We start from the raw sequence: 1096424 nt of genomic DNA, 5'->3' as shown, positions 1-1096424 counted from the left end.
GCACTCTGATGCCCATCACAGCATTCCAATGCCAGGCACTCCGATGCCCATCACCACACCCCCAATGTCAGACATTCTGATGTGCATCACCGCACTCTGAATGCCAGACACTCTGATGCCCATCCCCACACTCCCACTGCCAGACACTCTGATGCCCATCACCACACTCGCAATGCCCGACACTCTGATGTCCATCACCACACTCCCAATGCCAGGCACTCTGATGCCCATCACTGCATTCCAATGCCAGGCACTCTGATGCCCATCACGACACTCCCAATGCCAGACACTCTCATGCCCATCACCACACTCCCATTGCCAGACACTCTGATGTGCATCACCACACTCCCAATGCCAGGCAGTCTGATGTCCATCACCACACTCCCAATGCCAGACACTCTGATGCCCATCACCGCATTCGAATGCCAGGCACTCTGATGCCCATCACCACACTCCCAATGCCAGACACTCCGATGCCCATCACCACACTCCCAATGCCAGACACTCTGATGCCCATCACCGCACTCCCAATGCCAGGCACTCTGATACCGATCACCACACACACTCCCAATGCCAGACACTCTGATGTCCACCACCACACTCCCAATGCCAGATACTCTGATGCCCATCACCGCACTCCCAATGCCAGACACTCTGATGCCCATCACCACACTCCAATGCCAGGCACTCTGATGCCCATCACCCCACTCCAATGCCAGATGCTCTGATGCCCATCACCACACTCCCAATGCCAGACACTCTGATGCCCATCACTGCACTCCCAATGCCAGACACTCTGATGTACACCACCACGCTCCCAATGCCAGATACTCTGATGCCCATCACAGCACTCCCAAAGCCAGACCCTCTGATGACCATCACCACACTCCAATGCCAGACACTCTGTTGTCCATCACCAGACTCCCAATGCCAGGCACTCTGATACCCATTACCGCATTCCAATGCCAGACACTCTTATGCCCATCACCACACTCCCATTGCCAGACACTCTGATGTCCATCACCACACTCCCAATGTCAGACACGTTGATGCCCATCACCGCAAGCCCAATGCCAGGCACTCTGATACCGCTCACCACACACACTCCCAATGCCAGACACTCTGATGTCCACCACCACACTCCCAATGCCAGATACTCTGATGCCCATCACAGCACTCCCAATGCCAGACACTCTGATGCCCATCACCACACTCCAATGCCAGGCACTCTGATGCCCATCCCCAGACTCCCACTGCCAGACACTCTCATGCCCATCACCACACTCGCAATGCCCGACACTCTGATGTCCATCACCACACTCCCAATGCCAGGCACTCTGATGCCCATTACCGCATTCCAATGCCAGACACTCTTATGCCCATCACCACACTCCCATTGCCAGACACTCCGATGCCCATCACCACACTCCCAATGTCAGACACGTTGATGCCCATCACCGCACTCCCAATGCCAGGCACTCTGATACCGATCACCACACACACTCCCAATGCCAGACACTCTGATGTCCACCACCACACTCCCAATGCCAGACACTCTGATGCGCATCACCACACTACCAATGCCAGACACTCTGATGCCCATCACCACACTCCGAATACCAGACTCTCTGATGTCCATCACCACACTCCCAATGCCAGGCACTGTGATGCCCATCACAGCATTCCAATGCCAGGCACTCTGATGCCCATCACCACACTCCTAATGCCAGACACTCTGATGCCCATCACCACACTCCCATTGCTGGACACTCTGATGCCCATCACCACACTCCCAATGCCAGGCACTGTGATGCCCATCACAGCATTCCAATGCCAGGCACTCTGATGCCCATCACCACACTCCCAATGCCAGACACTCTGATGCCCATCACCGCATTCGAATGCCAGGCACTCTGATGCCCATCACCACACCCCCAATGCCAGACACTCCGATGCCCATCACCACACTCCCAATGCCAGACACTCTGATGCCCATCACCGCACTCCCAATGCCAGGCACTCTGATACCGATCACCACACACACTCCCAATGCCAGACACTCTGATGTCCACCACCACACTCCCAATGCCAGACACTCTGATGCCCATCACGGCACTCCCAATGCCAGACACTCTGATGCCCATCACCACACTCCAATGCCAGGCACTCTGATGCCCATCACCCGCCTCCAATGCCAGATGCTCTGATGCCCATCACCACACTCCAATGCCATACACTCTCATGCCCATCACCACAGTCCCAATGTCAGACACTCTGATGTCGATCACCGCACTCTGAATGCCAGACACTCTGATGCCCACCACCACACTCCCAATGCCAGACACTCTGATGCCCATCACCACACTCCCAATGCCAGACACTCTGATACCCACCAGAACATTCCCATTGCCAGACACTCTGATGCCCATCACCACACTCCCAATGCCAGACACTCTGATGCCCATCACCACACTCCCAATGCCAGACACTCTGATGCCCATCACCACACTCCCATTGCCAGACACTCTGATGTCCATCACCACACTTCCAATGCCAGACACTCTGATGCCCATCACCACATTCCCAATATCAGACACTTTGATGCCCATCACCACACTCCCAATGCCAGACACTCTGATGCCCATCACCACACTCCCAATGCCAGGCAGTCTGACGCCCATCACCACACTCCCATTGCCAGACACTCTGATGTCCATCACCACTTTCCCAATCCCAGACACTCTGATGCCCATCACCACACTCCCAATGCCAGACACTCTGATACCCACCAGCACAATCCGATTGCCAGACACTCTGATGCCCATCACCACACTCCCAATGCCAGACACTCTGATGCCCATCACCACACTCCCAATCCCAGACACTCTGATGCCCATCACCACACTCCCAATGCCAGACACTCTGATACCCACCAGCACAATCCGATTGACAGACACTCTGATGGCCATCACAGCCCTCCCAATGCCAGATGCTCTGATGCCCATCACCACACTCCCAATGCCAGACACTCTGATGTCCATTACCACACCCCCAATGCCAGGCACTCTGATGCCCATCACCGCATTCTAATGCCAGATACTCTGATGCCCATCACCACACTCCCATTGCCAGACACTCTGATGTCCATCACCACATTCCCAATATCAGACACTTTGATGCCCATCATCACACTCCCAATGCCAGACACTCTGATGCCCATCACCACACTCCCAATGCCAGGCAGTCTTATGCCCATCACCACACTCCAATGCCGGACACTCTGATGTCCATCACCACACTCCCAATGACAGGCACTCTGATGCCCATCACCGCATTCTAATGCCAGATACTCTGATGCCCATCACCACACTCCCATTGCCAGACACTCTGATGTCCATCACCACATTCCCAATGTCAGACACTCTGATGCCCATTTCCACACTCCCAATGCCAGACACTCTGATGTCCATCAGCACACTCCCAATGACAGGCACTCTGATGCCCATCACCGCATTCTAATGCCAGATACTCTGATGCCCATCACCACACTCCCATTGCCAGACACTCTGATGTCCATCACCACATTCCCAATGTCAGACACTCTGATGCCCATTTCCACACTCCCAATGCCAGACACTCTGATGCCCATCAGCACACTCCCAATGCCAGGCAGTCTGATACCCATCACCAAACTCCAATGCCGGACACTCTGATGTCCATCACCACACTCCCAATGCCAGGCACTCTGATGCCCATCACCACACTCCCAATGCCAGACACTCTGATGCCCAATCACCGCACTCCCAATGCCAGACACTCTGATGCCCATCACCACACTCCCATTGCCAGACACTCTGATGTCCATCACCACACTCCCAATACCAGGCACTCTGATGCCCATCACCGCATTCTAATGCCAAATACTCTGATGCCCATCACCACACTCCCATTGCCAGACACTCTGATGTCCATCACCACATTCCCAATATCAGACACTTTGATGCCCATCACCACACTCCCAATGCCAGGCAGTCTGATGCCCATCACCACACTCCAATGCCGGACACTCTGATGTCCATCACCACACTCCCAATGACAGGCACTCTGATGCCCATCACCGCATTCCAATGCCAGGTACTCTGATGCCCATCACCACACTCCCATTGCCAGACACTCTGATGTCCACCACCACACTCCCAATCCCAGACACTCTGATGCCCATCACCACACTCCCAATGCCAGACACTCTGATACCCACCAGCACAATCCGATTGCCAGACACTCTGATGCCCATCACCACACTCCGAATGCCAGACACTCTGATGCCCATCACCAGACTCCCAATGCCAGATACTCTGATGCCCATCACCACACTCCCAATCCCAGACACTCTGATGCCCATCACTGCACTCCCAATGCCAGGCACTCTGATACCGATCACCACACACACTCCCAATGCCAGACACTCTGATGTCCACCACCACACTCCCAATGCCAGATACTCTGATGCCCGTCACCGCACTCCCAATGCCAGACACTCTGATGCGCATCAGCACACTCCAATGCCAGGCACTCTGATGCCCATCACCCGCCTCCAATGCCAGATGCTCTGATGCCCATCACCACACTCCAATGCCATACACTCTCATGCCCATCACCACAGTCCCAATGTCAGACACTCTGATGTCGATCACCGCACTCTGAATGCCAGACACTCTGATGCCCACCACCACACTCCCAATCCCAGACACTCTGATGCCCATCACCACACTCCCAATGCCAGACACTCTGATACCCACCAGAACATTCCCATTGCCAGACACTCTGATGCCCATCACCACACTCCCAATGCCAGACACTCTGATGCCCATCACCACACTCCCAATGCCAGACACTCTGATGCCCATCACCACACTCCCATTGCCAGACACTCTGATGTCCATCACCACACTTCCAATGCCAGACACTCTGATGCCCATCACCACATTCCCAATATCAGACACTTTGATGCCCATCACCACACTCCCAATGCCAGACACTCTGATGCCCATCACCACACTCCCAATGCCAGGCAGTCTGACGCCCATCACCACACTCCCATTGCCAGACACTCTGATGTCCATCACCACATTCCCAATCCCAGACACTCTGATGCCCATCACCACACTCCCAATGCCAGACACTCTGATACCCACCAGCACAATCCGATTGCCAGACACTCTGATGCCCATCACCACACTCCCAATGCCAGACACTCTGATGCCCATCACCACACTCCCAATCCCAGACACTCTGATGCCCATCACCACACTCCCAATGCCAGACACTCTGATACCCACCAGCACAATCCGATTGACAGACACTCTGATGGCCATCACAGCCCTCCCAATGCCAGATGCTCTGATGCCCATCACCACACTCCCAATGCCAGACACTCTGATGTCCATTACCACACCCCCAATGCCAGGCACTCTGATGCCCATCACCGCATTCTAATGCCAGATACTCTGATGCCCATCACCACACTCCCATTGCCAGACACTCTGATGTCCATCACCACATTCCCAATATCAGACACTTTGATGCCCATCATCACACTCCCAATGCCAGACACTCTGATGCCCATCACCACACTCCCAATGCCAGGCAGTCTTATGCCCATCACCACACTCCAATGCCGGACACTCTGATGTCCATCACCACACTCCCAATGACAGGCACTCTGATGCCCATCACCGCATTCTAATGCCAGATACTCTGATGCCCATCACCACACTCCCATTGCCAGACACTCTGATGTCCATCACCACATTCCCAATGTCAGACACTCTGATGCCCATTTCCACACTCCCAATGCCAGACACTCTGATGTCCATCAGCACACTCCCAATGACAGGCACTCTGATGCCCATCACCGCATTCTAATGCCAGATACTCTGATGCCCATCACCACACTCCCATTGCCAGACACTCTGATGTCCATCACCACATTCCCAATGTCAGACACTCTGATGCCCATTTCCACACTCCCAATGCCAGACACTCTGATGCCCATCAGCACACTCCCAATGCCAGGCAGTCTGATACCCATCACCAAACTCCAATGCCGGACACTCTGATGTCCATCACCACACTCCCAATGCCAGGCACTCTGATGCCCAATCACCGCACTCCCAATGCCAGACACTCTGATGCCCATCACCACACTCCCATTGCCAGACTCTCTGATGTCCATCACCACACTCCCAATACCAGGCACTCTGATGCCCATCACCGCATTCTAATGCCAAATACTCTGATGCCCATCACCACACTCCCATTGCCAGACACTCTGATGTCCATCACCACATTCCCAATATCAGACACTTTGATGCCCATCACCACACTCCCAATGCCAGGCAGTCTGATGCCCATCACCACACTCCAATGCCGGACACTCTGATGTCCATCACCACACTCCCAATGACAGGCACTCTGATGCCCATCACCGCATTCTAATGCCAGGTACTCTGATGCCCATCACCACACTCCCATTGCCAGACACTCTGATGTCCACCACCACACTCCCAATCCCAGACACTCTGATGCCCATCACCACACTCCCAATGCCAGACACTCTGATACCCACCAGCACAATCCCATTGCCAGACACTCTGATGCCCATCACCACACTCCCAATGCCAGACACTCTGATGCCCATCACCAGACTCCCAATGCCAGATACTCTGATGCCCATCACCACACTCCCAATCCCAGACACTCTGATGCCCATCACCACACTCCCAATGCCCGACACTCTGATACCCACCAGCACAATCCGATTGCCAGACACTCTGATGCCCATCACCACACTCCCAATGCCAGACACTCTGATGCCCATCACCAGACTCCCAATGCCAGACACTCTGATGCCCATCACCACACTCCCATTGCCAGACACTCTGATGTCCATCACCACATTCCCAATGTCAGACACTCTGATGCCCATTTCCACACTCCCAATGCCAGACACTCTGATGCCCATCAGCACACTCCCAATGCCAGACACTCTGATGCCCAATCACCGCACTCCCAATGCCAGACACTCTGATGCCCATCACCACACTCCCATTGCCAGACACTCTGATGTCCATCACCACACTCCCAATGACAGGCACTCTGATGCCCATCACCGCATTCTAATGCCAGGTACTCTGATGCCCATCACCACACTCCCATTGCCAGACACTCTGATGTCCACCACCACACTCCCAATCCCAGACACTCTGATGCCCATCACCACACTCCCAATGCCAGACACTCTGATACCCACCAGCACAATCCGATTGCCAGACACTCTGATGCCCATCACCACACTCCCAATGCCAGACACTCTGATGCCCATCACCAGACTCCCAATGCCAGATACTCTGATGCCCATCACCACACTCCCAATTCCAGACACTCTGATGCCCATCACCACACTCCCAATGCCCGACACTCTGATACCCACCAGCACAATCCGATTGCCAGACACTCTGATGCCCATCACCACACTCCCAATGCCAGACACTCTGATGCCCATCACCAGACTCCCAATGCCAGACACTCTGATGCCCATCACCACACTCCCATTGCCAGACACTCTGATGTCCATCACCACATTCCCAATGTCAGACACTCTGATGCCCATTTCCACACTCCCAATGCCAGACACTCTGATGCCCATCAGCACACTCCCAATGCCAGGCAGTCTGATACCCATCACCAAACTCCAATGCCGGACACTCTGATGTCCATCACCACACTCCCAATGCCAGGCACTCTGATGCCCATCACCACACTCCCAATGCCAGACACTCTGATGCCCAATCACCGCACTCCCAATGCCAGACACTCTGATGCCCATCACCACACTCCCATTGCCAGACTCTCTGATGTCCATCACCACACTCCCAATACCAGGCACTCTGATGCCCATCACCGCATTCTAATGCCAAATACTCTGATGCCCATCACCACACTCCCATTGCCAGACACTCTGATGTCCATCACCACATTCCCAATATCAGACACTTTGATGCCCATCACCACACTCCCAATGCCAGGCAGTCTGATGCCCATCACCACACTCCAATGCCGGACACTCTGATGTCCATCACCACACTCCCAATGACAGGCACTCTGATGCCCATCACCGCATTCTAATGCCAGGTACTCTGATGCCCATCACCACACTCCCATTGCCAGACACTCTGATGTCCACCACCACACTCCCAATCCCAGACACTCTGATGCCCATCACCACACTCCCAATGCCAGACACTCTGATACCCACCAGCACAATCCGATTGCCAGACACTCTGATGCCCATCACCACACTCCCAATGCCAGACACTCTGATGCCCATCACCAGACTCCCAATGCCAGATACTCTGATGCCCATCACCACACTCCCAATCCCAGACACTCTGATGCCCATCACCACACTCCCAATGCCCGACACTCTGATACCCACCAGCACAATCCGATTGCCAGACACTCTGATGCCCATCACCACACTCCCAATGCCAGACACTCTGATGCCCATCACCAGACTCCCAATGCCAGACACTCTGATGCCCATCACCACACTCCCATTGCCAGACACTCTGATGTCCATCACCACACTCCCAATGCCAGGCACTCTGATGCCCATCACCGCATTCTAATGCCAGACACTCTGATGCCCATCACCACACTCCCATTGCCAGACACTCTGATGTCCATCATCACATTCCCAATATCAGACACGCTGATGCCCATCATCACACTCCCAATGCCAGACACTCTGATGCCCATCACCACACTCCCAATGCCAGGCAGTCTGATGCCCATCACCACACTCCAATGCCGGACACTCTGATGTCCATCACCACACTCCCAATGACAGGCACTCTGATGCCCATCACCGCATTCTAATGCCAGATACTCTGATGCCCATCACCACACTCCCATTGCCAGACACTCTGATGTCCATCACCATATTCCCAATGTCAGACACTCTGATGCCCATTTCCACACTCCCAATGCCAGACACTCTGATGTCCATCAGCACACTCCCAATGCCAGGCAGTCTGATGCCCATCACCAAACTCCAATGCCGGACACTCTGATGTCCATCACCACACTCCCAATGCCAGGCACTCTGATGCCCATCACCGCATTCCAATGCCAGGCACTCTGATGCCCATCACCCCACTCCGAATGCCAGACACTCTGATGCCCATCACCACACTCCCATTGCCAGACACTCTGGTGTCCATCACCACACTCCGAATGCCAGGCACTCTGATGCTCATCACCGCATTCCAATGCCAGGCCCTCTGATGCCCATCACCACACTCCCAATGCCAGACACTCTGATGCCCATCACTACACTCCCAATGCCAGACACTCTGATGCCCATCACCACACTCCAATGCCAGACACTCTGATGTCCATCACCGCACTCTGAATGCCAGACACACTGATGCCCACCACCACACTCCCAATCCCAGACACTCTGATGCCCATCACCACACTCCCAATGCCAGACACTCTGATACCCACCAGCACAATCCCATTGCCAGACACTCTGATGCCCATCACCACACTCCCAATGCCAGACACTCTGATGCCCATCACCACACTCCCAATGCCAGACCCTCTGATGCCCATCACCACACTCCCAATGCCAGACACTCTGATGCCCATCACCACACTCCCAATGCCAGACACTCTGATGCCCATCACCACACTCCAATGCCAGACACTCTGATGTCCATCACCACACTCCCAATACCAGGCACTCTGATGCCCATCACCGCATTCTAATGCCAGATACTCTGATGCCCATCACCACACTCCCATTGCCAGACACTCTGATGTCCATCACCACATTCCCAATGTCAGACACTCTGATGCCCATCACCACACTCCCAATGCCAGGCAGTCTGATGCTCATCACCACACTCCAATGCCGGACACTCTGATGTCCATCACCACACTCCCAATGCCAGGCACTCTGATGCCCATAACCGCATTCTAATGCCAGGTACTCTGATGCCCATCACCACACTCCCATTGCCAGACACTCTGATGTCCACCACCACACTCCCAATCCCAGACACTCTGATGCCCATCACCACACTCCCAATGCCAGACACTCTGATACCCACCAGCACAATCCGATTGCCAGACACTCTGATGCCCATCACCACACTCCCAATGCCAGACACTCTGATGCCCATCACCAGACTCCCAATGCCAGATACTCTGATGCCCATCACCACACTCCCAATCCCAGACACTCTGATGCCCATCACCACACTCCCAATGCCCGACACTCTGATACCCACCAGCACAATCCGATTGCCAGACACTCTGATGCCCATCACCACACTCCCAATGCCAGACACTCTGATGCCCATCACCAGACTCCCAATGCCAGACACTTTGATGCCCATCACCACACTCCCATTGCTAGACACTCTGATGTCCATCACCACACTCCCAATGCCAGGCACTCTGATGCCCATCACCGCATTCTAATGCCAGACACTCTGATGCCCATCACCACACTCCCATTGCCAGACACTCTGATGTCCATCATCACATTCCCAATATCAGACACGCTGATGCCCATCATCACACTCCCAATGCCAGACACTCTGATGCCCATCACCACACTCCCAATGCCAGGCAGTCTGATGCCCATCACCACACTCCAATGCCGGACACTCTGATGTCCATCACCACACTCCCAATGACAGGCACTCTGATGCCCATCACCGCATTCTAATGCCAGATACTCTGATGCCCATCACCACACTCCCATTGCCAGACACTCTGATGTCCATCACCATATTCCCAATGTCAGACACTCTGATGCCCATTTCCACACTCCCAATGCCAGACACTCTGATGTCCATCAGCACACTCCCAATGCCAGGCAGTCTGATGCCCATCACCAAACTCCAATGCCGGACACTCTGATGTCCATCACCACACTCCCAATGCCAGGCACTCTGATGCCCATCACCGCATTCCAATGCCAGGCACTCTGATGCCCATCACCCCACTCCGAATGCCAGACACTCTGATGCCCATCACCACACTCCCATTGCCAGACACTCTGGTGTCCATCACCACACTCCCAATGCCAGGCACTCTGATGCTCATCACCGCATTCCAATGCCAGGCCCTCTGATGCCCATCACCACACTCCCAATGCCAGACACTCTGATGCCCATCACTACACTCCCAATGCCAGACACTCTGATGCCCATCACCACACTCCAATGCCAGACACTCTGATGTCCATCACCGCACTCTGAATGCCAGACACTCTGATGCCCACCACCACACTCCCAATCCCAGACACTCTGATGCCCATCACCGCACTCCCAATGCCAGACACTATGATACCCACCAGCACAATCCCATTGCCAGACACTCTGATGCCCATCACCACACTCCCAATGCCAGACACTCTGATGCCCAATCACCACACTCCCAATGCCAGACCCTCTGATGCCCATCACCACACTCCCATTGCCAGACACTCTGATGTCCATCACCATACTCCCAATGCCAGGCACTCTGATGCCCATCACCGCATTCTAATGCCAAATACTCTGATGCCCATCACCACACTCCCATTGCCAGACACTCTGATGTCCATCACCACATTCCCAATATCAGACACTTTGATGCGCATCACCACACTCCCAATGCCAGACACTCTGATGCCCATCACCACACTCCCAATGCCAGGCAGTCTGATGCCCATCACCACACTCCAATGCCGGACACTCTGATGTCCATCACCACACTCCCAATGACAGGCACTCTGATGCCCATCACCGCATTCTAATGCCAGATACTCTGATGCCCATCACCACAGTCCCATTGCCAGACACTCTGATGCCCACCACCACACTCCCAATCCCAGACACTCTGATGCCCATCACCACACTCCCAATGCCAGACACTCTGATACCCACCAGCAGAATCCCATTGCCAGACACTCTGATGCCCATCACCACACTCCCAATGCCAGACACTCTGATGCCCATCACTACACTCCCAATGCCAGACACTCTGATGCCCATCACCACACTCCCATTGCCAGACACTCTGATGTCCATCACCACACTCCCAATGCCAGGCACTCTGATGCCCATCACCGCATTCTAATGCCAGACACTCTGATGCCCATCACCACTCTCCCATTGCCAGACACTCTGATGTCCATCATCACATTCCCAATATCAGACACGCTGATGCCCATCATCACACTCCCAATGCCAGACACTCTGATGCCCATCACCACACTCCCAATGCCAGGCAGTCTGATGTCCATCACCACACTCCCAATGACAGGCACTCTGATGCCCATCACCGCATTCTAATGCCAGATACTCTGATGCCCATCACCACACTCCCATTGCCAGACACTCCGATGTCCATCACCACATTCCCAATGTCAGACACTCTGATGCCCATTTCCACACTCCCAATGCCAGACACTCTGATGTCCATCAGCACACTCCCAATGCCAGGCAGTCTGATGCCCATCATCAAACTCCAATGCCGGATACTCTGATGTCCATCACCACACTCCCAATGCCAGGCACTCTGATGCCCATCACCGCATTCCAATGCCAGGCACTCTGATGCCCATCACCACACTCCTAATGCCAGACACTCTGATGCCCATCACCACACTCCCATTGCCAGACACTCTGATGTCCATCACCACACTCCCAATGCCAGGCACTCTGATGCTCATCACCGCATTCCAATGCCAGGCCCTCTGATGCCCATCACCACACTCCCAATGCCAGACACTCTGATGCCCATCACCACACTCCAATGCCGGACACTCTGATGTCCATCACCACACTCCCAATGACAGGCACTCTGATGCCCATCACCGCATTCTAATGCCAGATACTCTGATGCCCATCACCACAGTCCCATTGCCAGACACTCTGATGCCCACCACCACACTCCCAATCCCAGACACTCTGATGCCCATCACCACACTCCCAATGCCAGACACTCTGATACCCACCAGCACAATCCCATTGCCAGACACTCTGATGCCCATCACCACACTCCCAATGCCAGACACTCTGATGCCCATCACTACACTCCCAATGCCAGACACTCTGATGCCCATCACCACACTCCCATTGCCAGACACTCTGATGTCCATCACCACACTCCCAATGCCAGGCACTCTGATGCCCATCACCGCATTCTAATGCCAGACACTGTGATGCCCATCACCACACTCCCATTGCCAGACACTCTGATGTCCATCATCACATTCCCAATATCAGACACGCTGATGCCCATCATCACACTCCCAATGCCAGACACTCTGATGCCCATCACCACACTCCCAATGCCAGGCAGTCTGATGTCCATCACCACACTCCCAATGACAGGCACTCTGATGCCCATCACCGCATTCTAATGCCAGATACTCTGATGCCCATCACCACACTCCCATTGCCAGACACTCCGATGTCCATCACCACATTCCCAATGTCAGACACTCTGATGCCCATTTCCACACTCCCAATGCCAGACACTCTGATGTCCATCAGCACACTCCCAATGCCAGGCAGTCTGATGCCCATCATCAAACTCCAATGCCGGATACTCTGATGTCCATCACCACACTCCCAATGCCAGGCACTCTGATGCCCATCACCGCATTCCAATGCCAGGCACTCTGATGCCCATCACCACACTCCTAATGCCAGACACTCTGATGCCCATCACCACACTCCCATTGCCAGACACTCTGATGTCCATCACCACACTCCCAATGCCAGGCACTCTGATGCTCATCACCGCATTCCAATGCCAGGCCCTCTGATGCCCATCACCACACTCCCAATGCCAGACATTCTGATGCCCATCACCACACACCCAATGCCAGGCAGTCTGATGCCCATCACCACACTCCAATGCCAGACACTCTGATGTCCATCACCACACTCCCAATGCCAGTCAGTCTGATGCCCATCACCACAGTCCCAATGTCAAACACTCTGATGTCCATCACCGCACTCTGAATGCCAGACACACTGATGCCCACCACCACACTCCCAATCCCAGACACTCTGATGCCCATCACCACACTCCCAATGCCAGACACTCTGATACCCACCAGCACAATCCCATTGCCAGACACTCTGATGCCCATCACCACACTCCCAATGCCAGACACTCTGATGCCCAATCACCACACTCCCAATGCCAGACGCTCTGATGCCCATCACCACACTCCCATTGCCAGACACTCTGATGTCCATCACCACACTCCCAATGCCAGGCACTCTGATGCCCATCACCGCATTCTAATGCCAAATACTCTGATGCCCATCACCACACTCCCATTGGTAGACACTCTGATGTCCATCACCACATTCCCAATGTCAGACACTCTGATGCCCATCACCACACTCCGAATGCCAGACACTCTGATGCCCATCACCACACTCCCAATGCCTGGCAGTCTGATGCTCATCACCACACTCCAATGCCGGACACTCTGATGTCCATCACCACACTCCCAATGCCAGGCACTCTGATGCCCATCACCGCATTCTAATGCCAGATACTCTGATGCCCATCACCACACTCCCATTGCCAGACACTCTGATGCCCACCACCACACTCCCAATCCCAGACACTCTGATGCCCATCACCACACTCCCAATGCCAGACACTCTGATACCCACCAGCAGAATCCCATTGCCAGACACTCTGATGCCCATCACCACACTCCCAATGCCAGACACTCTGATGCCCATCACTACACTCCCAATGCCAGACACTCTGATGCCCATCACCACACTCCCATTGCCAGACACTCTGATGTCCATCAGCACACTCCCAATGCCAGGCACTCTGATGCCCATCACCGCATTCTAATGCCAGATACTCTGATGCCCATCACCACACTCCCATTGTCAGACACTCTGATGTCCATCACCACATTCCCAATATCAGACACTTTGATGCCCATAACCACACTCCCAATGCCAGACACTCTGATGCCCATCACCACACTCCCAATGCCAGGCAGTCTGATGCCCATCACCACACTGCAATGCCGGACACTCTGATGTCCATCACCACACTTCCAATGACAGGCACTCTGATGCTCATCACCGCATTCTAATGCCAGATACTCTGATGCCCATCACCACACTCCCAATGCCAGGCAATCTGATGCCCATCACCACACTCCCAATGTCGGGCAATCTGATGCCCATCACCACACTCTGAATGCCATATAATCTGATGCCCATCACCACACGCACTCTCAATGCCAGACACTCTGATGTCCATCATCACACTCCCAATGCCAGACACTCTGATGTCCACCACCACACTTCCAATGCCAGACACTCTGATGCCCATCACCAGACTCCCAATGCCAGACACTCTGAAGCCCATCACCACACTCCCAATGCCAGACACTCTGATGCCCATCACCACACTCCCATTGCCAGACACTCTGATGTCCACCACCACACTCCCAATGCCAGGCAGTCTGATGCCCATCACCGCGCTCCCAATGCCAGTCACTCTGATGCCCATCAGCACACTCCCAATGCCAGTGTCTCTGATTCCCATCACCGCACTCCCAATGCCAGACACTCTGATGCCCATCACCGCACTCTCAATGCCAGAACTGTTGACCCTCACTGCTGCACTCCTACTGCAAGATCCTCTGAGCTCCTTCCACCCAGCGCTGTCGTCTAAGTGCAAATTAAACATGACCTCCTCCGCTGCACTCCGTCTGCCAGATTCCCAGACACCCACTACTGTGTTCACTGTGCCAAATCCCCTGACACATTCCACTGTACCCCCACTATCAGTCCATCACCATCTCCATTACACTCCTGTTGCAAGATCACTGATGGTCAACACTATACTCCCTCTGCCAGACCCCTGACCCTCACCACTGCCATCCTCCGATCCCGCCACTGCATTCCCAATGCTAGACTCCGATGAGCAGTACTGCACGCCTACCCAATTCCACTGACACATTCCACCGCACTCCAAATGTCAGACCACCTGACCCACACCACTGCACTTTGAAAGGAGATGCCCTGAACCCTTACACTGAACTCCCGCTGCCAGATTGCTGGTCCCCTACTACTGTACCCACACTGCCAAATCCCCTGACACATTTCACTGCACCCCGACTGCCTGACCCCATGACTGCGGTCCCGAGGCCAGATCACTGACGCTCTACTTTGTGCTATCCCTCCCAGACCAGACCACCTGACCCTGCAAGATCCCCGGAGACCTTGCATTGCACTTCGACTGCCAGACCGCCTGATGCCCACCACTGCCATTCCACTCCCACTGCCAGATTACCTGACTCCTAATGCTGAACTCCCACTGTCAGACCCCCAGACCTCACCAATGCAATATAAGCCACTCCCAGGCCAGAACACCTGACCCGCACCCCCCCCCGCCCCCCGCTGGAGTGCTTGCATTGCCGGATATCTTGAAACCTTCCATCGCACTCTGACTGACAGACCACCTGACCCACATCACTGCGCTCCCACTGCCAGAAGCCGGGACCCTTTCCTTTGCACTCCGACTGACAGACTGCCTGACACCCACCAAAGCACTTCCACTGCCAGAGCCCCTGACCCACACCACTACGCTCCCACTGACCCCACCACTGCATCCCCAATGACATATCCCCTGACCAGCACTACCGCACGGCCACTGCGAGATCCCCGGACAACTTCCGCTGCACTCTGATTGCCAGAACCCCTGAACCACAACACTGCACTCCCAACCGAGGTGCCCTGATCAGTTACCAGAAGACATCGGAGCAGAATGAGGCCATTTGGCCCATCGAGTCTGCTCTGCCAATCAATCATGGCTGCTCCTTTTTCCCCTCCTCAGCCCCTCTCCCCAGTCTTCTCCCTGTAACCTTTGATATCGTGTCCAATCAAGAGCCTATCAAGCTCTGCCTTAAATATCCCCAATGACCTGGCCTCCACAGCTGCCTGTGGTAATAAATTCCACAAATTCAGCACCCTCTGGCTAAAGAAATTTCCCCATATTTCTGCTTTAAATGGACTTCCCTCTGTCCAGAGGTTGCACCCTCTTGTCTTAGACTACCCTACCATCCTTTCATAGTCATAGTCATAGTCATACTTTATTGATTCCACATCTACTTTGTCTAGACCTTTCAACATTCAAAAGGTTTCAATGAGATCCCCCCTCATCCTTATGAATTACAGCGAGTACAGACCTAGAGCCATCAAACGTTCCTTGTATGATAACCCTTTCATTCCTGGAATCATCCTTGTGAACCTCCTCTGGACCCTCTCCAATGCCAGCACATCTTTTCTAAGATGAGTGGCCCAAAACTGTTCACAATATTCAAAGGTGAGGCCTCACCAGTGTCTTATAAAGCCTCAGCATCACATCCTTGCTCTTATATTCTCTGGACCTCTTGAAATGAATGCTAACATTGCATTTGCCTTCCTCACCACCGACTCTACCTGCAAGTTAACCTTTAGGGTGCTCTGCACAAGGACTGTTTGCATCATAGATTTTTGGATATTCTCCCCATTTAGAAAATAGTCTGCACATTTATTTCTTCTACGAAAGTGCATTTTCCAACATTGTATTTCATTTGCCACTCTCTTGCCCATTCTCCTAATCTGTCTAAGTCCTTCTGCATCCTCCCTGTTTCCTCAACACTACCTGCCCCTCCACCAATCTTTGTATCATCTGCAAGCTGGGCAACAAAGCCATCTATTCCATCATGTAAATCATTTATATACAGTATAAAAAGAGGTGGTCCCAACACCGACCCCTGCAGATCACCACTGATCACTGGCAGCCAACCAGAAAAGGGTCCTTTTATTCCCAATCGCTGCTTCTTACCAATCAGCCAATGCTCTAACCATGCCAGTAACTTTCCTGTAATGCCATGAGTTCTTAACTTGGTAAGCAGCTTCATATGCGACACCTTGTCAGAGGCCTTCTGAAAGTCCAAATATACGTGCCCTGACTCCTCACTGCACACCCAGTCACACATCCCCAGGCCAACACTACTCCAGGCCCACTGCCAGATCCTCTGACAACTTCCAGTACATGCCAAACACCAGACGCCTGACCCTATCACTGCACTCCAAGTGCAACATAATTTGACCCCCTCCTCACCCCACCACTGGACTACTGCTTCCGGATTCTTCCACTCCACCCCCACTGCCAGAATCCCGAACTGCAACCGCAACTGCATTCCCACTGCCATCTCCACTGATCCCGCCACTGCATACCCAGTGACAGACCCCCGTACACCCAGAGTTGCACTCCCACTGCAAGGTAAACCTGATCCCCATCACTGCACACGCTTCCAGATTCTCAGACACCACCCGCAACTTTATCCTCCTCACTCTCTGCCTTTGTCCTCACACTTGCTCAAGATCTCTCTGCTCTCATTCCATTCTCATCGTCCATAATACTTCCGTTCTTTCAGCTCTCTTTTCACGTTTTCTGTCTTTTTGTTGCTTCTGCTCCTGTCATTGTCTCCCTCTCCTCCTTTACAGATCCCATCAAAGATGAGGCATATTACTTTGGAACATTCAGTGATCATTGTACTTTAATTTTTAGCCGTTAAACTGCAACTAACTTTTGATTCATTTTTAATCTTTCGATAACCCTATCTCACTGACATTATTTCTTGGTTCACTTCTGTGAAAGTGATTTTTTGCTACTTCATAATCAGGATCTGCAGAGAAGTGCACAGATTCACGGCTGAAGGAACACTCTTATTGATCCTCTTTCCTGATTCTTTGTTTACATTCTGTTGCCAAAAAAATTCAATCTCTTTGTTAATTAAAGTTATAAACTACACACCTGTAATAGTTGTAAGTTATATCACCATAAGTCTATAAATTAAGTTGCTGAGGCTGTAATATGTTAGAATTTATCCACCCATATCTATTCTATTGGGATTTTGAAGGTAAACATCTGAACTTGTGTCTGCCTCTGGTGTGAAACTATTATAGATATTGTTGATTTTGGTCTCTGGATCCTATTTTCACATTTGTATCGTTAGTACAGTTGAACCATTATTAGCTGTCATAGAACATAGAACAGTAGAGTACTGCACAAGCCTTTCAGCCCACAATATTGTGCCAAAATAACCAAGCAAGTAACTAAATGCCTAACTAAACTAATCTCTTCTCCCTACCAATGTTCATATCCCTCCATTCTCCATCTGTGTACTTATCTAAGAGTCTCTTGAAAGTCTCCATTATATTTACCCCCACCACAACCCCAGGCAGCATATTCCAAGCACCCACCACTTTCTGTGCAAATAAAACTTGCCTTGCACATCTCCTTTGAAATCGCGCCCCTCCCCACCTTAAATGCACATCCTCTAGTGTTAGACATTTCAATCCTAAGAATACATACCTGCTGTCCGCTCTATCTGTGCCTCTGATAATCTTATAAACGTCTATCAGAGCCTCCATCGCTCCAGAGAAAACTACCCAAGTTTGTACAACTTGTCCTTCTGACACATGCCCTCTAATCCAGGCATCATGCTGGTAAACCTCTTCTGCACCCTGTCCAAAGCCTCAATATCCTCCCTATAATGGGGTGACCAGAACTGAATGCAACACTCTGGATGCGGCCTAACTAGAGTTTTATAAAGTTGCAACATAATTTCATGACTCTTAAACTCAATTCCTCAAATGATAAAGACAAGCATGCCTTCTTTAGCTGTCAAGCTGTACAACTACTATCAGGGAGATATGGACTTGGATATATCAATGGAAAAATAATACGAGACCTGCAATAGTTGCATAGTTCCTTATGACATTGAAGGAGGCTTTTTACATTACAGATTTCAGAGCACACTCATCAATCCCATTTTTGCAACTGCCAGTGCAGGTCAGCCCGGTTAGCAGGAAATTTCCAATCCTGCGAACTGGTCATAACCTGAACAGTTGGCAAATCTGAAATACTGTCGCAAGCAGTGATCACACACAGTAAAGGATGCTTGCAACTTTGCAGCAGCTGGCAAATCTATCCAGCTGGTCTCCCAAATGCTCATTCATCTGCATGGTCTCAACATAGTTTGGGAGTTCATAAAATGTGGTGGACCTGCATCCAAATAATCTACACACCTCTATATCTCTGGATATGGGAAGAAACTGGAGCACATGGTCACAGGACGAAAGTGTAAACTCTACACAGATTACACAGATAACAAAGGTCAGCGTTGCTGGACCTCTACTAGCTGCACCATTGTGCTGTCCTAATACTTCACTAATAATTTGTTGGCATGGTGGGAAATCCTGCCACAGCAGCTCAGAGCGCATGGGCAACAGTGCACACAGGTCTGGTCACCCTACTTAAGGGAAGGTATACTTGTGGTAAAGGGAATGGACAAAAGATTTACCAAGTTGATTTCTGGGATGGCAGACTTTCTCTTTGAAGAGAGGTCAAGTACAATTGGCTTATATTCTCCTTAGAAGAAGAAGAGATGTGGAGTGGAGTATTTGTCCTTTTTACCTACATTTTTCAAATTAAGTTGCTGGATGCATCATTCAGTTCTCATTATCACTTTGGAATCAGAAGAATTCCCAGACCATTTCAGAGGGCAATTAAGAGTCTACCACATTGACAAAGCCCTTCATGCCTGCTTCACTGTTCAATAAAATGGCAGACATTTTTCCTCGGGGCTACTACCATTCACTGTTCCTCTATATCCTGATTACTTTTATGTCAAAAAATACATTGATTTCTATCCTCAAATTATCAGGATTAAATGAGCCACCACAGCCCCCTTAAGCAGAGAATTCATTACTTCTGGGTGAAGAAATTTCTTCTCATCTCTATCCTAAATGGCCAACCCCTTATTTTAATATGGTTACTGTTATATATTTAATATTTCTGTAATATGTGAGTAATTTTGTAAATATATTGTTTGATTAAGCATTCTTTGTTTGTTTACATAATTCATCACAGGTTATATGTAAGAAGTACGCAAACAACATACGTTATTACGCACCAGGTCATAAGTGCGTGCCTGAATAAAGTTAAAACAGGGTAGAAATGTTATCCTGGGCTCACATGTTTTTCTTTCGATTAGATTTTGAGTTACAAAGCATAACATTGGTAGTGAGTAAGTTGCAAACAAACCTAAGAAGACTACCTACCTGTTGAAGTGCAGCATTTTGTTTCTTTGAATGAGACGGTCAAATTTAAAAAATGGAAGAAATTCATAGGTTCATAAACAGTGATTGCTTGGAGATAATAATCATAAATAAAAGAGAAAACAGAAATGGCCGGCTACATTGGAAAGATAGACGTGTTCCAATGCACAACAGATAACTGACTTATGTATACTGAAAGAGTTGAGCAGAATTTTGAAGCTAATGATATAGCCAATGAAAAACGAGTGCAAGTTTTACTATGTGTAATAGGTGGAAAAGCATACAGTTTGCTTAAAAGTTTGACTGCTCCAACCAGATCAGCCGGATGAGCTTTGCTGATATCATGAAAGTAATGCAGGGACATTTAGAATTCAAACAATTGTTGATTGCAGAATGCTTTAGGTTTCATAAGCAGGATCAAAAGGAATGGGAGTCTATTTCAGCTTACGTGTCTGAATGGGAGAAATTGTCTGAGCATTGTCAGATTAGTAATGGGCTTAATAATGCACGAAGGAATCATTTAGTTTGTGGAATCTTGCAAGAAAGCATTCCAAAAACAGCTCCTAACTGAAGCACCACTCACATTTAAAAGATAAGTTGAAATCGCTGTACCAATGGAAACAACAGCCAGTGACACAATTGAGTTGCAGTCAGGAGTGAAAGTGGGTCTGAATAAACTTGCAAAATCTAAGTAGAAACCTGCCTAGCTGAACAAATTCTGTTACCGTTGTGGCAGAGGCTCACATTCACCAGGCCAATGCAGGTTTACAGGTGAAACTTGTGGAAAATGCAACAAAGTAGGTCACATACAAAGAGCATGTTGGGCAGATAAAAATAAATGGACTGCACAGAGAAGAGAAAAAGTTAAAAAGTCAAGTTGCAGTTTCAAAAAGAGCACTAATCTGCATGCCGTTGATGAAAAATCTGATAGCGCAGAGAGTGACACAAGGACTGAATAGCCTAAAACTAACAACAGACAGTATAGCTTACACCAGAAGTAAATGGCAAATTAATTAAAATGAAATTGGACACTGGCTTGGCTGTGTCAGTCATTTTACTAAACGAATTTAAAAGGCATTTCAGAGATACTGAACTGAAGTCTGCAGATATCCAAGAACTTATACTGGTGAAAAGGTAACTCCTGTGGGAATGAGTTTCATAATAGTGAAATAAGGAAGGAAAGGTACGTCGCATCCGGGGTTTCTCCGGTTAGCGGATGATTTCCCTCCACGCCTCTCTGATGTAGTGGGGAACCGCGTACGAGGCAAGTTACAGCAGTGGTTTGCCATTGCCTTCTGCCGGATGAGTTTCCAAAGAGATCACCAGCTCGTAACCCAGCACGGATGGAAAGGGTGCAGGGGAGCCAGCTGGATTCGAACTCAGGACCTTCCGTCCCGAAGTCCGGCACTGATGCCACTACACCACCAGCTGGGTCAATAGTGAGATACAACAATCAAAAAGCATTGGGCTTATATGTGGTAGAAACAGGAGGGCCAGCCTTGTGGGGCAGTGAGTGGCTGAGACAACAGCAATTTAATTGGAGATCCGTCCATCATTTGCATGCCACATCCCCTGCAATAGAATCAACTGAAAGTGAACTAAGAAAGGTAGTGGATGGTGCTGCAGCATCATCAGGGTTGACATTGGAAAACTCAAACATATCAAGGACAAAATAGTGTTAAAAGAAAATGTATGTTCAGTGATGGCATTGTAAAACTTAAAACATATCAAGGGTAAGATAGTATGAAGAGAAAATGCCACACCCAACTTTTAAAAAGCCCATCTGGTTCCTTATACCATCCGTGATAAAGTAGCCAGTGAGCTAGATCGCATGGAGGCTGAAGGAATTCTCTGTAAGGTTGAGTGGAGCCCATGGAAAATGCCAGTGGTCCCAGTAGCCAAGAAGAATGGGTCTGTCCGGATCTGTGATGATTTTAAGGTCACCATCAACCCAGTACTGAAAGTAGATCAATATTCTCTACCCAGAATAGAAGATATCTTTACAAGCCTTTCTGGAGGAAAACACTTCAGCAAAGTGGACTTAGCTGAGGCCTATCTACAGATGGAGGTGGAAGAGGAGTCCAAAGTGTTTCTCATCGTAAACACTCACAAGAGGCTTTATCGCTATAATAGGCCTATTTTTGGAGTAGTATCTGCACCTGCACTCTGGCAGAAAACAATGGACCAGGTGCTGTAAGGCTGCCCAGGCACTCAGTGTTACCTGGATGACATCATTGTTACTGGTAAGGATGACAAGGAACATCTCCAAAATCTCAAGACAGTATTAAAAAGATTATGTGCTCAGGTCATGACACAAGTGTGAATTCATTAAACCAAGCACCACTTACTGTGGTCATACCATTGACACAAAGATTACAGAAGTGTTCTGAGAAAATTCAAGCAGTGGTGGATGCCCCAAGGCCAAAGGACGTGCCACAGTTGTGGTCTTTTTTTATAGGATTTATCAATTACTATAACAGGTTCCTGCCAAACCTGACTACTGTGCTCCACCCTCTTGAACTCCTTACTACAGATTGGGAAGAAATGGCAATGGATAAAGCAGTGTGACGTGGCTTTCCAAAAGGTAAAGGAAATGGTGACATCAGACACTGTACTCACACATTATGATCCACATCATCCAGTGAAGCCTGCCTGAGATGCCTCATCTTATGGTATAACATGTCACATGTAACGAGTGATGGAAGTGATCGCCTGATAACCTTTGTATCACATTACCTTACCACTGCTGAGAAATATTACATACAGATAGATAGTGATGCCTTGAGCCTGATTTGGGATGTAAAATGTTTCAACCAGTACTTGTATGGGAAAGAGTTTACCCTCATTACTGATCAGCAACCACGAGTGTCCATTTTCAATCCACAGAAGGGTGTTTCACTAACAGCAGTAGCATGAATACAGAGACGGGCTCTGTTTCTTAGAGTACACAATTATAAATTTGAATTCAAGAGGACAACTAATCATGGAAATGCTGATGGATTGTCCTGTTTACCCTTGGAAAAGGAAATACCTGAAAAATTTACAAATGAGGACACTCCTCTTGACGCATTCTTTCTAACACAAATTGAAAGTCTCTCTGTTATGACAGAGAATATCCAAAGAAAAACCAGAAAAGATCCCACACTGTCTCAGGTCTATATGGACACCCAAAAAGACTAGAACATGCAACAGAAACTCCAGTTGCCCCATTTTTACCAGTGCAGAGGTGAACTTGCCCATGACAGGGTTTGCCTTACGTTGAGATTGAGGGCTGTTGCAGCATCCGAGCTGTGAACTAAGGTGTTGGAGGAGCTTCATGTCGGTTATCTAGGTGCGGTCAAAATGAAAGCATTGACTTGAAGCTTTGTCTGGTGGCCTGGGATAGATCAGCAGATCAAACAGCTTAGCATACACTGTTCGGGATGCCAACATGTCCAGAGAAAGGTGTCCAGAGCTGTCAGAACCACTTCCTGCAGTCCCAGAGTCAACTCTTACAACCACCACAGAAGAGGCCCCAGAACCTGAGATTGTTTCACAGCCACAAGTCTCACCTGATAAGCAGAGGGATCCCTCTTGTCAGGAAAGACGTTATCAGAGTCAAGTTTAATATCATCGGCATATGTCGTGAAATTTGTGAACTTTGTATTCCTAAATCACTGAGGCATCTGTACCTCCTTCTTAACAATGAGAAGAGAGTAAGAAATCTTACACAGCGATTACATCTTTAGGCTTGAATCAGATAATTTAAAATTTACTATGTTGTGGTTGTCTATATAGTAGTTGTATTATATAGTATATTCTGTGTATGTGTATGTGGATGTATATTTATGTATATAAGTTGAGATGCATTCTATACTGAGTTGGAGTTTATAGCTAAGCAGGGAGGAGTGTTGTGTATTTAATATTTCAGTAATATTTGAATAATATTGTAACTATATTGTTTGATAAAGCATTCTTTGTTTGTTTACAGAATTCATTACAGGTTACATGTAAGAAGTACATGAATGGCAACTCTGACAATAATGTGATAAAAAAAATCTTCATTGGTGGAAGACAAGCTGCAATTGAATGTTGGTGTCCCCGGTTGCCAGTGGTATGGCTTGCCTGATTAAGCCCCCATGGTCGTCCTCAGTTGCCTAATTTCTTTTAAGGATATCTAAAAACTGTCCTCAATTCAACACTACTTGCAGCCTGACGTTACCTTTCTGCGTTTTCTCCACTGGCTCCCAGTAAGCCACAAGCTCTGACTATTGCTAATTTTCAATTTTTAATTTTATTACCTTTGTAATTTTGTTTATTAAATAAGCTTCCATTAACTTATCTTTCAAAAGCTGGCTGACAAATACTCTCAGACTACTATACGTGTGGTGTCTTGGGATGTGACTCCTGAAGCTTGTTCACTTTGTCTCTCTATGGGGCAAGTCTTGGGTGCACATTTCACATCCAGAATAATTAAATGTTGGCCCCACAAACAGTGAATCTGGGCAGTGGGATAGATCAGATTTGTACTAATTTCCTTCAAATAATCAATGAAAGGAAATGAAATTAGAAAACTCGAGAGTACAAAGTGATTATTAGAAACTCAGTTCCACCGCTGTCTGTAAGGAATTTGTACGTTCTCTCCTTGACTGCAGGTGTTTCGGTTTCCTCCCACAGTCCAATGACGTACGGTTTAGTAGGTTAATTGGCCACATGGGTGTAACTGGGTGGCGTGGGCTCGTTGGGCCAGAAGGGCCTGTTACTATGCTGAATCTCTAAACAAAATATGTCTGATAGAAATCATGTTTAGTGGTTTGAAAGGTGATAGAGAAGCTCAAATTCTATATGGAACTCCGGTAATAATAATTTACCATTTCCTCTTTGTGCATTACATTAAATTGTATTGAATCTAGCCGGAAGGGGAACATGAAACAAAAATGAAAACGATGACATGTTTATTTTGTTTCCTTTGCAAAGTGTGTTGATTACGGTCTGTCTTTGCACCAGTAGATCTCACACTTACTTACTTCTCATAAGAAACATTTAGACAGGCACATGAACAAGGAAGGATCTGAGGGAGACAGGTCACATGCAGGCAGATGTTCAGTTTAAAATGGTGTTATTGCTGGCATAGTCATTGAGGACTAAAGCGCCTTCTCCTGTGCCGTACTGTTCTATGACTTACCTTCATAATGACAATAGGGTATCAGCAAGAAATGGTGAGGCTGTCGCACTGAGTGACTCACAGAGCAATAGTTGTCCAGAAGAGCAGGGTAATTGAAGAAGAAGCTTTGAGAGATAGAGAGCTGTCTTTTCTAGGTCTAACCTTCTTACCTCAGTTGAGGGACATTTAATGTAAGAAAGAAATTACAATTATCCTGCAATTTTCACTATCTTAAGCTGTCCGTTGGTCCTTTATAGCCAAGAATTACTTTCTCATATCTCTTACCATGCTAGTGTAAAGTAATTATGATAAAGTCTCACAACCAGCATACGGCAATGCTCAGATAATTCAGCGTCATCGACAGATTTTCCACTAGACACAAGAAAATTATCTTTTTTTGTGAAAGATTGGGAGGCACAAGGACCTTCAGTTTGACATCTCAAACAAAAATGCAACACTTCTTCATTCTGTATTGACATTCTGCAAGATCTGTTGTCTATTTTTGTTGAACTCATAACCTTGTCACTCAGATATTAGGTCTCTGCCAACTGGATTGATGAAGACTGTAATTGTGTGCCAGCTTGGCGAATAACCATGTGCCACAACTACACAGCTGTGAGCCTCCATAGCGGGCGATAGTGATGATATTGTGGGAATTTACTGTTGCTTGCTGGCAGGTTTCAGCAATCAGCGAGCACATATTCAGTCAAGAAGAGATTAGAAATATGTTGGATGATTGCTTGAAATTAGTGCCTTAAAAAGGCTTTGCAATAGCATAGTTTATTGCTCATGCCAAAAAGTGTGTTCTCATTCTCTGATGATTACTGACCAGAGGAAGACAGATTTTAATTTTGTAGGATAATTGCAGAATGAGGGAATGTCTCTTTAACAATTGGTGGGTGAGAAGGCAGCTGATGTGTAAAAAGCTGCAATAATAGTTATGCCACTTTGGTAGGTCGTAGTCTTCCTAACGGCTTGACGTTAGCTACTCTGTCTGTATATTCTGCATGATGATGAAGAGGCTCATGTGATTATCATCTGAAGGGCACTCACTGTCTTCAGTGCCATCTTGTGCTGCACTGTTCATGGACTCATAGATTCATACCACAGAGAAACAGGTCCTTTTGTGCTCCATGTCCACATCAATTGTTGCATCCATCTATACTGATCCCATTGACCCACAGTGGATCCATAGCCTTCTGTCTCTTGGCAAGTCAAGTGCTCACTAAGGTCCTACTGAAACGTTGTGAGAGGATCTGCCTCAACCACCTCCATGGACAGTGCATTCCAATTTCCTACCACTCTGTTCCCCTCTAATCCTCCCCTCGCTCATCTATGCCCTCTTGTCTTAGACACCTCCACCAAGAGAAAAAGATTTTTACATTAACTATTTTGTGTACCTCTAAAAGGTCACTCCTCAGTCTCGTCTGCTCCAAGGGAAACAGAACAAGTGCATCCAATCTCCCCTTATAACTTTAATTCTCCAATCCTATCAACATCCCGGTTGATCTTCTCTGCGACCACGTCACTCCGATAGTGTGATGACGCTGACCTCCATGTGAATCCTGCAGGTACCTGATCTGTGAATTATTGCTCCAGAGATCTTCCTGAGTGCCCTCAAATAGCCTTCGGAGCAACAAATACAAAACTATTTCTGAACTGCGGAAATCACAGTGTGTAAGTTTCAGATGCCTCATGCGCATGATTGCAGCAGCTGCTGTACTTCATAAATAGTCATTCAGCGTGCACTCTGTGAACCCAGGCTGCCGTGTCACCAGTTCTTATCCTGGCTGATCTCAGTGGGCAGGCAGATCACAGAAATCCCTAATCTAGTGCAAAGCAGAGAGGTCAATTCATTCTTTTAGCCTGCACTAGCTCTTTACCACACTTATGTTCTTTCACCATGTTCCTCTAATTTCTTTCTCCTTTGTGCTATATATGAAATTTCCCTATGAAGGGTGCTAATGAAGCAGTGCTCACTATACGACCAGGCAATGCATTCTACTTGTGCAATTGTTTATGCTTTCTATACTACATCTAGTTGTGTTAAGTTTATGCCTCATGCTTCTAAGTCTTCAAGCAATGGATAATTATTTTATTTCATTTGCCCTACTTAAACCTTTCTTGACTTTGAACAAACCTATCAAAATCTTCTCTGCTCTGACGTGAACAACAATGGATTCTCAAGTTTATTCAGGTAACACCCCCATTGCTGGACACATTCTAGGAAGAGTATTATATACTAAAAGTAATACATACTCTTCAGAACCTTTGTCCTGTCTAATATGTGTATTGGAATCAGACACAGAATTCCTACTGCTGCTGAACTAGTGTTTTATACAGATTTGGTTTAGCTTTCTATTTATAAAACCAAGAATCTCACATGATTTATTAACCTGTCCTGTCACTTTTAAAGATGTGTGTAAACAGCCTGCGGTCCTCTCTATTCTTGAACCTGGTTTAAAATTGAACCATTTAACACATATTGTTTCCTTTGATTCCTCTTATTAATGTACATCACAGCACATTTCCTTGGAGAAGCCAAGCAATTCAAAAGCTGCTTGTTGAAATGGGAAGTGTTTGCATTGAATTTTGTCATATTTGAGAAAAGATGAAATTATATATTTCATTGCCACCATTGTGTTTACCAGAATCAACAGCAAAATAATGCAATATTTATTAAAACATAATTGAGGTATCTTTCAAAACTCTAAAATGGATAGCTCACTGTGGGTTTATCCAGAGATCATACATTTAAAAAGCAGGTGATTCATACACTGGCTCCTACTGGATCAGCATACAGATTAAGCTACTAGATTGATCTCTAATGGTCTAGACTGTTCACCTGAAGATGTGAGCTTTAATATTGCCAAGGTGCATGCTTATCATGTAGCAATCCACCAGGGCATTCAGCCCACCAAGACCATGCAAACAAGCAAACAGCATTTACATGAATCCTACAGTGATCCCCTTGCACCATATTCTCCCCATATTCCCATCAATTCCTCCCTGGTTCAACCTCTTACCTGCACACATGGGGTATTTTACAATGGAGAATTAATCACACAGCTTTGTGATGTAGGAGGAAGCCAGAGCATGTGAAGGAAAGCTACAAACTCAGGAAGAGTATTCAAGGTAAGAACAAATTCTGCCAAGCCAATGAGAGTGTTGGTGGACGGGAACTGTTTAAAGCAACATCTGGGACAAAGATCCACCTAGCTCCTCTCCACCAACACTCTCATCCATCTGGCAGAACTTGTTCTTACCATTAACAACTTTTTGTTTGACTCCTCTCACTTTCGACAAATCAATGGTGTAGCCATGGGCACTTGTATGGGCCATTGTTATGTCTGTCTTTTTGATGGCCACATGGAAAGCTCCTCATTCCAAACTTACCAGGTTCCAATTCCGCAAACACGAGGAAATCTGCAGATGCTGGAATTTCAAGCAACACACATCAAAGTTGCTGGTGAACGCAGCAGGCCAGGCAGCATCTCTAGGAAGAGGTACAGTCGACGTTTCGGTCCGAGACCCTTCGCCAGGACTAACTGAAGGAAGAGCTAGTAAGAGATTTGAAAGTGGGAGGGGGAGTGGGAGATCCGAAATGATAGGAGAAGACAGGAGGGGGAGGGATGGAGCCAAGAACTCCCTCCTCCTCCTGTCTTCTCCTATCATTTGGAATCTCCCCATCCCCCTCCCACTTTCAAATCTCTTACTAACTCTTCTTTCAGTTAGTCCTGGCGAAGGGTCTCGGCCCAAAATGTCGACTGTACCTCTTCCCATAGATGCTGCCTGGCCTGCTGCGTTCACCAGCAACTTCTATGTGTGTTGCTTGAGGTTCCAATTCCGAACTTTTTTTCTGGCGCATTACGGTAGAGAGAAACCCTGCAGTTATGAGAGAAGGCAAGAGAATGAGGTTAAGTGGGGAAATAAATTAGCCATGATCGGATTGCAGAGCAGAGTCAATGGGCCTAATAGCCTTTGCATCATCAACCTCATTATTGCTGCCTCCTACACTTTTGTGGATGCACCAACTTCATCACCTTCTCCACATATTCTCTAAAATTTACTAACAAGAACTGTCTGTGCACAAGCACAACTGAGTTTCTGATAAAAATTCTATCACGTGGAACATAAAAATGTAATGTTACACAGCAGAATTGTTCGTGTTCACAAATCTGGAGATGTTTCTTTATTAACACCCTCTCTGCCTCAGTTGTAAACAGACAAGGTTCAGCAGATGCTGGAAATGCAAAGCAACACATACAAAATGCTGGAGGAATTTAGTAGGTCAGGCAGCATCTATGGAAATGAATAAACAGTCAACATTTCAGGCCAAGACCCTTCATCTGGACTGAAGGGTCGTGGCACCTTTTTAATATTGCTTACGAAGGATTTCCCCGTGTTCCTTTCTTTCATCATTAACTTCTTCCATATACAATATTGTCTGTAGTGGAGAAGAAGTGGACTTATATTTGTGCTAAATCTTTGAATACACACCATGAGATCATATAGACAGCAGTCTAAAAGAAATATGGAAATCTTACATATATATTGCTCATGACCTCAGAGCGTACTTTGTAACAGTGAAGTTGTGAAAGGCACTACATAAATGAAAATGTTCTTTAAGCATTTTGCAACGAATGAAGAGTTATTGCATATGTGGCAGCAAAGATCATTAATCTGAAACATTAGCTCTGTTTTTCTCTCTCCAGATACGATGCCAGACCTGCTGAATATCTCCAGTATTTTCTGGTTTTATTTCAAATTTCCAGCATCTGCAGTGTTTTGCTTTTTAAAAGTGGCAGCTGGTTTTCTACAGCATGCACACACAAAAGGTCAGAACCAGATAATTTATGAAGTAACTACGACTGAGGAATATTTGTTGGCTAAGCCACTGAAACTACTCCCTATGATCCTTGTAATTCTGTGTCAAGAAGGGTATGCGCAGGTGGCGATTATAAACATATGACATTTTTGTCAGTCACGTGCACGGCCAGTTAATAGTAGTCAAATTAAAAGACGTAAGTAAATAAAAAATAGGAGCAAGAGCCATTGGATGCCTCAAGCTTGTTCTGCCATTCGACAAGATCATGGCTGATCTTCCATCCTGTCACTATTTCCTGCCTCCTTCCTAATTCCCTTGATCTCTCAAATATCCAAATGTATTGATCTCAGTTTTGAATTAAGTTAGTAGCTGAGTCTCCTCCTCACTCTGGGTGAGACATTTCTGACAATTCACCTTGAATGAAGAAATTTCTCTTCATTTCAGTCCCAGGTGACGTACTGTTTATTTCGAGATCGTGACCCTTTGTTCTAAACTCCATAGGCAAAGGAACATCCAACCCTAATAAATCCTCTCAGAATTACTTGTGTTCCAAAAAATTCACTCTTATTCTGCTGAACATTAAGGAATAGGGGCTGGGCATATTTAACTTCTTCTCGTAATGCAGGCATAATATCTGGGGAACCAGCCCGATAAATCTTTCCTGTACTTGGTGAATAACAGATTGGCCATTTTAGTTAAGGGGATCACAAATATATGTGATACACCAACTTGAACATATGATAGTCATTCAGTGACTGAAAATCAAAAATTCTAAAATCTGTGGAATTTGGAACATTGTTTGATACTATCTTGTTTGGCTTCCAGTAACCAATATAATTTTTGTAGCTGTCTGATTCAAATTGCAGGTAAGTTTTTTTATTTAGTGATATTCCACCCCAGATTGAACGATAGCTTGATGTTGGGGAATGTCCATGCTTCATCTTGCATGAAGCCCAGATTAGACTCCAATGAGGCTAGAATGCAAGTAGTTGAATATTGACAATCAGTTTAATGGCAAGCAGATGATCTTTTGATGGTATTATTCATTACTACTTTGCTGATCTGCAGAAATCTGAATTGGTCAGTTTAGATTTGTCATTATTTTTATCAACTATATACAGCCTTTCACGGACGTTGTTGTGTCTACTATAATGAAGTGATTGGTAAAAGGTTCATGGATAGGAAATGTTTAGAGGTATATGGGCCAAGTGCAGACAAATTGGACCGGCTGATTAAGGCACTTTGGTCAGCATGGATAAGTTGGGCTGGAGGATCTGTATCCATGCCATTGAATTCTATGGCCCCAGGTGTGCTCTTACCCTATATAAATGTAGTAATTTGAAAGGCATTTCAAGTTCAAGTTTATTATCATCTGGTTGTTCATGAATACAACCAAATGAAACAATGTCACTCTGGACCACAATGCACCCAAATTACATATATCACACACAACACATAAAATAAAAACCACATGTAAGTTAATAAAATATAATGCAAAATGCATGTGGAATGTGCAGCGTGGGTAAATGGTAAATAGTGCAGTAAACAGCTCGCTGCCTAGTGGCCAGTGGTGGCTGGGTATTCATTACTCTCACAAAAGATGGTGGAACCCAGTCTGGCAGTACTAGCTCTGATGCTCCTGAACCTCCTTTGGTGATTCTTTGGAAAAAATTCCAGTTAGCAATCCAACAAAGTCAGAGAGCACTACAGCACAACAACAGACCCCTCAGCCCATCTAGTCCATGCCGACCTGTATTCTGCTTAGCCCCATCCACCCACATGCACACAGTTGCCCTACATACCCTTCTCATCCTTGCACCTATCCAAACTTCTTAAATTTTGCAATTGAACCCGCATCCACCACTTCAAGTGGCAGCTCATTCCAGATTCGCACCACCCCTTGAGCGAAGAAGTTCCCCCTCAGGTTCGTCTTAAACTTTTCAACTTTCACGCTAAACCTTTGACCTCTAGTTCTGGTTTCAACCACCCTGCGTGTATTTGCCCTATCGATACTGCTCACAATTTTGTATACCTCTATATCTCAATCTCCAGGGAATGAAGTCCAAACATTCAACCTTTTACTGTAGCTCTGGACCTCAAGTCCCAGTAATATCCTTGTAAATTTTCTCTTCATTCTTCCAAGATTATTGATATCTTTCATGTAGCTGGGTGACCAGGACTGCACACAATACTTCAAATCCGGCCTCATCAACATGTTATACAACCTCAACATAACATCCCGACTCCTGTACTCAGGACTTTGATTTATGAAGGCCAATGTGCCAAAAGCTTTCTTTATGACTGTCTGCCCGTGATGTCTTCAATGGATTATGGATCTGTATACTAGAAAGTACTTTGTGCAATTATTCACTCACTTCTACAACAGCCCACATGCAGAATAAACAGCAGATTTCAGAAGGTATATTTGTTCATCTGGCAAAGTCCATCTTTTATTTTCAGGTAAATAGTAGAAAACATTTACACAAAGGCTGACGAATTGTTAATGGATTGGTTAAACCTTTTGGATTGTTTTAATCTTAATGGATCTTCATTCCACATCTGTGTGGAGCTGCAAATCGAAATGGTTAACAACTACTCACACTTAGTTTGGTTATGTAAATATATGACACTGTATAAATCATCACTTGGTATTTCAGGCAAGGCTGTCAGTTAGTGAAATGAATGTAATTTAGTTTTCTTTGACTGGAGACTTGAGCTTTAAATAACATTTTGAAATCCTAGCAGCTTCAGCTGTATCCTTTTGATTTGCTGACCTGCTGTGGATTGACTCGCTGAAGCTGAGGTGGTTCAGTGACGTCATAAACATCTTGGTCTTGTAGCATACCTGACACATTGCTGAATCAGACTCAATTTGCAGCTAATTCTCAGGTGAACTAGTCTGTCACGCTTGTCAGTAATGGCTATGCATCTAAATGGTAGGACATTTTTAAAATCCATTCTGAAATTATCAAAGGGCAAAATCACAAAAGCACTCAGGACATGTCAGTGTGGAGGAGTGAAATGAGGTCAGATTTAAGGTGTGGTTATTTTAGAAGTGCTTGGTCTTCGATCCGATCTGTATCCCTTACCGAAATGCTGAGTTGGGGGATACCAACTGTGCTGCTCTCAGCAGCATCGGCGTGCTGTAGTCAGGCACCGAGCACAGACACAGCTTTACTCTTCAGACAGCTGGGTTTCAACATGCTGAGTGTGTGGACAAGGAACAGACTATTTTTTCAGACTGGAAGTGAATGATGAAGGAGGTAATTTTGAATGGATCGCCGTTATAGCAGGACACAGTTCCACTTTTTGATATTAGGAAATTTCAGTGACCACAATCTGCCCACATCTCCTTCCAGTTCCAGCCACTCTGGCCGCAAATAAAGAGTATCAACAAGGGCCATGTTTGTCTCTGTTGGTGCCAGAGGAGAGTCTGATTCAAGGGAAGGTTGAAAGGAGCCTATGGAAGAGAGACAGCTCCAAGTATCCTGACCCATTATGAGATGAACATTTGAAAGCACTGCTATGTTTTACCTTAGAATGATCCTGTGCATTGAGTCAAGATCTATCCCTGAATACACTTGATTCAGGAATTTTCAGCTCCTAAATTTCCCACACCTCCTAAATCCCCAGTGGCCCACACCGGTGCTTTCAAAATCCAGTTTTCTATTCAGTTATCATTTCACCCTCTTTAATAGGACACTCAAGAGGTACGAGTTTACCATCTGCAGATACTTTCGTGCAACATACATTAACTATCTCTGGGAGGTAATCTCATATCTTTGGGGCAGGCAAAAAAATAATGATAACTGCAATGGAAATCTTTTAACAAAAGGATCCAACCTTTCCTTTGATGGAAAATTCCAATGGTAATGATTAACTTTGATAAAATCTTACCTTTGCTTCATTGAACACTTGCTTCATTCATACTGTACCTGAATTCCCATTTGAAGAGAGACTTCAAATAGCTAATACCAGAGGTTATTATATTGCAAATAGTATGAATTTATTCAGAACTTCAAGATTCCACTTACGGACATATAACGTCAGAAAAAAAAACTTGAAAAAGAATTCTTGATAGAATTGGATTAGAATTGGAGTTGTGTCCGAGTATAACAGAAATCTAGCAATCAGGATCTTGCTACCTATGCATGGGACTGCTACAGGGATTCAAAGAAGACCTGTGGACTTCCCCGAGAAATGGCTCTCCATGTCTGGTTTCTCCAAACTGTTAGAAAGAATCAGAGGATTATAGAATCACAGAATGTCATAGAAGGAGGGGATTCGGTTCTTTGAGTATAAACTGGCTCCTAGTAAAGCAAAACTGTCCATCTCATTTCCCTACTTTACCTTCCTGACTTTGAAATGCAAATTTCTTTAGGAGGCATTGATTAATTCTATTTCCACCACAGCTACAGGAATTTCAGATTTTAACTGTTCTCTAAGTGAAAACAATTTCCTTCCCACCCCTTTCTTGATGACCATAATTTTAAATTCGTGGACCGTGGCCATTCAATAATCTACAAATGGAAATAGTACCCTCCTATCTAAACCAGTAACCACGAGGCACCAAGACTCCGTGTATACCATTGTAATGATAACAAATATATGTCTGTAATTTGAATAAAACCATTTTTTCACAATAATATAAAAATAGCAAAGGAAAATCACCCATATAACTTGTCTGTGGTTGGACTGCCTCCCAATGAATTGCCAGTTTGTTGTTTCTACTCTATCTGTTGTGATATCCATGATGAAAATATTGTTGGCTTCAGCCTAACCACAAAACAAAATACTTGAGGATTTGTTTAAAGCAGTTGAACAGCATGAATACCCACACAAGACTGATTGCTCAAAGGTAAAAGTTTTTAACAGGACAAATCATCATCTAATGAAAGTGAGATGGATGACAACAGTCTGAGAGTTTTGCAGGAGATGGTGTAGGGCAGGATAATTTGTGGAATCCAAGACATGTACTGTATATTCAAAAGGAGACTGCTTGAAAAATGAATTTCAAGCAGCTATTTGATTTTGCTCAGACAATGGAGAAGCAGCAGAGGATTCGTATCGTCACCCAGTGAAGGCCCAGAGTCTTAACAGGTTGGAGACTATCCAGGTCATCTTCTAAAAATGGGAAGAACCATCCAAGGGAGCATACAACAATGGACTAATGTATGTTGACACAGAATCCATCTATATGGTACTCATGGAAGTGTATCAACATTTTGCTTGAAAGCAAAGCGAGGCCACAGAGAACTCAAACAACTAAGAATTACCAAGCCAACTGAGAACAAGGGTAATGGGTGTCATACACATGAACTAGATGAAGAAGATAGTGACCTCTTTTCCTTTCTTTATTTGCTCTGTAAATACCTACAAGAAAATAAATCTCAAGGTAGTTTATGGTAACATATGCATACTTTGACAGTAAATTTACTTCGAACTTTGAACCTAGGTTTCCTTTGAACCTATGAATGGACTATTCATGTTGTCATAAGTTTACTGAACCTTTCTGTCCATAAGATGCATTCAATGAAAGAGACTATCAATAGAAATGGTATGATACGACAGAATCAGTGAGATTTAGGAGGAAGTTAGCAGCAAAAGCTAAATTTCAAACAATCATCTGCTATTCCTTAGCCTAAACTGGAGAAAAAAGTAAAGTGATAATGAGATGTGAGAAGTTGTGGGAGTGAAGCAAAGCTCTCTCTTCTGGTCAATCCAGGGCAAGGATTCAATTGAGTAGTCAATACTATATATGCAGTACTGACAGCTATCATTGTATAAGACCATTAGAGCTTATGATATAGGAGCAGAATTAGGCCATTTGGCCCATCGAGCCTGCTCTGCCATTTAATCGTGGCTGATCCAATTTTCCTCTCAGCCCCAATCTCCTGCCTTCTCCCTGTATCCTGTCATGCCCTGACCAATCAAGAATCTGTCAACCTCTGCCTTAAATATACATAAAGACTTGGTCCCCACAGCTGCCTGTGGTAAAGAATTCCACAGATTCACCACTCCCTGGCTAAAGAAATTCCTCCTCATCTCCATTCTAAATGGACACCCCTCTATTCTGAGGATGTGTTCTCTACTCTTAGACTCTCCCACCATAGGAAACATCCTCTCTACATCCACTCTATCAAGGCCTTTCACCATTCGATAGGTTTCAATGAGGTCATCCCTTATTCTTCTGAATTCTGGTGAAAACAGGCCCAGAGCCATCAAGTGCTCTTCATATGACAAGCCATTCAATCCTGGAATCGTTTTTGTGAATCTCCTTTGAATATTCTCCAGTTTCAGCACATCCTTTCTAAGATAGTTGCCCAAAAATGCTCCCAATACTCCAAGTGAGGCCTCACCAGTGCTTTATAAAGTCTCAACACTTCATCCCTGCTTTTATATTCTAGTCCTCTTGAAATAAGTGCTAACATTGCATTTGCCTTCTTCACCACCAACTCAAACTGCAAATTAACCTTGAGGGAATCCTGCACGAGGACTCCCTTTACACCTCAGTTTTCTTGTATTTTCTCTCCATTTAGAAAATAGTCAACCATTTCATTTCTTCTACCAAAGTGCATGACTATACACTTCCTGACATTGTATTCCATCTGCCATTTCTTTGCCCATTCTCCTAATCTGTCTAAGTCCTTCTCTAGCATCTCTATCTCATGAAAACTACTTGCCCCTCCACATAATCTTCATATTGTCTGGAAACTTTGCAAAATAACTATCAATTCCATCATCCAACTCATTGATATATAACATAAAATAAAATCTTATGTTCTTCGTTTGGACCTCATGGCTGATGTTCATGGTTGAGCATTGTACTAAATCTTTTCCATACCTTCCCCGGGCCTTCACATTCTTCCTGAAAGGTGGTCATCAGAATTTCTTGCTGTTGAACATCATATTGGTGATGTTGGTGATTTGATTGTATGATATCAGGCATTTCTGTGGTTGTCTAATGCAAGTCATTCCATAGCAGTTTTTATACAATCGAAAACTACTGTAAATTTCTATTGACATCCTCCCATGCTCTATGTTTGAAATGTGGTGATGGTAGAAGTTCCCTGGTCAGGATATATCCATGCTTTTTTATTTGAAAGTCTCTTGTACTTTAATCTATAATTTGAGATGTTTGGAGCCATTTGAGGAGTACTTAACCAAAGAATAAATGACTATCAATTATATTGAGGATAATAGTCTAAGTATTTCATTTGAAAACGTGCTGATATACATTGTTAATTTCCACATTCCTAACTACATCAATAATATTTGTCTCACTGAGTTATGTTTTAAAGCAGATACATCAATTTTTATTAAAGTACAAAAATGCCCTTCTAAGTATGACCAGCCAGTCAATCATGCAGAAATATATTTGATCTTTTACAGCAAGCTGTGACAGGATAATCACAAGCCTGGATATTAGACTGAAAAGTAACTGTAATGTTTGTTAATCAATTCATAAAAAATAGCCATAGAATCTGAACTCTGCCTACTTCAGAGGCATAGGCCTTTGGTTCTGTCAAATGTAATTGAATTGTTAATGGGTTGATGTTCTGATATAGCAGTTCTCAAACCAATTTAATATTCTCCAGCATTTATCACGTTTCATCAGAAGGTCAAAGTATAGTGGATTATATATACGTTATAATAATGATGAGTACGTTTCGGTAGTATTGTATTGGAAACAACACCGAGGTTGTGAAGTTGTGGAAATCACTTCCTTTCCATTGTGTAAGTACAGTGCCTATAAAAAGTACTCACCCCTCCTCCCAACCTTGGAAGCTTTCATGTTAACACGAGGAATTCTGCAGATGCTGGAAATTCAAGCAATACACATCAAAGTTGCTGGTGAACGCAGCAGGCCAGGCAGCATCTCTACCTAGCAACTTTGATGTGTATTGCCAAGCTTTCATGTTTTATTGTTTTACAATATTAAATCACAGTGGATTTAATTTGGCTTTTTTCACTCTGATCAACAAAAAAAGACTCATGTCAAAGTGGGGACAGATCTTACAAAGTGATCTAAATTAGCTACAAATATAAAGCACAAAATAATTGATTGCATAAGTATTTGCCTCCCTTTAATATGATACACAACATCATCACTAGTGCAGCCAACTGGTTTTATAAGTCACATAATTAGTTAAATGGAGATCTGTTTTTGGAGACCTGTGTGCATGTAAGGTGTTTCAATTGATTGTAGTAAAAATACACCTGTATCTGGAAGGTCCAACTGCTGGTGAGTCAGTATCCTGGCAAAAGCTACAATATGAAGACAAAAGAACACTCCAACCAACTCCACGAAAGGGTATTGTAAAGCACAATTCAGGAGATGGATACAAGAAAATTTCCAAGTCACTGAATATCCGTTGGAGTACAGTTAAGTCAATCAAGAATTGGAAAGAATATGGCACAGTTGTAAGTCTGCCCAGAGCTGGCTGTCCTCAAAAACTGAGTGACCCTGCAAGGAGGGAACTAGTGAGGGAGGCAACCAGGATACCTATGACAACTCTGGAGGAGTTACAAGCTTCAGTGGCTGAGATGGGAGAGATGGCGCATATAACAGCTGTTGCCCAGGTGCTTCACCTGTCACAGCTTTGTGAGACAGCGTTAAAGAGAAAGCCACTGTTGAAAAAAACTCACATGAAATCTTGGCTAGAATTTGTCAGAAGGCATGTGGGAGGCTCTTAAAGCAGCTGGAAGAAGGTTCTATGGTCTGATGAAACCAAAATTGAGCTTTTTGGCCATCAGACTAAATGCTATGTTTGGCATAAACCAAACACTGCACATCATCAAAAACACACCATCCCTGTCGTGAAGCATGGTGGTGGCTGCATCATGCCATGGGAATGCTTCACTGCAGCAGGCCCTGGAAGGCTTGTGAAGGTAGAGGGTAAAGTGAATCCAGCAAAATACAGGGAAATCCTGGAGGAAAACCTAATTCAGCTGCAAGAGAACTGCGACTTGGGAGAAGATTTGTTTTCTAGCAAGACAATGACCCCAAGCATAAAACCAAAACTACACAAGCATGGCTTGAAAACAAAAAAGTTAATGTCCTGGAATGGCCAAGTTAGAGTCCAGACCTCAATCCAATTGAGAATTTGTTGGTGGACTTGAAAAGGGCTGTTAGTTCATGATTCCCATGCAATCTTAGAGAGTTTGAGCAGTTTTGTAAAGAAGAATGAGGAAAAATTGCAATGTTCAGATGTGTAAAGCTGATAGAGACCTATCCACACAGACTCAAGGCTGTAATTGCTGCCAAAGATGCAACTACTGACTTGAAGGGGTGAACACTTATGCAATCAATTATTTTGTCTTTTATACTTGTAATTAATTTAGATCACTTTGTAGAGATCTGTTTTCACTTTGATACAGAAGAGGCTTTTTCTGTTGATCTGTGTCAAAAAAGCCAAATTAAATGCACTGTAATTCAATGTTGTAAAGCAATAAAACATGAAAACTTCCAAGATGGTGGGGTGTGTGAATACTTTTTATTAGCACTGTAAGTGCATTCTATTAAGTTCCTGCATATGTTATTTGAAAAGGTTGTTAGCCTATTTAATATAAGTTTAAAATCTAAGCCACTGGCATCCATAAGAACAATGGCCCAAATCTTCTACACTCCTAAAATTACCAGTTCCAGACACCTTGGACCATCGTGTTTCTTCCACTGTGGTCCCAGCTCAATCTTCCTCTGGAAGCATAGCTTCCAGCTGTTCAATGAGACTCAGGATAGCACGGAGCCTCCACCAGTCCAAAAGGCTATCTGCACTAATAGAGTGGTTTTAACAGATGGTGAGGCCCGGATCACAGCATCACTGACTGACAAAATTATCGTTTAATTTCACTTCTTGTCAATCAGGAACACACAAACCTTTGTGGTCGGTGGGAAGGAGATACACTCATGAAATTTAGGAAATATCTATATGATTACTTGAATCTCCAAGTCACAGAAGGCTATTGATCAATTGCTGGAAGAAGGGATTAGTATATAATGGTCAGCATAGACGTGATGGGCTGAAGATCCTGCACTGTGCCGTATGGCTCTATGATTCTAACATCATCAGGGACATAGGAAAAGTAAAATTAAATATTACTATTATTAAAATCCACATTAGAAGTCTGAAAACAAAGACACACACACACACACACACACACAAAGGTTTTTTTGGATAAAAATATTTCCTTGCTCCCAGTAGCAGAGTTCTCCCACTCACTTCAATGGCTTGTTGTACTTTCAGCAACCTACATGGTGAGTTACCCACACTGAGACCTCATACAACCCAAATGGCCTGAAGCTGCCATTCTGCTGAAAGGATGGCTGTGTTGTACCCTAGCCATGGGCATAACTGCTGTCAGATCTGTGTGGACCTTGACAGTCCCTTGTCACTCAGCCTCATTCCTGGGATTCTTTGATCACAGCTCTGGGAGTGGACCTACCCCTCAAGAACTGTGTGAGCTCACCATTATCCTCTCAAGAGCAAGAAGTGACTCCATGACCAAGTAACCTTTAGGGAAAAAAAGTCCCATTTAGGATATGTTTGTCCATCGTTGACATCGATGAGGACCTCGACACCATTATGATGGTGTCGAGACTAGCGCGTGATTTGGATTTAAGTGAGGGAGAGTTGCGCAGTGTCAGCGTCACTCTCTCTTCCCAATTCCCATCTGGATCCAGTGGCAAGACAGAGTCTAGACGGCTGGAGATGGGACTAGGCGCAGTGGATGACCAGGACGTCTTCTGTGTCTTGTCCTGCTCTACACATTCCACGACGCTTGCAGAGACCGCCTTCTTGACCGTTGGACCTTCCATAGGTCTCGTCCGCTCAATCCGCCGGAGTCTGTCTTCACATGCTGGGATAGACAACTCCCTATCTCACCGAGGGTTTGAGACCCTCACCTGGTTTAGCCGGCTTGTCGAAGCCGTTGCCTGGGGTGTGGCTGCTGTTGCATGCAAACAGCTACGGGGAGCCACAGGTGAGAGCTGAGTGCCAGGTGGGGACCAAAGGTGGACTAACCGCCCTGAAAAGGACGCAACATGTTCCCCCACCAGAGGTGCTACCCCTCCATGACACCCCATACACCCCATTTAGGATATGAAGATCACCGGTGACCTGCTGACAATGTCTGCCTCTCCATGCTTCATGCTCTATTGGTCGGCTGGTGGCACAGTGAGATCAGCGCCGGGCCCGAGAATGGAGGTTCCCAAGTTCGATCCAGTGACAGACCCCGCCCCCCCCCACCCCATGCGCGCTCTCCATCCGCGCCTGGTTGATGTTCAAGCTCGCAACTCGCCCTTGTAAAATAATACTGTGAGATGTCTGTGCGAGAAGTGGCGCCCCACACGGCCTTTCGAACTGCGCCTTGTAAGACATGAAAATGCCCTGCGCTGGCCTCTCAGGTCTGAGTCGACATCATCATCAGCATCATCATCATCATGCTTCATAGAACAAAGAACATTCCAGCACAGCACAGGCTCGTCGGCCCATGATGTTGTGCAGACCCTTTAACCTACTGTAAGATCAAGCTAACCCTTCCCTCCTCCATAACCCTCTATCTTTCTGTCATCCATGTGCTTATCTAAGTGTTTCTTAAATGCCCCTGATGTAGCTACCTCTACCACCACTGTCCTCAGCAGGGACATCCCCCCCTATACTTTACTCTAATTACCTTAAAAATATGCCCCCTTGTATTAGTGATTTCCACTCTTGGAGAAAGTCTCTAGTTCTCCTCACAATTTATGTCTCTCATCTTCTACACCTCTATCAAATCACCTCTTGTCCCTCTTTGCTCCAAAGGGAAAAGCCTTAGCTCCCTCAACCTATCTTTATAAGGCATGCCCTCTCCTCCAGGCAGCTTCCTTATAAATCTCCTCTGCACCCTCTCTAAAACTTCCACATCTGTCCTATAATGAGGTGACCTGAACTGAACACAATACTCCACGTTCAAAGTTCAAAGTACATTTATTATCAAAGTATGCATACATTATACAACCTCAAGATTTGTCTCCTTATAGGCAGCGACAAGACAAAGTAACACAAAAGAACTTATTAACGTTTGGTTGATGGGCCTTGCCTTCGCTCGCCTCCGCTTGCCCCGACTCTGCTTCGACCTTACCTTGACTTTGCCTCACACTCACTCGCTTGTCTCGCCTCTGCCTCTGCTCCACTCACCTCACCTTTGCTTGCAGTGATCATTTACCAGAAAAGGAGTTATTAGTAAAATATTTAGTTGTATTCTTTCATGGTTTGCTGAGAAGGAATTGTTTGCTCCCAATAAATAGTCACTGGGCCAGTGCCATCTTAAGCCACCATCTTAAATGTGCGATCTAAACAGAGTTTTATAGAGCTGCGACATTACCTCTCAGCTCTTGAATTCAGTCCCACAATGAATGAAGGCCTTCACAACCACCCTATCAACTTGCACAGGAACTTTGAGGGATGTATGGAGTGGATCCCAAGATCCCGCTGTTCCTTGACACTGCCAAGAAACCTGACATTATCTCGGGATTCTGGCTTCATATTGGACCTTCCAAAATGAATCACTTCACACTTTTCCAGGTTGAACTCTAATTGCAGCTTCTCAGCCCAGTTCTGTATCCTACCAATGTCCTGTTGCAACCTACAACAACCATCAACACTATCCAAAACACCATCAACGTTTGTGTCATCTGCAAACTTACTAACCCTTCCTTCTGTGGGACTCTTCATCATCATCAGCGATCACTCGTGGTCGAGTATGATTCTTCTCCTGGTGGTTGGTCCGGTCGCCTGTGGGTCTTGAGATGACTGAAGAGGCTGATCCATGATCCACAAGTCCTATTGCAGTGTTGGCAGGTGTAGGTCATTGAAGTGGTGATGGATGTAGCTGGTTGGGCCTTTCCCAGTCTCTTCTTATGTTGAAGCCGTTTAGTCTCAGCGGCACGATGGAAGTAGCTCTGTAGTCCCTCTCCAGCTTTTCCTATCCTGTGCTAATTTCTCCCATCCTTTCAGGCTGATGTGGCATTTCTGCAGGTTGGTCTTGATATTGTCCTTGAATAGCTTTTTCTGCCCTCCAGGAATGTGCTTTGCATCCCTGAGTTGGCCGAACAGGAGTTGTTTAGGGAGACGAGAGTCAAGTATATGGATGATGTGTCTGATCCATTGCAATTGGTGTTGAGTCATGATTGTGGCTATGGAGTTAATGCTAGCTTCCTCCAGGACGCTGGAGTTAGTACGCATAATCTTCCAGCTAACTCTCAGAATCTTTCAGAGGCATCTTTGATGGTAAGTTTCGAGGGATTTTATGTGCCTGCTGTATGTTGTCCATGACTCCACTCTGTATAGCAAGGAGGGGAGGTCTATAGCTTTACAGACCAGAAGTTTAGTGTAGGTCTTGATATCCCGATCTTCAAAAACTCTTTTTCTCAGCCTGGCAAAAGCTCCACTTGCACAGCCTGTTCTGCAATCTATTTCAAGGTGAATATTGGCTCTTGAAGAAAGAAGTCTGCTAAGATATGGGAAATGATCACTGTTCTCCAGAGGGACATTGTCAACTTGGATGGTCGGAGGTTTAGGAGCTTGATCTGGAGCACGTTAGTGCAGAACTTGGGTTTTCTTGATGTTTAGATCAAGTCCCAGGAGCTTGGACAAGGCTTTAATCCACTTGCTATCATCCAATCATTAAAATGCACTATATCATTCCACCTGACAGGAGTCGTGCTGGGTGGAAGGTTCCATAATTGCACCCTTTCAGCAAATCCATGCATGGCTATCTACGGCAGAGATCACCACTGCTCTTCATCAGCCATCTAATGGCAATGCTGGGAAGAAGGCTGGCGTGGTTGACCATGTCAAACAGTGCTAGCAAGAAGTAATGCACCATGGCTGAGGTCAGAAAATATATTGGTCAAGGTGAGAGAGGATTGAAACCAGAATAAAGGCTTCGGAAATGGAATTAATCACAGAAAAAGAGGTATTCAAACACTTTGGATGCAAAGGGAAAATTACAGATGGGGAGAAGCTGGGGAAAGTCAACAAAGCCAGCAATGTAAACTACTTGCTATGTTCTGTGTATATAAGGAAATGCATTTAGATTAATACTATACAAAGGCTATACCACGTATTGGGAAGTAATAATAACACAGACTATTCAGCTTATCAGTTCTCATTCCTGGTGTATTCTGCAATTGTGTACCTAAATGTGTTTTAAATAACCCCACTATTAGTGGGTAGATTACTCCCGCTTTTCTTGCTGTGATATGATTTTTGCATCACACTACAACTATAGTCTCGATTGGATTCCTGGAATAGATGATATAGTCTTCTACATAAACCTTGCCGCATGTGAAAATTGTAAAATGGATTCAGGAGACATGCTACACCTCTTTTGGTTATCATAATAAAGAAGAAGTGACATCTTCATCTGTTCCTTACTGACATGAAAAATATGAGGTCTAGTTAATTCAGCAGAATTGTCTGCTACGATTGAATAGATGGAATGTGAGTCGGACAGTTTTATGTATGGTGGCCCACTTGGAGTGACTAAGAATGCTAATGGTATCAAACCAATGGATGCAGTACAACTGCAATAACATATGAGTCATTTAGGGATTGTTAAGAGGTGGTATTTTAAGATATTCCATGAATATTCACCTCCTTAGCAATGCCTGAATTAAAGTAAAATGCACACATTTTATTGCTTAACATTTCAGAATCAGAATCAGAATCAGCATCAGGTTTATTATCACCGGCCTGTAGAAACATAGAAACATAGAAAACCTACAGCACAATACAAGCCCTTCAGCCCATAAAGCTGTGCCGAACATATCCTTACCTTAGAAATTACCTAGAGTTACCCATAGCCCTCTATTTTTCTAAGCTCCATGTACCTATCCAGAAGTCTCTTAAAAGACCCTATCATATCCGCCTCCACCACCGTCGCCGGCAGCCTATTCCGCGCACTCACCACTCTCTGCATAAAAAACTTACCCTTGACGTCTCCTCTGTATCTACTTACAAGCACCTTAAAACTGAGCCCTCTCATGCTAGCCATTTCAGCCCTGGGAAAAAGCCTCTGACTATCCACACAATCAATGCCTCTCATCGTCTTATACACCTCTCGTCCTCCGTCGCTCCAAGGTCAAAAAGGCCGAGTTCACTCAACCTATTCTAATAAGGCATGCTCCCCAATCCAGGCAACATCCTTGCAAATCTCCTCTAAACCCTTTCTATGGTTTCCACATCCTTCCTGTGGTGAAGCGACCAGAACTGAGTGCAGTACTCCAAATGGGGTCTGACCGGGGTCCTATATAGCTGCAACAAGATGATGGAGGCCAATGCACCGTATGCCTCCTTAACCACGGAGTCAACCAGCGCAGCAGCTTTGAGCGTCCTATGGACTTGGATCCCAAGATCCCTCTGACCCTCCATACTGCCAAGAGTCTTACCATTAATAACATAATCTGCCATCATTTTTTACCTACCAAAATGAAGCACCTCACAGTTATCTGGGTTGAACTCCATCTGCCACTTCTCAGCCCAGTTTTGCATCCTATCAACATCCCGCTGTAACCTCTGACAACCCTCCACACCATCCACAACACCCCTAACCTTTGTGTCATAAAAATTTGTTAACTTAGCAGCAGCAGTTCAATGCAATACCAAATAAATAAATAAATAAATAGATAAATTACAGTATACATATATTGAATAGATTAAAAATTGTGCAAAAACCAGAAGTACTAAATATTTTTAAAAAGTGAGGTAGCGTCCAAGGGTTCAATGTCCATTTAGGAATCGGATGGCTGAGGGGAAGAAGCTGATCCTGATCCTAAGTGTGTGCCTTCAGACTTCTGTACCTCCTACCTGATGGTAACAGTGAGAAAAGGGCATGTCCTAGGTGCTGGAGGTCCTTAATAATGGACACTGCCTTTCTGAGACACTGCTCCCTGAAGATGCCCTGGGTACTCTGTAGGCTAGTACCCAAGATGGAGCTGACTAGATTTCTGCAGCTTTCCCATACCAGACAGTGATGCAGCCTGTCAGAATGCTCTCCACAGAATATCTGTAGAAGTTTTTGAGTGTGTTTGTTGACATTCCAAATCTCTTCAAGCTCCTAATGAAGTAGAGTTGCTGTCTTGCCTTCATTATAACTGCACAGATAAGTTGGGGCTAGGTTAGGTCCTCAGAGATCTTGACACCCAGGAACGTGAAACTGCTCACTCTCTCCACTTCTATCCCTCTATGAGGATTGGTATGTGTTCCTTTGTCTTACCCTTCTGGAAGTCGACAATCAGCTCTTTTGTCTTACTGACGTTGAGTGCCAGGTTGTTGCTGCGACACCACTCCACTAATTGGCATATCTTGCTCCTATACACCCACTTGTCTCCATCTGAGATTCTACCAATAATATTTGTATCATCAGCAAATTTATAGATGGTATTTGAACTATGCCTAGCCATACAGTCATGTGTATATAGAGAGTAGAGCAGTGGGCTAAGCACACACCCCTGAGTTGCATCAGTGTTGATCGTCAGCGAGGAGGAAATATTATTACCAATCTGCACAGATTGTGGTCTTCCGGTTAGGAAGTCGAGGATCCAATTGCAGAGGGAGGTACAGAGGCCCAGGTTCTGTAATTTCTCAGTCAGGATTGTGAGAATGATGGTATTAAAGGCTGAGTTATAGTCGATGAACAGCATCCTGACATAGGTGTTTGCGTTGTCCAGGTGGTCTAAAGCCACGTGGAGAGTCAGTAAGATTGCATCTGCCATTGACCTATTGTGGTGATAGGCAAATTGCAATGGGTCCAGGTCCTTGCTGAGGCAGGAGTTCAGTCTAGTCATGACCAACCTCTCAAAGCATTTCATCACTGTAGATGTGAGTGCTACTGGGCGAGTCATTAAGGCAGCTCACATTATTCTTCTTAGGCACTGGTATAATTGTTGCCTTTTCGAAGCAAGTGGGAACTTCCACCCGTATCAGTGAGAGCTTGAAAATGCCCTTGAAGACCCTTGCCAGTTGGTTGGCACAGGTTTTCAGAGCCTTAACAGATACTCCATCGGGACCTTCCACCTTGCGAGGGTTCACTCCCTTTAAAGACAGCCTAACATCGGCCTCTGAGACAGAGATCACAGGGTCACCGGGTGCAGCAGGGATCTTCACAGATGTAGTTATATTCTCCCTTTCAAAGTGGGCATAGAAGGCATTGAGTTCATCTGGTAGTGAAGCATCACTGCCATTTAGGTTTCGCTTTGTAGGAAGTAATGTCATGCAAACCCTGCCAGAGTTGTCATATATCCGATGTCACCTCCAACCTCATTCGAAATTGACTCTTCACCCTTGAAATAGCCCTCCGCAAATCCTAGCTGGTTTTCTGGTACAGGCCTGGGTCACCAGACTTGAATGTCACAGATCTAGCCACATTTTCCCTGTGGATTTTCCTTCCGCCGTGGTTAAACCCCAGGTGCCATTGATTCCTTGACTATTCTCCTGAGGTTGACAAACCATATTCTACAGCCATCAAAATTAAGTCCATAACCAGGACTTTTATTACTTTTTGCTGAATGGCAACCTAAACCATGAAATTCTTTGAATCCTCACCCACCCTTAGTCTGGGAGTACGGGGCAGTTGTAATGGCATGACTGACGTTCAGACTGTAAGTAGCATAGCTAAGGTTGAATGAAGGTAAACCTTAAATATGACTGGTAATCAGATAAGTTGTGCTAATCAACCAGTTCCAAATTCTACAAAAATGAAATTGAAGAGTTCCTTCTATAAGACTGAATCAAAAATAGTATATTTTAGAAAATTCACCAAATACATAACCAGCATGATTTATTTTTAAATAATTATAATAATCAGTTTATGATGTACCAGTTTCCATATTTATGCATATTATTTGTGTGTATTAATTTTATACTGTTTGAATATTTTCACTGTGTTGTTCTGTTTGTGTAATATTGTCATTAATAGTTGTGTATTTTCAATACTCTTGGTATGTAATAGTCACTGACAAGTACATGAGCCTTAATTAGACTCAGTTTGGATAATTTCTTGTATTGACTTGTTACATCTGACAAGAGCAGAGTATAAACAGCCTTTTGGTAATGAACCTGGGTCAAATACATAATTTGCATCAAACACTCCCTGGCCCCTGTCATGCTAAATTTGATTTCAATCTTCAACAAAAAAAAACAATTTATGTTTTCCTGTTACAATTATATAATCTTGCATTGTGAACTCTTTATTGCCTGTAATGTGTAAGTGTTCCATGGTGTAATGATCATCATGTGTGAAATATGTCAGTCACTTTACATAAGAAGTTTATTGCCTGTGAGTTTTTCATCTGGTTAACACAGTGACATAGAAGTGATGCTCTTAATATTACACTAATCACAATCCCACCAAAGAACAATGCTACCAGCTCAGAAGGATAACAGATACAATTGAATTTTTAACTTCTAACCAGTCTATGTAAAGTGTTCCAACAATAACAGCGATTTCTCAAAATAACTTTACCAAGAACACCAGAGTTCTATATTTTAAAAAGGGTTAAATCCTGTGGAATTGTATTTCTGATTGATCCACTGTTCAGAACTATGTATCATGGGCTAGAAATTTTGTTGCATTGTGCAATATTTGTGTATACTCCTCAAATAAATCTCATTGGGAAGGTTTTATTAAGAGAGTTGTAACGTGCTGTTTGGATTACAACGTCCATGCTTTTCCTTGTAGTGGTTTTAAGTATCTAATGCACCAATGCTTCTAAACACACATGGTGGATTCTAACGACATGTAACACATGGATGCTCACCAATAAACAGAAGAGATTCTGCAGATGCTGGAAATCCAAAGCAACACACACAAAATGCGAGAGAAACTCAGCAGGTCGGGCAGCATCTATGAAAATGAATGAACAATCAACCCTTCATCCAGCTTTTCTTGGCATTTTCAGTAGCACATTTATCAAAACAGCATAGTTATATTGGAATCAACAGTTATCACATGCAAATGTTCTTTATTTTGAGATAATTTGGCAATAAAACTTAGACATGCAAATACCTGGTACAATGATACAGCTCTCAATCATCAGATGTTTTCTGTTATATAATGGATGTATCAAAGAATAGAAATTACAGGTTTGTACAGTTGGAATATTAATATTTCACACATTGATATGACATTCCTCTGTCTCCCTACAGTAAAGTCATTAGTAAATGAATCATGAAACTGCATGACCAAAATATAGCCATATATATACATATATACATATTCAGTTTATAATATTGCACAACTTGTCTTCTATAGCACATTTGCACATCGATTGTTTGTCATTCTTTATTTATGCATAGTTTTTCATAAATTCTATTCTATTTCTTTATTTTCCTGTAAATGTCTGCAAGAAAATGACTCTCAAGTTAGTATATGGTCACGTATATGTACTTGTGATGTAACAAATTTACTTTGACTTTGATCAAAACGGTTGCATTTCAAAAGGAGCCAAATGTAGGTCCAGAGTCTACCTGGCCTTCTCTTCTTCAACACCCTGCTTCTTTCAACACTAAGATTCCTCCATATCAACCTCAAATGCCTGACTGCCATCCCTCAATGCTTGGATACCAGCTCTTCCTATGAGACCATAAGACCAAAAGATATAGGAGCAGAAAAAGGCCATTTGGTCCATTGATTCTGGTCCGCATTTTATCATGGCTGATCTATTTTCCCTCTCAGCCCCAATCTCCTGATTTCTCCTGTATCCTTTCATGCACTGACTAATCAAGGACCTATCAACCTCTGGCTTAAGTATAGCAACGACATGTCATTCTACAGTCTTTGTTCACCCATCAAACCAGCCAGTCTCAACCAATTGTTCCTAGCCTTCAGTTACCTTGGTGCCTTGTTATGTTCAATATCTGTTCTCTCTTGTTTTGTGGCTCCTTGTGGCTTGTTATTTTGCAGTTTATTATTAAAGTTATTGCTCACCGCTAAATCGTCTCCACTGCTCTGTATTTGGGTCAAGACTCCTCTACATTTTCTGACAGCGCAGGAGGAATGATTCAGAAGTTTGCAGATGTTGGTGTTGTTGATAGTGTAGCTGTGGTCTTATGCTACAGAATGATATTGATCATTTGGTAGGATGGGTAGAGCAACATAAAATGAAAGTTAATCATGAAGCAATGCATTTTGGGAGAACTAATTAAGGTAGAACATGAATCATTGTGCTTAAGGGAGTTTTGAGGAAATGAGGGACCTTGATGTACAATCCAAAAGAAGGTGGCAGCACAAGTAGATGAAGTGGTGAAGAAGGCATTTGGGACACATTAGTTGGGGCATTGAATATAAGACTGAGGAAATTATTGTACAACTTTATAAAACATGAGTTAGGCCACATTTGGAGTACTGCATACACTTATAATCACCACACTATAGGAAGGATGCGATTATAGTGAAGAAGGCACAGAGGAGTTTCACGATGATGTTGTGGGGAATGAGATGTTTCAGTTACGATGATGACTAGATAGGTTGGGTTTGTTTTCTGTGGGACAGAGGAGTCTGAGAGAGAACCTTATAGTGAGATACAATATTATGAGGGGCATACTGTAGATTGGGGAGTTTGGGGAGATAATGGACCTTTCTACCATTTCTACCATTGCAAAGGTTTCTAATGTTTGAAGGCATAGGTTTAAGGAAAAGGGATCTAAAGAAGAACTTTTTTACTCAGAGGATTGTTGGAACTTGGAACGCTCCACCTGACTAGGTGGTAGAGATAGGTACTCTTACAACATTTAAGAAGTATCTCAGTGAACATATGAGTTGCCATGCTATAGAAACAAATTTGTCAGGCAAGATTTTCCCTTAAGGAAACCATGTTGACTTTGGCCTATTTTATGATGTGCCTCCAAATACCCCAAAACCTCATCCTTAATAATAGACTCCAACATCTTGCCAACTACTGAAATCAGGCTAGCTGGCATATAATTTCCTGTCTTTTGCCTCCATCTCTTCTTAAGGAGTGGAGTGACATTTCCAATTTTCCAGTACTCAAGAGCCATTCCAGAATCTAGTGATTCTTCAAAAATCACTACTGATGCCTCCCAAATCTCTTCAGCTACCTCCTTCAGAACCCTGAAGTGTTGTCTATCTAGTCCAGGTGACTTATCTACCTTCAGACCTTTCAGCTTCCCAAGCACCTTCTTCTTAGTAATAGCGACTACACGCACTTCTGCTCCCTGACACTCTCAAAGTGCTGGAGGAGCTTAGCAGGTCAGGCAGCATCTATGGAAATGAATAAGCAATCGACATTTCAAGCCAAGACCTTTCATCGGGGCTGGAAATAAAGGGGAAAGAAGCCAGAATCAGAAGGTGGGGGGAGGGGAAGGATTCCAAGATAGAAGGTGATTGGTGAAGCCAGGTAGGTGGGGGAGGGGGAATGGAGTAAGAAGCAGGGAGGTAATAGGTGGAAAAGGTAAAGTGCTGTAGAAGAAGGAATCTTATAGGAAAGAAGAGTGGATCATAGGAGAAAGGGAAGGAAGAAGGGCACCAAGGGGAGGTAATAGACAGATGAGGAGAAGACAAGAGGTAAGAGGAGAGCCAGAGAGGTGAATGGATGAAGAGGGAAGGGGGAGGGTGAAAAATTACTGGACACCTATGCTGTGATTTTGTGCATTTATGCAGGGATGGTCTGACCATTCATGGAGAGAGAAATAGCCCTAGACAACACGTGGCATGCATTTGTCTAATTTGTAGCTGGCAACAGGACATCCAAGTTACACCACAGGTTACCTCTCCTAAACTTCCCCTTCACAGTCACAGTTCCCGCTCCCCATCTCAGCGGCATTTTAAGGCTGTTTCTCAGTTGCTGATTGCAGCTCCTACTTCTTCAGCAGAGCCTCTGGATTCAGAACTCTTTCCCGACTCTCACCAATGCTTCTGGTCTCTCTCCCCCATGATACCATCCCACAACTTCCTGCTTTCCTTCACATGCTTCTGAATAATCTTGGCTCTCATGCACTGTACAGTGTTGCTCCGATGTACTCTTGAATAAAAAATAATAATCAACTCATCTTGTTCCATTTCTTTGATATGTATTCATAAGTGCCCAGAGCATTTCTAGGCCAATATTATTTCCTATGTTATCCAATTCAAGTGGATGGAAAGCAGAGCAGTTTAAACCCCTATCCAAAGTGGCTGAATCAACCAACTTATTAACTGATTTACTGTTCCTCAATTGTTTTTCTCCTCTGCTGGAGGTATTGGTTGCTCTTACACTGTGGAACTACAGGAACTATTTGCTTTAGTACCTGACCATTCATTATGTGTGAACCGAGACATTCGGACTGGCCATTGGGTACATTATGTCCTCGGCTATAACATCACTCCAATCTAATGTCCATCAATTCAGGTCACAGGCTGTTTTTATTTTTTTTTCTGGAACGGATACTGACTATGCACATGAAACATAGCTGTATACGTACATAGGCAAAGCCTTGACCTTATTTGTTTGAATCACTGTTGTATTGAATCCCAATGTACAGTAATAATGCAACCTTCTAATTCTTGGAGTACCCAATGCAGTATTACATGCACCTGTACCTGCAGTTGTGTTCAATCATGCACTTTGATTTCAAGAATATTCTGAATTATTATGTTTTCTTAATTCTGCAGATGCTTAAAATAAGTTAATCTCAGCTTTGTGGCAGGCTTTTCATTTCTTCCAAGGTAAAGTTTTTCATATTGAAATAGGAGCAACAGAATCCCCTGACACTGTAGTCACTTTGTAGAATGGCATCCTTCCCTGATATCAAGTACATTGGAATTAAATACACTGATAATTTTTTTTTGCTGCTGTAAGTAAGAGTTGGGTTAAGAGAAATACTTGGTATGTTGACTGATTCAAAAACTAGAATTGGAATCATTGGAAAAATGTGTATACCTATTTAGTCTAGTCAAAGAAGCGAATGGAATTTTACTCTTGCAACAAATGACAGGCAATGATGATAACAAGAAATGGTAGACTGGGTGCTTTGGTTTCCCAGATATACACTGGTAGGTTAATTGGCAACTGTAAATTATCCCTAGTGTAGGTAAATGGCAAAGAATGAAACAGGGGTTGTTGAGCATGTGAAGCAGACTAAGTTGCAAGGTTCTGGAGGAAAGAAGAGAGTGGGAATGGGACAAATGAGATTGTTCTGTTAAGAGCTAGGATGGATGCAATGGATAAGTGGTCCCCTGCTGGGTTGTAATAAACGGTGTCTCTCATCTCCCTTTCAGATTTTCCAGTGAATGAGCTATTTTTCTAACATTGGAACTGCAGCTGCTTTTTCCCACATGACAAGCGTCTGCAAACAGCAACATGATAATGATCAGGTAATATGATTTTGGGAGAGGTAAATGGGGGGGGGGGGGGGATAAATTTTGGCCAGAACTAACCAATGGAGCAGGTTGCTAATGCTTTCTATCAAGACATCATATGCACACTGGGCAAGGGCAAAAGATGAGTCAGTGGGGAGAGTGGGTTGGACAATTATTCGGTGGGGATGAAATTGATGTCAGCTTGATATTGTGAGCTGTGCATCTGTTCTTAAAGCTGTACAAAGTAGTACTGTTGCAGGTGTAATTCGTGCTATTATTGGTCAGGCTTTTCTTTCCCTGTGCTACAGAATTCATGGACAAAAATATATTTCTCCTCACTGGTAACAGTGACGAAGATAAAGGCTGACAGAATCAGTGTTTTTTTGCGCTTGTGTTTGAAGCGCTACATTTTTAGCACCTCTTGGATTTCCTTGGGTAAAATGACACTTGAGAGCAGTGTGTTCAAATCAGCATCAGACGTTGCAGTCAGCTGTAATATTTCTGTTTCCTGTGTTTCGTTGTTAGCTTTTGCTCTGAGCTTTCACAAGTGACAGAAGAAGCAAAGAAAACATGGACAAGAATAAACTGTTGAGATTCGTCATGTTATATGCATATGGTCCAACAAGAGATTGATGGCTATCGTTTCAACTTTCCTTTGTCCTTCCTTTTTTAAGTTATTGCTGTACTCCTTTTGGATTGAGTATTTGTTTTCATAATTTATCACACTATTCCTGTTACTGGTTTTAGTCACTGGAAAGAAGAGACAGTAATTGACTTATTCCAAACTGCATTACACCCAATAGATGAAGAAAAGTAATTGACTTATTCCAGACTGGATCACACCCAATAAATGAAGGAAAGTAATTTAACCCACTGTGCAATTTGTGTTCTGTGGTAAATAGTAATATTAAACTTTGAGAAGAGAGCTGAGGACTCATACATGCAAATAATTTTGCAAAAAGTAACATTTATGCTGAGCTTGGTATGACACATACTTAATATACGCATTTAATGTGATCCTTCACAGAGTTCAAATGAAAGGCATGAAGAATTGAAAAGTATCTGGTTTGTGCCCAGTTTTAGCTAATGTAGTTCAGCACATGGTTGAACAGGTTAGTAACAAAAAGTAATAGCTTCTCCAAGGCAGTCTATAGATTCCTGTTGCAATTACAGCTACCAATTTTACAGAAAAATGGTGCTGCCAAAATGAACATTTTTTATATAAAAGGAAAGAGGATTTGCATTTATATATCATCACTCCTTTCTCTTTCAAGCATCTCAAAGCACTTTACTGACAAGCAAGTACATAAGAAGTATATTCTCCATTGTAATGTATTTTCATTGAGCAGGAATTGTAGCTACCAGGTTGCCACCAATCTAATAAGAAGTAAAAGTGAGCATGGGATCAGAATCAGATTTATTTTTACTGACCTATGTTGTGAAGTTTGTAGTTTCGTGGCACCAAGACAGTGCAATACAAAAAAAACCTATAAATTATAATAAGAAATATATACTGTATAAAAATTGTGATGCAAAAAGAAAGCAAAAATAGTGAGGTAGTGTTCATGGGTTCATTGTCCATTTAGAAATCTGATGGCGCAGGATCAAGAAGCTATTCCTAAGATGTTGAGTGTATGTCTTCAGGTTCCTGTACCTCAGCTCTGACAGTAGCAATGAGAATTGAGCATGTACTGAGTGGTGGGGGTCCTTCCCCAAATTCTTTGGTTTCCTCCCACATCTGGAAGATGACCGTATTGCTAGGCTAATTGATCACTGTAATTTACTCCTTGTGTAGATAGATAGTGGGGAAATCAAGGGTGAATTTATGGGCAGATGAATGAGAATATTACTGGAAAAAAAGAGGGAGGAAAGTATTGATGAAAATACTCTGTTGCCTGTCATAGATATCGGAAAATATGAGAAAGATTTGATAATATTTCTTGACTGTGTGGAACTATCTGATACCCATCTAAAATAAGGGCATAGAATCATAGGGTTGCACTACAATGTGGCCATTCGACCCACTACACGTACCAACCAGTGGACACCTTTCAATATTAATCCCATCAGCCAGCGCTAGGGCAATAACTTTCCGTGTTCCTCTAGACACTTGTTAAATACTGTCAACACCCCAACGTCAAGCACTCCCTCAGGCAGTACACACCAGTTATTCATCCCTCTGGGTGAAGAAGGTCATCCTTATATCCTATCTAGATCTCTTGCTCATTACCCTAAATCTATGCCCTCGAGTTTTATCTACTTCTATATGGGAGAAAGTTTTCTGCAGTCTCCCCTATCTATACCCTTCATAATTTTATATCTCTGTACCCTGTTAACCTCTTCCACTCCAGGGAGATACAAATCTCTCCTATAACTGAACTGATCCATGCCAGGCAACATCCTTGTGAATCTCCTCTGAATCCTCTCCAGCACTATCACATCCTTCCTATACTTGGTGACCAGAACTTCACATAATTACTTCAGCTGAGGTCTGATCACACTTCTGTATTCAATGCTCTGACCAATGGAAGCCAGTACTCCATATGCCTTCCTAACCATCTTAACTAACTGTGTTAGTTCCTTCAAGGATTTATGGACTTGCACACTAAGGTCCTAATTACTCCCTAAGGCACAACCATTCCTGTTGTATGTCCTTGGCTCATGAATTCTCCTGAAATGCATCACCTTACATTTGTCAAGATTACACTCCCTCTCCTGTGTTGGTTGCTATTTTGGGCAAACAATTACATGGGCACATATTCTTCACAAGATTCACATTCACCTCAGCCACCAGAGTCCTATACTGAACCAGGCTTTTCTGGGAATCTCTGAAAGTCAGAGAAAACACACCAGTCAGCAATTGAGCTGCAGCACAAAACCTCAACAGGGCTGGATGGCTGAATGGTGATGGCTACCTGCTGACAGGGCCAGGTGATTCTGCGCTCAGTGTCGCAACAAAAGACTGGATTCACTGGGAAGTGAACAGTTCACCACAGCTTGAGGGAATCCACTAACCTACCCACCTTCCCACCTGAGATAAAAACAACTACAGGTCATTCCCTTAGCTGTTCCTGTTAACTGTTCGTAACTCAGACATTTCATAAGTAGGAAATATGCCCGTGAGCCAAATTTCTGAGCAGCAGAAGATGCCTGCAACTCCACAGCTGCTGACAGTTCTATCCCGCCAGTCCTTCAAAACCTCACTCGTCATTACAGGCTGAATGTATGTCAGGCATTCGTAAACTGCAGAGCACCTGTATTAACAACCTGTATGCTGGTTCGTCGATCTGAGCCAACATGTGTCATGCTTGCTCTTAGAGCATTGTTAATAAAGGCAATATTTTCATTATATGAGACTTCATTGGGACATCAAAGTGGATTCCACATAGTGTGAATTCTGTGGTTTCCCAACATTAGAAAAATTCAATAAAGCAAATACTCTTCATAGTTTGGAGTTCGGAACACCACCAGCGGTATGAATCTGCAATGCAGGATTACATTTACACCTTTGATTTAATGGATGAATTTGATAAATAGTGAACATATTACTTTTATAGGTTTAAAAGGTAGCACAGCAGGTAGCGCTGCCACCTTGCAACTCTAGTGAACCAGGTTTGATCCTTAACTCCTGTCTATGCGGTGTCTGCACATTTTCCTTGTGAGCATAGGGGTTTCCCTGTGGTTCGGTTTCCTTCCATCTCCCAAAGATGTGCTTGTTTGTTGATTAAAGAGATTAGTCTGTTTCTCACATGTGCATTGAAACATCAGAATCTGCAGTAAAATGGTCATTTGCATCATCAACCAACACAGACTAAGAATGTGCTGGAGGCAGCCTGCAAGTGTTGTTATACTTCTGTCAGCAACATTTGGGCATATCCATAACTTATTAACCCTTACTGACCTGTACATCTTTTGGAATGTAGGAGGAAATCAGAGCACCCAGAGAAAACCCATAGGGTCACGGGGAGAAGATAGAAACTCCTTGCAGACAGTGGCAGGAACTGACCCTCAATCACTTGCACTGTAAAGCATTACACTAGCCACTATGCTATAAACGACCTACCCCTAGTATATGTAGATGGCTGTTCAGAGAATCAAAGGGGAGTTAATGAATCTGTGAGGGGGACTAGATTACAGCGAAACAAGTGAGGAGTAGGATTGGTGAGATGTGCTCTGAGAGCTGACATAGACTCGATGGACCAAATGGCCTCCATCACTGGTGTAAGGAAATATTAAAGTGTGGAAACTTAATTTTGCCAACAGGTGGAATTGGAATTAAGTAGACCAGAAAGTGTTTGATATTCAGTATTTACAAGCCACTATTGTACACTATAAAAATCATTTTCATCCATCTAAATAAATGTGTGAAGATAAAATTGAAATCAGAATTAACATAACGATGGAAAGATAAAGTGAGTTGTTGGCAATTATAACAAATTACAAGGATAATGGGTTGAATTAAATTGGCTTCCTATAGTCCCTGCCTACCAATTTTCACCTGGGCTAGGTACACAGGCTCAGCGAATTGACCCCTCTGCAGCCAGAGAATGAAGGCAAGGTTCAACAAACAAAATGCAGTGGGTCAGGCAGCATTGAGAGGGAAATAGACAGACAGACAATCCAGATGAAGTGTCTCAACCCAAAATGTCAACTGTCCATTTAACTCCACAGATGCTGCCCGACCTGTTGAATTCCTCCAGCATTTTGTGTGTTGCTCCAGATTCCAGCATCTGCAGTCTCTTGTGTCTAAAATGGCATTGAGATGTAGTGAACAGATAATGTCTCAGGCTTCATTGGACCAAAACACTGCCCCTAGAATACTTTGACGAGATTTGATAGGAGACAAAATATGAGAGCTGACCTCTTCCGCTTGTCAAGGCTATCAAAGCTTTTTATCATCTTTAAATGTTGCTAACAGTCAGCAACTAATAATTTTTTTGTAAATGTTTTCAAAACTCAAAATTTCTAGCAAATTTTAAATTAAAAACACTCTAATATCAAGAGCTAATTTAAAACATGACCTAAGAAAACATAAATCACTTAATTTCCCTCCAAATCTTTAAGCAAGGATTTGGCAGACAAATTTATGGGGACTGATCCCTACCTAGAATTTGACTGGGTTAGGATCAGAGAGATAGATTGCCCAATGTAAAGCTGAGAAATCCCAGCAAAAGAGGAACCTACTGCCCTTGTTCCTTTGGAGTTAAAGGTCACTGGTTTAGGAAGTGCTATCAGAGTAGCTTTGGTAAATAAATGTAGTGTATTTTATAGGTGGTACACATAGCAACTATTGTGCAATGGTGAGAAAAAATGCCTTGAATTTTCCTGTTGTTGAGAACTATAGTAAATCAGCTGTCTGTGCGCAGCAACTGTAATTCAACCCACCCTGGATTTACAGCAAGTCTGATTATTTTTGGGACTTGGCAGTTCCAGAAAGATTCACCAGTCACAGTCAGCACAATTCAGCTTAATATTTCATAGTCACCCATCACCAGAATGACTGAATTACAAAAAAAGAGAAAGGAAAGTTTTTTAGATTTACTTTTCACTCTACTGTGTAAGAAACTTAAGTAAAGTGACTGATAATGTTCCATGGAAGTGGAAAATAGCTTTAAACTTTCCATCTCGAAAACGCAAACAGTAACATAATAGTTATTTACTCAGCACCACTGCTATCTTTAAAAGGAAAGTTAATAACAGAAGGATAAGGCTAACTAATGGACAAATGATTGGAAAGATATTTACTTTGTGGGTGAGAAGAAGATAAATGGCTCACTTCATTGTCTGTGTGGGTGTTTAGGATACTAATGGACTCATGGCTGAGATTGTATACTTGATCAAATGTTGGATTTGGCACAAGAAAGTGAGGTCATTTCATTCTGGCAACCCAATAAGTTTAGTATAAGTGAAGAAATAACTTTTCTGAAATATATTATCATTTAGGTTGTTTGAAAGGATACAGATATGCCTACTGTTTTAAAAAATATTTCTACAATATAAGTCATTGCTATACAAAGAACACCATTGCATGATTTATGAGTTTTGTTTGAGTGGAGGTGGAATTATGTATTATTAGCAAGGTTAGCATTAGTTGTCCTTGAGGAGATTCTAGTGAGCATTTGCATGTGTTTCTTGTCAAGGTGCTTCCAAGATGCTGTTGGGCAGGGTATAAAGAAACAGGGATGTTTTATCCAAGTCAGCATGGTGTGCAGCTTGTAGGTGGGTGATGTTCCTGTCCATCTGCTCTCCTTGTCCTTCTTGGCGGTCCGAGTACTGGTTTGGGAAGTGTTGTCAAAGTCCAGTATATTTTGTAGATGGTACCCAGTGCAACACTATGCAATGGTGGTGGAGGGAACAAATGTTTCAGGCAGTAGAAAAGATGCCAGTTAAGAAGCATGCTTTACCTTCAAAGAATTAGAGCATTTAATTATGTGACTGGCCTTGTAAATAGTGTAGAAAGCGCTGCCTAGCAATGGATTAATCACACACTGTAGGATACACAGACTGCCCTGCTTATGTGGTTGGCCCAGTTGAGTTTCTATTTAATAGTGAACCCCAAATGTTGATGGTCGGAGAATTGCTGATTGCTGATGGTAATATTACAAAATATCAACTTCAAGTGATTAGTCTCTTGCTTGATGCGGGAGAACAATGCTTGGCACAGTGTGGTACACATGTTATTTCCCACTTAGCCTGCAATCAGGCCACTTTATTAGGTACCTCCTGACCAAATAAAGTGGCCACCGAGTGTATGTTTGTAGTCTTCTGCTGCCTTAGCTCATCAATGTCAAGGTCTGATGTGTTGTGCATTTAGAGATGCTCTTCTGTACACCACTCTTGTAACACATAGATATTTGAGTTACTGTTGCCTTCCTGTCAGCTTGAACCAGTCTGGCCATTCTCCTCTGACCTCTTTCATTAACAAGGCATTTTCATCCACTGGCTGCTCACTGGATGCTTTTTTTTTGTTTTTTTGCACCATTCTCAGTAAACTCTAAAGGCTGTTGTGCCAAAAATCCCAGGAGATCAGCAGTTTCTGGGATAGTTCTATAACCATACTGTCTGTCACTAGCAATCATTCCACGGTCAAAGGCACTCAGATCACATTTCGTTCCCATTCTGATGTTTGGTCTGAACAACAACTGAACTTCTTGACTATGTCTGTATGCTTTTATGCATTGAGTAGCTGCCACATGATTGGATGATTAGATACTTACATTAATGAGCAGATGTACAAGTGCAGCTAATTAAGTATGCTGAGCTCTCATCGAGAACATGCTACACAATAGCATTGATTATGAAACTTGTGAACTGGAATGAATATTACATAGCCATCAGCAAATGTCCCCACTTCTAACTTTGTGAGGGAAGAAAGGTCATTGGTGAAGCTCTTGAAGATGGTCAGTCCTACAACACTGCCCTGTAGAAACCTTGCAGCAATGTCCTAGATAGCCCTGTTGTATCTGCCTCCACTACCACCCCTGGCAGTGTGTTCCACATACCATGATTATTTCAGTATATTTTCCTCTAATGCTTAGTGTTCCTCATTTCACACTTGTCATTGGAGAAGAAAAGCTTGCTCCTGGATTTCTGCAAAACCACAAACAGTACTTGGTACATCTTTGTTGGACTGTAGTTTAGAATGCACCAGGGAGACTTTAGTCAGATGGTTCCTCATTGGAGTAACTCAGGTTGGATGAATAGAGAACTAAATCTAAATCATTCTTAATCAGTATAACTGAATGCTAATACAGGGGCATTCAATATGCCACAGTAAAATTATAGGTTTATTGTTGTTATTGTACCACAATGCAGTGAAAAGTTTCCTTGTTTTGCACACCATCCAGACGGATCATTCCATACATAATTACATCAAGGTAGTAACAAGAAAACTGAATGCAGAATATAGTTTTGCAGTTATGGGGAAAATGCTGTACAGGTAGGCAAATCAAATCTAAGGTTGAACGGAAGTCAGGAGTTCATGTTTTACCAAGAGCCTAATAACAGTGGGATAACAAACTATCCTTGGGTCTGGTGATTTGTGATCTCTAGATTTTGTATCTTCTGCCAAATGGGAGGGGGAGAAGAGAGAATGACTAGAGTGGGAGGGGGTCATTGATTATGTTAGCTACTTTCTTGAGGCAGTGGGAAGTGTAACTGAAGGCAATGGAGAGGATGGGCTGCATTCACTATTCTGTGCAACTTCTTAGTCTTGAGCAGAGCAAATTGCCATAGCAAGCTCTGATACATCCAGAAAGGATGCTTTTTATGGTGTACCTGTAACGTTCAGGAAGTTCAGCATCACAAACATGCCAAACTTCCTTAGCCCTCTCAGGAAGTAGAGCCATTGGTGCACTTTCTAGGCCATGACATCCATGTGGCCAAACCAAGACAAATGGTTTATAATATTTAAACCTAGGAAGTTGAAGCTCCCAAGCCCAGCACAAATGATACAGACTGAAGTATTTTGGATGAAAATAGGAGACAATTTCACCAATCCAGCCTCACCTTACATCTATAAAGGTAAAACCCATTGTTGCATTATAAACACTGTATTAAAATATGCTACTGATCCCTCGTATTAGAAGTGTACAAGAAGATATCACAACAGCTCTTTTACCTGGTGAGCTGGTCATACCTACGCTAAAAGACACCCACACTCAAAATGTCTTAAGATCGTGGCTATTTATCTTAAAAGCAAGTGTCTCTACCTCTATTGCGTTTTTCCTCAGTAAACTGAAAGTTGAGGTATCTCCTTCATAAAATCAATTTATTCATAAGTTCTTTAAGAATTAATCATACTTCACTGCCTATAAAACGACTACAGAAGCTTTAAGATTAAGATCATGGATCAAACCGCGAAATAGAACCTGGGCAGAATAATACTAGCGACAACAATTTCGAAGGCTTCCCACCCAGAGATGTTTATAAATTAGGCCTGCCTACCGAAGTGAATAGTGGTTAATTGCGACACCTACACGTTTACAGGGTAAATAGCAAGGACGAATGAGAAAAAAATCAAGACACGCTCCACGATATCAAGACTGCAGGAAGGTCTGTCAAAGCAGAGCGGAAGGAACGATCTCCCGTACACTGCAGGGAAATTTTTTAACACGAGTTTAACTTTTGTCTTTCTAACCCAATACAAAACAACAAACTGCCGGGGGAACTCAGTGAGCCGTGAAGTACCTGTGGAAGGGAAGGAAGTGTCGACGTTTCTAGTCAAAACCCTGCATTAGCACTGGACACGAAGCGTCAATTCCTTGCCCTCACAGATGCTGTTCGGAGTTCCTTCAACAGTTTGTTTTGTTAGCTCCAGTTTACAGCACCTATTTTCTCTTGTACCTCGCACTTCCTAATCCACCGGGAAGTCTCAGAACTCCTTCCAGGCTGATGGTTAGGAAATTTTCGAAGTTACGCATCTGGATGTACTTTTAAGCGCAGTTAGCTTATTTTTCATTCGCTAAGCAGATAGGGAGTAAAATAATAAAACATTTCAACGAACTAATGGAGCAGAGTGAAAGTTGTTGTTAAACTCAGTCACTTTCTGTCAAGTGTAGAAATGATGGGTATTATTTGGTATAAACACCACAAAGAAACTGAAACAATTACACGTCATTGGATCAAGTTATCTGTAATGCTACCTGATTAATGTTCGAGTGAATATGAGATGCCATCATCTGATCATGTGAAGACATGAAATAGAGAAAGCACTGAAATTTGAGGGGACTGGGAGCGGTTGATACAGCAGGGAAGCAGGCAAGCAGACAAGCCGACCCCACCCCCCACCCCATCACACGACTACCTCTCCGTATTCCCCCCATCTTCCAAATATTTGGCCCTCAGCCCTCCTTTGCCTTTTTCGTCCAGACACAACTTAAATGCTGTCAGCCACTCTGCCACTCTGCTTCCACCACTCTGTCAGGCAGTGTATTCCAGGTACTCTCCCGCTCTCTGGGCGAATACGACTTGTCGGTACCAAGTCATCCGGTGAATTACGATTATAAAATTCTTAATTTAGGGGCAGGGGAGATGCGGTGTTTCTGCAACAAATCCGCATCATCAATAGGACGGAGCTCCGTCAAAGATAACTGTTTGAGATTTAACCTGTTTTAATATTGACCTGGATTTATACATCAAATCATAAGGTTGTGGCAGTAGTTTGTGCCTGACCTGAAGCCACTTTGAAAGAAACTTTAATTTCTTTTGGTATCTCCGCTTTTGCTGCATGGAGGACCCGGTGTTTTTTCGGTTTAAGTGATTCCCGATTGGATTTAATGCATTTCCCCATTTTACCAGACATTTAGCACTCGACTTCAGATGGTACAAGTGAATGAAAAGTTAACACGTTGAATAGGCTAGAAATAAATTCGATCGGGGTGGGAGTGGTCGATGCTAAACTTCATACAAGAAGCACATTAACTGACAATTACCTTATTTCAAAAACAATTTTAAGAATACTTTCAGTAAAGGACTCAAATAATTTACGTTTTTCTCTAGTTCTATTAACTTAAAACCTCGATTTAATACAAGAACCGTGTTTTCATGAAAATATCATTTCTGTCTACTAAATCATTAAAACAAAGTGTCTATATAATAGAAGAAAGTATTTTTTAAAAGCTGCCATTAGAATAGTTTTGCAGGCATAGACATTTATTGTACCAAGTCCTCCGAACTATTGCATGCAACGATTGAAAGGGCCAAGTGAAATGATAACTCGGAAATCATTGCTCAATGTTAGATCTGATATTTCTGTTTCTTTAGTCATGGTTACTTTTTTTTAACTAGGGGCGAAGACATTTTATGATTTTTGCGGAAGTTATGCTGTCTGTCAATTTCGTGTGGGGATAACAAGGAGAGTGAGCGGATATCGATTTTCCTATAATTCATTAATGCAAAGTAAGTCAAAGGAGGTGATGACAAAGAGGCGCCTCCCTCGTGGTCTTAGAGTCCGCGCAGATAAAAGGGACTTGAGATCCTGAGCAGCATCAGAAGCAAACTGAGGACGGCTGAGTAAATCAGTCAGGACAGGTACACTGGGATTTTCTCTGCTCGTCGTCAAGACATCCAGACAATAGAAGATGTAAGTACTTGTTTTCTTTATCCAAGTGCTTTGTCTCGAATTCCAAGTTACTTCATGCTGCATTCCTCCCCCACCCGTCTCGACACCCCACCCCCAGGTGAAACGTTCTAATTTCTCAAATGAAAGTGTAAGATTGTCGAAGCGATGACAACAGCAGCCCGCTCATGGAAACTTCAATGAACACAACTTCTTGTCTCAATAGTTTTGTATGTCTAAGTTATTCAATGTTTCAAAAACATGTTGGTGTTTATTCTTATCCATCACTGACTGTATTCTGTGAAGTGTGGGCTGGGATACGGACGAGAAGGTATCTATTTGTCTACAAGATACGAAAGAAATCACGAGCTAATAATGAATATCCTGAAACTAAACCGCTTTAATCTTATAAGCTTAGTATCCTTGTGGCTGGGGAATTTATATTTTCTACATGCATGTGTTCTGGATCGGGTATATGTTTGCTGCTAGGCGATTGTACTGTCTGGAAATAAAAACACGTAAAAAAAGTACCGAACACTCTTTAAATGAGAAGTCATATTAATGCCTGTAATAGGGTGCGAAGGGTGCAATTAACATTGTGCACTGTTTGCCCAGATTTGACTTGCTGCTGCTCAATGCTGCAACGCTTTTATGTTGTGCCTAGCACTGCTCAACTTTAAAGGTACAAGGAAAACTGGTTAGCAAAATTGAATCTCCAGGTAATTAATTTCATGTTTATATCTGAATCACAAGTGAGTGGGCGTGGAACCAGCAGAGACCTCTATATTTGGAATCACACTTTATTCACCTCAATTCCACTGCATTGTTTAGTGTTGGACATTGGTATAGTTGTAAGTGGAAGAAAAACATTCATTATTACGCATTATTTAAGCAATAAGAGACAGAAATGTGGATAACTTTTTTTATTAGTATCTCATGGTAAATTTTCTCAGCATACTGTGTTTTTGTCACTGTGAGTGAGTTAAATAGAATGGAATCAGTGTAAAGATTTCACATAGAGAATAAACATGTGTCAACTGGAAGACACACATAGGACATGTAAGACTTCATTTGTGCAAATCAGCAAGAATTCAGAATTTAAAATTTTTAAGAATAACACCATGTCTTTAAGCCTTAATGTAACGGGGAATAGAATGCACTATGATGATATTAATATTTTTAAATTTAATTTCATCAGAACATCTACATCCATCATTTGTTCTCCCAGATGCTATTATAGTTATTCAGGCTTGACTTGGATATCTCGCCTTCTTTCCTTCAATACATTCATGTCTAGGAGTTGTATAAATAAAAATTAAATGTTTCCTTTGCCATTTATCTTATACCTCAAGCATGAGATGTGTGGCTTGCTGTGGTAATCATGTTTAATTACGAGTAATGCTACTTGTGGTTAAATATCATTAATCACAAGAAGTATGTTATGATTAATATATAAAGCTGATCAGTTTTTTTCTTCCAGTCTTCCATTCTTCCTTTTATCTTTCCATTGTTTGATTTTTGATTTTTGTGCTATCACATATTTGTTTGCTGCTTAATTCATGATTATCTGAGTTTTATTCATTTGCTTGTAACATCTCATTTCAAATATTGTGTCTTTGTTCAGCAAGCATAATTTCAAATATTTTCTCTGACAGAAACCAATTTGAGTACTGTATCCGTATATTCAAGCCCCAAAGAAGGCTTTTTTCCCATCTTTATATTGGCTTGACAAACTTTTCTTTGAAACTAACCTTTGTCAGAATAGGTGAACTTGTATTAATTTCAGATTCTGTTCTTGGGTTTGTCTCTGATTTGCAAGAACATTTGTTTAGACATTCTGGTAGATGCCTCATTACCCAAAGCTCACCCTCTTCCCACCCTTCCAGCTTCTTCCTCGTTTGAGAACTGTCATCTTGGCACTTCTCTCGACCAGGGTGAGAACAACACTGAACATCCCACCAAGCAATAGTGCTTTCATAACAATACAAATTTTAATGAAACTCTGATGAATTTCAATGAAAGTTGTTGAGCTCCATTCTGTTTTGAGAATTCTTGCCTTTAATCAGTACTCATTGTGCAAAAAGGCCTTTGAAATAGTTTCAAGGTCAAAATAACATAATATTAATAATCTAAATACTCAAACCAGCTTCTAAATAATCTAGGCCTACTGAACTCCTTTACTGAAGTCTGTTGCTGATTTCTCAGTCTAATCTTGGTGATTGCACTGATGTTTGCACTTCTTTCTCTGTGACAGATGGTGGCTGTGCAGAAGTCTTGGACCACCCTGATTGTCCTTGCTGTGTGTTTGCTGATGTGCATAGGGACCCTGGTAGAGGCTTACCCTATGAAACCCGAGTTCCCAGGAGAAAATGCCCCCCCTGAAGAAATGGCGAAGTACTACTCCGCTCTCAGATATTACCTCAATCTCATCACACGACAGAGGTAAACTGGAACCACACATCATTGAATATGTAAGATAACAACCAAGTTAGCATCTATTCACACTGCATATTAATAACTCACACTACAGGCAGTTCCTGCTGCAGATCATTAACAGTGCTAAGCTGTCATATCATGTGATTGATCTGAATACTTTACTCCCTTTGTCATTTAATGAATTGAACATAGCATTTTATATACAATATAAAAATCCAGCTTCTCCATTGCGGGATTGGTAAGTGCATTCTTCCAATTCAGGCAAGTGTCCAGGCCAAATCCTAAACAGGGTTTTGGTCTGCAAATCATGCATGCTGCTATAAACTGTCATGACTTGTTAAGCAAAGGGGTTGGGGGGTGGGGGTGGACTTGCACTTATGTGCCACCCATCATGGCCTCTGAACGTTCCGATGGTGTACATTTGGAGTGTAATTGTGATTAGTATATAGCTAGAACATTAGGCTGTTTTCACTGTTTCTAGTAGCCTGCCAGCACAAACAATCCAGTCACATGCGAGAAATATAAGTGGTTGTGTGAATTATTGGCAGTAATTGGTACATGTGGAGTATGTGGACTATGAGCCAACAAAAATGAAATAAAAGCAATTTCAAAGTTCCTATTTCATACAGAGCAGCTACATATTGTCTCTGAATTGAAGCACTTTGCAGTGTGATTTCTGAAACAATTTTCCTATATGTTACAGTCCTTGCATTCAGGAACAGTATTCTGGGAGTATAAAGATTTCTGAAAAAGGTGCCATTCAGTTTCTCAATGATTCTTCTAACATTAGCTTAATTTCAGCAAAAGATTGAAAATAATTACATTTATTGAGATGGAATCTCATAATGAGTGCATGACTGAACTCCATGTTAGACTATATGGAAAAGAAATAACCTCAAACTATAAAATCTTTCTAATAACCTCAAGCTATCAAAAACATTCTTTTGAATTGTAGTCACAGTGGGAAACAAAGTAATTATCCTCACTGGCAAAATTATCCTCACCAAAACAGAGAAAGAATGCTCATTCTGAATATTTGTTTCACTTCAAGATCAGGATTGCATCTTTTTTTAAGTAAAAACAACAAGTGTTGGAAATACTCAGTAGTTCAGGCAGCATCTATAGAGAGTGAAATCTCAGGTCTAATATATTGAACAATGAAAACCACAATTTTTCTTTTGTAAAATGTGGCCATCACTGGCAAAGCTAGCTTGGATTGCCCATCTCTACTTGCCCTTGAGAATCTGCAGCTGCTGCTGAGTGTCCTTCTTGAACACCTGCAGACCACAACATGTCCTGTGGTGTGTCCAGTTGTGATACTATCATCCAAAAAAAAATGTTACATGTCCCAACATATTGATCCAAAATATTAAACTGTTATTTTAACAGAAGTGATCTTGTTCCAATTATCTGCTTTCAAGTACACTTGCACACAATTTCCTTATATTATTCCTAGTTTAGTTTGAATTAAGGTGACATATGCATTTCTGGGGATTTAATTTTGTTTCGTCTTTCAATTGTTAGTATAGTAAAGACCTTTTAATCTACACTGTGACATTCACTATAGCTTGATAGATGGAATATACTCAAAAAATTTGAAGATCTCATGAATTCAACATTCAGACAAGCAATATCTCTACCAGTAGATGAAAAAAATGCTTACCTAGAATAAATACAAATTTAAGCTGAACCTTTTATGATTGACTGTGGCCACATCACCACGTTTGAACGTTAGAGCTAATTAACTTTCTGACCTTCTGCTTTACTGATGCTCCTGTCCTTTCTTAAATCTGAAATCTGACAGTTCATATACGAGACCTTTCTTATTGTACATGTCAGCAGTTTACTCGTCATATATTCACAGCAGTGGCTTTTTGATGCTCTTTCAAAAGAGTACAGTCAACAACAATTTCCTGGACAGGATTTAAAGGCGAGTAGGTTGATCTGAAATAATGCCAAAAAAATCTTGTGTATGCAAGAAATGTTAAATATGTTGGAAATTTGCAGAATATAGTTCAGTGTCTGTAAAGAGGAAAATAAAGAACTTGAAGGTGTGCATCTTCATCAAATCCTTCCAGATGGTGACTAATTTGTGCATTTGTAATATCTATTTTAAGTTCTTTTAAATTGCATGGGACAAGCTGTACACCTAGAGTGCTGTCAGAGTAGTTAATGGATCCTAGCACTTGCTCATTGTCTACAACATCACTAACATTTAGCCCATTTGACAGCAGGGTCTGTTTTCTTTACATCGATTAATTTAGCTAATGACTCTAAAGTATCTTTTCTTGGCCATCGGTTGAGCAAAACAGAACAGATTCATCTTCATTTTTATGGGACCTAAAAATGACTACTTTTGTTTAGTAATAGCTGTGATCAGAAGCCTCTTATTGCCTGCTTAGTTAAGGAACAATGGTCTTGCATTGTTTGGGCTATCAGGAAGGTTTTAGAAACAATAGCCTCATCCTTCATTGGTTTGACATTTCATTCTTCTCTAGTATAGTCTTGTTAATCTGGTGGAAAGACTTCCCTGTGAATTGGGTTAAGACTGAAAGAATGATTTCACACAAATCTCCCCCACCTGTAATCAGGTGCGAAGCAAGAAGAACTCTGGGATATTCACAGAGAGGCAATTTGCTGATCATTTCCACAGAATTACAGCACACACCTTCTTACATAAAAATAAATGTCTTTAGTTAGGAATGCATCTGAGATATTTGTTACTACATCTCCATCACTTTGGGTATGCGTTACTCTCTTTTATTTTCTTGTCATTCATTATGATTCAGGTACTCATAACTTCCTGTAAATGGAGGGAATCAACAGAAACATTTTCAATACAGCAATCCCTAAAGCACCATTGGATCCAGAAAATAATACCATAATTTCATTCTAGATTATACCGAAATAGATAGACGACCCCTCACTACAAATATTTTCTTACCTGCATGCTCCACTCTCACTGCTAATACAAGTATAAGGAACTCAGGGATGTTTGTTCCTGAAAATAATACCATCACTTCCGCTGCCTCTGCACTTGTACTCCCTCTCCTAACCCCTAGACTCAGCTCTCTTTAAGGTCCTTTGGAACTTGCATATTCTCCAGCTTCTCCTCTACAACTCCATACTCTCCCTGAAATCACCTTGTCCATGAGATCTATCCTGCTCCTTCATCCTGCTGTTTACCCTGCTTCCTCCTCCAGCCTGTGCTTCAGCTGATTCGTTAATAATTCACACGCCACAGATAATAAAACCATTCCCTCAAATCCGTTGTCATTATACCTCTCTTCAAGGTAAAACCTTTAACACTTAGACCTTACAGATCACCACCTTATGACCAATTTCTCTTTCCTTTCCCCTGGCATTGAATGTGTGACCACTTCCAAAATTTGTACATTTGAATCACTACTGAAAAAGAGGAAATTTCCTCTGCGGACATTTGGGAAACAGAACTCATTTTCTTCAAATTCTGCTTCCCAATTACCGACACAGTCACCCTGCCTTCCTACATATGTCTTTTCCCATCAACTGTTGGATCCTCCATCCATGATTATTATTGGAAAACACCTTGAGCCTTTATCTCATTTTCTCTCTTGGTTATCCAATAAGTGCTTCCCATATTCTAACTCACACTATGCCTCCTTAATTCATCCTGGACCATCACTAGCTCCTAGATGATCAATACCTCAATTTTAAGACTCTCATCATTGTGTTTGTGCTCCTCCACTGTGAATTCCTACTTTTACTTGTTACTGCACTGGTGGTTAATTCTTCAGATGTCTTGGCTCTGGAATGCCCACTCTAAATTCTTTGCCTTCTCAACTCTTTCTTTATCCCTTTAAGATTCTCCATAAAATCTATTTCTTGATCAAGCTTTTGCTCATTTGTTCTAATACCTTTTTCCAAGACCCCCAAAAATATTGATTGTAATATTTCTGTAAAATATTTTGTCACATTTTGTTATGTTGAAAGCAGTATATAACTGCAGTATTTCCTTGTGGCTAGTGTATTTCCCAATGAATGTATCTCTTTTAAAGTTAAGTTATTATTAATGTTATGATAGAGCCAATTTGAAAACCAACCAGCAAACAGCATGGTCTCAGAAATAGCAAACAAATAGATGGCTAGATAGTGAATATGGTTGTATTGGTCGTGGTGTGTTTAATTGTCAAGACAATAAGAGAACTCCTTGGTCCCATCAAAATATTGCTGTGGATGCTTTACCTCACTTGAATTGGTAGATAGTGCCTTAGATTAACATTTCATCCAAAATATAATAGAGCATCTAAGGTATTAACAAAACCTCTGTATTTAATTCCCTGAATAATTTCATGCTCCCTTCTGAGTCCATTAAATGTGCTATCAACTTAACTAACCTACATCTGGCATGTGCAAATTAATGATGTTAATGGTAAAAACCTGACTGGCAAATGGGCCTTTGATTCTTCCTTATATTAGGGATTTTTTTTTTGTTATATCAGCCCAAATCAAGGGGCAGACATTGGTGACTCACCAATTAGTTACATTAATTTATTGCAGTTTCAACAAAAATAATTTTTGAATATAAAGAGCCAAGTGGGCATTAATTCAATGTTTTTAAAATATGTGTAGGTGTTTGTCTTGCATCATTTGCACTGATCTAGGTTGCTGCATAACCACACACAGCGCTAAGCCAGTGCTAATGAGGGAAAATAGTTGGTAAGATGGTTGACTTTTTTTAAATTATAGAAATGGCATGAGATTAATATTTACAGTGATATGAATTGCAGATGAATTGAAAAACTATATATTTAACTGCAGGTAGCTATAGTTCAGAGATAATTGGCCATTACGTAATATTCTTGTCTTCAAACCTACCTTGTTGGCACATTTGTGGAGTGTGGAAGAGGTGAGGGTTAGGCTCCCTTCTGACGACGTTCTTGATCTGCCAAGAGTTTCCTTTGTCGAGTCAGACACAGAGCAGTCATTTCAGAAATGACACTGAAGCATTACCAATGCCAATTCTCAGAGTAAACCATGACAGGAGGAGAGATTTGACAAAAGGGGGAAAAAAAACCTGCATCTAATATTTTTAATAAAATCAGTTACAGTAAATAGCCCATAATAATAAACCGCACAATACCATGAAATGGTGTTTGAGTTTGGAGGTGAAAGGCAGTATGATGTTTTGATGCTATGATGACAGTACAATATCTTACTTAGGGCATTACCCAATGTACTCTAGTGTAATGCTCTTTTCACAGTTGCCATGATCATTCATTAGCCTGACTACATTAAGAAATCTTTCCGAACCATTTGGTGCCAATTGGCTGACCAAGTGCTTTCTGCTTTTTTGTTAAATTATCATAAGCTTGTCTAGCTTTTTTCACGCGTCCACATGATTTAATTTTAGTTCTCTTCACTTTGATACTCACAAGAAAATTCTAAGGAATATTATATTTTTTAAAAGGCACAGAATCAGAGGAAATCATTTGACCTATTAAACCAGTCCCCTCCACAAACCTATTCTAATCAACATCGCCTTTAATCAATCTATCACAGCACCTGGTGAGGCATTTCCCTTGTACATATTTGCTTCAAAGCTCCCAAATGTAAATATAGAATATTTATCTAATATCTCATATGATTTATTCATTCTTGATCACTTTTTTGTCAGTCTATTTGTCAACCTCAAACATACAGGAAATAGTATGCCACATAAAGAAAAACCCGTTAACACTGAGAATAGGTAAACCAAGTGGCAGAGGTTTACTTAAAGAGAAAATAATTAGTATATGACAGAGAGAGATAGAATGATACATGAATAGAGCGTGAGGTTTTATGCGTGGAATAAAAATGTCCCTATCGATCACTTCGGCCATGAATTCATTGTAATTATTTAAAACAAAACTTTCAATGAATTGCTTCTGGTGGTTTGATTAATCCTGAACTCATAAGGGAACTGTCACATATTTGGCTTTAAATAATTTCATGTTCTCGTGCAAATACTGCTCTAGCACAAACAACAGCAACTTTCGATATACCACCTTTTACCAGTTTTGCACACAGAAGATATACCAAGAGTGTAATACTACTGGAGAATATAGTTTACAACATTTTTTTTTGTAGCTGATCTCTGCATTCATGGAGTAAAGTCAGTATTCACTCACCAAGTACATTTTGTCATATATTCTGAACTGATATCTTTCCAAAGAGTTCAAAGTACATAAAGGTCACCATATACAACCTTGAGATTAATTTTCTTGTGGGCATACTGAATAAATCCACAGCAGAATAATAACCATGATAGAGTCAATGAAAGACCACACCAACTTGAGTGTTAAACCAGTGTACAAAAGACAACAAACTATGCAAATACAAAAAGAAAGAAATAATAATAAATATAAACAATAAATATCAAGAACATGAGATGAAGAGTCCTTGAAAGTGAGTCCATAGGTTGTGGGAACCTTTCAATGATGGAGCAAGTGAAGTTGAGTGAAGTTATCCTCTTCGGATTGAATAGTTAAAATAAATGAAACGTACGTATCCCATTTACTAATGGGAAACTAGCACAATATTTGTATGGGTGACAGGAAATTTGTACAAACTATTTTATTCTAATTAGTGTAATCCAGATGTTACTGAGTGGAAAGGTTTTTTGATATGATACAGCTCAATCTACAAGGGAAATTATTCCATAATTGAATTGTTGTGTTTTTCTCTAATAGATATGGGAAGAGATAATCCAGAAGCTTTGTCAGATTCCCCTTTTGATGAAAGCAGAGTTCATGTTGGGAAGTCAAGGTAAATACAGCTAAGAGAATGTTATGAATGCTTGAGAGGTCACGGTCATACAGAGCAAGGATGCTGATTCACTTTCTCACTCAGATACTTTTTTACCAATTCAATAACATGAAGATAAATCACATCTTTTCTTCACACCTTTATCCAAGAATATATGGAATTCCCAGAGTGCATTTTTTAAAAATTACTGCAGTAATAAAGTCGGAAAAAACATCATTTTGATGAAAACTGACAAAGCTACACTCCCAATGTAGATAAAATTAATTTTTAGAGCCTGATAGTTGGTTCAGCCGTAACTATGCCATAGAAGTCCATTAAAATCTCAGACCAGCTACCTTTCAGGGTATTGTCTGGTTGGACTAATTCATTAGTCGGTTAAGTGCATATCAGTTTCAATGGTTGTAGCTTGATACCAGTAGGCAAATCTGCCAACAGTACAGCCTGTGAAGCTTCCCTAAGCCACGACAGCAAATGTTAGGGTTTCACATCGAAAGTATTTGGGATATTCACAAATATGTAGAGTATTATTAATGATTTAGATCGGCGAGTTGGAACACTGAGTATATAAGAGTATAGCACAGGAACAGGCACATCAGCAAATGTTCAGGATCCCAGTGATGTAATAGAACCCTGACTTTCATGCATCTTCTGGTTCTTTTTGGAGGAATAACAAATAGAAGTGAAAGAGCTGACTTTCAAGTGGCTAAGTTATGTTCAGCTTAACTGCCTTCTGTTCTTTTTCCAGGGCTTTTAGGTTTAAAATCAACCTCAATATTTTTATTACATCCATTTAGTACTACAATACTGAAATACTGCTCTTAATAGCACATGGCATATGCTTTGAATTTTCTGTTCAACTTAGAGTTGAAATGAACTGGATACAAACAGAAACATTGCGAACTTGAACAGTTGGTATTTTAAATCAAGTACGGGACAAGTTGTAAGTCACATTATTTTGCAACATAATGTAATTATTGCTACTAATAGGCAGGACTCTGGTGATTTTTTAATTTCTTATTCCTTATAGAACAGAACTGAGATAATAATTAGTGAAATTGGCAGTTCATGATCATTCTTAGTGTTTCCAAATTCATAAAATTAAAATTTTAAATGGCACCAGTACACGATACTAATATCAGAGCTTCAGGACATTCACACAACATGAGGATACCACTTCATCTGAGATCTGAAGAAAAGAACTGGTACTCCAAATAAAATAGTATTAGTTCTATGCATAGACATTATACTTTGTTCACATAATCACTTCTCTGAAGATATGAGACTTTTCTAAACTGAAACAAACTTCAACCCAAGTTTAAATTGGCTTTATTTTACAAAGTTCAAAGTAAATTTGTTTTCGAAGTACCTATAGCATATGTCACAAGCCTGAAATTCATTTTCTTGCTGGTATTCACAGTAAATACAAGAAGCATTGAAAGACTGCACCTAACAGGCTGAACAAACAACCAGTGTGCAAAAGACAACAAATTGTGCAAACACAAGAAGAAAGACAAAAGAGGAGTAATAATAATAATAATCATCATAAATAAGCAATAAATATCGAACATGAGGTGAAGAGTCCTTGAAAGTACATTTGACTGTGTTGATAACACCAATTTTGTATACTTTTGAACAATATGATCATTTCCTTATTTTGTTTTTCCTCTTTTGCCTCCTGGCTAGATCTTTTTTTTTCTTCATTCTATTATCATTCTAAATTCTCTTGATGGGAAAATTCTGAAATAATGCCATATTTTATGAAATGACTGTAAAAGAAGGTTAAGTTCAACTTTAAGTGGCACAATCAGAAGAAAAATAAATTTGTTTTATTGAGAAAGCCAAGAGAAGGATCCATCGTGAATTATTAATCAGAAAGACTTCATGGACATCAAAGAGTACTAACTAGAATATTCAAAATATGCACAAGGTCCTGACAGGAAATGTTCAATAGAATGAGTTGTGGTTTTAAAAAATGCAGAATTATATAAAGAATGCAGAAAGAGCACTTAAGTCAAAAATACATAGATCTTAATATTAAAATTTCACACTGATCCAACCTTTTTGTTTTATTTGTGTGTTCATGGATGTAAATGGTTCTGGCATAACTGCCATTTAGTGCCAATCCCTTATTGCCCTAAAGCTGACTCATTTACTAGGACGTTTCAGAAGGCATTTAAGATTCAATTACATTTCTTTTATGCTGGAGTCACACTTAGAGCAAGTCTGGAAGAATATCTAATTACTTTCCATGAAATAGTTAGATTTTGTGACAATTTCTCAGTTTCATAGTCACCATTACTGGGACTAGCTTTTCATTCCATAGCTATTCAATGATTTGAATTTGAATTTCCTCAGCTGCTGTGGGTAGGTGTCAAACTTATACCTCCAGATGAATAGACCAGACATCCGGATACAAGCACATTAACTTAATCACTATGAGGTTGCAATGTTCCATAAGTTAAACATCTTATTTTAGACATCCATTGTAAGCATAGAATGCCTAGAAATCCAATTCGCAGGACTAGTTTCAGTTCCTTGTGAACAAAGATAATTTTCTCTTGGAGTGAAATGTGATGATGGAAGTTTCTGGACCACAATTGCTTCCCTTGACGAACTCTCCAACTAATTCCCTGTGATTATCTCTTGACTCTCCTAACACTTCATCTCCAGACCTCATCCCATTCTCCCTATCCTCCATCTTAGATCTCAAACAAACTTGGAACTTACAATACCTAGCACCTCCAGTTTCTAAGGAATGATCTGCTTTTTAATCTCCAGTGTTGCGTAAGATAATTGATTTGCAAGCTTAGATATAATGACAGTTTAAATGTGAAAATATGTTGGTTAAATTCGGGCTAATATGAAGTCAGGTAAAACTATTGTATATTTTTCCAGCAACTCTCAGCATAATTAGTGTTACTCATGATGTCACCTGAGTAAGTTGGCTGTGAAAAAGTTTGTAAAAGTAAAGTTGTTCTGTTAATAACCATTTAATAGTGTACACCACAAAATTATGCCACTGAAGCACAAAATAATATTCACAACAGTAACCAAATATTTGATGTTTGCACTTCCGTTGGCATTTCAATTTCTTATCTGTTTTAATGTTCCTTTTCACAGATACTATGATTCCTTGATGTGGTGATTTCATCCTCATTTTACCTTTTGTGTTGATGCATTTTAATTATGGTGCAGAAGGACCTGACCTCTACAGAATTATGACAAGACTACACCAAACCAAAAGGATCACTGCATGCAAACCTTGTTCATGCATTGAGAAACCATTGAAGTTTTTTTGTGGCAGACAATTGTACATAATTTATTGTTAAAATAATATATGACAGTCAAGAAAAAAAACAAAATGGGGGGTCTTTCTGAGGAAAAATATCTTGTTTGTATTGTAAAAATGTTTATGTGCAATTAAAGTTTAATCAAATTAAAGATCAATCAAATTTGCATCCAAAATGAAGTCTCCGCTTCTCTGAAATTACATAGCCAGACATTTTTAGGTGTGCCCATTTGTGTGTCTTTGTGACCTTCATGAGTTTTACGACCTCATAAACTGTTCTTGGACAATAGAGTCATAGAGAAGTACAGCACAGAAACAGGCCCTTCAGGCCATCTAGTCAGTACTGAAACCACTTAAACTGCCTACTCCTATCGACCTGCACTGAGACCATGGCTCTCCATACCCCTACTATACCAGACCTATTCAATCTTCTCTCAAACATTGAAATCGAGCTCACATGCACCACTTGCACTGGCAGCTTGTTCCACACTCTCACAACACACTGAGTGAAGAAGTTTCCCCTCATGTTCACCTAAAACTTTCCATCTTTCACCCTTAACCCATGACCTCTCATTGTAGTCCTACCCAAGCTCAGCTGAAAAAGCCTGCTTGCATTTACCCTATCTATACCTCTCATAGTTTTGTATTTCTATCTGATCTCCTCTCAATCTTCTACGCTCCAATGAATAAAGTCCTAACTTGTTCAATCTCTCCTTATAACTCAAGTCCTCCAGACACAGCCACATCCTCATAAATTTTCTCTATACTCCTTAACCTTGTTTACATTCCTGTAGGTAGGTGACCAGAACTGCACACAATACTACAAATTAGGCCTCACCAACATCTTATACAACTTCAACATAACATCCCATCTCCTGTACTCAAACGTTTGATTTATGAAGGCCAATGTGCCAAAAGCTTTCTTTACGACCCTATCTACCTGTGATGACACTTGCAGCGAATTATTTACCTGTATTCTCAGATTTCTCTGTTCTACCATTCCATACTCCTTCCACCATTCACTGTGTAAGGCCTAACCTGATTGGTCTTACTGAAAGGCAAAACCTCGCACTTGTCTGCATTAAATACTACCTGCCATTTTTCGGCCCATTTTTCTAGCTGATGCAGATCCCTCTGCAAGCCATGATAGCCTTCCTCACTGTCCACCACACTCCCAATCTTGGTGTCATCTGCAAATTTGCTGATCCAGTTAACCACGTTATCATCCAGATCATTGATTATAGATGACAAACAACAAAGGACCAGCACCGATCCCTGTGACACAGTGCTAGTCCCAGGCCTCCAGTCAGACAGGTAACCATCTATTACCACCCTCTGACTTCTCTCACAAGGCCAATGTCTAATTCAATTTACTACCTCATCTTGAATACCAAGCAACTGAACGGTCTTGAGCAGCCTCCCATGCGGGACCTTGTCAAATGCCTCACTTAAAGTCAATGTAGACAATATCCACTGCAATATCTTCATGCACGTTCATGGTAACTTCTTTCAAAAAGGAAGTTAATGACTATGCAAGTTCTTATTTATCTGATCCCTTAGAATACCTTCCAATAACTTTTCCACAACTGATGTCAGACTCACTGGCCTATAATTTCCTAGTTTACGCTTAGAGCCTTTTTTAAACAGCAGAACAACATTGGCTACCCTCCAATCCTCTGGTACCTCCTCTGTAGCTTAGGATGATTTAAATATTTCTGCTATATAGTGCTCCAGCAATTTCTGCACATCGGGTCCAAGGGAACACCTTGTCAGGCCCTAGGGATTTATCCACCCTGATTTGCTTCAGGATAGCAAGCACCTCCTCCTCTGTAATCTATACAAGGTTCATGAAGTTGATGTCACTTTGCCTCACTTCTATAGATTCTGTGTCCACCTCCTGAGCAAATACAGATGCAAAAAAAATTGTTTAAGATCTCCCCCATATGTTTTGGTTCCGCACATGGATTACCATTCTGGCCTTCCAGAGGACTAACTTTGTCCCTTGTAATCCTTTTGCTCCTAAAATATCTGTAGAATCCCTTAGGATTCTCCTTCACCTTGTCTGCTAGAGGAACCTCACACTTTCTTTTATCCCTCTGATTTCTTTCTTAAGTGTTCTCTTTCATTTCTTATCCTCCATAAACACCTCATTTGTTCCTAGCTGCTTATACCTGCTATGCACCTCTTTTCTTCTCTTAACCAGGGCCTTGACATCTCTTGAAAATCAATGTTCACTACACTTGTTATCTTTACCTTTTATTGTGAGAGGCACATACAAGCTTTGTATTCTCAAAATTTCACTTTTGAAGGCCTCCCACTTACCAAGTACAACTTTGCCAGAAAATAGCCTGTCCCAAACAACAATTGCTAGATAATTTCTGATACCATCTAAGTTGGCCTTTCTCCAATTTGGAATCAGATCCAGTATTGCATGGTCTCTTGTTAGGACTTCTACGTACCGATGAAGGAAACTTTCCTGAACATTTTTGACAAATTCTATCCCTTCTATTCCCTTTACAGTATGGGATTCCCAGTGAATATGCGAAAGGTTAAAATCACCTACTATAACAATCTTATGTTTCTTGCAACAGTCTGCAAACTCTTTTCAAATATTTTCCTCTAAATCCCTAGGACCGTTGGGTGGTCTGTAATATAGCCCCATTAAAATGTCATACCCTTCTTATTCCTCAGTTCCTCATATTCCTCATTAGATGAGTTCTCCAGTCTGTTCTGACTGAGCACTGCCGTGACATTTTCACTGACTAGTAACGCCACCCCTCCCCCTTTAATTCCTCTCAATCTGTCACGTCTCAAACAATGGAACCCTGGAATATTGAGCTGCCAGTCCTACCCCTCCTGCAACCAAGTTTTACTAATGGCTACAATGCTATAATTCCAGGTGTTGATCCATGCCTGAGCTCATCTGCCTTTCCTATGATACTTCTTGAATTGAAATATATGCAATGCAAGAAGATATATTAGTCCCCCTCCAGTTCAGGTTCAAACTGTCTCTTCTGTACAGGTCCCAGCTTCCCTGAAAAAGAGTCCAATGATCCAATAATATTATGCCCTGTCTCCGACACCAACTCCTTAAGCCATGTGTTAAACTGTATAATCTTCCTATTTCTGACCTCACTAGTACGTGGCACAGATAGCAATCCTGAGATCACAACCCTGGAAGTCTTGCCCTTTAATTTAGCATCTAACTCCCTGAATTCCCTTTGCAGAACCTCGTCACTTATCCTACCCATGTCATTGGTACCTACATGGACCACGGCCTCTGGCTGTTCACCCTCCCACTTAAGAATGCTGAGGACTCTATCCAAGATATTCCAGACCCTGGCACTCAGGAGGCAACAATCCATCTGGGATTCTCGTTCTCACCCACCAAACCTCCTGTCTGTTCCCCTAACTAACGAATCCCCTATCACCACATCATGCCTCTTCTCCCCTCTTCCCGTCTGAGTCACAGAGGCAGACTCAGTGCCAGAGACCCGACCACTGTGACTTTCCTCTGTTAGGTCACCCCCCCCCCCCCCACCACCCTACAACAGTGCCCAGAGTGGTATACCTGTTGTTGAGATGGATGGCCATAGGGTTACTCTGCACTGGCTCCTTAACCCCTTTTCCCTTCCTGACTCTCACCCAGTGAAAAGTGTCCTGCACCTTGGGTGTAACTACCTCTCTATATGTCCTATCTATCACTCCCTCAGCCTCCCGAATAATCCAGAGTTCATCCAGCTCCAGCTCCAACTCCTTAATGTGGATTGTTAGAAGCTGCAGGTGGATGCACATCTTGCAGTTGTAGTTGCCACGGACACTGGAGGTCTCCCTGCCTTCTCATATCCTGCAAGTGGAGCATTCATCTATTCTGCCTGACATCTCTACTGTCCTAGCTGAGCAAATGTAAAGAAGGGAGGAGGGAAAAAAACTCTACACACAGCTTTTCTTTTTTGCTTTCTCCGACTGAAACCTCTCTTCACTGAAGGCTTGAGGAGCTAAAGCCTCAAAATCACCACTCGAATTCTGTCCACTTAGACGACGGCTGTTGTGCTTGCCCCTGCCTTCCTTTAATATGTTCCTGCTGACCAGTCCTCAATGCTGATCGGTCATTAGTCAGAGCTCCAAACAAACTGCTGCAAGTTGCTGCCTTTTATACTTGGTCAGTGGACCTGAGCGGCATTCCTTCCTCTCAAGCTTCCGATCTCCTGATTGGCGGCTGGTCAGAGCTCAATTTTGAAATGCATACGTGATTGTAGGAAGCACCACTGCTAATTTGCATACATCAAGGTCACATGAATTAGCAAAGAGAAAATGACATATTGATTCAAGGTAAAACACTCTATGGACAGTGGCATGAATCTGCCATGTTCACTTCAGAAGGCAAGTAGGATTTTGGAACACCTCAGACTTTTTAATATTTCCAAAAGAAACATTTTTTGTAACAAGAAACATACAAATGAAGAAACAGTGCAAAACCTTTACATTTATAGTTAATATATTCAGTAGAAATGACTTATTTTAAAACCATTGCCACTTATATGGACCCTGGAATGATACATTGTTTAAGTGGCTTCCTGATCCAACGTAGCCTGTCCATCTGCAATTGTGGAAGGAACCTAGACAGTGATCCTTCCATACAGAGTCTTTGCACTGGTTTCAGTGTGTTCCTCAGCATGTACACCTGCTAACTGGAACGTCCCTTATCGACATCTTGCTGTGCTAGGAGAGCAACAACTTTCGGGTAGACCAGAGGGTATCTTCCACCAAGCTGATGAAAGATGTGTCCCTGAGAACAGCCCATAGATCAAAGTGTCCTCTATTACGCAGCTGTTGGGATAAACAGAGACAAGGATCATTGCATCCTTTTCCTCACCCTGTGAGGAATTCCACAGTCCACAAAGAGGTGAGTCCACAGCTTTAGATTTAAAAGGTGCAACCAATCCACCACCTCTCAGATGTAGTGGATTTGGATTCACATCATAATCAAACCAATTTTTGTTCAAAAGTAGCATGTGCTCTACAAGGCATGATTTACACTGAAATAATATTTTATTTCAGACTTTGAACTGGGACAACTTATTCGAATTTTAGCATATGCTTCAACAGAAGGAGACAGTCATCTGGTAGTTGAATAAGACTGGCTGATGTTTTCCAAGGAGCAGAGTTGTGACCTTAAATTGATTGCCTTCAGTAGGAAATTATTGGAAATGATGTGACCAGCTCTGTGTACATTTTATTAACAACTCCTCATTCATTTATCCTTTCAGACACCATATGTTACAAGTAAAAATGCTTGGAAATTTCTGATATGCTAATGAGAAAAAGAAATAATTAGTGTATAAATATTGAAGTTTCAAATACTTTGATGCTCATGCCAGCTCAATGCCCTTTAATAAATTATTAACGACACCCTCAGCAGCAGAGGAACAACGTAAAAATCCACTGTCATTTATGGCTGGATACACAGAATGTATAGCTCCTTTTCTCAAATCGTGGAAAGAATCAGCCCTCAGTTAATTTTATGGCTATTGGCTTTCCTTTACAATCTGCACTTTATGAATCATAGTAGCATTGACTGTTTATGGCTCAAAAGGAGACCATTCTGTCTATCAAGCCCATACCAGCTCATTGTAGAGCTGTCCAATTGTCCTCCCCTTCCCAGAAGCACAGCAATTGATTTCCTCTTGTGCCATGCAATTTCATTTCAGAAGCATCTCCTTGGAGCAAGGAGTTTAGATGGGGTGGCGTTTGTTAGGTGTGTTCAGGAAAGTTTTCTGACGCAATATGTAGATAAGCCAACTGGAGGAGAGGCTGTACTTGATCTGGTATTGGGAACTGAACCTGGTCAAGTGTCAGGTCTCTCAGTGGGAGAGCATTTTGGATGTAGTGATCACAACTCTATCTCCTTTACCATAGCGCTGGAGGGGGATAGGGGCAGACAATTTGGGAAAACACTTAATTGAGGTAGGGGGAAATATGATGCTATTAGGCAGGAACTTGGGAACAGATGCTCTCAGGGAAATGCATGGCAGAAATGTGGTAAATGTTCAGGGAACATTGGCATGGCATTCTGGTATGTTCCATTGAGGGAGGCAGGGAAGGGATGGTCGGGTAAAAGAAGCACGGTGTACAAAGGATGTAGAAAATCTAGTTAAGAAGAAATGAAAGGCTTATGAAAGGTTCAAGAAACTAGGTACTGTTAGAACTCTAGAAAATTACAAGGGTGCCAGGAAGGAGCCCAAGAATGAAATTAGGAGAGTTAGAAGGGGCCAAGGGAGGGCCTTGGTGAACAGGATTAAGGAAAACCCCAAGGCATTCTACAAGTATGTGAAGAGCAAGAGGATGAGCCATGTGAGAATAGGACCAATCAGAAGCAATAGTGGAAGCACGTGCATGGAGCAGGAGGAGATAGCAGAGGTACTTTAAGAATACTTTGCTTCAGTATTCACCAGTGAAAAGGATCCTGGAAATTGTAGGGATGACTTACAGCAGACTGCAACGCTTGAGTGTATAGATATTAGGAAAGAAGATGTGCTGGAGTTTTGAAAGGTATTAAGTTAGATAAGTTATTGGGACTGGATGAGATATACCCCAGGCTATTGTAGGAAGTGAGGGAGGAGATTGATGAGCCTCTGGCGATGATCTTTGCATCATCAATAAGGGCAGGAGAAGTACCAGAGGATTGGAAGGTTGCAAATGTTGTTCGCCTATTCAAGGAGTAGAGACAACCCAGGGAATTATAGACTGGTGAGTCTTACTTCAGTGATGGGGAAGCTGTTGGAGAAAATCCTGAGAGGTAGGATTTATGAGCATTTGGAGAGACATAATCTGATACGGGACAGTCAGCATAGCTTTGTCAAGGGCAGGTCATGCCTTATGAACCTGATTAAATTCTTTGAGGAAGTAATGAAACACATTGATGAAGGTAGAAAAGTGGATGTAGTGTATACGGATTTCAGTAAGGCATTCGATAAGATGCAAGGCTTCTTCAGAAAGTAAGGAGGCATGGGATCTAAGGAGACCCTGCTTTGTGGATCCAGAAATGGCTTGCCCACAGAAGGAAAAGGGTGGTTGTAGATGGTTTGTATTCTGCATGGAGGATGGTGACCAGTGATGTTTCACAGGGATCTATTCTGGGACCCATTCTCTTTGTGATTTTTATAAGTAACCTAGATGAGGAAGGAGAAGGGTGGGTTAGTAAGTTTGCTGATGACACAAAAGTTAGGGGTGTTGTGGATGGTCTAGAGGGTTGTCAGAGGTTACAGCGGGACATTGATAGGATACAGAACTGGGCTGAGAAGTGGCAGATAGAGTTCAATCCAGCTAAGTGTGAAGTGGTTTATTTTGGTAAGTCAAATTTGAAGACAAAATGTAATATTAATGGTAAGACTCTTGGCAGAGTGGAGGATCAGCGAGATTTTGGGGTCCACATCCATAGGACACTCAAAGCTGCTATGCAGGTTGACACTGTTGTTAAGAAGGCATATGGTGTGTTGGCCTTCATCAATTGCAGAATTGAATTCAAGAGCCGGGAGGTAATGTTACAGCTATATAAGACCTTATGTAAGGGGTTTCTTCTTTTATGTTACTGCGTACGTTAATCATAATGGCTTCTTTGTTATGGTAAACGCTGAGAAGGTTCTCTCATTACAGTTTGTTTGGGTTACCTCATTGAAGAAAGACGGTCCCGAGCTCCAACTGTGTGCACGAAGAAATTGAACTTCGATAAGTCTGGCGCCTTTTTCATTCCCCTTTGTATTGTACCTCTATTAATCTCATAGTCCTAGTAATATATATAAAGTGTAGATTGTAAAATGTACATTGCGTGCTGGCTGATGATTGATGTTTGAAGCCGAATCAGGTGGCATTGCACAGCAACCAACGTAACCGGGCGGCGAATGGGGTTTCCCCTAGATAAATATGAGCCAATATAGCTGAGCGTTAGACCCCACTTGGAGTACTGTGTTCAGTTCACTACAGGAAGGATGTGGATACTATAGAGAGAGTGCAGAGGAGATTTACAAGGATGTTGTCTAGATTGGAGAGCATACCTTATGAGAATAGGTTGAGTGAACTTGGCCTTTTCTCCTTGGAGCGATGGAGAAGTGACCTGATAGAGGTGTATAAGATGATGAAAGGTATTGATCATGTGGACAGCCAGAGGCTTTTACCCAGGGCTGAAATAACTAACACGAGGGGGCATAGCTTTAAGGTGCTTGAAAGTAGGTACAGAGGAGATGTCAGGGGCATGTTTTTCTTCACAGAGTGGTGGATGCGTGGAATGCACTGCCAGTGAAGGTGGTAGAGGTGGGTACAATAGGGTCTTTGAAGAGGCTCTTACATAGGAACATGGAGTTTAGAAAAACAGAGGGTTATGCAGTAGGGAAATTCTAGGCCGCTTCTAGAGTAGGTTACATGGTTGGCACAATATTGTGGGCCGAAGGGCCTGTAATGTGCTGTAAATTTCTGTTTTTCTATGTTTCTGTGTAAGCCCCACTTGATGAATGAGATGTAACAATACTGGTTTGAATTGCACCACTCCAGAAATTGAATTGCACTTGCACAAGTTAAGTGTTTATGCACTGGAAGTGCATGCAATGATGTTATACCCACTACATGTTTGGAGCATTATCAGAAGAAATTGATCATGGTGGTCCAAAGTCTGCATGTCACTGAGTGAGTTCATCTCAAAAGAACATTGCAACATTACATTTTAGGCCCTTCATCCCATGATGTTGAGCCAACCTTTTAACCTACTGTAAGATCAATCTCACCCTTCCCTCCCACATAGCCCTCCATGTGCCGAAGGGTTTCTTAATGCATCTGCTTCTACACACCCGCCACTCTCTGTGTAAAAAAACATCTCTGACATTCCCCCGATAGATTCCTTCAATCATCTTAAAATTATGTCCCCGGCATTAGCCATTTCCACACTGGGAACGGTCTCTGACTGTCCACGCGATCTATGCCTCTTATCATCTTGTGCACCCTATCAAGTCATCTCTTGTCCTCCTTCATCTCATGAATCTTAACCAGACTTTACTAGTACTGCTCATTCTGCAGGTGCATGACTTAAAAAAGGGCTTCCTAGAGCAGCTGATAGTTCAGTGTTGGAAAGCTGACTTAAATAGGGTCCCCTCAAATCATTCCCCTTTCTAGCTCTATTGCAACCCCTCCATAATGACCCCAGTAGTCCCAATTTAACACACTTTGTCTGACTTTCTCTGTCCACTGAACACAAATCCTTCCCCGCCCACCAATATCCTGACATCAGTATCAATATCCTGTTCAACTTATATATTATCCCCTGTGGTTCACTCAGTCTGTCAACAGCCACCCCATCCCATCGATTGGATTTCTACACCCATCCTACCCCACTCACCCAGGCATTAATCAGCCCTCCTCCAAGCACCCAGCAAACTTTCACCCCCAACTACATTGCAAACACACACAGTTCCCTAATCACAATAATCTGCGTCCAAGCCTTGCTCTGAACCGATCTGATCCATGGCCCGGTGCCCACCTCCCTGAACTCCACCCTAGCCCTAAGCTGACCTGCGGACTGGCACTCATGCAACATATAAAAGAAAGGTCTTCCTCAATGAGAAACCAAGTCAGCAGCACCAAATATTTTCTTCTCGGTAGTACTGAATTTCTGAGCAGCACTATGTCAAAGATTTGGTTATTATTGCAGCAACCAACTGCTTTGACATTAAGAGTCAGCAGAGAAGTTTGTTAACATTTGATTGGGTTGGCCATGTTCAGCATGGATCAATCAATGACAGTAGAAGCTCAGTATAAAATCCCAGTCAGATGGTCTTAATGAGGTGTGATGATCATGAAAAGCACAAATTAAGAAGCTTTGGTGTTTTTTAATAGAACGTAGAACATGGAATAGTACGGAACAGTACAGGCCCTTCAGCCCACAATGTTGTGCCGACCCTCTAACCAGTGAGGCGACCAGAACTGGACACAGTACTCCAAGTGTGGCCTAACCAGAGTTTTATAGAGCTGCATCATTACATCGCGACTCTTAAACTCTATCCCTCGACTTATGAAAGCTAACACCCCATAAGCTTTCTTAACTACCCTATCCACCTGTGAGGCAACTTTCAGGGATCTGTGGACATGTACCCCCAGATCCCTCTGCTCCTCCACACTACCAAGTATCCTGCCATTTACTTTGTACTCTGCCTTGGAGTTTGTCCTTCCAAAGTGTACCACCTCACACTTCTCCGGGTTGAACTCCATCTGCCACATCTCAGCCCACGTCTGCATCCTATCAATATCTCTCTGCAACCTTTGACAATCCTCTACACTATCTACAACACCACCAACTTTTGTGTCATCTGCAAACTTGCCAACCCACCCTTCTACCCCCACATCCAGGTCATTAATAAAAATCACGAAAAGTAGAGGTCCCAGAACAGATCCTTGTGGGACACCACTAGTCACAATCCTCCAATCTGAATGTACTCCCTCCACCACGACCCTCTGCCTTCTGCAGGCAAGCCAATTCTGAATCCACTTGGCCAAACTTCCCTGGATCTCATGCCTTCTGACTTTCTGAATAAGCCTACCGTGTGGAACCTTGTCAAAAGCCTTACTAAAATCCATATAGATCACATCCACTGCACTACCCTCATCTATATGCCTGGTCACCTCCTCAAAGAACTCTATCAGGCTTGTTAGACATGATCTGCCCTTCACAAAGCCATGCTGACTGTCCCTGATCAGACCATGATTCTCTAAATGCCCAGAGATCCTATCTCTAAGAATCTTTTCCTACAGCCCCACCACAGACGTAAGGCTCACTGGTCTATAATTACCCGGACTACCCGTACTACCTTTTTTGAACAAGGGGACAACTTTCGCCTCCCTCCAATCCTCCGGTACCATTCCCGTGGACAACGAGGACATAAAGATCCTAGCCAGAGGCTCAGCAATCTCTTCCCTCACCTCGTGGAGCAGCCTGGGGAATATTCCGTCAGGCCCCGGGGACTTATCTGTCCTAATGTATTTTAACAACTCCAACACCTCCTCTCCCTTAATATCAACATGCTCCAGAACATCAACCTGACTCATATTGTCCTCACCATCAAGTTCCCTCTCATTGGTGAATACTGAAGAGAAGTATTCATTGAGGACCTCGCTTACTCCCACAGCCTCCAGGCACATCTTCCCACCTTTATCTCTAATCGGTCCTACATTCACTCGTGTCATCCTTTTTTTCTTCACATAATTGAAGAATGCCTTAGGGTTTTCCTTTACCCTACTCGCCAAGGCCTTCTCATGCCCCCTTCTTGCTCTTCTCAGCCCCTTCTTAAGCTCCTTTCTTGCTTCCCTATATTCCTCAATAGACCCATCTGATCCTTGCTTCCTAAACCTCATGTATGCTGCCTTCTTCCACCTGACGAGATTTTCCACCTCACTTGTCACCCATGGTTCCTTCACCCTACCATTCTTTATCTTCCTCACCAGGACAAATTTATCCCCAACCTCCTGCAAGAGATCTCTAAACATCGACCACATGTCCATAGTACATTTCCCTGCAAAAACGTCATCCCATTTCACACCTGCAAGTTCTAGCCTTATAGCCTCATAATTTGCCCTTCCCCAATTAAAAATGTTCCTGTCCTCTCTGATTCTATCCTTTTCCATGATAATGCTAAAGGCCAGGGAGCGGTGGTCACTGTCCCCCAGATGCTCACCCACTGAGAGATCTGTGACCTGACTCGGTTCATTACCTAGTACTAGATCTAGTATGGCATTCCCCCTGGTCGACCTGTCCACATACTGTGACAGGAATCTGTCCTGGATACACTTAACAAACTCTGCCCCATCTAAACCCTTGGAACTAATCAGGTGCCAATCAATATTAGGGAAGTTAAAGTCTCCCATGATAACAACCCTGTTATTTTTGCACCTTTCCAAAATCTGCCTCTCAGTCTGCTCCTCTGTATCTCTGCTGCTACCAGGGGGCCTATAGAATACCCCCAATAGAGTAACTGCTCCCTTCCTGTTCCTGACTTCCACCCATACTGACTCAAAAGAGGATCCTGCTACATTACCCACCCTTTCTGTAGCTGTAATAGAATCCTTGACCAGTAATGCCACCCCTCCTCCCCTTTTTCTGCCCTCTCTATCCCTTTTAAAGCACTGAAATCCAGGAATATTGAGAATCCATTCCTGCCCTGGTGCCAGCCAAGTCTCTGTAATGGCCACTACATCATAATTCCATGTATGTATCCAAGCTCTCAGTTCATCACCTTTGTTCCTGATGCTTCTTGCATTGAGGTACACACATTTCAGCCCTTCTACCTTACTGTCTTTACACCATTTATTCTGCTTCTCTTTCCTCAAAGCCTCTCTATATGTTAGATCTGGCTTTACTCCATGCACTTCTTTCACTGCTCTATCACTCTGGATCCCAACCCCCTTGCAAATTAGTTTAAACCCTCCCGAACCATGCTAGCAAACCTACCTGCAAGGATATTGCCCCCCCTCGAGTTCAGGTGAAACCCATCCAATCTGTACAGGTCCCACCTTCCCCAGAAGAGATCCCAATGATCCAAAAATCCAAAACCCTGCACCCTGCACCAACTCCTCAGCTACGCATTCAACTGCCATCTCCTCCAATTCTTACCATCACTGTCACATAGCACTGGCAGCAATCCTGAGAACGCCACCCTTGAGGTCCTGTTCTTCAGCCTTCTGCCTAGTTCCCGAAACTCACACTTCAGGACCTTATCCCTCTTCCTGCCTATGTCATTTGTACCAACATGTATCACGACTTCTGGTTGCTTTCCCTCTCATACCAGGATGTCATGCACCCGGTCAGAGACATCCCGGAACCTAGCACCCGGGAGGCAACAAACCATGCGGGTGTCCTTTTCATGTCCACATAATCTCCTGTCTGCTCTCCCGACTATAGAGTCTCCAATGACGCCAGCTCTCCTCTTCTCCATCCCACCCTTCTGCACCACAGGGTCAGACTCAGTGCTGGAGGCCCTGCCACCGTGGCTCACACCTGGTCGGTCGTCCCCACCAACAGTATCCAGGATGGTAAACTTATTATTCAGGGGAATGGCTACAGGGGTGCTCTGCACTGCCTGTCTGCTCACCTTCGCTTTCCCCCCTCTGACTGTCACCCAACAACCTGCTTCCGACAGCCTAGCTGTGACTACCTCCCTGTAGCTCTCATCTATGACTGCCTCATTCTCCCTTATGAGTAGAAGGTCATCCAGCTGCTGCTCCAGATTCCTTACATGGTCTTCCAGATCGCCCAGCCGTATGTACTTCTGGCAGATGTGACTCTGCAGGAGAGAGGAGTTCCCCCAAGACTGCCACATCTCACATAAACATCACCGTCTCAGGAGGCGTTGTAAAGACTAACTGCGAGCTAGCTTGTCCTCCGCCTCTTCTCGTCAAAGCCTCAAAGCTCCACTCCTTCACTGGCTGCTTTCCACAGGCCGCTTTGCTTGAGCTATCCCTCTATTTATCTGTTTGAGCTTTTCAAAATGCTTGGTCACCTGACCTCGACTGCCCAATCAGCTGCTTTCTGCTGAGTCTGAGCTATTCAAATCTTGATAGTCTAATCAACTGCTTTCTGCTGATCTGTTCAAATCTTGATTGACTTGATTGCACAGACCAACTACCAAAACTGCCAGAATCTCTCGAGTCAAAGCCTCAAAGCTCCACTCATTCACTGGCCCACTCACTCACTGGCTGCTTTCTATCATTCACTTGACTGAAAATCCCAGACTTTTGCCTTAGAGATATAGAAAACCTACAGCACAATACAGGCCCTTCGGCTCACAAAGCTGTGCCGAACATGTCCTTACCTTAGAAATTACCTAGGGTTACCCATAGCCCTCTATTTTTCTAAGCTCCATGTACCCATCCAGGAATCTCTTAAAAGACCCGATCGTATCCGCCTCCACCACCGTCACCGGCAGCCCAGTCTACGCACTCACCACTCTCTGCATAAAAAACTTACCCCTGACATCTACTCTGTACCTCTTCCAAGCACCTTAAAACTGTGCCCTCTCATGCTAGCCATTTTAGCCCTGGGATAAAGCCTCTGATTATCCACATGATCAATGCCTCTCATCATCTTATACACCTCTATCAGGTCACCTCTCATCCTCCGTCGCTCCAAGGAGAAAAAGCCAAGTTCACACAACCTATTCTCATAAGGCATGCTCCCCAATCCTGGCAACATCTTTGTAAATCTCCTCTGCACCCTTTCTATGGTTTCCACTTCATTCCTGTAGTGAGGCGACCAGAACTGAGCACAGTACTCCAAGTGGGGTCTGATCAGGGTCCTATATAGCTACAACATTATCTCTCGGCTTCTAAATTCAATCCCACATTTGATGAAAGCCAATGCACTGTATGCCTTCTTAACCACAGAGTCAACCTGCACAGCAGCTTTGAGTGTCCTATTGAATTGGACCCCAAGATCCCTCTGATCCTCCACACTGCCAAGAGTCTTACCATTAATACTATATTCTGCCATCATATTTGACCTACCAAAATGAACCACCTCACACTTATCTGGATTGATCTCCACCTGCCACTTCTCAGCCCAGTTTTACATCCAATCAATGTCTCGCTGTAACCTCTGACAGCCCTCCACACTATCCACAACACCCCCAACCTGTGTGCCATCAGTGAATTTACTAACCTGTCCCTCTACTTCCTCACCCAGGTCATTTATAAAAATCACGAAGAGTAGGGGTCCCAGAACAGATCCCTGAGGCACACCATTGGTCACCGACCTCCATGCAGGATATGACCCGTCTACAACCACTCTTTGCCTTCTGTGGGCAAGCCAGTTCTGGATCCACAAAGCAATGTCCCCTTGGATCCCATGCCTCCTTACTTTCTCAATAAGCCTTGCATAGGGTACCTTGTTAAATGCCTTGCTGAAATCCATATACACTACATCTACTGCTCTTCCTTCATCAATGTATTTAGTCACATCCTTAAAAATTTAATCAGACTCGTAAGACATGACTTGCCTTTTTACAAAGCCATGCTGACTATCCTTAATCAGATTATGTCTCTCCAAATGTTCATAAATCCTGCCTCTCAGGATCTTCTCGATCAGTTTACCAACCACTGAAGTAAGACTCACTGGTCTATAATTTCCTGGGCTATCCCTACTCCCTTTCTTGAATAAGGGAACAATATCCGCAACCCTCCAATCCTCTGGAACCTCTCCCGTCCCCAATGATGATGCAAAGATCATCGCCAGAGGCTCAGCAATCTCCTCCCTCGTTTCCCACAGTAGTCTGGGGTACATCTTGTCCAGTCCTGGTGACTTATCCAACTTGATGTTTTCCAAAAGGTCCAGCTGTCATAAAGTGGGGTGCTGGTGGCGGACCCAAGTGCAGGACACAGACACTGAAGTACTAGGAACAGGACAGGACTAGAAACTAAAGGCAGGGACGTGACTGGATGCAGACTAGGAGCTGGGACTAGAACATAGACTTGGGCTAGGACATTGGCTAGGCAAGCACGACCAGGACAAGGAACTGGGAACTAGGAGCCTGGGCTTGGACTCTGAGCCAGAGACTGGACAAGGACCCAGAACCTGGCTCTTGACTCGGGCTCGGACCCTGGAACTAGGCGGGGACACGACGTGGCTACAGGACTGGATGAGGCTTGGGTTCCTTGAGCCGAGGACATGACGAGGCTATGGTTCCTCGAGCCGAGGACATGACGAGGCTTGGGTTCCTCAAGCCAAGGACATGACGAGGCTTGGGTTCCTCGAGCCGAGGACATGACGAGGCTTGAGTTCCTCGAGCCGAGAACATGATGAGGCCTGGGTTCCTCGAGCCGAGGACATGACGAGGCTTGGGTTCGGACTCCGAGCCAGAGCCTGGACAAGGACCCAGAGTCTCGGTCTTGGTTGGGACTCAGAACCCGGGTCTAGGCTAGGACTTGGGACTAGGATCTTGGGAAGGACAGGACATGGCTACAGAACAGGACGTGGAACTCCTGCTCAGGATGAAGCACATAGACAGGATGAGAACGCAAAGCCGCGGCTTGGATAGGACGAGGTTCTTGGACATGGCTTGGACAGGACGAGAGACTCCTGGACAGAACGAGGGAACCTCAGCACTGGGATGGGTGAGGTACTCCTGGGCTGGACGAGGCACATAGACAGGACGAGAACACAAAGCCTTGACTTGGTCGAGGGAGACAGGGATGCAGAGCCTTGGTCGAGGAAGAGACAGGAATGCAGAGCCTTGGTCGAGGAAGAGACAGGAACACGGAGACATGGAACACAGAGCCAGGACCCCTCCTTGGGAGCAGGACTTGGGCATGGGGTTCGTACACAGAACACTGAGACAGTTCTCCACTCAAGGTAGCAGCAAACAGCCAGACGTACCTAGTGAAGGCGTGGACACAGAGACGGAGCCCAACACTAAGTGGCGGCAAATGGCCAGACCTACCTAGTGAAGGCGTGGACACAGAGACAGTTCCTTACCTTGCTCCAGCAGTTGAACTTGACAGCGGTGCAGGCAAAGGTTGCAGGCAAGGGCTCCAGGCGGGGCAAGGCTCCAGACACTGTTTGCAGGGCAAGGCTCCAGGCGGGGCAAGGCTCCAGACACTGGTTGCAGTGTAAGGAACTAGGAACAAGGAGCCTGGACTAGTGACACGAAACTCCGGAACCTTGGACTTGGGATGACAGGAACCTCAGAACCTTGGACTTGGGGTCTGGGCTCTACACAGAGTCAAGACCCCTCCTAGGGAGCAGGACGTAGGGCTGGGACTCGTACACAGAACACAGAGACAGTTCTCTACTCAAGGTAGCAGCAAATGGCTGGACCTACCTAGCGAAGGCATGGACACAGAGACTGTTTCCAACACAAGGTAGCGGCAAACAGTCGGACCTACCTAGCAAAGGCGTGGACACAGAGACGGTTCTCAACACTAGGTAGCGGCAAATGGCCGGACCTACCTAGTGAAGGCGTGGACACAGAGACAGTTCAAAACAACGCTAGACAGTTCCTTATCTTGCTCCGACAGTTGAACTTGACAGCGGTGCAGGCAAAGGTTGCGGGCAAGGGTTACAGACGAGGTAAGGCTCCAGTGAGGCAAGGCTCCAGACACCGGTTGCAGGGCAAGACTTCAGGAGGAAGGGGCAGAGAAGGGATTCAGACAGAGGGTTTGGATAGGAACAATCCAGGAACTGAAGCTGAACCAGGGAGCTATTACGTAGCCAGTCCAAAATGTGAATCAGCTGCCTGAATTAGAACAACCAACAGAAAAAGGGAAAACCAGAAAACCTGGAATAAGGAACGATGGATCGGACCATGAACTGGAATCTGGACTCACGGAACAGACCATGACATCAGCACATCTTCGTTCTTAGTATCTACATGCTCAAGCTTTTCAGTCGACTGTAAGTCATCCTTATCATCGCCAAGATCCTTTTCCATAGTGAATACTGAAGCAAAGTATTTATTAAGTACCTCTTCTATCTTCTCCAGTTCCATACGCACTTCTCCATTGTCACACTTGATTGGCCTATTCTCTCACGTCTTATCCTCTTGCTCTTCACATACTTGTAGAATGCCTTGGGGTTTTCCTTAATCCTGCCCGCCAAGGCCTTCTCATGGCCTCTTCTGGCTCTCCTAATTTTATTCTTAAGCTCCTTCCTGCTAGCCTTATAATCTTCTAGATCTCTAACATTATCTAGTTTTTTGAACCTTTTGTAAGCTTTTCTTTTCTTCTTGACTAGATTTACAACAGCCTTTGTACACCACGCTTCCTGTACCCTACCATCCTTTCCCTGGCCCATTGGAACGTAGCTACGCAGAAATCCACACAAATATCCCCTGAACATTTGTCATATTTCTTCTGTACATTCCCCTGAGAACATCTGTTCCCAATTTATGCTTCCAATTTCCTGCCTGATAGCCTCATATTTCCCCTTACTCCAATTAAACGCTTTCCTAACTTGTCTGTTCCTATCCCTCTCCAATACTATGGTAAAGGAGATAAAACTGTGATCACTATCTCCAAAATGCTCTCCCACTGAGAGATCTGACACTTAACCAGGTTCATTTCCCAATACCAGATCAAGTACAGCCTCTCCTCTTGTAGGCTTATCTACAGATTGTGTCAAGAAACCTCTCTGAACACACCTAGAAACTTCACCCCATCTAAACCCCTCACTCTCGGGAGATGCCAATCGATATTTGGGAAATTAAAATCTCCCACCGTGACAACCTTGTTATTATTATACCTTTCCAGAATCTGTCTACTATAGTACTATAAAATTGTAGTTCCTAATAGTTATCAATGGAGAAATTCATCTCTTGTGTATGCTGCTTGTTTATTTGCTATCAGTGCAGACAGCTAGTGCAGATAATAGACTGCCTTCATACAATGCCATCAATGATTGCATCCTCCAAATCTTCATTTTCATTGTAACATTCAAGATGATTGTTGATACCTTCAAATTCTTTGTAGTTCATATTTTGTTGAAGTAGTGAAATTGTTTCATTTTCACTTGAGCGTTTCTGGAATCTCCAAGCCCATACGTTTGAAACCACAGTAAGCAAAAGAGTTCTGAATTGTATTACTGCATATATCACTGCTTTTTGAACACAAACACACGCAACTGATGCTATTTAAAAACTGTTCACTCTAAGCACAGTGTAGTGTATAACGGCCACACAAATGATGCTAGTTAAAAACTTTGGCAATATCTCCAGCCCCGTTTAAGTGGCATAGTGTCTTAAATAAGTGAAGGGAATCCTGGCTATTTTTTCAATTCGTTTTTATTCTTTAAGAATTGTTTCAAATAAGTGGCTACCCTGATTGGTCCAATTAACCAGAATCCACTGCAATTACATTATCAGTGTATTAAACTGGTAGTGTCCAGTTGAAGTTAGGAGTGACATGTTCAATCTAGAAATGTTGTTAATCATGCTCTGCGCTGGAAACCAACATTTTCTTTCCCCGATGCATAGCCTTGAACTTTCTTGGCCTAGATGGTTATTTTTTTAATAGCATCAGAATTACAAAGGTACAATCATTCAAAAGAATTACAGTGAAGACCAGCACAGCAACATTAAATCGAAGTGGTGTCAATATTTTTTGGCACTGAAACCAGAAATGAGTGTATGCCAAACTAAACAAAGCGGTATTTTGTGGTAGATCTAAATGGTGTTAGGAAGAAATAGGTGCTGCCAGTTTTCCAGATGAACTATTGTCACTGGAAAACTAAAGTGATGATTATGACTGCTACAAAACGCCTGGCATATTTTCCGGACTTATGTTAGGGTGATCTTATATTGAAAGAAAGTTCCTTAGAGATTGCATTCCTCTATTTGAGTTTGCCTGTACTATCATAAACTCGAACCTTAGACCTCATTGAAGCAAACATTCAAAATATATTTCCCAACAAATTAGAAACTTGTTGTGATTTCCTTTTTAACTTTTGATTTTTTTTGACAACTCTTACCCCACTTTAGACCATTTCTGTGCACTGAGAAGCTTCTGACCCAGCAAACCATGCAGAAAAATTATGAAGAAGGACTCCAAAACCTGGATTTTTAACTGTTTTGCTTTCCAAAGATGCTATATGACTTGCTGAGTCAGGCTGGAGAATTTTAGTTATTAAGCTAGGCCCAGGTGGTTTTCTTTGGAACAGAGGAGGTTGAGAGAATTATTCATGTTTTATTATTTGGAGGCCTAGATGGAAGGAATAAGGAGCAACTGTGTTTTTGAGCAGAGTGCTTAAAAATCTGGAGACACAGATTACCGTGAACATCACATTTTGATGGCTTTGGGCCTGTACTCACTGGAGTTTACAAGAACGAGGGGCGACCTCATTGAAACCTATTGGATATTGAAAGACCAAGTTAATGTGGATATTGAGAGGATGCTTCCTATAGTGAGTGGGTTAGGACCAGATGACACAGCCTCAGAATAGAGGGACATTCATTTAGAACAGAGATTGAGGAGGAATTTCTTTAACCGGGGGTGGTGAATCTATGGAACTCATTGCTATAGACGGCTGAGAAGGCCAAGTCATTGGATATATTTAAAACAGAGGTTGATATTAGTCAGGGTGTCGAAGGTTACAGGGCAGAAGAACAGGGTTGAGAGGGCTATTAAATCAGCCATGATGGAATGGTGGAGTGGACTCGATGGGCTGAATGGCCTGATTCTGCTCCTATATCTTATGTTCTTTTGGATCTGGTAAAAGGAGCTGAGAGTTTTACTCATATGGAAATCACCACCTGAAGGTATGGTGGGGCAGAATCTCTCCATGTATGAAACCTAGATGAACAATGGAAGTGGCCATACTTTAAGGCTACAAGCATAGGCTAATGAATAGGATTAGCCCAAATCATGTGTTGCTTTTTTTTGGTATGCGATGGGCACGAAGGTCTATCTAGACTATAAGCATTTAATTGTATAGTTCTATGGCATATGTATATCCACTGGATATGTGGTGCTGTAGAAAGGTACTACAGCATATCTCCAATGAAGAACAACATAACAGTCCTCAGTTCCAGTGATCCAGGGTTAAGTCAAATCACATTTGTCAAGTCGGGTTTATCATCATGTGCACAAACATAATGAGGTCCAACTATAATGAAAAACCTGCTTGCAGCAGCATCACAGATTTGTAGATTCAGACAACACTCAGAATATAAATTATACATCAATTATAAATAACCTATATTAGACAGTGAAGAAAAAAAAGACTAGACATGAATGCAAGAAAAAGTCTCTATCAGAAACAAAATAAGTCCAATGCAGTGCTGGACATTGTCCATAGTTTTCAATTAGGGCTGTGCAGATCAATTCAAGAACTGGATGATTGTTGGGAAGCTGTTGTTCCTGAACGTGGTGATGTGGGGCTTCAAACTTCTTCACTTCCTGCCTGATGGTAGCAATGAGAAGAGGAGATAACCAAGATGATGGGGATCCTTAATTATAGTTGCTGCCTTGGTGAGGCAGTGCCTCAGGCAGATTCTTTCAATGGCAAGAAGGGCTGTGCCCACAATGGATGAGTCTGTGTTATCTACTGTTTGCAACCTCTTGCATTCTGACATCCAGTACTGCCTATGCAGTTGGCATATTCTCCCTGTGAGCACTATGTTTCCAGTGTGCCTGGGTTTCCTCCCAAATCCCAAAGCTGTGCAGGTTGGTATACTAATTGGCCACTACAAATTGCCCCTAGTGTGTGGGTGAGCGGTAGATTCTGAGGGCATTTGGTGGAAGTGTGAGGGAGGTGAGGAATAAGTACTTTGTTGCTTAATAGTTGATACAGACATCAGTAGGCTGATGCAAATCATAAACACAAGAGATTCTGCAGATGCTGGAAATCTTCAGAAGACCAAATGAAGGGTCTTGGCCCAAATTATTGACTTTTTATTCCTCTGCATAGATGAGCTCCTCCAGCAATTTGTGTGTGTTAGCTGGCTGAAGGGCTTGATTCCATACTCTCTAAATCTGTGTCCTATCAAAGTCACCTTTTTAAATATTTTACAGCATGAAAAGAAGTATGTTCAGACTCTTTCCTTGGCAGAATATCAATGCAACCATCCACATTGTTACAACTTTTTGATCAGCCAGCTTTCCCTTTGTTCTAAGTTACTGATCTGCATCATTACATTTCTTACCAAAGCAGTGTTTGCATACTATCAGTATTCAACAGAATTCTCAAGCTCCTTATGTTAGAGCTACCTCTGCTGTAGGTTTGATAGATTCATAATTAGCTGTGTCTGTTTCTCATATCTCCAGAAGCATTAGCTTTTGGCTCTGCTACAGAGTTCCAAAGAGCTGAAATACAAGGGGTGATTGATAAGTTTGTGGCCTAAAGTAAAAGGAGTCAATTTTAGAAAACCTAACACATTTATTTTTCAACATAGTCCTCTCCTACATGTACACACTTAGTCCAGCAGTCGTGGAGCATACGGATCCCTTCTTTGTAGAAGCGGTCCACAGCAGGGGTGATTGATAAGTTCGTGGCCTAAGGTAGAATGAGATGAGTTATACAGCTCCCGTTACATGTACGTGCAGTTCAACTCTTTGAGTGAAAATGCAGAAAGTTTGAAGTTAATAACTCATCTCCTTTTACCGTGGGTCACGAACTTATCAATCACCCCTGCTGTGGACCACTTTCTGGAGGTCCAAGACACTGACTTCTACAAAGAAGGGATCCGTATGCTCCACGACCGCTGAACTAAGTGTGTAAATGTAGGAAAGATAAATGTGCTAGGTTTTCTAAAATTGACTCCTTCTATTTCAGGCCACAAACTTATCAATCACCTCTCGTATGCAATGACACGAAATTGTTTGTAACTCTCTTATAATTCATTCATACCTGAACCTTAAGGTCCAAATTTTATTGCAACATTTACTCATGATCTCTGTACTGCTTCACAAATTGGCTATCATTTGCTACATTTTAATAATTTATGAATCGTCATGCTTGGCATAATGTCCATTCTCTGTAATCTGTTTTTGAGAATGGCTGCAGATTGTACACTAAAGCGGATACTAGAATGATGTTGTGGAAGGAAAACCTGGGATTTAACCTAGAACTTGTCTTGTTACATACAACTGTTAGGGTGCATTCTCCAGTTCCCTTATAAGGTAACGGTAGCCTTCAGCCAGGAGCAGGTGTCATCAGGTGGTTCCCAACCTTCACAGAGTGTTTTGACCCTTAACCACGACACTCTCCAGTTGGTGGGCCGGCAGTGGTGGCCAAATCACTGCCCATTATATCTCATGATTGGATTTAGCGGGGTAAAATAGAAAGCTGGAGTTTTGTTTTTGCAAAGGTGAGAGGTTAAAAGGTTTGGGAGTGTGTTGGATCACGTTTAATTGTCAATCAGCCAGACATCCAAATGAAACAGTGTTCCTCCAGAACTCAGCAAATACACAGTTCTGCAAGAACAAGCACACAGCAGTTCCTCATTTCCCACAGCCGTAGACGAAGCCAATCCACCTTGTCTGGGAGTCCTTATACATAATTTACTGTAATTAATGCATAGGTACAGTAAGTAGTTTGGGATGCAATTGACATGTTGGCCTTCATTGCGTGAGGATTTGAATACAGTAATGAAAGCAACTTACTGCAATTATATAAGGCCATACCAGTTCTCCTTGGTGGGACAGCTGAGGAGAGAGTAAGCAGCTTTTAATTCCTGGGCATTAACATCTCAGATGACTTGTTCTGGACCCAGCACATTGAGGTAATTGTGAAAGAAGGTGTGGCAGTGTCTCTAATTTCTTAGCAGCTTAAGGAGATTTGGAATGTAACCAAATACTCTAACGAACTTTCACAAATATATGCTAACTGGTTGCATCGTAGCCTAGTACAGAAATTCCAATACACAGGAATATATATATTTAGCTAGGGTGCCTAAGACCTTTGCACAGTACTGTAGTAATTTTATGTATTATACTGTGCTTCTGCCGCACAAAAAACAAATTTCATGATGTATATGAATGATGATAAACCTGTTTCTGATATGGGTCTCTATTGTGAACTGAGAGTGGGAAAGTGGCAGGGAGAGGGGCATCAATAAACCAACTGTTTCGAATCAAAAGACCTTGCCTGGTGTCTCAGGGTTGGGTGTGTCTGCACCCACGCCACCACCATCCTGCCCCGCCCCGGCACTCCTTCTCTGCCACCTGTTCCACACCCCTCCCATGGCGATCCACTCTTGCCATTCCCAACATCTTTTGCTCCCGCCAGATTTACAAACTCGCTCTCCGCTCCACATTGACAAATACAGTACTGTGCAAAAGTCTTAGGCACCCTAGCTATATATGAGTGCCTAAGACTTTTGCATAGTACTGTATATCAGATGAAGCCCCAATATTGTCATTGCTTTAGCCATCATGAATTGCAATAACAAAAACAGATGGAGCTTGACATGTCTGTATTTATCCAGTATTCCACACGGTGGTGCCATGGGCCAAATTTTAAGTAGTTAAATAAAAGGATAGTCCAAGATCTCTAAAACCCAGCTCTGTATCTATGAGTCATAGAAAACAAGCACTTCAGTCCATTTAGTCTGTGAAGATCTGTCATTCTGCCTAGTCCCATTGACTCAGACATGGACCATTGCCCTCCATACCCCTCCCATCCATGTACTTATCTGAACAGCTCTTAAATGTTGCAATCAAACCCACAAGCATCAGTTTTGCTGGCAGTTTTTTCCACACTTGCTCCATCCTCTGTGTGAAGCCTTTTTCCCTCATGATACCCTTAAATATTTTGCCCTTCACCCTTAACTGATGACTTCTAGTTCTAGTCTTACCCAACCTTAGTGGAAAAGTTACTCTGTCTATACCTCTCACAATTTTGTATACCTGTATCAAATCTTCCCTCAGTCTACTACATTCCAGGGAATCAGCCATCTTTATACATAATATTTTCCCATAAGAAAATTAGCTCAGCCATGACTTCTGAAAGAAACAATGCCAACGTTAGAACAAAATTAACACATTGTTCTTATAAAATATATTTTACCAGTCCTGACGAAGGGTCTCGGCCTGAAACGTCGACTGCGCCTCTTCCTATAGATGCTGCCTGGCCTGCTGCGTTCACCAGCAACTTTGATGTGTGTTGCTTGAATTTCCAGCATCTGCAGAATTCCTGTTGTTTGCGCATAAATAAACCATGTGGGTTTCAGAATATTAAACAATATTAGCCAAGTAGGAATAGGATAGAGATTTGGGGGATCGATGAGGGAAGATTTTGAAGGAAACAGCATAGGTAACTGTGATGGGAAATTGAGATGATACTTGAAGCAAGATAACTGTCAAGGCAGTGTCCTGGCTGATTATCAAAGGGAGTTTCATCTGGTGGTTATTCACCCTGGGTGTCTGAGAAATTATATTGGGCATCCGAGGAATGAATGGTGTGGACTGATGTTATGACATCAGAAGGTCAGGCCCAGATGGGACTGGTAGGGAGCCTAATGACACCAATAACAAGATAATGGTTAAAGATAAAGAAGGCATAGTCTTGAGAGAGGTGGATGTTACCATCTTTCCTGTCAGGTCATTTAACTAATGATGAAGGAGGCTTTAACTCTCCAGTTAAGAGTTGCGCAGCAGAAAAACAGGCCCTACTGCACACCTGGTGCCTGCTAATAATCAAAGATCCATTCACACTAATCCTAGACTCATCCCATTTCAGACTCCCCAGATTCTCAACGACCTTCCCAGTTTCTTCCACTTACTTAAAATTAGAGGTAATTTACACCGGCTAAAAATAACCTACCCACCCATGCATCTCTTGGGTTTGGTAGGAAAGCAGAGAACACAGAGACTGCAACAGGGAGAAAATACATAATCTCCCGTTGTCAGGTTTGACCCAAAGTTGCTGGGGCACGTAACCTGTAGTCTCACCTCCTGCATTACTATTTGAAGCCTTTGCTGTTTATGTGCCTCATGTGAATGTTCAAAATGTTTTTCTTGCCATTTGGTATCATTACTGATCCCAGGAGCCCTCCATGCTGAAATTCACAGGTCTATTAGTGGACAAAATATCAGGTTATTTTTAAAATGTCAGTATTTAGCTAATAACAGTTATACCATATAATAATTACAAGGCCTTTGCAGGCTAAAATGTGAATCTCTCTATACTTTCAAGTCTCTTTTATCTGAGCTTCTGGAGCTTTTCCCCTGCATGTATTGAATCGGCCTCCTTTTGTTAATTTTAGAATGCATATTTGGACATTTGCTGTAATTATTTTTCCTATGTGCAATCTAATGTTGTATTGTGCACAATTGCACAGAACTTCAAAGCAAAAGTCAGGAAATGATTAAATTGCCTTTTGTCAAAGAAAATGCTTCCCACACAGAAGCAAGCTAATAATATGGTTTAAGTATAGTAATGCAGTATGTTAACAATTGACAGTCATAGCATGTGTGTGCACTGGGTCTGAACTTTATCTGGATCAATGCCCATAACAAAACTGGGATGATTGTGTCTCCCTATCAACACAAGGAAGTTTCAAGTCACATTACACCAGATTTCATATTGCCAATGCTCTGTAGATCTGAACACACCCTCTTTATGTTTCACAGAGGTGTATGCTTAGCTAATTGCTCTCTCTCTACACCCATGACTGTGTGGCTAGGCATAGCTCAAACAGCATCTATAAATTTGCTGATGATAGATCCATCATCCGATGCTGGCAGAATTTCAGATGGTGACAAAAAGGCATACAGGAGTGAGATATACCAGCTAGTGGAGTGGTGTCGCAGCAACAACCTGGCATTCAACATCAGTAAGACGAAAGAGCTGATTGTAGACTTCAGGAAGGGTAAGACGAAGGAACACATACCAATCCTCACAGGGGGATCAGAATTGGAGAGAGTGAGCAATTTCAAGTTCCCGGGTGTCAAGATCTCTGAGGACCTAACCTGCACGCAACATATTGATGCAGTTATAAAGAAAGCAAGACAGAAGCTGTATTTCATTTGGAGTTTAAGGAGATTTTGTTTGTAACCTAAAACTCTCAAACACTTCTACAAATGTACTGTGGGAAGCATTCTGACTGGCTGCATCACCATCTGATATGGGCGGGGGGGGGGTGTGGGGAGCAGTGGCTATTGCACAAGATTGAATTAAGTTGCAGAAACTTGTAAAATTAGTCAGCTCCATCATGTGTGCCAGCCTCTGTAGTATCCAAGACAACGTCAAGGAGTGGTGCCTCAGACAGTGTCTATCATTAAGGACCTCCATCACCCAGGGCATGCCCTCTTCTCATTATTACCGTCAGGAAGGAGGTACAGAAGCCTGAAGGCACACAATCAGTGATTCAGGAACAGCTTCTTCCCCTCTGCAATCCGATTTCTAAATGGATATTGAACCCTTGACTATTACCTTACTACTTTTTTTATTTCTGTTATTTTGCACTACCTATTTTAACTCAACTATTTAATACACATATACATATATACTTAATGTAACTCATTTTTTCTCTATATTTATTTATCATATATTTCATTGTACTGCTGCCAAAAAGTTAACAAATTTCACGACATATGCTGGTGATATTAAATCTGAGCAACACACATCAAAGTTGCTGGTGAACGCAGCAGGCCAGGCAGCATCTCTAGGAAGAGGTACAGTCGACGTTTCAGGCCGAGACCCTTCGTCAATGTTCATGCCATCAGGTTGGAGGCTACCCAAACAGAATATAAAAAGTTGTTCCTCCAACCTGAGTGTGGCTTCATCTTTACAGCAGAGGAGGCCGTGGATGGACATGTCAGAATGGGAATGGGACATGGAATTAAAATGTGTGGCCACTGGGAGATCCTGCTTTCTCTGGCTAACTCTTCCTTCAGTTAGTCCTGACTTCTCTAACTTCCGCTAGTGCCCCACCTCCCCCTCGTACCCCATCCGTTATTAATTTTTATACACACATTCTTTCTCTCACTCTCCTTTTTCTCCCTCTGTCCCTCTGACTATACCCCTTGCCCATCCTCTGTTTCCCCCCCCCTTGTCTTTCTCCCCAGACCTCCTGTCCCATGATCCTCTCATATCCCCTTTGCCAATCACCTGTCCAGCTCTTGGCTCCATCCCTCTCCCTCCTGTCTTCTCCTATCATTTTGGATCTCCCCCTCCCCCTCCCACTTTCAAATCTCTTACTCACTCTTCCTTCAGTTAGTCCTGACGAAGGGTCTCGGCCTGAAACGTCGACTGTACCTCTTCCTAGAGATGCTGCCTTCACCTGCAACTTTGATGTGTGTTGCTTGAATTTCCAGCATCTGCAGAATTCCTGTTGTTTGCGATGCTAAATCTGATTCTGATTTGTGATTTAATTTGGTTCTGATTCTTTAGTTTTATGTTGAATTTCCCTAGCAATAAACAATAACCTCCTTTTAATTCTAAGTATTTCCTGTACATGCACATCAGCTTTTGGAAAATTTTTGCTCTTGGACACCCAGATCGTTTTGTATCATAAAACTCTGCAATTTATCACTGTTTAGACGTTATGCTGCTTTATAATTTTTCCCACTAAAATAAACAATTTTCCCACATTTTGTCAGATCTTTGCCTATTCTCATAATCCTTTGTTGCTCCATGTCCTCTTCCTACCTACCCTGTATCAACAGCAATTTTAGCGACTGAAGTTGTAAAAGGCTGAGTACCTAGCACTGATCCCTCTGGCACACGACATGCTACATCTTGTCATTCAGAAAATGATCCACTTATGCCCAGCTGTTGTCTCCTTTTCAGCAACCGATCTTCTATTTGAAATTTTACTTATCTGTAGTGAATTTTCAACTCTTTTTCCCATTCTCGGAAAGTATGACATTCCTTATGATTCATTCTAATATATCCCTACCAAAGAGAAATATCACTGCCCGCAACCATCTTAATAATGTTCAGCTACACTTGATGAAGATCATTGCCACCACCAGCACATTGATAGTGCATGAGGCTAGCAGACACACACATATGTGAAGAAATATTTTTGAACAAAAGAAGCTGGGTGATGAATCAATGCAAGAGAGAAGGAGAAAGACTGGATTACTTGTTTTGGTTTGAGATTATAAACAAATTATAAGGAAAATATTCTTTGCAGTGGTATATCAAATTTGTTCACAAATAATGCATAGTAATCATGTAATCACCATTGTTCACATGTTGATACTGTTCCCCGGTAACGCAGGCTTTGATTCGGTGTAGTCCCTTGAGAGGGTGTCTACATGAACTGAAAGTAGTACTCCCATGGTGACTGTGTTATTAAGCATTATCTCTGTACGTAACATTTTGGCACAAGAATAAAGTTTGTGAAATACAATAAAATCAAAAGTGAGCCTATCAAGCATGTGACCTTCGAAGCACTAACAGAGAACAGTATTTTATACAGAGCACAAATTACAATGGTGAATACTGTGAAATAGCTCTCCCTTGTCTTGTTGCATTGATCAAAGCCTGGAACCCGTGGAAAATGTAAACTGAAAGAAGCTTAAAAAATCTGTATATATCAGACCTATAACTGTTCTTTAGGTTGTAGAATATTACCATAGTGTGGATGCTAACAAATGTAATGTTCGAACTGTACTGTTCATTCAATAAACTGCAATATTCTGATAATCAGCTGGTTGAAATTAGCCTCACAAGTATAATGTTACCTATTTGGAAGTCAGCATTAATAGTCCCCAAATAATAGACCACTATTATTTTTCATTCTTCCTGCAAATGAATTTATGTCACTGAAATCATTTCTAAAAAGTACTTTTTGTCTTACAATGCTGTAATTATTAATAATTTTCTGACCTTTATGACATTCAATGAGGCTTTTTTAATTGGAGTCAATAATACCTTTTCACTCACTAACTCACCCATCTTCACGCACCTCAGCACTGTACACAGCATCTAAACTCACAGATTGTCATCTTTTGCACATTGGTTGTTTGTCAGTCTTTGTGCGGTAGCTTTGCATTGTTTCTATTGTATTTCTTTGTTCTAATGTGAATGCCTGCAAGAAAATGAATCTCAGGGTAGTATATGGTGACACTTCGGTACTTTGATAATAAATTTACTTTGAACTTTTTTTTTGTTTTGGACACAACCTCCTGCAAGAAAATGAATCTCAGGGTAGTATATGGTGACACTTCGGTACTTTGATAATAAATTTACTTTGAACTTTTTTTTTGTTTTGGACACAACCTCCTGATTTGCCCATCTGTGTTGTACTTCCGGGATGAACACTCTGTTGGAAGGTTGTTCCTAGTTCATTACCCAAATACAATAGTCACTTCAAAATCAAAGCCAGCATCCTTTGTGGATAACCAATGCACAAACACAATCAGTGCCCTATTTCTGTATGAATAATGTTTGAACTGTGTGTTACCAAGGATTTTTAGCAAGCAAGGTCAAATATTGTCAATCCAATCATTATTACCTTATTTATTTTGTTATATTTCCTCAGTATTAAAGCCTAACTTGGTGATTGCTGCCAGCTGACATTTAGACTTTTATGGAATATTAGTGTGTGTTGATGACTCTTGGACAATTATGTGCAAATGTGTTTGATGAAATGGGTACAAACAATATGCTCTGCACCTGAAGATTGATTCTATTTTAATGTCAGGGTGATACTTTAGGATAACCTTTGCCAAAGATCAATGCACAGTACAGTCTGACTCGGTCTCCAGAAACCAGAAATCAATCTGATCTGTTTTATTTGGTGGGTAAACTGGCATATGGAGCTGACAGTTTAATCTTGATATTCAGCAGTGTTGCCAATAATATGCCCTCCATTCAACGCTTAAAGCAGAGCTTTCTGTAAATTAGCTTTGTACATCGTTATTGATGAAGCTGAAGCTCATGGGCTGTGTGGATGCAAAATTGTCTATGGGGCATAAAGCAGGGAACCGTGGCCAATTCTAAGCACCAGTTTTTAGGAAAGATGCCACAGTGTAGGAGAAGGTGAAGAGGATTTTTACTAAAGATATCAGGTTGAAAATTGCTCTGCAAAGTGACTTTTTAAGTACAGTAGCTGGGTGGTCACAGTAAACCGGAGCAACGTGTTTGAATCTTGAACTGGGAAATTGATTTCATCCTTGAACTCTGCATGCTACCATCAGAAAAAAATGCCTGTCTGTCATAAAGTTCTTTGCAAATACTCACACAGACAATTTGCCCAGGGCCAGCATTCTGACAAATTTATGTAACTCCAATGCTACAATATGATGACTCTAAATATTGTCAATGGCCATTCACACAGGATTCCCTCCCTAATGTCATTATGTAAATAGCCTCCACCAGAGAACTACACTAGTTTATGGAGAAGGCCATCAGCAAATTCCAAAAGCAATATGCATGTGTAATAAATGTCAGAATCAATGAGGCATAAATGTGTCCTTGATACTTGTCAGATGTATTTCTGTCTCACATCCTGTACCCTGATATCTATGCCTTTTGTAATCTGGTGGATTCATCCTCTCAACGTACTGTTACAAACATCATGTGCTCTCCATTATTGAAACATATGATTCCTGAGTGTAAGCAAAGCAGCTTTTCTATTTTGTAATAGAATACCAAAGACCGCAGAAAGCGAAGGAGAAAATGCTGTTTTAATTTTTTTCCCTCTGCATTGTGACATTTGTTCACTCCTGGAGTATCAACAACCCTATTCATATTGAAGAACAATAAGTGACTACATTCCTTTTGAAGGTATTTACAAAGTTACATAGCAACCAAGACATTTGTTGCACCAGATAAAATTAAAAGCTCACTATCTTGCTTGAATGTTCTAGCTATGGTTATTACAATATTCTGAAACAAAGTGCTGTATCTTAAAGCCATTCATTCAAATGTTGAATTGTTCCTTTATTACTTGATGTGTATCTACCATATTTATCATAAGGGTATTCATTAATATGTGAGAATAATATGCATTTAATATATAGTGCCTGTAACATAGAAACATGTCCTGACCTGTTTTATTGCAATACAGTTGGAGAAAAGAATGATACAAACCCAAAGGTGACAATAGGAACATTCTTAAGAGATGAGTAGGTTTTAAAGTGTTATAAATGAGGACAGAAAGGACTGAATTAGAGCACAGATTCCAGAGCCAAGAAAGCTGAAGCTGTAGTGATGTCAGGAATAAAGATTTCTTGTTGGATTGTAGGGTAGAAAGAGGTTGCATCTGGAGTAAATTTTAAATGATTTGAATACCAGTAAGGGGTTTTAAATACAGATTCTGATACACTGGGAGTTCATATTGGTGAACAAGCATGGGGTGATGGGAAACTGGGATCTTATGATTATAAGGATATGGCTAGCCAAGTTTTGGATGAACACAGACTTCAGGAGGATGCAAGGTGGGAGACTGTGGACCATGGACATTGGACTAGTATAGACCACAAGGGAACAAAGGCATGGATGAGGGTTTCTGCACAAATAGGTTGAGATAAATCAGACACAAGTGATATTATAGGTTGGAAGCTCAGCTCTCAGTCACGTAGCATACCACAAACAATCTTATTCTACTTACCATGATGGCTTAATCTTCCCTCTGTCTCCATATCCTTCACTAGTCCTATAATATTCAAGTAATTTTGCCTTCTTCCAATTCTAGCCTTTAGCGCATCTTTGGTTTCCTTTGCCTTTCAAGTGGGATCCATTCCATTTCAGCTGTCCAGCTCTGTGGTATGATTTCAGTCAACTTATTAGTTAATTCTTAATCCATTTCCAGATGCAGGACAAATGGTGAAGAAGTTGAGTGAGGTGATAATTACTGATGTTATGGGTACATACGTAAAACTTAATATTTGTTTCCAGATGACATCACAAAAGGACAGCAAGTTAGGAATGGGATTGTGACACCAAAATGGAAAGGTGAGACATTCTGATTGGATGGACAGAAATGAAACCAGCTGAACTATGAGGAAGAAGCTGAGATCAGAGAATGCCTGCAGGTTAACATGGACGTTGAGCAAGAGTGTAGCATGATCACAGTAACAGTAACAAAAGGACATTTTGGTACTGTGTCAGGGGTTGTTTTACCTCAATAATAGATGTAGATTTAAAGTTTACCCACAAGTTTAATATACGCTTTATCTACTGCACACATGAAACATTTGTTAACAAATTATTCATTCTTTGAATATTCAGTGGATAGCTTAATGCATATGTCACCTCTATGATGAAAATGCAGCGTTTTGGACCATGATAGTGTGCCAGCTTTTTCATAATTGTGTATGTAAACTACTGCATTTGCCATTTCACAATGGTGGTTTAATCATTCTAAAACAAAACACTTTACAGAAATGAGTATTTAAAAGAAGTATTATGAACAAGAAGGCCATTCCACAATGAGACATGTTACACATTAATGATGATGCTAATGTGAGATGGCATTAATTTCCCATTTGTATTGACTTAATTTCTGATTGGGAGATCTAATGCTCTGTTCTTTCACAAAAGGAATTTTCACAACAAAATTTGGAGCACTGCCATAACTTCTCTAGCCGCAAACAATGTTGGGTTGTTCTGCTGCTTGAGACAGACATTTATATAATTCATTTCACTACAAGAAAACTGATAAATGAGTCTTCTGAAGAAATGTACAATTATGAAAACTAAAAGCAAATTCACAATGACAAAATAGCCATTGGAACAATTAAAGACTAGAAGAGATATATAACTGTTTCAATGAAAATGAGCAGAAAGTATTTAGGCAAGGAAGCAAAAATAAAAAGGCTGTTTTAATAGGTAAATTGTTTGCATCAACACTTACTCAATGTCTTGATACATTGTGTCAAATGTGGCCCTTCAGTCTCAGCAATGATTTGAGGAGAAAGATTAGCTGGCTGAGCAAGTTTTATTTATGACAAGCAGTGATTTGATTGATACAAATGCTTCTGCTGGACTTGAATTTAACATAATGCTAATGATTAATTCCATAATTATGACGTTTAATTCTTTGTAATATATTTGAATTGTGTAGTAAATCTAATTAAACAGTCAGGTCACTATGACTTTGAAGGATCAGACAAAACTGAGAAAAAAAAACAATTCATCACATGAGGGCTTACTGGATTTGCAAGCCAAGTTTTCATATTGATGACAATGTAGGCATTAAAAACACTTAAGGAAGAAGTCTAAGTAAATTAATAATGGGCTTGAAGTGGCACCATTATGGTGCTACTTCATTAATAATTTCATTTTTTCTGGGCCAATAGGGATGAGTCTCTTTTCATTACCAGCAACTGTGCCAGAACACATAGTTCCCTTTTGTGTAATGTTGTTTTGCTTTCTCTTCCCAGCTCTCCCTCCCAATTACACATCCATTCAGGAAATGTGGCATAATTTTATATTAATATTTCTGAAAGCTTTGGTAGAGTGTAAGAAGTTGATTTTGACAAGTGATGCACATATTCAAGTGATAGGCTGGTGAGCCTGACATCAGTAGTGGGAAAGTTATTTGAAGGTATTCTAAGGGACCAGATATACGAGCATTTGGATAGACATGGACTGATTAGGGATAGACAGTATCACTTTGTGCATGGTAGGTCACGTCTAACCAACATTATAGAGTTTTCAAGGAAGTTACCAGGAAAGTTGGTAAAGGCAAGACAGTGGATGTTGTCTACATGGCATTTGACAAGGTCCTGCATGGGAGGTGGGTCAAGAAGTTTCAGGCATCCAAGATGAGGTAGTAAATTAGATTTGACATCAGCTTTGTGGAAGAAGCCAGAGAGTAGCAGTAGAGGGTTGCCTCTCTGACTGGAGGCCTGTGACTAGTGGAGTGCCACAGGGATTGGTGCTGGGTCCATTGATGTTTGCCATCTATATCAGTAATCTAGATGATAATGTGGTTAACTGGATCAGTAAATTTGTGGATGACAGCAAGATTGAACAGTGATGAAAACTATCATAGCTTGCAGCAGGACCAGATGGAAAAATGGGCTGAAAAATGGCAGATGGAACTTAATGCAGACAAGTTTGAGGTGATGCACTTCAAAAGGACCAACCAGGGTAGGTCTTACACAGTGAATGGTAGGCACTGAGAAGTGTTGTAGAACAAAGGGATCTGGGAATACAGATACATAATTTATTGAAAGTGTTATCACAGGTAGATCGGGTTGTAAAGAAAGTTTTTGGCACATTATTAGATTAGATTAGATTATGAGGACACTCTGTCCTTGTTTATTGTCATTTAGAAATGCATGCATTAAAAAATGATACAATGTTTCTCCAGAGTGATATCACCAAAAAAAAACAGGACAAACCAAAGAGTAACACTGACAAGACCACATAATTATAACATATAGTTACAGCAGTGCAAAGCAATACCATAATTTGATAAAGAGCAGACCATGGACATGGTAAAAAAAAAGTCTCAAAGTTCCGATCGACTCCCGATAGTCCTGATAGCAGGCGGCAAAGGGGAGAAGCTCTCTCTGCCTTAAACCTCCAGGCGCCGACAACTGCCGATGCATTGGAAGCACCCGACCACAGCCGACTCTGAGTCCATCTGAAAACTTCAAGCCTCCGACCACCCCCTCTGATACAGCCTCCCAAGCACCATCCTCTGCCGAGCACTTCGACCCTGCCCCGGCCGCCGAGCAACAAGCAAAGCCGAGGATTCGGGGCCTCCTCCTCCGGAGAATCTGGACCACACAGTAGCAGCGGCAGCAAAGAAGGCATTTCAAAAATTTCTCCAGATGTTCCTCCGTGCTCTCACGTCTGTCTCCATCAAATCAGGATTGTGCACGGCAACCTACTTGACAGGTAACAGATATCATTCACCGGAGTGGCCGCTGCACGCTGCGTCGCGCCGCCATATTCTCCTCCAAAGGAGCCTTCATAAATCAAAGTATTGAGTACAGGAGTTGGGATGTTATGATGAAGTTGTATAAGATGTTGGTGAGGTCTAATTCAGAGTACTGTGTGCGGTTTTCGTCACCTACTTATAGGGAATATATAAACAAGGTTGAAAATACAGAGAAAATTTACAAGAATGCTGCCAGGACTGGAGGACCTGAGTTATAAGGAGAGATTGAGTAGGTGAGGACTTTATTCCTTGGAATGTAGAAAATTGAGAGGAGATTTGCTAGAGGTAGACAGAATTATGAGGGGTATAAATAGGGTAAATGTAAGCAGGTTTTTCCCATTGAGGTTGTGTGAGACTACAACTGGAGGTCATGGGTTACAGGTGAAAGCTGAAAAGTTTAAGGGGAACATGAGGGGAAACTTCTTCAGTCAGAAGGTCATGAGAGTGTGGAAAGAGCTGTCAGGACATGCAAGCTCAACTTTAACGATTAAGAGAAGTTTGGATAGGTACATGGATGGGAGGGGTATGGAGGACTATAATCCAGGTGCAAATCGATGGGATTAGGCAATTTAAATGGTTCAGCATGGACTAAATGTGGCAAAGGGCCTGTTTCTGTGTGGTACTCTTCTATGATTCTGTGATTAAGTTCACATTACAGCATTCTTGTCCTTTTCAATACCTGTTACAATTTTTTTTCAGAGTAATGCATTTTGAAACTGATTTAATTGCTGTCAGCCAATCATTGTAAAGAAACTGTGTTGAATAAATGGTAAAAGGGGCAACAACGTTTGATTTTATTAGCAGAAGATAATATTTGGAAGGCAGATTCTTAGACAATGAAGTACATTTTGCTCTGATGTTCAGTTGTCCAGGTTGTCTTTCATAGCTCGAATTCATCATTTTTTATGTTGATAGCAGTATTAAGAAACAACCTATAGGACAATTTTAAATCACAGATTGTGATGTAATTATATTGTGCTCACTTAAATTGTTATCATTATAAATTACAATGTCATACTGAGAATTGAATCATTATGCCTATGTTAATCATTCACATGCATCATTAGATTTGCCATTGCCACTTAAAGGAAGAATATTCCATTTATTTAGGGATTGTCTTTCAGTATAAAAAGAAGTTTCTTAGATTTAAAGAAAAGCTAAATGCTCGCACACCTAGTTCTGCAGATCCAACTCCCTCTGGTAATCTGAAAATAATGGAGATACTTGAAATTTTACTCTGTGCAATTAACACCAAAGTGTTAACGATATGTTAAGGATCCTCCTCCATTCCACAGAGTTAAATGTGTGAATTCCAATTCCATTCCGTTTCCAATCAATCCAGGTTTGAATTCTGGCTCTGTAAGAGTGGTTAGGGACAGATCAACAGATGCTGTCACTTCTATTTTATTTTAAAACTGCACCTTTCTGTAGTTTCAGCCACAGCCAGGGAAATAATGGGACTAGAGGAGTATGCAAGTACTGTAGCCGAAAGCTTTTATACACTGTAAATGTCCTTTAGGCCAGTCTGGAGTTTCAAGAAAAATTGTGGCACAAGAGAACATTCAGCTCATTAAAATGTGAATTAACCAAAAGCTTAAGGTTTTGAGTTTAATGATTTGTTGCCAATGTTATGAGTTTCATATCCTTTGAAATACTATTTTCAACTAATACATAAATATACGTTGAGCTTTATATTATTGATATATTATGTAGGCCCGTACACATCAAAAGATTCTCGATCGCTAAAAAAATTATTTCCTAGATTTCCTCACTCTTTTTCTACACTTCATAGGATAAATATTTACTTCAGGAGATCTGAAATTATCCATCAAATCAGCTGGGCTGATTGGTTTGCTAGGTTTTGTTCCAAGTGCATGTTTAATTGCTTCTTGAGGCATAATGAATATGTTTTGCTGGCTCCTTTAGTTTTAGATTATTCTGCACATGGAAATTAGTCATTTACATGATGACAACAATTTTCATTTGTATGGCTTGTGTAATTAATAAAATATTTCATGGCACTGCCTGGGAGTTTTATCAAACAAGACCCGACGCAGTAACATTAGGGCTGCTAACGAAAAGTTTGGTTAAAGAAATAAATCTAAGAAATGCTTGAAAGGAAGGCAATGAGTTAGAGGTGAAAAGATAAAGTGGGAATTATAGAATTAAGCAGCTGAATGCACGATTGCCAGCGATGGTCCAATTGAAATTAAAAGTGTGCAAAAGGCCAGAGCTGGAAGAGAGATTTTTGAAGATTCCCAGAACTGGAGCAGATTAGATATACATATACACTAGGGACAACTTGCAATGGTCAGGTAACCCTGCCCCCAAATTTACACTCCATATTTGGGAGAACAAAAGGGAACTTTGTAATCAAATCATTGCAAATCAAGGAGTCAATGAAAATCAGTGAGCATATGGTTATGGGATTTAATAGAAACTTGGCAGCATATTTTTGGATGAGCTCAGGTTTATGAAGAATGGACCAAGAGTTCAGCCAAGAGTATTTGCTGCAATGGTATGCCTGCAATAACAACTCCATGACTTTAAATGTTAGGTAAGTAACAGGGTGCAGTGCCCCTAAAATAAATCCTTGCGTTACTGTACCATGCCATTGAGAAAACCCAACATTTTGGGTATGCGGACTGTCAGCCACTCGTTTGGCCAGTATCTGTACTGACAATAAAAAGCAGCTTTCTTTTCAATGCAGAAAGTCATTTGAGATTTAGGATTCATATCCCAATCAATATTACTGTACACTCAGATCAATCCCAGTCAATGAACATTACTTTAGCTGCTTGTTGTTAGTTTCCAAAGTAAGCTAAGTTAGTGCAGGTGCATTTGGTGCCAATTAGGGCCACAATTCTGAGATACAGATCACTTCAGGGAAGAATGTTCAGTATGGGAAATAGAATATCTGCTCTGAATTTCAGTGTGATAATACCTGCAGCACATCACCATGGAAGTGTTGAAGGAACTGTGGTACAATTTTTACACAATACAGGGAGTCAGACAATATTTTGGAGATACTTGGATTTGTCCACAGTGTCTCTTTTTCTAGGGCAGTCCGTGTTAATTGCAATATACATTTTTAGGCATCTGGGTTAATAAACAACTATTACATTCTAAAGTTGGAGTATAATAAATACCTGAGACTAAAACAGGTACAAATGATGCACCCAACAATATTTTTGAAACCAAATACTGTATGTTTAAAGTAAGTTAAATATTTCACGGTGAACTTCCCTCCTTTACTCTCTGTCTACCCTTGACTGCATTGCCACCCACAGCTCCAATCTGCTAATTAAATTTGGTGACAACACTACATTGATTGGCCTAATCTTAAATAGTAATGAGGCAGCCTACAGAGAAGTCATCATCCTGACACAGTGGTGTCAAGAAATCAACCTCTCCCTCAATGTCGCTAAAACAAAGGAGCTGGTTGTGGACTACAGGAGGAATGGAGACAGGCTCACCCCTATTGACATCAATGGATCTGGGGTTGAGAGGGTGAACAGTTTTAAATTCCTCAGCATAAACATCACTGAGGATCTCACATGGTCTGTACATACTGGCTGCGTGGTGAAAAAGGCACAACAACGCCTCTTTCACCTCAGACGGCTGAAAAAGTTTGGTGTGGGCCCCCAATTCCTAAGAACTTTCTATAGGGGCACAATTGAGAGCATCTTGACTGGCTGCATCACTGCCTGGAATGGGAACTGTACTTCCCTCAATCACAGGACTTTGCAAAGAGTGGCGCGGACAGCCCAGTGCGTCTGTAGATGTGAACTTCCCACTGTTCAGAACATTTACAAAGACAGGTGTGTAAAAAGGGCCCGAAGGATCATTGAAGACCCAAGTCACCACAGCCACAATCTATTCCAGCTGCTACCATCCGGGAAGCGGTACCGCAGCATAAAAGCCAGGACCAACAGGCTCTGGGACAGCTTCTTCCACCAGGCCATCAGACTGATTAACTCATCCTGACACAACTGTATTTCTATGTTATATTGACTATCCTGTTGTATATACTATTTATTATAAATTACAATAAATTGCATATTGCACATTTATATGGAGATGTAACATAAAGATTTTTACTCCTCACGTATATGAAAGATGTAGGTAATAAAGTCAATTCAGTTCAACTACTTTTATTCTGGCGAAGTGATGGCCGTTAACCATCACAACAGTGCCACCATTTTTCTGTCAAATGATAGGTAGCTTGCCACCTGCATGGAAATAATGGCAACCACACTAACTTATTTTACTTTGTAAACTGTCAGAAGGCTGCAAAAGAGAATATTGTTTCATCAATTAGTATAGAACAGTGCTGGGTAACGTGAATAATGTCTCTTTCAGCAAAGAAAGGGTAGGCGATTTCTAGTGTCAGTGGCAGGACTGATTGATCCAATGGATGATATTCTTGATGCCATTAATAGACAAGTGCAATAATGTAATGCTTGGACACAAAAGAATTTTGAAAAATTGTGTGGTTTACAGTAGTGAATCCCTGTACTTTGAAACAGTTCACTGATATGGCAGCAGAGGGAGATAGTTGATGAGACTGTCGCTGCACAGCTCCAGTGAACTGGGCTCAGTCCTGACCTCCAGAGTTTGCATGTTCTCCCTGTGATCAGGTGGGTTCCTCCAGGTGCTCCAGTTCTTCCCAATATGGAGTGCAAGTTGAAGGGAGGAGGGGTAACTGGTCATTGTAAATTGCCCCTACTGTATATGAGTGGTAGAATCTGAGGGAGTTGTTGGGAATTTGGGGAGAAAATGTTGCAGATAAATTGGAGTATGGGGTTGCTCTGGGACCCACCATAAAATCTGTCGTGAGGGACTTTGGAAACTTAATCCACCCTTCACTTTATGGGACTGGAGAAATGCCTGAATTAATTTAGTGGTTGAGATTTGGGAGTGAGGGCTGTCCAGCGGTTTCATTCTCAGGTTGCAAGTAACCACTCAATGCAAGCAAAAGTCCATTAGTTCCTCCATGGCAAGCTGTCACTTTGAGAGTAAATGAACAACTTAGTAACTTGCACCAAGCCATCACTTTGAGCTCAGCCAGGACGGTCCACAATATTTCAGTTCTTGCCAATGCGCATACAAAACAAACCTTCACAGAATCGTAGCTTTGAGAAGGCAGGGTTGAAAAGTATGAATGATTTAGCCTTGGGTATTTTACCATGACTCCTGCAACATTTTTTGTCACTTTTTACTTCAAAGTTCATAGTAAATTTATTATCAAAGTACATATACGTCACCATATACAAACCTTGAGATTCATTTTCTTGTGGGCATACTCAATAAATCTATAGAATAATAACCATAATAGAATCAATGAAAGACATTCAACTTGAGTGCAGAAGAAAACAAACTGTCCAAATACAAAAAGAAAGGAACAATAATAAATAGATAAGCAATGAATATCAAGAACATGTGATAAAGAGTCCTTGAAAGTGAGTCCATTGGTTGTGGGAACATTTCAGTGATGGGGCAAGTGCAGTTGAATCAAGTTATCCCCTTTGGTTCAAGAGCCTGATGGTTGTGGAGTAATAACTGTCCTGAACCTGGTGCTGTGAGTCTAGAGGCTCTTATACCCTCTTCCTGATGACAGCAATAAGAAGAGAGCATGTCCTGGGTGGTGGGGATTCCTGATGATGTTTTGCTGCTCTCCTGCAACAGCATTTTGTGTAGATGTGCTCAGTGCTGGGGAGGGCTTTGCTCATGATGCACTGGGCCACATCAACTAATTTTTGTAGGATTTTCCACTCAAGGGCATTAGCATTTCTGTACCAGACTGTGCTGAAGTCAGTCAGTATATTCTCCACCACACACCTACAGAAGTCTGCCAAAGTTTCAGATGTCACGCTGAATCACCACAAATTCCTAAGGAAGTAGAGCCACAGTATGTTTTCATAATTGCACTTATGTGCTGGGCCTGGGACAGATCCTCTGGAATAATAACAGCAAGGAATTTAAAGTTGCTGATCCTCTCTACCTCTGATCCCCTGATGAGGACTGGCTCATGGATCTCTGGTTTCCTCCTTCTGAAGTCAATAATCAGCTTCCTGGTCTTGCTGACATTGAGTAAGAGGTTGTTGTTATGGCACCACTCAGCAAGATTTTTAATCTCCCCCCTATAAACTGACTCATCACCACCTTTGATTCGGCCTGTGACAGTGGTGTCGGCAGTAAACTTGAAAACAGTATTGGAGCTGTGCTTAGCCGCACAGTCATAAGTATAAAGCGAGTAGAGCAGGGGGCTAAGCACACAGCCTTGTGGTGCAGCTGTGCTGATGGAGATTGTGGCGGAGATATTGTTACCAATCAGAAGTGACTGCAGTTGGCAAGTGAAGAAATAGAGGATCCAATTGCACTACGAAGTATTGAGGCAAGGTCTTGGAGCTTATAGATTAGTTTTGCGGAGATGATGATATTGAATGCTGAGCTGTAGTTAGTAAAGAGCATCTTGGATTATGTACCTTTGCTGTCTGGATAGAACATGGAAACATAGAACATAGAACAGTACAGCACAGTACAGGCCATTCGGCCCACAATGTTGTGCCGACCCTCAAACCCTGCCTCCCATATAAGCCCCCACCTTAAATTCCTCCATATACCTGTCCAGTAGTCTCTTAAACTTCACTAGTGTATCTGCCTCCACCACTGACTCAGGCAGTGCATTCCACGCACCAACCACTCTCTGAGTAAAAAACCTTCCTCTAATATCCCCTTTGAACTTCCCACCCCTTACCTTAAAGCCATATCCTCTTGTATTGAGCAGTGGTGCCCTGGGGAAGAGGTGCTGGCTATCCACTCTATCTATTCCTCTTATTATCTTGTACACCTCTATCATGTCTCCTCTCATCCTCCTTCTCGCCAAAGAGTAAAGCCCTAGCTCCCTTAATCTCTGATCATAATGCATACTTTCTAAACCAGGCAGCATCCTGGTAAATCTCCTCTGTACCCTTTCCAATGCTTCCACATCCTTCCTATAGTGAGGTGACCAGAATTGGACACAGTACTCCAAATGTGGCCTAACCAGAGTTTTATAGAGCTGCATCATTACATCGCGACTCTTAAACTCTATCCCTCGACTTATGAAAGCTAACACCCCATAAGCTTTCTTAACTACCCTATCCACCTGTGAGGCAACTTTCAGGGATCTGTGGACATGTACCCCGAGATCCCTCTGCTTCTCCACACTACCAAGTATCCCGCATTTACTTTGTACTCTGCCTTGGAGTTTGTCCTTCCAAAGTGTACCACCTCACACTTCTCCGGGTTGAACTCCATCTGCCACTTCTCAGCCCACTCCTGCATCCTTTCAATGTCTCTCTGCAATCTTTGACAATCCTCTACACTATCTACAACACCACCAACCTTTGTGTCATCTGCAAACTTGCCAACCCACCCTTCTACCCCCATATCCAGGTCGTTAATAAAAATCACGAAAAGTAAAGGTTCCAGAACAGACCCTTGTGGGACACCACTAGTCACAATCCTCCAATCTGAATGTACTCCCTCTACCACCACCCTCTGCCTTCTGCAGGCAAGCCAATTCTGAATCCACCTGGCCAAACTTCCTTGGATCCCATGCCTTCTAACTTTCTGAATAAGCCTACCGTGTGGATTGAGGGAAAAGCTAATGAGATGGTATTTGCTGTGGACCTGTTGTTCTGGTAGGCAAATTGGAGTTGATCTAGGTCACTTTGCAGGCTGGAATTGATATGTTTCATCATCAACCTCTCAAAACACTACATCACTGTGGATGTAAGTGCTACTGGATGATAGTCATTGAGGTGAGTCACCACGCCCTTCTTGGGCAATGGTATAATTGAAGCCTGCTTGAAGTAAGTGGATACCTCAGACTGCCAAAGTGAGAAGTTAAAGATTTCAGTGAACACTCCAGTCAGTCAGTCGATTAGCACAGGTCTTTAGTACTCGGCCAGGTACCCTGTCTGGGCCGGATGCTTTTCATGGGTTCAACCCTCATGCGGGCTGCACGTCAGCCTCAGAGACGGAAAATCATAGGATCATCAGAGGATGTAGGAGTTTGTGATGTTTCCGCTATGTTTTGATAGTCAAAGAGAGCATAAAAGGGATTAAGCTCCTTTAGAAGTGAAGCCCTGCCTTTGCCTAGATCACTTGATTTAACTTTATAAGAAATGATAGTATTCAAGCTCTGCCACAACTGTCAAGCATCCTTGGTTGAATCAAGTTTCGTCGGTAATTCCCATTTCACCCGAGAGATGGCTTTTCAGTTACCAGACTTGAATGCCTCTGATCTGGCCCTCTGCAGAATGCAGATCTCATGGGTTCATCCAAGGCTTTTCGTTTGGGAAGAATCTGAATTTTTTTTTGGGGATCAGGAGTCTACAACTGTCTAAATAAAGTCTGTTACAACCGTAGTGTATACGTTCAGATCCACAGATCACGGCCCAGTCCATCGACTCGAAGCAATCCTATAGCCGCTGCTCTGCCTTCCGCGAGCACCTCTTCGTTATTGTAATCTCTGGAGCCTTGTTCTTCAGCCCCTGCCTGCATGCAGGTAGGAGAAGGAGAGAAGGACAGCTAGGTCCATCTGATCTGATTTACCGAAATGTGGTCTGGGCTTGTACTTTGTGAACACTCTCTCCAGGCTGCCGTTGATTTTTTTTTTGGCTTCGCACTTAAAGTGAGGGAAGTTTTATCATCTTAATTTTAGGCCAATGTAAAGACATTTGGAAGCGCAGATCCAAAACATACGAACAATTTCTTGAGCTAATGCTCAAGAATGAGGCTGGAGACCCATACATCGTATCTGATCAACACCCCGAACACGAACAGCCCCTGCTGAACAGAATATGTTTACAGAAACAAAAAAATTCAGCAGAAATATGGATTTATTCCAAACTGTAATCAAATAAGTATGACGCGGGAATGAATTTCAAAAGGTACATTTCAGGAAGCTATTAATTTTTTGCCATTAAATTACAGCCGTAATTTCCGTCGAAATTTAGGTTGAAAGAGGGATAGTCAACAGCAAATCCTTCGTACGGAGCAACACGAAAAAAAATCCACCTTTTCCCTCACCTGAACTTTGGGAGTCCGATTTTAAATTATAGCACCGAGTTTAATTGGGCGCCCCTGAATCAACCATAGATTGCGCCGTTAGATCTCAGTAGACCACTCAAACCTTAAATGAGGACTCGTTTTAGACATTGGGAAGGGGGCTAGGTCCTTATGTCTGTTTTATCAAGGAGAAATTGATTCGCCTGAGAAAGAAATGGGAGTGATAAGGGTTTAAATGTGTTTCTCCGCGCCATCGCACGAGCATTGCCACTTTAAGAGTCAGTGGATGAGACCGAACTGACAGCAGCTCTGTTACGCCGGGGAAACCGACACGCCACTCTGGAAGATACACAGAAGCAAAAGGGAGGCTTTTGTACGAAAATTAATAATAATAACAGGTAGGATCTGATTTGTTCTGCGTTATATCTGCTTGCAACTTTGTAAAATTGTGGAAAAACACCAGGCGTGGCTGCAATGCATTTTTGGGGCACAAACTGTAAACAAAAATGTGACTCCCTGGGTGGCAATGGTACGGATCTATAAAATGGAGTTTGAGTATTCACTCACTCACTGTTCCTTGACGTCTTGATAATGCAAGTATTTGACTATTGAGAACTGATTATTAAAGGGCGTATTCACATGTCTTGAAAGTGTGTGTGTATATTCAGCAATACCGCTTTCTTGCTCAACTCTGGTTTTATTTATTTAGTATTTCTTCACACATCTCGGAATGCAAATCGACTCCTTTTATCAATGCAAAGCACAAATCTGTGTTTTCGGGTTATATTAAGGCCGTTCTGGCTGACCTGCCAGATCCCTTCCTGACCACTCTTCGTCTTGTTGCAATGAGAAAGAATACTTCTGGGTCCTATCGCCGGTAGGCTGATGATTGCATTGTATAAATCAAACAATTTTGGTAGCAGAGCGTTACATCATTTGTTTTCAAGTTTGTTTTGAAAAAATAATTGTCTTTTCTGTCAGAGTATTGTACAAGCTGAGGGGTGATATATGAATTAAATATCGAAAGTGTATTGTGAAAATACTCAACAATTAAGGCAGCATCAATGGAGAGAAACTGACTTAACATTTCAGAACTAGGGAGATTTCATTGATCAGAGTCTTTTGTGAATACAGTTGAGCCTTTTTCCTATGTCAGTGTGGGATACTTTAGCTGAAAGGATCTTGGAAAAAGACCTTGGAAAATGTTTTCAATTGGAAAAGTAAGTATTTACTCATACAGGCTTGCTCTAATAATACTTGTACCTGCCCGATATTCCAAGTTGTTTATAACTGGAATAATACTACAAGATTAGAGAAATTTGAACTAGCAATATTTCATGATTGTATTGTATACTTTTATCAAGTCACAATGACAAATCATATGATGGCTATAATTTTAAAAATGTGGCTTTTGAATTTATATTTATATATTAGATAATAGTTTACCCTTTTTTTGTTCTTTAGGACTGATACTTGAAGTGGAAGAATTGGAATTTTTAGGGAAGTTGAGCCTTTCTAATCAAATAGAAGTATGTACAGAGTAAAGATCCTAAAAACTACCTCAACAACAGACCCTTTCTGACCATTTGATATTTTTCTATTCCTCATGATGCATTCCAATATCCTCAAGTGAGAATGTCTGTTTAACATGGAGTAGATTGTGCTGTGGTCTTGTATGAATTTGAGTATTTGCAAACTAAGCTCACTTAGTTGACTTTCAAACAACTTCATCCAATCATTTAGAATGATGGAAAGAGCACATTCTAAAGCACAGGTCACCTCATTATTTTGTGACTTAACCCTTTTTAAAAAATTGAAATACAGTATATCACGAATGTTCAAAATGCCATTTGTATAATTGGATTTGAAATTCATCTGCACATAAAAATTCATTGAGTATCTCTTTTTTAATTAGTATTGACACTGATACCTGCAAAATATTCAAGTGTACCATGAAGGTTAATGGTAAAACCGTAGAAGGGAGATTAGTGGTTGTGAATAAATCCTATAATTGAACCATCCTAAATATCTGTAATTTTATGCCAAAGAATGTTAGAAACCTGAGATATTGTTGATTGTATTTAGGATTTGAGATGTAGTTCACTGCCTTATCAGATAGGCTGTATTCCAAGAGGAGAGAACAAACAATTCATTAAAACATTCATGTTCCTAAAACTCTTAATCTATTAACCTGCCTGTTCTGTACAAAACTTCGGCCACAGTAAATGCTAAAAGCAATCTGACTAACTGTTTATTAATCATTAACCCTTTTGGTTCTCATGACTGTAAGAACAAAGGCGTTCTGTGGAATTTGGGGCATTATTTTAAAATCACCATGTGGAAAGGCAGCCAGGTGCTAATTGTTCTGCCTCTAAATGAGATCCAGAGAGCATAAATGTAATTTAGTAATTAATCCCCATCATAAAGTTATTGAATATACTGTAAGTCTATACTTCAATGGGAATGAAGTATTACAGTCAAAGGTTTATCAGCTTCTCGCACGGTAAAGTATATGTCACTCAAGTGTAGTGGCATTGTCAATACTTTGTAAGACCTTAGATAACCAAGTGATTGTTAGCTTGTGCTAATATGTTGTATAAGCATGAGCCCAATCAATGGGAATTAACAATCTCATATTTCATAAAGTCATTTTCTTACAAGATACAAGGAGGCCATTTGTGCCAATGAGTCTATGCTGGCTCCCAGTCATCCCATCCCTACTTCACAATCTGACTTATTATCACTGACATATGACGTGAATCTTGTTTTGTGGTAGCAGTACAGGGCAAAGACATAGATGTCTATAAATTACAGAAATAAACACATAGTGCAAAAAAGAAGAATTAAAAGTTAGTGTTTGTGGACCATTCAGAAATTAGATTGTGGAGGGGAAGAAGCTGTTCTTAAATCACTCAGTATGGGTCTGATGGTAATAATGAGAAGAGGGCACGTTTAGGACGGTGAGAGTCTTTAATGATGGATGATGCCTTCTTCAGGTGCTCCCTCTTGAAGATATCCTTGATGGCGTGAGGGTTGTGTCTATGATCCAACTGGCAGAGTCTACGACCTTCTGCAGCCTCTTGTGACACTACACATTGGAGACTTCCTAAAAGGCTGCGTAGCGAGAGTACAGCCATGGGGCTAAGCACACATCCTTGAGGTGTGCCTTTGTTAGTAATCCATAAGAAGTAGGAGCAGAATTAGGCTATTCAGCCCATTGACATATTTTCCCTCTTAACCCCATTCTCCTAAAGGGGGCTACAACCTTTAACACCATTACTAATCAAGAACCTATCAACCTCTGCTTTAAATATACCCAAAGACTTGGCATCCACAACCATCTGTGGCAATGAATTCCACAGATTCACCACTCAATGGCTAAAGGAAGTCCTCCTCATCTGTGTTCAAAAAGGACACCCTTCTGTTCTGAAAGTATGGTTCTAGACTCTCTCAGTATTGGAAACATCCTTCAATATCCACTCTATTTAGGCCTTTCAAAAATTGGTATTTTCATTGAGAATTGCCCCTCATTCTTCTAAGCCAGTGATTACAGGCCCAGAGCCATTAAATACTCCTCATACATTAACCCTTTCATTCCCGAGATTATTCTCGTAAACCTCCTCTGGACCATCTCCAATGACAGCATATCCTTTCCTTGATATGGGGCCCAAAACTACTCAATATTCCAAATGTAGTCAAACCAAAGCCTTCTAAAGTGTCGACAAGGAAGAGATGTTATTACCTGTCTGCTCTGACTGTGGTTTCCCAATAAGGAAGTAAGGGATCCAGTTGCAGAGGAAGGTACAGAGGCCTAGATTTTGAAGCTTCAGTATTAGTTTTGCAGGAATGATGTGTAATGTGCATTGTCCTAGGCCTCTTGTTAATTTTTGCTTTCTAAACGGTATCTGCCGCTTGTAAGATCACAAACAGATGTAAGTACACTAGTTTAGTTTCCAGTCGTAAAAGAAAGGTAGTCTTCAGTTTTTAAAATGTAAATGGAAAGCAGCAATCACTTTGAAATTTAAAAAAAAAAATGTCTATAAAGGAGCTTTATGCACAAGAAGTGCTTTGTGTTTTAGAAATGGTTTGTGATTTGGAAATTAAATCATTTTGAGAGAAATTCTCTGTGTTTTAAATGTCTTTTAAGAGCATTGTTTGGATTTAAACGTGTATCACTGAAAATAAGTGAACTATGTTTTAGACTACTTTGTTAGCTGGAAATATCTTCTCCTCTTTAGGGAGTGGGGACCCACTGCTCGAATAGTGGGTATTGGCAACTAAACTCATCATGGAGAATAAACAGGGAAGTGAACTAGTCTTTGAAGATTGAGTAGTTACAGTATAATCTCCCTTTAGTGAGAGTACTCTTGGCTATTTGTGTCTGATAGGGCTTAAAATCTTCAGTTGAGTTTAGAACTTCGCAGTCAGCAAAACCAATACTTTCACAGATGAACCGAATAAGCTGCAGCCTGGCATAGACCTGCTGCATTGGTAGACAAATCACAGTGGGTTTGGGTCTTTGCTCAGGCAGGAGATAATTGTTCCAACAATCAACCTCTTGAAGTGCTTTGTTACAGTAGATGTGAGTGCTACTTATTTCTTGTAACCCATTCTCTCTCATGTGCACATTATTTCCATCCTAGTTTTGAAACCATTCTTGGAAATGAATGGGCTGGTCAAAAGATTTATTTTATTTCACAAACTACTTTCTCCAAATTGCACATCTGTGCCAAATTGTATATTCAATGTACGCAGTAGGAGTTCTTATTGAAAACTGTATGTCTTCAAATTCTTGACACATTTGTTGAGTATTTGACATAGAATATCTTTCCTGGGTGGTAACTGAACCAGATTGGTTTTCCAATCTCTTAGCTCTAAAGAGAGAGAGAAAAGTTGGGGCATTGTGGTGCATTGAATATTGCTCCGAACACAATTGAGGATCTAACTTGTATTTCTGAAAACGTTATCATTTAATGTTCTGTGTATTAAAGTATCATGAAATATTTGCATTCCTATCTTGTAGTAACAGATTTTCCCTTTTTATTTATCATCAAAGTCTTTTGAGAGATTTGTTGGTTTATTTTTATTATATAAAGCCCCTCAAGAATTGTGGGTATTTCTGTTGCTTTACATTAATTAAACAATATTTTCCTTGCCAATTTTCATTTTATTCCACTTTTCCAAAAGGCACTGACGCCTTCACTAAGAATGATTGTAAGGTACTCTGTCCTTTCATGGCACTTGCAAACTGTCAGCACACAAACTGTGGAATTTTCTGACAAGTTACTGATCACAAAGAACGTTAAGGTCAAGACTGAATCTCTTTCTTTTGGTGACTCTCGTCAGTGCATAAGAGCTGCACTAACCCCTGCCTTTTATAACCACAGGTCACTGACCTGAATTGTGAAGCCCCTATTGTCATCCTGGCTGAGCTCAACTAACTGTAGAGATTGCAAATTAAACCAGAGACTGCACCATTTTTTTTTTGTTTTGCAGCTTACCTGTTCACCAGGTTGGGCTCTGAGCCTTCAAGAGAACAAAAAACTCCTGTCTCTTTGAAATGTCTTTTTTTTAAGTGACCAAGCAATTGGTTGTTTCCAGTTGAACAATACTTCAGTTAGAAGATATTGCAACTCATTGAATACAATGGAGCACCTTCACCTTCAGTATTAAATCTCAGAGAAATCAATGGTAATTTGGTGCAGTGACTTGAAGAATAATAATTGAATACTAAAATTATACTTAATGAAGTTTGGTTTCCTAAGTCTCCAATAACAATTGAATAAAAAAAGTAAGATTTTTGATGTTTCCGTTGCTTGTGTTTGTGGGGAAAATAAGTTATTAAGAAGTTATCGAATTTCCAACTGTTTCCTTGTAATTGGAATGCACTACTTGAAAGGTGAAGATTTATTGTCAACCCCTATTTGGTTTGAACTGTATGATCTATTAGGCCATTATAGAAGGCAGTTGAGAGCCATTCATATCCTAGATTTGGATTCACAAAGGAAAACAGAATTTCTTCCTGGAATGATATTAATGAATCAAGTGGGTTTTTAATGCAATCCAGTTATTTCATAGCCACCTTTGCTGATGCTTAATTTTTTTTCATTCTAGATGATTGAAATTGATAAGATTTGAATTCATGTCACTAGATCATTAGTTTGGACTTTTTATCTGGGAGCTAGTCCAGTAATGTAGCTACAATATTTCCTCCATTTTGGAGACAAGAATTCTTAGTAGACTCAGCTGCAAAGCTTGGTTTTAAGCACAGATGACATTTAGCAGCAGAACTGCAACAACAAAGACATTACACAATGTATCATCTGACTTGTAGTGAGCAATGTCTATAGAAGTTTTTTTTTCAAATAGTTTTCATCTTTTGTTGTGATGTCCCATTGCTGTTCATTTGAGAGTCAATTACATTTTTGACAGTTTTTAAAAATTCTATTTTATTTCAATTGCAGGGAATTACTGAATGTGATAGACTGACTAGCTTTTTCTATTTTTGTTTTGTGTGTTGAAAACAGTATGTATTTTAATTTTGAATCTTTCACATTGAAACTATTTCTATTCCCTCCAGAAAACAGGTAATGCAACAAGTCAGGAATTGGTAATTTTTCTAGAAAGGTGTTTATTCATCAAGTGTCATAGCAGTGCCTTCATTTAGCCTAAACATATGGTATTAGTGGTGCCTTTGGGATAAACTGAAGGTGTGTGTATATTTCTGGCTCATGAGCCTGATTGTTGAATATAATATACGTCATTTCAGTGTTATGCAGAATACTTCCCATTCAGACCCCAGTGATTGAAGATGTTCATTGCTGCGGTTTCTCAAATTTTTCTTTGTTTAAGTGATCGTGCTTCTGCAAGTACTTGTTGGTTCCGCTTCATTTTGTAGCTATAAGCAGTGGTATTTGCCAAAATTTTTATTTCATGGGCTATCTCTGAGCAGCCAGCTGTAAAATACTGTATATCAAATGGATATACAGTATCCACTGTGGATTTAAAACATTGTTTTCCCTGGAATTCCACATGTTTTTTAAAAGAAGATTTTAATGTAATTAGTTTTGCAAACACTCTTTTTAGAGTCATTTATACAACACAGAAACAGGCCCTTTGCCCAATTTATCCATGCTGACCAAAATTTCTACACGAGACAGTCCATCTCTCACGAGACTTTTACTATCCATGCACCTGGCAGAATATCTTTTAAGCATTTTAATTGTATCTGCCTCTACAGCTTCTTCTGGCAGCCCATTCCATAAACCCACCATCCTCTTTGTGGGGGAGATGTTCCCCCTCAAGTCTCTTTTTAAATCTTTCCCCCTCACCCTAAATCTCTGCCCTCTAGTTCTTGTACCCTGGGGAAAAGGACTGTGAACATTCACTTATCTATGCCACTCATGATTTTGTACACTTCTATAGGGTCGCCAATCAACCTCCTATGCTTCAGGGAAAAAAGTCCAAACCTATCCAGTATCTCATGATATTTCAAGCCCTCCAGTTGTGATAACATCCTATACCTTGTCTGCAGCTTGAAATAGTAAAGCTGGGCAGCCAGAACTGCACACAAACCTTTAATCTTTTACCTTTCAGTTGTACCTCTTCCTTCTGGAAGTATTGACACCCTCCAGCAAGCTTTCAGGAAATGTTGGGTGGGATCTATCCACTCAATCTTGAAATATCTCACTGTGGCTTATTTATGTGCCAGCAATCTGAAGGTCTCCAGTTCTTCCTTCTTTCCCATCCCCCTCCAACCCAAAACGCCCTGAGGTTATTATTGTCAGCTTGTGTTTACATGTAGCTTTAACAGGCCTGAAGCAACTAAGTGGAGAAAACGTAATTGCTCCCTCTGTTCTTACAGAGGGCACCAAATCTCTAGAAGTCTCAATCTCAGAAGGCTGTGGAGATTGGATTGTTGCAGGATAATTAAAGAAGTGGGTAGCTTTTTGAAAGATCAGGAAATTGAGGGCTGTGTGGAACTGGCAGAGAGGAATATACACATGAGATCTTGGTTAGATTGTTTTCAATGGTGGAGTGGGCTTGAGGGGCTGAGTGGCCTACTCCTTCTATTTCCTTTTGTGTCACAGAAAGTGTTGAAGAATCTACCTGTGGTGTGATTGGAATCGATATAGAAAAGGATCAGTTTGTTTGTGTGATGTGTAGTCAAGATATTGATTATAAACTCTGAAACATTCAGCAGGACTAACTGCAATAAATAGCACCTCCCATACCAGTGTAGTTTCAGATAATTTGGTGATTGAACTTGCATCTCATAGTCTGTACAGTCTGCAAAATGGAGACCAATCTCTTGACGTGGAAGTCATTTAAATAATCTTCAGCCAAAAACAAATTATTGGAAATTATGTACTCCAAGTCAAGTCATTTAAAGGTTATTTTAATAAGAGATGATATTTGATCAAGGACAGTCTTTTTATGTCATCAGTTTTAAATTGATTTTGAAATGATACTTAAGTCTGTGGGGAAGAATACTTAAGCCAAAGGAGGAAAATGCTTGTAATTTGTACACACTTATTGTAAGAACTGCTAAACATGCAAGACTTCTACTGTAACAGTATAGCAGGTTAATAAGTCAAGTGAAGTTAACAGTGCATATGTTGTCATTTTGTTAAGACTGGAAAAGCAATTAATTTAACGCCCAGGAGTAAATTTTACAAGATGACATCTTGGTAGGAGCCACATAGAAGTTTGGCCTTGACAGCAGAAAAACATCATCCATTAAAACTAATAAAGTGCAATGAGGGTGTATCTCTCTATAGAGTAATATTGTAGCCTCGTGGTCAATGCTTTGATCACAGTGGCGAAAGCTTCCTTGAGTCTGACATTTGTATAAAATAGGTTTTAGTTCTCATTCAAACTGAATCTTCAAAAGTTCCATACAGCTTGCACCCTATTTCTCAAGAACCATGAAGAACTGATGCCTATCTGTCAGGAAGTAGACTTTGCAAAATGATCTTTGGGGCTGTTCATGTCCAGAAAAGAACCCGGTCTCCTAGCAGCTGGCAAATGGAATGTGTGAAGGACAGTAGTGGGTGTTGGGAAGTTTTGCTCAGTTATTTAACAAAAATGAAGGGAAGGAGGAAACGTGTACCTCCCAGTGTTCTCACGTGGCAAGGCATGGAACCTGCTGCTGGTTAACTTGGAGCCCGTGACAGTATCTCTCCTGCGGGGATCCAGTGATGAGATTTAGAAATACCTCTTTTCTTACACAGTGTATTAATGGTTTCAGTATGTTACAGAAGAAATTTGTGTTGGTCTGCTGCCTTGTGATGCAAATGCTCACAGAGACGATAACTGCTCGAGGCTGTGGAAAGGGAGAACCCCACTGAGATTACACCATCCTTCAGATGATCATTTTATCCTCGCAATGGTGTTTTTACTTGGCTTTGGCGTGTTGCTTTTTTCGAGAGCCTCTTGCAGTCTGAGTGTCATGACCACCGAGGCCGTCACATTGCTTGAAACTACATTGAGCTTCACCAGCTGATGACTCATGGTGGGGCGAGCAATTCCTGACAGTGGTTCTTTCTTCTATTCACTTCAAACCCTTCAGTTGATTAGTCTGAAGTTGAAGGTAGATGTGACATGATGAACTCCCTGGAACCTGAACAAATATCTCAGCCCCATCACGTCCAACAGCTTTTTCCGGTTCTTTTCCTCTCTGGGGTGAACTTGAAATCTCCCATTTCCTTTTTCAAATTCACTGACCTTTAAGCCTTCGACTCCGGCAAACATCATGCGTCTGTGTAGGAGCTAACTGAGGGAAGAGCTTTGTAAAACTGTGGTTTCAACACAGATTCTGCAATTTCTGATCATAATAATACCTCAGTTCGCTCTCAATCTCCTCTCCAAATTATTCCCATTCACTTCATATTTTAAAAAAAAGTCAAATGGCAATACTTCAGTAATTATTCTCAGCCTTGTGCATTAGATCCAGCAATAAATGGTAGCTGCATATAGTTTTTTATATTCTTTCCTTGCATTCACCGACTCTGACCTTTAACTCAAAGGCTCCATGCCACACAGTTATTCACCATTAGCTCTGTTGCCATAAGCTAACCCAGCATTCAGCACATGCTAAGATTGCAATATTCTTTGTTTGTATACAGGATGTAGAACATTACAGGCCCTTTGGCACGTGATACCTATGCCAAACATGATGCCAGATTACACCAAATCTCTTACGCCTGCACATTAATGTGTCTATCCAAAGTCTTCCTAAATGGACTATTGTATCTGCCCAATAGGAGCCAAAAGGTGACCTACTAGCTCTAGGATAGCTAGTGTCTCATCTGCTCCAGGAGCCACGAGGATTTGTAAGTTCATTCCAGTTTACTATTCAGCCAATGGTAGGGGATATGTGTAGCCACTGGAAATTAGGGCAGCAGATTCCATTCTTGAAATAAAACTGGAAATACTCCGCAGGTCAAGCAGCATCTGTGGAGAGGGAAACTGTTGATGACCTTCAGAAGTGATCAAAGTTAGAGATCAAACATGCCTTGGGTGTCAGGGAAAGGTGAAATGATCAAAGAAAATACCTGTAAAGACCAAAAGAGATCAAGTGACATGTAGTAGTGTGGGCTTGTTAACCACAGCTGAATTTTTAAGAGGTGATTGAAAATGGAGAAGGAGATGAGATGCTGAAAGTGAGGTACAAAACACGACAGATGCCGGAGGTGCCCAGCAGGTTAGACCCAGTCTGTAGCGAAAGAAACAAACCATCCATCCGTCTGTAATGTTGCCTCTCTCATCAGAACTGGCCAGGGTAAAAGACCACAGACTGAGGTTAGCGTGAGAATGGAACAGAGAATTAAAGTGGTGGTCTGCTGGAAGCTTAAGCTTACCTTTGTGGACTGAACAGAGGTCTTCTGCAAAATGGTCACACAGTCTGCATTTGGCTTCTCCAATGCAGAGGAGGCTACACTGTGAGCATTAATATGATTATTAACATGAAGGATAAATGAATTGCTTCTTCATTTGGAAAGAGTAAATTGCTGTTTCCGTGCATTGATGGTGGAGTGAGCAAATGGTTGTCGATGGGGTGCCTATCAAAGGGGCTGCTGCGTCCTGTATAGTGTTGAGCTTCTAGGGCATTGTTAAGCGGTACCCATTCAGACAAGTAAGACTATTTCATCACATTCCTGACCCAAGTCTTGTAAATTGTGGACAGGATTTGGGGAGTTTGGAGGTGAGTTATTCTTCACTGAATTCCTAGCCCCTGACTTGTTCCTGTAGCTGTGTGTGTGTGTGTGTGTGTGTGTGTGTGTGTGTGTGTCTGTGTGTTCCAGTTCAGTTTCTGCTTCTCATCATTGGCCAGCACTTGCATGGCATGAATATTACTTGTCACCCATCGATCCAGGTCTGTATATTGCCCAGGCGTTACTGTAATTGGAAGTGGACAGCTTCATTATGTGAAGAATTGTAACTGTTGCTGAATGTTGTGCTATCACCAGCAAATATTCCCACCCCCCCTTTTTTTTTGACCCTATGATTGAAAAAAGAATATTGATGAAACAGCTGAAGATTGATGGTTGGGCCTAGGACACTACTCTGAGAAACTCCCATCGAGGTGTCTTGTGGCTGAGTTCAAAGTTATTTATTATCAAAGTCGCCCTATGCTACCTTGAGATTTGTTTTCTTGCTGGCATATAAAAGGAAATAATGAAATACAATCCAATTTACAAAACACTTTCAATAAAAACACTGACAAATAACCAAGGTGGAAAAGTGAAAAAATCATGCAAACAATAAAAAAGTTTTAAAAAACAGTAAAAAGAAGTAAATAAGATAATACTGAGAACATGAGCTGCAGAGTCCCTGAAAGTGAGCCTGTAGGCTGTGGAGTCAGTTCAGTGTTGAGGTCAGTGAAGTTATCCATGCTGGTTCAGGAACCTGATGATTGTAGGGAAATAACTGGTCCTGAACCTGGTGGTGTGGGACTGAAGGCGGCTTCCTCCTGTAGTCAATAATCAACACTTTGGCTTTAATGACAATGAGTGAGAGTGCTGTTAAGGCAGCTTTCAACCACATTTTCAATCTCCCTCCTATGTGCTGATTTGCCAGCACCTTTGACTCAGCCAGCAACAGATGTGACATCAGCAAAGTTATACTTGTTAGGGTGCAAACAACAGGAATTCTGCAGATGCTGGAAATTCAAGCAACATACATCAAAGTTGCTGGTGAATGCAGCAGGCCAAGCAGCATCTATAGGAAGAGGCGCAGTCGACGTTTCAGGCCGAGACCCTTCGTCAGGACTAACTGAAGGAAGAGCTAGTAAGGGATTTGAAAGCTGGAGGGGGAGGGGGAGATGCAAAATGATAGGAGAAGACAGGAGGGGGAGGGATAGAGCCGAGAGCTGGACAGGTGATAGGCAAAAGGGGATACGAGAGGATCATGGGACAGGAGGTCCGGGAAGAAAGACAAGGGGGGGGGGTGACCCAGAGGATGGGCAAGAGGTATATTCAGAGGGACAGAGGGAGAAAAAGGAGAGTGAGAGAAATAATGCGTGCATAAAAATGAGTAACAGATGGGGTACGAGGGGGAGGTGGGGCCTTAGCGGAAGTTAGAGAAGTCGATGTTCATGCCATCAGGTTGGAGGCTACCCAGACGGAATATAAGGTGTTGTTCCTCCAACCTGAGTGTGGCTTCATCCACGGCCTCCTCTACTGTAAAGATGAAGCCACACTCAGGTTGGAGGAACAACTCCTTATATTCCGTCTGGGTAGCCTCCAACCTGATGGCATGAACATCGACTTCTCTAACTTCCGCTAAGGCCCCACCTCCCCCTCGTACCCCATCTGTTACTCATTTTTATGCACGCATTATTTCTCTCACTCTCCTTTTTCTCCCTCTGTCCCTCTGAATATACCTCTTGCCCATCCTCTGGGTCACCCCCCCCCTGTCTTTCTTCCCGGACCTCCTGTCCCATGATCCTCTCGTATCCCCTTTTGCCTATCACCTGTCCAGCTCTCGGCTCTATCCCTCCCCCTCCTGTCTTCTCCTATCATTTTGCATCTCCCCCTCCCCCTCCAGCTTTCAAATCCCTTACTAGCTCTTCCTTCAGTTAGTCCTGACGAAGGGTCTCGGCCTGAAACGTCGACTGCACCTCTTCCTATAGATGCTGCTTGGCCTGCTGCGTTCACCAGCAACTTTGATGTATGTTGCTTGTTAGGGTGCAACTTGATTTTCATGAGGACTTTGCAGCAGTCGCCTCTATTAATGCTGTCATGGACGGATGCATCTGCCCCAGTTGGATTGATAAAAATGAGGCTAAGTAATTATTCTTTTGCTGGTTCTCAGCTCAGCAATGTACAGTATCTGGCATTTTTGAGTAATTGGCCTCAGTATACTGACAAGAAATTCTTGAAATGGAAACAGAAATAAAATAAAACACTCTTCAGGTCAAGCAGCATCTATGGAGAAAGAGACCGTGTTGATGAGTTGTTGACATTCCTAGACCAGAAACAAACTTCCTTTGTCTCTATGGATGCTGCCTGATGTTCTGAGTTTATTTTTTGTTTTCATCTTCTGGTTTTCTTGATGATAAACATCGAAGCTCTCTAACCCCACAGACAGTATGGTCCCTGCCTAGTCACAGACAGTATGGGTAATATCGGTTGGTAATAATTCAAGAATTGAGTGAGGATGATGGCTGTTAAACTGCAGGATATTTTACCCCGAACAGTTGGCTTGAAACAATGAGATAACAATATTGTAGATTCCCAGAGGCACTGCCTCATACATTATACCATTGTCTGCCTCCTTCTTGGTAAGGTGGTTCTTCTAGTGGTTCAAACTTGCCAATGGATATGTTTGTCATCAGTTGTACCAGCAGAATTACATATCTGTAAGGCTGTTGGTGGACTGCTTAATGAGAGCTTTGCCAACACCAGTTTGCAATGTAGTTTTGTGGCTCTGAGTTTGAATGGGTTGGGTGTGCCTTTGGAAACCTAAGCTGGAAGAGAATGATTTACTGAGTGCTTCAGAAGGCAGTTTGGAATCAGTAACATTGATGCATAATGTAGAAATGATCAGGAGAGGAAAGCATTACATGCAAATTGAAATTGAAGCCACTCCTAAGGTCTAATTGAACAGCATTAACAATACACATGCTTAAGTTTATGTCAAGCATGATATAAGAGAAAACAGCTTTTGACCTTTGAAGATAATCTTTGCTTTCCTATCTGGTAAAATATTCTTAAGCAACTTATCCCTTATTTATGAATATGTTGACAAATGTTATGGAACCTCCATACAGTTTATTAATGACTAACCTTTTGGGATGTGTGTTCAGATGTATTGAGCTTTCATGAGGAGACAAATAAACCACTGTTTCCTTATGAAGTTATGAAACCAAATATCAAAATTATAAGACTACTTAGTTCTGAAATATCTACAATATAGATAGCATTGAATTTTGGGTGTGAGGGAAACTGTGAATTACAAATAATACTGTTACAATCAGCTAATAAACTATATTGTGCACAACAATTTTACTCAGACTGGCTGTGAGTGTGCAGTTTTTGTCTGAAGGAAAAAATTTTGTTGCTCTGAAGAAATATATTTCTGAGCATACAATAAATGACTTATTAAAAAAAAAGTCAAATGGAATGATTATCCTTAATCAGAATCATACTCCCAGCAGATTCTCCAAACTCAGTCTCTGCACAGTCTTTAATTATTGGTTCTATTACCATGAAACAGACTCCTGGTTCATCTTTAAATAACAATCACACAATAGTTGGTGTCAACTGCACCTGCATGCAGACATGTGGACAATTATCCATTTGTACAAAATCCTAATGAATGGATTTGCTGCATGATTACTTTCTGTGTCAGCATAAGATTTAATAAAACTTGTTGCTTAATTCTGTTCCTAGAAGTAAAGTCACTGAAAAATTTATTTTGTTGAGGTTTTATTTTTCTATTTAATTGTATATTGTTTATTGGTGCTAATTATTTAATTTTTAAAATTTGGCTTCATAACTAATTAGTCTAAGCTGCACAGAAAAGCCTATAGTCCAATCGAGTCTTACCCCAAGCTGTAATATGCTTTGCAGTCTATGCCTGGTATGAGTCTCTGCCTGCTAACCCACATACATATTGAGTTGCAACTTCTCCTGTTCTATTGCATTTTAGATAATAGTGTGTTTGTCCATATTTTCCACTATCTTTACACAACTGTATCATTTGAATGTCATCTACAATTAATGCAGATAACACAGAGATATATTAGCTCTTAATTTTTCATACCTTAGATCAGAGGTTACCATGGTTTCTTTGATGCACGTGTATTTTACCTTCTCCGTCTCCTTGCTGTGCTGAATGAAGTTGTATACCAACAAGGTAGCAATCTGGAGAAAACCTTCCTTCAGTGCTAAGTGGTGACAATTCAAATTAATAAATCTGTGCTATATGTGTACTAATGTTGAAGTGGAGTTACTGGGCATAATTTGTACACATCTCTTCCTTGTTCCTTATGACTGACAATGTTCTGATCCATTAAAAATGACATTTCTCTCCTTCATCTTCCCTGTATGAGCCATCAATGCCATAACCATTCTTGTTTCTATTCTTAAATGCCTGGAGGGTAGGATATTGTTGACAGTGGCAGTTTCAACTATCCTGGTGAGCCCAGCTCTAGAACACATCTCAAGGGCATAATTAGTTCCTGTTTTTGTTGCCGCTGGAAAGGCTCCAGCAGGTTGGAAAATAGCAATGGTAAAATCCCTGTTCAAGAACTATGGAAGACAAAAACTTAGGAACTACAAGGGGTGATTGATAAGTTCGTGGCCTAGGGTAGAAGGAGTCAATTTTAGAAAACCTAGCACAGTTAGTTTTCCTACATTTACACACTTAGTCCAGCGGTTGTGGAGCATATGGATCCCTTCGTTGTAGAAGTCGGCGTCTTGGACCTCCAGGTGGCCCACAGCAGGGGTGATTGATAACTTAGTGGTCTAAGGTAGGAGGAGATGAGTTATACAGCTCTCATTACATGCACGTGCAGTTCAACTCTTTGAGTGATAATGCAGAAAGTTTGAAGTTAATAACTCATCTCCTTCTACCTTAGGCCACAAACTTATCGATCACCCCTGCTGTTGACCACTTCTGGATGTCCAAGACGCTGACCTCTACAAAGAAGGGATCTGTATGCTTCACAACCACTGGACTAAGTGTGTAAATGTAGGAAAAATAAATGTGCTAGGCTTTCTAAAATTGACTCCTTCTACTTTAGGCCACAAACTTATCAATCACCCCTCGTACATATTAGTTAGTTTCACATGAGTTATTGGGAAAATACTGGACAGAAGGATGTAATAGCAGACAAGTGAAACAGGAAGAATATTATGTGGTAGAATCAACATTTGTTTATGAAAGATCAGTGGCATATAAATAAGTTTTGAGCTTGGATTGAGTAAGGCAGGGTAAAATATCATTATCTTTGGAGGTGGTGTATGTGTATTTGATCATGTGCCACATGGTTACTATACAAAGTAATAGCACATGAATTTGGGTAATTAACATAGCAAGGGTACAGGATTGATGAACAGGAAAAACAGTGTAGGGATTATTAAGTCATTTTCAGGTTGGCAAAATATAATGGGCAAGATGTTTCTGGGATTAGTGCTGTGCAATCAGCTGCTTATTCTATTCATCACTCCATTTTACTGAGTTAGATGTAGAGATGAATTGCACTTAGTGTGAGATGTGGGAAGCCTGGACACGATAGAGACGTGTATAGAGATAGGATGGTATGTTGCCTCCCCGGTGCCAGGATCGGGGATGTCTTGGATCAAGTCCATGGCATTCTCAAGGGTGAAGGTGAGCAGCCAGAAGTCTTGGTACATACTGGTACCAATGATAAGGCGAGGAGATCATGAAGAGAGATTTTGGGGAGCTAGGTAGAAAGCTCAGAAACTGGATCTTCAGGGTAGTAATCTCTAAATTGCTACCTGTGACATATGCCAGTGAGGGTAAGAATAGGATGATTTGGCACGTGAATGCGTGGCTGAGAACTGGTGCAGGAGGCAGGGGTTCAGATTTATGGATCACAGAGGCCTCTTCTGGAGAAGGTGTGACTTGTACAAAAGGGACAGATTACACATGCACTTGAGGGGTTCCAATATCCTTATGGGCAAGTTGGCTAGAGTTGTTCAGGAGGGTTTAAATTAATTTGGCAGGGGGATGGGAACGGGAGTGATAGTGCTGAAGATGAGGTAGCTGGTGTACAAATAGAGGCAATGTGTAGTGAGGAGAGGCTGTTGATGGGGCAAAACTGCAGTCAACAGGATGAGTTGCAATGTAAAAGACAGACAAAATTGAAGAGGATGAATGCAAGACTGAAGGTGTTATATTTGAATGCATGTAGTATACAGAAAAAGGTAGATAAGCTTGTTGCACGGTGGCAGATTGGCATGTATGATGTTGTAGGCATCACTGAATCGTGGCTGAAAGAAGCTTATAGCTGGGAGCTTAATGTCTAAAGATATACATTGTATTGAAAGGACAGGCAGGAAGGCAGAGGGGGGCGGTGTTGCTCTGTTGGTAAAAAGTGAAATTTAATCATTAGGAAGAGGTGACATAGGGTCAGAAGGTGTCGAATCATGGATAGAGCTAAGAAATGGCAAGGGTAAAAAGACCCTGATGGGACTGGTGTACAGATCCCCAAACAGTCATAAAAATGTGGTCTGCAAGTTACAATGGGAGATAGAAAATACATGCCAAAAGGGCAATGTTATAATAGTCATAGGGGATTTCAATATGCAGGTAGATTAGGAAAATCAGGTTGGTGCTGGATTCCAAGTGGGAGAATGCCTACGAGATCTATTTTTTGTTTTAAGAGTAGCTCATGGTTGAGCCCACTAGGGGATCAGCTATTCTGGATTGGGTGTTGTGCAATGAACCAGAATTGATTAGAGAGCTTAAGGTAAAAGAACCCTTAGGGGAAAGTGATTATAATATGATTGAATTCACTCTGGAATTTGAGGAGAAGCTAAAGTCAGATGTATCAGTATTACAGTAGTGTAAAGGGAATTACAGAGGCTTGAGAGAGGGGTTGGCCAGAATTAATTGGAAAAGAACACTGGCAGGGATGATGGCAGAGCAACAATGACTGGAATTTCTGGAAGCAATTCAGAAGGCACAGGATATATACATCCCAAAGAGGAAAAAGTATTCTAAAGGCAAGTTGACACAACTGTGGCTAACAAGAGAAGCCAAAGTCAACATAAAAGCCAAAGAAAGTATGTATAATAGAGTAAAATAGTGGGAAGTTACAGGATTTGGAAGCTTTGAAAAACTAATAGAGGGCAACTAAAAAAGTCATTAAGAAAGTAAAGATGGAATAGGAAAGTAAACTATGATTATGAAGACATGTAGTCCTCTTTTATTGTCATTTAGTAATGCATGCATTAAGAAACTAGCCAATAATATTAAAGAAGATGCCAAAAGTTTCTTTAGATGCAGTACATAAAGTGTAAAAGAGAGGCGAGACTGAACATCGGACCACTGAAAAACAATTCTGTAGAGGTGTTAATTGGGGACAAGGAAATAGCAGATGAACTGAATAAGTATTTTGCATCAGTTTTCACTGTGGAAGACACTATCAGTATGGTAGAAGTTCCAGGTGTTGGGGGTCATGAAGTGTGTGAAGTTACCATAACTAGAGAAGGTTCTTGGGGAAACTGAAAGTTCTGAAGGTAGATAAATCACCTGAACCAGATAGTGTGCACCCTAGGGTTCTGAAGGAGGTGGCTGAAGAGTTTGTGAAGGCATTAGTAATGATCTTTCAAGAATCACTGGATTCTGGAATGGTTCCAGAAGACTGGAAAATTGCGAATATCACTCTACTCTTCAAGAAGAAGGAAAACTATAGGCCAGTTAGTTTGACCTCAGTGGTTGGGAAGATGTTGGAGTTGATTGTTAAAGGGTGACGTCTCATGGTACTTGGAGGCACATGATAAAATAAGCTGTAGTCAGCATGGTTTCCTCAAGGGAAAATCTTGCCTGACAAATTTGTTGGAATTCTTTAAGGAATTAACCAGCAGGATAAGCAAAGAAGAATCGGTTTATGTTGTGTACTTGGATTTTCAGAAGGCTTTTGACAGGGTGCCACAGATGAGGTTGCTTAACAAGTTATGAGCCCATGGTATTACAGGAAAGATTCTAGCATGGATAAAGCAGTAGCTGATTGGCAGGCGGTAAAGAGTAGGAATAAAGGGAGTTTTTTTCTGGTTGGCTGCCAGTGACTAGTGGTGTTCCACAGGAGTCTGTGTTGGAACCCATTATTTTTATGTTACATGTCAATTACTTGGATGATAGAATTGATGGCTATGTTGCAAAGTTTGTACACAATATGAAGATAGGTGGAGGGGCAGGTAGTTTTGAGGAAATAGGCTGCAGAAGGACTTAAGACAAATTAGGAGAACGGACAACGAAATAGCAGATGGAATACAGTGTCTGGAAATGTATGGTCATGCAATTTGGTAGAAGAAATGAAAAATGTAGACTATTCTCTAAATGGAGAGAAAATATGAAAAAAAAAACAGGTGCAAAGGGACTTGGGAGTCCTTGTGCAGGATTCCCTAAAGGCTCATTTGCAGATTGAGTCTGTGGTAAAGAAGGCAAATGTGATGTTTGCATTCATTTCAAGAGGACTAGAATATAAAAGAAAGGATGTAATGTTGAGAGTTTATAAAACATTGGCAAAGCCTCACTTGGAGTATTGTGAGCAGTTTTGGGCTCCTTATCTTGGAAAGGATGTGTTGAAACTGGAGAAGGTTCAAAGGAGGTTCACAGGAATGATTCCAGTATTGAATGGCTTGTCATATGAAGAACGTTTGATGGCTCTGGGCCTGTATTCATTGGAACTCAGAAGAATGAGGGGTGACCTTATTGAAACCTATCGAATGGTGAAAGGCTTTAATGGTGTGGATGTGGAGAGGATGTTACCTTTGGTGGGAGTGTCTAAGATCAGAGTACACAGCCTCAGAATAGAGGAGTATCCTGTTTGAACGGAGATGGGGAAGAATTTCTTTAGCCAGAGAGTGGTGAATCTGTGGAATTCTTCGCCACAGGCAGCTGTGGAGTCCAAGTCTTAATATATATTTAAAGTAGAGTTTGATGGACTCTAGATTGGTCAGGGCATGAAGGGTTAAGGGGAGAAGGCAGGAAATTGGGGCTGAGAGGAAAATTGGATCAGCCATGATGAAATGGCGGAGGAGACTGGCTGGGCCAAATGGCCTAATTCTGCGCCTATATATTATGGTCTTGTAGTTTTGTATCCAAACTTATTGAAAATTGGGCAAGATGATACATTTTGTAAAGGGATATACCTATGGTAAGATTTGGTTGGTACACATCTACTCTATTTTTAAAAAAAAAGTGGAGAAAGTAACTTCAACTGTATGGTCTCCAGAGTGACTTATAACCCTCGTGGAATAAACACAGAGTTAGCCCAAGGGTACAGAAAGAATTGTAATGGAATGTAGCCTGTTGTACGAAGGACTGGAGTGCAAGAGTTAAGGATATCTTGGCAGAATGTACAGAATTTTAATGAGTTAAGCTGGAGTACTACGTGTACTATTAAGGAAGGGCATACTTGCCTTTGAGGCATTGCAAAAAAGGTTAATCTCATTTACTCCTGGAATTAATGGGTTGCTGTTTTAGGGAAGATTAAGTAAGATCTATACCTTGAGTTTGGAAGAATGAGAGGTAATATTATTGAAATGTCCTATGTTTCTCTTGGTGGGGGGGGGCGCGGGAGTGTGGTATTAGGAAGCTTAGCCCCAGGGTTAGAGTTAGTTACATGATTGAGATGAGGACTGTGATTCTTTGGTATACTGTCGTTGAGAGTACTGTAAATAGTAAGTCAATAAGTGTATTCTCAGTTTTTTTTAGAGATTTACAGTATAGGCAATTCAGTAGATATTGTCCATAGTAGAGGATGATTTGAAAAAAATCAGATATCAGTAAATGATTTTAAGCTGCTATGTGATATGCTCCACCAATTCTTTTTGTTTAAATTAGTTAGAAAGACATGGCTCTGTCCCGCCTTTCTATTAACTTTTCAACAACCCATCTGCTGAGAAGTCATAATTAAGCTGAGCCTACCTACTGGGAGCACTATAAAAGCTCTGATCTCAGCTCCCAAGGAAGCATCTTCAGGAACGTGTTGATCTTCTTATGCAATTCTAGACTGATCTTCAAGAGCACAATTTTGCCTGCTACTAAGAAACTTCCAGTCCCACATCAATTCCTTTTGTCTTTTTTTCATTGTGCCACTGACATCCACATCTTCAGTTATTTTGTTTCTATTCCCTAGCCTTGTCACCTGCTATCGTCTTGGTATAAGTATATTTTTATATTATACATTTAGAGATTTCTATTAAATCTAAGTTGGTGGAAATGCCTGCCCTAATAAAAGGTTGCTGTGATGAATAATTATTTTTTTTTGTTATTACACTAAATACTTGTTTATCTGCAAGGCACAGGGACACAGACTTTCCATGGGTAACAAAATCATGGGTGTCTCTTCAGGCTGTTGGCAATGATGTAGAGCAGTCAGCCCCTCCATGGATATAACAACTTGCAAGTAAGTTTCAGCTTGTCAAAACAAGCTATTGATTTATAGCAGCCTTAAAGGAAGTGATCAACATACTTTGGACTTTTCTCACCATCCTAGGTGGCTGGTGTGTACCAGTGAAGCAGCAAAGCTGTCAGCCAAATATTTCCAATTAAAAATAATGAAATCATGTCAAAGGAATATTTGGAACAACAATATGAAATGTGCATTAAATTGGAATTATGTTGTTCCAGATAGAATCAGTCACAACTGAATACAGCTTCCAATGCCTCCTGGATGTGACCACAGATGGGCAACAGCCTTAAAAGGCACAGTCCCTATGGCAGGAGAATGACAGCAATGCACACATGCCTTGATTGCCATGGATAGAGGATCTGCTGGAGACTGGAAGACATCTCCCACATTCAACTAAGGGAGTACCAATACATTGCAGGAGGGAGTTTCTGGGTGCCAAGGTAGAAGGGGTAGCTTGACCTCTCTCCAGATGTGAAGAAACTCATTTATTTGAGCAATGCAGAAATATATTTTGTGACCTCGCAAGGTATGTTGGACTGAATTAAACACTGCTGAAATGATTGTAGTGAGTCATTCAGTAATTGGGTCAGGGAGATGGTCTTGCAAAGGCAGAAGGTGAAAATATCATCTGGACTTTTATCTGAGTTTATTAATAAATCAGTATTGTAATGTGAAGTGGATAATTTCCTGTTCAATGGCTCCTTATGAAAGCCATCACTCTGAAAAGGAGATCCTTGTTCCAATAGCACCCTCCTTTGCTCTGTTTGAAAATGGATTTTGGTGTTCCACTAAGACTTGCCCTTGTTGCCTCCATCCCCCTCATTCCTCTGGATGCTACTGTTCTTCACCCTGGCCATTCTGTCTCTGGCTGCAGGTCTACAAGCTGCCTTTTCTCTGGCACTGACTTCTGTCTTTGGTTATGCAGGTTTCAATACACAGGAGAAGGACTCTTTCATTGCTGGTGCTTGCCACAGGGCACTCTTGGACTAACACAGTCACCAGTTATAATTTCAGAATGTTGGTGGCATCTGTAACAAAGGTTTTGTCTGACCGGTAAGGCTCTTGTTGGAGCATTGCATAGCTGCTGTGGTGGGACTGCCAGTGGTTGTAGGTAGTCAGAGAACTAGATGATGGCTTTTGTCTGCTGGGATCCAGTGCTCTGGGCATTGCTGGCTGTGGAAACTGTCTGGCTGCTCTGATTTGCTTGGAATGTATGATCTCAGTGTGGCATTTGCCATCAGCAAGTTCTTCATTGTTTCAATACTCAGCAAAAGTGAAAATGTTTATTATTAAATAAAAGATCTGGGTTTTTGATGGGTTGCCGCATGGACACTTGAAGCAGTCTACTAGGGGAGTAGAAAATGTTACCAAGTCCTATCACCCAAAATACTCCCTGTTCCTTATTCAAGTAAAGATTATTGGAAAGATCTGTTGTGTAAATGCAGTGTTGATTGACCCCTGGTTGAGTAATGAGTAGAGAGAGGAAGAGAGTAAAGTGATTTGCTGTACTGTTTCAGAAAATCCTGAGGTGAGAAGGTTGAGTGAACAAAGCAAAGCCAGTGGCAGCAGGATGTCATATAAAAAGAGAAAATGTTGGAAATATTCAACAGGTCAGTCATCGCTCGTTGAAGGAATAACTGAATTAGTGTTTTAGGTTGCTAACCTTCATGGAAAGACCTCCAGACATCTGGGTGACAAACGCCCTGGGGAAAACTAGCCTAGAAATACAGCGTGTTCCTCATAGAGCAGTGTAAACAGATGTGGTCACTGGAGGCTCCTTTTTGACGGCAGATCTTTTTCCCATGCCCTAAGATCCCTGACCCTCCCTTCTCTCCGTGTCATATGATGCTGCTGGTAAAAGGTCATTGTCACTGAGGCACATGTTGAGTGAGTAAGTAAGTCAGCTGCTGAATTCTGCAGAAAATACTTTTAATTTAAGCACACTCAGAAGACTTTGGAAGTTGCGTAATCGACCAGCAATTAGATCTGAAGCTGCCTAATTAAGTTGCCAAGTTTGGGCAATGTCCCTTTTAAACAACTGGTGCAACAATTTATTGCAATATTCTATCAGTTGTTCTGACAGTGCTCAGAATGGTTGTAGCTTCCATCCTAAACTTCCAAAATGTTGGTAAGGATGAATTGAGGTGTTTTGTGAACAGTGAGGTCATTATATAAATATGTGATGTGGAGAAATGTCATTTCCACAGACATAAATAGCATACTCTTGTGCCTAGTCCAATTTCCCAATGGTACTATTTCACCTGGAAATGATTGCTTGGGTGATTGGCTCCAGGTTAAGTCATTTTTCTTTTGCATGATTTGTGCTTGAAAAACTGGCCATAACCAATCCAATTTCACTGCTGTCATATTTATGTTTCTTTCTCTTTTCCCATCCTTCAGACCTGGTGACAGATAGGAAATATGTTATTTCTAGCATTGCTGTAGCTGTATTATAATATATTTGTATTGTAAATGCAGTTGTTTTAAACATTTGTCTGCTCCAGATTACTCCTTCGGATGCAGAGAAAATACATTGTGGTGTGTTTGTGTAGGGTGTTCTTTCAAAGGCCTAAAAATCTAAATACTTAATGTTGGTGTTGTTTGCAGATTGAGAAGATTTTTCCATTTCAGTGTTATGATCATTCCAATATATTCTCCTATAACTAGAAAACAGTTATTAGTTGATGCATGCACATCTGAGAATTCTTTTGTTTCTGGTTCTTTCTCATAAACATTGGAAATGTTCCTCAATCAACTTTTCTTCTGGGGTGATAATATGTTCAAAAGTTATTGGCAAAGCTGTCAAAGTTCCTCCTGAAGAAGTCATTGAGCATGGAAATGTGTCCTTTGACCCACCAAGTCTCTACTCGTCCTACATTAGTCCTAATTTTGTAATTAACCTGGTTCTATATTTTCCTGTACTGATGCAGCCATTATGATGGTGTTATAAAGAAAATTCATTTCCTTCAGACTCGTGCTCTTCTAGAAGTAGAGTCATCCAGCAAGGAAATAGGTCCCCTAGTGCTTGGTGTCAGTATTGACTAGCAATTCACAGCAATCCTTCTCTAATCCCATTTTATTCTCCATGAATTCCGATCATTTTACTCCAGATTCCACCTAAACCTTCGGGGCAAATCGGGGTTAGTTTACTCACCAACGAGCATACCTTTGAAATGTGGATGGAAGCTGGAGCACCCAGGGGAAATCCGTGCAGTCATGGGGGCAAATGAGAGGTCAGGACTGAATACAGATCATTGGAGCTCCACAGCAGCAATACTAGCTGTGACAAAGGTTCTATGTGTTATTGTTTGTAAAGTGTGTCTTAACTTGCTTAAAACTCGCTTAAAATTTTTTTTGACAGCCCACAAATCCCCAAGCCCACTTTTACAGGCTTTTTGAGCTATCAGGACCTTAAAATGTTTCTGAATGTCAATATTTCGATGTTATGTTGATAATAGTCCATCAAATGTTGGCACATACACTCAGTGACCACTTGATTAGGTGTGCCCGTACACCTGCTCGTCAATACAAATATCTAATCAACCAATCATGTGGCAGCAACTCAATGCATAAGAGCATGCAGACGTGGTCAAGAGGTTCAGTTGTTCAGACCAAATATCAGAATGGGGGAAGAAAAGTGATCTAAGTGACTTTGACCGTGGAATGATTGTTAGAGCCAGATGGGGTGGCTTGAGTATTTCAGAAACTGCTGATCTCCTGAGATTTTCATGCCCAACAGTCTGTGGAGTTGATAGAGAAAGATGCGGAAAAACAAAAGCATCCAATGTGCGGCAGTTTTGTGGATGAAACTGCCTTGTTAATGAGAGAGGTCAGAGGAGAATGCCCAGACTGGTTCAAGCTGACAGGAAGGCAACAGTAACTCAAATAACCACTTGTTACAATAGTGGTGTGCAGAAAAGCATCTCTGAATCCACGGCATGTCAAACTTTGAAGTAGATTGACTACAGCAGCAGAAGACTACAAACCTGCACTCAGGCCACTTTATAGGGTACAGGAGGTACCTAATAAGGTGACCACTGAGTGTACAACTCTGCAAGTCTCTAGAATGCATCAGTCCACACATGAGTATTGTATTAACAAGTGGGTACTGCTTCACAAATAGAATGTACACATATTACAGAAATCTCATTGCTTCCATTTACCGTAAGGCTCCCAGGATTGTTTTGATAGCCTTTTGCCTCATGGTTATCTCTGTGTTGAATAATGTCTGGTGCAATGTCTTGGAAAACGAGGGGCGAGAACATGCTCTCACTCTGCTCAGTTTTTCAGTGCCCTGATATCTATATCTATATATATCTGTCTCCTCTCCACATCCACTCTGTCTAGGAGCCATCACCATCCTTCAACAGCACATTATCAGCATGAAGACATGTCAGGGTCTGGGTCACAATATTTGGCTTCTTGGTGTTTGGTGGTCAACCTAAACTCCCAAAGTAAAAAGTAAATTTATGTATGTTACCACGCACCACCTTGTGATTCATTTTCTTGCATGCATTCAGAGGGGAAAAAAGTAAAATGTAGCACTATACATCAACAGATGAAGACTGACAAACAACCAAAGTGCAAACGAAGACACTGTGCAAATGAAAAATAACACTAAGAAAATGAGTTCTTGAAAATGAGCCTGTATGTCGTAGAATCAGTTCAGAGTTGTGGTTCGAGAAGTTTACTCCACCAGTTCAGGAGCCTGATGGTTGTAGAATAATAACATTTCTTGAACCTGGTGGTGTAGGACTTAAGGCTTCTGTACCTGTTGCCTGATGATAGTAGTGAGAAGGAAATGGTTGGGGTCTTTGATGGATGCTGTAATTGGTGTGAGAGCTTATCTATTTAGCTATTAGTGTTGTTCCTTGGTCCAGGAGGCCAGTATGGAATTGTGCGTATTGGGCCAATCTCCAATGAAGACCTTAAGCACTTTAGTCTAGGCTCTCAAAGAAGCAAGCCTGAACAGCTTTTTGTTCTGGTATGTAAATAGACATCCTCTGAGACAGAGCAGTGGAAAGTTCAAGAGGTGTTGGCAACAGAATGTAACCCTGTTTCAGCCTGCTACATATCTCAGAGTTCTAGTTTTACTCTGCCACAGCTGACCCACCATGAGCTGAATAGTTTGCGTTGAACACCACCAGTGCTCGCCTGATCTTCAGCAGTTTGTATTTTCTGCTTCTGCTCTCACAGCAATGCAGAAAGGTTACCTTGATCACTTCATTTCTCTTAAACTGAGAAGATAATTTCCTGTGGATCTCCTGGTTTTAAACCAAGATTCAGGATAAGAGCGATCAACTTGAATTAGCATTCTGGTGAGTTCAACGCTGTACAAGCTTTCCTCACCGTATTCAGCAGGCAAATGCCTAGGTTGTCCTTTTCCTTGTGCATGGCCACAACCTTTTTATCTCGGGTATCCAGGGGAGACACTCCCCTCTGAACAACAGAGACACAAGGCCAAGCAGATGTTTAGGAGCTCTGGCTTCCATGGGCTCAGGTGGAATAGCCTTAGCACTTGGTGCTTTCCTCACATCAGCTGAGTTGATCGTCTTACTTAGATCTTCCCTGCACAGCAGGCAGGCTCTCAATGATGACATTTTCCCTGCAGTACAGTTAAAATTCTGTACATTTTCCCCCCAGTTTATTATGACATGTGATGTTCTCTCTTGCTTTTGTGTTAAATGGAGCTCTTTCTTTTGATAGAAATGTTGCCTTCTTGATCCCATTGGATCTACCCGTATCATAAAGATTATGAGGGGTCTAGATAGGGTAAATGCAAGCAGGCTTTTTCTGCTGAGGCTGGGTGAGACTAGAACTTAGAGGTTATGGGTTAAGGGTGGAAAAGTGAAATGTTTAGTGGGAACAAGAGGAGGAACTTCTTCACTCAGAGGGTGGTGAGTGTATGGAACAAGCTGCTCGTGGAAATGGTGGTTTCAGGTTCGATTTCAACATTTCTGAGAAATTTGGATAAGTACGTGAATGAGAGGGGCATGGTCTAGTTGCAGGTTGATGGAACTAGGCGGAATAATAGTTTGGCATGGACTAGATGGGCCTGTTTCTGTGTTGTAGTGCTTTCCTCTGACTCTATTTGTTGTGTCAGAGGACAAAGAGGTTCTCTAACAGAGGGGTACTATATTTCAAGCAGCTGTTGAGTAATTCAACACGTTTTGTTCAGGTCCCTTTTGTAGTTGATGAGTGTTTCATTGGCTTGTTGCAGTGCAACGATATTGGACCCAAGTCAGTTTTTTTTGCTGTCTTAATTGCCACATTTACAGAGTGCAGTGTAGTAGATGACGGCTCACTCTTATTGTATGTGGGAAAACTAGATTGCATGTTTAATAGGGTGGACACTAATATGGGTTCTCTGTTTTGAAAGTTACACGTCAGTGAGTGACCTGCGTCAAAGTCAGTGGGGGAGAAAAAGACAGATGCAGGCTGACTGGTAACTGTCTGTTGGGGATGTTGTGTAGTGACTCGTGCCCAGCAATGACCAGATCTGGTTGATGTCCTGACCTTGGATGTCGCCAGGTCACCTGGCATGGATTATTCAGAATGGAAGTATTAGTTACACTGAGCTCAATACAGCACCATAGGCTGGGTAGTCTCAGTTCACTCTGCAGCTTAATGTGAAAAAGTCTAAGGAGCTGGTGGTAGACCTGAGGAGGGCTAAGGCACCGGTGACCCCTGTTTCCATCCAGGGGGTCAGTGTGGACATGGTGGAGGATTACAAATACCTGGGGATACGAATTGACAATAAACTGGACTAGTCAAAGAACGCTGAGGCTGTCTACAAGAAGGGTCAGAGCCGTCTCTATTTCCTGAGGAGACTGAAGTCCTTTAACATCTGTCGGATGATGCTGAGGATGTTCTACGAGTCTGTGGTGGCCAGTGCGATCATGTTTGCTGTTGTGTGCTGGGGCAGCAGGCTGAGGGTAGCAGACACTAACAGAATCAACAAACTCATTCGTAAGGCCAGTGATGTTGTGGGGATGGAACTGGACTCTCTGATGGTGGTGTCTGAAAAGAAGATGCTGTCTAAGTTGCATGCCATCTTGGACAATGTCTCCCATCCACTACATAATGTACTGGGTGGGCACAGGAGTACATTCAGCCAGAGACTCATTCCACCGAGATGCAGCACTGAGCATCATAGGAAGTCATTCCTGCCTGTGGCCATCGAACTTTACAACTCCTCCCTTGGAGGGTCAGACACCCTGAGCCAATAGGCTGGTCCTGGACTTATTTCCTGGCATAATTTACATATTACTATTTAACTATTTATAGTTTTATTACTGTTTAATTATTTATGGTGCAACTGTAACGAAAACCAATTTCCCCCGGGATCAATAAAGTATGACTATGACTATGACTATGATTTATAGTTCTCCTTCCATGTTGTCTGAGTCCTCACTCTTTCATGTTGAAGTCCCACAGAGGGTACAGATATGCTGGGGATTTTAATGATGGCTGTTTAAAGCTCTTCATAGAACTGACCTTTTATCTCTGTGGTGGAGCACAGTGTACTTAACTGATGGATAAAAAGAACACATTTCAAGCCATCTATTGGGGATTCTATCAGCGAGAGCAGTGAAAGCCTCACAGCAAAGCCTGAATCTTGCTGATGAGTTTCCTCTGAATTCCATACCAGTCAGACAAATGTGTGATATTTTTCTTTTAGTACTCCACTGTCATAACTAAAAGATTTGGCTCCTTCCTATAGAAGTGAGCAATAGAGGTATTTATTGAATTCCATTGATCCTGTTGTTTGCAACTGCCCCAACCAACTCAATGGACGTTGTCAGTGGGGATTGTAAGAAGTGATCATGTGTTAACTTTAGCATTTTCTTTTGGCTTATTTTGCAGTTGTACAAGGCATTGGTGAGGCTGTATTTGGGATATTGTATTCAGTTTTGATCGCCCTGCGCTGAGAAAGAATCCATTAAACTGGAAAGTGTGCAGAGGAGGTGAATGAGGATGTTGCAGGTTCTTGAGGGAGTGAGTTAAGTTCAGGTTCAGATTTAATTATCATACACCAGATATGAATACAGCCAAATACAACCATGTTCCTCTGGGGCCAAGGTGCAAAACACAGGAGCAACAGTCACGCACAGCACACGGCACATATAACACATAATTATGGTAGCAGTAAACATATAGTAAAAAAAAAATAGCCAAGGTCCCTAAGTGTCATGTCCTGGAGATTAATGGTGTATAGGATGTTGTTGGTGAGAGCAGGCCTGCAGCAGTCCAATCATCACGTCACTGGTACAGCCGCAGATGAATGCAATCTAGCTTGTCTTCCATCAAGTGAACACTGGAGGGCAGCACTGGTGGGAAGAGCCAGCCCCAATTCAGCATGGATGCCCGCTGCCCCACACTACCTCCGGCACCTCCTCCCCTGGGTGGCTGCAACAGACAACCCTGCAGCATGAAGGCCTCCTCAGCACAACAACAGAGGCTGCGCAGTTCCCCTGCCATTGGTCTTGTCAATGAATATTATGGTTCTACGGTACTATGACTATTGTATAACCAATCATTAATTTCCATTGCCTGTGCTGTTCCCTGCATTTGGGGTGGGGTGGGTTGAGGGTAAGAATAATTGAGGTTCCAATTTTCAGTGCAATTTGTAGCTCGCTCCATCTCATTTTTGATGAAATTCTATTTTATTATTTTTGGTACTTGTATATTTGTCTTGCCATTGCTTTCAAAGAAATATTAACCTAATTGGTTTAATTAAGTTGGTTCATTGATATTACAGGGAATGGAAGCTTGTAGTCATTTCAAAACGTAAAATTGGCCAGCATTTTTCACCTGAGATTTAAATTTCAGTATTCAATTTTCTAATATCAAAGATGAGAAAAAAGTACTTGTGCATTAATGTGGGTTGGAGGGGACAGTGAGAGGGGAAGAGATTAGAGATTTCTTTTGGGGTGATCAAAAAATGAAAGTCCTTGCCTTCAAAACTCTTTCTCTCTTTCCCCCCCCCCCACCCGCCATGGAGAATGAATTGACTTTATTACTTGAATCCTTCATATACGTGAGGAGTAAAGATCTTTACATTATGTCTCTGTCTAATTGTGCAATTTGTAGTAATTTATGATAAATAAATTATGTACAACAGGACAGTTAATATAACATAGAAATACAGCTGTGTCAGCATGAATTAATCGGTCTGATGGCCTGGTGGAAGAAGCTGTCCCGGAGCCTGTTGGTCCTGGCTTTTATGCTGCGGTACTGTTTCCCGGATGGTAGCAGCTGGAACAGTTTGTGGTTGGGGTGACTCGAGTCCCCAATGATCCTTCAGGCCCTTTTTACACACCTGTCTTTGTAAATGCCCTGAATAGTGGGAAGTTCATATCTACAGATGTGCTGGGCTGTCCACACCACTCTCTGCAGAGCCCTGTGATTGAGGGAAGTACAGTTCCCATACTAGGCAGTGATGCAGCCAGTCAGGATGCTCTCAATTGTGCCCCTATAGAAAGTTTTTTGAATTTGGGGGCCCATACCAAACTTTTTCAACTGTCTCAGGTGAAAGAGGCGTTGTTGTGCCTTTTTCACCACAGAGCTGGTATGTGCAGACCAAGTGAGGTCCTCAGTGATGCGCATGCCGAGGAACTTAAGCTGTTCACCCTCTCAGCCCCAGATCTATTGATGTCAATAGGTTAGTCTGTCTCCATTCCTCCTGTAATCCACAACCAGCTCCTTTGTTTTTGCGACATTGAGGGAGAGGTTGTTTGCTTGATACTACTGTGTCAGGGTGATGACTTCTTCCCTGTAGGCCACCTTATTATTTGAGATTAGGCCAGTCAGTGTAGTGTCATCAGCAAGTTTAATTAGCAGATTGTGGGTGGCAACACCGTCATGGGTATACGGAGAGTAAAGGAGGGGGCTTAGTACACAGCCCTGAGAGGCACCTGTGTTGAGGGTCAGAGGGGTGGAGGTGAGGGAGCCCACTCTTACCACCTGCCGGTGATCTGACAGGAAGTCCAGGATCCAGCTACACAAGGCCAAGGTGATGATGATGAGCATTGGATGATGGCTCCTGTTAAAACAGAACTTGGAAACTTAAATTCCCTGCTATTGACTACAGTGGTCCCTGGTACCAAAGAGTCGGGTATCCATCGATGAAAAGCAGCTTACCTTCAAATCTTTTTGGAAGATGTGCTCTGAAATAAAGTCACTGCTATTACTTGATGAGAGCATAAAAGAAATTCTTTCTTGTAAACATGTAGGCACCAGGGTTTGTTACGCAGTGAGTTGGCTCATGCCTTTCTGATTATTTGACCTCCAGCTAATGTCAGTGGACTCTGCTAGTGTTCTCATGTACCAGGTATTGTGTAAATCCTCAGTTAAATAACGAGTATTACACGAGCTGCTTGTTAAATAATACATATGTAGACACTAGTGGTGAACTCTGTCCTATTGCCTGATTCCAAATATCTATCTCTGCACAAGGGACTGTATTTTGGAATGTATTACCCTGTACTTATAAATTGATATGTACTTGATAGAATTCACTAATCTCTGTTTAATGGTTTCTTTCTTTGTATTGAATTGTGTAGCTCTCACTCTGATGAAAATAACATTTTATTCTACTGGTTTAGAAAAATTGTCCTTGAAAGATTACCTAGAAACATACTTTAGAATGGAGCCTCAAGATGTAGAGATGGAAGATGAGATTTTATGAATTTTTTATAAGCTCTGCAGTTTGTTTTTATTTTCACCTCCAAAGTTAAGCAGAAGATGGAAATCATACTGCGATAGGTAGCCTCAACTTAATGCCTACATGCAGAGCAACCTAGAAACTGGCCAGCGATGCCAGAGTGCTGGCATCAGCCTAGAAAGTAACTCATTCCCTCAAAAATGATTCTAGCTTCAAACGTATAGCATGTACTGTAAGTGTTAACATAGGTTTTGTAATATTAAGGTATTGATCACTGTCTTGAATATACCCATTGACCTAACCTTCACAGCATTCTGGGATAGGGAATTCAATCGATTCCCTATTGAAATAAAGAAAATTCTCCCCATCTCATTGCTCAGTGGTGACCCCTGCCTTGTAGGCACTCAACTAGGGACAGTCTCATCCCCACTGTCAATTCTTGTAAAAAAAAATCTTCAAGTTTCACTGACATCTCTTCTCAACAGCTGAGTATAAGCCTAGTTTGTTTAATCTTTCCTTTGAAGACGCACTGTCATCAAAGGAATCAATCCTCTGAAGCTTTGCTGTTCTCTCTTTGGTAAAACTCTAATGAAAGTACACCTATAGTGTTATGTCCAGGATTTAGTGATGAAAGGCAGGAGTCAGTATTTCCAGTTGTATGTAACTTGAAGGGGAATCTGCAGCTAGTGGGGCATCCACTTGCTTAAAGGAGGACTTGCAATGTTATAGCTCTTTCCATATAGATTTTTGGGATGTTTTCAGCCAAGATGATTCTTCTGAAAAGTCATTGCTGTAATACGGAGAATGTAGTGGCAGATAATGAACAGAAAACTCTCATGTTATTATCAGAGTTGTGTTTGGAGGGATGAACATAAGCCAGGACACTGGTGATAAATCCATATCTGATTTGAAAGGGACTTTGCATCTTTGACATACATCAGAGTGCAGACACAAACATGGTTTAAAATTTCATTCAAAAGGGAGTAGTTTCAGACAATTGGTTATTGTACTGGAAGATTAACTTAAATTTTTGTGTTGGAGTTGGACCTGAACCCGGAACCCTTCCATCTGCTCTGCTCCTTCTCATTTTCTGTTCTGATCATGGTGTGTTTTTAGTTCTCACACCTCAAGGATAGGTTGAGGTTAAGCCAGCTAGGGCTTTTCTCTTTGGAACAAAGGAGGACGAGAGGTGACTTGACGGAGGAGTACAAAGTGATAAGAGGCATAGATTGAGCGGATAGCCAGAGACTTTTTCCCAGGGCAGCAGTGGCTAATATGAGGGGGCATAATTTTCAGATGATTGGAGGAAGGCATCGTGGGGGTTGTCAGAGGTAGGAATTTTACACAGAGAGCGGTGGATGCGTGGAATGCCCCGCCAGGGGTGGTGGTAGAGGCAAGTACTTTAGAGGTATTTAAGAAGTTCTTACATTGGCACATAGATGATAGAAAAATGTGGGGTTATATGGGAGGAAAGGGTTAGATTGATTTTAAAGTAGGTTAAAAGGTTGGCACAACATTGTGGGCCGGAGGGCCTGTACTGTCCTGTTTTATGTTTAAGGCACCACTCAGCTTGTTTTCTTTAGTCATTGTTTTCCCCTCCCATTTGCCAATTATATTCTTGTTCAATTCCCATCCCTTATGATGTGAAGTTTATGTTCCCTTGCAGTGCCATTTATTCTCCTTCCTAATATTCTCACCTGCTGCTATTTTCATCCTGCAATGGCCTTCCATTCCTTCTCCCATTCTCTGCCTCCTGCTGAGCTTTACTGCTACTTGTTGATGGATCTGACACGTTGCCTTAATTTCTAGCACTACAGATGGTTCAGTATTTGGTTGGGAGGAAAGAAATTCCTGTTCTAGCAAGCATTGGCAGGGAACAGTATGTGGCTGTTGCATTTAGTGCCTGGAGTGGATTTGTATATCAGGGGCTCATCACATTGCTTGATTGAGTAGATTTCTTTCAAATCTGAAGAATTATAGCTCCACTTTGCCAATTCCTTGAAGAACACTTCCCAAACCCTGGGACTCTGTTACTTATGTTAAATACACCATGAACACGAGATTTCTGCAGACGCTGGAAATCTTCAGCAATGTGCACAAAATGCCGGAGGAACTCAGTAAGTCAGGCAACATCTATGGAGGGGAATAAACATTCAATGGTGTGGGCTGAAGCTCTTCATCAGGGCAGGAAAGGAAGGAGGCAGAAGCCAGAACCCTCTAGCATTTTGTGTGTGTTTAATGACACCATATGCTTGGCGATGCTGTGAAGTGCACAGATCCTTCAAGACAACTTGACTTGGAAATATATTAGTGCCCCTCATTTGTTTCAGAACCCTGTAATTTCCTGCCTCATTGTAACACTGGGTACACCAACTACAGTGATTTAGGGAAGAAGTTCCCCATCACCACTTTGTGAGTAAATAAGGATATACAATGAATGTATTCTAGCTTGTTTCCCCTGCCTTTCCAATGCAGTGACGAGCCTTGGCCTGAAACGTCAACTGCTCATTCCTCGCCGTGCATGCTGCCTGACTTGCTGAGTTCCTTCAGCTTTTTGTGTGTGTTGCTCAGGATTTCTAGCATCTGCAGAATCTCTTGTGCTTACAATAAATGCTGATCCTACCAGCAACACCAACTTCAGACAATTTAAAAAAAAACAACTAGGTACAAATTGAATACTTCATTGAGTACACGATGAATGATACTGTAAAGGATATTGCTGTCTGTTACTGTACCATATGGTCCCGGCCCTCCCTCCATTTTGTCCCATGACCAATCTAATAATCAAAATGGCAATCTTACTGACTCCCTCAATAAGTAATCTATTCCTTATATACATAGTTTTCAATTTCAGGAAAAAATGTATGCGTTTAACAGTTAATGGCAAGTCTGATTAACCTAATGGATAGTCAAATGCACACTGGCTCCTGGATATTTTGAGGACTTTCTCATTTCTTTTGCACAGTTTATGAGACTATGAATGTTGCACTTCTTTACTACTTATATGCATGTGTGAGATTTTTTGAAAAAACCTTTTTTGCCTTTTCCATTTATGAGGTGTTGATGTGGATCTTCTTTTGTGAACATTTCTTGATCTGAAATTTCAAAGACAAAGTTGAGTTTATTGTCGTAAGCACAATTTCAATGAAAACCTTACTTGCAGCAGTATCACAGGCACACCATATCATATAAGCAGCATTCACCTAAAACAAAATAAAAAAGAGCAATTACTACATGAAAGAGCACAATTAGAATAAAACAAAATCCAAAACACTAGAGAGTCTGCAGATGTTGGAAATCTTGAGTAGCACACAGAAAGTGCTGGAGGAACTTGGCAAATCAGGCAGCATCTATGGAGGGGAATAAACAGTCAACATTTTGAGCATTTTGATGCCAAGTGATCATAGTTATCAAAGTGTTGCTAAATGCTAGTGATTTGTGTTGTACTGGTTGGTTTAAGAACCAAATGGCTGAAGGGAAGTAGCTGTTCTTGAGCCTGTTGCTGTGGGACTCCAGGCTTCTGTAATGGTAGAAAATGATGGCCTGGCCTGGATAGTATGGATGCTGCCTTCTTGAATCAGCACCTACTCTAGATATTACTAATGGTGGGGAGAGATGTTTTGGGCAGGATCCTCTACTCCCTGCAAGTTACTTATCTGTGTATTAAAATTGCCATTTGAAAGCAAATCTAATTTTCTGTGGTGATTCAGTTCTACAGTGTGTTAGAAATACTGCTATCAAAATAAACATTCATGCTTCCAATCGGAATGTTGCTTTTAAGCCGACTTATAGATGTATTTTCTTTAAACATCTGAATAGGATTATGAAAATTAAGAATCAAGGATATTATTTTGTGCAAAAATGATTTTATTCCAGCCCCAGGTTACATATGCTAGTCCAGGAGTCTCTTGAGATCATTGCAATATAATCCCTGATAGCTGCAAATGAGACAAACTAGACTGAATGTTGTGGTTCATGCTTGCTACATATAGCTGCTTCAGTTTTGAACATTGTACAAATTAGGAAATGGCAAATGCTTCAGCTAATGTCAAAGGAAATCTCTGTGCTATTTCTTTCTGATCTTGAGGCAGTGAAAGTGAAGGGCACTGTGTCCTTCCTGCCACTTCAAGTGTTCATGCCTGCAGCATGACTGGAACAACTTGAGAGTAAGCTACAGAGGGATATTAGCTGACACATTTAGACTTGGAGATGCAACAGAAGGTATCCTGAATTAACATGTACAAAACTCCTACCTTAAGCAATCGATCAATTAAAAATATTTGGTCTTAAAATTTACCAATTCTCTAATGAGCCGAGCCCTGTGATTGAATAGTTTCTGAATATGAATGAACAGTCCACATTATGACCATGTTGTTCTTATCACAGGACTTACAATAGTAAGTGTAACTGGACTCCAGCATGCATGCAGTGTAACTGATCTGCTCGTACTTGGACTAATTTGATTCCTGTCTTCTGTAGTCATGTACAGCGAGAGAACATCGCTTCTTTATAAAATATTCTATATCCAATATATTATAGTGGTGTATCTGAATTCGCAAAATAAATTCTTGATGAAGTTCTTGACAACACTTTCAAAGCTTTTTTTTGTGGACAGGAATTTACAAACATTCGATTTTAATATTTTTAATTTCTCAAGGCTTACGTAATTACAAGAAAATTGTCAGTTAATTAGGTAAAATAGCCAGTGTCGGGTCTCCCAAAACATTTTGAATTACTAGGTTTCCTGAAGATTGTGTATTTCTGAAGACCTCAGGCTTAATTCTTTTAAAATACATTGGATGAAGGATTACCTGATTAGAATTCTTGCTCTTCAATTTGGGAATAATAAGACGGATTCTTTCAGTTTTTTGAAAATCAAACGTCATGGACACTTTTATTTTGTAGAAGTTATCCTATTTTGCCCTTTACTGACTCCAACTCTTTTTTTTAATATTGCATCTCAACTTTTTTTTTGGTTTGACTATATTTTTTATCCAGAAGTGGAACTCCCATACATTCTGAATTGGGGAGCCTCTTCTTAGCTGCAGTTAAATCCCTCCAGTGAACAAGAGTGCTCAGAAAATGAATGGTGTGGCCACACCTAAAGATTTCCAATGCATTTTCATATTCCTGAGCAGGACAGAAGAAATAATTTGAAAATAAAAGAATTGCAGATGCAGGAGATCTTAAATAGAAATAGGAAATGCTGGAAACATTTGGCTTTCACACTGGAGTAGGTTGTTAACCTAAAATTTTCATTCTGTTATCTATCCACAGATACTGCTGAGTGTGTCCAGCAATCTCTGCATTTAGTTAAACAGGAAATACACACTCAGTGGCCACTTTATTAGGTATCTCCTATATCTTTAAAAAAAAGTGGCCACCGAGTGTACGTTTTGTGATCTTCTTCTGCTTTAGACGTGTTATGCATTCAGAGATGCTCTTCTGCACACCACTGTTGTAATGTGTGGTTATTTGAGTTATTGTCACCTTCCTGTCAGCTTGAACCAGTCTGGACATTCTCTTCTGCCCTCTTCCTTTACCAAAGCATTTTTGCCCACAGAACTGCCACTCACTGGATGTTTTTGTTTCTCATACCATTCTCTGTAAACCCTAGAGACTGTTGTGTGTGAAAATCCCAGGAGATCATCAGTTGGTGAGATACTCAAACCACCCCATTTGGCACCAACAATCATTCCGTGTTCAAAATTACATAGATCACATTTCTTCCCCATTCTGATGTTTGGTCCACACAACAACTCAACCTCTTGACCATGTCTGCATGCTTTTATGCATTGAGTTGCTGCCACGCGATTGGCTAATTAGATATTTGCATTTAAGAGCAGGTGTACAGATGTACTTAATGGAGTGGCAACTGAGTGTATGTTGCCTGATGGAGAATTACTCTCATCTTTCTTTTATTATTCCCTTTCTCCTGCCTGCATTCCTACATTTACCAAAACTAGAGAAATGCCCCACTTATCTTTCCCGTTGCTGCTCCTTGGCAGAAAAGGTAACATCCTTGAACATGTTACTCCTCACCATCATCATCTGACTTTGTCACATTGATAACATTGTCAGCTCATACTTTCCAAGCATTTCAGTACAGTGGGACCTCCATACTTTAGTCTTTTCTCCTCCAGTTTTCAACAAACTTGAATTTCAAGAAATCTGTTGAGGCACAAAGGTAGCACATTAGTCTTTACAGCAGAAGGTTGCTGGTTCAGGATTATGATGCGTTTTGGAAAATATTTGATTTACTTCACATCACAACAATTTCTAGATAACAACCAAGAGCTGCTTTTATCAATTCCCTGTACTTGTACTTTTTTAACGTGCTCCCTGATTGCAATTCCTGCATACAATTTGAAATAACGTATTTGTTTGCATGATACTTTTATTAACTGTTTATTTCTTTTCTGTCAGTATCTGCGTACCTTGCATAAGCCTGAGACACAGATGAAATTACATCAGCCCTTTCAATAGGACCTAAAACTGACTTCAATGCATTTTAATGAGAAGATGGTATTAATAAAATCCTTTCCAATGCACAAACCCCAGGAAATGTCTATACAATGAAGTAAGAATACATCATTCAGATGTGTATGAAAGTATAACATCAAAATGAGGGATGTTTTATGCTTGTTTATAAACGGGGTTGCTTAGAAAGTAAATCAATGTATTGTGTAGAAATAAAATGCTAAAATACACGTGGATTGCAAGTCTGTGATTTTCTTTCCCAATTCATCTTTGCTTTACTGCATTATGTGAAGAGGATTTTGGATATGTGCAATGACATTCAATGACATGAAACACATATCTACTTATTATTTCTGTTTGTATTGTAGAAGCCTGGCAGGTTGCAGGCTACCTCAGGAAGAATTAGGCTGTCAGTATGTCAGTGCAGCTTGTCTGTTGTGTGACTGAGAAACAACATCCCTGACAGAGGCTACTTAGCTGGATAGTGCAAAAGAAAATTATGAGAATGTTGCCTGTATTTGAAGGACTGAGTTAAGGAGAGAGGTCACAGAGTCATAGAAAGTACAGCACAGAAACAAGCCCTTTGGCCGATCCAGTCCATGCTGAACCATTTAAATGCCTATTGTATTTCTATTGACCTGAACCGGGACCATAGCCTTCCATACCCCTACCATCCATGTATCTATCCATATTTCTCTTAAATGTTGAAATTGAGCTCACATGCTCCATTTGTGCTGGCAGCTCATTTCACACTCACAACCCACTGAGTGAAGAAGTTTCCCCTGAAACATTTTACCTTTCACCCTTAACCAATGACCTCTGATTGGAGTCCCACCCAACCTCAGTGGAAAAAGCCTGCTTGTATTTACCCTATCTGTATCCCTCATAATTTTGTATGCCTCTATCAAATCTCCTCTTGTATGTTCTTAGGAACAAAGTCCTAACCTATTCAGTCTTTCCTTTATAACTCAGGTCTTCCAGTCCCAGCAACATCCTTGTAAATTTTGTCTCTACTCCTTCAACCTTGTTTACATCTTTCCTGTAGGTAAGTAGATGACCAAAACTGCATACAATACTCCAAATTAGGCCTCACCAATGTCTCATACAACTTCAAGATAACATCCCATCTCCTATACTCGATTCTTTGATTTATGAAGGTCAGTGTGCCAAAAGCTTTCTTTACGACACCATATACAGGTGGCCCCCACTTTTCGAACGTTCACTTTACGACACCTCGCTGTTACGAAAGACCTACATTAGTTGCCTGTTTTCACTAACAGAAGGTGTTTTCACTGTTACGAAAAAAGGCAGCATGTGAAAAAAGGCAGCGCACGCCCCGAGCAGCCAAGCTCCTGCCCCAGAACTGCGTTCTAGCCGGCATTGCTTAAACACATGCGTGTGAGCATCTGTGCTTTATGTCAATTTATTTTGAGCGTCCATTAGCAAGATGAGTTCTAAGGTATCGGAAAAGCCTAAAAGAGCTCGTAAGGGTGTTACACTTAGCGCAAACCTAGACATAATTAAGCATTTTGATAGTGGTGAATGAAGTAAGGACAAAGTGAGTTTGGCTTGTGGAAGTTGACGAAGATGATGTTGAAGAGGTTTTGGCATCCCATGACCAAGAACCGATAGATGAAGAGCTGATGCAATTGGAAGAGGAAAGGATAACAAACGAAACCGAATGTAGTAGCGAACAGACCGAAAGTGAAGTCATCCAGGAACTGAACGTGAAGCAACTGCGTGAGATTTTCGCTGCAATTAACAACAATGGTTGCAGAAAAGTACAACTTTAATTTTGAAAGGGTATGTAGGTTTAGGGCATATTTGCAGGATGGTTTGAGTGCTTACAAAGAACTGTATGATAGAAAAACGCACGAGGCTAAGCAGTCAAACATACTGTCGTTTTTCAAGCCTTCCACATCAGCCACAGCAGACGATGAACCTCGACCTTCAACATCGAGGCAGGCAGACATAGAAGAAGATAACCTGCCTGCCCTGATGGAAACCAACGACAATGAGATGACACCCCAGTGTCCCACCACCCCAACCTCCAATGACTCAGCCTAACACACCATCATCAGTGTGCTTGCTCTCTTCCCAGTTCCGGTAAGTAATACTACATTGTACATACATTATTTCTACTTTATATAGGCTGTGTATTTGTATGTGTTATTTGGTATGATTTGGCAGCTTCATAGCTTAAAGGTTACTGGGGAGAGTGTTTCTGCCAAGAGCGCTTGCGGCGAGTGTTTCTGCCGAGAGTGCTTGCGTGAGATTTTCACTACAGTGGACAGTGCAGCAATGATTGCAGAAAAGAATTTCTACTTTATATAGGCTGTGTATTTATCATATCATTCCTGCTTTTACGATATGTTACTGTTAGTTAGGTTTTATGTGTTATTTGGCATGATTTGGTGTGTTATTTTTTGGGTCTGCGAACGCTCACAAATTTTTCCCACATAAATAAATGGTAATTACTTCATTTTACGACATTCAAGCTTACAAACCATTTCATAGGAACGCTCTACATTCAGATGGCGGGGGAATCCTGTACCTGTAATGCCACTTTCAATGAATTATGGACCTGAATTCCCAGATCCCTTTGTCTACTACACTCCTCAGTGACCTGCCATTTACTGTGCAAGACTTACCCTTGTTTGTCCTACCAATGTGCAACAACTTGCACTTGCCTGCATTAAATTCCATCTTCCATTTTCAGCATATTTTTCCAGCTATCCAGTTCCTGCTGCAAGCCATGATTGTCCTCCTCGCTGTCCACAACACCCTCAATCTTGGTGTCATCTGCAGATTAGCTGATAGAGTTAGTCACATTATCATCCAAATCATTGATGTAGATGACAAACAATGGACCCAGCACCAATCCCTCCAGCACTCGACTAGTCACAGGCCTCGTCAGAGAGGCAGCCATCAACTACCCCCCACAAAGCCAATGTCTCATTCAAATTACTACCTCATCTTGAATACCAAGCAAGTGAAACTTCTTGAGCAACCTCCCATGCCGTACCAATATCCACCGCCTTGTCTTCATCCACTTTCCTGGTAACTACCTTGGGGAAAACTCTACACGATTGGCTAAGCATGACCAAACACACGCGAAGCCATGCTGACTATCTGTCTGTACAAATACTTAAATATCTGATCCCTTAGAATATCTTCCAGTAACTTTTCCACTACTGATGTCAGGCTCACTGGCCTATAATTTCCTGGTTTATTTTTAGTCTTTCTTAAACAGTGAAATGACATTGGCTATCCTTCAATCCTCTGGTACCTCTCCTATCACTAAGGATGATTTGAATATCTTTGCTAGGGCCCTGGCAATTTCTGTACTTGCCTCCCACAAGTTCTGCAGGGAACACATTATTGGGCCCTGGGGATTTATCCATCTTCATTTGCCTCATGACAGCAAACACCTCCTCCTCTGTAATCTGTAAAGGATGCATGATATTGCTACTGCATTGCCTCACTTCCATGGACAATGCCTCATTCAGAAGAATGACAGGGGATCTTATAGAAACATATAAAATTATGAAAGGGATAGATAAGATAGAGGCAGGAAAGTTATTTCCACTGGTAGATGAGACTAGAACTAGGGGACATAACCTTAAGATTCAGGGGAGTAGATTTAGGACAGAGATGAGGAGGAACTGCTTTTCCCAGAGTGGTGAATCTGTGGCATTCTCTGTGCAATGAAGCAGTGGAGGCTACCTCAGTAAGTATATTTAAGACAAGGTTAGATAGATTTTTGCATAGTAGGGGAATTGAGGGTTATGGGGAAAAGGCAGGAAGGTGGAGATGAGTCCATGGCCAGATCAGCCATGATTTTATTGAATATTGGAGCAGGCTCGATGGTCTAGATGGCCTACTCCTGCTCCTGTTCCTATTTTTTATGTTCATATAGACTCTGTGTCCATCTCCTGAGTAAATATCAATGTAAAAATTTCTTTTAAGATCTCCCCCATCTCTTATGGCTCCACACATGAATTGCCATTCTGATCTTCCAGAGGACCAATTTTGTCCCTTGCAATCCTTTTGCTCTAAGATTTTATTCATTGGAGCATAGGATCTTACAGAGGTTAAGTAGGGTGAAGGCACAAGTCTTTTCCCCAGAGTTTGGAAATCAAGATCTAGAGGACATGGGTTTAAGATGAAAGCAGAGAAATTTATTATGAACCTGTGGGGCAATATTATCCATTGAGAAGGTGGTCTGTCTATGGAATGAGTTGTCAGAGGAAGTGGTTGAAGCAGATACATTAACAACATTTAAAAGAAACTCAGAGAGGGATTTGGAAAGGAAAGGTTTCGAGGGACATGGCTAAGTGTGGGAAAATGGGATGAGCTTAGATTGGAATCTTGGTCAGCACAGTCTAGTTGGCTGAAGGTCCTATTCCATGCTGTATGACTGAGTGACTGTGAACTGGTACTGGGTCGATAGCTGAAGTGACCCACAGCGTTTGCAGTGAGATATTAAATGGTTGCTCTGCAGCATTGTAGAGGCTACGTTGATCTTGGGCTCTCTGCTTAAAAGTTTGATTGCACTAACTGGTAAAGCATGGATGCTACTGAATCAGTCCTGCTTTAGGTGAAGCCTAAGGAGTACATGAGTTGTGTCCTGGTTTGGAGTGTTGTGAGGGCTGGTTATTTCCAGTTGTTGGTTGTGAAAGGGGTCGTTTTGGCCATTCATTAGAGTGAGTCAGAAATTGGATGTGAAAAATGTGGGTGGACATTGGGTCTCGCAAGTGTTGGAAGTTTGGAAAAAGGTTTATGATCGTGGGAGGAAAGGAGCCCATAATAATAAAGTTGTGGGAGCCGGACCTGAGTAAAGATTCCAGTATTGAAGTAAGCTTGAGTACCTGCTTCTGTAGGAGTGGCCCACAGACTGTGTGGGCTACTCCTGTGTGGACAGAGCAGTGATGCATGTGTCCAGGGTCCTCCTTGTACAAAACCATAAGATACAGGAGCAGAATTGGCTCACTCAGGCATCAAGCCTGCTCTGGCATTCGATCATTATTTTCTTATTCAGCCTCATTCTCTGGCCTTCTCCCCGTAACCTTTGACACCCTTACTGTTGGGCAGCTTGTGCTCGGAGAGTCCTAGAGTGAAAATTGCTCAAATTTAATTTTTCATGATACCACTTGACCCATTTCCCACAGGGAGATCTGAAATTGTTGGCAGCAAATAGCACACTATGGCTTTCACAAAAAAGCTAAGGAAATTGTTTAGACAGGATGAAGCTTTGCAAAACTTTGCATTTGATGATACTAAAAACCAATTAGGAATGGCAAGCAGGTGTTCTCTGATAAGATCACTGGGCTCACCCTACCTCAGGGAATTGGAAGGAGGCAAAATTTAGATCTGTAGAAATAAACCATGTCTGCATCTGGAAGCCAGAGTCGGCAGCCACAATTTACATCTGTTTGAGAAACCTTAGTGGTTGAAGAGTGAACGACACTGCCAAGGTAAATAGATTTGTGGTTTGCTCCTTGGATTTTACTGTGATCTGACAAGTGTGCACTTTGCCTTCATTTTTACCCCAATACATTTACCTGTATTGAATAACATTGAGCTCGTGGCTGCAAGAACCCTGGGTTGGGCAGCATTTGTAGATGCAAAAAGTGCAAGTCAACATTTTTAGACGAGACCCTCCATCTCTTTGAGATCTTCCAATGTTCTCTTTGTTCCAGGTTCCAACATCTGCAGTCTCTTTTGTCTTCAAGTAAACTGTTAGTTTTTCTGTAATACACACAAAATGCTGTAAGAACTCAGCAGGCCAGGCAGCATCAATGGAGACGAGTACAGTCGCAGTTTTGGGCCGAGACCCTTTATCAAGACTGGAGAAAAAAGATGAGGGGTCAGAGTTAGAAGGTGGGGGAGGGAAGGAAGAAACAGAAGGTGATAGATGAAACTGGAGGTGGGGGTGGTGAAGTAAAGAGCTGGGAAGTTGATTGGTGAAAGAGATACAGGGTTGGAGAAGGGGGAATCAGATAGGAGAGAACAGAAGACCATGGAAGAAAGAAAAGGGGGAGAAGCATCAGAGGGAGTTGATAGGCAGGTAGGGAGAGAGAGGGAAATGGGAATGGTAAAGTGTGGGGTGAGACATTCGGGAAGTTTGAGAAATTGATGTAAAGGCCGTCAGGTTGGAGGCTACCCAGACAGAAGATAAGGTGTTGCTCCTCCAACCCGAGTGTGGCCTCATCGTGGCAGTAGAGAAGGCTGTAGACTGACATATGGGAATTGGAAGTGGAATTAAAATAGGTGCCCACTGGGAGATCCTGCTTTTTCTGGTGGATGGAGGGTAGGTGCTTGGTGAAGTGGCCTCCCAATCTATGTCAGGTCTTACTGATATACAGGAAGCCACACAGTATATGATCCCAACAGACTCACAGGTGAAGTGTCGCCTCACCTGGAGGGACTGTTTGGGGCCCTGAATGGTAGTGAGGGAGGTGAAATAGGGGCAGGTGTAGCACTTGTTCCACTTTCAAGAATAAGTGTCAGGAGGGAGATCAATGGGGAGGGACGAATGGACAAAGGAGTCGCATAGGGAGTGATCCCTGTAGAAAAAGGGAGAGAGGGAAAGGTGTGCTTGCCTCTTCTGTATATGGTTAACTCCTTTCACAAGGAGTCAGTTTCAAAACTTTAAGGAATCCTATGGTTCATCCTTGCATTCTGGCAGAGGAAGTTTGGTCAATTGTTGCTTAATGTGTACTTGATTTGGTGACATCCTTCATTAAAAGAAGGGCTGTGCAGAATTTGGGCTCTGTTTTGATACCCCTCTGGCTGGATTTGACAAAGTTTAAAAAATTCTTTTAATAGGATCGGAGAGAGATTCCATTTCGTTCATTTGCTTGACCTTCACTGTTAAAGCTGGTTTTGCATTTGTTTTAGCTCTTGTTACGTTGCAATTAGACATCTGTCACTGCATACAAGACATAGTACATTTTTGCAGCATTTTGATTGAAAATAATGTTTTCCCCCAACAGTTATTGAAGAAAAACAGGATACAGAATAAACTGCTGTAATTTACCTTTATGATAAATCCAGTTCTAGAATTTTCTTTCTGTGCACTCAGTATTTATCAGCCTCAGATCATCAAACTGGGACCACATGTGGCTCGAGCAATTGTAATTTCAACCAAATTGTGAGTTCATAACTAATTCATCAACTGTGCATAATGAGGTTAAAATACGATCTTTATCTGAAATAATCATCCCATGTTCATGTTGTATGAAGCATTTTCATTGTGTTGAATGTGTTGGGTCTGCCACTTAATACATTACAGAGTGGATACACTGGGTACTGTAGAATCAAGATCAGGTTTAATATCACCCCCATATGTCATGAAACTTGTTGTCTTAGTGGCAGCGGTACAATGCAATACATAATAATAGAAAAAATGAATTACTGTAACTATATATTAAGAAGTTGTATTAAATATGTAGTGCAAAAATAGGAATTAAAAGATAGTGAGATAGTGTTCATGGGTTCAATGCCTATTCAGAAATCAGATGGCAGAGGGGAAGGAGCTGTTCCTGAATTGTTGAGTGTGTGCCTTCAGCTACTATACCTCCTTCCTGATGGTAGTAATGAGAACAAGGCATGACCTGGGTGATGAGGGTCCTTAATGATGGATGTCGCCTTTTTGAGGCATCACTTGAAGGTGTTCTGGATACTACAGAGTCTACTGTCCATGATGGAGGTGACTAACTTTACAACTCACTGCAGCTTATTTTGATCCTGTGCAGTAGCCCCCTCCCCAACCCATTGCAGACAGTGACGCAGCCATTAGAATGCTCTCCATGCGTGTGTCTTTGGTGACATGCCCAATCTCCTCAAACTCCTAATGGAATCTAGCCACTGTTGTGTCTTCTTTGTAACTGCATCAATATGTTGGGTCCAGGATAGTTGCTCAGAGATATTGACACCCAGGAACTTGAAATTGCTCTCTCTTTCCACTTCTGATGCCTCTCTGAGGACTGGTATGTGTTCCTCGTCTTACTGTTTCTGAAGTCCACAATCTGTTCTGTTTGTTGTTTAGGAATAGTGCAGGATGCCAGTATGCAGGATATCCAACTGAACTTTATTGATAACCCTCCTTGTACAGTATGTGAACTCCTCCCATGTGGCGGTGGCTAACTGAATGGAATAAGAATAACAATAATAACTACCTCAACATCTCCCCTTCTGGGAAAAAAAAGAAAAACTAGGTACAGTATGTACTTTTTGTCTCTCGAGCTGCATTGAAATTAGTCACTGAAATTGAGCGATTCAGTTCAGTTTACCCATCGCATGTAAGTGACACACCTTAAGTAAACATAAAAACGGCCTCTCTTTGTTTTCCTCCCTTTTATCACTAATTCCTTTTTTAAAAAAGTCTCGTTTTGTGAAATGTTTTCAACATTAGAACTCTTTTTTTTTAGAAAAAGCTAAATCTAATAGAGGTCAGGGTAGACTACCTGAACACTCTGGCAAAGAGAGACAATTATTTTGCCTCTTTATTCAGTTGCCTGGTAAGTCTTTAGTCTGGTAAGTGAGGCTGGAGAAGGGAAGGAAGAACAGGCAGGCTTGTTCTGTCTCTGGCCCATTGACAGTTCTGATGGACTGTAGCCAGTTGCAAAAGGTGTGAACCAGTAAGCTAGCTGTGCTTTGTAGGGTTCTTTTTTGCCTTCAGTAGGCGACTCTTTACAATTTGCTCTTTCCACTTCTCCATTTGTCTGTGGGTACTGTGGACTGCTTGTCTGGTGTTTGAAATCATAGTCCCTAGCAAAGGCTTTGAATTCTAAGCAGCTGAATTGTGGACTGTTGTCTGACACAAGTGTCTCGGGTATTTCCTGGTGAATGAATGCCGCTTTCAGGTGCTGAATAACTGCTGCTGAGGACGTAGAGGACAGCTTGGACATCTCAACATTCTGTGAGTAGTAATCCACAGTGAGAAGATACTTGTCTCTTTTCAGCTTGAAAACATCTGTGCCTGCAATTTGCCATGGAAAGTCTGGGAATTCTGTGGTACAGATAAGTTTAGCATGATTTTTATGCAGTTTTCTGCATGCTTTACATTACTTTACATAATCTCCCAGCTGTTTGCTCAGACCAGGCCACCACATGGATTAGCTTGCTCTTAGGTGACTTTTTTTTTTGATGCCCTGGTGTCCTTGGTGGATTTGACTAATGATTTTGGTGTGCATAGAGGCGGGAATGATGAGGCTGGAGCCTCTTGTTAGCAAACCATCAAGAATGATGAGTGTGTGTCTTTCAAGCCAGTATGGTCTGAGTTTGTGAGTTCCTTTTGGAACAGCTGGCCATCCATGCTCACAGTGTTGCATGACCTTGCTGCAGATTTTGTCCTTTTTCAACTCAGTGCAAATTTTGTCCAGTTTATGCTGTGATGCAGGAAAACTTTCAATACCTGAGCTGAGTAGATGTTGGTATATTCCATGAGGGTGGAGTCAACTTCTGTTCACTCACTTTTGCATGGCATCCTCGGCGAGTGCCTGGTGTTGTGAAAGATTTGCTGGGGATATGTTCAATGTTATAACAGTATCGCATAATCCTCATTCTGAATCTTTAGAGACATGGAGGTAAGTCATCCAAGTATTTCAAGCTGAGGAGGCTGACAAGTGGCTTATGGTCTGTTTCAAGTAGGAATTTAGCGACTATTTAGTAGCAGCTGAACCGTTTGCAAGCCCACACAAGAGTCAGTGTCTCCTTTTCGATTTGGGTGTAACGCTGCTCAGTGAGAGTCAGTGCTGTTACTGCACATGCCACTGGTTTCCATACGCAGCTGCAGTATTGCATAAGCACACCCCCTAGGACAAAGGAAGAGGCATCTGCTGAGACCTTGGTTGCTTTGTTCAGAATGCCAATGTTGGTGGAGAGATGAGCTCTGCTTTAAGTGAAGAGAATGACTTCTGTGGTGCATTCCAGGTCCAAATGTCTCTGAGAGAGGAGATCACATAGTGGTTTTGTTTCCTCTGCCAAATCTGGAATGAACTTTCCCAGCTGGTTTACCATGCCAAGGAAAGTGCGGATCTCTGATACAATCATATGTTGCTCCATGTTCCAAACTCCTGCCAGTTTGTCTGAATCTAGTTGCATTCCCCTGAGGACAGTTGGACACCTATGAACTTAAAAACTTTGCAAATTCACATTTCTTTTTGCTCAGGGTGATTCCAGCCTGTTTCAGTTTCTCCAAGGCAGCTTCTACTCTTTTGCTATGTTCCTCACTTGAGCCTTTGAACCTGAGTATATTGTCAATGTGGCAGACTACTCCTTCCAGTCCCTCCAAAATGTGGGTCATCCTCATCTGAAAGAGTTCAGGGGCTGATGAGATGCCAAAAGGGAGTCTCTTAAATGCATAGCGTCCATATGGCATGGTAAAGGTTGTGAGCTTCTGTGACTCAGGAGCTAAATGGATCTGCCAGAACCCTGAGTTTGCATCTAGTTTGGTGAGGAACTTTACTCCACCCAGCATACTCAATGTGTGCTCAACAGAGGGCAGAATAAATTTCTCCCTTCACTGCATTATTCAGTTTTGTTAGATCAACACAGATCCTCACTGTACCATCTGGCTTGGGAACAGCAACATTGTTCACACACCAGTCAGTAGATCCATTCACTCTAGCTATGATTTCAAGCACCTTCATTCTCTCAAGTTCAGCTTTGACTTTGTTCATCAATGGGACTGGTATATGCTTTGCTGTAGTCAGCAAGTAGGGCATTAGTCCTGGTCCCAGTTGGCTAAGGTGCTCGTCTTTCAGTTTCCCCAGGCCTGTGAACAATTCCAGGTATTTCTCCTGCCACTGAACTTTGTTTTGTGAATCCAACCTTACAATGAGGTTCGGCTCTTTGATGGCATGTCATCCCAGCTGTAGAGAGAAGAGATTCTGAACAACATTTCTCATTTTTATAGTTAGAAGTAGTAAATATTTCTTTCACACTGAGCTTATGTTTCCTTGGCTCCATGAGTGCTTTCTTTGTTGGGTTTGGTGTAATGCCTGTTTTCTTCACCAGTTGTGTGAACAGTCCTTTGGGGATGGCAAGTGACATCTGCCCCAGTGTCCATTTTGAACGTCACTGCCTCATTTTGCAACTGAACCGTAGTACACTAGTCTTGCGTGCTGGAATCTAGAGCCTGAAGGAAAGGTTTATCTTGGTCTAAATCATGGTCATGTTTGACCTCCTGAAGAACTGTTTTTGAGTGACACTGGCCAACTCCATTGCACTGGTGGCATTTCACTTATTTTGCTGCACAGAGCTCTTTAACGTGAAATGGAGACTTCCTGCATCTCCTGCAGTTGGACATTTTATTTGCTCTTTGTTTCACTTGTCTTTTGTTTGAGCTGAGCTCTACTGTTGCCTCTTTCTGTAGCCTTTCTGACTGCACCTTGTCTGCCCTTCTTTTTGTACAGTTTCTAGCTTTATCTCAGCATCATTTTTGTGCCTGAGTCCTGTCTGTTGCTGATGATCATTCTCACTCAGCCCGACCATAGTAATAGCTTTCTCCAGTGTGAGATTTGCCTGCAACTGATGTCTCTCTGATAGGTTGGTGTCTAGTAGCCCAACAACAATCCTGTCTCTAATGAGCTCATCTCTCAGATTTCCAATATGCACCGTTGTCTGACAGGGCATACAATGCTGTGATGAAGTCATTTACACTTTCATTTGGCTCCTGTTTTCTGGAGTTCAACTTTGCCCTCTCATATATCACATTTCACTTTCCTGTGAGATATTCTTTGAATTTGTCCTGCACTGTTTTGTATTCTTTTTTTCAGAGCATCTGTCAGTCCTAATCCGCCCATGCAGTATATCAGTGTGTTTACTTGATGCTCTTATGAAGCCTGAGTGAAATTGTTTGCCGCCCTAAATCTCTCAAAGCATCTAAGCCATCTCTCAAAGTCCCTTCGTTTAGAGAAATCAAATATCTTGGTAGGGCTTTTTTGCGTAAGTAAATGTAGGTACTGCAGGTATTTGCTCCATTTCCTGTTTGTTTATTTATTACTTTATTTATTTGGAGTACAAAAGTCTTCTTTTCTTTCCATGAGAGTTTGATTGACTTCTCTGCTGTGTCTGTGTCTCTATGCAAATCCCCAGGCTAGTGGCCCACAGATTATTACAATGTATCCACTTTTGGGTGGAGCTTGAAGCCATTACCGAGCAGCCCTGACCCTTTCTTCAGCTCGTGCTTCATGGTGCTTGCAGTTGGCAAACTAGTATAGGCAGTTTAAGTTGCTAGGTCTATGGATATTTTCCACAGATAAATGCAAACAAGAACAATCTTACTGTATATTCTTGTTGGGATCTCATTTGTCTGTAGCACCAATTCATTGACGATCAACCACCTCTGACACTATGTTGTGTTCATTATTGAGGGTTAGTACAGAGCACACCAGGATGCCAGCATGCAGGATACACAATGGAAATTTATTGATAACCCTCCTTGTACAATATGAACTCCTCCCATATGGGAGTGGCTAACTGCTTGGCACAGGAATACCACCACTATACAATAATTTCTTTGGTCTTACTGACATTGAATGCAAGGTTGTTGCTTAACTTGCCTATACTGTATATCTTGCTCTTGTACATCAGCAAATTTATAGATGGCATTTGAGCTGTGCCTAGCCACATTGTCATGGGTGTAGAGAGAGTGGAGCAGTGGGCTAAGCACACATCCCTGAGGTGTGCCAATGTTGATTGTCAGCGAGGTGGAGATGTTTTTTCCTATCCACATAGATTGTGGTCTTCTGATTAGGAAGTCGAGGACCAGTTGCAGAGGGAGGTACAGAGGCCCAGGTTTTGGAGCTTTTCGATCAGAACTGTTGGAATAATTGTGTTAGACACTGAGCTATAGTCGAGGAACAGCATCCTAACATAGGTATTTTTATTGTCCAGATGATCCAAGAACACATGAAGAGCCAATGAGATTGCATCTGCTTTAGACCTATAGTGGCAATGGGCAAATTGTAGTGGGTCCAGGTCATTGCTTAGGCAAGGGTTGATTCTAGCCGTAACCAACATCTCAAAGTATTTCATCACCGTAGATATGAGTGCTGTAGGACGATAGTCGTTAGGGCAGCTCACTCTGTTCTGCTTTGGCACTTGTATAATTGTTGCCCTTTTGAAGCAGGTGGGCATATCCGACAATAAGAGGAATGAGAGATTGAAACTGTTTTTGAACTGCCAGCTAGTTGGTTGGCACAGGTTTTCAGAGCCTTACCAGGTACTCCGTTGGGGCTTGCTGGCTTGCGAGAATTCATCCTCCTGAGGTCAGCCTTCGAGACGGATGGACAGAAAGCCAGATGATTGAATACTGTATTACAGAATTTCATTTTGACATTTGTGCTAACCCCACAATTATAAGTTGCTGTATAATAGTCATTCCTGACAGCTTAAATCACCTTTTTTTCCCTTCCTCATTAGTTAATTCTGTTTTGATTTTACTTACATCATACTGCAAATGCCCTTGCCCAATGAAAAAATCCTCACCAGTTTTTCGATGATATTAAATTTAATCCAATCACATTTAATAAAGCAGATCTTCTGAAATAAAGTTGATACTTTATATAAAGTTGACAGTGTGTCACTTTCTCTGTCCCAGTTTCTATAAAATAAATCTTTGTATTGTAACTTTACAAACCAACAACCAACAAACAAATCCATTGCAACACACACAAAATGCTGGAGAAACTCAGCAGGACAGGCAACATCTATAGAAATGAATAAGTAGTCGAAATTTCGAGCCAAGACCTTTCTTTGGGACTGGAGAAGAAAGGGGGAAGATGCCAGAGTAAAAAGGTGGGAGGAAAGGAAGGAGGGCCAGCTAGAAGGTGATAGATGAAGCTAGGTGGGTGGGAAAGGTAAAGGACTGGAGAAGAAGGAATCCGATAGGTGAGGAGAGTGGACTGTGAGAGAAAGGGAAGAAAGAGGGGCACCAGGGGGCAGTGATAGGCAGGTGAGGAGAAGAGATAAGAGGCCAGAGCGGGGAATTGAAGAAAGAAGGGGAAGGGGAAAAATTACCAGAAGTTGGAGAAATTGAAATTCATGCAATCAGGTTGGCAGCTATCTGGAAGGAATATGAGGTGCTGCTCCTCCAATCTGAGAGTAGACTCATCATGGCAGAAGAGGAGGTCATTGGACTGTTATATTGGAACGGGAATAGGGATAGAAATTTAAATTGTTTGCCACCAGGAAATTCTGCTTTTAGCAGATGGAGCGGAGGTGCTCGACAGAATGGTCCCCCAATTTACGTAAGGTTTCACAAATGTAGAGAGAGCACTGGATACAATAAATGACCCCCCAACAGATTTGCAGGTGAAGTGTTGCCTCATCTGGAAGGACTGTTTGAGACTCTGAATGGAGGTAAATAGGCAGATGTAGCATTTTGGTTGCTCGCAAGGGTATGTGCCAGGAGGGAAATTAGGGGAGAGTGATCCCTGCAGAAAGCAGAGATTGTGGGTGGGGGGGGTGGGGGGGAGGTAAAGATGTGCTTGGTAGTAGATCCCATTGAAGATGACGGAAGTTGCGGAGAACGTGTTGGACGTGGAGGCTCATGGGGTGGTAGGTGAGGACAAGAGGAACTCTATCCCTATTAAGGTGGTGGGAGGATGGAGTGAGTGCAGATGGTGGGGAAATAGAGGAGATGTGGATGAGGGTAGCATCAATGTTGGAGGATGGGAAACCCTGTTCTTTAAAGAAAGAGGACATCTCTGGTGTCCTGGAAAGGAAAGCTTCATCCTGGGTAACTGCTTGTTCTGATTATATCAGCCACTACTGTCTGGTTTGGTGTCCAGGACAAAGAAGCGGGCAGGAAAAATGAATGTTGATACGACCCACTCTGCAAACTTCCTTTTCCAAAAGCTCCCTTTGGAAAGTACCATATAGCTACTAAAACAAAAACTTTGCGCCATCTTAGAAGCTTCTTCTCCCATTCTAGTTAGCTACCCCCACCCCCTCTATCAATTACCTCAGTCACTGCATTGTAAACGCATTAAATCACTTTTTATAATGCTGTTCACATTCCTAGTAGATACTGATATTTATGCACAATTGGACAACAAAGTCACTTCTTTTTTCTTTTCTTGGACAACAAAGGCACTTATGCCAGAATCCTGTACATTGATTTCAGTTCAGCGTTCAATACCATCATCCTGCAGAGACTAGTGGAGACACTGTCGCTGCTTGGCCTTAGCACTGCCATGTGTCGCTGGATTCTGGATTTCTTGACAGAGAGACCACAGTCAGTCCGTGTTGGCAGGAACATCTCTGACTCCATCACACTGAGCACTGGATCCCCACAAGGCTGTGTGCTTAGCCCATTGCTGTTTACACCGCTAACACATGACTGTGCAGCCTGATTCAAGGAGAACCTGATCATTAAATTTGCAGATGATATCACAGTGGTGGGGCTCATCAGCAAAAATGATGTAACTATGTACAGGGAGGAGGTCAAACACCTAGAGAGCTGGTGCAGGGATAACAACTTGATGCTTAATGTCACCAAAACAAAGGAGATAATCATCGATTTCAGACCGTCTCAGCCTGAGCACACACACCTCAGCATCAGCGGTTCCACCGTGGAGAGAGTGGAAAACGTCAAGTTCCTTGGGGTGCAGATCTCCGACAATCTCACCTGGTCCAGGAACATCACTGGGATTGTGAAACGGGCCCAGCAGAGATTGCACTTTCTGACGAAGCTTAAACAAGCATCACTCCCCACTAACATCTTAACTACATTCTACAGAGGCGTGGTTGAGAGTGTGCTGACCTTTTGCATCAGGTAAAGTGAGGGTAGAAGCAAAAAGTAGTAAGAAGAAAAGTAAAAGTGGCAGGCCGACAAATCCAGGACAAGCATCGAAAAGGGCCACTTTTCAACATAATTGTATAAGGGCTAAGAGAGTTGTAAAAGAGCGCCTGAAGGCTTTGTGTGTCAATGCAAGGAGCATTCGTAACAAGGTGGATGAATTGAAAGTGCAGATTGTTATTAATGATTATGATATAGTTGGGATCACAGAGACGTGGCTCCAGGGTGACCAAGGATGGGAGCTCAACGTTCAGGGATATTCAATATTCAGGAGGGATAGACATGAAGGAAGGGGAGGTGGGGTGGCGTTGCTGGTTAAAGAAGAGATTAACGCAATAGAAAGGAAGGACATAAGCCAGGAAGATGTGGAATCGATATGGGTAGAGCTGCGTAACACTAAGGGGCAGAAAATGCTGGTGGGAGTTGTGTACAGGCCACCTAACAGTAGTAGTGAGGTTGGAGGTGGTATTAAACAGGAAATTAGAAATGTGTGCAATAAAGGAACAGCAGTTATAATGGGTGACTTCAATCTACATGTAGATTGGGTGAACCAAATTGGTAAAGGTGCTGAGGAAGAGGATTTCTTGGAATGTATGCGGGATGGTTTTTTGAACCAACATGTCGAGGAACCAACTAGAGAGCAGGCTATTCTAGACTGGGTTTTGAGCAATGAGGAAGGGTTAATTAGCAATCTTGTCGTGAGAGGCCCCTTGGGTAAGAGTGACCATAATATGGTGGAATTCTTCATTAAGATGGAGAGTGACATAGTTAATTCAGAAACAAAGGTTCTGAACGTAAAGAGGGGTAACTTTGAAGGTATGAGACGTGAATTAGCTAAGATAGACTGGCAAATGACACTTAAAGGATTGACAGTGGATATGCAATGGCAAGCATTTAAAGATTGCATGGATGAACTACAACAATTGTTCATCCCAGTTTGGCAAAAGAATAAATCAAGGAAGGTAGTGCACCCGTGGCTGACAAGAGAAATTAGGGATAGTATCAATTCCAAAGAAGAAGCATACAAATTAGCCAAAAAAAGTGGCTCACCTGAGGACTGGGAGAAATTCAGAGTTCAGCAGAGGAGGACAAAGGGCTTAATTAGGAAGGGGAAAAAAGATTATGAGAGAAAACTGGCAGGGAACATAAAAACTGACTGTAAAAGCTTTTATAGATATGTGAAAAGAAAAAGACTGGTAAAGACAAATGTAGGTCCCCTACAGACAGAAACAGGTGAATTGATTATGGGAAGCAAGGACATGTCAGACCAATTGAGTAATTACTTTGGTTCTGTCTTCACTAAGGACATAAATAATCTTCCAGAAATAGTAGGGGACAGAGGGTCCAGTGAGATGGAGGAACTGAGCGAAATACATGTTGGTAGGGAAGTGGTGTTAGGTAAATTGAAGGGATTAAAGGCAGATAAATCCCCAGGGCCAGATGGTCTGCATCCCAGAGTGCTAAAGGAAGTAGCCCAAGAAATAGTGGATGCATTAGTGATAATTTTTCAAAACTCGTTAGATTCTGGACTAGTTCCTGAGGATTGGAGGGTGGCTAATGTAACTCCACTTTTTAAAAAAGGAGGGAGAGAGAAACCGGGGAATTATAGACCGGTTAGCCTAACGTCGGTGGTGGGGAAACTGCTGGAGTCAGTTATCAAAGATGTGATAACAGCACATTTGGAAAGCGGTGAAATCATCGGACAAAGTCAGCATGGATTTGTGAAAGGAAAATCATGTCTGAGGAATCTCATAGAATTTTTTGAGGATGTAACTAGTAGAGTGGATAGGGGAGAACCAGTGGATGTGGTATATTTGGATTTTCAAAAGGCTTTTGACAAGGTCCCACACAGGAGATTAGTGTGCAAACTTAAAGCACACGGTATTGGGGGTAAGGTATTGATGTGGATAGAGAATTGGTTAGCAGACAGGAAGCAAAGAGTGGGAATAAACGGGACCTTTTCAGAATGGCACGCAGTGACTAGTGGGGTACCGCGAGGCTCAGTGCTGGGACCCCAGTTGTTTACAATATATATTAATGACTTGGATGAGGGAATTAAATGCAGCATCTCCAAGTTTGCGGATGACACGAAGCTGGGCGGCAGTGTTAGCTGTGAGGAGGATGCTAAGAGGATGCAGGGTGACTTGGATAGGTTGGGTGTGTGGGCAAATTCATGGCAGATGCAATTTAATATGGATAAATGTGAAGTTATTCACTTTGGTGGCAAAAATAGGAAAACAGATTATTATCTGAATGGTGGCCGATTAGGAAAAGGGGAGGTGCAACGAGACCTGGGTGTCATTATACACCAGTCATTGAAAGTGGGCATGCAGGTACAGCAGGTGGTGAAAAAAGGTATGCTGGCATTTATAACGAGAGGATTCGAGTACAGGAGCAGGGAGGTACTACTGCAGTTGTACAGGGCCTTGGTGAGACTACACCTGGAGTATTGTGTGCAGTTTTGGTCCCCTAATCTGAGGAATGACATCCTTGCCATAGAGAGAGTACAAAGAAGGTTCACCAGATTGATTCCTGGGATGGCAGGACTTTCATATGAAGAAAGACTGGATGAACTAGGCTTGTACTCGTTGGAATTTAGAAGATTGAAGGGGGATCTGATTGAAACATATAAAATCCTAAAGGGATTGGACAGGCTAGATGCAGGAAGATTGTTCCCGATGTTGGGGAAGTCCATAACGAGGGGTCACAGTTTGAGTATAAAGGGGAAGCCTTTTAGGACTGAGATTAGGAAAAATTTCTTCACACAGAGAGTGGTGAATCTGTGGAATTCTCTGCCACAGGAAACAGTTGAGGCCAGTTCATTGGCTATATTTAAGAGGGAGTTAGATATGGCCCTTGTGGCTACGGGGATCAGGGGGTATGGAGGGAAGGCTGGCGCAGGGTTCTGAGTTGGATGATCAGCCATGATCATAATAAATGGCGGTGCAGGCTCGAAGGGCCGAATGGCCTACTCCTGCACCTATTTTCTATGTTTCTGTTTCTATCACAACCTGGTACTCCAGCTGCAGTGCTGTTGACAAAAAAGCTTTGCAGAGGGTGGTTAGGGGAGCAGAGAAGGTTATTGGGGTCTCCCTACCTTCTGTCCAAGACCTCTTTCAGAGTCGATGCCTCCAGAAGACACGGTACATCATTAAAGACCCCTCACACCCTCTCCATGAACTGCTTGTTCTTCTGCCATCAGGCAAACGTTACAGGAGCATCAAAACTAAAACCACAAGGCTACTAAACAGCTTCCTCCCACAGGCAGTCAGACTGCTAAATGGCCGCTCTACCTGACTCTGCTTTGGATACTTTTAACTTGCACTGGACACTTATAACTTGATTTTAACTGACATGTGGCTGTTGTGTTTTACTATTTATTGTTATGTTTATTATTTAGTGTTGCATTTGTTATGTTATGATTGCACTGCTCCTGAGAAATGTTGTCTCATTCTGCCCTGCAGAGCTGATGTATGGTTAGAATGACAATAAAGTTTTTTGAATCTTTGAATCTTTGAATCAATTTGTTACCTATCCATACCTTAAGCTCTTAAGTTTATTTTTTTTTGTTGCAACAGAGTCCAAATCCATGCAAATGTATATGGCAAATAAAGTTGGTCCTTGATCCTTAAGTTGATGACCACTGGGGCTCCTTTACTTGCTTAGGTCTCCAAGTCCTTGGTGCCATAAGGAGAGCTTAAAACACAATTTGTGTGCATAAAGATAGTTTGCTGACGTTAACTGATAATCTCACACATATGTAGATATGTAAAGCTGTTTTCAAATAGTTGTCCTATCTGAAGTAGGGAGGGTAGAGGAGAGAGCAATAAAAATATTCTCATAGACTGGGGAAAATGGAATCTTTTGTGGAATGAAGGGGAGAGAGCAGACTTGGAGAGGGAAGGGTGGGATGAGGTTAATGAGGAGAAGGGATGATTCTGAGAAACATGCCATAGAGATAAAATGATGGTTTGGGGGAAAAAAATCATAGAGTTTGTGAGGAAAGAGAAAGATTTTAGTGGGGTACTAGCGAAAGGGTGGGGAAGATGCTTTAATGTGTGTAATGGACAATGTGAATCTTCTGGGGGATGAGTGGTACCTTGTGAAATGCTGTGGAAGGACGTTTAGATATTGAATTGCTGGAAAAAGGATTAACAAAGAGCATGAAAATATTGTAGGAGGTGGATCAGAGAGGTAGAAATGTATTGTGTGTAGTTGGAGGCTATGAGATTGAAAGTGGTGGAGAGATGACATCATTAGCCTATTACAAACAGAGTGTAGAACATGATGGCCCGATATTCAAAGGGAGATATGAGGAAGTGCCAGAAACTGATAATCAACTTCTGTGAAATGTGATACACGCAAAAATAGCAGTATCTTCTTATATTGGTGGGTTTGATGACAAAGCTGGGTTAGACTTCAGTGAATGGAGAGCTGCAAGTTCAGGGGCCATTAGATCAGAGATTAATGGAATTGCTATCTGCTGGCAGAAGGCAGTGAAAAGACATGAGGTGGTATGAGGGCTGTAGGATGAGTCCAATGTATCAGAAATTCTGAAGATGAGAGAATTATATAATGAGAGAAACCTGTAATTGTGAGGAACACAAGAAGATGATGGGCTTATTGGAAGGTAGATTTATTTGAAATATTTATTTCAGGACTGTGGTAAATGCTGGACAACTTTCAATCTCCTGTGTAGATCCTGGCACCCACATTGCTCTGGCTGTGAGTAGCTCACAACTTGGTGTGAACAAGCTGTCATCTTGGTAAGATGGAGGAGGAAGAGATGAAGAGAGTATTGAATTGTTTAGATATGTGGGTAGCATTGGTTACATGGTTGAAAGAAAGCAGATAAAATAGAATGTCTTTTCACAACATAAGAGAACAGGTAGTTATGGATTATAGGGACTTCACCAAGGCCTTTGATAAGGGTCTACATGTTAGGCTGCCCTTGAAAGTTAAATCACATGAGATCCAAGGAGAGCTAGCAAATTAGAACATAATTAGCTTGATAGTAGAAAGCAGATAGTGTGAGGGTATAGGGTTATTTCTTGGACTGGAGGCCCATGACTAGTGGCCAAGAAGGGAGATAAGGCAGATAATGGCAATTACAGAGGCATCACCCTCCTGTCAACAACAGGCAAAGTGCTTGCATGTATCCTTGTCAACTGACTCTTTCCACTGTCTGAAGAAGTACTCCCTGAATCACAGTGTGGTTTCTGCCCATTTAGAGGTACTGCAGACATGATCTTCTCAGCACGCCAGTTACAAAAAAATGTTGTGAACAAAGGCAACCCTTATACTTCCATAAGTTTGACAAAGGCATTTGATATAGCCAGGCTCTCTGGTGTGTACTGTCTAGACATGGCTACCCTGACAAGTACTTCCCTGAATACCGAGGCTACTGCATGATGGCATGGCAGCCACAGTAGTCAGCAATAGTGGTGCAAAATCAGAACCCTTCACTGTCAAGACAAGAGTCAAACAGGGCTGTATCACTGTGCCTATCCTATTTGCCATCTTTATTGTTGCCATTCTTCATCTCATTGGCCAAGACCTGCCACAGGGATTTCCAATTGTGTATAGAATGGACAACAGGCTTTTCAACCTCAACTGGTTCAAGGCCAAGAACAACAACATTCCAGCACACCCTGAAAAAGGCCCCCAATGCATATAGGGCTCTAGGTCTTGTTTTGAATATAAAAAAGACACAAATCCAAAATAGCCACCACCCAACTAGCCATTTATCCAAAAAAAATTTTTGGTCTTTAGAGCAGTTGTCCTTCTTACCTTATTCTATGGAGCTGAGTTATTGACTACCTACAGTAGATACCTGAAAGCCCTGGAACAATATCACCAAAGATCCTCACAAAAGATGTTGAGAATCATCTGGAAGGACAGACACACTAACACCAGTGTACTGGAGGAGGCCAACATGAACAGTATCTCCACCATGATAAAGCAATACCAGCTCTGAATGATGGTCATGTCATCAGGATGCCTAACTTGCGTCTCCCCAAACAGATCCTTTACTCCCATTTGAAGGAAGGTCAGTGAGCTCCTCATGGGCAAAGGAAATGTTTCAAAGATAACAGCAAAATCAGCCTGAAGAAATTCATCATTACATCTAAAAACTGGGAAGGCTCAATAGATACACCTGGAGGAAATTGGTTCAAAAGGGAGCTGCGCTACGTGAGAGTGATCTCCAATGTGCTGCAGCTGCGAATCGCAAGATTGTACAACCAAAAGACCCAACTACTAACCATAGCTACCACTTACTCTTGCCCTCATGCCACAAGAATATGTGGATCCTGGATCAGCCTCTACAGCCACCTGAGAACTATCACTGGACAACCCCTTAGGAGAACATCTTACTCTACACAAGCGATCAGACTGTTACTACTGCTAGAAAGCAGAGGGTGAGGGTTGAGGGTTGTTTCTTGAATTGGAGGCCCATGACTAATGGTGTGCCTCAAGGTTTGGTACTAGACCCATTGTTGTTTGTCATCTATATCAATGATTTGGATAAGAACATACAAGGCATGGTCAGTAGTTTGCTGCTTACACTAAAATGGGTGTTACAATGGACAATGAAGAAGGTTATTGAAAATTATAGTGGGTTCTTAATCAGCTGAGTTAGTCGGCCAAAGAAAGGCAAGTGGAGATTAATTTGGATAAGTGTAAGGTACAGTATTGCATTTTGGAAAGGCAAATGCAAGAAGGACTTTCACAGTGAGCAGCAGGGCACTAGGGAGTATTGTATAACAGAGGGACCTTGGAGGATACCCTTAGAATACGTGGTTCCCTGAAAGTGGATTTACAGGTAGACAGGATGGTGAAGGTGGCTTTTGGCATGGCTGGCCTTCAAAGGTCAGGGTATTGATTGTAAAAGTTGGGAAGCCATAGTGTGGTTCAGGATACTGGTGAAGCTGCACTTGGAGTATCAGAGAAAAGATGTTACTAAACTGGAATGAGTGCAAAAAAGACTTACAAGGATGCTTACAGGACTTGAGGAACTGAGTTATAGGGAGAGATTAGACCGGCTAGGACTTTATTCCTTAGAGCATAGGAGACTATGGTGACCTTTTGAGGTGTATAAAATCATGAGGAGCATAGCTAGGGTGAGTACACTCAGTCTTCTTCCCCAGGGTTGGGATATTAAAAACTAGAGGGCATAGGTTTTTAGGTGAGAGGGGACAAATTTAATAGGAACTTGAGGGGGCCACTGTTTACATATAGAGTGTTATCTATATAAAATCAACTGCCCTATACCTGCTCAATCCATGGCCATGATGTTTGAAGTCAATCTCAGTCACGTGCATCTACACCTATACTGCCGGTCACCAAGGCTGACTGCATGATGGTGTGATGCTGTTAACAATGGTGTATGAGGTTGTGGTATAAGCTGAGGTGCCCTGGCGACTTGTCTGAAAATCTCCTGGCATTGGTTGTTTCACTGCTGGCATTGGATGTTACACTTGACAGCAGAGCTCGACGTTAAAGGTGTATCGTCTGAAATGGATGCAAAGTATTTGTCATAACTTGACTTTGTTGGTTAGGTCTTTTACCCAAGATGGAGCTGTTGTCCTGCAAACTTAGGGGTCAGCCTTACTCAGGAATATTAAAAACAGGAGTGAACCATTGAACTCTTCAACCGTGCTCCAAGGTTGATTCTCTATTTCAATGTCGTATTCTTGCTCTTTCCCAACATCCCTATGCCTTTGCATTCAGAAGTATTTGACTACCTTAAATATATTCAAGCAACATGGTCTCCACTGCCTTTAGTGGTTGTGAATTCCACAAGTTCAGCAACCACTGAGTGCAGATTTTTCCCTTCATCTTAATCAAAATATCTTGCCCCAGATCCTGATTTTATGAATGATACATCTCCCTTCATTGAGTTTGTTGAGGACTATCAGAATTTGGAACATCTTAATGAGCGAGTACAAGCTTGTCAGTGCAATCTCTCCTTGTACACCAGTCCTAAGTTAGAAAAACTTGAGTGTTGACTAGGAAGTTGCAGCATGGCACAGCCAGTAAACCTGTTCCCTCACAGCTCCAGTGACCTGGGTTTAATCCCGACCTCTGCTGCTGATTGCAGGGAGTTTGCACATTCTCCTTGTGGCTGTATGGGTTTCTTCCAGGTACTTTGGTTTCCTCCTGCATTCCAAGGAGATGTGGGTAGGTGGGTTGACGGACCTCTGTAAATTCCTCCAAACATGCTAGAATCAGGGGCAAATTGATGTGTATGTAGGGAGAATAAAATGGAATTTGTGTAGGTTGAGTGGAAATGGTTGCTGGCCCAAAGGGCCTGTTTCCCAGCTGTATGACTCTCGGTCATACTGAGATGGAAGGTAGAATATCTGAATGTAAATAAACATTGATGAAGGGCTAATGCACGACTGATAACAGGTTTGACCATCAGAACAAATGCATTGTAATATATGGGAGGCAAGCCCATGTACAGGTTTCCCCCACCACCCGAAGGTAGAGCGTTCCTATGAAACGGTTCGTAAGCCGAGATGTCGTAAAGCGAAGAAGCAATTACCATTTATTTATATGGGAAAATTTTGTGAGCATTCGCAGACCCAAAAATAACCTACCAAATCATGCCAAATAACACATAAAACCTAAAATAACAGTAACACGTAGTAAAAGCAGGAATGATATGATAAATACACAGCCTATATAACGTAGAAATACTTTTCCGCAATCATTACTGCACTGTTCTCCATAGCAAAAATCTCACGCAAGCGCTGTTCGCAGAAACACTCTCCAGTAACCTTTAATCTATGAAGCTGCCAAATCATACCAAATAACACGTAAAAATACACAGCCGATATAAAGTAGAAATAATATATGCACAGTGTAGTATCACTTACCAGAATTGGTTCAGCGCCGAGCACACTGATGATGGTGTGTTAGGCTGAGTCATTGCAGGTTGGGTGGTGCAGTGGCCCCCACCCTCCAGGCCACCAACCGATACCGATCCGCGAAGCAGGCAGGGGTGCAGCCGTAGCCGGGAGGCACACAGCACATCTTTAAGAAAAGAGCCGAAACAAATATGCTAATTAATTAGGTGCCGCCCGGCACATAATTGTCGGCCCAGATCAGTGCCGATTTCTGATCGCAATGCCGGCGAGAATGCAGTTCCAAATCCGGGGGAGAGCGGCTGCTTGGGGTGTGCGCTGCCTTTTATCGCGCGCTGATTTTTTCGCACGCTGATTTTTTGTTGCGCGCTGCCTTTCTTCGTAACAGTGAAAACACCTTCTGAAAGCGAAAACAGGGTACTAATGTAGGTCTTTTGTAATAGTGAGGTTTTGTAAAGCGAACGTTCGAAAAGCAGGGGACACCTGTATTGGAAATACTCAACTATTTCCTGGAAGAAGAGACCTGTTAGTCTGTGCTAATATTAAAATGACATCACACACACAAAATGCTGGAGGAACTCAGCAGGCCAGGCAGCAACTATGGAAGAGAGTAAACATAGAAAATCTACAGCACATTACAGGCCTTTTGGCCCACAATGTTGTGCTAATCATGTAACCTAATCTAGCAGCTGCCTAGGGTTTTCCTACTGCATAGCCCTCTATTTTTCTAAGCTCCATGTACCTATTAAGAGTCTCTTAATAGACCCTATTGTATCTGCCTCTACCACCGTTGCTGGCAATGCATTCCATGCACCCAGCACTCTCTGTGTGAAAAACTTACCTCTGACATCCCCCCTTGTACCTACTTCCAAACACTTTAAAACTATGCCCCCTCATGTTAGCCATTTCAGCACTGGGAAAAGCCTCTGGCTATCTACATGATCAATGCCTTTCATCATCTTATACACCCTGTCAGGTCACCTCTCATCCTCTGTTGCTCCAAGGAGAAAAGGCCAAGTTCACTCATCCTATTCTCATAAGGCGTGCTCTCCAATCTAGGCAACATCCTTGTAAATCTCCCTGCACTCTCTCTATAGCAGCCACATCCTTCCTATTATGAGGTGACCAGAACTGAACACAAGTACTCCAAGTGTGGCCTAACTAAGATCTTGTATAGCTGTAACATTACCTCTCGGCTCTTGAACTCAGTCTCACGGTTGATGAAGGCTAACACACCATACACCTTCTTAACACTGTCAGCTTTAAGTGTCCTATGGACATGGGCCCCAAGGTCTTGCTGATCCTCCACACTACCAAGAGTCTTACCATTAACGTTATATTCTGTCTTCAAATTTAATCTACTGAAATTAACCACTTCACACTTATCTGGGTTGAACTCCATCTGCCACTGGGGGGGGGGGGAGGAGAAGTTTTTCCCAGTCCTGATGAAGGGTCTCAGTGTGAAATGTTGACTGTTTACTCTTTTCCATATATGCTGCCTGGCCTGCTGAGTTCCTCCAGCATTTTGTGTGTGTTGCTTGGATTTCCAGCATCTCCAGATTTTCTCCTCTTAAAATGACATAATTCTGGATAACACACACAAAATGCTGGAGGAACTCAGCAGGTCAGGCAGCATCTGTGGAAAAGAATAAACTGTCGACGTTTCGGGCTGAGACCCTTCATCAGAGCTGGAGATAAAAGATGATAATCAGAGTAAGAAGGTGGGGGGAGGGGAGCGAGAAACACAGGGTAGTAGATGATAGGTGAAACGGGGGGGGTTAGAGGTGAAGTAAAGAGCTGAGAAGTCGATTGGAGAGAGAGAAGGCGGAATCTGGTAGGAGAGGACAGAAGGCAAAGGAAGAAATTGAATGGGGATAAGCACCAGAGGGAGGTGATGAGCAGGTAAGGATATAAGGAGAGAGAGGGAAATGGGAATGGGGAATGGTGAGGGGGGGCATTACTGGAAGTTCAAGAAATCGATGTTCATGCTATCAGGTTGGAGGCTATCCAGACGGAATATAAGGTGTTGCTCCCCCAACCTGAGTGTGGCCACATCGTGGCAGTAGAGGAGGCTGTGGACTGGCATGTCGGAATGGGAATAGGAAGTGGAATTAAAACGGCTGGCCATTGGGAGATCCTGCTTTTTCTGGCGGAGAGTGTCGGTACTCAGTGAAGTGGTCTCACCGATATCCAGGACGCCACACTGGGAGCACCAATTACAATATATGACCCCAACAGACTCACAGGTGAAGTGTCGCCTCATTTGGAGGGACTGCTTAGAGTCTTGAATGGTAGTGAGGGCGGAGGTGTAGGGGCAGCTGCGGCACTTGTTCCGTTTGCAAGGATAAGTGCCAGGAGGGAGATCGGGGGGAGGGACGAATGGACAAGAGAGTCACGTAGGAAGCGATTCCTGAGGAAATCAGAAATTGAGTGGGGAGGGAAAGATGTACTTGGTGGTGGCATCCAGTTGGAGATTATGGAAGTTAATGAGAATTATGTTCTGGACGCGGAGGCTGGTGGGGTGGTAAGTAAGGACAAGAGCAACCCTATCCCTGAGGGGCGGGGGGGTATGGCAGGAGGATGAGTTGAGGGCAGACATGCATGAAATGGAAGAGATACAGCTGAGGGCAGCATTGATGGTGGAGGATGAGGAGCCCCTTACTTTGAAGAAGAAGGACATCTCCTTAGTTATGGAGTGAAAAGACTCATCCCAAGAGCAGAAAGGGATGGGATTTTTACAAGTAACAGGGTGGGATGAGGTATAGTCCCAGGTCACTGTGAGAGTCAGATTGAATCATTCTGGGTTTAATTTCATGATTCAGTTGTACATTTAAAAATGGGGAAATTACTTGTTGAGCTTTTGGCCTTTACAATTGAAGTTGCATTGCCAGTATCCAAATAAAACTGATACCCAAGGCACGTTGATTTTACTATTAAAGGCTAATTAAACTTTCATGCCCTAAATGAATGGTCTAAAATATCCATAAAATCATCCTTTAGATTGTATGAATTATTGAATACACAATACATTTAATTGAATTATCTTCTTGAATTGTAGTTATTTTTTAAAATAAATGCACTCTCAAGTTCTATATATAAATGTATATAATATACACCCTTCCCTCACTCTTTCCTTTCCTTATTCTTGCACTGTTTACCACTGGCAGTCGGAATTCTCTGCCATTCTCTTGGGCTTCATTATTTTACCTGACCTCTCTGCAACACTTTGTAGATTCCAGTGGGTCAGACATACAGTTTATTGGCATCAATCAGTCCTGTGCTCAATGCAGCAAAAATAATTGATGCCCAATTCAGAATTTTCCTTCAAGCTGTGCTGATGCCAGCTGCATGAAGAAGGTATCAGTTTTGATGGAGGCTATGTCCAGGGGGTGGGAGGACCGTGAATGGAGGATTAGGAAGGGTGAAGGTGAAGGATTAACAGCTGAGGTGGAGCCTCGCTCAGATCTTGGGATGCAGCCTTCGCTGATGGGCATCTGTGGCTCAAATCAGAGGGTCAGGGACAGGGGTGGGTAATAATGATGATTCAGGCATATTAATGGGTTGAGAAGTGAGAGCCAATAAGGATGGGGTGATGTCACCTTTGGAGAACGGATTCTCAGTTTACCCACTTGAAACCCATTTGGCTTGAATGTGAAACAAGATTTTTGTGATCCAGGTTCATCTTCAAATGAATTATTTCTGATTTGCATGGAACTATTTGATGGTGAATAGTATTGGTTAGGAGATATTTATCTCTCTGTTCAGACAAAGAATGTGAATCAGTAACTTCCTAAACCTTATTACCACTGTTGCATTCCAAATGTCCCCAAATCCATAAATTTGAGAGTTTATCTTTATATAATATGCAATATGAATCATAAAGCACTGGTGTTTGGATGTTGATTGCTACAATGGTTCAAAATCAGTCTACTTTATGCTTCCCCATTACTACTGTGAAGTTAGTGTCGGTTCTTCTTGTGTGTGATGTACCCTGCCCATCCTTGCTGACTGAGAATAGTTCAGCCCTCAATACTAGGACGTTTGTTTGGGAGAGATCATTGATGTTAGCTTGCTTAATGTTCCAGTGAATTTGCAGGATTCTGTGTGGACAGTATTGGTGTTTATCCAGTGCTTTAAGATGGTAGTCCAAGTCTTGGAAGTATGTAGTAGAGGAGAGATTTCTGCTGCCTGTCATCAAACTTCCAAAATGGATGCTCTATCCCAAGATCTGCCATGGGAAGAGATTACACGGTGGACTGAAATTCAAGGATGTGTTGAAAGCTTCACTGAGGTAATGCAGCATCCCTCCTTAAAGTGGTGAAGGAGCTTTAGCAGTGGTATTTGGAACTTTAAGCCCACACATCAGGAGCGTGCTGAATTGTGTGAGTGGTTAAGGAAGTGGACAACCCTACAAACTACCTGCTTCCCAGCTGTCCCATTTCTGGAAGTATCTGTGGTTATGATATTGGCCTCAACAGTCACCTGGGAACCAAGATCTCAGAGTAACACTGGAAGACAATGCAAAGTGTAATGCACCTGTTGGCTCCTGATCTCCCACTTTATAAGCCATCAGTGAATACGTGCTCTGAGCAGAATGTAAAACACTTTGCTAATGTCCAACTAGCATTTCTGTAAATCAGCACTGTATTTTCCATTAAATTCTGCTCCATTTGCTCTTGCATCTGCATTTAACATCTCCTTTTCTGTAATATGTCATCATAGTCAAGTTGGAGCAAAACCTATTCACCCCCATATAATTACAACAAATTTAGAGTGACACTTGCATTGCAAAAACACTTCTTGGAGTGGAGAGTTTAACTGTGGACTAATTCAAAACTCTATAAGTGCTTACTAGTAGCACTCTTTCAACACTCACAACGTGCTGGAGGAACTCAGCAGGTTGGGCAGCATCCGTGGAAAAGATCGGTTGACGTTTCCACGGATGCTGCCCGACCTGCTGAGTTTCTCCAGCGTGTTGTGAGTGTTGCTTTGACCCTAGCATCTGCAGATTATTTTGTGTTTAGTAGCACTCTTTGTTACTGGTGATGAAGAGTGAAAACACTGCAGGTTTTCTGTTGGGATCTGAACAGTAATTGAACAAAAGCAGAACACTTAGCAGGTCAGTCAGCATTGGTTAAAAGAGATATAGATAATTAGAAATGGACCCTTCTTCAGAATTAGGAAAGCAAGAAAAGAAGTTAGTTTTAAGTCCTGACGAAGGGTCTCGGCCTGAAACGTTGACTGCACCTCTTCCTACAGATGCTGCCTGGCCTGCTGCGTTCACCAGCAACTTTGATGTGTGTTGCTTGAATTTCCAGCATCTGTAGAATTCCTGATGTTTTAGTTTTAAGTTGTAGAGAGGGTGAGGGTGTGAGGGATAGAACAAAGGAAATATCATTGATGTCTCTATCAGATCTACCCAATGCTTTTATTGCTTGTATGAGAAGTGTAATGTACATGTTGGCTCCTGATCTCCCACTTTATAGCCATCAGTGAATACATGTGTTAACTTCCAATTTAGTTATTTGGAAGAGGGGAGGCAGTTTTTACATAAATCCCACCTTTTGCTTCCCTTTTATGAAAATAATTTCATTAGCTGAGGAAAAAGTGTTATTGCATCCTGAGGTTGTGCAGATGTGCATAAATGCAGCCTTTCTTTCCTGAAACCACAGCTGTGAGAGAGAGAATTAAAAGCATTAGTTGAGATGAGGGAGAGAGAATTTTCAAGACTGCTATAAACCGTATCAGAAGATCAGAGGAATAATTGATGGCAGCGCGCTGACATTAATGGGAGAGTTTTATTCTTTCTCTCAGTGATGAGCTAGCACATTAAAATATCACATGGGATCATGAGTTAGGTTCGGCAATTTAACCAAAGTTCCTGACAGCATTTTTATTTTACACTTGAATCAGTAGATTTAGATTCCATATTTTTGTTTCAGCATGGATTCAGAACCTTTTGCCTACCAAAAGGGTGTATACATTGCAAACTTCAAGTTGTGCCAGGTGAGGTATTTGTAAAGATCTTAAGAAAATGTTAAGAGTGGCGAGATGATGATAACTGGTACACAATATGGTTTCTCACTACTTACATTTCAGCCCCGAGGAAAAAGATCAGCCATGATCTTACTGAAAAGCAGATTTGTAGAGTAACTGCAAATTTTATAAATGTATTGGAAATCTCCGTCATCTTCTACCCTACCATCAAGGCCTTTCGTCACTTTCCAGTTCAGCTTCACTTGCACAGAGCCTGGAAGAACCTACTGTAGCTGCACTGCCTTGCATCTTTAAGAGGTGCAGGTTAAGCAGTGCGGACTTTAGTCAAGGCTCAATACTCCAAATATTGACACTGTGAGAAACGTCCAGCAGGTGAACTGGGAGTTCAGCATTGACTGGATTTAACACTTTTTTTTACCTTGAATACTCTGCCCAGTTGGCATGTTGGTTGCATTTCTGTAAACGGACATGGATTAATTGTGCATTGTGATCTCAGAAGGTGTTTTGGAGTGAATGGTGGCGTCTTTGTCTTTGGGAATTTATAGAGTTTGGATTCTTAGTAGTTTGGGCTGGAGAGGGAAAGCTGACAGCTGATTAGTGTTTAGCCACGTTTGCATATCTGCATTTGTACTTATAGTGGGACATAGGTCCGCTGTTCCATTACTTTACAATATGTCAAGTTATATTCACAATGAGGTGTCCAGGGAAATCCTGTTAGAGCAGTAGAACAAAGAGTGTAGCAAAGATTATTATACTCTGTTTCAAATTTTCCCAAGTGATGCACGTCCCAGTCATCGTGTCTCAGAGGATGTGCACACTGTGGAAGGATGATATGCTATTGCTCTCCAAAGCAACATACACAAAATGCTGTGAAGAGGAACTCTATCACAGTTAAGGCAGTGGAAAGATGGGGTGAGCACGGACGAAGGACATTTCTGATGTCCTGGAAAGGAAAGCCTCATCCTGAGAACAGTTACGGTGGAGGCAAAGGAATTGAGAAAAGGGAATAGCATTTTTGCAGGAGACAGGATGGCCAAAGCTATAGTCAATATAGTCGTGAGAATCAGTCGGTTCATAAAACATGTTGGTTGCAGTTTGTCTCCAGAGCTGGAGACAAAGAGATTGAAAATGGGGGATGGAGGTGTCAGAAATGGACCAAATGAATTTAAGGGCAGGGTGGAAATTGGAGGCAAAGTTGACAAAATTGATGAGCTCAGCATTGGTGCATGAAGCAGCACCAATGCAGTCACAAGTGTAATGGAGGAAGAGTTGGGAACATTACCAGGGAAGGCTTGGAACATGTGCTGTTCTACATAGCCAACAAAAAGGCAGGCATAGCTGGGACCCGTGTGGGTGCCCATGTGTACCCCTGCGGTCTGGAGAAAGTGGGAGAAGCTGAAAGAGACATTGTTGAGGGTGAGGCCCAGTTCTGCCAGACAGAAGAGGATGGTGGTGGAGGGGAACTGGTTGGTTCTTTTATTGAGAAAGAAGTGGAGAGCTTTAAGGTCTTCTTGATGGGGATAGAAGTGTGTAGGGACTGGACATCCATGGTGAAAATGAGGTGATCAGAGTCAGGGAATTGTAAGTTGTTGAGGAGATTTGAGAGCATGTGAAGTGTCACAGATGGTGGTGGGAAGGGACGTAGAATAGAGTCAAAATATAAGGATATGAATTCAGTGGAACAGGAGCAGGCAGAGACAATGGGCCCCAGGCAGCTTTCTGCAAGATTAGTGCTGGGCTGATCTTAATGGCAGCATTGCAGATTATTCCTACATTAGTTACAACAATTTCATGTATTGAAGCCGAATGAAGTTTGTCAGCCTCACATTAGAATTTCTAACCATAACTTTTTCTTTTCAGTGGGACCCGAACAATAATGTTGAAAGTTGTATGAAATGAACCTTTTATTGATGAATTTGCAACAGCAATCAAAGGAAAATGTTTAGAACTCAAATTAAGTGGGTGATGGTGGCAAAGCAGAGTCTAACCACTAAGATTTGAGCAAATAGTATTACTGAAATGTGTGCAACAGGAAGAGGCTATTGGGTCAAATTGGCAAAGAGGCTGAAGCTAATTCCACATCTTGGCTCACAGTCTGCAGCTCAGGAGGTAAGAGCACTTCAAAAACAGGCAAATTTTCAATGTGAGTCAGGCATGAACTTACGGAGGAGAAAGTTCTTAGTTCTACTCTAGTCTTTCCACCAACAATCTTAAATCTGTGACACCTCCCATCGCCACCCAGCGTCCCCTCACCCCAAGTTCTTGATCACTGGTAAGAAGGTAGCTCCCTCCTATCTGGAATATTTTTTATAATGTTAATTATATTGTGGAGTCCAAGTTCATAACTCGCTGAAAGTGGCCACATAATTAGATAAGGTGGTAAGAAGTTGAGTAGCATGATTAATCGAGGCACTGAGACAAGTCAGGAACTCGAGTTGTAGCTGCATAAAACTTTGCTCAGGCCTTACTTAAGGTACTGTGTTGTCCTAGTATAGGAAAGAAGTGGAGGCTTTGGAGAGGGTTCAGAAGAGTTTTACTAGGATGCTGTCTGGATTAGAGAAGATGAACTACTGTACAAGGAGAGGTTGGATCAAACTGGGTTGTTTTCTTTGGAGCATCAGAGGCTGAGGAGAGACCTGATAGAAGTTTATCAGAATATGAGAGGCATAGAAAGAGGCAGTCAGAATCAACGTTCAAAGTACATTGATTATCAAAGTATGTATACGAGATACAATCTTGAGATTCATCTCCTCACAGGCAGTTACAAAGCAAAGAAGCCCAATGTAACCCATTTTTTAAAAAAAAGAACACTGTCAAACACCCAGTGTGCCAAAAAAAAACAGAACAAATTGTGCAAACAATTAAAAAGTAAGCAAATAACATTCAGAACTAAAGTTAACGAAAGTGAGTTCACAGCTATGAAGCCAGTTGTCTCTGCAGTCAGTCCAGGAGCTTGTTAGTTGCAGGCCACAGTCATTTTCCCAGGGTGGAAATGTCAAGCACTGGAGGATGTGCATTCAAGGTGTGAGTGGAAAGTTTAAAGGAGTGTTTTTCACAGGTATGGGCCGAAGGGCCTGTTCCTGTGTTGCAGTATGTTCTATGTTTTAATTACATCTAAAGAAAGTAATCCCAGCCTGGTCTATCTAGATCTCAAAATGGATCACCTGAATCTCCTTTGTACCCTTTCTATTAAGATTACAAGCATCTACCTCTACATCAGTATTGATTGTTACTGAAATGATTCTTTTTGTCCCATAGTATCATAGAGCCAAACAGATGGGAACAGGCCCTTCAGCCCAACTACTCCGTACCTGTCCGAGTGTCTTTCAAATGTTATTAATGTACCTGCCTCAACCACTTCCTTTGGCAGCTCATTCCATATACTGACCACTGTCTGGATGATGAAGTTGCCTCTCAGGTTCCTTGAAAATCTCTCCCCTATCATCCTAAACCTATGCCTTCTAGTTCTTAATTCCCCAATCCTGGGCAAAGGCTGCGTGCATTCACCCTACCTATGCCAATCATAAGATCACCCCTGCACTCCAATGAATAAAGCGCCAGCCTGCTCAGCCTCTCTCTAAAGTCTCTGCAACATCCTCATTCATCCCATCTGCATGCTTTCCAGCTTAATGGCATTTTTCCCTGAGCAGGGCGATCAAAACTGAATACAATATTCCAAATGTGGCCTCAGCAATGCCTTACCTTTCCCAGCTGAGGATTGCTCAAAACTTTATTTGCTTCTCAGAAGGTGTGTTCTGACTGTTGGGAAGCAATTCAGAATAAGAACAGACAAGGACACAGAATATTAATGAAGTCAAGCTTGCTTCCAATGTGTAATGCCGTTCACATTATAGGTCTGAGTATGAGTAAATTGTAATATAACTCTCCAATCAAGCTGCATGTTAATTGTGTTGAACACCACAGCATATTATACACTTCAATATGTGAATTTTAATTGGGGTTAACATGTGGCCCTACATTTTTTCAAAGTTGGACAAACTATTTCAGTAAAAGAGGCTCCTGTTCCTGAAGTCAATTATAGATAATGCATGAAAGCCCATGGAAACTTATTGTGCTTCTTTTCTGCAAATATCCTGGAACGTGCTTAAGCCTTCTATACAGTTCATCATCACTGATAAATATCTATGAACTTTGAAGAGTATGTTTACAGCTCAGAGACTTGTTTCTTGATTAGAGCCTGTGTTGTGTTGTTAATGAAACCCAAGGAAATGCTGAGGAGTATTAGTGTTACTTTCAAAATGCCCATGTGCATTCCTGAATTCCTTTGGGTAATAAAATAATAATTCTAATGAAAAATTATTTTCATTATCTCAGAGTTAAAATGGAATATGTGCTATCCTGACACATAGTGAGAATATCTAATTTCTTTTATTTTGGTGAGCTTTAATTCCCATGTTGTTAAACAGGAAGAATGTTTTATAGTTAAAGCCAAAGGAATCCAAGTGAATTGAAATGAGTATTTTCCGAGTCATGGACATATTCACTGTTGCCTTCTGTCTTGAAGATGGATTGGCTGTGCCCGTATCTAGACCACGTATCTAAAGCACATCCCTAGTAGGTAACAATCTATTTAGCCAGTGCATTGTAGCCTGCCTTAAGCTACATTTATCATCCATCGACGTCAATAGAATGAATGTGCTGATACTAATATATAGCATGTTTATTGTTACTGACTGGGAATTAATTTCTAAGCAATTTTTTTTAACAACAACAGTGTAGTTCTGCTAATGATCTTAGACCTCAAATATGAACTCTGTTTCTCTTTCCACAGATGCAGCCGACTCACAGATCATTTTCAGCATTTACTATTGATATTCAGATGTCCAGCCTTGACAGTTTTTCTTTAGATTTTCATTTTTCTTCATGCCGCGATCTTCGTGCTGCAAATTCCTCAAACGGCTTCTTGGGAATGTTTATCAAACAAAAGTCAAAGTTGTTGCTGATCCTCAGCTTTGGTTAGATTCGCAAAAGTTCCTTAGAGGGTGGGTTTGAAGTAATGTCTTGAAGGAGGAAAGCGATAGTGAAATGGTAACTAATTGGCAAGGGATTCCAGAGCTTAGAGTCTCAATAGCTAAAAAGCCTTGCTGCAGCTGGTGGAGTGATTTAATTCAAGGATAAGCAACAGTCCAGAATTGGAGGAGCTTAGGTCTCTTAGAGGCTACAGGATGGAGGAGCTTACAGTGTTTGAAATCATGGAAGGATTTGAAAAATAGGGTGGGAATTGTGAAACTAAAGTGTGGCTTAAGCAGGAGAAAATATGGATGAGAAAGTAGCAGGCTGAGAAGTAGCTAGGACTTAGTCTGACGTAGTGCATGGGAAGCTGTGTTTTTCAATCACTTCTAGCTTGGCAGAAAGGCAATTGTGTCCTTAGAGTTGACAAGTCTGGAAGTAAAGGACATGGATGAGGATTTCAGGAGCGGATGAGCTGTGGTAAGGTTACAACTGACTGATATATTACAGAGGAAAGGGTGGCATGGGACAGATTGGCTCTAATTTTGGGGACTACAAAACAGGGGTAACACTCAGTTAACAAGGAAGTTGAGTGCAAATAGGGTTGAAGAAACAGGAGGTGGGTTCAATTAAATTGGGTATCCAAATGTTGCTGTATTTTGAGCAACACACAAAAATTGCTGGTGAACGCAGCAGGCCAGGCAGCATCTATAGGAAGAGGTACATTTGACGTTTCGGGCCGAGACCCTTTGTCAGGACTAATTGAAAGAAGAGATAGTAAGAGATAGCAAGAGCTGGACAGTTGATTAGCAAAAGGGATATGAGAGGATCATGGGGCAGGAGGCCTAGGGAGAAAGACAGGGGGAGGGGGGAAGCCCAGAGGATGGGCAAGGAGTATAGTGAGAGGGACAGAGGGAGAAAAAGAGAGAGAAAAAAAAATTAATAATAGTAATAAATAACGGATGGGGTAAGAAGGGGAGGTGGGGCATTAACGGAAGTTTGAGAAGTCAATGTTCATGCCGTCAGGTTGGAGGCTACCCAGACGGAATATAAGGTGTTGTTCCTCCAACCTGAGTGTGGCCTCAACTTGACGGTAGAGGAGGCCATAGATAGACATATCAGAATGGGAATGGGACATGGAATATGCCCCACCTCCCCTTCGTACCCCATCCATTATTTATTATTATTAATTTTCTCTCTCTCTGTCTCTATCTGTCTCCCTCTCCCTCTCTCTCTGTGTATATATATATCCCTCTCTCTCTCTATCTCTCTCTGTACCTCTCCCTTTCTCTCCCTCCCTCTGTCCCTCTCTCCTTTTTCTCCCTCTGTCCCTCTCACTATACTCCTTGCCAATCCTCTGGGCTTCCCCCCCTCCCCCTTTCTTTCTCCCTGGATCTCCTGTCCCATGATCCTCTCATATCCCCTTTGCCAATCACCCGTCCAGCTCTTGGCTCCATCCCTCCCCCTCCTGTCTTCTCCTATCATTTCAGATCTCCCCCTCCCCCTCCCACTTTCAAATCTCTTACTCTCTTCTTTCAGTTAGTCCTGACAAAGAGTTTCAGCCCGAAATGTCAACTGTACCTCTTCCTATAGATGCTGCCTGACCTGCTGCGTTCACCAGAAATTTTTATGTGTGTTGCTTGAAATTCCAGCATCTGCAGATTTTCCTCGTGTTGGTGTATTTTGAGTTTGAATTTATCTACATAGACAATGATTTAAGTTAGTTCAATAAATAGAAAACCTTTTGACATTGTGTCTAATAGTTATTCATTTTAATAGATTTATTGTGCTATAAAATAAACTTTTCAGGCCATGTCACAATTATTTAGGACACAAATTGACATGAAAAAAAGTGGAATTTGGTTTTTCCTGTCAAGGTGATGTTTATAAAGAATGAGTTGTTGCTCAGCAGTATCTATTTAAGCCACAGTCTGTTAAACAGACATCGCCTAAAGAGAATCCACTTTAAAAAGAAGGGGAAGCATTAAGAAGACAAATTGAAATGTGTCCTTTGAGTTTTGATGTGGTTTATTTTGTGAATGAACCTGATCCATAAGCTGTAAAGTAGCAATTGGACCTTTACTGCCAGCTGCCCTACTTAGATTGTACATGGTCACTAATTTGTGGCTTTATGATACAGAAGTCATGTTAATAAAAATCCTTCAGTGATTTTCTTTTTAGGAGTGGGAAACACATATTTTTCTACATGGCAAAAGAGGAGCATGATGGCTGAAATTTTGACTTATGAAGATCTATGTTAATACGATTGGGCGCTACGGTAGCACAGCAGTTAGCGCGTCGCTATTACTACTTGGGGCATCAGAGTTCAAAGTTCAATTCCAATGTCACCTGTAAGGAGTCTGTACATCTTTCCCACGGAATGCATGAGCTTTCCTCCAAGAACTCTGGTTTCCTCCCATGGTCAAAAGATGTACCGGTTAGATGGTAATTGTAAATTGTCCCCTGATTAGGCTGGAATTGAATCAGGGGTTACTGGGGTGACATGGCTCGAAGGGCTGGAAAGACTTGCTCTGCGCTGTATTTCTAAATAAATAAACAAGTAAAATAAATAATTGGGTAGTGAGCTTCTGTATAAATTATTCAGTGATTACATTCGTCTCTAATATTGGAATCTTCCTTGTGTTTAGAGTCATAGAAAATGACAGTACGGAAACAGGCCTTTTGGCCCATATAGTCTGTGCTGAACAATTTAAACCACCTAGTTCTATCGACCTGCACCTGAACCATAGCCCTTCATGCCCCTCTCATCCATGTACCTATCTAAACTTCTCTGAAATGCTGAAATCAAAATTGCGTCTGCCATTTGTGCTGTCAGCTCGCTCCACACTCTCACCACCATCCAAGTGAAGATGTTTCCCCTCATGTTTCTCTTAAATCCTTCACGTTTCACCCTTAACCCATGACCTCTAGTTGTAGTCTCTCTCACCCAACCTCAGTGGAAAAAGCCTGCTTGCATTTACCCTATCTATACCCCTCATAATTTTGTATAGGTCTATCAAATCTCTCCTCAATCTTCTATGCTCTAGGGAGTAAAGTTTTAACCTATTTAATCTTTCCTTATAACTCAGGCAGAATCCTTGTAAATTTTCTCTGTACTCTTTCAACCTTGTTTACATCTTTCCTGTAGGGTAGGTGATCAAAACTGCACACAATACTCCAAATAAGGCCTCACCAACATCTTACACAACTTCAACATAATATCCTAACTCCTGTATTCAGTACTTTGATCTATGAAGGCCAATGTGCCAAAAGCTTTCTTTATGATCCTACCTACCTGTGACACCACTTTCAATGAATTATGGACCTGTATTCCCAGATCCCTTTGCTCTACCACACTCCTTAGTGTCCTATCACTCACTGTGTAAGCCCTACCCTGGTTGGTCCTACCAAAGTACGGCCCCTCACACTTGTCTGCATAAAGTTTCATCTGCCATTTTTCAGCCCATTTTTCCAGCTGGTGCAGATCCCACTTACAGTCTTCCTCACTGTTCACTACACCCCCAATCTAGGTGCCGTCCACAAATTTGTTGATCTAGTTAATCACATTTCCATCCAGATCATTAATGTAGATGACAAACACCAACAGAGCTAGCACCGATCCCTTTAGCACTCCACTAGTCACAGGCCTCTAGTCAGCGAGGCAACCATCCACTACCACTCTCTGGCTTCTCCCACAAAGCCAATGTCTAATCCTGTTTACTACCTCATCCTGAATGCCAAGTAACTGAACCTTCTTGACCAACCACCCATACGAGACCTTGTCAAATGCCTTGCTGAAGTCCATGTAGACAGCATCCACTGCCTTGCCTTCATCAACTTTCCTCGTAGTGTCCTCGATGTTAGACATGACCTACCATGTACAAAGCCACACTGACTATCCCTAATCAATCTGTCTATCCAAATATTCATGTATCTGGTCTCTTAGAAGACCTTCCAGTAACTTTCTCACCACTGATGTCAGGCTCATCAGCCTATAATTTCCTGGTTTATTCTTGGAGCTATTCTTAAACAGCCTTTATTTTCATATTTTCTTTTTTTTGTAGTAAATAGTGCAATCTGTCTTTCTCTTGATGTTTCACATTGACCTTGTGTCAACATGAAAAACCAAGATTCAGAGAGGAGAATGAAATGCTAAATGAGTCATTGCATAAAGTGAATTTGATATATTTCATATTAATAAACATTTTAGGTATTTTACTATGACACAAACAGCATTGTTCTACACACCTCGGGCCCAATGTGCTTTCATTCTGTGATCTGGTCTGTAAAAAATGTATGAAATTTCTTAAAACTTTGACCCATTCTGACTGCATTAATCTCTACAAGCATGTCTGTGACCAAAATCAAGAATCGGAATCAGGTTTATTATCACTGGCATGTGACGTGAAATTTGTTGACTTAGCAGCAGTTCAATGCAATGCATAATCTAGCAGAGAGAGAAAAAAAAATAAATAAAATATAACAAAATAAACAAGTAAATCAATTATGTATATTGAATAGATTATTAAAAAATGTGCAAAAACAGAAAAACTGTATATTTAAAAAAAGTGAGGAAATAGTCCTTTAAGAAAACAGAGCCCCATTTATTATCTCGGCACCAAATGCTCTGAGCATTCAATTATTCAGGCTGACATTTCTAAATTGCATTTTGCGTTCCGTCAATAGTGCTAACACAAACTGCTCCCATGAAAGCCTTCACTTAATGCTGCAAAGTTAACAGCAGTTAAATAGACTGAACCATCAGGGTATCTAGATACTGAACGCACATGTCTTATTACATAGATATTAATTCATTATGATTCTGGATGCAAGAGCAAGACAATGTAAGGTGAAAGTAGTCACAGGGAAAGATTTACAGGGTTGTTATGCCATTTATCAGTTACTCTTCTGCTATCAAAGTCAGGAAATTGAAAATAATGGAAATACTTGGGAGATGCAAGAAAATCCAGATGCTGGGATCTGGAGCAAATCAACAAATTGAGTGGGATCAATGGGAGAACAGGAATTCGCAATGCTTTGGGTCCTGATGCAGAGTTTCCACCTGAAATGTTGTCAGTTCCTTTCCTCCCACAGGTGTTGCATGTTCTTGCAGCAGATTGTTTGTACACGGAAATATCCAGCAGATAAGCAGATTCAACTTTCCAGGTCAAAAATGCTTCATCGTTATACTGATTTTTGCTAGAAATTGATAAACTATTTTACTTATTTAAGACACTTTCTGCATCAACTTTATTTTTTTTCTTGTTGATGAAAAATCAAGACCTATAAATTTAAAGGCAATGTGTTTGATTTAGCAAGTCTTGATCCATCACAACCCCCAGCAATAGGGCGGAGGTATACCTGCCACTGATAATCCCATCCCGATGAAAGCTTTTCCAACGACAGCCTCAACAGCTCTGTTTGTCCCTCAGGCATTGCAGTGTACATCCCTTTACACACAAATAGATCATCTGTAGATTCCTGAGGGATCGGTATTATAATTAAGGGTACTCTAGATCAAGGTGCCTGGCTGTTTGCCTACCTGTTGAGGCATAGAGACATTCGAGTTTAAAAAAAAGCAGTGCCACATGTTCCTCTTTGGTAAAGAGCAGGTGTGGTCGAGATTTAAATAAAAAGGTGGAAAATGGGTGAAATTATGGGTTTATAAACACCAAATACTGGCTGATAATTATTAATAATAAAAAAGTAGAAATAGCTGGCTATATCAGAAAGATGGACACGTTCAATTGACCAAAATTAATTGGCTGCTGTATACAGAATGAATTGAGATTTATTTTGAAGCAAATGAAATAGCCAATGAGAAGTGAGTGCCAGTTTTGCTGAGTGCATTGGATTTAAAGGCATACAGTTTGCTTAGAAGTTCAACTGCTCCAACCAAACCAGTCGAAATTAGCTTTGCCAATATTGTGAAAGTAATGCGGGAGCATTTAGAACCGAAGCCATTGTTGATTGGAGAGCGCTTTAGATTTTGTAAGTGGAATCAAAAGGAAGTGGAGACCATTTTGGTGTATGTAGCTAAATTGAAGAAATTTTCCGAGCATTGTCAGTTCAGAGATGGGGTTAATGATACACTGAGAAATTGTTTATTTTGTGGAATCTTACAAGAAAAAGTTCAAAAACAGGCCCTAACTGAAGTACAACTCTTTTAAATGTATCAATGAACTGAACAAGTATTTTGCATCAGTCTTCACTGAGGAAGACAGCAGTATACCGGACACTCAAGGGTGGCAGGGAAGAGAAGTATGCGCAGTCACAATTACGACAGAGAAAGTACTCAGGAAGCTGAATAGTCTAAAGGTAGATAAATCTCCTGGACCAGATGGAATGCACCCTCGTGTTCTGAAGGAAGTAGCTGTGGAGATTGCAGAGGCATTAGCGATGATCTTTCAAAAGTCGATAGATTCTGGCATGGTTTCGGAAGACTGGAAGATTGCAAATGTCACTCCACTATTTAAGAAGGGGGAAAGGAAGCAAAAAGGAAATTATAGACCTGCTAGCTTGACGTCGGTGGTTGGGAAGCTGTTGGAGTCGATTGTCAAGGATGAGGTTACAGAGTCCCTGGAGGCATATGACAAGATAGGCAGAGCTCAGCATGGATTCCTTAAAGGAAAATCCTGCCTGACAAACCTATTACAATTTTTTGAGGAAATTACCAGTAGGCTAGACAAGGGAGACGCAGTGGATGTTGTATATTTGGATTTTCAGAAGGCCTTTGACAAGGTGCCACACATGAGGCTGCTTAACAAGGTAAGAGAGCATGGAATTACAGGACAGTTACATACGTGGATAGAACGTTGGCTGATTGGCAGGAAACAGAGAGTGGGAATAAAGGGATCCTATTCTGGTTGGCTGCCGGTTACCAGTGGTGTTCCACAGGGATCAGTGTTGGGGCCGCTTCTTTTTACATTGTACATCAACGATTTGGATTATGGAATAGATGGCTTTGTGGCTAAATTTGCTGATGATACGAAGATAGGTGGAGGGGCCGGTAGTGCTGAGGAAACGGAGAGTCTGCAGAGAGACTTGGATAGATTGGAAGAATGGGCAGAGAAGTGGCAAATGAAGTACAATGTTGGAAAGTGTATGGTTATGCACTTTGGCAGAAAAAATAAACGGGCAGACTATTATTTAAATGGGGAAAGAATTCAAAGTTCTGAGATGCAACGGGACTTGGGAGTCCTCGTACAGGATTCCCTTAAAGTTAACCTCCAGGTTGAGTCGGTAGTGAAGAAGGCGAATGCAATGTTGGCATTCATTTCTTGAGGAATAGAGTATAGGAGCAGGGATGTGATGTTGAGGCTCTATAAGGCGCTGGTGAGACCTCACTTGGAGTACTGTGGGCAGTTTTGGTCTCCTTATTTAAGAAAGGATGTGCTGACGTTGGAGAGGGTACAGAGAAGATTCACTAGAATGATTCCGGGAATGAGAGGGTTAACATATGAGGAACGTTTGTCTGTTTTTGGACTGTATTTCTTGGAGTTTAGAAGAATGAGGGGAGACCTCATTGAAACATTTCGAATGTTAAAAGGCATGGACAGAGTGGATGTGGCAAAGTTGTTTCCCATGATGGGGGAGTCCAGTACGAGAGGGCATGATTTCAGGATTCAAGGGCGCCCTTTCAGAACAGAAATATGAAGAAATTTTTTTAGTCAGAGGGTGGTGAATCTATGGAATTCGTTGCCACGGGCAGCAGTGGAGGCCAAGTCATTGGGTGTATTTAAGGCAGAGATTGATGGGTATCTGAGTAGCCAGGTCATCAAAGGTTATGGTAAGAAGGCGGGGCAGTGGGATTAAATAGGATAAAATGGATCAGCTCATGATAAAATGGCGGAGCAAACTCGATGGGCCGAATGGCCGACTTCTGCTCCTTTGTCTTATGGTCTTATGGAAAACAGCAGACAGAGATGCAGTTGAGTTGCAGTCAGGACAGAAAGTGGTTGTGAACAATATTGCCATGTGTGAGCAGAAACTGGCCTGACCAAATAAATTCTGTTACCATTGTGCCAGGGTCTTACATGCACCAGACCAATGCAGATTTAATCAGAATCAGGTTTATTATCACTGGTATGAGCCATGATATTTGTTAACTTGTAGAAAATGCAACAAAATAGGACGCATCCAAAGAGCATGTCAGGTAGACGAAAGTAAATGAACTGCACAGGGAAGAGAGGGAAAAAAAGTCAGGTTGCAGTTTCAAAAAGAGCACTAATCTGTATGCTGTTGATGAAAAGTCTGACAATGATGAGAGTGATGCAGGACTGTGTAGCTTAGAAATTTACAATGTGAAAACTAACAATTGACAAACAATATGGTTTACACCAGAAGTGAACTGCAAATTAATTAAGTGGAACTAGACACTGGTTCAGCTGTGTCAGTCATTCTACAAGATGAGTTTGAACAGCATCTCAGAGATACTGAACTGAAGTCTACAGATGTGCAACTAAGCCCTTATACGGGAGAAACGATAACTCCTGTGGGAATGACATTCGTAACAGTGAAATACAACAACCTACAAGCCACATTGGGCCTGTATGTGTTTAAAAACAGGAGGGCCAGCATTGTGGGATCATGATTGGCTGAGACAACTACAACTTGATTGGAGATCCATCTACCATTTGCATGCCACATCTCTGCGATTAAGTCAACTGAAAGTAAATTAGGAAAGGAACTGGATAATGCTATAGCAGTCTTCAGGATGGCATCGGAAAACTCAAACATATCAAGGGTAAAATAGTGTTAAATGAAAATGCCATACCCAAGTTTTAAAAAGCCCGTCCAGTTCCTTAAACCATCCATGATAAAGTAGCCAGTGAGCTAGATCACATGGAGGCTGAAGGAATTCTTTCCAAGGTTGAGTAGAGCCCGTGGGGAACGCCAGGTGTCCCAGTAGCCAATAAGAATGGGTCTGTCAGGTTCTGTGCTGATTTTAAGGTCACCTTCAATCAAGTACTGAAAGTAGATCAATATTCTCTGCCCAGGATAGAGGACATCTTTGCAAGCCTTCTCAGACATCCCACCCTGCAAAAACTCATTTCAGGGAGGTAGCACCATCAGCTTGCGGGAGACTCCCAGAACTCCTAGGAGAGGTGGGATGTCTGCAATAGACAGCTAGCCAGCTAGTTTAAATAACGTTAGCTATGCTAATGAATGAATGACACCTGTTAAACTCACCTCAACATGTCTTTTACATTTTAACCCACCATGGGCAATAGAAAAGTCACTGTTGCAAACAGCTCAGCGAGCAACAGTCTTTATTTTTGACCCCTATTAGGCAGGGGTACACTTTAGTGTAGTCTGGGGTGGTGTACGTTTTATATTTTCTGTTTTTGGAACACTCTGCCATGGCGTGTGTGCGCATGCGCTCTTTCTCTCTCTCAAAAAAATCGATTTCCGGGATATTGTATATAAATTGTGGGCATCAGGGAGCACTATCAATATGCGGGAGACTCCCGGAACTTCCAGGAGAGGTGGGATGTCTGCTTTCTGGAGGAAAACACTTCAGCAAGTTGGGTATAGCTGAGGCCTACCTACAGATAGGGACGGAAGGAGAGTCCAAAGTGTTTCTCATCATAAGCGGCTTACTTTTGGAGTAGCATCTGCACCTGCACTCTGATATAAAGCTATGGATCAAGTGCAGTTTTGTCATGTTATGAGTGATGGAAGTGAATGCCCCATAGCCTTTGCATCACTTACTGCTGCAGAGAAAATTTATGCACAGATTGACAAAGACCTTGAGTCTGGTTTGGAATGTAAAACATTTCAACTAGTACTAGCATAGGAGAGAATTTACCCTCATTACTTATCATCAAACACTACTCTCCATTTTCAATCCACAGAAGGGGTGTTTCACTAACAGCAGAGGCATGAATGCAGATACGGGCTCTGTTTCTTGGAGGACACAGTCACAAGATCAAATTCAAGAGGACAACTAATCATGGAAATGCAGTGGATTGTCCTGTTTACCCTTAGAAAAGGAAATTCCTGAAAAATTTACAAGAGAGGATACTCCTCTTCACATTTTCTCCCTAATGCAAATCATAAGTCTTCTTATTACAGCAGTGATGATCCACAGGGAAACCAGTAAAGACCCCACACTGTCTCAGATCTACATGGATCCAAAATGGTTGAAATGTGCAGCAGAAACTCCAGTTCTCCAATTTTAATTAGCTGGCATAAACTTACCCTTGACGGAGGTTCTATATGTATATATTGAGTTGGAGATTATAGCTAAGTAGGAAGCCCATAATATTTTAATCTATATAACACTATCTTGAGATTTTGGAGATGTTCCTTGTCATCCTTACTGGTAATAATGATGTCATCCAGGTAACACTGAGTGCCTGAGCAGCCTTGCAGCACCTGGTCCATATGTTTCTGCCAGAGTCCAGGTGCAGATGCTACTCCAAAAATAAGCTGATTATGGTGAGAAACACTTTAGACACTTCTTCCATCTCTATCTGTAAGGAGGCCTCAGCTAAGCCCACTTTGCTGAAGTGTTTTCCTCCAGAAAGGTTTTCAGTAATATTTGAGTAATATTGCAAACATTGTTTGATTAAATGTTCTTATTCATTTAAATAATTCATTACTGGTTATACGTAAAAGTAGTTGAACAGCATACGTATGTAGAAAATCTAGTTAAGAAGAAAAGCTTACGAAAGGTTCAAGAAACTAGGTACTGTTAGAGCTCTAAAAAATTACAAGGTTGGTAGGAAGGAGATTAAGAATGGAATTAGGAGAGCCAGAAGGGGTCATGAGAAGGCCTTGGTGAGCAGGAAAGCCCCAAGGCATTATACAAGTATGTGAAGAGCAAGAGCCAAGTGAGAATAGGACCAATCAGGTGTGTTAGTGGAAACATGTGCATGGAGTTGAAGGAGGTAGTGGAGGTACTTAATGAATACTTTTATTACCTGGTGAATACTGAAGCAGACCTTGGCAATTGTGGGGATGACTTACAGTGGACTGAAACGCTTGAGCATATAGCATGAAAAGCATTAAGTTTGAGATATATCCCAGACTACCGTGGGAGGTGAGGGAGGAGATTACTGAGCCTCTTGTGATGATCCTTGCATCATCAATAGGGATGGAAGAAGTACCAGAGGATTGGAGGGTTGCAAATGTTGTTCCCTTGTTCAAGAAAGGGAGTAGAGATAATCCAGGTAATTATAGACCAGTGAATCTGACTTCAGTGTTGGAGAAGATACTGACAGGCAGGATGTATGAGCGTTTGGAGAAACATAATTTGATTAGAGATAGTCAGCATGGCTTGGTCAAGGGCAGGTTGTGCCTTATGAGCCTGATTGAATTCTTTGGAGTACTGTGTTCAGTTCTGGTCACCTCACCACAGGAAGGATGTGGATACTATAGAGTGAGTGCAGAGGAGATTTACAAGGATGTTGCCTGGATTGGAGGGCGTACCTTATGAGAATAGGTTGAGTGTACTTGGCCTTTTCTTCTTGGAGTGACAGAGGATGAGAGGTGACCTGATAGAGGCGTAATAGATGATGAGGAGCATTGATCATGTGGATAACCAGAGGCTTTTTCCTAGGGCTGAAATGGCTAACATGAGGGGGCATAGTTTTAAGGTGCTTGGAAATAGGTACCAAGGGGATGGCAGGCTCTTTTAAGAGCCTCTTAGGTAAGTATATGGACCGTAGAAAAATAGAGGGTTTGCACTGGGGAAATTCTAGGCAGTCTCTAGAATAGGTAACATGGTCGGCACAACATTGTGGGCCGAAGGGCCTGTAATGTGCTGTAAATTTCTGTGTTCTATGTTCTGTCACAACACCACGTCATAGGCGTGTGACACTTAAAAATGAAACGAGACATGTTACTTCTGGGCTCCCGTCTTTTCCTTACAAAACATAACAGCTCTTCCAGAAAATCTCATTATATTTTCTTCCACCAATGGCTCCTATATAAATATACCCTGATACAAAGCCAAAGTGGTACAGATGTTTAAAAACTTGCAATATACAAAGAAAACGATGGAAATCACAAAAGGTCTTTCTCCCTCTCCACATGACGAAACCTAAGGCAGAATTTGTGTAAGTATTGATTATTTTTAAATGCCAGTAATTTATACTAATTACAGCCTGGCTTGGAGGATTGGTTGCTTATTGTTCACACACAGGGCTTCCACTGGCTTGGGACACTGTAGCACTAGTTGACATTAGGTGACTCATCACCAGACTAAATACTGGGTTTGCTATGGTTGATGTTCATGAATCAAACATAGAAGTAGATATTGTATGAGGGATTGGCTTCTCTGGTAGAATCTCCTGCTGTTCTACTCTTGTTTTCCATGTTTTATATTTTGGGAGATGCTCGCAATGTTGGTAAATGCATTAAATTGCCTACTACTCTAAATTGCCCGATGAGCTGTTATTTTCAGTTAATGTATCTAGGCTGTTAAGAGGCTGATGTAACATCATAATTGGAGTTGGTGGGAGGAATTTTCACAGTAAACTGGCAACCAAAGTGCTGGTCATTGTATACACTGAGTGGCAAGGAATGATGACCAAGTGGGATGCTATCTTGCTCTTGAAGGATAGATATACCTTCATCTGTTAGGAAATCATGTGCTGGGAACCATTAATCTGCTTGCAGAGCTCCGGATGACCAATTTTCTGGTTGGGCAGCACCAGTATGGTGATTAAAGATTTCCCCTGAGATTTTGTAGGGGAGGTCAGTTACTCTGGAACGAGTCACTGATATATGGATGGTGGATGATCATCAGATGCCCTCATTCTGAGAACACATTAGCAACTTGCAGCTGGGGAATTGGGGTAGTCCCAGTGTGAGGGATGGTCATGAGGAATGGCTAGGTTGGGAGGGTGAGTAATTGACAATGAATGATGAGGGGGATGAGGTGAGAAGGTGTGGTGAGAATTGGATAGCAGTTATGGGAAGGGAATTTCAGAGAAGTAATCAAGACTGTATGACATAGGAGCAGAATTAGGCCATTTGTCCCATCAAGGCTGATCCACCATTCCATCATGGCTTATTTATTATCCCTCTCAACCCCATTCTCCTGCCTTCTCCCTGTAAGCCTTGATGCCATTACCCTTAATCAAGAACCCATTAACCTCCACAATATACTCAATGATTTGGCCTCCACAGCCATCCCTGGCAATGAATTCCACATATTCACCTTCCTCTGGCTAACGAAATTCTTCCTCATCTATGTTCTAAAGGGATGTCCTTCTATTCTGAGACTGTGCCCTCTGGTCCTAGAATCCCCTACTATCAGAAGCATTCTCTCCATGTCCACTCTATCTAGGTCTTTCAATATTCAATGGGTTTCAGTGAGATTCCCTCCTCCCTAACATTCTTCTAAACTCCAGCAAGTAGAGCCGCAGAACCATCACATACTCCTCGTACTTTAACCCTTTCATTTCAAGGATCCGTCTTGTGAGACTCCCCTGGACCTTCTCAATATCAACACATCCTTTCTTAGATAATGGGGCCAAAACTGCTGTCCATATTCCAACTGTGCTCTGACCAATGCCTCATAAAGTCTCAGCATTACTTCCTTGTTTTTATATTCCCGTCCACTCAAAATGAATGCTAACATTGCATTTGCCTTCCTCACCACCGACTCAACTTGTAAGTTAACCTTTAGGGAATCCTACACTTGGACTTCCAAGTCTGTTTAAACCTCTGATTTCTGAATTTGCTCCCTGTTTAGAAAATAGATTATGCCTTTATTCCTTTTGCTAAACATCAACTTTCCTACACTGCATTCTATCTGTCACTTTTTTGCCTATTCTCTGACTCACTCTCAGTGATTCTGCAGACTCCGTGCTTCCTCAACACTACCTGCCCCCTCCCCCACCTACCTTTTGTATAATTCACAAACCTGGCAACGAAGCCATGAATTCCATCATCGAGATCATAGTGGGAGCGATGTAAGGAAGAGAGCTAGAGAAAAGGCTACAGTATGAGCAACATCATGCCACTGTTCATAGATGTTTGTGGTAAGTCTGTGCAGCAAAATCTCTCTTTTGGATCCTACCCTATCAACATATATGGTGGTTAACATGCAACCTTAACCTTACGTTAAAAGAATTACTGCACAGGCATCTTTATCTTTTCAACTGGAGTGGAAGCAAGTCACCCTCACCAGTGAGGGGCAGTCTCAGAATCAGGTTTATTCCCACTGATTTATATGCCGTGAAGTTTGTTTTGCAACACTGATACAATGCAAAGACATAAAAATTACTATAAATTACAAAGTAAATAGTGCAAAAAAGGAATAATGATGTGCTGTTCATATGTATATGGTCTGCTCTGAAAGCTGATAGCAGAGAGGGAAGAAGCTGTTCCTAAATGTTGAGTGTGGGTCTTGTTCATGTTGAGTGCAAGGTTGTTGTTGCAATACCACTCAATCAGCCAATCTATCTCACCTCCTTGTTGCCATCTGAGATTTTACCAACAGCAGTGGTGTCATCTGTGATTTTTTTTTAGATGGCACTGGAGCTGTGCCTAACCACAGAGTCATGAGGGCAGAGAGAGTAGTGCGGTGGGCTAAGCACACGTTCTTGAGCTGTATCTGTGTTCAGTTATCACCAATCCATACAGATGGTGTTCTCCCAATAAGAATACCAAGGGCCATGAAATTTGTTAACTTAGCAGCAGCAGTTCAATGCAATACATAATATAGAAGAAAAAAACCCAAAATAAAATAATAATAAATAAGTAAATCAATTACAGTATACATATATTGAATAGTTTAAAAATTGTGCAAAAAACAGAAATACTATGTATTTTAAAAAGTGAGGTAGTGTCCAAGGGTTCAATGTCCATTTAGGAATCTGATGGCAGGGGGGGAAGAAGCTGTTCCTGAATCGCTGAGTGTGTGCCTTCAGGCTTCTGTACCTCCTACCTGATGGTAACGGTGAGAAAAGGGCATGCCCTGGGTGCTAGAGATCCCTAATAATGGATTCTGCCTTTCTAGGACACCACTCCTTGAAGATGTCCTGAGTAATTTGTAGGCAAGTACCCAAGATGGAGCCGACTAAATTCACAACCCTCTGCAGCTTCTTTCGGTCCTATGCAGTAGCGCCTCCATACCAGACAGTGATGCAGCCCGTCAGAATGCTCTCCACAGTACATCTATAGAAGATTTTGACTGTAGTTGTTGAGATGCCAAATCTCTTCAAACTTTTAATGAAGTATAGCCGCTGTCTTGCCTTCTTTATAAGTGCGTCGATATGTTTGGACCAGGTTAGATCCTCAGAGATCTTGATACCCAGGAACTTGAAACTGCTCACTCTCTGGTCCCTCTGAGGATTGGTATGTGTTCCTTCGTCTTACCCTTCCTGAAGTCCACAATCAGCTCCTTTGTCTTAGTGACGTTGAGTGCCAGGTTGTTGCTGTGACACCACTCCACTAATTGGCATATCTCACTCCTGTGCGCCCTCTCGTCACCATCTGAGATTCTACTAAAAATGGTTGTATCGTCAGCAAATTTATAGCTGGCGTTTGAGCTATGCCTAGCCACTCAGTCATGGGTGCAGAGAGAGTGGAGCAGTGGGCTAAGCACACACCCCTGAGGTGCACCAGTGTTGATCATCAGCGAGGAGAAGATGTTATCACCAATCCGTACAGAGTGGACTCTTCTGGTAAGGATCCAATTGCAGAGGGAGGTACAGAGGCTCAGGTTCTGTAGCTTATTGATCAGGATTGTGGGAATGATGGTATTAAATGCTGAGCTATAGTCGATGAACAGCATCCTGGGCCCTCAGAGGCTCCATCTTCCTCTCACCCCAACCCTCTCCTCTCCATTGACACCCCCAGCCTCCTCCCTCCCTCCTCTGATCCCAGCTCTCATCCGTGCCAGGTCTTTACCATCCCCTCCGACCTTCAACTGTCGGAGGCAGAACGCTCTGTCCTCAGTAAGGGCCTCACGTTTGTCCCCCTTCGCCCACACCTCAGCGAGTTCCGCGTTCGCCATGACTCGGAACTGTTCTTCCACCGTTTCCATCTCCGTGCCTACTTCTTCAGCAAAGACTCTCCCATCCCCACCGATGACCCCTTCTCCCGTCTTCAACCCTCCTCCTCTTCATGGACACCCCGCTCTGGTCTTCTGCCTGCTCTGGATCTCTTTATTGCGAACTGCCGACGGGACATCAACCGTCTCAACTTCACCGCACCTTGTTCCCATTCCAACTGTATTCCTTCCGAACGCTCTGCTCTCCACTCCCTCCCCACTAATCCTAACCTTACTATAAAACGCGCCGATAAAGGGGGTGCTGTTGTAGTCTGGCGCACTGACCTCTACCTTGCCGAGACACAGTGACAACTCGCGGATACCTCCTCTTATTTACCCCTTGATCATGACCCCACTAAGGAGCACCGGGCCATTGTCTCCCACACCATCACGGACTTTATCCACTCAGGGGATCTCCCATCCACTGCTACCAACCTTATAGTTCCCACACCTCGCACTTCCCGTTTCTACCTCCTACCCAAGATCCACAAACCTGCCTGTCCTGGCAGACCTATTGTCTCAGCTTGCTCCTGCCCCACCAAACTCGTTTCTGCATACCTTGACACGGTTTTATCCCCCCTTGTTCAATCCCTTCCTACCTATGTTCGTGACACTTCTCACGCTCTTAAACTTTTCGATGATTTTAAGTTCCCTGGCCCCCACCGCTTTATTTTCACCATGGATGTCCAGTCCCTATATACTTCCATCCCCCATCAGGAGAGTCTCAAAGCTCTCCGCTTCTTTTTGGATTCCAGACCTAATCAGTTCCCCTCTACCACCACACTGCTCCGTCTAGCGGAATTACTCCCTACTCTTAATAATTTCTCCTATGGCTCCTCCCACTTCCTCCAAACTAAAGGTGTAGCTATGGGCACCCGCATGGGTCTGAGCTATGCCTGCCTTTTTGTTGGCTTTGTGGAACAATCTATGTTCCAAACCTATTCTGGTATCTGTCCCCCACTTTTCCTTCGCTGCATCGATGACTGCATTGGCACTGCTTCCTGCACGCATGCTGAGCTCGTTGACTTCATTAACTTTGCCTCCAGCTTTCATCCTGCCCTCAAGTTTACCTGGTCCATTTCTGACACCTCCCTCCCCTTTCTAGATCTTTCTGTCTCTATCTCTGGAGACAGCTTATCTACTGATGCCTGCTATAAGCCTACCGACTCTCACAGCTATCTGGGCTATTCCTCTTCTCACCCTGTCTCTTGCAAAAATGCCATCCCCTTCTCGCAATTCCTCCGTCTCCGCCGCATCTGCTCTCAGGATGAGGCTTTTCATTCTAGGACGAGGGAGATGTCCTCCTTTTTTAAAGAAAGGGGCTTCCCTTCCTCCACTATCAACTCTGCTCTCAAACGCATCTCCCCCATTTCACGTACATCTGCTCTCACTCCATCCTCCCGCCACCCCACTAGGAATAGGGTTCCCCTGGTCCTCACCTACCACCCCACCAGCCTCCAGGTCCGACATATTATTCTCCGTAACTTCCGCCACCTCCAACGGGATCCCACCACTAAGCACATCTTTCCCTCCCCCCCCCAAGCTTTCCGCAGGCATAGCTCCCTATACGCGACTCCCTTGTCCATAGGTTCCCCCCATCCCTCCCCACAGGGTTCAGTGCTGGGACCGCAGCTGTTTACAATATATATTAATGATTTAGACGAGGGAATTAAAAGTAACATTAGCAAATTTGCCGATGACACAAAGCTGGGTGGCAGTGTGAAATGTGAGGAGGATGTTATGAGAATGCAGGGTGACTTGGACAGGCTGGGTGAGTGGGCAGATGCATGGCAGATGCAGTTTAATGTTGATAAATGTGAGGTTATCCACTTTGGTGGTAAGAACAGGAAGACAGATTATTATCTAAATGGAGTCAAGTTAGGAAAAGGGGAAGCACAATGAGATCTAGGTGTTCTTGTACATCAGTCACTGAAAGCAAGCATGCAAGTACAGCAGGCAGTGAAGAAAGCTAATGGCATGCTGGCCTTCATAACAAGGGGAATTGAGTATAAGAGCAAGGAGGTCCTTCTGCAGCTGTACAGGGCCCTGGTGAGACCACACCTGGAGTACTGTGTGCAGTTTTGGTCTCCAAATTTGAGGAAGGACATTCTTGTTATTGAGGGAGTGCAGCGTAGGTTCACAAGGTTAATTTCTGGGATGGCGGGACTGTCATATGTTGAAAGATTGGAGCGACTGGGCTTGTATACTCTGGAATTTAGAAGGCTGAGAGGGGATCTTGTTGAAACATATAAGATTATTAAGGGAATGGACACGCTGGAGGCAGGAAGCATGTTCCCGCTGATGGGTGAGTTCAGAACCAGAGGCCACAGTTTAAGAATAAGGGGTAGGCCATTTAGAATGGAGTTGAGGAAAAGCTTTTTCACCCAGAGAGTGGTGGATATATGGAATGCTCTGCCCCAGAAGGCTGTGGAAGACAAGTCTCTGGATGCTTTCAAGAAAGAGATGGATAGAGCTCTTAAAGATAGCGGAATCAAAGGTTATGGGGATAAGGCAGGAACTGGATAATGATTGTGGATGATACTGACAGTGATTGGCAGTTCTGGCTCGAAGGGCTGAATGGCCTACTCCTGCACCTATTGTCTATTGTCTATAACAAGTGCTACACATGCCCTTACACTTCCTCCCTTACCACCATTCAGGGCCCCAGACGGTCCTTCTAGGTGAGGCGACACTTCACCTGTGAGTCGGCTGGGGTGATATACTGCGTCCGGTGCTCCCGATGTGGCCTTCTATATATTGGCAAGACCCGACGCAGACTGGGAGACCGTTTTGCTGAACACCTACGCTCTGTCCGCCAGAGAAAGCAGGATCTCCCAGAGGCCACACATTTTATTTCCACATCACATTCCCATTCTGACATGTCTATCCACGGCCTCCTGTACTGTAAAGATGAAGCCACACTCAGGCTGGAGGAGCAACACCTTATATTCCATCTGGGTAGCCTCCAACCTGATGGCATGAACATTGACTTCTCTAACTTCCGCTAATGCCCCACCTCCCCCTCGTACCCCATCTGTTGTTTATATACACACATTCTTTCTCTCACTCTCCTTTTTCTCCCTCTGTCCCTCTGACTATACCCCTTGCCCATCCTCTGGGTTCCCCCCCCCCCCGCCTTTTCCTTCTCCCTGGGCCTCCTGTCCGATGATCCTCTCATATCCCTTTTGCCAATCACCTGTCCAGCTCTTGGCTCCATCCCTCCCCCTCCTGTCTTCTCCTATCATTTTGGATCTTCCCCTCCCACTTTCAAATCTCTTACTAGCTCTTCCTTCAGTTAGTCCTGATGAAGGGTCTCAGCCTGAAACGTCGACTGTACCTCTTCCTAGAGATGCTGTCTGGCCTGCTGCGTTCACCAGCAACTTTGATGTGTGTTGCTTGCATTTCCAGCATCTGCAGAATTCCTCGTGTTTGAGCATCCTGAAATAGGTGTTTGTGCTGTCCAGGTGGTCTAAGGCCGTGTGAAGAGCCATTGCGATTGCATCTGCTGTTGACCTGTTGTGGCGATAGGCAAATTGCAATAGGTCCAGGTCCTTGCTGAGGCAGGACTTCAGTCTAGTTATGACCAACCTCTCAAAGCATTTCATCACTGTTGATGTGAGTGCTACCAGGCAATCGTCATTAAGGCAGCTCAGATTATTCTTCTTAAGCAGTGGTAAAATCATTGCCTTTTTGAAGCAAGTGGGAACTTCCACCAATAGCAGTGAGAGGTTGAAAATGTACTTGGATACTCCCGCCAGTTGGTTGGCACAGGTTTTCAGAGCCTTACCAGGTACTCCATCAGTACCTTCCGCCTTGTGAGAGTTCACTCTCTTTAAAGACAGCCTAACATCGGCTTGAGACGGAGATCACAGGGTCACCGGCTGCAGCAGGGATCTTCACAGCTGTAGTTATATTCTCCCTTTCAAAACTGGCATGCAGGATGTTGAGTTCATCTGGTAGTGAAGTATCACTGCCATTCATACTATTGGGTTTCACTTTGTAGGAAGTAATGTCTTGCAAACCCTGCCAGAGTGTTCGTACATCTGATGTCACCTCCAACCTAAATCAAAATTGTCTCTTCACCTTTGAAATAGCCCTCCACAAGTCATAGCTGGTTTTTTGGTACAGGCCTGGGTTGCCAGACTTGAATGCCACAGATCTAGCCTTCAGCAGCCGACGTACCTCCTGGTTCATCCACAGCATTTGGTTTCGGAATGTACAGTAAGTCTTTATGGGCACACACTCAACCACACAGGTTTTAATGAAGTCGGTAACAACTATAGCATACTCATCCAGGTTCGGAGATGAATCCCTGAATATAGTGCAGTCCACCGACTCAAAGCTGTCCTGTCAGCACTCCTGTGCTTCCCTTGTCTATACTTCCTTGGTTCTCACTACTGGTGCTGCAGTCTTCAGTCTCTGCTTGTATTCAAGGAGTAGTTCTAGCCATAACCAACTTAATCTAAGACTATAGTTATCAGTCATCTGGAAGTTAATAGGAGGGTCACAGACAGGGCATGTCATGGAGCCCTTTACTAGTTAGGCTACCTGCCTGCTCTTTAAAGGGTATTGGGGTTGTATATTACAGTGTCTAATTGCCCTGTAGATTCATAACTGTTTTTCTCCTCAGAGGTCACCAGTTATAACCCATGTTCTCTTTGTATTTGATTGCCTCATGTATTGCTTTTCATTACTGTTATTATTTATTTATTGTATCACTACATTAATGTATTCTTACCATTTTCATTCATCATCTTCAACTATCTTCAGCTGCTTCATCAATCACTTTCCTTAATCTGTAAGGTCAGAAGTTGAGATGTTCAGCACCATCCATGACTCCTCAAATAATGAAGCAATCCACATCCAAACACAACAAGACCTGGACAATATTCAGGCCTGGGCAAGTAACATTTGTGCCACACAACTGCAAGACAAAGATGATACTCAACATGGGAAACTCCAGCTGTTATGCTGTGATGTTCAAAGGCATTACCTTCACTGAATCCCCTGTTAGCAATATTTTGGGAGTTACCACAGACCAGATATTGAACTGGAATGGCCATTACACAACATGACTATAAGAGCAAGTCATAGGCTAGAAATCCTGCAGCACGTAACCCACCATACAACTCCCCAAAGCCTGCCCGCCAACTGCAAGGCTCAGTTCAGGAGAGTGATGGAATACTTTCTATCTGCCTGAATAAGTGCAGCTTCAACAACGCTCAAGGAGCTCGTCATCATACAGTAAGCAGCAGCCGACTTAATAGGCACCGCATCCCCCACCATTCCCTCTCTCCAGCAGCCATTTGTACCACCTGCAGGATACACTACAAGACTCCTCAGACAGTATCTTCCAAACGCACAACCTCTACCAGCTAGAAGGGTAAGGGCAGTAAAAACCTGGGGAATGCCACCTCCTGGAAGGTTCCCTCCAAGCCACACACCATCCTGAGCTGGGAATATGTCACTGTTCCTTCACTGTCACTGGGCCAAAGTCCCAGAGCTCCCTCCCGCACAGCATTGTGGGTATGCCCACCCCTCAATGACACCAGCAGTTCAAGAAGGCAGCCCATAACCACCTTCTCAAAGGCAGTTGGAGATGAGTAATTGAATGCTGGCTCAAAGTGCAATGCTCACCTCTCTGAATAAATAATTTATAAAAGTATTAACAGTTCTAACTGTAATCCCTCCTTTTGATCATATTTGTCTTCCCGGATAAGTTACAGTAAATCTCTGCACCAGTACAGTACTGCATTCAGAAACTTAACATTTGAAGAATGTTATTTACATTTCTGAAGTGCCGACATTCCTCCACCCAGAGCCATACTCCCACCTAACCGCCCATCCTACTAGATTGTATTCTTAACATATTCATAGTTGGTGGCAATTAATAATCATGCCTTTTTTTTAAAAAAAGAACAAACAAAAAACAAACTAAGGGCTTTTTATCTCAGCACACACTTCTGGATTAAGTCATATCTCTTTGAGGTCATATAATGTTTCCACACAACCACAGTCTTTTAGTGCTTCAATAATTGCTCAATGCAGAAGAAGTAGCAAAACAAACTATCACTTTAGTTAATAAATACTCAGATACTTAGATGATTTCATTTAGATTCTTTATACTTGCACATGAAGTTGCTAGTGTTTCTATATTCAAAGTTCAAAGTACATTTATTATCAACGTATGTATACTGTATACAATGTTGAGATTAGTCTTACAGGCGGCCACAGAACAAAGAAACCCAATAGAACCCATATTAAAAAAATAAGACTGTGAAACACCCAAAGTGCAGAAAAACAATTGGCCAAGTTCTACTGAGTTTAGGATTCCTACAAGAACATGTTTTCTTGACGATCTCTTAACATCAGTTACAGTATCGCAAATGTCACAGTCACACAGCACAGAGGCAGACTCTACAGCCCTCTGACTCGCCACTGACCATAAGGCACCAATTAACTTCATTTTATTTCTCACATCAGCTCCCCTAGGATTTTCCACCATCAGAGCCAATTTACAGTTTTACTTCTAATATAGTTTCATTTTTTATGTATCATTTTTTCATAGATTTTGAATGTTTCTAAAATTAACAGATATTGGGAAATATCTGAAATTATTTGTACAGGTTTGAAATCTAATTAAGCTGAGTTGGGATTCGTTACATTTCTTTTACTTTTACAGGTTATTCTATTGGTCAAACACATTGAGCTTTCAGATTACAGTACTAGCATTTTTCTCAGCTGCTGATGAGCCTCAGCCTGTTGTATAGATTTAAAGTATGCCTCTAGTAATGTAACAATGATGTATAATTTTCTGACTTATTCTGTTTGATGACTGTCAGATGTATTGTAGATACATATGACAGAGATCCTCTACTCCCTTTATACCCACGGCTGTGCTGCCACACACAGCTCCAGTCTGCTGATCTAATTCGCAGATGTCATGACACTGATCAGCCTTATTTCTAGCGGTGATGAGACAGCCTACAGAGGGGAGGTTAACACCCTGACACAGTGGTACCAAGATAATAACCTCTTCCTCAATGTTCAAAAAGAGCTGATTGTAGATTACAGGAGGAACAGAGACGAGCTCTACCCGATCAACATCAATGGGCCGGCAGTTGAGAGGGTGAGTAGTTTCAAGTTCCTCAGTGTACACATCTCAAAGATCTCACCTGGACTGTATACACCAACGTGTGGCAAAAAAAAACGCACAACAGTGTCTCTTCCACCTCAGGTGACTGAAGAAATTTGGTATGAGGCCACAAATACTCAAGACCTTCTACAGGGGCACTATTGAGAGCATTCTGACTGGCTGTATCACTGCCTGATATGGGAACTGCACCAACCTCGATTGCTGGGCACTGTAGAGAGTGGCACGGACAGCTCAGTGCATCTGTGGATGTGAATTTCCCTCCACTGAGGACATTTACAGCAGCAGGTGCATAAAGAAGACCTGGAAGATCATTGGGAACACCAGTTGTCCCAACCATAAACTGTTTCAACTGCTTCCATCTGGCAAACGGTACTGCAGCATTAAAGCCAGAACCAACTGGCTCCAGGACAGCTTCTTTCTACAAGCTATTAGACTTATAAGTTCACATGTCTGTACATTGTGACTGAGTCATAACGCAAAGATTTTTACTCCCTCAAGTTGTGGGATGGATGGAAGATTTAAATAAATTCAAATTCAAATTCAAATTATAATCTCTAGCATAATTATTCTCCTTCAGAATTTTAGTAAATTACAAGTGGAAGTTTATATATATTGAATGATATTATATTTAAAATTTATCAGAAGCCTAATAATATGTTATTTTAATATGTTATTTTATGTCCAGGTAGTCTTTATGTCATAGTATATGACATAGTAACCTCCATCAACATTTCAACAGTCCACCTTTTAGATTGTAATCCCAGTATCCACCTTGCCTCTGAACGTTGAAGCTACATAGATTATAAAACCTGTAAGTTGTTGTTAATTTCATTCCATAGCAGACCCTGTCTTTATCTTGATTCTTTTGCTACAGGTAGAAAGAATATTAGTGTCATAATGTTCTGTTGGTCATTCTTTTTACAACTATCTTAGATCTTTACATTACAGATTCTCTGTTACAGCACTGGAGGAAGCCCCTCAGTACATTGAATAAATCCATGCTGCTTCCTTGAAGAGATTACGGTTTCTACCCATTTCCAGGCTCCCCCTGCAGCTCTGTCATTTACCTTCCTTTGGGTGCCTAACCTGTTTGAACTTCGTGGGCTTTTTCCCCTTCAGGTTGACTGAGACAAGTACGAGTGGTCATAGGCTTAGGGTGAAAGGTGAAATATTTAAGGGGAACTACTTCACTGAGAGGGTGGTGTCGGTGTGAAACGAGCTGCCAGTGGGAGTGGTAGATGCGGGTTCACTTGCAACAAATAAGGGAAGTTTGGAAAAATTGTTAACAATCGAGGGGTCCTGCGTGGTCTGCTAGCTCTGGAATACTTGGAGTTCCTTCCAAAATGACGTTAAGCCATTAGAATGGAACATTTCACACTGGGTGAGGTTAACATTGAGATTACTGTTACATACAATGTTGCGCATTCTGCATCACTCTCTGGGTTATGTGCTCTGCTGACTTTTACAGGGGCACACATTCCAAAGCACTGATATCACTCACCTTGATGAGCACAAAATTATATTCAACAAAGCAAGTACTGAAGAGCTGACATCAGGATGTTGTCTCAGACACGGATCAAACCTATGCTTGTATGAAATCAGTCTATAAGGGACACAAATATTTATTAAATGAAAAACAAGGAACTGCAAATGTTGGGAATCTGAAATAAAACCAGAGAATGTTGGAGATGCTCAGCAGGTCAAGTAGCATCTGTGTACAAGAGAAGCAGTTAATGTTTTATGCCAATGGCCCTTCATCAAAATACATTAAACTTAGCCACTCCAACTGTGAGCTCATTTTCAGAGCTGGATTGCGTTGTCATTTCTTCTGGAGTTAGTTAACTGAGGTTTGCATTAACCAGAAAAGTCAGCATTCTAAAAGGTCATTCCAAGAACACTGGGAACCAGCAAAGCCACTTCTGAGTTTTTCTGGTACTGACAAACATGAGAATTAATTGCACAGCTGGAAAAAAAAAACTAATCCCGGTTTACAGCTTTTCATCTGGAGCCTTGTAAATTAAGGCACATGAAGTATGATCAGGGTTTCTTTCTCCATCACCTTTTTCAGTCATTGAGTCACAGAGAGTCTCCTCCATCTGGATGAGAATATTTCCCCTCACTCAGAATCAGGCTTATTATCACGAACATATTTCATGAAATTTGTTGTTTTGTAGCAATTGTACAGTGCCAGACATGAAAAAAATGATTCTAAGTTGCAATAAGAAATAAAATAAATAAATAAATAAATAATTTTTAAAAACGAGCAAAATAGTTAGGTAGTGTTCATGGGTTCACAGACTGTTCAGAAATCTGATGGTGGAGGGAAGAAGCTTCTCCTAAAACATTCAGTGTGAGTCCTCAGGCTCCTGTACCTCCTCCCTGATGGTAGTACAGAGAAGAGGGCACATCCGGGATACTAAAGGCCCCTCATGATGGATGCTGCCTTCTTAAGGCACGGCCTTTTGAGGACAGCCTCTGGTGGGGAGGCTTGTGCCTGTCATGGATTTAGCTGAGTTACAACCCTCTACAGCCTCTTTCCATCCTGCACATTGCAGCCTCCATACTGGGTGGTGATACAACTGGTCAGAATGCTCCCCGCAATAAATGCTGGAGTCATTAGTGACATTCCACATCCCTTCAAACTCCTAATGAAGTACAGCGGCTGGTGTGCCTTCTTCATGATTGCATCAATATGTTGTGCCCAGGATAGATCTTCTGAGATGTTGACACCCAGAATCTTGAAGCTGCTCACCCTTTCCACTGCAGACCCCTCAGTGAGGACTGTTATGTTCTTCCGACTTCCTCTTCCTGAAGTCCACAATCAATTTCTTGTTTTTGTTGATGTTGAGTGTAATATTGTTGTTGTGAGACTACTGAAACAGCCAATCTGCTTCGCTTCTGTGCACCTTGTCACAATCTGAGATTCTGCCAACAACAATGGTATCATCAGCAAATTTATAGGTAGCATTTGCGCTGTGCCTAGCCATACAGTCTTCAGTGTGGGTAGAGCAGTGGACTAAGCACACATCAACACAGGTGTGCTTGTGTTGATTGTCAGTGAGGAGGAGATGTTATTACTGACCTGTACTGACTGTGGGCTCCTGACGAGGAAGTCAAGAATCCAGTTTCAGAGGAGGCCCAGGTTTTGAAGCTTGTTAATTAGTACTGAGGGGATGATATTGTTGAATGCCAAACTGTAATCAATAAGCAAGCCTGAAGTGCCCCTCTCTTCCCTTCTGTAGTCCTCAGTTATTGTTATCTATACAAAGGGAAACATGTTCTTCCTATTTTCTTTATTCTGCCTTTATTTTATCAGCCTTCAGTGTTGCCAAAGAAAGCAAACACAGCATGCCACTCTTTCCCCCCCTTCAATACCTTGAGAGCAATTTTACCCATATCCTAAAATGTTGTCCCTCACTCATTACCTTCTGCTACTTGGCACTGAGCCAGCTTTGGACTTAAAAGTTTCAAGGTACATTTATTATCAAAGTATATATGCAGTATACAACCCTGAGAATCCTCTTCCCCATCAACAGCCACAAAACAAAGAAAACCATGGAACCCTTTCAAAGAGAAACGTCAACATCCCCCCCCCACCAACACGCAACAAAAAAAAACAAATCATGCAAATGGCAACAAAAACAAGCGAGCGATAAACACTGTATATAAAACGAAAAATTGAAAACGTCCAGGCATATTCAGTTCAGCTCAGTTTGTTATCTACAGGCCGCACCAATCAAAATTGGCCAAAATAGCAACAAAAAAAGGAGTGATCAAGAAACGAGAAACACGTCATTACGCGATCTACAGCATATAATCCACAAACCGTGTTGATTACACCTTGTCCAAGACCAGAACTCTGGCACCATCCTCCGACAGATTCAAGGAAGAGAGACCATTCAAACACAGGGACTACATCAGTTATGACTGTACTTCTTAGCTCCTCTAAAAAATTAAGACTTTCTCTTAACATATCACAATCACAGTCTTCAATTAAACTGCACTATCTTTTAATGTTTTTCTAGTCTCATAGATTTTTTTCCCCCAAAAACCAGCCCCCTAGAAATGTTAATGTCAAGTTTATTGTCATGGTTATCCATAGACTGGGTGTAACTGCCATGAAAGTGAGTGTTTTTCAATCACAACGCAGTGCACTACAGACGTGACAAGCATAAGTTAACATGAATTAGCATAAATTTCAGATAATTCGCATAACAAAATAAACAAAAAGATATTATATACTTCTTGACGTTCCTCCCAAATTGTTTGTGGGAACATATTTGTTTTGAGCCTTCCCTTATTTTAGTTTCTGCAATGAACTTTCAAGTCCATTTTTATTAAGTTGCATCTTTTAAGTGAATACTCTTGGCAGGGGTAGGGAGCAAGCTTAGAATGTTTTGGTGGGAGAGCAGCATGATAGCGTAGTGCTTAATATAATGCTATTACAGCACCAGCTATAAGGTGGTGGTTCAGTTCCAACCCCTATTTATAAAGAGTTTGTATGCTCTATCCATGACTGCATAGGTTTCCTCCTGGTGCTTCGGTTTCCTCCCACATTTCAAAGACATAGTGTTAGGGTTTGTGAGTTGGGGGCATGTTATGTTGGCACTGAAAAAATGGTAGCACTAGCACAACCTTGGCTGATTTGACTTGATGCAAACAATGCATTTCACTGTATGTTTCAATATATATGTGATAAGTAAAGCTAACCTTTAATCTTTAAAATCTTGTTTCTCCTCGTGCTTGTCCTGAACTATGTTTGTAAGTGTGTGGAGTGCCATTTATCAAGTTGCTCTTCCCAGATTTGAAGAATCGGTCAGAAGAGTCATCTAAGATTGGTGAGCTCCAAGTTTACCTGCTAATTCTCTTGCAATCTGACATTTGGCTCATTCCATGAAGTTAACCAGGAACAGTAGGTTACAGTTCAACCATAAATCATATCACAGCAGCATCTCTTCAATTGTTTTCAAAGCTCTGCACATCGTTGGATGAATTTACTATGGCTGAGGTGTTCCATTCCCCTACAATCAAGTTCTGCTCTGAGCTCTCAAGCATACTATGCTACCAGTTTTGATGTGAACTGTTTGATTTAATAGAGATTGCTGTCTGCGCTGTGTCAGCCATCACTTGATCCATTTTATTGCCCTCGCAATGGGCCACCTGCAGGTGGAGTGTAATATGCTAACTGATTTGAAGCTCATCTTTCAGATTGTTTCTTCAGCTACATCATATCAGCCTTGTGTGCCATCAAGCATGCTGCTTCATAGTATATCAATGTTATTAATACAGCAGGGAGCTGGGTGTTTTTCCTTCCAGCTCCTCATTGACCTCACGATGCAGCAAAATGTATTTTTTTTATCAAAATGGAAATAGAAGTGATTAACGTTATTGATATCTTGCAATCTTTTGCTTAGAATGGAAGATTATCCACCAATTACTCAAGTAATCTCTTGAATATTTTGGCAATGGAAGAGGTGGCACCCAGTGCTGGCCTTGGGGGGCGGCGGGGGGGAGCGGTGAGGGACCTATGTGCGGAGATTAAGTGAACAAGCTAGTTTGCTTTATTCTCTTCAGATTGTTGTTATTTTGTTAGTATTTGGTGACACTGATGTTGTCAAGCTGCTTGGCTGGTCAGAGCATGAAGAAATATCAGAAGAGAAGTAGAAAGCTTGCATTTAAATTTTTAACCATTATTACAAAAAGAATTTGACTATGTGATAGAATTAAGATAAAATCTAAAATATCATAAATAGACAAATAAAAGCTGAATTAGATCTTGTGGCATAAAAGCAAGAAATTTGCTGGGATTTCCAGTATTTACCTTCTTAACTGAGTAGAAATAGGGTATACTTGAATATAGGTGTCTTCTATTCAGTTGTACCAAGATCCCAGCTCACAAGTGGTGTAGAGTCCAATAATAGAGAATCAACTTCCTCAGATTTTCCAACTTCTTGGCAGATGATTGTGCCCGAGGGTATGGTCTGAGAGAGAGAGAGAGTGGACATGTAGTCTTCAGGTCAGAAAAGGATCTGATATACTATTTTCCAAACCCATTGAACTTTCAAAGTTCAAATTTCAAAGTAAATTTATTATCAAAGTAGATATGTATATATCACCATATGTAACTCTGAGAGTCGTTTTTCTGCGGGCATACAGAGTAAGCCCAAGAAACCTAATAGAATTATTGAAAGACTGTACCCAACAGGACGGACAAGCAACCAATGTGCAAAAGACAACAAACAGTGCCAATACAAAAAAAAAGCAATAAATATCAAAACATAAAACGAAGAGTCCTTGAAAGTGAGTCCATAGGTTGTGGGTACAGTTCAGTGACAGGATGAATTTGTTGAATTGAATTTATTTAAATCTTACATCCGTTCCACAATGTGAAGGAGTAAAAATCTTTACATTATGAGTCCATCACAAGGTTCAGACATGTGAACTTATAAGTCTAATGTCTTGTAGAAAGTCCCGATGATTGTTGATCCTGGCTTTAATGCTGCAGTACTGTTTGCCAAATGAAAACAGTTTATGGTTGGGGTGACTGGTGTCCCTGATGATCTTCCAGGCCTTCTTTATGCACCTGCTGTTGTAAATGTCCTCAGTGGAGGGAGGTTCACAGCCACAGATGTGCTGTGCTGTCCGTACCACTCTCTGCAGTGCGCAGCGATCAAGATTGGTGCAGTTCCCGTACCAGGCTGTGATACAGCCAGTCAGGATGTTCTCAGTGGTGCCCCTGCAGAAGGTCTTGCGGATTTGGGGGCCCATGTCGAGCTTCTTAAGTTGCCTGGGGTGGAAGAGATGCTGTTGTGCTTTTTTTACTGCACAGCCGGAGTGTACAGTTGAGTTGAAGTTATCCCCTCTGGTTCAAGAGCCTCGTGATTGGGGGGTAATAACTGTTCCTGAACCTGGTGATGTGCATCCTGAGGCCCCTGTACCTTCTTCCTGATGGCAGCAGTGAGAAAAGAGCATGGTCTGGGTAGTAGGGAGACCCTGATGATGGGTGCTGCTTCCCTGTGACAGTGTTCTGTGTAGAAGTGCTCAATAGCGGGGAGGGCTTTACCCGCAATGAATTGGACCATATCCACTATGTTTTTGTTGGATTTTTCATGGTTCTGGGGGAAAGACAATTGACACATACTGTACAAAATTATTTTTTTTTGCCAGAGAAATTGTTCAGTTGTAAGTTTGTATCAGTACTCCGATACATTTTAGCTTTACTTCATTCAAAAAAGTTTAACAATATCAGTTTTTACTTTGAGAATAGTGCATAACATATCAAGATTCGAATGAAGGTATTGATCTGGAGATAGGGGACTGTGCATGTGTGCAGGAGGTTGCTTGCTGTTGTTGCTTTGTCGCTTGCTATGTTCTGTTTTTGTTGTGTTCTGTCTTTTCAGCTGAACACTGGGCATATTATGTTGGTGCTGGAATGTGTGGCAGCACTTGCAGGCTGCCCCCGGCTCATCCTTGGGTTTGTTGGTTGTTAATGCAAGTGACACGTTTCACTGTATGTTTCAATGTGCATGTGATAAATAAATTTGAATCAAACTCTCTGAAGGACAAGTAATAGTGGATATTGTTGTGTTTTTAATATTTCAGTGATTATTGAGTAATCTTGTGTGTGTATGTGTATATATATATATCTACATACACACACACACACACACACACACACACACACACACATATATATATAATTTTTTTTTCGATTAAGCACTCCTGTTCATTTAATCATTTAAATAATCCATTATGGGTTATATGCATAAACACGTGAATTGCATCCATCATCACACTACCATGTGATAAGTGCGCACCTCGCTTAAAGTAAACTCAAAGTGAGACCCGCATTCCCGGACTCCTGTGTCTTCCTTTGAATAAGTTTAATGCTTTGTAGATACAGAACATAACATTGGTGATGAGGTATTGTTCTGTTACTGACCTGTTGAAGTGCTGAGTATATTGGGTTGAAAGGCATACAGTTTGCTTCAAAGTTTGACTGCCCGAACCAAACCAGTAGAAATGAGCTTTTCTGATATGGTAAAGTAATGCTGGAACATTTAGAACCAAAATCATTGTTGATTGCAGAACACTTCAGGTTTCATAAGCAGAATCAAAAAGAAGGGGAGTCCATTTCAGTGTAAGTGGCTGAATTGAAGAAACTGTCTGAACATTATCAGTTTGGTAAGGGGATTAATGATGCACTGAGAGATTGTTTAGTTTGCAGAATCTTGCAAGAAAGCATTCAGAACAACTCCTAACTGAAGCACAACTTATATTTAAAAGAACAGTTGAAATCACTGTATCAATGGAAACTTCAGACAGAGATGCAATTGAGTTGCAGTCAGGAATGAAAGTGAGCGTGAACAAAATTACAACATCTAGACAGAAACTGACTTGGCCGAGCAAACTGTGTTACCATTGTGGCAGAGGCTCACGTACATCAGACAAATGCAGATTTAAAGGTGAAACTTGCAGAAAATGCAACAAAGTAGGACACATACAAAGAGCATGTTGGGCAAACAAAAATAAATGGACTGCTCAAGGAAGAAAAAAGCTAAAAAGTCAAGTTGCAGTTTTAAAAAGAGCGCTAGTCTGCCGGCTATTAATGAAGAATCTGAATATGATGATACAGGATTGTGCAGCCTTGAGATTTACAGTGTGAAAATTAACAATAAACAAGCAATATAGCTTACACAAGAAGTGAAAGACAAATTAATTTGAAATGGAATTAGACAATGGCTCTTCTGAATTCAGTCATTCCACAAAATTAGTTGGAGAGGCATTTCAAAGATACTAAACTGAAACCTGCAGATACCCAACTAAGAACTTGTACTGGTGAAAATATAACTCCTGTGGGAATGACACTCATAACAGCGAAATACAAAACCAACAAGCCACATTGGACTTGTATATGGTAAAAACAGGAGAGCCAACTTTGAAGGATCATGATTGGCTAAGACAACTACAACTTGATTGGAGATCCATCCACTATTCGCATGCCACATCCCCTGCAGTAGAGTCAATTGAAAGCAAATTAAGAAAGGCACTGGGTGATGCCACAACTACCTCCATGCTGAACTATTGCCCAACAGAGCACAAACAGGTGTTGGTGCCAACCTCTTTGCCTTTGGTTGGAAAGCATATTGGACCAAGGAAGGACCATGCTGCTCAGAGGAACTGTGAAATTGATGAAAGCAGTGGTCTGACTACAAAAGTTTTTGTAGGGGACATATTTGAGAATGCTTCTGATATGTTAATCAGGCAGTTACTCACGAAACATGGCGTGGTTTTAAGCTGGAAGAGAGTTCAAGTTTGCTGATGTTGTGGATTGTATCAAAGGGGGTGATGAATCAGCATACTGGAGGGAGATTGAAATTTTGGCTGAGTGGTGTAATAACAACAACCTTTCAGGCAATGTTAATAGGACCAAGGAACTGATTGTAGACTTCAGGAGAGGGAAACCAGAGGTCCATGAGCCAGTACTCACCCGAGGATCAGAGGTGGAGAGGGCAGTAACTTTAAGTTCCTGGGTGTCACTACCTCAGAGAACCTGTCCTGGACCCATCATAGAAATATAATTGCAAAGAAAGCACAACAGCACCTCTACTTCCTCAGCAGATTCAGAATGATATCAAAAACCTTGATAAACTTCTATAGAGGTGTAGTGGAACGTGTGCTTACAGAGGATTCATCAGATGATGTTGTGGATGAGGAAACCAAAGGGAGAGATCAGATCATAAAGAGAGCAAGAGAAGGATTAATAAGAGAATACTTCCTTGAACTAAATGCACCTTCTCAATACCAAGATACACAAACCAGAAGAAGAAAAAGAAAGGAGAAGAAATGTGTCTGGAGCTGTCAGAACCACTATTTGCAGTCTCAGAATCTTACAACCACAGGGAGGAGTGTTATGTATTTAATATTTCAGTAGTAATTGTGTAATATTGTATGTATATTGTTTGATTAAGCATTCTTGTTTGTTTAAATAATTCAGTCCGGGTTATATGTATAAATACTCGCTAAAAGTAAACTTGAAGTTAGACCCGCATTTCTGGACTCTCATGAATTCCTTTGAATTAGTTTAGTGTTTTGAAGTTATAAAATATAAGAGATGTCAGTGTGCTCAATTGCTGGATGCTACAGTTAGTCCAGCAGTAGAGTTCCATCTTGCTACTCAGCCCTTGCAGCAAGATTGAGAACTTTTCGATTGAAATGGAGATCATAGAGCTGTACTCAAAATGCAAGCCAAGAATGCAAGTCATTTTTGCTCAGTTTAATATTTTTAAATAATGTGTTTGTGTTTTTGAGGCTTTATTTTTAAGTTAATAACTTACTTTTCTTATATTATTTACTATTTACATGTCTCAAAATATTAAAGACAATTAAAATCCTTCATAGATTTTACAGGGAACAAAGTGCAAGGTGAGGCTTTGCCAACTGTTACAGCTTTCTCAGGCATTTGGGGACTGGGGCTTTGTCAGATTTCCACTGACAAAGGCCCTATCACTGCTTGATTGTTCAACTACTTGAGATCAGGAAGATAAGCCCTTTCACCAGAACAAACATGTATACTGTACACATGAGAAGGTCTTGGTAATCAATCCTGCCAGATGTTACCCCCCCCCCACCCCTATGGAATGTTTAAATGTGACTATTTCAGTAGTGCATTCAGTTAGTCCTGACGAAGGGTCTCGGCCTGAAACATCGACTGTACCTCTTCCTAGAGATGCTGCCTGGCCTGCTGCGTTCACCAGCAACTTCGATGTGTGTTGCTTGAATTTCCAGCATCTGCAGATTTCCTCGTGTTTGCATTCTAAGAACATGGTTTTGCTGAAAGTGTAGAGTGTTAGAAATTCATCCTTGATTTCATAACATGATATTGAAAAACATATGCATTGCCCTATGTTTTAAAATCAGGAAACCTAGTTTTGGAAGTGTATACATTACTATATTGTGTGATAAGCTTGGATCTTTACTTATAGATACTTCTAGATAGAATTCTCCACCACTGCTATTGAAGCACTGTCTGTGAACTCTTTTTCAGCTTAGTGATTGATCCAGTAAGAAGATCCATATCATTTGGTGTTGGGAGACAAGTGGAAGTCTGGAATTTGGTTAAGTGTTGATTGGGGAAAATAGTTCAGATTTATTGGCCAAGTTACTTTATTCTGCACCGCGGTGTTGTGATTTTTCAATTTTGAGACAGCCAATTAGTAATTTGTTAAATTTTGCTACTGTCGTCTGTTTTAATAATTTAAAAGCACATTTTTATATTGCAAATTTGCCTCACTTGATTTCCTTTCATACAATTTCTCATTTGTAATTTGGGATATGTTATTGACTCTTGACGGTCCATTCCTTTGACACATCAGGATTTGTTTTAATTACAGGTTTACTTTACTGTTCAGGCATACTTTATTGCGTAGGCCAATTCTCACTGCCATAAATTAAGCTTTCTATTGAATGGTATTTGAAATATGCTACTTGAAAGGGAAATGGAAGCTGATGCAATGCAACTTTCATTAAGTAAATGTGGTGAAAATGCAGGGCCGGGAAATTGATTGCTGCTTCAAAGAGACAACACAGTCATGATACACCAAATAGCCACCTTTCTTGCTTTGATCAATAAGTACAAATGTGTTCAGTTTTTTGCAGCCTTGCTCTAAACAATACTTTGACCCTGGTAACCTCAGCCACACTTGCATTCCAAAAGCAGTTTCATGGAAATAGATAGAAGTCGGATAAAGGTAACCAATTCACTTGCCTTGTCAGCCTCTCCTAGGGCAGTGCTTGAATATGATCATCGATTTCTATTTCTAAACATATGAACTAAAATTAGAAGACAAATGTACTCACAAGTTTTAAACCATGAGTATTTTATTTTTAAAAATGTTTTCTTTAACATCACCTGTTAAAATGATATAGCTTGCAGTTAACAAAGCAACAGCTTATTTTGGTAACACACATCAAAGTTGCTGGTGAATGCAGCAGGCCAGGCAGCATCTCTAGGAAGAGGTACAGTCGACGTTTCAGGCCGAGACCCTTCGTCAGGACTAACTGAAGGAAGAGTTAGTAAGAGATTTGAAAGTGGTCCTGACGAAGGGTCTCGGCCTGAAACGTCGACTGTACCTCTTCCTAGAGATGCTGCCTGACCTGCTGCGTTCACCAGCAACTTTGATGTGTGTTGCTTGAATTTCCAGCATCTGCAGAATTCCTCGTGTTTGTGAGCTTATTTTGGTGGCAGCCTGATTTCTGATTCCAGTTGTGGTTTCCTCTTATATCGCGAAAAAAAAAGCTTTAGCTGCACTGAGAAGTAATTCATTCAATCTCCTGCACAGGTAATTTTTGATATTTTGTGCTGTATGTTTCTATGCATTGGAGAATTTTATTGGCTGTCAAGTGTTTGAGTGGGTTCTCTGAGCAATTAGCAAATTTCATTTAAAAATTTAACATACTACTCGTGCAAAATTTGAGTATAGGGAACAGTGTTTTACTAAATTAGGTGCTGCCCAGGGTGATTTGAATATCTCAGAAACTGCTGATCTCCTGGGATTTTTACGCACAACAGACTCTGGGGTTTACAAAGAATGGTGCCAAAAATAAAAAAAACATCCAGTGAGTGGATTTAACAAGATGTTTTCGCTCATAGAACAGCCACTCGCTGGATGTTTTTTCGTTTTTGGCACCATTCTTTGTAAACCCCAGAGTCTGTTGTGCGTAAAAATCCCAGGAGATCAGCAGTTTCTGAGATACTCAAATCACCCTGGGTGGCACCTAAATGAATTAGCTTGCTTATTTCGGCTTTTTTCTTAAAGATGTGCCGGCCGCGCTCCGGTGCGCTCCGGCTAGCACTGCACCCTTGGTGTTTGCTGTCTATTACAAAATGTTCACATCTATTTGCAACAAGATGAGGCTGGCCATGCCTGCATGTGTAAGATCTAGTCAAACTTAGGAATGACTTGGTAAGTGACTAGTAACATTAATTCTGCAAGTGCCATTCAATACCAGCAAAGGAGTGTCTGATCGCCAAGTCGTTACAATTACTTTCATTGGAATTATCAGGAATCCCACTTTTAATATCTCATGATTATCAATGGCCGGAAACTTGATTTAACCAACCACTGTGGTTACAAGGGTAAACCCAAGGCCAGGTATCCTTTTGGAAGGGATACGCCTCCTGAATCTCTGATGTCTTTCCTCTACAAGTTATATTATCAATACATTAGTATATTTTCCAGTTACTTGGAAGGGTGTAGCTTCACCATTATTCTATAATCTCAGCAGCATTGGTGATTGACTCCATAGGCACCACCCTACAAATCTACTCACTATTACAAAAGCACAGTTTCTGGAGTGTATGCCATTAACAGATGCACTGCACTTACTCACAAAGGCTCTTTTAATAATACCCTCTACATTTACAACCCGTTAGCATGTGGAATATATTGTTCTTCCATGTTTATTTCCTGGATTAAGACACACATCCTACCGATCAGATGCTCCCTCACCTGAAGCTTAGCAGTAGTTCAAGCGTTCATTCATCCCCACATTCTCCAGGGCAATTACAGGTGAAAAACAACACTGGCTTTGCTATTGATCCTCATATTCCATCAATATAGAAATAACCTTGCTATTGAGCACTTAGCAGAGATTGCCAGACTCCTGGCGTTAGCCTGCGTACCAAACACAAGAGGAAAGATAGCATGTGCAATCACTGACCCAGTTCCTTTTAAAATCCCATTTTTGTTTATTAAGTTATAATACCAACTTCAGTCTATTGCCGAAAGGATTAAAAGAAATTGAAATGTACTGAATTTCTTGCATAAAAGTAGCAGAAATGACCAAGGAGGCATTTTGAAGAGATGGATTGTAGCAGCACTTACTTTTCCCCTGAGTGGAAGTTTGTCCTGTGGCTATTTAATTCCATACACAAAGATGCTGAATGTATGTTATAAAGTTGATTTAAAGAGCTGTAAGTAAAGTAAATGGGTATGGACTTTGACCTCCGACATGCAGTGTAACAGTGAGATTACTAACATTATGAACAGACACTAATACGAACAGAAATTAAAATCAGTTTTTCAGGATGCCTGGAAGCACTCTGATGGGACCACCATCTTTTATTTTGCAGAACATGTTAAATGAAGCATCCTCCTCCTTTTCCGATGGACATGAGGCTTTATAGGACTGTTCAAAATAAAATATAGCAGGGGTGTTTTCTCTGGTACAATAACCAATGTTTATCCCTTAACCAAGAATAATCAAACAAATTATTTGATTATTATCTGGTCTCTGTTTATGTGAACCTGTTAAGCATGCATTAGCTTGGTGAATTGGTTTATTATTGTCATGTGGAGCCCAGGTACTGTGGGAAAGTTTATCCTGCAATCCATTGATACAGGCCAATTAATTACAACAGTGCATTGAGCTAGGACAAGGGAAAAACAACAGTACAGAATAAAGTGTTACAGAGAAAGTGCAGTGCAAGTAGCCAATGAGGTGCAAGATTATAGCATGGTGCATTGAAGGTCAGGAGTCCATCTTATCATACTAGGTAACCATTCAATAGTTTTATAAGAACAGGCTAGGCAAGGTAGAATATGTCCTTGAATTTGGTAGTACATGCTTTCAGACTTTTTTTTATCTTCCTCTGATGGGAGGGAGGAGAAGAGAAAATGTCTGGGGTTTGTGAAGACTTTCATTATGCTGGCTGCTTTACTGAGGCAGCACGAAGTGTAGATGGAGTCCAAGGAGGGCAGGCTCGTTTCTGTGATGTGCTGAGCTGTGTCTACAATGCCTTGCTGTTCCTTGCAATCGTGGGCAGAACAGTTGCCCATGCCAAGCCATGATGTATCTGTATATGTTCCTCTCTGTGGTGTATCAATTAAAAATAGCTAGAGTCAAAGGGGATATGCCAGATTTCTTTAGCCTCTGGAGAAAGTAGAGGCGCTGGTAAGCTTTCATGTCTGTGACATCAATATAGTTGAACCAGGACACTTAGGAACTTGAAGCCTCTCAACCTTAGCACCACTGATGTAAACAGGAATGTGTGCTTTTTAAAATCAGTGACCAGCTCTTTTGTTTCCTGACATTGAGAGTTAGGTTGTTGTCATGGTATCATGTCACTAGGCTCTCTATCTTCTTCCTGTACTCCGACTCATCACTATGGTGGTGTTGTCTGCACATGGAGTGAGAGCAAAATCTGGCCATGCAGTCTTGAGTGTATGGAGAGTAGAGTAGGGGACTGGTGGAGCACCAGTATCGAGGACGATCATGGCGGAGGTGTTGCTGCCTATTACCGATGGTAGTCTGTTGGTCAGGAAGTCAAGGATGCAGTTGCAAAGAGTGGTGTTGAGTCCCAGGTTTAGAAGTTTGGAGATGAGTTTGCTTGGAATGACAGTATTGAAGGTAGAGCTGTAGTCAATAAACAATGGTGTAACACTGGTGTCTTTACTATGCACGTGCTCCAGAGATGAGTGCAGGGTTAGAGAGATAGTGTTTGCCATAGAGCTGTTTCAGATGTAGATGAGTTACAGTGGGACAAGGTTTTCTGGGAGGCTGGAGTTAAGGCCTTTTGAAGCACTTCATGGTGGAGGATGTTAGAGACATGAAGCAGCAGTCATCAAGGCACACTACCTTGTTTTTCTTAGGTACAGGGCTACCACCTTTTCTACTTTACAGAAGTGACTATATTTGAAAAGTAGCACAGCAGCCGTGAAAGGCTTTAAATATCCTGCAATTATGAAAGGGGATTATAGTGACATAGTGGTGCTGCTGATGGAGCACTGGAAAGCCAGATTCAATCCTAACTTTGGGTGTTGTCTGTGTGGAGTTTGCACATTTTCTGTGAGATAGCAGGGGCCTCCCCCGGGGCTCTGGTTTTCTTATGCATGCTAAAGTTGCTTGGTTAATTGCCCAAGTGAACAAGTCAGTGGTAGAATTTGGGAGTAGTTGATGAGAATGTGGGAAGAATAAAAAGAAATGTGATTAAAATAAGCTTAGTAGAATGAATGAGCAGTTGATGCTTGGTGCATACTCTGGGCTGAAGGGCCCAGTTCTGTATGTATCACTCTGCCTCGCTTTGAAAGGTGCCATATAAATGCAATTTCTTTCATTCAATTTATGTAGTTCGTTAGCAAATGTCAGGCTATATTAAACCTGAATATTTTTTATTAATCTGTACTGAATATTTGCCTCCACAACATACCTTTTAACGGGAGGCTTTCTGCCCATTGTTGTCTGCTCTTCTAAAGTCTGGCCTTTTGTGGTTTTTCTCAAGTCGAACTAACATTTAAGCATTAGTGATGCAGGTCATAGGGCCACGTGGTTGAGTTTTTAAACTGGAGTAAGGTCAATTTTGATGACATCAGATGGGATCTGTCATATGTGGATTGGGACAGGTTGTTTTCTGGCAAGTAAATGTTTGGTAAGCGGGAGGCCTCCAAAAGTGAAATATTGAGAGTACACATTCTTTGTGGTCCTGTTAGACCACTGTAAAAAGCAAGAATAACAGGTGTAAAGAATCAAGGGATATTGAGGTCCTGGTAAAGAAAAAGAAGGTGGCACATATCAGGTACAGTTAGGATCAAATGAGGTATTTGAGGAGTTTAAGAAATACAAGAGAACACTTAAGAGAGAAACCAGGAGGGCTGAAAGAGGACATGAGGTTGCTCTGGAAGACAAGATGAAGGTGAATCTCAAAGGGTTCTATAGCTATATTGAGAACAAAACCTCCATTGTTCCAGAAAGGCTCTAAGAATAAGATGGGAAATTATAGGCCAGTGAGCCTGATGATAGTCACAGATAAGTTATTGGGAGGTATTCTAAGGGACAAGATATGTAAGTATTTGGGTAGACAGAGCCTGATGAGAGCTAGTCAACATGGCTTTTGGTGTGGTATGTCATATCTAGCCAACCTAATAGAGTTTTTCAAGGAGGCTACCAAGAAGGAAAAGGGGTGGCCTTTGACAAAGCCTCGCATGGGAGGCTGGTCCAAAAGGTTAGGTTGCTTGGCATTCAGGGTGAAGTGGCTAACATTAGTTTAGTGTGAGAAGACAGGGAATGTCAGAAGATGATTGTCTCTTTGACTGGAGGTCTGTGACTAGTGGTGATAAACCTGTTGTTTATCATCAATATTAATGAATTAGATGATAATGTGGTTAACTGGATCAGCAAATTTGCAGATGACGCAAAGATTGAGGACATAGTAGACAGCGAAGAAGGTGATCAAAGCTTGCAGTGTGATAGGAACCAGCTGGGAAAATGGGGTGAAAAATGGCAGATGGAGTTTAATGCAGTCAAGTGTGAGGTGTTGCACTTCAGTAGGACCAACCAGAGTAGGTTATAAACAGTGAACGGTAGGTCACTGAGGAGTACAGTAGAAAAAAGAGATCTGGGAATACAGGTTCATAATTCATTGAAAGTGGCATCGCAGGTAGGTAGGGTCATAAAGAGAGATTTTGCTGCACTGGCCTTTATTAATCAGGGCATTGAGTACAGGAGTTGGAATGTTAAGTTGTATAAGATGTTGGTGATGCTGAATTTGGAGTATTGTTTGCAGTTCTGGTCACCTACAGTATCTATAGGAAAGGTATCAATAAACTTGAAAGAGTACCAAGAAAATTTACAAGGCTGTTACAGGGACTTGAGCACCTGAGTTATAAAGAAAGGTTGAATGGGTTAGGACTTTATTCTTTATAGGACATGAGAATGATGGATGATCTTATTGAGGTATACAATATTATGAGGGGTATAGATAGGGTGAATGCATGCAGGCTTTTCCCCTCAGACTGGGTGAGAATAGAAATAGTGGTTATAGGTTCAGGGTGAAAGGTGAAATATTTAAGGGGAATCTGAGGGGAAACTTCTTCATGAATCAGGTGGTGCATGTGTGGAATGAGCTGTTAGTAATAGTAGATAGAGTTTAATTGTAACATTGAAGAGAAGTTTGGATAGGTACATGGATGAGAGAGGTCCAGAGGGATGTGGTCTGGGTGCATGTACTGTAGATGGGACCTGGCAGAATATCAGGTCAGCATGGATAGATGGGCTGAAGACCCAGTTTCCATGCTGTGGTACTCTATGACCTACCTATGTTGATTCCATTTGCCTACATTAGGCCTATATTTCTGCATGCATTTTCCTATCTAAGTATCTGTGCCAATGCCTATTAAACCAAATTGTACCTGCCCCTACCACCATCTCTGGTAGCTGATTCCAGATAATTGCCATCTTCTGTGTGGGGAGAACTTTCTCCTCAGTTCATATCATTCTGCATGGGTGTAATTCAACGGTTTATTGGAGAGACAAAGTAGACAAAGTAGAAGTTTTGATCTCTGACGGTGTACTCTTACTGAAATGAAAGATTAAATTATTATCCTATTTTAAATGTGGATGAAATAGTAGCTGTTGATCTGAGAGTATTTATTTGTTGATTTTGTTTTCCCTTGATATTCAGTCAGATTTTCAATAATAGGCTGTGTACTCAGCCCCCTGCTGTACTGACTGTACACCCATGATTTTGTAGCCAAGTTTCCATCGAACTCAATATATAAGTTTGCTGATGACACAACAACTATAGGTCGTATCTCGGGTAATGATGACTTTGAGTTCAGAGAGGAAATTAAGAACCTGGTTGCATGGTGAGAAGACAGTAACCTATCCCTCAACGTCAATAAGATGAAGGAATTGGTTGTTGACTTCAGAAGGTGTAGCAGATCGCACGACCCAATTTACATTGGTGGTGCGCAAGTGGAACAGGTCAAAAGCTTTAAGTTCCTCAGGGTCAATATCACAAATGACTTGACTTGGTCCAACCAAGCAGAGTTCACTGCCAAGAAGGCCCACCAGTGCCTTTACTTCCTGAGAAAGCTAAAGAAATTTGGCCTGTCCCCTAAAACACTCACTAATTTTTATAGATGCACCATAGAAAGCATTCTTCTAGGGTGCATCACAACCTGGTATGGAAGTTGTCCTGTCCAAGACCAGAAGAAGCTGCAGAAGATCGTGAGCACAGCACAGCACATCACATCACACAAACAAATCTTCTGTCCTTGGACTCACTTTACACCGCATGCTGTCGGAGCAGTGCTGCCAGGATAATCAAGGACATGTCCCACCCAGCCAACATACTTTTCGTCCCTCTTCCCTCCGGGAGAAGGCTCAGGAGCTTGAAGACTCGTACAGCCAGATTTGGGAGGAGCTTCTTTCCAACTGTGATAAGACTGTTGAACGGATCCTGACTGGGATCTGGGCCATACCCTCCAAACATCCGGACCTGCCTCTCGTTCTTTTTTGCACTACCTTACTTTCCCTTTTCTATTTTCAATTTATGATTTATTATTTAAAATTTTTAATATTTACTATCGATTTGTAATCCAGGGAGCGTGAAGTGCAGAATCAGATATCGCTGTGATGATTGTATGTTCTAGTATCAATTGTTTGGCGTCAATAAAGTAAAGTAATATATAGGTATCAGGTGAAATCTATCGAGCATTATAGTAAATTTGTAAGAATAACAAATGTGACTTCTTTTAAACAGATGTTGGAGCAGAAGTGCAGTCTGTATCCTTTGCCAATGATCTCACACTGACACTTGCTGTATTTATTTACAGATTAAGGCAGCAGCTTGGCATTGAACATTTCAAGCTTTTGGACTTGGCATATCGAATGCTAGCTTACATTTTCTTTTGTTCTGTTGTCAAGACTCTCGGGGCTTGTTTATTTTCCCCATTCTTGTATTTAAATCTCTGATTTCCAGGGTATATGAAAGCTGAATTTGAAGTTTTTAAGACTCTTATGCTGTTTTTTTTTTCCTTTCTCTCTCTCTTTCTGAAACATTCTCTTTATTACATGTTCTTTCCCTGCTAACATTTTTCTTTTGGCTCTGCCATACTCAGCGCTTTCCATGGCTTTAAATGTACACTTTTCAACAGTAATTTGCACTGGACTAAAATACCATCTGTGTTACCACACTGCCAAAGTGATCCTGTCTTATTCACTTATTGGGTTAGCTTTTATGATAATCCTGCACGTCAAGAGAAAACTGGTTCCCCCATCTTGCTTCAAAAAATTCATTGACATCATTTTTTCTCTTTTTTGAACCAATTTAATTTAGCTTTAATGTAATTTACAGTTTTGTATTATTATGTATTGCAATGTAGTGCTGCCACACAACAACAAATTTCACAACATCTGCTGGTGACATTAAACCTGATTCTGATTCTGATTTTGTGCACGACTTGTGTGAAGTTTGCATCAGGAACAAGGTTGAGCCTCACCAGAAAATGCTGGTCAAATTTCATGACTGACACATAAAGTTACCTAACCTAGAAATATTCGTTCAGATAAGAATTGATTCCCTGATGTATAATGATGAACATGATTGAAATTTTATGCCAATGGATTTGCGATGCTCTTAATTGGAGGTAGTTGGAGGGATTGAATATGTGTATGAAAACCATTTTGTGAAATGTCAAGATTGAAGCTCTGCTTCATGTGAGCATGATAAGGTCAGTTGTCTAATTCTAATTCACTGATGATCTATTTTTTATCAAGATACTGTATAACAGATACCATTTGGGTTATTGTAGAGAGGTGGCATACTTATCTGTCGGAACTGTGGAACTTTGATCCAGGCTGGTGGTAAGAAGGGGTTGGATGGGGGCCATAGGCTCCTGGGGTAGGTTGTGGTACATTCAATAGTACTAGCAATGTATTGGGTGTCAAAATTATGATTAAAAAACCTTCTTTATTCTTTGCCTTGTACTTATGGATTGTATATTTTCCTATGAAGCTACCCCATTCCTGCATTTAACATGCTTTCCACTCTATACCTGTGCACTTCAGTGTAATGGTTGGAAATGAGCTGGAAAACAGATACTATAGTACCAGGTCTTCCTAGTCAACTACTGCATTAAACCAGGCCCAGCAGTGGCATCAGAATCTGAGTGCAGGGGCTGAATACATTTTTGCATCTGGCTCCTACACCTCCTGGCAGATTGACCGGCAGGTATGCAGTAAATTTAGATAGGGTTACCAATCTTCATTTTAAAAAAAAACAAGGCTTTTGTTTATTTCACTTTAAGTTTATGCATATTAGCATTAAATCCTCCACAGAGTTTTAAACATTTTCCTTATCAATGGGTCAGCACGGTAGTGTAGTGGTTAATGCATCGTTTACAGCTCCAGCTGTAAAATTGGGATTCAATTTCTGCAGCTGTCTGTAAGGAGTTTGTACGTTCCCCCGGTGACCGCATGTGCTCCGGTTTCCTCCAATATTTCAAAGACTTACAGGTTACGGTTAGTAAGTTGTGGGCACACTATGTTGGTGCAGTAAGTGTGGTGACACTTGAGGGCCATCTGGGCAGCACTGGAGTGGTGTCTTGACCTGGTGTTGGCACCCTCTGCTGCTTGGAAGAGCAACAGAATGGAGGATTCCAGCGTGGATTATTTACAGTGCATAACTTGTAAAACTGGCTGTAGTGTTAGTGCAGAGTGAATGTGATTGTACAGGTATACGCAGTGAGTCAAATCCACCACAATCTGGCCCTTCATTTACCAGAACAAAGCTGTACATTGCATTTACCTTTCAGATAATTAATTGTTTTACAGGTAATTACCTTACAAGTTTCAAGGTTGGTGTAAAGTGGCTTCTGTTTTGATGCAACCGTGAGCAGTCATGTTAATTCAGAGTTGGTTTTGAGCTTTGGTATTCATCAGGAATTGGACTGCATTTACAGTCCACCTGCAGTGATGGTGTGAATGTAAGCCACTGTGTGTCAGTGCCTTTGCGGTAATCCATCCTAAATCTGTAGTCATACGTCACTTTGCTTGTTGTTTCAGTTGGCATTACACTCAGTGTAATGCTGCAGGTTTGTGAATTAAATCTGAATTCCAGTCACAGCTTGAAGACAAGAAATATTGACTCAAATTTATTTGTTTTAAAGCATTCATTGAACTAGTACTGCATGAGCATTCCAAACCAATTTATTCCATTGGTACTTGGGGAAATTTTTATTAATACAACTCACCCAAGGCTTTGTGGTATCTGTGGTAAATATTGTAAACTCTTTAGAAGAGTTCTACACAACAATAACACGTACTAATTGTGAATGACTGAGCACTAAGTGCCTTGTGGATGGAGTCCTTAAAGCAATGATTCTCGTTCATTTCTGGAAGCTGTAGCAGAGCTGAAGTGAGTGGGTATGATGCATGTGGAGACAGGCACTGAAAAAGTGACCCTGCTTCTCTGATGGTCACAGAAAGGAACATTTGTAGAACAGAGTAGGGCACTCAAGTGCATCTGATTCATCGCACTGCAGCTGAACTCAGCCCAAGAAATGAAATTTTAAGTAAGTCATTTTGCCTCTTGTATCAGGCCATCATTGGTGCTGGGTCTAAATTCTGGAACTCCCTACCCAAGAACAGTGTGAGCACATTCTCAACAAAGAGCATTTAGCATTGGACAGTAATGCTGACCTTGCTGTGGAAATCCAGATCTTGACAAGTAAATAAATGAGATCATGGCTGATTATCCTTCCCTCCCCGCCACCTCCCCGCTTTCCGCAGGGATCGCTCCCTACACGACTCCTTTGTCCATTCGTTCCCCCCCCTCCCCGATCCCTCCCCACTGATCTCCCTCCTGGCACTTATCCTTGTAAGCGGAACAAGTGCTACACATACCCTTACACTTCCTCCCTTACCACCATTCAGGGCCCCAGACGGTCCTTCCAGGTGAGGCGACACTTCACCTGTGAGTCGGCTGGGGTGATATACTGCGTCCGGTGCTCCCGATGTGGCCTTCTATATATTGGTGAGACCCGACGCAGACTGGGAGACCGTTTTGCTGAACACCTATGCTCTGTCCGCCAGAGAAAGCAGGATCTCCCAGTGGCCACACATTTTAATTCCATATCCCATTCCCATTCTGACATGTCTATCCACGGCCTCCTCTACTGTAAAGATGAAGCCACACTCTGGTTGGAGGAACAACACCTTATATTCCGTCTGGGTAGCCTCCAACCTGATGGCATGAACATTGACTTCTCTAACTTCTGCTAATGCCCCACCTCCCCCTCGTACCCCATCTGTTATTTATTTATATACACACATTCTTTCTCTCACTCTCCTTTTTCTCCCTCTGTCCCTCTGACTATACCCCTTGCCCATCCTCTGGGTTCCCCCCCCGCCTTTTCCTTCTCCCTGGGCCTCCTGTCCGATGATCCTCTCATATCCCTTTTGCCTATCACCTGTCCAGCTCTTGGCTCCATCCCTCCCCCTCCTGTCTTCTCCTATCATTTTGGATCTCCCCCTCCCTCTCCCCCTCCCACTTTCAAATCTCTTACTAACTCTTTCTTCAGTTAGTCCTGACGAAGGGTCTCGGCCCGAAACGTCCACTGTACCTCTTCCTAGAGATGCTGGCTGGCCTGCTGCGTTCACCAGCAACTTTGATGTGTGTTGCTTGAATTTCCAGCATCTGCAGAATTCCTCGTGTCATGGCTGATTATTTACTTTAGCACTTCCATGCATAAACCACTTATCTCTTGCTTCAGTTAATATTTCCAACAGTGCGCTTTTAGTGACATGATGCAGGTAATAGTACATCCATTTTAAGTTGTACATGAATTGGTTTTTCCTTTTCTTTAGACCTGTATTATTGTGAATGGCCCATTCTGTTTCTTTGAAGCCTATCCCTGTCCATTATGATAGCAACTGTGTTAACTCTGCATTGGTGGAGGATGGTGGAGGATTACAAATACCTGGGGATACGAATTGAGAATAAACTGGACTGGTCAAAGAACACTGAGGCTGTCTACAAGAAGGGACAGAGACGTCTCTATTTCCTGAGGAGACTGAGGTCCTTTAACATCTGTCGGATGATGCTGAGGATGTTCTACAAGTCTGTGGTGGCCAGTGTTATCATGTTTGCTGTTGTGTGCTGGGACAGCAGGCTGAGGGTAGCAGACACCAACAGAATCAACAAACTCATTCGTAAGGCCAGTGATGTTGTGGGGATGGAACTGGACTCTCTGACGGTGGTGTCTGAAAAGAGGATGCTGTCTAAGTTGCATGCCATCTTGGTCAATGTCTCCCATACACTACATAATGTACTGGGTGGGCACAGGAGTACATTCAGCCAGAGACTCATTCCACCGAGATGCAACACAGAGCGTCATAGGAAGTCATTCCTGCCTGTGGCCATCAAACTTTACAACTCCTCCCTTGGAGGGTCAGACACCCTGAGCCAATAGGCTGGACCTGGACTTATTTCATAATTTACTAGCATAATTTACATATTACTATTTAACTATTTATGGTTCTATGACTATTTATTATTTATGGTGCAACTGTAACGAAAACCAATTTCCCCCAGGATTAATAAAGTATGACTATGACTATTGAATGATTGACTGATTTGCTGGTGCCCTTCATATGTATCTAGTTTACTTGCACTGGAGAACGTGATCTAATATTTCACTCTGCCTGATAGATCTCTTTTAGTCATCAGTTTTGTTCCACAGCTCAGTTAGATAGGGAATGGTGAAACATTTGAATTTAATTGTTATTTATTGTGTTTTTTGCAGATGCCATGAACAAGGTGCATACTGTATGTATGCAGCCTAGCCTAACTAATTGGTTCTCTAATTCTGGCCATTTTTTGGATTCGTCTAAAAATGCAAGGCTGCATAAAATACAATGAAGTGTATTTGGCTAAGTCCATGCATTAAGTGCAGTGTAAGCAAATTTGAACTCATCATTTATCTCCTTTTACATGATAGTGCTCTTTGTCAAATTCTGGTTAACAACCTGACACCGTTCTGAACAAGAGTGAATGATTTTTGTTTCTGGATAAGCAAGCTGGTTGATCGGCACTGTCTTCCCATACAAGCAGCCACTTGTGACGCACCCCAATGCTCGTGTGCAATCTACAAGGTATATCACAACAGTTTACTGGGATTTTAACAGCACTTTAATAAATCAGTAACCACCACTTGAGGGATGATGGGAGTGGGGTTAAGTGAGTATTTTCATCTCTATTCTTCCTTTCAAATATCACACCATTATATTAGAAATATAATATGAATTCCAGAAAGCCACTGTATCAGAAATCTTGGAACTTGCTTCTTAAAAACCACTGTGGGAGCACAATCTCCATAAGGGCAATGACCAGGAAGACAGCTCAGGGGGAAATGGGGTTAGACAAAAGGTGCTGGCATTGTTAACAATTCTCCTAAATTGCAAAATAATAGATGAGGGCAGTGGATAAACATGATTTCCAAGCTCCCACATGACTGATCCAAAAGGTTAGGGCCTGCCCATGGAATCCAGGGCAAGTCAGAAAATTGGATCCGAAATTGCCTTGGCAATAGGAGACAGAAAGTTGTCTTAGTGATTAGATGCCTGTGACTAATGGCGTTCTACAGGGATTGATGCTGGGACCCTTGCTGTTTGTAATATGTATGAACCTTATGGCTGAGCAAGTAGGAAGCACAAGTCGGTAAGTTCCCAGACAACATGAAGATTGATAGAATTGTTGATAGTACAGTGGTTAGTCTTAGGCTGCAGGCTGATGTCAATGTGCTGGTGAAATATAATCCAGATAAACTGGAGGTGATGTATTGTGAATACTTATCATGTTACGACAAACACAGTGAATGGTAAGGTATTAAATGTATTGAGGAACAGAAAGACCTTGTTGTAAAAGATCAAATCTCATTGAAGGTAATAGTGCTGGTAAATAAAGTAGTTGGAAAGGCATATGAGATGCTGGCCTTCATTAGTCAGAATTGAACAGAAGAGCAAGGAGGTTATGCTTTAACTTTATAAAACATTGTTCAGACCTCAGGTCAATTATTGCTTGCAGTTCTGGTCACTACACCATTGGAAAGATGTGACGATTCACTGGAACGTTGCCTGATATGGAGCCTTTCAAATACAAGGAGAAAACGGAGAGGTTAGATCTGTTTGGCATGGAATGAGGGAGATTTTTAAGGAACATGATTGAGGCACAGTATATAAAATTATGGGGGATATATCGAGGATAGGCAGTAGAAAACTTATCCCCAAATCAGAGATAAAACTAGAGGACATTGATTTAGAATAGGGAGCAGGAGACTTAGAGGAGAACCTGAAGTAAAATGCCAGAGAGAGTGGTGGAAGCAAAGTCACTGGCATCATTTGAGAAATGTCCAGATAAACAGTAGAATTGCCTACACAGAGACAGCTATGGACCAAGTGTTGGATAATGGAATAACCTGGTCAGCTTGGACGTGGTGAGCCAAATGCCCTGCTTCCATTCTGTATGACTCTATAACTCTAAAACTGGCTCCCAATGTTTTGACCAATTAACCAAATGAAGAAGTAACACTTTCTATAACTCATGTGACTTGAAATTTTGAATACATACTTCTTTCAATGGACTTTACATATTGACAAGCAAATTGTTATTCATTTGTGAAGAACTAGAAAATCCTCAGAAATTGTGATCACTAGCATGCTGAACTGAATGATGCAGACTTCAGTGCTTCTGTAGGGGAGTTCTTGATGCTGCACAAAATGGAGGCAAGGGATTTAGCTTGAGGGAAGTAAAAGTTGGAAGCAGGTTTACTCATTCTCTTGGGACTCCTGTAGAATTGATCCACAAAACAATGTAGAGAAACACTAATAAATTATGTTTTGTGTCCTGATTTATTTTGTAACTGTGACTTCAGTAGTCTTCCAGAACAACATCAATGCAATTAATATTTGACAGAGAGAAGATTAAGAGAAATGTGAAGCATTCATCAACAACTCTCCATATTGACATGTAGTTAAATTTAAGGCTTTTCACGTACCTTCTAATTTTTGAAGGATTGCTTGACACTAATTCCAGAAGTCTAATATTACCAATGATTATGATTCAAATTTGATGTTGGCATTTGTAACATATCACATTCTCCCAGGCACATGATTAATATTGGAGAATTCCCTTTTGGCAGATCTGTCTCTTCAACTGATGCCGGCAATATACCGCTGTGTGTGACATTGGATCTGACCTCAAAGCACCCAAGACTATATAGAGAATGGCAATATTTGGATGGTGAACCACCTGCAAAATGGAGCAAATTAATTTGCATTTAATTAAAAATATTCTGCAGTATTGGTTTGGAGGTCAACCTTAACAAGTAGTACAATTTTCTATTTCAATTTGAACTATGGGATTTGATTGCAAGCCTCTTCAAGCTGTTAGAATGTTGATTTCAGTGGTATACATCATTATTTTCCTCAGTGAGCCTCATGAGCATTCTGACTGTTCCATAGTTAGATGCTAATTGGTGAGAAATAAATAGAAGCAAACTAGTGAAACTCATTGACGAGCATAGTGTTATTGGATATGCAGCTGTGGAATTATGCAATTTCAGGAATTGCATTAATGCTGGTTTCATAATTAAGCTACTTTTGAATAAACCATTGATATCTTTAAGGGGGTGTTTGCTTGTTTATAAATGTAGCATAATGCAATTTAAGAGAAAATTAAAAAAAATAAATGAGCCATTCTCCCTACATATTATCATACAATAAGAACTTAACAGTAAACGTAGCATTCAAGCTAAAGAGTGTTTCAGAAGAGATAATTGGACAACATATATTTCAGAGTGAATTTTAAATTCATATTTTATAATATCATTTCACATAAATAGTGGGAAATTGTTAAAGAGAAATGCTTATAGTTGCAGAGGAGTTTAGAGAACTGTCTTGGTGAAAGCCTGCCAATTCATACAGGCAATTTTGATAAATGATAAAAGGATTTATCATCAAAAAAACAAGATGCGTGTCTATTTTTTAAAAAGAAATTTAGAAGCACCCGAGTGTTCCTGTACTGTTTGTGACATGGGGCATGTGCAGGAAAATGCTTCATCAGGCTGAGCTGGGTTGCCAACCTTCCTATGTTGTCCTGTGGTGTTCCTGCATCAAGGAGAATCTCCTGGGAACTATCGTAAGCAAAAAAAAAAAATTGGGAAGGTGGTGTCTTCAAACGTCACACTTTAAACAACCTCTAACCTGCATGTTTTAGACTTGGCTGTCAATTGGTTAAAATAGTTTAAAGCAGGGGCTCCCAACCCAGGGTCCACAGACCATGGACCCCTACCAATAGCCAAAGGGTCTGTGGACCCCAGGTTGGGAACCTCTAGTTTAACGGCAGTTGGTTTGGACTTCAAAGAATTAAAATATGGGCCTACAGTAGAATAGGTTGGACATAATCATTTTTAAATCTGCATGATAAAGAAAGTCAAAAGGAATTTCCGTTTTTAAATTGTCTAGATTATCAACAGTGCAATTGAAGACATTCTCCTGGGCATAATTATTAACTTTGCTATAGAATTGAATTAGCCATCAATTAACAGTTTTTAAACAGCACAGTTAGAGGTGATTAGGAAGATCTTGGCCTCTCAAAGATCTATTGTGTTCTAATTTTAATAAGATTTAATCATTTTACATGATCCAAGTTTTCGAGAAATAAATTGTCTCCAGAAAATGAAATACCTTTTCTTGGAAGAAAGCTGAGTTATGAACTGTTGCTTAACCAATATTTAACTTCACCCTTTCCTGTGAATTTTCATCTCTCAAGGATTGCAATTCATTTGCATAGCTCTGGGACAGAGACCTGGAGTTGTATAACTGCCCATAATCAGGTCAATTTAGAAAATGCTTCACCAATTCCTATTGAAAAACTAAGTTTCTCTTTTCTGGAGAATTGTGTTAACTAAATTAATTAAGAAACAATCCTGACAATATTTCACATTTAATTGCACTATTAGCATGAAAATGAAAATAGTGAATCAAAGAAATATTAAAAACGATTGATAATTGAATAGAAATATTACCGAATTTGCAAACTGAATGAAGCAATACTCGCTCTAGAGCGACTGCATACGATGAACTAGAATAGTTTCATTACAGGGTAGTTTGAGCAAGTTAAACCGTATGATAATAGAATATGAATCTGTAGTTACATTCACCTCTGGCACATGTGTCTGCTAGGTTGGATCAGCACCCTCACAATAAAATTTGTGACATAGGTTAGTAATTAGCAGAGAGGTTGGAGACCCAGTGCAGGAATAAAACATCCATCCATCCTTGATCAGTGAGTTATGTTAAGGATTGTGTTCCAGAGATATTTATGGTGAATTGCTAAATTTGATGATGGAATGATAACATGTGGAAAGTCTAAATTTTCAGATGATATTAAAGGTACTCCATGTCAACGGTTGAGGCTCTTGAAAGAAAGATCAATGGAAACCTATGAAGACGGCGGGGCCTCCCTTGTGACCTGAGTAGCATTGCTCTTTATGGCAAGCGGAGAAAACTGCAGCTTCGCTTCAGCAGCCTGAATGAGGGGTTCAAGGTTTCCTGTACGAGAGAATTGCTACTGTACAGAGATTCCAGCAATCTCAAAGTCTCATCAGCAGGCATTGAGATCTGGACAGGAAGGAAATGGAAGGCCTAGGAGATGGCTGAGTTACATCTGAAGCACAGGGATCTGGTAGGGACTATGGCGTCTGGTCAGGCGGGGCTGGGCAGCTTCCCTTCAACCCATTTTGACAGGGCCCAGAGCAGGGATAGACATAAACCGGTCCAGGAAGAGGCGTGAGCAGCTGTCGAGGAAGTGCAAACTAACAGGATAGTAGAAATAGGGCAGCGGGGAGCTTGGGCAAGCTGGGAGGGTGCACGGAAGCGGAAGATCTCCTGGTCCAACATCTAGCAGGCAGAACCCGAGCACATCAAGTTCATGATCCAGGATGTGTATGATGTCCTGCCTAAACCAGCAAACCTTTTTGCTTGGGGCAAAAGTGAGGCAGCATCATGTCCTCTCTGCCCTGGCAGAGGGAGCCTGGACACATCCTCAGTAGCTGCCCACAAGCCTTGAGAGAAGGACACTACGGCTGGCACCATGACCAGGTGCTGAAGGCAGGGGCAGAAAGTATCTCCTCGGCAATTAACAACAGTTGGCACCTCTGCCAATCCAGAAAGCCCATTCATTGCCTTTGTCAAAGCTGGAGACCAACCACAGGCTCAGCCCAGATCACCAGCAGGCTTGCTCGCCATTGGTGACTGGCAACTGAGAGTCGATCTTGGCAAGCCATTAAAATTCCCTGACCTCATCGCATCATCATCCCTGAGGCCTGATATGGTCATTGTGTCAGAAATCTTGAAGCAGGTGGTCATGGTAGAACTGACAGTGCCTTGGGAAGACTGGATTGAGGAAGTGTTTGAGCATAAGAAAGCCAAATACCAGGAGCTGGTAGAGCAGTGCCAGAGGTAGGGGTGGAGGGCACGATGTCAGCCAGATTTTGCTGGCTGCTTGCTGTGCAGAACCTACTTTTTCCTTGGCATCATGGGGGCTGCAAAGAAAAGAGCTATCAGGACTGTCACAGAAGCTGCTGAGCAAGCCTCCAGATGGCTATAGATCAAGAGGTATGACCCATGGACCAATGCTGTTGGGAAACAAACCAGGGTCTGATCAACACTGGCTGGGTGTCCTGAGCAAGGGTGTGTGATTTTGAAAGACCTAAAATACCAAATGGCCCCAGGTTACATCACAGATGATATGTCCCAGTGCATCCCAGGATGTATCTCAGCATCACAGTGACTTAAATAGGAGTAATAAGTTACAAACCAACTTACACAATCTAAGGCTACGTCCACACTACACTGGATAATTTTGAAAACGCCGGTTTCATGTAAAAACGACAGGCGTCCACACTAGGCGTTTTTGAAAATACCTCTGTCCTCATTAGCCGGATATTTGGGTGAATCTCCTCCCACTGGGCATGCGCAGGACACACAGAAAACAAGCGAAGAGGAAATGGTATACTTGGTGCGCGTTTGTCCAGTTACAGACTAGAAAAACTTAAAAGGAAATTGCCAAATGAAAGACTTGGTGCACGTTTGTCCAGAAACATTTCCTACAGCCACAGTCTCTTCACCGATGAAAGGGACGACAGCTACAACTAATTACAATAAGGCTTGTTACTGGGCAGAAGTGAAATTTGCTGTTACCTCATTTGTTTGCCTTTACTTTTGCCATGTCTTTGTGTATTATTTTGCTGTATTTAACATGTGCAATAAAATGAGTTACTGGGCAGAAGTGACAATTGCATCTCTTGAATGTTTGCACAAGCAATACATTAATAAAGCACCTTGTTAAATGTATAAAACATGTCTGCATCAGTGTTATCTTGTATTTCCATACAACGTTACATTAGGCTGTTACACATCTATTGTCAGATATTGTTGTGGTGTTGGAGGTTGCGTTCAAGAAAACAATGAAATACCGCGCTGCCGCCACCATTTGTTCCGGCACGTCATGACAGCGGTTTTAAAAATAGCTGGTTACCCCGTACACGCTACGCCGAATATTAGGCATTTTCAGATTTATTCACTCTGGAGAGTGTTTCTGAAAATCTCCATTTTCAGGGGAGGGAAACGCCGTTTCAATGTGGACGGAGGGTCAAAACGAAGAGAAAAAGCTTTGGTTGCAGATTTATCCGGTCTAGTGTGGACGTAGCCTAATTCAATGGGGAGAATTAGGGTAGTTGGAGTTCAGTGCAAACAGTTCAAAATACATTTATTATCAAAGTATGTGTACATCACCATATACTACCCTGAGATTCACTTTTTATAGGCATTTACTGGAAAAATAAAGAAATACAGTAGAATCTAAAATATACATAAAGACTGACAAACAATCAACGTGCAAAAGAAGACAAATTGTGTTAATAAAAAGAAGTACTGAGAACATGAGTTGTAAGGAGTCCTTGAAAGTGACTCTGTAGGTCGTAGAATCAATTCAGTATTGTGGTGAGCGAAGTTATCCGCACCGGTTCAGGAGCCTGATGGTGAGGGGTAATAAGTTTCTGAACCTGGTAGGGTGGGACCTGAGGTTTCTGTACCTCCTGCTTGATGGTATTAACGAGAGGAGAGCATGGACTTGGATGGTGAGGGCCTTTGCTGATGGATGCTGCTTTCTTGTAGCAGCATTCCATGTAAATGTACTCGACAGTGTGTTGACCAATTGAGATGTAACGTTTGTCAAAGTTTTTTGGTAATATGCAGTATCTACACTAAATTCTAAAAAAGGTAGTGGCACTGGTGTGCCTTATTTGTGATGGCACTTACATGCGACTCCTAGGACAGACCTTCTGATACGTTAATGCCGAGGGATTTGAAGCTACTGACCATCTCCACCTCCAGTCTCCTACGTAATGAGGACTGGCTCGTGGACCTCCAGCTTCTTCCTACTATAGTCAATATAGTCTTTGCTTTTGTTGACGTTGAGGGTGAAGTTGTTGTGACACTATTCAACCAGACTTTCAATCTCCCTCCCATATATCGATTTGTCACCACCTTTGAATTGGCCAGCAACAGTGGTGTCCTCAGTAAATACAACATTGCAGCTGTACTTAGTTACACAATGATAGGTATAAAGTGAGTAAAGCTGGGGGCTAAGCACACAGCCTCGTGGTTCACTTGTGCCGATCGTGATTGTGGAGGAAACACTGTTGCCAGTTCAAGGACATTGAGGACCAGTTGCACAGGGAAGTATCAAGACCTAGGTCTTGGAGCTTAGTGATGGGTTTCGAGGAAATGATTGTGTTGAATCCCGATGTATGCATCTTCACTGTCCAGGGGTTCCAAAGCTGAGTGAAGGGCCAATGAAATGGCATCTGGTGGCATGGTGCGAAGACAATAATCTATCCCTCAACGTCAGCAAGATGAAGGAATTGGTTGTTGACTTCAGAAGGAGTAGCGGACCGCAGGACCCAATTTACATCGGTGGTGCGCAAGTGGAACAGGTCAAAAGCTTTAAGTTCCTCGGGGTCAATATCACAAATGACCTGACTTGGTCCAACCAAGCAGAGTTCACTGCCAAGAAGGCCCACCGACGCCTTTACTTCCAGAGAAAACTAAAGAAATTTGGCTTGTCCCCTAAAACCCTCACTAATTTTTATAGATGCACCGTAGAAAGCATTCTTCTAGGGTGCATCACAACCTGGTATGGAAGTTGTCCTGTCCAAGACCGAATGAAGCTGCAGAAGATCGTGAACACGGCGCAGCACATCACACAAACCAACCTTCCGACCTTGGACTCACTTTACACCACACGCTGTCGGAGCAGTGCTGCCAGGATAATCAAGGACACGACCCACCCAGCCAACACACTTTTCGTCCCTCTTCCCTCTGGGAGAAGGCTCAGAAGCTTGAAGACTCGTAAGGCCAGATTTGGGAGGAGCTTCTTTCCAACTGTGATAAGACCGCTGAACAGATCCTGACCCAAATCTGGGCCGTACCCTCCAAGTATCCGGACCTGCCTCTTGGTTTTTTTTGCACTACCCTACTTTCCATTTTTCTTTTTTCTATTTATGATTTATAATTTAAATTTTAAATATTTACTAATTTTTACTATTTTTTAATATTTTAATACTTAATATTTGTAATCCAGGGAGTGGGAAGCGCAGAATCAAATATCGCTGTGATGATTGTATGTTCTAGTATCAATTGTTTGGCAACAATAAAGTATAAAGTATCTGCTGTGACAGTAGGCAAATTGGAGTAGATCCAAGTCGCTCCACAGACAGGAGTTGATATGTTTCATTACCAGCCTCTCAAACACTTTCACAGTGAATGTAAGTGCTACTGGATGACAGACTTTGAGGCAGGTTACCGTAGGCAGGTACTCTTCTTGGGCACCAGTATGATTCAACCCAGCTTGAAGCAAATGTACCTCAGATTGCCGAAGTGAGAGGTTGAAGGTGTCAGTAAACAGTCCAGCCAGTTGATTAGCACAGGTCTTCATTACTCAGCCAGGTACGCTGCCTGGGCTAGATGCTTTTTTTGGATTCACACTCTTGAAGGATGCTCTGATGTCATCCTTAGAGACTGAGATCATAGGATTGTTTGGTGCTGTGGGGAGCTTCGTGAAGATGCCTCCATCTTCGTTCAGTCAAAGTGAGCTTAAAAGGCACTGAGCTCATCTGGGAGCAAATCCTTGTTGACATTTATTTTGCTTGGTTTTGTTTTGTAAGAGGAAATAGCATTCAAGCACTGCTACAGTTGCTGAGTGTCCTTCTGTGATTCAAGTTTAGTCCAGAATTGTCACGTTGTATGTAAGTTAGCTTACCGGAGGTCATACCTGGACTTCTTACACTTTCCTGGATTGCCAGTTCGGAACACCACCAATCTAGCCCTCAACAGATTTTGAATCTCTTGGTTCATCCAGGGCTTCTGTTTGTGGAAGACTCTGAATGATTCTGTGGGGACACACTCGCCCATGAGTGTCTTTTTTAAAGTCTGTGACAACCATGGTGTATTCATTCAGCTCCTCTGAGTCATTGAATATGGCCCAGTCCAGCGACCCAAAGCAGTCCCATAGCTGCTCATCTGTGTCCCATGACCACCTCCTTGTTAGTCCTTACTTCTGTTGCTTTCCTCTTTAGTCTCTGCCTGTATGCAGGTAGGAGGAAGACAGCCAGATGGCCAGATTTCCAAAAATGCGGCATGATTTTGTAAACATCTATGAGGTCACCCGCCATTCTCATATGCTTTAAGGAATAAAGATCCATCATGGCTGCCTCTCCCAATAACAGGCCCTCTACTCTGCTAAAAGGCCTGAGTTATCTATTATGTTGGAAGTCTTTGCTTGTCATTTAAAGGTATCAACATATACTAATTGGTAAACTGAGTCGGGCCTCTCTACCTGAAAGTAATGCAGTGATCCAAGTTCTTAAAATATTCAGAAGCATTAAAAATTTAAATATATCAAATTATTTAACTTTGGCTGAAATCCAGTTTAAAGTTAATAAGGAGCAAGCAGAATAAGATATTCCAAGAATCTATGTTCCTGTGTAGTTGAATTAATTTAACCCCAATTTTACCTAATGTGAGTAGTTTTAGGCTTTATAGTATTTGGGGAATGAAAATGGCTGCATGTCATCCTCTGCACAGGAAACAGGTTCCTTTTGTTGTCGGTAATTAGTTAACCATTTGGGTTTTTATAATGTAGAGCAGCTGTTATGGTTATTTTCATAAAAACCCATTAATGTCAAGATTTATCAGATGAAATATCCACAGTGACATTTGAACTCTTAGCCTGCAGACTGCCAGCTGAGTTTCATAGTGACTGGTCTGGTTTACCTGCAGTTGGACAAATATGTGCCTTTTACACTGACTGAAGGTTGTGCAGCTGGTAATGAATGGATTAGTTAGTTTGAATATCTGCAAATAACACTGTGGATAAGCCACCTGCACACAAATATCGTGGTTCCACAATGTTATCCGTTTGGATATTCTCTAGTACATTTTGGGGATTCGAAGAAATACTGTAGAAGATTATTTCTTGTTTCTAGTTACTAGCATGATAGATATGCTAGAATATTGTCCATATCCTCTGATGTTCAGCTTCATTGATTTCAGTGGGCCATATCTCATCAATTTGAAGGGATGCGCATATTTAGGTTTTGGCAAATATGGATTTGGAGGATAACTTTCCCTGTCTTTAGAAAACCAAAATATATCTTTTTAATAGTTCTGTTGTTTCACAAATTGTATTCTGGGGAAAGATTGGTATGTTGCAGGTTATATTGTCAAGTTAAAGGCAAACCCAGAATTCATTCAGCTTGATAGAGCCAGGCAGATATTTGGGTGATTGATTGGTGAAGTGAATGTGTACAGTAACATGATGATTAAGTTGTTGGAGCTGAATTCCAATCCCAGTACAGCACCGGAGAACATCGAAGTGAATAAATCTGGAATGAAATTTTAGTATCAGTATTGGTGATTAGGAATCTACTGCTCCAAGCGAGGAACCCTGGAGCATATCCTCAGCGACTGCGCAAGGGCACTTGGTGAGGGACGGTACAGATGGAGGCATGATCAGGTCCTGAAGACCATTGCCGAAGCCGTCAGCGCAGGAATTGAGTGGGCGAAGCGGTCCCGACCCTCCAAGCAGACCATTGCCTTTGTCAGAGCTGGGGAGCAGCCAATACCTGCCAAAAGAACATCTGCAGGCATTCTGACCTCTGCAAGGGACTGGCAGCTGTTGGTGGACCTCGAACGGCAGCTGAAGTTCCCCAACCATATCGCAGCTACCACCCTGCGACCAGACATTGTCCTAGTGTCTGAGTCTACTAAGCAGGTGGTGCTGCTGGAGCTGACATTCCCATGGGAAGATCGCTTGGAAGAGGCCTTTGAAAGGAAGCTCTCCAAGTACGCAGGACTGGACAGCAACTGTCAGCAGGCTGGATGGAGAGCGAGGTGTCTCCCAGTGGAGGTTGGTTGTAGGGGATTCGTAGCCCGTTCTTTAGTTAGAGCCTTCAGCAATTTGGACATCGAGGGAGAGAGGAAGAGGAGAGCCATCTGCAGTACCACCGATGCGGCAGAGAGGGCCTCAAGATGGCTGTGGCTCAAAAGAGGGGAGCCATGGAGTCATAAGTAGCTAGCCATCTGGACACAAGCTGGGGTCTGATCAGCCCCGGCTGGGTCACCTGGAGGAGGTTGTATGATGTTGAAAGACCCGAAACACCCGATGATTCCAGGAACATCACTTAAAATGTGTCCAGAGATATCAGTAGATGTATGTACACAGCAGTAAAAACCTAGCTAATGTCCTTGAAGTAAGGAAATCTGTTTTCCTCATCTGGTTTGGTTATATGGGACTTGAAATGCACCAACTAACTGAGTCACGTATGGACGGATAATAAATGCCAGTATTACCAGCAACATCCAAATCCCATAATGAGATGACTGAACTATATGGTGCCTGAACCAGCATACTGGAGCTGTGTTTAGCAATCCTGGACAAAGACAAAGGGTTAAAGTAAATATCTTATCAAGTAAGGCTACTAAACTGTAATTGGTACTGAACAAAATATCCTGATCTGCATGCCATAATATTTTGACCATCAATTTTTCCAGACCAAACCCAAGTAAAATTATGCTTTTAAATCATTCAATTTCCATTTGCCGTTTGTGATTGACAGGTTGGCTATACTTGCATCCAAACGTCTAGGATCTGATGGTATACTTTAACATCACTATAGAGAAAGTAATGTATGAACTAATGAGATAGCTTGCATCAGAATATTCTACAGGAAGTTTCATTAGAGAATTTGCACGCTTTAGTAATGATCTTGAAAAACTAAATTTACTTCTGAAACTATCCTAGTATATTGGAATGTAGCAAATTTAACACTGCTATTTGAAACAAAATGGAAGAAGACAAACAGTAAAGAACTGCAGTCCAGTTTCCCAGATGTTAATGACTAAAATGCTGGAGTTTGTTTTTAAGAACATGATAGTAAGACCCCGAGAAAATCATTAAACAAAGCTGAGTCTTTCTGCTCATGTCATGAAAGGGCGATTGCATTTAGAAATTCTTGTGGAGATATTTTTTAGGATAAAAAGGACTTGGAACAAGTAACTCATAAATAATAGTTGTATAAGATAAGAACTCAAGGGGAGTAACATTAATGTGGATATAGAATTGGTAAATGGGCAAAAAACTTTAGGAAAAATGGGTTAGCAGACTACGAGTAATAGGATGTCACAGCGATCAGTAATAGACACTCATCTATTCACAATTTATATTAATATTTTTAGTGTGTTCATTCTAACCCATAATCAATGAATCACATGATTTAAGCCACATGTAGATATGTTTCACGTGGAATTTTGTTAAAAGCATTTTTTACTGGACATAGGGAAATTAAGTTATCTGGCTAGACCCACTAAGTACACTGTGAGCTATAAGTATGATGCACAATATTTGGAGACTGCTGACTTAATTTTAATTCCTGACATCTTCATGTTTCCAGTGCCACAAAGCTGCGTGGAAATAGTGAGCTGTGAGGAGGAAGCAAAATGGTTGTAGAAGGTGACAAATGGTAATAAATGCAGAAAAATGTAAGGGCTCTAGTAGGAAAAATAGAAATGATGTTTACGTGAGAAACTAACAAGTATTGGTCTCCACAAGGATCTCAATGTGCTGATTCATGAGAACGTGAACCATGGGGTACAGAAGACTTTTGAAATGCAAATAATACATTGGCCAAATTGCAAGGGGCGGTGAGATTGCCGTATAAAAGTAGGGACGTTTTGCTGAGATTGTGCAGGACTGGAGAAATCTCATTGGAGGACTGTGGGTTTTAGTCTTCAAGTGTAAAGACAATGTACTTGGCTTGGAATTAGTGCAGCATGTGTTCACTATGTTGATTCCTGATTTAAAGCTACACTGCAGTGAGGTGTGATTGACAAAGGCTGGCCATTGTTCATTGGAGTTCAGGAAAATGAGATGTGATTCACAGAGATGCACAAGATCCTATCGCTTGTTTGAAACAGATCTCAATCATGTGTCGACTGAGAATAGCAGCAACTGGCTAGTAATGAGCCACATTCATTGCCAGAAGGTATTTATGTTGCATATGGCAAGGCTTTATAATGGGCTTACCTGCTGGCCCAGTTGAAGGCAAGGGCAGTTTGCCCAGATCTGTAAATATGCTGGTCCTTCATGAGGTGTTTACAATCTCAACCACAATACCTTTATTTAAAGAACTTCTATGCATTAAAAAACACTGAGGAAAACAAATAAAACTACATTTCATAAGTTTCATATTTTAAAAAAACTACATAGAATTAGAGTAAAGGCCTACATAAAGGATGTTCTCTGAAAGCTCTGCAGTCTGTCAGACTTCTTGAGTTCCTATTCTGAACTAATGCTGAAAAGATTAAAAGAAAGAGCAATGTGTGAAAGAGATTAAGTGTGTGTTGGACTGTCATAGTGAAAAATGGAGGTCTGAGCCTATCTAAAGGTCAGATGTTGGTGCATCTGGCTGTCTACAAAGGCCAGTAGTGGGACTGTGATGCTCGATGTGCACTTGGCATCCAGCCCTCAGCTTACAGTGATTTCATTCATCTGAAAGGGTCCATAACCTGTAGAAGAAGGCAAGTGTCTGACTGACTATACTGTAATATTTAATTTTTTTGATGGTTTGTACTGTTCATTAATGTTTTTAAAAATTGTATCTGAATAGTTTTTAAATGTCCAGCTGGTCACCTGGGGAAGATGGCTGCCCTCTGCATCTGGTCAAAATAAATGCTGGTTGATTCTGTGGATGGCTTACCTCGCTGTTTTTCACAAAAGGAAATAAACTGTGGAACTGCAGACAACTGAATTAGGTGGTTTCCTCCAGTTCTGTTGCTTTCTTCCAGCCCTTGTCATTGTTCACAATGTTGAGGATCCCATTCCTCATCTTGAGGTATTTTCAAAGAAAGCATCTACAAATGGAACAGGTCCTTCAGACTACTAGCAAGCCTTATGCAGTAAAACTTCGTCAATCTGGCACCCACGGGACCTTGGTGTCAGACTGTCAAATTTTCTGGTCTATTTAATATTATTCCAATTACTGCTGCAGTGCACACTTAATTCACATTTTCTTCGGCTAGCATGGCCCTGATGAGTACAAAAGAAGGCTGGGAAACAAGGTTTCAGTCAGTTAAAAATGAGTACAGCAGACGGGGGCCCAGTGAGTTGAATGAGACCCCTGGTGGGTTTAGAGAGAGTGCAGGAGATGGGGCCCCGGTGAATTTAAAAGGAGCATGGTGTTTAAAGGGAGCATGGGAGATAGGATCATGGTAAGTTTAAAGGAAGTGCAGGAAATGGAGCCCTGCTAAGATTAATGAAAACATGGGAAACCAGGAACCCCAATGAGCCATATGTCAGCATGTAAGGACTTCCAGCTGGATAACTGATTATTGGAGTTTTACCATGTTTTCCAGTTTGAAAGAGGGTAAAGGTGTTGCTAATTTTTAAGGGTGATTAAGTGGAGCTTTAGCATGTGCTGCAAACATGGGGAGGTTGGTTAGATTCAAATTGTAGGAGAGAAAATGAGCATGTGTGATGAGTCAGTTTAAATCTGGAGTGCGAACTCCTGGGTGCTACAAAACGTGGTCAATCTGTACAACCCAGTTTTGAAAGGACTTGTGAAGAATTCTGATTATAATTTGAACTGCAGATTCTGTAATTTAAAACAATTTATTTGAAGCTACTTCCAAGAATTAATTACTTGTTTTGCTTCAGTTCCACCTACCATGGGAAAAGGAATGTTTTAATTGAATATTAGTATTAATTATGCATAATTTCTTCAAGGCCTGAAATATGTTCCTTATGAAATAAAAACCAAAACAGTTGTGGAAGAAGTCTTTGTTGTGAATCCAGACCTTTATGGGATATTGGATCTCGCTGAGAAAGTATGTTTGGATCTAATTGAATATTAAATTAAATGGGTTTCTAGACCACTTAAGAGGGTAGTAAAGTGTTAACATAAAAGTAGGTTTGTAACCACAGACACACTGGCCTAAAGGGTGTTGGTAAACTAAATGTGTGTTTATGGCAAAACAGTATTTCTGTGACTGGCATTACCAATACTTTCATTTTGGTCCAGTTTCATTCAATTACTTGAGTTTAAAGGCCTTAAGTGTATGGCAGTATCATGTTTAGCTCACTGTCCTGGTTATCAGTTGAGTATCATGGCCAGTTTGCTACTGTGCCCAACTGAATGAATAAAAGTAATTACAAATGTACCTGCGTAGTAGTATTTTATTCCCATATTAGATTACTGCCTTAAAGGACCCTGCTTTGAAATCTATATCTAAGTTTTGTTTCTCTTTTTGTTATTTCTCTTCTTGCAATCACTTTTTTTTTAATATTCTAGATCAGTACTTGGGTTTAGAATGGGAAAATTTTTGCAGTGCTTTGGGTTACTACAGCCCAGAGCTGATAGCATTAAGCATTAACATTACAAGCATAATCTCAGATAGTAAATATATAAATGCTCACCAGTGCATCAGGTTTGCCCTCCAGTGATTTGAGTCCTTCGTCATTGGTTGCATGGAATGTTGCATTATTGTCCTTTAACTTACACTTATGTTTGAGTTGGGGAAAATGTTCCATTTGCAAATAAGGAAACCCTTTGTGCTGATGGTGCGTTTTCTAAAATGTGAGGTGGAAATGCACTTTGTAGAATCACTTGTCAGCACTGTTGATAGGTCAAATGCACCTGTGAACTACCTTTTGCTGAATTTGCATGAGGTGATAAATGAAAAGAAAATTTGAATGGGAATTGTATATTTGGAGTTAATCTTGGGAATTTTTGTTTCAGTCACAGTATAATCATGGTCTTAGACTTTTACATCCATGGCTTAGTGGGTTTGGTGAGGAAAAATCTAAAGTTGTCGTTATCAATGCACAAGTATGTATGTTCATGTATAGTATAATTTCTGCTTTGTTGATAACTCCAGCCTAAAACTGATTTCTTTATTTACTTAAAATCTTATGAATTTATTGTTTTGGTTGTGATTATGAAATTGTTAGCCTTTGCCATCATTACTCAGTAACGCTAACAACACCGTTGGGATTTGTAACAATATCTATCAGCAGGAATTTGGAAGTTGTGCCTAACCATGCAGTAATTATTGTAGCTGCAGTCAGTGTTTTGGTGCAAAGTTTAACATCTTGCATACAGTCTTTGCTATAAAAAGTGTTAAGTATTTTTGAACCAAATGTAAATAAATCTTCAAAAAATGTACTACATTTCTCATCACTGACATATGACATGAAATTTGTTTTGCATCAGCAGTACAGTGCAGAGACATAAAATTACGATATTCCTTTTTTATGCACTGCATATATTGTAATTTAATGAGGTAGTGCTCATGGATCATTCAGAGGTCTGATGGCAAAAGGAAGAAGATGTTCCTGATTCTTTGAGTGTGGGTCTTCAGGCCCCTGTACCTCTTTTCTGACAGCAGTAATGAGAAGATGGCATGTCCAGGCTAGTGAGGGTCTTTAGTGATGGATGCCATCTTCTTGAGGCATCCCCTGTTGAAGACGTCCTCAGTGTTGGGGAGAGTTGTGCTTCTGATAGAGCTGGCTGAGTTTACAACCCTCTGCAGCCTCTTGGGATCCTGTGTGTTGTAGCCTCCATAGCAGCCTGTGATGCAGTCAATCAGAATGCTCCCCACCGTACATCTATGGAAATTTGCAAGAGACCTTGGTAATATCTCTTAAAACTCCCAACGAAATAGAGCCGCTGATCTGCTGCCTTTATGATTCCATCATTATCATGGCCAATGACAGATGCTCAGAGATGTTGCCACCTAGGAACTTAAAGCTGCTCACCCTTTTCTCTGCTGACCCCTCAATGAGGACTGGTGTCTGTTCTTCCAACTTCCTGAAGTCCAGTCAATTCCTTGATCTTGCTGATGTTGTTTGAGGTTATTGTCGAGGCCCCATTCAACCCACTAATCTGTCTCAGTCTTGTAGACCACCTCATCACCTCCTGAAATTTTCCCAACAATAGCGGTGCTGTCAGTGAATTGATAGATGGCTTTTGAGTTGTGCTTAGCCACGCAATTGAGTGTAGAATAGTGGGCTGAGCATGCATCCTTCATGTGTGCCTGTGTTGATTGTCAGTGAGGAGATGTTATTATCTCATCTGTATTGACTGTGGTCTCCCAATAAGGAAGTTGAGGATCCAGTTGCAAAGGGAGGTACAGGTTCATAAGCTAGGTGGTTAGTACGAGGGGCATAATCATATTGAATGCAAAGATGTAATTAGTAAACAGCAGTCAGGCACACGTTTTGCTGACGAATGTGTAGAATGTCACACATTTGAACATTCTATATTAAAAAGAAGTTTTTAAAGATTATTAGGGACACAACGGCTGCAGATACTGGAACTGGAGCAAAAAAATGAACTGCTGGCGGAATTCAACATCTGACCTAGATGAAGTGTGTCAACCTGAAATGTTGACTGTTTCCCTCCACAGATGCTGCCTGACCTTATGACTTCCTCCAGCAGCTTGTTTTTTTTTTAACTTTAAAGTCTATTTGATATTTAAACCAATTTATGCTTTGCTTGTAGGTCCAAATCATGAGATTTTCTCCAGCTATTTGTGTACAAAAAAAATGATTGTTTCTATTTGCTAGATTGCTGTCCGTGGATTCTGTGGTCTGACTGACTGCTTAGCTAGTTTGGTAGGATTTCTTTTGCAGATGCTTGATTGCAAATTACATCAGGAGACTGTAAGATCATTAGATATAGGAGCAGAATTAGGCTATTTGGCCCATCAAGTCTGCTCTGCCATTTCATCATGGCTGATCCAATTTTCCTTTCAGACCCAATCTCCTGCCTTCTCCCCATATCCCTTCATGTCCTGACCGCTCAAGAAACAATCAACCTCTGCCTTAAATATACATAAAGACATGGCCTCCACAGCTGCCTGTGGCAAAAATTTCCACAGATTCACCACACTCTGGTTAAAGAAATTCCTCTTCATCTCCTTTCTAAAAGGACGCCCCTCTATTCTGAGGCTGTGTCCTCTGGTTTTAGACTTTCCCACCATAGGAAACATCCTCCCTACATCCATCCTATCAAGGCCTTTCACCATTCGATAGGTTTCAATGAGGTCACCCCTCATTCTTTGGAATTCCAGCGAATGTAGGCCCAGAGCCATCAAACGCTCTTCATATGACAATCCATTCAATCCTGGGATCATTTATGTGAACCTCCTTTCAACTCTCTCTAGTTTCAGCACAGTCTTTCTAAGAAAAAGGGCCCAAAACTGCTCACAATTCTCAAAGTGAGGCCTCACCAGTGCTTTATAAAGTCTCAACATTACATTCTTTTATATTCTAGCCCTCTTGAAATGAATGCTAACTTTGCATTTTCCTTTCTCGCCACAGACTCAATTTGCAAATTAACCTTTAGGGAACCCTGCACAAGGACTCCCAAGTCCTTTTGCGCCTCAGTTTTTTGTATTTTCTCTCTGTTTAGAAAATAATCAACACTTTCATTTCTTCTGTTTGGAATAGGATGAATGCACATGTTAGAAACGGCTTAATCTTTGTGATAAGACTTTTTGAACATCAGTAACAGATATCCACTAATCTGCATTGACAGGAGAATGCGGACCGTTATTTTAAATGTATTTTGTTGATTTGATACGAATGAGCTTTGCAACTTAACTTGTGGTTTCATAATATTCTCTGAATTTAATTTCTCTTACGTAAATGAATTCTTCAGGAGAAAACTTCTTTTTATCTCCTGCAATTCAGAGATAAAAGGAACATAGAAATAAACAGGCCTAATTGGGACAGATGGTAGATATTTGTAATTATCATTTGATGATGACGGAAAATCTTATGAAAGTACAGATCGTCTTGCTGCCATAGTTATAGCAGATGGAATCAGCAGATTTCCTTTGATAACCCACATTTATCTGAGAAGTATGAAGTGTGCTTTGTTTTCCAAGGATGACTTAAATTTTCAAGTCAACTTGTGGCTGCAATCCAAAATGCTGCAGTTTTGTCTATTTTTATGGAACGTGTGCTTGCTGTTATGATGCACAATGATGAATTGCACCATTGTGAATATACAGTCAGTGTAACGTGACTGAATATCGTGTGCATAGAATTCTTATTTTATAAGGGGAAATGCTAGGCTGTATTTGTAATTTGTGTGTACACAGTATATGATATTATAATAGGAACTAAGGTAGGTTTTAGTACTTTATAGGATCTGACAGCACTGATGCAAGTCCTTCAATATATTGATTGTCTTGTTATTTTAATGTCAATCACCAGATTTAATTTCATTGCCTCCTGCAATTTCTGCTCACTATTATGTCTGACATAACCAGATAATTTCCTTTTAAAACGTATTTAATGTCAGAAAATTCCATATTTTAACTGCCCTCTGTGTAATGAGCATTCTAATCTCTTAGTTCTTGTTATATTCATCTGTAGCATGTCCCTTACAGCTTCTTTCATACTGGGAAAATGTAACCAGTCTATTATTATTCAGGAACCTTCAACATTTGAGGTGTTATCTCCTGATCTTTTATTTTTAACATCTCAAATCTCTCCTTAACTGCAGTTCTTTCACCTTGATGCTCTACTATTTTTTCTTCTGGTTTGTATCTCAATTTTATGATTTTCTCAAGACTATACAGCTCTAATTTATGGGCTTACTAATTGCATTCAGCCATTGGCTACTGTTCCACTACCATTTTTGGCATTTGCCTGTGATTCATTCTTTGACACATTGTGGGTTAAGTGGCAAGGCTGACATCAATTGCCCATTCCAGATTACTTTTGGGAATCAACTCCTACCTTGAAGATGTCCTGGATCTGCTCCTATTTACCTACTTCACAAAGGTTTGGAAACAACATCTCCTCCTCACTGTCCATCAACACAGGTGCACTTCAAGGCTGCGTGCTTAGCCCCCTGCATTACTCGCTACACACACGTGACTGTGTGGTGAGCTCCAAAGCCATTTCCAAATTTGCTGTCAACACTACTATCATCACAGGTGGTGATGAGTCAGTTTACTGGAGCGTAAGAGGTCACCTAGTTGAGTGTTATCGCAGAAACAACTTCTACCTCAGTGTCAGCAAATTCTAAAGAGCTGATTGTTGACTTCAGGAAGGGAAAGGAGGGCAGACATGCTCCTGTCTACATTGGGGGATGTGCAGAAGAGAGAGTCAGCAGTTTTAAATTCCTGGGTATTAGCAGATCAGATGACCAGTTCTGGGCCGAGCGCATAGATGCAGTCATAAGGAAAGTGCGTCAGAGTCTTTGCTTTCTTGGGAGCTTGTCATCAAGCACTCCAACAAACTGCTACAGGTGTACTGTTGGAAGTATCTTGACTGAATGCACCATCATCTGGTATGGCAATTTGAATGTTCAGGAACGTAAAATGCTGCAGAAGAACAGTGGACTCTGCCCAACGCATCACAAGCACATCTGTCCCCACCATTAATAGTATCTACAGGAGATACTGCCTCAAGGAAGGCAACGTCTTTTTAAAGATTAGATGAGCATTTCCTTCCACATGGAAACGTACACTGAAATGCGTTGTTTTGTGTCAAATCAAAACATCGAGGACTGTGCTGGCCAGCCCGCAGGTGTCACCACATTTCCGACGACAACATAGCATGCCCACCACGCGCTAGCTCTAACTGTACGTCTTTGGAATGTCAGAGGAGGTCATGGGGAGAACGTTTGAACTCCTTACAGGCAGCAGTGAGAATCAAGTCCCAATCTCAAAGCTGGTGCTGTAACGTGTTGTGCTGGCTGCTGCTATACCATGCCATCTATCATCAAAGATCTCCACCATCTGGGCAAGCCATCTTTTTGCAGCCACCATTGGGCAGGAAGTACCAAAGCCTGAAGTCCCAAAGCAAGCATTGCTTCTTCTCTTCAATCATTTGGTTCTTGAACCAAATGGCAAAACCTTAATTGTTATTTAGCAACACTAGTTTGACCACCTTGCACTAAAATAGACTTTTTAATTCTAAGTGTGTGTTTTTTTGTAAAAGAAATGTGTATAATTTATGATTAATATGGTTTACTTGTGAATGTTGTTTATATGGTGATGTCTGCCTGTGAATCTGATCAAGTAAGCTTTATATTGCACCTGGGCATGCATGTACTTGTGCATATGACAATAAACTCAACCGTGACTTGCCTTTGACTTTGAATATAACACAGATGGCTATTGCTGCAAATTGTGCTGGCCCAGCAGTGCTGCTGTCTCACAGCTCTGAAGTCCTAGCTTTAGTCCTGACCTCCAGTTCTGCCAGTTCAGTCCCGAGGAAGGGTCTTGGCCCAAAAAGTCGACTGTTTACTCTTTTCCATAGATGTTGCCTGGCCTGCTGAATTCTTCCAGTACTTTATGTGCGTTCATCAGATTTCCAGCATCTGCAGATTTTCTCATCTCCGGTTCTGCCTGTGCGAAATTTGCATGTTCTTGTGAGTGTAGTTTTCTCTTGGGTGGTTCTATTTCCTCCCAACTCCTTAAAATGTGCAGATTAGTCGGTCAGCTGGCTGCTGTTAATAGTGCAGATTGTTGGGAGAATTTGAGGAGAGCTGATGGGAATGAAGGGAGAATAAGTTACTGGGAAAATTAGTGGAGGAGTAGCCTCGGTCTGTGAGTTGATATACACTCTATGGGCCAATAATCTATATCATAAGGAAATATGAAATAATGAAATATCACTTTCACCAGGCATTGCAACAGGGCTGTTGGCTAAAATGTAGAATGTCTGACTCTGTGACAATGCAGAAAGGACACTATATGTCAAGCAAAAGAAAATCTGCAGATGCTAGAAATCCAAGCAACACACACAAAATACTGGAGGAACTCAGCAGGCCAGGCAGTATCAATGGAACAGAGTCCACCAGAAAAAGCAGGATCTCCCAATGGCCACCTATCTTAATTCGACTTTCCACTTCCCACTCCCATTCTGACGTGTCAGTCCGTGGCCTCCTCCACTGTTGTGATGAGGCCACACTCAGGTTGGAGGAACAACACCTTATATTCCGTCTGGGTAGCCTCCAACCTGATGGCATGAACATCGATTTCTCGAATGTCTGGTAATGCCCTCCCCCAACCCCCGTTCACCATTCCCCATCCCCTTTCCCTCTCTCATCTTATCTCCTTACCTGCCCATCAGCTCGCCCTGGTGCTCCTCCCCCTTTTCTTTCTTCCATGTCCTCTGTCCTCTCCTACCTGATTCCCCCATTCTCCAGCTCTGTATCTCTTTCACCAATCAACCTCCCAGCTCTTTACTTCACCCCTCCCCCTCCCAGTTTCACCTATCACCTTGTGTTTCTTCCTCACCTCCCCCCACCTTTTAACTCTGACCCCTCATCTTTTTTTCCTCCAATCCTGATGAAGGGTCTCGACCTGAAACGTCGACTGTATTCTTTTCCATACATGCTGCCTGGCCTGCTGAATTCCTCCATTTTGTGTGTGACACTATATGTCAATGTCATAATGGTATGTGATTTAGAAAGGAAGTTGTGTCTCCATCTGTAAATTATCTTTGTCATCGTAGATGGTGGAGGTTGTGAGAGTGGAAATTACTTCTGAGAAGACAGTGGCAGAATGATCTTCTGGCTTCAATAGATATGGGACTTCAGAGGAGATCAAAAGTAAACTGGGAGGTGATTAGGGGCAACACACATCAAAGTTGCTGGTGAACGCAGCAGGCCAGGCAGCATCTCTAGGAAGAGGTACAGTCGACGTTTCAGGCCGAGACCCTTCGTCAGGATGCTGCCTGGCTTGCTGCGTTCACCAGCAACTTTTATGTGTGGTGCTTGAAATTCCAGCATCTGCAGATTTCCTCTTGTTTGCTGATTAGGGGATGGTTTTATGCATGGAGCTGTTGCATCCATTCACATAAGTGGGAAGGATTTCTTCATGCTTCTGCTTGTATGGGAATTCAGGAGGTAACTAACCTTGAGCACTTATGTGAACATTCTGACCCATTGTAGTTACTTTGGCACCTATGTGGCTAGTCTATTAATTTCTAAGCTAGTGGCTTTGGATGTGAATAAAACAATGTATTGCTGCATAACATTTTGTGGATTTATCCTTTTTTTCCCAAAGAATGACACACATTCAACCTTTTAGTCCTGTGGCATGATTTTCTATCGGATCTTAGAAAATAATAATCTGTCATTGAGATTTATTCCATTGTAACCCTTATTATAAATCAAGTTCCATTGATTTGCCTACCTTAACTCTGAGTAACCTCTTTAATACAGCTTAATTTGAATTATGAAATTTGTCTACTTCCACAGTCAGTTACAATGTTTCTATAATCACAATTCTTCTCATCCATGAAAATTGAGATAAGTACTTAACATGTTATCCCCTCAATCGTGACTCATGTATACAGACATCCCACCCTGCTAAAACTCATTTCAGGGAGGTAGCACCATCAATTTGCCGGAGACTCTGGGAACTTCCGGGAGAGGTGAGATGTCTGCAATAGAGTAGCTCCTTAGCAGCTAGCCAGCTAGTTTAAATAATGTTAGCTATGCTAATGAACGAATGACACCTGTTAAACTCACCTCAACATGTCTTTTACAGTCTTAACCCACCATGGGCAATAGAAAAGTCACTGTTGTAAACAGTGCAGCGAGCAACACTGTCATTATTTTTGACCCCTATTAGGCAGTGGTACACTTTAGTGTAGTCTGGGGTGACATACGTTTTATATTTTCTTTTTTTGGAACACTGCCATGGCGCGCTCTCGCGCTCACTCCCTTTCGTGGTCGCTCTCGTGCTCTCTCGCACTCGCTCTCTCTCTCGTGGTTGCTCGCTTGCGTGCTCTCGCTCTCGTGGTCTCTCTCGCTCACGCTGTCTCTCGTGGTCGCTCTCTCGTGCTCTCTCTTGCTTTCTCTCGCTTGCTCTCAAAAAATTGATTTCTGGGATATTGTATATAATTTGCGGGCATCAAGGAGCCACTATTAATATGCGGGAGACTCCCGGAACTTCCGGGAGAGGTGGGATGCCTGTGTATATGCTGTACAGACGGCCCAGTTTATCAGATTGAAGAGTACAGTCCAGTGTAATTTGTGAAGATAGCTTATGAGGCCTTGGGCTGCCATTTTCAAATTGCAGTGTAGGACTAAGGTGCAGTTCACATTTCTAGCACAGATCTCCCTGTGAAAGTTAATTACCATAACCCCCCCCCCCTTAAAGATCCTAAGAGACCATAGATGGACTGGATGAATAATGCTTAATGAACGGGTGCTTGTGGATTACCAAACTATGATATAAGACCATAAAGCCACAGACATAAGAGCAGAATTAGGCTATTCGGCCCATCAAGTCTGCCCTGCATCGATAGAAATCATGATGATTTATTATTCCTCTCAACTACATTTTCCTGCTTTCTCGCTATAACCTTTGACATTCTTACTAATCAAGAACCTATGATTCTCTGCTTTAAACATATCCAATGATTTGACCCCCACAGCCGTCTGTGGCAATGAATTCCACAGATTCACCACATAAATACCTCCTCATCTCTGTTTTAAAGGGACATGCTTCTATTCTGAGGCTGTGCTCTCTGGTCCTATACTCCCCTACTTTAGGAATTAAAAGTAAAAGTTATTAAATGTAATCATTAGCCATAACCATTTATAGTCTTAAAAGCATCCATTTCATAGCAGCAGCGCCATGAGCTAGGTCAGTACGACTGCGAGTGGATCTATCTTGGTGCTTAGTTACCAGCTCTCCTTTGGGCCTCTCACAGCCACACACACACACACACACACACACACACACACACACACACACACACACACACACACACACAGAATGACAGGGAGTCGAGGCATGCTGAATTGATTGTGATCATCAAAGGTGCAATTGTATAATTTGTAGCGAGTGTCATGTGAACTGAAATTCCATTTTAAAGTGGACAATACAGTTTTATTTGAAACAAATTAATCATAACTCCAGTGATATTAATTACTCTAGATATGTTTTCCATTCATATTAGCACTGGGCTTTGGATGGAATGAGAGTTTTATCACAGTGCACATAATTGACTGGGCTTGCTGTGGGCTGTAATTGAAGCTCATCTGCTTTAGAGACCCAGAGTTACTTGCATGGGGATCAGAAACAGTTATTTATTGACTGCATAAACTTCAAGGAAATTAAAGTCCTTAAAATACTAGTGGATTAGAAATAGGTTAGAGTCATGTGCATAAGCTTTTTCAAGCATCGATTCAAGTTAAGTTTAATTTTAGAGGGATCTTTAGAACGCGATGAGTACATGCAGTTGTGACAGTTGTTAGAACTGTATGAGTTGCAGGCTTGCATAATTACACCAAATTGGAAATAAATTACCATTCTTTCATTGTTCCAGTGTCAAATACTTGGAACTCCCTAACCAATAGGACTGAATAGACTGCAGTAGTTCAGAAAGGCAACTCATCACTGCTTCCGGCAATTGAGGTGAGCAGTAACTACTGGCCTTGTGAATGATGCCCATGTTTTGTGTATACACTTAGTAGCTACTTCCTTAGGTACTCTTGTACCTAATAAAGTGGCCAATGAGTGTACATTCGTGGCCTTCTGCTGCCATTGCCCATCCACTTCAAGGTTTGATGTGTTGTGCTTTCAGAGATGGTCTTCTGCACGCCATTGTTGGTAATGCATGGTTGATGTTACCATCCTGTCAGCTTGAACCAGTCTGGCCTTTCTTCTCTGACCTCTCTCATTAACAAGGTGTTTTTGCCCACTGAGCTGCCACTTACTGGATGCTTATTGCTTCTTGCACCATTCTCTGTAAACTCTAGAGACTGTTATGTGTGAAATCTCAGGAGATAAGCAGTTTCTGAGGAAACCGGAGTCTCCCAGTCTGCGTCGGGTCTCGCCGATATATAGAAGGCCACATCGGGAGCACCGGACTCGATATTTTTTGCGACTCACAGGTGAAGTGTCGCCTCACCTGGAAGGACTGTTTGGGGCCCTGAATGGTAGTGAGGGAGGAAGTGTAAGGGCATGTGTAGCACTTGTTCCGCTTACAAGGATAAGTGCCGGGATGGAGATCGGTGGGAAGGGATGGGGGGGACGAATGGACAAGGGAGTTGCGTAGGGAGTGATCCCTGTGGAAAGCGGGGGCGGGGAGGGAAAGATGTGCTTAGTGGTGGGATCCCGTTGGAGGTGGCAGAAGTTATTGAGAATTATATGTTGGACCCGGAGGCTGGTGGGGTGGTAGGTGAGGACAAGGGGAACCCTATTCCTAGTGGGGTGGCGGGAGGATGGGGTGAGAGCAGATGTGCGTGAAATGGGAGAGATGTGTTTGAGAGCAGAGTTGATAGTGGAGGAATGGAAGCCCCTTTCTTTAAAAAAGGGACCGTCTTTATATTGGTGAGACCCGACGCAGGCTGGGAGACCGTTTCGCTGAACACCTATGCTCTGTCTGCCAAAGAAAGCAGGATCTCCCAGTGGCCACACATTTTAATTCCACATCCCATTCCTATTCTGATATGTCTATCCACGGCCTCCTCTACTGTAAAGATGAGGCCACACTCAGGTTGGAGGAACAACACCTTATATTCCGTCTGGGTAGCCTCCAACCTAATGGCATGAACATTGACTTCTCTAACTTTTGTTAATGCCCCACCTCCCCTTCGTATCCCATCCGTTATTTATTTCCTTATTATTATTAATTCCCCCCCCCCCTTTTCTCCCTCTGTCCCTCTCACTATACTCCTTGCCCATCCTCTGGACTTCCCCCCTCCCCCTTTCTTTCTCCCTAGGCCTCCGGTCCTATGATCCTCCCATATGCCTTTTGCCAATCTTTTACTTTCCAGCTCTTGGCTCCACCCCTCCCCCTCCTGTCTTCTCCTATCATTTTGGATCTCCTCCTCCCCCTCCCACCTTCAAATCTCTTACTATGTCTTCTTTCAGTTAGTCCTGACGAACCGCGATGGGTGACCCTACTGGGAGCATAGCTCCAGATGGCATTGTTCTGGGGATCTCAGGACCACACAAGCCTCTCCACCACGACAAGGTGACAATCCACGGAGAGGATTGGTAGGGTCACCCATGGTGATAAGGTCAAGGGTGAGGTCCCTGACAAAGAACAATCCAACCAAGACCTCAATGGTGGAACAGGCAGACGAAGTTACTTCAAACTCAACAGCTGTGAAGGTGGATGAAGGCTGCAACAAATCCATCAGCTCCAATTGTCGTGGTTTCCATGCCATTAGAACCAGTTGGTTGACTTGTGAAGTATCGTGTGCTTCTTGGAGTGCAACATCAAGTACACGTTAAATAAATACACGCACAGGTGTCTTCGCTCTGTGTGCCAGTTCTTCAAGTCTTTCGGCGATCGGGGAGGGCAACGGGAGCAGGCAATGTGATGGCTGGAAGCTCCTAGTCAAGAATCAGCACGAAAGCGGTGAATACTTGATTCAGTCGCTCAACTTTTGGACAGAAGCAGGAAAGTTGTTTAGTAGCAGTATTCACGTCTGAGCAGCCCTATTTAGGATCCACTCTGCTCACCCTGAACTGGGAAGGGGCTAGAAAAGGTGCCCTAAAAATAGTCTGCTTCACCCCATCCTGTCTGGAAAGCTGCGTCCAGAGGGATCACCATCATGCGGTTGAAAAACATCGAGAAGTGAAACTATGAAATTTGAAACTCTGATGGATAACCCAAACTCAGACCGACCAGAAAGAAGAACTGCCTTTATTGCCCGGGAACTCCAAAAATTCAACTTTGACATTGTTACTCTGAGTGAGACCTGCAGAGCTGGAGAAGGGCAACTAAAGGAAGAGCAAGGTCAATACACCTTTTTCTGGAAAAGGACTTGATCCTGAACAACCGAGGATCCATGGAGTAGGTTTTGCCATCCGAAACAGCCTACTTTAGAAGCTGACAGAGCAACCTCTGGGAATCAACGAACGTCTCATGACTCTGCAAATCCAACTTGTCAAGAACCAACACGCCACCATCTGGACGCTGAAGATGAAGTAAAGATGAACTTCTACGCCCAACTTGACCATGTCCTTTCCTCTGTTCCTAACAACAACAAGATAATTCTCTTGGGAGACTTCAATGCCAGAATCGGGAAAGATCATAGGCTCTGGACTGGAATAATAAGCAAGGAAGGAGTTGGCAAGGTCAACGCCAATGGAACACTCCTCCTCACCAAATGTGCTGAACACAACCTGGTGATTACAAACACCCTATTTTGCCAGAAAAACAGGCACAAAGTCTCCCGGCAGCATCCACGCTCCAAACACTGGCACCTCATCGACTACATCATCGTACAATCTCGGGACCAACAAGATGTACTGATAACAAGAGCTGTTACTGGTGCTGACGAGTGCTGGACAGACCATCGATTCATCTTGTCCACCATGAGAATGAAGATTCGGCCTAAAAGGAAACACCAAAATCAGAACACTATTAAGAAATTTAATGTTGACATCCTTCAAGGCATCAGCCATTTACAGAAGTTCCACAAAATCTTCAAGAACAACTGCCTCAACAAATCCCACCATCTGTTGAAGAACACGGGAATCAATTGAAGAACGCTATCATCACATCCTGCAAAGAAACAATTGGGTTAAGATGAAAAAACATCAGGATTGGTTTGATGATAATGACAAACTACTCCAACAACTCATCGACGAAAAGAGAAAAGCTTTCATCACCTTACAAAATGACCAACAATCGGCTACCAAAAGGAAACGCTATCAGGAATGCAAGGCTGCAGTCCAGAAGAGCACCCGGAACCTGAAAAACCAGTGGTGGAGGAAGAAAGCTCAGGAAATCCAACAACTAGCAGATGCCAACGACACTCAAGGCTATTTCAACGCAACTGAAGCTATTTTTGGCTCATCCACGCACGGTCGAGCCCCTCTTAAAAGCAAAGATGGTTCAACCATCCTGAAGAGCAATGCTGACATCAATTCTAGATGGAGGGAGCACTTTGAAGATCTTCTAAATCAAACTGTCTCATTTGACAGGAATGTGATTAACAACATTCTAAAACAGCCCGTTGACGACTCCCTAAGCAAAACATCAACACTTGAAGAAGTCAAGAAGCCATCAAAACCTTTAAAAACAACAAGGCCGTTGGACTCGATGGAATACCAGCCGAGGTGTACAAAATTGGAGGTAACCTGCTTCATTATCAACTGCATCAACTTCTCATCAAGATCTAGATAAATGAAGACGTACCAGCAGACTTTAGATACTCTGCAATCGGTACCATCTACAAAAGGAAAGGCGATTGATCCGAATGCGGAAATTATCGTGGAATTTCCTTGATAGCAACAGCAGGAAAGATCCTCACCCACATCATGAACAACCGGCTCAAGCCTTTAGCTGAGAAGATCCTTCCGGAGACACAAGCCGGTTTTAGATCATCACGTGGAGCAATCGACATGATCTTCACAATGCGACAACTACAAGAAAAATGTTGTGAACAACGTCAACCTTTGTACATGGCATTCATCAACTTCACCAAAGCCTTTGACTCGGTATGAAGAGAACTCCTATGGGATGTCCTATCCACCTATGGATGCCCTGAAAAGTACAATTGAATCCTGAGACTCCTCCACAATGGCATGCTTGCCACAGTCATGGTCAGCAACAGTAACTGTCTTTTCAAGTTAGATCAGGAGTAAAACAGGATGCGTGATTGCCCCAACTTTGTTCACCATCTTCATTGCAACAATCATCCACATTATCAAGGACGACCTACCCCCCAGGAATCGAAATTGTCTACAGAACAGACGGCAGACTTTTCAATCTTGCTTGTCTCAAATCCAAAATGAAGACATCCGTGAGTTCCCTCATCGAATTCCAATACGCAGATGACAACAGTGTTGCAGCTCTTTCAGAAAACCACCTACAACAGATTCTGACTGCCTTCAACCGTGCATACCCGAAACTTGGACATACCATCAATTCCAAGAAGACTCAGATCATCTATCAACCGTCACCAATTGAGACAAATTGGATAGAACCATCATTTCAACTTGGCGAAACAACCCTGGAAAGCGTGGATCACTTTCCGTATCTTGGAAGTCACCTCTCCTCCAATGTCGACCTTAATGACGAGATCCAACATCGTCTTAAATGCGCTGGAACAGCTTTTGGACGTCTCCGAACAAGAGTCTTTCATGATCGTGACATCCGAACAGACACCAAAATGTTAGTGTGCAAAGCAGTGGTAATCCCAACGCTCCTGTATGCATCAGAAACCTGGACAACATACCGACGACATCTGAAGGTACTTTGAAAGTTCGATCAATGCTGTCTTCGAAACATCTTAAATATCATCTGGGAAGATAGAAGAACCAATGTCAGTGTGCTAAATGAAGCAAAAACAGCGAACATTGAAGCCTACGTCATCAAGAACCAACTAAGATGGAGCGGTCATGTTGTTCGGATGAAAGACGAACGTCTGCCGAAACAAATCTTCTACTCCCAGCTTAAAGAAGGCAAACGTAAAAGAGGCGGACAACAGAAGAGATTCAAAGACGTCTTAAAAGCCAACATGAAGAAATGTAACATCGACATCAACAATTGGGAAACTAATGCCAAGGACAGGAAACTCTGGCAAGCCATCATCCGAGAAGGAACAGCAACTTTCGAAGCCAACAGACGTGTAGAATTAGAAGAAAAGAGAAGAAAATGGAAAGATGAGGCAGCAACAACCAAAGCCTGATCTGCCATCTGGAACTACCTGTCCTGAATGCGGAGGAACTTTCAAAGCCAAGATTGGACTCATAAGCCACTTGAGAGGCCATAAGTAGATCAACAGAACGAAGACCATCATTCTCGACCTCGAGGGAGAGCCACGACCTGACGAAGGGTCTCACCCCAAAACGTCGACTGTACCTCTTCCTATAGATGCTGCCTGGCCTGCTGCGTTCACCAGCAATTTTTATGTGTGTTGCTCAGGGTTGTGTATAGTGACATATATGCACTTTGATAATAAATTTACTTTGAACTTTTGAAATTTGAACTCAAACCACCTGTCTGACACCAACAATCATTCCATGGTTGAAGTCACTTAGATCACATTTCTTCCCTATTCTGGTTTTGGACTGAACAACAATTGAACCTCTTGACCATGTCTGCATGTTTTTATGCATTGAGTTGCTGCCACATGATTGGCTGATTAGATATTTTCATTAATGAGCAAGTGTACCTACTAAAGTGGCCACTGAGTGTAAATAATAATTACTGCAAATTTAGTTACTGAATGTTACTGCATGAGTTACTGCAAATATTCAAAGGTAGTAAGTTAAGTGATTAATAGTGACTAAAAGCACAGCTTTGATATGCTGGGAGTATTGAGCACTGTGATATTCTGGGTCACAGAAATGTTTCTTAGACTTTTGGCCCCAAGTTGGTTGACTTTGTTTACTATCTATTTGCCTCAGGAGATTATTTAACTGCGAGAAATTGAGGATGATGGTGTGAAGGGAGAAGGTCGGAGATCATGGTGTTAATTTGCATTATGGTGGGACAGCAACAAATAACTAAATTAACTTAATCTTTTGTCATTATCTTTAGCTTGCTGTACATTTTGCTTTTCTATGCAATGCCGTAGAAGGCTTAAAATTCTGTAAAATGGGAATCTCTACTTCATTCGCAAAGTCCATTTCCAACTTGTATTAAATTTTAATCCAAAGATCATTGATTAAAAAAAAATCCTTTTGGAGCATAATTTGATTTTAAAAAATGACAAAATTCCATAACTGGTCTGCTTTATTATTTTTGCCTAATCTTTTGCTTTGTATTAGATTTTCTGAAATCGATGGGCTAGGATAGCTTACCATTGGCAAGCTATATATGCAGTCAAGAGAAAATGAGAGCAAAAGAAATTGAGACCAGTAAAAGAAAAGTAACCATTGATGGAATTTAATAATTTAAACAATTATGCATCATTAAATTTAAGATGATTAATTGTCAGATCTGTGTGGTGCAGTGATGTGTGTGGTTGCTGCTTCCTATGTAACCTTCCTGGATACTTTCCCACAATGTACCCCCGAGTTCAATTGAACCACAGGAACAGGCTGTTTATCCTCCACTAGGACATCTTCATGGCAGTAAGAGAAAGAGATCAGAATGAAATAAGATAGAAAAGTTTAACACTTGTCTGCAGATAAACAAAGTAAAGAAATGCAAAGTGATCAGTTCAGTGAATTCCAATACTCGTAGCACAGTTTAGCAGAATTTAAAAACTAAATGACTGAAGAAAGGCTTTTTATTTATGGTCCAGCTACTTTCTGTGAATTCTCTCCTGGTTCATATTGTCTCTGGAAACCTGTACATTTAAAGCATTTTGACAATTAGGCTTGTCGCAAGTTCTTTAGTAATAAACATTACAGGCAAATCATTAATGGCCATGGAGAGCTGATTCTGTTCAGAGCTAACACCAAAAACGAGAACAGTGTAAGGGCAAAGCAAAATCCTCAAGGTGATGAATAAGGAGGGAAAACCTGTCCAGTTTGTGAAATTTGGAGAATTTATTTCTTATATTTTCATTGATATTACAACAGAGAATGAAGCCATTCAACCCATTGAGTCATTGCTGGTTCTCAGAGCAATCCTACCAATGCTTTATCTCATAATACTTCCTCTCAACACCACCACCTGCCACCAGGAGGATAATTAGCTGCTGTGAATTACTACTAGCCAAAATAATCCTATGGATTTGAAAGAAGGGTGGAGCATCAGGGGGTAAATGCATACAGTTACAAGGAGTGTGTGCTGATTCCAACAAACAACATCCTTGTTCAAGATCAGACTGGTATCTGTTGAACTTTGTGGCTGTGACATTGTCTGTTATGTCACTTTGCTACCCGGAGTTGGGTCAAGTATTGTGCATGTTGATAAGGAGAGGCTTGCAGTCTGAAAGGATATTCATAATTTCTACAGTTTGTGTCCCAATCTGTGTTGCTAAAGAAATAATACACTTGTATCTGCATATCTTATCTTATTGTCATCATTATCTTTAGTTTGGCAGATGTAAGCTGCAAATTTAACAATTTGTAATGTTCTTTTTTTCAATGTGGCCATGTTTTTCAGAAATTTTCAGCCACAATGGTTCAACGCCCAACAGCCTTTCACACAAACCCAAATTTTAAAACCAACTCTACTTTCTCACTGATGTGTTTGTTGGCTCCAAGGCAACATGTGCCTAGTTTAACACTTTAATTCCTGTGTCTAACTACTGTCTTGGTATGTTCTACCTAAGTCTTTAACATCTTTCACCCTCACCAGGTGCCAGAAACTTGTATTTCTCTGACTTTGGCCACTCGTCCATGTCCTATTCATTATCCAGCCATTGATGACTGCACTTTCAGTCATCCATTCATCCAGAGCAGACACTGCCATTCCCTTCTCCAATTCTCTATCTTCTGTAAGACACTCCTTAAAATTAGTCCCCACCTAATATCTCAACGGTTGCCTTGACATCTATTTCTGCCTGTATTTTAAGGATTCATTTGGGATGTTTTTCTTTAAAGCCACTAAATAAGACAAGTTAGTTTTAGTTATATATCCCTGTATATTACTTAAACATTATTATAACATTCAGTCCCATCAAATTTTACTGATCACTTTCCAGATTTGCCTAGTCGCATTTCCTTCTCAATCAAGTTTGATTGCAACTGATTAACCTCTCAAAGTAATGAACAACATAACTGGGTAGATTACTGCTCAGATGATTTGCCCAGCTAAGGAAAATCATGTACCTTGCCACTGTTGTGGAAAGTTATGGAGCTTAATGAATCCAAGTGTATGAACACTTGCAAAGGCCAATAGAAATAGGCACTGATGAAGCTGAATTAACTAGAACTTTTTATTGGTGTTCATTTAAGTATTATAGTGTTTAATTGAATTGGGGCTACATAAAAGAGTGGTGCTTATAATGTCATCAAACAATTTACTATATTTCTTCATCAATGTTACTGCATTTTCTAGTTTTTCTGCTGTTGAGGTGACAAGGTAGCATCACGGTTAGCAGAACACTTTACAATGCCAGTGAATGGGGTTCAATTCCTGCCACTGTCCGTAAGAAGTTTGTACATTCTCCCCATGACCGTGTGGGTTTCCTCTGAATGCCAACTGACATCCATAAGCTACTGAGACCAGTGGAAGCCCTCTTCAGGTAACCTGATGCTTCAGGAGATCAAGTTTTAACTTGTCCTCTAATTTAATGCAGTCTTTCCAAGTGCATTAAGATGAAATTGCTTTATGGTTAAAAGAAAACAAGTTTTTCTCTTTTTAAAAAAAAATCACAAAGTTGCTCTGTTGCTAGTAGCATTTGCACAAATTTAGTAAAATTGTGGATACTTGTACATAACAGGAACTTGTGAGAATAATATTCGTCTTTATCCCAAGCATATTCGTAGTACCTCTTTTCTCAGTGTGTGGGGAACTTGCAGACAATATCACTGTATGCCCTCAAGGGAAATTGTGAATCCCAGAATGCCTGACACTTTCACCCCATTGAGACAGACAATCAGTCAGATAGAACAATCAGCCACTTTCTTACTTGGGACATAATTGCAGAAGTATTTGTATAAAGGCACTTGCACTATCCACATTCAAGATCAGGTAGCATATTCAGCTCATCCTGCATGTATGAACCTTGATCATATCCTAGCACCCTATGCTTATGGACACAAACACATAAGGGCTAACCTGTATTAACAAATGATAACTTATGATTTCACCATTTATTTATCACTGTACACTTAAATAGGATTCATATTTCACATCTATAGAAAGGAAAACCTTTTTCCTCTCTATTGTTTATATGGAATTGCCACACAGTTCGTCCCAATCCAGTTATCGAATTGACCATACAAGATTTAATTCATCAAATCAGTTAAAATTAGACCAAAAACAAGTCAGTTGTTTTTTTTTTGACTCGCTTAAGACGACAAAAATCAGGAGAGGACTAGGTGGTGGTGGGTGCCTGTTCTGCCATTTGACAAGATTGTGGTAAATCCAATCTTGAATGCAATCAGAGGGAGGTTTAATTTTGATAGGATGACCTATTAAGATTTTAAGCAGCTTAATGTAAGGATGATAATAGAGGAATTCAATTGGATCCAGAATCTATTGAGGCCTACACAGCAAGTTCAAATTTGTTTTGAATTAGAGGCAGAATCACACAATCAAAGAATGTTGCAAAAGAAGCCGGTGTTTGAATGCAGTAACCTGGTAAAGTCACTTCTAAAATTCACAGTTGCTTTATTTAAAATGTGCCTCCTGTGATGCAATTTCTGATTATAGCATTACAGTGGTTACGTTAATGGATTTGTGATCCAGAAGCCTGGTCAGCATGGAAACAGGAGTTCAAATCCCACCACGCACACAAAGGAATTAAACTCCATTAACTAAATATATTTGAAATATAAAGCTAGTATCAGTAGCAGTGATTGTAAAATACTTCAGGAAAGGAAATTTGTGTTTCTTATTTGGCCTGGTTGTATACTTGACTCCAGACTCTCAGCACCTGGTTTCTGCAGTTGTTCAGAAAGACCCCCTGTTGTACCCAAGTGACATGAAAATAATAGCAGAGAATTAAACTAAATAAGCAAATCCAGTATTTACCTAGGTATTGGATATGGGCACAACAAAAGCACGTGAGCCCTGTCAACCCTGCACGATCCTCTTGCCCCTTTACCTGAGAATGAGCAGGCCCATATATTAGTTAAGTTACAGCTTTACATGGTTACACTTAATGCATTATACCATTTAGCCAATGGAATAAAAAACCACTAAGCAAGCAATAAAGATAGGGACGATAGATTATGAAAATAAACTAGCGCAAAATATAAAAATGAATAGTAAAAGTTTTTATAATTATATAAAGTGGAAAAGAGTGGCTAAAGTGAATGTCGGTCCCTTGGACAATGAGAATGGGAATTCATACCGGGTAGTAAGTAAATGGCCGAGGTTTTGAATGACTATTTTGTGTTGGTCTTCAAGGTGGAGGACATGTCTAACATGCCAAAGAGAGAGGATATTGATGCAATGGGAGATGAGGAGCTCAATACAATCGCTATCATTAAAGAGGTAGTGCTGAGCAAACTTGTGGGCCTAAAGATAGACAAGTCCCCTGGTCCTGATGGAATGCATCCCAGGGTATTGAAAGAAATGGCAGAGGTTATAGTAGAGGCTTTGGTGATAATTTACCAAAATTCTTTGGACTCTGGGAAGATCCTAGCAGATTGGAAGATGGTGAATGTCACGCTACAGTTCAAAAAAGGATGTAGGCAGAAGGTAGGTAACTATAGGCCAGATAGTTTAACATCTGTAGTTGGGAGAATGCTTGAAGCCATTATTAAAGAAGAAATAGTGAGACATCTGGAAAGAAATGGATCCATCAGGCAGATGCAGCATGGATTCAGCAAAGGCAGGCCCTGTTTGACAAACTTGCTGGAGTTCTTTGAGGATGTAACGAGCGCAGTGGATAGAGGGGAACAGATGGACGTTATTTACTTGGATTTCCAAGGTGTTTGATAAGGTGCCACATAAAAGATGTGACTTACCCTCTACTTTTTATGAGGCCTCTATTTCTTTAATTCTTAAAAAAGATAAAGATCCTACTGACTGTGCTTCATATAGACCTATTTCATTACTGAATGTCAACGCTGAGATTTTGTCAAAGATAATGGCCAATCGGTTGGAGAATATTTTGGGTAAAATTATTTGTAAAGATCAAACAGGAAAGGGTCGCTATTCCTTTTCAAATGTTCGGAGACTATTTAACATTATATATTCATCCTCTTCTAAAATTCCACAATGTGTTGTATCTTTGGATGCTGAAAATGCGTTCGACCAAGTAGAATGGAAATATTTGTTCAATGTTTTAGAGAAATTTGGCTTTGGTGTTAATTTTAATAATTGGATTAAAATGATATATAAAGCCCCTATTGCTACTGTTGTCACTAACAATCGTAGGTCTCCTTTTTTTCAGATTTCACGGGGGACAAGGCAAGGCTGTCCATTAAGTCCTTTGTTGTTTAATTTAATATTAGAACCCCTTGCTATTGCTCTTTGTGAGGCTAAAAATATCCATGGGATCTTTTTGTGAATGAGACCATGCATAAGGTCTCTCTCTATGCTGATGACCTATTGGTTTATATATCTAACTCTGACGAATCCATTCCTGCCTTGCTAAAATTATTTAATGAATTCAGAGGTTTTTCAGGATATAAAATTAATTTTAGTAAAAGTGAATTGTTTCCTTTAAATGATTCTGTTTCTATATATGATAATACTCCTTTAAAAGTTTCAGACTCTTTTATGTATTTAGGTATTATAATTACTAAAAAAATAAGGATCTTTATAAAGCTAAATTTGTTCCCTTAGTAGACTCTATGAAGTATTTATTTAGTAGATGGAGTCCACTTACATTTTCACTTGTTGGTCGTATTCATATAGTTAAAATGATGATTTTACCGAAATTTTTATATTTATTTCAGAATATTCCTGTTGTTTTGACTAGGAAGTTTTTTTTGATCGGATTGATTCTATTATTTTATCTTTTATTTGGAATAATAAAAGACCAAGAATTAGTAAATGTCATTTACAAAAATTGAAAAAGGATGGAGGTCTTGCTTTGCCTAATTTTAGAATGTATTATTGGGCTGTTAATCTGCGATATATGTCTTTTTGGTTATACGCTTTGATAAGAGGGATCGGCCAATTTGGGTAGACCTGGAACTAAAAGTTGTAAAACAGTTTTATTTAACCTTGTTAATGGGAGCTCCTTTACCTATGCAATTGGGTAAAGTTGTTAATTTAAACCTATATCCTGTGATTAAGTATTCTTTACAAATTTGGCTCCGGTTCCACCATTTTTTTAAATCTTAAAAAATTTAAACTTTGTAGTTTAATTTACCGAAATTACTTTTTTAAGCCTTCTTTGAGTGATCCAATTTTTTTACTTTGGAAAAATAAAGGTATTAATTCTTTTTTGGATTTATTTAAAGAAGATAGATTGATGTCCTTTGAACAATTAATTGATAAATATTCTCTTTCATCCTCACACTTTCTGCAATACCTTCAAGTTAGATATTTTTTATAAAAATATTTAAGTAGTTTCCCTTACATATTGGAGGCTGACCTGTTAGATACTATTATGAGTATGAATCCTTTGATTAAGGGTTCTATTGGAAGAATTTATTATTTATTATTACAATGGGATAAGCGTCCTTTATCTAAGATTAAACAGGATTGGGAAAAGGAACTTAATTTGACTTTTATGACGGAGGATTGGATGCGGATATTGAAGTTGGTTAACTCTTCTTCAATTTGCGCTAGCCATTTATTGATTCAGTTTAAAATTGTACATCGTTATCATTTGACAAAGGAGAGACTTTCTAAAATCTTTCCTAATTTTGATTGTCATTGTGATAGATGTAAAACTGAGATAGCTACACTGACACATATGTTTTGGTCTTGTTCTATATTGGAACAGTTCTGGAAGTCGGTTTTCTCAACAATTTCTAAAGCACTTAAAATTAATTTACAACTTAATAAATTAACTATGCTTTTTGGAATAGTTCCTCAAAATATTCGTGGTATTTCTGTGTCTGACCAACATGTTATTGCATTTGTTACATTGATAGTTAGGAGGGCCATTTTGTTGAAGTGGAAGGATACATCAGCTCCCACTTTGTCACAATGGTTCTCTCAAGTGATGCTATGTCTTAGTTTGGAGAAAATTAGAAGTCGAACCTTTGAAACTTGATTTGATTTTGAGAAAAGATGGGGCTCATTTGCTCATTATTATCATTTGAGTTAATTGATATAATTTTTCCACGATCTAATTGTAAATTTTTTAGTATATTTTCTTTTCTTGCTGGCGGTTTGATGTTTATTTTTAGAAGCTTTTTGTATGACGCATGGCTCCGGGGTTGTACACCTAATGGGTTCTCTTTTTTTCCTCACTTTTCTGCTCAGTAGGTTTTTTTTGTTATCACAAAATTTTGTTTTCACTCTTTAAGATGATGGGGTTTTTTTTGAGGCATTGTAAGTCTTGTTACTTCGATGTACTCATGTTATTTTTCCTATATATACAATAAAAAGATTTGAAAAGAAAAGATTTATCCATAAGATAAGGATGCATAGAGTTGAGGGTGATGTATTAGCATGGATAGAGGATTGGTTAACCAATAGAAAGCAAAGAGTTGGGATACATGGGTGTTTGTCTGGTTGGCAATCAGTGGTGAGTGGTGTGCCACAGGGGTCGGTGCTGGGCCTGCAACTGTTCACGATATACATTAACGATCTATAAGAGGGGAACAAGTGTAGTGTATCCTCGGATCTCCCCCTCCCTCTCCCACTTTCAAATCTCTTACTAGCTCTTCTTTCAGTTCGTCCTGACGAATGGTCTCGGCCCAAAATGTCGACTGTAACTCTTCCTAGAGATGCTGCCTGGCCTGCTGCGTTCACCAGCAACTTTGATGTGTGTTGCTTGAAATTCCAGCATCTGCAGATTTCCTGTTGTTTACATATCTAAGTTTGCTGATGACACTAAACTGAGTAGAAAAGCAAATTATGCAGAAGATACGGAGAGTATGCAGAGAGATATGGATAGGTTAAGTAAGTGGGCAAGGGCCTGGCAGATGGAGCACAATGTTGGTAAACACGAGGTCATCCACTTTGGAAGGAAAAATGGAAGATCAGTTTATTATTTAAATAGTAAAAAATCGCAGCATGCTGCTGTGCAAAAGGACTTGGGAGTGCTTGTGAATTGCAAAAGGTTGGTTTGCAGGTGCAGCAGGCTATCAAGGTATGATTTGCAAGGTATGCAGGCTAACCAGGTATGATTTGCAGAGTGCTATTTCAAGGGCAAAGAGACAATTTCAAATGAGGTTGGAGGCAACATCGGATGTACGACAACTCTGCAGGGTTTGCAAGACATTACTTCCTATAAAGAGAGACCCAAGAGCATGAATGGCAGCGATGAACTACAAGATGAACTCAATGCCTTCATTGAAAAGGAGAACACAACTACAGCTTGAAGATCCCTGCTGCACCTGATGACCCTGTGATCTCTGTCTCAGAGGCCAATGTTAGGCTGTCTTTAAAGAGAGTGAACCCTCACAAGGCATAAAGTCCCGATGGAGTACCTGGTAAGGCTCTGAATACCTGTGCCAACCAACTGGCAGGAGTATTCAAGGACATTTTCAACCTCCCACTGCTATGGGCAGAAGTTCCCAATTGCTTCAGAAAGGCAACAATTATACCAGTGCCTAAGAAGAATAATGTGAACTGCCTTAATGACTATTGCCTAGTAGCACTCACATCTACAGTGATGAAATCCTTTGAGAGGTTGGTCATGACTAGACTGAACTCCTGCCTCAGCAAGGACCTGGACCCATTGCAAATTGTGTATCGCCACAATAAGTCAATGGCAGATGCAATCTCAGTGGCTCTTCACATGGCTTTAGACCACCTAGACAACACAAACAGCTATGCCAGGACGCTGTTCATCGACTATGGCTCAGCATTTAATACCATCATTCCCACAATCCTGATTGAGAAGTTGCAGAACCTGGTCCTCTGTACTTCCCTCTTCAATTGGATCCTCAACTTCCTAACCGGCTGACCAGAATCTGTGCGGATTGGTGATAACATCTCCTCCTCATTAACATTCAACACTGGTGCACCTCAGGGATGTGTGCTTAGCCCACTGCTCTACTCTCTCTATACTCATGACTCTGGCTAGCCATAGATCAAATACCATCTATAAATCTGCTGATGATACAACCATTGTTGGCAGAATCTCAGGTGGTGACGAGAGGGCGTACAGGAGTGAGATATGCCAACTAGTGGAGTGGTGTCACAGCAACAACCTGGCACTCAACATCAGTAAGATGAAAGAGCTGATTGTGGACTTCAGGAAGGGTAAGACGAAGGAACACATACCAATCCTCACAGAGGGATCAGAAGTGGAGAGAGTGAGCAGTTTCAAGTTCCTGGGTGTCAAGATCTCTGAGGATCTAACCTGGTCCCAACATATCAATGTAGTTATAGAAACATAGAAAATAGGTGCAGGAGTAGGCCATTCAGCCCTTCAAGCCTGCACCACCATTTATTATGATCATGGCTGATCATCCAGCTCAGAACCCTGCCCCAGCCTTCCCTCCATACCCCCTGATCCCCGTCAGCAGCTATACTTCATTAGGAGTTTGAAGAGATTTGGCATGTCAATAAATACACTTAGAAACTTCTATAGATGTACTGTGGAGAGCATTCTGACAGGCTGCATCACTGTCTGGTATGGAGGGGCTATTGCACAGGACTGAAAGAAGCTGCAGGGGGTTGTAAATCTAGTCAGCTCCGTCTTGGGCACGAGCCTACAAAGAACCCAGGACATCTTCAGGGAGCGGTGTCTCAGAAAGGCAGTGTTCATTATTAAGGATCTCCAGCACCCAGGGCATGCCCTTTTCTCACTGATACCATCAGGTAGGAGGTACAGAAGCCTGAAGGCACACACTCAGCGATTCAGGAACAGCTTCTTCCCCTCTGCTATCCGATTCCTAAATGGACATTGAATCCTTGGACACTACTTCACTTTTTAAATATATATTATGTCTGTTTTTTGCACAATGTTTAATCTATTCAATATACATATACTGTAATTGATTTATTTATTATTATTTTATTTTGGTTTTTTTCTTCATATTATGTATTGCATTGAACTGCGGCTGCTAAGTTAACAAATTTCATGTCACATGCCGGTGATAATAAACCTGATTCTGATTCTCATTCTGATTCATTGCTAGAGGGATTGAATTGAAGAGCAGGGAGGTTATGCTGCAACTGTGTAGGGTACCGGCGAGGTTGTACCTGGAGACCTGCATGCAGTTCTGGTCTCCTTACTTGAGGAAGGATATACTGGCTTTGGAGGCGATGCAGAGGAGGTTCACCAGGTTGATTCCAGAGATGAGGGGTTAGACTATGAGGAGAGACTGAGTTGCCTGGGACTGTACTCACTGGAATGCAGAAGAATGAGAAGATCTTATAGAAACATATAAAATTATGAAAGGGATAGTTAAGATAGAGGCAAGAAAGTTGTTTCCACTGGTAAACGATACTAGAACTAGGGGACATTGCCTCAAGATTTGGGGGAGTAAATTTAAGATGGAGATGAGGAAGGGCTGCTTTTCCCAAAGAGTGGTGAATCTGTCGAATTCTCTGCCCAATGAAGCAGTGGAGGTTACCTCAGTAAATATACTGAAGACAAGGTTGGATAGATTTTTGCATAGTAGGGGAATTGAGGGTTATGAGGAAGAGGCAGCTGGTGGAGATGAATCCATGGTCAGATCAGCCATGATCTTATTGAATGGCAGAGCTGGCTTAGTGAGCAGATGGCCTACTCCTGCTTCTTTTTCTTATGTTCCAACTCCTTCAACATCTGCAGAATAGTATAATGCTGGATTTCTCCAGTTGAGGTTCCATAGCTGTCATACAGTCAGGAGGAACCAACTTCGTGAGTTCACAACTTTTGGCTTCAGATTCACGAATTGTGATGTCTTGGGTCAAACACTCTTGATTGACCGGAGGTGGAGGCTACACTATTGCAGCCCCCACCTTTTCCAAATGATGTAGAGCTTATTGGAACCAACATTAAGGGCAACAAGGATACAAAATGAATTGTGGGGGTAGGGCGGACTTTACCACTGGATCCGGATTGGCAATAACTGCTGATTGGGTTGGCCAAATCCAAATTTCATCCTGTCAGATCTCGTCTGACAGGTTTTGGGAGAATCAACAGTAACAATTTCTAGTCTTGTTATCCATCTGATCCCTCACTCCACCTTGACACTCACACAAGGCAACCTATCCTGATGCAATGAATGGCATCAAGAAACATCGAAGTGTTGTGCACGCCAAGCAAAGAAAATAGCGTAATCTAGATCAATCTGAGTGCTGCCAGGACCAGATGAGAGCTTCACAATCCTGCCAAAATGCACAATAACCTTTGAGAGACCCCCAAGCCCATACGCACAAGCATTGAAGGATGAAGGCAATACACATGCTTCAACATTCAACGTCATCTTCATTCACTGTACCAAGTTATTCAATACCTTCACTTACAATGTGTTCATGTTAAACTTGATAGTTTATGAAATTATGTGATGCATAATTTGACAGTCAGAAGCTTTTTCCCAGGGTAGAAATGCTAAGGTGGAGGGAGAAAGTTCAAAGGAGATGTGTGAGGAACCTTGTTTTTTCCACATAGAGTGGGTGGTAGTGGAAGCAGATACAATGGTGACATTTAGACAGAAATACAAATATGCAGAGAATGGAGGCGGTATGGATCATGCACAGCTGGAAGGTGCTAATTTAGTTTGGCATCGTGTTCAGCACAGATACCATGGGCCAAATGCTCAAGTTTAAGTTTATTGTTGTCAAAGGCGTACATATGTATGGTATAAGTACTATGAAAATTGGCTTTTTGCAGCAGCAGCGCCGTACGTTATAGGAAGAAATCAAACATAAGTTAACATAAATTTAAATTAACATAAATTATATGAAACTTGCATGTGTATAAAATAAGCAAAAAAAACATCAACATGAGTGCAAGATTGAGAGAGAGGGACACACATAAGGACCTGACGAAGGGTCTCGGCCCGAAACGTCAACTGCACCTCTTCCTATAGATGCTGCCTGGCCTGCTGCGTTCACCAGCAACTTTTATGTGTGTTGCTTGAAATTCCAGCATCTGCAGATCTTTTTGAGAGAGAGAGGGAAAAAGTTAAGGTTTTTCAGGTCAGTTTAAGAACCTGATGGTATAGGGGAAGAAGTTGCTGCTGAATTTTGAGATGTAACTACCAGCTGCTGTACCTCCTGTCTGTTGGCATGAATAAGGATGGTGTGTGGCCCCAGACAGTGGGGGTCCCTGAGACTTTGCCTTCAGTAGATGCCCTCGGTGATGGGATACGTGTGCCTCCGATGGAACTGGATGAGTTCACCATTCTCAGTAGTCTCTTGCATTCCTGCGCATTGGAGTTTCCATACCAAGTAGTGATGCAACCAGTCAGAATGTACATGTGTCAGAGTCTTTGATGACATTCTGAATCTCTTTAAACACCTAAGAAAGTAGAGATGCTGGTGTACAACCTTCATGGTTGCATCTATGTGCTGTTCACCCAAAAGCTTGAAGCTTCTAACCCCTTTTCACTGTCGACCCTTGTCTGAGCACTGATGTGCGTACTGTGTTGAACTGTTGTATGTAATGTCACCAATACTTCATTCCCAAACATTCCAGCAATGAACGTTTGAGAAGCCTCATTATCCAGTGGTGGCAGGATCCATGTGATGGTGATGAGGCACTCTCCCAAATGAGCTCAATATTCTGATCTGATATGATTCATCATCTCTTTCTCTTGTAGGATCTCCAGGACATTCTGTGCATACTACTGCCAGATTAATTTGTGGTTAAAGGTGTCTTGCATCAGCAAACATCATTTTTAGGGTTCCTAGTACAGCATCCTACATTGAAAATTCATCACTCTGTTTTCATTATCACTGACCTTACTGTCGATGGATTGCAGGGGTGTATGAAAGTAGCTCCCCACCTACTTCTCAAGTCCTGTAAAGAAAGGATATAAATGTGCACCTTGAAAAATGACACTCATATCCTATGAATGAATAAAATATAATCTAATTGCTAAAACTGATTGCTGACTGATTAAAAGCTTGAGTGAAATAAAAGCATATTTGAAATAACAGGAGAATATAAATGCAACAGTCATCATGAGTTGTGTTAAGATGTCAAACCTTTCTTAAACAATACACCCACTTAAATAATTACATATTTCTAAAGTCCCATTGACATAATTCGGGTGCTAAGGGTGGCATTTTTAGACAACCATCCTTTAGCTGACCTTCAGAGGTGGTGATGGTCCAAATGAGTGCAAGACAACTTAGGAGGGAAATTGGGATTGCCTATTTAACACAGATTTGGAATCACATGGGCCTGTATGAGTACTAATTGCTGATGTTCCTTCTTAAATGACATTAATGGCTCTGTTGTATTGTTTGTTTGTTGTATGACATCTCAACAGTCACTTTTCCTGGAAATAAATATTGCCTTTTTGATACTTAATTTAAATTCCCAAGCTATCAATAAGAACTTCAAGTAAACTTTCAAGATTACCAATCAAAATCTATACAACACTTAACCAGCAAGATAAACGCAAGACTTTTCCTTATTTACGTAGTATCTTATTCAAGCACTTTACAGCCATTTGTATATTTGGTTGAAACCTACTGAAGTTACTATATTGAATTAGGGATGGATAGGTAGGAGTCAATCTGTACATAAAAATCACCCACAAACAGTAAAAAAATTAGTTCTCTAATGAGGTATAAGAGAATTATCCTGATGAAGGGGCTCAACCCAAAATATTAAATTCTTATTCCTCTCCATAGATGCTGCCTGGCCTGCTGAGTTCCTCCAGCATTTTGTGTGAGTCACCCTATCTACAGAGCCTCTTATGTCAAATAATTTAATTATCTATTTTATTGACTTATGTTGAGGGGTAAGTATTGATCATGACTCTGGTGAAAATTCCCCAGCTGTTCTTTGGATAGTAATATATCCATGTGAACCACAACACTCCCAACTTCTGTGTATGTAAGGTATTGATTTTTTGTTTGTAAATTTATTAAACTGCAAATTAGCGTGTGTGTTTTAGGACTATTGGCAGAGGAAAATGGACAGTTGATGTTTTGAGTCTGGATACTTCATCTGCATTGAAACATTGACTGCGCATTTTCTTCAATGGATGCCGCCTGATCCACTGAGTTCCTCTGGTGGTTTGAGTTTTGAGCCAGCTTCCAGCATCTGTAATCACTTCTATCTGCATACTTTGGAATTTATCAATGGAATATGTATAAAGCAAATATACAGTAGGATTAGAATAGAGCAAATTAAACTCAATTTATGTAATTATTAAGCAAATTGGGCAGGATTACTTCAACAGAAATGTCAAGAGGTATTGTGCTGAGGGCCACAATTATCAACTTCAAGCTTAAGCTCGAGTTCAAGTTCAGTTTATTATCATTCAACAGTACACATGTGTACCGACAAACGAAACAACATTCTTCCAGACCAAGGTGTACAACACAGTACATACAAGTCACACACATAACACATAAAGTATTATTACCACAGCAAATTAACAAATAATAAGGTGAATGTGCAATACAAGTTAAAAAGTAAACAGTATAACACTAATGACGGTTCATGAGTGATGATACCTGGGTGGTGGAAGGGAGTTCAGTGGCCTTATGGCCTGGGGAAAGAAGCTGTTTCCCATCCTAACAGTATTTGTCCTAATGTTATGGTACCTCATGCCTGATGGTAAGGGGTCAAAGTAATTGTTGGATGGATGGGAGGGATCACTGACAATACTAAGGGCCCTGCAGGCTCAGTGCTCTTGATAAATACTTTATCTCTGACAGATGGAAGAGAGACCCCGATGATCCTCTCAGCAGGTCTCACAATGGTTTTTAGGGACTTGTGGTTAGATGCCTTGTAATTCCTCTACCAGAATGTAATGTAGCTGGCCAGAACACACTCAATGGTGTTCCTGTAAAAATTGGTTAGAATGGGGGGTGGGGGGGTTGCTGAACTTCACTTGCCTCAACCTCCTCAGGAAGTGGAGATGCTGCTGTGCTTTCTGACCAACGATGAACGATGTGGTTTTGAGGGACCAGGTGATATCCACCACTATGTGCAGTCACAGAAACCTGGTGCTCCTAACTCTCTCCATGGAGGAGCAATGTATGTGCAGTGCGGAGTGGTCAGACTGCACCTTCCTAAAGTCCACAATCATCTCTTTGGTTGTGTCCACATTGAGAATCAGATGCTTGCGTCAATCTACCAGCCACCTTACCTCCTCTCTGTACGCTGTTTCATCATCATTGCTGATGAGGCCAACTACTGTTGTGTCATTGGTGAACTTGATTTGGTTTCTAGCAATGCAGTCAACAGTCAGCAGTGTGAACAACAGTGGGCTGAGCACACAGCCCTGGGAAGCACCAGTGCTCAGCGTGATGGAGCTAGAGATGTTTTTGCCAATGCTGACAGACTGTGGCCTTTCTGTCAAGAAGTCAGGGATCCAGTTACAGAGAGAGGTGTTGTGATCCAGTGAGGCCAGTTTACCGACCAGCTTCTGAGGGATGATTGAGCTGAAGTCAATAAACAGCATCCTGGCATACGAGGTACCATTTTCCAGGTGGGACTGAATGGAGTAGAGTTCTGAGGCTATGACGTCATCAGAGGACAAATTTGAGCAAAAAGTGAACTAGAAATGTCCAATGTAGCAGGAAGATGGGATTTAATGCCATCCGTAACCAGCTGCTCAAATATTATTGAGGCAGGTTACTGTCACACGCTTGGGCACCAGGATGATGCTGAGTGAGACTCTGAGAAATGTCCAGTTTCTTTATTGCTATGTAACATTGGGACTGAAAATCATCTAATTTACTGTATTGAGGATTGTAGTGCTGATATTCTAAACAATCTGCTTATTCAGAATGAAGGTTGATTTAAGAAATAAGCAAATTATCTTTGAGATGTGTTACGTACCCCGTAACTGGGTTGCCAAACCAGCAGAAATGGATCACTCAGTTGGAGTCTGGATTACTAGAACTAAGAAGGTTTTATTAAAGAAACAAGCAACACAGTAATCGAAAGGATAATAAATGCAACAGTTCAGCAATGATAAACACACATGTGCACAGAATTAAGATAACAGCATCAATCAAGCTCTATCGTTGTCTAGGGGTAAATGACCAAATCTCAAAGTGACACAAAAGTCCAGTTCGATTTAGTTCAGTTCGCAGTAATCATTGCCATGGCGATGGACAACTTGGGGGGAGAGAGAGAGAGAACGGGAACGACCGATCATTCAGATACGGCTTCCACTCACAGACCGGCGATATGGCTCACAAGCAGCTTTTGGGCAGGTCCTTGGTGATGTCACCTGAGGTCACCGACTGTGACCCCTCCTCCAGATGCGGTCGATCCTCTGCAGTGAACCCGGCACCCAAGCAAGGGCGGACACACACCGGGTTCCCGCTGATCGTACCTTTCCACCCTGTGCGTTGTCCGATACTTCCCACCGACTCGTGAGAGGCGCACCGCTTCCAGGGTCTCGTTACCTCGGGTGTCGTGTGTGTCCTGCCTTAGCGAACCTGTCCCATTTTATCCCCCTGCTGGGGTATCACCTGTCCATCACTTCAAACAGTTCAGGATTCAAAGGGGGAGCCGCTCCAGACAGCTCTCTACACATCTCCAGGTGCTGTTTCATTGTGTCCCTTATATCTCTCTTGAAGACAAGGTGGCAGACCAACCGCTGATCACACAGGACAGCTAACATCTTATCTATGTGTATTCGTCACAGATGATAAAAATCAAATGAAAATGAGAAAGATAGAATATAAGGGATGGAAATCCCCCCCCCTCCCTTAACATCGGAGAATAATTTAAGGGTTGGACAGACACCGAAAATGGGAGGCAACAGAAGTAACTCACAGCCTGAAGGAAAATGCTGCTAATGCACCATGCTGGAATCATGGGAACATAGGAAAAGGAATAGGCTGGTCAGCCCCATGCAACTGCCCAACCTTTGAATGAGATCATGGTTTATCAGTGACTTAATTCCATATATTCAGATTCAGATTTATTTATCACATACAGGGAAATGCATTATTTGTGTTATCAACCAACACACCCAAGGATGTTCTGGGGGTAACCTGCAAGTGTCGCTACATATTCCGGAGCCAACGTAGCATGCCCACATGCATGCTTTTCCCATCATCCATTAATCCATTATTTAATAAAAACGTATCAGTTTTAGATAGAAACTAAACAATTGAGCTTGCGTTGGTTCCGAATTGGAAGCCAGCATGATGTTATGGAATTAGCTTTTAGTAAATAACCAGGACATTTATAGAAGTATATTCAGTTAACTCTTAAAAGTCATCTTAAAGGTTTTCTAAACATGTTGTATGAAAATAGATTAGAATTAGTTTCTAGTGTCTACCAGGTACTCAAGGAGAAGAGTGAATTACATATGCTAGCCGAGTTTCTTTTTGATGATTTTATTTGCTTTCCAATGGTGAAGCTAAGCATTTGATAATTTGACCCTGTTACTTTCATGGCTTGATTTTTCCGAGTGAGTTCTAACTACGTACTTTATTTTGATGTAGCACCAAAACATAGCCTTGGTGTAGATCCATTGTCTGAATTTAGTTGGCGAGAATGGAATCTGTGACTGCAGGTGGAAGGGTTGGATTTATGAATTCATGTTCAATTGTAATTCTTCCACACTCACTATACCAGCATGTGTCCGTTATATATTAACCTTTGCTACAAGCCAAGTATTGCATACTGAACAAAAGTCAGGATCAGTAGAATTGCCACCGATAGATCCACAGCAGAAATTCTCTGGTTTTTAATATAATTTTCTTTTTCTTGGAATTTCAGATTGATTTGAAAGACTGGCTAGTGTGAATTGAAAAGAGAAAGAAACTCAGATTCTGTGAATTGTATAAATTGGCCTTGCACTTGAGCCTTGCAGTGAGATGTTTTAAATTAAAACTGAGTTGACTTATTTAAGGTAATAGTGAGATTGGACCCTCATCTATTCCTCATTTTATTTTTCCATATGTAGGCTTGTGTTCTGCTAAATTCTTGTAGCACAACAATAGATATTAATTAAGCATTAAAAATGTATATTTTTTGCTTTTATCTCATTACCAACAATGTTGAACATAGAACAGTACAGAACAGGTCTGTTAGCCCACAATGTTGTACTGAACCTAATCAAATGGCCAACGAAACTCATCTCTTCTACCTACACAATGTCCATATCCTTGAATTTTTTCTCACATCTGTGTGCCTATCTAAATGACTGGTAAAAATTCCTAACATTTCTCCCTCTACCACCAACCCGGGCAGGCATTCCAGGCAAGTAACGCTCTGTTTTAATAAAAGATAAAAACTTACCCATCACATCCCCTTTGAAATTACCCCCTCTCACCTTAATTGCATGCCCTCTGGTATTATACATTTCAACTCTGGAAAAAAGGTAGTGTGTTAACTCTATCATTGCCTCTCATAATCCTATAAACTCTATCAGATTTCCCTCAGCCTCTGCCACTTCAGAGAAAACAATCCAAGTTTGTACAACCCCTGGTTGTAGCACATGCTCTCTAATCCAGGCAACATCCTGTTAAACCTCTTCTTCAGCCTCTCCAAAGCCTCAACATCCTTCCTGTAATGGGGTGACCAGAACCAATACCCTTGATGTGGCCTAACTAGAGTTTTATAAAGCTGCAACATAACTTCCTGACTTTTGCACTCAGTGCCTCAGCTAATAAGAGCAAGCATGTCATATGCCTAATTAACCACCCTATCAACCTCTGTAGTCACTTTCAGGGAATTATGAACTTGAACCCCAAGATCGCTCTGCTCATCAACACTGTTAAAAGTCTTGCCCTTAACAGTGTATTTACTGTCTCTTTACATTTGACCTACCAAAGTGCAACACTTCACATTTGGTTGGGTTAAACTCCATCTGCCATTTCTCTTTCCATATCTGGAAATAATCTACATCCTGTTGTATTTTTTGCCAGTCATCTACAATATCCACAATGCCACCTATCTTACTACTAACCCACCCATCTACATTTTCATACAGATCATTTATATACATCAAACAGCAGAGGTCCCAGCACAGATCCCTGCAGAACACCACTAATTACAGACCTCCATTTAGAATAAATCACTTTGGCTACTACCATCTGTCTTCGATGAGCAAGCCAGTTCTGTATCCAAATGGCCAATTCACCATGGATCCAAGGCATCTTAATTTTCTGGATGAGCCTCCCATGAGGGATCTTGTCAAATGCCTTACTAAAATCCATGTAGACAACATCCACAGCTCTACATTCATCAATCACCCTCATCAGCTTGTCAAAAAACTCAATCAATTCAGCGAGATATACTGGCCCTCCCTAATTAGGCCATGGTTTTTCAATTGCTCATAAATCTTATCTGTAAGAATTGTCTCCAGTAACTTCCCTATCATCGACATAAGACTCACCAATCTATAGTTTCCAGAATTATTCCTGTTCCCTTCTTGAATAATGGAACAACATCAGCAACTTGCCAGTCCTCCAGGAACTGGCCTGTGGCTAGAAAGGACATAAAGAAATTGGTTAAGGCCCAAGCAATCTCTTTTCTTACCTCTCTCAATAACCTGGGTATATCCTCTCAGGCCCTGGGGATTTATCCACCTTAATGCTCTTTAAGAGACTCAACACTACCTCTTCCTTTACCTCAATTCCCTCGCATATCAATACTCTCAGCACTGATTTCCCAATCCTCCACATCCTTCTCCTTGGTGAATACTGATATAAAGTACTCATTAAGGACCTCATCCACGTCCTCCACATTCAAACAAATGTTCCTCCTTCATCCTTGAATGGTCTTACCCTCTCCCCTAGTTATCCTCTTGCTCATGATGTGTATAATTGCCAAAGACTTTTCATGGCCCTTCCTGGCTTTCTTAATTCCCTTCTTGAGTTTTTTTTCTGGATTCTTTACTATCCTCAAGGGCTCCGTTTGATTCTAGCTTTCGAAGCTTTACATACTTTTCCTTTTTCTTCTTGACTAATTTCATCACCTCTCTTGACATTCAAGGTTCTCTTACCTTACCATTCTTGTCCTTCCATCTTACTGGAACACAACAGTTCTGTACTTTGTGCAGTTGGTCTTTAAATACCTTCCATATATCTGATGTGGACTTACGCAGCAACAGCTGTTCCTAGTTAACTCTCCCTAGTTCCTGCCTTATGCTCTCGTAGTTTACCTTGCTCCAATTTAATACTCTCCCACAAGGTCCATACTTCTCCTTATCAAAGTTCAAAGTACATTTATTTTCAAAGTATGAAAACTTTATGTAACCTTGAGATTCATTTTCTAGCAGGCAGCCACAAAACAAAGAATCCCAATAGACCCGATTAAAACAAAAGCAGACCATCATACACCCAATGTGTAGCAAGAAAAAGTAAGCAAATAGCATTCAGAACTGCAGTTTACAAAAGTGAGTCCACACTGTGACTGTTGCAGGCCACAGCCACAGTTCGGTGCAGAGATGAGTAAACCTCGTGGAGCAGCAAGATGAAGTTCAGCGCTGAGTTGAGTAAGACTCACGGAGCAGCGATTGAAATGGCCCATCCCAGGCCTCTGGCCTGGACACCCTGACCTTTTCAATTTAGTCTGGTGCTTAAATTGTCCAAATCTCAGGTCATTCCTTGCTCTCAGACCTAGGCCCTGCTGCTTCAATATGCTCTTGGGCTGGGGCCCCAGCACTTCATTCGGCCCGTACCCAACTTTTCCAATTCAGCTCGGCGCTTAAATCAGTCAAACCTTGGGTCTTTCCTCACTCTCAGGCCCAGGTCTGGGCCCTCCCGCCTTGACTCTGCATTGCCTCCGCTCTTCTCTCCTCAGTTCTGCCGAATCGAATTGTCTCTAACAGACATCCCACCCTGCAAAAACTCACTTCAGGGAGGTAGCACCATCAATTTGCGGGAGACTCCCGGAACTTCCGGGAGAGGTGGGATGTCTGCAATAGAGTAGCTCCTTAGCAGCTAGTCAGCTAGTTTAAATAACGTTCACTATGCTAATGAACAAATGACACCTGTTAAACTCACCTCAGCATGTCTTTTACAGTCTTAACCCCCCATGGGCAATAGAGCAACACTGTCATTATTTTTGACCCCTATTAGGCAGGGGGTACACTTTAGTGTAGGCTGGGGTGACGTACGTTTTATATTTTCTTTTTTTGGAACTCTCTTGCTCTTGCTCTCGCTCTCTCGCTCGTGGTCGCTCTGTCTCGCGCTTGCTTTCTCGTTCCCTCTTGCGTGCTCTCTCTGTGTCTCTGTCTCTCGCGGCCACTCTCACTGGCTCTCGCGCTTGCTTTCTTGCTCTCGCTCTCTTGCACAAGCGCTCTCACGCTCTCGCTCGTTGCTCTCACTTGCGCTTGCTCTCTCGCTCTCTCTCACGCGCTCTCTCTCAAAAAATTGATTTCCGTGATATTGTATATAATTTGTGGGCATCAGGGAGCCACTATTAATATGTGGGAGACTCCCGGAGCTTCCGGGAGAGGTGGGGTGTCTGCTCTAAGTCTGCACCGGCCATTCCATGCTCTCCGGCCTGGACTCTACTGCTTCAATTCAGCCCGTACACACCATGCGGCAACTGCCCTGTCTGCACTTTCAAGGCTTAAGTTCCCACTGCCAAAATGCCAGGTCGTACAGGTGGTTCAAAAGCTCAACTCCAAAAGGGAGGTTACAGGCTATTGTTTGCAGTGATCATTTAGCAGAAAAAGTATGATTAATAAAATATTTAGTTTTTTTCTTTGTTTTACTTGCCACCTGCAAGTAGTCACTGAGCTTCACCCAGCACCATCCAAAATCGGACTTATCTATAGCTCACACACTGAGAGGTCAGTCACCTGGCCAGGCTCATTGACCAACACCAGGTCCAGTACGGCCACTCCTCCTGTTGGACTATCTATACATTGATTGAAGGGACATCCTGGATGCACCCACTAAATTTTGCCCCATCTCAACTTCTTGCACTAATAACGTCCTAGTTTACATAAGGAAAGTTGAAGACCCTGTGAAAAGAACCCAATTCTATTTACATTTTTCCTTAATCTACCTGCATATCTGTTCCTCAATGGCTTTTTTTTGGGGGGGTGGGATATGTAGTACAATCACATCAGAGTGATTACACCCTTCCTATTTCTGAGTTCAACCCATATAGATTCAATGGACATTATTGATTATTATTATTATGTTCCCTCTGAGTGCAGTTGTGATATTGTCCATGAATAGTGGTGCAACTCCCCCCTACCCTTCCTTTATCTCTCTCTCTCTCTCTCTCTCTCTATCTTTCCTTAAACATTTAAACCACCGGGACAGTAAGCACCCATTCCTGTCCCTCTTTCAACCAAGTTTCTGTTAAGTCCACAACATCATAGTTCCATGTACTGATCCACGCTCTAAGTTCATCACCTTTACCCATAATGTTTCTAGCATTAAAACACACACACATCAAACTATCCATCACATCATATCTATTACTTTGCTCCTGCCTGTTTTTACTGTCCCTGACATCGACCTTCCTCTCTATCCCTTCACTTTCTGGCCTGGTGCTCTGGTTCCCATCCCCTGCCAAACTAGTTTAAACTCTCCGAGTAGTACGAGCAAACTTCCTGGCCAGGATACTGGTTCCCCTCCCATTTAAGTGGAAATCATCCCTCTTGTACAGGTCATCCCTGTCCCAGAAGAGGTTACAATGATCCAAGAACCTGAAACCTGCCCCATGCACCACTTTCTCAGCCACTCTTTCATCTGTACTATCATCGTATTCCTGCCCTGAACAGCACATGATACTGGCAGTATGTGACCTGTACAATAAGGCTGGGTTGCACTTGAATCCCAGGGGGACCAACATCCTGGCAGGGAGGTTTGCTAAGGCTATTGGGGAGAGTTTAAACTAGTGTTGTTGGGGGTGGGAACCGAAATGAAGAGACTGGGGAAGAGGTGCTTGGCTCACAAATAGAGAAAGCTTGGAGACAGTGTGCGAGGGAGGATAGGCAGGTGATAGAGAAGGGACGCGCTCAGACCAACGGTTTGAGATGTGTCTATTTTAATGCAAGGAGTATTGTGAACAAAGTGGATGAGCTTAGAGCATGGATCAGTACTTGGAGCCATGATGTGGTGGCCATTACAGAGAATTGGACGGCTCAGGGACAGGAATGGTTACTTCAAGTGCCGGGTTTTAGATGTTTCAGAAAGGACAGGGAGGGAGGCAAAAGAGGTGGGGGCGTGGCACTGTTGATCAGAGATAGTGTCACGGCTGCAGAAAAGGTGGACGTCATGGAGGGGTTGTCTACAGAGTCTCTGTGGGTGGAGTTTAGGAACAGGAAAGGGTCAATAACGCTACTGGGAGTTTTTTATAGGCCACCCAATAGTAACAGGGATATCGAGGAGCAGATAGGGAAATAGATCCTGGAAAGGTGTAATAATAACAGAGTTGTCGTGATGGGAGATTTTAATTTCCCAAATATCGATTGGCATCTCGAGGGGTTCAGATTGAGTGGAGTTTGTTAGGTGTGTTCAGGAAGGTTTCTTGACACAATATGTAGATAAACCTACAAGAGGAGTGACTGTACTTGATTTGGTATTGGGAAATGAACCTGGTCAGGTGTCAGATCTCTCAGTGGGAGAGCATTTTGGAGAAGGTGATCATAATTCTATCTCCTTTATAAAAGGATTGGAGAGAGATAGGAACAAACACCTCGACACGGTTTTATCCCCCCTTGTTCAATCCCTTCCTACCTATGTTCGTGACATTTCTCACACTCTTAAAATTTTTGATGATTTTAAGTTCCCTGGCCCCCACTGCTTTATTTTCACCATGGATGTCCATCTTCCATCCCCCATCAGGAAGGTGTCAAAGCTCTCCGCTACTTTTTGGATTCCAGACCTAATCAGTTCCCCTCTACCACCAGTCTGCTCCGTCTAGCGGAATTAGTCCTTACTGTTAATAATTTCTCCTTTGGCTCCTCCCACTTCCTCCAAACTAAAGGTATAGCTATGGGCACCCGTATGGGTCCGAGCTATGCCTGTCTTTTTGTTGGCTTTGTGGAACAATCTGTGTTCCAAACCTATTCTGGTATCTGTCCCCCACTTTTCCTTTGCTACATTGATGACTGCATTGGCGCTGCTTCCTGCACGCATGCTGAGCTCGTTGACTTCATTAATTTTGCCTCCAACTTTCACCCTGCCCTCAAGTTTACCTGGTCCATTTCTGACACCTCCCTCCCCTTTCTGGATCTTTCTGTCTCTATCTCTGGAGACAGCTTATCTACTGATGTCTACTATAAGCCTACCGACTCTCACAGCTATCTGAACTATTCCTCTTCTCACTCTGTCTCTTGCAAAAATGCCATCCCCTTCTTGCAACTCCTCCGTCTCCGCCGCATCTGCTCTCAGGATGAGGCTTTTCATTCTAGGACGAGGGAGATGTCCTCCTTTTTTAAAGAAAGGGGCTTCCCTTCCTCCACCATCAACTCTGCTCTCAAACGCATCTCCCCCATTTCATGTACATCTGCTCTCACTCCATCCTCCCGTCACCCCACTAGGAATAGGGTTCCCCTGGTCCTCACCTACCACCCCACCAGCCTCCGGGTCCAACATATTATTCTCCGTAACTTCTGCCACGTCCAACGGGATCCCACCACTAAGCACATCTTTTCCTCCCCGCCTCTCTCTGCTTTCCGCAGGGATCGCTCCCTATGCGACTCCCTTGTCCATTCGCACCCCCCCATCCCTCCCCACTGATCTCCCCAATGATAAAGTCCCACATAGGAGATTAGTGGGCAAAATTAGGGCACATGGTATTGGGGACAGAGTACTGACATGGATTGAAAATTGGCTGGCTGACAGAAAACAAAGAGTAGCGATTAACAGGTCCCTTTCGGAATGGCAGGCGGTGACCAGTGGGGTACCGCAGGGTTCAGTGCTGGGTCCACAGCTATTTACAATATATACTAATGATTTAGATGAGGGAATTAAAAGTAACATTAGCAAATTTGCCGATGACACAAAGCTGGGTGGCAGTGTGAAATGTGAGGAGGATGTTAGGAGAATGCTGGGTGACTTGGACAGGCTGGGTGAGTGGGCAGATGCATGGCAGATGCAGTTTAATGTGGATAAATGTGTGGTTATCCACTTTGGTGGTAAGAACAAGAAGGCAGATTATTATCTAAATGGAGTCAAGTTAGGAAAAGGGGAAGCACAACGAGATCCAGGTGTTCTTGTACATCAGTCACTGAAAGCAAGCATGCAAGTACAGCAGGCAGTGAGGAAAGCTAATGGCATGCTGGCTTTCATAACAAGGGGAACTGAGTATAAGAGCAAAGAGGTCCTTCTGCAGCTGTACAGGGCCCTGGTGAGACCACACCTGGAGTACTGTGTGCAGTTTTGGTCTCCAATTTTGAGGAAGGACATTCTTGCTATTCAGGGAGTGCAGCGTAGGTTCACAAGGTTAATTCCCGGGATGGCGGGACTGTCATATGTCAAAAGATTGGAGCAACTGGGCTTGTATACTCTGGAATTTAGAAGGCTGAGAGGGGATCTTATTGAAACATATAAGATTATTAAGGGATTGGACACTCTGGAGGCAGGAAGCATGTTCCCGCTGATGGGTGAGTCCAGAACCAGAGGCCACAGTTTAAGAATAAGGGGTAGGCCATTTAGAACGGAGTTGAGGAAAAACTTTTTCACCCAGAGAGTGGTGGATATATGGAATGCTCTGCCCCAGAAGGCTGTGGAAGCCAAGTCTCTGGATGCTTTCAAGAAAGAGATGGACAGAGCACTTAAAGATAGCGGAATCAAAGGTTATGGGGATAAGGCAGGAACTGGATACTGATTGTGGATGATCAGCCATGATCACAGTGAATGGTGGTGCTGGCTTGAAGGGCCGAATGGCCTACTCCTGCACCTATTGTCTATTGTCTATTGTCTATAACAAGTGCTACACATGCCCTTACACTTCCTCCCTTACCACCATTCAGGGCCCCAGACAGTCCTTCCAGGTGAGGCGACACTTCACCTGTGAGTCGACTGGGGTGATATACTGCGTCCGGTGCTCCCGATGTGGCCTTTTATATATTGGCGAGACCCGACGCAGACTGGGAGACCGCTTTGCTGAACACCTACGCTCTGTCCGCCAGAGAAAGCAGGATCTCCCAGTGGCCACACATTTTAATTCCACATCCCATTCCCATTCTGACATGTCTATCCACGGCCTCCTCTACTGTAAAGATGAAGCCACACTCAGGTTGGAGGAACAACACCTTATATTCCGTCTGGGTAGCCTCCAACCTGATGGCATGAACATCAACTTCTCTAACTTCCGCTAATGCCCCACCTCCCCCCGTACCCCATCTGTTATTTATTTATATACACACATTCTTTCTCTCCCTCTCCTTTTTCTCCCTCTGTCCCTCTGACTATACCCCTTGCCCATCCTCTGGGTCACCCCCCCTCCCCCTTTTCCTTCTCCCTGCGCCTCCTGTCCCATGATCCTCTCATATCCCTTTTGCCAATCACCTGTCCAGCTCTTGGCTCCATCCCTCCCCCTCCTGTCTTCTCCTATCATTTTGGATCTCCCCCTCCCCCTCCCCCTCCCCCTCCCCCCTTCAAACCTTTTACTAGCCCTTCCTTCAGTTAGTCCTGACGAAGGGTCTCGGCCCGAAACGTCAACTGTACCTCTTCCTAGAGATGCTGCCTGGTCTGCTGTGTTCACCAGCAACTTTGATGTGTGTTGCTTGAATTTCCAGCATCTGCAGAATTCCTCGTGTTTGAGTTAGAAAAGAGTTTAATTGGGGTAAGAGGAATTATGAAGCTATCAGGCAGGAACTTGGAAGCTTAAATTGGGAACACATGTTCTCAGGGAAACGTACGGAAGAAATGTGGCAAATGTTCAGGGGATATTTGTGTGGATAGGTACTGAGATAGGCAAGTTATGGTAGGGTACAGGAACCATGGTGTACAAAGGCTGTAGTAAATCTAGTCAAGAAGAAAAGAAAAGCTTACGAAAGGTTCAGAGAGCTAGGTAATGTTAGAGATCTAGAGGATTGTAAGGCTAAAAGGAAGGAGCTTAAGAAGGAAATTAGGAGAGCCAGAAGGGACCATGAGAAGGCCTTGGTGGGCAGGATTAAGGAAAACCCCAAGGCATTCTACAAGTATGTGCAGAACAAGAGGATAAGATGTGAAAGAATAGGACCTATCAAGTGTGACAGTGGAAAAGTGTGTAAGGAACCGGAGGAGATAGTGGAGGTACTTAATGAATACTGTGCTTCAGTATTCACTATGGAAAAGGATCTTGGTAATTGTGATGATGACTTGCGGCAGACTGAAAAGCTTGAGCATGTAGATATTAAGAAAGAGGATGTGCTAGAGCTTTTGGAAAGCATCAAGTTGGATAAGTCGCTGGGACCAGATGAGATGTACCCCAGGCTACTGTGGGAGGCAAGGGAGGAGATTGCTGAGCCTCTGGCGATGATCTTTGCATCATCAATGGGGACGGGAGAGATTCCGGAGGATTGGAGGGTTGTGGATGTTGTTCCCTTATTCAAGAAAGGGAGTAGAGATAGCCCAGGAAATTATAGACCAGTGAGTCTTACTTCAGTGGTTGGTAAGTTGATGGAGAAGATCCTGAGAGGCAGGATTTATGAACATTTGGAGAGGTATAATATGATTAGGAATAGTCAGCATGGCTTTGTCAAGGACAGATCATGCCTTACAAGCCTGATTGAATTTTTTTGAGGATGTGACTAAACACATTGATGAAAGAAGAGCAGTAGATGTAGTGTATATGGATTTCAGCAAGGCATTTGATAAGGTACCCCATGCAAGGCTTATTGAGAAAGTAAGGAGGCATGGGATCCAAAGGGACCTTGCTTTGTGGATCCAGAACTGGCTTGCCCACAGAAGGCAAAGAGTGGTTGTAGACGGGTCATATTCTGCATGGAGGTTGGTGACCAGTGGTGTGCCTCAGGGATCTGTTCTGAGGCCCTTACTCTTCGTGATTTTTATACATGACCTGGATGAGCAAGTGGAGGGACGGGTTAGTAAATTTGCTGATGGCACACAGGTTGGGGGTGTTGTGGACAGTGTGGAGGGCTGTCAGAGGTTACAGCGAGACATTGATTGGATGTAAAACTGGGCTGAGAAGTGGCAGGTGGAGATCAATCCAGATAAGTGTGAGGTGGTTCATTTTGGTAGGTCAAATATGATGACAGAATATAGTATTAATGGTAAGACTCTTGGCAGTGTGGAGGATCAGAGGGATCTTGGGGTCCGAGTCCATAGGATGCTCAAAGCACCCACGCAGGTTGACTCTGCGGTTAAGAAGGCATACAGTGCATTGGCCTTCATCAATCATGGAATTGAATTTAGGAGCTGAGAGGTAATGTTGCAGCTACATAGGACCCTAGTCAGACCCCACTTGGAGTACTGTGCTCAGTTCTGGTCGCCTCACTACCGGAAGGATGTGGAAACCATAGAGAGGGTGCAGAGGAGATTTGCAAGGATGTTGCCTGGATTGGGGAACATGCCTTATGAAAACAGGTTGAGTGAACTCGGCCTTTTCTCCTTGGAGTGACGGAGGATGAGAGGTGACCTGATAGAGGTGTATAAGATGATGAGAGGCATTGATCATGTGGATAGTCAGAGGCTTTTTCCCAGGGCTGAAATTGCCTCCACAAGAGGGCACAGGTTTAAGGTGCTAGTAAGTAGGTACAGAGAAGATGTCAGGGGTAAGTTTTTTACGCAGAGAGTGGTGAATGCGTGGAATGGGCTGCCGGCAATGGTGGTGGAGTTGGATACGATAGGGTCTTTTAAGAGATTTTTGGGTAGGTACATGGAGCTTAGAAAAATAGAGGGGTATGGGTAACGCTAGGTAAGTTCCTAAGGTAGGGACATGTTCGGCACAACTTTGTGGGCCAAAGAGCCTGTGTTGTGCAGTAGGTTTTCCATGTTTCTACTACCTTGGAGGTCCTGTTCATCATCCTTTTCCTTGACTCTGTATACTCACTGCATAGGATCTCTTTCTCTTTTCTACCCATGTCATTGGTGCCAATGTGCAGCAGAAATTCTGGCTGCTCACTCCCCGCTGAAGAATATTCTGCAGCTCTGAGACATCCTGGTCCCTAGCACTTGGGAGGCAACATCCTAATGTCTCTTTTGCGGTCACCGAATCTCCTGCCTATTCCCCTAACTATCGAGTCTCTTTTCACTATCGCTGTACCTGACTTTACCCTTCCCTGCTCAGCCTCAGAGCCGGCTACAGTGCCACTGGCCTGGCTGCTGCTGCTGTGCCCTGTTAGGCCATCCGCCCATCCCCCCCAAACCCCAGGCAGTATCCAGCAGTATATTTGTTGCTGAGGGAAATGGCCGCAGGAGAACCCTGCACTTGCTGCTCACTCACCTTACTTGTTCTCGTGAAGTACATTCACCCATCTACTATCTGAAGCCTGCACTCTGGGTGTGACTCCTTGGCAACACACATAAAAGTTGCTGGTGAACGCAGCAGGCCAGGCAGCATCTCTAGGAAGAGGTACAGTCGACGTTTCAGGCCTTCATCTCAGTGCTCCCCATCTGTAATTTCTTCGGCTCTTCACCTCGTGTTTGCTTGATTCCTTGGTAATAGTTTAACCTATGAGGTTATCAGCCTCCCAGATAGTTTTGGTACATCCAGCTCCAGCTCCATTTCTTTGATCTCGTCAGTCAGGAGCTGAAGTTGGGTGCACTTCCTGCAGATGTAATCATCAGGGAGGCTGTTGGTACCCTGAATTCCCACATCTCATAGAAGGAGCATTCCATTGCCTGAATTATCATCTTGCCTGCACTTGTTAGACTTCTAACTTCTCAAGCTTAAGTTCTACAATCAAAGAATGACTCCAAAAAGCTCAACACCCTTAGCCTCTGCCTGCTCTTGCTGAAGGTTGTTGAACCAAAGCCTGGTCTCTCGAACACTGGCCCACTCACACAATGGCCACTCTGCTTAAACCTAACTTCTTGTCATTGTCCCTTGCTAAGTTACTTAGAAACCAAGTAATCTCCCGCTCTACAGACAAATCCCCACAGGCAGTTCTTGCTTTTTAAATCTGGCGTGTAAATTCCACAGGGAACTGCTTCCAACACCCTCTGCAACCTCCCGCTCTGCAGACTAACCTTCATGATTTAAATGATTATGGATGATAAATCTTCCTTGTCACTTCAGAATAAAGTTACAATAGTATGGGGAACCCAGGAAGAGTTCATCCTGCCCTGAATTGCTGTTACTCTGAACAGGATCCATACATTAAATTAGGTTTCCAGTTTACTTTACTATTGGGACAGAGCCTGTTGCCAGTAGCAAGCACCCACATTTGCCATTAATCAACTGAGTTACAGGTGTCCCCCGCTTTTCGAACGTTCGCTTTACGAAACCTCACTGTTACGAAAGACCTACATTAGTTCCCTGTTTTCGCTAACAGGTGTTTTCACTGTTACGAAGAAAAGCAGCGAGCGATAAAAAAAGGCAACGCGCGAAAAAAAAAGCGCGTGCCCCGAGCAGCCACTCACCCCTGGATTCAGAACAGCATTCTCGCCGGCATTGCTTTAACACGTGCCTGTGAGCAGCCGTTTGCAAGATGAGTTCTAAGGTATGGGAAAAGCCTAAAAGAGCTCGTAAGGGTGTTACACTTAGCGTAAAACTAGACATAATTAAGCGTTTCGATCGTGGTGAACGAAGTAAGGACAAAGTGAGTTTGGCTTGTGGAAGTTGACGAAGATGATGTTGAAGAGGTTTTGGCATCCCATGACCAAGAACTGATAGATGAAGAGCTGATGCAATTGGAAGAGGAAAGGATAACAATCGAAACCGAATGAGTAATGATAAAGTACGACTTCAATTTTGAAAGGATACGTTGGTTTGGGCATATTTGCAAGATGGTTTGAGTCCTTACAAAGAACTGTATGATAGAAAAATGCGCGAGGCTAAGCAGTCAAGCAAGCCTTCCACATCAGCCACAGCAGACGACGAACCTCAACCTTCGACATCGAGGCAGACAGAGATAGAAGAAGATGACCTGCCCGCCCTGATCGACGATGGGATGACACCCCAGTGTCCCACCACCCCAGCCCCCAGGCCGCGGACAAATACCGATTCGCGGAGAATGCAGCGGTAGCTGGGAGGCACACAGCACATCTTTAAGAAAAAAGCCGAAATAAACATGCTAATTAATTAGGTGCCACCCGGCACGTAATTGTTGGCCCAGATCAGAGGCGATTGCCAATTGCATCGCCTCTGATCTGGGCCGACATTTACGTGCCAGGCAGGACCTAATTAATTAGCTTTTTAGTTTCGTTTTTTTTCTTAAAGATGTGCTGGATGTGTCCTGGCTACCGCTGTACCCCTGCATGCTTCGTGGATCGGTATCGGTTCGCTGTCCAGAGAGTGGGGGCCACTGCACCACCCCAACCTGTGACGACTCAGCCTAACACACCATCATCAGTGTGCTCGGCGCTGTCTCAATTCCGGTAAGTGATACTACACTGTACATATATTATTTCTACTTTATATCGGCTGTGTATTTTTACATGTTATTTGGTATGATTTGGCAGCTTCATAGCCTAAAGGTTACTGGAGAGAGTGTTTCTGCCAACAGCGCTTGCGTGAGATTTTCTGCCGAGAGCGCTTGCGTGAGATTTTCACTACGGAGAATAGTGCCAGCGATGATTGTGGAAAAGTATTTCTACTTTATATAGGCTGTGTATTTATCATATCATTCCTGCTTTTACGATATGTTACTGTTATTTTAGGTTTAATGTGTTATTTGGCATGATTTGGTAGGTTATTTTTGGGTCTGCGAACGCTCACAAAATTTTCCCATATAAATAAACGGTAATTGCTTCTTCGCTTTACGACATTCTGGCTTACGAACTGTTTCATAGGAACGCTCTACCTTCGGATGGTGGGGGAAACCTATATTTCAAAGGTTTTGTCAATCTGCTATTATGAATCTGTTCTACATGACGTAGTAGATCCTAACATCTCACAGATTAGATTGTGCAAAACTTGACACACATAATAGCTGAAAAGAAACATTTTGACATATGGATAAATTGTACTCCTTAGCGTAACCAGCTGCCAGCTTAATCACAAACTTTGACTATTTTCTGATAGTTAAAATTCAAAATTTATCAAAAGACGAAGTAGTTGAATGTTTAAAGTTAAAACTTTGTGTCTCTAATTGACTTTAGTTTTTTTAAAACTGTTTAATTTAAAAAAATGTAAATTGCCTAATGCAATTCTTCCATACAGAAGATAGAACATAAAACATAGAAATCTGCAGTGCATTACAGGCCCACAATGTTGTGCTGACCATGTTATCTATCCTAGAAACTGCCTAAAATTACCCTACCGCGTGGCCCTCTATGGATCTGAGCTCTATGTACCTATCTAAGAGTCTCTTAAAAGACCCTATTGTATCTGCTTCCACCACGGTCACCGGCAGTGCATTCCAGCACCCACCACTCTGTGTGAAGCCAATAGCCAATCATTTTCTTTGAAATTACTTGTGGGCAGATTCTCCTGCACAAGTTCTGGGAACTTTATTGAATCAACCTATTAAAATGTTGCTGGTAAAGTGCAGCCAGCAAGTTTGGGTATTCCACATTTACAAGGGAACCTGAACTTGATGGTAAACACAAGAGATTCTGGTGGGTTTCGGCCCGAAATATCGACTGTTTATTCCTCTCCATAGACGCTGCCTGATCTGCTGAGTTCCTCCTTTGCCATCATCACATGTGAGACTAATAATAGGAAGTGTCCAGCTGATGTTTAACAAAAAAAGTCATGAAAACAGTTATTTTGTGCTTTACTTACAGGTAAAGTGTGTGTTTTACTCACAAGTTCTACCTGAGAAACTCTTATAGTAGTCCCTTTTAAAAGCAACTTATGTAAAAAAATAATGTGGAGAAATTGGTTTAGCTATTAGACATGGATCATACGAGGGGTGATTGATAAGTTCATGGCCTAAGGTAGAAGGAGTCAATTTTAGAAAACCTAGCACATTTATTTTTCAACATAGTCCCCTCCTACATGTACACACTTAGTCCAGTGGTCATGGAGCATACGGATCCCTTCTTTGTAGAAGTCAGCGTCTTGGACCTCCAGAAAGTGGTCCACAGCAGGGGTGATTGATAAGTTTGTGGCCTACGGGAGAAGGAGATGAGTTATTAACTTCAAACTTTCTGCATAATCACTCAAAGAGTTGAACTGCACATGCGTATAACGAGAGCTGTATAACTCATCTCCTTCTACCTTAGGCTACGAACTTATCAATCACCCCTCAGAATTTTCTGGAGTAAATTAAATGGTGTTTCTTTTCTCTTTTGCTGTGCAGTGAACCTTTCTTCTTGTGTTAAGACTTTCCTGCTTTACAAGGAATTTATAACATTGTTCAATGAAAACCGTTATGGAACTGCAAGTTTGAAATGAGAAATAGCAATGATTATTTCCCGAGGCAAAAATATGGCAACAGCATGCCTCGCTATGCATTTAATTGTGCAATATACTAATCTAATTGCTATCATGCCCCTGATGAAGGTTGTCGGTACAAGCAACTTGCTGCTGCATTGGTCTGAACAGTGTGACTGTAAGGAATTAAGCATCTAGGAGATGCATGTCCTCATTTATTTTCACATGGAAATAGGAGCACAAGTAGGCACCTGGCTCGTTAACCCACCCTACTATTAAATATGATCAAGGGTTTCTACCCCCGGTTTTAGCTCCTCCTGTGTGTCAGGTCCTGATATTCTCAATCCCCCAATCTTTCAAAAATGTTTCTACTGCCATTTTAAATTGTCTATGATCTAGCCAATTCATTTCTCCATTTTAAAACGGGTTCATGATAAATGTAGACTTGGGAACTTCCAGAAATCAAATTGATGCAATTTATTGGTTTTTATTTATCAGCATCACTGCTTTGTTAGAAAGAGTAGCAAGTTTTCAGTTTGGCCAGTTGCTTGGACCATTGCTATGGCCACCACCTATTTTAATGTACTTTTTCAAAATCTGGAATAAGCATGTTGAGCATATTCATCCAATGCATGTCCTGTGAGATGGAGCAGGCTCCATGTAGCCTATCCTATCGCCATTCTCAGAACACCCTGATGTCCTTTGACAGCTTGCTGGTGGGAAAAGAATTTTAAAAAATAAATTAAAACTTTTCAAACAGATTTTAATAATTAAAAACATTAACATACTTCCTTGATGCTGACTCCCTGCCATGCACCTGATGCCATTGCATGTTTCCCCTTAAAAAGTAAAAATATTCTGTCAAATTATTTGAACTAAAAAAAGAATACAGATGCTCTTTAACATAACTGCAGTGAATCTCAAAAATGGCCAGACATCATTAGAATTAAATATCCCATCAATTTTGATCTGCCTTCCAGATCTCTTTCTCTCCCTTGAAAAAGTTGCGAGAAAACAGGACAAGGGTGATGTGAAAAAACTGCTTGTGTGGAAAGTACTTGGGATCTAGAACTCATTGCCTGTGAAGGTGCTGGGAACAAAATCATGTAAGATTTTAAAGGAAACTTGTCAGGTCCTTGAGCAAATATAACTTGTAGAGTAGTGGGAAAGAAGACACAATTTGATGAATTGAATACTTCCTGAAATGATACTGATCCAGTGATTCTCCAGGTCCTGTCAAGGTTATGACCATCCAACTAATGGACACGCTGTACATAAGCATTTAAGAGACTGTTGGGGTGGATTTGCCGGCTGCTGTGAGGCTGTAGTATGTTTTGATGTGCAGGAACTCAGTTTTGCAGAGAAAGCTAAATGGTTGGGCTAAATGCCATATTGCTTTGTGAACATAAAGCATTATAGCTCAATACATACCCCCGGTGTTCTGCCAACCCTTTAACATACTCTAAGATCAATCTAACTCTTCCCTCCTACATAGCCCTCCATTTGTCTATCATCCATATGCCTATCTAAGAGTTTCTTAAATGTCCCTAATGTATCTGCCTCTGCACCCACCCCTCTCTTTGTAAAAGACCTATCTCTGTCATACCTCTTATACTTTCCTCCTGCTGCCTCATCATCCATGATATGGGAAAAAATGTGGAAATGCATATTGGAAAGATCATTAAAACCATTAACATTTCATTGAAAGTAATCTTACAGAAAACTGTCTGGCAGATCACATTTTAGAATTTAGAGCAGTACAGCACAGGAACAGGCCCTTCATGGCAGAATTAAATTGCAAATCAAATGCCCGACGAAATAATCCATTTTGCTACACAATGTTTGTACCATTCCATTTCCTGCACATTCATGTGCCTATCTAAGAGCCTCTTGGGCACCCACCACCACCACCCCAGGCACCCACAACTCTTGTAAAAAAAAAAAATGCTTTGAACTTCCCCCCCTCACCTTTAATGCATGCCCCCGGTATTAGACAGACATCCCACCTCTCCCGGAAGTTCCGGGAGTCTCCCGTCATTAATAGTGGCTCCCTGATGCCCGCAAATTATATAAAATGTCCCGGAAATAATTTTTTTTGAGAGAGAAAGCGAGCAAGCGCGAGAGAGACCACGAGAGCGAGAGAGAGAGAGAGCGTGAGAGCGAGAGAGAGAGAGCGTGAGAGCGAGAGCGACCACGAGAGAAATAGAGAGAGAGAGCGCGAGAGCGACTGCAAGAGAGAGCGAGCGCGAGAGCGCCATAGCAGAGTGCTCCAAAAAAAAGAAAATATCATAGTCATAATCATAGTCATGCTTTATTAATCCCGGGGGAAATTGGTATAAAATGCACTTCACTCCAGACTACCCTAAAGTGTACCGCTGCCTAATAGGGGTCAAAAATAATGACAGTGTTGCTCGCTGCACTGTTTGCAACAGTGACTTTTCCATTGCCCATGGTGGGTTAAGGCTGTAAAAGACATGTTGAGGTGAGTTTAACAGGTGTCATTCATTCATTAGCATAGCTAATGTTATTTAAATAGCTGGCTGGCTGCTAAGGAGCTACTCTATTGCAGACATCCCACCTCTCCCGGAAGTTCCCAGAGTCTCCCACAAATTGATGGTGCTACCTCCCTGAAATGAGTTTTTGCAGGGTGGATGTCTGATTAGATATGCCTCTCATAATCTTATAAACCTCTATCAGATCGCCCCTCAGCTTCTGCCACACAGAGAAAACAACCAAAGTTTGTCCAAACTCTAAGCGCATGCTCTCAAGTCCAGGTAGCATCTTGTAAACCTCTTCTGCACACTCTACAGCACCTCAACATACTTCCTATAATTGGGCAACTAGAACTGAATGCAATACTCCAGAGGTAGCATAATTGGAGTTTTATAAAGCTGCAACATAACTTCCAGACTCTTGAACTCGATTCCTCGGCTAAGAAAGGAAGCATGGCCTATGCCTTTTTTTTAATCACCCTATCAATCTGTGTAGCCACTTTCAGGGAGCTCTGAACTTGGACCCCAAGATACCCCTGCTCATCAACACTGTCAGCAGTCTTGCTAATGTCTCTTTACATTTGATCTCCCAAAGTGCAATGCTTTAATATTTGACTGGGTTAAACTCCATCTACTACTTCCTTGCTCAAATCTGCAAGTGAAGTATATCCTGCTGTATTCTTTGTCAGTTTTCTACGCCATCCACAACACCATCAATCCTCATTTCATCTGTAAATTTACTAACCCACCCATCTAGGTTTTCATCCAGATCATTTTATATCAAACAATAGAGGCCCCAGTACAGGTTTCTACAGAACGCCGCTGGTCACAGACCTCCAGCTAGAACAAGTCTCATCAATCATTACTCTTCTTTGGCCAAGCCAATTGTGAATCCAAGTGACCAATTCACCATGAATCCTATGCAGCAGAGAAGGTTATTGGGGTCTCCCTACCTTCTGTTTCAGAGTCGATTCCTCCAGAAGACATGGTACATCATTAAAGACCCCTCACACCCTCTCCATGAACTGTTTGTTCTTCTGCCATCAGGCAAACGTTACAGGAGCATCAAAATTAAAACCACAAGGCTACTAAACAGCTCCCTCCCACAGGCAGTCAGACTGCTAAATAGCTGCTCCACCTGACTCTGCTTTGGACACTTTTAGCTTGCACTGGACACTTATAACTGATTTTAACTGACATGTGGCTGTTGTGTTTTACTATTTATTGTTATGTTTATTATTTAGTGTTGCATTTGTTATGTTATTATTGCACTGCCCCTGGGAAACGCTCTCATTCTGCCCTGCAGATCTGATGTATGGTTAGAATGACAATAAAGTTTTTTGAATCTTTGAATCTTGAATCTTTGAATCTTTATCTTCTGCATGAGTCTCCCATGAGGGACCTTGTCAAAGACCTCACTAAAATCCATATAGACAACATCTGTAGCTCTCCCACCATGGTCACACCCTTGATAAGCTTAGTGAAGTTAGTAAGATGTACCCCACACAAAGCCATGCTGATTATCCCCAGTTAGGCCATGGTTTTCCAAATGCTCATAAATTTTATTCCTAAGAATCCTCTACAGCAATTTCCATACCACTCACATGCAACTCATTGGTCTATAGTTTCTAAGATTAGCCCTGCTTCTCTTTTTTAATAATGGAATGACAATCCTCTAGGATATTGCCCATGGTTAGAGAGGACATGAAGATATTGGTGAAAGCCGCAGCGTTCACATCTCTTGCCTCGCTCGATAACCTTGGGTATATCTCAATTAGTCCTGGGGACTTATCCACCTTAATGTTCTTAAAGAGACTCCCTTATTTCAAAATGCCCTAGCAAATTAGTGCTCTTCACTCATCTCCCTATCCTTGACTTCTTTCTCCTTGGTAAATACTGATGCAAAGTACTCATTTAGTACTTCTCTCACATCCTCTGCCTCCAAGAAAATGTTCCCTCCTTTATCCTTGAGTGGCCCTACCCCCTCCTTAGTATTTCTCTGCTTTAGATTTATATATAGAATGCCTTGGATTTTCTTTAATCCTACTTGCCAATGACTTTTCATGGCCACTGTATCCTTTTCTGACTTCTTTATAATCCTGAATGGCTCTGTTTGATCTTAGTTTCCTAAGCCATGCATTAGATTCCTTTTACTTATTGACTAAATTCATCATCTCTCTTGACATCCAAGGTGACATTATCTTCCCCCTCCTCATCCTTCCTTCATGATTGGAACATACCTGTCTTGTACTCATTGCATTTGGTCTTTAAACATCATCCATATGTGAGATGTAAACTTGCCCAAAAATAAGTGTTCCCAATTCGCTGTCCCTCATTCTCCCATTGAAAGTCCAGTCACCTGGCCAGGCTCATTACGCAATGCCAGGTCCAGTATGGGCTTTTCTCTTATTGGGCTATCCGCATATTGATTTAGGAAACCCTCCTGGATGCACCTAAAAAAATGCTGCCCCATCCTAACCTCTTGCCCTACGGAGGCCCCAGTCTATATCAGGGAAGTTGAAGTTACCCTCTACAACAGGGATTCTCAACCTCTTTTCTGCCATGGACCAATACCAATAAGTAAGGGGTCTCGGGACTCCAGGTTGAGGGCACCTGCTCCACAACAACCCTGTTGGTTCCACACCTTTCCCTAATGTGCCTGCATACCTGTTCCTCAATGTCCCAGTGGTTATTGAATGGCCCTGTAGTATAATCCCGTTAAAGTAATTCTACCCATATAGACTCAGTGGATGAGCCCTCCATTATGACCCCTTTGAGTGAAGCTGTGATATTGTCCCTGATTAACAGTGTAAACCCCCTCCCCCCACCACTGGATCATTTCCTCCTCCTCTATCTTTTCTAAAACATTAAAACCCTGGGACATTAAGCACCCACCTATCTCGCTCTTAAGCAAGTCTCTGTTATGGCCGCAACATTGTGGTTCCATGTAATGATCCATACTCTAAAGTTCATCATCCTTTCCCATAACACTAGCATTGAAATACACGCACTTCAACCTACTGTCCCACTAAGTCTATCACTTTGCTCCTGCCTGCTCTTACTAGTAATGAAGTCTACCTTCCTCTCGATCCCTCCACTTTCTCACCTGGTGCTGTGGTTCCCATCCCCTGTCAAACTAGTTTGACGACCCCCTCCAATGCCTACCAAGTAGCACTAGTGAATCTCCTCGCCAGGATGTTAGTTCCTCTTCAGTTGACATGCAGTCTAAACCCTCTTGTACAGATCACCCCTGTCCCTGAAGAGGCTCCAATGATTTAAGAACCTGAAATTCTGGGCTTTGCTCTAATTCTCAGTCTCTCATTCATCTGTTCCATCTTTTTATTCCTGCCCTGACTAGCATATGGCACTGGAAGAAAACCAGCAATTACTACTTTTGAGGTCCTGATTTTCCACCTCTTTCTTAACTCCCTGTACTCACTGTGCAGACCTATTCCCCCTTTTACCTATATTATTGGAGCCAATGTGCACCATGACCTCTGGCTGCTTACCGTCCCCCCTGAGAATGTTCTGCAGCTGCTCTGAGACATCTTTGATCCTGGCACCCAGGAGACAACAGACTGTACTGGTGTCTCTTTCCTAGCCACAGAATCTTCTGTTTTTCCCACAACTATCAAGTCTCCTATCACCATTGCTCTGGCTGACTTTACCCTTCCCTGCTGAGCCCCAGAGCTGGTCGCAGTGCCACTGGCGTGATAGCTGCTGTGGTATCAAAAGGGGTAATCGAACTCCTGATGAGAATGACCACTGTGGAATCCTGCGCTGACTGCCTACTCACTTTACCTCTCCTGGTCGCCACCTATCTTTCTGCTTTGGGTATGACTACTTCAGTGGAAGCCTTATCTAAGAAGCCTTCAGCTTCGCAGATGATCCTGAACACATTCAACTCCAGTTCCTTGACCTGCTGTGTCAGCAGCTGCAGCTGGGTGCCCTTCCTGCAGATGTAGTCATCAGGGACACCGTGGGATTCCCTGACTTCCCATATCTTGCAAGAGGAGCATTCCACTGCCTTAACCACCATCCTGCCTACATTGAATTAAGGGCTAAATAATTTACAGACAGTCAATAGGAGCATAGCTGTTCTTACCTGTGAATTCGCACTAAAGCCTATTCTGGTAATGCATGCACCCCAGTTAATTCTCTCCATTAATTTCCATACCACTTACATGAGACTCACTTTTGAGGGTTATTTCTGGTGCCCTTCTTGGTTAATAGAACAACATTAGCTACTCGTCAGTCCTCCGGAACCTTGCCTGTGGCTAGAGAGGACATGAAGATATTGGTCAAGGTCCCATAAATCTCTTCTCTTGCCTCTCTCAAAAACCTGGGGTTGAGCCCATCAGGCTCTGGAGACATATCCACCTTAATGCTATTTAAGAGACCCACACTCCTTTTCCTTAACTTCAAAATGCCCTATCTTATCACCTGTTGTAAGTACAGTATATTGTTTGATTAAGTATTTGTTGTTTGTTTACACAATTCATTATGGGTTCTATGTAATAGGTTATTATGCCACCACAGTATATGTGAGCATCATACTAAAGCAAAACTATGTAGACCATTATCCCGGCTCCTGCGGTTTTCTTTCCATTAGATTCTGGAGTTACAGAACGTAACATAAACCATGCAGACATTGCCTCGGATCCATTCAAGGTTTTAAAATGCTTTTTCAGCCTTGCATACCCAGAACAATCATTCCTTTTGACGCTGTTAGTGCATCTTCAGAGGTGGTGTGTGCACGGTTTCCATCAACATCAGGGCTGAAAAGGGAGGCAAGAGTAAGTTGAAGTACACTTAGACAAAGCATTGATTGAAAATTGAAGAATAGTTGTTGACCCCTGGAAATTGTAGGTATGAATTTCATGAAGACCCGAGCCACTGGAATAGTTTGTCTGCACTGATGGATTCAAATTGCAGCACAAAAGTCAGAAGATCTGCTGGTAAAAAAAACAAATTCACACCACAATTCCAAATGATCCAGTGTTCCTCTCATCTCTTCAGTCACCTGCCAAAACTACAGTCACTTAATTACTTAACTACACTTAACTACAGCCACCTGTCCTGACGAAGGGTCTCGGCCCGAAACGTTTCAGGCCGAGACCCTTCGTCAGGACTTACAATATTACCCAAATACTGAATATACTACACTCCTCCCTGCTTAGCTATAAACTCCAACACAATATAGCATGCATCTCAACTCAAATATGTAACATATTGCTCTGTTATTGTGGTTATAATACTGTATATATTACGACTACTATATAGCCATCCACCTCATAGTAAATTTTAAATTGTCCCATTCAGGCCCAATGATTTAATTGCTGTGGAGGAATTCTTACACCTGTGGGGTAACATCTTTCCTGACAGGGGTGGGGTGGGCAGTGTTCACTTTACTTGGCAGGTCAGAATTGTGGCTGTGAAACAATCTCAGGTTCTGGGGCCTCCTCTGTGGTGGTTGTTGGATTTGACTCTGGAACTACAGGAAGTGGTTCTGACAGCTCTGTCACCTTTCTTCTCTAACAATTGACTCTGCTCTCCTCAACCGATTGATATTTCGTCTCCAGATGACACCAGACTCAATTTCCACTGTGTAGGAGACTGGTCCAGTTCTGTCCTTAATCTTTCCAAGTACCCAGTTTTGATCATCTCAGTAGATGCTCACCAGGACTGCTTGTCCAGGAGTGAAAATTGAACCTCCTTGTCTGAGGAGACTTCAATTTGTCTCAGCAGTTTGTCCTGCATACACCTTCTGAGATTGGGTTTGAGGAGATCCAAACGTAAGCACAAGGGACGACCCAGGAACAGCATAGTGGGTGAGTTGTTGGTTGTGGTCTGCGCTGCATTGTGATATGCAAAGAGGAAATTGGCGAGCTTCTGATTCAGTATCAGTGTGGTTGATGCTCCTGATATTGCTCGTAGTCTGTTCTTTACACTCTGGATAAACCTTTTTCGTCAGCCATTTGTAGCTGGGTGGTACGGTGCAGATGTAATATGTCTTATTGCACTCATTTTCAGGAATGACTGAAACTGTTCTGCCACAAACCATGGTCCATCGTCAATGACTAAGTGTTCTGGAACACCAGTCCTTGAGAAGAGGCTTCTTAACACATCAACAGTGTGTGAGGCTATGGTGCAGGCTATTGGGAACACTTCTGGCCAGTTTGTAGCTACATCCACTACTATCAAGAGATTTGTGCCCGTGAATGGTCCGGCAAAATCCACATGAATCCTCTGCCAGGGCTATGCAGGCCATTCCCATAGATGGAGAGTCTCTGCTCTTGGCATGTTCTGGACATGTTGGCATCCCGAACAGGGCGTGGCAAACTACTTGATCTGCTGATTTATCCCGGGACACCACACAAAGCTTTGAGCTAACACTTTCATTTTGATCTTGCCTAGATGACCGACAGGTAGCTCCCCCAACACTTTAGCTCTCAGCTTGAATGGTACAACAACTCTCAATCCTCACATAAGGTAAACCCCATCAAGGGCAAGTTCATCCTGGCACTGGTAAAAATGGGGAAACTGGAATTTCTGCTGCACATTCCAGCCATTTTGGTTTGCCATGTAGACCTGAGACAGTGTGGGTTTTTTTTCTGGTTTCCCTTTGGATCATCTCTGCCATAATAGGGAGAGTTTCAATTTGTGTTAGGGAGAATATGTCAAGCGGAGTGTCCTCTTTTGTATTTCCTTTTTCAGGGTTAAATGGGACAATTGATATTTCCATGAGCAGTCATACTCTTAATTCAATCTTATAATTGTGTCCTCTCAGAAACAGAACCCATCTCTGCATTCATGTTACTGCTGTTAGTAGAACACCATCTGTTGTTCAAAAATGGACACCAGTAGTTGATGATCAGTAATGAGGGTAAACTCTCTCCATTACAAGTACTGGTTGAAACGTTTTACACTCCAAACGAGACCCAAGGTCTCTCTGTCAATCTGTGCATAATTTTTCTCTGCAGTGGTAAGGGAACGTGATGCAAAGGCTGTGGGGAATTCACCTCCCTCACTCATAACAATGTATACGTACAGTATCTGATGCCACCATTTCCTTGTGCATCAAAAGTGCGATCACAATAAGTGATGCTTGATTTAGAGAATTCACACTTGTTGCGTTGTGCTCTGAGCTCATAATCTTCTAATGTTTTTAACATTGCCTTGAGATTTTGGAAATGTTCCTTGTCATCCTTACTGGTAACAATGGTGTCGCCCAGTTAACACTGAGTGACTGGGCAACATTGCAGCACCTGGTCCATAGCTTTCTGACAGAGTTCATGTGCAGATTCATCCAAAAATAAGCCTATGATAATGATAAAGCCCTCTGTGACTGTTTATGGTGAGAAAAACTTTGGACTCTTCTTCCATCTTCATTTGTAGGTAGACTTCAGCTAAGTACACCTTGCTGAAGTGTTTTCCTCCAGAAAGGTTTGCAAAGAGATCCTCTAACCTGGGCAGAGGGCATTGATGTACTTTCAGTCCTGGGTTGATGGTGACCTTGAGATCACCACAGATCCTGACAGACCCATTCTTATTGGCTACCGGGACCGCTGGCATTTTCCATGGGCTCCATTCAACCTTGGAAAGAATTCCTTGAGACTCCATGCGATCCAGCTCAATGACTACTTTATTGTGGATGTTATAAGGAACTGGCACTATTTTACCCTTGATATGCTTGAATTTTCCAATGCCATCCTTGGACAATGCTGTGACATCATTCAGCACCTTTCTTAATTCTCATCCAGTTGTCTCTGTTGCAGGGTATGTGGCAAATGGTAGATGGATCTCCAATCAAGTTGTAGTTGTCTCAGCCATTCATGATCCCACAATGCTGGCCCCCCTGTCTTACCACATGTGGCTTGTTAGTTGGTGTATTTCACCGTTACAAACATCATTCCCACAGGAGTTATCTTTTCTCCAGCAGCGCCGTGCTGCTGCCCTACCGGACAGCCAAGGGCACGGCCAAGGCGGGCGAGGACTTCGTCGGCCTCAGTGGATAGCTGCTCTTCCAGAACGACGAGATCGTTTTTAACAGGCGGAGCGGTGGCGGCGGGCGGCCCAGGGCTGGGCCCCGGCCTTGACCTCGCCGGGAGGCGGCATCGTGCCTCCCCGCACCAGCACGGTGGCGAGCTGCGAGCCCACTTCCATAGGTAACCAAGGTGATCATCCCAATGGCGGAGCAAGCGGAAGAGGAGACATCTCCTAACGGCTGCAAAGGCGGATGAGGATGCCCAACAATGGGTAGGGAGGCTTGCGAGCACGCCGCAAGAACTGCCGTAGACCCACAACACTCAGGGCTTGTCTACCTAGCGTGTGAAGCCTGGATTCGGCGGACTGCGCAGAAGAAACCATCACTGGTTCAACGGGCAGAAAGGCGATTCTCAGCAATGCGTCATGGAGCACTAAGAGGGCACAGTGAGACACACAGAACACTGCTGGCCATCCACTGCATCCTGACCTATCTCCAGCCGTCTCGACTATGTCTTGCCACTGGCTCCAGTTAGGCCGGGACGAGAGAGTGAGGCTGACAACCTGCGCAACTCTCCCTCACTTTAATCCAAGTCAAGCGCAAGTCATGACTTCAAACCCAACTGACTTTGAAGCCATGGTCATCTTCGTCTACGAAGGACGAACAACAATCTTTTCTCCAGTATAAGTTATTAATTGGGTAGCCATAGGTTTCAGTTCAGTATCCCTGAAATACCATTCAAACTCAATGTGTGGAATGACTGAAACAGACATTGTCCAATTCCAATTCCATTTTAATTGATTTACAGTTCACTTCTGGTGTAAGCCATATTGCTTGTCTCCTGTTAGGTTAAATCTCAAGGCTACCTAGTCTTGTGGCAGTCTCATCGTTATCAGATTTTTCATCAATAGCATGTAGATTAGTGCTCTTTTTGAAACAGCAACTTGAATTTTTATCTTTTTCTTCTCCCTGTGCAGTCCATTTACTTTTGTCTACCTGACATGCTCTTTGTATGTCTCCTACTTTGTTGCATTTTCTGTAAATTTTGCCTTTAAACCTGCGTTGGTCTTGTCTTTGTGAGCCCCTGCCACAACAGTGAAAGAATTGGTTTGGTTTCTGATTTGACTTTGCAGTTTTGTTCATGATCACTTTCATTCCCGATTTCAACTTAAGGCTGACTTATACTTGTGCGTCAAATGTACGCCATAGGTACGGCGTAGCAGCGTACCCTACGCTGTACTCTACGCCGAACCCTACAGCGTAGCCAAACGCACACCTCTCCTAATATGTAACTACGCGTCGCGGCATCGCAGACAACTGTGATTGGTCCGCTTGGTAGCATCGCATTTCCTCCTACGCTGCAATAGCTTCCCATTGGACGACTGAAGGGCAGGGAAGGAACTCTGGCTGTAATGCTTTCCATAAAGCTTTACAGACCTCCGAAATTATGGATGACCCTGTGCTTGACACCAGTTTGTAGCTAGCTGCTACAGCCTGTTGACTTCCACCTGAAGCTAAAACTGGAATGGTGATTGCCAGTCTCTGAGTATACTGTACGTACACTGATGCAAAATTAATGGTTGGAGACGATGAACCAAATCGTTAAATCTACCTGCCGACATCCGAAAATATTTGAAATGCATTTCCTCGTCTATGTCTCTCAGTGGCCGGACAAGCACAGAAAATTCACCCTCCTTCAGTTTCAGTCGCCATCGTTCGAAGTTTGAGTTTCTTCATGTTGAGTTTCAACACGAAGAAACTCAATACAGTGGCATAGAAACCCCACTGCCAACTAGCATTTTGGCAGTGAATTGCAGAGCGATGCAGACACACCAACGCACCAAGTATAAATACTCACAACAGCGTAGCCCACTTGTGTAGGCTACGGCGTAGGCCAGTATGCACAAGTATAAGTCAGCTTTTACTTGCATCTCTGGCTGCTGTTTCCATTGTTATGGTGATTTCATCTGCCCATTTAAATGTAAGTTGTGCTTCAGTTAGGAGCTGCTTTTGAATGCTTTCTTATAATATTCTACAAACTAAATGCTGTCTCAGTGCATCATTAAGCCTATCACTGATCTGACAATGCTCGGACATTTTCTTCAATTCAGCCATGTAAGCTGAAATTGAGTACCCTTCCATTTGATTTCACTTATGAAACCTGAAGTGTTCTTCAATCAACAATGGTTTTGGTTCTAAATGTGCTTACATTATGTTCATGATACAGCAACGTTCATTTCGGCTGGTTTGGTAGGAGCAGTTAAACTTCTAAGCAAAATGTACTGTATGCTTTTCTATCAATTGCACTCAGTAAAACTGGCACTCGTTTCTAATTAGCTGTTCCATTTGCTTTAAAATACTGCTTAATTCGTTCAGGATACACCAGCAGTTATTTGTTGTGCAATCGAATGCATCTGTCTTTCCAAGGTAGCCAGCTGCTTCTGCTTCTTTTATTATTATTATTATTATTATTATCACCCGATACTCACTGTTCATGAACCCGTGGACATACACTTTGCTTGTTAAATTCGTCTGTTTTTTCATCCATTAGTTTTAACTAGGCTGTTTCTCTCTTTTCCAAAGAAACATGTACTGTGCTTTTTATTAACTCGAATGTCTTTCTCCCCTTCTGACAAAAAAATATGGTGCACTTCAGCAGGTAGGTAGTCATCTTGGGTTCATTTTAAAACTTCCCCTTTGCCACTGTTATATTTTTTAACTCCAGAAACTAATCAAAAGAAAAACATAGGAGCCAGGATAATGGTCTACTTAGTTTTTCTGTAGTGTGACGCTCACGTATGACATGGTGGCGAAATGGCATATGCCATTCACGTAACCATATAACCATATAACAATTACAGCACGGAAACAGGCCATCTCGGCCCTTCTAGTCCGTGCCAAACTCCTACTCTCACTTAGTCCCACCGACCTGCACTCGGTCCATAACCCTCCATTCCTTTCCTGTCCATGTAGTTGTTCAATTTAACTTTAAGTGACAACATCGAACCTGCCTCAACCACTTCTGCTGGAAGCTCATTCCACACAGCCACCACTCTCTGAGTAAAGAAGTTCCCCCTCATGTTACCCCTAAACTTTTGCCCTTTAACTCTCAACTCATGTCGTCTTGTTTGAATCTCCCCCACTCTCAATGGAAAAAGCCTATCCACGTCAACTCTATCAATTCCCCTCATAATCTTAAACACCTCTGTCAAGTCCTCTCTCAACCTTCTACGCTCCAAAGAATAAAGACCTAGCTTGTTCAACCTTTCTTTGTAATTTAGGAGATGAAACCCAGGCAACATTTTAGTAAACCTCCTCTGTACTCTCTCATTTTTATTGACATCTTTCCTATAATTCGGTGACCAGAACTGTACACAATACTCCAAATTTGGCCTTACCAATGCCTTGTACAATTTCAACATTACATCCCAACTCCTACACTCAATGCTCTGATTTATAAAGGCCAACATACCAAAAGCTTTCTTCACCACCCTATCCACATGAGATTCCACCTTCAGGAAACTATGCACCATTATTCCTAGATCCCTCTGTTCTACTGCATTCTTCAATGCCCTGCCATTTACCATGTATGTCCTATTTTGATTAGTCCTACCAAAATGTAGCACCTCACATTTTTCAGCATTAAACTCCATCTGCCATCTTTCAGCCCACTCATCTAACTGGCCTAAATCTCTCTGCAAGCTTTGAAAACCTACTTCATTATCCACAGCTCCACCTATCATAGTATCATCTGCATACTTACTAATCCAATTTACCACCCCATCATCCAGATCATTAATATATATGACAAACAACACTGGACCCAGTACAGATCCCTGAGGCACACTGCTACACAGCGTCCTCCAATCTGACACACAGTTATCCACCACTATTCTCTGGCGTCTCCCATCCAGCCACTGCTGAATCCATTTTACTACTTTGATATTGATGCCTAACGATTAAACCTTCCTAACTAACCTTCCATGTGGAACCTTGTCAAAGGCCTTACTGAAGTCCATATAGACAACATCCACCACTTTACCCTCGTCAACTTTCCTAGTAGCCTCTTCAAAAAATTCAATAAGATTTGTCAAACATGACCTTCCACGCATAAATCCAGTTGACTGTTCCTAATCAGACCTGTCTATCCAGATAATTATATATACCATCTCTAAGAATACTTTCCATCAATTTACCCACCATTGACGTCAAACTCACAGACCGATATTGCTAGGTTTACTCCTAGAACCCTTTTTAAACAATGGAACAACATGAGCAATACGCCAATCCTCCGGCACCATCCCCGTTTCTAATGACATTTGAAATATTTCTGTCAGAGCCCCTGCTATTTCCACACTAACTTCCCTCAAGGTCAGAGGGAATATCTTGTCCGGACCCGGAGACTTATCCACTTTTATATTCCTTAAAAGTGCCAGTACTTCCTCTTCTTTAATTGTCATACTTTCCATAACTATCCTTCTTGTTTCCTTCACCTTACACAATTCAATATCCCGACGCAGACTGGGAGACCGCCTTGCTGAACATCTACGCTCTGTCCGCCAGAGAAAGCAGGATCTCCCAGTGGCCACACATTTTAATTCCACATCCCATTCCCATTCTGACATGTCTATCCACGGCCTCCTCTACTGTAAAGATGAAGCCACACTCAGGTTGGAGGAACAACACCTTATATTCCGTCTGGGTAGCCTCCAACCTGATGGCATGAACATTGACTTCTCTAACTTCCGCTAGGCCCCACCTCCCCCTTGTACCCCATCTGTTACTCATTTTTATGCACACATTCTTTCTCTCACTCTCCTTTTTCTCCCTCTGTCCCTCTGAATATACCTCTTGCCCATCCTCTGGGTCACCCCCCCCCCCGTCTTTCTTCCCGGACCTCCTGTCCCATGATCCTCTCGTATCCCCTTTTGCCTATCACCTGTCCAGCTCTCGGCTCTATCCCTCCCCCTCCTGTCTTCTCCTATCATTTTGCATCTCCCCCTCCCCCTCCAGCTTTCAAATCCCTTACTCACTCTTCCTTCAGTTAGTCCTGACGAAGGGTCTCGGCCTGAAACGTCGACTGCGCCTCTTCCTATAGATGCTGCTTGGCCTGCTGCGTTCACCAGCAACTTTGATGTGTGTTGCTTGAATTTCCAGCATCTGCAGAATTCCTGTTGTTTACAATTCAATATCCTTCTCCTTTGTGAATACCGAAGAAAAGAAATTGTTCAAAATCTCCCCCATCTCTTTTGGCTCCGCACATAGCCGTCCACTCTGATTCTCTAAGGGACCAATTTTATCCCTCACTATCCTTTTGCTATTTATATAACTGTAGAAACCCTTTGGATTTATTTTCACCTTACTTGCTAAAGCTGCCTCATATCTTCTTTTAGCTTTTCTAATTTCTTTCTTAAGATTCTTTTTGCATTCTTTATATTCCTCGAGCACCTCATCAACTCCAAGCTGGCTATATTTATTGTAAATCCCTCTCTTTTTCCGAACCAAGTTTCCAATATCCCTTGAAAACCATGGCTCTCTCAAACTTTTAACCTTTCCTTTCAACCTAACAGGAACATAAAGATTCCGTACCCTCAAAATTTCACCTTTAAATGACCTCCATTTCTCTATTACATCCTTCCCATAAAACAAATTGTCCCAATCCTTCTACTTCTTACATATAACCCATAATGAGCTATGTAAACAAAGAATGCTTAATCAATGTATTTATAATATTACTCAAATATTACTGATATATGGGTTACAGTTTATATTGAAATTCAAATATAACATTAAAAGTTAAACAGTACCGATTCAGTGTAATGGATAGCATTCTTTTAGGGAGATAAATTTGAAGAAAATGACATCTGAATTTTAGCTCATAAAAAGAGCAGAATTTGCTTCCAACAATGAAACCAAGCTCATTTGCCAAATAATAAACTTCTGTTCCTGCCTTCTGTAGAAAGCTGAATGTCAATATTTTATTTTGTACCACACTGATCTTCAGTGCAAGGTAGTAAAGCATTGTGGATGTGAATGCTGTCAATAGGAGAGGGCTAAAACATGTGCCAACTTCGATAAACTCTGGCAACTGGATAAACTATGTCCTCATTTCAGCCAAATTTCAAACCTTTCAATTTTTTTTGTTTCTTAATGTCTCTTGCATTAAAAATGTTGAAAGGCATTAAAATTAGTAATTATTAAATTAAAAATAAACCACTTAAAGCAATTTAAATTTTAAGTATTTAACAATATTCTCAATTATTTTTCAATTCAATGAAATGTGGATTAAGTGTTGAAGATACTTTCATAGATTCTGCGGCTGGATTCCCCATAAGGAGTCCAAGTTTGCAACATAGTCTTTAAAAGATTGATGCGGAGCAGCACAAAGCTTAACATATGAGGTAATATACCGTCACGTCACAGAGTCTGCATACGATCGTAGATAATGTCATAGATTTATACAACACTGAAGCAGTCCCTTCACCTCATCTGGTCCATGCTGACCAAGAAGCCTCATCCAGGCTAGTCCCATTTGCCAGTGTTTGGTCATAACCTTCTAAAACTTTCCAGTCCTGTACCTGGTCCAACCATCCTTGAAAAGTTGTTACTCAACATGGCTCAACCTCTTCCTCTCGCCGCTCATTCCAGATACATACCACCCTATCTGTTAAAAAAGTTGCCCCTCAAATTCGTGTTAAATAATAATAATAATAACTTATTTATAGAGCACTTTTCATACAGATGGTGTAGTTCAAATTGCTGTACAATGGGATAAAATGCAAACATGAATATAAAATAGAAAATAGAAATTTGAATAAACATGAAAGTAAAAGACAAAAAGATGTTAATTAAAAGCAAGGTTAAATAAATAGGTTTCGAGCTGGCTTTTAAACGTGTCAGCTGACCCTGTGTTCCTTATAAGTTTTAGGTATTGAATGCCACAGCTTAGGAACATAGTTCAAAAAAGGTGACCTGCCAATTATCTTTTTTTTAAATATTCTTTTTTTTAATTACTAACAACAAACAAAAAAACAAAAAAAAATACAGCACATCCACAAAAACCACGACCTTAACAAAATCAAATTAAATATTGAGCAGCAAAAGGGAGAAAAATATAAAGGCAAAAGTAAACATACACAGCAGAGGTGCACCGCACCAAAAAACCTCAGTCCTCACCACGTAAGCAAGTCCAATACAGGGCCCCATATCCTTTCAAAGATGTCCCCTCTGTCCTCATTGCATAGTCTCAGTCTCTCCAGATGTAAAGTATTTGCCATTTCTCTCAGCCACAGATCGTACGTAGGCACAGAGTCCATTTTCCACATTTGCAGGATTAACTTCTTAGCAATCACCAGCCAATTATCTTTTGAGGGAGATTGTATAAACTTATGAGACTGGTGGAGGCCTGAGAGCTTGAGCGTGATTATAAAACCAAAACAATTCTGTGATATACTCTGGTCACAGACCATTACAGCATTAAAAACAAGTAAGAGAACTTTAAAGCCAATTCTGAAAGATACAGGAAGCCATTGAAGAGTATCTGGGATGGGAATGATATGTTCCCTCATCCAGGTTTTAATTAACTGTCCAGTGGCGGCATTCTGAATGAGATGAAGTTTGTCAATAGTTTGGTTTGGAAGGCCAGTAAAAAGTGCATTGTAATAATTTAGTCTATTTGATATAAAGGGTTATATGTGAAATATATATGTGAAAAGTGAATTTGGTTTTCATTAAGTGAAAGAAACAGATGTAGCTTTGGTCACTTTCTGTAAGTGGGAATTAAAATTCAAATATGAATCAATGATAACACCCTGGTTAGTTATTTCTGATTTTACAAGAGGAGCCAAGTTCCCAAGTGTGTCAAGAAGTCTATCTCTTTTGGCTGTGGGACCAACTGAAAGTGTTTCAGTTTTATCTTCATTTAGTTTTAAGAAATAATTACTCATCCATTTGTTTATTGCATTAGTACCAGAGTCAGAGAAGATAGGGTTGTCACCATCAGGCTCAACTGAGATATAGAATTGTGTGTCATCTGTATAAGTGTGGAATTAAAGTTTATGCTCTCTAATGATGTCTCCTAAGGAGAACATGTAGAAGGAGAAGAGTAGGGAACCAAGCTAACTTCTCTGAGCAACACCAAAAGGTACATTGTACCTCTGAGAAAATTGGTCTTCACGACAGACAAAAAAAAATTCTCTCTAAGACATATGAATGAAATCAATTAAAGGCACTACCAGAGAGGCCAATCCAGTTCACATAGTGATCGAGGAGAATGGTGTGCTCAGTTGTGTTGAAGGCAGTACTTAGATCCAGAAGAATTAGAACTGAGACTCTGTTGGCATCAGAGCTGAGCCCAAGGTCACTGTCAGTTTTGGTAAGGGCTGTCTCTGTGCTGTGGTTTGCTCTAAAACCTAACTCAAACTTTTTTAGAATATTGCTCCCATTCAGAAAGTTGTTGAATTAGTTGAAAATGACTTTCTCAAGGATCTTGTCCAGGAAGGGAAGATTTGATAGAGGCCTGTAGTTAGTTAGTACCTCACTGTCAAGGTTTGGCTTTTGAAGTAGGAGTTTGACAGTCGCAATTTTGAAGGCACCTGGAAAAACTCCAGTTTCAAGGGATGTGTTAATAATTTTCCTGACTGAATTGGTAACACTATGAAAAGAGTCAAGACAACAAGTCGACACGCACAGGATACTTGAGGAACTCAGCAGGCTAAGCAGCAACTATGGAAAAGAGTAAACAGTCAACATTTTGGGCTGAGACCTTTCATCAGGACTGGAACAAAAAGTGAGAAGTCAGAGTAAGATGATGTGGGGAGGGGAGGAAGAAGTACAAGGTGGTAGGTGATAGGTGAAACCAGGAGGGGGGAGGGGTGAATTAAAGTGCTGGGAAATTGATGTTGAAAGAGATAAAGAGCTGGAAAAGAGGAAATCTGATAGAAGAGGGTAGAAAACCATGGAAGAAAGAGAAGGGAAAGAGCACCAGAGGGAGGTGATGGGCAGGTAAGGAGATAAGGTGAGAGAAGGAAATGGGAATGAGGAATAGTGAAGGAGAGGGGGAGCAATTACAGGATGTTAGAGAAATCGATGTTCATGCCATCAGGTTCGAGGCTACCCAGACGGAATTTAAGGTGTTGCTTAAGCTGCTCCTTGTTGCGACAGTAGATGGGCCATGAACTGACATGTCGGAATTGGAATGGGAAGTAGAACTGAAATGGGTGGCCAACAGGAGATCCTGCTTTTTTTGGCGGATGGAGCGTAGGTGCTTAGCGAAGCGGTCTCCCAGTCTACGTTGGGTCTCACTGATATACAGGAGGCCACACCAGAAGTGTCACCTCACCTGGAAGGACTGTTTGGGGCCCTGAATGATAGTGAGGGAGGAGGTGCAGGGGCAGATATGGCACTTGTTCTGCTTGCAAAGATAAGTACCAGGAGGGAGATCAGTAGGCAGGGACAAATGGAGAAGGGAGTCTCATAGGGAGTGATCCCTGCGGAAAGTGGGGGGAGGGGAACTGTGCCTGGTGGTGGGTTCCCGTGGGAGGTGGCGGAAGTTACGGAGAATTATGTGCTGGATGCAGAGGCTAGTGGGAAGTTAGGTGAGGACAAGAGGAACCGTTTCCCTGGTGGGGTGGCAGAAGGATGGGGTGAGTGCAGATGTGCACGAAATGGAAGAGATGCATGTGAGGGCAGTGTTGATAGTAGAGGAAGGAAAGCCCCTTTCTTTGAAAAAGGAGGATATCTCATTAGTTCTAGAATGAAAAGCCTCATCTTAAGAGCAGATGGGGCAGAGATGAAGGAACTGAAAGAAGGGGATGGCATTTTTACAGGTAACAGGGTGGGAAGAAGTATAGTCCAGGTAGCTGTGAAAATCAGTGGGTTTATAAAAGATATCAGTAGATAAACTGTCTCTAGCAATAGAGACAGAAATATTGAGAAAGGGGAGAGGGGTGTCGGAAATGGACCAGGTAAATTTGAGGGCAGGATGGAAATTGGAGGCATGATATTGACAAGCTCAGCATGGGGGCAGGAAGCAGCACCAATGCAAATGTCATTGTAGCGTAGGAAAAGTTGGAGAGTGATACTGGTGTAGGCTTGGAACATAGACTGTTCCATGTAGCTAACAAAAAGGCAGACATTGCTGGGACCCAATGTGAGTAGACAGATGGTTTACTCTTTGTTACAATCTTTGGAGTTCTGAATCAAAAATACTTGTAAATTTTGATATGGTTGTTGTCTATAGAGGTTACAATATCTGTAGCTACACTCACCCTAATGAAGTAATTTTGTTGATAAAAAAATATTGCAAATTCCTCACATTTTCTGGCAGATACTTGACTGAGGACATTATAGGTTAGGGCAGGGTTCAACAGTCGGTTTTTAGATGAGAACAATATTCTTGAATTGTCGCCATTTTCTGTAATAATCTTGGAAAAATGGCTCTTCTTGCAGAGCGTATAGCAGTGTTAAAGGTGGCTAGTTTTTCCTCAAAAGTATCATGGTAGATCACTAACCTAGTTTACCTCCATTTTCTCTCAGCTACTCTGCATGATCTTTAGATCTTATGGACAGGATTATTTATCCATGTCAATGTTTTATTAAGTGATTTCTTTTTAACCGTAAGTGGGGTCACTGATCTCCTTCCTGGCACTTATCCTTGTAAGCGGAACAAGTGCTACACATGCCCTTACACTTCCTCCCTTACCACCATTCAGGGCCGCAGACAGTCCTTCCAGGTGAGGCGACACTTCACCTGTGAGTCGGCTGGGGTGATATACCGCATCCGGCGCTCCCGATGTGGCGAGACCCGACGCAGACTGGGAGATCGTTTTGCTGAACACCTACGCTCTGTCCGCCAGAGAAAGCAGGATCTCCCAGTGGCCACACATTTTAATTCCACATCCCATTCCCATTCTGATATGTCTATCCACGGCCTGCTTTACTGTAAAGATGAAGCCACACTCAGGTTGGAGGAATGACACCTTATATTCCATCTGTGTAGCCTCCAACCTGATGGCATGAACATTGACTTCGCTAATTTCTGCTAATGCCCCACCTCCCCCTCATACCCCGTCCATTATTTATTTATATACACACTTTCTCTCTCTCTCCTTTTTCTCCCTCTGTCCCTCTGACTATACCCCTTGCCCATCCTCTGGGTTTCACCCCCTCCCCCTTTTCTTTCTCCCTGGACCTCCTGTCCCATGATCCTCTCATATCCCTTTTGCCAATCACCTGTCCAGCTCTTGGCTCCATCCCTCCCCCTCCTGTCTTCTCCTATCATTTTGGATCTCCCCCTCCCCCTCCCACTTTCAAATCTCTTACTAACTCTTCCTTCAGTTAGTCCTGACAAAGGGTTTCGGCCTGAAATGTTGACTGTGCCTCTTCCTAGAGATGCTGCCTGGCCTGCTGCGTTCACCAGCAACTTTGATGTGTGTTCATTGTATTTAATGTATTTGTCAAGTTATTGTTGGAAGAATGAACCATTTCATTTTCTGAACAGTTTACGTCCATGGGCCAGATAAACTGTCCAGCTCAGAGAATTTAAGTTACATTGCAGCATCAAGAAACCATTGTAACCGTAATTTCTTTCGTGATCTTGGTCACAGGCAGGAGGCATCAAGAAGTACATAAAAATCTTTTCCCTCTCAACTCAACTGTATGCTCTCTATTTCTTGATTTCCCAACTCGGGGGGTAGGGAAGAAAAACTGAGTGCATTCACTCTATCTCCATTCTTCATGAGGTTTGTCGTGAGCCTTGATTCCTTGTTTCTGATTGAAATATCTAGCCCAATATTGGTATTCAAATGATTTTTATAAAATTCCAAATGTATTGCAACTTTGCTTCTCAACTTAAAAGTCCTGCGTGCAGCCTATAATGAAGATATGTGGCACTGAAGACAATGTATTAGGGAAATGGTAAAATAGAAAATGTGCTGAGTTTGTGGAGCAATTCTAGAGAGCATTAAGTGCTTGATAGGTAGGATTATGTTCTTCGAAAAGACTCCAGCCATTTATTCACCAGGCTAAGCTTAAAAATGTTCGGGGATTTTGAGATGGTTCTTTTAATTTTTGATTATGTGGACAGCATGATCGAAACAAGCTGCCTGAACAGTGCGGACTTGCACACTGCAAGTTTACAGAAGCTGTCAAGGAAAGAGATGGGGAATTGTAAGAAGCCCATACAATCATAACAAAATGAACAATTGATTTAACGCAGATTAGTTTGTAGACTCTCTGACCTGCCTCAAATTACTTGTACAAAAGCATCTTCTCCACATCCACTCTGCAATTCCCAAAAGGCACTGTGGAATCTTTCTGACCTATATGTGAGTGATCACTATCAACAACATCAAAATAAATTCTCTGTTTGACCTTTAGAGCTGTTGGTTTTCAGCCTCCTACTATCTATCGATTGTAAAATGAGATGGATTTCAGCAGCAGCCAAAGATATCGAAATGTATATAGTTTTTTAATGATATTATGTTGAAAATTGAGATTTTACAAGCACCAGGAAAAGTAACTAGGGACTATATTGCTCAAAGAAATCCTTTGAATTTCTCAACACCATATTGCATAAGCGGTGCTGACCTGAATGGTATACTCGGGGAAATTGAGGAGATTTAAGACTAGCACGTGTCTCATTGGAGAAGTACACCTGTATATCTCAAACTACTGATGCAATATAATTGCAGATGAGCTGGTTTGCATTTGAATCAAGTGTGAGACCACACCCAGATACTTGCTTCCTATTTAATAAAAATACCATCCTTTGTTGAAGCCCTGTGTGCCAAGCTCTTGATTATATGAGTTACTATTGCTGAGGATTATTTTTAATTTTCACTGATTGAAGTGGTGCAGTGGTAAATCTTAAAAGATACCTGAAAATTTTCTTTAAATCTCCTTTAAACATTTTAAGACAGTTTATGATTGAGTTTGCATGTTTTTTTCTTAACTCATGAGCAATCCAATTCTGAAAACACAGAGAAATCAAACAGAACTGATGGCAGATAATTAATTTAAACAACATTGTGTAGAAGTGCTTCATAAGTCAGTCTCTGCACCACAATGTGGAATGACTGATCTCGCTCCAGAATCAGCTAGACTCCAGCCATTTTTAACACCGACTTGGTTTGAAAACTAGGGAGCCAAATTTTACATGGAATTGAGAAGAATTAAACTTTTAGAAATACTGGTAGCAATGTTGGTTTCAATATTATTTATTATTTATTTTCTATTTGGAAAAAATTACTTAATTTGGATATCCAGATTTCATTCCAAAAATTAGACCATCATAATAAATAATCCTGATTCATCCTGCTTGCTTTAACTAGTTTAATATCAAGAGCTCTGTGAGAGATAATTTGCTAACAAAAATTATGTAGTGCTTTCCCAGCATATATGATGAATAAGTTATTTTCGGGCTTCCAGCCAGGTACAGGTGTCGATTTTAACTGATGTTTTGATGACAAACTCTGCCATCTTCATCAGGATGATACCTGGGCATGTCTAGTCCAGTGGTACATATCCCCCGTCATCCATCCCTTCTGATTATTTAGTCCCCATTCAATCAGGTTTCCGCTGTCCCACATTGTTTACAGTCGAATTCCAGTTCTTAGAGCGAGACATTCACCTTGGTTAAAATTATTTTTCTCTAGTTTTCAATGCCTTCCTTTACCAGGTGGTCCCAAAAGCCATTGGCATGACACCGTAGTTTTGCGCCTTCAAAGTCAATACCATTCACAAATCCGTAAGGAAGCTCAAATCACAGCTTATGCGGGTCAAAGATAGATACTTTATTGATCCCAAGGGAAATTACAGTGTCACAGTAACGTTACAACTGCACAGATATATAAATATTAGAAGAGAAGTAAAAAAAAAACTTACTTGCAATAGTCTTCACTTCGCTGGCTATAGGTTGGCTCATTATAGAGCCTAATGGCCGAGGGTAAGAATGACATCATATAACGCTCTTTGGAGCAGCACAGTTGTCTTAGTCTATTACTAAAAGTGCTCCTCTGTTCAACCAAGGTGGCATGCAGAGGGTGAGAAACATTGTTCAAAATTGCCAGGATTTTCCATAGGGTACTTTGTTCTACCACAGCTTCCAGTGTGTCCAGTTTGACTCTGAGAACAGAGCCAGCCTTTCTGATCGCTAACATGATCACTAATGAAGATGGAAGAATTGGTCATTGAAATTTGCCAACAGTTTACCACATCCAGTTTTATTATCCTATAGTCTGCTTTTTTGGTCCAATTGAAATCAACTCAGTGATGATAGTTTAGTTCCAGAGATCTGATTCTAGAACTCTTCTTATGAATTTCCGCACTAAAATTGAGACTGATTCCCATGAGATCAAGGAGTGTTAGTTTAAAAGAAATTTGCATTTGCCATGAAGAATCCATCAGGAGAGATCTGGAAACTGGCAAATGGTGACCTAAACATTGATCAACCAGCAGGAAATAGATAAAAAATAATCTATTGTAAATTCCTCCAAATGTATAAGGGAACTAGTTTCAAGATAAAAGGAAGTAGCAGAGAAGAAATTGTATTGGGCAAAGAAGAAAAATACTGAAGCATTCAACAAATATTTTAGATTTATCTTCATGGTGAAACAAAGTTAGGAATTATAGGGAACTGAAGGTCTCGTTCAGGTGGAGAACAAATAGTAAAGTGGAAGTACTGGAGAGTTAAGAAATTCTCAGGTTCCACAGTTATTGTGGATGCATAGGTCATCCAAAATTTCCATGTGCCAGGTTACCATGCCTTTGATAGTGGGAGTCTAGCATTTTCCTCATGGGTGACATTAGACATAGTGATCATTTTTACTCTCTCCTTTGAAAAGGAGTGAAAAGGTCAGAAATCCAACTGCAGAGCCTATTCAAACTATGCAAATGACTTTTATTAAAAACCTGATACTTAAATATCATTAGAGACTTAGCACATATGGGGGAAACTTCCAGAGATTTGATCAGGGTTCTCTGTGCAGATGATGAACAAACATACAGTGCTCATGATATAATAAAAGCACAAGAGATTTGGCAGATGCTGGAAATCAGCCACACACACAAGATGATGGAGGAACTTCGCAGGTCAGGCAGCATCTATTGAGAGGAATAAACAGCCAATGTTTCAGGCTAAGACCCTTCATCAGAAGTGGATAGGGAGGGGGAAGAAGCCAGAATATGAAGGTAGCAGAAGTATTACAAGCTGGGAAGTGATAGGTGAAACCAGGTGAGGGGGCAAGATGGGTGTGTGGGGGAAGGGGTTGATGCTACCCATTGAAAGTTATTCTGTGCATGTGGGTTCTATGAAAAAGTGATCAGTCTCACACTGTGATTGGAACTCTATCTCGGTTTTAAAGTTAGGACTGCCTGCGTGGTGGTCTGACACGGTTATGTCAGAAACTAAGTGGCTTAAGGTATTCACCATCTTCCAGGAATTTCTTAATTTAATTGTTTTCTTAGTGTTGGTCTTCAATCCTTTTCCCAGCCCTGAATCGTGAATGCCAGCATGTCCATTCCCCACTTTTCCACTTTACCACTTCCAATTGCAGCCCCTCATCACAAGACAAAGACCTGATTCCCATTGCCTGTTCCGCTCCTCGGTGCAATGTCACCTTAATGCCTAGCTTTTTCAGCACAAAATCTCTTGTGGGCTTGATGAATCCACACCTGGAAATCAGATGCAATTTGTGGCTCCATCCTAAGGGAGGGTATGTTTACCATGGAACTAGAACATGGACAGGCCCATTGGTATCAATATATTGAGCCAACTAATTAAGATAATGATGGCAAATCACACTGTCTGCTTGCATGGGTCCATTTCCCTCTATTTGCTGCATTTTCATATGTCTATATAAGAGCTTCTTAAACACCTCTACCATATCTGCCTCCACCACCAGCCCTGGAAGCTCATTCCAGGCACTGACCCAGTCCGAGCAAAAAAATACTTGCCCCATTCACCGCCTTTGAATTTTCACCCCTCACATTAAATTCATCATCTCCAGAATTAAACATATTGACACTGGGGAAAAGATGCCAGCTGTTTATTCTATCTGTATTCCTGATCATTTTATAAACTTCTATCAGGTCTCCCCCCCCCCAGGTTCCGGTACTGCAGACAAAACAACCTTAGTTTGTCCAGTTTCTGCTTGATGGCATATGCATTTGGTAGATCAACTAAATTGTTTTCTAGGAAGAGTGATTTTTTGATCTGGGGAACCTATAACTAAAGGATAATATTCTAAGGATAGGCTTTTGTAGATTAAGATTTAAAATGTCTTTACCCAAAGGATGGCAAGTCCTTGAAGCTTTTCACCCTGTTCAGTTGCTGAGTAGGATCAAGAACTGAGAGTTCTGGTAATGGATGCCGGTGACAAAGTGAGATGAAAATTGAGGATTAGTCAAGATCTTATTTAATAGCAGGACAAGTCTGAGGGGCACATTGGCCCATAGCCTGCTCCTGTTTCTTGTTCTTATGAATTTTTTGTGGGATTTATGTAAGCTGGGTTATTTTGCGTTCCTTTTTGCTGCTGGGGCTAACTTTCTTCTATGAACTATGAGATTTTGCATAAAGTTACAATATTTGCTTTAATGAACTGGATACGATTTTCCATTTGCTGAGAGCTGGAAGTGGTTCTAGTAATGGATTTCAAGATATTGTCAAGCAAATAAGTTTTAATGCATTATGCATTATTTTTTGCTGCTGCTATTGGAATTTCAGCTTTGAAGCCTGCCTTCTGAATGACAGCTCCTTAAAATGGAACTGTTGGATGCAAGAGGAAATGAGTGTAATCAAGTGAACAACACATATGCATAGAGGAACTTTGCACTTGTTCATACTTTTATGTCAAATTGATATGTGCTATTCTAATGGAGTTGTTTACTCTATAGAAAATAAACAATCCAGTTAATTACTGTGTTTAAGTAGCACATAAGCATCTTAGCAAGTGCATAAAATTAATACTCTCAGCAATTTCAACCCTTTTGAAAGAGTTGAATTGCACACAATAGCACCACTGCTGCAGGATTGTAGAAATGTTATACCAGAGTACCAAGCTGTTCAGCCTATTGTATTTGTCCTTTATCGAACAAAATCCCCCCAAAAATTCTAATGACTGTTTGAATAAGCTACTCCTTTAGCATTGACTTTCATACATGGCATTCGTTATATTTATTGTCACCTATCAATGGAGCGTTCAGGCTGCAGAATGTGTAATACACTATAATGAAATGGACAAGAACAATAATGTTACAAGAGCATCACCGTGCTCTGATTTAGACTATACTAGGTCTTGCTGACTCTGACCTTCTGCCTGTGGTCCACATGCCTGCAATAAACTGGTCTGGAAACTGAAAGGCAATTGCTAGTCTTTCATGTCCCCAAACTGGGCAGAGTTAACTGAATTACAGCTGGGAGGTGGAACTTACCTTCTGTCAGGGATGTCATGGATTTTATTTTTCTCATATTCAGGGGCATTTAACAATCAAAATAAATAATTTAAGAACAAGTATTAAAAGTGATTAATTCAAAATACCTAAAAGTACTTAATGTTGTTAATAAGTCCTTGAGCAATTATTCCCATACGGGTCTGATCTGATGCAGGCTCTGTGAGGTGATTTCTTAGATGGAAGTCTGGGACTCTCTTTGGGTTCAAATGATTGACACCAGCAAGCTTCTGTCCTTTATCACAGTTCTTTTATTATTGGTTAGTCAACATCCTCAAGATTTGTAGCAAGTGCCATTATGGATCACAAGGACAGAAGCAGTTCCAGACACATTTCCCTGATCTTTCAAGGATAGGTAATAATTGCATCATTGACATTGTTGCTGGCATCCTAAAATACAATGTCCTGCAACAAAAGACAAAGGGAAGAAATAAGTTGTGGTGTTTCTTAGCTCAGCCAGGAATACTGACAAAGACCTGGAGGAGCATGGCATTGCCAGAGTACAGTGGGACTAGAAATTCAGTTGTATTATGCCAAATTCAGCAGCTTTGTGGGGCTGAAAATTGCATTAGCATGGAGTAAAAGATTATTGCACACACATTTTGGATGCCTTATGTATGGCTTGCAAATATTATTTGCTGGTTTTTGGCGAGATTTTGAGGTTTATTAATATTGTTTCTCTGTTGCCAAAGATGTTATCAACAGCAGCACAACATTCAAAATGTATTAACCATGTCGCAGTTCACTCAAAGAACCAGCTTTTATTCAGATGAGAATGTAATACTTGAAGGGCTAATTGTACTAAACCTATGTCATAGAGTGCACACGACTGCATGTACTCAGCTCATATGGAGCACTTCCCCTTCCCTGCACCTTCAAGTGCTGTAGCACAGCCATCACTGACTTCCAGGGGCTATGCCATACAACTGGTACCTCACTGGCGCCTGTGGGACTAAGCCACAGGAAGTGGACAAAAAGTCAATACCCAACATCTTATTCATCCCAGCCTTACAGGGATAGATGACTTGGTGCAGCAATAGCTGTACGGGGAATATTGCCAAAAGGCAGTCCTGCTGCATATTTTCAACTTGTAGTATGAGTTTGTGTAAGCGTCATTCATCCTTCACCTTCCCAGCCTGGGGATCGCTCCAGTCTGCATCTACTGCACTATTCTGTATCATTGCATTAGGGCAGCTTGAAATATGTCTCTGTATTTGTGGTTCGCAAGAGTCATCAGCAGCCAGGTGTCACTTCGTACTGCACGGAATGGAGAAAGGGAGGGTCAGCAGTGAAGAGTGCAGAAGCAGCAGTTGAAGATGCTCACCAAGGCGACCATAAAGAGCTGCAACAATACAAAGGCACAGACCAGGAGCCGCTCAATTCAAATGCATATGCTAAGTTTCCCTGAAGACACCCATTTCTTGCCAAGCTGTGAGGCAGTATCCTGGGAAGACTCTCAGGTGGGCCATAGCATCCATCTGTTCCTGCATACTCAAGACACTTGTACACTTCTAGTAAGTTATTTTAGCTTGAAATGGATACAGACTTCCTGCATGATTAGACCAGGCTCAAGCTTCCAATTTGCTAGTTGGTTTCAATCAGACATCTCAGCAAAGTTTGAGGCAAAAATAAAGATTTAATTGTATGAGCAGTTGGATTTTACTGTGAGCACTGCGGGGATTCCACCCAAGCATCACTTCCTAAATGACTGGAGCTGAGTCAGTCACTTGCCTTTCCTTCTTGTCTTACTGAAGCTCGGTGAACCAGGTGTCTCCCCTGATGAAATGTGCTCCTCTAATTTAACCTTTTCCTTCACTGTGTAGGGATCTGAGTTGCAGTTCTCCAAGGATCAGTGCAGTGGGGTGTTCTTCCAGCCAGCTTCTCCTGTCCTGCTTGATTCCAATAGCTCCTCTGTGGCAATAGACCATGGCTTGGAGCTTCCTTCCCAGTGTCTGTGGAAAGCCTAGAAAGGAAAATGTTGTGAAGTCCGGATGTCTGGGCATCTCAGCCCTCCCCAGCGTGCCTCAGGACACAACAGGAACACTTGCACAGCAGTGCAGCCCTGCTCCTTATTGCTGTTAATTTCTGTAGGCGGTTGAAGATGCAGCCTGTGAAATAGATGAGCAGGTGATGAAATTAGTCATCCAGGATGGGCTGCTAGCATGGGGCACCTGAACAGGAGCCAAGAGCTTCAGTGGAGCCTAGTATATGAGGATGTGTCTGATTGCAAGCTTTGCAGACACACCTATGCTGTTGCTGCCAAAGGAAACCTAATGCTCCCTGGGTCCTGCATTGTGGCCACAAACATCCTTAACTATCAGTCTTTGATATTAGTTTGTGATTAGAATCTTAAGTGCTCGTGCATTGGTTAGTGTCAAACAGCACCTATCAGATCCAGCACTCTCTCCTCAAGAGTCATCGACTTCCTGATGTGAGTTCCCTTTGGTTCAGAGCACCAGTCGCCTGTTTCTGGTCGTCTCTGCCTGTAGAAGGTAACTTCAGTGAGAGGAGGTTGAGTAAGCATAATGTCTTGGTCATCTTGGATGGAGTTATATGTGAGAGTGTTGATGTGGAGTGAGGAACAATGTGAGTGAGTGAGCAAACTGGTGCAGACATGGTGAATGTGTAACTGTGAGTCTGGGGTTGAAGGACAGAGTAGCTCCGTTGCAGCATTAGTGAAAATCTCCATGTTTGAATGTTGCCTGTTGACACAATGAGAATGTCCCCATCTTCCAAGCTCTTCTATCTAACATACCCCTGGGCGTCCTCTCTCCCATACTCCTTCAGCTTCCCCTCACTAAAGCTCTCTGCACTCTGGTAAAAATGGGCCAGCCTTGAAACAGCATTCTCCACTGGTGTGTGTGTGTGTGTGTGTGTGTGTGTCTGTCTGTCTGTCTTCAGGAGCTGCCTGATGGGGTTGCAGCCCTGAGAAATATGACTTGAGGCTTTCAGTAATACGAGTTGTTTCTTAAATAGCATGCTGTCACACAGGAAAGCCTAAGTATACAGCTTTTTAAACCAAGTTGTGTAATATTGTAATCCTTTTAGCGGTTTTAACACAGTGTTAGTGAGACTGCAATGCCATTTTAAAGTCAAGAAAGATTGTGCAGGTGTATTTCCGTGGATATTTAGCGGACATTTGAATATGCAGTTAGCTTGGGGAGAGTAATCAAGTAGCCATGGTGACCGTGATCCTGATCAAATGCCTCAATACTAATCCACACGGTGAATTTATTTTGAGGGTGGGAACAGGAAATTAGAAAATTAGAAAAAAAAGGCCTCACAACTGGTGGCCAAATAAGACTTGCTTCTGGATTTTCCCTTCAGCTTAGACATAGAATTCAATTTCCATTAAGTGAACTGGTTATTATTACCTTTTATCTTCAGTCCCGCCATAAAAAAATACATCAAATGGAACATAATTGACTCAAACTGTTACTTTGAAAAATAATAAATATTACATGTACAGAGAAAATTTTCTGTTAGAAAATGAAAATCTAACTTTATTTCGGGATCTATAGATGTGATTTCACAATGGGGTACAAATTGGAGAAGGACACCCATAAAGAAACATAATCTAAACCCAAGGCAAAGTTTCTGATTAGCATTGAAGTTATTTTGATGGTTTAGATAGCATTGTTGCATGAAAATAGAGCTTAATGGAAAAGATGAATCCGATCAGAACTGTCAATGTCATTTTTTATGTTTTTGTATGAAGACATTCAACCCTCTGAGTCTGTGCTGGTGCTCAGAATGTTCCTATCAATCCTATTGCCCCACTTATTTCCCTGTAACCTATTGTCTTCCACAAGACTATGACTCCATGACTCTCCTGTCCCCCATCTACACTAGGGGCAATGGAAAATAGCTAACTAACCCTCGAGCCCACACAACACTGGGACATTGGAGGAAACTACAGCACCTGGAGGAAATTCATGTCGCTATAGGGGAAGCTTGCAGACTCCACACAGGCAGAGTTTAAGGTCAGAATGCAATCCAAGTAATGCTTTAATGCTGAGACTAAGGATGTAATCCTGAGACTTCATAAGGCATTAGTCAGACCACGTTTGGAGTATTATGATAATCTTGGGCCTCATAACTAAGAAAGGATGTGCTGGCATCGGAAAGAGTCGAGGGGAGGTTTATGAGAATGATCTTGGAAATGAAAGGGTTAAGGTACGCAGAGAGTTTTATGGCTCTGGGCCTGGAGTTTGTGGCGGGAATCTCATTGGAACCTACCAAATATTGAAAGGCCTAGTTAGAGCGAACGTGGAGAGGATGGGAAACTCTAGAACCAGAGGCACAGCGTCAAAATACAAGAACAGAGACAAGGAAGAATTCCTTTAGCCAGAAGGTACTAATCTGTGAAATTCGTTGACACAGACATCTGTGAAGGCCAAATCATTGAGTATATTTAAAGCGTAAGATAATAGGTTCTTGATTAATGATGGTGTTGAAGGATATGGGGAGAAGGCAGGAGAATGGGGCTGAGAGGTAAAATAAATCAGCCATGATGGAATAGCAGAGCTGACTCGATTGGCTGAATGGCCTAATTCTGCTCCTTGTGTTGTGTGGTCTAAAGTCACAGAAGCTGTGCAGCAGCAGAACTACCTGCTGCACCATTGTGCCATCTCTAAATTCAGAAGAAAGCTTAGTGTCTTCTGTCTAAAGCTTTCCCCCCTTTCATAGTTTTTCAGTGTTGCAGTGCTAGAGCTTTAATAGTACAGTAACCTGAGCTGCCTGGCACTTGCTTGTAGAGCTTTGTTTCAACCCAGGGGGGGATGAGTGCAGTTTTTGTTATCAGAGGACCTGGCATGAATGCTGAAATGTTGCATAAAATATGCACATGAAGCATGAGCTGTGCAGATCTGAATGCATCTGTGTTTTGCAATTTAATCACACTGATTGATGTTCGATCCCCTCTTGTGTTAAACGAGCAGCTGAAGGAAATAGAAGGAAAAATAAATGAATGACATTAAATTGTAAAATGCAGGAACCTGAGGAAAATTATTTTACATCAAGCAAGCACAAAGCTTTAGAAAGGCAAAGGAGGATTGTTCTCTGTGATCCTTAGTTGTGGCTCCCACACATTGTTATGCATTGAACATTTCAATCCTTGTACAACTTAATTAAAGAGCGAACTTCCTAAAATGTTGGTAGAACTTAATGAAGTGTAGATTCTACGAAGCTGAATTGGATCCACATATTGATTTTTATCTTCCCATTTCTCAGGCCTGGGATTCTGGCAGTAAAGCTGACATGTACATAATTATTCTACCTGATCTCTAAAACATGGCAGCATATGTCACATTGTGGAGAGGAGTTACACTGCAGGTGAAGAGCAAACTGCTATTTAAGGCTGTTTACATTTTACTGAAGGCTTCAAATAACCTCAATAGTGGCACCTACTGTAGAAGCATAAATTAGGTGGTTTCCTCAGATGACATTTGATACAACCATGTTTTCTGAATTCTTTGGCTCCAGACAGGCAGACAATCCAGGAAGTGTTTGGCTTGGAGTACCTTTTTCCCATCACTGCAGAAGGCACAAGTCCAGCATGAAAATAATACGGAAACTATTTCAAACAAGAGAAAAATCTGCAGATTCTGGAAATCCAAGCAACACACACAAGATGCTGGAGAAACTCAGCAGGTCAGGCAGCGTCTATGGAAAAGAGTACGGTCGATGCTTCGGGGCAAGGCGCTTCATCAGGACTGGAGAAAAGAAAGACGAGGAGTCAGATTAAGAAGGTGGGAGGAGGGGAGGAAGAAACACAAAGTGATAGGTGAAACCGGGAGGGGAGAAGGGGTGAAGTAATGAGCTGGGAAGTTGATTGATGAAAGAGATACAGGGCTGAAGAGGAAGGAATCTGATAGGAGAGGACAGAAGGCCATGGAAGAAAAATTGGACTCCTCCCCTTTTTTTCTTTCATGGCCTTTTGTCCTCTCTTATCAGATTCCCCCTTCTCCAGCACTGTATCTCTTTCACCAATCAACTTCCCAGCTCTTTACTTCACCCCTCCTTCCCTCCCGATTTCACCCATCACCTTGTGCTTCTCCCTCTCCCTGCACTTCCTTACTCAGATTCATCTTTTTTTCTCCAGTCCTGACGAAGGGTCTCGGCCCAAAACATCAACTGTACTCTTTTCCATAGATGCTGCCTGGCCTGCTGAGTTCCTCCAGCGTTTTGTGTGTGTTGCTTGGAAACTATTTCAGATTATTTTGGCTGCTACGTAAGCAGTGTTTGTAGTACCAATACTCTGAGTTACTACTTCAGAAACTACTCTGGAAATAAGTTGCCAATTTAAGTGATGGAACTAAGGAATGCTGCAAGAAAAACACTATTCAGCCTACCAAATATATATTGGGTCTTTCTTCATGTGAGCCAATGCTACTTACATCTTTTTCTCCGTACCCTTTTTTAATCAGATGATTATGCAGTTATGATTTTTCTTAAAAATCAAGCTGCAGCAGCTAGAAATCTGAAATCAAAGCAGACAATCCCGGAAAAAACTCGGGCCATGCAACGTCTGTGCAAAGGGAAACGATTAACATTCAGGTTTCATTAGATTTGAACTGTTTCTCTTTCCATAGATGCTGCCTGACCTACTGAGTTTTTGCAGCATTTACTATCAATTTTCTTGGCTGGATTAATTAATTGTTTGTAGCAAACGCTTATGCATGCTGTTTATCTTCTGTGAAGAACTCAGTTCCCATTTCCTACTTAATTATTTTTTGAAAGAACCTTACAATGCCAAGTAGTGGAAGCAGTGTGTCACTAATTGCCCCGTTCTGGCCATTCATAATCACACCGATAATGGCAGTTTTCCTTTATGAATATTGCTTGCCAAGTTGTTTCTGGCTCTGACCATAAGTAAGTCTGATGGAATGAGTTTATGAATGTTCTCCAGAAGAAGAAAACTAATTGGCTTGAATATTCTCCAGACTTGCTTTTGGGTGCTGTTGATGTTGAGTGAACCTTACCAAATATAATGTCATTTCTTGGAGTAATGTGCCAATACAGAGAATGCAAAGACTGTCATTTCAGGCTATGGATTGTTCTGAGATGTTATGGGAGAGAGAGGACCTGTTATGGAGAGGTTAGAGTGAAGACTGGATGCTGGTGGATGGTGGTGGCGGTAGTGTCTTGCAGTCACCAGTTGGAGGTTCTTGGTGATTCTGCAACGGTTAACTGAAGAAGTGTATTGAATTCAGGAAGTACTGATTATGTAGCAGCCAAAGAATAGCTGGTCAGTTGAGTGAAGTTCAACAGCTTTTGGAGGTGTAGGATTTGTTGATGCTGGGGAGGGTTGTGGGATGAGTTAGGAACAATCTGAAGGATAGCCAGATAAGCAAACAAATTAATAGGAATCCACCTGTGTCTATTCTCGATGCTAGGATAGGATCTGTTCGGCGGGGGGGGGGGGGCGGCGGCAGGGGGTTCTAGCAGACTTCAAGTACCATCAACACCTGCATCTGCAGAAGTGCCTTGCAGAGGGCTGGGCCCACTCCAACACAAATAAGGATCTTCAGAATGGCATGTATGATGCCCAGGACCCCCTCTGCCAGACACTTGGCATGACTTAGATTAAATATCATGGACTTTGTGAATTGCCCAATTATCACTCACATCTTTTCATTCATAAAAACATGATGATAGAGGATGTTGGAGTTGTAGAGAAATACCACATGGAAATTGGCTCTTCAACTGGCATTCACTGGGTGTATGCCAACCATGAACCAGCCAGTCACACTAATTCTATGTTAATCTAATTTATTAGTCTCATGTTTTCATCAGCTCCCCACAGATTCTACCATTCACCTACACAAAGGGCAATTTTGCAGTGGCTAATTAACCTATCAACCTACACTTCACATCTTATTTCTTGACAATTTTTTAAAAATGTCCATAGCCCTCTGATAACACTCCAAATCTGTTCACTTTATCTATTACTTGCTTTTAATTCCATGTAGAATTCATTTAATTACAAATTTGAGACTGAGAGGAATTGATTTTCTCTTGTTGGGCTTGGTTCATACCTTGATTGATCAATCAAAAGCTCATTTGTCATAATGGGGGCATTGGGAACGGACCCAGATGCAAGACACAGACACTGAAGTACTAGGAACAGGACAAGGATGCAGGACCTGGGCTCAGACATGGACAAGAAACAGGGAAACTGGACAAGGAACTATGAACTAGAAGCCTAGGCTTGAACCCCGAACCAGCGACTGGACAAGGACCCAGAACCTGGGTCTTGCCTCAGGCTCGGGTCCCAGAACCAGGCAAGGATATGACATGACTGCAGGACTGGAGGCTGGGATCTTGAGGCTTGAGGCTTGGAGACAGGCTTGGGCTCCTGAGCCTTGAGGCTTGGAGACAGGCTTGGGCTCCTGAGGCTCGAGGCTTGGAGACAGGCTTGGGCTCCTGAGGCTCGAGGCTTGGAGACAGGCTTGGGCTCCTGAGGCTCGAGGCTTGGAGACAGGCTTGGGCTCCTGAGGCTCGAGGTTTGGAGACAGGCTTGGGGCCTTGAGGCTTGCAACGCGGAGGCTGATATCTCGGAGGCTGATAACTCAGAGACAGACTGAGAACTGTACATCAACATGGAGCCGGGACTTATCCTTAACACAACACCAACACGAGACAGGACAGTACATAGACATAGAGCCAAGACTTATACTTAGACAAGCTGGGACTCAACTTCATCTCCACACCAGGGTGGGACAGGACCATCCGTCGGGTAACGGCAGAATGGCTGGACTTACCCAACAGAGGCAAGGACAAGACAAGACAGATCCCCCCACAGGGCAACAGCAGAACGGCCTGACTTACCCCACGGAGGTGAGGACAAGACAAGACAGATCCCCCTCACAGGGCAACAGCAAAACGGCCTGACTTATCCCACAGAGGCAAGGACAAGACAGATTCCCCTGCAGGGCAACGGTAGAACAGCCTGACTTACCCCAGAGGCAAGGACAAGACTAGGCAGATCCCTCCACAGGGCAACGGCAGAACAGCCTGGCTTACCCCACAGAGGCAAGGACAAGAAGAGACAAACACCGAAAAACAACAGACAGTTCCATCTCTGCACTGGCGATTGAACTCGACAATGGTGTAGGCAAAGTATTCAGGCAGAGAGTCAGGCAAGAGGGGAAAAGACAGGGAGGGGAACAGGACAGTCCAGCAAGGAATCCCTGGTTTGCAGAGGTATTTATGTCTCAGCCCCAAAATGAGAATTATGTGCCTACAACAGAAACTGGGGAAAACCAGAAACCCTGGAATAAGGAACCTTGGACCGGACCGTGAACCAGAATACGGACTTCACAGACCAGACCATGACATCATTATAACCTGCCCTCAGCACTTTGAGCTCTCACTCATTAACCCTTTACTGTTTTATTGATTGAGGCTGTTCTGGTCAGTGACCATTTTATTTGCCTGAAATCGGACCAACCACTGCCATACTCGGCTTCATCTGTTACCTTGATTAATTTGTTTTCTTGTTTTGATACATCTCCAGCTCATTGATATATTCACTAAAAGTCTTGTTTTGATATTTCAGGCTTCAGCCCATGGTGGCCACTGAGTTGCAATTCCACGGTCTACCCAAACCTTCCTGTCATCCCTGAGACTGTTGACTGCCTCTAGCCTGCTCTGACCCCCACAATGCTCTTTGTGTTTCCTCCCACTTGTTGGTCCTCTTCAACCAGGCTTCCAACTGTTCCTTGGAGCCTAATTAGATATCAACAATATTTTTCCACCTGATGATTTTCCACTGCTCTCCAATCTGACTGTTTAGTGATCTGCCTTTTTACTACTGACAGAATTACTGTTCTCTCCCTTGCATTTCACTTCCCTTCTCTTGGTACATCCTCCCTACTCCCCCAAAGCTGTCTTTTTCTCCACTTGCAGCTATTTCTGAAGCTTTGAATGGTTCCCTCTGTCACTTTCAGCTTTACTGTTGTGTTCCCAGATTCTCAGCTACACCTATTATGCAGCATTTACACTTTTCTTGAACCAGACCATTTTATCTCATCCCACATTCAATTCTGCTAACATACATCATGATTACTTGTGACTCCTTCAACTGAATTCTAAAACCTTACAGCGGTTTGATTTGTTTGCCTTTCCTCCCTGTCCAGTAATCATCCCTGACAGCACACCCTACTATCCCTCACCTCTTTGCTTCAGACCAACCACTGCCATATTCGGGTTAAGTTAACGGTCAAGAGCCCATGGTATTATGGGAAAGTAACTAGCATGGTTAGACCAATGGCTGATTGGTAGGAGGCAGCGAGTGGGAATAAAAGAATCCTTTTTTGGTTGGCTGCCAGTGGTTAGTGGTTTTCCGCAGTGCTCAGTGTTGGGACCACTTCTTTTTATGCTGTATATCAATGATTTAGATGATGGAATAGATGGCTTTGTCACCAAGTTTGCAGATGATACGGAGATTGGTGGAGGGGCAGGTAGTTTTGAGGAAATAGGAAGGCTACAGAAGGACTTACACAGATTCGGAGAATGGGCAAGAAAATGACAAATGAATTACAATGTTGGAAAATGTATGGTCATGCACATTGATAGTAGAATTAACTCTGCAGATTATTTTCTAAACAGGGAGAAAATCCAAATATCTGAGATGCAAAGGTCTTGGGAGCCCTTGTGCAGAAAACCCTAAAGGTTAACTTGCAGGTTGAGTCAGTGGTGAGGAAGGCAAATGCAGTGTTAGCATTCATTTCAAGAAGTCTGGTATACAAGAGCAGGGATGTGATGCTGAGGCTTTATAAGCCACTGGTGAGGCCTCACCTTGAATATTGTGAACAGTTTTGGACTCCTCATCTAAGAAAAGATGCGCTGGCATTGGCGAAGGCCCAGAGGAGGGTCAGAAGGATGATTCCAGGAATGAAAGTGTTATCATATGAGGAACATTTGATGGCTCTTGTCCTGTACTTTCTGGAATTTAGAAGAATGAGGGGGGATCTCATTGAACTCTTTTGAATGTTGAAAGGCCCAGACAATAGATGTGGAAGGGATGTTTCCCATGGTGGGGGAGTCCAGGACAAGAGCGCACAGTCTCAGGATAGAGAGGTGTCCAGTTAAAACAGAGATGCAGAGAAATTTCTTTAGCCAGGGGGTGGTGAATCTATGGAATTTGTTACCACAGGCAACTGTGGAGGCTAGGTCGATAAGGATTTTCATTCCAGGATGAAGGAGATGTCCTCTTTTTTTAAAGAAAGGGGCTTCCCTTCCTCCACCATCAACTCTGCTCTCAAACGCACCTCTCCCATTTCACGCACATCTACTCTCACTCCATCCTCCCGCCACTCCACTAGGAATAGGGTTCCCCTTGTCCTCACCTACCACCCCACTGGCCTCCGGGTCCAACATATAATTCTCCGTAACTTCCGCCACCTCCAACGGGATCCCACCACTAAGCACATCTTTCCCTCCCCCCCTCTCTGCTTTCCGCAGGGATCACTCCCTACGCGACTCCCTTGTCCATTCGTCCCCCGCATCCCTTCCAACCAATCTCCCTCTCGGCACTAATCCTTGTAAGTGGAGCAAGTACTACACATGTTCTTACATTTCCTCCCTCACCACCATTAACCTGTGAGTCGGCTGGGGTGATATACTACGTCTGGTGCTCCCGATGCAGCCTTCTATATATTGGCGAGACCCGACGCAGATTGGGAGATCGTTTCGCTGAACACCTACGCTCTGTCCGCCAGAGAAAGCAGGATCTCCCAGTGGCCACACATTTTAATGCCACGTTCCATTCCCATTCTGATATGTCTATCCACAGCCTCCTCTACTGTAAAGATGAAGCCACACTCAGGTTGGAGGAACAACACCTTATATTCCGTCTGGGTAGCCTCTAACCTGATGGCATGAACATTGACTTCTCTAACTTCCGTTAATTCCCCACCTCCCCTTCGTACCCCAGCCATTATTTATTTATTTATTATTATATATTTTTTTTCTCTCCTTTTTCTCCCTCTGTCCCTCTCACTATACTCCTTGCCCATCCTCCGGGCTTCCCCCCTCCCCCTTTCTTTCTCCCTGGGCCTCCTGTCCCATGATCCTCTCATATCGCTTTTGGCAATCAGTTTTCCAGTTCTTAGCTCCATCCCTCCCCCTCCTGTCTTCTCCTATGATTTTCGGATCTCCGCCTCCCCCTCCCACTTTCAAATCTCTTACTATTTCTTCTTTTAGTTAGTCCTGATGAAGGGTCTCGGCCTGAAACGTCGACTGTACCTCTTCCTATAGATGCTGCCTGGCCTGCTGCGTTCACCAGCAATTTTTATGTGTGTTGCTTGAAATTCCAGCATCTGCAGATTGTCAAACGCAGCAGAAGAAAGCAGCAATTGGATTTGAATTAAAAGGAAAGACAACAACTGGGCTGCAAGATGAAGACAGGAGGGTATGGAACTGAGGGGGGTGTATCTGGGACGCCAGGTAGCACCGTTGAGCCCTCTGGAGACGTCGTGGGCTTATCAACGAAACGTCAAAGAAGGAGGGTGCCCACCTGATGACACCGATGACGTACCTACCCTCCCTCCTTGTCATCACTCCAAACCCACTGCCAACATCGAGAGTGCCAACTTACAGTAGGGATTGAAACATCAAGTCCTAGTAGCTCTACTATTAGTTGGGATTGACCGTGTGGAAGTTCTTACTGTCATTACAGTGCATGGGAAAATATAATTACTAGTGATCACATTTTTATTGATTTAAACAGGTTGTGTACACTTGAAGCAAGAAAGTATTACACCAATTTTTGCTTTGATATATAAAAAGAATTCTGAAATCACATCTGCAGGAATTTCTTTATTAATCATCCTAGGAATTTTGCTGCACAGATGGCCATGGTGGATTAGGGGGGCTTTTGGAAATACGTTTTGTATCTGCTCAAGCTGATTTTAATACATCAGGACTTTTGCAGAATAACTGTTTTTGTCTACAATGCATTGAAACAAAAAAGCTGCTGCTCTTTATTTCTTTGAATGGCTAGTAATCTCGGTTGTAAGCTACCGACCTTCACATGATTCAATGGCACAATGCTAAATTTCTCCTGTGCACAGTGCTGATAATCGCAATGGATGTACATGTTCTGAAGGATTTTTTGAGTTGTATAGTCTTTCTTGAAATCAAGTCAACCCAAACCTTAAAGCTATTTACCTCACTGGTTTATTGGAATTGTATCACAGTCATAGGAAGATTTATAAAATTTTTTTAGCTTCTCTGGGGTGAATGACTGATTGGGAGAAACAAGACTGCAGGGATATGAAAAATATTTTGCGGCAAGGTAGTTGGTTATTGGTTATTACAGAACTGATGAGTTGAATGGTCTCATTCTCTGCCCGAGCATGCTTACAGCATCACAGGTACATAGCATCAGACATACAAAATTCACAAGAAATGCACAAAGTAAACGTAAATTATACACAATTTTATACAAGAAGGGACACAATTGGAACAAAAAAAATCCAAAGTCCATTATGATGCAAAGTAGTGATAGTGTTCCTATATTGAGGTAGGGATTGAATTTGACTAGTTAGTTCAGGAACTGAATGGTTGAAGGGCAGTAGCTATTCTTGAACCTGGTGATATGGGACTTCAGGCTTCTGTACCCCCTGCTCAATGGTGTGAAGGTCCATTCCATTTATGGGGCCTGGGAGAACAATGAAGTTGATCCTAAAAAGTTAGGCTTGCTTTGATATTAATTGAATGATAGTGCCCTACTTGCCTACTTTCCTCTGGGTTGATAATTCTTATTTGTTATTGATAATGCCTGTTCCTCATGAAGGTAATCAACATTTTGCTTGCATCATCGATCACATCTACCACCTTTCCTTCTATTCAAGATTATTCAATGTCATTTCCAGTACGCAAGTGAAAAGGAGACTAAAATAATTGTTACTCTGGATCTGACGTAGCACAAAAAGAAACACAATAAGATAATGAACATTGTAATTAAAAAACTCAATAAATACATAAGTGACCTCATATACTGTACATAGAGTGACGCAAGGCACAGGAATGACTGTACATAAGGCAACTGTGACAGAAAATGATAAAGTCGTTGTGGTGGGGGGTGTGAAGGAGTGGGTTAGGGTGCGGAGGTGTTGAACAGCCTTACTGCTTGTGGGAAGTAACTGTTTTTGAGTCTGGTGGTCTTGGCGTGGATACTACATAGCCTCCTCCCTGATGAGAGTGGGGCAACAGTCTATGAGTAGGGTGTGTGGTGTCTTTCATAATGTTACTGGCCTTTTTCCGGCACCTTTCTATATATATGTTCTTGATGGTGGGTAGCCTGTTGCAAAACCTTCCTGTCCACAGCAATGCAGTTTCTGTACCTTGCACATTAGGATGCTCTCCCGTAGAAGGACATGAGTATAGATGTGCGAAGTCCAGCTCTCTTCAGTCTCCTCAGGAAGTAGAGGCATTGTGAGCTTTCCTGATTGTGTAGAATGTGTTCTAGGACCTTGAAAGTTGTGCGAGATCTGTATTCCCCAACCTGCCAATTCACTGATCTGCTTGATTTCCCCCATTAACCTCTCTCTGGCAACTGTCATTAAAGACCATCTTGGAGGAAGTACATGAGCTTGAAGACCCACACTCATCTGCCATCAGATATCTTAACAGTCCGTGATCACTACCTCATTATTTGGCTTTTGCACTATTCATTTAATTGGTAACGTACAGTAATTTCTGTCTTGTTCTCTACTGCCGCCGCAGACCAACAAATTTCATGACATACGTTTGTGACAATAAACTTCATTGATTATCCACCCTCTTCTTGGCGATCTTCTTTCAACCCCCAACCCCAAGATCCTCTTGCGAACTCACTCCACAATGGTGAACAAGCCAGCGAGCACTGTGAGGGTCATGTTTTTTGACTTCTCCAGTGCGTTCAACACCATTCGCCCTGCTCTGCTGGGGGAGAAGCTGACAGCGATGCAGGTGGAGGCTTCCCTGGTATCATGGATTCTTCATTACCTGACTGGCAGACCACAGTACATGTGCTTGCAACACTGTGTGTCCGACAGAGTGATCAGCAGCACTGGGGCTCCACAGGGGACTGTCTTGTCTCCGTTTCTCTTCACCATTTACACCTCGGACTTCAACCACTGCACAGTGTCTTGTCATCTTCAGAAGTTTTCTGATGACTCGGCCGTAGTTGGATGCATCGGCAAGGGAGATGAGGCTGAGTACAGGGCTACGGTAGGAAACTTTGTCACATGGTGTGAGCAGAATTATCTGCAGCTCAATGCGAAAAAGACTAAGGAGCTGGTGGTAGACCTGAGGAGAGCTAAGGTACCGGTGGCCCCTGTTTCCATTCAGGGGGTCAGTGTGGACATGGTGGAGGATTACAAATACCTGGGGATACGAATTGACAATAAACTGGACTGGTCAAATAACACTGAGGCTGTCTACAAGAAGGGTCAGAGCCGTGTCTATTTCCTGAGGAGACTGAGGTCCTTTAACATCTGCCAGACGATGCTGAAGATGTTCTATGAGTCTGTGGTGGCCAGTGCTACCATGTTTGCTGTTGTGTGCTGGGGCAGCAGGCTGAGGGTAGCAGACACCAACAGAATCAACAAACTCATTTGTAAGGCCAGTGATGTTGTGGGGATGGAACTGGACTCTCTCACGGTGGTGTCTGAAAAGAGGATGCTGTCCAAGTTGCATGCCATCTTGGACAATGTCTCCCATCCACTACATAGTGTACTGGTTGGGCACAGGAGTACATTCAGCCAGAGACCCATTCCACCGAGATGCAACACAGAGCGTCATAGGAAGTCATTCCTACCTGTGGCCATCAAACTTTACAACTCCTCCCTTGGAGGGTCAGACACCCTGAGCCAATAGGCTGGTCCTGGACTTATTTCCTGGCATAATTTACATATTACTATTTAACTATTTATGGTTTTATTACTATTTATTATTTATGGAGCAACTGTAACAAAAACCAGTTTCCCCCGGGATCAATAAAGTATGACTATGACTATGAAAGTTGGGCCGGAATGTACTGCTCCACAGCCATGGGTCATAGAATCAAAGTTATACAGCATGGAACCAGGTCCCTCAGCACAACTCATCCTGCAGATCAAGGTATCTATCCAAGCTAGTCCCATTTTCCATTTCACAAACAAGAAAAAGTCTGGTTCAGGATCCCTCTAAACTTTTTCTGTTCATATATCTGTCCTAGTTGCTTTTAAACATTATAATTGTACCCATCTCTATAGCTATCTCTGGCAACTCATTCTGTGGACACAGCATCCTCTGTGTGTAAACACATCTCCTCAATATTACCCCTCTTTCTATAAATCTAGCTTTAGACCTCTTACCCTGGAAAAAAGACTGTGATTATTCAATTTATCTCAACCCCTCATAATTTTATATTATCTTTATAAGATAACCTTTCAGCTTCCTGTATGCCAGGGAAAAAGTGTTTCAACCTCTCCTCATAACTCAAACCCTCCTGGGAACATCCTTGTGAATCTTTTTGGTACCGTTTCCCGTTTAATGACATTCTTCCTGTATGGATCAAATGTTGGAGTCCTTCCATGAGTCAATCCAAGGGTCACTGCGGCCCTAATTCAGCCCAGCGATTATATTTTCATATCACACCTTTAGACTAAGTGAACAGCCTGAGACTATTCCCATTTGTAAACAGATCAAGAATTTGGGGAGGGAAATTTAATGTGGCAAAAGAATTGGGATGATTTGAGGGAATTGATTTCCACACAGTGAATAGTCAAGAGTTGAAATTCACTGCCTAAAGGGAAGTAGAGGCAGATTCAATCATCACTTTCAAAATTGAATAGGATAGATACCCGAGAAAGAAAATATATTCAGTTAAAGAGTTAAGAAGTGGGTCTAATTGGATTTCTCAGAGGGAGACAGCATAAATGAAAGGTCAAATGGCTTTCTTCGATGACTCTTCCCATTTTTTGACTGCATTCTAACTCCCCTTTTGCTACCTAGGTTTACTAATAGACTCTGCAATGGCAATAGCTTGGAACAAAAGGGCAGGGTTGGTCAAAGATTGCAGAGTTATAGCCTCAGCCTTAGAAGATTGGGTGTCGTGGAAGTTCAGGGCATTGTTTTGGTGGAGTTGGGGTGGGAAGGAGTCAGGCAATTGTGCTGCCAGAGAATTACGAGATTAGGAGGTTGGGGTCTGGACCTTGGATGGTTAATAAATATTCATGGCAGTGTGGTAGAAAGGGTTCATTGTAATATTTTGGGACAGGCAGTGGCACTATTGCGACCAGAAGATTGCAGTATGCCTGTACCTGACAGAAAATGAGGCATTGTTTCTCTAGCTGGCTTTGGGTTTCATCGTGGACGTACAGGATAGACTCAATATAGAATTCTTCCTTAGCGGACTTGATTTCTCAGTCCGTATCAGTCATCCACCTATAATATTAGCTCTGGAAGTAGAAGACAAGCCCAGTCTACCTGCTGGGCTTCTCCTGTTCTCCATTTTTCAGCTCCCATTTCTTTTGTAATAAGCAAACTGCTGGAGGAACTTAGTAGGTCAAACACCATAGCGATGCAGGGTTTCAACTTGAAATGATGACCACCCCTATGCCTCCACTGATGTTGCTTGACCTGCTAAATTCTTCCTGTAGTTTGTGTTTTGTTGCAGAAACCAGCATTTGCAGTCTCCCACATCCCTTTGTCTATGTTCTTTTGTCCACGTTTCCACTTTCTATTTGCTCTCATTCATCTTGTTTCTCCTGAAGATAGCCCCAGTTTTTTTTCTATCAGAGATATTTTTGTCAGCCACCCTCTCTGCAGCTTAACAAGCTTTTTTTTATCCCCTCTTCAGTGCTAACAAAACATTGGCCCTCTTTCTCTTCCCCCAGATGTGGTCTTTCCAGCACTTTTATGTTGTTATTGTGAAACAAGATATTGTTAAACAACTGAATTCCTGAGCAACCATCCTTGTTATCATCTTTCCTGTTTTGAAATCTATCCTTAAAGGGAAATCATTGTTTCTTGTCAAGCATTTTCATAGATATTTCATGCAATTTTGAACTTTCCCTCTTTTCTTTGATATTCAGTACCCTGTGGCATGAATTCAATCATCCTGTGTGTCTATTTGTTCTGCTTCTCTTTTTTGGGCGATATTAGTTTGGATAGTAACTAATTAATATAACAAATATATATGTTTGGAAGATTTTGATAGTGTAAAGAAACATCTTTTACAGAAGTGACATTCTGATCTCTGCAAAATATGAAAAATATGTTGTGGGAAGTGCTATCAAAGTTATTATTGATGTAAGGTCACCCAATCATCTCTCAAAGTTCATTGCTATGCTGCTGCTTTGTTTCACCATGAAGACATGGGAATTATTGGGCTTCTTCTGCCCACAGTTTTCTGTTCCATAGACTGAACCCCATTTATCATTCATGGGAGTACTTCAGTCTACATTTACACGTGCCAGCCTCTCCAATTTTGAAATCTCCTTGCCAATGCAACATTTGATGTTTAAACCTTTAGTGCCTTCCTCCCCTTCAGCATATTTACTGAAGCTGATCAAAAATTGAACAAGTTACTAAATTTCCTCCCTCCCCTGCTTGAAAGAAGAATTACTGGGCCATAACCTTTTGCTGAGAGCCCGTGCATGGGACCAGATTGTGATGGATCTTGCTGTGCAGGTTCTTGCTTTCATACTCTCCCAACCAGTGTGTTTGGCTGAGTGTGAATTCCAGTGTGTTCCAGGTTCCCAATTCACACCTGTGTCTACACTCTGACCATCCCTCCATTTTACCCTCCCCTCTAATGTAATGGAACCCATTTATAGTACATTTCAGCACTGAATCTTGAGGGGGGAGGAAGGGAATGAAACAGAAATAGAGCATAGAACATAGAACAGTACAGCGCAGGAACAGCCCTTCGGCCCTCAATGTTGTGCCAAACCAATTCAATTAATAATCAAATGGCAACTAATCTCTTTTGTCTGCACAATGTCTATATCCTTCAAGGTTGTGGTCCTTGTATATCTTCTGAAATTCCATACAGTTATTTATAAGTTGCATTACATGGTCTCAAATTACCCTGCTTAAATACATGGGCTTTGCTCCTTCCACACATGAAACTTGTTTCTCAGCAGTATGACGACAAGCTGATATGGCTTCTCCACCCAGAACCAGCTTAGTACTTGGTTTTAAGCAATTCTGAACCTCTTGGCGGAAGCGTTTTCCAGGAGATGGCACAAAATTGTTTTTCATTCCCTTAGGATTCAGTATTCTTCATTCAGCATATCACCTGATGCAGCCTGTGTACGAACAGGAGCTTGTGGATCAATGTTACTCAATGCTGGAAAAACCTCGTTCCGTTTGGTAAACTAATGTCGATTACTGTTCATTGACTCTGTTATCTGTCTCATTCCATGTGTGTTTAGATTTAAAGTTTCTCTTAAGATCTGAGCTGATTTCTGTTCAGCTTCGCCTATCACACTTTAAAACATGAATCAGCTTGAGCTCCTGCTGCTCTGTGGCTGAACTGGATTAATTTTGAAACACATGGAAATCTGGCGGTTGGCAGCAACAACAGCGGTAACTGAATGCAGTCTGTCAATGCGCGTTTCATTTCTGGAGTATGAGCCCAGAGTCTGGAGGACAGTTCTGGTTTCAAGCTTCTGCACTGGTATAAACACTGGCTTCAAAAGACCCTCTAGAGCACGACAGTCATGTTTGATTAGTGGAAAAGCCATCGAAATATTGTGAGGTAATAGCAATAAGATGCATTGTGGGAGGTTTTGACTAAACTACATTAAGCAAGCAGTGTAGAGAGGAGTGGGTTTAGAAATGCACTCAGCTAGGCTACTGCTGCATCACGACCCAGCTTAAATCTAATGAGGGAGACGGAGGAAGAGTTTTCCAGTGTTGTAGACGATTGCCTATGGCATTCCTTGCTGATGGTGTTCATGTTTTGCATTTCTAGCATTGTGCACATTATGTATGTGTGCTTGTCTGCCTGCATGCTAGCTAGGCTGTTAGTGGAGAGGAGGAAGGGAATGCAGGAAACCCCATGGTTGGTTGCCCGTGGAGAAAACTGCTTTTGGTACAGCCCAGCATCTCAGAGACCAGTGTGGATAATTAGTCCATGACCATTCAGTTCCAGGGGCCAGCTGTCAGCATTCTAAATTCATTACCAGGACGGTGTTACAAAGGCCTGTGCAGTGACACTGTGTTCCAGTGATCAGCTCCACAGCAGATGGAGTGTAGTGAGGACTGCACACTAACAATATTAACCCAGCTGATGGAAAGCTGTCCCTGAAATTGAACTCTGTCGCATTAGTTGCAAAAAAATGTAAATCATATTTATATAAAAATTATCTGTTTGGTTTATTACTCAATTTTCACAGTAAGCTCAGTGTTGCAAATGAACTGGGCTAATAAATTCATGCTGGCAGCAAGAGTATTATTTGTAACAGCAGACAATTAGCGGTATATTTTACCTAAGAATCTTGCATACCACTTTTGTTAATCTCGTGGTAAACTACAATCAATGGTTGGCCCCTCAATTCTATCCACTTTGTTGAATATTTGAAAACAGATTTAGTTTGGTTGGTAGAAAAATACATTCAATTATGTGAGAATATTCTCCTTTGCCTCCAGATGTTATCTATAAACTCTTCAGATTTTTTTTTTGGCAGCATTCCTACCATCAGGGGTTAATTTTGTAGTCTGCTTTCATTGTTGTTCATCCATTTCCAGTGTGAAATATTTGTGTGTGGTGCTCAGAACTGTCTTTTTTTTCTGCGACAAATGTGATTAATTAGTGTCCTGTGCCACCCATTGCGTCATTGTAGTTGAGAGATGTACCTTCACCAGGTAAAGCTGTTTCATCTTCCCAAGGTGAATGTTCTGTTAGTTACTTCTCTTTGTCATGAATTTATTCCTCTGACAAATACTGTCAAGCCTGTTAGGACAGTCACAGTTTCGGCAAAGATGAATGTCAACTTCTCTAAATTCATAGTCATTTTATCCTTCAGGTGTCTGTGTTATTTGATAATCATTTTTACTGTATAAATGTTCTCCAGTGCATGGTTGATATGCATGTGCATTGTTTTTCTCTGACAGCAAATTTGCATGTCTTTGTTTATTCTTTCAATAAGAATTTTCTCCAGTAAATGTCTTACTATCTGTCACTGATAGCTGTTCCTGAGTTGTCTCAAGACCACCACGTGAAACACACCCACACCACCAAACACCACGCCATTATTTCTCAGATCATCACTGAACTCGCCTCATTAAAAAGTCTTAACCCCTATTCTCACCTTCACCCCACATAGCTCCTATTTTCCACAGTGTATTGCACTTCCCAAGATTTGTAAACACAACTGCCCAGGTGGATTCATTACTTGAGCCTATCTTTACCTGACGGCTTAATTTTTCTCACCATCACCTTTCAGCCCTCCCTCACTTCTGCATCTCTAATGGTTTTGTACCTATTTGTTGATTTTCACCACCATCATCCTTAACTCCTGAACAAGAAAATCTCAGCAACATTATATCTAATATCTACCACACTCTTACCTTAATGGGGTCTGCCTTTGATCCCACCGTCCTCTACCCCATTTCTGAGGAAAAGTGGTTGACCAGCACCATTTGTAAGCCTACTGACTCCCACACCAACCTTCTGCCATGTGAGGACAATCATGTTTTCAGTTTCTGTCACCGTTGCCGAGAAGTGTCGTTGAGTTGCACAGCCCAGAAGCAGGCTCTTTGGCCACCACATCAATGCTGATCTCTTTGCCCATCCAGACTAATCCAATTTGCCTGCATTAAGACTGTATCTTCCTCTACCTTGCCAATTAGTGTCTGTTTAAGTGCTTTTAAAAATAAATTGTGTCTGATTCTACCACCACCTCTGGCAGTGTGTTCCAGATATCAACCACAGTCTGTGTAATGAAAAAGTGTTTTTTTTTATATAAATCTTTCCATGCCAGTATAATAACTATTTTAACACTTTAACATTTAAACAATTTTAGCACTGTGGCAGCATTTTAATGAATAAGGACCCTTTTGGGTTTACAGTACCATCAACCATGCTTCTCCCTGTATTTACCACACGTTAGTCCTTTTCCTGACTCTCCAGAGCCACAGTTGTGTTCCCCTGCCTTTGTTTTCTAATCTTGCAGCCTCCATGTCCCATGGCTCACCTAGTACCATTTGTGTGGTGGATGTTTGAGTTAATCCAGATTTCAGATGAAGTCTACATTGTTTTCCCTACTACATGTCCTTTCCAGGTTACAATTGATTCTGTTCCTGTGACCTGTTTGTAAAGCGGACAGTTTGCAGGTTGGACGTGAGGCCGTAAGCTGAGTTTCCGGTTGGCAGTCCCGCAGCAGCTGGCAAATTCATCCTGGTGTTCTCCCAAACGCTCATTTGTATGCACACACTGCATATCATTTGGCTGCTTGTAATTTTAGGAGGACCTGTAATGTCCAAATCAAAACATAATGAGGGTATTGGCGCAAGGAAAGAGGCTGACGGTAGCCTGGAATTCGTGTTCACTGTAATGTTGATGATATCAGTGCTCTCGATTATCATGGAATTCGTCAGGTAGCAACTTCCAGTGTCCGCTTTGGTGCAGCTGGATGGAAGCTTGAGAATTGCCATTCAGTGTGCCTTGTTCCTCCATTAGTCTTTTTGCTATACCTTCCAATGTTAGGGACTTAGTACTGACATACTGTATTTATCCTGCAGGGATGTACAAAATTATGAGCAGCATAGGTAGGCTGGATAGTGGGAAATTTTCCTCAGATGGAAGCATCTAAAACCATTGGGTGTAGGTTTAAGGGTATTGACTAAACAGGTTAGAGGGTAACTGAGGAAATCTTTGTGTCACTTTCAAACACAGAACATAGAACAGTCCAGTACAGGAACTTTTTTATGTCTCATCCTTCTCAACCCCACCTCTCTTTCATTATTAGAGTCATAATATCCTGAAGAGGGACTGCACAAAAACAGGCCCTTCAGCCCACTGAGTCTGAGCTGACCATCAGCACCTTTTATACTAATTCTACACCCCCCCACCACCACTCACCTACGCACTTGGGATAATTTACAATACATCGTTAAGCTATCAGCTGGCACTTGTTTTTAACATGGGGCAGAAAGAAAACTGGTGTACTCAGAGAAAACCCATAGAATCACAAGGAGAGCATGCTAGCTCAATGACACAGTGATTGAACCTGAGTCTTTGGTACTGCCAGCCAGCTACACAACTGATCAACCCAGAGAAAGCAAAGGAATCTTGGCTAAAGCAAAACAAAAATACTTTTAGCAACAGTTAGAAGGGAAAGGATTGGGGCAACTGATTTGTTATGTTATTGTTCATGTTATTAGTATATCAGAGATCTTTTTTAGATTTAGTACGTTAGATGAAAGGGCAGTCAGAGTGGATCGAAAAAGCCCCAACTTTGCTTGGAGAGTTGTGGCTGAACATGACATGGATTTGCAGTTGTGAATCTGCCAACTACTCAGATGTTGAGTTTGTAAAGGTTATATCTGAGCTTTGGATCTTGGATTCACATTGCCTCCTGATTTACTCAACTGCTCTCACCTAAATTTCCTGCGGATGTTGTGCATAAATGAAGAGGAGAACTGAGAGCCTTGGTGTTATTTTGACAGTAAATTAATAGATGTAAATGAAATATTGATTGCAGGAAGGACAGTGCAGATGCTTGCATTTCCACGGATTTTTATAAGCAGGTATGCCAATGGAATTGCATTCCAAAATGGTGTGACATCTATGACTTTTAGGATCAGAAGAGTGTTTGATACTTTTGCCCTGCACCAGTCTATGAACTCACGATTTTTGTAAATTTATGGTTTTGAAAGATTATGATAATTATATGTTTTTGCAGCAGCTTACCCTGTTTAGTACAATTTGGCTGTCAAGTAGAGCTGCTTTGCATACAAAAACCTCAAGGGAATGAAAATGCTGGTTACTGAGAAGAACTGAATGTTAAGAAAGTCACATAAAAATAAATTACTTCAAGGGGTTGTGAAATAGTGTTTGTAACAATTCTAAAGATCTAGGAAATTGCAAAGAAATTGCATCAAATCAAAATTTCTCTAAGTGCATTTTGAACAGTTGTTTCCATTATAATTGCAAATTCAGGTTGTAGCTGCTTTAGTCACATTCTCTACCCTTGCCAGTGATACATTTGAAAGTTTTAGTGTGTGGGAACTTACTCGTATTTGTGAATGGTCCAGAATGCATGCAAGCTTGAAAGTGATTCCTATGTTCGAGGTGATGGAGCAGATATTTACTGGCAAACATGCTCTTGCCTATATCAAAGGTATGTGTTTTTTTAATGTCTGGCTTTGTACAAATAAAAGGGCTTGAATTTGGTTTGTGATTCAAGATATTTCTTTCTTGCTACCCAGTGTATTAAATATAAGGTAGGGATTAATCTGGAAAATAATGCTAATGAAGAATAATTAACTCTAGTATTTATTTTCTGTATAGCAGCTCATTGGACTGTATAGATTTAAATCTTATTTACTGTAAATTAAACTTTTCAACTGTCAGTTTTGATGGAATTTGAAAAGTAGGAAGATGTAAGCTTGCAATCAATGGCACACCATAACCGTGGGGAAAAATGAAAAGCCTGAAACCATTCCTGAATTTTACTTTTAACTAAAGCTCAATACATTCCTAATTCCATCTTGTAAAAAAGACTGATTGTGCAGGCCATGCCTCACAAAATGACCAGTTAATGTGACAGCAGTTCCTAATTGCATTAAGTATAAACTAGGTGGTGAATGATAGTAAATAAAGGGCTAAATTCTTAATAGAGTTTTTATATTATGATATATTCATTTCCAAAACTGTAGTTGCAAGGAAATAGTAAGGAATTGAAGCTCATCTTTATTAGATGGTATATATATTTTGGTTATGAAGTCTAAATAACAAGAGATTTATGCTCAGTTCAAATTTATTTCCTTTTTTTTAGTTATATACAAATGCTTAGGAGAATTATTTACTTCAACCTCAGTTGACGATAACTGGGGACCTTGCTTGTAACTTTGTCATTTTAGATCAAACCTTGAAATATGCTTTTTAAAAAGGTGAATTACAATCAACTGAATCTTTGCAGAAACAAATTGAAATCACTAATGGACCCCGATCCAAAATTGAATTCAAGATCAGCATTCCATCTGCCGCAGATGATAATGGATTAAGTATCCAGCTTTTCCATTTATGTCAAATCTTTGTGGTTTTGCCTTTATTTTAATCTTGACTACATGTTATGACTTCAGTCTTCACTTCATGTTGAACATTTTATGCTGACATTTAATCAATGTTCAAATTATGTGCTTTGGTGCAATGAGAATACTTACTAAGAGACTCATTTTATTGCGTTTCTTTCTTTAACAAGCATATTGTCATGTGCTAGTAAGTCAGAAAGCATCTCAATGTAGTTTCACTTAGAACTTTCCATTTCATCCTGAGATATAAATTAATTTTGAGAAGAATGAAACTAGCTTGTTTAAAATTGTAGGAGTTAGAGCTCTGAGAGTTAAAACTATCAGTTTTTCCCATACCGCTCGTAATATTTCAATAACTTTTAGAGACAAAACTATAATGCAACTTGCGTGCACAGTTCTATTGTCAAAGTGCAGAACGTTTATTGTAAATATATTTTGGAATCTTTTTGATTCCGACGTCATTTAGTTATATCTGGATATCAGTAAGTATTTCTAACTCATTTTTAAAAACATGTAGTGGGAAAGATTGTCTAAGACTACAACAGGTCAGGTCAGATAGTAAGTTGGGGAGAAGATTGGCAGATGAAATTTAATCCTGAAAAGCATAAAGTGATGCATTTTGGGAAAGCAAGCAAGGAAAGGATATAAGCAGTAAATGGTCGGGCACAAAGGAACGTTGATGGATAGGATCACTTTAGGGTTCAAATCCATAGTTCCCTGAAAGTGGACAGGTTATATTTTCAGCTTTTCCATTTGTATCAAATCTTTGTGGTTCCCGATAGTGGGGAGGAAATTTGCCATGCAATCCATATATAAGTACATTGAGATAGAACAAAAGGGACAAAAAACAAAGCAGAATGCAGAATATAGTATTACAGTTACAAACAAAGTATGGGACAGCTAGACAAATATAGTGCAAAGTCCTAGATGAAGCAGATTGAGAGAGTAAGTTTATCTTTATTATGTAAGAGGGTCATTCGAAAGTCTTGTAACATTGTAACAGGAGCTATCCTTGACTCTACCTAAAGGCAGTGTATTACCTAAATAATGAAAGATTGTATGTTTGTAGATGAGTGAAGTACCGAGGGATTGAGGTGATCTTGAGCATGAAACGAAAAATATTAGCATGTAGAGGTAGCAGGTGGTTAGAAAGGCAAATGGCTGACTGGCCCCTTCATTGCAAAAGGGATTGAGTTTAATCATGTTACAAAGGTACAGGGAACTGCTGAGGCCACACCTGGACTGCTGTGCGCAGTTTAGATTCTCTTATACTGGCATTGGAGGGAATGCAAATGGGATGCACCAGTCTTTAACATCTGGGTTTGTCATGGTCCGGATCGGGGTCTTTTTAAATTTACCTTGTTTATGTTACGATCCAGACCGTTGATTCCTTGTTTTCCCGTGTCCCTCGACTTTGGTGATTGGAGGCAATTAACGCTCGGCTGAACCGGTAGCTTATAGTCTCTGGCTTTCAGCCATTCGGCGCGGGAGTGTCTGCAAAGTCTGCAAAGACATGGCGTGCCAATGTCATCTGGCCGGAGCAAGCCTAGTCCCTGCTGAAGCGTGTGCTGGTAGTTCGCCCTTCCTCACCGGAGCAACCCTGTCCAGTTAACTCGCCAAAGCAAGCCTGCAAAGTTTCCTCACCGAGGTGGGTCCGTCAGTTAACTCGCCAGAGGGAATCAAGAACCGCTGTCTACTGTTCCCGGGCTGAGTCGAGAGCTCGCCACTACCCGGAGGCTCCAAGTCAAGACCTGGCTCCAGCGGCATTCAAGTTCCAAGTCAAGTCCTGGCCCTGGCGGCTTCCCAGTTCTGAGTCAAGTCCTGGCCCTAGCGGTCTGTGATTCCTGTCCTACCCCCTTGTCTGAATCCCTTCTCTGCCCCTCTCGCCTCTAGCCCTCATCTACAGCCCCTGCCTGCACTTTGGTCTAGTTCCATCGCCGGAGCTAGATAGGTACTGTCTTGTGTTCATTCGTGTTGGTCTTGTCTTGTCTTGTCTTGTCCTTGCCTCCATGGGGTAGGTCAGGCCGTCTTGCCGTTGTCCCGCGGGGGGTCATGTTCTGTCTTGTCTTGTTCTCCCCTCCCTGGGGTAAGACAGACCGTCTTGCTGTTGCCCCGCGGAGGGTCATGAGTCCCGGCCCTATGTCCTGTACCCAAGGAGGGGTCCCGACTCTGTGTTCTGTGTATGTGTCCATGGTTCCATGTACCTGCTCCCCGAGACCGAGGCTCTGCGTTCCCATGTTCCTCCTCTCCCTAGCCCATGTCATGTCCTTGCCTGGTTCTGGGGTCCGAGCCCGAGGCAAGACCCAGGTACTGGGTCCTTGCCCAGTCTCTGGCTCGGAGTCCATACCCTAGCCTCTTCATGTCTCCTCTAGTTCTGGGAGCTGATTCCAAGTCCAAGCCCCGACCCCTAGTCCCAGCCTAGTCATAGTTGTGAGTCCTTGTCCAGTTTGTTATTCCTGCTCCTGCCTTGCTCTCCTTGTATCGAACAATAAACTACATCTGAGTAACCTCACAAGATGTGTCTTGCATTTGGGTCCACCCTTGCTCCCAATGCCCCGACTTTGTGACAGGGTGAGGAGAATTCTCCTATTGCGAACAACTGCAAAAATTAGATCTGTAATATTTTTAGAGTTTAAGTGTCTGAGTAGTGTTCTTATTTTGACATAAGACCCCAAGGGGATATGTTGAGATATTTCCATTAGCAGGAGAATCATGAACAAGGGGGTCATAGTTACAAGATTAAGAGGTGGTCTTTTAAATCTGAGGGGAATACCAGCCCCGTGCACTGCATGTTGAATCTTTAGAATTCTTTTCCCCTAAGGTTGTGAAGGTTAGATCATTGGAAGTATTTAAAGAAGAGATAGATACCTTATTGACAGATCATGAGATTAGACCAAAGGGGAACTGACACAGAGGAGATGTGTACTGTGCCAGAGCAGCCATGCGCATACTGAGTGAAGGCTCTGGTTTGAAGGCTGAGAGGCATATTCTTGCCCCTACTCTCTTTTGTTCTCTCTCCTTTACATCACCTGACCCTGATCTCCTCAACTTATTTTTGCTAATAAAATGGTCATTCATACTTTTGATAGCACTGTACACGATTATTTTAATACTCGTCTGTTTGACTTCACCCATTTGTATGACTTCATGATACAAGGTCATCAAAGCTGTGCTGCCCCATATCCTAACTCTTACCCTTGTGCCTGTTGCCTTTTCTTGTTTAGCTTTAAAATTCTCACTTCTATTTTCAAATACAATCCTGGTTTTAGCCTCTCCAATTTTTGCATTCTCCACCAATCCTGTGCTCTGCCTCTCTACTTACCTTTTGGTTTGTAGGACACTTTTGAAATGTACTTCTTAGAATGCTCCAAATTCTCTTGAGATGGCTGTCTGACAGTCTTTGTCAGACTCCTCGGGATCATTTGCATTCTACTGTAGTTACTGTAAAAATGGATTTGTTCTCTGTTTTAGAGAAGCAGCCCACATTTCTAAAATGTAGTGAACTGTCAGATCAGTTAACGAGGCAGAACCCAGCAATTTAACAGATTACCTCTGGAGATGATCACGTGATGGTTGTTAAGACAGCAGCCATTTTACTGGAGATGAAGCAGGTGTCACTTTTATAAGGATAGTAGCTTAAAACAATAAAAAACATGTTCACTGAAGGATTATCCCCAAGTAATTTTGTTTTCTTGTTGGTAAAGCAATGATAAGACCATAAAATCATAAGACACGGGAACAGAATTGGGCTATTTGGCCCAACGGGTCTGCTCTACCATTTCAACATGGCTGATCCATTCCCCTCTCAACCCCATTCTCCTGCCTTCTCCACAGAACCTTTCACACCCTGACTAATCGTGGGCCTATCAACCTCTGCCATAAATACACCCAATGACTTAGTCTCCACAGCCGCACATGGTAAAGAATTGCACAGATTCACCGCTTTCTGGCTAAAGGAATTCCTCCTCATCTCCATTCTAGAAGAATATTCCTCTATTCTGAGGCTGTGTCCTCTGGTCTTAGACTCCCCCACCATAGGAAACATCCTCTCTACATCCACTCTACCTAGGCCTTTCGACATTCGAAAGGTTTCAATGAGATCCCTCCTCATTCTTCTAAATTCTGACGAGTAAAGGCCCAGAATTATCAATCGCTCCTTGTACGATAAGCCTTTCTTTCCCAGAATCATTCTCATGAACTTCCTCTGAACCTTCTCCAAAGCCAGCACATCCTTTCTTAAGTAAGGGGCCCATAACTGCTCAGAATACTACAAGTGCCTTATAAAGCCTCAGTGTTATATCCTTGCTTTTATATTCTAGTCCTCTCAAAATGAATGCTAGTGTTGTATTTGCCTTCCTCACCACAGACTCAATCTGCAAATTAACCTTTAGGGTATCCTGCACGAGGACTCTCAATTCCCTTTGCACATCAGATTTTTGAACTTTCTCCACGTTTAGAAAATAGTCTATTGTTTTATTCCTTCTACCAAAGTGCATTACCATACATTTCCTGACCATGCATTCCATTTGCCTGTTCTTCTCCCATTCTCCTAAACTGTCCAAGTCCTTCTGCAGCCTCTCTGCTTCCTCAACGCTACCTGTCCCTCCATCTGTCTTTGTATCATCCATAAGCTTGGCCACAAACCATCAATTCCATTCATCTAAATCATTGTCATACAACATAAGAAGCAGTCACAACTTTTGTGGGGGATGACCTCCTGGAAGAATGCCACAGCGACTGGGTTACAGGCACTGAGCTTGGGTCCGTGGTGCAGAAGGGTAAGAGAGAGAAGAAGGGAGTGGTAGTGATAGGGGACTCAATAGTGAGGGGAACAGACAGGAGATTCTGTGGACGTGAACAGGACACCCGGATGGTATGTTGCCTCCCAGGTGCCAGGATCAGGGGCCTCTCATGTTGTGTGCACAACATTTTGGAGAGGGAGGGGGAGCAGCCAGATGTCTTGGTACATACTGGTACCAATGACATAGGAAGGAAAAACAATGAGGTCCTGAAAAGAGAATTTAGAGAGCTTGGTAGAAAGCTGAGAAGCAGGACCTCCCGAGTAGTAATTTCTGGATTGCTGCCTGCGCCACGTGCCAGTGAGGGTAGAAACAAGATGATTTGGCAGGTTAATGTGTGGCTGAGAAGCTGGTGCAGGGACCAGGGCTTCAGGTTCTTGGATAATTGGGATCTCTTCTGGGGGAGGTATGACCTGTTTAAAAGTGATGGGTTGCACCTAAACCCGAGGGGACACCGACATTCTTGCGGGCAGGTTTGTTAGAGCTGCTGGGGAGGGTTTAAACTAACTTGGCAGGGGGTTGGGAACCGGAGTGAAGGGACTTAGGAAAGGATGGATGGTAAAAAAGTAAAGGTAGCGTGCAGTCAGATTGTCAGAAATGGCAGGCAGGTGATGGGACGTAGTTGCAGCCAACAGGCTGAGTATCAAATCATTAGAGATGCAGAGTTAGAAAGGACAGCAAATATGGTACTCAAGGTGTTGTATCTAAATGCACGTAGTATAAGAAATAAGGTGGATGATCTTGTTGCAATATTACAGATTGCCAGGTATTATGTTGCAATCATCACTGAGTCGTGGCTGAAGGATGGCGTAGTTGGGAACTGAATGTCCGAGGTTACACATTATAGCAGAGGGATAGGAAGGTAGGTAGAGGGGGTGGTGTGGCTCTACTGGTAAAGAATGGCATCAAATCAGTAGAAAGATGTGATATAGGATTGGAAGATATTGAATCCTTGTACATTGAGTTAAGAAACTGCAAGGGTAAAAGGACGTTGATGGCAGTCATATACAGGCCTCCCAACAGTGGCTGGGAGGTGGACCACAGGTTGTAACAGGAAATAGAGAAGACAAGTCAAAAGTGCAATGTTATGGTAGTCATGGGAGATTTTAACATGCAGGTCGATTGGGAAAATCAGGTTGGTAATAGATCTCAAGAGAGGGAGTTTGCTGAATGCCTAAGATATAGCTTTTTAGAGCAGTTTGTCATTGAGCCTACTAGGGGATCTGTTATACTGGATTGGGTGTTATGTAATGAACCGGAGGCGATTAGGGAGCTTAAGTTAAAAGAACCCTTAGGAACCAGTGATCACAATATGATTGTGTTCAACTTGAAATTTGGTAGGGAAAAAGTAAAGTCTGATGTAGCAATATTTCAGTGGAGTAAGGGAAATTAGAGTGGTATGAGAGAGGAGTTGCCAAAGTAAATTGGAAGGAGCTGCTGGCAGGGATGTCAGCAGAGTAGCAATGGCGTGTGTTTCTGGGGAAAGTGAAGGAGGTGCAGGACACATGTATTCCAAAAATGAAGAAGTACTGAAATGGTAAAATAGTACAACCCTGACTGACAAGGGGAGTCAAAGCTATTGTAAAAGCAAAAGTAAGGGCATACAACAAAGCAAAAATTAGTGGGAAGATAGAGGATAGAGAAGTTTTTAAAAACCTACAGAGAGCAAATAAAAAATCATTAGAAGGGAAAAGATGAAATGTGAAAGCAAACTAGGAAATAATATCAAATTGGATAGTAAAAGTTTTTTCAAGTACATTAAAAATAAAAGAGAAATGTGAGTGGATATAGGACTGTTAGAAAACGTGGCAGGAGAATTAATAACGGGGAACAAGGAGATGGCTGATGAACCAAATGAGTACTTCGCGTCAGTCTTCACTGTGGAAGACGCTAGCAGTATGCCTGATGTAGTGTGTGAAGGAAGAGAAGTGGGTGCAGTTACTGTTACAAAAGAGAAGGTGCTCAAAAAGCTGAAAGACCTAAAGGTACATGTCACCTGGACCAGAGGAACTGCACCCTAGTGTTCTGAAAGAAGCAGCATTAAAGATTGTGGAGGCATTAGAAATTATCTTCCAAAAATCATTGGACTCTGGCATGGTGCCAGAGGACTGGAAAATTGCAAATGTTACTCCATTCTTTAAGAAAGGAGAAAAGCAGCAGAAAGGAAATTATACGCCAGTTAGCCTGACCTCAGTGGTTGGAAAGATGTTGGAGTCGATTGTTAAGGATGAGGTGATGGAGTAATTGGTGACACAGAACAAGATAGTACACAGTCAGGGAAAATCCTGTCTGACAAACCTGTTGGAATTCTTCGAGGAGATTACAAGTAGGATAGGTAAAGGGGATGCAGTGGATGTTGTATATTTGGACTTTCAGAAGGCCTTTGACAAGGTGCCACATGAGACTGCTTACTAATTTAAGAGCCCATGGTATTACAGGAAAATTACTAACATGGTTAGAGCATTGGCTGATGGGTAGGAGGCAGCGAGCGGGAATAAAAGGATCCTTTTCTGGTTGGCTGCTGGTGACTAGTGGCATTCCGCAGGGGTCAGTGTTGGGACCATTACTTTTTATACTGTATATAAATGATTTAGATGATGTAATAGATGGCTTTGTTACCAAGTTTACAGATGATATGAAGATTGGTGGAGGGGCAAGTAGTTTTGAGGAAACAGGTAGGATGCAGAAGGACTTAGACAGATTAGGAGAATGGGCAAGGAAGTGGCAAATGAAATACAATGTTGGAAAATGCATGGTCATGCACTTTGGTAGTAGAAATAAATGTGTGGTCTATTTTATAAATGGGAAAATCCAGGAATCTGAGATGCAGAGGAACTTGGGAATCCTTGTGCAGAACGCTCTGAAGGTTAATTTGCAGGTTGAGTCGGTGGTGAGGAAGGCAAAAACCATGTAAGCATTCATTTCAAGAGGTCTAGGATATAAGAGCGAGGATGTATTGCTAAGGCTTTATAAGGCATTGGTGAGGCCTCACCTTGAGTATTGTGAACAGTTTTGGGCCCCTCATCTTAGAGAAGATGTGCTGGAATTGGACAGGGTCCAGAGGAGGTTCACAAGGATGATTCCAGGAATGAAAAGGTTATCATACGAGGAACATTTGATGGCTCTGGGTCTGTACTCACTGGAGTTCAGAAGGATGAGGGGGGATCTCACTGAAACCTTTTGAATGTTGAAAGGCCTAGACAGAGTAGATGTGAAAAGGATGCTTCCCATGGTGGGAGAGTCTAGGACAAGAAGGCATAGCCTCAGGATAGAGGGGCACCCTTTCAAAACAGAGATGCAGAGAAATTTCTTTCGCCGAAGGGTGGTGAATTTGTGGAATTTGTTGCCACATGCAGCTGTGGAGGCCAGGTCGTTGGGTGTATTTAAGACGGAGATTGATAGGTTTTTGATTGAACATGGCATCAAAGGCTACGGGGAGAAGTTCGGGAACTGGGGTTGAGGAGGAGATAGAAAAAAGGAGCAGCCATGATTGAATGGCGGAGCAGACTTGATGGGACAGATGGTCTAATTCTGCTCCTGTGTCTTATGGTCTTATTTTGTTAATCAGCCTCATGTACAGCACCTTGTCAAAGGTCTTCTGAAAATCCAAATACACAACATCTACTGATTCTCCTTTGTCTATCCTGCTTGTTACTTCTTCAAAGAATTACAACAGATTTTCCCTTGAGGAAACCATGCTGACTATGGTTTATTTTATCATGTGCTTCCAAGTACCCTGAAACCTCATCCTTAACAATTGACTCCAACATTTTCCCAACCACTGAGGTCAGGCTAACTGGCCTATAATTTCTCTTCTGCTTCCCTCCCTTCTTTGAAGAGTGGAGTGACATTTGCAATTTTACAGTCCTCTGGAACCGTTACAGAATCTGGTGATTCTTAAAGATCATTACTAATGCCTCCACAATCTCTTCAGCTACCTCTTTCAGAACCATGGGCTGTACACCATCCGGTCCAGGTGACTTATCTACCTTCAGATCTTTCAGTTTCCCAATGATCTTCTCCCCACTAATAGCAACTGCACTCACTTTGGCCCCCTGACACCCTCAATCTTCTGGAATTCTGCTTGTGTCTTCCACAGTGAAAACTAATGCAAAATACTCATTCAGTTCACTTGCCATTTCATTATCCCCCTTTACAACCCCTCCAGTGTCATTTTCCAGCAGTCCAATATCTACTCTTCCTCTCTTTTACGCTGTATATATCCTGTTGGATATTGTTGGCTAGCTTACTTCATATTTCATCGTTTCCAATCTTATGGCTTTTTAGTTGCCTTCTGCTGGTTTTCAGAATCGTTCAAATCCTCTAAGTTCCCACTGATTTTTTGCCATATTGTATGCCCTCTCTTTTGCTTTTATGCTGTCTTTGACTTCTCTTGTCAGCCACAGTCAGGTCATTCTGCCTTAAGAATCTTTGGGATGTATCTATCCTGTACCTTCCAAATTGCTTCCAGAAACTCCAGACATTACTGCTCTACCATCATCCCTGCTAGTATCCCCTTCCAATTAACTAGCCAGCTCCCCTCCCATGCTTCTAATTCCCTTTACTCCACTGTAATACTTGCACATCTGACTTTAGCTACTCCCTCGCAAATTGCGGAGAGAATTCTATCACATTCTGATCACTGCCTCCTTCGGGGTTGTTTACCTTAAGCTCCCTAGTAAAATCCAGTTCATTACCCAACACTCAGCATAGCTGATCCCATCGTGGACTCAGCCACAAGTTGCTCTAAAAAGCCATCTTATAGGCATTCTGCAAATTCTCTCTTGGGATCCAGCACCAACGTGATTTTCCCAATCAACCTGCTTATTGAAATCCTCAATGACTATTGCAACATTGCCCCTTTGACATGCCTTTCTATCTCCCATTTTAAGTTGTAGCCCATATCCTGGCTACTGTTTGGAGGCCTGTGTATAACTCCCATCAGAGTCTTTTTCCCCTTGTTGTTTCTTAACTCTACCCACAAGGATGCTACATCTTCCTATCCTGTGCCACTTCTTTCTCAGGATTTGATTTCATTATTTTTCAATCATCAGAGCCACCCCAACCCCCTGCCTAGCTGCCTGTCCTTTCAATACAATGTGTGTCCTTAGATGTTACGCTCCTAGTAATACTCTTCTTACAGTCACTACTCAGTGATGTCCACGAAGTCACACCTGCTGATCTCTAACTGCTCTACAAGATCATCTACTTTATTCCACATACTGCGTGCATTCAAATATAACCCATTAAGTCCTCTATCCATCACCCTTTTACCTTGCAACTCATCTCACTGACTGCAATTTTGCCCTATTATCCGCCTTGTCCTTCCTGACAGTTTCACTACATATTGCCGCTGCTTGTAAACCAACAACCCTATCCTCAGCCCTATCATTCCAGTTCCCACCCCCTTGCCAAATTAGTTTAAACCCTCCCCAACAGTTCTAACAACCTTGCTGGGAAGGATATTGGTTCCTCTCAGGTTTAGGTGTGACTCGTCCCTTTTGTACAGGTCATACCTTCCCCAGAAGAGATCCCAATGATCCAGAAATCTGAAACCCTTCCCCCTGCACCAGATTCTCAGCCACACATTCATCTGCCAAATCATCCTATTTCTCCCCTCACTGGCACGTGGCAAAGGCAGCAATCCAGAGATTGCTATCTTGCTTTTCAGCTTTCTACCTAGCTCCCTGAGTTCTCTCTTCATGGCCTCCTCGCTTTTCCTACCTATGTCATTGGTGTCAGTATGTACCAAGACTTCTGGCTGCTCCTCCTGCTGCTTTAGAATGTCATGGACCTAATCCAAGACGGCCCTGACTCTAGCACCTGGGAAGTAACATACCATCCAAGTGTCTTCATCATGTCCATAGAATCTCGTGACTACTCCTCTAACTATGGAGTCCGCTCTTATTACTGCAGTTCTCTTCTCCCCTCTTCCCTTCTGAGCCTCCAGTGCCAGAGACCCAGTGATGTGAATGTGTGTGTAACTTCCCAGTGAACTTGCTCATGACTAATTTTGTATCCATTTTAATGAGGATAGCATTAATGATGAAGTTGAAGAATATTTAACATTTTTGCAGAATCTATTTGTTTTCCTCAGTGTACTAAATGTGCAGGCAATGTCATCCAACAAATGCATCATTGTCTGTAGAAAATTGGTAGGAACTGTGGTTTGCATGATTTTAATTCCTTTTGAAATAGACTCTTTGACAAATAGATGAATTCTGGCCAAGTTTTTCAAGATTTTTGGAAATTGTGTGGACTCTCCCCAGCATAATGGCAATTGACCAGTTTCTGGACTGTGGAATTGAATCCATGAAGTTGTTTTTTTCAGAAATTATCCTCTGCAACAGGTGCACTGTTAATCAGTTTTCTGCAGATAAATGAATGTTCGAACATGAGCTTGACAACACCTATTTTGAATTTTGCCTGCAAATCTGCCACCTCCAGAATAATGAACAGCGTCACCTTCTTCCCTTGAGTTTTGTTTCTTGCTGTAGCAGATCTCCTACAAATGCCGGTGAGTTTGTTAGTCATGGAGTGTTACTTTATGAGATTTGCTCAATCTATTCTAGTTAGGACTGTCTGATGGACATCTGACTATACATAGAGTAGGGAGGAGAAAATTCAATGACTGAGTCACAGCTGCTCTGTCAATTTGCTTTCTCAACCCCAAACTATAAGTGGATACATTCTTGGTGAAATGCAGAAGGAGACAGTGTAACATTGTGCATTGAGTAAGAGCATGCATTGATCTGCAAAAGTAAAGAAAGTCTGTTACTTTTGTCACGTAAAGATCAATTGTAATATTTAAACTAAATGAATCTGCTCAAATAAAGCCACATAATGATCTGCACCTGCCTTTATCAGAACATAGTTTCTCAGTTTCCCTTCCCCTGGGGAAGAATGTGTGCTATAGACAGGAATGCCCAGATCAGAATGAAAGAAACTTTTATTGGTAAACTCTGTGAAAAGATACTGTACATTATTAGCACACTGTGTGTGCCCAAAACTGAAGGCACAAGAATCGCTTGTCCAATATTCAACTGTTAAATCCAAGAAAATGTCTAAACAAAGATTCCTTATCAAAACAAAGGGCTGACAGGGTTCGGTATATAAAGTCCATTCTTTGACCTGAAGACATTTTCTAGTTCTGGGGCATTGCATGCTCTAGTTACTTCTGTAATTACTAATGGACTTTTCTTATTGGAAGATAAGCAAACTGGCTATTTCAATAGGTTTCAATAGGTACATTTAATGTCAGAGAAATGTATACAGTATACATCCTGAAATTCTTTTTCTTTGCAAACATCCATGAGAACAGAGGAGTGCCCCAAAGAATGAATGACACTTAAATGTCAGAACCCCAAAGCCCCCTCCCCCTCTCACGCATAAGAGGCAACAAAGCAACGACCCCTCCCCCATCAGCAATAAAAGCATCTGCACCACCCCCTACCAAGCACTCAAGCGTGCAGCAAAGCATTAATAAAGACACAGACTTGCAGTACCCCAAAGACTACTCGTTCACCCAGTAATTCGACATACCACAGGCTCTCTCTCTCACCCTAATAAGGGAAAAAGAGGTGTCCTCGCTTCACACCGAGAGGAGAGACATAACAAAATAACTCACCAATTTATGGTGTTAAAAGTCTGTTGTGTCATTTTTTCTGAGCTCTGTTCTCCAAAGAACAGCAGCTAGTTCACTGCTTATGATCTTCTGTCTCCCAGGTGGTGGCACCGGCCTCGAGTCTGTTCGCCTCCAGAGCCACGAAAATCCAGCACTCTGAAGGCACACTGGTCTGTCAGGCCGCATCCTTGGCATATCGAAAAGTGGCCCGTCGTGAGGCCCAGAGAGCAGGTCCCATTTCCGCAAAGAACTGAAGTCAGCGTGTTCAAGCTCCTTATTAGCCACTTGTCAATACAGTGGAATTCTTCATAGAGCTCGGCATCCCAGCCCTTCTTTTGGGTCATTGGTATTGGCTTATTATTGTCACATGTACCAAAATACAGTGGAAAAACTTCCACACCAGCGATCCAGGATGTTAGACAGTGCACTCAGACTGCTGAACGGCAGCTTTCTGGCTATCAGATCCCGTGGTTCTGAGTGTCAGGGTGTAGGGCCAGGTGAGCTCAGGCTCAGACCTGGGATTTTCTGAGAGCACTACACTGTATGTACGTGAAGCTCTATCATTGATGCGTTGCTGCTGCATGTAGTGATTTGGGAGATAAATGGTAAATCTACTACCTTGTTAAGTAATGGTCACTGTGGACAGTAAACATTCCCCTTTCAAAAAGGCCGAACAAAGCTAATTAATGGCCTACTCGTAGCTCATTGGGTTTGTGGGATCTACTGTGTGCAAGTTGGCTCCTGTCTTATTCAAAGTTTCAAAGATGTTCATCATATTTGTGTGATGGAGGGATGTGAAAACAAGTCTCTTACTACCTGAACATTTATGTTGAGCAGGTTTGAATATGACAATAGATAGACAAAGCAACAGTGCCTTTACAAACAATCTGCTGGAGGAAGTCATTGGGTCAAGCAGCATCTGTGGGAAGAAAAGATTTATCGATGTTTCAAATCAAGACCTATGTGGGTACAATAGGGTCTTTGCGGATACAATGGGGTCTTTTTAGAACCTCTTAGATAGGTACATGGAGCTTAGAAAATTAGTGGGCTATGCGCTAGGGGAATTCTAGGCAGTTTCTAGAGTAAGTTGCATGGTCGGCACAAAATTGTGGGCCGAAGGGCCTGTAATGTGCTGTAGATTTCTGTGTTCTATGTTCTATGTTCTCCCACAAATGCTGCACGACATCAATTAGAATTATAGTCATACTTTATTGATCCCGGGGGAAATTGGTTTTCGTTACAGTTGCACCATAAATAATAAATAGTAATAGAACCATAAATAGTTAAATAGTAATATGTAAATTATGCCAGTAAATTATGAAATAAGTCCAGGACCAGCCTATTGGCTCAGGGTGTCTGACTCTCCAAGGGAGGAGTTGTAAAGTTTGATGGCCACAGACAGGAATGACTTCCTATGACGCTCTGTGTTGCATCTTGGAGGAATGAGTCTCTGGCTGAATTGCCATTTGTATAGCACAAAATAGGAAATGTCACAGTGTTCACAGAAATATGACAAGGTTCAATTATATAATCAACACACAAAAAACTGCTGGTGAACGCAGCAGGCCAGGCAGCATCTCTAGGAAGAGGTACAGTCGTCGGTTCGGGCCGAGACCCTTCGTCAGGACTAACTGAAAGAAGAGATAGTAAGAGATTTGAAAGTGGCCTGCGGCGTTCACCAGCACTTTTTGTGTGTGTTGCTTGAATTTCCAGCATCTGCAGATTTCCTCGTGTTTGCGTTTTTAAATTCAATTATGTAATACTGTTTTTATCAATTTTCCAATTGAACATTGCCATTGCTGGGCATGAAATGCTGCAGTTATCACTTTGTGGTGTTTTGCGTATCTCCAGAAATTCACCAGGCCATTCAAGCCTTGACTCATCCTTGCCCGCCATCATGATTTTATGTTCTAGGGCAGCAAGTATTAACATCATCCCTTTCAATACTCTTTTGGAAACATTGTGAAAAAGCTTGGATTGCATTGGTGTGGGAGCACAGTCATTGAAACAAATAGGTTTTCCCAGCATAACACTAGATTGGGGTCTCTTATTTACCTTGTGTCTGCCATCCTACCTCGACCCTACAGTAACCCATGTTGTTGATCACCCCTCCCACTAACCAACTGACCCCCATGATTCTATTATTCCAGGATGTAGCCCTCAGTCTCCAGCACTCTTTATTCCTCCTATTCCACCCCCCCCATTCCCACTTTTGTCATATATCTCATTATTGTCCCAATCCTTGAACAATCACCCACTCAATCCCTGCTTTCCTATGACTAATCCAAAATTAAGATCCTTCTGACTATACCACCACCCTTACCCACCCAGGGTAAAGCCCCCAGTCCTTCTTCCCACTGTACCAATGACTTATAGCACAAACCTTGGTTGACTCTAGATTTGTCAGTCGTCCTGAATTTCTGAACCTCACCTCTAACCTGATTCTCAGGTGGCAATTTTTAATTCCCTGAAAATGTGCACTTAAATTTTGAGGAGGTTGTGAGACTTTTAACAAAATAGTACTGGGAGTCCTGCTCTAACTCCTTTCAGGGACATGGGATTTTTCAGGTCACAGAGTACCATATCATAGGAGTTCAGGCACAAATCCTTTTCTATAATTTAAGACTGAATATGTTCTGGTCACCTCCAGGTACAGACCAGGTAATATGAATTTATATCACGTATTTCTAAGAAATTTGAGGCTGTTCGTTATACTATTCAGAAAGATTAAAGCATAAAGCCATGAGCTTTGATGACAGCAGTCCGCATTATTTGTGTCTCTATAGGACTTTGTAGAATAACAGAGCAACCTGGTTTTGACTTTATAGATAACGTTCCAGATTGAATGAACATCGAGTTGGAGAGCTGACTGTCATTTCTCTTGAGTGATGGGATGACAGGCAGTAACTTGTATTTCAGCCTCTTGGAGATGGCTCATCTTGCTGCATCACAGTGCGCAAACTTGTGGATCTAACTGTAATATTCATGCAATTGGCATGTTCAGCACCTCCTCCTGTCTTTCAGTCTGAGAAAAGTACATTTTGGATTGCTGGAGCTTGCACGCTAACAGTTTGAATTTTGTTCTTTCTTTCTAAAGCTTGTTTTCATGGAAAAGTTGTGATTATGCATGCACATAATTTGCAGAAGTTAATATAATTTGGAAGGAAGAACATAAATGCTCAAAGAATGGTTTAAAATAATGAGGGTTGCAGCACGTATATATATATATTTAACAAACTGAATTTGCAGTTTTATTGCATTCTACAGTGTATGAGTGGAGTTGATGAATCTTAATTGTGAAGTTTTTAGATGAAAATGTTTGGTTCTTTCCATTGCACTGTTAGGATATTCAGAGCAATATTTTGATGTAAGTATACATTTAATGTAAAATTTCTGTTCCTGAGAACTGTCCCTATGCTGAGTTGTCTGTAATGTTTGTTTTCGATAGGTACCAATATCATATCTTACACAGACCATTATAGAATAAAGTCAAATTAAACTAATCCCTTCATTTCCTGCACATTCAAGCGCCTATCTAAAAACCCCTTCAATGCCACTCTTATATATGCTTCCACTACCATCTCTGACATTGTATTCCAAGCATCTACCACTCTCTATATTTAAAACAAACCTTGTCCTTCACATCCCCTTTAAACTTTCCCCCTTACCCCCCTCACCTTAAAGCCGTGCCCTCTAGTCGTCAACATGCAGTCAATGGCCACTTTGTTAGGTACATCTGTACACCTCATTAATGCCAATATCTAATCAGCCAATCATGTGACAGCAACTCAATGCATAAAAGCATGCAATCATGGTCAAGAGGCTGATTTGTTCTTTAGACCGAACATCAGAATGGGGACGAAATGTGATCTAAGTGACTTTGACGATGGAATGATTATTGGTTTGAGTATCTCAGAACTGCTGATCTCCTGGGATTTTCCTACACAGCAGTCTTTGAAGTTTACAGAATGGCACGAATAATTAAAAAAAAATCCAGTGAGTGGCAATGCTGTGGATGAAAATGTCTTGTTAGTGTGAGAGGTCAGAATAGAATGGCCAGACTGGTTCAAGCTGACAGGAAGGCAACGGTAACTCAAATAAGCACAAGTTACAACAGTGGTGTGCAGAAGAGCATCTCAGAATGCACAACACATCAAACCTTGAAATGGATGGGCTACAGCAGCAGAAGAGCATGAACATACACTCTGTGGCCATTTTATTAGGTATGGGAGCTATACAGGATACACTGAGTGCATCTACCCTGAGAAAAAAGATTCTGGCTGCCTATCTATGCCTCTCACAATCCCTTACATACACTTGCTATAAATCTTCCATTTCATTGAATATTCACCCTAACAATAGCCATTATTAAGCTAATGTAATACAGTGGATTCCAGTTAATTAGGACATTTGAGACCAATATATTTTGGCCCAATTAGGTGGCTTCCCCAATTAGCTGAAATAGGTAAAAAGGTATAAAAAAGACAAACTGCAATTTAATTGAGTACCAATTCATGTACTTAAACGAAATACAGAACAAATTAGAAAACTACCAGTACTACGACATACTATAAAACTGTTTATTAGTTCCTAATAGTTATCAATGGAGGAATTCTTCCAGTGCAGACTGCCATGCTCTTTTGATTGATTGTAAATGAACAAAAGCAGCACAGGCAGCTGTATTGGTTATGAATTGTATTCATACATTGCTTTCAATGGTTGCATCCTGCAAATCTTCAGTTTCATTGTAACATTCAAGATATTTGTTGTTACCTTCAAATTCTTCATAGTTCCTTACTTGTTGAAGTAGTGAAATTGGTTCATTTTCATTCCTGGCCATTTCTGGCATTTCCAACCCTCAATGCCTGAATCCACAGCAAACAAAACAGTTCTGAAGTGTCTTACTGCTTGATTGTTGCCAACAATCAGTGACAAAAATCACAGCTTTTTGAACAGGAACACATGCAACTGATGCTTTTTTTAAAAACTGTCCGCTCTAAGTACGAAGTAGTGTCCTAACAACCACACAAGTGCCTGCAACGGATGCTAGTTAGAAACTGTTCGACAGCAGTTTCCTGTCCCAATTAAGCGGCATAGCATCCCAAATAAGCGAAAGGAATCCCAGCTATTTTGTCAATTAGTTTTTGATCTGTAAAATTTGTCCCCAATAAATGGCTACCCTGATTAACCAATGGCCCAATTAACCGTAATCCACCGTATATAACGAAGCCAGTAATTAATGAATGCCATGAAACACTTTATTACTTATTATTATTATCAGAAACTTGAAGCTTCAAAAATGGATGAGAGAAAGGCCTTGAAGTACCAGCCCTTACTGCAGGAGTGTAAAGACAAGGGACGGCGGGCATGGTTGTTCCCTGTGGAGGTCGGCTGCAGAGGTTTCCCAGCCAAATCAGCATGGCGGTTGTTGTCAAATCTGGGCCTGGAAGAAAGGAGCAAAAAAAAAAGCAGCTCCTAGGATGGGTGAAGAGGCAGAATGAGCCTCTTGTTGGATTTGAAGCAGGCGAGAGGAGCGAAGCTGGAAGCCAGGAGTGGATGGGCAGTGATTTGGCCACCACTGCCGGCCCACCAACTGGAGAGTATCGTGGTTAAGGGTCGAAACACTCTTGTGAAGTTTGGGAACCACCTGATGACATCTGCTCCTGGCTGAAGAATATGGTTACCTTATAAGGTGTCTGGAGGTTGCACCCTAACAAATGTATGTAACAAATGTGTAAAATTGGATTTCAGTAAGTCAGGGTTTTGTAACCCAGAGAGTCCCTGTATTTGGAATGTACTGTATAACTATTATATTACCATTTCTTTGATTCACCTGTAACACTCGCTTTGACTAGTGGCATGATCTCGGGGGTGGTATCCCCCCTGCCTGGCCAAACTTTATGTAACACTCAGCTCTATCAACTCACATCCATCTAGGGGAAACTGCTGTCTGCCTGCCAAACTATGTCTACGTTTGCATAGATGCTGTGTAATGCACCCCAGTACAAACCCACAATGTAAAATATCAGACAGTACACAATGCACGATTAAATGATTACACTTTATAACCCTTTTAGGTGGTGTGGTTAGTAGAAACAAATAACACAAAGGCGCCACTCAGTAAGTTTATCAGTCTTGTGCACAAAATATAATTCGTTGGAGCTCACGCCTTCCTGATCAATCCACAATCAACCTCCGAACCTCCGACAACATCCGAACCGTCAAATTCCGGTATCCGCCATCCGGGAACCGCCAGCCGATCCTGCACTTGCCCTTTCTCTTCGCTTGCCTTGCCGAAAAGACCCCAAACTCTCGCTTGGTCCCACCATACAAGATAGCATAACAGGTCATCATTGGTTAGTTCCCTGTTATCTGTAACTTTAACCCAAACATCGCAGCTACAGAGAAACATTACCTCATCATTTAACATTACAGAGAAGGCATTTCATATAACACTACAGAGAAGCCAATTCATTAGCTTTAGTAGTTAACCTTACTGAGAACCCTATATTCTCCCCCCACCAAATTTAGTCATGCCCTCATGACGTTCAGATAATTTGCCAACCCTTCCTGCAAAACACAGAGCCCAATCCAAGTGCAGAAAGCAGTGACATAGCTCCCCAAAACAGTAGAGATCACGCCCTGTTCCCCAGACGGTACATAGGCCAACCTTCCTGGGAGGTTCCTAATTCTCTGAGACCTCCATACCCGCTCTTCTATCTCTTCTGCCTCAGGCACTATGGGGGACCCTTTGGGGCTACGTGGCAAACCCTCCTGCGAACGGTCACTCAAGCCCCTCTGCACCCTGGAACCCCCTGTCTCTTGCTCAGGGCCCACCTCCTCTCCTTCAGCACCCTGCGATACCCCCGGCTGCCCGCCAATAGCCCTCCTTACCCCGCCTAACCCAGTGGGAGAAGGACCAGGAGTCTCTTTCTCCATCATGGAGGAGTCAGCGAACGGCAGCATGTACCACACATTCGAATCATCATCCTCCAAATCAGTATCCCTTTCGCGGTGGGCTCTTTCATCGCCCCTCGCTTCCGCAGAGGCCTCGTACTAGGCGTAGACTCCAAGTTGGGCTCTAGGTCTACCTGTACTTCTTGGCTCAGGGGCAACAGGTGGTTCCGATGGAGAATCTTGACAGGCCCCTTCCCCTACTTGGACCTCACCCAGAAAAACGGTAGGTTTGGCATCTGCCTCTCCATCACATAAGGTGTGGCCGCCCAGCGGTCAGCCAACTTGTGCTTTCCCGGTAATCCCAAATTCTTTATGAGGTCTCGATCTCCCGGCAGGAGTTGGGAGATCTTCACTTTCTGGTCATACCTCCTCTTATTTCCCCGATTCTGCTTGGCAGCCATCACCCCAGCCAATTCGTAAGCCCTTTTCAGCTCTCTCCTCATATCAGACATATACTTCAGATAATACTTCAGCGGTACGTCACCTGCTTCAGTCCTGAAACAGAGGTCAATGGGCAACCTCGCCTCGCGCCCAAACATCAGATAATAGGGCGAATACCCAGTAGCTTCATTTCGTGTAGAGTTGTAACAGTGAACCAGATGCCCAATATGTTGACTCCATCTGCTCTTTTTGCTGATCTCCAGAGTCCCGAGCATGTCTAGCAAGGTCTGATTAAACCTCTCAGGCTGGGGATCTCCCTGCAGATGATAGGGTGTGGTCCTCGCTTTCTCAACTCCCAGCATGCCCAGTAACTCATAGATGAGCTTACTCTCAAAGTCCCGTCCCTGGTCACCATGTATCCGCCGGGGAAGGCCGTAATGCACAGAATACTTCTCCCATAACACTTTTGCTGCTATAGTTGCCCTCTGGTCCTTGGTAGGAAAAGCCTGAGCATATCTGGTGTAGTGGTCCGTGATGACTAAGTCATTCGCTGTGTTGCTGGCATCGGGTTATAAGGACAGAAAATCCATACACACCAGGTCCAGGGGCCCTGCACTCTGCAGGTGTGACAATGGAGCAGCCTGCACAGGCAGTGTCTTCCAGCGTATGCAACAAATGCACGACTTGCAGTACTCTTCAACCTCCAACTTCATTCAGGGCCAGTAAAACCCGTCATTGAGCAATCCATAGGTCTTTTCCACCCCCAAGTGTCCAGAATCGTTGTGCAGTGACTTCAACGCAACCTTCCGATATTTCTCAGGCAGGACCAATTGCCAACACCGAGGTCGATCCGGGGGTGACGTTACCCGGTATAAAATTTGGTTCTTCAACTTCAATCGAGGCCATTCTCTCTGTAATGGAGGCACTGAAATGTGTTTCGTCTTCTCTGCCCGCACCGTATCCCCCTTTTCCACCGTGTACCAAATAGTGCCAATGCCTGGGTCATCTCGCTGAGCAGCTGCCATTTCCCCAGAACTTAACTCCAGCAGCTGCTTGGTCTTCAGAGCAGTCAGGTTACAGTAAACAGAGGGTAGGGCATCTTCAGTAGCCCCCAGTGGGTCCACTGCGTGATCCGGTTTCTCCTTTTCCTTGGCCTTCACGGTGACAGCAAACTGACACATGGCCTTCACCCCAGGGGCAGGAATGCTCTCCCCCTCCTCGTCTCTGTCCAGTCCCTCATCCATCCATCAGGGCAAAGCGTCTGCAGCGACGTTCCGGCTCCCTGGCCGGTACTTCAGGCTGAAATCATATACTGACAAGGCCGCCAACCACCGATGGCCTGTGGCATCCAGTTTCTCTGAGGTCAGGATGTAAGTTAGGGGGTTGTTGTCCGTCCTCACCTCAAACTTGGCCGCGTAAGGACAGTCACTCAGCTTATCCACCACCACCCATTTGAATGCCAGGAACTCCAACTTGTGGGTGAGATAGTTTCTCTCGGGGGGCGACAGACGCCAGCTGACAAATGCTATAGGCCTCAACCCGGTGACCTGATCCTGATACAGGACAGCCCCTAATCCCTCTCAGCTGGCATTGGTGTGTAGTACATAGGGCTATCGGGGGTCTGCAAAAGCTAGCACTGGTGCCTGAGTCAGCAACTCTTTCAGTGATTTAAAAGCCTCCTCACAGTTTGCATCCCACATCTGTCCGAAGGGCTCCGATGGGTTGAGATATTCTCCAACCTCCTGTCCCCTTTTTCCTTTCCCTTTCTTCCCCAAGGGAGGGTAACCACGCAGAAGCTGGTTCAAGGGGTGACTCACTTTGGCGTAGCCCTTCACGAATCTCCGACAATAACCACAGAACCCAAGGAACGAGCGCAGAGTGCTCACAGTCTGGGGCCTCGGCCACGTGGTCACCGCTTCTATCTTAGCCGGGTCATAGCTACTCCATTCTGCAAGATTATATGCCCAACATTGCTAACAGATGTCTTGCAAAACTGGCACTTGTCCAGGGAAAGTTTTAACCCTTCCTCCTTCAGTCAGCTTAGCACCTTCAGTAACCTCGCTTTGTGTTCTTCCAAGGTTGATCCAAATACTATCAAGTCATCCAAATACACCAACACTTCAAGCAAATTCATATCCCCCACCATCTTCTCCATGACCCACTGGAAGGTGGCAGGGGCTCCTGATATGCCCTGGGGCATCCTTTCAAACTGGAAAAATTCCAGAGAACACATAAATGCTGTCTTCTCCTTGTCGGACTCACTCATGGGGATCTGGTAATATCCACTCCTTAAGTCCAGCACACTAAACCACTTTGCCCCACTCAGACAGGCCAGGGCGTCTCTAACCCTCGGGACCGTATACTGATCAGGGACGGTGCGCTGGTTCAGGGTCCTATAGTCCACACGCATGCGTACCTTTCCATTCTTCTTCCGGGCCACTGCTATTGGGGATGCATAAGGGCTTTGGGACTCAGAGATGATCCCAGCTTCCTTCAACTCACGCAAACGCTGCCGCACATCTTCCACATCTGCAGGGGCCAGCCGCCGTGACCTCTCTCTAAACGGGATGTCCTCAGTCACCCAGATGGTGTGGCGAGTGCTCTTGGAACAGCCCACCTCAAACTCGCCAAGGGAAAAACATCTTCCAGCTTCATCATCTACTCCACCAGCCTTTGCTTCCAACCTGGCGGCGCAGGAGAGTCCCCAAAGTTAAAGGCCTCAACAGTCAGCTTTCCTCTGTTTTCTAATGATTTCCCCCAGTGGGCCTCACAGGGGCACTAGGCATTACCGTCACCGGGAACAAATGTGCCAGAGGCATCCCTCTCTTAAAGGTGATTTCTCTCTTCGTGGTGCTCCGGACAATCACAGCCATCCTGCTCGTCTCTACCACCGAGGGCCTCTGCAATTCGGGCCTCACCAGCACCCCAGCCAGAAATCGCGACTCCCCCTTGAGGTCTTCCAGGGCATCCATTAAAAGGGCCTCACCATCAGGAGCTCCGGGAAATCTGGGGGCTCCCATCACTCTCGCTACTTCCCCGGGCCTTATTACCCTAGGCTTCGACTGGGTGCACCACACAGTCCCTTGTTTAAATTCAGTATCCGGCCCAGGGTGGCTCCGCACTTCCTCAAAAGCAGCTCGAAGCACTGGGTGCACAACCAGGGTCCCCAAAAAGTTCTCACCCGCTCTCTCTTTACAGGCCCCCATGAGCCTCTGCACCACAGGGGTGTTGGTCCCCACCAGAATTGAAGCACTGCCCGTCTCAACCGGGTCCAGACAAACCAGCACTAACGTCTCCAGAACTTCAGACACTCCCACATCGGCTTCTGAAAACTCTCGTCTCACTGACATATACCTGTCATACGGATAATCACCATCACTGATGCCCCAAATCTCCAGTGCACTGAATGGCGTCAAGGGCAAATGCTTTAAATACTGGTTGTAAAACTAACGGTATAGTAACGTGACCTGCGACCCGGTGTCGATTATGACTTTAGCATAGATTTCCCTCTATCTGTAGCGAGACGCTGGAGCAGGGTCCCACTAACCCTTCTGGAATCGGGTCTTTTGCTTTCGGGGGTTCCTTGGTACATTGCTGGGAACGTGTTCCCCCAGAGACACCAGGCCATCTCCCAACGGGGTCTCCTCTAAGTTTCTTGACACCTCTCCGTTTGGATGCCCGGGGACTTGCCCTCCGAGGGGCTCCCTGCCACTCACATTCCCGCCCTCTTCCCCACAGCTATAGCACACGCTACCGACCTCCCCTCTTCTCACGGACCCCTGCCACTCGCAGCCCTCTGCGCTGTCTGTCCCCTGGGGGGCCCCTGCCTACCGACCCCTCAGTTCTCAGCTGGGCCACCACCTCCTTTATCAATTCCCGGGTGGAGCCGACTCCGATCACTTACCCACCAGGGGCTGCAACTCAGGATTTCACCCTACTAATAGAGTCCTCCCGCGGCCTCGACGTGATCTCATCCCCACTCACGTCTCTGGTCAACTGAACGAACGTCGGAGGAAGGCGCATTTTATAGGACTACCAGAGATTCCAAGCAATCTTGTCCTCAGCCTGGGCACCCCTAATTACCTGATCCATCCTTAACTGATCCACACCCTCAGCCCGAATGAACCCCCCCCCCCGGCGCCGCAGTCCCCCAAGCTGTCTCTCTAGCCAAAAGAGGTACATGGAGAGGTTCTTATCCTTCTCCTGACGCATGTTTTGAAACTTCCCGAGGAGCTCCCGGTCAACCCAAAAGCTCTTTCCAAGGCCTCCAGATAGTTGTCCAGAGTGGCTGAAGGCTGGTTAACCTTCACACCTTGCACTACCCCAGCTGCCACTCCCTGTACACTTTCAACTAATCTCTGTCGCTTTTCCTCACACGAACACTGCCACTCACTTAACAACTGCAATGCTTGCTCTACCCATGTCTCACAATCCTCTTCACCTTCGGGAGTGGGTGTTATCCCCGAGAAAATTCTTATCTTCTGGCGGGGCCCCTCTGCCTTTCTTGCCAGGGAGATAATGGCAGATCCCAACACGGAACTCTCGCCTTTCACTGGGGGACAGGAACTAACCAAGTATTCCAAATCTGACCATTCTTTCCCTTTATCCTTCAGTACTGAGAGAATTCGTTCCCTGAGATCCCCTCCCTCATCTGCTGGCGACTCAGCTCGCTGAGCTCCGGCCCCTCCCTCCCCAACAATTTGCAGTCGCCATGGTCTCGCCTCCCCTGAGACGCCAATCTCCTCTGGCAATTCCGCCCCTCTAATGTCCTCACTTGTCTGCACCAACACTATGTCTGTTCCTGTCTCAAAATCAAAGTTTCGCGATACAGTTTCCACTTTGCCAACAGCTTTAACCATACTCAAACCTCGAAGTAACACTTCATCCGATGGACTAGTCTCCACCCCCTCAACACGCATGCATTGCTCACTGGCACCCCCATAGCCGCACACCATCGCTGAAATGCGGCTGTCGCCATCACAACTGAACTTTAAACAGAGTGATCACACAGCATCCACAGAATTCAATCGCTGGACGAGCTCCCACAAATGTAACACTCAGCCCTATCAACTCACGTCTGCCTGGGGGAAACTGCTGTCTGCTTGCCAAACTGTGTTTACGTTTGCATAGATGCTGTGTAATGCACCCCAGCACAAACCCACAATGTAAAATATCAGACAGTACACAATGCACAATAAATGATTACACTTTATAACTCTTTTAGGTGGTGTGGTTAGTAGAAACAAATAACACAAAGGCGCCACTTAGTAGGTTTGTCAGTCTTGTGCACAAAATATAATTCGTTGGAGCTCACGCCTTCCTGATCAATCCATAATCAACCTGCGAACCTCCGACAGCATCCGAACCGTCAAATTCCAGTATCTGCTGTCTGGGAACCGCCAGCCGCTCCCGCACTCGCCTTTTCTCTTCGTTTGCTTCGCTGAAAAGACAGCGAACTCTCTCTCGGTCCCACCATACAATTTAGCAAAGCAGGTCATCATTGGTTAGTTTCCTGTTATCTGTAACTTTAACTCAAACATCATAGCTACAGAGAAATATTACCTCATCATTTAACATTACAGAGAAACCATTTCATATAACACTACAGAGAAGCCATTTCATTAGCCTTAGCAGTTAACATTCCTGAGAACCCTACATTTAGAACTCCTGTTTGGGTGGATGCTGCGTGAAGTGTCCCCTGTGTCAAATTAGTACCCCGAAATAACAAACAGTGCACAATATGCGGTTAAACAAGTAAGATTTTATAATTCTTACTTGGGCTATGAGACTAGTAGAGAACAAATATAAAATAAAAGGCGCCAAGAATTTATTTAATCAGTTCATGCACAATTTGCTGGAGCTCACGGTTTTCTTTCGCTGATTCCTTCTTCGATCGTCGTCGACCCTCGGCTCCCGCCGGAGCCCAGAGGGTCAGGCAGCCCACCGACTTCTCAAGTCGCGTCCTCCTCTCTTCATTCCCCTCGCGTCTTCTGCTCAAAGCCCGCGAAAACCAACAGCTTTCACACAAACAAGAAAGAATAACATCTTGCCCATTGGTTAGCAACTGAATTCCAAAATCCCATTATCTGTACCTATAACCCAAACATGCTGCTACAGAGAACCCATTACCTCAGCAGTTAACATTACAGAGAAGCCATTTTATTAGCCTTAGCAGTTAACATAAAAGAGAAACCTTTACACTTCACAATAGTAACTTGTTGCATTAGTGCCAGCATTCTTTCATGATGACTTTTCCACTTTTGTCAATGTGGGAACTATAAATTCTTCCATAGATGGGGCAGTTGGTGGTTGACTGAGCGGGCAGGTGGGTAGTTTGAGAGATTATGTGCTCCTTCAACTGTTTACGCAGGGCTTCTTTGTGCTCCTGATGCATGGACTTAAGGCTCTGCACACCATACCAATACTCCTCCTTCATTTTCCGCAGTCATGGGCTAAAGATCCCCTGGAGACAGTAAGGATGTTGTATTTCTGCAAGGAGACATTTAGCACCTGCTTGAATCTTTTCCTCTATGTCTGTCTTGTAATTTCTTCCATGACAGAGGTTGCAAATATTCTAAGTAGGTGCATCTGATTTTTTTTTTGGATTCCATCCTTTGACAGAGAACATTGTGATTTCTTTGGGTTACTTTTGTAATGTCTGAAAAACTGTGGATGTAAGATATTCTCCAGTGTGCTTCTACCTCTTATGGAACAGCACAGATTGCATCACTGTGATCAGTTTTTCATTTATTCAAGGGTTAGTATTTGTGGCTAGTAAGTCAGTTATAAAATGGTTCTGTTGGAAGATTAACGTTAATCAGTTTTGAATTTGCTCTGCCAAGATAGAGCTTTCCTGTGCTAGGAGGTAGTGGGTATATCCTCCTTTTAAATATGCTTTAAATTTTTAAAAATCCTCATTGACTCAGTGGAAACAGGGAAGTACTGAATTCCATCTAATTTGTTCCTGAACAGTGAACTGGCCTGTAAAATTCTGGTTGGTTTTGAATTCTCCCCAAAAGTATAGGTTAGAATTGTAAAAGAAAGTAAGTTCTCTCTTAAAAAGACACTACATTAAACTTGGCATTGAGCTCATTGATGTTATAAAACAATAAACTAATTTTCTAGATAATATTTACACATGGTTATTGTATAATGTTTTCATTCTCAGATCTTTTTGATATCTTAGGACTTCCCATTATTTTTTCTGTGGTACAGTTGGAATAGCTGAGCACTCCACCAATAATTAAATGTCTTTCCACTTGTACAACACTTAGATCCAGAATTTAGTTCTTCAAATCTATCTAATAATGTATTGTTTTATGTTACCAGAGCTGACAGTGAAGGATTAATGTGAAAACTATTTGCAAAAAAAAAATAGTCTATTTGATGTTCTGATGTGAGTGTTTGAAAGTTTCCCTTTGGAACTACGTTTGTAAATTCTAAGATCATACGTATATCTCTCTGCGAACAGCTCAAAGTTCTTATCCTAAAAGCAGGTGTATATCATTTAGGTTTTAATATGCTGCCATAATTTAAGAAACACTGGCTGAATTTCAGAACTTCTCAACATGTAACATTATATTTAAAATGATAATGAAGCTACCAATGACGTCCTTTCAGCTTTTATCGCCTTAAAGGCATTAAGGTCTTGCTGTGCTTCACTGGTTATTTCATTAAAGTTCGAGCAAATGGCACATAAAGATGACGTTTGTGATCTGATCTGTAAAATGAACTCTGATATAAACAGGGTGGCTTGTTGGAGCTCTGCTATGTTCTGTTAGGAAGCTTTCCCACCCTCTGTAGCTAAAGAGTTTCAACCCTGGCGTTAGAGGAACTCTTGTGGGGCAGGTTGGAAGGATAAGTCAATCACATGCTCACTGTGTATGGGTTGTTGCTTAATTGACCTTGCTGAGTAACATTTCCAGCTTTTAACTTGCTATATTTCAAACCCTTATCTGAAAATGATTTCAATTTCATAAATGTACTAACGCTTGACAAGAAATTCAATAAAATATTCAGTTAATATTCAATCATAAGGTTTAAAAATAGCATGGATGGAGGTCAAGATTAGGTCATCCTAATCGAGTGCAAGTTCTCCTGTAAAGCTAATAAGTAGGTTTGTCTACTGCCCATTGCTGTCCAAAATTCAGTGAAGTACACTGATGAATTTTCATGATCCTTCTAAGTGAAATAGTTGGCTGGGGCAAAAAATGGAAGTATTAAATCTTACTGATAGTGAGCTCACATTATGCTGAAGCAGATGTGAGGGATGGTTTTAACATATGAACCAGCTGTATCTTAAAGCTTGATGATGTCATCATAAGAGCTAAAATAATCCATTCTCCATTACTTGAGCCTTGACAATAGTTAAAATTTGGTGTAAGAGGTAGGTTAATAGTACTGTTTCTTGGGAAAACAAGGCAAGTGCATGCAAAGCAAGTTATTTAGAATTGGTGGTTATTTTCAATTAGAAATTGATAATTTGACAAAAATGTGTTGCATGTAATTCATTATATTGAACTGAGGTTCCTTTCTATAATTTTCAGTGAAGAGCCAGCCTTTAGCTACTTCTCATACTGAAAATATTTAGAACAAACTGTTTTCTTTCTAAACACATCATTCACCAAAAGGTTGCTTGATCTTTTCCTGATTTCTAACAAAAAGTAAGCTGCTGGAAGAACTCCGCGAGCAGCATTTGTGGAGAAAAATGCATCAGGGCCTACCTTTGCCAAAAATGCCAACTATCCTTTTGCCTCAACCAGTGTTGCTTGATTCTCTGAGTGCCTCCAGCAGTTTTTTTTTGTTCCAGTTTCCAGCATCTGCATTCTCTTTTGTCTCTTTTCTTGGTCTACTTGTGATCCTTAAGATCAAACATTGGTTTCCATTTTTTCGTATCTCCCATCATGCAACACTCCATTAAGGATGTCTGTAGTTATTTTAAGAAGTCACTTCATCAAACGTCTGGACCATATTGGCAGAGATGAGCTCAGATAATTATTCTTCTCCATAATCTTCTCTCCAAAAACTTATTTGCAGGTTGTACAACAACACTAGCACTATGTCAAATTTGACTGTACTGCCTAACTCAGATTCCCATGTACAGTTGATGCACTGTAAGGTTAACAAAATAATTCAGTAATAGCAGTATATAAAAAGCCAACTCCATCTGTTAGTATATTTTAAAATACACTTATGAGCTAATGTCACAATCATTTTTTAACACTAGTTCTCTCTCACCAGAATTTTAGTTCCCTGTTCTGAACATAAACTCTTTGTTAATTATCCGTTATAAATAGGGCTTGAATATTTTGTGGTCTTAACCATTAAGACAAAACAAAACATTGCAAAGTCTGCAAGGAAAATAGGATTTTAGTTTTCCCACCAATAGCTTTCTGTACAGGCAAATAAATATCAGCCATTTTTATGTATTCTGCTTTAAAAACATCATACATGGGTTCCAAATACTCAAGTACAGTACTGATTGATGCCAATTGTTTGTGGGGTTCTGGAGAGAAAGACCAGGCAAGTAAACATGCTTGCAGAAATGGTGTGATAAAACATAATGTGTCTACCAACACGTGAAAGAGCAAGAGGTTTTGGCAAGGAACTGATTAAGCTCATCTGTAGTTATGATTACTATTGCCCATGATTTAGTTTCACTTTGCGGAAGTGGAAATGTGCATTCCATTGGTGCAGATTTTTTAATTCATTCCAGTGGAATATAAGATCTCCTGTAAAGTAAAAATACCCAATTTTCCTTAACCCTTCCAAAAAATGAAGAAACAAAATCAGGGTGAACCAACAGTGATCTCTAGCTAGTGATTTTTTTTTGAAATATTGACATTATATTTACTACAATCACTAGGGGGTGTTGTTGAGTGAGATTATTTTTATTTTCCTTTAAATATGATAATGTTATATGTAATTTTTCTGATGAAATGCAAATATTAATTGGAACTAAGTGTACAGAATGTGTTTGTCACAGATGGACCGTTTAGCTACTTGCAGTCTGGAAATATTTGGATATAATGCAAAACATGAAATGCATGATAATTATACCATCTGGATTTATTTCACTTTAATGTGACTTACTGTAATGAGAGACTTGAAATAAATCAACAGCATTGAAGCTACCTAAAATAAGGCAAAATTCAGCTTTTTTACTAGAGATTAAATCAGATTGTCCTCCAAAAATGACCAACACAAAAGATTGAAATACTGAAAACAGAATCAGGCACCACCTATGGGAAAAAAGAAACAAGCTCAAGTTTCAGATTGATGATGTTTTGCATAAGTTAAGATAAGTTAGAAATTAAATATGCTTAAAGTTGCAAAAACTGGTGAGCAAACTACAGACCTGTCTGTATCAGGGGGTAGACTAAGAGAAATGAATGGTACAGATGGCAGTGGTGTTGGCTGAGAAAGTGGTGAAGGAGCATTGCAAAATTTCCTTTGCACAGTATTGTGCAAAAGTCTCAGCTGCATGTAAAAAAAAAGTTCTGTAAAGTGAAGATGCTTTCAAAAATAATGGAATGAAAAGTCTCTAAATATCAAAAAGTTGCTATAAAGAGCAGTAAACAGTGGAAAAAAAACTAAATCAAATTAATATTTGGTGTAGCTACCCTTTGCCTTTAAAACGGCATCAATTCTCTTAGGTACACTGGTGTGCCGTTTTACAAGAAAATCCGCTGGTAGGTTGTTCCAAGCATCTTGGAGAACTTGCCACAGTTCTTCTGCAGAGTTTGGCTATCTTGCTTGCTTCTGTCTCTCCAGGTAATCCCAGGCAGACTCGATGCTGTTGAGATCAAGGCTCTGTGAAGGCCATACCATCTGAAACCAGATAAAAAATCTAGGATGCCTAAAACTTTTGCACAGTACTGTACAATAATGGAACTTGCCGTTTCCACATCAGGGAAGCAGATTTGCCTTAATAATTGGTATATGATATTAGAGTTATATATTTTTAATGGATTACCCTCTCAGCAGGGACTGAGCACTCATCAAGAAGCTATCAACCTCCACTTTAAATATACCCAATAACTTGGCCTCTATAACCGCCTGTGGCAATGAATTCCACAAATTTGTTACCCTTTGGCTAAAGAAATTCCTCCTCATCTCTGTTCCAAAGGGATGCCCTTGTATTTTGAGGCTGGTCCCCGGAATCAGTTCTGGATTCAATCTCAGCGCTTTCTCGTGGCATTAGCAAGGGCACATACTGGGTGGAATTCCTAGGGAAGTATGAATTCCTTGGAGAAGCCTCCTGACAGGCATAGGTCAAGTGGAAAAATGTGCCCAATTTAGGGAACATGAATATAGGTATGATCCTGAATTGGTAGGTCAATTTCAGGATCTTACGTGACTAGTTTCATTGAAGCTGTGTTCTGGAAGAAACTGGACTGCCCCTAAATTCCACTTCCCTTGCAGAAGACACCTTAGAACTTTGCAGCTGTGGAATTTGGACTGTCGAATAAAGGCTTGACATTCCTGCCCAATATTTCAGCAAAAGGCTTAACAAGGATCCTTTGCACTGCAGTGTATATACAGTATGTTAGCTCACCAACTTAAACTCATTTTTCTTTTCCAGCTTTTGATTGCACAAAGAAAACATAAATAACCTGCCGTAAGCCATCATTCTAACGGTGACAAGAAAACCTTTCCCTCTGCTGGAAGGGTGCCAACATGCCTGTGGCTTCAGCTCATTCAGACGATACAGGTGGGTTGTACAAGGCCTTATGTGCCACCTGAGTTCTTTTACAGAGTTTTTGATGTATCAGCTTTATTTATGGATACAGGTACTGTAACTGTTGGTCTGGCTCTTGTTTGGGAAAATAAATGCAATCAATTATCCTAATGTTTGAGAAATATTTAGATTAGCACTTGAATGCTATGGCATTGTAGAATGAGTTCTGCAAAGCAAGGATTAATATAGCTGGGTACTTAATGGCTTGCATAGACATAGTGGCTTAAGTGCCAAGTTAGTTTACTCACTAGCTGCTTCTTTGCCTGATTTTCTTACTCTGGAATGACTGGAGGCATTTTGTTATTGTCAACGGTACTATACAAATATATGTTGTTGCTGTGCATATTATTCAAAAATTGGATATGTATGTTGTTATTGTCACATATGGGTAGTTCTGCTATAATGTGTATTAGTTATAACATGATTGATGGATTAGGAAAAGTCATTTACAATATGTTGGCTACATTGGTTATAACACAATCACGTTCAGGAAAACTATTTAATATTTGTTATTTAAAGGCATCTGTGGCCTGTTCTGTTATAATGTGTTTTTTCTATGAGAAGTTTCTTAGGAAAGTAACTATCCTGTTAGAACAGAACTACCTGTAGTTTATACTTGTTAAATGCTTCACATTGAAATGGTTTCATGCTCCTTAGAGGAGAATGGAGAAAGTTAACCCAATTTAAACTATTTTTGTCGCAATGACTCACAAACAAGTCCACAAGCTGTTAATTTGGTAGTCTTTTATTTTAACTTTGAGGACTAAGAAAACAAAAGTTAGTCATTATAACTGAAAACTTTATTCCTGTTTCATTCTCACTCTTGCTTGTTTAGCACATAATGTGATTGAGATCTTTATTGGATTTCATCTGCAGGTTGCATTATTTGTTTCCTCAAACGGAAGCTATTCACATGTTATATTCCAGGCAGTCAGTCTCCTTGCCAAGAACTGACCAGGCCTAAGTCTGCTTAACGGAGTATTCATAAGGAACATTTGTACACTGATCCATTGTTCCCCATGGTTACCATGGTCATTGATTTTTCTAATCTCCTTGTTCCCGTAAATTACAGCAACGCTAAATCCTAGTCTCATGAGCCAAGTTGCTTCATTTTGCAGACTTTAATGTTGATGCAATGGGTAACAGTTCATCTGAGATATAGAGCCAGTTTCAAAGAACTCTAATCAAGTGTAAAACTGTCAAAATCTTGTTTACATTTATCTGTTGCTATTGATTAGTTGCATCTCTGGCTATTATCTAGAGGTTTATGTAGTTCAAGAATTTTGTGTTAATATGGATACGGTTAGAATTATGAGAAAGCCAGATATCACAAGATTTTCTAATTAATTGATAGTTATTTTTAAGTAGTTTCCTTACTTGAAAATGAACAAATAGTTTCCATTTAATGACTTGAAATTCATTAAACTTTCACCATTACAGCTGGCAGTTACAAAGGTAATTGTTCTTGTAATTTGCTGTTATTTAGACAGGGCACCTTGTGTTGCCTCATACATCAGAACAAACACAAAGTAATAAAGCAACACCAGAATAAAATTGGAGTTCGCTTCATAGGGACAGGTGGAAGCTCTTGCTTTTGGAGTCATGGAGCTTTTGAAATAATTCTTCAAAATCTGAAATGTTCTGATCACGGAAATGCAAAACTTTGCAGTACCATGTTCTGTCTTTGAGTTGTGAGAATCAAATTCAAAGATCACACGAGAAGTATGTGGTGCTGGCTACCAAATAACTTCATTGCATCAATTTTGTTTCAGAAAATGGAATATCAAAGTAATATAAACTCTGATCCAGTTTAGATGTATGAATACCATGGGTGAAGTACAATCTTCTGAATTGCAGATAAAGCCAACAATGTCTTATTAAATGCTTGCTGGTGTTTTAGTAAAATAGAACAGATTCTAGTTAATTGAGGCATTGATTAATTGAGGCAGCCACTTATTTGGACCAACTCTCAAAGAACAAAAGCTAATTAAGAAAATAGCTGGGATTCCCTCATTTATTTGGGACACTATGCCTCTTAATTGGGACAGGAGACTGTTGCCAAACAGTTTCTAACTTGCGTCAGATACATGCACTTGCATTGTCATTAGACATTACACCATGCTGTGAGCATATCATTTTTAAATAGCATCCATTGAGTATGCTTACTTTAAAAAGCAGTGATTTTTGTCACTGATAGCTGCTGAGAAATATCAGTAAGGCAATTCAGAACTGTTTTGCTCACTGCAATTTCAAGCACTCAGGCGTGGAGATGCCTGAAATGGTCAGGGAAATGAAACTATTTCACTACTTCAACAAGATAGGGACTGTAAAGAACTTGAAGATATCAACAATCACTTCGAATGTTACAATGAAAATGAAGATTTGGAGGATGCAATCGTTGATAGTATAGTATGAAGGCAGTCCATTATCTACATGAGGTGTCTGTGCTGATTTTGTTAATTTACTCTCAATCAAAAGGACATGGCAGTGTTCACTGAATTCCTCTGTTGATAACTATTAGGAACTAATACACAGTTTTATAGTATCGTAGTAATATTGAGAGTGTCCTAATTTGTTTTGTATTTCATTTAAATAAATAATTTAAATAGAAACATAGAAAATAGGTGCAGGAGTAGGCCATTCGGCCCTTCGAGCCTGCACCGCCATTTATTATGATCATGGCTGATCATCCAACTCAGAACCCCGCTCCAGCCTTCCCTCCATACCCCCTGACCCCCATAGCCACAAGGGCCATATCTAACTCCCTCTTAAATATAGCTAATGAACTGGCCTCAACTGTTTCCTGTGGCAGAGAATTCCACAGATTCACCACTCTCTGTGTGAAGAAGTTTTTCCTAATCTCGGTCCTAAAAGGCTTCCCCTCTATCCTCAAACTGTACTATGTCTTTTTTTAATACCTTTTTAACTATTTCCATGAAACCTTGGATAATTGGGGCAGCCTCTTAATTGGGTCAAAATGTACTGGGCCCGTTATGTCCCAATTAACTGGAATCCACTACATATCTTATAGTGTATCCACATATCCACATAATCCACATATCTTATAGTGTAAGATATGTCATTTGAAATTTTAGTGCCTAGGATTACTTCTGCTTAAAGGGTGGAAGCTTCTATCTCCATGAGAGTTGAGACCCATTCATACTAATGGATTGTTTGAGACCCATACATTTGAGTTGAAACCTGTGGTAACTTGTACTTTGGAAAGGACCACTCGACAATTTCATACCCAAAAGAACGACTTTATCGAGAATGGCAAAACCGATATACGTATACAGAGGTTTTCACTAACTCACACGGCATGGCAGATACACTATATACAATGATAACCGGAAGTAAAAAGAACGGAAGTAAAACCTAATCCTAATTAGTATTAACTTACTTTTAATAATGCTCACATTACAACACTTCCTCCCCTTTAAAATCCAACATTCCCCAAATGTAAAAAACTAGGAAATAAAAGCAGTGGTGTTATTAACCTGCGTACCCCTGAAAACTTATACCAGTATCTCAGCATCAGTTTACAAAACATCTGGAAAACATGACACATTCAACATTCAATCTAACAACAAAAAAGAACTGTCCCATCAAAGATTCAGTCTGTCAGGAGGTTTACAAGTGTGCTGTGATCTGCACACTACCCCCGGTGACCCCGCAGGCACCGCTGGTGAGGGTGTTTTGGGTGGATCTGGTGTTGGGGGCATGAGAGGGGTCTGTGTGTCTGCATGAGAATGTCCATCCTCCTCAGGGGACCCCGACCCCTCTGCCAGCGTCTCTCCCTCTGGCAAAGTCACTGGTGGACATGCTTCCACCGCAGTCTGTCTCACAAATGGAAACTCCATGGAACTGTCTGCCTCTGAGCCGGTATCATGACGCAGGCGCACATGGTCCTGATGTCTGCGGAAAACACGCCCATCAGTCAGCTTAACAACGTAGGAGACGGGACCACTCTGCTTAAGGATAACCCCAGGCAGCCATTGCTGATTGTTTCTCACATAGACATTGTCATCCGGTTTTAACTGTCTCTCTCGCGCATGTTGATCATGTCCCTCCTTCTGCTTTTCCTGCTTTCTCTCCACTTTTGCCTTCATGTCCGGGCGCAGCAGGTCCAATCTTGACTTGGGCCTACGTCCCATCAGCATCTCTGCTGGAGTGCAGGCAATCGTAGTCTGTGGCGTGAGGAGGTATTTAAACAGGAAATGTGAAAGCCGCATGCTAAGAGAGTCCCCTGTCATCCACTTCAGGCCTTCCTTCACTGTCTGAACCGCCCGCTCAGCCAAACCATTGGAGGCTGGGTGGAAAGGGGCCGTCTGAATGTGATGAATGCCATTCTGCTGCATGAACTCACTGAAAATCACTGGTGAACGTTGGGCCATTATCAGTGACCAGAGTGTCAGGCAACCCGTGGACTGCAAACACTTGCCTGAGTTTGTCTATGGTTGAGGGGGCTGTGATGTTGCTCATGATGTGAGCTTCGATCCATTTAGAATGCACATCTACCATTACAAGAAAAATCTGCCCCATAAAAGGGCCAGCAAAGTCCAAATGTAGCCTAGACCAGGGGTGGTCTGGCCACTTCCATGGGTGCAAGGGAGCTGGTGGTGGCATATTTTGATTAGTCTGACATTGCGTGCATGATTTTACCTTGTTCTCCAGATCCTGATCCATTCCTGGCCACCAAGCATAGGATCTTGCAAGGCTTTTCATTCAAGACACTCCTGGGTGAGTCTCACGAATTTCCTCCACAATCTGTGAACGGCCAGGGGGAGACACGATGACCCTCGCCCCCCAGAAAATGCAGCCATCCTGCAGACTGAGTTCTGTCTTGTGTTTGGCATAAGGCCTGAGTTCCTCTCCTTCCACAACTCTGGGCCAACTTTGTAAAAGAAAAGTCTTGACTTGGGACAGGACTGGGTCCCTCTCTGTCCACTGCTTGATCTGGGTCGCCTTTACAGGTGTCTCTGACAGCGTTTCCAATGAAAACACAGTCTCTGGAGGCACATATGTAGTAACAGGTGTCTCAGGTAAAGGCAGTCGACTCAGTGCATCGGCGTTGGCATTATCCCCACCCGCTCTGTACACTATAGTGTACCGGTAGGCTGACAATGTAAGAGCCCAATGCTGTATCCTGGCTGAGGCTAGTGGTGGGATGCATCTAGTCTCACTGAACAGGCTCATCAGTGGGTTATGGTCTGTATAAATTGTAAATACGCGTCCATAAAGGTACTGATGAAAGCGTTTGACCGCGAAAACAATGGCCGGACCTTCTTTGTCTAGCTGTGAATATCCCTTCTCAGCAGCTGTCAGGGTACGTGAAACAAAACCAATAGGCTTCTCTGAACAGTCCTCCATTACATGTGAGAGAACTGCCCCGACTCCATAGGGCGAGACATCGCATGCAATGGTGATCTCCTTGTCTGGGTCATAGTGAACAAGCAGCTTCGCTGAGTGGAGGAGTTCTTTCACTTCCTTGAAAGCTTTCTCCTGCTCTTCACCCCACTGCCACTTAGTGTCATTGTGAAGCAGCTTATACAGTGGGGTCAAAACCCTTGAGAGGTCAGGAAGAAACTTGCCATAATAATTCACCATGCCTAAAAATTATCTGAGTTCCGTGACGGTCTCAGGGCTTGGGGCTTCCTTAATAGCTCTCACTTTGTCCTTCAATGGGAAAAGCCCCTCAGCTGTGATCTTGTGTCCCAGGTAAGTCACACTCGATGCCAGGAACACACATTTTCCGCGTTTCAACTGCAACCCTGCGTCTGAGAGCCTCTTCAGCACCCGTTCTAAATTAGCCAGATGCTCCACCTCTGTAGCCCCCGTGATCAAAATATCATCAAGGTACACTGCTACGTGCAGAGTCCCCTGCAGCAAAGTGTTCATTGTCCTTTGGAAAGTGGCAGGGCTGGACGCCACTCCAAACACCAGGTGATTGTACTTGAATAATCCCTTGTGCGTATTAATTGTGATGTACTCCTTTGAATCCTCGTCGAGCAGCAGCTGTTGATTGGCGTGGCTCATGTCCAGCTTTGTGAACAGTTTACCCCCTGACAGGGTCGCAAACAGGTCATCCACCCATGGCAATGGGTACTCCTCCAGCCTAGAGACCTGATTCACCGTAAGCTTATAATCCCCACATATCCTCACCGTTTTGTCTGCCTTCAAAACTGGAACAATGGGAGCCGCCCACCTTGAAAACTGGACAGGCTCAATGATGCCCAGCTTCTGTAAACGTTCCAGCTCCTCCTCGACTTTGCCTTTCATGGCATAGGACACCGACCTGGGCTTAAAAAAACGTGTTGTAGCCTCAGGGTTGACATGGAGTCTCACTGTCACTCCCTTCAGTGTTCCCAGCTCGTCCCTGAAAATGTCACTGTACCACTGCAGAACGTCCTCCGTCGTGTGTGCATAATTAATTTCATGCCAGTTTAGCCGGGTTTTGTGAAGCCAATCACGACCCAAAAGACTCGGCCCCCCTGCCCTTAGCTATCACTAGCCTGGCTTCAGACTTCTGACCCCCGGCTGAAATGTCCACATATAACATCCCTAAATGAGGTATGGGCTGTCCCGTATGGATCCTGAGTTTGAGCTTTGACGGTCTAATGGGAGGCAGGTTGGACCCCCATGTCCTCCTGTAGGTCTCCTCACTAATGACCGATTCAGTAATCCCCGAATCAATCTCAAACTTAATGTCCTTTCCCCTGACAGTGACTGTGGCATAATATGGTTCAGGTGGTTCCTCACCTGTTTCCACTGCAAACATTTTGTAGACATACGCTGCCTCTTCATCTGCTTCTTCTAGATGGTGTGTGGCTGCCTGAGGCTATTGAGCTTTCCCCTGCCCAGGCTTAATCTTACCCTTTGAACTCCTGCACTTTTTAGCTAAATGTCCCTTTTTGCTACAAGCATGGCAGACAGTGTCTTTGTTTGCATAGTGCGTCCCTCCACACCGGAAACATTCCACCCGCTGTGCCTGTTTACCAATCTCCCTCCTGACTTGGTGAACTGCCGCCGACTGTGATCCCCCATGTCCTTTCTGGATATCCTTGACATTGTTAGCAGCCATCTCCATGCCTTGGGCAATCTCTAAGGCTTTCTTAAAAGTCAACGGTGGGGGTTCCACTAACAGGTGGCATTGTATGTCGTCATTATCAATGCCGCATACCAATCTGTCACGGAGCATGTCATTCAACACCGCTCCGAAATCACAATGCTCCCACAGCTGCCGAAGCTCGGCCATGAAATTGGCCACAGACTGACCTGGCTTCCAGAAACAGCTGTGAAACTTACACCGTTGGACTATCACAGGAGGTTTCAGATTGTAGTGGTTCCCCACGAGCTTGACCAGTCTGTCATATGGAATGTCTCCTGGTTTTCGCGGTGCGAATAAATTCCTTATTAGCTTGTAAGTCTTCGCCCCACACACACTCAGGAGAATAGAGCGCTTCTTAGCCTCCTCAGTAATTCCATTAGTACAGAAAAAGTGTCCCAACCTTTCCTCATACTCCGGCCAGTCCACGTTCCGCTCCAGAAATTCACCGATAGTCCCAAACGTAGCCATCTGAACTTGAGGCTCCTTGTCCCCACGCAGCTCCTGTTTGAAACGCGCCAACACGTCCACAAAACCAGTTCACCTTGTCGCCAATAAAAGTGGTAATTTCTACTTTGGAAATGACCACTTGACAATTTCATGCCCAAAAGAACGACTTTATCGAGAACGGTAAAACCGATATACGTATGCAGAGGCTTCACTAACTCGTACGGCATGGCTGGGAAACTATATACAATGCACACTGGAAGTAAAATCCCCCGCTCCAATATCCTAATTAGTATTAACTTACTCTTAATAATGCTCACATTACAACAAAGCTTGTTGGCACTAATGGGTTATTTTCTTATTTCTGTGTACCTGCTTCCTGACACCATTGCTTGTTTAAGGATGGCCACTCTATGTATGTACCTAGTCAATGGGAAATAGGGTTGCCAGCTGTCCCGTATTAGTCGGGACATCCCGTATATTGGGCTAAATTGGTTGGTCCCATACGGGACCGCCCTCGTCCCATATGCCCCCCGCTAAGGTAGAGCGTTCCAATGAAACCGTTCGCAAGCCGAAATGGTGTAAAGCGAAGAAGCAATTACCATTAATTTATATAGGAAAAATTTTTGAGCATTCCCAGACCCAAAAAATAACCTACTAAATCATACCAAATAACACATAAAATGTAAAATAATGCTAACATATAGTAAAAGCAGGCATGATATGATAAATACACAGCCTGTATAAAGTAGAAACAATGTGTGTACAGTGTAGTTCCACTTAACAGAATCAGGAAGGTGAAGCCAAAACCGATTTGTAGGAAAAAATCGGCATGTACACGCATGTGCACGTCACACATATGCACACAGGTGCCCGCACAAGGCTTCATAGCCATGGTAGTCTTTCTCGGGGTAAGTGTCCGGTATTTGACTGCTACTTTTGTCCCTTATTTGGGAGTGAGAAAGTTGGCAACCCTATCAGTAAGACAGCTCCTGTACTTAGATTTTGTAATTTTCATTTGTTGCAGCACAGTGCCCTCGCAAACCTCCTGACAGACTGAATATTTGAATGGACAGTTTCCTTTGTTAGACTGAATGTTGAATTTGCCACGTTTTTCAGGTGTTTTGTATTGGGAAACTGTTACTGAGACACGAGTATAAATTTTAGAGGTACACAAGATAATGACACCACTGTTTTTTGTTTCCCAGTTCTTTTACATTTGGGGAATGTTGGAATTTAAAGGGGGAGAAATGTTGTAATGTGAGCATTATAAAGCTAAGTTCATACCAATTAGGATAATGGTAATATAGCAATACTCCTGCTACGGAAAGCTGTTTGTAAACAGAGGTTGTTTCACGGGTTGCAGAGTTTTACTTCCGGTCTTTTCTGCGCATGTGAGTATAAGCCCCTCCACCGCATTGGTTTTGCTGTCCAGATAAAGTTGTTCCTTTGGACATGAAGTTGTCAAGTGGTCCTTTTTCAAAGTAGAAGTTACTACAAAAGGTATGAAATATTGTAATATTCTTCAAGAAAGACAGCTATGGCCTGTTTGATATGCTAGTTACAGTGTTTTCTTGGTTGAATTAATTTGAAAGTTTGACAAAAGCATTTTATATAATTCAAATACAATTAGCCCAAATGAGAAGAGAAGCAGCGCGCTGCATGTGCGCAGCTCTCTGGTGAAAAATGATATCGTATCTGTTAAATAGGGGCCGTGGACTATTCTGATTTGATGGAGAATGGACGTGAAAGCACAGAGGAACATCTGGAGAAATTTCTGAAACGCCTGTCCGCTGCTATCGTTACTGTGTGGTCGGGAATCTTTTGGTGGGTAGGCCTCAAAATCCCCGGCCTTGCCTGCTTTTGGCGACCGAGAAGGAGGTCGAATCGTTTGGCAGAGATGCCACTCAGTACTTGGTGTTGGAGAGCTGATCGGAGGCTCGAAGTTTTCGGATGACTCAGAGTCGGCATGGCAGGGAGAGTTTTTCTTCCTTCTCCCGTCTGCGTGAGATGTGGGACATTTGAGAGACTTTGAACTTTACTGTGCTCATGGACTTCCTTCATCAAGTTATGGTATTGTTACACTGTTTGTAACTATATGTATAATTATGTGGTTTTGTCAGTTTTTTCAGTCTTGGTTTGTCCTGTGTTTTGTGATATCACACCAGAGGAAATAATGTATCATTTCTTAATGCATGCATTACTAAATGACAATAAAAGGGGACTACGTGTCTTCATAATCTAAAAAATATTAGAAAAATAAAAGGCCTCGAGTTGGAAGTACAATCTGAGTTGTTTTTTCTCTAAACGAATTAGTGGGTAGATCTTGCCGTTCACTAAGGCCGAGGGAGGGGATCTTGGGCTTAAAAAGGTTGGCGACCACTAGGTTAGAGGATAACAAACAGTACTAGGGTTTTCCCTCTGATTTTGTGAGTTGCAGGAGCAACTTTAAAACAAAAGCATATAATATACTTTAAGTCTAAAGAATTGTGTTTAAATGAAAATTACTGAATATCCAAGGTCTTTCTAGAAATCCCACATATCTTCCTTTATGAGCTGGCATAATGCTGGCTGCATTTTTCAATTTAGGGAAAAGGGCTATTTCCAACATTTCCACTTACACAAATTGGTAATAAAATCAAATTCAGAGTTCCCTACTTATTGAATAAATCCCATGTTCAGAAGGCATAAAGGTCTACTTTCAGCAGACAGGAAATAGACTGGGGCCACAGTCTCTCCAGCTCAGCACCATGATTAGGGTAACAGAACTGAATTGGGTAGCATAAACAAAAAAAGCAACTACAGAATGCAGAACATTGTATTACAGTTGCAGAGAAAGTGCAGTGTAGGCAGCTGATAAGGTGCAAAGCTATAACCAGGTAGATTCTGAGGTCAAGAATCCATCTTATTGTGCAAGACATCAGTTCAATCATCTTAAACAGTGAAAATGAAGCTGTCCTTCAGCCTGGTGGTACGTGCTTTCAGGCTTTTATACCTTCTGCCTGATGGGAGCAGGGAGGTGAGAGATTGTCTGGGGTGGGTGGGGTATTTGATTATATTGACTGCTTTAGTAAGACAGCGAGAAGTGTCTTAGGCAGAGTCCATGGAAGGAAGGCTGGTTTCTGTGATGTACTGAACCCTCTGCAGTTTTGTGTGGTCTTGGTAGAGCAGTTGCTATACCAATTTGTGAGATATCAGGATGGATGAAGATCAAAGGGGACCTGCCAAATTTCCTTAGCCTCCTGATGAAGTAGAGGCACTGGAGTGCTTTCGTTGCTCTGGCATCTGCATGGTTCTATACACAGAGAAGCTGGCTTGTTGTTGGTTTTTGGTCTTATTCCCCTCCGCAGATGCTGCCTGACTTGCTGAGTACCTCTGGCATTTTAGAGTCATTGAGTCAGAGAACACAACAACACAGAAGCAGGTCCTTTGGCTGATCTAGTCTGGGATGAACCATTAATCGGCCTAGTCCTATCAATCTGCACCAGGATCATACACCTCCCATCCATGTACCTGTCGAAATTTCTCTTAAATTTTGAAATCAACCTCACCTCCACCACTTGTGCTGCCAGCTTGTTCCACACTCTCACCACCCTCTGAGTGAAGAAGTTCCCCCTCATGTTCCCCTTAAACAATTCACCTTTCACCCTTAACCCATGACCTCTAGTTGTAGTCCCACCCAACCTCAGTGGGAAAGCCTGCTTGCATTTACTCTATCTATGCTCCTCATAATTTTGTATGATTCTATCAAATCTCCCCTCGATCTTCCAGGGAATAAAGTTCTAACATTTTCAATCTTTCCCTGTAACGCAGGTCCTCAAGTCCCGGCAATATTCTTGTAAATTTTTACTGTACTCTTTCAATCATATTTACAGCTTTCCTGCAGGTAGGTGACCAAATCTGCACATAATACTTCAAATTCAGCCTTACCAATACCTTCTATGATTTCAGCATAACATCCCAACTCCTGTACTGAACACATTGATTTATGAAGGTCAAGGTGCCAAAAGTTTTCTTTACAAGCCTATCTACCTGTGCTACCACTTTCAATGAATTATGTACCTGTATTTCCAGATCTTTTTCCTTCTACTACATTCCTTAGTGCCCTACCATTCACTGTGTAAGACCTACCTTGGTTGGTCCACCCAAAGTGCAACACCTCACACTTGTCTGCAGTAAATTCCATCTGCCACTTTTCCAACTGGACCAGATCCCACTGCAAGCTTTGATAGTCTCCCTCGTTATCCACTACACCCCCAATCTTGGTGTCATCTGCAAATTTGTTGAACTAGTTTACCACACTATCATCCAGATCATTGATTAGATAAGAAACGACAATGGACTAGTCACAGGCCTCCAGTCAGAGAGGTAACCATCTACTACCACTCTCTGGCTTCTCCCGCAAAGCCAATGTCTAATTCAATCTACTACCTCATTTTGAATGCCAAGCAGCTGAACCTGCTTGACCAACCTCCCACGCAGGACCTTGTCAAATGCCTTGCTAAAGTTCTTGTCTTCATCACCTTTCCTGGTACCTTCCTCAAAACACATATGATTGGTTTGACACAACTTAGCACACTCAAAGCCATGTCGACTATCCCTAATCGGTCCCCCTCTATACGAATACTTATATATCAGTCCCTTAGAATACCTGACAATAACTTCCCCATGACTGATGTCAAGCTCACTGGCTTATAATTTCCTGTTTATTCTTAGAGGTTCAAGGGAACACCTTGTCAAGCCCTGAGGATTTATCCACCCTAATTTGCCTCAGGACAGCAAACAACTCTTCTTCTGTAATCTGTATAGGGTCCATGATCTCAGTGCTTCAGTTCCTCACATCTTGTCAGGGCACTGGAGCAGGGACCCAATCGCAGACCAAGTACTGTGCACACTGTGATATTTATCGGGTAACAAATCCAGAGGTGTAAACAAAGTCGGTGTCAAAGTTCAGAGAGAGATCAAAACATCAAGAGAAATCCAAAAATCAGAATCAGGAAAACTCACTGGCACAATCTTGCAACAAACAGGTGAAAACACAGGACTAAAATACACTGAGCAATAAACAGAGAGGCAGATGATAGGTGGAGCACAATGAGACACAGGTGGCAGCAATACAGGTGATAATGAGAAACAGGTGAGAGACGGAGTACTCAGTAATACCGGGGCCGGAGTAGAGCATGAGTGGGAACAGGAACACATGGGGCATGAAAACAAACAAGAGCACATGGTAATACAAAACCACAGACTGACGGCTAGGGGGAAAACACACAAAAAGACAAAGTTCAGCTGGAGGTACTGACACATCTATAGACTGTTTCCATCTTCCAGTTGCAAAAAATCCATTTAAGATTTCCCTTATCTCTTCCAGCTTCAACTCCTTAACACAGACTGTTAGAAGCTGCAGCTGGATGCACCTCTCACAGTTGTAGTCGTCGAGGACACTGGAGGTCCCCCTGCCTTCCCACATCCCTCAAGAGGCACATTCCAGTATCCTGCCTGGCATCCCCACTGCTCCAAGTGTGCAATTAGAAAGAAATACAGAATAAATAACAAAAAAAGTCTATCTACAGCCTACACCTCTCCTTGCTGGCCTTGATGAGCTAAAGCCTCAACTCCCCACTCCAACACTAGCCCACTCACACAATGGCTGCTCCACTTAAACCAAAATTCTTTTTATTTCTCCTTGTCAAGTGCCTAATTTTGCGGAATCCAATGCCTCCTTGGGAACTGTGGCCTGCAAAGTGCGCCAACTGCACCTGCTCACTTCTTTTAAACTCACTCTCCCTCTACACAATCCAGTGACTCCTCACAACTGTGGCATGCAAAATGAGCTGACTGCCCCAGCTTGCTGCTTTAAAGCTGTCCCTCTCTACACACAGTCCAATGACTTCTCAGGACTGTGGCGTGCAAAATGTACTGACTGTAACTGCTTGCTTCTTTTAAACTCTCTCCTCCACTACACAATCATCCACTGTTGGTCTGACCAATCAGTCTCCATGCTACAGCACTGCTGTGATGACGACAACTGGAATGTCTTTCATGATGAAGATTAGATTAGATTAGATTAGATTCAACTTTATTGTCATAGTGCCAAGTACATATACAAAGCCAAAGAAAGCAGTTAGCATCTAACCAGAAACGCAAAGAATAGTGTTATTTACAAAATAACTGTGAATAAAAAGTAAGTGCTACAGCACACAAATATAAAAGTACTGAGACAATAAAATATGGGTGCAATACTGCTTAGTGCTGTGATGTGAGGTTCAGCAGGGTCACAGCCTCATTGAAGAAGCTCTTCCTGTGCCTGCTGGTGTGGGAACGGAGGCTCATGTAGTGCCTACTGGATGGGAGGACAGTAAAAAGTCCATGGTTAGGGTGAGATGCATCCTTGATAATACTTCTCGCCCTGCCCAGGCAGCATTTATGGTTGATGTTCTCAATGGTGGGCAGTTGGGTGCCGATAATCCGCTGGGCAGTTTTCTATGTCACGTGACCAGCAACAATTAATATATAATTGAGTCAAGTTTTATAAACAAACATAAACATTTATTAAACTCTGCTCAACAATAACGAAAAGTATTCAGACAACTAACTTAACCGGAAGTTAACTGCTATACGGCAACTCTGGAACAGTTCTTAAAGTGGTACATTCGAAAACAGTCTTAAAGTGGTAAATTCGAACACAGTCTTAAAATGGTAAACTCGGAAGTCCAAGTGATTTACACAGTCAATAAGGAGAGACTTCTCTGGAAACGTATTTCTTCGAAGACGTGACGTTACTGCTGATTCTTCAAAGGATTCACGACGAAGGATATAAAACAGCTTAAAGGAACTGACCTTTCTCCTGGCGAATGAACACTGCACAAACCTTCCTGTTCTTACAGGGGTTATCTCAGATGCAGATTCATTCCTGAATGAAGATTCAATAAGGTTGATCCTTTATGAAACTGCCAAATGACACCAACTTTGCTCAATCCTTCGGGTTCCCGTACTTTAGAAAGGTCTTCACTCTCCAATACTAGACTCTAAAGGTAAATCAAAGATACCCCAAACAAAACTGGCAGTGAATGGCAAAACTGCCGGCACGATTTTACCTTACAATAGAAAGTAAAACTCCACTTTAAAACGAATCTGCATCATAAGATGAGTACGCAGCATAACAGAGTAATTGACGAACTAACAAAACTAATTGCGTCACAACAGGGGTTTCCCGTTACATACCTGTTGAGAACATGTCATCAGGTGACCTCACACTGGCAGGAAAATTATATCACCCCACCATCACAAGACCATTACATCATGGTCATAAGACAGTCACAAGATACCCACGAGGTATGTAACACCTCCCTCCAAAAAGGGAAAATTTTGGTCTTTTATGAGCAAAGTTTTAACAGCTCACTATTTACAAAAAAATGTAAATGTATAAAATCTACAACATATACAAGTACACAGTATTATCATACAGAACCTTGCAAACTAATATACAGCAGGAGTGTTACAAATGTTAAAATACCACTCCATCAAAAAATTACATTGTACATTCAACATCTAGATAGACAGTCAACAATCACATTATCTTTACCTTTAATATGAGTTTTCAAAATATTATACTCCTGTAACATCAAACTCCAATTTAGTAACCTTCTAGTCTTGTTCTTCATCTTACTCAAAAACACTAACTGATTATGATCGGTGTAAACTATGAGTGGTTTCTGAGTTGTACCAACATACACATCAAAATGTTGTAAAGCCAAAACAAGAGATAATAATTCCTTTTCTATGGTTGAATAATTTCTTTGAGGCAAATTAAATTTCTTAGAAAAGTAAGCTACTGGACAATCAACCTCATCACCCTTATCCCTTTGAAGTAAAACTGCTCCTGCAGCCTCATCACTAGCATCTACTGCTAATGAAAATGGTTTTTCAAATTCAAGTGACCTGAGCACAGGTTGATGACATAGCATAATTTTGAATTTATAAAATGCCTCCTGACAAGGCTCTGTCCAAACAAACTTTTCACTTTTCTTCAAGAGATTAGTTAATGGAAGGGCAATGTCAGCAACATTCTTCCAAAATTTACGGTAATATCTTATCATTCCTAAGAATCTTCTGAGAGTCTTTTTATCAGCTGGAATGTACCTCTAAAATTGCCTGATCTTTTGCCTGAACAGGAGCTAACTTACCTTGACCCACAACATAACCAAGGCAAGTCACAGTGGCATGACTAAAAAATTCACTTTTAGCTAAGTTAATAGTTAAGTTAACTTTTGAAAGCCTTTCAAATAGTGTCTCCACAACAGTAATATGTGCTTCTCAAGCATGAGGAAATCTGAAGATGCTGGAATTTCAAGCAACACACATAAAAGTTGCCGGTGAACGCAGCAGGCCAGGCAGCATCTTTAGGAAGAGGTACAGTCGACGTTATGGGCTGAGACCCTTCGTCAGGGTCTCGGCCCGAAACAGCGACTGTACCTCTTCCTAGAGATGCTGCCTGGCCTGCTGCATTCACCAGCAACTTTTATGTGCTTCCCAAGTATCATTTCCTGTAACTAAATCATCAATATAGGCATTTTACCCTTTAACCCATGAATCACAGAATTAATCATCCGCTGGAAAGTACCTGGTGCATTCTTTATCCCAAAGGGAAGAACATTATATTCATATAACCCGGATGGGGATACAAATGCAGAAATCTCTCTACCTGTATCCGTCAATGGAACACACCAATAACCTTTTAACAAATCAATCTTTGTAAGGAACTTTGCTTTTCCCACTTTATCCATGCAATCATCCTCTCTGGGGATTGGATATGCATCAGTTTTTGTCACAGCATTCACGTTCCTGTAATCAGTACAAAACTGAATATTACTGTCTGGCTTAGGCACCATAACACACGGTGAACTCCAATTTGAATTAGAAGGTCTAATAATATTATTCTCTAACATATACTTAATTTCTTCTTCAGCAAGTTCACATTTTTCTGTGTTTATCTGATATGGATGTTGCTTTATGGGTTTGGCATCTCTAACATCTATATCACGTGAAGCTATTGTGGTTCTTTTAGGAACGTCTGCAAATAAATCCCTATATTTAAAAATTAACTGCTTCATCTGCTGCCTCTGCTCTGGCTGTAAATGAGATAAATTCTCAACAATATTTTCTAGAATTGTTGAGTTTGGTAACCTGGCAGAAATAATGTTGGGATTAAAATGAGTTTCAGATGAATCATCCATCAAGTTCCTATTGGGATCAGACTCATTATTATTGACCACAACAGTCATAGTAGCGGACTGTTTCTCATAATATGGTTTTATCATACTTATATGACAAAGCTGTGTTGGCCTTCTTCGATCTGGTGTTTTTATCACATAATTCACATCATTAACTTTAGATATAACCTCATAAAGACCATGAAATTTAGCTTGAAAAGGGTTTGCTTGCACTGGGAAAAGAACCAACACCTTTATACCAGACTTAAATGACCCCATTCTAGCTTCCTTATCATAACCAAGTTTTCATTTTCTCCTGAGCCGATTTTAAATTTTCCCTAGCTCAGCTACAAGCTTTATGTAATCTTCCTTTAAATTTTAAAACATAATTCAGCAAATTAGTATGTACCTCTTTATTAATCCACTGTACTTTTAACAAGGGCAAAGATCCTCTAACTCTATGCCCAAACACAAGTTCAAAAGGACTAAAACCTAAGGATTCCTGCACTGACTCCCATACTGCAAATAGAAGTAAATGTATGCCCTCATCCCAATCCTTTTCATTTTCCACACAATACATCCTAATCATTGCTTTGAGGGTAGAATGGAACCTCTCCAAGGCTCCTTGTGATTCTGGATGGTATGCAGACGAGGTAATCTGATTTGCTCCCAGTTTATAAACTATCTGCTGGAACAATCCAGAGATAAAATTACTGCCTTGATCAGATTGTATTTCCTCAGGCAACCCAAAGTAAGTAAAGAATTTTATAAGAGCCTTTATTACAGTTTTAGCCGTTATATTCCTAAGTGGTATTGCCTCTGGAAACCTAGACACTTTACACATGGTGGTCAGCAAATATTGATGGCCAGTTTTGGTTTTTGGCAATGGGCCTACACAATCTATAATAATTTTGGAAAATGGTTCACCAAATGCTTGAATAGGCTGCAGTGGGGCCACTGGAGTAACTTGGTTAGGTTTACCCACAATTTGACAAGTATGACACGTTCTGCAAAATGTCGCCACATCTTTTCTTAAATTAGGCCAGTAAAAATGTTTTAAAATCTTGTTTGCAGTTTTCTTCACACCTTGATGGCCACCCAAGGGCATACTATGAGCCAAAGTTAAAACCTCATTCCGATAAACTTTATGAACTACTACCTGGTAAAAAACCTTCCATTCCTCCCTTGCAGGAATTGTAGGTGATCTCCACTTCCTCATTAGTACTCCCTTCTCAAAATAATATCCTACTGGCGCCTTCTCAATTTCACTATCTGGAAGAGCTTGTTCCTTTAATTTTACAATCTCAGGGTCTCTACTCTGCTCTGCTATCATCTCCTTCCGAGACAGAGACAAACCTTCATGGTCAGACTTACTACAAGAATCTTGATCAAACAATGAAGATAAGAAAAATTCTGACACATCCTCAAAACTCGAATCCCGAGTTGAACAGTCATGGGTAACAGACCCATCCTGCACATCAATATTTTTAGCCATAGCTCGGGTTACAACACAAGAGGAATCTGTGTTAGAATCCATCTTTGTTTCCTCAGAAATGGGCTTTATTGTCAAATGCACTTCAGGAAAAACTTGTCCATCTGCTAAGTAATTTCCTAACAATAAAGAAACATCATTCACAGGTAAACTGGGTTGTAGTCCTACTTTAACAGGTCCTGCAACTAACCCTGACCTTAAATTTACTTTATACAAATATACAGGCATAACGGTACTCCCAACACCTCGTATATGGTTTACCTCACCAATGTCAGACTCATCACTAACCTTTAGAACACTGTCTAACATAAGTGACTGAGAAGCTCCAGTATCCCTAAAGATTTTTATTGGCACTGGAGTGGATCCCTCTTTCAAGGATACAAATCCTTCGGTTATAAAATGATCATATCCGCTCTTAACTTGGTCAGACTCTGACAAAGCTTCATTTGTGTTTATCGAACCCTGTGCATTTACATGTGTTTCAATATGTTGTGTACAAGCATCTGGGGCTGCCTCCTTCTCCTTCTTCTTCAATCGGAAACAGTTAACTATTACGTGACCAGGTTTCTTACAATAATTACAAATAGGACCAAAATGTCTTTCCTTCACACGTTTCCCTTCATCCTTACCTTTCTCACTAACCTCTGATTTAATTTCTCGTTTATCTAGACTCTCTGTGATATTTTTCCTTTTAAAAGTTCTACCTGGAAGAAATTTACTCTTATGGATTAAAGCATACTCATCTGCTAATTTAGCAGACTCCTGCAATGTAACACTGTCCCTCTCATTTAAGTATATCATCATGTCAACAGGGATGCTCCTTTTAAATCCCTCCAATAAAATCAACTATTTTAATTTATTATACTCCCAATTCACATTTTCAGAGGAAACCCATCTCTCAAAACACAAAGATTTATCATAGGCAAATTCCACTTTTTTTTCCATGGATTTCTTCAAATTTCTGAATCTTTCTCTGGAAAGATTCATACCAGTTCGTATGCTTTCAATATATGCTGCTTCACTATGTCATAATCAAGTGCTTGCTCAGCAGTTAAAGCTGTATAAACTTGTTGTGCCTTACTTCTAATTACACTGTGTAACATCACTGGCCATTTATCTTCGGCCACCCTGAAATCAGAGTAACAGTTTCAAAATGTTGGATATATTTGTCCACTTCTGTTTCATTAAATGGAGGAGCCAATATAACTTCCCGACTAGCAACAAACTGTTTCCTAGAGCCAGAGGACTGATTTTCCATCTTTAATTTCTCCATCGCTAACTCAAATTCCCTCTTTTATCTGCTTCTCTAGCTTTGAATTCCTTTATCCTATTGGTTTCTCTTTTGGCCACCTCCGCTCTAAATAATTCCAGCTTTATCTATTCAATATGTAATTGCATCTCTAGATTACTCATTGGAAACATATCTAACACTTCTTCATCAAAAACACCGTGATTTTTCTCTGAATTACTGGCTTTGTTGTACCCTTCGTAATTCGTTTAAGGTCCAACCTTCTAGCAATCTTGGGTACATCACCCTTTTTCACCTTTGCTAATAACTCCGGGTCTGGCGATGCCACAAATTCGTCAATATTCATTGCTGCCGAAAACCATCCACAGATCAATCAAACAAAAGAATCGGGTATTTCCCTTTTCCAAATCAGATTGATAATTAAACAAGCACTTAAGCTCAAAATTGGAACAATTCAGGACGAACCCCCAGTTTTGTCATGTGACCAGCAACAATGAATAAACAATTGAGTCAAGTTTTATAAACAAACATAAACATTTATCAAACTCTGCTCAACAATAGCGAAAAGTATTCAAATGACTAACTTAACTGGAAGTTAATTGCTATACGGCAACTCTGGAACAGTTCTTAAAGTGGTATATTCAAAAACAGTCTTAAAGTGGTAAATTCGAACACAGTCTTAAAATGGTAAATTCGAAAGTCCAAGTGATTTATACAGTCAATAAGGAGAGACTTCTCTGGAAACAGATTTCTTTGAAGACATGATGTTACTGCTGATTCTGTCCAAAGGATTCATGATGAAGGATATAAAATGGCTTTAAGGAACTGACCTTTCTCCTGGCGAATGAACACTGCACAAACCTTCCTGTTCTTACAGGGGTTATCTCAGTTGCAGGTCACCATTTCTGAATGAAGATTCAATAAGGTTGATCCTTTATGAAACTGCCGAATGACACCAACTTTACTCAATCCCTCAGGTTCCCGTACTTTGATAAGGTCTTCACTCTGCAAAGGTAAATCAAAGATACCCCAAACAAATCTGGCAGCGAATGGCGAAACTGCCAGCACAATGATTTTACCTTACAAGAGAAAGTAAAACTCCACTTTAAAATGAAACTGCGTCATAAGACGAATACGCAGCATAACAGAGTAACTGATGAACTAACGAAACTAACTGCGTCACAACAGGCATTTCCCATTATATACCTGTTGAGAACATGTCATCATGTGACCTCACACTGGCGGGAAAATTACATCACTCCACCATCACAAGACCATTACATCATGGTCATAAGACAGTCACAAGATACCCACGAGGTATGTAACATCTCCGAGTTCACAGAAGGGGTCATGAGCTTCATCTGGAAGTGCATCAAGGACGCTGTTCCCCAAAAATCGGTCAGGGTCTCCCCAAATCAGAAACCCTGGATTAACAGTTCCACACGCGCTGTACTCACCGTGCATGACAGAGCTTTAGCCGCTGGTAACCACCAGGAACTCAAGAAATGCAGCTAAGATCTACGCAAAGTCATCACGGCAGCAAAATGATAATACTGGGACAAAATCCAGACACAACTCTCCACCAACAACACAGGTAGCTTATGGCAAGGTCTGCACACCATCACAGACTTCAAAGTTCAGTACAGTTGTTCTGCCAACATCACTGCCTCTCTCCCAGATGAACTAAACCATTTTTACACTTGGTTTGATGTTGGCAACACCGAGCCCCTGAGGAGAGCCGCTGATACAACCTGCTGCTTCGTCATCTCTGAGGCCGAAGTACGCAGATGTTTCCAACAGGTGGACAGTCGCAAGGCTGCGGGACCGGACAGTATCCCAGGGCGGGTTCTCAGGATGTGCATGGCACAACTGACAGGTGTGTTTACAGACATTTTTAATCTCGCCTTTTCCCAGTGTAGATGCTTCAAAACATCCACCATTGTTCCTGTACCCAAAAAGAAAAAGGTAGCACGCCCAAACGACTGGTGTCCTGTCACACTCACCTCAATAATAAGCAAATACTTTGAGAGGCTGGTCAAGGACTACATCTGCAGATTGCTACCACCCACACTGGACCCCCTACAATTCGCCTACCAACACAACCAATCGACAGACGATGCAATAGCCACTGCTCTATACACCGTCCTTACACACCTGGAGAAGAAGAATGTTTATGTGAGAATGCTGTCCTTGGTCTACAGTTCATCATTCAACACCATAATTACCTCCAGGCTTGCCAAAAAGCTCAGAGACCTCGGCCTTCATCCTGCCTTGTGCAGCTGAATCCTGTCAAATCACTGACAGGTGGTAAAAGTGGGTCCCTCACCTCTCTCCCTCTGACTCTCAACACAGGTGCCCCTCAGGGTTGTGTCCTAAGCCCCCTCCTTTACTCTCTGTACACCCATGACTGTGTCGCCACCCACAGCTCCAATCTGCTAATTAAATTTGATTGGCCTTATCTCAAATAATAACGAGGCAGCCAACAGGGAAGTCATCACCCTGACACAGTGGTGTCAAGGAAACAACCTCTCCCTCAATGTTGCAAAAACAAAGGAGCTGGTTGTGGACTACAGGAGGAACAGAGACAAGCTAACCCCTATTGACATCAATGGATCTGGGGTTGAGAGGGTGAACAGTTTTAAGTTCCTTGCTATACACCTCACCGGAGACCTCACTTGGTCTGTACATACTGGCTGTGTGGTGAAAAAACACAGCAGTGCCCCTTTCACCTCAGACTGTTGAAGAAATTCAGCATGAGTCCCCAAATCCTGAGGACTTTCTACAGGGGCACATTTGAGAGCATCCTGACTGGCTGCATCACTGCCTGGTATGGGAACTGTACTTCCCTCAGTCGTAGGACTCTGCAGAGAGTGGTGCGGACAGCCTAGTGCATCTGTAGATGTGAACTTCCCACTATTCAGATGTTTACAGAGACAGGTGTGTAAAAAGGGCCCGAAGGATCACTGGGGGCCTGAGTCACCCCAACCACAGACTGATCCAGCTGCTGCTATCTGGGAAACTCTACTGAAGCATAAAAGCTAGGATCAACAGGCTCCAGGATGACTTCTTCCACCAGGCCATCAAACTGATTAATTTACGCTGACCCAATTGTATTGCTAAGCTACATTGACTGTTCTGTTGTACATCCTACTGTACATACTACATATTACAAATTACTATAATTTACACATTGCACATTCAGACAGAGACGTAACATAAAGATTTCTACTCCTCATGTATGTGAGGGGTGTAAGAAATAAAGTCAATTCAATCCTCATTTTGTATGCATTGCTCAAGATTTCCAGCACCGACAGGATCTCTTGTGTTTATTAGAACATTTCTTCAAGGTTTAGGGTTTGCACATTGTTGAAGCTAAATAGATTTTTCCATCTTTACAAAATGTTTTATTAAAGGTAAACAATATGCAACTGTTAAGCTGCCATACTGCACACAGAGGTAAAGTTATTTCACTCTGCTAGTTGTAAGTGGACAAAATAGAGGGATGGTATTGATTTACTGCAGCGGTCCCCAACCACCGGGCCGTGGACTGGTATCGGGCCGCAAGGAAACAATATGAGTCAACTGCACCTTTCCTCATTCCCTGTCATACCCACTGATGAACTTGAACACATGCAAGGTTATTACCCACGTGAGGACATCAGTCGGTCATTAACCCACAGCTACTCGATGAGTAAAAAACAAACGTCGCTTGAGAGTTTCTTTGGAAGAGATGGTAGGGGACATAAAGGCCTAACGACTATAATAACGCACAGACAGCTGAGGCCGAGTCTGCAAAAAAAAAGAAAGCTTCCTTCAACAGAAAGTATAACGAGTCGTACATAAAATATGGCTTTATTGCGACCGGTGACTCGCACGCTCCAAGCCCCCTGTGTGTGATATGTGGAGACAAGCTGTCTAATGAGGCAATGAAGCCCTCAAAACTGCTTCAGCACCTTGAGTCCAAGCACCCCGCACTTAAAGACAAACCCGTTGAGTTTTTTGAGCGGAAAAAACGTGAGCAAGCAGGACAGAAGCAAGTACTGAGAGCCACCACCTCCACAAATGCTGCTGCTCTGAGAGTGTCGTACTCAGTGGCTAGCCGTATTGCTAAGGCTAGGAAGCCTTTCACTGTTGGTGAAGAATTGATTCTGCCTGCTGCCAAGGACATGTGCTGTGAACTGTTGGGAGAAGCTGCAGCTAACAAGATGGCACAGGTTTCTCTTTCAGCCACCACGGTTTCAAGGAGAATCGATGACATAGCGGAGGACATCGAAGCACAGCTGTTGGAACAGCTTAACGAGTCTGGTTTCCCTACCTGAGTCAAAGGGGTTGCTCCTGAATGCCAGTCTACACACTGTGTCACACACAGGGAAATGCTGGCTAGCCGAAAAATGTCACCTGATCTTAACAGCGTATTGAGTGACGTTGTTGAAGTTATCAATCACATCAAAGCAAAAGCCCTTAACTCACATCTGTTTGAGCAGCTTTGCGAGGAAATGGGTGCAGAGCACAAACGCCTTCTCTTACACACTGAAGTCAGGTGGCTATCAAGGGGGAGAGCCCTGGCCAGGGTTTTTGAGTTAAGAGAGCAGCTACAGAGATTTCTTTCAGGAAAAAAGTCACCACTGTGCAGCCCACTTTAATGACGAGGAGTGGATAGCAAAACATCTTCAACCTGCTCAATGAACTTAATTTGTCACTTCAGGGGAGAATGACAACTGTCTTCAAGTTGACAGATAAAGTGTCCGCTTTCACAGCCAAACTGGAACTGTGGGGATGGCGAGTGGACAGGGGCATATTTGACATGTTCCCAACATTAGCTGGGAATTTGGGAGAGACTGAGGCTCACAGCTGGTGCGTAACCACCTATCTTCGCTGTCGACAGAATTCGAGCGTTACTTCCCAACTGCACATGACCCAAGACGTGCAAAGAAATGGGTCTGTGACCCATTTGTGAATGTCCGCGGTGAATCATCCCTGTCAGCGTGGGAAGAAGATCAACTCCTTGAGCTTGCAAATGACAGTGGGCTGAAAAGTATGTTTGACATAACAACTCTGCCGGCATTCTGGATCAAAGTCAAGGTTGAATATCATGAGATAGCCACGAAAGCACTGAAAACGTTGCTTCCATTTCCAACATCATATCTCTGCGAAGCGGAGGTTTCTGCAATGAATGCAATGAAAACTAAATTGCGGAATAGATTGGACATAAGGAACCCCCTTATGACTTATAATTGACTTATCACTATATTCATGTGAGGAAAATATGTGCTGGGTGTTTGATATTAAATTCGTTAGACAAACCCTTTTAGAAACAAAATTGAGTCTATTAGCCATTGATAAGTGACTTATAGTTGACTTATCACTTCTTTTCCGGTCGTGATTAATAACCCCCCCGCCGGCCGGTCCGCAAGATTATTGTCAATATTAAAACGGTCCGCGGTGCAAGAAAGGTTGGGGACCCCTGATTTACTGGAATGCTGCTTCATAAATGTGTTTTATATCTTCACTAATGGGTAGAACACTGTACCTTCATATTAATTTCAGTGAATTACTTGGAATGGACATTTATGATGAAATGGTTGTTAAACTGTGGTCATGGATTAAGAAATGAGCCAAAATTTTTGTCACTTATGCGGAGCAGTCGAAGTTCCAGTGACACTCCCCTATTCTCTCAGTGCGACGCTGACAACTGAATTGATGCTGCTTCATGCGCCCATGCTGAGCTTGTCAATTTAATGAGCTTTTCCTCCAGCTTCCACCCTTTCATCTCTCTCCCCTTTCTCGATCACTCTGTTTTCTTCTCTGGAAATAGACTTCCTACTAATATCTTTTATAAACCTACTGACTTTCACAGCTATCTTGTCTATAATCTCTTCCCATCCTGTTACTTCTCTCAGTTCCTTCATCTCCTCTGCATCTGTTCTCAGGATGAGGCTTTTCATTCCAGAACATCAGAGGTGTCCTCCTCCTTCAAAGAATGGGATTTCCCTTCCCTTAACCTTAATGCTGCTCTCATCTACATCTCCTCCATTTCCTGCACATCCACCCTCTCCCATCTTCCCTCCTCCATCACAGGGATAGAGATTCACTTGTCCTTACCTACCAGGCCATGAACCTCTGTATCCAGCACATCATTTCCTGTAACTTCTGCTATCTTCAATGATGTCCTGCACACCTTTCATTTCCCTTCCCCGCACTCTTCACTTTCCACAGGGTTCGCTCACTATGTGACTCCCTTGTCCACTCATCACTCCCCACTGATCTCCCTCCTAGTACTTATCCCTGCAAGTGGGACGTGCTGCACCTGCCCCTCACCACCATTCATAGACCCAAATAATCCTTCCAGATGAGGCAACACTTCACTTGTGAGTCTGTCAGTGTCATCTACTGTATCTGATGCTCACAGTGTGGCCTCCACTACATCAATGAGACCTGGCATAGATTGGGGGATCACTTCGTTAAGCACCTTTGTTCCATCCACCATAAATGGTGGGACTTCCTGGTGGCCACCCATTTCAATTTGACTTTTCATTCCCATGCCAACATGTTGGTACACAGCCTCCTCTACTGCAACAATGAAGCCACTCTCAGGCCGGAGAAGCAACACCTCATATTCCATCTGTGGAGCCTTCAATCTGATGGCATGAAAATCGATTTCTCTAATTTTTGGTAAATGCACCCCTCCCCCTCTTTTTCCATTCCCCATTCTGACTCCCCTCCTACCTCCCCTCCTATCCCTTCTCCTCTCTCTGGTGCCCCGTCTCCTTCTCTTTCCCCCATGGTTCCCTGACCTCTCCTGTCAGATTCCTTCTTCTCAGCTATTTACCCCTCCCACCTGTCACTTCCCAGCTTCCTATTTCATCCCCTTTTACCCCTCTCCTGGTCTCACCTATCACCTGCCAGCTTGCACTCATTCTCCTCCCCCAATCTTCTTATTTTGGCTTCTTCCCCCTTCTTTTCCAGTCCTGATGTAGGGTCGCAGCTCAAAATGTTGACTTTTTCTTCCTCTCCATAGATACTGCCTGACCTGCTGAGTTCTTTTAGGATTTTGTGTGTGTAGCCAAAATAGATATTCTACTTTGCTGATATTTGCTTTACTTTTATCCCAGTAAGTACAAGGTTTGAAGTGTTTGAATTATTTTCAGAATCCAGATGCAATTGTGTTTTTTTTCTGTTTTAATATTTATTATGGCTTTGAGTTGATGGCATTGTCAGATTTAACTGAGCAATGAGCCCTGTACTGAACCTCTTCCTTGAATCACCATCTCAGCTTTCATTTCCCTTAGTTCTTCTCAGTAAGCAGCCCAGGTATTAAATTGATGCACTGTGCATAGTACAGTGTTGAAGGCAAAGTTTTGAACCTTAGTCTGGAATTACTCAAACTACAGAGTAATAAATGGTCATGATGATCAATCACTCCCTTAGTTTACATTTTTCTGTATATGAATTCCAATAGATCTATGTAAAATTAATGCAATTGCTCAGCCCACCAGGACATTAATAAAACTGTGACAAATATTTCAATATAGGCAGTGAAAATAAATCTAATATCTGGCACTCACTGAATAGAGATAAACTATAAATTTGGAGCTCACTGAAGTGAATGGCTTGGGATTTTGTGGAAATAATTAATTAAATCTACCTCATTTCCCCTGCTAAAGCAAGCAGACTATAAAGGGGAATTGTCTTCTTGACGTTTCTTGTTGGGAAGAAGTGAAATGAAAGGTGTGCTGCTGTCATAGTAACATTGATATAAAGTTGTTTCAATATGTAAAACCAATTGAGTTACACATTAACACAACGTTTTCTGCATTAAGATTGTGATCCCATACATTTCTTTCTCTTCCCTCAATTAAGTACTGTCAAAATTTCAAAGTCTCATTCAAGTTATTTGATATGCATTCACTCTTGGCTGTCTTGTTTGCTTACCTAGACACCCTCATAAGATGATTAATTGGAAGTGAGGCACAGGGGGATGATGCCAAGTCCAATATTTTTCTCTCCTATATCCGGGGCTGTCAGAGCCATGCCTACCCTCAGTGTACATTTAAATGTTCATTTCTGCTACTATTTTAAAGCATCTCCAACTGAGAAGAAATAGTATTGAAGGTTAGTAAAGGAGGAATTAAAGGAGTGAGTTATAAGTGGGATGGAACAAATTAAGAAAAGATTAATTTTTGTATTGAATTTTAGGAGTTCATTACGCTGAGACTAAGGTGAAACTATGATGAAATTTGAGTGTATGAACGAATGAATACATGTCAAAAGCCTGGCAGATTATTAGAAATTTATTCAGTTGCAAGTTACAAGGAAAACATAACTTAAAAATCAAAACTTTGTGCTTTAACTTTACCGCTACCATAATTTGACTGTACCAAACCATTTTGGTGTTTTGTTGGAGGTTCTGTCATCCTTCATTTCTGCATAGGAAGGTTTCACTCACCATTTGGAGAAATACTTAAAGTTATCCAAAAGGAATGCAGCTGGGGTTTTGGTAACATCCCTGCAATATTGACAAATAGATAAATTTTAGGTCCAATGGTGTCATGTTAGCATTTTGAGTCTTAAGTATTCTGTTTGTTGCTGCTCAGTGAGACATCTGGGGAGTTTCTAAATAATGCAGAGAATGCTACAGGGAAGAATGCAGCAGGATGGAGCTCTGAGCAAGAATTCAGTCATTCAGATCATCGAGGAGGTCTTATAGAGACACAGAAAGCAAAGAAACAACTTGTATTCATAGATAATTTTTTATGAACTCAATCTTGCAGTCACAGCATTATTGCTTCACTGGCAATGAATTAACTTTGAATTGCAGTAACTGCTGCAGGGAAGTGCAATGGCAAATTTGTATAAAAACTGGGTTCGGCAAATATTAGTGAAATGAATGGCCAGACCTTTAAACAGCTAAAGTGCTGGATAGAGAAGTAAACTGCAAATAGAAATTTAAACCACATCTACACATAGATTACACATCAAAAGCAAGATTGTTGTTGATACGGGCATCTTCATACAAAGTGATTAAGACAAAGAATAAGGGTAGTAGGAAGAGCATTGCTATTACTAGTGAAAGACTGGCTGAAAAGTTCTTTTCACAAGCCCGTTTCTTGTAACTCAAGTGTTAAATGCATTCCTGCTAAATTCCTATTTGGATTAGTTTGTCACAGGCATTTGGGTGGCATGGGAAGCGTTCATTAATATCGTGTATCCCTAAATAAAATAATTAAAAAGTAATTTTGGCAGAAATTATTGGACATTGCATGAAAAGTACCACATGCTTTTTGTGAGTGTCCAGTGCTCAGAATTCTAGCACACACATGAGTCAAGATCAGGTGTTGGGGACAGAAGGTAAAGTGGTCGGTCCTTTGGGAGTTGGATGAATATCAAAAGGGAGATGTTTGTTGAGCATGAACATATGGTGACATCACAACTTTCATGGGCTCAAGGAGAACTGCAATAAGACAAAGAACTCAAAGGTCACTTCTGTACAGTTTGTTCCTGTTATGTTTTGTAACTCAAAATATAAAACTAATTGAAAGAAAAACAGGGAGCTGGGGATAACGTGTGTAGTGCAGTTTCATTTTTCACTTTAGTGAGGCACACATATATGATGTGATGGCATGACGATGTATGCCATTCACATATTTTTACATATAACCTGCCATGAATTATAGAAACAACAAAGAATGCACAATTAAACAATACGTATTACAATGTTACACAAATATAACTGAAATACTAAATACACAACACTCCCCCCTGCTTAGCTATAAACTCCAATTCAATATCAAATGCATCTCAACTCAAATTGTAATGTATTGCTCTCTAGTCATCTACACATATATACATTCAAAGATTCAAAGTACATTTATTATACGAACTTGAGATTTGTCTGCTTGCAGGCAGCCACAAAGCACGAAACCCGAGATAACCCAATTTAAAAAAAGACCAACATCCAACAGAGGGAACAAAGGGAAAAAAAGCACAAATCACGCAAACAATAGAAGCAAGCCACTGTTCATCATAAAGCGGGGCGAGCCACTGTGAAGCTCCTAGACGCAAAGCGTGTCGCAACAGGAGCAGACTCACAGTCTCTGCACTGTGGAGAGAGAGGTGAGTATTGCGGGAGAGCAAGCAAAATTGGCCTGAACCACGCCTCCGGTCCCAGCACCCTACCGTTCCAGTCTAGCTGCGGCAGCGTTTAAATTGTCCAAAAACTGGGTCTTTCCCTGTCGGGCCCCAGCACAGGGCTTAGACTTTGCCAACCAGCCCAAAACCATTCTTATCCTCTCCAAATCGGCTCAGCACTTAGAGCAATCCAACCTGCCACCCGGTTTAGGTGGATGAGCACCAAAATTTCTCCACCTTGACTCCTCGTCAAATTGCTTGCTCCAACTCCATCTCCATCTCTGAAACTGCCTTGAAAATGTAAATATCTCAATAAAATATATAATTTTGGAATTTCTCCTCCACGTTCCAGCCATTTTGGGTGGCCATGTAGACCTGAGACAGTGTGGGGTCTTTTCTGGTTTCCCTTTGGATCTTCACTGCTGTAATAGGGAGACTTTCGATTTGCATTGGGGAGAATACATCAAGAGGAGTGTCCTCATTTGTAAATTTTTCAGGCATTTCCTTTTCCAAGGGTAAAGGAACAATCCATCAGTATTCCCATGATTAGTTGTCCTTTTGAATTTGATCTTGTAATTGTGTCCCCCAAGAAACACAGCCTATCTCTGCATTTGTCCTCCTGCTGTTAGTGGAACACCTTCTGTGCACTGAAAATGGACACTATGGTTGATGATCAGTAATGAGGGTAAATTCTCACCCATACAAGTACTTGTTGAAACATTTTACACCCCAAACCAGACGCAAGGCCTCCCTGTCAATCTGTGCATAATTTTTCTCTGCAGCAGTAAAGGGAACGTGACCATGGGGTGTTCATTTCCATCACTCATAATGTGCAACATGATTGCACCTATACTATAAGGTGACACATCACAGGCAGGCTTCACTGGATGATGTGGATCATAACGTGTGAGTACAGTATCTGATGTCACCATTTCCTTTACCTTTTGGAAAGACATCTCACACAACTTTGTCCATTTCCATTTCTTCCCAATCTGTAGTAAGGTGTTCAAGGGATGCAACACAGTAGTCAGATTTGGCAGGAACCTGTTATAGTAATTGACAAATCCTAAAAAAGACCACAACTGTGGCATGCCCTTTGGCCTTAGGGCATTCACCACTACTTGAATGTTCTAAGCACACTTGTGTAAACCTTGTGGATCAATGGTGTGATCACAGTAAGTGATGCTTGGTGTAAAGAATTCACACTTGTGTCATGTTCTGAATCCATAATCTTCTAATCTTCTTAACACTGTCTTGAGATTTTGGAGATGTTCCTTGTCATCCTTACAGGTAATAATGATGTTGTCCAGGTAACACTGAGTGCCTGGGCAGCCTTGCAGCACCTGGTCCATTGCTTTCTGCCAGCATGCAGGTGCAGATGGTTCTCTAAAAATAAGCCCTTTTAGTGATAAAGCCCTTTGAGGGTGTTTATGGTGAGAGACACTTTGGACTCTTCCATTTCCATCTGTAGATAGGCCTCAGCTAAGTACACTTTACTGAAGTGTTTTCCACCAGAAGGGTTTGCAAAGAAATCCTCTATCCTGGACTATTGATCAACCTTCAGTACTGGGTCACCACAGATCTTGACACACCCATTCTTCTTGGCTACTGGAACCACTGGTGTTTCTCATGGGCTCCACTCAACCTTGGAAAGAATTCCTTCAGCCTCCAGAATCAGAATCAGGTTTATTATCACCGGCATGTGTTGTGAAATTTGTTAACTTAGCAGCAGCAGTTCAATACAATATGTAATATAGAAGAAAAAAATAAGTAAGTAAATCAATTACAGTATATGTATATTGAATAGATTAAAATTGGGCAAAAACAAAATAATATATATATTAAAAAAGTGAGGTAGTGTTCAAGGGTTCAATGTCTATTTAGAAATCGGATGACAGAGGAAGAAGCTGTTCCCGAATCTCTGAGTGTGTGCCTTCAGGCTTCTGTATCTCCTACCTGATGTTAACAGTGAGAAAAGGGCATGCCCTTGGTGCTGAAGGTCCTTAATAATGGACGCTGCCTTTCTGAGACACCACTTCTTGAAGATGTCCTGGGTACTTTGCAGGCTAGTGCCCAAGATGGAGCGGACTAAATTTACAACCCTCTGCAGCTTCTTTCGGTCCTGTGCAATAGCCCCCCCCCCCCCCACCAATACCAGACAGTGATGCAGCCTGTCAGAATGCTCTCCGTGGTACAAGTATAGAAGTTTTTGAGTGTATTTGTAGACATGCCAAATCTCTTCAAACTCCTAATGAAGTATAGTCGCTGTCTTGTCTTTATAACTGCATCAATATGTTGGGACCATGTTAGATTCTCAGAGATCTTGACAACCAGGAACTTGAAACTGCTCACTTTCTCCACTTCTGATCTCTCTATGAGGATTGGTATGTGTTCCTTCGTCTTGCTCTTCCTGAAGTCCACAATCAGCCCTTTCGTCTTACTGACGTCGAGTGCCAGGTTGTTGCTGCGACATCACTCCACTAGTTGGCATATATCACTCCTGTATCTTATATCACTCTTGTCACCATCTGAGATTCTACCAACAATCATGGTACCATCAGCAAATTCATAGATGGTATTTGAGCTATGCCTAGCCACACAGTTATGGGTATAGAGAGAGTAGAGCAATGGGCTAAGCACACACCCCTGAGGTGCACCAATGTTGATCGTCAGCGAGGATGAGGTGCTATCACCAATCTGCACATGTAATATAGCTCATAGGCTACTTTATCACAGACACCAGATGGCTTTGCAAAACTTAGGTGTGGCATTTTCATTTAACGCTATTTTACCCTTGATACAGTTGAGTTTTCCAATGTGATCCTTGAACACTGCTGTGGCATCATCCAGTACCTTTCTTAATTTGCTTTCAATTGACTCTATTGTAGGGGATGTGGCTTGCCAATGGTGGATGGATCTCCAATCAAGTTGTTGTCTCAGCCACTCACACCCCCACAATACAGCCAGTTCCTGCATGCCTGTGTTTACCTGGGCTGCCTGCAGAGACTCAGCCTCAATGGCCCTATGCATATTGAGACCAGTAACAAGTTCTGGATGGTCACTGGGCCACGTGAGGAATGGTGCCGAGCCCCCACGCCAAAACATCTGTCACAGCCCCAGAGACAAGCATAGCTGGAATGATGCTTTGTCAGTCGTTGAAGCTTAAATGCATTTGTTCCCCAACTACAAACACATTCTCTGCATCCACGATCTTTGTATCTTCATCACTGGGCCCTCTTCACTGCACGACAAGGCACCCCCTCCCCCCACAATCCATCAAAGCCAATCTTACTCTGTAAATGAATGCTGCCTCCTAGGATCTGGTATCTGAACTTCTTTGGAATCCCCGAATGCCCCTCGATCCATTTCCTCCTCTCAACCTGCCCCCTGCCTTCATACCCCATTAATGATATCTCACACTTCCCAAAGCATTCATGAATACTTGGAATGTGTAGTCATTGTTTTACTGAATAAATGAAAATTGAATGTGTTAAGTCTATACCAAATTTAATAACAGAGCAGTATATTGTATCACCCTTTATCACTTTAAATAAAATTTGCTGAAATTTGTTCTTTTTTTCCTCAAGGAATTGAGTCAAAGGATAATTATTTCAAATTATAGGATTTTATTTAGTAGAAAAATAATAGCGTTTTTTTTGCACCAAATTGTGGAGGCCATATATACTTCTAGCTCAGTGAATTATCATTAGACACGCTGGCTTTGACAGAGCAGTTCATTTCTAAAGTGGGGTCTTTTTCATTATATTTGACAAATACTGTATGAATTACTCAACAGCAGATTTTCGTGACACAGTTTCATAGGTATTACCATAACTTGTAAAATCATGTCAAATTGTGCAGCTTTTAAGACCATCTTCAATAGGTTACTTAGATCCAATAATCTTCTCAGTCCTAAACCCCACCTTAAATTTGCTTATTTTTGTGTAACCATGGTATGAGTGTAAGTGGACATTTAAGGACTATGTAAAACACATGGTTTGACATACATTGTTCTGTTGTTCAGCTTTCAGTAAAGGATATTTTGTTAGTAACTTCTTCCTTGTTTCTTGCCTTAGTGAAAAACCAGACAAAATAGCCCCAAAACCTCCAGTTAAGGCCAAACACAAGACATTCTGTGGTTGCTGGAAATCTAGAGTAATACATTCAAAATATTGGAGGAGTAAACAGTCAACATTTTGGGCTGAGATTCGACATCATTACACTTCATCATTACATTACAGTATTTTGCAATGTGATTGATCACCAGGCCATACGATAGTGCTTTCTTTAGTTCACCGTATTGATTTACTTGTACAATAGCAACAATATCCAGGTTGTACAGTGTTTGTCCTTAGTTATGTATGTACTGTGTGTTCCATGGTTTTATTACTTTTCACAGTTAAGAATAAACCCGGTGTCAAATACCGCAACGGGTCTTCACAAAAATATAGGAGTAAAACTTCTTCTCCACATAAAAATGGTGTGTTAATGGGAGGTGCACCAATTTTGATGGTGACTGTGGGAGGGCAATATACCAATGCACATGCAGTGAAATTCGCCACACACACTAGAATCAGTATCCCATGCCTCGTTTGAGTAATTGTGAATAAAGTTGGTGATGGGTGAAAAATTGTATGCAATTGATGTTACTCAGTTGTCTCCAATGTCTTCTGGATACAATCATATCATAATACCTGCAGCACTGCATTTTACATTAATTCCATTATGTTGTCCATTATAGCATCATACTATGATTGATCACCAGGCCATACTCTAGTACTGTCATATGATTTACTTGTACAATAGCTACAATATCAAAGTTGTACAGAATTTTTCCTTAGTTGTGTAGTATGTTCCATGGTATTGGGATCCTTATGATTCTTTAATCAGTTTCTAAATATTTCTCCACACAAGAACATATGAAATAGGAGCAGGAGTCGGCCATCTGGCCCTTAGAGCCTGCATCACCATTTATCAAGATCAAGCTGAACTTCATATCTCTATATCTCTTGATTTCATTGATAACTGGAAATATATCAATCTTGAATTGGAATGACCTCAGCAGTTAAGTATCCTCAGACCTCTAGGGGAGTGAATTCCAAAGATTCACCTCCCTCTGATTGAAGCAATCTCTTCTCATTTCAATCCTAATCAACCTACTTCTTATTCTGAGTCTGTGATCCTTGGTTCTCAACTTTCCAGCTGGGGAAACATCCTCCCAATACCCAACCTGTCAAATCCTTTAAAACCTCATGAACGTTTCAATGCAATCTCCCATGCTTCTAATGCTGGAGAGTATAGACCTAGTTTACCAGATCTCGCCTCGTATTGTGAAGCTGAACCTTAACAGTCAAGCAGTGTACTATCAAAGAATGTTTTCTTGGCATTGATGAATCGGATCAGTTGTCTGTGTACAATCAATCTGATGTTATCTGACAATAAGTTGTCCTCTGAAGCTGTCTTGTATCATACCAAGGAACTGAATCCTTTCAAAAATTACATTAATTTTAATAGGGGAGTCTAGAACCAGAATGCACAGCCTCAGAATTGTGAGACGCCCACTCAGAACAGAGATGAAGAGAAATTTCTTTAGCCAGTGGATTATGAATCTATGGAATTTATTGCCACAGACAGCTATGCAGGCCAAGTCTTTGGGTATGTTAAAAGCAGAGGTTAATGGGTTCTTGATTAATCAGAATGTGAAAGGTTACGGGGAGAAGGTAGAAAAAGGAGGTTGAGAGGCATGATGGATCAGCCAAGATGGAATGGTGGAGCAGACTCAATGGGCCAAATGGTTTAATTCTGCTCCTATGTCTTATTTTCTATTACATGGGCTATTTTAGCATTGCTTGGCTATAGTATACTGGGATGTCATGATGTCATCCTAGTATGTGGTAATAATACTATCCGAGCATTATCCATGTTGAAAATTATATTTCATTCCTCCCATGAACTGCTTAGAAATTTTGTGATTCTGTTTGTGAAACCGTGTATTCCCTAATTCTTTGGATTTGAACAAAATTGCCAGAGTGCCTTTTCAGCATAAAGCAGAAAATTTACAGTGCCGGACCGGACTTGTTCAGGTTATAAAAGGGGGATTTTACTTTCTGCATCCAGACAGTCTCTGTCTTGCTTTGACAAATAAACAACAAGCCTCTTGCTGTGAACAGATTAAAGTAAATTCTCATTGCAGGCCAGAGGAGCTCTTTGGATCTCTGGATAAATACGGTTGTTCTCATCAAAACACTGCTTGCCTTTGATTGCAGACATTTAATGAGTTGATGCATCAAGCAAATCCCAAGGATTTGCTTCCAGGGAAGTTCTGTTGGATTAATACAAGCAAGAGAAAGCTGTGATGTTTCCAAATAAAATAGAGAAAAAATGTTTGTTTTGTCCATTTTGAGCATTAACTTAGATGCTTAATCTTTATCATAACCATGTCAGTAATATCAACATTTAATCTGACAGTATATCAATTGACCTTACTTATTTTTTATTTAGAGATACTGCACAGTAACAAGCCCAGCGAGCTTTTGCCATCCAATTACACCCATGTGCTGTAACTAATTAACCTACTAACCCGTATGTCTTTGTAGTGTGAGAGGAAAGCGGAGCACCCAGAGGAAACCCATGCGGCTATGGGGAGAACATATGAACTCCTTACAGACAGCGGTGGGAGTTGAAGCCAGGTTGCTGCTGCTGTGAAGTGATGTGCTAACCGTCTCACTACTGTGCTGCCCTGGAATGAAGATAATCTGAGCACTAAAGTATCATGTCTCCAAACAAAATAGTACTAAAATTGGGGAGAAATGCTTGTATTTTGCAGCTTTACATAAAGGATAGCATTTGAGGGATTTTATCTAATTAGAACAACTGCTAATATCATATAAAACCTCAAGGCATTGGTGATGAGCTGAATTCATCAATGACAGATTCTTTCTATTTATTCACATTTGTGATAAGAACATAATTGGAGAGGCTAGCACTTCTAATCCTTCCACAACTAACTCCTGAACTTGAGGAAGTTAAGAAAACTCCACCACGTTATAGGAGTTGGAGGGCAGGACTGGAGTCACAAAGAAACCAAATCCAACAGAGAGGAAGGCAAATTCCCTCCCTGAAGGAGGATTGTGAACCCAAATGAGTTTTATGACAACCTTTTTTTTAAATGGACAACATTACTGAGAATAGCTTTCTCGTTTAAATTCCCCAAATAACATTGTGGGCTTTGCTCTTGTGATCCTTGGATCAATATTTGAACTATTGAATATTTCAGGCCTAATTGATGTTTATCCAGTACCCTAACCTATCTGGTGCTTTTTTTCCTGTAATTATTGTAGGGTTACACACGTGGAGTGTGTAAGGGAGCAGCTACGTAATTTTTGGTGGGCTGTTTTTTTTGTGCAAGTGAGAGAGAAAGAGATAGAAAGAAACGTCAGTTGTAAGATGAATCATTAGAGGCCTGACTGGACCACCTGAAATCAAAAATATATTTTCTCATCCTCTCCATAAATCTCTGTACTACCTCGATCCCAACATAATTTCGTCTTCCACAACATGTACAAGATGTTGCGAGACCACACTTGGGAGTGTTGTGTGCAACTTTGGTTGCCTAGCTATAGCAAGAATGTTATTAGGTTGGAAGTTGTGCAGAAAAAGTTTCACAAAGATGACACTGGGACTGGAGGGTTTGAGTTGTAAAGAGAGACTGGATAGACAATAGGGGATTTTTCCCTAGAGACTCGAAGGATCCATGCTGCATAATTCCATAATTCCAGGTGCAGACTTTTTCCATGCTCTCACCCTTTCTCTTGGCCTCATTCTATTTCTGATGTCACTCTTTTGTCTGTTTGTCTGTCTCTCTCTGACTCCGTGTGTCCCCTTCTCTCTCTCTCTCTCTCTCTCTCTCTGTTTCTCCATGTCCCTCTCTCTCTGTCTATCATTGTGTGTTTCTCTGTGTCTCTGTTTCTCTCACTCCCTCACTCTCTTCTCTCTTTCCATCTCTACATCTGTCACTCCCTCTGTCTCCCCCTGTGTCTCGCTCTCTCCCTGGCCCTCTCTCACTCTGTATATAGCTACACTAATCTGCAACACAGTTACCTTGGACACCAAGTTTTGAGTAGCTGAGAGTTTCTGGTTTCAGGTTTATATCTTCCAGCAGCTGTCATCTATATATCAGTGCTTCCTTATCAGATATTCAGTGGACATCTGTCTTTAGCTGGTCAAAGGATGTGCAGAGTGCAGCTTGTATTATGCCAGACAACGTGATAAAGATATCTGAGTGAAGTGTGTGTACTTATTCATCACTACCTGCTCAGTCCAGCTCAATGGAGAATTGATTGTTTTTGGCATTGGGCCCAGGAAGAGAACCCACATTAGCTATTTGGAGATTCACATGAATAACGTCTACACCTGTTGACCTATCTTTAGCCTAGAGATACAGTGTACTGTTTATTTCCTTCAATTAAATTGCTTTGTTAACATTTTCAATCTATGCTATAGATTATATTATCGGCTCCAAATTTTTTGTAAATAAATCCTCATTGATGTCAGATGGATCAAATTCCGACCACCCTAGAGCACTGAGCCATCCTTCATGGACTTGTTGGAATGTGTAGATAGCATTTATCGTGATGATAGATGATGAGGAGAAGACTTTTTTGGTGTTATTTTGTGTTTTTATGCATTCATGCTACCCAGTGATCCCACTTAATTTCTTGCTTCGTAACATGCTGCATCCTCATCTGCAGTGTATTTGCCAGAGTTCCTGACTTTTCTGATGCCATTTGCAGTGGAGATTGCTTCTGATTCCAATAGTGATAATGTTAACAGAATTGGGCCTGATGCATGAGCACCTTATAGGCTCCAATTTCAATCTGGTTTTGAGTCCAGAGGCAGAGATGAAGCCTTTCTTAATTACCATTGTTTGTCTTGAAGTTAAATAGACCAAGCTTCTGTCTTTATGCTCAGCAACATCCCTGTGGCAGATTTTTCTCTCTCACTCAATCTGTTTTCTGTTGTCATTGTTTCTCTTTATTTTCAATCTATTCTCATTCCTTCCAATCATACATTTCTTCTTGGCCTTGTCTCTTTGGTGACATCCTCTTTATACACCAGTCATATTATGCCTATCTTCCCAAGCCTCGTCCTTTCTGTTCCTCTCTCTGACCACCTCCTGCTCTTCATGCCTTGTCACTTTTCTGGACAGAGAGATGGGGAATCAAGACCCATCAACGACCACAAAAAGTTCTCCTCTCTCCAGCTCTTATGAAAGCATTGTCATGCTCTCATTTCTCTTCATCCACTCTATACTGAAGATGCCATTGAGTGATGCAGCATTGAAATAGGCTTCTTGGTTCACCACTCCCTGCAACCATCAAACACCCGTCCACACTAATCCCATGTTATTCTCTCCATATCCCATTGCCTTAGCCCAAAGTCTACACACCAGGGACAATTTACAGTGGGCTATTAACTTGCCAAAATGCATGTGTGAAAATGTGCAAACTCCACCCAGAGAGCACCCAGGGGAGGATTGAACCTGATTGACTGGAGCTGTGAGGGAGCAGCTCTACTAATTGAACTACTGTATGGCCCCAGTTTGAGAGCTTCCGGACTGTGTATAACCAGTGTCAAGTCACAGTCCCGAATGTTTGTTCTTTGTGACAACTCACCTCGACTGAGCTAGAAGATACTTAGCATGAAACTTTGCCTTGTCTCTCTGTAACATGCTGAAATGACAAGTTTGGAAGTATACTGTTGAAAGGTTTAATACTATCTTTTGAAACAGTTTACTTGCAGTTCAAGAAAAACAACTAACCTGAAAACACAGCACAAATTTGACTGACTAGACCAATAAAGATTGCAAATTAAATGAAAGAATGTCAGAATGTTATTGTTTAAACGGGTCATTAATGAAATTAGCTGTGCTTGCTTGCGATTATAGCGCTTTGCCTTTTTTTGAGAATAAGAATTCAGCAATTAATTTTAACACTGCCTTCTAAGTACATGAAGAGTACCTCCCCCTTGAAAGGAAATCGATAAACTTTACTGTGTGCCATCATTTGCCATTTTGTTCTCCCTAACCAAACTGCAATCAGAGTCATTAACATCGTTTATATTAAATATTTATTATTAATCTTGCAAGCCTCAATAAGACATAAGAGTAGTTCTTCTCAACATGGACCAAAACTGCCTTTGATTAAGATTTAGCTTGTCTCTGAAATAGGTGTGTTGTGTTTATCAATGGTCTCTTTAACTCAGTGCAGGAAGATATAGCAATAAACTGTTGGTTTGCCAATCGCAGCCAGAGGTTCAATTTCTACCACCCCCGTTTCAGGTGTGATTTTTCAGCTATGTTACAATATAGGAGATGAGGAAAAGCCAGCCATATCTCTGCTGGAGAAAGACTTGGACAAATTAAATATTAGCTTTACTTACAACATGTACATCAAAATATTGAAATATAGAGTAAAGTGTGTTATTTGCATCAATAGCCAACACAATAGTCTTAGGATGTGCTGGGGGCAGCCTGCAAAGTATTGCCATGTTTCTGATGCCAACACAGCATGCTCACAACTTATGAACCCTCTCCTGTGCCTCTTTGGAAAGTGGGAGGAAAACAGAGCAAGAACTTCCCTACTTCACATGCTGACTACTCTACCTCCCATGGCTTATCTGAAGAATATATAGGAACATAACGAATAACAGAATTGGCCATGAATGCTCCACCATTCAATAAGGTGAAAATTGACCTTGTACTTTAGAGCAACTTTCCTGCATCAAGCCTAAATCACTTGATTTTCCCTACAATCTAAAAATTAGGCAATATTTGGGCTAGTAGATTAAAATATGATCTCTTCAAGTATAAATATGCCTTTGAATGATGAGGGAGCAAGTGGAAGCAATTTGTTGGCTAGAAACAACATGTTATAAATCACTTCCTTTCCTTCTAAAAGTAGGTATTATGCAACAGAGCGGCCAAATACTCTTATCTAGTTTGGAATAAATTTGAGAAGCTGCTTGACTATCCACGTCCTCAGTGATGTTGGGGCTGTGTACAAAATCCAAATACAAGGCTGACATAATCATGTTCAAACAGAGGTGTTAAGTGATTACCCTTGCCAGCTTCATGCTGAGGTCCCTACCATCCCAGCCAACTGAATTCACTCCATTTGATAGCACGATACATCTGAAATCCAGCAAAGAACATGGGACCAGAAGGCGGCTGAAATATTGTGCTCTGAAATTAGCCACACTCCAGCCAAGCTGTTCCAGTACACAGTTGTGGAAAATTGCACGATCAGGAAAAGGGAGCAGAGCAAGTCTGATCTGGCTAATTTCAGTTGTTTGCAGTGTTATGGAAGGGGTCAACCATAGTCTTATCAAGGGGCACCAACTGACTACTAGCTTCTCCAATTGATGTGCAGACTGGGTTTTGCCAGAATCAATCAGTTGCAGACCTTCTCACCATCTTGGTCCAAACATGGACATTGTAATTATCATTTTGATAATCTTTTGTGTATACTATATATATATATATATATCTACTTTCTATATATAAAGTAGAGCTTGTGTCTATGGAAGATGTTGTCAGAATAGACTTGGTGAGCAGCTACTGTGCATTTAATAGACAATGCAGACTGAAGCCAGTAGTGGAGGGAATGAGTCTCTAGGTGAATGAGATGCCAACCAGGAAGGCTACTTATCATCAATGGTAATAAGGTTCTTCGTTGTGTTTGGAGGTGCATTCCACCTCTGAACTCCAAGGTTGAATTAAGATTGACTATATAATTATAATTATTGGAGGTCAGTCATCACAGGCGATTGATCCTGGAGTTACTCAGGGCAGTATTCTAGCTTGAGCTACTTCATCTAATGAGTTTCCTTCCATTCTAATGTCCGAAGTTTGTTGATGACTACACAATGTTTGTCTCCTCAGAAAACAAATAAAATTATGCCTGCATGCATCAAAACCTAGACAATGTTTCATGTATCCCATGGCAAGTTACTCACCTCCTGGCTCCCCAAGTTACACTTGGGTGTCTCACTTACAAGATGGGTGTACTGGAATGTTCTCCACTTGCCTAGGTGCATGCAGCTCCAAAAGTAACAAAGAAGCTTATTACCATTGATGATAAGTAGCCTTCCTGGTTGGCATCTCATTCACCTAGAGACTCATTCCCTCCACTACTGGCTTCAGTCTGCATTGTCTATTAAATGCACAGTAGCTGCTCACCGAGTCTATTCTGACAACATCTTCCATAGACACAAGCTCTACTTTATTTATATAGTATACACAAAAATTTATCAAAATGGTTACAATGTCTCAGCAATACACTATTATACAATATGCAGGACTTCATAAAACACACTATTTACAGTTTCAAATTAAATTACGGTTATTACTGTCTAGAACATACTCGAACCCCTGAGAGACTCAGCCACAACCTGTACCACCAACCAGAGCCTATCTATGGTTCTTCTTCAAATCTCACCATTCCTTCATGTTACTGTGACTGGAATTCCATCCCCAGCAGCCATGTGGCAGCACCTTCAACGGAGCAACTTTATTAGTTCACCATTTTCTCTTGTCACTTGCAGATGGACAGTAAATGCTGACTATGCCACATCCATAAAATGTGAAAGAAATAGCACACCTTTCATTCAATCTTTGACCAGGTTGCAGACTTTGATGGATTTAAAACATTCCATGGCATTAGATAAAGACAACCACTTATCGCCTTCTCACTATTTATTACTCGAATATCATTTTGAGTAAAGATTCAGGTGTGATTACAATTGTGTAGTGCTTGTTTGCCTGTGCTGTAAGATTATTCATATGTCATTTCAATCATAATTTGTTCAACATTAAATTGAACTGTAAATTTGTGACTGCACTGTGACAGTAAAGAATATAGAACTGTGCCGTCAATCATCATGTAACATCTGTTTGATTCTGACCTGTCAACTTGGGCTGAGATCAGCAGAGAGTACACAGTGTACTTTTGAAGAGGCAGACGAAGCAAACAAGATCACAATTTTAATTAGAGTTAGAGTAGGGAAAACAAGTAAAGCTTCTTTATGGCCCATACAACTTAGATGAATCGATGGCAAAGTAGAAGTAATTAAGTACAGTCTAATAGCTGTTACAGAGAAGTGGCTGGATGGTGATCAAGGCTGGGAACTATTTTAGTGCACTTAACATTTAGACATGAGCAAAATCGAAAAGGTGGAGTGGTAATGTGGATAGAAACAATAGACAGAAATGAATTTAGCTTAGAAAACCAGTTTAGGACTCACTGAGAAGCAGCTAGAGACAGGAAACTGTTGGGATGCCATAGGTCTACAAAGAGTGAGCAAATTAGAAGCACATGTAATTATGATAGTACAATAATCACGGGCTGACTGAATCCTGAATCCACATACAGATTGGGAAAACTCCACATACAGAATGCAGCGTATACAAAATGGTTATTGAGATTGCTATTTTGATGAACCAGCTAGTTAGTTCTACCATAAACAATACGAAAGGGTTAATCAATAATCTTATAGTCAAGCAACATAGTCAACCAAGCATCTGCAGAATTCCTGTTGTTTACGTTTAAATTAATCTTATAGTCAAGGACAGTTTAGGGAAGAGTGATCATAATATGATAGGACTTTTTTATTGATCAAGATTGTTAGTGATTTAATATAATCAAAACATAAATAAAACAAACGACAAAGAGATGGGGTATGAGACTGTTGTGGTAGATTTGGAAACTCGATTGAAAGGCATGATAGTAAACAAACAGGGATTAGTACTTAAAGATTTAATACATAGTTTATAATGAATGTATATCCATGTAAAATGCAAAAACCCAACAGGAAAAGTAGTGTCGTTGTGATTAACAAGAGACAGTTTTCAAAAAAACGATCCATAATATTGTTTTAAAAAAGAGTAAAGGTTGAAGATTAGGAACATTTTATTAATCTTCAAAGAAAATGGAAAATACAGTATTAGCGAGGAACACTAAAGCAGACAGCAAAAGTTTCTTTAGTTACATGAAACAAAATGAATGGTTAAAGTTGATGTGGGTCCTGCCCACACTGCATTGATCCCTCTATTAACCTGGCTGGTCACAGGTTCATTTAATTGCTTTAAAATCGATTTATGTTCCTCAGCTTAGCATCACCTCGTTGTGGGTGGATAACCTCCTAACCAAGTCTGTTTTTAAATAATTTTAACGTTTTCACCTCTATCTGGATGCTTCATCATTTCCAAAATTGTGGGCCCCATCTGATTGCCTAAATATCAATTAATTTAAGATTTATTAGAAGAAATATGTACTCCTGCTAACAGGTTCTCCTGTTAAGATCTGGCCTATATCCTGTTAATTAAATGTGGAAGTGCCAGGATTTGCTCAATCTTATCAGTTGGAAATGGTGTTTTTAATGGGTTTCTAAACCTGTGGTCTCAAAGAGTCTAATTTTTGGCTTGCAGTTTGCGGCATAATTCCTCTGGTCCTGAAATCCTGTGAGATTTAAGAATACAGAAATGTCAGACACCACCTCTTCTCAATAAATCAGCATGGTATATTTTCCTCAGGTGACCATAATCATTTTTATCAGTCCCTTCTGTATTCTCTCAAGTTCAATAAATAGCCATTCTGTGTTATACGGCAGTTCTTTCTACACTGTTCTCATGAATGGGCTTGATAGATAAATGTACAGGGTGATGAATCGGTGAGAGACTGGTGTATATGGTTTACAGTGAGATTCATTCCATTCATCAGTCAACCATGTGGGAAGGGGAGTGTCCCTGGGAATTTACCTCCATGTTATAGGAACAACAATAAGAAAATTGGACACCGAGATGCAAACCTATCTTGAAAAATCAGAGTTCCACTTTATGCCATCATGGCTCAGCCACAAAGGTACCTTGTCAGTGACACTTACCCTACAGCAAGTGGACTCATTGCTAGAAGGGAAAGGAGAGATTAGCAATCAGCCTGTTTGTGTGCAGTGACTAAAAATCAGTTAAATTTCACTATTACTTTACCCAGCCTGTGGTTCAGTTCAACCTTCATGAAAATGTGCTCATAATTGTCCAGTGCTAGAGGAAAGCAAATTGCGCCATCCAACAAAGCTGACTGATTTAATGCAATTCTTGTGTGTCCATGTTTATTTCAGTCCTGATGGTGCTATACATTCTAATTTACATGGGCATATGTCAGCTTGATGAGGGTCAGTGCTCTTCCCAGCAGCTTCACTGTAGTTATGGAAACAGAAGCCACAGTATCTGCTGCAGCGTTATAAATCAGCACAAACGCCTGTGTCATTGTGGTGGAACATATAACAATTATCTTCATCAAATGCCGTGGTGAAATATTGTCACGCACGGTATTTAAAGAGTTTTTAAATTAAATGTTCCTGGTTCCCTTTTAACTGTTAGTTAGAAAAGAATGATAAGGGGGTTTATGTTATGTCACTTAATAGAATAAAAATGAACCAGTGTTGCTTTTACACAGGGAAAAGCAAATTATTTACGCTGTTGAACTCTGACATTTAGAATTCTAGACACAAATTTTGTTTGTCATCAGTCCATGCAGTCTCTGATCCTTCCTAATCCTTTAAGACATCCACTAATTTTTTCTGCAGTTTATCACTAAACGTAAATAAATAGCATCCTCTTTATTCCACAGACAGTGGAGGCCAAGTCATTGGGTGTAATTAAAGTGGAGATTGATAGGTTCTTGATTGGTAAGTGTGTCAAAGGTTAAAGGGAGAAGGCAGGGGAATGGGGTTGAGAGGGAAAATAAATCAGCCATGATTGAATGGCAGGGCAGACTCGATGGGCTGAATGGCCTAATTCTGCTCCTGTGTCTTCTGCTCTTTAGAGCATTTATACCGATTTATTTTTAAGATTATATTTTGTTTAATATGCTGCAGGTTAAAACTGTAAGGGAATATTAAATGTATTTTAATCAAGGCAAAATTTCTTCAAAGTTTAGAAAGTTCAAAGTAAATTTATTATTAATGTACGTATATGTTACCATGTACTACCTTGAGATTTGTTTTCTTTGCAGGTATTTACAGGGAAATAAACAATAGAATTAATAAAACTCTATACATAAACAGACAAAGCTGACAAACAACTTATGTGCAAAAGAAGACAAAGTGTGTGAATAAAAAATAATGTTGAGAACATGAGTTGTAAAGAGTCCTTGAAAGTGAGTTGGTGATGATTGAAGTTATCCATGCCATTCAGGTACCCTGATGGTTGTTGGGTAGTAACTGTTCTTGAACCTGGTCGCGTGGGACCTAAGGCTTTTGAACCTCCTACCTGATGGTAGTAGTGAGAAGAGGGCATTGAATGCTGGGGGTCGTAGATGATGGATGCTGCTTTCTTGCGGTAGCACTCTATATGTATTCAATGGTGGGGAAGGCTTTGCCTGTGATGGGCTGGGTCACACCCACCACTTTCTGTAGCCTTTTCTGTTCCTGGGCATTGGTATTTCCATATTAGGCCATGATGCAACCAGTTAGGATACTCTCCATTGTCTTCTAAAGATGTTTGTTAACAGTTTTGATGACGTGCCAAATCAACGCAAGCTTTTGGAAAATAGAGGTGCTGACATGCTTTTGTGCTGACACTTATGTACTGGTCCCAGGACAGATCATCTGATATGTTGACACCAAGAAATTTGAAGCTACTGACCCTCTCCACCTCCAATCTCCTAATGAGGACTGGCTCATGGACCTCCGGCTTCTTCCTCTTGCAGTCAATAATCAGTTCTTTGGTTTTGCCAATGTTGAGAGAGAGGGGCTATCGTTGTGACACCACTTAACCAGATTTTCAATCTCCCTCCTATATGCCTTGCTTATACTCTGCAGAAGAGGGAGAAGGTAACCAGAGTAGGCCATTCAACCCCTGGAGTTAAGAGAGAAATTAATTTATCATTTCTCCCTTAACCCTTGTACTATAAAAATATACATCCTTCAGCTGATTATTGTAGGTAGCATTTTTCAAAGACTGAGAGAGAAAGTCCTGCATTGATCTGTGAATCTCGTAGAAGAGATCTGTGTTCTTTTCTTAAAGGGAGGAATATTTTATTTATCACAGTAATGTAATGCCACTTGAATCATGAGAATTAGTTGTAGGTTTGCAGTGATTTGAATAAGCTGACAGAATGACTAGGTACAGTCAGTAACCTGACGTCCAACTGCAGTTGCCAGTTGTGCTTATTTGTTTAGCAGTTCTCCATATTGTTAGGCTTAGCTCCTTGGAGCGTAATTATATTACTGCTTTGAAAAAATTATTTCCCCCAAAATACTAGGCAGCAAAAAATTACAGTGGGCCAAGGATATTGGTATTTCTGCTTCCAAGCATTCAGCTGTGACAGTATGAAAATTCAGTAGAATATTTTAAAACTGGAACTCACTACCAACTGTGCTCAATCATCTTTACAGGGCAGATGTTGATAGTCTGATGCTGTTTATTTTTTATATATAGGAAGTATATTCATTTATCCTTAACATTTACTTTGCTTTCCCTAGGGCACATTTCCCAAAATCATATTAAAACAAAATAGCATATTTGATATTGATGTCTTTCCACTCATTGCTTCAAATTTACAGAATTAAATAGATCTCAGTATAATGTATCTATTTTCAGTCAGTTCATTGCTTTGTTATTTATTGTGTTGAAGCTTGTGTATTTATTGTCTTCTAACTTATACAATACAGTGGTTATCTTATTTACCAAATTTTAAGTGACTGAAATTTCTGAAAATGAAAAACATTCACACAAGTAGCAGTTTTGACAGTTGTCGAGACTGGTGGAGGAGCCTTACTCACTACTAAAGCAAACCTATTATTGTTGGGAGAGGCCTGGACTGTCCTTAGACTGGCTAATGAGCTGCAGTCAGCCTCCCAGAGGAAGATTACTCTTGGGATCACTTTGGAAGAATTGCATGATGCTATGATAAAGAAAGAACTTGGAATGATGGAGAATCTCTCCCCTGTGTTTGAAGTTTCTTGAAAGCCAAAATGATATGGTTTAATATGTTGGAAATTTGGCCTGGAAAGAGAATTCTCCATAAACCATTTACTCTTAGACCAAGCCTAGAGAGAATGCTTAAATTCACAATTCAGAGAGAAAATTTCTAGTAAATTCAGTGAAACTTGCCGCCATGTTCAGTTACAAATGTGGATGGTTGGTGCCAAATTGGGATTTCCACCTACAAGAATGTATGCATTGAGATTAAATGAAAGGTAAATGTTATGGGACAATTAAGTGTGATCTCAACCTGTCCCCATTATGGTTGTTTCTATGTTTAACGGGGGTGTGTTTGGCTGCCAGCAAGTCATCTGCTTTCTGCGTGCTGGCTAATCTTTAGAACAGAGGCATCCATAATTAACATCATTAGCACTTGGCCATATGGGTACATTTTGGATTGACTTAAAAGACATTTGAAGAGTTCAAGAAGACTGCTTCTGGATACAAGACAAGGTTGAGCAGTGCTGGATGTGGGTGTTTGAAAATAAGACTGTCTGACATCATTGAAGCCTCATTTTCCTCTGAATAGTGAATAGAATATTCTTTAAACATGGTCAGATGGGTGCTGGAGGATTGTGGGGGAGAATGCTGCAGTTTTACATTAGAGCAAGCATCACAACCATTGTTCGTTGTGTGTAGTACGGCAATAGTTATTATAGTGGGGTGCAGAGGATTTTAGTTGAAGCATGACAAAGGATTATTATCTCTTGCTGGCAAAAATATTGAAGATGAATGATAATATTATTTAAAACTTTGGGATCCATTGCCAGAGCAGCTATATACAGTACATATACTCAGTAGCCACTTCGTCTCCTGTGTCTAATAAAGTGGCTAAAAGTGTATGTTCGTGGTCTGCTGCTGCTGTAGCCCACTGTTATAATGCATGGTTATTTGAGTTACTGTCACTTTCCTGTCAGCTTGAACCAGCCTGGCCATTTTCCTCTGACCTCTCTCATTATCAAGAAGTTTTTGCCCACAGAACTGCCACTCACTGGGTTAATTTTTGTTTTTCACATCATTCCCTGTAAAGTCTGGAGACTGTTGTGTATGAAGGTTCCAGAAGATCAGCAGTTTCTGAGATATTCAAACCACTTCATCTAGTGTGTTGCTGCCTGATAGCACCCTGATAGTTGCAAGATTCAGACTGATTATCAAAATGATAAAGGAAATATGTGGCTTTCATCTTCTTTCCCTACATTGCACTGTCCATCTTTGCATTATATTATTCCTAATCCATAACTTATATGGCACAGTGCTGAAGCTCGTTGTGCCACTGCCTTGCAATTTCAGAGTGTCAGGTTCAATCCCGAACACAGAGGCTTTCTCGTTTCTTCGAGGTGCTCCAGTTTCCTCCCACATTATGCAGATTGTTGGATGAATTGGCCATAGTATATTGCCATCTTGGGTAGTTGAGTGGTAAAATCCAGGGGGATTTGATGAAGATCAGAGTAAAAAATAGGGATTACTGTAGGATTATCATAGGTTGATGGCTGATTGTTAGCATGCACCCAGTGGGCTGAAGGGCTTGTTTCTGCGCTGTATCTCTCTAAGAGACTATAAATCTACGACACATTCCTAGCTTTACATCACATTTTGCAATATTTTTGTCACCATGTGGCTGTGAAGCATATCTAAGCCAAAAATAATAATGAAGTATAATGAAAATAAGTCACTTGTTCTACCATGTACAAAATAAAATCATGTGTGTGACTTTTGTAAGTGAAATGCATTCTGCCCGTTCTTCCCTGTTGTTAAGGTATTATGTGCATCTCATTTATGCAGACTGACCAAGTATCATAGTCTTTTAACAAAATAACTCTCTGACTACTGGCTCCAATTTGGGCAGTATTATAATCACCATTCTTTTTTAATTAAATGCATTTGTTACCTTTGATAGCAATAATGCTTTTGGACTGTGAATTTGCCACAAATTATTTTCATTTCTGTTGCAAAGGAAGAAAGTGTCGGGTAATTGCTTGTGAAAGTAAAAAAAAATGTTGGGTATTTATTTGAATCTTTTTTTAGCTGGTAGTTAGATTCTTAAAATAGAGTCATAGAGCACTACAGCACAGAAACAGGCCCTTCAGCCCATCTAGTCCATGCCAAATTATTATTCTGCCTAGTCCCATCAACCCACATCTGGACCATATTCCTCCATACCCCTCCTATCTATGCACTTATCCAAACTTCTCTTAAATTTTGCAATCAAGCTCACATCCATCACTTATAAAGATATAAATAAAGTGGATGCCAACTGCTGCTTCAAAATTAATCCATCAACAAGGCCGTAGGTGGAGACTGGTTAAAGGGAGATTTCAGACTAACATCAGGAAGTGTTTATTTACACAGCGAGTTGTGGACACATGGAATAAACTGCCTAGTTATGTAGTTGAGAGTAGTACCTTAGAGACTTTCAAATCTAAACTCCATAGTTATTTCAACGAACTATGTGAATAGGAACTTGGCAAGCTTTGCTGGGCAGAATAGTCTATTTTTGTCAAAAACTTTCTATCGTTCTGATGTTCTAATGTACTTCTGCTAGCAGTTCATTCTACACTCTCATGGTTCCCCCACCCCATGTTCCTCTTACATATTTCACCTTTAACCCTTAATCTATGACCCCTAGTTCTAGTCTCACCCAACCTCAGTGGGAAAATGCCTACTTGCATTTACCCTATCTATAGCCCTCATAAATGCCAATTACTAGAAGTATCTTCGAGCAGTTGCAAGGTAAACTGTAGTTGCTTGACTTCAGCTCAATTTAAGAACTTGCCAGCTTGATCAGATGAATAATCTACACTCCAAGCTGCAAATTCAAACCTTGTAGTCTGAGGAACATTTGCAAAGACATGTCTGCTCAAATGCCCTGTATCTGTGGTAAGCACAAAGGCATTCTCATTAGTTGGAGTTTTCATCGAATCATTGAAAATTTCTGACATGCAAGGAGTGTTAGTCAAAAAAGAACTAATCAACCTTTTCCTACCTGTACCAGATTCACAGTCTTGTAGGCCATAATACTTCAAGTAAACATGCACTGTATTTTAACTCTGATGAGTGTTTATGCCTCTTCCAACAATATTGCATACATCTAAACATCTTACCTTGGGTTTTTCATTTTTAAAGGTGTTAAAATCCTGCACTGACCCCATCTGGCACATGTATTTGTCTTAATTACAGAGTTAGTGTCATCACGATATGTTGTGAAGACAATGGTAAAATATTTATTAAACACTAATACACGCACAGCTTGCTTTTCTATTTGTAATAGACCCAACTCTTTCCTTAGTGATCTTTTTGTTGTTTATGCAATGGTAAAACATCATTGTGATTTCTGTTGTTTTTCTTGCCAATATTTTTTCATACCCCTTTTTTCCCCCGATTTTCCTTTGAAATTAATTCCTACGCTTTTTATATACCACCAGGCTTTTTGCTGTATTAAGCATTAAACTTTCCAATTATGCCTTATCATACCCTCCAAATTAATTGTTCCCTGGATGTTCCAGATTTATGATACCTACCTTTTCTTTTTAGTGGAAACATATTTGGCCTAAGCCCCCCCTGCTATCTTAAAATCCTTCAACTGGTTCAAGAGCTGTTCCTAGTCCACATTGTTGCAATCATTCCTTGCTGTAGAAAGTTAGGTCTTATCTCATTTTGGAGCCTTTGTTTCTGTTAAATCTTTTTCCTTTTTTTCTTGATTGTACTAAACCTAATTGAAAATTATAACAAAAATTCTCTCACACAGATCTCGCAGAAATGCTCACCCATTGATACTCTTTCCAACAGTCTAGCTTCCGTTCCTAAAACTAAATGCAACTCGCTGTGTAGAGTTTAATGTTAAGACCATTGACTGATGGTGAGAATTTCAGCGGCTTCCATTTTCAGCTGAGATTAGCCTTTGTTAGAGGTGGTTTGGTCCTTTAAACTGCTGCAGTGGCATTTTCAGTTTTGAGTGGGCACGTATGTAAATTATTTTAATTTTTGATGAATGAGGAATAACTTATTCCGTGAATGATCTTGACATTAAACTTCACCTCCAGCCCTGTGATAAGATGCAAAGTGAGGCTGTGTTGATGGTGGAGCTGTTGGTTGTTAAAATTTATAACAAAGAGAATCCTTTCTTATCAAGGAGATGAGCACTCTTCCTTGTGGGTTTTGTGTTGTGCATATTCCCTGTTATGGAGAGAAGTGATACTTCACGAACCACTTTCAATGAGATTCCTACAGTGTAATTTGGAACATGATTTCTGTTTAACAGTTGTTCTACTTGTTTCCAAGAGCTTGATAAACCTGATAAAATCAAAGAGAGAGACAAATCAAAAAAGTGGCTTGTACGACATTGTGTTGATTTAGAAGGACAGGAGTACTCTCAGCTCCCAATGAAAGATGAAAAGCGTAAAAAATGCTGGAATCAGAAATAAAAGCAATGGAATACTGAGACACTCGGCACTAAGGTAACCTCTGTGGAAGGAGAAACAGTCTGAATGATTCAATATTAAGACCCTTTGTGAGAAGGAAGATATTTAACCTGATGACCTGAAATGTTAATTTACTCTTTCCAGAGATGCTTCTTGACCTGCTGACTATTTCTAGCATTTTCTATTCTATTTTGGTCTCTTTTTCACCTCTATCCCTTAAGAATGGTCTTCCTCACCCATAATGACATCCCCTAATAATTAATAAAAATCAGAGGGAACAACTGGACTGGTTATCACTCTTTATGGGAAAAAACGTTCCTTGTTCAATTGATGGTTGTAACCTTCATTCAAACTTGGTGTCTTCTTAATTCTCTCTGATTCCAGATTTTTGATTCCGGATTTTATTCAATGTTTATAACACCGATTTTCCTTCTTTCCTATATAAAAAAAAGTCTCGCACAGCATTAATCCATCTTCTGCTGGTATTCTTTTCTGACAATTGCTATCTTATCCAGTGTTTTTCACATCAGAATTCTACAGTTGTCTTCAATAATTTTTAGCGGTAAAATGCAACTTCACTGTTTCAACATCTGATAAAATTTTTTTTGCAAGGTTTTCCATTGGATTTGACAGACACCTCATTGACTTCTTTGAAAACTAATAAATAAGAATGTGTGCAACACAATGTGTCCAGAATCTGTAAAAATCCCTTGGGTTTAAAATAAGAATGTGTGCAGTTTGATTGATTTAACCTGTCAACTCAGAGCCAAGGAAGTCAGGAGATCGAAAACTAAAACCTGTTACTGTGTATGCATACAGGATTGAGGCTGACTGTGTGTATATGCAGGAAATCCAGGCATTTGAATGAGAATTATATCTTGAAAGTCAATGGAAATTCGAAGAATTACAATATTTAAAGCTCAAGTTGCCTTTTGCCATACCCCATAAGAAAGCATTGTACATATATATGCTTTCCCCTCCAACCATGTGTACACTCAGTAGCCATTTCCTTAGGTACAGGAGTGGAACCTGGTGTAGTCGTCTGCTGCTGTAGTCCACCCACTTCAAGGTTTGACATTTTCAGTGTTGAGAGATGCTCTTTTGCACACCACTGCTGTAACTCATTTATTTGAGTTATTGTCACCTTCCTGGCATTTTGAACCGTCTGACCATTCTCCTCTGACCTTTCATTAAGAAGCCAAGTTCACTCACAGAACTGCCACTCACTGGATGATTTTTGTTTATCACACCATTCTCTGTAAACTTCAGAGACTGTTGTGTGTGAAAATCCCAGGAGATCAGCAGTTTCACAGATACTTAAACCACCTGTCTGGCACTAATAATCACTTCACAGTCAAAGTCACTTAGGTCACATTTCTTTCCTGTTCTGATGTTTGGGCTGAACAACAACTGAACCTCTTGACCATGTCTGAATACTTTTATGCATTGAGTTGCTGCCAATGATTGGCTGATTCGATATTTGCATTAAGGAGCAGATGTACAGGTGTACCTAATAAAGCAGCCACTGAGTGTATCAGATAGGGAACTTAATATTTTGTCGGGATCAACGCAAACAACAGGAATTCTGCAGATGCTGGAAATTCAAACAACATACATCAAAGTTGCTGGTGAACGCAGCAGGCCAAGCAGCATCTATAGGAAGAGGTACAGTCGACGTTTCAGGCCGAGACCCTTCGTCAGGACTAACTGAAGGAATGACAGGTTTGAGTCCTGAATAGAATGGTGAAAATGTATTTCATTTCATTTCATTTCAGAAAGCACTTAAGAATTTCTAATATTTAGTGTTCTTGGGTTAAGTGACATTAAATGATTATATTTGATGGTATATTTATCTAATCTGTAATTGAATGACACAATGTCTGCAACCACTGCACCCTCATTTAATATTAGATTGAGCAGGCCTCAAGATCTTTTAGCTTCTGCATTATCAAGGAATTCAAGTACCTTGAACATGTCAGTTTAGTACCAAAGCCATTGAATGTTAAATGGAAAGATTGGAATCAATTTTATTCCGTTAATTAAGCCCTGTAAGGACAGCAGAAGATCTTTTTGCCAGCTTTAAACTCCTTTCTTTTTTCCACATGCTTTCAAAAAGGTCCCAGTGTAAATGTAGAAAAGATTGCTAGATCATTCACATTGGAAGGAATTTTTTAAAAACACAATACAGACTGGAAATCTGAAATAAAAACAGAAAATGCAGATCAGGCAACATCTATAGAAAGAGAAACAAAATTACTTTTAACGGTAAAATATGAGCTTTATTTGTCACTTCTACATCAAAACATCAAAACTAACAGTGAAATGCATTGCTTGCATCAAATCAAATCAGCGAGAATATTTCTGCGGGCAGGAAGTATTGCTGTACTTCTGGCACTGACATAGCAGCACACAACTTATGAATCCTAACCTGAATATCTTTGGAAATTGGGAGGAAATCAGAGCACCAGAGGAAACCCACACAGTCATGGGGAGAACGTAGAAACTCCATACGGGCAGCAGCGAGAATTGAACCCCGATTGGTGTTCACTGTAATAGAATTACGCTAACCACTATGCTGGCAACCCTTTGTTGCATCTGAAACATTAATTCTGTTTCTCTTTTAATGTGCTGCTTGACCGACCGAGTGTTTTCAGCATTTTTTCTTTTCATTTAAATTTTTAATTTTATTTTGCATTAAAAATGGGCTAAGTGAGTTCCTTATACCCAGCAAGCTGACATTGTCCAATTGAGCATGTGTTGCAATAAGCAGGATACGTGGCTTGGGATTTAAACTTCAAAACTTGTCTTCCAGAACCAAAGGCAATTAACTAAAATCTTGGAATTCAGCCTGGAATCCCAGGATTTGGATGAGGTTGGATCTTCCTGAGATTTGTAAACAACTTCTGGCCTGAATCAGTCAGTACAATAGTAATATGACTTTCTGAGAGCACTGAAGATTCTAATGAAAAATTACTTTGGAATTGTTGCTTTCTACCCTTTGAAGTGTAACTTCTATTTCAAGCAGCTGACATGATGTTGTGGTACATGGGTAACCTTGTTCACTTAATGAGTGGTTACTGTGTTTGAAATGAGTGTTGACATTGTAGTAAATAGGAAATGAAGCATCGAACATGAAAGTTTTATTGAGAAACCTTGCTTCAATGCTTTGACATTTGGAAAGCATTGACTTAAGTTCTTTTGAATTATTTGATACAAAATTACAACCTGGCTGAGTGAAGAAATAAATTTGCAAAGAAATTTAAGGGTGAGAAGAAATCTAATTCACATAGAATACCAGTGTACATAACGGGAAATAAAATCACCATTCAACCAGATTTCAACTGAGATCTTTCAGATTTAGAAGAAAGATCATTCAAAATTGTTGGTAAGTCTTGTTTTCCCAAAAAGCCTTCTAATGGTTAGTCCTAATGAAGGATCTTGGCCTGAAGCATTAACTGTTTATTCTTTTCCAAGGATGCTACCTGAGTTGCTCAGTTCTTCCAGTACTTTGTGTACAATGCAAGGAGCTTGTTGTTTTCTGATTGGAATCCAACTCTATCAGCTGAAATGCATAGGGCCATGAGACTCAGGAGCAGAATTAGGCCACTTGGCCTATTGAGTCTGTCCGCAATTCCATCATGGCTGATTTATTATCCATCTCAACCCCATTCAATGAATAAAGCATTGCCATATTAAATAAAGACTAAGAACACTAAGCCTACAAACTGTTGTGGAGCGCACCATTTATGTGCATTACGGAGTGAAATTTTGGAAGGAAATGATCAGGTACTTACAAAATTTGGAAAAAAAAGTTTCTGAACTCTCTAATGTGCAGACTACAAAGTGTCTGTACATCTGTAGTGGCATCCAACATTTTGAAACATTCATTTGGAAATTTGATTGTCTGTTTGAAATCAGCAACATGCACATGCATGTTTTCATAGCCAAAGGAGAGCCTGCTTCAGCAATAGTTAAAATTCATTGAAGTCATAGCTCAGAAACAGGTCCTAACCTTTAACAGGACAATACCAGAACAGACAACGCAATATCAACCAACAATTTACAAGACACTAGTGCAAACAGCCATGAGCAATCAACAATTAGCAGAACGGTCACATGCACAAATGTCAATAATCAAACTTAAATAATGTGAATATATGAACAGACTCAATGCTTATCAACAGAACAAGAAATCAGAATCAGAATCAAGCTTATTATCACCGGCATGTGTAGTGAAATTTGTTAATGTAACAGCAGCAGTACAATGCAATACATGATAATATAGAAAGAAAGAATCAAAATAAGTAAATCAATTACAGTAAATATATGTATGTATATTAAATAGATTAAAATAGTGCAAAAACAGAAATAGTAGAAGATTGAGGGGGGATCTTATTGAAACGTATAAAATCCTAAAGGGATTGGACAGGCTAGATGCAGGAAGATTGTTCCCGATGTTGGGGAAGTCCAGAACGAGGGGTCACAGTTTGAGGATAAAGGGGAAGCCTTTTAGGACTGAGATGAGGAAAAACTTCTTCACACAGAGAGTGGTGAATCTGTAGAATTCTCTGCCACAGGAAACAGTTGAGGCCAGTTCATTGGCTATATTTAAGAGGGAGTTAGATATGGCCCTTGTGGCTAAAGTGATCAGGGGGTATGGAGAGAAGGCAGGTACAGGGTTCTGAGTTGGACGATCATACTGAATGGCGGTGCAGGCTTGAAAGGTCAAGTGGCCTACAAAAGTGGCACCTATTTTCTATGTTTCTATTAGTATATAAATTAAAAAGAAGTGAGATAGTGTTCATGGGTTCAATGTTCTTTTAGGAATCATATGGCAGAGGGAAAGAAGCTGTTCCTGAATCACTGAGTGTGTGCCTTCAGGCTTCTGTACCTCCTTCCTGATGGTAGCAATGAGAACGAGGCATGACTTGGGTGATGGGGGTCCTTAATGATGGACGTCGCCTTTCAGAGAAACCACTCCTTGAAGGTGTCTTGGATGCTACAGAGGCTAGTACTCATGATGGAGCTGACCAATTTTACAACTTTCTGTAGCTCCTTTCAGTCCTGTACAGTAGTCCCCCATGCCAGACAATAATGCAGCCTGTCAGAATGCTCTCCACGGTACATCTATAGAAATTTTCGAATGTTTTGTGTGACAAACCAAATGTCTTCAAACTCCTAATGAATTATAGCCACTGTCTTGCCTTCCTTATAGCTGCATTGATATGTTGGGACCAGGTTAGATTATCAGAGATCTTGACACCCAGGAACTTGAAATTTCTCACTCTCTCCACTTCAGATCCCTCTATGAGGATTGGTTCCTGTTCCCTTGTCTTACCCCTTCCTGAAGTCCACAATCAGCATTTCCATCTTACTGACATTGAATGCAAGATTGTTGCTGTGACACCACTCAACTAGCTGGTATATCTCGCTCCTGTACGCCCTCTCATCTCCATCTAAGGTTCTACCAATAACTATCATCAGCAAATTTATAGATGGTATTTGGTATTTGAGCTACACAAGGAGAGCAGGAAAGAGCATTTAATGGATGTTGTGCATGAACAGTTAGGGTATTACACCTCAGTGAGTTTTGTTGAGAAGCTAGACAGCTACAGGAAAGAAGTGTCAGAGGTGATGTGTAGTCCTGGTGGTGATGGACTTGTAGCATCTCACTGATGGCAACTTGGTGAATAGGTGCTAGGGTGGGTGTGTCAGCAAAAGAATTTCCAGCTCTTTTGAAGCTCTTTTCTTCATTCAGGCGATGAACAGGTCTTTTAATGTCGGTAACTGACAGTCAATGATCTCTGCTGAGTGGACCCCTCACTGCAACCTGGACTTGGAGAGGGAGAGGGCGGCAGGAAACCAAATGGTGAAATTGAGGTGCTCACAACACTCTCAATGATGGCTGAGTAAAACTTCATCAGGAGACACCCTGAGATGTTAAGTTTCTTAAGTTGGCGTAGGAAGAACAATCTCTGCTGGGCTTTACTAGTGATGAACTTAACGTGTTTGTCCCACTTCAAAGTATTGGTAATGATTGTCCCCAGGAACTTGAATGACTCAACCACAGACACAGCCTGACCATTAATTTCCAAGCGGGGCAGGTAGGGTGTTGTCAGAAGAAGTTAATCCTCATTCCCACTGTCTATTGGTAGCAATAAACTCCAAGTTGTCACGAGCACATCATGCTGCAAGATGCTCTACCCCTCTTTGATAGCCGGTCACATCATTATTAAAACGAGACCCAGTAGTTGTGTTATCTGCAAGGGATTTGTCTGTGAAGGTATAAAGTGAGAACTGAAGGGATGAAAGAACACAGCCCTGGGGAGAGCTTGTGCTCATTGACATTGGATTGGACAGCCTTACATACTGCTTCCTTCCTGTCAGGAAGTTTGTAATCCACTGACAGATACTGTAGGATACAGGTTGCTGGGTTAGCTTGCTGTGGAGCAAATCTGGAACAATAGCGTTGAAGATGGAGCTAAAATCTACAAACAAGAGTGTTGGGGTGTCCAAATGTTGAAGAATGTAATGAAGGCACAAGTTAACTGCATCCTCAACTGAGCATTTTGCTCTATAATCGATCTGTAGCGAGTCAAGAAAAGGATCAGTAATGGACGTAGGGTAGGCCAACATCAGACATTCAAAGATTTTTGTAGTTAATGAAGTTAGAGCGATTGGCCTATAATCATTAAGTCCAGTGATCTTGTCTTTCTTTGGAATTGGAACAATTGTAGCAACTTTAACGCAGTCCAGAACCTTGCATAATTGCAGGGAGGTGTTAAATATCTCAGTGAAGACAGGTGCTAGAGTACCAACTGAGACACCATCAGGGCCTGTAGCTTTCCTAATTTCTGTTTTCCAAATAGTTTGAGAACGTCTTCTTGCTTCATAGAAAGTATGGGGTGGGATGGAGGGAGCGGGTAAGAAGGGGAGGAGGATGAAGAAGGTGATTGGAGCTGCGGTGAAGGGGGGATGGTGGCATTAGAGTGGTTGTGAAAGGGAGCGGGGGGTAGGGCCTCAATATTTCAGGATCAGAGGAAGTGAGAAGAGATCGATGTTGATTGTCCTTATCAAACAAGCAAATTGATTGAGCTGTTTGAAGTTGGTGTGACTTTGCAGGGAACTCCAGACTATCCGGGTGTTGTTGTTGAAGTCTCTTTCCTGCCAATCATTGTAAGTGACTTCACTATCTCTTCTGGCACTCTGGTTTACATCCCCCTGCAACTTTAGTTTACCCCCCTCCCCCCCCCCATACCCCCTGTTTAGTACTAGCAAACCTTCCTGCTGGGATATTAGTCCCCCTGCAGTTCAGGTGCAAACCACCCTTCTGTACAGGTCCCACCTTCACTGGAAGAGAGCCCAATGATCCAAAAATATGAAGCCCTCCCACCTGCAGCAACTCAGCCACTTGTTGAATTGTGTGATCTTCCTACTTCTGGCCTCATTAGCACGTGGCACGGGTAGCAGTCCTGAGATCACAACCCTGGAGGTCCTGTCCTTTAACTTAGCACCGAACTCCCTGAACTCACTTTGCAGGACCTCGTCACCCATCCTACCTATATCATTTGTACCGACGTGGACCACAGCCTCTGGCTACTCCCACTTAAGAATACTGTGGACTCAGTCTGAGGTGACCCTGACCCTGGCACCTGCGAGGCAACAAGCTATCCGGCAGTCTTGTTCTCGTCCACAGAACCTCCTTTCTGTTCCCCTAAGCAATGAATCCCCTGTCGCTATAGCTCGCCTCTTCTCTCCCCCCTTCACCTTCTGAGCCACAGAGCCGGACTCAGTGCCAGGGACCTGTTTGCTGTGGTATCTCCCCATTAGGTCACCCCCCCAACCCCCAGCCAATAGTATCCAAAGTGGTAGGCTTATTACTGAGTGGAGCGACCACAGCGGTACTCTGCACTGGCTGGCTATTCATTTTCCCTCTCCTGACAGTCACCCAGGTACCTGCCACCTGCAAATTAGGGGTGACTACTTCCCTGTAGCTTCTATCTATCACCTCCTCATTCTCCTGTATGAGCTGAAGGCCACTGAGCTGTAGTTCTAGTTCCTTAACACAGTCTCCAAGGAACTGTAGCTCACTGCACTTTGTGCAGCTATAGTTATCATGGAGGCTGGAGGTCTCCCAAAGTTCCCAGATCTCTCACAAGGAACATACCACTAACTCTGGACCCATTCTCGGTGCACTAGCAATGTAATAACAAAAAAAACTTACTAAAAACTTACTTAGAACCTCTGTCTGTACTCGCCCAAGCCTGTTGAGCTAAGTCCGGACCACTCTAACACTGCCCCCCACACACAGTGGCCACTCCACTTAGACCTCCTTCCTTTTTATTGGCTCCAACAATGCCTCACTCCCATTGAGACCTGCAGTTTTCAAAAGGCTCCCGTCCTGCAAAATGTTGCTCTCTCACTTGGTAAAAGCAATTAACTTGACCAAGAGTCTGTGGAGACTGGAGGCTTCCTTTGAACGTTCTCCCAGATCCCAGTTAACATTGTTAATATTCAAATTTTCTGTTATATATTCACAAAATTAAATTAATAACTCTCTTATTGTTCACTTTCCATGGCTGTTTCCTTCTTGTTATCACCACCAATATATGACCCAATCTCCCTCTCGCATTTAGTTTCCCACTCTTGCCAGTTAATGATTTCATATTTAGTCATTTAGCACTTTCAGTGGGCATTTACTCAATCTGCCTCTTTCTTCCCAACATTTTCCTCACACCTGCACTGTTAACGTGGTCAATAATTTCTATTCAGTTTTCATTCAGTGCTCACTCTGTTATCATTACTTCCTGCTGCGGTCACCTGGGGCTGTTTTGCAATTGGTCAGGTATTAACTGGATTTACTTTTGTTCGATGTGATTTCTTTTAAATCACGGTGTTTCCATTCAGTTTTGTCTTTTATTTGCTGCTCTTTCCCATTTCTTCAAATGTAATGGGCATTGGCAACTTCTCCAGATTTTTGTTGTTGTCCCCTGTTGTACCAAAATGAGCTGCTGCGTTGCATTACAAATTAATTATTTGTCACAGTACCATCTGACATGTTGGTGACTAATTACGTTGCTAAATAAAAATGGCACAATCCACCAGGAGAGTAAATGGCATTCATCCTTAGAACATGGGTCCAAATTTTAACAGTATGCCAGTGTAGGATAAATAGATTTGCCACTGTGTGAAATCTCCAGGCAGTCAAGGTACAGCAACCTATGTGGCATATATAATATTGGTTGGAATCACTTTAAAACGTGTTTCATATGATGAACTGCTCTCTGCATCCTTTCAACATTAGTCAGAGGTGGAATTGGCCATAGAGAACTGCATTCTGTGGAGAAATCCATAGTGAAGAAATCTGTTTATTTCACACAGAAATCTTTTCATTAAAGAACTAATGGGGTCTACGTCCATAGATCCCTCAAAGTTGCTGTGCAAGTTGATAAGGTGGTTCAGAAGGCGCATAGTATGATGGCCTTCATTAGTCAGCGGATGAGTTCAGGAGCTGTAAGGTAATGTTGCTGCTCCATAAAACCCTGCTTAACCACACTTGGAGTATTGTGCTCAGTTCTGGTCACCTCCTTATAGGAAGTATGTGGAAGCTTAAGAAAGGTGCAGAGAAGATTTACCAGGATACTGCCTGGACTGGAGAACATGTCTTAAGAGGACAGCCTGAGCAAGATAGAGCTTTTCTCTTTGGACTGAAGGAAAGGTGACTTAATAGAGACATATATGGTTGCAAGAGGCATAGACAGCGTGAACAGCCAGCATCTTTTCCGCAGGGTACCGATGGCTAATACCAGAGGACAGCCTTTTAAGGTGAGTGGAGGAAAGTTTAGGAGAAATGTCAGAGGTAGGATTTTTACACAGGGAGTGGTAAGTGTCTAGAATGCAGTGCCGGTGGTGGTGGTAGAGGCTGATGCGCTCAGGACATTTAAGAGACTCTATGATAGGCACATAGAAGAAAGAAAAAATAGAGGGCTGTGGGTTATGTAGGAGGGAAGGGTTAGATTGATAGTGGAGGTGGTTAATAGTCAACAGAGCATCATGAGCCAAAGGGCCTGTACTTTGTACCATTTTATATTCTATAAATAAGTCCCCGACTACTCTACATCCATGATAAAGGTTACTGACATACCCACACAGAAGAAATTGACAGGTCATGACATAAAAAGGAAATAAATTCTTCTTTTAGAAGCTTAGCTTTTCAAACCTGGTAGGTTGTAGGACTAGAGGCCACTTCAAAGTGACACATCCCACAGAAATCTGTATGCAAAAGAGAAGTGATGAATGTAGCATACATGAGTGTGAATGCACCTTTACGGACTGGGTGTACTATATGGTATAATCACGTGGTATTGTTCTAACAGGCACTGGTGTTCAGTTTGAAAACAGCTGTCCTCAAATATTGTTGAAGCTCAGCAATACTGCACTAATATTATAGTTAGGCCCACCTGCTGTATGATAAGGACTTCTTTGGCATTTCAGCGCCAGTGCTTTGTATTTTAGAATATATTTTGTTCGGGTAATTTCACTTACTTACTCTCTCCACCTCATCAAGTCATGACCTCTCATCTCTGGCCCACTATGTCTCGATATGTCCCGGACCAACCCAGATACAGACTTAGCTTCCATCTTCCTTCATGATGAATGGTGTTTAAGAGTAACAATAGAGTTTGCAGATCTGGAGCAAGTAGCAAATTGTTCTAGGAACTTGGCAGCAATGCTTCCTCTAATTTGTAATGACCAGTGTGCACAAAAATCTTGTGCTGCGCAATTTTTTGCCCAGTGACAACAATATATGCGCACTGAATTTTATATACAGAGATATTCATTTTAACAGCTAGTAAAACACTGTCAATAAGAACTTTGATCTCCTTTGGGTATAATTGTTTTGATAATCTGCACTCTCACATAACATATGTAGCAGGCCTGTAGTAGGTAATAAAGGATTTTCTCTAAGAGCTTTTGCACTCCATCCATATGTGATTTGCTTGCTAAATGACACTTTAAAAAGTCAAGTTTCCAAATCACAAAATACTCTGCAGATGCTGGGGTCAAAGCAACACTCCCAACACGCTGGAGGAACTCAGCAGGTCGGGCAGCATCCGTGGAAAAGATCGGTCGACGTTTCGGGCCGGAACGTTGACCGATCTTTTCCACAGATGCTGCCCGACCTGCTGAGTTCCTCCAGCGTGTTGGGAGTGTTGCCAAGTTTCCAAATATCACTCCACTTCTTCCCACTTGCAAATTCTCCAACAACTTTAGCATCACAACAATAGATGCAGGAAGCACCAGTTTCTGTATTTCTCGTAGTTTCACGTTTCTGACCTCATGAGCTTTCGGTGTAGCAGTTTCTACTGTTTCATTAAGCCATTCCACTTTAAATGAACTTGCAGTTCTTTTGTGCTTCACGCCCTTTACTTCTTTGAAATTCAACATAGTGAATCAATAACTTCTTCAATAAAAGCAGTATAAACAGCCAGTTCTAAAATCTACAGTCAAATCATCGCAAACTCCACGTTGTCAACACCATCTGAATCAGAAATTGGAAAAAGAAATGTGATTGTGTGCGATCATGAAATATACTTAACATGCCAATGAGGTAGAGGGTGACAGCCTTTTGTGCACAGTTTAAATTCCTTTGTGTGCTGGTAGCTAAAGATGTGTGTACAAGCGCATACATGTGCACAACTAGAGGGAACATTGCTTGGCAGGTTTGGCAGCATCTATGGAGGTAAAACGATAGCCAACGTTGTGATTCAGGACCCTGCAGCTGAGAAGCTGCAGTCGCATGATAAAAATGGTTGCTGGCATACACACTGGTGTAGATTCCCAAGCCAGTGTGTTGCAGTGGCATAAATAAGAACCGTTTCCTGTGCTTCACAAGCACGCCTTTCCTTTTTGTAATCAATAGGTAAACTGATCCTTTTCATTTACAGGCTGTTGCTAAATGGAACTGTTCTGTGAGATCCAGTGACACAATACATCTTGGTCCTGCTTGTCAGTTTGAGCAGTGATTTATAGCTGTGACCTTCTTAGGATCAGACTTGTCTAGTTAATCCAGAAATACAATACTTATTAGCTTAAAATAGAATAGAATATTTCCCAATGTACTTTGGGCTGAGGGGTGAGGGGGTGGGTGTTGTCCATCGATGTATTGTCTTCCTTTCTGAGTATTTCTGAGGTAGCTGTTGATTTTCACAGGCTGTGGATGTGATGCAAACTTTTTTTCCACACTCATTACAGAAATGGATGACTGCTGGACTGGAATATTTCCCCAATTGTACCAATTGACAAGCAAAACCTGATGCACTGACTTCAGAGACTTCAGGCTGTAACAGACCGACAGGATACAGGCCTTTCAATAAAATAACGCTGCTTTCTAGCCACCTGCAGTTACCGACTTGAACCTGGGCCTCTCCCTGTCAGTTTCTGTGCCCTGCAGTTGAAACTATTGACTGATAAAGACACCAATCAGCAGGATGTGAGCTGGGTGTTCGTTTCACTTTCTAGTCTAAGTAGCCGGGCTAATCACAAGTGAAGATAGAATGGCAGGGTTCAATAGAAGGCCAAACATCTGTGCACTTGCTTGCTCATCACAACATCTGTTGGAACTGTTTGAGGAAATAACGGGCAAGATAGACAAAGGAGAGTCAATGGATGTTGTTCTCTTGAGTCTTCAAAAGGTCTTTGACAAGGTGCTGCGCATGAGGCTGCTAAACAAGATAAGAGCCCATGGTGTTGCAGGAAAGATATGAGCACGGATAGTAGATTGGCTGACTAGCAGAAGGCAAATTGCGGGAATAAAGGAGGTCTTATAAAGGAGATAATTTAGTGAGGGGTATCAATGAAGGGTGACGTGTGAGGAGGGGTGTTGGTATAGCAGCCTAATGTTGTAACGAAGAAATTAAAGGAAAATTAAAGGATATTAGAAACATAGAAAACCTATAGCACAATACAGGCCCTTCGGCCACAAAGCTGTGCCGAACATGTCCTTACCTTAGAAATTACCTAGGGTTACCCATACCCCTCTATTTTTCTGAGCTCCATGTACCTGTCCAGGAGTCTCTTAAAAGTACCTATTGTATCCGCCTCCACCACCGTCACTGGCAGCCCATTCCATGCACTCACCACTCTCTGCGTAAAAAACTTACCCCTGACATCTCCTCTGTACCTACTTCCAAGCACCTTAAAACTGTGCCCTCTCGTGCTAGCCATTTCAGCCCCGGGAAAAAGCCTCTGACTATCCACACGATCAATGCCTCTCATCATCTTATACACCTCTATCAGGTCACCCCTCATCCTCCATTCTTTCCAAGGAGAAAAGGCCGATTTCACTCAACCTATTCTCATAAGGCATGCTCCCCAATCCAGGCAACATCCTTGTATTATATTGAGGGGAGGGGACACAAGGAGTAACACAGAGAAAATGTTTCTAGTTGAGAGTGAGTCTTAAATTAAAAAAGCATAACTATCACACCGCCGCAAACAGATTCTGTTAAAAATTTAGCATGCATTCTCATCATTTGGCTTAAACAATCAGTATCATTCTAGTTGGGGCAATCAACTAAAGGGTACTGGGAAATTGAAGTAAATTTTTCATCCAGTTGTGGGTCCACTAATTCCCCCTCAGGCTTCTGGAGCTAAATTTTAGGCTTCCTCCCTTCCTTACCACAAAATCACTGGAGTGCCTGTCCCTGAGCTGCCGGCAGGCAGTCCGAGGCCATCCAGAAACCAGAGGTTGCTCACTGATTTCTTCTCAATCATTCTATGTGGAATGTGCCCCTAATTCGGTAGTTAAAAATACTGTGGCATCCTACATTAGAAACTGACAGGATACTAAATGACACGAGAGTGGCCTTAACCACCAGACTGCTGTATTTCCTGCTGCCAGTTTATAACATCCACTTCGAATGTGATTCCACTGCACTATTGTGAATAATGGAAGATTATTACATTGCCATCCCAAAACAACCTCAATCACACAGATCCTATAATCCCGAGAAACACTTGTGTTTCTGGAATCTTGCAGCTCAGTTTTGTCACAAAGTAATTTTCATATAGAGACCTAGGCATGTGATTTCAGGATCACAAAGAAGTGTTTTCAGAGTCTCTGTACTGGGCACCTTCTAGTATGAAATGGTGTCTGGGGTGGTTTGAATTGAATAATGTAATTCATTCAGATTCAAGTTTAGGTTTCATTACCCGAAGCATTAAGTGTGCTAGTCTTTAGTCTCAAGCCTTCCTTATTAAAATTAATCGGTCCTGTTGTAAGCCTGTAACAAAGACTGTCAATATGCAATGAATCAATCTATTGTTTGTTGAACTTTGTGTTAAATGCAACTGTGATGAGGATATTCACAAATAACACCGATTGGGTACTAGCGAGGCTGGTTGGATTAGTTCTCCCAAATTTGATTGTCTGGATTTGATTGGTCCATGTTGTGGACATTATAGCTCAGTTACGCCTTCATACCACTGTTGTAAAGGGAGATAACAGTAGAGTTGTGTTATTGTTATTTTATTCCTGTTCCTTTTCCTCATGGACAACGTGTACGGTCGGCCCTCCTTATTCGTGAGGGATTGGTTCCGGGAACCCTCACGAATACCAAAAAACGCGGATGTTCAAGTCCCTTATTCAACCTGTTTCAATACAGTGGACCTTAGGATCCAGTGGAACGCCGGACCTTATTTAACCTGGCTCAGTGCGGTGGGCATTAGGACCCGGCGACGGAGCTCTGAATCCACAGTGTGTCTGTTCATGAAAATAATCATGATCACGATTTAAAATAAAGTGGAAATAATAAAGCGATCAGAAAGAGGTGAAACGCCAACGGTCATTGGAAAAGCGTTAGGCTACAGTCGGTCAACGATCAGAACAATTTTAAAGGATAAAATGAGAAAGGCCCTGCCCAATTAAAGCTACAATGATTACTAAGCAATGCAGTGGTTTAATTATTGGGTTTTGGGGTTTTGGGTTTTTGATCCTTCACATCAACCCAGCACAGATGGAGAGCGCGCTCGGGAGCGGTCTGTCACTGGATCGAACTCGGGAACTTCAGTTCCCGAGCCTGGCGCTGAAACATACGTTTCTTAAGTGTTTTATATACATAGAAAGGTAAAATATATACTATATACTAAGACAAATGTTTGACTAACTGACGCTAAATAATACTGGATGTATCTGTTCCGACTTACTTAGTAAGAGAACTTCCCTCGGTTTTTTTCGATCCCGATCCACGATAACCTACGCACATCCTCCCGTATACTTTAAATTGTCTTTAGCTTACTTATAATACCTTTCACAATGTAAATGCTATGTAAAGTAGTTGTCATACTGCATTGTTTAGGGAATAATGACAAAAAAAACGTCTGTACATGTTCGAACAAGTGCTGGAAGAGCACTTCCGGGTTTTCTTGATTCGCGGTTGGTTGAATTCACGCACGTGGAACTCGCGGATAAGGAGGGCCGACTGTATTTCCTTCTTAAATCTGTTTACATTAAAACAGTCTCAATCTCTTTGGTGTGGCAATAAAACAAGTAGCAATTGTTTGCATTGTCTTCAGCAGTGAATCTGTTAAATCAATAATAGATTTAAAGGCAATTGTCACCTTGTAGGCTGGTGGTGAGGATGGAGGGACTGGATGATGGTGGATGTCAGTTTCAAAAGCCTGCAGTTGATATCCTAAGTGAAATTCTGCTTTAGTTTTTGATCTGGTGTAGTATTTCTTGCAGCTGTAATGTATTCCATCGACCAGTTAGCTGCCAAGGAGATAATAAATTCTCACACTTAGTCTAATAAAACTGGATCTGTTCATATTTCCCAGTGTCCTACTTTGGCTGCTTCAGAGCCCAAACCACAGGAGTGGTTGTGTCAATCTCAATCCCAAAGGAGTGCCTATGAAGAACAAGAAGATGACTTATCAAAGTCGATATGAATAGAAGCAAATATTTAGAGATTTTTGAACTTGGTTTAGGTGATAAAGATTGACATGATGATTGAAATAAAACCCGCAACAATTCTCAATCCTCACTATTACCTAACTCTAACTCAGTGAGAAAATGCCAGAGAATTTCCTAATAGAGCCAGTCTTTTGACAGCTCTGGAGATATATTCTTTGCAAATGAGTTTTAAAGCTATCAGTGTTAACATATCATTCTATGCAACCTCAGGAGATTGTGATACCCAGCTGAGTCTCAACTTTTTGCAATTGTAGTACCTACCACTAACCCCAGTGGTCCTGAATTTTGGTTACTTGAGTGGCAAAGCTGATCAATGCAAATCTATGTTGCACTATTTTGGAGACACAAGAGGCAGCAGATGCTGGAAATCAGGAGCAAAACACACAAAGCTGAAGGAACTCAGCAGGCCAGGCAGCACCTATGAAGGGAAATGGACAGTCAGCGTTTCTGATCGAGATCCAATGCAAAATGTTGATTGTCCATTTCCCTCCATAGGTGCTACCTGACCCACTGATATCCTCCAGGTTTTTGTGTGTTGAAATATTTTGCTTCCACATTACTGTGTATGACACCAATCCAGTCACCAAGCAGAAACATCATGGAAACCATTGCAGGTCCACTGCAGCCTTTGCAATAACTTTGAGTTGAACTCAAACTCATAGAACACTACAGCACAGAAGCGAGCACTTCAGCCCATCTAGTTCATGCTGAACTGTTATTCTACCTATTCCCATTGACCCGCACTTGGACTATAGCCCTCAATACCCCCCCATCCATGTACTTTTCTGAATTTCTCTTAAATATTACAATCGAACTTGCATCCACCATATCCACTGGCAACTTGTTCCACATTCCCACCATGCTCTGAGTGAAGAAGTTTCTTCTCATGGTCACACCTGCCATGAATCTTGCATCTTGAGATTGACGCTCCACAGTCATTAGTGGGACGTGTTGTACACATCGCTCATCAAGACCAATGGAAAACCTGAAAACTACAGGTGAAATTCCCCTAATATATCATTTGGTTGGACATCACAGGTGTGTCAAGCAACTACAATGACGTATCTTCAAAAATAAAAAAGAGCATTAGTTAAAACCGTTGCAGTTTACAAGATATTAATTTTTTGTTCGTCTTATCAGTGATGTTTGAACAGTGGCGAATCAGAGATCAGGAGTGAGAGAAGGAGTGACTCACTCAGTTCAGTGAGTGTGCATTTAAAAGCAGTGCTTCACGGGAGTTTCAGCGTTTGAACAGCAGCCAATCAGAGACCGGGAGTGACTCACTCAGGTTGGCGAGTGTTCATTAAAAAGCAATGTTTTGTGGGAGTTTTGGTGTTTGAACAGCAGCCAATCAGAGACCAGGATTTATTAGCAAGTACAAATTAAAATAAGGTAGGGGCAAGTGGAGTGGCCTTTGTTGGAGTGGACAGTGCTGGAGTGGGGATTTTGCAGCTTTAGCGAGGAAAGGCTTGAGTGAAAGAAGGCAAAAATCTGTAGGTAGATTCTTTTTCCAGTTTATTTATTGTTTCCTAGTTTATAATTGCACAGTTAGAGCAGTAGGGAGGCCAGGCAAGATAGTTGAAAGCTCCTCTTGTGGGATGTAGGAAAGCAGGTATACCTCCAGAGTCCCTAATGACTTCACCTTCAGGAAGTGCATCCAGCTGCAGCTTCTAACACTCCGCGCATTAAGGAGTTGGAGCTGGAACTGGATGAATACCGGATCAGTCAGCAGGCTGAGAGAGTGATAGAGAGGTAGTTATACCCAAGGTGCTGGACACAGGAAACAGTCTGACAGTCAAGAAGGGGAAGAGGTTAAACAGCCAGTGCGGAGTACCCCTGTGGCCATCCCCCTCCAGGTACATCACTTCGGATCCTGTTGGGGGTGTGGGTGACCTAACAGAGGAAAGTCACAGCGCTCAGGTCTGTGGGACTGAGTCTGGCTCTGTGGCTCAGAAGGGCAGCAGGGAGAAGAGGCAAGTTATGGTGATAAGGGATTCACTAGTTAGGGTATCAGAAAGAAGGTTCTGTGGATGAGAACGAGATTCCCAAATGGTATGTTGCCTCCCGGATGCCAGGGTCCGGGACATCTCAGACCAAGTCCTCAGCGTTCTTAACCATGAGGGTGAGCAGCCAGAAGTCATAGTCCATGTCAGTACCAATGACATAGGTAGGAAGAGGGATGAGACTCTGCAAAGTGTGTTTGGAGAGCTAGGTGCTAAGTTAAAGGACTGGACCTCCAGGGTTGTGATCTCAGGATTGCCACCCGTGCCACCTGCTCATGAGGCCAGAACTAGGAAGTTCATGCAGTTTAACATGTGGCTAAGGAGTTGGTGTAGGAGGGAGGGTACCAGATGTTTGATTCATTGGCTCTCTGCCAGGGAAGTTGAGACCTGTACGTAAGAGGCAATTTGCGCCTAAACTGGAGGGGAGTCTAATATATTGGTGGGAAGGTTTGCTAGTACTACACAGGGGTTGGGGGGGCGGCTTGGATACACTACAGTTGCAGGGGGATGGGAACCAGAGTGCCCGAGGTTGGGGAGACTGATGTTGTTAAGACCTCAGACAAAGTCAAGAAGCAAAATGTTGATCGTGGTAGGATTTATCTTCTGAGCTGTGTATATTTCAATGCAAGAAGTATCGTAGGAAAGGCTGATGAGCTCAGGGGATGGATCAACACCTGTAGCTATCAGTGAGACTTGGTTGCAGGAAGACAGGGCTGGCAGCTCAATATTTCAGGGTTCCGTTGATTTGGATGTGATAGAACAGGAGGGATTAAAGTGGGAAGGGTGACATTATTTGTCAGGGAAATGTCATGGCAGTGCTCAGTCAGGGCAGACTGGAGAACTCATCTAGTGAGGCTTTATGGGTGGAATTGAGGAATAAGAAAGGTATGACCACATTAATGGGGCTATATTGCAGACCACCCAACAGTACAGGATTTAGAGGAACAAATTTAAAGAGAGATCACAGACTGTTGCAAGAAATAAGGGTGTGATAGTAGGTGATTTGAACTTTCCACTAATAACTGGGAATCCCATACTATAAAAGGACTAGATGGGATAGAGTTTGTCAAATTTGTTTAGGAAAGTTTCCTTAATTAGTATGTAGAAGCCCCTGTGAGAGAGTGTGTGATACATTGTCTGTTATTAGGGAATGAGACCGGGCAAGTGAAAGAAGTTTGTGTAGATGAACACTTTCCATCTAGTGATCACAATGCCATTAATGTCAAGGTAATTAGATGGGTCTGGTCCTCACATTGAGATTTTAAATTGGAGAAAGGCCAATTTTGATGGTATCAAAAAGGATATGGCAAGTGTGGATTGGAACAGGCTGTTTTCTGGCAAAGGTGTACGTGGTAAGTGGGAGGCTTTCAAAAGTGAAATTTTGAGAGTACAAATCTGTATGTGGCTGTCAGAACAAAAGGCGAGGTAAAAAGTTTTAGGGAACCTTGGTTTTCGAGAAATATAGAGGCCCTGGTTAAGAAAAAAAGGGGGTGCAGAGAAGGTATAGACAGGTAGGAACAAATGAGGTGCATATGGAATATAAGAAATACAAGAAAACACTTAAGAAAGAAATCAGAAGGGCTAAAAGGAGGCACGGTGTTGCTCTAGCAGACAAGGTGAAGGAGAATCCTAAGTGCTTCAACAGATATGCAAAGAGCAAAAGGATTGCAAGGGACAAAATTGGTCCTCTGGCTGATCAGAATAGTAATTATGCATGGAGCCAAAAGAGATGGGGAAGCCTAAATAGATTTTTTGCATCTGCATTTACTTGGGAGACAGACACAGAGTCTATTCAAGTGAAGCAAAGCAGACGCAAGGTCATGGACTCTATGCAGATTACAGACGAGGAGTCATTTGCTGCCTTGAGGCGAATTAGGGTGGATAAATCCCCAGGGCCTGTCACAGTGTTCCCTCGGACCCTGTGGGAGGCAAATGCAGAAGTTGCAGGGGCCCTAGTGGAGATAATTAAATCATCCCTAGTGATAGGTGAGGTACCGGAGGACTGGAGGATAGCTAATGTTGTTCCTCTGTTTAAGAAAAGTTCGAAGGATACACTAGGAGACTATAGTCCGATGAGCCTGACATCAGTAGTGTGAAAGCTATTGGAAGGTCTTCTAAGAGACCAGATATATGAGTATTTGGATAGACAGAGATTGATTCAGGATAGTCAGCCTGGCTTTGTGTGTGGTAGGTCGTGCCTAACTAATCTTGCAGAGTTTTTTGAGGATGTTACCAGGAAAGCTGATGAAGGCAAGACAGTGGATGTTGTCTACATGGACTTCAACAAGGCAATGGACAAGGTCCTGAATGGGAGGTTGGTCAAGAAGGTTTAGTCTCTTGGCATTCAAAATGAGGTAGTAAATTAGATTAGACATTGGCTTTGCAGGAGAAGTCAGAGAGTGCTAGTAGATGGTTGCCCCGCTGACTGGAGGTCTATGACTAGTGGAGTGCTGCAAGGATCGGAGCTGGGTCTGTTGTTACTTGCTATCCTTATCAAAGATCTGGGTGATAATATGGTTAACAAGATCAGCAGATTTGCCAATGACACCAAGCTGTGGGATCTGGACCAGCTGGAAAACTGGGGTGAAAAATGGCAGATGGAATTTAATGCAGCAAGTGTGAGGTGTTGCACTTTGGTAGGACCAACCAGGGTAGGTCTTACACAGTGAGTGGTAGGGCCCTGAGGAGTGTGGTAGAACAAAGGGATCTTGGCATACAGGTCCATAATTCATTAAACTACTGTCACAGGTAGACAGGATCTAAAGAGTACTTTTGGAACTGTGGCCTTCATAGATCAAAGTATTGAGTACAGGAGATGGGATATTATGTTGAAGTTGTATTGGTGAGGCCTAATTTGGAGTACTGTTTGCAGTTTTGGTTATCTATCTACGGTAAAGATGTAAATAAAGTTGGAAGAGTACAGCAAAAATTTACAAGGATATTGCCGGGACTGGAGGACCTGAGTTATAAGGAAAGTTTGGACTTTATTCCCTAGAAAGTAGAAAGTTAAGGGGAAATTTGAAAGAGGTACGCAAAATTATGAGGGGTGTAGATCTATACAACTAAAGGTCATGAGTTAAGGGTGAGAGGTGAAATATTTAAGGGGAACATGAAGGGAAACTTCATCATTCAGAGGGTGGTGAGAGTGTGGAATGAACAGCCAGCACAAGTGGTGGATGCGATTTTGATTTCAATGTTTAAGAGAAGTTTGGATTGGTACATGGATGGGAGGGTATGGTGGGCAATGGTCCAGGTGCAGAGATGGGACTAGGCAGTTTAGGTGGCTTGGCATTGGCTAGATTGGCCAAATTGCCTATTTCTGTGCTGTAGTTTTCTATAACTCTATGACTCTAATAGTAGATTTTTTAAATTGTAGCTCTCTGTAGAGAATCTACTGTAGTCATCAACAATCATAAGCAAAGTTGATCATGTCTTTGCATTATTTACTGACCTGGAACATTGATACTGGATCATGGAACACAATTAACCTGTGATGACTTTCGGAAGCTTACAACTACTTAGGTTTCACCAATCATAAAGCTGCCCTTCGCTGACCATCTGCCGATCAGATTTTGCAAATGCCATCTATACTGATTATAATAGGGAAATCATGGAAGCAAGAAGTTTTAGTTTTTTTTTACAGAACATAGAACAGAATATCCAGTTATATGAACACTGCATGCACTGCATGTTTTTACAACTGTACATTGATTGTGGACTTCAGGAAGGGGAAGTCGGGAGAAGCTACGCATCTTCATTGAGGGGTCAGCAGTGAAAGGGTGAGCAGCTCAAGTACCTTGATGTCAACATCTTAGAGGATCTATCTTGGGCAGCAGCTATTCTTCATTAGGTGTTTGAGGAGATTTTGTATGTCACCAAAGACTCTAGCAAATTTCTACAGGTGTACCGTGGAGAGGATTCTGAGTGGTTGCATCGTGGCATGGTATAGAAATTCCAATGCACAGGATTGAGAGGGCTGTAGATTCAGCCAGCTCCATCAATGGCACTAGCCTCCTCACCATTGAGGACATCTTCAAAAGGCGGTGTCTCACTAAGGCAGCATCCTTCATTGGGAGCCCTCACAATTCAGGAGAGTCCTTCTTTTCATTAATGCCATCAGGGAGGAGGTACAGGATCCTGAAGACACACTCAACAATTTAGGAAGAGCTTCTTCCCCTCTGCCATCAGATTTCAGAACAGTTCATTAAAACTACCTCACTAATTTACTCTCTTTTTGTACTAATTATTTATTTTTCTATACTTCTTATTGAAACTTGCAGTATTGTTTATGTATTGCACTGTACTGCTACTGCAAAACAACAAATTTCCCATATCAGTGATAATAAATATGATTCTGATTCTGAAATTATTCAAATATAACTTGCAAGTTAAATAATTAACCTGAACTTGAAGAAGCAAAGTAAGACCTCAAACATCAAATGCAGAGCAATGTTTTGTGAAACATACTAAACTATAGACAGACTCTTACTTTCATGCCACCATTTGAAGCAATGGCACAAAATGGATGTGATGTAAAGATTTTATAAAGTTTAGCTTTATTTGTAATATGTACACCAAAACATCAAAACATACAGTGAAATACATCATTTCTGCAAAGACCAGCAACACAGCTCGAAGATATGCTGGGGGCAGCCTGAAATTCTCACTACGCTTCCCGCACCAACATAGCATGCCTACAACTTACTAACCCTAACCCTATACATCTTTTTTTGGAATGTGGGAGGAAACCAGAGCACCTAGAGGAAACCCATGTAGTCACAGGGAAAACGTACAAACTTCCTACAGGCAGTGGTGGGGATTGAACCGCGATCTTCCGGTTGCTGGTATTGTAAAGCATTATGCTAACTGCTAAACTACCATGTAGTTTGATAGTTATATTATTGTTATGCTACGTTAGTGCATTTCCTTTATAAGATCACTGTTTGCATTTCTTCTTTGAGACTGGTTCTGACCATGCTCTGTATCTTGGGTGTTGAAATAGAGAAATAAAGTATTATTTTCTTTGCTCCTAATAGGGAGTTAGCATTATTAATTCCATAAATAAAGGAGATTGAATGTAAATCCATATTATGGTTAGAGAGCAAAAGGTGGCCATTTGACCCATCAGATGCATGGTTGCTCAACATGATCATTATCCAGCTAATCCCACTGCCCATATATTTTGAATGCTGAATTTAATCTGCTGCCGCTGATACCTTTGGCATGGCATTGCAGACCCCAATTACTTGCTGTGTAACAAAAAAATGAAAAAAATCTGAATTAAATAGATGTAGAAACTTGTGCAAATAACGATATCAAAAATTTGCTGTGATACTTTGTAATTTTCACTTTGCAGACACTTGCTGCATTAGTGAAATTGCAGCTGTTAACATGTTCCATTCTTGACTTGGTGACATGCAAAATAGGAGGTTAAAACTCATAGATGCATGTGCTAGGAAGTCATTGCAGGCCCGATTAAAGAGGAAATCATGATGATTTCAGTCCTGGGCTCAACTTGACACTGCTGAATTGAATGTCATGTTTTGTGATGTAAGTGAACGGCTGTTCCATTAGTGATGCAGCTAATGCTGCCAGAGCTCAGTTCAGCTCTGACCTATAATAATTGTGCTTGAAGCTTTCACTATTTCAGACCGATGGAACTCAATCTTTGATTCAGCAACATGGTTTTAGACTCCAAAGCCAACATTTCCAGCTCTTGCTGTGCATGACCTTGTCAGCAGTGACAGCATGTGATTCAAAACTAAGACAGTCCATGTAAAATTATATTCTGCTCGCAAAGTGGTCGAGAAATTAATTTAACCAACACATTTGGAATCATTTCCAAAGTTTACTTTTGCCAAGAATGTTTGCACAAGTTGAATACTGATTGGAACATTTCCCATATGGATACTAGTACCCAAACTCTAAAACATGTCTGCGTTAAATTCCATCTGTCATTTTCAGTCCATTTTTGCTGCTGGAAAAATGGTAGATGGAATTTAATGCAGACAAGTGTAGGTTGTTGTGATTTAGGAGGACCAACCAGGGTAGGTCTTACACAGTGAGTGGTAGGGCATTGAGGAGTGCGGTAGAACAAAGGGATCTGGGAATGCAGGTCCATAATTCACTGAAAGTGGGGTCACAGGTAGATAGTTCTGAAAAAAAAGAGCTTTTGGCACATTGGCCTTCATAAATCAATGTATTGAGTATAAGAGTTGGGATGTTATGTTGAAGTTGTATAAAACTTTAGTGAGGCCTAATTTGGAGTATTGTGTGCAGTTTTGGTCACCTGCCTATAGGAAAGATGTAAATAAGATTGAAAGAGTACAGAGAAAATTTACAAGGATGTTGCTGGGACTGGAGGATGCGAGTTTATAAGGAAAGATTGAATAGGTTAGAACTTTATTTCCTAGAATTTAGAAGACTGAGGGGAGATTTGCTAGAGGTATACAAAATTATGAGGGACATAGGTAGGGTAAATGCAAGCAGGCTTTTTCCACTGAGGTTGGATGAGACTACAACTAAAGGTCATGGGTTAAGGGTGAAAGGTGAAATGTTTAAGGGAAACATGAGGGGAAACTTCTTCAATCAGAGAGTGGTGAGTGTTGTGCATTCGATTTTGATTTCAATGTTTGAAAGAAGTTTGGATAGGTACATGGATGGGAGGGATATGGAGCGCTATGGTCCGGGTGTAGGCTGGTGGGACTAGACAGTTTAAATGATTTGGCCTGGACTAGATGGTCCAAAAGGCCTGTTCCTGTGCTGTATTTTTCTATGACTCTATAGACAAAGGCCTTTCAGTCCCCACACTTACTCCAATATCACGCATCAGCTTTGTATGATGCTGTCAGCTTGGTTTTGTCCTTCTACCTGTATCCAGGCAGAGGCAAAAGAGCAAGGCTCCAGAGATAAGGACAACAGAAAGATGGTTGCAGGAGGCAGAAGAGTGGCTGTGGGATTGCCTTGAGTCGGTGGACTGAGCAGTGTGCAAGGACTCATCAGAGGACTTGAATGAATATGCCACGGTTGTCACGGACTTTACAAAAATAGTTGTAGATGAGTGTGTCCCCTCAAAATCATTCAGCATCTTCCCCCACCAGAAGCCCTGGATGAGCCATGAGATCCACAATCTGCTGAGCGCATTCAGGTCTGGTGACCAAGATACAAGAAGTCCAAGAACAACCTCTGGAAAGGCGTCTCTTGAGACCAAACTTGAATCACTGAAGGATGTTCAACAGCTGTGGAAGGGCTTGAATGTTATTACCTCTTACAAAGTGAAACCAGGCAACTTAGGTGACAACAAGGTTTCTCTCCCAGATGAGCTCAATGCCTTTTATGCTCACTTTGACCATCAAAACATGGAGGTACCTTCACAAACTTCCACAGCCCCCAGTGACCGTGTGATTTCAATCTCTGAGGCTGACATAAGAGCATCCTACATGAGGGTGAATCCACAGAAAGCATCCAGCCCAGATGCGGTACCTAGCCAAGTATTAAAGACCTGTGCTCATCAACTAGCTGGAGTGTTCACTGATATCTTGAAACTCTCCCTTCCCCAGTCTGAGGTACCCACCTGCTTCAAGCAGCTTCAATTACACCCTTGGCCTAAGAAGAACATGGTGACTTGCCTCAATGACTATCATCCAGTAGTACTTATATCCACAGTGATGAAGTGTTTTGAGAGGTTGGTAATGAAACGTATCAACTCCTCCTGAGATGTGACTTGGATCCATGCCAATTTGCCTACCCAGCACAACAAATCCACAGACCAGATGCCATCTCATTGGCTCTTTATCGACTACAGCTGGACATTCAATACCATCATCCCCTCAAAAATAATCAATAAGTTTTAAGACCTTGGCTCAGTACCTCCTTGTGCAATGGGATCTGGGTTTCACTTGCAGGCTCCAGTCAGTTCAGATTGGCAACAATATCTCCTCCACAATCTCCATCAGCACAGGTACACCACAAGGCTGTGTGCTTAGCCCCCTGCTCTACTCATTTTACACTATCGACTGTGTGGCTAAGCACTACTCACTCCAATGCCATATTTAAGTTTGCTGATGACACCAACGTTGTTGGCCAAATCAAAGGTGGTGACAAATCAGCACATAGAAAGGAGATTGAAAATCTGTCTGAGTGGTGCCACAACAGCAAACTCTCCCTCAATGTCAGCTAGACCAAGCAGCTGATTATTGACTTCAGGAGGAGGGAACCGGGAGTCCAGGAGCCAGGTCCTCATCAGAGGATTAGACCATAAGACCATAAGACAAAGGAGAAGAAGTAGGCCATTCAGCCCATCGAGTCTGCTCTGCCATTTTATCACGAGCTGATCCATTCTCCTATTTAGTCCCACTGCCCCGCCTTCTCACCATAACCTTTGATGCCCTGGCTACTCAGATACCTATCAATCTCTGCCTTAAATACACCCAATGACTTGGCCTCCACTGCTGCCCGTGGCAACAAATTCCATAGATCCACCACCCTCTGACTAAAAGAATTTCTTCGCATTTCTGTTCTGAATGGGCGCCCTTCAATCCTTAAGTCATGCCCTCTCGTACTAGACTCCCCCATCATAGGAAACAACTTTGCCACATCCACTCTGTCCGTGCCTTTCAACATTCGAAATGTTTCTATGAGGTCTCCCCTCATTCTTCTAAACTCCAAGAAATACAGTCCAAAAACAGACAAACGTTCCTCATATGTTAACCCTCTCATTCCCGGAATCATTCTAGTGAATCTTCTCTGTACCCTCTCCAACGTCAGCACATCCTTTCTTAAATAAGGAGACCAAAACTGCCCACAGTACTCCAAGTGAGGTCTCACCAGCGCCTTATAGAGCCTCAACATCACATCCCTACTCCTATACTCTATTCCTCTAGAAATGAATGCCAACATTGCATTCGCCTTCTTCACTACTGACTCAACCTGGAGGGTAATTTTAAGGGTATCCTGTACAAGGACTCCCAAGTCCCGTTGCATCTCAGAACTTTGAATTCTTTCCCCATTTAAATAATAGTCTGCCCGTTTATTTTTTCTGCCAAAGTGCATAACCATACACTTTCCAACATTGTACTTCATTTGCCACTTCTCTGCCCATTCTTCCAATCTATCCAAGTCTCTCTGCAGACTCTCCGTTTCCTCAGCACTACCGGCCCCTCCACCTATCTTCGTATCGTCAGCAAACTTAGCCACAAAGCCATCTATTCCATAATCCAAATCGTTGATGTACAATGTAAAAAGAAGCGGCCCCAACACTGATCCCTGTGGAACACCACTGGTAACCGGCAGCCAACCAGAATAGGATCCCTTTATTCCCACTCTCTGTTTCCTGCCGATCAGCCAACGCTCTATCCACGTATGTAACTTTCCTGTAATTCCATGCTCTCTTATCTTGTTAAGCAGCCTCATGTGTGGCACCTTGTCAAAGGCCTTCTGAAAATCCAAATATACAACATCCACTGCATCTCCCTTGTCTAACCTACTGGTAATTTCCTCAAAAAACTGTAATAGGTTTGTCAGGCAGGATTTTCCTTTAAGGAATCCATGCTGAGTTCTGCCTATCTTGTCAATTGCCTCCAGGTACTCTGTAACCTCATCCTTGACAATCGACTCCAACAACTTCCCAGCCACCGATGTCAAGCTAACAGGTCTATAATTTCCTTTTTGCTTCCTTGCCCCCTTCTTAAATAGCGGAGTGACATTTGCAATCTTCCAGTCTTCCAGAACCATGCCAGAATCTATCGACTTTTGAAAGATCATTGCTAATGCCTCTGCAATCTCCACAGCTACTTCCTTCAGAACACAAGGGTGCATTCCATCTGGTCCAGGAGATTTATCTACCTTTAGACTATTCAGCTTCCTGAGTACTTTCTCTGTCGTAATTGTGACTGCGCACACTTCTCTTCCCTGCCACCTTTGAGTGTCCGGTGTACTGCTGATGTCTTCCTCAGTGAAGACTGATGCAAAATACTCATTCAGTTCCTCTGCCATCTCCTTATCTCCCATTACAATTTCTCCAGCATCATTTTCTATCGGTCCTATATCTACTCTCACCTGTCTTTTACTCTTTATATACTTGAAAAAGCTTTCAGTATCCTCTTTGATATTATTTGCTAGCTTCCTTTCATAGTTAATCTTTTCTCTCTTAATGACCTTCTTGGTTTCCTTTTGTAAGGTTTTAAAAACTTCCCAATCCTCTGTCTTCCCACTAATTTTTGCTTCCTTGTATGCCCTCTGCTTTAACTTTGGCTTTGACTTCTCTTGTCAACCATGGTTGCATCCTTTTTCCACTCGAAAATTTCTTCTTTTTTGGAATATACCTGTCTTGCACATTCCTCATTTCTTGCATAAACTCCAGCCACTGCTGCTCTGCCGTCTTTCCCGCCAGTGTCCCTTTCCAGTCAACTTTGGCCAGTTCCTCTCTCATGCCACTGTAATTTCTTCTACTCCACTGAAATACCGACACATCAGATTTCAGCTTCTCCTTTTCTAATTTCACAGTGAACTCAATCATGTTATGATCACTGCCTCCTAAGGGTTCCTTCACCTCAATCTCTCTAATCACCTCCGGTTCATTACACAATACCCAATCCAGTACAGCCGATCCCCTAGTGGGCTCAACAACAAGCTGTTCTAAAAAAACACCTCGCAGACATTCTACAAATTCTCTCTCTTGAGATCCAGTGCCGTCCTGATTTTCCCAATCTACTCGCATGTTAAAATCCCCCACAATTATCATAACACTGCCCTTCTGACAAGCCTTTTCTATTTCCAGCTGTAATTTGTAGTCCACATCCCTGCAGCTATTTGGAGGCCTATAAATAACTGCCATCAGGGTCCTTTTACCCCTGCTATTTCTTAGCTCAACCCATAAAGATTCTGCACCTTCCGATCCTATATCACCTCTTTCTAATGATTTAATATCATTTCTTACCAATTAAGCCATGCCTCCCCCTCTGCCTACCTTCCTATCCTTCCGATACACCGTGTATCCTTGGACATTCAGCTCCCAGAGACATGCATCCTTTAGCCAGGTCTCAGATTAGAGGTGGAGATGGTCAACAATTTTAAATTTCTCAGTGTTATCATTTCAGAAGACCTGTCCTAGGCCCAGTATGTAAGTGCTATTACAAAGAAAGCACAGCAGTGCCTCTACTTCCTTGGAAGTTTGCAAAGATTCAGTATGACATCTAAAACTTTGACAAACTTATACAGGTGTGCGATGGACAGTATAGTGATAGGTTATGTCATGGCCTGTTACGAAAACACCAATGCCCCTGAACGGAAAATTCTACAAAAAGTAGTGGATGCGGCCCAGTCTATCATGAGTAAAGCCTTCCCAACCATTGAGCACATCTATACGGAGTGCTGTTGCAAGAAAGCAGCATCCATCATCAAGGAGCCCCATAATCAGGCTATGCTCTCTTCTCACTGTTATAATGAGGAAGAAGGGACAGGAGCCTCAGGGCTCACACCACCAGGTTCAGGAAGAGTTATTACCATCAGGCTCTTGAACCAGTGGGGATAACCACTAAACTTCACTCGCCTCATCACTAAACAGTTCCCACAACCTATGAACCCACTTTCAAGGAGTCTTCATCTCATGTTCTCTATATTTATTGCTTATTTACTTATTTATTTTTCTTTCATATTTGAATAGTTCGTTGTCTTTTGCACATTGGTTGTTTGTCCATCCTGTTGGTTGTAGTCTTTCATTGATTCTATTGTGTTTCTTGGAATTATTGTGAATGCCTGCAAGCAATCTTAGGGTTGTATATGATGACATATATGTGCTTTGATAATAAGTTTATTTTGACCTTAGAACTTTGGTACTCTTTGGACAACTAGCAGGGTTTAATACACGAAGTTTACCTTGGTACAATATGCATTTAGCCAAGATAGAGTGAACAGCAGGCAGGAATTAATATCCAGATGTCCAGGGCGCCAGATATAGTGCTTACCTGTGGTGTGGCTCCCTAGGGTCATTAATCCTAGGGAATCAAATGATTTTGTCTCCTTAAGTTTTAAATAATTCTGAAATGGCAGAATCCTGAGCAAACAATGTGTGCATTATTAAAAGAGGTATTTTCAATTTAGTGCTACGCCAACAGTGTCATAATTGAGTGATAGTATTACACAGCATAGAAGCAAGCCCTTCGGCCCACCAAGTCCGTGCAGACTATCAGTTATCCATCTACGTTATTCGCTTTGGTCCATAGCCTTCCATGCACTGGTGATGCAGCCATTTATCTAGATACTGTACTTCTTAAATGTTGAAAAGTACCCTCTTCCACCATCTATTCTGGCAGTGTGTTCCAAGTTCCAGCTACTCTCTGAGTGAATATGTTCTTTCTTAGCCCCCTTCAAAACTCCTTTCCCCTCACCTGAACCACAAGTCCTTTTGTTTGGAGAATTGAAATCAGCAGGATGTAGTGTTGTTTGAAGCCACTGAGTTGGTCCTACTCAGCTGTTCTTTTCCAGTATCTCTGTAAGTTTTTTTCTTCCAAAAAATTATACAATTGCTGTTAGACTTCTGCCATTCAAGTTGCAACCACCGCCAGTTGACACATTCCAATTTCTACTCACCTGTATAAGAAAAGAATTTCAAGTACCCAGTTTTTCTGTGTTCTATATTAAAGGTAAGCTTAAGATCACCTACATTTTCTTGAATTAAATTTGCTTTAAAGTACTTCTGAGGATGCAATGTTTAAAAGAAGATTTGTACCATTTAATTGTTTGATTGATTTTTAATTGTTTCTGAATATTCCTGAATGCCACAGACATTCAGAAACTTTCAGACCCTTTTAAGCAGTGAAGCCTGCTAATATGGGCATAGTTTTTCCAGCTATCAATTTCCATCAGTTAACCGGGTGTGACTTGTTCTGATCGGCTCACCTGACAATATTGTGCCGCACAAGGCCATGCCTTTTGTAAAATTGAATTTTACTTACTTATTTAGAGATACAGCACGGTAACAAGCCCTTCCAGCTGAACGAGTCCATGTCACCGAATTACTCCCATATGACCAATTAATCTACTAACCTGTACGTCTTTGAAATATGGGAAGAGACTGGAACTCCCAGAGGAAGCCCATGCTGTCACGGGGAAAACATACTAACTCCTTATGGACAGTGGCAGAATTGAACTTGGGTCACTAGCACTATAATAAAGTCCTGCTAACTGCTATGCTACCGAGCCGTCCCAACGGGCTTGATTTTACTCCTGGAATTGCAATTATCATGAAGAAGGCAAAATATAATCAATACATTCCATGGCTTCAGCCCGATATTGACTTCCTCTAAACTTCTTTAACAGATCTGTCCTTATTCTCCTCTGTTAGTTGTCCGTTGTATCCAACAGTGACAAGAGATCAGTGTGGGAGCTATCTTGACCTTGGAAGTCCGGGTCCAGTGGTGTGAATAGTCGTCACAACTGGGGTCTTTCTTGGTTGAAGTGAATGACCATGACATCTTCTGTGCTTTGTCATGCCCTTCACTCTTCATGAAGCGTTGCAGAACCAATTTCCTGGTCGTTGGGTCTCACTGTTGATCTCATCCGCCCAGTTGACTTCACATACTTCGGCAGGCATGTCCTTATCTCACCAGGGCAGGAGGCCTGCCGTCTGCCTTGGTTTAGCCCTCCTGTCAAAGTGCTCTTCCAGGGTGTGGCCGCTGTTGCATGCAAACAGCTACTTGGAGCCACAGGAAAGAGCTGAGTGTCCAATGGGGCCGAAAGGTAAGTGAGTTGCCCCAGGATCGACACGACAAGCTCATTCATCAGAAGAGCTACCCCTCCCTGGACACCCCATACATCCCCATCCTCCTCTGTGGTAATAAGAAAATGCCATATTCCCCATTCTGTTCACATAACTGCATTTCTGCATCCTTGGAGCTTGTAAAAGCCTTCAAACCTTTCAAAATTTGGTGCCCGGAGTATGACCAATCTAGGCTTTTAGCTGTAAGTTTAGTATTAATTCCATTTAATAAAAAAAAAGTCAGAGGACTTAGACTCCATGTGTCATAGTGGATGCATGACATTACAGTAGCAACAGGGCCCACATTGTTTGGGTAGTGGTCTGTTACTGAAAGCTTCAGGAGTGCTCCTTGAGCATTATTGAACAGGCATTGTAATTCTTTGAGGATGGGAATATGCAATTCAATATTGGGAACAGAACCTGGATATGGTTGTCAGAGAGGAGAGAAAACCAATACTTGTGAGTTTAATCAGAGCCGAAGTACAGTTGATGATCAGATATGTGACTAGGGTGGTTGCCAGGGACTCCTAAGAAGTGGGGAGAGTAAAGGGGCAAAGGGTGGGGGTGAGGGACAAACCTGAGTTAAACAGTGGATGAGAGATGGGAAGGGAGTACTGGACCTTGGTTAATTGGAAGGCTGGGGATAGAGAAGGGCACCCATATGTCATTTATGAGTACAGAATGAACAAGGTGTCAACTTGTGTCAACCTCTGTCATATTCTCCTTTATTTGGCCTCATCTTCAACTTGATTATCCACTGACCTCCGGTGTTGGTACAGTCCTTTCCCACCATTTGGACAATGTACATTTTGATGTCTGAAGTTAGAGCACAGAGATTTAAGAGGAGTAAGTGGTCTAGATAAGATGTAAGGAAGAATATTTTCCACCAAGAAATCTGAAACACATGGGCTTGGGAGTGGTGGAGATAGGTATATCATAACACTTACAAAGTATTTACGTAAGCACTTGAATTGTCAAGATGTGATAAACTGTGAACCAAACACTGGTAAATGGGATTAGTGCAGATGGGCATGCAATAGTCTGCAAGGACATGGTGGACCAAAAGGCCTGTTTTTGTCCTATATGACTTTGTTATAATTCTATGTATCTAGAGTGTAATGGACCCGTGTCCTCTCTAAATGTAGCACATTGGCCCATTATCTTGCACTTACTAGACTTGAATTCCAGTTTAACGTCCTCATTTAATTGAAATCAACCCTCTTTCAGTTAAGTACTTTTATTCCAGGTACTAAAACTAATCTAAACCATATGATATTCTTCTTGCTATTCCCAAGATGCTCCCACAACCCCCCCCCCCACCCCAACTTCAAACATTCTCCACTTACCTCACTTCATTGGCCTTATGAGTACAAATCGTACAAGTCAACTTACCTGTCCTTTTCTGCCAATACAATATTTGGTCATTCAAAGTGGAATGAATCACTATTTCTTTTTGGAGTTGATGGACTTCTCAGAAGTTTGCTAGAAAATCTGTTCCTCCATCTATCCTGATTACATTAAATTAGTTAGTTCAGTGTTTCACTTTCAAGTGGACTTTTTCTTGCTATCTTCTTAAATACAATGACTTACCTTCTTTTTTCCCCTCCTTATTTATTTTGAATAGCTTCCATCTCGGAACAGTAAGTGTTTAATCTTCCTCTTTCTCATCCTCCTCTTCCATCATCTAGAATGAATAAATATGTACTGTAATTTTAATAGTTTGCTCGTTAAAAACAGAAAAGAGAGAGAAATAAAAATTATCAAAGCCGAAGTAATGAGATGGAGCTGATGAGCTAGTAATGAGATAGCTAGATTATCTGAAATTACTCTACCCAGTGCTGAGTCAAAAGGCTATAATGTGCCCAGTTGGAAGATGTAATGTTCCTCTAGCTGACTGCTTCTATTTAGGGAGAATTTGTTTAACTACCTTTAAGGTAGAAATATGATTCACAGAGGCATCGGCAACATTCATAGTAAATAAAGAAAGGAATGAGTTGTAAAAGGTACCTAAAGATTTTCACTTGAGCATTGGACAAAGGGGGAAATCTTATCGAATTTCAAGAAGTATTTCTGGAGAGTGAGCCACAGGAAGTGGTGAATGGCCTGAAGTGAGGCACAGAGGTTCAAATGGTTTGAATCTCATTTTGATTCATTGGTTTTACAACTTGCTGTGTTTATTGAAACACAGCAAGAAACTGAGCAAGAACTAGTTATATTCAACAGAATGCACTTCACCTTTCAGTAAATATTGTTATTGTATTAGGAGTATTTATTAAAACTTTATTTAACCTTAATTTTTATGCTTTTTTTATTCCAGAAGACAGAAAACCTCTATTTCTAGCTCTATTCACAGCATTATCATGTGCCAAAGGGTGCTAATGTTGAGGAAGTGCTTGTGAAATTTAGTGAGTGCTATAATGTCGGAAGTCATTAAAACATAGAAAAAGAAGAGCCGTAGGCCATTCTCCCCTTTAAACAGCTCAGCCATTCAGTGCAAGCACAACCAATCTCCTATCTCACTACCATAGTCTTGCTCTCTTCCTGTGATGCTTTTTGTATCTAGAAATCAATTTACTTCCTTGTTAAGTGTTCTCTGTGACCGAGAATCCCATCAGTTCAACTCCCTTTGAGTGAAGAAGTTACACTTTACCTCAGTCCTAAATTTCTTACCAAATCCTGATTCTAAATCTGCCCCCCAACTACCCACCACCTTTTCCCTGCAACTGGCCATCAGGGCCCTATTAGAATATTGAATGTTTCAACTAGGTCTCCCCTTATCCTTCTACACTCAAGTGCCTCATAATCTGATATTACATTATCAGGTATTGTAAGACCAATCCTTAATCAGCTAGCGTTAGGAATCCTAACTGTATGACTGATGATATCTCTAAAATTGACCTTTTTTGTTCCATTGATTATAGACTCTGCTATGAACTAAAAGCAAAATTATCAATATTTAGGTACAGTGAATTTGCACAATTAAACTCCTTTGTGGAGAATATCACAATATCACTCCCTCCTTGCTACTGATACCATGGAGACTCATATGTCCAGCGGACAAACTTCTTGGAGCAATTCTGCGTCTGATACTTTCCTAATCATTGCCATTAACTTATCAAGTATCCATTGTCAGACCCCTCTACAATCACCCAATTGTGTTTGCTTTACCCCAACATTCAGTTCCTCTGTACATCCACCCCCACCACTGAATCATAAATATCTTTCAATGCCACCAGGCACATGCTCACTTCCCCCACTATTACCTATCCATGTGCTCATTTCAGCACCACTACATTGTACATCCAACTCATTACTCCTCAGCAGCTTCTGATTGCAAGTCTGATGTGCTATTCCCTTGATCCCATCCTTGGTGCTTCAGTCTCTGATTCCCACTGACTGCAGGCCTAACCCTTCCTACCTTACAGCAATCTCCACACTAAACACAACCTCCTTGATCAATAGCAGAGCTAGCAGAGGAAAGGCATCTCTTCGTACAACTTGTCTAAGACCTGTTCTATCACCGTGAATACCATGGGCTTTTAACATATAGAATGTAATATTCCCCACTGATAAAAGAATTTCCAGCTAAGTTCCTTTGAGTACTGTTGTGTGATCATCATACATTGTATCTAACATCACATCAACAGAATGTACACAACTATGTTTTATAGAAGGATATCATTATAATTGAAAATGTACCTGATATCAGAATTTAGCAGAGGCTAGATGATATTTAACTGAGTTTTAATGTGACTAAAATCTTTGTTTATCTTGCCATCCCATCAGAAAGGACTTCTGTAATGCTTGAGTGACCTTGGATAGGACTGAGTGTTTCAGCAGGGCACCATTGATAGAACCATCAGAGTTGAGGCACATTCGCAGGAGGTGGATTCTACTGGTATAGATCATAACAATTAATCAAGATATAACAAGCAGCTTTGCAGTTTCCTAGGGACTGGATGCTGCAGTCAAACCAATGCAAGGAAATATACCTTATGATTAGAAACTTGATTGTAACGATTTGGATCTGTGATTGCCTCTCAGAGCATGTTCCTAACCTTAAATTGTGCAAAGAAGGCAAATGTTAATGCACAGCTCCTGAGGAAGAACCTCACTGGGCCCCTTCCCCCATTGTTTCCAGCTGCAGTCACCTCCTCCCTTACTTGATTCCATGCTCCACCTTCCATTCTTATCAGATTCCATCATCTGCAACACTTTGTTCCCTTCATCAAGACTTCTCAGCCTCTGACGCTATTTCTACCCTTCCCTCCTCCACTTACCTACCACGCCTCCTCACCTAGATCCACCAATCCGTTATCAGGTCTTGCCCAATCCCTTCCCCTCATCTCTTTATATTGACTGCCTCACCTCTATGTGTCCATCTAGATGCAGTGTTTCAATCCAAAAGGTGTACTGTCCATTTCCTCCCACCAATACTGCCTGACCTTCTGAGCTCCTCCAGCTTCTTGTTTGTTGCTCTGTTCTTGCCTGGATCTAGCACCAAAGGGAAAAACTGGCAGTGAGAATTGCATGCTTTTGAAGCAGCTCCCTGTGTTTTCCATACATTCCATATATTTATTGCATGTAATAACTTGCTTGTAGGTACTGCTTTCATGTGGAATAGCAGGTCACTCTGCCTCCCTGTTATGTGGTCAGTCAGCAGAAGTCTGGAAATGAGATGTAATAGAAATCTCATTCATTCATTCATGACCCTCCATGCTCCTTTGTTTCCCAGCCACCTGTGAATCAATTGTAAAAGGATTGCTTTCATGATGAAATATCGCCACATTTTTTTCAACCTTACAACCACTGAGAACTCTATCTGCATTGCCCACCAGTGGCAGCTGAGCCTATATCTACCTCAGTCCTAGGCTCTGAAATTCCTTTGATAAACCTCTTTCCTCCATTAAAACTGCCCTAAACTCCTGAGAAAACTTTTGCAATGTTTTTCCATGTTGAATGGGTTGTATAAATACAAGTTTTTCTAAATTAATCACAGCACCATTGACGGGGAACTGCCTGTTTTCCCAGAAATAAACCAGCCAACATTTTCATCCAGTGAGTTCTAAGCCAGAATTTTAAATTAGTATTTCAGGTCCTATTGTGTCAAAAGTTGTTTTAAAATTGGAGTAAGCTCACAGCAAGCAGCGCACGCTCGCTTTAAGTTAATGTATTGTAATAATGTTTTTATTTCTGGATAGGGAAATAGAGGCTTTTTATGGAATGTAGGAATAGGTCTTTTGGTGTGAAGACCAGGAAACACTTCTAGTGTAAAGAGTGGAGAGTATGAAAGCTGATCACGAAGAGCAGTTGGTACTAGCTCAACTGCCCAGTAAAGTCATTGTAAGAAGTCTTGCCAAGAGAGTTTATGTACGTTTCTAACGATATATGTGCTGATAACTGGCATCATCTCTCTGGGTCTGAAAACTGCAAGCGCATTCCTTCATGCTTTGAAATTTTCAGGGATAATTTAATAATACCAGAATTTTAATTTTACTTTTTTCTTGTTTTCCTTTCTGAAACTCTCTAGTTGCATGTCTTCCAACAGGATACCAGCAAGCATCTTTAGCAAATTGATCTATGGGGCATTTTTGAGCTAGAGGATGTTAGGGCATTTGTTGTAAAATACGTTAGAGCAAAATCTGCCTCATTACTTTTCATTGAAGGTGTTCAGGAATATATAAAGACTTGTTGGGGGAGGGCACTATATGGGTTGAAAAAAGTAGGAGCAAAGGAATGATGCTTAGGCAATCTCGAGTTTAAGTCTTAAACTTGTGGATTGAAGGAGATTGTAATTATAAGGTGAATTGGGATAAAAAAAAATCCAATTGTGTCACTCCAAGGTGATATGCAGGGAGACTGCAATATCATTTTAAAGGACTTAGGAGCATGTAAGTTCAAACAAAATCCTGAAGAGGCAGGTAAAAGAACAAAATCAAAAGCCTAGGATTGGCACATTATTTTTCAAATGTGACCTCAAATGTAAAGTCCTTTTGTTCCAATATTCTGCATTGTACATTCAGGTTAATATGGTTCTCCTTAAGATAAGGGTACTGGTTCTCAGGCTGTAGAAGTCTTTTTATATCATAAATAAGCATTTGACAAGAGAGCTGCAGAATAAAGCTCCCTCCACACAGTCCTGACAATGCAGCTTCGCCCCAATCATATGAACACTCGAGTGATGTTTCATTCCATTTTCAACACTCATTATGTTGCAAGATTACCAATTAGTGCTGAAGTAGGAAGCAATTATTACTGTAGGCCCATTTCATTAGAAATTCAATTAAGAGTGTTCAAATATATTTTCAACCAAGCATTAGTTCTACATGTTCTATACTGCAGTGCTTAAATGTGCATTTCTTTGTAGTTCAGGCAGTTTTTAATGTACATATAACATTACCACCAAAATACTATATTCCTTCTGTACTACTCATGTAGATTAAATTAAATTGCAAATGTTGTCCAGTGGCAGAGAAGGTACCTCAGAAGATCCATTGATTTGGTATTGCAACAGCTTTCAAGTTGACTACTAAATGCTCATTTCATAACACTTCACTGTGAGCACAAAGGTCACTTCGAAGAATCAATAAATCAGAGCTAGAGGATGTTTTTGATGAACTTATAAATCAGATGCTTGTTTTCGTTTATCAAAGTTTTTTTTGTAATGGATCAGAATTGAGAATGAGAAAGCTGTGCATTTCAATGCATGCCTTTGTGGTCCATCTTGCATGCTGCTAATTTGTGAATTATTTGTGATTATGTAATATACAAATAACTCACACTGTGCAACAGTCACAGGAGGCAGACATATTGCTCCTTAAGCCTGTCCTACCATTCAATGAAATCAAGGCCAATCCTTTCACAGACCCAGCTCCATTTTCCTGCCTGATTCTCATGATTCTTGATTCCCCTCTAGACTAAATGAGTCAATATTCACCACTCCCTGGGTAAACAATTCCAAAGATGTACTGCCCTCTAAAGGATGTAATCTCTATCCCAGTTTTATGTGTGTGACCTGTTGTCCTGAGATTCTGGCTGGCCTTCCATACTTGCCCTTTGGAGGAAACACTGACTAAATTTACTTGTCAGACCAGTGAATTAGTTCCTTTTTCATTCTTCTACATTTGAGGCATTCTGCTCAATCTTTCTTCAGACGATAGTATGCTCATTCCAAAATTTAATGAACCTTTGCTGCTCCATCCCTGCTGTCTATTTCTTAAGGAAGGAAACCAAAACTAAGAAGTACTCCATGCTGGTGACACAAAGCCTTGGAAGCTGTAAGCAAAATTTCCTTTTCTTATGCCCCATTGCCCTTGCAGTAAAGATTAGCATTCCACTTGCCTTCGTAATATCTTGCTGTACCTAAATACTAACTCTTTCTCATTAGCCAGTACTGCAGCCTTGTTTTGATGTTGCCAATATTCAGAGAAAGTATTGACACAAAAAGATGGCAAAGCAATATTGTTAAATGTAATTTAAAATCTATTCTAGCCAGGACTTAGGCCACTGGCTTCATGAAGGCTCAAATAAATGCAAATTTCAGTAATTCAAACATTATGAAGTCATTTCAGTGGAAAACCATAGAAAAGTGTGTATCCGAATGATTCTTTTCAAGTTCATTTGGATTTTGATTACAAATGTTAACTATGAATGGACATTTATAAACATTCCCTTTGTTGAATGTTAGTATTTCATGTCAGTTTTGAGTGAGTTAAAAACTTACACTTTTATATAAATTATCAATTACATTGTGCCTGTAAATCAAGAAGTGTTTTAATCATGGTGGAATTATTAAGAAACAGGCAATTCTGAGCAACTAGTTCTACTCTTACTTAATATAAACTTCCCTGTGTGCTAATATGGATTCTTAAATGCTATTTGCCTCATTTGATTTGTTTGCCTGATTTAGTTTTATTTTAGACTTTCATGCATTTAGGTCCTGAATTTTGAACTAACCCACCTGTAGGAATATTTACACTATGTCTACCTTAGAAAGACTTTTTCATAGTTTAAGAATCCCCCTTTGGTCTCCTCTTTTCTCGACAAAAGATAAACAGTACATTCAATCTTTTCATCCCTGCTGTTGTTTGGTATCACTTTCCAGTTACTTCTGTGGAAAATAAGGGGTAAGACTTTTGTATGTGCCTTAGATGGGTGCAGGAGGTGAATAGTGGGGAGAGAGGGATATAGTGGCGGGTGAGGTGAATTGTATTTGACTCCAGTGAACAATTTTGAATTAGTTCTGGGACCTTATTAAATAATCCAACTTGCAAACTACAAGAATGTTTCATTCATTTGATGCACATCTGTTTTGACTGGGGTAGGGCAATGTGATAGGGGTGCGGAAATGTTTTGGGGTTGTGGTATGTGCAGAGCTGCCTCTTAAAGGGGCAGGGGTGTTCTGGTTGCAGAAAGAACTGTCTGGAACATTGACAAGGTGCCCGGTTTGTCTAGTGCTGCTTTGGTGGATTTGGTACGGAAGAAGAAGGTGCTATTTCCCTGTGAGAGAAAGCCTTTCAAGTGCCAACACATGTGCGAGAGAACATGTTCAATAGTAGCTGAATGCTCATGTGTCCAACAATTTCAACTTTTAAATGAAGTTTTGTCTTTCGATCTCCCATCTTGTAGAATCACGAAATAGTTCCAAAATAGGAACAGAACCACATGTGGCTTTTATTTTCCAAACAGATTTATGGGAATTGGGAATACCCACATGACACTCAACATCCAGTCAACAGGAAATGATTATTGCTGTGTATGAAGACTGATGTTGCCATGATCTGAAGGAACCACCCTTGTTTATTTTATATCCCTTTCAGGACGTGGGAAAGATGGGGAAGTCAATGTAAATTGCAATGAGGTAATAATTCCATTAACTTTCCATTTTTAGGATTGATTCATGTTTATGTTGAGTGACATTACTGTACTTAATTCTATTTTGATACTTAAATGGTTGAAAATGATTGTCTGTGATAACATTGTCCCTCAGCTTTAACTAATTAACTTCACAAATGCTCGTATAAACACGTTTGTACACCACCAGGTCTGACCTTGATTCATTGCATTATTCAATGCTACAGATGTCAAAATAGCTTGTTTTCTAGTTGAGTCACATGTGCACATTTTCGTACAACTCTTGCCATCAGTTGCATTGTGCACAAACACCCATTGCAGAAGGGAGACTGTGACATTATTCGTTGTACAACGGGTTTTGAAGCTAGAGGGAGCATAACTTTAATGTGGTTGGAGGAATATATGTGTGCATGGAGTGCCCTATCAGGACCGGTGGTAAAGTCAGATACATTAGGAACACTTAAGAAACTCTTAGATAGGCATATGGATGAGAGAAAAATGGAGGGTTATGTAGGAGGGAAGGGTTAGATTGATCTTAATGTAGGTTAAAAGTTTGGCACAATTTTGTGTGCCAGAGAGCTTGTACTCTGCTGTAATGTTCTATGTTCTATATTCTGTGTAATCTATGATTGCAGGCATGTAAACCTCATGAGCAACAGACATGAGTTTGGTCTTGATACGGCACTGGGAATCAATCATGATCAGGAGAAAAGGTATGTCCATCTTGCTAAAAGGAGGAGGAGGAGAACTCCATCCAGCTAAGGTGTTTAGGGGGTGTTCAGCTGATGCAACTAAGACTTAGAGCATTAATTGTTTCTTTTTTCCATAGAGGCTGCCTGACCTGGTGAGTGTGTTCAGTAATTTCTCTGTTTAGGGATCAAACTTTCCATGTATACTTGAGTGACAAATAATATTTTGGACTGGTTTAATGAAGAAGATGGTCATGGAGGCCTGCAAACACAACTTTAGCCACATAGTTGGGCAACAAGATCATCTTTGGAACCAGTCAACTGTTTGATGGCCCTGAAATTTCAGTCTCAGGCTTCTTCCAGGTAGTGGTCATAGGCATAATAAAATTGTACAGTATAGAAACAGGCCATTGAGCCCAACTTATCCATGCACAATTCCGTATTAATCCCTTCTCCCAGCACTTGGTCCATAGCTGCCTATGTCTGAGGAATTTTAAGTATTCATCAGGTCATTTCTAAACTGCTGTCAACTAACCCAGTTCACCCACTTTCTCCAGAAGAGCATTCCAGGTACTTAACATTTTCTGGGTGAAGAAGTTCCCCCTCATATCCTCTGTGAATCTCTCACCCTTAATCCTAAACCTATATCCCCTACTTTTATCAATGTCCGATATAGGGAAATCTTTTCCGCAGTCTACCATATCTATATCCCTCATAATTTTATATACTTCAATCTCCTCTTCGTATCCTCTGGTTCAGGAAGAAAACACCCATCTTCTCCAGTCTCCCCTATAACTAACTTGCTCCATCCCTGGAAACATACTGGTAAATCCTCTGCAGCGCTATTACATCCTTTCTGTACCTTGGTGACCAGAACTGCATATTGTGCACTAACTGAGGTCTGATCAATGCTTTATAAGATTGGAGCATGAACTTCCTCCTGTATTCAATGGTCAACTAACAAAGAACAGTGTCACTTTGCCTTCCTAGCCACGTTGTCTAAATGCTTTGACACCTTCAAGAATCAATGTCTTGTTCCCCTGTTCCTCAATACTTCCTAAGACCCAACCATTCATGTCACATGTCACAGTCTCAATGCTTCTTCCAAAATGCATTACCTGACATTTGACTGGATTAAACTTCATCTGCCATTCTTTTAGCCCATTTCACCAAAACACCGATATTTCCCTGCTGCCCAAGACTACCTTCCACACTATCAACAACTTTACCAATTTTTGTGTCATCCACAAACTGGTATCTGACAGCTACATCCAAGTCATTCACAGGTACTGTATTACAAACAGCAAGGCTTCCTACACTCCTTGTGGAACACAACCTATCACAGGTATCCAGTCGCAAAACCCATCACCCTCTACTTCCTATTGCCAAGTCAACTTCAGATCCAGTTGGCCAATTCGCCCTGGACCTCATAAGTCCTAACCTGTTGAACCAGCCTCTCAGTTATGACCTTGTGGAAGGCTTTACTAAAGTCCATGGAAATCACATCTACTGCTCTGTTCTCATTGATACGATTCGTCACCTCTTCAAAGAATTCAATCAAATTAGTTAGACAGGACATGTCCTTAACAAAGTCATCTTGGTGATCACTGATTTCTCCCTGCCCTTTCAAGTGATCATTAGTCCTCTCCCTGAGAAAGTGTGCAATCACTTCTAACAGTCATTGCATTAATGCAATCAGTAAGTTACTGAATGCTCTTTAGGTTGGGGATTTTCTGTTGGACGTCAGCCTTCAGGTGCCTGTAGAATTGTTTCTGTTCCTAACTGGAGAACAACCTGAGTTTGAACTTAATTAACTCCTGGATCACCCGGCATTCTCGTCAAAGCAGACCTGATGTTTTCAGGGAGAAAAGCCAAGAGTCTTGTCACAGGTGTTAATTTTGTTGACTGTATTTTCTGACTGAAACTGCAGTCAGCAAAATTTGAGTTTGCCTCTACTTTATTAGAGGTTTGCAAGGATTCTGCATGACATCTAAAACTTTGACAAACTTCTATAGATGTATGGTGAAGGGCATATTAACTAGCTGCATCACATCCTGGTATGGAGAAACCAATGCTCTTGAATGGAAAATCCTACAAAAAGTAGATGATACGGCCCAGTCCATCATGAGTAAAGTCCTCCCCAGCATTGAGCACATCTACATGAAACGCTGTTGCAGGAAAGCAGCGTCCATCATCAGGGACCTCCACCACCCAGGACAGGCTTTCTTCTTGCTGCTGCCATCAGGAAGAAGGTGCAGGAGCCTCAGGACTCACATTACCAGGTTCAGGAACCATTATTACCCCACAACCATCAGGCTCTTGAACCAAAGGGGTCACTTCACTCAAATTCATTTGCCCCATCATTGAAATGTTCCTACAACCTATGGACTTACAACTGACTCTACAACTGACATTCTGGATATTTATTGTTCAATTATTTATTATTATTATGTTTTTTTCTCATTTTGAATTTGCATTGTTCATTATCTTTTGCACATTGGTTGTCTGTCTGTCCTGTTGGGTGTGGTCTTTCATTGATTCTGTTGTGTTTCTTGCGTTTACTAAGAATGCCCACAAGAAAATGAATCTCAGTGTCGTATATGGTGACATTTATGTACTTAAAAATAAATTTACTTTGAACCTCTGAAAGGGGAATTTACCCAGGATTCCGAAATAGTCAAAACCCTCTGGAGACTTTGTAGAATGCCTTGACCAAGAAACTTTTCTCGGCATGTGTCTTTGACTCCATTTCACATCAAACTAGCCATTAATGCTCACTCCCATCCCTGCACCAAGAAGAAACCAAAAAGGGTGTATAACAACTGAATAGAAACAGGCTTTGAAAACATATATATTCATGATTTATATGAATGAATCAAATGTAGTATGAGTGTCCTGATGAAGGTCTTGGTCATAAATGTCAACTGTACTCTCTTCCATAAATGCTGCCTGGCCTTCTGAGTTCCTCCAGCATTTTCTGTGTGTTGCTTTGATTTCCAGCACCTGCAGATTTTCTCTTATTTGAGATTATGCGGGGGAAGAGGGGAGTATTAGCTATTGGGTGGGGGGGTGGTGGGTAAACAGAGAGGTTCCAGAGTGATTTGGATACTACAGCAGGTATGTAACACCATAAGAGGGGAGTGGCATGTTGACTTTCAGAGCAAGAGAGATTAACTACAGGAGCAAGGATGTCTTGCCATAATAATGTGATTCCTTGGTGAGACTACATCTTAACTACTGTGTTTAGTTTTGATCTCCTTATCTGAGAAAAAATGTTCTTACTCTGGAAGGAGTGCAGCATTCTGACTGGTTCGTGGGATGCCACGAATTAAGTATGAAGAGAGACTGGGCCAATTGGGATTATACTGACCCGAATCATTAAACCTTTTCAAATCCTCACTGGACTGGGCAAGCAAGATGCAAAATGGGTTTTCCCAGAGGTGGAGAAGGCCAAATCCAGGGTTATGGATAAAAGATATACCATTTAGGTTGAGATGAGGTGAAATTTCTTCATCCTAAGAGTGATGAACCTGTGGAATTCTCTGCCACAGAAGGCATTTGAGGCCACAGGAATTAAATGGATTCAAAAAGAAGATATTGTACTGATGGCTAAAATAATGGACAGATACTGGAAGAAAACATGGTGAAAATGGCCTAGTCCTACTCCATATTGCTAATTAACAAACAACAGAAAATCTGCAGATGCTGGAAATCCAAGCAACACACACAAAATGCTGGAGGAACTCAGCAGGCCAGGCAGCATCTATGGAAAAGAGTATTGTCGACATTTTGGGCTGAAACCCCTCAGCAGGAATTTCCCAGCTTTAGTTGCAAAGTTTGGCAGAGGGGAACGTCAGTCACAAATTCAGAACCTTGCATGCCTAAAGGAGGAGGAGGACATGCTAAGGGACCTCAGGCATACTGTAAGTGTGACCATCTTCAAGAGACAGAACTAATTACAATCACTACACTGGGTTTTCCCTGCCACCTAACACAGAGAAAGACATCACCGGTGTCCTCTTCGGCCACTCCATCCCACTGTTTGAATAGCTGCTCCCCAAATCACAGCATGACTTCTAGCCATCTAGAAGCACTATAGGCATGACCTTTACTGTCTTTACTGTACCTAACTGCTGAAGAAGATGGTGCCAGTGAACAAAATGACCAAAGGCGATACCTTTCAGACAGCTCACGAAACTGCTTCTTTTACTTCTTCGTCTTTCAAATCGGATTCTGCTACTATTGGAACCTGGGATTTACGTTTCGATGGTGTGCTTTCGGGCCGATTGAGCGATCTGCCTCTTTGCTGTGTCTGAGAGAGTTCGGGGAAGTTTGGAGCAGGGAGTGTGGCCTGGAGGCCATGAAGCCTGGAGACAGGGTGTAAGCCCATGGTCAACTCTATTTCTCGCCCATTAAAGCGTCAAGCAAGATTGAAATCAACAAGGTTGAGAGCAGAAGGTGAGCGGGTGTTCAGCGGCGTTTGCCTGTATTTGGCCTGTCTCTCTCTCTCCCTGTTGCTCACTGCTGCTCGAGGAAGGTGTCTGCATTTCACTGGTCTTTCTCTCTCTCTCTCCCTGTTGCTCACTGCTGCCGGAGGATGGTGCAGGAGGCTTGGGTCTAGGGGAAGGTTTGATTGACACGGTTTGTGGACTGGACGCTGTAGTTCATGTTCTGATGTGTTTCTGGTTTCTGGTTACTCTTATTCTTTAATTGCTATTTTGTATGATTTGATCAGGGTGGACTGGCTTGAAAGCCTGCAGTCAATGAACGGCACAGCACTAAATCGAACTGAACTGAACTAACCTGAACACTCCTAGACCGTCTCAATGACTCTGTGGTTGGATGTTTTATATTCTGTGTTTTTTGCTGTTTGCGCGATTTGTTTGCAAGTTGGGTGTTTGGTGTTTTCTTTGAATGTTTTCCATGGTGTTTCTTTGTTTCGTGGCTGTTTGTGAGGAAGACAAATCTCCGTGTTGTATACGGCATACATACTTCAATAATAAATGTACTTTGAATTAAAGCAAAATCAAAATCAAATCAAATTAAGTTTAATTGTCACTCAAATTGTACACAGATACAGCCGAACGAGACAACGTTCCTCTAGGACTAAGGTGAAAAACATACACACACATTCAAAATAATAAGAAAGAAAAAAAAGCTTTGTCAAGTAAGAAAACACATTTTTAGTTCAAGACCCTGAGTGACAACTCCCGCAAATTGATAGATCCCAGCAGTCCAGTCTGTAATTCCACCAATTCAACACTGGAGGGCAGCACCAATGGGAGAGGCCACCCCAACCAAGCTCGGATGCCACGCTACAACACAAGCCCGTGGCTTGAGGCCTAGTCCTCACTACAACCGAGGTGACACTGCTGCCCTGCTGCCTATCTCGTCACCAAGCAAAGGAAACAGGCTTGTGGCAATCAATGTCTGACAGAGTCATATAATCATAAGAGAGACGTCCAAGACGGTCACTCATGGTTTCACTGCATGCCACCTTTACGTCAGCTCGATGGCATCAACTCCAGTGCCTCCGAGTAGCAGGCAGCAGCATGGTCTTCACCCAGGTCAGCTCTTCCGAATCCAATCTGGTGAGTCCCTCGGCCTGATGGTCCAACTCGCCTCCCTCGGCCCAATGGCCCAACTCAAATCCCTTGGTCCTACCTGACTCTCTCTGCCCGATGGCTCGAATTGCCTTCGCTGAACCGCAGGCTGGCTCTTATGACACTCCAGCAAGCTACTCCAAACAATAAACAGCTCACTGATGTGGTGGACCTGCTGTACAGGTAGTTTTTTGAGTCAAGAATAGTCTTACTATGTATAAAAAAAACACTTAAAGAAAAAAGACCTTTGGGTGGCCCCCTGAGAGGCCGCTGCATGTATACGTGCTGCCATCTTACTGGAAGAAATCCAACAAAAGGTAGTGGATTCAGCCCAATCTTTGAATCCATGAATCTTTAAGAGAACTGCCAAGAGTGGCATCAACTGCTATACGTAGATCTCATGAAAGCCTTAGATACCATTAATTGAGAGGGACATTGGAGCATCCTTTACAAGTTCGCTTTCCTGTACAATTTACTTTCACTTGTGTCTGCTACCTTTTGGCATTCAAAATTGCCTTAATTTACAAGTCCCTAGCACACATAATCTCAGTTCAAACTGATATTAAAGAAGAACCCATCATCGTTCTAACACTCTTCTCATTAAGTATCACTACAAGCTTGCATCTACGTTCAACAAGTCTCCTGCTGGAGAAGAGTTAATCTGTTGGAAAAATGGGAACTTTTTTAATTTCTTGTGAGAACCAAAGACACCCCAAACTCAGACACTGTACTTTTAGTACATAGAGAATGCTTACACAGGTGCGTATTAGGAGGACAAGTTTCTTGTCATCATTGAAATTAAAACAAAAATATCTGAAATACTGTAACAACAGAAAATGCCAAGATTTTAGGACAGCCCTCAGGGCTGTGTAGCAAGCCCCCTCCTTTACTCTCTCTACACCCACGATGGTGTCGCCACACACAGCTCCAATCTGCTAATTAAATTTGCTGACAACTGATTGGACTAATCTCAAATAATAATGAGGCACCCTATAGGGAAGAAGTCATCACCCCAACACAGTGGTGTCAAGAAAGCAACCTCTCCCTCAATGTCACAAAAACAAAGGAGCTGGTTGTGGACTATAGGAGGAATGGAGACAGACTAACCCCTGTTGACATCAATGGATCTGGGGTTGAGAGGGTGAACAGCTTTAAGTTCCTCGGCATAAACATCACTGAGGATCTCATGTGGTCTGTACACACCAGCTGTGTAGTGAAAAAGGCACAACTGCACCTCTTTCACCTCAGACAGTTGAAGAAGTTTGGTATGGGTCCCCAGATCCTAAGAACTTTCTACAGGGACACATTAAGAGCATCCTGACTGGCTGCATCACTGCCTGGTATGGGAACTGTACTTCCCTCAATCGTAGGACTCTGCAGAGAGTGGTGTGGACAGCCCAGCGCATCTGTAGATGTGAACTTCCCACTATTCAGAACATTTACAGAGACAGGTGTGTAAAAAGGACCTAAAGGATCATTGGGGACCTGAGTTACCCCAACCACAAACTGTTTCAGCTGCTACCATCTGGGAAATGGTACCACAGCATAAAAGCCAGGACCAACAGGCTCCAAGGCAGCTTCTTCCATCAGGCCATCAGATTGATTAATTCATGCTGACACCATTGTATTTCTATGTTAAATTGACTGTCCTGTTGTACAGACTAATTATTATGCATTGCACATTTAGATGGAGACGTAACATAAATATTTTTAACTCCTCATGTATATGAAGGATGTAAGTAATAAAGTCAATTCAATTCCATTCAGCAGAGATAACATCTGCTTCCTGTTTTTTTTATGTTTCAAAGGTTTCAAAGATAACTTTAATGTCAGAGAAATGTATATTTAGATTATGAGAACACTCAGTCCTCTTTTATTGTCATTTAGAAATGCATACATGCATTAAGAAATGATACAATGTTTCTCCGGAGTGATATCACAGAAAACAGGACAAACCAAAGACTAACACTAACAGAACCACATAATTATAACATATAGTTACAGCAGTGCAGCAATACCATAATTTGATGAAGAACAAACCATGGGCACGGTAAATAAAGTCTCAAAAGTCCCCAAGTCAATCGACTCCCAAGTCCCCGATAGCAGGCGGCAAAAGGGAGAAACTCCCTGCCATAAACCTCCAGGCACCGTCAACTTGCCGATGCCTTGTAAGCAGCCGACCACAGCCGACACTGAGTCCACCCGTCCGAAAACTTCAAGCTTCCAGCCAGCCCCTCCGATACAGCCTCCCGCGCGCCATCGACCTAGCCCTGGCCGCTGAAACAAGCAAAGCCGAGGATTTCAGGGCCTTCCGCTCCGGAGATTCCGGTTACCACACAGTAGCAGTGGCAGCGAAGTGGGCATTTCAGAAGTTTTCCAGATGTTCCTCCGTACTCTCACGTTAGTCTCCATCAAATCAGAATTGTGCATGGTCCCCTACTTGACAGATTACAGACATCATTACCGAAGTGGCTGCGCGCGCTGCTGTCGCGCTGCCATCTTCTCCTCCTCCATCTTCCTGAGATGCTTTTTCTTCGCAACCATTCACAAAAACAGAGGAGTGCCCCAAACAATGAGCAACAGCTAAATAGTAGAACCCCAAAGTCCCCCCCAACTCCCCTCTCTCCTGTGCATAAGCGGCAGCAAGCAACGATCCCCCCTCCCCCCACTGGCAAAAGAAGCATCGGCACCCGCCACCGGGCACTGAAGCGTGAGCAAAGCGACAGTACTTCAAGGACTACATTGTTCATCCGGCATTCGACATTCCGCAGGCTCTCTCTCCCTAATAAGGGAAAAAGAGGTGTCTCTGTTTCACAGCAAGAGGAGAGACATAACAAACAGCTGGCTGGATTACGATGTTAAAAGTCTGTTACATCTCTTTTTTTGAGCTCTGTGCCCAAAGATCTCGGGTCTCTGGGCACACAGCCGTAGATCTTCTGTCTCCCCTGACAACATACGGATCTCCTGCCATGACACCGACCTTCGATCCACCCATCTCCGGAGCCCCGAGCTAGGCCTCCAAAGGCAAGCCAAACTCTTAGGCCGAGCCTTTGGCGTGCCGAACAACAACGGCCAGTTGTGAAACCCCAAGAGCAGGTCCCATTCCCGCAAAGAACCGTAGTCAGCATGTAACTCCTGGTCAGGGTCTTCAGAAGAACCCTGAAAGGGAAAAATAGAGATATTAAAGATGGAAATAGAGCTATTTTAGTTGGGATATGGCTGTCGTGACCTCTTTTCAATGAGTGCTGAAGAGTTATCAACCTTGTTCTCTCACTAATCTTTGAGCGTGGTTTAGAAAGATCTCATTAGCCATTTCAAAATTCTGTGAAGGTCTCTACACTGAGTTGTTATATCTGCTAGCACTACAAGATTTCTATCTAACCTGAGCAATAAACGCAACTTATCTTCATGTTGACAGTACTAGAATGTTCAGTGTGATGTTCTTCCAAAATCTGTTTTCTCAATGCCCTTGAATTGACAACTCTTCGTCTCTGTTTAACACAACCTTGTTCTCGTGACATCTTATGTAATCGACCATAGTATGATACCATGTTTTCACCTGGACATTTGACAGATCTGAGGCATTCTTTCAATGCTTAGGTGCAATATTCTTTTGTGTCTTTTCAGCTATTTCCATTGCTGTAACTAGAACATCATCATCTACCACTTTCTTCAGTTTATTCCACCTGCATCTACATTTAGTCCAAAATTAATCACCTCTCTATTTATGGACGTACATATTTGTTAGTGTGACTAAATGAACACTTGGTCTAATATTCAAAGATTTTCTTCTTTGGTACTTAACGCTATTATACATCATCTTGAGTGAACTGGCAATGATCTGATTTTTATTGTATCTTGTCCACCAGAGTGTGAAAGGTAGTCAGTTATGCTTTAGCACATAATTTTGAATGCTAACACAGGCCCTTATGTGTACTAATTGTCAAATATGTCAGACTCTCCTTATCCACATTAATTTATATATGCATTTGACAGATGAAAACTTTCTACATAATGGAAACTGGTTAAAGGGAACTGATTCTGATTAACTATACAGTCAAAGTCATTTTGTAATCACCACTATTTTGTTGGTTTTAGATAATATTGCAATTGGTGTTGCCCAATATGGCTTGACATCACTAGAATTTTGTTCTAAGCTACTTGACTCTTCCTTCACCTGGTCCTTCAAGGCAAATAGGACAGGTTGAGGTAAATAGGACAGGTCAAGGTTTACAAGGCTTCATCAGACTATAGTTCAATATGTTCAATTTAATGTCAGAGAAATGTATACAATATACATCCTGAAATTCTATTTCTTCGCAAAATATCTACGAAAACAGAGGAGTGCCCCAAAGAATGAATGACAGTTAAACGTTAGAACCCCAAAAGCCCCCCCAGCTCCCCCATCCCAAGCATAAGCAGCAGCAAAGTGACAACCGCCCTCCCCCATGAGCAAAAAAGCATCTAAACCCTCCACCAAGCACTCGTGTGCAGCAAAGCATCAATAAAGACACAGACTTGCAGTACCCCAAAGACTACACATTCACCTGGTAATTTGACATACCACAGGCTCTCTCTCTCTCCCTAATAAGGGAAAAAGAGGTGTCCCTGTTTCACAGCAAGAGGGGAGACATAACAAAACAACTCGCCGATTTATGGTGTTAAAAGTCTGTTGCGTCGCTTTTTCCGAGCTCTGTGCCCAAAGAACTCGGGTCTTTGGGCACACAGCCAGCAGCCAGCTCGCTGCTTTAGATCTTCCGTGTACTCCCATGGTACACCATTTTTTTGCGGCCGCACTAGCCTCGAATCCGTCTGCCTCCAGAGCCACAAAAACCCAGCACCCTGAAGGCGCGCTTGTATTTAGGCTGCGTCCTTGGCATATCGAACAGTCGTGAGACCCTGAGAGCGGGTCCCATTCCGGCAAAGAACTGAAGTCAGCGTGTAACTCCAGGTCAGGGTCTTCAAAAGAACCTTGAAAAGGGAAAAAAGAGATATTAAAAGTAGAAATAGATCTATTTCCAAAGATGCGAGCAAAGGAGTCGCCATTAGGTGCCATCGTCCTAAGCTCCGCCCTCAGACATATTTGTTTAAGTATCCTGGACATTTTTGCTTAATTTCCTAATTACTATATCTAAATGTGACTTTGATGCATTCAGGCTGAACAGTTCTCTCGAACTTGCTCCAATTCTGAGAGCCAATCCTACCCAATCCTTACTGATTGATTAATTTAATTAGCTAGAACTGGACAGTTTTGTGACTGGAAATTGCCATCATGTTTGATTAATTTAATGGCATTCTTTGAATATGTGACTTGTAGAATAGATAAGGTGGTGTGATGTGTTTCGATTTTCAGAAGGTTTTCAATAAGCTTTCACACAGGAACTTGGTCAACAGGGTGATAGCATGTAGGAATTAGGATAATATATAGGCATGGGCAGAGAAATAGTTAACAAAAGGAAACAAAGAATGAGAATAAGCAAGTCTTTCAAATATCAGTAGATCGTAATTTGGTATTTGGTGATTTTTGCCTGGTATTTGGATCTGGTATTGTCGCATTTGTACGACAATGGGTTTGTTCATGCATGAAAAGGATCACATAACGCTTATTTTAATATCTCTTTCTTCTAGGGCACATTCCATGTGTGGTGCACATTGTGCCTGGAATGCCAAGGACTGGATGCCCTGAGGCAGCCTGTCCTGGGGCTGGAGGCCTGTCTGTATGTGTGAAGGGCACGTGGGCACGTGGGTGGGAGGATGGGAAAGGGGCTTGTTTTGCTGTTGTCATGTTTTATCTTGTCATTGTTGTTGCTTTTGTTGCTCTGCTAAACGTTGGTGCTGGAATGTGTGACAACACTTGCGGGCTGCCCCAGCACATCCTTGGCTATGTTGGTTGTTAACACAAACAACGTGTTTCACTGTCTATTTCAATGTACATGCGATAAATAAATCTGAATCTGTATGTCAGTTGGGAGCGAGCAGAACTTCATGCGCCAGTGGCTACAACGGAGATACATGTTAGTTATTATTGAAGATTTTGCAGCTGAGCATTGAGGAGAAATTAGTGACAGTGATGGCTGAGGACTAATTGAGATAGATCATTCAATTTTATTCTATGGGGCTGTTCTACAACAGGGAGTTGGCTGCCTCACTGAGGCATGGTAAGTGTTACAGTCCTCTGTGCCAAGTAAAGTAACAAGGATCAGGTGCTACCCTTTACCATACTGGCTGGCTCAATGAGCAATTACATGCAGCCAAATGATACCACCTAGTTAAGTATTTGTATGTCAGTAATACATAATTTAACCAGACAGGATTGCTTCTCTGTGTTCTGAGACAAGTTTTTTAAAATGTGAAAATGCATTACTCGTTTTCACCCTAAGTATCCTTTATTAAAACAGAAATATTTAATACCTTGAAAGGGGACGCCTACATATAATGAAGTGATTTAAGAAGCAATGTATCCATACTACTATTTAATTCACCTAATGTATTTAAACACTATCTTACAGCATCATTTTGAATTGTAGTTTCTCTTTAGTAAAGGATAATAACATTCATGACAATATAGGTTGGCCAAGTTGATAAGAGTTTGATAGAAATATTATTCAATGTTTTTGGGATAAGTGCAAACAGAGTAAGGGCATACACTTGTACACCTGCTTATTAATGCAGATATCTAATCAGCCAATCATTTGGCAGAAGCGCAATGCATAAAAGCATGCAGACATAGTCAAGAGGTTCAGTTGTTGTTCAGACCAAACATCAGAGTGGAGAAGAAGTGCTACCTAAGTGACTTTGACCGTGGAATGATTGTTGGTGCCAGATGGGGTGGTTTGACTATTTCAGAAACTGCTGATCTCCTGGGATTTTCATGAACAGCAGTTTCTAGAATTTACAGAAAATGGTGCAAAAACCATTAAAAAAAAATTCAGTGAGCAGCAGTTCTGAGGCCATAAAAGCCATGTCAATGGGAGGTCAGGGTAGAATGGCCAGACCGGTTCAAGATGACAAGACGGTGACAGTAATTCAAATAATCACTTGTTACAACAGTGGTGTGCAGAAGAGCATATCTGAATGCACAACATGTTGAACTCTAAAGTGGATAGGCTACAGCAGTACAAGACCACAAACATACAGAAATACACTCAGTGGCCACGTTATCGGGTACCTCCTGTACCTAATAAAGTGGCTACTGAATGTATATGACTAATAGCTGTTGTTCTGTCATTAGCAAAGTATCTTTTTGGGCCCCTACACGTTTTTGAAATTGTGGGTAGTCGGAAAACTGTGAAGGAATAGTTATACCCACACAGTTATTCAAAATATCAAAACAATTTTTGACTTGCATTTTATTGAATGATATGGTATACTCTTGGCATCGGGGACTGACAGTCTTTTACATTGTTAAGAACTATGAAAGCAGCTAGTTATGCACAGTAATGTGGAAAGTGGACCTCCTAGCCTATGTTATTGGAAGTGCCACACAAAGAATTTTGATATTACCTGAAGTAGATCAAGCTGGAGATCATTTCTGGTTGAAGTCACACCAGATATGAAACAGGAAAAAAGACATTCTTATGCACAGCTCATGTTGGCATGTCTTTCATTTTCCAAGTGTCAAGCAGCTCCAAGTCCAGATGAAGGATCTTGATCCATAACCTTGACTGTCCATTTTCCTCTCTTCATGCTGCCTGATCCATTGAGTTCCCCCAGCTTTTTGTGTCTTGCTCCAGATTCCAGCATCTGTAGTCTCTTGTGTCTCCAAGTACCAATCCATTTTTTGCACCCATTTCTGCGTGTTTTGACATCGACTGAGACACAGGCTGAAGGCAGCAAAATGTCCATTAGTGATGAGGCACAAATGACTCTTTCATCCTGAGTGAGCAAGGGTGCACTTCTGAAGGAAAGAATGCTTAGGGCAAAAGCTATTTCCGATTTCTTCTGTTCCTCACACCATGTACATTTCAACCATATTACCTCATCCTAGATAGAAGAGCCATGCAAATATCAGTTCTGGAATAAAACATTTCATTGGTCTCCTCAAGATGAAATCGGTCTGGGGCACCCTGCAGTACATGCCTGGCAAGTGCAAAGACATTGTAACTGAAGGCCACATACTGCACATACTTGGCAAACACAAGCCAGACTCTGATGCTGGAGGAAGAGTAGTATGTAGACCCAGGGTCTGAAAAGTAGCAGGGCAAAATGATAAGGAGGCAGAAGGCAGCTTCTAGGGGGATTTTACTCTCAAATTCTACAGCCTCATCTCCCATAAATTGGGATTTTGCTGCAGAAATAAAGAGCATTTTCACAAGGAACCTGGAAATAAAAATTTCCCAATGTTTCTGAAGCGACGAATCTTTAACAGAAATCTAGTAAATGAATATCAAGCAGGGCCCAAATGGAACATAAAATCTTCTCAAATCCAACTCTGCAGGTCCACTTACACTGACTGTAACAAATGAATGAATGAATAAATAAACGCTTGCACCATTTACTTAAGTGACTTGCAACAACATCTGTATTTCCTGATCAATTACACCTCAATAAAGAATTCAGATCTTCACATAAAGGTGTTTATTTGTGAGGGTTTCCACTCAACAAGAGGCTGATAACCTTGATATACCTTATGAGATTATGAAATTCCTTTCAGTAATGCTCCACTGTGTGGGGATTGCCCATTCAGGAGAGGGTGGCCATCACTTCTGCCAATCTTTTCTTTTTACAAGTGTCGTCACCGTCCAATGCACAAGGTCCTTCTCTGGCATGTTTCTAATTGACCAGAGCCCCTTTGAGTGATTGTGGGAGTTGCCTCCTTCGGCCCAGCAGCCTCTGCCTGTGTTGTTAGGAGAAATGTACCTTTAAGAGATGTCATCTTCCGAAGGCTGTGCCACAACAGGTTAGAAAATATAAAACAATGATTTGATGCCCCTTTGATTCTAGATGTAACCTTCCTAATGCTAGTTAAAGAAATGATTTTTGACAATAAATATCATATCATGATTTTTTGTGGGAACCTGATTTGGCAGTGGTGATTAATGCAGTCATGTTTTAGTGCACTAAAATGATACAATCCAGTTCAAGGCAAATGTGTGGCATTTGTTTAATATAAAGGTGTTCCTGAATTTTTAACAGGTGGTTTAACATGAAAGGGTCATGCAAATAGATTCGCAAAACCTTTGACCTTACCTGTACAAACTTACAAATCATCACTAGAAATCTATGGATGTTAGCAATTTTCCATCCTGAACAGCCATTAGGTTTACAGTGCTGCAAGAAGAGCTAGTCAGAGGTGCCTGGCTTCATATGAGGCTCTTAACTGTGAGCCTACAGTACATCCCCCTTGGGAGAATTTAATGGCAATACTTTAAAAACAAATATGAACAATGTCCCATTCAATATTTCTTCACAACTTATATTTTGAAACTTATTATCTAGTTATTCCTGCTTGCGTGGGCATATAGACTGCCACATTTCCTTCAATAGTTATTCCATTCATAAGTACCACTTGAGGTAAAACATATCGTGAAATGCTGACACTTACGATATGCTGTATACATAGTAGCTGTTTTACTTTCTTTATGTTATTAAAATTCAGGATGTTATAAACAAAACTTAATATAAAGCTGACACAAGAGACTGTAGATGCTTGAAATCTGGTGAAACCACACAAAGACACTTGATAACCTCAGCCACAAATATGGAGGGATATGAACAGTCCTTTTCCAAGTTAAATCATTTCAGAATTTTGTACATCTGAATGAGATCTCTCATTTTTCTAACTTCTAGTGAACACCAGCCTAGCTGTTGCAATCTTTTCTCACGTGACATCCACCATCTCAACCTTTGGTCCACTCCTATTGCAAATGTAGACCTTCTTAGGTAAGAAGACCAAAATTACACACACATCCTAGGTGTTGTCTCACCAAGACCCTGTGTAACTGTACTAAGATTTTTTTTGTAATATGAGAAAGAAAATTATTATAGATGCTGGTAATCCAAATAAATAACAAATATGAGAAATGCCCGCCAGATCAAATTCTGTACAAATGCTGCAAAAGGACATTATTCTTATTTTAATTTTACATTCGACAGTTAATCATTTAAGGTTTCTTCCTCAGTAAAAAAAAAGATGATCCATTGCGCTCAAGTTTGGAAGAAATTACAGCTTTAGAACTCAAACAATTGGTTTGATTAGTCACTGAAACAAAATGCATCTGGGCAATGATCTTTTGAGAAATAAAATTAGTAGCTTTCACAGAAATGAACGATATTATGACAGAGCAACTGAGGCAAAAGGTGTGATTGGATGCCTTTGGTTACTGCTCAAAAAAGACAAAAGCAATTGATGAGCAAATCTTTACTGTGTTCTTAAATTGCTTAATCTGTCATTTTTTAATGTGATGGTTCAGTTTAATTCTCTGTTATGTGGGAGGATTACATCAGGTACTTAATAGACACTTAATTTAAGTGAGATAGTGAATGATTTTCTGAAAGAGCTGGACTTGATTGGCTTGTAAACTCTTTAGGTTACATGATAAAACTGAGACAAGAGAACTTGCAAGTGTTGGAGGTGGGTGGAATACAAATTAACAGCTGCCAGTGCATTGATGATTACTCCACAGGAATGGAGAAAGTGTGTACAAAGTCTACAGGTGCAAGTTAAATGAGTGAAGAAAATTGACGTCAATGGACTTGATATTTGAAGTGTGGACATGTAATAAGTGTGTCAACAGCTGGGTTCAAAAACAAATTGTTCTGGGTGAACTTGCTGTGGAAAGAAAACTAATTGAAAGAGTAGTAAAAATCAAGTAAGGTACATTATGCACATGTTTAATATAGAGACTGTCAGAATAAATCAAAGACAAGGTGGAGTCCGTGGAATGACATTCTAATTCCTTTTTATGTATTTGTTCATGAGGTGTGGATTTCATTAGCAATGCATATATTTGTTGTTCACCCCTAATGGCCCTCTCACTGTGGAGGTGCCTTAAGTCAAAGATAGGTCAGACCAGGTAAGATCTGTCTCCTTGATGAACATCAGTAAATCAAATGGTTTTTGCATCAATCTAGTGGTTTCTTAGATGCTATTACTGTGACTATTCTTCAGTTCCAATTTAATTAATGATTTGAATGTAGATTCCCAGCTGCTATGCTGGAGGTTGACCTCATGTTGATGGAATAATGATCTAGAACAGGGGTTCCCAACTTTTTTTATGCCATGGAGCCTTACCATTAAATAAGGGGTCCATGCACACCAGGTTGGGAACCTCTGGTCTAGAACATAGAATGTAAGACAGTACAGCACAGCACAGGCCCTTCAGCCCACAATGTTATGCCAACCTTTTAACATACTCTAAGATCAGTCTAACCCTATCATCCAACATAGCCCTCCATTTTTCTGTCATCCATGTGCCTAACTGAAAGTTTCTTAAATGTCTCTAATGTATTTGCCTCAACCACCATCTCTGGAAGAGCATTCCACACAGCCACAATACTCTCTGTATTCAGGCTTCTGGAAATAACCATGATGCTCTTAGACCATACTTGTGCTACAAACTGTGAATTTGTCTGACTTTGGATGGAGAGAGATATGGAGATTAATCTTATCAAATCAGAAAGCATAGACTACCTGCCACATCGTTTATTTTCTTCTCAGTTCATGGACATAATGGAATGATTTGTTGAAATGCTTTTTTTTTGCAAGTTAAGCTGTTGCTGGGGAGGGAATGTTTGCAGTCATGTGTATAACCAGATACGGGGCTCAGATTTGAAATAGTTGAGCAATGGAGGAGGAGGTAATGGAGGATGTATTTGCATTTGAGGTCGAGAGTTTAGGCTAACTGGAAGCTCTGAAGGGAGACCAGTAAGGGAGAGAAGTGGCCATGCATTCTAAATATAAAGGTTATGTATGAGACTTAGTAGGATCTCAGTTCACCTTGTTAGCCTTAAAGACAGTAGCCACCATTAGAACAACATGGCAACTTCTTTTTCAAAAAGGAAAATATGAATTATGAGGGCAGACTCGCCAATAATATAAAGCAGGATACCAAACGTTGTTTCAGTTATATGAAGAGTAAAAGGGAGGTGAGAGTTTATATCGGACCACTGGAAAATGATGCTGGTGAGGTGGTAATGGGGGACAAGGAAATGGAAGATGAACTTAATGGGTACTTTGCATCTACCTTCACTGTGGAAGACACTAGCAGTGTGCCAGTGGTCCGTGAGTGTCAGGGAGCAGGAGTGAGTGCCATTGCTATTACAAAGGAAAAAGTGCTAGGCAAACACAAAGGTCTTAAGGTGGATAAGTCACCTGGACCAGATGGACGACATCCCAGAGTTTTGAGAGAGGTTGCTGAAGAGATAATGGATGCATTAGTCATGATCTTCCAAGAATCACTTGATTCTGGCATGGTCCTGGAGGACTGGAAGATTGTAAATGTCACTCCACTCTTTAAGAAGGGAGGAAGGCAAAAGATAGGAAATTATAGGCCAGTTAGCCTACCCCCATTAGTTGGGAAAGTGTTGGAGTCTATTATTAAGGATGAGATGCCGAGGTACTTGGAAACTAATGATAAAATATGTCAAAGTCAGCATGGTTTCAGTGAAGGGAAATCTTGCCTGACAAATCTGTTAGAGTTCTTCGAGGAATTAACAAGCAGGGTGGACAAAGAAGAGGCAGTGGATGTCATTTACTTAGATTTTCAGAAGGCGTTTGATAAGGTGCCACACATGCGACTGCTTAACAAGATAAAATTTTATAGCGTTACAGGAAAGATACTGGCATGGATAGAGGAATGGCTGACAGGCAGGAGGCAGCTAGTAGGAATAAAAGTGACCTTTTCTGGTTGGCTGCCGGTGACCACTGCTTTTCACATTGTTTGTCAATGACTTAGATAATGGAACTGACGGCTTTGTGGCAAAGTTTGCGGATGATACGAAGATAGGTGAAGGGGTAGGTAGTGCTGAGGAAGCAATGTGATTGCTGTAAGACTTAGACAAATTGGAAGAATGGGCAAAAAAGTGGCAGATGGAATACAGTGTTGGGAAATGTATGTTAATGCATTTTGGTAAAAGGAACAATAGTGAAAACAACAGGAATTCTGCAGATGCTGGAAATTCAAGCAACATACATCAAAGTTGCTGGTGAACGCAGCAGGCCAGGCAGCATCTATAGGAAGAGGTACAGTCGACGTTTCAGGCCGAGACCCTTCGTCAGGACTAACTGAAGGAAGAGTGAGTAAGGGATTTGAAAGCTGGAGGGGGAGGGGGAGGGGGAGATGCAAAATGATAGGAGAAGACAGTGAAAACTATTATCTAAATGGAGAGAAGGTTCAAATATCAGAGCTGCAGAGGGACTCAGTAGTCCTCGTGCAAGACTCCCAGAAGGTTAATTTACAGGTTGAGTCTGTGGTAAAGAAGGCAAATGCAATGTTGGCATTCATTTTAAGGGGAATAAAATATAAAAGCAAGGAGATAATGCTGAGCCTTTATAAGACACCAGTCAGATAGCACTTGGAGTATTGTCAACAATTTTGGGCCCCATATCTCAAAAAGGATGTGTTGTCATTAGAGAGAATCCAGAGGAGGTTCACAAGGATAATTCTGGGAATGAAGGGGATAACATATGAGGAGCGTTTGGCTGCATTGGGACTGTACTCACTGGAATTTAGGAGAATGTGGGGGAGGGCTCATTGAAACCTACTGAATGTTGAAAGGACTAGATAGCATGAATGTGTAGCAAATGTTTCCTTTGGCGGGGGTATCCAGAACTAGAGGGGAGAGCCTCAAATTTGAGGGGCGACCCTTTAGAACAGAGGCAAGGAAGAATTTTTTTAGCCAGAGAGTAGCAAATCTATGGAATGTTCTGCCACTGACTGCGGTGGAAGCCAAGTCTGTGCATATATTTAAGGTGGAAGTTGATCGTTTCCTAGTCAGTCAGGGCATCAAAGGATATGGCAAGAAGGCAGGTATATGGGGTTGAGTGGGATCCAGGATCAACAATGATGGAATGGCAGAGCAGACTTGATGGGCTGAATGGCCTAATTCTGCTCCTATGTCTTGTGGTTTTATGGTCCAGTTTACTAAACAAACCTCCAAAAAGAGATTTGCATGGAGACTGATATATCTTGATGGATAAATGATGTGGAAGTCTCTTTAGACCTGCAAGCACAACACGAGCCAAGAGATGGGTGGCCAACTTTCCATACATTTGGATGAATTTTGTAGGGCTAGATACTCTACCAACTTTTCTTCCATTGTATCTTCAGAGCCGTCCCTCGGGATCCAGGGTAACTTGCTTCCACTCTGCTTTTGTGGGTTCTGAGGGGTGTAATTAGGTCAATATGAAAGCTGCAGGCTCTTCTGCAGTTTGTGCAGGTAGTGTATAGTTTGTAATGAATTGCACTCCTTTTGCTACGATGCTCTCTTTGTACATGAACTCAATTCAGTCCCAAATGATCCCATTCCTCTTTGAATGATCATGGGCTAGAGGTTCAGAGGAGTGAGTGGAGATGTTTTCCTTCTTCAAGTAAGCTTTGAGCACATTCATGATTCTTTTCTTCTTTTCACCTGCTAATGTCATGACAAAGCTGAGAATAGTATGTCTGCTTTGGGAGTCTGGTGTCGGTCATAAGAACAGCCAGGCCTGCACAGCACAGCTGACTAAGTCTAGCCCAGGGCCTCAGTAGTGGCCTGGAAAATAACACTAATATGTATTCATTTTTGTTCTGGTCAACTTGTCGAGTTTTGTGGAGACAGCATTGGTAGTCTTTTTAAGTACCTTGACAATAAGATCCGTGTAAAGTTAGTATCACAAACTACCATTTCTTGACTATTTTAATAAAGCTTCAGTTTTGTGAACCAGTTATTAACCTTGCCTTAACCTAATAGGATTATTTTGCAAGTTACAAGGAATATGAGTAGCAGGTGGAGAAAAATGATCTGGCATCTTGTCACATTGGTGGAGAAGAGTGGGCCAGGAACCTGCTGAATGCCCAAGTAAGAATTCACTTATTTTACATTTTAAAAGAGTAAATAGCTAACATAAAATAACTTATTCTCACAAAGTCAGTCCATGCTGGAAAAAGAAATATCATTAATTTACACATTTTGATGGATCATGGATTGTGCAACAGAAATTGTTTATGGAACACAGCGAGGCCTCTGAGGCCGTTTTTCTTTGTGAGTGGGAGGATACATGAACCACTGGTAGGTTTATTTCAACATACATCAAAGTTGCTGGTGAACGCAGCAGGCCAAGCAGCATCTATAGGAAGAGGCGCAGTCGACGTTTCAGGCCGAGACCCTTCGTCAGGACTAACTGAAGGAAGAGTGAGTAAGGGATTTGAAAGCTGGAGGGGGAGGGGGAGATGCAAAATGATAGGAGAAGACAGGAGGGGGAGGGATAGAGCCGAGAGCTGGACAGGTGATAGGCAAAAGGGGATACGAGAGGATCATGGGACAGGAGGCCTAGGGAGAAAGACGGGGAGGGGGGGTGACCCAGAGGATGGGCAAGAGGTATATTCAGAGGGACAGAGGGAGAAAAAGGAGAGTGAGAGAAAGAATGTGTGCATAAAAAGGAGTAACAGCTGGGGTACGAGGGGGAGGTGGGGCCTAGCGGAAGTTAGAGAAGTCAATGTTCATGCCATCAGGTTGGAGGCTACCCAGACGGAATATAAGGTGTTGTTCCTCCAACCTGACTGTGGCTTCATCTTTACAGTAGAGGAGGCCGTGGATAGACATGTCAGAATGGGAATGGGATGTGGAATTAAAATGTGTGGCCACTGGGAGATCCTGCTTTCTCTGGCGGACAGAGCGTAGATGTTCAGCAAAGCGGTCTCCCAGTCTGCGTCGGGTCTCACCAATATATAAAAGGCCACATCGGGAGCACCGGACGCAGTATATCACCCCAGTCGACTCACAGGTGAAGTGATGCCTCACCTGGAAGGACTGTTTGGGGCCCTGAATGGTGGTAAGGGAGGAAGTGTAAGGGCATGTGTAGCGCTTGTTCCGCTTACACGGATAAGTGCCAGGAGGGAGATCAGTGGGGAGGGATGGGGGGGACGAATGGACAAGGGAGTTGTGTAGGGAGCGATCCCTGCGGAATGCAGAGAGAGGGGGGAGGGAAAGATGTGCTTAGTGGTGGGATCCCGTTGGAGGTGGCGGAAGTTACGGAGAATAATATGTTGGACCCGGAGGCTGGTGGGGTGGTAGGTGAGGACCAGGGGAACCCTATTCCTAGTGGGGTGGTGGGGGGAGGATGGAGTGAGAGCAGATGTACGTGAAATGGAGGAGATGCGTTTAAGAGCAGAGTTGATAGTGGAGGAAGGGAAGCCCCTTTCTTTAAAAAATGAAGACATCTCCCTCGTCCTAGAATGAAAAGCCTCATCCTGAGAGCAGATGCGGCGGAGACGGAGGAATTGCGAGAAGGGGATGGCGTTTTTGCAAGAGACAGGGTGAGAAGAGGAATAGTCCAGATAGCTGTGAGAGTCAGTAGGCTTATAGTAGATATCAGTGGATAAGCTGTCTCCAGAGACAGAGACAGAAAGATCTAGAAAGGGGAGGGAGGTGTCGGAAATAGACCAGGTAAACTTGAGGGCAGGGTGAAAGTTGGAGGCAAAGTTAATAAAGTCAACGAGTTCTGCATGCGTGCAGGAAGCAGCGCCAATGCAGTCGTCGATATAGCGAAGGAAAAGTGGGGGACAGATACCAGAATAGGCACGGAACATAGATTGTTCCACAAACCCAACAAAAAGGCAGGCATAGCTAGGACCCATACGGGTGCCCATAGCTACACCTTTAGTTTGGAGGAAATGGGAGGAGCAAAAGGAGAAATTATTAAGAGTAAGGACTAATTCCGCTAGACGGAGCAGAGTGGTGGTAGAGGGGAACTGATTAGGTCTGGAATCCAAAAAGAAGCGTAGAGCTTTGAGACCTTCCTGATGGGGGATGGAAGTATATAAGGACTGGACATCCATGGTGAAAATAAAGCGGTGGGGGCCAGGGAACTTAAAATCATCGAAAAGTTTAAGAGCGTGAGAAGTGTCACGAACATAGGTAGGAAGGGATTGAACAAGGGGTGATAAAACCGTGTCAAGGTATGCAGAAACGAGTTCGGTGGGGCAGGAGTAAGCTGAGACAATAGGTCGGCCAGGACAGGCAGGTTTGTGGATCTTGGGTAGGAGGTAGAAACGGGAAGTGCGGGGTGTGGGAACTATAAGGTTGGTAGCAGTGGATGGGAGATCCCCTGAGCGGATAAAGTCGTTGATAGTGTGGGAGACAATAGCCTGGTGCTCCTTAGTGGGGTCACGATCGAGGGGTAAATAAGAGGAGGTATCCGCGAGTTGTCGCTGTGCCTCGGCAAGGTAGAGGTCAGTGCGCCAGACTACAACAGCACCCCCCTTATCAGCGGGTTTAATAGTAAGGTTAGGATTAGTGCGGAGGGAGTGGAGAGCAGAGCGTTCGGAAGGAGTGAGGTTGGAATGGGGACAAGGTGCGGTGAAGTCGAGACGGTTGATGTCCCGTCGGCAGTTGGCAATAAAGAGATCCAGAGCAGGCAGAAGACCAGAGCGGGGTGTCCATGAAGAAGAGGAGGGTTGAAGACGGGAGAAGGGGTCATCGGTGGGGGTGGAAGAGTCCTTGCCGAAGAAGTAGGCTCGGAGACGGAGACGGCGGAAGAAAAGTTCCGCATCATGGCGAACACGGAACTCGCTGAGGTGTGGGCGAAGGGGGACAAACGTGAGGCCCTTACTGAGGACAGAGCGCTCTGCCTCAGAGAGTGGAAGGTCGGAGGGGATGGTGAAGACCCGGCATGGACGAGAGCTGATATCGGGGGGGAGGGGGGAGGCTGGGGGTGTCAGTGGAGGGGGGAGGGTTGGGGTGAGAGGAAGATGGAGCCTCTGAGGGCCCAGGAGCTGACGGTGGGATCTGAGGGAGACGGGATTGCAGAGTATTGGTGATGCCTACACCGAAGAAGTTTAGATCCTCTCTTCGACGGGAGTTCAGTGAAACCATCTCTCACTGCTCCCCATCTGTGATTTCTTCGGCTCTTCAACTTTTCGACCACATTTTGACTCAGACTCGCTATCACTGCCATGTATCCTTTCTTGGAACGTGCCTCCGTCGCCAACTTACTCTAGTTGGCTTTAGGATTCGTTTCCAAGCCTCTCAATTTGGACCTTCTGAGGATCCCAGGTACTCACATTTTATTGACTCTGCCTCTCGCCGCTTCTCCCGTCAAGCTCTGAAGGCGACGCTCTCCGCCATGAGGAGGTACTTGGTGTCCCTATCCCAGACCCTTCCACACCTTCGGGACACTTTCTTCGCCGTCTGTAATGGTCCTACCCGCTATTTCATCCTCCGTCGGATCCACGCCTGCAATCGCCGTTTTTTTGACTTTGTCATGTTAGGCAAAGATCGCAAGATCTTACATCTACGGACCCCAGAGCCTGCCGGCCCCGACGCTAGCAGGCATGAACTTTCAATTGCGGCGCCTGCCATTGATCTCGGCGGCTCCAACACCTCAGGGCATATTCAAAACCCGGACTCCAGCCACGACCATGGACACCTTCACAGTGATTACGCAACCACCAACTGCGACTCCGGCCTTGAACTCCAGGCTGGGTCTTTATGTGCTGCTGTTGTGACTCCCGTCTCCCCTTCCCCCACCAATACTCTGCAATCCCGTCTCCCTCAGATCCCACCGTCAGCTCCTGGGCCCTCAGAGGCTCCATCTTCCTCTCACCCCAACCCTCCCCTCTCCACTGACACCCCCAGCCTCCCCCTCCCCCTTCTGATCCCAGCTCTCATCCGTGCCGGGTCTTTACCATCCCCTCCGACCTTCAACTGTCGGAGGCAGAACGCTCTGTTCTCAGTAAGGGCCTCACGTTTGTCCCCCTTCGCCCACACCTCAGCGAGTTCCGTGTTCGCCATGATGCGGAACTTTTCTTCCGCCGTCTCCGTCTCCGAGCCTACTTCTTCGGCAAGGACTCTTCCACCCCCACCGATGACCCCTTCTCCCGTCTTCAACCCTCCTCTTCTTCATGGACACCCCGCTCTGGTCTTCTGCCTGCTCTGGATCTCTTTATTGCCAACTGCCGACGGGACATCAACCGTCTCGACTTCACCGCACCTTGTCCCCATTCTAACCTCACTCCTTCGGAACGCTCTGCTCTCCACTCCCTCCGCACTAATCCTAACCTTATTATTAAACCCGCCGATAAGGGGGGTGCTGTTGTAGTCTGGCGTACTGACCTCTACCTTGCCGAGGCACAGCGACAACTCGCGGATACCTCCTCTTATTTACCCCTCGTTCGTGACCCCACCAAGGAGCACCAGGCCATTGTCTCCCACACTATCACCGACTTTATCCGCTCAGGGGATCTCCCATCCACTGCTACCAACCTTATAGTTCCCACACCCCGCACTTCCCGTTTCTACCTCCTACCCAAGATCCACAAACCTGCCTGTCCTGGCAGACCTATTCTCTCAGCTTGCTCCTGCCCCACCGAACTCGTTTCTGCATACCTTGACACGGTTTTATCACCCCTTGTTCAATCCCTTCCTACCTATGTTCGTGACACTTCTCACGCTCTTAAACTTTTCGATGATTTTAAGTTCCCTGGCCCCCACCGCTTTATTTTCACCATGGATGTCCAGTCCTTATATACTTCCATCCCCCATCAGGAAGGTCTCAAAGCTCTACGCTTCTTTTTGGATTCCAGACCTAATCAGTTCCCCTCTACCACCACTCTGCTCCGTCTAGCGGAATTAGTCCTTACTCTTAATAATTTCTCCTTTTGCTCCTCCCATTTCCTCCAAACTAAAGGTGTAGCTATGGGCACCCGTATGGGTCCTAGCTATGCCTGCCTTTTTGTTGGGTTTGTGGAACAATCTATGTTCCGTGCCTATTCTGGTATCTGTCCCCCACTTTTCCTTCGCTATATCGACGACTGCATTGGCGCTGCTTCCTGCACGCATGCAGAACTCGTTGACTTTATTAACTTTGCCTCCAACTTTCACCCTGCCCTCAAGTTTACCTGGTCTATTTCCGACACCTCCCTCCCCTTTCTAGATCTTTCTGTCTCTGTCTCTGGAGACAGCTTATCCACTGATATCTACTATAAGCCTACTGACTCTCACAGCTATCTGGACTATTCCTCTTCTCACCCTGTCTCTTGCAAAAACGCCATCCCCTTCTCGCAATTCCTCCGTCTCCGCCGCATCTGCTCTCAGGATGAGGCTTTTCATTCTAGGACGAGGGAGATGTCTTCATTTTTTAAAGAAAGGGGCTTCCCTTCCTCCACTATCAACTCTGCTCTTAAACGCATCTCCTCCATTTCACGTACATCTGCTCTCACTCCATCCTCCCACCACCCCACTAGGAATAGGGTTCCCCTGGTCCTCACCTACCACCCCACCAGCCTCCGGGTCCAACATATTATTCTCCGTAACTTCCGCCACCTCCAACGGGATCCCACCACTAAGCACATCTTTCCCTCCCCCCCTCTCTCTGCATTCCGCAGGGATCGCTCCCTACACAACTCCCTTGTCCATTCGTCCCCCCCATCCCTCCCCACTGATCTCCCTCCTGGCACTTATCCGTGTAAGCGGAACAAGTGCTACACATGCCCTTACACTTCCTCCCTTACCACCATTCAGGGCCCCAAACAGTCCTTCCAGGTGAGGCATCACTTCACCTGTGAGTCGACTGGGGTGATATACTGCGTCCGGTGCTCCCGATGTGGCCTTTTATATATTGGTGAGACCCGACGCAGACTGGGAGACCGCTTTGCTGAACATCTACGCTCTGTCCGCCAGAGAAAGCAGGATCTCCCAGTGGCCACACATTTTAATTCCACATCCCATTCCCATTCTGACATGTCTATCCACGGCCTCCTCTACTGTAAAGATGAAGCCACAGTCAGGTTGGAGGAACGACACCTTATATTCCGTCTGGGTAGCCTCCAACCTGATGGCATGAACATTGACTTCTCTAACTTCCGCTAGGCCCCACCTCCCCCTCGTACCCCAGCTGTTACTCCTTTTTATGCACACATTCTTTCTCTCACTCTCCTTTTTCTCCCTCTGTCCGTCTGAATATACCACTTGCCCATCCTCTGGGTCACCCCCCCTCCCCGTCTTTCTCCCTAGGCCTCCTGTCCCATGATCCTCTCGTATCCCCTTTTGCCTATCACCTGTCCAGCTCTCGGCTCTATCCCTCCCCCTCCTGTCTTCTCCTATCATTTTGCATCTCCCCCTCCCCCTCCAGCTTTCAAATCCCTTACTCACTCTTCCTTCAGTTAGTCCTGACGAAGGGTCTCGGCCTGAAACGTCGACTGTACCTCTTCCTATAGATGCTGCTTGGCCTGCTGCGTTCACCAGCAACTTTGATGTATGTTGCTTGAATTTCCAGCATCTGCAGAATTCCTGTTGTGTAGGTTTATTTCAATTAGCTTATCTAAATGACAGAAGCAGTGAGAAAGAACGTGTGCTAAGGACCTCTTGTTAGAGTGATTTGGCTCGCTGATCATATCACATTTTCACCCAGAATTTGTGGGCTTCAGCAACAGCTGGCACTTCTGAGGAAATATATTTTACAAAACCTATTTGTGGCCACCCTGTTTAATTCAGAGAATTAAGCTGGAAGTGCTTCATTTTAGAATTTCACGAATCTCACCTGGTGAGACAATGACCTAGAAATGAGATTATATGGTGCAATGTTTTGTGTGCTGCACAAACCAATTTCAGGAAACGCAAACATAATAGATTATTAGAGTTTAACAGTGTGGATTGAGAGATGGGAACTTTTTATTCTGGGATTCTCTATGCACATGTGGAATAGCATGGCACACACTGCTCATGTCTTAATGCCACTTCTAGGATTTTGTTCCAGTCAACTTGGAGAATTTTGCAAAGAGAGCACTTGTAGTATTTTTCAGTGCCTTGACTAAAGTATGTGAGGCATGTGTGAAGTTAATATCGCTCCACAACAGAATCTGAGATCACTACAAGACCTGGGTCCTCATGATTTAAAGGAGAACTCGGCTCAATTAATACCTTTCAAGTTATTTAACCCTTCTTCAGGCCCAAAGTGCTGCCTGATATATCACCGACCACACCTCTCCAATGCTGCCTCATGTGGCACCTCCAGCCAACCCCATGCAAGCTTGTAATCCTTGCCCATTCTAATTCCACTATACCTGAGAAGACAGTGGTGATCCTGGAAGAGGGTCCAGTATTGAGACCCAGACAGATGAGAAAAGTCAAGGCAAGTGGCAGCATTGAGATCTAGGTGACAGTGCTGCTGCCTCACAGTTCCAGTGATCCAGGAGCAGTGTGACATAACCCTAACCCTAGTTTTATAAATACTCGACAGAGGTATTGGATGGAGGAAGGGAGCTGTCATCAATACAGACCCGGAGCTGGGTTAGAGTCGGTTGTGACCTTAGGTTCAGTCTGGGTGGATTTTGCACATTATCCTAGTGACTGTGTGGATTTTCTCTGGGTGCTCCAGTTTGTTACGACATCCTAAAGGCTTGCGGGTTGGGAAATTACTTGGCATTGTAAATTGCCCCGAGTGTATTGATGAGTGGTGGCATCTGGGGAAGAATACAATGGGATTAGCACAGGTGGAGTTTAAATACTGTAGATCCTTGATGATCAGTAATGGCCAATATCTATGCCATATGATTCCATGAAGAAGGTTTATCCACTGTGTTGGTTTATTCAATGCCTGACATGGACTAATTTTGATAGCTTTGTCCTTTAGACCTGAGCCAGCTTGGTCAGTACTGATGTTACCAGTATATATCCGTGGGCACATTATTTCATATTCTGCTGGATTGAAAAAATATATTAATAATGAAATATGTACATTGGTTGATAAGATTAAAGAAATTGATTAAAAATATTCTGCTGCTTCTAATTTGGAGCTTTACAAAATGAGAGTTGAACTTCAGATGCAACACAGTTTGTTATTAACATCCCCAATTGAAAATCAATTACTTAAAACTAAGAGTCAATTTTATATACATGGTGTTAAATCGGGTAAATTACTGGCCAATCAAATGAAAGCTGCTTCAGCTAAATGTCAGACTATTAAAATTCGTAAATGGGATGGTACTTTGACGGTCAAACGAAATTAATAAATCTTTTCAAGAGTTCTATACCTCTTTATACCAATCAGAATTTCCTGATGATTCTACCATAATGCATGAATTTTTAAGAAAATTGAATATTCTGAAATTACCACTTAATGAATGTTTAACATTAGATGCACCCATTACGGAAGAATAAGTAAAGAAAGCAATTTCCTCGATGAATTCTGGTAAAGCACCCGGCCTGGGTGGGTATACAGTATAATTTTAAAAATCTTTTTCAAGTCTACTTTCTCCTTGGTTATGTAGAATTTTTAAGGATGCCTTATTTGTAGGTAAATTACCACAATCTTTTTATGAAGCATCTATTTCTTTAATTCCTAAAAAAGATAAAGACCCCACTGAATGTGCATCATATAGACCTTTATCCTTGTTAAATGTGGACTCCAAACTTTTTTCCAAAATATTAGCAATTAGATTGGAAAATGTATTGCCACAAATTGTCTCGGACGACCAGACAGGATTTGTTAAAAATCATTATTCGTAATTTTAATGTTAGGAGGTTGATAAACATTGTATATACTTCATCTAAAACTCCAGAATGTGCTATTCGCTTGACGCCGAGAAGGTGTTTGATAGAGTTGAATGGGAATATTTATTTAACATCCTTGAGAAATTTAATTTTAGCCCAAAATTCATATCTTGGATTAAATTGATATATCATATACCTTTGTCTTCTGTACTTACTAATAATCAGAGATCCCCCTTTTTTCGTTTTTTTCGAGGTACTGGACAGGGCTGTCCTTTAAGACCTTCACTATTTGATATTGCCTTGGAACCCTTGGCAATCGCTCTTCGTGATTCACCCAATATATTTGGCATTATTCGTGGGAATGAGACGCATAAGGTATCATTATATGCAGATGACCTGTTACTATACATCTCTAATCCAGAGAAATCCATCCCTGCATTAATATTACTACTTGCTCAGTTTAGTAGTTTTTCGGGTTATAAAATGAATCTTAATAAGAGTGAGCTTTTTCCATTAAATATGCAAGTTCTCAATCTATAGACAATCACCATTTAGACTGGTTACTGATTATACTTTATACTTTATTGTCGCCAAACAATTGATACTAGAACGTACAATCATCACAGTGATATTTGATTCTGCGCTTCCTGCTCCCTGGATTACAAATCGATAGTAAATACTAAAAGTTTAAATTATAAATCATAAATAGAAAATAGAAAAATGGAAAGTAAGGTAGTGCAAAAATATACCCAAGAGACAGGTCCAGATATTTGGAGGGTACGGCCTAGATCCAGGTCAGGATCCGTTCAGCAGTCTTATCACAGTTGGAAGGAAGCTGTTCCCAAATCTGGCCGTACGAGTCTTCAAGCTCCTGAGCCTTCTCCCGGAGGGAAGAGGGACGAAAAGTGTGTTGGCTGGGTGGGTCGTGTCTTTGATTTTACTTGTTTGGGTGTTAAAATTACTAAGAAGCATGAGGATCTATTTAAAGTTAACTTTTTACCCTTAATTGATCATGTTAAACAACTGCTTACTAAATGGTCCCCATTGTCCCTATCATTGATTGGTCAAATCAATGCTATTAAGATGATTATTTTACCTAAATTTCTGTATCTATTTCAGGTGGTACCAATCTTCATCTCTAAATCCTTTTTTGATATTATTGATTCTAAAATTTCTTCAAATATATGGCAGAATAAAAATCCTAGATTAAGTAAGAAATATTTACAGAAATCTAAAAAGGATGGCGGTTTGACATTGCCGAACTTTAGATTCTATTATTGGACAATTAATATTAGATATCTAATGTTCTGGACACAAGATTTGGATGAAATTCAATGTCCACGATGGGTGAACCTCGAGTGTGAGTCTGTACAGGGGTTCTCATTGGCTTCTATTTTAGGGGCTTTGCTTCCCTTTGCACTTACTAAACTGAATAAACAAATGATTAATCCAATAACTAAACATACAATACGAAAATGGTTTCAATTTTGCAATTTTTTTGGATTGAATAAATTTATCCTATCAAGTCCTATTATATCCAATTTTTTCTTCCAACCATCTAGAACTGATCAAGCTTTTCTTTTATGGAAAATGAAGGGAATAATATGTTTTCGTGATTTATTCATGGATAATTGTCTCATGTCCCTTGAACAGTTGTCTAATAAATATATTTTGCCTAGATCACAGTTTTTCAGATATTTACAGATTAGAAACTTTTTGAAAGTTATTTTACCTACTTTTTCGATATCACATCAAACTGAAATTACAGAAAATATTTTAGGTTTAAACCCCTATCAGAAGAGTTTAATAGCAATTGTTTATGATTTAATTACAAAAATACATTTAGGTATGTCTGAGAAAATTAAGAATGAATGGGAAAGAGGACTTCAGGTATCTTTACCCATAGAGAAATGGGAGAAAATTCTCCAACAAGTTAACACTTCTTCAATGTGTGCTAGATACACTTTGATACTATTTAAGGTGGTTCATAAGGCCCATATGTGTAAGGATAAGTTAGCTCGTTTTTATAGTCATATAAATCCTGTCTGTGACAGCTGTAATTCTGAGGTTGCTTCCTTGACACATATGTTCTGGTCTTCTGGTCTTTTGGAAAAATATTGGAAAGACATTTTTGATATTATTTCAGTAGTTTTGCCTATTGATTTACAACCTCATCCTACTGCTGCAATTTTTGGATTACCAATGATAGACTTTAGTCATTTATCCCCTTCAGCTTATCGTTTGATTGCATTTGTTACATTAATAACCAGAAAATCCATTTTATTTAAATGGAAAGATTCTAATCCCCCTACTACATTTCAATGGTTTTCCCAAACTTTAACGTGCTTAAACTTGGAAAAAATTAGGAGTGGTACAACTGATCCTTCGTTTAAATTTGAAGAAACTTGGAGGCCATTCATTCAACATTTTCATATGATGTAAGCTGACCTTTTCCAAATCCTTTTCAATAACTTTTTGTTTGTGTATGGAGGAGCGGAATTAATGACAAATAATGATTTTAACCGATGAAATATGGCAGCCAGTCTTTGTTTTGTTTTGTTCATTGTTTTTTAGTGTAGGGGGTAAAAACTTTAAAAAAAAATCTTTTTCATGTTCAGTTATTAAGAGATTGGGAGGTTTAAATTAAATATGTTACTCGGAGTTTGTGTCTGTATATGTTAACCGTTATTAATGTAATCCTGATCTCTTTGTATCATTATCATTGTTATGTTTATCAATTTTAAACTCAATAAAAAAGATTGAGAAAGAAAGGTGCATAAGACTATTTCTGGCCTTTATAAAGATAGGAGTCTTGCTTAACCTCCATAAAAGACTGGTTCAGCCTCAGCTGGAGTAATAGAACCATAGAACCATAGAAACTACAGCACAGAAACAGGTCCTTTGGCCCTTCTTGGCTGTGCCGAACCATTTTCTGCCTAGTCCCACTGACCTGCACACGGACCATATCCCTCCATACACCTCCCATCCATGTATCTGTCCAATTTATTCTTAAATGTTAAAAAAGAACCCGCATTTACCACCTCGTCTGGCAGCTCATTCCATACTCCCACCACTCTCTGTGTGAAGAAGCCCCCCCTAATGATCCCTTTAAACTTTTCCCCCCTCACCCTTAACCCATGTCCTCTGGTTTTTTTCTCCCCTTGCCTCAGTGGAAAAAGCCTGCTTGCATTCACTCTATCTATACCCATCATAATTTTATATACCTCTATCAAATCTCCCCTCATTCTTCTACGCTCCAGGGAATAAAGTCCTAACCTATTCAACCTTTCTCCGTAACTGAGTTTCTCAAGTCCCGGCAACATCCTTGTAAACCTTCTCTGCACTCTTTCAACCTTATTTATATCCTTCCTGTAATTTGGCGACCAAAACTGAACACAGTACTCCAGATTCGGCCTCACCAATGCCTTATACAACCTCATCATAACATTCCAGCTCTTATACTCAATACTTCGATTAATAAAGGCCAATGTACCAAAAGCTCTCTTTACAACCCTATCTACCTGTGACGACACTTTTAGGGAATTTTGTATCTGTATTCCCAGATCCCTCTGTTCCACTGCACTCCTCAGTGCCTTACCATTAACCCTGTATGTTCTACGTTGGTTTGTCCTTCCAACGTGCAATACCTCACACTTGTCAGTATTAAACTCCATCTGCCATTTTTCAGCCCATTTTTCCAGCTGGTCCAAGTCCCTCTGCAGGCTCTGAAAACCTTCGTCACTGTCTACTACACCTCCAATCTTTGTATCATCAGCAAACTTGCTGATCCAATTTACCACATTATCATCCAGATCATTGATATAGATGACAAATGACAATGGACCCAGCACTGATCCCTGTGGCACACCACTAGTCACAGGCCTCCACTCAGAGAAGCAATTCTCTACCACCACTTTCTGGCTTCTTCCATTGAGCCAATGTCTCATCCAATTTACCACCTCTTCATGTATACCTAGCGACTGAATTTTCCTAACTAACCTCCCATGCGGGACTTTGTCAAAGGCCTTACTGAAGTCCATGTAGACAATATCCACTGCCTTCCCTTCATCCACTTTCCTGGTAACCTCCTCGAAAAACTCCAACAGATTGGTCAAACATGACCTACCATCCTGGTTGCTTCATTATAGGAAAGAAGTAGAGACATTGGAGAAGGTCCAGAGATTTATGAGAATGCCTCATGGGATGAGAACTGCAGTTAAAACTATCAATCAGAGAAGCTGAGACTTGTTTTTTGAGGGAAGACTGAGAGATCTGTTAGAAGTAATATAAATTGATAAGAGAGCTGAACAAAGTGGATAGTGGGAGGTTGTTCCCATTGATGGAAATATTGAAGACCAGAGATTGCACACATTAAAGGAAGTTGAAGAGAATTAATAGTGATTTCAGGAAAAATCCTTTTCATGTAGCATGTGGTTGGAATCTGGATTCCGGCTGCAGATGTAGTGGAAGCAGGGTCCATTGTGGCCTTCATATATACTGTACATAGGGAGGAACAATTTGCTAGGGCACTGAGAAAAGGCCATGAGTTGCAGTGAGTGTGTTACACTTGTAGAGAGTCAGTGAGGTCATGTTGGGCTTTCTCCCATGTTCTAAACATACCCTGATTCTATTCTAGCATGATAGGTTATTAGGTAGAGTTATTGTTACATATCTTTGACATGCTGCCATGAGGCTTTGTAGACCCTAGAGCCATTGTTGAAATTCCTAGTATTGTATCTACTCAACTGTGTACCATTTTGCTAAAACCTATAATGAGATAGGATGTGCCCAGGGATTGTAATGGAGGAGTCTGGGGTGTTGACCAAACATCCAGACCGAGTCTGGGATGTTAACTCTTGAGAGCAAAACTGTCAGGCTTTTGCTTGCCTAATATGGGTCACCTCTTCTAATGTAGACTCCAGTGCCACATTTCATGAGGGTGCTCCCAAAACTGACTGAGGCAGTGATGACACAAAACCAAACCTATCAGTTTCATAAGAGAGGAAAAATCGATCCTTGAATAATATTAATATTGGACAAGGCTTGATGCAGATTAGAGGCCAGAGCTTCTGTGTGACCTGGGGCAGAGGTTCAGGGATATGAGGAACACTTTTCTCTAATTTTAATGGAGTTCAGTGCAAAGTTTATCCTATGTTCTTTTGGCCTCTTATCAGTTTCTCTAATAATTTAGCTCTCAGCAGACCTGATAACATCATCATGGCTTAACTTTTGAATTTTAAATAAGCCTGTACTTCCCTGGAGTGTGAAATCCTGTCATAGCATTACAGGGACATACAACATAGGAAGAGGCCATTGTATCATCTGATCCAAACCAACTATCAACCTTTCATTTATACTAATTTTATATTAAGCCTATTTTTTATTCTCCCACATTCTCCATCAACTTAGGATTCTGCCATTCACCTACGCACCAGCAGCCAATGAACCTATCACTATGCATGTTTTTGGGATGTGTGAGCAAACCAGAGCACCAGGAGGGAACCCATGTGGTCACTGAAAATCTGCAAATTCACATAGAAAGCACCAGAGACTGGGAAAGGAATAATACTACCCAATGCCCTTAAACAGACTGGTGCCTGGTTGAACTTTTGATATGCCATTCTTCCTTGGCACTACTGGACTAAATCAATAGGTCACAGAAGGATCCAGTGGAATCATATATTAAAAGATTGTGTGCAATTGGATCTTAGTCGATGCTCATGAAGGCTTTCCCTGTGAGCTCCTAATAATCCTGGCAAGAGAGTCAAAGAGAAGATGCAACAAAGGTTTTTTTGCCAGAGAGTGAGATACTAAAGGATGCACTACTTGCATTAGATGGTTCCAGCTGGACGTTGGCTCCACTTTGTGAACTGTTGTCCACAGGTTCGATTAGCAGAAATAGAGGGGAAAATGGGAATGAATTCATCCATAATCAAAATTAATTAACTAAGTTACAAAGGCACATATACTGTAATTACTTGGGAATCTAATGAGCAGCATTGTTTGAACTTGGAAGGAAATGGGAGCTGTTGATCTGATAGCTACATTTTGGTGATTTTATTTCCACATATGAATGGAATAGAGGCTGGTGGGGCATCTGTCTAGTGCAGCATTGCTGTCAGAATCACCCCACAATGTTCAAAGTTGAGAAATGAATGATACCTGTCATAAACTCAATTGTCATTAGGATTAGAATTGTGGTCTTGGTGATTATTGTGTTCTGTTTAGTTAATTAGAATTTTAGCCATCTCTTTTGATTATGCATGAATGTGCAAATTAATATGAGAATGCATTTTGCTGATATTGTCCATTAATAGATTTTCTGTGCCATAACATAAAGGAACCAATGCAGTACCTTGCACACTAATCAATTTATTTAAGCTTTAAATATGGCTTTTTGCATAATGCATATTTCCCCTAATAACTGGACTAAAAAGATTAAATATGTTTGTTTTTAATAATAAAACCCATCTCTTATAATGGACTTCTTCCATGCCCTAGATGTACACCTGCCCTTTAATTAACTATAGTCCACAAATATATAAAGTACGTAAGAAATTCTTTGCATATTGTCTATTCATGGTGGTCGCAGCTGTCACTTAGCGTTAACTTGAGTGGGCTTTCTGTATTGTCCCACTGGATTTAACAGCTCTGAGATGATGATTCTTATTTCTGTTTAAAACTTAAGGTGCCTGGTAGGTTAGAGGATCCAGTAACGTTAAAGATAATGTCCCATGATTATGTTCCCATTGCATTATTCTCACTTGATTTTATTTGTTTCATTTTATTTTGAAGATCCAATTGTTGCCACAATATCTACTTTCATACTGCATATTTTAATTTGAAAGCATCAAGTGACATAAATTATTGTTTTGTAACTTTAATGAATGAAAGCACTCTAGCATATCAACTGAACCGTGTATTCAAGCAAACAAAAAACTGCTGGAGGAAATGGTCAGTCAAACTTTTGGTTCAAGACCCTGAGCTGAAAGAGTAGAGGGGAGAGTTGGTGCATTGATGGCAAGGTTACTCATGATCTGGCAGTGACTGGAGCAAAGCTCAGGAGGGCTACCAGAGAGTTGGCTGAAGAGGCAGAAAAGGGTAGCTTTTGGCTGTGGCTGGGGAGGAAGGACAGAAATCGGGGGACCAACTAACTCCATTGAAAGGTGCAGGAGGTGGCAGGGAGACGTCCTTCCACCAGGAGATATACCAGGACTAAGGGAACGAAACATCATTGAGAGATGGTCCCCGGCTGATGACCCTGTAGCTGGCCTAAGGGCATTGTTGGAGGTGTGGCAGGCAGCAATGCCAAGTAGGCAACATCTTCCTATAAATCTCATTGGGTCAAAACACCAGTCTGAAAGAGTAGAGGGGAGGTAGCCAGTATCAAGAGGTGAGGGTAAGACGTAGGATAAAAGCTGGCAAGTGGATTCAGTTAAAGGAGGGGTGATTGACTGATGTGGAAAAGCTGGAATCGTGACAGAGGCTGGGTTGCAATGGAGACAACAAAGGGCTGCAGATGATCGAATATGAAAGGAAGGTGAAGCATGGAAATAATAAGGGAGGTGGGGTAGCAGATAGAAACAGGGACCCAGTTAGAGGAATGCTGATGGGCAGATAGAGTGGGTAGAGAAAGTGAAAGAAACTGGGTGGTTGAAGGCTGATGGGTGGGGTTGCATGTGTGTAGGAGAAATTGGGTAGACTAGGAGGAGGGAGAAAGGGACAGAGGAGAAACAGGTTACCCAAAATTGGAGAATACGATGTTCATGTCATTGGATTATAGACTAACCAGGTGCAATATGAGGTGCTTTTCTTTGCATTTACACTTGGCCTCACCCTAGCAATGGACAGAGAGACAAAGTGGGAAAGCGGAGGGGAATTAGTATGGCTTGCAACCAGGAGCTCCAGATGGCTATGGCAGATGGAGCGCAGGTGCTCAGCAAAGCAGTTGCCTAGTATACGCTTGGTGTCACCGATGTAAAGGAGGCAACATCAAGAGCACTGAATGGAATAGATAAGGCTGGAGGAACTGCATGTGGAGATGAACATGAACAGTGTACTTAACATTGCTTGTACTTAAGGCAGCTATATCGCTGTGAGAATTCCCAAAATTCAGACTACACATAAATTGGTGTAATGTTATTTCAGATCTTAACTTTTCAGTGTTCAAGTTGTCAGATGTTAATGAAGTATTCGGTTGAGTGCTTCCAAATAACACAAGAACAAACCTGAAACAGAATAATCTCAGAACGTTTGTTTCTTTAATAATTTGTAAAATTATCTTTGTTAAATAATAATTATATTAGACTATGATTATGTTACGTTGATGATATTCTATATAATTACTAAATAATTGAGTCATTGAAAAGTACAGCACAGAAACAGGCCCTTTGGCCCATCTAATCCATATCAAAAACATTTAAATTGCCTATTCCCAACGACCTACACATGGACCTTGGCCCTCTATATCCCTACTATCCATGTGCCTATCCAAATTTCTCTTAAACGTTGAAATCGAGCTTGCATGGACCACTTGTGCTGGCAGCTCATTCCACACTCTCACAACCCTCTGAGTGAGGAAGTTTCCCCTCATGTTCCCCTTAAATTTTTGACATTTCACCCTTAACCCATGACCTCTGGTTGTCGTCCCACCCAACCTCAGTGGAAAAAGCCTGTTTGCAATTACCCTATCTATACTCCTGATAATGTTGTATAACCTATCAAATCTCCTCTCGAGCTTCTATGTTTCAAAGAACACAGTCCTAACTTATTCAATGTTTCCTTATAACTCAGGTCCTCCAGCCCCTGCAACATCCTTATAGATTTTCTCTGTACTCTTTCAACCTTATTTACATCCTTCCTGTAGGTAGGTGACCAAAACTGCACAAAATACTCCAAATTAGGGCTCACCAGCATCTTATAAAACTTCAACATAACATCCCATCTCCTGGACTCAATACATTGATTTATGAAGGCCAGTGTGCCAAAAGCTTTCTTTATGACCCTATCTACCTGTGATGACACTTTCAATGAATTATGGACCTGTATTCCCAGATCCCTTTGTTCTACTGCACTCCTCAGTGCCCTACCACTGACTGTATAAGATGTACCCTGGTTGGTCCCACTGAAGTGCAACACCTCACACTTGTTTGCATTAAATTCCATCTGCCATTTTCCAGCAAATTTTTCCAGCTGATGCAGATCCCTCTGTAAACCATGATAGCCTTCCTCACTGTCCACTACACCTACAATCTCGGTGTCATCTGTAAATTTGCTGAACTAGTTAACCACATTATCATCCAGATCATTGATATAAATGACAAACAATAAAGGACCCAGCACCAATCCCTATGGCACACCACGAGTCAGAGAGGCAACCCTCTACTACCACCCTCTGGCTTCTCCCACAAAGCCAATGTCTAACGCAAATTACTGCCTCATCCTGGATGTCGAGTGTCATCCTGAATTTCTTGACCAGCCTCCCACGTGGGGCCTTGTCAAATGCCTTACTAGAGTCCATGTTGACAACATCCACTGCCTTACCTTCATCCATGTTCCTGGTAACTTCCTCGAAAAACTCTTTAAAATTGGTTAGACATGACCTACCATGCACAAAGCCATGTTGACTGTCCCCAATCAGTCCCTGTCTATCCAAATAGTTATATATCCGGTCCGTTAGAATACCTTCCAATAACTTTCTCACTACTGATGTCAGACTCACTGGCCTATAACTTCCTTCTTTATGTTAGAGCCTTTTTTAAACAGTGGAAAAACATTGGCTAGCCTCCAGTCCTCTGGTTCTTCTCCTGTCACTAAGGATGTTTTAAATATCAGCAATGTCTGCACTTGCCTCTTGCAGGGTCCAAAGAAACACCTTGTCAGGCCCTGGGGATTTATCCAAACTGATTTGCCTCAGGATAGCAAACACCTCCTCCTCTGTAATCTGTACAGGGTCCATGAAGTTGATGCTGCTTTGCCTCACTTCTACACAAAATGCTGGCGAAATTCAGCAGGCCAGGCAGCATCTGTGGAAAAAAGTGCAGTCAATGTTTCAGGCCGAAACCCTTCAGCTGGAATGTTTGATGTCCCACTGATCTCCCTCCTGGCACTTATCCTTGCAAGTGGGCCTAAACCTCCTCCCTCACTACCATTCAGGGCCCCAAACAGTTCTTCCAGATGAAGAGCCACTTCACCTGTGAGTCTGTTGGGGTCATATACTGTGTTCCGTGATCCCAGTGTGGCCTCTTGTAGATTGATGAGACCCGACATAGATTGGGAAACCACTTCTCCGAGCATCTACGTTCCGTCTGCCAGAACGAGCGGGATCTTCCAGTGGCCACCCACTTTTATTCCATTTCCCATTCCCACACCTCTGATAAGTCCATCCATAGTCTCCTCCACTGTCGGGATAAGGCCACATTCAGGTTGGAAGAACAACACCTTATATTCCGTTTGGGTAGTCTCCAACCTGATGGCATGAACATCGATTTCTCAAACTTCCAGTAATTCCTGGAATTCCAGTAATCAAATACAGATGCAAAGAATATATTTAAGATGTCCCCCATCTGCTTTGGCTCCACACATGGATTACCATTCCGGTCTTCCAGAGCACCAATTTTGTCTTTAGCAATCCTTTTGCTTTTAACATGTCTGTAGAATCCCTTAGAATCCTCCTTCACCTTGTCTGCTAGAGCAACTTCATGCCGTCTTTTAGCCTTCCTGATTTCTTTCTTAAGTGTTTTCTTGCATTTCGTGTACCTCATTTGTTCCTACCTGCCTATACCTGCTATGCATCTCCTTTTTTCTCTTAACCAGGGCCTCAATATCTCTTGAAAACAAAGGTTCCCTACACTTGTTATCTTTACCTTTTATTCAAGCTTTGTACTCTCAAAATTTCATTTTTGAAGGCCTATAAACTTTCAAGTACAACTTTGCCAGAGAATAGCCTGTCCTATTTCACACTTGTCAGATCATTCCTGATACCATCAAAATTGGCTTTCTCCACTTTAGAATCTCAACCCACGATCAGACTATCTCTTTGCATATTTACTTTGAAACCAATTGTATTGTGGTCACTGGATGCAAAGTGTTCCTCGACCCAAACTTCTGTCTCCTGCCCTGTCTCATTCCCAAATAGCAGATCCAGTATCGCACACTCTCTCATCGAGACTTCTACGTAATGATGAAGGAAATTTTCCGGTACAAACTCTATCCCATCTAGTCTTTTTACAGTATGGGAATCCCAGTCAATATGAGGAAAGTTAAAATCACCTGCGATCACAACCTTATGTTTCTTTTAATAGTCTGTGATCTCTCTACAAATTTGTTCATCTAAATCCCTGGACTATTGGGGAGTTTGTAATATAGCTCCATTAACATGGTCATACCTTTCTTAATTCTCAGTTCCACCCCTAATGCTTCATTAGACAAGTTCTCCAGTCTGTCCTGACGGAGCACTGCCGTGACATTTTCCTGACTAGTAACGCCACTCTTCCTCCTTTAATCCCTCCCACTCTGTTATATCTAAAAAAAACTGAAACCCGGAATATTGAGCTGCCAGTCCTGCCCCTCCTGTAACTAACTCTCACTAATGACTACAATCTCATAATTTCAGATATTGATCTATGCCTTGAGTTTATCTGCCTTTCCCATGATACTTCTTGCGTTGAAATATACGCAGCTCAGGACACTAGTTGCACGATGCTCAACCGTTTGATTCCTGACTTTGTCTGAGGTCTTAACAACATCTGTCTCCACAACCTCTCCACTATCTGTTCTGGCATTCTGGTTCCCATCCCCTTGCAACTCTAGTTTAAACCCAACCGTGTAACATTAACAAACCTTCCTGCTAGGATATTAGCCCCCCTCCAGTCCTGATGTAAACCATCCCTTCTATACAGATCCCACCTTCCGTGGAAGAGAGCCCAATGATCCAAAAATCTTATCTCCTCCCTTCTACAACTCTTTAAGTGGCCATTAAAACATTCTACAGTCGGAATTTGTTAAACCAAGGGGCCTTCCAAGATTCAGACAATATTCCTCCCCTCAACAATACACACAAAATGCTGGAGAAACTCCTTAGCCATGTATTAAACTGTATAATCTTCTTAGAAATAATAATTAAATAACTAATGATTTGTATCTTGACATAATGTAAATTTTACAGAACATGTTAGAAAGAAACTGTTGCACCCTAAAATCCCTGTGGATTCCTGAGGGTGAATCACAAAATGGTAATTTAATCAGAAACCTGAAAATGAAACTGAAAACATATTGATGAAGCCGAAGCAATTTGTCAAAGGATTGAATTTTGATGATTATCAGTAATCCTTCCATAATATTATACCATATATATGCTAAATTACATTCTGTTAAACATCAGATAGAATCATGGTAGAGGACTTTTGAGGCGCAGAATGATTTATTGGACCTCCCAGCATATTAGGCTATTTTAGATGCTGAAAGTAATAAGAAAGTCCCTTCCTTTCAATAAACCAGTCATTTCTTTCTGGTATTCAGATAAGGATTATGCATCACTCAAGCTGTGGATTTACAGATTTTGACATCTGACTTGTAAATTAGAATGCTATTTCAATTCATTATTCTTTTGTGATCAATATATGGTGGAGCATAATTTACAGCATTTGAACAACAAAAGCTTGCAATAGCACAGTGCCTGATATCACGCCTGTTGGAAGTATCTCAAAATGCTTCATGTACGGTGGCTAATTCTGAAGCTGTTGCCTGCTATGCTATGAAGGCACCAGACTCTTTTGGAATATCAACAGTAAATACTATGCAGATCAGGCTATATCTGTGAAAATGGAGAAGACATCAACATATCATTGATAACTTCTCTCCAGATTGTCATCGTCTGTTTTTTACGCTTTCGATTAGGGGAAGGCCTGATGAAGGGTCTCAGCCCGAAACGTCGACTGTTTATTCTTTTCCATAGATGCTGCCTGTCCTGCTGAGTTCCTCCAGTATTTTGTGTATTTTAGCGAAGGTAAGAATATTGTCGGAATCCTGAAAGCCCCCTCGGTTCAACAAATGCTGACTGTAGGATGTTTTATTTACCACTTAAGCCAGAAGAATCGTCATCTGAAGTACAGCATTGTCCACACGGTAGCACTTCCTCAGAATGACAGAGTCTCCGCTGTAATTAAGACCTGGAAAGGAGCTTTGGACTGAGCAAGAAAGCTTCACGTTTGCAACCTCCTACTATTTGGCTCATGGCACAACATCCAAATGTGATTATGTTACATGAGTTGAAATTAAAATGAGTACATAAACTTTGACATATAGAGTACACTGTCAGTTTGAATTTCCACTCGTGTTTTCCTGGACTTTAATGACACTGATGTGATAACATAATTTTCTCAACTGGAAGGAACATAACTCTGCTGATGATGCCTAAATCATTTTAGATTCTTTTGTTAATTACATTCCTGAGAAACATATACAAACCATATTCTGATCTTAGGTTCAAATAATTTAATGATCATAGTATGGTCTCCTGTACAGATTGGGTGACAGCTTTACAGAACACCTGTTTACTTTACAAAGGTGACCCTGAGCTCCCAAAGCTGTCACTTTAATTCTCTCTGACCTCCCTACCTTTGGCCTCCAACACCTTTCCAATGAATTTTAACATAATCCAAGAAATAGAACCTCACCTTCCATTAGGGTACATTGAACCCTTGGGCTCAATGTCGAATTCAATAGTTTCAGATAACTGGATGTTCCTGTCTGCATCACAATTGGCTTGTTCAAATGTAGGTAATCAACCTGTAACCCAGATTAACCCAGTTTATCTCTCTCGGGGCACCATGGTAGCATGGTGGTTAGTGTGACGCGATCACAATTTGGGGCGTCGGAGTTCAAAGTTCAATTCCGATGCTGTCTGTAAGAAGTTTGTACATTCTTCCCGTGAGCACGTGGGTTTCCCCTGGGTGCTCCAGTTTCCTCCCACAGTCCAAAGATATCCCGGTCAGTAGGTTAATTGGTCATTGTAACTTGTCCTGTGATTAGGCTGAAGTTAAATCGGGCTTGCTGGGCGCTGTGGATGTTAGGCCTGAAGGGCCTGTTCTGCTGCTATAAATAAATAAATAAAAATACTGATGCTACCTGACTGGCATTCTCTTTTATTTTAAGATTTTCATCAATGATTACATTCTGATACCAATGCTTCAACATTGTTTTTATCTTCACTCTGTTCTGTCCTCATTCATCTCATCTACTTACACCTCTTCCAGATAGCCAAAAATCCTTCATCCCTCTGTGTCAGATGGCACCAGCAAGTCTGACCTCCCATCCTATCAAGGTTCTTGCTTTTCACTTTCCACTCCCCTCTCTTCTGAGCAACAGAAAATATGCTTACTTCTTCCGTTTTCTAATTCTTATCAACTCAAACTGCCTAAGCTGCTGAGTATTTCTAGAATTTTCTGTTTTAATTTCAAATGACACACCTGGCTGTGTTGATCGCAATTCAGATTGTTAGTGGGTTCAGTTTTAAGGTAAAAATTACTTTTGTTTCAGAGAAAATTGTAAAATAATAAACTTCCACTTTGATTGAACATTTGGAATAATAAAGATTCCAGGGCTGGGGAGGAATGCCATCAGATACTAGAACAGGTGAGCAGATGCTTTAACAGTGAATACTGAGCAAGCAGCATGGCAGAACACACACCCTTGCTACACTGCTGACTAATTACTTGCCAAGATAGCATCTTGCTGCTTGGCCTTTACATTTCTATGACATAATATGTCGAAAACTTGGCTGGAAACAATTGCCTGAGGCTTTGCAAAGACATTTTTATTTTTTAAAAATCAAAGTTGACATGCAAAATCTAAATTAGAATCCAAAGTGCAAAAATAGGCTGTGAACTTGCCTGTGGATTATCGGTATTATCCATAGGAAGTTGAGGGATAAAGTCGGGGGGTGGGGGGCTGGAAATTGTGATCCAGCAGAAACATTTTAACATTGCAATAGCTGTTTGGAATAAGGAATATGTTAATGAAGACTGCAAATAAGATCAGTAAAACTGAAAACTACTGAACGTTCTCTGCAAAGTCAGAAAGCATCCATGAAAGTTAAAACAGAGCTAACGTTTCAAGTCGATAAATTTTTTGGTGATTGACTAGAAATACTCATTTTGTTTCATTGTATTTATATATTTATTGAGCTACAGTGCGGAATAGGCCCTTCTGCCCCTTCGAGCTGCACTGCCCTTCAACCCTCAATTTAACCCAGCCTAATCACAGGACAACTTACAAAGACCAATTAACCCACCAACTGGTACATCTTTAGGCTGTGGGTGAAAACTGGAGTCCCCAGAGGAAACCCACACTGTCATGGGGAGAACATACAAACTCCTTACAGGCAGCGGCGGGAATTGAACCCCGGTTGCCTGTACTGTAAAGTGTCATTCTGACCACTATGCTACCAACACACCTTCCACATCTGCTACCTGACTTGCTAGGTAATTCCAGAGTTTTCTGAGTTTATTGCAGACTTCCAGCAACAGTTTGTATCATACTCTATCTCTGCAATGAAAGACACTAAGAATGATCTGATCCCATCTCTGATCAGTGCTATTTTCCACAAAATCAGTTGGTACACAATGGCAGGAAACCGCAGGAGGCTAATAATGAACATCTGGTTGTGACTGGACTTTGATGCAATGGCAAGAATCTTAATTGATGACCTGACTTTTCCCATTAACCTTCTGCTAGAGATCATGTGTGAAGATTTTGTTATTTTGGTAATTGTTTAAGTAGTTTTTAAACAATACTTTGCCCCATTACATTTCTAATTTGTTAAAGTAACATTGTTATTTAATCAATGGATGGTTATCACAGAACTGGACGATTGACCTTAATACTTCACCCATTTTGTAACAGCTGAAGTGAGTGTAAAGCACTTTTCTGTATGTCTTCAAAATAATGAGACACTATGCAATCAGGGTTAGCACTGAACTGTGTACTGAACATCAGTGATCTCTCAGTAAACATCACAAAAACATTCTCTAGTCATTAACCCATTAATAGTAGTAAACTGCTTGCTCCTTTCCAAGCCTACAGCCATGACTGCAGTGCAACAGTACTTCACTGGCTGGAAAACGTTTTGGACTGAATCTGAGATTGCAGAAGGTGCCATAAAAATGGTCTTTTGTAGTTAGCAAGTAAATCAGACAGACATGTTCATGCTGGTATATATTGCAATTAAGGGGTGGGCTGGAGAAAGCTAGTGGGCAGCTTGGTAGCGTAACGGTTAGCAATATGGTTTACAGTGCCAGCTGTAAGATTGGGGTTCCGTTCCTGCCACTGTCTGTAAGGAGTTTGCATGTTCTTCCCATGACCACATGGGTTTCCTCCAGGTGCTCCTGTTTCCTCCCACATTCCAAAGGCGTATGGTTTGGGTTAGTAAATTGTGGGCATGCTATGTTGGCGCCAGAAGGGTGGCAGCCCTTGCGGGCTGCCCAACACAATCCCCACTGATTTGATTTGATGCAAATGATGCAGTTCACTATGTATTTTGATATACATGAGACAAATAAAACTAATCTTTAAATCCTTATCTTTATTTGACTCAACAACCATCTGCCAGAGGAACTCAGCGGGTCAAGCAGCATCTATGGGAGAGAAGGAACTGTTAACATTAATGTCAACAATTCCTTTACCTCCCCAGATGCTGCTTAACTTACTGAATTCCTCCAGCAGATTGTTTGTTGTTCCAGATTCCAACATCATTTGGTATCTAGAATGGAAGTTTTGTGCAGTTTCATGGAAGCGGGATGGTAGTTCAACGAAATAAAAGCTAGCCTTTTCAGGGCAAATTATTATGGTTGCCCAAACCCTCCTGAGTGGCTAACTGTTGCCGGGTGTTCATGAATCTGTAATTATGCTGTCATGATGTGAGAAGCAGAGTAGGTTATCTTCCATTTGAAAACTGCATGATAATGTTATGGCCTGGGAAAAATCATTGGCAGGGAAAATGGATAGGAATTAAAATGTCACCAATTGACATGGAGGTTTGGTGTTCTAAGAGCTACTTAAACTGTAAATGTATAATGGATATTTTCAGTGCTGGGGAGGTGGGCATCTGGTATAACTAATGTACAATAGTGGTTGAAGTAGCTGATATCAATTACATCAGCTGACAGTGACCCCTCCCATTGAGGATTCTGGCCAATTCAAATTGTGTATGTGTGTGTGCGTGTGTGGATAAAGCAGGGTTTGGAGTACTTAGCTGGACAGAAGCCACTGAGAGAGACTGTAGGCATATTAAACTGTTTGCTCAGTCAAACATAAAACCTGTCAGATTCTCTTCTCGTTGAAAAACTCTGTAACAGCCAGCTGGCATATAGCTTACTTGACCTCCAGAAGTAGAAAGAGGGCCATGAGAGTCTGTTCCTTTACCACAGAGAGCAGAGGCAGAAGGATAATTCGGAGCTTAGGTAAAGTCCAGCATGGCTAATGGTCAGCCCCATACTCCCTGCTCACAAGTGGTTTCTTCAGCATCTTTTGAAGGGATGGACTCAAGTCAAAGCAAAGGCGGTAAGATTTCTGTGAAAAATGAGCTACTTGGATCATAAATATTATCACAATACTTGCTGTAATGAGGATTTAGTTGTTGTTTTCAAGTACATTGTATTAGCTAAGCTGGTATATCGTTGACAGTGCACAGCACTCGTATTTGTTGAACTGCATATTGCAAAGAATTATATTGTCATAAAAGCATTGTTCCAACTCTGTATGCTTTGCTAGATTCTCTTAAATTATTCTAGCTTATTTGTTTTCTTTGTTCTTTGGCTTAGCTCCTTACGAAATTGTAAAACATCACAGAACAGGAACAATGGGGAATACTTGAAAAATTGTTATTTCAAGCCAATCTTGACTCAGCTGCAGAAACTGATGCCACGTGTCAAATCTGGGTGCAGAGTAAGAGTGGTAGTAACTTGTCATGTCACTACCAGACAGAGTACGGAGTGTGAGATATTTTACCTTGCAATGATGTTGTCACCTTGTGAAGCTTTAAACGAGTGAAACCTTTGCCGGGTTTACACAAACACCCCGAGTAAGCAGAACAGTTTTGCATTTCAGTCAGCTGCTCTGCTCTCTCAACATTAATTAAAGATGGGGTATTTCTCAGCACTTTCTGAGGAGCGTTGGCATGAAAAATAACTTGGTGCTTCTTGACAATATATTCCCCCTCCCTAGTAAGGTAGTGCTTGTAACCTGGCAATGGAAATCAGTGCAGACACAAACATACTCACTGCACTGGTATCAAGTTTTAACCAGGTGCGGACCTATTTTGAATAAACTGCCAAACAAAGAGTAAACAATAAAGTATGTCCACATTGAAGAGTTTTTTTTAATCTTTATGCTTAGATTTTTTGTTACTCAAAGACTGTGTTAATTGAACTCTGCCTAAAATGACTGTCCACAATAAAAAAAAGCCCTTAAAATGAAAATGTGTCCTGGAAATTGCATTTGAAAAATGAACAAGAGTTGGAATAGCTGAGCTGGAGTTAGATAACTTGCTCTAGCTTTCTATTAATTTGTCCTAGGAGTGATTTTAACTTGTTTTATATTGCTAAACTTTTATTATCTAATGAATAAAGCATCAATAGTCTCAGAAAATCTTGAGGGCATGCCTTTGGAATCAGTTTTCAGTTTTCTTGGCTCGACTGAGTAAGGGTCCAGACAGGTGCAGGTTCAATTATTGATTCTGTGATGTTATACTTATATTGGACATTGGCTTTGGGAGTTAGCAGTACAAATTAAGTTAGGCAACAAATGAGCTGTAAAGGAAGGCAAATTTAATGTTAGCATTCATTTTAATAGAACATAAAAACAGGATGCAATGCTGAGGCTTGTTAAGGTGACAGTCAGGCCATATTTGGAGTATTGTGAGCAGTTTTGCGATTCATATCTAAGAAAGGATTTGCCGACGTTGAAGAGGCTCTGGATAAGGCTCACAAGAATGATCCCAGGAATGAAAGGGTTAATGTATGAGAACCATTTGATGGCTCTGGGCCTGTACTCACTGGAGTTTAGAAGAATGGTGGGGGGAGGGGGATATCATGGAAACCTATTGAATTTTGAAAGGTATAGCTAGAGTGGACATGGAGAAGATGTTTCCTATAGTGGTAGTGGGAGAGTCTAGGACCACAGTGCACAGCCTCAGAATAGAAGGCTGAGTAGAACAGAAAAGGGATTTCTTTAGTCAGAGGGTGGTGAATCTGTGGAATTCAGTGCCACAATCAGCTGTGGAGGCCAAGTCATTGAGTATATTTAAAACGGAGGTTGCTAGGTACTTGATTAGTCAGGGTGTCAAAGGTTATGGAGAGAAGGCAGGAGAATGAGGTTGAGAGAGAAAATAAATCAGCCTTGATTGAATAGCGGAGAAGACTCAATAGGGTGAATGGCCTAATTCTGCTCTTATATCTTATGGTCTTATCGTGAAATAATGATAGGAATCAAGACTGGATTGTTAACAGGAGAGATGGAACCGAAAGCCATTATAGTATGTAAATATATTAGGATAATCAACTTAATTGCAAGAAAACTGATCAAATATTTGAAGGGGAAGTCTATATGGACTACCGTTTCATGCTAAAACATTATGATATTCATGTGCCTCTGTGTCTGCAATTAAGAATACAGTATATCACTACTATTCTTTCTCTCTTCCCCTGCCTTTCTTACTCACCATCACCTTCCAACTTCCCCACCCCCCTCCCCCAGTTCAGTCTCACTTTTTATCTTTTATTTCATTGTCTATTGTGTAAAACTCAACACCAAGCGGTTGGTACAATGGCCCAGCCCGTAAAACTGCTCCCTCACAGCTCCATTGACCCAGGTTCAATCCTGGCGTCAGATGCTGTCTTCATGGAGTGTGCATATTTTCCCTATGACCACCTGGATTCCCCCTGAGTTGTCTGGTTTCCTCCAACGTTACAAAGCTGCGCAGATTGGTAAGTTAATTAGCCACTGTAAATTGCCCCTAATGTGCAAGTAAGTGGTAGAATCTGGAGGGAGGAGATGGCATTGGTAGTTGGTTTATTATTGTCACAAGTACCAAAGTGAAAAGCTTTGTCTTGCTTACAGATCATTTCATCACATCAGTACATTGAGGTTGTAGAAGGGAAAAGAATTAATAGAATATGGTGTTAAATTTTCAGAGGAATTGCAGCGCAGGCGGACAATAAGGCCATAACAATATGCATTGTGAGGTCAAAAGTCTGTCTTGCTGCACAAGAGATTCAATAGTCTTATAAGAGTCAGATAGAAGCTGTGCTTGAACTTAGTGGGATATGCTTTCAGACTTCTGTATCATCTGTACTGGACAACAATTTTTTTCTTAAGTGTTGCGTCCTCAGAATTTTTTTTGTTTATGATAGACCACTTGAAGCTGAACAGAAATATAATTTCAGACTACTTGTATCACATAGGAATTGGGAGAAACAAGAAACTAACTTTTATTGAATATATTGAGTTTAATTGCATAATAGTGCTGCCACTTTGCAATAGTTCAACTAAGCTAAAAGCATTTTGTTGATGATTTCAATTCATAATTCAAGTCAGAATAACTGATGCCAAGATTAAGGAAGGGATTTTTGTTGGTCCGCAAGTCAAACAGGTCATCAATGACAGGCAATTTGAAGGACTTCTAATGGGACTGGAGAAAATCACATGGAAGGCATTCAAGGATGTTTTTGAAAATTTTCTTGGCAACTATGCTGCAGCTTCAAATAAAAATAAAAACCACTTTTCATACCTGTACCTATCTGTTTTGCTTTCCTTTCCATCTTCAGCTGCTGGTCTTCAAAATAATTGCTACCTTGACATTTCTTATGTTCTCACCAACATAATCAAAGATCCCTCCTACCCTCGATATTCTCTCTTCTTCACCACTACACTGGACAAAAAAAGACTTTGCTTCCTGAATACCTTTGGGTGTGTCTTATGGATTTTGAGCTGCTGATTATGAAAATCAACATGAAATCTCCCTATCATGCACCACGTTTCTTAAAATCACCTATGAATTATGAATTGAAATCACCATATAGGTGACTTTAAGAAACATGATTTTTTTGTCCAGTGTAGTGGTGAAGAAGAGAGAATATCGAGGGTAGGAGGGATCTTTGATTATGTTGGCTGCTTATTGCAGGATTATTGTGGATGATTGATAGTCAGCAAAGACTGAAAGGTCTGTTTCCCTACTGAATACTGTAACCATATAAGAACAGTTCCATAGAATATCAAAATGGAAATTGTTGGAAGCACTCAGCAGGTCGAGCAGCATTCATGGGGAGGGAAAAAGAATTAATGTTTTGGATCCTTCATCAGAACTAGAAATGTGAGAAGACAAATGTGTTTTATGTTGCAGAGAGGGGGAGAAGTGTTGAGAACATAAGAAATGTCAAGGTAGCAATTATTTTGAAAACCAGCAGCTGAAGATTGAAAGGAAAGCAATGCGGATAAGTCCAGATATGGAAAGTGTTTTTTATTTTTATTTGATGCTGCAGCATAGTATCAGACCCTTGTAGCCCAGTGAGCCCACCAATGGCACCTGTATAACCAATTACTCTACTAACCTGTAAATCCTTGGAATGTGGGAGCATTCGGAGGAAATCCGCATGATCATGGGGAGAACTGTCAAACTCTTTACAGACCGCAGTAAAATTAGACCTGGGACTCTAGCGCTGTAGTAGCGTTACGCCTACGGACACCCTACCGCGCTTCCACCCAGTTTTAGATAGGTTCAACTAAAATTGTTAAGTTCAATATTAAATTCCACTGACTGTAATATTCCCAGGTGGAAAATGAGCTGCTGTTTTTCAAGCTGACAGTGGGCATTGTTGGAGCAGTGTGGGAGGTGGAAGAAAGAGAGATTGGAATGGGAGTGGACAGAGAATTAGTAATGGGATACTGAAGCTGTTGGTCAACTTGTACACCTAGTGAAATACACTAAATTGGAAGAAATTCCAGTGAATTGCAGCTTCACCAGGAAACAGTGTTTGATCGGGGGCATAGAAGAGACAAGATGAAAGGTCTGGTGTCACACCTCCTTCAGTTGTGAGAAGGGGAGTGGATACTGCAGATGGACGGGTGGACCAGATAGTTGCAGAGGATTTGGTCTGTTCAGAGTGCTGAAAAGAGAAGAGAAGCGGGAATGCTATGCCTTGTGGTGGAATCCCATTAGACAGGCGCTGCTTGACCTGCTGTGTATTTTCAGCACTTTATATTCCCATGTCAGATTTCCAACACCTCAAGTACTTCGCTTGATATTTTCATATACAGCATGAAAATCACTTCATAACAATCAAAGGAAAACTTCACAGAAAAGTGCCACATCAGTGTTAGACATAGAAACTAGAGAAATAGTTATCCTTTAATGATGAATATACAGTATGTTTAAACCTAGTACAGATTTCTATTCCCATGTGAATTAAACCTGAATTTTTGATTGAGTATTTGGGGGAGAATTAGAATATATTAGTAAGTTTGTTACATTCCACTGAGTAGAATCTCTGAGAACCTTAGAAATAATGGAGTATGTGTTAAATGAGGAAGCTGATATACTTCCTCTGTTTATGGCAACTGCAAATCATATGTTTCTTGCAATTGTCTTGGTAATTAAAAAGCATGTGAGTCGTCAATACAATCACTGCTCACCTTTAACACAGTAAATGTTTGCAGCGAGTGTGTTTAATCCAGAAAGGATGCTGATTAGTTATTGAAAATTTATCAGAATTGATTGAAACCTTGGTCCAAGAGGTGGCAAATAGAGTTGTTACATCAATTGTAAATTTTAAATTTCTAAACATCACATTCTCCCTTCTTATTTTTGACTCTTAAGTGCAATAAATCTTAAGAGCTCATTTATTTTCAATGGAAATGATCCATTTAATTGTAATGCAGCATGCCAATACAATTGCACTGCATGGTTATATAGCTGAACTATGATGATAGTGTAACATATTTAGTTGAATCAGTATTCTACAACCCACGCTATTCCAAACAGTTGATATAAATCACCTGAACCCTTTAGTTAGCATGTGTCCAAATTTTCACTATCTTCCACAGGCAGCCACAGCTTCCAAGAACAGACCAAGAGCCACAAAATTACTTCCAAGGTGCATAAACTGACACAGACTTTCTAAATAAAATATTTAAATGTTTCTCTATAATTTAGTTTTTAATTAAGTTGATATTTATTGACTCTGGAGATTTTATATCAGAAAAAGAACAGCAAATGGTTAACTCCCTTATGTATTCATTCAGCATGACATGCCAATGAATTAATGCACTGAACTGTAACATGGTAGAACTAGGATCTGTGCCCACACAGTTGCAATTCCAAGTGCAGTGCATGGTTTTCTGTGGTGCCAGTAGTGATGTTTGTAGAAGCTTCGGAGGAATTTGTTGTTTTCACAGAAACAATGCTCCCTTCAGCCTAGTGTTAGGCAATTATCCAGTAAAAAATGGCTGAATACCTACAGGTTTGGGGGACTGAGAATAATATTCTATCAAATATTTGAAACCAAAAAATTGTCTTCTACAACATGTCACTTGTTCTGTCTTTGGACTAATCATTGTCTTTGTGCCTTTTTATTTAATAGTAGAAAGATAGTAGGGAGACTATAATCAGTCAAGATTATTCTTGCTACAGTAAGCTGGATTGGTGGGCTGAATAAATAATTAATATTCATGAATTTTAAAAGTATGGTGTACTTGTAGTGTTCCACCCCTTCCAATTCCATCACTTCCTCAACCCTTCACTATGAGAAAGCACCAGGAGATAATTAGTGATCACAGATGGAAATTTCAAGTGCCAGAGGTATGTTTGAGAAATTAGACAACAAGTTGTGACAATCCGATTAGCAGACATCCCACCTCTCCCGGAAGTTCCGGGAGTTTCCCACATATTAATAGTGGCTCCCTGATGACCGCAAATTATATACAATATCCCAGAAATCAATTTTTTTGAGAGAGAGCCAGAGAAAGCAAGTGCGAGAACGACCATGAGAGCGGGAGAGTGAGAGAGCGAGCGCGCGCGCGAGAGAGAGTGAGAGAACAAGGGTGCATGAGAGAGAGAGTGAGCGTGGCAGAGTGTTCCAGAAAAAGAAAATATAAAACGTACGTCACCCCAGACTACCCTAATGTGTACCCCTGCCTAATAGGGGTCAAAATAGTGACAGTGTTGCTCACTGCACTGTTTGCAACAGTGACTTTTCTATTGCCCATGGTGGGTTAAGACTGTAAAAGACATGTTGAGGTGAGTTTAACAGGTGTCATTCGTTCATTAGCATAGCTAACGTTATTTAAACTAGCTGGCTGGCTGCTAAGGAGCTACTCTATTGCAGACATCCCACCTCTCCTGGAAGTTCTGGGAGTCTCCCACAAATTGATGGTGCTACCTCCCTGAAATGAGTTTTTTGTAGGGTGGGATGTCTGCGATTAGAAGTGTCTCAAACTTGGTAGCACAGGCTAAAATGCAAAGCATTTCAACGCTCACAGAGCAAAGGAGGCTATACTGACAGGGGCAACTGCATCTCCAACGTTATACAACATGGAAAGGTGACCCAACATCTACTGATGCTCTCCATATAAATGGGGGGGGGTAGTGTTGTGGGAAAGTAACTATTAAAATAACAGTACTTCCTCCCCACCATTGAGCATATCTACATGAAACACTGTTGCAGGAAAGTAACATCCATCATCAGAGACCCTCACCACCCAGGACATGCTCTCTTCTTGCTGCTGCCATCCGGAAGAAGGTGCAGGAGCCTCAGGATTCACACCACCAGGTTCAGGAACAGTTATTACCCCTCAATCATCAGGCTCTTGAACCAAAGGGGATAACTTCACTCAACTTCATTTGCCCCATCACTGAGATGTTCCCACAACCTATAGACTCACTTTCAAGGACTCTTCATCTTGTGTTCTCAATATTCCTTGTTTATTTATTTATTATTATTATTATTTCTTCTTCTTTTGTATTTGCACATTTTATTGTGGTCTTTTATAGATTCTACTGTGTTTCTTGAATTTGCTGTGTATGCCCGCAAGAAAACAAATGTCAGGGTTGTATATGGTGACATATATGTACTTTGATAGTAAATTTACTTTGAACTTCCATGATTTGCAGGTTTGATTGAGCAAATTGCAAGTGCATTGAAAAGACATGCAAAATAGTGATAATTTTATGTAAGGTAAAGGTTTAGATCAGCAGTCTGCATTCAAAGTATATTTTTCTTTGGTTAGGGCTTGCCCTAACTCTAATGTGTGGAATATGAAGTACAATAAACTGCCAAAAAAGAAGGCTTAATGACTTGCATCCTGTTATTTGTGGAAAATTCTTATCATTTCATAAAATGAACATGTCCATAACAACACTCCTCTATGAGGCTAAAATGCAAAGCATTTCAAGAGCAAAGGAGGCTTCACTGGCCAGGGCAAGGGCACAGGATGAAAGATCACTGCATCTCCAAGGTTACACTACATGGAGAGGTGACCCAAGCTAAAAGATCAGTACAGTGCCCAGAACACAATTTTTACAGTGATTTATACACGATAAGAGTATGCAAAATACAGCCAGGAATTTACCGCTCTGCCCCTGATTTCCTTGTACTAATCCATGTCCTTTTATTACTTTAATATACAAAAATCCACTCACCCCTGTCTTTTAGTCCACTTGAATAGAGAATTCTGAAGATTCACCTCCCACTAATAAGAAATTTCTTCTCATGTCAGTGACCCCTGTTAAACTACATAAGACTTATTTCATTCCTCTGAACTCTGGAGGTCTTGTCTGCTTAATCTCTTCTCATGAGATCAGCTTCCCATCACTGGAATCAATTTGCTGAACCTGTGATCCACTCTGTTGGAAATACAGTATATCCTTCCATCAGTAGGAAAACCAGGGCAGCGTACAATATCACAGTTGTGCTTTCGCCTGTGCTCTCTTTCACTGAAAGTGAAATCTGAATTAAAAACAGAAAACAGTGCTGGTCAGGCAGTATCTGGGGAAAGCGAAACAGAATTAATGTATCAAGACAAAGCCCCTTCTTCAAAACTGGAAAAGGGGAAAAAAACAGCAAACTGTTGAGGCCAGTTCATTAGCTATGTTTAAAAGGAAGTTAGATATGGCCCTTGTGGCTACAGGGGTCACGGGGTATGGAGGGAAGGCTGGGTTCTGAGTTGGATGATCAGCCATGATCATAATAAATGGCGGTGCAGGCTCGAAGGGCCGAATGGCCTACTCCTGCACCTATTTTCTATGTTTCTATGTTTCTATGTTTCTAAAACAAGTAGTCTGTACCAGAATGGGTCAAGTCATCCAATGTGACATTGCCCTAGTTCTTCTCTCAGTACACCTGACCACTTGCATTCCTTTGTCTATGTTCGTCATCTCTAACAGTCCTCATTGTATAGATTTTTATGAATGAAACACTGGCTCACTCTCCCAGGGCAACTCTAACTTCACCTCACCTTACCAACAATGTCTACTTTCTCGTATCCATCTCCCCTCCACCCACCTTGCATTATTTTTTTCTCTCATTCCCCGTTCTAATGACCTGAAACATTAACTTTGTTTTCTTTCTTCAGATGCTACTTGGCCTGTTGAGTGTTTCCAGAGCCATACATAATTGCAGCAAGTTGTCGTTATAATCTAATTGCAGTAACACATCATTACTTTGATGCTCAGTCTTGCAGTTAAGGCCAACATATCATTTATTTTCTTAATTGTTTGCATTAATTTTGAGTGACTGATGTCCGAGGATACCCATAGCTGTCTCAAAACCAGAATCTTTCAATCTCTTACCATTTTAAAACGCTCCTCTTATCTGTTATATAAACAAAGTAGATGACTTCACATTTTTCAAATAGTTTCAAATAGTTCCGATTATTATCAGATATTGTATACAATGTACAACCTGAAATACTTGTCTTCACAGACATCCACGAAAAACAGAAGAACCCCAAAAGAATGAACAACAGAAAAATATTAGAACCCCAAAGCCCCCCCACCTCCCCCCTCCCCCTGCACAAGCAGCAACAAGCATCAACACATCAAACCTCTCCCCTCCTACTGGCCCGTTTCAGCTCCCACCACCCACCAAACAACAGCAATGCACCCGATGAGAGACCATGATCTGCAGTCAACAAAGCTATTGTTTACCCAACAGTTCAATATGCCACAGGCGCGCGCTCTCTCTCTCTCACTAACAAGGCACAGAGAGATATCACCCATTTTCACAGCGAAAGGGGAGACTAGTTGCTGTTATGATATTACAGTCTGCCACATGGCTTTTCCATACATCCGCCACAGCAAAATCATGATGTTCCATCTCTCGCAACGCCTCAGTCCACAACAACAGCCTGAAGTCGGTCGACTGCACCCTGGAGGCGCCATCTTCCAAGCCGCGCCTGGAGATTGTTGGAAAGCGATCAGCCGACAAGCTCCAGGAATGGGAACTCATCCACTGTGGAAAAAAAAACGCAGTTTGATGCCACTTGCAGATCAGGATCTTGATAGAACCCCAAAAAGCTTGAAAAGGGACATTAAAGAGAGGAATTAAGCTGCTTTTCACAGATAGGCTTGGCGAGGCAGCAACTTGGCACCATCTTAACTCCACATCTTGGTTCTTTTCCCGCCAATACCTCTTTGGATCCTCTTCCCAACTTACACTGCCCCCAACCTTGAATCATCAGCCAAATTGAAAATATTGTAACTGGGCTATGAAAACTCTCAGCATTGGTTATGATAAGCAGGAATCTATAGTTTATGACAGAAGTGAATTGAGTCATTGGATGTGGGTAGGGATGTTCTACAATTACAGTCAGTGCTTTCAAACTCCGCTGTACCATGAATAAGGCCGCAGATTCATACATCACTCCAAAGCGTTAGTCAATGACGCTTTTAGCTGTTATACTTATGGCAGACGCTGTCTTTTCACAATCAGCTTATTTAGTCATTAATGGAAATCAGTGCATTATAAGGCCTGACCACAGTTTGGAAGCTGCATATCATATAAGAGGGAAAGCTATCAGCCAGCAGTGCTCCATGTAACTGTGTCTGGCACATTACAGAAAGAACGCTAATATCCTAGACAATCACAGTTAGATTTGCTATACAGAGGCTAAAGTTTACCAAAAAAAGCCTGTGAATATTATTTTTTTTTTTGTCTGTGGAAGCACATACGTTGAGAGGATCTACTAGAGGATTCTAAAATAATGCAAGATTTTCGAAAGGTAAATAGTGAAAGAATATGAAGATTGACAAATAGATAAACTCAAGATTATCATGAGGGGAGAGTTAAAATAATTGAATTTATGCGAGAGATTATCTGACCATCAAATGCTTTCATGTGTGCCAGTTTCTAAGTTTGATTTGGCGCTAGGAGCTTTGATCTTCCTGCCATATCACGATATGCAAGGCTGGTTTATGAGCTCCTTGCCTTAAAGGAAAATCCTGACAATAACCCCAGAGAAATTAACCTAATTTGAGAGAGAATTTGATATATATAAAAGAAGAAAATGAAGGAATATAAGAACAAAATGTGGTTAAAGTAGTTCCTGTTAAGGACCCAATTAAGTGAAATTGGGCACAATGTACTAAGAGATAGCCTCTTGTGTTTCCTTGACGGTATGACAAAGTTAGATTTTAGTTGTGATTCTGCAAGCTGTCTGAAGTCATTGGACCTTTTATTAACAGTTCCGGTTTAGTTCCAACAGTGGAAAATGCAAATAGAGCTGCAACCATGAGATTTCACTAATGACTCCTTACACATTTTCAAGGTCAACCTGCATTTGCAATTTATTATAACATAGTGCTAATTCCTTTCGTTTTCAAATACTGACAAGTCTGGTTCTATGTCTCTCTCCATTACTTTATTCTTGCTCTGACCTCCTGCATCACGTTTTTCTTCCCTGCAGAGCAGTTGGCAAATCATTTATCATTGTCCACATCCTTCTTCAAATTGCAAAATACAGGGATAATGCTTCCTAACTGTATTTGCAAATAAAGATCCTGTTATGGAAACTGCTTTAATTCACAGTGATCAAGATGACAATTGATCACCAGAACCATTGCACAGATGGAATATGCAGTGAATACAGGGTTTAATTTTATTAAACCATCACTCAAATGACTTGCATATTGCTTTATGTAGTACTTAGTTATGTAGTTTCTGTGTAACTCACATAGGAAATTCTAGCCTTTTATTAATCACCAGATACATACTTTTAATTCTATTGATATCTGTTAATCTTCTTGATTTTTCTGTGTTTAAATTGTCACTTTCTTACCTTTGCAAATTAATTAGCTGCGGTGATTAATGTCTCAAGGCACAATTGCACATACAGTCCAAATTGGCTAAGGTGAAAAATACATGGTTTTAATTAAGCAATACTTGATCTACCTTGAACAACAGACCTCATTTTGCTGTTTTGTTGATTCAGAAGTTAGCTCATTCATATTGATTGAATGGAAGTGCCAACGTATTGATATCATGTTCTATTCCCATGGAGGTGTATTGTGAATAGTCTGGTTGTTAAAATGGAGTTGGTTGAACAGATCAAATACAAAGGCCAGATAGCATTAACAAGGAATAGCAAGGCCAGGGGAGGGACAGCTCATGAAATGTGTATTAGGTAAATTTGTATTGTAGTAACATAAAACTTTGCAACGGGCCTTATGCCATTCAAACGTTGAAACAAAAATACTGGAAACACTGATCATGTCATATGAACCAATAGTAACTTGCATATCCAGTTAGGGCATTTTCTATTTTTTTGTTCCCCCCACCCATCACCCCTACTGGGACATAGGCCACCGACAGCAGCTCGCCAAAGTACTCTGTCCTGGGTGATAGAAGGTTCATCGGCCCTGTGCTTTCACAGACTCGCGGCTTTCACTACACAATTTCACGTCTTCTAGATGGAGCTCCTGATGGCATCTCTGTAGCTCCAGGATGGGGTTGATAGCCTCATATTCAACCCTCCTCTTGGGACTGTCCATGGAGGAGATGGGCACGTTCATACTGGAATTAATTGTGAGGATCAAGCAAACAATTTCAGTGCTTGTTCATCATGAGGAGGCTCAGGAAGAGAATATAGTAAATATTTCAGTCAGATAAGGTTAAAAAAAAAGGCGACTCTGAGTTTGTTTTGTTTTTGCCTGGTATCTAAGTATAACTTCACAAGTAACACTGGAAAACATCAGAATCTTCTATTCTTCCAATACTACAGAATACTGAGATGAATTGCAGCTCCTCAGTAACCAGCTTGAGTGAAATCAGTTAACTTGGTACAGACTAGAAGTTGAACAAGGAAACTTATACACTGTGGCTCGTTTACAAAAAAGTCTGTGGAGAGAGAGAAAGAGCGTGAGAGAGAGAGAATGAATTTTCAAATGAAGTTCCTCTTCTTCGTCAGTCAGCCCCTTTTAAGCCAACCATTTTAAAGAAAACTTGTATTTGATGTTGTTTTGTTAAGCTATTTGAGTGCATCCCATGTAGTTGTTGTTGCTTAAGATTGTCTCGAGCTGTCAAATTCATGACAAACCAAGAAGCTTTCATTTATATTGCACTTTTTTTGACCTCAGAAAGCATGGTCGCACTATTCAACCAGTAATTTAGGTATGCATTCAAAGTTCAAAGTGACTTTATTATCAAAGTGCACATATGTTATCATATACAACTCTGAGATCCATTTTCTTGTGGATATTAACAGTAAGTACAAGAAACACAATAGAATCAATGAAAGACTGCCCCTGACAAATATGCAAAAAACAACAAACTATGAAAATACAAAAGAAAAAAAGAAATATTAATAAGTAGATAAGCAATAAATATTGAGAACATGAGCTGAAGATTCTTTGAAAGTGAGTCTGTACGTTGTGGGAACTGTTCAGTGATGGGGCAAGTGGAGTTGAGTGAAGTTATCCCCTCCGGTTTAAGATACCAATGGTTAAGGGATAATAACTGTTCCTGAATTAGGCTGTGATTCAACCGGTCAATATACTCTTCACCATACATCTATAGAAGTTTGTCAAAGTTTTAGATGATGTGCCGAAACTTCACAAACTTTTCAGAAAGTAGGAGCACTGCCATGCTTTCTTCATGGCTGGACCCAGGACAGAACCTCTGAAATGATAACACCAAAGAATTTAAAGTTGCTGACCCTTCTGATCCCCCAATCAGGACTGACTCATGATCCTCCGGTTTCCTCCTCCTGAAGTCAATAATCAGCTCCTTGGTCTTGCTAACATTGAGTGAGAGGTTGTAGTTGTGGCACCACTCAGACAGACTTTCAATCTCCCTCCTAAATACTGATTCATCACCACCTTTGATTCAGCGAACGACAATGGTGTCGTCAGCAAACTTGAATATGGCATTGGAACTGTGCTTAGCCTCACAGTCATAAGTATAAAGTGAGTAGAGCAGGGGGCTAAGCACACAGAGTTGTGGTGTCCTTGTACTGATGGAGATTGTGGAGGAGATGTTGTTGCCAATCTGAACTGACTGGGGTCTGCAAGTAAGGAAATCGAGGATCCAGTTGCACAAGGAGGCATTGAGGCCAAGGTCGTGAAGCTTAATGATTTTGAATAGATGATAGTATAGAATGCCAAGCTGTGGTCGATAAAATGCATCCTGATGTATGCATCTTCACTGTCCAGATGTTCCAGGGTTGAATGAAGAGCCAATGAAATGACATTTGCTGTTGACATGTTGTGATGATAGGCAGATTGGAGCAGATCCGTGTCACTTCTCAAGCAGGAGGTGATATGTTTCATCACCAGCCTCTCAAAGCACTTCATTACAGAGGATGTAAGTGCTACTGGATGATCGTCATTGAGACAGATTACTACGTTCTTCTTAGGCACCAGTATAGCTGAAACCTGCTTAAGGCAGATGGGTACCTCAGACTGTCGTAGTGGGAGGTTAAAGATAGCGGTAAACACTCTGGCCAGTTGATCAGCACAGATATTTAGTACTTGGCCAAATATCCCATCTAGGCCAGATGCTTTCCGTGGGTTCACCCTACTGAAGGGTTCACTCACGTCAGCCTTGTAGACTGAAATCACAGAGTCATCAGTGGCTGTGGGAGTTTCTGAAAGTTCCTCTGTGTTTTGACAGTCAAAGAGGGCATAAAAGGCATTGAGCTCATCTGGCAGTGAAGCCTTCTTTTCACCTGTGATGCTTGGTTTCACTTTGTGGAAGGTAATAGCACTCAAGCCCTGCCACAGCTGTGGAGCACCCTTCAGTGATTCAAGTTTGGTCTGGAATTGCCACTTCGCATGTGATATGGCTTTCCTGAGATCATACCTGGATCTCTTGTACTTTATTTGGTCACCAGACGTGAATGCCCTGGTCTGGCCCTCAGCAGATTGTGGATCTCATGTTCCACACAGAGGCTTCTGATTGAGGAAGATTCTGAATGATTTTGAGGGGACACACTCATCTGCGACTGATTTTATAAAGTCTGTATCAGCCCTGGTGTATTCGCTAAGATCCTCTGATGAGTTCTTGAACATGGTCCAAGCCCACTGACTCGAAGCAATTTTGTAGCTGCTCCTCTGTCTCATTCAATGTTGTGGCAGTAGTAAAGAAATAGAGTCATACAGCACAGGGATTAGCTATTCAGCCACTGAGTCCACACCAGTCAACAAGCACTCATATAGGTAAATCCTACTTCAATCCCATTTTACACTCCTTGTACTCTCCTCAACTTTTCCCAGATTTCTCTGCTTACCTTAGTACAAGTGGTATTTTACAACAGCCATTTCAAATCCCAACCTGCATGGATTTGAGATATTTAATTGATTTCTGAGCTGGCAAATTAGTCAAGTGTAGATACTAAGCAGACAAAGCATGTATTCTCTTGAGTGCAAAAGAACAAGAATTGATCTTGTTGAAATGCATGGATTTCTTTATGGAGGTGAACAGGGTAGATGTTTCTCCTGGCTAGGGTGTCCAGAACCAGTATTACAGTCTCAGGATAAATTTTCTCTCATGTCGAACAGAGATGAGAAGGAAGTTCTTCATCCAGATAATGGAGAATCATCTCAGTTCACTGCCCAAGATGGTGTGCAGGCTCAGTCAGTAAGTTTATTCAGGGCAGAAACTGTTGTGTAATAACGGAATTGAAGAATGTGTGTTTACTGCAGGAAAATGGCATTGATGTAACAGACCAGCCATGGGCTTACTGAATGGCAGAGCTGGCATGAGCGAGTCACACCACAACAATGGCTGCTAGACAGAAAAGTGACTACCAAATGCAGTAAGTGCAGGCAAGTAGTGCTGTGGCTATCCCTTTCACAAACAGAAGAGGAAACTTCTAAGTCTAAGACACTGTGGATGGCTTTCCTGGACAGGATGGAAAGTAAAAGACTAGGACTATTGCAGTGATGGGGGATTTAACCATAAGGAGTAGACAGGTGTTTCTGTGGCTGAATATGAGAATCTAAGATAGTCTGTTACATCCATGGTGCCAGGGTCAAGGATGTCTTGAAGAGAATACGGTCACTCTGGAGGTGAAGTTTGAGTGAACAAACTATGTTGATGGGTAGACAAGAGTGAGGTTCAGCAGTATGAATGTAAAGAGGTTGGAGCTAATTCATAAAGCAGAAATTGCGTGACTACTTCCTGTGCTGGTGGGTATCAAAAGAGAATAGAATGATGTGTGGCTGTAAAAATGGTGTAGGAGGGAGAGATTTAGGTTTCTGGGACATTGGGACTGGTTCTGGGGAAGGTGAGACTTGTATGAGCAGGATTGCAATGACATCTGTTGGACCTGTTGGGATGGATTTAAACTAAATAAGCAAGTAGAAGTGAACCTGAGCTAGGAGCATGACGAGGAGGAGAGGATAAGAATAAGAACAATACACAGGAAGCAAAATAGGTGACAGAGAGGCATGGGCTTACAGGTGAGGTAACGTTTGTGCCACCTCAGTCGCAGTGTGGATGTTGCAGCAAGGAAAGTGTTAATTATTATAGAGGCAAGAATAGTTTACAGATAGAGTGCGGACAACCCAGGCAAGGGAGTCCTTTGAAGTGAAGCTTTTGAACGTAGTTTCCCTTCTGCACGGAGGAGGCCAGGAGCCATTTTGGCTTACTGAGATAAGATAAGAGGGTAGCAGAAGGATTTAAGGATCACACACCAGCTAAGGGACAGTTGCTTTACTAACTTCAAAGTATCATCAGTTGTTAGCTTATAGTTTCTATTGACTTCAAACACCTATATTGTGAATGATGATAGATCTTGCAAGGAAGGAATTTGAACATACGCAGAGTAAGGGCCAGTAACATCATGAAGGATCCCACCTATCCTACTTGGGGACTATTTGTCTCACTCCCATCAGGAAGGAGGCTATGTAGCATCCACGCCAGGATCACCAGACTCAAAATCAGTTATTTTCCACAGCAATAAGGCTGATCAACACTTCCCCGCACTAACCCATCCCTCTACAGCCCAACCACCAGTACTTTATTATCTCCTGTCAGTCACCTTATGTACAGACACCCCTGTGCCTAACATCACTTTATAGACACACAATCTATGTATATAAGATATTGTTATGTATTTATATTTATTGTATTTTAAAATTATTATTGAGTTTATTGTGCTGCATTGGATCCAGAGTAACAATTATTTCATTCTTTACGCATAGATTAAACAAACTTGAATTTTTCCCAGCTGGTCAATATCTATAACTGCTAGTCAATTTTGCATAAAAATGGCATCTCTCTGTTCAGACTTCAAGGCAGGGGCCATGCTGTTATCCTTGTGAAAAAAGTAAATAAAGTGTGATTGAGGGGCGAGTGTGAGTTTTCAGAGTCCAGTTGACTGGCAACAACACCAGAACCAATAAGAAAATGCCCAGCCATGTACCCTTGCCGTTCAAATGCAATTACCATAGTGATCTTCTCAGTCATCAACTACTGGAGCACTATGACCAGAAGCTGAATGGAGCAACCACTTAAAAAGCTGTAGTCACAAGAACGGGTTGGAGGCTGGTTGTCCTGTGGTGAAACGTTCCTCAAAATCCATCTACAAAGCACATGTGCACATGTCAGGAGCATGGTGGAATACTCTCTCCTTGCTCACATTAGCTTGACTCCAGTAACAGTCTAGAAGCTCAGTAGCATTCAGGACAAAGCAACTGGTCCACTGTACTAAGCATGCACTCCCTCCACCACTGTAGCACCTTAAGTTTACAGACACAAAATTGTCTACACTAATTCACGAAGACTTCTAGACTGCGGTTCCCAAGTCCACAAATGACAAGGACAGGAAGCATATGAGAACAACCACCACAGACCCCCAATACCACCTGAATGCTTCCCTTCTTCCCTCTCAAGCACTTACCTTTCTGTCACTCTTCTTCATCACCCCTGCATCCAATTACTGTAAGTCCCTATGCCATAGTACACATTGTCACTGCCTTCCCGAGGGGCCAGCAATGCCAGCATCCCATGAATGAAGAGAACAGTGACCTATTATGTTTCTGCTTTTCTTTAGATAAATAATTTCTTGGCCTTTGAGGTTGATGGGTTCTCACAGTTGCACTGGTTGTGATTGTGTTCAGCATTACCCTGAAATGTTGCATCAATGTCCATGAAAATCTGATCCTTTGAAATAATTCAACAGCCTCAGTCCCTGGAAGTTAAATCTGTGGGTTTCAATGCAGTTGATAATATCAGTGCCTTTTCTGTAATAGAAACAGCGAGGGACAGAGCTTGAGCCATGCTATAAATAGGCAGAAAGAACGGTCTAGGAATAGGTAATTTGTTGAAAATAGGCTTTTGTGTAATGCCTTTTAATACAGACCTTTTGAGAATGTGTTGCATAGAAAGGAGGAAAAGCAGAGACATCCATATCCTGATATGTTATAACATGGCACAAATCCTGTAACATCTGATACTGCCACACCCTAACAGGATTATCTTTGTATTCTTAAATTATAAATCAAAGTTTGAAGGAAGTAATAGCAATAGGCCAAGCAATCTAACAGTAAATTTCAAATGGGTTTCATTCTAACTGAATAGTTGAAAGGATTGTGTTGCCACTGATTACTTCATTGGTTCTGTGATAATTGTAAGGTTATGTCAGAGACCTTCCAGAGTGTGGTGTGGGTTGCAATGTTCCCACAGTAAATCCAGTTCCTTTGAAGAGATTTAACTCACCAACACTTGTTTAAGTGCAATACCTTATGAACTGTTTTTGTTTCCCTGTTAGGTTATTTGGTGAAGTATTTTCTTTAGAAAATAACAGGGATCTTTACCCACTGCAATAAATGTACATTTACATTCTAAATCGTCTTCCCAGATAAACTTTACAATGGAAGTAACTTCTTCCAGGTTCTGAGATCATTTGATATAAAAACTCTTACTTGCCTTTCAAATTAATACTTAGTTTTGTGGGTGTGGTACAGTTTCCGGGCTTCAACTTTGGAGAGGTTTCAAACTCCAGCCACAACCAAATGGTTGACTCAAAACCTTAAAATAAAACAAATATAACCAACCTCATTCCTCAGTAATCAAAGGGTGTCTATATTGTTTTCTTAAATAATAGAAGACTATTTTGGGAAACAGTGTATGAAGATAATTGTGGGGTGTTAGGGCCTTAAAATTCATCTTGTCAGAGGGCAACTTGTGCAGTCTTAAAGTCAACTCTGTTAAGAAGGGAAATGCAACATTGAGAAGTTTGATTTTGGCTTCAATCAAAAACAGGAACTCAGATGATCGAAACACTGAGTTTGTAAGTTCCATGCCTTAAAACTAATTTTTGGAAGCTTGAATTGGGTTTATAAGGCACTCACTGTTTAATTTGCTGCTTTTAAGTGGGATTAACTTCTGTTTTTAAATGTAGGGCATTAGCGATGATAGAGAATAAGAGTCAATACACATTGATTGATTAGGTGAAAGTAGGCTTTGAAATTTAAAAGTGTATTGCCCACACGACCTGATGATCGTTTGTTAGATGCCATTGATTTTCAAAAGCATGTTCCGGCAGTGGACTGTATTTCTCCAGCTCCTTTAATAGGTTAAAGCTCTTAAGAATGATTAGATTGTGATACGTTATCTTCTGCCATTTTGTATATCATTTTGACAGGTAGTGAAAGAAATGCATTTGTAAAGTGCCTGTTTTGATTCTCAAAACATCTCAAAATGTTTTACGACCAATAAAGGCCTTTGCTGAGGTATGATTATTGTAGTTTAGAAAACTTAGCATCTGATTTATGCATAGTGCAAGGGGAAGGCTGAGGAGGGACCTGATGGAGTTATACAAAACCCTGAAGGGAACATACAGTAGGAAACCTTTTCACTTACAGGGATGACTGAAAGGAGAAGGGTATAGGTTTAGTATGAGAGGTAAGAGATTTGAAGAGGATCCAGGGAAGGGTTTCTCTTTCGCCTAGAGGATAGTTGGAATCTAAAATGCACTGTCTTATTTACAAAGTATCTTAATGGGCAACTGAATTGTCAAGGTATTGATGGTTACAGACTGACTGCAGGTAAATAGGATTAATATAGATAACTTCCTGATGCTTGGCATGAACATTTTGTATCCAAAAAGGGCCTTTTGTGTGCAGTATGACTCGATAATATCTGTCAAAAAGCACTTGTCTTGAAACATCAAAAACACCCTTGATGGAAGAATCTTTGAAGCTGGTCATAAAATGATGAAAAACATTGAAAATGACTGAAATGAAATTGGGAGCCTACATTACCACAATTCTATCTGATTTATTGGACACTGTTTGTAACTTTAGGGCAAGTGGATTTTTTTTCCCTTTGAAAAAATCTTTTCATAGAACCTCTTGATTCTTTTATAGAACTAGAATTTAGTGAAAAGTCACATCTTTGAAACAATATCATATTTGTCACATGTAGAATGATGGCATACAGCAACAAAGCTATTCCAAGACAGAGAGGGAATGAGAGGGAATGAAGTCTAATGTAGCTTTGTGTTGCTTCATGCAGCACCATGGTCCTGGAGGATCGTTGTTTCATTTTTACTGTGTGCTGTACCAGCAGATTATGGTCGAAATGACAATAAACTTGACTTGACTTGACTTGATGAATATTTGTTATCGAAACTGGTCACCCTGGTGCCATAAATCACTGTGATTAAATTGAAACACCCAATTTGAATGCAGCTACCCTCCAATCACTGATTTTTTCTTAGGATGAAATTGCCCTGCTGTTATTGGGGGAAGTTGCTTTAATTTATTTTATGTTCTATTTCCTCCAGTCTATAAATAGATTTTTTTCTGAGCAAACTGATTTTTTTTTTGTTTTGAGTCCTGACTAATGGTCCGTCCCATTTTCAACCCATTGGCTGACATGGTGTTGTCAATGGAGACACTGGTGTAAATATATAGTGCATTAACTGTATTGTGATATGGAACTTTGGACTTGCAAGTAAGAAATTCTTTTGCATAGTTATTTTAACTCCCTGCCTTTAGACAAAAGCAAATTCACAAACTCAGCAGAGAAGTAGGATGAAAGTAATTTTTTATTCCTCCGCTTTCAAAGTTAAACTGCTCGTGTAGCTAACTGGAATGTGCTTATTTTGATTTTTTTTAATATTTTGAAAGCAAAAGGCCAAGGTAAAAAATTATTGCTGGATTTTGAGTCAGCTAGTTTATAAATGAGGGCAGAATCAAAGGGATTTTACAAACATTTACAGACTCATTTCTTGATCCCTGGATTGAGAATTTAGTGCAGGTTCTAAGGAGTAGGAAGCAGATCACATCTTCTCCTCCTTTGTGGCATCTGTTATCTATGTGTTACTTAATGTTATGTAAATTAGTCTGAAAGAAAGCTTATAGATGCTCTGTTTTAGACAATTAGATTAAATCTTACTTTACCAAGTATAGCAATGGGCAACATTTTATGTTGCTTTTTGCTGGTATCAGAATTGAAAGTATGTATTTGCAAGTATAGTGTGATGGTAATTCCAAGCAGACCGTTCACATATTGATGTCTCCACAAGTAAGTCAATTAGATCTCTGCCTCCTAATGACTGCCTTGCCACTCACTGCATCTGAACCTGGCAACTGTATTCTGTCTGAAGGGACTGAAGAGTAATTCAGAGGATGTAATGTGCTCTTGCTATCCCATAGTCTTTCAGCGTGGAGGAGTACTTATTTGTCAGTTGATGAGGCTGACCTAGTTGTAAATAAAATATAATTTGTATAGTTTTACATCTGGAAACAATGAAAAATTATGCAAGGTTGGAGCTGCAGTCCCTTGTGAGTCTCACCCTTAGGCTGATGAATGTTCTATCTCTGTGAACTAATGCACTTATACCAACCTTGGAACTCTTCCTTTTCACTTGTGAGGCTGCAGTTGCTTCAGTCATATCCTGGCTTCCTGTCATCAGGCCTGTTCAATATTTCTCCTGTGATTCTATTCCGCAATTGTTTTCCAACTAAATACCTAGCTAGGCCAGTAAAAGTCAACCATTCAAACTATGTGCTGCTTCCCAGCCCTATGGGATATTAATGAACTAATTTTAGTTTACAGTTATCACTTAACCTGACTAGAACATGTAACTTAACAAGTATTTAATCTTGGAGCTTGCTATGGTGGTATTTGAACGATAGGTGACTTCACTGCCGTATCCAGTTGTCAGTCACACTGGAGGTGTTGATTATGCCTCTTTGGTGGGGCTGTGCTTTGAGATGTAAAATCCTACCTTCCTTCAGAAATGTCAGACTGCAGTCTCAAGAGGTACTTGTATGCACAAACCTCACTGCAATGTTGCTGAAACTTATTCATAAAGCTGCCAACTTGATTGCCAGGGAATGAACATCATGGCATTTTTTCGTTTGTCTGCCTTTTTGTATGCACACCATTAAATCTGTACTCACTAGACAAGAGTTCGCAGCTCCATATCAAAAATATTCTAACAAGTAATTTACTGGAAAGTAATATTTATGCAGATACCACTGTTAACCCTGGTGATTTTTCGAAGGGCAGGATGGTGGGTACATCATGTTATTTGATACATATATTACAGATTCTTCCCTGTTTCAGATACCCTATCCACTTCAGACAAATACATGAGCAGATGGTATTTGGTATTGCTTTATAGAGCTATAGAGTATGGAAACAGGCTTTTCAGTCCAATTCATCCATACCGACCAAGTTGCCTGTCTGAGCTACTTCCCTTTCGCTTGTATTTAGTTGATATCCCTCTGGGTCCCAATGTCTTTTTATACGTTGTAATCGTACCCCGCCTTGACCACTTGCTCAGTCTAGTTCATATACCAATCATCCTCTGTGCAAAAAAGTTCCTCCCAGGTCCCTTTTAAATATTTCTCCTCTCAGCTTAAATCTGTGCCCTCTAGTTTTAGACTCTTCTCTCCTGCGAAGAAGATTATGACCATATATACATGATTCTATGTCCCTCTGAAAAGTCAGTCCTCTACCTCCTACGCTCCAGGGGGAAAGGGGCTCAGCTCTCCAGCCTCTCTTTATTATTCAAGCCCTCCAGTCTTGGTAACATCCTCGTGAATATTTTCTGCATCCTTTCCAGGTTAATGATACTCTACCTAGAGAGTGGTGACCCAAATTGCACACAGTAATCTAAGTGTGGTCTCATCAATGACTTGTACAGTGGTGATATGGCATCCAAACTCCCACACTCATTGCCCTGACTGATGAAAATAAGTGTCCCAGATGCCTTCTTTATCACCCTGACTGCAATCCAGACTAACCTAGCAAGCTGGAGCATGAAAAATTAAATTGAATGTTTATGGCAAATTTATTGTTTGTAATCATAGTTTAACAAAAAAAAAACCTAAGCAGAGTAAATCACTCCACCCTTCATGTTTGGTCTGTCATTCAGTAAGATCAGTGGCACTTTCCTGCATTAACCTCAAATTCTTGATTCTCTTAATATCTAAAAGCCTAACAATTTTTCTTTTGATTATACTTAGTGACTGAACCTCCGCTGCTTCTTGTTAGTAGTTTAGCAGCACTGCTGGGTGTTAGTTACTGGGCTACTGGTCCCAAGGTCTAGACTAACAAGGCCTGTGTTCAAATCCCACCTCAACAGCAGGGAAGTTAGTCTCTACTCCAGAGTTTGCTTCACAAATGACATTGATAGATTTTGGATAAGAATTTGGTGACGTTAGGACATTGAAATGATCTTTATTGTCGAACATCTGTTATGAACTTGTTGACAAGAGGAGCAGGCTCAGGGGATGGATGGCCTCTTCCCAGTTATTTTTCTTATAATCTTATTAACTTCCCTCTGGATGAATAAAATTTCTTCCGCTCTCAGTCTTGAAATATTTATGTATCTATGCACCACATTTGTGTGTGTAGATGAAAACATAAGAGATTGCCTTGTTGAATATTTGTGGAAGTTCTTTAATGGCTGTGTTTCCAAAGATGGAATATGAATAGTCTCCCACTAAACTGGCAAAGGGAATGAAAATTAATGTAACTCATTCCAGTGTTTTGTAAATAACTCAAATCTGTATAATTTTAGGAAAAAACTTAAATAAGAAAAGCAGTTGCAACGTTATCATTCATTTTGAGAAGACTAGTATATAAAAGCAAGGATGTAATGCTGAGGCTTTATAAGACATTGGTTCAAAGCTTCAAAGGTTCATTTATTATCAATGTATACAACTCTGAAATTCTTTTCTCCCGGTAGCCACGAAACCAAGAAAGAAAAGAAAGGCAGCACAATCATCAACCCCAAATCCCCCCTTCCCCCACAAAAATAAACAAACAAAAACAGAACAGGCACATCAACCCCCAAATCCCCTCCTCCCCACACAAAAAAATGAGCAAAACAGAACGGGTACATAGACCCTCAAATCCTGCTTCCCAGCACAAAAAATCACAAGAAAGATTGGGCAAAAAACACAAAATATAAAAATACTGTAAGACTGAAAAAAGAGTCTAGAGTCCAAGTCAATATCCAAAATGCAGGAAACCTGGGTAACATTCTCCAGGCACAGTGGCAGGCCTTTCCCTCTCCAGCAGCAGAGCAGTCAAAAGGCAAGCAGCCGGCGCTCACCTTCCGCATTCGCCTTGATGTTTCAAACTCCCTCAACGCTTTAATCGGCGAACAATAGAAGCTTTAATTGGTGAAATGAAGTCAAACATTGACTTGAGCCCTGTCCCGCAGCCTGCCTGCTATGAGGTTCGCGCACACTGCCTCTGCCTCCCAGAATCCTCTCAGAGACCGCAGAGCGCTGAAGCACCCAAACTATCTCCAAACTTCTGCATTCTCCTTTGTGTTTCAATCTCCCTCGTTGCTTCAATCAGAAAAATGGAGACAAACATCGGCTTGTACTCTTTAGCCGTCCCACAACCTGCTCGCCATGAGAGTTGTGCATGCTGCCTCTGCTTCCTGGAATCTACTCATGACTGCAGAGCGGAGGAACACCCAAACAATCTCCAAACTGTAAATCACAGGCTCCAACAATTTCAGAATCACACTCAAGATAAAAAACAAACGTAAAAGGCATAAAAGAAATGAAATATGTGTTTTCATGAAGTCCGCACTTGGAGTATTGTGAATAGTTTTGGGCCCCTTATCTAAGAAAGGAGGAACTGGCACTGGAGAGGCTCCAGAGGAGTTTCCGGAGAATGTTTTCAGGAAAGAAAGGGTTAACGTATGAAGAGCATTTGATGATTCTGGGCCTATACTCACTGGAGTTTAGAAGAATGAGGGGGATCTCACTGAAAACTATCGAATATTGAAAGACCCAGATCAATGGTTTCCTAGACCATATCCCCAGTGCAACCCATCCCTTTCTGGTCATTACATAAAAACTATAAAGAGCTTTGATTTATGATGCACAGTGAAAGAAAATAGGAACTGCAATTTCATAGCAGTGACAAACAATTGCAAAAAATATGCAAGTCTACTTAAAGCTGCAAATAGATTTAATTATAGTGAAACAATCTTCATCAACAATTTTAGAACACACATTAGTAGTGCAACTATTTACTACCTCATTATATTTTTACATTTTGATGAAATGATGGGCTTGGTGCAGTGATATCAGCTGTGCAACATCAGGCTTAATGCCACTAAGGAGTCTCAGATCCCCACGTTCAGTAATTTGCAGTCTGTTTTGTTGCTTTGAAAGAAGTTGGGTGACTGCAAAGAAACTGCGCTCCACTAAGTATGATGTCATAAAGGCAATTAAGAACATTGATTTTTTTCTTTATACTCTGATAACAGTATTTAATGATTTAATAAGCCAATCACATAGTTTTTTTTATGACAAGATGTGTCAGTGAATTGCACATGAATGGTAAGTATGTTAGGTACAGCTTTTTTCAATAAAGCAATAACCCCATGATGGTGTCTTGAGCTGGTGCCCCATCTGTTGCACAAGCAAGAATGCTGGTGAGTGGGATGTCCTTCCCTTTGAAAAATTGCTCAGCAACCCAAAATATTGACTCACTCTTTGTATCTGTTTCTCGTCCCCTTGCAAATAACAAATCTTGAATCATGCTTGCATCTTTTATGAAGCAAACTTAATCAGGAAGCAACGATTCATTGCCTGGCAAAGTTGTTACATCCAACTACAGAGCAAATTCTGTTGTTCTAAATGTATTTCACAATGTGCCTTCTATATTCTCAAACATTTCACCTATTTGGCTCTGAACAGAGTTGTTGCTGAGTGGAATCTCTTTAACCATTTGGTCTGGTGACTTATGTAAAACTGTATTCAGAACCTCCCTTACTGCTGGTAAAATCAGTTCTTTCCCTATTGTATGGGGCTTTCCAGTTTTAGCAATGAGCAATGACACGTTGTATGAAACACGCAAATCATCACTGCTTTGTTGTAAAGTGTTGGCAAACATGTTTTGAAATGTTATCCATTTCAGAAAGTTTTCACAAAGTGACTGCAAATAAGCCAAGTTCTTTTTTGTTTCATCAGAGTGTATTCTCTTCAAGTATTCAAGGAGCCTGGATGGTTTCATTGTCTCACTTGAAAAAATTATCACACAACAGACACATTGACCACTGTTGGTTTCTTGGTGCGGGTGCAAATCCATATTTCAGATACTCCACACTATACTGTCTACACCGCTTTGTCATTTCATCTGCTTCTGCCATTTTCGTTACGGATTAACGACTACAGTCAATCACCTATTGTTTATGTCCAACTTCAAGCACTGTGGTCAATAAAGGAGAAAGTTATGACATCATTGTAGCTCAGGCAAAACCTGACTCTGCCTGAAAGTACATAAAGTGGCGCAGTGATATCTTGGTTAGGCCGTGGGCTGGAGAAATGCGGTCAAGATCACTGAAAGGGTAGGTTCTGAACTTTACCCCATTGAATGCTATACCCTAATTCACAGGAATTGTCACTGTGTGATTAGAGTAAGAGAATTGTACTAGCTAATGATGTACTACAATAGTTAACAACAGTAATGCACAAGCCAGGCCTGGAGATAATACGATTTCTTCAGTCCAGATTTCTCATGATATGCCAAATACAGAAGTGTCACATTACTTTTCAACAACTATGACGCGCTTCGAGCAAAGTCTAAGAGAACAGTGGGTTAGCAAGAGATGAGGTGATTACGTAATTGCTGTAATCAATTATGAGACACTGGGGATCAAATGCTTAAATAAGTAATGTATTTCTTAAATTAATCCTGTAATCTCTCAGCTGCCCCCCTTGCTATTGAGTACTCATCCAGCACCCCCTTTATATTTATCACCCCCTGAGAAACTCCCACTACCCCCAGGGAATGATATTGCTCACTTCAGGCACCACTGGCCTCGAGAGAGTGGATGTGGAGACGATGTTTCCTTTTGTGGTATAGTCCAGGACCAGAGGGCACAGCCTTTAGAATGGTGAGGAATTTCTTTAGCCACAGGGTAGTGAATCTGTGAAATTCAATGCCACACACAGCTGTGGAGGCCGAGTCATTGGGTATATTTAAAGTGGAGGTTGATAGGTTCTTGATTAGTAACAGGGAGAAGGCAGGAGAACAGGGTTGAGAGGGATAATAAATCAGCTATGATAAAATGGCAGAGCAGACTTGATGGGCTGAATGGCCTAATTCTGCTTTTATGGTCTAAGAGCAAAGATGTTTTGTAAGCGACCATATGTCTTTATTGTACCAGTATTTGGAGCATAATCTATGTGTGATACATGAAAGTGGACAGTTCCCTCATGTTTGGTAATAAGGTCACAATTATAAATCTGTCAGACAGACTTGCTCCAGTGTATGGGGAGGGGAAACCTATTTGTGGAGGCATGGTGCAGATACTTAAAATAAATTGCCCACACCATGCCCTGCCCAAGTGTGGCTGGCTATCATTTTAATTTGCAGGAAACCTTCTCGAGGAACTAGGGTTCTCCTTGAGTAGCAGATAAGCCTCTGATGCTACCTGTAATTTCAACCAAAGGGCAAGAGACAGACAAATCCAGCAAAATAAATTTACTGTTTTCTTAAGTACCCTTGAAGGATGAAAGAAGGGGGACTACTCCTCCAGGCCTTTCAAGGAAGGCTTGGCCAATTTGATCTAGTCCTTTCCCATCCCTCACCTGAATGTTTTTCATCCACCAAAGCATGGGAATGGACGGAGTTTGTGCCATGGATCATTCCTGTGGGTTCTGGATGCAGCCCTCTTTCAGTTGAATTTATCACTGCTTGGAGAGATTGTGTATGATTGTTAATGGTGTCCTGTGAATTGAAGTATTTCAGAGTCGTGCACTTTGATCATAAAATGAACCTTTGAAGAGAAGCCAGGAGCCTTGGAGATACTCTCACTTTGTATTTCCTAGTGCATTCAACAGCTCAGCGTTGGCTCACATATTCCTTTTTGCAAGCTCACACTGTCCTCTTGTGTGGATCATTAAAACTAGTGGAGAACTTTCACAGAAAATGGGAAATGATGGCTAGTGGCTCACATACAACCAGTTCAACTCCTTGAGACTGTCCTGCCATCTGGTAGCTCAATGATCCCTAAACTTAAATCTACTTACCAACCTTTCTGCTACTTCCAGACAGCCCACCTCTCCCAGAAGTTCTGGGAGTCTCCCGCATATTAATAGTGGCTCCCTGATGCCCGCAAATGATATACAATATCCCGCAAATCAATTTTATTGAGAGCGAGCGAGCGAGAGAGCGCCAGAGCAACCACGAGAGAGAGAGAGAGAGCGAGAGAGACCATGAGAGAGAGAAAAAGAGCGAGAGTGCGAGAGCGACCACGAGACAGCAAAGGAGAGCTAGAGAGCGAGCGTGAGAGCGAGCATGAGAGAGAGAGAACACGCCATGGCAGAGTGTTCCAAAAAAAAATACAAAACGTACATCACCCCAGACTACACTAAATTGTACCCCTGCCCAACAGGGGTCAAAAATAACGACAGTGTTGCTCACTGCACTGTTTGCAACAGTGACTTTTCTATTGCCCAAATGACTGTAAAAGACATGTTGAGGTGAGTTTAACAGGTGTCATTCATTCATTAGCATAGCTAGTGTTATTTAAACCAGCTAGCTAGCTGCTAAGGAGCTACTCTATTGCAGACCTCTCCCGGAAGTCTCCCGCAAATTGATGGTGCTACCTCCCTGAAATGAGTTTTTGCTGGGTGGGATGTCTGTACTTCTTCATATGAACTAGTTTATTTATTTTTATTTAATAAGCAGTTGTGCTTTTTTCATTGTCTTTAATTAAAATATATTGTGAGAATCTGGGTCATTTTTTGAGCATTAGCAACTTCAGCCATTGTTGGAATGACTCAGGCTTGTGCTATTTCAGGATAGAAAACTACATGTTATGTAATGAGTTGTGTTGCTAAATTCAGTCTTTATGACATAATGGTATAATCATTTGAAAAAAGGAGTTTGAGTAATGACCTTAAGTGTTAATTTGTTAGTCATGTCAACAGAAGGGATCATAAAATCCAGACTGGGGCTTTAGCTGAAAGAGTAATAACGTTATAGGATATGCAATAATTGAGCCAAGAGAAATTTTCAGAAATTGATATTAGGCAATGTTAAAGGGTATACTTTATTGTCTATCTACTTCTTTGACCAGGCTATTGGTTATCTCTTAGTCCAAGCTATTGATCTCCTATTCTTCTGTCTCTTCAAGTGGCTTCATGTCAAATTTTGTTTCATAACTGTCCCAAGAAGTAGCTTGAGATATTTTATTCCACTAAAGGTGTAATAGGAATAGAAGCCGTTGTTACAGATCCATGGCCTTTTCTGAGACTTTTCATTATCTTCTTTCGAATGACAGTCTGATCAAATCGAAAATTCATCAGATCAAGCGAGTCACTTTGTTTCCATTTCACTGTGCTATGAGGCTTAAGGGGGAATTGGTGCAATACTGCAGGAAGGGTGTGATAGCACACAAGAAAGTACAAAGATTTTCAAGGATGTTTCCAACTTTGAAGAGCTATAAATAGAAGAGAGAAGACAGCTCAAAGAATTATTTATATAACACTTCTTAAGGATCAAGAAGAACAAGAATGTTCCTCTCAACGCCAAATGAAGGAAAATGTAAAAGAAAGACTACAAATCAGAAATCAAACCACAAAATGCTGTAATCACTCAGTGGGTCAGCCAGTTTCTGCGAAATAGAAACAGAGTTAATTTTATATCTGAGACCCTTCATTAAAGCCTTTGTTCTGATGAAGGTCTCAGACCTAATGTGTTTTTTTCTTACTCTCTTTCCACAGATGCTGCCTGTTCACTGAGTTTCCAGTGTTTTCTGTTTTCATTGCAGATTTACAACATCATCAGTTTTGTTTAAAATTGACTTACTGGAGAATTATAAATTTGGGAAGAGGCTGACTAAAGTAAGACTGTTCTGTTGGAACAGGAATGATTGGGATAGTGTTGTATCTTAACAAAAATGATGAAGAGTGACTTTCGGCCTTTAAGAAGTTTATATATTCTCTGTAAGCTTGCTGAATGGCACATGCCCACTGACACAGAATTTATGGATATCAACCATAATGGCATCGACCAAACCTCAAATCAATGATGCAAGTTCCAAAAAAAAAACACCATGCCCCCTGCTGGCTTAAAGAAGAATCACTATAAACATTTGATAATATATCTCATGATGTTAATAATATATATTACTGTATTCTCCTCTTCACCACAAGCTTATTCAATATTATTTAACAAAAGATTTAAAACGTTCTGTTGACCACCTCTCTTTGGTAGAGAGTCTGACCTCGATACTCGACACAGAACAAATTACATTTCATTCTGCAGTGGAAATCTCTACTGACTCAGCCATCTCAGAGGGTGTTGTCCTGAGTATAATTAACATCTGGCTGGGCCACTCTTAACTGTGAAAATGTGCAGAACTAGATACATTTTGGTCTCCTTGATATATGGTGCTGAGCTGCATCTCCCTCTCAAAGCTAGGTTACCACGTTAAGCCACCTAGTGTATGTGCCCTACCCTCCTCATCCGATATGTCCAGCTGATTCATCACCTGTACTTGACCCCATATTCCTTCATCAGCAGTGAAGGAAAGGCCGGCATCAGAAAGAGACTGAGAGAATTCCTGTTTCTGTGGAATTTCCTGGCTTTGAAAACAACATGCTGTCAAGGTGAAAGCCCATACTTGGAAATCATTGAAGCTTTCACTGTAGGAAACAGAAAAATCAAGATATTCCAATGGTGAATTGACAATAATTGTACTTACAGACACTACATGAACAAAACAGTACCAGAACCATGTGGAGACAAACTCTGAGGATGCTGAATTGTCAATAAGTACATCAACTGATTGTGGCAATTCTTAGGAATGTACAAAAGTTTCTTGAACTTCAGTTCATCTTCACATCCTTTATCAGGAATAATATCGAAAATGGCCTTTAACTTCTCTTGTACTGGGTGTAGTCCTGCAGTGTCTGATTTCATTTGCTAAGAAAATATATTTCCCGCTATTGTTCTCTAAAAGTAGCAGGCACAAACAAAACTCTGCGAGGTCACAGTTATAAATGAATAAGCCCTTATGAGTGATGACAGTCAAAAACTTCTTGGGCTGCTTCCCTAATGCTATCAGTTAATAGACATGACTCCTATTCAACTTCAAAATCAAAGTAAATTTATTATCAAAGTACATATATGTCACCATATACAACCCTGAGATTCATTTTCCTGCGGGCATACTCAGCAAATCTATAGAATAATAACTATAACAGGATCAATGAAAGATCAACCAAAGTGCAGAAGACAACCAACTGTGCAAATGCAAATATATTATAATAAATAACAACAAATAGCACGAACATGAGACAATGAAATAAAGAATCCTTAAAGTGAGATCATTGGCTGTGGGAACATCTCAATGATAGGGCAAGAGAGTGTGGTTATCCCCTTTTATTCTAGAGCCTGATAGCTGAAGGGTACTAACTGTCTTGAACCTCGTGGTGTGAATCCTGAGGCACCCGTGCCTTCCACCTGATGTCAGCAGCGAGAAGAGAGCATAGCCTGGGTGTTGGGGATCTTGAGTGCTACTTTCCTTTGTCAGTGCTTCATATTCATGCACTCATATAGATGATAGGGCTTTAACCATGATATACTTGGCCAAATCCACTACCTTTTGTGGAATTCTCCATTCAAAGGCATTGGTGTTTCCATATCAGTCCATGATGCAGCCTATCAATATACTCTCCACTACACATGTATAGAAGTTTGTCAAAGTTTTAGATATCATGCTGAATCTCTGCAGACTCCTAAGGAAATAGAGGCACTGGTGTGCTTTTTTCATAATTGCACTTATGTGCTGGACCCAGGACAGATTCTTAGAAATAGTAACTTCCAGGAATCTAAAGTTGCTGACCCTCTCCACCTCTGATCCTCATATGAGGACTGGCTCATGGACTTGTGGTTCCCCTCTCCTGAAGTCTAAAAACAGTTCCTTGGTCTTGTTGACGTTGAGTGAGGAGTTGTTATGACACCACTCAGCCAAGTTTTCAACCTCCCTCCTGTAAGCTGATTCATCACCACCTTTGATTCGGCCCACAACGGTGGTGTCATCAGCAAACTGGAATATGGTGTTGGAGCTGTGCTCAGCCATACAGTCATAAGAGTAAAGCGAGTGGAATTGGGGGCTGAGCACACATCCTCGTGGTGTACCTGTGCCGATGGAGATCATGGAGGAGATGTTGTTGCCAATCCGAACTGACTGGGGTCTACAAGTGATGAAATCGGGGATCTGATTGCCCGAGGAGATATTGAGGCCAAGGTCTTAGAGCTTAATGATTAGTTTTGAGGGGATGATGCTATTGAATGTTGAGCTGTAGTTGATAAGGAGTGTCCTGATGTATGCATCTCTGCTGTCCAGACGTTCCTGGATTGAGTGAAGAGCCAATGAGATGGCATCTGCTGTGGACCTGTTTCTCCAGTAGGCAAATTGGAGCAGGTCCAAGTCACCAGGAGCTGATATGTTTCATCACCAACCTCTCAAAGCACTTCATCACAGTGGATGTAAGTGCAACTGGACAATAGTCATTGCGGCAGGTCACCATGCTCTTCTTGGGCACTGGTATAATTGAAGCCTGTTTGAAGCAGATGGGCTACTTGTAGGCAGTAGTGAACAACTGCCGACAGGTATTTATTTTATTTGAGGTAAAGGTCAATGTTGCAGTGACAGCATTTGATTAACAGTCAGCTTGAAATTTCCAAAAGTCTTGATGGATCTAATGTGCTTCAACAATGGGTGTTTTCCATTTAGCTTTGGTTATTTTCCTCTAAGAAGCCTGTCAAGTTCTGCCTCTGAATTTGACCACATTGCATCAGACATTGCCCTTAGCTGGAAGAACCATAATAGAGTGTCAGCATTGGCGTAGGTTTTGGCTTAGGTGCTCTTTAATGTGCTCAGTTTGCCTTTGAAAGCTCCTTCATCCAGCCTCTTCTCAACAGCTTGGTTACAACTATTTGTGGTGATGTTTTAACTTGGCCTTGGTATTTCACTGTCAAGTCAGTAACTTCAGTCACTTCAGTGCTTTCACTTGTATAGGTTTTCGAAATTAACTTTGCCTGTTTAAATTGGAATCACATGTTTTCTGGCCACCAAGTTACATACTCACTCTGGTTCACCAGTACTTGACCCACTATGAAGCTCAAGTGTCACATCCCTGTCTGTCCCCTTCATGATAACACTTGGTGGTTCCCTTTTTCATTAAATATTGTAAATACAGCACCTGTGTTACAATCATCACTTTCTTCATGCTATGAGGATGGTGGATACTCTGAAAATAATGAGTGTTTAATTTTGTTTGTTCAACTTAATGCTTACTTGTGCAAGCTCTGGCAATACTCTTTGACACCTTTTCTTGCATTAACCTGCATTCAGATGGCATGTTTCTCTGCACAGCAGTAACAGCCTCTGTTTACCTTTTAAAGTGATGTTCATTTTGTGTCAAAACATTATGTTTTTTTCTGCTTACTTCATGTGCACACAGTTACATGGAACACCTGCTTTCATTTGCAACTCGTGGACAATTTTATTTACTAATTTCACTGCTTAGGTAACTTTCATAAAGGTCAGATTCACCTCTGAATCTGGTCATAATTGATACCCACACCAACCTGTCGGCAAGCATCTGACAGAGTACACAGTCATAATTGTGGTCTTGGGACAACTTCCTCAGTTCAGTTCCTAATGTCACAGTAGTATAGCGATTAGCATACAGCACCAGGAGTTGAAAGAGTAATTGTTCAGGGCAAGAATCGGTTCTGCCAGCTGGAGGAGGGTTGTAGTGGAGGGGAACTGGTTAGGTCTGTTGTCAGGAAGAAGTGGACAGATTTAAGGCCTTCCTCATAGGGGATGGAAGTGTATAGGGACGTGGAGTATTGTGTTCAGTTTTTGTCGTCCTGCTTTAGGAAAGAGTGCAGAAAAGATTTACAAGGATGCTGCCAGAACTTGAGGGACTGGGTAATAGGAAGTGATTGGACAAGTAATTAGTTTATTCCTTAGAGTGTAAGAGACTGAGAGGTGATCTGATAGCTATGTATAAAATCATGAGGTGAATGTACTCTGGCTTTTTTCCCCTGAGCTGGCGAATCAAGAACTAGAAGGCATAGTTCGAAGATGAGATGGGCCAGATTTAATAGGAACTTGAGGAGCAACTTTTTTTACACAAAGCATGGTGTATATGTGAAATCAGCTGGAAGAGGAAGAGGTGGAGATCGGTACAATAATAACTTTTAAAAGACAGTTGGACAGATTTAGCAGGTTTAAAAGGTTGTGGGCTAAACACTGGCAAATGGGACTAGCTTGGGTGCGGCATCTTGGTCGTCATAGACCGGTTGGCCAAAGGTGAAGCCACACTCGGGTTGGAGGAACAACACCTTATATTCCGTCTGGGTAGCCTGCAACCTGATGGCATGAGCATTGACTTCTCTAACTTCTGTTAATGCCCCAACTTCCCTTCGTACCCCATCCCTTATTTATTTATTTATTTGTTTGTTTGTTTTTTTTCTTTTCCCTTTTTTCCTCTTTTTTTTCTCCCTCTGTCCCTCTCACTATAACTCCTTGCCCCTCCTCTGAGCTTCCCCCTCCCCCTTTCTTTCTCCCTAGGCCTTCCATCCCATGATCCTCTCCCTTCTCCAGTCTTGTATCCCTTTTGCCAATCAACCTTCCAGCTCTAAGTTCCATCCCTCCCCCGCCTGTCTTCTCCTATCATTTTGGATCTCCCCCTCCCCCTCCCACTTTCAAATCTCTTACTATCTCTTCTTTCAGTTAGTCTTGACGAAGGTTCTCGGCCCAAAACATCAACTATACCCCTTCCTAGAGATGCTGCCTGGCCTGCTGCATTCACCAGCATATTTTATGTGTGTTGCTTGAATTTCCAGCATCTGCAGATTTCCTTGTGTTTGCGTGGCCAAAGGTTCTGTTTTCTTGCTGTATAACTCTATACTCCATGGCAGAATGGTTACAAGGATAGAAGGTGCATGATCGTGGAGGGATTTGAAAACAAGAAAGGAAATGTTAAGGTTTGAAGGTTTTGCTGAATGAGGAGCCACTAGAGGATCATAAGCACTGCAATGATGGGTGAGCGGGCCTAAGTCTGAGTCAGGAAACACGGAGAATGTTTTTGGATCACCTCATTAATGTAGAGGGAAAGGTATGCGACTGGTCTGGGGAACATTGGTTTTATAGAGTTTAAAAGTAATAAAAATACCTGGATGAGGGGTTCTAGTGACAGATGAGATGACCCACCGCAGGATCAATGACCATTGCCAAACCTGGAGTGGGGTGCTTGTCTAGAAAGACAAAAATGTGGCATCTCCACAATATTATCCAGTGAAAGTGGTGCACGTTTATCATTGCCTTAATGCTGGTAACACATCTTGGCTGTTGTAAGGTTGATGACATTATCCATCTTGACTCTTGAAATGTTCTGGGTGGGTTATTTATGTTGTGTCATCAGAAGAATATAGGGATAACAACTGTATTATAGACTGGGATCTTGTTAATTTTCCATGGGGATAATTAGTGAAAATCAATTAGAGCAGTTTCCAAAATGAAGCCCTTGCCAATTATATCCTGTGCCAAATCTCACAGGAAATGTCAGCACTCTGAGAGAAGTGGCTACTAAGGTAACAGAAATGTAGAATTGTCTTCTGGCTTAGGCCAATGGCTTCCATCAGACACTTATGCCTTTAGAAGCACAGATAAGAAGATTTGGTTACATCAGAACCTGTCTTACTTTTATGCTAAAATGCTTGGGTGCTTCCAGTAATGTGTTTGATATAATTTAGAGTAAGATGGATGAGTCTCTGTTTATTGAGGTATCTCTGGAGATTACATTTGTCCTAAATGCTCTTTCTGCTTTTGCGTTCTGAAACTAATAAAATTTAAAATATTTCCTTTCTCCAAATGTCTTGGCCTTTATGAATGAAATGAACTTTTTCAACAATAACTAAATAGATTCCTTTTGAAGCTGTCCACCTGTATCTTAATCTTTTGACGTGATAGAAGGCATTTGAATTTACCTTGATATAGGTGATAAGAAATCATAGATTCATGCATTTGCTAGTTCATATTACAGAGATCTAATTAAGTTGAGATTTTTTTTTAAATTCAGTGACAGAATGTAGATATGGCTAGTAAGGTCTGGCATTTATTAATAATCTTCTTTTGCCCTTGGCGAGGTAGTGTTGAGTTGCTTATGATGAACTGCTGCCATGCTCCTGGTGACGATGTATCCATTGGGTAGTAGAGTCAGAAGTTCCTGGTATTAAACCCACTTAAGATGATAGACTCAGGATTTATTTTCTTATTAGGATATTGCATTATGTAGAGGGTGACTGTGTACCCATGCACCCGCTATTCTCATCCTTCTTGACCGTCGCGGTTGCAGGCTGGGGAGCACAAGTGCAGTGCTTCCTGTATAGTGCACGTTACGCGTATCTCAGCTGCAGTATGCAGGCGGTATTGGGACCAAATATTTAGGATGGTGGGATGGAGGGCCGATCAGGTGGGCTGCCTTTGTCTTGACTCGTGTTGAGTTTCTTGAGTATTCTTGAAGCTGAACTCTCCCAGACTTGTGTCTTGTGGATGGTGGAAAGGAATGGAGAACCAGGAGATGAGTCACTTGCTGCAAGATCGCCAGCCTCTGACCATCATTATCTGTGTGACATGAGAAGTTCTGCAGCTGCTAGAAATTCAAAGCAACACACACATCATTATTTCTGTGAGACCTGAAGTTATCCCTTATCAGTGGTGACCCCTGGAATGTTGAAGGTGAGGGGCTTGGTGATGGTCGTGCCATTGAACATCAAGCAAATCTTGCTCCATGGAGGTGCAGACTGCTTTGTTTTCTGATGGATGACAAATGCAGCTGAACGTTGGTCAATCTTTAGTGAAAATCTCTGCTTCCAAGCTTTGAAAGCAAGACCACTGATGCACTGGTTCAAGATCACAAGGACCAGAATGCAGCATTGAGCACAAGGTGGAGAGAATTGACCTCTGACACCCACGGCCCTTTATCCTTTGAAGTGTGATTCCATCTAGTGAAGTAGTTTTCCTTTGATACCAATTTTAAATCAGTGTTACAAGGCCTCTTTGATACCACACATAGTCAAGCACTTTGAGGTGAAGAGCTGCCACTCTTACTTTACATTTGGAATTCAGTTTTTTATTTTTTTCCTTGTACTAAGGTACTGTGGTACAGAGCCTGTGCTTGAGAGCACTGTTGATAACACCTTTCATCACTTTAGGAGGTGAATGATTTGCTCTTTAAATGTTCACCATTTATGATTTGAGAGAGGAGCTTTGATCTAAAGCACTGCTTGTAGACTTTCTCAGATTCACTGTTTAGGAATCATAGTTGCACGTTGCAGCTGCAGCAAGATCTTACTTTTAAGACTTCTATGGTGCCGCTCCCAGTGTGTTCTTCTGTATTCCCCATTGAACCAGGGTTGACCGCCTGGTTTGAGGATAATGGCAGAGTTAGGGAAATGGCAGGCCATGAAGTTACAGATCATGCAGAGCACAATTCTGCAGGTGATGATGATCCACAATGACTCAGAGACGATAAGCCTGTCTCAGCTAGCGCAACAACAGTACCATTCAACATGGTGGAGGGTGTCCATTTGTGAAGATGCCTTTTTGTCTGAGCTCCACAGGATAGTTGAATAATTAGGATCAAGTTGGAACTGCACACCACAGGAGATGTTGCAGTGTTCTGATCAAACAACATTCATGGTTGAAGTTAACTTAAGAGTCATAGAGAGATACAACAGCAAAACGGCCCTTTGGCCCAGCAAGTCTGCTTTGAGCATCAGCATCCCTTACCTTAATCCCATGTTAATCTCATTTCTTTAAATCTCCCTGCATTCTCATCAACTTCTGCAGAATCTGCCACTCACCTACACAATATAGGCAATTTACAGTGGCAAATTAACCTACTAACTTGCACGTCTTTGTGATATAGGAGGAAACTGCAGTGAAGAAACACATGCAGTCACAGGAAGGATATGGAAACTCCACACAAACAGTATCCAAGGTCAAGATTGCACCTTGGTTTCTAACATGATGAGGCAATGGCTCAAGCAGTTGCACTAATTAAGAGTAGAGAGTGAGGAATAGGTGGCTAGAAACACAATGACTAGCTGGTGGTGAGTTGGGGGTGTACAGTGAGGGTGAAGGGGAGGAAGGTGCCGTTTACTAATCAGTAAAGAGGAACGAATGATTCTTTGCAATTCTGTGTCTGAAATCTGCTCACCAGCAAGTGTGTAACATAAGAGCTTCACTTGAAAGAGCAGAACAATACTTAGAAGGGTTTTGAAAGATGATTCCACCCAGTTTGTTGGAGAAAAGAGAGAACTATAGTGTTCCCTAAATTTGAGTGTGTAAGTTGCCAGTAAACCGTATTAATGTCAGTGGTGGTAGCAAGAAGTTACAAAGCAACTCTATGGAGGCTTATTGTAATACTTCTGAAGTGAATAAAGAATAGCTAAGGTTGCTTTTAGGTTTTCGCATCAAAGACCACATGGGTTTCAGAGATATTCGGAGGAAGGGCAGACTAATGTACCAAGTATGTAGAAACAAAAGTTCAAAGTAAAATTTATTATCAGAGTACATATATGTCACCACACATAACCCTGAGATTCTTTTTCTGTGGGTTACTGTAAATGGGATCTGTAAACTGTAAACATCAGGAACTAAAAACTGTGTACAAATGCAGATAATAAATAAATAGCAATAAATAACAAGCATGAAATAACTATAGAAAAGAGTCCTTAAATGAGTGTAGTTTTGTTCAAGAGCCTGATGGTTGAGGGTTAGTAACTGTTCTTCAGCTTGGTGGCATGAGTCTCAAGGCACCTGTACCTTCTACCTGACGGCAGCAGTGTGGTGCTGTGGTGATGAAACAATAACTTTCCACCTCCATTGATAATAAACTAATGACCAGAATTCACAAATTCTGAAATCACTCTCCATGTGCATGCCAGCCTTTCTGCCAGGTGTACAAGCAGACAAACTTATCACCAATAACTTAGCCTAGCAAAACCTTTCATATTCAAGTGTTCATATTCCAGAGCAGAACAGGCAGATACAAACCTTTTACTACTGTTGAATCAAAAGTTGAAGATGTGAGAGATCCTCCTTCAGACTCACTAAAATGGAATTGGTCCCACAGCTGTTGTGATGCTATATTGACATATTCAATATATCACCAAAAAGATGTCACAAAAGCTTTGGGGATTTTAATGACATGATTCAATATTTATCAATTAAACTTTTGTTGCAATTTCAATCAGAATTTACCTTAGGCAAGGATCCAAATATCATTTGGTTGATCAGTTGTATCTAAAACAAAGCTCAGGGATCTCTCATTCCAGAATAATTTTTGATGCCCTGTATCATGTTACCCTCTCTGCAATAGAGGTGCTCCTTTCCCTGATGAATCCATTCTACAACCTGTTGTTGCAAGAGATTGTCTTAATGCAATAGGCTATTTATTTGTAAGCAATTGAATGGAATATGATTTATTATCTGAAGATGTAGTAGAGTTCCTGTAAAAGCTATCAACACGGACAAGTTGGCCTTTGGGTGGCTGTGGTTTAGGTCATTTTAATTTGCAGTAATGAGAAGTCCACTTCTTTTTGAAAATTTGGAGGCAGAAGGGTACAAAAGCTAGCTATATTTCTTGCTGATTACTCAAGGTAAAATATGACACTGTAAAATTGAAGTATTTTCATCTATCGACTATACATGGCTTTTGCAGGTCCAAAATTGCACTCCCTAGACTGGATAACCTTTTTCAAAGATAAGTGTGATTTTTTACAATGTTAGGAGAGCCTGATGGAATTTATAGAAAAGATAGTTTAAAAATTACTGTGTAATTTTCCAGAATTAGGTGGTGATTTGAATTAATGCGCTGCTTCTTCAGTTCTGGAACATGGCCATGTAAGTGTCCTTCATTAAATAGGTCTGAACATTTTCAACTTTTGTAAGACCTGTGTTCCTTATCTATCTCCAATTCCCTCTTAAACCAAGTAGAATGTGGGATCATATCGGTTAGCATTCAAGTATCAATTTCATTGGTGATCCAGAGTCAGTTATAGGCCAAACTGTGTTAAGTGCAGCAGATTTTATTTCCTGGAAGAAACTGGTGTTAGTACAACTGTACTATATTTTCATAGTCACCATTGATGCTAGCAGATTAATTTAGTTGTTTGAATTTTCATTCCTTATGTATATGGTAGGATTGCAATGCACGTCCATGTCATTAGTCCAAGCCTCTGAATATTAATCCATTAATTAAACCAATGTATAACTTCCAAGCATGACAAAGCTTGGTAACAAGCAGGTATCTCAGGTGAAGATAGGTTTTCCTTTTACTCTCTCTTTATTTCATATTTCCCGATTTCATAACGATTTGTTTTACCTTCAGGGAGCAGAAAGGTTAGTCACCAAGGACCAGTCTGACGCTTTCTCATCATTAACAGCCAGGGCAGAATGTCCGTGAAACAACTGGGAATGAGAAACACATCATTGATCTTCTTAAAATTTTAATATGTTTTGTTTTGTTCCTATAACAATTGTGCTAAGTAGAACTTCGTTTTATCTGTTTTCTTCCTGTTACCCTATATCTTTCTGTGTTACCTGCATTCATGTACTTTTCCTTAAGATTATAGCAGCCCCAGCCTCTGCCAAAGCCACAGCATGCCATAAATTATTCCATAGCAACCTTCTGAATGCAGAAATTTCTCATGGCTTGTATTAACACAAATGACATTTTCAAATGCCTAACCTTTGTCATCAAAAGAAGTATTTTTTTCAAATGCATCTGCCAAAACTCTTCGTAATTTAAACATTGCCAGTAAGTAATTTCTTGGTATTCTCTGATTCAGTGAACATTTTCAGAATCTTCCAGAATCTCTTTATAACCAATATTTTGAAACAGGTAGAGTGTAAACCTATAAAATGACCAGTGATTGCCATCTTATTTGGTCACACAAGTGGTAGCCATGTTCATGTGAGGTCATACACTGTAAATGTAGTAGCCATGAATGGAAAATTTGAATAATCCATAAAACACTGGAAGATCCGAGTGAGTCAGGCAGCATCTATGGAGGGAAATGGGCAGCTGATGTTTTGGTTTGAGAGCCCTTTGTGATGGATATTCACTGTCCTGAGACAGGAGGAATCATGTTTGCTAAGTTTGCGTTCTAAACATAGCATCTGCCATTTGTAAGATCAAAAACAATTGTAAGTAAACTTCCAACAAACTTTTTTCATTTTCTGGTTGCAAAATGAGAGTCCATCTTCGGTTCTTAAATTGTAAATGGAAAACAGTAATCAGCTTGAAGGTAAAACAAGTACTCTCTATAGAACAGCTTTGCAATCAAGCTCTGTAGATAGAAGAGGTTCTGTCTGGGAGAAGTAAGACGCTATCTTACTTACTGCACCTGCTTTATGGCTCGAGAGGTGCAATATAAGACAATGGTTTTTTTTTAAATTTGGGTTGTTTCAAACAGACAGTCTAATTCTTCAGTTGCTTAGTTTAAGGAAGCTTGAAGAACAGATGAATAATATCATTTAGCATATCAATAACTGATGTATTTATAGTTGGAAGGTTTATGTACTCATAAGTTAGCTTTACCGCCTTAATTGAGGTCTATATCTTCAAAGATGCTTTTATGAACTGGATATCTGAGGAAATATCATATGCATGTGAAGTCACCCAAGTGGAAGAAAAGGGGATAAATGTAGAGAGCAGTTCAGGCTTATTAGGAATGAGGTAACGAACATCAAGAAGAATTGTGGAAGAATCGCAGGGTGAATGAGAGACCATTCCTCCAGCTTTAGTTCCTGTGATGGATGACTTGTTTGTAAGCATCGTGGCATATCTTTTTAGTTTATAGGAATTGTACCTGTGTTTTAGAAATAGTTTGTGTTTTAGAAATATTTAAGATAGAAATCCTACTCAGTTTTGAATGTGTTTTAACAATGTTGTTTGGATTTAAATGTGTATCGCTGAAAAAATAAACTGTATTTTAAACCACTTTGTTAGCTGGAAGTACCTTCTCCTTCGGGACCCACCACTCAAACAGTGGTTATTGGCAGCTAAATATAAACGTTAGTGTAGCAGTTAGTGCAAAGCTATTGCAGCTCAGATATCGGAGTTTGGAGTTCATTTCTGATGTTTTCTGTAAGAAGTTTGTACATACCTTGAGAGCATGGGTTTCCTCTGGGTGCTCTGGTTTCTTCCCATAGTTCAAAGGTTAATTGGTCAATGTAAATTGTCCTACGATTAGGCTAGGGTTAAATAGGTGGGTCGCTGGTGGTGTGGTTTGTTGGGCTGTTAGGGCCTGTTGCACACTGCATCTCTAAATAAAATAAGAAAATTACTATGGAGAATAAACAGGGAAGTGAACTACTCTTTGAAGGTTGAGTAGTTACAGTATAATCTCCCTTTAGTGAGAGTACTTATGGCTATTTCTATCCAATAGGGCTTTTGTTTGCGTTTAGAACTTTGCAGTCAGCAAATCCAATACCATCTCACCTTCATATGGACTGTCAAGTGCGCAGGAAGGACGCACGGCTTTAGTAGTGGGAGACTGGTCAGAGAGCAGGAGAGCAGCAGAAACCCCAGAGGGGGAGCAGAGAGAGAGGGACTCACAAAACTTACAACAAAGAGAGGAGGGAAACTTTGAGGAGACTGCAATGGAGTAGCAAAATGGAGACTTGAGACACAAAGGGGTGCTGGAATTTGGAGCAACACGCGCAAGGCTCGAGGAACTTGGAGAGGCAGGCAGCATCAATGGACGAAAATGGACTGTCGACATTTTAGGTTGAGACTCTTCACCTGAATGGAAAAGTGACTTCATTTTTCATCAAAATAGTGGTGTTAATTAATAAAAGGAAAGGTTTAGCTTATGGTCAGATGAAAAAGATGCAATCCACAAGATGCTTGTGTGAGTGTGAGATTGATCCTTCCAGAATGCAATGGGGACATGTGTTATAGATGAGCACCTATTCTCTGCCATTAGAATTGTGGGAGACAAACCTCAATTGATTATTTTTGCAGCGATAGTTACTCAGTTTTGTTTTAGATATTTATTATGTATTGCATTGTACTGCTGCCACAAAGTTAACAAATTTCATGACATATCAGTGATATTAAGCCGATCTTGATTCTATGCTGCTGCGAAGATAGTATCAGGTTTTCCTGCTTTCAGCAATGGACTGGGCTGAGGTTTGGGTGAGATGACCACTGATTTTAGTGTGTGTCGGTTGGAACTCCAGTACAAATTCGAACCTGGAGTTGATCAGCCAGAAATCAGCATGTTATATTGCATTAATCTATTGACTTTAATGTCCTCTTTTTTCTATAAAGGGAAACTTCAACCCCATCAGCCACCTCAGAAACCACAGAGCTGAAGTGAAAACAAATCAACATTGGCCCTGACGGATCCCAAGAAGATGAGGAACCAGAAAGTGCACATTGTGTACTGAATATAGCTTACTTATAGTCCCATATAAATATTGTAACATTTATTCCCCTCGTAAAACACACAAAAAAACTATCAAACCTTGCATTGGTTTAATTTGTTTGCAATTGCACTGGACTTCTTCCAGCTCAAGTGGCAATATTCACAAGAGTAATCCATTTCACTTTCTCCTTTCATTGAGGAGCTATTGTGCAGGAGCCCAGTGCAGGGCAGTTAAAAATGAAATCGATATCATAATCTTCCACAGAGAAGAAATACTGGAAAAAGACAATAGGAAAGTAAACGGGAATGTGAGTTGTTGCAACTGATCCTTAATTTTTTAGCAGCTTATAGTAATTAAAGAGAAATAATTCAGTATTTAAGATTTAACAGCAATTAAATGAGATACAGCTTGATGCTTTGTAATATACACCATATTACAAAGACCATGGTTACACAATTCAGTAACTTGATTAAGTGTATGGTCTATTAGAATAACATAACAGGCTATTTAGACAGGCTCTGTGATTTCGATCATCTTCAATATCCAGGATGTTGTCTGGTTTTCACCTGAGAGTTCTTTGATCCAGATGCTATGGGTAATGACCGATTTAGCACAAAATTGTTAGGTCCAACCATTGGACTCCAAGTCAGCCAAGGAACTAACCAGATGGCCATAAATGCAAATATTTGTCTCAAATTTGTCGTGAATGTACATCCAAACAACCCATGGAAATTGAAAAGTTGAACCAATTGAAAGATATTGTTGGCAGATTTGTCACCATACATTACCACATGATTAGTGAGATAAGTGAGGCTGAGGCAGAGTTAGAATGTTTTGGAGTCCAGAGCATCATCAATTCTTAATTTAAGTCTTTGCATGAAAATGACAATACTTGCTATAGCTCTGATAGATTGTAATGAAGCCCTCATTCTTATCCGTCCAAACATGTGGATTCCTGGTTTTGACTTGACTAAAGCTCTGGTGAGCTTGCATCTCGGTATCTCAACTAAGCAACTATTCATGATTTTCACCATCACTATTTATAATTTACTACTTATTCCTGCCTTCAATTAATGACACCATGGGCTGTAGGATGATGATATAATAGCCACAATCAAAGTAACAATTACTTTGCTGCATAATTTAGCTGCTGTAGTTACAGTAGTTGTCACTTTCATTGTCTTCATAAAGGGAATGGTTTGAGTTCAAATGCATTTATCATCACCTGAGTGCTTTCAATAATTTCCCACATGCCGCCTTAGAGTACATTTGCTCGGAATTTTCTGTAAGCATAAATGAATGTGGTGGGCTGCATTTGTATTGTTTGTGCTTTGCATATTTTCATATCCAGATATGTGCTGCCCCTGACTGAGGCAGAATTCAAGGCATTGGAGACAGTGATTGAGGCAGAAGGGGTCTGGCAGATTATAACTCAGGGTAACAATTTGGGGCTTAGAATGGTTTTTGGCAGATTAGACCAAAAACGGTGGTAGCTGAACTGATTGGAGTCAGTGGTGAACTGGGGCTTTTGTGGGACATTAGTTGGTGATGCACTGAATTTCATGCCAGCTGAATTTCTAAAGGGACTCAAAACAACATGAAAGTGGACATTATCCTGTTTTATTTTGAGAAAAAGACTGATTTTCAATTGGCTCACGTTGATTAAAACAGCATTATGGGATATGAGTTCAATGCAATTATCTTTCTGATGTTTGTGGAAGAACTATGTGGCTGATGATGAGACTGGACAGACACATTCCCGTTAGCAAGGGATTTAGTTCAGGAAAAAGTAGGTGAAGTAGGCTGTATTTATTTCTGATGGGTTCTGAGCTGCCTAATGAATTCTTCAGCTGGAGCCAAAGGGCAACTTCATAATCAGATCATGTTATCCATTCTAGATGTACTTTCAACATTTTGTCTTTCATATGGAAAGCAATATTTAATTGTACCTTTTGTACCAGCTGGGGTTCAATAAGTAACACTCTGCCTTCGGGAGTATAAAGTTAAAGGTTTGAGCCTACTTCCAAATGTATGCACTAAATCAAGGCTGGCGCTTCAATGCAGTACTGGAAGGATAATGCACAGTGGTTAAAGCCATCTGTCTAATCAAATAGATTTTAAAGATTCTATTGCCTATTTCAAAGAAGACCCAACAAGTTATCAGCTGTATTCTGCCCAATATTCACCTCTCAATCAACATCATGATGAAAGCAGATTGTCTCCTCATTATTACATTGCTATTTGTGTGTGCATCCTGGAATAAATGACTGCTGTATTCTATCTGTTGTAAGTCATAAATGTGACTGAACTTCAAAAGATATTTTGAGGCACTAATAGGTACTACAGAACTGCATGGTTTCATCCTGTAATGTTTTACACATGCTGTGAGCTCTGGATTTTGATTTGCATGTTGTGCTCTCTTGGTTTAGTGAACTTGTAAGCATCTCATTCCAGAATGTCTTCTGTTGTTTATGTCCATCTGTTCCTGGTAGTACATGGCTGGTCTTGACAGGAACATGTCTCACAAAAAGAAATTTTCAGGTGCACGAAAGTAAAGTTCTCCAAGACTCTTCAACAACTTATAACATTCCCACTGATTCTTGGGAATCAATGTCCTATTACTGCTCAAAGTGGAGTAGAAGCATTTGGAATGGCAGATGTGCATAGACAGAAGATGAGCACCTGATAAACTACCCACCCGTCATCCTTGTCAGGCACCTCCTGCCCCATCTGAGGAGAGTCTGCACTCTCCCTCATTGGCATCATCAGCTGACTGAGAACTCATGAAACAACACTGGAAACTATCATCCTCAATCCCAAGGATTGCTCATGAAGAAGAAATAATGGAAGAATGTTTCTAGGCCAATTGGATTCATCCTAATGGTACAGTATTGCTCACTTCTACAAGCGGCTAATCCATTTTTCTGAGTTTCTCTTCAACCATATGAAATGAGTTGTCAGTTCTCTGGAATTGTTCTGGAGAGTCCAAGAATTAAAGACTATACCTGGAACATCTTTGTAAAAACTGTAAAAATTTAAAATCTTTCTTTGTCATACATTTATATAACCAGCTGTAAAAATATAAACCGATTAGCCTTGTTTGACCAGTTCTGACAGACAGTATTTACCCAGTCAGGGAGCAAAGAAGGGGAATGTGTTTTAATCATGGAAGCATGTAACAATGAGCGGTTGAAGTGTGCACATATGGGTGTTTAGGGTTACGATATAGGGTGAAGGAAAAGAAAGGTGATGTGCAGAAATAACTAGACACATTTCAGGCATGGGCAGATAGTATCACATGATATTTGTACCACCTAAGCAATAGTTATCTCTAATAAGTGAATGCTTAACTACTTACTGTGCACTTGCGAAAACCAAATCCCTTATTAATCCTGTGGCCAACGTAAATAAGATGTTTAACAAAACAACTACATAAAAACTATGACTGCAGGAACAGATTATAGGCTGGGTGTCCTGTCTTATCTTCAAACCCCTCAGAACTTTCCATCATCAACATGGCTGAGTAGGAATAATTTCCACTTGCTTGGTTGAGTGTGGTTTCATCATTTAAGAACAGTACAATCCAGGGTGAAGCAGCTTGTCTGATTACCATCTGATCCATCACCTAAATGTTCTCTCCTTTCATGGCCATGACACTGTTGCTACAGTGGCATCAACAAATTGCATTGTATTTACTTGACAAGGATACTGTAACAGCAATTCCCAGATCCATGGGCTCTCCAGCCAAGAAGGACAGAGGTAGCATTTGCACGGGAACATCACCAACGTTCCCCTCCAAGTCACATACCATTCTGAAGACCACTGTATCACTGCTCCTCCACCATTACTGGCTCTAACTCACACCCTTCCCTATCCAGCAGCATTGCAATGGAGGAGGCTCACTACCACCCTCTCCAGGCCGATGAGGGACAGGTAAAGTGTGCTGACCTTACCAGTGATACCCACATCCAACAAAAAAAAGTTACAAAAGGCTTGCGGAGTTGCAAACTTTCTGAATTTTACCTTCCCCCTTGTTCTTTATCTACTGTATGTCCTTTCTATTGAACTTTCTGTCTGAACACCAGCGGAATGCCCAATAATTCCTACTACCAGGCTGCATGGTCCATGAAAATGGGATCATTTATCCTTCCTGTTATGCTTCATTTCCCCCTTGCTCAAAGTAAGATGATATCCATTGTAAATCACTTTTGCTCTTTGCTCTTCCCTTCAGTATACTGTTGTCAGTTATGCCTTTATAGAGCCAGATGTAGCTTTCCAAGATGTTGAATATTGGAAACTTTCTGTTGGGGAACAGCAAAACGTGAACATGCTTGAAGCAGCTGGCTCTGCCTTATTATTTGATTAGCATTCCATTCTGTATTAAATATGAATTAGACTAAATCATGTGCTGTAGTGATGTTACCAGCTGTGGTCATGTTCAGATTTAAGATGCCCACACCTGACAATGGAAAAAAATGACAATGATAAAGGTGGCTCAAAATGATAAACAAATAATTAGCTAGAAGCTCAAGTCTTCTGATGGATAAATTGAGGTATTGAACTTTGTGGTTACTATAGGTTCTACCTTGATGGTTGGAATTAATGTTTGAACCTCTGATTTTAATGGCACACTTTGTAAAAAAGAGAGTAACAAAAATACTTATTTGGTAAATCCTGGACCTAATAAAGTAGCCACTGAGAGTATTTGTACTCAGCTGCCGTAGCCCATTTACTTCAAGATTCAATGTGTTGTGCATTCAGAGATGCCCATTGTTGTAACACGTGGTTATTTGAGTTACTGTCATTTTTGTAAAGGGCTGATCTGTGTGCTAGTTGAATGTCTGGGCACCACCGTGACCTTGAATATACCTGAACTTTGATTACTGCTTTGGGAATACTGAAGGGTAACATAATTGGAAGAAATGTACATAATTCACAACTACCGACATTGAGTTGGGGTTTCGATTTAAGAGGCTGGTCTGACGTGAAGATGTTATTACATAAAAGGCTTTTAGCGCCCTTTTGTTGTGTAGGTTTGCAGTTCAATAAAATGTGTTATGGGTTTCATTAAGCATAAAACCCCTCACTTTGTTTTTTGTGCTGAAACTACAATACAACCATGAGAATGCAATACCACCACAGGAACATGAAAGTTAATTGAACACAGGGGTGGGACTCATGAAGTGTGGTGACAAATAATGATTAGTTTTGATTCAGTGGTTTGAGCTGCTGCTAATGTATTGGCCCACTTTACTGCAGCATTTCATATAAGTGGAAGGGGTATAAAAGTAGAGCAGTCGGGGGCTTGGTAGTAGCTTTTCAGGCCTCACCAATGGGCAGGTGGCAAACGGCGCTGCCAGTTGGGCAGAACAGGAGGTGTGCTGCAGTAAGAGGGGCCAACACATAGCTATATAAGTATTCTAATGCTTGCTCTGCTCTGTCTTAATAAACATACCTTTCAATAGATAATTGGAATTTGTGTCCTTGTGCCTATCTGAGCTGCTTCTGAGAACCCTTTGTTGTAATGAAACATTGTAACCTTTCTGTCAGCTTGAATCAGTCAAGCCATTCTCCTCTGACCTCTCCCATTAACTAGGCATTTTCACCCACAGAACTACGGCTTACGGGACATGTTTTTTGTTATTTTCACACTATTCTCTGTAAACTCCAGAGACTGTTGTCATTGAAAATCCCAGATGATCAGCAGTTTCACAGGTACTCAAACCACTCCGTCTGGCACCAACAATTATTCCACAGTCAAAATAATTTAGATCATATTTCTTCCCTCATTCTGATGTTTGGTCTGGACAACAACCATGTCTGGATGTCAGGTGTAACTGATAAAGTGGCCATTGAGTGCATATTGAATTGATAAAGCTATTCAATCTTACTGATGGAAGACATCTTAAAAGGATAGAGTTTCTGATCTGAGAGTTGCAATGACAAATTCTACAATATATTCTTTTCTGAAATTCTCTCCAATACATTTCAGACAAATCAAGTAGTAAAGGGTATAGGCTTAAGTTGAAAGCAGAAAAGTTTAAAGGAGGTGAGCAAGACATTTTGTTTTAGAGGCTCCCAGGGGAAGAGATAGAAGCAAATATGATAGTGATGTTTCAGAGGCTTTTGGACAGATACATGAACAGACAAGAAACAGACCATGTGTGGGTAGATGGTACTAGTTTAGAGTGGCTGGCGCAGACATGTTGGGCTGAAGGGCCTGTTTCATGCACTTTACTGTTCAAAGTTCTTCATTCATTTGTAAGAGTAAATCAAATTCTAAAGCTTTGGGAATAAAACAGTTAGATATTGATGCTCTTTTAAGCAAAATTCTAAACTTGGAAGAAAGTATCTGCAAGGTCCAAATATTTCTTTATGAAAAACCTTAAAACATCCTACATGAATATAAAAATAAAAAGATTTGGCTATGATATTTCTTTCCCTCCTATTTTAAAAGGCATTACTCAATTAGTTTAAATAGTTTAAAGCTACCATTAAATAACTTGAAAAGAATGACATTATTTAATAAACAAGGTTCATACTTTAATATTCACATGGTGTAACTACAAGCCAAAGCATGACCATTGCCCGTCTTTTATAATTCTTCTTCTCAGGATGTGTTGGCTATAGAATTTATGTTATATCATTCTGTCTCTCCATAAATGAGCGCTGAAAACACAGCTTTGAAACGTTTTTTAAAAAATTTACACACACATCAATGACTTCCTCATAGTAACCTGGGTCATCTTCACAATAGAGAATTTTACTGATTTTATGTGGTTGGTGTTTGCATTAATGGAGTGAAATCCTAAGATCAAAACATACTGTGACAATCTTTTTTTGCCTTGGTCTGTTCAATCCTTGTGGCTAAAATATTCCCCTGTTTCAATAGAGTGTTTTTACTTGTTTTTTGTACCTTGTTAAAGTCCTACTATGTCTGGCAGTGACCATCACCTATCATTGTCAGGTTGTGCTAGTTGAAAGAGCAGAAAGCCTACGAGCTGAGTCCAGGTCATTTGAGTTATTTCTATAGACTGACAATGTATGGTTTAATAATTAAAAGGATTCAAGCAAAACACACAAAATGCTGGAGGAACTCAGCAGGCCAGGCAGCATCTATGGAAAAAAAAAGTATAGTTGTTTAATGTCATTTCTTGATAACTAAATAATTGTTACTCCGGATCCAAAAGGTGGGGGGGGGGGAAGAGAGAGAGAGAGAGAGAGAGAGAGAGAGATAGAGAGAGAGAGATATGGGGGTGGGGGAAGAGAGATGGAAGGGGAGAAGAGAGAGGGGAGAGACCATTTGCTCAGTCATAGAATTACACAGGCCCTTTGACCCAACTCAGTCATGCCGTTCAAATTGCTGATCTAGTCCCATTTGACTGCATTTGGCCCATTTCCTTTGAAATCATTCCTATCCATGTCCCTGTCTAAATGTCCTTTAAACATTGTAATTGTAGCCACACCTACCACTTGTTGTTTTGACTGCTCATTCCATATACCCACCATGAAAAGGTTGCCCTCGTGCCTCCTTAAGTTTTTCCCCTTTCAACTGAAATTAACGTCCGCTAATATTGGACTTGAGATAGAAACATAGAAACATAGAAACATAGAAAATAGGTGCAGGAGTAGGCCATTCGGCCCTTCGAGCCTGCACCGCCATTTATTATGATCATGGCTGATCATCCAACTCAGAACCCAGCCTTCCCTCCATACCCCGTGACCCCTGTAGCCACAAGGGCCATATCTAACTTCCTTTTAAACATAGCTAATGAACTGGCCTCAACAGTTTGCTGTGGCAGAGAATTCCACAGATTCACCACTCTCTGTGTGAAGAAGTTTTTCCTAACCTCGGTCCTAAAAGGCTTCCCCTCTATCCTCAAACTGTGACCCCTCGTTCTAGACCTCCCCAACATCGGGAACAATCTTCCCGCATCTAGCCTGTCCAATCCCTTTAGGATCTTATACGTTTCAATCAGATCCCCCCTCAATCTTCTAAATTCCAACGAGTACAAGCCCAGTTCATCCAGTCTTTCTTCATATGAAAGACCTGCCATCCCAGGAATCAATCTGGTGAACCTTCTTTGTACTCCCTCTATGGCAAGGATGTCTTTCCTCAGATTAGGGGACCAAAACTGCACACAATACTCCAGGTGTGGTCTCACCAAGGCCTTGTACAACTGCAGTAGTACCTCCCTGCTCCTGTACTCGAATCCTCTCGCTATAAATGCCAGCATACCGTTCGCCTTTTTCACCGCCTGCTGTACCTGCATGCCCACTTTCAATGACTGGTGTATAATGACACCCAGGTCTCGTTGCACCTCCCCTTTTCCTAATCGGCCACCATTCAGATAATAATCTGTTTTCCTATTTTTGCCACCAAAGTGGATAACTTCACATTTATCCACATTAAATTGCATCTGCCATGAGTTTGCCCACTCACCCAACCTATCCAAGTCACCCTGCATCCTCTTAGCATCCTCCTCACTGCTAACACTGCCACCCAGCTTCGTGTCATCCGCAAACTTGGAGATGCTGCATTTAATTCCCTCATCCAAGTCATTAATATATATTGTAAACAACTGGGGTCCCAGCACTGAGCCTTGCGGTACCCCACTAGTCACCGCCTGCCATTCTGAAAAGGTCCCGTTTATTCCCACTCTTTGCTTCCTGTCTGCTAACCAATTCTCCACCCACACCAATACCTTACCCCCAATACCATGTGCTTTAAGTTTGCACACTAATCTCCTGTGTGGGACCTTGTCAAAAGCCTTTTGAAAATCCAAATATACCACATCCACTGGTTCTCCCCTATCCACTCTACTAGTTACATCCTCAAAAAATTCTATGAGATTCGTCAGACATGATTTTCCTTTCACAAATCCATGCTGACTTTGTCCGATCATTTCACCGCTTTCCAAATGTGCTGTTATCACATCCTTGATAACTGACTCCAGCAGTTTCCCCACCACCGACGTTAGGCTAACCGGCCTATAATTCCCCGGTTTCTCTCTCCCTCCTTTTTTAAAAAGTGGGGTTACATTAGCCACCCTCCAATCCTCAGGAACTAGTCCAGAATCTAACGAGTTTTGAAAAATTATCACTAATGCATCCACTATTTCTTGGGCCACTTCCTTAAGCACTCTGGGATGCAGACCATCTGGCCCTGGGGATTTATCTGCCTTCAATCCCTTCAATTTACCTAACACCACTTCCCTACTAACATGTATTTCGCTCAGTTCCTCCATCTCACTGGACCCTCTGTCCCTTACTATTTCTGGAAGATTATTTATGTCCTCCTTAGTGAAGACAGAACCAAAGTAATTATTCAATTGGTCTGCCATGTCCTTGCTCCCCATAATCAATTCACCTGTTTCTGTTTGCAGGGGACCTACATTTGTCTTTATCAGTCTTTTCCTTTTTACATATCTATAAAAGCTTTTACAGTCCGTTTTTATGTTCTCTGCCAGTTTTCTCTCATAATCTTTTTTCCCCTTCCTAATTAAGCCCTTTGTCCTCCTCTGCTGAACTCTGAATTTCTCCCAGTCCTCAGGTGAGCCACTTTCTCTGGCTAATTTGTATGCTACTTCTTTGGAATTGATACTATCCCTAATTTCTCTTGTCAGCCACGGGTGCACTACCTTCCTTGATTTATTCTTTTGCCAAACTGGGATGAACAATTGTTGTAGTTCATCCATGCAACCTTTAAATGCCTGCCATTGCATATCCACCGTCAATCCTTGAAGTGTCATTTGCCAGTCTATCTTAGCTAATTCATGTCTCATACCTTCAAAGTTACCCCTCTTTAAGTTCAGAACCTTTGTTTCTGAATTAACTACGTCACTCTCCATGTTAATGAAGAATTCCACCATATTATGGTCACTCTTACCCAAGGGGCCTCTCACGACAAGATCGCTAATTAACCCTTCCTCATTGCTCAAAACCCAGTCCAGAATAGCCTGCTCTCTAGTCGGTTCCTCGACATGTTGGTTCAAAAAACCATCCCGCATACATTCCAAGAAATCCTCTTCCTCAGCACCTTTACCAATTTGGTTCACCCAGTCTACATGTAGATTGAAGTCACCCATTATAACTGCTGTTCCTTTATTGCACACATTTCTAATTTCCTGTTTAATACCATCTCCGACCTCACTACTACTGTTAGGTGGCCTGTACACAACTCCCAGCAGCGTCTTCTGCCCCTTAGTGTTACGCAGCTCTACCCATATCGATTCCACATCTTCCCGGCTTATGTCCTTCCTTTCTATTGCGTTAATCTCTTTTTTAACCAGCAACGCCACCCCACCTCCCCTTCCTTCGTGTCTATCCCTCCTGAATATTGAATATCCCTGAACGTTGAGCTCCCATCCCTGGTCACCCTGGAGCCATGTCTCTGTGATCCCAACTATATCATAATCATTAATAACAATCTGCACTTTCAATTCATCCACCTTATTACGAATGCTCCTTGCATTGACACATAAAGCCTTCAGGCGCTCTTTTACAACTCTCTTAGCCCTTTTTAATGCTTGCCCTGGATTTGTCGGCCTGCCACTTTTACTTTTCCCCTTTGTACTTTTTGCTTCTACGCTCACTTTACACTCCTCTGTCTCTCTGCACTGGTTCCCATCCCTCTGTTGTGAACTAACCTCAGATACAGGATGGTACACAGACATGTTCCCACAATGTTGGAATAATGTGTTTTTACCCAGTTTGCAATTAGAAATGAGAGAACTTGAATAAAGTTTGTCCATTGTACCCGAGTTGAAAATTGAACATTACTTCCAATACAATACGAGTGTGATTTCAATCATACTATGAGTTTCTGGAATCAAACATCCTCACGCTAACATTTCTCTTTACACTCTTTAATGGCTATGTATTCTCCTCAATGATGTGCCCATTATCTCCTGTAGCTGTCCCTAATACACCTCAGTATCAACAACCCAGATGAGGATTGCTTCCCAGCTCCTGTCACCATCCCAGGAGTTACCAGTTCTCAACACTGCCCTTGGGCTTACCTCTGATCCTTTTATCACCACCCAATGGGAATCCCCTGCCTGGCATCCTCTTTACCTGTCACTACCACCATTCTGACCCCAGTACAGGAACTCCCCCCACTCCATTTCCTCATCCTTCTGTAAGTCTTTGTCATCCCTCTACCTTAGGAGTCTTCCCCACCACTCTGTCATCACACCAGGAGTCTCCTCACCTCCTCCTTCCCCCATTTCCAGCCTCTGTCAATGACCTGAGATCCTCAGGTGCTGTCACATCTTGGGAGTTATTCTGACCTTTAAATTGGACCCTTGTTTTTGGAGCTTGTACAATAACTACTAACAAGAAACTATGAGCAAAAATACTTAATTACAGGTTACAGAATCTTAGGATGGTAACTATAATAAACTCATTGGAAATAATTTTGTCAAGTGCTATGTGGTTGGGCACCAGATGATATTTAAATATTGTCAAGGTTAACAACATACAGTACTGTGCAAAAGTCTTAGTCACATGTAAAAAAAGTGTAAAGCCAAGATGCTTTCAAAAATAATGAAATGTAAAGCTTCTAAATATCAAAAATTTTACTATAAAGAGCAGTAAACAGTAAAAAACCAAATCAAGTCAATATTTGGTGTGACCACCATTTGCTTTTTAAAATGCATCAATTCTTTTAGGTATACTGTCGTGCAGTTTTATAAGAAGATCGGCTGGTAGGTTGTCCCAAACATCTTGGAGAACTTGCTACATTTCTTCTGCAGACTTTGGCTGTCTCACTTGCTTCTGTCACTCCAGGTAATCCCAGACAGCCTCAATGATGTTGATCAGGGCTCTGTAGAGGCCATACCATCTATTGCAGAACTCTTTGTTCTTCTTTTCACTGAAGGTAATTCTTTATGACCTTGGCTGTGTGTTTTGGGGGTCATTGTCCTGCTGCAGAATGAAGCTGGGATCGATCAGCCACATCCGTGATGGATGAGAATCTGCTTGTACTTCTCAGCATTGAGGATCCCATTAATTCCAGATCGCCAACTTTATTTGCAGAAATGCCACTCTAACCCTGCAGGGAGCCTCCACCATGCTTCCCTGTTAGCTGCCGACAATCATCCATGTAGCACTCTCCAGCTCCTTTACAGACAAGCTGCCTCCTGTTTGAGCCAAAAATTTCAAATTTTGACTCATCAGTCCAGAGCATTTGCTGCCATTGTTCAGCCCCCCAGTCCTTGTGTTTCTGTGTGTGTAGGTGATACTCTTGGGTTTGTTTCTACTTTGGAGGAATGAGTTTTTGGCAGCAACTATTTTATGAAGACCACTTCTGACAAGACTTCTCTGGACTGTAGAGAGAGGGTACTTGGGTTCCAATGGTTTCTATGAGTCCAGTGCTGATAGCAATGCTAAACTTCTTCCGATATAGAAACAACGTCAGTTTGATGTATCTCTCGTCTGCTGCACTCAGATTCCATGGCTAACCACCGCATTTCTGGTCCTCCGCCTTGCCTGTTTCTTTGTGTTTATTCAGGATGTGCTGTCCAAGCTCTTCTGAAACTTGTGTCTGCCACAAAATTTCTGCTTGGGAGAGACTTTGCCGACACAGGATGACCACCTTGTGTCTTGTTGCTGTGTTCATTCTTGCCATGGTGGAAGAATTGATGATTTGAAAGTTAAACTGTTACATCTGCCTCACCCTCACCTTTATCCTTTGCCCAATTTGATTCCTTCTACACCCATTTCTGTTTCAGTTAATCAGTTTAGTTCATTCAATTCATTATAACATTGATTATTTGCACTTGTTAGTTATCTTCATTTCATCATGCACTAGGTGAAATACCTATAAAGTAATGAAGCTTTTTATGAAAAGTGGCCTATGACTAATATTTTACTTTCTTGGACAAAGTACAACAATTTCTCTGTAACATTTAATTGTTTGGAAAATAAATGTTTGAAAATCTAAAACTTGCTCTTTTCTGCTGATACATGTTTGAAAAAAACAAACATCCAAAACAAAATTTATATAAAAAATCTAGGGTGCCTGACACATTTGCACAGTAGTGTCGATGTTTGACCATACAAACATAGTGGTTAAAGAGTACAGAAGAAGCATACATTTAGGGCAATGTTCAAAAACGAGGTATGTCCAGGAATAGTCAATTCTGAATTGAAGGAAATGTTACCAATCCCACCATGCAATTCCCTTGGATTTCTGGATCCCTTCAGAAAGATTCCTGTGTAGTTTACACATGTTTGAATAGAAGAGCTGTAGTTAAGTTAACCCACTGTCAAAGCATTTTGTGAGAATAATGGACTGTGGGTTCCCAGTGCTCATTAAACCACCTTGATCTTTGAACAAGTGGTAGAGGTGCTGCGTGTACCCACAATCCCACCTCACAGTCCTGCTTGCTCTGCCTAGTTCATTCGACGTGTACTGGAGCTCTGTGTGAAGTTCTCAGCTTTATTCATGCTCACTAGCTTTACTAATGAGCTGTTTGATTCATGGATAGGAAATTCTCTATGGCACTTGGCATCAAGTAATTTAATGTTTGAGCCAAATATCCAAACTCTAACAATAAATCCCTCTTTAATAAACCCCACCTCAATGATGCGTGTTTCCAAATGCCACCCTGCATTTCCCTTGGAGGAAAGTACCAATTTAAAAATGTCAAATGTTCCCACGTTATTTTGTTTCTTTATCAAAAGAAGAAACCTTTGTGGTTTGCAAAACATCCATTTTTGAAACTTTAGATGATTATCTGAGTTGTGCTAAGCCCTGTGAGGTAAACAACAGAGCTTTAAATAAAATCTGAAATACAAAATGAAACTACTGCAGGATGGCGCACAGGCTGCCTGTCATAACGTCAGAATAATTTGTGTTCATATTCAGGTCACACTGGGAATTAGAAAGTTTCAAAAAAAATTGAGTTCAGGAGAGATCTGAAATTAATATTCTTGGTTATAAGGAAATACTGCTCTTGATTGGTAAATGCTACAAAAGGTAGTGGATATGGCTTAGTCCATCACGGATAAAGCCCTCCCAACCAATGAGCAGATCTGCACAAGGTGCTATCATAGGAAAGCAGCATCCATCATCAGAGACACCCATCACCCAGGAGATGCTCCGTTCTCACTGCTGCCATCAGAAAGAAGGTACAGGAGCTTCAGGACTCACACCATCAGGTTAAGGAACAGTTACTTCCCTTCAACCTTCAGGCTCTTAAACCAAAGGGGATAACTCCACTCAATCACAAGGAAATCTGCAGATGCTGGAATTTCAAACAACACACATAAAAGTTGTTGGTGAACGCAGCAGGCCAGGCAGCATCTCTAGGAAGAGGTACAGTCGATATTTCAGGCCGAGACCCTTCGTCAGGACTAACTGAAGGAAGAGTGAGTAAGGGATTTGAAAGTTGGAGGGGGAGGGGGACATCCAAAATGATAGGAGAATACTGGAGGGGGAGGGATGGAGCCAAGAGCTGGACAGGTGATAGGCAAAAGGGATATGAGAGAATCATGGGACAGGAGGCCTAGGGAGAAAGAAAGGGGGAGGGGTGAAGCCCAGAGGATGAGCAAAGAGAATAGTGAGAGGGACAGAGGGAGAAAAAGGAGAGAGAGAAATATATATATATAATAATGGTAAATAAATAAGTAACGGATGGGGTACGAAGGGGAGGTGGGGCATTAACGGAAGTTAGAGAAGTCAATGTTCATGCCATCAGGTTGCAGGCTACCCAGATGGAATATAAGGTGTTGTTCCTCCAACCTGAGTGTGGCTTTATCTTAACAGTAGAGGAGGCCATGGATAGACATATCAGAATGGGAATGGGATGTGGAATTAAAATGTGTGGCCACTGGGAGATCCTGCTTTCTCTGGCGGACAGAGCATAAGTGTTCAGTGAAATGGTCTCCCAGCCTGCGTTGGGTCTCGCCAATATATAGAAGGCCACACTGGGAGCACCGGACGCAGTATATCACCCCAGCCAACTCACAGGTGAAGTGTCACCTCACCTGGAAGGACTGTCTGGGGCCCTGAATGGTGGTAAGGGAGGAAGTGTAAGGGCATGTGTAGCACTTGTTCCGCTTACAAGGATAAGTGCAGGGAGGGAGATCGGTGGGAAGGGATGGGGGCGGGGGAACAAATGGACAAGGGAGCAGTGGATGGGAGATCCCCTGAGCGGATAAAGTCGGTGATGGTGTGGGAAACAATGGCCTGGTGCTCCTTAGTGGGGTCATGATCGAAGGAATAGGAGGAGGTATCTGCGAGTTGTCGCTGTGCCTCGGCAAGGTAGAGGTCAGTACACCAGACTACAACAACACCCCCCTTATCAGCGGGTTTTTTAGTAAGGTTAGGATTAGTGTGGAGGGGGTGGAGAGCAGAGCGTTCGGAAGGAATGAGGTTGGAATGGGGACAAGGTGCGGTGAAGTCGAGACGGTTGATGTCCCGTCAGCAGTTAGCAATAAAGAGATCCAGAGCAGGCAGAAGACCAGAGCGGGGTGTCCATGAAGAGGAGGAGGGTTGAAGACAGGAGAAGGGGTCGTCGGTGGTGGTGAGAGAGTCTTTGCCGAACAAGTAGGCTTGAAGACGGAGCCGGCGGAAGAAGAGTTCAGCGTCATGGCGAATGCGGAACTCACTGAGGTGTGGGCGAAGGGGGACAAAGGTGAGGCCTTTACGTCACTTTCCCCATCATTGAAATGTTCCCATGACCAATGGACTCACTTTCAAGGACGCCTCATCTCATGTTCTCAATAATTATTATTTGTTTGTTTATTATTTATTTATTTTGTATTTACAGTTTGTTGTCTTCTGCACTCTGGTTGGGTGGTCTTTCATTGATTCTGATATGGTTATTATTCTATAGATTTATTGAGCATGCCCACAAGAAAATAAATCTCAGGGTTGTATGTGGTGACACATATGTACTTTGATAATAAATTTACTTTGAACTTTGAACTTCGATATTAAGGCACTGAGTTAGTCAGCTACTATAGCAATGGGATACCAGTACAATTGCACACATCCAGTTGGGCCTTGAGGTTGTCTCTGAAACTTCTGCATATTTGAAGCAGTTTTCACACAACTACAGGATTCACTGCTTCATATGCAAATACCCCGAGCTTTTAATTAACCATTCTGACTCATTGGCCAAAGTTCTGATTTGTACACGCTGTTTGGGGGAAAGCATTCAGTTGTCAAATATAATCAAAAGAAAGGGTCTTTTTACTTATCTTGGCCTGATAGTGTGATTATCAAATAAAACAAGAACAAAAATGAATTGAAGTGCTAACTTGAAACATTCTTCAAATATATAGAAACATTTGTCTATTTATTACAAGTCATTGTATAATAAAAATAATTAAATTATTTATTAAGATATTTTGTTACTTCAGTTCCTGGCATATGTGGGGAGGAGTGGAGGGAGGAGTTGAAGTGGTTGGTAGCCAAAAGGAACTGGTTCTTAAATCTTGAGTGCCTTCACCACTTGCAAACTTCACCTGAGGACAATTTCTGTTAAATACTGTTTAATAGAACAGTATCAATTGTTTTCCTATTAAAATTGTTTTCCTATTAAATACTGTTAGTTGTTTCCAGATGTTCCAATTGAAATGCCAAATGAAAGATGAAATGAGCATTTCATGTCAGCATTTGATAATTAGTTGTTTATTAAATCAAATCTGATTCAAGCAGGTAATTTCCTTGCAAGAATTGTATTTATTAATATTCAAATTCATGAACAGTTGCCAAAGCATTGTGCCACTTGTGTCAGAGTTTGCAAGATTCATAAATCTGCTTTTCTTCTCTGTCACGAAATGCCTTTTACGAAAAAACTTGTACTGCTCATATACTTGCTTCACTATTTGGTGGAAATTTTTGGAATGTAGGTAGTATTTGTTTGGTAGTGACAAAGCGTAAAAATTAGTGACCAAAGTAGCCTTATTTTTTTTAAGAATACTTTTGATGACCATTGTAACGGTTGCAGTTTTTAAAACCATTTAAAGCTCAGATTAGGTGGAAATTTCTGTGCAAATATTTTGTAGGTTAGACAAATGTTTGCCATTTCAGACAAGCTTGCAAACGTGTTTCCTGTTTTGCACCGTGCAGATGCTTTGAAATATTGATTGAATCATGCTGTTAAATCATTGTATAGTTTGTTGCTGTTGGGTGTTAAGCACTATTACTAAGTGGAAATCCTCCAAGAATATCATGTTTGCTGATCTGATACTTCCACAAGTGAACTTTACTGCAATTTTCAGTGTATGCTGTAGGTATATTTGTCATACAATATAGAAACAGGCCCTTCAGCCCAACTCATCTGTGCTAACCATGGTAACTACCTGATCTAGGTATTGGGGCCAATTTTTACTTTCTGTTTGAAATTGATGTAAAACCATTGCTTGTTTAAAATTAGCTTTATTTGTTGCATCTACATCAAAACATACAGTGAAATGCTTTGTTTGTGTCAATGTCTAAGATGCGCTGGGGGAAGCCCGCAATTGTCTCCATGCTTCCAGCACCAACGTAGCGTGCCCACAACTTACTAACCCGAACTGGTATATCTTTGGAATGTGAAAGGAGCTCCCAGAGGAAACTCTTGCAGGGAGAGTGTACAAACTCTTTACAGGCAGTGGTGGGAATTGAACCCTATTACCATGCTGCTGGACAGTTGTTGCCATTGACAGTGACTGTGGGTACTGTACAGTACTTCTCCAACAGAGAGTTATTATAATTATGCTGGTCGGGTAAGGGTATGTCACCCCACTTCCTGGACCCCAAGATAGAGCAGTCAGGATTAAGGCATGCGGTGCATGAATAAGACAGACTTTTACAAGTCTTTAGCAAACTGCCATTTGTTGTTTTGGGTCCATTATATAGTCAAAATGGTTTTACACAAATCATTCATTTATATGTGAAATAACAAAAGGAAACTGGATCCTGAGCTGCCCGCCAGTGTACGGATCCAGCTAAAAGTTGGGCACAAGTGGAAATGGGGCTGCTGAATTACTCACCGTCGCCATTCGCTGGAATGTTATTTTATTTATTCATTTAATGATATAGCATAGTAGCAGACCCTTATGGCCTAATGAGCCCACACCACCCATGTGTCCAATTACCCTACTAACCTGCATGTCTTTCGAACGTAGGAAGAAGCAGGAGCAACTAGAGGAAACTCACAACTCCTTAGAGACAGTGGTGGGAATTGAACCTGGATCGCTGGCGCTGTGATAGCGTTACAATAATTGCTGCACCACCATGCCAACCCGATGGTTTTGCAGATGATTGGAAGAGTGTGTGGAGTTCAGATGACAATTGTGCCATAGCCCCTCCAAATTTTATTTCTTTGTACTTGATGTACGTTTATTTAGGAAGGATTGTTTGGAATGAGTTAACAAGATAACCAAAAGATGGCACAGTGGTGCAACGAGTAGAACTGCTGCCGCATAGCTCCAGCAGCCCAGGTTTAATCTGAGTTCTCTGGTTTCCTCCCACACCCCAAAGATGTGCAGGTTGGTCGTTTAATTAGCCCCAATTGTAGGATTTGAGAGAAGTTGGCAGGAGTTATAGAGAATAGGTTGAAGGGAAAATTAATGTGGAGAAACAGCTCTGCAAGCTGACATGCACTTGTTGGCACAGAGTGACCTCATTTGTATCATAAAGAAATATGCAAAAGAGTTTTTCTTAACCATTTGATCAGTGTGTTTGGAATTAGTGCACTTAGATCGGTATTCTAAATGGAATTGAAATCATCCATCTTTCCCTAAGATCTGAAGCTTTTGCTCAGAATTGGAATGAATGGCATTAATACTGATAAAAAATGATAAAAAGTCTGTAAAGTAGTTACTTTGTCTTGGAATTTGCAATCACTCTGAGAAACATATTGAACTGCCATTAAAATAATTGAAGGATTTTTCAGATTGATTATAAGTGATGTTAAGGTTATGCTACATATGGAATGCAGTCAACATTAAATATGTTTGTATTTAATTCCTTTGTCAGCTTTTTGAATGGTGCTATTAATCTTTGTAGAGTTAATTGTATGCTAAATTTATAGTTAGTTTCTGCTTCTTTTCCAAATTTCAGATAACTTGATGAGAAAAAACATAGAAACATAGAAAACCTACAGCACAATACAGGCCCTTCGGCCCACAAACCTGTGCTGAACATGTCCCTACCTTAGAACTACCTAGGCTTTACCCATAGCGCTCTATTTTTCTAAGCTCCATGTAGCCATCCAGGAGCCTCTTAAAAGACCCTATCGTTTCCGCCTACACCACTGCCGCTGGCAGCCCATTCCACGCACTCACCACTCTCTGCATAAAAAAACTTACCCCTGACATCTCCTCTGTACCTACTTCCAAGCACCTTAAAACTATGGCCTCTCGTGCTAGCTATTTTAGCCCTGGGGAAAAGCCTCTGACTATCTGCATGATTAATGCCTTTCATTATCTTGTACACCTCTATCAGGTCACCTCTTATCCTCCGTCGCTCCAAGGAAAAAAGACCGAGTTCGCTCAACCTATTCTCATAAGGCATGCTCCCCAATCCAGGCAACATCCTTGTAATTCTCCTCTGCACCCTTTCTATGGTTTCCACATCCCTCCTGTAGTGAGGCGACCGGAATTGAGCACAGTACTCCAAGTGGGGTCTGACCAGGGTCCTACATAGCTGCAACATTACCTCTCAACTCTTAAACTCAATCCCACAATTGACGAAGGCCAATGCACCGTATGCCTTCTTAACCACAGTTTAAAAATTTTTTTTTTACTTTCTGTCTTTATTTTAAACAGATAACCTACCTGGCCTAGACCCCTTATCACCTGCCCCGCTGAGCCAAAGCTGTCTCCCACTACTCTATCGCCCGCTCTGTAATATGTCTTCTCTTTAAACTCCTCCCGCTGTTCTCACTGGTCAACCTCCACACGCTTGCGCAGTCATGCCCCGTTCAAACATGTTTGAAATATTGCTGGTTCTGATTGCAGAATCTTTTTGTTTGGTTTACAATTGGTGCAAAAGCCAGTTGGCTGAAGATGCCATGTTGTTGCCCTGAAGTAATTATTGGAGGAAAGCTGCCTGTTTGGATCCAATGCCAGCAGATATGTCACACAGCAGCAGTTCCTGTACATTCAAACTGTACAGCATGTATACCCTAAGCAGGGATTTTTATGCTTAGGCAAAAGTTGGCACCCTGGTAAGCATCATGCTCTGGGAGCTGAAGCTGGGACATACTGTAATCAAACCTGAAATTTCTAGAAAGGCTCAGTACTTCCTGTGTCATTTGTGGAACAAAGTCATCGTAAGAGTTGCATTTTAAAACATACCATCTTATTGTAAAAGGACTCTGGGTGTAAATGTATCCTTGATCATTCTGAGATGTTGAGCAATCAAAACTCTTTATACTGTTAAAATATATGGACACTGAAAGGCCTGGACAGAGTGGATGTGGAGAGGATGTTTTCATGAATAGGAGAGTCTGGGTTCTGAGGACACAGCCTCAGAATAAGGAGATGTCTCTTTGAAACTGAGAAGAGGAATTGCTTCAGACAGAGCGTGGTGAACCTGAGGAAGTCATTGCCACTAAGAGTTCTGAAAGCCAAGTCATTGTGTGTATTTAAGGCAGGGATTTATAGGTTCATGATTGATAGAGGTTTAAGAGTTACAGGGAGAGTGTGAGAAAATGGAGTTGGAAAAATAAACAGCCCTGACTGAATGGTGGAGCAGATTCAATGGGTCAAGTTGTTTATTTCTGCTCCTGTATCTTGAATGCTTTTGGATTTTACATTAATATGGAATCCAGTCCTTCTACAGTGCCTGTCCTGTTCTGCATGGCATGGACTCTTACTACTAAATGAAAATCAAGTTTGCACAAAGGGACAGAAACCTGAAACATTGACTGTTTATCTTTCCACAGATGTTGCCTGACTTGATGAGTGTTCCCACATTTTCTGCTTTCTTTCCAGTAAGAGTTAGATAGTGGATTGCCCTATTGGAAGCTTTCCATTCCCACGCTCCCAATGAGGAATTGCAGCTGTTGGCCTGGGCCACAGCACAGTGCAAAACCGATAATTTAAAAAAGATTCTTAAAATACCAAGCCTGCATTTAGCTGCAATTTGCCCGATGCTAGTGCAAGCCTTGCTAATGCTAGCCTTTTTAGCATTTCATCCTGTCCCACTCAATAGCCAAATTAGATACAAGAGGAGAAAATAACACTGCCATGCAGTGTGCAGCTCTAAGGTTGTTAATGAAGCACTTGTGAGAGAGCTGAAGGCTAATTCCACCAAATCCTATATTGATTTAAAACGCTAAATGTGGAATTAAAGGCGTTCTGTCATTCTGCAAGAGAAGTTGGAATGATAATTTGATATATTACCATAACTGATGTTTCAGTTCAGTATGAAGGATAGTGATGAAAATGGGTATGTTTTATATTAATGTTATTTTAGCATTTGAATTTTACACAGAGTACCTATATTGAATCAGGTTTAACCATTCTCCTGTTATCACATCCCAGGATGCAACCAAAGTGTTGGGGCAGTTTAAAAATAAAATACAGATCGACCTTCACTAATCCGGCACCATTGGGACCTGAGGAGTGCCGGATTAGTGAAAATGCTGAATTACAGAAGGATCACATCAAGCATAATCAGTGCCGGATTATCGAAGGAACCCGATTACAGGTAGTCAGATTAGTGAAGGTCGACCTGTACATGAAGTGCATCACCAACTTTTCATGTATGTATGTTTGGAACACCCAAGCCCAATGTGGACAGATGGAATATATTAGCATAATAAAACTATCCTTTCAGTGCCCAAATCTGAATCTGATTCAAACTTCACTTTTGGGTTTCTTGGAGGTCTGGAAAGTCTGGAACTGGTGGCAGGAGCAAAACATCTCTTCCTCCTCCTGATTGATAAGGGTAATTGGAGGCCCCCTCAAGGAAGCCTCTGTCACTCCAAGCCTTCATTTCTTATTCCACCCAACAGTGATGGCCACCATTCCAGTTGTGTGCCTCTTTGATCTCACTCTCCCCATCAGTTAAGCCAGACCCCCATGGCTCCTATTATTTGTGCTGCCTCTCAGGCTAATGGCTATGTATCAATTTGTCTTTGGTTGTACACATTGTCATGATTATAAGGAGAAATCAGCCTTCGTTTAAACTAGCTACATTATACTTGGGTTAATGAGCATTAAACACACTACTGTTTGCTACTTTCCCAAAGGCACGCCCAAGAACACTCTGGAGCACTGTAAATAGACAAGGCTTTCTCACGTGACATCAATAACCACTGCAATGATAATTATTTAACAGGTCTTCCATTGCTTTGCATCTTTGCCCTCAAAAGGTAAAATTTCACTGCTTGCCTGAAACAATCATGTGATTACAGCAGGCACTGTAAAAGCACAGAGTCTACAATTGCACCAGTTTGCACCTTCAATTCTGCTGAGTTCTTCAACTATTTTGGATTAAAAGAATTTGGAATGCTCTGGAATCTGAAGAATATTGATTCTTCAGGTTAGACATAATGGGTAAAGAGGACAGAAGGTTTGGGATTGAGAATCTGGAAGTTGAAAGCATCCAGTAGACTCTTGGAATTGGTTGAGGGAGAGGACTGGAGTATAGTGAGGGTTGAAATGTCCCATTCAATTTTCTGGATTGTATTCAAGAGATTGTCCACATTCTGCGTTGGGAGTTCATTATAAATGCTGATTTCCAATGTGGGAAGGCCTTAAAACTCCAAGCCTCAAGATGAGGGTTTCAATAACACTGAGGGTGAAAAGCATTACAGTCGCCAGTATGTTACTGTGGGATGAAAACTGACTTGGCAATGGAGTCAATGTGGTAAAAAGACATTTATTCAGAGAGAAAAATCTTCATCCAGTTTAAATCAGAACAAAATGGAGTTGGAGCCTGAAGCCTATAGTCTTAATATCACCAATGTTGTCTAGAGATATTGACTTTCACCTTATGAAAATGGTCATGCTTCTCATGCAGACAAATAGGCCTCGGCACAGAACAGAACATTGATTGTATTAGAAAACTTTTGGCATTGGAGATAAAACTGCTTGATGGATGTGTTACGTGGAGTAAGACATATTGAAATCAAAAACTATGATCGGTGAGCCGTGAGGAAGAAAGATAAACACAGGAGAAGTCATAAAGTTGACACTGACCAGCATAACATGGTGCAGCACATTCCTAATGTAAATTCTGTCAAAGCCATAAGATATGAAGGCAGGGGCTTGTGGAAACTGTTGTTCTGACTAAATCTGATAATCACAGCAGCTGAAAATATTCAACCAATGTGACAAATTTTAAGACTCTGAGCTCCAGTTGCATCAGTGCAATGCGATCCACTTCAGGGTCATAACTGTCTGAAGTTGAGAGTCTGCTATTATGGGATTTCACAGTTGCATCTGAATGTCAGTTAGTCATTTTGTGGGATATGGACATCACAGGCATTTAATGTCCATCCCTAATTGCCCCCAAAAAGATGGGTAATAACTCTACCTCCGTGCCTGTAATAGAATTATCTCCATGGTGTTTGATTTACTATTTCAGGATTTACATCCTGCACATTTCACCTTTTGCATATTGGTTGTTTGTCAGTCTTTGTTTATGTATGGCTTTTCATGGATTTTGTTGTATTTCTTCAGTTTACCTGTACATGCCAGTATGAACATGAATCTCAAGGTATACGGCAGCATATACATACTCTAATAATAAATTTGCTTTGAACTACAACTATGAAGGAATGTCAATATTGTTAAAGCCAGGATGAAGAATGACTTGGAGGGCAATCTCTTGGTGGCAGCGATCCTGTGTGCCCTCTCTTGTCATCATTCCAGTGGAGTACTATGATTACTGTTTAAGTGTTTTAGAGGGCATCAGTCTGGGTGGCGCTGTCATTTCAAATCAAACACTTTGCTAGAAATTTGCAGTAAATCAAGTAGTTTCCAAAAAAAAAGAGAGGAATGCAGGTTACAACTTTGCCCTAGACTTACAATTTGAAGACGTTGTACCAGGTGTGACTGGTCCACTTTATATAATTGGATTGTGAAACTCACATGAGAGCATCTTAGAGTGGATTGAAATTGGATCACTCACCTACTGTACCTACTTCCTATCCCTTTGAAAAGAACCACTGACCACTTCTTCGGAAAGCCAGTGAGTATTGTGAATTCACCGTGCAAAGTAAATCCATGCCATGTCATTCTACCATTAGTATTTGTTATCAAATGATAAGGACATATGAAGTTGCTTGTTGGTTTGTTTCACAAAAGCAAAGTTAGTATGCTTTTCACTTAAGCAGTAATCACAGCACTCCAATTAAGGCACAGATAGATATTTGCATTGCAGAGGAATTGAGGGTTGAGGGGGAAAGGCAGATACCAAGTCCATGCCAGATCTCATTGAATGGCGAAGCAGGCTCGATGGGCCAGATGGCCTACTCCTGCTCCTGTTTTTCATGTTCTTATAATGCAAGCAAGTGGGGTGAGTATTCATAGGCAAAAAGGTTGGCATAGATGCAGTGGACCAGAGGGCCGGTTTCTATGCTGTATAAGTCTATGACTCTCTTTCTCTTTCTCTTAGATTTCCAGCATCAGCATTTTTTTAACGTCCAGTAACCCTTTACTATTGGCCCTGCTTTAATCTGGGTTGGTGTGCAGCTAGCTATGTAACTCCAATGATCTGGCTGCATGTTGCACTGAATGCTAGGAATAATTGAAGCATAGTGACAGATCAGTCATAATCCTGGCAATATACTTAGACATTTTCGCAACGTTGCCATTTTTGCCTCAGCAAGTATCCACTTATAAACCAAGTGTTTTTAGTAACCATGATACAGTACTTACTTATTGGTAAGTAAGTAACTGAGGAAAAGCACTGATAATGTCTATAATTTGTTTCAACTTCCACTTACAGAAATATGTTGGAAGTGGAGCTTTTTGTCAAGAGGTTCCAATTTTAGTTATTGAGCACATACATCATGTACATTATATTTGTTAGAGAGAAGCTCAATGCTTTCTGAAGGTAGATGAATGAAGAGCATATTGAGAGGTAATTCAAGAATATATGCATATGTAACAGATTTACATTGAGTAATCCAGCTTCAAAAGAGGTTAATAATTATAATAAAATCCTAATAATCTGCTGTCTTATTCTTTTGTCCAAAATCAGCTGATATCAGCTCTATATCATACACTTTAAAATTCACCAGAGCTCCCTTTAAATATTTACGGACTTTGTTTCCTATACTCCCTTTAACCTCATTGGCACTCCATTTCCTGGACACCTTTTCAACTCACACAACACACATCAAAGTTGCTGGTGAACACAGCAGGCCAGGCAGCATCTCTAGGAAGAGGTACAGTGGACATTTCAGGCTGAGACCCTTCATCAGGAACTTTTCACCTCACCAAGTTACTGTGTTCCCTTAAATTCACCTGGTTCACTGGAAATTTTATTATACCACTGTGTAAAATCTAACAGAAATGAATTAAAAGAATAGTAACAGGACTGATTTCCAATCATCTGAAAAATCTGTCACTCTGGCAACACCAAAGTCTTAAGTATGCAAGATTATGAGAATTCTGGATTCTGGAACATGCTGTGTTACTAATTTGGCATATAGTGTGGATGTGATCAATTTTCCAAATTGTTGTATGTCTTCGATTGATATTTTGTGAGTCACACATGATAAGTAACTACCTATAATTGATAATTTAATGTAATTGTACGTAAATAAACTTAAACTTCAACTTTTATTTTGCTGCTTCAACTACTTCAAAAGTTTTTGTCATACTAATTCTACAGCATTTCACTCCATCATTAAACATGGTTTGCTGTGCTTGCTTGGAGTAGTTTGTTGTTTAGTATGGGATGGAATGGCATGGGAGAGGCAGACTAGAGTCTGTCCGTTTGGGAGCCGGGGTTGGATCAGTCTTCGTCTAGCATCTCGTCCACAACCATTCCAACATGGGTGGTCCTGAGTTGGCTAGGAGGAGTTGAAGCATAGTGACACAATTTTATTGCTTTGAAATTTAAAATGTGTACTATAAATTAAATCTAGGATTTATATAAATAGGTTGAGTGGACTCTGTGCGCTGCCCGATGTTTCCATGATAGATGACTGTATGAATGACTAATATGTTTTATGATCTTTAAAACTTATCCTAGCACTTCGTGTGAAAGCAACAGCATACCTTTACATCTGTGTAAATGTACATCTGTGTACATCTTTACATTTGCATTGACATCATAATTCAGCTAATTTTGTAATGGTTAATAATTTTTGATTGGTATTATCGGTCTGATTTTACCAGATAAAATTGCATTTTTTTCATTGTTAACTTTATTTTGCTAAAACATTGAACTATCCACCTTTGATTGAGAAATTTATAGCTTAAAAATTCAAGTTATTAGATGATTTATAGGAAGTGACTTTAAAGTGAGAGAAATTATGGTTTACACCACACATTATATAAACAGTATTCAGCTAGTCATGGCTAATTAATCCATTGGCTACGTGTAGGCCCCAATACTTAACTTTTCTACTTACTGGTGCCTTTAGTCACAGATTTGATTAACATCTCCATGATATGCAGTGTTGAGAGAGAAAAATGTGATTAAATCCATTCAGAGTCACAAACAGTCCTTACAGATGAGACAACACTTCACCTATGAGTCTGTTGGGGTCATCTACTGTATCTGGTGTTCCCAGTGTGGCCTCCTGTATAAAGGTGAGACCCGACATAGATTGGGAGACCGCTTCATCAAACCGCTTCATTCCATCTGCCTCAAAAACTGTGATTTCCTGGTGGCCACCCATTTCAATTCTACTTTCCATTCCCATCTGCACATGTCAGTCCATGGCCTCCTCTACTCTTGTGATGAGGCCACACACAGACTGGAGGAGCAAAACCTTATATTCCATCTGGGTAGCCTTCAACCTGGTGGCATGAACATCGATTCCCTGAACTTCTGCAAATTGCCCCTCCCTCTCTCCTTCACCATTCCCCATTCCTGTTTCCTTCTCACACCTTCTCTACTTACCTTCCCATCACCTCCCTCTGGTGCTCCTCTCCCTTCCTTCCATGGAATTCTGTCCTCTCCAGCCCTTATCTCTTCTACCAATCAACTTCTCGCTCTGTACTTCACCTCCCCCTCTCCTGGTTTCACCTATCATCTGCCACCTTGTACTTCTTCCTCCCCTCCCGCCCCCCACCTTCTTATTCTGACTTCATTTCCCTTCCTATCCAATCCTGCTGAAGGGTCTCAGGCTGAAACATTGATTATTTACTCTTATCTATAGATGCTGTCTGACCTGCTGAGTTCCTCCAGCATTTTGTGTATTTAAATCTCACCTAGATGTTAGCTGTGGGGTTGAAAATGATACTGGACAGGTAATAATAGGACAAAGAAGTGGCACATGAGCTTAATAAATATTTTATGTCAGTCTTCACTGTGGAAGACACCAGCAGTATGCCAGGAATTCAAGAGTGTCAGAGAGCAGAAGTGAGTGTATTCACTATTATTAAGGAGAAGCTGCTTGAGAAGCTGAAAGGTCTGAGGTAGATAAGTCACCTGGACCAGAAGGATTTACCATAGGATTCTGAGAGAGGTAGCTGAAGAGATTGTGGAGACATTAGTAGTGATCTTTCAAGAACCACTAGATTCTGGAATGGTCCAGGGGACTGTCACTCTTTAAAAAGAAAGGGAGGCAAAAGGCAGGAAGTTATAGGCCAGTTACCCCGACTTCAATGGTTGGCTGTGGAGGCCAAGTTGCTGGGTATATTGTTAGATTAGATGAGATTAGATTCAATTTTATTGGCATTGTGCTGAGTACAGGTACAAAGCCAATGAAATGCAGTTAGCATCTGACCAGAAATGCAAAGAATAGTGTTATTTACAAAATAACTGTGAATAAAAAGTAAGTGCTACAGCACACAAATATAAAAGTACTGAGACAGTACAATATGGATGTAATACTGCTTAGCGATGTGATGTGAGATTCAGCAGGGTCACAGCCTCAGGGAAGAAACTCTTCCTGTGCCTGCTGGTGCGGGAGTGGAGGCTCCTGTAGTGCTTACCGGATGGGAGGAGAGTAAAACGTCCATGGTTAGGGTGAGATGCATCCTTGATAATGCTTTTCGCCCTGCCCAGGCAGCGTTTATGGTAGATGTTCTTAATGGTGGGCAATTTGGTGCCGATAATGCGCTGGGCAGTTTTCACCACCTGCTGGAGTGCCTTACCGTCCAATATGGGACAATTGCCATACCACACTGAGATGCAGTTGGTGAGTATGCTTTCAATGGTACAGCAGTAAAAGTCTGTCAGTATCCTGGGACAGAGTTGAGCTTTCTTGATGCTCCGCAGGAAATAAAGGCACTGTTGTGCCTTTTTGATCAGGGTGGAGGAGTTCAGGGACCAGGTGGGATCCTCAGAAAAGTGGATACCAAGGAATTTGAAGCTTGATACACACTCCACTACAGCTCTGTTGATGTAGATGGGGATGCGAGTGTGGCTCCTAGCATGCCTGAAGTCCACAATGATCTCCTTGGTCTTCTGGATATTAAGGGCCAGGTTGTTGTCAGCACATCACGCGGCCGGGTGCTGGACCTTGTCCCTGTATGCCGTCTCGTCATCCCCTTTGATCAGACCAACCACCGTGGTGTCGTCTGCGAACTTGATTATGGAGTTAGAACCATGTACAGGAACGTGGTCATAGGTGAAAAGGGAGTACAGAAGAGGGCTCAGCACACAGCCTTGAGGCACACCGGTGTTCAGGGTGAGAGTGGAGGAGGACAGGTTGTCTAACTTAACTGATTGGGGTCTGTTAGTCAGAAAGTCCAAGGTCCAATTGCAGAGGGATGAGCTAATACCAAGCTGGGGAAGTTTGGCGATCAGCTTGGAGGGGATCACAGTATTGAATGCTGAACTAAAGTCAATGAGCAGCATTCTGATGTAAGAGTTGGGGCTGTCCAGGTGGGTCAGGGCAGAGTGAAGTGCCATGGAGATGGCGTCTTCTGTTGACCTGTTGGTGAAATAGGCAAATTGATGGGGGCCAGGGTAGTGGGCAGACAGGATTTCAGATGTGATAGAACCAGTCTCTCAAAGCACTTTGCAATGATGGGGGTGAGTGCAACTGGACAGAAGTCATTCAGGCCCGTGGCAGTGGAATGCTTCAGCACTGGCATGATGGTGGCGATCTTGAAGCTTGTGGGGACAACTGCCTGGGCCAGGGACAGATTAAAAATGCCCGTGAAGACCCCGGCTAACTGCCCTGCACAGACTCTGAGCACACGGCCAGGTATTCCATCCGGACCAGCTGCCTTCTGTACATTCACCCTGCTCAGGGTGGCACAAACATCGGAGGTGGAAAGTGAGAGAGAGAGTTCACCAGGTGGGAGATCCGCTTTGAGGGTGACCTCCTTGTTCTCTCCGTCAAAGGGAGTGTAGAAGTAATTGAGCTCATCAGGGAGGGAAGTAGAGCTGGAAGGAGGCACAGTACTAGGTGGTTTGATGTCTGTAATGACCTGTATGCCATGCCACATGTGCTGGGGGTCCGAGGAGTTGAAATGCTCCTCGATTCTCTGTTTGTATATTTGTTTAGCCTGAGAGATTCCCCTCCTCAGGTTGGCCCTGGCTGAGCTGTAAGCCTCGCGGTCTGCAGACCTGAAGGCTGAATCTCTGGCTTTGAGCAGAAGGCGAACTTCTCTGTTCATCCATGGTTTCTTATTGGGGAAAACTTTTATTTGTTTTTGTGATGTCACTTTATCTACACACTTGTTGATGTGCTCAAGGACAGAGTTGGTATATAAATCAATGTTAATCTGAGAATCTGTGGTGGCATGGGCAGTAAACGCACTCCAGTCTGTGTGCTGGAATTGGTTCTGAAGAGCAGAGTCAGCACCCTCCAGCCAGATCTTAATAGTCTTCATTGTAGGTTTCACACGTTTAATGACCGGGCTATACTTAGGAAGCAGAAACAATGAAAGATGGTCGGTCTGACCCAGGTGGGGGAGGATAGTGGCTTTGTAAGCATCAGCCACATTTGTGTAGACATGATCTAAGGTTTTATTACCCCTGTGGTGCATGATACATTTTGGTAACATCTTGGAAGCATGGTACGTAGGTTACAATGATTAAACTCCCCAGCGACAATAAAGGCTCCGTCTGGATGCAATGTCTGCAGCTTGCTAATAGCAGCACTGAGGTCTTTCATGGCTACTTTGGCATTAGTATCCGGTGGTTCATAAACTGCAACAGCAATGATGCATGTAAACTCTCGAGGTTGATAAAAGGATCTGCACTTAATAATCAGGTATTCCAGATCAGCAGAGCAATAAATGTCAGCAATGGTAGAGTTAGTACACCATGATCGATTCACGTAGGTGCATAAACCACCTCCCCTACTTTTACCTGTCGCTGTTGCAGCTCTGTCAGCCCTGAAGACCATGCACCCTTCCAGTTCCACCATGTTGTTTGGGACATCACTGTTTAGCCACGTCTCCGTAAAAAACATGACATTGCAATCCATAAGTCTTCTTTGTGTGAGGGTCCAAGTCCTTAGTTCATCCAGCTTGTTCGTCAGAAACCGAACATTGGCGAGGAAGATGCTAGGTAGCGCTGGCCGGTGTGGATTTAGCCTTAGCCTAGCACGCAGACCTCCACGCTTCCCCCATCTTTGTTTACGGTCTTGACACCGGCGCCAGGCCCTTCCGGTTGGAGCGAGTTGAATGCAGGTCCACAGTGTCCTTACTAACTTCGGAGGTAGTTGGTCGAAGTTGAACGGATAGTCCAAAACTGTGTTGGTGCATCAATAGTTAATGACCAAAAGTGACTGTTTGCTGTAAGTGTAGTTCACATAGCCGAATCGAGCGAACATGCAGGAAGCAAGCAGATAAATTAACATTATTTTTCGAAATCTGGGAAGACACAGAGCCTCGCAATACACACGCGCAACCGCCATCACCTGAATTATGTATTTGAAGTGGAAGTTGATAGGTTCTTGACTAGTAAGGTTATGGGGAGAAGGCAGGAGAATGGGGTTGAGAGGGATAATAAATCAGTCCTATTTCAATGGCACAGATGACTCAACAAGCCAAATAGCCTAATTCTGTTCCTATGTCTTACAGTCTTATGGGTTGATTTGGAAAAGATAAATATGATGGGGAATGATTTAATGGAACCACTCAGAAAACTGAGCAGAATTGGTGTGACTGAATAGATTAGAACGTGGCCCCATTGTCATGATGTATGGAATTTATGACAGAGATATGGAGAAACAAATATATGGTGGGTCATGAAACTAGGGTATCAACTACTGGGGTTAATGGAGTCAACATTTAAGAATCGGTTGAATGAGGATAGAGGCTAATTGTGAGCAACATCGGTGGATGCGATTAAAAGCATTCTCAAATGGAAGATTATTATTGAATTATGCTGACTGAGTTAGATGATTTGATTCTTTGTGGGAATCCCTTTATATTTACTTTAAGTACAAGTAATTAAAGATAGATTGAATTTGACCAAGCCATAGCAAGTCTTTCTAATCTTGATTAGTGAGATCACATTTAAATATTGAATAAGTTTTGGAAACTAACTTCAGGAAAACATTGAATGATTGAAAAGAGCTTAGTGAAGCCTTACAGGGATCATTCATGTGGTGTTACTGTTCTTAATAATGAAAGATTCTCAACTGGCACTGAATGAAAATATTGAGGAATGTGAATTTGGCTTTTAAACTTCTGATGTTAATACAAGTTATTTAAAGTAGAGAATATTCTAAAATTAGATACTACAAGTTCACAATTAGCAAGTCATGAATTGTGAGTTTATGACTTCTTTCCCACATAATAATTAAGCAAAATAAGATCAGATGAAGGGGAGTTAGAACTGCAATGATGAACACCTTAAGGAAAGGTACATAGCTGCATAATTGGGAATGATGATTGGAGGATTGCAAGTGTACTGAAAAACAGAAGGAGTCATGTCTTCCACAGGACATTTCATGATACTTAATTTGTGCTACGTGTTGTCTGTTCGAAAAGCTGAACTAAGCTGGATTGTAAAACATCAGGAAGACATTAAAATTTGCTTGACAAGCTTTATTTTCATTGCATTTCTTCAAAAGAATTATAAGTGGTAAAGGATGTATATCAAACAGATTGTAATTGACCTGTAGGATGACAGAACATCGTAGGGTAAATTATTTTTTCTCATTCTACAGTTCTTGTGTTGCACTTATCACAGTACAGGTGATGCCTGAGATAAGGACCATTGTAGTTAGTGATGGATGATGTAGAATTTGAGGTTGAGATGAATTGTATTGTGAATGGGTGAAACAGAATTTGCAAGCAAAAATGGGCATTTTGATGAATGAAGAGTTGATTGATCCTTCATTCTCATCTTTCTAACATATTGTAGATGTTTTAACAATAACTATGCAATTATCTACGGCATTTTAGCCACTAAATCACTCATAGAATAGATTCTAATTTTGGGTCCAATGTATTAATAAAATATCGTTAGATATTTTATGCAAGAAACAACACAAATCACAAAATATATTGATTACAGCAGGTCTTTGTTAATGAAAGAGATATAGAAATATATTTTTAGTTAGCTATTACACTGCCAGATGAGGATTTTTTGTGCTCTGTTGTAAACATTTGTTTTTTAGTTCTGAGTGGAGAACTTGAAATGAAACTTACTTTGCTTTAATACTTTGCTTAGAATTGACAAACCCTGTGTCAACTAAATTATCTTGGTGGGTTTCACATTATCTAGCTATAGAAAAGAAAATGATAACTGTGACTCTATGATTTACTGAACCCTGGAATATTTTATCCATAAAGATACAAAGGAAAAACTACAAGTATGCGCACAACCAATTGTTACCAGGAATTGCCTGATGCTGTTTTTTCATCCCTTCAGTTTTATCCCACTATGTTGTAAGATTGATTGTTCTTCTGGAACATTCTGTTGTTTCACTGATAATTCTTCATGCTTCACTGGGGGAAATGGACATTATAAAGAGGTCAGTCCCACCTCAGTAAATATATATATTCAACAGTTTTCTCTGTTTTTCCTTTTCACAAGGCAGAACACTCTGTCAGATGCAGTTCTCTACTGCCTTGGCAATAAAGATCAGCAAAATCAGTGCAGATTCTGACGGTCTTTACAGTTCTGCAAAAAGTAATTGGTCTATTTTCCATCTGTACATGGTTTACTGAATTGTCATCTTCAAGGTTTCTCTTACTTATCTCTGGCTTTGTTTTACTTTATTTAAAGCCAAGAACACTTCCCACTCCTTGTACATCCTTCTCATACTTGGAGCTTTCTGTTTACTGTCTTCAAGATTATTTAATATCATTTCCTGTACACAAGTGTAAAGGAGAACAAAGTAATCTGTACTCCAGCTCTGATGCAGCACAAAAAACACAATAGGATAAAGAATGCAATAATAAAAACATATTAAATATAAATACATGGTATAATTGGAAAAAGCTGGCCTTTCACACAAAGAGAACAAATGTCACTACTCAAGGATGGATCATGATGGAGTTAATAAAAATTCTATCTTCATCACCTGGGTTGCTTCTACTTGAATAATATATAGCACCACAGCCTAATTTAAAATGCCACAATAATAATCTCTGTTAAATACCCTACATTACCAACAAGTTCCATGCAGAGTGGCATGCAATGTAATTGGACATGTAATTGAATGCTCCCATCGTATTTTCAGCATTGACTTGGCACCCTGGTGCAAAGTCAATTCTGAATCAGCCGTGGATAAATGCTGCTTGCTCTGACATCGCAGTAAGGAATGTGAGTCCATCATTAATGAGACAAATGTCTTCTTGAAACAAATAGCCACTGTTGTTTTCTTTAATTGAAAACAGGTTATTACCACTACCTAGAAAATGCCTATCCAGTTATCTTAAACTCAGCCTCTCCAGTTTTTCTTTCAGCTCAATTATAGATTGGCTTTAAAACAAAACAAGAATTTATTGCTAAAACATATTTATTTTGTTGTGGGTGCAACAACACAGTGCAAAAAGTGGCAGAGATAATTGTGTACCCTCATGGAGTTCAACATATTCTGTCTTAATATTCACATACTGCCACTCCTGGCAAAAGTGGACCATTTTGGGTTAGAATTTTGTGTAGTAGATCACCAAGGATCACTACCTCTGGTTAGATTTTCCTGCAACCTTTTACCACAGAAATGATATATTGCAATGAAGCTTTGGGACATTAGGTGAGCAGGACAACGATATGAGTATCGCTTTAAATCAAAAATATTTAAAGATTGACAAATAAACAGAGAAAAGATGGATAGGAAAGTAAAATGAAGGCACAGTGCTGATTTTAGTTTCAAACTAGATACAAAAAATATACAAGTTTGTATTTGTTTTGTTTCGGAGGAACAGAAAGGAAGAGATTTTGAAATTTCTCTGAAAGCTTCAATAGCTGAGGGAGTGACACACTATACTTGTAATTACTTACAAGAGAACCCAGTTTTCTTCCCAGTACAAGCACGTACACCAGGCTCAGGGATAGCTTCTACCCCAGTGTAATCAGACTCTTGAACACATCTTTTGTACAATAAGATGGATTCTTGACTTCACAATCTACCTCACTATGATCTTGCATATTATTGTCTACCTGCACTGCACTTGTTCAGTAGCTTTTACATTTTATTCTGCATTGTTATTGTTTACCTTATTCTAGCTCAGTGCACCATGTAATGATTTGATCTGTATGAACTGTATGCAAGACAAGCTTTTCTCTTTATCTTGGTACATGTGACCACAATAAACAAATAAAGGGCGGGAATGGAATTAGTGTTAAGAGGGATCATTATAGCATTATGTAAAAAAAACACGTGTTACTAACAGCACTGCAGTAGCAGGAATCTGGCACAAATTGCTGCCCTCACTAGTGTCCTGTCAGCAATGAATGGTTTGGTGTAATGAGGCTGCCTAAAAAGGCAGATGTTGGGAAGACTGAGCGATCAGTGCGGTCACTCAATGCTGAGATGTGGGCTCTGGACTGCACAGTAAGTATGATCTACTGCTGGCGATTGGCAGTGGCTGCTCTGAGAGTTGGCAGACCACAGAAGGTAAATATGTACTATCTTCTGAGTTCTCCTGTGCACTCCAAATGTTAGGGGCATAATTGTCAGATGTTCTTGTCTGTGTCAGCTACCTGTTAATTATCATCATTTTTATTTTTGTGTTTAAATAGTAAGAGACAGCTGGTGACTAAATATTATCTGGAACAATTGCGACCTTGTGACAAACATGATGAAGTTCTACCTCAGCTATCTCATGACCAAGGAAGTTCTCATTAACCTCACTTCTGTTCATCAGCAATTACAATTCCTTTATATCAGAAAGTTGACCCAGATTTGGGAATCTCTGTGCAAAACCATAATAGCAAGGAACAATGGTGAACTAAGTGTGCGAAAACTCCCAGTTATGACATTATAGATCAGATACCAGCCTAGAAAGAATGTCAAACACCTGGGCTTTGTGGACAGTCAATGCATTGTCTACATGTAGAGTATTAAGGATAATGTGCAGTTAAAGAAGTTCTTTTTATGTCTTCTAATTGTTTAGTGTAGAGAACATGGTTTGCTTACAGCTATATTTTGCATAAATAAATTATGCTATGTATATTTTAAAAATTCTAAGTTAGTTATAATGTGCAAAGTATAGAATAGATATATTGCAGCATCTTATCAGGCTTTATTCCAAGTGTCAAGCATAACCTTTCTCCTGCAAGGCTACCTACTGTACAAACAAAGGACAATAGAACAACGTGTCTGCTCCAGCTGGGCCTGCTGCAGGGAACAGTCATATCAGTCATGAGCCAGCGTTCAGCACTTCTCTGTTGTTGCGATTAATGATGCCTCATATTGCCCTGCTTTGTTAAACCAGAATAGTTGATCCTGGACCTGAAAATAAGTTGGGGCATTGTGCTTGACTTCACCAACGCTCTCCAAAATTTCAACCTAGTATCTGGTTGCATGACAAAGTCCCGACTGAAATTGGTGTCAACTTTATCTTGGGCCATGTGTAAAATCTAATAGAATATTTGGATTCTGGTCAGGTTGATGTTTTATAACTCCAAATACTAGTCAAAAAAAAACACGAGAGCCAGGAAAACATGTCTACTTAGTTGTTCTTAGTGAGGCATTCACCTATGGCGTGGTGGCGTAATGCCATTCATGTACTTCGGTCCCCCTGCAAAGAAACAAGTGCTGCAATTTTTTTTAACTCGAACATCTCTCTCTCTCCCCCCTTCCATGCTTCAACAGGTAAGTAGTTGTCTCGGGTTTGTTTTAAAACTTAATTGTTGCCACTGTTAGGTTTTGTAACATGATAAATGATCGAAAGAAAAATATGGGATTACTTGTTCTCTTGAATTCAGTCTTCTAATTGTGTCCTCCAAGAAACAGAGTCCATCTCTGTATACGTGTTGCTGTTGGAGGAAGACCCTTCTAAGAGTTGAAAATTGACTCTAGTGATTGATGATCAATATTGAGGGTAAAATTACTCCCATATGGTACTGGTTGACATGTTTTACACCCCAGACTCAAGGTCTCTCTGTCAATCTGTGCATAATTTTTCTCTGCATCAGTAAGGTAGTGTGATGCAAAGGCTGTGGGGCATTCACTTCCATCATTCAACATGTGACAAGGCTGTACCTGTACTTTGAGGCGATGTGTCTCAGGCAGGCTTCACCGGATGATGTGGATCATAATGTGTGAGTACAGTGTCTGATGTCACCATTTCCTTTGTCTTTTGAAAAGCCACCTCGCGCTGCGTTGTCCAATGCTATTTCCTCCCGATCTGTAACGAGTTCAAGGTGTGGAGCAGCGTGGCCAGGCTTGGCAGGAATCTATTATAGTAATTGATAAATCCTAAAAAAAGATCACAACTGTGGCACATCCTTTGGCCTTAGGGCATCCATGACTGCTTGAACTTTCTCAGCACACTTGTGTAATCTTTGTGTGTCAATGGTGTGACCATATTGAGTGATGTTTAGTTTAAAAAATTCACACTTATTGCATTGTGCTCTGAACCCATAATCTTCTCATCTTCTTAGCACTGTCTTGAGATTTTGGAGATGTTCTTTGTCAGATGTTCCTTGTTATCCTCACAAATAACAATGATGTCATCCAGGTAACACTGAGTGCCCGGGCAGCCTTGCAGCATCTAATCCATAGCTTTCTGTCAGAGTGCAGGTGCAGATGCTACTCCAAAAATAGGCCTATTATAGTGAGAGAGCCCTTTGTGAGTATCTATGGTGGGAAACACCTTGGTCTTTTCTTCCATTTCCACCTGCAGGTAGGCCTCATCTAAGTCCACTTTGTTGAAGTGTTTTCTTCCAGAAAGGTTTGCGAAAATATCCTCTATCCTGGGAAGAGGGTACTGATCTACTCTTAGTACTGGGTTGATGGTGACCTTAAAATCACCACAGATTCTGACAGACCCATTCTTCTTGGTTACTGGGACCACTGGGGTTGCCCATGGGCTCCACTTAACCTTGGAAAGAATTCCTTCAGCCTCCATGCGATCCAGCTCACTGTCTACTTTATCGCGGATGGTTTAGGGAACCGGATGGGCTCAGTAAAACTTGGGTGTGGCATTTTCATTTAAAACTATTTTATCTTTGATACGTTTGAGCTTAATTCCATCCTTGAACACTGCTGTGGCATCATCCAGTACCTTTCTTAATTCACTTCCAGTTGACTGTATTGCAGGAGATGTGGCATTCAAATGGTGGATGGATCTCCAATCAAGTTGTAGTTGTCTCAGCCAATCACATCCCCATAATGGTGGCCCTCCTGTTTTTAACACATACAAGCCTAATGTGGCTTGTTGGTTGTTGTATTTCGCTGTTACAAGTGCCATTCCCACAGGAGTTATCTCTTCTACAGTATAAGTTCTTTGTTAGATATCTGCAGTCTTCAGTTCAGTGTCTTTGAAATTCTGCTTAAATTCATCTTGTGGAATAACTGAAACAGCTGAGCCCGTGTCCAATTCCATTTTAATTAATTTGCAGTTCATTTCTGGTGTAAGCTATATTGCTTGTTGACTGTTAACTTTTGCAATGTAAATAGCAAGGCTACACAGTCCTTTGTCACATCTCATCATGATCAGATTTTTCATCAACAACATGCAGATTAGTGTTCTTTTTGAAACTGTAACTTAACTTTTTATCTTTTTCTCCTCCCTGTGCAGTCCATTTATTTTTGTTTGCCTGACTAGCTCTTTGCATATGTCCTATTTTTTGCATATTCTGCACGTTTCGCCTTTAAACCTGCATTGGTCTGCACGTGAGCCTCTGCCATAATTGTAACACAATTTGTTCAGCTAGGCATGTTTTTATTTAGACATTGCAATTTTGTTCACGCTGACTTTCATTCCTGATTGCAACCTAATTGTATCTCTGGCTGCTGTTTCCATTAATACAATATTTCAACTACTCTTTTAAATGTCAGTGGTGCTTCAGTTAGGAGCAATTTACATATGCTTTCTTGTAAGATTCGACAAACTAAGTGATATCCAGTGTATCATTAAGCCCATCACTGAACTGGCAATGCTTTGGACAATTCCTTCAGTTCACCTATGTAACTTGTAACGGACTCCCACTTCCTTTTGATTCTGCTTATGGAACCTAGTGTGTTCTATAATCAACAACTTGCATTGTTTGCACGTGAGCCTCTGCCATAATTGTAACACAATTTGTTCAGCTAGGCATGTTTTTATTTAGACATTGCAATTTTGTTCACGCTGACTTTCATTCCTGATTGCAACCTAATTGTATCTCTGGCTGCTGTTTCCATTAATACAATATTTCAACTACTCTTTTAAATGTCAGTGGTGCTTCAGTTAGGAGCAATTTACATATGCTTTCTTGTAAGATTCGACAAACTAAGTGATATCCAGTGTATCATTAAGCCCATCACTGAACTGGCAATGCTTTGGACAATTCCTTCAGTTCACCTATGTAACTTGTAACGGACTCCCACTTCCTTTTGATTCTGCTTATGGAACCTAATGTGTTCTATAATCAACAACTTGCATTATGTTCACAATATCAGCAATGTTCATTTTAGCTGGTTGGGTCGGAGCAGTTAAACTTTTAAGCAATCTGTATGCTTTTCAACCTATTGCACTGAGTAACACTGACACGCGCTCTCATTGGCTATTTCATTTGCTTCGAAATACTGCTTAATTTGTTCGGTATACATTATCCAGTTATCTTTTGTGCAATCAAATGCATTTATCTTTCTGATCTAGCCAGCTATTTCTGCTTTATTTTTACTTATTGTTATTATTATTATTATTATTATCACCTAGTATTCATGTTTATGAACCTGTGAATTTTGTCAGTTTTCTGCCTTTTTTTAAACTCAAATGCCTCTTTCTCCCCTTCTGAAGAAAAGCATGCTGCACTTCAACAGATTGGTAGTCATCTCAGGGTAATTTTAAAACTTCCAAGTTGCCAATGTTATGTTTTGTAGTTCCAGAAATTAATCAAAAGAAAATTACAGGAACAGGGAAAATATATCTACTTAGTTTTTCTTAGTAAAGCGCTCACCTGTGATGTGGTGGCATAATGGTGTATGGCATTCATGTTCTTCTTACATATAACCCATAATGAACGATGTAAACAACCAAAGAATGCTTAATCAAACAATATATTTACAATATTTCTCAAATATAACTGAAATATTAAATACACTACAATTGGGTCATATCATTTCTGTGCCCTATCCTTGATTAAGGCAGCTAATTTCACTCTTTGTCAGAAGTAGAAATGAATGTAAGAGATGCATTTATAAAGCCTGGGGACCAGACAGGCATTGCAGATTTGTGTATGTTAATTCTTTCTCTGGAGTTTAATGGTTTCAATATATGGAAAATTCCAAACTGAAGTGTACACTCTGCTCTTTCCATAGCTATGCAGCAGGTCCTGGACAACTTGAATGACTTACCAAACTCTACTGGAGCCAAGGATCTTGATTTACTGTTCCTAAGAGGAATCATGGAGAGCCCAATTGTTCGGTCACTCGCTAAGGTAAATTTTTGAGTTGCATTCCTTGCTTTGTGCTTTAACTGCCAGAGGAAAAGGTATGTAAAAAATCACTATTAATGATGCAGAAATTTTATTTATTAAAAAAAAAAGAAACCACTGGATGAATTCTGTGGGTCAGACAACATGTGTTGAGGTCAATGGATAGTCACCGTTTCGGGTTGAGACTCTTCAACATTTATACTGATCTAATCCTGTTTTATTCTCCCCACATTCCCATAAAGTCCTCTCAGATTCTATCATCGTGTAATTGTTGCATTTTGGATTGAGAGGTTTTTTTCAGACATTGACCCACCCCCTCACTGGGTTGGCATTCATCTGTCTCAAAGGACAATGGGTGAAGATGATCATCATCACAAGCCTGGGAAGAGGGTATAGAGATCCTGAGGTACCCAGTCATCAAGATCCCCCTCTCAGCCTCACCAGTGTAGTCCAAAGGAAAGCTTATGAAGCAATACATTTGGCACCAGCTTGGCTGCAGGAGCTGCTGAGAGGATATTCAATGGCGTCCAGTTGCCTTAGGGACTCCACTCCGGATTTGCTGAATGGGTTTACTCCCATAGCCTTCGCCTCTCTCAAGGCTGCCCACAGGGCAGCGAGGCTATTGACCCATAGCTGGGGATCTGGTTCACGAGTACCAGGGCGTCCACACACTGGTGGGCCTGTGTGTTACGTCTGCAGGGGCCAGACCTCCTCTCTGTCCTCTGTAGTTCAGCCTGAGTCCAAAAGGAGTTCAGTTTTCCTGTGTCGCCAGCAAGGAGGCACGACATGAGACTTGCTGTTGGAAAGGCTATGTACTGGCAGGGAGAGACTTACACATTCAGCTCTCACTTTTGCAAGACTGCTAGCCAGACTGAACGTGAGAGCGACAAGAACTACCTAGTACACTACCACGCTGGACACATCACAACAACCATTCTGACACCACCCCCCTCATTATAGTCCAGAAAAAAGGCTGTAATATTGTAATATTGACTGTTGATTTCCATCCACACATATTTCCTGATGTACTTAGTTCCTCCAGCAGTTTTTTTTAATCCAGATTCCAGCATCTGCTGTTTCTTGTGTCTTCATTTATTGCTGGTTGAACTTTTCGGCTGTACAGATGTTGGTCCTTAAGCAAATCTACTAAAACGGATAGACAAATATGCTTTTCAAATCAGCTGCTGACAAATACCACAAAATATTTAATTGAGTAAAACTAATTCCCCTCGAGAATCAACAGAGTAGTGTAAAAAGTTAAGTAAGAATATCTTGTTACCTGGTTTCAGCTGCTAAAAGAATTCTGAGAGATAAACTTTCTTTTCTTCAATCAGTTTCATACATGAAGCACATTTTCTTAAGAGAAACAGAGAGTAAGTGTCCTTCTTGAAATTTGAAGAATATTGTATTTAAATGCCATAAATGAAAGGTTTTTACATAATTTCCAACACTTCAAAAAAACTACTTTGAATTGTGAAAGAATCCTAAACACTATGTGAGCATACATCTACTTTTGAATTTGCCTTTGATCCTATGCTTTAAGTTGGGCAGGCTGTCTTCAGGGAGGATTTTCTTCTTAGAAGTTCCCTGATGAAAGATTCTTCTTCAAAAATATTATGCGTAAAGATTCTGGAAGTTGCCCAGTGTTTGTTATTCAGGCGTTTGTTGACAGGGGAATTTTGCACATAGATGTCTGTCAGTAAAGTCGAAATGAATCGCCTACTCTACAGCAGAGGTAGGCCATGAGAGACTGCAAGTCCCTGCTAAATATGAATGTCTTGCTTTGAAAGGTTGAGCATTAATTGGGAAAGCAATTTCTTTTAAGCCAACAATGTATGGTGACATGTTTTACACCATCAACATTTGATCGATGTTCTTGTTTTCAGTGTATTTGCAACCATGATTAGATTTTAAAAAATAACATTATTACACTGATGTAATTAATATGTTTTGTAACAGGATTATTGGCAACACCTTCAGTAGTTCTGTTGCTAACAAATTCTACACAAGATTTGGTATGACCATCTGGTACATCGTGGTTTTAATTGATGCATTGTTAGTGTTCATGCTAACCACTTGAATCTCTCACTGAATGACAGTCTCTTTAAGCTTCTGCCTGTTTTGTCAGCAATTGGTGACAAAACGCAATCAGATTAATACTTCTACACTGTCTGGCCACTCCAATGAAAATACCACAGAATCCTGCACAAATCTCTTCTCTACCTACTCAAGCATCACATAATGTTGGACCCATACCAGCTCATATTCTAAGCAATGTAGCGCCACAGTAATAAAGTCACGGGTTTACACATTTAAGTGTTAATGATTAATATTCAGCTGTGAGCCTGCAAATTAGTGTGGTAAATTAAAGTGAGATTTTGAATTCCATTGGATTGCCTTGCGGAGATTGAGATTAATTTCTTCTGCAGTGATGTTGATTTTTTGTGTAATTATTTTGAAATGTTCCTATTCACAATTAAGCTTTTGCTTTACTAAAACTAACAGTGGATTTTTGTCTGTGAATCAACTAATTGAACCATTTTCTGTTAACTCTGGTTTAATTATAATTGATGCAACTTTGATGAACCTTGGGCTTGGAAGACCCCGGTCATGGGTATGTCATGAAAGGAAGTTGTGCCCTTTTAACCCTTCATGGGGTAGAATATATATTTCAAGAAAGTGTTAATTTGGGTTCTGCTTTTTCTGATGAGTTACTTGTGCCAAATGTGAGGCTTCTGTGTCTGGAGTCATAAATGAATGGAAGGAACAATGGGGAGACCTGTAATAGTGTGATGGCAAGTGTTCAGGGCCTGCATGTCCCTGTTATAGGGTGAAGGGCAAGGCTGACAGGTTTCTGAAAGCCAAGCTGATGGGATAAACTGAGGCTCTGGTTATGAAAAAGAGGAACACATGCACTGCAAAGAAAGCAATTAGGAACTAGTGAATCTCATGACTACAATAAGTTTTGGAGAACAGCATAGCTAAGAGAGCAAAAAGAGGATATTGGAAGGATCTGGCAGGTAAGATACCAAGAAATGTAAATTCCAAAGAGATTCTATAGGTATATTAAGACTAAAAAGGTTTATAGGGAGAAAATATGTTCCCTTAAAAATCAGTATGACTGCCTGTGTGCGGAATCAAAGGAAATGGGCGAGATTTTTCAATGAGTATTTGGTTCAGTTATCTACTGTGGAGAAAATGATGATGGCTATGGAAATGGGAGAAATATGTGATGATGTCTTGGATCATATACAAATTACTAGAGAGGAGATATTGAAGGCATTAAAGTGCATTAAGGTGGATAAATCCCCAGGGCCTGACCTGGTGCATTTTCAGTCCTTTTGGGAAGATAGAAAAACAGTTGCAGAGATTCTTGCTTCATCTCCGGCTGCAGGTGAGGTTCCAGAGAACTGCAAACTGGCTAATGTGGTAGCATTGTTTGTAAAAGGTAGCAAAAGCAAGCTAGGCCAATGAGTCTGATATTGATGATGGGTAAATCGCTGGAGGGAATTCTGAGAGACAGGGTCTGATTTGGGACAATTAGTATGGCTTTGGGCATGGAGAATCTGATGAATCTCTTGGAGTTCTTGAGGAGGTAACCACCAAAAGGATAGATAAGAGTAGAGCAGGGGATGTTGCCTATATGCAGTTTAGCAAGATCTTTTGACAAGGTCCCTCATGGGAGGCTACTCTGGAAGGTGAGATCACATGGGATCCAGGGGGAGATTGCAGATGGGATTCATAATTGGCTCAGTGGTAGGAAGCAGAAGGTGATGGTCAAGAGTTGTTTCTCAGACTGGAGGCCCACGTCCCATAGTATACAACAAGGGTTGGTGCTGAGACCTTTGTTGTTTGCAATTTAGATGTACAATTTGGATTTGAACATCGAAGGTATGGCTAGTAAGTTTGAAGATGGTACTAATATAGGTGTTGTCGTACAAAGTGTAGAAAGTTATGAAAAATTATCTTCGTCAGCTAGATATGTGGGCTGAGGATTGACGAATGGTTTTCAATTCAGATAATTGTGAAATATTGCATTTTTGGACATCAAACCAGGGTAGGAATTATATAGGAAATGGTAGTGGTGAGTGTTATGAAAGAGAGTTCCCAAGCAGTGCAAGTACACAGTTTGCGAAAAGCAGTGTCACGGGTAGATAGGGTGGTGAAGGAGGCTCTTGGCTTACTGGCCTTCATCGATCAAGTAGACTGAATATTGCAGTTGGAAAATTATGTTGCAGTTATATCAGACATTGGTGAGGCTGTACTCAGAATATTGTGTACAATTTTAGTTACCCTGTTATTTTGCCAGCTCCTAAAGGGCTGTTTAGACCAGGACTTTATTCCTTGGTACATAGGTTATTGAGGGGTGACCTGATAGAGGTATATAATTTACCTTGAGGGCTACAGATAGGGTGAAAGCACATAATCTTTTTCCAAAGGAGGGATGCTAAAAACAAGAGAGCAGAGACCAGAGGCAAGAAATTTACAAGGGACTTCAGGACAGCTTCTTCACACAAGGGGTGGTGCATATTTAGAATGACGCAGCACATTATCAGCATTTAAAAACTATCTAAATAAGTCTATGGATAGGAGAGGTTTGGGGGTGTGGGCAGATAGGACCAGCTTGCTGGGCAACATAGTTGACACGGAGAAGTTTGGTCAAAGGGTCTGTTCCTATTCAGTATATCTCTGTGAGTCAAACTTGTCTTAGAAATTCCTTTTCCAAGATTGAAGAAGACAGTTTTGTTTGTGCTCTCCATTCCTTGGCACAGTTTTTGTTTCTATTCAGGTCAGAAACTTAAAAAACTTGATGCTGTCCAGGATGAAGCAGCTCATTTGAATGACATTCCATCAACCACCCCAAAGCTTTCAGCATTGATGCTCTCTTAGCTATGCTGTTCTACAAAATGCACTGGGGTTTTTCACCAGGCTGCACCAACAGCATTGTCCAAACCCACGACCTTTACCATGAAGTACGACAAAACATCACCACCTGCAGGTTCACCTCTAAATCTCATGTTCTCCTGATAAGGAAAGATATTGTTTCTCCTTTATCGATACTATTAAGAATCCTGAAATTCCCCATCCAACAATTGTAGGCCGTATCTCGGGTAATGATGAGTTTGAGTACAGAGAGGAAATTAAGAACCTGGTGGCATGGTGCGAAGACAATAACCTATCCCTCAACGTCAGCAAGAGGAAGGAATTGGTTGTTGACTTCAGAAGGAGTAGCGGACCGCACAACCCAATTTACATGGGTGGTGCACAAGTGGAACAGGTCAAAAGCTTAAAGTTCCTCAGGATCTATATCACAAATGACCTGACTTGGTCCAACCAAGCAGAGTTCACTACCAAGAAGGCCCACCAGTGCCTTTACTTCCTGAGAAAACTAAAGAAATTTAGCCTGTCCCCTAAAACACTCACTAATTTTTATAGATGCACCGTAGAAAGCATTCTTCTAGGGTGCATCACAACCTGGTATGGAAGTTGTCCTGTCCAAGACCAAAAGAAGCTGCAGAAGATCGTGAACACGGCGCAGCACATCACACGAACCAATCTTCCGTCCGTGGACTCACTTTACACTGCACGCTGTCGGAGCAGTGCTGCCAGGATAATCAAGGACACGACCCACCCAGCCAACACACTTTTTGTCCCTCTTCCCTCCGGGAGAAGACTCAGGAGCTTGAAGACTCGTACAGCCAGATTTGGGAACAGCTTCTTTCTAACTGTGATAAGACTGCTGAACGGATCCTGACCCGGATCTGGGTCGTACCCTCCAAATATCCGGACCTGCCTCTCGGTTTTTTTTTGCACTACCTTACTTTCCACTTTTCTATTTTCTAGTTATGATATATAATTTAAATTTTTAATATTTACTATCGATTTGTAATCGAGGGAGCGGGAAGCGCAGAATCAAATATTGCTATGATTGTATGTTCTAGCATCAATTGTTTGGTGACAATAAAGTACAAAGTATAAAGTATGTGGTGGGAGTACCTTCACCAAAAGGATACAGCAATTCAGCTCACCACCACTCACACCAATTCACCACCAGGGGTAATTAGGAAAAGATGGTAAATTAAGTCCTTGTTAACAACATCCAGATCCTGAAAAATCAATATATTAAAATAAGAATAATAATCATCATTATAGTGATCTTATCTCACTTAATTCAGCTCCTTCAATTCTTGTGAGTGGTAATCAAGCTGCTTTTAAAAGTTATGTAGTAATGAGAAATGATTGGACTGCTTTCTGAATTCCCTTCGACTATATAGGGCAGGTGGTGACTTAATGAGGTATCTAGGGTCGATACACAGGAGCAAGCTGTTTGTATTGAGTTAATCTACTTTCATTGGTTACCATGTTGTGCATTTAAGTCCCTGTTCTGGAGTGTCTGTCTACATTATGTAGAGTGACGTAATATAGGCTGACACTCCAGAACAGGGAGTACTGCATTGTCAGAGATACCATATTATTTTCAGAAGATTAGATAGGAACATTAGTCATGTTATTTTCCTGAATATATGCGGTAAAAATATTGCTCACGTAATGTTATTTTTCAAAACTATCTAGAAAGTATAATTTATAATATCAAAATGTGCAGCCAGGGTACCTTCCCTGGAATAATGAGCTAAACATTAACTTCTGATGTTACAAAATCCAATGGTATACAATGGATTCTGGTTAACTCCATAACTTTTTAAAAGCATCTTGATTAGTTGATTAGCATCTGATTGGACCATTAGTTAATTTGGGGAACAGCTTACTTGGGACTAATCAAGAAAATAGCTAGGGTTCCCTTTGTTTATTTGGGACACTATGCCTCTAAGACTGCTGCCAAACAGTTTCTAACTAGCATCAGATAGTGTACTTGTGTGTCCGTTAGACACTACACCTTACTTAGAGCGAACAACTTTTAAATAGTGTCAGTTTAATGTGTGTGTTCAAAAAGTACAATTCAGAACCGTTTTGCTCACTGCAGTTTCAAGCATTCAGGCTTGGAGATGTCAGTAACAGCTGAGAGTGAAAATGAAACGATCTCACTACTTCAACAAGTTATAAACCACGATGAATTTGAAGGTATTGATTATCATCTCAAATGTTACAACGAAAATGAAGATCTGGATGATGCAATCATCAATAGTATTGCATAAAGGCAGTTCATTATTGACACTAGGTGTCTGCACTGATTTTGTTCATTTATAGTCAATCAAAAGATCGTGGCAGTGTACAGGTACACGGGATGAAGTCCTCTATCAATAACAATTAGGAACAAATTCACAGTTTTATAGTACTGTAGAGGTATTGATAGTGTTCTAACTTGTTCTGTATTTTGTCTTTTTTATACCTTTTTAACTATTTCCATGAAACTTTGGCTAATTGGGGCAGCCACTTAATTGGGCCAAAATATACTGGTCCCAATGTGTCCCAATTAACTGGAATCCACTGTATTTTTAAAATATCTTTAACCTTTATAGTGTTAATGAAGCTTTGCTTCAAATGTAGTTTTCTTTAGATCCCAGTGGCTGGAAGAACGAGAGAGCTTAATAAGTATTAATGAACGGGTATGGGTTCTCGAGGTCACTGGGCAGTAGCTCAGAAAACTCACATGTACCTGTCACATCGTTGCATTCAACACATAATGACTCACATGTAAATGCCTTAAGCTTAAACTAAAAAGTCTTGTCCTATTCCATTATTGGTATAACTATTTTAATAGGTTCTTGGCAAAGTCACTGTGTTTTAGATGCCACTGGGAAATTAACTAGGTTTGAAATTTGGAGTTTTCAGTTCAAAATAAATTTACCTTATTCATTTTGCTTAAAAGCTTTGCTGGCATCAGCCTTTTCTCTGGGGCATTTTTTGTTGTCAGCTTTTATTTCCAAGAACCAGTCAATATTTGCTTTTGAATAATGTGAGCCCTTTTTATGAACTTCCAGGCTCCAATACTTGTGTATATTGGAACCTGAGAATAATTCTAAACCTATAGCAATATAAAGGGAAAGCAGGCTCTGACAGAGTGGCTATTGTGAGAGTGGGTCAGTGTTTGAGTGTTAAGTTAAGAGGCATTGTCACACAAGGAAAGATGAGTAGAGGCACAGGTAAGGTTCCTTGAATTTTCTTTTGAGTCTTAGAACATTTAGATGGCAGTTAGTGTAGTGGCATGTTCCTCCTGCAGGATGTGAGAGATCAGGGAGACTTCCAGTGTCCCTGAGGACTTCATCTGTGGGAACCATGTTCAGCTGCAGCTCATGACTGACCATGTGAAGGAGTTGGACACATTCACGATCATCTGAGATACGGAGAGTATCATGGATATACGTTTCAGTGAGGTGGTCACAGGCAAAAGGGTCACAGGGTGACTACCAGGAGATCAAAAAGTGTCAGCATATAGTGTAAGATTTCTCTGTTGCCACTACTCTTGAAAAGAAGTATGCTGTTTTGGACACTGTTGCGGGGGATGACCAGTCAGCAGCAGTAGCCAGATCTGTGGTACCAGGATTGACTCTGAGGCCCAGCGTGAAGGGTGAAGGCAGAAAAAACTATGGTAATTAGGGACTAGTTAGTTGTGGGGGTTGGGGGTGGACAAGAGATCCTATGGCTGCAAAAGGGACTCCAGGATGACCTGTTGTGTCCTTAATGCCAGGGTCCAGGATGTCACGGAGTGGCTACAGAACACTCTCCGGGGGACTGTGAGCAGCCAGAAATTGATGTGCAGATTGGTACAAATGACATGCGTAGAAAAAGGGATGAGTTCTGTGGAGTGAATATAGGGAGCTAAGGATGAAGCTAAAAAGCAGGTCCTTGAGGGTAGTAATCTCTGAATTACTTCCAATGCCATGAGCTAATGATAGTAAGAATAGAAGGATATAAGAATAGGGAAAGATTTAAAAGGAATGTGCAGGGCATCTTCTTCTTGCCAAGGGTGCTGAGTATATGGAACGAGCTGCCAGAAGAAATAGTTGAGGCTGGTGCAATAGACTCATATAAGAAGCACTTGAATGGGTACATGGAGGGGTAGCTTAGAGGGATCTGGGCCAAATGCAGGACATTGGGACTGGCTGACTGAGAACCATGGTGGGTATGGACTTGTTGGGCTGAAGGGCCTGTATCTATGCTGTATTACTCTGTGACTAAGACTATTATTGAGGACAGAGTCAACCTGCATGAGGTTATGGAAATTTATGGAACCACTTCTAGGTTTCGTCTGTCTGTCCTTGGCAGCAATCCCTCCTGCAACCAGGTAGCAACAAGGGTAGAATGAAATGTCAGATGGCATTAAGTTTCAGAAGAAATGGTGTCCAATTTTCAGATAAGGCAAAGAGAGATGTCTTTGCTGAGGGCAGATGGTGCTTTGGGCAGGAGAGCAGAGTGAAGAAACCCAAAGCAGAGAGATGCTAATGAACCTGTCAAGTAGGGTGCCGTGCACAATCCTGATTTGATGGAGACGGACGTGAGAGCACGGAGGAACATCTGGTGAAACTTCTGAAATGCCTGTTTTGCTGCTGCTGCTACTGTGTGGTCCAGAATCTCCAGAGGGGAAGGCCCCGAGTCCTTGGCTTTGCCTGTTGCTCGGCGCCCGAGGTCGGGGTCGAAGTGCTCGGCAGAGATGGTGCTCGGTGCTCTATGTCGGAGGGCTGGTCGGAGGCTCGGAGTTTTCGGATGGACTCAGAGTGGGCTGTGGTCGGGTGCTTCCAGGGTGCTGCATCGGCAAGTTTGCGGCGCTGGAGGTTCATGGCAGGGAGAGTTTTTCTTCCTTCTACCGTCTGCGTGAGATGATGGGCTATCGGGACTTTGAGACTTTTTTTTACTGTGGCCATGGTCTGCTCTTCATCAAATTACAGTATTGCTTTGCACTGTTGTAACTATATGTTATAATTATGTGGTTTTTGTCAGTTTTAGTCTTGGTCTGTCTTGTGTTTCTGTGATATCATACTGGAGGAACATTGTATCATTTCTTAATGCATGCATTTCTAAATGACAATAAACGAGGACTGAGTGTCCTCATAATCTAACCAAAAAAAAACCTCCTGACCCTTGCCGTGGTCAGCTTGGTGGAAAACACTCAGGGCTTTGGTTGAAATAGTAGTTGAGAGCTGATGGTGGGCTGGAGTATAATTTTCATACTTAAGGAAGGATCCCATCCATTTCTAGCAAGCCTTTCTGCCTGCTCAGAAGAACAGATGTAAACAAAAGGCTGCAGAAAGAGTGTTTGGTCCCAATGGGTGTGTTCTGTCAGTGACTCTAAATGTCTGACTTCCTCATGTATCATTGGGAGTGCAGGATTACAAATTCCCCTTCAAGTTATGTTGCTAATACTCATACATTATCTCACAGGTAGGGCAGAGGTATCAAAAAGAATCTTAACTTCTCAAACTCAGGGAATGCTTTTGATTTGGCGCTGCATTTAGATGTTAGGAGTGAGTCCTTAATAATTCCTGAATACATCTAATTTTGCCTGGACCTGCTAAATTTGTTAGTCAGATGCAAGAGCCATTTGGCTCATCAGATCATTGCTGGTTTCCAGCAAAGCAATCCCATTTCTCTTAATTTCCCTGTGGCCCAGTAGTTCATTCTCTCTTATATTCCCTCATGAGCTCTTAAACTCTTACTACTACCTCACTACACAAGGTGTCATTTACAAAATAATCAATTAACTTACCGCCATGTTTTTGAGCCATGGGAGAAACTGGATATATCCAATGGTGTTGTAGGGGGAAGAATAGTGAGGACTATAACTAGTAAATACGATGTGGATTGTGCTAATGTGGTGACAGGAAACTGCAGACAAAAGTTGAGAGACATGGAGTGCAGCAGTTTTAGGAACTTCACTAATTATGTTATAATGTGTACCCATTGTTATAATAAAAAAACTGACTTTACTATTAGACCTGTGGATAATCATTCTATTCTATAATCAGGACCTAGTCTGTTTCTTAAGTAAGTCTTCCTGTACTACCATTCTGTTATCAAATCTGGTAATCTCTAAAAGTGGTAAATTCATGCTCAGGTGGATAATCTTTGACTGGTCTCCTGGCGTATGCCAATTTTTCATAAATCGTCTGCTATTTCGAACACCAACTTCGTGTGATCTTTCTGCTAGCTCCTACAAACAGAACACCAAGCGCACACAAGGGAAATGTGCAAACTCCACATAACAACACCCTAGAGCAGGATTATTCCTATCTTCTGGAATCTGTGAGGCAATAGAATCATACCTGTATCCTGGAATCTGTGAGGCAATAGAATTAAACTTGTGTCCTGGAATCTGTAAATCAATAGAATTAACCCTGTCCTCTGGGATTTGTGAGGAAATATGATACTCAGCATTCTTGAGTGGGAGGGTGAACAGCCAGACGTCATGACCCATGCAGATACCAATGACATGGGTAGGATGAGCAACGAGGTTCTGCATGGGGAGTTCAGGAGTTAGGTGCTAAATTAAATGGCAGGACTTGCAGGGTTGTGATCTCAGGACTGCTATCCATGCCATGTGCTAGTGAGGACAGAACTAGGAAGACTATACAGTTTAACACATGGGTAAGGAGTTGGTGTAGGAGAGAGGGCATATGATTTTTGGATCATTGGGTTCTCTTCCAGGCAAGGTGGGACCTGTACAGAAGGGATGGTTTGCACCTGAACTGGAGGGGGACTAATATCCTAGCAGGAAGGTTTGTTAATGTTACACGGTTGGGTTTAAACTAGAGTTGCAAGGGGATGGGAACCACGGTGCCAGAACAGATAGTGGAGAAGTTGTGGAGATAGATGTTGTTAAGACCTCAGACAAAGTCAGGAATCAAAAGGTTGATCATGCTGCAACTAGTGTCCTGAGTTGCGTTTATGTCAATGGAAGAAGTATTGTAGGAAAGGTGGATGAGCTCAGGGCTGGATCAACATCTGGAATTGTGATATTGTAGCTATTAGTGAGACTTGGTTGCAGGAGGCGCAGGACTGGCAGCTTAATATTTAAGGGTTCTGTTGTTTTAGACGTGACGGAGCAGGAGAGATTAAAGGAGGAAGGGTGGCATTACTAGGCAGCAGAAATGTCACGGCAGTGCTCCGTCAGGACAGAGTAATGAACTCGTCTGGTGAGGCACTGTGGGTAGAAATGAAAAATAAGAAAGGTATGACCATGTTAATGGGGCTAAATTACAGACCACGACCAGTCCTAGGGATTTAGGGGAACAAATTTGTAAAGAGATCGCTGACTGTTGCAAGAAACATAGGGCTGTTATAGTATGTAATTTTAACTTTCCACATATTGACTGGAAATCCCATACTGTAAAAGGACTAGATGGGATAGAGTTTGTCAAATGTGGTCCAGAAAGTTTCCTTCATCAAAATGTAGAAGTCCCAACAACAGAGCGTGCAATACTGGATCTGCTATTAGGGATTGAGACAGGGGAACACTTTGTATCTGATGACCAAAATGCCATTGCTTCAAAGTAAATATGGAAAAAGATAGGTCGGATAGGATTCTAAATGAGAGAAAGGCCAGTTTTGCTGGTATATCAGAAATGATCAGGCAAGTGTGGATTGGGACAGACTGTTTTCTGGAAAAGGTGTACTTAGTAAATGGGAAGCCTTCAAAAGTGAAGTTTTGAGAGTACGAAGCTTGTATGTGCCTGTCAGAATAAAAAGTAGAGGTAACAAGTGGAGGGAACCTTGGTTTTCAAGAAATGTTGAGGCCCTGGCTAAGTGAAAGAAGGAAGTGCATAGTAGGTATAGGCAGGCAGGAACAAATGAGGTGCTGATGCAGTGTAAGAAATGCAAGAGAACACTTAAGAAAGAAACCAAGAGGGCTAAAAGAAAGCATGAAGTTGCTTTAGCAGACTAGGTGAAGGAGAATCCTAAGGTACTCTACAGACATGTTAAGAGCAAAGGGATTGCAAGGAACAAAATTGGTCCTCTGGAAGTCCAGAATGGTAATCCATGTGTGGAGCCAAAACAGGTGGGGGAGAATTTAAATCTCATTTTTTGCATCTGTATTTACTCAGGAGACAGAATCTATAGAAGTGAGATAAAGCAGCAGTGAGGTCATGGACCCTACACAGAGGAAGAGGTGTTTAATGTCTTCTGGCAAATTAGGCTGGCTAAATCCCCAGGGCCTGACAAGGTATTCCCTCAGACCCTATGGGAGGCAAGTGCAGAAATTGCCGGGGCGCTAGCAGGTGATATTTAAATCATCCTTAGCAACACATGTGGTACCAAGGGATTGGAGGATAGCCAATGTTGTTCCACTGTTTAAAAAAGGCTCCAAACATAAAACAGAAAATTATAGGCCAGTGAGTCTGACATCAGTTGTGGGAAAGTTATTGGAAAGTATCCTAAGGGATAAATATGTATTTGGATAGACATAGATGGATTAAGGAGAGTCAGCATGGCTTTGTGTGTGGTAGGTCATGTCTCACCAATCTTATAGAGTTTTTTGAGGAAGTTACCAGGAATATAGATGAAGGAAAGGCAGTGGATGTTGTTTACATGGACTTTTACAAGGCGTTTGACAGGGTCCTGCATGGGAAGTTGGTCAAGAAGGTTCATTTGCCTGGCATTCAAGATGAGATAGAAAATTGGATTAGACATTGGCTTTATAGGAGAAGCCAAAGAGTGAAAATAGATGGTTGCCTCACTGTCTGAAGGCCTTTGACTTTGCAGGGATCAGTGATGAGTCCTTTGTTGTTTGTACTCTTTATCAATGATCTGGATGATAACGTGTTCAACTGGATCAGCAAATTTGTGGATGACGCCAAGATTGGAGGTGTAGTGGACAGCAATGAAGGCTATCGTGGCTTACTGAGGGATCTGCATCAGCTGGAATTTAATGCAGACAAGTGCAAGGTTTTGCACTTTGATTGGACCAACCAGGATAGGTTACACAGTCAACAATAAGGCACTGAGGAGTGTGGTAGAACAAAGGAATCTGGGAATACAGTTCCATAATTTGTTTAAAGTGGCATCACAGGTAGATAGGATCATAAAGAAAGCTTTTGGCACATTGACCTTCATAAATCAATGTACTGAGTAAAGGAGATAGGATGTTATGTTGAAGTTGTATAAGATGTTGGTGAGGCCTGAGTTGGAGCATTGTGTGCAGTTTTGGACACTTACCTACAGGAAAGATGTAAATAAGGTTGAAAGAGTATAGAGAAATTTTGCAAGGAAGTTGCCGGGTCTGGAAGACCTGAGTTATTATGAAAGATTGAATAGTTTAGGACTGTATTTCTTAGAACGTAGAAGGTTGTGAGGAGATTTGGTTGAGGTATACAAAATTATGATGGTTATAGATAGGGTAAATGTGTACAGGCTTTTTCCAGTGAAGTAGGTGGGACCATAACCAGAGGTCATGGGTAAGGATGAAAGGTAAGAAGTTTAAGGGGAACTAGAGGGGAAACTTCTTCACTCAGAGGGTCGTGAGAATATGGAATGATCTGCCAGCATAAGTAGTTGATGTGAGCTCAATTTCAACATTTAAGAGATATATGGATAGGTACATGGATGATAGTGGTATAGAGGGCTATGGACCTGGTGTAGGTCAATGGGATTAGACAACTTAAAGGGTTTCAGCATGGACTGGATGGGCTGAAAAGCATGGTACTATGTTGTACTTCTCCATGACTCTAAATTAGACCTGTATGCTAGAATCTGTGAGGCAATAGCACTAACTGCTGCACCACTGCAGAACTGATATATTCTGAGCAAACAAAGCATTTGTAACCTATCGATGAATGAAATCATGGCTCCTCCACAAGAAAAATCCAAATCTAAATTTCAGGTTATTAAAAATAAAGATTAGCTTTATTTGTCACATGTACATTGAAAGATGCAGTGAAGTGCACCCTTTGCATCAAATCGAATGAGTAAGGATTGGGCTGGGCAGCCTGCAGGTGTCACCACGTTTCTGGCACCCTGCATAGCATGCCCACAACTCACTAACCCTAACCCTAACTGTACATCTTTGGAATGTGGAAGGAAACTGGAGCACCCAGAGGAAACCCACGTACAAACTCCTTACAGACTGGAATTGAACCCTACTCTTACAGCGCGTAAAGCATGCCGTTCTCAGGCTTTCAAAAGTATATCTCAAAGCAGCAAAGCATTGTAGGACAATCACTACAAGGGTTTATTCTGCTGATTTATCTGCATAACTGAATAAAGACATCACTCTTCCTGAAAGCATTGTTGCACAACAGATGTCAGTCTTTTCCCCAAGAAGGCACCAATTTTTGCTGGTTTTCAAAGCTAAGGGTGGAGCTGCATATTTACAAACTGGCTGATGTATCGCCAGAAACAGCTGCCTCATCACTGACCATTGTGCATATTCATAGTTGTTCGAACTTACAGCCTTAAAGCAATAAATCTTTCTTTAGCAGCATGAAAAGAACAGCCCATTCACTTGACCTACAGTAAGCACTTCTGGTAAATATTCATAACTATAACAAGGTGATGCCGGTGATCATCAGCAGAGTTCTATAGACTGCAGACAATTGTTCCAAATATTCTTTTAAGTATACCTCTTTTGAATTAGTCTCAGTGCAATCTACAACGTGTACCTTCCCTCTAAGCAATGGATTTTTTAATCAAATTAATGATCTTCAGGCCTCACAATTGACTGAAGGGCTCAGCGACCCGACGGATACAGCTCCTTTAAGAGAACAAAGGTTCATTGCCATGGCTGGATACGAGGCAGGGTGGGGTCTGCAAACCTGGCTGAAACACAGAGGGATGAGGCCTCCTCTACCCAGCATCTTGCTTGCAAATGTGCAGTCACTGGAGAACAAAATTTAGGACCTGAAGGCAAGATTGCTATATTGGCCCGAGACGTGGCTTTCTCTGGGCATGCCAGATACAGCAATCAGACCCGAAGGCTCTTCAATTTGCAGAATGGACCAAACTGCTGATTTGGAAAAGGCAAAAGAAGAGGTGTGTGTTTTATTATGAACTCTCGTTGGTGCTCCGATGTGGCGTTTTGTCAAACTCATGTTCCCCTGAATTGGAACACCTAATGGTCAAATGCTGTCCACTCTATTTACCTATGGAGTTCTCATCTGTAATCCTGACCATAGTTTACATACCTCCAGCAGCTGACATACCTGAAGCGCTCATGATACTGCATGACACCATCTCCAAACAAGGAACAATCTACCCCGACACATTTCAAATCATAGTCAGAGAATACAACCAGACTTGTTTGAAGAAAACTCTGCCCAGTTACGATCAGCATATCACCTGTAGCACCAGAGGTCCAAACATACTAGACCACTGTTGTACTAAGATAACGAGTACCTACTGTTCCAAGCACAGACCACATTTCGGGAAAGCAGATCACTTGGCTGCCCTTCTGCTGCCTGAATACAGGCAGAGGCTAAAGAGCAAAACTCCAGAGATTAGGAAACGGCGGTGGTCGCAGGAGGCAAAGGACCGGCTACGGGATTGCTTTGAGTCAGTGTGCGGGGCTGTGTGCAAGGGCTCGTCAATGGATCTGAGTGAATACACTTTGTTTGTAACAGCCTTTATTAAGACAGTTGTAGACGAGTGTGTCCCCACAAAATCATTCAGAGCCTTCCCCAATCAAAAGCCTTGGATGAACGATGAGATCCAAAATCTGCTGAGGGCCAGGTCAGAGGCATTCAATTCTGGAGACCAAGGAAGTCACAAAAGGTCCAGGTATGATCTCTGGAAAGCCTTCTTATTGATGAAGTGGAAATTCTGGATCATAACTTGAATCTATGAAGAATGCTTGACAGTTGTGGCAGGGCCTGACTACTATCACCTCTGAAGCCCACGTGTGAGCTGCCTTCAGAAGGGTGAACCCACTTGGCCCAGACGGAGTACCTGGCCAGGTACTAAAGACTGTGCTGGTCAACAGGCTGATGTGTTCACTGAGATCTTTAACCTCTCACTTCGGTAGTTTGTGGTACCCAGCTGCTTCAAGCAGACTTCAATTACACTGGTGCCCAGGAAGAGTGTGGTGACCTGCCTCAGTGACCAACTTCCAGTATCGTTTACATCCACAGTGATAAAGTGTTTTGAAAGGTTGGTGATGAAACACATCAACTCCTTCCTGACAAGCAACTTAGATCCTATCCAATTTGCCTAATGGAGCAACAAGTCTACAGCCAATGCCATCTCATCGGCTCTTCACTCAACCCCGGAACATTTGGACAACAAAGATGCATACTTCAGGATTCTCTGTATGAATTACAGCTCAGCATTCAATACCATAACCCCATCAAAACTAATCAATAAGCTCAAAGACCTTGGCCTCAATATCTCTGTGTGTAATTGGATCCTCGATCTCCTCACTTTTAGACCCCAGTCAGTTCAGGTTGGCAACAACATCTCCTCCATGATCTCCATCAGCACAGTTGCACCACAGGCAGTGTGTTTAGCCCCCTGCTCTACTCACTTTATCCTTATGACTGTGGGGCTAAGCACAGCTCCAATGCCATATTCAAGATTGCTGATGACACCACTGTCGCAGGCTGAATCAAAGGTAGCGATGAATCAAGTCAAATCAAATCAAGCTTAATTATCATTCAAACCATACATAGATACAGCTGAACAATACAGCGTTCCTCTGAGGCCAAGGTGCAAAACCTTCAAAATAGTAAGTACATTTAAAATAGCGAGTAACATAATTCAAAATATTGAGCAAAGAAGCATATTCACTCAAAAAAATATTTATATCGTTCAAGACCCTGAGCGACAATGTCCAGCAATTGATGGTACAGTCTCCCAGTGGTGTGCAGTTGCACTCAATCCAGCCTGTCACCCCACCGCAAGAACACGAAGCACCAACAGGAGAGGCCAGGCCCCAGCCGAACGGGATATCATGCCGTAACGCTTCTGCGTCTCTCACCTGGTCTGCAGCAGCGCAAGCCTGAAGCTTGAGGCCTAGTCCTCACTACAACCGAGGCTACACAGCTCCCATATCAACTGTCCGTCCACCAGGCAAGGGTAACAGGCCTCCGACAACTCACATTATCACTGCCCCACAGAATCTTGCGATCGCAAGTGAAATGCCCGAGACAATTTCCCACGGTTATACTGCACCAACTTTGATGCTTCCAAGTAGCGGGCAGCAACACGGTCTGCATCCGGGCCAACCCCTCCATACTCAAACCGGCTCCTCCAACGTCCCCGCGAGCTCCTCTAATATCCCGACTGGTTCCTTCTCCAACATCCCAGCCGGCCCCTTCGACATCTCGGCCGGCTCCATCGCCAACACCAGTCCAACTACTCCGATCAACAGGCAGCTCACTGATGGAGCAGCCCTGCAGTACCCGAAGTTCTTGGAGAAGAATTGCCTTTGGATTGTAAAAAATACAAAGAATCAGCATATATCAGCATTGACAATCTGGCTGGGTAGGGTCATAACAACAACATCTCACTCAATGTCAGCAAGACCAAGGAGCTGCTTTTAGACTTCAGGAGAAGGAAACCAGAAGTCCATTACCCGGTCCTCATCAGAAGATCAGAGGTGGAGAGGATCAGCAACTTTAAATTCCTCGGTGTTATTACTTCGGAGGACTTGTCCTTGGCCCAGCACATAAGTGAAATTACGAAAATAGCATGACAGTGGCTCTACTTCCTTTGGAGATTTAGCATGACATCTAAAACTTTGACAAGCTTCTATAGGTGTGTAGTGAAGAATATATTGACTGGCTGCATCACAGCCTCATATGGAAGCACCATTGCCCTTGAATGGAAAATACGACAAAAAGTAGTGGATACGGCCCAGTTCAATATGGGTAAAGCCCTCCCATCCGTTAAAGAACATCTACATGAAACATTGATTCTGTTATAGTTGCTATTCTATAGATTTGTTGAGTATGCTCACAAGAAAATGTATCTCAGGGTTGTATGTGGTGACATATATGTACTTCTATAATAAAATTTACTTTGAACTTTGAATTGCATATATGAGATAATAATGAACACACAGTGTATGTTCCTGGTCTTCTGCTGTGTCATGTTGTGTGTTTAGAGATGCCCTTCTGCACACCAATATGGTAATGTGTGGTTGATTATTGGCACCTTCCTGTCCGCCTGAACCAGACTGGCCATTCTCCTCTGAGCTCTCTTATTAACAAGACATTTTCGCCCATGAAACTGCCACTCACTAGATGTCATTTTTGTTTCTCACACCATTCTCTGTAAACTCTACAGCCTATTGTGTGTGAAAATCCCAGGAGATGAGCAGTTTCTGGTATACTCAAACCACCCCATCTGGCACCAACAACCATTCCACAGTCAAAGTTACTTCGATCACATTTCTTCCCCACTCTGGTGTTTGATCTGAACAACAACTGAACCTCTGGACCATGTCTGCATGTTTTTATGCATTGAGATGCTGCCTCATGATTGGCAGATTAGTTACTTGCATTAATGAGCAGATGTAATAAAACAGACCTAATGAAGTGGCCACTGAGTGTATATAGAAGTTCAGAGATTGGAGGTTTTGGAAGGAGGTTTTGGAGTTTGAGTCCCCATTTGACAGACTAAGTAGAAAAATATGAAGGCTCAGTTTTACTTTGCTTTCTTTCTGAAAACATTATAAAAATAGGGATTGAAAACAGTTTCATAATTAATTTTAAGCTTACCCTGCAACACTTATTGGCAAATTGTTTTAATGGAACCGAACATACATGTTCAAATTAGCAAGGTACCACATTCAAAGCAATTTCCTTATCCAACAATGAGACCAATGAAAAGACTTGAAGATATCTAAATGCACTCATTCCCAAAGAATTGGTTGTTTGACTGTCTAAATGGTAAAGTGATTGGCAAGTCTTTTGATAAAGTACTCTATCAAAATTTGTTTTTTGGTTTTTTTAATATAGATATATAGGTTAGTTCCATTTTGTAGCCATGAATCTGATCACAAATGAGTGATTAATGGGCCAAAAGTTAAGAGTTTCTCAAGGATTTATGAATCCTGTATCCACAGTGCTTTTCTAGTTGCTGATACAGGGTAATTATCTGATAATACCAAGCAGACATTTATTTTTTGTGAAGAGAAAATGGGGTGATTTCCTTGCCCGTTACAGTTTTGGAGTTTTGAGACTTCAGCAAAACAAAGTAATTGTGAACAAAAACAAAAAATGTGAGGATATAAAGTTTTGCAGGACTGGCAGCACCTCTGGAATTGCTGGAGAGTCTAATGGAACAGAGCTACTTAGCAGTACAAGTTCATAGTTTATTAAGCATAGTGTCACAGGTAGACAGGTGGTGTAAAAGGCAATAGTTATGTTGCAGTTGTAGAAGCTGAATACTTAGAATATTGAATACGGTTTTGGTCACCCCATGGAAAGATGTGATTAAACTGCAGAGTGCAGAAAAGGTTTACAAGGATGTTGCCAGGACTAATGGGCTTGAGTTATAGGGAGAGGTTGGCTAGACTAGGTCTTTAGTCTTTGGAACGTAGGAGAATGATGGGTGACCTTATAGAAAATGTTTAAAATTATGAGAAGCATAGATAAAGTGGATGGTAACCATCTTTTCCACAGGGTAGGGGAAGTCCAAAACTAGGGGGCATAGATTTAGGGTGAAAAGGGAAAGATTTAAAAGGGACCAGAGGGGCGGGTTTTTCATGCGGAGGGATGCGAGTATATGGAATGTGCTGCTGGAAGAAGTGGTTGAGACAGGTACGATAGTATCATTTTAAAAGCACTTGGATCAATACATGGTGGAATGGGGTTTGGAGGGATATCAGCCAAAAACAGGAAATTGGGAGGAGATGGGTGAGCACTATGGTTGGCATGGACCTATTGGGTCAAAGGTCCTGTATCTGTGCTGTATCTCCACAAGTTTATGACTCTTAAGTTCAGAGCAATTCCAGCAACCCAGATGATCGCTATTACTACTTTAGATAAACTATTCAGGGAATGACTAGTCAGTGAACACCTCATTGGTCTCCATTTTTGCATAAAGGGATATACCATATGCAATTGGCAGCACAGTGACACAGCCAGTAGAGCCACTGTTTTGTTCTTCCAAAGGAACAGCTAAAGTTTTGACTTCCAGTGCTACCTGTGTGGAGTTTCCACGTTCTCCCTTTGACTGTGTGTGTTTCCTCCAGTTTCCACCCAGATCCAAAACTCAAAGATGTGTCAGTTGGTACATTAATTGGTCAATGTAAATTGTCCTCCCCCCCCCCCCACCCCCGTGTGTAGATAGGTGGTGGAATCAACAAAAATGTTGGTGGGAATGCGGCAAGAATAAAATAGGATTAATGTAAAATGGTGCTTAATGGCCAGCACAAACCATGTGGGCTGAAGGGCCTGTTTCAATGCTGCATGGCTCAGCCCTCACTCCACATTTTCTTCCTTGACCTGCTGTGCTGTCTGAAATCTTTTTAAAGTTTTCTTGTTAATCAATAGGCTTAAGTAAAACTAGAAAATGATAAGGATAATCAACAAGTCAGGCAACATCTATATATAGATGGGAAATAAGTTCAAGTTTTTGTTAGGTATAAATACTAGATTCTCATCCATTTTCTCTCAATTCCACCACTCACTCACACATTTGGGAAAATCTACTGTGGCCAATTAACCTATAAACTTGCTTGTTCAATAGATCAATAGTTCCATTTAATATCGGAGAAAAGAATGCAATATACAACCTGAAATTCTTGTTCTTCACAGACATCCATGAAAACAGAAGAATGTCCCAAAGAATGAGTGACAGTAAAAATGTTACAGCCCCAAAGCCCCCCTCTTCCCCCATGCAAAAGCAGCAGCAAAGCAACGTCCCAACCCCTCCCCCACTTCAGCAAAGAAAAGCATCAGCACCCTCTACCCACCAAGCAAGCAATAGAAAAACCCCCCCAAAAAGACCGTGATCTTCACTACAACAAAAACTAGTTGTTCACCTGACAATTCGACATACCACAAGCTCTCCCTCTCTGTCCCTAATAAAGGGACAGAGAGGTGTCACCCTTTCATAGTGAGAGGGGAGACATAAACAAGATAACTCGCCGATTTACAGTGATAACGCCTGCCACATCGCTTTTTCCCCTGAGTTCTCCGACTCAAGAATCAGCAACATACTCTCCCCCACCAATGAGAGAGAGAGAGCGAGAGAGCGAGCAATCCGAGTACAGAGCACCAACAGCTGAGCCGCTGTTCCTGTTCCATTTCCTCCTGTGCTGATTCAATCGGCGGCACCAACATAGGATCAGTTTGCCTCAGGACTGCAAAGTTTTGGAACCCTGAAGCCATGCTCGTCATCTAGGCCGCATCCTTGGGATATCAAAAAACAGCCAGTCAATGAGCCCTGGGAGCATGTCCATTGCTGCATGTCTTTAGAATGTGAGAAGAAATCAGAGCGCGTGGAGAAAATTTAGTGGTCACATGAAGAACGTGCAAACTCCTCATAGACAGGGTTGAACCCAGATTTCAGACGGTGGGTTTCTTAACTCATCACCACTTCTCTGCATCCCATCATTGTCTTAATATTTAAAATCAGAATCTAGAATCTCACTTTGCTACATTCTCTGTTAACTTTAAATTCTTCCAGCAAGTTGTTTGGCATTTCTACAGTACTCTAGCTGCAAGTTTTTTTTGCTCAGTAGGTAAAGATTGAGTACATTTTAACCCTCTTCCTGCATGCTGTGTCTGTTCTTGAGGACAAAATACATTTCAAAGGTTTCAAAGGTACATTTAGTGTTAGGGAAATGTATACAATATACATCCTGAATTACTTTTTCTTCACAACCATCCACGAAAACAGAGGAGTGCCCCCAAAGAATGAACGACAGTTACAGTAAATGTTAGAACCCCAAAGTCCCCCCGCCCAGCTCCCCTCCCTCCTGCGTGTAAACGGCAGCAAGCAACAATCACCCCTCCCCCACCAGCAAAAAAAATGCATCAGCACCCGCCACTAAGCTCCCAAGCGTAAGTAAGGGAACAGCAAAGACACAGACTTGCAATGCTCCAAAGACTACATTGTTCACCTGGCATTCGACATACCACAGGCTCTCTCTCTCTCTTCCTAATAAGGGAGAAAGAGGTCTCCATTTCACAGCGAGAGGGGAGATATAACAAACAACTTGCTGGTTTACGATGTTAAAAGTCCGTTGCGTCATTTTTTCTGAGCTCTGTGCCCTAGAATCGGGTCACTAGGCACACAGCCAGAGATCTTCCATCTCCCACGACACACTAGTCTTCTGCAGAGGCACTGACCTCCGATCCCCCCATCTTCAGAGCCACGAAATCTCGGTCCTCCGAAGGCGAGCAGAGCTCTTAGGCCGAGCCCTTGGCGTGCCGAAAAATGGTCATTCATGAAACCTTGAGAGCGGGTTCCATTTCCGCAAAGAACTGTAGTCAGCAAGCAACTCCGGGTCAGGGTCTTCAAAAGAACCCTGAAAGGGGAAAATAGAGACATTAAAGATGGAAATAGAGCTGTTTCCGAAGATGCAAGCAAAGAGGTCACCATTAGACGCCATTAACCCTCCTAAGCTCTGCTTTCTTTCTCCCAGACTCTCTCTGTATAACCTTCTAGTCTGGTGACTTCTGAGGAAGAGGTCCAGCGATAAAGAACATTGCTGTTCATATCGAGAGAATTCAATAATACATCATGCTAATATAATGCTGTAAAGAACAATTGTTCTTTTATCTCGATAATTCTGTGATATTGGAAGCTGCAATGAATGCTCTGGAGCATTAAATAAGTTGTAGCTTTTCCTTGTAACTTTGGGAAAATATTAATCCAGTAATTCATTAAAACCTTAATGTATGAAAATAAATGTTCTCTGTGTTAACATAGTTACAAGTGGAAGTTAATGTTTTTGTTGAAGAAGATTAAAGTTCTAAATGGCCAGGTCCCATTGCTAATAATGCTCTAATGTTCTCTCTCCTGTACTGTTCACCTTTTACATGATCTTCCTTGTCCCCATTCTTCCTCATAAACTTTAAATCCTTCCAGCATTTCAATGTGTATTTCCTGAAACCTTGCAGTTTTCCTGCTCCCCAGGTTCTGGTACCTTATACATTGTCAGCTGCTCTGAACGAGAGATACAGCAGATTCTGGAAATCTGGAGCAACAGGCACAAAATGTGGAGGAACTCAACAAATCAAGCAATATCTATGGAGATGAATAAATACTCGACATTTCAGGCTGAGATCCTTCATCAGGGTTCACAGCCTGAAATGGCGACTATTCATCTTCATCTTCAATCAATTAATTCATCTTCACCGACGCTGCCTGATCTACTGAATTCCTCCACCATTGTGTGTGTTTCACTGTTAGTGAAACTCATTTTTAAAATTTAATTTCTAAGATTTAATTAGAATTCAAACCTAGATCACAAGATGGAATAGTACAGCACAATACAGGCCCTTCGGCCCACAATATTGTGCCGACCCTCAAACCCTGCCTCCCATATAACCCCCCAACTTAAATTCCTCCATATACCTGTCTAGTAGTCTCTTAAACTTCACTAGTGTATCTGCCTCCTCCACTGACTCAGGCAGTGCATTCCACACACCAACCACTCTCTGAGTAAAAATCCTTCCTCTAATATCCCCCTTGAACTTCCCACCCCTTAACTTAAAGCCATGTCCTCTTGTATTGAGCAGTGGTGCCCTGGGGAAGAGGAGCTGGCTATCCATTCTATCTATTCCTCTTATTATTTTGTACACCTCTATCATGTCTCCTCTCATTCTCCTTCTCTCCATAGAGTAAAACCCTAGCTCCCTTAATCTCTGATCATAATGCATACTCTCTAAACCAGGCAGCATCCTGGTAAATCTCCTCTGTACCCTTTCCAATGCTTCCACATCCTTCCTATAGTGAGTTGACCAGAACTGGACACAGTACTCCAAGTGTGGCCTAACCAGAGTTTTATAGAGCTGCATCATTACATCACGACCCTTAAACTCTATCCCTCGACTTATGAAAACTAACACCCCATAAGCTTTCTTAACTACCCTATCTACCTGTGAGGTAACTTTCAGGGATCTGTGGACATGTACCCCCACATCCCTCTGCTCCTCCACACTACCAAGTATCCTGCCATTTACTACAGAGTCCTACACCATTTGCATAGATCAATGGTGTAGAACTCTGGCTGGTGTTCTAGTAACTTCATCATTATGTGACATGAAATCTTAAAGCAGTTTTCAGGTGAAACAACTATCTTACATTGAAATAATACTGACTTTTCTCCCCTTTCCAGTTCTGATAGAGGTCCCGACGTCGACTCTTTATTCCTTTCCATAGATGATGCCTGACCTGCTGAGTTCTTCCAGCAATTTTTGTGTGTTACTCTAGTTTATATTGAACTAATTTTTAAGAAACCCCTAACAGAGATTTGGGTCACAGGTGGTACTTATCGTGGGATCTGATACAATGAATGCAACTTAGTGTCATCATTGAGCAATCACAGTGGAATTCAAATATTTAATATACTTTTTGATAAGGTTTGTGTGTTGATTGGCTTTTTTAGCTGATTTCCCTTGTTGAAAAAGCCCCTAGGTAAATCATTTGTTATGTCTCCAGTGTGACAAATGAAATGGTGTAGGTGAGAGTTATTGAAAGAGTTAACACAGCATGATATATAAATACCTTTACAATGGGTGCTGAAACTGTAGAATAGAGGAGTTCTACGACAATCCATTTGCAGTGCAGGAGGTATGTTGTCATTTTTTTTGTTTTAGCCATACTGTTCATATTCACTGATATGGGAAGGGTAAAGAATTGTTCAAATTATTATCTGTAGGATTGTTATAAATATCTCTATTTTGAATTTGTAATTGCCTTAGTGCACATGACAAGAGAAGGAGTTCTTCATTACTCCAAAAAAATCGAACTATCAAGATTGTGCAAACCATAAATGTTTAATGCCATGATTAAAGCTATTGATGGTAATTGGGTGACTAGAATTGCAAGGCAGAGGAGGGGATTAAAATTCTTTTGATCGATATTCCATCAGTCATGCTGTCATAACCATCCAGAATTTATATTGATCCTACAGTGAGACTATATCGAATTTACTGTGTTTTTGCATAAATGGCATACCCTGCCAAATGTGTTGAATATAAAAATATACAAGAAAACGTTTAATGAAATTTGCTTTTAACTTTCTCATTTTATATGCAAACCCTTTGGGAAAGTCAACGTAGGGTTGCAGACTTTAAGATACTTTTCTGAAATCATGGGTGAGATCTGGTACTGCCTGTGATGTAGTTGTGTAACAGAGCATGTTACCTGGGAAGGAACCATGAAATGTGGGTCCATTTGCACTTACTGAGCCTTGCAAACTTCACAAAATGTTAAAGTTTCCTGGATGTCAAGACCTCTGAGGATCTAACCTGGTCCCAACATATTGATGCAGTTATAAAGAAGACACGACAGCGGCTATACTTCATTAGGAGTTTGAAGAGATTTGGAATGCCAACAAATACACTCAAGAACTTCTATAGATGTACCATGGAGAGCATTCTGACAGGCTGCATCACTGTCTGGTATGGGGGGGACAGGGCTACTGCACAGGACCAAAAGAAGCTGCAGAGGGTTGTATATTTAGTTGGCTCCATCTTGGGTACTAGCCTACAAAGTACCCAAGAGATCTTCAAGGAGTGGTGTCTCAGAAAGGCAGCATCCATTATTAAGGACCTCCAGCATCCAGGGCATGCCCTTTTCTAACTGTTACCATCAGGCAGGAGGTACAGAAGCCTGAAGGCACACACTCAGCAATTCAGGAACATCTTCTTCCCTTCTGCCATCCGATTCCTAAATGGACATTGAACCCTTGGATATTACTTCAATTTTTTAATATGTATTGTTTCTGTTTTTTGCACAATTTTTAATCTATTCAATATACAAATACTGTAATTGATTTACTTATTATTAATATTATTATTTTAGTTTTTTTCTTCTATATTATGTATTGCATTAAACTGCTGCTGCTAAGTTAACAAATTTCATGACACATACTGGTGATAATAAGCCTGATTCTGATTCTGAAAGACATGCACTTTGACTATTTACTGTAAGAGTTGGGTAGACTCAATTTTCTCCAATGGGTTCTGTCACTGGTGAGTATATAAAGCCGATTTTGGATCTTTGCACATGTTAACAAGGGCAGACCTAAAGATCCCTCTGTGAGATTTGTCTTTATTGTTCAAAATAAGAACTGGGCCTGATCTGTTCAGAATTCTTCAGCTGCCACAATCAGCCAAAGGGTTTAATTTTTAATCTAGAAGCCTTTAGTCTGGAGTCAGAATAAACAGAATTAATTTCCTGGGATGGTGAGTTTGTGGTAAGAGGGGAGATTAAGCAGACTAAACCAAAATACTCTTGATATTACAAGGTTGAAGGGTGATCTCACTGAAACATGCAACTTTCTTAAGAGGCTTGACAGCAAAGTTGATGCTTCCTCTGATTGAATCAGGGTCACTATATCAAAACAAGTGGCTGGACATTCCAGGCAGAGAAGAGATTTCTTTACCCATCGAGTAATGGATCTTTGAAGTTCTCTACCAAGAGGGCTGTGGAGTCTCAAAAACTAAGTACATTTCAAAACAGAGATCGACAGATACTTTAGATGCAAAATGAACCAAGGGATAGGGGTTAGAGCAGGAATGTAAGCTCATGCTATCTGCCATGAGCTTACCGAGTGGTAGAACAGACACAAGAGTCGATGTTCTATTCTTGCTTCTCTATCACATCTTTTTATAGTTGCTTCTCTTGACTCCACAGTGTCATAACTGCAGCCCCTTTCCCTTTAATGTGTATTAGGTCACTCTCAGTGAAATATGCAGCCTGAATTATCTGTGGAGGCGTGGGCAACTCACCTCATTAATAATCAAAATTATTAATTGATTAATTAATTAATACATTCCTTCCTGGTATTTTATTTCCCTTCTACATTTATATCTTTATTTAGAGATACAACACAGTAACAGGCTCCTCGAGCACCTGGAAGAAACCCTCACAGTCACAGGGAAAAGGTAGAAACTCCTTACAGACAGCGATGGGAATTAACCCTGTGTTGTTGGTGCTGTAATAGTGTTACCCTAACTGCCATGCTACCATGGTGCACCCCGCCCCCCCCCAACATCTCCATGGTTTTCATGTGATTTTTGAGACCACTGCTGATATTCTCTATAAAATTCTTCATTGCATTGGAAATTATTTTAGCCCAAGCAACGTTGTTCACTTTCACTAGTATTTCAATGCACAGCAGATACTATTGGTTTTACTGAACCATTCTCCCTCATATTAATCATTTTGTAATTCTGAACAACAAACTCCTCAAAAAACTCAGTGGGTCAAGCAGTACCTTTGAAAGGAGATGAACAGTTAACATTTCAGGTCGAGACCCTTCACCTTCAGTCTATAGGCCTTCAGTGTTCATGGCTGTTTAAAGCTGTCACACCACCCGAAGGTCACTATCACTCTCAACTTGAAAAGGAAGCAGTTCAGATGTTGCATACTTAGAATTTCTTTTTACTGGTATTCTTAAGAGAATTGTTAATTCTTGGTAACTGAAGTCTCTGTTGAAACTGAAGCAGTTTCATGCAGATGAATATCGGAGTGGATATTTCGAGGAGATACTAAGTGTAAGACAGGTTCCCTAGAACCTTACTAGGTTATCTCTGATAAATCTCATAAAAAGTTTTTTATCATAAGAGGTTATCTGTTGTCAATTGTCAGCATTTGGAAAATTCAGTTTCACTCAGTCTTCACTAGGCCTTCAACCTCCAGGCCCTGACCTGGACCCACAGAGATTGAGCCTCCCTCCAACTTCCTGATACACCACTGAGCCTCCAACTTGCAGACATCGGACATCCAACATCAGGACATGCCGAGTGAGGGGTTTCAACCGTCAGGCCTCAAATTACGGACTTGCCAACTTTGGTCTCCGACCTTCAGTATCAACCCAAGGATTCGCCAATCACGGGAATTTGAACTCTAGATTCGCACAGACATCCAATGCCAGGACTCATCCAGTGCTGAGGGTGTCACTGGTCTTTGTGCACTTCCAATTCCGAGACTCTGCTGACCTAGGTGGACTTGCAGATTCAGGGGTTTCACCAGCCCTCACTCACAAGGCCTGGCTACCTTGATCATTGACCATGAGGATCGCTGGTCTTTGTCCTCAGCACCTGCCAACCCAAAATCAATCTATGGGGAGCACTGGCCTTCTACCACGGGGTACTCAGACCTGGACTCTGGTTCCTGCCTCAGACTCTTCATTTACTGTCTCTGACCTCCAACTTTCCTCATCCCTGCCCCAAAACTCTAACCTATCCCTAACTCCCTGCGCTCCTCCCAGATTCATCCCTTCAAACCTAAAAATCACAACTAACTCTGAACGTGATCTCGACAGACATTGCAGTTCAGCACTATCTTGACCAAAGGCTTTAAATCTGTCATCTTTACCTTTATGGCTTAAATGTTACTGCTAGATCACTAGCCTAATTGATCCTTTAATGCCATCTGAAATAAGGTCACAGCACATTCTGTTCAATGGATATTTATGGTTGGCAATTATCAAACACATTTCATGAGTGAGTATATTCTCACAATGGAATGTTAAGGACAAGATTGTTCACTATCTTTCATTTTCAGAGCTGAATAAAAGCTCTTCAAAGCAATTACTTATAAAAGAAGATCTTCATGATTTTGACTCCCTGCTGCATGATGCAAACTAATACTTTGCATCATCAATTAGTTAATGACCTCAGTAACCTGGATGTAAAATCTCTCTGAAAATTAACATTTCCTTCAGTAAATAATTATATTTTTGAAGGCAGTTAATTATTAGACATTTGTATGTACTGTAGCTTTCAAGATCAAATGTGCAGACTGCCTCAGATACAGTGGTTGCTTTTGATTTTGGAAAATTTTAAAATTATATGTTGGAAAGTTGACAAAAAGCTTGACAAGTGAATATTACACTGGTTAATTTGCAGTGTGCATCTGAGGAAAAAAACTAAGACAAAACACAAAAGGAAATATCTAGTGCAGGGATGTGTGCAGGTTGAGAGGCCAATAAGGGCATAGACGCCTCCTTTTCTCCCCCCAACCCCCCCACCCTCCCTTCATGACTGTTAGTAAACACTTTAATGTTGTGCATTTGGGGACATACATGTACAATAGAACTCTGTTTAAAGTGCCAATGCAAAACTAGATGCAAATAATCAATTGTTTATGCTTGATCACATGCAGAACAGACAGATGAGGAGATATACTGGCCAAGTCATTGTGTATACTTAAAGCAGAGGTTGATAAGTTCTTGATTAGTCAGGACATCAACGGTTACAGGGAGAAAGCAGGAGAATGGGGTTGAGAGGGATAATAAATCAGCTATGATGGAATAGTGGAGCAATTTCAATGGGCCGAATGGTGTACTTCTGCTCTTATGTCATATGGTCATATGAAGATTGAGGTTTTAATCAAAGTCAAATTTACTGTTATATGTACAAGTGCTTGTATGCACAGGTACAATGAAAAACTTTCTTGCAGTCACATCAAAGGTACGTAACTGCAGCATCACATAAGCAGAAGAAAGCAATAGCTTAAATATAAGTTATACATATTTTTACAAGAAAGAACAAAATTATGGTTTTGTATAGCATTTGCCAATTTAAAGGATAGGAGCACAGATTCTGTGATATAATTTTTGGTTGTATTTGCTGCTCCTGAGCCCAATGCATTCATTGCTCCACATGTTCAACAGCAGTCACCATAAATTAGTTTATTAAGTTATGCATCCTGGTACTGGACTTAAGCTGTCTCAACCACAAGTAAACAACAGGAATTCTGCAGATGCTGGAAATTCAAGCAACATACAGCAAAGTTGCTGGTGAACGCAGCAGGCCAAGCAGCATCTGTAGGAAGAGGTGCAGTCGACGTTTCAGGCCGAGACCCTTCGTCAGGACTAACTGCCCTGACGAAGGGTCTCGGCCTGAAACGTCGACTGCACCTCTTCCTACAGATGCTGCTTGGCCTGCTGCGTTCACCAGCATCTTTGATGTATGTTGCTTCAACCACAAGTAATCTGGTCTATACCATATGTTTATCACCTCGACAACTTAGTATTTAACATGACAGCACTTCCCAGTTCAGCAAACTCCAAACTGAGAGAACAAGCCAATAAGACTCAGGGAGAAGGTAAGACAATGGGGTTGAAAGGGATAATAAATCAACCATGGTTGCATGGTGTAGCAGACTCAATGAGCTGAATGGCCTAATTCTGCTCCATGGGCTATGGTATTATGGGATATCATCCTCTAGAATTTTGACATAGATATGTACAGCTGTTCTTTTTGCTATAAGTTCAACATCATGATGGGAGCACCATTATTATAAGAAGTTGGGGGCATTTGAAGATGTACAATAGATTTGTTAAACGCATTCCAAGAATTAACTGCTGATGATTTTGTGCTGAGGTAGTGGAATTAAAGAGTATATTGTTGAAGCAATGATTTTGTAAGGTGGGTTGATAATTTATGTCCTATGTTTGGTTAAAGCATGTTGCAATGACATTTAAGATTTCCACCTTTGTACTTTAGCATGAGTGAGTGACCAAAGCTTGCATCATCTCAACTATTTTTTCCCAGAACTGAGTGTAGTGGGAGTTCAACTAGTGCCTGGTACTTGGAGGGACTTTTTTTTTGAATACTAGTGTGCTGCACCCAGTAATTGAGTGCTTTAAAAACCAGTCCTGCTGATGGGCTTCGGGCCAAAATGTCAACTGTACATTTTTTCCATAGATGCTGCCTGGCCTGCTGAGTTCCTCCAGCATTTTGTATGTGTTGCTTGGATTTCCAGCATCTGCAGAATTTCTCTTATTTGTGTCTTAATAAAATTTGGTTTGACAATAACTTTCTTTAATTTTATTGCACACAGTTGCTGAAGTTGGACATATTTATGTAAACAAAGCTCTAATTATCTATAAAAGTCAATAGATACATAGTATAATTCGTTTATTCCTAAGAATTCATTTCTAATCAGTTAATGAACTGAACTGATTTGGAAAATACCATTCATTTGTATCAGCTTTTAATAACTGTATATCTATTTCCCAAGAAAACACTGGTTGCACATCAGCAGATTAACGTTAAATGGCTTAGGAATTCTAATGTGTTGCACAACATTTTCACGAGCTACATAATGCAATTTTGTCAAAATTTAAAACAGAGAACACTGGAAACATTTAGCAGTTCTGACATGGGGTCCTGGAACCTGAAATATTATCTTTGTTTCACTCTCCACAGATGCTGCCTGATCTACTGAGTGTTTCCGGCATTTTCTGTGTTTATTTCAGATTTTGCAGTTTTGTAATTGTTAACAATTGATTCATTAATGCAATCAGGTACTACGTACACTGGTGCCGAATTTCGTGAAATTAGGTCACAAACCAAATAGCCATCATAATATCATCATCATACTCTCCATTATAATCAATGAAAGTTACTGGTTGAATGAAAATTTCAGGTGCTTACAGAGATCTCACAGTAAAAGACCTTGAAATCTCATGGTTTGTAATATAAGATGTAAAACTAATTGTATTTTCTATGGAATGCTAAGTCATATTCATGCTTAGCAAGCAAAGTCAAACAACTAATTTAGTATACATGGATTTAAAATATCTTAGTATTCAAGAGCCTTACTTCAGTGGTTGGTAAGTTGATGGAGAAGATCCTGAGAGGTAGGATTTATGAACATTTGGAGAGGCATAATATGACTAGGAGTAGTCAGCATGGCTTTGTCAAAGGCAGGTCATGTCTTACGAGCCTGATTGAATTTTCTGAGGATGTGACTAAACACATTGATGAAGGTAGAGCAGTAGATGTAGTGTATATGGATTTCAGCAAGGCATTTGATAAGGTACCCCGTACAAGGCTTATTGAGAAAGTAAGGAGGCATGGGATCCAAGGGGACATTGCTTTGTGGATCCAGAACTGGCTTGCCCACAGAAGGCAAAGAGTGGTCGTAGACAGGTCATATTCTGCATGGAGACCGGTGACCAGTGGTGTGCCTCAGGGATCTGTTCTGGGACCCTTACTGTTTGTGATTTTTATAAATGACCTGAATGAAGAAGTGGAGGGATGGGTTAGTAAATTTTCTGATGACACAAAGGTTGGGGGTGTTGTGGACAGTATGGAGGGCTGTCAGAGGTTACAACGGGACATTGATAGGATGCAAAACTGGGCTGAGAAGTGGCAGATGGAGTTCAACCCAGATAGGTGTGAGGTGGTTCATCTTGGTCGGTCAAATATGATGGCAGAATATAGCATTAATGGTAAGACTCTTGACAGTGTGGAGGATTAGAGGGATCTTGGGGTCTGAGTCCATAGGACACTCAAAGCTGCTACGTAGGTTGGCTCTGTGTTTAAGAAAGCATACGGTGTATTGGCCTTCATCAATCGTGGGATTGAGTTTAAGAGCCGAAAGGTAATGTTGCAGCTGTATAGGACCCTAGCCAGACCCCACTTGGAGTACTGTGCTCAGTTCTGGTCACCTCACTACAGGAAGGATGTGGAAGCCATAGAAAGGGTGCAGAGGAGATTTACAGGGATGTTGCCTGGATTGAGGAGCATGCCTTATGAGAATAGATTGAGTGAACTCGGCCTTTTCTCCTTGGAGTGATGGAGGATGAGAGGTGACCTGATAGAGGTGTACAAGATAATGAGAGGCATTGATCATGTGGATAGTCAGAGGCTTTTTCCCAGGGCTGAAATGGCTAGCACGAGAGGGCATAGTTTTAAGATGCTACAGAGGAGATGTCAGGGGTAAGTATTTTACGCAGAGAGTGGTGAGTGCATGGAATGGGCTGCCGGCGTGGTGGTGGAGGCAGAAACGACAGGGTCTTTTAAGAGACTCCTGGATGGCTACACAGAGCTTAGAAAAATAGAGGGCAATGAGTAAAGCCTAGGTAGTTCTAAGGTAGGGATATTTTTGGCACAGCTTTGTGGGCCAAAGGGCCTGTATTGTGCTGTAGGTTTTCTATGTTTCTATGTTTCTAAGATTCAGAATTGTTTAATGTCATTTCTAATACACTAGTGTAAAGGAGAATAACATAATGCAACAAAAACACAATAAGGTACATGAAAAATGTAATAAATATAAATACATAAATATGTTATATACCTAGATTGTATGTCTATAAAGTGACTCTAAGCACAGGAGTGTCTGGACATAAGGTGGTTTTCAGGAAATGATAATGTAGTGGTGGTTGGGAGTGTGGAGGGGTGGGTTAGTGCGTGGAGGTGTTGATCAGCCTTACTGCTTGGGGAAAGTAAATGTTTTTGAGTCTGGTGATCCTGGTGTGGATGCTATGCAGCCTTCTTACTGATGAGAGTGGGATAAACAGACCATGAGCAGGGTAGGTGGGATCCTTCATGATGTTACTGGCCCTTTTCCGGCACCTTCCTGTATATAGTGTGTATCCTTGGTGGGTAGGCTTGTGCTGGTGATGGGTTGGGCAGTTTTGATTCCCCGTTGTAGAGCGTTCCTGTCTGCTACAGTGCCCTTTCCATACCATGCAGTGTAAGATACTGTATTTTAATTTCAGTTGAAATTTTATGGTACTTCAACCCTCATTATCTTTTGTATTTGTTTCCATTTTCATTATTTGTAAAATGTATAAAATATTATCTGAAAGTTGTACCTTTCTCACAGTTGTGCTGTTGCAATATCTGTAAAATGTAGTCAAATATTAGACTAACTCAGTCAATATTAGACTACTACCATTAAGCATAATTTAGAAGATTACAATTACATTCAAATTTTAAATTAATTTTCAAAATTGAACAGTCTAAGGGAGTTTAATGTCAAGTCAATGTCATTGGGAGATGAAGTACTCTCTTAAAAAGGTATCCTGCTATCATGTGTATTTGTCAGTTACATTTATAATTGAAGACCTAAGTGAGCTAAGTATTTAGGGTGTTCAAGAGAAGAAAGATGCATTACTTCTGGATCAGAGGATGAGTTAGATGTTTGTTGATAATCTTTCGGTATTCTCCTAATTATTTCTTCTTTACAAGCAGTATCCATTTGTGTGCAGAGGTAAACTTTATTTCAAGTTGCTGATTGTTTGAAGTTGGAACTATTCTGATGATTTCCATTAATATTAGTCTGAAGACAAGTCTGGTGTTTTTTTTTGTATTCTTTGGTTCCCTCTTCATCCAAACATGTTTGTTCATCTATTAACTTGGAACATTTTAACTGCTTGTTGGTTCCTTGTTGCTTCTGTAAGCTCATGGTAAATGTCTGCAGTGCATTAATAGTGTTAGGGTTAAGAGGATCGAGAGCTTCATGTTACAAGGAGTGAATTTCACCAATAGGCTGTCCTGGTCCAACCATGTAATTGCTATATCCAAGAAAGCTCATCAATGGCTCTGCTTCCTCAGAACTCTAAAGAAATTTAGCGTAACCCTTACCAATTTCTATCAATGCACCAGGGAAGACATCCGATGTAGATGCATAACGGCTTTATGTGGCAACTGTGACCATAAGAAACTGCAAAGAGTTGTGGACCCAGCTCAGCACATCTCAGAAAGCAGCCGTTTCTCACTCTTGGACTTGGGCTTTGCCACTTCAATATTCACTCGAGCCCGAGCCCACCACGTTGACTCTGCCTGGCTTCTGCTTGCCCTGCTTTGGTCCTACAGCATCAACTTGCCTCCAAGTCTGCTGCATCGACGGCCAAACGTTGGCTCATTCCCCGCTCTCAGACCCGGTCCCTGATGCTTCAATTTGCCCTGTACACACCACACCACGTCACAACCATCCTGCACCTTCAAGATTACAGTTCACACCACAAGAATGCCAGATCATACAGGCAGCTCAACAGTTCTACTCTGAAAGGGAAGTTACAGGCTATTGAATATGGTGATCATTTACCAGAAAAATTGTGATTATTAAAGTAGTTAGTTTTGTTTGCTATCGGCAAGTAGGCAAAGTACTTCAACAGCGCCATCTTAAACCGGAAGCCACTCAATAGCTCTGAAGCAAACTATCTATCCAAGTTAAATTAATTCATCCTTTGTTGAAAGCCAAAATAAATTTCTGATTGTCATTGTACATTGTATATTTATATGGGAACAGAGGATTAATCTCCTTATATCTACATGCATGTACTGTGAAATTTCCTAAATATAAATTCTTATGTCTACAGCTTTTACAGAAATTTCCTACAAACTTTTCACTTTGTACATCTCCCATCATATTCCATAAATCTGTTATTAATAAATGTATTTTTATCATATAGGCGCATGAGAAACTGGAAGACACTAAGCTGGAAGCTGTGCGTGATAATAACTTAGAGTTGGTGAAGGAGATCATTAACGATATCACTCCAATTGCCAAGGAGAATGATACTGCAGCAGAACTCAGTCATATTCTCCAAGAACCACACTTTCAGGTAAAGAGCAACTGCAACAATTAAATGATTATTCTTTGCTTTTACTGAAATTAAAATGTATTCTGTTCTTGATTAAATCACATTTGTGATATATTAGGTGGCTATGTTAACCATATACATAGATTAAAAGAACTATTTAAAAAGTATGGATTTTATCGAGTAGTCATAATCAATCTTTTGAATTGTGACTAACATCACTACTGAAACGTTGTGCATTTAATAATGGTATTAGTCTGGTGGCAGAACAGAATTTCACTTTGTATATCTTTCTGCTGAAAATGTATAAAATATTGAGATTAAAAATTAAAATGCTGCACTCTTCTTTACACAGCACTCCCCACTTCATTGCTGCTTAACTATTGTATGTTCTGTATTTCATTTTTTATGTTGTAGATCAAGAACACTGCACATGCAGGAAATCTGAAATAAAACCAGAAAATGTTCTAAACACTCAGCAGGTCAGGCAGCATCCGTGGAAAGAGAAACAGGGCTAACATTTCAGGTCAGAAATCCAGTTCTGGCAAAGGCTTCCTGACCTGAAACATTAACTCTTTTTTTCTTTTTCCAGGGATGCTGCTTGATCTGCTGAGTATTTCCAGAAGTTTACTTTATGTCTTCATTTTTATTTTGTTGTGCTTTCACATGCACAGTTTTAGCAGTCAAAAGTTCAATGATATTGATAATAAAATTCATAATGTGAACTCTCCCCTCCCAGCCTATGTTCTAAATATCAACAGCTTGGTCACTGTTGTAGACTTTTGAGTCATGCCTAGACCAGACCAACAGGAGCAGCAAACATCCTTTTCTGAAGTGCATCCATGAAAACTGGATGTGCTTTGTGGCGGTCAGCACAAATTTCAGCTTCTCTTTCCAGATTTACTTGCTTATCTAAATAGAATTCCTTAGGTGCTTGGTGAGGTTTGGACAATTCGTGAGTCAATATGTCACATATCATCAGGAATATCAGTGAAGAGCTGAAACTCATTGATAAAAATAATCAACGTTGACCTGCCATCCATCAGTACTACTTGATTCTTCTGGAATTGTTAGTCAACATCGATTATTATCACCTTTGTTAACATTCCCTTTCAGTGGTCTTGTTCTGTCTACTATCAGCTTTGTGAACAAGGAACTGTAGAACAAACAGGATTTTCGGAGAAAGTCCCCAGAAACTTTCCAGGAAAGCACGATATTAGCTGTGGGTTGAGGCACTAAGCGTGCATCTTTCATCTGTGTTGAGCTAAGCTAATGACAACTCGCAGCAGAAAACATAATACTCATTGTACCAACCTGACTTCATGCACAAAATGTCTCATGAACCACTCATTTAGCAACACATTCTAGTAAATTATAATTTCTTATTGTTTAAGAACGTTGTAGCTAAATGCCAAACACTTTACATATTTGCTGACTTTATTACGTATTTTGCCTTGAGATGAGTCTTATTTTTAATTTCTGTACATTGCAATCAATGCCAATCACTTCTTAGTGATTGACACAAACATGTCGCAGTAACTGTAAATGAAATCAATTTTGTGACGGGGTGTGTTTACCCACAGACTTGGGGGGCTGAAAGCAGCACATTATAGAAATTGTTGCTTTGAGACCACAGCTGGATCTATTAACAACTGTGGATCACTGGAGCTCTTAAGCTCTTGAATGGAAGATACACGATTGGCACTTCTGCTTGGATAACATAGAATTAAAATATTAAAGACTGAAGATAGCCAATTATGATATAGTCAAACTGGAACATCTGTGGAGTACTTTAGTTTGACAGTAATTTCATTGTTCCCATGCCTATTTCCCTTCTGTGAGGACTGAAGATTAGATGGAAGGGGGTAGTCAATATGTCACTGTTCAGCTATTGAAGAAAGGATATACCAGCACTGGTGTCAGTTTAGGTAAGATGCATTGGCTAATTCCCAGGATGAGAGGTTGTTCCATCATGAAAAACTAAAAATGATAGGTGTGTATACTTTGGAGTCTAGAAGATAGATGGTGAAATCTTTCCACTCAAGTCAGAAATGAGGGCACCTGTTTACAAGATAAGGGGCTAGTCACTTAAAATGGAGGTGCATAGGAATTTGTTCTTAAAGAGGATGGTGAATCTGTGGAATCTGCTGTCTTGGCAGGTTGTAAAGGTCAGATCATTGGAAGTATTTAAAGGCGGTAGATTGGGAAATTAAGGATTGGTGGGAACCAGTGTAGAAGAGGAGATGAGGCCAAGCAGGGCAGGGAGGCCTATTCCTGTTCCAGTCTTCTTGTGTTCTTTCAGGTGTCAAGTGTGAAATGAAAGCGAGAAGATTTAGCATGCCACAAAAGAGTAAGCTGTTTGTTGCCACATAGAGCCTTGAGAAAAAAGTGGATTTTGGCTCACATTGTGAGAATGTTAACATACTTAAGTTGGTTCATAGTGAAATGTGACCTAATGTCTCAGACCTACAATAGACATCCTGGATTTCACTGGTGGCCGTCAAAAGTGTGGCAGCTGATTAAGTAATCCTGAACTACAAAGATCCTCCCATAAATCACCATAATAATTAAACCGACTGATAACAGTGAATTAGATCCTGTTGATGTCATCATCCTGGGGCAGTAGCAGTACATCAGAAAAGGATTGTCCAAATGATAGGCCGGGCAGCATCTCTAGGAAGAGGTACAGTCGACGTCTGGACCCGAAACGTCGACTGTACCTCTTCCTAGAGATGCTGCCTGGCCTGCTACGTTCACCACCAACTTTGATGTGTGTTTCTTGAATTTCCAGCATCTGCAGAATTCCTCATGGTTGTCCAAATGACAGTTGTATTTGATGATGTTGCAATAAGAAAAGATGTCTCTTGTTCTACAAATCAGCAGGATTATTGAGTAAATCACGTGGAATTGCAGAGGTTCTCATTTCTTTTTAATAGGTCAAATTTAAAACACAACATTTTAAGAACAGCTTCTTCCCCTCCACCATCAATGAACTTATGAATGGTACCTTGTTATTTGTCTCTTGCGCAATTTATTTATTTTGTTACTTGTAATAACTTTTATGTCTTGTGTTGTACTGCTGCTGCAAACCAACAAATTTCACAACATGTCAATGATAATAAATCTGCTTCAAAACATCATTTGTTTTTCTGTTATTTATTAAACAATATATATTAATAATAATGGGCAGGATGCGTGGAGAAAAAGGAAAAAATTAACACTTTAATATCAAAGATGTTGCATCAGGAGACCAGGTTTATTGAACTGAAGTGTGTAAGGTGCATCACTCCCAAAAACACTGCCTCGAATCTGAGAAAATCTGAAGATTTATTTCACATTTCTAAAGTCTGCAGTGTTTTCATGTTGCATTTGTTTATGTAAATGTAATACTTAAGACAAATGTGAGTCTCAAGACTGCGTGTTGATACTTATTGTAAAAGTTGAATTATAAAATTTGTCTCCAATTCTACCTGCAGTCTCTGTTGGAAGCTCATGATTCTGTCGCCTCCAAAAACTATGAAACTCCACCCCCAAGTCCAGAGTCTTTTATGGACTCTACATTCAACAATCAGCCTGTCCCACCTGATGCAGTCCGAATGGTGGGGATTCGCAAAGTCAAGGGTGAACATTTGGTAGGTACAGAGATCCAAAGATGTAATTTAGATTGTTATACAGTATGTGTGTACATATATTTAATATACAGTATTAAAGATATTGGATGATCCATCATTTTTGCAAAATGTTTATTCAAGATATTGTGCCAAACTAGCAAAATTTTTCCAGCTAAATTTTGTGGATGACTTCACAGATTTGCCATCATCTGTTTGAAAAGCAGAACAATCTCAAACCTTCTCATGTTCCTCTGTTCTTCATCCCTTGGCACCAAGTACTGCTCAAAACCAGGCACTGGATGGCCCAATCTGGTCTATATTAGCCTTGGTATCATAGTGTGTATGATACCAAGGCCAATATAGACCAGATTGGGCCATCTAGTGCTTGGTTTTGAGCATGACAAGAGCTTGCACTTAGTTAAAACCTTTAATGTAGGTGATACCAATACTGCTTCCATCTTAGATTCAAGCAGAAAATGGTGGAGACACCCAGTGGTTCAGTTGGCATCTGGGCAGAGAGAAACAGAATTAATGTCTGAGGTTAAGACGCTTCAATAAAATTGGAAAAAATCTTTTTGAATCTAAGTGCAGATTTTTCAGCCTGTAATCTTTAGCCATCCAGACAGCAGGTGTGGAGGGGAAGGTATGGGAATTGGCCTTTGAAGTCAATGTTAGCATTGTCTCGTTACAGGGACAGTGGGGTGTCAGGTGGCGGGGGGGGCAGAAGAAGGCTGAGAGATGGGGAATAAGGCTGGAGAAAACTGAAGGGTTAGAGTCAGGGTGATGGGTTCAGGCATGAGGTAGATTAGTAGTTCAGAGGCTTAGAAAGGAGCTGAAAGATTGAAGATAAGCAAACTTACCTTAAATCAGTCCCTTTCTGCCACAGAGAGGATAAGAACCCAATTGTTCCAAGAGTGCCCTGTTGTATTTGCACCTGGGAATAGCATGGTCTAATTGTCTCAGCAACAATCCAAAATGTGTGTTGTATGGGGAAATAATTTCACCTGATGTGAATCTGATTCAGAAATTGGGTCAGATATTCAAGCACAACTCCCTTAGCAACTGACCAACCACATTTCTGGAATGATACAAAATAACATGGAATTAGACTTCACTGAGTTTCATACCATGAAAAATACATTTTTAATTGTGTAACCTCATACAGCCTCATTTCTAGCCCATTGTTTCTGTGAATCTTGAAGCACAGATTAAAAACGTAATTACATTCTGTTGGCATAGAAAATAATTGTTTTAAAAGAAATATACTAATGTGAATCATGGGATGCGTTGCTGATGGCAACACTTTACTTTTTGTTTACGCAGTCAAAGACTGCAAGCATTGTTAATGAGACTGACAATCATTGTCCCTCCCTAAGTGACCTTTAAAAATGGTGGAGAAACAACATTCTTATTGTCCCCACATTACTGAGATTACATATACATCCAAGTCAGGATGGATGTGATTTGGAGAGGGACTTAAAGGCACTGCTACCTTGCTTGTAAATAAGCTCACATTATCTTGATTATGGAGGGAGTTCTGTTTAATCAGGTACCAATCAAACAAATTGCTTAGGCCTAGATATTCCATGCCAAGTAAATGATGGAAAACCTTTGGGAAGTTAAGAGTTAAACCACTTTGATGCCTAACGTACCAGTTTCTGGTCAATGGTGATGCCTAGGTTTATACAGTACATGATTCAGAATTGGATAACTATAATCCACTTGGGTGTAACAAAGTAGTCCTTACACTCTCATAAGAATAGAATAATAATAACAACCTGCCTGTTGTTACATGTTGTCTATCAGTTTAAGCCTTATTGCTGCTTCGGCTTGCTGCAATTTTGACCAAGCTCCTCATACTTATAATATCATGAAAGTTCGCTTAGTTAAAAAGAAGCTGAAACCAATATACTGCATGAAATAAACCTATTGGTTTCAAAATGTTTGTAAATTCAGGATGAGATTCTAATCTGTTATTAGCAGAGTTTGAGAATTTGTTAATAAAATAACATATGTATTCCATGAGGATCTAAAGCAGTACAAAATATAATAGCTCTTAAATATTTAGTTGACAAATGTGTCAGAAAAATACATGGCGAAGCTAGTATGCTATTATTATAACATGCTGAACTTCTATCTCCTTTTAGGACAAAGATATTAGCTGTTTAAAATAGGATATCTGATAAGTTCCAGAGAAATGTTTATTTTCTTGTAATCTCAGGATAATATGTAACAAGTTAAAGGAGACAGTGTGCCATATGTACCCTTCCTGCTGTAGCAGTGTGTCAGCCTCATTCCATGCTAACACCAGCAGTGAAGTTGTCAAGCATGACAGAATTGTACAGCACTCCTGTTACAAAAAGCCTACAACTTGATTTGAGTAATTATGATTTAAAAAAAGAGAACTTGAAATACTTATGGTACTGTCAAGTAATTTATTAGGCACATAATGCTTTGTCCAAAAGAGGAATCTCCACCCCCCCCCCACCTTGACAAAGATACAAAAGCCAGGCTCATCTTCTCAGTATCTCAGCCCCATTCCCTACAAACACTTGAGAACTCCTGTACTGGTGTTATTATAGAATGAGGCTGAGACACAGAGAATAGAACAGAAAAGTTTAAAGGTCTGTGATGTTTCATTTTATGCGATAGGGGAGAGATCACTTCGCCCTCTTAAGAACTGCAGTCACATTTCGCAGAGGAAAAAAAACTCTATTATGTATTGTATTCCTCTAATTCTGCTGCATCTAACAGTCAGAATTAATGAAAATTTAAAAGTAGAATCACAATTACTCAACATTTCCACAAAACTAAGTTATTGTAGACTGTTACCTCGCAGTATTGTCATACTACTTTGGATAATGGAACTCCTTCAGCAATTTAGATTTTGAAGGAAACTGATCCAGAATCACTAATTGAAATGTGTTGTTTACAAAGCAAAACAATCAAATATTTCAAACACAAAAAGGTTGATAGTCTTCCTCAACCACCAACACTCAACATACAACATTGGAAATGAAAACCAGAAAATGCTGCAGTTACTGGAAATCTGAAATAAAAATGGAAAATTGTGGAAATATTCAGCAGATGGGGGGCCTGACTTTAGGATCTTTAAAGTTATTACGTTGTTGGTGTGTTGGCCTCATTGCTTGCTAATACCTGATGCCATCACGGCTGAGGTAATGAACAGAGTACCATGATAGCAAGTTTATCTTTTTTACACTTTATGTAGAAATCAAGAAGTTTCTGCAGAATCTACTTATTACCATATGAGAATAAACTATTTAAGAAAACCCATGTTAGGGAAAGAAAATTGTGAAGAAAATACCCGAAGGGAACACAACAAATGAGAATCTAATGAGATGCAAAAAAATCAAGGGAAGTAAAGATTATAAACATCCATTTTACTGAGAGGTGACAGTCCACAGCTCCCCTCTGTTTTGAAGATTATTTAACCCAAAACATACCAGATAAGTAAGGGGAAATTGCATCCTAAACTTGTGAAAGAGTTAGAAATAAACTATGAAATGTTTGCATTGTAGTCAGTAAAATAAGATATCAGTCCTGTTTAATATTTCTCACAAAATATTTGCTTGTTCAAAAATTTCTTGTGATAGACAATTGGAGACCTTCAGGGCATTATGAAGTAATCCTTCAGAAAATTGTTCTGTGATTAGTTTTGAATCAAGTGCTTCAGTAAATAATACATTTTAGGATTTGCAAATTTTTTTAAACAAGAGAAATATCACTATAAATATTTTTCTTGGCTTGATTCAAGCACCAAGGCGATATCTTCTAGATATTTGTGTGTAGGGAAGATATGTAGAATTAGGCCATAGATAACTAGTTTACAACAGTGACTTATCTTTGACATCTCAGGCATTTCACCAGTGACTGCTTGAACTCATCTGGAGTACTGCAATATATCTCATCAATCGCCATAAGCCAGCTGGTCAGAAACCAATGCTCTCCAGACACATTCCTGTCTGAATCCTTGCCTGCATGCAGCTGCCTTTGTCAAATTCACCTGATTCTTGTTTTTGTTTAATATATCTTTCTTTCATCATGGGAGTGCCATGTCTCAGATTTATAAGGTGTGCAACTTGTAATATCCCCACATTCATTGTCAAAAAGTATTAACTGAGCATCAATGTCTTATTCTGGATATTGCTGTCCAGCAAAACTCCATAGACTTCTTAGAGAAAGCTATAATATTACAACCAATCAGTCGTCAATATAGAAACATAGAAACATAGAAAATAGGTGCAGGAGTAGGCCATTCGGCCCTTCGAGCCTGCACCGCCATTTATTATGATCATGGCTGATCATCCAACTCAGAACCCCACCCCAGCCTTCCCTCCATACCCCCTGATCCCCGTAGCCACAAGGGCCATATCTAACTCCCTCTTAAATACAGCCAATGAACTGGCCTCAACTGTTTCCTGTGGCAGAGAATTCCACAGATTCACCACTCTCTGTGTGAAGAAGTTTTTCTTAATCTCGGTCCTAAAAGGCATCCCCTTTATCCTCAAACTGTGACCCCTCGTTCTGTACTTCCCCAACATCGGGAACAATCTTCCTGCATCTAGCCTGTCCAATCCCTTTAGGATTTTATACGTTTCAATCAGATCCCCCCTCAATCTTCTAAATTCCAACGAGTACAAGCCCAGTTCATCCAGTCTTTCTTCATATGAAAGTCCTTCCATCCCAGGAATCAATCTGGTGAACCTTCTTTGTACTCCCTCTATGGCAAGGATATCTGTGTGATGAGTAAAAGTCCATAAGAACATTAGCAGCAGAACTAGGTCATGTGGCCCACCGAGTATACTCCACTATTCCACTGTGGCTGATTTATTATCCCTCTCAATCCCATTCTCCTCCCCATAGTCTTTGACACCCTCACTAATCAAGAACCTATCAACTTCCACTTTAAATATACTCAATGACTTGACCTCCGTGGCAATAAATTACACAGATTCACTACCCCCTAGCTAAAGAAGTTCCTCCTCATTTATGTTCTAAAGGGAAATTATTGTATTCTGAGGCTATGCCTTTTGGTCCAAGGCTCTCCACCAACCCCCCAACACCCCACCACCATCAGAAACATGCTGTCCAAGTCCACTCTATCCAAGCCTTTCAATATTCGATAAGTTTCAATGACGTTCCCTCCATCCCACCCCAATTCTTCTAAACTTCAGTGAGTATAGGTATAGAGCCATCAAAGGCTCCTCATACTTTAACTTTTTCATTCCCGGGATCATTCTCACGATCCTTTTCTGGACGGACCCTCTCAAATGCCAGCAGATCTTTCTTAGATAAGGTGCTAAAAATTGCTCACAATACAAGTGTGGTCTAACCAATGCCATATAAAGTCCTACTGAAATAATGTGTTCCATACAGAAATAACTGCATTCATTGTACATTTCTCTTTTAAAAGTTGCTGCACATGTTGTACAGTGCAATAGCACTGGCAGAGTTCAATTTTACCTTTAGCAATTGTTTTCTTTGAGCATGGGTTGGTTTCTTATTTATTAAATTCTTTTCAAACATTTGCTTAATTTTTATTTAAGTAGACTAGATAAGTGTATTTTTTTTCAATTTTGGAATAATGAAAGCTAATTCAGGAATTAGATTCGACCTGCATGAGGAAACACAGTTGCTTGATCCAAGGTCAGATTAAATGCTAACAGTATGTAACAGTCTGAGCTGGTCACATAGAATAATAGAGCACTACAGCATAAAAACAGGCCCTTCAGCCCATCTAGACCATGCTGAACCATCAATCTGCCTAGTCCCATTGACCTGCACCCAGATCATACTCCTCTCATCCATGTACTGATCCAAATTCCTCTTGTGTTGAAATTAAACCCACCTTCACCACTTGCATTGGCAGCTCTTTCCACAATTTCACTATACTCTAAGTGAAGAAGATCCCCCCTCATGTTCCCCTCAAACATTTCACCTTTCATCTTTAATCCATGACCTGTAGTTGTAGTCCCACCCAACCTCAGTGGAAAAAGCTTGGTTGCATTTACCCCAATCTGTACCACTCATAATTTTTCATATTTCTGTCAAATCTCTCCTCAATCTTCTACCTTCTAGGGAATAAAGTTCTAAACTTTTCAACCTTTACTTATAACTCAGATCCTCCAGTCCTGGCAACATCCTTGTAAATTTTCTCTGCACTCTTTCAGTCTTATTTGCATCTTTCCTGTAGGTAGGAGAGCAAAACTGCACACAATACTCCAAATTAGGCTTCTCAATGGTTTATACAATTTCAACATAGCGTCCCAACTTCTGTACTCAATATTCTAAACTATGAAGGCCCATATGCCAAAAGCTTCCTTTATGACCCTACCGACCTGTGATGCTACTTTCAAGGAATTATAGATCTGTGTTCCCAGATCCTTCTCTTCTACTGCACTCTTCAGTGCCCTACTGCACACTGTGTTAAGACCTACCCTGATTGATCCTCCCAAAGTGCAACACCTCAATCTTGTCTATATTAAATGCCATTTGCCATTTTCAGCTGGTCCAGATCCCGCTGCAAGTTTTGATAGTTTTCATTAGTCCACTATACCCATAATCTTGGTGTCATCTGCAAATTTGCTGATCCATTTTACCACATTATCATCCAGATCATTGACATAGATGACAAACAATGGATCCATCACTGTTCCCTGTGACATACCACTAGTCACAAGCCTCCAGTCAGCGAGGCAACCATCTAAAGCCACTTGCTCGCTTCTCGCACGATGACAATGTCCAATCCAATTTACTCCCTCATCTGAATGCCAAGTAACTTAACCTTCTTGGCCAACCTCCCATGTGGGACCTTATCAAAGCCCTTACTGAAGTCCATGTAGAGAACATCCACTGGCTTTCCTTAATCAATATTCCAGGTAACTTCCTCAAAAAACTTGGAAAGATTGCTGAAACATGACCTACCATGCACAAAGCCATGCTGACTATTGGTAATCAGTCCCTGTCTATCCAAATACTCATATACCAAGTCCCTTAGAATACCTTCCAATAGCATTCCCACTACTGATGTCAGGCTGACTGGCCTATAAGTTCCCGCCTTATGTTTAGAGCCTTTCTTAAACAGTGGAACAACGTTATCTATCCTCCAATCGTCTGGTACCTATCCTGTCGCTAAGGATAATTTAACTATCTCTGCTAGGGCCCCTGCAATTTCTGCATTAGCCTCCCTCAGGGTCCAAGGGTGCAGCTTGTCAGCCCCTGGGAATTTATCCACCCTAATTTTCCTCAAGATAGAAACCACCTCCTCCTCTGTAGATGGACACAGAGTCTATCGATGTGAGGCAAATCAGCAGCGAGGTCATGGATCCTGTGTATAGGGTCTGTATAGGCCTCACTTCTATAGAATCTGTGTCCATCTCCCAAGAAGATACAGATGCAAAAGATCTATTTAACTCTGCTGCTTCTCTTTTGGCTCCACACATGGATTACCATTTTGATGTTCCAGAGGAACAATTTTGTCCCTTACAATCCTTTTGTTCTTAGTCTATCTGTAGAATTCCTTAGGGTTTTCCTTTACCTTGTCTGCTAGAGCACTGTCATGCCTTTGATTTCCTTCTTAAATATTCCTTTGCATTTCTTATACTCTTCAGGTACTTAATTTGTTCCTGTCTGCCTACACCTTTTTGTTTCTTAACCTGGGCCTCGAAAACCAACATCCCTTAAACCCATTATCCTTGTATTTTATTCTGACAGGAACATACAAACTCTATGCTTTCACAATTTCATTTTCAAAGGCTTCCCACTTACCAAGTATATCTTTGCCAGAAAACAGCCTGTTCCAATCCACTCTTGCCAAGTCCTTTCTGATACTATCAAAACTGGCCTTTCTCCAATTTAGAATCTCAACCAGTGGACCAGACCTGTCCTTTTCCATAATTACCTTGAAACTAATGACATTATGATCAACAGATGCAAAGTCTTTCCCTCTACAAACTTCTGTCACTTGCCCTGCCTCATTCCCTACTAGACCTAGTCACACACTCTCTCTAGTTGGGACTTGTATGTACTGATTAAGGAAAATTTCCTGAATACATTTGACAAACACTTTTCCATCCAGCCCTTTTACTGTATGGGAGTCCAAGTCAATATGTGGAAAGTTAAAAACACCAACGATCATAGCCTTATGTTTCTTGCAACATGCTGCAATCTCTCAACAAGATTGCTCCTCTATATCAACCACCAGGCCGCGGACCGGTACCAGACCGCAAAGCATGTGCTACCGGGCCGCGATGAAACGATGCGAGTCAGCTGCACCTTTCCTCATTCCCTGTCACACACTGTTGAACTTGAACATAGGGTTGCCAACTGTCCCATATTTGCCGGGACATCCCATATATTGGGCTAAATTGGTTTTGTCTCATATGGGACCGCCCTTGTCCCGTATTTCCCCCGCTAAGGTAGAGTGTTCCTGTGAAACCTTTTGTGCCGAAATGGCGTAAAGCGAAGAAGGAATTACCATTAATTTATATGGGAAAAATTTTTGAGCGTTCCCAGACCCAAAGAATAACCTACCAAATCATACCAAATAACACATAAAACCTAAAATAACTCTAATATATAGTAAAAGCAGGAATGATATGATAAATGCACAGCCCTATATAAAGTAGAAATAATGTATGTACAGTGTAGTCAGGAAGATTAAACCAAAACTGATATGTGGAAAAAAAATTGGCACGTACGCGCATGCGCACGTCACATATGCGCATGTCACGCATGCGCACACAAATGCCCGCGCAAGGCTTCATGGTCATGGTAGTCTTTCTCGGGGTAAACACAAGTGTCCCGTCAACACACACAAAAAATGCTGGTGAACGCAGCAGGCCAGGCAGCATCTATTGGAAGAGGTACAGTCGATGTTTCGGGCTGGGACCCTTCGTCAGGATTTGACTGCTACTTTTGTCCCTTATTTGGGAGTGAGAAAGTTGGCAACCCTAACTGTAAAAGACATATTGAGGTGAGTTTAACCCTACTTGAGCACCGCCCCCCCACCCCCAGTCGGCTGGTCCGCAAGAATATTGTCAATATTAAACCGGACCGTGGTGCAAAAAAGGTTGGGGGCCTCTGCTCTATATCACGCATCTATTGGGTGGTCTATAATGTAATCCTGTTAACGTAGTTGTACCTTTCTTATTCCTCAGTTCTATCCATAAAGCCTCACTAGATAAGCTCTACAATCTGTTCTGACATTTTCCATGACTGGTAATACCAACTAACCTCCTTTAATCCCTCCCGCTCTACCACGTCTAAAGGAATGGAAACCCGGAATATTGAACTGCCAGTCCTGTCCCTCATGCAACAAAGTCTCAAAAATGGCTACAATGTCATAATTCTATATGTTGATCCATGCCCTAAGCTCATCCACCTTTCCTACAATACTCCTTGCATTGAAATATGTGCAGTTCAGAACATTAGTCCCTCCATGCTCAACCTTTTGATACATCTTTCCCTACAACCATTCCACTATCTCCTCTGGAACTCTGGCTCCCATCCCACAGTAATTTCAGTTTAAATCTTCCCCACCCCCCCCACCGTACAGCACTCAGAAAATTTCCCGCTCGAATATTACCCCCCTCCAGTTCAAGTACACACCGTCCCTTCTGTTTAGGTCTCACATTCCCTGGAAGAAAGCCCAATGATCCAAAAATCTGAAGCTCTGCCTCCTGGACCATCTCCTTAGTCACATGTTAAACTGTATGATCTTCCTATTTCTCACGTCATTGGCATGTAGCATGGGTAGCAATCCTGAGATCACAACCCTGGAGGTCCTGTCCTTTAACTTAGCACCTAACTCCCTGAATTCACTTTGCAGGACCTCATCACCCCTCCTACCCTTGTTATTGGTGCCAATGTGGACCATGAAATCTGGCTGCTCACCCTCCCACATAAAAATTTGTGGACTCAATCCAAGATGTCCCTGATCTTGGCACCTGGGAGGCAGCATACCATCTGGAAACCTCATTCTCATCCACAGAGCCTCCTTAACCAATGAACCCCCCATCACCACAACTCATCTCTTCCCCACCCCCTTTCCTTCTGAGCAACAGAGCCAAACTCTGTGCAAAAGACCTAACCGCTGTGCTTTCCTCTATGTGATCATCCCTCCCAACAGTATCTAAAGCAGTATACCTGTTGTTGAGAGGAATGGCCACAGGGTACTCTGCACAGGCTACCTTTCCCCCTCCTGACGGTCATCCAGTTACCTGTGTCCTGCGCCTTTGGTGTAATTACATCCCTGTATGTCCTGTCTATCAACCCCTCAGCCTCCTGAACAATCTGGAGTTCATCCAGTTCCAGCTCCAAAACCTTAACATGATCTGTTAGGAACTGTGACACTGGAGGTCTCCCTGCCTTCCCAGAAGAGCATTCAACTATCCTGTCTGGCATTCCAACTGCTTTAAATGTGCAATAAGAAAGAAAGAATAAATAATGAAACAAAAATCTACCTATAGCCTACGCCTCTCCTTGCTGAAGCCTCAATGAACCAAACCCTCAACTTCCCACTCTTAACACTGGCCCACTCACACAATGGTGGAACAGTTAAACTTAACTTCTTTTTATTGGACCTTGCCAAGTGCCTAATTATGCGCAATTTATTGTCTCCTTAGGGACTGCGATGCGCAAAAAGTGCTGACTGCCCCCGCTCGCCTCTTTTAAACTCTCTCTCCCACTATGCAATCTAATGTCTTCTCGGGAACTATGGTGCGCAAAATGTGTTGACTGCCCCTGCTCGCTTCTTTTAAACTCTCCTCCACTGGGAAATCTAATGTCTTCTCAGGAACTGTGGCATGCAAAATGTGCTGACTGCCCCCACTCGCTCCTTTACGCTCCCCTTCCCTATATGTAATCTGATGTCTCCTCAGGAACTGTGGCATGCAAAATGTGCTGACTGCCCTGCTTGCTTCTTTTAAACTCTGTCTCCCTCTGAATCGCCACCCACAGCTCCAATCTGCTAATTAAATTTGCCGACGACACTACTTTGATTGGCCTTATCTGAAACAATAACAAGGTGGCCTACAGGGAAGAAGTCATCTCTCTGAAACAGTGGTATCAAAAAAACAACCTCTCCCTCAATGTCGCAAAAACAAAGGAGCTGGTTGTGGATTACAGAAGGAATGGAGGTGGGCTAATCCCTATTGACATCAATCGATTTGGGGTTGAGAGGGTAAACAGCTTCAAGTTCCTTGGCATCCACATCACTGAGGACCTCACGTGGTCTGTACAACACCAGCTGTGTGGTGAAAAAGGCACAACAGCGCCTCTTTCACCTCAGACGGTTGAGGAAGTTTGGTATGGGCCCCCAAACCCTAAGAACTTTCTACAGGGGCACAATTGAGAGCATCCTGACTGGCTGTATCACTGCCTGGTATGGGAACTGTACTTCCCTCAATCGCAGGACTCTGCAGAGAGTGGTGCGGTCAGCCCAGCGCATCTGTAGACGAGAACTTCCCACTATTCAGGACATTTACAAGGACAGGTGTGTAAAAAAGGGCCCATAGGATCATTGGGGACCCAAGCCATCCCAACCACAATCTATTCTAGCTGCTGCCATCCGGGAAACGGTACCGCAGCATAAAAGCCAGGACCAACAGGCTCCGGTACAGCTTCTTCCACCAGGCCATCAGACTGGTGAACTCACGCTGACTTGAGTGTACTCTATATTGCACTGGCTGTTCTATTTATTATAAATTACTATGACTGCACATTGCACATTTAGTTGGAGACGTAACTTAAAGGTTTTTACTCTTCATTTGTGAAGGATGTAAGAAATGAAGTCAATTCAATCAATTCTACACAATCCAATATCTCCTCAGGAGCTGTGGTGAATGGAATTTTAAATCACCTTTTTGAATGGCATTTTAAGCCATCTTTTTAAGTGAATAAAATGATAGCTTAGAGAAATGATCAGCTATTCAATGTGTCAATGTACTCCTTTAAGTACTGTATTGTGTTACTTCTTTGAATTACAAAATCTTCTCATTCTATAACAAAGAAATACCTTTGTAGAAGGTGTGACTGTCAGTCAATAATAAGCAGTAATACTTCTCTTCAGGGTGTAACATTCAGGGTTGAAAACAGTGAACTTGTGATTGCGCGAATTCTTCATGGAGGCATGATTGACCAACAAGGTCTGCTACATGTGGGGGACATCATCAAGGAAGTGAATGGAAAAGAGGTTGGGAATGATCCAAAGGTCTTGCAGGAAATGCTCCAGAATGCCAGTGGAAGTGTCATCCTTAAGATCCTACCTAGCTATCAGGAACCGCATCCTCCACGCCAGGTAAGAACTATAGTTATTATATTCATTTGCTAATCCAAATGTTATGAACAATTCAGTGACAATTTTTCAATCTGGGAGTTTATTTTTGTTGCATCATTAGTCTGAGGACCAGTTTAGGGATTTGCTTAATAGATATGTGAGTGATCAACCAAGCTGTGTGGAATTCGAAAACAATGAAAGTGCAAAGATAAAATGAAAATGGATGAGAAAAGGTGAACAGAGGATAGGTTAAAAGGGGCTAAAAGAGTACCAATTTGATGGTAACAGGTTTAAGATCAACTTTAATATAGAAGTTAAGAGCCAAAGAGCAGGAATAGTTTCCTTGGCCCTTTGAGGCTGTACTTCCAGTCAACTTGATCATGGCTGAACCTCAGTTAATCACTCTTCCTATATCTTTGATGCCTTTCATGCTGAGATATTGATCCACCTCTTTAAACATATTCGACAACATGCTCTCCACCTGTTTCTGTGGTAGGTAATTCATCAGGTCCTCCAACCTTTGAGTAACTACATTTCCCTCATCTTAGTCTTCTATAGAAGCACAGTGGAGAGTATCCTAACTGATTGCATCATGGCCTGGTATAGAAACAACAATGCCCAGGAATGGAAAAGGCTACAGAAAATGGTGGATACAGCCAAGTCCAACTCAGGGAAAGCCCTCTGCACTATTGAGTACAAGAAAGCAACATCCATCATCAAAGACCCCCACTATCCAGGCCTGCTCTCGTCTTGCTATTACCATTAGTGTCATACGGTGGTGGCTGGGAACGGACCCAAGTGCAAGACACAGACACTGAAGTACTAGAGACAGGACTAGGATACAGGGTGAGGGCAAGGACATGGACACAAAACCGGGAACCCGGAACAGGACTGGACAAGAGAGCTAGGAGCCTGGGCTTGGACTCCGAGCCAGAGACTGGACAAGGACCCAGTAGCTGGGTCTTGCCTCTGGCTCAGACCCCAGAACTAGGCAAGGACGAGGCTTGGCTGGCAGGCAGGACGAGGCTGGAGTCTTAAGGCCAGAGGCTAGAGACTCGAGGCGAGGCTTGGCAGGAGGCAGGAGGCTGGAGTCTTCAGGCTTGAGGCTAGAGGCCAGAGGCGAGGCTTGGCAGGAGGCAGGAGGCTGGAGTCTTCAGGCTTGAGGCAAGGCTTAGCAGGAGGCTAGAGGCTGGAGACTTGAGGCGAGGCTTGGCAGGAGGCTGGAGGCTGGAGACTTGATTGGAGGCCGGAGGCTAGAGGCTCCTCCTGGGCAGGGCGCGGTACTCCTGGGCAGGGTACGGTACTCCTGGGCAGGGCGTGGATCACCAGCTGACTGAGGCAAGGGACAGGAAGTGACAGAACCAACCACAGGTAACGGCAATAAGGCCTGGCTTACCCGATGGAGGCAAGGGACAGGAAGGGAGCTAGGTACAGGGTGGCTCCAGGACAAGACTGCAGGCGAGACGAGGCGAAAGTTACCAGCAAGACGAGGCAAGAGTTACCAGCAAGACAAGGCAAGGCTTCAGGCAATGCAAGGCGAGATGAGAACTTCAGGTGAGGCAAGAGTTACTGGCAAGACGAGGCAAGGCTTCTGGCAAAGCAAGACAAGACGAGAACTTCAGGCGAGGCGAGAGTTACCGGCAAGACAAGGCAGGGCTACAGGCAAGGAAACAGAAGGCAGAGGAAGGGATACAAGGACAAGAAGAATCCAGCAGCCACGCCCTGGTCTCTGAAGGTATTGATGCAGCCAGCCCCAATGAGCATCAGCTGCCTCAATTAGAGCTCAACAAGAACAGAAACAGGATAGACAGGAAAACCTGGAGCAAGGGTCGATGGACCGGACCGTGAACCGGAATTCAGACTTCACGGACCGGACCATGACAATTAGGGAGAGGGTACAGAAGCCTTAGATCCCACACCACCAGGTTCAGGAATAGTTGTTACCTTCCAACCATCAGACTCCTGAACCAGTGTGGATAACTTCATTCACCACTACTCTGAACTGATTCTGCAACCTACATTCTCTCTTTCAAGGACTCTTTACAACTCATGTTCTCAGTATTATATTAATTGCACAGTTTGTCTTCTTTGCACATTGGTTATTTCAGTCTTTGAATGTTTATGTATAGTTTTTTGTAAAATTCTATTGTATTTCTTTTTTCCCTGTAATTCCCTGCAAGAAAATGAATCTCAAAGTAGTACATGGTAACAGATACCTACTTTTCTGTTTGTTAACCAGTTTCATTGTTTGACGTATATTACCCAATCACACATGCTTTATACCAATTTCTTAAGTGGGTCATCATGAAGGACCACCTAAAAATCCACATGCACATCCTTGTATGTTTACCGTCACATTCTTTTTCTCTTATTTTCCTCTTTTAATCCCAACCTCCTCACACTTTTATATTGAATTCTAAACTGCTTCCAAATTTCTGGCTTGCGGCTTTTTTTTTGGCAACTTTGCATGCTTTTTTTTGGATCTAATCCTGTCCTTAATTTCATTTGTAAGATACGTTGGACTGCTTATCCTTTTACATTTGTGCAACTATTGCATTTCCTACATACATGCCTTAAATGTTAATCATTGTCTATTCATCATCATGCATTTTATTGACATTCCCTATTCTATCATCTCACTCCTTATACCTTTACAGTTTCATTTGCTTAAATTTAGGAATGTGGTTTTCAGATCGCATTAGACTCTATCGGTACTCAATAAACCTCATTGTGGAAGTGCTTGATCTCATAAAAGCATTCTTACCTGCTGGAAAGGAGAATAAATCTGCCCCACATGGGCCTAGGATAAGATCCATCCTATCAATACCCTCATAATTTTATTAACCTCAATAGGATCATCACTCAGTCTCCTACATTCCAGTAAAGTTATTCAATCCAATTTATCCTTATAACTACAGCCCCCTGCCCCCCACTGTTCCAGGCAACATACAGGTGATTTTTTTTCTGTATTCTTATTAATGCTGTCACATCTTTCCAGTAGTGTGGTGGCCAGAACTGCACACAATGCTCTAAATGTGGTCCGCCAATGTTTTACCTCCTGTCCCTAATAAAATGGCCACAAGTTTATGTTTGTGGTCTTCTGCTGTTGTAGCCCATCCACTTCAAGGTTTGGTGTGTTGTGTGTTCAGAGATGCTGTTCTGCACTCCACTGTTGTAATGTGAGATTATTTGAGTTACTGTCACCTTCCTGTCAGTTTGAACCACTCTGGCTATTCACCTCTGACCTCACTCATTTACAAGGTGCTTTTGCTCACAGAACTGTCGCTCACTAGATGTCGCTCACTTGTTTTTCACATCAGTCTCTGTAAACTCTAGAGATTGAGCATAAAAATCCCAGGAGATCAGCTGTTTCTGAGATACTCAAACCACCCCTTCTGGCACCAACAATCATTCTATGGCCAAAGTCACTTAGATTACATTTCTTCTCTATTCTGATGATCGGTCTAAACAGCAACTGAACCTCTTGACCATGTCTGCATGCTTTTATGCATGGAGTTGCTGCCACAATATTGGCTGATTAGATATCTGCATTAACGTGCAAGTGCACCTAATAAATTGGCCACTGAGTGTATATCCTGCTGTATTCTTAGACAACCTTCCTCTCTAAGCACAACCCCGCCACTTTGCATTTTATCTCCAAACATGGTAATTTTACCCTACGTTCCCTTCCAAGTCAGTTATATTACAAACAACGAAAGTCCCAGCACAGAGCCCTGCAGAACTCTACTTGTCACAGATTTCCAGTCAGAGAAACACACGTCCACCCTTACCCTCTGCTTCCTATCATCCAGTCAATTCTGGATCAAGTTTTGCAATGTGTCCCAGGTCCTTTGTGCATTAACTTTCTGGACCAATTACCATGCAGGACTATGTCATGTGGAAATCACACATTTCATATAGAGTCCTAATGCAGGGTTTTGACCCAAAACATCAACAATCCTTTTCCTTTCACAGACACTCCTCAACATGCTGACTTCCTCCAGCGGATTGTTTGGTGTTCATAGATACAAAAGTGTGCGATTTGCTTAGAAACCCAGATTCTCAAGTGAATAAAAAGTTAAACGGCACTGGAGCAGCCATTTTAGAAAGCAGGTGCAAACAGAGCACTCTGTGTCCCAAAGGAAAGTATAAGAAATAATATAATAATGGTAACTCTACTAATATGAGGTTGATAAAAGTGGGCTGAGATCAATTACAATGAATGATCCTGGGTATTGATGTAAGGAAAATGAATTAATAGGTATAATCCATAGTTTCATCAAGCATTGCAGATCAAAATTACTATGCAAATATGGCTATTCAGCAACCATCAAACTGCAACATTTTCAGTCATTCGTGCCTACTATATTCAAATGACTTAAGATTTTAATTATTGACTGGAATTTATCTAGGGGATTAATTTTGCATCAAAATTCTAATAAATGGATTAGCTAAAGCAGTCATGGGAGAAATTTTTCTTTGATATTATTTCAGCCATTGACTCATTTAGTACTGAAGCTTTAAGTAAGTTCTTGAATAATGATTATATTAATGTAAGCAGAATGCATATAATGATTACAAATATTCGAGAAAATGATTTTTTAGAGAACGTTCCTACATAAACCCTGGTTTCTAGTGAATCAGTTGATTCCACTTGAAAGTGCTGCAGTGAGCTATTGTACATTTGAGCTGGAAAAAGTATAAAGTATCACTGTTTTCCAAAAGTGATCATCATCCATTGACTTCCACTGGAAATTACACCTCTGTCTGATGACCAATCAGTCTTAGGCATTAGCTGGGTATACTTGAAAGTTTTCTGGTATTTGTTACGAGAAGACTGAGGGTGAATAGCAGTGTAAGGCTTCTGGAGGCCGTGTGCCTGTACTGCTAAAGTTGGTGTCCAGAGAGAGGAGCAATGCAGCAGTTTAGCTTCTTTTGAAGAAACACAAAGATGGCAGGTGGATGTCTGCTTTTCAGAGTGGTGAGTAAGATCACAACCTGCATGTATATAATACATTTAAGATATAGTAAAATGGCCAAGGTTTCATTTGATCAAACAGTTTTATATGAGGCAATTTTATAGGACCTTGGTTAGGTTGCACTTAGAGTATTGCATGTGGTTCTGGTTACCTCACTACATGAAGGATGTGAAGGCTTTAGAGAGCATGCTGATAGAGGCTTACCAGGATGCTGCGTGGGCTAGAGGGTATTGATAGAGGCTTACCAGGATGCTGCGTGGGCTAAGGAGAGGTTGTTGTCTGTAGAGCATCAGATGCTGAGGGGAGGAGATCTGATAGCAGTTTAAAGAAATATCAGAGACATAGATAAGATGCACAACCAGAATCTTTTTCTCAGGAAAGAAATGCAAAAATCTAAGGGTGTAGCTTGAAGGTGAGAGGGACAAAGTTAGATGCAGCTGTGTAGGGAAAGTTTTCTTTAGTGTCAAGGGGTGATGGTACAATAGTGTTTTTCATGAATACGCAGGGAAGGGAGGGTATAGATCGTATACAAGTAGAAGGGATCATTTTAATTTGGCATCATTCTTGGCACAGACAGCATGGGCTGAAAGGCCTGTTCCTGTGGTCTACTGTTCTAGAATGTTCTGTGAAACTGAGCTACAAAGGAAAATAACTGAAGGCTTGACAGACTTTAAGGAGCATTATAAAAAGAGAAAGAGGCAGAGACAAGGAGAGAAAAGTTATTGCAAATGGAAAACTATTGTTGTAATGTGGATGAAATTACCGGACAGAGTCACTGGTAGATACAAAGCAGCTTCTTTATTCGACACAACAAGCAGGCATCTTACGGATGGAGACGCTTTCCGCAGAAAGGTCTGCCAGCTCAATGTGGGCTCGATATTTATTTGCTAAACACAAAGGCAATCGCTACTTGAAAAGTTATAGACAATGCATAGACAATGCTTTCTCTTGAAGCTACATACAAAATATCACACCATCCTTTCCTTCCGACACCAACATGTCTAGGTTGGTATCCACAGCCTTTAGGAATGTAAGTTAAATCTACAATACATTTATTTGGCATTTCCCGTGCTAACATAGAAGACAATTAATATTTATAATGTATAGATAAGACTGTCTTCGAAACTACAGCATCAGGCACCAGAAGCATCTGGTATTTATACCTTTTAGGAAGCCCATTGTGGTGGACTCAGTCGACAGTCCTTTGTCAAACAGTTAAAATAGAAGTCTGGTGGCCAAAGTCATTTAAGTGTTAACAAATCATCTACCCAAAAAACTCACTCTAGCAACTATAGCATTAATTGAAACTCATTTGTGATTTTCTATTCCCTTATAATTATTTTGTTATTATTACAGCCATTTTGATTCACTACAGGAATGCTGAAAAAGTGCTAATTGATTCATGCAAAGGCTGCAAATTTGTCTTGCCGTGATGATTAATCATGAAATTTTAATTGGAAATGAAATACAGTTTATACATCATTACAATTTAGAAGTTTAATTTGTTTGGCTCAATTAGTTGGACATCAATTGTCTTTGATGCATGGCCGTGTGGGGCATCCTGGCCAGGGATGTCCCCTGCCATGTGAGGTGAGGCCATGGGGAGGAGAAAGCAGGAGGCAACCATGCACAGCCATGCCCTCCAATGAGGCAAAGAAGTGTGCGAGCAAGCATGGTGCCCACCAAACCTTCCCAGGGGGATGTGCAGATTTTAGTTGCCATGTTTTTCATAGTATTTATAAACAAGGATAGAATTATACTGAAGGACCTATTCGTTAATAAACAAAAGACTTGTATCCTCGAGCACCTTAATCCCTTACAGCATGTATTTTTGTTTCTTATAGTAAGTGAAATACTATTAATAAAAGCCAGATGCTGCAGGGATTCACACAGGTGTAGTTTTATTCTCCCTTTCAAAGTGTTTATAAGAAGTGTTGAGTACATCTGGAAGTGAAACATCACAGTAATTTATGATGATTGGTTTCACCTTCTAGGAAGTAATGGTCTGCAAACCCTGCCAGAGCTGACCCACATCCAATTCCATCTCTAACTTCACCTGGAATTGTTTTTTCACTCTTAAGATACCCTTCCATAGGTCATAGTATCTGTACTTCTTGTACAGTTTTGGATCAATGGTCTTGAATGTCACAGAACTAGCCCGCAGCAGACTGCGAATCTCATGGTTCATTCATGGCATACGTGGGTATGTCCACTATGCTCTCAAAGGTACTTACTCATCCCCACAGGTCTTGATGAAGTCAGTCACAATGGTGACATATTCGTTCAGTTCTACCTACCTCTCCGACAACACTGCATTTGTCAGAAGTGCATTTTTTGGCCTATGGTAGATTCAAATTTTTCATATCAAATTACTGCAAAATCTCAGCCCTGAAGATTGAGCTGCCAAGTTAAACCTACAAGTATTTTACTATTTTAAGAAAATCTGCTTTTAAGTAATTAATGTGCTAAACCTGCCAATGAACTTCTAGCTCCCTGTGTATTATTATGACTTGTATAATCATCCATTTGCACTTAAATGTACAAATATACTCACTTAATTTTCTTTATATTCTGATAGTTATAGAAACATAGAAACATAGAAAATAGGTGCAGGAGTAGGCCATTCAGCCCTTCGAGCCTGCACCGCCATTTATTATGATCATGGCTGATCATCCAACTCAGAACCCAGCCTTCCCTCCATACCCCCTGACCCCCGTAGCCACAAGGGCCATATCTAACTCCCTCTTAAACATAGCCAATGAACTGGCCTCAACGGTTTGCTGTGGCAGAGAATTCCACAGATTCACCACTCTCTGTGTGAAGAAGTTTTTCCTAATCTCGGTCCTAAAAGGCTTCCCCTCTATCCTCAAACTGTGACCCCTCGTTCTGGACCTCCCCAACATCGGGAACAATCTTCCCGCATCTAGCCTGTCCAATCCCTTTAGGATCTTATACATTTCAATCAGATCCCCCCTCAATCTTCTAAATTCCAACGAGTACAAGCCCAGTTCATCCAGTCTTTCTTCATATGAAAGACCTGCCATCCCAGGAATCAATCTGGTGAACCTTCTTTGTACTCCCTCTATGGCAAAGATGTCTTTCCTCAGATTAGGGGACCAAAACTGCACACAATACTCCAGGTGTGGTCCCACCAAGGCCTTGTACAACTGCAGTAGTACCTCCCTGCTCCTGTACTCGAATCCTCTCGCTATAAATGCCAGCATACCATTCGCCTTTTTCACCGCCTGCTGTACCTGCATGCCCACTTTCAATGACTGGTGTATAATGACACCCAGGTCTCGTTGCACCTCCCCTTTTCCTAATCGGCCACCATTCAGATAATAATCTGTTTTCCTATTTTTGCCACCAAAGTGGATAACTTCACATTTATCCACATTAAATTGCATCTGCCATGAGTTTGCCCACTCACCCAACCTATCCAAGTCACCCTGCATCCTCTTAGCATCCTCCTCACTGCTAACACTGCCACCCAGCTTCATGTCATCCGCAAACTTGGAGATGCTGCATTTAATTCCCTCATCCAAGTCATTAATATATATTGTAAACAACTGGGGTCCCAGCACTGAGCCTTGCGGTACCCCACTAGTTACCGCCTGCCATTCTGAAAAGGTCCCGTTTATTCCCACTCTTTGCTTCCTGTCTGCTAACCAATTCTCCACCCACACCAATACCTTACCCCCAATACTGTGTGCTTTAAGTTTGCACACTAATCTCCTGTGTGGGACCTTGTCAAAAGCCTTTTGAAAATCCAAATATACCACATCCACTGGTTCTCCCCTATCCACTCTACTAGTTACATCCTCAAAAAATTCTATGAGATTCGTCAGACATGATTTTCCTTTCACAAATCCATGCTGACTTTGTCCGATCATTTCACCGCTTTCCAAATGTGCTGTTATCACATCCTTGATAACTGACTCCAGCAGTTTCCCCACCACTGACGTTAGGCTAACCGGCCTATAATTCCCCGGTTTCTCTCTCCCTCCTTTTTTAAAAAGTGGGGTTACATTAGCCACCCTCCAATCCTCAGGAACTAGTCCAGAATCTAACGAGTTTTGAAAAATTATCACTAATGCATCCACTATTTCTTGGGCTACTTCCTTAAGCACTCTAGGATGCAGACCATCTGGCACTGGGGATTTATCTGCCTTCAATCCCTTCAATTTACCTAACACCACTTCCCTACTAACATGTATTTCACTCAGTTCCTCCATCTCACTGGACCCTCTGTCCCTTACTATTTCTGGAAGATTATTTATGTCCTCCTTAGTGAAGACAGAACCAAAGTAAGTATTCAATTGGTCTGCCATGTCCTTGCTCCCCATAATCAATTCACCTGTTTCTGTCTGCAGGGGACCTACATTTGTCTTTACCAGTCTTTTCCTTTTTACATATCTATAAAAGCTTTTACAGTCCGTTTTTATGTTCTCTGCCAGTTTTCTCTCATAATCTTTTTTCCCCTTCCTAATTAAGCCCTTTGTCCTCCTCTGCTGAACTCTGAACTTCTCCCAGTCCTCAGGTGAGCCACTTTCTCTGGCTAATTTGTATGCTTCTTCTTTGGAATTGATACTATCCCTAATTTCTCTTGTCAGCCACGGGTGCACTACCTTCCTTGATTTATTCTTTTGCCAAACTGGGATGAACAATTGTTGTAGTTCATCCATGCAACCTTTAAATGCTTGCCATTGCATATCCACCGTCAATCCTTTAAGTGTCATTTGCCAGTCTATCTTAGCTAATTCACGTTTCATACCTTCAAAGTTACCCCTCTTTAAGTTCAGAACCTTTGTTTCTGAATTAACTATGTCACTCTCCATCTTAATGAAGAATTCCACCATATTATGGTTGCTCTTACCCAAGGGGCCTCTCACGACAAGATTGCTAATTAACCCTTCCTCATTGCTCAAAACCCAGTCCAGAATAGCCTGCTCTCTAGTTGGTTCCTCGACATGTTGGTTCAAAAAACCATCCCGCATACATTCCAAGAAATCCTCTTCTTCAGCACCTTTACCAATTTGGTTCACCCAGTCTACATGTAGATTGAAGTCACCCATTATAACTGCTGTTCCTTTATTGCACACATTTCTAATTTCCTGTTTAATACCATCTCCGACCTCACTACTACTGTTAGGTGGCCTGTACACAACTCCCACCAGCGTCTTCTGCCCCTTAGTGTTACGCAGCTCTACCCATATCGATTCCACATCTCCCCGGCTTATGTCCTTCCTTTCTATTGCGTTAATCTCTTTTTTAACCAGCAACGCCACCCCACCTCCCCTTCCTTCATGTCTATCCCTCCTGAATATTGAATATCCCTGAACGTTGAGCTCCCATCCCTGGTCACCCTGGAGCCATGTCTCTGTGATCCCAACTATATCATAATCATTAATAACAATCTACACTTTCAATTCATCCACCTTATTACGAATGCTCCTTGCATTGACACATAAAGCCTTCAGGCGCTCTTTTACAACTCTCTTAGCCCTTGTACAATTATGTTGAAAAGTGGCCCTTTTTAATGCTTGCCCTGGATTTGTCGGCCTGCCACTTTTACTTTTCTCCTTTGTACTTTTTGCTTCTACGCTCACTTTACACCCCTCTGTCTCTCTGCATTGGTTCCCTTCCCTCTGTTGTGAACTAACCTCCTCACGCCTAGCCTCTTTAATTTGATTCCCACCCCCCAACCATTCTAGTTTAAAGTCACCTCAGTAGCCCCCGCTAATCTCCCTGCCAGGATATTGGTCCCCCTAGGATTCAAGTGTAACCCGTCCTTTTTGTACAGGTCACGCCTGCGCCAAAAGAGGTCCCAATGATCCAAAAACTTGAATCCCTGCCCCCTGCTCCAATCCCTCAGCCACACATTTATCCTCCACCTCATCGCATTCCTACTCTCACTGTCGCATGGCACAGGCAGTAATCCCGAGATTACTACCTTTGCGGTCCTTTTTCTCAACTCCCTTCCTAGCTCCCTATATTCTCCTTTCAGGACCTCATGTCTTACTTATTGGAATGTGAGTATTTGGATAAGTGTGCTGTCCTTATTTTATTCTTCAGTATGAAAACTGGAATTTTTCTTCCTAGTTAGCAGAAATCTCATATCTATTTCTCAACACTGTAAAATCTTAATGGCTTGCTTTACATTGGGCTGTGATCGCCTAGTGTTCAGCCATATTTCTACAACTAGCTTCCTAAAGAATTAACAGCAGAGTGCTTTCATTTTTGCCTCTTTGGGTGTCAGGACAATACTACTGAGGAGCTTACTGAAGTCATCCCCTCTTACTCCCAAGTAAAAACCAAAAAAAAACTGAACACCCATAGCACATCAGTTTCATTTGCAAACTCTATGAAACATTAATACTGTTTATCTGCAGATAATACCTGACCTGCTATGTGTCTCTAAAATTTTCTGTTTTCATTTCACATTTCCAGCTTCTACAGGTTGTTAATGATTTTCAGTTATCTTGCTCTGGGTCTACTTCATGAACCATTCTCTTTCAATGCGCAATTCATAGTTGCCTTTGAAGACATCTGATTCACTTTAAATGCCCTCACCAATGCAGTTGATAATGTTCAGCCATTATTTGACCCTTGGGTGACATCCAGTCCCATTTAAAAGTTTTTCTCAGGTTAACGCATAATTTTCTCAAAGCAATTTAGCATTTAATGTTTTCATTTGTCTGTTTATTTGATCAAAATTTCTTTGGGCAAATTGCAAAGTTTTTTAGTCAAGTTATAATCATAAGAGTCAGTTACTCCCTAATAAGAACAGGATAGTTACTATCTGTTCTATAGGATGGACTCTTGACCTCACAATCTGCCTTGTTAGGATCTTGGACATTATTGGTTACTTTTTCTGTAGGTGTTACACTTTGATCTGCATTATTAATGTTTTATCTTGTTCTACCTCAATGCACCGTGTAATGATTTGATCTGTATGAACAGTTAACAAGACAAGCTTTTCACTGTATCTCACATTACCTGTGACAAAATATTAAACCAATACCAAGCAGCACACACAAAATGCTGGAGGAACTCAGCAGGCCAGGCAGCATCTATGAAAAAGAGTATAGTCGGCATTTCGGGCTGAGACCTTTCATCAGGACCTTTCACCAGGGTCTCGGCCCGAAACGTCGACTGTTTCCTCTTTTCCGTAGATGCTGCCTGATCTGCTGAGTTCCTCCAGCATTTTATGTGTGTTGCTCTGATTTCCAGCATCTGCAGATTTTCTTGTATTTGCAGTACCAATGCCAATCTGCCATCCATGTGTAATGTACACTGGACAGCATTAATGCATAATTACTCTTCAGATAAATACTTTTCAAATCTGACACTGCAGCCCAAATGACTTTTTTAAGCAGAAATTGAATGGAGTTTAGATCTAAAGAGGTTTGTGTGGGTAAGTGTGAGTTGAATTCAAATGAGATTGGAGTGCTTTGGAACCAACAAATATAATGAGTTCTGCTGGATGCAGAACTAAAGGTTCCCACAGAATTGCACCGAGGAGCATCCAGATAAACTGGAAATAATCTCGAACCAGTGAGCAACTGCTGGTGTGTGTCTACACAGAGAAAGTAGTTACCAACTGAAGAAGTGTGTGAAGTTCTCAGGAAGAGCGGTGATCCTCGGTGTGAATCATTACAAGATTTCAGTGCTGTCTTTTTCAAAAATACCATGGGTAAAACAGCATGAAGATGATTTTTCTAGGGGGAATATTTCAGTAAGTATTCATTATCTTACTATATAAAAGTTAGTCAGTCTTTTTGTGCAGTTTTTCATTGATTCTGTTGTATTTCTTTGTTCTACTGTGAATGCCTGCAAGAAAATAAATCGCAGATGAGTATATAATGACATATATGTACTTTGTTAATACATTTACTCTGCGCTTTGAACTTTTGAACTTTGAACACTATTTATTTCGAGATACTGCGCGGAAAAGGCCTTTCTGGTCCTTTGAGCCGCACCGTCAGCAACCCCCGATTTGACCCTAGCCTAATGACAGGGCAATTTACAATGACCAGTTAACCTACTAACTGGTGTGTCTTTGGACTGTGGGAGGAAAATGGAGCACCCAGAGGAAACCTACACATACCACAGGGAGGACGTACAAAGTCCTTGAGGAGGATGCCAGGATTGAACTCTGAACTGCGCTAACTGCTATGCTACTGTGGTGTCCTATCTGACACTGTTACCTATTCTTTGATATAAATAATCTGAGACTATTATATTGTGTAGTAGTGGGCACGTGGCCAAGTGGTTAAGGCATTGAACTAGCGACCTGAAGGTCGTGAGTTCGAGCCCCAGCCGAGGGAACGTGCTGTGTCCTTGAGCAAGGCAATTAATCACACATTGCTCTGCGACGACACTGGTGCCAAGCTGTATGGGTCCTAATGCCCTTCCCTTGGACAACATCGGTGGCGTGGAGAGGGGAGACTTGCAGCATGGGCAACTGCTGGTCTTCCATACAACCTTGCCCAGGCCTGCACGCTGGAAAGTGAAGATTTTCCAGACGCAGATCCATGGTCTCGCAAGACTAACGGATGCCTTTACTTATTATATTGTGTAGCAATGTTATTGGTATTCAGGGGTGGTTATATATAATTATTTAGTTTGGAAGAATTCTGTTCCTTATCCATGGAGGAATATTTGTTTTATATCTTATGTTTCTTTAACCAGTAATTTGACCTGAATTTATAGAGATGCAAGAGTTTGTCTCTCTACAAAATTAGATCACGAGCACAATGAATAATGCCCTGCTTAAAGGTGGCAATAGTCTGTCTTACACTCTGCCCATTGCCAATTATCATTTCACAAAGGTATGTTCAGTTAACTACTCCAAGCCTGCAGTGCTGGAAACACAAAATAAAATTCTATTGAATGCTTGTTGGGTTTTATTAGTGTCTATTTTTAATTTTTGATCCCTTGTTTTGGATTTACCTACAAGTAAGTGTTTCATTTTAAATGTCTACTCCGATAATGCCCAAGACCTTTGTTAGGCAACTGTGCACTGTTCTGGTCTCTATATTGTATGTTGAGGCAGTGGAGAGGATTTATATGGTCATGAGAACTAAAAGGTTGCAAATACTGAAGAGGAAAAGGGCCAAAAATAAGACACTTACTCATTCATGACAATTACAACCTCTAAATACTCATTGTATCCTTATAAGTTATTTCTGCACCTTTTACATTCTCTCAGTATCCATTATATAGTGTGGTAACCAGAGCTGCAATCTAATCATCTCTCTATATAAGCCTAAAATAACTTAATTGCTTTTCAGCTCTGTGTCTCATGAACGAACCACAGTGAAGTGTTTGTATTTTATCTAGCTGCGTTAATTCATTCTTTCATACTGCGACCATGGCACATTATGTCTCCCTGCGTTTCTTGACCTATTTACAGCCTTTTATGTGAGTGACCATGTCACTTCTTCTATTGTCTCGTTGAATGCAGTTGTCAGGGTGTTATACAACATAGAAGTTGGCCCACCAGCCACAAGGTACCCATTTACGTTAATCCTATTATTTATTCCTCCCACGTTCCTAGCAACCTTGCTCAGATTCTTTCACTTACACCCAAGAAGCAAAGTGGCCCAATTAATCAACCAACCTGTACTTCTTTGAGATGTTGGAGGAAATCAGAGCACCTGGAGGAAATTCACAGAGTCACAGGGAAAATATAAAAACTCACATAGACAGCACCAGAAGTCAGAATTGAACCCAGGTCACTGGAGCTGTGAGACTGCAACTCTACCACTAGCCTTCCTCATCTAGTGTATAATAACAGATTAACATAAATTTCCTCCAGTTCAGTATTTGAGACCAGAAGCAGCATCTTCAGCCCATGCTCTTAGATCAATCTCCCATCCGACCCAGCATCTCGGATTTCTGACACCATGTTCTCTCCATCACAAAACACACAGTCAAACACATAATATCAGCATTGCTATCTCATTGTCAATTTGTTCACTGCTGAAACCTCAAGATTTATCTGCACCTCCACTGTTCTAATGATTTCCTGACTGGTCTACCATTTTCCAGCCTCTGTAGTGCTAAACTTTTCCAAAACCCCAAGCTTAACTTGAATCAAGCCATTTTGGCTCTGGCTGAGGCATCCCTTGATTTTAAAATTCTCATCCTGATCTTCAAATGCCTTGAGTCATCTGAGAACTCAACTGGTCAATCCTGATTTCCTTTGCCTACGATTGGTAGCTGTTTCCTCAGCAACTAAAGCTATCCCTAATTTTCTCCCTTCATCTTCTTTTATTTCCATCAAAACATAAATTGAAATCTTTCCTCTTTGATAAAGCCTGTCCTGATACATCTTTTGGTTTGGTGTTAGATTTTATCTGACTTCCCCTCCTTTGAAGCAGTTCAGGATGCTTGCAACGTCAAAGTTTGGAGATAAATGCAAATTCTTGTTTTAATGCCACACTCATTTAAGAGAATGTTGAAATAATGGTGTCAATTTCTTAAATCCTTTCAGGTATTTGTGAAGTGCCACTTTGAGTATGATCCTGTCAATGATAACCTGATACCTTGCAAAGAAGCTGGCTTGAAGTTTACCTATGGCGATATATTGCAGATTGTGAATCAGGAAGATCTCAACTGGTGGCAGGTATTGTCAGTGTCTGCACACCACTTTCTTACCTTTCCAGCACAAATTCTTCTGCATTTGCTGAATTTCTCTGAACCTGTATAATCTGATAAATAGATCAATGCTCATTGGGCAGGATCTTCAGAAGGTCCCCATCCATGACTCCTGTAAGTGTCCTTTCCTATCAGGAGACGGGTAAATGGAACTGTGGCTTAGCTAGTGGCATTGCTGCCTCATAGCTTCGAGCACCTTCGGTTCAATCCTGATCTCTGATGCTGTCTTTGCAGACTACATGTGACTGTGTGGGTTTCTTTTCTGGGTTTCTCCCACATTCAACAGATGTGCAGGTTGGTAGGTGGATTGGTTCCTATAAATTTTCCCGAGTATATAGGTAACAGTAGGAACTGGGGAGGAGAGGGAAGAATGGACAGAATTGAACCTGGGTTGCAGGCACTGTAATGTTGTTACACTCACTGCTACACTACAGAAACCACGGGGCCATTTTCTGTACTGTATGACCCGATTTGCCTATCTTCTCATTGGCCTATTATGACCCCTCCTCCCCAACCACAACCAAGGAACATTTTCATGGTGTTGCTTTCTTCTAGCCGTCCCATCTCTGAATGGCCCATTCCACCGGTACCTGATTGAGTTGGTGTACGTGCGTTGCTAAGCAACAGGTGCTGCTTCTGCTTCTTGCCATTAGGTGTGAGCTACCCTGGGTTTAGTTTTGACTGTCTGAGTTCTGACCTGAACTGTTGTGGGTTTAATGCTAAGTGCCCTCTACTAAGTTGCAGATTTGCATATGTGGAATTTGGACCCTTTGTATCTGCTACTGTGTAAGTCTCACAAAAAGCAAAATATGTCTGATGTAAGGTTTTTATACCCATTTAGAGCAGAGGGTCACCCATATCCATAAGTTGCTCAGCTAAAGCAGGTTTAGTTACCCATCATATTTACTCTTTTTTGTCATCCACTCAATGCTTATTTTAATTAGTCCTTTTGCCCAACATTTATGCCAACCATGCTTCCAGTCGAAACATGACCCATTTGCCCATGTTTAACCCATATCCCACTAAATCTTTCCTCTCTATGTACGTCTCTAAATGTCTTGTACCTGCATCAACAACCTCTTCTGGCAGCTTGTACCAAATATAAGACCATAAGATATAGAAGCAGAATTAGGCCATTTGGCCCATCAAGTCTCCTCCACCATTTCATCATGGCTGATCCATTTTTCCACTCCACCTCATCTCCTGCCTTCCCCCCTCCCCAACATGTTCCTTCATTCCCTGACCAATCAAGAACCTAGCAACTTCTGCCTTAAATAAACATAAGGACTTGGCCTCCACAGCTGCCTGTGGCAAAATAGTCCACAGATTCACCACTCTCTGGGTAAAGAAATTCCTCCTCATCTCCGTTCTAAAAGGATGCCCCTCTATTCTAAGGCTGTGTCCTCTGGTTTTAGATTCTCCCATCAGAGGAAACATCCTCTCCACATCTACTCTAACAAAGGCCTTTCACCATTCAATAGATTTCAATCAGGTCACTGCTCATTCTTCTGAATTCCAACGAATACAGGCCCAGAACCATCAAACGCTCTTCATTTGACAAGTTTTTTAATCTTGGAATCATTTCGTGAATTTCCTTTGAATCCTCTGTGGTTTCAACACATCCTTTCTGAGATAGGGGCCTCAAAACTGCTCACAATACTCCAAGTGAAGCCTCACCAGTACTCCATAGTCTCAACATTGCATCCTTGATTATGTTCTAGTCCTCTTGAAATGAATGCTAACGTTACATTTGCCTTCCCCACTACAGACTCAACCTGCAAATTACTCTTCAGAAAATCCTGCACAAGGACTCTCAAGTCCCTTTGCACCTCAGTTTTTTGTATTTTCTCTCCATTTAGAAAATAGTCAACCCTTTCATTTCATCTACCAAAGTCTATGACAATACATTTCCTGGCACTGTATTCCATCTGCCACTTCTCCCATTTTCCTAATCTGTCTAAGTCCTTCTGTAGCCTCCCTATTTCCTCAAAACTACCTGACCCCCACCTATCTTCATAACGTCTGCAAACTTTGCAACAAAGCCATCAATTCCATCATCCAAATCATTGACATGTAACGTAAGAATATTCGGCCCTAACACAGACCCCTGTGGAAAACCGCTAGTCACCGGCAGCCAACCAGAAAAGGTTCCCTTTATTCACACTCTTTGCCTCCTGCCAGTCAGCCACTGCTTTATCCACGCTAGAATCTTTCTGATAATACCATGGGCTTGTAGATTGTTAATCAGCCTCATGTGTGGCACCTTGTCAAAGGCCTTCTGAAAATCCAAATACACAACATTGACTGATTTTCCTTTGACTATTTTGCTTGTTATTTCTTCAAAGAATTCCAACAGATTTGTCAGGCAAGATTTTCCCTTGAGGAAACCATGTTGACTACAGCCCATTTTACCATATGCCTCCAAGTACCCCAAAACCACATCCTTAACAATCGACTCCAAGGTCTTCCCAATTACTGAGGTCAGACTAACTGGCCTATCATTTCCTTTCTTCTGCCTCTCTCCCTACTTAAAGAGTGGAGTGACATAAGCAATTTCCCAGTCTTCCGGAACCATTCCAGAATCTAATGCTTCCACAATCTCTTCAGCCACCTTTTTCAGAACTCTGGGGTGTCATCCATCTGGTCCAGGTGACTTATCTACCTTCAGACCTTTCAGTTTCCCAAGTACTTTCTCTCTAGTGATGGTAATTTCACATACTTCATGACCCCGACACCTGGAACTTCCACCATACTGATCGTGTTTTCCGCAGTGAAGACTGATGCAAAATACTTACTCAGTTTGTCCGTCTTTTCCTTGTACCCCATTACTACCTCTCCAGCATCATTTCCCAGCAGTCTGATATCCATCCTTGCTTCTCCTTTACACTTTATATATCTGAAGAAACCTTTAGATTTCAATGTACTATCCTCTGTGTGAGGAAGTTGCTCCTCAAGTTCCTATTAAATCTTTCCCCTTTCACCTTAAACCTACTGTATACTTCCTAGTTCTTGATTCCCCAGTCCAGGGAAATAGACTGTGTGCATTCACCCTGTTCAAGCCCCTCACAAATTTAGACATTTCTCGAAGATCACTTCATAAGGCTGATTTATACTTCTGCGTCAAATCGACGCTGTAGGTATGGCGTAGCCACAGAGCCTATGCGGCTCCCTACGCCCTAGCCTGATGCGCACCTCTCCCAAAATGTAGCTACGCATCGTGGCAACGCAGAAACAACTGTGATTGGTCCGCTTGGTAGCATCGCATTTCCTCCTACGCTGCAATAGCTTCCCATTGAGCGACTGAAGGGCAGGGAAGGAACTCTGGCTGCAATGTTTTCCATAAAGCTTTACAGACCTCCGAAATTATGGAGGACACATTTCACTTTTACGAAAAAAGACGCTCGCTTTAAACTTGTTTACCCCGAGAAAGACTACCATGACCTTGAAGCCTTGCACAGGCAGGTGTGTGCGCTTGCATGACATGCCCAAATTGCAGAGCAACGCAGACACACCAATGCACAAGTATAAATGCTCACAACGTGCGTAGGTTACAGCATCAATTTGACGCAGTAGTATAAATCAGCCTTTAATCTCCTGTGCTCCAAGGATTAAAGTTACCGTGTCAGAGGCAGGCAGTGGAGTGAAACAAAGTCATGGTATTCAGTGTAGGAATTAGGACATTACATAGCAGTTGTATAAGTCATTGAAGAGGTTGCACTTTTAGCACTGTGTACAGTTCTGGTTACCCTGTTATAGGCAAAACATGGCTAAACTGAAAAGAGCGCAGAAAAGGCTTGCAAGGATGTTGCTAGGACTTAAGGGCCTGAGTTGTCCGAAGAGGTTAGAATAGTGAAAATTGCCTCAGAATGGGAATGGGAGGGAGAATTAAAGTAGAAAGCTCAGGATCACCTATGTAGACTGAATATAAGTGTTTTGCAAAATGATTACCCACTCTGCATTTGGTTTCTCCAGTATAGAGAAGTCATATGCCAGCACTGAGAACTGTACAGCAGATTGGACGAGGTGCAAGTACACCCCTGCTTCAACTGAATGGACTGTTTGGTTCCTATATGGTGGGGAGGGAAGAGATAAAGGACTGATGTTCCTCTTTCCACAGGTGCTGCTTTACTTGCCGAGTGTTTCCAGTATTTCCTGTTTTATTTCAGATTTCCAGTATCTGCAGTTTTTTTAAACATTTCTTTCAATGCAATTGACAGGGCCTAGTGGGGAGAGGAGGGGTGCAGCTAAGCTGGAGGGAATGTTTGGTAATAGAAATCGGAATCTAATGTAATTTGCTTTGAACATCGTTTTACCTTATGCAAAAATCCTAACCAACATCTTTTGGTACAGGTCCTTCATACATTAACCTTCTGAGTCATGTTTTATTTCCTAGTTGGGTAATATACAGTGGTTGATAAATTAGTCAAATGTGTTGGTGCCATTAATATGTAATAAATCACACCATTGACAGAGATTATCAGATAAGGAGTAATGACTCTGTTGAGATCATTTAATACTAACAGCTGTTGACATTTAATTTATTTGAATCCTTCAACTAATGATTATGGATCTTCTGACAGTGAAAGCATCTGGAGAAACAAACACGTTTAGAAGAGCAAAATGCTATCCTGAGAAACTTTGAAATACTGTATGGCAAGAAATGGAAAAGGATCATTGAGCCTATTCAATTAGAATCTGGGTTTCTGAATGGAACTCAGGTTTTAAACTATCAATTAATTCCAACTATCCTACAGACCTTCATATTAAAATAATTTGTGATTAGCAATAGCAAAGCATTGAATCAAGTCTGGATTAAAATCAGCTCATTATCATTAAAAACAGCAAATTTTCCCTCAGTATTATTTGTTTTGCACTATACTTTTATGGCCAATTATTTTTCTCTTCAATACTGTAACTCCAAAGACTGACTCTAGCCTTTTCCATTTCTCTTCCATTTCCTTCCCATTTATCAATTGCAATCCAATGCTTCCAGTTCTTTCATAAGCATTTTCACTTTTCCTTCTTTCTTATATTCACAACTATTTCCCCATGGCACTATCACAAGTCCTGCCCCCTCCTTTTCACAGAATTATAGAACACTACAGCACAGAAACAGACCCTTTGGCCCACCTACTCTGTGTCGAACTGTTAATCTGCCTAGTCCAATCAATTTGCACCCGGACCATAGCCCTCCATACCCCTCCCATCCATGTACCTACCCAAATTTCTCTTAAATGTTGAAATCAACCTCACGTTCACCCACTTGCTCTGGCAGCTCGTTCCACACTCTCTGAAGAAGATTCCCCTCATGTTCCCCTTAAACACTTCACCTTTCACCCCTAACCCATGACCTCTAGTGCTAGTCTCAGGAAACATCAGTGGAAAAAGCCTGCTTGCATTTACCCTATTTATAACCCTAATAATTTTGTATACCTCAATCAAATCTATCCTCAATCTTCTTCATTCTAGGGAATAATGTCCAAACCTATTCAACCTTTCCCTATAACTCAGGTTCTCAAGCCCAGGCAACATCCTTATAAATTTTATCTGCATTCTTTCAATCTTACTTACACATTTCCTGTAGATAGGTGACCAAAACTGGACACAACACTCCAAATTAGGCCTCACCAATGTCTTATAAAATTTCAACATAACATCTCAACTTCTGTACTCAATACATTATTTATGGAGGCCAATGTGTCAAAAGCTTTATTCACAACCCTATCTATCTGTAACACCACTTTCAAGGAATTATGGATCTGTATTCCCAGATCCCTCTGTTCTGCTGCACTCCTTAGTGCCCTACCACTCATCATGTAAGATCTATCCTGGTTGGTCCTACCAAAGTGCAAAACCTCACAATTGTCTACATTAAATTCCTCTTGCCATTTTCAACCCATTTTTCCAGTTGGTCCAGATCCCACAGCGAGTTTTGATAGTCTTCCTTGTAGTCTACTATACCCCCAATCCTGGTTTCATCAACAAATTTGCTGATCCAGTTTACCGCATTATCATCCAGATCGCTGATATAGATGACAAACAACAACAGACTCAGCACCGATCCCTGTGGCATATCACTGGTCACAGGCCTCCAGTCAGAAAGGCACCCATCTTCAACCACTCTCTGGCTTCTTCTGCAAAGCCAACGTTTAATTCAATTTACTACCTTATCTTGAATGCTGAGTGACAGAAACTTCTTGACCAACTGCTCATGTGAGACATTGTCAAAGGTCTTGCTAAAAAGTCTATGTAGACAGCATCCACTGCATTGTCTTCATCAACTTTCCTGCTAACTTCCTCGAAAAACTCAAAAGGATTGATTAGATATTACTTATCACACACAAAGCCATGTTGACTATTCCTAATCAGTCCTTGTCTATCCAAATAGGTAAATTTTCAGTCCCTTGGAACACCTTCCAATAACTTTCCCACTACTGATAACAGCGTCACTGGCCTATGATTTCTTGGATTAATCTTAGAACCTTTCTTAAACAACAGAAGAACATTAGCTATCCTCCAATCCTCTGGCACCTCAGCCATGGCAAAGGATGTTCTAAATATCTCTGCTGGAGCCCCTAAAGTTTCTGTATTAGCCTCCCACAGGTCCAAGGGAACACATTATCAGGCCCTGGGGATGCATCCACCCTAATTTGCCTCAAGACAGCAAAAACTACCTCCTTCATAATCTGTAGAGTGTCCATGACCTTGCTGCTGCATTACCTCACATCTGTAGACTCCATGACCATCTCCTGAATAAATACAGATGCAATAAAATCCATTTATGATTTCCCCTGTTTCTTTCTGCTCCATGCATAGATAATCATTTGATCTTCCAGAGGACCAATTTTGTCCCTTGTTATCCTTTTGCTCTTAAAATATCTGTAGAAGCCCTAAGGATTCTCCTTCACCTTGTCTGCTAGAGCAACCATATGTCTTCTTTTAACCCTCCTGATTTCCCTCTTAAGTGATTTCTTGCATTTCTTATACTCCTTAAGTACCTCATTTGTTCCTCAATATCTCTTGAAGACCAAGGCCCCCTAAACCTGTTCTCCTTGCCTTTTAGTTAGACAGGAACATACAAATTCTGTACTCTCAAAATTTCACTTTTGAAGTCCTCCCACTTACCACGTACACCTTTTCCAGAAAACAACCTGGCCCAATCCACCACACTTCCCTAATAGAGAAAAAAATCTACCTGGGGCCTATGCGTCGATAAGCCAAAGCCTCAACTCCCCACTTAAACACTTAAACTATTTGCTTTTTATTGATCCTTATCAAGTGCCTAATTATGCGCAATCCAATGCCTTCTCAGGAACTGTGGCGCGCAAAAAAATCTGACTACCCCCATTTGCTTCTTTTAAACTCTCTCTCCCCGTGTGCAATCCAGTCAATATCTCATCGGGACTGTACTGCGCAAGATATGCCAACTGCCCTGCTCGCTTCTTTTAAGCTCTCTCTCCTTCTACTCAATCTGGAGCCTCCTCAGGTTTGTGGTGCGCAAAATGTGCTAACTGATTCCTTTGCTTCTTTTTAATATCTCCCTGCGCGCAATCGGGTATCTTCTCAGGACTGTAGCGTGCAAAATGTGCTGACTATCCCCGCTCGCTTCTTTTAAACTCTCTCTCTACTCAGTCCGGTGTCTCCTCAGGACTGTGGCACGCAAAAATGCCAACTGTCCCTGCTCGCTTCTTTTGAACTCTCTCCACCTCTACATAATCCGGTATTTTCTGGGCTGTGGTGCGCAAAAAATGTTGTCTGCTTCCCTCATTTCTTTTAAACTCTCTGTTTCTCTGCATAATCTGGTGTCTCCTTGGGACTGTGGCACGCAAAAAGTGCTGACTGTCCCCATTCGCTTCTCTTAAACTGACTCTCCCTCTACTCAATTTGCTATTCCGCGGACCTGTGGCACGCAAAATGTGCATTGGTTAATACACAGGAGCACGTTCTTGGCTATTCCTCCGGTTCCTGCCACTCATAGTGCTAACAGTTGGGCTTCAATCTTAGGACGCGGTGATTGTGGAAGCCTTTCTTCACAACCGTTCCCATATAATTTATAGAGTCCATAAACACTGCCATCACCACTGGCTGAAGTAGACCTGTTCCTGCACAGACTTGGGAGGATATAAGTGATGTGCAAACACTGACTGTCAGCATAATATGGTTGACAGTTACTGACTAACCATAATAAATTTGAGGGTGCTGATTCTAACTGCATGGTGTCCATCAATCAAATAGGCCCATTTGTTTTCTTTAGCACTTGGATGGTATGGTTGTGGGAGAACAGCGTCCTGGGACAGTCAACTGACTCTGGAAACCTACAAAAATACAGGAGGGATCTATGCTTGGGACAGGTCGAATGACAATGGCCTAGGTTATTGTTCTTTTCACTAATGTCTGAAAGACAATGGGGATAAAATTCTATCCTAAAATATCATATGAACTTCTATTCAATATATATACATAGGATGTTTACTTGTATATTAAAATGATTCATTTCAAAAAAAAATATTATTGCCCATACAGGTAAAGAGATTGTCTTAGTCCATCATTTTGATATAACCTCAGTCCCATTTTCATTGGGCAGCAGGCCTCATCATCTCCCCTAGCTATAAAATTTGAGCCAGGGTACTGATTAAAGGCACTCACTGGAGTTTTGTTAATCCTTACCTCTCCTCTTGTCTTCTAGGCCTGCCATGTGAAGGAAGGAGGGAGTGCAGGCCTTATCCCAAGTCAACTGTTGGAGGAAAAGAGGAAAGCTTTTGTCAAACGAGATTGGGATTTTTCCACGCCTTCAGGTATGTGATCTATAATTCAATGTATTGACCCTCTGCTTTGTAAAAGTAATTCAGGCACTTGGTTAAAACTATACTGGTTATTATTATTGTTATTATTATTATTATTATTAATAATAATGATAATCCACAGTGGGTTTCACTGACCAATTCAATCTACCAGGCAAAAGATTCAGGATTCATGTAGGTATACTGAAGACACAGGGGACTACAGATACTAGAATCTGGAGCAACACACAAACTATTTGAGAGCTCAGCATCAACAGAGAGAAATGGATAGCTAGCTTGCAAATTAAATATTTGAAATTCATGGCATTCCATTTATTTCAATGGGGAGGCTTATATTAAAAATATGTAGTGTTTTACAAAACCAACAGTAAAGAAACAGAACTCTCAATTTAGCATTGAGTATTTCCAAATCCATTTAATGCATTTTCCACTACCCTCTCCTATCAGATTCCGTCATTTTGAGCTCTTTGTCACTTCCACCTATCACCTCCCTGCTTCTGGTGTCAGTCCCATTTCCCCCCCCCCCCCGCCCACCAGCCTCTTTCCCAGATCCAGCAGCCCATGCTCCACTCTTCCACTCTTTTACTCCACCTTTTTATACTGGCTAGCTCCCCTCTTTCCAGTCTACCTGAAGGGTCTCAACTTAAAATGTCAACTGTCTATTACCCTCCTTAGATGCTGGTTCCTGCAGAGTTCCTCCAGCACTTTGTGTGTTGCTCCATCTTGGTTATTCAAGACTGTTCAGGCAGTCAGGGAAAAAGTGACAAGACAAGAAACAATGTAGGATATGGAAAAAATTGATTAAAGATCTCAAATAAAGAAATAATACTCACAATGTAGCATGGAGTATTTTCAGTTCAGATTAATGCACGCTCCCAGATTCCAGCCACACAATGTGAGAAACTTCAAGCAAACCACAGTCAGCATTGTGTACTGCATGCGAGGGTGAATGGTGACCTGGTCAGTTTTTCCAGTTTTCTCTAGCTTAATAACGTACATGATGGATTCTCTATCATCTATTAATAAAAATTAGACAGGATAACTTAAGTCAGTCTACTTAATAGCTTGTTAATACTTCAAAGCAAGCAATTTAAATCCTTGAATATAAAACGAGATTTCAATATATACCTGAAGCGATCTATGCGCTTTTTAACTATAATCATTCCATATATTATTTCATTAATAGGTGCACTGTGCGGGAGTATGGGTGGAAAAAGGAAGAAGAAGATGATGTACCTGACCACAAAAAATGCAGGTAACTATCATAGGATTTGGCAAGGTAATAAGTATTGCTTTTAACAAGGTACACAGACACACAAATGTATATGCACACATATATACACAATGCATGCACAGAACTTGTACACAACACAGGTATTCTTAAAGTGCAGATGGCAATTACTTCAAAGTTCAAAATTGAAAGTAAAATTTACTATCAGAGTGCATACATGTCACCACATACAACCCTGAGATTCTTTTTCTGCAGGCATGCTTAGCAAATCTATAGAACAGTAACTGTAAACAGGATCAGTGGACAACAAACTATGCAAATGCAGATATAAATAAATAGCAATAAATAACAAGAGCATGAAATAACAAGATAAAAATGTCCTTAAGTGAGTGTAACTATCCCCTTTTGTTCATGAGCCTGATGGTTAAGGAGTAGTAATTTCAGTCCACAAATTAAATTTTCAGTTAAATATTTCACTAATTTTTATTGTGAGATGGATGTTGATCAGGACTGCAGGGGGATCTGTGTCTAGTACAAAGAAACAATATAAGCAATATTTAACTCAGATCAAACCTCAAAGGTTCACCAGAGTGACTGCAGCACCAGTTTGTTAACCTCTTGCTGTGTACTGCTAACTGTAAGTTCGCTTTTCCCTACTCCTGGTCTCCCTCTCCCTCCCTCACCCTCATCTCTCTGCCCGCTGTCGTCCTGATCTCTCTCCTCTCTCTCCCTCTGTTTCTCTCCCAAACTCTCTCCCTCCCCTCTCCCTCTCCCTCCCTCTCTTCTCTCTGCCCGCTTCACCCTCCCTCTCTCTCAAGCCCATTCCCCAATCTTTCACTCTCTTTGCCCCCTCAGTCTATCTCCCTCCCTGACCCCCCCTCTCTCTCTCTCTCTCTCTAACCCTATGACTAACTTATCCTGTTTTAACTCACTATTTTTACTTATCTCATGTACAAGCTTGCTGCAAATTTCCAGAGCTATCTCATCCCTGATCCTTTCAAAAATACGTATTATGTTTCATCTATTATTTGCTCTGTTTCTGCTTATTATTTTTTCTGCAAATTATTTTATTTTTATTAATTTGCTCTGCAGATTGTACTATTCCTTACCATTCCGGTTTACTCCCTTGCAGACTGACCTACATCCACTTAATTGTTAATTAATCAGTGAACTCTACTGTTTAGTTCTAGAATTTCATCGGCATGAACTTTTGATGTCTGAGGAAGTAGCAAGGATGGCACCATTTCAGAGAAAAATTGCTTATTTTGCTAATAGTCTGGAATTCTGTGTCAAATGTCATATACTTCAGCCCTTTAGATGTTTCAATCTCGTCTTTGTTCCCTTTGTCCTAGTATCAGCATTTTATCCCAATTTATTTGTTTAAAGTACTATCTTTTATAAGCATGTTCCTGGTAGATTTAATGCACAGGCAGCCCTGTAAGTCAATTTTGCCAAATGTTGGAAAACACATGAAAATTACTTGATATGATAACTATACGTCAATTGTATTATCATAAATGACATCAACAACATATTAGATTGATAAAGAATAATTACTGTAAGTGGACAAAGAGAGGAAACTAGTTCTGCCATTTGTCGGGGGAGAATGTGTGTATACATGTCAGACTTTTGAGTTTAATACTGTTATGGGAGCTTGATCATATGGCAGGCTGTTCATACTTAACCCGTGTAGTAGTTCTGCTCCACCTATCCACTTGCAACTGCTCAGTCCCATAACTGAATTTAGTGCTCTGTGTTCATATCTGACAAGTTTTAAATGTAATTACATTTCTGACTTAAATGATGATTATGCTTTGCTTCTCAACTTTACGCTTTTTCAATAGAGTTAACACATGTTGTATTTACATTAACAATCCTTACAACACAGTTCCGTTGCAACAATACTAAAACATGTTAGAAAATAGGCATATATATTTAAAATAAAACATGCTGAAATAAGCTTATAAATTTAAAATATTCTACTACTTCTTTAAGCTACCTCTTACAGGCTATAAGGTACAGTCTGCACATGTAAAGAATGGAATGAAAATCACTCAAGAACTTTACCATTCTTAAGTATTGGAGAGACAATCCTTATAGAGGGATCAGAAGTGGAGAAAGTGAGCCATTTCAATTTCCTGAGTGTCAATATCTCTGAGGACCTAACTTGGTCCTCACATATTGATGCAGTTAAAAAGAAGGCAAGACAGAGGCTATATTTCATTAGGAGTTTGAGGAGATTTGGTTTATTAACTATGTTATGTACCCCGTAACTGGGTTGCCAAACCAGCAGAAATGGAACGCTCGTTGGAGTCTGTGATTACTAGGAACTAATATTTTATTAAAGAAATAAGTAATACAGTACACTAACCGCAAGGATATAAATGTAACAGGATAGCAATGATAATACACACATATACACAGAAATAGGGTAATAGGAATCAACCAAGCTCTAACGCAGTCTAGAGGTAAAATGATCAGTCTTAATGTGAAGCAGAGTTCAGTTCAGTTTAGTGCAGTTCGAATTTAGTGCAGTTTTAGTGCAATCGCTGTTGTTGTACCGTTGAAGAGAAAGAGAGAGAGAGAGAGAGTGAGAAATGCAGTTGGTTTCGGGAAGAACTTTTGATGTCTTCTGATCCCGCTGTGGTCACCGACTGTGACCCCTCCGTTCCGGATACGATCGTTCTTCCGTGGTGAACCCGGCACCCAGGCAAGGGCGGACACACACTCCAGGTTCCCACCGATCGTACCTTTACACCCTGTGAGCCTCTGACCGATTTCCGCGAACCGGTCCTCCAAACTCACACCAACTTGTGGGGGCACACTGCTCTTTCCAGGGTCTCGTGGTGTGTCGTGCCTTAGCAAACCTGCTCTTTTTATCCCCCTGCTGGGGTATCACCTGTCCAGCAAACTTCAAACAGTTCAGGTTCAAAACAAACGGTCTGTCAATATCTGAATTGTGTTTCTTTCTCGTTAATCTCTCTCTTCTCTCTTATTAGCATTTTGAATGTTTCTCCATTGTCTTCCGTTATCTCTCTCATTAGCATCATCCGTCTGGTAGCTCTGCTTGGCATCACAGATGACAACTAAAACACTCGAAAACTTCTACAAATGTACCGTGGTGTGCATTCTGACTGACTGCATCACCGTCTGGTATGGGGGGTAGGGCTACAGCACAAGATCGTAAAATTAGTCAGCCGCATCATGGGTTCTAGCCTCCATAGTATTCAAGACATCTTCAAGGAGCGGTGCCTTGGAAGGCAGTGTCCATCATTAAGGCCCTCTCCACCCAGGACATGCTGTCTTCTCACTGTTACCATCGGGAAGGAGGTACAGAAGCCTGAAGGCACACACTCAGCGATTCAGGAACAGCTTCTTCCCCTCTGTCATCCGAATTCTAAATGGATATTGAATCCATGAACACTACCTCACTACTTTTTTATTTGTCTTTTTTTGCACTGCTTAAACTTAACTATTTAATAGATATATATGTATATGTTTACTGTAAATCAGTTTTTTCTTGATAATTATTTATCACGTATTTCATTGTACTGCTTCTATAAAGTTAACAAATTTCATGACATATGCCAGTGATACTGGACCTGATTCTGATCCCGGTTTAATTCCAGAATTTGATCGACATGAGCTTCTGATCTATGAGGAAGTAGCAAAGATGCCACCGTTTCAGAGGAAAACTTTGGTTCTTATAGGAGCACAAGGTGTTGGAAGAAGAAGCCTGAAGAACAGACTCATCATGTCTGACCCAATGAGATTTGGAACAACCATTCCTTGTGAGTAGATGATATTGATTTGTTTTCCTACATCCTTTGAATACCAGATCATCTTATGATCACTATTCTGGTTATTTAGTTGGTTTATGATGATTGACTTGGATTTGGAGCAAAGGAGAGGTGGAATAGGGAGGGTTTTAAGATCTGTGATCTCTGAATTCCAGTCTGATCTTGGAAAGTGAAATCATTTGGACCAAGATAACCAATCTAATTATGTCATATATAAATGAATTACTTTTAAGTCAAGTGATCAAAATTAAACACCAGGTCCAAAACACAATGTATCATGACTTTTTCAAGTCAGATATTTTCAGCTGAAAATAGAATTGGAAGTGTTTTTAGGATAGCTAATTAGAAATACACTTCTCTTTGGTAAAGTTGTATGATTTCTCAGTTATTGGGTCATCTCACATGTTCTTCTAAATTTGACATGTCTAGTAGATGGCTCTTGAACATATCTTTTTATCTTAGAACAATGCCATAAGTTTGTACAAGAATTCCATAGTTATATAGTCACTGTTACTAATACACTTTTATTCAAGGATATTAAAAGCCAACTGAATTTAAATTCTGGTATCTTTCAAAATAGGATCTGGATTTAATTCTCTGCATTATTACTTTGAGTCGTAGATTTATAGACCATGGAGACACACCCTTCAGCCCAACGATCCATGGCAGTCCAGTTGTCCACTTGAGCTATCCCATTTTTCCGCTTTTAACCCATATCCTGTCTCTAAGAATCCTCTCCAATAGTTTGTCCACCACTGACGTAAGACTCACTGAGCTGTAATTCCCAGGATTAGCCCTCTTCCCTTTCTTGAACAAGGGAATAACATTTACCACCCTCCAATTTTCTGGTTCTCCTGTGGCCAGTGGAGACACAAAGGTCATCACCAAAGGTGCAGCAATTTCTTTTCTTGCTTCCCATAGTAACATGGGTTATATCCTGCCCAATCCCAATCCTAATGTTTTTCAAAAGCTCCAGCAGAGCAGACTCAATGGGCCAAATGGCTTAATTCTGCTGAAATGACCTACTCTTTTCTAATGTCAACATGTTCCAGCATATACATCAAGGTCCCTGTCACTGGTGAATACTGAAGCAAAGTGTTCATTAAGGACTTCCTCTAACTCCTCTGACTCCAGGCAAAGATTTCCTCTTTTATACCTGTTTAGTTCTTTGTCTAGTCACTCTCCGTGTAGAATGCCTTGGCATTTTCCTTAATCCTACTTGCCAAGAACTTCTCATGTCCTTTTCTCGCTCAAGTCTTTGTAATGTTGCAGGTAAATTCATTGTTATGCTACTGGAACACGTAAGGTGTGAACCGTGAGGTCTCAATATTTAACTAGCATTTTCAACTCTGGAAGATGGAATTATCACCATCAAGACCTCTTAATTCTACTATCATCAGCTTCCTCATACAGCTAATAATCAAGCCACTAGTTTTGAGGCTTAGTGGTGAGTGGTGATAAAAAAAAGAGTTGGGATCTGTTATTATATAATGTAAGGTAGCATCAGCTGGAATAAATCAGTACAAATGTATTTATTAGCATCCAAAAGCAGATAATTTTACTCACAGCCAGTGGCAGACTCTCTCCTTATTCACGCCAAGGAGATCACTCTGCTTCCTGCCACAAGGAAAGTCATCACCACGGTCCTCCTCAACCACCTCTTCCCTATGCCCAAAGAGCTGCTGTGCTGTTAAATAAGGCTGTTCAAAGTTCAAAGTACAATTATCGTCAAAGTATACATGCCATACACAACCTTGAGATTTATCTTCTTGCAGGCAGCCACAAAACAAAGAAACACAATAGAATCCACCAAAGTCTCCACATGACAAAGACCATCAAATATCCAATGTGCGAAAAAAGAACAAGTCATGCAAACAATAAAAAAGTAAGCAAATAACACACACAACATGAACCATAGAGTCCCCGAAAGTGAGTCCATGGCCACAGAGCTAGTTCAGGTCTGAGGTGACACAGGAGCCCAATGGCTGCAGGCCACAGCTACACAGCCAGTTCAGCACTGAGGTGAGTAAACTTCACAGAGTAGTGAACTAAACACCGCTTTGTCCTTCACCCTCACCCTCAATGCCTTAATCTTTTTAACCTGGCTCGGTGCTTAAATTGACTAAACGTCGATTTGCTTCTCAGTCTCAGACCCAGGCCCCGCAACGTCAATTAGGTCCAAAATTATTAAGGTTGTGTCATTGCCTTAACAATTTTTTCTGGTGTTCTCACTGCAATGCTGCGCCCCACCTCTTAATAACTTCCCATGGGAATGGAATTAATTTTCATACCTAATGGGAGGTTGTTCAATTTACAGCCACTGTACTTCAAAGCCAAGTAATGTAGTCCTCATAGTCAAGCTGCATCATGTAGTGGCACTGCCATTTGTTCACGTTCAGAGGCTGAGCTACAAGCCATTGGTGATTCACTACTGAGCTGTATGAAAGAATCGGCCTTGCACACAGCCTCCACCATGTCCCATTACCAACAATAAAGGTGAACATAAGATCAAGTTGTTATTTCTCTGGAGCCACCCCTCAGCAAAGATAAGCATCGATGATGAAATTTGCCATCACATTCAATGCACCAGCATAGCCTTTGATCAGTTGAGAAAAAAGTGTTTGAATCTCTGCACCTGAGACCTGACACAAAACTCACAGCCCACTGGTCAACAGTGATCACTGCCCTCCTATATTCTCCTGAGACCTGGCTACTGACAGCAGGCATCTCAAAGTACCAGAAAGGGTATCATGAATAAAACTCCCCACACTCACTGGAAGGATGTGCCCTCCCTCCAGCTGATATCCCCAGATGGTGTGACACCAGACTCGTAAAACAAGGGCTCTATACTCGGGATTACCAAAGCTCTGCTCAAAGTTTCCTCAAAAAAAATGCAACTTTCCCACTAAAGCTTGGGGGTTTCTGGCCAAGGTAGAGAACGATCAATTGCGATGGTATTAACAGCCTCAAATTGTTATGTCAGGAGTTCACAAAACCTTGCATATGTGGTGGAGGAGACTACCCACCAGCCCCTCGCCTGACACTTCTGCTCCATCTCTGGAAGTGTCTGGACTTTCCACAAAATTGGAGTAGAACCATGTCATCCTTCAACCTGTGAAACTGCCTAAGAAGAAGACAGCGGGCATTCATTAATGCCTAATGCTTGGGCACTGCTGGATTTGATGTGACAGCTGCACAACATTTCTATGGGCCCTGTTCAAGGTGTAGGTGAATTTCTGGGCCAGTGTTAGAAACAGTAGCTGTGAAACTCCTGGATACTTGTAAAAGCTGTACAGGAGTCAGATAGATTGAGTGGTGTGACAACAACAACCTTGCACGCGAGGCCAAGCAATAGATTATGCAAAGAAAAACCAGCAAAACATGCACCAAACCTCACTGAGCAGTCAGCAGTGGAAAGGGTGAGCAACTTCACGTTCTCAGAGGATCTATCCTGGACCCAACATATTGATGCAATGGTGAAGAAAGCACGCCAGCAGCTACACTTCATTAGAAGTTTGAGATTTGGTATGTCACCACAGACTCTAGCAAATTTACACAGATTGTGACTTGTTTCATCATAGCCTGGTATGAAGGCTCCAATGCACTGGATCGTAAGAGGTTGTAAACTTAGCCAGCTCCATCACAGGCTCAAGCCTCCCTACCATCAAGACATCTTTAAAAGGCAGTGCCTCAAGAAACAGCAGACATCATTAAGGACTCTTATCATTTGGGGCATGCTTTCTTCATTATTATCATCAATTGAGAAGGTACAGAGCCCAAAGATGCACACTTAGTGTGCTTGGAACAGCTTCTTCTCCCACCATCAGATTTCTAAACAGTCCATGAACACTACCTCACTATTCGTCTTTTGCATTATTACTTTATTTTTTCTGGTAACTAATCGTAATTCTTCATGTGTTGCATTGTACTGCTGCCACAAGACAACAAATTTCACAATATCTATCAGTGTTAATACTTCTGATCCTGATTAAAGACTTGTAATGTAGAAATTTAACTCTGTACAGGAGTGGTAATTGCATCTATAATTGCCTGAAATCTGGCATGCAGTAGTAACTTGAATAAGCACACATTTCTTTTGTAAGATTACACCATCAATAGATAGCAGTCGATAGCAGAAAAGGAGATCTGAACCAAGGATGAATGACTTCTAGAAGGGGCGGATCTTATCTGAGAGTCTTCTGTATAATATTCCTTGGTGCTGCAATGATGCCCACATTTCTCAAAATTTTGTTGTTAGGGTGGTCTACTTTCCTGGGGCATTCGGAGAGAAATAAACTGCACAACATATGTAGCCAACATTGTAGAATATAACACAGATACGTATTTATTTTGTATGCAATTCAGCAAATTGGATGCAGGAAATGCAGAGCTTAGGTGCAAGTACCAAAAACTCCTGCCATCAAGGGTCCCATCTATTTTTGCACAGTTCTTGCTGTGAAACAGTTTTTAGGTGCACCAGTATCTTTTGTGGAAAGAAATTAGCTTTCTTTTAGCCTATGTGTGACTCCAGGCTCACATTGTGAACATGGGAGTTCAGTAATAGGAAACATTTTTTCACCATTATTGTTGTTGTTAACAGCTTTGCCAGTCACCTCGTCAGAGGGCAAGCAATTGAAGCTACTTTGCTGCCAGGGTTTGTAGTAGCTTGGACTGAAGGACCTATCTGGCCTGCCAGCAATTCCTGGAAGTTATCTGGGAAGATTGCTGTGAAGCAAGTCTAAATTTAAAACATGAAAATCAAAAGAAACTACAAATGCTAGAAATCCAAATATACACATCACAAAATAAGTCCATGTTTTTGGTCAAAGCTTGGATAGAAACAACCCACAAATCTGAAACCTTGCATGCAAGTTAGGATTGGCAGAAAGATATTCATTATACTATATTTTTTTCTAGAAGTCCCCCCGCCCCTTTGCCCTAAGTGGGCTTCATTTTCCCTATTGAATATTGATGAGATTTTTTCACATTTATGTTTGAGGTAATATAAGGGTGAACCCAACACAAGTATTTTTGATGTTTACCTGAACTGCAAAGAGAATTTGAAAATGCATGTTAATGCTGAGTTTCCGTAGGAAGTCCATTAAGTTATAAACCAGCTAGACAAGTATATCAAAGAAAAAGTTTAGTGAGGTGACAGGGAGGTGTTTTGGATACGATTACAGAGGCTGTTTACAATGATAAAGACATCATATTTCTTCCAGGTGCTCCTGGTTTCACAGGAACAACTTCCTTTATTAACCTGTTTATGATTGAAGTTTGAAGGCAAAACATGATTATCCTGGAGGCATCAACATCATGGATTGCTTCAGCACTTTTGACAAACTTCCGGGCAATTTATACAATGTAACTCTACTAGCTGAAACAGATATCAATGAGGCTATATATTCTCCTGCCAAATGTTCAAATTTTCTATCGCTACTTAGTGGGAAGTTCTAATCATGCTACTTTGAGACTTGGGCCCACCATGCAATGACACAAGATTACCAGTTCCAAAATTAGTGCCACATGTAATTGAAGCTACAGTAAAGACTGGTAATGCTGCAGGAGAAAGTGTCTTCATCCCTCAGATACCAATTAACTGATCTACCATTTCAATTCAGACAACTTTAATTTCCTGTCCAGTTATATGGATAGAATGGCTTCTCTTCATATAACTCCTGTCTCATATCTAGTCATCTCTGATAATATCTCTATCAAGTGAAAAGAAGGGTCAGCAACAAATGAAATGACCTTTTCTTTTGTCTGTTTGCCATTGTCTTTTGTCTGTATTTCTTTTTCCACTCGTCCCAAATCCTTATAGCTTCATGTGTATTTCTTCGTCATAGTTACTTCACGGAAACCAAAGGAAGACGAAAATGATGGCCATATCTATGCCTTCGTGTCCCGTGCTGAAATGGAAAGTGACATCAGAGGCGGTCGTTATCTGGAACATGGCGAATATGAAGGAAACCTTTACGGAACAAAGATTGATTCCATTCATGAGGTTGTTGAAAGTGGAAAAATATGCATCCTGGATGCAAACCCACAGGTATGGGCAGAATCAAAACCGAGGCATAACATTGCTATTGCATACAATTTGAAATTCAAAATAAATGTGGAGAATTCTAGAGTATACACTTTTCCTGAGATACATATTAAACACTGCAATAAATATATTCCAATTGCTGTTGAAATCCATAAAACTCATGCACTGGATGATTATCACAGTACTGGAAAACTCTTTTGTAGCAATGAAGATCAAATTTAAATTTAGTGCCCTATAAATTATATGACCATAAGGCATAGGAAGAGAATCATGCCATTCGGCTCATCAAGGCTGCTCTATCGTTCCATCATAGCTGATTTATTATCCATTCCAACCCCATTCTTGTGCCTTCTCCCGTTAACCTCTGACACCCTGACTAATCAAGAACCTATCAATATACTCAGTGACTGGGCCTCCATGGCCATCTGTGGCAATGAATTTCAGAAATTCACCACCCTCTGGCTAAAGAAATTTCTCCTCATCTCTGTTCTAAAGGAATGTCCTTCCTATTTTAAGGCTGAGCCCTCTGGTCCTAGACTCCCCCACTGTAGGAAACATCCTCTCCACATTCACCCTATTTAAGGCTTTCAGTATTTGATAGTTTTGGGGGTATTCTCATTGAAACCTACAAATTATGAATTTGGGTCTGTTCTCATTCACTCCTCATTTGTGAAGTTCAGAAATATTTTGAAATTATGATTTTAGAATAAATTAATGGTTGCTTACATATCAGTCAGCACAGCAAAGGATCAATAGGAGTAGCTGAAATGAAAGAGTTTTACTGTGCCAGTCAATGAATATTTCTGTACTCATATCAAAACAGTTATCCCACTATATTAGGTACATGAGCACTGATATTACATATTAGGGGTGTGTCCATTTTCTATAAATGTGTATTGCAAATAAATATGAAAGCTGTCATATCTTGCTGATGAAGTATATCTCAGTCATGTTCATACTTTCATCACACACCAGAATGGTGAAGCTTTCTTATCCAGAGAATATAGTGCTTGGTCTATCAAAATGAATCATGTAGACCTACAGACATAATTCAAACCTACAAAATGATTGCAGATGTAGACCATTTGGCCCCTCAAGCCAGCTGTACCATTTAATAAGATCATGGCCAGCCTGACTATAACATCAACTCTGCATTCCTATCTAATATTTCATTGATTTGCGTACTAAATATCTAGCTATTTTGACTTTAAAATATTCTAAATTGTGCTTCAGGCATCTTTTGGGGAAGAGAATTTCAAAGCCTAGCAAGAGGGGGGTAAAACATGCAATCTTAAATATGTGACTCTTTACTTTTAAACAGCAATCTCTAGTTTCTGATTCTCCCACAGAAGAAACATCCTCTCCACATCCACCCGGCCAAGGTCCCTCAGGAGCTTTTATGTTTCAATTAACTCTTTTCTGAGCTGCAGTGAATGCAGATGTACACTGTCTAATCTTTTCCTCAAAGGACAGGCCATGCATTCTAGTAAACACATTGCCATATTTCCTTAAATAAGGAGACCAATACATATGGAGTTCTCTAGGTGCTGTCTCATTAATGCCCTACATAAATAAAGCTCATATCTGTCCTACCTTTGCATTCAATTCCTGTGTAATAAACAATAACATTATCTTAGCTTTCAAAACAACTTGCTTTACAAGCCTTTTCATGAATCATTCACTAGAAATCTCAAATACATCTCCAACTCAGAGTTCTACAATCCCTCATTTTGATAATATGGTTCTTCGTATTTTTCCTACCAAAATTGTTATTAAAACCTTTTGCCACATCATACTCCATCAGACAGATCTTTTCTCATTCTCTTAACCGATCTGTGGCCTTTTGCATCCTCCTCATGTGCGATTCATCGTTTGCATTCCTACCTATCTTTATGCCACAAGAGATTTAACAACCAGATTTAGTAGCCTTCATCTAAGTCATTTATATAAGTTATAACAGGTTTAGGACCCATCACTGGTGCCTGTGGCACAACACTTGTTACATGTTGCTACCCAGAGCAAGATCTTTTTGTACTGGGTTCACAGTCTGAATGGAAGACCAAGCCACAATCAGATGGAAGGAAGTCCAGGCAGGGGCGCAGGGGACAGTGTCTGGCTGTCAGTAGAAACTATCGATTTAAGGCTGCAGCCTTGATCTAGGAGGTTGGTGGGATGACATATCAACAGAACCTGCTCTTCCTAGTCCTACAAGAATGCAATTTTCAGCACTTCCTCAGGCCTATCTGAATTTCCCAGCTTTTAGAAACCCCCTTAACTCCTCATTTATTTCTACACATTTATTAAGGCAGCCTTTACTTAGCTGGATCATGGCCTAGGTTAAGAGTCATAGAGTTATACAGCATAGAAATAAGCTTTTCAGCCCAACTCACCCATGTTGACCAAGATGTCTACCTGTGATATTCCTACTTGCTTGTGCTTGGCCCGTATCCTTTTAATCCTTCTCCATCTATACACCTGTCTGTTCTGTATTTAATATTTCAGTGGGATTTGAGTAATATTGTAAATATATTGTTTGATTAAGCATTCTTGTTTGTTTAAATAATTCATTATGGGTTATATGTATAAATGCATGAATTGCAAATGTCATCACACTACAACGTGATATGTGCATACCTCACTTAAAGTAAACATGAATTTAGGCTCACATTTCAGAGTCCTTTGCCTTCTTTTGAATTAGTTTAATGTTTTGAAGTTACAAAACTTAACAGTGGTGAAGAGGTACTTTTAAAGTGAACCTGAGACAACTACCAACCTGTTGAAGTGTGCAAGATGTTTGAACTAATGAGGTGCAGCAAGGAATGGCAAGTAAACAAAAACAGCCCAGCATATACAGACAGAAAAGGCAGAAAGTGGAAGAATTCATGGGTTCATAAGGAGTGTGTACCAGGTGATAATAATCATAAAAAACAGCAGAAATGGCTGGCTACAGCGGAAAGATTCGCACATTTGATTCCACAATTGTAGAGATTGTCTGAGCATTGTCAGTTCAGTAATGGTCTTAATGATGCACTGAGAGATCATTTAGTTTGTGGAATCTTACAAAAAAAAAGCATTCCAAAGTGGCTCCTATTTGAAGCATAACTCACCTTTAAAAGTGCATTGAAATCGCTATTTGGTATTCAATTGAAACCACAGACAGAGACACAATTGAGCTGCAGTCAGGAATGAAAATGAATCTGAACAAAATTGCAACATCTAAACAGATCATTTAAAAATTTACTAACCTGTGGATATCTGTATAGTAGTTATAATTATATAGTATACTGGTATGTAGTTGAGATATATCCTCTATTGAGTTGGAGTTTATAGCTAAGCAGGGAGGAATGTTGTGTATTTAATATTTCAGTAGTATTCAAGTAATATTGTAAATATATTGTTTGATTAAGCATTCTTGTTCATTTAAATAATTCATTACACGTTATATGTATAAATATGTGAATTGCATGGGTCATCACACCACCATGTGATACGTACACACCTCGCTTAAAGTAAACACAAAGTTACACTGACATTTCGGACTCTCATGCCTGCCATTGAATTAGTTTAATGTTTTGAAGTTACAAAACATAACACTGTCCAAATGTCCACAACCCCTATCAGACTGTTCTTGGTGAAGGCTGGGAACAATCATCTTCTCTCTAGTCTCCTGCTATCTCTTCATTATTGACCAAAGAGTAGTCTACAGATAGACCCAAAGTGAGTAGGAGTACCTTCTCCTCGTAACCAAAATGTTCAGCTGTCTCCCACCCCACCTCACTCGCCCATCAGCTTCTTCTGCCCAAGATCTCTAAATGTCCTCCAGATATTCCCTTGAAATATTCTCCTCCCTGCACATTCAAAGAAACATTACAGCACTGGAGGCACTCAATTAATTGTGCCTGTGTCCTTTGTGGAACCATCTATTTAATTACAGTCCTTACTTTGTACACATGTCATTATAAAAATGGGACATCAAAGGCAAAGTACATTTTTCCTGAATTTTCCACTCAGTTTTATTCTAATTCAGATGGCACAACAAATTTGAAATCTGATTATCATGAAGATAATTGTTTGACAAACCTGAGACAGTGTGGAGTAGCATCCAGTGGCAACATTATTGTCCCCAAGTCAAGACCCATTATCCAGGGTCACACATCAAGTACAGTTTTGAGTGTCCCTTGCCTTGACTCACTCCCACTCACTCCCACTTACTGGCTGAATGAGTTAGGATGTTGTTTAAATCAAGGTCATGATACTGAGACAATCTTTAGTGTTCCAATCTTTTGCAGGCACTGAAGGTTCTGCGGACATCTGAATTCATGCCTTACGTGGTATTTATTGAAGCTCCAGACCTGGACACACTCCGAGCAATGCACAGGGCAGCTATTGATGTGGGAGTTACAACGAAACAATTAACTGTAAGTTGCATTTGTGTAAATCAATTTTATTTCCAGGCAATATCATCAAATCTCAGCTCAGTGAAAATATTTCAGTGTTTACTTAGCATGGTGTAAGTACATTTTAAAAGGTAATAATAAAAGAAAGAAAGTTAATTAACTGTAAACCATTAAACATTTCATAGAAATATAAGTTAGGAATTTCCTCAGTAATTCCCTGCTGATGGTTGATTAAACACATCCTAAGCAGGTCCACTGACATGAACTTGTTCAGTGAAAATCTGATCAGCGAACACAAGGTGCTTAGATATTTAATTACAACAACATGTATGCCTGATAGAGACCACCTACACAAACCTTTTTACAGCTGGTGAAGCCCCCACTTGCAGGCAAAGATAGAAAAGAGTTTAATGTTTGTGAATGTTCCTGACACTCAAAAACACTAAAATACAATCTAAAGCTATTATTGAGATTGAACATTTTATTTACCTTGTGCCCATGATATGAGACTATTGTTTGCAGTGTGGATGAAAGATGTCAGCTGCAAGAATGACTGCTTCCATGCAAGCTATCAGCCTGAAGCCCGGAAAAATGTTCCTGGGGGTTGGGTGGGAACACATAAAAAGCTGCTGGAAAATTTCTGTCTTAATTTAATGTGATTTCAGATATTAGGCATCAAAGCATCGTTACCTTGCTGGCCACACAATGCAATGAATGACTACACCTTTAACTCCACTTCCAAAGTTTGGATCCACTGACACATTTCTGTCTCATAGTCCTTTATAATGTGTCTGTTAATCTATCATATTATTTAATGCAGAATAATTAGTGAGGCAGAACATGCACATTCCGCCGAAAAGCAAATAATTCCCAATCTACTTTTATTTACTTTAAGGATGCAGATTTGAAGAAAACGGTGGAAGAGAGCTCCCGCATTCAGCGAGCATACAACCACTACTTCGATCACACCATTGTAAATGATAATCTTGACAAAGCCTTCCAAAAGCTTCAGGCATCCATGGAGAAACTCTGCACAGAGCCCCAGTGGGTACCAGTGAGCTGGGTCTACTAATGTTCTTCCAAAGGGTAGAGGAATATGTTTTACACAGAGTACCATTAACTTTGTAGAAAAAGTCCTTTAGAAGTAAAGAAGCATCATTTTGGATAATTCATAAGTGGGGCAACTAGTCATGCTTCCAACAAGTATATTGTGCCAATCTATAATGAATCATAAATAATGTTTTGAAAGGAAAGGATGGGAATTCTCCCAGGCCATCTTTATGATTTTATTTTTTAAACAATATAGGAACTGGGCATAGTTTTTGGGCATTAATGTCCAGTATGCTGGTTTATGACAGATTCTGATAGATTAACAAGATTAAACAATACAGCTATTGTGCTCTTTGCAGCTTTTCACCAGAAAAATAAACAACAAATCAACACTGAGTCAAAAACAGAAAATGCTGTAAAGTCTCTTAACTCAACGATCTAAAAGTATTTCTCTCTCCACTGATTCTTCCTGATCCACTGAGATTTTCTAGCATTTTCAGATTTTATAAGCAATTGGCATAGTACACATTAGGGAAAATAATCATGGGTGTGTGTTTTTAAAGTATTGATTTTCTTTAAACTTTTAATCTTTTATTTCATTTCAATACCTTTAAATTACTCGAAAGTGGACAGGTGTCAGAATTTGAATTGGAAGTTTATCCAGAATCAAACCTGAAATCGTTGCCATTACTTTGGAAAGGATTCTTTAAAATCTGTCAAAATTTGGTTCATTTGTATACTTATGTGAGATAGTTGAATGCTGTGGTCATGGTCTTCTGGCAATGACAACATACAAAATTTACTCTTAAGAAATACTGTATGTGATTACGGTATTATTCCTTAATACAGTTGTCAAAATTTAATTTTTCTGTTCAAAAAGACAAACAACTAACCATGCATACTGTATAGTGAAGGAGGTACTTTGAGTGTTTAAAGTACTCATGCTAATACTGGATAGCAGTTTTATCCCAGACTTTCCTACACTAGTGATTCCTACAAATCTTTAATCAAATTGGACACAACTATATTACTTTGGCTGAGCACTGGGAATTTGTTTTCTATAACTCTTATTCTCAAGGACTTTTTTCATTCAGACTTAATCTAATAATTACTAATTATATTATCTGTGGGAGACTATCCCTTTTTAATGGTTCACTAAACTTTATAACTAAAAAAAGTATTTGGACCTATCTTGTTTACCGTCGTTAAGTTCTCTGCTCTAATTATGATAAACAGGGTTTAGATTTCTTTTAAATTAATATAATTTGGATATAAGTCATTCAGTGTGGTTATGCCTGTAACAAAATAACCAATTTTCTATCCCCATTATGAATTTACAGTTTCAGAACAGTAATGATGTGTATTCACATCCTTAAAATGTAAGCTAAAATTGGACTGAGTTCAACAACAGTTCATAAACATATTATAAAGGTTAACTAGAAGGTTATTGTGGGCTGCAAACATAATCCAGGTCATCAAGGTCAAAGTCTTGACATTAATTAAGCTTCTTCCATTTATTTCTTAATAAAATATAATTAATATGAAATTAGGACAAAAAATGAATCAAAGCCACCTAGGGCAAAATATTCCAAATCTGAAATCAAATGATAAAGTTTTGGAAATACTCAGCAATCAAGGATCATTTGTGATAGGAGAGACAACATTAATGTTTCAAGATTTAGATAAAACGTTGTTGACTTGAAAGGCTAAAGGCTGATTTATACTTGTGCGTCAAATGTATGCCGTAGGTACGGCATAGCGGTGTACCCTATGCTGTATTCTACGCCAAACCCTACGCTGTAGGGTTCGCACCTCTCCCAAAATGTAACTACACGATGCGGCGTCGCAGACGGTAACAACTGTGATTGGTCCGCTTGGTAGCATCGCATTTCCTCCTACGCTGCAATAGCTTGCCATTGGGCGACTGAAGGGCAGGGAAGGAACTCTGGCTGCAATGCTTTCCATAAAGCTTTACAGACCTCCGAAATTATGGAGGACCCTGTGCTTGATGCCAGTTTGTAGCTAGCTGCTACAGCCTTTTGACTTCCATCTGAAGCTAAAACTCGAATGGTGATTGCCAGTCTCTGAGTATACTGTGCATACACTGATGAGAAATAAATGGTTGGAGACGATGAACCAAATCGTCAAATCTACCTGCTGACATCCGAAAATATTTGAAATGCATTTCCTCGTCCATGTCTCTCAGTGGCCAGACAAGCACAAAAAATTCACCCTCCTTCAGTTTCAGTGGCCATCATTTGAAGTTTGAGTTTCTTCATGTTGAGTTTCAACATGAAGAAACTCAGCACAGTGGCGTATAAACCCCACCACCAACTAGCATTTTGGCGGTGAATTGCAGAGCGATGCAGACACACCAACGCACAAGTATAAATGCTCACAACGGCAAAGCCCACTTGCATAGGCTATGGTGTAAGCTAGTACGCACAAGTATAAATCAGCCTTAATGCTGTGCATCTCTCTTCACAGATGCTGCCTGATTTGCTAACTATTCCTATCATTTCTGTATTTATTTCAAAATGCCTTTTTTGTTGGTGAATGTTTATTTGTTCAAATATTCCATCTGTTATTTTAATAAAGGACATTTCCATTGAACTCTTAGTACAGGTAGAATACTTCTAGGGCTTTGTTTAATTTGCTTATAAATATACTCGAGATGTTCATCAATGTAAACACTTTAGATTATTTACATTATTCTCCTTTGCCTCTTTTTGCACCATGCAAGTAAAGCCATAATCAATTAGCAGGTAACAGAATCCACTGAGTTGTCAACTTGCTGAAAAAAGCAATGCTAATACAAATCTATTCTTGGTCACTATTCTCACATGTCATACGTGATACATTCCTGTTCTGAATAGTGGTGATATCAGAAGTGGTATATAATGGGCATTGCACTTAGTATCATGCATACAGCATGCAATAATGGATACACTTCTACCCTAATGTTTTTTTCTTAATAGAATGGTGGTATTAGTATCACCCAATTACCCCTGAATAGAGTAGCTTCCTGCCATTTAGAAGTGCATCTACCAGTTAATCACCTTGGTGAATCTAGGGTCATGTCAAAGCCAGACCTGATAAATTTCCTTCCTTCCCTTAAAACTCTATCTAAAACCCTTAGTGAATGAGGTAGAGTTTTATGAAAATCCACCAGTTCAATGATTAACTTCACTGATGCTAATTTTTGTTTGTAGATTTAGTTTAAGTGTTCAAATTTAAGTAATCAAGTTGCTCTACTGGGATTGGAATCACTTCAGCAGCCCAGGTCTCTAGATACTGTGCTATTGGTTATTGTGCCCCATATTAATGCAACAATACATCCGAGATCCTTTTCATACTTGCTGTATCTACTATAATTATTAAAAAATAGCATTTCACCTTGTGGACCTGAAGTTAAACTTTGATAGATGATGAATCGCAAAAGGTATTGCTCATAATTAAAAACCTGAATATCCTTTTAAACTGTTTTTGATGTATTTCTGATACTAGCCTATTGTAAAAAGATGTTGCTTCCTGTGATTTCAGATCAGGCCCATCTCTATAGCTGATCAGTAACATAATGAAGATCATTTTTTAAATAAATCCCGAGAGGGTGCTTTTAAAATGTTGTTTTTTTATTGTATTTTTAACTTTGTAACAGATTTAAAGAATATATATGTAACAAGAATTTATCAAAGGAAAAAATATAGACTCAGTATGAATTTCATTTGAAAAATATAGGAGAGATGGTATACAATTGCTGGAAGTATACAATTACAGTAGATTGCATTTTGCCAACACAAAATACATATACTCAAGTATGTATATAAAAAATAATATTTTCGTTGATACTTTATACAACTGTGTATTTCATGTGAAGCCTGATCACAACCGATAAATAGAATTGTAGAAATTTGTGACTATTTTCCAGCAGAAACTTGTGCTTCAGTTGTTTTACTTTGAGGTCAGAAGACACAGAGGAAAGCATTGTGGAAAATTGTTTCCATTCATTCTTCAAGAGGTGTTTTTGGAGTAGGCGACTGACTTGGTTCTAGAACAAAGGATTTTTTAAATTAAATTACTTACTTATCATCCTACATTCCAAACTCATTACTTAGTCAGAAATGGGAGCATAGTTTTCTTTTTAAGAAAAGGTGATGTCTTATAATCTTATTTCTGTGTCTTCTCAAAAATAATTAGGGAAATATATATATTAAGACCTTATCTTATTAAATCTGGTCATTATAGATTTGGCATCCGTATAATAAGGAAAATAGTTTCTTTGATTATTATTTTGAAGGAGAATTGTTGATGTACTTATCAACTCATTAATGTTCCTCTGATTGAAGCGATGTTCCTAGATCTTGGTCCACTCTCTTTCTGGTGGCATCTTTCTAAGCTGTCTTGTTTTTGGTATCTGTGGTTCATGCTTTTAAATCACCAATGACAGTGATTCTCTGGAGTTCTTCCTCAAAATTTCAATGCTCCATCTTCACCTTTATAATCAGTTTTTATAATCATCTATGTGCTTGGACTTTGTATAAGTCTATTACTTTCTGTATTCAAACATTAATTTCTTTACTCATCAAAGAACTTTACTCAATATTAACTTATATGATTAAGATGTAAAGGGAATTTCATTCATAATTTTTCTATCATTGTGCAATTATTTTGAAGCATTTTAAATGCATGATTATACATAATCATACATGCCTGTGTCAAGTTGCCAAAAATATCCATGTGCTTGGGGATCAAGCATGTAACCACCAATTCTTAGCCCACTGAGCAATTTGAAACTCCTTATGTTTACAACGCCCTATAACCATGATGTGCTTCAATTAGAAAAGTGGTATAATCATTTTATAGGTGATTACCATTTATCAGTAGCAGGTATTTCCCTTTAGGATGTCAGATTTCTCATTACTCTTAGCAATATCTTGAAGCTTAATCCTCTCGTCGCTGTTTGAATCAGTTAAATTCCATTATACATCTAAGTTGTATTTTGAATTACAATAAACAATTCTAGTATATGGCACCCTGTAAGAACCACACATGGATATTTCCTCTGTCCATAAGGCACTCTATTCTCCTTTCCTTTGGTTAATAATAATCATTTTTGACATATGTTTATTTTTTAAAGTTTGGAATCAAAGCCATGCTGCTCCATTTACCAAATTGTTCAGGAACACGTGTTCAGGAGAAGACCATGTAACAAAACAAGGCTGTCCAGCCATTTAGTGTGGTCAAGCTTGAAGCAGTTTTGAGGTCAATGAACACAATGAGCTTAAGGTGTTTTAGGTTTTTCCGGCTTTTTGCTGGAATTTCTGAAGAATTTTGGTGATGCCTTTCAAATAAGACCAAAAAAATCTCAGATCATTTCACGTCTTAATAACTAACTTTGCAAGTATGTTGCCACATAAAGGAGGCCTTTGTGTCTTTTGTACAAACTGGAGCATCAAACAACAGATGAGCTTCACTTCTCAATGATCAATATATTGACTTATGGTAATTTCTATGAATACCAATAAATTGAAGAAACAGGCCATAAAAATCAAAAACATGCTTCAGATGCTGGATATCTGAAGTAAAAACAGAAAATGCCAGAAACATTCAGCAGCTTGGACAGCACCTGTCATAAGAGAAACAAACTCAAATTTTCAAGTTGAAAAACCGCATATCAGAACTGGGAACAAGAGATAACAAAGGGAATTTGAGGTTTCAGAGAGGACCATAAGACATAGGAGCAGAATTAAGCCACTCGGCCCATCGAGTCTGTTCTGCCATTCCGTCATGGCTGATTTATTGTCCCTATTAACCCCATTCTTCTGTCTTCTTCCTGTAATATTTGATGCCCTGACTAACCAGGAATCTATCAACCTCTGCCATAAATACACCCAGTGACTTAGCCTCCACAGCTGTCCATGGCAGTGAATTCCACAGATTCACCACCCTCTGGCTGAAGATCTTCCTCCTCATCTCCATTCTAAATGGATGTCCTTCTATTCTGAGGCTGTGCCCTCTGATCCTACACTCAGCCACTATAGAACCCATCCTCTCCACATGCACTCTGTCTCGGTCTTTCAACATTCAATAGATTCAATACCCCCTTATTCTTCTAAACTCTAGTGCGTACAGGCCCAGAACCATCAAACACTCCTCGTATGTTAACCCTTTCATTCCCAGAATCATTCTCCTGAACCTTCTTTGGACCTTCTACAATGTCAGCACATCTTTTCATAGGTAAGAGGCCTAAAACTGCTCACAATACTCCAAGTACAGTCTGTCCAATGCCTTATAAAGCCTCAGCATTACATCCTTACCCTTACATTCTAGTTCACTCCAAATGAATGCTAACATTGCATTCACCTTCCTTACCATGGACTCAACCAGCAAGGTCCTTTTGCACCTCTAATTTTTGAATTTTCTGCCCATTTAGAAAATAATCTATGCCTTTATTCTTTCTACTAAAGTGCATGACCATACACTTGGTTACACTATATTCCATCTGCCACTCCTTTGCCCATTCTGCCAATCTGTCCAATTCCTTCTGCAGGCTCCCTGCTTCCTCAACACTACCTGCCCTTCCACCTATCTTTGTATCATCTGCAAACTTGGCCATAACACCATCACTTCCTCATCCGAATCATTGACATATAATGTGAAAAAGAGCAATAGGAAGAAGGTGGTGGGAAGGATGGACAGAACAAGGAGAATATCTGTTAAAGAGGAAGACTAGGTGATATGGGTTAATGGGGTAGTTGGAGGGTGATTACGCTTCAGTAGATAGTCTATGAACTGACTCTGTAAAAGGAAAAAATGCTCCCCTTTGTAGTTGTTGTATGGTGCTATTTTTCCATTGGCTTTGCCTTACCAAAGATTTAACTAATACTGAACAGGGTTAAATTGAAGTGTAATAGATACAGATTGGTCTATGCAATGTTTTCAGCACCAAGAGATCACACTGTCAAAAAAAAACAATGGTCAAGGGTAATTTCAGAATTATTTGATGGTTAACTGTTAATTTTCTAACCTAGTGTCAGTATTCTCTGCAGCTCGCCATACTGAATTTTTTGGTGAGTCATCAGAATGGAAATTCATCCTAAATATGTAACCTAATCAAAGTTGCAGCAAAAGTTGATAGGGTAGTTATGAAGTCATATGGTGTGTTGGCTTTCATTAGTCAGAAGTGAGTTCAAGAACTGCTTTATGAAACGCTAGTTAGTCCAAACCTGGAGTTTTCTGTTGAGTTCTGGCCACCTCATTATCGGAAGAATATGGAAGCGTTAGAGAGCGTGCAGAAGAGATTTACCAGTATGCTGTCTGGATTAGGGAACATATAAGGATAGATTCAGTGAGCTAGGTTTTTCTCTTTGGAGTGAAGGAGGATGAAAGTTGACTTGATAGAGGTGTACAAGAGACAGACTAATGCAAGAGAGTGTAACTTTAAGGTGTAGTGAGGAAAGTATATGGTAAAAGTCAGAGGTAGGATTTTTACACAAAGAGTGGTAGGTACATAGAATGTGTTGTCGGGTGGTGGTAGAGGCAGATACATTAGGGACATTTAAGAGACTCTTAGATAGGCAAATGGATGAAACAAAAATGGAGTTTATGTGGAATGGAAAGGTTAGATTGATCTTGGAGAAGATTAAAGGGTTGGCACATTATCTTGGGCCAAAGAGCCTGTACTGTGCTATACTGCTCTATTTACAATGTTCTAATCACAGCTGAAATTTGTGCCACTTCAGATCATTTAACAAAACACTTAGTTTTTTTACGAGTATGCTTAAGAGGTTGCAGATAAATATGTGCTGTGTTTGTATCACAGTCAAAGTAGGTCATGAATGTCCCAGTTTGACCCCTGACCAGATCCCTGATTCTTCTGTACTTTCTCTTCAAATCAAGTATACTGTACTCAAGGCAGAAATCCATAACACCATAAGACATAGGAGCAGAATTAGACCATTTGACCCATTTAGTCTGCTTTGCTATTTCATCATGGCTGATCTATTATCCCTTTCAACCCCATTCTCCTGCTTTCTCCTCATAAACTTTGATGAGAAAGGCCTTTACTAATCAAGAACCTATCAACCTCAACTTTAAATATTCACAATGATTTGACTTTCACAGCTGTATATAGCAATGAATTCCACAGATTCACCACCCTCTGGCAAAATATATTTCTCCTTATCTCTGTCCTAAAGGAATGTTCTCCTATTCTGATGCTGTGCCTTCTGGTCCTTGACTAGCCCACATCCGCTTCATTCGGCCTTTCAATATTCGATAAGCTTCACCCATCCATTTTACTTAATCAGAACTAAGCATTCACATATCCATATTGCTATGCATTTTATTTAAATACGGTGTGCATGCATTTATTGAATCAAAATAAGAGTGCATTCACTAATCAAAATAGCATTGCATTTCACTTCATTAAATTATCTGTACATTTCATTTTATCAAATTGTCTATACATATGCCTATTTTCATAAGTTAAATATATAGTTATTTTAGCTAAGGGAAATGCATAGATTCAGTAAAGGTCAAATTAGCTGACGATTGACTTTATCAAAAAGTTTGTGGATTCCACTTCATCCAAAATGCACAGATTTCGAAGTTCCACGTAAATTTATTCATCACCATGTACCTGAGATTCATTTTCTTGCAGACACTCACAGTAGAACAAAGAAATACAATAGAATGAGTGAAAAACGACACACAAAAATGGACAAGCAACCAATGTGCAAAAAAAGACAAATTATGTAAATACAAAATAAAAGCAAATAATAAATAAAGAAAGAAAGCTGAGGACATGAGTTGTAGAGCCCTTGAAAGTGAGTCCATAGTTTGAGTTCAGTAATCAGTTCAATGTTGAGGTGAGTGAGGTTATTGATGCTGGTTCAGGAGCCTAATAGTTGAAAAGTAATAACTGTTCCTGAAGCTGGTGTTGTGGGACCTAAGGCTCCTGTACCTGTTTCTACTTCACTTATCAAAATGTACATGTAGTACCATTAGTTAAAATATCTTAACATCTCATTAATGAAATTATACAATGCATTTAACTTGGACTTCGAGTAAAACTAAAACTAATGAAATGAAAAATGAGTTGTCTTAGTCAAATTCTGGAGGCTAGTAGACCTACTGTTGAAAATAAGCTTCCAAGCCAGATATTCTAAAATTTTGAAGAATATAATTAATTTAATTTTTAGACTAGAATGTTGTTGTACATTATGAAAAATATTCCTGATAGCTGCACCCCACACATAACTGCTCTATCAAGATGTTATTTAGAGCTATGAGAGAGAAAAATTAGGTATATACAGTGTAAGTAGTATGTGAGACACAGCAAATTGTATGTATTATACACATGTCGTAAGTACACATGACAAATAAATGCACTACCTTACTCACTGAAGGAGGTGCACATAGAAGGGTGTTGTTACTTAGCTGCTGTTTTCATTTTGCAAATTATCATTGCTGATTGACATTTCAGAGTGTTTGATGTGTGACATTCTTACACATTCCCAAAAGACGAGTACAACTATAGACAGTAAGACCATAAGACACAGGAGCAGGATTAAGCCTCTCAGCCCATCGAGTCTGCTCTGCCATTCCATCAGGGCTGATTTATTGTCCCTCCTAAACCTGTCTTCTCCCCATTACTCTTGACACCCTTACTAACCAAGAACTCATAAACCTCTGTTTTAAATATACTGAATGACTTGGCTTCCACAGTCATCTGTAGCAATGGATTCACCACACTCTGGCTAAAAAATTCCTTCTCATCTCTGTTCTAAATGGACGTTCCTCTATTCTGAGGCTGATCCTTCTGGTCCCATATACACCCGTTACAAGAAACATCCTCTCCATATCCACTCTGTTTAGGCCTCTCAATTGATAGGTTTCAATGAGATACCTCCTTATTCTTCTAAACTCCAGTGAGTACAGGCCAAGAGCCTTCAAACGCTCCTCATACATTAAACCTTTCATTCCCAGAATCATTCTTGTGACCTTCCTCTGTACCTTCTCCAATGCCAGCACATCTTTTCTTAGATAAGGGGTCCAAAATTGCTCACAATACTTGGAAGTGCAGTCTGACCAATGCCTTTTAAAGCCTCAGCATTACATCCTTGCTCTTATATTCTAATCCTCTTGAAATGAATGATAACATTGCATTTGCCTTCCTTACCATTGATTCAACCTGCAAGTTAACCTTTAGAGATTCCTCCCAAGTCCCTTTGCATTTCTGATTTTTGCATTTTCTCCCTATTTAAAAAATAGCCTGCACTTTTATTCTGTCTACCAAACTGGATGACCATACACTTCCCTACATTATATTCCATCTGCCACTTCTTTGCCCATTCTCCCAGTCTAAGTCCTGCAGACTCCCTTCTTCCTTAACAATATCTGCCCCTCTACCTACCTTGGTATCATCAATTCTGTCATCCAAAACATTGATATATAACATGAAATGAAGCAGTCCCAATACTGACCCCTGCGGAACACCCGTTGTCACCAGCAGCCAACCAGAATCAGTCTCCTTTAATCCAACTCTTTGCCTTCTGTCAGCCAGCCTATTTTCTATCCTTGCTAGTATCTTTCCTGCAGATACCATGGGCTCTTATCTTGTTAAGCAGCCTCATATATGATACCTTATTAAAGGCCTTTTGAAAATCCGCTGACTCTCCTTTGTTATTTCCTCAAAGAATTCCAACAGATTTGTCAGGCAGGGTTTTCCCTTAAGGAGACCATGCTGACCTTGGCCTGTTTTATCATATGCCTCCAAGTATCCCAAAACCATATCTTTAACAATTGACTCCAACATTTTCCCATCCACTGAGGTCAGATTAATTGGCATATAAATTCCTTTCTTCTGCCTCCCTCCCTTCTTAAATAGTGGAGTGACATTTGCAATTTTCCACTCCTCTGGAACCATTCCAGAACCTAGTGATTCTTGAAAGATCACTACTAATGCCTCCACAATCTTTTCAGCTACCTCTTTCAGAAACCTGGGGTGTAAACCATCTGTTCCAGGTGACTTATCTACCTTCAGATCTTTCAGCTTCCCACACACTTTCTTCTTAATAATAATAACTACACCCACTTCTGCCCCCAGACACTTGAATTTCTGGCATACTGCTAAGCATCTGCCACAGTGAAGACTAGCGCAAAATACTTAATAAGTTCGTAAATCTAATACATCACAAGCCAGCAGATATGTCTATACAAAATTTTTGGAATCTACAGTTCTAAGGCATTAAATTTGTTAATAGTTATCTCAGAACAAAAGCATTATGTTTTCTCCTGTTTATTGGATTTGTGATTTCTTTGTATCATACACATGCAATGACTAATCACGTAATTTTTGCTACAAGTAATATAAATATCTAAGGAAACCACCAATTACTTGGCTTTTTTTAATTTAGGTATACATACACATAACATACACTTCTCCACTTTAGTGTAGGGTTTTACAATAATTTTAGCAATCGAAATTATAATCAAGCAGTGTATTTTGGATTATACATTTTCATCTTTTAAAGATGCAGCAATTGTATATTACCTTTCATCCTTCTTTAATACTTCTTGCCTTCTCTATATGCTGAACTTTCTGTATGATGTACACACTGAAATTATTTGTATTCTGGTCTAGGTTTTACCTATATAAAAGAGGCAAGTCAAAATATTTTTCTTAGTAACAAATAATATGTAATGGGCTAATTATGCAGGTGAATATTAGTGAATGCTTACTTGAAACTGTGGTTCATTTTTGTATCCATGTCTCAAAAATTGTGAGCAGAATTTTTGTTAGTAGCTTTTTCTAAATTAAGGAAAGGTGTTCAAATTGGTCAAACCTTCACATTATATAAATGATAACATTGTGTGTGTTATATACTTTATTGATGGTAAATTATATGACTTGCTGTGCTCGCTAAGCAATAGTATGTACTTTTACAAAAACAGAAGGAAAATTCATGTTGTCCATAAAGTTACTGTTGTGATTTACCTGTAATCATTTTTTAAATGTTTAGATTATCTATCGAATGATCACTGTTTAAACTGCAATATACTGTTATTACGCAATACTTCTCTGATATTTCCAGGTGTATTCCAGGAGTTAAAACTAGAGTTAATTGGTTTATTATTGAAGTCTGCAGTCTCACTGTTATTATTTACTGAAATATTTGTGTATATCTAATTTCAAATAATTAAATACAAATGATCAACAATACGTATTAAGTTTCTTAGTCTGCAGTATGAACAAACTGCTTCATTTGGGGATTTGTGAAAGAAACAGCAGAATAACAACTGTTTTCTGATAGATTGGTTATTTCACTATATGTGCTATTACCACTGAATGTGCTTCCTTCTTTGAAAAACATAGAAAATGCTAGAAGCACTTGGCAGGTCATGTGTCATCAGTGCTAGATTCTATTGCTCCAAATCCAATTCCAGTTCCCGTTGCTCCAATTCTGGTTCCAATTCCCATTGGCTCCAGCTCCAGTTCCAGTTCTCATTGGCTCCAGCTCCAGTTCTACTTCTCATTGGTCCAGCTCCGGTTCCAGTTCTCATTGGCTCCAGCTCCAGTTCTGTTTCTCATTGGTCCAGCTCTGGTTCCAGTTCCTATTGCTCCAGGTCATTTTGAGGACCCTGTTGCTCTGGATCCCATTGGTCAAAATCAGAGTCAAGTTTATTGTCATATGCACAAGTACATGTGTGCACAGGTGAAATGAAAAACCTACTTGCAGCAGCATCATGCGCACATGACCCATATAAGTGGCATTCACAAGAAAAACTAAGTACAAATTAAACACAATATTTGCAATAAAAACACAATTAGAACAGAAAAATCAATTTTTCTTCAAAGTGATCATAATGTCATAAACTCTGATGATTAACGTTGTGCTAATTGGTTCAAGAACCAAATAGTTGAAGAGAAGTTGTTGTTCTTGAATCTGGTTGTGTGAGACTTTAGAGTACCTCCTATCCGGTGGCAGGTGCAAGAAGATGGTATTGCCCAAATGAAGGGAATCCTTGATGACGTATGTTGCCGTCTTGAGTCCAATTTCAGTCCCAGTTCCCATTGCCCCAGCTCCCATTAGTTCACCTCCAAGTCCCAGTTCTGGTTTGCATTTGTCCAGCTGCAGGTTCCATGGCAATCTCTACATCCATTTCTGGGCCCTATTGCTCCAGGTTTAGTTCCAGGTCTCATTGCTCCAGGTCCAGTTCTGGGTCCATTGGTCCAGGTCCCATTGGCCCCCAGCACCTGGTCCATTTCCGGGTCCTTTAGTCCAGGCCCAATTTGAGGTGCCATTAATTCAGCTCCAGATCCAGTTCCAGCTCCCAACAGTTCTGGTCCACTGCTAGGTCCTATGGTACAGCTGCTGCGTCACACCTCAACTGGCCTGGGTTTGCTGTCTGTCTGTGTGTTCTCACATCCTTCCAGTCACCTTGTGTGTTTCGATCAGCTTCTCTTGCTGCCCCCACATCTCCAATATGTGTTGGCTAATTGGCTGCTGTAAGTTACAACTCAGTGGAGATAATAGACTAAAAAGACCAAGGGGAAATTCATGACCACGTGAACGAACAAGTTGAGGGTTACAGGAATGAAATGAATTGACAGGATTTCTCTAATGGAAGCTGGCATGTAGACAGTGGTTCAAGTGGTCCCCTTCTGTCACAGTGAGTAAATGTGAGCCTATTGTCATGGATCTGGTGCTAAGTCTCATTACCATAGACCCATGCTTTTATAAGATCATAGAAAATGTGAGACATAGCAATAGGCCATTCACATCCATCATTATTGTGACAGTCAAAAAAGTACTAGGCTCCCTACCCCAGCACTTAGTCTAAAGTCCTGTTGGTCACAGCTTTTCGATTGCATCTTGAAGTAATTTTTTGTAATGTGACAGTTTCTATCTCCACCTTCCTTGCAGGCAGTGAATCCTATCTCCTATCACTCTTTCACTCTATTAGTCCTCAGAAGCTAGTAGGTAAACTGTCCTCGTTGGGTCTCAATACCTCCCACTGTGGCTGGATCTTGGTCTTCTTGATGGAGAGTCCTCTGACAGTCCGTGTTGCCAGCAATATCTCTAGCTCCATCACCGTGAGCACTGGTGCCCCCCAGGGCTGTATGCTCAGCCCGTTGCTGTTCACGCTGCTGATACACGACTGCACTGCTAGATCCAGCTATAACCAGATCAATAAGTTCGCCGATAACACAACAGTGGTTGGTCTCATCAGCAACAATGATGAGTCAGCATAAAGAAAGGAGTTAGTGAAGCTTGTGGACTGTGGCAAAGACAGCAACTTGAGTCTCAATGTGGACAAGACTAAAAAGATGATTGCGGACTTCAAGAAGGTGCAGGCTGACCACTCCCAGTGGCTCCCCTGTGGAGAGAGTCAGTAGCACCAGGTTTCTTAGAGGGCACATAGAGGGACATCCATTTAGAACAGAGATGAGGGAGAATTTCTTCAGCCAGATGGTACTGAATCTGTGGAATTCATGGCTACAGATGGCTGTGGAGGCCAAGTCATTGGGTATATTTAAAGCAGAGATTGATAAGTTCTTGATTAGTAAGGTGTCAATGGTTACGGGAGAAGGCAGGAGCACAGGGTTGAGAGGGATAATAAATCAGCTATGATGGAATGGCAGAGCAGACTCAATGGGCCAAATGGCCTAATTCTGCTCCTATGTCTTATGGTATTATGGTCACATCATGGATGATCTCACCTGGTCCCTCAACACCACCTCTTTAGTCAAAAATTTACAGCAGTGCCTCCACTTCCTCGGGAGACTGAGACGAGTGATGCTCCCTACCCCCATTCTAACCACATTCTACTGGAGCACCATCAAGAATGTTCTGACCAGCTGTATCACCATCTGGTATGGGAATTGCAACTATCTGACTGAAAGATTTTGCAACAGATTGTGAGGACTGCTGAGAGAATGACCAGGGTCTCACTCAGCCCATCCAGAAGTGCTGTGTTCACAAAGCCCTCGAGGACAATTCCCATCCGTCCCATAATCTCTTTAACCTCTTACCATCAGGCAGAAGATACCACAGTATACGAACAAGGATTGTCAGGTGGGTAACAATTTCCTCCCCCAAGCTGTGAGGTATTTGAACACCCTGCTACCACCCAGTACACATTATTTATGACAGTGCCAGTAGCATCACACTGCTGTATTTTTAACTACATGTAGTATATGCACTTTATATCAACTTGTATATCAGCAGAATATATTTACTCTCCATTAATATTATGGTGTTAATATTATTTTATGTGTTGAACTTGCACTTGACAAGTCATCCAGTACAATCAGTTCCTGAATCAATCAGCTACAGTGTCAAAGCCCCTATATCAAGTTCTCCAGAAGGACCAATGCTGGGTATGGTTGGGAATGGAGCAGAATGCATTTCAACAAGTATAACCTGATCTCAGTTCTTCACTTGTGTTGGTGCATTATGATCCAGGACACCTTCACCCAGTCGCCACTTTATTAGGTACATTCTGAGTGTTTATTCATGGTCTTCAGCTGCTGTGGCCTATCCACTTCAAGGTTTGACGTGTTGTGTGTTCAGAGATGCTCTTCTGCACACCACCTGTTGTAACATGTGGTTATTTGAGTTACTGTCACCTTCCTGTCAGTTTGAACCAGTCTGGCCATTCTCCTCTTGTGTGCAACACACACAAAATGCTGGAGGAACTCAGTAGGCCAGGTAGCATCTATGGAAAAGAGTACAGTTGACATTTCGTGTCGAGATCCTTCATCAGGACTGGAGAAAAAAGATGAGGTCTCCCAAATGACGTTGGGTCTCACTGATGTACAGTAGATAACTCTGACAGACTCACAGTGATCCCTGTGGAAAGCAGAAAGTGCAGGGGAGGGATCATTCCCTACACATCTCTCTTGTCCACTCATCCCTCCCCACTGATCTCCCTCCCGGCACTTTTCCTTGCAAGTGGAACAAATGCAACACCTGCCCCTACACCTCCTCCCTCACTACCATGCAGGGCCCCAAACAGTCCTTCCTGGTGAGGCGACACTTCACCTGTGAGTTTGTTGGAGTCATCTACTGTGTTTGGCACTCCCGGTGTGGCCTCCTGTATATCGATGATGTAGATTAGGAGACCGCTTTGTCTAGCACCTATGCTCTGTCCGCCAGAAAAAGTGGAATTTCCAGTGGCCGCCCATTTTAATTCCACTTCCCATTTGAATTTCGACATGTCAGTCTATGGTCTCCTCTACTGGCATGATGAGGCCACACTCAGGTTGGAGGAGCAACACCTTATATTCTGTCTGGGTAGCCTCCAATCGAATGGCATGAACATCGATTTCTCAAACTTCTGGTAATGCCCCCCACCAACATTCCCCATTCCCATTTCCTTTTTTCGCTTTATCTCCTTACCTGCCCATCGCCTCCCTCTGGTGCTCCTCCCCCTTTTCTTTCTTCCATGGCCTTCTGTCCTCTCTCATCAGATTCCCCTTCTCTAGCCCTGTACCTCTTTTACCAATCAACTTCCCAGCTCTTCACCACTCCCCCTCCCGGTTTCACCCGTCACCTTGTGTTTCTTCCTCCCCTCCCCCACCTTCTAACTCTGACTCCTCATCTTTTATTCTTCAGTCCTGATGAAGGGTCTCGACCCAAAACATTGACTGTACTCTTTTCCACAGATGCTGTCTGACCTGCTGAGTTCTGCCAGCATTTTGTGTGTGTTGCTTGGATTTCCAGCATCTGCAGATATTATCTCATCTCTCATTAACAATGCATTTTGCACACAGAACTGCCACTCACTGGATATGTTTTTTTTTGTTTTTCACACCATAAACTCCAGAGACTGTTGTGTGTGAAAATTCCAGAAGATCAGAGGTTTCTGAGATACTCAAACCTCCCCACTTGGCACCAACAATCATTCCACAGTCAAAGTCACTTAGATCACATTTCTTCCTCGTTCTGGTGTTTGGTCTGAACAACAACTGAACCTCTTGACCATGTCTGCATGCTTTTGTGCATTGAGTTGCTGCCACATGATTCACTGATTAGATAGTTGCATTAATGAGCAGGTGTACAGGTGTACCTAATAAAGTGGCCAATGAGTGTATTTAGGAAGGGCTGCATGGAATGGCATGCTGATGAGCCTAACTTCAATTGCAGGAGAGTTATAAAAAGGGATTCTGAGAGTTAGGATTGCCTACATTTGGAAAGGCATGGACTGACTTAGGATCGGCAGTGTGGCTTTGTATTAGGGAAATCATGTCCCAAGAGCTTGAAGAGGTGACTAAGAGGATTGATGAGGCAGGATGATAGACATTGGCTACATGGACTTCAACAAGACATCTGACAAGATCCTGTCAAACATGCCATGCTGCCCTCGAAGGTGGCATCCAGACTGTGCAAGACAATGGGATTCAAACTTGGCTTGCTGGAAGGAGACAGAAGGTGATAGTGGAGGGCTGGATCCCAGGCTGGAGGCCTGTGACCAGTGCTGTGCCACAGGGAAGGGTTCTGGTTGCACTGCAGCTTGTCATCTTTACTAACAATTTGGATCAGAAAGTAAGTGGCATATTTCGTAAGTTTGTGGATAAAACCAAAATTTGTGGTGTGGTGGACATCATAGAAGGATCTAGTTCAACTGGGAGAGCAGGCCATAGCGTGAAGTGTTGTATTTTGGTAGGTTAAAGCAAGGTAGGATTTACATAGTAAATAGAAGGGTCCTGGGGAGTGCTGCAGGAGAAGGATTACTAGGAGTACAAGTTGATTATTTCCTGAAAGTAGTGACAAAAGTTGACAGGGTGGTACAGAGCGCAAATGGTACAGTTGCCATAGTTGGTGCGAGAATTGAGTACAAGAGTTGGGACAACTGCACTTGGAGTGTTTTGTGCAGTTCTGGTAACTTAGCTATAGGAACAAATCCATTAATCTGAAAGGATGTAGAAAGGATTCCTAAGATTGATACTGGGACTGGACAGCTTAATTACAAGAAGAGAATGGATGGGCTGCGACTATATTCCCTGGACTGAGGTGTGATCGCATGGGAGTTTATAAAATCCTGAAAGATTGCCTGAACAAAACTGAACCTCTCGACCATATCTGCATTGAGTTGCTGCCAGAGGATTGGCTGATTAAATATTTGGACTAATGAGCAGGTACATAGGTGCACCTAATGCAGTGGCCACTGAGTATATAAAGAGTAAAAGAGAGGCAAGAGTGGATATCAGACTGCTGGAAAATTATGCTGGAGAGGTAGTGGGGTTGGGAGGTGCATTTCAAATAAATGACAGATAAACTCAGTAAGTATTTGTGTCAGTCTTCACTGTGGAAGACACAGGCAAAATGCCAGAATTTTAGGACTGTCAGGGGGCAGAAGTGAGTGCAGTCGCTATTAAGAAACATAGAAAACCTACAGCACAATACAAGCCCATCGGCCCACAAAGATGTGCCGAACATGTCTTTACCTCAGAAATTACCTAGGGTTACCCATAGCCCTCTATTTTTCTGAGCTCCATATACCTGTCCAGGAGTCTCGTAAAAGACTCTATTGTATCGGCCTCCACCACCATCACTGGCAGCCAATTCCACGCACTCACCACTCTCTGCGTAAAAAACTTACCCCTGATATCTCCTCTGTACCTGCTTCTGAGCACCTTAAAACTGTGCCCTCTGGTGCTAGCCATTTCAGCCCTGAGAAGAAAGCCCCTGACTATCCACACAATCAATGCCTCTCATCATCTTATACACCTCTATCAGGTCACCTTTCATCCTCCAACAATCCAAGGAAAAAAGGCCAAGTTCACTCAACCTATTCTCATAAGGCATGCTCCCTAATCCAGGCAACATCCTTGTAAATCTCCTCTGCACCATTTCTATGGTTTCCACATCCTTCCTGTAGTGAAGTGACCAGAACTGAGCACAGTATTCCAAGTAGGGTCTGACTAGGGTCCTATATAGCTGCAACATTACCTCTCAGCTCCTAAATTCAATCCCACGATTGATGAAAGCCAGTGCACCGTATGCTTTCTTAACCACGGAATCAATCTGCGCAGCAGCTTTAAGTGTCCTATGGACTCGGACCTCAAGATCCCTCTGATCCTCCACACTGCCAAGAGTCTTACCATTATAATTATATTCTGTCATCATATTTGGCCTACCAAATGAACCACCTCACATTTACCTGGGTTCAACTCCACCTCCCACTTCTCAGTCCAGTTTTGCATCCCATCAATGTCCCACTGTAATCTCTGACAGCCCTCCACACTATCCACAGCACCGCTAACCTTTGCGTCATCAGCAAATTTACTAACCCACCCCTCCACTTCCTCATCCAGGTCATTTATAAAAATCACGAAGAGTAGGGTCCCAGAACAGATCCCTGAGGCATACCACTGGTCACCTCAGAATATGACCCATCTATAACCACTCTTTGCCTTCTGTGGGCAAGCCAGTTCTGGATCCACAAAGCAGTGTCCCCTTGCATACCATGCCTCCTTACTTTCTCAATAAGCCTTGCATGGGGTACCTTGTCAAGTGCCTTGCTGAAATCCATATACACTACATCTACTGCTCTACCTTCATCACTGTGTTTAGTCACATCCTCAAAAAATTCAATCAGGCTCGTAAGGCACGACCTGCTCTTGACAAAGCCATGCTGACTATTCCTAATCATACTATGCCTCTCCAAATGTTCATAAATCCTGCCTCTCAGGATCTTCTCCATCAACTTAAACTACTGAAGTAAGACTCACTGGTCTATAATTTCCTGGGCTATCTCTACTTCCTTTCCTGAATAATGGAACAACATCCACAACCCTCCAATCCTCCGGAACCTCTCCCGTCTCCATTGATGATGCAAAGATCATCGCCAGAGGCTCAGCAATCTCTTCCCTCACCTCCCACGGTAGCCTAGGGTACATCTCATCTGGTCCTGGTGACTTAAGCAACTTGATGCTTTCCAAAATATCTACATGCTCAAGCTTTTCACTCCACTGTAAGTCATCCCTACAATCACCAAGATCCTTTTCTGTAGTGAATACTGAAGTAAAGTACTCATTGAGTACCTCTGCTATCTCCTCCGGTTCCATACACATTTTTCCACCATCACACTTGATTGGTCCTATTCTCTCATGTTTTATCCTCTTGCTCTTCACATACTTGTAGAATGCCTTGGGGTTTTCCTTAATCCTGTTGACCAAGGCCTTCTGGCTCTTCTAATTTCTTTCTTAAGCTCCTTCCTGCTAGCCTTATAATCTTCCAGATCTCTATCATTATCTAGTTTTTTGAACCTTTCATAAGCTTTTCTTTTCTTCTTGACTAGATTTACAACAGCCTTTGTACACCACGGTTCCTGTATCCTACCATCCTCTCCCTGTCTCATTGGAATATAGCTACGCAGAACTCCATGCAGATATCCCCTGAGCATTTCCCACATTTCCTCCGTATATTTCCCTGAGAACATCTGTTTCCAATTTATGCTTCTAAGTTCCTTCCAGATAGCCTGATATTTCCCCTTACTCCAATTAAACGCTTTCCTAACCTTCCTATCCTTCTCCAATGCTATGGTAAAGGAGATAGAATTGTGATCACTATCCCCAAAATGCTCTCACACAGAGAGATCTAACACCTGATCAGGTTCATTTCCCAATACCAGATCAAGTACAGCCTCTCCTCTTGTGTGCTTATCTACATATTGTGTCAAGAAACCTTTCTGAACACACCTAACAAACTCCACCCCATCTAAATCCCTCGCTCTAGGGACACGCTAATCGATATTTGGGAAATTAAAAGAAGAAGGTTCTTGGTAAGCTGAAAGGTCTGAAGGTAGGTAGGTCACCTGAACCAGAAAGAGTTTGCTGAAGAGATTGTGGAGAGATTAGCTGCTCCGGCCTATGGTCAGGCCACACTTAGATCCCCTCCAGTTCGCCTACCAGCCCCGACTAGGAGTTGAGGATGCCATCGTCTACCTGCTGAACCGTGTCTACGCCCACCTGGACGAGCCAGCGAGCACTGTGAGGGTCGTGTTTTTTGACTTCTCCAGTGCGTTCAACACCATCCGCCCTGCTCTGCTGGGGGAGAAGCTGACAGCGATGCAGGTGGATGCTTTCCTGGTATCATGGATTATTGATTACCTGACTGGCAGACCACAGTACATGTGCTTGCAACACTGTGTGTCCGACAGAGTGATCAGCAGCACTGGGGCTCCACAGGGGACTGTCTTGTCTCCCTTTCTCTTCACCATTTACACCTCGGACTTCAGCTACTGCCCAGAGTCTTGTCATCTTCAGAAGTTCTCTGATGACTCTGCCATAGTTGGACGCATCAGCAAGGGAGATGAGGCTGAGTACAGGGCTACGGTAGGAAACTTTGTCACATGGTGTGAGCAGAATTATCTGCAGCTTAATGTGAAAAAGACTAAGGAGCTGGTGGTAGACCTGAGGAGAGCTAAGGTACCGGTGGCCCCTGTTTCCATCCAGGGGGTCAGTGTGGACATGGTGGAGGATTACAAATACCTAGGGATACGAATTGACAATAAACTGGACTGGTCAAAGAACACTGAGGCTGGCTACAAGAAGGGTCAGAGCCATCTCTATTTCCTGAGGAGACTGAGGTCCTTTAACATCTGCCGGACGATGCTGAGGATGTTCTACGAGTCTGTGGTGGCCAGTGCGATCATGTTTGCTGTTGTGTGCTGGGGCAGCAGGCTGAGGGTAGCAGACACCAACAGAATCAACAAACTCATTCGTAAGGCCAGTGATGTTGTGGAGATGGAACTGGACTCTCTGACGGTGATGTCTGAAAAGAGGATGCTGTCCAAGTTGCACGCCATCTTGGACAATGTCTCCCATCCACTACATAATGTACTGGTTGGGCACAGGAATACATTCAGCCAGAGACTCATTCCACCGAGATGCAACACAGAGCGTCATAGGAAGTCATTCCTGCCTGTGGCCATCAAACTTTAAAACTCCTCCCTTGGAGGGTCAGACACTCTGAGCCAATAGGCTGGTCCTGGACTTATTTCCTGGCATAATTTACATATTACTATTTAACTATTTATGGTTTTATTACTATTTATTATTTATGGAGCAACTGTAATGATCAATAAAGTATGACTATGACTATGACTGGTAGTGATCTTTCAAGAATCCCCAGATTCTGGAATGGTTCTGGAGGACTGGAAAATTGTAATGTCACTCTACTCTCCAAGTAAGGAGGGAGGCAAGAGACAGGAAAATACAGACCAGTTTGCTTGACTTCAGTGGTTGACCAGAAGTTGGATTCCATTATTAAGAATGAGATTTCAGGGTACTTGGAGGAACATGATAAAAATGTTCCTTGATGGGAAATCTTGCCTGACAAATCTGTTGGTATTCTTTGAGGAAATAACAGGCAGGATAGACAAATATGAGTCAGTGGATGTTGTTTACTTGGATTTTCAGAAGGCCTTTGACAAAGTGCTGAACTTGATGCTGCTGAAGAAGATTGGTATTACAGGAAATATACTAGCGTAGACAGTAGATTTACTGACTGGCAGGAGGCAAAGTGAGGGAATAAAGGGGGCCTTTCCTGGCTGCGTGCCAGTTACTAGTGGAGTGTCGCTTACAGGTTGAGTCAGTAGTAAGGATAACAAGTGCAATGTTAGCATTCATTTCGAGAGGTTTAGAATATAAAAGCAAGGATGTAATGCTGAGGCTTTACAAGGTATTGGTCAGACCACACTTGGAGTATTGTGAGCAGTTTCAGGCCCCTAATCTGAGAAAGGATGTGCTGGCATTGGAGAGGGTCCAGAGGAGGTTCATGAGAATGATACTTAGAATTAAAAGGTTAACATATGAGAAATGTTTCATCGGTCTGGGCCTGCACTCGCTGGAGATTAGAAGAATGATGTGGGATCTCATTGAACCTTTCAAATATTGAAAGGCCTAGAGAGAGTGGACATTAAGGGGGTGTTTCCAATAGTGGAGGAGCCAGGACCAGAGGGCACAGTCTCAGAATGGAAGGATGTCCCTATTGAACAGAGATGAGGAGGAATTTCTTAGCCAGAGTGGGGTGAATTGCCACAGCTGACTGTGGAGGCCAAGTTATTGGGTATTTTTAAAGCAGTGGTTGATAGGTTGTTGATTCGTAAGGGTGTCAAAGGTTACAGCGAGAAATCAGAGGAATGGGGTTAAGAGGGATAATAAATCAGCTATGATGGAATGGCAGAGCAGACTCGATGGACCAAATGAACCAGGAATAATCCAGGTCTTATTCCTTTCTACCCTTCTGATGAACAAAACATGTAAGCGTCAAGAGTCCTCCTGATACTGAATTGATTTTATTTCTTACATCTTTCACATACATGAGGAGTAAAAATCTTTATGTTACATCTCCGTCTAAGTGTGCCATGTGCAATCATAGTAATTTAAAAATAAGTAGAACAGTCAATGTAATATAGAGTATACTCAAATCAGTGCGAGTTCATCTGTCTGATGGTCTGGTGGGAGAAGCTGGCTTTTATGCTGCGGTACCACTTCCCGGATGGTAGCAGCTGGAATAGACTGTGGTTGGGATGGCTTGGGTCCCCAGCACAGCCTATGGAATTCCAAAGATTGACTACACTCGAGTGAAGAAATATATCTTTATTTTAAGTGGTCTCTCCCTCATTCCTTGGAGGCATTCTCCCTGCATCCAGCCTGTTAATCGTTGCTAAGTTAAACATTTTCTAAAGTTTTGATCAGATCTCCTCTTAATCTTATAAATTCTAAGGAATTTAGTCCCAACTGATTATTTAAATAATGCCTTTATTCAGATACAGCAAGAGGAAATAAACACAATTGAAAGGCTTTATGCGATTGTTTCAGCAATGGTGCAGTAGAACTCTTAAAACTGCAACATCTGTAATCATATTTTTGTGTGAAAATCTAACATGAATTATTGCTGCCTAGAGAAATATGATAATGATTTCACCAAAATACATCACAATTGCAAATCAATAACTCAAACTGCATGTTTAATCATTTGAGGGCAAAGCAATTTGATGTTCAAGTTGTCTACCTTGTTCAGTCCGCTTTAAATATGAAAATATAGTTAAAATGCAATGGTAATTCAATTTTTCCACATTACAGACATGGCTATACTTCAGAAATACCTCATCACCTGTAAAATTGCTTGGGGTATCCAGAAATCATGAAAGGTTTTACATATTTGAATCTTTACTTTGATTCTGTTGAATATATACAGTATATCAGCTCAATTGATAGAGACATCTTAAAGTGGTTTGTATGTGCCATTGTTGGGTAGAAACATAAGCTATCAAACCACTCCCCAAGCTCAAATGAAAAACCACAGATAGTGGAAAATAAAATAAGGAAGTATACGCTTCTAGTCTGTTTTTTGTCTACCACAAAAAAAAAGATTTCCAATTCTACACATTCTTCTTTTACACAAATACTTTTTGGTCATTTGAAATTATAAATTAACATCAATAGCCTATAAAGAAGTTTAGTCAAACCATAATGCTGACTACTGAAGTGATAATTGTAAAATACATCTTCTCCTCAATAGGTTGGTTGCTGTAGAAACATAGAAAACCTACAGCGCAATAGAGGCTCTTCGGCCCACAATGCTGTGCCAAACATGTACAGGTTACCCATAGCCCTCTATCTTTCTAAACTCCATGTACCTATCCAAGAGTCTCTTAAAAGACCCTATTGTATCCGCCTCCACCACTGTCGCCAGCAGCCCGTTCCACGCACTCACCACTCTCTGTGTAAAAAACTTACCCCTGACATCTCCTCTATACCTACTTCCAAGTATCTTAAAACTATGCCCTCTCGTGTTAGCCATTTCAGCCTTGGGAAAAAGCATCTGACTATCCACATGATCAATGCCTCTCATCATCTTATACACCTCTATCGGGTCACCTCCCATCCTCCATCGCTCCAAGGAGAAAAGGCCGAGTTCACTCAACCGTAATTGAAATTAATTAGCATATACACACTGTGTCCAAAAATAAGATGTAAAGGATCATGAGAGAAGAGATGGAAATGATGATAGAAGAGGTCATGACTGGTGACTGTTGATCAAATTGGTATCCTGGTGTAAGATCAGCTGTGAGTATTCAGTTTAAAGGTAGAGCCAATGGGGCCCAGTGCAGTTTTGGGGTCATCCCTCATTTTAAATAAGTTATGCAGGCTGGCAGTATATTTTAGGCAAAGGGTTCTGACCATTGAGGTAGAATATTAAACTGCTACTGCACTAGTTGACATGTAATGGAAGCTTTATTTTTAACTAAGGAAAGTTGAGAAGCAAAACAATGGAACAGCAGGAGAATGTCTTGGGGCCAGTAAGTCTTCACACTGGAGTCCCATCTCTATTGTGTGGGCTGGCTGGTAAAATAAATATGGAAGACATGAATCAAAAGATCTTCATGTTTTAAGAGCTTGAGAAACTCACTTGACAAGAGTCAGCACATTCTGTGAATGTAAGCATGTTTGAGGTTTATACAGGTATATGCAGGAGTGTAGAAATAGAAGGTTACTTGACTGTGAACTAAAAACTGCACAGCTCTTTACAACATTAGCTGATGGACTTAAAGGCTGCAGAAATAATGGTGCAATTTAAATTTTTTATTATCATTCTGTCCAAGAAGAAACAAATGGCCTTACCAAGTCAACAAGAAAACTGTACTAGTCATACAGCAATTTGCAGATAAAGGATCCCACTTTGCAATTCTTTTGAAGTTTTAAGAATGAACCAAGTACTATTAATTAACATGTTATTCTCAGAATAGATATTGCTCCACTGCAGCTCATCCAGTGCTTACAATGCGTGCTCCTCTACGCTGGAAAAGCTAAATGCAGACTGGGTGAACACTTTCAAATTCTCCTCCGTTCAGTGTGCAGGAGTGACCTTGAAATTCTGGTTACTTGTTCCTTTAATCATCTAACCCAATCCCACTCTGGCTTCCTACATTTTGCTTCTTGCACTGTTTAGATGAATTCCAGAGTAAGTCTGAGGAACACCATCACATCTTTTAACAAGGAGTGTTATGACCCTCAGAGTAGCACTGGATTCAACAATTTCAGTTAACTGGCCTTCCCAGTCAGTCCAGTGAAAAATATCCAAAGATTTTGACTGACGCACTGAGTTCCTCCAGCATGTTGCTTCAGATTCTAGCATTTGTAGCCTCTTGTGTCTCCTGTGTGCCCAGTCAGTGTTATTTTCAAAGGTCATCAAGCTGTGGCATTAACCTGGTTTGGTTTCTGAAAGTCAAAGACTGCAAATGCAGGAAAGAGTGGGAAAAATAGGCTGAAGACCCTTCATTAGAGGCCTTGGAAGAAAGATCTTCAACCTAAAATATTAATTTTGTTTCCTTTTGCTCAGATGCTGCCTGACCTGCTGATGTTTTCCAACTCATCTGTTTTCCTTCTATGCTTCTTTCTCCACTGATGCTACCTGACCAACTGGGGATATTTTCAACAAATTCTGCCATTCTTTCATATTTCCCGAATTTGCTTCATGATCTAAGGAAGTGACAGTAGTAATTCTTCATCCACTAATGAAATAGATTATGTCTGATTAAATTGCCACTATACGGAAAGAAATTGAATTGTTTATTTTCAGAGATACAGCATTGTAACAGGCCCTTCCAGTCCAAGAGCCCCCACCACCCAATTGCACCCTTGTGACCAATTAACCCACTGACATGTACATCGTTGGAATGTAAGAAGAAAAAAATTCTCTATAGACAGTGGCGGAATTAGACCTGGGGTGCTAATGCTGTAATAAGGCTACACCAACTGCTTTGCTACCATGCTGTCCCAAAGAAAAGAACATCTTGATATTAAAAGATCATAAGACCATAAGACATAAGAGCAGAATTAGGCCATTCAGCCCATCAAGTCTGATTTGCCATTCCATCATGACCAATTTATTATCCCTTGCAACCCCATTCTCCTGCCTTTTCCCTGTACCTTGGATGTCCTTACTAATCAAGAGCCACTGCCCGATTAAATATGCCCAATTGCATGGCTTCTACAGCCGTCTGTGGCAATGAATTCCATGGATTCACCACTCACACTGGCTCAAAAAATTCATCCTCATCTCTGTTCTAAAGAGATATCCCTTTATTCTGAGGCTGTGCCCTCAGGTCCTAGACTCCCCCACTAAAGGAAACATCCTCTGCACATTCACTCTGTTTAGACTTTTCAATATTTGATAGGTTTCAATGAGATACCCACTCATTTTACTAAACTCCAGTGAGTACAGGCCCAGAGCCATCAAACGCTCTTCATACATAACCCTTCATTCCCAGAATCTTTGTCGTAAACCTCCTTTGGACCCTCTCTAATGCCAGGATACCTTACCTTAGTTAAGGGGTCCAAAACTGCTCACAATTCTCCAAGTGCAATCTGACCAATGCCTTATAAAGCTTCAATATTATATCCTTGCTTTTATATTCTAGTCCTCTCAAAATGAATGCTAACATTGCATTTGCCTTCTTCACCTCCAATTGTACCTGCAAGTGAATCTTCAGGGAATCCTGTACGAGGTCTCCCAAGTCCCTTTGCATCTCTCATTTCTGAATTTTCTTCCTGTTTAGAAAGTACTCTACGCCTTTATTCCTTCTGCTAAAGTGCATGACCATACACTTTCCTGCACTATATTCCATCTGCCATTTCTTTGCTGATTCTCCTAATCTGTCTAAGGCCTTCTGCTTTTTCAGTTCTACCTGTCTCTCCACCTATTGTTGTATTGTCCGCAAACCTGGCCATAAAGCCATTAATTCCATCATCCAAATCGTTTATATATAACGTAAAAAGAAGTGATCCCAACACCAAACCCTGCAGAACACCACTGATCACCAAAAGCCAAGCAAAATAGGCCCCCTTTATTCGCACTCCTTGCATCCTGCCAGTCAGTCAATCTTCTATCCATCTTTCCTGAAATACCGTGGATTCTTACCTTGTCTACCAGTTTCGTGTGCGGCACCTTGTCAAAGGCCTTCTCAAAATCCAAGTAAAGAATATCTACTGACTCTCCTTTGTCTATTCTGTCTCAAAGAGTCCTAGCAAACTTGTCAGGCAAGATTCCTCCTTAAGAAACCATACTGATGTTGGCTTATTTTATCATGTGCCTTCAAGTACCCTGAAACCTCATCCCGAATAATGGACTCCAACATCTTGCCAACCACTGAAGTCAGGCTAACTGGCCTATAATATCCTGTCTTTTGCCTCCCTCCTTTCTTAAAGAGCAGAGTGACATTTCTAAGTTTCCAGTCCTCTGGACACCATTCCAGAATCCGGTGATTTTTGAAATATCACTACTAATGCCTCCACAGTCTGAGCTCCCTCTTTCAGAACCATGGCGTGTAGTCCATCTGGTCCAGGTGATTTATCTACCTTCAAACCTTTCAACTTCCCAAGCACCTTCTCCATATTAATAGCAGCTATACTCACTTCTGTCTCCTGAAACTCTCAGAATTCTGGCATACAACTGGTGCCTTCCATACTGACGACTGGCACAAAATACTTATTGAGATCATCTGCCATTTCTTTGTCACCCATTACGACCTCTCCAGTGTCATTTTCCAGCAGTCCAACATCCGCTCTCACCTCTCTTTTTTTTTATTGGCTAGGATACCTTACCTATTCTCTCCTTATTGCTTTTTCATTGCCTTCTATTGGCTTTTCATTTCTTCCCAGTCTTCTAATTTTGCCTATTTTTTGTTATATTATATGCCCTCTAATTTGTTTCTATGCTGTCTTTGACTTCCCTTTTCAGCCATTGTTGCATCATCATCCCTTTAGAATACATCTTCATCTTTGTAGTGCATCTATTATGTGCCTTCCAAATTGCTCCCAGAAATTCCAACCATTGGTGTTTCACCATCATCCCTGTTAGTGTCCCCTTCCACACAACTTTGGCCAGCTTCTCTCTCATGTATCTGTAGTTCCCTTTACTCCAAAGTCATCCTGATACATTTGATTTTTGCATCTCCCTCTCAAACTTCAGGGTGAATTCTATCATATTCTGGTTATTGTCTCCTTATGGTTCCTTTAGCTTAAGCTCCCTAATCAAACCTGGTTCATTACGCAACACCCAATCCAGAATTCCCTCATCACACACAAAGAAAGTTCCATTAACCCTGGTCCCATTTGCACCACACTAGCTATGTACTAATAGACAAAGGAAGTAAATTAAAACTTACTAGAAACTTATATAGAGCCTTTGTCCCCTTCTTGCCTAAGCCTCTTGAGACAAAGCTCAAAGTTCTAACACTAGCCCACTCATACAACACCTGCTCCACTTACACCTCACTTCTGTTTATTAGCCTTTTTATTATTTTTATTTTATTGCATAATGGACTGTGATGACTGAAGCTCATTGAAAATTCCTGAAAGTTCCTGAGCTCTTTTTAAACCTTGCACTGCCTCTCCAACAAGTGAGTGTTCACAATGATTGAAGCCCGCTGACAGAAAAGCAATATGAAACCTGGCAATAGAAAATCAATACTAAGGAAAGGCAACATACAATTAAGAATGCAAGAACCAAAGTTGTTGGCTATAGTGAGTTAAACTGGTTTGGAAGATTTGAGAAGTCAGCAGGAATTTCAATCCATTGAGGTGAAAAAGCAGCTTCAGACTTAAACAACCTCAGAAATGGTAAATCGGGCAGATGAAACTGTCATCCATTCTTTGGGGCACTCCTCTGTTTTCCTGAATTTTTGTGAAGAAAAAGAATTTCAGGATGTATATTGTATATATTTCTCTGACATTAAATGTACCTTTGAAAACCTTGATGAAATTATCAAGTTGAATTGTCTTTCCACCAGCCAGTTAGCCTGCTCAGTAACCAAATATTCTTATTGTCATTATACTGTGATTACAGTGAGTAAGGATAGAAAAATCTTGACCTGGACTGTTTGTGGTGTCTGAAAAGAAGGTATCTCCTCTGGAAAAATTGATGTTCTCCTTGCATCAGTCTATTTCTATACATATTACTGCAAAAGTAACATTCTTGTGTCTATTTCTGAAATAATCCATTGCTGTTTCTAAATATTTCTCATCAGATATGACTCCTTTCCATACACTTGGCATGACCTTTATATAGTCACACCTTCAAACATGAACACCTACAAATGTCACATTCTCTCGCTCTCTTCTAAGGTGTCTGAGATATGCATTTGGTTAAATTTCAATGCTGAGATCATTCAGTTTGGCTAAAGCATATAATGTTGCATACTGTATCCCCCCATCTGGTTGCGAAGGTGTCCAATGGAGTTAATTGTCCAAATTCCCTTTGTTGGAGCTTTCACCCTTGCTGAGTCATCCCTCGTATAAATTTACAATTCATTTCCTGTTTCATCTTCAAAAATCTTGTGTCAGTCATGTATTTATGTATGTATATAATCAAACACACTATAGTGTACTTTATTATTAGTTAATATTATTACTAAATTTATTTATTATTGTTGCTAAGTGTGTTTTTAAATGTTGCTGCTGTAATGAAATAATTTCCCTCTTGGGATCAATAAAATTGTTATTATTATTATTGTTATTATGTCACTAAAGCAACAACGAAAATTAGCAAAGTCATTTTTACCTTATTTTGCTATTGACAAATTCTTTTCCAGGTATTTATTTCCTGGCACACTTCAACTGTGATTTTATGTGTTTGTTTTCCTCATCTCAGGACAGAGTTTCTGAAATGAAATATCAGCGAGATAATTTTGCTATTTACTCAGAGCATCTTAATGGTGTAATTGATAGCATACTTTCACAGATGAAGTATGTAAATATATTCCCTATTCCATATTTATCTAAGTCTTATAAATGCTGTATGTTTGATAGCTGGGTCCTGAAAAAAGATCTTTGAAAGCATCATCATCATATCTTGATAATAAGCATGCTTATGAATTATCATTGTTCCCTGTATATTACTACTCTGCCAAATATACCAAGCACATTGCACATTTCTGTTCTATACCATTAGCTTCAGTTTAATCTAATTGTCTCTCTCATTTTGTGATGGAAGGAATACTGTTGATGAACAAGAAAGGGATGACCATATATTTGAATGATATTACAGACCTACCAATAGTCAGGAGGATTTAGAGGAGCAAATTTAGACAGAGATAGCTGACAGTTGAAAGAAAAATAAGGTTGTGATACTAGCAAACACACAAAATGCTGGAGGAACTCAGAAGGCCAGGCAGCATCTATGGAAAAAAGTAAACAGGCGACATTTCGGGCTGAAACCCTTCAGCAGGACTGGAGAAAAAAAACTGAGGAGTAGATTTAAAAGGTTCGGAAAGGGGAGAGGGAAATACAAGGTGATAGGTGAAACCCGGAAAGGGAAAGATGAAGTAAAGAACTGGGAAGTTGATTGGTGAAAGAGACAGAAGGCCATGGAAGAAAGAAAAGTGGGGGGCACCAGAGGGAGGCGATAGGTGGGCAAGGAGTTAAGGTGAGAGAGGGAAAAAGGGATCGGAAATGGTGAAGGGAGGAGGGGAAGTTTCAGAGAATTATGTGCTGGATGAGGAGGCTGGTGATGTGGTAGGTGAGGACAAGAGGAACCCTATCCCTGGTAAGGTGGCAGGAGGATGGTTGAGAGCAGGCGTGCGTAAAATGTAAGCGATGTGATTGAGAGCAGCATTGATGGTAGAAGAAGGGAAGCCCCTTTCTTTGAAAAAGAAGGACACCTCCTTCATTCTAGAATAAAGAAGGGTCTCGGCCTGAAACGTCGACTGCACCTCTTCCTAGAGATGCTGCCTGGCCTGCTGCGTTCACCAGCAACTTTGATGTGCGTTGCTTGAATTTCCAGCATCTGCAGAATTCCTGTTGTTTGCGTTTAAAAGGACAGGTGACAGAAGAGTTTGTAGGGGAACAGTATGGAGCTAGCAATCATTATTCCATTAGTTTCAAGATAATTACCCTCTTCTTCTCCGTCTTGCTTTACGGCGGTTGGCACCCAGCCTAATGGTGCATTACCGCCACTTTCTGCTCTGGAGTGTGTAATAGACTTACATTCTAAATCCCTTCACCCAATCACACACATACACATGCCCTAACCTTCACTTTATCCTCCCATCTTTGGCAATTCTAGTACCCTATTCCTGCTTATCCATCATATACTACAAAAAAAAAACCTGTATCCCTTAAGAAAGCTAAAAATACCCTTTTGCAACACTCCTTTGTATTTGATATAAATGCCTCCCTTTCCCCTCCCTGTCCCATCTTCCTTGCCACATTTGGTTGATTTTGGTTGAGTGACAGGGTTTGGGGTGGTTATACCAGCAAAAGAAATTGGAATCAGCAGAACATTTAATAAGTTAGAGGTGTATACAGTGGAGATGCTGGCAGTGTTGGTTGTGTTGCATTGGGTGGAGAAAGCTAGACAAGTCAAAGTGTTGATATGTTCAGATTCATCCTCAGTTCCAGCAAGTTTAAAGTCTTTTCACACAAACAGTCGGCAAGATGTACTTTATGAAGTCCTTCAGTCGGTCACAAGAATTGCAAATCAGGGAGGTGAGGTAAAATTTCTATGGGTTCCAGCACATGTAGAGGTGAAGGGGAATGAGAGGGTGGATGAGTTGGCAAAGAGGGTGTTAAAGAAAGAAAATATAGAAATGCACATTAGTATCAGTAAAGCAGAGGTTAAGTGTGTAATCTGGGAATCAATCAATCAAGATAATTATGCAGAAGGATAGGACTGGTCATTGGGTTGAGATTCTAAATTAGAGAAACACCTATTTTGATGGCCTCAGAAGATATCTGGTAGGTGTGGATTGGGATAGATTGTATGGCAGCAAAGGGATACTCGGTAAGTGAGAGGTCTTCAAAAATGAAATTTTGAGAGTACAGAGCTTGTATGTTCCTTGGTTTTCCAGGGATATTGAGGCTCTGGTTAAGAAAAAGTGGGAAGTGCATAACAGGTATCAGCTGCATGGAACAAATGAGACACTTGAAGAGTATAAAAAATGCAAGAGAACACTTAAGAGGAGAATCAGGAGGGCTAAAAGGAGGCATCAGGTTTCTCCAGTAGAAAGATGTGGGAGAATCCCAGGTGTTTCTACAGATATATTAAGAGCAAATGGATATCAAGGGACAAAATTGTGGATAGGATTCAAAACTGGGCTGAGAAGTGGCAGATGGAGTTCAACCCAGGTAAGTGTGAGAAGGTTCATTTTGGTGGGTCAAATATGATGGCAGAATATAGCATTAATGGTAAGACTCTTGACAGTGTGGAGGATCAGAGGGATCTTGGGATCTGAGTCCATAGAACACTCAAAGCTGCTGCACAGGTTGACTCTGTGGTTAAGAAAGCATACGGTACATTGGCCTTCATCAATTGTGGGATTGAGTTTAAGAGCCGAGAGGTAATGTTGCAGCTATATAGGACCCTGGTCAGACCCCACTTGGAGTACTGTACTCAATTCTGGTCGCCTCACTATAGGAAGGACGTGGAAACCATAGGAAGGGTGCAGAAGAGATTTTAAAGGATGTTGCCTGGTTTGGGGAGCATGCCTTATGAGAATAGGTTGAGTGAACTTGGCCTTTTCTTCTTGGAGTGACGGAGGATGAGAAGTGACCTGATAAAAGTGTATAAGATAATGAGAGGCATTGATCGTGTGGATAGTCAGAGGCTTTTTCCCAGGGCTGAAATGGCTAGCATGAAAGGGCATAGTTTTAAGGTGCTTGGAAGTAGATACAGTGGAGATGTCAGGGGTAAGTTTTTTTACACAGAGAGTGGTGAGTGCGTGGAATGGGCAGCCGGCGGCGGTGGGAGTGAAAACGATAGGGTCTTTTAAGAGACTCCAGGATGGCTATGTAGAGCTTAGAAAAATAGAGGACTATGGGTAAAGCCTAGGTAGTTCTAAGGTAGGGACATGTTCGGCATAGCTTTGTGGGCCGAAAGGCCTGTATTGTGCTGTATGTTTTCTATGTTTCTAAAATTGGTCCACTCGAAGATTAGTGTGGTCATCTGATGGTGGTCCAATATCTCAGCTAGTGAAAGGAAATACCACAAGATTGTTCAGCCAATGATGCTTTGCTGTGGGGTGCAGGGGAATCAGCTGTAACCCCGCCAACACTCACTGCCAGTGGCTGGATCACACCTGTGGCTACAACACTCCAGAACCAGGTAGACAAAAGGTCAAGTATCCCAGCAGGCTTTGAGAGGACACTGACTGGAAAGAGAAGCTGGGAAGTACAGAACAAAGAGCACAGTGAAGGAAGGACAAGAGATAAACACTTGATCAGTTCCAATGTGAAGGAGTAGAATAGTAGTGACATAGTCCCATGTACTATGCCATTAAAAATTATTCCACAATGAACCATCCACAGAGCAGAATGAGATCTGTGGATGAAACACTTTGAATGAATTGTGAAATACATGCAACCTCCACAATTAAAGAACTCTCCGGCTGATTAAGAAAATTCACAGTAACCACTTTATTAGGTACCTCCTCTATCTAACAAAGTGGTCACTGAGTGTATGTGTGTGGTCTCCTGCTGCTGTAGCCCATTCACTTCAAAGTTTGACATGTTTTGCATTCAGAGATGCTCTTCTGCGCACCACTGTTGTAACATGTGGTTATTCGAGTTACTGTCACCTTTCAGTTTGGACCAGTCTGGCCATTCTTGTCTGACCTCTCTCATTAACAAGACAAAGCATTTTCACATTTTCAACCGCAGAACTGCTACTTACTGGATTTTTTTTTGATGCTCTCCAGTCTCTGTATTCACTGTTGGGCGTGAAATTCCCAGGAAATCAGCAGTTACTAAGATATTTAAACCACCCTGCCTAGCACTAACAATCATTCTACAATCCAAAGCCACTTAGATCACATTTCTTCCCCATTCTGATGTCTGCTTTGAACAACAACTGAACCTCTTGACCATGTCTGCATGCTTTTATGCATTGAGCTGCTGCCATATGGTTGGCTGATTGTATACCTGTGATGTGTGATCAACATTGATAGGGGCCAGATCTAGGTTAAAGATGGAAAAGAGGAAAGAAAACAGTCCTTAAATGAATGAAAGCTTGAAGGATTAATTCAGAATCATGAATCGCTGGACTGGGGTCAGAACAACGCAAGCTTTAAGAAGATTGGAAATAAATTACATAAAAAAGGGTTGTCTGAGACATCAGTAGCGATAAGCCAGGAACAGCCATCGTAGGAAAGAGAGCCCTGAGTTCAGAATTCAGGGAACACTACCTGTTGGAGTGAACATGCTCAGTTTTATTGCACATGAGTGGTATTTAAGTCCAAGCTCCACATCTTGTGATTTAATATAAGAAGTGATAAGTTGGAATGGTAAATTGAATGTGAAGTTGTTAGAAGATGGTGGTATTGATGTGCTCTTAAGTACCTCGAGTGCTAATAAAGATTACATTGTACTAAACCTTGGTATAGTATATTTTATTCAGCATATTTATTTTCTTTCCTCTTTTCCATCCTTAACTTGGACCTGTCCCTATCAATGTTGATCACACATCACATCTTTTATTCGGCCTGATACAGGTAATGAGGTCGGCAAGCAAGAACACTTGGACCTCGGTGGTCAAGCTGCAATAGACAGATAATGTTGTTTTCTTACATACTCAGAAACTGAGTTTTAACACATCGTTAACTCGTGCACTGAGGCTTGTGGGAGGATGGTCCTTTTAGGCAAGTTCCACAAGGATAAGGCTTTCTACCAACCTGCCCTGATTTATCACGCTGCCACTTGATCATAAGGGTTCAGAGGAAGACATTGGAATATACTGACCATTTCCCATATCCTGGAGTTATCTCATTGCAAAGAAAGACATAGATGATGAAATTCAGTGTTGCTTTCAAAGTGCCAGCAAGCCATCAAGTGATTGAGGAAAAGAGTGCTTGAAGTTCAAGCCTTTAGATATGGTGCAAACTCATGATCCACAGAGGAGCAGTGATCCCGATCCTCTTATATGCTTCTGAGACCTGGTTTACCTACACCTGGCATATCAAGGCACTGAAAAGATACCACTCACACCACCTTGGCAAGACCATCCCCCCTCCAATTTACTGCAAGGGTAAGTGACATCTGTATCTTCCCCAGGCCAACATCCTTAGCATTGAAACTCTGGTTACATTTGTGTTCGAATACCCAACAATACACTCCCAAAACAAGTGCTTTATCTTCACTTGTGTATTCTTCTGTCTGCTCATTGAACCAGAAGTTTAGCAGTACCCAATTATTGCAATTGTAATGACTACCATGACACAAATTCCAACCTTAAGGAGCCAAGAGGCACATAAATGAAAGAAAAGTAGAGGGCCATGCAGAAGGGAAGGGTTAGATTGATCTTAGTCAGCACAATATTGTGGGTCGAAAGCCCTGTTCTTTCCAGTACTGTTCTATTTCATCAAGTTATCTTCAGCTTTCATCTCTCCCAAGCTTCCTACCAGCTTCCCATAATTCGCATAATTCATAATCCAAATCACCCTTACCAGCATCCAACACACACAAAATGCTGGTGGAACACAGCAGGCCAGGCAGCATCTATAGGAAGAAGTACAGTTGACATTTCGGGCCAAGACGTCGACTGTACTTCTTCCTATAGATGCTGCCTGGCCTGCTGTGTTCCACCAGCATTTTGTGTGTGTTGCTTGAATTTCCAGCATCTGCAGATTTTCTTGTGTTTACCAGCATCCTTTGGATTTTTGGTTGAATTCCATCTTTTAATTTTGCCCTTTATCTATCATCTCTAAAGTATTTTTCTTCCATATCATTTATCATAAAACTATTATTAGTGCTAACTTTTTCTTGTAACTACTGTGTTTATAAATTTTGCCTGTCATTCTTGGCCCTAGGTTGGCTCATAAGCTCTGTGAAATGATATCGTTAATGAATGTAAATGCCCAGTGTTCCCTGCAAAACTTTTGGACTTGACCCTCTGCTTCTTTATCCCTGCTGCTACCATTTCCTCCTCCCATCTTTCCAAGCTGCATTGCTCACTATCACAGTTGTCTGTTGGCAGACTTCGACCAACTCTTCACATGTAGAATTACAATGCATCTGTTGGATTGGATCAGTTTCTTCAGATTCACTTTCACAACCACACGTTACTCTGAATTCTAATGGTTGGTTCTTAATAAAGTGTGACTGAGTTCTTAATTCCATTTCCACTTCATTATTTGTCAGAGTTTCAACTCAAACTTGACCTCAATTACCTGACAGAGTTGAGACTGAAATCACATTTGCTCAAAATGCTGACTAGAGTTTCTTGTCAACTACAGTGGATACATGGATTCTGATCCTCCATGTCTCAGTCTGTATTATTATGTCAGTCAGGTGAAAACATTTCTTCAGCAGTAAATTAAAATTTAAATGAAAATGTTAGTGCTGGAAATCAGAAATAAAAAACACAAATTCTAGAATGACTCAACAGTACGGTGATAGAGTAAGAGAACTAGTGTTTCTGGGTAAAGACTCAGTCAGAACTAGGAAGAAGAAATTTAAAAAGTTGTTTTAGAGTAGTTTTATGTTACAGAGAAAGTGACAACTGGAACGGATAGGGCAAAGAGAATAGTAGTGTTAAGATAAGGCCAGAGGTTGCCATGTGGATGAGGTATAGAGATTGTCTGGTCAAATTGCTTAAAAGGCACAGTTAGACAAAGGACTGTAACGTGCTGCTAAAAGTAGGACTGTGGGACCTGCCTAGGAAGTCAGACTGTGTTGAAAGAGAGAGAAAACCTAAGTCAATGTAACAGATGAATGACTAGTAGCAGAAATGGCTAGTTCGGATATGGTTGGTGTTGTGTTCTTTATATTCATACATACCGTGGGTTACTAATAAAGAACCATCTTCTGGAAGAAATAGAGCTTTTATATAACAACAACCACAACGTTTTTACAATACCATGTTTCTCGAACTTTCTATCATCCCTGCACATGTTTGGAACTCTCTCCAGTCACGTTCTTACATATGATATCACCACATCATAAAAGGAAAAGCAATTAGCAACATTGACCAGAGCAATGCATAATTTAACATGTCTCTATCAGTCTTTCTGGGGGTTTATGATCACGAGTAGACCTTCTCAGTGGTTCACACAGTTCTTGTGTTTCGTTGTTATTTCCATGTTTTGTCTAGTCTGCATCAGTTAACTGAAACTCTGAAGTTGGCTCTTTCTTGAGGTCTTTGCGATTTCTTCTTAACACTGCTCCTTCTTCTGTTTGGACCATGTATGATCTGGGTTGTACTTCCTCAAGTACTGTAGCTTTCTGTGTCCATGTGTTCATTTTGTCTTGTATCCTTACTTCATCTCCATGGTGCAGTTCAGGTAATGGATGAGAACATCTGTCAAAGTATATTTTCTGCTTTGTTTTGTGTTCATCTTTCCATCTTTTCACTTGTTCATCTCCCTCTGTTCTCAGAAGGCTCTCATCTATTGGCAGATTGGATCTGAAACAGCATCCCATCAAGAGTTGAGCAGGTGAAAATCCACATTCAACTGAAGTACTGCGATAGGCTAACAAAGCTTTATAAAAATCACCTCCACTATCTTTTGCTTTGTGCATCAATTTCTTGATAATTCCTACCAACTTCTCAACTAAGCCATTGGACTGAGAGAAAAATGGACCAGATGTTGTATGAACAAAGCCCCATTCATGAGCAAAATATCTCATGCATTCACCATTGAATTGTGGACCATTGTCTGTGAAAACTTCATCAGGTACACCATGTCTGGAAAAAGCTGATTTCATGCATGTAATTACGTTCTCTGCAGTTGTTCTGCTCAAACCACATACTTCAGGATACAATGGAGTAATAATCTGTTATTAATAGAGAATCTTTGTTGTCAGTTACAAAAAGATCAATGCCTATCTTCTGATAAGGTCTCTGAGGACTAGGATGTGGATGCAATGGCTCCTTAGGGCTGCTAGGTTGGTACTTAAGGCATATTTACAAGAAGACACCAATTCTGCAATTTCTTGATTCATCCCCGGGCCAAAACATCACTTCCTGTGCCCTTCTCTTACATTTTTCAATACCTAGGTGGCCTTCATGAATTTTCCCAAGCATTTCTTTCAGAGACTTTTAGGAATCACAATTCTGCTACCTTTGTACAATATCCCGTCCACAACAGAAAGTTCTGATCTGTGGTTCCAATATTCTTGTACTTCTGAGGTACAGTCATGCCTATTATCTGGCCATCCATCCATCACCACTTGTATTACCTGACTGAGAATTTTGTCCTTCTCTGTCTCAAGACGCAGCAGTTCCAACTTCTCAGCAGAAACAGGTACAGTCTCTATGATCATATCAACAAATGCCCGAACATCAACAGCGTCCCTGTGACTGTCTTTTGTTGTTGCATCCACAGCTCTGGAAAGTGTGTCAGCCGTGTACATGAATTTTCCAGGTGTGTATGACACAGTCAATGCACATCTTTGCAATTTGATCATCGTTTGCTGAATTCACAAAGGACAGTCACTTAAAGGTTTGTGAAACAATGCAATCAACGGCTTATGATCAGTTTCAACAGCAATAGATTGCCCTGACACAAACTGATGAAATCTCTCACAAGCAAACATAATGCTGAGCAACATACATCAAAGTTACTGGTGAACGCAGCAGGCCAAGCAGCATCTATAGGAAGAGGCGCAGTCGACGTTTCAGGCCGAGACCCTTCGTCAGGACTAACTGAAGGAAGAGTGAGTAAGGGATTTCCTCCAGCTTCCTCCAGCTTTCAAATCCCTTACTCACTCTTCCTTCAGTTAGTCCTGACGAAGGGTCTCGGCCTGAAACGTCGACTGCACCTCTTCCTATAGATGCTGCCTGGCCTGCTGCGTTCACCAGCAACTTTGATGTATGTTGCTTGAATTTCCAGCATCTGCAGAATTCCTGTTGTTTACGTTTAAATAATGCTGAGCAATTGTTTTTCAATTTGGGCATTCCTTGTTTCTGGATCAGATAATGAACGAGAAGCGTATGCCACTGATAACCATTCCTGATCATGTTTCTGGAGTAATACTGCCCCTAAGCCTGCTTGAGATGCATCACATGAGATTTTGATGGATCGCTCAGCATCATAGAATTTCAACACAGGTTCTTTAGTGAGCACTTTCTTGAGATTTTGCCATGCCTTCTCCTGTTCATGATTCCAGCTCCATTCGTTTTTCTTTTCTGTTAGCTGTCTCAATGGAGCAAGCTGTTCCGAAAGATTGGGCATGTTCTCAGTAGCAGAGAGCTTCAATGGATCAGGACACACACCCTCCTTGCTGATGATATCACCCACAAAGGTAAGTTCAGTCACTCCTAGCTGACATTTGTCTTTATCCAACTTCAGGTTTGCCTTGCGTGTTGCCTCAAAGACTTGTCTGAGTCTGGCATCATGCTCTTGTTTAGATGATCCCCAAACAATAATATCGTCCCTGGATGTATCCACGCCCTCAATGTCAGACATCCCATCCTGCAAAAACTCGTTTCAAGGAGGTAGCACTATCAATTTGTGGGAGACTCCCAGAACTTCCGGGAGAGGTGGGATGTCTGCAATAGAGTAGCTCCTTAGCAGCTGGCCAGCTAGTTTAAATAATGTTAGCTATGCTAATGAATGAATGACACCTGTCAAACTCACCTCAATATGTCTTTTACAGTCGTTTGGGCAATAGAAAAGTCACTGCTGCAAACAGTGCAGTGAGCAACACTGTATTATTCTTGACCCCTATTAGGCAGGGGTACACTTTAGTGTAGTCTGGGGTGACGTACATTTTATATTTTCTTTTTTTGGAACACTCTCCCATGGCACGCGCCCTCTCTCTCTCATGCTCGCTCCCTCTCTCTCTCTCTCTCTCTCTCTCTCTCGCTCCCTCTCTCCCTCCCCCACCATCTCCCCCCTCTCTCTCTCTCTCGCTCACTCCCTCCCACTCTCGCTCTCTCTCTCTCTCTCTCTCGTGGTCATTCTTGTGCTCGCTCTCTCTCTCTTGCGCTCTCTCGCTCGTTCACTCTCAAAAAAATTGATTTCTGGGACATTGTATATAATTTGCGGGCATCAGGGAACCACTATTAATATGCGGGAGACTCCCAGAACTTCCGGGAGAGGTGGGATGTCTGCAGTGTGCTCATATAGCATGTGAATGGTTTTATGGTACACTTCAGGAGCTGATGCGATTCCAAACAGAGCCGAATAAAACAGTATCTGACAAAAGGAGTGTTAAAGATACACAACTTTGAACTCGGTTCATCTAGTTTAAGTTGCCAGAATCCAGCGGATGCATCTAATTTACTAAAGTACTTTGCATCAGCAAACTGTGACACAATTTCTTCACTAGTAGGCAATTTGAAATGTTCTCTTTTCATGGCTTGATTTAAGTCTCTTGGATCGAAGCAAATACTCAGTTTTCCATTTTTCTTATCAACAATGACAAATGAATTGACCCATTCAGTCGGTTCATCAATTTTTTTATGACTCTTAGCCTTTCCCTTCTGTCAAGCTCTGTTCTCAGTTGATGACATAATGCAAAAGGCACTTTTCTACATGAATGTACTACGGGTGGCACTGTGTTGTCAATTTTAATCGTGTGCTCTCCAACCAAGTCCTCATACTCTTTCATCAAGTCACTGTATTCTGACTCTGTGTCACTGTCCAGGACTTATACTCTTTTCACCAAATTCAGTCTCTCACAGGCAGATAAACCCAGTATTAACTATACATTCTTTGGCACCACCACAAATGAAAGCCTGTGCACAATATTTTTGTGAGATACTTTTGCCACACATGTTCTTTTAACTGGAATGTCTGCACCTGAATACCCAGTCACTTTTATATTTGTCTTATGTAACTTCTGTCTTGGCTTTAATGCATTAAACTCAGATTCTGCAAGAACATTTACTTGTGCTCCAGTATCAAGTTTAAGCAGAATATTGTTTTGGTTCACTTGCAATGGAATAGTCCAGTTCATTTTCAAGCACTGCATTTACTTGTTTTACTTTCTTTCTACTTCTGCAACAGCGTGAAAAATGATTACTCTTACTGCAGTCATTGCACATTTTCCCATACACCGTACACTGTTTTGGCCGATGCTGCCACCCAGAGCGATCACATAGCTTTTTTCTCTCAGATGACGTCTTGCCCTCTGTCGATTTTGTTGTCGTTTTATTATTTTTTCTATTATATTCACGCTTCCTCACAGCGTCTACGTTGCAGCTCTCAATGAAAGGTTCTTTAGCCTGTGACATCATGATTTCTGAAGCTTTACAAAGCATCAAAGCTTTTTTCAAGTCTAAGTCTTGTTCTCTTAACAGTCTTTCTCTCAGACTATTATCCAGAATGCCACAAACAATTCTGTCCTTAATGAGAGAGTCTGTCAGTTCTCCAAACTCACATGTTTTACTCCGGTGTCTCAACTCAGTAACATATTGATCAATAGTTTCACCAGCTCTCTGTGTACATGTAAAAAATCTGTGCTGCTCGTACGTCACATTACGCTTCGGTATACAAAATGCTTCAAATTTGTCCATTATTGATTTTAACTTTAAATTATCCCCATTTTCAAAAATAAAATGATTATATACCACATTTGCGTCATCACCTATTACGTGGAGTAGAAGCGCAGCTTTCGGTTTTTTTTGGTTTTCGATCCGCATCAATCACTGATAAATACAATTCAAAACGTTGCTTAAATTTTCTCCGGTTCTCAGCCATGTTCCCAGACAATTGAAGTGTCAGTGGAGGCTGCAAACCTTCCATTTGTAAAACTGTCAGCAAACACCAAAACAGTACGAACTCTTTTTTCAGAAAATTATCTTTGATTCTCCCACGCTAGGAAATGTATTGTTCTTCCAGACCAACTTCTGACACCATGTTGTGTTCTTTACATTCATGCGTACCGTGGGTTACTAATAAAGAACCATCTTCTGGAAGAAATAGAACTTTTATTTAACAACAACCACAATGTTTTTACAATACCATGTTTCTCGATCTTTCTATCATCCCTGTAAATACTCCCACCCGCAGCAGAATGGTGTTCTGATTCTTCAGAAGTGTTAGGCCATCTGCTGCTTTCAGGGGAGTAACACATTGATTTATTGGGCCATAGATGGTTTTAACAGCATTGTAAAAATTATGATGTCATTATTATTGGCAAAGGACTGGATTTCATGTGCCTTCTCAGTGTGTGTGGGTGGGAGTATTTGCTCACGGGGTGTGTGTGAAGCGTCTAGTGCAGTAGTACAGTAGTGCTTGCAGTTAGTGCATGCTGCATGCTGTATGCCACATAGTGCTCTCAGCTTGCTGCTCTCTGCTTACAGCTATTGCCGCTGGTTAGCCTTCTTAATAGAGGGTGAAAAGAGGAGCCGGGTGTGTAAGCCTCCTCCTGCCAGTAGAGAGCCTCTCCACCACCATGACTCCTGCAGTGCCTCCTCGGGGCCACACACAGAAACTGGGTATCTTACAGTCCCAGGCTAAACTACAGGGGATCTCGGAGCAGCAGTGGGCCCCAGCGACATGGCGTGCAGGTCCAGCACTGTGTGGACACGCCCTGGTGCCCGTCAACCACTGTCCCAGCTATGGACAAATAGCCCTACTGCCTTGTGGTAAGTCTGTTGAGACAAGGCTAAGGGAGCACACCCTGACAGAAAAGCAATGTGCTGACAGCACGCAAATAGGCGGGCCTTAACAGACAAAGGACCCGGCAGCCTCCTGCAGCCAAGATGTGGAACCGGTTGTTCTGAGATCACCCTTGCCACCGGGATTTACCTCATCATGGTGAAGATTGATCGCCCTGTGGCACTTTAAAATCTTCCTTGCACAGATCTCCACCTCTGACCATGGTGAACAATACCTGGACCTTACATATGGTTGAAGTCTGAAGGCGATGGGGCATCTGGCAATGGGAGCAGGTACGAATGGACTGGGAGCTCCTACTCAGAACCCTGCACGGCAGTGGCACAGGGTATTTGGTCGCTAGTAGCTGGGACTGAGTGGCAGCTGTTTTCAGCAAACCCCTGAGCAGCCCTATTTAGGGACTGCACTGCTCACCCCAATTGGGGAAGGGCCTAGAAAAGGTGGCCTAAAAATTGCCCATTCAATCACTCACCTGGATAAGTTTCTGCGCCTATCGGGTTATTCCACTACTGCGCTCGAAATAGGTAACAATACAACCTAAAACTGGCAACATGCAATGTAAGGACTCTCCTGGACTCGTATGGCATCTCTGACAGACCTCACCGGAGAACAGCCTTAATCGCTGCTGAGCTGAGGCGCTACAACATCGACATTGCTGCCCTGAGTGAGACCAGGCTCCTGGATGAAGGCTCTTTAACAGAGGAAGGGATCGATTACACCTTCTTCTGGAAAGGCTTCCCCCCAGGTGGACAACATCTCCATGGAGTAGGCTTGGCCATCAAGAACACCTTTCTACCAAGTCTCACAGAAAGACCTGTTGGCATTAGTGAAAGACTGATGACCCTCCGTATCCCCCGGCAAAGAAACGTTATGCCACGTTTCTCAGTGCCTAGGCACCAACTTTGCCATCTGAGAATGAGGCCAAGGAATGCTTTTATCAGATATCGGATGAAGCTCTTTGCCGGATCCCTAAGAATGATAAGATCCTTTTGCTTGGGGACTTCCACACTAGGGTGGGACAGAACAACAGGATATGGAGTGGAGTGCTAGGTAGGCATGGTATTGGCAAGGTGAATGCAAATGGCATGAGGCTACTTGCTCTTTGCTTTGAGCATAACCTTACCATAACCAACACTATCTTCCAGCAGAAGGCAAAATATAAGACCTCGTGGATGCACCCTCGCTCTAAACATTGGCACATGATCGACTTCATCATTGAGACGTAGTGACATCAAGGATGTTCTTATCACCCGTACCATGAGAGGTGCAGAGTGCTGGACTGACCACCGTATGACTGTGGCCAAGCTCCATATGAAAGTGCGTCCCCCCTTGCGGCTGCAAAAACCCAACAAAAAACTGCTAAATTGCAACCACCCGAGAAACACAGAAGCAAGAAATGAGTTTCAACGCATCCTAGCTGAGAAACTAAGGGAGCTGGAACCTTGTCTGAGCTCAGAAAATACCATGGAACAACAGTGGACCTATATCAGCTCTGTGCTCTATGAGGCAGCAGCACAATCCATCGGCCGTAAGAGCAGAAACTACCAAGACTGGTTTGACGATAACTCAGACACCATCCACAACTTGCTTAAGGACATGCACAAAGCACACCGGACAACTTTAGACAACCCTTCATCCACCAGCATCAGGCAGCATTGGCAGGCAGCTCGGAGGAAAGTGCAAAAGGCAATACGTGCCATACAAGATAAGTGGTGGACTGAAAAGGCACATGAAATCCAGTCCTTTACTGATAATAATGACATGCATAATTTTTACAATGCTGTCAAAAACATCTACGACCCAATAAATTGATGCGTTACTCCCCTGAAAACAGCAGATGGTCTGACACTTCTGAAGAATCAGAATATCATTCTACTAAGGTGGGCTGAGTATTTTAACACCCCACTTAATGAGGACTCTGATGCAAACCCCAACATCCTGGACGAACTGCCTGAACTTGCTTCTATCCACGGCTTCTGTCTACCACCAAACTTCCAGGAGGTTCGATTAGCTGTCCATTCCCTTAAGAACAACAAGTCCCCTGGCACTGACAATATCCCTGCTGAGTTACTGAAGAACGGAGGGTACATGTGTATGCGTACCCTCTACCAGTACATCACCAAGGCCTGGACTGATGAGAACATCCCACAGCAATGGAGAAATGCAAACATCGTTGTCATTTATAAGAACAAGGGTGACAAGGCCATCTGCGGCAATAGTAGAAGCATATCACTCCTTTCTGTTGCTGGAAAGGTCCTGGCTAAGGTGATACTTCAGAGACTCATCAGCAACATCACCGAGTCAATGCTGCCTGAATCACAGTGTGGATTTAGGAAGAACAGGAGTACGATTGACATGATCTTCACAGTCCGGCAGCTTCAGGAGAAGTGTCGAGAGCAACGTCAGAACCTGTTTATGGCCTTTGTAGACCTCGCCAAAGCATTCAACACTGTGCAAAGAGAGCTCTTATGGGATGTTCTCCTCAGGTTTGGCTGTCCCAATAAATTTGTTAACATCTTCCACCATTTCCACGATGGGATGACTGCTTGGGTAACCATAGGAGGACAAGAGTCCAAGCCCTTCCTTGTACGCACAGGGGTGAGGCAGGGGTGTGTGCTAGCACCAGTGCTCTTTAACATCTTCCTCTTGTGTGTTACCAAGCTTCTCCACAACGAGATTGAAGACAGCAACGGTGTGGCAGTGGACGTCAGATTAGATGGCAACCTCTTTGACATCAGGAGGCTCCACACAACCACCAATCTCTGTAGAGAGTGGATCCTGGAGCTGCAGTATGCAGACGACTGTGCTCTTGTGACCCATACTCCGGAGGATCTTCAGACTGTCCTTGCTGTGGCGGTGAGAGCGTACAGCAGGATGGGGCTGACTGTCAATACCACCAAGACAGAAGTGGTTTGCCAGTGGAGTACCAGTGTCCCACCCACTCTACCTGCCTTCACTGTTGGTGATGAAAAGCTGTCAGTAGTGCCATCTTTCAAATATCTGGGGAGCATTCTCTCTGAGGATAGCGGCATTGACAACGACATCCAGAGCCGCATTAAACAGGCATCAGCTGCCTTTAGGAGACTTCGGCATTGAGTCTTTCAGAACAGGAGCCTTTGTCCCTCCACAAAGGTCACCGTATACCAAGCGGTTTGTATCACCACCCTCCTTTATAGCTGTGAAGCTTGGGTAACCTACAGCTGTCACATCAAGTCCTTGGAGCACTTCCACATGAGCTGCCTCCTGCACATCCCGGGAATTACCTGGTGTGAGCGGGTGCCTCACACTGAAATACTTGTAAAGACCAACTGCAGAAGTATTGAGGCCATGATCACCCAGCGTCAGCTGCAGTGGTTGGGGCACGTGATAAGGATGCCCCCATGTCGGCTAACCCGCAGAGTGTTATACAGCCAGCTACATCATGGTCGACGCTCAGCTGGAGGGCCAAAGAAGCGTTGTAAGGATCAGATAAAGAATGCTTTAAGGAAGTGCAAGATCAGACCCGAGGACCTGGAGGATGTTGCTGCTGACCGTACCACTTGGCGACAGCTGTGTAGGGACGGGGTTCATATTCAGGAGATGGAAAGAACAACCAGAAGACAGCAGAAGAGAGCCAGGAGAAATGCAGCCATGGTTGCCATCACTACCACATATACATGTCCCACCTGCAATAGAGCTTGTGGGTCCAGGATAGGACTGTATAGTCATCAAGGATCTCACCGTTAAAGGAGTGGACATCGTCATCGGATTTTGATGGACAACCAAAGAAGAATCATCTTGGTGCATGCTCGGAACTCTCTCCAAACACGTTCTTACACATCAAGTCACCACAGTTGGAGAGAATGCCTTCACTGAAGATGGAAAATTTAATATTGGGTTCAGAAGACAACAATGTGTCCAGACAGAATATGAGTTGCTGCTGAAGTTGTATTGGACTTTGTTTCAGACTAAAAGACCACAGTAGCATATAGGTCAATCTGTCAGTGGGATGGAGAATGAACGTGACATTTCTGAACAAACAAGTTTTACAAAAGCTCAACTCATCCCCAATTAACCACATCCTTCTAACTCTGAGCAAACTTGCAACTCCCCACTGAATATTTTGAGTCTTTTGATGTGTTGTGTAACCAGTCATATGACAGAAGCTGCTACTTATTATATCTGCTTGAATTAAGCCCATTCCAAGAATCACTTCATCTTTCTTTTCATTTGGTTGTGCCATTCAGAAACATTCAAAATTTTCTTTTAGTTATTGTCAATATGGAACATATCTTCATTTGCTATCCATGACCTGGCAGAAACGTCCTTTCAATTGTTGACTAACTTATTGTTTGTTTTGCAACTCTTTAAGGTGAACAAACGACAGTCAGAGTGATCTCAGAGAAGCACTTTCAAAAGATAAGCAGGGCAAGTGTTTACACATAGAGGGATGGGTGTCTGGAATGCACTGCAACAAGTGATAATAGAGGAAAATATGATAGACGTTTTGTAGCCAAATTTGGCCACAAGGCCATCAATTTTGTCATCCAAATCGTTGACATATAATGTAAAAAGAAGTGGTCCGAACACCGGCCTTGCAGAACACCACCAGCCAACCAGAAGGGGCCCCTTTATTCCTACTCTTTGTCTCCTGCCAGTCAACAATCTTCTATCCATGCTAGTACCTTTCCTGTAACAGCATGGATACTTGCCTTGTTTAGCAGCCCCTTGTTTAAGACCTTTTGAAAATCCAAGTAATCAACATCCACTGACTCTCCTTTGTCTCTCCTGCCTGTTATTTCCTCAAAGAATTCCAACAGATTTGTCAGGCAAGATTTCCTCTTAAAGAAACCTTGCTGACTTTGGCCTTTTTGAGAGGGTGCAGAGGAGATTTGCCAGGATGCTGCCTGGATTATGAGGATAGGTTGAGTGAGCTCTGTCTCTTCTCATTGGACCGAAGGAGCGTTGATAGAGGTGTACAAGATGATACAAGGCACAGATAGAGTGGACAGTCAGAGACATTTTCCAGGGTGGGATTGGCTAATATGAAGGGTCATAATTTTAAGGTGCTTGGAGGAAAGTATAGGGTGGATTTCAGAGGTAGAGTACTGGGCAGAAGCCTCAGGCACGTACGGTATATATAGCTATTTGAGACGCACGCCACGGGAACATTTAATAGGTAGTGGGAGCATATCCCCACTCTTACTCTGGGGCTATGACAAGCTTAAGGAACCAAGCGGCACATAAATGAAAGAAAAGTAGAGGGCCATGCAGAAGGGAAAGGTTAGGTTGATCTTAGTCAGCACAATATTGTGGGTCAAAAGCCCTGTTCTTCCCAGTACTGTTCTATTCCTCCATGAAATCTTCAGCTTTCATCTCTCCCAAGCTTCCCTAAATTCAACTAATTCATAATCCAAATCACCCTTACCTGCATCCTTTGTCAATTATATGCCCATAGCCATCACAGACATGAGCCTGCATGTGCTTCAGGACAAAGTGGAGATGGGGTGATGCATTCATCTGCACCAGGGAGACTAGGGAGAGAGTGGTTGGGGAAAGATTGAAGGAGGAATGGATGTTCCATACCTGGTGGATCCTTAATAATTACAGACTATAGGTTTCTGTAAGTGGCAAGAGTCCTAACAGTGTTGATGTACAGCGAGATCTTGGTGCCTAAGTCCATAGCTCCCTGAACATGCAGGCACAGGGTGACACCGTAGTGTTGGATTCTGATGATTTGGTGATCCAAAGGTTCTTCAGAATTCAAGAATGAGGCATAAACCTGGTGCTTAAAATCATTTTATTAAGTGTTACAAGAACAAAGGAAATGAGAGGAAAAGAAAAGAGAGCAAACAAAGGTGGTCTGGGCTTCTTATACCAGACCTCCGACACCACACATTCCATTGAACTGGATTGGTCGTAACTTAATTTGTAGGACTCTGACTTTAAAACTGAATCAGGCTTGTATTTATCATAGCATATGGTGTTACAAGAACAAAGGAGTTTGTATTTTAAAGTAAGATTCTGGTGAATGTTATTAGCCAATCGGTTATGCCTGTGTAAGTAATCAGGTTGAGTTAAACTGCTGCACGATTGGGTAATGTGTTGGATTGTTTCTGGTTTATCTTGGCATTTTCAAATCATTTTCAATTTGTTGATCTTTTATTATGCATTTTTGATACTTTTTTGTGTGAACCACCTGGTCCTGCAATACCACAAGGAACCCCTCTGTTTCTGGGAAGAGGTCCCCAACTTTATTATTTTTAGTATCATTTCTTTTTTTTCTTTTTGTATTTGCATAATCTGTTGTCCTTTGCATATTGGTTGTTTGCCCATCTTGTTGGGGGCAATCTTTCATTAATTCTATCTTGTTTCTTGTATTTACTATGAATGCCTGCAAGAAAATACATCTCAGGGTTATATATGGTGACATATATGTACTTTGATAATAAATTTACTTTGAATTTGAATTACAACTTGTTGCTTTTCCATCTTTGGATGGCTTTGATTTCTGTTGGATAACTAAAAGCTAAATTACAACTGGAAAGAAAGCCATTAACATTTTTGTTTCCTAAAGATAACACAAAAACCTCTCGCAACAAAGACAAGCATAACTCTAGAAGTGTAAGCTTTCTTTTAAGGGATATGTTTTAAGGGATACTATGTCTTACTTAACCCACAAGTGCATGTCTTTCAGTTTCTCTCTCTCTCCTCTCTCTCTCTCTCCTTCTCCCTCTCTCTCTCTCTCTCTCTCTCTCTCTCTCTCTCACCCTCATGAAACTCAAAGAATACTAAGCTTCCTGTAGCTTCTTATAAGTGAGAGCATCCACAAACCTCACAGAGCTTAACAAAATGATTTACATGTAAAATATTGAACAAACAAGATACTTAAAAGCAATCATTCACACTTCAAAGGAACTTTTTAATCCTGGGATGCAAATCGTTCTGTGTTGCAGTCTCAATTTCTTGTATTCCCAGTCTCCATGCGAGGCTACTAAGACAAGAGTAGATAGATAGATACTTTATTGATCTCAAAGGAAATTACAGTGTCACAGTAGCATTACAAGTGCACTGACGTACAACTATTAGAAGAGAAGTAAGAAAGAATAAAAAATAAGTTACCTCAAACAGTCTAACAGGAGGGAGTCATCACTTCCCTGGGTATAGGTTGACTCGCTATAGAGCCTAGTGGCCAAGGGTAAGAGTGATCTCAAGGGTAAGGGTATAGTGCTCTTTGGAGCAGTGCAATTGTCTTAGTCTATAACTAAAAGTGCTCCTCTGTTCAGTCAAGGTAGCATGCAGAGGGTGAGAAACATTGTCCAGAATTGCCAGGATTTTCCGTAGGGTCCTTTATTCTGCCACAGCCTTCATTGTATCCAGTTTGACTCCTATAACAGAGTCAGCCTTTCTGATCAGTTTATTGAGCCTGTTGGCACCACCTGTGTTGATGCCAATGCCCCAGACACTGCTGCATAGAAGATTGTCCTGGCAACAACAGACTGGTAGAACATGTGAAGGAGAGGATCTCAATCTAAAGGACCTCAATCTCCTCAGGAAGTAGAAGTGACGATGGCCCTTCTGTGTTGGTGCTCCGCTCAAGTCTGTCATCCAGGTGCACCCCCAGGTACTTATAGGTCCTCACCACATCCACGTCCTCACCATCAATAGTAACAGGGAGCAGTGCAGACATAGTTTTCATGAAGTCCATCACCATCTCCTTTGTCTTACAGATGTTGAGCTGCAGGTGATTCAGCTTGCACCATTTGACAAAGTCCTCCACCAGGCCCTGTATTCATCCTCCTGCCCTCCCTTTATACACTCAACTATTGCGGAGTCGTCAGAGAATTTCTGCAGATGACATGACTCAATGTTGCATCTAGAGTCTGAAGAATACTAGGTAAACAGGAAGGGAGCCAGTACAGTTCCCTGTAGGACCCCAGTGCAGCTTGTAGCCATGTCTGACACACAGCTCTGAAGCCACACAAACTGTCCATTATCCAGAATACAATAGAAGTGCCATTGAATTGAGCTTTTCCCCCCGCAATGAGGGCTGTAAGGTATTGAAGGCACTTGAGAAATCAAAAACATTGTCCTCACAGTGCTACCCTGCTTATCCAAATGGGAGTAGGCTCTGTTCAGCAGGTAGATGACAGCATTGTCGACTCCAGTGTGATCCTGGTAGGCAAACTGCAGGGGATCGAGGGCTCCTCTGACCAGGGGTCAGAGGTGAGCCAGGACCAGCCTCTCTAGGGTTGTTATGATGTGTGAGGTCAGGGCCACTGGACGGTAGTCACTCAAGACTTTTGTTCGGCCCTTCTTGGGTACTGGAACCACACGTGTTTTCCACACAGTTAGGATCCTTTCCAGGATGAGACTCAGATTGAAAATGTGCTGGAGAACTCAACACAGCTGCTTAGCACACTCCTTCAGGTCCTTGGGGTTCACACCATCTGGTCCCAATGCAACAGTTATAGTCGTAAGGACTGGCAGGACTTTCAATTACTTTGGACTGCCTTTCTCTTTCTTAAATTATTATTTACTCAGTCATCCATCTCCACATGATGCCTTAGCATATGTATGCCCTATTTAAAAAATACCCTGATTTTTGTTTTATCAAGTCAACACATTTGCATTAGCCCACTCACCCACCCCTCAATCTCATCCATTCAGACAGCTTTTCTATATCCCCCAGGAACCTCTTTGCATCTTCTGCGTAGCCCATATTGCCACCCAGCTTTGTAACATCAGGAGATTTGGACCCTTTTTACTTAGCTTCCTCATCCAAATTATTAACAGCACCAGTACCTGCAGGATCCCACTAGCTTCTAACACAACCTCCTAACACAGAGGTAATGTGTTGATTCCACTTTTGTCCATTAACCAGTGTTAAAGCCAGGCCAATATGTTACCCTCAACCAATGTGGTCTAACCTTGTTTCATAACTTGCGTGGTACCTCACCAAAGACCTTCTGAGAGTCCAGCAGCCACAGTGGAGGGGAATAAACAGTTGACGTTTCAGGCCGAGACCCTTCCTCTGGATTTCCAGCATCTCTTATAGTGACACACGCAAAATACTGGAGGAGTTCATCAAGCTAGGCAGCATCCATGGAAAGGAATAAACAGCAAAAATTTTGGGCCGAGACCCTTCATCAGGACATCTTGTATTACAGAACCTTGTGTGCTTCTGAAAGTCCAAATACACTACAGCTCCTGGGTAGCTTTTATCTGTTCTACTTGTTGTTACTGCTCAGAATTGTGAGAAAGGGAAGAAGTGTTTAGTCATGATAATCTGGTTATTTGGTCGTGTGGTTGACACAAAAGCTGTTTCAGGCAATTGGAGTGCTTCAGCATTGCCAGTGGCCACAGAGCATCATGTATGTGAGTAGAGCGGATATCTGTAACATGGTCAGGTGTGTGGCCAGAGATGGAGCTGGAACGATGCTGGTTTGTCAGATATGTGATTAGGTCTGTGGGCAGAGCCAAGAAAAGGCCACAGACAAGGACTAGTTCAGGTTCATGAACTGGACATCAGAACAGTTGCAGATCTGGGTGGGGTACTTACTGAAGTAGGTGAGAAGTGAGGGAAGAGGAAGTAGCTAATGGGGCCTGGGTATCAGCTCATTTTGCTCACTAATAACTCTTTGTTGATAACCGAACAGCAATGGTTCAGGGAGAAGTTCATTTGAACAAGTTCATCAGGATTCCCTGACAGCCTGAAAGCATGTTTGAACGACTCAACTTTGAATCCTTTGGTCCCCCACAGTTGCTGGAGTAGATGTTTTGGTCAATGTACAGTTCATATCGGTTTACCATTTGAACATAACTGCTATAGGGTTTGATTAAAGCAGAAATGTTAAAGTTTAACTTCACCGTGGAAACTAAAGAAAGAAAAGACCAGCTTGGCAGACTGGTTTAATTTTTACCCTTGTTTCTGTTAATCCAAGAATTTATCAAAACAAAATGGTATACTTGGCAAAAATAAAAAGAAAACTTCAAAAAATGAATCAGCAATGTTGAGACTTGGGATTTTGAAATTAAAGACAGGAGAATGGTAAAACAGTTTGTGATATTTCTGGAAATTCCAGGAAATGCATCTGGAATTATCAAAATAGTTTGGAAATACTATAGCGGACAGTGAAGTTTTTCAAGACAGTCTGACTAACGTGAAATAATAACTTCAATCCCCACTTTTTAAAAAAGGAGGGAGAGAGAAACCGGGGAATTATAGACCGGTTAGCCTAACGTCGGTGGTGGGGAAACTGCTGGAGTCAGTTATCAAGGATGTGATAACAGCACATTTGGAAAGCGGTGAAATGATCGGACAAAGTCAGCATGGATTTGTAAAAGGAAAATCATGTCTGACGAATCTCATAGAATTTTTTGAGGATGTAACTAGTAGAGTGGATAGGGGAGAACCAGTGGATGTGGTATATTTGGATTTTCAAAAGGCTTTTGACAAGGTCCCACACAGGAGATTAGTGTGCAAACTTAAAGCACACGGTATTGGGGGTAAGGTATTGGTGTGGGTGGAGAATTGGTTAGCAGACAGGAAGCAAAGGGTGGGAATAAACAGGACCTTTTCAGAATGGCAGGCGGTGACTAGTGGGGTACCGCAAGGCTCAGTGCTGTTTATAATATATATTAATGACTTGGATGAGGGAATTAAATGCAGCATCTCCAAGTTTGCGGATGACACAAAGCTGGGTGGCAGTGTTAGCAGTGAGGAGGATGCTAAGAGGATGCAGGGTGACTTGGATAGGTTGAGTGAGTGGGCAAACTCATGGCAGATGCAATTTAATGTGGATAAATGTGAAGTTATCCACTTTGGTGGCAAAAATAGGAAAACAGATTATTATCTGAATGGTGACTGATTAGGAAAAGGGGAGGTGCAATGAGACCTGGGTGTCATTATACACCAGTCATTGAAAGTGGGCATGCAGGTACAGCAGGCGGTGAAAAAGGCGAATGGTATGCTGGCATTTATAGCGAGAGGATTCAAGTACAGGAGCAGGGAGGTACTACTGCAGTTGTACAAGTCCTTGGTGAGACCATACCTGGAGTATTGTGTGCAGTTTTGGTCCCCTAATCTGAGGAAAGACATCTTTGCCATAGAGGGAGTACAAAGAAGGTTCACCAGATTGATTCCTGGGATGGCAGGACTTTCATATGAAGAAAGACTGGATGAACTGGGCTTGTACTCGTTGGAATTTAGAAGATTGAGAGGGGATCTGATTGAAACGTATAAGATCCTAAAGGGATTGGACAGGCTAGATGCAGGAAGATTGTTCCCGATGTTGGGGAAGTCCAGAACAAGGGGCCACAGTTTGAGGATAGAGGGGAAGCCTTTTAGGACCGAGATTAGGGAAAACTTCTTCACACAGAGAGTGGTGAATCTGTGGAATTCTCTGCCACAGGAAACTGTTGAGGCCAGTTCATTGGCTATATTTAAGAGGGAGTTAGATATGGCCCTTGTGGCTACGGGGGTCAGGGGGTATGGAGGGAAGGCTGGGGCGGGGTTCTGAGTTGGATGATCAGCCATGATCATAATAAATGGCGATGCAGGCTCGAAGGGCCGAACGGCCTACTCCTGCACCTATTTTCTATGTTTCTATGTTTCTATTATCAATTGCAAACAGAGAAATTACCCACTAAAGGTGAAGTTTTCCAAAGTTATGTTTGAATAGGAGTAAATTAGCTGTGTTAGTTCACCAAATGAGTGTGTGTGTGTGTGTGTGTGTGTGTGTGTGTGTGTGTGTGTGTGTCTGTGTGTGTGAGAGAGAGAGAGAGACACCAGATTACTTGAAGTGTTGATGTAATCAATTCTGCTCTGGGAGAACAGACATACATTATAAATATCACCTCCCACCTCAACCCCACCAGCTACCAATAAAGCTACCAATAATTTGAAAACTTCTAGGAATTAAAGCCATTCAGGATAAAAAAAAATACATAATGACTATCCCACAAAAAAAGTGAAAGCAAAAAGCATTTGAAATAAATGATTGCTCTGGAAGAAAGGGTTTCAATTGTGAGAAGCCAAAAGATATTGCCTATATTGCAGAACAAGCAAGTCTTCTGAAATTGGTTTTATTGTAGATCAGGTGATGGAAGGTGGGGCCTGGGAGGTTTCTGAAGATTTGCGTTACATGGGATTTTTGAATGAATGTGCTTACGTGATCAACAACATAAGCATTCTTTCATTGTAGAGCCTTGAGGTTTTGAAGTCTCCTTGAAGTTTGCATGATCTTGCTTTAAGCCATATTATCTGTTTGAAGCATGAGTGTGGTCATACTTTGTTTTTTAACATTTAATGTGTGAATTATCTGTAAAATGTAAAACATGGCATCAGATTTTACTAATGTGCTCAAGAAGAGAGACAGAAAGAGATGGGGACAGAGAGAGAGTAAGGCAGAAAGTCAGAGAAAGAGGCAGGGAGACAGACGGAAAGCTGCACATAATGATAAGGTAGTAATGAAGGCATATGGCATGCCTTTATTAATCAGCATTCAGTTGAAGAATCAGGAAAAGATGCTGCAGATTTATAAAACTCAAATTAGGCCGCATCTGGAACATTGCATTCAATTCTGATTGGCCCTTTATAGGGAGGATGGGGAGGTTTTGGAGATGAGGTAGAAGAGGTTTATCAGGATGCTGCATGGAGAAGAGGGGTTTGTTGTAGAAACAGAAGATCTACGGCACAATATAGGCCCCCAAAGCTGTGCCGAACATACCCTTACCTTAGAAATTGTAAGGAAAGGTTAAACAAATTAGGCTGTTTTCTCTGGTGCCATGGGGCTGAGGGGAGACCTAATGGAAGTCTACAAGATTATGGGGAGGTATAGAAATAGTGTGTGGTGTGTAGCCAGGTGGTTAGGACATTGGACTAGCGATCTGAAGGTCGTGGGTTCGAGCCTCAGCCGAGGCAGTGTGTGTGTCCTTGAGCAAGGCACTTAACCACCCACTGCTCCAGTCTACCCAGCTGAGAATGGGTACCGGCAAAAATGCTGGGGGTTAACCTCGAGATTGACTGGCATCCTATCTGGGGGGAAGTCTCGTTCTTTCAGTCGCTTCATGCCACGGAAACCGGCATAAGCACCGGCCTGATGGGCCACAAGGCTCATGACAGACTTTAATCTTTAAAAATAGAAATAGTAGATAGCCAATAGTTTTTTTCAAGGGTCGAAATGTCTGATGCAAGGGGCCGTTGATTTAAGGCGCATTTACCGTACATTACAGGTGTGTTCAAAGGAGATGCAGTATACAGGACAAGTTTTTTTCACAGAGCGGGGTTTTGCTTGGGTTGCATTTCAGGAGTGGCCGTGCAGGTAAATACCATAGAGGCATTGAAGATGCTAGTAGATGGGCACATGGATGTGCAGGGGATAGAGAGCTATGGATATTGTGTAGGCAGAAGGGATTAGCTTAGTTAGCAATTTAATTACTAGTGAACGGAGTTTGGCACAACATTGTGGGCTGAAGAACCTACTCCTCTTCTGTGTGTTTACATCTTAATGTGAGACAGACAGAAAGAATGATGCAGAGAGTGAAAATGAAGAAGAGGAGTAGAGAGAGTGAAAGCAAAACAGAAGCAGAGACAGAGAAAAGGGAGGAGATAGAAATTAAAGATAATTTAGATTTTATTAAGCATACGTCAGGAAGAATTAGTCCTATATTCTAGTATACAGGATATATTTAAGCATGAGATTTAAATCAATGTAGAGGACTTCTTGACTCTTAAGGGCAGTGTCTCATTGAAAAGCTATTTGAACGTGACAACTCATGAAGCTCCACCTTTTCTTGTTCTTTGGCATGACTGTTAAAGATTTATTTCACAAAAGAATGAGCCATTTTTAAGTTATACTGATATTTGCAAATTTCATAAAGAAAGAAAGCAACAGCCTGGTTGGTATCCTTTCATATCTGCTGTTTTTTAATGTTGTCTGAATTAGCATTGTAAGAAATAAATCCCTAATTTTCACAATGTTCATGTACAATTCCAGTTAACATTATGAATGAAATAAGATATTTTAACTTCTGATACAAGATTCCGACATACTGAAATTGGTAATTCTGAATTGACATTTTGTGAAATGTTAGGGACAGTGAGGGTAATCCGAGATGCTCTCTTCCTTCATGTCATTTGAATTTTTAGCACTCTAACTAATTTTCTGATCCTGTAGTACTTTGAAAAAAAGCTTTCTATGATTTAGTTACAGATAAGAATTTTTTTTTCCCTTTTGCATGCGAGGAAGTACATCTATTTAGTACCAGTTGGAACATTTAGTAAAGCATGGTTTAAGTTGATTACCATGCTTTGTCAAGTGTGAGCAATCAGCACTGTAGACTAGTTTGTGGAGCAAAACTTTGTTTGTGCTGGAACAAAACAAGGATGAACACAGGTAGCTGTGAGAGAATAATTAGAGCTTCTGGCTGTGGTAGACCTGAGAGAAAAGATTGAGCCCCATCAAAGAGGGTTCGAGAGATGGTCAGGAGGACACAGGTGTCCAAAAACTGGAATAGGGGTCAGTCATTTAATCAGAAGTTCTGCAACAGAGATTGGGAAACTTAAAGTAATGACAAAGTCACATTTTCTTTTCTGTTTTTATAAATAACGACTATGCGCAAATGGAAAGAATGGCTTTGCTTCCCTTGGGAAACGTGGAAAGGGATTGTGACTACTGAGGCTGATAGCTGCGCAACGACTACCCCGTACCTCAGCAGAGCAGCTGAACTTGGAACACACAAGAAAGAGAAATACTTCACGTCCCTTTTACACTCATGGCAAACCTGGTGAAAGAAAAAGGTGGTTTAATGAGAACATAGTTTTAGTGAGTCATGATAGAAGTAAAAGACCAGAAGCAGAATGTTCTGAAATATAATTTTAATCAACAAATACATTGCACAAAAGCTGTAAAATGGCACAGACAAAACCTAGCCCAAACTAATACTGGAAAATCTCTTTGACCATACAACCAGAAGACATTGGAATAGAATTGGGCCATTTGGCCCATCAAGGAAGCATCCTCTCCATGTCCACTCTATCTAGGCCTTACAATAATTGATAAATTTCAATGAGATCTCCCCTCATTTGTCTAAATTCCAGCGTCTACAGGCCCCCAGGCATGTAATCCTCATACGTTAATCCTTTCATTCCTGGAATCATTCTTGTGAACCTCCTCTGGACCTTCACTAATGTCAGCACATCCTTTCTTAGATAAGGGACCCAAAACTGCTCCCAGTACTTTAAGTGCATGCAGTCTGACCAATGTCTTATAAAGCCTCAACAATACTTCCATGTTTTTATATACTATTCCCCTTGAAATGAAGACTAACATTACATTTGCCTTCCTTACCACTGACTCAACCTGCAAGTTAACCTTTAGGGAAGGACTCCCAAGTCCTTTTGCACCTCTCATTCCTGAAGTTGCCCCCCATTTAGAAAACAGTCTACACCTTTATTCTTTCTACCGATGTGTATGACCACACAATTCCCTGCATTGTATTCTATCTGCCATTGCTTTGCTAATTATCCCACTCTTTCTAAGTCCTTCTGTAGACTACCTGCTTCCTCAACACTATCTTCCGCACCATCGACCTTTGTATCATCCTCAACCTTGGCCACAAAGTCATCAATTCATTGTCATATAATGTGAAAAGAAGAGGTCTTAAAAACGACCTCTGCACAGCACCACTAGTCACTGACAGACAAACCACAAAAAAGCCCCCTTTATTCCCAGATTTTGCTTCCTGCTAGTCGGCCAATCTTCTATCCATGCTAGTATCTTTCCTGTAATACCATGCGGTCTTATCTAGTTTAGCAGCCTCATGGGCAGCACTTTGCAAAGGCCTTCTGAATATCCAAGTTAACAACATCTACTTCCACTCCTTTGTCTACTCTGCCTGTTATTTCCTCAAAGGATTCCGACGGATTCGTCAGGCAAGATTTCCCCTTAAGGAACCCATGTTGACTTCAACCTATTTTATCACGTTCCTCCAAGTAGCCTGAAACCACAACCTTACCTATCGATTTCAACATCTTACCAATTACTGACTTCAGGCTAACTGGCCTAAACTTTCCTGTCTTTTGTCTTCCTCTTTTCTTAAAGAATGGGTTGGCACCTACAATTTTTCAGTCCTCTGGAACCACTTCAGAATCTAGTGATTCTTGAAAGATCACTATTAATGCCTCCACAATCTCTTCAGCTACCTCTTTCAGAACCCTGGGGTGTAGTCCACCTGGTCCAGGTGACTTATCTACCTTCAGACCTTTCGACTTCCAAAGTACCTTCTTTTTAGCAATAGCAGCTACACGCACTTCTGCCCCTGTACACTCTTGAATTTCTGGCTTAGTAATGGCAGCAACACTCACTTCTGCCTCCTGACACTCTTGGATACCTGGCACACTGATGGTGTTTTCCACAGTAAAATCTGACGCGAAATACTTATTGAGTTTGTCTGCCATTTCTTTGTCCCCTATTACTACTTCTCCAGTGTCATTTTTCAGCGGTCCGATATTCATTCTCATTTCTTTTACTATTTATATATCGGATAAAACTTTTTGTATCCTCTTATATTTTGGCTAGCTTACCTTCATATTACATCTTTTTTCTCCTTATTATTTTTTTAGTTGCCTTCTGTTGCTTTTTAGAAGCTACCATATTCGCCACAAATTTTTGGTATATTATATGCCCTCTCTTTTGATCTTATGCTGTCTTTGATTTCCCTTGTCAGCCAAAATTGCCTCATTCTCCCTTTTTCAACTTTGGGATGTATCTGTCCTGCACCTTCCAAACTGCCCCCAGAAGCTCTAGCCATTGTTGTTCCGCCATTATCCCTGCTCATGTCCCTTTCCAATAAACTTTGGCCAGCTCCGCTTTCATGCCTTTGTAGTTCCCTTTACTCCACTATAATACCAAAATATCTGATTCCAGCTTCTCCCTCTCAATCTGCAGGGTGAACTCTATCATATTATGATCATTATCTCCAAAGAGTTCCTTTACCTTAAGCTCCCTAATCAAATCCTGTTCATTACACTGCACCCAATCCAGAACTGCCTTTCCCTAAGTGTGTTCAACTACAAGTTACTCAAAAAGTCATCTCATAGAGTCATAGAAAACTGCAGCGCAGAAAGAGGCCCTTCGGCCTATCTAGTGTATGCCAAACCATTTAAACTGCTAAGTCCAATTGAGCTGCACCCAGATCATAGCCCTCCATACCCCTCCCATCCATATACCTATCCAAACTTCTCTTAAATGTTGAAATCAAAATCGCATTCACCATTTGCGCTGGCAGCTCTTTCCACACTCTCATCATCCTCTAAGTGAAGAAGTTTCCCCTCATGGTCCCCTTAGACATTTTACCTTTCACCCTTAACACATGACCTCTAGTTCTAGTTTCACCCAATCTCAGTGGAAAAAAAACCTGCTTATGTTTACCTTATCTAAACCCCTCATACTTTTGTATGTCTCTATCAGATCTCCTCTCAATCTTCTATGTTCTAAGGAGTAAAGTCCTAACCTATTCAATCTTTCCTTGTAATTCAGGTCCTCCAGACCCAGCAACATCCTTGTAGGTTTTCTCTGTACTCTTTTAACCTTATTTACATATTTCCTGTAGGTAAGTGAACAAAACTGCACACAATACTCGAAATGAGGCCTCACAAATGTCTTATACAATTTCAGCATAACAGCCCAACTTCTGTATTCAATATGTTGACCTATGAAGGCTAACGTGCCAAAAGCTTTCTTTACGACCCTATCTACCTGTGCTGTCACTTTCAATGAATTATGGATCTGTATTCCTAGATCCCTTCGTTCTTCCACACTCCTCAGTGCCTTACTACTCACTGTATGACTTACTCTGATTGGTCCTTTCGAAGTGCAACACTTTACACTTGTCTGCATTAAATTCCATCTGCCATTTTTAGCGCAAACAACAGGAATTCTGCAGATGCTGGAAATTCAAGCAACACACATCAAAGTTGCTGGTGAACGCAGCAGGCCAGGCAGCATCTCTAGGAAAAGGTACAGTCGACGTTTCAGGCCGAGACCCTTCGTCAGGACTAACTGCCATTTTTAGCCCCTTTTTTCAGCTAGTTCAGATCCTGCTACAAGTTTTGATAGTCTTCCTCGCAGTCCACTACACTCCCAATCCTGGTGCCATTTGAAAATTTGCTGATCCAGTTAACCACATTATCATTATCCAATAACTTTCCCACTACAGATGTCAGGCTCACCAGTCTATAATTTCCAGGTTTGTTCTTAGAGCCTTTCTTAAACAGTGGAACAACATTAGCTATCCTCCAATCCTCTGGTACCTCACTTGTCACAAAGGATGATTTAAGTATCTCTGCTAGAGCCCTGCAATTTCTGCACTTGCCTCCCACATGATCCGAGGGATCACTTTGCCAGGCTGTGGGGATCTATCCACGTGATTTGCCTCAGGGCAGCAAACACCACCTCCTCTGTAATCTGTACAGAGTCCTTGACCTCGCTAGCGCTTTGCCTCACTTCTATACACTCTGTGTTGGTCTCCTGAATAAATTCGGTTGCAAAAAATCCACTTAAGATCTCCCCCTTCTCTTTTAGCTTCACACATAGATTACCAGTCTGAAAAAGGATCTAATGCTTTCCCAATGTATTTGATGAATAAACTCTTCTCGAGCTTTCAGCCAGGTACAGGTATGGACTTTAACCGACATTTCAATTACAAGCTCTACCATCTTCATCAGGGATGATTCCTGGGCAAGTCTAGTCCAGTGATATTTATGTAACCAGGTGACCATCGGATCTTATTCAGTATCGTTAAAAGTGTACTTAGGCATCCATCCGGGTAATGCTAGAATAGAAACATAGAAACATAGAAAATAGGTGCAGGAGTAGGCCATTCGGCCCTTCGAGCCTGCACCGCCATTCAGTATGATCATGGCTGATCATCCACCTCAGAACCCTGTACCAGCCTTCCCTCCATACCCCCTGATCCCTTTAGCCACAAGGGCCATATCTAACTCCCTCTTAAATATAGCCAATGAACTGGCCTCAACAGTTTCCTGTGGCAGAGAATTCCACAGATTCACCACTCTCCGTGTGAAGAAGCTTTTCCTAATCTCGGTCCTAAAAGGCTTCCCCTTTATCCTCAAACTGTGACCCCTCGTTCTGGACTTCCCCAACATCGGGAACAATCTTCCTGCATCTAGCCTGTCAAATCCCTTTAGGATGTTATACGTTTCAATAAGATCCCCCCTCAATCTTCTAAATTTCAACGAGTATAAGCCTAGTCGATCCAATCTTTCATCATATGAAAGTCCTGCCATCCCAGGACTCAATCTGGTGAACCTTCTTTGGCAAGGATGTCTTTCCTCAGATTAGGGGACCAAATCTGCACACAATACTCCAGGTGTGGTCTCACCAAGGCCTTGTACAACTGCAGTAGTACCTCCCTGCTCCTGTACTCGAATCCTCTTGCTATGAATGCTAGCATACCATTCGCCTTTTTCACCGCCTGCTGTACCTGCATGCCCACTTTCAATGACTGGTGTATAATGACACACAGGTCTCATTGCACCTCCCTTTTTCCTGATCGGCCACCATTCAGATAATAATCTGTTTTCCTGTTCTTGCCACCAAAGTGGATAACCTCACATTTATCCACGTTAAATTGCATCTGCCATGAATTTGCCCACTCACCTAACCTATCCAAGTCACCCTGCATCCTCTTAGCATCCTCCTCACTGCTAACACTGCCACCCAGCTTCGTGTCATCCGCAAATTTGGAGATGCTGCATTTAATTCCCTCATCTAAGTTATTAATATATATGGTAAACAACTGGATTCTCAGCACTGAGCCTTGCGGTACCCCACTAGTCACCGCCTGCCATTCTGAAAAGCTCCCGTTTATTCCCACTCTTTGCTTCCTGTCTGCCAACCAATAGTTGTCTGTGCCTTTAAGGGAGACAGTGATGTCATTATGCACGCGTGGGATAGTGGGGAGAAAATTTCGCTTCCAGCTGAAGACACTGATGGTGCGTTGGAATCTGGTCTCTCCCAGAGTGTGCTGGGCATGGTGAGGAAAGATTTTCTGGAGTGAATGACTCAATGCTGGATCGCGTGGCTTGGGCAAAGTTCCTCACCATCCAAGATTGCCAATACCGCATTTGTACCATATTACAAATGTGTAGTTCTAGTATTTTTATACTGCATACACAATTCTGTTCATACACAAGGGTGTGGATCGAAAGTTAAACTGAGATTGTAACTGCAAGAACTGGTTATAAATTTGTTCATTTTGTTTCGCGACCCTCTTCTGGCACTTAAACATCGAAAACCGATAAAGGAATTAAAACCCGAAAAAGTCTTTGTTGTCCTGAGTGTGTACTTTTCCCCAGGCTACAAAATTTATACCCCTTCCAAGCATCCCTCCTGATAGGTTAGTCCTTATCCAATCAGGTTTTCACTGTCCCACCTTCTTTACAATCGAATTCCATCTCTTACCTAGAGTGAGGTCTTCATCTTTGTTAAAATTCTTTTCCTCTTTTATTTCAATGGCTTCCTTCACCAGGTGGTCCCAAAAGCCATTGGCACGGCTCAGTAGTTTTCTGCCATCGAAGTCAATCCTATGGCCATTGTGAATTCAGTGTTCTGCTACCACTGAAGTGGATACACCTCCTGTGTTCCTTGATGCAGGTTTCCTCCGTGCATCCCATCTGGGTGATATACGTTGCTCTGCATTCACAGGAGATCCTGTAAACACCAGCTGTTCTGAGTCCCAGGTCACCTATGGCCTGCATAGGCTGCGATTCGAGCTTCCCCGCAGGTTTGTGGATGGTATTAATCTGGTATTTTATTCAGGATTATGACAATTCTTCCAGAAACCAAGGAAATATAGGGAAGTCAGGCAGTAGCAATCGGTTCCTCCTAGTTGTTGGGTTCCATGGTTTTTCCATGGGCCCTTTTAAGGGCCCAGTTAATTTCCTTCACCTTGTAGCCATTCTGTAGGAATGCTGTGCGTAATTATCTTATTTCCTGGTGGAGACTCTCCAGGTTCAAAATAGCTTTTGCGTGGTTAATCAAAGTTGAAAGTACTGCTCTATGGTTCTAAGAGTCCTTGAAAGTGAGTCCATAGGTTGAGAATCAGTTTAGTGCTGGGGCGAGTGAAGCTATCCCCTGTAGTTCAAGAGCTTGATAGTTGAGAGGAGATATCTGTTCCTGAACTTGGTGGTGTGGGACCTGAGGCTCCTGTTGGCAGCAGCGAGAAGAGAGCATGGCATGATTAGTGAGGTCCTTGATGATGGATGCTGCTTTCCCGCAACAGTGCACCTTGTAGATGTGCTCAATGGTTGGGGGGGATTTACCTGTGATGGACTGGGCTGCATCGATTACGTTTTGTAGGATTTTCCATTCAAGGGCCTTGGTATTTCTATACCAGGTTGTGATGCAACCAAGCAGTATATTCTCCACAACGCATCTATAGAAGTTTGTCAAAGTTTTAGATGACTTACCAAATCTTTGCAAACTTTTAAGAACGTAGAGCCTCTGTCATGCCTTCTTCATAATGGCACTTATGTGCTGGACCCAAGAAAGATCCTCTGAAATGATATCACCAAAGAATTTAAAATCGCTGACCCTCTCCACCTCTGATCCCCTGATGAGGACTGGCTCATCAACCTCAAGTTTCCTCCTCCTGTAGTTAATAATCTTCCCTTTGATTCTGCTGACATTGAGTGAGGTGTTGTTTTTGTGGCACGATTCAGCCAAATTTTCAATCTTCTCCCTATAAGCTGATTCATCACCACCTTTGATTCAGTCAACAGAAGTGGTGTCATCAGCAAACCTAGATATGGCATTGGAACTGTGCTCAGCCTCACAGTTTTGAGTATCAAATGAATAGAGCAGGAGGATAAGCACACAACCTTGTTGTGCACTGTTGTTGATGGAGATTGTGGAGGAGATGCTGCCAATGCAAACTGACAGGGGTCTGCAAGTGAGGAAATCGAAGATCCAATTGCACAAGGAAATATTGAGGCCAAGGTTTTGAAGTTTTTTGATTAGTTTTGAGGTGATAGTGTTGAATGCCAAGTTGTAATCAATGAAGAGCTTCCTGATGTATGTATCTTCACTGTCCAGATGTTCCAGGGTTGAGTGGAGAGCCAGTGAAATAACCTGTTTAATGGTAGACAAATTAGAGTGAATTCAAGTCACTTCTCAAGCAGGATTTCATATATTTTATCACCAACCTCTCAAAGCACTTCATCACAGCGGATGTAAGCGCTAATGGATGATAGTCGTTGAGGCAGGTTACCATGTTCTTCTTGGGCACCGGTATAACTGAACACTGTTTGAAGCAGGTGGTCACCTCAGACTGCCGAAGCGAGAGGTTAAAGATATCCGTGAACACTCCAGCCAGTTGATCAGCACAGGTCTTCATTACTCAGCCAGGTACGCTGTCGAGGCCAGATGATTTCTGTGGATCCACCATCCTGAAGGATGCACTCACCTCTGCCTCAGAGACTGAAATCACAGAGTTTCCAGGGGCTGTGGGAGCTTGTGAAGGTGCCTCCATGTTTTGTCAGTCAGAGGCATTGAACTTCTCTGGAAATGAGATCTTGTTGTCAGAGATGTCACTTGGTTTTACTTTGTAAGAGATGATAGCATTGAAGCCCTGCCACAGATGCCAAGCATCCTTCTGTAATTCAAGTTTGGTCCAGAATTGCCACTTTGCATGTGAACAACAGGAATTCTGCAGATGCTGGAAATTCAAGCAACACACATCAAAGTTGCTGGTGAACGCAGCAGGCCAGGCAGCATCTCTAGGAAGAGGTGCAGTCGACGTTTCAGACGAAGGGTCTCGGCCTGAAACGTCGACTGCACCTCTTCCTAGAGATGTTGCCTGGCCTGCTGCGTTCACCAGCAACTTTGATGTGTGTTACTTTGCATGTGAGGTGGCTTTCTGGTAGTCGTATCTGGACCTCTTATATTTTATTTGGTCCACAGACCAGAATGCCACTGGTCTGTCTCTCAGCAGATTGCAGGTCTCAAGGTTCATCCAGGGCTCCTGGTTGGGGAAGACTCTGAATGATTTTGTGGAGACGCAGTCATTCACAACGGATCTCATAAAGTCCTCGACAGCAGTGGCATATTTGTTCAGATCCTCTGAGTGCTTGAATATGGTCCAGTCCATCGACTCAAAGCAATCCCGTAGCCACTCCTCAGTGACCATCTCTTTGTTGCCCTTACCTCTGCAGCCTTGCTCTTTAGTCTCTGTATGTTTGCAGGTAGAAGGAGGACAGCCAGCTAATCAGATTTACCGAAATGCCGTCTAGGGATGGAACAGTAGGCTCCCCTTTAGTTATCACATTTACAGTGAAATATACGCACAGTGAAATGTTGTTTATGTTAACAACCAACACAACAAAGAATGTGCTGAGGGCAGCCCGCAAGTGTCACCACACATTCTGGTGTCAACATAGAATGCCCACAATGCTCAGTAAACAACACAGAACACAACAGGTGACAAAACAATAGCAGAACAAGCCCCTTTCTTCCTCACCCCACCCACCCACCCACAAACATACACAGTCTTCTAACCCCAGGAGAGGCCATCGATTTTGGCCTCCATCCTCCAGCGGACTCATGGATTCATGGACGTTTGGTCTTTGAATTCCCCAGTGGACTCGCAGAGATTTGTAAACTTGGTCGACTTCCAGACTTCTGATCAATCTTTGGGCCTCAATCCGGACTTCTGATCAACCTTTGGGCTTCGATCTTTGGTATCGACCCAGGATCCACCAGTAATGACAAATAAGGACCCTGGATGAGGACCCAAACTCCAGGCCTTGATCACTGGACTCACCTATGATGGGACCCAAACACTAGGCCTCAAACTCCAGTCTCACCTATTCACGCATCTTAGGAGCCAGTGGCCTTCATGCCTTCGCCCACACAGCTCTAATAGTGGAACTTGATGACAACTCACTGACCTGGTGAGGGGCAAGGGGAGCCATCAACCCTCATCCTCACTAATCTGCCAGCCCGATGTCCAACCGCATCCACATCCACATCAGTGGCCTTCAAACATAGAGCGGAGGCTTAGACTCCGGCCTGTCCTCTAATACCCCCACATCCCTGTAGCTAAACCTTAACCTGACTTCTAACTCCCCCTCTCTGTCCCCAAAATCATCCCTACAAAATCTAAAAAAAAACTAAACAACTCAGTCTGAGCCACAACTTGACAAGAGACTGTCACCTTGGATGGCTATCCAGGAAATTGTCCAGCCCTAATTATTCCTCATAGGCTCAATATTTGTTGGTATATTGGTATTCGTTATGTATCGGAAATCCAGGCTGGTTTCTGTGATGTGCTGACCTGTGTGCACAACTCTTAGCCAGATATCCATGGGAGATGGAAAGAGATGAATCAGGAGCAGAACTATTGAAATCATACACAACGACACAGTTTACTGAAACATAATTGCCACAACATGCATTAGAACATTGGATTCCCTCACCTGACCTATACACATAGTCTAGCACGATATTTTCAGTAATTATCAGTCCCTAATAAATTCTTTAAAAAATTTGGATATTGGATTAGATTTTATCTGCTGATGTTTCAGATATTTGGGAAGAATAGCTAGTGCAAATTGAAGGTTTAAATTTAAGGCCTGGTTTATTTACACTTCTGATTCTAATGCAATTTGAGCTGCACTTTGACAACAAAGCATTGATTGTCTTCAAATTATGCTTAGTTTTTCAGCCTTCAGCATGGAAAATAAGACATTGAATTATGTAAAAAAAATATTTTTTTTGTTTAAATACCACGTTTTCATCACAGAGAAAGCACAAGTCCACGATTGTACTTCCAGCACTTATCTTTAGCTGGTTGGCCCTTGCCCTTAGTTGCTGTTTGACCTTGACTTCTTGTTAGTTTGATATCAACATTCAATCAGTATGCTGCTATTTCTGTCCCTTGGTTTTTGTTGAATTTTAGCTGTTTTCTTCTATTTGTTTCTTGGCTCAAGTCCTAACCCTTTTGCTGTTGATGCAAGAAAACCACCTCAACCTTTGGTGCTGGACCAGAATGCCAGGGACAAAATCATTAAGCAAGGTATGTTGCTTTAACTTTGATTACATTGTGCAAATCATTAAAACTATACAGCCCCTTGAAACAGAATGAAATATTACTCTGATAGATGTGAAGGCTTTAATGAAAGAAAGTCTTGTACTATCATTATGGCCAGTCAAACCGTTTTTTTAAGGGGTGGTATTTGGATTTTTAATAATTAAGAGTTTTCGAGACAGAATAGTTACCAGGAGAATTGATCAGTAAATATGTATTTGCCATTAATAGTACATTGCTGTACCAAGTGCAGAGTCCAATTGCTTTCTGGATTTATAACTATTCACCTGTTTTGATCTGTTAATTGCTAACTGTACTGTCTAGTCTGGACTTGGATCTTTAGCTTGCGCACCTAACCACACCAACCTAATAGTAACATGGAGACCTGATTTCCGATATTGAGGAAGGATCAGCATCAAAGCTAAGAAATGAAGTGGAGCTGTAGAAACGTAGGATATATGACAAAGTGATTAGGATGTTGTTGGGTGGAGATTTCCTTCTCTAGGTTACACATTCAGAAAAGTGTAAATCTTTCATTTAAAAGCTGGCATTTCCATTCAGAATGACAATCTTTTACTGGAGGACAACCAATCTCGGGATAACTGCACCATGCTGTCCTCCAAGGGAAAGTCAATCTTCTGCAGGTACTCTAAGGGTTAAAGTGGAAGATCTGCTCGACGAACCTGTGCCTCCTCTTGTGGCAGGTTCGATTGGCACAGGTTCATCGAGCAGATCCTCCACTTTAACCCTTAGGATATCTGCAGAGAATTGCGTTCCCTCAGATAAGGTGACTATGCACAGAAATAGAGGACATGGACATAAGGTAAGAGGGAAAAGTTTTAACCGGACCCTGCGGGCAACTTTTTCACCAAGAGAGTGATCCGTATCTGGAATGAGCTGTCAGAGGAAGTGGTTGAGACAGGCACATTAACAACATTTGAAAGGTACTTGGACAGATAAGTATATGAAAGGTTTAGAGGGACGTGAGCCATGTGCATGCCGGTGCGATTAGCTTCGGAGGGACTCTTGGTTGGTATGGACCAGTTGGACTGAGTGGCCTGTTGCCACGCTATATAACTCAATGAGTCTAAGAACAAGATGTCTTCTCTTTTATTATTATTTGAAGTACTTGATTTGAATGTATTTCAATGTTTTTATTGTCCTGTGTTATTTCAAGCATTTTGTTAGGTTTTAAAACTTAAGATTAATTTTAAATGTAAAAATTATTATGTGATTCTGAATTTCTCTACAAATTGAACACTAACATGTCAGATTGCATTAATATACAGAAGACTAGGAAATTACATTTTGCTCATCCACAAAGCAAAATTGTAAATTGTGCCTATGATAATGACAGGTGGCCTTTATGTGAGATGCTTGAAAGGATGTGGTCAAGACAGGAACTGTACTGAATGAGCCAAATGGAAACGGGAGCTGTAGATGTAAAATGTCTTTATTCAGTTTAAGTAGACACACTGGAAAATATTTTTTCTCTTGGAGAAACTCTGGAGGAACTCTTGAAAATCATCTGGAACTCTTTGTACACTAGGTTTTTATTCTCTTAAGAATAAAGGGATCAGCAGATGATAAGATAAAATTTCAATTGCTACAATGATATTGTTTACTTTAATATTTTGTGTCTGTCAAATAGTTCTGTTTGCAATGGGAGTACACTGCAACTGACAAAACACCTCTGAATGTTCAAACACTTTTCTGGGACAAAGTAATTCACATGACTGGTCCAAGATTATTTCAGGATAAGAACCTCAGACATCCGGAATTAGTGTTGTCAGGGCCCCATCTCTGGGTACACCAAACATTTAATTATTCATTGAAAAAAATAGGCCTGTGACTTTGATGTGCTAAGTGACAACTTGAATCTCATCTGTGAACTTTTTTCATCCCAGTCATAAGGATGGAAAATAACTTAGCTGAAGATATCAGATGCCTGATTTGCTGAAGGCCATTTAACATGGCCCTATTGTCTTAAATTGCCTGATGCAGATAAGAATGATTGATGGGCACGTCAGTTTACTAACCATATCTTTTGAATGGCCATCTGTTGTGCACCAGTGGTATCTCTTCTTGTTGACCATAATCTTTGCTTCCAAAGCTCTCCTTTTCATTATCAATTTATCACTTGTAGTTTACATTTGAACAGGCTTTGCGTGAACATTGGCTCTCATTTCTCTTAAAGCCTGCTATCAATTCCTGAAGACCCTGCGTTTAATAATCCCTAACATACCCCTGTCCAGGAAATCTGTCCAGGAATGCCAAAGTCTAATCATTGAGAATCTTAGCAAAAGGTCATTCACTAACAGAGCACTTAAGAGGAAACTCAGGAGGGCTAAAATAAAACAAGAGTTTGCTCTGGCAGACAAGGTGAAGGCGGGATGGACAATGATGTTGATCCTCCCTTCTTAAAGAGTGAAGTGACATTTGCAATATTCCAATCCTCTGGAAACATTCCAGAATAGAAACATAGAAAATCTACAGCACAATACAGGTCCTTCGGCCCACAATACTGTGCCGAACATGTACTTACTTTAGAAATTACCTAGGGTTACCTATAGCCCTCTATTTTTCTAAGCTCCATGTACCTATCTAAGAGTTTCTTAAAAAACCCTGTTGTATCCGCCCCCGCCACGGTCACCGACAATGCATTCCACACACCCACCACCCTCTGTGAGAAATTTACACCTGATATCCCCTCTGTACCAACTTCCAAGGACATTAAAACTGTGCCCCTTTGTGTTAGCCATCAGGCCTGGGGAAAAGCCTCTGGCTATCCAGACAACCAATGCCTCTCATCATCTTACACACCTCCATCAGGTCACCTCTCATCCTCCGTCGCTCCAAGGGTGGTAGGTAAGGACAAGATGTGGGTGCAGCATCAATGGTGGAGGAAGGGAAACCCTGTTCATTGAAGAAGGACATCTCTAATGACCTGGAAAGGAAAGTCTAATCCTGGGAACAGATGCGGCAGAGACAAAGGAAGTGAGAAAAGGGAACAGCACTTTTACAGGAGACAGGGTGGGAATAGTTATTGTGAAGATAGCCATGGAAATCAGTTGATTTATAAGATGTTGGTTAACAGTTTGTCTCTAGAGATGGGGACAGAAAGATTGAGAAAGGGGAGAGAGGTGTCAGAAATGGACCAAGTGAATTTAAGGGCATGGTGGAGGTTAGAGACAAAATTGATAAAATTGACAAGCTCAGCATGTGCATGAAGCAGCACCAATACAGTCATCAATGTAGCGGAGGAAGAGTTGGGGAACATTACCGGTGAAGTACTTGGAACATGGACTATCATACGTAGCCAACAGAAAGGCAGGCGTAGCTTGGGCCCATGTGGGTGCCCATGGCTACACCTCGAGTCTGGAGAAAGTGGCAGGAGCTGAAGGAAAAATTGCTAAGGGTGAGGACCTGTTCTGCCAGACGGAGGAGGGAAGTGGTGGAGAGGAACTGGTTGGTTCTATTATTGAGAAAGAAGTGGAGTGTTTTAAGGTCCTCATGATGGTGGATTGAAGTGTATAGGGGCTGAACATCCATGGTGAAAATGAGGTGATCAGGGACAGGGAATTAAAAGCTAGTGAGGAGATCGAGAGCATGAGAAATGTCTTGGATGTAGGTGGAAAGGGACTGAACCAAGGGGGATAAGAATGGAGTCATGGAGTCAAGGTATGAGGGCACAGGTTCAGTGGGGCAGGAGCAGGAAGCTGCCTTATTTCTCCATCTGCTGGTAGAACTGAATTAGATAACAGCACAGATGAGAAATCAGAAAAGCTGAGCTCTGGTTGTCATGGCATAAAATTCATGAGGTTAACTAACTCCTTCCTTTGGCCTCAGGTGTCCATTATTTAGGACAAATGCATGAGTGTGGAATGCTGCATATCATCATGGACCAAATCACTGATGGGCAGGTGGAGTGGCTTCGAATGGATATCAATATGATAATATAATCCTGGGTAAAGGTGACAACTCTCGTAAATATGAACTTCACAGAGGCAAACAGGGGTTTATTGATGCTTTGAAGAGGCAATTTCCTCAGGAGGAGCAAGCAATAGAGAAATTTATGACACTTGTAAAGGTAATTTTAAATATATTAGATTTTATTTTTGATATGTTAGTGTCAGAAAAACTAAGGGACTTCCAAAAACCAGTATTTCTGTTTACCCCAAAACATTTCTGTTTCCTTTCCTCTCGTTGTTTAAGTGAAAACATGGACAATATAAACTTCCAATTAATTCACAGTCAGTATGTCAAATATTTAATTTACCAAAGTTTTATTGGAAGAAATTGGAGTTTGCTAGATTCTAAGCAAAAGCATCAATAAATTGGAAGAGGGAAAATTGACAGGTAATCTCAGCCACGAAATTTATAACAATTCAGGCAGAAAGCAGCAAACTAAGAATGGGTGTGACTGGTCATTGAAAGAATAATGGGCCAAAGGCTTCATTCTGTGTGCTAATTCTGCAGTACTAATGGCATTGAATGCAGAATGTATCATCCTCCAAGGAATTCCTTCTCCGTTTCAATAATACTAGTTGGTCATGAATGTCTTAAACAAAATAAAGCAAACTGATCAAATACATTGTGGATATTTTACCATAAATGTTGCTCTTCTCATGTGATTTTAGTCTAAGTGGCTTGAGCTTTCAGTTTGAGCCATTGTTCATCCCTTATTAGTCCTTCAGCTCCATCTAGTGGCTACTTTATGTGTATCAGGCATTCAGAAACCTTTTACAGAGGCTGTTAACTATATTCCATTAAATTGATAAAAGGATAGCAGTGAACCACTTTCATCCTTTGAAAAACAATGATAGTCATACTCCTTTGAAAGAGTAATGTAGTAAGTCCTGAGACATAATGGCCTGTGTTTTACCAATAAAAGATGGCCATACTGAATAGAACCATAAATATTCACATATTTAAATGGTGATCATTTCATGATTTCATGCAAGAACAGGTAGTGTAGCAGTTAGCACAACGCTATCACAGCTAGGGGCTAACTGGAGATAGAAGTTCAATTCCAGCACCGTACTGTAAGGAGTTTCTGTATATCCTCCCTGTGGAATGTGTGGAATTTCCCTGGGTGCTCCGGTTTCCTTCCACAGCTCAAGGACATGCCGGGTAGGTTAAATGGTCATTGTAAATTGTCTTGTAATTGGGTTAGGGTTAATTGGGGTTGTGGGGTTGCCGGGGCAGAGTGGCTTGAAGTGCTGGAAGGGCCTACTCCACAGTGTATCAATAAGTAAATAAAAAGAAAAATAAAGAACCATTAATAATCACATATTTAAATGGTAATCATTCCATGATCTCGATGCAAGAAAAGGAGACTGGAACTTGCTGAGTAATCATAGTGGCTGGCATGCACCTGAAGGTCTGAATGGCCTCCAGTAAAATTCTATGATTCTATGCTACGGCACACTCTGCTGGTGGACACCCCAAAGAGTTCCATCTCACTGAGATTCTCCATTTGAGGAATTGACTCCCAGACCCTGTGCTGGTGCTGAGTGAGGACTGAAATGGGGTCCTCAAACCCGTTGACTTCAAGGAAATGGTAATGGCTGCAAGGAAGAGACGGCAAAATAATTAATTTCCTTTACATAATTACTCATGATTTGTGCAGTGCATTTTATTAATTTAAAGTGTTTTAGAACATAGAACATCGCACAGTACAGGCCCTTCAGCGCATGATGTTCATGCAAGAGAGGTGAGAGTAGATATCGGACTGCTGGTAATGACATTGGAGAAGTCGTAATGGAGGACAAAGAAATGGTGGATGAACTTTCAAGATTCAAGATTCAAGATTCATTCTGTGTACACAATTGTAAGGAGAGTGAGATAATCATTCCTCTGGACCCAATACAGCACAAAAAAAAAACACAAAAGATAAAGATAATGAAAAACACGCAATAATTATCAATACATAAGGTAGCTTATGTACATAGGGTGATTGTATGTTTGTGAAGTGACGCTAGGCTATGGATAGGGTGATTGATGAGAAATAATAAAGTAGTGGTGGGGTTAGTGGGTGGAGGTGTTGATCAGCCTTACTGCTTAGGGAAAGTAACTTTTTGAGACTGGGGGACCTGGCATGAATGCTACGTCGTCGCCTTCTCCCTGATGGGAGTTGGGCAAATGGTCCATGAGCAGGGTAGGTGCTTCATGATGTTAGTGGCCCTTTTCTGGCACCTTTCTGTGTACTTGCCCTTGATGGTGGGGAGGCTGGTGCTGATGATGCGCTGGGCAGTTTTAACTATCTGTTGTAGAGCCTTCCAGTCTGTTGCGGTGCAGTTTCTGTACCATGCTGTGATGCAGCCTGACAGGATGCTCTCTACTGTGCATCTGTACAATGATCTGAGTATGGATGTGCAACGTCCAGCTCTCTTCAGCTTCCTCAGAAATTAGAGGCTTTGGTGAGATTTCTTGATTGTGTAGGATGTGTTCTGGAACCAGGAGATATTGTGTGAGATGTGTACTCTGGCAGTTTCCACCGCTGTGTCACTGATGTAAAGAGGGGTGTGAGTGGTGCGAGCTCTACAGAAGTCAATACCCATCTCCTTTGTCTTGTTGACATTGAGGAAAAGGTTATTTGCCTTGCACCACGTCTTGAGTTCTGGTGTAGGCTATCTCAATGTTGTTGGTGATGAGTCCCACCACTGTCATGGCATCAGCAAACTTGACAATGTGATTGCTCGGGTGTTTGGCCCATGCAGTCATGTGAATCATGTTTTGCACCAGTCCTCACTGTGGAAGGCGCTAGCAGTATGCCAGAAACTTGAGTGTCAGAGGGCAGAAGTGAGTATCATTGCTATTACTAAGGAGAAGGTGTTTGGGAAACTGAAGCATCTGAAGGTAGTTAAATCACCTGGACCAGATGGATTACACCCCAGGGATCTGAAAGAGGTAGCTGAAGAGATTGTGGAGGCTTTAGTAATGATCTTTCAAGGATCACTAGATTCTGGAATGGTTCTGGACGACAGGAAAATTGCAAATGTCACTCTACTCCTCAAGAGGGCGGAAAGCAGAAGAAAGGGAATTAGCCTGACCTCAGTGGTTGAGAAGATGTTGGATTAGATTATAAATGGTGAGGTTTTGGGGGTACTGGGAGGTTCTTGATAAAATGGTCCAGAGTCAGCATGGTTTCCTTGAGGGGAAGATCTTGCCTGACAAATCTGTTGGAATTCTCTGAGGTAATAACAGGCAGGATAGTCATAGGAGAGTCAGTGGAAGTTGTAATCTTCAATTTTCAGAAGGTATTTGAAAAAGTGCCACACATGAGGCTGCTGAACAAGATAAGAGCCCATGATATTACAGGAGAGATACGAGCATCGATAGAAGATTGTAGACTGGCAGGACGCAAAGAGTGGGAATGAAGTGGGCCTATTCTGGTTGGATGCTGGTGACTAGTCGGTTCCGAAGGGGTTGTTGTTGGGAGTACTTCTTTTTACATTACACATCAATAATTTGGAAGACGGAATTGATACCTTTGTGGCCAAGTTTGCAGATGACACAAAAGGTAGAGGGGCAGGTAGTGTTGAGGAAGCAGGAGTCGGCAGAAGGACTTTGACATATTGGGAGAATGGGCAGATGGAATATAGTGTAAGGAAGTGTATGATCATGCATTTTGGTAGAAGGAATAAAGGCATAAGATATTTTCTAAATGGGGTGAAAGTACAAAAATCAGAGGTGCAAAGGGACCTGGGAGTCTTTGTGTAAGATTACCTAAAGATTAACTTGCAGATCAAGTCAGTGGTAAGGAAGACAAATGCAATGTGCATTCATTTTGAGATGACTAGAATATGCAAGGATGTAATGCTGTGGCTTTCTAAGGCATTGGTCAGACTGCACTTGGAGTATTGTGAGCAGTTTGGTCTCCTTATCTAAGAAAAGATATGCTGGCATTAGAGAGGATCCAGAGGAAGTTCATGACCTGGGCCGACATTTACGTGCCGGGCAGCACCTAATTAATTAGCTTGTTTATTTTGGCTTTTTTTCTTAAAGATGTGCTGGGTGCGTTCTGGCTACCACTGTACCCCTGCATGCTTCGCGGATGGGTATCGGTCCGTGGCCCAGAGGTTGGGGACCACTGTCTTAGCTATTAAATCCGGTAGAACCATTGCTATTGACAGGAGAAGGGGCAAAGGCAGGTTACTGGCACCTTAAAACCAGTCACTTTGGGCAGATTGGGCTTGTCAGCTGTGGTTGGCAGCTCATCGAGCAGAAGGAAAACTCATCTAGGAGAAAGAAATCTGATCTCTAACCTCTACTGCCTTGCGGCTACACCCACTCATGGGGAAGGCTTTGGGAGTAAACCCCGAGGAAAAATCTGGAGCTGAAGTCCCTAAGGCAGTCTTACACTGAGTTTAACACTGACTGGAAACTCCTACGATGCCTCTGCTGCCAAACTGCCGTTTGAATTCATCTGCTGTGCGGAGAAGGGGAGCTTGCTGCATAGGCCACAACTTAGTCCCCATATTGTATTGCCCTGCCTCGCTTACTGGCTTGTGTATCACGTAGACATCTAGAAAGCAATATCCATCGTCAACCCTGACCAGCAGAGTGCCTCAAGTATAGAGTGGATGTGGAGAGGATGCTTCCTATAGTGGAGGAGTTTAAGACTAGAGGGCACGGCCTCAGAATAGAGGGATGTCCATTAGGAATAGAGATGAGAAGGAATTTCTTTAGCCAGACGATAATGAATCAGTGGAATTCATTGCCACAGACGGCTGGTGTGCCAAGTCATTGGCTTTATTTAAAGTGGAGGTTGACAGGTTCTTAGTCAAGGGTAAGGGGGAGAAGGCAGGAAAATGGGGTTGAGAGCCAAGATGGAATGGCAGACCAGACTCGATGGGCTGAATGGCCTAATTCTGCTCCAATGTCTTATGGTCTTATGTGCCAACTTTTTAACCTATTCTAAGATCAATCTAGCCCTTCCCTCCCACATAGTCCTCTATTTTTCTATCATCCATGTGCCTATCTAAGAATTTCTTAAGTGCCCCTAATGGATCTGCCCCTACCACCACCCCAGGCAGGGCGTTCCACGCACCCACCTCTAACATCCCTCCTATACTTCGATCAATCACCTTCAAACTATGCCCCCTCGTATTAGCCATTTCTGCCTTGGGAAAAGGTCTCTGGCTATTCACTCGATCTATGTCTCTTATCATCTTGTACACGACTATCAAGTCACCTTTTCATAAAGAAGTTAATGTGTTTCATTTTTTTTGCTAGCTGTTAAGGGTTGCTGTATGTCAAAGAATGCAGGAACATCTTAAACAGCTGAATGTTTGGGGTTGGTTCAATGTGTAGTTTAAAGCTTTGCCACCACTCATGCTTCACCGCTGAGGTTGGGAAGGCACAGGCCAGCAGGTGAGTACCTCTGCATTGGATCAGGTAATGTATGTTTGGACACAAAGTGACTGCAGGTCAATTGTGGGCAGTAGGCTCACACCAGCATGTTTTGGCTCAATTAATGGTACATAAGAAATATTCCATCCAATGACTTCTTTAATGCGCATCTAATTGAAGTTGTCTCACAGACAAGGAAGATGTAGTGGTCTTCTGTTCAACACATTGCTTCTAAATGTCGTAAAGACCAGACAGTTCCAAGAATAGTAAATAGGGTCATTTTTATTGACATTGCAGCAAGCTTCAAAACAAGTACCTCTGATGGCTATCCTGAAAATGATTCCCCTTCCATTGGCCAAATTTCTTGTCAGAACTGGCATTATCCATTGGATCTCCACGATATTTAAGGCGGCAAGCACAAGTGTTACTCATGTTGTTAATGAGCTGAGGGAAAACCCAGATCTAAGAGCCGTCTTTTGCTATATGTTCACGGGTAAGAGAATGTTTCTATGTTCCACCACGCTCTTCGTGTTTGCTACAACTATAAGATCTCAGGTAGAATAATTTGTAAAGTTATCACATTTACCTACTAATGCCTCTCCTGTGCAGATTCAGTTGTCATCCTGTCTATCTTTACAATTCATTTTGTTTTTATTCATCCGCAGATTTAGGAGCATGGCAAAATGTTTTTTAAAAAATTTCTTTCATTGTACATACCTAATGCTCTGGATTAGCCCTGGAACTCTGTAGCTGGCAGGGCCAGTTATTGATGTCCCTCAATTATTTCCCTTGAATCAGAATCTGATTTATTATCACTGACGTACTGTATGTCATGAAATTTGTTCTTTTGTGGCAACAATCCAGAGCAATATGTAAAATATACTATAGGAGATATATGTGATCAATTTTAAAATGATAAAAAAAGAACTTTTGAATTGGCTTGCTTGACCATTTCACAGGGCAGTTAAAATCCAGCAATGTTGCTATTGATCTGAAGTCACATGTTAGCCTTGACAAGATTAGGCACTGATAAATGTTTCTTGTTTTATTATTAACAATAACATTTAATTTAAAGTTCTAGATTTTAATCTCTTTATATATGTACTTAATTACTTTCCCACTTCTGTGGGATTTGAAGTCAACTGTTCAGGCTAATTAACTGCATATGCAATAATTTTAAAAAGTTTGATAAAAAAAACAATTAATGCTTAGGATCTGTACTGTGCAATATTAGCAAATGAATGCTTGGATGTTTATATGTAAATATGCCTCCAAATAGTTAAAATGGTAGACAAAGTATCGTTAAAACATGTTTTCTTTGATATTCATCCCTGGTCAAAAGTGAAAAATGTGCTGTAGAATTGCAGCTGCATTTTGAAAGTTTGAATTGAATTCAATTCAATGAAATCAAATTTCAGAAACAGGCTAAAACATGTAGTAACTGCCAAATATCATGTTTGGTGATGCACATTAGGGGTGGATTTCTAGACCGTTAAGAGTTCATACTAATATCACGCAGAGAAATTATATTATTATATTATATTTCTAAATATAATCATCTGAAGATGAGAAATCGATCAGCAAATCCTTTCTGTGGATGTAACCTAAAACTCCAGTCAATTCGCAATTCTGTTCTATTGTGGAGTTTAATATATGCTTGCAATGTTATGCTACTGGAGTAATAATTTCAGAAAGAACAAAATTATTGCATGAATGTGCAGGTTACTTACAGGAAAAATCACAGTCCCTTTGCCTCTCTAGTTGTTCCTCCCAAAGACACCAGCTTTGTAATGAATGCATTACTGGTACACCACTATAAGCGTGGAGCATGGTATCCCAAAGGAGGGACCAGCCAGATTGCTTTTCATTGTATTCCAGTTATCCAGAGAGCAGGTGGAGCTGTTCTTGCATGTGCTCGTGTGCAATAAATCTTAATTAGTGAAGATGGAAAAGCTTGTGGTGAGTTTAAAGCCAAACCTTTCTATTACCTCTTCTATGACCCTTCCTACACACACCGGAAGAACAATGTTGAAAGGTCTAGATAGAGTGGACATAAGAGGATGTTTCCAACAGTGGAAAAGTCAAGGACCAGATGTCCCTTTAAAACAGAGATAAGGAAGAATTTATTGAACCAGTGAGTGGTGGATCTGTGGAATTCATTACCACAGATGGCTGTGGAGGTCAAGTCATTAGGTACATTTAAAGTGAAGGTTGATAGGTTCATGATTAGTAAGGGCGTCAGATTTTAGATTATGAGAACACTCAGTCCTCGTTTATTGTTATTTAGAAATGCATGCATTAAGAAATGATACAATGTTCCTCCGGAGTGATATCACAGAAAACGGGACAAACCAAAGACTAACACTGACAGAACCACATAATTATAACATATAGTTACAGCAGTGCAAAACAATACCATAATTTGATAAAGAACAGACCATGGGCACGGTAAAAAAAAGTCTCAAAGCCCCGAGTCGATCGACTCCCCCCGAGTCCCCAATAGCAGGCGGCAAAGGGAGAAGCTCCCTGCCATAAACCTCCAGGAAGAAGGCAGGAGAATCGGGTTGAGAAGGAAGATAAATCAGTCATGATTGAGTGGCAGAGCAGACTCAATGGGCTGAATGGCCAAATTCTGTATGTATATCTTATGATCTATATCATATGGTCTTATGGTCTAATGTAGCCTTCATGAATCTATGTGTATTAAATGGCCTACTTACCTTTGGTCCTGTCAAATGGACAATTCCTTCTTCATCCCAGAAGTACTTGCATTTCATCTGGAGGCTATTCTGCTCAAATGGACAACTTTTCACTCGCATGAGAAATTGATACAAATACTAAGAATGCAACTCTGATTTTCACTTTGGAAGTCCAAAACCTAATTATTTTATCATTGGTATTTCTACTCCTTATCGTTGACTTTTATTTTAATATTGAGTAGACAGATTACCTGGATTCTCCTGGTACTTTGCTCAAAGGCTGACTTTTCAGCCTTAAATATAGCTGTCAGAGCAGAGAAACATATTCATGAGAAGGAATATTAGGAATAGTTAAATCTTTAAAATTATCATGTTAAAAGGAAAAATTTGAATGATATTGAGCAGTTTGGTAAGAGTGAAGTTACTCTATACCCTGTAAGTTTATAGTGTAAGATACTTGAGCACTTGACATTGAGAAATTCCCCTTGATCAAATTGCTCTGTAGATTTATAGAGAGATCATCTGAGCAGTACTGAAAAATACCGTCTTTTTTTCCAGTGCTGATGAAAGGATAACTGTTTATTCTTTTCCATAGATGCTGACCGGCCAGCTGAGCTCCTCCAGCATTTTGTGTGTGTGTTCCAGGCACTTATTTGGAAATGTTTTCCACAGACCATGTAAACATAAATGAAAATAGAGGCATTCATTGCATCAGATTTAATGGACATAATGGAAAGATTTTATTTCCTTAATCCATTTTTATTCTGTTAATGGCTTCCCATCTACACTGTTGGAAGGTCAGGTCTTCTGATTTCTCAGAAAATTCACATTCACACCAACAATCTCATATGCACTTAGAGTTTTCACCTACATGGCTAATATCGATCAAGAGTTTGAGCTACAGAAGACTGAAAGTTGCAGTTTTCATTATAGTTCATCTCTTCATCCTTGCAGAATTTAATTTTAAAGAAAATAATATCAACAGCTATAATATTTTTGTGAACTTGATTTACTATAACCTTAAATTCTTGTAGGTGTGGCCGTCAATAAAGGACAAGGGGAAATATGTATTTATGCACCTTCAGTGATCTCTGATGCTGGAATATACAACACCTATGAGCATCTTTTACCAAAAGAAATCCAAGCCAAACCTGGTAAGAGGATAAGCTACTTTATTACCTGTGGCAAGCACATCTTATTGTATCAGGAATTTTCCTCCCCTGGAATATCTATACGTATCATCTCTGCAGCACAAGACTGATAAACAGCCAACCTTTATAGCTTAATTATCATTTATAAGCAAACTTCTTAGCACGGGAAGGTCCAGACACTCTCCTGCATGTGCTGTAGCTGTGTTCCACTGGACATTTCCTGACTGCGTCCTACCATTAGGATCTCCATAGGAGTCCAACAGTGGAACAGGAGCTTGCTGCCATTCCTTAGCATCAGGCAATCTACTGCCTCTTTCTACTCTGAAATAGCCCTGATCCAGCATCTGCAAATCTATGTATTTAAGTGGAAATTGCATAGCTGTGAAGAAGAGAGCTAAGAATGAAATAAGATAGATTATTAACTGTTTGTGTTTGCCTTTTTAAAAAAATTCAGAGTATTTTATTTAGGAGATTTTTTTTAAGATAGGATTTTTTAAATTTCCCGATTGCTTATGTTATTGTTAGTTGTCTTTAAATGCTGATCAATGTTAGGGACATTTAGAAACATTGAGAAGTCATGCACCCTTGACATCCAATAACGACTGTGATACAGTAAGACTTTGCTGAGTGTCACAGGTTTCTTGAGGAATTTTGTGGGCAGCAACACATACAAGATGCTGGAGTAATTCAGCCGGATCGAGAGGATCTATGGAGGGAAATGAACAGTTGACATTTCGGGCCCAGACCCTTCATCAGGACTGGAAAGGAAAAAGGCAGAGATGTCGACTGTTCATTGATGCTGTCTGACCTGCTGAGTTCCTCCATCATTTTGTGTGTGTTACTCGAGATTTCCAGCATCTGCAAAACTTCCTATGTCTCAGTTTTGTGGGCAGGGCTTGGTTTAATGGACTGAAGGAATTGGTCGCACCTGTTAAGGTCCTGCCAATGCTCAGTGCCTCACTTCAAGATGGTCTGTGCCAGCAAGATCCACCATACAGTCTTGGAGCAGGTAACCACAGGATACAGGAGTATGGGTGTCAAACTTCACCCGTGAATGCTGATCAGTATTTTTTTTACCTCATGTAGCCATTCAGTCACAACTTGACATGGTGCAGCACAGCATGGGATCATTCCTTGTATTCGTTGGTCTCAAAGGTACAAAAGAAGAGTTAGGATTGAAGGCAACCAATTATTGGATTTATCAAAACAGCAATGTGGATGAGCTGTAAGTCACTACAACATCCAGCTATGTCAGTCCCAATGGCAGTAAATGATTGAGGGAAAGTGATGGTAGGGGTTGTGCTGGGGAATGCAACATTATTTTGCAGAGTACACCTTCTTCAGCTGTCCATCGATTTTTGATGTTGATTGAGGCCTGGGCAAGGTTGTATACAAGACCAGCAGTTGCCCATGCTGCAAATCTCCACGCCACTGATGTTGTCCAAGGGAAGGGCACTAGGACCCATACAGCTTGGCACCGGTGTCGTCGCAGAGCAATGTGTGGTTAAGTGCCTTGCTCAACACGTTGCCTCAGCTGAGGCTCAAACTAGCGACCTTCAGATCACTAGATTGATGCCTTAACCACTTGGCCACGTGCCACAACAGAGTACACCAGTGTCGATTGCAAATACGCCCAATAAAACAGCACTTGTAAAGGCATTCCCACCCCAAAATTTCATCCAGCACTCACCCATTTCAGTTCCTATACCTAGAATTTCTTTCCTAAAATGTATTGCATCTCTACCCCTTTCTTCCCCCTTTAAGCCTTCCTCCATCATCTCCAAAGGTCTGGATTTTCCTGAGAAATGCTAGCAGTTCCCCATGTAATTCCTGGAGGTTTGTGACTCCTATCTTAGCATGTGCGATTATATAAGCCCCTAACTATCAGAGTTGGTCATTCTAATTTTACTCCAAACTTAATCAGCAACTGAGTGATGCCATCCTATAATTTCCCATAGCCCTGGTGGGGAATTCTTTGGACCAGCACATTATTTTGTGGGGAGGAAGGGTTGTGAGGGAAGGAGGTATATTAAGGGTAATTTATATTTTTTGCATTACCTTAAACGTAATTAATCATTTAAGTGTATTTTGTGTTTAAAGTTTCATTTTAAATCATAATATTGTTTTATTGGTGTGATTCAAACTCTTTGATAGTATCAACACAATGTTCACCTGAAAATTACATGGCACAATAGAGTGCCTAAACATTTCATGGATGGGTGATCCTGTGTCCCATGGTCCTCACCAACCAGGTCACAGACATCTTGCCTTGAAATTCCCTTCACGTAAGTAGGAAGCTGGTGGGTGGGAACAACTGACATGGAGAGTTCACCATGTCCACTTGTTTCTTTTCTCTCTATCTTAACACCCTCATTCCTATATTAATTACATGATGCCATAAACAATTCTATTACATACACAACTCTGGAGTCCACCCGAACATAATATTCCCTTCATTGCCTCTACCTTCTCCCCCACACCCCCAACCCAGCATCACTTAAAATTCACTTGTTTTATCCAATTTCTGGCTTTGATTAAAGGGCATTGACCTGAAACATTTCTTTATGCCCCTCTTCAAAGATGCTGCCTGGCCCATTGAACGTTTATGACATTCGCTGTTTTTGTTTCAGATTTCCAGCATACTCCTTTCTGTTTCAGAGAAGGTATAACTAGACGTCAGACCTCTAACTTTTTTCATTGAAAATAAGTGGAACCACTTTACCTGAAATCACAAACATTTCCAAAGCTGTTCTGAAAATGATTAAATGTATTGGGCGAAGGGCTCGACAGGGCACCATCGTAGCATAGTGGCTAGTGCGATGCTATTACAGCTCAGGGCAGTCTGGAGTTCAATTCCAGTGCCATTCTGTGGGGAGTTTCTGTACATCCTCCTCGTAGAATGAGTGGGTTTCCCCCCAGTGCTCTGGTTTCTTCTCACAGTCCAAAGTTGTACCGGGTAGGCCATTGTAAATTGTCCCGTGATTAGGTCAGGGTTAATCAGGTTTGTGGGATTACTCAGACAGCGTGGCTCAAAGGGTCTGAAGGACCTTCTCTGCGCTGTATCACTAAGTAAAATATTGTTTCTATTCCTGAGTTGTATGTTTCAGGATGAGCCACACCATTTCAGCAAGCAAGGAGGAATTTATCAAATCTATTCCGATGTTATTCATTACCTTTCCATCTGCCAAGGATTTCACCTGGAAGGAACGACATCCAGGTAATTATCAGCAATGTGTGCTGAGGAAGTTATGCGGACAAACAGAGCGTGAGACCCATTAAATAATCATTAAGTATTTGAAGGATACATGGATAGGCATGGATATGTACACACTGTGGCCACTTTATTACGTGCACCTGTACACCTGCTCGTTAATGCAAGTATCTAATCAGCCAATCATGTGGCAGCAACTCAATGCACAAAAACATGCAGACATGGTCAAGAGGTTCAGTTGTTGCTCAGACTAAACATCAGAATGGGGAAAAGGTATGATCTAAGTGACTTTGACCATGGAATGATTGACTGAGTGGTTTGGGTATCTCAGAAACTGCCAACCTTCTGCGATTTTCGTGCACAACAGTCTTTAAAGTTTACAGAGAATGGTGCGAAAAACAAAAAAAAAAAATCCAGTGAGTGGGCGAAAATACCTTGTTAATGAGAGAGGTCAGAGAAGAAAGGCCAGACTGATTCAAGCTGATAGGATGGTGACAGTAACTCTAATAACCACATGTTATCCAGTAACCGTGGTGTGTAGAAGAGCATCTCCAAATGCACAACACATTGAACCTTGAAGTGGATGAGCTATGACAACAGAAAACCATAAACATGCACTAAGCGGCAACTTTACTGGATACAGGAGATACCTCATAAAGTGGCCACTGAGTGTGGATTGAACAAACCTTCCCTGTGCATAGTAGAGAGACATTTACTCTCCCAAAATGTGAGGCTCGCTTTATGTGGTTTGTAAAATTCTTACTGGCTACATTTAGGCTGCTGTATTCTTTTCAAGGCTCGCTTAAGGAAGCTTTTATACAATCATAAAGTTTTATGTTGATTTTAAACTAGTTTTTCCTTTCTCCCTATTGCATGCCCTCCTGTTGAGGAAAGGTTACACTGACCCTGCAGTGCTATCTTTAAGCATACAGTGTCTTCATTTTGCCATGCCAAGCTTCAGGGAAAAGGTCACTCTGAACTTCAATCTGCAGCAATAAATGGCATCCAATTGGTATGCCATGCTTTGTACGGCTTTTGTTTACTGATCTCCAGTGGTTTTTTGGGCCATTCTGCAGAGAAACTTACAAATTTGTAAGTCCAAGACCGAAAGAAGCTACAGAAGATCGTGAACACGGCGCAACACATCACACAAACCAATCTTCCGTCCTTGGACTCACTTTACACTGCACGCTGTTGGAGCAGTGTTTCCAGGATAATCAAGGACATAACCCACCCAGCCAACATACTTTTCGTCCCTCTTCCCTCCGGGAGAAGGCTCAGGAGCTTGAAGACTCATACGGCCAAATTTGGGAACAGCTTCTTTCCAACTGTGGTAAGACTGCTGAACTGATCCTGACCTGGATCAGAGCCGTACCCTCCAAATATCCGGACCTGCCTCTCGGTTTTTGTTGTACTACCTTACTCTCAATTTTTCTATTTTGTATTTATGATTTATAATTTAAATTTTTAATATTTACTATCGATTTGTAATCCAGGGAGCGGGATGCGCAGAATCAAATATCGCTATGATGATTGTACGTTCTAGTATCAATTGTTTTGCGACAATAAAGTAAAGTAAAATTGAGAGTCAACATTTTTGATATGGAGGGCTTCACAGATGAGCTCAATCTTCACAGCAGATACAGCAAAACAGAAGGCCTTCCTACATCTTTCAGGGCAAAAAAAAAGCCAATCAGTCGGTGGGAGCAGTGTGGAAGAGCCATGTGCATAAGCACCAACTAGTAGCTGCTGAACCACTCCCCAGAAAGAGATTGAAATTCCATCTGTGACCGCCGTCTGGGCTGTCTGGTGAGTTTCCATAACGATAGGCTTTTCCCCAGTCTGGGGCAATCGGTTCTACATACTGAGCAACATGAGCAGAGTTCTTCTAGTTATCTGTTACTCTGAATTTCCACCTTATTATTCACTGTATTAGAACGTTGGCTCATTTCCATGCCACAGGCAGCTGGGTGTAGAGCATGGTCTTTGTCCTTCTACCACATTAAACATAAATATCAACATATAACACTATCCTTTTTTTGTATGGATGTTGTGCATGTAGAATCTCTCTCTTCGTGTGTCTTGCACGTTACACGCTTGTGCAATCATAGCTTTCCACATCGAACGATCCCACGCAGCGTCAATGATATCTCACACACTTAGATCTGTTAGTTCTTTCACAGTGCCCATACATTTTCTTCTTTGCCTTCCTCTTCCGTGTTTCCCAGGCATACGGCCTTGTAATGTTAAGCATTCCCTTTCTGATGACATGGCCCAGGAATTTAAGCTTCTCTTATTTAATGTTCTCATTAATGATCTTTTTGTATGGGCACATTGGAGTACTGTCTCATTAGTTACCCTATCTCACAAGACAAGACAAGATCACAAGACAAAGGAGCAGAAGTAGGCCATTCGGCCCATCGAGTCTGCTCCGCAGCTCCCCCATGAGCTAAACTATTTACCCATCTAGTTCCAATTTCCGGCTTTTTCCCCATATCCCTTGATACCCTGACTAATTAGATACCTGTCAATCTCCTCCTGAAACACCCTCAATGATCGGGCCTCCACAGTTGTATGTGGCAACGAATTCCACAAATCCACAACTCTGTGGCTAAAAAAATTTCTCCTCATCTCTGTTTTAACTGGGTACCCTCTAATTCTAAGACTATGGCCTCTTGTCCTAGACTCACCCACCAAGGGAAACAACCTTTCCACATCTACTCTGTCCAACCCTTTCAACATTCGAAACATTTCTATGAGATCCCCTCTCATTCTTCTATACTCTAATGAATACAATCCAAGAGCCGACAGACGCTCCTCATAAGTTAGCCCCTGTATTACAGGAATCATCCTCGTAAATCTTCTCTGAACTCTCTCCAACATCAGTATATCCTTTCTAAGATAGGGGGCCCAAAACTGCACACAGTATTCCAAATGAGGTCTCACTAATGCCCCATAGAGCCTTATCAACACCTCTTTACTCTTATACACTATTCCTCTTGAAATGAATGCCGACATAGCATTCGCTTTCCTTACCGCCGATCCAACTTGGTGGTTAACCTTTAGGGTATCCTGCACGAGGACCCCCAAGTCCCTTTGCACTTCCGAGTTTTGAATTTTCTCCCCATCTAAATAATAATCTGCCTGATTATTTCTTCTTCCAAAATGTACAACCGTACATTTGTCAACGTTGTATCTCATCTGCCATTTCTTTGCCCACTCTCCTAAACTGACTAAGTCTCTCTGCAACCTTTCCATTTCTTCAGCATTTCCTGCTCCTCCACTTATCTTGGTGTCATCCGCAAACTTAGCCACAAGACCATTTAATCCATAATCCAAATCATCGATATACATCATAAAAAGAAGCGGCCCCAACACCGACCCCTGCGGAACACCACTAGTAACCGGCAACCAATCAGAATAGGATCCCTTTATTCCCACCCTTTGCTTTCTGCCTATCAGCCAATGCTCCACCCATTTCAATATCTTTCCTATAATTCCATGGGCTCTCATCTTATTAAGCAGCCTCATATGCGGCACCTTATCGAAGGCCTTTTAAAAATCCAAATACACAACATCCACAGCCTCTCCCTTGTCAATTTTATTAGAGATTACCTCAAAAAATTCCAATAGGTTGGTGAGGAAGGATCTTCCCTCCATAAAACCATGCTGGCTTTGGCCTATCTTGTCATGCACCTTGAGGTATTTCATAACCTCGTCCTTGAGGATTGACTCCAATATCTTTCCAACTACCAATGTCAGACTAATAGATCTGTAATTTTCTTTTTGCTGCCTCCTTCCTTTCTTAAATAGCGGAACTACATTTGTGACCTTCCAGTCCTCCGGAACCATGCTAGAGTCTATTGATTCCTGGAAGATCATTTCCAATGCTCCCACAATCTTCAAAGCCACCTCCTTCAGACCCCTTGGGTGCACCTCATCCGGACCAGGAGACTTATCTATTCTTAGTCCACTTAGCTTCCCAGGCACTTTCTCTCCAGTAATCTTGACTGTACCTAATTCTATTCCCTGATACCTCTGGCTATCAGGTATATTGCTCATGTCTTCCACTGTGAAGACTGATGCAAAATACTCATTCAGTTCCTCCGCCATCTCTTTGTTATCCATTATAATTTCTCCAGCATCATTTTCAATCAGTCCTGTATCTACCCTTGTCACTCTTTTACTCTTCATATATTTTAAAAAACTCTTAGTATCCTTTTTTATGTTAATCGCCAACTTCCTTTCATAATTCATCTTTTCTTTCCTAATGACTTTCTTAGCTACCTTCTGTAAGTTTTTAAAAGTCTTCCAGTCCTCATTTTTCCCACTAATTTTTGCTTCCTTGTACGCCGTTTCTTTTGTTTTTATTTTTGCCTTAACCTCTCTCGTTAGCCACATTTGTGCCATTTTTCCATTCATGATTTTCTTTTTTCTTGGAATATATTTTTCCTGCATTTTCCTTATTTCTTGTAGGAATTTCATCCAATTCTGCTCTGCTGTCCCTCCATTTAGCTTATTTTTCCAATCGACTTGAGCCAGTTCCTCTCTCATACCACTGTAATTTCCCCTGTTCCACTGAAATATCGATACACCTGATACCAGCTTCTCCCTTGCAAGTTGGAAACTGAACTCAATCATATTATGATCACTACTTCCAACGGGTTCCTTTACCTCCAGCTCCCTAATCGCCTCAGGTTCGTTACACAGCACCCAATCCAAAACAGCCGGTCCCCTGGTGGGCTTCTGGACAAGCTGCTCCAAAAAGCCATCCCGTAGGCATTCTACAAACTCCCTCTCCTGAGATCCATTACCTTCCCGACTTTCCCAATCCACTTTCATATTAAAATCCCTCATAATTATCTTGACATTATCCTTCTGACACGCTTTTTCTATTTCCAGCTGCAACTTGTAGTCCACATCCCAGCTGCTGTTTGGAGGCCTGTATGTAACTGCTATTAGTGTCTTTTTACCCTTGCCATTTCTTAATTCTACCCATGAGGATTCTACCTCTTCTGATCCTATGTCCCTTCTTTCTATTGATTTGATATCGTTACTTACCATCAGGGCCACGCCACCCCCTTTACCTACCTTCCTATCTTTCCTATACACTGTGTATCCTTGGATATTCAGCTCCCAATCACATCCATCATTTAGCCATGACTCGGTGATGGCCACAATGTCATATCTTTTAACCTGCAGCTGTGCAGCAAGGTCATCCACTTTATTTCTATTGCTGCGTGCATTTAAGTACAGTACATTTAGATCAGTATCTGTTGCCGATTTTGCTATATTTCCATTTTGCAGCAAATTATCCTGTATATTCACTGGCCTGTCCTTCTTGCATCTTTGCTGCACAGTATTTTTGACTTATTTCTATTTTCCTCTTCCTCAACCCTAACACCTTGGTTTCCTTCCCCTTGCCAACTTAGTTTAAACCCTCCCTAACAGCTATATTAAACAATCCCGCCAGGATATTAGTACCTTTTGAGTTCAGGTGTAATCCATCTTTTTTGTATAAGTCATACCTTCCCCAAAATAGATCCCAATGATCCAAGAATTTGAAGCCCTGCCCCCTGCACCAGTTACTTAGCCAAACATTCATCTGCTTAATTCTGCTATTCTTACCATCATTAACGCGCAGCTCAGGCAGCAATCCTGATATTATTACTCTGGAAGTCCGGCTTTTCAATTTTCTTCCTAGCTCCCAGTCATCTTTCTTCAGGACCTCCTCTCTTTTTCTGTCTATGTCATTGGCACCAACATGTACCAAGACTTCCGGCTGCTCGCTCTCTCTCCTCAGAATACTCTGGATTCGATCTGAGACATCCCGTACCTGGGCACCAGGGAGGCAACACACCATCCGGGTATCCTTGTCCGGCTCGCAGAATCTCTTGTCCGTCTCCCTTACGATGGAACCCCCTATAACTACCGCATTTCTTCTTGCTCTCTTGATTTCGGCACTGGGCAGAATGCCAGAGTCTCGTTCACTGTGGTCCTCCTCTGTCAGGTCTACCTCTTCAACAGTATCCAAAACGCTATATCGCTTTCTGAGGGGGACTGTCACAGGGGTGCTATCAACTACCTTTCTATAGGTAGTATCTATCACCTCCTCACTTTCCCTAATTAGCCGAAGGTCATCTATTTCCATCTCCAGCACCTTAACACGGTCCTTAAGGAGCCTCATCTCAGTGCACCTGGTGCAGATGTAATCCTTGGGGAGGCCGGGAGTCTCCCAGGGTCCCCACATCTGGCACTCCAAGCACAACACTAATCCTAGATGCATACCTCTAATGCTACTGTTTGTACTAAATACCAAAAAACTGTAACTTACTCCGTTACTATGAGACTCAACGGTTGCAGGAAGCCTCTTCCCGTCTCCGCCGAAGCCCGTTGAGCCAAAGCCCTTTCACTCTGCACCCTCTCACTCCGCAGCCCGCTCCAACGCTGCCCGCTGGATATGGCGGTTTTCTTTTTAAACTGTTCGCGCTCAGCTGGCTGACGTCACGCGCCTGTGCAGTCTGGCCTCTCTCCTACTCTGAGAAATAAAATGTCTATATGATATTTTCAGCATTCTTCTAAGAAACCACAGTTCTGTTGCTTCTAGGTTTCTTTGGAGTTCTGGTGTTATAGTCCATATTTTGGAAGCATACAGCAAGATTGACCAGATGTAACATTTTACTAGCCTAAGCCTTGTTGTCATAGAAATGTGTCTGTTGGTAAAAATGGGTTTCATTTTTTGGAAGTTGGTTTTGGCAATAGCAATTCTTCTCTTTATTTCTACTTTACTTCTAGCATCTTGTGATATAAAGCTACCAAGGTAATTAAAACTGGTCTTTTGTTCAATCTCTTGGTTACCAATGTACAACTGGCAGTTGGGAGTATCCTGCTGTTTTGATATTACCATACATTTGTTTTTTTACAGTTGATGGTTAGACCAGAATCTGCACTTGTTTGTACTACTTTATCTAGGAGGATTTGTAGGTCTTCTGCAGCACTTGCTACTAGGGTGGTATTGTCTGCATATCTTATATTGTTGATGTCAACAATTTTTGTTGTTAACATCAACAACATATTGCTGTGATGATTGTATGTCCAATTTTTATCCCATCTAGATCTTCTATTTCTCTGAGAATCATTTCACTATAGATATTGAACAATTCTGGTGAGGCAATGCATCCCTGTCTAACTCCTCTTTGAACTTTAGTCCAACTGCTTATATTATCATCAATTTTTACCGCTGCCGTTTGGTTCCAATATAAATTTTGAAGGAGTTATTGGTCTTTTCTGTCAATGTTCAGTTTAGTGAGAATTTGAAATAATTTTTCACGCTGCACTTTGTCGAATGCTTTAGTGAAATCAATAAAATATAAAAAGACATCATTTTGATATTCCATTGCCCTTTCTGAAAGCATTCGTAGTATGAAAATTGTGTTCCTAGTTCCTCTATCCTCAATAAACCCATATTGCAGTTTAGAAGTTTCTGGCCTTAACTTGTTTTTAATTCGACTCAGAACAATTTTCAACAAAATCTTTATTATGTGACTCATAAGACTGATTGTTCTATAATTTTTGCAGTCAATAGTTCCAGGAATTTTTGGCAGAGTTATAAATACTGATTTCAGTAGATCACCAGACTCATATATGCCATTAAACAGTTCAAAAAGAATATCTATGCCCAGATCTCCTAGGGCTTGTATCATTTCCACTGAAATTTCATCAGGTCCAGTGGCTTTACCATGTTTCATGCTTTTCATTGCTTTAGTTATTTCTTCTTTGGTAAAAGGTGGGCCAGAATTAGGGTGTTTAATAGCTGGGGGTTCCCCTCTATTATCTTCAAAAAGCTGCTCTATGTACTGAATCCACCTCTCACATACTTTATCTGGATCTGTTAGTATGGATCCGTCTGCTGATCTTATGCATCCTGTAAATGAGATTTTTTAATTTCCAGTAATTTCCTTAATTTTCCTGTGCATTTCTTTGCTGTTGTTAATATGGCCTTCTACTTCATTGCATTTCTGATTCAGCCGTTCTTCCTTTGCAATATTGCACAATTGTCTGGTTTGTCTGTCTGTCTGTCTAGCTCTCTGTATTGCACTTCATTATTCTTCACTAACCTTCTTTGTTTCATCAGATCTAGAATTTCTTGGGCTATCCACCCCTTGCTGATGTGTTGGATTTCTTGTACTGGGATTATCTCCTCTGCTGATTGCTGTATAGCAAATTTAAAGCTGTCGCAAATAGGTGCTGTGTTGAATTGTTGCTTAAGTATGCTATATTTTTTAAGTTCTCCCAACATATACTTCTTTCTCTTTTTTCCACGTTTCAGTTTCTTTAATTTTGTTTTGATGGTAGCTATTACTGGATGGTGATCTGAACCACAGTCTGCTCCTGGGGAGGCTTTAGAATTTGTGATATTATTTCTAAAGCATTCATTGATGGTAATGAAATCTATTTGATTCCTTGTTCTATCTCCAGGGCTAATCCAAGTACACAATCTACGTGGATGGTTTTTATACCAAGTATTGGTGATCACTTGGTTGTTTCTGACACACCAATCAGTAAACCTTTCTCCATTTTCATTTTTCTCCCCTAATCCAAAAGGTCCTCTGATGTTATCAACCCTTTCCTGTCCAACTTTGGAGTTAGAATCTCCCATGATTAGTTTTATATCCTGAGATTTACATTGCTCATAAGCGCTGTCGAGATCTTCATAAAACTTGATATCCTCTTCATCTGCATCGTTTGTTGGCGCATAGGCTTGGATTATGCTAATGTTAAAAGGGTTACCCCTTAATCTAACTAAAAGTAGCCGGTCGGATATCGCCCAATATCCCATAAGACATTTTGATACCTGTTTGTTTAAAATAATTCCAACTCCATACATATGCTGATAACTCCTGAATACATTATCAGAGAACTTCTCTTAATGAATTTGCCACTATCGGTCCATCTAATTTCTGACAGGCCTAAGACATCAACTTCCAACCTTTTCATTTCATCTAATGTGTTGTCCAACTTTCCTTTCTGGTAAAGTGTATGGATGCTCCATGTTGCTATCCTTTGCCTTTCCCTATTGCTTACAGTCTCTGGATGACGGTCTGGTGTCACCTGCAGTACATGACAACCCTTACCAAGCGAGGTGTTGTTCTGTTCATTAGAATAGCAACAATTATTTCACATTTATATCATTTGCATAAGAGCAGCAGTGTGTATGTGATGTCTCCTTCATATCTGAATTATTTGGTTTTCTACAACTTGTTTCGGGTGACCATAGTTTCAAATTGGAAAGATTTCAGCATTCCACTTGAGCAAGTTTTGAAGTCTGTGTGTATTGAGCAAGAGCAGGAACCTGGCCTGAATCCTGCAGAGCTTTCGCGGCCAAATGTGGAAATCCCCAGGCATCTGGGCGGATATCAGATGCTTCCTCACAGTATGGAGTTCAAAGACCTGTGATCTTTGGATCCACATAGTTCGGTTACACAATTGCTTCACTGAACGTTTTTGTTATGCAGCCCTATCAAAGGAAGAGCATGCTGTGTGAATGTACACAGCCATTGAAATTTAAATGAAAATTTGAAATGCTATCTACATATTTATTTCTAAAATAATTTGTGTACATTTATGCAAAGTACCTTTATGACAAAATGATAATCAAAACAGTCATAGTGAACGATCCCTCTGGATATTCTCCTGTGATCCACAGCATCACAGTAGCCAATCTTCAGCCAGTTAGTACGCTTGTGATATAAACAAATGACAGAGAGCGTTGACAGCCGCATATTCTTTAGAGAAATACACTATCCCAGCTGTAAGGACGGAGACTTGCACTCCAGCACTGGCTACACCTGAAACTAAGCTGTTCCAGTACAACACTGCGATTGGCCAGTTATGCCCTGATCAAAAAAAAAATCCTATCCAACTAATTGCTGCTTAATCAGTCGGCTCTCAATTAAGAGCAAAGTAATAGAAGTTGTCATCAATAGTCCTATCAAGTAGCATTTACTCACCAATAATCTACTCACTGATGCCCAGTTTGGGTTTCACCAGAACCACTTAGCCTTGGCCTAAACATGGAGCAGAGAGCTAAATTCCAGAGGTGAGGTGAGAGTTGCTGCCCTTGACATCAAGTTTGCATATTATAATTGGTGATATCAAGGTGACCCAGTGAAACTTGAGGCAACAGCATCAAGGAAACAATACTCCAGTGGCTGGAGTCATACCTCACAGAAAAGAAGATGGCTCGAGGTCAATCACCCCAGTTCCAGGAGCTCCTCAGAGAAGAGACTGGACCCAAACTTCCCTGGAGCTTCCCTCGACAATATAGTTATAAGTGAGACTGATAGTTAATAATTTCACAGTGTTTAATTCTATTCACAACTCATCAGTAATTGAAGTAACTCATGTTTACATGCAGCAAGACCCAGATTACATGGGCCATTGAGTGGCAAGTTAATACTGGGCTGCACATAAGTAGCAAGCAATGACCATCTCCAATATGAGAAGGATAATCACTTACACTTAGCATTCAATGGCTTTACAATCATTGACTTCCCCAATATCAATGTCCTAACAGTGACTCGCCTCCTGACACCTAAAAGACTTTCCACCACCCACAAGACACAATACTATTCTGTAGTGGAATCCTCTCCTGGATGGGTACAGCTCGAACAACATTTGAGATGTTTGACACCACCCAAGGCAAAGCAACTCGCCTAATTGGCACCCTGTCAACCACCATATACATTCATTCTCTCCAATACTGATGCATCAACTTTCTTAGGCCACTCCAGTAGCACCACTCAAATAGCCTCTGCCACCAAAAAGAATGATGCCTTCGTGTACATGAAAACGCTACTGGACCGGAAGACATAGGAGCAGAATTAGGCCATTTGGCTCGAGTCTGCTCCACCATTCAATCACGGCTGATCCTTTTTTCCCCTCCTCAGCCCTACTACACAGCCTTCTCCCCGTAATCGTTGATGCCACCAATCAAGAACCTATCAATCTCCGCCTTAAATACACCCAATAACCTGGCCTCCACAGCTGCCTGTGGTAACAAATTCCACAAATTCACTACCCATCGGCGAAAGAAATTTCTCCGCATTTCTGTGTTAAATGGACGCCCCTCTAACCTGAGGCTGTGCCCTCGTGTCCTAGACTCCCCCACCATGGAAAACATACTTTCCACATTTACTCTGTCTGGGCCTTTCAACACTCGAAAGGTTTCAATGAGATTTTCCCCTCATCCTTCTAAATTCCTGCAAGTAAAAACCCAGAGCCATCAAACATTATTCATGTGATAACGTTTCATTCCCGAAATGATCCTTGTGAACCTCCTCTGGACCCTCTCCAATGCCAGCACATCTTTTCTTAGATGAGGAGCCCAAAACAGTTCACAACAATCAAGGTGAGGCCTCACCAGTGCCTTCGGAAGCATCAGCATCACATCACTGCTCTGGTATTCTAGACCTCTTGAAATGAATGCTAACATTGCATTTGCCTTCCTCACCACTGACTCTACCTGCAAGTTAACCATTAGAATAGTCTATTCATTTATTTCTTCTACCAAAGTGCATGACCATGCATTTTCCAACATTGTATTTCATTTGCCACTTTCTTACCCATTCTCCTAATCTAAGTCCTTCTACAGCCTACCTCTTTCCTCAACACTACTTGCCCCTCCACCAACCTTTGTATCATCTGCAAACTTGGCAACAAAGCCATCTATTCCATCATCTAAATCATTGATATACAGCATAAAAAGAAACGGTCCCAACACCGACCCCTGTGGAACACCACTAGTCACTGGCAGCCACCTACCCATCAGCCAATGCTCTAACCATGCCAGTAACTTTCCTGTAATACCACGGGCTCTTAAATTGGTAAGCAACCTCATGTGTGGCACCTTGCCAAAGGCCTTCTGAAAATCCAAATATACAACATACACTGTATCCCCTTTATCGATCTTACTTGTAATCTTCTCAAAGAATTCAAACAGGTTTGTCAGACAAGATTTTCCCTTAATGAAACCATGCTGACTTTGTCCTATCTTTTCCTGTGTCACCAAGTGCTCCATAACCTCATCCTTAACACTGACTCCAACATCTTCCCAACCACTGAGGTCAGGCTAACTGGTCTATAATTTTGTTTCTGCTGCCTTCCTCCTTTCTTAAAAGGTGGAGTGATATTTGCAGTCCTCCAGAACCATGCCCGAGTCCAGTGATTCTTGAATTACCATTACTAATGCCTCCACGATCTCTTGCACTTCCTCTTTTGGAACCCTAGGATGCAGCTCATCTGATCTGGGTGACTTATGTACTCTTGAGCCTTTTGGCTCCTAGCATGCTGCCCTACAGCTTGCACACCATTCTGATTAAGAAGTAAATCACCGTTCCTTCATTAGAGATAAAACCATGAATTTTACGTCTAAAATTAGGACCGTGTGTGGCCTTTGTTTTATGGAATCTTGGTTAACCCCTTCCATACCAGATGCAACAACTCAGATTGATGGGTTCACTATACACAATTAGGATAGGACTGTCAAGTCTCTGAAGAGCAGAGGTGAAGGTGTATGCCTCATGGGAAATTCCTCTTGGTGCACAATTGTGTCAGTGATTTCCCAATTCTGCTCACCAGACCTGGAACATCTCGCAATGAAGTGTCGGCCATTTTACCTTCCATGGGAGATTTGAGCGATCATCTTGGTAGTGGTGTACATTCCACCTGAGGCTAATATCAAATGGGCTCTGGATGATATGAGTGGTGTGATCAACATGCACAAAGCAGGATGCCTTCACCATCATTCTGGGGGATTTTAACCAGGCTAGCTTGAAAAAGTCACTAAATAATTATCATCACTTGTAGTATTAGAGGAAGCACACACTGGACCACTGTTTCACCATCAACAAAAATGCCTACCGTGCTATTCCACGCCAACACTTCAGAAAGTCTGATCACCTGGCTTTCTTCTGCTCCCTGAGTATAGGCAGAGAATGAAGACTGAGGATGAAGAAGGAGTGCTTAAAGCCTGTTTTGAATTGACTTCATTATAACCTGTGTGGGTGAGTGTGTGTCTGTGAAAACTTGCTGTATGTTCCAAAACCAAAAGCCGTGGATGAATCAAGAGGTTTGTCAACTGCCGAGGGCTAGATGTGTGGCAGTTAAGTCTGGTGGCTCAGGTCTGTACCAGAAAACCAGGTATGACTTGTGGAAGGCTATTCCAAGAGTGAAGAAACAATTCTGAGCAAGGTTGGAGGCAATATTAGATGCATGACAACTCTGCTAGGGTTTGTAGGACATTACTTCCTACAAAGCGAAGCTCAATAGCATGAACAGCAGTGATGCTTCACTACGAGATGAGCTTAACATCTTCTAAGGGAGAATATAAACAAGTTGTGAAGATCCCTGCTGCACCTGGTGACCCTGTGATCTTTGTCTCGGAGACCAATGTCAGGCTGTCTTTCAGGAGGGTGAACCCTCACAAAGCAGCAGGACCCAATGGAGTACCAGGGAAGACTCTGAAAACTTGAGCTAACCAAGGGGCAGATGTATTCAAGGACATTTTCAACCTCTCACTGCTATGATTGGAAGTTCCCACCTGTTTCAAAAGGGTGACACTTATACCAGTGCCCAAGAAGAGTAGTGTGAGCAGTCTTAATGACTATCGCCCAATAGCACTCACATCTACGGTGATGAAAGGCTTTGAAGGTTGGTCATAGCTAGAATGAACTCCTACCTCAGCAAGGACCTGAACCCACTGCAATCTGCCTGTTGCCACAATAGGTCTACGGCAGACAAAATCTCAATGCCTCTTCAATGGCCTTAGATCACCTGGATAATACAAATACCTATGTCAGGATGCTGTTCATCAACTATAGCTCAGTGTTTAACACCATCATTCCTACAGTCCTGATTGATGTGCTACAGAGCCTGGGCCTCTGTACCTCCCGCTGCAAGTGGATCCTCGTCTTCCTAACGGGAAGACCACAATCTGTGCAGATTACTAATAATATCTCCTCCTTACTGACAATCAACACTGGCGCACCTCAGGGATGTATGCTTGGCCCACAGCTCTCTCTATAACCATGGCTGTGTGGCTAGGCATAGCTCAAATACCATCTATAAATTTGCTGACGATACAACCATTGTTGGTAGAATCTCAGGTGGTGATGAGAGGGCGTACAGGAGTGAGATATACCAGCTAGTTGAGTGGTGTTGTAGCAACAACCTGGCACTCAACATCAGTAAGACCAAAGAGCTGATTGTGGACTTCAGGAAAGGGAGGACAAGGGAACATGAACCAATCCTCATAGAGGGATCAGAAGTGGAGAGAGTGAGCAACTTCAAGTTCCTGGGTGTCAAGATCACTGAGGATCTAACCTTATCCCAACATATCGACGCACTTATAAAGAAAGCAAGACAGTAGCTATTCTTCATTAGGAGTTTGAGAAGATTTGGTTTGTCTCCTAAAATACTCGAAAACTTCTATAGTTGTACCGTGGAGTGCATTCTGACAGGCTGCATCACTGTCTGGTATGCAGGGGGAGTGGGGGGGGGCACTACTGCACAGGACCAAAATAAGCTATAGAAAGCTGTAAAATTAGTCAGCTCCATCTTGGGTACTAGCCTCCATAGTATCCAAGCCTTCTTCAAGGACCAGTGTCTCACAAAAGTGACATTCATTATTAAGGACCCACATCACCCAGGGCATGCCCTCTACTCATGGTTACCATCAGGTAGGAGGGACAGAAGCCTGAAGGCACACACTCAGCGATTCAGAAACAGCTTCTCTTATCTGCCATTCGATTCCTAAATGGATATTGAACCCATGAGCACTACCTCACTTTTTTAATATATATTATTTCTGTTTTTGCACTATTTTTTAAGTTAACTATATACATACACACACACACACACACACACACACACACACACACACACACATATATATTTACTGTAATTGACTTACTTGGTTATTTATTTATTACTTTTTTTCTTTCTATATTACCATGTATTGCATTGTACTGCTGCTGCTAAGTTAACAAATTTCACAACCCAGTCTGGTGATTAAAAAACCTGATTCTGATTCTGATTCTAATTCTGAATTTCCCTCCCTGTAGCAATATGGGAGTATCTTCATGAGAGGAGTTTACAAGTTTAAAGAGAGCAATTGAGATGGACAGTAAGTGCTGGCCATATCCAAAAAGCAAAAAGCAAAATAAAAACAAAATGAAGACAGGCCTATTAAATATTCTCCAGAAATTCTGGGAACAAATACTATCACCAGATATTTGTTAGCCTGCTGCTATTATAAAGCACCCTATGATTTTCAGTCATTAGCATTAGCACTCACAATAGGATTTTGATACCTGCATTTTGATTTACATTTCTCTTATCTCAATACCATAATACTACAGTCCCTCCATACCCCTTGATACTGTCTGTTCATCACATTTTTAAATAAATTCTGTGATTTAGTATTCATCGCCTTTTGTCATAGAGAAATCCATTCTCTTAGTGAACGGAAGTTTTGTCATCTCAGTCCTAAATGACTGACCTCATAAGCTGAGACTATGATGCCTGGTTTGAGACACTTCCAGCTAGGGAAAGCATCTGCTCAGCATCCAACTTTTCGGGCCTGAAAGAATTTTGTATATTTCCATTACATCTCTCATTCTTCCGATCAAGATGGCGCCGGCATACAATGCTCTTTCAGTTGACATCTTCTGGATAGATCATGAAACCATATATTTAACTCCTTTTACATCTTTTACATTTGCTTATCATTTTGAATGTGACTCTGGAACTGTTGGAGTCTGTGATTTGCAGTTTGGAGATCCTTTGGGTGTTCCAGCGCTCTGCAGTCTCCGAGAGGATTCCCGGAGGCAGAGGTAGCGCGTGCGAACCTCATGGCGAGAAGGTTGTGAGCCGATGTTCAACTCCATTTCACTGATTCAAGATTCCACTGTTCGCTGATTAAAACGACGAGAAAGATTGAAACATTGAGACAAATGTGGATAGCGAGCGCTGGCTGCCTGACTTTTGGTCGCTGGTGGGATCACTCTGCTGCCGGAGAGAGGAGACTGCTTTTCATTCGCTGGTGAGATCACTCTGCTACAGAAAGGGAAAGGCCTGCCACTGTGCCCAGGGAATGTTACCCAGTCTTTCTGCATTTTGGATGTGGACTTGGACTATAGACTTTTTCTTTCAGACTGTTAGTTTTTTTATATTCTGTGGTTTTAGCCTGATCTTTCTCGTTCTTTTGTATTCACCAGGAGGGAGATTTGGGGGTCGATGTGCCTGTTCCATTTTTGTTTGACTTTTATGCAGGGAGGAGGGATTTGGGGTTGATGATCGTGCTGCTGTTCTTCTCTTTCCTGGTTTTGTGGCTATCCAGAGAAGAAGAGTTTCAGAGTTGTATACTTTGACAATAAGTGAATCTTTGAACCTTTGAAAATTCTAAAGAATATTGACTTAGTTAGGCTAATCTTCCCTCACGTGACGGTCCTGCCAACCCAGAAATCAGTATGGTAAGCCTTTACTACACTCCCTCTATGATAAGTGTAACACTTTTTCAGGTAGCAGACCAAAACTTCACACAATACTCCAGATGTGGTCTCATCACAGTCCTCTATAATTTTAGTAAAACATCCGTGCTCCTTGCAATGACATGTTTACTCTCAATGACTGTTGTACAATAATGTCAACATTTCCCAATCTATCACTATTTAAACAATATTCAGTATTTCTGTTTTTTTAACCATGTCAGGAATTTCACATTTATTCATGTTTTACTACATCTGCCCACTTACTCAAAATATCTAAATCATCTTAAAGCCTCTTTGCATCTCCCTTGGTATTTACTATCCCACCCAATATCGTACTGTTGGCAAACTTAAGAATATTAAGTACACTTGCTCTGATACTGCACTGCTCACTGCTTGCCTACCCCCAAAAATTACCATTTATTATTAGTCTCTGTTTTCTATCTGTCAACCAGTTCATTAATTCATACAAGTATACTATCCATAATCTCATGTACTTTAATTTTGCACACTCTCTGCTCATGTGAGACTTAATGCAAGGCCTTCTGAAAATTCCAATGTACTATACACAGTCATTCTTTTATATTAATTCTAACAGTAATATTCTCAAGACATCCATTGGATGGTTAAACACTATCTGGCTTTCATAAATCCCTGATCATTTCATCTAATCTAATTTATATTTTCTTAATGATCTGTTATCGAATCTTTCATAATTGACTCCAGCATGTTCCCTGCCTGAAGTGCCAAGTGTTCTCTCTGTTTTAATGTTACCGTTACATCTGCCACCCTCCAGTTTTTGGGAGATGACAATATGCATCCATGGCTACCTCTGTCAGTTCTCCAGGATGCAAACTATCAGGCCCTGGCAGTGTATTGCCTTTCAGCCCTGTTAATTCCTCTAGCTCTTTTTTATTTATGTATGTTTTATGTATGTTTTATCTGCACTTTAACCTCTATCTTTATGTTTTATATACCTTAATTCTTTATTGTTGAAAGTTGTTTTTTGTTGCATGCTGCACTAACACACCACAACAAGTTCCTAATACATGTAGATATATATGGTGAATAAAGTTGATCCTATCATATTTACTCTTTGTAATTTCCTTAAATTCCTCCTTTTAATTTAACCCTGTTCTCCAACATTTCTATCAATTTACTTGTGCCTTTTTGATGTTTTTGGACAATTTTTGTTTAATTACTCTTCCATTTCTTTGTTCACCATTATAATTCTCCCGTGGTAAGGAATCTTTCTTTGTTTTCACTCATTTTCTTTCTTTTTATATGGATTAAAACCACCTATAATTTCTGGAGTACTCAAATATTCAAGCTCCCACTTTTGTCGTTCCTGAGTTATGCTTTGCAATAGCAATTATTTACAAGTATTTATGTTGTTAATTGGGCTATTTTATTACAAAGGTGTTGCAAATGAAGCCACAACATTTGTAATAAAGTAACAGCACAAGAAGATTTAAACAGATCTGATATAATTGTCATCACAGGGACATAAGTGCAGGCACCAAAAAGTGTTGACATTTTTGGACATCCCAGCATTCGTTATGTACTGGCACTATTTGGCATTATATTATCTTTCTATTTATATCTTATTCCCTCCCAGTTCTAAAGGTGACTGAATGTTACTTCAGACACGCATTCAAGGGTGAGAGATTTTCTCACACTAACAATGCAGATGAACACACGTAGGCTTGACTTTTGATTAAATGGGCAGTAATGGATGGAATTGCTTCAGATGATAGTGACAGGTTTTAATGTTTGGTCTTTACACACTATCTGGAGAACAAATGTAACACACAACAAATACTGCAGGGATTCAGCAGATCGGGCAGCAACAATGGAGAGGAATAAAAAGCTGACATTTCGGGCCAAGGCCCTTCCAGGGTACTAATGAAGGATATCAGTCCAAAATGTTGGCTTTTTATTCCTGTCCATAGTTGCTGCCTGACCTGCTGAATTCTTCCAGCATTTTTTGTGTGTTACTCTGGATTTCCAGCATTTTCAAAATGTCCTGTGTTTGCTGAGAATAATTGCACATGTTTCTGGTTGTCAGGAAATTCGTGCATGACAATTCTGACCATAGCTCGCTATGAGTGGTTCGAGGAATGGAAGGACAAAAGAGTAAAAAATAGAGGAGCAGATTATGAAAAATGGAAGATGGACATTGCCAGGAAACTATTAGACTGGGCCATAGATTTATTTCCACAGTTGAAGGATAAGGTATAATTATGATGCTTTTTCTTTAACTTGTTGCTGGTAAGGCCAGTATTAATTGTTCATCACCTGATGAATTGAATGCCTCACTGCAACATTTAGGGTGCAATAAAGCCGGGGTCCACAACCTTTTTTGCACAGCGGACCAGTTTAGTATTGACAATATTCTTGTGGACCGGGTGGGTGGGGGTGTTCAAGTAGGGTTAAACTCACCCCAACATGTCTGTTACAGTTAGGGTTGCCATCCTTCTCACTCCCAAATAAAGGACAAAAGTAGCAGTCAAATACGGGACAGTTGGGTTTACCCCGAGAAGGACTACCATGACCATGAAGCCTTGCACGGGCACTTCTGTGCGCATGCGTGTGCGTGCCGATTTTTTTCCCCACAAATCGGCTTTGGCTTAATCTTCCCAATTACACTGTACATACGTTATTTCTACTTTATATAGGCTGTGTATTTATCATATCATTCCTGCTTTTACTATATGTTAGTGTTATTTATTTTCGGTTTTATGTGTTAATTGGTATGATTCGGTAGGTTATTTTTTGGGTCTGGGAAAGCTCAAAAATTTTTCCCATATAAATTAATGGTAATTGCTTCTTCTCTTTACACCATTTTGGCATGAACGGTTTCATAGGAACGCTCTACCTTAGCGGGGGAAATACGGGACAAGGGTGGTCCCGTATGGGACAAACCAATTTAGCCCAATATACGGGATGTCCCGGCAAATACGGGACAGTTGGCAACCCTATGTTCAAGTTCAACAGTGTGTGACAGGGAATGAGGAAAGGTGCAGCTGACTCGCATCGTTTCCTCGCGGCCCGGTACCAGTCCGTGGCCTGGTGATTGAGGACCACTGCAATAAAGACCCCATCATGTCAGAGGGTGTAGAGACACATATAGACCAGGCCAGGATATTAGTGAAATGGATGGGATAGCACAATAATCTGGTTGTTTTAAAGTTGATCTAGATTCATTTAATGGCTCTAATTTTAAATAGCCCAGCTGCAAATGACAATAAGCTCAATTTTGACTTTGAATTGTCAGGGATCAAACTCATGTCTGCCGTTGGCCTATGACTCCTGGATGATTGTCCATTAACCTAGCCACCATACCACTGACTGAGCATCTCAGCCCTCTCTGCTTACCTTCATTACTAGAGGCATAGGGTCTGAGAATCGGGAAGTCATGATGTATTTATATAAAACTGCACTTGGAGTATTGCATGCAGTTCTGGCCACCCCATTGTAGGAAGGATGTGGAGACTTTGAGATGATTCAGAAGAGGTTTACTAGGATGCTGTGAGCACCAGATATCGGACTAAATCTGGTTCACTTGAGCTGAGAAGAAGGGGCTCTACTAGCAGCAGCACCATAATGTCACATTATGGTCATATTTGCTCACCAATATGATGGTAATGTGACATTTTTTAACAAACTTGTCTGGTAATGAAAGCCAATGCAGTCATACCAGTGAGATTTAATTATTTAATATATATATGTGCAAATTCTAGATTGAATACTTCAAAGCTGCAACTGCACTCACTAATCAATACTATTTGGCTGCTCCTCGTGGGGAGATGTATGGTATCAACTAGGACCTTGCTCGGTACACACCTGAAGTCTTAGCCTCTATCAGAGCAAAAACTTCCGTGAAAAACCTTTACCTCACTGGTGAGTATTCCACTGAGTCTATGCTAGTCAAGAAAGAGTGTTGGTTACATGTCTCCCTGTGTTTGCATACACAAAATCGAAAATGATCTTACAAGATTATGAACTAGAATATAAAAGTAAGGATGTATTATTGATGTTTCATGAGGTATTGGTCAGATCACCTTGGAGTATTGTGAGTAACTCTGGTTCTGGTATCTTGGGAAGGATGTGCAGGCCCTAGAGAGAGTCCAGGGGAGCTTTAGAAAAATAATCTCAGGAATGAAAGGATTAATATTCGAGGAGCATTTGATTACTCTAGGCCGATAACTCGATAGAGTTTAGAAGGATAAAGAGGGATCTCATTTGAAATCTACTGGATACAGAAAGGCCTGAACAGAGTGGATGTGGAGAGGATACTTCCATTAGTAGGAGAGTGTAGCATCCAAGGGCATAGCCTCAGAATAAAGGGGTGTCCTTGTAAAACTGAATTTCTTCAGAATTCATTGCCACAGAGGGTTGGGGAGGCCGTCTTTGATGTATTTAAGGCAGAGATTGATAGGTTCTTGATTGGTAGAGGAATTAAGGATTATGGAGAGAAGGCAGGAAAATGGGGTTAAAAAATCTGCCATGAATGTAACACAGAACAAACTCAATGGGCCAACAAACCCGAATTACCTAATGATTCTCCTATGTCTTATTATTATAAGTACTCTCCTTCTCCAATGCAGATCTTTCTGTGTTTGGAGCCACCAATATTGGCAGTGATAAGGCCTCATGGGCCATTGGCAGCACTGACCACCCTGCAATCCTTCAAACTGCATTGATGGGATAGTGCAATTTTCTCTGCCCAGACCCACTATCCACTTGCCTGTCTGTATACTGTCCCTAGTTACTGTATACTGTCCCTATATACTGTGTACAGACTGAATATCAGATTTGACCTTTGTTCTATGGCTGCTTCCCTTTATTACTATGACCATCACAGCTTGCACAATATAGTTTTTTTAAAATCTCAGGAATGGTACAACTGTTGTTCCATAATGAGAAAATAATGTGAGTTACTTGTGTCTCAGAACTCAGTGCACTAGAGCCACCCAGGACTGTGAGGTAGATGAACCCCACTCAATTTTGCTGCTTATATTTGCCTTTTTGTACCTTCTGTCCCATTCAAGTAATACTTGCCAAGACTAGATATCCCATGCATAGATAAGTAAAACTACCTGTCTCAGCTCTGGTAAAAGTTTTGAACGTATTCACTAAACTTTTCTTGCAGCTGAGACAAACTAGTTTCATCAGATCAAAGAGTAAGTTGCAAATGTTGAATATCCCCAGTACTTTCTCTTTCAATTTCATAAAATTATTGATTTCATGGTGATTGTTAGGAAGAGTCAAACTTCCAATTAATTGTGTGGTTCAGGCCCTAATTATTTACCTGTTGTGTTCAAACTCATAAAATAATTAAGAAACAATAGTTATGTCCTGTCAAAATTCATCCATAGCAATCTCAATGGTTATACATGTTTAAGAATTTAGATGTTCTAAAAATAAGTGATGCAAATTTCAAAATCATCACGAGTAGTTTCTCAGGTTCTGATTCCTTTATTTCAAGAACTGTGATCATCCACTTATCTTGCCTTACTTTCTTGCAGGTCAGAATGTCTTTTCCAATGGGGTAGCTGGAGCTATGCATGGAGGTCTCATCTACGCCTCCGCCGTTTTAGGGCGAATTGTATATCCGGATCTTATTCTTCTTAAAAGGAGACAAGAAAAAACAACATAAAAAAGCAATGTGAAACCCTGACTGCAGCTTCACCAGTGCTTTATTCCTACATATTTTGATGACATTGTGCATTGCAATATAAAGGAGGCTTGAGTCTGCCTGATTCTCAATTGCTACAGTCTCTTTATTCTCAATTCCTTTGCTGCCTCTTTCTCTTTTCGTCTATAGCTTATGATTTTTTTTTACTCATTTATTGGACAAAAAAGCAATGTCAAAACTGGAGCCATGATGTTTTATTTGAATTGTTCACTTTTTGCGATCTAGGTATTGCTAGCAAGGCCAACATTTATAGCTCATCACTGACTGCACCTCAGAAGGTGATGATGAACAGTTGAGTGTGTGTTTCAGAGGATATTTTAACTCTCAGCCACATGGTATGGATCTGGAGTAGCAGAAAATCAGGTCAGTTAAGGAGGGCAGGTTTTCTCCACTGAAGGACCTTCATGGCCCAGAGGAAAGTTGTTTTTTATTTTTATTTTTATTTAGAGATACTGCATGGAACAGGCCCTTCTGGCCTTTAGGTGCTTTACCTAATGCAAGATTATTGACTGAGTTTAAAATTTCACAGCTGCCCTGATGGAATTCGAACCACCTCTCTGAATTGTTAGTTCAGGCCTCTATGTTAACAGCTGGTTAATTTAAATATCCATCACCACTGTGCTCTAGAAGTTCTGTTCACTTCAGAACTCAAAGACGAAAATGAGATTCTCAGGGTAAACGTTCCATTGGTTAACAGCTCGCGGTAGGATTGTTTAAACTATAGAAAGGTATGTTCAACATGTGATCTATTTGATGGTCTGTGCTGTTTTAAGAAAGACAAACATGCAATGCAATTGTATTACTGTTGTTGGGCAAACCTGCGTGTTTCAATTGGAAACATGAATTTGAAAGGATAACAACTCTTATTTTCTCCTGTGGGTCATCCAAAACATTCAGTTCATGCTTTTCAGTACCTTTTGTTTCTGACATTGTAGCCATTCAAAAGGAGAATATAATGTTCTATACTCCATCTAACATTAGTCTCAGTCCAATGACTCCCGTAGGAGGTAGAGGTAGGAACTGGAATAAATGATGCCCCGATTCACCACACAGAGGTTTAAGAAGCATGAAGGGAAAAGGCAAGGAGTCCGTTGGTCCATAACTATAAAGTAATGCAAAAGTCAATGCAGATGCTGGAAATCTAAAATTAAATCCATAAAATGCTGAGAGTACTCAGGAGGTTAAATAGCATCGGCACAGAAATGGGAATCAACATGTCAGATTGGTGATTCTGTTTCTCTTTCTACTGATCATATCTAACCTATCAAAACTTCCAGCATTTTCTGATTGATTTATGATTATGAAGTGTTCTTGTCATTATCAATGAGATGGTTAGCAACATATTAATAGACTGTTTGATTAGAAAATCTTTGGAATATCAGAAAATTTAAAGTTCAAGCATTTCTGCCTTTGAAAGTTCAAACAGCTGTATTCTTATTTACTGGACTGTAGTTTTCTGATAAGCGTATTTGACAAAAAAAATCATAATGACATTCTCTTTCAGCACAGCCAATTGGCCATCTGAAGAAAAACTGGTTTGAAGATCATGTCCTAAAAGCCTGCACAAAACTCATAATAAACAAAATAACAATGATTGCTACCCCCCTGTATGTTTCTGAGACATGGAGCTAACACCTCAAATATCATGACTCACGTAAGAGTCCAGTCCTCAGAACTAAACTGGAAAGAGCCCTGAAGAACTCCCCAAGAAGGAGAAGTAATTCCTTGGCTACAGTCTGGTGTAAACGCAGCCTGGGCAGGGCGAAAAGCATTATCAGGGATGCATCTCACCCTAACCATGGACTTTTTACTCTCCTCCCATCCGGTAGACGCTACAGGAGCCTCCGCTCCCGCACTAGAAGGCACAGGAAGAGCTTCTTCCCTGAGGCTGTGGCACTGCTGAACCTCACATCACAGCACTAAGCGGTATTGCACCCATATTGTTCTGTCTCAGTACTTTTACATTTGTCTGCTGTAGCACTTTTTTTATTCACAGTTATTTTGTAAATAACACTATTCTTTGCATTTCTGGTCAGATGCTAAATGCATTTCATTGGCTTTGTATCTGTATTCAGCACAATGACAATAAAGTTGAATCTAATCTAATCTGATCTAATCTAATCTAAAATGTGAACTCGGTTTTGGAATGCAGAGGTAATGAGGGAGTAAACTCGATGTATTAAAACTTAAAGTTTAACAAGGTTTTATGACAAATGATCCAAACAAATTCTATTCTTCATTCAAATTATTTTTGTTCAATGCATTATCATTCATTTTAGTAAAACAGTTTTAATCTGTGGTTTAATATCCAAAATTACCTCCAATAAACTCCTAGTATAAATTGGAAATATCACATCTAAGAACTACAGATAGTTTATTAGAAGATTGGTCAATGACTGTTCGTATAATATATAATTAACCTTTCAACTTAATTTTATGACAAAATAAACAAAACAAAATGCGTTCTAGTTTCTAGTTTCTCTTTATAATGGCGGCTCTGAGATTTATAATAGCTCTGCACTGCCACTGTCAGGAAATTATTAGAACTGAAATTGTCAGTTTATCTTGAAAGAGGAAGTAAAAAAGCTTCACTAAAACAAGTATCTACCACAATAAAAAAATGCAAAATAAATAAACCATTTTGCTGCACTTACCTTTTAACTTCAGGTCAATAAATAATTGGAGCCTTGCTGCATTTTTAACTATCCCTGATATAAAACTGAAGGCCTAGATCTAAGTGGGTCTGGGCCTGCAGCTTGGGAGATCAGTGATCCACCATTAGCCTTGGTACTGAGCTCAGCAGCAGAACAATGGGATCAGATGAATCACAATTCAATCTCAAGCTCGTATACATGCATGTGTATAGAAGTCAGAAGAGTGACGAAGACTTGAGACTTACCAGCTGGTCGCCAATGAATTACTGCTCACAAGCAAGTATGATCTGACTTAATATTGATTATATTCCTGGGAAGTTCTTTGGGACACCCTGTAGTTGTTGTTATTGTTGTTTACAATACCTCAAAAGTGTGGCATCCATCACTAAGGACCCCCATCACCCAGGACTTTCCCTCTTTGCCTTGTTACCATGAAGGGTGAAGACACAGGAGCCTGAAGGCACACACACAGTGTTCTAGCAACAGCTTCTTCCCCTCCACCATCAGATTTCTAAATGGACAATGAACACTCTCACTATTTTTGGCTCTCATTTTGCACTACTTATTTAATTGAATTAAAAAAAGCAACAAATTTCACGACATATGCAATGATATTAGACCTGATTTTGATTCTGTTTCTGATTCTGATTCTGAGAAACACCATTAGTTCTAAAAATTTCTGTCGAGTATGTTCATAGAATCATAAAATTTATAGGACAGAAGAAAATCGTGTCCTGATGAAGGGTCTTGGCCTACATTGATTCTTTATTCCATTGCTGCATGTTATTCTACATGACCTGCTGAGTTCCTCCAGGATTTGGTGTGTGTTGCCCCATACCAGCCATTGTGTGTAATATAAAGATAGACATTGTAAACTGTATTGGCAAAATCACAGCATTTATTTTATTTCAAGTTCTTAAAGATATGAATCTTTGCCACCATTAAAATGTTACAATAAATCCATTAGCTCAGCAGAAAAGAAAACCTTAGAAGCTGTATTGTTGAAGCCTTTACCCCTTTGACAGACACAGGGATATGCACAAGTATTTAGCTCTGACCACTTTGAACGGCCACATTAATCGCACACATAGAAAAAAAATCATCTACATATAGTACTTGCAACCTTGAAGTTCTAACGATTACTGAAGGACTCAAGTATCCTAGTTCCACCCAGCCATAACTCCACACATAAGACTGCAAGGAGGGGGCTGTGTTGTAAACATAATATATAATAGTCCATAAAGAGGCCTTTCAATCCATTAAGTCCAAGTTATTCCACAAGCTTAGTCTCATTTCACACCTCTTGTTCCTGATACTTTCCAAGTGTGGTGAGAGTGACTGCCCTCACCACACTTCCAGGCATTAACTTGAATTCTCTTACCACTTGTTGAATAAAATATCTTTTTCTCTACTCCTCACTAATCCTTTCGCCAAATCACTTGAGGTTAAGGCTCCTGGTTAAATGTCTCTCTTCTAAGGGAAATAGGACCTCAGTATTCACCATATTACTCCTCTATGCACCACCATTAAATCTCCCCTTAATTTCATTTGTCACAATTATTTTTAAAGCATACCATAAATAAGCAATAACTCATTGATCTAATTACATGTTCAGAAAAGAATATTTTGCAAATGTTATATAAAAAGATACAAAGTAATTTTTCAGTGAGTCAACCAAATATAAAAAATAAAATAATTTTACTATACAGAGCTAGTAATTATTTGATATGACAATAAGATATTCTGCTAAACATTATTTTGGCTAGCAAAGATTAACCTTTAAGTTAAAACAATGAATCTTCTGCAGCAGTATTCAGTATTCAATCACAGGAAGAATGCCAACAGTAACTGTTGGCCTTGTCTTAGTTCCGCATTTTTAAAAATTACATTCCGTTTCACCAGGTGATCAGTAAGACAGAAAAGTAAAAGTAGCCAAAAATATGGAAAGAAAGATGATTCACATTTTAGTTTGTACTATAAAGAAATATATCTTTCTCCTAACAGAAACACAGAAGTGTTTGTTGGCAATTGTTGCACCCTGTCAGCCATTAGGAACCAAACAGAGCGATGTGCAAAGCACACAGAGGCCCAGGCAATGAAGTGCATCAAAAAGGGCGTCATGAAGGGTCATTTCACAGTGGGCCAACTGCCATTCATTCAAGGGCCCCCTGCAGGTCAGCGGCTTAGACAATCTGTCAGTTGGAGAATTCAGGGTGGAGGGGCCATTGCTTTCAGAGCCTGGGCCATCCAAGGCAGGCCAGAAAGTGAATTAAACAACGACACCACTGTCTACAGTCCACTTTAAAATAAAGCAAAATTAGACTGCGATGGGATATATGTAAAAATGGATGGATCTCATGCCAGGATTTTTTTTCATAAAATAAAACCATTCACTTACAGTGGTGAACAATGTCGAGATATGAGTGACAGAGAATTACCCTATCAATTCCATTCTTGCACATGATCATGGTGCCACTGAAGGCAACCCAAATGAAGTATTCTTCTATTGACTGCTCAATAACAATAGCATTAAATTCACAGTAAATGTACAAATATGAGAAAAAACTGTTAACTGAAAGGAAACCTAGATATTGAAGATAAAATGTAGAAAACATTGTATCATTGAAACAGCGATAACATTAACAGTAATGGAATTCACCATCTCTTCAACAACCATTAGGTAAAGCTCACCTCTGGTTAATAAGAGTATTAAAGCCAGTCACACTTTACCCAATACTGGCAATGCATTAAAACTGACAGATATTGCAATAGAGTATTTTTGAATATTTATTTATTAATTAAAGAGCATATTAAAAGTTATAAATTTAGTAAAATAATCATGATAGGTTAACAATTAGCATGTGTACTTAGATAATTTTGTATTTCAATATAAGAATGTGATTTTTGTAACTTTTTGTATTCGCTACTCTTAATATCTAGTACGCTAAATAACTGAATATTTTTGGATAATATTTCCTTGTTCTTTTACACATCAAGGATAATGAAAGCCTCCACTTTTTAACCATTGAAAATTACCATTATGTGTTGCAGACTGTAGACTTACTGCTACAAATCTACATCAGTACTAAGATCTTCCTTGAATTAACCCTTACTGAAATCATTCTACTTTGTTGGTGACATACGTTCCCTTGATAAAACTAATGCACTTCTACACTGATTCACACACATCAAAGTTGTGCTTTCAGTGGAAGAAGTTCAGTTCTTTTCATTCAGAAATTCAAGGCTTTTTAGGTTCAAGTCACATTTCTAAGAACTAAACACATAGCTTAGATAGAAATATCTAGCATGTTGTTGACGATTGCTACACCGGGTTAACAAGTTTATTGAGCCCGCTCAGATAAAAGTAGATCTTACACCATTGTTATAAATTGCTGGGGAGTTCTCCCTGGACACAAATGTTGTAAAACAACAGTAAATCTTAAATTTAATAGCAACAGCAGAATACTGGCACATAGACTAATATGTATTTATCTACCAACTTCAATATAACAAGCTATCTGGTTTGATCTTTCTGTTATTTTTGCAATCATGGAGTATGCAAATGTTCTGCTCTGGTTCTTGCATTGCAACAATAACTACACTTCAAAAAGCAGATTGCTGGATTTAAAGTGCTTTGAACATCTTGAAGGTGTGAAAGGCATTACATAAGTGCAAGTACCTTGTTTTCTTTAATATGTGCTAGATACAAAAAACTTCATATGGTGAAGAACTATACAGGAATACTTAACCTTGATTTATCACTAACATCACCATTGAATATATTTTCATTATGTGGAACATTTGATGACAAAAATATGCCAGTCAATTGGCTGGAGGTTAGGTGAAGAGTAAGGCTCATAGAAATCATAAACAGCAAAGCCAATTTATTCAGAAATATCACCATCTCCTCCTAATACAGTAAAAGCAGGGTAATTTCTCCAGAAAGTTATGATAAGTGCAGAATAGTAACATATAAATTATGTGTATAAAATGAGACTTGGTTGCTTACAGCTCTTGTCAACCAAGCATGATTGACAAAAGAATTTCCAATCATTTCCACTTTGGGTTGAAATGATAATGTTACTTCATTCAGCCTTTACAAACTCAAACTACTGTATTTAGAATATCCAGGATTTAATGGCCCATTCTATCATTTCAAATTACAATGGATTCCAGTTAATTGGGATACAATATATCGGAACCATTACATTTTGCCCAATTAAGTGACTGCCCCAATCAGACTAAGTTGCATGGAAATAGTTAAAAATGTATCAAAAAGACAAACTAATGTTTAACTGAGTAACAAATTATGTATTTGAATGTTACAATGAAAATGAAGATTTGGAGGATGCAATCATCAATAACATTGTATGTAGATGATTGTCAATACCTTCAAATTCTTCATAGGTCCTAACTTGCTGAAGCAGTGATATAGTTTCATTTTCACTCCTGGCTGTTTCTCTCATCTCCAAGCCTGAATGCTTGAAACTTCAGTAAGTAAAACAGTTCTGAATTGTCTTACTGCTTATTCCTCACCAACTATCAGCGACAAAAATGACTGCTTTTTGAACACAAATACACACAACTGACACTATTTAAAAACTGCTCACTCTAAGCATGTTGTAGTTTCTAATGGCCACACAAATGACAATTACTCAATTACTTTTTGGTGTTTAAGAGTTGGCCCTGATTAACCGGAATCCACTGTATATACTAAAAGACAAAGATCTTCATTTCTTCAGTGTATTTTATAGGACCATGTGACACAGCGTTCTCTTTTAACCTTTTACAGACCTGACTTTATAGATATAGAATAAACAGGTGGTATCACACACTGTCACTTTGTCCTTAAAAGAGAAAGTATAGTTCAGATTAATGTCCTAGTTATTGTGAGGTTGCTATTGGCTTAGAGTTTATAATCACTCTGCACCATTCAAAGATTATCTCATGCTTGGAAAACAGAAACATTGAGAATGGAACAGCAAGCAAACAAGCTTCATTGTGCTAAGTGGCATTTGTAATTTATAGACATCAGTCAGCTAAAAAATATAAGAGGCATCAACCTTGCCCATAAAATATAAAGAACACTAATGCTCCTTCTAGGGGAAAGTTTACATGGATAAACTAAACAGATGGATTGTTTTACATGACTAATTCCACCAATTGCTGGTGATTCTTACAAGGCCTTCCTGTGGCTCATTGTGTTAGTTGATCAATTGTACATAGTTTGCAGGAAAGTAACCAGTTATACCATTGATGACACCTTCATACCATCCATTTTCATTCTTTTTGATGACATAGATAATTTCTCCTTCTTCAAACGTCAAATCTTCTTCACAGCTCTTTTTGTAGGCAAAGAGTGCAACAACTGAGGTGTGAAGAGAGTTGGGGGTTGGGGTGATGGGGGAAAGCAGAAGAATATTTAAGTGTTGTGTGACACAAAGTATTGATTCAAGAAACCAGCCAGGGTAAATTGAAGCAGAAATATCTGCACAAAAGATACCTTCACTAACACAGAAAAAAAGCTTTACTGCTGATACTGTCTTGCCTGAATCCAGTTTGTTTTTGCGTTCTAATGTGTTATTCTATGGCAGAGAAAGGTATGTTATTAGTATAAACTCTGTATTAATCAGACAGGCAAAATAGATAGGAGATAGTTTTTATAACTAACTTTAATTTTACAAGGCGGATTCAGGCAAGGATAAGCAGAAGTGTACTATAGTTAATGGGAACACATAAAGAGACATCAATAACATTTTTCTGGGAAGAAGCTAAATTGATGTAAATTTCAAAGGCACCCAGGGAAAAATAGAAGAGCATTAAATTTAAGAAGCCAGGGATGTGAAGGTTTTGGGGAATGGGGAGGGAAGTGGGCTGGGGGAAGGAATGATGATAAAGCAAAAAAAAAGGTAACAGCCAGTCCAGTGAAACATTTTAAGTCAACACTGCACCAGGTCCATATGCATTCTGTGGGGCTTTACTTGAAAGTGGCCTCCAAACCAACAACATTTAAATCTAATTACCTAGCCCTTAATAAACACTTTCAGCTTGCATTACTGTTGAACGACTAGAGTTTATACTTATGGAAATATGAATATAAATGAAATAGATCATCAATTATCTACTACAGTACTTATTTACCACTGGACAAACACTAGATCAGAGCTTCCCAACCTGGGGTCCACCGACATGATGGTTAATGATAGGGGTCCATGGCATAAAAAAGGTCAGAAACCTCTGCTCTAGATTAATCTTGCTAATTGTTAATTCACTTTACAAATACAGCAATTGTGATGTAAAATATCATTAGCACCTCAGGGGTGTGTGCTTAGCCCACTGCTCTACTCTCTATATACACATGACTGTGCGGCTGGGCATAGCTCAAATACCATTTATAAATTTGCTGACGATACAACTATTGTTGGGAGAATCTCAGGTGGTAACGAGAGGGCATACAGGAGTGAGATATGCCAACTAGTGGAATGGTGAGGCAGCAACAACCTGGCACTCAATGTCAGTAAGACGAAAGAGCTGATTGTGGACTTCAGGAAGGATAAGACGAAGGAACACATACCAATCCTCATAGAGGGATCAGAAGTGGAGAGAGTGAGCAGTTCCAAGTTCCTGGGTGTCAAGATCTCTGAGGATCTAACCTAGTCCCAACATATCGATGCCATTATAAAGAAGGCAAGACAGCGGCTATACTTCATTAGGAGTTTGAAGAGATTTGGCACGTCAACAAATATACTCAAAAGCTTCTACAGTTGTACCATGGAGAACATTCTGACAGGCTGCATCACTGTCTGGTATGGGGAGCTACTGCACAGGACCAAGAGAAGCTGCAGAGGGTTGTAAATCCAGTCAGCTCCATCTTGGGTACTAGCCTACAAAGTACTCAGGACATCCTCAGGGAGCGGTGTCTCAGAAAGGCAGCGTCCATTTTTAAGGACCTCTAGCACCCAGGGCATGCCCTTTATTCAGGTAGGAGGTACAGAAGCCGAAGGCACACAGTCAGCAATTCAGGAACAGCTTCTTCCTCTCTGCCATCCGATTCCCAAATGGATATTGAAGCTTTGGACACTACCTCACTTTTCATTTTGATATACAGTATTTCTGTTTTTTGCACTTTTTAAAAATCTATTCAATATACATAATTGATTTACTTGTTTATTTATTATTATTATGTTTAATTTTATTTGTTATTTTTTCTCTCTGCTAGATTAAGTATTGCATTGAACTGCTGCTGCTAAGTTAACAAATTTCACATCACATTCTGGTGATAATAAACCTGATTCTGGTTCTGGTTCTGCATTTAGAAGAAAATGAATGTTATGGAAACTAAACAAAACCCCAGCATTACCTTTCTCGATGTAGTTGGGTGGTATCAAGTGATGGTCATCTAAGTAGTCTATAGGAGGAGGTGGGGGTGGACATTCTTCGAAGTCAAGCATGTAGTCAGGAGGAGGAGGTGGGGGTGGACACTCAGTGACTGAAAGCAAAGGATCAAAATCAGAACGTGGAATAATTGTTGGTAAGCTTGAGCATTGCAGAAGTTTGTTCTTACAGCATTTAAACCAAGTCACAGTAAACAAGAGAATAATGAGCAGCAGGGTTCGAAATCCTTACTATGCAATTGCACCCCCTAAACCTCAGCCACGATCAAGGTGAATAGCAGAGGAAGCCTGAAGGGCTGAATGGCCTACTCCTACAGCTACTTCCTCTGCTTCTATGATTTGGAGAGACCTACCAATGAGGGAGGGCAATTTCTAAGTTGGAAGGGTGTTTGATCGAGACGAAAGCCTGCAGTTGGCTACGCCTTGCATTTTAACAGTCCTACATTAACAAACTGTTGGAGTTACTCAGCAGGTCAGGCATATAAGACTATAAGATATAGGAGCAGAGTTAGGCCATTTGGCCCATCGAGTCTGCTCCGCCATTTCATCATGGCTAATCTAATTTTCCTCTCAGCCCCAATCTCCTGCCTTCTCCCCATATCCCTTCGTGCCCTGACCAATCAAGAATTTATCAACCTCTGCCTTAAATATACATAAAGACTTGGCCTCCACAGCTTCCTGTGGCAAAAATTTCATAGATTCAGCACTCTCTGGCTAAAGAAATTCCTCCTCATCTCCATTCTAAAAGGACACCCCTCTATTCTGAGGCTGTGTCCTCTGGTCTTAGACTCTCCCACCATAGGAAACATCCTCTCCACATCCACTTTGTTGAGGCCTTTCACCATTCAATAGGTTTCAATTAGGACACCTCTCATTCTTCTGAATTCTCGTGAATACAGGCACAGAGCCATCAAACACTCTTTATATGGCAAGCCATTCAATACTGGAATTATTTTTGTGAACCTCCTGATCCTAGCATCTGCAGAATTTCTTGTGTTTATATATAAACAGTTATGCTGCTTGTATTTATTATTTGGAAGCTCATCTGCAACTTTAGAGAAATGACAGATACATTAGGGGCATTTAAGGAACTCTCAGATAGGCAAATGCTTGTTAGAAAAAATGAAGAAAGGAAGGTTTAGATTGATCTTAGAGTATTTTTAAAGATTGGCACTACAGCATGGGCCAAAGAGCCTGTACTGTACTGTAATGTTAAATGTTCTATGTTCTATGTTCTAAACATATGTTTAACGAGTTTTACATTGGTAAGAAAAAAAATGGGGCTTCAAAAGGAGCTGATTGAACTGAATTTTTTTACATTTACAGTATGAAACTCAGGTAATGAAATAAATTCATCTGTGCAAATCCATTACTCATTTCAGTTGAAGAACACTTCTGAAATGTTTTTATTTTTGTTCCTTTTCCACTAGTTTTACACTCACTAATGGGGTCTTGGTGAATCATTTGTAAGCAATGGTCCTGGTCTTGCTGACCCAATGCCTCTGCCCAGAGTCACACTCACATTATTCCCATGGCCGCACATATCTGGTTGAATGCAGAACGCCAATCTCACTATCTCAAAGACTTATTCGAGCTGAAGGTCTGTAATTAGTGGAGTTGCGCAGGGATCTGTACTGGGACCTCTGCTGATAGTAATGTACATAAATGACCTGAATGAAAATGTAGATGAGTGTGTTAGTAAATTTGCAGATGATACCAAGATTGGTGGAATTGTGGATAGTGTAGAAGACTGGCAAAGAATACGGTACAACATAAATCAGTTGCAGATATGGGCAAAGAAATGTCAGATGGAGTTTAACCCAGATAAATGTGAGGTGTTGCACCTCAGTAGGGCAAGTGTGAGGAGACAGTACACTGTTAAGGGCAAGATCCTTAACAGTGTTGCTGAGCAGAGACACTTGGGATCCAAGCTTATTGCTCCTTGAAAGTGGCTACACAGGTCAATAAGGTGGTTAAGAAGACTTATGGAATGGTAGCTTTTATTAGTTGAAGCATTGAGTTCAAAAGACAGGAGGTTATGTTGCAACTTTATAAAACTCTGGTTAGGCCAAATCTGGAGTATTGCATACATTTCTGATTGCCCCCACTATAGGAAGGATATTGAGGCTTTGGAGAGGGTGCAGAAGAGGTTTACCAGGATGCTGCCTGATTTAAAGGGCATGTGCTATCCTGCTTCATCTCTTCATCTGATAAACTTGGGTTGTTTTCTCTGAAGTGCCGGAGGCTGAAGGGGTTTATAAGATTATGAAAGGCGTAGATAGAGTCGATAGGGAGTATCTGTTTTCCAGGGTAGACATGTCTAATACCAGAGGGCATGTATTGAAGCTGAGAGGGGTAGGTGCAAGGGAGATGTGAGGGGTAACTTTTTTTACTCAGAGAGTGGTGGATGCCCAGAATGTGCTGCCTGGTATGGTGGTAGAGGCAAGTACATGAGAGACTTTTGAGAGTTGTGTAGATAGGCACATGAATGTGAGGAAGGTGGAGGCATATTGCATGGTGTATGTAGGAGGCATTAGTGTTTTGGGTGTTTTTGATTTGCCTTATAGCTGGTTCAGCACAACATTGTGGGCTGAATGGCCTGTTCCTGTGCTGTTCTGTGCTCTGTGAAAACTTTGAATGCCAGCATCACCCCCAATCCAGTTTTGACAAGTGTAAGATCTGTGAGTATATTTCAATCATTTCTGAATGTAGCTGAGATAAGTGTATGCTATTAAGAGTGTAGAAATTCAGTAACTAAAGTATTACAAAACCACTTACAAATAATCATTAATAACTACATTTATAAAGACATGGATGTAAAATGAAATAATTTGTAAAACAGCTAATCTACTCTCGTCTTCATCTCCTAACCTATCATTCTCCAAACCCATTGAAATCTAATCTGGCTTTAAGCCCTGGAGGTAATCGTTTGGTATAATGCTGGTGAATGGTAGTAGGAGTCACCTCTTCATCTGGAAACTCTCTAGCAGCAGACTAAGTTCTGGAGTTGTGCCTTTTGATATTCCATGGTTGGAAGTCCAAGATCCAATAACTGCTTAAATAGACAAATGCTGACGGGTCCATTCAGAACAAATTGGCAACAGCCAGCAAGATCGAGTCCAACAAAGTAACACATCAAAAACCTTTTGAAGGAAGAAAATCTATTCCTAACGTAAATGTGTAAAGTCAGTTTCACTGTGGATCAAATATTGCTTTTAGTAACCTGCCTGTGGATTTAGAAAATGATGAGCTGAATAATTCCTTTGCCTCTACCAGCAGAAATTTGGATTGAATTGAACACTCAATCTAATAACTAATGTCCTGGGCATGGTGACCATTTAACAGTTTACCGAGTTATAAAACCATTAATATATTTGTTCTTTTGACATTGCTAATATACTTCTTGATTCATTTATAGGATGTGAATGTCACAAGAAAGCCAATATTTATTGTTCATCCTAATTAACTCCTGAATGTATCTAGTCATATCAGGGACATTTAAGAGTTACCAACAAATAGACCTACCAAGGTAGCTCTCTGTCTTGATATATTAGATATAATTAGTAAGTTCACGGTTGCCTTTATTGATTTTATTTACATTTAATTATTGAGTTTATAATGACAAATGACAACTTTGAAATGTGTTTGGAATTCACTTAGTCAAGAGGTATGCAAGCAAAGAATTCAGAAACTTACTATTCTCCTGAAAGCGTGCAACAAAGCCAGTCAGGGGGATCTGTGGAATAGACGGCAATAAAGGAGAAAGGACAGGTTCTGGGGAGCAGACTAAGGGAGCGGTAGAGACATGCAAAAGCCCTTGTAAGTCACGAGAGCAACTGAATCAGATTAAACTGCTCGAAGTGGAATCTTAAAATTCACAAAGCAGAAGAGATCTTACGTGAGAGTGGGGAGGAGAGAGGAGTACCATTTACAAATGGATACCGTATAGAAGGAAAGCTTGAAGAGTGCCTGCACCTGAGGCTTGCAGAAGCTGCCACATTATGGCCTTGCCGAGGGCCCTGCCACGTAAGATGGTGCTGACAGGCTGAAGCAGAGAGAGAAGAGCAGGAAATAAATCCATCAACATGTACCATCCACAAAAATCAATTACAATGTTTTCCATTGGCATTTTAGCACTCTAACACAGTATTCTGAATAATGCAGTTGGTTGTTAATTCACTGCTTTTATCTATCCTTTATAATGTTTGTGTTTTCACTTGTTCTGTATGGGGTTTGGAGATGCCTCAGAGCTGGCACTCCAATCTGTACACATACTCAGCAAGTTTCACAAAAACAAGTTCATTCTGGTGTCTTGAGAATTTCTGACAAGCTTAGACATGACCAGGTAATTACTCCACCAATTATACATCCTGTAAATGACTGGGATTGATCTCATGACATAACTATATCTCACTAAATGTGTAATTTGTTAGAAAAATTCTGTTGGTTTTATCTGGAGTTGTTTCCGACATTTTGAGCATGATATTTATTTGTTGTAGTCAATGTTGGGTACAGATTTCGATTACTTTACTTTCCATAGACTGCAATAGCTTTGGAATAAGTGGCTTTCCATGTGTTCTTGCTCCATCTCCAACTCAATGACTGACATATACCTCATCACTGACCCTACAACAGAGGTTCCTGGCTTTGACATCCTCTCCTCCAAAGACAGTCATCAGGAACCATTCAGCCAATGAGTGATGGGGCCATCTGCTCCACAAGTGGAAAATACAAGATGAATCCACAGTCTAGTTGTGTCCATAAGTCACAAATCATGGAATACATCACATCAGCCTGCCCAGTCAAAAATGCCTTCTTTCCCCCATTGACATCTCAGCAGATCAAAGAGCGGATTGACAGTCTGGATAACCAAGCACAGGGCTATTAATATCATTACAATAGAGACAGATAGTGAGCTGTTAATAGACTCTTGCTGCACAATTTTGAGACATAAAAGATGGTGAAAGCTGCCTCTTAACAGAGAGGTGCAGAGAAACACAAGAAAACACAGAGAGACATGGATATGGGTGGAGAAATGGCAACTGGAGCTTAACCCAGCCCAATTTGAAGTATTGCACCTTGGTAGGTCAAATGTAAAGAGACAGTACACTGTTACAGGCAAGACCCTGAGAAGTGTTGATGACCAGAGAGATTTTGGGGTCCAAGTTCATAACTCCCTGAAAGTGGTTACACAAGTTAATAGGGTGGTGAAGAAGACATGTGGCATGCTTGCCTTATTTAGTCGAGTTATTGAGTTCAAAAGTTATGCTGCAGCTTTTTAAAACTCTAGTTAGGCCGCATTTAGAGTATTGCATACCATTCTGGTAGCCCCATTATAGGAGGGATGTTGAGGCTTTGGCTGCGTGGATTAGAGGGCATGAGCCATAACGAGAGGTTGGACAAACTTGGGTTGTTTTCTCTAGAGTGGTGAAGGCTGAGGGGAGAGCTGATAGAGGTTTATAAGATTATGAGAGACATAGATAGAGTAGACAGACAGTATCTTTTCCCAGGGTAGCAATGTCTAATGCCAGAGGGTGTGCATTTAAGGTGAGAGGGGATCATTTCAAAGGAGATACAAGGGGCAAGTTTTTTTTACACAGAGAGTAGTGGGTTCCTGGAACACACTGCCTGGGGTGGAGGTAGAGGCAGATACATGAGGGACTTTTAAGAGATGTTTAGATAGGCAGATGAATGTGAGGGAAATGAAGGGATATGGACATTGTGTAGGCATAAAGTTGCCCATTTGATTACTAATTTATTTGGTTTGGCACAACATTGTGGGTTGAAGGGCCTGTTCCTGTACTGTACTGTTCTATGTTCTATGTTCTATATGGGGTGGTTCAAGTAATGGATGGACAAACCAAATATCTATTTAACATCTTATTGACTGCTTGAAAGTTTCATGCTGTTTTTCAACACAGAGAAGCATGTCGAACCCATAGCAGAATCAAATTATATTTTCTTGGTTTCACACATAGAATCTTACTTCCGGTAAGATGGTGGCGCGCTTGGACACAACGGCTTCTACGGGGCCAACCAAAGATGTTATTGTCTTTTTTAAACATTATTTTTTATGATCACAATACCCTTCTGAACGATAAGAGGTCTACCCCATCAGCAAGTTGCTCATTGGCAGAAAAACTGAAGGAGCTGGACTTGGTCTGGACCGTGATGCTGCCAACGACAGTGAGGTGTCAGTGCATGAAGGAGGTGCGCAGTCTAACACTGAGTGATCATCTTAGTCGCTCTTTTTGTGATTGTAAGACCCTACTGGACATTGGTGGTGTGGGGTACTGCGTCCAATTCATTGGTTTATTGGTGAACGGTGGGGGGCGGAGAACTGGGTAGCTGTGTGGCCTCAGTCATAGCGAGGATTAGGCTTTGAGCTATGGTGTTACCTATTTGCAACTGCCCAGGAGGAGATGTCAGAGTCGGGTGCTCCACCAGACTGCCAGAGGTGGTGTGGCGCAGCGTCCATGCTGGAGTCAGTGCTGCCCCCAGTGTTCACTCGGCAGAAGACAATCTGTATTGTGTTTGACTGCAGACTGCTGTAACATTTGTGGACTCAGGAATTTGGTCTTTTTTTTTGTATGACTCTATTTTACTGATATCTTTTATGTGTTATATGTATCTTGTGTTGTGTATGACTGTTGATACTGTGTTTTGCACCTTAGCCCTGGATTAATGCTGTTTCATTTGACTGTCTTAATGGGCATTCATGTATGGAAACTTGAATTTGAACTTGACATTTTAAACATTCCCTCAGATTAGTTTAAATAACATTATTTTAAGTGAGTGAATATAAGGTAAACCTGAAGATTCCTTACCTGATGAAGGAGCATCAGATATTAAGGGGGGAGGAGGAGGGAGAGAGTCCTCAATGAGAACCTCAGGTGGAGGAGCAGGAGGGGGCAGTCCCATTGAGGACAGAACTGGTTTGCTCGGGAAGCCAAGTCCATCTTCAAAACATAATAACTACAATTAATCCCACTCTATGCAGGTTTAAGCAAATTAGTCTTGTGTTAGTTAAGGACAATAACATTCTCTAGCAATTACATTCTATTGCAGCAAAATTCGGATCGTAAGCACATCTTTGGGTACCTACTCCAAAATCAATACATGATGGTTTAAAATCCTCTCAGAGTTATACTGACAATTAAACTTGTTATTTTATCACTTGATATTAAACAGGAGCTATCTCATACTTTGCCATTTACATGTGCCATGTAATTTTCTTTCCACTGCTGATATCACATTGAAATTATCCCCACTACCTCCTTTATCTGAAACTGGTTCAAGCTTAAGTTAGCAGAGCCATAGATTTCAAGTCAGCACATGAGACATTTGCAAATAATATCCTGCAGTTTCATTAAGGCTTCTAACTGTATAAGCCACATGGGGGCTCTGTTCAGTGGCACTAGCTTTTATAGTTCATTTAAATAAAAACATTGACCTGCTAAAATTAAAATGAATAGTTGCAAAAGCTATTCCTGTATGCTGGATTAATTTAAAAAATTTAATATGTCACATTGATAAAGTAGGGTTAAACCCCAGAAAATGACTTAATCCACATTAAGCCCACTTTGAAATTTCATTTTTAAATACATATGAATTTTGGCACACTTGTTCACAGAACTCAGTTCATTACTCCTGTATACTAGACAATAATTATACATATCTATCAATTAATTTTTCTATCGCTCAAGGGACACCTCATTATCATTGGAACTCTTTATATCATTTGCTTCAATCACATCTCTTTCTAACTTATTTCTTTTTTGCACAACTTAATCTAATTTGATTCCCTTGTCTTCATTTTTAATTATGACCAATAGCTTTCAAACCCTCAAAAAGCTGACAATTTTAATTCCTACATACTTTCCAGAATAAGTAATATTGATGCATTCAGTTCCACTATAATGCCTTAAGTTCAACTTTGTTGATGTACATATTTTTAAATTAAATTCATACTTAAAGTAAATTTGTACATTCTTAGAACAGCAGAAAACAAGACTGCAATTTTGAAGCTAAATTACAAACAACAGATTGGTTAATATATAATAGCCAATGCATCCACTTACAATGATTGCAAAGTGTACACATGTACCAATACTGACCTGGTTCATATATTCCTGGGGCAGGTGGGGCTGGTGTGGAGGGTGGTGCTGGTGGAGGAGGAAGCACTCCCACCTCACTGGCTCTGGAGCTACACCTGTTTCTACTTGGATCACTCCTTCCGAAAAGCAGGAAAGAGCAAAGAAGAAAGGGAAATATAATCATGAGAATTTCCATTTTCACCTTTAAACTCCCCAAGTTTTATAATTGCTCTGACTGCGCTTACCCTAGCATCTGAGATCCATCTGGTGATGGAGAGCAAGTCACAGGACTGTTGTATGCACTTGGGGCAACGGGAGGCTGAACTACTGCGGGGACCTTACCGCGTCTTCTGAAAATGGCAGAAGCAGAAGGACTTATAAGTACAGAACATAATAAATGGAAATTAAGAATGCAACAGTACAGTAGGCGATAAAAGCTTTAAGCTTGGACTGAGACTAGTGACAAATTTTTTTCTTTGCTGGTTGAACAGATGTGGACAGCTTCAAATTGGTATCTGCTGGCATTAGCTTACAACATCAAAATGGGGATCTCGTTCTGAGAGCATATCGAATGAGTTGGATGTAGAAACAAACTTGCTCTGCCAAGTGTACTTTGAATCCTATTTGAAAGCCTATGAATACTGTATGTAAGGGGCAGAGGAGTGGTGGTTCTTCCCGCTGTGTGTAATTCCTTAACTTTTGCTAACTGTTGTTCATGATGATGAGCATGCAGGATATAAAGTTAAAGAAAGACTTCCTCATCCATACTGGCATAACCTCTTTTAGTTTAAAGAGGAGTCTAGTTTATTCTAGTTGATATTATAATTGACTAATACAGGAAAGGAAGAGCCCATCAAATGTACATTGAGTCTTTAAAAAGCAGTCCAGGTAGTCAACCCCCTTTCTTAGTAACTCTGTATTATTTCTTAATTTTCTCATTTACAACTAATTAACTGCTGGAAGTTGCTATTGCATTTGCATCCATTTCTTTAGAGAGTGTAACCCAGATCATAACGATTCCATGCTTGAAAGAAAATTCTCCGCATCTCTGCTCTGGATCTGTTGCCAATTACAGATTGCTGTCCTTGCAATATCTGTTGTCAAAATCCTGGAACCTGGAGCAACTAACAAGCTGCTGGAGGAACTCAGTGGGTCAGGCAGCATCTCTGAAGGGAAAGAGGTGTTCTATGTTTCATATCGAGGGCTTTTGTCTAAACTGATGAAAGAGCCAACCCAAATCATTGATTTTCCAGTTCCCTTCACACATGCTGCCTGACCCCCTGAGTTCTTCTAACATCTTGTTTGTTTTACCTTAAATGTCTGTTGTCTGTTCTATAACTACCATGAACGGAAACATGTTCTGAAATTTATTCCATTCAAGCTATCGTATATTTCCATTAAATATCACAAGAAAATATCCTGTTAACATCTGTCCTGAGATAACTACTGTATATATATAAAGTTTCATCCCTGTAAAATTCCATGATTATATTTTGAAGTACATTTGCCAAATTTTGTTATTGGAACAATTTCCACTTCAAGGGTTTGAAGACAGAAATCTAGGCATACACACATTCCACTACTCTGGACAGAAATTCAGCAGAAAAAGAAGAAACAATTGGAAAACACATTTATTGCCTGCACTTATTGCTTTGCCTCTGAAGCGAGCACCCAAACTTTGTCAATTCTTCTGCCCGTTCAGTGCCAAGATGTGTCTGAATGATGATTGAGTTAATAAAGCCAACTGATTTCCTGCTTTTCCTACTGCACTACCATCAGTCCTACATAAAGCAGAGTGGCAGAGGTGAGAAGCCCACAGGTAATCCTGTAAAAGGAGTCACGACAGCACCCCTCCTTGTTTAGAAGTTTGCATAGGTTCGGCATATTACCGAAAACTTCAACAAATTTTCATAGATGCACAGTGGAGACTATCCTGACTGGTTGCATCATAGCCTGATATGGAAACACCAGTGCCCAGGAATGGAAAAGTCTGCAGGAAGTGGTGAATACAGCCCAGTCCAACACAGGCAAAGCCCTCCCCACCATTGAGTACATTTACAAGGAGTTTTGCCATAAGAAATTAGCATAATTAGCATTAGTACCCCCACCATCTAGGCCATGCTCTTTTCTCATTACTATCATCGGACAGGAGGTACAAAAGATTTACCAGGTTCAGGAACAGTTATTACCCTCAGCTCTGAACTGATTACACAACCGACAGCCTTACTTTCAAGGACTCTACAACTCGTTTTCTAAATATTATTTATTTTTTATTAGTACATTTTCCTTGTCTTTTGCACATTGGTTTTCTGTCAGTCTTTGTATATGTATGGTTTTTCATAAATTCTTTCGTATTTCTTTATTTTCCTGTAAATGCCTCAAAGTAGTATATGGGAACATATATGTACTGTGATAATAAATTGACTTTGACCTTGACTTTAAACCCTGCTGGTGGAAGAGGTCCTCTCCGTCCTCTGCTTCCCTAGTTACTTCATTCAATGTTGCAGGTCTTTGAATCCATTGCACGAAATTGCAGAAAGACGATTTCTCCACGTGTCTAACTCTCCCAAATGTTAACAAGTATCCTGCTTTATAATTCACACTTACCCAATCGTTCCTTGAGAAGGTACAGTTGGGCACGTTGGTATACTTCCTTGTCTATTCTTACGTGTTAGAGTTCCCAGTCTTGAATTATTACTGCTTTCCTAAGTAGGCAAAATGAGAGTAAAATATATAACTCAGAGGAAGTTTCAATTAGGAAATCCCTTCAACTGTTTATTTTAATTAATAAGTGAAACTGATGCCTCTGTGCTCTTCTAGTTAAAGTTTCTGTGTAATGGTTTTTCTATAAATTATAATATCAAATCCAAGTATTATTTGAAAGGCAATAAGGTAACACAATGTGAAAGTAATTCCCAGTCAGATTCCAGGTGGCTAGGTAATTGCCCCTGTCAATCAGGCCTGGTAATCTCACTGAATGGTTAGAATTCATTCCATGCCCATAATTTACATAGAGTTAACCTTCACATTCCATTATTCTGTCAAAATTAATCTGATTTTATTGGATGGATTCATACATTTGTGCTAATAATCGCTGTTTATTTACAGAGCCATAGAGCAAGGAAACAAGCCATTTGGCCCACCATACCCATGCCGACAAATGGACACCCATTCCTTTCATCCCATCTTCCTGTAAACTTCTACTCCGAGACAATTTAGGTGCTTGTCTAGACTTTTCTTAGATACAGTCAGTGTCTTTGCTTCCACTAATCTCTCAGGCAGTGCATTCCAGGTACTCATCACTCACTTAGTGAAAAAAATCCCACTCAGATCCTCTTTGATTCTCTCACCCTTTCCCAAAAGCTACTGTATGTCTGATAGTCTTATCTACCTCTCCTATGGGGAAAAGTTTCCTGCAGTCTACCCTATATATATCCCTCATAATTTTATATACCTCAATCATGTCTCATCTTAAACTTCTTTGCTTCAGGGATTAACAAACGCAGCCTCTCCAGTCTCTCCTCATAACTGAAACACTCCATCAGAGGCAACATCCTGGTGAATCTCATCTGCATCATCTTCAGCGTTATCATAGCCACCCTATATTGTGATGACCATAACTGCATGCAGTACTTCAGTTGAGGTTTGACCAATATTTTATAAAGTTGGCACATAATCTTCCTGTTTTTGTGTTCAGTGTTTCATCTAATGAATCCCAGTGTTATATGTGCTTATATAACCATGTTAATTTCAGCACAACCACTGTCAAGGATCTTTGGCCTTACATGTTTCAATACTCACTAGGACTTTACTTTTCATGACTTCCATTCCAACCTCAGTCATATTCCCAAAATATGTCATACATTCATCAGGATTAAGTTCCATTTGGCATTTCTCAATCCATTTCATCGACACATAGATATCACCCTGTAATCTAAGACTATCAGCCACACTGTCAATTCTACCAACCTTGCTGATATCTGTGAACTTACTGATCATACCTCATACATCCACATCCAAATCATTCATATATATTATAAACAGTATTTTACAAACATCAATCTCACTGAAACACTACTGATCACAGGTTTCAATCCTCTAAAGAGGCCTCCACCATCACCTTCTGTCTTCCGTTGCCAAGCCAATATTGGATCCAATTTACCAACTTGCTCGAGGTCCTGTGGGTCCTAATCTTTCAGGCCCATACTTTCTTTACTGTACTGTGGCCTGTTTGCTACAAGCCCAACAATAAGCCCACCACAACCCACCTCCAAAATTTGAACAAAAAAAAACTCGAGATGCTGGACATGCAAAGCAAAAAAAGGCGATTATCATTTAAGGTAAGGAAAAGAGTTAACATTTCAGGTCAAGAACCAACCATAAAAGTTGGGATGTTAGTTTATGCCTTGACAAACACTGGAATATTATGTGCAAATCTGGTTACAACACTTTAGGAAGGATGTGATCGTGCTGGAGAGAAAGTAGATGTTGTCTGGATTGGGAGACTTTAGTTGAAGGGAGAGATTGAATATGCTGGGCTTGCTTTACCTGGATCAAAGGAGGCTGACAGAAGTATCAAAAATAATGAGAGGTAAAAACAGGGTGGATAGTCAGAGCAGTGAGGAAGCCAAAGACAGAGAGTTCAGGGTGGGAGTGGAATGGAGAAATAAAACTTATGCTTACAGTGGCCTTGTGGCAGACTGGAGGAGTTCGGTGAAGTAGTCTCCCAATCTACTTTTGGTTTTCCAATGTAGCTAGAGTTGCAGAGCAATACAGCACAGACACAAGGCCTTTGGCCCAACAAGTTCATGTCGACCATGGCACCAACCCATCTAGTCCTAGCTTCCTGCAATCAGCCCAGACCTCTCCAAGCCCTGCCCCTACATGAACCTATCCACATGCTCCTTAAATTATACTATTGTACTTGCCTCAACTATTTCCTCTGGCAGCTCATTTCATATACTCACCACCCTCCATGTGAAAAATGGGACCATGTCTTGAGCAACAAATACATTATACCAAATTTGAGAAAGCACAGGAGAATCAAAGGTAATGGTAGAGATTGTGGTGGCATTAGTAATGATCTTTCAAGAATCATTGGACTCTGGCCATGGTGTCAGAGGTCTAGAAAACTGCAAATGTCACTCCACCCCTTAAGAAAGGAGGAAGGCAGCAGAAAGGAAATTAGGGACCAGTTAGCCTCACCTCAGTAGTAGGGAAGATATTGGAGTCAATTGTTAAGGATGAGGTTATGGAGTACTTGATGATGCAGGACAAGATTGGACAAAGTCTGCATGGTTTCCTTAAGGGAAAATCTTGCCTGACAAACCTGTTGGAATTCTTTGAGGATATTAGAAGTAGGATGGATAAAGGGGGTGCAGTGGATGTTGTGTACTTGGACTTTCAGAAGGCCTTTGACAAGGTGCCACACATGAGGCTGCTTACCAAGTTAAGAGCCCATGGCATTACAGGGAAGTTACTAACATGGTTAGAGCATTGGCTGATTGGTAGGAGGCAGCGAGCGGGAATAAAAGGATCCCTTTCTGGTTGGCTGCCAGTGACTAGTGGTGTTCCGCAGGGGTCCATGTTGGGACCACTTCTTTTTATGCTGTATATCAATGACTTAGATGATGGAATAGATGGCTTTGTTGCCAAGTTTGCAGATGATATGAAGATTGGTGGAGGGGCAGGTAGTGTTGAGGAATCGGGTAGGATGAAGAAGAACTTAGACAGATTAGAAGAATGGGCAAGAAAGTGGCAAACGAAACACAATGTTGGAAAATGCATGGTGATGCACTTTGGTAGAAGAAATAAATATGCAGACTATTTCCTAAACAGGGAGAAAATCCAAAAACCAGAGATGCAAAGGGACTTGGGAGCCCTTGTGCAGAATACCCTAAAAATTAACTTGCAGGTAGAGTCGGTGGTGAGGAAGGCAAATTCGATGTTCACATTCATTTCAAGAGGTCTAGAATATAAGAGCAGCGATGTGATGCTGAGGCTTTATAAGGCACTGGTGAGGCCTCACCTTGAGTATTGTGAACAGTTTTGGGCTCCTCCTCTAAGAAAAGATGTGCTGGCCTTGGAGAGTGTTCAGAGGAGATTCACAAGGATGAACTAGGAATGAAAGGGTTATCATACGAGGAACATTTGATGGCTCTGGGTCTGTTCTCGCTGGAATTTAGAAGAATGAGGGGGGAATCTCATTGAAGACTTTCGAATGTTGAAAGACCTAGACAGAGTAGATGTGGAAGGGATGTTTACCATGGTGGGGGAGTCTAGGACAAGAAGGCACAGCCACAGGATAGAGGGGGCGTCCATTTAAAACAGAGATGCAGAGAAATTTTTTTAGCCCAGGGGTGATGAATTTGAGGAATTTGTTACCACAGGCAGCTATGGAGGCCAGGTCATTGAGTGCATTTAAGGCAGAGATTGATAGTTTTTAATTGGACACAGCATCAAGTGTTGTGGGGCTGAGGAGGGGAAATAAAAGGATCAGCCATGATTGAATGGCGGAGCAGTCTTGATAGGCCAAATGGCCTAATTATGCTTCTATGTCTTATGTCTTATGATTTAATCACTGTGTCACCTGAAAAGATGGTTTCGGATCCTGGGTGGGATTGGAAGTGGTGAATAGACTAGAGCTGTGTTTCCTCCAGCTACAGTGGAAGATGCCATGGGACAGGAAGTGGTGGGTGAGGATGGAATAGTGAATAATAGAGCGATGCGGAGAGGAAGATGTGTCAGTGGTGGAATCAAATCCTTCAAACATATCAGCACATGCATTTTTGTGTGCAGCATAATTGAATTTTGAGGGCATACTGCATGGATTCCATTTGTCTGACACACAAATCAAAGAAGCACCTGGACATGTGCTGTGGCATCAACTATATATAAATGCCCATATATATAATATATATGGGCATTACTTCAGCAATTCTCATATATGAGCAAAATGCTCATGACACTCATGTAGAAATGAGCCTTCACAGTATATGTGAGACCTGCTTAATTTGCTGATGACACTACACTGATTGGTTTAATCTCAAATAATATTGAGGCAGCCTACAGAGAAGAAGTCATCACCCTGACACAGTGGTGTCAAGAAAACAACCACTCCCTCAATGTCACAAAAACAAAGGAGCTGGTTGTGGACTACAAGAGGAATGGAGTCAGGCCAACCCCTATAGACATCAATGGATCTGGGGTTGAGAGGGTGAACAGCTTTAAGTTCTTCAGCATAAATATCACCAAGGATCTCGCGTGATCTGTACATACCAGCTGTGTGGTGAAAAAGGCACAACAGCGCCTCTTTCACCTCAGATGGTAGAAGAAGTTTGGTGTGGGCCCCCACATTCTATGAACTTTCTATAGGGGCACGATTGAGAGCATCCTGACTGGCTGTATCACTGCCTGGTATGGGAACTGTACTTCCTTTAATCGCAGGACTCTGCAGAGAGTGGTGCGGTCAGCCCAGTGCATCTGTAGACGTGAACTTCCCACTATTCAGGACATTTACAAAGACAGGTGTGTAAAAAAGGCTCGAAGGATCATTCCAACCACAAACTGTTCCAGCTGCTGCCATCCGGGAAACGGTACCGCAGCATGAAAGCCAGGACCAACAGGCTCTGGGACAGCTTCTTCCACCAGGCCATCAGACTGATTAATTCATGCTGACACAGCTGTATTTCTATGTTATATTGACTATCCTGTTGTACATAATATTTGTTATAAATTACTATAATTGTACATTTGAACGGAGACGTAATGTAAAGATTTTTACTCCTCATGTATTTTAAGGATGTAAGTAATAAAGTCAATTCAATTCAATTCAATTGCAGGAATAGGACTGATCCTATAATTGATAATGCCTGGACCTACTGCACTGTAAATATATCAAAGGTGAACCCTTGAGAGATATTCACTGGCCCATCATACATTATTTAATATGGCTTTCCAGAGAGCAAAGAATTTGTAAATTTCTGTTTTTTAAATAAGGAAGAATGTGAAACTTCAAGATGACAAATGACTTGGTTAATTATACTCATTCCAACTCCAGTTCATCCAAAGTACTGAACTTACTTTCTTAAGAACAATGCCAAAGTGGGTGGATTTTTCCTTTTTTTATCTCATACATATTTTAATAAAAATTTGGTTGACAAAGTACCTCAAAAGTTACATTTTTATCAAAATCAATGGAGTTCTGTTGAAGGGTCTTGAGCCAGATGAATTAATTCTGTTTTTCTTTCCACAGATGCTGCCTGACCTAATGAGTGTTTTCAAGTCAAGTCAAGCTTATTGTCATTTAACTATATACATGTGTATAGGTATATAACCATGTAATGTATATAGAAATGACACAATGTTTCTTCGAACCAGGTTGTAAAGCACAATAGTACACATAACACACAGAACACACAATAACTTATGAAGGTAAGGATACTGTCTACAGATAAATCACAGATAGAGTAAATAACAAACTAAAGTGCATTAATATTAAATATTGTAAGGTATGGAACAGATTAACCAGTGACACTTCGAATACGATGCGGCAGGGAGCTCAGAAGCCTGATGGCCTGGGGAAGAAACTGTTTCTCATCCTGGCCGCTCTTATTTTTATGCATCGTAGTCTCCTGTCTGATGGTAGGAAGTCAAAGAGGATGCTGGATGAATGGATGGGATCCTTGATAATGCTAAGGGCCCTGCGTATGCAGCACTACCGATAAATATCCCCGATGGATGGTAGAGAGATCCCTATGATCCTCTCAGCTGTTCTCACAGTTCTTTGTAGGGGCTTCTGCATTTATTAGTTCAATGCAATTTTTCTTTTACCAATTTACCAAATTTTACTCAGATGAAGAATGCCTTGGCTATTAATCCAATGAATATTAAACATCATGGGCACTTAAGTGAGAAGACAGGTGTCAGAGTCTGTAATACCTGAAAGCAAGTTTACTTTGTAGGACTGAAAATAAATGTTGGCTTTGACAGTGATGCTCACTGAATTTAAAATAAAATAAAGGAGAAAATATTACAGTTCAGTATTCAGTCAACATTTTTGCTAAAACTGGAAGATGCAAGTAAGTTGATATTGCAATATAATAATTTGCCTAACTATCCGTACCCTTGAGGAAGGAGATACATTCTTTATAGACAGTTCAGTGTGGATTGGATTTCCTTTATTGTCTGCTAATTATGTTAAAATTTAGAAACCGCAGTCATTGAACAAGCAAATTAGCCATATCTGTTAATCATGTGCTATGCTTAACTATGGATGTCCCAGAAATATTAGGTTGCCTTAAACTACTAATATGGACAGAGGGAGATTTTGCTGAATATTATTTGCTGCAGTAAAATAATGATATTATTCACATATTCGTATATAATTTTAGCTTTGAAATAGTCAAGCAAATATGCGTTCAGTGTGTTTAATTGTCTCATAAGTGCTCCATGGTTTCTGTCTCATTGACTGTCTTAATTTAAAGACACTTCACAATAATTTTCTGATAATTTTGCTTTTAAGCAATCAACTTTCACGTTGCTCTTTCATTTACCATGCTTGATTCAAGCTATTAGATAATAAAAACCCTTATGGAAGGTTTGACTGAATTGATAGGAATAGATTTTTATCTAAACTAGATATTTTCCTACACTTTGATTAGGAAGCAAATATATAATATCAAATTTTTCATGCTCTGCAATAACTCATATAAAAATTCAGGCAGATTTTTATTCCTAAAATAAGCTGAATCTGTTTTCTTACCTTAACCCCATGGCCAATGTCATCCAGAAGCATGTAAACAATAGGTTTCCTAGTGTACTTTACACGTTGTATAGGATTTGAAGGAGGTATAATTTTGTTAATCTTTGGTGTGGTTTTAATAGTAGTAAATGTTCCAATCTCTCGGCGAGCTACCTTTTCCTTGTGCATTTCCACCCTCTGTGTGTATTAAAGAGAAAAAAATTAAGACAATCAAGCTATGTTAATTGTTTAGCAAGGTAAAAAAAAATCTCTTATCTTTAATACACAATGTAAATCATGATTTCAAATATCTAGGATCTCTGGAACTTAGAAACCCTGTGTTAAATGGTTATATTATCAGCAAGGCTGCAAAAAATTACAAGGAGCTATCAAATCTAACACTACCTAGTCCGAAATCAGCTTGAAGGACCAAATGAACTTCATTTGTATAGAGCCTAAATAGAGCGAATAGCCAAAAGAGAATGAAAGGCCGAGATAGAGCAAGAATGGAGAGAATGTTTCAAAAGTTGGGAGGGTTTAGGACCAGAGGGCACAGCTTCAGAATACAAGAACATCCAAGTAGAACAGAGGTAAGGAGGAATTTCTTTAGCCAGAGGATGCTGAATCTGTGGAATTCGTTGCCGTAGATGGCCGCGGAGGTCAAGTCATTGGGAATATTTAAAGCAGATTTTGCTAGGTAAGGGTGTCAAAGGTTACAGTGAGAAGGCAGGAGCATGGTGTGGAGAGGGAAAATAAATCACCCATGATCAGTTGGCAGAGCAGATGCAATCGAATTCTACTTCTATGTCTCCTGACCTACGTCTGATGTGTTTGTTGATTCTATCATTTTCAAGAAAACAAACAGTTTCTATCCTAAATTACTGCTGATATCTCTATGACCTTGAAATTGTTTGGCAACAGAGAAAATGTATTTAAACAATGGTGCACAGTGAGCCAGCAATATGCTTCAAGGTGCAATGCTGCAAAATGCTATGTACCTGAGACCCATGCCCTCTTGCATGACTGTGCAGCCTGCACACCAGCAATGTAGTGAAAGGACCTTTTCATGCATGTTATACCATTGTAAAGGACACAAAAAAAACAGATGGGTCTGGTCCATTGATTGCAGGGTGCGGGGGGAGAGTTTCTGGGAAAAGAGATCACAGTGGCATTGCTATTGCATTCGGACACTTTGAGTTGAATGATATGAATGTGCAGTTCAGGGAGATGGCAAGCACGAACAGCTAAGGTAGGGTAGGATGGGAGTAGAGATCCCAAGTGAGCCATCATGAAGGATGATTATTTTACATGAATTTGAATCCACTGCTCCAGATCACACAGGACTGCTCACGTAGCGTCCTTTCAAGCAACGATAAAACGGGCTACATATGCGGCAATGGGATGGTGTCTGGTTCTCATCCTGAAATGGACCAAAATAGTGTCTAGAAGTCTATTACACATTACAATACATGCTCCTGGTTCTTCATACATTCATGCATTGGATGTGTAAGGGGGTTTCGATTTTTATGTTACTGCGGAGGCTAATTAAAATGGCGTCTTTGTTATGTTCACCTGGGGAATGCGGCTTTGTTGTCTTAAACGCTGAGAAAGTTTGTGCTAGCAGCTTGTTGTGGTTTAGAGGGTGATAAGAAATACGTTATTAACCAATTGGGATAGTTGTTATGGTTTTGGTGTATTTGAAGATACTGTTTGCGAGGGGGTTTTGGGGGCAGAAGGCGGGAGAGCGAGACAGAGGATGGACGAGGTGCTGTGAGTCCGCTAACGGGGTCGGACCCCGAGCGGGACGTTCGGCGAGGAGACGGAGACGGACTCGTGTGGAGCGTCTGGTCGACCACCGTTGTTGGTCCCAGGCGGCCGGTCGAGGTGGTCCGAGGGGGTCGCAGGGTGAAGAAGAAGGTCCTTGAGCTCCAACTGTTTTGTGCACGAAGAGATTGAACTTTGATAAGTGTGGCGCCTTTTATTTTCCTTTTATATTTTATTCTCTTTTAATTATATAGTTCCAGTAATATCTATAAACTGTATATCATTTAATTGCATCTGGTGTATTGTCTGTTATTTGGACGGGGTGGGGTACCTCACACAGCATCCACACAAACTAATTACCCAGTTTGGCGGGGCCGAGGCTGTTTCCCTAGACGACAGCTAGCCGAGCGACCCTGAGGGTGGCCGGGGGGGCTACAGGTGCATGTATGGATCTTGAAAAGGAAACTTTAAGTATTCACACAATTCACAATTAGTCTGTAGTTCTCGCTAGTAATTATATTTTATTTTAAAATTGAAATTGCATCAGACAGGACTTCCAAGCATTTCACTGTACAATTTCTAAATCTACATTTATTGGATCATATCTGTTTATGTTTGTTCTTACTAAAGACAAACTTTGTGGGTTTACGCTAGAATCTTTTTATTACTGAACTGCTGGCGGGTCACCATTGTAACTTCCAATTCCGGGTGAACCCCTCACGTTGCCCACTGGGAACTGAAGCTCCTTATTATGCACATGTAATAACACAATATCATTTTATGCTTTGATTATTTGATTAATGCTTTTGTGTGGTGTTTATAACCAATGCTTTTCAACACAATCAATAATGCATGTTTCCCTGCAAGATGTTCAATACAAGCTAGAGCATTTTATTAAGTTTTGTCTATTAGCTGCCAAGTGTAGACCCTCAAAATGAACTGCTGATTAATTTTAAAGAAGTTAGCTTTTACTGTCTTTGATGATTACATTGAAAAATGGTTGCGATATATTTAAAAATATGGTAAATTGATTTATGATTGTAGTTGGGGACTATTCAGTAGACTCATAAAAGTGGGAAAGAAGCCTGGTGAGGTGTGATTTTAGGCTTTTGTATCTTCTGTCCGACGGGGGAGGATGAGAAGAGATAACGCTCGGGGTGTGTGGATTATGCTGACTGCTCTACTGAGGCAGCGGGAAGTGTAGACAGAGTCCATGGAGGGAAAGTTTGTTTCCTTAATGTGCTGAGCTGTGTCCACAACCGATGAAATATATGATATATTTGGGACCAATTTAACCTAACAAATTAATAAAAAAGTGTTAATATGACTTTTAAAAATGGGTTAAAAACAAGCCACTTAGGTTCACTTACCTTTTAAATGAAAGTAGGTGATCTATAGAAATGAATGGGACTTGGGTAAGTATGTCAGCTTTTGACCCACAACAAAGCTTCAAGTTCCAGAGGGTCAACATCGCAGAGGATCTATCCGAGGTCACACATTGATGCATTCATACAGAAGGCACACAAGCAGCTCTACTTCATTCGGAGTTTGAGGGGATTTGGTATGTCACCAAAGACTCTTGCAGGTGTACAGTGGAGAGCATTGTGACAAGCTGCATCACAGTTTGGTATGGAACCTCGAATGCACAGGATTGCAAGAGGCTGCAGAGGGTTGTAGACACAGCCAGTTCCATCACGGGTACAACCCTCCATGCCATCGAGGACATCTACAAGAGGCAGTGCCTCAAGAAGGTGGTATCAATCATTAAAGACCCTCAACATCCAGGTCTTACCCTCTCCATGTTATTACCATCAGGGAGGAGGTAAAAGATGCTGAAGACCCATTCTCAATGGTTCATACACTCAATGATTCAGCTTCTTCCCCTCCATCATCATATTTCTGAATGGTCCATAAAACCCATGAATACTACTTCATTATTCAGCTGTTACACTATTTAGTTTTGCAACTTATAATATTTTTTATCATCATAAGAGAAGATCTGCAGATGCTGGAAATCCAGAGCAATACACACAAAATGCTGGAGGAACACAGCAGGTCAGGCAGCATCAATGGAAATGAATAAGCAGTCAATGTTTTGAGTCGAGACCCTTCATCAGGTCCTGTATATTATAGGTAGTATAATAGCAATAACGCTAGAGTTTCCCATTAGGTGACTGTTACATCCATCTTTTGGCGATAGCTGCACCGGAGCTGCCCTTCATCCTGGCTGCAGACTAAATCTTATATACAAATCACTACTATATTTCTCTCCCTTTTGTCTTCCAGCGACCTTTACAGCTTCGAAAAAAAGGAAATAAAGCCAAGAATTGCAACCTTTGAACACCCACACAAACACACATATAACACTACCAAACAACAGGAATTCTGCAGATGCTGGAAATTCAAGCAACATACATCAAAGTTGCTGGTGAACGCAGCAGGCCAAGCAGCATCTATAGGAAGAGGCGCAGTCGACGTTTCAGGCCGAGACCCTTCGTCAGGACTAACTGAAGGAAGAGTGAGTAAGGGATTTGAAAGCTGGAGGGGGAGGGGGAGATGCAAAATGATAGGAGAAGACAGGAGGGGGAGGGATAGAGCCGAGAGCTGGACAGGTGATTGGCAAAAGGGGATATGAGAGGATCATGGGACAGGAGGTCCGGGAAGAAAGACAAGGAGGTGGGGGGGGGGTGACCCAGAGGATGGGCAAGAGGTATATTCAGAGGGACAGAGGGAGAAAAAGGAGAGTGAGAGAAAGAATGTGTGCATAAAAATGAGTAACAGATAGGGTACGAGGGGGAGATGGGGCCTTAGCGGAAGTTAGAGAAGTCGATGTTCATGCCATCAGGTTGGAGGCTACCCAGACGGAATATAAGGTGTTGTTCCTCCAACCTGAGTGTGGCTTCATCTTTACAGTAGAGGAGGCCGTGGATAGACATGTCAGAATGGAAATGGGACGTGGAATTAAAATGTGTGGCCACTGGGAGATCCTGCTTTCTCTGGCGGACAGAGCGTAGATGTTCAGCAAAGCGGTCTCCCAGTCTGCGTCGGGTCTCACCAATATATAAAAGGCCACATCGGGAGCACCGGACGCTTTATTTTCATTCGATGATTTTAAGTTCCCTGGCCCCCACCGCTTTATTTTCAACACTTCTCACGCTCTTAAACTTTTGGATGATTTTAAGTTCCCTGGCCCCCACCGCTTTATTTTCACCATGGATGTCCAGTCCTTATATATTTCCATCCCCCATCAGGAAGGTCTCAAAGCTCTACGCTTCTTTTTGGATTCCAGACCTAATCAGTTCCCCTCTACCACCACTCTGCTCCGTCTAGCGGAATTAGTCCTTACTCTTAATAATTTCTCCTTTGGCTCCTCCCACTTCCTCCAAACTAAAGGTGTAGCTATGGGCACCTGTATGGGTCCGAGCTATGCCTGCCTTTTTGTTGGCTTTGTGGAACAATCTATGTTCCGTGCCTATTCTGGTATCTGTCCCCCACTTTTCCTTCGCTATATCGACGACTGCATTGGCGCTGCTTCCTGCACGCATGCAGAACTCGTTGACTTTATTAACTTTGCCTCCAACTTTCACCCTGCCCTCAAGTTTACCTGGTCCATTTCCGACACCTCCCTCCCCTTTCTAGATCTTTCTGTCTCTGTCTCTGGAGACAGCTTATCCACTGATGTCTACTATAAGCCTACTGACTCTCACAGCTATCTGGACTATTCCTCTTCTCACCCTGTCTCTTGCAAAAACGCCATCCCCTTCTCGCAATTCCTCCGTCTCCGCCGCATCTGCTCTCAGGATGAGGCTTTTCATTCTAGGACGAGGGAGATGTCTTCATTTTTTAAAGAAAGGGGCTTCCCTTCCTCCACTATCAACTCTGCTCTTAAACGCATCTCCCCCATTTCATGTACATCTGCTCTCACTCCATCCTCCCACCACCCCACTAGGAATAGGGTTCCCCTGGTCTTCACCTACCACCCCACCAGCCTCCGGGTCCAACATATTATTCTCCGTAACTTCCGCCACCTCCAATGGGATCCCACCACTAAGCACATCTTTCCCTCCCCGCCTCTCTCTGCATTCCGCAGGGATCGCTCCCTACACAACTCCCTTGTCCATTCGTCCCCCCCATCCCTCCCCACTGATCTCCCTCCTGGCACTTATCCGTGTAAGCGGAACAAGTGCTACACATGCCCTTACACTTCCTCCCTTACCACCATTCAGGGCCCCAAACAGTCCTTCCAGGTGAGGCATCACTTCACCTGTGAGTCGACTAGGGTGATATACTGCATCCGGTGCTCCTGATGTGGCTTTCTATATATTGGCGAGACCCGACGCAGACTGGGAGACCGCTTTGCTGAACACCTACGCTCTGTCCACCAGAGAAAGCAGGATCTCCCAGTGGCCACACATTTTAATTCCACATCCCATTCCCATTCTGACATGTCTATCCACGGCCTCCTCTACTGTAAAGATGAAGCCACACTCAGGTTGGAGGAACAACACCTTATATTCCGTCTGGGTAGCCTCCAACCTGATGGCATGAACATTGACTTCTCTAACTTCCGCTAAGGCCCCACCTCCCCCTCGTACCCCATCTGTTACTCATTTTCATGCACACATTCTTTCTCTCACTCTCCTTTTTCTCCCTCTGAATATACCTCTTGCCCATCCTCTGGGTCACCCCCCCTCCCCGTCTTTCTCCCTAGGCCTCCTGTCCCATGATCCTCTCGTATCCCCTTTTGCCTATCACCTGTCCAGCTCTTGGCTCTATCCCTCCCCCTCCTGTCTTCTCCTATCATTTTGCATCTCCCCCTCCCCCTCCAGCTTTCAAATCCCTTACTCACTCTTCCTTCAGTTAGTCCTGACGAAGGGTCTCGGCCTGAAACGTCGACTGCGCCTCTTCCTATAGATGCTGCCTGGCCTGCTGCGTTCACCAGCAACTTTGATGTATGTTGATATAACACTACCAATTTCCTTTTAATATTATCTATGCTCTAAGTTCAACTTTTTTTTGTAAATGGAGCAGGTTGCACAATGCTCGCCACTTACAATGTTGAATAACTACATCGAAGTGCAGTCGTTTCTGTACTAAACCGTTTGAAAGGAAGTGCACATACTCGGGAAAGAAGGAAACTGTTTTTAAAAAAATCTGCATCTAAAAGAACAGTGTCTGAACAGGCCATTTGGCCCATAATGCTGTGCTGAACTAATAAAAATAGTAATTAAACATCACAGTAAATTGTTCCTTTCTGCGTCCACAATGTCCATACCCCTCCATACACTGACGTTCATGTGCCTGAGAGCATTTCAATGCCTCTACTGTATTTGCTTTCCCTGGCAACACACTTCAGGCACTTGTCACTCTTTGTGTAAAATACTTGTCCCACAGATTTCCTTTGAACTTACCCTCCTCTCACTTAAAACCCTCTGGTCTTAGACATTTCAACCCTGGCTGTCTACTATATCTACTGAATGTCCTCATAATCTTATGAACTTCAATCAGGTCTTCGTTCAGCCTCCGCTGCTCCAAAGAAAACAGCCCAAGTTTGTACAACCTCTCCTTATACAGTAATTCATGCTCTTTAAATCAGGCAGCTCTGTGGTAAACCTCTTCAGCAGCCTTCTAGCCTTCCCAAACCCTCCACACCTTTCTTACAATGGGGTGACCAGAATTGAATGCAATGCTCCAGATGTGGCTTAAGTATTCTTATAAAGCTGCAAAAACTGATGAAAGAGGAAATATTTAAAGCTTGTGCATTCAAAACCTTAACCCTTTCTCGTCCATTTTCTGACAGTCTTGCTGTACAATTTGAGCATTGTGTGCTGTTATAAAAACACAGTTGATACTCAATGGAGAGGTACAGCAGTCTGGACCTACCACTGGAGCATTGATAGTTGCACTAATCTTACCCTTATCTATTTCACTTTTCTCACATTCCTATCAATTCCAACCAGATTCTACCACACAGTGAGACACCAGGAGCGATTTATTCTTGTCAATTAACTTATCAACACACACGTTTTTCAGATGTGGGAAGAAAACCACCTCGTCACAGGAAGAATGCCCATACTCCAGGATTGAACTAGGTCAATGGCACTGTGAGGCCACAGCTCTTACTGACTGCACCTCTGTGCCATTCATACCCACACTGACTCAAAAGCACACCAAGGTAAGATCTTTATAAGGGTTCATTTATTAACACATACAATGATTTTTAAATGGAAATTATCTGTTGTGTGTAAGATTTCCTCCCACCAGTTTCTGTCTCTCATGAATTGTGAGGAAGTAGACAAAGCAACAGTGACAAACAGAGGCAATTAGGACATCTTGCATTTCTAAAACTGGGACAGAAGTGGATTTCCAGTCAACATGCACAGCATTTCGAGGCAGTGTCACAAATAACTGTTTTTTTTCCACTAAAGAGATTGATCTGGGAAAAGGATTTCAGCCCATTGTCCTATGTAAGGCGTATGTACTTGGAAGGAAACTCAAGGGTCTTATGCACAAAGCTGTTACTCTCCAGCAGTGCCACAAACTTTGTTAACACCACCCTCTTTGTGATGTTCATGAACAAGTTCTGGATCTTGTGCTTAATTACAGCAGAGTATTTTCAACTGTTTGAGGAATACCGAAAGAACCTTGTGCCAAATTTGTCTATTTTCGTTTTTAAAAGCATGACAACAACATTGCATATCTTACTGAAAGTGAATTTGGTTAACTAAATATCCATTCCACAGTGCTATACTTTTGACCTAAAGGTGGAGCAGCTTCACCTCAGAGCTGGAAGGTTGTGGGATGAAGTCCTGCTCCAGAGACCTGAGAAAATCACTACAGTAAGGTGGCATTACACTGTTGGAAAAGTTTGCCCAAAATCACTAAGTATGGATTTTAGAGATGCTGTTATGTCTTGCTGCTACTGATCAAGGATGAACTTCTAGACCCCAGTCTTTTGAATTAAATGTCCTTAATCTCTGATGGATTTACAATATTGAATTGCTGATGTCTTGGCTAATACTTTTTCTTTAGTCAACTGATTATCTTGTCTTAGCACATTGCTATTGAGAAATTATTGTACACAAATTAATTTTGTTTAGGGTCAGTATGTGGCATTGCTTTAGAATCAATATTATACTGTATATCTATTACAATTGTGAACACACTTTAAAAATGAAATAGAAAATATTGGAAATACTCAGATCAGGCAACATATTGAAGAAAGAAAATTGGTGCTTCAGGTTATCAGACTTTGATGAGGTGTCATTGATCTAATAAGTTAGCCCTGTTTGTCTCTCCAAAAATATGGGCTGCACTGTGGAATATTTCCAGTATTTTAGTTTAGATTTCCAACATCTGCAGCATATTGCATCTGGACTCTTGAAAGTGCTTCATTGTCTATAAAGTGTATATGATATTCATTGAAGGTGATATCTAAATGCAAGTCATTTTTTAAATCAGCTAAATGAAAATATTACCTTACAACATTTTTTCTGAAATGGAACTTTAGAATGGCATGGAGTAGAAATTTGTTCGCTGTAGTACTTTGTTTTTAAATGAACAGAATACCTCACTCATACGATTCATTAATCTCTGGAAAACTGTTTAACACTACTTTGACAGAAAGCCACATGATTAGAAAGTATAAGGACAATGGTTGGTAACAGCAAATATTAAAGGAAGATTTAACAGGTAAGCAGAAAATTCAAAGTGGGCTGATAAAGAAGTTTTAGAGTATATCAAAAGTAGCAATTTACACACAAAACCAAAACATTCTGCAGGTTACATTATGAATATGGATTTTTTAATTGTAATTTTAGTTAACATTTCCAGAACCTTAAGGATTTTATTTGAAGTTCTGCAAACTTGCCATTGAAATGAAAAATGTTAGTTCCTCAAGGTTGCAATGAGCAATGAGCATTGAAGCAAATTTCATATCATTGCCAGGTTTCCTGAGAGGGACAGACAGACAAACAGACATACAGACAGAGAGAAAGGCAGACAGAGAGAGAGAGACAGACAGACAGACAGACAGACAGAGAAATAGAGAGAGAGAGAGAGAGAGCAGACAGAGAAAAGCATACACGAAGAGACAAAGAAAAACAGACAGGCAGGTATACATACAGACAGAGACAGACATACAGACACAGAGAGAAAGAGGCAGACAGACAGTCAGAGGCAGAGAGAGAGAGAGAGAGAGTTTCCAGTTTTCAAAACTGGAAAGGCAAACAAATGAAGATTAATTTTCACCTGAGATATGCAGTTGATAGAAGATTCCATCTGGGAGATTTCAGAAGCCTGTAAGTCAAGTAGTCTGAGCACCTTCTCAGCCAGTGTATTGATTTGATACACCACACCTGCAAGAGATTGGGTGGCATAGGCCTTGGTCTCCTGAAGAGCTTGAGCCTTGTCTTGAGACTGTAAGAGAAATAAATTCATTTAGGGCTTCCCCTATAAACATACTTTGGACTGACTTTATGATGTTCACTCCAGATGTTGAGACATGTTATTGTACTGTGCTGCACCATTTTTATTTTAAAATGTTTCTAAAGAAATCATGGAAAATTGTAATTTGTTTATTTGTGAGAATATTAAAATTAAGCAATCATAGTCTGATTTTATTATTGCAATATGTACCATTTGAAATACAACTAGTACAACTATACAGAAAATATAGCAACATTTTCCTTTTAATTAGTTCATTTGAGCAGACTGCATGGAAAATTACTTTTTCCGCATTTGAAAATGCAATTATAGCTCCATTCTACTGCACACCATAAACCGCTCTGTTCCTAACTTTGTTATAATTGCAACAATTTCCCGTGATATGCAGACTGAGCTCAAAACACAAGTAGGAAGCCATGTTGACTGAGCTCTACCCTTCTACCTAACCCCATCATCTGAAGAACGTCTAACATGGTTGACGAAGTGGTTTAAGTGAGATAAAGTATCTTGCTTAATTCTCCACTTTTTGGTAGGGAATCCATTGTAACATTTTCCTACAAATATTGGAGTGAAGAAAAATGTGAGGTGACTTGATAGGGGTGTACAAGAGGATGAGAGGCATGGATAGAGTGGACAGCCAGAGACATTTTTCCAGGATGGAAATGGCTACTATAAGGGTGCATAATTTTAAGGTGACTGGAGGGAAGTATAGGGGGGATATCAGAGGATGGTATTTTTTTACCACACAGAGAGTGGTTGGTGCGATGAACATGTTGCTAAGGGTGGCGGTAGAAGCAAATACATTAAGGACATTTAAGAGACTCTTATATAGGCCATGGATGAATGAATGGAAAATGGAGGGCTATGGGGGAGCGAAGGGTTCAATTGATCTTAGAGTAAGTTAAAAGGTCAGCACAACATTGTGGGCCAAAGGGCCTGTTCTGTGCTGAACTGTTCTATGTTCTTAAAGAAATACAACTATGCCTTTTTCAGTTAGTCAATCACAACAGGACAGGTCAGAACCAGACAAGTTACTATGTCAAAATCCTATTTTTGCAACTACATATCCTTGATTCAAGCTGGCTTTTAAATTCTATCAAATTCTGTATCTTATCCCCTCTCTTTGCTGCTTTATTATCCAGCTCAATAATGTCTCCTCCTAATCCTCTCAATGGATCTAGCCCTTTTCCCATTCAAGCAATTCCCTTCTCTTGCAGATCCAGCTGTCATCAGTCTAAACCTGTACCTGAAAAGAGGAAGGAGATGGTAACGCATCTCCATTTCAAGACGCTTTTTGTTTATAATTTGTTCAAGGGATAGTGATTTTGTAAGCTGAGTTGGCATTTAATTGCTCATCCCTAATTGCCCTTGAGAAGATGATCATGAGCTGCCTTCTTGAGTTACTGCAGTTCTTGAGGTAGACCCACAACGTTGTTAGGGAGGAAGTTCCAGAATTTTTGAATCAGCAATGGTGAAGGAACTAAGATATATTTCCAAGTCAGGGTGCTGTGTGTCTGGGGGAGGGAGGCATGCCCCATGCTCTTACTGCCCTTGTCCTTCTTGCTGGCAGAGGTTGTGAGTTCGAAGGAGCTTGATGGGTTGTTTCAGTGCATGCTGTGGCTGGTACAAATTACTGCTACTATGCATCGGTAGTGGAGTGAGTGATTGTGGATGGGTGCTTAGCAAGCAGGCTGCTGTCTTCTGTATGGTGTCCAGCTTCTTGAGAGTTGTTGAAGCTGTATTCATTCAGGTAAGTGGAGAGTACTGTGCCACACGCCTGACTTGAAATGTTGTGGGTGGTGGAGAGGCTTCGAGGAATTAAGAGGTGGGTTATTCACCACAGAATTCCCAGCCTCTTTTTTTTTTATGACTAATGTCACTAATTAACCATGTGACTAATTAACCGACTAACCTGTATGTTTTTGGAATGTGGGAGGAAACCAGAGCACCCAGAGGAAACCTACACAGTCATGGGGAGAATGCACAAATTCCTTAAGATAGTGGTGGGAATTGAACCCAGGTCACTGACACTGTTATAGTGTTATGTTAATGGCTATGTTATCACATTACCCAAAATGGCTACTCCAGTTTGGTTTCTGGCCAATGGACACCACCACGATATGAATAGTAGGGAATTCGGTAATGTCAGGGGAAGTCTTTGAAGTCAGGGGATAATAGCTGAGACAGATCTCTCTCTCTCTCTCTCGGAATAAAATAGGATAAACATTTGAAGCAGAGAGAGGTTGTGGGGAGCAAATAGGATAGGGGGATAAATTTTAATTTAGTGCTGAAACATCAGCATTTTCACATTTAGCTAAAATGGGCCAAATGACCTCCTCTACAATGATAGAATCTCTGGTACCTTAAGCAGAAATGAAATTGCTTTCATCACAACTTCTTGTACATCTACAGAGTAGTTAAATTCATAGTCTGTCAGTTCTCATTATAATTCAAGTCATTCCGTGAGGGCCAGTCGGGTTGGACAATGGGCTGGTGTGGGAAGGAGGTGGGAAAGTGGCTGGTTGTACTGGTTACATAAGTAAGAGGGTGAGTTATCCAGGCTTGTTTTGTGTAACTACCAAAACATTTGGCAGCAGTGCATCTGGACAATGTTTGATTATCCAATCCCTCAATCAGGAAAAGAGGGTCCATTGGTACAGCTCATGGAGCTGGTGCCAGTGTGACTTGGGTTCAATCCTGACCTCTGCTGCTGTCTGTTTGTAATTTGCAAATCTTTCTGTCATGGTCTGGACTTTCTTTAGGTGTTCCAGTTTCCTCACACATCCCATAGATATGCTAGTTAGTTGACTACTGTAACTTGCCCCTGTGTGTGGAATCTAGGGGGGAGTTGATGAGAATGTGGGGAGAAGGAAGTGGATTAGAGTAAGATCAGTGTAAAAATGGTCAGCTCAAGCTTAGTGGGCCAAAGGGCCTGTTTTTGTGAGGCAATTGACACATTTTGAGAAGTTGGAGAAGATGAAGACTGTGTGTCCAAAATTAACTGAACTGCTCCAAAATAATGATTTTATGCCCCATGACTTATCTGTTCACTTTAAGAAATTATTGACTACCTTAAATTACCTCCATTAAATATGTAGGAAAGGTACATTACATTGATTTAGAATGCTGAAATTAGTTTTGTTATTACACTTCTTGCTTCAGTTTAACATTTAAACGTATCCCTGGTGCACAATGCAAAAATTAACAATTAACACACTGTCAATGGAGCAAATCTAGTAAACCAATTCTTAATTTTTTCATTCTTTTTACAATTGTATATAGCAGCTGTTATAATGGCTCATACAATTAAAGCATTTCTCTAATTTTTGGCAATATGATGACAGGTTATATAATGTAACAAAGGAATGAGTTTATTAAGATATGACAAGATAACAGAACCCTTTTAGCTGTTCAGTGTTCCAACTCTATTTAAGTTCCTGCAGCAACAATGCAATTTTCAGAAATGTATTTAATTTTGTAATCCATTTTCAAATTCAAATGAAACAATTAGAATAGGATTATTTTCTGTCAAAGCATGTAAAGTGGATAATTTATCTATTGATAATGACATATTTAAGACAAGTTGTTCTGGTATAAAATACAAGCCACCACAAGGCACTTTCTCCCTACAAAAAGTGAACTTTTATAGGAACAATATTAAAAACAGTGTTCAGCAATTCTCATAATGTATATTTAAAACCAACTAGAAATTACAGAAAGATGCATATTGCAGAACTGGCAGGTTGCGATGTGCAAACCAAGCTACTACTTAAACCTCATTTTTGTGGTTTCACTCAAGCTTAACTATTTTGTAATGCACCACACATTTCAATAGTTTAGCATTTTATTCACATACAACTTTGGAATGAAGTATACCACTGAAAGGCCAATGACAAAGTTGCAAACTCCTGCCCAATAGATCCTACGGATTGAGCAGCATCCATCTCTTTTAAAAAGTGTAATTAATGCGGACAACCAAACTTTAATACAGCACGTTCCCGTTGGAGCTGATGGAGTCAAAGAATCCCTTATGAAGGCAGTGGAAGAAGAGGTGCTGACTTTGGAGGTGATTGGTTGTGCATGTTAGTGCTCTGACATGGTCATGGCGGTTCTGGAAGATGATTGTGGGTGAACAGCTAGTTCAAGGATACTTGGAGAAAGGAGTAACAAAGAGATAAATTAGGATATCTGGGGATATCAGCAGTGACAAGCAGAGATGAAGGCAATCAATAACTACGAAAACCTAAGGAAGGCACATATCTAGTAAAGGATAAACATCTTGGATTCCAGGTAGTAATGTAGGCAGGGTCAGACTCTTTCAAGTATGTCAATAGAGGTCTCAAACATCTGGATTGGATCAATTTTCTAAATTCCATCACAGAATATAGTTCCCTTTCATGATTCAGTCCCCAGTTGTTTGACAACTAAATGATTTATATTGATTTTGATACATCAAAGCAATCATCTCATTTGGTCTCCTCAAAATTGGAGAAAGTCAACACAGACTTGATGAGTATGTTCAAAGAATCTACATTTGAACTCAACATCTTCAGATAGTCATTTCCACCTGTGATGGAAGCAGACAAAGATGCAAAGATGTGCAATGCCTTCAGCAGCCCTGCAAGTGAAGCACACCACAACCCACCTCATTATGACCAGGTGATTCAACGCAGTCCAACTTCCTCTTTGTATCAAAGACAGTCACAGTTTGATTCACAAATGTTGTAGAATGTTCTTCTCTGACAACAACCTCCTCTAGGCTTCCTGTCACCTGCAGGAGAACCTGAAGGCTGGCAGGGGGATCTAGAAATTGAATGCGAAGCTGCTGACACCAAAGAATATCAAGGAACTAAAAAGGGACTACGAAGTTTGGGAAAGCATGAAGCCCCAGTTTGATTCCCAGATGCACTGGCAGAAAGCAACCAGGCAGAACATCAAGTGGTTCTTCACCCTGAAAGGCGTTCAGAAAGTAAGACAGTTCGAGAGAATTCTGCTAACTCCAGGCATACTTGTAGTAGCTTTTCCCTCTTCAGTCAAGAGGTGTGGATGTGAGGGAGTTGCTCCGAAATGTAAAGAGCCACCATACTACATTATGTGTCTCAAATTCTTACAAGATCATATTCCAATAGGTTTCAATGAGATCTCATAATAAAATCTATCAAATTTTGAAAGGCCTAGGTAGAGTGGATGTGGGTAGGATATTTCCTATAATGGGTGAATCTAGGACCAGAGGGCACACCCTCAGAATACAGGGATATCCATTTAGAACACAGATGAAGAAGTATTTCTTTAGCTAGAGGGTAGTGAATCTGTGGAGTTCATTGCTTCTGATGGTGTAGGCCCCAAGTCACTGGGTATTAAAGTGGGTATTAAAAGGTTCTTGATTAGTCAGGGTGTCAAAGGTTATGGAGAGAAGACAGGAGAATGGGCTTGAGAGGCATAATAAATCATCCATGATGGAATGGCAAAGCAGACTCAATAGGCCAAATGGCCTAATTCTGTTCCTATGTCTTAGGGGCTTATGATCCAGAGTCTGTTCTGTAAACCAGGATGAGACATGCTCATAGCTCTTCCACCAAAAGATTCACAGTTGGAGCAAAGGTATACCCAGCATTACTCTCACCCTGATGACCCCCCCCCCACCCCTTGTTGTGTGGCTGCATCAGGCTTATTTGGAACCAAAGTATGTGGGTGCCAATTTCCACTATGTCCTGAGGTTCATTCCAGTCTTTTAAAGGACAGACTTGGGAACCTTGCAGCACAATGTCCCAGTCAGCTGGACATTGCTGCATTACCTATGGAAAAGCTCTTCTGGACACGTACTTTTGTCCACAAGTCCACCAGGCAATAAACAACATGGAACATATTCTAGGTACCGCAGAACAAAGACTCGACGGATCTTATAGGGTGGTTCCCTGTGTAAACTGTCCAAACCATCTGGCAGAAAGCCTCATCACCAGATCTCACCAACAAGCACTAAAACTTTACTTGGCTGGTCATGAGAGAAACCTTCCTTGTCAAATCCTTCCTGTACAGCGGAATCTCACTCCCAATGCACGCTGTCCTGAGGACAGCAGTGATGGGGTGGAGACAATTGCCCCCCTCTTTGCAGAATGATGACTTCCTCAGAGGATCTCAAGAAGGATGGGAGAGTCCTCGTCACAGTTCATTTGCATAAGAGACTGCAAAAAAGACTCAGTCTGCATAAAAGGCTTTCTGATTTATGGCTGTTCGCAGTGACACATAGAGATGGATGACAAGTGCTGCATCAATACGGTAAAAGATGCCCTTTGGTCTACCCAAAAATTGTAGGTCTTCTCGATCTACTATGAATGTCAAGGAGCGCTGAGGGATGCACTGAATCTTGGTGCAGCCAATGCAAAGGGTCTATGTGGAAGGACCAGAGTGTAGCTTCTTTCCACTACTTGACATTGCAGAGTAACATGGAAAAGGAATAAGGGTTGTCTCACCCAGGAGGCTATATAAGTGGCAACAGTGCTATGTACCAGAAGGAAAGGTATATAAACACTGTTGTGTACAGAACCAATGACACACTGAACGTATAGACCAAATAACATTAAGAATGTAAAGAACTTTGTAGTGTGTTCTTCTTCAGTATATATTTTTACATTGAAAATAAATTTTCTTTTTCAAGTCCCGTTTTCATTTGAGATTTCAATATTCTTATATTTTATTATGTAATAAATTAATGATGCTGTTTGAATTATACCACCCCTGAACACACCTTTTGTTATTTTGTCGGCTCTACTACCGCATTTTTTTGTCTTGCACTGTCACTGTTTCTGACATTTGATTTCTCCTGCAGTCTGTCCTATCACAGACCATCCTTTCTGTCCTCTCCTTTCTTAGCACCTCTATCTTCAATTTTAACTAGTTCTAATGAAAGTTCATTGATCTGAAACATTAATCATACTTCTCTTACACATTTGGTCTGGTGAGTATTTTCATCATTTCTTTTTACTATTTCATAATTTGATCACATTAAAGTTAGCACCCAATAACATAGATTTTGCTTTCTGATTACTTTTGGATGTCCCTTTCCCTTATGGGTTTTGGGCTGCTGATCATGAAAAATCACTGTGAAGTTTCCCTTTCACACACCATTTTTTTGAAAATCACCTGAATTTGTTATTTCAATTCATAATTCAAATCAAATAAAATAGTGTCCGCAATGTAAGATGAAAAACCTTCTATCTTGTCCAGGACTTCCTGGGCATGCTTAGAAAGGCAAATGCTGCATGGCAGGAGAGGCATTAGAAAGGCTATAAATTTCCATGAAAGGTTTTGATTTTTGAGACAGATATTTCCCAGAATTACTGATGTCAAGATTAAGGAAGGCATTGTTGTTGGTCCACAAATCAAACAGGTGATCAATGACAAGCAATTCAAAGAACTTCTAGTACGACCAGAGAAAATCGCATGGAAGGCATTCAAAGATGTTGAAAATTTTCTTGGCAACTACAGAGCACCAAACTATGTGCAGCTGGTTGACAACATGCTTCAAGCATACAAGACCATGAAGTGCAACATGTCATTAAAGATTCATTATCTGCATTCCCATTTAGACTTCTTCCCTGCAAATCCTGGTGCCGTCAGCGACAAGCATGGTGAAAGGTTTCACCAGGACATTACAGTCATGGAGAAACGGTATCAGGGCAGCTGGAATCCATGACTGCTAGGTGGTTATTGTTGGACACTTAAGTGAGGAGCCTCAGACATTAAGTACAGATCAAAATCATCAACAAAACCTTTTTAGCTTAGTAGAACTATTGCAAAGCGGCAGCACTGTGATGCAATTAAACACATTATATTCAATAAAAGTTAATTTTTTTGTTTCGCCAGATTCCTACATGATCCAAGTAGTCTGAAATTATATTTGTGTTCAACTTCAAGCAGTCTATCATAAACAAAGTTCCTAGGAAGCAACACTTTTGAAAAAAAAACTTTTCCAGTGTAATAAATCAACAAAAAGAAAAATCTTATTCATTACATGAAAATTATTTTTCCAAAACTGCAGCACATCCAAGATGTATGAGGAATTAAATGTCATGAATAAATTCTGCTTTTTAACTTCGTTAGTTCTAAAATACCACCCATTTGATTGACATGTACCAGAAATGTCAGCATTTGCACTTCTACCACTTTCATCCTGAAGTGGGATGTCCAAAAGTTGATAAAATAATGGGGAAGGCAGTTTATGACTTCTGCTCTCATGCTGATTTTCAAGGACTCAGCAAGAGTTCATCTCTGGTCACGTCAAAGTCTGTTTAAAAAAATGATGTAGGCAGCGTTTCAAAATTAATGCAAAATTTTGAAGAACTCTGTTTCCCAGCTTAGCTCTGCATTGTTATACACATTAATTCAAATTTCTCTGGCAACCTCAGTTTCCTGACAGCATTGTTAGAAGTGAGGAAGTTATGTGTTTGGCCACAATTTCAATAATTTATGCCCTACTGGGTTCTTAAAAATATTTCAATGGGAGAAGATGCCATTAAAATATGAATATTGAAAGAGCAATTCCAGTACTAGACTTAAATGACTTATACAGTAATGCAATCTAACCATTATATGTAGTACCATTACTTCAAAATTGACAGCAGTAATCGTTTAGTACTTAATCATTTACTTCTTAATCATTTACTTCATCTGAATCCACAAACTTTTAAAACTCTAGGCACTTTTGTCAACTGTTATAATCCAATGAGCATTGAATAAATTGTCATGTGCATTCATTAGCTACAGGTATTGAAATGCAGAGCACACAACTTCACGGAAACTAGAAGTGTGTTCTACTGCCAGCCTTGCACCCAGAGCACTCCAGTGCAAAGGAAGGTAGATTAGTACGCAAGTCTGTGACCACTGTTTAAAATTCTCATAGCAGAGCTTGACAAATACACTTCCAATTCTGTGAGTGAGTAAATCATTTCTGATGCTGTTCAATAAATAAATGAAAAGATAACTGTCAATTTTTCATTCAGATTTTATCTTTCAAATATGTGCCTGAAATATTACTTTGTATTTTGTCAGTTTAGAGTATGTGAGAACAGAATTTCAAACATTGAGCCAGAAGTGATAAAAAGAGTTGTAATGAGTAGAGCAATTAGTAATATTTTTCAGAGAACTGCATAGTGGTCAGGCTATATAGCAAAGTTCACACAGAAGTGCAAGCTATCATTATGAGTGAGCAGTTGAACAATGTTATTGAGAATGTATTGCAGCTATAGTTAAGACAGTCATTGTTGCACGTACATCAAATGAATTCACATACCTCTACATAGTTATTTTCACAGTGTTCTGCTACTTGCTGGAGTTTTGTGTAGTTTTCCACCAAAACTTGTTTATCTGCTGGGATATCTTGAAGTAACTTCTGAATTTCTGCCATTTTGCAGCCAGACTGTTTCATTTCCTTCTTTCTGTGAATGCTCAGGTTTTAATGTTGAGGTTTTCCCCTGTCTCTGCCTATTTATTGAGCTCTTTCAATCAGAAGCATTCTGGGCAATCTTTGCACCAAAAAAAAATTGCAACGCCTTATATAAAAGCATTGTTTATTTAGAAAGGTAATGCCAGAAATTTTCTTCTGTGGAGTTTCAATTGAAACAAAACATTATTAAAGAAAATTGTACAAACTATGTAAGATTTACATTTAAGAGGTAAAAATGTTCTTTTTAAACCAAACTGAACTTTGTTAAAGTTTATTCTTCATAAGTTAAAGTAGAAGATCACTTTATTTCTCCCCCGCAATGTCAAATGAATGTATTTACCCATTTAAACATGAATAAAACAAGCTACATAGATCATATTCAATCAAACATTTGGTGGGTCCTCCCAATTAAGAGTGGACACTCTCGATGAGATTCAATTTCCATAATTCATTCTTATTAGAAAACAATATACAGTAAAATTTCTGTGTAAATTAGATCAAAACTTTGGTATTTGCCAATTATGCTTGCCCTTTAAGTGATCGACAAAAGAAGATAGGAAATAGACGTACCATTCCACGACAGCACACATAGCTTTTCATGACTGAAATAATAAGTGAAAAAGAGCAATTATTCTGGAGACAGAGGAGACTGTAGATACTGAAGTCTGGAGCTAAAAAACAAAATGCTGGTGGGATTCAGCAGCATCTGTGGCGATAAAAGGATAGCTGCCCTTTCAGGTCAAGACTGCACGAAAATGATTATTTAGAACCAGATAATGATTCTCCTTGGGTCTAATGCACATGGGCTAGAAATTCTGCCTCCAGTTTTTCAAGCTCTTTCCAAACATTTAACACGAGGACAATGTGGACTGTTCTGTCTGGAGATGTGACATCTGCCATGTTAGACAGAACATACAGTATTGAAACAACCCCGTAAGTCCATGCCAATGTTCATGCTAAGGCTATTAGATGGATATCATCAGGAATTTCTTTATAGTCATAGTCATAGTAGTCATAGTAATACTTTATTGATCCCGGGGGAAATTGGTTTTCGTTACAGTTGCGCCATAAATAATAAATAGTAATAGAACCATAAATAATTAAATACTAATATGTAAGTTATGCCAGTAAATTATGAAATAAGTTCAGGACCAGCCTATCGGCTCAGGGTGTCTGACCCTCCAAGGGAGGAGTTGTAAAGTTTGATGGCCACAGGCAGGAATGACTTCCTATGATGCTCTGTGCTGCATCTCGGACTTCCTATGACGCTCTGTGCTTTATCTGCAGTTAAGTGTTCTTTCCTTGAACTATACCCCCAGACACTAAGTATTGAGTAGGGATACCATTTTCCACAAACTCAAATATTAGTACTGTATATTCAATTTTTGCACATTTTGATTTACAGTAAAACTCCAATAACTAGATACCCATGAGTAGCAGATCAGCAGATTTTCCGGACTATTGCATGTTACTCTTATTATACACAATCATACTTTTATTTCACTTTGTTTTTACGTGTTACGCAGTATAATGAATTTTCTACTCAACCCATTCAGTTTAAAGGAAGCTGGAAATATACAAGTACTCTGGACCCCAACATTAGCTGCAAAGCTCCCCATGTTCAGGACTTCTACAATCCTGACCCATAATTCAACTCCAGTCATATTCTCAGCTCACACTCCCATCCCCAGCCCAAGTTGCATTCTGTATTCCAACTCTGGCTATGGTCTAAGCTTGTACTATGGGCCCCTGGGCCCACATTTTGGACAATGAACAAATCTGATTACAAAGAACATAGAACAAAGAACAGTACCGTTCTGAATGGGCCATTTGGCCCACGATGTTCAATGTTACAAAGAAAGCATGGCAGGGCCTCTACTTCCTTAGAAGCTTGCAAAGATTTGGCATGACATCTAAAATTTTGACACACTTCTATAGATGTGTGGTGGCGAGTATATTGACTGACTACATCAAGCCCTGGTATGGAAACACCAATGCCCTTGAAAAGAAAATCCTACATAAAATGTAGTGCTTGTGGCCCAGTCTATCATGGGTAAAGCTTTCCCCACCTTTGAGCACATCTGTATGGAGCATTGTCGCAGGAAAGCAGCATCTATCGTCAAGGATCCCCACCACCCAGGCCATGCTCTCTTCTCACTGATGGAGACTCTGGAACTGCACTACCAAGTTCAGAGACAATTATTACCCATCAACCATCAGGCTCTTGAACTGACGGGGATAACTTCACTCAACTTCACTCGCCCCATCACTGAACTGTTCCCACAACCTATGGACTCTCTTTCAAGGACTCTTCATCTCATATACTTGATATTTGTTGCTTATTTATTTATTATTAATATTACTTTTTCTTCCATATTTGCACAGTTTGTTGTCGTTTGCACATTGGTTGTTTTCCATCCTGTTAGGTGTGGTCTTTCATTAATTTCATTGTGTTTCTTGGATTTACTGAGTATGCTTGCAAGAAAACAAATCTCAGGGTAGTATATGGTGATATATATGTGCTTTGATAACAAATTTACTTTGAACTTTGAACTTTTATGTTGTGCGACCTTTCATTGCCGCAGACAGCAGTGGAGGCTAAGTCAATGGGTATATTTAAAACAGAGGCTGATTGGTTGTTGATTAGTAAGGGGGTCAAAGGTTACAGGGGTGCTTTGTTGCCTCCTCGAAAAATTCAATCCTGCTTACGAGGCACAACCTGCCTCTCAGAAGCCCATGTTGACTATCTCTAATAAGACTATGCTTCTCCAAATGCTCATAAATCCTGTCTCTCAGAACCCTATTCATTAGTTTACCCACCACTGATGCAAAACTCAGTGCTAGTCTATAATTCCTAGGATTATCTCTATTTATGAACAATGGAACAACACTTCCCATCCACCAATCATCTGGTACAACTCCTGTGGTCAGGAAGGACACAAAAATCATTGTCAACACCCCAGCAATCTCTTCCCTCACTTTCCCTCATAATCTGGGGTACATTCCGTCCGGCCCCAGGGACTTACCTGTTACTGCTGTACTTTATCTGTTGTGGCGCATTGGGTGGCAACCTTGCTATTTCTTTCACATTTTTGTCTGTTTTTTACTCGGCTTCATAAGTTCCCAGATGGAGAGCATGCAAGGAGCGGCTGGATTCAAACCTGAGACTACTTGCCTCAAAGTCTGATGTGGATGCCAGTACACCACCAGCTGGGATCTTATCTATCCTATTATTTACCAAAACTCCAACATTGCTTCTTTCTTACTCAACACAGGCTGCAGTACATTAGTCTGTTCTATGCTGACCTCACATTTGTTAAGGTCTCTCTCACTGGTGGACACCAAGACAAAGTATTCATTAATGGCCTCCACTACTTTCTCCACCTCCGTACATATGTTTCCCCTTTACCCCTAAGCAGTTCTACCCTCGGTCTAGTCATCCTCCTGTTCTTCACTTGGGGTTTTTGCTAATCCTACTCACTGAGGAGTTCTCATGTCCTTTTCAAGCCCATTCCTGTTCTGATATGCTTCCCCTCACTTGCCTATCACCTCCTCCTGGTGCCCCTCCTTCTTCCCTTTCTCCCATAACTCACTCCCCTCTCCTATCAGAGTCCTTCTTCTCCAACCCTTTACCTTTCCTACCCACCTGGACTCACCTATCTTCTAGCTGGTCTTCCTTCCCCACCCCCTCCATTTTATTCTGGCATCTTCCCTCTTCCTTTCTAGTCCTGAAGAAGGGTCTTGGCCCAAAACATTGACTATTTACTCATTTCCATAGATGCTGACTGACCTGTTGAGTTCCTTGAGCATTTTTTGTGTGTAGCTCACCTAAGTCCTTTGTAAGCTCATTCCTAGCTAACCTTATAATTCTCAAGAGCCCTGTCTGATTTTTATTTTTGAAACCTTGGGTAGACTTCTTTTATCCTCTTGACTAAATGTCCATGATCTCTTGTTTGCCGTGGTTCCTTTCCTTGTTTCAATGGGACAAACCTACCCAGAACCCATGCAAGTGCTTCCTTTAGCGACCTTCACATTTCTGTTTTGTATTTCTCTGAGAACATTTGATCCCATTTTATAGTCTCAAGTTCCTGTCTAATACCAACAAAATTAACCTTCCCAAAAATAAATACTTTACCATATCGTCTGCTCCTATCCTTGGTCAAAGCTATAGTAAAGGTACAAAATGCTTGTGCATCAAGAGATCTGTCAGCTGACCAGGTTCATCACTGGATCCAACATGGCCTCCCTTCAAGTTGGCTTGACAGGCATCCTTCCTGGATATTCTGCTGCATCTAAACCTTTTGTATTAAGGAGGCACCAATCAATATTTTGGAAGTTGAAGTCACCCATGACAATAAACATGTTATATTTTCACTTTTCCAAAATCTGCTTCCCAATCTGTTCTTTGGCATCTCGGTAGTTACAAAATAGCCCCAATATCAAAGGAGGTCCACTATAATCAAGTGCTTCAGATACGACATGATGCCGTCTCCAAACAAGAAACAATCCATCCTGATGCATTTCAAATCAAAGTCAATGACTTCAACCAGGCTTGTTTAAAGGAATCCCTGCCCAATTACCATGAGCATATAATCTGTAGCATTAGAGGTCCCAACATACTAGACCACTGTTATGCTAAGATAAGGACTGCCTACCGTTCCACACTGCATTTCAGTAAATTTGAGCACTTGGTTGTCTTCCTCCTACCTGTATACAGGTAGAGGCTAAAGAGCAAAGCTCCAGAGACTAGAACAACAAAGGGGTGGTTGCTGGAGTTAGAGGAGTGGCTGCAGGATTGCTTCGAGTCAGTGGACAGGGCCATGTTCGAGGACTCATCTGTGGATCTGAATGAATACGCCACTGTTGGCATGGACTTTATAAAAACAGTTGTAGGTGAGTGTGTCCCCACAAAGTCATTCAGAGTCTTCCCCAACCAGAAGCCCTGGATGAAAAAGAAAAAGAATTTCAGGATGTATATTGTATACATGAATCTGACATTAAACGTACCCTTGAAACCTTTGAACCATGAGATCTGCAACCTGCTGAAATCCAGATCAGAGTCATTCAAGTCTGGTGACCAAGTAAGATACAAGAGGTCCAGGTACGACCTCCAGAAAGCCATCTCACAGGCAATATGGCAAATCTTGAATCAACGAAGAATGCGCGACAGCTGTGGCAGGGCTTGTTTGCCATTACCTCTTATAAAATAAAACCAAGTGGCATAGGTGACAACAGGACTTCACTTCCAGATAAGCTCAATGCCTTTAATGCTCACTTTGACTGTCAAAAATGGAGGAACCATCACAATCTCCCACAACCCCCGATGACCATGTGATTTCAGTTTCTGAGGTCGACATGAGAGCATCCTACACGAGGGTGAACCCACGGAAGGCATCCAGCCCAGATGAGGTACCTGACCAAGTAATAAAGACCTGTGCTGAACAGCTGGCTGGAGTGTTCACTGACATCTTTAACCACTCTCTTCAGCAATCTAAGGTACTCAACTGCTTCAAGGTCGCTTCAATTACAACGGTGCCTAAGAAGAACGTGGAAACCTGCCTCAATGACTATCATCTCGTAGCACTTACATCCACAGTGATGAAGTGTTTTGAGAGGTTAGTGATGAAACATATCAGCTCCTCCTGAGATGTGACTTGGATCAGCTCCAAATTGCCTATTGGCGCAACAGGTCCACAGCAGACGTCATCTCTTTGGCTCTTTACTCAACCCTGGAACATCTGGACAGCAAAGGTACATACATCAGGATGGTCTTCTCTGACTACAGCCTGGCATTCAATGCTAATATCCGCTCAAAACTAATCAATAAACGTCAAGACCTTGGCATCAATACATTGCTATGCAATCGGATCCTCAATTTCCTCACTTGTAGACTCCAGTAAGTTCAGATTGGCAACAACATCTCCTTCATAATCTCCATCAGCACAGTTGCACCACAAGGCTGTGTGCTTCGCTCCCTGCTCTACTCACTTTACACTTATGACTGTGTGGCTAAGCACAGCTCCAACGCCATATTCAAGTTTGCTGACGACACCACCGTCATCGGCCAAATCAAATGTGATGATGTGTTATGGTTATTATTCTATTATAGATATATTGAAGATGCCTGCAAGATAACAAATTTCAGGGTTATGTGTGTTGACATACATGTACTTCGACAATAAATTTCCTTTGAACTTCAACTTTGAACTGTTGCTGACTTCCACCTACACTACCACAATAGATGACCCCTCCATGATGTTCTCCCTTTCAGCAGTTGTGATACTCTTATTGATGAATGGTACCACTCCTCCCACCCACTTTTACCTCCCTCCATGGCCCTTTTGAAACATCTAAAGCCAGAACATCAAACAGTCACTCCTGCTCTTGTGACAGTCAAATCTTGGTAATGGCCACAGCATCGCAGTTTTTGATCATTAAGAATTCCAAAGAGGATTATTGAAGCTTTACTGTATATTGTTTTCTGATTTCAACTTAAGGATGACTTGCAAAGAGGATTTCTTATTTTTAAAACATTTACTTTTTATTAAGAGCATAAAGTAAAGTGTTGAACCATTAAAAAGTCATCCTCTGTTTAGTTATCCAGAGATAGTACAATTTCAGCAAATTAGCCTAAGTCAAACTTTGGCTCTAATAGGAAGGAAGAACATTCCCATTATAAATTCACCAGGAAATAAATATATCCTCAAGCAATCCACTTGGAAATTAGTGGTTTCACTTCCCGCTTTGAAACATCATGGAAGATTGTCGATATTAAAAAAATACGATTTAGGTGCAAGGTGTCGTTAACCCAAAATCATGGATTCAGTTATATTTTCAAGCCAAAATTCTAACCAGATTGATCTTAAAATGTCAGCGACAATAACCTAAGGCAATTCAATACTCTCAACACCTCCACTTCTCTGCACTGTCGACTCAGTTTCCCACAGCCACATCCTGTCAGGTTTTCAAATGAACTTTGTAGACTTTGCAGAGTTTGGTTGTGTTATGCCAATAAATGGTGTAAGTGAAGTCCCAATCACAATCACAGAGTAAAGTCACAGAGGAGCACATTTCCATGGGAGTCTATTGCACCCATCAAGCCTGTTCCTATTCTGCTAAGGAGCAATTCTGGTTGCCCCAATTCCAACTCTTCTCATACATCTACCTTATATTTCCCTCAGTTATTTATCCAATGGTGCATTCATTTCCAACACAGTCAATTAAATTTAAATTCTAACCGTTCATTTTTTGAAGAACTTTTACCTCAGGTTGTCTCTGGTTCTTTTGCCAATCTCCTTAAATCAGTTCCCTTTAGCTAATATTAGGATAAAAATCTGTTTGTTTTGACTAGCCACATTGTGTTATTGCACATAGCTGTCAAATCTCATCTCACTTTTTCATTCTCATCCTTGGTGCTGTTCAGGTCAATTTCTGATTTACTTCTTCCTACTTCCTTTCTAATGAACCGAAGGCAGGAGCCACTTATCCCCCTCTAGCATTCAATAAGATCATGGCTGGGATTTTACCCTCAGCATTTTTGTGAACTATCCTCATCTCCCTTTATCCCGTAGTATCAAAAACACTATTGGTTTTTATCTTGAATATACTCAATAATTGAACCTCCACAGCTTTTCTGGTTAGAGAATTCTAAAGATTCACTACCAACTGGGTGAAGACATTTCTTCTCACTTTAGTTCTGAATGGTTAACCTCTTATTTTGGGACTCTGATACCCCAGCCAAGAAAAATATCATCCTTGCATAAATCCTGTGAAGTCCAGTAAAAATTTTGTATATTTCAATAGAATAACTCATTTTCTTCTAAGCTCAAGAGAATTGAGGCCAACGTACTTAAACTCTCCGTACAGAACAAATTGCCATCTCAAGAATCTGTCAAGTGAATCTTCATTGCTCTCTCTTCATTGTAATAGGACTTCCTTATGAAGGGAGACCAGACCCGTGCATGATATTCTGAGTCAAGTCTCGGCTGGACCCAGCATTATGCAATAAGGCACTTTTATTCTTGTACTTATCTTGTTACAATAAAAGCCTTTATATAATTTGCCTTTCTAATTCTTTGCTGTACCTGATAAACAGACACCTCTGAACACCAACACATTTTCAATTAATTTAGTATCATCAAACTTGAATACGTTACCACTTGGTTCCTTCGTCCAAGTTATTTGTATCAATGGTCCCAGCACTGCTCCCTGTTGCACCCCTATAGTCACGGAATTACAACCTGAAGATGATTGGTTTATGAAGATGCTTTATTGAGCACCTTCACCCTGTCTGTCACAAAAGGCAGAATCTCCCAGTTGCCATTCACTTCAATTCAACTTCCCATTTGCCCACCAACGTGTCTGTTCATGGCCTCCTTTATTGCCACGATTGAGCCAAACACAGACTGGAGAAACAATACTTCATATTCTATCTGGGTAGCCTCCAACCTGATGATATGAACATCAATTTCTCTGACTTCTGGAAACCACTCCCCTCTTTTTTCCCTTTCCCCATTTTTTTGTTTTCTTCCCTCATTCTGGTGGCCCTCTCATCTTTCTCCTTCCCAGCACTCACGTCCTGCCAATCACCTCCCTTCAGTTACCCATCAACTTCCCTTTACTACACTGTCTTCTCCTACTGGATTCCTCCTTCCTCAGCCCTCTATCTCTTCCACCTATTCACTTCCAGCTTCTCACTGCATCACCCGACCCACACCCACTCACCATTTCCTCATGTGGTCTAACCGATCACCTGCCAACTTGGAACACACACGTAATGCTGGAGGAACTCAGCAGGCCAGGCAGCATATATGGGAAAGAGTACAGTCCTGATGAAGGGTCTCAGCCCGAAACGTCGACAGTACTCTTTCCTATGGATACTGCCTGGTCCGCTGAGTTCCTACAGCATTTTGTGTATGTTGCTTGGATTTCCAGCATCTGCAGGTTTTCTCTTGTTTGTGACCTGCCCAGTTTGTACTCCTTCCCCTCCCCCACCTTCTTATTCTTGTTTCCACCCACACCCGCCCATTCCTTTCCAGTCCTGATGAAGAATCTTGGCCCGAAGCTTCGACTGTTCTTTTCCCTCCAGAGATGCTGCCTGACCTGCTGAGGTCTTCCAGAAATTTAAGACCAAAAGACCATAAAACACAGGAGCAAAAGTAGGCCATTCAGACCATCAAGACAGCTCCACCATTCTATCATGGCTGATTTACTGTCCCTCTCAACACCATTCTCCTGCCTTCTCTTCATTACCTTTTATATCCGAACTAATCAAGAAACTATCAATCCTTGTCCTAAATATACTCAATGACTCGGTGTCAACAGCAGTCTGTCACAATGAATCCCACAGATTCATTACCTTCTGGCTCAAGAAATTACTCCTCATCTCTGTTTTAAATGGATGTACCTCTATTCTAGGGATACGTCCTCTAGTCCTAGACTCCTCCACTATCGGAAACATCCTCTCCAGATTCACTCTCTCTTGGCCTTTCAATATTCAATAGGTTTCAATGTGGTCTCCCTCATTCTTCTAAACACCAGCAAGTACAGGCCCAGAGCCATCACACTCTCCTCATATATTAGCCCTTTCATTCCTAAAATCATCATCATGAACCTCCTCTGGTCTCTCTCCAATGCCAGCACATCTTTTATTAGATAAGGGGCCAAAAACTGCTCACAATACTCCAAGTGTGGTCTGACCAATGCCTTATAAAGCCTCAGCATTACATCCTTGCTTTTGTATTTTCATCCTCTCGAAATGAATGCTACAATGCACTTGTCTTCTGTATCACCAATTCAACCTGCAAGTTAACTTTTGATGAATCCTTCATGAGGACTCCCAGGTTCCTTTGTACCTCTGAGTTTTGAATTTTCTTCCTGCTTGGAAAAGCATCTGTGCCTTTATTCCTTCTACCAAACTGTATGACCATACACTTCCCTGCACTATATTCCATCTGCCAGTTTTTTGTCTTTCTCCCAATCTACCTCAGTGCTTCTACGGCCTCCCTGCTTCCTCAACACTACCCGCTCCTCCATTTATATTTGTATTGTCTGAAAGGTTCACCACAAAGTAATCAATTCCATCATCCAAATCGTTGACATATAACTTGAAAAGACGCGGTCCCAACACCGATTCCTGGGGAACACCACTAATCACTGGCAGCCAAACAGAAATGGTGCCCTTTATTCCCACTCTTTGCCTCCTGCCAATCAGCCAATCTTCTATCCATGCTGATGTCTTTTCTGTAATACCATGGGCTCTTGTTTAGCAGTCTCATGTGTGCCAAATTGCCAAGTAAACAACATCCACTGACTCTCTTGCCTGTTATTTCCTCAAAGAAAAATGGACTCCAACATCTTCCCTACACTGAAGTCAGGCTAACTGTCCTATATTTTCCTCTTTTCTGCTTTCCTCCCTTTGCAATTTTTCAGTCCTCTGGAACTATTCTAGAATCTTGTGATTTTTTAAAGATCAATACTACTGCCTCCACATTTTGTGTCTATTGCTTAAGATATCCAGCATCTGCAGAATACCTTGTGTCTTATTCCAATTCTATTTTCTCCGCCTATTGACCAATCCTCAGATCACACTGCTGTATTAACCCCAATTCCATGTGCTTTAATTTTGTTTAATATTGTTTCGTGTGGTAATTTTTTGACAACCCAAATACACTACATCTGTTTGAATGTTCTTATCATTTCTACTAGGTACATACATCCTTAATTTTTTTTATCAAACACAATTTCCTTTCTGTAAATCATGTTAAAGTTGTCTATCTTGTTGATATTTACAAAGTGTCCTGTTATCACATATTTTACATTGGACTCTAACACTATCCTGGCATGTAGTTCTTCACTTCACTCTGCTTTTGCATTTAAGTAGCAGGATTATATTTGTTAAATCCGTAAGAACTTTTATTGAAGCTATTAAATTTTGATGGCAATGCCACAATATCCACAACTACATTTGTCAAACCTTGTGATGCATGTCATCATGTCCTGTTAATTTCTCTCAATCACATGACAATTTTCATGAGATCTTTTGCTTTCTCTTCATGAAACCAGGAACAATCTTTAATTTCTCTGCCAATTTATACCCAATATAATTTCTTCTTTCTCAGTCTGTATGGGTCCTGTATTAACATTTACTGGTAATTTCCTCTTTACATTTCTGTGCAAATGTTTATGTTCTTTTTACTTGCATTTTTATCATTTCTCAGTGTCGTTTTCATGTTTTTTTGTACCTTAAGAGGATATGTCTTTATTGAAACTATGTATCACTTCTCTAAATGCTACCCATAATTTGTTTACTGACGTGCCTTGTAGTGTAGCTTCCCAATCCGCCATAGCCAACTCCCATCTCATACTTTTGAAGTTGGCTTTATTTAGACTTAGTGTTCATAAAGGATTGAGGAAACATACACGATTTCATGGATGCAGCGATAATACATGAGCTTTAGACAGCTTTAATAAATCTCCTTCTCTATCCTTCACACTTGTGCATATGAAAGAGGCTCATTAATAGCTGGTAAGCCTATTAATATCCCACTTACATCCTGAACACGCTCACAGGAAATTAGATCCTTGGATAATGGGTATAGATGTCTTCTCTTCTCCAATTACCACCAACCTGTGTTAGGCAGGCACCTCCTAGTCTCCACCCAGCCAATACTAGTCACCTGGCACTCATTTCCAACTCATCACCTGCAGCCTATTTAAACCCACCTCTCATCCATAACCCTTGTTCACTCATCAAAACAGCCCACCTCAAACATTTGCTTCTAGCCTTCAGTTACCTTGTTGCCTTGTTGTGTTAAGTATCTGTTCTCTCTTGTTTTGTGGCCCCTCATGCTTGTTATTTTACAGTTTACTACAAACGTATTAAAATTATTGCTCACTGCTAAATCATCTCTGCTGCAGTGCATTTGGGTCAAGCCTCCTCTACATTTCCTGACAACCTTCCCACCAAACCTATTCCCCTGGCATTCTTTTAGGTATAAACATGGAACTTATACCTAAACCTCACTAGTATATGCTTTATCGCATACTTTTCCCCACGTTGCCACTAAAACCAATTGCCACTATACCCCCTTCAGACTGTTGCACATTCAGCCCAGGTTTAAGCTATTAAATGTAGCGCTGAAGGGCTTGCTTCCATGCTGCATTCCTCTGACTCTTTGACTCTATATCCTCATCAATATTTTTCACTTAAGCAGTATCTCAAAGCAAAATTAGGTGTTAATTATATTATCTCTTGTAAGAGCCTCCAATAAAATATTATCTGCCAGATTATTGATTTTGTAATGATGATGATACTTCAAGAATTACATTATTACCTGCAGTGGCATCTAAGGGCTTCTTATAACATTCTATTGGAGGAAGGGGAGATGGTTCAACAGCATGGGACAGTGAAAAGTGTGAGGCAATTTAGCAGAATAGTTGATTGGCCAAAGTTGAATGGAAGGGTACGTTATAGGGATGATGGCAGAACAGTAATGGCTAGTGTTTCCGGGGGCAGTTCAGAAGGTGCAGGATAGATACATCCCAAAGATGAAGAAGTATTCTAAAGGGAGAATGAGGCAACCATGTCTGACAAGGGAAGTCAAAGACAGCATAAAAGCAAAAGAGAGGGCATATAATAGAGCAAAAAATAGTTGGAAGTTAGAGGATTGAAAATCTTCTAAAAACCAACAGAAGGCAACTAAAAAAGTCATAAGGAGAGAAAAGATGAAATATGAAGGTAACATAGAACATAGAACATCTACAGCACGTTACAGGCCCTCACAATGTTGTGCCGACCATATAACCTACTCCAGAAACTGCCTAGAATTTCCCTAACACATAGCCCTCTATTTTTCTAAGCTCCATGTACCTATCTAAGAGGCTCTTAAAAGACCCTATTGTATCCACTTCCACCACTGCCACCAGCAGTGCATTTCATGTATCCACCACTCTCTGTGTGAATAACTTACCCCTGACATCCCCTCGGTACCTATTTCCAAGCACCTTAAAACTATGCTCCCTTTTGTTAGCCATTTCAGCCCTGGGAAAAAACCTCTGGCTATCCACATGATCAATGTCCCTCATCATCTTATACAACTCTATCAGGTCACGTCTCATCCCCCGTTGCTCCAAGGAGAAAAGGCCAAGAACACTCAATTTATTCTCACAAGGTACACCCTCCAATCCAGGCAACGTCCTTGTAAATCTCCTCTGCACACTCTCTATAGTATCGACAATAAGGTAACCAATAATATAAAAGAGGATACCAAAAGTTTTTTTCAGATATATAAAGAGTAAAACAGAGGTGAGAGTGGATATTGGAACACTGGAAAATAATGCTTGAGAGAGAGAGTAATACGAGACAAAGGAACGGCGGACAAACTTATTGAGTATTATGCGTTAGCCTTCACTGTGGAAGACACTAGTAGTATCCCAGAAATTCAAAAGTGTCAGGGAAAAAAGTGAGTGCAGTTGCTATTACTAAGGAGAAGGTGCTTGGGAAGCTGGAAGGTCTAAAGGTAGATAAATCACCTGGGCCAGATGGATTTTCAGAAGGCCTTCGATAAGGTGCCGCACATGAGGCTGCTTAACAAGATAAGAACCCATGGTATTACATGGATAAAGCAGTGGCTGTCTGGTAGGAGGCAAAGAGTGGGAAAAAAGGGATCCTTTTCTGGTTGAGTCTTTTCTGATTGGCTGCTGGTGACTAGTGGCGTCCCGCATGGGTCAGTGTTGAGACCGCTTCTTTTCACATTACATGTCAATGATTTTGGATGACAGAATTGATGGCATTGTGACCAAGTGTGCAAATGATACAAAGGTAGTTTAAGGGGCAGGTAGTCTTGAGGAAACAAGGAATCTGCAGAAGAACTTGGACAGATTGGGAGAATGGGCAAAGAAGTGACAGGTGGAATATAGTGTAGGGAGTGATTGGTCATGCACTGTGGTAGAAGGAATAAAGGCATAGACTATTTTCTAAACAGCAAGAAAATTCAAAAATCAGAGGTGCAAAGGGAGTTGGGAGTCCTCACGCAGGACTCCCTTAAAGGTTAACTTGCAGATGGAGCCATTGGAAAGAAAGGCAAATGCAATACTTGCATTAATTTCAAGAGGACTAGAATGTAGAAACAAAGATGTGATGCTGAGGCTTTATAATGCATTGTTCAGAATGTACTTGGTGTATTGTGAGTAGCTTTGGGCTCCTTATCTAAGATAAGATGTGCTGCCATTGGAGAGGACCCAGAGGAGGTTCAGGGGATAATTCCAGGAATGAAAGGGTTAACATATGAGGAGCAATTGATGGCTCTGTGCCTGTACTCACTGGAGTTTAGAAAATTGCAGGGCGATCTCATTGAAACCTATCGAATATTGAAAGGACAAGATAGAATCGATATGGATATTTCCTACAGTGAGTCCAGGACCAGACAGCACAGCCTCGGAATAGAGTGACGTCCATTTAGAACAGAGTTGAGATGGAATTTCTTTAGCCAGATGGTGGTGAATTAATGGAATTTATTGCCATAGATGGCTGTGGAAGCAGTCATTGAGTATATTTAAGGGAGAGGTTGATAGGTTCTCTGTTTGTCAGGGCATCAAAGGTTACAAGGAGAAGGCAGAAGAATGGGGTTAAGAGGGATAATATATCTGTCATAATGGAATGGTGGAGCGGACTTGATGGGCCAAGTGGCCTAATTCTGCTCCTTTATCTTACAGTCCTATGGTCTTATTTATGTAGAAACTATTTATCAACATGATCTTCCACAATTCCAACCTGAAGTTATAAATTCAAATCCACGTAATTTCTCAATTTTGGAGAATATGAATAAAATTCTGTGATCAAAACTTGTGCCTTTAACAGGATTGCTCTTTAAGAATTGTTTCTTTTTGTTCCAATGTTGTTCCTTCTTGTATAAAATATATTTAATCTATGAGTATTTTTGTGAATGTTGCTTATATGATGCTGTGTGTGCCTTTGATGCTGCTACAGTTAAGTTTTTTATTGCATCTGCACATACATGTACTGGTGTACAGGAGAATAAATTTGACTTTGACTTTGATTTTGAAGAATTAATAAAGTTTGAAGACATCAGGAGCTTTCTCATTTCCAATGCTAAATACAGTATTTTCTGCAATTCAGATGTTCCAAATTTCAAGCATCCAATTGCAAATCTGAAACTAAATGGAGAAAAATTTGTGAACAATCTGTCATGGGATGGACAGTAATTATCCAAGTTGGCCATATTCAGACTGAGAACAGTATATACATTTCAAAGTAGCCTAATTAGAGGAGTTGCAACATTTGAAATGGGAAAACTGTAAGTCACATGAGACTAAACATACAAGGAGAAATTAGATAAACCACAAACCTTGCATAATTGCATTTTCTGTCCAATATAGAAATAGTGCATGTGAAGAAATCAGCAATATTTTTACTGGGGAGTGCTAAGGGAGGTCACTTTCTGGAACACTGCACAACAGCCTCTAGAAATGCTGATGCAGCAAATCCATGGCATCATTGGTCTGTTCACACACTTAATTTTTATATACATCCACCAAAGTCAAAGTGCTCTCACTGGCAGGCACAGTGACCCCTGGTTTATCTATTGAAAGCAGCAACAGGATTCGGTTAAAATCGATTAACCTTAATTGTCACATGTACATCAAAACAGACAGTGAAATGTGTCATTTGCATCTAATCAATTCAGCGAGGACTGTTCTGGGATGCCTGCAAGTGTCGCCACACTTCTGTCACCAACCTCGCATGCCCACGCCTCACTAATCCTAATCGTACATCTTTTGGAATGTGGGAGGAAACTGGAACAACTGAAGGAAACTCACGTGGACATGGGGAGAACGTATAGACTCCTTAAAGGCAGTGGTGGGAATTAAAAACGTAAACACGAGGAATTCTGCAGATGCTGGAAATTCAAGCAACACATATCAAAGTTGCTGGTGAACGCAGCAGGCCAGGCAGCATCTCTAGGAAGAGGTACAGTCGATGTTTCAGGCCGAGACTCTTCATCAGGACTAACTGAAGGAAGAGCTAGTAAGAGATTTGAAAGTGAGAGGGGGAGGGGGAGATCCAAAATGATAGGAGAAGACAGGAGGGGGAGGGATGGAGCCAAGAGCTGGACAGGTGATTGGCAAAGGGGATATGAGAGGGTCATGGGACAGGAGGTCCGGGGAGAAACACAATCCATCCCTCCCCCTCTTGTCTTCTCCTATCATTTTGGATCTCCCCCTCCCCCTCCCATTTTCAAATCTCTTACTAGCTCTTCCTTCAGTTAGTCCTGACGAAGGGTCTCGGCCTGAAACGTCGACTGTACCGCTTCCTAGAGATGCTGCCTGGCCTGCTGCGTTCACCAGCAACTTTGATGTGTGTTGGTGGGAATTAAATCCTGGTTTTAGAACTGGCGCTGTAAAGCATGGCATTAAGCATTTTACTACTGTGCCGACGCGTGGGAGTCAGGAGGATTTTCATACAATATGTCCGAAGCTGTCTGCAAGGGACTTTCATTATGTTTATTTTAGCAGTGGAGAGAAATGAAAGCAAAAATACTTTTATCTCCACCATCCCAATGCTTGCAGTTCCCATAATTTTAGAAATGACGGTGGTTTTCTTGTGATCTCTTTCCGAATATGACATACCAAGATACAGTATCTTGCATTGTTTTACCACACAGAAACATTGTCCTTTTCCAGTAGCTGATCTTAAACATACAGCTGTGATGTATCCATCATTCTGACCGTTTGTAGCTGCACCAATTCTTGTCTGCCTTTGCAACCTTTAACCACTAGACTGATAGTATTTCCTGTAATGGGTAGTTAGAACCCTATGCACAGTCTGAAGATTTCAGACAGGAACATAAGAAAATGTTTTCCTGTTGAGATGAGGTGACAAAGAAATGCAAATACTGTGGGTGCTGGAAAATGAAAATAAGTCAGTGGTGATAATCACTTTCTGAAAATAAAAAAAAAGTCCATGGGGAATGGAACCAGGTGAGCAGCACCAGCATCAAACTCAGTAGGCCATTTAGCTGACCTTGATGTTCTAGACATCTTATGAATTCTTAGTTTAGAAGCTGTTCCCATTTTTATATGGTGGTAGTGCAGAAAATGAAATTCTGAGCATATTGTGTACATAATTTGTTCATTTCCATCCTAAAATTTGGAATTTGAGCTTGTTCACAATTCATCCTCTTCTGATGTTGCAGCATGTAAAGCTGTCATCATGTACACAGCACTCCATAAGACATAGGAGAAGAATTAGGCCATTTGGCCCATTAAATATGCTGCACCATTACATCATGGCTGATTTATAATTCCGCTCAACCTCATTCTTCTCCCCGTAACCTTTGACACCCTTACAAATCAAGAACCTATCAACTTTGGCTTTAAATATACTCAGTGACCTGACCTCCACAGATGCTGGTGGCAATGAATTCCACAGATCTGTTACCCTCTGGCTAAAGAAATTCCTCTTCCTCTCTGTTCTAAATGGACATCACTCCATTATGAGGCTGTGCCCTCTAGTCCTAGACTCACACACTATTGGAAACATCCTCACCACATCGTCTCTGTATAGGCCATTCAATGTTTGATAGTTTTCAATGAGATCCCCTCTCACTCTTCTAAACTCCAGCAAGTACCGGCCCAGAGCTATCAAATTCTCCTCTTACGTTAACCCTCTAATTCCCGGAATCATTCTCCTGAATCTCCTCTGGACCCTCTCCAATGCCAGCATATCTTTTCTCAGACAAAGGGCCCACAACTGCTCACAATACTGCAAATACAGCCTCACCAGTGCTTTGTAAAGCCTCAGCATTACATCCTTCCTTTTATATTCTACACCTCTCGAAATGAATATTAACATTGCATTTGCCTTCCTCATCACCAGCTCATCCTGCAAGTTAACCTTTAGGGAATCCTGCACAAGGACTCCCAAGACCTTTACCTCTGATTTTTGAATTTTTGAATCTAGTGATTCTTGAAAGATTGTTACTAATGCCTTCACTTTCCCATTGAGCTATCTCTTTTAGAACCCAGGGTTTTAGGGAGTATTCTGCAGTTATGTGAATATAGCAGATATTAATTCAAGCAAGAACCAGTCTTCAGTTTTTATTGTAAATTGCATTCAGTAAACTAAGGTTAAAAGCCCACAGACTAAGAGATTTGATTTGCAAAATGGTTACCCTGAGATGTTTGCATATGTATGAGCCAATCATTAAAACAATTAGGTTGTATTAATTTGCTTGCATCAAGCCAGTCAACTATGGGGTTAAGTAATTTGCACCGTTGTAAATAAATTCAGGGAAATAGTAAAGGTATTTGAACAGTCAGACATGTCTCCCACTGTAAATGTGCAATTCAAAGGAACCACTAAAGTAAATGATGTCATTGTAAGTATTGAAACTGTATGGCATCACCTATTGATCTTAAGGATATAAAAATGTGATGAACTTTTGAGGTTGTGAGCCACTACCGAGTGTGTTTCCAGAATGATGCTCGCTTGTTATGACAAATAAAGACTTCTATATCACCAGCTTCAATGTCTCTCTGGTGACTTCGATCACAGACACAACCCTGGAGTGTAGTCCATTTGGCCTACCATCTCCTTTCAGTTCTACCTTTAGACCTTTCAGCTTCCCAAGCACATTCTCATTAGCAATTGCAACTGCACTCACTTCTGCCCCCTGACACTCTGCTAGTGTCTTCCACAGTGAAGACTGATGCAAAATACTTGGTAAGTTTGCCTGCCATTTCTTTGTCCCCCATTACTACCTCTTCAGTGTAATTTTCCAGTGGTCCAATATCCACTCTTGCCTCTCTTTCACTCTTTAATTTTCACACATTAATTACTTACCAAATGAAATTGGTGTTAATGATCATGACTTATAGTCTCTGATTAAAAATCACTCCATTCGACAAGGATATCATGCTAAACTTTATATTACTTGGAATAATATTTTCATGTGTCAGCTATCGTCCTCAGAAGTCATGCAGGTCAAAACCTCTGTGAACTGGTACTGTGGTCTCAGTGGTGCAACTGCTCATGGTACTTATGGCTATGAGGCATATTTAGCCTGCAATGATAGGGGACCTCAACCAGGAGAACTTTCTGTCAATACTACCCCCTTTCTATTCATATTCCCCCTTCCTCCAACCTTGCTTTGCACCCTCTTCCCTCATCCGACCTCTTCTCCACAAAAGTCAGATCACTATCAGTGTGACCCATTTCTCACACATCTTGCAAGCATGCAAGCAACAGTGGCTGTGAAGCACATGTCAGATGTTAAAGGAAGTAAAGCCATGGTCGCAAATTCTTATGTTGTGATTGTTGTGAATGGGGACTTCTGATTTGCTGTTAATGCCAGATGCAATGTTCATTTAATACACTAGGAAACCTAACACTTTGATATTATGATATTTTATTTTGAGTTCCAGAAACAAATTGCTGGAAATACCCAGCATTTTGGAAAGCCAATCGAGATAATAGCTTAGGTAGGTGGCTTCTAGTCTAGGGAGAAAACTAAATTGATTTCACTTTCACAACACTAAAATGGTGGTCTAGTAATCACAAACACTTAACAGCTTTTAAAAATTAAATACACGAATTAACAAATTAACTCATGTAAATATAACATCTCTCTCAAGACTGTTTTCTCTAAATTCAGATGAATACAATCACTGAACTTGCTCTGGGACTTTTGGGGATCTATCCTTTCCTTTGGACTCTCAGAATCTCTTTCTGTTCATCAGGGTCCAAGCTGAGTTAGTTTCACTATTGATCGGTGAGTTGATCATAGTTTCCCATTCAACCACAGTCAACTCACCCCACATACCATTATGGTTTCCTTTATTGTGATTTAAGTACCTGGTTTCAGATTAAGTTACATAACTTTAATAGACAATGTCAAATTACCTGATTACTTTTGCCTATTTATTTCTATTTGTGTCATTAATACAACTTTTATGGTGCTAATGTTGAGTGCTATTAGGTTTGTTTTGTTTTGTTATTACGCTACAACATTTATGCTATGAAGCACTTTTCGAATTTCTACTTATTTTGTTTCTTTCCCTCCTGAATTCACCCTGAGTTCCCTTGCCTGAGCTAAACTAGATTAAACCCTCTCCATCAATCGCAACAACCCCCTTGCAAGAATATTGCCTCAGGTCTATTGAGGGTTAACATACCCAATTTAAAGAAGTCTCTCCTGCCCCAGAAATCTGATGCCCTTCCTCCTGAGCCATGCCTCTACCAATCATTAATTTGCTCTATCTTTCTATTTGTAAATATATGCCATTTTTTTTCATCTTGAGATTTCTGACAATGAGGTCCTTATTTTAAATCCTTTTCCCAGTTCTCTTAAATCTACCCCCAGGTCTTCTTCCTGTTTCCTCCTGTGTCGTTGGATAGGATACGGACCAGAACTTCTGTTTTATCACAGTCTCATTCAGCGTGCTGTGCAAGAATCCATCCTTGATCCTGGAACTAGGATGGTGTATATTATTCCTGGGATCAGGTCACACTCCAGCTATTGTTCTTGAATCTACCTGCACAACTCTAATCACTACCAACACTGTGATCACTTTGACCACTTTGCACTACAATGCACTTTCTTTTGTTCTCTGTGTGTTCTTGTATTTTTTTTATAATTTATGTTTCATTTATGTTTTTCTTGTAAATGTTGTGTCTCTAATGCTTTCTGCCTGTGATGCTGCTGCAGTAATTTTATTATTGTTCCCTTGAACACGTGCATTTGTGCATATGACTATCAACGTGACTTGAGATGGTACAGTAGCTTAGCAGTTAGTGCGACACTTTACCACACCAGCTGTAAGATCATGGTTCGATTCCCGCTGTTGGCTGTAAGGAGTTTGTATGTTCTCCCCATGATCGTGTGGGTTTCCTCCCACAGTCCAAAAACATATGAAGACATTCCTGTACTAGCTGCTTGCACCTCCCAGTTTGTCTGGCAGTTCCCATTGCAGTTCCCTGGCAGTTTTGTCTGTACACTCTTAAGGTCTAGTGTAACCACTTCTCTGCACTTACAGTGTAGCCACCACTCAGGCTCCAAATCGCAGAGTTCAAGCCGCTGCAGCTGGAGATGTGTAAGGTCATTAGAATCAGAAGCTGGAGTCAGCCATTTGACCAATCGAGCTTGTTCAGCCATTGGTGCTACCGTAGCATAGCAATTAGTGCAACACTATAACAACACGGGGTGTCAGAGTTCTCAGTTCAATTCTGGCTTTATTTATAAAGAGTTTGTACATTCTCCCTGTGACCGCGTGGGTTTCCTCCGGGTGCTCTGGTTTCCTCCCACATTCCAAAGACTTATTGGTTTATAGGTTAATTTTTATTTATTTATTGAGATACAGCGCGGAATAGACCCTTCCAGCCTTTCAAGCTGCACCACCCAGCAATCCCCCGATTTACCCCGAGCCTAATCACAGAACAATTTACAATGACCAATTAATCTACCAACCAGTATGTTTTTGGACTGTGGGAGGAAACCGAAGCACCCGGAGGAAACCCACGCAGTCACGGGGAGAACATACAAACTCCTTACAGGCAGCGGCAGGAATTGAGCCCGGGTCGCTGGTATTGTAAAGTGTTGTGCTGTCCACTACACTACTGTGCTGTCCTATTGGTCATTGTAAATTGCCCTGTAAATAGGCTAGTGTTAAATAGGTGGATTGCTGTTTGGCACTGCTTGTTGGGCCGGAAGGGCCTACTCCACACTGTATCTCTATATAAATAAATAAATCAGAGCATGGCTGATCCATTTTTGACCTCAGCACCACTTTTCTACTCTCCCATTTCCTGATTCTACGTTATATTTTAAGATCAATTCTATGCTCTAATGATTGAATCCTAATCTGCTCACGCTTCCATCACACCTTCCTTCAACCTTTCTTCATTCCAGGAATTAACCTAGTGAGCCTCCAGTGTAACTGTCTCCAGGCAGCACCGACGCCAGAGATTCTACCTCAGAGCGCCAGTGATGCTGATCCAATCCTGACTGCCGAGGTCGAGTTTCATGAGAGATTTATCTCTGCTGTCGGTGCTGCCTGGATATAGTTATGTCGGAGGGAGTGTATAGAAGATTCACTAGGTTGATCCCTGGAATAAAGAAAGGTTGAAGGAAGATGTGAAGGAAGCAAGATTCGAGATCATTTATCGTCATTCTTCAGTACACCAGTGTAAAGGAGAACAAAGTGATTGTTACACAGGATCCAATGCAGCGTAACATAAAAAAAAGCATAAAAACACAATAAATATAAATATCAAAACATTCATATAAAACAATGTATAAGTAACTGTAAAGAGGCAGTGCAATGGGAGGGTAAAGGGTGATGAGGAGCTCTGGAGAGGAGTAGCTGACATGGATATAGTGGTGGTGGAGTGTGGTGTGGTGTGGTGGGTGAATAGGTGGAGGCATTGATCAGCCTGACGGCTTGTGGGAAGTGACTGTTTTCAGTCTAATGTGGAAGCTGCATCGCCTCTTTCTTGTTGGGAATGGGATAAACAGTCCATAAGCAGGATATGAGCAGATTAGGCTTCTATTTTTAAGCATAAAATTGAAAAACAACTGTCGGGGTTGGTGAGGAGGTGAAAGGGGGATTTCATTTGATGGGGTGATGAATTTGGCTCAAGACCACACTTTGGCTCAAGATTGGTGGGTGCGAACAAATATAGAAATTCGTATGTGTAGAGCACATTTGCAAACATGAAACTAACGTTGGTCTCTGGACATTTTAAATCATCAGAGCAGAGACATAGAAACATGGTGTGGCACGATAGATTTTCTCACCAATATCTAGCCATTGGCATATTGATGCTTGTGAAATTTTGTTCTGCATAGAGGGCAGAATGGCAGTGAACAATTCCTTCATTAGCTGTGAAGTGCTTCAGTACATCCCTGAGAGTTACCGTTTACATCGCCAGCTCTTTATTCTTGCTGCTTTAGTCTGATTTTCCAGAAGCATAATTGAGTTGTCATTTTGAGCTACCGTGCGGGGGGGGGGGGGGGTCGGTGAGGTGGTATGAGATTATTTTTTATATTTCAAAATATACTTTATTCAAAAATAAATATATACAATAAACCATTCAATAACTTTTCATCCTTTACATACGTTTCCATTATACTCGGTACATATCCGTATTTATAGCCACCCACATGGCACTCCAGTAGTTCAGCTTACCATATCATTGTTGAGGGGTATACTCCCCGCCACCAGACCCCTCCCACTCCCACGGCTGGAGAAACCTATACTGTGGTCCTTCCCCACCGGGCCCTTGAGGTGGCTGCACCAAGTTTCAGTGCGTCCCTCAGCACGTACTCCTGCAGCCGAGAATGTACCAGTCGGCAGCATTCTCCCACGGACATCTCCATGTGCTGGAAGATCATCAAGTTTCGGGCCGACCAAAGGGCGTCTTTCACCGAGTTGATAATCTGCCAGCAGCACCGGATGTTGGTCTCCGTGTTTGTCCCCGGGAACAGCCCGTAGATCAGAGAGTCCTCTGTTACGCAGCTGCTGGGGATAAAACGTGACACTAGCCCGTCCATCTTCCTCCACACCCTCTTTGCGAACTGGCAGTGTGCAAAGAGGTGGGTCACAGACTCCTCCTCACTGCAGTCCTCCCATGGGCAGTGGGGTGCGAAGACGACGTTCCGGGCGTACAGGAGGGCTCTGACTGGGAGGGCCCCTCTCACCGCCAGCCAGGCGAGGTCTTGGTGCCTGTTGGTGAGATCTGACGATGAGGCATTTTGCCAGATGAACTGGACAGTCTGCTCAGGGAACCACCCCACTGTGTCCATCAGGTCCTTCTCCTGCAGTGCCTGCAGGACACTACGTGCTGACCATTGCCTGATGGCCCTGTGATCAAAGGCGTTCTCCTGGAAGATCTTTTCTACGTAGGACAGGTATGCCGGCAATGACCAGCTGACTGGGGCGTTGCACGGGAGTGCGGCCAGACCCATCCTTCGTAGCCAGGGCGACAAGTAGAACCTGGGCACATAGTGGTACTTGGTGCCCACATACCTGGGCTCTACACACAACCTGATGCAGCCACATACGAAGCTGGCCATCAGGGTGAGGGCGACATTGGGGACGTTCTTGCCCCCGTTGTCCAGGGACTTGTGTATGACGGTCCGTCTCACCCACTCCATCTTGGATCCCCAGACGAATCTGAAGACAGCCCGGGTGATTTCCGAGCTGTAGGAACGGGGGACGGGCCAGACCTGTGCCAAGTACAGCAGCCCTGAGAGCACCTCAAACCTGATGACCAGGTTCTTGCCCGTTATCGACAGGGAGCGCCCTCCCCACAGTCCCAGTTTCTGTTTCACCTTGGCAGTCCGCTCCTGCCAGTTCTTGTTGCACGCTTCAGCCCCTCTGAACCAGATCCCCAACACCTTCACGTGGTCAAATCTGATGGTGAAGGGGACGCTGGATCGGTCGGGCCAGTTGCTGAAGAGCATGGCTTCGCTCTTCGTGCGGTTGACCCTGGCCCCCGACGCTAGCTCGAACTGTTCGCAGGTGCCAATCAACTTGCGAACTGACTTCGGATCAGAGCAGAAGACGGTGACGTCGTCCATGTACAGGGAGGTTTTCACTTGGGTCCCTCCACTGCCTGGCAGCGTCACCCCTCTTATGCCCTCATCCCTCCTGATGGCCTCGGCAAAGGGTTCACGGCAAAGCAGACAAACAAGACAGGGGAGAGGGGGCAGCCCTGCCTGACTCCAGACCTGATGGGGAAGCTGTCTGTTTCCCACCCGTTGACCTGGACTGCACTATCCCAGCTGCTAGCAGGAAAAGTGTAAATGGAGTTAATCTAAACAGGAGTCACCACGGACATAGTAGGCTGTAGGGCCTATTTAGGTGCTGTAAACTCTCTCTAAACCCCATTAGTTTCAGCAACAAAGAAAAGAAGTAAACTTAATTACTTTCTCTGATAACGGAGTACTATTTATTACTGTATCTGTGATAATAAATGATCGGGATCGAAGATCAAGCCATTTTACGGTACGACAGACACTATCCCTTTAAAGCTGCTCGGAGTGAAGCTGACTCCGCCCCTTGCCTGTACTTCCTGTATTCTCGTGTGACGGAGGTTGGTGGGTATGGGCTGCAGGCCTTTCTTCTGAGTAGTTCACAATTTTAGGGGGTTTGTTTGAATTGTGATTACTGTTATCAATATTGATTCGATTAAGTATCCTATACGTAGTTAGTGCGTTTCTTACTGCTGGTGTATTTGTTTTCCGAGTAACAATGCAAGTCAGTGCAGCCTGGGTGATCAGTACAACCTAAATTGTGAATGTTAAATGTCCTTTAAACAGCATTACACCAAGTGAAGAGTTAATTTAAGTTAATGAAGAGTGGTTGAGTTAAATCTTCAGTTGCTTACAAGGTTTTGAGTAATGTTAGAAACGTAATGATCATAAACGTAAAGTCAACTCTATACGTGGTGGGTTGCCTTTTCTACCTGTACTATACATTGGAATAGGTTTTATTAATGCACCTATGTGTTTTTCAAATGACATACGGCAGCTCTAAATACTGAAGATAAGAAGGATTTTTGTGTTGTTTGAAGGGCTTTAATTTAAAATAGGATAAGTGGTCTGCTGACGGTGTCTCGTGTTTCCAGGCTGCATTCCCGACCAACAGGCTGCAGTGTAAACAATGTGAGTGAATGTCAGCCAAAGACCAATACCAGGAGAGCTCCCTAACGGTGATGGTGATGCCAATGACAAAACATCGCCGCTGTGTTCAGATCACTGGCTGTGATGGCTTTCCTCACCGCTATACAGTATCCAAATCCCAACTTTTGAACATTTTCAGTTATGTTTTAACATTGTACACAGAACAGTGCAGCACAGGAATAGGCTGTTTGGCCCATACTTTTGGCTAATTAAATGCCAACAAGTCCCTTATTGCTTGCACAATATCCATATCACTCCATTCTCTGTACATTCATGTGTCTCCCTAAGAGCCTCTTAAACACCTCCATCATATCTGCCTCCACCTCCATCCCCAGGTAGTGCAATCCAGACACTCATCATTCTCTATGTAAAAAAACCTGTGTGCAGTTTTCCTTTAACTTCACCCCTTCACCTTTGTTATGCTTTGTAACTCCAGAAACTAATTGAAAACAAAACACGAGAGCCTGGGATACCTGTGTACTTAGTTTTCTTTAGTGAGGCACTCACATATGATATGGTGGTGTACTGACATATGCTGTTCACATACTTAAGGCATTTCACCCATAATGAATTATGTGAACAACAAAGGATGCTTAGTCAATCAATGTATTTACAACATTACTCAAATATTACAGAAATATTAAATACACACCACACATCCCTGCTTAGCTATAAACTCCAACTCAATAAAGAATGCATCTCAACTTAAATATGTAAAGACGTAAACAACAGGAATTCTGCAGATGCTGGAAATTCAAGCAACACACATCAAAGTTGCTGGTGAACACAGCAGGCCAGGCAGCATCTCTAGGAAGAGGTATAGTCGACGTTTCAGGCCGAGTAGTAAGGTATTGCTCTCCCGTCATCTTAAATACACAGTGTACTCTATAATACAACTACTATATAGACAGCCAGAGCTTAGTAAATTTTAAATTGTCCCATTCAGACCTAGTGATTTAATCGCTGTGGAGGATTTCCTACCTGTGTGGGATAATGTCTTTCCTGACTGTGTTGTGGGGGGGGCGGGGGGTGTCATTCTGCTTGGCAGGTGAGACTTGTGGCTGTGAAACAATCTCAGGTTCTGGGGCCCCTCATCTGTGGTGGTTGCAGGTGTTGACACTGGGACTGCAGGAAATAGTTCTGACAGCTACGGACACCTTTCTTCTCTAACAATTGCTGCTGCTCTCCTCAACTGATCCGTGTGTCATCTCCAGATGATATCAGATGCAATCTCCACTGTGTAGGAGTGTGGTCTAGTTCTGTCATTAACTTTTCCAAGTACCCACTTTTGATCATCCCTGTAATCCCTCACCAGGACTGCTTGTCCAGCAGTGAAACATTGAACCTCCTTGTTTGAGGAGCCCTCAGTTCGTCTCAGCTGTTTGTTCTGCATCCTCCTCCTGAGATTCTGTTTGAGGAGATCCAAGCTTGAGTGCAAGGGATGACTCAGGAACAGCTTAGCTGGTGATTTGTTGGTTGTGGACTGTGCCGCATTGTGAATGCAAGGAGGAAATTGGTGAGTCTGATTCAGTGTCAGTGTACTGTGTTTTGTTGACTTTGCTCTCAGAGCGTTCTTTAGACTCTGGACAAATCTTTCTGCCAAGCCATTTGTAGCTGGGTGGTAAGGTTCATCCGTCATCAGCATCAATGAAGACCTTGACACCATTAGTACTTTTTACGAGGCCGAGTTGCTAGCTCAACGCTCAACCCAGCATGGATGGAGAGCGTGCAAGGGAGCCGGCCGGATTCGAACTCGGGACCTCTCGCCCTGAAGTCTAGCGCAGATGTCCCTACTCCACCAGCCGGCTATTTTTGATGGTGTCGAGACTAGCACTTGATTTGGATTTAAGTAAGGGAGAGTTCCGCAGTGTCAGCCTCACTCTCTCTTTCCAATTCCCATCTGGATATAGTGTTAAGACAAGAGTCGAGACGGCTGGAGATGGGACTAGGTGCAGTGGATGACCAAGACATCTTCTGTGTCTTGTCCTGCTCTACACGTTCCACGACGCTTGCAGAGACCGCCTTCTTGGCTGTTGGACCTTCCATAGGTCTCGTCCGCTCAATCCGCCGGAGCCTGTCTTCACATGCTGGGATAGACAACTCCCTGTCTCACTGATGGTTTGAGACCTGTCGGCTGCCCTCACCTGGTTTAGCCGGCTAGTTGAAGCCGTTGCCCAGGGTGTGGCCGCTGTTGCATGCAAACAGCTACGGGGAGCCACAGGTGAGAGCTGAGTGCCAGGTGGGGACCAAAAGTGGACAAATCACCTTGAAAAGGACGTGACATGTTCCCCCACCAGAGGTGCTACCCCTCCCTGACACTCCATACACTGGGTGGTACGGTGCAGATGTAATATGTTTTATTGTATTCATTTTCAGGAATGACTGAAATTGTTCCACAATAAACAATGTACATCGTCACTGACTAAGTGTTCTGGAGCACCAGTCCTTGAGAAGAAGTTTGTTTCTCAACACATCAACAGTGTGAGGCTATGGTGCAGGCTATTGGGAACACTACTGGCCACTTTGTAGCTACATCTACTACCACCAAGAAATTTGTGCCCGTGAATAGTCTGGCAAAATCCACATGAATCCTCTGCCAGGGAACTGCAGACCATCTCCAGGGATGGAGAGGCACTGTTCTTGGCAACCTGAACAGTGCATGGCAAGCTGCTCGATCTGCTCATCTATCCCAGGCCACCAGACAAAGCTTCGAGCTCCCACTTCCATTTTAACCACACCAAGATATCTGGCATGTAGCTCTTCCAACACTTCAGCTCAGCTTGAATGGTACAACAACTCTCAATCCTCACATAAGGCAAACCCCGTCAAGGGCAAGTCATCCTGGTGCTGGTAAAAATGGGGAACTGGAATTTCTGCTGCACATTCCAGCCATTTTGGTTTGCCATGTAGATTTGCAATAGTGTGGGGTCTTTTCTGGTTTCCCTTTTGATCTTCGCTGCTGTAATAGGGAGACTTTCAATTTGCATTACGGAGAATGCATCAAGAGGAGTGTCCTCTTTTGTAAATTTTTCAGGGATTTCCTTTTCCAAGGGTAAACAGGATAATCCATCGGCATTTCCATGATTAGTTGTCCTCTTGAATTCGAAATTATAATTGTGTCCTCTAAGAAACAGAGCTCGTCTCTGTATTTGTGCTGCTGCTGTTAGTGGAACTCCCTGCTGTGGATTGAAAATGGACACGAGTGCTTGATGATCAGTAATGAGGGTAAACTCTTTCTTATACAAGTACTGGTTGAAACGTTTTACACACCAAACCAGATTCAAGGCCTCTCTGTCAATTTGTGCATAATTTTCCTCTGTACCTGTAAGGGAATATGATGCAAAGGCTGTGGGGCGTTCACTTCCATAATGTGACATAACTGCACCTAGACCATATGGCGAGGCATCTCAGGCAGGCTTCACTGGACGATGTGGATCATAATGTGTGAGTTCAGTGTCTGATGTCACCATTTCCTTTGTCTTTTTGAAAACACTTCTCACTGCTTTATCCATTGCCATTTCTTCCTGATCTGTAGTAATGAGTTCAAGGGGTGGAGCACAGTAGCAAGGATGGGCAGCGACCCATTACAGTAATTGACAAATCCTAAAATTGACCACAACTGTGACACATCCTTTGGCCTTGAAATATCCACCAGTGCTTGAATTTTTTCAGCATACTTATGTATTCTTTGTGTGTCAATGGTGTGATCACAGTAACTGATGTTTGGTTAAAAAAAAATTACACTTGCCACATCATGCTCTGAGCCCATAATCTTCTAATCTTTTGAATACTGTCTAGAGATTTTGGAGATGTTCCTTGTCATCCTCACTAGTAACACTGTGTCCATAGCTTTCTGCCAAAGCGCAGGTGCAGATGTCACACCAAAAATAAGCCTATTACAGTGATAAAACCCTTTGTGAGTGTTTGTGGTGAGAAACACTTTGGTCTCTTCTTCCATTTCCTTCTGTAGGTAGGCCTCAGCTAAATCCACTTTGCTGAAGTGTTTCCTTCCAGAAAAGTTTGCAAAGATATCTTCTATCCTGGACAGAGAGTATTCATCTACTTTCAGTACTGAGTTGATGGTGACCTTAAAATCACCACAGATCCTGACAGACCCATTCTTCTTGCCTACTGGGACCACTGGCGTTGCCCATGGGCTCCACTCAACCTTGGAAAGAATTCCTTCAATCTCCATGCGATCCAGTTCACTGGCTATTTTGTCACAGATAGTCTCAGGGACCAAAAGGCTTTGTAAGTCTTTGGTGTGCCATTTTCACTTAGCACTATATTACCCTTGGTATGTTTGAGTTTCCAATGCCATCCTTGAACACTGCTGTGGCATCATCCAGTACCTTTCTTAATTCACTTTCAGTTGACTGTATTGCAGGGGATGTGGCATGCATATATGGTGGAGAGATCTCTAATGAAGTTGTGGTTGTCTCAACCAATCACGGCCGCACAATGCTGGCCCTCCTGTTTTTACCACATGCAAGCACAAGTAGCTTGTTGTTTGTTGTATTTCACTGTTACGAATGTCATTCCCACAGAAGTTATCTTTCTCCAGTATAAGTTCTTGGATATCTGCAGACTTCAGCATCTTTGAAATGCCGTTCAAACTCATTTTGTGCAAGGACTGAAACAGCCAAGTCAGTGTGCATTTCCATTTTAATTAATTTGCCATTCTCTTTTGGTATAAGCCATATTGCTTGTCTGAAGGGTTTCGGCCCGAAACATCGATTTTACTCTATTTCATTGATGCTGCCTGGCCTGCTGAGTTCTTCTAGCATTTTGTGTGTGTTGCCTGTCTTTTGTTAGTTTTCACAATGTAAATCTTCAGGCCACTCTGTTCTGTATCACTCTCATCATTATCAGATTTTTCATCAATAGCATGCGGATTTCTGTTTTTTTTTAAAAAAAATTGTCATTATTACTCCTTACTGTTAACGGACCAGTGGCCATACTTGTTCCTTGTTAATTTTGTCTGTTTTCTACCTTTTTTAAAACTTGCACGTCTCCCTCCCCTTAAGAATTTAAAAAAAACATGCTACACTTCAACAGAGTCGTCTCGGGTTCATCTTAAAACTTCCTTGTTGCCACTGTTATGTTCTGTAACTCCAGAAACAAACCTAATTGAAAGAAAAACATGGGAATCTGGAATACTTGTGTACTTAGTTTTCTTTAGTGGGGTGCTCACATATGCCATTCACGAACATGCTGTATAACCCACAGTGAATTATGTAAACAAACAAAGAATGCTTAATCAAGCAAAATATGTACAATACTAGTTAAATATTACTGAAATATTGAATACACTACAACCTGAAATAATACCTTCTAGCCACCCCACTAGGAATAGGGTTCCCCTGGTCCTCACCTACCACCCCACCAGCCTCCGGGTCCAACATATTATTCTCCGTAACTTCCGCCACCTCCAACGGGATCCCACCACTAAGCACATCTTTCCCTCCCCCCCCCTGCATTCCGCAGGGATCGCTCCCTACGCAACTCCCTTGTCCATTCGTCCCCCCCATCCCTCCCCACTGATCTCCCTCCTGGCACTTATCCGTGTAAGCGGAACAAGTGCTACACATGCCCTTACACTTCCTCCCTTACTACCATTCAGGGCCCCAAATAGTCCTTCCAGGTGAGGCAACACTTCACCTGTGAGTCGGCTGGGGTGATATACTGCGTCCGGTGCTCCCGATGTGGCCTTTTATATATTGGCGAGACCCGACGCAGACTGGGAGACCGCTTTGCTGAACACCTACGCTCTGTCCGCCAGAGAAAGCAGGATCTCCCAGTGGCCACACATTTTAATTCCACATCCCATTCCCATTCTGACATGTCTATCCACGGCCTCCTCTACTGTAAAGATGAAGCCACACTCAGGTTGGAGGAACAACACCTTATATTCCGTCTGGGTAGCCTCCAACCTGATGGCATGAACATTGACTTCTCTAACTTCCGCTAGGCCCCACCTCCCCCTCGTACCCCATCTGTTACTTATTTTTATACACACATTCTTTCTCTCACTCTCCTTTTTCTCCCTCTGTCCCTCTGACTATACCCTTTGCCCATCCTCTGGGCTTCCCCTCTCTCCCTTTTCTTTCTCCCTAGGACTCCTGTCTCATGATCCTCTCATATCCCTTTTGCCAATCATCTGTCCAGCTCTTGGCTCCATCCCTCCCCCTCCTGTCTTCTCCTATCATTTTGGATCTCCCCCTCCCCCTCCCACTTTCAAATCTCTTACTAGCTCTTCCTTCAGTTAGTCCTGACGAAGGGTCTCGGCCCGAAACGTCGACTGCACCTCTTCCTAGAGATGCTGCCTGGCCTGCTGCGTTCACCAGCAATTTGTATGTGTGTTGCTTGAATTTCCAGCATCTGCAGAATTCCTGTTGTTTGCGTTTTTAATACCTTGTAGTATCAGAAGGATTCCTCTCTCTTTCCCCTCTTAATTAAATAATGAACTTAATTGTTTCTGTTGTCATCCTCATCCAGCATCCTTACTTCACCACAATCCATTCTGGTTTGTGGTAACATTTGCATCCCACACAAAATCCCACCCACAGAATCATCAGGCTGAGGCATGATGCTGACTAGTAGGCAATCACTCAGATAGCCTCCAGCCATTGAGGCTATCTGGAATGAGATTCTGATGTCCACACCTGTGCATAGCAAAGGAAATGTTGGGAGTGCAGAGCAAGTCAGATGCGGATCCTCTGCCCTCTCACTTTGTCCATAGTCTGACCATCGAGTCCACCTATGTTAAATAAATTGCTGAATTCAGGGGTTGGATAAGGTGTGCATCAGTCCCCTCTGCTCGTTTCTAGCCACAGTTTCCCCAGCATAATGCAGGACATCCTTCTCTGTATTCCCACACCTTCAGATCTTGTTTTGGGTCAGAGATTTCCCCCAAGCCTCCCCCCCCCCGCCCCCCGCTCAGCTCAAAAACATAAAAACCAGGAACAGGAGGATGCTATTCAGCGCATTGAACATCTTCCACTTTTCAGTAATATCACAGATGATCTAATCTTGCCCTTAGTTCCTTTGTAGGTTAAGGTAGGTCAAGTATCTCTATTGTGACTATATCCAATGACTGCTCTCTTGGGTTGAGAATTCCAAGAAGCCACAATGTTCTGAGTAAAGAAATTCCTCTTCATGTTTTTCTCAAATCAACATCCCTCGACATGCTCTTAACACTCCCCTTCAGCATTTTATACATTTCAATAAGATCACTTGTATGTTCCTGAATTTGTGATAATAATCTTAGCGTAGCAGTTAGTGTATCGATTAATGGCACCAGCGATCACGAAGCGGAGTTCAATTCCCGCTGCTGCCTGTAAGGAGTTGGTACGTTCTCGTCGTCACTGTGAGGGTTTCCTCTGGGTGCTTCGGTTTCCTCTCGCATTCCAAACACATACGGTTAGGGTTAGTGAGTTGTGGGCATGCTATGTTGGTGCCAGAGGCATAGCGACACAGTCCTCACTGATTTGATTTGACGTAAAACCACGCATTTCACTGTATGTTTCAATTTACATATGACCAATAAGGTTAATCTTTATCTTTAATTTTTAATTTACTCAACCTTGCTTTATACATCAACCCTTCTGTCCCAGGAATCAAGATGGGGAACCTTTTCTGCACTGTCTGCAAATTTAAAACATCCTTTCTGAAATACGGAAGCTGATACTGTACACAGTGTTGTAGGAGATAATCTCATCAGGGTAGTTGCATCAAAGTGCCCTCCTCTTAGAATTTCTATTTCTTATTATAAAGGCAAACACTCTTATCAGCTTTCCTAATTACTAGCTGTAGCTGCATGCCACATGCATTTGGATCCCCAACATTTTGTAGTCTCAGACTGTTTAAATAATTATTAGTTTTTTCCTTCATTTTTGCACATTATATTTCATCTCCAACTTCTTGCCCACATAATTAACTCATCTAAACCTTTCACAGGGTCATTGTGTTGTCCTCGCAAATTGCCAACCCATTATCTGTGTAACATCGGCAAATCTGGCTGCACTCTATTCAGTCCCTTTATCCAGCTTATTAATGAGGACTAAAAACAATTGAGGCTCCAGCACTGACCCCTGTGGCACCTACTGATTATTTACTGACAGTCCGAAAACCAGCCATTGATCCAGCTCTATTCTCTGATGCAGTTCTTGACTCTGAGATTAGGCAAAAAAAGTAAATCAAATTATTTATTGTGTTTGTAATGAATTGAATAGTTCTTAGTATTTTGATGTTTAATTTTATTTGCTTTCATATTTGGAAATATTTATTGCATTTAATTGTTTTTAAATGCCTGAACATGGGAAAGAATTTAAAAAATGTAGAAAATCACGTTCCTTTGACATAGACTGCACCCAAAGTATTATTTTGTGCTATGAGGAAATTCCAGGGACAAGATACACTGTGAGGTCTGCAGGTAGCTCTGGCTTAGCTGTGCCTCACTGGACTTCTGCCAGGTCAGTTGGCCCTCTTTACTCTACACAGACTGGCATAGGTGGGTGGAGATTGGAGGGGGTGGAAAGTGTAGGTATTGGACAGGATCCAGCAGAACTTACAACTTTGAACATAAAACATGAACAGAATGGCACAGTACAGCCCCTTCTAACCCTTTCCTTTCACATAGCCCTCATTTTTTTTTCTTTCATCCATGTGTCTGTAGAACATAGAACAGTACACACATAAAATGACTTGGCCTAACTCCCACCCCCAGCCTCTCTTCCGTTGTTGGAGCAATGAGTTCTGTGAGTTGCTGTATTAGTATAAGACATTGATAAAATAAGTGGTTAAAATCATATGTCCTCTTTGGTTATCACCCGCTGAAATTTGGAAAACAAATGGGCAGCGTGTATGCTTTCTCTACAGGGAAGTCAAATATTAACCGATGGATTAGGGTGTCCATGTGATATCCCCTGTAAAATAATTCTAGGTATCCATTACCCTCTAATTAATGGCTTATTTGCCATTTAACATGTTTATTTATAGTTTAATATACCATCCCTGTCTGCCAGGAAAGTCTTCAATTTCAGGCCTTGCCATCCACTCTGCCAGAAGTGAGTGAGGAGTGAGGGGGTGAACAGTGATGATTTACTCGGTTGGAAATCATGTTGGCAGCTCTCGTATTTCTTGTCTACAACCAGTAACAATATCACCTTCCTGTTCTTGTGCATTCCTCTGTGTACGCTAACAAACTTGCGCAGCATTAATCTATTTATTGTCACCATAGCTTCTATTCACAAATGTCCTTGTTGAACTCTGACTTTAAACACAACTTGCTCTGTACTCAAAGGTTACGGGAAGAAGGCAGGAGAGTAGGGTTGAGAGGGATAATAAATCAGCCATGATTGAAGCTGGAGTAGACTCAATGGGCCGAATGGACTAATTCTGCTCCTGTGCCTCATGGTCAATCAAAGGAGGTGATTATCCTTGTCCACAGTTCCTTTGCAAACTGATATTTAAGTATTACTGTCTCCTGTAATGTTTATATTACATTTTCCTTGAAAGTTCTTACTTAATATTACAAAGATCACACATGTGTTAGTCTGATTGATGCAACCCGCCTCCTCACTTTGAAGGTGACACCTCAATACTGTTTGCCTTCAGCAAGCCCATGCGCTGCTCCATCTAGGAATTGATGTTTGACTATTAGCAAAGCAATATAGTGTGAGTGAGAAGTTAGAGCTTATCAGCATTCTGAAAAGTTATTGAATGGGTTTTACTACTTCCAAAGGGAACACAAGACACACCTGAACATCTTTGATACTTATGTAGTGACTTTTAAATCTTGACAGTCATACCACAGAGTTTAAAGAACAACGCAGAGTTAACTTCCTGCTTCTCCTTGTGTGAGTAGATTTAAGATTTCTCTCTGTTATATCTGAAAAGTCTATCACATTGCCCTCTCATCTTCATGGCAGCCGTGATAGATATTTGGGTCAATGTTTGAGCTTTGTTGGTTTGCCATGGGCTAGGAGCACACTCAAAGTCACAGAGCGCTACAGCACAGAAACAGGTCTTTCAGCCCATCTGGTCTGTGCCAAACCATTATTCTGCCTAGTCTTATTGACCTACACATGCACCATAGCCCTCCCATATTTGCTGAAGGTTGACTAGAGTCTTTTAAGAGCTCGTTGTGTGTGAACCCATGGATGGAGGTGTCGGTCGTACCACTTTAGATTTTGTGGCCATAGTTCACCTTGTTATACGTAAAATTGTAACAAGCTCTGTGCTTGTGAGTAGCCCATGTGCTGTGATTGAGAGAGAACCCATGCAGAAATGTATGTGCAGGCTATCTGTTGTGCGGCCAAAGCACGCTGGTCTTTAGCAGGAAGCTGTCCATTTGAGGGTATCCAGCCCAAGATTAATTCTTTTTTTTTGCAGTTCCTTACATTATAACTCATTGACCATACGTGTTTTGGGCCCTGAATTAAGGATATTCGCCATATGACAAACACTACCCCCTTTTATTACTCCTAACCACCACCTGAAAAAGTACTGGTATGGTCACTTGTGTACCATGACGTGTTGTATCTGATTTGATTATGAAACCAGTCAATCAAGCTGATTTGATTATGCAGCTGCACTAAGAAACTGGTGTGATCGTGAAGCCTGTATCTTCCAGCGTTTATCTCATTGACTGTTTATATTCAGATTTGGATTTATTTATTTATATGTGCATCGAAATATACAGTGAAATGTGTCATTTACATTAATAACCATCCAAGGATGTGCTGGCGTCAGCCCACAAATGTAACCACAAACTCCAGTGCCAACATGGCATATGCCCACGATGTTCAACACATCAACAACATACAGACAACATGAGTAGCAGCAACAACAGAACAAGACAACCGTAAAACAAGCCCCTCTTCCTCCCTCCCGCCCCCTCACACACACAAGCCTCCAATCCCAGAACAGGCTGCATCCGTGCCTCCAGTCCTTGGCCCCGAACTCTCAATCTTGAGGACACCGGGCCTCCACCACCAGTATCTGGCCTGGACTCTCAGACTTGCAGGCATCGGGCCTCCAACCTTGTTGTTGTTAGATCTGTCTTTTCTGTAATTAATCCTTTGATAGATTAGATTTAACAACTGCAACCTTTGAAGCTCATCTACGTAGCGGTTTAGTGCCATTTGAAGTTGCTGAGACTTTCAAATAAAGGGAGCAGGGAGAATAAGTCCCGGCTGTGTTTAAAATTCTAATCAATGTAATGAACATTTTATGGAACAGCATTGTGTGCATCTCCAACCTGGGCACTTGGCCCTAATCATAAAATGGCAAGGTATCTATATATACCAGTGTGTTGAATGGCCTGGCACCTATAGCCTTTACAAGTTTTTTTACACAGATTTTTCAATCAGGTTCCAGAACTTGAACAGGTATTCAACAGAAGTGGACAAGGAAACTAGAAAGACTAAAAGCTCATCTAATTTCAACATTGAGATCCCTCAGACCTGGCAGGCAGGGCCTTAGTGCCATGTTTTAATATTTCAGTTTTTAAGACAGATCAGTGCAAAGTTCTCCCAAGGAGTCGTGAACCTGTGGAATTCTCCACTATAGAAAGCAATTGAAGTATATTCAAGAAGGAGTTAGATATATTGTTTGGGCTCAGGGGTCGGGAACTATGGGGAGAAAGCTGAAAAAGGTGCTTAATTTGAATGGTCAGTTATCATCATAATGAATTGCTTACTCCTGCTCCTATTTTCTATGCTTCTGATTGGTTAGCAGTTGAGCACATTTGAAGTACTTTTGGAAAGTTACCATAGATAAAGCCCATGTATCATAGATTCATAGAGTTGTTCAATTCAAAATGCACCCTTTTGGCCCAACTCATCCATGCCAATCAAGATGCTTATCAAACCTAATCTCATTTGCCTGCATTTGATCCATATTCCTCTCAATTTCCTTCTCCGTGTACCTGGCCAAATATATTCAGGGGCAAGGAATGAATAAAATAATGTTTGAACTGAAAGAACAGAGCAATCTTACTTTGGTCAAGCCAACACTTCTGGTTTTAATTCCCCACTGATTACGGACATCTCTGACTTCATTTGGGAAACTCCAACCTTGTTTGCTTTATATCATGTACTCTGAAGGATTAAGCAGTAAAAACTTTGAAATATTACCATTCAGATCTTGCAGTCAACTGCGTTTATCTATTTTTATCAATTCATGCTATATTGCCGTGGTTAATCCATATTTCTTTTTAACCACAAATTTATCTGGAGCTACTCTTTGTTGTAGGCCACACAATTCCCTGGAAATTGCCATCTAGCCATGAGAGATCTGTTTGTAATTCTATGCCTATCGCCTCCCCCTGGCCGCTCTCCTCGTTTCCTTTCTTCCATGCTTCACTCTCCTCATAAAAAATTTTTTTCTTCTTCAGCTATTTACCTTTTCCACCTATTACCTCCCAGCTTCTCACTTCATCCTTCCCTCCCCACCCACCTACCTTCCCCTTCATCTGGCTTCACCCATCACCTTCTTGTACTCCTTCCCCTCCCCCACTTTCTTATTCCAGCTTCATCTCCCTTCCTTTCCAGTCCTGATGAAGGGTGTCAGCCTGAAACATTGCCTCTGTTTCTTTCCATAGATGCTGTTTGGCCTGCTGTGTTCCTCCAACATCTTGTTTGTGTTACTTTGGATTTCTAGCATCTACAGAATCTTTTGTGTTCATTCTATGTCTGTTGTGTGTTTATACTGACAGCTTCCATGGACAGCAGAGATTCTGAGGACTAGGTGTTCTTTCCCTGAAATAGGAACAGCTGAATTAAATTCCTTGTCGATACTAGAAAAGGAGCACCATGGTAGAGGCCCAGTCTGACTGCCAGAGACAGTTCCAGGCAGCTGTGTCTGTCATCCAGTCCCTGCCAAAAAATGGTGAGTTCATTTTTCTTTAACATGTTGTGATGTTGCAGACAGTAAATGAGGACAATATTGTGTTTTTCTTTCCATTTATTTTCTTCCCCTTCCCTTTGCCTAATACCATTGAGATTTCTGAAAGACAAAATCCTCTCCAGTCCCACACATCAAAGTTGCTGGTGAACGCAGCAGGCCAGGCAGCATCTCTAGGAAGAGGTGCAGTCGACATTTCAGGCCGAGACCCTTCATCAGAACTAACGGAAGGTCCTGACGAAGGGTCTCGGCCTGAAACGTCGACTGCACCTCTTCCTAGAGATGCTGCCTGGCCTGCTGCGTTCACCAGCAACTTTTATGTGTGTTGCTTGAATTTCCAGCATCTGCAGAATTCCTGTTGTTTGCATTTTTAAATCCTCTCCAGTCCCTAGCCTTGCTGACCTTTGACCACCCACTATAGGAATTTCAAGGATTGCTGCTCAATAGTTTTCAAGATTGGACAACCATTCATTCCTTAGGGTGCTGCGTGTTTGGTTTCATTTGCATTCACATTTGCTCTTCAAAGTTGCTAATATACAGTATGATCTGACCAGTTTTGTTGTAGGTGCAGGTTTTTCTTTAAGAATTCTCCCTGTCTGTTTTCAAATGAGCATGTTGTGGTAGGCATAAACATCTGGGAATAGTATGCGTGAAAAAAAGCAGGTATTTTCCATTGTTTCTGTCCTAAACAAACAGGCTCAACCTGTTACTTACCACAGCCAAGAAACCGTCAGCCATTGTTCCCTCTAAGCTGCATGGTCGCACAGTAACTGAAATGCTCCATTGCACATAGCCTTTGTTGTCACGCAGCTGGAAATTTCCTATGTATAATGTTAACCAACACCTCTACTACCTCAGGACATTAAAGAAATGGGCATGTCCCTGTCAACCCTTATTAAATTTGGCTTGGTATGGCAACTGTTTAGCATGTGACTGCAAGAAACTGCAGAGGGTGTGGATGCAGCTCAGCATATCATGGAAACCAGCTTCTCCTCTATGGATTCTGTCAATACTTCTTATTGCCTCAGTGAAGCAGCCAGCACAATCAAGGATACTCACCCATTGCAGACATTTTCTCTTCTCCCATCTTCCATGGGGCAGAAGATTCAAAGACTTGAAAACACGTACCACCAGGCTCAAAGACCACTTCTACCCAACTATTATCAGATGAATAAATCGTTCCCTAGTACAATAAGATGGACTTTGTTATGAGGTCCTCAATATGATTTAGCACCTTATTGTTTACCTGCACTTTCTCTGTAGCTGTTACACTTTATTTTGCATCGTTATTGCTTCACCTTGTTCTGCCTTAATGCACCATGTAAAGAATTGATCTGAGTAAACAGTAAGCAAGATAAAGCTTTTCACTATCTGTACGTGTGACAATAATAAACTAGTTCTAGTTCCAATTCCAATGTTACAATACATTCCTTTGATGACTTAGTTAGATTAAGTGATCCACATTGGAAATTCTCAGCACAAATACCAGTCCAATTGTTCCGTGATAAGTCACCATCAGCCACTGTTCCCTCTAAACTGCATGGCCGCACAGTAACTTAAATGCTCCATCGCACATAGCCTTTGTTGTCGCGCAGCTGGAAAATTCTTTCGCATAATGTTGATATAATTTTGAAATTGTGCTAATATAATTTTGCAATCTGTTAATATGATTGTGAAAATACTTTGTAATTAATTGTGTTATTGAATATAATCCGTAAATTTTCTAAATAATAAACATACCACGACCTTTGAAACATTTTAGAACTTCAACATATTTACATTGTCAGTGTTTCAAGTTGCAACACGGTTATAAATTGTAACAATAAACACAGAATGGAAGTCGATGGCTCATTGTTAATAAACTGCCGTCCCACTGAACGCCAATGCTGTCAAAGTTTAAAAGTTTACAAAATGTGAAAGGTTTTTTTGTTGTACTGTATTTCATTATAAGACCATGAAACATACAGTAGGAGCAGAATAAGACCATTCAGCCCATTGAGTCTACTCTACCATTTCATCATGGCTGACCCATTTTCACTCTTCATCCCATTCTCCTGCTTTCTCCCTGTAACCTTTCACTCCCTGACTAATCAAGAACCTATCAATCTCCACCTTGAATATACCCAATGACCTAGCCTCCATAGCTGCTTGTGGCAACAAATTCCACAGACTCACCACACCCTTGCTAAAGAAATTCCTCCTCATCTCCATTCTAAAAGGATGCCCATCTATTCTGATGCTGTGTCCACTGGTCTTAGACTCTCCCACCACAGCAAACATCCTGTCTACATCCACTCTAGGTTTCAATGAGATCACCCCTCATTCTTCTAAATTCCAGCAAATACAGGCCCAGAGCCATCAAACACTCCTCGTATAATAACCCTTTTATTCCTGGAATCATTCTCCTGAACCTCCTCTGAACCCGCTCCATTGTCCATATATCCTTCCTTAGATATGGGGCCCTTCAATTAATAAATAAAATCAAAAGTATGTGATTTTTCAGTTTTCATTCTAAATATTCATAGTATGCATATTACAAAAAAAATTTAAAGTGCCACGCAGTTTTCAGGCCGTGTAAAAAATTCTTGCTCAGATCAACAGTTGGTTCACACAGCTGTAAAAGAAATTAGCGGAAACATTGCCACCAGCATATAACAACAACGATTCTGTTGTTTCAATCATGTGTGACTAGAAAGGTGCTTGTATATTGTGAAAGATTTAGGAGGACTTGCATATATTCTCACAATATAATTCCACAGCAATTTATTATTGGTCCTCTTTGATGTTCTTTGATGCAGCTTTGGCCTCGACACTAATTTCACATGGGCTAGTGTTTACCAATCAGGAATGCTGTACAGTCTAGGCAGAACCAACAGAAAATTTTGGGGAACTTTAGATCAAAGTGACCTACTTCCAGACTAGCTGTGATCATGATTCTTCAATCTGTAATGTTGATTTAAGGTTCAGTTTATCAAACCACACCTTTCCCTCAAAATTGCCCCTGACTTTAGGGTGACATTGGGAGATTCCATTCCATTGGTTTTAAAAGCTGTGCATTTTTTTTTCAAAATAAAACTGTGCGAAAAGTTTCGAGAAACCAGCTAGTACGTACAAGTGAAAGGAGTACCTGACTAGTATACACACAAAAAGTCGGCTGGGGTGATATACTGCGTCCAGTCCTTCCAGGTGAGGCGACACTTCACCTGTGAATCGGCTGGGGTGATATACTGCGTCCGATGCTCACAGTGTGGCCTTCTCTATATCGGCGAGACCCGACGCAGGCTGGGAGACCGTTTTGCTGAATACATACACTCTGTCTGCCAGAGAAAGCAAGATCTCCCAGTGGCCACACATTTTAATTCCACGTCCCATTCCCATTCTGATATGTCTATCCACGGCCTCCTCTACTGTCAAGATGAAGCCACACTCAGGTTGGAGGAACAACACCTTATGTTCCGTCTGGGTAGCCTCCAACCTGATGGCATGAATATTGACTTCTCTAACTTCCATTAATGCCCCTCCTCCCTTCACACCCCATCCCTTATTTGTTTATTTAACATATTTTCCCCCTTTTTTCCTCTTTTTTTTTCCCTCTGTCCCTCTCACTATAACTCCTTGCCTGCTCTCCACCCTCCAGGCTCCCTTCCCCCCTTCTCTTTCTCCCCAGGCTTCCCGTCCCATGATCCTCTCCCTTCTCCAGCCTGGTATCCCTTTTGCCAATCAACTGTCCAGCTCTTAGGTCCAACCCTCCCTTCCTGTCTCCTGCTATCATTTCAGATCTCCCTCTCCCCCTCCCACGTTCAAATCTCTTACTATCTCTTCTTTCAGTTAGTCCTGACAAATGGTCCCGGCCTGAAACGTCAACTGTACCTCTTCTTATAGATGCTGCCTGGCCTGCTGCATTCACCAGCATTTTTTGTGTGTGTTGCTTGAATTTCCAGCATCTGCAGATTTCCTCGTGCCTGGACTAGTATAGATACTGTTTATGTTATCTACAGTAATTTCTGTTATTACCAAGTGGCAAACTGATCTTAACAAAAGTGCTGCTGTTATGTTATTAAGCCCATTTTCAAATGTAAAACTGGAGCAGATTATCATTGAAAAATACATCAAGAAATATTTTGAAAGGACAGAAATATAAGCTGCACTGTCTGATTGTGCTGCTTCACAAAGGATCTGATGTTTGTAATTCCACATATGATTTTTATGAGAAACTTGAACTGTAATCTGACAAGCACAAGCATCAGTGTAATTTCAGAACTATACATGAAGCAGTAACTCTACTTCCTCTATTCATTTCAGAAGTTCTGCATTATTATAGACAGTCACTGGAGGCTGAAAGATGTTGCATACCCTGCTTTAAGTTGTTGCTTTGCAAAGAGGTCATTGATTCCGTTTGGTCACCAAAATGAAGGCATTTGCCTGACTTCGCAGTTAAGAGAGTGAAGGTTTCCACCCTCCACTCCACCCAAACATATAGTAAAAGATCTGTTGCATCAGGTTTATGACCTTCAGTGTAACTCGCAGCTATCTGGAAACAGTGTTTCCAAAGACCATGATGCCGATCCATAAAGTACAAATGGAAAATAAAAATTTTTCTCCTGACTTTTCAGCTGTCTGATCCATGACCATAAGGGAGATACTATTACCATAGGAATACATTCTGTCACCCATAATAACTTGAATGTCACATGTGAAGTCGTAGGGATTCTACACCAACCATAAAAAACAAATAACAGAATATTACCTGAATAACACACAAAATGCTGGAGGAACTCAGCAGGTCAGGCAGCATCTATGGAGAGGGATAAGCAGTTGATGTTTCGGGCTGAGACCCTTCATTAGGACCATGATGAAGGTCCCAATGTAAGGTCTCGGTCTGAAACGGCAACTCTTTATTCTTTTCCATAGATGCTGCCTGACCTGCTGAGTTCCTGTACCATTTTGTGTGTGTTGTTCCAGATTTCCAGAACCTCTTGTGTTACAGAATATTACTTACCTGTGTTGCATGCTAACTGCTTGCATTAGACTTTGCACAACAATATAAAATTTCAACATTGATTTGAAAAGGCAAAGATACAGACAGAGTTGTGAAATAAGCAAAATTCAGTAACAATTAAAAGAAGTGTATTCTTCTTTGCATAAGTTTAATGTATTCAGTATCTCCAACTAAGAATTACAACTTAAGTTTATTTATAAAGTAGATGGTGTACAGTATGTAGCATGTTCTCATACTTTTGTACCTCTGATATCACGGTGAGCAGCCAACTAGCAGATGTCACACAATCCTCAGGGGGAATTCCCGGCAGACATTATCTCAGTTCTGTTGCATATGCCAGCAGTGCAATGGGGACTGGACTGGAAGACTTGTGATCCATGTGAAATATAAAATAAAACAGAGAACTCTCTTGAAATTTAATTTAGGAAAAAAATAACCAGACTTAGCAAAACACTCCTTCAATTTTTCATGTAGAATTAATTAAATTTGATTGATGGAGGAGGGGAGATAATTATCTTCTCATGGGGGGATTCTTAAGGGCTGACTAAACTTCCACTGCCTACTGTGGAAGTTCTCTAGAGGAAACTGGGCTTCTATGTAAAACAGAAAAGAGAGTCTAGACTGGCTAGTTATGTGTAGTAATAAGTAATATTTTCTCCTGATGTAACCTGAAATTTGTGTTATAATTTGTCCGGAACAAGTGAAGCATTTGATTCAAAGAGGGGCTAAGGATGTGGAAGATAGGCTTGATCTAATTGTTTTATTTTGCTATTGGAAATGAAGTAAGTTGGTGAGTACATCATTGCAATGTCTTGGCTACATATATTGGATTGATTTAATATCAGCATATTTAAGAATGGACAATGGAATTTAATATGTTTGTTATACCAGAGTACCACTATACTATTTCACACTGTTAAGTGGCTATAGGTGAAATTATTTAAATACAATCAATGGCTAATTTATTAGGTACACCTGTACAGTGCTTGTTAATGCAAATATCTAATCAGCTAATCACATGGCAGCAACTCAAAGCATGAAAGCATGCAGACATGGTCAAGAGGTTCAGTTGTTGTTCAAACCAGACGGGAAGAAATGTGATCTAAGTGACAGACAGGGTGGTTTGAGTGTCTCAGAGATTGCTGCTGTCCTGGGATTTTCATTTTCATGTTTCTAGAATTTATAAAGAATGGTGTAAAAACACACAAAAAAACTCCATCCTCCTGTCACCCCACTAGGAATAGAGTTCCCCTGGTCCTCACCTACCACCCCACCAGCCTCCGGGTCCAACATATTATTCTCCGTAACTTCCGCCACCTCCAACGGGATCCCACCACTAAGCACATCTTTCCCTCCCCCCCCCCCCGCTTTCCGCAGGGATCGCTCCCTACGTGACTCCCTTGTCCATTTGTCCCCCCCATCCCTCCCCACTGATCTCCCTCCTGGCACTTATCCTTGTAAGCAGAACAAGTGCTACACATGCCCTTACACTTCCTCCCTTACCACCATTCAGGGCCCCAGACAGTCCTTCCAGGTGAGGCGACACTTCACCTGTGAGTCGACTGGGGTGATATACTGCGTCCGGTGCTCCCGATGTGGCCTTCTATATATTGGCGAGACCCAACGCAGACTGGGAGACCGCTTTGCTGAACACCTACACACTGTCCACCAGAGAAAGCAGGATCTCCCAGTGACCACACTTTTTAATTCCACAACCCATTTCCATTCTGACATGTCTATCCACGGCCTCCTCTACTGTAAAGATGAAGCCACACTCAGGTTGGAGGAACAACACCTTATATTCCGTCTGGGTAGCCTCCAACCTGATGGCATGAACATTGACTTCTCTAACTTCCGCTAATGCCCCACCTCCCCCTCGTACCCCATCTGTTATTTATTTTTATACACACATTCTTTCTCTCACTTTCCTTTTTCTCCCTCTGTCCCTCTGACTATACCCCTTGCCCATCCTCTGGTTTCCCCCACCCCCCTTGTCTTTCTCCCCGGACCTCCTGTCCCATGATCCTCTCATATCCCTTTTGCCAATCACCTGTCCAGCTCTTGGCTTCATCCCTCCCCCTCCTGTCTTCTCCTATTATTTTGGATCTCCCCCTCCCACTTTCAAATCCCTTACTAACTCTTCCTTCAGTTAGTCCTGACGAAGGGTCTCGGCCTGAAACGTCGACTGTACCTCTTCCTAGAGATGCTGCCTGGCCTGCTGCATTCACCAGCAACTTTGATGTGTGTTGCTTGAATTTCCAGCATCTGCAGTATTCCTGTTGTATACTTTACAACAGTGGTTTTCAGAAGAGTATCTCTGAATGCACTACATGTTGATACTTGGAGTGAATGGACTACAGCAGCAGAAGACCATGATCATATACTCAGTGGCCATTTTACTAGGTACAGAAGGTACCTAATAAAGTGGCCACTGAGTGTTTGCTTCTTGAAAAATAACTATCAGTAAGATCAGAGTAAATAATTTACAATGTGGAGCCAAGATATAATCATGCTTTTAAATGTATGTGGAAGATATAAATGTGTGTAATTTGAAGACTCTATCCCTCATCAAAGGCATTTGCAGGTGACCAGTCAATGTTGGCCTTTCCAGTATTGCCCGTGTCTTGTGAATGGATTTTTTTGTTAATTAACAAAGTTAATTAAAAATAGGTAGTGTTTTTGGCTTTTGAGTTTTGAAGCCTTGAAATTAATATTTAAAAATATTGACGACTAAGAACATGAAAAAGATTTTCCAATTGACCACATTCATGAATGGATGAATATTGTGCCTTGGTTCATTAATCTTTGAACTATTTTTGGTTATCAACTCGTCTGAAATAAATTAGTCCAAGCTGCCTTAAAGAAAACTCTTTAAGGTAGTTTCATATGTAAAGCATTCATTCGATATGTAATCAGTTGAAGGATGTATTTCATAAACATTGAAACCATGACCTAGGAATTCTCATGGATCTGCATTCATGTGCCACGCATTCTGAGGCACGGGGCGCTGTTTGGTTTGTGAGACTGTCACTGTGCTGAAAAAATATTGTAGCTAAAAATGTGTGCCTGGGAGAGGACCCCCTGAGGGGAAGGGGGATTGTAGGTGTGGGGGCTTTGGCATTAGCAGTGGATTTGAGCTGGAGTTAGCAAGGCAATTAGGTTGGTACTGAGAATGGAGGAGGGAGGAGACACCAAATAGCCTGTCAGGTGGTGATGGCCAGGTTCTAGACCTGTATCTAGAGAAGGCTGGGATTGTAAACCTGGGTTGATCCAAGGGTCGGGTCATGAACAACACTGGGGCAAACTGATAAAGCTGCTGTTTCAATGATTCAGCAACTCCGGTTTTGTCTTTATCTCTGGTGCTGTCTGTGTGGAGCTTTCACATTCTCCCTATGACCACATGGTTTCCTCTGTGTTGTTCAACTTCCTCCCATGTCATAAAGATTGTGAATGGGCAGGTTAAGTAGCCATTGTAAATTGCCCTTTGTTGAGTAGTAGAACCTGGGGAGAATTGCTAGGAATGTTGGGAGAACAAGTTGGGAGAAATGGGGTGTATAGCTGGTTAGTACAGATTCAGTGGGATGAAGGGCCTTTTTCTGTGTTGTATGTAAACAGGTTTAGGATCTGAGTTTTAGGGGTTGGTGTCAAAGATTGCTGGGGGCGAGGAGTGGTGGTCTAGCAGAAAATTGAGTGATCAGGGAGGCCAATGCTTGGACTACGGGGTGGCGGGGGGGAGGAAGATGGGTAGGGATGATGTTGAATCATTCAAAGTTCAAAGTAAATTTATTGTCAAAGTACATATATGTCACCATATACAACCCTGTGATTTGGTTTCAAACACAGTAAATCCAACAAGCACAATAGAATCAATGAAAGACCGCACTTAACAAGATGGACTTTTGTTGTCGTTGCCAGATAGGATCAGCTGGTACATTGTTCAGGTGGGTGGGGCTCAAAGGCAAGGGTAGATACATTACATTTTCAACACATAGCTGTTGCAAGAATTCCTTATGCCTTTTGTACAATACCTAGGTTTGTTTCTTCTGGGATAATTCTTCAGTGTCAAGGATAATTGGTTTGGTAATGGTTCAGTATCGTCACATGTACTGAGTTGACAGTGTTACTCTTGTCTGCGTACCCTGCAGGCAGATTATTCCATACATAAATACATCGTGATAGTACAAAATGGAAAAAAACAGAATGCAGAATATAGTGTTACAAAGAAACTGGAATGCAGGTAGATAAAGTGCAAGGGCCATGATAGGGTAGGTTGAGAGATTAAGAGTTCATGTTTAGGGTTTAAAGGTTTCTGCACGGACTGGAAGGGCCAAGATGGCCTGTTTCCGTGCTATAATTGTTATATGGTTATATGGTTTGTTCAATAGTCTTGTACTATCCATCAAGAAAGGATAAATGGCCTCTGAGCAAAACACACACAGAATGCTGGAGGAACTCAGCGGGTCAGGCAGCACCAATAGAGGGAAATGAACAGTCGAAGTTTCGGGCCGAGACCATTCATCAGGTCATCAGGACTGGAAAGGACGGGGGCAGAAGCTGCAGAATGTCTTGTGTTTCTTACAGCTGTGGGTTAGAGATTGTTCTTGAGCCTTGTGCTATTCTCAAACTTTTGTATCTTCTGCCCAATGGGGGCAGGGATGGGGGGAATAAGAAAGAATGATGGGCTGGGAGGGATCCTTGATTTTATTGGCTTCTTTCCCAAGGCAGTGGGAAATGTAGACAGAGTCAATGGAGGGGAGGATGGTTTTCATGATAGAATGGGCTACGTTCACAACTCTTTGCAATTTCTTGTGGGCTTAGGAAGAGCACTTACCATACCTGGCAGTGATGCATTGGGATAGGTGGCTTTCTTTGATACATCTGTAAAAATTGGTGAGTGTCATCGGGCTCTACTAAATTTCCTTGGCCTTCTGAGGAAGTAGAAGCATTGTGAGCTTTCTTGGCCACATTATACACATGGCAAAATTAGGACAAATTTCTGATGATATTTACATTCCATTGCACTTGTAGAATGGAAGGTACCTGCACATGACGTCTTTCAACATGGGGTGGCTATTGCTCCCCCCTTACCACATGGACCTCACAGTGGTCTAGGACTAAAAGTAGAGTTTCAAGTTGATTAATCAGCATATTCTGCAGCACAAATTTAACACACACAACTCTATAGGCACTCACACTTAAATTACAGTCTAGCTGCACGCAGAAGCATCCTTTGTCTGCAAGCATCCTTGAGATGCGCACACGAAGAGGCATTTTCATTGTGCACAAATGTGTTCTTAAAAAGAATGCACAGATGGCTGCACAATACTACATCCTGATGCTATTTTTACAGTCAGATTCTTAAATTCTTTCAGAACTTCTAACTTAACCTTTACACAGTTTGATTTGAACCTTTTCCTCCGTCGACAAAACAAGAGCTAATCGCCGTATCCTGCTGATCTTGAATATAGTCTCTCCGGTCCCTTCTACATTTGGTTGATGTGTCTACATTAAACATCTTAGAGTCCATGCTTTCTTGAGAAGAGGATCAAAGCAAGCAAGGACCCTATAAATTATTCCACTTCAGTGCTTGTATGTATTATGTGAAGGAATTTAATATAAAGATCAATCATTGAACATGTTTGGCTACTTTGGAGATGGGTTAGAAGAGCTACTTTTGGCCTAATTATTTCCTGTTGCCTTTGAGTAGTTAATTTATATTTATTAGAAGAAAATTCCCAAGGGTGACTACTAATATCAAGAGTAAGGAAACTGCATCATGCTCTGAGGAGGGAGACCTGCTGTTGTTACCATGTCTGCCTTTACGTGGCTCTGAAACCGTCAGTTGGCTCAAGTTATCCTCAGAACTTGCCAAACAAGGTATTGAAAAGGGTTTATAATGTACGTTCCTGAGTACACCTTGTTATCAGTTCACTAAGTAATAGAGATGTATAATTAATATTGGCCTTGCCAATAATATCCATGTACTTTGAACGTTTTGTTTAAATAAAAGCAGAATCAGAATTGGGTTTATTATCACTGACGTGTCATGAAATTTGTTGTTTTGCAGCTGCAGTACATAAAATATTATCTTAAGAAATTTATTAAAAAATAAATAAGTAGTGCAAAAAAGAGAGCAAAATGCCAGGAAGTGTTCATGGGTTTATGGTCAGTTCAGAAATCTGATGGTGAAGGGGAAGACACTCTTCCTAAACCTCTTTAGAATTAAAATAAAAACAGAAAATGGTGGAGGAACCCAACAGGTCAGACAGCAGTTTGGTTTGATGACCTCTCACCTGAATTTACTGGTTTTGGTTTAAGTGATTTTTTTTTTATTTGAGTACTGAACATATCAAGTTTTGTAAGGTAGAATCTCTGGGAAGTTGTAGACAATCCTAAATGGAAGAAAATGGCAGGAGAGCGGGGGTGAGAGGGAAATCGATCAGCCATGATGAAATGGTGGAGCAGTCTCGATGGGCCAAATGGCCTAATTCTGCTCCTATATCTTATGGTTGTATGGTCTAAAATATACCACTTATAGCATATTGACCTTAATTGGTGATGCTCAAGGAATGGGACAAGGACCTCCATCTAAGTCCACTGGGAAAACTGCCTCAACTTCCACTTAAATAGAAAGATGGGTTCTGAATTTAGGCATGTGATGTCACCAACTTCTGACAAATGGAAATCTCATTGTGGTGCTTCAACCTGTGTTGCAGTTTGCGGAAAATGGTGAAGGCAGTGCCCTGAATGGATGTTCAATGAGTAGTTTGTCTTTGACGTTTACATTGGTCAGCTATAGACGTTGTGAGTGCCAAAGGAGGAAAACAATTTCATCTGACCGTAGGTCTGACAGGACTCTATGTGACTACAGTGAAAGAATATTTTCTCTTTTAAAGCATTTAAAAGCTTCAAATTCCTTGGTGTCCACATTTCCGAGGATCTCACCTGGTCCCTGAACTCCTCCATCCTGATCAAAAAGGCGCAATAGCGCCTTTAATTCCTGCAGAGCATCAAGAAAGCTCACCTCTGTCCCAGGATACTGACAGACTTTTACTGCTGTACCATTGAGAGCATACTCACCAACTGCATCTCAGTGCAGTATGGCAATTGTCCCGTATCAGACCGCAAAACACTCCAGTGTGTGGTGAAAACTGCCCAGCGGATTTTCGGCACCCAATTGCCCACCATTGAGAACATCTACCATAAACGCTGCCTGGGCAGGGCGAAAAGCATTATCAAGGATGAACCTCACCCTAACCATGGACTTTTTACTCTCCTCCCATCCAGTAGGCGCTACAGGAGCCTCTGCTCCCGCACCAGCAGGCTCGGGAAGAGCTTCTTCCCTGAGGCTGTGACCCTGCTGAACCTCACATCACAGCGCTAAGCAGTATTGCATCCGTATTGTACTGTCTCAGTACTTTTATATTTGTGTGCTGTAGCACATTTTTTTATTCGCAGTTATTTTATAAATAACACTATTTTTTTGCATTTCTGGTTGGATGCTAACTGCATTTCATTGGCTTTGTATCTGTACTCGGCACAATGACAATAAAGTTGAATCTAATCTAATCAAATATTGTAACAATTAATACTTTCTCTGTGTAAACGACTGGAATTTATGGTACTCATTAAAACTGACTAATGTAGTTTATGGTATTTGGATGCAGCAGTTAAATATGGAAATCTCAGTTTTATTAACAGTGGGTTGTCAGAGAACTTGAGTTTGTATATTATTCTTATGAAAACCATGTTTTAAAAAAACCTTATTGAATGAACTTTACATGAGATTTTAATCATCTACTAAGTCCTAATTACTGTTGTACACCCTTTCTGGCCTAAGTATGGTGACATTCCGTGCATTTGCTGATTTTAAAATTCATTGTATTTTTTTTTTGAAGTTTGCTGTTTCTTCTCCAACCTTAATCCCATGCATATATCTGAATCTGAGCCTGCAAAATCTTTGAGAGGTACATTTTTATGTTCGTTAGTGAGCTCTAATCCTTTAACATGGTAAAATCTGGGCCATTATCAATTTTGGTGGAATCAGTTGATCCAATGAGTTGATGTTGTTTAATAATCCTAGAGAAAGCAAACTTTGTTTGAATTCCTTGAGAGGTTTACTTAGGAGTAGAATGTTTGTTATATAAATGAGTTCTTCATTGGATATTGGTAAAGGACATTAATGGGAAATCACTTGTCCTAAAAATGCAACATTTTCAGAAACAACAGCACCTAGGAATGAGACAAGAAGGGAGAAGCTTGCGTTTATATAGTGCATTTTGGGTATTGTGGATTGTTGAAAAGTCTGATGATTGCTCATGAATTTTGCTGAGGCATTGCCAGGAGCAAGAAGGTGACTAATGGGGCTGTGTTACCACCTTTATATCTCCATCTTCCCAGTTTCTAAGTTGTTTATAATTTTGTATCCAAACCTGTTTCTCTCTTGTTGTGATTTTGTGTCAAAGCACTTGTCGAATTTGTGCAATTCTGTAATTATTCATTCCAGTCAATTCCCCATTGATGACCCCAACGACAGAAAATAAGTGTGTAGATTGCTGAGATACTCATGCACTACTTTTCCTTTCCAGGGTCTGCACGTCTCTCTAAGTTTAGCTAAAATTTGCATCACTATAATTAGAAATCTAGTTCCTTGTTACCAATATCGAGTGATGTGTATTGAAAACTTTTGAAACTCAAGTTGCCAAGAATTTGATTTCCAGTTGAAAAGTATTCAACTGGTATCTCCAGCTCCCCGTACTATGAAAGGATTGTCTTGCTCTTGTTGCTTGAACTGAATGAAACACTTCACAACCACGGGAGTAACTGTATCTAAATCCACATTGAAGGACTTGTACTACAATTTCAGCAAATTAGTCCAACAGTTGATAGAAACTGGGCTTGAATTGCCAGCTTTATTGTGCTAGTTGTGCTACAGTTGGTCGCACTCTTGCCTTTGACTCAGTAGGTCCTGTGGGTGGGGAGTAGGGTGCAGGGGGAATGGTAAGACCCAAGATCCATGTACAGAAATCAAGGGTGACACTCCAGAGTAACACTGCTGGTGGTGGTGTTTAGGTAAGGTAGTTACTGGAAGTGGACTTCAAAGAACACATGACACAAATATAAAGACAAACAGGAGTTATCCTCGGTGTCCTGATCAGATCAAAGAATTCTTCAGAAACGAATAAGCTAGTATTATTATATTGTTCTCTATGGGAGCCGTCTGTGCAGAAATTGGCTGCAGCATTCTCTATACCGAAATAGAAATAAACATGTCCTTCTTTGCACTTTGGGATGCTCTGCAAGGAATGGAAAAGGCACTCCATAAATTCCAATATCTCCTTTTACTTTCTTTCATCTGTGAATGGCAGCAACAAGTGGTTGAGAATAACTTGGAGGCCTAAATAAAGCGTGCTATTTTTAATTTGTCTTTCTGTCATCAGGTTCTTACCGCCCATCCCATGAGAAGATGCTGAAGTTTTACAGTTACTACAAACAAGCAACTGTAGGCCCCTGTTGCATCAGCAGGCCTGGATTCTGGGATCCCATTGGTCGCTTAAAATGGTAACATTTGCCTTGTGTTATCTATGCAGTGCAAGTGTAGGAACTATGCTGATTCTTGTCAATGAAGATGTCATGGAGAGTTTGAGCTGGTTTTGGTTACTCTTTTAAATTTAGTAACTCAATGAAACAGGAAAGAAGTGGAGGGGAATTTCCAGAATGGGTGTGATGAGCCCAACAGTTTGTTCTGTGTTATAAACTTCTCTTTCTAATCATTATAGTTTATTTTTGGATCTACCTTATTTCTATTTAGAAGGTGGCTGGATTGCTGGACAGGATTTATTAATGGTTCAGCTTGCCTCCTTTTGGTTGCCGGGTCATCATTGGAGCAGATTCTGCACCACATTAGTCGGAGATGAAATATCTTGGCCTTCATTTTGGTGGCAACAATATTCTATGATATGAATCCACCTAAATATCTAGTGGCAGCTGGGACCCAGGCCTTACCCACAGTTCAGTCCCTGTCTGCTGGTGACGAAGTGTTCTTGGTGGTGGAATTTGGTGAAGTACTAGCCAACAAGCCAAAGTATGTTGGCAAACTGGATTGTAGCAAGTGTTAGTCCTAATTTTTCCTGTCAAATATTGTTTTCACATATTTAAACTCACACATTATCCCAGCTGATCAACATGGAAACCCAGATGACCTGTCTCAATTGTGTCCTGTTTTGGGACCCGAGGAGAGTGTGTGTGTATGAGTCATCACGTACCCCAAAACAGGGCACACCCAGAAAAAAGCCACTTGGTTTCTCACATATATTTTTGTTTTTCGTATTTTTCTCATAATGTGGAAGAAAGCTGGCTCCCAGAGCAATTTCCTCAGACCCATTCCCTTATTACTTTCCTGTAACCAGCTGTGTTCCTTTGTCAGTCACCTATGGAATGAAGGAAGTGATGTCATCCACTTGTGTGACCTGAACTTGCACCAATGAACATCGAGCAGCACTGAGAGCACAGTGGTCAGGACTTTGGCAAGTCGTCCAAGAATGCCGAGTGGCATGTGCTATGGCTACAATTAACCTGTGTGGTCAAACTATGCTGCCCAGTACAATAACTAACCCATAAATAGCAGGCCAGTCTAGTCATGAACCGAGACTGAGAAATGAAGATTCATCTAGTCAAGCGAGCCTCTGCTGAGGTATGTTACCTAGCTTGGAATTTTCATTCTGTATGAGGCAAGGCAAGAGTTGGAAGATTCATTACTTATTTTTCTTAACTTCTGCTTCTCAATTTTCTTATGTGTCCGTCCACCAAGTTGTATTTCTTGAAGAATATACATCAATGTCCCCAAATTAGCCTCAGTGAAATTTTGCATTGTGTGGGGAAATCTCTGCTCAGTAAGTAAACCAGAGGCATTGCATGGTGCACTTACATATCTGAAACGTTTTGCAATATTTCTATTATGGCATGTCAACTCTTGACTTTTGGATGGAGCCAGTTCAGCATGGACTAGATGGGGCGAAGGGCCTGTTTCTGTGCTGTAGTCTTGCACTTCCCAGACATCCCAAACTTACTGCAACCAAACATTTGCGACTCTGTCTCGCACTGTGCCCTGAGTATCATACTGGTTTGCTTTCAGAGGCTATGACAGCTTGTTCACCCACCTCCTCACAGATCAGGTGCAAAGCTCCAGGGAACCTCTCACCTTGCTGTTCATTTTTCCTGACAGCTCAATGAATGTCTAAAGCATGGACAGGAACATTTGACTTCAAATTATCCTTTCTTTAAACTCTCTTCTCTGTTTTCAGATAAATTTCAAAGATTAGCTTGTCGGTATGCATGCTCTAGGATGGCTTCTTACTACGTGGGATGTTTTACCGTCATTATTTCTGCTTTGATATATCACCTTTCTCATTCTGTACTTCAACAAATGACTTAACTGAAATCATCAACATTTCCTCTTCTTTCAGTTAATTTACCTCTTAAGCTCCAAAAACAAATCCTGAAATAGTCCATGTTCTGTCATAACTTGAGATTTTCTCTGTTCAAGTCAGATTGCTAATATTACCAGTGGTCCCTCTGCGGTGCCTCAGGGCAAAACATGCACCCAGTGATGTCATTCCATCCAGAATACACCGTGTATCAAGAAGTTTAAAAAACCATGAATAGATATTAATAATAGCAATCTTCCACAGTGTGGTATCACTTGCTAGATTATTTGATATTTTCTGTGCAATTAAGTAGCATTTTGTGGCACATTAAATTGCAAAGCACTTCCAAAAAGATTTGCAAATAAGTATGAAAATGGATTTGCAAATAAGTATGAAAATGGGGGAGTGCTTCCCTTTTACAAGTTGTACAATGTAGTGTGCAAGATGGTTGTGTTGCTGAGAGACTGCCAATTTTATAACAACACTCTTCAGCTACATTTGTGATGAATGATTCAGTTGTTTGTCACTCCACTGGCAGAGCATCAGTGTCAATTTGATTGGATTGCACTGCTTAGAATAAGCGAGAGCTGGAACTGAACAGGTGTGTGCATGTGTTGCCTCCCGCAGGGATGCATGGAAAGCTCTGGGGAACATGTCAAAAAAAGAGGCCATGGGAAATTACGTCGAAGAGATAAAAAAAGCAGCCAGAGAGGTAGGTTCTTGAGTGCTTGTTTCCAGCAGCTCTCTGAACAAAAGGTAAAATTCCTTTCCTTCCAGTGATGGACATTTTAAGTCTGTACCTGGCCTATTCCTATAACCTCATGATGAAAGATTGCTAATTCTAGGTATTGCAAAATTCTCTTGAGCAGCAGACTGTTGTCATATAGTGTGAAAGAAAGTTTTGCCACAAGTTTATCAGTAGCACAAGGGAGATGTGTGCAGATTTACAGAAGGATTTGGTCTGGATACTTGAACGCCACCTGTTGGCTGGATAAAGAGTAAACATATATTGCCTCAGCCCAGGATCAGTGACACAAGAACTGGAGAAGCAAAATTACTCAGTGAGAAATAAATTTATTTAAAGATAATCCATCCCATATAGTATAGGCTCAAAGCTTGTACAAACAGCTTTTAAAGCAGAAAATGATGAAAATTCCCAGCATGTTGAAGGATTCCTGTGGAGGGATTGCTAATGGGTTTAGACTCTGCTCAATCCATCCTTTCTGCCCACCCTCGGTCTCAGCACGACTCTCATCTAACTATTTACACTCACATCACTCAGTGACACTGGGGACGCAGTACCACAGCTATCTCTTGAAAAGATCAGGCCGCAACTGGCATACGTCCGTAGATGGTGCAGGCTGAGGCTGTGTCACCATCTCTGTCTCGATGCCTTTTGGCAACTCATTATAATAAAGATATTTCAGAACATTTGAAATTGATTTCAGTAACCAACATTTTAAATTGAAACTAGTGCATTTATTTAAACTGCAATATGCTATTGTTAATTAAAAACGCATATTAAAAAATTAGTACAAAAATTAGATAAATTTTTAATTAAGATTGATTTCCTTCAAATGAGAATTATGAAATTGAGGGGGCCAGATACGAAGTATAATCAGTTGATTATAGAATGCCCCATGGACTTGCGAAGCCCAAGGATGGGGGAAGAGGTCAGATGTTTACACATCTGGACCCCTTCAATTTGCCTACCGACACAACTGATCAACAGATGACGCCATAGCCACAGCACTACACACCATCCTCTCACCTGGAGAAGAGGGACGCTTATGTGAGAATGCTGTTCTTGGACTAATAAATAAAGGCATCCGTTAGTCTTGCGAGACCATGGATCTGTGCATGGAAAGTCTTCACTCTCCAGGGCGCAGGCCTGGGCAGGGTTGTACGGAAGACCAGCAGTTGACCATGCTTGCAAGTCTCCCCTGTCCGCGACACCAATATTGTCCAAGGGAAGGGCATTAGGACCCATACAGCTTGGCACCAGTGTCGTCGCAGAGCAATGTGTGATTAAGTGCCTTGCTCAAGGATACAACGCGTTCCCTTGGCTGGGGCTCAAACTCACGACCTTCAGGTCGCTAGTCCAATGCCTTAACCGCTTGGCCACGTGCCCATACTGTTCTTGGACTACAGTTCAGCATTTAACACCATAATTCCCCCCAGGCTCAACAAGAAGCTCAGGGACCACAGTCTGCACTGCGCCTTGTGCAGCTAGACCCTGGACTTCCTGTCAGATCATCAGCTGGTGGTAAGGATAGGCCCCCTCACCTCTGCCCCTCAACACAGGAGCCTCCCAGGGCTGTGTCCTGAGCCCCCTCCTCTACTCCCTATACACCCATGACTTTGTTGCTGTGCACAGCTCCAATCTGCTGATCAAATTTGCAGATGACACGACATTGATAGGTCTTATTTCCAACAATAATGAGACAGCCTACAGAGAAGTCAACACCTTGACACAATGGTGCCAAGAGAACAACCCCTTCCTCAATGTTGAAAAAATGAATGGAGACAGGCTAGCCCCTGTTGACATGAATGGGACTGTAGTTGAGAGGTTTAGTAGTTTCAAGTTCCTCGGTGTACACATGACTGAGGATCTCACCTGGACTGTACGTACCGGCTGTGTGGTGAAAAAAACACAATAGCATCTCCTTCACCTCAGACAGCTGAGGAAATTTGGCATAAGACCCCAAATCCTCAGGACTTTCTACAGGGGCACCATCGAGAGTGTCCTGACTGGCTGTATTACTGCCTGGTGTGGGAACTGTACTAACCTCAATTACAGGGCACTGCAGAGAGTGGTGCGGACAGCCCAGCACATCTTTGGATGTGAACTTTACTCTATTTAGAACATTTACAGCAGCAGGTATGTAAAGAAGGCCCGGAGTATCATCAGGGACTCCAGCCACTCCAACTACAAACTATTTCAGCTGCTTCCACCTGGCAAACGGTACCGCAGCATTAAAGCCAGGACCAACAGTCTCCAGGACAGCTTATTTCACCAGACCATCAGATTTATCAATACACATTGATCTGTTATGTATCTGACTGTACATACATGTATACAAAACAATTATGTGTACAATCTTAGTGTTTTGGCAATATCCTCCCACAGTTCCCTTCCTTATTGCTTGTTTGTAGTGATGGACACGCAGCATAAAGATTTTAACTCCCTCATATTGTAGATGTAAGAAAAAGTTCTAATTCTAATCTGCCCCTGAACGAGCTCCATATATCATGATGGTGTCCTGACTATAACTAGGTGTCTTCAGAACCACTGCTAGTTATCGAAATCCACCCCATCATCTCAGGTCAGTGACTGTTCTGCAGAAACTTTACAGTGCATTGAGAATGCTTGCCTTCTTTGAAGGCACTGAAATGGCTGGAATTCAAGCCTGTAATGTGGTTGGGATGTGCAGCTGTGACATGGGGAAATTCAAAATTTCATAAGTGTAACTGAAACGGGTCCTATTAATCGCCTGTTGAAAAGCTGTAGGCATTTTAAACAAGAACCTTTCCTCAGCTACATAGAAATCTGTGAGCAGGTCGAGTATTAATTCCAGGAAGGGGTTGGTAGCTGGTTGTGTGTCCCTGACCGTGGAGCTTGGGATGAGTGGACAAATCCCAAGAAGCATATGGGGAACTAGTGGGTGGTTAAGGTGTCCGTTGGTGACTGGGATTCCAATGGAAGGGTGCATGGGAGGTAAGGATAGTGGTCTGGGAAGAGTTAGCATACCCAAAGCGTCAAGACCCAATGAGTTAGAAATATTAATATCCTCCTCTGAAATCCATTCATTCAGGTCATGGATAAAATGTCAGGGACTGAAAATGCAGAGCAGCATTTCCACCTGTTCGAACCGCTCTACGAAGTTGTTGAGGACATGCCTCGGCCGCCAGGCTTTCCCCTGAAGAAGGCACCAGGTAAGGGCAGGGCAGGGTGGGCTGGGGTGGCATATATTTACCTTGACTGATGGTGAAGCAGTTTGGATGATAATTTTGCTGTTCATGCATGGAATCATTGAATGGACATTGGTTGCCCATCGCTGAACACGGTGCCCTGCTGGGCATTGAACATTACTGGTCATGCCTCAACTGTGTGCCCCTGTGCTATTGGGGCTCGACTTCCAGAGCCACCTGAAAAGCGTGACAATGAAGTATGATGGGCCCCTCCCACCAAATTACTATCGTAAATCCCCAGTTTTGTAGGGATACGTCACGTACCCCACTACTGACCACACACACACACCGACCCGCACATCCCACCCAACACCATGCAAGGTGCGCTTCAATTTTATTCGCTGTACATTTTAAAGCATGGAACACGCGCTGAGACCCAACAGGTTAGACCTCAATCTGCAAACGCCTGAAGCTGGAAATGCTTTTGAACTCTGACTGGCCTGCTTCGAAGCGTACCTAGAGGAGATTAAAGTGAACGACCCCATAGCGAAGCATGGAGTTCTACTCTCCAGGGTCAGTCCATGGGTCTATTCGCTAATCAGGGACCAGCCGAGCTATAACGGCGCGATGAGCGCCCTCAAAGGACAATACCTGCGGCCAATAAACAGCGTCTATGCTCGGCACCACTTAGCGACACGACAACAACGGCCCAGGGAATCAAGTGCTGAGTTCGTCCAGGCCCTACGGACACTCGTGCGAGCCTGCAATTGCCAGGAGCTGACGGCGGCGCAGCATGCAGAACTCCTAGTGAGAGACGCCTTCGTCACGGGGATCAGGTCAGTGTATGTGCGCCAGCGGCTGTTGGAAAAAGCCGATCTTACCTTAAGTTCGGCGATCGAGCTGGCCGGCACGCTGGAGGCTGCTCTGCATAACTCCGAGGCTCTCCAGGCACACAATCCCCTGATGGCCTCATGGGCGCCGCAGACCCCGCAACCTGCCGGCGAATCGACCTTGGCTGCCGCCAGTCACGAGTCCGCGAAGTGCTACTTCTGCGGACTCGAGGAGCACCCCCGGAAACACTGCCCGGCTCGACAAGCTACCTGCTCCAGCTGCGGGGTCAGAGCCAATGACTCCATTCTCCACGACACACCCAAGGATAGCAAGTCGGGTGGTCCCGAATGCACACCTGTCCTTGTTATAGGTGAGATTGAAGGCTTTGGCCGCTTGGAGAAATTTTTGGAGGTTGTTGTCGTGATCCTGCCGGTCGTGACCGCAGATGGTGATGTTATCCAGATATGGCAACGTGGCCTTCAGTTGGCACTGGTCCACCATCTGGTCCATTGCCTTCTGGAAGACAGATACACCATTCGTAACACCGAAGGGGACGCACAGGAATTGATAAAGCCTGCCATCCGCCTCGAAGGCGGTGTAAGGGCAGTCCTCCCAGCGGATGGGGAGCTGATGGTAAGCGGATTTTAGGTCTAGGTCGAGTACACCTTGTACTGTGCTATCTGATTGACCATATCCGCGATGTGGGGTAGAGGGTACGCGTCGAGCTGCGTGAACCTATTGATGGTCTGGCTATAGTCGAACAGATATTGAACTTTTTGTGGATATTGAACTTTTTGCTGTTGGACTTCGGCCATATTCCACCGAGATACAACACTGGGCGGCATGGGAGGTCATTCCTGCCTGTGGCCATCGAACTTGCAGCTCCTCCCGTGGAGGGTCAGACACCCTGAGCCAATAGACTGGTCCTGGACTTATTTTCCATCTGGCATAGTTTGCATTTTGTTGTTTGATTGTTTGTGGCTTTTGTATTGCTATATTTATGCTCTATTCTTGGTTGGTGCAGCTGTAACAAAACCCAATTTCCCTCGGGATCAATAAAGTATATCTATCTATCTATTACATCGCACCATCCTATTGACACATTGTTTTGTGTCTGCAGTCATGTATAGGCCAGACCAGATAATTTCATGTTTGCTTCCCTCAAGGACATTAGTGAAGTCATCAGTCTGGCTGTTTATATATGATGCTAGCTTTTCATTCCATGTTTATCTGATTAATTTGTATTAGCCCTTTGTCTGACTTCATTAAAGAAATTCTCTTTCACTTCTCTTTCAGCCGAAATGGGGGAGATTTCCTTAATGAAGTCAGACAAATGGCTTGACTTCCGTTCTCTTTCTTTGGCTGAAAGAGAACTGACCTCCTAACTTTTAGTTTCTGGTCCTCAAAACAGGAATCTGGGAAGCAATGTTTCGTTGTCACAATGCGGGGCTCCCACTTCTGTCCTTGGTGCTAAACTAAACCTTACTTGCAAAGGTTCATGTTTGTGTGGGGAAACTTAATATGATATGTTCTTTTCAAGGCACTCACATCCCCTCCTCCCACCTCTTATCAGCTTTCTGTCATTAGCTAACAGTTCCTTAATTGAAAAACAGCTCAGAAAACTTATTCAGTAACAGGCACCAAGTGCTAGAGTAGCACAGCAAATCAGGCAGCATCTATGGAGAGGAATAAACAGCTGGTGTTTCGGTCGGAGACCCTCCATCAGGATCTTACTGTGTAAATTATAACTTCATCAATCATCAGCTATAATAATCAGTTATCATTTGTAATAATCATCAGATGTTACTTTATTGTGTCAATTACTTAGAATTGCAGAGACTACAGCACAGATTAAAACTAGTTTCTAAGCTAAGACAAAAATTGGTTCACACAATGAAACGAAAAATTAGGGAATAACTCCAGAAAGAAACCCATAGATGTAGGAACATGCACAAGGGCTGAAATTGGGGTAGATAGAGTTGAGACAAACTTTTAATGCAAAATCTATGGTGCAGACCAATTAAAACAAAGGCAAATTGGCTCTGACACTGATAGTGTTCTGCTTACGTCCCTATTATCTAACCTTTGGAGGATACCTTACCATTCCAGACTTCCTATTGTGCTCACTTACATATAGCCCTTATATACATCAGAGCTGTTTGCCCAACCTCCTCCATGCACTGGTGAGGTTCATCCACATCGTAACAATTCCTGGGTAAGGCAGTTCCTCTTGAATTTGCGATTAGATTTGTTATTGATTATAGTCTACACAAGTGGCAGTACCTTCCTCATACTGCCCAATCAGAACAAAATGAGGGCTCCCCCCCCATTACTCCCTTATCATCCCTTGCACCTGGACTGACTCCCTGTGTTACCTAGCTCCAACTCTCCTATCATTCCCCTGGCATACTATTGCCTCCAGCTCCCATCTCACCCATCGCCCTAAGAACCTGATCAATTTACCACTTTATGGTCTCTTTCCTCTCAAGATAGTCCCTAATTGTTACTTTATCTACTCTGCTCTCTTTTTGTTTTGTGGATCTTTATAAAGTCTCATCCTTTCCATAATGTGGAGTCCACAACAGCTACCCAAACATTGTGCAATCAACATGATTTTAATACAGTTCCACTATTTTGCAATTCACTTCCTCTGTAAATGAGTCCCAATGCACAGTTTCCCTGTTTATTAACCTTTGTTGCCTCTTTCAGCTAAGTCACATTTTGCTGTTCCACCAGAGGCAGTTCTTTGAGAGTTGCCCAATTTTATTCCACACTGTAGATTCTCATGCAGAATCCTTTCAATTTGTCCTCATAAAAAAGTGTGCTATTGAAATTCTCCAGAGGATCTGCTTGTACCACTTCCAGTCAGCATATTCCAGTCTTTAAAAAACCTCTGTATGAAGAAATTTCACTGAGAGGCTATACAATTTTTTTAACAGTATGAACACTAGTTATTGAGGGAAATTGTAGTGCTCCATTAGAGTTGTAGTGCATGGTAATTATAGGACATACCAAAGACCATTTTGTCATTGACCTGCTGCAGTATCACTTGTGTTCAAGGTTTTGGATATTTCTGAAAAGTGGTTGCGTATTTTCTCTGTGAAAGGATATAATGCTTCTGGGGTCGAGAGTGAATTCGCAGTGAGGCTGGGGTTGAGTGTGGTTAGGAGTGAGAAGACCAGAACTGAGAGGTATAATTGGAGTCCATGGGATAGTGTCAGGGATTCTTCCAGAGGAGTCCCAATTGGGGCCTTGCTGGTGAAGTGATTCAGGCGCTGGATGTCAGTTCTTGTGAATTGTTTGTAAAAAGATGACAGACGTTTCAAATCTAAAATAAAAACAGACAATGCTGGAAATACTCAGCTTGTCAGGCAGCATCTGTGAGAAGGGAAACAAGTTAATCTTTCAAGTTGAAGACTTCATCAGAACTGCAATGGAGATAAAAGAAACTTGTTAAGATGTAGGGAAAGGGGTTGGAGGGGTGTCTTTGATTAACCCTGCGGATAAGCTGTAAATCTGGTCCGTGTGTATAGGAGCAATTAGAGAATGAGAACATCTTCACAAGAATGTAGAACACATCAGGAGCCAGGGGAATGAGTAGTGAGTCTGGGATGGAACATCCGGAGAGTTGAGACCAGGGAAGAAGAGGAGTAATCTGGGAGAATGGGGACCTCATTTTATTTTGATCCACATTAAATCATGTTGCTGTGTGTCTGCTTCTTTCACTCTGGATCCTCTTGAAGCCTTCAGCTCTCCTGGTCACCCATTACGATGTTGCCAACGAAAGGAGCAAAGTAGACTTACTCAGAGAGTCAAGCAGCAATTGTAGAGGTTAACCCTTCAGGTCAATAGCTCTTGTCAGCTGTAAAGCTGGTGATGTGATTCAACGTTGAAATAAACCAGTGTGGAACAGACGGAAAAAGATCTTTCTTGGGCAATTTGAATGACTAGAAGCAAATGAAACAGCAAAACCTCTGAGCTTTAATTCATGAGAGTGCAACAAATCCAGCAACTTGTTGAACCCTGGTGAATGTGTCTTGAAGAAATTTGCAGCAGGGAAGATTGTACTATTTTTGGTATAATAGATGGCTGTACCGAGAGAACACTTTATATTTAAATCGAAACAAAATAAAACAAAAATATATAGAGACATTAAAAATATAAACCTGGAAGCAGAATACCGATTCACATTCAAATCAGTTCTTTGTCATATACACCAGGGTATAATGAAATTCCTTAATTGCATGAAGCTCACACAGTAAACTGTGTATATGTTCATGTTAAGTGGAGCGACAGGCACAAAACAGAATGGTGCAATCTGAAGTGGTGTGGGAAAAATACCAAAATATCAGTAATGGAATAACCAAGAGAGGGAGAATTAAGAGACTGAGAAAAATGCATCACCACCAGGAACGGGGAGGTGAAAGAGGTGATTGTTTCAGAAGTCTGATGGTAGTGGAGAAGCTGGTTTTAAGTCTGATTTTTTTGGGGGGGGCTTTCAAGCTCCTGAATCTTCTCCCAGAAAGTAGAAAAGTGAAAAGGGCTAGGGCAACAAGCATTCTTAGCTTTCCTGAAGCAGTGCACTGTAAAGATGATCTGGATGGATGGATGGAAGAAAGTGAAGAGCCTATGATGGACTGGACACTGTTTACCACTCTGCCGGTTCTTTTGGTCTAGAGCAGAAGAGTTGCCATACCAGGCTGAGAGACAACCCATCAGGATACTTTCTGCAGTGCGACTGTAGAAGATTGAGAGAATCCTCGTAGACAAGCCAAATCTTCTCAGGTGCATAAGAAAGTACACACGCTGATGCTTTCTCTTGATCACCGCATCAGTAAGATGAGACCAGGCAAGGTTGCTGATGGCATGGATGCCTAAGTAATTGAAGCTGTTAACAATCTCTGAGGCAATTCCATTGATGATGACAGACTTCTGTTTACCTTCCCACTTCCTTAGGTCAACAACCAACTTTTCATCTTGCTGACATTAAGGGCTAGGTTGTTGTTTGGACACCATGACACGAGGTTCCCAATCTCTTTCCTCTACTCCATCTCATCATTGTTGTCGATCTGAACGACAACAGTGGCAACATCACTGGCAAACTTAAAGGCCACGTTGGTGCTGCATTAGGCCACACAGTCGTGGATATACAGAGGGTGAAGCACCAAGCTTGGAGAGCACCAGTGTTAAGGGTCAGTGTGGATGAAATATTATGACCAATTCTAACCAATTAAGGTCTGCAGGTCAGAAAGTCCAGAAGTCATTTACAGATTGGAACTCCAAGGCAAACATCCAAATTTGGAGATGAGCTTATTTGGTGTAGTGGTGTTGACTACAGCTCAATCTTAAATCAATGGCATCCTGACATAAATATTCTTATTGTTGAGGTGATCCAAAGCCTCGTAGTGAATGTAGTGAAAGACAGATGATGTCCTCTGTGGATTTATTTTTCCAGTAAGCAGATTGAAAGGGGGTCTAGATTGTCTGGGAGAATGGTGGTGATGTGGGCCACTACTTCATTATGGTCAAGGTTATAGCTGTTGGTCTGTAATCATTGTGGAGTGGGCGGAGTTAAAGTCAAATAGTAAAAGGGAAGCAACACACATCAAAGTTGCTGGTGAACACAGCAGGCCAGGCAGCATCTCTAGGAAGAGGTACAGTCGACATTTTGGGCCGAGATCCTTCGTCAGGACTAACTGAAGGAAGAGTGAGTAAGAGATTTGAAAGTGGGAGGGGGAGATCCAAAATGACAGGAGAAGACAGGAGGGGGAGGGATGGAGCCAAGAGCTGGACAGGTGATTGGCAAAAGGGGATATGAGAGGATCATGGGACAGGAGGTCCAGGGAGAAGGAAAGGGGGGAGGGGGAAAAACCTAGAGGATGGGCAAGGGGTATAGTCAGAGGGACAGAGGGAGAAAAAGGAGAGTGAGAGAAAGAATGTGTGTATAAAAATAAATAACAGATGGGGTACGAGGGGGAGGTGGGGCATTAGCGGAAGTTAGAGAAGTCAATGTTCATGCCATCAAGTTGGAGAAGAGGAAAGTAGTTTTGAAAGAATAAACCCAGAAGAGAGGTATTTTAACAATGTTGCTAATAATGGGTGATACTGCTAGAGTTAACAGCATTAAGCATTATCATGGGGAATAAATTGGAACAGAGGGGAATAGCAATTCTAGATATTCTCAGAGCAGGACTGGGAATTAAATATTCCTGAAAAGCAACTTATAAAGTCTAAATACTTCGTAGACCTGGAACAGCTTTTGTTCAATACTGTCTGTTTTTGTAGGAAAGACAGTCCGATTTCAAGAGGATGTTGGGCAAGATGGTGTCAGTAGTCATGAGACACGTCAAATGAATAACATTCATTCAGAAGATGAAGTTTGTGATCGAGAGGTTGAGATTTTACAGCAAGAAATTGACAAAGAACCGCTACCTCTGGAGAGCTCCACTATTCTTCAAAGAGTTACAGGTATGGCAGCTAGAAAATGAATCAAAGAGAATGTAAGGGGAAATTTATCCACCCAAAGAGTGATGCCGTCCAGAAGACAATAGGTGGGGGAAGACTTAAAAGGAACTGGGATGCACGTTTGAAGAACAGGAAATGTATTACTCAACATTACAAAACTGTGGTGAAAGAGCAGGGCAGCAAGACCAAGCTGGGTTTCAAACTTATATATCGACAGTTTTTTCCCTCCCACAGATGCTGCTTGAGTTGCTGAGTTCCTCCAGCTGATTGTTTGTTGCTCTAATGAAGAGCTCATTCAAAGAGCCTGGTGGGCTAGGTAGCTTTTGCACTGTGCATCTCTGTGTAAGTTGTAAAAAAAAATCTTACAAACATAAAAGTCACAGAAGGCGGAGTTGCCTCTAAACCTATTTACCTAGAAATAAACAAGATCCATTACTTTAAGTTCATTGATTTATTTATTGAGATACAGCGCGGCGTAGGCCCTTCCAGCCCTTCGAGCCACGCTGCCCAGCGATTTCCCCCAAATTAATTGTAGCCTAATCACAGGACAATTTATAATGACCAATTAACCTACCAACTAGTACACCTTTGGACGATGGGAGGAAGCTGGAGCATCCAGAGAAAACCCACACAGTAATGGGAAGAACGTACAAACTCCTTACAGGCTGTGGTGGGAATTGAACCCAGGTTGTCTGTACTGTAAAGCATTGTGCTAACCGCAACGCTACTGTGCTGCTCACTATTCACATTGTGGAACCTCTGTATCATCATGTCAGCAGTTTCAAAGGTTCATTCTGTTACTTATTCTTGACTATTAATATCTGCTGCCCTGTAAAAGGTAGGAATCTTATTTTTATCTGTAAATATCTCATAATATCCATGGTTTAACACTTGAAACATTTTGTGTCATTTCAAATTAGTCTCCTTTCTGCAACAAACTCACAAAATATGCTCAGTTCGACGAATGAATCTGACTGGACAAAGGTTCCGTGTCAAATAATCCATTTCTTTTTCCAAATTTCCTCCTGTACCATGGGGATCATGCCTGCTCACTGATCATAAGGTTCAGGGAGCCAGTCGTAAAATACAGTTTTTAATTGGTTAATTTTTAAAATTTAAAACAACCATCTCCTTGCATTTTGAAGCAATTGTTTGCAGCATGAAAATTTTAATGTTGATGTTATGGTCTATAATGAGTGTCCTATTTTGATACTCAGATGGAAAATTGTGATCTGTAAAAACAGAATATGAAATAACTCGAGTAAATATTGGGCAACACCAAGGCCCAAATTTAAAATTCCTCAAACCCATGGATAAAGAGATGTATTTTGTTTAACAACAACTTTTCATTTTGGTGTTCAGGCAGTGACTTTAATTGCACAGCAGACGTAGTTGATGCCAATCAGTTCACGAGTGACTCAGAGAGCGAGGTCTTCTGCGATTCAGTGGAAGAACTGGACCATGAGAAGGTAAACCAGATGGTAGTAGTTAGAACTCAAGCATCACAGAAGGAAAAGCATAATAGTTATTGACAATTAAAAGTTGTTTTGGAGAAAATTGAATGTGGTTTGGTGATTTAGTAACGGAATTCAAACTTGTATGTTTTCTTTTGACATGGGAAGCTATTCTGCCCATCAAGTCAGTGCTGCTTCTTATCCCATCAGTATCACTCTCCCAGTGATTTTCTGTAACATTCTTTTTCATATGCCCATGAACTACTCTAGTTTTCCTGCCACCTTCTACACCAGAGGTAATTTATTTACAGTGGGGGTAATTAGGGTCGTTATCACCAGTATACATTTGGAATCTAAAAGGAAACAAGAGCACCCGAGAGCTATTCACATGGTCAGAGGGAGAACCTGCAAACTCCACACAGTATTCCTTTCAGATCAGCCACAGTTCCCCATCAGTATGACTGGTTTCCTTGATGGTATTGCAAAAGTAGAAACTTGTGTAGAATCACAACAGATTCTGCAGGTACTGGAAATCCAGAGCAATACACACAAAATGCTGGAGGAACTCAGCAAATCAGTCAGCATCTATGGAAATGAGTAAACAGACAACATTTTGGACCAAAACCTTTCATGATGACCCTTCAAAGGTGCTGCCTGATGTGTTGAGTTCCTCCAGCAACTTTTGAATAGAGAATTGAGACAGTGCAGAAGAAGCTGTTTGGAGTGGGTGGTGGGAAGATGAGGTGGATCACTATCTCACTGAACATGGGCAAGAACATTCTTTACATTTACCAGTGTAAAAGAGACCTTTTTCCTGCTGAATATTCCTGTTTCATCTGAGTTTTGTTCCTGAAGGGAAGGGTTATCTGACAACATGCCAAACCATGCTAGATGGGTATTTAGGACTAAAGAAGAGCTTGTCATTAAATTAATTCCTTTGGAACCAGCAAAGTATGAGTTAAACAACTGCTGGGTTGTGATCCAGATATGATTGTGGGCATATATGTGCTGCCCACAAGAATGATAACAAGGAATCCTCTGAGCAACTGAGGTGACATGATCTGTGTTAAGGGCCATTAGGTAATCTCGCTCCAAAGTTGCCTTTTCCAGTCCTGAGTGAATAGCTGCAAAGTAGTCACTAGAGAGAGCAATTTGCTATGGTTGAGAATGAAACATCACAAGCTTCATTCACTTGAGCAATCTGCTGAGGCTGTTGCTTCCGATATATGGTATGCAGGCAGCTGTAAGCAGGCTGTACGCAGCTCAGTTGCCAGTAGAGACAAGTTGCCACACACTTAAATATCCAGCAGAAAGCCTGTTCTTTTACTTCCTCCCCAGATCTCTTGATGTAAGTGACTAAATCTCCAGTACACTGCAACCCCCACTCTCAAGTATGGGAAGGTATTGTTGTTTGATATTAAACTTGCAGGCATTTGATAACATGAATAAAATGTAAAGGGGTCCCATTGTGGTGGGGAAAGCAAGATCTATTTGCATTTCTTATGTCCCTGTAGGATTGGTACAGAACAGTGGTTCTGAAGTAAATGATCAACCACAATCTTATTGAATGACAGGGTTGGCACAAAGAGCCAGTTGGCATATTTCTGTTTGTTACTCTTATATTATCTGTTCAGGGAGTTTGGAAATGAGCAATTTATATATCTGCTCATATACCCCATATATCTGCTCCACATTTCAATGACACAGTGGCTGATCTTACTGTCATTTTGCTGCACAGTCAATATCCCAAGGTTCCTTTAATATGCAAAAAAATTGCTTCTGTGAAGTTCCTTGCTTTGTTTAAGTCAGGGCTTGTTATTATTGAAAGAAACTGCAGGGCTGATTTTAATATGTAATGTTAAAGAAAATGGCTGCTCACGAATCATGCACCAGCTGCATCTTTCCCTTGACTTTTATTTTGTGATTTTTTTTTCTCAGTGGAAAGACTTGTCTTCCAAAGTAACCAACTTTTCTGGACATTTTTTAAAATCCAGTTTTCAGGATATGAGTTCCAAACAGCATTTATTGCCCATCCCTAAATGGCTTTGAGATGGTGGCACTGAAGGTCTGCTAGTCTTTCTAGAGAAAGTACTCCCACGATTGTTTCAAGACTCAGCACCAGTGATGATGAAGAAATAGTGATGTGTTTTATAGTGGAGATAGTATGTGGTTTCCCTTGGGTGCTGTCCTTGTTCTTCTTGGTGAATAGATAAAGTGCATTTGTAGAAAGTACCTATTGCTTTCTCAGTTTACCGAGGAAATAAGTTTTTATGGTTGTGGATCAAAGGGGTGCGCTACCCTGGATCGTTTTGAGCTTTTAGAGAGCTTTAGAGCTTGCACTTGTCTGGGCAAATGAAGAGTATTCTGTCGCAATCCTGACTTGTGCTTTGAAGATGGTGTACAGCAGGTGGTGAAAAAGGCGAATGGTATGCTGGCATTTATAGCGAGAGGATTCGAGTACAGGAGCAGGGAGCTACTACTGCAGTTGTACAAGGCCTTGGTGAGACCACACCTGGAGTATTGTGTGCAGTTTTGGTCCCCTAATCTGAGGAAAGACATCCTTGCCATAGAGGGAGTACAAAGAAGGTTCACCAGATTGATTCCTGGGATGGCAGGACTTTCATATGATGAAAGACTGGATCGACTAGGCTTGTACTCGTTGGAATTTAGAAGATTGAGGGGGGATCTGATTGAAACGTATAAAATCCTAAAGGGATTGGACAGGCTAGATGCAGGAAGATTGTTCCCGATGTTGGGGAAGTCCAGAACGAGGGGTCACAGTTTGAGGATAGAGGGGAAGCCTTTTAGGACCGAGATTAGGAAAAACTTCTTCACACAGAGAGTGGTGAATCTGTGGAATTCTCTGCCACAGGAAACAGTTGAGGCCAGTTCATTGGCTGTATTTAAGAGGGAGTTAGATATGGCCCTTGTGGCTACGGGGGTCAGGGGGTATGGAGGGAAGGCTGGGGCGGGGTTCTGAGTTGGATGATCATCTATGATCATAATAAATGGTGGTGCAGGCTCGAAGGGCCGAATAGCCTACTCCTGCACCTATTTTCTATGTTTCTATGAAAGTCATTGGAGTGTCAGGAATTGAGTCATTTGCTTCAGGAAATCTGGCCTCTAACTTGTTTGAGCAAGTCCATGGGGACTTGGATCTGAGACAGAGTAAAGGCATCATTGTGACGCTAACACTCTAGCCAAAGCCCAGTCAAATCACACAACACAAACACACCTTAAAGTTCCAACAGGGTATTTCAAAAAAATTTTTTAAAAGGACGTGGCCCTGGATTGTTTTGCCTTGCGAAACGGGTTTCCCCTCCGTGGTTCATGGAAGTTCTTGCTGAACAGATTGTTTTGAGGAAAGTTTGAATTTATTGTGGAGTTCAGCAATAAACTACAGAATCCCATCCACTGTATCGGTCAGGTGAATCTGAGGTCATTCAACATGGGGTCCAGCCCAGGCTCCATCGTCTATAAGCAGGGTGACCTGCTTTGGCAAACTATGTAGCAGTTTTCTCTTTTAAATACTGTATGTCTTATGGAAATGGGACAGTTTGGCCCATCCATAGAATGGTACATTGAAGTGACTGGGGAAGGAAGAGGTCCATTATAATTTTATGTGAAGTTGGAACCCCAGCAATTAAAATATTTTGCACACCAGACCCAAAACATTTTTTTCCTGAGCACTTCCACCTCTCTCTTCCTTTCCCTCTCCATATCTAATTCAATCATTCCTTTTAATCAATGGAAAAGATGCACTGAATTGTTGAGCGTGTACCTTCAGGTTCCTTTACCTCCTCCCTGATGGAAGCAATGAGATGAGGGCGTGTCCTGGGTAATGGGGGTCCTCAATGATGGACACCACCTTTTTGAGGCATTGCTCCTTGAAGATGTCCTGGATGCTGTGGAGGTTAGTGCCCATGATGGAGCTGACTGAGCTTACAGCTTTCTGCAACTTATTTCGATCCTATGTGGTGCACCTCCCCACACACCCACCTACCAGACAATGATGCAACCAGTTAGAACACGTTCCATGGTACATCTGTAGAAATTTGTGAGGGACTTTGATGACATACCAAATCTCCTCCAACTCCTCATGAAACATAGCCACTGTCATGCCTTCTTTGTAATTGCATCAATACACTGGGCTCAGAATAGATCCTCAGATGCTGACACACAGGAATTTGAAATTGCTCACCCTTTCCACACTGATCCCTCAATGAGGACTGGTTTATGTGCGCCCTCATCTTACCCTTTCTGAAATCCACAGTCAGTTCTTTGGTCTTATTGACGTTGAGTGCAAGGTTGTTGCTACGATGCCACTCAGTCAGCTGATCTATCTCACTCCTGTACGCCTTCTAGTCACCGCCTGAAATTCTGCCCAACAATAGTTGTGTCATCAGCAAACCTATAGATGGCGTTTGAGCTGTGCCTAGCCACACAGTCATGAGTGTAGAGAGAGTAGAGCAGTGGGCTAAGCACACACCCCTGAGGTGCGCCAGTGTTGATTATCAGCAAGGTGGAGATGTTATTTCCAATCCGCATAGACTGTGACCTTCTGGTGAGGAAGTAAAGGATACAGTTGCAGAGAGAGCTACAGAGGCCCAGGTTTTGGAGCTTTTTGATCAGACCTGTAGGAATGATTGCGTTGAAAACTGAGCTGTAGTCAGTGAACAGCAACCTGACGTAAGTAATAGTATTGTCCTGGTGATCCAAGGCTGCTTGAAGATCGAGTCCACTGTAGACCTATTGTGGCGATAAGCAAGTACCTGGACCCATTGCAATTTGCCTAGACAGTAGCTGATTTTAGCCATAACCAGCCTCTCAAAGCATGTCATCACCATAGATGTGAGTGCTACGGGACAATAGTTGTTAAGTCAAGTCACTTTTTATCATCATTTCGACCATAACTGCTGGTACAGTACACAGTAAAAACGAGACAATGTTTTTCAGGACCATGGTGCTACATGAACAATACAAAAACTACACTGAACTACATAAAACAACACAAAAACTACACTAGACTACAGACCTACCCAGGACTGCATAAAGTGCACAAAACAGTGCAGGCATTACAATAAATAATAAACAAGACAATAGGCACAGTAGAGGGCAGTAGGTTGGTGTCAGCCCAGGCTCTGGGTATTGAGGAGTCTGATGGCTTGGGGGAAGAAACTGTTACATAGTCTGGTCGTGAGACCCCGAATGCTTCGGTGCCTTTTGCCAGATGGCAAGGGGGAGAAGATTTTGTATGAGGGGTGTGTGGGGTCCTTAACAATGCTGTTTGCTTTATGGATGCAGCGTGTGGTGTAAATGTCTGTAATGGCGGGAAGAGAGACCCCGATGATCTTCTCAGCTGACCTCACTATCCGCTGCTCACCCTACTCTTCTTGGGCACTGGTATGATTGTTGACCTTTTAAGGCAGGTGGGAACTTCCGATTGCAGCAATGTGAGATTGAAAATATCTTTGAATACACCAGCTTGTTGGTTGGCATAGGTTTTCTGAGCCTTACCGGGTCCATTATCAGGGCCAGTTGCTTCCAAGAGAAAGATCACTGGATGCTACTGGCATCCTCATAGCTGTAGTTTTATTCTCCCTTTTAAAGTGAGTATAAAAGGTGTTGAGTTCATCTGTGAGTGAAGCATCACTGCCATTAATGTTAGGTTTTGTGTTCAGTGATACACAATTATAACACATGGTGTTTTGAGCTATTGTTGCCTTCCTGTCAGCTTGAATTAGTCTGGCCATTGTCCTGACCTCTCTCATTAAAGAGGCATTTTTGCCCACAGAACTACTACTCACTGGATTCTTTTTTTTTGTTTTCACACCATTCTCTAAACTCTAGAGACTGTTATGTGTGAAAATCCCAGGAGATCAGCAGTTTGAGATACTCAATCCATTGATCTGGCACCAACAATTATTCCATGGTCAAAGTCACATAGATCACATTTCTTCCCCATCCTGATGTTTAGTCTGAACAACAACAACTGAATGTCTCCTTCTTCTTGTGAAATTTAATGGCAGTTAGCAGACCAACATAAGGTGCATTACCGCCAGCTACTGAGTGGGATTGTGGAGCAAAGAGACAGAAAGTATACCTACTAAATTTCCCCCCTCCCAAAAAAACCCCCAAATAATATCAAGAAGTCTAATGCTTTTCAAAAAGTCATGTACATTACAATGCCAGTGATATCTTAACAAAGTTTCCATGTTGAACTGTGTCTGTCCCAAATATCTCAATTTAGCAATTAGATGTTTCCTTTGCACCTCATATGCTGAACCATTTCTTGACAAGTACACTCCCTACAGTTGCCAGTATTCATGCATATTAATTCTGAACAAGGAATTATTCAACCTACTATGTCCAATATGTAAATGTGTAAGTATAATTTCTTCTCTCCTTTTATACCCATCTCCCAGTTGAGTTCCTACCTTCCTCTGAATTTTATGTAAATATGGTCCTTCCTTTTCCTTAAATTTGCCACTTGATGGAATAGATTTTTAATTACGGCTTTCACCTCCCCTTTATGCAAAGGCACCAGTACATTTACATTCTCAATTTCATGTGATTGCTTGGCAAGAATATCTGCCACCTCATTTCTTTCAACCCCAACATGGGCAGGAACCCATATGAAATGCAGACACAGGCCTAGACCCTGCAACCTCAACAGATGTTGTCCGATCTCAAGAAGGATGTCTGGCCAACAATTTGAAATCTCTAATAGATGTCAAAACTGAGAATGAATCAGAGCATAGAAGTACATAATCAAGGCTAAAATGATAGCAACCATCTCAGGTGTGAATACTGGTACTGTACTTGGTCTAATAATCTTTTCTTAATAGTCACCTGAAATTTTGGAACAGAAACAGAAACACCTGAACAACCTTTCACTGGATCATTTAAACCATATGTGTGTATAGGTAAGAAGCCTTCATATTGCTGAATTACCTGTGCCACTGATTATACAATCAGTTTTCAGCTTGATCTTTCCTTGAAGGCTTAAATCTACCAAAGTAAAAAACTATGGAGGAGTGGCAGAAAGGTGTACACTGGAACCATATTCCAAAGTTCAAAGTACACACTTGTATATGTCACCGTATACAACCCTGAGATTCATTTTCTTGCAGGCATACTCAATAAATCCAATAACCATAATAAAATCAGTGAAAGACTGTACCAACTGGGTGGACAACCAGTGTGCAAAAGACACCAAACTGTAAATACAAAAAGAAAGAAAAAAAATAATAAATAAGCAATAAATGTCGAGAACATGAGATGAAGAGTCCTTCAAAATGAGTCCATAGGTTGTGGGAATGGTTCAGTGACGGGGCAAATGAAGTTGCGTGAAGTTATCGCCTCTGATTCAGGAGCCTGATGGTTGAGGGGTAGAAACTGTTCGTGAACCTGGTGTGAATCCTGAGGCTCCTGTACCACCTTCCTGATGGCAACAACGAGAAGAGAGCAGGACCTGCGTGGTGGGGGTCCCTGATGATGGATGCTGTTTTCCTGTGACACCAAGACCATGGTCACTCTCCTTTACAAAATCCAGATTGGTATACAGCTAATTTTCCACTGCTTTCCACAAGATAAGAAAGCCTTACTATAAACATTCATTCCATTATCTTACATACATGTAATGTTTGCAAAATAGGTCCATAACTGGAAGAATCTGATTGACCCTCACCAGGTTTCAATATCAGAATAACAACCACTAATTTCCAAGGAGGAAGTTGCCCTTCAACCCGTATTGTATTAAAGAATTTCAAAACCCTGTAAGTTTTTAACCTGATAACCATGTAAACATATCGTAATAAGTACCATCTTTGCCAGGTGATGTCTGACCATCACCATTAATAGCCCCTTTAAGTTCAGACAAAGTAAATTCAATATCCAAGCAGGAATTGGAACTGGATTTTTTTTTCTCAGCAATCTGAGGATTGCTTGCCAAAACTGTTTCTCTGTTAGAGCTCTCTTCTTTATTTAAATCAGCTGAACTATGTACACTGGCATATGGTTTTGCTAATAATTCTGCTTTATCAGTCAGTAACTGCAACTTTCGCCCCAGCATACAAAACTGGTAATGCATCAAGTTTTTTTTTAAACTCCCTGCATTTTCCATATCATATCCTTAATTTCCCCTACCTGGATCTCTTTCCCAATGCTATCACAGTACATTTTCAAATACATTTTCTTTATCATTTTCACTATTTTTCTAAGGTTCAAAGGTTCAAAGGTTCATTTATTATCAAAGTATACAACTCTGAAATTCTTCTTCTCCAGATAGCCAGGAAACTAAGAAAAGAACGACAGCACTATCATTAACCCCCAAATCCCTCCTCCCTGCGCAAAAACCAAAAACAGAACAGACATATCGACCTCCAAATAGCTTGGGCTCTTTTATATTGTACGAAAAATGAAAAGGAGTCACATTGCCTAACTTTCCTAAAAGCTTTATTCCACACCTTCACAGCTCTCAAATTCATCCGTCCACTGGGGAACTGCTTTGCTTTTATAATCTCCCAACTGTCTGGGAATTGAATCCTTAGCTATTGAGTTGAGTACAGAGCTCAAGGTGTTATTACTCAACTCGATATCCTCCGAAACAAAATGATCAGAAAATCTACTTTCACATAAATCATCAAATACATCTTTAAAATTCCATCTGGGGTTATGAGAACCTGTCCTCTGATACACTTCTATCCCCATTGTACAGATAATGGGGAAATGATCACTCCCCACTGTTGTATCATTATACACTTCCCAGTTACACCACTTGCTATATTCTCAGATACCAGTATAAGATCTACAGCAGAAACAGTGTTGTTAAATAGATTTATCCTTGTACTTCTACCGTCATGCGCGCACACACCAGCCACTTTTCTTCCAGAAAGGCATCCACCACCATCCCATTCACATTTCTGTCATTATAACCCCACATAGTACCATGAGTATTAAAAATCCTTAGATCATATAACCTAATTTTCCCATTTCCACCCACTTTTCCAGTATATCAGGCATTAACCGTTCACAAGGATTATAAATGCCGTCATAACAGCGTCTTGATGACTCCACTCAGAGTTTATCTTCTCCTCCTCGTCCTCGTCCTCCCTCTCTCCAATTTCCCATAACTCACTTCTGACAAAGATAGTTAATTCTCCTCCATTGCCCATTTCCGATCGCGTCTTGTATGAACATAACCTTGTGTCTTAAAACTTCGACAGAGCTTTGCTTCCAGATGAGCTCAATGCCTTCTGCGCTGGCTTCCTCCACCAGAACAGGGAGGAACCATCGCACGCAACCTTGTCTCCCGATTGAAAACTTGGCTGAGTGGTGTAATAACAGCAACCTCTCACTCAATGTCAATAAGACCACGGAAATGATTGTAGACTTCAGGACAGGGAAAGCAGAGGTCCATGAGCCAGTAATCATCGATGATCAGTAGCTTTAAATTCCCGAGTGTTACTATCTCAGACGGCCTGTCCTGGACCCATCATATAAATAAGATTGTGAAGAAAGCATGACAACACCTCCACTCCCTCAGGAGTCCGCAGAGGTTCGATATGTTATCGAAAATCTTGGCAAACGTCTATAGATGTGTGGTGGAAAGTGTGCTGACTGGCTGAATTGTGGCCTGGTATGAGAACACCATTGCCTTTGAGTGGAAAATCCTACAAAAGGTAGTGATTCAGCCCAGTACGTCAGGGGTAAAACCCTCCCAACCAATGAACACATCTACATGAAACATTGCCGTAGAAAAGCAGCATCCATCATGAAAGATCCTCACCACCCAGGCAATGTTCTTTTTCTCACTTCTGCCATCGGGTAGAAGGTATAGGAGCCTCAGGAGTTGTGCTACCAGATTCAGGAACAGTTACTATCCCTCAACCATCAGGCTCTTGAACAAAAGGGAATAGCTACACTCATTTAAGGACTCTGCTACATTGTTATTTCATGCTCATTATCTATTTATATCTGCATTTGTACACTTTATAGTTCCTGATACTTACAGTTTTACAACTGATGTTCTATAAATTTGCTAAGTATTCCCACAGAAAAAGAATCTCAGGGTTGTATGTGGTGACATGCACGTACTCTGATAATAAATTTTACTTTGAACTTTGAAGTTACTTTGAACATTCAATAAATTTCCTAAATTCTTGACCATTAGGTAACAGGCTTCTAGCATTCCATTGTAAGAGCAGAAAAACTATTAACAACTGTCCTTTGAAGTCTGAACATTATTTACTCTTCCATGTAAGGTATCATTAATAACTTCAAGACTTAAGTCTTTTATCTCTAGATGTTTTTCTGCAGCTTTTGATATAATTTTAATTTTTTTCTCTCCTACTTCTAGTTTGTGCTGTACAATTTACCACATTTGCCATGAAAGTGACAAACTTTAGTTTATCAACATTCAGAGAATCCTTTGTTATACAGTCATGCACTTTACACTGTCTTTAATCTGTCTGTATTCTGGATAGAAATAGGTCCCATTGACACAGTCTTCTGTACTTTCTGCAGAGTGTCTGTATGTGATGTGCCCATTTCCACCGAAATACACTGCACTTCCACAGCTTTCTTTTATACAGAACACCTTACATAAGCAGAGCTATGTTCCCCTTCACAGTTGCTACATTTTAGTGTAATCTCTTCTCCACAATTTCCATAATCATGTTCTCCACCTCATCTATCACATCACTTTTTACCCTTACACATGGCTGCCTCATGACTAAAAGCCTGGCACTGAAAACATCTTGGAGGGGACAGCACATAGACTCGAACTACGTTACTCATATAGCCCAGATTAACTCTATCCGGCAACTTTTTTTTCCGTCAAATTTAATCAACACCAAGAAGCTATCTGTTCTTAGTCCACCATGAAACCCTTTTAAACATTCAGTGTCCACAACTTCTCCCCAAATGAATTATTTTTAACTTGGTCCGTGGATACATTTAAAGGTACTTCAGAGATTACTACCCAAAGCCACTGACATTCAATATAATTCCTTAATGTTACTTTCTTCCCTCTCACAGGTTTTAACACCAAAGCTTTTTCATATTGCTTACTATCTTTACAAAATACTAAAAGTGACCCCCATCTCTTAAATGTTTTGCACCCACAATATCTCTTAATGCTTTTTCAAATCGTTAGTCTAATTAAATCTTGTCTACTGCCTTCATTGCTGGACAATAAACCACTACAGTTATTGATTCACCACTTATTTTTCCATTTCCCAGAAGCCTGCCATTCGCCTTCCTCCATACCCTATCACCCATTACCACCTCCGTCTTCTCAATCACTTCTTGCCTGAGAGAAAACTCCCAACAGCAGGCTCAGTCCTTTGCTCCAACCCCAATCACCTACCTCCAAACTGAACCTCTTGACCATGACTACATAATTTTATGCATTGAGTTACTGCCACATGATTGGCAATTAGATATTTGCAATAATAGAAACATAGAAAATAGGTGCAGGAGTAGGCCATTCGGCCCTTCGAACCTGCACCGCCATTCAGTATGATCATGGCTGATCATCCAACTCAGAACCCTGTACCAGCCTTCCCTCCATACCCCTGATCCCTTTAGCCACAAGGGCCATATCTAACTCCCTCTTAAATATAGCCAATGAACTGGCCTCAACTGTTTCCTGTGGCAGAGAATTCCACAGATTCACCACTCTCCGTGTGAAGAAGTTTTTCCTAATCTCGGTCCTAAAAGGCTTCCCCTTTATCCTCAAACTGTGACCCCTTGTTCTGGACTTCCCCAACATCGGGAACAATCTTCCTGCATCTAGCCTGTCCAATCCCTTTAGGATTTTATACGTTTCAATCAGATCCCCCCTCAATCTTCTAAATTCCAACGTGAATTAACATATCATAGATTTGTGTTTTTATTGCATTTTGGAAAATATCCCAACTTTTCTGGAAATGGGGTTTGTATTTCACTATATTAAAGATACAATACAAATGCAAGTTGTTGTTGAAACTTCTGAAATACCTGCTTCGCTGCTGTTGCTACTGTGCGATCGAGAATCTCCGGAGACGAAGGCCCCAAATTCTCGGCTTTGCCTATTGCCTGTTGCCGGGGCTGGGATCGAAGTGCTCGGCAGAGATGGTGCTCGCTGCTCAGGGTCGGAGTCGGACTGTGGTCGGATGCTTCCAGGATGCTGCATTGGCAAGTTGGCGGCGCTGGAGGTTTACCGTCTGCGTGAGATGATGGGACTTTCGAGAGACTTTGAGACTGTTACTGTGCCATGGTCTGTTCTTATCAAATTACGGTATTGCTTTGCACTGTTGTAACTATATGTTATAATTATGTGGTTTTTGTTAGTTTTTAAGTCAGTTTGTCATGTGTTTGCATGATATCATTCTGGAAAAACATTGTATCATTGTATCATTTCTTAATGCATGCATTACTAAATGACAATAAAAGGGGACTGCGTGTCCTCATAATCTAAATAGTTCTTCCCAGCTTATAAACTATTCTGATTTTGTGGCATTATGATAGAAGAATTTAATATTTTGTAAGGTTTGGGTAAGGTAAAGAGGAAGGGATTTCCTAGACCAGTGTTCATTCATACAAGAATGAACTTAAGTGCTTTAGATCAGACCCCAAATAAAAACTTCTCGGATGTGAAGCTTTGGAATTCACTTCTGTGCTTGGTGTTCGGTGTAAGAATTACAGCAACCTTTTGGGTTAGTTTGTTTGATGGATGGATGAAGGAATTGGCCAATGGGATATAGGTTGAGGGGAGTAAGATTGATAACACCTGACATAAATATCTGGTGTAATACTTGACACTTTAATGAAAAGTTCAGAAGGTGATTTTTTTTATCATTCTTTTCATCCAACCAAACACCTAGGACACTGTGGTCCAAGAATAACCTATCCTCATAGTCAAAGACCAGGTGAAACATTTGTACTTGTAGTTGAAGGGAGTGTTGTTGGCTCGGATTCTCAAACAAAGTCAGTCACAATGTACAAACGTTTGTTCACACAGTTCATTCTTTTTTCCAAGGAAGCTAATAAAATACAGCTAAAACTTCAAAGACATTTTTGTGGTGTTCCTGTGTAATCTCAGAAAAGAGCTAGTCTGCTGATAATTTTTCTCCGTTTGTGTTTTCCAGATTTCAGAGAAATACAGTAATGGAGTGATTGCCAAATGTTCTCAAGATTCTTCCCACTCACAAGACATTGTGCATACTCCACTGGTCCACAGCGCCTCACTGGACACTTATAGACCAGCTGGGTACCAGCTTGCAGCTGAAGAATTGCATCATTACCAGTCGACATGTACCAGTAGCACTGAGGAGCATGCATTAGTTATGGGAACTCAGGAGAAGAAAAAGACAGCATTTGTGGACCTCTCCTTGGGACCTGATGACGAGCTGATCAAGGAAAATGGTAAGTACAGTGGTTACTGTATGTGTTTTAACAAGCATCCTTGTAAAGAAAGCAACTGTTGTTTGCATAATACAGGGATGGAGAGTTGGTTATTGGCAGAAAACAAAGGGTAAGAATAAATGGTGCTTTTTGGGTTTGGGAGGCTGTGACTAGTAGGGTAATGCGAGCATTAATGCTGGGTCATGAGTTGCACTCAGACTATGCCAATGATTTGAAAGAGAGAACAAAGTATAAATACAACTTTTGTTGTAAATCAGGTGAGTTTGGAGGAGGAGAGGCAAAGAGGTATACAAAGTGAAGAAGGCTAGGGCAGATGACACACTGATCCTCCCCAAGATGTAAACAAGCATTTGGAAGACCACCGGTATAGATTTGTCAGTTGCTGCAGGCATCTTGGCCCATAAAACATAGTAGCAGGCTTAGGCCATTCAGCCCATCGAGTCTGCTCTGCCATTCCATCATGGCTGATTTATTATCCTTCTCGACCCCATTCTCCTGCCTTCTCCCCGTAACCTTTGACACCCTGGCTAATCAAGAACCGATCAACCTCCTCTTTAAATATACCCAATGACTTGGCTTCCACTTCTGTCCATGGCAGTGAATTCCACAGATTCACCACTCCTCTAGCAAAAGAAATTTGTCCTCATCTCTGTTTTAAATGAATGTCCCTCTATTCTGAGGTTGTGCTGTCTGGTACTAGGCTCATCCACCATAGGAAACATCCTCTCCACAACCACTCTATCGAGTCTTTTCAATGTGCATTAGGTTTCAATGAGATCCCTCTTCATTCTTCTAAACTCCTGCAAGTACAGGCCCAGAGCCTTCAAACACACCTCATATATTAACCCTTTCATTCCCAGGATCATTCTCATGAACCTCCTCTGGACCCTCTCCTTGCTTAACTGCTCACAATACTCCATTTGCAGTTTGATCAATGCTTTATAAATCCTCAGCTTGATAGAGGTGATGTCATGCTTACTGTAATAATTGTGGAAGCTGCAGTCATATGGACAAATGTAGAGTTTTTTTTATCTTCTCCTGGCTTGTGCCTTGTTGAGGGTGGTCAGTCATTGCACCAAGCTGTTTATAGCAATGTACCCTCTAATTTGCAATTACCAGTGTACATCAACATGTTGTACTGTGCAATTTTTCCCCAGTGACAACAATATGTACACGCTGAATAATTTCTTCACTGAATAAGCCAGTTTTAAAATCTGCAGACAAGTCATCACAAATTCCAAAGTGTCAACACCATCAGCATCAGAAACTGGAAAAGGAAATGGGATTGTGTACGATCGTGAAATATACCTAACGTGTCAACGAAGTCAAGGGTGACAACCTTTTATACGCAGTTTGACTTCCTTTGTGCGCTAGTAGCAAAAGATGTGTGCTCACACACACGCGAACACCTTAGAGAGAGCATTGGCTTATAGGGATAATCGTATATTGGACATTTCGTACTGCAAGAAGACCTCCCTTTTGTGATGTGCCCTTTGAGCACCCACTTGTGATTCATGTGTTTTGACTCCTTCTTACTTTACCAGCAAATTCCACAAACTTATGTACACAACAAGATCTGCAAACAGAAATACGGTAATAATCAGATAACCTTCTTTTAGAGATAAACATTCATCAGGTCAGCAGAGATGATTTCCAAACCCTTCTTTAAAGTTGTACGATGGAGAGGGCAGACAAGATTCAGTCTGACATCTTATCCGATAAACAACTGTGTCCGTGCAGCAACTGTCTGTATCACAGTAGATTGTCCGCCTAGAGGAACTCAGTGGCCACTTTACTAGGTACCTCCTGTGCTGTACCGAATAAATTGGCGACTGAGTGTATGTTTTTGCACTAAAGTAAGCTTCTCTTATTTCTGCAGTGCAACTCTTATACTCCTGGCTGCAACAGATGTGTAGATAAACTTGCTGGAGCATCAGGGTGAAAATTAGCCCCCAGATGATGATCTTTATAGATTTCCACCCACATGTTGAACTCTGGTATTAATGGCCTTAAACCATGTCTAACCTTACCTTTGATGTAATGTAAGAAGGAAAAAATGTTCCATACTATCACTGTTGTCTTCACAAACATTCTTTTTGGTGTTTAGTAAAATCTGAGGATATGTTTTTAGTCTGAATTTTACCTGAAGAAAATAATCCAGTGAATTTTCACGATTGTGGTGGTATTTCAATTATTTTATTCAATATTAATTTATGATTATGAGGACATGCAGTCCTCTTTTATTGTCATTTAGTAATGCATGCATTAAGAAATGATACAATGTTTTTCCAGAATGATATCATGGAAACATGTGGAACACCACAAAAATGTCTTTGAAGTTTTAGCTGTATTTTATTAGCTTCCTTGGAAAAAAGAATGAACTGTGTGAACAAACGTTTGTACATTGTGACTGACTTTGTTTGAGAATCCGAGCCAACAACACTCCCTTCAACTACAAGTACAAATGTTTCACCTGGTCTTTGACTATGAGGATAGGTTATTCTTGGACCACAGTGTCCTAGGTGTTTGGTTGGATGAAAAGAATGATAAAAAAAATCACCTTCTGAACTTTTCATTAAAGTGTCAAGTATTACACCAGATATTTATGTCAGGTGTTATCAATCTTACTCCCCTCAACCTATATCCCATTGGCCAATTCCTTCATCCATCCATCAAACAAACTAACCCAAAAGGTTGCTGTAATTCTTACACCGAACACCAAGCACAGAAGTGAATTCCAAAGCTTCACATCCGAGAAGTTTTTATTTGGGGTCTGATCTAAAGCACTTAAGTTCACTCTTGTATGAATGAACACTGGTCTAGGAAATCCCTTCCTCTTTACCTTACCCAAACCTTACAAAATATTAAATTCTTCTATCATAATGCCACAAAATCAGAATAGTTTATAAGCTGGGAAGAACTATTTAGATTATGAGGACACGCAGTCCCCTTTTATTGTCATTTAGTAATGCATGCATTAAGAAATGATACAATGATACAATGTTTTTCCAGAATGATATCATGCAAACACATGACAAACTGACTTAAAAACTAACAAAAACCACATAATTATAACATATAGTTCCAACAGTGCAAAGCAATACCATAATTTGATAAGAACAGACCATGGCACGGTAAAAGTCTCAAAGTCGCTCGAAAGTCCCATCATCTCACGCAGACAGTAAACCTCCAGCGCTGCCAACTTGCCGATGCAGCATCCTGGAAGCATCCGACCACAGTCTGACTCCGAGTCCGTCCGAAAACTCCGAGCCTCTGACCAGCTCTCCGACACCGAGCACCATCTCTGCCGAGCGCTTCGACCCTGGCCACGGCAATAGGCAAAGCTGAGGATTTGGGGCCTTCGTCTCCGGAGATTCTCGATCGCACGGTAGCAGCGGCAGTGAAGCAGGCATTTTAGAAGTTACTCCAGGTGTTCCTCCGTGCTTCTCACGGCTGTCCCCATCAAATCAGGATTGTGCACGGCCCCCTAGTTACACATACGATATTCATTCGGAACAGCCGCGCGTGCTGCGTCACACCGCCATCTTCTCCTTCCTCCTCCAAATAAGTGCATAAAGTAAATACATAAAGTAAATAAATTGCATAAATAATTTCTAAAGTAAATACATGTTCGGCACAGCATTGTGGGCCGAGGGCCGGTATTGTGCTGTAGTTTTTCTATGTTTCTATTCAGGTTAAAGAGAAAAGGTAAATCAAAAAATGTGCAGTCATTAGTCTTTCCGTAGCATGCTTTTGTCTGGAATCTCCATGAAACGTTGCCATAGAAAAGCAGCATCCATCATCAAAGAACCTCACCACCCAGGCCACGCTCTTTTCTCGTTGCTGCCATCAAGTAAGAGGTACAGGAGCCTCAGGACTCGCACCACCAGGTTCAGGAACAGTTACTACCCTCAACCATCAGGCTCTTGAACAAAAAGGGATAACTACACTCATTCTACGTCTGGTGTTTCCACAACCGATGGTGTCACTTTATGGACACTTTATCTCGTTATTTCATGCTCATTATTTATTGCTATTTATTTATATCTGCATTTGCACAGTTAGTTGTCCATTGATCCTGTTTACATTTACTGTTCTATAGGTTTGCTAAGTATGCCCGCAGATAAAGAATCTCAGGGTTGTATGTAGTGACATATATGTACTCTGATAATCAATTTTACTTTGAACTTTGAAGACACTTTGCATGGAATTCAAGAGAAGTTTATAAAATAGTTTTCGCCTACATCCAGCAGATCAATGAATTAACCAACACTTTCAAAGATATTTCCAGATTTAGAATAAAAGATCCATGAATGATTATATTAATACTGCAGTAAGATCAAAGGTCAGGTTTAATGATACACTATAGAAATACTTTGCTATTTGCTGGCACTACTTTGATTTGCAATTGCTGGTTAGATGGAGCCCACAAGAGAATTTATGATAAGTTCTCCGATAGACAGTAGGATGAATTCAGGGCTAGTGTGGGATAAATCCGGGTCCATTTTAGGATTGAATTCTTGAGGTCATTGCTGTCATCACTAAAGCAGGATAGGAAGGAATGAGCCCTGCATAAAATTGCTGCCACCAATCAAAAATGGCTGATTTATTTTGCAGTAGCTGTCACTTTTCTCTTTTTAGCTATTGGGTGAGAATTGTGCATTAGTGGAGCCAGTTCCCTGAGCTTTGTAGCAAAGGTTCAAAGTCTTTAAAATAAATTTATTTGTGCATAAACAGAACATACATCTCAACAGATCATGCAGGGTTTCAGTTGCACATATAACTCATCCCATCTTTTTACAGTTCCACCCTTTGGCAAATCCTACCAAATGCTGAATTCTTCATTTACCTTCCTCCTGTATGTATCATTTCTTCTGTGCATTTGCAGTTAAAATTCCCAAATTCTACCCATTTTCCAGCTAAGGAAGTTGCTCTGAATTCCCTGTTGTATTTAATACTGACCATCACACATTTATCACCCCTTGTTCTCATCTCGCCCAGTTCCACCCTGTCAAATTTTTAATCATTTTAAAGACTTTGTTGGGCCTCTCTTTCATTCTTTTCTTTATTACAAAAAGAGCTGCACTGCATCCTGTTCAGTCCTTTACTGGTGGAAAAACTTAGCAAATATAACATCATTCTAATAGATACTTTTGCACTTTAACAAATGCCCCTGTATCCTTCCAACAGAATTTATGTGTAGGTTTTGTGTATTTTGTCAGCTTTTCAATTCTATCCAGTTAGAAATAGTCAATGGCTCACATTCTGAGGGCTGTAGTCTAAAGGGAGGCAGTTCTGCACTGGGTAACTGAGTTTGGTTCTGTAATGGACCTCAGAAAAGAATTACTGAAAGTGCCAAAATAATATCAAGACATAATGGGTTAAGTTATGAGAATATCTGGCTTCTTTTGGGTTGATAGCAATTGATCTTAATGAATTATTTAAGTTGTTGAATGTAACTATTTCTCCTGAAATGGAATCCAGAAAAAGAGGGCATAATTTAAATTGGCATGCCTCTGCATAATTTTGGTGAGGGAAAGACAGCTCCCATTTTAGCTCAAGTCGCTTCAGAATTAAAATGGAGAAAACTCCCCACTTTGAATGGTACAAATGGGGTTTTAAAGCTTTGTATCATCTGATTTCCTCTGGTATATTGTCTAATAAATAATCAATCTTTGTGTGATTTTGTGATGATTGTGGCATTTAAACTTGAATGTTGGTTCAGTTTATATTTTGGGAAATTACTTAAGCTCTTTGTTTTCATTCAACTAATACTTCACTGAGCCTCACTGATGTAGCTGCTTCTAATCACCAGAGCAGGCCTCCTGTCTCAGAAAGGCGCAATATTTTAGCACTGAAACTTTGTTTCTCAATTCCACACACAAAAAATTCTAGAAATACAACTTTGTACTTTCATTAAGCAACATTGTGAATAAAGTGTTGTGCCTTGGTGAGGAAAAGGTGCTACATTGTAATCCACTGATAGCAAATGCTGCTGTTTATGTTTAAAAATTTCCATTGAAGAAAAGTTGTTCTGCAAGATTCCAAGTAAATCCTTGGCTAAATATAAATGAAAGTGAATATACTGGGAATCTAAAATAGAAACTGAAAATGCTGGAAATGCCCGGCAGGTCAGGCAATACCTTTGAAAATAAAACATTTAATGTTTCAGATTCAAAGATTCAAAGTACATTTAATGTCAAAGTATGTATGCAGTATACAATCCTGAGATGATTCTTCCCACCTGCAGCCATGAAACAAACAAAAGCCATGTTCAAAGGAAGGCACCAAACTCACACACCCCACAATGTTTAAAAAAAATCAAATCGTGCAAATGGCAAAAAAATGAGCAAAAATATAAAACATCAACCCTCAAAGTCATCAAAAGAGTCCAGGCACAATCCAGCGCTGTGTCATTTGTTATCTGCGGGCTGTAGCGATCAAAATTGCACAAAATAGCAACATAAAAAAGGACGACCTGAAACACATCACAACGTGAACCTCCGAGTCCAATCCACAAGCTGCGTCGAATAAAACCCAGGACTCCGGTACCATCCTCCAACAGCGTCGTGGGAGAGAGAAAACATTCGAATGCAGGGACCCTCCTCCAGGAGTAGCGAGCAAGAGGGGGAGAAAGAGCCTTGCTGAGAAAGTTCCCTAGAGCACAAAGACACCCAGATTTGAGCAGAGCTAGTTGAATTCGATTAGGAAGGGCTCTAGAGGCTGTACTGTTAGTCCTGAACGTCTGTCAAAGGGAGAAAAGGCTCAGTCAAGTCCTTGTGCCTGTTAGTTGTCTAATAACCTTTCCTAGAAAATTTGGAGAGCAGCGATGAGGTGCCAGCTGGAACTTGAAGCGCGACTTCACTCTGCCTCACTTATAAAATCACAAGATGTAGAAGCAGAATCAGACTGTTTGGCTCATTGATTCTGATCTGCCATTCAATTTTTTTTCAACCCCATTCAGGATCCTTTTAATCTCTGCCTTAAATACACTTAATAACTTGGCCTCCACAGCCCTCTATGGCAATAACTCCTACAGACTCACCACCCTCTTGTTGAAGACCTTCGTCCTCATCTGTTTTAAAGGGACGTCCCTTTATTACGTTTCTGATCTTCCACAGGGAATGGGATACTAAATGGACAAGCTTGTATTTCCATGGTGCCTTTTTCATCCCTTTCTAAATGTCTCAAATCACTTTATGTCAATGAATTTAAATGTTGCCATTTTGGAAAAGTGACAGCCATTTTTGTTTTGTAGAGCAGGGGTTCCCAACCACTTTTATGCCATGGAGCTTTGCCATTAACTGAGGAGTCCATGGACCCCAGGGTGGGCACCCTTGCTGTAGAGCAGCCCACAAACAGCAGGGTGATTTATTTCAGAAACCTTGTGGAGAATAAATATTGGCCAGGATACCAGGGTTAACCTCTCTACATCCTTTTGAAATGATGCCCTGAGAAATTTTATAGTTGCCTGAGAGGACAGAGGAGGTTTAGTGTCAGAACTTGAAAAGCCTCGCTGTCATTTGAGTGCCTATTTGAGCTTGAAATTAAAACCCAATCCAAGCCAAAATACTAATCCTTTTTTCTAACCCCTCCTGACCTCCTGAGACAGAGTTATTTGCAGAATAAAGCACCCAGACACAAACACTGAGTCAGGCAATATTCACAGCCAAACAGGCACTTAAGCCTGGGCAAAGTCCCGTGTCCACACCACTCCCCCCACTGGTGGATGTCACAATGTGTCTCAATCACTGAATACACCAATGCAAACCTGAAACCAGTGGCCACTATGCATGCTCCAAGCACGGGCAAGCTTGCCTCATTCATTCCCTTGTCTAGTTATCCTTGGTATCTGCAGCAAAGATAACCTCAAATCACCATTCCCTTCTGGGTCAAATCCCTCAACTTGTTTCTTGGTTGGTGATCTGTCCAGCACTGTAACCACATATTGACACTAGATCACACTGACCTGGATAACCTACTGAGCCAAGCCAACAAAGCATTATCTGATTTCAATATTTTAACAAAATATGCATCCTCTCAGATGGCAGACTCTACTCAATACTGCAATCATGTAGATTTAAGTTTTGAGTTTTTCTGGAGTGAGACTTGAAACCTATTCTTTTGATTCAACAGCAAGAATATTATCAAGAGAGTCATAACTTAAATTACTGTGATCAGAAGTGTTAGTGGGATTATATAATTTGCACAAAATCAGAACCTGCTGTACAAAATGGCAGCACCATGACCGTGTGGGTTTCCTCTGGGTGCTCTGGTTTCCTCCCACATTCCAAAGATGCATAGGACTTTAGGTTAATGGGTCACATGGGTGTAATTAGACAGTGTGGACTTATTGGGCCAGAAGGGCCTGTACCCTGCTGTATCTCCACGTGAAATAAAAGTGTTTAAAATTGTCTAACAGCAGGGTTGAATTTGTGAAAATGTACGTCCTTTTCAGGCTATGTAATCATCCATCTGCTAAGATGAGATGTTTGTTCCTCCAGTGAAGTATGTTCTGAGGAATAGTTTCAGAATCCACTGTCTGTATGGAAAAATATCTGGCAATGGGATTTGGGAGCAAAGACCTGTGAACTGGTGTCTTAATGGAACACTCCGCCAAAAATTCTTTGGGAGGAAATTCTAGGCTCTTTTACCAATGCTTGAAAATGAAAAATGGTCTCTTAGGTGAAGCTCCATGAAGGCATCCAGGACCCTCGGGCCAGTTTCCTGTTATAAATCAGTGGACAAGAGAAACATTATAGTGAAGATGCACAGATTAAAAAGTGCACCTCTCTTTAAGCCTTTCCACCGGGTGTTTCACTGTAGGAAACAGCTTCCTTTATAAATGAGAATATTTTCACGGAACGGGAAGCATAGAGCACAGATTTCAAAAAAGCTCTTGGAATGTGATCTCAAACTGGAAGTCAAAAGTGAAGAATGAATGCCTTTGCTAAAAAGAACTTCGAGCAGAATGCATGTGTCGGTGTTTTTCGGAAGGATATTTGCAGCAAACAGAAGGTATAGCAAAGGCTCGCCACAATACCCCAGGAGAAAATAATTGGACCGCTTTCTATATAGTGGGAAAAACATGACTTTGCAAGTGCGAAGACATTTGTTGACCCAAATTTGCTGGTGCTCTCTGTGTGAAATTTACGCATTCTCCCTGTGACCACATGGCTTTCTTCTGGGCAGTCTTGATGTTGCTCCTGCATCCCATAGATCTGTGGGTTAATTATAAATTGCCCTAATATGTAGTTGAGTGGCAGAATTTGGCAGGAATTGGTGAAAACATGGAGAGAATGAACTGGAATTGATGTTGGATTAGTGAGAATGGGTGTTTAATGGTTAGTATGAACTTGGTGGTTTGATGGGCCTGTTCTGTGCTGTAAGATTTTATTACTCTATGATAAAATGACTCAAAGGAATCCAAAACAAGAGGATCAAATTTAAAAACGCAAACATGAGGAAATCTGCAGATGCTCCCTCCCCCTCCCACTTTCAGATCTCTTACTAGCTCTTCTTTCAGTTAGCCTTGACGAAGGGTCTCGGCCTGAAACGTCAACTGTACCTCTTTCTAGAGATGCTGCCTGGCCTGCTGTGTTCACCAGCAACTTTGATGTGTGTTGGATCAAATTTAAAATTAGTACCAGAACATTTAGGAATGAAATTGGGAAGTAGTTTCTAACATAGAGTGATGTGGAAATATAGAATTTACTCCCATACCAGCCATTGATAGAATAGTAGTTCAGTGTTGCTTTTTGTACTTTTAATCTGTTTTATAATGTAATCTATTACACTTAATCAGTAATTGATATAATGGACTGGCACTCCTTTTACTTGTTCTGCTTTGGAATTGACAGTAAGTGATTCTCCATGCATTTATCTTGACTTTCTATCCAGGCTACATGGGGTACTGCTGTCTGCTTTGCCAGATGCTTCACTGTTACAGCAGACCTGTTAAAAGCTGACATCAGATGCTCAGAATAATTCTTGAGAAGACCTTTATTTTTTTTTGCTGATACAATAAATGTGATGTAAATTCAGATTTTTTAGAATATATTTAATGGAGAGTTATTATAGTATGCTGGGATTGGAAGAAGCAACAAATGTTGATATGAGTTTTTTTGGGTTGATGTCTTGGATAAAATTTTTCATAGGAGTCTGGTTGAGTTGATCATCTGTGTGTCCAGAACAACAGAGAACCCCTCAACCAAAGATACAGAATTGTAGCAGCACAGAAGTACAGAGGGAGTTGTAAGTGAGAGATTGATTCTCCTCCTTGGGGTGCCCAATTTGTGATCTGATTTTTTTTTCCAAAATGTATGTTGTTCACAAGATTTGCAAATATACTATGAGTGGTGACATAGGAATGAACTATACTCAGTAGCCACTTTATTACATACTTCCTGTACCTAATAAAGTGGCCACTGAGTGTATGTTCACGGTCTTCTGCTGCTGTGGCCCGTCCACTTCAAGGCTCAACATGGTGTGTGTTCAGAGGTGTTCTTCTGCACACCACTGTTGTAAAGCATAGTTATTTGAGTTACTGTCACCTTCCCGTCAACTTGAACCAATCTGGCCATTTTCATCTGATGTCTCTCATTAACAAGACGTTTTTGCTTACAGAACTGACGCTGGATTTTTTTTTATTTTTGTTATTTTTTTGCACCATTCTCTGTGGACTCAGGAGACTGTTGTACATAAAAATCCTAGGAGATCAGCAATTTCTGAGATACTCAAACCTCCCTGCCTGGCACCAACAATCATCCCACAGTCAAAGTGACAGATCACATTTCTCTCCCATTCTCATGTTTGGTCTGAACAACGACTTGTCTGAACATGTCTGTATGCTTTCATGCATTGAGTTCCTGCCACATGATTGGCTGATTGGATATTTGCATTAACAAGCAGGTGTACAGGTGTACCTAATAAAGTGGCCACTGAGTGCAGATTGAATAGGTCATATCATTTAATTCGTTTACAAGATTTTCATTTTATCAGCACATCTACAATTTTTGTTTCACATGCGTTCCATCAGTGATACAATTGAGAAGTTTCTCACTATGCAATGGTCAGAGAGCCTGAAACTGTAATCTCACCCCACTGAACTTTTGCACTAGCTTCACCCCTCAGCAAATAGCCCTGCACCTTGGAATGTGTCTGTCTGCAGTACGAGGTCATGCATAGCTCCCCACACTGAGGATGTAAATTCCATAATCTCATTTGAAGCTTGTTAATGTATGACCTGGGTTGTCTTTGTTTCATCCTAATTTTGATATCTGCCATATTAATTATATTTAAAAGCATTTCTTGTTTCAATAGGCTTGCAGCAAGTTGAAGGCAGGTGCTCACAGAGGCTAAGAAATGGCCTTGTCAACAATATAGAGGTCAACAAAAGGAGGATGCATGGAGAAAAGGGCAGAATCAACCTCAATGACAGGATTGGAACGATACTTCTACACCTACAGGAAGATATGCAGAATGTCTTACAGCGACTTGGACAGTTGGAGGAACTGACAACATCTCAGGTTAGCAAATAACCATGGTGGCACTTCCTAAATGAGGATGTTTTATTGCCTATTTATAATCTAATTTTTGCTGTTTTCTGTAATGTTTATCTTTAGCATTTAAAAACTGGAGGAATTCTATAGGAGGAAAAGACAGAACTCAAAAATCCACTGGATCAATTTAAAATAAAAAAAAGTTCAGGAGAAGACCTTGTGTTTTATGCACATGCTTTCCTATTGCTATGATAGATAATTTAAAAACAACCTTTCACAACCTTACAAATGTAGAGAATCTAACAGTGTAAAGATTATGCACTAGAGTTAAAACCTGAAACCATTTTGATTATAGCTGGCTTTTCCTGGAGATAGTTGGTGGTGACAGACTGGTAACAATTAGAAAATGCCAGCTACCCTCAGGCAATGCCAGTAGCATTGTTCAAGTGAGCACAGAGGAGGGGAGCATGGCCCTTGGTGAAGGAAATGCCATCAAAAGGCAGATGAGCCATTCACTAATGGCACTACAGCCTCTAAAGCCTGTGAGTACACAACAAAATCAATATAAGCAATCTGAAGCACAACTCCAAGTCACTTATCATTGACAATGACACAAGGAGTTTACCAGTAAGGAACAAGGCGATTAAGGGAGACTCATAGGCCTTCTGACAATTGTCGATCGATGACAATGATGAATAAGAACTGGGAATAAGTGCACTCTTGCATTTTTAGTAAACAATGCCTTAGTGTGTAACCTGAGTCAACCCCAATCTTCTGGAGACTATAAGTGCAGTAATCATGTCAGTGCACTGTATGACTTGTGTCGTATTCCACATTACCGATGAAGGAAAGACTGAATTTCTGCTTGAATTATTAACATAGTATATAATTCTTTTAGTATTTGTCTATTATAGAACTGTAGAAAATAAAAGTAATTCTCATCTACTGGAATCAAAAAATACTCACTACATTTGTGATCCTGATGAAAATCTGGTGCACTGATAGCAGCAACCTTGACACTGTACAATTTGCTCAATATGATCCTGACATCAGTGTGCCAATCCAGACCCACACCATGTGAAGAGACTGAAGGAAATTCTGGACATTTTTCTCAAATCTAAGTAATCAACTTTTATTAATTGCTCACCTTTTAACATTGACAGGTGCTAAATATACCAATTTAAATCAAATCATTTTATAGTAATTAAAACAAAAATGTATTGACTGTAAACCTAATGCAAGCATTTTCCATTCATGAAGTGCAATATTAGCTAGCTGCAGACCAATTTTCTTCATTATTATACTAAAAGTTACAAATTCCAAAACTGCTGCTTTTTTTTTTGTTGCTGGCATAGTCAGTGTCTGAACAGTTTCCCATAGCTTACACCACTACATCCTGTTCCTAGGATAATGAAGTTACATTTACGAATTATACATTGAAAGCCAGCTCAGAGATCCAAACTTGAGAATAGCTCTAGTCTGCGGCAAACTTTGAATCTTGAATTAATCTGTAACTGATTTTATAACTTCTCAGTGAGGCCAATTTTGCTTCGATTCAGATAAGAGCACACCTTTGACAAACCCTAGGAGCTGGAACAATATTGTTACAGCCTCGGAAAATTAAAATGTTACATATAAAGATAATTAGAATCTGGGTGTAGGTGGTGACAAGTGGATAATAGATATTTGTTTTATGAATCTTGGCATTTTTTTTTAAAGATACAGCATGGTAACAGGTCCTTCCAGCCTAATGAGGCCACACTGCCCAATTACGCCCATATGACTAATCATTTTCATGGTTAACTCTCTATTGTCACATCTCTATAATTCAGCTTTCTAAGATTACTGACACCAACCTATTCTTCAGCAATGCTTTCTCCTCACTAATCCACACTCTTTACCTTTGGAATAGCCTCATTTCACATCAAAACTCAAAGTTCTGCCATTCCAACCATATACCCGTATGCATAGTATGTGTTGACCTACAGACACAGGTGCTGGAATCTGGAGCAGAGGTCTGTGCTGTACTGTTCGATGTTTTATGTGACTAGAACCCGCTCCAGGATGAGAGGTTTGACTAACATATGGAAAGCATGCTGTGTGTTAATGACAATTCAAAAGGTTCACTCTTATCTCTGCTACAGAGGTGTATTCACCATTGAATGTGTGAGGAGTCATCCTCTCAGTTACTTGGCTGGACTACTCCGCAGTTGTAGAACAGAGGTGCAATTACACAAAGCTTCAGTATCTCTTCCCTCCCTCCCTCAAAGAAATGCGAGTGCAATTTAAGTTGTTTGCTAACTACAAGCTACAGGATATCATCAGCTCACTTTTGATCTGGCTAGTAGGAGCTCCTCCTCAAGACCAGAAGACTGAATAGAAATGAAAAGGTTAAGCATGAGGCGCGTTTGATGACTCTAAGCCTGTACTCACTGGAGTTTAGAAGAATGAGAGGAGATCTCATTGAAACCTATCGAATATTCAAATGTCTAGATAGAGTGGACATGGAGAGGATGTTTCTATAGTAGGGGAGTCTAGGACCAGAGGGCACAGCCTCAGGATAGAAGACGTCCCTTCAGAACAGAGATGAGGAAGAATTTCTTTAATCAGAGGCTGGTGAGTCTGTGGTATTCATTGCCGCAGACAGCTGTGGAGGTCAAGCCATTGGGTATATTTAAAGCAGAAATTGATAAGCTCTTGATCAGTAAGAGCGTCAAAGGTTATAGGGAGAAGGCAGGAGAATGGGGTTGAGAGGGATAATAAATTAGCCATGATGGAATGTTAGAGCAAACTTGATAAGCTGAGTGGCCTAATTCTGTTCAAATGACTTATGGTCTTAGGGTTCTATTATCTGCTCACATTTTAGCTGGCTAATAGCAGCTCCTCCTCAAACCTTAGGCTGGGCCAGTTAAATCACACCTTATTATATATGCCTTAGATCAGGTTTCCTCATGTCCACGTGTCAGTACAGTCCAGTTGCCTGTATGTAATATCCAACATGGTGTTCCTTGCGCATGCCCAAGTGCTGAAAAAAATTGTCACTGTTACAGTACAGAAGAAGATTATCTTTGGTCCAGCATTCCCATGCTAGCCTTCTTGTACCTGTCTATACTAATCACATCTCACAACACATCTCTCATCACTTGGCCCTTAGTCTTTTCATGTATCCTTAGTCAGTTTGTAGACCAATGGTTTCTTTCTGGCACTGCGTCACAAAACTGTTCTTTCAGGATGTTAAGCTTCAAAAGAAAATAGGCTTATGGATTTTCAAAGCATCTAGCAATTATTGGTTTACACACAAGGCCTCCAATGGCAGGGAAGTAGCAGTTTATCCATGAAAAGGCAAGAGGTATGTTGTTTTTGTGAAACACGGTAGTAATGCCCTAGGGAAATGATTGAGTGGATGGAACATGTTGTGAACAGGCATAACTGGATACTTACTTAATTGGTGTTAATGAAGGGGAGAAGCATTTGGGATATACGGTATTTTGTACAGAGGCTGAAACTGGTGATGGAGCAATTCTCCACCAGTTTTGTGTGAGGCTTGATGGCCGCAACGTTAATTGCACAGTAGGCTGAAGCTGTTATACATGGTAGGACAGGGTATGTGCACTTTGCCCTTTCTGCCACTAGCAGGGCTGGGCTTTTTTTTTGTGGCTTTGGGATCTTTTTGTGGATGGGGAGCATGGGTACTGAGAAGATCAGGGGTGGGAGCAGGACATGGTGGGTTGAAGTGTGGAAGTAAGACTTGCTTGAACTGACTGAAGTGGTCTAATTTAAACAAAGGGGCATTCAGAAGCTGGGTAGGGATGTGATTGGGAACTTGACTTTGGCAGCAAGATGGGGACAAGTAAGAATTAACTACTTAAAGGAGCTTTGGCTTTGGTTACATTGCCAATCCACCAGAACAGGTAAGATTGCCCTCCCCTTTAACCACCCACCAATTACAGTTGCCTGTCCTGTCAACTGTTGCTTCAGCATGCAAACACACATATTACTCTTGGGTACTCTTGGGCTCTTAAGCACAAGGATTTTGTGCAGGAGGATCCCATTGCCACCTGAGGTGACTGATCTACATGTCATTCCCACAGCTCATCCAGAATGAGTCCCTCAATGTGCCCAATAAAAGCCATTTGCATATTGCACAATGTAACAAAATTTCTTGTCCTCATTGTGCTACTGACCCTACAGACATGATACAGGATAAATATGTCGTCATTTTACCAGATATTAGCTTCTCCATTTTCTGTACCGAGCCACAGAACATCCACAAGGCCACAGCCCCAACTCCAAGAGTGAGATTTAGTGGAGTCCTTTATAACAGGGGTCCCCACCTTTTTTGCACCGTGGACCGGTTTAATATTGACGATATTCTTGTGGACCGGCCGACAGGGTGGGGGGGGGGCGGGTGTTCAAGTTCAACAGTGCGTGACAGGGAATGAGGAAAGGTGTAGCTGACTCATATCATTTCATATTGCCAAATCGTATCGTTTCTTCGCAGCCTGGTAGCACACCTTTGTGGCCCAGTGGTTGCGGACCACTGCTGTATAACACAAGGCAAAGTGCAGCAGTTATACTTGATGGCCAATACCCAACTGTTAACCCATTGGATTCCCTTACAATAGTTATCCTTGTATTTTGATCAGATAGAGTTATAGAACAATACAGCACAGAAACAGGTCCTTTGGCCCATCTAGTCTGTACCAAACCATTTAATCTGCCTAATCCCATCGACCTGCACCCGGACCATAGCCCTCCATACCCCTCCCATCCATGTACCTATCCAAATTTCTCTTAAATATTGAAATTGACCTGGCATCCACCACTTGCTCTGGCAGCAGTTCCCCACTCTCACCACCCTCTGAGTTCCTCTTCATGTTCCCCTTAAACATTTCACCTTTCACCCTTAACTCATGACCTCTAGTTGTAGTCTCACCCAACCTCAGTGGAAAAAGCCTGCTTGCATTTACCTTATCTATACCCTCTATATCCCTGATTATTTTTTATACCTCTATCAATTCTCCCGAATTCTTCTGCATTCTCAGGAATAAAGTCCTAACTTACTCAATCTCTCCTTATAACTCTGGTCCTCAAGTCCCGGCAATATCATTGTAAATTTTCCCTGTACTCTTTCAATCTTATTTACATCTTTCCTGTAGGTAGATGACCAAAACTGCATACAATACTCCAAATTAGGCCTCACCAACGTCTTATACAATTTCAACATAACATGCCAACTCCTGCACTCAATACATTGATTTAAGAAGGCCAATGTGCCAAAAGCTTTCTTTTCAACCCTAGCTACCTGTGGAGCCACTTTCAAGGAATTATGTATCTGTATTCCCAGATCCCTCTGCTCTATCACACTCCTCAGTGCCCTACCACTAACCATGTAAGACCTACCCTGGCTGGTTCTCCCAATTGCAACACCTCACACTTGTCTGCATTAAACTCCATCTGACATATTGCAGCCCATTTTTCCAGCTGGTTCAGATCCCACTGCAAGCTTTGATTGTCGATCTCACTATCTACTACACCCCCAATCTTGGTGTTATCCACAAATTTGCTGATCCAGTTTACCACATTATCATCCAGATCATTGTTATAGATGACAAACAACAGTGGACTTAGCACTGATCCCTGTGGCACACCACTAGTCACAGGCCTCCAGTCAGAGAGGCAACCATCTACAATCATTCTCTGGATTCTATTATGAAACCAACATTTAATCTAATTCACTTACACATCTTGAATGCCAAGCGACTGCACTTGCTCAACCAGCCTCACATGTGGGACCTTGTCAAATGCCTTACTAAAGTCCACGTAGACAACATCCACTGTCTTGCCTTCAAGAACTTACCTGGTAACTTCCTCGAAAAACTCTACAAGATTGGTTAGACATAACTTACCACGCACAAAACCATGTTGACTATCCCTAAGCAGTCCCTGTCTATCCAAATACTCATTTATCTGGTCCCTTAGAATACCTTACAATAACTTTCCCATTACTGATGTCAGACTCCCCGGCCTATAATTTCCTAGCTTATTCCTAGAGCCTTTCTTGAACAACAGAACAACATTAGCTACCCTCCAATCCTCCAGCACCTCACCTGTGGCTAAGGATGTTTTAGCATCTCTGCTATGGCCCCTGCAACTTCTGTACTTGCCTCCACCAGGGCCAATGGGAACACCTTGTCAGACCCTGGGGATTTATCCACCCTCACTTGCCTCAAAACAGCAAACATTCCTCCTTGGTAATCTATATAGAGTCTATTATCACACTGCTGCATTTCCTCACATCTCTGTGAGGGACTCTCTCTGTCTCTCAAGTAAATACAGATGCAAAAAAAAATCAATTTAAGACCTCCCTATCTCTTTTGGCTCCACGCACACTGTAGATTACCACTCTGATCTTGCAGAGGACCAATTTTGTCCCTTGCTATGCTTTTGCTCTTAGTCATAGTCATACTTTATTGATCCCGGGGGAAATTGGTTTTCGTTACAGTTGCACCATAAATAATTAAATAGTAATAAAACCATAAATAGTTAAATAGTAATATGTAAATTATGCCAGGAAATAAGTCCAGGACCAGCCTATTGGCTCAGGGTGTCTGACCCTCCAAGGGAGGAGTTGTAAAGTTTGATGGCCACAGGCAGGAATGACTTCCTATGATGCTCTGTGTTGCATCTCGCTGGAATGAGTCTCTGGCTGAATGTACTCCTGTGCCCAACCAGTACATTATGTAGTGGATGGGAGACATTGTCCAAGATGGCATGCAACTTGGACAGCATCCTCTTTTCAGACACCACCGTCAGAGAGTCCAGTTCCATCCCCACAACATCACTGGCCTTACCAATGAGTTTGTTGATTCTGTTGGTGTCTGCTACCCTCAGCCTGCTGCGCCAGCACACAACAGCAAACATGATAGCACAGGCCACCACAGACTCGTAGAACATCCTCAGCATCGTCCGGCAGATGTTAAAGGACCTCAGTCCTTTAGGAAATAGAGTCTATATCCTCAGTCTCCTCAGGAAATAGAGACGGCTCTGACCCTTCTTGTAGACAGCCTCAGTGTTCTTTGACCAGTCCAGTTTATTGTCAATTCGTATCCCCAGGTATTTGTAATCCTCCACCATGTCCACACTGACCCCTGGATGGAAACAGGGGTCATCAGTACCTTAGCCCTCCTCAGGTCTACCACCAGCTCCTTAGTCTTTTTCACATTAAGCTGCAGATAATTCTGCTCACACCATGTGACAAAGTTTCCTACCGTAGCCCTGTACTCAGCCTCATCTCCTTGCTGATGCATCCAACTATGGCAGAGTCATCCGAAAACTTCTGAAGGTGACAAGACTCTGTGCAGTAGTTGAAGTCCGAGGTGTAAATGGTGAAGAGAAAGGGAGCCCCAGTGCTGCTGATCACTCTGTCAGACACACAGTGTTGCAAGCACACGTACTGTGGTCTGCCAGTCAGGTAATCAAGAATCCATGATACCAGGAAAGCATCCACATGCATCGCTGTCAGCTTCTCCCCCAGCAGAGCAGGGCGGATAGTGTTGAACGCACTGGAGAAGTTAAAACATGACCCTCACAGTGCTCGCTGGCTGTTCCAGGTGGGCGTAGACATGGTTCAGCAGGTAGACTATGGCATCCTCAACTCCTAGTCGGGGCTGGTAGGTGAACTGGAGGGGATCTAAGTGTGGCCTGACCATAGGTCGGAGCAGCTCCAGAACAAGTCTCTCCAGGGTCTTCATGATGTGGGAGGTCAATGCCACCGGTCTGTAGTCATTGAGTCCGCTGGGGCGCGGCGTCTTCGGCACAGGGACGAGGCAGGACGTCTTCCACAGCACAGGAACCCTCCGGAGCCTCAGGCTCAGGTTGAAGACATGGCGAAGTATTCAACATAGCTGAGGGGCACAGGCTTTGAGCACCCTGGTATTGACACCATCCGGTCCTGCAGCCTTGCTTGGGTTGAGACGTTTCAGCTGTCTTTTCACCTGTTCAGCTGTGAAGCCCACCGTGGTGGTTTCGTGTGGGGAAGGGGTATAGTCATGAGAGCAGGGTGGGGGACTGTGAAGAGGGGTAGGAGGGGAGAGTGGAATATGTGTTGGTTGGGGGCCGACAACAGATGACTCATGTAGGGGATGGGCAGGGGCCACGATGTCAAATCTGTTAAAGAACAGGTTAAGTTCATTGGCCCTGTCCACACTGCCTTCAGCTCCTCTGTTGCTAGTTTGCCGGAACCCAGTGATGGTCCTCATCCCCCTCCAGACCTCTCTCATGTTGTTCTGCTGGAGTTTCCACTCAAGCTTCCTCCTGTACCTGTCTTTAGCCTCCCTGATCCTGGCTTTCAGGTCCCTCTGTATTGCCCTCAGCTCCTCCCTATTTCCATCTCTAAATGCCCTCTTTTTAGCGTTCAGGATGTCCTTAATGTCCTTTGTTACCCATGGCTTGTTATTTGAATAACAAAGGACAGTTCTTATTGGAACATTGCAGTCCACACAGAAGTTGATGTAATCATAGTCATAGTCATACTTTACTGATCCTGGGGGAAATTGGTTTTCGTTACAGTTGCACCATAAATAATAAATAGTAATAAAACCATAAATAGTTCAATAGTAATATGTAAATTATGCCAGTAAATTATGAAATACGTCCAGGACCAGCCTATTGGCTCAGGGTGTCTGACCCTCCAAGGGAGGAGTTGTAAAGTTTCACACATCAAAGTTGCTGGTAAACGCAACAGGCCAGGCAGCATCTATTGGAAGAGTTTCAGTTGACGTTTCAGGCTGAGACCCTTCGTCAGGACTAACTGAAGGAAGAGTTAGTAAGAGATTTGAAAGTGAGAGGGGGAGGGGGAGATCCAAAATGATAGGAGAAGACAGGAGGGGGAAGGATGGAGCCAAGAGTTGGACAGGTGATTGGCAAAGGGGATATGAGAGGATCATGGGACAGGAGGCCCAGGGAGAAAGACGGGGGCGGGGGGGGGAACAGAGGATGGGCAAGGGGTATAGTCAGAGGGACAGAGGGAGAAAAAGGAGAGTGAGAGAAAGAATGTGTGTATAAAAATAAATAACGGATGGGGTACGAGGGGGAGGTGGGGCACTAGCGGAAGTTAGAGAAGTCGATGTTCATGCCATCAGGTTGGAGGCTACCCAGACGGAATATAAGATGTTGTTCCTCCAACCTGAGTGTGGCTTCATCTTTACAGCAGAGGAGGCCGTGGATGGACAAGTCAGAATGGGAATGGGACATGGAATTAAAATGTGTGGCCACTGGGAGATCCTGCTTTCTCTGGCTAACTCTTCCTTCAGTTAGTCCTGACACTAACTCTTCCTTCAGTTAGTCCTGATGCTAACTCTTCCTTCAGTTAGTCCTGACTTCTCTAACTTCCGCTAGTGCCCCACCTCCCCCTCGTACCCCATCCGTTATTTATTTTTATACGCACATTCTTTCTCTCACTCTCCTTTTTCTCCCTCTGTCCCTCTGACTATACCCCTTGCCCATCCTCTGTTTCTCCCCCCCCCCCGTCTTTCTCCCCGGATCTTCTGTCCCATGATCCTCTCATATCCCCTTTGCCAATCACCTGTCCAACTCTTGGCTCCATCCCTCCCCCTCCTGTCTTCTCCTATCAATTTGGATCTCCCCCTCCCCCTCTCACTTTCAAATCTCTTACTAACCCTTCCTTCAGTTAGTCCTGATGAAGGGTCTCGGCCTGAAACGTCGACTGAAACTCTTCCAATAGATGCTGCCTGGCCTGCTGCATTTACCAGCAACTTTGATGTGTGTTACTTGAATTTCCAGCATCTGCAGAATTCCTCTTGTTAAGTTGTAAAGTTTGATGGCCACAGGCAGGAGTGACTTCCTATGACGCTCTGTGTTGCATCTCGGTGGAATGAGCCTCTGGCTGAATGTACTCCTGTGCCCACCCAGTACATTATGCAGTGGATGGGAGACATTGTCCAAGATGGCATGCAACTTAAACAGCATCCTCTTTTCAGACACCACCGTGAGAGAGTCCAGTTCCATCCCCACAACATCACTGGCCTTACGAATGACCCCACAACATCACTGGCCTTAGGAATGATGCACTCTGTGAGCCCATCAATATCCTCTCCATGTGGCTCACAGAGTGCCTGCCGGTCTGTCACCTCAAAACAACCCTGGAGCGCCTCATAAGCCTCCTCTGACCATTTCTTAATATATCTGTGGAATCCCTTAGGATTCCTCATCTCCTCATGTCTTCGTTTAGCCCTCCTGATTTCCTTCTTAAGTGTTCTCTTGCATTTCTTATACTCCCCAACTACCTCATTTGTTCCTTCCTGCCTATACCTGTTATGCACCACCTTTTTCTGAACGATAGCCGCAATATCTCTTGAAAATCAAGGTTCCCTAAACCTGTTATCCTTGCCTTTTATTCTGACAAGCACATATGAACTCTGTATTCTCAATATTTCACTTCTGAAGGCCTCCCACTTATCAAACACATATTTTCCAGAAAACAACCTAACCAATTCCACACTTTCCAGATCCTTTCTGATACTATCAAAATTGGCTTTTCTCCAAATTACAATCTCAACCTGTGGACCAGACCTTTCTTTTTCCATATATACTTGAAATTAATGGCATTATGATCACTCAATGCAAAGTGTTCCCTTACACAAATTCTGTCACCTGCCTTGTCTCATTTCCTAATAGGAGATCCAGTGTTGCACACTCTCTTGTTGGGACTTCTATGTAGTGATTAAGGAAACGCTCGTGAGCATATTTGACAAACTCTATGCCATCTAGACCTTTTATAGTATTGGAGTCCCAGACAATATGTGGAAAGTTAAAATCACCTACTATCACAACATTATGTTTCTTGCAACAGACTGCTACCTCTCTACAAATTTGCTCCTCTAAATCCCTCATACTGTTGGATGGTCTATAATATAATCCTATTAATGTGGTCATACCTTTCTCATCCCTCAGTTCTATTCATAAAGTCTCACTAGATGAGCTCTCCAGTCTGTCCTGACTGAGCACTGCGTGACATTTTCTCTGACTAGTATCGCCACCCTTCCCACCTTTGGTTTTAATCCAACCCTCTCTATCACATCTAAAACAACATAACCCCCGAACACTGAGCTGCCAGTCCTGGCTCTCTCGCAACCAAGTCTCACTCATGGCTACAACGTCCTAATTCCATGTGGTGAACCACGCCTTAAGCTCATCCACCTTTGCTAAAATACTCCTTGCATCAGTCGCACCATGTTCAACCTCTTGATTCCTGACCTTTTATGTAGGTTTAACTATATCTTTCTCCACAATCACTCCACTATTTATTCTGGTGCTCTGTTTCCCATCCCTCTGCAACTCTAACCACGCCCTCCCCTCCATGTAGCATTAGCATACCTTCCCACTAGGATATTAGTCCCCCCCTCCAGTTCAGGTGGAACTGGAGGGATCTGATCTCCCTGGTATGTGGAAAATATGAATAAACTATGGAGCAGATCTCATGCAGCTGGATTCCAGTGGTTTAGTTTATAACTTGTTTGTCATTAACAAATTGAACAACAGCAGTTGTGAGTCTTTTCATTTCCGAACGCACATTTGAAAATTACTGTATGTGTGTGTTAAGAAAAGAAATTAACTTCACCATGTTTTGACCCTATTTACTTCAGAGAGCCAAAGATGTTATGCTCAAGTTTTTTTCTTGCGTCAGATTACTCTAATGCCTGTAAATATTAAAGGAAAGACAGTGAAACGTTGACGGCTGATTGATTAAGAATATGAATGAGTATGAATTATGTTAAAAAAAAACAGGAAGAATTTGAAGAGAGAGCTGATGTTTGGTTCTTAATGTACACTTCCCATTGATTTGAAACATTAGCAGACACTTGGGAGCAAGATGCTAGCTGTCAATAAATGGCCAATAAGCAAATGGAGAAAAAAAAAGGAACATACCCTTCAGTCACTTATTCTTAAGTAATGGATTCTAAATTCTAACATAATATGTAAACATTCAACCATAATGATTCATTGGGAAGGATGAATATTTGAACATTTGCAAATAATCTATTTTTTGTTCTTGCCAGCATGTGGGTTTATTAACCACTTATAAAAAAAATTACACTTGTATCTCCTGCCTTATTAAATTCTTTAACAAGTCATTTATAAATGGATTTTTTTTTGTTGATTGTGGCGTGATCTAGAAGTACCAATAGTAAATAGATCTTACATTGGGGAGCCAGGATCCATTGCAGCTCTTGCCCTCTGAGGCAAAATGAATGGATGTTATATCTTTTCTCAATGGAAAAATTGACCCTTAGAGTTGGGCCTGAGATCAGGTTTAGGAGGTTGCTGTAAGTCAGAACAACCCGTGCTGGAGCTGGGTGATAGGGGAAAGGTTTTGATACCTGTGGAGAAGGTGTTTGGGTGGCCTGTAGTGCAACTTTGGAGTTGGAAGGTGAAGGAGATGATCAAGGCCCAAGCTGTGTTTGCAGGAATTGTGCCAAGCAGTGCATGAAGTTTCTCCACTGATCACCTCTGTAGTTCATGAGTCATAAGCGTGGGAGAACGGGAACCCAGGCCCTGGAATGGGGGCTTGATTTTTGGTAGATTACAAAGTCAGAAGACCAAGACAATATCTATTAACAAATAGATATTTGTTGATGGATAAATCAACAGCAGGAGAAGATAAGGAGGACCAGGTAGAGCTAAAGAGACTTGCCTATTAGCGCCACAGGCCAGACCTAGAGTGGAAAGATCAGTTTGTCCTCTGAGAATCTACAGTGGTAAGTCCCAGAACGAGTGGTACTTGTCTTTTTTTTCCATAATGTTCCCTAAAATAATATTGCAAAAAAAATGACATCATCCATGTGTCCCTGATGTGAAAATCATGCCACAAGAGCAAAGGTTATATGCCCAGTCACACAAAACAGCCAGATGATCAGGAAAAGCTCAGCATTATGCATTTACATTTCTGATTCACTTTGTTAAGCTGAACGTTTTGTTTTTTTGCAGAAATGCTCTTTTCCAGTTGATGGCTGGTGTTCGGCAGGGTAATCAATTGCACTTCCAGCTGAAAGCCGACTGTTGTTCTGATGTATTTCAGTTGCCGACATGATCTTAGATTTATTCTGCCCAATGAATTCCCCTATTCTCCTCTTACAAATTTTGCTTGGTTCCTGAGGCCAAGAATACAGCTGGTGTTGTGGTACTAGACCTATCATTGCCGACTGGAGAGCAAATGAGAGACCTTGGCAAGGATTCTAATTGCATTTGCAGCGTGCTTTCTTGCAACTATGACAAGGGGCTCAATGGCATGGGAACCATGTTGGCACTATGACAGTGTGATGGAGCACTGCTGGTGCTTTGTAATGTTTCTCCCCTGTTGGTTAATAGCTTTGACTTTGTCACTAGGTACACCTCATGCAAAAGCTTGCAAATATTGCAAGTGTTCATTAACCATTGCATCCTTACATCACAGATGCTGCAGTTGCCCACAGATTCATATTGTGGTATTTGTCTACCTCTAATGCTTTGAAAAGCATGAATATTTTTAACATTTTGTCTGCACAGTATACATCTCCCCTCTTCTCTTGACCTCATGCTTTGTTACGTAACACAATTAAAAATTTAGTGCATAAATAATAATGCTCTTAACAGTTGCTGGTTTTATCCTGTTATCACTGAAAACAACTGTTGATAATTTCAATTCAGAATTTATGTTGAATAAGTAGAAGGGTGTGGTCTTCTCCAATGTCGTTTCTTTTTTTATTGGATGTTACTCTAATTCTGTAGCCAAACTTCAATATTTAGTAACATCAGTGCACGTGTGGGAATAGTTGATATATATTCTTGCAAAACTACCATGCACAAAGGCTTTCATTTCATACCAAATCGTTTTCATTATGCAGTTAACTTTATGGAATCAGATTATTTAAAACATAGCATTGTTAGCACTAAATTATTAGTGTCACTATTAATTGGTTAAATATTTCACTCATAACTGATTATTTTTTATGTGGCAGAACCTGTAAAAATACACATATGGTTTGCCTCTCTTAGGTTTTATCCCCCTTATTTTTCCCCGTGACGGCAATGACATATCAAAGTCTGTGGTTAAACAGCAGTGAGAAATTTGATAATGTCCTATTCGTCCGGTTCACAGATAATTCAATAATAGCAGTCAAAATTGCTGAGTTTAATCATCTCCCCACCTGAGTTCCACAAATAACATTCCCAAGAGAAAACAATCAATGGGGATCTGGAGCAGGCTTTTTTTTTGCCTTTCCAAAGTCTACATTCCCCTGCTGCTTGAGAGAGCTGTGATTAATATGGAACGAGTGAAGTTTATGATGTGCATTGCGTGCTTGTGCACATACAATAATATCATTAATACAGGTGCATCCAGGATTGGTTGTCAGCAGCATATTCTGGGAATAATACAAATTCAGGTGAATTCCCACATTGATATTTCAAATCACCATGCTTAAAACCTGCGTATCAAGATTTTCTCATGCTGCCAAGTAAATAAGTGAAGTTGCGATCTATCCCCCTTGATAGTCACCGTCAGCTGAAACAGAGCAAAAGTTAATTACTACATGAAGTGTTTGGAATATTTACGTTTCCACAAAATAGAAACAGCTGTGTTTAAAAAGTATACTTGAAGAACTGCAGTTACACCCATAAAATTGGGGATACGAGACTGCAGACACTGAAATCTGGAGCGAAAAAAAGAGTTGCTGGAGGAATTCAGCAGGTCAGTCAGCAAATGGGCAGTTGAAGTTTTGGGTCAAGACTTTTCATCTGGGCTGAAAGAGTAGAGAGGAGATAACTATTAAGAGTTGTTTGGGAGGGCTAGCGCAAGAGCTGGCAAGGGGTAAGTGGATCCAGGTGAGGAGGGTTGTTTGACAGATGGAGTCGTGTGGGGGAGGAAAGAATGGAGATTGCGACAGAGGCTGGGAGGCAATAGGTGGAGGCAACAAGGGCTGCAGACGATGGAGTCTGATCAGAAGGGAAACATAGAACATAGAGAACATAGAACATAGAATAGTACAGCACAGTACAGGCCCTTCGGCCCACAATGTTGTGCCAACCCTCAAACCCTGCCTCCCATATAACCCCCCAACTTAAATTCCTCCATATACCTGTCTAGTAGTCTCTTAAACTTCACTAGTGTATCTGCCTCCACCACTGACTCAGGCAGTGCATTCCATGCACCAACCACTCTCTGAGTAAAAAACCTTCCTCTGATATCCCCCTTCAACTTCCCACCCCTTACCTTAAAGCCATGTCCTCTTGTATTGAGCAGTGGTGCCCTGGGGAAGAGGCGCTGGCTATCCACTCTATCTATTCCTCTTATTATCTTGTACACCTCTATCATGTCTCCTCTCATCCTCCTTCTCTCCAAAGAGTAAAGCCCTAGCTCCCTTAATCTCTGATCATAATGCATACTCTCTAAACCAGGCAGCATCCTGGTAAATCTCCTCTGTACCCTTTCCAATGCTTCCACATCCTTCATATAGTGAGGTGACCAGAACTGGACACAGTACTCCAAGTGTGGCCTAACCAGAGTTTTATAGAGCTGCATCATTACATCGCGACTCTTAAACTCTATCCCTCAACTTATGAAAGCTAACACCCCATAAGCTTTCTTAACTACCCTATCCACCTGTGAGGCAACTTTCAGGGATCTGTGGACATGTACCCCGAGATCCCTCTGCTCCTCCACACTACCAAGTATCCTGCCATTTACTTTGTACTCTGCCTTGGAGTTTGTCCTTCCAAAGTGTACCACCTCACACTTCTCCGGGTTGAACTCCATCTGCCACTTCTCAGCCCACTCCTGCATCCTATCAATGTCTCTCTGCAATCTTCGACAATCCTCTACACTATCTAGAACACCACCAACCTTTGTGTCGTCTGCAAACTTGCCAACTCACCCTTCTACCCCCACATCCAGGTCCTTAATAAAAATCACGAAAAGTAGAGGTCCCAGAACAGATTTTTGTAGGACACCACTAGTCACAATCCTCTAACCTGAATGTACTCCCTCCACCACCACCCTCTGCCTTCTGCAGGCAAGCCAATTCTGAATCCACCTGGCCAAACTTCCCTGGATCCCATGCCTTCTAACTTTCTGAATAAGCCTACCATGTGGAACCTTGTCAAATGCCTTACTAAAATCCATATAGATCACATCCACTGCACTACCCTCATCTATATGCCTGGTCACCTCCTCAAAGAACTCTATCAAGATTGTTAGACACAATCTGCCCTTCACAAAGCCATGCTGACTGTCCCTGATCAGACCATGATTCTCTAAATGCCTATAGATCCTATCTCTAAGAATCTTTTCCAACAGCTTTCCCACCACAGACGTCAGGCTCGCTGGTCTATAATTACCCGGACTATCCCTACTACCTTTTTTGAAGAAGGGGACAACATTCGCCTCCCTCCAATCCTCCGGTGCCATTCCCATGGACAACGAGGACATAGAGATCTTAGCCAGAGGCTCAGCAATCTCTTCCCTCGCCTCGTGGAGCAGCCTGGGGAATATTCCGTCAGGCCCCGGGGACTTATCTGTCCTAATGTACTTTAACAACTCCAACACCTCCTCTCCCTTAATATCAACATGCTCCAGAATATCAACCTCACTCATATTGTCCTCACCATCATCAAGTTCCCTCTCATTGGTGAATACTGAAGAGAAGTATTCATTGAGGACCTCGCTCACTTCCACAGCCTGCAGGCACATCTTCCCACCTTTATCTCTAATCGGTCCTACCTTCACTCCTGTCATCCTTTTTCTCTTCACATAATTGAAGAATGCCTTGGGGTTTTCCTTTACCCTACTCGCCAAGGCCTTCTCATGCCCCTTTTTGGCTCTTCTCAGCCCCTTCTTAAGCTCCTTTCTTGCTTCCCTATGTTCCTCAATAGACCCATCTAATCCTTGCTTCCTAAACCTCATGTATGCTGCCTTCTTCCACCTGACTAGATTTTCCACCTCACTTGTCACCCATGGTTCCTTCACTCTACCATTCTTTATCTTCCTCACCGGGACATATTTATCCCTAACATCCCGCAGGAGATCTCTACACATCGACCACGTGTTCATAGTACATTTCCCTGCAAAAACATCATCCCAATTCACACCCGCAAGTTCTAGCCTTATAGCCTCATAATTTGCCCTTCCCCAATTAAAAATTTTCCTGTGCACTCTGATTCTATCCTTTTCCATGATAATGTTAAAGGCCAGGGAGCGGTGGTCACTGTCCCCCAGATGCTCACCCACTGAGAGATCTGTGACCTGACCCGGTTCATTACCTAGTACTAGATCTAGTATGGCATTCCCCCATTCGGCCTGTCCACATGCTGTGACAGGAATCCATCCTGGACACACTTAACAAACTCTGCCCCATCTAAGCCCTTGGAACTAATCAGGTGCCAATCAATATTAGGGAAGTTAAAGTCACCCATGATAACAACCCTGTTATTTTTGCACCTTTCCAAAATCTGCCTCCCAATCTGCTCCTCTGTATCTCTGCTGCTACCAGGGGACCTATAGAATACCCCCAATAGAGTAACTATTCCCTTCCCGTTCCTGAACGTGAAGAGGAACAAAATAAAGGAGGGATGGTGGGCAGATAGGAACACTGGGGAGAGGGGTCCCAGTGGGAGGAGTATGTGGGTGATGGGCAGATGGAGGATGTGGGGAGAGGGGAATCGGGGGGGAGGGTAGAAATGCATATATGAGTGCATTTTGCTAGGTAAAAGGAGGGGGAGAGCAGGTGATCTGAAACTGAATTAGATCCACCTTTCTTACAACAAAGAGGCCCATTATGTCCTAACCAGCCCCCAATGAAGCAGTTTTATTCCACTTTCCCTCTGTAGCCCTGCAACTTGTTTTCTCTCAACTCTTCTTTGAGTCTTTTGCCATTTACTTGCACTATACGGGGTAGTTTTAGTCATTTAACTTACCGGCACATCTTTGGTATGTGATAGGAAATCAGAGCATCATTTAATTATGTTATTTAACATCACCATAGCATGTTAGACTCTTGTTTATTCATGATTTAATGATAGTCAAAGTAAGAACTGATAATCGTTGATTCCCTTTGAATTTAATATTGTTTTCTTCTACTGACAGCAGTCTTGGCCAAACCTTCAATTAAGTAAATACAATTCTGGTAAAATAATCTAGACTGTAAGAAATCTTCATTAATAACTGGCATCTATTAATAATTAGTAAGAACTGTTGAGAAACAGGTAAAAAAGTTTAATGTTTTCTTGCAATGTTTTCTTTTTAGGGATATTTTAGCTATAAATTCTCGCTAAGTAGCAAGAGCCAGGAACTCTGGAATAGATATGTAATTGTTCATTGAGAGTCTCATTCACACAAATATGCTTACATGAAGTCCCCACATGAGCATATTATTGAGTTTAATGAAAACAAGCATTGTTGAGGCCAGTTCATTGGCTATATTTAAGAGGGAGTTAGATATGGCCCTTGTGGCTATAGGGATCGGGGGTATGGAGGGAAGGCTGGGGCAGGGTTCTGAGTTGGATGATCAGCCATGATCATAATAAATGGTGGTGCAGGCTCGAAGGGCCAAATGGCCTACTCCTGCACCTATTTTCTATGTTTCTATGTAACACAATTCTTACACGTAGCTTGATTTCTTTTGAATGCTTGCATCTTGCTTGGCTAACAATGGAAGTCTACTGAAGTATGATATCGATTTTTATGATTTATATATATATATATATATATTGTTTTCTTATTACAGATGGAAACAGCTGAGGTACAGCCTTCATGCTTGAAAATGACTAGGCTTAAGGTGAATAATGTTATTAAAGTATCTTTTTAATAATCTCCTGCATGTATTCTTTATATTTAGATCCAATTATTGTAATATTATAAAAAAATACAGTATTGTAACAGTAGAAGAATATTTCTTCCAATCCCATGACACAAAAAGAAAACCACTGCCAAGATAGCAGAACACTTGTAATCCAGAGACACTGAAGTAAAATCACTTCCAGTCGCATGATACAGGTGGGCACTACTTTTATCACTTAACATGAGGGAGAAACTACTTCCAATCCACCCAATGTGCATCAACACCAGTCTTCAACCTGAGACAAATAAGTTAACCAGTTGATGTCTCTTGCCCACACAGAACTACTGAGAATCATGCCTGATGGTCTCAAAATTATACAGAGAACAAATGATCAAAGCTAAGGATATAATGTATACTGCAATGGACCAGCAGGGGAGGAGCTAGGAAAGAGCCATGAAAACTATTCCCTCTAACCTTTCATGAGTTCACTTTCTCTTCAGGCTAATAATTTTTTTTCTTGAAGTATATATACATTTTTATACCAAGCACCCTATAAAACATCTTATCAAATTAAGTTCACAATCAGACATATCCTCTCTTAAAAAACATTGAAATAACTAATTCAAGTTGTGAATTCTGTAAGACCAGTAGATCTAAAAATGTTTTTTTTTTCTATTCTTTCTTGAAATGAGATATGATATTTGTTCCAGCTTCCACAAATAATGTCTAGACAATCTCATTTGCCACGGGAGAGATTTGTTACAACAGCTGAAGGGATCCATTCTTTCTTCTGAACTAAATATTTTGAATTGTTAAAGTGAGAACTGGAAGTTAGGAACATTTTATTGGCTCTGTAGAAATTTTCTGCAAATACATTGCATTTCTTTAATATTAGAACCTAATTCGTGCAATACAAATATATTATTCTTCTCTGGAGGGTCCCTATTGACTTGAGTGTCTTCAGCACTCATGAAATTTTGATTTAAAACTTATTGATGCAGTGCCTTTTCACCATCTCAGAAATGTTTTAGAGCACTCCATATACAACAAATCATTTCTGAATTGGAATGACTGGTGTGAGTCTGCCTTAATAATATGCATGTAACTGCAACTATAGTTTCATACATCCTTCAAGTCTTACTTTATGAAGGCAGTCTAATAATCCAATCATGTTGACATTAAACCTACTCCCCTATGGCAATTGAATTTGTTTTTTTTAAAACAATATTTTACGTATCCTGCTGATAAAAGCTGGAGTTATTGCACAGAAAATAGAATTTCAGTTTTAGTGATGAGTTAGTAAACCGCAGGCATCAGGAATCAACTGGACAATTTAATTGAAGCATCCCAACACTTCACCCTGTTTTCCCAAGTACAATTATTTTAAAATTTGAGCCATGCCACATAGGCATTTAATTTTTCCCTGTTTTGAATTTTCAGTTTACATTTATATTTTACATAAATATAATTCAAATTATTTTAACCTACCTGTGTGTGAATCTGAAGCAGATATTTTTTCAATATTAAGTAACTCATGACATGATTATACCAGCACTTTTTTCAATTTAGTGAGGAAAAAGAATAGAATTGAGTTTGGTGTAATATTTGCATTGTGTAACATTAGCCTGCTTCTCTCCCCATCACTTCTCCCAATGCAGATTGTCCATCAGCCCTGAATGTGAGCAGCACACTTTTCATCATACCTACCATCTGGTTGGCTGCCATACTCATTGACACTGTCGGTGGTTCTGTCCCCACAGCCACCAACACTCACCTGCTCTACTATCTGCGCTTCCTCAGAAAAAACAGATCCTTACTCAAAAAGCAGGCTCATTTTCAATCCCCCAATTTTCATATGTTGTGTCCTCCCAAATTTATTCCATTTTGCTTACAACTAGAAAATCTCAGCATTAAATACTATGAAAAACACCTTTGGAGATTGTGCCTATTATATATTATTTCTCCATAATTTTTCCACAAAGCTTTGTTCCACTGTTTCTCTTATCTGGCATTGCCCATTGGCAAAGTCATGGGAGCAGTTTTCACATTTTGTTTAATGATTTCTACAAGTTCTTTATCTCTTTTCACTATTTGGTTACTTTTATTTATTTCAATCTTAAGTTTGAGATCATTGATAATTTCTTCCGTTTCAACATTAGAACAAGAAGTATAGACCTTAGTATACAGTTTTGTGATCTCAGAATGTCATAAGCCATTTTGCAAACAATGGATAGACTGGCAGGAGGCAAAGACTGGGAATAAAGGGAGCCTTTTGTGGTTGCTAAGTCAGTAGATGTTGTTTACTTGGTTTTCAGAAGGCCTTTGACAAGGTGCCGCACATGAGGTTGCTAAACAAGAAAAGAGCCCATGGTATTACAGGAAAGATACCAGCATGGATAGAATATTGGCTGACTGAGAGAAGGCAAAGAGTGGAATAAAGAGAGCCTTTTCTGGTTGGCTGCTGATAACTAGTGGTGGTCTACAGAGGTCGATGTTAGAACTGTTTCTTTTCACATTACATGTCAAGGACTTGGCCAAGTTTGCAGATGATTCAAAGAGAGGTGGAGGGGAAGGTATTGCTGAGGAAGCAGGGCATTTGCAGAAGGACTAAACAGACTAGAAGAATGGGCAAAGAAGTGACAGATGGGTTACAGTGTAGGAAGGTGTATGGTCATGCACTTTGGTAAAAGGAATAAAGGCACAGAATATTTTCTAAATAAGAAGCAAATTCAGAAATCAAAGTTGCAAAGGGACTTGGGAGTTAACTTGCAGGATGAGTTGGTAAGAAAGCATTCAGTTCGTGGGGACTGAAATACAAAAGCAAGCATGTAATGATGAGGCTTTATAAGGCATTATTCAGATGATACTTGGAGTACAGTGAGCAGTTTTAGAAACATAGAAAACCTACAGCACAATACAGGCCCTTCGACCCACAAAGCTGTGCCGAACATGTCCTTACCTGAGAATTACCTAGGCTTACCCATAGCCTTCTGTTTTTCTGAGTTCCATGTACCTGTCCAGGAGTCTCTTAAAAGACCCTATCATATCTGCCTCCACCACCGTCACTGGCAGCCCATTCCACACACTCACCACTCTCTGCGTGTAAAAAAAATTTACCTCTGATATCTCCTCTGTACCTACTTCCAAGCACCTTAAAACTGTGCCCTCTCATACTAGCCATTTCAGCCCTGGGAAAAAGCCTCTGACTATTCACACGATCAATGCCTTTCATCATCTTATACACCTCTATCAGGTCACCCCTCATCCTCCGTCGCTCCAAGGAAAAAAGGCGGCGTTCACTCAACCTATTCTCATAAGGCATGCTCCCCAATCCAGGCAACATCCTTGTAAATCTCCTCTGCACCCTTTCTATAGTTTCCACATCCTTCCTGTAGTGAGGCGACCAGAACTGAGCACAGTACTCCAAGTGGGGTCTGACCAGGGTCCTATGTAGCTGCAACATTACCTCTCAACTCTTAAACTCAATCCCACGGTTGATGAAGGCCAATGCACCATATGCTTTCTTAACCACAGAGTCAACCTGCGCAGTAGCTTTGAGTGTCCAATGGACTTGGACCCTAACCTCTGATCCTCCACACTGCCAAGAGTCTTACCATTAATACTATATTCTGTCATTATTTTTGACCTACCAAAATGAACCACCTCACACTTATCGAGGTTGAACTCCATCTGGGTCCCTTATCTAAGAAAGGATGTGCTGCATTGGAGAGGAACTTGAGAAGGTTCATAAAAATGATCCCAGGAATGAAAGGGTTAACGAATAAGGAGTGTTTCGTGCTCTGGGCCTGTACTTGCTAGAGTTTAGAAGATTGTTGAGGGAATCTCATTGAAATCTATCGAATATTGAAGGCCTAGACAGAGAGGACATGAGTAGTGGTGGAGCCTAGGACCAGAGGGCACAGTCTAAAAAGACAAGGACATCTCCTTAGCACAAAGGTGAGGATATTTTTTTTTTAGCTTGAGGGTGGTGAATATGTGGAATTCATTGCTACAGCTATGGAGGCCAAGTCATTGGGTATATTTAAAGCGGAGGTCGATCGGTTCTTGGATGTAAAGATGTCAATGGCTACGGGGAGAAGGCAAGAGAATAGGGTTGAGAAGGATAATGATTTAGCCACGATGGAATGATGGAACAGACTTGATGAACTGAACGGCTTAATTCTGTTTCTATGTCTTACGGAAATGCTTTCGTAGCACTGAAAATGTTCTAATGAGAAAAACATCCAATGTACACATAATCAGCAATGTGATCATGACTTGGTCATCTGTTTTAATAATATTGGTTGAGTGGTAAATATTGACAAATATACCAGTTCCATCACTTTACACCAACATCCCCATTCCTCTGCCCTGATCCTTCTTCAAAATATTGTAATGTCTTTTACCTAAGAGCAAGTTATCTTCTGTATCTGACACAAATGACAAGGGTGCTGACTTCTTCAGTGTTGCACTGGGACATTAGCTTGGATCTGTGGTTAAAGCTCTGGAACGGGATTTGAACCTACAATCTTCCCCCTCAGAGGTGAAAGTGATACCAACAATGCCATGGCTGGCACAGCTGGAGATTATGGTTTCATTTCAAATCCATTGACTGTTCCCCTCCATGGTCTGCAGTAAAGAGTCTAAAATATTAATGGCTTGTTTGAACCTCAGTTAGATTTTAAATATTGCACCTTGTGCGTCATCAAAACTGGTCGTGCCATCTCTTTAATTTTTCAGCGACCATGGGAGCCGTACATTGACTTTATTATGTCCAGATGTAAATACCATATTTTTTGTCTGTTTTGCACCTTCATACAGAGATGTTCTTTGTAATCCAATATGAGATTTCAACATGTTAAAAAAGTTGCTAACGCATTACATCTTTTCCAGCCTCACAGGGCTCATATACAGTGCCTTTAAAACGTATTCACCGCCCTTGGAAGTTTTCATGTTTTATCGTCTTACAACATTGAATCACAGTGAATTTAATATGGCTTTTTTGACACTGATCAACAGAGAAAGACTCTTTTAGTGTCAACATGTAAACAAATTTCTACAAATTGGTCTAAATTTATTACAATTATTAAACACAAATTAATTGATTGCATAATTACTCACCCCCTTCAAGTCAGTATTTAGTAGATTCACCTTGGCAGCCTTGTGTCTGTGTGAATAGGTCTCTTTCAGCTTTGCACATCTGGATACTGCAGTTTTCCCCCCATTCTTTGATATAAAACTGCTCAAGCTCTGTTGGATTGTATGGGGATCATGAGTGAGCAGCCCTTTTCAACTCCAGCCACAAATTCTCATTTGGATTGAGGTCTGGACTCTGACTTGGCCACTGCAGGACATTAACCTTGTTGTTTCCAAGCCATTCCTTTGGCTTTATGCTTGGGGTGATTGTCTTACTGGAAAACAACACTTCTCCCAAGTCGCAGTTCTCTTGCAGACTACATCAGGTTTTTCTCCAGAATTTCCCTGTATTTTCCTGCATTCATTTTACCCTCTACCTTCACATGTCTTCCAGGGCCTGCTGCAGTGAAGCATCCCCACAGCATGATGCAGCCACTACCATGCTTCACGGTAGGGATGGTGTGTTTTTGATGATGTGTGGTGTTTGGGTTCCGCCAAACATAGCATTTAGTCTGGTGTATTTTTATTATAATTAATTGAAACACCTTGACTGCACACAGGTCTCAAAAAACAGATTCCCGTTTAACTAATTATGTGACTTTTAAAACCAATTGGTTGCACCGGTGATGATTTGGTGAGTCATATTAAAGGAGTGAATACTTATGCAATTAATTATTTTGTGTTTTATATTTGTAATTAATTCAGATCACTTTGTAGAGATCTGCTTTCACTTTGACACGAAAGGGTCTTTTTCTTTTGATCAATGTCAAAAAAGGCCAAGTCAAATCCACTGTGATTCAATGTTGTAAAACAATAAAACACGAAAACTTCCAAGGATTGTGAATACCTTTTATAGGCACTGTAGAGAGGTGGGAAGATTATCAAATTGTATAATAAACAAAATTTCCAGCATACTTGTAGATAATTTGAGCTTTTCTTGGTTGGCCAATCAAGAACTAGAAGGCATAGCTTTAAGGTGAGAGGGGAAACATTTAATCAGAACCTGAGGGGCAACTTTTTCACACAGAGGGTGGTATGTATACAGAATGAGGATGTGGTTGAGGTGGGCATGACAACAACATTTAAAAGACATTCAGACAGCTACATGGATTGCAGGGATTTGCAGAGATATGAGTCAGGTGCAAGTGGGACTAATTTTGATGGGCATCCTAGTCGACGTAGATAAATTGGGCTGAAGGTTGATTTCCATGCTTTACAACTCTATAACAGAAATGGGAAATTATTGCAAGAGGTTATTTTTCTTTCAAACATGAGAGGCTGAGAGAAGACTTCACTTGATTGTAATTTCATGACCTCTGTAATCATATGGTCAAAACCATCTATCACACTGATTCATTCTCTGCTCCTTTTAGAGAGCCTCCAGGTGGTTGTTCAATCCATCCAGACGGACCTTGATCTTTTTAGTTTTATGGCCCTTTGTTGCTCAGTGGATAGTCCATGTACTTCGCAAGAGAAGGAGCTGAGGAATTGTGGTAAGTGTTTCTGTCCTGGAAGACTGCCTTTTGGGATCCAGCTGCCTAACATTCATTTGATCCATATGAGTGGTTTCATGTTTTACACTTCTGCCTTATGCCTTTAAGAAGTATTTAGTTTTGGAATGGAATCCTTTGTCAGAAAGCATAGGGATGTCAGTGCTCCATGTTAATATTATTCAAGCTCTGAGAACTAACCTAAAATAACAATAAACAGCAGAAGAAAAGTTTTCTGGCATTCCCCTTTAATAATGCGGAAATATTCTGTAGATAGTTTGTTGTTTATGTTGTAGCTGTCAATCACTCTTGGCCATTATGAGGTCTTCAAGCTGTTGTTGCCAGGCGCTGGATCACAGCCAAAGCCACGTCTTCGTGGTCTGACAGTTCCAAGTGGAAATAAATACAAAACCCAGAATTACTCAGCAGGGAAACTGGAGAGTGTTTCTAATCTAGGTAATACTTTGCAGTGGAACTGGACTCTTGTGTGTTTTGAAGGATTTCCAGATAGTTGTTTGGCCCTTTGGGATGGGTGTAGAGCCTAAGCAGCTGAGTTCTGTGAAATCAACCTCCCCCTCCACCAACCCGCACCCCCAATTCCATCATGTGTCTGGAAAACTCTTGTCACAAATACAAAAAAAGTACTAGCTCAGCAAAGGTCACTTTGTGTGAAGTGAAAACTACGCCTGCTTTCTGTTTGTTGGTCTGTGCTACAATTTTTCTCCGAGCTCTTTATAAATGGATTGATGTCCTTCCAGAGGTTATTTTAGAAGCAGATTCAACACAAGATGCAGGTATTTCTTGAAAGGAACTTCTGAGTTCTCACTGAGATACCGAGCAGAGATGTCAAGAACGTTAAGGGTACTTCTCGTTGCTGTCTGTGTATCCTCTGATGTCATGATCTAACAACCCAATTTGTAGTGATGGAAAGTTTATTAATCTAGAGTCCAGCTCCATCTGGCTCAAAAAGTGCAATCCTTTCCTTTTTCCTTTCCTTTTTCCATTCCTTTAGTTTGAATAAAATAGAATAATGTTATTATGAATCCAAATTATAAGGATGGATTTCATAGATGAGGTTTATCTTCCATCAAGGATAAAATTAAGGAGTGATCTAATTAAGATAGTTAAGGGAATCAATAAGATAGGCAGTAAATTTAAATGCTTGCTAGTATTAATTTCCATGATGCATAAATGACTATTCAGTGAAATATGATTACAACCATTTCTGGGTCATTTTATGTCACTCTAGAAAATTAAGACTATAAGACATAGGGGCAGAATTAGGCTATTCAGCCCATTGGCTGCTCTACCAATTTGATCATGGCTGATTTATTTTCCCTCTCAACCTCATTCTCCTGCCTTCTCCCTGTAATATTTGATGCCTTTACTAATCAAGAACCTATCAACCTCTGCTTTAAGTATACCCAATGACCTGGCCTCCACAGACATCTGTGGCAATGAATTCCACAGATTTGCCACCTCCTGTCTGAAGAAATTACTCGTCATCTCTGTCCTAAACAAATGTCCTTGTATTTTGAGGCTGTACCCTCAGGTTCAAGACTAGCCAGGAATTACTCAGCTTGAAAAGGAATCAGAATCAGGTTTATTATCACCGGCATGTGACATGAAATTTGTTAACTTAGCAGCAGCAGTTTGATGCAATACATATTCTAGCAGAGGAAAAAAAAATTTAAAAACTAAATAAACAAGTAACTCAATTACGTATATTAAATAGATTTAAAAAACATGCAAAAACAAAAATACTGTATGTTTTTTTAAAAACTGAGGTTGTGTCCAAAGATTCATCGTCCATTTAGGAATTGGATGGCGGAGGGGCAAGAGCTGTTCCTGTATCGCTGAGTGTGTGCCTTCAGGCTTTTGTACCTCCTACCTGATGGTAACAGTGAGAAAAGGGCATGTCCTGGGTGCTGGAGGTCCTTAATAATGGACGCTGCCTTTCTGAGACACTGCTCCTTGAAGATGTCCTGGGTACTTTGTAGGCTAGTACCCAAGATGGAGCTGACTAGATTTACAACCCTCTGCAGCTTCTTTTCAGGCCTGTGCAGTAGCCCCTCCATACCAGACGGTGATGCAGCCTGTCAGAATGCTCTCCACAGTACATCTATAGAAGTTTTTGAGTGTATTTGTTGACATGCCAAATCTCTTCAAACTCCTAATAAAGTATAGCTGCTGTCTTTCCTTCTTTATAACTGTATCGATATGTTGGGACCAGGTTAGATCCTCAGAGATCTTGACACCCAGGAACTTGAAGCTGTTCACCCTCTCCACTTCTGATCCCTCTGAGGATTGGCATGTGTTCCTTCGTCTTACCCTTCTAGAAGTCCACAATCAGCTCTTTTGTCTTACTGACGTTGAGTGCCAGGTTGTTGCTGTGGCACCACTCCACTAGTTGGCATATCTTGCTCTTGTACACCCTCTCGTCACCACCTGAGATTCTACCAAGCAAATTTATAGATGATATTTGAACTATGCCTAGCCACACAGTCATGGGTATAGAAAGAGTAGAGCAGTGGGCTAAGCACACACCCCTGAGGTGCGCCAGTGTTGATCGTCGGTGAGGAGGAGATGTTATCACCAATCTGCACAGATTGTGGTCTTCTGGTTAGGAAGTTGAGGATCCAATTGCAGAGGGAGGTACAGAGGCCCAGGTTCTGTAACTTTTCAATCAGGATTGTAGAAATGATGGTATTAAATGCTGAGCTATAGTCGATGAATAGCATCCTGATGTAGGTGTTTGTGTTGTCCAGGTGGTCTAAAGCTGTGTGGAGAGCCACTGAGATTGCATTTGCCGTTGACCTATTGTGGCAATAGGCAAGTTGCAATGGGTCCATGGCCTTGCTGAGGCAGGAGTTCAAGGGCGAAGAGACAATTTCAAATGAGGTTGAAGGCGACATCAGATGCATGGCAACTCTGGCATGACCAACCTCTTAAAGCATTTCATCACTGTCGATGTGAGTGCTACCAGGCAATAGTCATTAAGGCAGCTCACATTATTCTTCTTAGGCACTGGTATAATTGTTGCCTTTTCGAAGCAAGTAGGAACTTCCGCCCATAACAGTGAGAGGTTGAAAATGTCCTTGAATACTCCCGCTAGTTGGTTGGCACAGGTTTTCAGAGCCTTACCAAGTACTCCATCAGTACCTTCTGCCTTGCGAGGGTTCACTCTCTTTAAAGACAGTCTAACATTGGCCTCTGAGACAGAGATCACAGGGTTATCAGGTGCAGCAGGGATCTTCACAGCTGTAGTTGTGTTCTCCCTTTCAAAGTGTGCATAGAAGGCGTTGGGTTCATCTGGTAATGAAGCATTGCTGCCATTCATACTATTGGGTTTCACTTTGTAGGAAGGAATGTCTTGCAGACCCAGCCAGAGTTGCCGTGCATCTGATATTGTCTTCAACCTCATTCGAAATTGTCTCTTCGCCCTTGAAATAGCCCTCCGCTATTAATGCGTTGGACTAGTATCTCATGATATTACCCTCATATAATGCTGTTTTTTGGTGTTGCTAATTCAAGTTCAATTGTTTTTGTCAAAGCTTATCTGTAATTGTGGGGTTATGTATGGAACTTCTGTAGCAATGTATAGCTAAATGTTATATAGTTATTGGCTGTTCTCCAATACAGCAAAAATCTTGGTGGTTTAGGGATCTTATCATGCACGACTCTTTTGATCTTTTGCAGGGACCATTTTCATTGATCACTAGAGAGAATGAGTTTGCAAAAAAGCACTCAACAGCCTTGAAGGAAATAAGTAAACCTCTTAAAGGACGACACTAAGACTTCACCTTTTTTGTATGGTAAGATGTAATATGTTGACAGTGAAGAAAATTGATCCCAAAGTCACTTTGGACTGAAGATATTTTTTTCCCAAAAAGGAAATGCAAGGGGATAAGAAAAGTTTAACAACCATCTGCTTTTTAAATAAAAATAAAAGGTTAATAGGCTTAATGGCTGCATTTGCCCCTCAAACCCATACAGAAGAATTTTGTGAGATCGTGTAGCATTTCTTTACTGGAAACAACATCAATGATAAAAATAAAGCAAGGTCTACCTTTACTTGTCGAAGCCCCTGCATTATGGTTTATTGGAAAACCTGCTGAGCATACAGAAATGTGGTAATGATAAAAAAAGGAATTTGTGGATTTGTTGAAGAATCTCTATAATCCAAAGCCTTGCAAAATTGTGCAAAGATTTAAGTTTGATTCTCAAGAAACAGTGGCTGAATTTGTAGCTGAAATTGTCACAAAAGAGTAATTATGGCAATGTAGGCTCTTAGATGCTTAACCTCGTTAGTGTGCAGAACCAATAATGAGTTGGTCATTATTAGAGTGAATATAAGCTCTGTGAACACAGTGGAATTATCAAATAAATATGTGCTGGACTTGGAAATTAGACCAGGTGTTCGGCATAATAGCACAGATTGGAGACAGACTCGAAAGCAAATTGTGCTGAAGCAACTTGAACATCATTTTACGATGGAAAATAAAAGCTGTCACTGCTATGGAGGAAACATACTGTATCTGAATGTTGGGTCAGGCAAGAAAAGGGTCACTTTTGTGCTTTAAAAAGGCACTTACAGAAGTTGAGCAAACAAAATGAATAAAATAAATTCGAAAAGGTTGTTCAAAATTTCCAGTTTCCATTATTCTCATAACTTAAAGGAAATGAAGACTCGAATACAGACGTGTTTACAATATTTAATGAAGTGGGGGCATTTAACAAATGCAGAACCACTGATTGTTATGATGGAAGAGAATGAAGGAGATACTTGAATTTTAAACTGTGTGGTGTGCAACACTGATGAAACAGATTGAATGAGCCATTGGGTGGCCTGAGATCACGACATCTGAATTTAAAAAGGCACAGCTAATTCTGAAAACCTATACAAGTGAATGCATTGAAGTGATCAGAGTTGCTGACTTTGACTGCGAAATACCAAGGACAAGTTAAAACATCACTACAAGTTGTTGTTACGATCTCAGGACCGAACTTTTTGGGAAGAGGCTTCTTGATCAAAATTTCCCTAGATGGGAGGTGTCCATGAGTGTTGCTGCAACATTAGAGAAAGGGCTAGGGAGATGAAAAGAGCTTTTCAAAGCTCAGCTGGGCACATTGAAGGGCACCCAAGCCAAAGCCCATGTTGATCCTGTCTCTCTACCATGTTCATCTAGACAAGGGCAGTGCCTGAACCAATTAAGTCAAAGGTTAAGACAGAAATTGACAGGCTTCTCTGAGAGAAAAAGAACTGAATCTGTTGGGTCCACTAAATAGTTACACCCATTGTGTCAGTGTTAAGACACAGTGAATCCATTACGAATTGTGGAGATTACAAGTTGACTATAAATCAAGTCCTGGTCCTGGAATAGAAGAATTATTCTGTTTTGCCTGCATGGCAGCAGTTAACTAAAATGGAAATGAGTCATGCATATCAACAGGCAGTTTTATAGAAACAGTCCAAGAGGATTTTGACTGTCATCACACACAAGGGCTTGTTTACAAATGGTTGACTACCCTACAGAGTTTACTTTGCACTTGTTATCTGTCAAAGGACTATGGAGGAAGTGCAAGTGTTCCTGTATGCTTGAACGATATTCTGCGGAGGGAAATCTTGAGAGATGAACAGCTGCAGAATCTGATAGAAGTGTTGAGCAGATTGGAAAATGTAGGGTTGTATCCAAAGATAAGTAAGTGTGCTTTTTTGGTGAATGGAGCACTGTATATGGGGCACACTGTGTGGACAGTTGAAGAGAAGTGTAACTACACTGGTCCAATGAAATAATGGCCACTCATCATACAGATGTCTTGGAAGATTTATTTTTATCTCTCTCTCTCTCTTGCTTCAGCAGACACTGTGAAAACTGTAAAAGACATAAAAGGTTTGAAACATACATCTCTCAGTCTTTTAAAGTCTCTCAAGCTGGTGTCCGCCGATAAACAGGCCCCAAAACACATCAGCACAACAATTACCGTGTGCGCCTCTTGGACCACGTGCCATATGTCTTTCTCTGCTTCCATGTTGGTTCTGACCCATAATGCCACAGTCATGCTCTTATTAAATTCTGGTCATGTAACCCGTTACACTCTACATTAAATAAAACCTTACGTAAAAAGCACAAAATTTTTAATCAAATATTTTAAGATAAAAAATATAATCATGAATTTATGACAAAAACATAAAATAAACATCTCAATGAAACATGTCTCTGAGACAGTTACACTCCCACCAAATTACTATGATTTATGATAACCTTTATACAAATATTTGAATAAATCTAGTAATTTCTGGAACCAAATAATTGGTATTTGTAACAAACTCTGAGATCAAGACTGATACTTTAAACTCTTCACACAAGTAGGTGTTTAGAAATTAGTTCCATTGGAACACATTTTAGTTGTTTTCTGGCAAGTACAACTAATTTATGATTAGAACATTCAAGAATGGATGACACCATCTCTTGGTAGGATTACTGGATGCTTCAAGTCGAGAGGTAAGGAAGCCTTCTTTAATCGCCCTCCCACCCTGAGAACACCATCTTGCAATACTGTGTCAAGTTGGAACAATGGATGGCTGTGTGGCAGTTTGTCATGACTCAGTATTCACATTTCCTCTTTGAAAGCATCCCTTTGTGCCAATTTTACAAGCACAAGACTGGCCTTTCTTCTGTTTTCGACATTTATGGGTTTTGCTGTTTTGGCTGTCTTTGCTAGTTGCTGGATCCAGGCAGCCACATTCAATGCTGTATGCCATTTTGAGAACCGTTTAAATCTCTCCAAGAAATTGTCCTCTTTTACTACCTTTGTTTGTAGTACTTGTGTCTTTTTGACTTCAGGATCGCCCACCAGAAGCTCTGGAGTTAAATTTGATGTGACAATCTCTCTTTCTCACAGAAACTTCGGTCCAGTAAGCCAATTTGTACCAATCAGCTCTGCCACCTTGAGGCCTCTGGAAGCGTGATCTGCCAGATTTTGATCAGTGTCGATATAGTACCACTGTGCTGATCAGTTGCTTCTCTATTTCTTAGGACTCGGTTTGCAACGAAAACATGAAACCTTCGGGCTTCATTATTAATGTAGCCCAAGACTACCTGGGAATCTGTCCAAAAATACTCTTCGTCAATTTTGAGCTCCAGCTCCTCCTTTAGCATACCGCTGACCACTGAGGAGACCACTGCAACTGTTAACTCCAGCCTTGGTATGGTTACAACTCTCATGGGTGCAACCCTTGCTTTACCTATGACTAAGGAGCAATACATTTAGTCTTCACTCAGTACTCGGATATATGAGCACTGACCGTACCCATGGCTACTCGCATTCGAAAAATTCAATTCTCTGGACCTTCCCTAGGTTTTCAAGAGCAAAGCACCTTGGAATCTGGAGTTTTTGCAGATTCTTTGGATCGTTCAGCCAGCTCTCCCATCGTGGCTTTAATTCTCCAGGCAGTGGTTCATCCCATCCAATGCCCTTTTGGCACATTTCCTGGAGTACTTCCTTTCCTAGGAGGAGGAAGGGAACTAGGAAGCCTAGTGGGTCAAACACAGAGGCTACAATCGAAAGGATTCCCCGCCGTGTTGCTGGTTTCTCATCTGAGGCGACTTTAAAAGACAAGATGTCACTGGTCGGACTCTACTCCCAATACGGTCTGGACTGGGAGTTCATCATAATTGAGATCTACATCCTGAGCTCCACTAGCTCGTTCACTGTCCAGAATTGACCCCAAGATTTCTCTGTTGTTGGAGATGAACTTGTGGAGGTGTAATCTTCCTTTTGCACACACTTTTGCACTTCTCTCACTAGTTTGATGGCTGCGGCCACAGATTCTACACTGATGAGGCCATCATCGACACAGAAATTTTTTCTTTTCAAATCTTTTTATTGTTACATTATACAGAAAAAATAACATGAGTACATTGAAGTAACAACACTTACAATGTCTCAAAAAGGACATTATCTTAAAGATTGAAAACAAATTTTGTGATAACAAAAAAAACCTACTAAGCAGAAAAGTGAGAAAAAAAAGAACCCATTAGGTGTACAACCCCAGAGTCATGTGTCATACAAAAAGCTTCTAAAAATAAACATCAAACTGCCAGCAAGAAAAGAAAATATACTAAAAAGTTTACAATTAGATCATGGAAAAATTATAGTAATTAGTTCAAATGATAATAATGAGCAAATGATCCCCATCTTTTCTCAAAATCAAATAAAGGTTCAAAGGTTCGACTTCTAATTTTCTCCAAACTAAGACATAGCATCACTTGAGAGAACCATTGTGACAAAGTGGCTGATGTATCCTTCCACTTCAACAAAATGGCCCTCCTAACTATCAATGTAACAAATGCAATAACATGTTGGTCAGACACAGAAATACCACGAATATTTTGAGGAACTATTCCAAAAAGCATAGTTAATTTATTAGGTTGTAGATTAATTTTAAGTGCTTCAGAAATTGTTGAAAAAACCGACTTCCAGAACTGTTCCAATATAGAACAAGACCAAAACATATGTGTCAGTGTAGCTATCTCAGTATTGAAATTTTTTCTGATGAAGTTGGCTGCTGCTGGATACGCCTTTTTATTTTGGCTTGCAAGATACTTCATTCCATAATTTGCGCAGCCAGGAGAGGATGCTGCTCCAAAAAGATGGACTTTCATGCAATATTCTTTTGGCTCTGAATTTGTATCGCCATTTTCCCACCACAGGAAGCGTAAGTAATCCCTGTCCTCTTGGCTTACATGGAACCTGTGAAACATTTTTCTACATCACAGATGACTGCGACTGGGTGTTTGCGGAATCTGCAGAGCACTCCTGTCAGCCCATTTGTGAGGTCAGGCCCAGCTAGTAAGTGATCATTCAGAGCCATACCATTATACTTAGCACAGCAGTCGAACACAACCCTCATCTTTTCTGGCTCTCTAGGGTGATAGACTCCTTGGTGAGGAATATACCACACACTTCCTGCTTTGGGTTGATCTTCAGCTCTCTCCGCATCACCATCCTTGAAGACACCTTCCATAAATTTAACATAGTCATGCTTGAATGTGGAATTTTTCTCAAGTTTCCCTTTCAAGTGCTTTAGCCGCACCAGAGCCAGCCGCTTATTTTCTGGCAGTTGAGAGCATGTCTTAAAAGGGAGGGGCATTTCCAGATGCCCTCTGCATCCTGGTGTATTCTTTCATTCAGTAATTGCATGAACTGTATGTCATTTTGTGATATATTCTTTTCCCCAGGGTTTGTATCTCTGAAGTCTAATTCAAGGGCTCTAATGACAGTGGCTGGTGTCAATAGTGGAAGTTCCTTGACAGATACACGATGGCACAGACCTGTCACTTCTGTTGACTTTGCAACCCGTGGTGAGCTGCTGACAATGCTCCAACCCGGGTCAGTCTTGATGGCACATGGCTCATCGTCACCTCCTGTGATAATCTGTTGTGGTGCCAATGCTTTCCCGCAGTTGTAGACTATCAGGAGTCCGACCTCGCAATCCATCAGCTCTGTATTTCCTGTGCTATTCTATTCAGATGTTTCCATCTTTTGGACGTTTCAGGGGTAGGAATGTGGGAACATTCGAGTGGGATGAAGTCTCTGGTATAGGCAGGTGGCAAGTTGATGAAACTTTGCGAGGATAACCCTCTAACTCTAAGGCCACTTACTCTTCCACTCTGAACAATGGAATCTTTTCCCATCATACTGGTAAGCTTTAACTTGACTGGCTCTAATCCTGCCCCCACCTTCTCACATACCTCTTGGTCTACAAAAGTGTTGTTACTCTGTGTAAGGCATACACTAAGGTCTCTGTTTTAGGGGTGGTGATTGAAGAAATCCATACAGGCACTATCATGGATGTACTCCCACCATCGCCTCTGTCTATGCAGCAAGAACGGGAAGATGTGTTTTCTTCCGCTTGCATAACATGAGAAGATGTGTCTGCTGCAGCAGAACGACGGTCTTCATGAAGTAGTGTTGGATGATGTTTCTTACATATGCTACAAGTAGCTTTGCTCTTACAATCCTTTGAATTGAGTCCTCTCCTAAGACATCCAAAGCACAGGTTATTGTTCAATATGAACCTTCTCTTGTCCTCCGCAGATTCTTGGTGAGCTTCTGACACTTGTGGATGGAGTGGTTTTCCCCACAGCTCCTGCATGTGACTGGGTTTGAAGATGAAAACAAAGTGTTTACCTTCTTGGATCCGTTTGAATCCTTTGAGCTGTTCTCCACGGCACTGTATTTTTCCATCAATGTGCTTGATTTATCCGACACTTCCACATTTGCGATGAACACGTTAGCCTTTGTGCGCTTCATGTCTCTAGATGGCTTTTCTTCAGTAGGCTTCAAGGAATGAAGGGATGTTACAGGATTGCGTGCGATTTCTGCTGCTTGTGCCACAAAATCAGCAAACTCCTTGAAATCGGGGAATTCCTTCGTTTGTCGCAACTGCTTTGTGACATGATGATTCCAGCGAGTGGTCACCCAATCAGGGAGTTTTTGGAGTGTCTTTTGATTCTATTCACAGTCATTTAACACCTGAAGCCCTTTGATATATGGCATGGCATTGCTGCAGGCAGTCAGAAAATCTCTGTATTGTCTCCGTTTAGCTGCCTCCCTTGAGCCAAACTTTGGCCAGCTATTCAGTTTTTCTCTAAATGCGCGCTGGATTACGAAGAGGTGGCCATACCGAGCATTCAAAGCCTTCCATGCCTGGTCATAGGCTTCATCATGCTTTCTGTAGAAGCTTCTTTCCAATACAGATCCTGCCTCACCACTGATGTATTTTTGTAGGTAAAACAACCTGTCAGCTGGATTTGTGCATCGCCGTTCTATCAATGCCTTAAAACTTGTGCTCCACTCTAAGAACCTAAGTGGTCCCCTGAGAAGACTGAGGGCGTAGGTGTAGGAAGGCTGGTGAGAACTATTACGTCATGTAGGGCTTATACTAACGATGCTTCATTGTTAGTACTGTTTGTTTGTTCTTTGTTATTGTTCTTACATGTTTGCTCCCCTTTAATTTCTTTATAAGGTATTGGAGGACAATTAGCTGGCTCACTGCTTGCCGTTCTACTTTCCTCCAAGGCCTTACTTGAGTCAGCTTCAGAGTAAGCCTTAACCTTTGCGGCTATTACTCGAAGATCTCTCTGACTTTCCAGTCTTTTAAGTTCTTGCCTTTGTACAGCGATAACCTCCTCCATCTCCATTTCGGCCTGCTTTGCAGCAAACTGTGCAGTAAACTCTGCTCTTTTTGCGGTGATGCTTTGCTGCTCTGATAAACAGCTTGAGTGGTGGCTACGAACAGTGGATTTGGAGATTGTAGTCCCAGATATCGACTGGGCATACTCTCTGTCAAGCACCATACGAAGTCTTGCGTTTTCTGCCTTAGCATCAATCTCCTCTCACCCCACTTCACACATACGTACGTTCATTAGCCCCATCAAATCTGTTGTTACTGCTGTGCAGGAATCCATCTTTCTTCTAATCTTAGTAGAAGGTGCCAATTGAGATCATATATTTTCATACACATCTCTCACTTGTGTCTCCAGCCCTTCAACAGCATCCATCATGTCACATAAGTCTTGGTCGGAGCACTTATCCTTAAGTTTGGTACGTGTAGCTCTAACTTGTTCTTTCCAGCTTTCATATAGCTTGATGAATTTACTCTCCCTCTGAGAAGCCTCTTGTTGCTTAAGCTACAGCATTTTTGGGGTTAACTTTTTTTCCCGTGAAGATTTCCTGGATTCGACTTTCCTTGAAGTAGCATTGAACATGTTTCAAAAAAAAGCACTGTATCTATCACCAAGTTATTGCCCGATATGCAGATAACCTTTTGCAAATATGTAATTGTCAGTGCAGTCCAAGTACTAATATTTGGTAACTGTTTACTCAATAAATCTCCCAATACTCCTTTTGATTATGCATTTGAACTCCCAGACGAAAAACACCATTAGAGCATGGAAAAAGGGGAGGAGGGGTGGCATTACTGGTCAGGGATACTATTACAGCTACAGAAAGGGTGGGTAATGTAGCAGGATCCTCTTTTGAATCAGTATGGGTGGAAGTCAGGAACAGGAAGGGAGCAGTTACTCTATTGGAGGTATTCTATAGGCCCCCTGGTAGCAGCAGAGATACAGAGGAGCAGATTGGGAGGCAGATTTTGAAAAGGTACAAAAATAACAGGGTTGTTATCATGGGTGACTTTAACCTCCCTAATATTAATTGGCACCTGATTAGTTCCAAGGGCTTAGATGGGGCAGAGTTTGTTAAGTGTGTCCAGGGCGGATTCCTGTCACAGTATGTGGACATACTGACCACGGGGAATGCCATACTAGATCTAGTACTAGGTAATGAACCGGGTCAGGTCAAAGATCTCTCAGTGGGTGAGCATCTGGGGAACAGTGACCACCGCTCCATGGCCTTTAGCATTATCATGGAAAAGGATAGAATCAGAGAGGACAGGAAAATTTTTAATTGGGGAAGGGCAAATTATGAGGCTATAAGGCTAGAACTTGCGGGTGTGAATTGGGATGATGTTTTTGCAGGGAAATGTACTATGAACATGTGGTCGATGTGTAGAGATCTCTTGCAGGAGGTTAGGGATAAATTTGTCCTGGTGAGGAAGATAAAGAATGGTAGAGTGAAGGAACCATGGGTGACAAGTGAGGTGGAAAATCTAGTCAGGTGGAAGAAGGCAGCATACATGAGGTTTAGGAAGCAAGGATTAGATGGGTCTATTGAGGAACATAGGGAAGCAAGAAAGGAGCTTAAGAAGGGGCTGAGAAGAGCAAGAAGGGGGCATGAGAAGGCCTTGGCGAGTAGGGTAAAGGAAAACCCCAAGGCATTCTTCAATTATGTGAAGAGAAAAAGGATGACAGGAGTGAAGGTAGGACCGATTAGAGATAAAGGTGGGAAAATGTGCCTGGAGGCTGTGGAAGTGAGCGAGGTCTTCAATGAATACTTCCCTTCGGTATTCACCAATGAGAGGGAACTTGATGATGGTGAGGACAATATGAGTGAGGTTGATGTTCTGGAGCATGTTGATATTAAGGGAGAGGAGGTGTTGGAGTTGTTAAAGTACATTAGGACGGATAAGTCCCCGGGGCCTGACGGAATATTCCCCAGGCTGCTCCACGAGGTGAGGGAAGAGATTGCTGAGCCTCTGGCTAGGATCTCTATGTCCTCATTGTCCATGGGAATGGTACCGGAGGATTGGAGGGAGACGAATGTTGTCCCCTTCTTCAAAAAAGGTAGTAGGGATAGTCCGGGTAATTATAGACCAGTGAGCCTTATGTATGTGGTGGGAAAGCTGTTGGAAAAGATTCTTAGAGATAGGATCTCTGGGCATTTAGAGAATCATGGTCTGATCAGGGACATTCAGCATGGCTTTGTGAAGGGCAGATCATGACTAACAAGCCTGATAGAGTTCTTTGAGGAGGTGGCCAGGCATATAGATGAGGGTAGTGCAGTGGATGTGATGTATATAGATTTTAGTAAGGCATTTGACAAGGTTCCACACGGTAGGCTTATTCAGAAAGTTAGAAGGCATGGGATCCAGGGAAGTTTGGCCAGGTGGATTCAGAATTGGCTTGCCTGCAGAAGGCAGAGGGTGGTGGTGGAGGGAGTACATTCAGATTGGAGGATTGTGACTAGTGGTGTCCCACAAGGATCTGTTCTGGAACCTCTACTTTTCGTGATTTTTATTAACGACCTGGATGTGGGGGTAGATGGGTGGGTTGGCAAGTTTGCAGACGACACAAAGGTTGGTGGTGTTGTAAATAGTGTAGAGGATTGTCAAAGATTGCAGAGAGATATTGATAGGATGCAGAAGTGGGCTGAGAAGTGGCAGATGGAGTTCAACCCGGAGAAGTGTGAGGTGGTACACTTTGGAAGGACAAACTCCAAGGCAGAGTACAAAGTAAATGGCAGGATACTTGGTAGTGTGGAGGAGCAGAGGGATCTGGGGGTACATGTCCACAGATCCCTGAAAGTTGCCTCACAGGTGGATAGGGTAGTTAAGAAAGCTTATGGGGTGTTAGCTTTCATAAGTCGAGGGATAGAGTTTAAGAGTCGCGATGTAATGATGCAGCTCTATAAAACTCTGGTTAGGCCACATTTGGAGTACTGTGTCCAATTCTGGTCACCTCACTATAGGAAGGATGTGGAAGCATTGGAAAGGGTACAGAGGAGATTTACCAGGATGCTGCCTGGTTTAGAGAGTATGCATTATGATCAGAGATTAAGGGAGCTAGGGCTTTACTCTTTGGCGAGAAGGAGGATGAGAGGAGACATGATAGAGGTGTACAAGATAATAAGAGGAATAGATAGAGTGGATAGCCAGCGCCTCTTCCCCAGGGCACCACTGCTCAATACAAGAGGACATGGCTTTAAGGTAAGGGGTGGGAAGTTGAAGGGGGATATTAGAGGAAGGTTTTTTACTCAGAGAGTGGTTGGTGCGTGGAATGCACTGCCTGAGTCAGTGGTGGAGGCAGATACACTAGTGAAGTTTAAGAGACTACTAGACAGGTATATGGAGGAATTTAAGGTGGGGGCTTATATGGGAGGCAGGGTTTGAAGGTCGGCACAACATTGTGGGCCGAAGGGCCTGTAGTTTTCTATGTTCTATGTTCTATGTTCTATAACAATGCCACTAGTAAAGCAGGAACAACAATTAAGAGATAATGATAATCAATTACTTTTCTCATCAATAAACCAATATTTTAACAAGTATTTCTCAAATTTTACGTTTGTCCATATGGTGGTAAAGGTAGCACAGTCAAACCTGACGTCGTCTGCAGAGCCGCACTTTCCTGCCTGAAGACAGCAAAGGAATGAAACAGACACTGCACTCTGAAGCCTGTAGAGAGGATATTTGCAAGGCTGTAGCCTACGCTGGCAAACGTTGCTCTCTCGTGGTGAAATTGCGGTATTCTCAACCCAACGGTGTCAGGAGCCGTCATTCCCATTTTCTCCTGTGAATCGACAAGCCTTTTCTCCAACGACTTCTCCGGCCACCTGCTGCCCCAGCGATCGTGCTTCCTCCTCTCTTCTTCCCGGACACGCGGCGCTTCTTACTTGGAACTCTCGGCCATGTTGGCTGCATGTTTTCACTGTTAACTGCACCAGTCCAATGAAATAACGGCCACGCATCATACAGATGTCCTTGAAGATTTATTTTTATCTCTCTCTCTCTTGCTTCAGCAGACACCATGAAAACTACAAGAAAATAGAAGACACAAAAGGTTTAAAACATACATCTCTCAGTCTTTTAAAGTTTCTCAAGCTAGTGTCTGCCGATAAACAGGCCCCAAAACACATCAGCACAACAGAAGTGTGCTAAAATCAAATAAAATCACTGAAAACGTATCACACTGTCCATGTAAAGGCACATCAGCAAGATTATACACAATATAAAACAAATAAAAATAATTACCGTGTGTGCCTCTTGGATCACATGCAAAATAGGGTTATTTTAGGGCCATGTGTCTTTCTCTGCTACCATGTTGGTTCTGACCCATAATGCCACAGTCATGCTTTTATTAAACTCTGGTCATGTGGCCCATTACACTCTACATTAAATAAAACCTTGCATAAAAAGCACAAAATTTTTAATCAAACATTATTTTAAGATTTAAAAAATCATGAATTTATGATTAAAACATACAAAATAAACATCTCAATGAAACATGTCTCTGAGACAGTTACAAGAAGGTCCAAGTCATTACCTATGCTGTTTCCCCAATTCGTGCAGCTAAGCTGAAGGCATATGTATGCTTGCTGAATTATTATAATAAATTCTTGTCATATCTAGCAATTGCTACAAAAGGATGTGAAGTGGAAATAGACTGAAGCTCAAGAAAGATCATCTGTGCATTCCAAGGTGCAGGGTCTGCTGATGTGCCAGTTTGCTACTCAAAAGCCAGAGAGTTTGGTCATCATAGTGTTGGTGCTGTGTTGTCTCATCATATGTATTATAGTTCTGAAGAACTGAGAGGTTTTTATGTTATCAATATTTTCAGCAGCAGAGAAAAAGTACTCACAGCTAGATGAAGAAGGTTTAGTCATCTTGGCTGGATTGCAGTAGTACCATATTATCATGTACAGAAACCCCTGATTTCCCTGTTCCATGAAGTAAACCCAGTGCATCAAGTTGTTTCCCCATGAATTGAAAAATGGCTTTAACCATGAGAACTTGTGAATATACAATTGCTTTCAAAATAATGAACTACCAGGTGCAACATGCTGTAAGGTTTCACTGTTAAGGCTAATGTAATGGCTTCTGTGTAATGTTCCACTGCTAAGGAAATGGTTTCTCTGTAGCAGCAATGTTTGGGTTATGGCTAGAGATAACAGGGCTTTGGGGGGTTAGCCAATGAGGAAATGTTGTTCTTTCTTGTGTGTCTGGAAGCTGGTTTTTTTGCGGTCTTTCGTCGGGGAGCGACGGAGAGAGCAATTGTAACCCTCAGGCTTAGCCTGCACGTGTTCGTCTAAGGGAAAACAACTTCTGGTCCCGCCAAACTGAGAAATCTCGTTTGTGTGAATGCTGCGTGATGTGTTGCCTGGTTACAAATCCAACCCGCAAAATATCAGACAGTACACGATATGCAATTAAATGATTGAACTTTATAAATCTCAATCTGAGTGAAGGGTTAGTAAAGGAAATAAAAAGAAAAAGGGACCATTTTAAGGAAAAAAAGTCTATTGCACATCGTTGGAGTTTACTGATACGGCTATTCATCAACCATCGACATCCTCCGAGCGTCGCTGACCTCCAAGTGTAGCCAGCCTTCGGACCCTCGCTCCTCAGTCCACTTTGTCCGGTGGTCTTCTGACTCCTTCCATTCGCGTCCTCTCTCTCCATCGCTCCTTGACGAAAGACCGCGAAAAACCCAGCTTCCAGACATACAAGAAAGAACAACATTTCCTCATTGGCTAACCCCTGCATTCCAAAGCCCCGTTATCTCTAGCCATAACCCAAACATTGCTGCTACAGAGAAACCATTACATTAGCAGTGGAACATTACACAGAAGCCATTACATTAGCCTTAACAGTGAAACCTTACATCGTGTTACACCTGGAAGCACAGTCATCTTCTGTTGTCAAAGACAATTAATAAGGAATTCAGGTCCAAATGTTAACTATGGATCACACTCTGCCTGTGAGTACTGTACAAATAAAACAATGGGCAGGCTTAAGTGGAGGCCATGCACTCAACCAGAGTGTGATGATATCTTGAAATGTTTAGTTAAATAATGTAGAATTACCTTGTGGTATTTGGGAGAATGTAATAATGTATATAATTTATGTCTTTATATATAAAATGGATCTTTGGCAGATGCCATTTTGATTATTAAAAGGGCGGTTTCTAGAAATGTATTCAGCGGGCTTGAATAAAATAAATTAATTTCCTGAAGGACGAAACTAAGCCTCTGTGTTTTTGGATATAAAGATACAAAGCATTTACCACTAGGTTTAGATAATGGCATTTGCCCTCTCATTCTCTTATTCTCATTCCTTTTGCATTCTGGAGACTGCCTGTTCATTTTGAAGCTAGTCTTAATCATAGTAGTCATAGTCATAGTCCTACTTTATTGATTCCGGGGGAAATTGGTTTTCGTTACAGTTGCACCATAAATAATTAAATAGTAATCATCACTAAGACTTCTGGTGAACTGCACTGCGATACAAGTACTTGGAAACTACTTGCAATGTGATGCAACCACTGGTTTTGGTGAAAGACTGGGAATTACATCCAGGCATAAGTGGGCTGTAGGCACAGACAAGGAGCCAAAGCGGGGAGAGAGAGCAGGACTCACTCACTCCACCAAAGTCAAAGTAGACACTGTACTCCTACCTTGAATTGTCAGTGCACAAGTTATACAATATTACCTCTAACGGAAACTGAATTGTCTATTGGTCTAGAGTCAGGGTCTGTATTCATCTCCTATATCTGCATCTTCATGAGAAGATGGGCACCATGGAATCTCCAGCCACAGAGCCGGGGCTCACTTATGTTTTATTATGATGAAAGCAGATGTCCTATCAGCATAGTCTCAGTAAATTGCAATCTCTCTTCATCTTGCAAAGACAGATGTTGGTGTTTTGGATCAAAATAGGGAATTACTGTATTCTGTATTAGCCCATTCTGCTGAGCATAGCCATGTATTGCCACAAGTTGTTTCATGCGGAACTTCAAATGTATAGTGATGTGATTTATTCAGCATTGGAAATAGAATAAAACTAAAAGCCTCTTTCTTTTGACACAAGTCACAAAATGGTGCTACATTTAAATAAATTTATTAGATAACTTGAAGACTGAGGGTTTCAAATAAGCTTCATTTTCCTGTTATTACAGGGGTTCCCAACCTGGGGACCATGGAAGGCTCTATGGCATAAAAAAGATTGGGAACCCTTGTGCTTTTAGAATGTAGTGTCGCCCCACTCCCTACCCTAGAACCAGCACCGGCCCTCCAGCCTGCTGCTAGCAGTTAGCAGATCTTTTCGGGACACCCACAATGAGTTGTTGCCCTGAAAGTGCCAATTCTGACTGCTGTGATACACCAAAGTTGACTGCAGTGTGGGAAAGCCAGCTCTGGTTCCCTTGCAAAGCCATTAGCTGGAGAAATCCTGTCCTCCCAAGGGAAGGCAGGACTTTTGGGCTTTGCAATGCCACTAGTTCTCTCTCAAGGTCAGGAACCTGTCCATGTGGGGGATCTGTGGTAACCCAGGTCAAACTACAGGTGTGAGAGCTTCCAGGACCCAGCAAATGATGACTAACAAAACCTGAACACCAACTATCTGCATTGATATGTGGACAATGGCCGGCACCAGAGGTGGCCAATCATGTTGTCTTTTTTCTCAGGGAAAGGGAACTAAAAACTAAGAGAGAAAATGTGCATGCAATCATAAGTGGTGTCTTTGAATTGCTGATCTCATGCAGGAAATCAAGGATAGCATGGATCTTTCCTCAGAACAGCGAGCAAATTTGTATTGCTCTCTATCTCCCCCAGCAGCAGAAGCTCAATGCAGTAGCAGGCACCTTAACTTGAGCAGCGGTAAATGATGTTGAAATGAGTGGATATGAAAGATAATCAAAATCCTATGTAATAGATTTGTAAGATCATTGTATAGAATTTTCCACTACCTTGATTCTTCTCAAAGTTCTCTGCAGCCACTGAAGTTCCTGTAAAATTTAGTCATTGCTCAAAAGTGGGAAACAAGAGAACCAATATGTGCAACAGTAAACTCCCATTATTATGCAGATAAGATAATCTTGACATTTTTGTGATACTGCTTGCAGGATAAACTTTGGTCAGGATAACTTGGTAAAACTCCTTGGTCCTTCAAATTTTATTCAGCTCCATTAGGATGACAATTCTTCATTCTGACACTCAATTCAAAAGACAACACCTCAGTACCACAATGAAGTGGCAGCACTAGATTAAGTCATCAAACTTCTACCACATCAAACTAATATTTCTTGATAGAAATAATTTTACAAAATGTTTAATTGCAGACAAATTTCTCTAAGTTGTTTCTGACATGGTGGATGCAAGAGAATTTATTATTGTCTGATAATATATTAAACAATTCAATAAAAGTGTATTTAAATATTCTAATATATTGTCATTGTGCTGAAACTATGCCAAATCACTGATACCAAATCAACTAGTGACTAGGGTTTTTGCTAATAAACATTTACCATCCGAACATTAGCCCATTTCCTATTCTGGACAATCCCAGTTTCCTGTTTTAAATCAATTCTGAATCAGAATCAGGTTTATTATCACCAGCATGTGACGTAAAATTTGTTAACTTAGCAGCAGCAGTTCAATGCAATACAAGGTAATGTCCAAAGATTCAATGTCCATTTAGGAATCGGATGGCAGAGGGGAAGAAGTTTTTCCTGAATTGCTGAGTGTGTGCCTTCAGGCTTCTGTACCTCTTCCCTGATGGTAACAATGAAAAAAGGGCATGTCCTGGGTGCTGGAGGTCCTTAATAATGGATGCTGCCTTTCTGAGACACCGCTCCCTAAAGCTGTCCTGGGTACTTTGTAGGCTAGTACCCAAAATGGAGCTGACTAGATTTACAACCTTCAATTTAATTGCACGTTCTGCTCATTAACTTTATAGAACAGTCTGTGCTACTTAATTCATCGATGTTTAATTGATATCATCTAATCAATTTTTAGCATTGATGAGCCTCTTTGTCCTATTAAAAGAATTGTTCAAAGAATTAATACAAATATTTTATATAAAAATGTCTGAATTATCAGAGATAGTGTATAATTACAATATTTATTAAATCATTAAAGCATTGATTTTTCAAATCTACTTTAAATGCTATAAAATCTCCATTATTTTACTTTAAGAACAATCAGTGAAAATCCATTATAATGCATTACTGATCTAAAGTTAGATTTTATAACACATTTTAGGTGATAAGGAATGATAAAAAATTAAGTATTCTTTATATGTGTCCATTGATTATGGAATCAATTAACATCTTACCCAATAGGATATTCATAATCAAGTCGAATGAATATAGATGTTGAATATATTTTTCAATCTTCTATAATTTGGAATTGCATCAAAATTAAACATCCAAATTTACTAGCTATCATTTGTCACTTTGAATGTATTAGCATTGTTTTCACTCCCACCTTTTAACCGGATACTGGGGTTGCATTCAGAGACTTACTTGCATCCAGAATGATCTACCTTGCACGAGAGGTCATTCATTGGTGACACGGCATGAATTTTAAAACAAGTTTGGGTGTTCCCTGGGACTTTTCAGCAGGCTGCAATCATAATGATCTATTAGACACTCAGCAGGGGCCAATAAAAAGAAGCGAGGTGTAAACAGAGCAGTCATGTGTGAGTGGACAGTGTTAGAGTGGCCAGGCTTTGGCTCAACAGGCTTAGGTGAGAATAGGCTTGGGCAAGCACAGGTGGAGGTTCTAAGTAAGTTTCTATTAAGTTTTTTTTCTGTTAGTACATAACTAGTACATTGAGAATGGGTCCAGCATTAGTGGTATGCTCCTTGTGTCAGATATAGGAATATTTGGAGACCTTCAGTCTCCGTGATAACTACACCTGCACAAAGTGCACTGAGCTGTAGCTCCTTAGAGACCATGTTGAGGAACTGAAGCTGCAGCTGGATGGCCTTTGGCTCATACAGTAAAACAAGGAGGTAATAGATAGGAGTTATAGGGAGGTAGTCTCCCAGGTACCTGCTTCCTGGAGAAGGAAAGGGAATAGACAACCAGTGCAGAGTACCGCTTTAGCCATTCCCTTCAATAATAAATATATCACTTTGGATATCTTTGGAGGGGATGACCCATCAAAGGGAAGCTGCAGCGACCTGATCTCCGACACTGAATTTGTCTCTGTGGCTCAAAAGGGAAGTGGAGAGAAGAGGCGTGCAGTAGTGATAGGGGATTCCATAATTAGAGGAGCAAACAGGAGATTCTGTGGATGTGAAAGAGACACTCATATGGTATGTTACCTCCCAGGTGCTAGAGTCAGGATTGTCTCAAATTGGGTGCACAACATTCTAGAAGGGAAGGGTGAACAGTCTGAAGACATGGTGCATATTGGTACCAATGACATAGAATGGAAAAGGGATGAGGTCCACAAGAGAGAATATAGGGAGTTAGGTAGAAAGCTGAAAAGCAGGGCCAACAGGGTAGTAATCTCTGAATAGGATGATTTGGCAGATGAAGGTATGGCTGAAGAATTGGTGCAGGGATTGGGATTTCAGATTTCTGGATCATTGGAATATCTTCTGGGGAAGGTATGACCTGTACAAAAAGGATGATTTACACCTTAAGCCCAAGACCAATATCCTTATGGGCAAGTTTGCAAAAGCTACTGGGGAGAGCTTAAGCTAATTTGACAGGGGGGTGGAAACTGGACTGATAGAGCTGTGGATGGAGCAGTTGGTTTACAAACAGAGGCAGTGTGAAGTGAGACTATGAGGAAGGGCAGTCAGTTGGTTGAGTTGCAGTGTAACATGGGGACAAAATCAAAAAGGTGATGAATACAGGACTGAAGGTTTTATATTTGAATGCATGCACTATATGGAATAAGGTAAATGATCTTGCCACACAGCGGTTGGTAGATATGATGTTGTGGGCATTGCTGAGTCATAGCTGGAAGAAGATCATACCTGGGAGCTTAACATCCAAGGATACACATTGTATCCAAAGGACGGGCAGATAGTTAGAGGGGGTGGGATGGCTCTGTTTGTAAGAAGTGAAATCAAATCCTTAGAAAGAGGTATTGGAAGATGTAGATTCCTTGTGGGTAGAGTTAAGAAATAGCAAGGATAAAACAGACTCCTGATGGGAGTCCTATATAGGCATCTGTACAGTAGCCAGTATGTGGTACATAAATTTCAATGGGAAATAGAAAGGGTTGTAAAAGGGGCAATGTTAACAATAGCCATTAGGGATTTCAATATGCAGGGAAAAACAGGTTGGTGCTGAATGTCAAGATGGTTTTTAGAGCAGCTCATGGCTGAGCCCACTAGGAAAATGGCAATTCTGGATTGGTTGTTTTGAAATGACTCAAGTTTGATTACGGGAGCTTAAGGTAAATGAACACGTAGGGAAACAGTGATCATAATATGATAGAATTCACCCTGCAATTTGAGGGGGAGAAGATAAAATCAGATGTATCAGTATTAGAGTGTAGTAAAGGGAGTTGCAGAGGCGTGAGAGAGGAGCTAGCCAAAGTTGTTTGGAAGGGGAGACCAGCAGGGATGATGCAGAACAGTAATAGCTGGATTTTCTGGGAGCAGTTTGGAGGATACAGGAAAGATACATCCCAAAGGAGAAGTATTCTAATGGGAGCATGAGGCACCGTGGCTGACAAGGGAAGTCAAAGACAGCATAAAGGCAAAAGATAGGGCATATAATATAGCAAAAATTACTGGGAAGGTAGAGGATTGGGAAGCTTTTAAAAACCAATAGAAAGCAACTAAAAAAGCTATAAAGAGAGAAAAGGTTTTTTTTAATTCAAATTTTTATTATTATTTATTCTTATTTTACAAAGCAGCACAGCATATCACAGAGCAGATACAGTACAGCATATTTACACAGCCATCCCAAGACAGGAAAACAAATAAAACTTAGAGACAGAAAGCAGTTCTAATTTAAGTTTAAATTAACATACAGCCAAAACTGATCCCACACGTCTTGCACTTTTCCCTCACAGTTAACTCTTCCCAACATGTGTTCATATGATGAAATCTTAATCATTTCCTCCGTCCATTCTTTCACAGTGGGACATCTGGATTTTTTACAGTTTTGTAATATAATTCTTGCAACTGTGATGAGACCCACCTTTAAAATAGTAAATTTGTCATTGTTTACATTAGGTATCATTGTCCTATCACCCAGGAGATAAAGCCGTGGGCACAAGGGCAGTGTGGAACCTGACCAATTCCCCAATAGATCAAGAACTTTACACCAAAATGGACGAACCATGGAACACTCCCAAATCATGTGAAAATATGTGCCCACCTCATTTTTACATTTCCAGCATAAATTATTATCAACAATCCCCATTTTGTACAGTCTTTTTGGTGTCCAATAATATCTGTGTACTATCTTATACTGAATAAATTTCCCTCTCGCTTCCCTAATATGTCTACCCACATTTGATAAACTATTTGACTTCTGCCATACTGCTTTGAGATTGTTACACGATTCACCCATAGAGTGCTTGAACATTTTATAAAACACTGATGCTTTGTGAACTTCCTGTGATAATGTAAAGTATTCAGTTAAAGAGTTACTTCAGAAAAGATTTTTGAACTATTTTCAAAACCTTTAACTTGCTGTTAAAGTACAGATGGTGGCTGATAACATATTTCACTTTATGATAAGGATTTTTTTTTCCTTTTTTCTTTCTTTACCAAACAGCTTTGATCTTGGTAGTGGGTTTAGATTTTTTCTGTATAATAAAATTATTACATTTCAATATTACGATTTAATTTAATTTACATGAATATAGGGTAATGTGATTGCAAGTGTGATTCTAATATAATGTATTTGGTATTATTTTATCTTTTTTTGATTTATAATGTATATCTTCTTGTACTCTGTATTCTTTTATGTAGAAACTAGTAAAAATATTGAAAGAGAGAGAAAAGATTTATTATGAAGGTAAGCCAGCAAATTGAATAAAAGCAGATACAATTTTTTTCAGATATATAGAGAGTAAAAGAGAGATGAAAGTAGATAGCAGACAGCTGGAAAATGACGTTGGAAAAGTAGAAACGTGGGACAAACAAATGGCGGACAAACTTAATAAGTATTTTGTGTCAGACTTCACTGTGGAAGACACTAGCAGAATGCCAGAAATGCGAGAGTGTCAGAGGCAGAAGTGAGTATCATTGCTATTACTGAGGAGAAAGTGCTTTGGAAGCTGAAAAATCTGAAGGTAGATAAGTCACCTGAACCAGATGGACTACACGCCAGTATTCTGAAACAGGTAGCTGAAGAGATTGTGGAGGCATTAGCACCGATCATTTAAGACCCACTAGATTCTGGAATGGTTCTAAAGGACTGGAAAATTACAAATGTCAATCCACTCTTTAAGAAGGAAGTGAGGCAGAGGAAAGGAAATTATAGACCAGCTAGCCTAACTTCAGTGGTTGGAAAGATGTTGGAGTCTATTATTAAAGATGAGGTTTCGGGGTACTTGGAGGCACATGACAAAATAGGCCAGTCAGCATGGATTCCTCTTACCTGACAAATCTGTTGAATTCTTTGTGGAAATAACAAGCAGGATAGACAAAGGAGAGTCAGTGGATGCTGTTTATTTGGATTTTCAGAAGGCCTTTGACAAAGTGAGGCTGCCTAACAAGAGCCCATGGTATTAAAGGAAAGATACTAGCTTGGAGAGAAGATTGTCTGGCCTGCAGGAGACAAAGAGTGGGAATAAAGGGGGCCTTTTCTAGTGTTTTGCATGGGTCGGTGTTGGGACTGCTTCTTTTCACGTTACATGACAATGATTTGGATGATGGAACTGGTGGCTTTGTGGCCAAGTTTGTCGATGAAATAAAGATAGGTGGAGTGGCAGGTAGTGGTGAGGAAGCAGAGAGTCTGCAGAATGACTTAGACAGATTGGGGGAATGGGAAAAGAAATGGCAGATGGAATATAGTGTAGGGAAGTGTATGGTGTTGCACATTGCTAGAAGGAATAAAGGCATATTTTCATAATGGGGAGAAAATTCAAAAATCAGAGTGCAAAGAGACTTGGGAGTCCTTGTGCATGATTCCCTAAAGGTTAACGTGCAGGTTGAGCTGTTGGTAAGGAAGGCAAATGTAATGTTAGCATTAATTTTGAGAGAACTAGAATACAAAAGCAAGGATGTACAGTAATACTGAGGCTTTATAAGGCATTGCTCAAGCCACGCTTGCAGTATTGTGATCAGTATTGTGAGTTTTTCACCCCTTATCTAAGAAAATGTGTGCTGGTATTGGAGAAGGTCCAGAGGAGGTTTATTAGAATGATTCTGAGAATGAAAGGGTTAACATATGCGGGGTGTTTGATGGCTTTGGATTTGTACTTGCTGGAGTTTAGAAGAATGAGAGGGGATCTCATTGAATCCTTTTGAATATTGAAATGCCTAGTTAGAATGAATATAGAAACATAGAAAAATAGGTGCAGGAGTAGGCCATTCGGCCCTTCGAGCCTGCACCGCCATTTATTATGATCATGGCTGATCATCCAACTCAGAACCCAGCCTTCCCTCCATACCCCCTGACCCCTGTAGCCACAAGGGCCATATCTAACTTCCTTTTAAACATAGCTAATGAACTGGCCTCAACAGTTTGCTGTGGCAGAGAATTCCACAGATTCACCACTCTCTGTGTGAAGAAGTTTTTCCTAACCTCGGTCCTAAAAGGCTTCCCCTCTATCCTCAAACTGTGACCCCTCATTCTAGACCTCCCCAACATCGGGAACAATCTTCCCGCATCTAGCCTGTCCAATCCCTTTAGGATCTTATACGTTTCAATCAGATCCCCCCTCAATCTTCTAAATTCCAACGAGTACAAGCCCAGTTCATCCAGTCTTTCTTCATATGAAAGACCTGCCATCCCAGGAATCAATCTGGTGAACCTTCTTTGTACTCCCTCTATGGCAAGGATGTCTTTCCTCAGATTAGGGGACCAAAACTGCACACAATACTCCAGGTGTGGTCTCACCAAGGCCTTGTACAACTGCAGTAGTACCTCCCTGCTCCTGTACTCGAATCCTCTCGCTATAAATGCCAGCATACCGTTCGCCTTTTTCACCGCCTGCTGTACCTGCATGCCCACTTTCAATGACTGGTGTATAATGACACCCAGGTCTCGTTGCACCTCCCCTTTTCCTAATCGGCCACCATTCAGATAATAATCTGTTTTCCTATTTTTGCCACCAAAGTGGATAACTTCACATTTATCCACATTAAATTATATCTGCCATGAGTTTGCCCACTCACCCAACCTATCCAAGTCACCCTGCATCCTCTTAGCATCCTCCTCACTGCTAACACTGCCACCCAGCTTTGTGTCATCCGCAAACTTGGAGATGCTGCATTTAATTCCCTCATCCAAGTCATTAATATATATTGTAAACAACTGGGGTCCCAGCACTGAGCCTTGCGGTACCCCACTAGTCACCGCCTGCCATTCTGAAAAGGTCCCGTTTATTCCCACTCTTTGCTTCCTGTCTGCTAACCAATTCTCCACCCACACCAATACCTTACCCCCAATACCATGTGCTTTAAGTTTGCACACTAATCTCCTGTGTGGGACCTTGTCAAAAGCCTTTTGAAAATCCAAATATACCACATCCACTGGTTCTCCCCTATCCACTCTACTAGTTACATCCTCAAAAAATTCTATGAGATTCGTCAGACATGATTTTCCTTTCACAAATCCATGCTGACTTTGTCCAATCATTTCACCGCTTTCCAAATGTGCTGTTATCACATCCTTGATAACTGACTCCAGCAGTTTCCCCACCACCGACGTTAGGCTAACCGGCCTATAATTCCCCGGTTTCTCTCTCCCTCCTTTTTTAAAAAGTGGGGTTACATTAGCCACCCTCCAATCCTCAGGAACTAGTCCAGAATCTAACGAGTTTTGAAAGATTATCACTAATGCATCCACTATTTCTTGGGCCACTTCCTTAAGCACTCTGGGATGCAGACCATCTGGCCCTGGGGATTTATCTGCCTTCAATCCCTTCAATTTACCTAACACCACTTCCCTACTAACATGTATTTCGCTCAGTTCCTCCATCTCACTGGACCCTCTGTCCCTTACTATTTCTGGAAGATTATTTATGTCCTCCTTAGTGAAGACAGAACCAAAGTAATTATTCAATTGGTCTGCCATGTCCTTGCTCCCCATAATCAATTCACCTGTTTCTGTTTGCAGGGGACCTACATTTGTCTTTATCAGTCTTTTCCTTTTTACATATCTATAAAAGCTTTTACAGTCCGTTTTTTTGTTCTCTGCCAGTTTTCTCTCATAATCTTTTTTCCCCTTCCTAATTAAGCCCTTTGTCCTCCTCTGCTGAACTCTGAATTTCTCCCAGTCCTCAGGTGAGCCACTTTCTCTGGCTAATTTGTATGCTACTTCTTTGGAATTGATACTATCCCTAATTTCTCTTGTCAGCCACGGGTGCACTACCTTCCTTGATTTATTCTTTTGCCAAACTGGGATGAACAATTGTTGTAGTTCATCCATGCAATCTTTAAATGCTTGCCATTGCATATCCACCGTCAGTCCTTGAAGTGTCATTTGCCAGTCTATCTTAGCTAATTCACGTCTCATACCTTCAAAGTTACCCCTCTTTAAGTTCAGAACCTTTGTTTCTGAATTAACTACGTCACTCTCCATGTTAATGAAGAATTCCACCATATTATGGTCACTCTTACCCAAGGGGCCTCTCACGACAAGATCGCTAATTAACCCTTCCTCATTGCTCAAAACCCAGTCCAGAATAGCCTGCTCTCTAGTCGGTTCCTCGACATGTTGGTTCAAAAAACCATCCCGCATACATTCCAAGAAATCCTCTTCCTCAGCACCTTTACCAATTTGGTTCACCCAGTCTACATGTAGATTGAAGTCACCCATTATAACTGCTGTTCCTTTATTGCACACATTTCTAATTTCCTGTTTAATACCATCTCCGACCTCACTACTACTGTTAGGTAATATGGAGAGAATGCTTCTGATAATATGCCTCAGATTAGAGGGGCATCCAATTTGAACAGATATGTGCAAAAATTCTTTAACCAGCATCATTGGGTATATTTAAGGCAGTGATTGATAGGTTCTTGATTAATCAGGACATCAAGGGTTATGCGGAGAAGGCTGGAAAATGGGGTTAAGAGAGATAATAAATCAGTCATGATGGAATGGTGGAGCAAACACGATTGGCTGAATGGCCTGATTCTGCTCCGACGTCTTATGGTCTTGTGGTCTTAAAAGTACTGCTTCCAGTCTGGTAGATAGTGCACGTTCAACCAGGATAAACCATGATATTTTAAAATTAACCAATTACCCAGCCATGAAAAGATGCTGGTGCATTCTTATCTATTGTACTTCCTCACATCACTTTTACAGCACATACTTAAGGACAAAAATTACTTAAAATTGAACTAAAATAATGATTCTCTCAAGCCTTAGCCACCATTATTTGTGTGCATCTCTATAATGTATCAATTTTAAAAGTGCTTCAGAAAAGCAACATGTAGCTCATGAAATACAGGTTGGCCATGCCTGGTGTCAACCACATCGCTCCTAGATGAATTACTATTATGATCACGACTTAAGCACTCTGTACTTCACAATAGATGTGACTGGGCTTAGCAGTGTTGAATCCCAGGATCAGATGGACTACTGAACCAACGTCCAGAGATGGAACTTGATACTGATGGAACAGATCTCAACAAAAGTTGGTGCCTTTGTGGGGGAAAGAAACAAAAAGTTGTGAATTTAACAAGTTAGTGATTTAAACAAAGTCAGAGATCAGGAGTCCAAAGAACTTTTATAGATGCAAAGTTCAAGGGTAAACTTCCAAAGTCTCGACTAGCCACTCTGCTTGGAAGGAAGCAGAACACAATGCACCTGATTTTCTATGAAGACACTTCACCTTATTTTGAACAAAGGAAACAGGCTGGAAGCATTTATCTAATATACCATCTTGGGCAACTATGTTTTATTTGCCAATAAAATTAAATAGGTTACCAACAAATCCTTGAAGATTTTGGTTCTAGGTGGTCTGTGTCTTTTTGTGGGTTTAAACTATTAAATTGCAGTGTGTGTAACTGAACCTATAATATATTTGATAAATGTTTTCTAGAATTGAAAATATGCAATAGATACATCAAGATTTCTAGAATTTGATTGGGCTTCATTGCTGAAACATTGGCTGTGGAACATATATCATTTTAAACATATATTTAAACCTGTTTTTATATCAGCCTTTTATTAAAACCATAATTTTAAAAGTGCAGTTCTAGTTACCGTGAATAACACAGTTGCTCCATTACATCATTCTCTACTTCAGTGTATAATCATGACATTTCACCATAGTAACATAACAGTTTGAACAAAAGTGAGCGTTATATGCAGATATGATTAAACTCCGGCAGTAAATTGCTGTCTCCAGCTGAAAATTACCAGCATATTGACTGGCGTTATTATGTTGATCTTGAAAGAAGGAGAAAATGGGCGACATGTAATGTTTATGGTTTGATGCTCGGCTTTTGTTCAAGCTTCTAGTAAATGGGAAGTGACACCCACCTAGGAATCCAAAATCACTTTGTATCAAATATCCTTTATCCTTGAGCTGAGTGCTGTGAATACCATTCTGGCCCAATTTGAATGAAAGAATTGGGCCACCATGAAATATGGGAATGTTAGCTGCATTCTGTAACAGCACTTCAGCAGCAATGCCTATTTTGAATTTTTAAAAATAGGAATTACATTACTTTAATTAAAGAGAATGGGAGTCTTCTAACAGTTGTGTGAGTACTTGGATTTGAAATGCCAGCAGAATGTTAATTTGAGAGGGCCAAAGAAGAAGAACTTCTGAGTAAAAGTGAAGAGCATTAAAAACTAAAAGGAGTGATGGGATCTGGCACTGAACAGAAAGAAATCATTCACAATAATTCACATAAAAGCTGGCCAAAAGTGATGGATGGGAGACCTCTACAATATCAATCTCTGTTTCTCCACTGTGCTGTTCTTGCCACATCCAATAACTGCTTCTTTTGATTGCTAATAGTGTTTGCACTCATTGTTGTAAAATAGAAACAATCAGATGAAAGGTGGGGGATAGACAAACCTCCGAATCAGTGATAAAAACATAAAATAAAATCTGGACTTTAAAGAATGATTGCTTACTTTAGCAAGATAACCAAATCTGTTTCATGGTGGTAATGAATTTCAGACCTGTGTTCAATTCTGAGACTCCGATAAAGACCGAGTTTCTTATAGATGGAGACATGGGTGGAGTTTGAGGATTTACAGCTACAAACTTCAATCTACTTTCAGTAACCCACTGTCTGGCATGTTGAAAGGGTGGGTCAATGAGATTGTAAAATATTGATGGAGTTCATTCCAAACACTGCAATACAATTCATCGTGTTTCAGAAATGCCATGTTTAGTTTCACAGGTTTAAAATGTGATAAGAATATTATCATATACTGAGATAGCTTAATAATGGATGTAAAGATTTAGTAAAAATATTAAATGAAAGTTATCAAAGTTAGCAAATGTAAAATTGGAGAGGTTCATATCCAAAAATGTAAACCTTGTTGGATATTGTACTTGTTCATACTTATTTCACTTAATAATTGTTTAATTATTTCACTTGTACTAAAGAGCAGTAGGACATCAATGCGCGTAAAAAATAGGAGTATTTAGTCCATCGAGTCTCTTCTGTTTACGATCGCGCCACTTACCTGTCTTCATAAGGCTTAAGATTCTGTTGATCTGTCCCTGTCAATATACTGTAATTACCTGAGAAATTATCACAGTCTTTTAAACAAATTAGAATTGTTTTCTTTCTTATTTTGCCAATCAGTTTAGGCCATACTTTTCTGCCCAGTTTCAATTTACTCCTACCTTCTTACAAATCTATTCTTTCAGATACAGATGGCTGAAAGGTCTGAAGGTGGATAAATCACCTGGACCAGATGGACCACACCCCAGGGTTCTGAAGGAGGCAGCTGAAGAGATTGTGGAGGCATTAATAATGATCTTTCACAAATCACTAGATTCTGGAATGGTTCTGGAGGACTGGGAAGTTGAAATGTCACTCCACACTTTAAGTAGATGGGGAGGTGAAAGAAAGGAAATTATAGGCCAGTTAGCCTGACTTCAGTGGTTGAGAAAATGTTGGGAGTCCATTATTGAGGATGAGATTTTGGGGTATTTGGAGGCACATGTTAAAATAGGCCAAAGTCAGCATGGTTTCCTTAAGGGGAAATCTTGCCTGACAAATCTGTTTGAATTCTTTGAGGAAATAACAGGCAGGATAGACAAAGGAGAGTCTATCAGAGGATGTTGTGTACTTGGATTTTCAGAAGGCCTTTTGACCTAAGTGCCAATGATAAAATGAAGGTAGGTGGAGAGACATGTAGTAATGAGGAAGCAGGGAGTCTGCAGAAGAACTCAGACAGATTGGGAGTATTGGCAAAGAAGTGGCAGATAGAATACAGTGTAGAGAAGTGTGTGGTCATGCACTTAAAGTAGAAAGAATAAAGTCATAGACTATTTTCTAAACGTAGAGGAAACTCAAAAATCAGAGTGCAAAGGGACTTGGGAGTCCTGCAGGATTTTCTAAAGGTTAGCTTGCAAGTTGAGTTGGTGGTAAGGAAGGTAAATAAACGTTAGCATTTATTTCGAGACAACTAGAATACAAAAGGAAGGATGTAACGCTAAAGATTTATAAGGCATTGGTCAGACCGCACTTGGAGTATTGTGAGCAGTTTTAGGTCTCTTATCTAAGAAAATATGTGCTGGCATTGGAGAATGTCCAGAGGAGGTTCACAAGATTGTTTCCAGGAATGAAAGGCTTAATGTATGAGGAGCGTTTGATAGCTCTGGACCTGTACTCACTGGAATTTAGAAGAATGAGGGGGGATCTCATTTAAAAACCTATCTAATATTGAAAGGCCTAGACAGGAGTGGATTTGAAGAGGACATTTCCTATAGTGGGGGAAGTTTAGAACCAGAGGGCACAGACTCATAATAGAGGGATGTACATTTAGAACAGAGATGAGGAGTAATTTCTTTAGCCAGAGAGTGGTGAATCTGTGGAATTTATTACTACAGGTGGTTGTGGAGCCCAAGTCATTGGGTATTTTTAAAGTGGAGGTTGATAGGTTCTTGATTAGTCAGAGCGTCAATGGTTTCAAGGAGAAGGCAGGAGAATGGGGGTGAGCGGGATAATAAATCAGCCATGATGGAATGGTAGAGCAGACTCGATGAACTGAATGGCCTAATTCTGCTCCTGTGTATTATGGTCTTGTTTTATGGTCTTATAAAATGTATCACATAAATGAATAACTTCATAAAAGTTAGCTCAAATATGATTTCTTCAACAAACATGGTACATCTGGCCTGTGAATATCCTGAACTCTGTCTACATCTTCCCTATCCCTGCAAGTCTCCATGACTTCACGATCCTTCAGCCAAGCAAAAGACTGTACTTTGGAGATCTGCTGTAACAATTACAGTAAAAGCAAGCAAACTGTACAACCAATTCTGGTTTTAAAAGTACATGCCTGGATTTAAGTTAATAAATCTACTTAAACAAACTGTTACGAACCCGCAGGTTTCATTTGCTGTAGACTGTCACTTTAAAAGAGCGCTTCAGTGAGGCAGGACTATGATGTTGTTCACTCAGCTCAACGGAGGATCTTTGACAACTGTTATTATTAATTACCATCGTAGAACCTGTGGAATTCAACGTAATTGCCTTCTCTCTACATTTACCCTGGATCACAAATATCTCTCTCTTACCATTTATTCCATGGATGAACTGAACTTTCATACTTTACCATCTCAAGAATTTAAGCCTTGTTCCCCCCGAGCTCAATAGTTTGGGAGTTATATTTACACGCACACATACACATAACGCTGTTAACTGTTGTTTATGCAAACCCGAGGAAATCTGCAGACGCTGGAAATTCAAGCAACACACACAAAAAATGCTGGTGAATGCAGCAGGCCAGGCCTGCAGCGTTCACCAGCATTTTTTGTGTGTGTTGCTTAACTTTTGTTTATCTTGGTTAAGTTGCTATATTGTAAGTAGATACTAATAAAGATCGTGGTTTTAACATCAAAACCAGACTCCAGTGTGAACTCTATTGCTGCTGGTTTGTTTCTAAAACGTTACAGTTCGTAACACAAACAAATGAGTTCAAAGACATTTAATTATTGATACCTACAGTATAATTTTTTTATGATTTATTTTCATATTTCCTTATACGATATGCGGCTATTCAGCCTGTCAAATCTGTGTCAGTTCTCAGAACAATCCTATTCACCCACTTACTTCCTGGTAACCTATTGTCACACATATGGTCATTAAAACCATCCTGCCCTTACCCAGTCAGGGTAATTTAGAGGAGTCAATTAAACTGCCAACCAGCACAACTTTGGGATGTCGGAGGAAACGGGAGCAACTGGGGAAAACCCACACAGTCCCAGGGACAGCATGCAGCTCCATATAGACAAAATCCAAGTTTAGAATCGAACCTGAGTAGCTGGATCAGTGAGACTGCTGTACCATAGTGCTACTGTTATGCCCTAATGGAAGGGATATTAGGAGCGAGATCTCAGAATTTGTGGAGTTTGATCGGGCATGGACCACTGAAGCCCCTAAAGAGACATGTGAGTTCTCCAATGAATTTGTAAATTATAAACATGGCTATACTCCTATGTGTATTTATGGGGGACTGCTTCATCGAGCACCTGTGCTCCATCCACCGAAAGCGGAACTTCCCGATGGCCAAACATTTTAATTCTGATTCTTATTCCTGTTCCAACATGTCAGTCCTTGGTCTCCTCTTAATAGACAATAGGTGCAGGAGTAGGCTATTCAGCCCTTTGAGCCAGCACCACCATTCACTGTGATCATGGCTGATCATCCACAATCAGTACCCTTTTCCTGCCTTCTCCCCATATCCCTTCACTCTGCTATCTTTAAGAGCTCTATCTAACTCCTTTTTGAAAGAATCCAGAGAATTGGCCTCCAGTGCCTCCTGAGGCAGAGCATTCCACAGAACCACAACCCTCTGTGTGAAAAAGTTTTTCCTCAACTCCGTTCTAAATTGTCTACCCCTTATTCTTAAACTGTGGCCTCCGGTTCTGGACTCCCCCAACATCGGGAAGGTGGAAGAGGTGGAAGAGCAACAGCTTATTTTCCGTCCAGGTAGCCTCCAACCTGATGGCATGAACATTGATTTCTCTTCACCCTCCCCTCTTCTTCTATTCCCCACTCTGGCCTCTTGCCTCTTCTCACCTGCCTATCACTTCCCCTTGCTGCCGCTCCTCCTTCCCTTTCTCCTTTGGTCCACTCTCCTCTCCTATCTCCTCTCCCTTCTCCAGCCACCTGGATTCACCTACGACCTTCCAACTATCCTCCTCCCCCTCCCCCCACCTTTTTATTCTGGCATCTTCCCCCTTCCTTTACAGTCCTGAAGAAGGGTCCTGGAATGAAACGTCGACTGTTTATTCATTGCCATAGATGCTGCCTGACCTGCTGTGTTTTGTGACTTGATTTGGATTTCCAGCATCTGCAAACTTCCTCGTGTATTTTCAATTATTGTTGTGAACTGATATTAATACGAGTGTCCTTACTTGAATTTGAACAATAATTGGTCTTGGGCTCCGTTATTTTGAGGATTGGCATAAATTTAAAAAGAAAACCTCTATTGCTAGTGATTAGACTGAGCATGAGTGCTCAAGGACATGATCAAACATCCTACCCTCCTCTGTTGTGGCATAATAGTAGGATGATATCTATCCCCTCCTTCGCAGCAATCTTTCCAATTCCTCTTCTTCTCCAGAAAAAAAGTTTTAGTAGAAATGCCAGTCTGAATTTCCTGATTTTCCCCAAAATACTGGGGACTCATGCTGTCAATGATGTATAACTTTCTTTAATCATAGTGCTCCTATCCATAGAAATGGGCTATTCCAGTGAGTGAACACCCCACCTCAGAGTAAGTGTAACACTGGAGTGAGGTCAAGAAATGTCACCTTTGCAATGCATGATAAACTTCTGCTTAGAATAATTGTCAGAATGGAATTTATGACTTGATCTCAGGCTCGGAATGAAATATTACATCCACCAACTAAGAATAGGCCAAATAAATGATGGTTTGACACAAATAAAAATACCATCTCTTCGTGTGGTACACCCTGCATTTTACTTCATGATTGAAATTTCAACAAAAAAGTCATATTTTGTTCCATTAAATTGCTGATTATGGACTTTGCTGCTGTAATAATCATTAAATTATTCAATGAAGCTGACTGCAAATTTCTGTTTGTATATGCATAGCTAAATGAATATATCCTTATGTTTCCCTCTGTATCTGTTTTAAAGTAAATTTGTAGTTTTTTTAGCAATAAAGCAGTGGTTCCAGTCCATAATTACAGATGAACAACCTCTCTGTTTTAGTTCTAAGTGTGGAGTCTAATTATTCCAAATCTCTGTTCCTACTTTTTTTTTAATTGTTAAAGTTTATTGTATTCGTACTCTGTCCTTAAGCATGTGCATATTCCAAACCCTACTTTGCTCATCTTAAAATATATTTTTTTAAAAATTAGAGATTTTTACTTCGTGGTTTTTTTTTGTTTGTGGGGATTCTTCAAAGCTATTGGGTGTCTAGTCTGTTGAAAGATCCCAGGTATACACTATAGCTGGCATCACAATGAAACTAATGTAAGAAAATGTGAGATTGATGCCACAGAGGTTGACACAACTTTGTGGCTTGCTGTCTTTGTGGTCAGCAGGTAGTGCAATAATTTACCAAGAAACACAGAATCTTGAAATTGTAGAAAAAATTACAGTGCTAAACATCGTTCTTTGTTTTTTTGATCCTTCCAGCAAACAAGTTTCTGTGATGAAGTAGCATCATTACACTACTAAGGACTGCCACACATGTGTATATATGGCTGTAAAAGTAGGGGACAAGCTCTCCTCTATAATCACTCTCAGCACCGGTGCCCCACAAGGCTGTGAACTCAGCCCCCTGCTGTACTCACTGAACACCCATGATTGTGTAGCCAAGTTTCCATGAACTCAATATATAAGTTTGCTGATGACACAACAATTGTAGGCCCTATCTCGGGTAATGATGAGTTTGAGTACAGAGAGGAAATTAAGAACCTGGTGGCATGGTGCGAAGACAATAACCTATCCCTCAACGTCAGCAAGACGAAGGAATTGGTTGTTGACTTCAGAAGGAATAGTGGACCACACGACCCAATTTACATTGGTGGTGTGCAGGTGGAACAGGTCAAAAGCTTTAAGTTCCTCGGGGTCAATATCACAAATGACCTGACTTGGACCAAGCCAGGAAGGCCCACCAGCACCTTTACTTCCTGAGAAAACTAAAGAAGTTTGGCCTGTGCCCTAAAACCCTCACTAATTTTTATAGATGCACCGTAGAAAGCATTCTTCGAGGGTGCATCACAACCTGGTATGGAAGTTGTCCTGTCCAAGACTGAAAGAAGCTGCAGAAGATCGTGAACACGGCGCAGCACATCACACAAACCAATCTTCCGTCCTTGGACTCACTTTACACTGCACGCTGTCGGAGCAGTGCTGCCAGGATAATCAAAGACACGACCCACCCAGCCAACACACTTTTCATCCCTCTTCCCTCCGGGAGAAAGCTCAGGAGGTGGAAGACTCGTACGGCTAGATTTGGGAATAGCTTCTTTCCAACTGTGATAAGACTGCTGACCGGATCCTGACCTGGATCTGGGCCATACCCTCCAAATATCTGGACCTGCCTCTCGGTTTTTTTGCACTACCTTACTTTCCATTTTCCTATTTTCTATTTATGATTTATAATTTAAATTTTTAATATTTACTATCGATTTGTAATCCAGGGAGCGGGAAGCGCAGAATCAAATATCGCTGTGATGATTGTACGCTCTAGTATCGATTGTTTGGTGACAATAGAATATAAAGTATATATTCTCAGTGGCCACTTTATTAGGTACAGGAGAAGAACCCAGTATGGTTTTCTGCTGCTGTAGCCCATCCACTTCAAGATTTGACATGTTGTGCATTCTGAGACACTCATCAGCGCATCACTGTTGTAATACATGGTTATTTGAGTTAGTGTTGCCTTCCTGTCAGTATGAAGTGGTTCATTTTGGTAGGTCAAATACGGTGGCAGAATATAGTATTAATGGTAAGACTCTTGGCAGTGTGGAGGATCAGAGGGATCTTTGTGGTCCGAGTCCATAGCATGCTCAAAGCAGCTGCGCAGGTTGACTCTGTGATTAAGAAGGCATATGGTGTATTGGGCTTCATCAATTGTGGAATCAAACTTAGAAGCTGAGAGGTAATGTTGCAGCTATATAGGACCCTGGACAGACCCCACTTGGAGTACTGTGCTCAGTTCTGGTCGCCTCACTACAGGAAGGATGTGGAAGCCATAGAAAGGGTGCAGAAGAGATTTACAAGGATGTTGCCTGGATTGGAGAGCATGCCTTATAAAAACAGGTTGAGTGAACTCGGCCTTTTCTCCTTGGAGTGACGGAGGATGAGAGGTGACCTGATAGAGGTGTATAAGAGGATGAGAGGCATTGATCGTGTGGATAGTCAGAGGCTTTTTCCCAGGGCTGAAATGGTTGCCACAAGAGGACACAGGTTTAAGGTGCTGGGGAGTAAGTACAGAGGAGATGGCTGGGGTAAGTTTATTACTCAGACCGTGGTGAGTGCGTGGAATGGGCTGCTGGCAATGGTGGTGGAGGCGGATATGATAGGGTCTTTTAAGGGACTTTTGGATAGATACATGTAGCTTAGAAAAATGGAGGGCTATCTGTAAGCCCTCCATTAGAAATGTGTAATTTCTAAGGTAGGAACATGTTCAGCACAACTTTGTGGGCCGAAGGGCCTGTATTGTGCTGTAGGTTTTTTATGTTTCTATGTTTCTATGAACCGGGCTGGTCATTCTCTTCTGACTTCTCTCATGAACAAGGCATTTCTGCTCACAGAACTGCCACACACTAGAGACTGTTCTGCGTGAAAATCCCAGGAGATCAGTAGTTTCTAAGATACTCAAACCACCACATTGGGCACCAACAATCATTCCGCGGTCAACACCACTTTGATCACCTTCGTTCTCCATTCAACTGTTTGGTCTGAACAATGACTGAACCTCTTGACCATGTCTGCATGCTTTTATGCATGGAGTTGCTACCAAATGATTGGCTGATTAGATAGTCGCATTAACGAGCAGGTGTACAAATGTACCTAACAAAATGGACACTGAGTGTAAGTACCCTTCAGTGAAGGCAATTAATACACATCATGCAAATAACTGTTGTACCCCAGAAAAAAACAATAATAGGTATTGTATATACAGAAATGAACAAAATTCATGCAAAAATTATTGCTACAGGTAAATAATGCTTATGGCAATCAAACTAAGTATAGTAATTTAATATGCAATTTCGTACAATTGTGAACCACTTGAAATATAGTGTCTGTATCAAACTCATTTATATATATTATATTCATAAATAATGGTTACATTATAGAATTGGCATTTTCTATGTACATGGAAATATAAAATGTAATTTTGAAAACTTTGAATAGTACTGCAAAGTATGAAAAGTATCGTGTTTTTTATAGGAAATATGCCTGATTTTAAAGTGTTTCAACAATGTTTATCTATTTTAGTCCAAAGTAACATACTTTCAAAATGAAACATCATTTAATTAATTTATTTCAGATTTAAATAATAAAATAGTATATTCAAATGTACAGTACTTCAATGTTGTACTTCTGTTACAAATTCTAGTTTTTTGGTTTTGGAAAGATGGAACTAGATTTAACTAGAATTGAGAAAATATAATTCTAATACTAAATGGATCACTGGGTTAACAGGCTGATCTTGAAAGGATGAGCTAAATTCAAGCAGTTTGAATAGAAAAAGGGTGTCTAAGTCTCTAATTTCCTGGTATTCACTTTCTGATACTCCAGCCAATCGGAGATCTCCCTCCAATCTGTTGAGGTCAGAGTCATGGGATGTTCCACTGCCAGCAGCAGAACCAGCCAAATTAGTCCATTCGCCAGTGTTTTGTTTCCTATAGTTGTGAGGTTGGTGATGGCAGTGACATTGGCTGGCTCCAATGTTCAGTGAAATCCAGTGTAGTAGTTCAAGGTTTTGGGCTGAGGCAGCAGTGGCCAGCAGCAACCTAATGTGCGGCTGAAAAACACTCCTGAAGTACCAGCTCAAACAACAGGAATTCTGCAGATGCTGGAAATTCAAGCAACATACATCAAAGTTGCTGGTGAACGCAGCAGGCCAAACAGCATCTATAGGAAGAGGCGCAGTCGACGTTTCAGGCCGAGACCCTTCGTCAGGACTAACTGAAGGAAGAGTCCTGACGAAGGGTCTCGGCCTGAAACGTCGACTGCGCCTCTTCCTATAGATGCTGTTTGGCCTGCTGCGTTCACCAGCAACTTTAATGTATGTTGCTTGAAGTACCAGCTGTACAATTTGCTAAGAAATATTTCAAATGAATAATTTCAGTGTCAGCTTCATTTTAAGGTCAATAGACGTGTGATTAAAATGCCCAGAGAAACAGACTGCAGCGTGCAGGCAAGTGCTGCAACATTTCACAGGAGCACAGATGACCAGAAACTAAATATCAGCCCTGATCTTTCAAGCACAGTCGTTCAAGTTGAAGTCATTAAAAGGCAAGCTTTATGTGATTTAGAAACAAATAACATACAAATCAGAGCTCGTAAAAATACATAAAATCAAAGAATGGATGGTGTTCATTTCCTGCAGATTAATTAAATTTCAAACACGAGTAAATCTGCCGATGCTGGAAATCCAAAACAACACAGACAAAATCCTGGAGGAACCCAGCAGCCAGGCAGCATCTATAGAAAAGAGTAAACATTGATGCATTGGACTGAGGCACTTCATCAGGACTGATGTTTTAATTTTTTCATGAAAACCGTCCGATTGACTTTCACATGCTCTGGCCTATCAGGCAGTTTTCAGAACTTCCAGATGGTCCATCCAAGTCTGCATGTGAGGGAACAGATTTAATGTCTCATCTGAATGAAGGCACCTTTCACAGTACTGCACTCCTTCATACTGCACTTTAACCATGAACTTATGGACAAAGAGGTAAAAGTACTATCCATCAAGCTTTGAGGGGCAGCCAGTGCAACTCTTGACATTGATTATATACTCAGTGACTTCAAAAAAGCTATTAAAAGAAAAATTCTTATTTACATATAAACTCCAGGAGAGAAGCCAAGGAAAACGTGAGCATCCAAGAGTGGCTGGTAAAGAAATGTGGCATTTTTAATGGTTTTTCAACAGTGTACATGTTCTTAATATTATTTAAGTATTTATTAATCCATAGTTTCCTAATGGAGTTAACTTTATGGCTTTCCAAAAAGCCAGGAAAGTATTAGAGGGAAATTTGAGTTTATTTTATTTTTGACAGTTTTTTTATTGATGCATTTGAAAGTATTAAATGTTTTGATTTTTGATTCGGTTTGTGTTAGATACATGAACTGCTAGTCAGCAACTAAGGAAAGGAATAAAGAGTTGATGTTTCAGGCCAGGTTCTTCATCAGAACTGGCCTTTCCATAGGTGCTGCCTGACCTGCTGAGTTCCTCCAGCATTTTGTGTGTGTGTGTTGCTTCAGATTTTCAGCATCTGCAGAATCTGGTGTTTAAGCTTGTGTTGGTGGTTTCTGATTTTCCAGTTTGTCCTTGGCTACATTATTGTTAATTTTTTCCACTTTACTGTATTTTAACATGATAGGCTCACATACGTTGATTATTGGAACCAACAAAGTAAGTACTGGACTGTTCGTGCCTACACAGTTTTATTGCACTACAAAGATTTCCCACAAACTGCCAATGTGATTTAGCTTGCTCACACTTGATACAATAAAACAGCATTGGAAGTAAATTCCTTATTAAAATATTATTAAATACCACAAGAAAATAAACTAGATATTAATAAGTAAGCATATCAGATTGGCTCAGTTCACACCTTTGGCACCTCTGCATTAAAATGTTTTGGATTCAAATCCACTGTCAAAATTTAAACTCATAAACTAGGCTAATTCTGAAATTTAGGATGAAAGGACAAGGTCTTGTGGGACTATCAGGTATCTGCAAGTTTTCTCAGGCTATCCATCTGCTCGTTGCTGTCTGTGCCATGATAACAGTGGAAAGTGTTTCAGCTGGTTCACAAAAATCACTGCAGTTTAAAATCCCCTCTGTAATGCACTGATGCAATAATGTAATACAATGTTAAAATTATACTGAATAGAATAAACTGTGATAAAGCTTTATTGATTGCTGTGATCTACTGAACCCTACACATTAATTTACCCTATAGGCCCATTCAGTACATTTAACAATCTGTCCAGGGAACATTCCGTTATCTCTGACAGTGAAGGAAACACTTGGCTATCTCACCACCACCGCCCCCCACAACATGCACACACACCTCTGTCCGTAGTGTCCCTAGACCTCTCTCACTCCTTCCCCCTCTTTCTTTTGCACACTCCCTGCCTTCTCTTTCGTGAATTTCCCGCTTTTACTCCTTCTTTTCTCAGATCTTCCCCCTCTTGTTCACACTTACTCCTCCTCTCATTCACTGACCTTCCCATTTCCTTCCACTCAGTCCCAGCCACTCTGACTCACTCACTTCCTCTTTCCCAATCTCTCTCTTTCACACTCACTCACATCCTTATGCTCATTCTTTGACTGATGGTAAGAAGGACAGGCCGGTGAATATACAGGATAATTTGCTGCAAAATAGATATATAGCACAAGTGGCAACAGGTACCGATCTAAATGTACTGTACTTAAATGCACGCAACATTAGAAATAAAGTGGATGACCTTGCTGCACAGCTGCAGGTTAAAAGATATGACATTGTGGCCATCACTGAGTCATGGCTAAATGATGGATGTGATTGGGAGCTGAATATCCAAGGATACACAGTGTACAGGAAGGATAGGAAGGTAGGTAAAGGGGGTGGCGTGGCCCTGATGGTAAGTAACGATATCAAATCAATAGAAAGAAGGGACATAGGATCAGAAGAGGTAGAATCCTTATGCGTAGAATTAAGAAATGGCAAGGGTAAAAAGACACTAATAGCAGTTATATACAGGCCTCCAAACAGCAGTCGGGATGTGGACTACAAGTTGCAGCTGGAAATAGAAAAAGCGTGTCAGAAGGACAATGTCAAGATAATTATGGGGGATTTTAATATGAAAGTGGATTGGGAAAGTCGGGAAGGTAATGGATCTCAGGAGAGGGAGTTTGTAGAATGCCTACAGGATGGCTTTTTGGAGCAACTTGTCCAGAAGCCCACCAGGGGACCGGCTGTTTTGGATTGGGTGCTGTGTAACAAACCTGAAGCGATTAGGGAGCTGGAGGTAAAGGAACCCGTTGGAAGTAGTGATCATAATATGATTGAGTTCAGTTTCAAATTTGAAAAGGAGAAGCTGGTATCAGGTGTATCGATATTTCAGTGGAACAGGAGAAATTACAGTGGTATGAGAGAGGAACTGGCCCAAGTCAATTGGAAAAGTAAGCTAAATGGAGGGACAGCAGAGCAGAATTGGATGAAATTCCTACAAGAAGTAAGGAAAATGCAGGAAAAATATATTCCAAGAAAAAAGAAAATCATGAATGGAAAAATGGCACAAATGTGGCTAACGAGAGAGGTTAAGGCAAAAATAAAAGCAAAAGAAACGGCGTACAAGGAAGCAAAAATTAGTGGGAAAAATGAGGACTGGAAGACCTTTAAAAACTTACAGAAGGAAACTAAGAAAGTCATTAGGAAAGAAAAGATGAATTATGAAAGGAAGTTGGCGATTAACATAAAAAAGGATACTAAGAGTTCTTTTAAATATATGAAGAGTAAAAGAGTGACAAGGGTAGATATGGGACCGATTGAAAATGATGCTGGAGTAATTATAATGGATAACAAAGAGATGGCGGAGGAACTGAATGAGTATTTTGCATCAGTCTTCACAGTGGAAGACATGAGCGATATACCTGATAGCCAGAGGTATCAGGGAATAGAATTAGGTACAGTCAAGATTACTAGAGAGAAAGTGCTTGGGAAGCTAAGTGGACTAAGAATAGATAAGTCTCCCAGCCCGGATGAGGTGCACCCAAGGGGTCTGAAGGAGGTGGCTTTGGAGATTGTGGAAACACTGGAGATAATCTTCCAGGAATCAATAGACTCTGGCATGGTTCCAGAGGACTGGAAGGTCGCAAATGTAGTTCCGCTATTTAAGAAAGGAAGGAGACAGCAAAACGAAAATTACAGACCTATTAGTCTGACATCGGTGGTTGGAAAGATATTGGAGTCAATCCTCAAGGACGAGGTTATGAAATACCTCGAGGTGCATGACAAGATAGGCCGAAGCCAGCATGGTTTCATGAAGGGAAGATCCTGCCTTACCAACTTATTGGAATTTTTTGAGGTAATCTCGAATAAGATTGACAAGGGAGAGGCTGTGGATGTTGTGTATTTGGATTTTCAAAAGGCCTTCGATAAGGTGCCGCATATGAGGCTGCTTAATAAGATGACAGCCCATGGAATTATAGGAAAGATATTGAAATTGGTGGAGCATTGGCTGATAGGCAGAAAGCAAAGAGTGGGAATAAAGGGATCCTATTCTGATTGGTTGCCGGTTACTAGTGGTGTTCCGCAGGGGTCGGTGTTGGGGCCGCTTCTTTTTACAATGTATGTCGATGATTTGGATTATGGATTAAATGGTTTTGTGGCCAAGTTTGCGGATGACACCAAGATAGGTGGATGAGCAGGAAATGTTGAAGAAACAGAAAGGTTGCAGAGAGACTTAGTCAGTTTAGGAGAGTGGGCAAAGAAATGGCAGATGAGATACAACGTTGACAAATGTACGGTTGTACATTTCGGAAGAAGAAATAATTGGGCAGATTATTATTTAGATGGGGAGAAAATTCAAAAATCGGAAGTGCAAAGGGACTTGGGGATCCTCGTGCAGGATACCCTGAAGGTTAACCACCAAGTTGGATCGGCGGTAAGGAAAGCGAATGCTATGTTGGCATTCATTTCAAGAGGAATAGTGTGTAAGAGTAAGGAGGTGTTGATGAGGCTCTATGGGGCATTAGTGAGACCTCATTTGGAATACTGTGTGCAGTTTTGGGCCCCCTATCTTAGAAAGGATGTACTGATGTTGGAGAGAGTTCAGAGAAGATTTACGAGGATGATTCCTGTAATACAGGGGCTAACTTATGAGGAGCGTCTGTCGGCTCTTGGATTGTATTCATTAGAGTATAGAAGAATGAGAGGGGATCTCATAGAAATGTTTCGAATGTTGAAAGGGTTGGACAGAGTAGATGTGGAAAGGTTGTTTCCCTTGGTGGGTGAGTCCAGGACAAGAGGCCATAGTCTTAGAATTAGAGGGTACCCAGTTAAAACAGAGATGAGGAGAAATTTTTTTAGCCAGAGGGTCGTGGATTTGTGGAATTCGTTGCCACATATGGCTGTGGAGGCCCGATCATTGAGGGTGCTTAAGGAGGAGATTGACAGGTATCTAATTAGTCAGGGTATCAAGGGATATGGGGAAAAAGCCAGAAATTGGAACTAGATGGGTGAATAGTTTAGCTCATGGGGGGGCTGTGGAGCAGACTCGATGGGCCGAATGGCCTACTTCTGCTCCTTTGTCTTGTGATCTTGTGACCTCTCCTCTACACCACCATCTGTACCTATCTCTGCCACTTACCCTTCCTGAACCTCCGCCCATCACACATGAAATATTATCTCCGATTCTCTTCCTACTGATGCAGCCTGACCTGCTGAGTATTTCCAGCATTTCCTATTTTTATTTCAGGTTTCCAGCATCTGCAGAGAGTTGTAGAGTCATGCAGCACAGAAACAGGCCATTCAGCCCAAATGGTTCATGCTGATCAACATGCCCACCAAAGCGAAACCCATTTGCCAACACTTAGCTTGTATCCCTCTAAACTCTTCCTTTCCATGTACCTGTCCAAATACCTTTTAAAAGTTGTTATTGTACCTGTTTCAACCACTTCCTCCAGCAGCTCATTCCACACTTATACCAACCACTCTATAAAAAAAGTTGACCCAAAGTTCCTCTTAAATCTTTCTCCTCTCATCTTAAACCTGTGTCTACTCATTTTTGACACTCTGACCCTTGGAAAAAAGGTTAAGTGCATTCAACCTGTCTGTGCCCCTCGTGATTTTATCCACCTCTATAAAATCACTTTTTAGTCTCCTACACTCCACTAAAGTCCTAACCTGTCCAATCTCTCTTTATAACTCAAGTCAAGTCAAGTCACTTTTTATCATCATTTCGACCATAACTGCTGGTACAGTACACAGTAAAAACGAGACAACATTTTTCAGGACCATGGTGCTACATGAAAAAATACAAAAACTACACTGAACTACGTAAAACAACACAAAAACTACACTAGACTACAGACCTACCCAGGACTACATAAAATACGCAAAACAGTGCAGGCATTATAATGAATAATAAACAAGACAATAGGCACAGTAGAGGGCAGTAGGTTGGTGTCAGCCCAGGCTCTGGGTATTGAGGAGTCTGATGGCTTGGGGGAAGAAACTGTTACATAGTCTGGTCATGAGAACCCAAATGCTTTGGTACCTTTTGCCAGATGGCAGGAGGGAAAAGAGTTCGTATGAGGGGTGTGTGGGATCCTTCATCATGCTGTTTGCTTTGTGGATGCAGCGTGTGGTGTAGATGTCTGTAATGGCGGGAAGAGAGACCCTGATGATCTTCTCAGCTGACCTCACTATCCGCTGCAGGGTCTTGCGATCCGAGATGGTGCAATTTCCGAACCAGGCAGTGATGCAGCTGCTCAGGATGCTCTCAATACAACCTCTGTAGAATGTGGTGAGGATGGGGGGTGGGAGATGGACTTTTCTCAGCCTTTGCGGAAACTCAGTCCCTTAGTTGTTTGCAACATCAGTGAGAATCATTTTTGCCTTCTTTCCACTTCAATGATATCTTTCCCATAGCAGGGTGACCAAAACTGAGTAAAATACTCCAAGTGTGGTCTCAGCAGTATCTTGTACAACTGCAAATAACATATCAACTTTTATACTCAATGCCCTAATTGATAAAGGCCAGCATGCCAAAAGCTTTTTCATCACACTGCCTATCTGTGACTCCACTTTCAGGGAACTAGGTACCTGAACCCCAAGTTATATCTGTTCCTCAACACTCCCCAAGGCCCTAACCTCTACTACCTAAATTACTAATTTAGGTACTAACCTCTACTATCTAAATTACTACCTTGATCTGACTTTCTATGGGAGAAGTTTAAGGCATTGGTCAAACTCCATTTGAAAGATTGTGAGCAATTTTAAGCCTCTTATCTTAGGAAGTTCCAAGGTTGTCAAGCCGAGGAGTGGTAGTGGGGACAAGCTCCCACTACCTAAAAGTGCTCCTCACGGCATGCGCCTCAAATAGCCTCTGACAACCAAGTCCAACTCCTGGCCTTCTCATGTGGCTTAGTCTCTAAGCCCGGCGGAACTGTTACTCCTGACAGGAGAAGGGGTGAAGGCGGGTCCTGGCGCCTTAAAACCAGTGCTTCGGATAGATGGAGTTCATCAGCCTGGGAAGGCAGTCCATCTAAGAGAGGGAAACTCTGATTTCAAACCTCCGCTGCCTTGCGGCCATACCCACTCATGGGAAAGGCTTCGGGAGTAAACCCTGAGGACAAATCTGGAGCTGGAGTCCCTAAGGCAATCCAACGTTACCTTCAAACTCGTTCTGGCAACTCCTGCGATGACACTGGTGCCAAGCTGTATCGCCCTTGCCCTTCCCTTGGACAACATCAGTGGCATGGAGAGGGGAGACTTGCTGCATGGGCAACTGCCTGTCTTCCATACAACCTTGCCCAGGCCTGCGCCCTGGAAACCTTCCAGGCACAGATCCATGGTCTCACGAGACTAACAGATGCCACCACCACCATAGACAAGGAAAGATGTACTGACCCTGGAAAGGGTCCAGAGGAAGTTCACAAGAATGATCCTGGGAATGAAAGGATTAATGTATGAGGAGCATTTAATATCTCTGAGTCTGTACATGGAGAGGATTTTTCCATTAAATAAAGGCATATCCTTTAAAACTTAAATGAGGAGGAATTTCTTCAGCCGGCTGGGGGGGGGGGTGAATCTGTGGAATTAATTGGCACAGACAGCTGTGGAGGCCAAGGCAGAGAATGAAAGATTCTTAATTGGTTACAAAGCAGATGCTGGAAATCCGAGCAACACACACAAAATGCTGGAGGAACTCAGCAAGCCAGGCAGCATCTTGTGTGTGTTGCTTAATTGGTTAAAGGAGTTAAGGGTTACGGAAGAAGACAGAAGAACAGGGTTAAAAAGCAGATTGCAATTGAATGGCAGAGGATCAATGGGACAAATGGATCAGTTCTGCTCTTATAGCTTATAGACTTTAAGGGAGATGTGTGGAGCAGGTTTCTTCTTTTACACAGATAGCGGTAGGTAGCTGGAACGGGCTGCCTAGGGCAGTAGCAGCACACACATTGAGAGGTCAGCGATGGAAAGGGTGAGCATCTGAAGTACCTCAGCATCAACATCTCAGAAGATCTATCCTGCGCTCAACACATTGATACAATTACAAAGAATCACGAAGATACAAGTACAGCAGTGGCTCTGCTTCATTGGGAGTTTGAGCAGATTCAGTATGTCACCAAAGGCTCTAGCAAATTTCTACAATAAAGAGCACTCAAGCAATACATGTCAAAGTTGCTGGTGAACGCAGCAGGCCAGGCAGCATCTCTAGGAAGAGGTACAGTCGATGTTTCAGGCCGAGACCCTTCATCAGGACTAACTGAAGGAAGAGTGAGTAAGAGATTTGAAAGTGGGAGGGGGAGGGGGAGATCCAAAATGATAGGAGAAGACAGGAGGGGGAGGGATGGAGCCAAGAGCTGGACAGGTGATTGGCAAAAGGGATATGAGAGGATCATGGGACAGGAGGCCCAGGGAGAAGGAAAGGGGGGGGCGGAAACCCAGAGGATGGGCAAGGGGTATAGTCAGAGGGACAGAGGGAGAAAAAGGAGAGTGAGAGAAAGAATGTGTGTATAAAGATAAATAACAGATGGGGTACGAGGGAGAGGTGGGGCATTAGCGGAAGTTTGAGAAGTCAATGTTCATGCCATCAGGTTGGAGGCTACCCAGACGGAATATAAGGTGTTGTTCCTCCAACCTGAGTGTGGCTTCATCTTTACGGTAGAGGAGGCCGTGGATAGACATGTCAGAATGGGAATGGGATGTGGAATTAAAATGTGTGGCCACTGGGAGATCCTGCTTTCTCTGGCGGACAGAGTGTAGGTGTTCAGCTAAACGATCTCCCAGTCTGCGTCAGGTCTCGCCAATATATAGAAGGCCACATCAGGAGCACCGGACGCAGTATATCACCCCAGCCGACTCACAGGTGAAGTGACACCTCACCTGGAAGGACTGTCTGGGGCCCTGAATGGTGGTAAGGGAGGAAGTGTAAGGGCATGTGTAGCACTTGTTCCGCTTACAAGGATAAGTGCCAGGAGGGAGATCAGTGGGGAGGGATGAGGGGGACGAATGGACAAGGGAGTCGCGTAGGGAGCGATCCCTGCGGAATGCAGAGAGAGGCGGGGAGGGAAAGATGTGCTTAGTGGTGGGATCCCGTTGGAACATTCTGTCTGATTGCATCACAGCCTGGTAGAGAGGTTCCAACGCACAGGATCACAAGAGGTTGCAGAGGGTTGTACGCTCAGACAGCTCCATTATGGGGACAACCCTCCCCACGTCAAGGCTATCATCAAGAAGCGGTGCCTGAAGAGCGCGACATCCATTATAAAGAGCCTCACCATCCGGGGCATGCCTCTTCCCGTGAGGAGGAGGTACAGGAGCCTGACCGCAGACCAAGGCTGATCAAAACTTGCCCTGCACCCAGGTGCTCGAACCTTACAACAACTACTTTATATATTTTGTAGCTAATTCTTTTGGTCGAAGTCCAGATAATAGTAATGTAATTTTTGTTTGTACAATTTAACTTTATTCATGTCTGTGTCTGTCCTTCCACAAAGTACAACGTTCTGCGGCTGCCACTGCTTTGACATGTACCCCTCCCCCACGGTTAACGTCGCAGTCAGCGAAAATGCTTTGTTGATACCCGCCCACTCGACCCCGAGCAAAATGACTGGGGGAAAATATGCTATAATATTTTTTGAATGACATCGGTCTAGCCCAATGCTGCTTGAGAATTTCGGCTAGCAACAGAAGAGGTGGAATTTCAATAAGACGCGCCAGCCAATCGGTGGGGGGTGGGCGGGATGGAGGCGCGACTGCGTTCGAGCGCGACGCCGAGGCGAACCGTCGGGCACGCAAAAGTGAGGGGGCGCGCGTGCGCGTAGCTACTGACATCTAAGTGTGGCTATTGGGAAATTTAGTTCACGTTTCGCCGGCCTGGGCAGAATGGCAAAGGACTGGGGACTACTACACCCAAAGTGCCTTGCGCCAGACGCGCATGCATGTGACGTCCCCACGCGTCTTCGTTCGTATATGAAACGTCGTTGTTGCAGTTGGAAGAACAGTTGGAGGTAGGTGAGAGTGCTGGAGGTTGTTGAGAGAAGGAGGGTGGGAGGGAATACTAATGATTATGATGATGAGAAGGAGGACACTCGTCTCCCCCTGACGTACAGTGTAGGGAATGGGGGATCATCAGACGACAGGTGACCCCGGGTGCCCGGGCGGCGAGAGCTGGTTCCCGGACCACCCTCCCTCCGCCGCCCCTGGGAACAGCGAGGGGGAGGAGGTGGTGTCGAAGCTACCGGTGGAGAGCTGTGCCCCGCGCCAAACGTCGACCGAGGGGCGCGGTGTCCCCAGAGAGCGCAAGAGGAGGCACCGGAGGCGACCGTCCAAGAAGAAGCGTCGCTGGAAGCCCTACTTCAAGCTATCTTGGGAGGAGAAGAAACAGCTGGATGAGAGGGAGAGCGTACGGGCGGCCAAGACCCGGGCCGAGATGTTCGCGAAAGGTTTCACCGTGGCTCCCTACAACACCACCCAGTTCCTCATGGAGGAACACAACCAAGAGGAGCCCGACCTCAACACCGGCGTCTGCCCTAAACGTGTCAACAAGTCGGATGAGACGAGCGAGGAGGAAGAGCTGGATGAGGAGGATCAGGACAGCGGCAGCGATGGCATGGGAGGCAACGGCAGCGAATTCCTGCAGAGAGACTTCTCCGAAACTTACGAGAAGTATCACGCAGAGAGCCTGCAGAATATGACCAAGCAGGAGCTGATTCGGGAATACCTGGAGCTGGAGAAGTGCCTGTCCAGGCTGGAAGACGAAAAGAATCGACTGAGGGGCCGACTTGAATGCATGAAGGCGAGAAGCGCCGACGCTGCGGAAATACAAATGAAAGAGATCGAGCACGAAGTGGAGATGTTGAAGGCTGAAAATGAGAGACTTGAGAAAGAAAATGAACAGTACAAACAAGAAAGATATTTGGAGGGCGGAGAATAAAATTTGGACGTTACATTGATATAATGTAAATATTTTAATTCATTTAAACGTTTTATAAAGATGCATGGGAAGAACACCTTACCCGCCCTGTATTGTTGCTTGTTCCACATGTGTACATTTGTGCTAAACTTTTTATGTGCAACTTTGGCTTAATTGTCTTTGAGATCACAATATACAATGTGTTTCTGTCTCGTTACTGTAAAAGTTTTGACGTATTTTATCTAGTCTTGTATATCTTTAAAATGACATCTAGCCATTGAAGAATAAATAATACTTAAGTAAAATGAATGCGATGTTAATGTGATGTGTTCAGTCAGGTTTTGAGGCAATGGAAAAGCTGTCAACCGTTCACTGCGCATTGTAGGGTCAGGCAATCTGCTACTGACATAACGAACGCTTATTGCTGATGAATGTCACTTGTCAACTGCTGTAGTGGTCTCGAGTATCTGCTGAAAATACTTGAACTCCCGGCGAAACTAAACTGTACAAGTGATAAGGTGGTTGCGATTACACGATTGCCTTGCAGCTATCTAACTGCAATGTCAAACTGCGCAGAGAATTTGTTATAAATGTTTGGGTAGTGTAATTGCCAATCAGGGGCAAACGTGCATAACGCTTGTTTAAAGGGCCTATTCTCACAAGAAGAGAAAAGTAATGCGAAGAATATGTAGATCGCAAGTACAAACGTTCTTTGTATCTCTCTGTATAAACAACAGTAAATGCTTGTAGACCTTTGATACAGATTGAAAGTCTCAATGAACAAAATATAAAGAGCTAATCCTTTCCTTCACTTGCAATTAAATCGACATTCCTAAACTGTTTTGATATTGGCCATAAAGGAACTTTTTGGGGGTGGGAGGTGCGTTAAACGAGTTAATTATTTGAAGTGACATGCGCATTCACGTTGCCTCTTTTCAGGACGAACTCGCAGCCAGGATTCGATTACATTTTTCAAGCGAAAGACAGCGAGCTCCAAAGCTCGTGCAGACGTTTTTAAAAATAGAACGAGTTATTTTCAAAATGGACAGTTATTAATTTCTGGCTCTTAGTCACGTATACATCTTTGAAATTATAGAGGATTGAGATGGATTTCAAACACGGAGAGTAAAGCTCTTAATTTAACGCCTAGTTTATCAATGTTTTCCAAAAGTACAAAGCAAGGTTGTTTTTAAAAGTGTTTTAGCACGTTTGAATAAACACTCCTTTGTAGAATTTTGGCACATTTTAAATTCCGGGCAGACTGATAATTCTATTATCAACAGAGGGCGCATTTCTTGCAGAAGGAATAATAAACTACTTCGCTAATTGTCCGCTTTAAACAGCATTAGGAAAATCTAACAAGTAGTATCAGGAAGCTTTATTTCCTTAAACACGAAGCTCTGCACATTTCTTAATCGTGAAACGGTCGGTATAGAGCCACTTAAAAATGTCCACAGGTTTCGTAGCCCCTTGTGCTTGGTCGGTTAAGGGCAATCCACACAGATAATCATGTACAGCATAGGAAGCTGTTGTGCCTCTTAGAGCAATTCCGTTAATCCCACGCCCGTTATAATTCTTTCTCCTGCGAATATTTAACGAGTTCCCTGTTGAATCGTTGTCCACCAACCTATCAGGCAGGGAATCCAGGTCCTAATCACTTGTATTAAAATACTTTCATGTAAGCTTAAATTTGGGCCTTTTGGTTTTTGATTTGTGAGTCAAAAAGTTTCCCTGAACCCCTAACGACTTTGTTTTCTAAAAGAAATGTTTTATAGCCTCTAATGGTTTATGTTTGAAACATATTAAACACTTTACTGATAAAGCATGTTGAATGATTTCAGAATATTCTGTTTTTACATAATTCTGCATGTCTTGAAATTCAACTATTCTCCCTCTGCATTCCCACTTTCACCAAATTTCTATTTCAAACATCTTCCCTCTGTAATTGATTTCACAGCTCACTTCTGCTAGTATTTCTGGACTTTTAAAAGATAAAGCAGTTTCTGTAGCACATTCTCCATAAGAGTAGCTGATTTACACTTGCCCCGTGACCTACTTGTAGCTGGTAGTTAATTGTCACCTGATTTTCATTTATTGTTTTAAAACTCTTTAGTTTCAACTGGATGTAAAGTGTCCCATTCTCCTCTGTATCTACGTATGCAAAATTCCTGTTTTTGAATTGTTCATTGCGTTTCCAGTTTACTCCCTGTCATCAGTCCACTTGGATGTGCTTTTAGATCCACTGAGAGGTCTGCACAGATTGTTGAGTGCAGGTACATCTGATTACTTTATGGTCTGCTGTAGCTAAAGTAGTCCATCTTCTTGAGAGCCTTTACAAGAATTATTGGACCTTGGCAGTGATTTGTCTGCATTCCATGAATTATTTTTTAAGAAATCCCTGTCATTATCCTGGGTTACGTCACAGGCTAACCAGTTGGGTCACGGGTTTGTACTAAAGCCTAAGCATTTTTCAGTTTGTGGACACAATTCAGATTGCAAAAATTTCACCTTTGCCAAATTGCAAGTTTTGAATTCCTAATCAAAGAATTGTATTCTTCATGGATCTCTTCTGGAAAAAAAAGTTAATTGACATCATTTCTTGTTGATTTTCTAGCAAGCAAACAAATTCCAAATATCACTACAGGTTGATTATTGATTATGTAAGCTCTATGCATAGTTGAATAGCATGTTTTACAATTTAATAGAAAACAAATTTAATTTAATATTAAGCAGGAAATTGACAATAGTAAGTACACAATACTTACAGGAGAAATTATCTTTACCCTTTTTAATATGTCAAAATAATAAAGATTTCTTCTGTGTGCTCTCTCAGCATGAAATTGATCCTTTATGATCACACACTCCTGACATGTATGGAAGTACTAATTAGCATAGTTTGTCTAGTAGCTTCAAATTGAATGCTGAGCTTTAGACAAAATAAAACTCATAATTGAAAGTTTTTGCCCTTGGATAAATCTATCAAAACCTTATTATTAAACAAACAATTCGTTTCCCTGCTCCTCTCATAAACCTATTTCTATCACTTAACTTTAGTTGCATCTAAACTCAGTACTTTGTCTCAATTCATTAAAGATGGTCAAATATGTTTAATGTATAAAAAATAGATTTTATTCTCAGAAGCAAGAGATCTTGGACTGAAAGTTTTGTTGCCATATGAAGCTCTGACTAGATTGCAGTCAAAAAAATAAGTTCAGTTCAGTTCTGGCCATTGCACTTTATGAAGGATATAGCTGTCATGGGGGCTTCGAAGGTGTACCCGAATTATTGCAAGGCTAAAGAATTATGAAGACAATGCATATACTTTCTCATATCCAAACGTGTTGAAATTTGTTGAATTTTTTTTTAAAAATCAGAACTGAGCTTTGTTAGTTTAGGATATTAAATTATCAAAGGCAGGTAGTTTACCCTACAGATCTGCTGTGCTTAATTGAATGGCAGAATGTGCTTATCTTCTTAAGTGAAAATGAAGCCATGTATGCCAAATATTTATTGCACAGTATACATCTCTGTCTCGTTAGATCTTGAGCAATATGTTGCGGCTGTATAAAACACTGGTTAGACCATACTTGGAATATTGTGTTCAATTCTAGTCACCTCATTATAGGAAGTACGTGGAAGCTTTAGGCAGGGTGCAGAGGAGATTTATAGGGGTGCTGCCTGGTCATGTCTTATGAAGATATGTTGAGTGAGCTAGGGGTCTTCTCTTTGGAACAAAGGAATATGAGAGGTGACTTGATAGAGGAGTACAAGATTATAAGAGAAATAGGCTTGTATAAGGGGGCATAATTTTATGATGATTGAAGGAAAGTATAGGGGGGATGTCAGAGCGATGTTCTTTACACAGGGAGTGGTGGGTGTGTAGAACGCCAGGGGTGGTGGTAGAGGCATTGGGGGCATTTAAAAATTTCTTAGATAGGCACACTGATGATAGAGAAATGGATGACTACGTAGGAGGAAAGGGTTAGATTGATATTTAAGTAGGCTAAAAGGTCAGCACAACATCGTGGGCTGTATTGTGTTGTAATGTTCTATGTTCTAATAATGAGACTATATACAATTACAGTTCTCAGAAATGATTAGGAAGAGTTGAGTTTAACCAGGAAATTTATGTGTATGTTTATGATGTAAATGCCTTATTTATTGTCACATTCCCCACCAGTTAATGAAGAATATCAAGTTAAGTCAAGTTTATTGTCCTTTAACACGGCCAAATGAGACATTTCTCCGGACCAGGGTGTAAAGCACAATAGTACAGTACACATAATACACAATAAGAATTAAATCTACAAGTGAATTACATATAGGTAAACAAAGTAAAGTGTGTACATTAAATATTGTAGAGTGCAATACAAATTATCCAGTGAGATTTTAACACACCGAAGTTCCTGAGGCAGCACCTCCCAGACCAACGACCACTATCATCTAGAAGGACGAGAACAGCAGATGCCTGGGAACACCACCACTTGGAAGTCCACCTCCAAGTCACTCACCAACCTGACTTGGAAACTTATTGCTGTTCCTTCATTGTCACTGGATCAAGATCATGGAATTCCCTCCCTAACAGCACTATGGGTGTACCTACACCTCAGGGACTGCAGTAGTTCAGGAAGTCAGCTCATCACCACCTCATCAAGGGCAACTAGGGATGGGCAATAAATGTTGGCTTAGTTGGAGGAGATTTATAGGAGTGCTGCCTGGTCATGTCTTATGAAGATCGGTTGAGTGAATGAAGCAATATGGGGAGGGCCAATGCTCACCGTAACAGGACTAGAGGCATTGCTGCCCACACAGTCTGACTGTGGTCTTTCTGTTAAGAAGTCCAGGGATCCAGTTACAGAGGAAGGCTTTGAGATCCAGTGAAGACAGTTTTTGGGGTATGATGGTGTTAAACACCAAACTGAAGTCTATAAACAGCAACCAGGTATATGAGACCCCATTTTCCAGGAGAGACAGGACAGAGTGGAGGGCAGAGGGTATGGCATTGTCAGTGGATTGATTTGAGCGATAAACAAACTAGAGAGTGTCTAATGTAGGTGGGAGAAAGGCTTTAATGTGCTCCACGACCAGCCACTCAAAGCATTTCATAATGGTTGATAGTAATGCCACAAGATGATAGGCATTCAGGCAGGTTACTGTCGCCTTCTTTGGCACTGGAATGATGGTTGCTGTCGTTATTTTATATTCCAGTGTCACCTGTATTTTTATCAGAAAGATTGCTTGCTCAGAAAAACCTGATCGGAAAGGTATGAGATATGCAAAAATACAAAGAACTCTTGCTTGGCCAGACATACTAAATGTAGTGTTTTTATTGTTTTTCATCACACAGGTTGATCCTAAGCCAAAGTAGCATCTTGTTTATTCCAGTGCTGTGATGACATTTGCTTTGGAATTTCCTGTGTGAAATCAGAGACCCTCCTCATTGAAAATGCCACTGTTTATGATACAGAATAAAGGTATTTTCTCCTACTTGCATAATAAAATACGAAATAACAGAACTCGCCATACTGACTCTCTGGATTGTGACAGACTTTGATGTATATTACACGCAGAGTGTAATAAATTTGACATGAGCCCAATATTTATGTGCAAATGTTAAATGAGGCCAAATAACAGTTTCCATACACATATATTTAAGTGAATTTAGTGCAACTGAAGATCTGATAGTGATATATTAGGCCCAATTTTTTTATCATCACGCTATCAATGTTAAGTAAAACACATCACGTTATATACAAAAAAAAGCTCCTTTACTGCATTCAGCCTTCATAAAGGATATGTTTGTTTTACATTTAATTGAAATTAATAAATTGAGACATAGATTTTGTAAAGCACAGCAAGTGTTTTATGATGAGCCTCTACATACATTATGTACTGTTCCCGTATTTATTTCTACGCTTTCCATATCGGTAGTCATACTCCCCTGGTGTAATTTATTATTTTGTAACAATAAAAAAACTGAATAGGAAACAAACCCAGTTATGCAATACAAGACTGATAAAGATTTTTAGGAAGTCTTTGGTGTAGCAAATGACTGAACTCCAGAATATATTGTTCCCCATTCCCAGCATCTTCATAAATCATTTAGTAAGATGGATCAAGCTAGGTTGCTTCACAATATAGAAGCTGTGCTATCTTTCAGTACTTATTAAGATGCTAGGTCAGGAATTTGCTGCAGTCCAGGACCAGTAAGTAACAGTTGACAGATGCAGCTCATTCTGGACGTAACCACTAAATCCAGGAGGATTCTTGGACTATGATCTATCATGTTGAGTTTGTGGTCAGTGTGTTTCCAGATTACATCAAAACTGTGAAGGCTTAACAGAGATTTAATTTAGAAATAGATGTTCTTGTGGATATGTAACCATGATAAATGGAGTTTATGTAGATAAGTATTGTGTCACGAATGTTGGTAGGACCACCACTGTACAGATGCTACAATGTTGACAGGTTAAGAAGAAAGGAACAAGGTATCATGGTATGTTTCTAAATTAAGAATAAGAATAGGCCATGCAACTCATGAATCTGTTTTACTATTTAATGAGATCAAGGCCAATCTGAATCTAAGCTTCATATCTGTATCCAAACACCTTGACTCTACATCTTTTAACTCACTTGGCCTCAAAAAGTAGCAAACATCAAAGTTGCTGGTGAACGCAGCAGGCCAGGCAGCATCTCTAGGAGGAGGTACAGTCGACGTTTCAGGCCGAGACCCTTTGTCAGGACTAACTGAAGGAAGAGTTAGTAAGAGATTTGAAAGAGATTTCCCCCTCGTACCCCATCCGTTATTTATTTATATACACACTTTCTTTCTCTCACTCTCCTTTTTCTCCCTCTGTCCCTCTGACTTTACCCCTTGTCCATCCTCTGGGTTCCCCCCCCCCCGCCTTTTCCTTCTCCCTGGGCCTCCTATCCCATGATCCTCTCATATCCCCTTTGCCAATCACCTGTCCAGCTCTTGGCTCCATCCCTCCCCCTCCTGTCTTCTCCTATCATTTTGGATCTCCCCCTCCCCCTCCCACTTGCAAATCTCTTACTAGCTCTTCCTTCAGTTAGTCCTGACAAAGGGTCTCGGACTGAAACGTCGACTGTACCTCTTCCTAGAGATGCTGCCTGGCCTGCTGCGTTCACCAGCAACTTTGATGTGTGTTGCTTGAATTTCCAGCATCTGCAGAATTTCTCATGTTGGCCTCAAAAAGTGTTGAGTCAAGATTTGTACTTATTAATTGAACTATTATCTGTTACTTTTGTGGTAGCGAATTCTACACTTCTAGTTGCACAGATGACCGAGTGCTTCCTAACTTCGCTCACAAAGTGTCTGCCTCTGATTATAGGGTTTTTTTGTCTTATGTTAAGCAGGTGCAAATATCACATTCCTTAGAATATGTTGAAGACAGTTCCTTGCAATTCAGTATATCAATAAACAATAGGTAGTACTATATAATATCTCATAATAAATAATGTTTAAGAACCTTGATAATATTCTGGTAAATATGCACTTCTTGCAAAGTTTATCCTTTTTAGCTGTCATGTTCATAGCTGCACACAGTAATCCGTTCTAAAAAGAATTTTGTTTAACATTTCCTTTCGTTGATGCTTTACCTAGCCAAGTCTGTTAATGTCCCTTCAATCTCCTTAGCTGCTTTATCTTGGAGAATTGTGTGCAGTTTTGGGCTCATTTTAGAAAGGATATACTGATATTGGAGAGGGTTCAGAGAAGATTCACAAGAATGATTCCAGGAATGAAAGGGTTACTGTATGAGGAACGTCTGGCAGCTTTTGGGCTGTATTCCCTGGAGCTCAGGAGAATGAGGGGGGATCTCATAGAAACATTCCAAATGTTAAAAGGCCTGAACAGATTAGATATGGCAAAGTTATTTCCCATGGTAGGGGGTTCTGGGACAAGAGGGCACGACTTCAGGATTGAAGGATGTCCATTTAGAACTGAGGTGTGGAGAAATTACTTTAGTCAGAGGGTGGTAAATCTAGAATTTATTGCCACGAGCAGCTGTGGAGGCCAATTCATTAGGTGTATTTAAGGCAGAGATAGATATGTTCTTGATTAGCCAGGGCATCAAAGAGTATGGGGTGAAGGCAGGGGAGTGACTAGAAGAATTGGATCAGCCCATAATTGAATGGAAGAGCAGACCCGATAGGCCGAATGGCCTACTTCTCCGATATCTTATGGTCTTATCTTTAATTTCACCAACAGTTTTCAATGTGAAACTTTATTGAATATCTTCCATATAAACTACATCTATAGTGGTTGTCATGTCTGCTATTTTTGTTACTTAGCAATTGGCCTTGTAGATAGGAACAATATTTTGGCTGTCTTTTTTATCATCCCAAGTTCCTTTCAGTCACACTGACGTGAATTACAAAATACATTTACTTCTCCACAATGGATGTTGGTACAGTGGATCTGGTATTTTGTGGTTCCTTACTTTTATCTTTCTTAAATAACAGTTATAGTCGTGATTTTCCAGTTTAAAAGGAGAATTTCAAAATCAACTGAACTTACGGCTAAGAAATCTGCAATCTTATCAAACAATAAATATACTGTATAGAAACAATAGTTATCAATTAATTAAAAAAGGTAATTGTAATTTGATTAATTGCGGTGTAAAATATTAATCCAAATAAATTACATTTGTAGGAATAAATTGTTTTGTTTTAAGTGTTTTTGCTGTTCAATATTTTTAAATAGTTTTGTTAATTTTTAATCAGGGACATTCATGGAGCATTCACGTTTGTTTTCATTGGTTTGGTAGCCAATTAAACTAGGGGTATGCTTTAATCACCTATCAAAATTATTTCAGTAGTCTAGTGAGGTGGAAGACTTGTTCTGCCCCCTCTGTTCCCTATGTGATGCAGTGACATCAGCAGGGACTTGCTGCTAATGACTTAGGACAGGGTTAAAAAGGAAGGTCCTTCTAAAGGTTTTGTACAGTATAAGTGTGGACTTCATAGACAATGCTTTTTTTTGCAAGTATTTGTAATTAGTGTTTTGATAACAATTATGCAATAATCTGCTGCTTTGTTAATCACACACAGATTAGTCAACATCCTAAAGAGAAGCTGTCTAAATCTGGCAGTGTATAAAATAAACACACCATTGAGGTGGATTTCAAGCCCGAAAGGAATACTTACTTAATGTTAAATTGCTTCTGGAATCGTGAAGAAGATTCTGAAATATTGAAAGATTTTCTGAACAATTTTGCCAAGGCAACATTTATTTTTCAACATCTTCATGGACTTCACCTACAGATATTAAGAGCTGCCCTCTTCATCCTGATTGGTTGCTTTTCAGGAGGCTTCGCAGAAAGAAAATCCTTACATATTTATGATTAGCTTGCTAGCAACACCTGTTCGTCTACAGGAAAAGAAGGAGAATAGAATATTTTTGCAACATTGTGTTGTTGGTCATCATTAATATTCAAGGCACAGGCAAGTGGTTGGAAGTTTATCTTGTGACATGGTACCACATCATAGAAACATAGAAAACTTACAGCACAATACAGGCCCTTCAGTCTACAATGCTGTGCCGAACATGTCCTTACCTCAGAAATTACCTAGGGTTACCCATAACCCTCTATTTTTCTAAGCTCCATGTACCTATCCAGGAGTCCCTTAAAAGACCCTATCGTATCTGCCTCCACCACCGTCACCGGCAGTCCATTCCACGAACTCACCAGTCTCTGCGTAAAAAACTTACCCTTGACGCCTCCTCTGTATCTACTTCCAAGCACCTTTAAACTGTGCCCTTTCATGCTAGCCATTTCAGCCTTGGGAAAAAGCCTCTGACTATCCACCCGATCAATGCCACTCATCATCGTATACACCTCTATCAGATCACCTCTCATCCTCCATCGCTCCAAGGAAAAATGGCTGAGTTCACTCAACCTATTCTCATAAGGCATGCTCCCCAATCTAGGCAACATCCTTGTAAATCTCCTCTGCACCCTTTCTATGGTTTCCACATCATCCCTATAGTGAGGCGACCAGAACTGAGCACAGTACTCCAAGTGTGGTCTGACCAGGGTCCTATATAGCTGCAACATTACCTCTCAGCTCCTAAACTCAATCCCACGATTGCATCGTATGCTTTCTTAACCACAGAGTCAACCTGCGCAGCAGCTTTGAGTGTCTTATGGACTTCGACCCCAAGATCACTCTGATCTTCCAAACTGCCAAGAGTCTTATCATTAATACTATATCCTGCCATCATATTTGACCTACCAAAATGAACCACCTCACACTTATCTGGGTTGAACTCCATCTCCCACTTCTCAGCCCAGTTTTGCATCCTAACAATGCCCCGCTGTAACCTCTGATAGCCCTCCACACTATCCACAACACCCCCAACCTGTGTGCCATCAGCAAACTTTCTAACCCATCCCTCCACTTCCTCATCCAGAAGAGTAATCACAAAGAGTAGGGGTCCCAGAACAGATCCCTGAGGCACACCACTGGTCACCAACCTCCATGCAGAATATGACCCATCTACAACCACACTTTGCCTTCTGTGGGCAAGCCAGTTCTGGATCCATAAAGCAATGTCCCCTTGGATCCCATGCCTCCTTACTTTCTTAATAAGCCTTGCATGGGGTACTTTGTCAAATGCCTTGCTGAAATCCCATGTACACTACATCTACTGCTCTACCTTCATCAATGTGTTTAGTCACATCCTCAAAATATTCAATCAGGCTCGTAAGGCACGACTTGCCCTTGACAAAGCCATGCTGACTATTCCTAATCATACTGTGCCTCCCCAAATGTTCATAAATCCTGCCTCTCAGGATCTTTTCCATCAACTTACCAACCACTGAAGTAAGACTCACTGGTCTATAATTTCCTGGGCTATCTCTACTCCCTTTCTTGAATAAGGGAACAACATCTGCAACCCTCCAATCCTCCGGAACCTTTCCCATCCCCACTGATGATGCAAAGATCATCGCCAGAGGCTCAGCAATCTCCTCCCTTGCCTCCCACAGTAGCCTAGTGTACATCTTGTCCGGTCCGGGTGACTTATCCATCTTGATGCTTTCCAAAAGCTCTAGCACATCCTCTTTCTTACTATCTACATGCTCAAGCTTTTCTCTGTAAGTCATCCCTACAATCGCCAAGATCCTTTTCTGTAGTGAATACTGAAGCAATTATTCATTAAGTACCTCTGCTATCTCCTCCGCTTCCATACACACTTTTCCACTGTCACACTTGATTGGTCCTAATCTCTCATGTCTTACCCTCTTGTTCTTCACATACTTGTAGAATGTCTTGGGGTTTTCCTTAATTCTGCCCACCAAGGCCTTCTCATGACCCCTTCTGGCTCTCCAAATTTCTTTCTTAAGCTCCTTCCTGCTAGCCTTATAATCTTTTAGACCTCTATCATTATCTAGTTTTTTGAACCTTTTGTAAGTTCTTCTTTTCTTCTTGACTAGATTTACAACAGCCTTTGTACACCATGGTTCCTGTACCCTACCATCCTTTCCCTGTCTCTTTGGAACGTACCTATGCAGAACTCCACGTAAATATCCCCTGAACATTTGCCACACTTCTTCCATACGTTTCCCTGGGAACATCTGTTCCCAATTTATGCTTCCAAGTTCTTGCCTGATAGCCTCATATTTGCTCTTACTCCAATTAAATGCTTTTTTGACTTGTCTATTCCTATCCCTCTCCAATGCTATGGTAAAGGAGATAGATTGTGATCACTATCTCCAAAATGCTCTCCCACTGAGAGATCTGACACCTGACCAGGTTCATTTCCCAATACCAGATCAAGTACAGCCTCTCCTCTTGTAGGCTTATCTACATATTGTGTCAAGAAACCTTCCTGAACACACCTAACAAACTAACACACCTAACACACCTAACACCTAAACCCCTCGCTCTAGGGATATACCAATTGATATTTGTGAAATTAAAATCTCCCATCACAACAACCCTGTTATTATTACACCTTTCCAGAATCTGTCTCCCTATCTGTTCCTTGATGTCCCTGTTACTATTGGGTGGTCTATAAAAAACACCCAGTAGAGTTATTGACCCCCTTCCTGTTCCTAACTTCCACCCACAGAGGCTCCGTAGACAATCCCTCTATGACTTCCTCCTTTTCTGCAGCCGTGACACTATCCCTGATCAGCAGTGCCACATCCCCACCTCTTTTGCCTCCCTCCCTGTCCTTTCTGAAACATCTAAAGCCTGGCATTCAAAGTAATCAAATCCTGCCCCTGAGCCATCCAAGTCTCTCTAATGGCCACAACATTATAGCTCCAAGTACTAATTCACGCTCTAATCTCATCCTCTTTGTTCATAATACTCCTTGCATTAAAATAGACACATTTCAAACCATCAGTCTGAGTATGTCCCTTCTCCATCACTTGCCTATCCTCCCTCTCGCACAGTCTCCAAGCTTTCTCTATTTGTGAGCCAACCGCCTTCCTCTGTCTCTTCAGTTCAGTTCCCACCCCCCAGCAATTGTAGTTTAAACTCTCCCCAATAGCCTTATCAAACCTCCCCGCCAGGATATTGGTCCCCTTGGGATTCAAGTGCAACCCGTCTATTTTGTACAGATCACTCCTGCCCCAAAAGAGGTCCCAATGATCCAGAAATCTGAATCCCTACCCCCTGCTCCAATCCCTCTGCCATGTATTTATCCTCCACCTCACTCTATTCCTATACTCACTGTCACGCGGCACAGGCAGTAATCCCGAGATTGCTACCTTTGTGGTCCTACTTCTCAACTTCCTTCCTAAATCCCTGTAGTCTGCTTTCAGGACCTCCTTCCTTTTCCTACCTATGTAGTTGGTACCAATATGTACCACGACCTCTGGCTGTTCTCCTTCCCCCTTCAGGATATCGTGGGCGCGATCAGTTTTGATCCAGTGCAGGTTTGGTCAGAGTTTATAATCTGGATGGCCAAACTTCTTTTAAGGTTCAAGTTTGGCTTTCAGAAAGTCACACTCTGTTTGACTTTTTGAATTTAGGCAGATAAAAATAAGGAAACTATTGCATCCAGTACATGATGCTTTCTAACCTCAGAAGGTTGGTCGTAAAAAAAATCCACTATCTGTGGCGTCATGGAACTAATGTATCAGAAGACCATAATCAGACTGTATTCAGTAGTTGTGGTGAATATACAGTGTTCTTGCAACCTCCCTGTAGAATCCAGGGCCTGTGTTTTATTGGCTATGCCCACTACTCATAAAATGTAATTGTTGGCCCGCAAGTGTCGCTATGCTCCCAGTGCCAACATAGCATGCCACAACTTACTCTAACCCATACATCTTTAGAATGTGGGAGGAGACCAGAGCACCTCACATGGTCATAGAGAGAATGTACAAACTCCTTACAGGCGGTAGCAGGATTTAAACCCTGATTGCTGGTGCTGTAAAGCGTTACATCAACTGCTACGTGACAGTGTCACCCTTTCCAAAAGACTTACAACCTGCTTTGAGCCTCTCAAGACCTTTTGATTTAACAGTAATTCTTCTAAAGGAGCTCCTTTGCTTCCACTCACATAATGAGCCCAATATGGAACCTTGGATTCTTCCACAGATGGAGGAAGAGGTGGCAGACAGAGGAGGCAGGTGGGTAGTTTGTGTGCTGGTGAGCCCCTTCTGAAACTTATGCAGGACTTTTGCATGCTTCAAATACATGTGCATGTGACCCTCAATACCATCTCAAATTCTCCTTCTGCACTTTAAGCATTTTGGAAGTGGGGTTAGTCAGTGGGGATCTTACAGTTTTTCAAGAAAGCTTTTATCACACCTTTGAATCTTTTTTTTCTGTTAGCCTCTATGCAGCAAATATGTTTTGTATTTTATAATTTTTGTAAGGCAGAGTGTTGGTAATAAAAATGCATGTATAAAGGTTTGCCCGCCCTGTTCCTCAGGACCCCCTAGAAGTTTTCATCCAAATGCCATTAGATTTAGTCACCTCTATCCTACCCTATATCTATAGATGTCTTTAGTCACAGAGTAGAGAACCATGTCGTGCAGTCATATATTCATCTATAGTAATTCCATGGTTGTTCATGTTATTTTATTTAGTTCACTTATCCTACTGACCTTGACCATCCAAAGCTATTAGATTTACCAAGAACTGGGCAACTTTACTTGTAGTCTGATATATAATCATAAAGGATGGAATGATCACATTATTTTTTTTTTCCGGTACCTGTGTTTTCCTGTGGCCTTATAACTCAACCTATATGGTTGATGTTCACTCAAAATTCCCTCCACTTTGATAATGAACATTAGACTACACTGATTTTTTTTCTCCAAGGAACAAACTCAGAAAAGGTAGATTAAGCTAGCTGGCAGGAAAAAAAAAGCCTATGTAAAGAAGAATGGAAACTTGAGATGACAGAATGCAGCACATGGAGCAGTTAGAAAGGTGTGGAATAATTTTGCCCCAAGTCAGAATGCTTACCTCATATTTTCAGAAGAGACTAACTTGCGCACACTAGGTGAACTGCAATGGTTACAGGGTCACTCCAGGCAAGGATCCCTCCTAGCTGGTGCTGAGCCTCCTCTCTGAAGCAAAGTGGAGACCTTCCAATGACCAAATGAGTTGAAGCAAGAATCTATTGGAGCTCTTCAGCTGAGCTCAGTCAGTTAATTACATAAGGTAATTGGGTTTTCAATGTATATCAAAAATTGAATGCTGAGACTCCTGCATTAGTCAGCGTCAACCATGGATGTTGCAAACCAGCTGTGTACACGATACGCAAGCCAGGGCAGTATGATATGGAGCGCAAACTGTTGTCCAAGTAGCAGCCTCCCCTTTTCCATGTAGTTGGTGAATCCAAAGGAACGGCAGAGATTTATACGGTTGCTGAGGAAATGCTGCATTAAACATGTAAGCATGAAGCCTGATTGAATTAGTGAAGTATGCAAGATGACCCAGAAATGCTCATTATGTTTCACACTGGAAAAATGCATTAAAAATTCCATGGCCTGATATGCAGTTGACTTTCAAGGCTCACATGTCAATGGATAAGAGTAATTTTTGTTTCCAATGGTAGGTGGAATATGAGATCATTTTGGTTAGATGTTTAATTTCTTGAGATGGACATGATCTTCTGGCAGTTCCCTGCTGTACTAAATGTGCTGTTAGGGAAGATCACAGGCTTTCCAAAAGGAATTCTGGTGTAAAACATCGATGGAACTCGTATGCTTATAATGACCTAACAAACTCCCCATTCATTGCCCAATCCTCTGATGACTGATGTTTCCCTGACAGCACTTCTGCTCACTCTACAGCAAAGACCTTGATAGGTACTACCGCAGCTCACTGTGGTAAGCACAGAACCAAAACAACCCTTGGCGTGGACACACCCCATAATGCTGCACCACAGATTACATGTTGTCATCACCATGGAAATGTTGCCAGTCTGCACAAGTATGACAACTAAGTTTTATTAACTTATGTCAAATCTGCCAATAAAAACAGTTACAGCATACTGATTGCCTAAGCTAGTTTAACATTGCATGCTCTGCAGGTTAAATGTACGGTATCTATTAAGAGATTCTCAAGATAATGAAATCGATATTATTTGTCTTGAATTATTTTTCATTACTCTGATACCCCTTTCAGGTCAATTGTATTCTGAAACCTTTTTTCTGAACTACAGTAATGCCTTTAAATACTGTCAGCATTAGTCTTTGATAGTGTAAACTGCAAATTTATCACTGACAATTTTTCAAGTTGTGTAGTTTACTTCAGATGGTATGCAACTGCTGTAACAATGAATCTCCAACATATAATTCTCCGTAACTTCCGCCACCTCCAACGGGATCCCACCACCAAGCACATCTTTCCCTCCCCCCCCCTTCTGCTTTCTGCAGGGATCGCTCCCTACACGATTCCCTTGTCCATTCGTTTTCCTCCCCCCCATCCCTTCCCACCAACCTCCCTCCCGGCACTTATCCTTGTAAGCGAAACAAGTGCTACACATGTCCTTACACTTCCTTCCTCATCACCATTCAGGGCCCCAGACAGTCCTTCCAGGTGAGGCAACACTTCACCTGTGAGTCGGCTGGGGTGATATACTATGTCCGGTGCTCCTGGTGCGGCCTTCTATATATCGGCGAGACCCGACGCAGACTGGGAGACCGTTTTGCTAAACACCTACGCTCTGTCCGCCAGAGAAAGCAGGATCTCCCAGTGGCCACACATTTTAATTCCACGTCCCATTCCCATTCTGATATGGCTATCCACGGCCTCCTCTACTGTTAAAATGAACCCACACTCAGGTTGGAGGAACAACACCTTATATTCCGTCTGGGTAGCCTCCAACCTGATGGCATGAACATTGACTTCTCTAACTTCCGTTCTTACCCCATCCCTTATTGATTGATTGATTGATTTATTTATTCCTTTTTTTTCTCTCTCTCCCTCTCACAATAACTCCTTGCCTGCTCTCCATCTTCCTCTGGCATTCCCATCCCCCTTTCTTTCTCCCTAGGCCTCCTGTCCCATGATCCTCTCCCTTCTCCAGCCTTGTATCCCTTTTACCAATCAGCTTCCCAGCTCTTAGCTCTATCCCTCCCCCTTCCACTTCCAAATCTCTTACTATCTCTTAGTTAGTCCTGACGAAGGGTCTTGGTCCGAAATGTCGACTGTGCTTCTTCCTATGGATGCTGTCTGGCCTGCTGCGTTCCACCAGCATTTTGTGTGTGTTGCTTGAAATTCCATCATCTGCAGATTTCCTTGTGTTTGCAATGAACCTCTACTGTGTTTACTTCATAACTTCACTTGGCTTTATTCTTCTTATGTTAACTGTTCTGCTGGGGTATAAACCATCTAGTTCATTAACCTAACTCATAATATTTAATTTTAACATAATAATTTATAAAAATGTATAAATAGTCAAATGCAGAACTTATAAAAATGTAAGAGTAAAGCTGAAACACATCTCAGGCATAATGCCTGAAGTTAGTCCAATATTGGATAGACTTGCAGTTTGTTGTCATCACATATGAATTTGGATCGGGAAATAAAACATACAGAATTGTCATGGAGAATACAGGGTCAAAATCTTGCTTTGGGGAAGGGAGTTAAAAATTTCTGTTCATAGCTGTGGTTTTAAGTTGACAGGTGTGGATTGAATTGGGGTTACAGATAATGAGGGACATTAAGGAAAACTAGTGTGAGCTATTGTCCAGTAGCACTCACATCTACGGTGATGAAATGCTTTGAGAGGTTGGTCAAGGCTAGAATCAACTCCTACCTCAGCAAGGACAATTTGCCTATTGCCATAATAGGTCTACGGCAGACTCACTCTCAATGGTTCTTCACACGGCCTTAGATCACCTGAACAATACGAACACCTATGTCAGGATAACACCACCATTTCTACAGTCCTGACTGATAAGCTACGGAACTTAAGCCTCTTTACCTCCCTCTGCAGTTAGATCCTCGACTTCATAACCAGAAGACCACGATCTGTGCAGATTGAAAATAATATCTCCTCCTCGCTGACAATCAACACTGGCACACCTCAGAGACGTGTGCTTAGCCCACTGCTCTACTCTCTATACCCATGATTGTGTGGCTAGATATAGCTCAAATGCCATTAATAATTTGCTGATGATGCAACCATTGTTGGCAGAATTTCAGATGGCGACGAGAGGGCATACAGAACGAGATATACCAGCTAGTTGAGTGGTGTCACAGCACTCAATGTCAGTAAGACCAAAGAGCTGATTTAATCCACACTTGAAGGGAGATCAATCCTCCTAGAGGGAGCAGAAGTGGAGAGTTTGGTTTCAAGATCCCTGAGAATCTAACCTGGTCCCAAAATGTCGATGCAGCTATAAAGAAGGCAAGACAGTTGTTATATTTCATTAGGAGTTTCAGGAGATTCGATTTGTCACCTAATACACTCAAAACCTTCCAACAGATGTTTTGTGGAGAGCATTCTGACAGGCTGTTTCATTGTCTAGTATGGGGGGAGGGGGTGGGTGCTACTGCAAAATTAGTCAGCTCCATCTTGGATACTAGCCAACGTAGTATCAAAGATATCTTCATGGAGTGGTGCCTCAGAAAGGCGGTGTCCATTACTAAGGACCCCAATTGCCAAGGACATGCCCTCTTCTCATTGTTACCATCAGGAAAGAGGTACAGAAACCTGAAGGTACACACCCAGTGATTCAGGAATAGCTTCTTCCCCTCTGACATCTGATTTCTAAATGGACATTGAACCCATGAAGGCTACCTGACTTTTTTTTTTAATTCTGTTTTTGCACTATTTTTAATTTAACTTAATTTAATTTAATATACATATATACTTACTGTAATTGATTTACAGTACTTACTTGTTTTTCTACATTTATCATGTATTGCATTGTACTGCTGCTGCTAATTAACAAATTTCACGACATATGCCGGTGATAATAAACCTGATTCTGATTCCGATTTTTTGAAACAGGACTTTAGTTACATCATTAATGGGCTGTGGGAATCCCTGAAACGTCATCTTTTATTGCCCACTCAGAAAGTACCTGAAAGATAAGAAAATGATTCACTTCCTTCATACACATCCCTTCCTTATCATCTTAAGACACATTTTGAACAGAGGGGGAATTGAATCTTGCCATCTGCCTTGGCAGCCTTTAAGACACCTATACCTACAATCACATTTGTAGACTTCAGTCTTCCAGAGAGTAAACCCATGGAATATGTTTGGTTCAGATATTTGCCTTGTCCTTAGACCTTGCACAAATCTGCTGGTGAGGGAATTTGCAGCCATTTTTAACCTCTCCCTAATTTTGAGGTTCCTACCTGCTTTAAGAAGGCCACTATCATCCCAGTGCCGAAGAATAATAAGGTAATGTGTCTTAATGACTGTTGCCCAGCGGCTCTGACGTTCACTGTCGTTTGTGAGGGAGGTCATGGCAGACATCAACACTAACTTCTCAGACAACTTCAACCCACTGTAATTCATCTGCCAAAGCAGATCCACATGGACACCTTCTCCTTAGCCCTACACTCATCTCTGGAGCATCTGGGTGGTAAAGAGACTATTGTTTAGTTATTACAGATCTGTCTTCAATACTGTCATTCGAAGCAAACTCGTCTCCAAAACCTAGACCTGAGACTCAACACTTCCCTTTGCAACTAGATCCTGGACTTCCTGACCAACAGACCATGATCAGTAAGGATAGGCAGCAACATCTTGGCACTCAACACTAATGACACACAAAGCTGCTGCTCTATCCTCAGCCCACTTCTTTATTCCCTATATGCTCATGAATGCATGCCCAAATTCTACTCTTACTCTAGAAGTTTGTAGGTGACACCACCAAGTTGACCGTATTTCAAATAGTAATGAGTTCTCATATAGTAAGGGAATAGAGAACCTTAGTGGCATGGTTTCATAACAACAATTTTTCCCTCAATATCAGCAAAGCAACAGAGCTGATCATTGTCTTCGGGAGGGGGTGTGGTGCACATGCTCCTATTTGCATCAATGATGCTGAGATCAAGTGGGTTGAAAACATCCTATCTGGATGCATCATGGCTTGGTACAGCAACTGCTCTGCCTGTGCTTACAAGGAACTTGAGAGAGTTGTGGTCACAGCTCAGCACATCCCTGAAACCAGCCTCCCCTCCATGGACTATCTATACTTCTCTCTGATTCATCAAAGGAGCCAGCATAACCAAAGACCACACCCATCCTGAACATTTTATCTTTTCCCCTCTCCCATGGGGCAGAAGATATAAAAGCCTAAAAGCATGTACCATTATGCTCAAGGACAGCTTCTAACCTGCTGTTATAAGGCTATTGAATAGTTCCCTAGTATGATGTTAGACTCTTGACCTCACAATCATGAGGCCATTCCCAGGTTGGAGGAGCAACAACTCTTATTCCATCTGGGTAGCCTTCAACCTGATGGCATGAGCATTGATTTCTCCAAATTCTGATATCCCTTTTCACACTCCCCCTTATCTCCTCTTCAATTCCCCACTCTGGCTCCCCTCTTACCTCTTCTACCTATCACCTCCCACTTCCCTTTCTCCTATGGTCCACTATCTCCTATCAGATTCCTTCTTCTCCAGCTCTTCACATTTTCCACCTATCACTTCCCAGTTTCTTACTTCATCCATCTGGCATCACCTATCATCTGCCAGTTTGAATTCCTTCCCCCTCCACCCACCCATCATCAGCCAGGGAGAACAGCGAGAAGAGTTTAAAGGGAGACAGTTATTTCTTCAACGGTTTGATCGGGGCACGACTGCGCAAGCGCGTGAACGTCAGCCAGTGAGAACAGAGAGAGGAGTTTAAAAGAAGACAGCTTTATAGTGTGGGCATCAGAGTAGAGGGAAACAGAGCAGGAAGGTTTTGGCTCAATGGGGATCAGGCAATAATGGGTCAAGGAAAAATAGGTTGCCTGTGTAGAATACAGACTGGAAGTATGTGTGTGAGGCTGGTGTTCTGTGCTCAGTGTCAGATGTCAGAAGTCCGGGAGACTCCCAACCTCTTGGACGGCCACATCTGCACCAGGTACGTCGAGCTGCAGCTCCTTAGGGACCGTGTTAGGGAACTGGAGATGCATCTCGATGACCTTCGCCTGGTCAGGGAAAGTGAGGAGGTGATAGAGAGGAGCTATAGGCAGGTAGTCACACAGGGGCCTGGGGAGACAGATAAATGGGTAACAGTCAGGAGGGGGAACAGCAGGAGTCAGAGGCTAGAAAGCACTCCGTGGCTGTACCCCTTGGCAATAAGTACTCCTGCTCGATTACTGTTGGTGGGGGGGTGGGGGGAAGGGGAACGGCCTACCTGGGGGAAACAACAGTGGCTGCACCTCTGGCACAGAGTCTGGCCCTGTGGCTCAGAAGGATAGGGAAAGGAAGAGGATGGCAGCAGTGATAGGGGACTCGATAGCAAGGGGGTCAGACAGCTAATTTTGTGGACCCAGGAAAGAAGCACAGATGGTAGTTTGCCTCCCAGGTACCAGGTCCGGGATGTTTCTAATCACGTCCATAATGGAAGATGGGGAAGGATTTGAAGAATGCTTGTAGTTTCGGTTGAAAGACCAGTAATTTGAAAGACAAAGGGGTGGGGGAGGGGAAGCATTGACATCATAGCCCTGAAAACAATGGGTGGTAGAAGAAGGAGTGGAACCATGAGGGAGCTGGGGGAGGGGGCAGAGTGACATAGGGATAGAGGAAGGGAGGGGGAGGGAATTCCCGGAAGTTGGAGAATTCTATGTTCATTCCAAGGGGCTGGAAACTACCTAGATGGTATATGAGGTGTTGCTCCTCCAACCTGAGTTTAGCCTCATCATGGCAGTAGAGGAGGCCATGTATGGACATATCTGAATGGGAGTGGGAAGCAGAGTTGAAGTGGGTGGCTACTGGGAGATCCTGTCTTTTGTGGCAGATGGAGTGGAGGTGCTCGACCAAGCGGTCCCCCAATCTGCGTCGGGTTTCACCGATGTAGAAGAGGCTGCATCGGGAGCACTGGTTGCAATAGATGACCCCAACAAACTCACAAGTGAAGTGTTGTCTCACCTGGAAGGACTGTTTGGGGCCCTGAATGGTTGCAAGAGAGGAGGTGTAGGGACAGGTGTAGCACTTACGCTTACAGGGATAAGTGCCGGGTGGGAGATCCGTGGGGAGGGACGTGCAGATAAGGGAGTCGCGGAGGGACCGATCCCTGCGGAAAGTGGAGAGGGGTGGAGAGGGAAAGATATGCTTAGTAGTGGGGTCCTGTTGAAGGTGGCGGAAGTTGCGGAGGATAGTGTGCTGGATCCGGAGGCTGGTGGGGCGGTAGGTGAGGAACTCTGTCCCTGTTTTGGTTGCAGGAGGATGGGGTGAGGGCCGAAGTGCGGGAAATGGAGGAGATGCGGGTGAGGGCATCATTGATGACGGTAGAAGGGAAACCACGATCCATAAAGAAAGAGGACATTTGAGATCCTGATGAAGGGTTCCGGCCCGAAACGTCGACTCATCGTTTCTAACTGATGCTGCCCGACCTGCTGAGTTCATCCAGCGTACTGAAAGTGTTGCTTTGATCACAGCATCTGCAGATTTTGTGTTTAGAAAAAGCTTGGAGACAGTGTGAGAGGGAGGATAGGCAGGTGATAGAGAAGGAATGCACTCAGACCAATGGTTTGAGGTGTGTCTGTTTTAATGCAAGGAGTATTATGAACAAAGCGGATGAGTTTAGAGCGTGGATCAGCACTTGGAGCTATGATGTTGTAGCCATTACAGAGACTTGGATGGCGCAGGGGCAGGAATGGTTACTTCAAGTGCCAGGATTTAGATGTTTCAGAAAGGACAGGGTGGGAGGCAAAAGAGGTGGGGGTGTGGCACTGCTGATCAGAGATAGTGTCACGGCTGCAGAAAAGGAGGAAGACATGGAGGGATTGTCTACAGAGTCTCTGTGGGTGGAAGTTAGAAACAGGAAGGGGTCAATAACTCCACTGGGTGTTTCTTATAGACCACCCAATAGTAACAGGAAAATTGAGGAACAGATAGGGAGACAGATTCTGGAAAGGTGTAATAATAACAAGGTTGTCATGGTGGGAGATTTTAATTTCCCAAATATTGATTGGCATCTCCCTAGAATGAGGGGTTTAGATGGGGTGGAGTTTGTCAGATGTGTTCAGGAAGGTTTCTTGAAACTTGTAGGCTTATCTACAGATTGTTACAGAGGAGAGGTTGTACTTGATCTGGTATTGGGAAATGAACCTGGTCAGGTGTAAGATCTCTCAGTGGGAGAGCACTTTGGAGATAGTGATCACAATTCTATCTCCTTTACCATAGCATTGGAGAGGGATAGGAATAGACAGGTTAGGAAAGCATTTAATTGGAGTAAGGGCAAATATGAGGCGATCAGGCAAGAACTTGGAAGCATATATTGGGAACAGATGTTCTCAGGGAAATGTACGGAAGAAATGTGGCAAACGTTCAGGGGATACTTGCGTGGTGTTCTGCATGGGTACGTTCCAATGAAATAGGGAAAGGATGATAGGATACAGGAACCGTGGTGTACAAAAGCTGTCGAAAATCTAGTCAAGAAGAAAAGAGCTTACAAAAGGTTCAAAAAACTAGACAATGATAGAGATCTAGAAGATTATAAGACTTGCAGGAAGGAGCTTAAGAAAGAAATTAGGAGAGCCAGAAGGGGCCATGAGAAGGCCTTGGCAGACAGAATTAAGGAAAACCCCTAGGCATTCTACAAGTATGTGAAGAACAAGAGGATAAGACGTGAGAGATTCGGACCAATCAAGTGTGACAGTGGAACAGTATGTATGGAAGCGGAGGAAAAAGCAGAGGTACTTAATGAGTACTTTGCTTCAGTATCCACTGCAGAAAAGGATTCTGGCGATTGTAGGGATGATTTACAGAGGACTGAAAAGCTTGAGCATGTAGATATTAAGAGAGAGGATGTGCTGGAGCTTTTGGAAAGTATCATGATGGATAGGTCACCAGGACCGGACGAGACGTACCCCAGGCTACTGTGGGAGGCAAGGGAGGTGATTGCTGAGCGTCTGGCGATGATCTTTGCATCATTAGTGGGGATGGGAGAGGTTCCGGAGGATTGGAGGGTTGCGATCAGTCTTACTTCAGTGGTTGGTAAGTTGGTGGAGAAGAACCTGAGAGGCAGGATTTATGAACATTTGGAGAGGCATAACATGATTAGGAATAGTCAGCATGGAGTTGTGAAAGGCAGGTTGTGCCTTACGAGCCTGATTGAATTTTTTGAGGATGTGATTAAACACATTGATAAAGGTAGAGCAGTAGATGTAGTGTATATGGATTTCAGCAAGGCATTTGACAAGGTACCCCATGCAAGGCTTATTGAGAAAGTAAGGAGGCATGGGATCCAAGGAGACATTGCTTTGTGGATCCAGAACTGGCTTGCCCACAGAAGGCAAAGAGTGGTTGTAGATGTTTCATATTTTGCATGGAGGTCAGTGACCAATGGTGTGCCTCAGGGATCTGTTCTGGGACCCCTACTCTTCATGATTACTCTTCTGGATGAAGAAGTAGAGGGATGGGTTAGTAAATTTGCTGATGACACAAAGGTCGGAGGTGTTGTGGATAGTGTGGAGGACTGTCAGAGGTTATAGTGGGACATTGATAGGATGCAAAACTAGACTGAGAAGTGGCAGATGGAGTTCAACCCAGATAAGCGTGATGTTGGTCATTTTGGTAGGTCAAATATGATGGCAGAATATAGTATTAATGGTAAGACTCTTGGCAGTGTGGAGGATCAGAGGGATCTTGGGGTTCAGTGTCCATAGGACACTCAAAGCTGCTGCACAGGGTGACTCTGTGGTTAAGAAAACATACGCTGCATTGGTCTTCATCAATCGTGGGATTGAGTTTAGGAGCCAAGAGGTAATGTTGCAGCTATATAAAACCCTGGTCACACCCCACTTGGAGTACTGTGCTCAGTTCTGGTCATGTCACTACAGGAAGGATGTGGAAACCATAGAAAGGGTGCAGAGGAGATTTACAAGGATATTGCCTGGATTGGGGAACATGCCTTATGAGAATAGGTTGAGTGAACTCGGCCTTTTTTCCTTGGTGCGACGGAGGATGAGAGGTGACCTGACAGAGGTGTATATGATGATGAGAGGCATTGATCGTGTGGACAGTCAGAGGCTTCTTCCCAGGGCTGAAATGGCTAGCTCAAGAGGACACAGTTTTAAGGTGCTTGGAAGTAGGTACAGAGGAGCTATCAGGGCTAAGTTTTTTACGCAGAGAGTGGTGAGTGTGTGGAATGGGCTGTCTGCGATGGTGGTGGAGGCGGAAATGATAGGGTCTTTTAAGAGGCTCTTGGACAGGTACATGGTGCTCAGAAAAATAGTGGGCTATGGGTAACCCTAGATAACTTCTAAGGTAAGGACATGTTTGGCACAGCTTTGTGGGCCAAGGGCCTGTATTGTGCTGTAGGTTTTCTATGTTTTTATGTTTCTAACTTATTCAAGTGTTTTTCCCTTCCTTTCCACTCCTGATGATGTCTCAGCCTGAAACATTATTCCTTTTCATTGATACCTGACTGCTGAATTCCTCCATTTTGTTGTACAGTATGTGTTGCTCTGGGTTTCCAGGAGCTACAGAAATGGTTGTGATTTTGACCTCACAATCTCTTTATGATATTGCACCTTAGTGGCTGCCTACACCACACTTTCTCTGTATCTCTTAACACTTTATTCTGCAATTCTTTTCCCTTTATAACATCACAAAGCACTGTGAAGAAATGCAAAGTTTTTCACTGTACCTTGGTACATATGATAATAAAAATCTAATTTACCAATTTAGGAATTACAGTATGGAAAATTGCCTTCATGCACCACTAGAGCCTATTTCATGGAAGTAAATGATTTTTTAAGAGATTTGGGGAGGACAATAAAGTATCATCAAATTCTGTTTGCACAACTGTTCAGTTTGTATATATCTTTCTTGAAAGTTTTACTGGCCCTAAAGTTATAAAACATTTGAGACACATGTAGAGTATATGCTGATTGCAACTGCTGTGTAAACTGATTGTGAAATGAAGTCTGGCACATTTCAGTGCTTGGAGCTTGGAGCATTGTGAGTCTGGGTGAGGGTAAGTTAGATCGAGAAAGTTGAGCTCTGGTCTAAAAGGAACTTGGGGTAGGTGAGGAGTAGCAGCTGGAGGTAGGTGAGATTAAGAAAATAGATCTATAGACTAGGAGAGCCAAGAATGATTGGTGGAATTGGAAGATGATAAATAGCTCCACATCTCACTTGGTGGAATTGGGGAATGATAAAAGTCATCAAAGCTCACTAACCTTCAGGCTTAATTTTCTCCCCATTCCAGATTCTAATTTTACAGCACAGATCCCAAACCACACCTTGTAAATTTTTAAAACCACTCAAATGCCCCAAAATCCAAGCCTTTTCAGATTCTGGTATCCACAACTATGACTTTAAATTTAATTATTCCCCACCTATTGTTTTCAGTCCTTATAACCTCCAATTCTATATTCCAGAAATTTCCACCATTTGGTGCATCCAAAGATTGACTTTGTTCCAGATTCCTTCTTTTCCATATGACCAAATCATACTTAGTGTTTATGTTAGTTTCCACTAACCCATCCTAATTCAGTTACAAACTAACAATGGTATTTTCCACAGCAAAACTGTCTCAGGAGAACTAAAGCTCAGATGAATTTGTTACATGTCTTGTGTTCCTACTCCCATAATGTACACCTATGATCAGAATCAGGTTTATTATCACTGACATGTTGCAAAATTTGTTGTTTTGCAGCCATAGTACCGTGCAATATATAAAATAAACAGTGCAAGTTACAAACATAAATAATGCAAAAGAGGAATAATGAGGGGGGTGTTCATGGTCTGTACAGAAATCTGATGGCAAAGGGGAAGAAGCTGTTCAGAAAACACTTCAGTGTGGGACCTCCGGCTCCTGTACCGCCATCTCAGTGGTAGTAATAAGATTACATGTCTTGAATGGTGAGGGTCTTTAATCAATGATGCTACCTTGAGGCACAGCCACTTGAAGATGGCAATGGTTGGGGAGGGTTGTGCCTGTGATAGAGCTAGCTGAGTGGGTCCTGGCCATTGAAATAACTGCCCTATTAATCACACTAACCTTTTCCACATGATTCCACAACTTGGTGGACATGTAAACAGTGACAAGATCAAATCTTCAAATTTAATCTGGAAACCAGCTTTCCATTCTTCAAGTTGGTGAACATTGAAAGGATCTTAAATCTAGTTTCCATAATAAAGCCTAAATTGTGACTATGGCATTCCTCCTTGCAGATGAGTAATCAATACTGGCAACAAATTTACTGGCTTAGAGACAGAAACATTTTAGCTATTAAAAGCAACTGTTAGTTATATGGTAACTAAAATGGGCAATTTAAAAATAAATGTATTAAGTATTACCAATAAACCATAAAGACTCCGGAACCCATTGTTGATAAAGCACATTGTCTTTTTTGAGTTCTGAGTTTATACCCTTCGATAATATACTAGTGGATCACCACTGAGAAAGTTGAGAACTGCCTCCTTGAACCACTGCCATTTGTATGACGAAGGTGGGTGATATTTTTCCCTTGACAAATATCATCAAATTCCATTTTCATAACTCTTAACATGATATACATGTCTTTCATACTAGACCTTAGATTCTCAAGCATTTGAGACATCTATTCAGTATTGCTGATTGCAGCTAGAGTAAACACACCATGAAAGTTCTGGCACAGTGTTGTTGCTTCTACACAGAATGAACCATTAAGAAGGTGAGAGTGAGCCACCTTCTTGAAGTGTTATGTTCTCCTTGAAAGCTCTCCCACTCTGCTGTTAGATAAGGAGTTCTAGGATTTCAGTGCAGCAAAATGAAAAGTGTCACCTATTATAAGACAGAATGTATGACTTCCTCTTATTGCTACACTCCTGATTCCTTTGTACCTCGTTACATTGAGTTCTGGAGGTGTTCTGTAAGAAGAGAAATTATGCTATGAATAAAGATGAGTAGACTTATTGGGCCTATGATTATGAGCAGTTGCATTATACAATAAAACAACAAAATCTACAATACCCTTAATATAGGGGTAATTAACCTAAGAATAGAAGCTAAGTGATAGGACTCTGATGAGTTGAAAGGGGAAAAAAGGAGTGACTGGCATTTTGAGAACTTGTCTTTATCAATAAAGATGACAAAGTCAAATTGCAACCTATTAATGAAAGAGAATATTACAACCAACAGATTAATATAACTATGCCACCAAACCATAATGAAAATTTGGTACTTGTGAAGAGGAAGTCCAAAGAATATTGGAACAATATTGTTAACGACTGGAATGTAATTAACATTGTGGGCAAGTAAACAATGCCTCAGGTTTATTACACTCTTGCATCTTAGTAAGGGAGTTGTGGGTCAAGACTCACTGTTGAGATTGGACCCCAAAAATTGTAGGCTAATGTTCTAGAACAGAGCAAATGATTAGATCAAGTGTTAAACTGAGGGCCCATTGCTGTCATGAGTGGCACTGTTTTCAAGAGCTATCTATTTTGGGCCCAATATGATGTTGATGCAATCATGCAGAAGGCACACCAGTGGCTCTACTTCATTAGAAGTTTGAGATTTGGTACATCTTCAAAGATTGGTAAATATGTTTATTCCTTTTATTTATCTATCTTTTGGAACTTGCAATCTTTACACTTTATGCTTTATTGTCGCTAAAACAATTGATACTAGAACATACAATCATCACAGTGATATTTGATTCTGCGCTTCCCACTCCCTGGATTACAAATATTAAATATTAAAAATAGTAAAAATTAGTAAGTTAAAATTTTAAATTATAAATCATAAATAGAAAATAGAAAAATGGAAAGTAAGGTAGTGCAAAAAAACTGAGAGGCAGGCCTGGATATTTGGAGGGTACGGCCCTGATCCAGGTCAGGATCCGGTCAGCAGTCTTATCACAGTTGGAAAGAAGCTGTTCCCAAATCTGGCTGTACGAGTCTTCAAGCTCCTGAGCCTTCTCCTGGAGGGAAGAGGGACGGAAAGTGTGTTGGCTGTGTGGGTCGTGTCCTTGATTATCCTGGCAGCACTGCTCCGACAGCGTGTGGTGTAAAGTGAGTCCAAGGACGGAAGATTGGTTTGTGTGATGTGCTGCGCCGTGTTCACGATCTTCTGCAGCTTCTTTCGGTCTTGGACAGGACAACTTCCATACCAGGTTGTGATGCACCCTAGAAGAATGCTTTCTATGGTGCATCTATAAAAATTAGTGAGAGTTTTAGGGGACAGGCCAAATTTCTTTAGTTTTCTCAGGAAGTAAAGATACATTAAAGATACAATCTAGATACATTTTAAACAATTTTCTCTCAGAAAACATCTACAGTTGCTACATTGAGTATTAACCTTAATATATAAACATTAGAAATGAAATACTTCAATATTGGCAGTTTATTTCAACTGAAATCATCCAATTTGAGAATGGTATGTTTCTATTCTAAATGGTAATTACAGATTGCACTTTGTGGGAATATCATTTGAATTGCATAGCAGTATCCCAAAAAAAATGGCAGGAGGCTTTACCAAACATGGAATAGAAGAATCAAAATGGTAATGAAGTGGAACTGAGAACCTACTCTCTAGCTTAATATATGCACAAGTTGTGCTGGTTCTGATTTAAGATATGTATATCAAATCACTTGATAATATTATGACCTAATAAAGCTCTCTTTGAAACTGGAGTTTTCATCAATACTCAAATTACCAGGAAAGTTGATTTTAATCTAATGTCGCCTATGACTGAAACAACGTCTATAAATTAAATCTGGGTTTTTTAAATCAACGTGTCCTATTCCGTAAGAGTTTAATCCATTTGATGCGTCGAGGTCAGGATGTGATAATTAAAATAAGCAAAATGTGCTAAAGTCGAATGTCAGATAAGGATGCAGTCCTACAGTGCCAGGGATGTGCTTGAGTAGGTTACGGTCTGGGCGCAAGACCGGAGCTAGCCGGGCTCGCCTCGCGACGGCCGCTATCCGCTCGGTATCCGAACCGTGACATGGGATCTGCATCGAAAGGCTAGGCCAAAGAAATTGCCTTTACAAAGCTATAGTTCCTCCATTTTGTTAGGCTGAGCTTTTAGTTCGCTGATGACGACGGTTTAAAGCCGATTGATCATTCTGCCTCCCGGTAGCACTCCCGACCAATATCCCTCCGCTGACGGGAGGCAATCCCTTGCAACGTCGGAAATGCCGGGTGACGAGTCTCATTTTACAGCCTGGACTTTGGGCAGGAATGGAAAAGGAAGACTGCCGAAATAACAACATCCCTCCTATATCGATTGGCCGGTATCTGAGCCCTAACAAATCTTTGGCTTTGAGCGCCTTAATAGCGACTACGTGACGGTTTGGGACAACTTACTCTTCGTAGAGTAATTAAGAATATGAAGAATATTATATAATACATAATTAAATTAGACGAGCACTGAAACTATTCATGAATAAATTAAATTCATGGAAGTAATGATTTTCATTAAGAAAGAACTGTATTATCAAGCGTATTTCTAATTTGATTTCCATCTTTCATTAACTCCTCCCTCTATAATAGTGGTGAAGTCGCCTATGTGCCGAGCGTAAGGATATTTCTCCCCTATTCAAACCAAAAGCATTAGATAGGCGGTCTCTTGGTCTGAACCTAAGATTGACAAAGGAAAGGGGCAGTAAGGTATCACTTCTTAGCTGGCAGGTCGCCAACTTTGAGCAAACTCTACCAATCAACATCGAAAATAGGTGGGTTTTCAGTTCCCATTCGTAATTGAGTGACCACAGTTTTTCGCTGGGGGTTGTGGGGGCTATAGTTTGCTTTTCAGCAGCTTGTGTTGGGGGTGGGGAGAAGTAGAACTACAAATCCTGTCAGCCCAAGCGCGTCAGGCCATGCGCATTGTTACGTCACCTCTGGTATATAAAGGCCTCCTCAAGCAACAGAAGCAGCAGTTGAGGAGTGAAGGGCTAGCGAGGTGTATGTGAGATTGCGACTTAGAGGAGAGTGGACTCGTTAGTTGGTGCTTCATATTTTCCTTTATTTTATGTATGAAAGACAACAACCTCTCGCTTGGCGCTGAGTGACTATGAGTGGGCCAGTGATTTCTGCGGCAACTGATAACCTGATGGCCCGGATCGGGGAGGGAGAGCGGAGTCAGAGTTCAGGTGGACAGCCGCTGAATCTGGCACATCGGTCACCAACCGTTGGCCCTGGCGTCGTGCCGGAGATGCAGGCCGATCCAAGCCGTGACAGCAGAGGGCGAGCGCCGCTCGAGCGCGCAAGTGACGCCGAGACTGAGCTCGTCGTCCCAGTGCGAGGAGGCGGTAGCAGCGGCGAAGGAGGAGGAACTCCAGCCATGGTAGGAGGAGGAGGGGGAGGAGGCAGCAGCGGAGGAGGTGGTGGCAAGAGGAGGCACCGGAGGCGACCGTCCAAGAAGAAGCGTCGCTGGAAGCCCTACTTCAAGCTATCTTGGGAGGAGAAGAAACAGCTGGATGAGAGGGAGAGCGTACGGGCGGCCAAGACCCGGGCCGAGATGTTCGCGAAAGGTTTCACCGTGGCTCCCTACAACACCACCCAGTTCCTCATGGAGGAACACAACCAAGAGGAGCCCGACCTCAACACCGGCGTCTGCCCTAAACGTGTCAACAAGTCGGATGAGACGAGCGAGGAGGAAGAGCTGGATGAGGAGGATCAGGACAGCGGCAGCGATGGCATGGGAGGCAACGGCAGCGAATTCCTGCAGAGAGACTTCTCCGAAACTTACGAGAAGTATCACGCAGAGAGCCTGCAGAATATGACCAAGCAGGAGCTGATTCGGGAATACCTGGAGCTGGAGAAGTGCCTGTCCAGGCTGGAAGATGAGAACAACCGGCTGCGGTGCCGCTTGGAAGGGAAGAAAGTGGCCCGGGGTAACGAGGTGATGGAAAACAAGATCAGAGAACTGGAAGGAGAGATTGAGAGACTGAGAGCCGAAAACCTCGAGCTCCAGGAAGAAAACGAACAGTATAAACGGAAAAATAGACTGTCGGAAAATGATTAAAACGTGAACTCGGGTTACAAATCTAAAAACGAAGACCATATTTTTAGTCTGTACAAATTCTAGATTTGTTTTGGATTCTGTTTATTTGACACGATCTAATTGGCTTATTTTGAAATTTGGGTTAGGATAACTTTTTCCCCTTTTTACATTTTTAGCATCTGCCTTTGCAGAAAGTTGGAAATAACTTTTAACTTGTGTTTTATACAAGTCTTCCCCCAGCCACATTTTGCTACGTGTGTAATCTGAACCAAACTATAGGCAGGTAGAGGAGATGAATTCTCTACACTTTTTAATAAAATGGGTTTTATTTTGGGGATGTGATTTTTTTTTAAACCAGTATGTTGAGTTGCTTTCTGTCAGTTTATTGTAAACGTGATTTTTCTGAAATGTTGCCAAATGTATAATGCCTATGGTACCCAATCTTCTGTTTAGAGGAAGATCTGTCCAAACCATTAAATTATGGCTATTCAAAAAAAAATGCATGAATTTTCAACGGCTGTTATAAACCAGTGGGTAGTGATCCCTCTAATTGTGGATTTTATCACTTTTTAATATTTGACTGTACTATTCAATTGATCAGGAGCATTGACTAATCCTGTTAGTGTTTTTCTTTTGTAAAAGCCCTTAAATGTGTAACTTTGTGTATTGATCCAATTTTTTCTCAAATTGTTCCATTTATTGTGGGAATTATATGGGGCAAACCAAACTAGCAAGTAACAAATGTTACTATGTTTCAAATTTCTGTTATAAAATGTGGCAACAACATCTTGGCTGTACTTCTCAAGGAAAAACTTGGGTATTAAGATTGAGGTGAAATTTGTTTTAAAAAAAAAATAAATGTACCTTTTACATGGCACTAAATAAAAACATAAAATTAGTGTCTTTAAATTCTTGTGTTTAATGATGAACAAATAATTTGGGAGCTCAGTAGTCTTTGGTTCTTTCCATTAGTGGTTGAGCATTCTGCAAAATTATCTTTTTAAATATTTATGGATCTGGAACTTAAAGCTTGGGGATTTATCATTTTAAAAAGAAAATGTCTCAGTTGATATTGGTCTCTGCTGGAATAAGTGTGACTAGAGATGTAGTAAAGGTTTATCCTTAGCTGATTGGTTGTAATTTTAAAGAGGAAAGTAGTTTGAGTAAACTGAGGTAATAATGAGGACACCTTTCTCTTTTTATTGTCCCCCAATCAATGGGCAAGTTACTTGGTGGTTAACTGTGTTAGTCGCTACTCTTGATGAATGGAAAGATCCCATTTATTACACCTACAATGGGATTGCTGGAATTCAACTTTTCTTTGCAATATTTCTATTGGAGACATTTTTGATATGACAATGTTACAGTTTGGTTAGAAACTTGTTGAGTTTTGGAACTGTTGAAATTAACCATTTAAGGGAGTATAGATTGAAAGGTATGAGAATCAAAATTATTACTGTTGCAATCAACTGTACAGGCAAATTTTGGCTTGCCAAATAGAACAAAGCTATTTTGTACTCAAAATTTAGCTACTAATTATGTTTAACAATTCCAGTGTTCAAGAATTGGCTCACATTTGTTCTTTTTTGGTAGGATGAATTTCCCCTAGAATGTCATCAGTAGAGTTGTTGACAAAACTATCAAGCATATTGTAGCTTGAGAAGTAAAACTTCTTGTGTTTTGGCTCAATTTCTGGTTAGTACCTTACTCAGAGGAGCTAGTATTTTGAAAGCTTTGGACACTTTGTAAAGGTGTATGTAATATGGTTATTGTCTGACTTACTGAACCGAGCTCAACAATGAATAGGTAGGCTGGAAATACTCAAATACCTTTTTTTATTAGGTGAGTACTGATGTTGAAACACAGATTTCAATATTCCCCATGGTTGCTAAGTGATTCTCTTGTGTTGGGGTTCCCAACCCGGGGTCCACAGACCCCTTGCTTAATGATATTGGTCCATGGCATAAAAAAGGTTGGGAGCCCCTGCTCTACTTGAATAGAAACTGACGGAAACAAAAAAATGTAGTTAATATAATCAGAAATGTTCAGTTTTCCAAAGCTGACTATAAATAAATGGTTTGTAAGTTAATGTTAATGTGCATCTTGGCCTTATAACGGCCACAGTTTTCTGTTCATTTTTCTTGGTTCAAGGCTATATTTGACTTTGCACTTTTTTAATTGTACTTGATTTAATACATGAAGTGTTGGAAATTTCCTTTTTAAGTTGCAGTATTAGGTTTTGCAAGGGTACATCTCAACATTTGTTCCCATGCCTTCATATAACTCTGATCGTGGTGGGGGGTGGCTAGGCAGGTGCTACACCTTGCTCAAGAGAGACTTGTAGGCTAATGGAAGGGAGGAATGCCTTGTACCTCCTTTGGACGAGATGTTTAAGCAGTATCGCTATCTTAATGTGGAGCATATTAATGGACACTGGATACCCCCCTAATTTTCTTATATTATGTTCATATTATTTTTATTGCTTTGGTTTGTTATTTTGTTCACTCACAATTTGATTAATGGTCAGTTGCACGAGCAACGGCAATATTTTAGGAGGTTAATTGATGGTTACAAGGGGCAAAGCTTATACAGGCACTTGGGGCAGCTGAGGGGTCCTGGGGGCACCGGAGTGCATATGTGATGCGCTGTGGTCCGGTATTTCCAGAAAGGAAAATAAAGATGTTATTTTAAACTTCTGCACGCCTGGAAGTCCCTTTTGTGTCCAAGTGTGCAACATTAAGAACACTATAGAAATGGAAAAAATCAGTTTGAGGAACTTTTGCATTCATGTGGATGTAATACTGTAATGTATTTAAATAAGATTATTTGTAATATTGTACATGAGCTATGTTCAGATAGACTTGTAAGTGATTCGACTTCCAAGAAGGCCCAACAGATGAATTAAAATGGACACCTGTGTTCCTGAATATGGCATACATTGAATGACAACCTACACATAACTATCTTATGTTGTTCCTTTTTTAATTCTTGATATTTCCACAATCTTCTGATATGAAGTTGCATAGTGTAACATGCTCCTCTATGGTTACACTATTTTCTCCATACCTTTTTCATTATGCATTTCCAGGTCTAGACGAGAAATCCAGTGGAATTGGTGAATAAGTGATTGTGGTACCCCTTTTATAGTCAATTGAAAGAGGCAACGCAGTTTACTTCTCAAATAAATAAAAGCTTAACAAAGCAAGCTTCCAGTGTCAGGATATTATCTCCAGTCAAAAAAAATTATCCCCTCCTGAATTAGTTTCAAAGTAACATTTTGCATTTGTGCATCGTCATGTAGCAATTTTCTTTTTGTGAATCCTCAAGTCACTGGATGAACTGCAGCCTTCAGGTGAAAAGTGATACAATTGGTGGGGGGGAGGGGCGAGGAAGTGGCTAGAATGTAAACTAAGCAACATACATCAAAGTTGCTGGTGAACGCAGCAGGCCAAGCAGCATCTGTAGGAAGAGGTGCAGTCGACGTTTCAGGCCGAGATCCTTCGTCAGGACTAACTGAAGGAAGAGTGAGTAAGGGATTTGAAAGTTGGAAGGGGAGGGGGAGATCCAAAATGATAGGAGAAGACAGGAGGGGGAGGGATAGAGCCGAGAGCTGGACAGGTGATTGGCAAAAGGGGATACTAGAGGATCATGGGACAGGAGGTCCGGGAAGAAAGACAAGGGGGGGGGTTGACCCAGAGGATGGGCAAGAGGTATATTCAGAGGGAGAAAAAGGAGAGTGAGAGAAAGAATGTGTGCATGAAAATGAGTAACAGATGGGGTACGAGGGGGAGGTGGGGCCTTAGCGGAAGTTAGAGAAGTCGATGTTCATGCCGTCAGGTTGGAGGCTACCCAGACGGAATATAAGGTGTTGTTCCTCCAACCTGATTGTGGCTTCATCTTTACAGTAGAGGAGGCTGTGGATAGACATATTAGAATGGAAATGGGACGTGGAATTAAAATGTGTGGCCACTGGGAGATCCTGCTTTCTCTGGCGGACAGAGCGTAGGTGTTCAGCAAAGCGGTCTCCCAGTCTGCGTCGGGTCTCGCCAATATATAAAAGCCACATCGGGAGCACCGGACGCAGTATATCACCCCAGTCGACTCACAGGTGAAGTGATGCCTCACCTGGAAGGACTGTTTGGGACCCTGAATGGTGGTAAGGGAGGAAGTGTAAGGGCATGTGTAGCACTTGTTACGCTTACACGGATAAGTGCCAGGAGGGAGATCAGTGGGGAGGGATGGGGGGGACGATTGGACAAGGGAGTTGTGTAGGGAGCGATCCCTGTGGAATGCAGAGAGAGGGGGGGAGGGAAAGATGTGCTTAGTGGTGGGATCCTGTTGGAGGTGGTGGAAGTTACGGAGAATAATATGTTGGACCAGGAGGCTGGTGGGATGGTAGGTGAGGACCAGGGGAACCCTATTCCTAGTGGGGTGGTGGGAGGATGGAGTGAGAGCAGATGTACGTGAAATGGGGGAGATGCGTTTAAGAGCAGAGTTGATAGTGGAGGAAGGGAAGCCCCTTCCTTTAAAAAAGGAAGACATCTCCCTCGTCCTAGAACGAAAAGCCTCATCCTGAGAGCAGATGCGGCGGAGACGGAGGAATTGCGAGAAGGGGACGGCGTTTTTGCAAGAGACAGGGTGAGAAGAGGAATAGTCCAGATAGCTGTGAGAATCAGTAGGCTTATAGTAGACATCAGTGGATAAGCTGTCTCCAGAGACAGAGACAGAAAGATCTAGAAAGGGGAGGGAGGTGTCGGAAATGGACCAGGTAAACTTGAGGGCAGGGTGAAAGTTGGAGGCAAAGTTAATAAAGTCAACGAGTTCTGCATGCGTGCAGGAAGCAGCGCCAATGCAGTCGTCGATGTAGCGAAGGAAAAGTGGGGGACAGATACCAAAATAGGCACGGAACATAGATTGTTCCACAAATCCAACAAAAAGGCAGGTATAGCTAGGACCCATACGGGTGCCCATAGCTACACCTTTAGTTTGGGGGAAGTGGGAGGAGCCAAAGGAGAAATTATTAAGAGTAAGGACTAATTCCGCTAGACGGAGCAGAGTGGTGGTAGAGGGGAACTGATTAGGTCTGGAATCCAAAAAGAAGCGTAGAGCTTTGAGACCTTCCTGATGGGGGATGGAAGTATATAAGGACTGGACATCCATGGTGAAAATAAAGCGGTGGGGGCCAGGGAACTTAAATCATCGAAAAGTTTAAGAGCGTGAGAAGTGTCACGAACATAGGTCGGAAGGGATTGAACAAGGGGTGATAAAACAGTGTCGAGGTATGCAGAAATGAGTTCAGTGGGGCAGGAGTAAGCTGAGACAATAGGTCGGCCAGGACAGGCAGGTTTGTGGATCTTGGGTAGGAGGTAGAAACGGGAAGTGCGGGGTGTGGGAACTATAAGGTTGGTAGCAGTGGATGGGAGATCCCCTGAGCGGATAAAGTCAGTGATGGTGTGGGAGACAATGGCCTGGTGCTCCTTAGTGGGGTCACGTTCGAGGGGTAAATAGGAGGTATCCGCGAGTTGTCGCTGTGCCTCGGCAAGGTAGAGGTCAGTACGCCAGACTACAACGGCACCCCCCTTATCAGCGGGTTTAATAATAATGTTAGGATTAGTGCGGAGGGAGTGGAGAGCAGAGCGTTCCGAAGGAGTGAGGTTGGAATGGGGACAAGGTGCGGTGAAGTCGAGACGGTTGATGTCCCGTCCGCAGTTAGCAATAAAGAGATCCAGAGCAGGCAGAAGACCAGAGCGGGGTGTCCATGAAGAAGAGGAGGGTTGAAGATAGGAGAAGGGGTCATCGGTGGGGGTGGAAGAGTCCTATGCCACCTCCAACGGGATCCCACCACTAAGCATATCTTTCCCTCCCCCCCCCTCTGCATTCCGCAGGGATCGCTCCCTACACAACTCCTTTGTCCATTCGTCCCCCCCATCCCTCCCCACTGATCTCCCTCCTGGCACTTATCCGTGTAAGCGGAACAAGTGCTACACATGCCCTTACACTTCCTCCCTTACCACCATTCAGGGCCCCAAACAGTCCTTCCAGCTGAGGCATCACTTCACCTGTGAGTCGACTGGGGTGATATACTGCGTCCGGTACTCCCGATGTGGCCTTTTATATATTGGTGAGACCCGACGCAGACTGGGAGACCGCTTTGCTGAACATCTACGCTCTGTCCGCCAGAGAAAGCAGGATCTCCCAGTGGCCACACATTTTAATTCCACATCCCATTCCCATTCTGACATGTCTATCCACGGCCTCCTCTACTGTAAAGATGAAGCCACACTCAGGTTGGAGGAACAACACCTTATATTCCGTCTGGGTAGCCTCCAACCTGATGGCATGAACATCGACTTCTCTAACTTCCGCTAAGGCCCCACCTCCCCCTCGTACCCCATCTGTTACTCATTTTCATGCACACATTGTTTCTCTCACTCTCCTTTTTCTCCCTCTGTCCCTCTGAATATACCTCTTGCCCATCCTCTGGGTCAACCCCCCCCCTTGTCTTTCTTCCTGGACCTCCTGTCCCATGATCCTCTCGTATCCCCTTTTGCCTATCACCTGTCCAGCTCTCGGCTCTATCCCTCCCCCTCCTGTCTTCTCCTATCATTTTGGATCTCCCCCTCCCCCTCCAACTTTCAAATCCCTTACTCACTCTTCCTTCAGTTAGTCCTGACGAAGGGTCTCGGCCTGAAACGTCGACTGCACCTCTTCCTACAGATGCTGCCTGGCCTGCTGCGTTCACCAGCAACTTTGATGTATGTTGCTTGAATTTCCAGCATCTGCAGAATTCCTGTTGTTTTAGAATGTAAACTATGTAGTTTCTAAATAACAAGTGATAGAATTTCACCTAAAGTGGGTTTTTTTTTAAGTGGGCCAACTATTTTAATTCCTATCCACGTTCTTACAATTTACAATGACCAATTAACTTACTTGGTACATTTTTGGACTGTGGGAAGAGCATGGGGGGGGGCGCAAACCCATGCATTCTACAGGTACAGAGATTCCTTACAGAACGGTGCCAGAATTGTACTCTGGAATGCCTTGAGCATCATATTAACTGCTCCACTACTCTCAGTCTGAAATGTTCACTGGTTATTTGTTTCCATAGATGCTGCCTGACCAGAGTTCCTCCAGCATTTTATGTGTTGCTCTGGGTTTCCAGCATCCTCAGATGTATAAATGATAGAATCATTCATTGTGCTTAGCCTGACTATAATTTCTTCTGATTGTAAAAACTTACTCTCAAAGGTAGCACCACTCTTCCACACTTTGACTCCTAGATGATGTGTGGTTACCACAACTGTTTGTTTACTAAAACTTGAATTAGCAGATTAAAAGGAATTCAAACATTCCCCTATATGTCACCCCCGCCCCCATAACAAACTTCTTGCTAGTAGTGTGTTCACTTGCAGACCTAACAAATCAGTTACTTGGACTTGATGTAGTGTCTATTGGAAAGCTACACACTTTTAAATGAGTTTCATGTCTTGAATTCAATGCTGAGTACATGCCAGGTGTTTTCAAAACAGCAAAGAAGGAAAAGCCATTTGAGAGTCAGTGATCTACGAGGCAAAATATCGCAGTTAGTTGCTTGCTAAGTTAAGTCAAGGAATGGTGCATGGACAAAGCGCACCTTAGCAAAATAACTAATTATGCACATATTATATGCTTAACAATTGGTTTATCAAGTACTATTTAATTTGCCAAACTATAAACCACTCCAGCAGCCTCCCATGCATCAGAACATACAGTCACTGTTGTGGACGTAAAAATCAGTCTTCTGGAGAGTGAACCTATGGAAAGAATCTGAGCTGGATAGTGCCCCTGATAGTTTCCTTAGATTCTATGCAGATCAGCTGGCAGGGGCATTTGCAGATATTTTTAAACCTCTCTCTGCTTTAATCTGAGTTTCTAATGTTTTAAGAAGACCACTATCATCTGGGTACCTAAGAAGACAAAGTATTGTGCTTTAATGGCTACTGCCCAGTGGCTTTGACATCCACAATGAAGTGCTTTAAGAAGCTGCACCTGGCACACATTAACTCCAATTTCCTCGACAATCTTAACCTACTGCAATTCACCTACCGCTGAAACAGGTCTATGGCAGATGCCATCTCACTGGCCCTACACTCATCTTTGGAGCATCTGGACAAAGATACCTACTACATTAGGGCATTTGATGGTTCTGCACCTGTACTCGCTGGAGTTTAAAAGAATGTGCGGTGGGAGGGGGAGATGGAAATCTGATTGAAGCTTACTAACTAGTGAAAGGCCTAGATAGAGTGGACATGGAGTGGATCTTTTAAATAGTGGGAGAGTCTAGGACCAGAGAGCACAGCCTCAGAATACAAGAATGTCCATTTAGAACAGAGATGAAGATTAGTAATGGTGTGAATGGTTATGGGAAGAAGGCAGGAGAATGGGTTGAGAGGGAAAATAAATTAGCCATGGAGCAGACATGATGGGCCAAATTTATTTATTGAGATACAACGCAGAATAAGCCCTTCTGGCCCTTCGAGCTGCACTGCCCAGCAATAATTGCCCAATTTAATCTGAGCCTAATCTCAAAACAATTTATAATGACCAATTAACCTACCGACTGGTATGTCCTTGGACTGGGGGAGGAAACCCATGTGGTCATAGGGAAAATAAATGGCCTAATCCTGTTCCTATGTCTTATAGACTACACCGCTGCCTTCAGTACTACAATTCTGAGCAAATGCTTCTCTAAACTCCTAGATCTGGGATTCAGCACCTCTCTTTGTCACTCGGTCCTTGACTTCCTGACCAACAGATCACAATCAGTAGGGATAGATAGCAACACCTCAGCCATGATTATCTTCAACACTGGTGCCCCACAGGGTTACTTCCTCACCCCCTACTCTACTTCTTGTACAGTTATGACTGCATGGCCATATTCTGCTCTAACTCAATCCATGTCTGCAGATGATACCACTGTAGATCCTATGTCAAGTTGGAGTACAGGAAGGAGGTAGAAAGCCTGGAGACATGGTGGTGTGACAAAAATCAATGTCAGCAAAACAGAAGAGCTGGTCATTGACTTCAGGGAGGTGAGCAGTGTCCATATGTGATCCTTTATCTTGTGGTTTTATAACAAAAAATCTTTTGAATAGAATCATTGTAGCACAGGAAGTGGTGAGTTGGCTGTTTATAAGAGCATCTCATTCACTGATACATCCCTGCAGTTTAGCAAATGATTTTTCCACAACTATAATCTAATTCCTTTTTTGAAAGCCATGATTAAGTCAGCATCCACCATCCTTTCAGGCAATGAACTTTATATCAAAAGTACTTTGTGAAAAATATTTCCTTAATGATACTTTTGCTTTATTTGCAACATCTGCTTGCTCTGATTCTTGATCATTTTCACGGTGGAAATAATTTCTCTCAATAGCTTTATCTGTTTGTTGGTGGCAGAAACTACAGATCTGTTGAGTGCTCGGTCTGGTGTGGTGAATCGAAAACCACAATTCAGGAGAAAGGATGCTATCTCACAAGTACTGGTATTGAGTGTTGTCAGGCAGATACAACAGAGCTGCAGAAACTGCAATGATGGAGGGTGTTCTTACGGACAGCAAGGTGAGAGTGGGTATAGTCAAGATAGCTATGGAAGTCTGAACTTGTAATGCGTATTTGTCATTAACTTGTCCCTGACACGGTGACAAAGAAGTCAAGAATGGAAAAGGAAGAGTCAGAGGCTATGTGAAAGTGCAATGTTGGCAGAAAAGGTGATGAAAAGTTTGAGTTCTGTGCAAGGCGTAACGTTGTACCAACGCAATCGTCAGTGTACTGGAAAAAGCGGCAAAGGAGTTGCAGGAGAACTTGTTCAATATGAGAATAAAAACTGCAGGGGGGCGGGGATTGATTGGACTACAGTTCAAGATTGAAGCAAAGGACCCTCTGGTCATCCTGGTATAGGATAGAGATGTAGGCAATGTGAAGTCCATTGTGAAAATAAGATGGTTCGCTCTAGGAAACCAGAAACCATCAGAGCAATAGAGAGCATCAGATGTGTCATGAATGTAAGTGGGAATTGTCTCGCCAAGGAGAGAAAAGGTAGTGAAGGTAGAAAGATGAACACGAGGAATTCTGCAGATGCTGGAAATTCAAGCAACACACATCAAAATTGCTGGTGAACGCAGCAGGCCAGGCAGCATCTCTAGGAAGAGGTACAGTTGACGTTTCAGGCCGAGACCCTTCGTCAGGACTAACTGAAGGAAGAGCTAGTAAGAGATTTGAGAGGGGGAGGGGGAGATCCAAAATGATAGGAGAAGACAGGAGGGGGAGGGATGGAGCCAAGAGCTGGACAGGTGATTGGCAAAAGGGGATACGAGAGGATCATGGGACAGGAGGCCCAGGGAGAAGGAAAGGGGGAGGGGGGGAAAAACCCAGAGGATAGGCAAGGGGGATAGTCAGAGGGACAGAGGGAGAAAAAGGAGAGTGAGAGAAAGAATGCGTGTATAAAAATAAATAACGGATGGGGTACGAGGGGGAGGTGGGGCATTAGCGGAAGTTAGAAAAGTCAATGTTCATGCCATCAGGTTGGAGGCTACCCAGACGGAATATAAAGTGTTGTTCCTCCAACCTGATTGTGGCTTCATCTTTACAGTAGAGGAGGCCGTGGATAGACATATCAGAATGGAAATGGGACGTGGAATTAAAATGTGTGGCCACTGGGAGATCCTGCTTTCTCTGGCGGACAGAGCGTAGGTGTTCAGCAAAACGATCTCCCAGTCTGCGTTGGGTCTCGCCAATATATAGAAGGCCACATCGGGAGCACCGGACGCAGTATATCACCCCAGCCGACTCACAGGTGAAGTGTCGCCTCACCTGGAAGGACTGTCTGGGGCCCTGAATGGTGGTAAGGGAGGAAGTGTAAGGGCATGTGTAGCACTTGTTCCGCTTACAAGGATAAGTGCCTGGTGGGAGCTCGGTGGGGAGGGATAGGGGGGACGAATGGACAAGGGAGTCGCGTAGGGAGCGATCCCTGCGGAAAGCAGATGGGGGGGGAGGGAAAGATGTGCTTAGTGGTGGGATCCCGTTGGAGGCGGCGGAAGTTACAGAGAATAATATGTTGGACCTGGAGGCTGGTGGGGTGGTAGGTGAGGACAAGGGGAACCCTATTCTTAGTGGGGTGGCGGGAGGATGGAGTAAGAGCAGATGTGCATGATTCCAACGGGATCCCACCACTAAACACATCTTTCCCTCCCCGCTTCTCTCTGCTTTCCGCAGGGATTGCTCCCTACGCGACTCCCTTGTCCATTCGTCCCCCCCATCCCTCCCCACCGATCTCCCACCAGGCACTTATCCTTGTAAGCGGAACAAGTGCTACACATGCCCTTACACTTCCTCCCTTACCACCATTCAGGGCCCCAGACAGTTCTTCCAGGTGAGGCGACACTTCACCTGTGAGTCGGCTGGGGTGATATATTGCGTCCGGTGCTCCCGATGTGGCCTTCTATATATTGGCGAGACCCGACGCAGACTGGGAGATCGTTTTGCTGAACACCTACGCTCTGTCCGCCAGAGAAAGCAGGGTCTCCCAGTGGCCACTCGTTTTAATTCCACGTCCCATTTCCATTCTGATATGTCTATCCACGGCCTCCTCTACTGTAAAGATGAAGCCACATTCAGGTTGGAGGAACAACACCTTATATTCCATCTGGGTAGCCTCCAACCTGATGGCATGAACATTGACTTCTCTAACTTTCACTAATGCCCTACCTCCCCTTCGTACCCCGTCCTTTATTTATTTATATACACACATTCTTTCTCTCTCTCTCTCCTTTTTCTCCATCTGTCCCTCTGACTATACCCCTTGCCCATCCTCTGGGTTTTCCCCCCCTCCCCCTTTTCCTTCTCCCCGGACCTCCTGTCCCATGATCTTCTCATATCCCTTTTGCCAATCACCTGTCCAGCTCTTGGCTCCATCCCTCCCCCTCCTGTCTTCTCCTATCATTTTGGATCTCCCCCTCCCACTTTCAAATCTCTTACTAGCACTTTCTTCAGTTAGTCCTGACGAAGGGTCTCGGCCCGAAACGTCGACTGTACCTCTTCTTAGAGATGCTGCCTGGCCTGCTGCATTCACCAGCAACTTTGATGTGTCTTGAAGGTAGAAGGAAATAACTTGTGTGGGATGAGAGCATATTGAAATGAATCTATTAGGTCAATGCTTCTCATGGATATTGGGAAGAAGGTGAAGAGGGCCTCTACATTTTATGACTGGAAGCTGTGGACGTGAAGTCAGTCTACAGGAGAGAATATTCAATTATGGTTTATTTCATGCCTATTTGCATTAAATTTGGTGGAGCAGACTTGATGGGCTGAATGACCTAATTCTGCTCCTATGCCTTATGATCTAAGTTCCATCTGTTTCATGAATGTCCATTTTTTTTCACCCTTAGCCCTAATTTCCTAATATCTATCACATTTTTACAGATCGTATGGTCTGCAGGTTTTTAAATCATGCCCTGTGCACCCAAGCGTAAAGCTTGATTCAGCATGAAAAGCAGTAATGTCAAACCTGGCCCCTGAGGAACAGCCCCCATCACACAGGACACGCCCTGTTCTCATTGCTACCATCAATATCTTAGGAACAGTTTCTTCCCCTCCACCGTCAGATTTCTGAATGGACAAACTGACAATAAACCTATGTACACCACCTCTCTTTTTGGATTACTTACTTCACGACATATGCCAGTGATTTTAACCTGATTCTGATTCTTTTCTGAGACGATATCTGGAAAATTGGATACAGCTCAGGTCTCCTTAAGGAGGAATATATTTATAATAGAGAGGGTGCAGCAGGGGTTTAGCAGATTATTCATGGGGAGGCTGGTTTGTCATGTGGAGAGAGATTAAGTAGACTGTGCCTGCACTCAACACATACAAAATGCTGGAGGAACTCAGCAGGCCAGGCAGCATCTATGGAAAAGAGTAAACAGTTAAAGTTTCGGGTTGAGACCCTTCATCAGGACCGGGAAGTGTTGCTTGGATTTCCAGCATCTGCAGATTTTCTTGTGTTTGTGCATGCACTCTACCTAATTTAGAAGAATGAGAAGTGATTTAATCAAAATATGTAAATTAGTTACAGGACTCAACAGTTTTTCCCCTGACTCTGGTGTCTAGGAACAGGGTTCAAAATAAAGGGTCAGCCATTTACGACTAAGAGAAGAAGATAATACTTTATCAAGTTGTGAATCTTTGGAAGTCTGTACTCAAGGGCCACAGAGGTTCACTTGCTGAGCATATTTGAGGCAGATCAAGTATTAGGGGGATCATGAGACATGGGATTAGTGCAGGAACATTGTTCTGAGGTAAGACATCAGCTATGATATTAAATTTTGGGACAGGTTTCAGGGTTCGATAGCCTTATCCTGCTTCTGTTCTTTATGCTTCCTTTTGTAGATTTTTTTAAGCAATTCTTTGAATCTTGCCATAGCTAAAACTGTAAACCTGAGGTGGTAAAGTGAATATCAGCTATTTCTAAGTGAGAGAGTGTATTACAGCTGGCTACAATGGGAAATATTTTGGCACAAGGACAGTTATAATTATACATAGTCTCCAATATCACAATATTTTTAAAGGATTGTACTGTTGGAAATGGATAGGAAAGCTCAGAAGATTACTGACAATATAAGCATTGATAGAATAGATTCATCTGTAAGGTCACATTAGATGTTACAGAGGGAAAAAAAGAAAGATAGTTTATTAGACATCAGGGGTTCAGATGACAAAGTTGTATTGCTGAAATACATAATGAATAGGTAGTTTGTGCTGGGAGTGGTGTGAGGGAAGCTGGCTCCCTTTAAAAGAGCAGGGATATGATATCAAAGCAAATTGGATTTACATATTTTATTTAGATTTTTTTTAGATTATGAAGACACGTAGTCCTCTTTTATTGTCATTTAGTAATGCATGCATTAAGAAATGATACAATATTTTCTCCAGTGTGATATCACAAAACACAAGACAGACCAAGACTGAAAAAACTGACAAAACCACATGATTATAACATATAATTACAACAGTGTGACAATACCATAACTTGATGAAGAAGTCCATGAGCACAGTAAAAGTTCAAAGTCTTTCAAATGACCCACATCTCACGCAGACGGGGGAAGGAAGAAAAACTCTCCCTGCAATGCCGACCACAGTCCAACTCTGAGTTATCTGAAAACTTCGAGCTCTGATCAGCTCTCCGACACCGAGTACTGAGCGCCATCTCTGTCCAAACGATTTGACCTCAACCTCAGTCGCCAACAGCAGGCAAAGCCAGGGATTTTGAGGCGTACCTTCCGAACGATTCCCGACCACACAGTAACGACAGCAGCGAACGAGCGTTTCAGAAATTTCTTCAGATGTCCCTCTGTGCTTTCACGTCCATTCTCCATCAAATCAGAATTGTCCACGGCCCCTATTTAACAGATACGATATCATTTTTCACCGCTGCGGAGGGCTGCGCACGCTCAGGCGCGCTGCTCTCTCTCCTCCCGCCTTTTGTGCCAAAAGTAGTAATCAAAGCTGCAAGGACTTTATGCATTGATATCAGTCTGAGTTCAGTATCTTCGTGAATTTGACTCTAGATAGTGGCATATTTATTTTGAGTTTAAAAATTAAGCTTCAGTGTTGTTACAATACAAAGCTTCCAGAGAGTAAAACATTCTCGCATGTATTGAAAAGGTCTACCTCACTCTAGTCATTTGGAAAATACAAACAGCAAAAGCAAAGCTAAAAGTCATTCAGTAAATGATCTGAATTTAAGGTTATGTCAAGCCTTGGCATAATTTGCAATCTTTCTCATAATGAAGTAGTTTTCTAATTACTCTGTTTTCCAAAATCCAAAATTTTGAAGTCGAAACCTCAACGTTTTCTTTGTATTGCAAGTAAACATTATTTTGATCACTGTCTTTTTCTTAATTGGTGCTTTGAGGAACAGAAAAAAAGACATTAATGAAAGAAAAAGATAATGTGAGTTTAAACTTTTTCCTCTGGAAAATAAAATAGTTTGTTATAAAAATAAAGCAATTAAAAATAAGCCTGCTCTATAACAACTCTGCATACAATATATTTCATATCTTCTGTATGTAAAACTATCATAAGTGTTCATTTCATTCTGAACATCTTGTACTACCTCTGGCAAGTTGAATGAAGTACCATTATGTTAATAGGGTCTTTTCCATTTTGCATCATGAACCATCAGTTACAGCATCTCAGTGGAAATGATCCTGCATGCTGTTAAAGAAGCCTGAAGGCAAAAATAATTCAGTTCAGTGATAAAATTCATTACAGCAAGGATTGTCAGTGTATTGGAGGTTCACTGCAACATTCTTTAGAATTTGAAAATTCATTCCACTTTCTACTGTGCAATATCTCATTTTAAGCCTATTGTAGCATTATGCACACATTGATTATATTAAAAATACTCTAATCACTGTCCATAACATTCTGTAATGGTGTTCTTTAGGTGAAGTTGTAAAAAAATCATTTTTCATTATCTCAGTTTATACAGAATCACAAGTCTTTCAGATCCAGATCTAAGTCCTTCACATTTGTAGTGAAGAACATTCCAAGTTCTTTATGGTCACAATTTTTTAATGTATATTTAAAAAATTCTGAACTAAGTTCAAGAACATGATAAAAATGCAATACAGAACTGTGCAAAAGTCTCAAGCACACATATATATATAGCTAGGGTGCCTAAGACTTTTGCATAGTACTGTATTTGTCAATGTGGAGCAGAGAGCAAGTTTGTAAATATAGTGGGAGCAAAACATATTGGGAATGGTGAGAATGGAGTGCTGTGGGCAGGTTGTTGGACAGGTGGCAGAGAAGGAATGCTAGGGGCAGTGGGAGGTGTGGGTGCAGACACACCCAGTCCTGAGACACCAGGAAAGGTCATTTGATTCCAAACAATAGGTTTATTGATCATTGCAGAATGTCCCTCTGGTGTTTCCCACTCCCTTCCCACACTCAGTCCACAATAGAGACCCATATCAGAATCAGATTTATCATCACTTATCATCATCATCAAACACATGTCATGAAATGTGTTTTTTTTTGCAACAGTACAGTGCAATATATAAAATACTACAGTATTGTGCAAAAGTCTTAGGGACCCTGGCTATATATATGTGCCTAAGATATTTGCACAGTTCTATGTTTCATCACTAAAAGAAGAAGAAGAAGAAAGCCCTTAACTCTGAGTGGAGTCATCAGGACGCCGTCATGACTGCGTTTTTTTAGCAGGCTTTCTTATTTTTACAAGGCCGAATTGCTAGCTCGATGCTCAACCCAGCACGGATGGAAGGCGTGCAAGGGAGCCGACTGGATTCGAACTCGGGAGCCTTTGCTCCAAAGTCCGGCGCTGATGCCACTACGCCACCAGCCAGCCATCACTAAAAGGTTAGGTCTAAAATTTGCCTTTCATGTATTTGGTCAGCATTGTTCATGTCTGTATACAAAGAGCTCAGATCCTGTGTAAGCCACATTAACATTCAAATTAAGATTTACAAGGGGTGACAGAAAAGTGAATTTTGGAAAGCATTTTTGAGCAAAAATATTTCATTATTTAGTCAGACCCATCTACTTGTGGTATCCCTCTCCTATATTAAGTCATGGATTTATAATGTTTGCTAAAATTCAGTCCAGCAAAAGTAGCCATAATTATTTCTCTATGTGGCAAAGATATTTTACTCTCGCAAATTCAGTAGGATTTCGAATCACAATTCCACATTTCCTTTTCTCAAAATATCCTCACTTTCCAGTGCTAAGATTGAAGTCTAAGATCTTCATTGTCCTGATGAAGTGTTTCAGCCCAAAACGTTGACTGTTTGCTCTTTCCCATAGATGCTGCCTGACCTGTTGAGTTCCTCCAGTATAATGTGTGTGTTGCTCTGGATTTCCAGCATCTGCAGATCTTCTTGCATTTATTATCTATCTAACAAATAGGTATCCTACATGATTCTTTGATGTGGTTCTGGGCTGTTTACATCATGAGCTTTCTAAATAATGGATTTACATGTACTTTGCATTAGTTAATGTATTTGCACATCATTTGTTGTAAATGTAGCCTACTTTTGGAAGATGAGTACATAAGTATAAAATAGGTGTTCAACCCTAACCTTCCAAGAATAAATCCTATAGCCTCTGATCATAATATTCAATTGAATCACAAATAGCTCCCAGGATTTTGCCTTCAGTTCTCTACCTCAAGGTTCCTTAAAGTGCAAATAGATGTTCTTGTCCTGAATTTGTACTTTGACTCAGGCTCATGCAGCATCTGCTGAGGGAAATGAACATTAAGCATTTCAGATCGAGACCCTTCATTTTGACTGATGTTGCTCCAGATTCCAGCATCTTCAGCCTCTGCTGTCTCCACTTTGTACTTTGCATAATCTTAAAACATTAACTACTTTAGGCTGAACTGAAGAGTGGATTTGAGTTTACTAAATTGCTAGAGCAAACAATAATTAAATCAACTCACCTGATCGTGCGCTTGCTTTGCAATTAAACTTTGTGACCTTAATGAGGTACAGTCAATTTTAGCAGCATTGTGCATTGTACAACGCATTGTCTTCGTAAAACAGCACCACAGCTATAAACAAAACCATGGGTAATCCACTAACCTGCAACATTTTGAAAGGTCTGCATATCACACTTACTTTTGCTGTATTTACTTCCTGAAAATGTCACGCTTCAGCTATCTCAGTCTTCCCATTGTACATCTCTGATGAAGGCAGCAAATGATGAGAACTTGATAATGCTGTAATGTACAGAGGTGCCAATTGGGAGTAGGGAAGTGGTATCATTTCTGGTAGCTCATCTTCTTGTTACCTTAGGCAGAAAGGTGCAAATAACTTTATCCTGTGACATAAATTTGTGAGTCTGTGATACAAACTGCAGAGCTAAATCAAGAACAAAGAAAAGAGCTTAAAGATAACAAATGAGAGAATCCTGAGAATGTTCAGAAATAAACAGTACTGCATTTGAATAACCATTGTAGAGACCCTATCATAGTAGATGGGGGAGGTTGATCCAATTTCAAAACCAGAATCTTCATTGGAACATAAAGCATAGAACAGTACAGAACAGGAACAGGCCATTTGGCTTTTAATGTTGTGTCGAACCAGCTAAGGAGCAAATCAAAAACACTCAAACATTGATCTCTCCTACCTACACCATGTCCGTATCCCTCCATCTTCCTCACATTCATGTGCCTATCCAAACGTCTCTTAAAAGCCTCTAATGTATTTGCCTCTACCACCATACCAGGCAGTGCATTCCAGGCATCCAAAACTCTGAGTAAAGTCCTTACCCCTCACATCCCCCTTGAACCTACCCTCTCTCACCTTCAATGCATGCCCTCTGGTATTAGACATTTCAAGCCTGGAAAACAGATACTCTCTATCTACGCCTCTCATCATCTTATAAAACTCTATCAGATCTCCCCTTCATCCTCCGGCCCTCCAGAGAAAACAACCAAAGTTTATCTGGACTCTTGTGATAGCACATCCCCTTTAAACCAGGCTGCACCCTCTGCAAAGCAGCAACATCCCTTCTGTAGAGGGGCGAATAGAACTATATGCAATACTCCAGATTTGACCCGACCAGAGCTTTATAAAGTTGCAGCATAGCCTCCTGACATTGAACTCAATGCCTCGACTAATAAAACCAAGCATCCCATAAGCCTTCTTAACCATCTTATTGACCTGTGTAGCCACTTTCAATGAGCTATGAACTTGGATCCCAAGATCTCTCTGCTCAGCATCACTGCTAAAGATCTTGCTGTTAACAGTGTACAGTACTGTCTCCTTGAATTTGCCCTACCAAGCTGCAACACCTCACATTTATCTGGGTTAAACTCCAACTACTATTTCTCTGTCCAGACCTGCAACTGATCTATATTGCATTGTATTCTTTGCCAGTCTTCTACACAATCCACAAGTCCACCAATCTTGGTATCGTCAGTAGACTTACTACCCACCCATCTACATTTTCATCCTGGTCATTTAAACGCATCACAAACAGCAGAGGTCCCAGCACAGTTCCCTGCGGACTCTGCTAATTACAGGCCTCCAGCTCAAGTAAGTTCCTTCAACCACTGCTCTCTGTCTTCCATATGCAAGCCAGTTCTGAATCCAAACAGCCAATTTGCTGCGGATCCCGTGCATCTTAATCTTCTTGATTAGCCTCCCATGAGTGACTTTGTCAAATGCCTTACTAAGATCCACGTAGAAAAAATTCACCGCCCTACCCTCATCAATCTGTCTTATCACCTTGTCAAAAAACTCAATCAAGTTGGTAAGGCACGGCTTGTCCCACACAAAGCCATGCTGGCTCTCTCTATTAGGCCATGGTTTCCAAATGCTCATATATCCTAGCAATAAGAATTTTTTCCAGTAATTTCCCTACAACTGACATGAGACTCACCAGTCTGTAGTTCTTAGTATTTTCCCTTGTTCCCTTCTTAAATAGAAGTACAACATTAGCCACTCACCGGTCCTCTGGGACTTCGCCTGTGCCTAGAGAGCACATGAAAATACTAGTCAGTGCCCCAGCAATCTCATCTCTTGCCTCCCTCAATAACATGAGGTAAATCCTATCAGGCCCTGTATATTTATCAAGCTTAATACTCATTAGGAGGCCCAACATTTCCTCCTCCTTGACCTCTAAATGCCCTAATGTATTTATGCACTCAACACTGATTTCCTGGCCCTCCATATCCTTTTCCTCGGTAAATACTGAAGCAAAGTACTCTTTAAGTAGCTCACTCACATTTTCTGCATCCAAATAAATATTACCCTCTTTATACTTGAATGGTCCCACCCTCTCCCGAGTTATCCTCTTGCTCTTGATGTATGTGTAGAATGCTTTGGGATTCAGCTTAATCCTACTTGCCAAGGACTTTTCATGGTCCCTCCTGGCTTTCCGAATTCCCTTCTGTACTTCTTTTCTCTTTTCTTTATACTCCTCATGTGCTTAATTTGATCCTGACTTCCAAAGCTTTACATAATTTTCCTTTTTCTTCTTGACTAAATTCATCACCTCTCTGGAGATCCAAGGTTCTCTTTTCTTTCCATCCCCATCCTTTCTTCTAACAGGAACGTACCTAATTGTACTCTGTGCAATTGATCTTTAAACACCGTCCACATATCTGGGGTGGACTTGCCAGAGAAAAGGTGGTCCCAATTAACGCCTCTTAGTTCCTGCCTAACGCCCTTGATATTTGCCCTACTCCAATTTAAAACTCTCTCACAAGGACCATTCCTATCCCTATCTATAGCTATGCTGGAAGTTAAGGAGCTGTGGTCACTGTTCCCTAACTGTTCACCCACTGAATGTTTGGTTACCTGGCCAGGCTCACTACCCATCATCAGGTCCAGTACGACCCCTCCTCTTGTTGGACTGTCCACATATTGATTTAAGAAGCTTTCCTGGATACACTTAACAAATTCTGCCCCATCTAAACACCTTACACTAAGAAGGTCCCTCTTATATTAGGGAAGTTGAAATCCCCTATTGTTAATAAGAGCACACTGTCTACCCCAAAATAATTTAAGAGATGCATTCTAAAAGGGTAAACTGCCCAAGGATATAGATTGTTTATTTCTGAAGATGATACCCTTTACAACACAAAATATGTAAACCACTTTCAAGTAGTTGTCATTTCTTTCATCAGTAAAGAGGGCAAACCACTTGATTAGGCAGCGAAAAAAAACCCTTCCATTCAGGCTCTGAACAATTTTGTTTATCAAGATGGGGATGAACTTTGTTGAACTTTAGTTATCTCAACCTTTTGGGCAGAGCATTGGGAAAAAAATAAATATCCTAATTAAATGGATGAATCCTAACTCCCAAAAATAGGCCATATCAGAGATTGAAATGCAAAATAAAAACTGTGCTCAGAATTGAACCCACCAGCATCCTGTTTTGAAGTGGTTGAGAAAAGACTGAGCAGCTACCCTGCTTTTGGTTAGACAGCTAGATCATTCATGTATTATAATAAGCCCACCTGCCTGCATTTTAACAGTCATTCTATTTTTAACCATAGGATGTCTGGTTTCCTAGGTATCAGGAAACTTGAGAGCTGACTGTGGCTGACAGAGGTTAAATCCATAAGGAGGAGCCTTTTTTCTGAGCTGAACAAGCTATCCAACAAACTGTATGCTCTGATTTTGTGATCTGACCACCACCTTTCCCAACTCCCTGCATAACCTTACAGTGCAAAGTCCAGGCTGGGCTACTGAACATCTTGTCCTTTCCTTAACACTGGGTCTGAGTGAAATCAGAGGTATTAGACCATGAGAGATGAATACAACATTTTAAAAACTGAGCTCAAAGCCAAAGGTTGGAGAAAAATCAACTTCCAATGGCTCGAAGTGCTATTACTTTCAGAATCTTCCATGATACAAAGCTAACTGTAATTTAGAAGTGGATTACTGTACATTCTGGAAATCTGAAATATAAACAGTGTTGTAGAGAGAATAAGCAAGTTAACATTCTCACAAAAGATCATTGACCTGAAATCTCTAATGTTTTCATGCAGTATTCGTAAATTATCAAGGAAACAAGCAATTAAAAAGTTGAATTAGTACAATCATTTATAACATAATGAAATACTTCAAAACACTTTTAAATAATTCTATACATACATAATTAAGAATAACAGCCTTGTTCCTTTGTTTTCTAACAAATGGCAATAGTCTGCATGGAAGCCATTAGTATACCTGGACTATTTTCTAAAAACTACAACTACATAACTGGTTAAGACCTGTACTCACTTTCCTTGCTGGCAAGGAATTTGAATTATATTTGAATCCTGCAAGAAAATGCACATGTGTGTTGGATTTATCACAAATTAAAATATTTTGCACAAATTAGAATAATGCTTTGTTCCAAATTCTAATGCACTTATTTTAACAAAAGAGAGTACAGTTGTTAAGATTTTAAAATACTAACACCTCTGCTCTAGACTGGCCCAGTTCATCACTTAAAGCACGTTCAGTAATATTGTCCAATGTCACTTTTGGTCCTATCGAAATTGATGTTTTCTGTAAATTAGTGAAACATTAATCATAGAATGATTACAACACAAAGAGGTAACTTGGCTCACCATGATGGCATGAAGACTCTACCAGAGTACCTCTGTAGTTCTATCCATTGGCTCTTTCTCTGTAAATAAGCACATCTTTCCTCACCATGTACTGATTCAATTTATCATGAAGGCCTCAATGGAACCTTTCTCCACAGGCTCTAAATCCAGATTCTAAGCACATGCTGTGCAGGCAATATCTTTCTCATGGTACTCTTAAATCCCTTCCCCTTTACTTTGTACCTGTAACCTCTTGTCCTCAAACCCCACTCCAAAGGGTGTCACAGTAAAGCTATTATGTGACGACCTTTCAAAGCCCTACTCAAAGTCTACATGCACCACATTGATAGCTTTCCTCTCATTAAATCTCTCTGTTGCCTTATTGTATTATTCTAAAAACCTTTTCTGGAAATAAGAGTGAAAAATTGAACTGCATTAACAGTATTTGCTACACCTTTGAAAATGCACTCGAGCAGCAATTAACAAGGCCCATCCCATTCTCCTTTTTCTTTGCCACGTACAATTAGTGAGGCACAGCACACAGACCTGGGAATCTAAACATCATGCAGGTCCTTTCACAAAGACTATGTGGAGAACCATACACCATAGATTGGTATGCATGATACAAAGAACCTTCTCCTCCAGCCTCTCATACAGATACCCCTCTTTTAACTAAGGTGCACTGACTCTGCATCAGACGTGAAGATTTCTTCCCATGTAACAGTGTCAGCAAGCACAAAGCCAAATAATTGACCTGGAAGGTAAAAGTCATATAGAGGATTTCTTCTCTTTTAGATTGTGAGTATAAGTAAATACACACCACCCCTTGCCCAGTGGGGCTGGATCATATACCCAAAATAAATCAGAAAGATACCAATTATTTAATATGATTATTTTTATAGGCATCCGTTAGTTTCGTGAGGTTTCCAGGGTGCAGGCCTGGGAAAGGTTGTATGGAAGACCGGTAGTTGCCCATGCTGCGTCTCCCCTCTCCACGCCACCGATGTTGTCCAAGGGAAGGGCACTAGGACCGATACAGCTTGGCACCAGTGTCGTCACAGTGCAATGTGTGGTTAAGTGCCTTGCTCAAGGACACAACACACTGCCTCAGCTGAGGCTCGAACTAGCGACATTCAGATCACTAGACCGACGCCTTAACCACTTGGCCACGTGCCAACACTTAATATGATTAGAAAGTAAAGAAATTAAGCTCCTTAATTAATCTAAAAATAATAAATCAATGGCATCAAATAGTTATTTAGAATACAAAGTCCAATCACATGTCAATGACTTAAATGCCAGAAAATAAAAATTAACTAACTTCTGGATGGAACATGATTACAAACGTTTCTGAGTTGAATTGTACTCCAGATGTTCAACTCAGCACTTCTGGTCATTATCATAGTAGCATCAATAAGCTTTTTATTTACTTTCTGTTGTACTTTACTCTTCTCTTTGGAAGCTATGCATAGAGTGAATTAAGCTTGTCTCCCATATTTTTCCACCTAGGGAACCTAAGGGCTCTAAAATGATATTCAGATGCAAATCTTCCAATAGTATGGTAACCTATCAAAAAAAAAGACTGGATGATGATTTTGATCTTCAAGGATTACTTCAGAATGTTCTTCTCCCCTTTCATCAAACAATATTGTGCAAGGAATAACCTTGACACCAGAGCCTGTTCATCATCAAGCAACACACAAAATGTTGAAGGAACTCAGTAGTTCGGGGGGGGGGGGGGAATAAATAGTTGACATTTCATACCGAGACCCTTCATTAGGACTGGAAATGAAGGGGGAAGAAGCAAGAATAAGAAGGTGGGTGGGGGTGGAGGGGAGGGGATGGAGTGTAAGCTAGCTTGTGATAGATGAAGCTAGATGAGGGGGAATGAAGTGAGAAGCTGGGAGCTGATAGGAGGAAGAGGTAAAGGTCTAAAGAAGAAGAAATCTGATTAGAGGGGACAGTGGACCATGGGAGAAAGGGAGGAGGGACACTGGAAGGAGGTGATGGGCAAGTGAGCAGAAGGGAAGGGTTAATAGGGGAGCCAGAATGGGAAATGGAATAAAGAGGAGGGAGAAATAATTAGAGTTTAGAGAAATCAGTGTTCATGCAGTCAGGATGGAGGCTACCAAGACAGAATATGGTGAATGAAGTAGAATGAAAATAGGTGGTCACCAGGAAATCCTGCCTGTTGTGGCAAATGGAGCAAAGGTGTTGAACAAAGCAGTTCCCCCATCTAGGCCGGGGCTCACCGATGTAGAAGAGGCCACAGTGGATACAGTAAATGACCATAACAGAGTTTCAAGTAATGTGTTGCCTCAATGGATGGGCTGCTTTGGGTTCTGAATGGTGGTGAGGAAGGAGGTGAAAGGGCAAATGTAGCACTTGTCCCGGCTTACAAGGATAAGTGCCAGGAGGGAAATCAGTGGGAAAGGACATGCGGACAGTGAGTCACAGAGAGAGTGTGTGGGTAGAAAGATGTGTTTAGTAGTTGGATCCTGTTGAAGTTGGTGGATGCCACACAGAGGCTCATGGGGTACTAGGTAAAGGGAAGAGGAACCCTATCCTTGTTATGGTGATGGGAAGACAGGGGTAGGGATGGATGTCCAAGAAATGGAAGAGGTGTGGGTGAGGGCAGCATCGATGGTAGAGGAAGCGAAATCCTGTTCTTTAAAAAAAGGAGATCATCAACATTGCCCCTGGCCTTCCATTTAGCTTTGAGGTCAAGGATATGGCAATATCAGGAACACTTTTTGTGCTAAGCTTCACTTCATTGTTGCAACCCAATGCCAAGGGTTCTACATTAAATCCAAGTTTACTAGTTGTAACAGGCAATGCGACATGTAATTTTGGAGTTCAAAACTAGGGCAAATCTGAAGAAGTGCAATGTCAAGGTAGACTACATCAATGCCATAATTTGGCGTAACCTATGTAATAATGATTGGAATATGAAAGTAATTACAGTCAGAATGAGTGCATAATTTTCATGGGTTTACGAGCCTGAAAAATCTCCTAGTTAACAAGGTTGAGATGGCAGGTTTATTGATACAGACCAGGATGATGCAGAAGATTTATTTGAAACTCATACCAAAGAGTTCTGAAATAAGGATCCCTTAAATCTTGAACAACAGAGGTCAAAATCTGAACATGATGGAACTCCACCAAATCAGCTGTCTGTGGAAAGACTTTTCGAGGTGTTCTATGTCAAGAAAGTGATTCCCACATTCAAAGGTCCCAACATGGAGTGCAAAGTTATGTGTGTCTGTATGATAGAAAATGTGATTCTTTACTAGAAGGGTTTATATCAGGTGAAAAAGAAGTGAGCAGTCCAGACTTCCATCGTCACCTACTGTAAGCTTCAGTCATTACCCAGGAATGCTTGTATAATGATGGTGGTGATGATGATGAATTTGAGCTTTCAGTTTTGGGACATAGATTGCAAGAAGAACCCTTGCCATTAACATCAGTACCACCACCATCAACATGTGAACAATTGTGATCACTTTGCCTTTTTCCTTCCTTGCTGCCATCTCAACATTGCAGAGCCACTTATTAAAAGATACAAATTAGGAACAGGCATAAATGTTCAGCCCCTCAAGCCTGCTCTGTCATTCAATTATATCTGAGTGCAACCTCAGCTCTGCGGTTCTGTCTAGCTGCAGTAACCTCTTATCCCCTTGCTTATAACCTGCTTCAAAGAAGATTCTGCTTTCTCATGCCTTATTTCCAATTTTCTACTTACAAAATTTTTGCTTCACAAAATAATTTTTCAACCCTTTCATGAGTTGAGCAATACCTATACGTCAACTGGGTAAGAAAACTTAGACAGGAGGGTCACTCAGTACTTGTAAAAGAACATCTTGATTTTTCTGTGTAGTGTAGTATAAGAAGAAAACTAAACAATTAAAGTGATAGTGGCCTTTATTTCAAAAGGGATCTATCATACAAAACTGAAGATAGTATGCACCAGTTGTATAGAATTTTGATCACACTCCACTGGAGTATTGCATTCCAGTTTGGATCAAAGAAACAGAGCATCAACCTTTTGTACTTTTGAGGGTAAGTTTGTGGAATGCTGCAGCATAGATTCAGTACAATAATATCAGAACTTAAGGGTTCAAAAAAGATAGATATATTACATAAACTCATCTTGTATTTGTTTGAGTATGGATACTTGAAGGAGGATCTCACAGTGATGGGTAAATTCTTTGATACATCCAATGTAATGAAAGTATTTTGTCTGGCAGGAAAGATAGCGTCATAATCTGAATGCTGAGGCGGGCAGTTTAGCAAGAAATCTGGAAGCACTTTTAAATAGAGGCAGCGATATTTGGAATTCTCAGTCTCCCAATCTTTGGGTGGGGGATGTATGAACCTTTGCTTGATGTTTCAAAGCAGCATAAACAGAGTTCAGGATTGGATCCTTTGTGATTTAACTGATTGCTGGCGAAGGCATGGGGAGCAAAATGGTCCACTGTTCCACTGAGTAAAAGTGGAAATTGATAGCTGTTTGTATCTTTTTTTTTCACTTAATGAAAGGGACAGATGCTGATAAACCCTAAGTAATAGTGATAACTGGTGATTTAACCACAGACGGAACTGGATTCCATGTGATCTTACGTTGGTCCTGTGCGCGTTGGGAAACACTCTAACACCCCAGCTGTTTGTAAAAATAATGGGCTTCTCTGCTTGGTTCCTTTCCAAATATTTAGTACTATCAAATAATGACAGTCTTTATTCATACAGCACCGTGAAACAAAATGGTCCCTAGATTGTGCTGATTTGATAATTTGTGTAAGTAAAGTGAGTGTGATTAGAAATCTATCAAAAGTTGTTGTCATTTCTTATTAGATGCCTTCTAACTAGCAAATTGATTGAAATCTCTGCCCTTCTACATTGAATTTGCTTTGCAGAATAATGCATTTACAACAAAACAAATTAGTGTGAGGAAAGATAAATACCTTCCTCTTAAATAACTGAATAATTGGTACCTGACTTCTCAAGATTTGGAAAAAGGCAATCGATTCAGTCAAACAGGGTGTGCACTTTAATGAGGGATTTTGTTCACCAGCAGTTCCTCCATTTGCAACATTCAACAAGATACTGTTAAAGAACTTAGAACATTGGCTTTCAGCTGTGTTTTTCTATGAAATCCTAATCTGAATAATATTGTAACAGAATTGGTGAGAAAAGGTAAGGCACTTCCTTTATTTCAGATTATGTCTGCTCACCTCATAGAACCTGGTCGTAAAGTAACATGATAGTTTTCTTCTAGTCTTGGTAGTGCACAGACAATGGGGCAAAGTAAGTAAAAAGAGTCCTGAACAGCTTGTTTTGCTATTTTCTAGAAATTAAACAAACAAACAGGCTCTAATTTTATACCTCATCATCACTATCACAGTCACATGGCAGGAATGCTGTCAGCAACATTATAAAGTTGGATCTAGAATTCATCAAACTCAAATAGTGCTGATTATATTTGTCTGGAGTAATGTTGTTCATGATTTGGCAAAATATTCCATGCATTCAGGTTGGCATTTAGTTGTCCATTAAGTCATGGTAAAGTGAGGAAATTCAAAACAGCTGAAGATTGAGGAATTATCTGCTGATAACACACATTATCTGCTGATAGCTTGCAAGATGGTATTAAATTTTATCACTGAACAGATCAGTTTTGAAATAGAACATGGGGTTTTCAAAAATGATAGAGCAGTTATTATTTTTGTGAGATTTATAAAATTATTTTAAAATCATGTTTAGTAGATCATGTATTTTGAAAGAAAAAGATCATAGAAATCAAGTGTTTAATAGTTCAATTAGCTTTTTACAAATGATACCACCATTGCAATGCTGCGAAGATCATATGTTCTTGAATTAATGGTGTAGGCACCATACCATTTAGTCATATCAACACAAGATTCTTGAGTTCAGACCCCACTTTAGTAACTGGGAAATTTAAATTCAATAACTTAGATAATCTTAATAATCTTCAGTATTAGTAATGTTCTTTCCAAAACTTTGGGGCTGATATGCATTGATGTTATTCAGGGACGAAAATCAGCTGTTCTTGGCCACTCTATCCTACATGTGACTCCAGTCCATGCATATGGTAATATGGCTGACTTTCAAATGCCCTAAAATGATCTGTGAAACCAGGCAATTGTACCAATTAACTACTACACACCATTGACTGCAGTGATTCATATCAGCATCTTGTTTAAAAAAAAATAGGGCAATTAGGATAGGAATTAAAAAAAAAACCTTTTCATCAATGCCCATATCCCTTGAGTGAATGAACGATTTTTTTAA

At 41.6% G+C, this 1096424-nt stretch overlaps 6 protein-coding genes and 2 pseudogenes across 19 annotated transcripts; 6 read left to right on the top strand and 2 right to left on the bottom strand.

Annotated features, from left to right (window-relative positions):
- The first annotated feature begins 65484 nt into the window (after window positions 1-65484).
- On the top strand, window positions 65485-78282 carry LOC134340071 (peptide YY-like). Of its 2 annotated transcripts, none has more exons than XM_063036889.1 (4): window positions 65485-65627; window positions 67858-68045; window positions 74750-74825; window positions 77946-78282. In XM_063036889.1, exons 2-3 carry the CDS (start codon window positions 67858-67860, stop codon window positions 74763-74765), a joined length of 204 nt encoding a protein of 67 aa, XP_062892959.1. In that variant the 5' UTR covers window positions 65485-65627; the 3' UTR covers window positions 74766-74825; window positions 77946-78282. The 2 variants fall into 2 exon arrangements, with proteins under 2 accessions (XP_062892959.1, XP_062892961.1); XM_063036891.1 differs by having other exon boundaries at window positions 67858-68074.
- A 44478-nt stretch (window positions 78283-122760) lies between these two features.
- On the top strand, window positions 122761-724884 carry mpp2b (MAGUK p55 scaffold protein 2b). Of its 7 annotated transcripts, none has more exons than XM_063037930.1 (13): window positions 122761-122887; window positions 395131-395259; window positions 619312-619430; window positions 655657-655809; window positions 659262-659417; window positions 671491-671718; window positions 687178-687309; window positions 696028-696136; window positions 697329-697397; window positions 701003-701164; window positions 707020-707222; window positions 711509-711637; window positions 712512-724884. In XM_063037930.1, the coding sequence occupies exons 2-13, from the start codon at window positions 395226-395228 to the stop codon at window positions 712686-712688; spliced, it is 1671 nt and encodes a 556-aa protein (XP_062894000.1). In that variant the 5' UTR covers window positions 122761-122887; window positions 395131-395225; the 3' UTR covers window positions 712689-724884. The 7 variants fall into 7 exon arrangements, with proteins under 7 accessions (XP_062894000.1, XP_062894002.1, XP_062894004.1 ...); XM_063037932.1 differs by lacking the exon at window positions 122761-122887 and adding an exon at window positions 123692-123709; XM_063037929.1 differs by lacking the exons at window positions 122761-122887; window positions 395131-395259 and adding an exon at window positions 535105-535447.
- Window positions 724885-742209: 17325 nt separating this feature from the next.
- Window positions 742210-742835, bottom strand: LOC134340204 (galactoside alpha-(1,2)-fucosyltransferase 2-like; annotated as a pseudogene).
- Window positions 742836-781170: 38335 nt separating this feature from the next.
- LOC134340639 (all-trans-retinol 13,14-reductase-like) lies at window positions 781171-822212 on the top strand (annotated as a pseudogene).
- Window positions 822213-826809: 4597 nt separating this feature from the next.
- Window positions 826810-867601, bottom strand: LOC134340276 (abl interactor 1-like). 3 transcript variants are annotated; one of them, XM_063037312.1, is made up of 11 exons: window positions 867390-867601; window positions 857906-858073; window positions 847913-848089; window positions 840757-840854; window positions 838395-838499; window positions 838171-838286; window positions 836881-837012; window positions 833952-834098; window positions 833750-833839; window positions 830020-830148; window positions 826810-828027 (listed from the first exon to the last, which is right to left on the bottom strand). In XM_063037312.1, the coding sequence occupies exons 1-11, from the start codon at window positions 867522-867524 to the stop codon at window positions 827864-827866; spliced, it is 1461 nt and encodes a 486-aa protein (XP_062893382.1). In that variant the 5' UTR covers window positions 867525-867601; the 3' UTR covers window positions 826810-827863. The 3 variants fall into 3 exon arrangements, with proteins under 3 accessions (XP_062893382.1, XP_062893383.1, XP_062893384.1); XM_063037313.1 differs by lacking the exon at window positions 833750-833839; XM_063037314.1 differs by lacking the exons at window positions 833750-833839; window positions 833952-834098.
- A 25051-nt stretch (window positions 867602-892652) lies between these two features.
- Window positions 892653-1001877, top strand: LOC134340596 (acyl-CoA-binding domain-containing protein 5-like). Of its 5 annotated transcripts, XR_010016591.1 has the most exons (13): window positions 892677-893013; window positions 905970-906142; window positions 920597-920717; window positions 923210-923294; window positions 926398-926518; window positions 933611-933793; window positions 935153-935259; window positions 948378-948654; window positions 959977-960182; window positions 978935-978985; window positions 985498-985617; window positions 989314-989429; window positions 1000385-1001877. XR_010016591.1 is itself a non-coding variant. In XM_063038026.1 (12 exons), exons 2-11 carry the CDS (start codon window positions 906067-906069, stop codon window positions 985606-985608), a joined length of 1338 nt encoding a protein of 445 aa, XP_062894096.1. In that variant the 5' UTR covers window positions 892653-892663; window positions 905970-906066; the 3' UTR covers window positions 985609-985617; window positions 989314-990906. The 5 variants fall into 5 exon arrangements, 4 of the variants coding, with proteins under 4 accessions (XP_062894096.1, XP_062894094.1, XP_062894095.1 ...); XM_063038026.1 differs by lacking the exons at window positions 892677-893013; window positions 1000385-1001877 and adding an exon at window positions 892653-892663 and having other exon boundaries at window positions 989314-990906; XM_063038024.1 differs by lacking the exon at window positions 1000385-1001877 and having other exon boundaries at window positions 989314-990906.
- A 33643-nt stretch (window positions 1001878-1035520) lies between these two features.
- LOC134340597 (protein HEXIM1-like) lies at window positions 1035521-1038187 on the top strand. Its single transcript, XM_063038029.1, has one exon. It carries the CDS (start codon window positions 1035645-1035647, stop codon window positions 1036458-1036460), a length of 816 nt encoding a protein of 271 aa, XP_062894099.1. The 5' UTR covers window positions 1035521-1035644; the 3' UTR covers window positions 1036461-1038187.
- A 28709-nt stretch (window positions 1038188-1066896) lies between these two features.
- Window positions 1066897-1068899, top strand: LOC134340590 (protein HEXIM1-like). Its single transcript, XM_063038011.1, has one exon. It carries the CDS (start codon window positions 1067069-1067071, stop codon window positions 1068020-1068022), a length of 954 nt encoding a protein of 317 aa, XP_062894081.1. The 5' UTR covers window positions 1066897-1067068; the 3' UTR covers window positions 1068023-1068899.
- The last annotated feature ends 27525 nt before the right edge of the window (window positions 1068900-1096424 follow it).

This window comes from Mobula hypostoma, chromosome X1 (assembly GCF_963921235.1).
Source record: "Mobula hypostoma chromosome X1, sMobHyp1.1, whole genome shotgun sequence".
Classification (NCBI taxonomy): domain Eukaryota; kingdom Metazoa; phylum Chordata; class Chondrichthyes; order Myliobatiformes; family Myliobatidae; genus Mobula; species Mobula hypostoma.
This window is presented reverse-complemented; position numbering and strand designations above follow the sequence as displayed.

Bases quoted from the DNA above. Each gene is read 5' to 3' on its own strand.
- LOC134340071 (XM_063036889.1), top strand. From the start codon at position 67,858: ATGGTGGCTGTGCAGAAGTCTTGGACCACCCTGATTGTCCTTGCTGTG.
- mpp2b (XM_063037929.1), top strand. From the start codon at position 535,360: ATGGCTAATGGTCAGCCCCATACTCCCTGCTCACAAGTGGTTTCTTCA. The intron at 655,810-659,261 runs GTAAAGAGCAAC...TTCTACCTGCAG, and splicing joins TCCAAGAACCACACTTTCAG to TCTCTGTTGGAAGCTCATGA. The intron at 671,719-687,177 runs GTAAGAACTATA...AAATCCTTTCAG, and splicing joins AACCGCATCCTCCACGCCAG to GTATTTGTGAAGTGCCACTT.
- LOC134340276 (XM_063037312.1), bottom strand. From the start codon at position 867,524: ATGAAACAGTCTGGCTGCAAAATGGCAGAAATTCAGAAGTTACTTCAA. The intron at 858,074-867,389 runs GTATGTGAATTC...TTTCTCTTACAG, and splicing joins GTGAAAATAACTATGTAGAG to TCTCAAGACAAGGCTCAAGC. The intron at 837,013-838,170 runs GTCAGTATTGGT...TATGTTTTGAAG, and splicing joins CCCAGGAATATATGAACCAG to ATGGACTTGGCTTCCCGAGC.
- LOC134340596 (XM_063038026.1), top strand. From the start codon at position 906,067: ATGGTAGAGGCCCAGTCTGACTGCCAGAGACAGTTCCAGGCAGCTGTG. The intron at 923,295-926,397 runs GTAGGTTCTTGA...CCATTCATTCAG, and splicing joins TAAAAAAAGCAGCCAGAGAG to GTCATGGATAAAATGTCAGG. The intron at 978,986-985,497 runs GTGAATAATGTT...TGCTCCTTTTAG, and splicing joins TGAAAATGACTAGGCTTAAG to AGAGCCTCCAGGTGGTTGTT.
- LOC134340597 (XM_063038029.1), top strand. From the start codon at position 1,035,645: ATGGGGGATCATCAGACGACAGGTGACCCCGGGTGCCCGGGCGGCGAG.
- LOC134340590 (XM_063038011.1), top strand. From the start codon at position 1,067,069: ATGAGTGGGCCAGTGATTTCTGCGGCAACTGATAACCTGATGGCCCGG.